Source organism: Notamacropus eugenii, chromosome 5 (genome assembly GCF_028372415.1).
Source record: "Notamacropus eugenii isolate mMacEug1 chromosome 5, mMacEug1.pri_v2, whole genome shotgun sequence".
Lineage (NCBI taxonomy): Eukaryota > Metazoa > Chordata > Mammalia > Diprotodontia > Macropodidae > Notamacropus > Notamacropus eugenii.
In genome coordinates, this window is record NC_092876.1 from 246,262,261 (window position 1) to 247,312,163 (window position 1,049,903).

General features: G+C 36.7%; 4 protein-coding genes, 1 long non-coding RNA gene and 4 pseudogenes across 16 annotated transcripts; 6 read left to right on the forward strand and 3 right to left on the reverse strand.

Annotated features, from left to right (window-relative positions):
• Positions 1-221: 221 nt before the first annotated feature.
• Positions 222-190,341, forward strand: PPP1R1C (protein phosphatase 1 regulatory inhibitor subunit 1C). Of its 3 annotated transcripts, XM_072612571.1 has the most exons (6): positions 264-551; positions 2,501-2,561; positions 99,115-99,152; positions 102,967-103,027; positions 119,366-119,422; positions 187,965-190,341. In XM_072612571.1, the coding sequence occupies exons 1-6, from the start codon at positions 471-473 to the stop codon at positions 188,051-188,053; spliced, it is 387 nt and encodes a 128-aa protein (XP_072468672.1). In that variant the 5' UTR covers positions 264-470; the 3' UTR covers positions 188,054-190,341. The 3 variants fall into 3 exon arrangements, with proteins under 3 accessions (XP_072468674.1, XP_072468672.1, XP_072468675.1); XM_072612573.1 differs by lacking the exon at positions 119,366-119,422 and having other exon boundaries at positions 222-551; positions 187,965-190,214; XM_072612574.1 differs by lacking the exon at positions 119,366-119,422 and having other exon boundaries at positions 102,967-103,038; positions 187,965-188,073.
• On the reverse strand, positions 56,089-57,251 carry LOC140505950 (replication factor C subunit 5 pseudogene; annotated as a pseudogene).
• A 22,009-nt stretch (positions 190,342-212,350) lies between the features above and the next one.
• Positions 212,351-702,234, reverse strand: PDE1A (phosphodiesterase 1A). 9 transcript variants are annotated; one of them, XM_072612561.1, is made up of 16 exons: positions 702,156-702,234; positions 689,326-689,436; positions 385,675-385,788; positions 327,220-327,402; positions 321,497-321,563; positions 319,628-319,744; positions 318,188-318,328; positions 304,117-304,217; positions 295,917-296,042; positions 290,593-290,694; positions 290,327-290,447; positions 275,640-275,721; positions 264,871-264,991; positions 261,656-261,843; positions 234,997-235,245; positions 227,444-229,793 (listed from the first exon to the last, which is right to left on the reverse strand). In XM_072612561.1, the coding sequence occupies exons 2-16, from the start codon at positions 689,424-689,426 to the stop codon at positions 229,414-229,416; spliced, it is 2,193 nt and encodes a 730-aa protein (XP_072468662.1). In that variant the 5' UTR covers positions 689,427-689,436; positions 702,156-702,234; the 3' UTR covers positions 227,444-229,413. The 9 variants fall into 9 exon arrangements, with proteins under 9 accessions (XP_072468668.1, XP_072468662.1, XP_072468663.1 ...); XM_072612567.1 differs by lacking the exons at positions 227,444-229,793; positions 234,997-235,245; positions 702,156-702,234 and adding exons at positions 212,351-215,361; positions 217,886-218,008; XM_072612562.1 differs by lacking the exons at positions 689,326-689,436; positions 702,156-702,234 and adding an exon at positions 579,826-580,403.
• LOC140505952 (solute carrier family 25 member 32 pseudogene) lies at positions 243,288-245,816 on the forward strand (annotated as a pseudogene).
• A 114,754-nt stretch (positions 702,235-816,988) lies between the features above and the next one.
• On the forward strand, positions 816,989-818,130 carry LOC140509118 (actin, cytoplasmic 2-like; annotated as a pseudogene).
• Positions 818,131-878,481: 60,351 nt separating this feature from the next.
• LOC140505957 (uncharacterized) lies at positions 878,482-963,771 on the reverse strand. Its single transcript, XR_011967717.1, has 4 exons — positions 963,683-963,771; positions 959,614-959,727; positions 902,899-902,961; positions 878,482-878,677 (listed from the first exon to the last, which is right to left on the reverse strand). It is a non-coding gene; the product is annotated as an uncharacterized lncRNA (long non-coding RNA).
• Positions 906,608-907,189, forward strand: LOC140505956 (ubiquitin-conjugating enzyme E2 variant 2 pseudogene; annotated as a pseudogene).
• Positions 963,186-967,009, forward strand: LOC140505955 (uncharacterized). Its single transcript, XM_072612577.1, has 3 exons — positions 963,186-964,330; positions 965,015-965,101; positions 966,928-967,009. The coding sequence occupies exons 1-3, from the start codon at positions 963,773-963,775 to the stop codon at positions 966,955-966,957; spliced, it is 675 nt and encodes a 224-aa protein (XP_072468678.1). The 5' UTR covers positions 963,186-963,772; the 3' UTR covers positions 966,958-967,009.
• Positions 966,942-1,001,907, forward strand: DNAJC10 (DnaJ heat shock protein family (Hsp40) member C10). 2 transcript variants are annotated; one of them, XM_072612575.1, is made up of 22 exons: positions 966,942-967,291; positions 969,695-969,860; positions 971,384-971,434; positions 974,762-974,844; positions 975,107-975,238; positions 975,911-976,004; positions 976,881-976,958; positions 978,428-978,471; positions 978,966-979,103; positions 981,395-981,484; positions 982,219-982,332; positions 982,994-983,108; positions 984,805-984,932; positions 985,570-985,686; positions 986,622-986,723; positions 987,472-987,627; positions 988,916-989,049; positions 990,664-990,717; positions 991,092-991,239; positions 992,042-992,161; positions 997,818-997,934; positions 999,090-1,001,907. In XM_072612575.1, exons 1-22 carry the CDS (start codon positions 967,085-967,087, stop codon positions 999,099-999,101), a joined length of 2,400 nt encoding a protein of 799 aa, XP_072468676.1. In that variant the 5' UTR covers positions 966,942-967,084; the 3' UTR covers positions 999,102-1,001,907. The 2 variants fall into 2 exon arrangements, with proteins under 2 accessions (XP_072468676.1, XP_072468677.1); XM_072612576.1 differs by lacking the exons at positions 997,818-997,934; positions 999,090-1,001,907 and adding an exon at positions 992,754-992,912.
• Positions 1,001,908-1,049,903: the final 47,996 nt, after the last annotated feature.

Consider the following 1,049,903-nt stretch of genomic DNA (forward strand, 5'->3'; position numbering starts at 1 on the left):
CAATAATGAATGGCCCATCACTGCAATACTCAGAGGGAGCTTGCACTGCACATCTGAGCAGCCGGTTAGTAATGTATACTGGATAGATCTTTTTCAAATCCCAGGGCAGCAGGCCATTCAGGGCTAGTATTGCATTTTCAATGAGCTGCTGAGTGAATGCTTGGCATGTGTATTAGTGAACAGGCACACAATTAGCTTATTGTTCCTTTTAGCATTGTGCTGAGAGGATCTAAGGGATTGGGAGAGTGGGGGTAAGGGGAGGCAGGCAAGGCATTGCTGTGGACATTGAAGAAAGGAGTTCCTCAGCCCAGAAGACTTCACTTGCTTACTCTGGAATCACAGCTGTTTATTAAGAAGCTGTCTGTGTGGTTTGGAGGGGGTGCTGTGCCCAAGGAAAGTCAGGATCCCAGATATCACTCTCTTTAAATCCTTCTGAATTCTTTGCACTTCTGATCACCCCCATCGTTATTATGGAGCCCAACAGTCCCAAAAAGATCCAGTTTGCTGTGCCCTTATTTCAGAGTCAGATAGCACCTGAGGCAGCTGAGCAGGTAAGGGAAGGGGGCCAATAACTGGGGATACAGGGATGGGGGTGCCTTCTCCTTAAAAATAACATGCACAGCTGCTTGTCGAGTGCCTTCATACTTTTGTGACTTTCAGGATCTGGGCACCAGAAACATACAGGTTTCTAAATCTTTTCAGATTTAGGTTGCCTAGGGGGAGGAGTAGGGGTTAAAATAGAATACTTCATTTGTTATAAAAATAGAATTGCACTTGAGAAAATAGACTTGTCACTTAATTGAAATCCAAATATTTATGTATGTGTGTGTGTGTGTGTGTGTATGTTTGTATATGTACTTACTAATGGAACAGGAGGAACACCTGAGACACAATTTTTGAAGAAATCTCTGAATTAGAGATTAGTAACAAATGATTTTTGGAACAGTGAAGATTTTTAATACAGAGCACATTGCTGGAAAAATGCAGTATTTGTTACTTACATGCTTGTATCACATTTTAATTTGTGTTTAACAGAGAAAAACATTAATCAAGTGTGTATATGAGTGATATAATAGTAAACTGAGTTAATGTAAATATAATTACTGATGTGCTCAAGTAATTTAAAGAAAATATTTTACATCTCACTATCTTTTCCTTTTTTCTTTTCAGTATCTGTGTATTTGAAGTATAGGTAAACATACCAATATAAAGAAAGCAAGTGAGTGTGTGTATAGAATTCACTGACATCTTCATCATTTGAAGTTTATCCCTCCTTTTTCATAGGCAGTGTTGTTTACTCTACTGATACAAACATCCCAGCTAAAGGATGATTTTAAAACTATAATTAGGTTTGAGGTAAAAGCAGAGAGCTAGTCAGGATCTCCTACTCAATCCATTTCCTTATAAAGGTTTAAAACTAAATTTTCTCTAAACTGCTTTCCCAGAGCTTAACAGCATTAACATATATTATAAGTGATTTAAACAAGCTCACTGAACTTGGAGTCCATAGTTTCCTCTTAGACTTGAAAAACCTTCAGTAGGTCACTCTGACTAGATAAATCACACCATGAATTGGCATCTATGTTGAATCCAACAGGAATCTTGCCCTGATCAGATATCATTTGTTAAGCCCTCCATCCATGTTCTTTTGACATGTCTACACAGAATTTGCCTGCATAAGCTAGAGATTTAATTGAAAGGGAAAATGCAATAAATAAAATAAAAATATAAAAAATTCTATGTTAAGTATCCCCAGAAACTCTTAATTTGCCAAATCAATGAAAAAGAATGATAGTTTTCACCATAGTCTATATTCACTGAAGGATTACCCTTTTAAAGTCATTTCTGGTAAGTATAATGTTAGGAAGGGGAAGCTTGAAGAAACCAATGAAGAGAATTACTCTTTCTAGTGATCTATAGAAATCTGATTTTTAACAAGCTCAGTCCTAACTCTTCTTAGAAGTAAGGATAGTAGATCTTTAGACTACCTCTCAGCATTAGGACGTACTGAAGATAGCTTTGTTATTACTAAGCTGTCACAACTTCCATATTTGAATTTTTTTCAGTTGCAGTTTTTGATGCTTTCACCATTTTTATTCTAGAGCAAGGATTCATATCCTTTTTTTGAGTGTGTCACAGACTCCTGTGGCTGGCTTGTGAAGCTTTGTGAAGACTTCTTTTCACGATGTTTTTTAATGCATAAAATAAGATACATAGGATTAGGGAAACTAATAATTATATTGAAATACAGCTATCAAAATGCTTTTTAAAAAGTCCACAGTCCTCAGGTTAAGGATCCATACCTTAGAGTGATATGATATACGACGGCATGTGATTTCTCAGGGAAGAAACTGCTGTTAGGAACTGATGATAGTACATCTTGAGCCAAACCTTCTTTGCCAAGAAGACTTGTGCATGAAATTATAACACATATGTGGATTACAGAAACAGGGGCAGAAGCCGCTTTTTATTGACCTTGGTTTGGTCTCTGTTTTCACAGATCAGGAAAAGAAGGCCCACACCAGCATCCCTTGTGATTCTCAATGAGCACAACTCACCAGGTAAAGATGTACAATGTCACTTAAATTCAAGAAAATGAGTAAAATTGTTTCTGAGAATCTAAAAGCATTCCCTTGTCTAAAGTTAGAGTTAGAAATGATATACTACTATCCATCAAATGGATGACAAAGGGAACTAAAGAGAAAAAAGACTCAATCAGATTGTCTCTGAAAGGATTCATTGGCAAATCTTGGCTGCGAATTATTGTGTCAATCAGCATTCATCCGGGTGTTTCTGTGGTATTTGGTTCAGTACTCGTTAACTAGATTGGTGGAAAATTGCTTAATTAGGTTTTAGAGCTCAGATTTCTGACTAGACATGGTCATATCTTTACAGAATAGGCTTTTTGCTTATATAAACCTTATTGGAAGGGTGGGCTGTGAGCCAAGGGTAGATGAAGCTAGCCTACTGCTGATGTCACATCTCCATAATGCAATTGACAAGTAACTAGATCAGTTTTTAGCCCTGCCCTTTTGAAAGCTATTTCCAAGAGCTGTTTCCATTTGGTGAGGTTTTATTTTCCATTTCCTGTACAAAAGTAAAGCATATTCTTTCTGATAAATTATTAGGCTCTGTAGGATGGTACAAAATTTTCTTTATTTATTGAAGGAGGGTGACTTGAATTGGGATGTAAAGGCCTGTTTTCTATACTCAAAACTCTAATTTAAAGAATCAAATTAGACTTTTTAGAGATCAGACTATGATGAAAAAGGTGTTCAAGTGCTGAGGTAGGACCAATGCTGAAAAAAAGCACAGCTGAAAAGAAAACATTAAAAAAAGTCAGAATTTAGGTCCCTCCAAATGATACGTCTAGAAGGAGTGATTGTCAAATGACATTTGTAGATGCAGCAGCTAGGGCTACAGAGGTAATAGCATCAATTAGGTTATTTGGCAAAGTTTGGTTGGTGGAGTTTTTCAATCTGAAACAGTGGCGAGCAGAGTCAGTGAAATGCTACTTCACTGAAATAGGAAAGAATGAGAGAAAGAAACAAAGAGAGAGAGAGAGAAAGAGAGAGAGAGAGAGAGAGAGAGAGGGGGGGGGGGAAGGAAGGAAGGAAGAAAGGAAATAAAAGAACAAAGAGAAAGAAAGGAAGAAAGAAGGAAAAATACTGTATTTCTATTGTGCTTGATTATAAAAAGTGGTTCAGATGATTGAAGAAAATAAAAGTTACTTATTTCTGCTGAAAGTAAATAATAAACGACTTTTTCTTACGAGGTTAGCTATTGCAACCAATATTTCCTGGGCTTGGTGATTGTTTTGCTTTTGCGTGGTGAGCATTGGGTCCCAGAGGAACAAATAACAAGATTCCAAGCTCTGATGACTGATGGGTTTCTAGAATCAAAGAATTATAGAGTTGAAAAAGATCTCAGAGAATTTTTAGTTCAACCTCCCATCTGAATAATGAATCTCTTCTCATTTCCAAAGAGTGACTGGATATTACTGGCTTCCATTTGAACATTTCCAACGCTTCCATTTTTGAATAGCTTTAATTGTTAAGAAGCTGCCTTAATAATGAGCCAAAATCTGCTTCTCTGTAATTTCTACTGATTTATTGTAGTTTTTTCCTAATGCTACCGGAGTATCTCTCTAAGGGCCTTTCCAGTTCTAAATCCTTTGCTTCCAATATTATTCATAGGAGTAATACTTCATCTCTCCTATTCCACAAATGTAATCATGCAAGCCAAGCCTCAGAAGTTACTCAACATCCCAAGTGAAGAAAGGCTATTTAAATGGGCCAGTTGGCTCAACAGATTAGAATTTATTACAAGAGAATCAGAGGATTTGGGCCTGAATTCCAACTCTGACACTTTCATACTTGAGTAGTCTTGGTCAAATCACTTAATCTCTGTAGAACTCAGTTTACTCATTTATAAAGCGAGGGGGTTAGACCTGTGCCTCTGAAGTCTTTTCAGGCTTAAAATCTAAAATCTCAGGTTATTGCTTTGCTTTTCATTTTTAAAAAATTTATGAAATTAATTATTAGTAAGCACGAAGCTTTTAATATACAAAAAGAGAATTGTATTTGAAATAATGAATTTATGTGCCTGGCACACAGGAAATGCTTAACAAATGATTGTTCATGACGATGATTTCTGGTACATATAGTTTATTGGAAAAAAAAATTGTATAGTAAATTTAACACACTATAAAAAAATTACTTTGTGTTCCTTTCTGAAGTTTTTGTTTTCTTCTGTGCTTTTAAAAATATTCTATTGATGTTATTTTCTTTCTTTTTTTAAAAAAAATCTCTATCACTACTTATTCATTCCCCTTTCCTGCCTTCCATAAAGTAGAAGTCTTCCTATATAACAAACAAATATTATCAACACAATGACTGTATCTGAAATTGTGTTTCATTCTTCATTCATTGTACTTCATTCTCAAGTGAGTGATTTACCTCTTTGACAGGAGACAAATGATGAGTTATATCACCCATATTCTAAGGATAAAACTGGTTGCTGCATTGCTCAAAGTTCTGCAGTCTTTCAGAGTTATTTTCTCTTGAACTATTGTGGTCATAGTGTAAGTTGTACTCCTACTCCACTTAATTTGACTCTTTATCAGTTTATGCAAATCATAATAAGCTTCTTTGAATTTTTTTGCATTAGTTATTCATATACCACAATTTGTCTAGTCATTCATTCCATACCCACTTTATTTCCATTTTTTTGCTACAATACAAAGCGTTGCTATAACTATTTTTGTATATATGAATCTTTGACCTCTTTGGAGTATATGCCTAATAGTACTATTACTGGATCAAAAGGTAGACAAGTTTATTGACTTTCAGGATTTAGTTCCAGTTTACTTTCCAGAATGATTGGTATCAGTATATCTGTCTCTCTGTAGCCCCGTCAACAACAATCGCCATTTTCATCTTTCATCATCAATCTGATGCATATGAGATAGAATTTCAGAATTGTTTTAATTTTCATTTCCCTTATTATTAATGATTTGGAGCCTTTCCCCATATTGTTGTTGATAGCTTACCTTTCTTCATTTGAAAACTGTCTTTTACTCATGTCCTTTGACTCCTTATCCACTGGGAGAATGGTTGCTTTTCTCACATATTTGCATCAGTTCCCTTTACATCTTGACTATTAGAATTTCATTAGAGAAATATGCTACAAAGATTTTTCTCCAATTAGCTTTCTCATCTAATTCTAACTATATTGATTATATTAGTCCTTTGCTTTCCCACTAGGACAATTATGTAATTAATTCCGATCTCTAGGTAGCATGGCGATGTTTCCCTAATCAGTTCTACTCTTTTTTTGCTATTTTTAAGAACCATTTAAAAATAACACTTCTAAGGAAAAATGCATTGTCTAAAGAGCTCTGTGATTTTCTGGCTTCCATTCCCTCCTTTGTGGGAAGAGAAAAGAAGAGAATGTAACAACTACTGACCAGAGCAATGCTAAATTTTTGGATTGCCATTAATTGGATGATGTCAGAATATCTTGCTGACACACTTAAATAAGCTCTTCTAAAAATAGTCCTCCCTTTATGGTCTCAAGGAACTATGTGTTCTATGGAAAATCTAACTGGGGTGTAGAATTAATTTCTGACAAATTTAATTGAGTTTTTGATTCACTAGTGAATGCATTGGGGGAGGAAATGGGCATTTTCAGAATCATCTGTCATACATGGTGTTTGAAACTCACCATAAATCTTTTTTTATTGTTAATGAATAAGCCAAAGAAAATTAAATTCTCTACTACAGAGAAATAATTATTGAGTCTTCTCAAGTTTGTGTTAGATATCATTGTCTAATGAATCAGACTTGCTCATTTTTTTCACTCGGCTATTTGAAGAACTAAATTCATTTTTTTTAAAAGGCCTATAAATGATTAATTTGAGTAGGTTAGATTTATAAATGTATAATTTTATATAGGTACTTAAACCAGTAGAAAATATTGGATAAAAGCATTTTAAATAGGAAGTAGCATGATATAAATATAGTGGAAACAGCAATAAATTTGGAGTCAGAAAGCCCAAGGTCAGATCCTGGTGCTGGCATATACTACTTTGTGAACATATGTAAGTATCTCTCTGGGTCTCATTTCATTTATCTCAGAGAAGAAAATAAGGGCATTAGATTAGGTCACTTCTAAGGTTTCTTCCAGCCCTAAATCTATGATCTGCCCAAGTTCAGATTCTACTCCTCACCATACAACCAGAGCTTACCAAGTTGAGCCCACACATGGCAGAATGGAGCCACATTTGAATATGATTCCACATGTGTCCTACAAGAATCATCCCAACCATTTTGCTGCAGGGCCTCAAATTCCCAAAATTAGGGTCACTACTTTGGGGACAGAGCAGGTAGGTGGCACAGTGGGTAGCACACCAGATCTGGAATCAGGAAGACCTGAGGTCAAATCCAGACTCACATGCTTATTAGCTGTGTGACCCTGGGCGAGTCACTTAACACTGTTTGCCTCAGTTTCCTCATCTGTTAAATGAGTCACTCCAGTGTCTTTGCCAAGAAAACCCCAAAGGGGGTCATGAAGAGTCAAACACTACTGAAAAACAACTGAATAACAACATATTGGTGATAAAGATAAAGGGTCTTATACAGTGAAAATGTTACCAGAAAGGATGATGTATTAGCACATTTACACTTGCTGCCACCCAAAAGAGATCAGGAGTCAGAGAATAAGAAAGACCTGCAATGTTTGATTGGAAGGGAAGATGGTTCAGGAAATTTTGGAATTTAAGGGGAGCAAATCAGCATAGGGTGAAATGTGCCACAGAATAATCTGACATAGCTAGGAGTTAGTGTGAAGATGCCAAGTATCTGGGAGGTAGGGAGTCAAAGATAAGCTTTGCCACCTTCACAAGTTCTTTAGAACTTGTCCAGAACTTGATTTAGTACAAACCATTTACCTTTCAGCACATCAAGGTTTTCTTCTAAAGAAACGAGGTCACCATGATAAGTATTTTGAAAATATTGTATGCTTTATATAGTAAAGAAAATAGGATACATTATAGTAAAGAAAGTATTCCATAGTCCTCATGGCTGGACATGATATTTTTGATCCACTGTTTTCTATGAAGTAAGTCTAGACTTGCATGTAGGAAAAAAAAATCACATTTCAGCTACGGTCACATACAGCTATAAAAAGTAAAATAATTGTCCCTCCTTACAATCTATTAAAATGAATTGAAGATTTAATAAAAAAGACATCTGGAACCACTGATAGAATCACAAGGCTGGAAAAGACATCGAGAAATTATCCAGCACATCCCTTTATCTTCGAAGCAGGACCACACCTAAACCAATCCACACAAGCTGAGGATTTATTCTGTTTTTAAAGACCTGCATAGCAGAAGATTCCTTAATTTTCACCAGGCTCCTAATTCAGCATTAAACGATCTTCATTGTTGAAAAATTCTTTTTCATGATGATTCCACATAAGACCTTTGTCCTCTTCCTTCCCTCAGCTACTAAGGAGTATCTTCCCCTTTAAGGTTACTTTGAACTTGCTTCTTATGTTCACCTGTATATAGGCTTGTCATTCCCCCATTAGAATATACACTTCTTGAGGACAGGAACAATTTTGCTTCTCTTTGTAACCCTGGCTCTGAGCATAGTGCCAGGCACATAAAAGCATCTTAATAAATTGATTAATTGATTATTTGTAACCCGTTCTGATGTTCAGAATTAGCTTTCTCTATTCTGTCCTCCATAGAAAAAAAAGATAAAATTATAGAATTATAAAATATTAGAGCTAAAAAACCTATAAAGTCACCTAGTCCAAGCCCTTCTTTTCATTGTAGAGACCCAGAGAAGTTTAGTGACTTGCCCAACATTCCACAGCAGTGGCCAAATAAGGCTGAATCCCAGTTCATCTGACTGCCAGACAGAGCCAGGACTGGAACATAGGTCTCTTGGCTCAGAGTTTAGTGATTTTTCCAGCACACCATATTGTCTATGTTTGCTAGTCTTAAATATTTAAAAACAGTAACAAATCATTCCTAAATCCTCTCCTTTCTGGGCTAAGTAACTCCAGCTTTCCTGCTAAGTAGAATTCTTCAACCTGCCAGATTACCATTAGGGGTCCTTGCTGAACATTCTCCAAATTCTGTGGCCTCTCTTTGTGAAGCTTGGAGCTGGCCATTATACTTTAGTAAGGAGTCAGCCTCCTCAATGCCTTCTGAATATTAAAGACTGTGGCATTCATTCTTTCTATTTACTACTGAGCAAAGACAGTCTGGTTACAATTAAATTTAATGGGGATGAGATCTATTAAAGATAAGTGAACTGCAAGAGGCCTGGAGCTAAGTGAAGACTGGAATAGGCATCCAGAAGACTGGGAGCCTTCTTAATTGTCCTTCACGTATCTAGGGGGAGGAGGAGGGAGGATGAGCCCTGACCATTAGTGTGCAAAGGTTTTCTCATGATCATTACTATATTCTGTTCCATGTGTGAATTTTCCGTGATGCTGACTTTCTCTTTGACCCTTTTTAGCACCAACCTAGAACTTAGGGACTATGTACACTGCATGCTTATCTCCTGGTCACTGTATATTTGGCAGGGACTGATCCTGAATCCTGTCAGAGCTTTTCAAGCATGAAGTTGCTATCGAAATCCTTGGTGATATTTTTACTGTCCTGGTACTCTACATTTTCCCTGAGGACCTGTGTAAGATATGTAAAACCAGACAACCCACTGCCATGATTAGTACCTTCAAATTCCTTACTGAATTTGGGGGAGGGAGGCTCCATTGAGATAATGATTATATTATCAAGAGGAAGCTACAAAGCAGGACAGCATGATTGGATTGGGATGGAATGGCATAGTGAACAGAGACAGCATGTATGGGGTGGGGGTAGGGGGTCATATTGTATTACATGGAAGATTTGTATAGTACTACTGTGGGGTGTCAAGGAGAGCGCTCTGGATAAGAGTTCAATTGTTCCTGCCATTAGAGATTCCTGATTTGGGACTCATGCCTTGGAGTAGAAGATACGCAGGACACTTTTCTCATGTTTAAGTTTGCTTATGGCTAAACCATTGTTCACAGTACAGGGATAGATTTTTTTTTTCTGGTTCATTTTAATCATTACAGATTACCCAGACTTCCTTTATTTCTAGGATTCTTAACCTGGAGTCTATAGCCACCCCTCCCCTCCCCCAAGGGTCTATGAACTTGGAAGGGAAAAATTATAACTTTATTTCAATATAATTGTTTTCTTTATAATATGTTTTCTTTCTTGTTTTTAAAAACATTATTCTGAGAAGAAATTCATAGGTTTTAGTAGGCTGACAAAGAGATGTAACACAAGCAGAGGATTCGTGTTGAAGGTATCACAGTTAACAAAGATACTGGCTTAACATTAGAAGACTTGAGTTCAAATTCTTCCTTTATTATTAAGCACCAGTGTAAACTGAGGCAAGTAACCACCAGTGTGAACTGCGGCAAGTTTACCTCTCTGGGACTCAATTTCCTCAACTGTAAAAAAAATTGGGGTTGGAGGTTGGACTAAATATCTTTTTAGCACCCTTTTAGATCTACAATTACGATTCCTTATTGACTTTACGTCATATTAAATCAATGAGATTTTCTGAAAAAATGTCTATCTGATTTCCTTAGTTTTCATTTCCAGTGAGACAATGAATGCCAAACCACAGTGACTGATTTAAAGACCAGACATGCTCATGCATTCCAGAGATGCTGCTACACTTTAGAATAGACTGGCTCATTTTTTCCACATAACTGTTTAGTTTATGTAGCCAATAGCCAAAATCAGTGTATATAAGTACCAGCCAAAGATGAACAGTCAGTTCTTATAACCTGCCCCAATTCCCCACCCCTAGTCTTACTATACCTTACACCCAAGCATGCACACTGAGACGTGACACTGGCCTCTTTGCTATTCCTAGAATAAGACACTCTATCTCCCTACTTTGGGCATTTTCACTGGCTATCCCCCATGTTTGGAATACTCTCACTCTTTATCTCCACCTCTTGGTTTCCCTGACTTCCTTGAAGTCTCAGCTGAAATTCTGTCTTCCATGGGATTTTACAGAATAAAAACAAAATAAACACAAAGTAGTGAGGGAAAGTGGGCATTAGTGCACGGAGGGGGTTTGTAGGAGGAGATGCAGAAAATAGTGCTTGAGCTTTATTTTTAAGGAAAAGAGGTTTCTATGACATGAAGGTATGGAAGAAGTATTTCAGGAATGGTGGATGATCAGTGGAAATGTATGGTAATGAGAGATGAAGTTCTGTGTTTGCAGAACAGAGAAAAGGCAAGTTTGGTTGGAGTGCACAGTACAGAAAATGGAGTAATATACAGTGAGGTTGAAAATTAAGCTTGGACCAGATTGTGAAGGTCTTTTAAAGTCAGACAAGGAAGTTTATATTTGATTCTAGAAGCAACTAGGAGCCATCAGAGTTTATTGAGGAGTGACTTAGTCATATTTCATATTTTCATGTGATGCATATGATTAAAATATGTAAAACAAACTCTTCAGGTGGCTAACATTGCCAGAATTTGCTCAATAGGCTTCTGTTCCCATGGTGCACAGTGGACAACCTCTATCTAAGATAAATTTTGAATCCTAAACTATTTATTTTCTGTGGTCCAGGACAATTCCAATCTTCCCACAAGGAAAATTACTGAGATAGTTGCACAGGGGATCAAATTGTGTGTGTGTGTGTGTGTGTGTGTGTGCGTGCGTGCGCGCGTGTGCATGTATGTGTTGGGGATGGGGAGGTTTGACTACCTAGATTAGGATTTAGGCTTTACCTTATAGATAGCAGAAAGCCACTGAAAATTTTTCATTAGGATACTGATAAGTATTATTTTAGGGAGAATTTCTGAATCACAAAGACTATCGGGTACTAGAATACAGTATGGAGAGAGGAAATAAATATTTGGGTACTTTATTTAAAAAAAAAAGACTAGCTAACTATTGTGGGAATCTTTCTTGTATTACACTGAAATAACTATTTTTTTAAATTAATACTTTTGTTGTATAGTGAGTAGAGGGGGCCAGCCTTGGAGCCAGCAAGACTGAGGTACAAATTCACCTGTTGATATATATTTGTAACAGGGTCAATTACCTCCTCAGTACCACAGACAGTTCCCTGAACTGATGAAATCACTGGTCCAGACTAAAAAAAAGGAAATATTACAAAATCTAAAATTATATTTTATTTCATTTTAGTGGATTTTAGACAATATTTTATTTTTTGATAATATCACATTTCTTCTGTCTCATATTATTTATTTGTTATGATTCTTCCCTCCCTTTCCATGGCATCTGATGGAATTCATAGGCATTCAAAAGAAAGAAAGAATATGTTTGAAGTCTCCATCCAATTTGACTGATATCATTTTCTGAAAATTGTCAGAAAGTTCTATTGGACTTTCTCATCTTTATTTCTAAGGGAATAGTGAAAGCTAAACAACATGGAGATTTAAAGATTATCAGTCACTAAACCAATTCCACTTTCCATGGTTCTGTTTCCACTAGTACATTAGAATTTTTTGCATATTTCTCTCAAATTGTTCTCCGAAGGTGCTTATACCTGCCAAAATAATTTCCCATCTTCATTCTATGTCCCCCAAAGAAACACATCCTAGCAGATTCAATAAGCATCTAGTATTCTGGACCTGTGATTTGATTAGATTGAGGAACTCCTTTTAGATTCTAAGAGATTAATTGATTTTACTGTGCTGGCCCAGATAGTTTGTATTGATAGTAGAATTTGTACACAAGTCTTCATGTCTCCAAAACTGACTCTCTATCTGCTATATAACATTGCCTCCTAATTATTTACTGAATCCAAAACAAAGTGCTGATACACCTTTAAAATATTTTAACAAAAAATTTAAGGTAACAAAATGGAGTCCCACACAATAGTTAGCTACTCTTTTTTATTAAACCTCTAAAGAAAGATAATTGTTGCTATAAGGTAGACAAAGCCAAAAACAAACTAGTTCCTTTTCTCAAAGAGCTTACATTTTTATGGGAGGAGAGAAGGGAAAGAAACAGTATGTGATTCATAGCTAAATTCTAGAGAATGTATTAGGCTTTGTTATCTTCCTTCCTTCCTTCCTTCCTTCCTTCCTTCCTTCCTTCCTTCCTTCCTTCCTTCCTTCCTTCCTTCTTTCTTTTCTCTTTCATAACCTCAAAACATTTGGCACCAAAACAAAATGTCTTTAATCTTTAAAGAAAAGTTAGTAAGTTCAAATCAAGGCATTGTTAATGACAGGAATGAGTTAAGTGATAGAGCCATGGGTTCAATCAATCAATCAACATTTATTAAGCATTTGTTCTGTACCATGCACTGTGCTATGCACTGGTTTTACATGACTTCATTAGGTCAATCAATAAACATATATTTGTTTATTAACTTCTTTGTGTATAGCTCTCTGTAGGGTGCTATATGAGATTTCAAGGTAAAAAATTGATAGTCCTAGTCCTCAAGATGCTTGCAATCATTTGCTTTTTGTCCAGACACTACAGACTCACGACTTGCTTCTAAAAATACAGACTTAGCTTTGAAATAAATATGCTACATCATTTTTTTTACTAGACATGGTTTCATTGGTCTGAAGAAATTTTCTCTTCTAATGCAGATTGGTACCTGCTCTTCAACTCTTGTCTTAGAGTGTCACTTGGAATAAGGAGAAGTTAAATGTGTTGCCTAGGACTATAAGCTAATATGGATCACTAGGACTTCAACTTAGATTTTCTTGAACCTGAACACATCTCTCTATTCACTATACCACCTTACCTTTTGCCCTTAATGCACCCAATAAGCAGATACACATTTTAATATATACTAGGAGACCCTCATAGTTGATAGTGTTATAGAATATAACCTGAGTTTAAATATTGGCAAATCACTTAATCCCTCTGAGCCTCAGTTTCCTCATCTGTAAAATGAGAGGGTTAGACTAAATGGCCTCTAAGGTCTTTTCCATTCCTAAGTCTATGACCTTTGATTTATGATCCAATGAAAGGTGTTAGGTATTTTGATTTAATATACACATTCAGTTTTAGGATATCACAGTGAGTAATTCAATGATAACTATTGCCAATGGTTTTTATTACCAATCATAGTTAAGAAAAGAGTAAATCAATAGTGCTCATCATAAGACTTCCAAGGAAAGAATCTAAGTAGGATAGGAGCTGGCAGTTGTACTTTTGTTTCTTTATTCTTGGATCTCTTTTAATTCCCAGTGCCTTGGACAATTTTATTACTTCTTTTCACTAAAAACAACAACAACAAACAAACAAACCCAACAAACAAAGCCCTACCAAAGTTTACACCAAACATTGGCATGAAGCTCAGCTCTTTATAGCTTCAGTATCCCCATGTCTCCAACAACCTCCCTCCCCATTTCAATATGTAGTGGTTCTATGAAGGTGACGGGTAATAAATACTAAGGGGATGATTTAGGAAGGTCAAACCATCTTATCCCATGTACCCTGCCTGTAGGTTTCTCTAAGGCTATTAATAGGAAGACTTCCCCAATCCTAAAGATTTCCCCTCTCCAGATACCAGTGCCTGAAATCTTTTGTTTACAAACCTAAGTTCTGTCTTTTTTATTCCATACTCTTTGCTTTCAAATTTTTTTAAGTTTTAATTTTTTTCTTCTTATCTTCTTCTTTAAACATTTTATTAAACTTCTAGCCCCCCTCAGAGCTTCTTGAAGCTGCCTCTATATTTTTCCTGAAGGCAGGAACATAGGTACCAAGTACCATTGCAAATTCCTACCCTACCTAGATTATTTTCTTGGAAGTCTTTTGATGAGCACTATTGATTTACTGTTTTCTTAACTACTATTGGTAATAAAAAAACATTGGCAAGAACTGTCATTGAATTTCTCACTTTGATATCCTAAAGTTGTTTTTGTTATTATTCCTTTTTTTTCCTGGAAATTGCTCCAAACTTTCTTTTAACCTAGAAGAGGGATTCTTTACCTTTTTGTGTACCATGGATTTCTCTGTCAGTCTGATGGCACCCTTTGAGGAAGTTTAGTGATGTAGTGAACAGAACCTGGACTTGGTGTTAGGAAGACCTGAGCTAAAATGCTGCTTCAAACGATAGCTGTGACACCCCTGGACAAGTCACCTTCCAGGATCAATTAATTTATTGGCAAAATGGGGATAATAAGAGTCCTTGACTTCCAGGGTTGTTATGAGGATCGAACAAGATGTCTATAAAGTGCTTTATTCATCTTAAAGTTATATATAAATGCTAGTTATGATTATTAGTCTGGTAAATTCTATGAATCTTTTCTTAGAATAATGTTTTTTAAAAATATAGAATACGTAAGATTACAAAAGAAGCCAATTAAATTGAAACACATCAATCAAAAATATATTAAAAAAATAAATTCACTGAATCAAAGATAACAGCTCTTGCCAAATGAACTTAGTCACAGTATTAGGGCCACTTTTTTTGTTTACTCATTTCTACAATTTGTCTTCTGGTCTTTCTTTTGAGGATTTCTTCCATTTCACCTTTTTATTGTGGTTCTTTTACTTTATTCCCCATTACTTTGTTTTTTTCTTAAGGTAATAATGGGTACCTGACTTATTAGCCATATTGCTAGAAAGCTCTTCAATCTTATAAAATGCAAATTATTTTTGTATAGTAACTAGCCCCTAATATAAATTATTGTATTGATTGATTTCCTTCCATATAGAATAGGTAGAACATGAACAGAGTGAGAGTGTCTCTTAATTAGCCTCCCTTGCCTCCAGGTCTGATCTTTCAATAACTTCTTTCCCTTTGGATCAGGAAAGAAATACAACTCTGAGTCTTTAGGGATTTAGGGGTCCTTGCAAGACTTAATCCAAGCCTTGACAGAAAGACTGTGATATTGACATTTTCAGGAATAGCATAAAAATGGCAAAGAATGAAAAATTGGGACTGTATAGAATCCATTTGGAGTCCAATTGCTCAGAAAATTTGCTTCAATGGAGTTGAAGTAATTTTGATTCTGACTTTCTTCCTGGTGGTGGCAAAGAGGTTATTATAAAGACTAAGAATAAGACAATACATGCACATATTTTTCAGCTGCTTGGCTATGTGAGAAACAATATATCAGATATTCATGTCTTCAGGGTAAGATTTACATACAGAAATGTCTATAAGATGACTATAAATATTAATTTTATCAAATTCAATAGCGGTGAATTAAGCACATTTTAAAAAAATACTGTAAGCTAAAAATGGCATTGTTGAAGGAAACATTCACTGAGCTCAAATAGTAAGATTTTTCTTAATTTTATTTTGAAACAGTATTTTTTTAAACTTCTTTTTAAAATACTTCTCATTTTCCTTAACTTCAGTAAAGGCTCTATCCAAATATTTTCACATATAGGTACTCACGTATACAAATACACATTATACATGTCATGAAGTTAGATAGGAAGTTATCATGCAGGACTTTTGCCAAGGGCAGAACAAGGGATTAATAGCATTTTTATGTGTTGTTAAACCCTGCCTAGCTGTGTGAGGGGCCACGGGTAACTCTTAATGACTATGCTCTATGCTGCTAGTGGAAGTGGATGTTTGCAAATTGTATTATGCTCCTGTCACTCTAATTGAGGTGGAAGCAGCTTGAAAAGTCTTGCCAGCACCTCAAGAGGCAGGCGAAATAACAGTGGCATCTGACTCATGATCAAAGGCTGGCATAGCAGGAAGGATGATTTCTGGTCTGGGACTGACCTCTGGTTTACTTCAGAGTTTCAAACAAAAAAGTGAATTCACTGCTCTCCATGAATAGATTTACTGCATGGTGCTGGATTATATTCTTTGTTATTTCTCTGAAATATTTGTTACTGGTGTTAGTACCAAATGGGTAATTTCAATGATCACATCTCTGTGGATGATTTCAAAACTTAAAGCTCTTAATATGACCTCTCTCCTTCATTCTAGTTCTATATTTACAACTGCCTGCTAGGAATTTCTACCTGGATGTTTGGCTAGCATCCCAAATTCAATATGGTAAAAAACCAAACATCATTTCCCACCAAAACATCTCCTCTCCCTGCCTTCTTGATTTCTGTAAATGCAACCATTTTTCCCCAGTGCAGTGGTTCAATTTTTACTTCTCTTTTTCCCTTGTCTGTTACCAAAGCCTTTTGATTCTTCCTTTGAAATTCCACATCCATTCCTTTCTTTCCATTCCTACAATTTGTTGTTAACTCATTTCAGTCATGTACAACTCTTCATGACCTCATTTGAGGGATTCTTTGCAAAGATACTGGAGTGATTTGCTATTTCTTTCTCCAACTTACTTTACAGATGAAGAAACTGAGGCAAATAGGTTTAAGTGACTTGCCAAGGGCTACACCGATAGTAAGTGTCTGAGGCTGGGTTTGAACTCAGGTCTTCCTGACTCCAGGCCCAGCACTATGTCCACTGCACCACCTACCTGCTCCATTCCATTGCTAAGGTCACTATTCTAATTCAAGCCCTTACAATCTTGTGTTGATTATTTTGGTAACCTTCTAAATGCTGCCCATCTCTTCCCTCTCATTGCACCACCATATGATTAATTTTTCTTACTACTAAGATCATATTATTCACCTGCCCCAAAGCTTCAATTAGTTCCACATTACCTACTGAATAGCTTTCAAACTATTCAGCTTGACATTTAAGATCCTCCATAATCTCGTCTCCACTTCCCTTTCTAGGTTTAGTTCTCCCTCCTCCCTCACACAAGCCTTTTGCTTTTGACTCTTTGCAAATGCTTTTCTTTGTCCTGTTCAATGTCCTTCCAACTTTCATTTCTCCCTCCGCCCCCATTCCACTTAGTTCCATTTATGAAATCCTGTTCATCCTTTAAAGCTCTTCCCAAGTGTCATTTACTCCATAAAGTCTTTCCTAATGGTCCCAAGAATAAAAGATCTCCCCTTTTACTGGGCTCTTTACTGCACTTATTGCCCATTTCACTGTCTTGATATTCATGATTTACTACTTTTTATTGTTATTTGTGGTCCTTTCTTATTCCCCTTTGGACTGTAGCTTTTACAGGGTAGGGCCCATGCCTCATGCGTATTTATGTAACCCATTATGTCCAGCACAATGCTGTACATATAGTAGTCATACAATAAATAGTCCTTGGATATATGAATTGGGGAATAAAAGGAGGAAGTGGGACCAAGGAATTGTACTGTCTTGGCAACTCTTGTGCTTTGCCTCTATCTTGTTTGACATGTTTTGCCAAATGGCAAAGATAAGTGAGTGATTGAATGTGACAGATATATTGCTCCTAATTGATTTATTTAGAGTCTAGATTTACTTCCTATAATTTGTTTGCCCTGTTCTTTAATAAATTAAGATAAAGCAATAGGAAGTCTCCTTCTAAAGATGTCATAAACTGGGTCATAAGCTAACATCCACAATATCCATCATTTCAGGGTTTATTAAAAAATAAGCCAGTAATTTCCGGGTAAACCTCTCTATAGTGACTCAGGATTATAATTGCACAAAAGTCAGAATGGGAGCAAAAGAAGCAAAAGAAAGAGAGAAAAAATTATGTATAATAGGGTAGTATCAAAATGTCCATTTCCCTTCTCCTTTAATATTAAGAGCCCATATGATTTGATAATGATGGTAGTAATAATAATAATAGCTATAATTTATATATCAGTTTAAATTTTGAAAGTGCTTTCTTTTTTAATATGTAATTTATTTATTTTTCATTTCTCAACATTCACTTCCACAAGAATTTGAATTCAACATTTTCTCCCCATTTCTCTCCACCTCCCACCTCAGGACAGTATGCACCCCATCTACCCCTTCCTCAAGTCTGTCTTCCCTTCTATTACTCATGCTTCTTTCATCCCTCTTCCCCTCTATTTTCCTGCAGTGTAAAATAGATTTCTATACTCCATTGCCTGTATAGCTTAATTTCCAGTTACATGCTAAAACAATTTTTAACATTCATTCTTAAAACTTTGAGTTCCATATTCTCTCCCTCCCTCCCTACCCATCCTCATTGAGAAAACAAGCAATTCAATATAGGTCATACACATGTAACAATGCAAAGCACTTCCATAATAGTTATATTGTAAAAGACTGATCACATTTCCCTCTGTCCTATCCTACCCTCAATTTATTCCATTCTCTCCCTTGACCTATTGTCCCCCAATAGTACTGGCTTCTGATTATCTCTTTCCCCAATTTGCTTTCTCTTCTATTATCTTCCCTCTCCTATCTCCTTCCCCCTTGCCTTCCTACAGGGTAAAATAGATTTCCATATCCAACTGAGTGTGTATTATTTCTCCTTAAGTCAAATCCTATGAAAGTAAGGCTAAATTATTTCCTTTCATCTCCCCCCTCTTCCCCTCCATTGTAAAAGCTCTTTCCTCCCTCTTTTATGTGATATGATTTGCTACATTGTACCTCTCCTTTTCTCTTACTCCCAGTACACTCCATTCAACAGAAAATTTTATTTTTTTAGGTATTCTCCCTTCATATTCAGCTCAGCCTGTGTCCTCTGTCTATGTATACACACACACAAATATACATATATATACATACATACACTCATGTACATATACATACCTACACACATATAATATACACATACATACGTACCCATACACACCTACATATATGCATACACACACATATGTATACACACACACATGCATGCACGCACGTGTATTCCCTCTAACTACCCTAATACTGAAAAAGATCTCATGAGTTACAAATAATGTAATATAGTAATGTAAACAGTCCAACTTTAATGAGTTCCTTAAGGCTTCTCTTTCCTGTTTACCTTCCCATGTTTCTTTTGATTCTTATATTTGAAAGTAAAATTTTCTGTTCAGCTCTGCTCTTTTCAACAAGAATGCTTGGAAGTGCTCTATTTCATTGAAATTCCTTTTTTCTCCTGAAGTATTATACTTAGTTTTGCTGGGTAGGTGATTCTTGGTTTTAATCCTACCTCCTTTGACCTCTGGAATATCATATCCTAAGCCCTTTGATCCCTTAGTGTAGAAGCTGCTAAATCCTGTGTTATCCTGATTGTATTACCACAATACTTGAATTTTTTCTTTCTGGCTGCTTGTAATATTTTCTCCTTGACTTGGGAACTCTGGAATTTGACTACAATATTCCTAGGAGTTTTCTTTTTTGGGGTGTCTTTCAGGAGATGATTGGCGAATTCTTTCCACTTCTATTTTGCCCTCTAGTTCTAGAATATTGGGTCAGTTTTCCTTGATAATTTTTTGGAAGATGATGTCTTGGCTCTTTTTTTGATCATGATTTTCAGGTAGACCAATAATTTTTAAATGATCTCTCCTGGATCTATTTTCCAGGTCAGTTGTTTTTCCAATGAGATATTTCACATTGTCTTCTATTTTTTCATTCTTTTGGTTTTGTTTTATAATTTCTTGGTTTCTCATAAAGTCATTATCTTCAATCTGCTCCATTCTAATTTTTAAAGAACTATTTTCTTCAGTGAGCTTTTGAACTTCCTTTTCCATTTGACCCATTCTGATTTTTAAAGCATTCTTCTCCTCATTGGCTTTTTGGACCTCTTTTGCCATTTGGCTTAGTCTATTTTTTAAGGTGTTATTTTCTTCAACGTTTCTTTAGGTCTCCTTTAGCAGGCTGTTGACTTGCTCTTCATGATTTTCTTGCATCGCTCTCATTTCTCTTCCCATTTTTTCTTCCATCTCTCTTACTTGATTTTCAAAATCCTTTTTCAGCTCTTCCATGGCCTGAAACCATTGCATATTTTTTGGAGATTTTGGACGTAGAAGCTTTGACTTTGGTGTCTTCCTCTGATGGTATGCTTTGTTCTTCATCATCCAAAAGGATGGAAGGAAATACCTTTTAACCAAGAAATTAACCTTCCCTAGTCTTATTTTTTCCCCTTTTTGGGCATTTTCTCAGCCAATTACTTGACTTTTGAGTCCTTTGTCAAATGAAGGGTATATTACCCTAGGCATCAGAGGTTTTACACAATTGTTCTCTGAGATGTCTCTATGGACCTATAAGTTTTCAGTTCCTCCAGGGTGGCACAATCAAGGGACAGCAGTTTACTCCTCTCCTGGCCTGCACTCTGGTCTGTGAGCAACTGCAAGCACTCTTTTATATCCTGGAACTGTGAGTATATCCTGGCTATCTCTACAGTCACCACCAGCTCCAAAACACCAGTGCTCCTCCTCATCCCAGGACCACCACTCAGGAGTGAGACCTAGATCAGCTGTTCGATTCCCCCAGGGTCTTTAGGCCAAGTGCTCCAAAAGTGGAAGCTGCTGTTGCAGAAGCTACGGCTGCCCTATGGCCAGACCATGCTCCCCTCTCACCCAGGTGAAAGAGCTAAACTGTTTTCGGCATTTGTGAGCTAAGAAATCTGGGAACCATAGCAGCTACCCATGATTCTGCCCCTGAAACCTGTTCCAGTCCTGTCCTTACCATATGGCCCAGGTTGGGTTGGGCTGCATTCAGCTCCAAACCCAGTGTGATAGACCTTTCCTGTCAGCCTTCCCAGATGTCTTGGTCTGGAAATCTGTTTTACTCTGTCATTTTGTGGCTTCTGATGCTCTAGAATTTGTTTAGAGTCATTTTTACAGGTATTTTATAGGTTATGGGGGAAGAGCTAGAGTAGGTCAGTCCTTCTACTCCACCATCTTGGTTCTGTCCCTCAAAGTACTTTCAATGTGTTATTTCATTTGATTCTCATAACAACCCTGTGGGGTAGGCACTATTATTATCTCCAATCCATAGATGAGACAACTGAGGCTGATAGAGTGATCTGCCCAGGATCAAAGAGCTAGTAAATATTGGAGTGGGATTCAAACTCAGGATTTCCTGACTCCAAACCTGGCCCAGTATCCACTGCTATGCTTTGATAGTTTAATGGATCCATGACCTCATTAATGTGGATTTTTGCTCCAATAATATATAGATTGGAGTCCATCAGGGGTATGCTTGTTAATATTAGCAATTGGCTCTTCAGAAAAAAAAATATGAAGAACATATTTTAAAGTTTAATCTACATTAGTTTTCTCCATTACTTTCTTGTTTAGCCAATTAGCAAAACTATAAACCAATCATGGATTTATATGGAATATTTGTAGATTTCTGAGGTGAAAATGCGCAAATTGAAAAATTTCACAATCAGCTCTCCAGAGCCTGTTCCAACTGGTTCCAATGCTCCCCTGAGTGTATCCATGCAGTTTTATCATATGGATATCTTAAAACATCCTCTTCTAAATCCTCCATGGGAGTTCCACTAATATGCAGGGGGCCTTCCTCTAGCACTTTTGCAATCATACCAATTAGACATGTGTGCTGTCCTTTGGCATAATAATACCCCAATTCACATATGTTTAATTCTAATAGTGTGATAGAATAAAATATGTGTTGATTTCACATTGGAATAGCTCTGACTTTGGAAAAATTTAAATTTGTTAGATTTCACTTCTCTGTAGATGTTCTACTCCAATGTGTCATTCTGCCATGGAAATGACTCTGGATTCCTAAAATGATAGATTTATAGCTGGAAGGATTCTTAGAGATTGTTGTCTGGTCCAACTCCCTCATTTTGTAGGTAAGAGAACAGTGCAGGTCATGGTCACCTAATCAATAAATCAATCAACAAACATTTATTAAGTACCTACTATGTGCCAGACATTGATAGGCACAAAGAATTCAATAGTCCCTACTTGCAAGTACCTTATATTCTAACGGGGAAGAGGGAACAAGTATACATAGAAATGTATACAGGATAACCTAAACGAGAATCAATATAAATAAATTCCAAGTAGATAAATATAAGATAGTTAGAAAAAGAAGGCAATAGCATTTGAAAGTATCAAGAAAGGCTTTATGGATAAAGTGCTCAAGCTTCATCTTGAAGGACAGAAAGGATGCCACTGAAAAAGCATGGAGATAAAACATGAAGCACCTTGCATGAGGAATAAAGAAAAGGCCAGTTTGGCTAGATCACAGGAGTAGAAATTATGTACAATGCATCTGGAGAAATAGTTGAAACCTGATTGTGAAAGGCTTCAAAAGTCAAACAGAATTTATATTTGATCCTAGAGTATTTACTGAGTAAGAGAAGGCTATGGTCAGAACCACTTCTAAGGAAAATTCCTTTGGCAGCCTTGTGGAAGACTGATTGAAATGGAGAGAGATTAAAGGGAGGAAGATTCATTACGAATACATTACAATAATGAAAAGGTCATGTAAATATGAACAAAGGTAGTGTTTGTAGGGAAAGAGCCATCCATTCCCCCTAGATAATAGAGGTCACAGAGGGACATACTGTAAAAGAAGACCAGATAGTTAGGGTGGCAGCAAATTGTGAAGTATCTTGAATGGCAAGACAATTATTTTTTTACCTGAATTTCACCTAGGAGACAATAAGTACTGAAGTTTCTTTACTTAACGTGATTAGGTCTATGCACAAGAAAGATTAGTCTGGTAGCAGTATTCAAGAGAGCAAAGTATGGAATGAGGCAGGATTATTAGGAAGCAAAAAACTTCTTAATAGACTTTCCAGTAGTTAGGAGTGTAAGTAGGAAAATAGTAATGAGAGCTTATTGTAAGTTAGTGGCCATGAAAATGTTACAGAAGAGAGAAATTCAAAAGATATTGCAAAGGTAGAATTGAAAAGACTTGGCAATTGATTTGATATGAGAATTGAGAGAGAGACAGAGAGAGAGAGAGAGAAAGAGAGAGAAAGAGAGAGAAGAGAGAGAGAGAGAGAGAGAGAGAGAGAGAGAGAGAGAGAGAGAGAGAGAGAGAGGAGATTCAGAGATACTTTAAGATTTAAGCACTGGAGACTGGCAGAAATAATAAACTCAAAAGAAGGACCAGATTTAGGCAAAATACAGAAAGATCCTTTTTAGACATGCTGATTTTGAAGTTCTGGTGAATTTGAAACAATGAAGTCATAAACTAAGGTGGTATCTGTGAAACAGTCTTCCACCTTGCCTGAACAGTAGAGGTGACAGAAGGATGTAATGTGAGACAAGGGGCAGATAGGGAGGCTGACAACATATTTCACTGCATCTTGAGCACCAAGCAAAAGATGTAGAATTTTACTTCTTAGGCAGTAGGGAACCACTGAGTCTTTTGGAATACATGACTAACATGATTAGATGTATGCATAAGAAAAATTAGTCTGTTCCCTAATTGATAAATGGTAAAAGAATATGAACAGGAAGTTTTCAGAGGAAGAAATTAAAGCTATCTATAGTCATATGAAAAAATGCTCTAAATTACTATTGATTAGAGAAATGCAAATTAAAACAACTCTGAGATACCATATCACAACTATCAGATTGGCTAACATGACAAAACAAGAAAATGATAAATGCTGAAGAGGATGTGGGAAAACTGGAACACTAATGCACTGTTGGTGGAGTGGTGAATTGATCCAATTGATTCTGGAGAACAATTTGGAACTATACCCAAAGGGCTATAAAATTTGCATACCCTTTGACCCAGCAGTACCACTTCTAGGTCTGGATCCCAAAGAGACCATAAAAATGGGAAAAGGACCCACGTATACAAAAATATCTATTGCAGCTCTTTCTGTGGTGGTCAAGAATTGGAAAATGAGGGGAATTTGGGGAATGGCTGAATAAGTTGTGGTATATAATGTAATGGAATATTATTGTTGCATAAGAAAAGATGAGCAGGTTTACTTCAGAAAAACCTGGAAAGATTTGCATGAACTGATGCTAAATGAAATGAGCAGAACTGGGAAAACATTGTACACAGTAATAGCCACATTATACAATGACCTATTTTGATAGACTTAGGTCTTCTCAGCAATGCAACAATATAAGACAATTCCAAAAGATTCATGATGGAAAATGCTATCCACATCCTGAAAAAGAACTATGGACACTGAATGCAGATAGAAGCATACTATTTTTCTTTTTTTTTGGAGGGGTTTTTTTCTTGTGATTTTTCCCTTTGGTTCGAATTCTTCTTTATAACTTGACTAATAGGAAATATGTTTAATATGATTGTACATCTATGACCTATATTGGGTTACACACCATCCTGGGGAGGGGGAAGGCAAAGAAAGAGGAGAAAATTTAAAACTCAAAATCTTATAAAAGTGAATGCTGAAAACTAAAAATAAATTTTTTTTTTTAAAAAAGGAAAGATTAGTTTGCACCAATATGTGAGTGTTAGTGGTATATCCATATGAATAGTGTATGTGTAATTGGAAATTTGGATCTGGAGCTGCAGATTTTGGGGTCATCTGCATTGAAGTGGCAGTTGACGGAATGGAAGTAAATGAGATGGCCAAGGGAGAGGGTAGAGAGAGAAATGAAAACAGGATGGAGAGAATTTGGGGGAACACTTTTCTTGTGAGTCCAGGAGAGGATGGGGACTTAGTAAATAAAGTAAATAAATAAATAAAATAAGGAATAATCAGAATTAGGAAGAAAACTAGGGGAGTTGAGTGTCTCTAAAGCCAAGGAAGAGGAATATAAAAAGAGGAGAGAGCTAGGAGGAGGACAAAAAAAACCCAAACTATTGGATTTGATGATTATATGATTTTTGATGACTATTGATAAAGTAGTTTTTTCTAAAGTGGGGAAGGGAATAGATAATAAATATCAAGCAATTGAAACTAGGTAATGAGTAATTGAAAGTCTATGTTGTAGAGGACTTTTTCAAGAAGTTTAGTGGGGAAATGGGATAGATGGGAAGGTAGTTTGACAAAATAAAAGTCAATGGAAAGTTGTTTTGTTTTTAATTTTTAGGGATTGGGAGAGTATATTTGTAGGTGGATAGGAAGGAGCCAGTGGAGGAAAGGTTGAAAATGCATGAGATGTGCTGATAAAGTGATATAGAGTGTCAGGATAACTCAGTTGGTAGAGTGTCAGACTATTAGGGGCTGCTAGGATTTCAGTGGAAAGAGTGACAGGTTTGGAGTCAAAAATACCTGAGTTCAAATCCTTATTCAGATTCAAATTCTTCCTTTCATCCTGAGCAAGTGACTTAACCTCTTTGCCTCAGTTTCCTCATTTGAAAATGAGAGGGTTGATCTTGATGGCCTCTAATGTCCCTTCCAACTCCAAATCTATATTTCTATGAATTCTTTCAGATTAACAAATTGGGAATGGTAGCAGTCATGTGGGTGAGGGATTTCACAATAGTGTTAGTATTCAAGTGGCTGCTAATAGGGCAGATAAGGAGGGAAGTGATGTGAGGAGTGGTCAATGTGTGTTGAAGAGCAAAAACTATTAGATTAGGATTTAGGGGAAACTGGATTTGGATTCTGCCTTTGCTATTTGTTGGCTATGAAATTCTAGACAAATCATTCCCCTTGAGCTCCATTTCCTTGTCTGTAAGATAATATCTGTAATATTTATGTCATAAGATCAAGTAAGATAACAGATAAAGTGCTTTACAAATTTTAAAAGTATTATGTAAATGTCAGCTCTTCTCCTTTTAGCCCTCCCAGTCAAGAGAAGGAAATAGCTTCCTCTCTTTCTCTAAGTAGGTGCCTTCTTAACTTTCTGCAAGCAAAGTCATTATTTTCATTGAAGGACAGGAATTTGCTTAGATATGGTCCCTGAACAGTTTCGACATTCAGAAATCTTTGGCTTATGAGGTATCCCAGGATGTACTTTCCTACCCCACCCTAACTGATCATTTTTTGCTCATTCCCTACTTTGCTCGGAAGGTGAATGGGATCATATTTGCTTTTTGCTGATATTAGGTTTTGTTGGGGGAGCGGGGTTGGTTGTTTGGGGTTTGTTTTTGTTTTGGAGCTGTGTTTGGTTTTGTTCTTCTTAGCACGTTATGTGCTGTTTTTGGTTTTTTCCTTTTGGAGCAAACAGGAACTAGAACTTTGCTTATCGTTGCATATATGGGGATGTCTCAATCTCTGCCTCTTGAAATCCTACCCATATTCCAAGCCCCAGATCAAATGATGCCCCCTCCTTTGTGAGATCTCCACTGATTTCCTAATTCCCCCTCTTCTGAATTCTTACATCACTTTGTTTGTAGCTCCCATAAGGCTTTTGCTCATACAATATTATTATTATTGTTATTAATACACAAGTCATCTCCTCCTCCACAGAACTATAAATCCAGACCTTGGATTTTTTTTTGGTTTAGGAGAATTCCAGGTGAGAAAATACCACTCTGCAACTACCATGCAGTTTAGTTTGGGGAGAACTGCCTGAGCATTGAGAAGTTAAAGGACTTCTCTAGAGTCACTTAACATTTATGTGTCAGAGACATGATCTGAATTCAAGTTTTTCCTGTTTGAGAGCTGAATCTCTCGATTTGCCTCTGTGTCTCTGTCTGTCTGTCTCTGCATCTGTCTCTTTCTGTCCATCTCTTTATCTCTCTCTGTCGCTTATGCCAGGTTGCTTCTCTGTAAGCTCTTTTGAGGATGAAGACAATATCTCATGCTATTTCCTGTAGCAGACCTAGAAACTGTGCAAAGTGCTATGCAAGTATTATTTCATTTGATCCTTACAATAATGCTGAGACATAGGTGCTGTTATTGTCCCCATTTGGCAGTTGAGAAAACTGAGGAAAACAGAAGATAAGTCACATGCCTGGGGTCACACAGTAAATAAGTATCGAGGCTGAATTTCAATTCTAGTCTTCCTGACTCCAGAACCTCTCAGCATTACAGTACTCAGCATATACTCAGCTTAACAAATGCGTGTTACTTTCTCTTCCTTAGTACCTTGACCATTACAGATGTATAATATATAATAAGTTTTGTGAAATAAATAAGTGGGGGCTATATTAAAGCTTTCTACAGGGATGATTATATATGAAGTGAACTCTTTTGGCATATGATTTAAAAGCTTCCTTCTATGAACAAAAATTAATACCTACCTCACATGGTAGCATCATCAGTTACTCCTTTTGGGTTAAAGGACTTTAAAAACAAGAGGCTTTTCAGATATAAACGTGCTGTCCTATAAAAAGCATTATGAAAAAATCCTGGATTTAAGTCAAGAGATCTGGGTTTGGATCTCTACTTTGATGATGATCTGTGTAACTGGGGGATAACTTGGCACTTTTCTGGACCTTAGCTCTTCATCTTTAAAATGGAGTTGATGATTTGCATTAGCTGCCTCATAGGGTTTTGTGGGAAAAGTGCTTTGTAAACCTCAGACCTCTTGCACCTGAAGTTCCTTCTGGCTTCGTTGTTTCTGTCTATGGCTCCAATGTTCTCATTGTCTCTCATGTTTGGAACCTTGGCATGACTTTTGATTCTTTCTTCTTCCTTAACCATTATATTTGGTCAGTTACCACACTCTGTGCACTAGTAGACCTTACCAGTAGCTAGGTGGCACAGTGGATAGAGATCTCAGCCTGGAGTCAGAAGACTTAGCTTTTTCAGTTCAAATCTGGCCCCAGACACTTAGTGGTTATGTGAACCTGGGCAAGTCACTTATCAACCTGTTTGCCTTGGTTTCCTCATCTGTACAATGAGATAGAGAAGGAAATGGCAAACTACTCCAATATCTTTGCAAGAAAACCCCAAATGGGGTCACCAGGAGTTGGAAATGACTGAAAAATGACCCAATAACAACAACTAGACCTTTGCATATCTCTCTTCCTTCCCCTGCCACTACCCAAGAATAAGTACTACACACCTGGACTATTACAACACCATGCTAATAGGTTTTCTTATTCCCACACTTTCCTCTCTCCATGTAATAGTGCCGTATTGATATCAGACCTTAAAGCCATCTAGTCCAACCATATAATTTTACAGAGAAGGAAACTGAAACAGACAGAGGCTGAATGATTTGTCCAAAGTCACTGAGGCAATAAATAGCAGGACCAAAATCTGAACCCATTTTCTCTCACTCCAAAACCAGCTGCCATTTGATTATACCACATACTACCACGTCATTCCTGTGCCCATAAATACATCTAAATATAGAACAAGGTCCTTTTGTCTATCATTCAAGGTCCTCAGCAATCTAGCACCTTATCTTCCTGGCCTTAGCTCAGCTTGTTTTCTTCCATGATCTCTCCTATCTAGCCAAAATGCAAATGGTACCACCAACTGGTCCAGCCTTACTCAATGGCAACATCTTCTCTTGTCCTTTTGCTCTTCCAAGTGGGCAGTTCTAGGTCCAGTGTCTTCTTTGTAATCCTCTGAGCATGCCCTGAACTCTCCTAATGCAGTGTTTGTTCACATCATTCCCTTTTGTACAGAATATCCTCTCTTCTTTACCTATTAAAATCCTATCCACTCTTTAAAGTCCAACTCAGATACTCTCCTCTCCATGAAGCCTGTCGTTATCTCTACTCTTACAAATAGTCTTCTCCCAGTCCTCCACAGAACTTTGTCCTGAAATTTGTTAGTGCATCTGCAGTATCACTTTCACTCAAATCACTGACAGTGCTGTATTGGTTTTATTTGTGTCTTATCATAGAGTAGTGGAAAGACCACTAAATTTGGAGTCAAGTGAATCCAAGGTTCAAATTCTCCTTCTGATATTTTCCAGCTATGTGACCATGGATAAGTCACAACTCATTGAAACTTCAGCTTCCTCATACATAAAATGGGTGCCTACTTCCAAAAGTTATTGAATCAAGTGGGATAATGTGGATCAAGTGCTAAATGAATATCAGCAATTATTATTGTCTATAAGCCCCACAATAGCTGGTTTCCACCTTTTAAGTAAATTTTATATTTCCTCATGTGTTTAAAAGTCTATGTAGATAGTAAAAATTATACGGTTCTTGAATTCATTAGTAAATATGTTAATCATTAAATAATTTATCCTGGTTTATTGAATTAACTTTTGGGATCTAGCAGGGTCTTAAGAGAGTTAGAAGAAAAGATAGGTAAGTTTCATTTTTTTTACTTTATTTCCAATAACAATAATTCATATTTCTAGGTACTTTATGGTTTATAAAACTGAGGTAGGTTAGTATTACCCCTCTTATTATCCCTTTTTTATAAATGTAGGAACTAAGGTGCAGGGAGGTAAATGATTGACCCAAGGTTACAAAGCTAGTCATGACATTCATCATAACTGACATTGACATAGCACCTCAAAAAAAACTGGCGTGAGATTTCACTGGTATAAATGAAGAATTTGCTTCTGATGCAGACTGGTACTTACTGTGCCATGAATAGTCTTTGAGAGTTGCCTGAGATTGGAGGGGGCAGAGCTTAAAGGGTCAGTGATTGGCCCAGCTAGTAGGAACCAGAGGGTGGCACTTGACCCTGAATCTTACTTCCATACCAGCTCTTTATCCAGCACCTCTGTAGCACGTTAATTAATGCAAAGTGATTACATATGTTATTTCATTTGAACTTCACTCAAACTCTATGAGGTAGGTACTGTAAGTATGTTCATTTTAGGTATGAGGAAACAGAGTCAGTGAGATGTATAACTTGCCTAGTCACAGAACTACTAAATGTGCCTGATGTGGGATATAAACCCATGTCTTCAGGACTCTGAGTCCAACATTCTTTCCATGTACCACTGATTACATCCATTTGGGGAATGGAGATAAGGGAGAATATAGCACATGAGGCCCTCAGGCCTAAACGGAGTGCTACCACAAAGAATTTCAGCTAGCTAGTGATCAGAATGAGGCCATTGTGAGATTTGAAAGGCTGGATGTCTCCCCTAAAAGGAGAGTATGGCTGCCTATAGGGTGCTAAAATTCACTTCATCATCAGAATAGGAACATAGATTCACCTATTTCATAATTTTATTGAGGACTGGCAGTTTACATGTGCATATTCTAATGCAAAATGCTTCATTATTCCCATGGCTCTCCAAAATCCCAGACCAGGCCTCCAAAGGAACTATTCTTGAACCTAATTAAAGGTGAAGGCTGCTGAGTGCTAGGGAGAAAAGAGAGAGGATGCTCAGTTTCCTCCTTGAATCCCTCAGCACCAGAAATTTTGAAACATTATTTTCATTATTTTAATATAGAAATATTATGATCTGAGTAGATCTCTAGACTGATTTTTTTTCCAATCGGAATTGTAATTTGGGACTCAAATCCCAAAGTTGGTTTTGCCTAACTTGATTAAACTTGAGTCTTTCCATATTCTAGAATAAAATCCAGGCGACATTACACAGCCTGGACTTTTTATGGTAGGTAATATTTTAGACCAATTTGATTTATTTGATTTATTCTCTTTTTAAATTACCCTAATCTGGTTGTAAAAGATCAGCAAACTGGATATGATGAGAAGGAGAACTGGGTGATGGGAAGCAGGATTGGTATAGTGGGGAAGGCAGCAACAACAATAGCACTTGATTTGGAATCACAGGACTTGGGCTTAAAGCCTGGGTGTGCTGTTCAACACCTGTGTGACCTTGGACCTCAGTTTCTCTATCCATAAAATGATGATGTTGCACAAGATGGCCTCTCTTTCAGTTTTTAATCTATGATCCTTTACATTTGGTTTCTTTTTTATTGCAAAATAAAGATTTAATAGTTCCTTTCAAGACTATAGAGCAATAACAGTATGTGAAATCTCATAATGGAAATGACAGTATACGAGAGTATGTGTGTGTGTGTGTGTGTGTGTGTGTGTGTCTGACTGTGAGAACAGGAGTACAGATGTTCAGGTATACATTTATGATAATGCTAATAATCAGCAAACAGGGGCCTAGATTTCTTTCATTTTCCTCACATTTCAAAAGAATGCTTTTCTGAATAGCTAATTCCCTTGAACTCATTTCTTTGTGTTAGCAAGAATGAGTTAACAGTAACAACCTCGTCATCCAAAACCCCAAATCAAGTACTTGGCCAGCTACCCCAAACATTTATCAATTCAGGATGCTTTCCTTCCCCTGAAAGCTCTGATTTAGATTGGTTTATGTGTATAAATTATCAGTGTCAACAGAACTAGATGAGTTCTGAGGAAAGTAATTTTCAGTGTAGACCTTGCACTTTTTACCCTATTAGCTTCACTCTTTACACAAGAACACCATAGAAACAACTGACTTTGACCCCAGAGGATTATTTGCAGGACCTTTAAAAAATACAGATCTGGCTTCACATTACAATACTCCAGCTGCTTTATTATTTTGGACAGAGTCAGATAAGGTCTTTATTCTGTTTATTTTTCATGTTTTATCATCTAGGTGATCATTAATACAAAGAATGATTATTTCATTGTGGGCAGTTAACAATATCCTGAATGACTACTGAAGTTGTATAACAATGCAATCTTGAACCTGGTATCAGGTCTCACTTGAATAACTGAGTTGCTCCCTTGGTTTCTACTTATAAATCTTTGTAGAATTGTTTTGGCCAACTGGTTTCATTGCTAGAACTCGTTTTACCTTATATTACACTAGGAAGAATCCAGAATTTAGAATTCATTTCATGGTCTTGATCCCTTGTTACATTCATATATTAATGTGCTTACATACATAGTGGGGGAATCACACTCTCAAAAAGCAGCCTATTCCATTGATGGACAGCTCTGAGAGTTGTCAAGTTCTTCCTTACACTGATTAAGACCTGCCTCCCTATAAGCTTCCAGGGATTGGCCCTATTTATACCCTCAAGTACAATGTAGAAGAAGTTGAATACATGGCTCAACATGTACTTTGCGGTTAATTTCCCTATTTCGCCTGAAAGTTATGTGGATGGAAGACATCCACAATTGAGGAAGGGGAATGGTAAATTTTATTTAAATTTTCACATTCATTTTTTCAAATTAACTGTACAAATATTTGAAAATAGTGATCATGTCACAATCCTGTCTCCCATAGCCCTTTTTTTTTCAGGATATACATCCCAAATTTCTTCACCCGATCCCTGTCTGGCATAGTTTTCAGATCATGTCAGTCAGTTTCCTCTATGGATATCCCAGTTTGCCAGTGTTGCCATTTTCAAAATGTAGCATTCAAAATTAATTGTCTAAAAGTGGCATGTCCAGTTCTGAGTACAATGGGACAGTTACTTCCTAGATTAGGACATTGTAGTTCTATTAATGTAGACAAAGAATGTAGACATGGAAATGTGGTGATAAAGTGTGGTCCAGGGTAAAGAGTATTGATTAGTGAGTCAGTTTCAAATTCTGTTTCCAAATTCTGCCCCAGAAGTTTACTACTTTTGTGATCCCGGATAAGTCACTTAATATCCCTGAGCCTCAGTTTCCTTAGCTGTAAAATGAGGAGGTTGAACTTGGTGGCATTTGAGATCCCTTTCAGCTCTGGATCTATGATCCTCTGAATTCACATGACCATATTCCTAACATTTCTGGAAGTAATTCTCCAGTCACAGATCCTCTGCCATTAAAATTAATTTGCCAGTGCTTATCTAAGGACAAACATAATTTGCTAATAGAAGATGAATTGTTTACCTGGTAATTATTACTTTAATTACATGCTGTTTGTTTCTACACACTTCGAGATAACCAAAAGAACATCCATTACTGCTGCTAATCCTTAAGAGAAACACTGCTACATGGTGCATCATTGCCCCAAAACCTGAGATTTTGATTCAGTCCAAGTCTAATATAGTCTGTGTCATGCTCCCAAAGCCAGTAAGTTGCCTCTGTTGCATGAGTTTGCTCTCTGAAGTAACTAAAGAATGGGTACAAAGCAGCATACATAAACAGACTTAAGGGGTGGCCATAATGAGTTCTCTTTTTCTGTCTGTCCCCACAAACCATAGCATACCAATACTTCTTTTATCATTTAGCTGTTGTTGCAAGTGCTCAGTCATTTCCAGTTGTGTTGACTGTCCGTGACCCCCATTTGGGGTTTTCTTGGCAAAGATGCTGGAGTCAGGAAGACTCACACTCCTGAGTTCAAAGCTGGCTGACCTCAGACACTTACTAACTGTGTGACCCTAGGCAAGCCCCTCAACCCTGTTTGACTCAATTTTCCCCTCTGTAAGGCGAGGTGGAGAAGGGAATGGAAAACCATGTCAGTTTCTTTGCCAAGAAAAATCCACCTATATCAGATTGCATGCTATCTTGGGGAGGAAGGAGGAAAAAGAGGGGGAGAAAATTTAAAACTCAAAATCTTATGGCAGTGAATGTTAAAAACTTAAAAATATATAAACTGATTATTAAAAAAAAAAAAGAAAAGAAAACCCCAAATGGGGTCATGAAGAGTCAGACACAACTGAAAATGACTGAATAATAACAAGAGTCTGTACATAAGGGCAAGAACATGTAGGGACTTATTTTTAAAATGTTCTGTTATCTATGTTTTATTGCATTTTTACTTATTTTGTTAAATATTTCCCAATTACATTTCTAATGCTGGGGGGCAGGAAGCCCACAGGCTGTGTATTTGACACCTGTGTTCAAGATAGTTTTATACCCCTTATTAAAGGAACTCATTGGTGTCAGATATTAACGTACATATTACAAGATTTTAAAATAATAAGTATAACTGGTCCTTGGCTTTTATCAAACTTCTAATGATGGAGGCAGATAGGATACAATGCTACTTTAATCTGTTATCTTTTCACTCTCTTAACAAAAAATAGTTACCACATGAAAAGATATTTGAGATGAAAATCATAGTGAGTGGGTGAAATTGGTGATTGGTAGAGATAAAATGGGATGAGAATTGATAGAAAAGATCATAGAAAAGAAAAGATCCCAGTTGCGCTTTCAGTCTGTTAAACTGGATGTACTGGTAACTTGGTTCCTGGTGCTGGGTAGAGGTGGTTGTATACATAAAATTTGGAAAACAGAAAGTCAATCACACAAACTATCTGTTTATTTACTAGGCGCATTTCACTGTACATTCTATGTTTGTTGTTGCTTAGTTGTTTCAATTGAGTCTGACTCTTTGTGACTCCATGAACTTTGAAACATGAAACAATCAAAATTATTTTGGGCCAAATAATACACAATAGTTGGAAAATGCTAACCTTATTAAGATATAGCGTTAGTGTCTGGAGGCCATTTTCATTTTCATTTTTGTAGCACTTTTTGTTTGGCTAGTAGCTATGACTTTGAAATATAATTTTCCTGTAATTTAAAGCCAAAATGAAAATTTTGTGTATATTTGGTTCAGGACTTTAAGAAAGAAAATTCCTACAGTATCTCCATCTTGTCACGTGCCAAATGCTGGTCTCTCTGAAAACAAGTGCCTCAAATGCACAAATTCTAGGCACAGGTTGTGCTTGGATCCCCAAAATGGGAAGAAAGTTTGTAGGACATCTGGGCATCATAAACTATTGGCACAAATGTGTATGGGCAAAATTTGCATGGACAAACAAAAAGACAGTGTTAAAAATTTGCCTCAAGGCTTAGAAATTCCATGGAAGACCTCCTATATATTTTTTTTCTTTTTCTTTGGTTAACAATGTCTTTAAACTAATAACTAGTATTAGCCAAATGTGTCGAAACATGCATGTGAGGCTGTGTGGCATGAAAAGTGAGACACAAGCTGGCAAAGAGCTTGAAGTCCCACCCTGCACGTGAGCTCTTCCTGAAATATCTGAGGTATTACGAAAAGGCAAGAAACTTAATGACTTGAGCAAAGAACAAAGCCCAAAATATGGGGCGAGGAAAAGTAGTAATGTCAGGATTGGGTTTACTTGCCTTCCTTTCCCTCAGGACTCCTTTGTTCCTTGTGCTATATCTATTCTGCAAATAGAAAAAGAATGAAGAGGCCAGGGAGTTGTGACAGCAAGGACCCCCCGCATACACTGGAGGACCTGTTGTACAGGTTCTTACATCTGCTTCTCTAAAAGGAAGCAACTTTTGAAGGGTCGGTAATCTACTTTAATCAAGCACACATATCATTCATTTAGTTCAGGGGAAAAAGTTAGCACCCTGAACTTCAGAGAAAATACTAATAAAAACCAACAGACAGGGCTTCCAACTGTCTGATGATAATCAATACATACAAAGTTACCAGAGAAAGAAGCACCAACGTCTAGGTTTTCAAAGCCAGGGGAGGGGAAGGCTACTTAGTGGCTGGCCAAACAAACCTCACCTCCCAGTATTTATACACTTTTCAGAGCCTGAGAGCAGGACCCTCCGACTCAATGCCTCAACAGATATTAACAAAAGGTATTGAGGGCTATTAATGGATGGGGAAGATCTTTAACATCTCGCCTCCCCCACAACCCCCACCACACTATTAACCTTAAATTATCATTACAGGGGTTGGGGAAGAATTGCTTGCTGTAATCTTGTGCGTGATTTTATGGTTTTTATCATAGGATCTATAATTTGTGCTTTGATAATTTTTGTTCTTTGTCAGCCTGAATTTGGACAGCTAGGTTGTGCAGTGGATAAAGTACTGGTCCTGGAGTCAAAAAGACCTAATTTCAAATTCAGTCTCAGACATTTACTCGTTATATGGTTGGGCAAGTCAGTTTCCTCATCTGTAAAATGGGGATAGTAACAGTATCTACTTTTCCAAGGTTGTTGTGAGTTTCAAATGAGATATTTATAAAGCATTTATAGCACCATACTTGGGACACAGTAAGTGCTTAATAAATGCTTATTCCTTCTCTGCCCCTCCTCTGAACTTGAGAAACACCAATAACCATGAATATTTCCATATAAAAATGGAAAAAGGGGACTGTTTGTGAAACTATGAATGTCTATTATGTAGAGCTTGGGTTAAACATATGTTGACTATGATGATGACAATGATGATAATAGCAGCCTTTCTATGCCAGGCACTAGGCTAAGTGCTTTACAAATACTGTTTTGTTTGGTCCTTACAACAGCCCTGGAAAACAGGTGCTATTATTAGTTTAAGTGACTTGCTCAGGGTCTCATGGTTAGTAAATCTCTGAGACCAAATTTGAACTCATCTTCTTGATTCTATCCACTGTGCCATCTAGCTGCCTCTGCCTGTGTGTGTGTGTGTGTGTATACACACCACATACTTAAAGTGTATATATGTATGCATATGCACATATACATATATTCAATACATTAGTTTCAAAAGTCTTGCTAATGTCCACCTCTGAATTTACTTCTGTTCCCTTCTAGACATTTAAAAACAAATGCTTAACAATCCTCTATGTTATTATCTGGATAACGTTAGTTTAACAAGTCAGGTCCTCTTCTGAGGCATCAGGAAAAAAAGAGTTTGGATTAGCTTATCCTGATGGTCTCATTTTGTTTTACTATTATTCTGTAACCTGGGTATATTTTCTAAGTAATTTTTCGTTTTATGGTTGAGGCTTTTCAGTGAGAAAGAGACATTGGATTTAGAAAATATGTTTGGTGTATTCCCTGAAATTTTTCTTCTATCACTGGATGAAATTTATTAACCGTCTAACAAATGTAGAATGTCATCTTCCAGCTGGGTGTAGCAAATCAGGCTCAAGACTGAAAAAGAAAATGACTCTTGGCTCATCCTCTAGCAGAAAATAAGATTCCTATTTTCTTAAACTTTGCAGGTAGTTTAAAAAATTAATACTAAATACCTCATTTTGTTTTCATAGTTCTTTCATTTTATTATGTTGTTTTTGACAATATGTGGGAGTATCTGTATCTTGAATCTGAGGACAAGCTTAGAGAAGTTTAGAGAGATTCATTACCGGAAGGTTAGTTACCAGATGACTATTTTATTTTGTTTGTTTTATTCATTTATCTATTTACTTATTTATTATTATTATTTATTTACTTACCTACCTATCTTGTGTATATGAATTTCTGTATTCATGTATGTATCTATCTACTGTACTTATCTATAGCTGTAGTAGTCTATCAAAACTTTTACTGTGCCATGCAGGAGTATCCCATGTATTTGGAAAGAGTATCTCCTATTCCATGCCCTCCATACCCTCAATCTTTGAAGCTGAAATTGAAAAAAGTTTAATGATTATATAATAGCCTTCTGTGCCAAAACAGGATGAATGCCAGACACTGGAGACAGAAGGCTTGAGTTCAGTATCCAACTATTATATTTATAAGCTTTCCCATCTTGGGCAACTCTCTGTTTTCTAGGTCTGTTTATTCCATTTGTAAAGTAGGAATAATAATACTTCTGCTAATCTATCTTGCTGTATTGTTGAGGTGAAGATGCTGTAATAAATGTGTTACTATTCTTGCCTTATTCGTCTGTTAAATTTTTTTCATCTCATTATTTTGGGTTAGGCCCTCATACATTAAAACTCTGTGATTCATAGCCAAGCTTCCCATTTCAGAACTACCATTCTAATCCGACTTTCATCCCTCCTACAAACAGAGTCATCCCTTTGCATCAAAGAAGTATCCAGGAAAATTGGAGGCTTAGCCATCTTTGAAATCTTTGCTAATGATTCTATAGGCCAACTGGTTTTTATAAGCTTCCATTGAAGTTAGCTATTCCCAGAGGATTAACTAAAGTCTTAAGAATTGTTTTCCTTTTTGTAATGAATGAATTTAGAAGTAATTCAAGGGAGAAAAACCTAAACAACACAGCATTTTGGAAAGAACTTAAATAGACCACATGAATAAGCAGATGAGAATTAAGTTTTGGATGAAAGTTTTTGTAAAGTTTGATAACAATAGGTTGAAGGGATGACTGTGCTTTAGGAGATAAAAAAATCTCCCATATTGCCTTCTGGTCTTTGTGTCATTATGCCTTGAATCTTCACTGCATTAAATTGTCTTGGGATATCATTTTGGGGCATTGGTAAGGTTTCTCTTAGATATTTTACTTGGGAGTAGTAATATATTGTGAAAAGTTGATACATGAGTATTGATATTATTAGCAGAAACCAGGGTTCTGCAGAGTATAGGTTTGATGGGAGAAGTCCCAAAAGGTCTGTCTCCAAAGGACAGCATTAAAAAGAAAAAATGACTTTTATATGATTCCTTAAAATTTGCAAAGTGCTTTATATTTCTTATCTTGTTTGAATCTCATAACGACCCTGTGAGATTGGCACTATACATATTATCGTCACTATATTATGGATGAGAAAACTGAGAATCACAGAGATTAAGTGCCTTGTCCACAATTATACCCCCCACAATACAACCCCTCCCAATCCCACTCCTCCTCTCACACCCCACACAGTGTTGGAGCCAGAAGGGAGGATCAGGCAACTGTATGACAAGATGTTAAAATGGAGAAGCCTCCCATATGATGGTCCCCTTGAAAAATAAGAAAGAGACATGGCTTCCTTGAGTTTCCTTTAAGCTACTCTAAGCTGTTACTCTACTTATCAATAGATCAAAATAGAGATGCTTCAGCACAATAATCCAACCAATTGTTTCTACATTGTATGAAACACAGTATTAGGCACAGAGGATTGAAATTTTGAAATAAAATAATCCACATATCCAAAGAACATGGAATATATTTGAATAAAAGCACAAAGTAAATGATATTATTCCTATAAACTTCCATTTACTGATTGGAGGCTCTTTGTTACTAGTGACTCTTTTGTTGTCTTTTGGCAATAAATGGTGATACTAGTGTGTTTTTTTGGTTTCATTTATTTGTTTTGAATTGCATACAAAACCTGAGGGCTACATAGGGAAAATTTTTAGGCAGGACCATGCAGGAAACCTGCAGATGTGACAGGTGTGGAATTTCCCTGCAATAAACCATAACTCACATGTCTTTAATTCCTTAAGGTTATGAAGTTCTTTCAACAATCTTCTCACAGAGGTAGCACAAGTATTATTATCCCCATTTTACAAATGGAGAAACTGAGGCTCAGAGTATTTATATAACTTACCCAGTGTTAGTAAGAGTAAATAGTATCAGAAAGAAGATACAAGCTCACGTGTTTAGATTATAAGTCCATTAGTCTTTTCAATACGACATGGTGTTCTCAAGCTAGATGTGAAAGGCATCAGGTTCAGGTTGTGTTTATCCTTCGTTGCCCAAAGAGGACCATGCCATCAGAGAAATGATGACATGACTTGCACTGGACTTTGTTTTGAGTGAGGAGGGCTGTGCAGGTCACCAGCCTCACTTCTCCTCCAGAGCCATGTGAATCCAATGAGAAGATATTCATCAGGATGACTGGAAATGACCCAGGATGCACTGGGAGGCCTTGGCCCCTTTAGGTGAAGGTCTTTGCAGGTACTCACTTAGGGTGAGGCAACACCCATTCAGTGAATAGGCCTGTTTAAGAAGTAGCCAGGGCATGGCCCCTTTTATGAGGCCAAGAAAAAGAAAGACATCAGGCTAGGAGGGAAACAGCAATAGTTAGTAATGATAATCACTGTAAACCTAGGAGGGTCCAGAGGAGCCCTTAGGCAGGGCCTCATTGGAGTCCTAGTTTTAAAGTACAGTAGGTTTAAGGGTTGAGGAGAGGAGAGGAGAGGAGAGAGGAGAGGAGAGTAGAGGAGAGGAGGGGAGGGGAGGGGAGGGGAGGGGAGGGGAGAGGAGGGGAGGGGAGGGGAGGGGAGGGGAGGGGAGGGGAGGGGAGGGGAGGGGAGGGGAGGGGAGGGGAGAGGAGAGGAGCCAGTAAAACCCAAGTCAATGCGCGTCTTTTGACCATCCAAATTTGCCTTCCTTTGGAAAGGAGAAGGAAGGGAAGGGGGAGGCAGACAGGAGAGGAGGAGTTGAGATTCAGGTTCGGGTAAGGATCAGCTGGATGTAGGCCCATAGGACAATCAGTCTAGAGCTGGAAGGCATCTCAAAAGTCATCTAGTTCAGCCTCCTCAGTCAGTCAACAAGCATTTATTAAGTCATGGTTTAATGAAAAGCAAGGTTCAGCTAAGTTCCGTGGATTTGTCCAAGGTCACACAGTAAACATGAGAGATGGAATTTGGATGCAAGTCTTAGGATCTTAAGATCACCAAACAGAGCCCTAGAGGGACCTCAGAAGTTATTTCATTTTATAAATGGAGAATCTAAAGCTTACCGAGGGACTTACCCAAGTTCATAAGGTAGGAACTATCAGGAGTGGGATTTGAACTCAGATACTCTCATATCAATGACAATGTTCTTTCTACTCTGACTTTGAATTCAGTGCTTTTTCTACTGTACCATACAGTCTTCCCCTTTTAGTAATGTTAAATAGTAACTTAGCTGGGGTGAATGGTCAAAGGAATATAGTACTTTCTTAAAAAGAAATTCTAATAGTGGCAGTCATTTAATTTGTGTCTGATTCATCACCATCTGAGACAACATTAGGACTTTGGATTCTAAGCAAACTATCGTCTTGAAAGTTTGAAGGTCATTGACTTAAAATCATACTTGAAGTAGGAAAAAATAGAGACTTTGATTCTTGGCACTTCTGAGCAGCAACACCACTCCTTAGCATTCCTCTTATCATTTCTTCCTTTGTTTCCTTTTCTTTCCTTTCTCATAACTACCTACTAGGGCCTTAACTGGTAAATTGGTTGTAGTTTGTGGACTGCCAATGTGTGTGTGTGTGTGTGTGTGTGTGTGTGTGTGTGTGTGTGTGTGTGTGTGTTAATGGGTAGTGAGATGTTAGCATAGGACAGAGGAGGTGGAGTACCAGTTCGGACTGTATCATAGTAAGCAACACAGCAAGAATTCCATTTTGATTTAATAGTTTTAAACTATTACAAACTATAATAAACCAAAGTTTTGTTATTTACCAGAGCCTTCTCTATACACATGTTATATGGTATTATTGGCTATAGATATAGATTAATGTGACCAGTTCCCTCAAATAAATAAGACATACATATCTCAACACAGAAATGAGTTCTAGAACCAAGCATAGTTCTCTACATACAGTAAGAGTCCAATAAACATTTATTGATTTAATATTATTAAAATCTTATTCAATTCCTCCATCAAACCAAGCAGAAAGAACTAGGTTCTGTGTAAAAGAGAGCAAACTTTATAATTAATGTCTTAAGAGGGATGTTAAACCTAGATCAGCCAGTTTGGCATGTCATCCATATTAAGAGGCGGTCTCATTTAGTAAAGAGAATACTGACCTGGAAGTCAGGAGATCATGTGGTCTGTTGGAATGAGGGCTGAATCTGGAGTCAAAGTGTCTGGGTGTGAAAGTCCACTCTATTACTTACTGCCTGTGTGATCTTAGGCAAGAAGAAGGTTCCTTCCACTTCTAAATCTACAACTTCAACCTCCAAGGTCCTTTCTTATTCGAAATCTTTGGCTTGTCTAGAGTCACAACTTCAACAGTATATTAGTGTGCCTGTTTTTTTCACATCATCTTCAGCATTTCTACAATTTCTTTTCCGCTATCTTAGCCAATCTGATAATGTTAGTTGGTACTTCATGGTTGTTTTAATGATCATTTCTCTAATTATTAGTGACACAGAGTATTTTTTTTTCACATGACTTTTGATAGCTTTGGTTTCTTCTTCTGAAAACTATGTGTTCGTTGGATTATGATGTTTCAATGTGACCTGGTTCAGGTACTACCATGTAACATATGACTGACATCCATATTCAGGTCAGCTGATTCAAATAAACTTTCTATCTGCTCTCCCTCCTTCCCTCTTTCTCTCCCTCACCCCCCACACAAGCATTTAGTACAACAACAAGATAATGCTTTTATTCTTTCCCATGGAGTTAATCAGAAATTGATATTTTAAAATGTTTCATAGCATTTATGGGTTTTAAAAAAAAGAATTTCCATTTTCTACTCAGAATGACTTCACATTATTCAGTGCTTACATAGTGCCTTCTCCAAAACAACTGAGAGAGGGGGAGATTGACAGACAAAGAGACAGAGTTCAAGCATTGTTTTCTCCATTTTCCAGTTGAGGAAATTGAGGCTCAGAGCGTGTCAGTAATTTGCCCCAAGGTTATACTTCTAATAAATATGCTGAGATTCAAACCCAGGTATGTCTAGTGTCCTTTCCATCAGACTAGGCAGTTTTTCAGAAAAGGACAAATAGCCATCCTTTTCCATAAACAACAGAGGAAATTGGTTAAAAATTTAGAAACTCTGGCTTTACTTGGCCAAAGACATTCTTCCATCTCCATGTATTATGTAGTATTTGGCTTTACTATAGAAGCTCTTTGTTGTTGTTGGTTTTTTTCCCATAAGAATCAATTTACTGTGAAAACAAAACAAAACAAAACACAACCCTTTCGTAGTTTCGAAATAGAGCTATGGGGGCGCTGTTATTCTAGATTTCTGGAAAAGGATAATCAACACTTTAAAATTGTTTCCTTACTTCACTCTACAAAATAGTATGCCCCTTGATGCTAAGGAAGATCCATTCATTACCTTCATTTAGTACCTGTAAAAAGAATAGTGGAGGTCAAAGTGTCATAGTATAAGTTATAGAACTTCATGTCTCCTATGCAGCCTGGGAAACAGGATATGAACTAATAAATGAGAGTAATTTCCTATAAGTTTCTTGATGACAAATTCTATTTGTAATTTGTTTTCAAAACTTTTCTTTTTAAAATTCAATTAAACAAACATTTATTGACCACCTCCAGTGCGTAGAATGATGTGCTAGCAGCTTAGGGATGTAGGAGGCCTTGGTACACAATGTTTAGCTGTGACTAGTCTTTGTCTTCATGGAGTTTATAGTCCAATAGGGAGATATGCCACAAAAATGATCACCATGCAAAACACTAGATAATTAATTACCTTATTAGAGAAATCAGAAACAAAGTACTACGTGAAATCTAAAGGGAATGACCTTGAAAATTTTAAATGAAATTAGTATTAATGTTTAAAAATCTTATTTTTGCATTGTTTTATTATCATTTATAAGGAAATGTCAAAAATAGTCAACAAATGTGTATTGACCATCTACTAAAACAATGCACTGTGAGAGGCAAAGGAAGTGAACATCTCTGTCCTAAAGTAGCTTGCAACCTGAGATGACAGGAAAAGTAGAAAAGCATTATTAAGTACTGTGTGCCAAGCACTGTGCTAAGTTCTGGGGATAAAAATAGACTAGTGAGAGTGTCCCTTCTCTCACTGAGGTCACATTCTAAGTAGGTAAGACAACATATGCTGGAGTATTCAGCTGTAAGGTAGATGGAAGGATCTGGTGTTCCTAAGGGTCTGCTGTAGGGTGGATGGAAAGTCTCAGTGATCTTTAGGGTACATTGGCAGATGATAATTTCTCCTGATTTGATACTAGCACCCTGCCCTTTACCTCCCTCCAAGATCTTATTCCTTGTGGGAGGAAAGACTCAGTTCTGAATTAGTAAGAAGGTTGATAGGAAGAGGGGTGAGCCGGATTACAGGACCAAGGGGGCAGCCCCACAGCCTGCTTCCCTCTGGACCTGGCAGGATAGAGATCTGGGCCTGTCACCTGGGCATATAATCTAGGAAAGGGGGAGGCTCATGGGACTTAATTCTCACTGGGCCCTTGAGATCTACCTTCTGGGAGGTCTGGGGCAGGGGAGTTGGAAGCTTAGGACATAATAGTAACAGATAAGAATCAGAGATAATAATAGAAGCTCATGTTCTTGTAGTTCTTTATAGTTTACAAAACCCTGTCCTCAAAATAACCTCTGTGAGGGTAGTTTATTTGCAATATCCATTTGACTAATGAGGAAGCCAGAGTAGAGAGAGGTCTAATTACTTGTCCAAGGTCAATACTGTTACTTAAACCATGCTGATCCAGCACTTGAGCCATGGCTAGCTGGTTCTTCAGCCAGGGCTGTTTCCACAAGACTGTGCTTCCTGACCCCATGAAGGATCCATGATTACATTAGCCTTTCACCACTAAAAAGACATCCTGTCTATGACTTAATAGGTAGCAAATAGATGCATTTGTAGAGGATTTAGGTTCTCTTGGATGAGGGTCTTTACCTCATTCTTAACCATGAAAACCAAGCCCAAACTTGAATTACCTCTCTTCTCACAGTCCATGAGATCAATCCTACTACCTCCTCCTTAACTCCAGAAGTTCTGAAGAAACAGCATCCTCTTCTCCTGGATAACCTCACCACATGGATCCCTGATCTTATCCCACCTCATTTTCTTGGAGCACACAATATCTTTCATTATGATTCCTTCTTTCTCTTTAGTTTTCAGTCTTTTCCTATCAACTAGTCTTTCCCTGCTGACTACATATAGAAAGGCAGCTTTATGGATTCAGTGAACAGAGTGCTGAGTTCAAATCCAGTCTCAGAGACTTAATAGCCATATGACTGTGGACATATGATTGCTGTTCAATCATTTCAGTTGTGTCTGATTCTCTGTGATTCCATTTGGGGTTTTCTTGGCAGGAGTGGTTTGTTATTTACTTCTCCAGCTCATTTTTACAGATGAAACTGAAGCAAACAAGGTTAAGTGACTTGCCCAGGGTCACATAGCTAGTGTCTGAGGAGGGATTTGAACTCATGTTTTCCTGACTCCAATTCCATCCCTCTATCCATTGCACCACCTACTGGCCATGTTGGGCATGTCACTTAACCTCTGATTGCCTCAATTTCCTCAATTGTAAAATGAGATCACACAGCTGTCACTAGTTCAGATCCTGATTACCTCTTGCCTGGATGATTGTAATAGTCTCTTAATTGGTCTTCCTGTCTCTCCTGTCTCTCATCCATCCTAAAGCCTAGATCTGACTGTATCACTCTCCTCACTCAATAAACTCCTATTACCTCCAAGAATAAATAGAAGGTCCTCTTTTGACTTTTAAAGCTCTTCACAACCTGGCCCTTTCTTGCTGTTTCAGCTTTATTACATTGTAATTTCCTCCACAAACTCTATGGTTTAGCCCAAATGACTTTCTTGCTTTTCTCCCTTGTTATACTCAGTTTCCTGTCTCCATGAATATGAGCACTGACTGTGCCCATGCCTGGAATGCACTCGTATAGGATCATGCATTTGAAGCTGGAAGAGATCAGAGGTCATTGGACCCAATCCTCTTATTTTATATATGAGGAAACTGAGGCTCAGAGAGGTTAAATAAATTTCCAGGTTACAGACTAGTTGATATTTGAGGTTTGAACTGAAGTTTGAACTGAGGTCTTCCTGACTCCAAATCTGCACTCCCTCTACAATTCTGCTTTTTAGAATCTAGCTTCTTTCAGGATTTTCAGGTCAAAGCCCACCTACTGAATAAGATCTTTTCTGTCCAGCCCCCCAACCATAACCCCCAGTTGCCAGGACCTTCTCACCCACGATACTCTCTTTATACATATCTATTCATGTTGTTGACTTCCTCAGAAATGTAAGCTCTTGAAGACAGGGACTGTTTTGCTTTTGTCTGTACCCCCAATATTAAGCAAAGTTCCTTGGGCCTGGAGGGTGCTTAATACATGGTTGTTGATTGGTGGATAGATAGATAAGTGTTAGGGAGTTGTCGGACTTGCCCCAAGGGCAAACAATTGGACAATTGGTCTGCTTCAGAGATGAAATTGGATCTCCTCCCTTAACACCGCCCCCCCCCCCCCATCTTCCTTACTCTAAGTCCACTACTCCAGATTGGCCTGACTCATTAAAGATATTGGATGTTTAATAACAATACAAGGTTTAAATAGCAATTCAAGACAACCACAGAAGGACCATCACAAAGGTGAGTCAATTGATCAAGGAATATTTCATAAACACCATTTACGGGTTTATGTGCCCTATGCCAAGCCCTGGTAATTTAAAGCCAAAGGCAAACACATTTCTGCTCGTAAGAAGAATAGGAGGAAGGCAGAGCTGCTTAACTATAGAATGAATGATCCAGCAGGGGTGGGGAACCTGGGGCCTCAAGGTCACATGTGGCCCTCTAGGTCCTTAAGTGCAGTCCTTTGACTGAATCCAAACTTCACAGAACAAATCCCCTTAATAAAAGGATTTGTTCTGTAAAACTTGGACTGGGTGGAAAGGCCACATCCAAGGACTTAAAGTCACAAGTTTCCCACCCCTGACAACCCACAGTAGCTATGGGAGTTTAATGAAGAGTGAGATAACCTTAAGGTTTGGTTGCCAGGGAAGGCCTTATGTTATAACTCTCAATCCTGCTGCTTCCAGAGAACACAGCATTAACCTGCTAAGGAAACAGTCAAGAGCTAATGGAAAGAATGAGCCAGCTACAAGGATTACATTCTAGGTGCAGAATCATGAATCTTAAGTGGGAGAAGCTTCAGAACTCATAAGCCCAACCTGTACTTGAATAAATTTGTCTTCTACAGTTTAGCAGACAAATGACCATCTAGCCTCTGTTGGAAAATCTCCTGTGAGGTGGAACCTAACACCGACAGAGGTAGCCCATTCTCCTTCTGCAAAGCTTTATGTAAGCAAGTTTCTTCTTTTCCCCTTGCATTCTGTCTGAATCCATCTGTATGCAACTCTCATCCCTTGATTCTAGTTTTGTATTCTGGGGCCAGGCAGGAAAAAAGTCAGATCGCTTCCTCTTCTATATGACAGTCCTTCCAATACTTCCTTCCAAGACACATACCATTTTCCAGTCTTAAGTTGCCTTTTGTTCCCAATAGACATTCTTAGTTCTCTAACCTGATTATTATGAATTATAGAATGAATGATCCAGCAGGGATGGGAATAAATTACCAGGGCTTCGCATAGGGCACATAAACCCATAAATGGTGTTTATGAAGTACTTCTAGTCCTCCTCCAGATCCCCACCTCAACATCCAGGTATTTCGATGACAATTTCCAATTTATGGTGCGGTGCAAGAATGTAATCTGATGGAATAAGGCAAGATCAGCAAACGTGAGGGTCTACTAGAAGGCAGCATAGGGGATTAAGGTGAATAAGGAAGGGGCTTGATAAGTCAGCCAGGGAACATTCATGAGAAACAGTCAGGAAGTTCATGTTTAATTCACGGACACCTTTCTAAGCAGTTGGAAGCCAGAGAAGGGAATGAATGCCAATTGCAAAAGTCAGATTAAATACTAGGCTCAGATTCCTGTTGCAGGGCAAAGCAATGAAAAGTTGATTTGACAAGATGTGCATACTGTTTAGCTTTTTGAAGTGGTTGTCCATGTGGTCATGGACAGCAACATTTAGACTGTCCTTCACAAAGGGAATAGCGCATGATCTCACAGGGTAAAATTTGTTATGGTTTGTAGGATAGATAGGACTTAGAAAGGTAGAGAAGGCAAGTATGTGGTATAGTGAATACAGTGGCAGACCTGAAGTTAGGAAGCCTCATCTTCCTGAGTTCAAATCTTACCTCAGATATGTAATAGCCTTGATGCTGGTAAGTCAGTTAACCCTTTAGCCTCAGTTTCCTCATGAGCTAGAGAAGGAAATGACAAACCACTCCAGCATCTGTGCCAAGAAAATCCTCATTGAGCTGAAACAAAAAGAAAATTGAAAAGGACAGGGAAAGGGATCTCCAGTGGGTATAGTAAAAACTAAATAATGGAGGTGAGAAAATGAATGGTACAGAGCAAAAGGATTTCCCAAAGTATAGAAGAGAGTCTTATTCAAGTAGAAGTTGGATTTGTAGGTTCAGTGATCCCTTTAGCTGTAGAGGATAAAGGTCAGGTTAACTGATGTGGATAGTTATATATCAGAGAGCCTTGAATGTCAAGCTAAAGAATTTGGACTTTGTCTTGTGAGATTTGTGAAGTCATTGGAAGTTTCTGACAGTTAACATAATGAAAACGGTTTTAGGAAAATAGATCTGGTAGTCAAGAGAAAGATGGACTGGAGGGGAGAAACACTTAGAGACAGGAAATTGTGTAGAGTTCATACAAAATGTGAGGTAATGAGGGCTCAGGGAGAGTTAGTGCTTATGAAAATTAATTGGAAGGGCTTTGCCAGTTAGAGAAAGAATATATAGGACTGAGGGGAAGAGGAAGAGGGAGGCATCAACAGTGCCTCTCAAGATTCAAGCTTGAATCTCTAAAAGAATGTTGGTATCATTTATATAAATAGGAAAATTAAAATGAAATTTTTATAATTGTGTTACATATTTCAATACTTCATTTATCTGTAGTTTTTTTTTTTGGTAGGGGCAATCCTTCCACCAACCCAGATCACAACTTCTTTGCAGTTTGGTAGAAGGTATCTGAGCAGCTAAGTGATACAGTGGATAGAGCTCCAGAGCTGGAGTATGGAAGACTTATCTTCCTGAATTCAAATCTGCCCTCAGACATTTACTAGCTGGATGATTCTGGGCAAGTCACTTAACCTTGTTTTCCTCAGTTTCCTCATCTGTCAAATGAGCTGGAGAAAGAAATGGTAAACCACTCCAGCACCTTTGCTAAAAAAAAAAACCCAAAATGGGATCACCAAGAGTCAGACATGACTGAAAAATGAATGAACAACAAAAAATACTGCCTTAAGATTTGCAAAATACTTAATAAATATTATCTCATTTTATTCTCCCAGCAATCCTAGAAGGCAGGGACTATTATTATCCCCAATCTAAAATGAGGAAACTGAGCCAGACAGAGGCTAATTGACTTGCCCATGGTCATACAGCTAGTAAGTAAATATAAGGCTGGATTTGAACTCAGTTCTGTCTTTACTATAGGTCCAGTGCTCCATTCACAGTTCTACCTAGCTGCCTTTGGGATTTTTTTTCTTTTTTGTTTTACTTGAAGGCATTTTCTTGAAGTATAATTATCCTATTATTGTTATATATTTTCATTGTAATTACACACATAATTAACTTTTCTCACATTATTCTTCTCTATGGATCCCTTTAGCCTCTTCTGTTCACCGAATACCTACTCTGCTCCTCTTCCTCTATGCCTTTACTAAGCACTAAGCCCTGTGCTGGATTGCCTCCCCCACCCCATCTTTGTCTGGATTCTATCTTTCAATAACATTTCAATGGATCTGTCATCTCACTGACATGGGCTTCCCATCAGTGTCACAACACATTTATGCCTGCTCAGACTTTGAGATTCATGGTTCAAATTCTCTCAAAATTTGTCACATGCGGTTCACCCAGTGTGCTGGGGAAGGTGATGCCTTCTGCCTTTAGATGTCCCAATGCTGATTGGCTATTCTTCTCTTAAAGCTCAACTCAAATGTCATTTTGACAGGATGCTTTTGCTGATCTCCTGGGAGATCGAACTCTAATAATACACACACCATGTCAGGAGGCAGCTAGGTGTCACGGTCTGCTTGGAGTCAGGAAGACCTGAATTCCAGTCCAGTCCCAGACACTTACTAGCTGTATGACTTTCTCAGTCTGCCTTAGTTTCCTCATCTGTAAAATGAGGATAAAAATAGCACCTACTTTTCAGGGTTATTGTGAGGATAAAGTGAGACCTTTGTAAACTGCTCTGCAAACTTTACAATGCTACATAATTAGTAGTTATTATTATTATCATGTTGATGTATTACAACTACTTTCTACATATCCCCCATTAGTCTACATTGGAATGAAGGTTCCAGAAGGGAGAGACTTTGTCCTACCTACAAGGTCTCCCTTAGCCCTTAACGTAGTTCTCTAAACACAGTGAATTTTAAATAATAATTAAAAATATTTTGTATGACTTCATCATGTCTATAATCAAAAGAAAAAATATGAGAGTAATGAATACAGCAAAGGCTGTGAAGAGTTATTATTTAGAGAGATAAGCTGGGTTTAAATCCTACTTCAGATGCTTACTGTGTGACCCTGGGTAAGTCACTTAACTTCTCCGTATCTCAGCATACTCACTTGTAAAATGGGGATAGTAGTAGCGTCAGAGAATTCTTTAATGAGATAATGTCCATAAAACATTTTTATAAAACTTAAAAAATGCTCTCTTGATGTGTTATTACTGCTGTTAGGATTCCACAAGCAAAGATTTAGGCTGTTGTTAGTGCTATAGCAACCATCATGTCCTGTTTCACAAGGCAGTTTTGCAATGATTTGGCTCAAGGGAATGCTTTGTCCTTTCCGATGAATCTATGCATTGACATCCCTGCAACTGAAGCCAGGGTTATTAGCTTATTTTGGGTGGTTTTCTTCATGGTAGGTAGCGGCATAAAAATCTCTCTCTGATGGCAAGGTGAGATCACCTGATATTAATGTCATTAATTAGAATGTTTAAGAAATCAGTTCCCTGAAAATCTGAACAAGCTGAAACTAGCTTAAATGAGTTAGATGCCTGTTTGACATTTCATGTTGAAACCTTATTAGAAGCCTGATGACTTGTCAAACTATAATATGCTTATGCAAAGAAACAGAGCAGATTTAAAAGCAATGAAAGAAAATGCCCAAGAATGATTTAAAGTAATAGCACATTGGTTTGAGGCTCAGTAATTATTTTATAGCACTTTGAAATACTCACAGGAAGTCTCTGAGGTAAGTAGATGAAAAGCTATAATTCTCATTTATGGCTAGATGAAGTTAGAAAAAAAGAGAAATGTTTGAGGTAATAAAAACTGCACTTAGACACTTAAATCCTGAATGCTGGAGATTTGGAAAAGAAACCTATACTGAGTTGTATGCTCCAGGAAGAGTGATCAGAACTTTGTTCCAGGGTGCTGAAATTTAAAAGTCATCAATACCAACCTGGAACAATTTCTTCTCCCCCACATTCCTTTCAGTAGCCAAACCTACCTGGCCTTAGCCCTCATCATGGCTACCTTGGCTTACATCTTCCCTTGGTCATACTCCAGTACCAAACTCATGTCTCCAGCAGTGGCCAGTCCTTCAGCAACCTAAAAACCTCAAAATATCGTGGATTTATCCCCTCTACTCCCTGAAATCCCAGGTGAGTCCTCCTTCCTTTCTCTTTTTCCTCCTGCCCCACAATACAAAAATTCCTAGCTATGACTATTCAAGGAAAACAATGTGGTGTGGCAAAAAAGTCATTGGCCTAAGAATTAGAAAACTGGTGTTCAGGTCCAAGTTCTGCCACTGATTAGCCGTGTGATACTGAATAAGTCCCTTCAGATTTCTAAGCTTCTATTTCCTCATCTGTAAAATTTGGATAATACTACTTGCATAAGCTATCTTAATGTGTTATTGTGACATGTGTGCTCTGTAAACTAATATAAAAATATTATTATTATATAACAAAGTCCTCACTTATTCTACTTCATTTCCCATTCAGAGGATTAATCCACTAGGTGGAAAGTTTTCTTAACTATAAGACCAGAATTAGTGGCTATGGCTCCAGTCAATATTTCAGCTTTGGGGAAAGAGCATGAGGTCATACTCTCTTTCTGTCTTCTTGCCTCTCAACTTGACTTGCAACCTCAGAGAAGAAAACAGTCTTAAATTCTCCTCCTAAAAGTTACCATTTCCACATCTGCTTAGACTCTATCCCCCTCCTAAAGGGCCTGATTTCCTGATTCTCTCTTTCTCTCTCTCTCTTTCTCCCCTTTTCTGCCTCCCTCCTCTTCTTTTTCAATGTTTGAAATGATTGGTTGATGCACTTAAAAACACTCATTCACATCACTTTTCAATGACTCCTCCCTCCCCTAATTAGTACTGTCCCTTCTAACAAGTGAATGCAGTTAGGTAAAATAAATCAAACCATTGTCTGTATCTGAAAATGCATGCCTCATTCCAGTCAATCAGTCAACAAGTGCCTAATATGTTGTAAGAATGTAGTGCTAGATTCTGGGGATATAAATCCAAAGAATAAAACAATCCCTATGCAGAATGAACTTGTATTCTAAGGGGGAGACAAGCAATACATAAAAAAAATTGAACAACAGACATAAAGTTTATAAATACAAATAAATACAAAATAATTAAATGCAAGGTAGTTTGAGAGAGAGGGAACTAGGAGTCAGGCAGATCAGCAAAGGTTTCATGCTGAAGTTGGTTCCTGAGCTGCATTTGAAAGGAAGAAAGGGACTCTTTGTGGTATAGGTAAGGAGGGAATGAATTATAGGCATGGAGGATAACCAGCATAAAGATGGGAGATGGAGTGTCATTAGTGAGGAAAAGAGATGTTTGTCCTTCGTTGCCAAAGAAGACCATGCTATCAGAGAAATAATGGCATGACTTGCACTTGACTTTTTTTGAATGAGGGAGGGCTGTGCAGGTCACCAGCCTCACTTCTCCTCCAGAGCCATCTGAATCCAGTGACCAGATATTCATCAGGATGACTGGAGATGACCCAGGATCAGGTAATTGGGTTTAAGTAACTTGCCCAAGGTCATGCAGCTAGTGAGTGTCAAGTATCTGAGGTGAGATTTGAACTCAGGTCCTCCTGACTCGTGCTCTATCCATTGCACCACCTAGCTACCCCAATGAGAAAAAGAGATAAGGCCAGATTGAATGCATCACAGAGTGTGGAAAGGGGAATATAATGTCCAAAGAGGCTAGAAAGGTAGGTTAGGGTCATGTTGTAGAGGACTTTAAAAGCTAAACCTAGGGGTTTATATTTGGTTCTAGAGTTAATAGTAAAGAATTGAAGTTGGTTGAGTAGGAAAGTGACATGGTTAGATGTTCATTTAAGGAAAAAAGACTTTGCTAGCAGTGTGCTGGATGGATGTAGTGCTGAGAGATTTGAGGCAGAAAAACCAATTAGGAAACTGTCACAATAATCTAGGTGAGAGGTGATGACTCTCTCTTAGGTTTCATACCTAGAGTCTGTCACCTCTCTCTCAAGAGGTGGGAAGCATCTTTTATCAGTCCTGTAAGGTCAAGAGTAGCCATTGTATTGATTTGTCTTCCCTAGCTTTCCTTGTCATTAGTGTCTACACCTGTAATTTCATTGATGTGGGGCATTCCCAGTGTGGAAACTCCCTCCATTGATGCAGATCAGCAACCTTTTTTCTTTATAATGAATTACCTTAAAATGTTCAGCATACTGAGAATCAAATGACATGTGAACAAAAGCAAAGCTTGAACCTAAATTTTCATGATCAGGGTAAGCCTTCTATGTAGTATACCATATTGCCTCTCCTTTCTCTTTTAAACACTCTTAATTCTCCTTTATGTTGAGAAGTTTATTCTTTGATCATGTACTCCTTCCATCTGTGGTACAAAGCCCTATGTGTATATATGTATATGTATACACATATATGCATATTTTTATAATTTAATAATAACATTTATATAGTACCAACTATGTACCAAATTACAAATACTATCTCATTTGATGCTCACAATAACCCCATAAGATAGGTGTTACACTTATCCCCATTTTAAAGTTGAGGAAACTGAAGCAAGCAGAGGTCAGGTGGCTTGCCCTGGGATACAAAGTTAGTGAACTCTGAGGCCAGACTTAGATTCATGTCTTTCTGATTCCAGCAATTTGGCTTTTTTGACTAGAAATACTCAAGATAGGATTATTCTTCCCCTTATCCTCTCACTCCCTTTACTTTGACTTCCCTCAAAAATAGTCATCAAGGGCACTGCTGATATTCTCTTAAAATAATACACCTCACCTCCTTTTAGTTCTTGCCTTTCTTGATCTTTCAGCCTCATGTGATACCTGGGAGATTTCCTTTGTCCTTGAAATATTTTTCCTGTCTTGGCAACAATGATTTTGCTGTCCTTTTCTCCTCATGCATTTGCGGGCTCCCTTGCTCTGCTTCATTAGACAGTTCTCCTTCATACTGCCCTTAAAATGTGGCTATCTTCCAAGGCTCATTTACAGAAGCTCAGCTCTTTTCCTCATTGACTAAAGTTACTATTGTCAAGAAACAGATCATAGGCCTCTAGATTTAGGCCAGAAGAGACCTCAATAGTTGTTGAGTCTAGGCCCCTCATTTCATAGGAGGGAACAGAAACCCAAGGAGGTTAAGTGACCCTCAGGTTCTCTAAGCTAACTCCATCAAAGTGCCTTGGTTCCTCAAACTATTTCTCTACCCTTGCCTATTTTTATTCTTTACCTCCAAAGAATTAAACCCATCCTATTCTAATTATATCCTACCCTGCACTATATCTTACTTTTTCATTTTTCTTTCTGTCTTCAATGCCTGACATAGTACCTCCTGACACATTTGTTAAGTGTTGGTTAAATGCTTGTTGATTAATTGATTACTTACAAACACTGAACATGGAAATACTGAAGGGACATAGGAATCAGCATGTCAGAATGGGAAGAGCCCTGCATCTGAAGGTAGAAGGCCTTGATTTAATTTGAATCCTGGCTTCACTATGTACTTACTATATGTATGCCCATAAGTTCCTTTAACTCTTGGGGCCTCATTTCCCCCATCTGTAAGATAAGGAAGTTAGACTTGATCATCTCAAAGAGTTTTTCCAGATCTAGTGTCTATGATACTAATATGATACTCATATTATTCCTTCTATGGACTGGAAAATCCAAGACAAAGTCTAAGTTTCTATCTGTTTACAGTGCTCAGTAAAGCTTATCAATTCATTTTTTGCTTTAAAAAAATTTAAGTTATTAGAAACCATTGAGAGATCTAAATTCTGCAAAAAAATTCAAAAATACTCTGGTAGATTTATGATTCAACAATCACTTAACTTGGATGACATAAAGGAACTTTGAACTGAGCTTTACCAATTAATAAGCCAACATGTCTATACTTCATTTTGGTGCTAAAATATAAAAAACAGATATTAACCAATACCAGAAAGTTGAAGTTATAGAGAGTTAGATTTTGACCCAAAATCAAAAAGAACTTCATAGCTACAGGTGTCCAATAATGAGAAACATTGACTGGTGAAGCAGTGAGCTCTTGGTCACTAAAAGTGCTTAAAATAGAAATTGGATGACCATCTGTCAAGGAAGCTAAGAGAGAATCTTCTTCATAATCGAGAAGCTTGTGTTAGATCATTGCTACTAAAGTAACTTTCGATTTTAAGAGTCTGTGGTTTTTATTCTAATCTACTGATTTGCAAAACAATTAAGTTTCTGACCTCTTCACAAGATTCTAAGATGACCACCATTCTTCACACCATCTCTTCTCAACTTATTCCTTAATGTTTATTTTAGACATGTTACCTGGCACACAGCAAACGACAGATAGTTTGAAAAAGAGGACAAATACTGACTGTGACCATAGACAAGTCTATAAATTTCGTATTTGGATTGGTAAAAGGAGTTTTATCACTGCTAGAATTATAAATTTGGACCAAAGGCAGAAAGGACTAATATTATTCAACATCTACTATTTGCTAGGTACTGTGTTAAATTCTTTAGAGGTATTATTCCATTTGATCATCATAACATTCTTGCAAGGGAGGTGCTATTATTTTCCCCATTTTACAGTTGAGGAGACTGAGGCAGATAGAGGTTAGGTGATTTGTCCTGGGTCACATAGCTAGCTAGTAAGCTTCTGAGGCTGGATTTGGACTCAGGTCTTTTTGACGCCAGGCTTAACACTCTATTTGCTGCACCACTTGATTGCCTCAAGCATTTATTATATGAAAGGTATGGGACTAGATGCTAAGGATAGAAAGATGAAAAACAATATATTCTGTGTCTTCAAGGAACTTACAGTCTATTGGTGAGGATAAGGCACATACAAAGACATGTATGACATAAGGTAGAATGTTAAAAGGGCAAAAGAAATATCCCAGTGCTATAAAAAACAGTAAGTGGAAAATTGCAATCACTTTTCTTTTTGGTGGGGTGGGGAGGCATAAATAATTGGGGTTAAATGACTTGCCCAGAATCACATAGCTAATAGGTGTCAAGTATCTGAGGCAGATTTGAACTCAGGTCCTCCTGATTCCAGGGTCAGGACTCTACCTACTGTGCCACCTAACTTCTCTCCTCCCCCAATCACTTTTTTTTTTTTTTAGAAAAGCACAAAATTTATTTTCAACCATAAACCCAATAATAATAAGTAAAGAGAATATCACAGATTACACATGAGATACAAATATTGTTCTCTGGGACAGTTCCAGATGGGGGCACACTTGGGAACTCTTCTTCCTTGATCAGAGCCCCAAGAGATCAAAGAGGCCTTCAGTAAGCTGGGCGCAGGAACATCCAAATGTCCTGTAAGTTCCTTATTGCCCACATGGGGAAAGTCAGCACTGCTAGGACTTCTTGTCCATTTCTAGCTCTCTGCTACAATTAAGTCTCTGGTGACTTGAAAGCTATGAGGGAACTTAACTGAATCTTCTCACTTGTGCCAGCAGCGAATCTGTGTTCAATGTCTGCCATTTTGATCAGCAAATGTATTGGAACTGGAGGTGGAAAGTCAACTCGATGTACAAATAAGTGTATCTCTGTCAGAATATCATGCAATGCCAAACACTTCAGGGTCTTCAGTCTCATGATATTCCTGTATGCAGTGGTAAAATCCTGGTTCAGCAACCAGTCAAGAATGTTGGAGATGTCAGACTTGAGTGGGTGTCCTGTGCAGGTGTACACTGTCTCCTTGGTCACCTTCCCAAAGGCCATATTGATGCTCTGCAAAATGTTCAGGGCCCTTCGCATATCACCACTGGAAAGGGTGACCAGCGCTTTCATTCCATCTTCACTTATGTCAACATTCTCTTCTTCTATGACGTGCTCCAGGTGGGAACCATCAGCTCAGGAGTCAAGGGGCCAAATCTGAATCTTGTATATCGAGACTGCAAAGCAGGGATGATCTTTGACAAATAATTACAGATGAGGCAAAACCTGGTGTTCTCTGTGAACTTCTTAATCACTCTTCTTAAGGCATTCTGAACATCCTGGGTCATGGCATCTGCCTTATCTAATATCACAAGTTTAAAACCTTTCTTAAATGTTGTCCTTGTGCTGGCAAAGCTCAGGATTGGTCCACGTATGATATCTATTCCTTGATCATCAGAAGCATTGAGGTCCAAGACCATAGAGTTGAACTCTTTGTCTTTGTAGAGTTGTTTGGCACAGGCCAAGATGGTGGATATCTTTCCTGTCCCAGGGGGGCCATAGAGAAGCAGATGTGGCAGTCGATCTTCACTGATAAATTTTCGGATGGTGCTTAGGATATCCTAATGAGAGATTAGGTCATTCAGTGTCTGTGGTCGATACTTTTCAACCCAGGGCGGGTTCCTGCTTTTGGTCGCAGGCTGCTGCTGTGGCTGCTGCCAGACAGCTGGGGCCTCCATGGCGGCACTGACCCTGAGCAGACCCACAGACCTAAGCACAGTGGGAAAGTGGCTAAAGCACGGCCTGCATCTCTGTTCCCCCCTCTCCCCCCAATCACTTTCAATTGATAAGACTTCATGGAGAAGTTGGCACCAGAGTAGAGTCTTAAAGGAAGGGAAGGATTTCAAGAGATGCAAATTAGAAGGGAATATGGCCCAGACAGAGGGAAAAGTTGGAGTGAGGTAATACAGGTATGAGAAGAAAGAAAGAAACTGAGGAGCAAATCTGCATGATGGGATTACAAAATGCATTAAAGGTGATAGAGTTCAAAGGTCCTGGAAATGGTAGATGGGAACTGGATTATGGAAGATTTTAAAATTGGCAGACTAAGGAGGTTGTATTTTTATCTTATACAGGGAGAGGAGGCACTGAAGATTTTTGAGCAAGGAATGGTGTGATCAGATGACTGCAATGGGAAGGATATTCTGGCTGAGGCAGAGGGGATGAATTGGAGACTATAGAGACTGGAGGCAAAGAGACAAGTGTGTAATGGGAAGACAAGTGTGCAAGGGAAAGATGACTTCAGTTTTAAACCTAGGTCACTAGGAAAATGGTGATCACCAAGATTAACCAAGATAGAATATGTGAAAGAGGATCAGGGTTTTTTGAGGGGTGGGTGGAAGGGGTTATATGATAAGCTTACTTTTAGAAATGTTGACTTTAAGGTAGCTGGCATGACATCTGGGTGAAAATGTCTGGCACAGCTGGATATAGAATACTGGAATTCAGAGAGAAGAGTGAGCCTGGGTGTAGATTTGGAAGTCATCTGAATACAGGACATGGGAGAGGATGAGGTCACCTAAGGAAAGATTTTAGAGAAGAAGGCTAAAGACAGATCTTGGGAAACACAAATACAAAGTATAGACTTGGAGAATGGAAAATGAACCAGCAATGGTTATACCAAGAGTTGTCAGACAAATAGGAGAACCAGGAGAAAACAGAATTATAGAAACTAAGATGTCCTGAAACATTGTTTAGCCTCCATATTTTCCATTCTCTTTTATTGCTCATCTATATTGACAATAGAAAGGGAAGGAGTATATGAAGTCAGAAAATATGATACATTTGGAAAAACAATTGGCAGGCATGGGCATAGTCATTGTTCTTTATAATTCTTATTTGTAAGCATAACTAAGTTTTCACAAATATTTTAATAACTCAGTGGATAAGCCAAACAGTGTATTTCTTTTTTTGTTGTTGTTTTTTATTTTTTATATTTTCATTTTTATTATTATTATTATTTTATTTGTTTTCAGTGTTCTACAATCACTTCCATATATCTTATCCATATATCTTCCATATCCCTCCCCTCTTTCCCCTCTACCCCCCCACTTCTTCCCCAATACGGCATATAGTTTTATATAGGTTCTACACATACATTCCTATTAAATACATTTTCACCTTAGTCATGTTGGATACTAGAATTAAAATGATTGGGAGAAATCATAAAACAAATCAAAACATAACAAAAGAAAATAATCTGCTTCATTCTGCAGTCAAATTCCATAGTTCTTTCCCTGGATATGGAAGGCATTTTGCCTTAAGAGACCATTGGGAATTATTTAAGTCTTTGCATCGCAATGAAGTACTAAGTCTACTAGAAAAATTCCTCACACACTGTGGTTGTTAGTATATACAAAGTTCTCCTGGTTCTGCTCTTTTCACTCAGCATCAGTTCATATAAGTCTTTCCATGAAGTCTTCCTGTTCATCATTTCTTAGCATTCCATGACAATCATATACCACAATTTATTCAGCCATTCCCCAATTGATGGGCATCCCTTTGATTTCCAGTTTTTGGCCACCATAAAGAGAGCTGCTGTAAATATTTCCCATTTTTTATGATCTCTTGGGGATCCAGTCCTAGAAGTGAAATTGCTGGATCAAAGGCTATGCACATTTTTGTAGCCCTTTGGGCATAGTTCCAAATTGCTCTCCAGAATGGTTGGATCAGCTCACAGCTCCACCAACAATGAATTAGTGTTCCAACTGTCCTACATCTTCTCCAGCATCTATCATCTTCCTGTTTTGTCATGTTAGCTAATCTGATAGGTATGGTTTAGTACCTCAGAGTTGTTTTGATTTGCATCTCTCTAATCGACAGTGATTTGGAACATTTTTTCATATGACTATAGATATCTTTAATTTCTTCCTCTGAAAATTACCTATTCATATCCTTTGACCATTTATCAATTAGAGAATGACTTGTATTCTTGTACATTTGACTCACATCTCTATATATTTTAGAAATAAGGCCTTTATCATAGACACTAATTGGAAAAATTCTTTCCCAGTTTTCTGCTTCCCTCCTAATCTTGGTTGCATTGGGTTTGGTTGTGCAAAACCTTTTTAGTTTAATGTAACCAAAATTATCCATTTTGCACTTCATAATGCTTTCTATTTCTTGTTTAGTCAAAAATTCTTCCCTTCTCCATAAATTTGATAAATACACTATTCCTTGCTCCACTAATTTGTTTATAGTATCAATCTTTATACCTAACTCATGTACCCATTTGGACTTTATTCTTGTGTATGGTGTCAGGCATTGGTCTATGCCTAGTTTCTGCCACACTGTTATCCAGTTTTCCCAGCAATTTTTGTCAAACAGTGAGTTCTTATCCCAGAAGCTGGGGTCCTTGGGTTTATCAAATAGTAGATTGCTATGTTCATTGACTACTGTGTTTTGAGTACCTAACCTATTCCACTGGTCTACCCATCTGTTTCTTAGCCAGTACCAAGTGGTTTTGATAACTGCTGCTTTATAATACAATTTGAGATCTGGTGGAGTTAGGTCATCTTCCCTAGTATTTCTTTTCATTTGAACTTATTTCTTCATTTGCATGCAACATTGCTGTTTTTCTTGGTTTCATAGCAAATGTACATGCTTTAGTGCCTGGTCACCACATAAACAGTGACAACTATCAGAACTAAGAATCTTTGGTTGCCCATTGTTTAAATTCTGTGAGACATTTGTAGCAGTAAATTCAAAGTTCATTCATTTCTATGAGTAGCTCTAATCTGCTGACCCACTGTCCCTAGGAGGTATTAAAAAACATTTGTGTGCTGTTGCAAAGCTTGTCTATTAAGAACATTAGGTCACTTAATTGTCCCAGAATTGTCATTGATAACTGCTCCTTTGGTCATGAATTATTGCCAATGAGTTAGAGATTCCAGTTAACACACCAGGGAGAAAGTGCTTTTTTTTTTTCGTTCCAGTAAAATACAAGCTGGACACATTTGCATAGTTACAACAGTAATAAGAGCTGAAAAGTTCTATTCAATAGCTCATGCTTATTTCATGGAAGATCGATCCAAATGTGAAAACTGATCCCCAGAAATAAACATATTTATAGGGAAAGCCAAAAGAAACAAAGATGGAAATATCTCCAAACTGAGAGAAACTCGTGCTTTAGAATTTATAGGTTATACATAGATATATTATTATCTAAATAGATGCAAGCCTATAGATAACTATATAGAGAGATCTCTACATAGATATAAAGATAGATGTGTCTTTGTCTTTGCATGTCTGTGTCTATGTCCCTCTGTCTCTCTCTCCCTCTCCCTCTCTCCCCTTATAGGTATGATGCCTTACAACTAAGTTCTAGGCTGAGACCATCTTTCACCACTATGTGTGTAACTCAAGCAAGTCACTTGAACTTGAGTCTCAGTTTCTTCATTTGTGTAATGAGTGGTTAGTGTCTAGTTTTAAAATTCCTCTTATATCTATAACAATAGATATAAAGATATGTGTATTTATATCGATATCAATATTTATATTGAGAGACAGAAGCAGATATCTCTATAAATAGATAGGTCTATATCTATCTTTGTTTTTTTTTTATTTTTTTTATTTTTTAATGTTTAACAATCACTGCCATACAATTGAGATTTTATCCCCCCACACCTATCCCCCACTACCCCCCTCCCTCCCCACGACTGCATACAATTCTGTATAGGTTCTACATATACTTTCCTATTGAGTATATTTTCACTATAGTCATGCTATGTAGTCAGACTAAAATAAATGAAAGAAAGCATATAACAAATCAAAACATGATACACAAACACATACACATACACAAACATGATCTGCTACATTTTGTGAATGGCTTCCATATTTCTTTCTCTGAGTGTGGAAGGCATTTTGCCTTGAGAACCACCATTGGGATTTTTTTTTTATAAGAAGTTCTTGCGTTCTTACGAAATTCCAAGTCTACCAGAAAAAACTCTCGCACACTGTGGTCGTTGCTGTGCACAAAGTTCTCCTGGTTCTGCCCCTTTCACTCAGCATCAGGTCATATAAGTCCTTCCAGGCCTCTCTGAAGTCCTCCTGTTCATCATTTCTTATGGCACAATAGTACTCCATTACATTCATATACATATATCCATCTTTGTATAGAGATATGTCAATAAACATTTTTTAAGCACTTACTACATGCCAGACACTGTGCTAAGTGAATAAGGATAAGATAATCGTATCTGTCAAGAAGCTTACACTTTATTGGTGGAGACATCATGAAGACAACTATGTTCCAATGCAATATATAAAAGATAAACTGGAGTTAGTTTCAAAGGGAAGGCACTACCATTAAGGAGGATTGAGTAAGGTTTCCTGTAGAAAGTAAGATTCTAGGTGAGACTTGAAGAAAGCCAGGGAAATTAGGGGACAGAGATGAGAAGGGACATAGTCCAAAGCACACAGGATGAATGAAAATGTCCAGAGTCAGGAGATGGAATGTCTAGAGTGAGTAACAGAGAAGAGGTCAACAGAGTATATGGAGTGAGGGGGTATAAAGAGCAAGAAGACTGGAAATGTAGGAAATGACTAAATTATGAAAGACTTTAAAAGCTAGAGGATTTTATATGTATTTGTTTTCTTCCATGCAGATATTTACATCTAAACTCTATCTTTCTTCCTTCCTTCCTTCCTTCCTTCCTTCCTTCCTTCCTTCCTTCCTTCCTTCCTTCCTTCCTTCCTTCCTTCTTTATTTCTTTCTATCATCTAAATATCCATTGATATAGATAAACCTATGGGTATATATAGAGGGATTTTTAGAGCTGGAAGGTACTTTAATGTTCAACCAGTCATTGAACAAATAGGTAACTGAAGCTCAGAGAAGTTCAAGTAATTATACTTGAATTACAAGACTCAAATAGTGGAAACCTGGATGAGATTTCAGGTATCCATTTACTCTTTTTTGCAACATTACATTGTCTTTGGGTTACAAAATCATGGGTGAATTTTCAATTTCATAATTTCTGATTCACTTTTTCACTGCTTTAGTTGACTTGGTTCTTAAGAAGCCCTTGTGAAAATGAGAAAACATATCAATTCCATAAAAATAAGACTTCGGTGGAGTGGAATGAACCCTCCATTAGGAATTGAGATAGTTGCTTTTTAGTGCTGGGACTTTGTTAACTTGTGTGTCATTAAGTCAGCTACTGTCATTTTTTCTGTGCTGCTCCATGGGCACTGCCAGATGGTGCTCTTGTTGACGTTGCCCTTTGTTACTTAGCTGTTTCTAGCTTCTGGCTTTGCTGAAATGCTCTACTTGGCTCTGTGCTCCAAAGAAGACATTGGACAGGAGCCATGTGGACTGCTGTTTTCCTTGTCCAAGGAGCAAGATGCTTTGGAAAATTAATCTCTCCTTAGAATATCCAGTGACTGAATTCTTTAACTGATCAACTCTTAAACTTGGAGTTACCCACCTAACAATTCTTATAATTGGGATTGCCCTAGAAATCTCTTTATTCTGTCAGAAGACCAGCAGCAGGATTGTGCTGTCTGAGGCATTCAGAATCTACTTTCCCATACCCTAAAAGTTGGGGTTCTGGAAGTAATGTCTTTGTATCACTCTTTCAGGCTTCATAGAAGTGTATGTCTCCTGGGCTTTGCGTTTTGGCCACAACTCATCATTAGTGATGGCAACATTTGCCCTTCCCCTTGCTGTGTACTCAAAGAGGTACAAGGGGAAAGGTGAAAAGTGAATCTGATAGTACCCTCAAAAGTTTAGTTCTTATTCCAGAAGTGATTACTTTACCTGAATCTGAGCAGGACCAGCTTACTTTTTAAAGGCCAATAAGTCTATGCCTGATCTTCATCTAGCTTCATCTAGCAAACTTCATCTCGCAAGAAGTAATAATTGCTTGCCATAGGGGGGACGGCAGAGAAACAAAAATTACTTGTTCTAAAGCTGGTTCACTAGGAAAAGGTGATCAACCAAAATAAGCTAAGATAGGGATGTTTGGAGGAGGAGCAGGGTTTGGTTTTATTTTGTTTGGAGGAATGGATGGAAGAAGGGATTATATGAAAAACTTCTTTTTAGATATGTTGAATTTGAGCTACTCATGGAATATCTAGGTGAAATGTCCAGCAGGTAGTTGGATATAGAGCACTTAAGAGCTTAGAGAGGATCCAAGAGACATGCCCTATTACATTACATTACAAGAGAGTTTCTTTATACTCTACTGTCAGGTTGGTTAAGAAAACTTCTCAATTTGATAAAAGTTTCCCCAATTTGCTTCCTTTACTGATTTGTAAAGCCAATAATTTATCAATGGATAATTATCTGCTATTGATACTAGGCAAGACATTCTGGAATGGAATGGCAGTTGTTACCATAAGACCTCTCATGGCCCCTTCTAATACTAAGGTTTCATGACTGGGTTTCCACAATATTAAAAATTTCACTTTTTGATCATGATGAATGATATTTATTTTATTCTTATTAATCAGAATGAACATGAAATTGAATTAAATTGAAGGTGATAGAAAATATTTATTAAGAACTTAATGTTCCCTAGGTGTGGGCTATATCACCTGAAAATGTTAAACTATTATAAGCTTATTAGGGACTTTGTTTCTTGCTTTGATACTGCTACTTTTTACATAACTTGGTAGTGATAGGGGCTGGAGGGAACTAAATAAAATTGCAAAGCAGACCCAACGTGGAGATGAGATGATAATAGCACTTTGCCATTACCACCTTTTGGTCAGAGAGTTCTCTTGAGGATCTGTAATTAATTCAAAATTTTCATAGCATGTATAGAACTTGTTACTTTTCGAATAATTAAATATAGGTTCATTGCAGAAATTTTGGCAGCCACTGTTTTTCTGAATGAAAGAAATAATGACAAGCTGATAGCTTAAAAAAAGAAAACAGCAGTGCATTTTTTTCCCCCTCAGCACAATATAATTACCAGCCTAATTCAGACAGCCTGAAAAACTGTCTCAGTGAACTTAAAAGTACAGGAATGGATGAATTTAATTCAGATGATCACTATGTATACCACTGTGAGCAATAATTCCTTAGAAGAAATGGAGTAGCCCTCATGGTCAAAAAAGGGTTGAGAAAAGCAGTACTGGGATATAATCCCCAAAATGACAGAATATCTGTGCAAATCAAAGGCAAACTGTTCCACATCACAGTAACAGAGGTCTATGCTCCAACCACTGCTGCTGAAGAGCCCAAAGTTGATCAGTTCTATGAAGACCTGCAACATCTTTTGGAAATAACACCAAAAAAAGATGTCACATTCATCATAGGAGACTGAGATGTCAAAGTAGGAAATCAAAAGGTAATTGGAATAACAGGCAAGTTTTACCTTGGAATACAAAATGAAACAGGACACAGATTAATAGAGTTCTGTTAAACTAACTCACTGGTCATAATAAACACTCTTTTTCAAAAACCCAAGAGGTGATTCTACACATGGACATCACCAGATTTCAATATAAAATTAGATTGATTATATACTTTGCAGCCAAAGCTGGAAATGTTCTACAGTCAGTTAAAACAAGACCTGGAATTGACTATGGCTCAGATCACGAGCTTCTTATTGCAAAATTCAGACTTAAATTGAAGAAAGTAGGGGAAGCTATCACATAGTTGTAATCTAAATAACATCCCTTATGAATATGAAATGGAGGTGATAAATAGGTTTAAGGGATTAGATTTAATAAGATGGCCTGAAGAGCTATGGACAGAGATTCACAATTATTGTACAGGGGGCAGCAACAAAAAGCATTCCAAAGAACAAGAAGAGTAAGAAAGCAAAATGGTAGTCTGATGAGGCTTTATGAATAACTGAGGAAAGAAGGAAAGGGAAAGCTAAAGGAGAAAGACAGATATACCTGATGAATGCAGAATTCCAGAGAAGAGCAAGAAGAGATAAGGTTTTCTTAAATGAACAATGCAAAGAAATAAAAGAAAACAATAGAATGAGAAAAACAAGAATTTTCTTAAAGATAATTAGAGATATCAAGAGAAAGTTTCATGCAAAAATAGGTGTGATGAAACAAAAAAGTGGTTTGCCCTTAATAGAAGCAGAAGAAATTAAGAAGAGGTGACAAGACAAGAATGTATAAAAAGATTGTTGTTTTTGTCCTTGGTTCTTGAGGAGGACACCAGGAAGGTAATGTCATCATTTGCAAGTGAGTTGGATTTCATTGAGAAAGGGCTGTGCAAGATCACCAGCCTCACTCTTTCCTCCAGAGGCCTCTGGGTGGCAAGATACAGATCAGAAGGACTGGAGATGGCCCTGGATATGGTGGGAGACCTTCGCCTTTTTAAGCTAAGGTTTTTCCCAGCTTGCAGTTTGGCTGAGGCAATACCCATGAAGTGATTAAGGGTAGGTAAGAAATGAGGGGGTGGTTCGGTGGGGGCATGGCCTCTTTTACCTAGTCCAAAAGGAGAAAAAACAATCTGGGAGGGGAAGACCTTCAGGGTTTCTGGTCAAAATAGGAAATAATTGCTGTTTATACTTATTCTGAGCTATCAAGTCCAGACAATGACCAAGTGAGACTTGGGCTGGGACTCATTACTGGTCAATCAGTGAGAGCCAGAGTGATATGAGATTAAGGCATGGTCCTTAAAAAAAGCTATCTGGTCCTCAAACTTCAAGGTATCTTCAGCAATCAAAATTTATATTCCTTTGGGCAGAGTGCCTACAGGTAAGGGCCTGATTCCCAAGGGAGACAGAGTTGGAGGCAAGAAAGAGTTTAATATCACTGATAACCAAGATGGTGTGGTTACCTATCTACAGCCAGACATGTTGGATAATAGTCATGTGGGCCTTAGGAAGCATCACTAATAATAAGGGGAGTGGAGGTCTCAGAATTCCAGCTCAGCTATTTAAAAATCTAAGATAATTCTGTTAAAGTGCTACATTCAAGATGCCCGCAAATTTTAAAAACAAAGTGGCCTCTGGATTAGAAAAGATCAGTTTACATCCCAATTCTAAAGAAGGGCAATGGCAAAGAATGTTCACATTACTGAATAACTGCACTCATTTCACATGCCAGCAAGGTTAAGCTTAAGATTCTGCAAAAGAGACTTTAGCGATCTGTAAACCAAGAATTTCCAGAAGAGAAGCCTGGTTTTTGAAGAGTCAGAGGAACTAGAGACCAAATTGCCAACATTTTCTGGATTATGAAGAAAGTAAGGTAGTTCCAGAAAAACATCTTCTTCTTTGATTACACTGAAGTTATTGACTGTGCGGATCACAACAAAATGTGGCAAGTCCTAGATCATCTTATTTGTCTCCTAAGGAAACTGCATGTGTGTCAAGGAGCAATAGTTAGACCCAAACATGGAACAACTAATTGCTTTAAGATAGAGAAAGGAGCACAAAAAGATTATATATGGTCACCTTACTTATTTAACCTGTACGCAGAGTGTATCATGTGAAATGCCATGCTCGATGGATCAAAAGCTGGAATTCAGGTTGCTGGCAGAAATATCAACAATCTCAGAGATACAGATGATATCACTCTGATGGCAGAAAGTGAAGAGGAATTGAAAAGTCTCCTGATGAGGGTCAAAAAGGAGAGCATAAAAGCTGGCTTGAAGCTTAACATTAAAAAAAAAATGAAGATTTTGGCAATTGGTCTCATCACTTCCTGGCAAATAGAAGGAGAAGAAATGTAAGCAGTGTCAGAGTTTATATTCTTGGGTTCAAAGATCACTGCAGATGGGAACTGCAGCCATGAAATTAAAAGAAGCTTGCTCTTTGGAAGGAAAGCTATGGCAAATCTGGACAGCATACTAAACAGCAGAGGTATAATCTTGTATGGTAGCAATGTATAATTCTGAGAGTTGGACTGTTGAAAAAGCTGCATGCTGTGGAGTCAATGCTTTCAAACTGTGGTGCTGGAGAAGACTTGAGAATCCTTTAGACAGCAAGGAGCTCAACTCAGTCAATACTTAAAGAAATTAATTCTGAAACTTAAATACTTTGATAGGAAAGGACTCATTGGAAAAGATCCTGATGTTGGAAAAGATTGAAATCAAAAGGTAAAGAGGATGGCAGAGGATGAGATGGAGAGATAGCGTCATGGAATGAAAATTAAACTGTGAACATGTATATGGCAAAATCACACATATAGATATACACATATGACTAAGTACTGGGTCACAGTAATTGGATTTACTAAACTGGGACACTTCTATATGTGTATATATGACTATTAATTAGAGATAATAGGTTACAGTTGCTGATCTGCATCAGCAAAGGGGATTTCCACACTGAGTTTCCCATATCAATAAAATCATGGCCCAAACCAGAAATGGAAATAACAACAAAGCATTTTGTGTGTATACATGTGTGTATGTATCTATGTATGTGTCCTCTCCTCCTCACCTTCTCTTTCAGTCCATGAATTTCACTTCCTTTAAAATCTAGTGGAAAATTAGTACCTCTAGGAAGCCCTCTAAGATTGTTTTAGCTGATTCTTTTCACCTTTTTATAACTCCTCAATCTTTGAAAATTTCAGCTATGCCATCACATTGAACTTGATAGATAAGCTTTGTTTAAAAAAGTGGTCTTCGATTCTTTCAAATGTGTTTGTGCTGTTTTCTCAATTATGCTATCTTGTCTTTGAAGGTAAGTCTTCTATTTTCCAACTCTTTCTCAGCTCAAGCATCTAAATGCACACAATAATGAGTACAGTACAGTAGACATATGAGAAGTTTTGCTTAATTAATGTTGTTACTGACCGAAAAGAGAGGATATCATTAGAATAAGAAATTGTGATCCCTTATTTCTATCATTTTTTTGAAAACAGTGCATAAATGGTGTTTTGGTTTTAATTCAATAAAGTTTAACCTATAACTAAACATCAATTGGCATGAAGTAGTTAAAATCATTGCAAATTCAAGAAATGCAAATGTCAGAACACATATAAAAACTAGCTACTATTTTCTCAGGTTAAAAAAAATCCAAAACAACCATCCATTAGAAAAATAGCATAAAAACTTGAGAATATTCAGGCATCATTCTTCTTTCTCTAGTAATCATCTCTGCTCAGTTCCAATCCACTCCAGGATAATATCCAACTAATAAAAAAGGAAAACAGTGTGTAAATCAGCAGTTCAAATCTATGGTACATTTCAAATCTGTTTTCAAAGGTTTGTCTTTTGCCAAATATAAAATGTGCTTGGTCAGTCACTCCATATTCAAAGCCAGTTTGTGAAGGGAACTGTCAATTTGTTTCTGAAATATTTACTGAAACCACCATGGATTTTTTTATAAGAATCATTTTCCAAGAAATATAATGATGTGTCCTCCCTATTCCTCCATCCTATTCCACCAAAAATGTCTCAGAAAAAAAGTCATCTTCAATAAATCCCAATATTATAATCTTATTTTAAATGAAAAAGATCTGTCTTAAAAGTTGAAATAAAACAGCACAATGGAAATTTTTAAAAAGTATATAGAAGCATAATACAAGCATCCACAAAGTGTTAATTAAATATTTCTCATGGAAATGTATCTTGACATACAACTTTTACAAATGTGAGTCATTAGCTGTTGGTGGAGATATTTTGGAAAACAATTTGGAATTATGTTAGAATTACCACTAAGTTATTAATGATGTTACCTATATCCAGGATATACCTTGAGAAAGTAAAAAAAATGAAAGATTCAATATGTACAAAAATATTCATATGGACATTTTTTTTGGCAGTAAAAAAGGAAAAAGAAAACAAAGCAGATATTCATTGATTGGGGAATGACTGAACAAATTGTGATATGTGACATAATGGAATATTATTAGATTATAACAGATGAAGATGAAGAATTCTGGGAAGCAAGAAAAGATATGCATTAATTGGTAGAGTGAAGTAAGCAGATCCAATTGACAAATATAAACAATTTTTCAATAGGCATTTATTAAGCATCTACAGTGTACCAAGCACTGCTACATGGCCCTGGGGAAACAAAACAAAAAAAAAATGAAACAACCCTTGGTCTCAGGGAGATTTGTTGCTATTGAGTCATTTTTCAGTTGTGTCTGATTCTTTGTGACCCCATCTGGGGTTTTCTTGGCAAAGATACTGGAATGTTCCACCATTTCCTTCTCTAGCTCATTTTATAGATGAGGAAACTGAGGCAACCAGGGTTAAGTGACTTGCCCAGGGACAAACAGCTACTAAGTATCTGAGGTTGGATTTGAATTCAGGAAGCTGAATCTTCCTGACTCTAGGCTCAGTGCTTTATCCATTGTGTCACCTAGCTGCCTATTCAGGGAGGCTTACACTCTATCAAAAAACTGATACCCTATGTGACAAAAATAAAATAAACGATGACTGCAATAATATAAGCAAAAAGAAACATTTACATGGAGCCAAACTCATATTAACTGCAATGATAAATCTTGGTTTGGATATAAAAAATAATCAATTAATAATTATTAATTAAGTGACTACTATGTGCCAAGCAGTATGCTAGTAAATGCAAAAGATGCAAAGATAATGAGTGAAATAATCCCTGCTCTCAAAGAATTTACATTCTAACAGGGGACATAAATACATTTTTGCAAGTATATACAGCACTAATGTAAAGACAATAAATAAGGTTAATTTAGAATTTAGGGAACTGGAAATTGAGGGGCTTCAGAAAAGACTTCATGTCAAAGTTGGTACAAGAGTTGGAACTTGAAAGGAGATAGGGATTCTGTGAGGCAGAAGGGAGGGTAGGAAGTATCTTTTGCTTAGTGGGAAGGCATGGAGATAGGAGAGGGAGTATCACTTGTAAGGAATAGAGAGAAGGTTAGTTTGGCTAGATCTCAGAGTATGAGAAGGGAGTAATGTTCAATGGGATTAGAGAGATAGGTTAGGACAAGGATGTTAGGGGATTTAAAACTGAGGAGGAGTTTGTATTTGATAGAGAGTTCCTGGGGTTATTCGAAGGGAGTTACATGATCAGATCCATGTTTAAGGAAAATCACTGTGGTATCAGTGTGGAGGATGGACCGAAGTGGGGAGAGAGGTCAGGTAGGAAAGCCATTTATGAGACCATTGAAATAATCCAGCCAAGAAGGGATGAGGGTCTGAACTAAGGCAGTAACTGTGAGTAGAGAGAGTGAGTTGCTTTTTCAACTGAAGTAGACACCAAATCTTAAGCTTGTTTCTAATAATAATGCTTGTCCTTAAATAGTGCTTTTATAAAGCTTTTATATAAACTTTTATGAAGTACTATAAATAGCAAGGACCTTTGAGAACACTCTGTGCCGTACCTAGATATTGACAGATTGCATTTGTAGACAGCACAATTCAGAAACTACATAAAGGTTAAGTAAGATATGAAGCTATCAAGAGCTTGGAAAAGAACCTAATTACTCTGATATTTAATGCTGGATTTATCTTTATCTTTTGCTATTCTTGTATAAGAACCATTGGTTAGACTGTCATGTATTTGTCTTAAAATTTTAGTCATAAAAACTATCTCTATGTCTATTTCAAGTTAGAGTAAGATGAGAAAAGAGTAAATAAAATTGAACAGGCTTCTGAGACCATGGTTCAGTTGACCTTTTCTTTCTGATAGCTATAGAAAATATATTTTGACTTTAGATGATAGAATGAAATGAGTTAGAAGCAGCTATAAAACAAAAACGCCTTTCCACAGTCATCAAGTGTATTTATTGTGGAGAGTGACACCTTGTGGATTTCATGTACACCCATCATCCCTTTTCCAACTAGAAGATGGAAGGACTAACACTGGGTCCAAGAGGAACTTAAAGGGAGATTTTTTTTTCTTAATTCATTGTTTCTGTTATCACAATGATTTACTCACAATGATGTAATTCAAATAATAAGACTATAAAATCCACAATAGCTGTATCTACAAGAATGGTGAAGAATCCATAATGATCCAATTAATTTATTCAATGCAGCTATCCAAAAAGGGTGAAGCAGAAGTGGAGCACAAACTATACATCATGCAATTTGGCAGATAGATCAAAGTACAGCAACCCGATATTTTGTCAAATGGTTACTGCACTTTGGGCTATAACCATAGGACTTATATTCTTGACTATGGTTCCTGGCCAGGAGTGTAGGAGGGGGAAAGCATCAGCTACTTTTACTTGAAATAACCCATTCCATTTTCTTGCACCACTTTTAAGAAATTTTTCCTTGTGTTGAGTCAAAATTTGTGTATCTGTAATTTATCAAAAATAATGATAGCGTTTTCTATTTATATAGTGCTTTTAGGCTCATAAAGTGTTTTATAAATATCTCATTTGAGCTTCAGAAAAACCTTATGGGGTAAGTACCTCTGGTATGATTATCCCCTTGTTACAGACAAGGAAATGGAGGCTCATTGAGGTTGATCAAGGTTTGACTTCTTGATCCTTTTTTTTTTTTTTAACAGCTACTGCTCTTTCTCTCATCCTGGATTTCTCACAGAGTTCCTGTGGAGAAGAATATGAGTTTCTATATTTTTCTTGCCCTACTGTTTCTGAAATAAATACTTTGTAGGTTTTTTCTTAAGAAGTAGTTTATATTGTTAATCACTACGGAGAAACCAAATTACAGAATCATGGGAGTAGACCATATAATTCACTTTAAGTAGAGCAAGCTTCTACTTAAAGACTTCCAGTGACAGGAAACACATTACTTCCTGAAATATCCTATATCATTTTTTCCATTACCCTAATAAGTACTTATATTGAATCAAAATACACACACCTGAATTTATGGATAATAACTTCTATTTATATAATGTTTTAAGTTTTGAAAATAATTTATAAACATTATCTTAATTGATTCTCAGAAAAAGTCATTGAAGTAGTTATTGTAAGATATTATCCTCACTTGACAGACAAAGAAACTCAGGCACGTTGAAGTGAAGTGAATTATCCATGATCACAGGCAAGTAAGTATGTGAGGTGGAGTTTGAACTGGAGTCACTCCTGAGTCAAAGTGCAGGATTCTTTCCATTATACTTCATTTTGCCTTTTAAAATTAATGATCTCAAGCCTAATCTTTCTACCACATGAAAACCCTTAAAAAATTTGAAAATTGCTATTATCTGGGAATAGTCAGTGTTGGAGGAATTGTGAACAGATAGGTATACTAATGCATTGTTAATGGAATTGTGAATTGGTCCAGATATTCTGGATAGCATTTGTAATTTTATGAAAAAAGTAACTGAAGTGACCATACCCTGGGACTCAGATAATCTACCTGACAAAAAAAAAAAAAAAAGGATCCAGACTTCCAGGAGCAGTGCCAAGATAACAGAGGAGAGAAATACTCAGCTGAGCTCTTCCATTACTCCATTACAAAAATCTTTTAAAAACACCTCAAATAGAATTCTGGAGTGGCAGAGCCAAAAAATCAGAGTGAGGTGTTGTTCTAGTACAAGCAAAAGAGGAGGTCAGAAAGAGTTATCTGTGACATGGTGGTGGAAGTTGGTCCAGAGCTCAGGTGGATGAAACACCAGTGGTAGGACTTAGTGATGGTAACAGAAGCAGCAGCTTTGGGAGCTCTCAAGCCAAAGATAGTAAAGGAATCTGAAAAATGGTCAGAAAGAGATAGCAGGGTATCCCTGTACAAATACTGGACATAGAACCAGATGCTGTTTGGCAACTCTGTTGCCTATACACACTCCTGGGTCATAATTCAAGGGTAGAGAGGAGCAATTTTGGTCCAGATGGAGTGGAAGCCCTGAGGGACAGTATCACTTCTAACCTCAAGGGATCAGAGGACCCTGAGGGGTGGGGGCCAATATCACTTCTGGTCCCAAGTGAGAAAGAACTCCAAGGAGCACTATTGATTGCAATCTTGTGGGGACCATAGTGCAGACCAGGAGAGGAGTGACCTTACCTCTCCCTAGATCACACCACCTAGGAAGCACTGAAAACTTTTACAACCCCAGAACCAGCTCTGAAAAGAGGAGTGCAAAAAAGCCTGAAGCTTGAAACAGTCTTTCCACTTCCCACACTGAGAACAAGGCCCAACATTAACATGAAAGTTACAAATCTAGAAACTGAGGGAAAATGAGTAAACAGCAACAACTACAAAAACCTGACCAAAATCTACTATGGTGACAGGAAAGATCAAGATACAGTCTCAGAAGACACAATAAAGTCATAATAATTACATATAAAACCTCAAAGGACAATATAAATTGGGTACAAGCCCAACAAGAATTCTTGGAAGAGATACAAAAAGATAGTTTCAAAGTCAAATAAAAGGAAAAATTAAGTAAAGAAATAAAAAACAAAGGAAAAAGTTATGAAAAGACAATTAACAGCTTGGTAAAGGAGGCACAAAAATACTCAAGAAAATAATACTTGAAAATACAAAATTGGCCAAGTGGAAAAAGAAGCATAAAAATTCACTGATGAAAATAACTTCTTAAAAAGGAGAATTGGCCAAATGGAAAAAGAAATATAGAAACTCATTATTTTGTTTCCAATTAGCTTTTAATCTGTGCTTCCATAGCTCTTTATTAAATTATTGCATTATGAAGGTGCCATGTAGGAAGAAATAGACAGATAAACTATACACATGGGGAACCTCAACTTTTCTCTCTCAGTGCTAAATAAATCTAAAGGTAAAATAAATAATAAAGAAGTCAAGGAGATGAATAGAATCTTAGAAAAATTATATGTGATAGAACTCTAAAGAAAACTGAATGGGAATAGAAAGAAATATCTTTTTCTCAGCTGTACATGGCCCTTCATAAAAATTTACGTTATAATAGGGCATAAAAACCTAACAACCAAGTGCAGAAGAACAAAAATATTAAATGCATCCTTTTCAGATTACAATACAATAAATATTACATTTAATAAAGAGTTACAGAAGCATAGATTAAAAGCTAATTGGAAACTTAAACAATGTAATCCTAAAGAATGAATGGGTCACAGAATAAATCATAGAAACAATTATTTCATTACAGAGAATGACAAAAATGAGACAACATTCCAAAATTTGTGGGATGCCGCCAAATCGGTACTTAGGGGAAAAATTATACCTGTAAATATTTACATGGGTAACGAAAAGAAAGAGAACCTCTCTCAAACTGTTGTGAATTGACTCCAGCACATCCCTAAGATCCTTTCAACTCCTAATTAGCACCAGATCCATGCAGATTACCATAGAGTTGCACTCAGTAATACTGTAGATGTATGCAGTGCAACTTTTGCTGTCTTCATATAGCTTTACCCAAATCACTTTTTCCCTTTCAGAAATTTAGAATCATAGAGTAGGGGGAAATTTTAGAGGTCCCCTGGGAAATGAATAGCCCCTGTTTACTTTCTTGAGAAGTAGTTTTGAATTCAGTAATGTGGACTGTTGGTTTTAGAAAACTTGAAAAATATAGTTGCTCTGTCAATTCTAGAGTAAATACAGGTCATTAAAGAAAGCAGCGTGAGCTCCTTGTGCTGGAATAATTATACTTATTTACAAATTAGATGTTACCTATAAGAGAAAACACATCCTTTAAAAGGAATTATTTATTCACCTGGAGAAAAAGTGACAAATTCAGACCAATATTCAACAGAAAAAGCATTGCAATAAAAATCAGATTTGATTACAAATGTATCAATTTTATTTATGCCCAAATAAACTAAAGTTGCTCATAAGATGGTAGAGAGGAAGATAACAAAGGAATAAAATAAATGATAGATAAAAAATTAAGAAAAATGAGGAATAACCAAAACAGCATTTCAAAACTTTTAAAATAAAGTAGTTAGCTTGATTTTCAAGCTCAGATGATGCTTTCCTTCTGCTTTTCTTTTGCAAACTTTGGAAGAAGAAGCAGAAATATTGTACCTGAGTCAGAAACAATTGCTGGTGGTGAATTTCTATTTAATGGCCAAAGATCATCTGTCTTGATAATCTAATGTCACTTCTTTAAATATTTCCATATAGGATGTTTCAAACCTGGCACTGGTCATCCTTAAAATGAATGATTTTGTAGTTAAGTAAGGAGAATAATATCGAAATTTGTTAATTGAAAATGGGAACCTGTAAAAATACATATGTTATATAAATATATAGTATACTTATACGTACATATATGCATACACATGCATATATAAATACACGCACATATTTGTTACTGTTGTTCATTCTTGTTTTCCAAGAGGACCAGTGACATTTTGGGTAATGTTCTGATTTGTGCATAATTTGGATTTAAGTGAAGCAGAGTTGCACAAAGTCATAAGCCTCACTCTTTCTTCCTGAGTCATCAAAGTCCAGTGACAGGTCAAAAGTCAAGATAACTGGCAATGACCTTGAATGCAACGGATGACCTTGGCATCTTCAATGTAATAAGTACTTAATAAATGTTTATTGATTGGCTGAATTATTCTACTAGGATTAAAGGAGATTATTCCTTTGTTCATTTGTATTTTTCAGGATTTTGTCTCTATGGTCAGTACCCGTATCTTCTGCTGTTGTTGTTCAGTAGTTTCAGTCATATCTTGCTCTTCATGACCCCATTTGGGGTTCTCTTGGCAAAGATACCAGCATTATTTGCCATTTCCTTCTCAAGCCCATTTTACAGATGAGGAAACTGAGGCAACCAGGGTTAAGTGACTTGCCCAGGGTCATGTAGCTAGTAAGTGTCTAAGGCTGAAGTTGAACTCATGAAGATGAATCTTCCTGACTCTAGACCTGGCACTACATCCACTGAGCCACCTAGTTGCCCTTATTGCATTAGAATTCTGCTATTGGTGGGCAGAGACATTGTTTTAAATAATCTTTGTACCTCCTTTAGTACTCTGCTAAAGGTAGATTAATAAATGTTTATTGTTATATATTCTCAGGCATTCATTTAGGAGATATGAGCTACCTTGTCACTATGTAAGCAATAATCGGGTACAAACTCTGAAGTAGGCACGTGCATTTTATGTATGTAGTATAAGAAAAGACAATAGAGTAGGTGAGTTCTACAGTCCTTTCTTTCGATTTGAGAAGTAAACCTTGTACAAATTAACAATGAAAATTTGTTATCTTTTCTTAGCTCCATTTTGTTCCATGTCCTTGTCAGACAGGTTCCTTCTCCTTAGACCTGAGAGGAGAAGAAGGTCTTCCCTGTTTGATTGATAACTGTAGCCCTAGAGTTTGAATTAAATCTTTCTATTATATTGTATTCTTTTATCAAAAGTCCTTTTAACAGTCTCTTTCTCCCTCTTGACCTATGTTAATTTTCATCATCTTCTTTCCTTTACCTCTCAGATGCCCACTGCTATCAAATGAATAGGTAGAGAACTGGATCTGGAAATAGGAAGACCAGAGTTGAAATATGACATCAGATATTTATTAGCTATGAAACCTTGGGCAAGTCCCTTATCTTCCATCTTCTTCAGTTTTCTCAACTGTGAAATGGGAATAATAAAACACCCTTTAGGATTGTTGTAAGAATCAGATGATTTATTTGTAAAATACCTAGCACAACAGTTGTAGAAGAAGTGCCACATTCAGGCACTTAATAAACGTTTGTTCCTTTTTCCTCCTCTAAAATCAGCCCAGGTTTGCTTTCTTGTATTCATCTTCCACTCTTATTTACGATTTTGTTCCCAAGCCCTCCTCTTTATGATTTCACATTTCCTTTGTATATAACATTTTCAAGCATCCACACTTACCTATAACATCCACAAAGTAACTATATTCTATAGCAAAAGAAGGTGTAGTTGCAAACCACCACATAACTGTACAGGATTTTCTCCCAACATTGTCTTTAATAGGAAAAAGATTTTCTTTGGCAATAGAGAACTGAAAAATGTCATCACATTCTACTGTTTGGGCAGCATGCTAGGATGATAGATGAGTAAACTGAAAATTGAATCAAATCCACTGTATCTTTTTCAATACTGGGTGACATGTTATGTCACCAGCAGAGTATCAAACTCTGAACCAAGCTAAAGACTAAAATTTTTGCTGGGCTGCTGATGGCTGCAAGCCATGCATGGCCTACTAGGGGGAAAAAATCACCTCCGGCTTCTTGAACAGTTTTAGCAGCAGCATCAACAATTCATTTTACATGACCTGAAAAGCAAACTTACTAACTATTGAGAGACTAGGATGCAGCCAATGCAGCAATGCAGAAAAATATGTTTATTGAAATGTATCCTTTCTGGCCTGGCATGTTCAAAGGGTGAATACAAGAAGAAAGAGAAGTCCTGGAAATAGAAACTTCAGGATCTGATAAATGAACACTTTAGGAACATTTTTTTTATACCAGGCGCTACTTGTTGCCTATCATTATATGAATCGCCTTCAAAAAATAGATTTTTCTTCTATAACTTCAGGAAAGGCCAAATAATAGACATATAGAGAGTAACTACACCTTTCTTTGTGTCTCCAGTGCTTATCACAGTGCCTGGCATATAATAGGTGCTTAATAAACTATAAAAATCAAACCATTAACCCAGATCTAGAATTTTCCCCATCAAACAAGTTCAGTTGATAAGGAAGAAGACCAGGCAGGGAGTCAAACAGACTAGTGTGGTCTCTGTATGCTGTTCAATTCCACAAGCATTTACATTTCTCTACATGTAAGACATTGTCACAGGTTCTGGGGATGTAAAAATAACAATGAAACAATACCTGCCTTCAAGGCGCTTATGTTTGTAACACATTAAAATTATGTATATATACATATATATGTATATATATATGCAGGTAAGTAAATATGAGATATATACAAAGTAAATAAAAATAATGTTTGGTTTTGGGGGATTTTTTTTGGAGGGAGAGTTGAAGGATCCCTAATAGCTTAGGGAAGGGTCTTATATAAGAGATAGGGCTTGAGCTGAACTTTGAATGGAGCTAGGGATTCAAGAAGCATAAGTAAGGAAAAAGCGCACTGCAGACATAGTGCCCCCAGACACGGAGGAAGAAAATCAAATGTCACAGATGGGAAGCAGCAAGTAGAGCAACTTGACTACACAGATCCTGATGGGGAGTAATGTGAAATATATCTGGAAGATAGGATGGAGCCATATTGTGGAGGTCTTTAAATGCTAGACAATAGTGTTTACATCTTACCTTAAATTCCATATGGAAACCTGAAATTTCTTGAGGAGTGCTATGGTTAGTCATCTAGCACTTTATTAAGTACTATGGGCTAAGCCCTGTGCTATATGCTAAGTATACAAATAAAGGAGAAAAAAACCGATTATTACTCTTAAGGACTTCACAGTCTAATGGCTGAGATAACGTAAACAAACTAGATATTTTCAGGATAAATTCTGCATAGTCTCAAAGAGAAGGCACTAAGATTAAGGAAGACTGGGAAAGGCTTATTATATATGGTAGACGTTTAGCTGAGGCTTGAAGGAAGTCAGAGAAATTAGAGGTGGAGATGAGGAGGGAAAGTGTTCCAAGCATGGGGAAGAGTGAGGGAAAAATCTCAGAACTGAGAAATAGAGGATCTAGTTCAAGGAACATAAAGAAAGTCAGTCTCACTGGATTACAAAGTGTGAAAAGGAGTTGTGACAGCAATTTGGCAGTTTTGTGGAGGATGGAGAGGGTGGGGATGGGAAGGCTTGTATTTCACTTAATGCATGACAAAAAGTGGAGTTCTTTGATGCAGTGGTGAGTCTGATTCCCAGGGAGAATACTAAGGAAAGTATTTTGGTATAGCAGGCAAGATACTCAAAAGTATATTGGATTTGGAATTATAAGGCCCAGTTTGAATTCCAGCTCTGCCACTTGCTGCCAATATAATCTTAAATGATCAATTCACTTAGCCTGTCTAGGCCTCAGTTTTCTGATCTGTAAAATGAGAGGGTTGGACTAGATGAACTCTAAAGTCCCTCAATCTATAAATTACTGCTCTTACACTTTCTGGGCCTGTTTTTATCATCTGTAAAATGAGTTTGAACTAGATGATTTGTGAGGTCCTTTCTAAGTCTTAATCCAGGAATGGGGAACCTACAGCCTAGACACCAAACTTCTGAAGTTTGGATTCAGTCAAAAGGTCACACTTGAGGATCTAGAGCGCAGCTTCCCCACCCCTATCTTAATCTGTTATCCTATCATCTTAAACTACTTACCCTTTCTGGACCTAGTTTTTGCTCATCTATAAAATGATAAGTTTAAACTAAATAACCTCTAAGTTCCCTTCCATAAATCTATGACTCTATGAAGATACACAGTCATGGTGATATCTGAAGAATTAAAGCAACAGTCTAAATCTGACTAATTCTTGGTTATAGTTCTATCAGGGTTTATATATGATTGAGTGTATGTTTTGATCAGAGGGGGAAAAAACACATTTAATCTGTTTCCATTAAGAGATTTGGATCAAACTGTGGTCAATTTTAATGAAAGTCACAGAGAAAGAATCTATTAACCCATTATCTTCTGAAGGAAAGTGTGTTGGACTCACTGCTATTGAAACCAGTCCTCTTAAGGAACAACTCATATCCCAGATTCCACTTTTTTCCTGTAGGAACAGAGCATAACTGTTGAACAAGTCTACATTTTAAGTAGCTATGGAAATAGTATAGCTAATTCACATTTTGTCAAGAACTATTTGCCTCCTATACTCTTCAAGCCTGGTAAAGTATACCAATATACCCCAAACTGTGGCTCAGGCCAAAGCATGTGCTAACTATAGCTCTTTCTGGCCTTCTGCAGGAAGCAGATCATAAATTCCTTCCTTCAGCCCAGAAACAAGGTCAGTCTTACTACTGGTTACCTCCTACCTATCACTCAGTCCCACAGAGCTAAGTTTTACACCCCTCATTCTTGAATCTCAGTGTCTGGTTCCTGACAGGCCACCCAATGTCTTTGTGTCTCAAGATCTTTGCCTCTTTCCTGATGTGCCTCATACCTGAATGCCAAATTCTGCTGATTAGACCTTGACCACCATGTCTGCCTATGTTGATTTTTAAAGTATTGCTTTCAGCCAAAGATGTAGAGCTAGAAGTTACCTCAGATGTTGTATGTCTGTTCAATAGCCCATTGAACCCCCTGATTGTAAAAACAAACAAACTCAGTCCCAGGAAAGTTAAAAAAAGCTTGTCCAATGTCCTACAGAAGAGAAAAATCAGCATTTGAAAATAGATAGTCTGAAATCAACTTTTCACTGTATTATGTTCCCCCTTTTTTAGGAGTTTATATTCCCTTCCTCCCCCTCTCTTTTTATAGCTGTCTTAAATGGGAACTCTAGTTACTGACTTTTGGCTCATACATTTTGACCATGCCTCTGTGTGTGTCCCTTTCCTAGATTATACTTGTGGTTCACATGCATCTAGCCCACTCAGGCTCCAAACCCCCATTTTCCCCTAAATCTATAGAATCTGGCCTTCATTTTACAAAATCATGTAATTTTAGACCAGGAAGACCTAACATTGAAGAAACTGAGGCCAGAAGTGTGTCTAGAATGACTCAGATAAATTGAACTCAGGTATTCTGAGTCTTTTAACTCTTCTCTGTCTCCTCTCAGTTGTGACAACATGCTTAGACTCTTTCTTAGCTCCTAGCTTAGTCTGTCAGTCCCCATTGACCTAGATTAATTTCCAACCTGAGTTTCTTCCTGCCTTCTGGTTCTTCTGCTACCAATGACAGAGCCCTGACAGATTTACTTGCTAAGATCAATGATCATTTTAATGTGGATATTCCCTCCAAGCCCAAGTTCCATGAGTTGCCATGGTCATCAGATGAATTTATCATGTGGTGGTCAAATCTGGTGACAAGCTTGTCATTTAGCAAGGCTGGTCCTTTGTTAAAAGAGATGTGCTGATTATCCAGCCTGCAGTTGAAGCCTTCTAAGATTGGTGGCATCTGTCAGAGCTTGTGTTCTGCTGACTAGCCAGGGTCACCTCAGTCCCATGATGAGATGCTGGAACCCATTCACAAAATGAAATGTGAAGGATCGATATGTACCTAACAGGAGCCTAGGAACATATTTTAATGGAAAAAAAATGTTTAAAGTGGGAGATGCTTTGCTTGAACTATTCACTAAAGTAGAGGAAATTTTTGTATTTTCATGGGTCTCAGATTCCCCAGTATGCATGAAGAACTACTAATTCAACTCAGACCAGGTAGTTTTGCAGCAGTGACATATTTTCTACTGTCTGGAGATCATAAGCAGTCACTTAGTATGTTATACAGAAGCTTTTTGGAGAGACAGGAGTACATTCTGCTCTCTCACAAAATGAATAAAACAACAGTGACTTAGCTATTCATGTGGTCTGGGTGTTGAAAGGATCTGTTCCATTCCTCACATTTATAACTTTCCTGGGGAAGTAGCTCATGAAGGCTTGGTCCCAGTGGTGCAGAAAGAAAGAAGAGAGTATTCAAATTAGGTCACTAAACCTCTTGTTAAAGGAAATATTCTCATATCAAGCCTACTGTTTAGGGATCCCTGTAGGATGGGGCAATAATTTAGGTGCTGATTAACACATGATGTTCTGTAGAACTGCAAAGCATTTACTTTCATTTCAGTGCTAAGACCATTGGAGGAGGAGGAAACAAGCCATCCTCAGCATGGCAGCTGGAAAAATAAAGTTTAATGAAGTACTTTTTCAGTGAAATTGTAAAAAGGGGACAGATGAAGAATGCCTAACAGGATTTGCCACAGTTTCTCTTGGCAATTAAACATAATTACATACATGTCAGCAGTAGGGTTTTCACTCTGGATGTAAAAAATAACAACCAGACAAGGACTTATTTTTGTCAGCATTTTGTGCACTTGCTTGGTTTCTGGCACCTTTACAATCATTGTCTCCAGGCCTGGAATACTGCTGCTCCTCATCTCAGTCTTCCAGTTCCCCTATTTTTAAACCTTAGCTTAAATCCCATCTTCTGCAGTAGCTTTACTCAGGTCCCCTCAACTGCCTTTCCTTTGAAATGACCTTCCATTTGTACTATATGGACAAACACACACATACATACATACATGCATACATACATGCATACACACACACATATATACCATATGAGGTGTAAAGCGGTTAAGAGAGGACTAGAACTTCTGGTGTGAGGGCTTGTGGCCCTCTTCAGGGTCACTCATCCTCCTTTGGTGTCCACCTGTCACCCAGCTCTCATCTGTGGCTCCCAGAAGCTGTAGCATGCCCAGCGGCCACACCACGCTCGGTGACCATACTGTGGTCAAGCTGTCTTGGCAGATAAACTAAACCAAGTTGAGAGTAACTGACAGGCCTCAAACTGGTTGGTGAGTTACAGGATGTCTACCCAAGCATGTGAAGAATCCCTCACCCCACTGTGGAACATGTGGATGAGAACAATTCGTTCCAATGCCATTGAAGGCAGCCGAAGCAGGTGCTGTGGAGCATTTAGAGCTTGGTCAAACATAAAAGATGTCAAGATCATCCACTGTGAGGTACAACTCCACCTAACTTAAATTCAGTTCATGCACAAGTCAAGACATCACCCTCAAAGGATGAGCAACAATAATTATACATATACATATATGTGTATGTGTGTGTGTGTATGTATACATATATATTTACAGAACTTTGCTCTGTAAAACTTGGACTCCGTCAAAAGGTTGCACCCAAGAAGCAACAAAGCCACATGTGGCCTTGAGGCCAAAGGTTCTCCACCCCTGCATGCTGTTCCATATCTTACTGACCTATAGCAAAACCCGTTAAGTAGGACAAAAAGATAGGTCTTTCCTTTCATGAGATATATTAGGTCAAGAAAAGAGCTCTGTAATTCCACGAAAGTAGTTCAGCTTTCTCTTCTCCTCCTGTTCCCATTCTGGGCCCATTTTATCATCTCTGTGTTGTCTGTCCAGCCTATGTTCTGCTGAATACTCTCTATAGGGTGTCAATTCAAATGCGAGGTAAAACCTAGGAAGTTCAGAGGAAGCTAATTCTGACACCAAAACAGCTTACCAATAGAGTCAAATCACCTCAATCAAGCAATCAATGGACATTTAAAAACCATCTATTATGTACAAGGTACCATGTTAGGTACTGGAGAGATAAAAATAAAAGTGAAACAGTCCTTGCCCTCAGGTAGCTTATATTCTAAGACAATATGTATACATATGTAAAAAATATGTGCAAAATACCTAAAGATAATCAGGGTTGACACACCAAACAGCTTGGGGGATCAGGAAAGGTATACACAGTTTACTGGTTTTTTAAAATATGTGTTTGTAAGTTGGAACCAAAAACCACTAGATTGGATATTGAATAGGCCTTTGGAGCTAGCGCCACCTCTGGCTTTCTCAGATTCCTCCTAGCCTGAGCTTAAGTCCCGCCTTCTGTAAGAAGTCTCTCATGGTCCTCTGAGACTAGCTCTGATTTATGTTGTATATATCTCATTTGTGTATAGTTGTTTGTACTTTGTCTCCCCTATTAGACTGTGAACTCCTTCTTTTTCATTTTTATTTTTGCCTTTCTTATACCCGCTACATCTAATACAGTGCCTGGTACATAGTAGGTGCTTAATAAATGCTGACTAGCACACATGGGTTATGGGACCCCAGATAAGTCACCTAATTTCTCAGTGTCCCAGGCAAAATTTGCCCATCATGAAAACACACACACACACACACACACACACACACACACACACAGAAACTCAAACACACAAAACCAAAGGAATACTCCTCTCTCTCCCTGTTTTTGTGTGTCTCTCAGCCCACATATTTCACTCAATATAAATTATTAAATACTGTTTCTTGCTTACTGAAGAGGCTTTAAAATGTGCTTGTCAGAGGGTGAGGCCAGTGGATGACAAGCTCATGGAATTTATTTGTAGAGAGTGGCTCTGTGAGAAGTCCCACCAGTGATGTCAGAGCTCAAGTTCTTTTGAAAGTCTCATTCCACTGCCAATTCATGAACTCCCACCCATGGGTGGTGATAATGTGGCTACACCACTCTTACATTTCCTGCTCCGACTATGCTCTGACAAAAACCACATGACAGTGAACAGAATGATATCATATTTCTTTATCATCCACCACAAGGAAGAAGTCCTGGGAAAACTGAAATCTTCTGGCTGTTATAGTCATTCTAGGAAAGGATAAGTCAATTCATGTGAATGCTTTGGATCAGGAAAGCAATAGAGAATGTTATTGGTGATAAAGACAACACATAAAGCACATATTCACATGAGTTGTAGTTTGTTGGTTTTTTTTTTTTTTAACATATCTTTGGGTGACTGGGACTCCAAAGCAAAGTGAACAGTTAAGGCAAAATCTCCATCTATCTTTCAGGCACAGACGTAATTTTAGGAAGAGGTAATTACCTTAATTCTTCCCACTACTTTGGTTATAGAGACCTGGCTGATGTATTAATCCAAATGTTAGCATTCTATTAATCATTAAAAACTGGCATGGACTTTAGGCTTTTTCCTATGCACTTTGGTCGTTCAAAATTGCTTATGGTTAAACACAAATGAGCATGAACATGTCATGTTCTAAATTTTTTTCCCCCAAGTTGTGAGGGTGCTAGGAAGACCAGGATTTAAGTCCTGCTTGTGACTGTGGTGATGAGACCATGGGCATGTCTCAACACCCGCACACCACTATCTAAGGCTCTGAATTACACACAAGTTGCTTATCTGTGTATAGGATAGAGTTTCCACATTAATGAAATCACAGGTTCTGATCAAAAAGAGGGAGAGAGGGAGGGTGGGGAGGAGGGAGAGAGAGAGAGAGAGAGACAGAGACAGAGAGGCAGAGAGACAGAGAGACAGAGAGGCAGAGAGACAGAGAGACAGAGAGGGAGGAAGGAAGGAAAGGAAGAAAGGAAGGAAGGAAGGAAGGAAGGAAGGAAGGAAGGAAGGAAGGAAGGAAGGAAGGAAGGAAGGAAGGAAGGAAGGAAGAAAGAAAGAAAGAAGGAAAAAAGGAAAGAAAGAAAGAAAGAAAAAGAAAAGGAAGGAAGGAAGAGAGAAAGAAAGAGAAAGAGTGAGTGAAGATTTTTGTTTGAAACTTGCCCTGGCTGCTAGATTAATGGGTACTCCCATAGAATGCTGAAGCAATTGACTGAAAAGTTAAATATTCAATGAAACTGAGTTCTTAATGTCATATGTCACAATTTTTAAAAAATCTGGAGTTATGGTTTCATTAAAATTCTTGCAAGGAAACTTTTTACCAATGCAGAGTAGCTTCTGCTATGCAATTTAAAATCTTAGAAAGTTTGCCTGGGGCTCTGAGAAATCAAGCAACTTTCCTAGGATTATGCAGCCAGTACCAGTTAGAGGCAGGACATTTTTTGACTTCATAACTACCTGTCTCTCCACTACTGCACACTGCCTCTTATAGACACTCATTTGTGCTTAGTCACCTCTAGTATCTACCCTGACAACCTTCTTCACTTAAATTTCACTTCCTCTTTGAAGGACTAAAATACAACTAATTCATAGAACAGAGATAGCACACTTTCTATTTGACATTTAGTCAGTAATGGGAAGAAAATCTGAGGGGGGTGATTTTTGGCAGGGGGGCATAGAGTGGGTAGTGGGCAAGCACTTTAAATCTGAGTTGTTTTTAGTACAGAATTATTTGGAAATGCCCTCTTTTCTCACTATGCGGCACATGTTTAATTGTTCAATGTCATTTTCAGTATATTAGAATAATCACAAATTCTTGACAGATTACCAAACTGATACTTAGACTCTGTAAGGGCGGGGATCAATTGAATTGTTCAGTCAATAAGTGACTGCATACTACACTTTGATACCTTAACCAGGTAGAAACATTTCTCTATTTACTCATAGACTTTAGACTAAGTATTAAAAAGTCATTGGTTAATCTAGATAACCTGTGAAAGCCATTGTATAAGCTAGAATGACATTGCACTGAAATTGTGTTCAGAATGGTAGAGAAAACTTGGTCATGACAATTTTGATCTATAAATTACCAAGCCAGTTTAGAACCAAGAAATTCATATTGGGAGCTTAGTGTTCATAGCCTTTAGTGAAACCGCTGGGAAGGAATTGTTTGGGGCATGTGGGAGAACATGTCAGCCTTCTTCCCCTTGACCATTGGAGGACCTGGTGAACTTTACAAGAGGAGAGGATTTGGACATTTCATTATCAATGCTAGCTGTGTCCCCAGAGCAGCACTGATTGGTAGGAATATCTGTATTAGGAGTCAAAGATAGATCCGAGTTGCTGAGAAAAGGAGCTCTTCAAAGAGCTCAACAGAAAAACCATACTATAACTAAGGAGACCAAAAAACAGGTTTTCACGACAAAGTAAATAAATTTAACCCTCTAAGTGACATAGGAAATCTAAGAACACATATACTCAAGTATAACAAAACACTTCCTCTTTCCCAAAGTAAGAGGAAAATAAGCAGAGTTTTATAGCAAATTATCTGAATGTTAACCTTAATACTTTTCTCTATTGTATTGTCTACAGAGCTTCTTATGTTAATCTATATACCGTAGTGAGTAGGGTACCATATTTAGTCAGGAAGACCCAAGTGCAAATCCCACTTCAGAAACTTATTAAACTATACGATCCTGGACAAATCACTTAACCTCTCTGCTTCAGTTTCATCATCCATAAAAGTAGAGAGTTAGACTTGATGGTTTTTATGATTTTTTCCAGTTCTAAATCTATAATCTGAAATATCTAAATATGTATATTCTAATCAAGTTCATAAATACTCTAAACAGTATAAAATCAAGTTAATTTTATGCATGAATAAAATTGTCTAACTATATTTCTAGGGAGCTAGGTGGCATAGTAGATATTGCACTGGGTCTAGAGTCAGGAAGACTGATCTTCCTGAGTTCAAATCTGGCCTCAGATACTTACTAGCTCTGGGCAAGTCACTTAACCCTGTTTGCCTCAGTTTCCTCATCTGTAAAATGAACTGGATAAAGAAATGGCAAGCCACTCCAGCTACTTTGCCAAGAAAAACCTAAATGGGGTGATGAAGCATCAGCTGTAACTGAAATGACTGAAAAACAATAACAAAAATATTTCTAGGTTTGGATTAGGAAAGGTAATGTTTAAAGTGTCTTCTTTAGGTATTCATCATGTAAATCTTAAAAATCCTCCAATCTATCTTCTACTTTCCCTACTTGTAATTTTTTTTCTAAAAACAATCTTATGCAGATGATTCCCAGTTCAATATAGCCAACTCCACCTCTCTCCTGAGCTTGTTTTACTTCACCAACTAGCTTTTGTATATCTTGAAGTAGATGTCTTATAGGCACCTCAAACTCAATGTGTCCAAAGCAGAACTCATTATCTCCCTCCACCCAACACCCACTTTTCTTTCTAATTTTCATATTTATTGTCAAGGGTACCACCATCCTCCCAGTTACCCAATATTACAACCTTGGTGTCATTCTCAACTCCTTTCTTATAGCTACTTCAGATATACAACCTATTTTCAAGTCTCATTGAAAGAGTTCTCATATAAACCCCCTTCTCTCCACACAAATAGCTGCCATGTTGGTACAAGTCCACATAACCTCAAATTTGCATGATTACCAGAGACTTCTGGTTGTTTTTCCTGCCTAAAGTCTCTTCCAATTCCAATTAGGCTGTCAAAATGATTTTCTTAAAGCACATATCTGACTACATCACTCCCTTCATATACTTCACTGGCTCCCTAGTACTACTGGGATCAAATATAAAATGGCTTATTAAATGTTTGTCATTTAGAGCCCTTTATGACCTGATTGCTTTCTACTCCTCTAGTCTTCCTACAGTCTACTCCCCTTCATGCATTCCATCATCCCAGCTCTCCTGACCTTCTTGCTGAGTTTCTTGCCTACTAGGAAAAAACGTGACTCTTTTCACTGGCTCTCTCCTATGCCTGAAGAGCTCTCTCCTCACTTCTGGTCCCTGTCTTCACTATCTTTCTTCAAGATTCAAATGTATCCTTTAGGAGACTTTCCCAGTCCTTACTACTGGTACATTCTCTCTGAAATTATCTTCTATTAACACTATATATATGGTCTCCACACTAGTACATTCTCTCTGAAATTATCTTCTATTAACACTATATATATATATATATGTATATATATATGATGTTTTAATTGCTAAATCTTATATATTTTTCTTTGTCCTCATCTTCTGTGATTTCTCTGAAGTGATTAACACCATTGACTATTTCCTTCTATATGTTGTTCACTCATTTTTCAATAGTGTCCAACTCTTCATGACCCTATTTGGGATTTTCTAGGCAAAGCTATTGGAGTGGATTACCATTTCCCCAGCACATAGCCTCTACCATAGGTGCCTCCAAAATTATTTCTGATCTGGACTACTGCAACTGCCTCCTAAGTGGCCTCCCTAGAGTCTCCTTCTGCAACCCATTCTTGACACAGCTACAAATTAACATCCCTAAAACACAAACCTGACCTTGTCACTGCTTTGTTCATGATATTCTGGGGCTCTCTTTTGCATCTGTGACAAAATACAGACTCCTCTGTTTGGCATTTAAAGTCCTTCACAGTCTGACTACAGTCTAACCTTCCTAAAAAGTTTTACATTACTTTGCATCATGTACTCTGGGCTTGTGTCAAACTGATCTACTCGTGGCTCTTTGTACCCCACATTGCATCTATTTCTCCATGCCTGTCCCTCAGCAGCAGAATAGTCTGTTTTTACTTTTGTCTTTTAGATGCCTCTTCAAATTTTAGTTTAATGTCTCTCCAATGAACCCTCTCAGAACTTTTAAAATAAAGGTAACGGGCAGGTAACACCGTGTGGTTAGTATTTTTCTTCCAAACTACATTGAATTTGTATTTTTACATACCTGTTTACATGGTGTTTCCTGCCAGGAGAATGTAAGCTCCTTGAGGACACGGACTATTTTTGTTTTGTGTTTGTATTAAAAATGCTTACCATGGGACCTGTTACGTTTTTGTCCCGGATCAGCGGTTCCCTCAGTACAAGGAATTGCTGGTGAACTTTTCCTTTATACAAGTACAAATCAGAACCTTCTCTTTAATTTATAGTCTTAGTGAGTTACCTGAGCATGGATGGAGAGGTTAAATGACTTTCCCCAGCTCACAAACCAATATACGTTAAAACTGGGCCTTCAGCTCAGGTCTTACTGACTCTGAAGCCAACTCTCTATTTATCATGCTATGCTGATCCTTTCTGGCATATGTTGTTGTTGTTCAGTCATTTCAGTCCTGCCAAATTCTTCAGGACTCCATTTGGATTTTCTTGGCAAAGATACTGGAATGGTTTACCATTGCCTTCTTCAGCTCATTTTACAGATCGGGAAACTGAGGCAACCAGGATTAAGTGACCTGTCCAGAGCCACATAATTAATAAATATCTGAGACCACATTTGAACTCAGGAAGATAAGTCTTCCTGATTCCAAACCCAGGGCTCTATCCATTGCACTACCAACTTGCCCTCCTGACACATAGTAAGCCCTTAAGAAAATCTTGCTTGAATTAAATTTGAACAATACCCCCATATTCCTCTGGATTCACTTTTGTCTTTAACTTTCTATGAAAACCAAGGTATCTAGCAGGGGTGTTCTGGTAAATGTTTAATAACTGGCTCTTCGTAAATATACAACACACTTTAAAATTTATTATTAAGTTTTAAGTTATTTCTCCATCACTTCTTAAAGACTTTACAATCAACAAAAGAATAAAGCGTTTCCTGATTGGTTGCATTTGCAGATTACTGATGTGCAAATGCTCAGACTATAAATTTAATCATTGGTTCTTGTGAGCCCATAGAAACTTATTTCCATGCACCACTGGCCTCCAGTGACCTTCCAGCAGGTTATTCAAAAGTTTTCCCTCCGTGTTGGCATATTTTTTATTTCACCATAGTATATAATCTTGGCAGTCTTTTCTCAAAGGCTTATCATCTTTCAGTTTTTACTGTGAAGCAACTAGATTGTGCCTTCTTATCAATTTGCCATTTCTGTTCCTCCAAGATAACTGCTTTTCTCCCACATTCACTCAATCAAACCCATCTTTCTCTCCCATGGTTTACCAATGACTGTCAGATCTATTTCTCTACCATTGGGGAATCAGCAAACTGATGAACTTTTATTCAGAGCCTGTCATGCACATATGTCTCCCTGTGTACAGAATTTATCCAATTGAATACCTCATCACCATCTAAAATTCAGTAAGACAAAGACATAAATCATTTTCCCTCCAAAATCCTTCATCTTATCCAAATTCTAGCACTGCAGTGATAACATTGAGAGCTGGAAGGGACTTTATATTACCACCTGAGACAACTGAAATTCTAGAAACTGAGGACCACAGAGATTAAATGATCTCACAGTGAGTAACAGAGATGAAGTGGTGCTTTTAAGTCCCTGCTAATCAAAAAGAATTTAATTCTACTGCCTATAGCCCTGAGGTAGGCTCAATAAAAAAAGTAAAAGACAGAGAGAGATATAAAATGAAAGTATCAGACTTAATTTCTAAAGTCCCTCCCAGCACTCTCTCTATGGTCCTAAGAGTTTTGGAAACATACTTTATACCTTTAAAGAGTTTGGTGGAAACAAAATATAAATACATATAACACTTTGAGAAAAACATTAAATATGAAATTATGTAGTATAAATTAGATATGTAAATACTGAAGCAACAAGAAGAAAGAAATGATCAAGTGTATTGAAATTAGACAAGAGAGTGAGGTGTGGGAGGTCAGCTTTGATTTGTACTTTGAGGAATGGTACAGAAAAATCCTGGAAAAAAGTAAAGAATGCCTAGGATTCTAGGAAAGAGGGAATAAAAATAATGTGTTTGCAGAAAAATTTACACGTAAGTACTTTAATATACATTGCTCATTAGATTCTCTGAGGCAAGTAGTATCAGTATTATTATTCCCATTTTACAATGAGGAAACTGGAAAGTTATTTGATTTGCCCATGGTCCTATAGATAGTAAATTATGGGTTGTTGTTGTTGGCTGTTAGTCATGTCTGATTCTTCGTGACCTCATAGATCATATAGCCTGTGAGGTTTTCTTTTTTCCTTTCTTTGTAAATTTTAAATTTATTTATTTTTGGTTTTTAACATTCATTTCTACAAGATTTTGAGTTCCAAATTTTCTCCCCATCTTTCCCCTCTCTCTACCCCAAGACAGCATACTTTCTGATTACCCCTTTCTCCCATCTGCCCCCCTTCTATTATATTCCTCCCTTTCCTTATCTGCATCCCTTCTATTTTCTTGGAGGGCAAGATAGATTTCTATACCCCATTACCTGTATATCTTATTTCCCAGCTGCATATAAAAACAATTTTTAACTTTTGTTTTTAAAACTTTGAATTCCAACTTCTCTCCCTTCCTCCTTCCCCACCCATCCCCACTGAGAATGCAAGCAATTCAATAAAGGTTATACAAGTCCCTCTCCAAAAGTGTTTACTTCTAATTGCTCCTTCCTCACATTTGCCCTCCCTTCTATCACCTCCCCCCACACCACTTATCACCTTCTCCCCTACTTTCCTGTAATGTAAGGTAGATTTTCATACCAAATTCAGTGTGCACGTTGTTCCCTCCTTATGCCAAATGTGATGACAGTAAGCTTCACTTTTTCCCTCTCACCTCCCCCATTTTCCCCTCCATTGAAAAAACTTTTTCTTGCCTCTTTTATGAGAGATAATTTGCCCCATTCCATTTCTTCCTTTCTCCTTCCAATGTATTCCTCTCTCACCCCTTAATTTTACTTTTTTAGATATTATTCCTTCATATTCAACCCACCCTGTGCCCCCTCTCTCTACAACTGCCTAAATACTGAGAAAAGTCTCAAGAGTTACAAATATTATCTTTCCATGTAAGAATGTAAACAGTTCAACTTTAGTAAGTCCCTTATGATCTCTTATGATTACTCTTTCCTGTTTACCTTTTCATGCTTCTCTTGATTCTTGTGATTGAAAGTTAAATTTTCTTTTCAGCTCTGGTCTTTTCATCAAGAATGCTTAAAAGTCCTCTATTTCATTAAATAACCATTTTTTTTTACCATGAAGTATTATACTCAGTTTTGCTGAGTAGGTGATTCTTGGTTTTAATCTTAGCTCTTTTGACTTCTGGAATATCATTCCAAGTCCTGCAATCCTTTAATGTAGAAGCTGCTAGATCTTGTGTTATCCTGATTGTATTTCCATAATACTCGAATTGTTTCTTTCTGGCTGCTTGCAATATTTTCTTCTTGACTTGGGAACTCTCTAGAATTTGGCTACAATATTGCTAAGAGTTTTTGTGTAGTCTCACTCTATACAGATCAAGCTTCTCTCCATGAGCTTCTCTTTCCATCAACTGGTCTTACACCTTATTTATAAAATAATTTTCTATACCTATAGCTTCAATGATATTATTCTGTAGGTCTCTCTGTAAACTTACTTGATGCTTAGTATTCCCCAGAAAAGACTATTTTCCTTCTTTGCACACAATAGGTTAGCTCCACTTCCAGTTGATAGAGAGAAGCTTGATTTGAGTGAGACTTGTGTAAATCTTGCATAAATGGGGCAGGGAGGGAGAGGAGGTGGTGGTGGTCAAGTGTACAAGATAGGGTAAAGGGAAGAAAATAGAAAAGATAAATTCCAAAGGTGAAGTCAAACATTGGCTGCTTTGCTTCCTGTTTGGGTTTGTTGGATAATTGAACACAAACATGTCCTAAGAAAACTGATTGGTCAACTCTGTTCTAGTATAAATTATTTCATCATATTTTGATTTTAAATCCTATTTGTGTTTGATGGAGAAACAACTGCTGATTCAAGATCAACTCATCTTTCCCAGAACACTGTGATGGCTAAACCCTTTAGGAATGACCAGCTTGGATCACCATCTGTGACTTTCTCTAGTTTTTACAGCAACTTTTGTATAGGACAGACGAAAGTCAGAAAAATCTGAAGAAGAATATATTCATTTTTTACAGAATTACCAAACCTCAGAATTGGAAGGGACTGTAGAGGCCATCCAATCAAAACAGTACCTGAACAAAAATCCTTTCTGTTGTTTGCCTGACAAGTGGTCATACATCCTTCACTTGAATAATTCTTATGCTGGGAGCCCACAGGCTTAGGAGGCAGCCCTTTCTCCTTTTGGTCAGCTTTTGATTAATCAGGATTTCCTTACATCAAGCCTAAATTTGTCCCTTTGCCATTTCCACCTAATATACCCAGGTTGGCTCTCCAGCAATATGTAGAACAGTTTAATTCTCTCTTCTATACAGTAAATCTTCAAATGCTTGAAGATGTGTATCATGTCCTCCCTAAACCTTCTCTCCTCCATGCTAGCATCTATAGTTCCTTCCACTGACAATAACGATAATAATATTAATAATAACTAACATTTATAGAGTGCTTACTCTGTGCCAGGCCATGCAATAAGTGCTTTAAAATTATTTTCTTGTCTGATCCTCATAACAACCCTGGGAGGTAGGTACTATTATTATCCCCATTTTGTAGATGAGGAAACTGAGGTAGAGGTTAAGTGACTTGCTCAGAGTCACGTAGCCAGCAAGTACATCTGAGGCCAGATTTGAACTCACATCATCTTGAGGACTCTATCCACTGGACCACCTAGCTGCCATGTTAGCTGACCTTCATATGGCATTTCAATATCTTTCTGGTTTCCCATCTCTTGATGATCTCCAGTTTATTAATATGCTTTTTACAATGTGGCACCCCAAAATGAAAATTATACTTCAGTTATTGTTAGAATAGGGCATAATACAAAGGGAATACCAGGACCCTTTTTCTAGACAGTAAGCCTTTTCTTAAAGAAACCTAATATTATGTTAATTTTGGGGGCTGTGATATTGCACTGTGAATTTACATTGACCTTGGAATTCACTGACACACAATGCCTTTTGCGGATGAACTTTGTTAAAAAGGCCTCACAGAACTTGCATTCCTAGTTTGTTTGGTTTTTTCTTTTCAAACACCTTAGACTTTCTATTTATTTTTTCTAAGAAAGAGATAGAGAGAGAGACAGAGAGAAATAGAGAGAGAGAGAGAGAGACAGACAGAGAAACAGAGAGATGGAGAGAGACAGAGACAGAGAGAAAGGGAGTGGAGTAGGAAGGAGTGGTGGGAGAGGAAGATGGGGAAAGGGTGAAAAAAGCCATCAGAATGTTAATATGTAGTAGTGTGATGGATGGGTGTTCTGAAGCAGTTTCTGCCCTTAGTTCACTTAATACTTTGCTCTGTTGCCTTAATTTTGGGATTTTTAGCTTCCCTGCCTCAAATTTAAAAGAAAAATCTGGAAAAACAGTCCTCAGCCTGTATCTACATGACACACAGCTTATTTAGCCAATTCAGTCATAGGACTATTCCTTGGGGAGAGGGGAGGGGAATCAGATAAATTAGTTTGATTGAGTGGAGCAAGTATTTGTATTATGATAGTTGATTCCCTCCTCCCCACAGTAGGTTGCCTAGGCCTCTCTTTTATATAAACTCAAACTCCCTTGTGTCATTACTACATGTTCTTTCTTGCCTCTCTCAGAACAGATCATAAGCTCCATTAGAACAAGGTCTGTGTCATTTTTATCTTTGTATTCATGAGCATGCTAGCATAGTACCAGCACATATAGGAGTCATTTAACAGATGTCTGTTAATTTTGCTGAAATTTTTTATATTGCAAAGCTGTAGCTGTGTATCGACACTGGATCCATGCGCACTGACTAATGCAGTAGAAAAATTACAACCCTGAATGATTAGATCCTATTTTATTCCTGTAACGATATGTTCTGACTTCTACATGGATTTTTGAAACTCCCTTGAACAAAAATAGGAAGCTTAAGACGACCCAATGACATTTAAGAATTCTACAGATCACAATGCTGCCATTGTTAAACACTGTTCCTCTTTGATAACTCAAAGGTAATGAGGAAAGGATTTGTACTGAAAGAGTGAAATATAATGTTATCTCTATCTTTCTGGTGTTCTACCAGATTTTTTACAGGAATTACATCAAGTTCAGGGTATTATTTTTTCTGAACTGACCATTCTACTCTTTCCCTTGAAAAATTAGGGAAGGTAGAATTTGCTAGAATTATCCAGAATTTTCCACCCAAGTATTAGATATTAGTCTTTTCTGGAAACTAAAACAGAGTGAACAACAGTTCTAAATACTATTCATTCCACTACCAAGTCAACCAGTACATTCCGTCTTAAACTAGTTTGAGTTGCTTAATTGGATGTTATTTTAACACATGCAGCACTAAGGCTTAGAACAAGTCATATAGTTATTTGATCATTAAAAGGTTTTTTAATACAATTATTAACTCTTATAAAATGGGTCTAATTATCTTAAGGATGGAGATTGACCCACAGGTCAACTTGCATCAGAATCATTATACCTGTATATTCTTTAAGCCATACAGCCTGTAGGATGCCCCAGAATCTTTTCATCTTGAAAGATTATTTTAATCTTGAAAATTCATGCCTCAAAAGGATTCTAAATCCCTAAAGATGATTGTATGATTCCTTTCAGAACCTCCATTTAAGGAGAACGCCAGGCCAGTCATCTTTATTTCTCATCAGTTTACACTCTGGACTTCTTCATCATTCTCCAACCTCAGTACCTTCCCCTACCCCTTTCACCTTCTCTTTAAATACTGTCTTGACCTTTTAGAAAGTAAACTCCTTGAGTGCGGATATTAACTTCCTTTTTGCTTATATTTGTAATGCAGTAGCTGGCACATAATAAGTACTTTATAAATGTTTGTTATTGAAAACCAGTCCATAGTAGAGAGTGAAAAGAGTCTACTGGGGTACAGTTCTAATATATTCTCCTATGCCGTGGTTATGCTTTGGGTCAATTTCAGGTCAAAATTGGCATAACTATTTCCTTTACAATACCAGTCTATGTTAAGAATATGCATTTATGCAGATAAACTGAGGGATCAGAGATGGGGAAGCAGAACAGAAAGCACTTGAGACAAGATCAACAAGAGAGAAACAGAAATGATTTTATTGCCAAAGTTTACTACAAGCCAGCTGAATAGAACAAGGAAACATGATAAGTTTGGAAAACAAATCCCAAGCTTCTTATGGAGAGGTGATGGAGTAGTCCTGGATAACATACAAATTATCCAGACATATGATGGAGCTTTCTCTTCCAAACAGAGAAGCTAATAATTTTAAACTTGGCTTTATGACAATTTCATCTGTCAAAGGATAGAAGAATCAATTGAGAGAACTTTCATTTCTGAAAAAAATAAAGAGAAAGTGATTTCCGGGGTGAAACCTTGTATAAAAATGAAAACTTCATCTTAAAATAGAGGAATGGAAAATCAGGCATAGGTTCATAAGTTCCCTGTATTTGGAGAACAGATTTTCATTGCATTCAGCAAGATCTCATGGTCTAAGATTTTACATAGGAAGTCAACCTAGGAAGGATGGAAAATTCTTAAGAATTAGATTTTAAAAGTATGAAGGTAAACCATGAAAGTAATTTGAAATATGAAGGTAAAAGGTCTGAAGAGAAAAACAGGGGATTTAATGAATAGAGTGAAATTTTAAAAAGTCATACAGTGAATCGGTCAGCAAGCATTTATTTTTTAAAATTATTTTTAGAGGCAAGTGACTTGCTTAGGGTCACACAGCTAGCAATTGTCTGAGGCCAGATTTGAACTCAGGTCCTCCTGATTCCAGGACCAGTATTCTATCCACCTACCTGCCCCTCAACAAGCATTTATTAAGTACTTAGTATGTGTTAAACACTGAACTAAGTTTTGCAGATACAAAGAAAGTTAAAACCTGATCCCTGATCTCATGGAGCTCATCTTCCAATGAGGGAGAAAAAAATGCAAATAACTATGTTTATGCAACTACAGTATGAATGGGAGTTAATCTCAGTGGAAGACACTAACCAATGAGGGCTGGAGAAAGAAGGGAGAGGGACCAGGAAAGTCATATATGAAAGACTCTACAATGGTAAAATCAACAGATTGAATGGGGAGAGAGAAGGGCTAAGAGAAAGTGAAGAGTTGGGTAAGACACGCAGCAAAGGCATGTCTAAGAATACTAATGCTCAGAATGAGCTTAGGTTCACAAGGAAGTCAAAGCAAAAGGGGTTTTCTAGCAATTTGGGGGAAAGGAGGTAAATCAAAGAAAAAATAGGATAATGGCTAATGGTGAATGATGGATAAGAGAGAGAAGTTTCACATCAAATACTTGGGCATATCCTCTTTCCCCTCCCTGAGGAATGACCTCATTTAACAATTAATAAAATATATATATATATATATATATATATGTATGTATGTATGTATATTTTTTTTAAATAAAAAGTGGAAGGAGAGAGAAAAATCAGAAAAAATGGATCAATACATTAAAAATGTTCAAAATACATGCAGTGTTTAATAACTGTAGACTTCTTACCTCTGCAAAGGAATGGGGTGGGTTGTCTTCTCATCCTGTTTATTTGGGATCTCACTTATTCTTTGTAATTTTGTAACATTCACTTTTGGTTGTTTTGTGTTCGTTATTCTAATTGACATTGCTGCGGCTCCTGTGTGTGGTTTTGACTCTGCTCACTTCACCCTATATCCATGCATGGAAGTCTTCTTATCTGCATTGATCTTATTCATCATTTATTACAACATAGTAATGTTCCATGACATTCATGTGCCACAGTTTATCCAGGGGTAAGGAACCACATTTAAGGACCTAGAAGGTCATATGTGGCCATGAGGCCACTGGTTCCCCACCCCTGGTTTAGCAACACCCCCTCCCAAACTCCACCCTCTCCACTAGTTCTTTGTTACTATAAGTGTTGGTATAACACTTTTTATTTATATTATTTATTTGTATTTATTTATAATATTTATAACATATTTATATTGTATTTGGAGGTATATGGGAGTTTTCTTCTTTTCAATCAATGACCTTCTTAGGTGTATATGCTTAGCAGTAGAATTTCTGGATTGAAGGGTATGAATTTTCAGTCACCTTATTTGCATAATTCAAAATACTTTCAGAATTAGTTGTCCTGATTCACAGCTTCACCAAGAATGCAATAGTGTGTCTATCTTTCTACACCCCTTCAATATTTACTATTATCATCTTTTATCATCATTAACAATTATCTGATGGTCAAGTGAAAGCTCAGGGATATTTTGATTTGCATTTCATTCATTATTAGTGATATGGAGCATTTTTCACATAGTTTTTAATAGTCAATAAAAAGTAGTCAGTAAGTTATTAAGCACCAACTGTGTGCCACACACTGTGCTTCCAGTTGGAGATATAAAGAAAGGTCCTTCTCTCAGGGAGCTCATGGTCCCTGACAAGTTAAAGCAACTCTTTAGACTTTATTTACTATATGTACTATTATATAATTTTTTTCCTCTGGATAAAGTCAAGCTGACTTTTATTATATCTTGAGTGAGTGTTTTCTGTAAAGGCATATACCATACCAAGAGAGAGGTGATCAGAAACCCTTGAACCAATTGCCCTAAACTCACAGCCAGCCGAAATTGAAGCTGTCTCCCTCCAGCTCTCTCTTTCTGTCTCTGTTTCTCTCTATTTCTATCTATCTCTGTTTTTCTCTGTCTCTCCCTCTCTTTCCCCTTCATGAAGGGACTTTACATTTGTGTCTTTGCAACATTCACTTTTGATTGTTTTGTGGTTGTTCCTTTAATTTACATTGTTGTATAAAATTCCCTAATATATTATGTCTTCTTTTTTATCCATAGAAATAGATGAGAAGAGGGTGACCAACTCACAAGGAGAAGTAAGTTAAATTATATGTTTCTATGTACATTTGAGTGCTTTAAAAATATATACACATAAATATGTATTTAAAATATCATTTAAAATTTAAAGCATTAAACTTTAATCAAAATTCCGTATGTTTTATGGTAAAATATCAAATAGGATCATGTGAGATTTCCCCCTAGGAATACTGTCAAAGAATCCAGCTTTGTTGAACCTGTGATTTAATTGGTCTAGAACAGAGCCTGCCATCTAACACACAGCCCACAAACACTCCTAAGTGCACCTGAGCCAAATTAAAATGGAACTGGGAAATATTGAACATATTTTAATAAATAAAAATATAATAACACATAGAAAATGTTCATATGTGGTTTTCTAAGTCAACAGGCATCTTTGCAGGAATCCTTGTGTATAGTTTGCCACCAGTCTGACAATATATCAGCACCTGCAGTGTAAGTTCTGGTCTCAGAGAGTTGTCTGGAGCATGGAATCATGTTTTTGGCCTAGGGTGGCACAGCCAGTATAGATCAGAAGTATGCCTTGACTCGCTAACTTTCGAGCTCAGGCCAACTCTGTTTATTTATCTCAGCCTGAGGGGGCCTCCTTCAAAATACTCATTGTGAAGTCCTTGTTTCTCATTTAAATCTGCTCAAGTCCTTTACTTTTGTAGTTCTTGTAAAGAGCTGCAGCAGTGACACTCACAACCACAAATACCTCTCTTTAAAAGAAAGTAGAAAACATCCTTACATGTCTATTGAGTCCCTACTCTAACTGAATGCCTCTTAAAGGCATCCAGGTGGTGCAGTGGATAGAGCTGTTTATCGCTTATTCTCCAAAAGGACCATGAATTCAGGAAGGTGATGCCATGAATTGCAAGTAAATTGGATTTAAGTGAGGAAGGGCTGTGCAGAGTCACCAACCTTACCTGCTCCTCTGAAGCCATCTGGGTCCAGTGGCAAGGGATGGATTAGGATGTCTGGAAATAACCCCACTCTCCCTCCCCCCCAGCAACATTTGGATAGGGTTATATCTGGAGTCAAGAATCTAACCTTAGATTCTTCCTAGCTTCAGGACCCTAGGCACTTAAACTTAGTTTTCTCAACTGTAAAATGAGAATGATAATACCACCTAAATGAGATAATATTTGTAAAGCACTTAGCACCGGGCCGATGCATAATGGGTGCTTGGTAAATGTTGGCTGGTTTCCCTTCCTTTCTTCTTGCAATATGAACTTAGAAAGGTAAGTTTAGGCCTTTTTCTCACTTTCAGACATGTCCCCTTTATCATAAATGAAAATCACTGTAGTAGTAGTAATTATAATAGTGATAGTAAATCACTGTCATAGTTACGCATGGCATTGGTTAGGCCAATATAGAACCAGGTACATTCCTGGGAATCTTGACAAGTATGTATCATTCTCAAGGAGAAATTTTCTAGAGAACCCAACTTTCACTTGAGTTTTTGGATATATTTATGGAGGAACTATGCAATTGCTATGACAAGCCAGGGGGAGTGGAGCAGTTGGCTTGTTGTGTTGGTCAGATATGATTGAAGCTTTAGAATCTCTGCCCAGTCAGATGGGTGAGCGGGCCAATGAGTATGCACCATGTTTTCCTATGCTTGACTGTGTCTTAGGTCTGATGCCAAAGCAAACATTAAAATCCATGGGGAAAATAAATGTGTCAGGCTACTTGCTGGTCTCAAATAGCTTAAATAACTTGTTGACTTAATGGCGATTTTCACTTTTCAATGGGTTGTTTTGCCATCATATAAATACAGCCATCCTGATGCTCTGTGTGATACTTTAAAGAAAGCATACAAGAAAGCCAAAGATCACATATTAAGGTTAAAGAAGGGGAAATGTGTGCAGCCTGAATTTTGTTTTGTTTTGTTTTGGTTTTGGCTCACCTAAATTTCTTCCAGATTAGATTTTGGGCTCTCTCCCCCGCAAAAAACATATGCAGACTTGGGATTTTTCAAACAACACAAACACCCAAACATTTTGGAAACCCAGCCTCATTAACATAGGTACCTACCTCCTGGACTTTGAAATGCAAATTGAGAAGTCATTATAGTACTCTTTGGCTCATCTGAAAGAGAAGGCTTAACTTTTTCTTCTTTTCTTATCTGAAAAAAATCACCAGAGAACCTTTTCTAGTTTCCAGGCTGAAGTGAGTTCCTGTTTTTGCCAAAGTCCTTCTTCTGTAACCTAAGCCTGACCCTGTATCCCATGAAAGGGGATTGTTAAATGCAAGTTTTGTCAGGAAAAGGAAAGTACACGTTGGGAGACCAGAACAAAGAATGGTCCCCTGACTGAGTTATTTCGGCTAAATGAGGAGATCGACTGCTCATGTAATTTCAGGCTAGTTATAGATAGGGATTACCTCATTGTTCCTGGGAAGCCCCATAAGGAGATGTCCTTTATTTTGTTACCTTTTTGTTTTTTCTCCCCAATTTTTTCTTTTTTTTAGGTTACAATTTTTTCTTCTGTTTTCTGTAAACATCAGAGCTAGAAGCAAAAGAAAGATGATTGTTTTTAGCTCTGATGTTTCCTAGGGGAACAAGTTTTCAAAACTGACCTCCCAGGCTGCCTTGCCATGAGAAAATATACCTTATCACTTCTGGATAATCTCTCTTAAGCTTTTAATGTCACTGACACACATTTAGGGTGATTATAAAGAACTGAGTGTTTGAGTGGCCTGTGAGCTCAGTATGAGTCAATAATGTGACTTCTGATTAGAAAGTTAATGTGGTCTTAGGTTGCAAAAAAAGCCAGGAATAAGGTATACACACAGGCCTCAGGGGGAGATTGTTCCAGTGGACTCTGCCCTCATCAAATCTAAGCCAAAATACAGTTTTCAGTTCTGTGCAACACGTTTTTGGAAGGAAAAACTAGAGCACATTAATAGAATGGTGCAGATCCTTCAGATCATACCAGGGGATGTAACTGGGACTGTATAGCCTAGAGACGAGAATACTTCATAGAGACACAATAGCTGCCTTTTCTTATTTGGAAAAATGTTACACAAAGGCAGGATTGGATTCATTCTGCTCATTTCAGAAGGCAGATCTGGGAGGTAGTTCTAGTGAGAAAGTCAGATTTTTGCTTCATGTAACTAGGTGGCACAGTGGATAGATCACTGAGACTGGAGTCAGAAAGAACTGAATTCACATCTGGCCTCAGGCACTTACTAGCTGTGTGATCCTGGGCAAGTCACTTAACCCTGGTTGCCTCAGTTTCCTCATCTGTAAAAAGAGCTGGAGAAGGAAATAGCAAATCACTACAATATCTTTGCCAAAGATATAGCAAATGGGGTCATGAAGAGTCCCATAAGACTGAAATAATTAAGCAACCAAAACAACCAACACTATTCAGAAAGTAGAATGAGCTGTACTGGTAGGTAATAATATTAGCTAGCATTTATATCACACTTTAAATTTTGCAAAGCACTTTGTAATTATCTTATTTGATGCATCAAAATAACTCTGGGAGATTGGTACTATTATTATCCCCTTTATACAGATGAGGAAACTAAAGCTAGGGGAGTTTGACTTGCCCAGGGTCACAGAGCCTAGTCTGTGTCAGAGGTTAGATTTGTACTCAGGTCCTTCTGACCCCAAGGCCAGTGCTAAATCCACTGTAACACCTACCTGCTTTTATGCCCTTGTTTCAGACTACTTTTGATAAAATCTCTATCAGGTTGCAAAGGGACATCAGAGACATGCTAAAAAACATGCCACTGATCCTTTCTACACAGATCTGCTGGGGTTTCAATCTATGTAGATTTGTTAAGCATTTCTCTCTCTCTCTCTCTCTCTTTTGTCCTCAGTCACAGAATGCATCTCCTAAGCAGAGGAAGCAGAGTGTGTATACGCCTCCTGCTATGAAAGGTACTGTGCAGGTACTGTTTCTTGTTGTGTTGACATGTGTAGCTTGGGATTCTGTAATATTGTGCCTGCTTTTAAGAACGGCATTAATGATAAAAGGAACCAGTGCAACAAATGTGAACAGGTATTCTATGCTCGGGTCCGCTGTTAGTCAATAAGCACTTGCTTCATCATTCAATCAGTAAACATTTAATAAGTGTCTGCTATGCGCTCAGCACCTTGCTAAGTACTAGGGATAATATTAAAAACAGGTAAAAGAGACTTCCTGAAGCAGCTTGGTGGCTCAGTAGATAGAGCACCTGGCCTGGAGTCAGGAAGATCAGTGTTGAAATGTGGCCTCAGGTACTTACTAAATGTGTGACCCTGGGCAAGTCACTTAGCCCTGTTTACTTCAGTTTCCTCATCTGTAAAATGAGCTGGACAAGGAAATGGCAAATCATTCCAGTATCTTTCCAAGAAAATCCCAAATGGGGTCCTGAAGAGTCAGACATGAATGAACAATATATCAAGCACTGTGCTAAGCCCTGGGAATACAAAAGGAAAGATAGTCCTTGCCCTGAAAGGGGCTTGAAATATAATGGGGGAGACAAAATGCAAACAACTGTGTACAGGTGCAGAGGAAACAAAGAATAGTCAACAGAAAGAAGGCAGTAGAATTAAGTAGGATTGAGAAAGACTTGATGTAGAAGGAGAGATTTCAGCATGGCAGGAGGCAAAGATAAGTGGGGAAAGTATCCCAGGCCCTCTGGGGGACAGCCAGTAAATGTGCCCAGAGCTGAGTGATTGTTTCTTGTGGGAGAACAAGGAAGTCAGTGTCTCTGGGTTGGGGAGTTAAGATGTAAGAAGACTGGAAAGGTAGGAGGAGTATAGTTTATGGAGAGCTTTGAATGCCAAACTGAGGTTTATATTTGTTCTGTAGTATGAGTTCAAATCTGGTCTCAGACTCTTACTAGCTGAGCAACTTTGGGTAAGACACTTAACCCTGGTTATGTGAGTTTTCCTCATCCACTGGAGAAGGAAATGGCAAACCACGTCAGTATCTTGCCAAGAAAACCTTAAATGGAATCATGAAGAGTCCCATAAGATTGAAACAGGTGAACAAGAAGTGTGATAGGGAACCACTGGAGTTTATTCAGCATATGTGGGGGGCAGAGGAGTGAGGTGGGAGAGGGAAATTGGGGGAAAGGGTTACATGGTTGGATGGTCACCTTAGGGAAAATGGCTGAATGGAGGATGGGCTGGAGTAGGAAGAGATTTGTGACAGGCAGACCAACCAACAGACTGCTGCAGTAGTCTTGACATAAGGAAATGTGGGCCACTGGGGTGGTGGCAATATCAGAGTATTATTATAAGCTATTAACTAGCTACTTGAGTTTGAGTAAGTAATTTAAATTCTCTGAGCCTCAGCTTTCTCATTCGTAAAATTATAGGAGAGAACCAAACAGTGTCCCTTCAGGTTTTCTGATTCTAATTCAGTTTGATGAGAGGATTACATTGAAAAGTAGCAGTAAAGAGAACAGATTTTTTTCAATTACATTTTTTGTTACACATTTTTCTTTTCTTTTAAAATCTTTGGGCAAAATTGATCAGAAGCCCTCATTGTTCTTCTCATTGCCCATGGCTTGTTGGTATTCCTTCCCAACTTTTGAGATACTCACAATACTAGAGACTGGGAGTTCTATGAAAACTATTATTTTGTGTCAGGAGCTGCTTGTCCAAGAAGTCCTGTCAAAGCTGCTGTTGAACATAAAAGTTAACAGCTGTTGAAATAATGAGTAAGTATCCTTATTCAGACCCTGGCAGAGCCACAAAACCTAAGTAAACTCTTAAATACGTCCTGTAAACAGAACCGTAAAATGCACTGATATTTGACCGACCACAGCTGGGGGCTGGGAAGTGTCCCACTTTTTGCACAAAATCATTCCATGGCATGAGGAGGAACATGTCAAGTCTAGCGCACAATTCTGTGACCTCCTTGGGAAAGAATATATGTACTGAGAGAGAAGGTCTTTAAGTGGCTGCCATTGTCTGCTCCAGCTGAGGAACTTCCTCAGAGAGTTTGGAGAGAAACCTGAAATTGGAAAGAAATATTTCACCCTATGTTCTCTCCAGGCACTGGATTTTTGAGTGAACCTGGGAAGGGTCCATGCACAAATAAAAAAATTAATTTCTGCATGTACTAGTAAACTTCCTTTCTCTAGAGCAATAAAACACCATGTTTATTCTTTCATGACACTGTAACAAATAATCCAAATCATCAGCATCACAGTCTATTCTGGTACCACCTGTGTGGATATAAAAATGCTGGTGGATGAAATTCATCTCTAGAAAGGTAGCTGCCTGAATGAGTGTGAAATAACATTTTAAAGACTTAATCCGCCTTAGCATGAATAGGCAGCAGGGAGATGCATGTAATTCTCCCCTCATTCTATTTTAGATTAGTCTGTCCAAACAAAGTAGGAGCGGTGCAGTGGACAGAGTACCAGTCCTGGACTCATCTTCCTGGGTTCAAATCTGACCTCAGACACTTATTAGCTGTGTGACCCAGGGAAAATCACTTTCTGTTTGCATTGATTTCCCCATCTGTCAAATGAGCAGAAGAAGGAAATGGCAAACCGTTCCAGCATCTCTGCCAAAAAAACCCCCAAATCCTAAATAGGATCACGAAGAGTCAGACACGAGTGAAACAGCTACACAACAATAAAGATGAAGTAGTAATGTATTCTCTTCTCTATAGCATAGCAACTTCATTTCTTAAGAAACACCTTAAAATAAATGTTATAAGGGCTAATAGTTGTCATATTATATCTGTCTCAAAAAGCATGACAATGTTATGAGTTAGAGCATTTAGAAAATATAATCTCTGATCCAGATGTGATTTCATGAATTTTCCTTAATTGACATGAAGAGATTTGGAAAACTAGAAGGAACATGTTTCCTTTATAATTGACGACTCTTGCAAAGACTCAGTCAGTTCCTAGTGAGAAGTCAAGGGATGGCTGAATGTTACGTCTTTCCCCAACCCTCAGCCTGCTCAGAATTAAGCACCTCTTACATAAACAGGGAATCCCTCAGTCACACAAAAGAACTGGGACCAGTTTACTGCTGCCACTAAGAGCAAAAACCCTCAGCATTCTTCCCCAAGCTATACAAGTCTCATCTTCCTCTCCATAACAGCTTGAAATTAATTTTTAAAGGCAAGAAATTAGTAACAGCCAAATGTGGCCCATTCTACATTAATTTGGATCTGAAGGGTGATTTCATTGGTGTAGGGAACCCTGAATGAGCTAACTCCTTCTATGAATGCAGATGACACTTCCTTTGCAGTTTATATTTTTAAAGAGTTGCTTGGGGGCATGGAACAATTAAATGACTTGGCTAGAGTGGCACAGTCATCATTTGGCAGCCGCCAAAGATTGGACCTAAATTAAGGCATATAAATTAAATTATGGAACGTACATTTAAAAATGAATGTAGGAGACAAGAAAGTAGAATTGCAATGCAGAAGGCACAGAGAACACTATTTCAGAAGTGGGCTAGATGCATTATTAACTGCACTGCTCTCCTAGCTATTTCTTTTCTTTATATTTTGTGATGTGTCTGCATTTCTGAGAAATAGTGAAAAATATGATGGGCAAGCCAGTGAGAAAGGAGAGCCAATGCTTAAAGCAACCTGCGTCCCATTCATCCTATCCCATCCCAGAACACCTCAGTGCATCCTGGGTTATGCACAAGGAAAATGGTCATGTGCTAAGCATAAAAGGCTAGAGATCACCAATCTATAAAGGTATCTATTGTTCAGCTACTATATGCGAGGCACTGGGAATATAGAGACAAACATGAGGCATTCCTGTGCAAATGAGCTTATATTTTATTAGAGGAGAGAGTATGTACATCAATGAGGACAGCTAGATGAGGTAGGAATAAAGTGCCAGACCTGTAATCAGGAAGCTCATCTTCCCGAGTTCAAATCTGGCCTCAGATATTTACTCGATGATGACCCTGGACAAATCACTTAACCTTGTTGGCCTCAATTTCCTCATCTTTAAAATAAACTAGAGAAGGAAATGGCAAACTACTCCAGTATCTTTGACAAGAAAACCCCAAATGGGGTCATGAAGACTTGGACACTCCTGAAAAACAACTAAACAACAGCAAAAAAATGCACATGAATGAGTATATGCAAAATGGATATAAGCTCATACTAAGATAAGGATTCATTAATTCCACTTTTCCCCTCTTTTACCACATATACCCAGACAGGAATTTACAGTAATTATTTTTTTAAAATTTCTTTATTTCCTACCCCTTACAGATGCCCTCCTTTTCCCTTTACTCTTCGGGTGGTATAATCATCCTTACCATGTATGAACACATTCCTTTTCAGATTTTCCATCAATACATGTGGCACAGTATGCGTGAAAGTGACAGAAGTAAATCACTACAAGGCAACAGGTTTACTTTTCTATAATCCTATATATGTTCAACTCATTCTATAAGCAGAGAGATCTGAAGTTTGTCAGAAAAGGACAGCTTCTTAACCAGTCACCCTTCACATTTCTTTGCAGAGTATATAGGGTTCAGCCCTCTAATTTGCCAAATGACCAACTAAATTCTTAATTCTTGTTGTATAACTTGTGCCATGTCTCAGAAGAGAAAAATTTGGGGGCAGGAAATTGACTGACTCATTTTCACTCTTATTTGTTGTTGTTGTTTTTTTTTTTTAAACTGGAATGTATTTGACTGAGGACATCAGAGTGAGTGTTATTGATTTAAAAGAGAGTCTAAATATTAACCATAGTAGCTGACCAAGTAACTTCTGTGAATGCATAGATCCCTTTTGGGTTCACATTACCATCTTTAATGCATGGCCAGTAAGTCAAGTGATCCATTTTGCTCCTGTAAAAATGTTTGTTATGTTTTTTTAATTCCCTTCATGCTTGTTGATTTACTGTAAAAGAGTATCACAGAAACCCTAGAGTTTAGTGATTATGGTTTTGATATGCCCAAGAACTTCACTTGGAATGCTCATAGAACTGTGTAGCTATTTTTTTCTCTAATGATAACATCAATTTTTATATTTCCCCTTCATCCCAAATCCTATCTTTGTAAAACATCCATGTGAATAAGGACTTGACCAGGAAAGAAACAAAAGAAAAAATGGGTTGAATAAGAATTGAACAAAAGGTTTAAAAGGAGCTAGTATTATCTTCCTTTTTCTTTTGATTTAATTTGCAATTTTTGTCTGTGCATTTAGAAAGTTTGCAAATCATTTTCTCAAAAAAGCTGAAGATGTTTTAATTTCAACATTTTTTTAGTTAGAAATTTAATGCTAACTTTCTTTTTTATTTCATTTCTGACAAAAGTGTTACCATTATTATAAAGCATTGTATGTAGTAGATTGGATAGACTGCTCACGGTCTTGTATTAAGGAAGACTTGGGTTTGAATCTTAACTTCTAACATTTGCTGTTATGTGATCTACAAAAGTCACTCAATATCTCTGTATGGTTATTCTCTTCTGCACAGTGAATACTAATACCTCTGTCATAGAGGTGTTATGAGGTCCAAATTGGATACTATTTGCAAAACTTTAAAGCACCCTCAAATGTGAACTGTTATCATTTCTGTGTTTCCCAAAGGAACAATTGCAGCCAATTTATTTATGCTTGTTTTCATGCAGATTACAGGTGAATGTTATTTATTCTTAGTTAATGAGCATGAGTTCTAGATTTCTTTGAGCTTTTTATAAGCTCCACCTATCACACATCCAAGGTCTTTTCTTTTAAGGAAATTAGCAATAGAATATTTAAAATTTTCTATCCTTCTTTGAGTTCATAATTTATCAGAATTCATGACTACCATAGTATATTGCCCTGATCCACAACTATAATCCCTTAAGCCAGTTTTTTTTTTAATTTAATGGCTAAAATAGTATTGATAATAATAATAGCTCACAAATGTATAATGTCTTTAGGTCTGCAAAAACTCTTTAGGGAAATTATCATATTTGATGAAATTCAGTGAACATGGTTCCATAAATCAAGTATAGTAGCTTTCTGTAAGCTAAATGACAAAGGATTGAAGGAGATGTTGAGTCAGGAAAATAGAAGATATTTGAGGGTTTGATAACGGCCTTCAAATATTTATTTGAAGGGCTATCAGTCAATAAAAATGTATTAAGTAAGCACCCACTATGTGCCAGGCACTGCTAAGCACTGAGAATACAAAGAAATGCAAAAGGCAGTCAGTCCCTGCCCTCAAAAAGCTTACAAATCTAATGGAGGAAAGACAGTAAACAAAAGAGAGCTGAAAATGAGTGGGGGAAGGAAAGGTAGGCAGTGTAGTAGCATGAGGAGGTCCAGAACAGTGCACAGAGGTGGGAAATGAGGACATAACCACCCTGGATCCCCCCATTAAATGGAGGTTTGAGAAGTTCTTTACTCTTCTTTCAAAAAAGCACAGAGTATTAGTAAGGTGTGAATACCAATGCTGATTTGATCTTACAGAATGATGAGTTCCTGTGAGTTACCCCTTGGAAGAGGGGATATGTTTTTTTTTTTCTTCTTAGACCCAGGAACAGAATTTGGAACAATGTATGAAAGCTACAAGAAGGAAATGTAGACTTAAGGCAAGCAAAATAATCCTGACTATTGGAGGCATCACAAACGAAATGGTGTAACCCAGAAGGGTTAGTTTTAAGCACAAGCTTGATAACCAGTTTGTTAGATTTGTGGTAGAGCAAATTCTAGTTTAGGGACTGGTCTCCTAACTAGAGATTCTGTGATTTTCTTCAGAAAGCTAAAAAACAAATGTATTCTTCTCTAGACTTCTCCAATTCCCCAATCCCATTATATGCTGATTTTAGTATGGGTTTTTCACAGTTGTGTATGTATCCAGGAGAGCCCCAGATTGTGAACCTATGATAATATAGACAAGGGTTATGTTTGAGATAGATCAGTGTTTCTCAAACTGTGCTTCAAGGAACTCCAAAATACCCCAAGTTTTTTCCTTTAATTTTAAAATTTATTTTTAACATTCATTTTCAAAAATTTTGAGTTCTAAGTTCTCTCCCTCCTTCGTACTCCTCCCCCATCCATTGAGAAAGCAAAAAGTATGATATCAATTATTTATGTGAAGTCATGCCAAACATATTTCTATGTTAGCCATGTTGCAAAAAAAAGAAGAAAAATGAAAATTTTAAAAGAATGTTTCAATCTGCACTCAGAGTTCATCAGTTCTCTGGAGGCATATGGCATTTTTCATCATGGGTTCTTTGAAATTGCCTCATATTGTTGTCTTGATCAGAGTAGCTAAGTCTTTCACAGGTGATCATCCTTACAATACTGCTCTTACTGTATACAATGTTCTCCTGGTTCTGCTTACTTCACTTTTCCTGAGTTCATATAAGTCTTTTTAGGTTTTTCTGAAACCATCCCACTGGTCCTTTCTTATAGCACAGTAGTATTCTATCACAATTATACACCACAACTTGTTCAGCCATTCCCAGTTGATGGGCACCCCCTCAATCTGTTTTTTTTTTTTTAATGAACCTTATGTTGTTCATTAGTAAGCATTAATAACAATAATAATTTTAGATGTTTTTACTACAAGAGTTCTGCCAAAATTTTTGTTAAACCAAAGGGTTCTCCAGCTGTGGAAAAGTTTGAGAAACACTGTTCTAGAAGAATAGATTGGAAGTCAAGATATCTGAGTTCTAGTCCTGATTCTGCTACTAAATAAATAGCCATGTAATCTGGGCAAGTCACGCCATCTCTCTTGGCCTGAGTTTCCTCCAGGAGCTGGGTAAGATTCTTTCTAACTTTTCTTCCAGCTATGACATTTTATGATTTTGATTATGATTCTAGTCTACATCACAGACTAACGAATGGGAATGAAAAGGGAGGAGGCAAACTGTCATGCCTAAGGAAATGTTTCTGACAATTTTCTCTTTGAATAATACATATGCTGCCATTCAACAGTAACTGTGCATATTAAGTCAGGGCAAATGAGTGGACTCAACCAAGAAAGTGGTCATTAACCTCAGAACCTACAGTTTTAAAGAAATTAGGGTCAATTTAGTAGAAATCAGAGAGGGGGTTTGCAATACTGTAATATCCTCAGAATCTCCTTCTTGTACCTATTTTATTTAGTTTTCCTGAGAACCCAAATCTGCAAAGCAATTCATATATTATAGACATTATTTGAAAAATTCCAAATACATAATCAAATCCATATGGTCATATGCCTGGTTGATCTTCGCGTGGAGGAGAAGGGAGTAAAAATACTAGGCATGTTGTGACCCAGCCCAAGAAATGTTTAATAGGATTACTCTCCCACCCTTTCCCACCCTGTCCCACCACCCCTTTGGCCCTGCCCCAACTCAAGAAATCCTTCATCTCTCTGATGCTGAAACTCTAGGCTCTGTAGAACTAAATAACCGTAATGGTTACAGCTGTGGGAGTTTGAGGGTGGGTAAGGAATGAGAAGGAACAAAGCACTTTGCAATACACCTATTGTTAATATGTCACTTAGCTTTCTGTCTTCTAATAGAAATGTGTGTTTGGAGAACATTCAATATTCATTCATTCAGTAAGCATTTTTAAGTTCCAGTTTTTTGCAAAGACCAAGAGATATGAAAATTCAAATACCTAAACAAATCAAAAACCTAAAATTCCCGTTCTCTTTCTGTTGCGTTGGGGGAATGCATATGATGTCCTACTTAATGAAGAGAGTTTGCAAGCTACTCCATTGGGAGATCATATGATATATGTTATTCTACTGGTTTGGGGAGCATTTATATTCTACTGGGTTAGGGGGCATATGACATAACACAGACAAGTAGGATGTGATCAAGGCAAAGAAAAGATGCAAAGTGCTTTAGGATAATTTTTCAATAAAGGTGATAAAGGTAGATTGGAAGTAGATTGCGAGAAACCTAAATGCTAGGACAAAGAATTTAATTTATATGGTAGTAGGAAGATGAATAACATATTCAGATTTTTGGTAGGTATGTAAAGGATGAGAAAGAAGAGAGAATATGAGGCATGAAAGGGTGTGAAAGAGAATAGAAGCAGAGTGACTAGTAAGGAAAATGTTAGGATACCCCTAACAAGAAGTGCCTGCAGTAAGGGGAGGGGAGGGGGTGGCATTGTAAGTAGAATAGTAGAAGTTAAGTAATAGGTAGGAATAGTTGTGTTTGTCCTTCGTTGCCAAAGAAGACCATGCCATCAGAGAAATGACGACATGACCTGCACTTGACTGTTTTGAGTGAGGGAGGGTTGTGCAGATCACCAGCCTCACTTCCCCTCCAGAGCCATCTGAATCCAGTGACTTGATAGTCCTCAGGATGACTGGAGATGACCCAGAATGAGGCAATTGGGGTTAAGTGACTTGCCCAAGGTCGCACAGCTAGTGAGTGTTAAGTGTCTGAGGTGAGATTTGAACTCAGGTCCTCCTGACTCCAGCACTGGTGCTCTATTCACTGCACCACCTAGCTGCCCCAACTAGGAATGGGTAGGTCTTAGTTAAATGAATGTGGGAAGGCTGAAACAAATGCTGTAAACTCAATATATCTTTAATGACTTGTTTTCTGAGGAATAGTGAGTTACATTGTTTTAAATACAAAGGACTTAGAAAATGATGATTATTTTACGAGTGACGAATATTCACTCCATATTTTCTGCCCCTAATGGAATCAAGCAGGCTAACTTGGTGAATTCTTTGACTGAATAAACCCTCATAGACACCAAGAAACAATATGTAAAGGGGAAACTACAAAATTGCCCAGGCTCTTCTGAGGTAGAGGAGCGACAATCAAAACTTTGTAATTTTGAAGAAAATAACAGCTTCTCTTATGGGATTTAGCAGCTTTAATTTAGTGCCTACCTATGATAGAGACAATTAAAAAAAACTATACTTGTTAACAAGAAAAATCAGTGAACCTATTTATTCAGTGTTTGCCACTGTACCTTCAAGTCCCTTACAATCTTGCTGGCAAGCTATTTAAGAAGGGAGGTGGATAATGAAAGCAATTTACAACAGTCACAAAACTAAGAAATGAAAAGAGGTTCTGAAATTGTTCATAGACTGAGAATCTCATAGTTCAGTTAGATCTCATCTCAGTGACCATCTATTCCAGTCAATAAGAATTTATATAGATGGCTAGCCAACCTTTGAAGACCAGTCAACCAGTTGAGAATTAGTCAACAAAGAGCATTTATTAAGCACTTACTGTATGTCAGGAATTGTGCTAAGCACTGGGGATATAAGGAAAAGCAAAAGAGAGTTCCCACAATAAAGAAGTTCACAGTCTAATAGAGTAGACCTTAGGCAAATAGTTATGTATGAACAAGTTGTAGTAATAGGTACTAACATTAAGGGGAATTAGGATAGGCTTTTTGTAGAAGGTGGCATTTTGATTGGGACTAGAAGGAAGCCAGGGAGGGCAGTAATGTGGAAGGAGAGTGTTTCACACATGGAAGACAGTCAATAAAAATGCCTGGAGTTGGAGTTTAGAGATGGAGTGTCTTCTGGGAGGAACAGGAAGGAGGCCAGTATCATTGGATAGAAAAGTATGAAGCTGGGGTAGAAGGAGGGAGAGGAGGGAGAGAGTAGAAAATCATTGAGTTAGAAGACTCAAAAGATAGAAGGATCCAGGTTGTGAATGTCTTTGAATGCACTCCCAAGGCATCCCATTCTGCTTTTTAATATTTATATTTATATATTTGTGTTTATTTATAACTAAATATTAAGAATTGTTCCCTTAATGAGTTGTGATCTAATTTTCTGTGGCTATCACCCATTGCTCTGCCCTCTGAGACCAAACAGAACAATTTTGATTTATCTTCTATGTGGCAACCACTTGTCTAATACTTCAGGACAGCTATTAAATTCCCCAGAAGTCTATTTTTCAGGCTTCTTCAGCTAGTCTTCTCATCATCTTGGTCATCTAGTTCTTGACATGCCCTAGGTTGTCAGTGTCTCTCTTTGGTGCTGAGATGTGGTGCCCAGAACAAAATATAATCCTCCAAATATGTCCTGACCAAGAATGGGTTCAGTGGGCCTGTCATTTCCCTAGTCTTGGACACTATCCCTTTCTTAATACAGCCTATGTTAGAATTAGTTTTTTGCCCTGACATATCATACTCAATTTGTATTAGAGTTGCAGTCCACTAAAATACTAGACCTTTTATAGTTGCTATCTGATTCTGATTCCCTCTTTTTGTACTTCAGATTTTTTTAACCCAAGTATAAGATATTTTAGTTCAATAGAATCTCTTGTCATCTAGCCCCACCTATATATGAATAGGAATATAGCACTGTATATGTGACAAGCAGAAAGACAATCAATTCCATGAGAATTCAAAGGGTGATCTTATCCTTGGTACAGTTGAATTGTCACAGAAAGTCTCCTCTGTAGGGAAGGTAAAACTGGAACTAGACTTTAAAAAGAAGAAAAAGGACATAAAGTCAATATAGCACCAGATTTAACTCCAATATTTATTAGCTATATGACCATGACAAGTCATTTGACTTCTCTGAACATCTTAAAAATAGCAAAGGTTGGGGGGTTGTTAGGGTAAAAAGTGAAGAAGGTGTATCTTGGACTAGATGAGCTCCAAGGTCCTTCTAATGCTAACTTTTCTGATTCTTCTATAATCTATATAATAGGGATAGTAATTATATATTCTATCTTTATCTGATTGTGAAATAGGGGGATATCTATATCTGTTTCTACCTGTCTATCATCTGTCTGTCTATCATCTATCTATCTATCTATCTATCTATCTATCTATCTATCTATCTATCAATTATGTATCTGTCATCTATCTGTCTATCTATCTATTGAGATAGAAATAGTATTGTTATGTGATAGTATGAACTAAATGAATGAAGAGGATGGGGAGGGAATTTCAAGAGGAGCAGAATAAACACTCATGGAGATAGAAAGGCACAAGGAATATTCATATTTGAGTAGCTGAAAAGTCTACCAGTCTTTAATGATGGGACAAATACAATACAATGAAATTCAGTGGGAATAAATGTCTCCAGCTCTTGAGTTTGGATTCAACGCATCAGCTTCATTAGTACAGGATGGGTAAAATAACATTATAAGATAACAGGTTATGTGGGGGGGGAAAAGAACACAAAAAACCTGAGGGCTTTTTTAATACAATAATCTTAATGTAAATGTCTGATTCAGTTGTATGTATGTGTTCATCCTTCATTGCCAAAGAAGACCATGCCATCAGAGAAATAATGATATGACTTAACACTTGACTTTGTTTTGAGTGAGGGAGGGCTGTGCAGGTCACCAGTCTCACTTCTCCTCCAGAGCCATCTGAATCCAGTGACCAGATATTCATCAGGATGACTAGAGATGACCCAGGATGAGGCAACTGGGGTTAAGTGACTTGCCCAAGGTCACACAGCTAGTGAGTGTCAAGTGTCTGAGGTGAGATTTGAACTCAGATCCTCCTGACTCATGCACTGATGCTCTATCCACTGCACCACCTAGCTGTCTGATTCAGTTATATGCTAACTGGTTCACCGATATAAAGTTGATAGGCTCTTTTGGTTGAAAGGTTTTGTCCCATTCAATTGTTAATAGCACCAATGGGCTATTTATTAGGCAAAGGTTACATAGAAGAACAATGAGCCATTTGTATGTGTGCAGTGGCTGGGAAGCCTAGACTACCTGATGTTGGAGATACACAGTGGAGCTCTCAGAACATTAACCAACCAGAAAAGTACAGGCACTATTCAGGACCAACTTTCTTGGCTGGGGACATGGTGGTGTGTGTGAAGGTGATTGTGGGTTGAGCTGGTGTCATATGCAATAGTCACAGGACCAAGGTTAGTCCATTAGTGATAAGGCAGTAAGGTTTTGTTAGAAATGCACCACTCATGAAAATAACTCAAAGACCCAGTGGGCAGAGGAAGGCAGTTTATTTACACCTCTGGGGACTTGGGTGCTGTTCACAGAGAACAGGCACAAAGAAAAGTAAAAACATGTTTAAGAACCCCCTTCAGAAGCAGGATTGGTCCAGTCTTCAGGATTGCAATTTTTCTGTCACTTCCATTACATAATTCTCCTTGGTGTGTTTCCTCCTCCCAAACATACTTCGACATAGAACCCATGATCAGAAAATGGAGGGATAATTTTATGCAGGGTATGTCAGTTAATATGCATGAAGCTTATTAAGCAAGCACAGTTGAAGGAATACCTTCACCTCACCTCCTCCTTTAGCTCGACATGTCTCCTGCTGAAGCAAGATCCTGAGATTTCTTTTTCTCAGTATTCCCTCCCTGTCACTCAGCTACCAGATACTTCTTTCAGTGGAGGACAAACTTTATCTCTTTCTCTCAATCTGACCAATTGCAACAAAGGATCACTTGTACAAGTAGCTGCCTAGGATCTCTTCTACAAAACGAAGCAAAGCGCACAATACATGAAAATTTCAAAACAGTGGCAGTAACATGGTTCCTGTAGACCTTCAGGGTTGTTGCTGAAAAAGGCTCCTGGACCAGTGCAAGGAGTCATTGATGTGATATATAGCCACAAAAGTTAATTTGATTAGTGTCATGAGATCCTGTGATTTGAGACTACAAGAAATCTTAGAAATCATTTAGTTTAACTTTCTTATTTTAAAGATGAGGAAACTGAAGCCAAGATAATGTAGGTGACACAGTGGATAGAGTGCTAGGCCAGGAGTAAGGAAGACTGGAGTTCAAATTCAGACTCATATTTATTCTCTGGGCAAGTCACTTAACCTTGGTTTGCTTCAGTTTTCTCAACTGTAAAATGGGGATAATAATAGCACCTGTCTCCCCCAGTTGTTATGAGTCTCAAATAAGACAATTGTAAAGTGCTTAGCCTAGTTTGTGGCACATAGTAAACACCATGTATATTTTTTGTTGTTCATTCAGTCATTTTAGTCGTACTCTTCATGACTTCTTAGCAAAGATACTGAAGTGGCTTGCTATTTTCTTCTCCAGCTAATTTTATAGATTTGAAAACTGAGGCAAACAGGGTTAAGTGACTTACCCAGGATCACAGAGCTAGTAAGTGTCTGAGGCTGGATTTGAATTCAGGTCTTCCTGACTCCTGGCTTAGCACTCTACCTACTGTACCACCTAGCTGCCCCAAGCTCTCTCTATAAATGTTAGCTATTATTATTATAAATAATGCATCACAAAGTAGACAGTAAGGGCAGAATCATCAGTCAAGCCCAGGTCTTCTTACTCCCACCCCAGGTGTATTTCTTTTCTTCCAACAGAAATATGGTGTCTAGAATCATGCAGGTTATAATTCCATTGAGTTTTGCCTTTGTCCAAACACTTTTGTAATATTATTTTCAGTCTTGGGCATCACATATAAGAAAGGACTTTAACAAAATGAAGCACATGCAGACAGTGTTTAAAATGGTAAAACTAGATGGGAAACCACACTATATAAAGATTGCTTGAAAGAATTGGCAATGTTTGGTCTGGAAAGAGGGGAATTAGTGATGACATGCTAATCATTTTCACAGATTTGAAGGACTGACATGAAAGAAGGATTAGAGCAGAGGTTCTTAACTTTTTTTTTTTGGTCAAGACCCTTTTCTCCATTTGGTGAAACCCACAGACCACTTCTCAGAATAATAATTTTTAATGCACAAAATAAAATACGTAGTATTCAAAAAAAGCCCACCAATTATGTTAAAATAGAGTTATGAAACTATTTTTTAAAAGTCCATCAATCCTAGTTTAAGAATTCCTGGATTAGAAGTAAGAAGGAATAGTCAAGATGAAGTGAATGTGGACTGCTTTCGGAGTCAAACGACCTGGGTTCTGCTTTTTAGCAATGCCACTTACTTACCTGTGAGATGGTCAAAGGGCAAATAATTTGACTTCTCTGAAGCTGCTTTTTTTTTTTGGCCTTTGATGAGAGTGTTGGATTAGTAACTCTATGATCCTGTGACTTAATGAACTTAGTTCCCAAAACTCAAATCAGGAAAAATCAACCAATGAATAAGCATTTACTAAGCACCTACTATGAAAAGTGGATGTTGAAGAGATGCCAATTTTTGATTCAACAACAGCAATAAATACTTACTAACACTTAGAGCATTCCCAAATTGTAATTGACTCGATTAAGAAACAGCAAGTTCTCAGCACAAGAGGTATTCTATATGAAATGTGATGACCACTTGTTATCTCATTTCTAGAGAGCATTCTTCTTCATATGCTGGTTGAAATAAGTAACCTCTCTGAGCAGGTTTGGGATTCTATTATATCCATTTATAAATCAAAATCTACCATTTTATGCATGTAACTATAGCCATTAAAATAATTTCTATTGAAATTGGATAAATCAAGTATTTCTCTCTAATTTTATTAAATTTATGATTTGAGATACTCAAAAAGAAAAATAAATCAAAAGTGCACCATCAGTACTCAATTAGTCTATCAAACTAGAATCTATCACCTAGCATTTTAAAAGTTCCTACTACATCCTGAGTACCATGCTAAGCCTGAGGACACAAAAAAAGAGTTTTATAAAAGCTCTTCAAGGAGCTTATATTTTAATGGGGGACATATGAAATGGTTAAAGTATTTTTTTCTCCTCACCATTAGCAAGCCTCCGAATTACAGAATTTAGATTTGGAATTTAGATTTGTATACTGTCCAACCCTTTCATTTCTCCTCTCTGGTGCATTCCTTTCTGTGTATTTCCCCTCCTCCAATGGGTATTTTGCAGGTTATTCATCATAGTTGCCTTTCATGAACAGGACTGTGTCCTGGCTCAATTATTTATCAACAGGGCTGGGCTTATTTTTTCAATTCAAGAAACACTTAACAGATTTCCAGATTAGCAACAGTCCAAATACAGACAAGTTCTTGCTTTTCTTTTCTATTTTTTTAGATGAAGAGACCAAGTACATTTGTATTTCCCTATTTTTTCCTCTCATTTACTTCCCCCCACCCCCTTCTCATCTTCCTCTTTCACTGTGTAACCAAGTTGGGGCAGTGTAGACAGATGATCTGTAACTTGTTCAATTCAGAAAGAATTTAGTCCTGAAGTCAGTACTTGGGAGATTAGAAGGAAGAAACATATATTTAGTAACAGACTTCTTTCCTATTTGGTAGCTTAGTCATTTCTTAATAGGTTAAAGGTTGTAAAGGACTTTTCTCTCCCAAATTCTTTTCATAGATTGATGAATGGCAAATTAAAAACAAACTAAGGGCAAATGACCCAATTTTGACCATGTAATAGCACTCAGAAATACTAAAATTAGATTACCATTTGGAAATCTCATTCAACTCATTTTGTTCTTGTTTTATTGTACCATAGCCAGTTACACTGACAAAGCAGAAGTAAACTTGCTGCTGGGTACAGAGCCTGAAAGAGGTAGGTTTAAATCTGGCTTCTGATTCTTACTACTAGCTTGGCCTCAGGGCAACTCACTTAATCTGTATGTACTTCAGACATCTTAATGGATATATCCAGTCACTGACATAGGAATCCTCCAGTAATTCACAGATTCTTCTTGTATTTCTTTTATTGGTTATCCGTGGAAAAATCAAAAGCTCTTTATGTACATATGTATGTGTGTAAAGAAAATAAAGGTACCCTTTCCCAAAATGCTTTAAGTCTTAGAAGAAAGACTTAGGAAAAGGAAAGGTTGGAGCTTTCTATTTTATTTGAACAGATGAATATCCTTAATGACTGCAGTTCTTTAGAAGATTTAAAAACATAATGAACTTGAGTATGCAGCCACAATAGAGAAACTGATCAGATCATTTTCCACTTTCCCCAAGGAATCAGCGTCATTCATATGTCATTAGCTAGCAAAAGAGATCCTGTTAGAAAAAAAAAAGATCCCTTTGATCAGTGACAGTTTATGTGATGGGTCTATATCATTCTGACTACTTTGGAAAAAAAACCATCTTTTTTCATTGTTATGAACATCAACAAAAAATTAATATTCCTCTGAACAAAATTGAACAAAATAAAGGTGATTATTGATGGTGTTAGAAAGAGAGTCTAAAAATAACAATAGAGAATAAGGAATACGCCAGGTTTTTTTCCTGTTGATCCTGCAAGCGGGTACCAAGCTATGTATTATCCTCAAAAAAAATCAGGATCTCAATAACCATAAGAAGATGGAAAGTGAAAGAAGAAAGCTGGAATAACAGGATCCAGAGATGGGGGTACCTTAAAGATCTAGTACAACCCTGTCACTTTACAGGAAATCATTGTCTACAGAGCTGAAGTGATTTGCTTGAGGTCGTACAGGTAGTAGATGGCCCAAGGAGGATTTGAACTCAGGTCTTCTCTCTAAATCCATTGTCTTTTTATATATTATAATAGAAGGTTTCAAAGGGAAATGGAAATAGAATGCAGGGTAGGATAAGGATTAGGATGGAAGGGCTAGGACTACTACGGGAAAGGGAAATATCAAGTAGGTCATGCTACCTTTGTGACTGATCTTCACCCCTGATCCTAAGTGTTCCAACTGGCACGGGTCAGATGCATTGGGAAAAGTCCACCCAATTGGAAAGGTAAACCATAGGAGAAAGGGATGTTGGCTACTGTCCTGCCAGAGAGAAGGGAGGAACTTCCTACATTCCCATGTCAGGTCCTGGGCTAAAGCCCCAACTTCTCCATGCTAGTCTTACCACTAATACTGGATTACAGATATACAGATTTAATTAGCTATCTTCCAAAGAGTTTATTGTTTACAAGGGTTTGCTTTCATTTTTAAATTAGTTCTGATTCAGGTATTTACCTCTTATTTTATTCCTATTGATCCCAAAGGCTGTGGTTAGTGTTAAAAACAGATTCAATTCTTTTCAAATTGCAGTTCATTCCTATTTGAGTCAATGTACTGTAAAGTATGTATGGCAGTCAGTATGAAGGTACTAAAAATAGAGTGATCTATGCCTTCCTTTCTCACTAGGCTGCAACTGATGCATATCATATCCATTAGCATTAATGAGGGTTAATGCCCTACTTTCAGTCAGCTAAGATTTACAAACAGCAGCTTTTGTTAATGATTACAGCAAGTTCCAGTAACACACTATAATATATAGCAAGTAGAGCAAGCAGATGTTTTCTTTCAATATTTTCCATCAGTCTCCCAAGATGTTTTCAGGAGGTACTGTAGGATAGGAATTTCTTCTTTTTAGGCGTGGGGACAACTCAGAAGATGCCACTGATTCTACCATTCTGAACAAAACTATGTCAAGTCTTTCATCATCCCTCACTTTCTCTTGCTATTAATGCTACCCTGTGATTCCTTTTTGTAAAGCTAATTGCTATGTGAGACTTTTGCATGGTATCTTGAAATGTCCTATTGTATCAGCAATAGTGAACATCTTTCCATTTTCATATCTGGTCAAGTCTAGTGATGAAGCAACAAGGTCCTGCCCCTTTTTAGGTTCCTTTGTTCATATATACATATATGAATATGTGTATATTATGTATATGTGTGTGTCCTTTTGCAAAAAAGTGCAAAATGATGTTGCTACTAGTTGTGATAGGCCATGGAAAAAACATGGGTGCAGCTGGCCAGATATTATAGGAAGCTGTACCCTCATGAACTATCTGGGATGCAGACCTAGCACCCTCCTGTAGAGGGCTACTAGAGAGGAGGCACCTCTCAGAGAGCATTTATGGACTGCCTCCCTGCCCCTCAGGGAGCTGGCTCCTCCTGTTAAATGGAAGGACAATGGACTGCTTTCATCCAGTTATTGTCCAGGTCTTGGAAGGCTTTAGGGAGCCATGTTCACCCGACATAAGTTTTGTTTTTGTTTTTGTTTTTTTGACCTAATGTGGTATTCCATTTTACCAGATTAGAAAGAATCCTAGAACCCTTCCCAGAATATTTGGTGTAGGAGTCAGGATAAGATGCCGTGACTTCCTGATTGGAAAAGATTGAGAGGCCAAGGGAGCCACACTTTACCCTCAGGCAGCAATGTAAATGACAACTATGGTTTCCAAGTATAAGGATATTAGGGCATCAGTAGCATGCATTTATTTGTCTGTGCAGGTATTTTGGGGGCACCCAGAACAGGTAGAAATGTGTTTACCAGAATGGACAATAATGCAGGCTAACAGTTCCCTCAGTGGAACTGGTAAACAAACGGTTGAGAATTGATACAACTGGATACACTGGACACCTTGATTATTGGGTGCCTGGCATCAGGGTCACTTGTGGTAGGCCATGGAGAAACATTACACAAATGACATAAGCCCAGTGGGGAAATGTCCCTAGATGGGCAATTCTAGGTGAAAACCAGATCCTGCATACCCTCATTGTGACTGGCTACACAGAGGGTAGGGACTTCTCCAACCACCATTTAGTAGCTGCCCCAAAAGAACTCCTCAGACCCAACAGAATGACTGTGTGACCTCTTTCACCTGGGGTTATTAAGTGGCCCTTGGAAGGCTGCATGGAACTACACTTAATAAAAAAGGAACTGCCTGATTTGAGTACTGAGGTTTCAGTTGTTCCATTTGCATCAAATCAAAAAGAACCTCAAAACCCTTTTCAACAAATTTCATATTTTTCACTTTCTAGATCTATTATTTACTTAGTCTCTTTGTAGTCACCCATGTTACTATTTCAACAGAAATGTGCTGAGTTTTATTCAGTGTGACTTTAACCATATTATTCTAAAGAAAGGCCACCAGTATATTTCTTTTTCAGATGCCCTAGCTTCCTGTAAATGCTTTGCATTTAATAAGCAGTTATTAAACTGATACTATGTGCCAGGTGTTAGGTGTTGGGGATACAGTGAAAAACATTCCTCAAGGAATTTATATTCTACTGGAGTGAGGCAATGTGTATAACAAGCAAATACATGAATGCATGAATGCATGCAAACATACATAAATATATACCTACTCACATATTTGTATATATAATACAAAGTAACTTGTGAGAGGCAAGCAGTAGCAATTGGAGATGTAGGAAAAATATTTGAAAGGCATGCTACTTGATCTGAGCATTAAAGTAGAGATTCTGAGAGACGGAGAAGTCAGGAAGAAGAGGATTCCATGAACAGGGAGATGACACTGTCCTGAATGGGGAAGACTAAGTAGGTCGATTTGGCTGGAACATAGAATGCATGAGAGGGAATATTGTGAAATCAGTCTAGAAAGATGGGTTGGAGCAAGAAGGGGAAGAATGAACAATGTCAGGGGAGAAGTTTTTATTTTGTCCTAGAGCAGGGGTGGGGAACCTGTGGTCTCCAGGCCACATGTGGTCCTCTAGATCCTCAAGTTCGGCCCTTTGATTAAATCAAATTTCACAGAACAAATCGCCTTAATAAAAGGATTTGTTCTATAAAACTTGGACTCAGTCCAAAGGCCGCACCCAAGGACCTAGAAGGCTACATGTGGCCTCAAGGCCGCAGGTTCCCTACCCCTGTTTTAGAGGCAAGGAAGGTGGAGGGGTAATCACTGAAGCTTCTTGAGTAGGTAAGCAAAATGGTCAGATTTATAGATTAGAATATAAGTATAAAATTCAGCAGGCATATGCAGTATGACTTAGAGAAAAGAGACACTGAAGGTAAGAAGACCAATTTTCTTTTCCCCTTGAAAGAGAGAGAAGAGAAAAATGTTAAATTTAAAGAATTGATGAAAATGAGGTTACATCACCACTTCTTTCCCTCAGTTCTTCTGCCAGACTCCACTGCCTTTATTTATTTCAAGTGGGCCAATTGCTGTAGCTTGTGTTTAATTCTGTTAGTTGGCAGCTGAGAACTAATTTAATTTAATGTCATTGGTAGCCTCTACTCAGAATGGTTCTGGCTAAGCAGAAGTTGAAATAAATGTCAAGTTACTTTCCAAAAAGGCTAGATTTCCAATGGGAATTAAATTTATAAGAAGAGCATAATGGGAAAATTGGCTCAGGGTGTGTCTGTCTGCTTATTTACACAGATTAAGTAGGACTCTTCTCTTTATAAACTTGAGTCAGTCTGAAGTTTTCTTAAGGCTTTTCCTCCTTAGCACTTATATTTTTGTCTCTAAGCATTTGTCAGTAGCTAATTTTTAACTATGACTTTGTTATTTTAAATCTTAAAGTGATACGAAGGGTTGGTGAGGAAATCCTGTTATCCCAGTTACACTATGCATACTATACCTTGCCCATTATTTTTTTCTTTAGATATATAGCCAAGGTATGCTTTACTTTTAACTAATCAAATAGCAAATATCATCAACCACTTGTGATGCATAGGCTGTGGCACTATATGGTATACCGAAGAATCAATGATTTTTCTCAGTATGGGGAGTTCATGGTGTGGGAATCTCCCTTCACCAATGCAGGCTGCTGTCTCCCTGAGGCATATTAGATAAATCCTAGGGTTTTATTTGAGGCATATAGAAGTTAAAAGATTTGCCCCAAACCACACACATGTCAGAGGTCGGATTTGATTCCTAAGCCCGACACTTTCTCTTCCATACTAATGGTTCTCCAAAGTGTGATCTAAAAACCCCTGAACTTCTTTCAAGAGGTCCTTGAGTTCAAAATTATATTCATAATAATGCCCAGATATTATTTGTATACTAAAATATTACTTCCTTTTTCAACTACCTATCTCTGTGAAGCCAGATTTTCTTCATATGTTTCAATCAAAACAAGATGTCAGAGCACATTGAATGCAGGAACAGCTATGAGAATCTAGCTGTCTTCTATTAAGTCAGAATTTAATGTGATTTGCCAACATATGTAAAACAATGCAACTCTTCTCACTACTTTTTATTTTGGAAAATATAATTATTTTTTCATAAAATAAATTATGTTAACAAGTAAGGCATTTATTGTTATTTAAAATGGATCACTAAATATATATTTTTAAATTTATCAGTTTTAATTTCTAAGACAATAAATATTGGGGTGTGTATATATATATATATATATATATATATATATATATATATATATAAAACCCACATTAATAATTTTTAAGAGTACTAGATACAAAATCTCTTCAGCCTAAATTCTATTTGATGAAGGCTGGCCCTGAGACCATGTGGATGAAATATCAGTGGTAGGACTAGGTGGTAGCAATAGAATCAGCAACAGATATGAAAACTGAGTCTTAGGGCAAAGAAGAGCACTTTTGATCAAGAGGGAACAGGGCCCCTAAAGAATAGTACCATTTCTGGTCACAAGGGCTCAGGGGCCTTCCTGGGTAAGGACTAGAATGCAGAGCAGGAGAGCCATTACCACAGCTCTCTCCAAATCACACCACCTTCCAAGCATCAAGAAATTCCCCAACCCCCAGAACTAGCTCTGAAAATAGCAGTGCAAAAAAGCCTGAAGCTTGTGACCCCTTCAACCCCACACTAAAAACAGAGCCCAACTTTAACATACAGGTCAAAATCAAGAAAATGTTTTGAAAAAAAAACCAAACAACAACAAAAAAGAAGCTGACCATGAAAGCTACCAAGATGACGGGGGAGATCCAGACACAAACTCAGAAGAAGAACATGAAGTCAAGATAGCTATAAACAAAACCTTGAAGGAAGAAAAAAAGTGAATTGGACACAAGCCCAATAAGAATTAATGGAAGACCTAAAAAAGATTTTTAAAATCAAATAATAGTGGTAGAGGAAAATTAGGTAAAGAAATGAGAGCAGAGCAAGAAAATTATGGAAAAAAAAACAATTGAAAGCTTGGTAAAAGAAGCACAAAAATACTGAAGAGAATAAAAAACTTAAAGAATAAAATTGACCAAATGGAAGGAGAGGCACAAAAATTCACTGATGAAAATAACTCCTAAAAAAGACAAATTTACCAAATGGAAAAAGAGGTACACTGAAGAAAATATTTCCTTAAAAATGAGAATTTTGCAAGCTAATGATTCCATGAGATAACAAGAAACAATAATAAAAAAGTCAAAAGAATGAAAAAATAGAAGGAAATGTTAAGTATCTCATTAGAAAATAACTAATCTGCAAAATACATTGAGGACAGATAATATAAGAATTATTGGACTATCTGAAAGCCATTATCAAAGGAAGAGCTTAGAAATCATCTTTCAAGAAATTATTAAAAAAACAACAACCCTATACTAAAAATCTTAGAATTGGGGAGAGAATAGAAATTGAAAGAATCCAGCAATCAACATTTGAAAGAGATCCCAAAATGAAAACTCCCAGGAATATTATAGCCAAATTACAGAGTTCCTGGGTCAAAGAAAAAACCAAAAACTACAAGCTGTCAGGAAAAAAATCATTTAAATATTGTGGAGCTAAAGTCAAAGTTGCTCAAGATTTAGCAACTCCCATGTTAAAGGAATAGATGGCTTGGAATATGATATTCTGGAAGACAGAAGAGCTAGGATTGCAATCAACAATGGCCCACTTAGCAAAACTAAATATAATCCTTCAAGGGGGAAAATGAGTAATGAGAGGACTTTTAAGAATTCTTGATGAAAAGACCAGAGCTGAATAGAAATTTTAAATTTCAAATACAAGACTCAGAAAAAGCATAAAATGGTAAAACATAAAAGAAAAAAAATGCATAAAAATGTAAACATTAAAAAAATAAGGTTGTCAGTAAGGTTAAGCTCTTTACATTCCTACATGATAAAATGATAGATATACCTTCCAGGAATTTTTATCATTATTAGGGCAGTTAGAAGGATTCTATATATAAAGAGAGTATATGTTGGGGCAATGTAAAAAAAAAAAATAAATGGACAGGTGAAGAAGAGAGATTTCCTAGAAGAAGGGGAAAGGGAGACAAAGAAAGGTAAAAATGATCTCACATAAAAGAAGCACTCAAAGAAGAGCTTTGCCTTTGGTGGTGGGAGGGAGGCTGGCAGGCAGCATTCAAATCTCATTCTCATCTACACTGACTCAAGGAAAAAAAATGTAAACAAACTCAGTAGGGCACAGAAATCTATCTTCCCCAATAGGGAAGTAGGAGAGGAAGGGGGTAAAGGAAAAAGAAGGTGATAAAAGGGAGAATGATGAATGGAAAGCAGTGGTCAGAAGCAAAACAAACTTTAGAGGAAATACAGGACAAAAAGAGAGAAGATAAATAGATTAACAGAAGAATATAAATAGACATAAATATTGGAAAGATATAAATATAAATAGATATAAATTTTGGATAAATAGAAGAAAACAGGATGGAGGGAAATGTACAGTAATCATTGCAGAGAATGTGAATGAGATGAACTTACCCATAAAAGAGAAGTGGACAGTAGAGTGGATTAAAAACCAGAATCCAACTATGTGTTGTTTACAAGAAACACACTTGAAACAGAAATATACAGAGAGTTAAGATAAGGGACTGTAAGTAGAATCTGTTATGCTTCAGCTGAAGTAAAAAAGACAGGGATAGCAATGAAGATCTCCTGCAAAGGAAAAGCAAAAATAGACCTAATTAAAAGAAATTTAGAAGTCTCTTATCAGTCTCTCTGCTACCACTCTTTTGTTGTCCTTAACTGCTGTATTCATTCTTTCAAACCTCCTGCATTTCTGCAGTTTGGGGTGTTTGAGAAAAAGTAATCTCCTCAGTTTGGTTTTCTTTTAAAGAATGCTTCAGATTCCTCTGCATTATTGAATTCATTTTATTTCATTTGTGGTTAAGTTCAGATTTGCAGAATAAGTCACCTTGGGTTGCATCTAGAGCTTCATTGCTCTTAGGAATGATCTCTTGTCAGGTTTGTGGGGGTGGGGGGGGCAGGGAGGGAGGGAGAGAGAGAGAATACAGAATAGTCTTGTTCCTTTCCTTTGTATTTGAGGCTATTTCTCCTGATCTCTAGCAGAATTTATTGTTTCTTCATGGAATTGTCCAATTTAACACTGTCTTGGAGGTTGCAGCCTTACTTTTTTCTTTTTTTCTGAAGGCACAAGCTGAAGAGATTTATGGTTTGATATGTAATCCTCTTTTTCGGCCCCACATAGTGTCTAGAAAAGCTCTTTTGTTGTTGAGGCTCAGAATTAGAAAACATCTTTTTTAAAAGAAATTAAAAGAATAAAGCAAGGTTATGACAATTGTCTATAAGAAAGATGATGAGGACCTAAAGTATGGCGGTGGCTATTAGGAAGGAAAGGGAATCATATACACATCTGGTAACAGAGAAGATATGTGGAGTAAATGAGTGAGGCCTACAGGAGGATTCTGAGATTCCTAACTTTAGTGACTCAGAAAATGACAGTATCTTGGACAGGAATAAAAATATTTGAAAAAAAGGGAAGAGTTTTGAGGGCAGAATAATAAGCAAGTTTTCTTATGAACATGCTAAATTTGAGGTGTTATGGGATATCCAGTCTGAGATGATCAACTGGCACCTCGAGTTAGATATGTAAATTTGGGGATCACCTTCAAAGAGTTAATAAGGTACTGAATTTAAATCAATTAAAAGCAAAAAGAGAAGATAACCCAGAATAGAGCTTTGAGGGATACCCACATTTAGTCAAATAGGTTGGAGTAGACTCAGGAGAGGACATTGGCATGAAAAATTGAGAAAGGAGCCAGTTTCTAGGAGGAAAGGGTAATCAGCAATGGCAGATATTACACATAAGACAAGGAAAATGAAGGTTGAGAAAGAATTATTAAATTTGGCAACTGAGAGATCATTGGTAACTTTGGAAGTTAATACTTTCTGTTGAATTGATGTGTTTGGAAGGCTGATTGCAGAGGATTTAGAAGTGAGATGAGAGGAAGTGTAGTCACCCACTGTAAATGGATTTCTCAAGCTTTTTTCTCAAGGGAAGGAGAGACATAGGATAATAACTTATGAGTATGGTAGGAATAATTTTTATTCTCAAGTTTTTGCTTTAGTCTGATAATATAGAATTATATGCCTGTTTTTTTTAGTCTACTCATTTGTTGATTGAGTGGTCATGTGAATTATATGCTATATTGGGGAATTCTACTGGATCACCTGTTTTAAAAGGCATCTATAACTTAGAATATGAGGCAAAATATTAGTGTAGTGTCAGGAGAATTAAAGTACAATAAGAATGCAATAAGACTGGTAGAATACTACATGGAGTAGATGGGATGATAATACATGACCCAGAGAACACAGGCTTCTCAATTCTTATTTGACATGTGTTTTCTCTGCAACAAGGAATGACCCTAATTGAAAAGGACAGAATAAAAATGGTTACAAAGGACTTGAAACTCAAGAAAAGTGAAGAGAAAATAAGAGCATCCATCTGTCATCATGAGTTTAAATCAGTAGGCCCAGTGAACTCCATCCTAGGCAACTGGAAGGACTAGCAGCTATTTGCTGCCATCGAGCCATTGTCAATGATCTTTGACAAACTTTAGAAAATAAAAAAAATATTACAGAACTGAGAAATGTCGCACTAATTTTAAAAAATGAGAAGAAAGTTTAATCCCAACACCACAGAGTCATAAACCTGGCTTAGATTATAGGCAAAAATTAGATAATGTATGATTTAAAGGCATAGATCAGAGGTTCCCAAACTTATTTTCTTTACCACCTCCTTTAAAAAAATTACTCCAAGACTCCTGGAACTCTATTTTCTTTAACCCTTTAATGGTTTTTATGAAATTTGGGTTGTTTCAATATATATATGTATATATATTTTAAATAACACATCTTAAATTTAATAATTTACTGTAAATTTGTGAGTTTTTTCTGCATTGAAATTTTGGTGACACAGTATCACATCATGTAATTGTATAGTATTGTAAACAATTCATTACACACATGTATTCCTGCCAATCCATACTGGACTTCCCTTCAATACCTGATACCCTCACCTGTCAATACTTGCTTGTTAAGACTTGTAGGCAGACTTAACCACTGATCAGTTATAACTTGCATTTGTGTGTTTATTTGGAAAATAACGTAATCACTATGACTTTAACTCTGTTGCATAATAGATGAGACATGTAAGAATGGTTTCTCAATATTCTCTTCTCTTCTTTATATTTCTGTCAATTTTATTCTTTCATTATTATTCAGCCCCCCTCAATTGCATCTGAGACTACTATTGTCCCCGTGCATCATTCCAGCACCCCCAAGGGGGTATCACACATTTTGGGAACCTATCCATAGACAGTGAATATTTAGAAAGAGAGGTAGCGATAACTAAAAGCCAGCATGGCTTCATCAAAAACAGCTTGAAATAAATGAAGATTCTTTTTTAATGGAGTTAATACAGGGAAAAGTATAGGCACAGAAAACCTCAGTTTTATCAAGGCATTCAAGCTCTCTTATTCTATCCTCATGGACAAGATGAAGAAACATAGACTTGATAATAAGATATTTGGAATTGGTTGAATCCCAGATCATTAGGTGGCCAATGTTAACTAAAATGGTATGATTTAGGGATTTGTCCTTTGCCCTATACTGTTCAATATTTTATGAATGACTTGGATGATGGCATATGGATGTGAATATCAAATCTGCAGATGATAAAATGCTATAAGAGATACTTAGTTCATAAAAGATAGTATCCAAGGAAATTTCAACAGACTAGAACATTGGGCCACATATAATAAGACAGAATTTAATGGAGATCAATGTACAATTCTAACTTTTGTTTAAAAAATATCAATTTCACAAATTGAGATTTCTGTGGCTGGACAGTAGTTCCTCTGAGGCATTGGAAGTTTTGTTGACTTTAAACTGAATCAATATGAAGTAACAGTATAACAAGACAGCCAGAAAAGAGTAACACAATGTGAGGTCACAGTTAACAAAAGGTACAAAGGAAGGATCTGTGATTTAGCTGGGGCTGAGGTGGGGTGGAGAAGGATGATTCTGCATAATTCCCATAAAACATGAAGTTGCTGAAATTATAATATTTCAGCAAAGAATAATTAAATGAATAATGTCAGCAAACAGAATAGACAGTGTGTAGCAAAAAAGAATATTTCTTTTGGAGTCAGAAGATCTGGTTTAAATTTCAGTTCTGTGGAGATTCTTACTGTGTGTCTTTGGAGAAGTCATTTCCTTTCTTGGGCCTCTTTTTGCTCATGTGTAAAATGGCAACATTGAAATAAGTGATCTTTGAAGTCCTTTCTAGCTAGAAGTTCAAGGATGCTTAGATCTACTACACTAAAAATATGCATGTCATGGATGATTGAAAGTCATGGGCTTCTCCTGGGGCTTCCATTTTGGAGAAGGGTGCAGGATGGCCTGTTTTCCTCCCTCTTCTAGCTATCCTCCTGATTTTGTGGACTTGAAAATCATTCCTCTTCCACTGCTTGCTCATCATGGGACTTCCTACGCAAGCTACCACCTCTGTGGCCTACTCACCTTGGAATATGTCTTTGCAAGGCCCATCCCTCTTCTCCCATTGGCAAATCCCACCCTTCTATGGAGGGGTCCAGAATGGCCTTCTTATATCCCTTCTGACTCTGTTCTAGACAGGAAGAATAGTAAATGCTTTAATCTGACCTTTTTACTTCAGGAAATGGAACTGTTGAACCTAACTGACACCTTATGCCATGCTACACTTTGGGAGGTATGGGCTAATATCTGGTCTCTGCCATGATGATGAAACTTGGACAGCTAATTTTCCTGTTCTTGGCCTCAGTTTTTCCTCCTTTAAAATGAAGCTGAACTAGATAATCTCTAAACCTAGTAGTACATAATTCAAAGCTAAAAATCTCCCTGACCTCAAGGAATATTCTTTGAGGACAAAAGATGAGAGAAGTAACGTGGTTTCCAGAATAGAGGGCTGTCTTCAGAATTAGAAAGACTTGTGTTCAAATCCTGTCTCTGATACCTATTGGCCGTATGATCCTGGACAAACCATTTCCCTCCTCAGCTTCCTAGGTCACTCTCTAAAAATATAACTGACAGAATAGTTACTAATCTTCATTAGACAGAAAGTTTCTTCTCTGGGAGCTACCTATCTTGACTAATTTATAGATTCAGAGCAAAAATGAATTACTGAGTTGGCCACATATTTAAAGATTAATACATTGAATAATTTATCAGCATCATAAAGTTTCTAGAAGATTTAAACTACTTTCTTCAATGAAGAAAATAGCTATGACAGCATATCAGAAAAATAAAACTTTTTTAAAAATGGGACAAATAGTAGTATGCAGAAAAAGTAAAAAAGCAAAAATTCTGATGCCTCAATAACAAATCCAAGGCCTTGCCAACATCTTGCTTAGATGCAGGAGCATGGGCTTTTATGATTTTATAATTCAGAACTAATCTTTTCATTTACCTTTTCCTAGTTTTCCAGTCCTTTCTGATCTCTAAGATAAATCTTTTCTCCATAATTATGTAATTATTCAATAGGCCAAAACAGAGCCCATCAGAGCCACTACAGTAAATACCATGTAAATAAAACTTCAATTCTCCTGGTAATTGGCCAACAGATACAACCTAAGAGTCATCTAGATCCATTGAACAAATACCTTGGGGGCTGATGGGTTAAGGTAGATGATTTCAGTATTTTTTCTCATTGTTTTATAAATACAATGAAGTGTTCAAAGTATTTTTTACTTTTTCCTTAACTTTTTTTTTTTAAATAGGCAATAGCTTTGTGGCAACAAAGCTCCCTCTACTGGCTCCTAGACTTCATTTTCATTCATAACAAACATAAAATTTAGAAACTGAGAGGAAAAATAAAACACATGAACTAGCACTATTAAAAGAGATGAGTAAATTGAATTGTAAATTAAAGAGAAGAACAATGAATAGATTTCAAATTTTAATCCTTCTAAAGTTTTTAGGTGAAGCTTCTAGGTGGTTCAGTGGATAGAACACCAACCAGGCCTGGAGTCAGGAAGTTGGTGTTCAGTCATTTCAGTCATGTCTCACTCTTCCTGACCCTAACTGGGGTTTTCTTTTTTTTTTTTTTTTTTTTTTATAATTTATTTTCAGTGTTCTACAATCACTACCATACAACTTAGATTTTTTTTCCCTCCCTTCCCCTCCTTCCCCCCTCCCTCCCCAAGATGGCGTAAAATTTTGTATAGGTTCTACACATACTTTCCTATAGTCATGTTATACAGAAGAATTAAAATGAATGGGAGAAACCATATAACAAACCCAAACGTAATACATAAGAAAATGATCTACTACATTCTGTGATTGAATTCCATAGTTCTTTCTCTGGATGTGGAAGGAATTTTGCCTTAAAAGACCATTGGGAATTTTTTGAGTCCTTGCATTGCTATGAAGTTCTGAGTCTACCTGAAAAAATCCTGTGGTTGATCCTGTGCACAAAGTTCTCCTGGTTCTGCTCCTTTCACTCATCATCAGTTCATATAAGTCTTTCCAGGCCTCTCTGAAGTCTTCCTGTTCATCATTTCTTATAGCGCAACAATATTCCATTACATTCATATACCATAATTTATTCAGCCATTCCCCAATTGATGGGCAACCCCTTGATTTCCAGTTTTTGGTCACCACAAAGAGAGCTGCTATAAATATTTTGTACATATTTATGATCTCTTTGGGATACAGTCCTAGAAGCTGTGTTGCTGGGTCAAAGGGTATGCACATTTTTGTAGCCCTTTGGGCATAGTTCCAAATTGCTCTCCAGAATGGTTGGATCAGTTCACAGCTCCATCAACAATTAATTTAACTGAGGTTTTTTTGACAAAGATATTGGAGGGGTTGGCCATTTCCTTCTCCAGCTTATTTTACAGATCAGGAACTGAGACAGAGTTAAGCAACCTACCCAGGGTTACATAGCTAGTAAGTGTGAAGCCAGCTTTGAACTCAGGAGGATGAACCTTCATGACTGAAAGATAAGGTTTTAAATCTAGCCTCAGGCACTTACTAGTTGTGTGACCCTAGGCAAGTCACTTAACCTCTGTTTGCCTTAATCTACTGGAAAAGGAAATGACAAAGCACTCCAGTATCTTTGTTAAGAAAACCTCATGGACGGCATTGGCATGCTGTGGTCCTAGGGACTGTGAAGTGGGTCGCAAAGAGTCGGACAGGACTAAACAACTGAACAATAACAAAGTTTTTAGGAATATGTTTCTTTTATAACTCTGAACATACGAATTGCCTAGAATGAGCTTCTTGTTAATTAGATGATGACTCTTTATAAGAAATGAATGATACAGGTACTAGAAACCTGAATATATATTTTCCTAGGTAACTGAGAGAAATGTGAACTGAGTGTATTTGAAAGCTATACCCTGGAAGCCTGTCTACAATGCTTAGATTCACTTGTATAAAAGGTCTTTAGGACATCATCATGATTGCGGGAGGTGGGGCAGAGAATGTGGATTGAGTGGAGGAGGTGCCACTTGCATTCTGATTGGATGAAAAATTCGGTATGAAATTCCAAGAGACTTCTTGCCTTAACCTCATACTTAGTTAACTCACTAGTCTCACAGAAATGCTTCTAGTACTTTAGCTAACTGAACTGAATTAATCTGGTTTCCCGAAGAAGAACGGAAGAAAAAGGAAGGAAGGAAGGAAGGAAGGAAGGAAGGAAGGAAGGAAGGAAGGAAGGAAGGAAGGAAGGAAGGAAGGAAGGAAAGAAGAAAGGAAGGGAAAGAGGGAGGGAAGAAGGAAGAAAAATTGTATGAATATTCCATTTCATAGTAAGAATCCTTCAGGAGTTTTAGAGCCTGGGGGTATATCATTCATATGATGCATCTTATTATCAAAATATTATCAGAGGAATTCAGGATAATGTCGCTTTAAAACAGTAACGTATTCTAGAACAGAATCCAGCTCATTTTTCCATCTGGAGACAACATAGAAAATTTTGCATGCACCAAAACAGTTGCTGCCAAAAGCCTTCCATTGAGTCTAGGAGAGATGCTGGGTAAATTCCTTATATTGATTAACAGAATTCAGAAGGAGAGAATGATATGATACATTAGTGATTGTAAATTAAAATGTTTATTATCATATTTAGCCACTTTCTCCCCACAAGTAAAAAACTGCCTTCAGTTTATTGACAAGAGTTCAAATACCAGATCTGTAGCAACTAGATAAAATAGAAAAAAATTCTGAATAAAACTTATAATTGAGAGACAGCTGTAGAAGAGAAGGCTGAATGCTGGATTTGAGCTAAGGAAGATCTGAATGAGACCTTAGATTCTTACTAGATGCGTGACCCTGGGCTAATTTGTCTTGTCTCTGTTTCTGTTTCCTTATCTTCACTTTAAAGTAGTGGCTCTGAAACCATAATCCTGACTATGGCTCCTTGGTACTTGAATTCTTTCTTACTAGCTTCTTGAAGCATTTCCCCTTCTGCTTTAACATGGAGGTCATGGATTTTGGCTATAATATTCCTAGGACTTTTCATTTTAGGGTTTAAGGAGGTGATCAGTGCATTCTGTATTTCTACATTGTCCTCTGGTTCTAAGAGATCTTGGCAGTAGTTGTTTTTTCTTAAGATTTCTTGAAATATGATGTCTAGGATATTTTTTATAGTAGTACAATGATTGCTAATTTTTTTCATCCTTGATTTGTTCTCCAGTTCAGTTGGTTTTTTGCTATGGGATGCTTTACTTTTCTTCTATTTTTTCAGGCTCTTTATTTTTGTTTTCAAATTCATTGTTGTTTCATGGAGTTACTGGCTTTAACTTGGTCCCTTTTCGTTACCAGGGAGTTTGTTACTTGGCCAAAGTTTTGTACCTCTTGTGCCAAGTTTTCAATTCCCTTTCCTATACTTTCTTCCATAGTTCTCATTTTTTTCCAATTTTTTTCTCTCCAGTGCACTCATTTCATTAAAAAAAAGCTAAGTTCTTTATTCTTGCTTCCTCTCCCTTAGATATTCTAGTTGATTTTGTGCCAGTTGTGTTTTACTTTTAGGCTTGACTTGTACATGTTTTGAAGTCATTATCTTTTCTGGGTTTTTATCTTGAGCATGCATCCCTGTCACCATAATATCTTGTTATAATAGTGCTTTCTTCCTTCCTTCCTTCCTCCCTCTCTCTCTTTATTTCTTTCTCTCTTTCTTTCTTTCTTTCTTCCTTCCTTCCTTCCTTCCTTCCTTCCTTCCTTCTTTCTTTCTTTCTTTCTTTCTTTCTTTTTCTTTCTTTCTTTCTTTCTTTCTTTCTTTCTTTCCTGCTTCCTTCCTTCCTTTCTCTTCATTCTTCCAGTCCACGTCCAGACTATAGACTTTATATTAGGATTAGACTTTGTGCATTTCTGGAGGGAAGTTCTGGGATGAGTTTATTGCTGCTTTCTCTGAATATTGAATATTGTGTTATTCCAGGTTCTCAGAGGTAGCTCCAGTTGAGAACCTGCAGCTTTAAGTGTCCTTATAGTGAAGGAACGTCCTGATTCAGGACAAAGTCTGGTGACTGCCCTCCTTTTTTGAGCTCTGCAATTTCCTGACCTGGTTTTGGGGGTCTGTAAGCAGTAGACTGCTGCTGGATCTGACCACTATCAGCTAGCTGGAGAGCTCTGCTAGTTCAGACAGATGGGATTGCAGGGTCCCCCTTGGTATGGGACTTCTGCTATGCTTATTTCTCTGCAGGTTTCACATAGGGCTGGAGACTAGAACTAAGACCATTACTTTGCTCCTGGGTTTGATACTGTTTATTTGCAACCTCCTGCTTTATCAATACACTTCCTAATGCCTGAAATGGCTCTTTATCCTGGAATAACACAACTAGGCACAGGTACCTCCTCATTTCACCCTGGATTTAACCCAGAACCGGATGGGGAGTGACAAACCTGCCTGTTTGCACCTGTACTTCTCACAGAGACTCATTTATGGATTTGGAACCTCCTCTTCCTCTGGCACACAGTTTCTCCCTGAGTGCTGGAATATTCCATGCTTCTTCTCCTGGCTAGACCCAGTTACCAACGTCTAAAGACCTTTCCATGTGTCTCTCTATGGTGACCTATGCTGGAAAAAATGACTCATTGTGACTTTTTTCTTGGATTTCGACATTAAGATTTGCTCTGGTGTGTTTTCTAGATGTCTGGACAAGTTTGGAGTGGGGGAATTGCTGAAATTCTTCCTGCTGCTCCATCATCACTCTATTTTCCTCAATGGTATTTTTCTGCTAGATCATATTGCTTTTCATTTAATTTCTTTGAGCCTCAGTTTCTGTATTTATAAAATGGAGATAATCATTCCTGTACTGCCTACTTTACAGAGTTATTGTAAAGACTAGATAGAGAATGCATATGAAATTGATTTATGAATTATAATGCTGTGTACATTATACGCTTCAGTGAATACATGTTCTATTAATGTAGGTAGTTCTAATGGCATACAGAAGAATTTGTCTGTACTTTCTTGTAATGTACTATTCTTGTCAATGCATTTCCATAAATATTATATTTGGGATCAATCCAGTCTATGTTGAGTGCCTTCCTTTTGGTCTCTTTATGATTTTGTGATGTACTTATGCCATCCATTCATCATCTCCCACTTTGGCTACATGGCTAGTCTCCTTTTCTGATCATACATTTACTAAATGATAGATTTATGCCACTTATCAATTATAAGCTATTGCTGATAATCTGCTATAGACTACTTGAATCCATCATAACTGCAATGCAAAGCACTTATGACTATCTTAGTGCTGTCCCCTGAAAAACTGCTGAGACAGCTGATACTCCCCATCATCCCTGGCCATGAGGGTATCAACAACAATTCTGAAATCAGTCTCAGAGAGTTGCCTGCTCTGAGATGGAGGACCTCAAGAAATACATAAAAATGCTCCTATTTAGTGATATTCCTCAGTTTTGATTCCTTATGTATCATGAGCATTACTGGTGCAAATATGGTTGCAAGAAACATTGTATATACTGTTATGTCGCTTTAATAGCAGAGAACCTAGAAGTTACATTTTTAATTGTCATTCCATGAGGCATTCGTTACTATGGGGTCAGGAAAAGTGTATGAGTTTAACACTGATCTATGAAGATTGATGAAATAAATTATGGAGAAGACAGAGAAAAAGAAGATGAAGGAAAACTTCTTTCAAGTTCCAACTGTTATAACTGCTATTTTATGAAGAAATATTATAACAAAAATTATAGTGAAGGATTCTAAGCAGAAACTGTCATGAGTGATACTGTATTCATGTCAAGGCTGTAGAGAAGCTAGAGAAAATAAAAAGATTTTCTTTCTCTGTGAACTCCATAACTTTTCTCTTGCAAAGAGGATGAAGAGGGTATGCTATCCTGAATGAACTTTGTTCCCAGAAGAGAAGTCATTTGTAATTATAATAAGAATACGAAGTAATATTAGCTATGATGTTTCTTATAGATCAAATGTAGTATTACCTATGACATTTTTTTATTATTAATTTTTTGTTAATTAATTGTATGCTATACAATTAATGTTTAATCCTAGGACATCATGAGATTTAGTTTATATATATGTATATATATATACATATTATAAATCTATATTTTTCTGTCTATATACATAGAAAAAGGGGAGTGGGGAAGAGAAACTATTATTGGAAAAGGAGATTTATCCAGCATATCAAATAAATAATATTTGATGACTTGGTTATGGGTTCCTAGCTTAGTTGATTAAATGAGAGATATATTTAAATTCTATAGTGAATTAGAAAATATACAAACATACTCTTAGATAAATATGGGAATGAATCATGCAGTATGTTGAAATGGTGACCAAAAAGTAATAGTGGGAAACCCATGTTCTATACAATTGTATTATATGTGGAGTTCACATTCCTCATTTTTACTATATTTGGTATAAAAAAATGACTGGGAAAATTACAATGAAAATGTACCCATGAACCTTCAATAAATAGTCTAAATTGCATCAATACATCCTGCCAATTCAGCAGACTCTGTTTTGCCAGATGAGCAGTTAGTCATTCTCAGTAATTGACCTTTATAGTAGGTCTCATATTTCCACGGTAGGAAAAGAAAAGCTTTTCTCTCCAATAAGGACAATATAGTAAGTGGCATTTTAGCAATTTGACCACATACTGCAAAAATTTCTTTGGTGCTGGCTTCTCTTCAGTAGCCCATGGCCAAAATGATGAATCACGATCTATCTGAAGTCTACTTTTATTACTTCACTGTGTTTGTAAAGGCATTAGTAAAGCAAAAGGAAAAGTGGTTGAAAGTGTTGACTAGGCTGGAGGCTGTGAGTAAAAATTATCAGACAAGTAAGCATCTCTTAAATATATGGGACGCACAGAATCTCAACAGGGAGTGAATATTACCCCTTAAAAGACAATAGCACTTTATCCTTGCTAAATGAGAGACTTTTGTGATCTGAAAATATTTCTAGGCTTTGGTGTTTATTATCAGAGATTCCACTTTGCCTCCAGGGCTGCTATTTGCAAAGCCCCTCAGTGATATCATCGTGAATAGTTTTGTTTTATTTTTTTTAGAAGGAATGACAGGTAGAAGGGTAGAAGGAAAGTTCAGATAGGGAAAGTTAAGTCAACAAGAATTCTGTATTTACAATGTGCTAACATGCCATCAGGGATCTCACACTCTTTTTAAAACAGTATATTTTTATCGATATCTTTTATTTTTATTTCATCTAAGTATCCCCATGAATTACCATCCTTCTGTCCCTGCCAGAGAGGTATTATAATAAAGATTTTTCTTTTTAGGAAAAAGAGGAAGAGAAAAAATTCAATAAAATTAGTCAATATATTAAAAACCCACATCATATGCAATGTTCTATGCCCACAGACTTCCCACGTCTGCAGACACAGGTCTTAAATCTTTTCATCTGGGCCAAGCTTATTCTGTTAATTTTGCAAAATTGTTTCAAAAAGCTTTCATTCTTTTTAAAATTATTTATTTTTAGCTTCAACATTCACTTCCAGAAGATTTTGAGTTCTAAATTTTCTCCCTCTCCCTCTCCTCCTCTTTCCCCAAAACTGTGCAATCTGATATAGGCTATACACACACACACACACACACACACACACACACATGTACATATATATATATATATATATATATATATATATACATTCATAGTAAACATATTGAGTCATATTGTAAGGAACAACTAGAACAAATGGGAGCAATCATGAAAAAGAAGAAACACAAAAAGAGGGAGAGAGAGAGCAAATAGTATGTTTCAATCTGCTCTCAGACTCCATGGTTCTTTTTCTGGATGTGGAGAGCATATTCCATTGTGAGTCTTGGAGCTGTCTTAGGTCCTTGCATTGCTGAGATGAGCCAAGTCTGTCAAAGCTAGTCAGTCATTTCACAATGTGATTACTACTGTGTACAATGTTCTCCTGGTTCTACAAGGAGCTATCATTCTAATGTATGAGTTATCATGCTAATAGAAGCACAAGATATAAACAATGTAAGTGGAAGTGGAGTATTAGAATTAAGGAGTACTGGGAAAGGCCTCCTATAGAAGATGAGATGAGCAGAGTCGTGAAGGAAGCTAGAGAAGCCAAGAGGCAGCAATGAAAAGGGGAGAATTCTAGGTATAGGGAACAGCCAGGGAAAGATCGCAGGTTTGAGAGATGATTGTTTTGCGTGAGGAACAACAGAGCCAATGAATTGTAAAATGGGGAGAAGGGAGTAAAGTATAAGAACACAGAAAGGATTTAGGCTGTGAAGAACTTTAAATTCCAAATGGCATTTTATATTTGATCCTGGAAGTAATAGGAAGGTACTACAATTTATTAAATGGGGGATGGCATTAGGATGGTCATGATACCATTTGGAGACCCTAGAATGAGAGAAGTAATCAGGTCTTCAAGGTCCTAATTAAATACCAAACACACACATACGCAAATGCATGTATGCACACACACACACAAACATAAGCCAGTATTAACTTTTGCACCTTCAGGTAAACTCTTTAGGGTATGCACAGACTTAGATAAGCTGAGAGTAATTTTAAAACAACAGCAAATAACTAATGTTTATAAAGTTCATTCAATTTTACAAAACATTTTGCTCACAAAACTTTATAGGATTGATACGTTTCAGGAAAGTAATGACGGCCAGAAATCTACTGCATTTGAGATGGGGATTCAAAGACAGTGACACCCATTATCCTGTTTACAAATTAGAATTTTTGACTCTAAATGGACTGCCACCCAAAACTGTGTTTGCTCATTGAGTATAATTCAGGCACTGTGTCTCACTTGACTGACCAATAGCCTAACAAATGGCAATGTTAATGCTAACAGTCAGATAGCTTCCTTGGAAAATTCTATGTTCAATGTTTAATATAAGCTAAGAAGCAAAAGCTTTGATAGAGATTGTCCCACAGGTCTCATGTGTCAATAAGAAGTATGATTTCTACAGACTGAATGAAGAGAAATTGTGACTCAAAGAAAAAATGGTATATGAAACAGACACAGAACAACATGGCAGAGACTTCCCCTGAGACTTCCCCTGAATGTAACAAAAAAATACATAGCTTTAATCTAACCCTCTATACTCAGGGTCAATGAGACTGACTGGCAAAAGGCAAAAGATAGAACGATGACCCATGAGGTGAAATACTGGCTAAAAGGAGAGGGCATATAATCAAAGGGTCATAGGATCAGGTATCTAGAGCTGAAAGACCTTCAGAGCCTACAGTTAAACCTCATTTTATGGGTGAGAAAATTGAGGCATGATTCATATAATACAATATAATAATAGAATAGCATAACACGATATATGATATGACATAATGACATGGCACAATATAATACAATCAGTTATAATGTAGTTGTATATAAAATTATTGAAAACACATCATAGCATTATATAACACATAGTGATTTACCGTGATTTACACAAGTAGTAAATATCTCTGGTCAGAGTTGAAAATTTCTACTCAACAGTGGACAAAGACTTATTGAAGGAATCTCCTTCACTGTATAGATTCCCTACTAGCTTCCATTCTGATTTGGGACAAGATTTTGAGAGGAAGTTGATCAGATAATTTCCTTTGGTGGTGGTGTTTGGTCATTTTCAGTTGGGTCTGATTTCCTGTGATCTTATTTTGGGTTTTCTTGATAGAGATATTGGAGTGATTTGCCATCTCCTTCTCCTGCTCACTTTACAGATGAGGAAACTGAGGCAACCAGGATTAAGTGAATTGCCCAAGGTCACACAGCTAGTAAGTGTCTAAGGCTAAATTTGAGCTCAGGTCTTCCTGACTCCAGGCCTGGTGCTTTAACCACTATACCACCTAGTTACCCCAGATAATTACCATCTTACAGCAATTAAATTGAGAGCAATGCCTTACCACACCCAAGGGAATCCATGGTCCAAACATTTTAATTTTATGCAATTTGATGAGTCAGGAACCTCCAGGACAGAGTAAAGGTTCAATGAACTAAACATTTTACATTTTTAGTATACATCTTACTGTGCTACTTGTAGGTGACTTGTATTTAATTTATAGGATTTATTCTATACTTGTCAATATTTGGATAAGAACCTCAGTTGCCCATTGACGTGCTCAGGATTGTAAAAAGATGGAAAAGACTGATAGACTCATAGCTGTTATTTCTGAAACATACTGCCTAGCTATGACTTCTGCAAGAGCAATGAAAGATGGAAACATATAGTGTTCTAATACTCATAGTGATGACTTTCAGCCTGGATACAGGGTCTTGTTATACAACTTTGGTGTTATTGGAAAACACAAGGCCAGTTAATAGAGAGCAGATCAGACTATAACAAGGAATAAAGAAATTAGCTGGTCCACTAGCATATAAAATACTTCAAGAAAGTGACTGGGGCTCTTTTAATACAATTTGGAAAAATCATCCATTGACCACTAGGGAAATGATGGGACTACTAAATGAGAATGGAAGGAACAAAGGAATTTGGCCCAATGAAGTCTTCATCTCTGGGTTACAGACAGACAACTGTCAAGCAGTTCTAATCTGAAGGTGATTCTGATAAGAAGAAATCATGTTTGGATGCATTTTTAGGCAATATGGAATTACACTAGTCACTTCAATTTTTAGCAAATCATTCCAACCTCAGAAAAGCTAAACCTAGAAATAGCCCCATTTATGCCTGTTGTACTCCCAGCAGAAATCTCAGTGACAGACCAGACAAAACCCATTCTCCCTTATAATAGAAGAATTAACTGACTTAAACACTTTGGGTTGAGGCAATGAATGTGATGGCTCCTGCACTGGAGAAACTGGAGAAACAATTGCTGCTGTTGCTGCTGCTGCTGCTACCACCACAACTACCATCACCACCACCACCACCACCACCACCACCACTACTACCACCGCTACTACTACTACTACTACTACTACTACTACTACTACTACTACTACTACTACTACTACTACTACTACTACTATTACTACTACTATACTACCACTATACCACTATTATCACCACTACTGCCACCATTGCCACTGCTACTACTTATAAGTACTAGCTAACATTTATATGGCATTTTAAAGTTTGGAAAACACTTTACAAATATTATCTGATTTGATCCTCACAATTCTGGGAGGTAGGTACCATAATTATCCCCATTTTACAGATGAAGAAACTGAGGCAAATAGAGGCTAAATGACTTGACCAGGGTCACAGAGCTAAGAGAGTCTGAGGCTGGATTTGAACTCTGATCTTCTTAATTTCAGATTCAGACCTTTGTCTAATGCTTCACCTGGCCACTATATCATTGTAAATTTGTGCTTAGCTTGAATTCCACAAAAGCCCCAGATATTTTCTAGATGAACTGCTATCTAACTATGTTCCTTCCATCTTATACTAGTGAAATTGATTCTTTGAAACTTAGTATAGGACAATACATATTCCTATTGAGTTTCATTTTTTTAAAAAAACAATTCTCTAACCTGTATAGATCTTAATGGATTTTCTTTAATGCAGTTTGTTAGCTTTGTGTCATCCTGCTATCTATATACATTAATCCAAGTCATTAATGAAAATGTTTATGAACAGCACAGGGCCAAGCATAGATACATGGAATACTCCATTGGAAAACTCAGTGAAGTTGTCATTGAACCATTAATGACTAGTCTTTAAGTTGCATCATTCACCCAATTTGGAATCTGTGAAATTTTACCTTATAGAATTATAGAGCACTTAGAAACAGTAGGAGGTCACTTCAGAGGCATACGGTTTCTCCAAATATTGACTAGGCTATGAAGTGATGCCCTTGGGGATGAAATGAGTAAGGATTTCATCCACAGAGCTTACAGGCTTCTGACGGTGCAGGACAGCTTAATGTACATAAGTGATTTAGTAGAGTGCCTATGGAAATTTCTGCATGCTTATTTACTGTCTATGAGAATCGAATACTGGATATTGTTTCTGAATGTAAAGGTGCTATGTATCAATGATGTATAAAGTATCTTACAATTTGCAGCAGCTGCACATTTTGACTTACTGGAAGAAAAGTAGTCATTGCTAAGACTTTCCTTTTTTTTCCCATTTCTCTAACTGAATTTGGAGAATAATAGTGACCCAAGGGAACCTGTACCTTATGAAAGGGGGAAATATAATGGAGCAAGGTGATAATTAGCAGAAATTGGAGAGAGAGGTGGAAAGAAAAAGGAGATACCCTAAGAGAGGGGGTTATCTGTAGAATGAGGGATGCACTCCCAAGATAGGAAGACTCCTCTAAGAGAAGATGAATTCCTGAGGATTTTCCTAGCATGCATAGCAGAGATAAAGAACTACATGGCTTTCCCCTCACCTTGCCTGAGAAGCTGAGTCAGCAGGTGTTGTTATGGCTAGTTAGCTCAGCCTGGGAAAGCAAGGCCAAGGAGGCATGAAAAGAGGCAAAGAAAAAGCGGGAAGTGGGAGAGAGTCAATCCTTTGTTCTTGAAATTACTGGCAGAGAACAGCAGACAAAGACCAGATTTGTGGAAGGTCTTCAGACTGAGCAATTCTCATGGTTCTGACTGTGACTCTGGGAAACTATACTGTGGAATGACTGGGAATAATGGGTGCTCATTCACCTATTATTTTTTTTTTCTTCTTGTTTTCAATGTTTTATTTTTTTAGGCAACTACACAGCTCAGTCTCTGGGCTTAGAGTTAGGAAGATGAGTTCCAATTTTCCTCAAACACTTACTAATTCTGTGACCCTAGGCAAGTCACTTAACCTTTGGTTTCCTCAGTTTCTTCATCTGTAAAATTCACATAATAATAGTACCTGCTGCCCAGGGTTGTTGTGAGGATCAAATAAGATGATAATTGTAAAGGGCTTAGCACAATGCTTGGCGCATAGGAAATGCTATGTAAATGTTAGCTGCTATTATGTTAACCTTTTTCATACTGTTTCCATGAAACTTCTATAATACTGTGAACTATGTGCTTGCAACTAGGGAGCTGATTTTAGTCTAGCAGGTGGTACCACTCAAAAAATTTTTGCATCCCTCGCAGGCCGTATAGCATAAGATGCTTGGGCCCTTAGTGTCCTGAAAGGCTCTGACATAAGGGCACCATGTATTTCAGACTGTGTCTGATTCAGGTTTAATTTAATTCTGTGGTAGTTTAATTCAGCATTAGAATAAAATGAGACACATAACTCATCCAACAGTTAACAAAAGGAGATTTATTTAGCTATAACAGGAGAATTTTAAAAGTATATTGAGGACACCCCCAACTGATTCAGCTGTTTGAGATCCCTTGCCTGAATCACCTATTGTGGTCTGCCAGTTAAACACTAAAGTATGCCTAGGAGAACCTTTTATACCAGCAACCAAGAAATGAGGTCACAATCTGAAACTTTAATCTCCTGAGTCAATCAGGTTTTCAGGATGATTTCAGTACCTCTTAAGATTTTCTTTAAATTTCTTACATTTCATGGGGGGAGGCGTTAGGATATTGTTTCTGTCACAACATATATAAGAAAAGAGAAAGCACACAAGAACAGAGTAGACTAAAAACAAAACCATGCTTCTATTTTATGAGGAGTAAGTAAATATAGGAGATCTGTACTGATTCTGAGTCACCTCAATTCTTTTGTTTATGTGTACATAAAATAGTGGGATGGGACTCTAAAAGTCTCCTTCTGGAGTACTGATTGGGAATGTGAAAGAAAGTATTTGAAAAATACTGCTAAACGTATCTGGAAAACTATGAAGCCCTATGTAACTGTCAGCTATTACTAATCAAGAAATCAAGGTTTATTAATAATAGAACTGTCAACTGGGAGAGTTCTCACTGCTGCTATACTGTGCATTGTCGATGTTAACCCAGATGTAATCACAGAATGATTTATAGTTCATAGGTTTTAGAGCTGAAAGGGACCTTAAAAATAATTTTATTCAGCTCTTTAATTTTACAGATGGGAAAAACTAATCAGAGAAAATCAAATAACTTGCCCAAGGTCATATCACAAAAGGCATGGACCTATGATTTTACTTATTTAAGGTACTTTCAGGTGAGGAAAACTCCCTTTCCGAATATAGTGAGGCACATTCTCTGCAATTTAGATATTTAGAGTTTCCTAGACCACTGACAGGTTAAATAACTTGCCCAAAGGCACACTGGTAGTACATGTTAGAGATAAGACTTGAAACCAATGTTCTGGGCTTCAAGGAAGGTTCTCTATCCATTTTGCCCATCTGCTTTTTTGAAGGGTAGAAAATAGGGACTATACATATATATGACCTGTACTCCCTTAATTAACAGAGATCTGAAGTAAGAGATCAACTATATTTTGTTTTTATATTTCATATTCATGATTGTTCCTTTCATGATCATTGAAAAAAATTTTTTAATGTTAAAGATGTATTTGTTTGCCTAAAAAGTAGGTAGAAGAGATATGCCCTACTATTTTGTCTTCCTAAAATTGTTTAGTAGAATTGGACTCTGCTCTACTTATTTTACTGCATAAAGTATAAACATAAAAATAAACACCAAAGATTATGCTTTCAGAAAGTTATATGATTCTTGGTGAATTTCAGGGCTACAGCTAAGATTCTTTTTACTGCCTTAGGCAAAGTGGGAAACTCCTGCCCTTTTCAGCCTCTAGCCACTAACGCTAGAAACAAAGTCTGGACAATCCTGAAACTGTTGCTTCTAATGTTTTGCTACCTTAGGTAGGTGCCTGCTCCAACCCTAGGACCAAGGAGTCCCTTAGTTTTACTTGCTGAGGATCAAGAATTTGGTATTTTCTTTTTTTTTTTCATACCAAAATGAGTGTGCATTTTATTCTTTCCTTTAGTGGAATGTGATGAGAGTAAACTTCATGTTTTTCTCTCACCTCCCCTCTTTATCCCTCCACTAATGAGTCTTTTGCTTGCCTCTTTTATGAGAGATAATTTGCCCCATTCCATTTCTCCCTTTCTCCTCCCAATATATTTCTCTCACTGCTTGATTTCATTTTTTTAAGATATGATCCCATCCTCTTCAATTCACTCTGTGCACTCTGTCTCTATGTGTGTGTGCGTGTGTGCGTGTGTGTGTGTGTACTCCCACCCAGTACCCAGATACTGAAAAGTTTCAAGAGTTACAAATATTGTCTTTCCATGTAGGAATGTAAACAGTTGAACTTTAGTAAGTCCCTTATGACTTCTCTTTGCTCTTCACCTTTTCATGCTTCTCTTCATTCTTGTGTTTGAAAGTCAAATTTTCTTTTTAGCTCTGGTCTTTTCATCAAGAATGCTTGAAAATCCTCTATTTCATTGAAAGACCAATTTTTCCCCTGAAGTATTATACTCAGTTTTGCTGGGTAGGTGATTCTTGGTTTTAGTCCTAGTTCCTTTGACTTCTGGAATATCCTATTCCATGCCCTTCGATCCCTTAATGTAGAAGCTGCTAGATCTTGTGTTATCCTGATTGTATTTCCACAATACTTGAATTGTTTCTTTCTAGCTGCTGCAATATTTTCTCCTTGACCTGGGAACTCTGGAATTTGGCCACAATGTTCCTAGGAGTTTCTCTTTTTGGATCTCTGTCAGGCAGTGTTCTGTGGATTCCTTGAATATTTATTTTGCCCTCTGGTTCTAGAATCTCAGGGCAGTTTTCCTTGATAATTTCATGAAAGATGATGTCTAGGCTCTTTTTTTGATCCTGGCTTTCAGGTAGTCCCATAATTTTTAAATTGTCTCTCCTGGATCTATTTTCCAGGTCAGTTGTTTTTCCAATGAGATATTTCATATTATCTTCCATTTTTTCATTCTTTTGGTTTTGTTTTGTGATTTCTTGGTTTCTCATAAAGTCATTAGCCTCCATCTATTCCATTCTAATTTTGAAAGAACTCTTTTCTTCAGTGAGCTTTTGAATCTCCTTTTCCATTTGGCTAATTCTGCTTTTGAAAGCATTCTTCTCCTCATTGGCTTTTTGAACCTCTTTTGCCAATTGAGTTAGCCTATTTTTCAAGGTGTTATTTTCTTCAGCATTTTTTTGGGTCTCCTTTAGCAGGGTGCTGACCTGCTGTTCATGCTTTGACTTCATGTCTCTCATTTCTCTTCCCGGCTTTTCCTCCACCTCTCTAACTTGATTTTCAAAATTCTTTTTGAGCTCTTCCATGGCCTGAGCCCATTGGGTGGGCTGGGACACAGAAACCTTGACTTCTGTGTCTTTGTCTGATGGTAAGCTTTGTTCTTCCTCATCAAAAAGGAAGGGAGGAAATGCCTGTTCACCAAGAAAGTAACCTTCTATAGTCTTATTTCTTTTCCCTTTTCTGGGCATTTTCCCAGCCAGTGACTTGACCTCTGAATATTCTCCTCACACCCACCTCACCTGCTGATCCTCCCAGCCAGCGCTTGGGGTCTGAGATTCAAATGCTGCTCCCCAGCCCCAGGGCTTCGGCAGGGGCAGGGCTGCTATTCAGTGTGAGATTAAGTTCAGGTGCTCAGGTCGGGGCAGGGCCGCCTCTCAGGCTCAGTTCCCTCAGGGGGTTTATGTACAGACCTTCAACAATGGATCCAGGCTCCTGGCTGCTTGGGGAGCCCTGGTCTGCCGCTGTCTCAGGTTCTGCCTCCCGAGGGGGCCTGAGTTATGGGGGCACCCCACTCCCCTCTCGACCGGCCAAAGAGACCCTCTCACCAACCCCTGTCACCTGTGGGTGGAGGGATCTGCGCAGCCGCTGGAGATCCCGTCCCTGAAGCCTGCTCAGATCTGTTCCTCTTGGTGCTGCGGCTGCGGCAGGGCTGGGCTGGGCTCCATATCCGCAGCGCGATGGACCTTTTGCGAGAGGTTTGCAGGTCCCTCTGGAACAGAAATCTCCTTCGCTCCACTGTTCTGTGGCCTCACTGCTCCAGAATTCGCTGTGAGTTACTTTATACAGATGTTCTATGGGTTGTGGGTTCGGAGCTATGTGTATGTGCATCTTTCTACTCTGCCATCTTGGCTCCACCACCAAATTTGGTATTTTCTCAGTGAATGAATTGCAAAGTCATTGACTGTGAGCAGGGCACTTTTTGATCTTTTAATTAAATGAAAACTGACAGATATTAAAACCTGAACCAATCTTTTAGTTCTGTGATATGTTCAAGTTTAATCCAAATAAAAATATATCAGCATGAACTTTTATAATTCTTCCATGTATATATGTGTATGTGTGTGTGTATACACATACATACATATACAAATAACCAAGTAAGCATAAGGTAGGTACCCCTCCCTTAAGCATGGCCCATTTGTAGTGTAGCACATAAGTGTAAAGACTAGGTAAGTGGTATAACCAGAAAGTATAACCAGGAATGATGAATAGAAGTTGTAAAGAGGACAATTTAAGCATTATGCCTGGAAGAATGTCTTAGCATCTAGAGCTGTCCAGAAGTGGAATGGGCTGTCTCATTGGGTGTTTTCCATCATCATAGATCTTTAAACAGAGACTGAAAGATTGTTTAATAAGTATTCTATAATAACAATTCCTTTTTAGTACATGTTGGATTAGATAATCACTAAGGTCCCTTTCAGCCCTAAAAATTCTATGATTCTGATTTTATTTCAACACTTAACCCCTCTCCATATTCCAAAGAACTCCCTCTACAATATGATCTTCTAGCCTCTGTTTTAAGATCTCCAGTGATGGAGAGTTCACTGTCTCCAGAGGCAGCCCTTTACACTTTGGGGCAGCTCTTGTTGCCTCAATTGTCTTTTTTACAGCTTCCTTGTAATGCTCCTAGTTATGCTATCTGGAGCCACAAAGAACCAAACAATCCCTCTGGTCAGATCTTTCAACTCATGGTGTTCCAGCTGAACACAGCAGACCTGGCTTCCAATCGTGGGGTCAAGAACCTCATCTGGATAGGTTCTGACCAGCTTCTCCATCAGCATTTTTGTTGTCTTCCAGTCATTAAAAAGAAAGCTGTCTTGGAACCTATTGGAGTTATTAATTATCAGAGCCAGACTTTCAGGAAGTTTAATGTGGCACAGACTGAGTATCAATCAGCCCTCAAACTGTCCACAGACCTTGGTGGGAACACATATACAGCCCCGGGCTTCTGATGGCAACTCTAACCTATGTCTGGATTCAGTCTCCTGAATGATAATATAGACACACACATACACACACACACACACACACACATATATACATACATACACACACATATGTATATGTGTAATTCCCAGCCAAGGCAGTTCCTACACGTGAACAAAGCTCTCACCTCCTAGCCACACTCCACTTCTCCAGTTACTTCCATAGATTCTTATATGACACAGACTCAAGACCTTCCGCCATCTTGCTTACCCTCATTTTCTTAACTCGTGGGAGACAGAACTGAACACACCAGCTCACATGCTGTCTGACCAGGACCAAAGGACTCTTGTCCCTTTATTCCCAGATGCTATGTGTTGCTTTAATATTAATTAGCTTATATTTATTAATTTTTTGGATGTCCCCAAGACAGTGCTAATTCATAATGAGCTTTTAGTCCATTAAAATCCTAAGGCCCTTTGCAGAAAGCTTTCCTAAATATTCTCCCCACATCCTGTACTAGTGAGGTTGATTATTTGACTCCATGCACAAAACTTTTTGGGCTAGCTAGGTGGCACAATGGATAGGGTGCCAGCTCTGGAGTCAAGAAGACTCATCTTCATGAATTCAAATCTGGCCTCAGTCATTATCAGTGTGACCCTGGGCAAGGCATTTAACCTATTTGCCTCAGTTTCCTCATCTGTAAAATGAACTGGAGAAGGAAATGGCAAACCATGCCAGCATCTTTGCCAAGAGAACTCTCAGTGGGGTCACAAAGAGCTGTACATGACTGAAATGACTCAACAACATAAGACTTTTCATTTAACCCAATGAATTTTATCTTATTAGATTCAGCTCTGACCTGACAAGATCTTTTTTATCTGCTTCCCACAGACTAGAAAAATAATTTCTTTCTTGCTCCTCTAATTTGTTTATGATGTAAATGTTACATCTTGGTCACATATCCATTTAGAGTTTTTCTTGGTATATGTTGTGAGGCATTGATCTAAATCCTATACAGCTTTCCCAACATTTTTTGTCAAATAGTTAGCTATTATACCAGTAACTGCATATTGTATCCTAGGCTGCTAGATTCATTTACTTCTTTATGCTGTGTACCTAACCATTGTCACTGATCAATCTCTCTAACTTTGAAATATAGTTTGGGACTTGGTAGACCCCTTTCTTTTCCACTTTGTTTTTTTCATTTTTTTCCCCTTAAGATTCTTGACCTTTTATTCCTCTAGATAAATTTTATCAATTTTTCGAGTTTTATGTCATTTTTGAGTAGTTTGGAATGGCACTGAATGAGTAAATTCATTTAGGAAGCATTGTTTTTTCATCATATTGTCTTGGTCTATACAAGTAACATTAATATTTTCCCAATTGTTTATGTCTGTCCTTATTTCTGTAAATGGTGTTTTGTAGTTGTATTCATATAACTGTTGTATGTGTCTAGGTAGCTAGACTCCCAAGTACTTTAAGTGGAATTTCTCTTTATCTCTTCCTGCTGGGTTATATTGATATTATACAGAAACTCTAATCGTTTGTGTGAGTTTAGTATACATCCCACAACCTTACTGAAATTGTTAACTGTTTCAGTTAATTTTAGTTGATTCTCTAGGCTTCTCTAAGTATACTATCGTGTCATTTGTAAAGAGTGATCATTTTGTTTCTTTTTCTATGATTATTTTCTCAATTTCTTTTTTCTTATTGCTATAGGTAACTTTCCTAGGGCTATGTCAAATAGAAGTGGTAACAGCTTACAAGGTACATCCTTTCTTCACAGCTGATCTTATTGGAAAGTATTCCAGTTTATTTCTGTTACATACAGTGATGATTGTAGATAGATTCTCTGTAAGGAAATGTCCACTTATTTCCGTGTTTTCTAATGTCATTTTTTTCTTAACATAAATGTGGTTATATTTTGTCAAAGCTTTTCTCTGTGTCTGCAATGTAATCATATCTTTGTGTTCTTTTTGTTAATAGGGACTATTGTGTTACGGTTTTTCTAATGTTAAACCAAACCTGTGCTCCTGGTAAAAAGCCAACCGGGTCATGGTGAATAACCTTTGTGATATGTTGCTATAGCCTCTTTGTTAATATTTTATTGGGTTTTTTGCATCAATGTTTAATAGAGACATTGATCCTTGTTTTGTTTCTCTGTTTTGAAGGGAGTTAAATGGCACAGTAGAGAGAGTGATAGATGTAGACCAATGCATCTACTAGGTGTATGACTCTAGCAACTTACTTGAGGTCTGTCTGCCCCAGTTTCTTCATCTGTAAAATGGGGTTAATAATAGTAACTACCACCCAAGATTTTTTAAGGATAAAATGAGATAATATTTATATAGCAGTTTGCAAATGTGAAAGAGCTAGTTTCATATTTTTATTCTCATTCCTATGTTTATTATCTTTCTTATCCCTTAAGTATTTATGATTTGGTATAACAATTCTGGAAAGCTGCTTGGAACTATGCCCCCAAAGTTACTACAGTAGGCATGCAGTACCTAATTTCATGCAGCAATACCATTCCTAGGCTGATATCCTAATGAGATCAAACAAACAAATAAGATCCCATGTGCACAAATACATTTATAGCAGCTCTCTTTTGGATGAGTAGTTTTTTTTGGAAACTAAAGGAGGGCACTATTATTTGGGGAATGGCTGAATAAATTATGGTAAGCCTGTGATGTAATACCATTGTGCTATTAGAAATAAAGAAATGGTTTCAAAGCAGCCTGTGAGGCCTCTTATGAATTAATGCCAAGCAAATGGAGCAGAACCAGCAAAATTCTTTATACTATAACATCAATAGGTTAAAAATGAACAATTCTGAAATACTTAAGAACTCTGATCATTGCAGTAGTCAAGCATGATTCCAAAGGATTTATAATAAAAAATTGTTGCCTACCTCAAACAGAGTGGTGACTAATATGCAGAATGAGAAACACATTTTTGGATGTGACCAATGTGGAAAATGGTTTTGCTTGACTTCTTATATTATGTCACAGGAGCTAGAGCACTGAACTTCAAGTCAGGAAGACATCAGTTCAAATCAGGCCTCAGACATCTGCCAACTGTGTTTCCTTGGGCAAGACAATCTAATTTCTGGTTGCCTCAGTTTTCTTATGTGTAAAATTGGGATGTGTAAAATTGGGACTTACCTACCAGGTTTGTTGTGAAGATAAATGAAGATAAAATGAGGCAATATTTTCAAATCTTAAGGTACTATATGAATACTAGCTATCATTATTACTACAAAGGTTTTGTATTTTTTTCCAAGGAGGAGGTGAGAGTGAGAAAAAATGTTTGATAACTAAAAACAATAAGGAATCCCATATGGGACTAATTAGCAGCTAAAAGGAAAGAGAAGTTACTGGGGTTGTCCAGTTAATTCTTTTGTCTCCGTAGCCATCACTCTGTGTTAATGGTAAGGTAAGCCTGGAGCATTGTGGCTCTCTCCTAGGGATTAGAATTCAAAGCTATACTTCCGATAGGATTGAGGCCCTCCATCCCTGTGAGTCCCTGGAGTATTCAGTGTGACTCATGGTGATTCTCACAGATGTTACTGTTTTCTCTGCCTTCTAAGTAATATGCTGACAGATTTTCTTACAGCTGCATGGGTACTTCAAAATAATCTAGAATGAGTCAAACAGAGTTCCTACAAGTTCAACATAAACATATTTAGAGTTGCTGTTGTTCAGTCTTGTACGACTCTCTGTGACCCCATTTGGGATTTTCTTGGCAAAGCTACTGAGTGGTTTGTCATTTCCTTCTCCAGCTCTTTTACAAATGAAGAAACTGAGGCAAACAGGTCTAAGTGACCTGTCCAGGGTTAAGTGACCAGTCACCCAACTAGTAAATGTTTGAGGCCAGATTTGAACTCAGGAAGATGAGTCTTCTTGACTCCAGGCTGGGCATTCTATCCACTGTACCACCTAGCTGCCCTTATTTCATTTGAATTGTGCTCCTATAGGGAGGGGACATTGAATGGCCAATAATAGGTGCAGCCCTAGCCTCTGTGGTTCATTGTTTAGATTTTGATGGCTTAGAATGAGTGTAAATGGCAATTCTGTTCTGGCCAGAAATTTTGAGTCTTCCTCTCCCAGACTGATATTTTTATGATGGTAAATTAGGTCATCTTTTGTCTCAGTTCTTACCTAGCTCTTAGTCCTTGAATGGGGCATTGTCTCAGACAAACTGAGACCTGGGAAAGACCTTAATTTAGAAAGGTCAAAGTTAGCTACTGCATACTGGGTAGTTGATGGTCATTTTGGCTTTTGTCTTGCCATTGGACTTCAATGTTTCTGGAAGAGAGAGCAAGATTGATGACTTTGTGGGGTTCTGCCTCACTTAAGTACAGTTCACTTGCAAGTCAATACATCATCCTTATGATATTATTGGTCCTCTTCGAGAATGAAGGATGAACAAAAACAAGAAGTCGGAGGCTGGGTTTGAACTCAGGACTTCCTGATTTCAGGCCCAGTGCTCTATCCACTGTGCCACCTACCTGCCATATTTAGCCTAGGAATACCTAACTGAATCCCTTGTGCAAAAAACATTTCTACTGTAACTCCCCTGAAACTAATCTCTATTATGGTCTTAATGATAACCTTATCTCTACACTTCCAGGGCTATGTGATTCAGAGGAAGCAGGCTGGTGCTCTGACAAAGACTAGCAGTTCCACAGTCAGAAGACTTAAGTTCAAATCCTGTCTCTGAAGTTTTCCACTTGTATGAGATTAGGCAAGTCATTTAAACTCCTTTGACCCTAGTTTCCTCATCTGAAAAATGAAAGAGTTGAGCCCTAAGATCTTCAGGGATAATTTAGCTCAACCCTCCTCAGAGGAGTTTAAGTGACTTGCTTCTAAGCTCACACAAGTGGGAAGCTTCTGAGGCAGCACTCGAATTCAAGTCTTCTGACTGTGGAACTGCTACTCTTTGTCAGAGCACCAGCCTGCTTCCTCTGAATCACATAGCCCCACAAGTGTGGATGTAAGTTATCATTAAGACCATAACAGGTTAGTTTCAGGGGAGTTATAGTAGAACTGTTTTGCTACTTTTTTACTTAACTCTTTAGCTCTGGCCATCTCATTGCCAGAGCTAAAGAGTTAAGTAACAGCTGGGTTTTGTACTTACTGAAGCAACCTGGTCAAGCTGCCATCTCAGTTTTATAAATGGAATGCTCTGGATAAAGTGAAAAACCAGCCCTGAAAGAACATATTTTTCAAACACTTGTCCAGCTGGAGCCAGATAATTCTAAAATGGATCCCAGCTGTTTAGATTAACTGAAACCAAGAACAACTAAACACAGCCACTGAAAGCATTACCCCTAATAAATTAGTCATTGGAATTACAGGTAGAAGGAAACTTTATTTTGGCTTCAACTAAATGAGGACCACCCACCCAGAAGTAGCTGCGGAGGCATTGTAGGAAGGCTAAATTGATTCCAGGGCATGGTTTAGACTGGCCCAACCACTACAATTTTGTTGATGCTCCAAGTTTTTCCAAGTATGAATTCAGATTGTGCTTTGTGAGAAGTACTCATTTACAATTCAGCAAAAACTAGACCTTTTCTAATAAGTGATCACTGTGTGCCTGTCACTGCATTGATACTAGGAGTACAAATTAAAAAGAACAGCAACAATAACAACAGACAACAGTGTTACATTGAAATTAAGAAACTGAGTATCATGCCAGGTTCAAGGCACTGGGAAACCAAGAATTCAGAATTTTGATCTTTACCCAGCTAAGATAGAGTGTGAAGGAAATGAAGAACAGGATGAAAGGGTTAAGACAATTATTTTCTCTTTGGAGGAGAGGATAAGGAGACAATGAGTGAGGGTAAGGGTTGAATGAAGGGGATTGGGAGACAATTCGGAGACACCGAAGAGAGAAGGGAAAAGGGGTTGTTTTGTGACATTCTTTAAGTTGGATGACTCTTGGGAGGGGGACTTCTTCAAACCCAGGTGACTTTGAGATATAACTTCACAAAATGGTGGATAAAGGAAAAATGATGTCACCAATGCTACTTCAATAGTATAAAAAAGTCGTTGCCTCAAGGGGATTCCATTCTGCCAGGGATTGTAATAGTGGGGGGAGGAGATGGAAGGTGAGGTCAACCAAGTAAATGAAATTATATACAATGTATATAAAAGGTAATTTTCGGGGGATAGAGGGCACTAGCAACTTGGGTGCATCAAGAAAGCCCCTCTGTAGAAGGTGCAACTAAGCTATAATCTAAGGAAACAATGGGTTTTATTAAGTGGTAGTGATGAGTGAGAAAATTCTAAGCATGATGGGAAAAATGTTTGCATAGGCTCAGAGATGAGAAATGGAATGCGATATATAAGAAATACCAACATGGGCTATTTGTCTAGAATAGAAAGTGTATGGGGGTGATAATGGAGCATAATTCTGAAATGTAGGTTGAAGCCAAATTGTGGAAGGTTTAAAGTGCAAAGGAGTTTGCATTTTATGCTAGAGACAATGGGGTTTGAAGTTTCTTGAATAGGACTTTGACGACTAATTTTTATTTATTTCTCAGTAACTGTAGTCAATCATGAGATATCTAGTATCTTTCACTTTTAGCTACTTCAGTTTCTTATAAACATAAAGTCACAGAATCTTAAAACCAGAAAGAATCGTAGAGATCATTCTATCCATTTTACCGATGATGAAACTTGGGTGCAAATAGGCATTAAATTATTTATATTTATTCAAATCAACATTCAACTCATGACACACCAGCATTCTTTCCACTGTGTAATGCCACTAAAGATTGCTGCTGATTTTTCCTTAGCAAATTTCTTTGAATTTCATTCAATACTTGTGAATTTGTGATTTCATCCATGTGTGTATAACCTCCAAAAATGATGAATGAAATCCATTTATGCCTTTGCATATTTTTGCTTATTTCATGAGTTTCTATACCCAAAAATCCATCACCAAATGGCCAGCTTACTGATGATAAACCTTTTTGAAGTTTGCTAGATTGGCCCTCAGAAAGTAGACACTGTTTGTTGCCTAAAGCATACTCAAAGACTTTCCTTCAGGGGAGAACCTGCCAGAGCTTAGGGTCCATTGACAAAGTCTTCAAGACTCCAGAGAGATCTGCACTCATTGGATGGTTGAAAAACAAAACAAAACACCAAAATGTCTAAAGTATGAAGTGGCGAACCAAATTACTTACCACATACTGCAATGTTTTGGAGACCATGCCTCTGAATAGCTTAGAAAGTCAATAACAAAGGGAAACCAAGTAATATGGGTCCAACTTTTTGAATAAAAAATAGCTGAAATTCATTTACGGATGACTAATCTATCACCACATGAAATAAATTATATCCCTTAATCAGTGTCAACTGATGATTTCCCTTATGCATACAATTGTCATTAAGAACCCTGTCTCTTGTTAATGCTCCTATCATGAATGAAAGTCTTCATAGTATGAATCCTCACCACTAGGGCATATAATAGAAAATAACAAGTGCTGTAGAATAGGTTTTGGTGTCATTCAGAGTGTAAATAATGGTCACTTTTCATTTATGAATGATATCCATCTATTGACTTTCTTTGGTTCAAAATCACTAAATGAAATATGTTCCTTCAAAGGAGGACTTTTCTTGTTTAGTTACACTTCTTGTCAACATTATTCTAATTTATTTCATCCTTTCTACTACCACCAGGATTCTAGTTTGGTTTCCTATTACCTCTTACCTGGACTTATCTGTAATAGGGAGATAGCGCAGTATCTTGAAAAGGGCAGTGGAGTTAAAGTCAGACCTAGGTTCTAATTTCTGGCTCCACTTGATCACTTTATACCTACGTGATGCTGGGCAAGTTACTCTCTGGACTCTAGTTACCTCAATTCTAAAGTGAAGGATCAGACTCCATGTGACCTTTCAGCACTAAATCTGATCTTAATAGCCTCTTTAATGGCCTTTCTGGCTCTAAGTTAACACTGGTCTAATCCATCCTTCTCAAGACTGATTAGGTAAAATTTCAGATGCACAATGCTAATCATATCAATCTTCTATCCAGTAATCTTCAGGTTCACTATTTCCTATTGATGTCAGGTATAGCTGGAAGGAGCACTGGATTCAAGGTCAGAAATCCTGAGCTTACTTAAATGAATCACTGCTGAGCCACTGCAAGTGATAATTGAATAATTGAGGAGATTGGTAAAGTACTGTGGAACTAGAATTGCCAAATGTCTCACTTTTCAAGGGAGGGAAGAGAATGGAGTTTGCAATCCATGGCATAGTTAGTTGGCTTTAATTAATGGCAAAATTCTAGAACTAAAGTCCTGGTTAGCGAATATCTAGAAAAGGAAGCGACGATTATAAAGTGATCATAGCTTCATCCAAAATAGAGAAAGTCTGTCCAACCTCATTTCCTCCCTTGACAGGATTATGAGAGTAGCAAATCAAGAGAATGCTAAAGGTGTAATGTACCTAGGTTTTATCTAAGCATTTGAGCAAGGTTTTCATGCTATCCTTGTGGGAAATAGGGATCGATGAGGACTGAGAAACAGCACATTTAAGGGATTCAAAACTGCTTGAATGTCAAGACTCAAAGAGTAGTCATTAATGTTTCAACATCAACTTGGCAAATGGTTTCTAGTCCTTGCCCATGGGTTGCTTGTCACTTTTTATCAACAACTTGGATAAAGTTACTGGTAAGATTGTTATAAAATTTGAAGATTATACAAAACTGCAAAATATAGCTAACAGTGGACAAGATAAGAATACAAAAATCTTAATGGGCTACATGGACAAAATCTAAGAAAATACATTTAATTGACATAAATTTAAAATTTTACAATTCAGTGAAAAAACCAACTAAACAGAGAGTTTTCAAAAATACCTAGACATCTGAAAGATAGCTCGAGATTGTTGTGGACCATGAAGTTAGTACAAATCAACAGACTGATATGGCAGCCTAGAAAGGAAGGAAAGAAGCATTTATTAATTACTAACTATGTGCTAGGCACTGGGCCAAGAGATTTAAAAACATTTCATTGGATCCTTAAAACAACCATGAGAAGTAGGTGCTATTATTATCTCAATTGTTCAGTTGAAGAAACTGAGGCAGGCAGATTAAGTGACTTGTTTTGGGTCACACAACTGGTAAATGTCTGAGGTTAGATGTGAATTCAGGTCTTCTTGGTACCAGGCTCAGCACTCTATCTCTGAAAACTAATAATGCCATAGGCTTCATAGGTGCAGTGTTCAGGATTATGGAGATAATACAATGCTAATGTCCTTATCAACCAATCAAAAAAATTCATTGTGAGTCTAATAACTTAAATTTATGCTAGGCATTGGTCTAGGAGCTGGAGATTCAAAGACAAAAATGAGGAAATGTCTATAAATAAGTTTATACAAATTGCATAAAAATAATTCCAAGGCAAAGATATCCACTAATGGCTACATATATCCCTATAAAAGGTATCATTTGAACAGAATTTGGAAGGGAATATGGTCTTGTAAAAGGTGGAAGTCAAATGCTAATGTATTCTAGACATAGAGGATAGACTATACAAAAACTAAGGGAGAAGAGATGAAGTATCTTTTGTGAGGAAGCACATTAATGACAGTTTGACTGTATTGTAGAATATGGAAAGGAGAGGAATGTATAATAAGGTTAGAAAAGTAGATTGGGGCAATGTTGCAAAGGGCATTAAAAACAGAACAGGGTCATTTTTATCTGATTCTATAGTCAACTGGTAGTCAGTGGAATTTGTTGCATAGGGAATGACATGGTTAGATCTATATTTCAGGAAAATGGGTTTAGCGGCTTTGGGTGTGGAGTGCAGAGTGAGGAGATGAGGTAAAAAGCCCAATGAGAAGGCTATTGCAGTTTTCTAGTTAGGAGATGAGGAAGGCTTAAATGGGAGTGGGGTGTGTGAGTGTGTGTGTGTGTGTGTGTGTGTGTGTGTGTGTGTGTGTGTGTGTGTGATTAATAAGCTGGAGAATGTTCAGGGGATGGAAAACAGGATAGTAAAGTGCCTTGAGGTAATGTCAAATGATTGGTATTCAGATATGGAAGAGAATAGGTGGCTTCTGATGTCTGCAGCAACCCTATAATTATGTGATGCTATGACCTGGATTTCACTCCTGATTCTGCCAGCTGTGTAACTTTTAATGTCTTTTCAATCCATCAATAAACATTTATTCAGTGCCTTTATGTTCCAGGTACTGTGCTAAGCCCTAGAGATACAAAGAAAGGGCAAAGAATAGTCCTTGAGGAGCTCACCCTCCTTTGGGCTCAGTATGCTCTGTTGTAAAATGATGAAATTGGTCCAGGTGAAAATTAAAATCCCTCTCAGTTCTAAAATCCTGTCAAAGTCTTAACATTGAGATACTTTACAAACAAGTTCCATCATATCTTCTGAAATTTATTTCAATTTACACAGTCTATATTCCAGGCAAAACGGACTGCTCCCCCTCTAACATTCTAGTTTTGCTGTTGGTCATCTCTATACATCATGTCTGGAATGCCCTCACTTCCCTCTTCTCATTCTCCATTGGTTCAAAATTTCTGCCTATGGAAATCATTCCCTTCCTTTAAGACCTACACCAGGTACAACCTTCTCTAATAAATATTTCCTGTTTCCTTCAGCTGGAAGCAACCTATCCATGCTTGAATTTTCTGTTATTTTTTGAATGGATCTGATCGATGCATTTATTGTTTACTGTGGTTCAGCACATAGAGCACTGGGCTTGAAGTCAAAAAGACCTGAGTTCATATCTAGCCTCAGCCTCTTAGTACGTGGCTGTAGGCAAGTCACTTTACCTCTTTTCCTCAGTTTCCTCAACTGTAAAATGGGGACAGTAGCAACTCTTACCTTGCAGAGTTTTGGTGAGGATTAAATAAAATGATGTTTGTAAAGTGGTTAACCCAGTGCCTGGCACATAATAAGGGCATGGTGGGAACACTAACTCCCCTCTTCTTCACCTAAGGAAAAATATAAGCAAAGACATGGAAATGGGGAAGTGCACAGCATATTGCCTAGCTGTTACATAGAACGCATGGTGTGAATATTAAGAGATAAGGCCTGAAAGATAGATGGATACGGAATTGTAAAAGACCTTGAATACCCTGTAAAATAGAAGGGCTATTGTTCAGAAGGCAATAAGGAGCCACTGAGAATTTTAGAGTAGATGAACGACAGGACCAGAAGACTGTTCTCAGATGAAGGACGACACCAAGTAGGAAGAGAGTGGAAAGAAAAAACAAAACCAACAACCATAAGCCAAGGATCAATGAGGGCCTCATTTCACTGATACTAGTGAGACAACATGAAACCATTCAATTCATTTAGACTGCATAAAACTTTTTAAAATAAGATTTTATTGGTATCTTCTGGATTTTTGTTGCTGTTATTTTTATTTTTTAATATTTTATTTTTTCTAATTGCCTGTAAAAACAAATTTTAATATTCATTTGTTAAAATGTTGAATTTCAAATTCTCTCTTGCTCCCTCCTTTCACCCCTCATTTAGAAGGCAAGCAATTTGATGTAGGTTATACATGTGCAAGCATGTAAAACTCATTTTCGTGTTGGTTATGTTATGAAAGAAAACACAGACCAAAAAAATGAAAGATAAAGAAAGTTGGGAAAAAATGTTTTAATTTGCATCCAAACTCCATCAGTTCTTTCTCTGGAGATGGATAGCATCTTTCATCATAAATCCTTCAGAATTGTCTTAGGTCACTGTATTGCTGAGAATAGCTAAGTCATTCACAGTTCTATGTATGTTGTTCTCTTGGTTCTGCCCTTTTCATTAAGCATTAGTTCATGTAAATTCAGATTTTTCTGAAATCATCCTGGCTGTCATTTCTTATAGCACAATAATATTCCATCACAATCATACACCACAACTTGTTCAGACATTCCCCACTGGATGGGCATTCCCTCAATTTCTAGTTCTTTGCTACCACAAAAAGAGCTGCTACCAACAGTGGTTTTCGTGTCCCAGTTTTTCTACCTCCCCTCGCCCCCAACATTTGTTATATTGGTCAATCTGATAGGTGTGAGGCAGTACCTCAGAGTTCTTTTAATTTGCATTTCTCTAATTAATAGTGATTTAGATCATTTTTTCATATGACTATAGATAGCTTTGATTTCTTCATCTGAAAACTACCTATTTATATCATTTGACTATTTATAAATTGGGGAATAACTTGTATTCTTATAAATGTGATTCAACTCTCTGCATATTTGAGAAATGAGGTCCTTATCAGAAATATTTGCTGTAATTTTTTTCCTCAGAATTATTCACTGTATTTTCTATTTCCCCCCATTTGTCTTTCTCTCTCCCCTTTCACCCTGTCCCTCCATAATAGTGCTTTGCTCTGACTACTACCTCCCCCAATCCACTCTCCCTTCTATCAGCCCCACCCCTTCTCTTATCCCTTTCCCTTTTACTTCTCTGTGGGGTAAGATAGATGTCTATACCCAAATGAGTGTGCATGTTATTCCCTCTTGGAGTCAATTCTAATGTGAGTAAGGTTCAAATGTTTTCCACTATCTTCCCAAGCTCCTTTGCATCTCTTGATGTGAGGTAATTTACCCTATTCTACCTCGCCCTCCCCCCTTCTCCCAGTGAATCCCTCTTTCCCACCCCTGAATTTTATTTTTTTAGATGTCATTCCATCGTAGTCAACTCATACCCATGACCTCTGTCTACGTATATTCTTTCGAACCTCCCTAATAATAATAAAGTTCTTAGGAGTTACTTACATCATTTTCCCATGTAAGAATGTAAATAGTTTAATCTTATTGGATCCCTTGTGAATTCTCTTTCCTGTTTACCTTTTTTTATGCTTTTCTTCAATCTTGTATTTGAAAGCCAAATTTTCTATTCAGCTGCAATCAGGAATGCTTGAAAACCCTCTATTTCATTAAATATTCATCTTCCCTTGAATAATTATACTGTTCTGCTGGGTGGGAGATTTTTCATTGTAATTCTAGCTCCTTTGCCCTCCAGAATATCATATTCTAAGCCCTCTGATCCTTTAATGTTGAAGTTGCTAAATCTTGTGATCCTCACTGTGGCTTCATGATACTTAAATTGCTTCTTTTTGGCTGCTTGTAGTATTTTGTTCTTGACTTGGGAACTCTGGAATTGGGCCATAATATTCCTGTGAGCTTTGGATATCTCTTTCAGGAGAAGATTGTAGATTGTTTAAATTTCTATTATACCCTCTATTTCTAGGGTAGCAGGGAAGTTTCTTTTATATTTTCTCTTTTTGATCATGGCTCCTTTTCTGATGAAGACTTTCATCTAGTTCAATAATTCTCCAATTATCTCTCCTTGATCTATTTTCTAGGTCAGTTGTTTTCCCAATAAGATATTTAACATTTTCTTCTTTTCATTCTTTTGATTTTGTTTCATTGTTGCTTGATGTCTCATGGAGTTATTAGCTTCTACTAGTCCAATTCTACTTTCCAAGGAATTATTTTCTTCAGTGAGTTTTTGTACCTCATTTTCCATTTGGGCAATTCTACTTTTTAAGGAGTTTTCTGTGAAGCTTTCATGATTTCTCAAGTCAAGCATAGCCTTTTCTGCCTTGGATCACACTTGAGTAATTTCTCTGATGTACGTATCATATGTTACTATAATTTTGCTATATTTATCTGTTTTTGTAATTTTCTCATTAAACCATAAGTGCCATGAATAGAGGAACATTTTCGTGTGTGTGTGTGTATGTGTGTGTGTGTGTGTGTGTGTGTGTGTGTGTGTGTGTGTGTGTGTGTGTGTGTGTGTGTGTTCCCCTTCACAGAGTGGTCACTTAATAAATTATTATTGAACTGTCAGCATTTGCCTTCACTATGACCTCCTTAGTCTGTATACTACTGATGCTCACACAAGTGTATGTTCACAAGAGCCCAGGGATATTTGAAGCTCCTTTTCATCTGGAAGCCTGACTAAAGCTAAATATCTTTTGATATAAATATTTAGTCTGACAAAAAGGAGTGGAATTTCTCTCCTTTTATTTATATTCTATACATTTTGTTTGAATAATGGTGTGTCTTTCATAAAAACAACTTAGTAGTAGATAGTAGTGATTATTTAGTTGTCTTGAAACAGCCAACCTTTATTTTTACCATGTTATTATAACAAACCCCACTTCATTTATTATTTTATTAGAATATAATTTTCTTTATAATGACACATCAGTGTTCCAGGATGAGGTTCCTTAAATTTAAGGTCATGATTAGCTATTCTACCTGGGCTTGTTTATATCCAGCCTTTGGCAAGTTTGGTGAAGTATATAAGAGGGAGAAGGAAGGGAGAACTGCTTGCTTTCTCTGGAAGATGTGCCCTAGGGAATAATTGCTTCCCTAGTCAGTGTCAGTGCAATCCCATTCAAAATAGAACCTCTGATAATTTGAACAGGGCAATTAGAGAGTCAAAAAATAAGAAAAGAAATTAGATTTTACTGGGGAAAAGGAGGAAGAGATGCAGAGCAATGTGTTTGTTTGTACATACACACATATATTTGTGTATAAAATTTACTGATTTCATTTGTAACTTTCAGGTAATATGAAATTAGACAAGCTTAAACTCCCTAAGAAAAGAGACAAGACAATTGGGCATGTTTTAGATGTTACAGGGATTTTCTGATCATAGTTAGTAATTTTCCCAATACATCTATAGTACCAAAGTAAATTCTGTATCTTAAATTATTCCTTTAAACATATGCTAAACTCTCACAATTTCATAGATAAATCTTGCCTTATGAAATTTGAAAATAAAGTAGATGGACTGTATCTCAGGAAAAAAATAACTGTCCAAAAGTTTTGTGATGCTAAATAGGATTTCTAAGGGCATCGGTAATGCATTATTACTCACTTCCATACCTACAACTTGAGTGGAAAGCAAGAAATAATGAAAGTAGTTTATCTTACCTAGTCACTTTGGTGTACATTATGTCACATTCTTTTTCAATTTTCTCATCCCATTTTCCATTTTTTTTTGGAGGTCAAACCACATTGGATGATTTAAAGACCAAAGACCACTAAACCAGTTCTGCTCTCCATGGTTCTGTAGTGCCGCAATATATACCTATAGTAATTCCTAGTTGTTTGCAAATTACCATCTCCAAAAAAGATTATCCTCCCAGAGCACTAGAAACTTATAAGCACACCACCCCCTTTTCCTTCCTTTTCCCACAGAAGAACATATCCCATTTATAAAGTTGGCCAGTTGATATTTCTAACCTATATGCCAGAGAAGGTAGAGTTGCTCAAACCTTAATTTGCTCTGTTTTCTTTGACAAGAAGAATGATCTTTGGACTGGAAAAGGTATATAAAAATGACTAACAGGGACTGTCAACAATCTAAGATAAGTAGGGAAACCATCTAGTTGCCCTGGATGAGTCCAAATAATTGGGTCTAGATGAATAACATTCAAGGGTACTGCAAGCACAAGTGGGTGTGACCACTGAGCCATTGTTATTGTTCTATGAGAAAGTTTGGAGAATATTTTACAGATGAAGAAAGTAGAGCTCAGAGAAGTTGGATGACTCACCCTGTTAATATCTTGGCTCTCAAAAATATACCCCTAGGGTAATGAGTTGGTTTTTCAGTGTGAACTCTGAATGAGAAATGCTGCCAAAGCTGTTGTTGAAAACCCTCTCATCATAGACTTAGCCCTTACTGGAACTCTGACCCTTTGCCACCAACATAATACTAAGTGCTTCCAGAGAAGGAACATGTAGATACAAAGTCTCTCCTAGCTGCTTTCCTACTAGTTTCCATATCAGGGAAGTGTCCTCTTGGGACACACTGACAATGCAGTGGTGTCCTTCCCATGCCCCAAGGGATCACCGCACTGTTGTTCTTGTTCTATGAGTTACCCAAACCAACCAACAACTCAAAAATTAGGCTAGTTAAACCCATTGGTGCCAAAAGTAACCTTTTACCTATCTTGAACATCACATTTACCTTCATGAACCCATAGCCATTTCAAGTGTTGCAAGATAACACAGCTATGGCCGTATCTCTTGCTATTTGCTGCCTCAGTGGTGATTCAGGCAATTAATATCCCCTTTCTCACAATTAATGACTATGAAAGGCAGCATGGTAGAGTAAATAGAGTGCTGGGCTTAGAGTCAGAAACATCTTGGTTTTTAATCTTGCTGAAGACACTTACTAGATAATTGTGTATCCCTAGACTTCAACTTCTTTATCTGTAAAATGAGGGGGCAGGACTTGATGACCTCTAAGGTCCCTTCCAGATATAAATTCATGATCATCTGTACCTCTCCAGTTCTTTGGTAGCAGTTCTAATCCACCCCAGGTCACTTCTTATTAGAAGTAATGACTGGCTTAAACGCAGGTCTGGGATCTCCTGAGCATTATTCTTTCTACTTACACAATGGCTCTCATTTTAATCAATAATATACAACTCTCTATTGTAAATATAGATTTAGAAAGTGTCAAGAATTGGAATCAAGTTATAATTATATTAGAACCTACACCAAAACTTGTTTCTTGAAGAATTCCATGACATAAAGGGACATTGCTTCATTTGTCTCTTTTCCTCTCAAATGAATTCTGACAGGGAAGTTGCATTGTATCTAGGGCATTATGGTACTGCTGCCTCGGTGCCAAAATCATCATTTACACATTCTTGGTCAGTGATCTGTAGCTTTAAAAGTATCCCCTTAAAGACATATGTGCCCTTTGATAAGTCACTTGACCCCTCTGAGCTTCAGTATTCCTTCTGGAAAACAAATGAGGTTGGACCTTTCCAAAAGAGAGAATAGAGGGGAGTTTGCAAACAATAGGCTAGAGAACTGGACTTTCAAAGAGCTGGACAAAATGCAAGAATATATTACTGAAGGAATGATTGGTGATCATGGAGAAAAAGAAACAAATATTGGAGTATGAAGTCTGGTATGATGATGATGATGCATTAATCATTTATAATATGCCATGTACTGTGATAAACAACTAGAGATACAATAAAAAAAAAACCAGTCCCTGTCCTCCAAGGGCTTATATTCTAATGGGAGATGATGACACATTAAGGGAAACTAGAACAGGGCTGAGTACACATTTGGTTCCTTTTCTGAGATCCCATGATTCCAGGTTGTCTTTACGGTCTCTTCCTTCTCTAGATTTCTAGGATTCTTTTAGCTGTGATTTTAACACCAGTAATAACTCAGTAGCTTATATTCACTTGATCACTATTTGTTGATTAAGTGTAAGAGAACATCATCATTTTCAGGTTTAGTACTAGTATATTTTTTTGCCCTCATAGGTTTTTAAAGATTATCTTAGTTTAATTCTTGTATCCCATAAATGTATGGCTCCATTTCTGTTCTCTCTTATCCTCTATTACCTTTCCTAATATTAAGTATGTTCTACTTTTTTAGATAACACCCTTCAATAATTTTTCTCTCATTTCTCTTTCCCTTTTCTTCTTTGCCTTCCATATTTCTATTCTCCTGAAATGTGAATATCTGTAGTATTTGATTTTTGGAGCCATTCCTGGTATATGGAAACATTTTTCTTCTGGACAGTATATCACCCAATCATCTTAACATCTTCATATGTTATGTCTTTGTCCCTTTAGGCTCCATTCAAGAAATTGCCATTGATTATCAATATTCAAGGATCCTGGATATTTGAGATTACCATTATTCTACTTGTTGGATAACTGATATTTTCCCCTACTATTTTCCTGACTCTTAATTAATTATTGTATTTCACGTTATAATTCTCTTCTTATTGGTAGGAAAATTATATTTTGTAAATGCAAATATATATGTATATATATTTTATATAAATATCGACACATCTACATATCTATTAAATTTCCTATTTCAATAGCACTATGACTGCCAAATACATTGATTAAAACTTTGGTGCCATCTTTGACTTCTTCCTTTCCTCATCTTCTATATGGACCAAATTCTGTTGATGCCATCTTTGCAAAATCAGGGTTAGAAGGCAGGGGCAGAGACAATTTCCAGGGTAGAAGTAGAAAGTTTCTCTTCATTAGATAACTTCAAAAAAATAACTATGACCAAGAGTCAAGTATTTGTAGAAAGGATTGTTTTTCAGGTTGGAGTTTGACTGGATGGACATTGAGATCTTTTCCAACTCTGAATTTCTGTGATTATATAATATTCTCTCTTAATACATTTCTATGCTGAGTCATAACTAGCAATTTTATTGCCTGGAATAAGCAGAAGGAAGTGCTTCTTCAAATGAAAATTGGTATGTGAGAATAATATAAGAAGAAAAGGGTCCCTAGAGCAGACAAATAGGTCACTATGATGAAGATGAAGACAAAGGTAAAGAGCCCATCAGATTTGGAAGGAAGAATGACATTTTTCTCCCATGTTCCTTTTTCTTCCCTTTCTGGTCACTACAGACCTCACCCGAGGAAAACATGAGGGGAGGGTGTGATACCAAGCAGTGACAACCAGAGGAAAGAGCTGCCAATGGGTAGCATTCATACAGCATTGTATCGTCTCCCAAGAACATGATGACATTGTTAGCACGGTTATTACTACCTCTATTTTGCAGTTAGAGGAAGAGGCACAGAGACAGTAAATGACTTGACTAAGATCTCACAGTTAGGAAGTGGGAAAGTCAGAATTTGAGCATGAGTTTTCTGTCTGCAGATGCTATGCTATTGTGGGTTTTTTTTTTAACTGCGCCACAGTAGCATCTCTAAGAAAGGAGAGACCCAGGGAGAGCCAGCTAAAGCACCTAGGTAACCAGAAGGTGGTATGAGATGGATAGCTAAGAAAACAAGATGATGGGGCCCTCAAGATGGGCACCAAAGGGGGCCAATGAAGGCAACATGTATTTGCTTGTCTCGTAACTTTTCATAGAACTGTCTCTCCTTTTCAGCTGAGAAGAATTGTTTGAAATAATAATAATCACAGCTAATATCTATGTAGTGATTTTAACCCTTTCAAAGTGCTTTACCTGTATTATCTCATTGGATCCTCACAAAGCCCCTAAAAGCCCCTATGAACTAGTCCCTGTTATCTCCATTTTACAGATATTATATATATATATATGTGTATATACACATATATATATACATATATACATATACATATATATACATACATATGGAGACAGAAAAACAGAGAGACAGAGAGAGGGGGGAGGGAGAGAGAGAGTGGGAGAAAGAGAGAAAGAGAGAGAGGCAGAGAGAGAGAGAGAGACAGCGAGAGCTTGCCAGGGTCAAACAGCTAGTAAGAATCTGAGATACCATCTGAACCTGTCTTCCTGACTGTCAATCCAGCATTCTATCCATTGTGTTACCTTCCTTCCCCAGAAAGCATTAAAAAATAAGAACAATTCTTGGAAACTTGAGTCATGTACATGAAATTTATAACATCCTGTAGTTTAAGGACACTTTTAGTCAATAAATTGAAAAAGGAGGAAGGGAAGAAAAATGTAGACATGATAATACACAATCCAATTTGTCTTTCTGGGGATTAGAAGTCATTTTTGTCTTTCTTTATACAGCTAGAGCCCACTAGAGACTGCTGTTTAATGTAGTATGATGTAATGATGTTTTTCTCTGATCCAAGATGGGTCTTTTGCTTAGTTTTACTAAGGTAATTACAGAAGGCACTGGCAAAGCCAACCCACAAGTTGCTCCTAGTTTTTAAGTGTCCTGAAGCTATTGCCTCAGGTATCCCATATGACACAAGTTTAGAGAAGGTACTATTGTTCTCACAGATAAAAACATCTGTGAGATCATTTATATATAAAATATACATATAATATATATAAAAATATATAATATATATTAAATATATATTTTATTTTATATATAAATATATCTTCTTAGAGTAGATAACGATATAATGTTTCTTTTACTTCTACACAAATTCTTTCCTTCCTATAATTATATTTCTCTTCTTTTATTTAAAATTCATTTGCTCCTTATTGGTACCCATTTTAGAATAGAGCTTGTCACTTAAATGGGGTATTATTTCTCTCCCTTTGATCTTAGTAACTTAGTGTTAGTCTCCTATGAGGTGAGATACAGAGAAAACTAAGAACCTATTCTCCTCTATTATCTCCTCTGTATCTCCTCTAAGAACCTAATTTCTCCCCTGTTTTTCAGGCCTTCCCTTTCTTTCAGACACAAAAGATTTCCTTTTGTCATCCCTTTATTTATACAAATCATTCCAAAATCAAGTTTCCCTCCAACGGGAATTAGCTATATGGTTTATGTATCTAACTAGAAAACTTATTTTCCCTGACTTTCAATACATGTGTATCCTGGTATAAGTGTGAGTGTGATATGGTACCCTTCTCCACTTCTTTCCCCTTGGGGTGAATAATTTACTATATCCTATACTCATGTTTGAGGAGTTTTCCCAGAGGAGAGACAGCAGAGATCACTGCAGTGTAGCAGCTCACCCTCAGGGTCTATATCTACATTTCTGATTATACCTCTGAGCTCCTATAAATGTGCTTCCCATTTATAGAAATTAGCCACAAAACTACCATTAACTCTTAATTATAAAACATTTGCCAACTGAGAAGTAAAATTCAAGAAGGAACATAACTTTTCTTTAATAGCAAGCCAAATCAGAAATAAAACTTAATCCTTGCACCCATAAACCTGGGTCACACTCTCGCCAATGTAAGCAATGTCTGTAGGAGAGTGAGCCCAAAATTATACAGGCACCTGAGCAGGGAAATGTGCCCTTGGCAACTTGTGACTCCAGACTTCAGGCCTGAAACTCTGCAATGTTTTTAGGGAAAGTCTTCTATTCCCCTTCTGAACATATCTGTTCTTCTGCAAGACAAAGCTGCTTCTCTGCTAGTATCAGGTTACTGAAGCAGGAAGCACTTCTAGCTAACATAGAATTATAGAGCTTCCCAGGTCTACTGCCTGGGCTAGTAGGGCTAGACACTGAGGCAGTGTTACACTTTCTAGTGAAAAACAATTCAATTTAATAAAGATTTATTAATCACCTACTATGCACCAGGCAGTGTGCTAAGCATTGTAAATAAAAAAGAGGCAAAAGACTGTCCCTTTCCTCAAGGAGCTTACAATCTAATGTGGGAGACAACATGAAAACAAATATGTACAAAGCAAGCTATATACAGTATAAAGAGGAAATAATTAAAAGAAGGAAAACACTAGAATTTAGAGGGGTTAGGGAGGGCTCCCTGTAGAAGATGGGATTTTAGTTTGTATTTAAAGGAAGCCAAGGAAGTTGATAGAGCAGAAGAGAAGGAGTGCTCCAGGCACTGAGGTTGAAATGCCCAGAGCCAAAAAAATGGAGCATCTTTTTGGAGGAATGGGCAGGAGACCAGTGTGAATACGTTGAAGAGTATGTGTTAAGGAGGAAGATGTTCAGGAGATTGGAAAGATAGGAAGGGGCTAGGGTATGAAGGGTTTTAAGGGCCAAATAGAGTGTTTTGTGTGTGCTGCTGGAGGCAATAGGAAGCCACTGAAGTTTATTGAGTAGGGATGTGTGACATGATCAGAACTTCAGTTTAGGAAAATCACTTTCGTGACTGAATGGAGACTGTATTGAAGTAGGGAAAGACTTGAGGCAGACTAATGCACCATCAGGCTAGTGCAATGATCCAGGTGCTGAGCATCTGCACTAGAGTGTTGGCAGCGTCAGAGGAGGAAAGGGGGTGGGGTGCTTTCAGAAATGTTGCAAGGATTAAATTGCCAGACTTTGGCAGCTTGGATGGGAGTAGGGGTGGGGTGAAATATAGTAAGGAATCAAGGATAACTCCTAAGCTGTTAGCCTGAAAGACTGAGGGGATGGTGTGCTCTTTACAGCAATAGGGAAGTGTTGGGATGGGGGAGAGTTTGGGAGGAGGATAATGAGTTCCATTTTAGACATATTGAGTTTGAGATGTCTACTGGAGATACAACTCAAGATGTCTGAAAGGCAGTTGGAGATTTGAGACTGGAGGTCAACAGAGAGTTTGCGGCAAAATAAGCACGTGAGAATCATCAGCATAGGCTGTCTATGACATCACTAAGTGAAATAATAGAGAAAAGAAGACCCAGGAAAGAACCTTGAGAGAAACTTAACACCTAGAGGATGTGATCTGGATGAGGATTCGGCAAAGGAGGCAGAGAATGAGAGATCAGATAGGTAAGAGAAGAACCATGAGAGAGTGTTGTCCTAAAAACTGAGAGAGAAAAGAATGTCAGGGAGGTGAGAGTGATCAGCAATGTCAAAGGCTTCAGAGAAGTCAAGGAGAGTCATGACTGAGAAAAGACTATTAGATTTGGCCACCAAGAAATCATTAGTCACTGGAGAGAGCAGTTTAGGTGCAATAAAATGGTCAAATGCCAGACTTTAAAGGTTTAATAAGAGAGTGAGAAAAGAAAGTGGAGGCACCTTTTCTAGATGGTCTCTTTGAGAAAGATATAGGACAATAGCCGGGATGGAAGGATTAACTAGAGGTATTTTCAGGAGTGCAGAAACATGGGCATGTTTATAAGCAGTTGGAAATGAGCCAGTATAAAGGGAGAGAGAAAAAAATAAATGAAAGAGTAGGGATGATAGAGGGAACAATCTGTCAAAGAGTTTGGGATGGAATGAGATTGCTTGAACAACAGTATCCAATTTGGTGTTCTGTCTTCTGCAAGTGGTTTTCCTAGTTGGCTGTCTTTGTCAGTTTCTCTCATGGATTCTTTTTTACTTTAACTTGTGAAATTATGAAAAACATATTTCCATATTTGTCATATCAAAAAGAAAAAAGCAAAAAAATAAAGCAAGAAAAGCATACTTCAATTTGCACTCAGAGTTCACCAGTTGTCTCTCTGGATGCTATTGGCATTTTTTTCATCATGAGTCCTTTAAAACTGTCTAAGATCATTCTATAAATTAGAGTATCCAAGCCTTTCACAGTTGATCATCATTACAGCACTGTTGTTATTGTGTCCATTGATCTCCTGGTTCTTCTCAACTTCACTTTTCATCAGTGTATATAGGTTTTGCCATGTTTTGCTGAAACTACCCCCTCATCATCACAGTAGTTCTCTGTCATAGTCATATGCCACAATTTGTTCAGCCATCCCCTAATTGATGGGCATCCCTTCAATTTCCAATTCCTTGCTACCACCAAAAGAAGGGCTGTAAATATTTTCATACATATAGGTGTTTTACTTTTATATGGGATGAAAACCTAATAATAGTATTGTTAGATCAAAAGGTATACACAGTTTTGTAGTTCTTTGTGTATAGTTCCAAATTGTTCTCCAGAGTGGCTGAACCAGTTCATTACTGTACCTATTTTTCTTCATCCCCTCAGCATTTTTCATTTCTGATAGCTGTGAGGTGGTACCTCAGAGCTGTTTTATTTTGCCTTTCTCTAATCAGTGGTGGTTTAGAGCATTTTTAACATGACTATAGATAGCTTGATTTCTTCTTCAAAACTGTGTGTTAATATCCTTTAAGTATTTATCAATTGGGGAATGGCTCTTATTTTTATAAATTTGACTCAGTTAACTATACATTTGAGAAACAAGGCCTTTATCAGAGAAACTTGCTATTAAAAGTTTTTTTTATATTACTTCACTATCTCCAGTATCTTTTAGCATAATGCATTTTCTCTCATTATCTCATTTAATCAGGTCTCTTTTAGCTTTTGTTTTGCCAAAGACCATGATTGCTCCCCCTGCCTTTTTTTTACTTCTGCTGAAGCCTATTAGATTCTGCTCTAGCTCTCTATTTTAATTCTATGTGTGTCTTTTGTGTTTCAAGTATGTCTCATATACAACATATTATTGGATTCTTGTTTCTGGTCTATTCTGCTATCTACTTCTGTTTTATGGACCAGTTCATCCCATTCACATTCACAGTTATGATTATTGTATATTTCTCTCCATCTTATTTTCTTCTGTTCATCCTTTTCTCTCACTTTTATCCTTTCTGGTCTTTTCATCAGGAATGCTTAGAAGTCCTATATTTCATTAAATATCCAGTTTTTCTCCTGAAGGATTATACTCAATTTTGCTGCCTGTAATCTTAGCTCCTTTGCCTTCCAGAATATCATATGGTAAGCTCATTTAACATTGAAGCTGCTAATAAATCTTCTCTGATCCTGACTATGGCTCTATGGTATCTGAATGGTTTCTTTCTGGCTGCTTGCAATCTCTCTCCTTGATCTGTTTTCTGGGTCAGTTGTTTTTCCAGTGAGATGCTTCACATTTTCTTCTATTTTTTTCATTCTTTTGCCTTAGCTTTATTTTTTTGAAGTTCCATGGAGTCATTAGCATCTGCTTGCCCAATTCTAATTTTTAAGAAGTTATTGCCTTCAGTGAGCTTATGTACCTCTTTTCCCATTTGGCCCATTCTGCTTTTAAAGGAGGTTTTCTTCCTTCAGTGTTTTTTGTGCGTCTTTTGACAAGTTGTTATTTTTTTAAAACAATTTTCTTGCATCACTCTTTCCTAATTTTTCCCTTTACCACTCTTTCTGTAACTCCTTTAGGAATTCTTTTCTGCCTTTTTCTGTATAGAAAGTGTTTTCATAAGAAAGGAACAATATCTTTCTTATTCTTGCCTTTTGTACCTATCTGCTCTTTGGCCTAGATCTGTAATATCATTAATAATAGGGAGCTCTCAGGAGGCATCATTGAAGCTGCTAGGCATCATCTAAAAGGCAGTTGATAGAACACTAGACCTAGAGTCAGGAACACCTAAGTTGAAATTCAGCCCTAGACACTAGCTAGAGTTGGGTGATCCTTAATCTCTATCTGCTTCAGTTTTCTCATCTATAAAATGCAGATAATTATAGCACATACTTGCAAGGGTTGTTGTGAATACAAAATGAGATAATATTTGTAAAGCATTATATAATTGCTGGAAGGAAACTGGAAATAGTGATTTTATGGGTAGGATAAGAATAAGCCAAAGATAGTTCATTCATCCAATAAACTCTTATTAAACACTTACTAGGCACTGTGCTAAGTGCTGGGAATACAAAAACAGACAAAAGACAGTCTCTGAAGCTTACAATTTAATGGAGGAGACGATATGCAAAAATATATACAAAGCAAGCCATATATAGGATAAACAGGAAATTATTAAAAAAGGAATGCACTAGAATTAAGAAGGAATAGAGAAGGCTTCCTGTAGAAGGTGGCATTTGTGTTGGGATTTAAAGGAAGCCAGGGAGACCACTAGTCAGAGTGGAGAAGGTTATTCCAGGTGAGAGAGACAACCTGAGAAAATGCCTGGAGCCAGGAGATGTGTCTTATTTGTGAAACACTCAGAAGGGCAAGGGAAATTATGATCTGAGCAAAAAAGTTTGAGCCTCAAGCATGAGACCTACAATGGTGCTTGAACTGAGTGACCATAGAGCTGAGTGAAGGTCACAGGAACCAAGCATTATCTGAGCTGAACAGCTTTAGGGCAGAATGCCAACAAAATAGAGATACATTGGAAAAGTTCCGTCAGAAATGCAACGCTCAGAGGAGGATGAGAAAGGAAATAGCCCCGGGACATGGTGTAGATCAAAGAGATTCTGAAATTGAATGTGATGGTAAAATCACAAGATAAGCTCATTTCTGATGAAAGACAATTTTAGGCAACAGAAAAATCATTGGCTCGAACACCAAGCTCACAGCTGCTTCTCCCCTGGGATTCATATCCCCATCAATGGGACTAGTTAACTACATTTGCTGAGCAGAGTTTCATCACATACTGGAGAAATACAGCTGAGAAAGACATCTTGTCTTGCTGGACAGAATTTAAACATCTAAATTGATGAGTCCTTCTTGACAAAATAAAATGCTGTATTAGCGCCAACAAAACATAGATGGCAAATGTCTTGTCTTTGCTGTTCATCATGTAGGGGGAGGAACATAGATTTAAAAACTAGAAAGGACATTGGAGGTCATAGTAACCAACCCTGTCATTTTACCAGTACAGGAATGAAGGCACAGAGAGGGTAACCGCCTTGCCTAAGAACATACATGTACTAAGTGTGAGTGCAGGGATTGAAACCCAAGTATTCTGACTACTAATATAGCTTTCCTTGGACATATGGGAGGAAATCAACTTCTTTTCCATTTTATTTACTTCTCTGCCTTCCATAACATTTCTGTCTTTGTATCTCTACCAAGTGCCTAGAATAAATTTGGAACTTAATAACAAATTGTTCTTGCTTTATTTATTTATTGGCTTCTCCCTTTTCTTAACTAAAATAAATAATGCCAGAAGTCTGTACTTTTGAAGTGGTAACAATAGTAGCTGATGTAACAGAGGCAGGGAATATGCTCAGATTTTCCCTTCCTGGGGGTTAATATTGAACATTGGCTAATATTCCCTGCCTGGTTCCACTGCATGTAACTTTCGGGGCTGCTGATATTCTTGTATGAGTAAAGGGCTTGTACTACGTGATGTAGAAGAGTTCTTTAAGTATCTACTGAGCTTGAAATGGGTGGCTGTACACAAGGGATGATGACCTGACCCTCTGTAGTTTTCTTGATGGCTAAGAGGGACACATTACTTTGCACTGCCCTCTAAAAAGCTGGGTGGAGGGGTCAGCATGCCTTTCCCGTCTCCAGCCAGGACATGTTCTCCTAGCCTGCTTCTGACCCAGCAGATACTGAATCATCAGTTCTCAAGAATTCATTAGAAAATTTTTTGTCATTGTTCCCAACAAGCTCTTGATTCCCACAAGACCTAAAATAGGCCATGAGATGGGATGGAACCAATCAAGGAATAAATACAAGTACTTTGTCTAATCCACCAGCAAGGGCAAATCTGAACCTCATATAATCCCATATAAATGGCATTTTAAATGGCACTTGAAACACCTTGCATATAGTGTCTCACAACAACTTTGTGTGATGGGTTCTATGTGTATCATTGTGATTTTATGGATGAAAAACCTGCATTTCATAGAGATTAAGTAACTTGCTTATTTATAGTCACACAGACAGTTACTGTCAGAGGCTGAATTTCACCCATATCTTCATGACCTTAAATCCAGTCTTGTAATCATGACACGAAGCTTCCACAAGTGAGCTGAATCACTGCTCGTACACAGTCTAATACCAGCCGGCTTATCTATGAGAATTATCCTCCCAAAGAGGATAATCCTCCCTCATGTACTTTGTAGCAGCAAAGGGAAGAAAGATAGTTGGTAGGCAGAGGAATGTCTCTCAAACGCCTAAACCCTTTCAAAATATCATTGATTTTGAAATGGGGCCTGAGAAGTTTGAACATAAGTTGCACTAACAGTGGCAGCTTAGGCAATAAAAATGAAATAGAGTTTAACGACTCTGATGAAAACCCTTCCAGTGGCCTATCAGGGATGTTTCACATGAGTTCTATTTAACTTTCAAAGTGCTTTTGACCCAATCACCCTTCTCAGAGAGGAAGTAACAGAAAAAGAATGTGTGAACAGAAGAACTATAAATAATCCCTCAAAAAGTAAACATGATAAAATGTAGAAAAATTCAAAACAAATTTGTGGTAAATTAGTAACTTTCAGGATGAAGTAAATAAATTAGGTGCTGTCATAATCCCTAACATGCCCAGAAAAGTATGACCATTGGGCTTAAGACTTAAAATAGAATAAAGACTATTTATGAGAGCTGAAAGGGGGCTCTAGCAATAATCAAGTCTTTCTCGCCCATTTTATAGATCAGTATATCATAGGATTATGCAATTCAAAGCTGGATAAAACCTCTGAGATCATCAAAATATCTATGCTAAATACAAAGCAAGAAAAATATGCATATGAGATCAAGACAGCTAAGGCCTGGGGTGAGCTTGAGACTCCTAAAATGGTAATAAAAAGGGAAAAAAGGTCTTTTAAAAGTTAGTTATCTTTACAAGAGAGCCCAGATTGAAAAGACCGAAGTACATTGAGCTTCTACTCCCTCCCATCGATACACACACACACACACACACACACACACACACACACACACACACACACACAGACACACACACCAGACAAAATCCCGTGTTGGGAAAGCCAAGAAAAAAATCGCAGTGAGTCATTTTTCCAGCTCAGGTTGCCATTGGGAGACAGAGTTCTGCAGTCACTGGGGATGGGATCAGGTGAGGAGTACACCTGTAGAGAATTCCAGGACAGTGAAATGTTGTGAACTGGACAAGAAGAGGTCCCTGATACGGAATAGAGAGTCTTAAACTGGCCAAGGGTATAGGAACTGGTGCTAATTGGCAGCTCTATTGCTCACCAGCATCTATGATTGACAGCTCAAAGTGATACCACCATGCACCACATCCTGTGTTCTAAGCAAGGAGCAAATTCAGAAGCAAGCAGTACCCATGCGACTCTGACCCCAGTATTCTCCAGCTGAGATCACAGGCTCTCAATTCTAGCTTCTAGTCCAGTCTGAAGATTACAGAGGCATGACCAGTTCAGGAATCTCAGACTAAAGGAAAGCCGCAGTGCTATTTTTCTGAACCAGAAGAGATTTCCAGGTGGCTGATAATGACTGAGTTCAGCAGTAGTCTACTAGAACTCTAAATGGAGCAAGTCCAAAAACCTGTTTGTTGGATCCAAACCCAGGGCAGAACTTGCAGAGCTTAATCAGGGACACAGAAATCAGACTTTACCCTTAATTAGGCTACTTTGGAAACGCCTGGTCTAAGCTATTCCTTAGAGCTTGAAACAATTTAATATTCAATACTTCAAGAAATTAATAGCAGGACCAGCCCAGGCATTCAATACAGAAGTGTTCAGAGTCCGACTATAACTAACACAAAGTCTGAAGTCAGGAAGTAGGCTGGAAAAATGAACAAATAAACAACCCCAAAAGAATTCCGTCATAAAAAGCTATTATGATGACACTGAAGACACAAATCCAGAAGAAGAAAATGAATCCAAAACATTGACAAAGCCTCAAAGAAAAATACAGCTTGAACACAAATCCAACTAGAATTCCTGGAAGAACTAAAATAAGAATTGAGAGTGAAAATGTTGGGATTGAGAACACTTAGCAGAAAGCATTAGGAAAGAAATGAATTATTTAAGAAATATTAGAAAGGGAATGAACAGCTTGGTACAAAATCTTGCATAAGCAACAATCTCCCTGAAAATTAGAATGACTCCATTAGACAATAAGGTATATTTTTAAAAAGTCAAAAGACTAAAAAAACAAAGAAAATGTAAATATTTCAGCAAAAATAACTGACCAGGGAAAAAATCATTGAACTATCTGAAACCTTGACCCTCCCTGGCCCCCCAAAAAGAAACCTAAATGTCATATTTCAAGAAATCATAAAAGAAAATTGCCCAGAGCTCTTCAAAACAGAGGGAAAAATATAAATAGAATATACTGGTTACCTCCTGAATAATAATAAAAAACAAACAAACCCCAAACTGAAAACTTCCTGGGATAGTATAGCCAAAATCTACAGTTTCCAGATCAAAGGAAAAAAATACTGCAAGCAGCCAGAAAGAAAATATCAAAAAAACAGTCAGAATCAAATATTTAGCAGCCACCACTATCAAGGAGCAGAGAGTCTGTAATACTTGATACAGACTTACAAACAAAGATAAATTATCTAGCGAAATTGAGTATAATCCTATAGTTGAAAAATGAACCTTTAATGAAATGCAGAATTTCCAAGAGTTATTGATGGAAAAATCAGAGGCATGTAGAAACTTTGAAGTACAAACATAGGAGTTAAGAGAAGTATATTAAAAAAACATGAATAAACAATCATGGAGGACAAGCAAAGATAAGAGGAAATTAGGTGGCACAATGGATAGAGTGCAGTGCCTGGAATCAGGAAGACTCATCTTCCTGAGTGCCAGTCTGGCTTCAGATACTAACCAGCTACGTGACCCTGGGCAAGTTACTTAACTCTGCTTGCTTGAGTTTTCTCTGTAAAATGAGCTGGAGAAGGAAATGACAAATCACTCCAGTATTTTTGCCAAGAAAACCCCAAATGGGGTCATGAAGTGTAGGACGCAACTGAAAAACAAGAGAAACGATTGAATGAGGATAAACAGTTTATATTCTAACTGTAAAATGGAGAGGTAATACATGTCTACCCTCTGAATCTTATCATTATCAGGGGTCCTAGAGGGAGCTTAATTAGATAGAAAGCCTGGGGGTGATTCTGTTATACCCTGATGATCTTGAAAGAAAAATGGAAAAGAAAAAGAAAAGGAATGAATACACAATACATAAACACACAATTATCTCACATAATTGAACCATGGAAATAGAAATCTATACAAATGAGGAGTGGGAAAAGTGATTGACTCTTAAACCTCACAATCACCTGTACTGGTCAAATGAGGAAAGAACACACACACACACACACACACACACACACACACAAACATATACACACAGAGTAGGATATAGAAAGAAGTAAAGGGAAGAAGGGTGAAGGTAAATAAATAATAACAATTATTATTATTATTTCTATCATAGCATTTATATAACACCTACTATGAGCCAGGTACTAGGCTACACTCCTTACAATTTTTCTCATTTAATCCTCACAACAAGCTTTTGAGGTAGTTGCTATTATTGTGTTGTTTTTACAGTTAAGGAAATTGAATCAGGTAGAAGTTAAATGACTTCCCAAAGGTCACATACCTAGTAAGAATCTGAGGTCCCATTTAAACTCAGGTCTTCCTGACTCCAGGTTCAATTTTCCATCCAATGCACCCCCTGGCTGTCTAAGAGGAAAGGTGGATGAAGGAAAAAACTAGTCCTAAGAAAAACAAATTCTTAGGATGTGCAAAAATATTTATGTCTTTTTTTTGTGATGGCAAAGAATGGAGATAGAAAGGGGTACGCATTAACTGGGAATGTGTGGACAAGTTATGTTATATTAAATGTGATAGACTATCATGGTGCTGTAAGAAATGATGAAAGGGATAGTTTCAGTGAAATATGGGACTTGTATGAACTGGTACAGAATGACGTTAGGAGAAGCAATTTATACACGGCAGCAATATGGTAAAGAGAAACAACTCTGAAAGACTTAGGAACCCTGATTAGCATAAGGACCAACCATGGTTCTGAAACATGCTACCACATCCTGACAGAGAGGTATGGGACTTGGAGTACAGAAGGACACTTGTTCATACGTACATACATAATACATATATATGTGTGTGTGTATGTATTACATACGTGTGTGTTTATTTTTCTCAATGGGGGAACCGCTGAGAAGGAGAGAAGGGAGATTTAGATTGATTGAAAAAAAGATACTCAATTTAATTTTTTTTTACCAAATTTTAAAAAATTTGTATTAATGTTTTATTTTTACATTACATATATGTATGTATATATATATATTTTTTCCATTCCCAAGAGGTATATTGTAACAAAGTAAAACTAATAATATAGTGATTTCATCTGAAAGTGCAAACATTTCACATCTGTAGCACCTCCTTCTCCATTTAAAAAAAATTAACAGAAATCTATTTTCTCTCCCTCCCATTCCCTCACCCCATTGTGATAAAAAAAGAAAAGAAAATTTCTTACAACATATGCATGGTCAACAAATGTGTCCTTCTATAGGTCCTCTAAAGGTTGTTCAACCTGAATGCTGGGGGCCTTTCTTCAAGTATCTTAATATATAGCACAGAAATCAGTACAGTGGGATCCAATGAATATTTCTTAAGCACTTACTATGTACTATGAACTAGCAAGGGCTGTCAATGATACTGTCACTACTTGACCAGCCCACCTTCTTGTCTGCTTTTATATCTTTCTGGTGCTGCCCTTGGTGCCACCATCTTCTAGGTATAGCCAAAGCTCTGGAGTTACTCCCCCAACTCCCATGCATTCTGGCCAGCTGGATACCCAGAAGATGACTGCTCCTTCCCCACTCAAGAATTTAGGGGAATCTGAAGAGATTGAGGATGTATTTATAACACTATAGTTCCTAAATCCTCACAAATGTATTCCTGATTGATTAGTAGTTGATGTCAATTAACCAGCAGTATTTAATTAGCCTTTAGAAAAAGTGGCATAATACTACCAGTTCTTGTACATATCCCACTCCCACCTTTCAACTAGGGTCTACTACCTCACAAGTTCATACTAAATCCAGAGGAAAGTGGGCCCAAGCTTAGAGCTAGAGGCCTCAAAATATTCTCCTTTAGGTATGCTATGACTTTTTGCTAGGCATCTATCTTACAGTCTCAAGAGTCCTGAAGCACCTTTCTTCAACGTCTTGTTTGTCTTTATCTCCGCAGAAGGCTTCAGAGGAGAAAGTGAGGCTGGTGACTTTGCACAGCCCTCCCTCACTCAAATCCAATTCACTTGCAAGTCACGGCATCACTTTCCTGATGTCATGGTCTTCTTCCAGAAAGGACAAATAATAAAAATACAGACACTCGCACCATTCATTGTCCTTCAATAGGTGCTGCTAGGATACTGCTGAGAAGTCTAAAGTTTTCCTCTAGTTGGGAAGAGGAAAGGGAGGGAGCAGAGATTCTTCTCCCAATGATTCCATTTACGGTGCTAGGCTGGAACTGTTCTCTCTCCAGTTCTGGTAAGTACTCAAATACTTGGGTGCCAAGATAGCTTGGTAGTTTTACAGAAAATCCACAGGGTAGATCTGAATTCCCACTGCTAACACCAATGCACATCTTGTGGAGTATCACTTTAAATTAACCAAGGCTTTCCCTCTTTCCAAATTGATTAGCCAGATTACTTACATCTAGTCTAATACTCTTGACTGAATGATTAATTTAGTAGAAGTGTTTTCACTTGTTCAAAGTAGTAGCTGTGTGACCCCAAGCAAGTCACTTAACCTCTGCCTTAGTTTCCTCCACCGCAAAATTGGGATAATAACAGCACCAATCTCCCAGGGATGTTGTGAGGATCAAATGAGATAATATTTGTAAAGCACTTTGTGAACCTTAAAATGCTATAGTGCTAGCTATTATCATTATTGTCATTAAATAGAATGAGGTAATTGATTGACTCAAGGGATCCCCACCCCTTTACATGTTAATTCTTCATATTAAATGTGACCCTCACATTTAATTCTTCAGAAACTGACATTCTATTATTTTCAGCTCTGTAGCATCATCATCAGAATGCTAAAATAAAAATGTGGGCCCTTATTTCAATGAAGAGCTTTGGATCATTAAAAACATTATAGAAGTTCTCAAAGGCAACCCAGCCTACTTTTCTCTTTCTGTTTATTTCTTTGTTTATTTATGGTAGACTCTCCTTTGAATTTTATTAATTTAGTCTTACTTTTCAACATTTACTTCCACAAGATTTTGGTTTCCAAATTTTCTAGCCATCTCTCGCCTCCCCCCACCTTAATATGATGTGCATTCTGATTACCCCTTCCCCCAATCTGCCCTCCCTTCTATCACCACCACCCCCATCTCTTATCCCCCTTCCCTGCTATTTTCCTGTAGGGCAAGATAGATCTCTATATCCCATTGCCTGTATATCTTACTTCCCAGGTGCATGTTTTAGAGTCATTTTTACAGGTATTTGAGGGAGTTTGGGGGAGAGTTCAAGCAAGTCCCTGTTTTTACTCTGCCATCTTGACTCCAGCCTCTCAATTTAATTTTTTTTTTAAGCTAGGAGATTATGGTGGGTGACACAATGTTAATAGTGAGAGAGAAAGCAGAAGTACTCAACTAATTTGTTTTGGTCTTCTGCAGCAAAGAGAATAGTTTTCAAGCTGAAAAGTAGAACAATTAGCAATCCATTCAACAATAGTTAAATCCTTTGCCAAGTGTGATTATTGAACCAGCTACAAAAACCTGCAACAATACTTTCAACTACTCTGTATGTCATCTACTAGGGTATCGTCTAAAGTACCTACCTCTTGTTCAATCTAACCCAGGCACAGGAATAAAAAGCAGTGATGAGGTGCTGCACCACCTGGGGAAAACTGATGCCAAAATTAACTTAATATATTCAACACAGTTCCTGATTCCGTCTCACCTGTTGGCAAAGTTACATGGTTTAGGAAAAGGAAATTTAAAAACTCATTTCTATTACTAGGGTTTTAGCCAAAATCCTAACTGATCAGCAAATTTAAATATATGAAATAAAATGACTGTAGTATAGAAACTGAAAGGATGCCAAGAATGGGCCCTGACCTGCTAAAATATAATGTGCATGTGTGACTAGCTAGCTTGCTGTTGGAGAAACCTCTGAACTTTGACCAAGTTAAAAACACTTGAATACAAAGGACCATAAGACTTAGATATGGAAGGGATCTTCAAAATCCTGGATTTCAAGCTCCCATTTTAACAGATAAGAAAATTGAAGCCTCTAGACGTGAGGTCATTGGTCCAAAGTAGTTAGTAGTAATCAGGAATTGAACTCAGGTCCTCTGACTCAATTGCTTTTCCCACTGTACCAGGCTGATTCATCTTCTGTTTCATGTGAAACAATTCATTTTAGTTTACTAGACCTTTCTACCCTACCTGGTAATTTTGTGCAGAAGATTTTCAGCTAAGTACAGATTAGACTAGATGACGTCTGAGGTCCCCTTTATCTCTGAGATTTTGTACTTCTCTTTGGTTTGGAGAAAAGAAGATTAAGGGGAGACATAATAGTTATCTTTAAATACCATATCACAACTCCTAGTATCTAGTGAAGGTTTACAAGCATTTCCCTCGAAGTCATTGTTGGTGAAAGGATTATCTGCCTTTAAAAGGTGAGGAATATGAAGAACAAAGAGATCAGGGCCACCAGGTCACAAAACTCAACATTTCTGGCCTGAGCTCTACTCTTCTGACTTCAAGACCAATGTTTCTGCCATTTTTCTCAGCTGCAGGAAGAATAGTAGATTTGTTACTCTGAATGGCATGACTAGCACCAAACAGTAGAAATTACAGACAGATTTTGATTCAGTAAAAGAAAGAATATTTTGAAGACTAGAATTGTCTAGTCATGGAGCAGTTATCCCCATGTCTAGATAGATTCCCTTTACTGGAGACACTTAGAGGTTGAGTGGTCACTTGCCAGGGATTCCAGAAAGAGGACTATTGTTTGGAGTTTGGATAAAATAATTTCCCCTTCTCAAATTTAACGACCTTTTGTGTACCCTGGGAAATTGGGTTCAAGTTTGGAAGATAGCTTTAAAGGCTAGGGTTTCTTACATTCCAGTGCTAATGAAGTAGGATGACTTGTTTCCTCCCTAGATTAAAGATAATGTAATGACCTATCAGCCACAGCAGTAAACTTGACCTTCAAAATCCCCTAATGGAAAGTCTCCTAAGAAGTCAATGCCTGCCAGCATTGTTGTTACTGTCACTATAATGGTGATGTTTTTAATGATAAAATTCACATTTTCTTTCCAGTATCCTAAGTATTATAATTTCCAATGTCATGAAGTCAGTTCTCTTCCTTAATAGCAAATATAGGTTTCAACCAATAAGGGTTCAAAGTCCTCTGCGTATAGCCCTAAAAGTGAGTATCCCCAGGGTTGATCTTGAATCCTCTTTCTCTCTCACCCATGTCCTCATTTATTCTGCTGCCAAGTCCTGTCTATTTTACCTTTGAAACCTCTCTTTTTAAAAATTTATTAATTTATTTATTTTCAGTTTTCAACATTCACTTCCATAAGCTTTAAATTTTCTCCCCTTCCCTTTCCCGACTCTTGCTAAGAAAGAATGCAATCTGATTCGACTCTACACATGCATTCCTATTAAACACCTTTGAAACCTCCCTTGCATGCTTCTTTTTATATCCTTTGATACTGTCATCATTCTGGTATAGGCCTTATCACCTCATGCCTCTATTATTGGAATGGTCTGCTGGTTGGTCTCCTTACCTCAAGTCTATCCCCACTCCAGTCCCTCTTCCACTTAGTTGTCAAATTAACCTTTCGAAAACATATATCTGACCATGTCACCTCCTCATTCGATTGACTTTCTGTCACTTTCAGGATCAAATATATAAAATCCTTTGTTTGCATACAAAGCCTTTCAAAACCTGGCTCCTTCTTACCTTTCCAGTTTTCTTATACTTTAATCCTCCCCCACATATCCAGCCACACTTACTTCCTTGGTGTTTCTTGGGGGTAATTGGACTTGTTGAACCCTTTTCAGGGCTGCTCATCTACCTTGGGTATCTACCTATCACCCATCTCTCACTCATGCTTCCAAGAAGTTGTAGCATGCATGGTGGCCCACCCCAGTAAAACTGTCTCAGCAAAAAGTCTAAACCAGGTTGAGGGTGGCCAACAGGTTTTAAATCCATCTGTGAGTTAGGGGGATGTCTACCTTAAATATGTGAAGCATGTGAAGACTTCCTCTGGTGGAATGGGTGAATGAGAACAATTTGTTCCAAGATCCATGAAGACGACTGAAGTAGGCGCTGTGGAGGTAGAGCTTGGTCAGACAGTGATGATGTCAAAGTCCTCCAGTATTTCCTGGGCCTTGGCCAGTCATCCTGACTTTTGTCCTGTCACTGAACTTCTATAACTCTGGAAGAGAGAGTGAGGCTGACAACTTTGTGCAACTCTGCCTCACTTAAATCCAATTCAGGTGCAAGTCAAGACATCACCTTGTGATGTCATTGGTCCACCGTGAAAACGAAGGATTAACATCAACAACTGTGCTACAGCCACATGTATTTATAGATCTTTTCTTGGGTTTCCTAATTACACAATGAACCTGGGCTCTAACATTTTTTTTTTATCTGCTGATTCCAACTGAGAAGCTATTCAGTAATTACTAAAAATCTAGCATCTCTGTTTTCTTAGATTTTTAGACTTATTTCATGCAACATTTTCATAGATTAAGTATTATGATCATTTACTTGGGGTTGAGGTTAGAAAATTTCCATCTCTATGGCCCAAGGGAATAGGTCAAAAAAATCGATCAACATGTATTTATTAAGTGTCTGCTATATATCAGGTACTATGTTGGGTACTAGGGATAATAGGACAAATAATGAAATGATCCTTCTTTGCAATGAGTTTACATTTTCATGAGGGAGACAAGTACATATAAAAATTAATATAGCATAAATAGAAAGTGACTAAATACAAGTGTATACAAAGTAGATAAATACAAGGCAGTTTGGAAGGGAGGGCACTAGCATTGGGAGGTCAGTACAGTCTTGATTCATTGTTTAAAGGTTCTACTTTAGATTACATGTCAAAAATATTTTAATAGAGCTATTTGTACAAAGCAGTTGTGGAGAAATACTCAATTCTTTGCAAAACTCAACAGCCCAGTCTATAAATTTAGATGCATAAAGAATGCCAACAGTTCGATACTTCTGTTGTTTGTGAGTTATAGGAATGGCACCCTTTCAAATATTCACGATGGTAATTTCCAGGAGTTTCAGATAATCTTGTTCCAGTAGAGTGCAGGAATGCCTGTAGAAATCCTGGATCTGAGGTGAATAACCTTTTGGTGTTACAATAGAAGTCTGTTAATTGGGGCTACAGGTAACAGATTTTTAATAGGCTGTGATGCAATTCTTAATGGAGAAGATTTAACTGTAAAAGATAGGCTGCTTCTAATGGAAACTTGGCCCTGTGCTATTCTGTTGCTGAGTGAATTAAAAGGTTTACATAAGACTGCATTGTTGAGGTTCTTGGGGAGAGGGAAGGGGAGGGAAACAAGTAAAACCCTACTCAGCACCTATAAAATATTCCGCTTATGTTTTGTTTTCCCTCCTTCCACAAAGCAGCACAACTCACTTATTCAATTCCTCTTTAAATGCACTGAAAATGAACATGTTCTTTCTGCTTTTCAGGGGTTAAACATCTGAAAAATCAGAATGACTCAGCATTCCAAGAGGAAGATGAAGGAGTAAATGAAAGAGAAGATCAGTGGGAACACTAGAGGCTGAAACGAGGCGAGAAAGGTTCTTGTGAATAACTGAACTTGCTAACCTTTCCAAATATCCCCTGAAACCCCACTGCTTGGCTTTTGGAAGTATTCTCCATCCTGGCTCTCCATAATCTCTCAGTCGTGGGCCTTCAGGGAAGCACTCCACTGGATTCTAGAACCACGTGCATCCTCTTCCATAGCACTTATCACCCAGGAATAAACGTTTATTTTATAGTAATCTTTCTTTGTAATGACTTAGAATTGCCATTTGCAAACATGTTAGCAACCTAACTTTAATATTGCCAGTGCTTAATTCCCAATGTCTTTTTGTTATGATTTGCATTAAAGGTCACCTGTAAATAGTACCCTTCTAAAGCTACAAAATAAATACTAAAATGCCTTTAGACATGGTCATATGTCTGAGTCAAACCTGGAGAAAAATGCTTAATGAAAAGTGAACATCTAAGTCAGTCACCACATTTATCACATTTAAGTATACAATGTAGGATTTAGCATGTGCCCTAAAATGATAATGTTGGCTCTGGTGAATCACAAGACCACACTATATTAAGCTCTTGGAGTTCTATATATACTACTCACTTCTTTCTCTATGATTGGACTTTAATGGTATTTAAAATGAACACTGGGTTCCTCATTTCTCAAACTCAGAAAAGTTCTTTTTCTCAGTCTCTCCCCTTCCTGATCAAAACAAAACACAATGATTAAAAAAAAAAGTCTCTGGGTCCTAAAAAGAAATTTTTCTTTATGTTTTTCTGGAAATATATCACGACTTTACTTGTTTATATTATTTCCATTTTCTCAGGATCAGCAATGTTTTGTATTTCCTTAACCTTAATATCTTAAAAATGTTATTTGCTCCAAGAATCTATGTATCCCTCAAACTCATTTTTTTCTTATTTAAAAGTGTCATCATCTGATAACTACTAACATGGTAAGTAGGCATTCTTCATCGAATTCTAAATGCAGTTTCTACATTATAAAACCTTGTGTGGGAACCAGCATAGGTGAATTATCTTGGTGGTCGTCTTAGTGCAATTTTCTTGGCAGATATATTGGAGTTGTCGTTTTCTTCTCCAGCTCATTTTACTGAAAAGGAAACTGAGGCAAACAGAGTTAAGTGAGTTGCTCAGAGTCACACAACTAGGGAATGTCTGAGGTCAGATTTGAACTCAGAAAGATACAAGCTGACTTCTATGAATTTCCCTTGTGTGAAGAGGACTATTTTGTATCAGCAGAACTATCATGTACTGATTCCTATAGTTACCATACATAATCCAGAGATCAAGCTATAGATGTCAACTCCTAAGGCTATCTTGTACAAATAAGATGACACAAATAAGATTCACAAAAAAAGTGAATGATGCTTGTGCCCAAGATATAGCAACTGTATGTTGATCATCTAATTAGAACACTTGGCACACAATTCAATGAACATTTTCTGTATCAGTTTTAGCATTACCCCTAGTAAGTTGCAAGTTCCCTAAGGAGCTCTGCCTGCTTACGTTAGCATTACAATAAATTTTTTGTCACTTAATTGGAAGACAGCTTGAGACCGTGAATTCTTTCCAGATGACTCTGCCCCATACCTCCATAGTTTTGGAGTCCCTGTACAGCTAAAACCACATCACTCTGCAACTGACAGTCTTAGATAGTTGTCTAGGTAGATGTGTCCAACCTTCAGTTTAAGCCTCTAAAGTGAAGCCGGAACCAGACTGAAAGGTAACTGGGAAACATTTAACAAAATAAACAAAAAAACTTAGAACACAGATAATGCTAACATGCAGTTTTCTAAGTCCATGTGCAGCCAGTAGGGATCTTTACTTTCCATTTAATGGCCCAGGTTCTTACTCTGGTTTGACACCACAGACCTAGAGCACTTAGAAGTTAAGGGACTTCCCCAAGGTCATACAACCAGGATTGTCAGAGAAAGAGTTGAACTCTGTTCTTAGCTCTGAGGTCAAGTCTGTACCGCAATGACTCTGGGGTTTTTAATGTGATTTAAAATTACTTTCCATTTGGTGAATTTCATGATGCCTTTTGACTTGGTCAGAATCACATCCAGGTTTGTAGAAAGCCCAGATTTAGAATCACTATGTTAAATGTTGTTCTTAATTACCCATCTAATTTTTTTAAATTAAAAAAAAAGAAGCAACCATATTAAAAATAGTGAAGATATTTAGTTATAGTAGTGCTTTTGTTTAGGAAGAGCATTTAGAATCTTCCCTAGTTTGTATTAACAGAACACAAAGAAATGTAAATTAAAAGCAAGCTTAAGATTTTTTTTGAGTTTATGAGTTTTGTTTTGTTTTTATTTCCTACAAATTTGAAGCAAACAATTTTCATTTAGTTGAAATAATGGCTTTCCCTTGCACCCTTTCATTCAGTTACTAGTAGTTTATAACAAAAAATTCTTAAAATCCAGCCTCCCTCCTGCAGTTGCTTAGCTCATAGGGTCTATATTTATGGGCAAGGAGTCTTCCTGACCAAGAAATGGATGATGACTCAGCAAAAGAGACAGAAAAGGAAGTGTGTAGTTCTCATATCCTGCTGACAGTCTCTTGAGACACACAGTAAGTTTTCGAGGTAGGAGGGTAGGATGGGTATACTCTACCCTCTACATTGTACTGTATGATGAAGGGAACAAAAGGGCTTGATTTAAAGTTAAAGGACCACTGTTCAAAGCCTAGCCCTGCTTTTTACTACCTGTATGACTCTGGACAAGTCACTTTACCTTTATGAGACTCAGTTTTCTTATTTGTTAGAAGAGAGTGTTCGGCTAGATGACATCTAAAATCCCTTGCAGATCTAAATCTTTGCCGTTGATGATGACATGTGTCCTTCATTCTTAAACAGCACCAATGATATCAAGGGGGTGATATCTTGACAATATGGGCAGCTAGGTGGTGCAGTGGATAGAGCACCAGTACAGGAGTCAGGAGGACCTGAGTTCAGATCTCACCTCAGATGCTTGACACTCACTAGCTGTGTGATCTTGGGCAAGTCACTTAACCCCAACTGCCTCATCCTGGGTCATCTCCAGTCATCCTGATGAATATCTGATCTCTGGATTCAGATGACTCTGGAGGAGAAGTGAGGCTGGTGACCTGCACAGCCTTCCCTCCCTCAAAACAAAGTCAAGTGCAAGTCATGTCACCATTTCTCTGATGGCATGGTCTTCTTGGGCAACAAAGGATGAACACACACATCTTGACAATATTGAATTAGATATGAGTGATCAGCCACACTCTGTCCTCCAGAGTCCTCAAAGTCCAGGGACAAGACAGAGATCAAACAACTGGAGATGGCCCAGGATTCAGTGGGTGACCTTGGCCTTCCTAAATTAAGGTCTTCTCTGGTCTCTGTCTGAGGCCATGCCCATTCAGTGACTCTGGGCTGGATAAGACTTGAGACAAAGCTCAATTTGCCATCACAAAAATATCAATTTGGGAGGGGAAAACCCTCTGAGTTTCTGTTCAGAACAGAAAACAATTGCTGTTTACACTTATTCTAAGCCATCAAAACCTTTAAAGAGCCCTGGAGGCTTGGGACAGGGCTATTATTGGTCCTTCAATGAAAGCCAGTGATTTGGATTTTAAGGTGGAGTCTAGTAGCTCCATTTAAAATACAATTGGCTTTTAAAAGCCTCTCTTTTCGGAGCTGTATTTCAAGAAATCAAACCAGAAAACCACGAAGGACCAAAAGTAAATTGTCACAGTTTTTGAAGAAAAAGAAGTAATTATAAAATGAAGGAGAAAGAGAAGGAGAAAGAGGAGGAGGAGGAAGAAAAAAAGGAGGAGGAGGAGGATGTGAAAACTGAGACCCACAGAAGTTGTGACTTGCTTAAGGTGTCCTGGGGTTCCTAACTGAAGGGTCCTTGCTTCCTGCTGTTTGCCCCAGAAAGTAGACAGCGCACCGAAGACTAGCCTTAGACCTGTTGATTACTAACCCAGGAAGTTTTCCACTGCAATGCCCATGGCATATTTCTCCCCAGATGTACTCTATGGTAATTGTTCCTGTCATTATTTTCATGGGTTATCAGAAACCATTTTTCTTTCCTGCAATATTTTCCCTTACTGCCTACTTTTAAATTAGTGTATGGTAATGCCAAAACAAACAGCCACAAGTTACAGTGGTTGAATCATCTTAATTGCAATGATTTTCATTGCATAATTTTGAAAAAAAAAAAAAGCCACTCATCTTTTCCTTGATCCACATGTACAAACAATTCAGGTTAATTGCATAGTGGGTAATAGAAAATCCTGCCTAATCACATCAAAGGTTTTTAAATCTTGATGCAATGTATTTTATTTTGTTTGTCTCAAGGAAGATCTTGGTGTGGGTATGAGTGGGGGTACAGGGAAGGGGAACAGAGAAGGAGAGGTTACCAGAAAATATCTTTTACTTGTTTTCTAAATCCTCGATTCTAGGTACCCAAATCTCAAAGCACAACATTCTTTTTTTTTTTTGTAGTAACTATCTTAGAGCAAAAAACCATCACCACAACAAAATTCTCTGGGGGCGCCCAGGTCCCCCAGGGTGGCAAAGGGATCAAGAGCAGGGTTTTGAGTTGTTATTTGTATACTCCGTGGCTACCATAGAACTTGGACTTAGTAATGCTAGTAAATATTGATTTATTATATATTTAGTAAATGTTTGACTGACTTGCTAACCTGTAATAAATGCTTGTTGACTGACAAAGTAACAAACTTGTTGACTGACAAAGTACCTATTGCTATCAGTTACATCCTGACTTTTGATTGTCTGAACCTATTAGAAATGGCCCCATAAAGTAATGGGGAAGCGGGGGAGGGAAAAGAGGGACAATGGGTAAAGAAAGAAGAAACCAGTGGGAATGGAAAGGGTGCCTCCAGTCTAGAAGTCTGTGGACTATGAGTGTGGGGGGAGGAGGGAATGACATTCCCAGAGGCCATCAATCGAAAAGATTAAAGTTCTTTATGCAAGGAAGGAACTTTCTTTAATTTATATAGTGGTTTTTTTCCCTTTATACTCCATGTTTGTTTTGTTTTGTTTTGTTTTGCTTTTGCTTTTGCGAATTTCTTTTAGAAAAATGCTTCAAGGAATTTTTTTTTTTTAATTTAAAAATCAATAGGTACTTCAACTTCCTATAAAAGTTTCATTTCACAACCTCCTAATAGGGTAATTTACTCTATTGTGACTTATGGGCTTTGTTGCTAATTTGCTCTACACGGCAGATATTTCTCTTTAGAGAGATTTACTGTGACATAATCAGAAATTCTTTGGAAGCTCTCCACTTTTTTCATTATCCAGGTACAAGAAAAAGTTAATAACGACTAGAGACTGTCTTGTCAGTAGATGTTTTCACTTCTTGGGGATGTTAAGGTTTGGGGTGCTGGGGACCCCAAAATACAGACATGTCATGTCCTGCTTGAATGAATTCGACACATGCCTTCTTAAAGCCAAAGAAAAACAAAGTTTATTCAAGACTCGCCATATTGGGTTGATTCTTAAGGAACCTAAGCATTTGTAATGCTTGTATTCACAAGCGGGCCGGACAGAGTCTCAGCTAGACAGAGTCTGAGCTGGATTGAATCTGAGCTCCTTCATAGAGGCGAGATGGAACTTAAATACAGAAAAAGACTGAGGGAAGAATCCAGGTGTCGCCAAGTAGCCTGGGATCCCAGGGATGGTCTTGATTGGGGAGGTCATCCTGGAAGGTAGATTAAACCCAGGGAGGATCCCGATGGGAGTGGCCCTTAGTCCTGACAATCCACAATCCTGGCTGAGGACTGGAACCTCAAGAGAAAGTTAAGAAGTAGCCGGTAATGGGATCAAAGGGAGGAATATCAAAAGAATGGTAAATAGTCTGTATCACAGGATTTTGATAAGATAGGGAGTATCTGGACTGGGAGAAATGGAAGGGGAATCCAAGGAACCCTCCCCCAGGCCAGACATTCCGTGGTCCTTCAGACAAACCGGACAAAAGCCCTCCCGATCCAAGGGAAAAAGCTCTTGTCTTGGGCGGGTACACCATCAGGGATATGTTGAGACCCAACTCCAAAAGAAAACACCTACCGCAATTCAAAAGATGCTCAGTTGACTTCCCGTGGCTATTTTGGTACATGTATATAAGCCTACTTTCCAACAATTTCAGCCCCGTCTTAAACCCGTGCTAAACATTTGAACCACATTATTGCAAAATTCTTTCCCTCAATTTTTCTTTATTTTACAATGGTTGGTTGGTTTGTGGTTGTCCTTCGCCCTCGAAAAGGACCAAAATGACATCACTTTGCTAGAGTCAAGATACAATGTGTCCTACTGTGGCAAATCAGACCAATACAAGCTCAGAATGTCCTGTCACTGATCAGGCACCAAAAGTCACAGTCCTTGTGAACATTTGGGGTGGATTCTCTAATTTGTGCATCTTACATTTCTTTTGAGCTATTTTTCAATAAGCCTCTGGGGAATCTATTGCCCAAAATGCTTCCCCTCCTCTCCTTGGTCTCCTGCCTTCCTTCAAGACAACTCAAAACCCACCTTCTGAAAACTTTTCCTAAACCCCTAATAGTGCCTTCCCCTTTGGATTGTTTGTTATTCAGTTGTGTCTGACTGTTTGTGACCCCATTTGGGGTTTTCTTGGCAAAGATGCTGGAGTGGTTTGCCATTTCCTTATCCAGCTCATTTTACAGACAAAGAAACTGAGGCAAACAGGGTTAAGTGACTTGCCCCGGGTCATTAAAGGCCAGTTCTGAGCTCAGAAAGATGTCAGGAAGACTCCAGGCCTGGTCCTCTATCCAGTTGTTGCTCCCCTTAAGACTACCTTCCCCCTACTCCATATGTGTCTTCTAGGTACATAGTTGTTTGCATGTTGTCTCTTCAATTAGAATGTGACATCACGGACCTGTTTTTGTTTTTGTTTTTTTTTCCTTTCTTTGTATCCCCAACACCTAGTAGAATGCCTGGCACATAATAAATGTTTAAGAAATGCATGTTGACTAGCTGTAGTTTTAAAAATATTGGTTAATCACTTCTTATCATTTCTGTGCCCTGAACATGCGGGTCCTTCTTGTACTAGGAAAGCAAAAGAGATACTCTTTCTTTTAGCTGTCTTAGGCTCATAGATTCAAAGCTAAGAACCTAGGGTGCCACACATTTCACCCCCTTACCTGAGGCAATGTGGGTTAGTAGAAAGAGTACTTACTTAGCTTTGGAGACAGATGACCTGGGTTCAAATCCACCTTGCCTATCTATTTGTGAAAATTTAGGCAAGTCCCTTTAACTTCTGAATTCCTTCGAGGCCTAGATAGATTAAATAATATGTTCCAAATCAACAGTTACTGACAGCCAATATTCAGAGGTCTTCTGACTCCAAAGCACTCTTTCCACTGTTGCCACGCTGCTCATTTCATCATTCTACTGAATATAGATTTTCTGAGCTTTGAAAGAATCTAAGAAAATAGGAGGGAATAGACAATGAATCTGGGTTTACTTTTTTTTTTTTTTTTTTTTAGCAGTCAGCAATGTGGTGGACAAACAGAAGACCTGAGTTCAAATTCTGACTCCAAAACTAGTTATATGATCATAGACAACTTCTGACCCTCAGTTTCCTCATTGTGAAAAAGGAATAGTAAAAAATGTATAACCCAATTCATATGTTGTTGTAATGAAAACTTCTTTTAAATTCAATCAATATGAATTATTGGTAGCATAGAAGAAAATAAAGGCGAGAAGAATGAGGTACCATTGGCTCTTCTTAGCCTCTGTAGCTCCACTTTCCCCACTCCCCTTCCCCACCAGCCAGCCTCAGTTTGGCCTTCTTCCTCCCAACTTGGGTTGGATTGGTTGTTTGTCTGTGAATGTGTTTTTGGATGTGTCCACTAATACTTACCCTGGGTTCTTTTCTTTCTTCCTCAGTTCAGATGAGGCAAGTGGGACAGATCTTCCCTTTACTGGAGAAATTTTCCTCTAAAGTATTCAATACAAACTTGTCCAGATATCATGTACAGAGGAGCTCTTCCTCTAACAACAAAAACAACAGCAAACCATAGTGTACCTGGCCAGGGGATCCTTGACTGCTCTTCTAGTTAGTCTTTCAATTCAAAGTTTCTTTTAGTTCTAAATCTATTCCCTCTCCTCCTTCCCCCTCGCTCCGTTCAAGCCTAGTGATTGTACTACTGCAGGAGCCCTCCAACACATGGGCTTTACTCTTAGCTATATTCCCCAATAAAAAGAATGTCTATCCCAAATAGATCTCCTAAAATAAATGGTAATCTTAGTGCCTTCCCTCTAAGGTCTTTCCTGTCCACCAATCAAGCAAGAAAAGACTATGGCCCCAATGAAAGGAATTTTTCTTTCTCCTTCTGTCTGTAGGACAAATGGCATTTTTGTTTCTAGGGCACCTTGCTGGACTATGATGGGATAATTTTTCTAGAGATACAAAGGGATATAAAGGAGATATAAATCTAGGATCATATGACTGTAAGTTTCTTGAATGCAGGAACTAGGCAGTTTTTCATCTTTTTATCTCCTGTGTCTGATGAATGTCTTGAATATAAGAGATTCTTAAAACCTCAGATATTCAATTCGTGCTTTAAAAATTTGACCTTTGATTTTGTACTAAATATTATATGGCAATCATAAGGGAAAAAAAAAACCTTTGGGATTATTCCAAAAAGCAGTTGGCCTTATCTTTAATTATATATGTGTGTGCACATACGTATAAATAAGTATACATATTTACACACATATGTATATACACATATATACATATATACATCTTTTAAATATGCAGCCTCTTCAAATAGTTTTACTTCTGCATCCTAGAAGCCTTGGGAAATTAGATAGGTTTGTGTGTGTGCACATGTGGAGGGGCAAAGTCTGGGGATGTGAAGGGAAGATGTTGATAACAATTTAGTAATGTCTTAAATGTGATATTTTCTTAAGGAAAAAAGGATTAAGAATCTGAATAGTGTTATTCCTTTGTCTTTCCAAGTTGGTAGTGAATGAATGACAACTATCCCACACTTTTCTGCTTCCTATTACTATCTTGCCATAGGAAAAGAGGAATGATAATTTTTACATCCCACTCCCAGAATGTAATAATAACACAAATAAACATAATTATCCCAGATTTCAAGTGTCTAATTTGAGAATACAGTATAAAAATTAAGATGACAAGAGGAGCAATATGTTACCAAATGAGAAGTAAAAGAGAACCTTGAATCTGGTACCAACCAACACCTCAATCAACACAAAGAAGGAGTTTTAACTGGACTTCCAAAATAGCACTTTGCCTCAAAAGCAGCAGAGGTCTAATATATCTCTTTATCAATCAAGTCAATGGCACAATATGAACTTAGGGGAAATTACATGACTTGCAGATGGCTGAACATCACTTTAATAATTAGAGAATCGCTTTCTTTTCTGTTTCTGCCCTCTCTGCCTCCCCTTTCATTTTTCTTTTAAATACTTGCTATTTTGGGGACCTTGCAGCAGATTGGTTGGTTTGCTATTATATTTCCCCTGCAGCATGAATCCTGTGGATATGCTTCCCTAATCATGCTAATTATATTGCCATATGTTGCTCCCATCTTTCCTTTTTTGCCCTAATGGGACATAGATTTCCTATTTGGAACATGTCATTTGTCTATTACATTTGTCAAGTTGTTTTTTTTCTTAATGTTCTATGTGTCTTTTAATTGCTTTTTAAAATACTCAGTAGACTGAATGTTAAAATTTGACACAAAGGTCAATTATGAATAACATTGAAATCAAAATATGAAACCCTAGATTTCTCTATAATGTCTGCTTCAAAATACATGTTCTGATTCACACCTCATGAAATTGGACAAAACTTTAGAGTATGGATAAGGAACTAGAAAAAATAAGAATATTTTCAAAGTAACATTGCTCAAATAGTGTTCCCTTTTTTGTTGAAACTTATAACAAAGTTGTGGATTAATATTTCGGAAGAAATGATAATTTTATGATAATTTACAATTGCCTATTTTACATTAACCTAATACTTTAAAATGTATGGAATACATATCTACAGTATCTCATCTGAGCCTCACAACAGTCTTGTGAGGTAAGTAATACAGTCATTATTAACTTTGTTTTAGAGATAAGGAAACCAAGTCTTGGAGAGGGTGACTTGACCATGGTCAAATGATTAACAAACATAAAAGGTAGAATTTGAACATGGGTCTCCCTGACTCTTCACTACGCTATGCCTCAATTTATGAAAGGTTTTTCCTGACAAAACTATGTAGAAGGTAGCTCAGATATTGCTATCCCTATTTTGAAAATGTGAAAATTGATAATCAGAGATGTATGATGACTTGTCCAGGGTCACTCAGCCAAGCCAATAAACTATTGAGAGTCAAACCTGAAACTCATGTCCTTAGGCGAGTGTTGCCTTCAAAAAACTAAAATCAAAATACTGGTTTGCTTTCATTGTCTATTGGGCTACATACAAGTTTCTCAAAAGTAACATTATAGTATCTAGCATTGGAAGGGTCCCTGAAAATCATCTGTTCTGGTCTCTTCATTTTAGAGGAGACCCAGAGAGGTAAACAATTTGCCCAAGGTAGTATATAGCAAAGTTAGCATTTAAACCCCATACTTCCACCTCCAAATACAGTGTAATGTTTTCATTATGCCATAAATTAGTTAACAGGTTGGTTGTGTCATAACTGTCTTTGTTTTACTAGCACCTTGCACAGTGCCTTTCATATAGGCCTTTAATAAATGCTTGCTGAATTAAATTAAATTGAAATTGAATAATGTGTCTTGGGAATGGAGAAATAACCTTTATTGGCTTAGCAAGTGAGATTTTTTTTGGAGAGGGAGAAAATTTTTAAAATTTTGTATCATGTATTGGGGATGTAAAACACAAAAGTGAGATAATTCCTCCTTTCAAGGAAGATACAACACGTATGGGAGGTGTATATGTATGGGGGCGGTTAGTGCTGATGGTTGTCAGAGCATGGAATTGTGGTCTGGGGAGTCACTGGGACTGTGAGTCTAACCGTAGAGTGATACTGGCAGAACTTTTCCAGAAGCAATGGTAGTATTGATTTTACTACAGTTCCTAGAACAAGAACTGAAAAATGGAAAATTGCATGGCTGGGCCAATGGCAAGACCTCTAAAGCAGGTGACTGTGGATTGGCTGTGAAGTATGATCTGGGGCTAGCTATATATAGTGGATTAGAGCATCCTTGGTCTTCTATGATTTAGTGGTCGTCTACCTCTTCCACATTATAATTCTTTCTATTACCTAATACTCTAGGATAATTCTCTGTCTTCTAGACATGTCCTGGACTCTCTGACTTTTGTACCTTTACTCATCTCTTTCCATTTGCTAGAATGCTCCATCTACTCCCATTTAGTCTAGTAAAATCCTTCAGAAACTACCTCAAATGCTACCTCCTCCATGATGGCTTCTTTGCTTTCTCTAAATAGGAATGATCCTTCTTTCCCTGGTCCTTGTACTTCTCATCTTGATCTTATACTTCTAGATGGTAAGCTCCAAAGATCATGTCTTTTTCATCTTTGAATCCCTTGGGACCTAACACAGTACTCTGTACTTTTTATTGGTATTGGTGGTGGGTGACCAGACCTGTGACTTTATTGATATGAGAAAACTCACTCATCTAATATTTTGCACATTTTAAATATTTAATGATTGTATTTAATTGAATTTCTTCTTTCAGGACTTCATCTATTCAGGCATTTCTATGACTCTTCTCCTTCCTTTCCAACTCATGTAGAAAGAACTATTAATCTTCTCTAAGTATTTCTGTTAGTGTAAGGAAGTCCTAGTGAAGACTCTTTTTTCTAATACTGACTAACAAGTCTTCAACATTGATAGTTTTAGAGAGTTGCCTGGGGTCGGTGAGGTTTTAAGCAGATCTGTCCAGGATGACTGAGCCAGTATATGTCAGAGGTGAGACTTGAACCCACACCTTCTTGTTTCAAGGACACCTATCTACTGTCCCACACTGTCTCACATTAATATATGGTATGTATTAATTATATACGATGATTCTATTACTGATCTACTCTTGTAGAACTTGTTTGTTTTCTTTTAAATAGAATAATGGTGATGAGCTGAAAATTTAATCTACATTATCTCACTTCATATGTTTTAGATATTTTGTGGCCAATAGATATTTAAAATTGCCTGGAGGAAAAATTGCTATCTATGGTTACAGAATGTGTGGTGGTTGTTCTTCCTGTACCACTATCTGACTGGTGACTAAATTTCCCTTAATCTCATTGACATTGTAAGAACTGTAAGGGTAGGCTTGAACGTATCTCATGCTATTTTAGCTTTGATACTTTTAACTAGATGGTTCAGTAGACTCCAAGCCTGGAGTCAGGAAGATTCATCTTTCTGAGTTTAAATCTAGCCTCAGATACTTACTAGTTGCATGACCCTGGGCAAGTCACTTAACCTTGTTTACCTCAGTTTCCTCATCTATAAAATGATCTGGAGAAGGAAATGGCAAAACACTGGCAAAAAAAATGCCAAATGGTGTTACAAAGAACCTGACGAAACTGAAAATGACTGAGCATCACTAACTACATGGAAACAAGTCTCAATCAATAGACCTTAGAGTAAGTGAGAAAAGTCTTTAAAAGTCACTGGATGAAATGAAATGAGGCTAAACTAGAAATTTATCCCAATAATCTTGGAAACATGGTCACACTTGTGTCTTTCCAAGACATACAATTCTGTGGGGAGAATAAGGAAGAAAAAAGAGAGAAAGAAAAGGTAGGAAAAAAGGAGGAGGAAGAGGAGGAGGAAAACAAAAAGAATCAGAGCAAGAAGAATAATAAATAGTAGCAGTTGCCTTGACCTGGTTTACTTTCCTCCTTTTGGGCCAAAGGTGGACTTTGAAAGCTCTGAAGGGTCCCAACGTTCCATTGGTGTACTATAAGGTGTCCCCAGATCAGTTGCCAGGAGTGTCTACATCAGTGAGAGCCAAGGACAGACTAGACTCATAGGTCACAGAAGGACCCTAACACACAAATTACATCATTTCTAAGGAAAATTTCTTGAGTACCCTACAAATGGAAGAAAAGGCCTTCCAGCAACTAGGAGCTGTGAGTCACCCCTTTGTAACATGTGTTCTCTAAGTTTGAGCCCACTTTCCCCTGGACTCAGTGAGTATTTCGCAAGAGTATGTCCAAGACTTTTTTTGGGGGAAGCTTTTTTACCAACTATTTTTATTTTGCCATTTTTGTAAATAACCCTTTCTAAAAGCTACTTAAGGTGGGCTAACTAAATTTATTCTCAGCTGACAATTTTGGAGGGAAGCACACTGATGGAAGCGCAATCCAATGATTTTAAAGAATCACCCTTGACCCCTTAGGGGGTACCCCTAGAACCACGAGGAAGAGATGTAGCTAGCCTGCCTCTGGAAATGTGACTGGTCAGTAAAAGAAATAACTAAGACTACATCAAAGTCTTTACTCATTACAATGCCATAGTATAATCTCTTGGGTTCAGACACAAATTCCAAACAGTTTGCACTAAATTTTCTTAGTTGCTGAGTATTAAATAAATGACCTTTATTACTATAGCCCATAGGTTTTATCTCTGAACCCACAAAGTACTGATAATGGTAGCTTTTGATCACCTAACTGGCTCATTTGCCTTCCATTAGGCCACTGGTGGGAAACCTGCACCCTCCAGGTGACATGTGGCCTTCTAGATCCTTGGGTGTGACTTTTTGACGGAGTCCAAGTTTTACAGAACAAATCCTTTAATTAAAGGGATTTGTTCTGTGAAGTTTGGATTCAATCAAAGGGTCAAAGTTGAGGACCTAGAGGTCCACATGTGGCCTTGAGGCTGCAGGTTCCCTACCCCTGCATTAGGTTAAACAATTTGAAATATCCCAAGTTAAACCAGGTTCAGATTATCAGTTGTTCAAGGATACATGCAATAGCGTTGAAAAAAATAGATACTTAATTAGGACAGAAATTAATAATGAAGCAAGAAAAAAATAATCTACATTCCGGAGTACACTTTAGTGAGTATACTCAAACATTTTCTTCCAGAGTCATTTGGGACTTCCTGTGTGTTAGGAAGACATGGGCCACATTTCTCTTTTAAGGCAGCCAGAGATAGAGCTAGGGCTGGGGAGAAGAGTATAGGATTTCCTGCTTCTCCATGTGCCTAGTCTACAGCCTCTCCATGACATCCTTAACTCAACTTAACTCAGGAACTACTCATTGAGTTTCTGACAGAACATCCTTTCTCTCTCTCTGTTCGTGTGCCTCCATGAAGCTTCTAGCTTGGCTTGCCACAGCACTGCTCATCACTTCTGCTCTTCATGCCTTTTCATGCACCATCATAACTGTGACAGTGACCTTCATTCCTCTTAAGCTGCTTGCTGGGGAAAACAAATACCACCTTTCTTCCTCTCAGAAAGTATAGCAAATCTCTCTGGGATAAGGTGGGGGAGGTTGGAGGAGAAAGGAAAAGGGAGGATGCTTCACACAAGTCTCTGTCCCCTCCCTCAGTAAGGCCAGTCAAATTACATTGCTAAACTCCAGTTCTCTGAAATATAGAACTCGAATACAGTTTAGCACCTATCAGAATGAACGTATGTGAGAATGAACAAACCTTAGGTTCTAGTTTGAAATAGTAATTTAGAAATAATAAACTGGCATGTCAAGTAAAGAAAAAAAGTAAAAGTCCTATCTTTCTCTTAGAAGTTAAGGAGTCTGAGAGGCAGGATTTACTTCTCCATGCCATATTCTACAAAATATGAGTTGTTTTCATAGGAAAAGAAAATAATTTGAGAAAATTAGATTCATCTTGTTTGCATAAAATCTCATTAACTGCAAATTTTCTCAATGCTAAAATCTCAGCCACAATTTCTATCCTTCTCCCTGGCTTACTGCCTTGTTATTTTTAAGCTGAGTTTGTGCCATCTAGTGGCTATAAGAATTTCTGTTCCTGAAGAGTTTTATAGGAATTGTTATCTGATTTTTCTTCCTCATTTTGGAAAAAACAAACCAGCTTACAATTACAAGACTTAAAAGTTTTCTATCCTGACTAGAGTTGGTTCCCTGAAGGAAATCAATTCCAAAAAAGATGGGGCCATCCATCTGGCCTGCAGAGTGGGAAGGGGAAGGGTTTGACCTAAGGGGAAAATCCTGAAGCTTAGCGTAATTCATTGTTCAGGAGAGGATTTTTGCATCTCTGCAGTGTTATAAAAAGTTTTTTGGGGGGAGGAGTGGTACTATACTCTATAAACATAAGGATTCTCTGATCAAAATATCCTATGCATATTCCATTTAGTCATCATGAGCATTATTTCAAGAATGCTTGTTTCAGTGATAGACTTTTTAATGAACTGATATTATTTTGATTATGGTATCAGTACAGCTTACTATACTTACTATGTTGGTCCAAATAGAGACTACCTTGTTCTAAGACTTGGTTATACAAAACAGGACTCTGAATGACTCGCTATCATGTTCTTTGTAGGATAATTACGAAAATGAAAAAGGCAAATCTGCTAATAATAACTAATGTCTTCATAGTTTTAAAGTTTGCAAAACACCTTACATACTAATTTCAGTTGATCATCACAACAAACTTGTGAATTAAGTGATATTATTCTTATTTCACATGTGAAGAAACTGAGCCTCAGAGTTTAGGTAACTTTCAGTCTGAATGAGAGCCTACTATGCTAGAAATTGAATTCCCAAAAGTCACATAGCTAGTAAGTATCTGGAGAAGAACTAAACAGAGATCTTCCTGACTCCAAGTCCAGCATTATAATGGTCCAAATTATCTTTCATAAAAGTAGCAGTGATTGGAGAAGAAAAAAAAAGAATTGAAAGAAATGTTTAAAAATCATTGTTTTTTTTAATAATATGATGATTTTGTGGGATTATTTTAAGTTAATGTATTCTTTTTAAAATCTTATTTTAAAACTATTTTATGGTTTATATATGGGGATATTTTGTAATCTAATCTTATCAGTCTCACCTTGAAAAAAAGCAGGAAGCACAGAGTTGTAGAAAAGCCCTGAATTCTAAACTAGGAAAACTAGGTGTTTTCATAATGGCAAGGAATTTAATTACGATTCTTTTATGATAGTATAAGTGACAGATAATAAGGGTATAAACTAAAGCAGAGTCTTCTAAACTGTGGAGTGTGCTTCCCTGCTTGAGTGCTGGACCCTTTGGGAGGTCTGAAGTAATGACCAAAATGATTCGATCTGGTCAAGTGTGTAAACTCAGAGTTAAACAGTCTCTGTGAAAATTGAAATCAACACAGTATCTGTAATATTTCTTAATGTCATTCATTTTTCTAAATACAGAATAGTTGTTTTCCCACAGTATTGCAATTTTAAAAATAGAAATAGCTCAAGAAGTCATAATCATTTCAAATTTACAATGATTAAATTTAGATTTTACTGTCTTAAATTTTTTGTCTTTAACATTAAAAAATTGAAATACTATCCCGTCATACTGAATAAAATCCTAATAAGTTTAAAATGAAAATCCATTGGTGCAGTAGAAATAATACAAGCAAAGACAACAGAAAGAGTTTAAGTAATGTACATACAGAAACAAAGTAAAAATCTACAATAGAAGACCTACTTCCCACACCTTGACTTATTTTCAATTTCCCTCAATCTACTGGTTCATTCCTTACTACCTACAAACATGGCCGTGTCTCCCCTACGCTGAAAAAATCTCTGACTTGATCCTTCCATGCTGCTAACTATTGTCTTATATCTCTTCTACCCTATGTAGCTAAATTCCTTGGAAGTCACTAAACAGGTGCCTCCACTTTCTCTCCTCTCTCTCTCTCTTATTAAGCTCTTACTGGTCTGCCTCCTGATCTTATCATTCCACCTAAACTACTCTCTCCAAAGTTACTAATGATCTTTTGTTTACTAAATCCAATGGCTACTTCTGTCGTAACTCTCCTTATATTCTCTGAAGCCTTTGACAGTGGTGATCACTCTTACCTCCTTGACATTCTCTTTTTTTCTAGTTTTTTTTGACTCTACTTTCTCCTGGTTCTCCTCCTACCTACCTGACTAGTTTTTCTCTGTGTCCTTTGCTGTATTCTTCTCCAGATCGCACCCTTTAACTTTAGGCGTCCCTCAGGGTTCTGTCCTGAGTCTTCTTTTCTTTTCTCTGTATGCTACTTCACTTGGTGATCTTCTTAACTCCTGTGAATTTAATTATCATCTCTATACTGGTGGTTCTCAAATCTCACTTATCCTGTACTAATCTCTTGGCTGATTTCCAATTTTACATCTCCAACTGCCTTTTAGGCATCTTGAACTGGATATCTTGTAGATATCTTGAACTCCATAGCTCCCAAATAGACTTCATTTATCTTTCCTCCTAAACTTTGCCTTCCCCATTAATAATTTAGAAGGCAATATCATCCTCTCAGTCCCTCAGGCTCTCAACCCAGGAGTCTTCTGGGATTCTAGAGGAAGCCTCTAACTCCTCTTAATTCCAATGCTTTTCCTCTTTTAATTAATTTCTATTTATCCAGATATCTATTTATCCTATCTATCTATTTATATACAGCTTGTTTTATATATATTTGTTTGCATGTTGTCTCTCCCTCATTACACTGTGAGCTTCTTTGGGGTAGCAACTGTCTTTTGCCTCTTTTTGTATCTCTAGCACTTAACATGGGGCCTGGCACATAGTAGGTACTTAATAAATGTTTATTGATCAAGCAATTAATTGATATGTATGAAAATGTTGGTTGTAGATAGCGTGAGACCGTGTAAATTGAAATATCTTGAAAATCTATGTATAGAATATATTGGCAAGATAAGAGATTTTTTTCTGGAGAGAAAAAAGCTTTTAATAAGTGGCTTTCCCCCCCAAAAAGAATATAACACCAAAGGAATAGCTATAAAGTTGCTTATAGAATTGCTAGGAGTAAAAATTATTATTCCATAGGAAAAACTTTGGGGATTGATACTTGAAAGTACTAATATCATTGAAATTACACTCATTAAATCATACAAAGTAGCATATGCTTAAGGACATTTTTAGTAAATTAAGATACTAAAATCTTGTTTTCCATACCAGGTAGATGAAACCACAAATGTAAAGAGACTCAATTGATTGCATTGTAACAATTTGCTCTCAATGACTTCTGGGTCATGTGAGCAATAAGACGGCAGGCTAGACATTTTCTCTGATCCCCAAGACTTTTCAAATTTCTCCACAATAGAAATGATGCAGCAAAGGTGATGCAACTTCAGCTGTTTCCATGGTCTAAGACACCAAAAATCCAAGAGAAGTTAAAAAAACAAACAAACCCCAAACCCAGGAACTGATCCTGAGTTCACTCAGTACCTGTCCCCCATGTTCCATACTACAGATAACAAGGACACACTAAAAGAACTAAGGACATGGCACAGGCTTATTCAACCTTCCCACCCCCTTCCCCATATAGCTCTGTTCCACCCCCTCTTTTCAAGGCTATAGAGACCCCAGCTCCAGGCTATGAGAAGTTTGCTTGAGCTTTGACAACCAGCTTGGTGACAGCCCTTCAGGAGCAAAAGCCTGCTAGGACATGCAACCTACAGGCACCAGTATCGCACAGCACTGAACTCCAAGTCTGAGGGAAGAGCATAGCACCTATCTGAGGCCAGCTCTGACTGTCTAAAAGTCAGTGGGGAAAGATACGTATGCCCCTGAACTGTGGCTTGACCAATGTGGGAGGAGAATGAGACACTTTGAGATCCATCACCTGGGAAAATCACAACCAGAGGAAAGAGACTCAGGAAGTGAGTGATAAGGAAAATAAGGCAGAGGGATGGAATGTGGGAAAAGATTGAAAGTACCAAAAATTTCAGAAAGAAGAAATTTCAACTACATTGAATATAAATAGACAAATCAATGGGAAAACAGTAACAACAAAATGAGCTCAGGTATTTTAGGATAAATACTGTAAAATGAAGGAAAATGATCCAACATTTGATGGGATAGAGGATCTTGTAAAATTTGGGATGACATCAAGAAGGAATAAAATAGAGTCACAAGACTAAAAAAATAGAAGAAAATGGGAAATACCTCATGAGAAAAACAATGGACCAGGAAAATGGACTGAAGAGAGATAATTTAAGACTTATTGAATTGCTAAAATTCTATAATTTTCAAAAAGAGTCTAGACATCATTTTTAAAGTGATTATAAAGGAAAACTGCCTAAATACCTTAGAACCAGAAGGCAAAGTAGAAATTTTAAAAATCTACCAATTACTTCCTGAAGAAAATCTCAAAACAAAACAAAAGAAAACCAGGAGTAGCTAGACATAAATACTTCAAATAACATGGAGTTGCAGCAAGGATCACATAAGATTTAGCAGCTGCCATTCTAAAGGAACAGAGGGTTTGGAATATGATTTTTCAGAAGGCAAAGGAAGTAGAGTTACCGCCAAGAATAATCTGCACAGCAAAACTAAATATAATCTTACAGGCATAAAAAATGGATATTAATGAAATAGAGGACTTTCAAAAATTCCCGGTGAAAAGGCCAGAGCAGAATTGAAACTCTGACATTCAAACACAGGATTCCAGAAAATCATAAAAAGGTAAATATGTATGAGAGATCATAAGTGATTTAACAAGGTTAAATAGTTTATATTTCCATATGGAAGGATGTTACATGTAACCCTTAAGAAACATTATCTTCATTAGGGCAGTTGGACGGAGTTTACTTAGAGAGACAGCATAGGCATGAATTTATAATGTTGGGAAGATCTCAAAAGAAGAATATAAGGGTGAGAAAAAGGAATGCAGTTAGAAAAGAGGAAAGGGAAGAGAGTAAATGGGGAAAATTATTTCACATTAGAGAAGTTTTTAAAATGGTGAGATTAATGGGCTGGGAGTAGTGGGCAATGCTAAAACCTTACTCTCATCCAAACTGGTTGAAGGAGAGAAGAGTACATAGATAAGTGTATGCACACATACACCCATTTCATTTTTCATACTGGTAATTTGATTTTCTTCTTTTAAATCAAATTAACCAGTGGTTTATCTTTTTATTGTTATTTTCATAAAAAAAAAACAGTTCCTAATTTTATTATTAATTCTTTTTTTTTTTTTGCTTTCAGTTTTATTGAAAATCTCTCCTGTGATTTTCAGGATTTCTATTTTGGTGTTTAATTGGGGAATTAAATGAGTTGTTTTTCTAGGTATTTTTTTTTCAGCTGCATGCCCAATTCACTGATCTGCTCTTTCTCTTTTTTATTGATGTAAACATTTAGAGATGCAAATTTTCTCCTAAGTACCGCTTTGGTTGCATCTCACAGATTTTGGAATGTTGTTTCATTGTTGTCATTATTTTTAATGAAAGGAAGGGTAGATACTTAGGTATATACATATTTCTTGAATGTGCATGAGACTTCACACAATTTAGCCTCCGACGTTGACCCTGGGCAAGTCACTTAACTCTGTTTACCTCAGTTTCCTCATCTGTGAAATGAGCTAGAGAATGAAATGGCAAAGTATTCCAGTATCTTTACCAAGAAAACCTCAAATGGGGTCGCAAGGAGTTGGACACAACTGAAAAATGACTGAAGAATGACAAGAAAAATTGTGCTATGATAAGACAGACATGGACAAAAATGAAACACTCCCTGTCTTAATGAAACTTACTCTTCTGTGAAGAAAACAAGTACGTATATAAATATATACAAAATATATAATAAATGAATGGAAATGTACTTTTAAGGGCCTTCTGTGTAGCAAGCACCAGGCATATGAACAGAAAAGCAAGACAGTCTCTGCTTTCAAGGAGTCCACATTCTAATCTAATCAGAGGAGACAAGATAGAAAATCGTGATAGTTGTTGGGGGTGCAGCAACAGGGCAAGTGGTAATGCTTAGAGTTCCTTAGGACACAGAGTTAGAGAACGCGGTGTTTCTCATTACTGGAAGAATGACGATGATGAGATCTATAATCTGTATAGCTCTTTAAGATTTGCAAAGTGCTTTATAAATATTATCTCATTTGATTGCATTTGATGACTCCCTGCTCAACAAACAAGTGGGTGGCTTTATCTGTCCCACCAAAAAGGGCCTACAGGGATTGTGGGGAAGGAAGTGAGGATGGATCCCAATTTTAAGGTGGATCTGGGGCTCCTTTCCTCCCAGAGGGGATGAAGATTAAGAGTCAGCATTTAGCTGAGGAGGGAAAAGGGGAAGAGAATGCTGACCGTAAACTAGGTGGAAAGAGTAGATTCCAGTGGGATCTGGGTTGGGTATACTGATCTTGGGGAGGGAGGAAAGTATCCCTGTAGCCTCTTCTCCTTCACCCTCTGGCATTCACTGGTATAAGCAAAATAGATGTCAGGTGATTTTGCAGGGAGTGTGGTGACAGTTAGGTGGGAGTCAGAAACAGAAGACAATATTTGAGCTGAGTTTTGGATTCTAAGTGACAAAGAGGAGGAAAAAGTACATTCTAGGTAGTGGGTATAGCCTGTGTAAAAATGGAGTATTGTGTGGGAGAAGCTGCAAGAAGCCTACATTATAGACTGCTAAAAGAAGAATAATGTATAACAAAGTTGGAAAGGCTTTAAAAACCAAAGAGAGAGTATTCATATTTGATCCTAAAGGCAATAGGGAGTCATTAGAGATAGCTGATTGACATAGACGAAAATTTTTGGAAAATTGCTTCAATAACTATGTAGAAGATGAATTGGAGTGAGAGGTTTTAACTATGAAAACTTTTAGGAGGCTATACCAAGAGTCCAGGCAAGATGAGGGCCTAAAACAGAATGGTGGCCATGGGAGTAGAGGGGACAAACGTGAAATAAATCACAGAGGTAGAAATGGCAAGATATGCTACCTGATTGGACACGTAGAGCGAGGTGACGATGACGAAGAGTGAGAGATTGAAGATAATACCAACTCTTGTGAACCTGGACAACTGGAAGGATGGTAAGTCCTTGACAGAAATAGGGAAGTTTAAAGAGATGTAAATGTAATGATTATGTAAGGAAAGAGCATAGGATCTGATAAATATGAATATAACATACATTGAATCCTTTATACCAAAGTACTTTAAAACAAGTTAGAAATAAAAGATGAAATTGACATTCTTAGTAATGATAATAAATGTGAAAGAAATTAATTGTATAATAAAAATCTGCTACCCAAACTCATGTATCTGTTAAATGTTTTGAAAAGCATATGAATAATTAATCAATGCAAAGTTTTCAAGCTCATAGAGAAAAGGATGATTGCATTTATGAAAAAGAAGCATAAATAATAAATTTATAAAACTATATTTTTATATATCTCCTAATTAAAAAATACCTTCTCTGAAAATGATATAAAGGAAAGAAAAGATGCTTATGAAGCAGTTCACTGATCTGTGGAAGCAGCTGCCATTTTACAGAACTAAGTATTTCTAGATATGCATCAATAAGGAACCCACTTGTCTCCAACAAATATAATGTTTGGTCTTGATTGACATAAACAAGAGTAGCTAAAATCAAATTTGTCTTGTGAAACTGAAATAAGCATTTGAACTTCAGAATTTTATTCTGTTTTGTAATTGATGCTTTTTGGTTCATCAAAAAAAGTGATATAAATTTTGTTACCATTCATAACAGATCCAAAGGTGATCCTCAAACTAGTTAATTGGTCAATATTTTGGTGGACTAGCATTTACTAAGCGCTTACTATATGTCAGACACTGTTCTAATCTCTTGTGGGGAGAAAAAGATATAAAACACATTTTCCTAAATTGGGACTTTGTCATAGACTGCTAGATATTTACTCTCCTTCCCTTCCTCCCTCCCTCCCTCTCTCTGTTTCTCTCTCTCTCTCTCTCTCTCTTTCTCTGTCTTCCATTCATTCATGTATTCATTCACTTTACTTTGTCTGTTTTGGTAGGCAAGTATCTGGGAAGGCCTTTTTTGGCCCTATATTACATCTAGAGCAAAGGGCCCCCTGATGACCTTGTTGCCACTGTACCTCTCTCGGGGCCACATTGTATCCTAGTCCTTGTCCTATGGGGTAATGGAGATGTCTCTTGCTTTTCCACATTGCCAAAGTCCCAGGCTACACTTCCTGGGGGAGAGGTGTAGAGGATTGTTGGTGCATGGACAGTTAGGTAGTGCAGTGGATAGAGCACCAGGCCTGAAACCAAGATGACCTGACTTCAAATCAAGCCTCAGATACTTACTAGCTGTGTGACCTTAGACAAGTCACTTAACCTCTGCCTACCACAGTTTCCTCATCTGTAAAACAGGGGTAATAATAACATCTACTTCCCATGGTTGTTGTGAAGATGAATTCAGATCCTGTTTGTAGGGTGATTATCACAGTGCTTGGAACATATTAGGTGCTATAAAAATGTTAGCCATTATTATTATCATGAGCTAGCATCTCTGGGGAATTTGAAACCTCGTCTCCTGAATGAATGTATTTTAGTGGAGAGGCCTGAATACTCTACCTTGATTGCAAAGAAGAAAAGTTCTGCCTCCTCCCAGCCCTACAGTTAAGGTCTTCCCTATCCAGACTCCCCCCTCCTCCCTCTCCGACCTGGCCTCCCCAGAAAGGGCATCAAGTCTTTGTCACCCACACCAGCCAGCTTTGAGGTGTCTTTCCACTACCCCCTGCCCCACATGTTTGGGGTCCAGAGGAAGTCTTTGAGTCATCTCCCCAGGGTTTTTCCCCCATTCTTTCTTGCTTGCCCCAAGTGCCAGAAATGCTAGCTAATGCTACAATTTGACCAATGTAGAGATCCCACCTGTGTGATTAAATACATATGTATTCTGCATGTATGTATATAAATATTTATGTATATTTATATTCACATACACATATACAGATGCAAAATATACAATCCATATTTTATATAACTGCTGGGTGTTGCTATAGAGGGTGGCTGACTGACAACCAAGATTCACACAGAGAATAAGTAGCAGAGGTTGAAACTTTAATTCATTGTTTAAAATTTTACTCCAGATAGAGCTACTTCCTGCTACCACTTCCACCCCCAACCCTGCACCCTCAATTATTTTGAATAACTATAAAATGAGGAGATTAGAATGGACGACTTCTAATAATTTTCACACATTCTAATACTTTTCTGAGTCTGTGGTTCTAAAACTTAACCAAAACCTAGGGGCATTTATCATTTTATATTCCTTACCTATGCTGATCATAATGCTTTAGAAAACATATATGTATGGACAGTTGGTTATTTCTTTCAGCCAGCTTCCCTTTCTAACTATGGTCCACAAAAAATTAAATTACATTGGACAACAAATGGTTCACAATGCTTCTCCTCAAATATGATTTATTTAGCAGTATTATAATAGGAAATATGGATAAGTACAGATAGTAAAAACACTATTGTAGTGGGTTACCATGATAAAATTTAAAATTATTAGCTAGATTGCAAAGCGCACTATTTTTACAGAAGAGCTCTATTAAACAGCAACTATTTGAGTCCAAGGTGCAACAGGATGGCACAGCCTGAATGATGTCTCCTCACAATAAGCTAAAGGGGCATGGGAATGGGGGCAGGTTTCTTTATGATCAGTAGGGAGAGGCACAGGGAATAGGTAGTTTTGCTCTTGGGGTAGACTTGGTTTTACTCCCATCCTTCACTGATGCATTCGTTCACTGTTCTGGGAGGATCCTAGATTGAATGGATCTCTTAAATTGTCTCAAGCAGCAATAGAAAAAAGATTTTTTTTTTAAATGTGCATCTAGTGGTCCAACAGAGATGACACAGGTGAGAAAAGTGGAATTACTCATCTATGGGACACTACCTCAGGACAGTCTCTCACAGAGAGACTCTACCTAGAAAGACAACATGGAAGCAGGGGCTGCTTATAATTTCATTCATATAGAGAACTCTTTGGAAAGGAAACTCCCTCTACTAATGAAGGTTGGCACTTTTTCTTCCACTAAAAGCTTTAGATAGTTGTCTAAAGAACTGAGAGGTTAAGTACCTAGGGTAACACACCAGAGATGGGACTTGAACCCAAATCTCCTTACCACAGAAGCCAGCTCTCTATCCATTAATGCCACACTGCTTTTCAGAAAGATAATATAAGTGGTCAGTTTTGGTTAAAGGCAAGACCAAGGAAATGATGAATTCTGTACTGATGTATTTGTTTGCTTTTTGGTAATAAAAGCCAGCAGTGCTTAAATTATTCATAAAGAAACAGAGTGGTCAAACACCCTATAATATTTCAGAATCAGTTTTTTCACTCTTCTTATTTTGACAGCATCTAAAGCTTTATTAAAAGGCCACTGAGAACAGCATTGCAAGTTAGGCTTTACAGACAGTTAAATTCTGTTTTAAATGAGTTTAGCGTGGACATAGTCTCTTTTTTACCTGATAAATAGTTAGCTTAAAACTAACACCAAGAATCAATCATAACATTTTTCTTCCTATACAGGAAAAATGACAGCAAGGAAAAGAAAAGGAAAAAAAAGAAAACTAGTACCAAAGGAAAGGCAATAAAGAAAAGAAAGACTTGGATTTTTTTTTTAATGATACAAAGTGGCCAGGATACACATAGAGAATTAATTTCTTCAATGCTATCAGTATAGATCAATCTTTACTCTTAAAATAAAAATATCAAGTGCATTTAGCATCTATGATACAATTTCCTTATACAGCTGTGCTGTGTCAAAGGCTGAGGCTACACAAAAACTAAAGGTTTCACTCACAAGACAAGGGAATGCACTTTGTATACTTCTTATGTAAATATATTTCATACATCAAAATTATGCATATGAGATATGCATATTGGATATGGCTTTACACATTAAAAGTGATCTAAGTTGTAGATGGCACAGTTCCTCAACCTTGATTTGCAAGCTTAGAGTTTTACTCATTTTTAAAAAAATATTGCTTAACATTGCACAAACCAGAAAGGAAGCAGGCCCAAAGACAGACAGAGCTCCTAAGTTTAATGTGACAATTGGCTCATTTCTTAATCTATGGTGATTCCGGTGATGTTTTCAACCAAACTTTGTGCTCTGCAAAACACATGGACCAGTCAAACCCATGGAATTCTTGTTCACCTCAAACTCTCAATGAATACTTCCAATGTGTGATCCATGCTAATCGTTCTATCACTTCTCAACAAAAACATTCTTCATCTTGGAGCAGCCTGGAAGGTCTTGTACATGCACACAGCATTACACCACTGAGAACAAACTGAGGGAGATGAATAAGAGACAACAAGACCGGAAGTTCTTCTCTTCTCTGATTAGTGCATTGGGGAAATATATATATGTATGTATGTGTATATACATGCATGTATATACATACATATCTGGGAGTCCACATGGGATATTTCAACCAGCATTTGTTGAATATACATTTTCTTTTTATATACATACATCTTTTATTTTTTGATTATCAATCATATTCAATATTTTTCTCTTCCCTGCTAGACCCAACACTCTAGCTGGTAAGTTCATGATTCAGTTCCAAAGTTTCCCGTTAGCAATGATTGTAAACTCCTCTTTGAGACTGTAAGTGTATGGAAGGTAGGGTCTGTGTTTGACTGATACTGACATCACCAAGCTCAATATCACATGCTCTTAAGATTTTGGTGATGATAACATAGACAATGATTATGCTGCGCTACAAGTTGACCAGTCAGTTTCAGAAAAAGGTTCCATTGACTTTATCAGAAGTTCTTAGTCATGATGAGGTCTCCACTACTTTGTAGACCCAATATAATTGTATATTCGTTGCCGACTTAAGTGTCTGATTTCAGTTTTAGAGTTTTCCAACTTTGTTCCCAAACAATGATAGAAATCTAATAAAGATGATCTAAGTGGTCTGCCATCCAAGACTGTAGAAATAATTTTTTTTCCCATGAGGTTTAAAAAAAGAAATTGCCAGCTGTAGCACTTTTCATAAAACAATACATCAGAGAATAGATGAATGAGTGAATGAATGAATGCATCTTATATTTATACACATTTCACAGTCAGCTAAGTTAGAATAGCTTTCAATAATGCAAATTTCAAAAGTAATCCAACTTTTGACTGAAAAGCTTTTTCTGGCTTGATTGAAGAAGGCCAAACAGTAGAGGAAACACAATGATGGTGATACGATGACCGTAACAATAATGAGAAAAAATTACTGAAACCTTGAGAATATTGAAATGGCCTGAGTTACCAGCTCAGGGTTCCATATTTTTAACATTATTTTCTTCCGTTATCATCCATTAAAAAGGGCAGGGTTGAAAAATATGCTTAGGGTAGTGCCTTCTGGCCATTTCAGGACTTAGGACATTAATGTGCTGTTCTGATTTTCCTGAAACAAAATTCAAATAAAAACCAGGGATCATAATTTCATCATTCCATAACTATCTCATTTCTAATTAAGCCAATATTCATTTTTCACAAACAGATTTAAATGTAAGACACCAGTAGCTTAGCCTTACAAATAGCCAAGTTCAAGAAAACTATGAGTAAAACTTCAACAATTTCTTTTAATAAGAGAGGACTGGATTTGCAGTGAAGATTTGATTTCCAGTTTTGGCTCTGTTGTTTGCTACTTTGGGAAGTTGTGAAAATTGGTTTGTTTTTTCTCAATCTATTTTTTCACTGGCAAAATTAGTGAGGTGAAGTATATAGGCTCTATGCTGCCTTCCACATCTGAATCCTGTGTCTTGTCAGAAGGAGAATAACAATAACATCTCCACTACTTCTTTCACAAAGTTGCTGTGGGACTCAAAGGAGAGAAAAACAAAAGTCGCAACCACAATGTAGCACACCACCACGATATGAGGCCATGGCCTGGGGTTGACACAGGGAGTAAGAATATCCCTATGACAGTTCTTTGACCTATTGTTGCCAGTTTTTCATGGGGGAGAGGGATAGCTTTTTAGAGATATACGGTTCTCAGGTGGATAGCTTGACAAGGACATTTCCATGTATACCTGAAACTATGGGTACAACTACTCATACCACAACCTTCTTTGAGAGAATTTTTCCGTGAACCTTGTGAACTGTTTACTTTAATTCAGTGCTTAGAATGGTGTCTATTATAAAGTAGGTGCTTAATAATGCAGGTGGCTAATCATATCATTCACCTATACCACAATTTACAGAACTTTGAGTACAGTGTGCCCCCAAAGTCTTAGTGCAGTTATAAGCTTTACTAACTTCAGAAGTATAAATGCTACAAAATTTTTAAAAGAAACATTTGAAAGGCTAATTATTTAAAAATGTAATTTAACTACCATTCTGTACTATACTTTGCTCTAGATTATTTTCAAACTTTGGAAATTAATATCAATGTTTCATCCACCTTTTGAGGGCACTCAAGCATGTATATACAACTGTTCCCTCTTCTTCCGTTTCTCATTAAAATCACAAGAGGATTTTATATATTTTTTGACACTAGCTTGCTTTTAGTGTCACTCAATGAAAAAAATATTCACACCTTTCCACTGAGCTAGAGAAAGAAGACAGGAGATAGAATTTCACATAGTTGAGGATTAATGCTTACATTTTAAAAGTTTTTTTAATTGACAAGGTAAGTCCATTTTGTGGAAGAAGGTAGATTTTTCTAAGTGTGTAATTTTATAGCAGTATGAAAAAGGATACTTTGTCTGATGGATGATAAAAAAAATGCTGGATTGAAAATCAGAAGACCTGGGGCCTAAATTTCCACTCAAACACTTCTGCCATGTGTGACCTTCAACAAGTCACTTCTGCTCTGGACCTATACTCAATTATCCATAAAATTAGGGACTCAGAATATATGAGTACTAACATCTTTTCCAGCTCTAAAATTCTATAATCCAGTAGTGAAAAATAGAAATACTTCTGAGCCAGAAGGTATAGAACCAAAACCAAGGATCTTTGGCCCCCATAGCATGTTTGAAGTTGGCTATTACTATTTTGAAGCACAGAAAATGGAAGACAACAATGTAACTGAATCAAAGGAACATGGAGATCGGAAGTATGAACTCAATGAGGGATTCCATTGAACACCTGGTCAGGTTGTGTAGCCTAAATATGTTCAAGGTGATCCTGAGGAATACAATAATTTGTCTACTCTACAAGCATTTTATGTGTACCTATTATCATGCTTCCTCCATTAGAATATATATATATATATATATATACATACATGTTTTTTCTTTCTTTGGATCTTTAGCATTTAGCACACGCATGGGCCTAGTGCGTAAGTAAGGGATTCATAACTGCTTTGATTGCTTGATCTGTGAAACTAGCTGCCTTTATCAGATTCAAGTCAAAAGACTTTACAGGACCCAGCTAAATTTCCTGATGAAAATTTTGCCAACCTAATACTACTTAAAGAAAGCCATGAAAGGAAGGATCCGTCCTGCCAAAACTTGATCATTTAGAAATGATCACTATATATGCAGGATGCCCCTATACATTAATTATAGTCTATGACATTGAGCTGGGGAGAAAAAGTCATAGCTCTTTATTTTAATTGGTAGTTATTGTTTCTATAGAGAGCATTTCCAAACTCTTGTTCCTCTGCTATTTTCTCATTCTGTCATTATGGTAACAACAGCAGTCCACAATATTTACTTTGATTTTCATTTAGATTCTAAAATTTTGACTATTGATGTCATGTATGAATAAAACTGCCAGTGACCCAGAAGAGTTATGCAGTTATGAATGTTCTTTCTTTCATAAGACTGTTAATAAAAGTTACATAAGAACCTTTAGGGGAAAGTATTCTAATAGAATATTCAAATAAAACAACTCATATAAATATCTTTATGATAAACTATATATATATATGTATATACTCTTTGGAAATTATGTTTCAAGACTATTAAAAATGGAATTACCTCTCATTTGTGATACATCAGAAGCCTTTAAGATGTCTCAAATCTACTGGTGGTGAATCACATCACATTTTCCTTCTGTGGTATTTATTACCTCTTCTGAGTTCTTACAAAGATCAGACTCACCTGAAGGAAAAAGAGACAAATTATTGGGAAGACTAAGTAAGTATGTTAGGAGGCAGCTATCAAATTTGGCAGACTGCATATTATGCTTACTGGACGTTGTAGTATATTTCTCCAAAATCATCAGACGTTTAATTTTCATTGACTAAACTAAAGCTTAAAAAGTTATAGCAATTTTATAATACTTCAAAAGCTACAAAAAAATGAACTATGACCACAAAGAGGAAAAAGACAAATTTAAGCACATATTGAATTTCACAGACAGATTCTGGTTTCAGTCCCTTTTCTGTAGGGAAAAAAATGTTAAATCTGAAGAGACATAGGCAAATCTCAGGATTACTTCTCCTTCCCCATATTCCATTGCAATTCCTGTGGACAAATGAATTTAAGAGATCAAATTATGTTTAAGGACTAGTATATCTGGCTATACAAAATTGAGTGGAATTTATAAGCATTAAACTCATGTAATTTTTCAAGGCCATAAAAATTTTTTAACAAATCTTAAAGAAGATCTGTGACCTAAAAAAGACGATACAGATCCACGACAAATGGGGACATCTAGATTTATGAATAAAGAAAAAGGAAGAGAAACAGAATAACAAAGAACAAATTGTGACAAAAAAAATCTCAGAACTATATTATTTATATCTCCCATACTCTGTTTTCTAATCCAGAGTTTTTGATTTGAAAAGAATTAGCCAATGAAAACCCACTGCCTGTGAAATAAGATGACTTAGGAATGGATGATGATTCTGCTATTTAATATCAGAATGACCTTGGGTCAGTTAACCTACATGGGCCTCGGTTTTCTCGGCTATAAAACAAGAAGTTTGAATGGGATGGCTTCTGAGTTGCCTTCTCGTCCCAAACCTAGGAATGATCTTATGTCAATGTGTATAATGAGGAAATCAGAGATGCCAAGAATTTTTTTCCATGGTAAGAGAAATTAAGACACAAATGATAGGAGATAAACGTCAGATAAAGTACCGTCAAGGAATAGTACATATTACTGGGCTTAGGAAAGACAGAAAGAAATCTATTATAAAGTTTGTGAAAACAAGACCAGCAAATTTCTGTTCTTTTCAAACAGACTTTCAGAGATGGGAGAGGGAATGTCAGTGGACTGTCTGTTGGCTCCCCTCACTATCCCTGTGACTTTCTAGACCAAAAATAATCCCCTGGCCATCATTCTCCTAAATGTGTTGTCTTCTCCTAGCAGAATGTAATCTTCAGGGCAAGGACTGTCTTCCTTTTTTCTATTTGTTTCTTTCAGCCTCAACATAGTACCTAGCACATAATAAGTGCTTATTAAATATTTTCATTCAAGAAAATTAGTTTTAAAAGCAAGAACTTGAGGAATAGTATTGTTGATGCTCTGTTCATCTTTATTTCTTTCTTCACAAATTCAGCTTGAGATTTGTGTGGCACCATAGGGTTAGGACGATGAAAAGTAAATAGACATTCATTTAAAAAAATTATTAAAGCCTTTTAGGACCAGAATTAAATAGAAGTCAATTTATATCTATTTCCCTATCTATTTTTATATTTCAATCTATGTATGAATATGTAAAACAAAAGAAATATGTAGATATACATACATGTCTGTGTCTAAATTAATAATATACCCTGCTTCTGGCTATATTACTGAAAGGTTTCAGGCTTATATTACACAACAGTAGTTTCAAACTACTGAAGTAGTTTATGAACCTCCATCATTCACATTCTTAAAGTAAAACAAAAATTGAAAATTAAATAAGGTTTATGATTGATCAAACAGAGGATCACTTACTGATAACTTGGATAACTGATAACTCTGTCTGGCCAAGAACAAGCAACTTTACTTGGTGCACACCGTCTGCAGCTGTGGATCAAGCATGTGAGCTGCTGGTCCCACCATTGAGGCATCACTGGATATTACCACTAAAAGGGGTAGATGTCTGTTTGTCCTAGGCCCTATACTATTACATGGCAGACTTGTATAAAAGGTAGGGAAGAGTGAAAACATATTCTTCTGCAGTTACAAAAGCTATTCTCCTCATGGTCCTACTCTCTGATCATTTCTATCCCTCTGGAAATTTGAAGTCTAATTCTGGCTCTAACCCCCTAAAGAATGGGCCCTTTCCCTTATATAGCCTGGAACCAGGCCGCTAAGCTACTTCCTACAGTCTCTTTGACATGCATCCTCAATTTCTTTCCTCCCTTTACAGCTCTTCTGTATACATTTTTTCCTATTTAAAAAAAAAACACTGTTTGGGAATAGAGACTATCTCGCTTGCTTGGATTTGTTTGCCCTATACTTTAACATAAACCTCTGTACATAGTCAGTGCTTAATAAATGCTTACTATCGATCTATCTATCTATCTGTCTGTCTGTCTGTCTGTGTCTGTCTATCATCATCATTATCTATCTGTCTATCTATCTATCTATCTATCATCTATCTATCTATCTATCTATCTATCTGTCTGTCTGTCTATCTGTCTACCTACCTATCATCATCTGTCATCTATTTCTTGGGGCATTTGTCTCCCAGCATGGGAGATTGAGAAGAATAATGAATTGGAGTCAGGGGACCTAGGTTAACATCTTGCCTATCCCACTTACTAGCTAGACGACACTGATAAAATTACTTCATCTCTACTATACAAAACTATTTTTCTCTATTTTTTTCTCTGAAGAATTTTGGAATTGACTGTGTGATATAGAAGACACTGGCACAGGATGGCCCATCCTGGCATGCCTGTGTCAAAGAAGGTGTTGTACTCTATGAGCAAAGCAGAACTGTAGTAGCTCCAAAGTTCACAAATATAGACTTACCTCCCTCCCAAATAGGTATATTTGTGCCTGAACTGTGGGAGAGCCTGTTTAACCGGAGTTGGACACATTGTACCTTGACCTCAACATAGTGATGTCATTTGAGTCCTGTATTAGAAGGAAGGACAACAACCAACCAACCAACAAAGCTATTAGGAGGACCAAATGAGATAATGGATGTAATGCCTCTTTGAAATTGCTATGTAAATATTAGCAATTAGTCTCTAATGGCATACAGATGGTCCAAAGCAGTGATAGCAGAAGGCACTCTGTCTAAAATATCATCAAATATTCATTAGGAAAAAAAGGATCATGATCCTTTAGGGATTGTTATTTTAATGATAATCACATGTATATACACATAAATACATACACATAGTTATGTATACATATGTCCTTATTTAGAAAAGTATATGAGTACTTTCCAATCTATACCTATGTGTATATAGAAGTGTATATATTCTCATTTGTGTATGATGACATATTGATGAGATTTTAATTCAATTTATACCACATAGTATAGGGTAGATTGTTTTGTTGGTACTATTGTTTTTCAGAAGGGCACTCTGTATTACTGCTTCAGATTCATTGATGGGCCACTTTAATTTACAGGTCTTTTTCTATAGATGGTGTATCTGACTAGACTTTTCCTATCAATTCCCTCATTTCTACTTTCAAACTTTTCTTTCTGGATTCACTCTTTCACAGAGTCCATCAAATTAGGCAATTTCCACTATTACTTCTGTACTGAAAATGTCCCAATCAGGAGCTCAAGTCTTGATAAAGCCCTATTTCTAACTCCTTGCTTAACATTTCTATCAGATGTACAACCGTAGACTAGAACTCAGCATATATAAAATCATAATTTCCCCTTGTAACAACAAGGACCCTGGCATGCATAGGAGGACCTGCTGTACAGGTTCTTAGATATGCTTTTCTAAAAGAAAGCAACTTTGGCCAGGTCAACAATCACTTTAATCAAATACATATAACATTCACTTATTTCAGGGGAAATGTCAGCTCCCTGAACTTCAGAAAAAATACAAACAGAAAAACAAAGACCAACAGACAGGGTTTCCAATTGTCTGACCAAAAGCAATACATACATAGTTACCAGAGAGAAAAGCATCAACATCTGGGTTTTCAAGGAGGGTAGAATGTGTGAGGGAGGGGTGTAGATGCTCTTTAGTGACTACCCAGAGTCTCCTCTGGCCAAATAAACATTTACAATGATTAAGCCCCAAAGTAAAACCTCACTTCAGAGTATTTATATGCTTTTCAGAGAAAGAGGGTATGGTCCTCTGACCCAGTGCCTCAAGAGAAATTAACAAAAGGTTTTGAAGCCTAGTAATGGGCAGGGAAGATCTTTAACTCTTCTCTCCCCCCCCCCATTAACCTTGCATTAACATTACACTCCCCCATTTCAAACTCCACTTTTTTCAATATGGCCTCAGACACTTGCTAGCCATGTGACTCTGGGCAAGTCACTTAACCCTGTTTGCCTCAGTTCCCTTATGTATAAAATGAGTTGGAGAAGGAGGTGGCAAACTATTCTAGTATCTCTTGTCAAGAAAACCCCAAATGGGATCATTAAGAGTTGGACGTGACAGAAATGACTGAACAACAAATGTACCAGGAACTATTAGGTGCAAGAGATACAAAGAAAGAATTGAAAAAGTCCTTGACCTCAATAGGCTTTCTTTGTAGCAGAAGAAATGACCTATACACATATAAGCAGACACGAAATATATACAAAGTAGGTACAAGATAATTTTACAGCAGAAGGGAGAGGGATTAGCTATTGGAAGAATCAGGGAAGGTTTTATATAGGAGGTGGCATCAGACCTGAGCTTTGAAGGAAGCTGGGAATTCTAAGAGGCACAGGTGAAGAGGAAATTCATTCCAGATATAAGTGACAGCTTATGAAGAGGCACAGAGAAGGAAAATTGAATACTATGCATAAGGAAGAACAAGGCTGGTTTGGCTGAAATGTAGACAGCAGTAAAGAAAATATGTACAGTAAACCTAAAAAGATAGTTTAGAGTCATGTTGCAAAGTACTTTTAATATCAAACTAGAGTTTGTGTTTGATCCTAGAGGAAACAGGGAGCTACTAGAATTTATTAAGTAGAAGAGTGATGGTCAAAGTCATATCTTCAGAACATCACTTTGGCAATTATATAGGAAATAAATTGTAGAGAGGAGAGATGAAACAAGGAGAAAAATTAGGAGACTCTTGCAGTAATTTGGGACAGCACCAGATCTGACGTCAGGAAGATCTAAGTTCAAAAATTTAGTTTTGAACACTGATTAGCTGTGTAACCCCAGGGAAGATGTTTAACTCTGTTTCCTTCAGTTTTTTCATCTCTAAAATGAGCTGGAGAAGGAAAAGGCAAACCATTTCAGCATCTTTGCCAAGAAAACCCCAAATGGAATCATGAAGAGTCAGACACAACTAAAAAAAATGACAGAATAATAAATTATAGTAATCTAGGCAAGAGGTGATGAGAACCTGAATTATGATAGAAGCCACAGGTCATGACCATGTGAGTAGAATGAAGGGGACAGATATGAGAGGTGTCAGGAAGATAGTTCCAATAAGAACTGGCAGCTCAATGGATATGTAGGGTGAAAGTGAATGAGGAGCTGAACATGACTCTAAGGTTATGAGGCTGGGTAAATGGAAGGGTGGTGGAAACTTTTATGCAGAACTAAGGGAACTCAGAAGAGAATGATAATGAGTTATGTTAACAGAATCAATTAAAGAAAATGGGGATGTTTAGCCTTAGGAAGAGAAGACTGAGGTCAATCATGAGGGCTGACTTCAAATATCTAAAGTCTGTCATGTGGAGGGACTAGCAGTCAAGAAGCATTTCTTAAGGTTTTAAGTTTCAGGCACTGTGCTAAGCTCTAAGGATACAAAGAAAGACAAAATCAGAGTTCCTGAGATTACATTCTAATGTGGGGGATTAGACATTTATTTTCACTCCAGAGGACAAAATCAGATACAAAGAGTGGAAGCTGTAAACTGGCAAATATAAATTTGATATCAGGAAAACAACAAAACCTCCCAACAATTAGACTTATCTATAAGAATGGGCTGCCTCAGAAAGTAGAGAGTCCCCTTTTTCAACTCTAAGATTAGAAGCCAAATATGACCTAACAGTTTGGTCATCTATTTCAACTTGTCCTTTACCAGTGTACTACATTATGACCCAGCTGACAAATCATTATCTGCCTTCTTCTTGAAAAACTCTTCTGAGGGGCAATCATGTGCCTCCCATAGCTGCCGTTTCCACTTATGGAGAGCTCTACTTTTTAGCAAGTATTTCCATAAAGCAAGTATAAAGTTGACTCTTTATAACAACCTCTCTTTGTTCCTAATACTGTGCTCTTTGGCCAAGAGGACTAACTGAATTGCACTTCTGAATGACAAGTCTGCAAATACCTGAACATAGTTATCATGTTCATCCAAGGCTTTAATTCTCAAGGCTAAACAACTCCAGTTCCTTTGACCAATTCCTTTATGGCATGATTCCAAGCCTTTCTCCATCCGGGTTGTCCTTCTCTGAATGTCTTCCAGTTTTTGTTTTTCCGTTCTAATATGGGATGCTCAGGACTGAACACATTTCAGATGTGGTCATCCCAGGGCAAAGTACAGTAAGATTGTGTCTTGTACACTATATATCACTTCAGATTCTTAAAGTCACATCTGCTTTCCTGGCTACATGTTTAATGAACATGGAACTTGAAGTCCACTAAAAAATCCAAGTGTTTTTCAGAATAGTTTTTAGCTAGACATCTCTACCCCATCTTATAATTATGGAGTTGATTTTTGGAAACTTACTGTAAGACATTATTACATCTATCTCTATTATAACGTATCTTGTTTTATTAAACCCAACAGAGTCTTATGAGATATTTTGTATCTTGACTCTGTAATCCAATGAATTTGCTACACCTTTCAGCTTTTTGTGTCATATGAAATTGATGAACATACCACCTATGCATTTATCTAAATTATTCGTAAAAAAGTACAGAAGCAGAAACCAAGCACAGATAGATACTTGGGGGTACTTTTCTGTAGCTTAGTTTCCTAAAATGACTTAAGTGAGTAAGGACTTTGGGCCTGATAATTGTATCAGTTCTTAATCTACCTATTATTTATTGTGTATCTTTTTATGTTGTCCACAAAATGATAAGAATGATGATGTTCAATATTTGCTAAGATCTAGATAAATAATGACCATTCCATTCCCCTGACTCACCAGAGTACCCTGACAAGTCAAAAAACAAAGTGAGTCTGATCTGCTCTTGGGAAATATATGCTGGCTCTCTGTGATCACTACACTTCCTATTTTAGATGACTATAATTGGTCATTCACCAATGTGTCTTGGAATTTTACCAAGAATCTAATTTAAACACCTTGCTCTATACTTTTCAGAATCCACTCTTCCCTCTTTTTTGCTTATTGACTAAGAACAAGGCCACAGGGCCTCCCACCCCATTCCAACTGAATTGCACAAAATATCCCTTGTTGTGAAATTGTGAAATTGCTAAGAGTTGACTGCCATGTGCCTTCAGTGAAGATACTGAAAAACTTACATACTATACTGCACAAAAACTGGTGTGTAGTTTAATTAGTCTTCTTGTTAACTAACTTTAAAAGCACCCTTCGGCACCATTAAGAGCTGAATTTTAGAAAGAAATATTGGCCCTTGCTCTGGGAACATTTTAACAAATGGCCCAAATACTGACTTAATTACTGTAATTGTCTTTTGGTACAGTATTTGCAAATCTGATTATGTTTGTGATCAAAATGAACAGAAAATAAGGAAAAGAAACAGAGTATGTGGTCCTTGAGAAATAATTTGGGTTTTTCATAGTTTAAATTCATGATCTCATGGTTTTGGGAGCTCCTAATGGAGAAACTCATTCCACTGATGCGAATGGGCACTGCAAAAAACAAAGACAAAGTTGAAACAGTCCCCACACCCTAAAGCAGCTGACTGACATTGTGCTGTTTGGAGTAGGAACTCTGCTGGCCTGCACTCATAATATACTCCTCTACTTTATGAATGAGAGAAGTCTCCAATCCTTTCTTTCATTGACAACATGGTTTAGCAGCATGATCAAATGGAAAGAGCTCTAGCTGGAGTCAGAGGAAATGAGTTCAAATCTCACCTCTACTGCTTGCTGCTTATGTGACCTTGTATAAATTATGAATTTCCATGAACTCCAGTTACCTTATCTATAAAATCTAGATGTTGGACTGGGTGGATTTCAAGGCTCCTTTTAGCTCTAGTTCTCACCTCTCTGGGCAGTCCAAACCACTTTGGGTTCATTCTAATTGTCAAGAAGTTCTTCTTCATAGAAAATTTCAATTTAGCTTTTTCCAACTTCTCATTGCTCCTAGTTACACCCTTTGGGCTGGGCAGAATCAATCTAAATCTTTTCCGGAACAACCATTCAAATACTTGAATAGAGCTATGATGACCTCCTCCAAGCATATTCCTCTCTGGACTAAACATTGTCAATTCCTTTAACTGATCTTGGACTTGTACTCCCTAACTTACCCTCCTCTAAACTCTGAAATATACCCTACTTTCCCCTAAGGCAGTCCAACTATGGTTAATGATCTCTTTGATCTTAAAACAGTTTGCATTTCTATTGTACTTTAAGGTTTATTAAAAAAAAAAAAACATTTTCCTCAAATTCCTCTTATGGAGGTACTACAAATATAATGCTCTCCATTTCATAGAGATACAGATGAAAATGTGACTCTGCATGGTATAGGAGATAGAGGCCTCTAAACCAGGAAGGCCTAGGGTCAAGTCCTGCTTCTGACACTGACCTGTTATATGACCCTGGGTGCTGTAGGCAAGTTTCTAAGATTTAAAGTTACAAAGAAGGTACTGATCTGCATTGGTAGACTATGATTTCCTCTTGTGGGCATTACCTTGAAAATATGGGCTCAATCTCTATCCCTGTCCCCTATATATGAGGAGACAGAAACATAGAGAGCATAAGAGTTCAGAAGCTTCAGAGAGGGTTGAGTGACTTGATAGTTACAAAGCTAGTAGGGGAAAGACAATTTGGACCCATGTCTTGTGACTTCAAGTTCAGTCCTTTCCCCTTAAGCCAGATATAGAGCCATGATTAACCAGAATGCTAAAGAATGAAATGCTTTTGTCAACTGAATTTTCTGATTCTTTCATGGTAAAACTGAACACTTGTTTCCACAGTTTAAAAAGTCTTTGTATTGATCTACTGACCCATGGAAATCATATTTAACATAGGGTTTTCATTACATATGTTTATCTTGCCTGGACTAGGGTTCATCATTATCATAGCAAAAGTCTTCCAGTCCTGTTTTGATAAATAATAAATGTATGAGAAACTGACCTTATAAGCTCATAGATTTATAACTGAAAGTTACCTTATAGATGACCCTAACTTTCTTATTTGGAAGATAAGGAACTGATGGCCAATGGAGTGAAATAACTACACATGGTCATACAGGAACGAAATGGTACAGCTGGGTTCTGAACTCAAGTCCTTTCCATACATACTCACCCCAGGGATTGTGCTTTAAAAATAATAATAAATCTCTGATATCAGCCAGCTTATGTTGTATCATTTATTTTTCTTTTCAAAGGCAAGACAAAAAAATAATACATTTAAGGTTTTTATTGTATAATGATTTAATTTAAAATTCTGTTGTTCAGTTGTGGCAGTTGGATCTTAACAATCCAATTTGGGGTTTTCTTGGCAAAGATAATGGAGGGGTTTGCCATTTCCTTCTCCATCTCATTTTACAGATGAGGAAACTGAGACAAACAGGGCTAAGTGACTTGTCCAAGGTCACACAGTTAATAAATGTCTGATTTGAACTCAGGTCTTCCTGACTCCAGGGACAGTGTTCTATCCATTGTGCCACCTAGCTTCCTGAATTTAAAATATCTCAAAATAAATAATGGATTTATATACAATATAAAGGGAATTATGGTAAATCTTGGATATAGTGATAATATTTTTCCTCTCTCATCCCTATTCAACTAAATGAGAATAGAGTAACTGTCAATTTCATTATAATTTGCTCAGTTTAAAAAATATACAAACCACTACAAGGTAGCGGACTTGCCACAGATCACTGAGTAAACTGCTTTTCCCCTCCAGATTAAAGTTAACATCTGCTTTCAGGCTTTGCCATTTTACTAATTCACTCACAATTTCTAAGCTTTGGCAACATTTACTAGAAAATCTTTCTAAGGGTGCTACCTTATCTAGTGCCATTTCTTCATGGATTTTAGGGCTTGGTCAGCTCGCTGCTTCTAGGTGGGGGTGGAATATTAAAAGTTTCAGTTGGTTTGTCTATCTAAAATAGCAGGGAAAAAGAAGATGGAAGAAAAATACTGAGGAAATGAGAAGGCAGGGGAATTCAGTAAGTCCAAGGCATCATCCTTCATTAGGAATCAATCCAAACAAGGGGGAAGGGAAGAACAGTTGTACAAAGTAATGAGAAAGGATCACATTAGGAATGCTGGCCTAGTATCCAAGCTAATCTAGGATCTGGGAAACATCAAAAATTCACAAAGGCTTTAATGGATAGTGTGAGATGGACAAGGAGCAGGATGGTACTCTGATTACTCAAGGACCATCTCTTACTCAAGTTTGTCTCACCAAAAAGAATTTATGAATATCAACATGTATCAGCACTGATATCTAACTAAAGGAATAGCAAGGAGCATTTTCAGGAAAACAAATCTTGTAATAAAATTCATGTAATGCAGAGTAAATAGTAAAAGGGAAAAAAAAGGCTGCAGAAGAAAAATAAAATAAAAAATACCAACATGGTTTCTCTTTGTTTCAGTCAGGACCTGTGATTTTTATCAAGGAAAAGAACCTCCCATGTGGAAATTCCCTCCATCAATGAAGATTGACAACTCGTTTGTGATTTGTAGTTTTTGACAGTTGATAAAGCACTGAACAGTTAAGGTACTTATCCACAGGCCATATTATTAGTGGGTGTCAGAATCATCAGTAGAACCTAGGTCTTCCTGGATGCCATACTGACCCTTTATCTACTAAATCACACCACCATTCTGCTAAGGTTATTATTTTCCAAGTTGAATTACTCTGGGAAAATCTGGCAGAAGTAGATAATAGATATGTATTATCTATACAGCCATTCTTTATTATCTGAGGAGTCACCTCTAATTTATTCACTTACTACATTTGATATTTATTTTTTGAGGGAGGAATTGTATATTTTCAACATAATTGCAAATCACACTCAATGAAATATACATAAATTAAGAGCTCCCTCTACTATTGGAGACAATTCCACTAACATCTTACTGTGGAAATATCTTCGGCTTCTGAAAATGATGTGCCAAAGGAATTCCAGTTTGTATCGGCTATTAATAGAGTAATACACCTCATAATGGAAGAAGAACTTATTTAACATTCTTGGTATCTCATATATTACTAATATCAAAAGAGAATTTTGTGTTGAATTATTTTTATTTGAAGAGATTTCCATTTTCTGAAGTTTCAGTGTTTCTTTTCTATTCGGCATCTTTCTACTTTCCTTCTAATTGGCTAGTTTGTATAAACCCATTCCCACAAGATATGAGACAGCCAAGAATATAGCTCCCCACTGAGCTAGTCCATTACTCAGAAAGAAGGATCCTGTTGAGCTATTAGAATTCAGTGGTTTCCTACGCTGCATTTTTTTCCTTGCCCGAATGACAATTTTTTTATCTGCATCAGACTTAGTGCTTGACTTCCAAGGAGACTCACTACCAGAAGGCCTATGACAAATTTGTCTGAGGGTAGATCTAGAACGTGATGTTCTTGAGAAATGTTGGTCATCAATTTCCTGAGAATTTTCACCAGCTGTTTCTGCCCTGCATGACAGGACCTTTACCTCTGGATGAACGAACATATGCCCTTGATGAATGTTCAAAATTTCTGTGGAGAGGGAACAAAATATGGAAATTAAATATATACTAGAAAATTAAGATTTATGTCATGTCTTTCTTGCTTTGATTTTTAATAAGGGTCCAAAGTCATGGAGTAATTTTTTTCCTCCTTCGTGACCAAGGCATGAAAGATAGACAACACATCCAGACAACCAAGCAGCTATACACAAATATACATGTATGTGACCCAAAACTTTTACTAAAATCCTACTTCAGTGTGTCATCATGGCATGGAGGTGGTCTTGGATGCTCGAAGATTATTCCAGAAGAGTGCAAGCCCTGTCAGGTTGTTCTTAAGTCAAAAAGGCTTTAAGTATGGGGGATGAATTGTGGTGTAAGTTGTAAAGTAAACAACTCCCTAGCAGAAGGTTGGTCAAGAGGTGATAAATGTCTATAGCCATAGCAACTCAGGAAGGGGCTATTATCTGTGCCATGGAGGGATTACCCACAAAGTATGGAACTTTTGAAGCATGGAGGTAATAAAAACTAAAGGTAAGCATGGTATTAAAAACGAAGGTCTTATATCCTCTACACTCGAATCCCTTGTCCTGGGCAAGGTGGTTATACCTTACCAAGCCCCAGTAAGACTTGACTTCCTCTCACCATTTGTTGTCTTCTCCCCCAACTCATGTGCTGCTGAGCAAAGCTAAAGAACATCACATAACCTTGATGACTAGGTCCACTAAATATTTATATTATATTAATAATAGTAATAATGGATAGCACTTATGTAATATTTTAAAGTTTGCAAAACACTTTACACATATCTCATTTGAGTCTCACAACAACTCTGTCAGGTAAATGCCAATATTGTCCCCATTTTACAGATGAGGAAACTGATGCAAATAGCAGTTAAGTGACTTGTTTAAGGTCACATGGCTAACAAATGTTTGAGACTGATTATGAACCTGGAATTCATGACTCCATGTCCTACATTCTGCCCACTTCACCATGTGGCTAACTGCTTTTCTATTGGGTCCTCTTTTCCATATTCAAATAACAAAGGAATCTTTTTGACCTCATTTCTTGCTTACCACTATGGTTATTCCCAACCTTGCCTAACGCTGACCCATCTTTCTTCGTACTTAACCAAGAAGATCGAGGTCATGTGTCAGAAACTTCCTTTTCTTCCTCTTCCTCATCTCATGCCTCTCAGATATCTTTCTTCATTATTTCTTCCTTAGTTCCTGGCCCATAAAGAGGCAAATCCTTCTAGCTTCACCCTGGACCCCACTATCTGTCAATCAATAAACACTTATTAAGAACTTGCTACATGTCAGGCACTGTGCTAAATTCTAGAGATACAAAGAACAAAAGACAATCTTTGCAGGATAAATTGGAAATAATCAACAGAAGGAAAGGACTAGATTTAAAGGAAGATCAGGGAAGGATTCCTATAGAAGGTGGGATGTTAGCTGGGACTTGAAGGAAGCTAAGGAAGCCAGGAAGCAGAGCTGAGGAGGGAGAGCCTTCAAGGAATGGAGGACAGCCAGCAAAATGCCAAGAATCCAGAGTTGAGAGTGTCTTGTTCCAGGGACAGGAAGGAGACCAGTACTGTGTGAGGAGTACATGGGTAGTATAATTGGTGAGGAGACAAGGGACAAAGGGGCCAAGAATTAAATAGATTTTACCTAGAGATAATAGGGAGCCACTGGAGTTTATTGAGTAGGGTGGGAGGACATGGTCATAGCTGCTTTATAGGAAGATCATTTGACAGTAGAATGGAGGATGGACTGGAATAGAGAGAAACTTGTGGTAGAGAGAGACCAACCAGGAGGCTAATTCAGTATTCTAAGCATGAGGTGATAAGGACCTGCATCAGGATGGTGGTACTGTCAGAGGAAAGAAGGAGCTTTATTTGAGAGATGTTTCAAAGGTTAAATCTATAGGCCTTCCTAACAGATTGGATATAGGTTGAGGGGTGAGAGAGTGAGAAGTTGAGGAAGATAATTTGGTTGCAAGAATGGGTTCCTGAAAGGATGGTGGTACCCTCAAAAGGAATAGGGAAGTTGGGAATATGAGAAATGATGAGAAAGAGTTCAGTTCTGGACATCATACACCATGTTTCCTATAACAGATTTTCCCTTCGGTCACCTTCATTCTCACTAATCTTGGGTCTCTCCCTATCTACTAGCTTCCTCCGTATTGTTTTATAAATATGGCAATTTCTCCTGTACTTTTAAAAAATGTACTTGATCCATCTATCATCAATAGCTTTCATCCTATATATCTCCTCCCTTGAGAAAGTAATCTACAATCAATGCCTCTACATTCTCTCCTCTTAACTCAGTTCTGGTTTCTATGCCTTACTATGTGCCAGGCACTGTTCTAAGTGCTGGGAATAAAAAGAAAGGCAAAAAATCATTGTCCTCTGCAGTCTGGTTTCTGACCTCATCATTCAACTGAAACTGCTCTCTCCAAAGGTTCCTAATTACCCTATCTAATAGTCTTTTCTTGATCCTCATATTTGTTGACCTTTCTGCAACTTCTGACATTATTAATTACCCCCTTCTGCTAGATCCTCTGTACTCCCCACATTTTCATGATACTGCTCTCTCCTGGTTCTCCTTTTACAATGTCCAACGATACTTTCTCAGTCTCCTTTGCTGGAGCTTCCTCCATACCATGCCCACTAACCTTCAATGTGCCCCAAGGCTCTGTCTTGGGCCCTCTTCTCTTCTCCCTCTATATACTATCTTGATTGATGTTCTTATCAGTTTTCGGGGATTCACTGACCATCTCTATGCAGATGTCTAGGCAGCTAGGTGGTACAGCAGAATAAATGCTGGGCCTGGAGTTAGGAATATGTGAGTTTAAGTCTACCCTCTAGACAGTGACCTGGACAAGTCACTTAATCTCTGGCCGCCTCAGTGTCTTCATTTGTAAAATGGAAATAATAACAGAGCTACCTCCCAGGGTTGTTTTTAAAATTAAAAGAAATAATATTTATAAAGCATTTTGCAAACTTTAAACAAACCAACCAAAGAAGTACTATTATTGGTATTATTACATTTACAGATAATTTCAGATCAGTCTATCCAGTTTTAATCTCTCTTTTGACATCTAATCTCACATCCTATTGTTCACCTCAAAATGGATGTCCTACAAAATCTCAACCTCCACAAGCCTAAAGCAGAATTCATTATCTTTTTCCTCAAACCAGTCCCTTTCCTGAACTTCCTTGTTACTGTCCAAGGCATCACACCGTCCCAATGGCTTTGGCACATAATCCCAAAGTCTTCCTTGACTCTTTACTCATCCTCAACTCACATATCTGATATGTTGCCAAATCCTATCTTCTCAACATCTCTTATGTATGCCCTCCTCTCTCTATTACTGCAGTAGCCTTATGGTTGGTCTTCCTGTCTCATCTCTCTGGACTTTAGTCCATCCTCCAGTCTGTTGCAAAAGCGATCTCCCTAAAACATAGGTCTGTCTATACCATCTCTGTACTCAATAAACTCTAGTAACTCCCCTTACCTCCAAGCAACTAAAATGAAAATCCCATTTGACTTGTAAAGTCCTTTGCAATTCATTCCCTTCCCACCTTTCCAGTATTGCTGTACTTTGTTCCCCTCCTTGTATTCTACAGTCCAGCACCACTGGCCTTCTTGCTGTACCTCAGATATGATATTACATCTTCTGACTCTGTACATTTTCACTGGCTGTTCTCCACCCCTGAAATTCTTTTCTTCCTCATCTCTGCCTCCTGGTTGCCTTGATGTCTTAGCTCAAATTCTACTTCCTGCTAGAGGTCTTTCCCTTTCTATCTTCTATCCTCCTTCCATTAGTTCCCACTATACTACATGTGTATGTGTGTATATATGGGCATATATACACAAATATATGTATATATCTTCATACAAATAGATGTATTTGTATGTACATAATTTGTGTATTGTCTTCTCCATTAGAATGTGAGTATGGACCATGTTTTTTTGCCTTTCTTTTTATTACCAGCACTTAAAACAGTGCCTAGCACATAGTAAGGCTCAGTAAATATTTTTTGGTTTTATTTTTTTTTTTTACTGAGAAAATGATTTATTTACAATAAAACCATCCTGTTGATTCACAATATTAAGGAATTTGCTATCTTACTGAATACATTCAGGACAAATACCTAATACAAAAAAGAGCCATTATAATCTACTTGAAATTGCACCTATAAAAATATGCTTCTTTCCTAGTTAGTATAGAAGGATAACTTTTTATATTCTTCCTTCTTAAAAAAGTTAACTTCAAAAATGAGTCATGTGTATAGAAGGAAATTGAATTCTATAGAAATCCCATGTTTTCTCTATATTCTCTAATTCTCTAAATTATATATGAATTGTTGGATCATACATATTCTACATAATAGATATTATTTTACATAGTATAATACATTTATATCTGTTATATATTCACATACATTCTGACCTGTATAGAGAGTTTCTGTACTGGAAAGACTGGAAGATAAAGGTCATAACATATGGCTCATGGTTGCCAGGAAAAACTCTGTTTATATTTTTTTAGAATAAGGATTCTAATCCTGGAATGTGTGAACATGTTTCAAAAAATATCTTGATAGCTGTATCTCAATATAATTGATTTCTTTTATAATCTTATATGTTTCATTTCATATATTAATTTTTTTTCTATGAAAGGGACCATAGAATCCACCAGACTGCCAAAGGGTTCTGTGACACAGGAAAAAAAAAGGTTAAGAATCCTTTTCCAGAATGTCCATTTTCTATCTTTTCTTTAATCTCCAGAAAAAAAAAATAATCCAAATTCCTCTACAATCTTTTCTAGTAATGCATTCTTCTATTTCATAGCTGTAACAGGATGAGAACCCTAACAACCCACCCCTACTTTCTAAAATGTAAAGCAGATTTACAATGAAATGTCTTCAATCTGCCAAGAGCTATTTGAATGTCATTTAAGTTTTACTGTAGTGCGGTGGGGACTGAATGATCTACATTCTTTCCAATAGCAGCTGGTGATCTGCTTAAATACAAAGTAATATCAGCTACACCAAAATGAAATCAAAAGACACAGGAAACTTACTTCACTCCTAAAGCTATAGAGAATCATTGATTTTTTTTTTAAATAGCTTTTTAGGGGAAGGAAAGTTTATTTCTAGATATGCAAAACTTATCTTTTCATGAGAAACTAGATTAATGGGATTAGTCTTAAAGTCTAAAAGTTACCCTCATACTGTGAAGTATCCATATTTTCAGGTTCTCCTGGTTGAGTAGAATCTAAGGAAGAACGCTTATAAGTAAAACATCTGATGTCACTCTCTCTAGGTACAAACAAAGTAGAAATAGATGTGTGTGATGGATCAGTGCCTCCTCTGCTAATCATGCAGATCAAATTGGTTTTCCCTCCTGCATCATATGCCTGTTTTTTAAAAAATGGTCTTCTTTCCTGAGGTTCCTTTTCATACTTTAATAAATCTGTTGAAAAGGAATGAAATGTATAAGTGTTATATATATAAAGCTGTATTTGTAGCTATTTGTTAAAATTGATATTGTAGAAGTTACTTCAGTCAAAAAAAAATTCATCTGTAGCAGGGGTCTTTAGTCATGGACCTCTTTGGCAGTCTGGGGACTGCCTGGACTCCTTCTCAGGAAAATGGCACTCAATACATAAGTAATATACAAAGGAATACAAAGGAAACCAATTACATTGAAACAAAGATGTAATTCTTTCCTCAGCCCAGTTCATTAACCCCCTGAAATCTACCCATAGACCTCAAGTTAATAACCCCATTCTACAGGTGATATTAACATTTTTACATAAAGTAATGAGTACACAAGGTTGGTTATGTCAAAATAATCAATTTTATGTATCTAGTTACCATATTACAATGAACTTCATATCAAGTCGACATAAAAAAAATGAAGATATTTTCCTCTTTAGCCTTTATTCCCACACCCTGGAAATCTCTCTTAAAGAGGGGGAAATCTCTGAAAGAAATCCTTTAAAAATCTTCAAGCAATGACAATCTATTTTAAAGTCTTTTCTTATGATATATACATATATGGATCAGGTATCATATACATCATAAAAAAAACTAAAAATAGTTGATCAATAAAAATTTTAATTTTATTCACAACGTAATTCTTTTAAACGTAAATTGAAATATGTTACTTTATGCATGTGGCCATTTCAAATTAATAACAATGAAACTAAAAAGTAAGAAAATCATGGATCTATGAGTGATATTCTTCCTACTGGATCTAAAACAAGGACAATTATTCAAAACCTAAGCAATTGAAAGCCAATTTACTAGAGAAATGAGGACAGTGTGTGTGTGTATATGTGTGTGTGTGTGTGTTTATACAAAAGGTCATCAAAATAACAATTAATAAACACATGGTCAGTCGTGTCTATATCAGTCTCCCCACTCTTTGTCCAATCTCTAGCCTTCTCATTCTAGTCTTTAGAATCTGCCTTATTGCTAGCCTATCTTCAAGGCTGAATTATCTTCCACAATCACCTTCCTAATTATGTTATTCCATCTAAAAATATTTTTATTGTTATTTATTCTTGTACACAGGGAACCATTCCTTGTAACAAAAGCTAGTGTTCTAGTTAGAGTTCTAGAGTTAGAGCAAATGGGTTCAAATACTGCCTCTGTCTCATTTCTAGGCCTTAAACCAATCAAACTTTCTGTGCTTCAGTTTCCTTAACTGGAAAGTAAGGGGGTTGGACATAGTAGTAAACACCTATAATCTCTACTTAGGGGGAGGCTGAGTTGGTGGACTGCTTGAACTTGGGAATTCTGAGCTGCAGTAGATCAAGACAACGGGTGTGTACCCAAAGCCTGGCAGCAATATGGTAATCTCCTAGGAGTAGGGTACCACCAGTTTCCCTAGAAAGGGGTGAACTGGCCCAGGTTAGAGGAGGAAGCCCAAGCTTCAGCGCTGACCAGTAGTAGTACTGGACTCATATGTTAAAATTGTTCTGGCCCCTTGAATATTCCCCTCCCTCGCCCTTCGCTCTTTCCCTGCTTCTAGTCAGTATGATAAATATATAAGTAGCCAAGATAAAGGGGCAACGGGGGAAATAAGATTGCAAAGTAGAACCTAGGAGTTATATACAAATTGTATCACATATTAATATCTGGTACTATGTGCTAAATCAGTGGAAGCCATCTAGGTGCTGCTGTCAGGGCTTTTTGGTCCTATGCTATGTAAATCCCAGACAAATTCCAGATCCCCCATAGTAAAGACCAGTAAATTTGAGATGACGTGGACATGTAAACTTTGAAGTTTTACTGACAACTCTGAAATGATCTGGATATGTTAATGAGTTAACCTCAGACTTCTAATGGCACAGTGGATAGAGTTCAGCCCAGGACTCAGAAAGTTGTTCTTGTTTCAGAATCCCACTCTTCATGACTGTGGACCATAGCACATGGAGTTTTCTTGGCAAAGACACTGTAGAGATTTGCCATTTCCTTCTCCAGTGGATTAAGACAAACAGAGGTTAAGTGACTTGTCTAGCTAGTAAGTATCAGGCTGCATTTGAACTGAAGCCTTTTTGATTCCAGGTCCACTGCTATATCCACTGAGCCATCTAGCCCCTTATGGAGTCTCTTTCACAGGTTTTCAAATCTAGCCTCAGACACTTACCAGCTGGGGAAGTCACTTAAATCTCTATCTGCCTCAGCTTCCACTGTAAAATGTTAATAATAAACACCTCTCTCCCAGGGTTGTGAGGATCAAATGAGGTTATAACTGTAAAGTGCTTAGCACAGAACTGGCACACACTAATTACTGTATAAATATTAGCTAAAAAAGATGTAGAGGTACAGGAGAATGACATGGGATTTATAGTTGTCAGGGGGGAGAGGAGGGGCCTCCTTCCCTCCCAATTAATTACTGAAGGTCCAAACAGGGGATTAAATCAATAAAGGGATTAAATCAATTCCTTAATTACTCTTCATGGATCTACTCCTTTGACCCTTAGATAAAGACCATGGACTGACTCCAATCAGAAAATGACTGGTGAAAAGAATAAGAGATACCTTTGGGACTATGTATAACAATTCAGTTTTGGAACAGGCCTTCCAGCAATAGTTCTAGTAGTGGTAGAGTGACTGAGAGGAGGTCGGGGAAAGGGAACTGTTTGTGGGAGGTGGGGGAGGGGATGAGGGGAGACAGAGACAGAGAGATGGAGAGAGAGAGAGAGAGAGAGAGAAAGAGAGAGAGAGAGATTTGACCCATAATTGCCCGCCCCTCACTTTAGCCTGAGCCAGGACATTTTGTCATTTTATAAAGACTTATCTAGCCATAGTGAGGTGCAAACATGTAGGTGGCAGAGACTGAGAAGTGCCATCAGAGGTTCTATGGTAGCCATGTCTGCAACCACAGTGCATGCTACCATAGTAGCACATGTATCTGGAATAAGAGACACAATAAGACACACTGCCTCCCCCTCTCTCTCAACCAAAAAAAAAAAAAAAAAAGGGTATGAAGGACTCAACAAGAGCACTGATCTTTGGAGCTCAGCAAAGAGCTATACCTATGGGGAACTTTATTCAGATTCCACAAAGAGTGAAAAGGCCTTCTAGTAACCAGGAGCTACAAGCTCATCCTTTGACCATATATCTTCTCTAAGTTTGAACCCACTCTCTGCATGAAACTTGTGTGCTCAAGGGAAGAGTTAACTCTTGGTTTGGAGGGAAGTTTCTACAACTATCCTTATTATGCCTACTTAATTAAAATATCTAAAGGCAGTGGATAAAGCACTGGGTTTGTAGTCAGGAAGACATGCGTTCAAATCTGAGCTTAGCACATTCATTAGATGTGTGACCTTGGGCAAGTTGCTTAACTTCTGTTTGCCTCAGTTTCTTCAACGATAAAAGGGGGATAATAATAGAACTCATCTTGCAGGGTTCTTGCAAGAATCAAATGAGATAAAATTTGTAAAAGTACTTAGGACAGCACGGGCACATAGTAGGAGCTATATAACTGCTTCTTTCCTTCCTCTTCCTCTTTCCAAAAACTACATCTGGCTGATAACAATGGGAAATACACAGGGGATAATGACTAAGAGTACTAGAAAATTCTACAACTTCTCAAGTTTCCAGAGAAACTCTAAGCTAGCAAGCATTTAAAATGCTTTCTATATATTAACTGATTGACTCCTCCCAACAACTTTTCAAGGCAGTGTAATTATTACCTTTGTGTGGCATATGAAGAAGTCAATGCACAAAGAGGGGAAGTGGCTTTTTCAGGAAGTATCTGCAGCACAATTTGAACTCATCTTCTGGACTCCCAGTCCGGTGCTCTATTCACTGAGATAGAATGAGCAGTAAGGAGCTACCCTCTGAGGATTCCAAGCTATGAGTATGAATTCCATTAGGGGGAGTGGTCTCATAGGGGGCACCACACAGGTATTGGGCAGCTAGGTGGCACAGTGAATACAATACCAGGCCTGCATTCCGGAAGACTCATCTTTCTGAGTTCAAATCTGGCCTCAGAAACTGAGGTGGGTGACCCTGAACAAATCACTTAATCCTGTTTGCCTCAGTTTCCTCATCTGTAAAATGAGCTGCAAAAGGAAACAGCAGACCATTCCAGTATCTTTTCCAAGAAAATCCCAAATGGAGTCATGAAGGGTTGGACATGACTGAAAAACAACTGAACAACAACACATAGAGATTGCTGGCCAATAAGAGAAAAAATAAGTGTGAAGATACAATAGATCTTCCTCCCAAAGATCTATGAGATGAGAGCATATAAAAGTAACACATCATCCAGATCTTAGTAATAATCCATTGTTGTTTGTGAAATGGTTTATAAGCATTTATAAATATTATAGCACAATTGTTCTTTTAAACAGGTATTGCAAATATTAATATCCTCATTTTACAGATGAGAAAAATAAGGACCAGAGTGGTTTAGTAACTTACTCAAGAGAAACTTAGAGGTCATTCAGTTGTTTCATTCTTTGTATTTGTGTCATCACCAGTACAACTCTTGGAATATTTTAGATGCTAATGTGAGCAAATCATGCAAGCAACAAGATACTGGACTAGGCATTTTTTTTCCCAATCCCCACGACTCTCAGATCTCTCTAAAACTGAAATTATGCATCAAAGATAAAGCAACTTCTACTGTTTTTGTGGCCAAAATTAGGTAAAACAAATCAACAACCCCAAAGCCTAGGAACTGATGCTCACTGACCCTGGATTCACTTGGCATCCTGCCCCCACATTCCAAGCTCCTGGCAGTGAGACTACACTAACAGACCCAAGATTTACATCAAATCCTACTTCTACAATCCAATCCACCCTCTCTCTTTCTAATGCTATAGAGACCCTGGCTCTGGGCTATGGAAGTTTCCTCTAGCCTCAACAGCCACCTTATCCAAGTCCTTCAGGAACAAAAGCTTGCTAGGTGCTAAAACCTGGAAGAAACAATACCTCAGGAAAGCAGCCTTTACTAGTGACAGGAAAAGTAGGCTCTGAAATGTTGGTGCCAGCAGGTTCTGAACTGCCTATGCTGGGTCAGAGAACTATGGGATAGAAAGAGTGGGTCAGGTCACCAGGACAGGTCAGTGCATGTGAGGAGCAGTGCAGCACTCTACCAAACTGGAGGGAAGAACACAGTATCTAGGTGGGACCAGTTTTGACCTCCCAAAAGTCAGTTGGGGCAGAGACCTAGACTGAAGAAATGTGAACTGCTCAATTGTGAACTGGGAAGAGGCTGGGATGCTTTGAGACCCAGTACCCAAGAAAACCACAATGAAGGGGGAGTCAGAAGTGAACAGTATGAAAAATGAGGGGGGTGGAAGAGAAGACTGAAAGTACCAAAGATTAAAAAAAGACGAAATTTTAGATACTATGAAAATAACCAGACAAACCAATAAGAAAACAGTAACAACAGAAGGAAATGCGGCCTTCAGATCTAATAAATGAGCTCAGGCATCTATGAATAAATATTGCCAAAAAACGGAAAATGATCCAACATTTGATGAGATTGAGGAACCCTTTGGAATTTGAGGAGAACAGAGAACTACAACATTCTATTCCTCAGCAGTTTAAAAGAGAAATCAGAATTAAGAGGAGAAATTTATGCCCTTCACAGGGAAAACAATGAACAGAGTAAAAAAAAGAACCTGTAATGGTCACCCCCACCAAAATTCATTCATGAGACATATATAGTCCTAATATCTAAACCAGGGAAGGATAAAATACAGACCAGTATCATTAACAAACACTGACTAAAATTTTAAACAAAATACTACCAAATAGATTACAATAATTTATCCAAGAAGACATTCATTAGGATCAAGTAGTATTTATACTAATTATGCAAAGATGGTTCAACATTAGAAAGACAATCAATAAAATAATATATTAAAAGCCATAATATCCAAAATCGCATGATCATCAACAGATGTAAAAAATAAAAAAGCCTTTGACAAAGTACCACATTTTTTTTAAATGCTAAAAACCCTACAAAGTATAGAGTATACAAGGATTTTTTTCCCCTAAAACCAAAAGCAAATTTCATATACAATGGGGATTCACTAGAACTTTTTCCAAAAATTTACAGGAGTGAAATAAGGATGTGCATTCCCTCACTGTTGATATAGCTCTGGAATTGCTAGCAGTAGCTAAAAGACAAGAGGAAGGAATTAAAATACTAAAGATAGGTATGGAGGAAATAAAATTATCCTTGTTTGTTGATGCTATGATGCTTTACTTGGAAAAATCCAGGGAACCACCAAGATTTTTAATTGTGAGACAAGTAATAGCTTCAACAACATAGCAGAAAATCCTCAAAAATCGACAACATAATAAAAATAAAACACAAGAAGTAATAATATAAAGGGAAATTCCATTGAAATAACTACAAAATGCATGACATACCTGGTGATTAATCTTCCAAAAGCACACAGAATACTTGTATAGATTAAGTTATAAAACTAAAGAATTAAAGGACAACTTAAATGGGTGGAAGATATTCAGTGCTCATGGCTAGGCTGTGCAAATATAATAAAAAATGACAATACTACTATGATTAATTTTTACTTTTGATGAAACACCAATCAAATTACTAAGCAGATACTATACAAACTTTGATAAAATAATAAAATTCATTTGGGAAAATGATATAGAATGTCAAGGGAAATGATTAAAAGAAGTAAGGACAAAGGGGGATGCCCCCAAACTATGTTATAAATCAGCAGTCATCAAAACCATCCAATATTGCTTAAAGAACATAGTCAGATCAATGGAACAGACTAGATAAAAAGGATTCAGAAACAATAAAATTCAATAACTCGGTGTTTGATAAAGAGGAAAACATAAGTTACTGAAAGAAAAAGTCCATATTTGATAAAAACTGCTGGGAAAACTGGGAAAAGAAATATGTCAGAAATTAGGCTTAGACCAACATCTCACACTCTATAATACATTCTAAATGGATACATTGCCTTAATGTAAAACCTCATACATACTATGAGAAAATCATACTGTTAAAAGAGAAATCATGTACTTCTCACAGCTTTGGTTAAGAGATGTATTCTTAACCAAGTCAGAGACAGAGGCAATTACAAAAGTTAACTGAAAACCTTCTGAAAAGACAACATTAATGCATCCAGGATAAGAAGGAAAGTGGTTAAGTTGGGGGAGGGGAGAATCTTTGCATCCAATTTCTCTGATAAAGTTTTGATATCCAAAATATAAAAATCATATATAAATAAACAACCAAATAAATAAATAAGGAAACACACATATACACAGTATGTATATGTATATATGTAAGCATATGTATACACATATGTATTCACATGCATACATACACATATAAACTAATAGCCATCTCCAATAGGTAAATGTTTAGAGGACATAAAACAGTCTTCAAAAGAAGGCCTGCAAAGTATTGACAAAAATGCTTCAAATCACTAATAATAAGAGAAATATGTCAAAGTCCTGAGATTTCACTTCACACTTTGCATGATACAAAATAACATCAGTGGTTGGAGGGGTGTAGCTAGATAATAACATTAATAGATTGTCAGTGGAACTGTGAAGTGGAAAGCGTTCTGGAATTAAGCAAATAAAAGTGACTTAAAGTGTCCATACCCTTTCAACCAGAGAATCTATTGCTGAGCTTATATCCCAAGGAAGCTACTGCATAAGGTAAAAAAGTCCCCACTAACTCCAAAATATTTTAGCACCACTTTTTGATAGTTATGAATTGAAAACAAAGTAGATGCCCATCAGCTGAGGAACAGCTAAGCAATTTATGGTATAAGAATGTAAAGAAATATATATTTGTAATATATATTATATAGATGTAAGAAAAAAGTTCCCCCAAACTTCCAAATATTTGTAATACCACCTTTTTGATAGCTGTGAATTGCAAACAGCAGATGCCCATCAGCTGAGGAATGGCTAAGCAGTTTGGGGTGGGTAAACGTAACGAATGTTACTGTGCTGTAAGAGGAGTTTGTGTAACGACAGAAGCGCGATTACACGAACTGACGCTAACAAGTAACCAGAGTCAAGCACAGTAACAATTTAGACGGTAACGACACGCCACAAAGTTAAAAGTCCATGGCAACATTGTAACGAAATGCCAGGCTCCAATGACCCAGGACCAAGTACGGCCAGGAAGCCCTCCGTGGACCGCGCGTTTCCACCCGTTTTCGGCAGCATCGGTTGTGCGGGCTCCTTCCGTGGTCGATCTACCCCGGCTCGTGACCCGCGCAGTTCCGTGATCCGATCCTGGCGACGACGACGGTCGCTACGATGCGGTGGCGGCGTCTCGTCTCGGTCCCGCGGCGCCCAGGCCGCGATGTCGGCGGCTCCCGACAAATTGGAGGCCCAGGGCCAGTCGAGGCCGGGCTCACCGCCCGAGAGCACCGTGTTCCGCCATGTGCGGTACGAGAACCTGGTGGCGGGCGTGAGTGGCGGCGTCCTCTCCAATCTGGTGCTGCATCCGCTGGACCTCGTGAAGATCCGCTTCGCCGTGAGTGACGGACTGGAGGTGAGACCCAAGTATAAAGGCATCGTGCACTGTTTGACCTCCATCTGGAAGATGGACGGCCTACGAGGCCTGTATCAAGGAGTGACCCCCAACGTGTGGGGCGCGGGTCTTTCTTGGGGACTCTACTTTTTCTTCTATAATGCCATTAAATCCTATAAGACGGAGGGGAGAAACGAACGGCTCCAGGCAACAGAATACCTGACTTCAGCCGCACAGGCTGGGGCCATGACGCTGTGTATAACAAACCCATTGTGGGTCACGAAGACGCGCCTGATGCTCCAGTATGACCACAGCCCCGCCGAGAGGCGCTACCATGGAACGGTAGACGCGGTGGTCAAGATCTACAAATCGGAAGGCGTGCGCGGACTGTACAAGGGCTTTGTGCCCGGGCTCTTGGGAACGTCCCACGGAGCCCTGCAGTTCATGGCGTACGAGATACTCAAAGTGAAATACAATAAATATATCAATCGATTGCCAGACGCACAGTTGAGCACGATGGAGTATGTATCGACTGCAGCGCTGTCGAAAATATTTGCTGTGTCCGCAACGTACCCCTATCAAGTAGTGAGAGCCCGGCTTCAGGATCAACACATTTATTATGACGGTGTGTTTCACGTAATCAAGAGGACGTGGAGCAAAGAAGGCATTCATGGATTTTACAAAGGAATCGTTCCTAATTTGATTACAGTGACTCCAGCCTGTTGTATTACTTTTGTAGTTTATGAAAATGTATCCCAATTTTTATTTGACCTTGGAGAAAGAAGGAGGAAAACTTAAAGAAGATGACGCAAAAATATCTCCTACCCCAAGCAGCCACATACACCTTAGTGCTCTAAGTACAAAACGTGGAAGAAACAGTAAACAGCGACCTTGCTCACGATTGAAATCCACCTCCGATGGTGGCAAGAAGTCAAAGAACTCATGAATTCTCTCACAAGTTTTTAGCTTTAGCTTTAGCTTTCTCATGTATCTATGTGACTTATCTGTCTGTGCCTAGAATAGCTGCCATCAAAACAATATTAAAATTGATATGAAGTCTATAGGTCAGTCAATTTGTCCATTTCATTATTCAAATAGAAACAGATTTTGCAATATTGGTGTAGCAGATTAGATGGATTTGCTTTTCTTGCTAAACTGAATTGTGTGGATTGGTTTTTAAAATCCACTTTTGTGCAATAGTAAGAAGTTGTCCTCCTTGTAAGAATATATGGTAGTATATATGTAATAGTTCACTTTATAGGAATGAGTTTAAATTTTAGAAAGTTTTCTGAAAAAAGTGCCCAGGTTCAAAGTACAGTATATGAGAATCAGTGGAGAGTGAAACAAGCATTCATTGGTGATATACTTTAGTCTTTTGGTGGAGAGATTTCGTATATTTCTCAAGATTGGGGAGTGGGTGGAATGGGTATCTATTGTAATAGAAATCTACCCTCCCCCCTTGAAAGTTTAATTTTGGATTCAAGTTTTCTGAATACTGGCATTGATTTTGAATGTTACCTTTGATTTTGCAAAATTCTTTATATTCCAAGATTAAGAGTGCCTCAATTTTTCATTTAACATGTACATATCATTTAGTAGAGGTGCTTAAAGAGTCCCTGTGCAGATTCAGAAGTGTTTGGGTTAAATGGCAGGTTGATCACATATAAATTGGAAACAATCCTCCCACTTAGGCTTGCAACTTTGGGATATCTGAATCTGAATCCTATTGGCTGGTCAAATTTGTATTTTAGATACAAGTTGCACCTATGCCCCCTATTACTGATATTATTTTTATGAGGCATTGCAGGAGCAGGTGAAATAAGAGGATCTTTCTTTTCCTTCTAAAAGTTGAAAAAGTATCATTTATCATAAATACCTATGATTTCTATTTCACTACCATCTGTCTGGTAAAGACATTACAATTTTCAAAGCCATATTTAGATGGTTCTTTGCAAATGGATCTATTTTTATATTTTGAGTGGTATTGTTTTCAAATAAAGATGAAATTATAAATAAAAATACTATTTATCATATGGGATGGTTTTCCCAGAATAATAGGGGAAGGGATATATGGGATACCATGGTGATGTAAGAAACAGAAAGCATCAAATGTCATTGGGAAATATTTTACGAAATAAAAAGAGAAAAAAAGTTAATTGCTTGATTGATCCAATACTATCCTCTTATTTTGCAAATGAGAAAAAACATTCCATTTAGTTATAGTATCCTCAAGTCAAGAAGCAAATGCTTTTCCAGGCACTGTGCTAAATGTTGGGGATACAAATAAGAGCAGAAAGACAGTTCGTAACTTCAAGGAGCTTATATTCTAATGAGGAAAAGATGACATGTAAAGGGAATTAGAAAAGTAAGGGGTTGGAGAAAGAAGACCTGAAAATCTTGGGCTCAGGGTCATAACAGAGAAAGGCTAGAGAGTCATGGGTACAGCCTGTAAATGAATGTAACTTGTTCCAAATCATGCTTAATGGAAGAATAAATGAGAGCCTAGCTTCATAAAATTGTAATGAGAAAATCAGGGAGACTCATCTTCCTGAACTCAAATCTGGCCTCAGACACTTAACTAGCTGTGTGACTGGACAAGTCACTTAATCCTGTTTACCTCAGTTCCTCATCCATAAAATGAGCTGGAGAAGGAAATGGCAAACCACTCCAGTATCTTTGCCAAGAAAACCTCAGTTAGCTTCATGAAGAGTCAGACACTAATAAAACAACTGAAAAACAAAAAACAAACAGGGAGATCATTTACTTCAACCCCTTGATTTTATAGATGGGGAGACAGGGGCCTTGAGAAAGGGGATTAATTACCCAAGGTCACAGCCATTACATGGCTGAACCAAGTTCTCTAATACTAAATCTATGGATCTTACCATGGCAATAAGATGTCTTACTTCATGTGACTTAAAACTGTAGAGACTATATTTAATCAATGATTTTAAAAAAATTGCTGTGCAATTGATTTCATTTTGGACATAGTTTAATAATAAATCCCATGCTTCCAGACAGTTTTCCACTTATGAATCAAAAGTACTTTCAAACTATTGAAAAAATAATAGGAATGGAGAGAGGACGGGAGAGGGAGGGTAATGGTGACCACTTTAAAGATTGTCTTGTTGAACATTTCCTTTGACTCCGCAATGTCACTACTAGACCTATATCCTATAAGATGAAAAAGGAAAATAACCCATATGTACAAGAATAATGATAGCAGCTCTTTGTAGTAGCAAAGGACTGAAATCTAAGGGGATACCTATATTGGGGAAAGGCTAGTAATGGACTACTATTGTGCCATAAGAAAAAATGAAAGGAATGCTTTCAGTGAAAACTGGGAAGACTTGTATGATGCAATTATGTGAGTGGAACAAGGAGATGATTTATCCAATAACAACAACACTGTTAAATGACTTTGAAAGACTTAGCAGTGGTGATCAATAACCAGCCATCACTCTAGAGAATTTCTAATTGAAGCATGCCATCCATCTCCTGATAGAAATGATATAGACTCAGGGTGTAAAATGAGACATTATTTTAGACATGACCAATGTGGGAATTTATTTTGCTTGGCTGTAACTATGTTACAAGGATTTTTATTTTCTTTCTCTTTTTTAATGGCAGGGTAGAGGGTAGGAGGTAAAGAAAATCAATTTTTATTCATTGAAAAAAATTGTTTTAAATACAGAATGGCTAGGCCAAAGCTCATTCATCTTTAATTCTCCTGTGAAGGAAGCAATTTTATTCATGACTTTTACACTAAGGGAAGACAGAAGACAGACAAGGGGTATAAACATAATTCAGATCAGTGGAGGGAGACTTCACTGGATGGAATCAAAATGAAATATTTGGGTTCACCTTGATGATGTGGTTTTCTAAAACTTTGAGGAGTTAGCAGTAGAACGTAAAACTGCAGTTTTTTTTTTTTAAATGACATTACTTTTATGTTCTCTAGGATTTGAGACCCAGAAGTAAAACAACTATTCCACATGATATATTGCATTGGCTATCATGATAAATAATTGATAAACTCAGTTATGATCACTATCTAGTGAACTGAGCCTCTTAAGAGCCCAAAGTAGGGTTTGCATTGATTTGTAAGCTCAGTAATTATACTTATTGATCAGATGAGAAAATATACCAGAAATCTTTCTACTGAAATATGCTTATAGATATAACCTGGGCATGATATGATAATAAGGTAAGTGCGGGAAAAAAAAACCAAGACGTGCACACACATACAGGCAAACACATATGCATACACACGACATTAGTGTTGTTCACTTTTTAACTAAATAGCTAGCTTGGGGAATACCTTATTGGAGGATGCTTTTGTTTTTCTTTTTCCAAAATTGCTTTAACCAAAGATATCTTCCAATTTTGACTTCAGAGTTGGAAAGCAACCTTTGATTTCACTTGGTTCAACTCCTCCATTTTACTTATGAAGAAACTAAGGCCAAGGAGTATAAAATAACCTACTTGCCCAATATTACACAGTGGTAGGATTAGGACTTAAATCCTGGGTTTTGGGTTTCCCATTGTATTATTATAGTATTTACTTTTTAAATTTTCCTGAGTTTTTAAATTATTAAAGCACATTTTCCCTCTAAATACAGATTACTATATAATTTTTATATAATAAAAATTCTGTCTTGGGATTTAGATTAAGTCTACTGTGTATAGTATAAATTTGTCCATTTTGCTCTGGGCTCACCCTGAATTAGCTGAACTCGATTGATTGGCCATATGTTACTCTTCAAATAATTATCTTTTGTTAAAACCATCTATTTCAAGCTTATGTTTCACAAAAGTTTAATTTTAGTGATATTCTTTTAAAATCTTTTTGTATAAAGCTCTCAGCCGCTTGGGAAACAGTTGACTTGTGTGGCTTGATAGGCTTTTGAAATGTAAAATCAGTAGACTCAAAGAAGTACAGAAATTCAGACCTAAAATAGACCTTGGCTTTCAACTAGTTCATCCCTTGTGTTTCACAAATGAGGAGACCATGTACTAGGGAGGGAGACTTCTTCATACAAAGTTAGTGGCAAAGTCTAGTCTCTTGTTATCATTCTAGTGCTGCTTTCTTTATAACTGTTTCAAGGTAGGAGTTAAAAAAATGAACTTTCCGGAAGAGTGCCAAAAAGATCAGTGCTTGGCCCAATACTATTTTATCAAAGACTAAGATAAAGGCATAAGCAGTTTACTTATTAAATTTTCAGATGGCACAGAGCTTGTTTAATGATGGGTTGGCCATGGATAATGATAGATAAAACAGAGGTATCAGACTTGAAAATGGAATGCAGCCTGAATCAGATTAAAATGTAATTTTGAGATGTTTAGCAAAATAAATAAAAATATAATGCAAGTATTAATTTGTGGTTTTCTAAATCAATTTGCTGAGGGTAGGATACTTTTCTATTTGAGTTTGACTTTACAGGGCTAGAAGACTGAACTAAAATGATTAAGATGAAATGTAATAAGGATAAATGTAAAGTCATAAAATTGGAATGAAAAAATCAACTTTACAAGTATATGAAGGAAAAATGTAGTAATTAGTTATCTTGAGAAGTTTTAGTTGCTATAAGGCTTTATATGAATTAATCATCAGTGTGGTAGCTGACCTTGATGCCCTGTTTTTTCTCATTGGAGGTGTTTGACAACATGGCTGAAATTGTCATGCTAAAAAGCATGGAAGCAAGTACATAACCTTGTTTCCCTCCAATGGTGACAGGGAAAGCTTGAGAGCAGGGTCTGTTATCCAGAACCTGAGCAAATATGCCATTTTGAAATTGACAACAATACTTGCCAGGCCTAGAGGCCTGTGGGCTACCCGAGTCTTCCCTTACCTCTATCGGAGGTCTTCGGTTGGCCAAACCGGATGCTCGTATGAGAGAAAGGACGTTCCAGAGTCGAACAAGGGTTGAGCTTTATTTTAGGGTCTAGTTACAAGTGCAGGGGAATTCTTCCTTAGGAGGGAGCGAAGAATCTCCCAAGGAGGCAAAGATCTTACAATAAGAGATTGGAAGTAGAAGTGTAAGTGGGGAGAGAGGGGGAGGGGAGAGAAGAAAGAGGGAAAGCGGAGCCTTGTCCTGTCCGCTCCGCTACCCTCCGCCCAAGAGGAGCTTTCAGGCTTTCCTGATCCTACTTAAGTTCTCCAGGCGTATAGTTTGCATCTGAATACCGTCCTGTTAGGTAACAATAGTGTGCCCAGATCCGGGACAATCTCGAGGGCGGGGAGAGCTCTCTCCCATCACGTCTCTCACAGGAAGAGGCGGAAATACACGAGATAGCTCGGTTCACCTCGATTCCCAGTCGTTTCCTGGGGGTCCTCGTGAGAACTCTAAGATTTAGAAGTTCCCACCTTTACCCACCCGAGACTGTCCACATGGAATTGAGCTTCCATCCCCAGCAAATACTGATGAACTTCTCCAGGCAACCACATTTTGACATAATTTTCCATAAGCCTTCATGACTGACAGATCAAAGAACTTTAGAAAAGACAATCTGTGTGCTCAGCAATCTCAAATAAAGTTCTATTTTCCAATCCTCCCCTCTCCCCAGTTAGGTTCTGCTGTTAAGATTATCCTTATGTCCAAGCACCAATTCTTCATTGATAGACAAAATACAAATGTATAGAAACAGGAGGTAAATCGCCTTACATGCAGTTTGCTTTTTTCCCATTAAGTAGTCCTTTCTTCCTTGCAACTGGCCTTTAGATTCTTAGCACTAACTAGGCAAATGAAGACTGAGATTATTTGGATGTTTACACAAACTTGCCAGCTAACATATTACTTTTTTCCCCTAATAAAATACTCTTCAGAAGTAATTCAAATGATAAAAAGAAAATTGCTTTATTTCTAAGTTTAAAAAAATCCTCAAAGCGGTCAGTCCTCTGGTACAGGTATAGAAAATCACCTAATTTTGCAGATGGCAAAGCTGGAAAGTGAAAGTAGAATTTTCCTGGGCCATGTATTGATTTAATTCATGATATTCTTGAACTGTTTTTCACATTTCTTTTCCTCTCAATATATTTTCATTCTCTGTTCCCAATCCTTCTGTATTAAAAAAAAAGCAGCTATCCAGTCTTATCATTATCCTCATTGATATCATCATTACATTATAAATCTTGCAAGACTAAGACTAGCTTTTTTTGATATTCCATATGTTATTTTTTAAACTTTAATATATTTGTTTTCAATTTTCAAGTCACTTCCATAAGTTTCAAATTTTCTCCCTCTCCCTCTCCCCTTTTTCCCAGAGATGGCATACAATTTTATATGACTTCTACACATGCATTCTTATTAAACACATTTTCACGTTAGTCATGTTGCATAGAAGAATTAAAATGAATAGGAGAAACCATGAGAAAAACCAAACCAAAACATAACACAAGAGAAAATAGTCTGCTTCATTCTGCATTCTGATTCCACACAGTTCTTTCTCTGGATATGGATGACATTTTGCCTCAAGAGTCCTTTGGGAATGTTTTGGGTCTTTGCAGTTGCTGTGAAGGGCTAAGTCTATCAGAGACAGTCCTCGCACCCTGTGGCTGTGTTTAATATTTTCCTGGTTCTGCTCATTTCACTCAGCATCAGTTCATATATACACCTTTCCAGGATTTTCTGAAGTCTGACTGTTCATCATTTCTTATAGCACAACAGTATTCCCTTACATTCATATACCACAACTTGTTCAGCCATTCCCCAATTGATGGACATTCCCTCTTTTTCCAGTTCTTGGCCACCACAAAAAGATCTGCAATAAATATTTTTGTACATGTGGGACCTTTTCCCATTTTTATGATCTCTTTGGGATATAGCCCTAGAAGTGATATTGCTGGGTCAAAGGGTAGACACATTTTTGTAGTTTTTTGAGCATAATGCCAAATTGCTCTCCAGAATGATTGGATCAGCTCACAGCTCCAACAACAATGAATTAGTGTTCCAACTCTCCCACATCTTCTCCAGCATTTATCATCTTCCTTTTTTGTCATGTTAGCCAATCTGATAGGTGTGATGTGAAACCTCAGAGTTATTTTGATTTGCATCTCTCTAATCAATAGTGATTTAGAGCATTTTTTCATATGACTATAGATAGCTTTAATTTCTTCCTCTGAAAACTGCCTGTTCATATCCTTTGACCATTTATCAATTGAGGTAAGACTAACTTTTAAGGATATTATATTTTCTCTGTAAAATCTGTATAAAAAACAGTATTTTAAATGATTGAAATCCCAATCTGAGTACGACCTTATATTCTGATACAATGGAGAGAAAGATGTCTGCAGTATTCCCTTCTATTCACATATAAAGTTAATTAAAAATTATTTTTTTAATTCTTAATTTTTACAAGCAAAGAGACAGTTGTTTTTGGTCAGTTTTTAAATCTTCCATAGAATCATTATTAAAATGTAATTTAAGCATTCTTATAGGAGTCTTATTTGTAATTTCTATGATATAGTTTCCAGATTGTTGTTTGTTTTGGTTTTCTTAGTTCACAGAAAGATGACCCTTCAATAACTTTTCTTTGTATTAATTTTCAAAACTACTCAGATGGTATTTTAAACAAGTACCATAGAATCAAGTATAGAATCAATTCATTGTCTTACATTTCTCATTCATTTACTGGAAAAAGGAAACAAAATATTTTTCCTTATTTCTCTTAATTTATTATCTACTTGATTAAATTATTCCAAATCCTCACTGTATAATATCTGCATTATATTTACTCCCCTCAAAAGTTTCTAAAACACATATGGAGAATTTTTTTCCCACAGTAAAACAACCAATAAAACATTCTACCATTTCAAGTGTCATCACTGTCATTCTCCATTGGTATCACTGTCACCTTTTGAAATATACTTAAGATAGAATAATCTTTATTAAAATTACACCAAGGTGAATGACAGAAGATTATCAGGACTTCAGGATATTAATTAAACATTAAGGCTCCAAATTAGAACCCCATATGTTTGATCATTATGGTAATAGCCTGTTAAGTGGATTCCTTAGAGGCCTTAAAAACATACCACTAATCCAAGAGTAGGGAAAGACTGAAGACCCTTAGGCTATGTAGTATTGAACTCCAGGGCCATCAATTATATAAGACTTGGCTTCTTAAGTGAAAGAGAATGATTCCATTCAATGAGCTTTATGTTAACGAACTCCTGGAACCACCCTCTAAGTATATTGTGTGTAAACACATTTCTTAGTAACGTGGGACCTTTTCAAGGAAAAAAATGCTGTTTTCTTAGTTATGCTATTTGCTGTAAATTGGGGTCAGGAATCTTCAAAACCTTGAGGCCACATGTGACCTTCTAGGTCCTTGGGTGCGGCCTTTTGACTGAGTTCAAGTTTTACAGAACAAATCCTTTTATTAAGGGAATTTGTTCTGTGAAGTTTGGATTTAAGTCAAAAGGCTGCACTTGAGGACTTAAAGAGCCACATGTGGCTTTGAGGCCACAGGTTCCCCATTCCTGCTCTAAATCAACGTTTTTACCTTAACCATTTGTTTGTGGTTCAAAATGTTCTACAATTCAAAAGGAAATGAATTGATGAAGCCCTTATATTATCTGCTCATGATGGGTTCATTCATTCAAAAATATTTATTGAATATTTACTATATATAACATGTTTCCTGCCTCTATGGAATTTACATTCTCATAGGGGATGTCATATGTACATGGGTAACTATGAGACAAGATAGAATGAAAAAAGACCCCCCCCAAAAACCCCACAATACCCTGTTATTGGAGACAGAGAAGCAGAGAGACAGAGACAGCATATCACCTTTTGCCTAGACTATCATTATAGCTTTCTAATTGGTTTTCCGCCTCATTTTTCAGTCTAATCTATTCTCAACCAAGTTGCCAAAGGGAGGGAGGGAGAGTAAGAGAAACAGAGAGAGAGAGAGAGAAAGAGAGAGAGAGAGAGAGAAAAAGAGAGAGAGAAAGAGAGAGAGAGAGAGAGAGATTGAGATTGAGATCACGTCTATCTTGGGGGAGTAACCCCTGAATTTCACTTCTACCAACATGGCAACACTTATAGTCAGTTGATTTCTCACTTTCACTAGGTCAATGTCATTGATTGGTCATTGAGATGATATGAAAAGTCCACCATCTCACTCTGGAAGACTTACTATTAACCTTAGGAGGGTCGGTTAAGTCTACACAGGAAAGCATTAGGATGGATAGTACACTTTTGGTACCACCCAGGGAAGCATAGTAGCCAAAACATTAGAGTGGGAGAGAGGATTTACCCAGGAAGTTCATCCAGCATTTTATATTAATGCTAAAAGCATGTTATATTGATGGTGCTTAATCCTTTTTGTTCTAAGAACCATCTAGTAATTTTACTGTTATTTCAAAGTGAACAGTTGTTATAGAGTAAGCTAAAGGCCTGGGGAGAGCTTGACACTACTCAAAGAGGATGCCTCTATGGCATGCCTAAATTGAGATTACAGGGATTTCAGTTAGAATCTGCCAAGAGACCCAAGTCTTAATCCTCAAGGCATGCTAATATGCCCACTAGCTCTCATCCTCTATATCTCCTCCCTTTCTCAGTGAAATATCTTTAACACTACTCTCTTTGGGTTCTCCACCTGCCTGTATGACTGTTTCTTCTCAGTCTTATTTGCTGAATTTTCATATCATGACACCTAACATAGGGGGTACGCAAGGCTCTATCCTACGCCCACTTTTATGTTGATGATTTAATTAATCCCCATGGGTTTAATTATCATCTCTATGAAGATGTCTTCTAAATCTGCATATCCAGCCTGATTTCTCTCCTAAGCTCCAGTTCTACAATATGAAGTACCCTGTTGGACATTTTGAACTGGATGGCTCATAGGCATCTCACACTCAACATGTTCAAAATAATAAAAAAACCCTCTTTTGAACTCTCTTATTTTTCTCAAAGGCACAACTGTCTTTCTAATTTACCCAGTTTTGCAACCTCATTATTATCCTCAGCTCCTTAAACTCACAGGACATATCTGAATGATTGCCAGGTTCCTACTCTCATCACATTTCTTGCACTAGCTCCTGTCTCTTTACTCATCCATTTACTATCCACATCACCTTTTACCTGGACTATCATTACAACTTCCTAATTGATTTCCATGCCTCATTTTTCACTCCAATCCATCCTCAACCAAGTTGCCAAAGTGATTTTTTCTCAACAACAGGTCTGACATATCATCTCTTTCCAATAAAGTATGGTAACTCTCCATTAAGTTTAAGATCAAAAATAAAACCTCTGATTAGCATCTAAAGCCTTGTGAAGTCTGCCCACAACCTAGCTTTTCAGCTCACACGATACTCCTTTTCATGTACTCAAAGGTCCAGGTCAAAAGCCTTCTTGCATTCTACCTTCTCATCTCCATGTCTTTGATATATCTATCCTGGATACCTAAAATGTGCTCCCTTCCTCACCTGTATCTTTAAGAATCCTTAGTTTCCTTTAAGACTTAGTTCAAGCATTACATGAAGCCTTTTCTACTCCCCCCAACTGTCAGTCAGTGCCCCCTCTAATTATACATGTATTTGGGATATACAAATATACATAACATATACATATGTATGTATGTATATGTGGTTGGGTTCTGTGTGGCAGAGGAAATCCCATACCTTTGAAGTAAGTCTATAAGTATTCTAATAAAGCTCTCTGTGAGATGGCATGACATTTACAGAGCAGGCATACCAGACCTATAAAGCTGTCTCAAACAAAGTAATTTTTCAGTCATAGTATTCTGTTATAAAACAAGAGAGTATTAACTGGGAATTCTGACCCTGTATGTGAGGGGGAACAGAGGCTCTCACATCCGAAGCCAAGATTCTTCACCAACAATCAACTACTATTGATTGCTCTGTCTGGCGTGGGTCCCCAAATAGGTGACATGTTTAGAGGTCACCATGGTTGCATGAGATAAAATTAGAGCAGTGATGGAGGAGACCTCTCTCCACAAGGGGTATGGGAAACTTGACTATGGGGTAGTGGTGGTAATCCAAGGCAAGAGGGGATGAACTTCTCCAGGATTCCAAGGATGATTAATATGTGATTTGTGGCCTTTTTCCAGCCCTAGGCAAAACCCAAATTATTGTAGGAAGGAAAACACACTTTATTCCACCCCCCACCCTCCCCATGTAGGTATCCTTTAGTTGGGCTCATTATGGCTCTGATAACTACACCCCATCACAACACTGTAAAACTCTGTTGTAATGTCTTTTGGCCAACTGCCCAGTTTTGGCTTGGTTCCTGTGGAAGTAATTGGCTCATATAAGACTCTTCCTTCTAAGAGTTTTCATGAAGCTAATTAATGATGTTCAATGGGGCATGTTTGTCAGTAGCCATTACAATGATTAGAAATGTTCAGCCTTTTTCAATGCATTAAGTTCCTGAGATTCCTTTACAAGATGGGTGCTATGGTGCTTCTTGGTAAAGAATTTTGGAACTTGAAAAATATTAAATTATTTTTATTATTATTTACATTTTTATTAATTAAAATATTAAAATTAAATTATTGAAAGGTTACCAGAAATTTTCTCCCTACCCTTAGAAAGTAGTTTAAGTCTTTTCCTATAGCTACCTCCAAAGAATGGACTGGCAAACAGGCCTCTCTATTGTTCACTCTTCACTCTGGTGATGTTCCACCTCCAAAGACCATGCCTTTGAGGTTCTAAGGCAGTCAATGAAGTACCACTTAATTGGTACTCTATTGAAGTCCCCACTCTGGAATCTTGATGTTGTGATGGATAGCACATTATATTTAGTCAAATCCAGACCCTTAGCCTCATGCTTCACTCTCTTGATCTTTTTGCCTGGCTTTCACAAATGTACATACATTCCTGATTGTCTCCTTTCCCCTTTTTCACTTCCTACTTTGAGAACTGTAATCAGATCAATAGTTATCATTGCTTCTGGACAAGAATTTGTCAGTTACCCTCTAGTTGTGTCTCTCTGACTTTTCGGACCAAAATGCTCTTTCCTAGCTACACCTTTCCTATCTGTATTGTCTGTTTTAGAATGTAAGTTCCTCAAGGCCAGGGACGACCTTTATTTCATATATATTCATCCTCAGTATCTTGCACATAGTAAGCACTTAATGTCTTTTTTATTCATTCATTTGTCTTCATGAGAATGATCAGAGGGTGCTATAAGAAGATACTATTTAACTTGTTTGCAAAAGTCTATTCTGAAATAAATAGATTCTCTGACTAGCCAACCAGAACCCATTTTGTTTTGACACTGAAAATATCTCTAAATTGTCTTTATTTACTTTCTTGACACATAAGTCATGTATATTTAAGAGGATTGAATCTTTGGTGACACAGATCTGGTAGTTGGTGAATCATTATCGAATATGGAAGTAGCTAGAGAGGGAAATGGTTATCTAATTAAACTATATAACAATATCTAGTTATACTTGTTTCTTTTGGCCTGGACTTTTTATTTCATTTGGTCTAAGGAGCTCCCTATATCAATGCAGATGGACACTTGCTCTGAAATTTGTCTTCTTAAAGGTTTTCTTGGAGCACAGAGAAGTTACGGGACTTGTCCAAGGTCACACAACCAGCATGCATCAGGTGTTTTACTATAGTTATATTACAGTACTTTTTAGCACTTTGTGTCCAAGGAAGAACAAAATTTAATTCAATTTAATTCCCTTCTACCAAACTTATTTATTAAGTTCCAATTGTGTGTAAAGAAAGTACTATTTTAGGCACTGGGGGCAATGAAAGAGTCTTTGTAGGCAAGAAGTTTGCAGTTCTCTGGGGGTGGGGAGGTAAGAATGAAGATATGAGATAAAAGTTGGAAACAGATAAATCCAAATTAATTAGGGAAAGAAAGAACACTAACAAGGAGGGGGGGACTGGAAAAAGGCTTTTCAAAGGAGATTGTTCTTGAGATGAGCACTAAAGGGAGCTGGGCATTCTAAGAGACAGAGGCAGAGAAGGGACATATTCTAGTCCTGGAGGACAGCTTCTGAGGAGCCATGGAGGCAAGGGATGGAATACTCAATTCATATAATAGCACGTATGTCAGTTTGGCTGGAATGTCAGGTATGTGAAAATATCACAATGTGAAATAGATCTGCTATGGTAGCCTCTAGCTCAAGGGTGTATGTTAATTGTTTAACAACTGGATATTTCACAAAACAATAAAAATCATATGATTAAATCAACAGATGCAGAAAAAGCTCTTGATAAAATACAATACCCATTCCTATTAAAAGCGCCAAAAAGAATTGGAATAAATTGGACCTTTCTTAAAATAATAAAAAACATTTATGTAAAACCATGAGCAAGCACTATCTATAATAGGGATAAACATGAAGCCTTCCCAGGGGTACCCCAGGTCAGGGGTAAAGCAAGGATATCCATCCATTACCACCATCATTATTCAATATTGTATTAGAAATGTTAGCTATAATAATAAGAAAAGAAAAACAAATATGAGAAATAAAAATAGGCAATGAGGAAACAAAACTATCACAGTTTTTAGATATGATGGTATACTTAGAGAACCCTAGAGAATCAATTGAAAAGCTAGTTGAAACAATTAACAACTTAATCAGGATACAAAATAAACTCACATAAATCATAAGCATTTCTATATATTATCAGTTAAGCCTTAATCACTGAATGGGTGCTGCCTCAATTAAACTTAGACCTGTTATGACCTTAGCTTGAAAAGTCCAAGGTCCCCCACTGCATCCTGGGCTCTCTCCAGTTGTCCTGACCCATATTTGACTACTGAACCCAGATGGCTCCAGAGAAGAAAGTGAGGTTGATGAGTTCAGACAGCTTTTCCTCACTTAAAGCCAATTCACCTAACATATCACGTCATCATCTCCATGATGTCATAGACCTCTTTGAAAAGGACAGAAAATAACCTCTATGAGTAGAGAAGGAGCTGTCCACTAAGGACCAAACTTTCAGTTGGACAACATGGCTAACATTACCAACAAAGCCCAGCAGAAAGAGATAAAAAGAGAAATCCCTTTTAAAATAACTGATAATAATATGAAATACATGGGAGTCTACCTGTCAAGACAAACCCAGGGACTATATGAACAAAATTGCAAAACACTTTTCACACAAATAAAGACAGATCTAAATAACTGGAGAAATATCACTCGTGTGTGGACCAAGCCAATATAATAAAAATGACCATTCTTCCTAAGTTAATTTACTTATTCAGTGCCATGCCATTAAGCTATGAAGGAATTATTTTATAGAGGTAGAAAATTCAATTGGAAAACAAAAGATCAAGAATATCATGGGAATCAATGAAAAAAAATGTGAAGGAAGGCAACCTAGCAGTACCAGACTTCAAACCATGTTACAATTAATCATTAAAAACAATCATCAAATCATCAAAACAACCTGGTATTGGTTAGCAAATAGGAGGATGGATCAGTGGAATCGACTGGCTACACAATACACAGTAATGAATGACCACAGTAATCAAGAGTTTGATAAACTCAAAGAGTCAAGCTTTTGGGGCAAGAACTCACCATTTGACAGAAATTGTTGGGAAGGCTGTAAAATAGTTTGGTAAAAACTAGACAAGACCAAGATCTCACAATGCATACCAAAATAAGATCAAAATAAGTAAATGAGTTAAATACAAAAGGTCATTTCACAAATAAATTAAGGGAGCATGGAAAAACATTGCCTATTAAATCTATGGAAAAGGGAAGATTTTATAATGAAACAAGAGGCAGAGAGGATCATAGGAAGTAAAATGGATAATTTTGATTATATAACAACAAAAAGTTTTTGCAGAAACAAAATCAGTACAGCCAAGATTAGAAAGAAAACAGGAAACTGGGGGAAATAAGTTTCTGTGACAAACTCCTGATTTCATCCATTTGGTAGCAGATAAAGGAGTTGGTGCAGCGCTAGTTCCTACATGTGAAAGTAAAAGTAGAATCAAACGAACATAAATTTACCATAAGAATGGTAAAGTGCACAGACACACACACACACATACATACATATGTATGTGTATACATGAGCCCTTGCTCATAGAAGAATCACAGAATTAATTTCATCAATAGGTCAGTTGATAAGTAAGAAGAAGAGGACTATTCAAAGATGATTTGTATTTGGTTTTTATATAAGAACTTGCTTCCTGCATATCACTGTATGTACCTTATAATGAGGTAGTTAGAACCCAAGGTGCCTTGGAGCCAGCTTATACCAGCTCATAGGCTCTGGTTGTTCAATTTTCAACTTTTACACCTCAGAAAAGGGCAAATACTACAAATCAGGGCTTGATTTATGGTCTTGTTCATTTTTGCAGGTTATCAAACATTTTCCAGTATACCACTGGTTGGAACTTAACCAGTTCCTGGGTATTGACTTTTGAGTTCTTTATTTTTTAAAATTTGTAATGCCTTCTGTTTTTACATACTTTTGTTCCCTTTGGAGAATAGTTAAAGCATCACAAAACTTTTTGATAATGTAAGCATTGTTATTGTCTAGAATCAACTAGAATAATAGCTAAAAATTGTTTTTATTAGAAATATTTCTATTAAAATTTGCTAGGAAAATGTTCTTCCTGAGAGAATACCATGACCTCTTGAAAGTTAAAATAGTATTGACCCAAAGAACAATGGAGAGTTACATAAATACTGTCATTAGACCATGGCACTTGTTAATGACTTGGATACAAGTCAAGTTTTCCATTAATTCTAGCAGTTTCTTGGCTTGTTCTTCATAATTTGTTTTTACTACTGTTACCATATTCATGCCAGTAGATATAAAGGGGCAAAATATAGCACCTAGGAAAAGTGTGATTGGAGAAGTAAATGAGCCATTCACATAATAAGAACATGAGCTAATAAATGGATAGCCTGAGTGAAGCATCTTTCTTAGTGTAAAATTCAGTGACACAGGGGAAAGGATTCATTCAATATGTTCAATATTAATAGATCATCTGTAGATCACTTGGGGAGGATATGAGCAAGAATCATGCAGGATGAGAAGAGGGTGAATAGATTGTGATCTCTACTGTTGGAGGAAAGAGCCATACCAGTGAGGTCACAGATCCATCGCAGACTGGATGTATAAACACATGAAAGTGATTTGAGAAAGATCTGTACAAGTATAAGATGCCATGACTTGATTAACTCCATCCCCTAGGTTTTTGGAATGGTGATGAATTGGATAATAATAAATATGTCAGACAATGCAGAAGCTAGGTTTTTTGCACTACAGTTTCCAGATATATTCCCAAAATCAGGAGATAAGTGGTCAGCCAAACAAGTGATTTGGGTAAAGCAATTAGAAACATGTCAGTCTCTTATGGTATGTGATACAAGAAATTCTTATTTCAAATGCAAAGAACAAGCCAGTCATGGAACAATAGAGCCTGGAAGGACCCCAGCCAAGTCTTGATCCAGTCCTCATTCTTCAAGTCTAGTGTTTTTTCTTCTTATTAAAAGACGCTTAGAAGTACCTTCAAAGCAACACAGGTATTATTGGTTCTGTTTCAAGTATGTTCTTTCCTGCACAGTCTGGATTTATACATGGCACCTAATAAACAGAACAATTTTTCACTCACAAAACAGCCAAACTATCCAAGGGAGAAAAAGGGGGGAGAGGGTAATAGTGTAGGAAGAGTGAGTGAGTGTGTGTGTATGTGTGTGTGTATGTGTGTGTGTGTGTGTGTGTGAGAGAGAGAGAGAGAGAGAGAGAGAGAGAGAGAGAGAGAGAGAGAGAGAGAGAGAGAGAGAGATAACTATTTAGTCCTAAAGAATATGAACATGTTATGACAGAGACAATAAAATGGGAAATAATCTAAAGTACTGAGGTGAGGCATCACTATGGAAAAATGGTAAATGTATTCATGAATACCTTGTGCTGCTAACTCTTTCCACCTCTCTTTGTTCTGTTGAATGATGTCCACCAAGTTGTTCTTAAAGCTCTTCAGGTCCACTGTTGCAAGAGAATAGTCTGAAGAATTAGATTTATCACATATGTTGCTTTTAACAGTTGGCCTTTTTAGAGCATCCCCAATACTTAAACATCCAGTGTTAGGTGAGCTACAAAAGAAAAGAAAATTTGTTCAAAAATTTATTTAAAATCTGACAAGATTTCTTTCACCTCTCTCCCTGCCCATTCTATGTGAAACAGACAGTAGGATATGTGAAGAAGAAACCAGGAGTCATTATTTACTGGCAACCAGGTGATGTATAGAATGCCTGATCTGGAGTCAGGAAGATTCATCTTCCTCAATTCAATTCTGGCCTAGTTGTATGACCCTGGGCAAGTCATTTAACCTTGTTTGCCTTGGTTTCCTCATCTATAAAATGAGCTGGAGAAGGAAATGGAAAACCACTCTAGTATCTTTACCAAGGCAACCCCAAATGGGATCATGAAGAGTTGGACAGGACCTAGACTCCTTAACAACAACTCTCTGTGTATATATTGTTCCTCTTCACAAGGTAGTTGGTACAGAAAACAGGGCCACTATTGTTAGATTCCCTTTCCTTCCTCAAAGGTTAGATTCCTTTTCCCTTCCTATACTCCAGCAGCTACATATTCCAGGGCCCTCAGGGGTAGTCTAAACCTAAGAAGGTGTTGACTTTACAGGTGAAACAATTTTAGAAACTCAATCATAATTGGCCCAGAGCTGAACTCAGTGATGAAGGCCACTAAGCACAGTAGCACTAATCATATTTGGAGAAAGGAGAGGTTCAAAGTGTCATGCTGATGGTGGCCTCATTCATGAACCATACAAGGTCCAAAACCTACAATTCATTTCAACAAGCATTTGCTAACTATGCGTCAGGCATTGTCTGAGATGCTAAGGGCTACAGAGACAATAGATAAATCTTTCCTTGCTCACAATGAGCTTACGTTGTAGTGTAGGGACTTATTATGATGGCAGATAATATCTCAGAGTTGAAACCTAGTATGGAAGCCAACTCCATACTTGGACTGGAAATTTCTTTATAGTATTTCTGATAAGCATTCCCTTTGAAAACTTTTAGTTGTAGGGATCTTGCAACTCCCAGAATCAATTGATTTCACTTTTGGATAGCTCTAAGTATTTTGAATTTTTTTCTGTATGTTAACTCTAGATGATTTTTACTTTCTTGGTGACAAGAAGAATAAGTCGATATCCTCTTCTACATGACAGTGTTTGAACAGTGATTCATGCTGAATCAAGCTCACCCCGATCTTCCCTTATCTCACCTAAATGTTCCTAATTTCCTTCCTTCCTCCTCTGGATGCATTTAATTTGTCATTGACCTTTCTAAAATATGTTCCCCCAAATTAAAGCAGGACACCAGATAGGATTTGATCAGGGCAGAGGACTGTAGGACTTGTTTGGATAAAGCATCAGTCCATCTGTATCATTAGGGGAATACTGAATGAGTCCGTGAGCTGTGAAGTGAATATTCAAACACTTCAGATTATGACAGTGTGCATAAATGATCATTTAAATGCTGTTTCATTAAAATGGGCAGCTAGACAGCACAGTAGATTAAGTGTTAGGTCTGGAGTCAGGAAGACTCATCTTCCTGAGTTCAAATTCAGCCGGAGACACTTATTAGCTGTGTGACCCTGGGTAGGTCACTTAACCCAGTTTGCTTCAGTTTCATCTTCTGTAAAATGAGCGGGAAAATAAAATGGCAAAACATTCCAATGTCTTTGCCAAGAAAATCCCAAAAGGGGTCACAAAATGTTGGACACAACTGAACAACATCACTAAAAATGAGTTTGCCAATGGAGCATCAGTTTGGAATTCTGGATGAGTTCCTAGATGAATATGCAGAAATATACAAAACTCACACACCATCTCCCTACTCCTTACCTATTAGATATATAATAATGGATAGGAGACATCATAAATTAAAATCCTGATGTTACCTTCAATTTGCTTATCGTTGCATATCTTACTTTCCCTCAGTAGAATCTGGGCTTCCGTAATCCATATGTTCCAAAAGTTATCTGGATTAGATATCCACCAAACTCCCTTGCAACTTTAAACTTTGAGGATTGTCTTTTCAAGAGAGGTAGAAGGAAAGGGGTGTGTGTGTGTGTGTGTGTGTGTGTGTGTGTGTGTGTGTGTAGCATATTTTTCAACAGACCAGAATCTTAAGGCAGGTAGATGGTGTAGTAGATAGAATGTTGTAGTCAGAAGACCTGAAATTGAATTTTGCCTCAGATACTAACAAAAAGTGTAATTCTGGTCTAGTACAAATCCTTCATTTTAGAGATGAGGAAATTAAGACTCACTCAGCCTCAGTTTCCTCATCTGTAAAATGGTAACAACAACAACAAACAATAATAATAATCACCTTCCTCAGTGGGTTATTGTGAGGCTCAAATAAGATGACCTGTGTAAAACACTTTGCAAGTCTTACAATACTTAGTATTAGCTTAAATGTCAGTCATTTTGTAGCATGGATTCCTTTGGAGATTCAGGAAAAATGTGTAGATCTCTGCTGCATCTATTGTCATTTTTGCTCATGGGAAGTTCCTTTAGAATAGGTACTTTACATAACAGATAGTATATAGAGATCCTAGAACACTGAAGATGGCGGATAGTTTTTATTTAGTATTGTATTACTGCTGTTGTATTACTATATTTCATGCTGCTTGGGAAAATGAACCATCTATTTTTGACATTTATGAATAACCATCAGATATACATATTACTAGTTTTCTGTACAAAATGCATAACTAATCTAAACTAAAAAATCACCAGAAATTAATCTTTTCTTTAACTCCTCATAGAAAAATATAGTATGTAGATGGTATCAGTTTTTGTTCATTATCGGTTGAAACTAAAGCAAATAACTTTTCCTCTACGTCTCAGTTTCCGCCTCTGTAAAATGAGGGGGTTGGATTAGATGTCCTCTAACGTGTTTTTTAAGTCTGTGACCTTGTGTGTGTTAAGTGCGTGTGGTTGCCATTGTAGCTCTACTATACTGCCACCAGGTGGCAATGTCATATAACAAGTTCCATAAGAGTTTCCCTTTTTTGTCTTTAGAAACTATGCTTATGGCAAGAAACATGCTATTAAAACTTACAACGAAAAGGCAGGAAAAATTTCAAACCTGTTTGATGCAAAGGGAGAATTTTCAGATTTTGTGGCTTCCTCTATAAGAGGAATAACAATTTTCTCTGTTGAATCAGTGAGAAGAGAAAAAGTTGGCTCTACGATGAAATCAATAAAACCTGAAAAGAAAGAAAAAAATGCTGCTGAGCTTTATGCTTTCCTGGATGTCAAAGCCAATTATCCCCAAGGTTATTCTCTGACTTCTATGGATAACAAATATCATTATAAGAATCAGGTCTACTGGTCGTTTATTGTACTCTCCTACAAAATAACTCTATGGCACAGTATAATGAGTCATTGGCCTAGGAATGAAAAGATCTGGCTTCATCTCCCAGCTGAGTTATTAACTTATTTTGTGAATTGGGTGTGCTATTCAATCTCTCTGGGCCTCAGTTTTCACATTTATAAGATGAAGAGCTTGTACTAAACTAGTGATATCAAACATATGGCCAGCATGTCGTGGGTGACCCTCAACACTCCTGAGGGCAGACAGAACCAAATTAAAATTCAACTGGGAAACATTTAAGAAAATAAATAAAAATACAATAAAAGATATATAACATTACATTTTGAAACTAAGTCAATATTCAGTCTGCAGGAATTCTTATGAAACAATCCATGGCCTCTGATTCTATTTGTTTGACCCCATTTTATTAGATGATTTCCAAGTTTCCTACCAACTCTACCAATAAAATCTAATTTCAGAAATTAGGGGCAATAATTGGTACAGTGAAAACCAAACTAGACCTAGAGTCGGAGGATCTAAGTTTAAATACAAACACTTTCACTTAATATTTAGGTGGCCACTGGAAGCCTTACTCTCTAAACCTTACTTTCCTCATCTGTAAAACGAGGGTGAAGGGCTAGGTGGAGGGCTGGGTCCCTTTCAGCTCAAAATCTATGATCCTAAGTTAGATTCAGTCTAAAACCAACAGTTTTCCTCTTTAATACCTACTAAGATTATTCTTTTTTAAAAAATAAAAAAAAATAAAAATTTTCTCAATTATATGTAGAAATAATTTTTAACATTCATTTTTTTTTTAAAAATTTGCATTCCAAACTCTTTCTTTCTCTGTCTTCCCTCCTTCATTGATAGGGCAAGGAATTTGATATAGGTTATACATCACGAAAAATATATTTCCATATTAGTCATGTTGTGAAAAAAAGACTAAAACAACCCACAGGAAAAATAAAATTAAAAGTTTGCTTTGATCTGCATTCAGCTCAGTTGTTTCTCTGAAAGTAGAGAGCATTTTTCATCACAAGTCCTTTGGAACTGTCTTGGATCATTGTGTTGCTGAGAATAGCCAAATGACTCACAGGTGTGCATTGTATAATATTGTTGTTACTCTGGATGAGGTTCTTCTCACTTCACTTTGCATCAGTCAGTTCACATACAGTTTTTTCTGAAAGCATCCCATGCATCTTTCTTATAGCACAATAGGATTCCATCACAATCATACAGTATAGATTATTCAGCCATTAATAATTGGTACAGTGAGAACCAATCAGACCTAGAGTGGCCATCTTCTCACATTTCAATTCTTTCTCATCACAAAAAAGGTGCTATAAATATTTTTGTATATGTAGATTCTTTTCCTTTAAAAAAAATCTCTTTGGGATACAGATGCAGTATTGGTATTGCGGGGTCAAAGGGCATGCACGATTTATAGCCCTTTGGGCAAAGTTCCAAACTGCTCTCCAAAAATGATTCAATCAGTTTACAACTCCATCAACAAACAGTGCTTTATGTTCTACTCTCCCCACCTCTTCTCCAACATTTGTCATTTTCCCTTTCTGCTATATTAGTTAATCTATAGGTTTAAGCTACCTAAGAGCTGTTCTACTTTGCATTTTTCTGATCAATAGTGATCTAGAGCATTTTTTTCATATGATTATGAATAGCTTTGATTCCTTAATCTGAAAACTGCCTGTTCATATCCTTTGACCATTTATCAATTGGGGAATGACTTTTATTCTTATAAATTTGGCTCAGTTCTCCATAGATCTGAGAAATAAGGCTTTTATCAGAGAACTTTGCTATAAATTTTTCCTACAATCATGATTATTAATTGTATTTCTCTCCATCTTATTTTTCCTATTTACCCTTTTCTCTTTCCTTTCACCCTGTCCCTCCTCAAAAGTGTTTTGCTCCTGAGTGCTTCTATCACTCCCACCTTCTCTGATCCCCTTCCCCTCCTCCTTCTCTGTAGTATAGGCTTCTATACCCGACTGTCTATATTATTTCTTCTTTGAGCCATATCTGATGAAACTAAAGTTTAAAGGTTGACTGCAACTCCCTCCCCCACTTTCCCCTTCAATGTAAAAACTCTTTAACTTTTCTTTTACGTGAAATAATTTACCCTATTCTACTGTTCCTTTCCCTCTTTTTCCAGTGCATCCATCTTTATTACTCATAATTTTATTTTTTTTTAGATATCATCCCATCTTGGTTTTCCCTCTTTCCCATTTCATTCTTCTTTCTCAATATCATCCCATCACATTCAACTCACACCTGAACCCTCTTTCTATGTATACTCCTTGTAACTGTCCTAATAATATTAAAATTCTTAAGAGTTACAAATACCTTCTTCCCATGTAGGAATGTAAACATTTAACCTTAGTGAATCCCTTAAGACTTATATTTCCTGTTTACCTTTTTAGGCTTCTCTTGAGTCTTCTATTTGAAAGTCAAATTTTGTATTCAGCTCTGGTTTTTTCATTAAGGATTCTAGGAAATCCTCTATTTCATGAAATATCCATTCTTCCCCCCCCCCCCAGTAGGATTATACTCAGTTTTGCCTGGTAGGTGACTCCTGGTTGCAATCCTAGCTCTTTTGCCCTTTAGAATATCATATTCCAAACTCTCTGCTCCTTTAATGTTGAAGGTGATAAATACTGTGTTATCCTTATTGGCTTCTTTGTGGATGCTTACAAATTTTTTCTCCTTGACTTGAGAGCTCTGGAATTTGGCTGTAACATTCCTGGGAGTTTTCATTTAGGAACTCTTTTAGGAGATGATTGGTGGATTCTTTCAATTTCTATTTTACCCTCTGGTTATAGGATACCAGGGCGGTTTTCCTCAATGTCTAAGGTCCTTTTTTGATCATGGTTTTCAGGTAGTACAATAATTTTTAAATGATCTCTCCTTGATCTACTTTCCAGCTCAGTTGTTTTTCCAATGAGCTATTTCACATTTTCTTCTATTTTTTCATTCTTTTGATTTTATTATTTCTTGATGTCTCATGGAGTCTTTAGGTTTTACTTGCCCAATTCTAATTTTTAAGGAATTATTTTCCTTAGTGAGTTTTGTTCTTCCTGTTCTACGTTGCCAATCCATTAACAACTTTTTCCTTAATTAAAAAAAATATTTATTTTTAGTTTTCAACATTCACTTTTATAAAACTTTGAGTTCTAAATTTTTCTCTCTATACCCCTCTCCTTTGTCTTCTCTTTTCCCCCCTCCAAGATGGCATACAATCTGATATAGGCTATACATATACAATCCTATTAAACATATTTCTACATTAGTCATACTGTGAAAGAAAAATTAGAACAAAAGGGAAAATTTATGAGAAAAAAAAAGAGAATAGTATGCTTCAATCTATGTTCAGACTCCATAGTTCTTTCTCTGGATGTGGAGAACATTTTCCATCATGAGTCTTTTGGAATTGTCTTAGATCATTGTATTGCTGATAAGAGCTAAATATATCAAAGTTGGTCATCACAAGTGTTACTGTGTACAATGTTCTCCTGGTTCTGCTCTCTTCACTCAGCCTCAGTTCATATTAAATCTTTCCAGGTTTTTCTGAAGTCTGCATACTCATCATTTCTCATGGAACAATAGTATTCCATTATATTCATATATTCCAACTTGTTCAACCATTCTCCAATTGATGGACATCCCCTCAGTTTATAATTCTTTGCCGCCACAAAAAGAGTTGCTATAAAATACTTTTGTACATGTGGATCCTTGTCCCTTTTTAATGATCTCTTTGGAATACAGATCCAGTATGTGACTTTGTTCTGAGGGAGGGAGGACTGTGCAAGGTCACCAGCCTCACTTCTCCTCCAGAGTCATCTGAATCCAGTGACTAGATATTCATCAGGATGACTGGAGATGGCCCAGGATGCACTGGGAGAACTTGGGTCCTTTAGGCTAAGGTCTTTGAAGGTACTCACTTAGGGTGAAGCACTGCCCATTCACTGAATAAGCCTGCTTAAGAAGTAGCCAGGGCATGGCCCCTTTAATGAGGCCAAGAAAAAGAAAGACATCAGACTGGAAGGGAAACAGCAACAGTTACTATTGATAATCACTCTAAAGTCAGGAGGATCCAGAAAAGCCCTTAGGCAGAGGCCCATTGGCATCCCAGCTTCAGAGTGCAGTAGGTTTAAGGTTTTGGGAAAGGAAAAGCCAGGACAAGACAGGGAAGGAAAGGAAAGGAAAGGAAAGGAATGGGAAGGGAAGGGAAGAAGGGAAGGGAAGGGAAGGGAAGGGAAGGGAAGGGAAGGGAAGGAAACTAGCTGGTAAAACCCAAGCCAACTATTGCTAGATCAAAGGGTATGAACAATTTTATAACCCTTTGGGTATAGTTCTAAATTGGTCTCCAGAATGGTTGGATTAGTTCACAGCTCCATCAACAATGCATTAATGTTTCACTTTTTCTATATCTCTCCATCATTTTCTCATTTTCCTGTTTTGTCATAGTAGCCAATATGTCGGTGTGATGTGGTACCTCAGAGTTGTTTTAATTTGTGTTTCTCTAATCAAAAACGTTTTATGGATAGCTTTAATTTCTTTATCTGAAAATTGCCTGTTCATATCTCTTGACTGCCTATCAAGCAGAGAAAGACTTATATTCTTATAAATTTGACTCAGTTCTCTACATATTTTAGAAATGAGACTTTCATCAGTGACACTGGCTGTGAAAATTGTTTCCCAGCTTTCTGCTTCCCTTATAATCTTGGTTGCATTGGCTTTGTTTGTGCAGGTATTCTTTTCTTTAGTGAATTTTTGTACCTTTTTCTCCATTTGTCCAACTTTATTTAAGGTCTACTCTTCAGGAGATCTTTTACCAGTTGATCTATTCTGTTTTTTAAGGTATTATTTTATTCAGTATATTTTTGTGCTTCCTTTACCAAACTGTTGACTTTTTTCATGATTTCCTTGTATTATTCTCATTTCTTTTCCCAGTTTTCCTCTACTTTTCTAATTTAATTTTTAAAATCCTTTTGAGCTCTTCTAATAATTCTTTTTGGATTTGGGAACAATTCACATTTTTCTTTGAGGCTTTGGATACAGGTGTTTTGATGCACTGTTTCTCCGAGTTTGTTTTGATCTTCCTTGTCACCATAGTAACTTTCTGAGGTCAGGTTCTTTCTTTCTTTCTTTTTCTTTTTTTGCTCATTTCTCCAGTCTTTTTCTTGACTTTTAACTTTATGTTAAAATTAGGATCTGCTTTCAGGGTGGAGGGGCACTCTCCCAAGCTTCAGGTTTATCATTCTGCTTTTTTTTTTAGAGCTAACCCTGGGGGTTTATAAGTTTTTTCACAGTGATAGAGGTGTGTTTACTCCTCTCCTAGCCTGTGCTCTGGTCTGTGAGTGAACACAGGAACTTTTTTCTGCTCTGGAACTGTGAGCAGGGTCCTTGTACCCCTGTGGTTACAGGCTTTAGTATGTTGGTGTTCATTCTCCTCATCCTTGTTTCGGGATGATGACCAGAATGGTTTATATACAAGGCAACAAAGTCCTACAACCAGTGTCAAAAAAGGGTCTCTTCTAATCTTCTTCTGACCAGTTGTCTGACCCCTTTACCAGATGTGACCTGAGAGGTCAGGAAACCACTGTTATATATTCAGTCACCCCTAAAGCCTGGGGCTGCCTTGCTAGAGTGGGGGACTATTTTGGGAGGGGGTAGGGTTGACTGTGCTGGCATGGCTTACGCTGGATTGTGTTTGACTGTACTCCACTCTCACCCCAATGCAATAGACATTTCTTTTCAAGATTCTAAGTTGTCTTGAGGTGGAAAATTTGTTTCACTTGTTCTTTTGTTGATTCTGCTACTCTAGAATTTGTTTTGAGGTGTTATTTTAGTTGTTTGGAGGGGAAATTGATAGAGCTCAGGCAAATCCCTGCCTTTACTCCACCATCTTCTGATATTATTCTTGAATGCTATTTAATCTTAACTGAGATTGAAACAATTTTTCCTCTCTTGTTCTGGGAGGGACCAACCTCTGTATAAATTTTTCTACTGTCTATTGAGTAGAGTAAGTAATTTAGCAAAGGGTGATGGTGAAGCACCAATTCAATGAAATAATTTAATGAGTGATGCTTTTTTCCTGTGAGACAGGAAGGCAACCATTCCTCCCACCCCCTAGCTCCAACAATAGCAGCTTGAGCCTTCTGTCAATGAGCTAATATTTCAAGTTGCTGTTTACTATTCAGCAGATGCCAAGTGTTATTTGTTAGTGTGTAGGAGGGAGAATGGTAACATCTCTAGGAAACAAACATTTATCATACAGCTGAGAAATGTCAGCATTGAACAATGTCTTCTACATGTTCAAGTGCTCATCAAAGGAAAAGCTAGGGGGCATTGGTCTTTACTGAGTACTTACCATCCAAATATAGGCAGAACATGAGACAGCAGCTCATTTCAATCTCTGCATAGATGCCAACTGATACATCAAAGGACAAAAGGGAATTATAGTACTTTAACCCAAAACTCCTACCTCCTTGAATGCATTTGAGAGCAAATAAACTAACTTTGGAGTGTCAAAGAAAATCTGGCTAGTGGTATTTTACAGAAGAGCAAATCAGAGAATATGCAGAACTTCCATGTAACTGCATCATTAGATAGATCATCTGTTCAAAATAATTCACATATCTAGAAACTGTTTCAAAAATTATATACATTATGTTTTTAAAATTAAAAATGCTAAACCTTTTCGTTATAATCAATGCCCCTATTTCAAAGCAAAGTTATTTGGTCATATTTAAGAACTGTTTCATTTATTTGTCTGGTAATGCCCAAAGCATAGCACAGTGTCTAGCACACAGTAGATGCATAATAAAAGATTGATGATTTATTGATTGATATGCAGTACTTTTTAGGTGTCTCTATGCATAAATTCCCAAAGTGGGTGCTGGATCAGTCCAGGGCAGCAGTGGTAGCCTCAGGTGCAATTGAGGGATATTGAATAAAAATATGGGGGCTGTGGAAGCATAAGGAAAGAAGACAAGAAAACATTGAAAAACTATTCATACATGTTTCATCTATTGTATAACAGAGTTAAAATCATAGTGATTACATTATTTTCCAAATAAAAACACAAAATACAAATTATAACCAACCAGTGGTCAAGTCTGCTGACAGGTCTTAACAAGCAAGTGTTGGCAGGCAAGTGTGTTGCTCATTGTCAGGAAATCAAGCATGGATTGGCAGGAATACATGTGTATAATGACTTGTGTTCATCCTTTGTTGCTGAAGAAGATCATGCCATCAGAGAAATGATGACATGACTTGCACTTGATTTTGTTTGGAGGGAGGGAGGGCTGTGCAGATCACCAGCCTCACTTCTCCTCCAGAGCCATCTGAATCCAGTGACCAGATATTCATCAGGATGACTGAAGATGACCCAGGCAGGATGCATTAGGAGACCTTGGGCCCTTTAAGCCAAGGTCTTTGCAGGTACTCACTTAGGGTGAGGCAATGCCCATTCATTGAATAGGCCTGTTTAAAAAATAGCTAGGGCAGGGCACCTTTAATGAGGCAAAGAAAAAGAAAGACACCAAGCTGGGAGGGAAACAGCAACAGTTACTATTGATAATCACTCTTAAGCCAGGAGGGTCCAGAAGAGCCCTTAGGCTGGGGCCCAGTGGTATCTGAGCTTCAAAGTGCAGTAGGTCTAAGATTTTGGGAGAGGAGAGGAGAGGACAGGCAAGGAGAGGTAAGGAGAAGAGAGGAGAGGTGAGGAGAGAAAAGGAGAGGAAAGAAGAGGAGAGGAGAGGAGAGGAGAGGAGAGGAGAGGAGGGGAGGGGAGGGGAGAGCAGAGGAGAGGAGAGGAAAGGAGAAGATATGGGAGGCACCTAGCCTGTAAAACCCAAGTCAACTGGGCATCTTTTGGCCATCCAAATTTACCTTCCTTTGGAGAGGAGAAGTAAAGGGAGGGGGAGGCAGACAGGAGAGGAGGAGCTGAGTTACCCAGCTAAGTGGGTCCCCATTCAGGTAGCTGCGTCTACTCACAGGGTTGTGTTCACCCTTGGTTGCTGAAGAAAACCATTCCATCAGAGAAATGACAATATAGGGAGTATGAAATAGAGAGCTGCTTAGAGATCAGATCACCCTCCTCTAATTTTGATAGCTTTTTCCAAAGTAGTTTTTTATTTATAATACAATAATATACATTTATGTGGCATGATATTGCATCATCAAAATTTCAATGCAAGAACAAACCCTCAAATTTATAATAAATTATTAAATTTAAGATGCATCATTTAAAAAATTATATTTTTTGAAATGACACAATTTTTTTAAAAATACCATTAATGGGTTAAAGAAAATAGATTTCCAGGGGGCTGCTGAGTAATTTTTTTTTTTTTTTTTTGAAAAGAAGGTGGTAGGCCAAATAAGTTTGGCAACCTCTAAAAGAGGCACTATAATGGTTAGAGTGTGGAGCTTTGAAGCAGTTTATTGCCTGTATGATCCTAAGCACCTCACTTAATCTCTTCATGGCTAAGGCAGCTCTCTAGGATTTATTTACTGAATCGTAGACTGATTGAATATTGGTAAGAATTTCAGTGCTTTTCAGAGTGAAAGGATCTGGATTTAAACCAAGGATCACCCTACACCTGTATGACTTTGGGGAAGTCACTTATCCTGTCTGGGCTTTAGTTCTTCTTCTGTAAAAGCAAGACATTGGACTTCATGGCTGCTAAGATCCTTTCCAAAACAAAATCTTTAATCCTCATTAAGGTTTTTGGTACATAAAACTAAGTACTACATTGTATCAACATGTATAGTGCAATGAAAAGAACACAGAACCTTGACCTTATAGACCTGGGTTAGGTCTGGTTTAACCATTTACTACCTGAGTAACCTTGGGAAATTCACTTAACCTTTCCAGGTATGCTGTGATGTTACTTAGCAAGATTTAAAGAAAGTTGATGAATTTAAGTAGGTCAAATATCCTCTTCCAAATTAGAATCTAAGGGAGAGGGATTGGTGTGGATCTTACCAAGATCATGGTTGGTTGGTGGAACTGTATCCCAACATAGAACCTTATTGCTTAGAGAGAACATAGCAAACATTTACTTTTTTAATGAAGAAGCTGTAGCCCAGAGAGGTGAAGGAACTTATCTAAAGTCATATGGTTAATTAATGATGCAACTTGGGACCATGATCTCCTAACTTCCAGAGTAGTGAACCTTGAGTAACTGTTCTCTCTTCTATTTCTTGCTTCTTTGTTTGTTTTTTGTGTGTGTATCTTTCTTTATTCTTCCATTTCCCCTTTTCTATGTCTCCTTTTCTCCCTCTTTCTTCCTGTTCCTTCCCTAGACTTTGGATTTGTCAACAGGATCAAGTAGCTCACACAGCCTGGCAACACAGCACACATAAAAAGGGAGCCAAACATAGAGGGAACACCCAAGTATCTGGCAATTTTCTTGTTCATCTCACTTTGCAGATGAAGAAATCCAGGAGATCAGTATACAACTAAAGGAGAAAGTGGAAGTCAGGGAAATATCTTTCCATCATTCATCTTTATGTACTACATGGTATGTAAAGGCTCAGCTACCTTTTGGAATAAACATACCTTGCAAAGAATTTTTTATGAGGAATTATTTTAGAGAAAATATGAAAAAAAATCTGATTCAGCTAATATAAATTAGAAAAATATTAGAAACATTTAATATAGCATAAACATATTACTAAATTACATGCTACAAATTTTACATAGGTTCCCGAAGTGGGCGATACCACTCCTGGGGGGTGCTGGAATGATCCAGGGGAGGTCATAGTAGCCTTAGGTGCAATTCAGGGACATTGAATAAAAACAAGGGGGCCTGGAAGCACAGGGTAAGAGGAGAAGATTTTAAAAAACTGTTCATACATGTTTCATCCATTGTGTGACAAAGTTAAAGTCATAGTGCTGACATTATTTTCCAAATAAATGCACAAAATGCATGTTATAACCAATCAGGGGTCAAGACCATTGACAGGTCTTAACAGGCAAGTGCTGGTAAGTGAGAGCGTTGCACATTGTTGGGAAGCCCAACATTGGCAGGCATATGAGTGTGTAATGGCTTGTTTATGATATGATATTATAATATTATACCTGCAATATCACATCATTAAAACTTCAATGAAGGAAAAACTCCACGAATTTACAATGAATTATTAAATTTAATATGTGTCATTTAAAAATATATATTTTTTGAAATGATGCAAATTTCAAAAAAAAAATTAAAGTTTTGAAGAAAGTAGATTTCCATGGAGGTGCTGAGTATTTTTTTTAAAGGGAGCAGTATAGCAACTAAGTTTGGGAACCTCTGCAGCATAGATAATAACTCACATTTATGTAGCATTTAAAAAATTTTTAGATTCCAAAACATATAAGATACGAATGTAGTAGAAATTTTTCATGAAATTTTATCTAGGGTCTTAAGATTTCTTTATGCAGATAATTACATTTTACAGAATTTATTTTAAAATGAAAGTACACATACACACATCCCCTGCCATTGTGAGCCACCACCATTTTTCAACATTACCTATTTGTGATTGGGCCACCAGGGTTGACTTGCGGTCACAAAGTGGGGAAAAGGGAAGGCCTAACTCAGCTTCCTTGTCTCCCTGTGGAAAAGAAATCTCATTAGCACAGAAATATTCAGGAGAAATACTGATATCAAGGATTAAAAGGAAAAAAAATAACCCAAAGTGCTTGGTTCTCGATAATGATTAGACTACATCTGAAATGATGTTTTAGATAATCAGAACCAGGTGCAGGTAAAGAGAGAAAGCTGGTGCTTTGTTTTCATGTTCCTTTTGGAGGAAAAGGAGAAGAAGGAAGAAGCATTTATCTTTAGAATATTGGCTAAGTAATGTTCCTTCCTGACTGTAATGAGACAGACCTTAAGGATCTGGGACTCTTTCAAATCACCACAAAATATTTCTCAGCATACTATTGAATTGAATGTCATTTAGTAGTACTGTTCATTAACACTGCACTGTGGTTTCTTTTTCCTGTCTACAGTAAATCAATATCTAAGCATCCACTGTGTGCCAGGAGATATAATTACAAATAATAGTTCCTCCTCTCAAGGTGCCTAAAGTATAAAGGAAGAAAAAGCAAGCATACACACATACATGCACACACATATACACATACATGTATATATATGTATATGCACACACACTAGCATACACATGTCTGTATATATATTCATGTGCATGCATAACTATACATGAATATATATAAAGAGAATACAATATCTGCAAGTCATAATAATGAAATGTAAAAATATTCCCTTATTCTTAGATCATTTAATGGGTTTCCAGATAGTATCGTCACTATGGGATATGATTCAGATGTGGACAGCAACAGGATAGAATGCATAGTCAGGAGAAGCTGAATTCAAGTCCTGTTTCCATGTTAGTTGTATGATCCTATGCAAATTAATTAACCTCTTAGTTTCTCAAATAACCCTCCAAAAAATATATAAATAACATGGTAGAGGGTTTTCTATACTGGGAGTTCCCTAGTGAAGAAATCATAGCTAGGGGGCCCCTTCCAAAAATTCAGAGCCTTGGCTTTACATAAAAATGTAGAATAGGCAGGCACCTATGTGATTTCATCAGTACTGAGAATGTCTCACTCTACCCTACATTCAACTAGATAAGTATGCCTTCATTCATATAGACATGCTTACAAACACTCTTCCTCACAAACTTTAAAACCTAAAGTTTCATTGGAAGATCTTTATTTACTTATTTTACTATTGTGATGACTTTTTTTAAAAATGGAAATAATCCTTGGAGGGGTAACATTTTTATCTACTTACTTTGTCCTGGGAGTGAATCATTGAAAGGGATCAGGGAAAATGAGAGTATTAGGACACTGGACAAGAGAGTGTGGGGAAAAGAACACATTTGGAAGAGAGCAGAAACTGCTATGGTCAAACTACCCTACTCATGGATGTTTTCCAAAAGGCTTAGCTTTGGGCTTCATTAATATGAAATGAGTTCAGAGTCACGGGTTGAATTTTTTCTTGTTGTCCATTAAACTATGTGCTGAAGGTGTATTTGATTAAGAATTAACTTGAGGTCAAAGTGACTTCTTAAAAATAAATTATATAGTGTCTCAGTGAAAAAGGCTAATTATAAGTATTCCCAGCTTTTCCTTCTTTAGTATAAATATGGCTCCATGCAGGAGATGTTGCTGAATTATTACCTATATTATTCATTCATTTTATTCATTACCATCTATTCTACTCTATTCATACTATTCAAGAGCATGCTAACCATAATACTACCTTGTCTCTATAAGAGCTGGAATTCTGTGAGAGCGGGTTGGAAGATCTTTTTAGAGACTATACTTTCTTTGTTTTTATGTCTTCAAAGAAGTATGCTGATAGCAATGGACAAAGTGTTAAACTCTTGTCTTAATAGAGTTTAATAGAATTTCATATGAGTATGTGTGTGTATTTTTAAAATCTGTTTTTTTAAAAATCTGAAACCTGAACAACAACACCAGCTTTGTATAAATAAAGAATGAATGAAATGTTGAAAGGAAAAATATTCCTTTAAAAAGTTACATCACTTAACCTCTCCAGGACTCAGTTTCCTCATCAGTAAAACGAGAGGGTATTAGATTTCTAAAGGTCCTCCCAAATCTACCTATCATTCCATTACAGCTAGCTTATTATCATTTAAAAAATGATAACAATGAAAGTTTATTTTTATGCTTTTTAGTGCATTAAGTTTGTATTGGCTTTTCTTTCCAGTTATACCCTTTCCCTGACCACTCTGTGTTGAAATTTCTCTTTTCTTTCATGCCTAAATTTAGGATTTACCTGTACCATGAATCCATCTCCAAATATCTACATACAAATATTCTCTCCCTCCTTAAAGCAATTTGTCCAAATTCATCCTTTAGCCTAATAACATTTTAACTTGTGCCATATTTATTTGTTTGCGTATTACATTTCCTATGAGTCTGTAAGCTTCCTGAGGGACTGTCATTTTCCTTTTGTATACTCAAGACATAATATGATGTCTTGTAGATAGTAAGCATGTAATAAACTTTTGCTGAGTTGACTTTTACTTAGAATTGTAAACTTCTTTGGTAAGTATTGGCATTATGTATTATTTGTATTATAAAAGACTGTGAGAATATATATGTATATATGTTTATGTGTATAAATACATACAGATACACACAGGATGTATGCATATATTTATATGTATGTGTGTGTATCTACAATTCAATAAACATAGTTACCTGGGAAAATAGAAATGAAAGACAATACAATACCTGTCCTCAAGAAATTTATGATAATAAAAACTTGCATTTATAAAGAACTTTTAGCTTTATGTTATTATCATAAGGCCCTTTGAATTAGATAATATAAGGATTATTCCTTTTATATTACAGATGAATAAAAGGTTCAAAGTGGTTTGCCCAGAATTACATGGCTAGTAAACACTGGAGCCAAGATTAAACTCCAGTCTCTTCTGATTCCATTCTGATTCTGATTCTGAAGAAGTTCCATATTACTATACTGTCTCTCCAACCTAATGAAAGGGACACAACTAGGAGGCAAATGATTATGGCACAAAGGAGAATGTGATGAAGGGGAAAAAAAGCCCAGATAAATCATTATAAGAAATTTGATCAATTTCAGCTGGTGGAATGCTGGAACACTTTCTGAAGAAGGTGATTGTGAAAGAAGAGGTTTTCTTAGTGGTAGAAATAAAATGAGAGTACGTTCTTGGCATGGAGGATTATTTGTATAAATGGATGTAGGGAAAAGTGTCCATTTTGAAAGACTTGGAACTTAATTACACTGTTAAAAATAATTATAAAGATTTAGGGAGTTAGATAGTATCTTCCTAGTTATACAGTCTAACTCTCTCAGTTAGCTTTGCATGAATTCCCTCTAAAACATGCCAACAAGCTGAAGACCAACCTCTGCTAGAAAGTTTCAGGGAATTCAGACAGGGAATTCAGAAAGTTACTACATTAACCCAAGCCAGGCCACCAACTCTCTTGTTTAGCAAAAGCACATAGCAATGACAAAAATATGGTTTGGAAATTTGTAGGACTTCTCCACCACTGGGCATGTCCCAGAACCATTTATTTGTCTTTTAAGGGCTACCTGATATTCTGCCTTGGATTAGCATCATTTTGGTAGGTTTATACTTATATGTTTTCTTTTATGACCTATTTTTGGTTATACTTATCATTTACTTGATACCAACACTTTGTCCTCCAATTATTCCATTGTTTCAATGGGAAAACAAAGAGCTATTTAGAACCACTCTGTGATGCAGGTTCTAACTATGCATTATAGTTAAAAGCAGGGCCTGTAGGTAGACACATTTAAGCAAAATAGTTTTTTTCTGCCTTGTTTTTCCAATTGATTAAACTTTCAATTGCTAATGTCAAGCTTGCTTCTAAACAAAGCTTTTTGAAGCTTTTCTCCACCTGTACACAGGACACAAAATAGCTGATTGGAAATTGCAAAGTACCCCTTCTCCATCTGGTGTAAATAGCACCAAAGAGAGCGATGTGATAGAAATTGTCAACAAATTGAAGTTTTTTCCCCACTGCATTAACTGAACTGCCTGGTTGTTTTAGAATCTTGTCAGCATAGTGGGCCCAATCAAGAAGATAAATAGAGACAAGTATCTCCAAGCTTTCTTTTCTAAATCATTCTTAGCTTTGCTAATATGTCTATTTTGTATTCTTTGAGCTCAATGAGGACACTGGGATGAATGACCAGGCCTTGAGTTTTCACTGAACCTTACCCTGGAAGGAACTTTTGACTTGGTGCTTTGTACCAAACATAGCTTATTTCTCAGTATAGCTAAATGGTGAAGTAGGCATGTCTACTTCTCCATCAGCTGTTTCCTCAAGTCAGATCCCCAAATGACTGACACTTTGAATTTTGGAAGAAATTTGGATTCAAATTGGGCAAGTATATCATCTACACCTACAAATCTCATGTTGACTTCAAAGGATGCCTATCAAATATTTGGAGTAAAGAAGGGGTAAAAACTGAAGCTGGTTTATTCAAATGATAGAAATTGAGTCAGCACTTGTTTCCTCTTTCAAGGGCCTTCTTTTATCAGGAATTGTAAAACAAAGCCCATCTGATATCTACAGACTATTCAACAGACTGGATATTGGTTAAAAAAAATAACACATTTGTGAGGACTGATCTTCTCCCTCTCCTTCTCCCCAACTCTTGCTGGAGGTTATTTTGCTGTGCTCCCCATGAAAGTAAATCCTACAAAAACGCAGGGTAGATTTATTGTTATTGGAACTTGCCACTAAGCTGAATGCTGTCTCTGCCTTGAGCTCAGATGCTACCTGCTATATAAGGTCCTTTTCGATTTCAACATACAATGTCCTTCACCTCTTCCTTTTGAAATTACTCCCTCTATATTTTGTCTTTTCTTATATGAGAACACGTTGTAGTTCCCAGGTAGCGCTTAAACACCTTGAGGGCAGAAAATATTTCTCTTTTGCCTTTTGTCTCTCTAGAAGCTAGCACAGTGCCTTTTGGTTCCTAGGCACTTATATGCTCATTGAATCAAATTACCTAAATCACCAGTCTTGGGTATCTCTAATTTAGACAAAAAGCACATTCACTATTAAATCTACCAATATTTTCAGTAGAACACCAAAAAAAAGGTGGTGCACAATGTTCTTTGAAAAGGATGTTGTGACCATGCTCTGACTGTAACACAACCACTCTTTCCCCAATACTCTTAAAGTTCACATTCTATGTTACCATTGGCCACCAAAAACATCAAACAGACATGACATTTTTCTTTCCAAGTATTGGCTTATGGTGCTTTTTCCATTAGCTCTTTGTGTCAGGTTTAAAATAGATCTGGAGAATGTAAAACATTTAGTCTTCCAAAATATGCCAAGATCTAGAAATTAGCCTTCTTTTACCAAGAAGTACACTTTGAAGGCTTGTTTTTGTTGCATTTTTATTTTTCAAGATTTGACAGCTGGATGATAAACACTCATAACATGGGAGCTGAGGGCAATGTCGACAGTTAGAACAGTCTTGTTCCAAGTTCTTTTTGTGAGCATAATTTGGGCATTATAACAGTGCATTAAGGTTCTACGTGAAACACCAAGAGAACGGTGGATCACAAAAATAACCGACCCTTGTAGGATGCTTTATATGCACAGAACACTTTGTATATTATCTCTCTTAATTTTCATAAGAAACTTGAGGCATACAGTCCAAGTATTAAGTATTGTTATACATATTTTTATAAATAAGGAAAATGAAGCTCATGAGGTGGAATGACTTGTCAATGTCACACAGCTTACAAATGTCAGATCAAAGGGTTGAAACCCTGTCTTCTGGCTCCAAGTCCAAAGAGTGCTCTTTCCCCCATCCCATCTGCCATCTTTAAATTGCTTTATAAAAGTATAATCTGAGCTTTCTTAGATCAATAAGTCAGCAACCTGTGATCAGATTATAATAACTACATTTTTTTTCCTGTGGTTATCGGCCTATAGATTTTTTTGAACTGACTGGAATAAAGCACAAAAAACTACTTATGGTGATGGAAGAAAAGTACTTCTAATATACTGTCTCCATGGAAACCTGACAAGCCAACCAAGCTACGAATAACAGCAACTTATGTTTGCATAGTGTATAATAATTTACAAAGAACTTTTATTACTAAATCCTATAAGTTGGATACTTCAGGCATTATTATTCCCATTTTATAGATGAAGAAATTGATACACAAGGGTTAAGAGACCTGTCTGAGTTTGTACATCTCAGTAAATGGTAGAAATAGATCTTTCACCCAGGTATTCTAACTCAAAGAACTGTCTACTGTATCATGCCATACTATGCTTCTAGAAATCGAGAGATAGGCATACTACCACTGAAACTATGATCTTTGATGATATACAAAGCACTTTTTGTATTTCCCAAAGAAACTAAATTGATTGACTTTTCTTTGGAAACTTTCTAGCCAAGGTGGCCCAGAATTACTTTGGGTTTCACATAATTCACCATGTTTCTTCAATCTCTGAATCTTTTTGAAACTGGAAGCTCTATCTTGGTAAAATTATTATAAGAAGAAATTTGTTTTTATACAACGAATATAGCAATTGAAAATAAATTCTTCATCATATACATTTATTTTCTCAAAGGTACTTCATAAATCTTTCACTTTTTAAAATTTACGTTGTTGCTGAACTGTATTGTGATATGTGGCTATTATTAAAAAAAACTTAGGTCCCAGAGTAGTTTGTTTATGACCTAATTAAGTTTCACAGATGAAACGATGAGGCAATCCCAACAAAGAATCCATTTCTAGTGTGTTTGTTAACGGTTTATTAGAGTAGATTGTGAGTGCTTCAGTACTTTTGCTGGGCTTTCCAGCACTTTGCTGTCATTTGGGTATTGAAGTTGTCCATTTCTGACCTTTCTTGGGCTATACAATTGCTTCCCTTTGTCCCTAGAGTTCTTTAAAATGATCATTTCTTTTTATACTAAGTGGAACCATCTTATTCATGTAGATGACCTGACCTTTCAAGGTTTCATGATGCCAAACCTTTTCAATCATATGACCTTGACTATTTTGGGTAAATGCATCTGTTTTACTATTGATCATTCTTTAAGGACACAAAAGGTTCTGAGTGCACAGCTGAATAGCTCTTCCTCTAACTTGTAATTCAAATTTCAGTCTCTATGTTATCTGGGAGTTGGATGATTACCTCTCTAGAAAACTGAGAACTCATGTGAAGAACCTCAGAAATATATGACTTCATTTGATTTAATTAATTATTTACCTAATTTCCTAATATTAAGTTTTCTCAAATGTCTTAAGTAGTAACTTTATTTTCAGTTTTAAGTAAATAAGTGTAAAGGATAGCCTAAGCCAGAATAACACAATGAATTATGTAGCCTCTTTCCTGATGACCTACTGGCATTTGTCAGGCAGTTAGGCAGGGCAGTGGTTAAAGCATTGGACTTAAAATCAGAAAGACTTGAATTCAAACCCTGCCTTAAATGCTTACTAACTGCGACTATGGGCAAGTCACTTACCTGCTGCTTGTCTCAGTTTTCCTAATTGCAAAACAAAGATTGTTGGGGGTGGAAGCTCAATTCCATGTGGACAGTCTCAGGCGGGTAAAGGTGGGAACTTCTAAATCTTAGAGTTCTCATGAGGCCCCCCAGAAAACAGCAGGGAATCGAGGAGTGAGACCGAGCAATCTCGTGTATTTCCGCCTCTTCCCGTGAGAAACGTGATGGGAGGAGCATCCCCCTCGAGACTGTCCCGGATCTGGGCACACCTATTGTTATCTAATAGGCACAGTATTCAGGTGCAAACTATGCGGCCGGAGAGCTTAATTAGGATCAGGAAAGCCTGAAGACGCTCTTAGCGCGGAGGGGCCCTGACAGGACAGAAGGCTCCGTTTTCCCTCTCTTCGCTCTCCCCTCCCCCTCTCTCCCCACTTACACTTCTACTTCCAATTTCTTATTATAAGATCTTTGCCTCCTTGGGAGATTTTCTCTCTCCCTCCTAAGGAAGAGCTTCCCCTGCACATGTAACCGAGACCCTGAATAAAGCCTAACCCTTGTTCGACTCCAGAAAGTCTCTTCTCTCATACGTTTATCTGGTTTGGCCAGCCGAAGACCTGGGACAAGTAAGGTAAGACTCGGGTAGCCTTCAGGCCTCTAGGCCTGGCAAAGGATCATAACTGCACCTACCTCCCAAGATCAAATGAAATACTATTTGTAAATTATTTAACTAATCCCTGGCACAAGGTAGGCACTTAATAAATACCTCCTTCCTTCCTTCCTTCCTTCCTTCCTTCCTTCCTTCCTTCCTTCCTTCCTTCCTTCCTTCTCTTCCACATTTACTCAGGCATCATGTGTAAAGTATTGAGGAAGATGAGTTCAAATCCAGTTTCAGACATTTACTAGCTGTATAACTCTGGGCAAGTCACATAACTAGCTTCCTGTTATGCAAAATGGGGATTATAATAGCACCTACTTCTCAGGGTTGTTTTTTTTTTTTTAAGATTAAATGCAATGATATTTGTAAAGCACTTAACACAATGACTGACACATAATAGGTGCTTAATAAATGATTGTTTCCTTCCTTATCTATATTTATTTTGTGTGTAATTTGTATATGCTTATATATTTCCCCACCATTCTGATGGAATAAAAGTTACTTGATGGCAAAGATTATTTCATATCTCTGTACTTACTCCAGTTATCTGGAACTTAGTCCACAATTTTCTCATATTTATTTTAATTAGATATATTTTAGTTTTAATCTAGTCTGAGACCATGATTGTTGCCCCTTATTACTTTTGCATCACTGAGGCATAGTAAATTCTACTCCAATCCTTTATTTTTATTCTATGTGTATCTCTCATTTTTAAATGTGCTTCTTATAAACAATATATTGTTATATTTTTGTTTTTAATCCATTCTGCTGTTTGTTTCCATTTTTGGGCAAGTTCATTTCATTCACATTCAAAGTTATAATTACTAGTTATGCAATTCCCTCCTCACTCTTTTTCCTCACTCTTTCTCCTTCTCTCCCTCTTTTTACCCTTTCTCTCCTCAAAAGTCTAATTTTTTTCTAGCCACTGCCTCCCTAATTCTCATCCATTCTAAGGATCCTTCCCTTAACCTCTCCCTTACCCCTCTATTTCTTGACCTGCACACTCTTCTAGTGCCCACTATGGCTAGTTTTATTCAATATTGTATTAGAAATGCTAGCAATAGGAATAAGAGAAGAAAAAGAAGTCCATTGAAGGAATCAGAATGGACAATGAGGTAATAAAACCATCTCTTCTTGTAGATGATAGATGATATACTTGGAAAATCCTAGAGAGTCAGCTAAAAAGTTAGTTGAAATAATGATTTTACAAAGTAGCAGGATGTACAATAAACCCACAAAAATTATCAGCATTTCTGTTCATCACCAACCAAACCCTGGAAGAAGAAATACTAAGAGATGCATCATTTAAAATAACTGTAGAAAGTATAAAATACTTGGAAGTATGCCTGTCAAGACAAATCCAAGAAGTAAATGAATACAAGTATAAAACATTTTTATACAAATGAAGTTAGATTTAAACAATTAGAGAAATATTACTTGTTCATGGGTAAGCAGAACCAACATATTAAAAATGGCAATTCTACCTATACTAATCTACTCATTCAATGCCATCCCAATTCAATTACCAAAAAAAACTTTTATTAAGTTAAAAAAATAATAACAGAATTCATTGGGAAGAACCAAAAGGTCAAGAATATAAAAGGAATTAATGAAAAAAAATGTAAAAAAGGAAATTTAGCAGTACCAGATCTTAAACTATATTATAAAGCAGTAATTACCAAAATTATCTTGGACTGGCTAAAAAATAGAAAAGTATATCAGTGGAACAGACATACAATACACAGTAGTGAATTATTATGGTAATACACTATTTTGTTAAAAAATTGCTGAGAAAACTGGAAAGCACTCTGGCATAGACCAATATCTTGCACCTTTTATCAAAATAAGGTCAGAATGGATACATGACCTAGACATAAAGAGAGACATCATAAGAAAACTAGAAGAACATGGAACACATTACCTATCAGACTTATGGATAGTTGGAAAATTTATGAAAAAGGAAGAGACAGAGAACATTGTGAGATGTAAATGCATACTTTTGATCACGTGAAATTAAAAAAAAGGTTTTATACAAACAAAATCAATGTAGCCAAGATCAGAAGGAAAGCAGAAAACTGAGGGAAAAAAATGTAGAGACAGATTCTCAGATAAAGGTCTCATTCATGTCTTAAATATATGAAGAACTTAGTCAAGTTTATAAGAATATGAGTCATTCCCTAATTGATAAATGATCAAAGGACATAAGTAGTTTTTAGATGAAGAAATCAAAACTATATATATAGTCATATCAAAAAATTCTCTAAATTACTATTGATTAGAGAACTGGAAATAAAAAAAAAACTTTGAGATACCATCTCATATCTAAAATGACAGAAGGGTAAGTGACAAATGTTGGAGGGTATGTATAAAAATTGGGACACCAATACACTGTTGGTGGAACTGTGAATTGATCCAACCATTTTGGAAAGCAATTGGGAATTATTCCCAAAGAGTTATAAAACTATGTATACCCTTTGATCCATCAATAGTACTATTAGTTCTGTTTTCCAAGGTGATCAGGGTAAAAAGAAAAAGAATCTATATGTTCTAAAATATTTGTAGCAGCTCTCTTTGTGGTGGCAAAGAACTGGAAACTGAGGGGATGCCCATCAATTGGGGAACGGCTAAACAAAGTTGTGGTATATGATTGTGATGAAATACTATTGTGCTGTAAGAAATGATGAGCTGGTTGATTTTAGAAAAACATGGAAAGACCTGCATGAAAATATGAAGAGTGAACAATGAGCAGAACCACAAGAACATTCCATACTGATGGCAATATTGTTTGAAGAACAACTATGAATGACCAAGTTATTCTGAGTATTGTAAATACTCAAGTCAGCTACAGAGTTCCTAGAAAGGAAGATGTTATCCAACTCCAGAGAATGAATTGATCAATAGAAATACACGTAGGATGGTTTTACAGATATTTATAGATCTGTGTCAACTGGTGGCCTTCTTTAGTCAGATGTGAGAAAGGAGTAGGAAGGAAGACAGTTCAGAACTCAGAATGCAAGAAAAAAATCTAATTAAAAAATTTCTCATATTAAAATGATGGGCTTCGACTGGCTTTTAAATTCAAAAATGCCATAAAACTGTTATTTTAGGTCCAGGACACTGAGAGGCAGTCTGGCTAGCAGATAAATAAACAGAAGCTGATCAGAGGATGTGTGATGTAATCCTGCTGTAATCCTAACTGACCATGGTAGGTAAGGTACCAAATGTATTTGAGCTTCATCTGTAAACTGCTGAAGTCCTTCCCAGCTCCATTATTGCTTGATTTTCAAAGTGTGGATTGAATATAACCTGGAAACTACCTTTTCCCTTGGATATAAGATGATTTTTCACATATGATCATTTTTAGTTTTTACTCACATATATTTGAAAGTTACTAAATGGAGCTTAAATGAATGGCTTGTAGGTAATAACAAATTCACTACAATAATAGAGAAATGCTGTCGTAAATCTTGGGAACAGATTGTCAAATTTCCAAGTGACTAGCAATCTACTGAAAGAGAAAACAAACATTCAGCTAACAATGAGAAACTGTCATAGTCTCCTAAATGCTCAGCAAGAGTGTAACTTCTTTAGAATTTTAGTTTCAGTGGTTATAGTCGCATTTAGGGTGTGTGGTGTGGTGTGGTGTTGGGGTGTGTGTGTGTGTGTGTGTGCGTCTGTGTGTGAGAGAGAGAGAAAGAGTCTTGCCTCTGATAAATACTAACTTTGTGACAATGAGCCAACTTGCTCAGTGCCTCCAGGCAATGTTCTAAGGCATGAGTTAGTTGCATTAAAAGTTGCCAATATGCATCGGTGAAGAGGATGTAGACCCTGGAATTCCCCGAATAGTTGAAATCACAAAGCTGAAATTGCTTTTCTCCCAAAAAATCAACAATATAGATATACTCATTGACTGACTGAAAATGAAGAGTGCTGTTAAGTATCAAATTTAACTGTAAATGATATAAAACCTCATGAAAACACATAGAAATGAAAGTTCTCCTTAAGAAATAGCCTAAAGAAAAGTGTGTGTCACAACATGCTTTGTATACAGGAAGCAGGCACTGCTCTTTATGGAGTTTCTAACTGTACTTCAGAAAAGAGGATGGAAAGTCCCATATTTATATAGCTTTTCTATTCATAGCAGCATTTCTTTTGTGGTAACCAAGTGGGGGCCCATACATTTAGGGAATGGTACATAAATGTTCTACAAACTGTGGTACATTAATGTAATGGAATATTGTTGTAAGAGAAGAAATGACAAATATGAGAAATTCAGAGAAATACAAGAAGGTTTTTATGAACTGATGCAAAGTGAAATAAGTCAATTAGGAAAACAATACACACAACATTTATGACAGTGAAAACAAAAGACATAGACATATGCCATATAATTATAATGGCTAAACTTAACCTCAGAAAAGAGTTGAAGAAGTAAATATCTTTCCTTCATATTTTTTTTTTTTTTGGAGAATTAGGGGACGTAGGGTGGACTGTTATACTTGTCAGATTGTGATGTAAAAATAAAAGTACCAAGGAAACTTCAAAGGAAAGGTTATCGATGGATTTATACTGATTCATTCACACTCCTCATGACAAAAGGTATGTATGTGTGAGATGTAGGCTGGTTAGGGACATAGCGTGGAAACAAGAAACATAGAAATACTAAAACCTTGAGATGGCAGCCTGATTGCCATCTTACTCTCAACTCTTATTAGCCTAATAATGAGAATGTTATCAAAACACAGGAAAACATGCTGGGCTCAGAAGCCCTGGATCCTAAAACCAGCTTTGCTGCTATTACTTACTGCCACTTATATATCCTTGGATACTTCCTTAGGCCTTGGTTTCCTTATCTGCAAAATGAGGCAGTTGAACTCGATTACCTCTAAAGTCTCTTCCAATTTCCAAATTTAGAAGAAACCTAAGGCTGAAAATGCAACCCTATAAGAGTTATCTTCAGACTTTAATGGGATAGGAATCTTCCCCTGAAAGGTCTGCATTGTTCTAGAATTCAAACTGACTAATACTATTACTAATCTTTGAGAGTGCTGGGGTACCATGATTTACACCACAAATAGTATGTGCAATACATACATATATGCATATGTGTATATGTGTGCACAGGCATGTACATGTACTATACATATATGCATTTGTATAAATAACACATATATATGTCTATGTATTGGTCTAGACCTATTATTGCATCCATGTGGAGAAATCCCTGTTCTTGAAACTTGTGCCACAGTGCAGATTAGCACATCTTCTGTAATTTATAATCCTAGAGAGCTTTGAGAAGTTATTGCTAAGTATGTCAGGAGCAGCTAGGTGGTACAGTAGATACTAGCTGTATGACCCTGAGCAAGTCACTTAACCCTTATTTGTCTCACTTCCTCATCTATAAAATGGACACAACAGAGAAGGAAATGGCAAACCACTCCAATATCTTTACCAAGAAAATGCCATGGACAAAGTCTATAAGGTCGTATAGAATCATCAACAACAACAAATATGTCAGAGTTCATACTTGAATGAAGTTTCTGCTAGCTCTAAGACAGATCCTCTGTTTGCTACCCTATGCTACCTTTCAGGTACCAGTATCTGCCTCTGTCTATCTTTCTTTCTTTCTTTCTTTCTTTCTTTCTTTCTTTCTTTCTTTCTTTCTTTCTTTCTTTCTTTCTTTCTTTCTTTCTTTCTTTTTTTCTATCTGTCTATCTATCTATCTATCTATCTATCTATCTATCTATCTATCTATCTATCTATCTATCTATCTATCATCTATCTATCTTTCTGCCTGTTTGTGTATTTATCTCTGACCTGTCAGCCTTTTGGACAATTCTAGTGCGTATTACCAAGGTTATTTGTTTGGGGATTTGTTTCTTTGGTAAAAAAAGAACTTCCTAAAATGTCAAATAGAATGATCATAAACTAGCTAAAACAGTCAAGACAAATTTGAGTATCCAGACTATATAGAAATTAACCAACTACCTCTTGAATTATATGCCCTGGATGTTTCATGACTATGCTCTATATAAATAGATAGTAAAACTTGCAGAAATATTTCATTTTCCACTTTATCATTATCTCCAGAAACTCATTTTCCTTCAAGATGACATCAAATCTGAAGCTCATACCTCCTCAGTACTCCCTAGCCCTGGGCCCTTTCTTCAGTCTAATTAAAGAAGGTGGAGGGTGGATAATGGAGTTCTTTCCAGATCCTCCATGTATGAAAGGCAGCCACCTTGTCATTCCCGACCTGGATGTAAACTTCATCATCCCTCCTCTCCAACCCCTTAACCCTGCCTAGTACCTTTCCTCCCTCTGCTCCCCCACTCACTCCCCTGCTTTTCAGTTTATTTTTATGTGCTGTCTCTCTCTTTAGACTGTGAACTCCTTGAGAACAAGGTCTGTCTTTGTATCCCCAATGCTTAGCACAGTGCCTAGCACATAGTAGGTGCTTAATAAATGTTTATTGACTGACAGATATTTTCACATAGTTTGAAATAGGCACCTGTCGAAAAAATTCTTCCATCAGGGCCATGGTCCACCGGTGATGTAGTTCCCAGGTTTTTGCTGGATGGCTTATGTCTGCGGCATGGAGAATCAGGGACATGGCTTTGGCTTTGTCTATCCTGTGAAATCAAGGACATGCTCTGATTATCAGAACAAAGGTACCTTTCAAAAGATGTCTATCATTCCCAGGGCCCCACTAAAATCTGCTTTTAAAAGATTAAACGTTTCAAGATGAAAAAGACAAGAAAGGAAAAAGAAACCTACCCCTCTGGCTGCTGCAAAGTGCTCCTAATAGTTTTAATTTGCTGGAAATGACCTGACATATCAGTGGATAAAACCATCTCAATAACCAGGCTCCGAAGATCCCTGTAAGACATTTAAAGGAGGTTGATTCATTTGGTATCTTATTCGCTTGTCATGGAACATTTGCTTCACTAACGTTAATCACATTTTTTCTTCTTTCTGAAGAGAGATAGGCACATTATTGCTATTAATTGTAATTAAAAGGAGCATCATTATTGTAATCTTTATAGTCTTGATGGACTTAGGCAGGCAATAAAACTGTTCCTTGGGAATGAGGTTATTTGAGATCAGTCCTAAGAGGAAGGAAACTCTTTACAAGTATTGCCTTATTTCAAATGAAAACATTTTAATTCATCCTCAAGAGGGGAAAAATTACTTTGGGTTCACAAAATCTTCCTAGCATGCAAAAAAAAAAAAAATAACAAACAACCTATTGGGTTTAATACTGCTTTCTAGGGTCCTAGAAAGTGTATGACCTAAGAGATGACATTGGGAGTATAGGGAAGGGTTTAGACAGGCAGAGTACTGAAATGGTGCCTTCTTGAAAGACAATACACACATTAGCAGAAGACCGTGAGTCGGGGAAGTGCTGGGGATGAGGTGAAAATCTTCAAAGGAATGGCAGGGAAATTGGAAATAGGTTCATAGAAGTGAGGCAAAACCATTTATAAGGGTATGTGATTTTTTCAGGGTGTGTATTCTTTTTCAACCAAAGAAGAAGATAATTTATCTATGACTATGAGATAAGTCCCAGGGAATTGCCTGAGGCAGATAAAGATTAAGTAAATTGCCCAGGATCTAACAACTAAACAAGAAAGGTATTATTTGAACCTGGAACTTCTTGACTGTAAGCCAAGCATTTTCTCTGCAATTCTATGCTGCCTCTATCCCTGAGGTCAAGTAACTAATTAGTGGTAACATTAAAACTTGGAATCCTGATTTTTAGCAAATATTTTACCAAATGTGAATCTTAATTTCCTTACTTCAATTTGCTTTCCTAAATTCCGTTTTATTTTCCCCTCTGTTTCTACACCCTCTTCCTGGGGCTGAGCCAAATTGCAAATTGAAGTGGAACTCTGAGCCTCTGGGAAACAATATTTTTTATGATCATCTAGAGTACCAAAACGATGCTTTCGGCAATGAATCTGTGAATAAGGCAAGAGTTACTGTCACATCCTAAAGAGTAGGACTGCTAATTCCTCAGACTAAACAAGTTTGCCAAGAAGGAGGCTGACTCTGCAAATATGTGTGTGCTCCAGGAAATCCAATGTTTACTTCTGTGAATGAGGTCACAGAATATTTTCCTAGAACCCAAACTTCAAAAATATGACATCATATTAATATGTCTAATAAAGTGAGAGTAACTGAGGTTAGAGGTTCAACTTGAATGATCTCCAAAGGGTATTGTTGAAATAGTTTAGATGACTTAATTAAACACTTTAAAAAAAGGGAATGTCCATTTGAATAGTGTCATGTCAGTAACTTCTTAGATATGCAAGATTATAAAAAATATATGCATGTGTATTTATAAATATTAATATATTAACATATATAAATAAATGTATATATGGAACATATGTACTATATATACATATATACAAATATATATGTATGTGTATATATATATATATATGTATCAGCTTATGTGATGCAATGGATAAGGTTCCAAGTCTGGAGTCAGGAAGACTCATATTCTTGATTTCCAGTCTGACCTCAGACACTTACTAATTGTATAATTGTAGGCAAGTCCTTTAACCCTATTTGCCTCAGTTTCTTTGCCAAGAAAACCCCAAATGGGGTCATGAAGGGTCAGACATAACTGAAATGGTTGAACAAATGCAAAAATATATATACACACATTTAAATCTTCTTTTATTGTTAAATTAGTGAGAGAAATGCTTGTTTCTCTTATATTAGTAACCAATTATTGAATTAGAACTAGGGTCTTTCCATTTTCTATTTCCTCATTCAGAAATCAGCCCCTGCAGGTTATTGAGAGAGCTTTTGAAGTATATGCAGGGTTAATAATGAAATGAAATCTTGGGAGAGACTTACCCTACTGAGAAAATTTAGATCTAATCCAAAGATAAAGAGAGTTTGGTTCAGATGAGTTCCAGCCTGTTGTGTTTTGTCCAGACTGATCTGAATGGAAGTGGGTACCCCCTTTTGTCTAGATTGCCCTAGATAGGGGTGGTCTAGACAGAGATAAATCTCTTTGTCCATGACTGAGTGATCAGAGTCACATCCTCCACCCCTCATTAGAAAAAACCCACTTCTCATTATAATATTCATTCTCTCATTAATTGTTAACCAGAGTTGATTGCCACCTGTCCAGACCACCCATTCTTCCAAGAGCATATAAGTATTGAGAGACATTTATGTTTTATCTTTGGTTTATGAGAGGCAGCCAAATGACTATCCTTTTATTAATTATTAATATCCATAATTAATAAAATGATTAATTACCCAGAAACTATCCCTCAAGTATTTCATACCTCATACTAGGAAGTTTACATTTTCCTTGTAATTTTAATAAAAGAGAAGTCATTAAAGAGTATTTAATGAAAGAATTATTATTTTCCAACTTTCACTAAAATAAGTACCAGGATTACAGGCTGTAGCAATTAACCAAAACATCTGTTAGACAAACAGAAGGGTATTATTAGAAATATGAACTACTTTATTAAGAAATGTATTTCCTGTGTGTGTGTGTGTGTGTGTGTGTGTGTGTGTGTGTGTGTCTGAGTGGAAGTTGCAAAGAGGCTGATGTGAAGAAAAACCATTAGAGCTACCCAAAAGCAGAATGGGCTTGGTCAGAAGGCAATAGTGATGATGGTTGATGATGGTGATGATAGTGAACATTTATACAGCATCTATTAAGTTCCAGGCATTACGCTTAGTACTTTACAAACATTTCCTCATTCGATCCTCACAATAATCCTGCAAGGATAATAACCTGCTGTTATTATCCCCATTTTACAGTTGAGGAAACCGAGGTAGACAGAGGTTAAATGACTTGCAGGTTAAGGTCACACAGCAAGTAAGTGTTGGAAGCCAGATTTCAACTCGGGTCTTCCTGCCCCCAAGTCCAATGCTCTTTCTACTTAGTCACCTTGCTGCCCTGTAGTATTTTCCCCTCTCAGCGGAAATCTTCAAGTAAAGGCTAGAGAGTCACTTCTCTGATGTATGTTGTAGAGAGAAATTCTTGTGAATTCTGTGAAACAAAATGATGGTCTGCAAATGGAGGGTGATTTGGATGCAATCTCTTAAAGGAGTCTTTAGAAACTCCAAAAAGCCATTATCTCATCCCTTTTACTCATAGCCTTTACTAGCTAAGACCCAGTACACATTAAGCCACTCTTTACAAATGAATAGTAAATTAGAGCTCTAAATGGTTGGGGGGTTTTTTGTGTTTGATCCTACAGCCTCAAAAGACTGCAGATTTAGAACTGGAAGGGAATTTAGAAGCCATATTTTCCAAACTCCTCATTTAATAAATGAAAAAATGGAGGTACATGATGATTAACTAACTTGTCAAAGGTCACATCCTGTAATGTTCATTATGTTAATGAGTTAAAAATAACATGCAATCTTTTATGGGTTCTACACATACATTCTTATTAAACACATTTTCACATTAGTCATGTTGCATAGAAGAATTGAAATGAATGGGAGAACCCATGAGAAAAAGACAAAACAAAACACAACAAAAGGGAAAATAGTCTGCTTTCCAATGCTATAGTTCTTTCTCTGGATGTGGATGACATTTTGCATCAAGAGTACTTTGGAAACGTTTTAGATCATGGGTGATATTTTTGAGTGAGACATAAATATAGAAACAAAGGACAGAAGTTTGGTGAAGCCTTGTGGGACCTAAAGCACAGACCTGGCAACATCATTCTCCTTCCCAAGAAATTCCAAAGTCTCTTTACTGCCTCAAGGAAAAAACAGAAATATGTTGTTCATTTCCAGCACTACTATTTTTCTTCGTGTACTCTCTGGTCAAATCAAACTGACTTTCTTACTGTTTTTTAATTTCATCTTTGCTCCTGTTCTTATAATTGAATATGTTCCCTTGTCTCATTTGCTTCTTGGAATCCCTTCTTTCATTCAAAACTCAGCTCAAGCCCTATCTCCTACATGAAGCATTGCCACAGTCTCTACTGCCTATCTCTAACCTCTCCCTCCATTATGTTATAGACATACACACACACACACACACATACACACACACACATACACACATTGTCTTACATAACTCCTTGATGGAAGAGACTGTTTTGCTTTTGTCTTTTCTCTCCCCCCAACCCAGAACTTAGCACAGTGCCTGTAACTTTTTATGTATTTAATATGTTATTATGGATTGATCTGTTGGGCTGAGTATAATGATACAGCAGCTTGATTTAAAGGAGTTAAAAAGATGGAACTTGGAATAGTAGAGAATGCTGTCTTCCAAGAATTTGTGATTAAGATTCTTCAGAAGATCCTTTGAAGGTCTATAATTCTCTGTAGACTAACCATGCCTATAGTTAGAATTCCTTTCCTAAACTATAGATTTTTAGTGAAAACCTCTCAATAAATTGGCAAATAGTACTATACTCATGTCTAAGACAGATATATTTTCTACTATTTTAGTTAATGCCTAAAGAATGTCAAAATTGCTAGCAAATCAGTGGGAAAATATCAATTAACACTTATTCTCTAGGTTACCAAGTAACTGATTTCTTCGTATTCTTTCCTTTCAGCTGACTAAAATGATCAGTTGTTCATTCAGGAATGGCCTCGGTGTAATGGATTTTCTTTAGGTCTTTGAATGTAGTATTGCATATGATATATAACTTATGAATAACCCTCAGAATATAGATAAATGATGGATAGATAAACTATTACATAATCATTACACATATAACCTGCTAATAAGTACTCCTTTCTAGAGACAGCCTACAATAGTTTAAACGTACTAAAGTTTAACAGAATTTCATTTTCAATATATTTCTAGTGATATTGATTGTATGACTATTTTTTAGGGCCAAATTCTCAAGAGAAATGTAAAAACTCAAAAGCTGTGAGTGAAGATGCTTTCTAGTAAGATTCTACAGTTTCAAAAATTTGTCAATTTCTTGAAGTTCTATAACTTTTAAGATGTGTGAATTCTCTTCACATTCAAAAATGTCTCCCCAAACTGGAAAATGTCTCTAAAGAATAAACTCTGCTTAGTCGAGCAAAGAGGAAAGATGAAGATTGCTTGACTGATTGAACTTCCCCGGGGGCCCTTTAGGACTTACCTCCAGTCATCTTTGGATAAATTTGCCAAAATGTTCATTTCTTCCTTTTGCATAAGCCTATACACTGCACTCACGTGATGATTTTCCAGGACAGAACGATCATTGTATAAAATTGCAACGTCTGACCTAGGTACAAAAATGAATATACATGGAGGTATTAGATGGAGTATTTTAAAAATTCAGCGTTACTGGTGTCTTCCCCTTCATGATGAACATATTTAACCCTTCAAATGTGACAGCATTTGATCTGATTTCACATATCCTAGCTAAATAAAGGATAAAATGTATTAGCACATCCTGCTTTTAACCTATAATCAATTTTTTTTTTTGCAAGACCTGTGATTTCATTGCAAAGTGCCTTTTGTAGATGAATTTGGAGTATGGAATTCCAAGTTAAATCCCACTTCTTATATATACTAGCTGTGTGAGAAGGTTGGAGAATTTATTTAACTTCTTCATGCCTCAGGTGACTCTATAAGAGTATGTGTACAGGGCAGTAGCTAATCTTCCTTGATAAAAGTTATTCACCAGTAGGTCCCTTTACCAAAGAAATCTGAGCAATACTAGTAGTAGAGAAATGTACTGAAGATACAAAGGTACTATAAAATTTCTTCATTGTCAATAAATACACTAGGTGTTTTGGCTTTCTTGGCACCTCTACCTAGGTTGGACAGATTAGTGTCTATATTTCCTCTCATGGAGTAAAGCTTTCCTATGTACTATATGTGTTATATAACATTTATGATCTTAATTTGACTATTTTTTCCTATGCATATGGACATATTCCAATGTATAACATATAAAACAAATGACAGCTGTAAAGCTGTTAAATAAAATGAAAAATATAACCTTAAAGTCAATATAAATCTCCAATATCAATTCATATCAAAGATCAAGAACTTAATACAATAAGGGGTTTGTTCCTCTTAGGTGTCTTCATGTAACTTGAGCATCAAATCAAATCGTAGAGTATTAGTCACAAAACCTTAGGATTGGAAGGTGTCTTCATGATCAGCCCATATAAACCCTTCATTTTACAACTGACAAAACTGAAGTCTGGAGATTTCAGATTTGCTTATGCCGCTCCTTTCCATCCATGGAAAGGTCATGGAAACCATTATCATGAGTTCCTAGTAAGGGGGTAGCTGAGCAGTGGAGCAAGAGAGTTGAGTCTTTAGAGTAGGTTATTGTAAGTTCTCAAAATGTTAGCTTCATTTTATATTTAAGCAAAAGTACAAAATCACATTCTCAAGTCAAATATAAATAATTGTTAGATAATCTGAACTATTATTTATCACTATCTGAACACATGATGGAGAAGTGACTGTAGTTCTGAATTCATTTTGAAGAAAAACTACTTGTCCAATTCTAGGCTATGACATGAATCTTACTTGCTATATGCTATGTGTAGTAGTATTGTTTCATGTGATATCATGGAAAGAAGACAGGATTTTGAGTCAGAGGGTTTAGGTTCAAATTCCAGTTCTTCACTGTGGGCAAGTCTCATCTTTAACATGACTGGGTTAGATTAGATGACCTCTAACTTACTTTCTGGTTCTAAAGATATGATGTTGGCTTCATTATTAAGTAGTCCAAATACGATATTGTGGACAAAAACAACGTGATATTTAACATTGGTCCTCCACTTGAGCTTCATGTTACTTCTGGAAGTAGCCCATTTGTGATTGTGAGGTTTTCCTGACCCCAAATCTAAACTTTCCTCTTTGCAACTTCTATTCATTGGCCCCTCTGGAGCAAAATAGAAGGGGTCCTATGTTTGGCATTTCAAGCTCTTTTAGACGCAACCTATCTTTCCAGGCTTATTGTAAATTTCTCTCTGTCATGTATTCTAAGGCCCAGTCAAAAGGGCTAACTGATGTTCCCTATAAATGAAACTCCATTTCTCCTAGTCTTGCAATGCCCTGAATTCTTACCAGTACCTCATGAATGAATGAAGTCTAATGTCCCCTTCACTTGACAACTCTATAACTACTACAAGGGCTAAGTTTTCTCTTCTGTAGGCCAAATATCTCCAGTTGTTTCAACAGTTGTGTATGTTGTATAATCTTTGGTCTCCTTGACATCCTGATTATATTGTCTGGAGGTACTTGTTGGTGTCCTTTCCAAAGTGTGGCACATAGAAATGAAAACAGTACTCCCCATGTGATCAGCGCAGGGTAGAAGACAGCAAGGTCACCACCTTCCTTGCTGTGAACAACATACTGTATATAGTTTGAATTCATTGCACTGAAAGTATATAAATTAGGAAAAGCAAAGTTTACTGTTTCTGAGGAAGAAATGTTGGCAGGCCAGGGGATTTCCTGGGGGGAAAGAAAGTACTAAAGGCTTGCCATGGCCTGGATTCTTCCTTTATCTTCAATCATTTCATCACAAATTTTGTCACTTATCAAAGAGTCCCTCTTGTCATGAATTACTAACCATAAACCATATTCCTCCCATATTGGACAACAGGTTTCAAATGAACCCTACTCATATGTTGTCTTCCTCCTGTTTGTAAGCTCCTTGAGGGCAGGGGTTATCTTTCTTTGTGCTTTTATTTATAAGCCCAGTGCTTAGCACAGTGCAGGGAACATAGTAAGCATTTAATGAACACTTGCTGACTTGAAAGAAAATACCCCAAATCATAAAACCCTTACTATTGAAACACACAGTATAGCCAAATATTTGTAGAGAGCAGATATTCTCTTTACAGAGGACTCTCCATGCAGAGGAACTCATAATCCCAGAATTTTTAGAGCTAAAAGGGACCTTGGTGAATATTTAGCCCAATTGACTCAGTTACCTCATTTTATGCATTAACAAATGGAGGTTCAGAGAAGCCAGATTAACTTGCCTAAGATCACACAAGCAATTTTTAGCAAAGCTGAGAAATGAACTTAGCTCCCATACTGACCCCTATGCCAGTACCTTTTCCACTACATATCACTAGCTCTTACCTAACAGGATCCATTGAGTCCCAATAACTCAATAGTTACCTCCAGGGAGAATTTCCAGTCCTCCCCTGTATGACCATGACAAATAAAGAACCATCCTTTTTTGTGCCTTATTAATGGATTTAAATTTCCAATAGACCATTATACTTTATTAGCTTATCAATGGAGCACTGCCTTCCCATTATTCCAGCTATTTTAACCTTACCAGTCATTTTATAAGGAAGCAGGGCATTGCAAGACTGGGAGAAATGGAATTTTGTTTATAGTTCACCATTTTGGCTGGTCCTTAGAATACATGACAAAGAGGAATTTACAACAAAGAAGGAGGCATCCATTATGATTTCGTAGCTAGACTAGTGTTGATCAAAATAAAAACCATGTAGGGGCACAGATTAGTGACAGTTGAGTCAAGTCATCAAGCACTTATTATGATGTGCTAAGAACTGTGCTAGGCACTATAAATACAAAGAAAGGCAAACAATAGCCACTATCCTCAAGGACCTAATGGGGAGAGACAACATGCAGACAACTACATACACCCAAGATATAAACAGATTAAACTGAAGAGAAACTCAGAGAGAAGACACTGACATTACTGGGGTTTGGGGAGGGGCTGGAAAAACTTTTTGCTGAAGATGGGATGGATTCTGTTTCTGCCACAGTATCATTTCATCAGACCCTGCTCCTCTCCCACACATTAGACACTTAGCTCAAAATCTCAACATTTTTTCTGCCTTCTCACCCCTCTCCTCCACATTTCCCAAGGTCTTGCATAATGGATAGGCAAGGCTAAGATCTATCCTCCATTAAAAAAAAGAGAGGGCCTTTAGCATAAATAGGATGCTCAGAGTCTTTCATCTAAACCACAGTTGGTTTCTCTAGACTTAGTTTCCTTAAGTCTAGAATGAACTAGTTAGATTAAAAAACTTTCTGGGGCCCTTTTTAGCTCTTTCATTTTAAGGCTATGTAACTATGATTGTCAAAAGGATGATTATATACATTCAATGCGTACCTCTAACAGGTATTTTCTTTTAATGTTTTGCTCCTGACTGTAAGTTAAAGAAACCCAACCACTTATTGAAAACTGAAAGATAATATCAAGAAAACTACAAAAAAGCCGATATACAGTATTTGTTTAAGGCAGAATGAAAAAGAGCTGGCCAAGTAATATATCCCTGTTTATTTCTAGTCTCTCACTGACATCATGGGAAAATCTAAGATTTCCCACACACAAACACACACACACATATACATGCATATAAAATTACTTTAAATGTAGACCCTGTTGACCCACATAATTAATCATATCAGTTTTTGTCAGTGTTATGATGTGATATGACTTCAAATGCCACCATATCTTGCTTTCAGCAATAAACAGAAATTATTTTGAAGGGCTAGATTTAGTTGTGGAGGACTGGGCCCTATTGCATCCATAAATCTAACAGGATCCTGAGAATAAAGAGCATTTGGTGGGGGGCAGGGCTGTACTTTGCAATATTCTTGACGTGCTAAGAAAAGAGCAGGACTCCAAACAAGACCGGTATCCATGGTAATATATGACTCTACAGTCTCATCCTGAAAAGAGGAAATTACTGCCCTTCCTTTTTTATTTTGCTGCAGTTTAAGGACTTCATGATTCATATCAACATTGACTCCAATTTTTCAGTTGGGTTCCCAAGCACTTGACCTCTCATTCATTCATTCTTAAGCATGATGGAACTGTGAAGCCCTGAATTGGTCTAACTGGAAATGGTCTAACTCCAAATATGGAGACTGAAAACAGAGTACAATTCACCAAACTTTGACTTATCAATGTCAAGAATGCTTTTTAGGTGGATAATGGATAGAAACAGAACTTAAAATTTCACCAATGTTGGGAACTCATGGATGGAAAGAAAACTCCTTCTACCAACACAGGTTGACACTTTTTCTGCAACTTTGAGTGTTAGAGGGTCACCTAGAAGACTGAGAGGTTAAGTGATCTGCCCATGGTCATAAATGGCACATGAACCCAGGTCATCCTAGCTCTGAGGTAGCTGCTTCATTCAATAATCTATGGTGCCTCTCATGAGTGTTACTGGTACATTCGTGTGTGTGTGTGTGTGTGTGTGTGTGTGTGTGTGTGTATGTGTGTATGTGTGTAGTGAGAGGGAAAACGAAAGGGAAAATAATGCTCTACCCTTGCACTAATGGCAGATGTGAAGTCAGTTATGACATGATCTTCAGTCTCATGTGTAGGAACTGAAATAATTATCCTTGTGAAGTATCTGATCTTTTCTTCTGGAAAACTAACAGATAAGCAGTTGACACAGACAAAAACAAACTAATATACTGCTTAATTTCTCTGTTAATACAGAGTATCTTACCAAGGTAATATTAGGGAATATAACTGCTTCATTTTCATTTAAATTGACCAGAATTCCCATCTCATTAAAAATCTTTATCTGATTGTACACTGACTATGCTTAATTGTTTCATCTCTTTTTTCTCTTTATTTTTTGTGCCTCTAGCTTAAATATAACATTCATTTGTCCATTGGATCAATCAACAAATATTTGCTGACTGTCTGCACTCTTCAAGTTATTATTATGCTGGCTGCTAAGGGGAAATGCAAAGAAGACATAGCCATTGTCTTGTATGAATTGAGAGCCCAGTAAAGAATTTTCCTGAATTCAAATCTGACCTCAGATACTTATTAGCTGTGTGACCCTGGGCAAGTCACTTAACCCTGTTTGCCATAGTTTTCTGTAAAATAAGCTGGAGAAGAAAACGGCAAATTAGTCCAGTATCTTTGCCAAGAAAACCCCAAATGAGGTCAGGAAGAGTTAGAAACACTGAAAAACAACAACAAAAAGGAAGATAATACATACACCTAAATACAACCCTACATAACATGTGACACCAGAGAGACCTGAAATGCTATCAGAGTTCAGAGGATAGATCATTCTCATCTTGGGAAGCCAGATAAGGCTTCACAGAGGGAAAGGCATTTGAGTTGACATAATAGATTTACAGCTAGAAGGAACCTTAGTGATCATCTAGCCCAATCCCCTCATTTTGGAGATGAGGAAACTGAGATGGAGAGAAATCCAAGCCCAGTAGGCTTTCCTCTACGTTGCATAGCAGGCTTTGAACAACAGGTAGGAATTCAACAGCTGAATGAGACAATATTGCAGGTAGAGACTCGATATTGTGGGCAAAAGTAGCTAGGTAAAGAGGTAGTTAGGTGGCTAATGGATTAAGCTCTTCCCCTGGCATCGGGAGGACCTCAGTTCAAATTTGACCTCATATACTTAGGAGCTGTGTGAACCTGGGCAAGTCACTCAACCCTTATTGTCTAAAACAAACAAACAGTTAATAAAAAGAAACTACCACCTCCATAAAAATAGCTAGGTAAGACAGCATGGAATGTACTTAGCAAATAGTCAAATATGATTGGAACATAGGATATGTAGGTGAGTAAGATTTGCTTAGAAATGCGAAGTGAGAAGTATTACAGATATCACATATCATTTCTTGCAAGGTAATTGTAACAACTAATTTTTGTTCAGCTTTAAGTCCCTGGATGAAGTGATATGAGGGTAAAGACAAGGGAACCTGGGGAAGGGACAAATGGTTTCTTTAACTCTTACATGCATGGGATGACATTTTAACCATAATAACAGGCAATTTAGTGCTTTAATTTTTGTTTTAATGCATTAATTCATATGAAGCTCAGAACAACATTGTGAGAATGATAATAAAAGATGAATTATTTTACTCACTTTACACTTTGGAAAATTGAGGCTCAGAGAAGCTTGCCCATGGTCACACAGCTAGCAAGTATCACAGATGAAATTTGAACCTAAGCTTATCTGATTCCGGTTTCAAAATTCTATGCATGATGCCATATTGCCTCAATAAGGAATTGATTCAATCAGTAACTAAGCATTTATTATTAATCTACCATGTGCCAAGCACTATGCTAGGAAAGGCAAAAAAAAAAAAAAAAAAGCCCCTTCTTTCATGGATCTCACTAAACCTAATATTAGCATTCAACGACCAGAAGAGATTAGAATCTATAATATAGGTATCCAAATGTTTCCAATTCACTTTTCTATGCCCTGGCCAGGCTTCACTTAGAGTACCATGTTCATTTTAAGGTGCCACATTTTAGGAAAGGAAGGTCATTGACAAAATGAAACATCTCTAGTCTCTAACCATGATGGTAAGGAGACTTGAATACTTCTCACATGACCATACATTAGAGAAACCATGGATCTCACAAGCTGAAAAAAGAAGACAAAATAGAAATGGTCCTTGTCTTAAATTGTCTAAATGGATTTGTATTTTGCTGTTTGATTCCAGAAAAGAGAGCATAAATGTGGAAAGTTAAATGGAGGTAGATGTCAGTTCAATAAAAGAAATAGCTTCCTAGTAAATAAAAGTGTCCAAAAATGCAACATTCATCCCTTGGAGATAGTATATTCCCTGACATTGGAGGTTTTCAAGTGGATACTTGGTGATTACTTGACAAGGATATGGAAAAGGAAAGGAGTTGGTAAGGAGAAAAGAAGTTATGAATAGATAACCTCTGAGATCTCTTCCTGTTATGTAATACCGTAATTTTTTGAAATATGAAATTAAGATAAGAAACATTTTTGTGGGTGGATTTAGAGTTGAGTTTCTTGAATTTCAGGTGATGGCAGAATAACCAAGTGGAATGTTTCAGTTTATGGACAGAAATGTGAAATTGGAGCTCGAGAGTAGATCAGGGATGAGGAGTCATTCCTATAGAGGTAGGTGACTTTCCCTGAGTCTCTATTTCACCCTTGTTTCAGTTCAGCCAATGGTTTATCGTGCACCCAAGCATAAACTTAGCTGGAGAAAGCAGAGCTAAAATTGGTCCATGTGCAGCTACCCAAAAGTTTAAGTAGAGAAAAATATAGGGCTGAGGACTAAACCTTAGAGAATGCCCACATTTAGGAGGCTAAGGGAAGAATAGGAATTAACAAAAGAGATCTAAACTAGATAATAAAAACTTCACTCAGCTTAGTTAAATATACATTTATTACCAGATAAGAGGTAGCGTGGCATGGCTGATAATAGATATGGTTTCCAGTTTCACGCTGGCTGCATGACCCAGTATCAGACACTATGCTCTTTTGGGTCTACAAAGATAAAATATGAAGAGTCTCTGCTCTTGAGCAGCTTCCATTTTGTGACTGTGGGTGGGTGGGGCACTATTATTACCATATTAGACTTACCTGGTCTGAATATGAAAGTTGTTGGTGGTTCCGGTATGTTCATAATCATGGATGGCAGCTGCAAAGACCATTGCTAAAATTTCCAGTTCATTGAGCCAGTGCTTGTAAATAAAAGTAACATTCAATTATCTTTTTGGTAATGAAATAGTCATCAATAAACAAATACAAGGACACATTTTATCGTGTTATAGAACATATAGTTATCTACTGAATTTTAATGAATTTTTCTCTCGTCCTATTCTGGGTCCATAAAAGAAGTATATCAGATTCTCCAAGGTATTAGATATTACTGAGAGAAATGAAAGATAGTTGTCTTGGAAGCCATTAATTCAGTCACAATAACTTCATAGCCTTTCTGAAGCAGACACTGTGCTGCAGCTAAAATATTAGATGCTCCTTGCTTTCTTAATTCAAGCATTAGGTACATTTTAATGTTTTTATATAAAATTCATTTCACTTCATTAGATTCCACACATAAAGGAAACCTTGGGATCATAACCATGTTTTACCGAAAAACTCTCTGAAGATTTCATAGCAAGATGACACAGTCTTTCTGTCCTTTATTTTTGAAAAATCTACTTGGCTCTATAATTAAAATACATTGGGGAGTTTCTCCAGCTTTCAGGCAATATGCTAAAATATTGGAAATATGTTTTGCTTATTTCTCCAATTAATAGAACAAACAGGAAGACAGTGTGATGTAAAAGCTTGACAGAGAAGCAATAGACTCAACCAGTCCATAATAAGGCAATCAGTAAACATTTATTAAATGCCTTCTATGTGGTGGGAGCTGTGTTAAATTCTAGGAATATAGAAAGAGGTGAAGACAGTTCCTGCCCTTAAGGAGTCTACAAACTAATGAGGAAAGCAACAACAAATATACATGTATAAACAAGCCATATACAGTATAAACATGGAATAATTAAAAGAGGGAAGGTACAAGAATGAAGAGAATTAATTAAGAATTAAAGGACTTCCTGTAGAAGATATGCAAAGGAAGATCTGTTTTCATAGATATTGCTAATGTAGAAATTTGTTTTGCTTGTCTATGCATATGTTTTTAGAGTTCAGTTTGCTTTTTTAAGTGGAAAAGGGAAGTGAGAGGAAGAGAAATAAATGCTAATGAATTGAAAAAATGTGTATTATTTATATATACATACATAAAAATATACATATATGCAAAGGAAAGAGTTCTGATCCATAGAGAAGAAGGATTTACCATTTAATAGATGTATTACATTGGAGAATTAATTTATTTTCTCTTGATTTCATTTTCTCATCTCCAAAAATGGAACTAGTAATACTTGCTCTCAGTACCTCATAGGGTTGTTGGGAACAGCAAATGAAATAATGTTTATGAAAGTTCCCTATAAATTATAATTATGCACATTAAGATTAATATCATTATACACATTAAGTTTCATATTCATATTCAAAGTTAAAAAAAATTCACATTGTTGAAGGACCACCAGTACTCCACCTATAAGACCAAGGTATACACACACACACACACACACACACACACACGCATACACACATGCATATAAACACACATACATACATATACATATTCATAAATATTGACATGTATGGTAATTTTGTATATTGATATGTATGGTAATACAAGATAGACTTACAAGAGAAGCTCCAAGATTGACTATAGAGCAAGAATATCTCAAAATATTTAAGCAAAGCAAGTCTTTTTATAATATTGGTGGAATAGGATCAAAGGATGGGTGGATAACATCATGTGATGGGAGGTACAGTAGACAGATTAACATAACTATAGAACTCTTCCTGAAATTGTCATATTGTGAAATTGAAAATTGAATTTTAATTCTATTTTGTTAAGACAAACTAGATTTGGGTCACAATTCTATTTTTGTGATTCAGGTAACCTCAGGTCAGGATTCCATTCTTGTGACTTGATTTCTGTCTTTGTCTTTTGACTTATACCTCCATCCTTGTAGCTTTGCCATTCACTCTCATTCAAGAGAACTTTGCTTAATCTAAAGGTCAAGATGATTTAATCTAAACTGCTGTGACAACTGCCATTTTCCCCAAATTCCATGTCTTGTTTGTGACTGAGGGAGTTTCAGAAGGGGAGGTCTAAATGTTTTAATATCAAGTGACGTGAGAAGTTACTTTCTAGTCAGTAAGAAGAAGACATACCGAAGCTGCTCAAGATTTTGCTCTGTCATTTTGTTAATCAGTATAAAAGATCCTGTCAGCCCTTACTCAGCGTCCAATGGTCACTGTGATAACAATGACTATGTTTATTGGCAATCACTAGCCTTGCTAATCAATTGACCATGTTTAAAACTTTGTCTCTCAGAATTTCTTTCATGACAATATTCAGAGGTGAACTAATGAGGCCTAGTAATATCTATGGGAACTTCCACACTATTCAGAGAAAGGTAAAATATTAATGGAAAAAGAATCGTCACAAGTTACACAAGAAAGTGATGCAAGACTTTCATTGTTCTTTATAGTGGGAAGGGCTTTCCCAAAGTCCTCCAGAACTACAGTGTTTAAGCTACCCAGAGTCCTTTGCACCAAGATTTCAGAAGAACCTAGAGTCTGGGGGACTTTGAGTCTTGATCTTATAATTTATCATTTTTGTGCTTCTAGAACACGAGCCATTAGGCAGGTTGCCAGGAATGTTCTCTTTGTCCAAGGACATAGATTCAGCTGTGGTTCCACTTGTCTGGCTATACAGTATTTTTACCATGATGTTCCACTTGATACTTTAAGCACAATGTATATAAAGTGGGATATCTTGCCCAGCCTAGCCATCCTTTTAACTTCCCTACTTATGACACCACTTTTTGTTTGAAATATCAGTCATGTTTGATTCCTCCCCCTTCTAGTGTGGTTAGTTTGTTATCTTTTAAATGAATATAGATTTCCTTAAGGATGTTTTATAGTCAACTGGGGACTGGGTACAATTAGTAAAATGTCATTTAAAAATAGGAACATTTGAGAAACTTTTCATTGAAAAAGAATTTTTTTATTTGAATGTAAGACTTCCTCAACGATATTGGCAAACACCCTCACACAAGCATGTTTCCGTGTGTTATGTCATGGTTGAAGTTGATACGAAGTAGATTACCGAACTGTAATTACACCTGTCATGGAATCAGATTGGAGTATTTGAAGATGATTTGTTTCTCTTTTGGAAAAAAACAAACAATAGCCACTGAGGGATTCCATATTTTCTACATCTCTCAATAAAAATCCAGCTTTGAAGTGACCTTAGGAAGTCACATAACATCTCTGAGGTTCAGTTTCCTCATCTATAAAATTAGGGTTGGATTAGATGTCCTATGAGGTCAGACATAAATATATGAATGAGTGATACAAATTACGTAATTTATATTTTCTTTGCTCCCCTAACACATACCATTGTGCCATACACCTTGTACACAATCATTGGGAAAACAAATTAAAACTGAATTCCAAGATATTTTACTTGCATCCATATTTGGCTTTGGTTGTCATATCTGTCCGCAAGACTAGGGAATTAAATACTTTCTGGATGAAGCAGTTTCTGGATTCTTGCTGTGGTTACTCTTTTGTATTGATTAAACCCTTCTGTGAAATAGTGATAGAGATCTTTATTTTTGTCCATTTCCTATTTTTCCAGAGTCAAAAGCTTGCTTCATCAGATTATGTTGGAATAATTATAATTGCATAAAATCTCTTTTCTTTCCTTTCTTCTAATTTGGTATTAATCTTTATTTTGTTCTAGCTTGGCAATGTCTGAAATGGAATTGATTCCGTTTCTTCCTCAGATATAATTAGCTTTCTGATGCAAAGCTAAATAAGCAGAACTTTAAAAAATATACAACTAATTCTATATAAAATAGGAAAAAATAACAACCACAAAAAGGTTGCAAAATTACAAAAAAATCGTGACCTGAAAGAAGAGTTGTAATGAATAAAGAAGAAATTAGAGGGAGGGAGATAATTCAGAACTGAAAATGTATATTTTAAACTAATTAAACAGTTAAATAAAACTGCAAAAAAGAGAGGAGCTATGAGAAGATACCTCCCTATCTATACTCCTTTGTAGGAGCAGGAGGGCTGCAGGTATAGAACACTGCATATATTATCAGGTTATTTTTTAATATTTATTAATTCATTATGCTGACTTTTTCTCTTTTTCATATTTTTCTTTACACAATTATATCTTACATGGGATGGTTCTCTGTGATGGGGAAATATTAAAAAAGAAATGCAAGTGAAATAAAAATAAAGTATATCAATAAAATGTATTTTAAAATATATAATCAGTTTCATTTTTCTGAAGTGCTTGCCACATTCAGTTGTTTCTGGCTCTCTTTTTGAGAAAAGTAATTATTCAGGATAATAAAGAATGAGGCTTCTAAGTTGTCTCCAGCTGCTTTCCTCTTTCATTTTTTCATCATAAACTTTTTTTCAATATAACCTTTGCTAAACTCTTTGGTACCCATATACTTACTGAAGTGTTCAAGCATAAAGGTAGATGTTGACTTAGTTTGACAAGGTTACTGTCAGGCTATTTAAAAGATTTTCTTATTTCTTTGTACTTGTGGGCAGATGTTCAACATAAACTACAATTACCCTCATGGTAGTCTTTCTTTCTCATGCTCGTCATGAGCACCACAGTCAAGACAACTCAAATGTCCCATGAAATAGTACTGCTCTTTGCCTTTGGGGCCACCATGAAACAAAATCTACCATTTCCTTTATTTGCTTACAAAAGGAAAAGAAGTTGTGATACTCCATTTCTTTGTAATTTACTTTTATATTCTGGTTTCATTTATTGTAAGAAATTCAATATTGATGTGGTTCAATTCCTTCAACTCATATGTCACTGGACAAAAATTCACAGTAAGAGTATAAACAGTTAAACTAATTATTTTGGATATTTAACATATTTAAGAACCCTGCAATTCTTTTGTCTCCTTTTATACCTCACTGCCAGCTTCGCTCCACAGGACTGACAGCCATTTTATACATTTATTAATTTCCTAGATTTAAAAAAAAGCACCAAGTGTCCAACTTAGGCTGGTCCTTGGATAGAAAGTCATAGTAAAGTCACTAAGAGTAGAACTCAAAACTGTTCTAGCTTTGTAGGACCTGCCAGAATTTATGTTTTACCAGCAAAACCATGGGTTCTCAAGGTACAAGGTAGTGTTTGTGCCACGATGAAGGACTGGAGTGGAAACTAGAATAGAAGTTATAGGAGAATCAATCTCCTTTAATTAGGTAGGAGAGCCAGAGTTAGAGTAGAAATTACTTTGGCTAAATTATTTTCTATAAAGGAAATTGAAACAAATCATTAAACATACAAAATAAATTTTAATAATGAATATTACTGAGTGTGTTATTAGGCTCAGGGCAAGCAACATGCCTCAGAATTCCTTAATGATTTTTATTCCGGTTTATCTGAGGTTCTTTATTAGGAAGCTAGATTTAGCCATAGAAGAGATCAATCTATGGTATAGGAGAAAATGCTGGCTTTGAAGTAAAACACTTGGGTTCAAATCCTGCCTCTAACCCTCACATTCAACTCACTACACCTCAGTCTTCTCACCAAAAATAATGGAGGTTGCATTAGATGACCTTTAAAGTCCTTTTCAGCTATAGATCTATGTTCCTACTCATCATTTTACAGTTGAGGGAACCAAGATCCAAAGAAGATAAGTACATTGCTTGGGGCACATAGCTAATAAGTTTCTAGAGTAGAACTTGAACCCAGAAGTAGAACTCCTGAATATGAGTCCAGTATTCTGCCTGCTCTACTATGCTGCTTTTCGTCAACAAGGTGGGATAAAGCATTGAAACAGTCTTTCCTAGAGGACAAAAAGTTGTTGATCTTTGGGACAATTTTTATTTATCTTCATAACATAATTGCATTTATAATTTATAATGTGCATAATTTGCATATTATAGTCATGTAATAACATGTTATATGATATATAACTTATAATATAATTGCACTTATTATTTGTATTTTTCTCCTGGTAATAGCCAAGGGAGGTAGGGATGACACTGATCTATTATACTTGGAAATTGCCTAGAGGGGAAATCAAATCCTGATGAGTCCGAATTACATCTTGGTTTCTAGATGGCTAATCATTACATTATATTTGGTAGCTTGCTGAGTTTGCTGCTCTAGATTACTTCATTTTATTTTATTTTTAATACTGTCTTTGATTGGGTCTGGATAAATACAATGCTATCACTGATGATAGGTATAGAATATGAGTGAGTTATGCCCATGAACGTTAGCACACCTGACCTATGCTCTTTCCGCACTTATGGTAATTCAGTAGGACAAAGAAGTAGTTCAGTGTGGAAAAGCAAAATAGTAAATCTGAAATCAGAGGACCCATCTACGCTCACATCCTGGCTATTCCATTCCCTAGCTGTGTGACCTTGGACAAGTTGTTTGTCCACTCTGGTCCTCAGTTCTTATCTGTAGAAGAAATGTACATGTACTAGATGATTTCTGAGGCTGCTTTCAGTTCTAAATGAGCCTATGAACCTCATAATTAAAAGAAATGGGAACAACCAATTTCTTTTTTTTTTTTACAACAGATATTTTCTAAGAAAGTATCCTAGGTCTGCTGCTCTGAAACCTTGGCCAACTCTCTTCACCTTCTTGGACCTCAGTTACCTCACCTGTAAAATGAAAGGATTTATGGTAGATGATCTCTAAGGTCCCTTTCCAGTTCTGAATCCTTTGATCCTATATGTGGTTTATAGACACTGAAATTTGAGCAAGTGAAGACGCTGAAAAGCATTTGCAGGAAACCAGTTAACAGACTGCTGTGTATAGCTAATCCTCATCATTATCTCTAAATCAACCTAATGAGAATAAAAGAGAATGTGGTACTCTGTGTTCCTGGAACTCACCCTGGAACTGGATTTCAAGTTTCAAAACCTTCCTTTTTCTCCCACTGATTTTCGTATTTGAGGTACAATGCCTGAAAACAATGTGGTACCAGCAATCCACCAGGGTGAGCTATGGTAAAGGTCCTTGCCTTATGTCAGTCATATTGAGACAATAGAGAACTGCACTGCCTAAAACAAGTCATTTCATGGGCCATTGGCCGTGAACATGATTAGCTAGGCATCTGAGTTGCACATCACTGTCACCTGTGCAGAGTCCACAAGTTGATAAAGTAGCAAAAGAAATGAATGTTGGTGAAGATCATCCATCTGACTGTATGTTGTGCTACCAACTCCTGGGTCTAAAGATGTTATTCATAACACTAACAAATGGAAGAACAATGGGTCCATTAAAGACTGTTTCAGTCAATGGGACTAGGAGTCTCTTTGACATGACAGATGGTATTAGTCATTGAAGAGATAAGTGAGATGCTCCATAAATGTCACACTGACAGTTACCTTGAAGCTGCAAGCCATTAATTCTGGCAGTCAGGCAAATGACCTAAATCTTTTCATTGTCAAAACCCAAAGAGTCTCTTCTGAATAGAAGAGTCTCTTCCAAACTAATAATATTTCTACAGCGTCTTCCCCATCTCAACCCAGTTCATCTTCAACAATTCTTTTTAAGATCACAGGTACTATGATATGCATTTAATAGAAAAGGAACTTGCACATGCAAAGCTAAAGTGGCTTGAGATTGTTAAACAAAACGTGATACAATAATGTAATAGAATATTATAATTTGATTAGAATAAATATAAGGATGAAAAGTAACTTGGAAAAAACTTTATGAAATAGTACAAAACAAAAAAAGCACAATAAGAAAAATGTAGTACACATTATGGTAAATCAATAAATTGGTTGACAAGCATTGATTTAGCACCTGGTGCTCTGGATACACTATACTAAGCACAAAAAGATGAAAATGAAATTGTCTCCTTACCTTAAGGAGTTCACATTCTGATGAGGAAGATTTTATAACTCTATGACATAGGAAGACTCTGGATTTTATCGAGCATGGCAAGTAATACAATCAGATGTGAATTTTAGGAAAATTATTTTGGCAATTGGATACAGGATAAATTGGAATAGAGAAGGAGTTGGATCAAAGTGGCCAATTGGGAGGTTATTGCAATAGTATAGATGAGTGGTAATGAAGGACTGAATTCAAGTGATGCCTATGTGAGAGAAGAGGAGGAATACTCATGATGTTTTGGAGAGAGAAATGACAAGATTTTGCAGCTGATTGGACATATAGGGTAAGGGGAATAGGAGTCAGGGGTAACATAAAGACTGAAAACTTGGGTGACTGGAAAGATCCTAGTGCTCTTGACAGAAAAGGGGAAGCTCAAAAGAAGGAGGGTGTTTTTTTAGGGGGAGTAAATTCTGCTCTTAATATTTTGAGTTTCAGATGATTACAGTATATTCAGTTCAAAATATGTAGTGTTAGTTCTGTTAGAGGCACTGTCATCCTTCCAGTCACCCAGGTTCACAACATCAACATCATCCTGGACTCTTCACTCTCAAGGGAGTGATACCCTTAATTAACTCTGACTGTGACATATCCTACCTAAACAGTATTGCCTCTCTTTCTTTCTCTCTTCTCAAAAAGCCAGCACCCTAATTCAGGTCCTTCCTCATAAACTTTGTGGTGGATAGAGTACCAGTGCAGGAGCCAGGAGGACCTGAGTTCAAATTTCACCTCAGACACTTGACACTCACTAGCTGTGTGACCTTGGGCAAGTCACTTAACTCCAGTTGCCTCATCCTGGGTCATCTCCAGTCATCCTGAGGACTATCAAGTCACTGGATTCAGATGGCTCTGGAGGGGAAGTGAGGCTGGTGACTGCACAGCTCTCCCTCACTCAAAACAAAGTCAAGTGCAAGTCATGTCATCATTTCTTTGATGGCATGGTCTTCTTTGGCAACAAAGGACAAACACAACACTTACAATATCATAATAGACTCTTAATTACATCTCTTCAACCAGTCTCTTCATACTTTAATCCATCCTCTATAAAGCTGCCAAAGTGATTTTCCTAAAGCACAGTTCTGACCATGTTACTCAATTGCTTAAATAAATTCAGTGGCTCCCTAATATTTCTAGGATAAAAGATGTTGTTGATCAATCATATCCAACTTTTTGTAAACCCTTTCAGGGTTTTCTTGGCAAAGATACTGGAATGGTTTGCCATTTCCTTCTCCAGCTAATTTTCCAGATGAGGAAGTTGAGGCAAAAAGGGCTAAGTTACTAGCCCAGGGTCACACAGTTGGTAAATATTTGGGGACAGATTTGAATTCAGGAAGATGAGTTTTCTTGACTGCAGACCCAACAATCTATCCACTGTGCCACCTAGTTGCCCAGGATAAAATGTAAATATTCCTAAGAATTCCATAACTTTTCCCTACCCAACCATTCCAGTCTTTTTATAAATTAACACAATATTACATAGCCACCATCCTATTTCAGGTCCTTATCACCTCTTATCTGTACTTCCTGAGGCTTCCTCCTGCCTTAAGTCTCTCTCTTCAATGTCTTTCACATAGTTGCCAAACAGATTTTACTAAAGTGCAAATCTTAACATGTCACTCCATTATTCAATAAATTCTAGTGGCTCGCTATTACCTCCTGTATCAAATATTGCTCTGTTTGGTGGCATGTCCAGGATACAGTGCTATCAAAGGGACTGAAGTACCTGTGAATCTATGAATAATCCACATGATCATATGAGGAAAAGTGAATGGGAATAAATGGACAAGTCTTTGACAGGGACAGGCATAACTAAAAAACTTGCTATATTTTAAAATTAAATATCAACAGTTGTTAAAGATACTTAGTCATTTTTACTGATGTTTAGGGTAAAGTTTCTAGTGAAATATTTAATGGAAAAGGACAAAGATTTAAAACTGGGGCTAGACCCTGGCTCCTGTGACACCCTATTTAACATAGCCAACATTTGTTCTTCCTTTCCTTTCTATTCCACTATAATTTTCATTTTGCTACTTTTTTCATTGCATACCATTCACCACCCTAACTCCCTTTCTGCAGAGGTTTCAAACTCTTCCCACAAAGCTGATTTCTAACAATTGTTAAGTGAATTGCCAAAGTTGCCACTGCAACTTTGGACTCAAATTCAGCAACAAATGTGCACTTTTGACTTACAAAGATTAAGGAGAGGGTGTATTTGGTGTGGTCACTCTTCAATAAGTCATGGTGGTCATTTCAAAAACTCAGTAACTGCTTCAATACTTAGCAAATCACCTTTGAGTTTGGGGATTGATCTCTTACACAAACATTGGATAATGGTAATTCCAGCAGTGTTGAAGATCCTTATTGCAACTTGGGATGTGTGTGTGTGTGTGTGTGTGTGTGTGTGTGTGTGTGTATGTGTACTTCATTATCATCACTCTTTCAGATTCAAGATCAATCTGTGATATGGTCCTGGGTTTCTGTATCACTGAAATTTCTTAATAATTCTCATTTCCCTCCCATACTGCCCTCAGGATATATATTTTTGTCATTTATCTAGAATGTTTTCTGGAAAAATTCAAGTTATATAGTTTTGTTCAGGGTTGAGACTTCTTTTCTTCTTTTAAATCATCTAAACATATCATGGGGGGAAGGGGAGAGCATGTTAGAGGCAGACCAGATTCTCTCCTGAAAAACTTTTTGTTTAAATAATTACAAGCATTTTTACCTTAATAACTGGCAAATCTTACAAATCAGGTCTTAATTTATTGTTTTTTAATGATTGTCTAGACTTAAGAAAGTGAGGGAGGAAATGTTAATAGTGTAGATTAAACTTTACAGTGTGTTATGAAACTGCTTCTTAAACCCTTTCCAGCATTCTTCTACAATGTGGAGATGGAAAGGAGGAAGAGAGAGAAACAGAGACAGAGAGATTGAGAGACAGAGACTGATAGACTCAAACACAAAGAGAGACAGAGACAGACAGAAAGAGACACCCACAGTGACAGACAGACACACATACACATAGACAGAACATATAGCATTTCCACAGAACTCTCTTCCCCATACTCCTGCAGCTGATTTCCAGACCTTGTTTGATTTTGAAGTCCATGGAATATAATGTCCTTTCTAATTTATTTCATATTGTGGAACAGATGAAAATATAAAAAGGAATTGAGAAAATGAGTTTTTAGAAGAAAAAAGGACAGCATCACTGTGAACAAAACTATATAGCTTGAATTTTCCCAACTGACAGGAAACATTTTAGATAAATGACAAAAATTGGTTTGGTTTTGTTGAAAAGTAAAAGTTATCAAAACAGGAAATGGTGAAATCTGGCCTGCCTCATGGCCTGAAATAACATCTTGTCAAATGTCTGCTTGTTATAATTAGAAAATTATAGAAGGATGTTTTATTTTTATTGATTTAAGTTCTAGCTCAGCATTACTCTTTTCAAGAAAACCTTTTTGATCCCTTTTGTTTTCATATCTCAGTCATTTCTGGGTACCTCAACCCACCCTCACATCCCTAGGGAGCCTTCCTTTATAAAATAATAAGAAAAACAGATTAGTCAGACCAAAGGACAAAATAACCCCATCTGGCGATACACCAGCATTATTTTTGCAATCATAAGACCCTAGAATTTAGGCCAGAAGAGTCCTTGAAAATCATCTAATCCAGTCCTCTCATTATACTGGTGAGGAAACTTGGCCTTGGGGAAATGTCCTAAGGTCACACAGTGAGCCTATAGCAGAGATGGGACTGAAATGAAGGTCTCTTAGATATCTTCACACCACATCACACAGTCTCTCTCACTTGCCCTTGATGCACTTCACAGTCTTTTTTCTTTAACTGCCACAATCAACTATTTTATTTTAGTCTTTTTTTTCAAAGCCATTGAAACTGGAAAGAAAATCAACACAGCTCTTTAAAGGAGTCTCTTAAAATGAAAATGATCAGAACTTTGATACTTATGATGGAGGCCTCTGGAAGAGGTAAACGTGGCATCTTTAGCCAGAATCCAAAGTAACTTTATCTAGTATAAATAATAGTATTTGTAGCTGTCAAGAAGCAATTTATTTTCTCACACTAATATGTCATGTATATCAAACCCAGGGAAAAAAAAATCACTAAACACATGGCTTTGACAATGAAGTCTTACTAAGCTTAAATGTATTTGATCACTTCTAAAGGATGTTCTGGCAAAGTACAGAAGAAAGGGTTTAGTGCACTGCATGAAAAAAATAGTCGTTTATCAAAACTGTTAACTTCTAAGGTTTTGAGCTAGTACTTCGACATGAGTCTGAGTAAGCTAGCTCTCTATTAGACACACATACACATACACACAGACAGAGAAATAAAGAGAGGAAGGAGGAGAAAGGCAGAGGGAGAGGGCTAGAGAGGGAAATGGAAGAGACAGAGAAAGAAGGGGAGAGGGAAAGAGAGAGAAGAATGAATTCAAGTTTCTTGATGGATATTTCAATGTAATATTGAGCTGATATTACTTACTGCAACCTCCTTTGGTCCATAGAATGACATTATGGTTGGACCAGGCCTCTTTTGTTTCTTTAGGGCTTGTTAATTTTCTTTTTCTTTGATAATCAACTTTAACTACAGGAGGACGCTAGCTCTTTACAGCCCAGTAGGGACAAGAAACATGACAATCCAGTCATCAGGGAAATGTGAAATAAGTGGGACAACCAAAAGACGCCATAAATGCCAAATCCAAAGGAATAAACAAGAGCAGAAAAAAAGACAAGTTAAACTGAATGAGAGGACAGAGAAACAGAATAAGGGAAGGAAAGCCAAAAATCAAGAACCATGAAGAAAAGAGAGCTAAATGAAGCTTGATCATGGTGGAGACAAGTCATCACATGACAGAGAAGGCTGCTATCCCTTTTAGAAAGCATCCTAGAGAACTGTGGGGATCACAACTAAGCTTCTATATAAAAAGAAATAGTTTATGGGAACCAGGAAATCTGTTGACAAGAATAAGACTGTAATAACAACTATGTCTTGTTTCATTTATCCCCTGAAAAGAAAACATCTTTTTGGTCAGGAAAGACCTTGGGTCCAAGGTGTCAAGGTTGGGCAATTCCAAAGGCTTCAGAAATTGACCTAGTGACTATCATATTATTAGGTGTCTCCCATGCACACATCAAAAAAATTTAAATCTCCCAATACTCCTTGAGAGATACAATGAGAATAAGTTAATTTGAAGACCCTTTGGTTATCAATATGAACTGAGGCATATAACAAGGAGATGTACAGTCACAAAAGGTGTTTTATCACTGTCAGGAAAGATGTTCAATGAAGATTTTAAATGGAAGGTGTTAGATGTTGAAGTTTGTTATGTCTTCTTGGTTGAGGATGACATTGTGCTCATTTCATTAAGGCTCAAAGCATTTCAGGTCCTCTTTAATGAGATCCATTATCACTCAAAGAAATTCAACCTAACTATTCAAATGGGAACAAGACCCACCGTAATGCAGGACCTCTTAAATGGAATCCATCAACACTACAAAGAGTTCATCCTAGCTTTTCAAATGAGGACAATTAAGCCCATCAAGAATGCCCATTGTACAGATTATGACCTGGTTATATAAGGCCACACCTAGAGTGTGTCCATCATTATGTTTTTTCTTGGATAAGAGAAATAGAGAGCTGGAGTCAGAATTGGACAGGAGGAGAGTGGGTTGGCCTGAGTTTGTAAATCATATGACTTTCTTAATGATCTCCAGCTTTTCCCTGAATCAAATACCTGTATTTTAAGCATTAATATTCTCCTGGAAAGCAGGTAATGATGTTTTGCTGTTCTGTTTTCACTGAATACCTCTGAAAGACATACTAGAAGATAAAACTTCTTCACCAGTCTTCATTTTTCAAAATACATAGGTAATGTACTCTAATTCTCCTTGGCTATTTTCCTTTGTAAAGTTAAAATACCTGCATGTTTTGCATATATTCCAAAATATAAATAAATAGCAAGACAAAATCGAAAATAATGGTTATGTCCTATTCATTATAAGATACTGGACTTCTATTACAATCATGTATTTTATTAAAGGAATGGGTGAGGGAAAGTTATTAGAAAAAAACGGATGATTGCACCCATATGTTTAACCTAGTTCTCTAAGATGCAAAGACAAGATTCCTTACCATGATACCTGTATGAAGCAATATGTAATGCACAGTTTGAGTGACATCTGCTGCATGAATCAAATTATGATATGGATTTTTGTGCTTGCTGTAACCAACTTCTAAGGCTTCCGCAAAGGAAGTTAGACAAGGAACAGGAATCTGTGGAAAGCAATGATTATTCATTATGTCTCTAACAAATTGCTGCACAAAATTAAAATGAGTGAAAGAGTGTTCAAATGAAATACACTAGTATATTTGGCTATGCGAAATTCGTGGTTAGTAACAAAGCTGCAACAGACTCCCAGGTCAAACTGCAATTCCCAAGTTATATGTTTTAGCATCATTAACAAGTATTATCTGACAGAAAACTATCAGCTCTAAAAGGCATGTCTCAGCTGAGGCATCTGTAAATTGAAAGGACTGAGTTAAACAATGTCTACGAGCAAGAGCTCGTAGGTTTAAAATTCTATAATTTTTTACATGTCAATAACTAAAGTTGTTGACTGTAGTCTGTTCAGTAATGTGAATTAAACCTAGAGTTGTAATGAGAGTCAGGGTGACTGGGGTTTTTCCTCAAGGCATCAAAATTCAGAAAGTACAAAAATTTTAACATGTCCTCCTTCAGCAGTTAATAAACCACTTTGTTAACTAATTTACTCTGCTGCTCAATTGTCCATCGTAATTATTTTGGGGGGTTATTGTCACACCATAAAACACTAAGGTGAGTTGAGGTTGCCCTTCATATTACTTGTTCTGTGCATATTTTGTGCTGATTTCCCTGGATGCCAAAATTGCTAGTTTTGAGGCACAAGTTGATTGTCAATCTCTCCAGTGTCATTTGAGACAAGATATTACAAAACAGTTATATCTGTCTCTAATATCCCCAATATTGTATCCTTAAGTAATGGTCTCAGATTTCTTTTAGAAGGACCTATAACTGGTCATTCAGGACCAATGGGTAGAGTAGCAGATAAGTAGTAGTCAAGATCTGTGTTCAAATATTGCCCCAGTCACTTACTAGATACATAATTCTGGTCAAATCAATTTACCTCAGATTCAGTTTCCTCATCTTTAAAATGGGGATAGTAATAGTACCTATATCACAGTTGTTGTGAGACTCAAATTACACACACAGACACACACATACATACATATATATGTATATAAGCATCTGTATATATCACTTTGGAAACTTTAAAGCATTATAGAAATGTGATTTGTCATCATAATTATTATAGAAAGTGAATAGATATATTGATAGGATGAATTCTAAGGAGCATGGAAGGCAATGACATCAGTGAGCTATGTAGCAACTCACAAATATCATGCATACATTTTTCTCACTCCTAATGAGTATTATGTTGATAAACCCTAAAATAGGCTGATACAATGACATATTTTTTTCATTTTTACTCATATCTATTTCCTTAATTTTCCTCATTATTTAATGTTTCTGACCTTGAAGCGGTTGATAAGGTCATATCTGGTGAACAGTTCATACATCATGAACTTCAGGCTGTGCTCTCCACTTGCATCATTTAGGGCGAATACATCAAATGACCATTTATCTACATCCTGTAGGGAAAAGAAAGAATATGTTTTAGTTTGTGATGTCATCTAATTCTCTTTCTGTCAGTGATTTTGGGTAAAAAATAGGCAACACATGAACTGCAGACAGGTCTCCATTAGGCAGCTAAGTGGCACAATGGATAGGATGCTGAATGTGGCAGCCAGAGGACTCAAGTTCAAATCCTGCGTTAGATATTGACTATCTGTGCGTTACTAGAGAAGTCAATTAGCCTCCATCTGCCTCAGAGTATTGTTCTGAGGATAAAATGAGATGATATTTTGAAAGCACTTTGCAAACTTCAAAGCACTGCATACGTGCCAGCCAGTTAATTTGCAAGGGGTCTGGCAAAGAAAAGCATTTAACATATGCTTCAGACAAATTTGGATGGAGCTGAGAACATCAGGGAAGAGGACAATGATAAACTTTTGGGAGTCTATATCTTCCCTTTACCTTGTCTCTAGCTTAATTGATTAACTTGAAGACCTCACCATCTAAATGGATTTGTTCTTCCATTTTGATTTTGTTCAGTATAGCCTCCATTCCTATGGAGGATATCTTTGGAGATCATACATCTCCCTATTTAATGCCTTACTTAATATCAATAAACAAAGAATCATCCCCCAGAAATTATCTTTTTGTTGGCAGCTCCCCCACCAACTTCTACTCTACAGTAAAATCTGCCCTTGAGGAAGGCTGTCATTCCATGAGATCACAGATGTAGAGATGGAAGGGACATTTCATGTCTTGTAGCCCAAGATACTCATTTCATATTTGAGTAAAATAAGGTCCAGACTAGTTAAATGGCTTGCCTGACATCAAACAGAAAGTAAGGTAATGGCAAAGACAGGATTTGGGTAAAATAGAGCACTCTATTGCTCTGTGCTATTTCCACTTTTAAATCCATGTGTTGCATCTCATGGGTGAATTTCAGTTTTAAGAAATCTCTTTACCTCTGAGATAAAAGCCTTTACATCCTGTTAAAAGAACATTGGGTTTCAAGGACCAACAGTGGAAGTGTTTTGGGTGGTATATTGCCTTCCAGTTATACCTGGGACTACAAATTCCCACAAAAAACTAATTCAGTTAGTTGGCTTATGTGAGAGAAAAAGTCTCACATTTTCCCCTAAAGTAGTAAATCTCCTAAAGAAATGACATTGGGAAGGAATGCCTAGCCAAAAAACAAGCTCTCCCGGTAAGAACCTTGGGGTACCATGGAAGATGAAGTTAATGAGAACAAATGAACCAGTGGGCCCTTTTACCAACCTTCATTCAGAAAATCTAGCTTTAGGGATTGAATCAACTTTATTTCATGATGAAGTCATAACAGAGATGATTTTCCTCTATAATCATTTTATTCTTACCTTCTACTCTATCTTATAGCTTTCATATCTAAAAAAACTAATCTCAAAGCAAAAGAAGTCCATTTATTCTTTTCATATATGTATGTATAGACACATACATATATCTTAATATTTACATCTATCTATCTATCTGTATATCTCAAAGTATACACTTGTTTGAATTTTACCACACATAAAGCTACTTTATGTAAATTCTTAAAAAAAAGAGAATATTATCATTTTGTAGGCTCTAATGATCAATTTTTCACTTAGTCTACTAGGGTAAATTTTGGTGCACTTTTAAAACTGACATGCCAGCATGTCCATATCACAGAAATTCTTGTTATTTTTGACAGTTAATTTAATTAAAAATTCAGAACTAGAATCTGAGAAAAATGGTATAACTTAAGTTCTCACCTTTAATGTTATGATGACAGCTGCTGGGTAAACCGGACCAGATATGCTGGAACTCTGTCTGTACATCCTAAAAAGACAAACAAATAATTATTGAGTGAAAGTCTTCATGTAGCTCCTTAAGTCTGGAGGAAAATTTCTTTTTGTTAAGTTTACCTTTTATCATTCATTATGTTCTCTCTTCTTCTACCAAAGTCCTACCTCAGTGTCTTATCATAGTTTGTTACTACTGGGTCCTTGAAAATTTTCCCAGCAGAGGGCAAGTTCTAAGCCATCCTACCATTTTCTATTTCAATTAATTAAAAAAAAATAGGTCAAGTTCAAATAGTCATAATTGCCCACTCTATCTTTTTTCCATCTGAACTTTTTCATTCAATTTAGTATTAATTTTTGGTCTTTACAGTAATAACCAAGGGGTCTGACCGTGTAAGTAGCCAATTTAGAAACCATTTCACATAATTAACCAGCATTCGGTGCTTGCCATGCCCCAAACCTTCTGACTCATGGCTTGAGTCACGGTATACAGGCTTGGTACATAGGCATGAGATTTCGAGATAGTCTACAAGACTTCACTTCTTAATTTTGAATTCTTTCTAACATGCTTTTTTTTTTTTTTTCAATTTTTCCTAGTGCCTATGTTGTCATTTTAAATCACTAACTATCAAGATCATGCTGAGATCTTAATAAATCTTCTCTGCTTCTTCATTCCTTCTCTGCTTCTTCATTCCCTGCAATGGATGTTGGTATAAACATTGAAACTGTCTTAAGTCTTTTTGAACATGTATAACATGAATCCTGAAAGTAGAGATGACTGAGTATAGCATATCATGATATTTCTTTATGCTATTGTATGCAATTTGTTCATTCTATATGATAGAAAACAATTCTGCCAGCTTCTTTATTTGCCTAGGGAAAACTTGTGAGCTGTCTCTTCATTGAACTGTAACATATGTGTCTTTTCAACTTATAGTGAGAATATTGGTACTGATGAGGTTCAGTTCTTCTAGGTGTTTATCAATGAACTGAAAATCAGACAAAAAATTCACACTTAGAATAGTAACAATTAAATTAAGAGTTATAGATGTCTATGTCAACATAGAGTACAAACTCTGATCATAATGAATTGTACAGCTATTCCTGAGATTTTTTTTTAAAGCCTGTAATGGAAGTTAAAAATCTTCCCAGGCCATTAATAGGCCTCAGGTGGGGCTATTAAGGGATGCTTGATCAGGGAAGGCTTGCTTTGTATGAAGGCCCACATCCTTTGCTGATTGCTAATGAGGCACTGGGTCACTAGGGGTTGTGCCCTCCAGCTCTGAAAAGAGTATATATACTCTGAGGTGAGGTTTTACTTTGGAGCTTAGTTTTTGGAAGAATATTTGTGTGTCAGATGAGACTCTGGGCAGCCATTTTAAGAAGTCCCTCAGCTTTGAAAATCCAGGTTGGTGCTTCTCTTTCTGGCAATGATGTATATATTGCCTTTGATCAGACAGCTGGAAGCCCCCTCTGTTGGTCCTGCTTGTATTTTCTCTTTTGGTATATGCATTTGATTAAAATGATTGTTGATCCCTCAAAAGTTGTTTTCTTTTTAGAAAAGCAGATCTAAGAACCTGGGCCATAGGCCCTCCTGATATATGCTGGGGTACTTACTGCTACAAAGCTAGAGGAAATCTTCTAGAGCATTGGATGGATCTTCTATGAAGGAAGTATAGAAAGGTATGGCTAAATTCTGCTACAAAGGTGAAAAGATGTGGTGGGCTCACAGCTTTCATTGGGAAAAGGAGTGCCAATTAACAAAACTTTAGATTCAGCAAAGTCTGGAGGTAAATTCTCTTTTGGTGTCTATAGATGTCACAGATTATTAATATGGTTTTGAAATAGACGAGTTGCTTGGAATCCTTGACATTCTGCAAGAACAAGTTGCTTGGAATTCATGACGTCTCCATCCTGACTTCACTGAATGATGGAAAGCTTTGTATATGATAGGCCATGCCTTCTGATACAAAGTTCTTTATGCCATTTGGGCTCAGCATTCAATGTTCTACTTGATGAATGTTTTTTTCTTATCTCTGATCAATAGATAATATTTACTATAGAACTTAAATATAATAGGAAAGAGCTTATTAACTGTCAAATGGAGATGTTGAACTAGAAAGGAGAAGTAAACATTTCTCTAGTTGGCATTATTTAATATTACTAGAAATTATTTCAGAAAACACAATTAAAGAGCTCAGAATTATACCTGTCTCTTTAGTAAACTAAATAAAAATAACACTGGCATCAAAATGAATAATGCTATGTATAAAAAACTGGCTTGCTACTTTAGTCCACAAATGGGAATTCCAGTAGCAAAAATTTGAAAGGAGAAACTATTCATTGAAGGGCAAAATTTGATTCTCTCAGTAGAAAGAAGTAGAAATTGGAGGATTTTTCTCCATTATTTATCTCAAAACAACATACTTTACTAAAGACCTAAAGTAGGTATGTGACTTGTTATTAATTATTTCCCTTAGTTTGTTGTCTTTCTGAGAGTTAGCAGAAAGACACAGAAAATATGTTTCCATCATACTTGTTTGTCAATTTGGAAAAATTATTTTGATTTGATTGAGCAAAACATCATCCTACAGGCTTTTTTCCAAAATAGTATCCCCCATCCATACATCAAAATCATTTGAGATTCCTTGAAAGATATTACAACAGAATAAAAAACCCTACCATCCTGTTCAATGACTCTTTGATCATGAATTTCAGATGAGGTTTACCTCAGGAAAATGTATATTTGTAAAAGGTGCTTGACACTGTGATGGATGATATAAACCATAAGCATTTCTATGAAGATTATGAGATTCTAATTTTGCTTCTGTTTGCATATGTCAGTGTGCTGTTGTGTCCAGAAAAAAAATAAACCCTTCCATCAACGCAAATCAACATCCGAATTGCAACTTTACTTCTTAGAGTTTCCTGGAGGTTAGGTGACTTCCCGGGGTCACACAACTACTAGTATATATCATAGGAGACACTTGAACTCAGATCTTCCTAACTCTGAGGCCAGCTCTCAATCTAATATAATGAGATTTCTCACTATGATTCTAAAAATGGGCAGATTAGGCTAAAATACAATGAAAAGAAATACATAGGGAATATGATTACCTTTGTAAATCTAACGAGAATGATATTGCAGCACTTTGAATGTACTAGTTAACGTACTAGGTTCCTCAACTAAAAAAGTATTTAACTTCCTTACTGTACTTGTCTATTCATTTCTTGTAGCCTTTTCCTTGATTATTTTTAGTAATTAGTTTGGCTACCAAAAATATCTGTAATTGGCAGCACAAAACAGTGAGCAGAAACACATGCATGCTAAACATATACAACATATTCTGCAAAAAACTTTTTAATCTCTTTCCTCATGATGGAAAATATGTTGGAGTGTTATCCTAACTTATATCTCTGTATATATTTCTAAATTTTGCAATGTTTTCTGAATACACAAAAGAGGATAATACGATAGTGTCCTTCAAGGAAAAAACAACATAGTATTAATATCCTCATGGCCTTTTCTCAGTGTTATTTAGGGCTCACATCAATTTCAAATTAAACAGATAAAGGTAGCTGGCCCAACTTTGGCTAGTTTTAGGAATATTTTTGAAAGAAAATTCTAATAGGAATAAGCTACTCTTTTATAATTGCAACCATCCTCCAACATTGTAACTATTTCCCCTTTCAAATTTTTACTAGTTTGGTCTAGAATCATTAAAGAAAATACCATTGGCATTCTAGCATCTACCTCCCAGAATCATTATGAGGTCAAAATGAGACAACATTTACAAAGTATTTTGCAAACCTTTAAGTGTTATATAAAAGCTATTTATCATTTTATTGCTATTTTTATTATTATTACTATTACTATTATTATTACTGTCAAAAGTCAGTCACAGAGCCAGGAAGATTTGGGTTCAAGTCCTTGCTCTGATAATTACAGGCTGTGTGATCTTGGGCAAGTTGCTTAACCTCTTAGTGTTTGTCTAGACAACTCTAAGACTATAAGTTGTACAGACTATGCCTAACTGCCTTGGTAAAGGCAATTTTCTTCCATTCTTTTGTCAATGAAGTCACAAGTCAAAGGCAGATGAAGGCTGGGGTTATATGATAGATAGGATGAGACTGGGGCTCACTACTAGTTCAGTCACTGTAATCAATTTTGAAAATCCCAAGTAAATAGGAAAACCATAAGTGGCTAATATGTTGGCTGGAGGTAAGTACAAATGAGACACCGAAAGAAGAAGGAGAAAACTAGGATTTTTAAAGCAAAATTAATGGCTCCTGAATATTAGAGAGAACAATTACAATTACAGAGTGTTTTTCTCATAACAACCTTGTGCTCTCATTCTCATTTTGAAAACTGAAATAGAAGTCAAGTAAACTTACCTGTATAAGGAAAATATTCAAAATTTAAGTTTTCAATACAAGTAAAAATAGACTATGCCAGAATCAGAAAATATTAATAAAACTCATCATTTAATGCTGAACTCCTCTTGGGAGAGAAAATCATCACCCTATGTCAGTTTGCCAATTTCATTTTCCTATCTAAATTTCATCAAGGAAGGGGAGTTGTATAAAAATAAGACATTATTGTTCTTTTTCAGAAAGGAAAATCTTCATTATTTTGTAATATTAACTTACTCTAGATCATGTTATCTATACTTAGTATTACCTCCAGGAGTCTTCATCCCAGATAACCTGATTCAGTTAGAAATTGTCTATGCTATTAAGCAGCAAAATGGCTGGCATTAAGAATGGGATCAGAAATGCTGTGTTTTTCACATCTCAGAATTAATTTAGTGCTTTGCCTTTGTGATTCCAGGAAGTTCTCAGATCTGACCTGCTTCACTGACATTGATAAAAGATCTTCAAAAACAGATTTCTCCTCCCCTTTCCCCACTCCCCCTCCCCCAAATGAGAGCAAAGAGCACTATGAGGTCAAAAGTGAGAGATTTTCTTTGGTGGCTGATAAACAACAGATCTTTAGGTCTTAAACAATCATGGTCATTTGTGGTATGGGAATCAAAAGCCATTCAGAGGAATCAGCTATTTCATCAAATGTTACATTCTCACCAAAGATGTGCTAACAAAAAAAAAAAAATTAAGTACCATTAAGTATTGTCGCCCAACTTATAATCAATGGAATTTTGCCCTTATTTGTTGAAAAGGTCCTTTAAACCTTTTCATAGCATAAAAAAGTCAAAATAAAAAACTAGCAAGATTCATTGTAATAACATATGTATACAGTATAAGACCATGAAGCCTAACGAAGCTGGATATCTGCTCACTAAGTCACAGAATCACAGAATGTTGGCGTTGGAAGGTACCTCAGAGATCATATTGCCAACCATGCTTAAAGAAAAATTCCCTATATTCTATGACAAACAACCATCTAGTTTTTTTTAAAGCCTTCTAGTGAGGACAATTCCCCTGCCTCTACACAGACAGTCCATTTATTACCACTTTTTAATTTATATTTTAAAATTATATATATATTTATAAATTATGACATGATGCATTTATATAATATGTTTATATTATATGCTATTATATAATATAAATATATTATAATATAACTATATTTATATTTATAATCCAGTTTAGGGTCTGCTGTTTTTACTTTCATCAATATTTCTTTGACATTTATTACTATTCACTTTTGGAATGATAGAGTTTACACTTACCTGTCCACAAAAATTCCAGCTTGGACAGCATGCACAATGCTACGAAACTTTGGCTTCTCTTCAGGTTTCCTCTTTGTCATCCCCATTTTCCGTGTGAAGGTAGAAGCCAACCAATCCCGGACTTCTGATGGAACTGAATCAATATGGATGTCAGAGAGCTCATCTTCGGTGTCCAACAGTTTCCTAGAAAAATTAAGACAGGTTAAATTGAGAAGATGTTCTAAGCATAGATTTTTTTCCCTTTACTTTTATTAAAATATGTGAGTCAAATATTCTTAAAGGTGGTGAGAGTACAAAAGAGGCTATTATGCATTTGACAGTCTTAGGTGTTGTAAAATTTAAGAAAACTAAAATCCATCCAAGATTTTAGAGAATTTAGGAACTTTAAGATATTTTAATAATAACTCACACTTCACTGCTTTAATCTTCAAACTTACCATGAATGTAAAAAAACCCATCTTGATTAACCATACCAATAGAGTAGGGCAATGAGGCATAAATAATTCTTTGGTAGTTAAAAAATAAAATAAATAGACAAACTAATTTATTTTATTTGAATTAGTGATGGATTTAGTTATTTCAATGTGAAATTTAGCAGACTGATTTTTCAAGATGTTATAATAATAAACACCAAAATAAAACCTTGCTATGAAAATATCATAGTTGGAGAAAACTGAGAAGCTGACAAATTTCTTCATTTTGGCAACTCTTACTTTGTCTCTTTCGCCCCTATGCAATACAAAAATACCCTCTCCCTTTCTAAACACATTCAGTAAATGGGTTCTTCATCTGGTATAATGAATCACTTGAAGTGTAATGATTCATTTAGATAATACTTTAATAAAAATTTACTCGATGATTTCTAGGTAAAATACATTCTACAAGAAGATAACAAGTCACAAAGAGGGGAAAACAGTCTATGGCTGAAGAAGGGGTGGAGAGTAAGGAATGCTATGAGGTTTTCGAAGGATGCTGATCAATCCATAGAGTAATCTTCATATACTCCTTGCCCAAACGGCTCACAGCTAGGCTTCAAGTCAATTGGCCTGGGGAACAAAGTTAATTTAAATTGACTTGACTCTATTTCACAGTATTCTGTCTCACAATAGCCTTGAAAGTTTGTGTGTATTGGTTGGGTTTAAACTGTATTATACTATGTCTAGATTGTGCAGTAGATAAGAGTGCCAGGTCTGAAGTTGGGAAGATTCATCTTCCTGAATTCAAATCTGTCCTCAGACACTTACTAGTTGTGTGACCCTGGGTAAGTCACTTAACCCTCTTTGCCTGTATTGATGATACATTTTTGCTTATTGTTAACGTAATTTTGCTTCTTAATGAGAAGATCTTTCCCATCCATTAAAAGGCCCATGTCACCTGCTTAAGTCACATGGAAGCCTGAATCACGAGTCAAGTCATATGAAACAGGAAGGGTGGAACAGGAAGAGGTGGGACTAGAATAGAACTGAGAGGAAGTTGGTCAGAGCTGGAAAGGACAGAGGAAGCAGGCAGCTGGCATTGTGAGTGTTTGTTTGTGGGAAAGCCTGATCATGTGTATAGACTTCTTGGTTACTATGATGGATTTCTTTGTTGCTATGATGGGTTTGGCTTTCTGGTGTTTGAAAAAATGTTTTGGTTCTGTCTTCCACACAGAGAGTCTGTTGTATTTCGTGATTCAGAATTGCACATGCATGTTAATGGCTGCTGTAGATGCTGTGAATATCATGTTGGCACCACATTGCCTCAGTTTCCTCATCTGTAAAATAAGCCTGAGAATGGAATGACAAACCACTCCAGTATCTTTGCCAAGAAAACCCCAAATGCGGTCATGAAGAGTCAGACGTGACTGGATTGACAGAATGACAACAACATCTATAATTTGGGGAGCTAGGGCTACAAATTTCTGGTTCAAATATCAAAATTCTTCTGGGACAACTGGCAAAGTAAGTAGGATCTTGTACAAATGGCCATGGTTTGGCAACATGGAGGTGTGAGAGGATTAAACTTCTGAGTCTATATCACAACAGCCTGGCCCATGGTCAGATAATAATAACAGTAACAACAATAACAAAATTTGTATAATGCTTAAATGTTTGCAAAAACCTCTACAAATATTAACTCATTTTATCCTCAAAGCAATTGTGGGAGGTAAATATCACTGTTATCTTCATTTTACAGTTGAAAAAAATGAGGCACCAAGAGAGTTTAAGTGATTTGCCTAAGGGTGACATAGCTATTAAGTGTCTCAGGCAACACTTGAACTCAAATCTTCCTCAATCTATAGAGCTCCAATGCTCTGGCCACTGTGCCATGCAGCTGCTTATGCATTCATATACATGGTCTGTAATTTCTCTAGAGAATATATTGATATTTATATAATCACAAAATCACAGGCTAAAACTAAAGACTTTCATCTACACTAATCTCTTCATTTTATAGCTAGGCAAAACCAAGGTCACTCTCATCTCAAAATCTGTGATCCAAATGTTCTGTGGTCTGAGATCCAGAAAGACAATGTAAAGTTTCTAAGGTTACACAGCTAGTAAGTGGTAGAGATAGTAGAAGAAACTAGACTATCTTTTTACTACACCTTCCCCTGCTCTCCCTCCCCCACATTCTTGTCATGTATGTATGTGTTTGTGTTATTGGCAAGGGATATGAAGTTATTGAATTGTTCTGCATCTGGAAGACTTTCTGAATGATTGGGTTCATTTCATGAGAAGAGAGATCATTAAAAACAGAAAATAAAAATGAACATCCTCTCTGCTAAACTTTGTTAATGATAATGGGTCCTGTGAAGGAAGGAAAGAAGAAGTGAAGCTGTTCCAGATCTATAAATAACCTACTCATGGATAATGTTGAGTTAATAGGATTAACTACTAACCATAGTGATGATTTCTGTATGTTTGTTTTTAAGTAACTAAGCAAAAGAGGCATGATGAAACTTTCAGAGTTCTAGTCTTAGTGTCAGAACAACCCGGGATCAGAATGTGACTTCTGTCACTGGGTAACAATGAACAAATCAATTAATATCTCTGAGCCTGAAGTTACTCTGAAACATCACATTATACATGAACGGCAGCCTTCAACAGTGGAAATAACTTCTGGAGCCAGGAAATGACAGGTCCTCAATGTATGAATATAAACAAAATAAAATAATAGCAAGGAAAATCATGGATTAGAAAATACAAATAGGCAAGCAATTTTTAGCACCCAAGTTTTCATGAACACTTCAGATGAACATGATTATATCTATATGATAACTTGTGACCACTATATAGATCATATATATTTATATATGTAGCATGTGAAAAGTGTTTTGCAAACCTTAAATCTCTATATAAATGCTGATTATTATTATTTTATATAGGATTTAACCATTTCATAGGTCAAATTGTAGATTCCTTCATTCAAAAACTAAGTGCCTATTTCCCTAGGTACAAAGGTTAGATAATGCACAGGACAGTACAGATAATTCTCCAAAATCCTGTGAACTATAAAAACTCAATATGGTATAACAAGTATAAGAGTTAAGAAGTAAAACTAAATAAAGACTAAATACTATAGTTTAGGATTTAAAGGGAAAGTAACTAGAAAAGGTCTTGGGCTTATAGATTCTTACCTTTGAGTGGGCAATTCTTTTGTTAATGCCCCAAGGTGGCAGCTACATTGCACCACAGTGCATAGAGTGCAAGGCCTGAAGTCAGGAAGACTCATCTTCCTGAGTTCAAATCTGGAGTCAGACACTTACTAGCTTTGTGCTTCTGGGAAAATCACTTAATTCTGTTTGCCTCAGTTTCTTCAATTGTAAAATGAGCTGGAGAAGGAAATGGCAAACCACTCCAGTATCTTTGCCAAGAAAACCCCAGACGATAACAAAGAATCAGACATGAATAAAACACCACCACAAAATGCCTCAGGTTAATCACACAACTATTTCAGACATAATGTAGCTTGTGACCTTTAGGTTCCATTCCTTTCTAGCACTTAACTTTACATTGTGAGACCTGAGGAAAAAGAGAGCAAATAGTATCCTTGAGAAAAAAAAGGAGGGCAGTGGACTGCATTACGATGTCCTGGACAGCTCACCAACCTACCTTTAGAACAGAGCCAGGGTACTCTCCATGGGGTAGATAACAAGGATCTGGTTCCAGGGGAAGGAATGTTGGTGGTTAATCAGATAATATGCAAATTAATAGATCTGTATAACTATTTTATATTTTACTGAGTTGCAATTTTTCCACCTAATGTATAGGGGGAACAAAAAAGGCCAATATGTATACCTTCCATTCTATTATATAAATGTGAATGCATTCATCAAGCCTTTTCTTTATTTTAAGGCATTTAAAATACCCTATTCAAATCACAATAATGCAATGGCAATGAACATTCATAACATATTACTAAAGGCACACTCACGGAGCTAAACTAGAATAAAGTGATATAATGGTACAGAAGTATTGACAAATGAGAAATGCTAATACTTACGCTAAAGCATCTCTTATTTCCTTTTGGTTCATACCCTTGAGTAATTGTGATTTTGGAATATCAAATGATATCTTAACCGTGCTTTTCTTTTTCTTTCTCTTAGCCATTTAGTATAGCACTTTGGTACATGACATTAAACTACTTAAGGGGAATAATTTCACTACTTTTAAGTATATCCTGTTTTTACTATCCCTTATGCAGATCTGAAAACAGAAAAAAAAATAACTCTATCAGAACACAGACAGTTCATTGTGGTGTAATGCTTGTGAGGTCATTGTGCTCTAAAGACTGTTATTCATACTTGTAGTCTGAGCTTCATCCAGGCAATTGTGGAAATGTAACTGATTTCCAAAGACTTACATGATTTTGGCACTTTTTAAAAAAATTTATTTATTTTTAGTTTTCAACATTCACTTCCATAAGCTTTTGAGTTTGAAATTTTCTCCACCGCCTACCTTTTGCCCCTCCTGAAGATGGCATGCAATCTGATACAGCCTCTACATATACATTCTTATGAAACATTTTCATATTAGTCATCTTTTACAGAAGAATTTGAACAAATGGGAGGAATTATGAGAAAGAAAAACAAAACTAAACAAAAAAAGAAAGCAAGTAGTTTGCTTCTGCCTGTGTTCAGACTTCATGGCTCATTCTTTGGAAATGGATGGCACTTTCTGTCATGAGTCTTTTGGAGTTGTTTTAGATCCTTGCATTGCTGTGATGGGCTAAGTCTATCAGAAACAGTCCTCACACACTGTGGCTGTTATTGTGTACAATGTTCTCCTATTTCTGCTCACTTCACTCAGCATCAGTTCATATAAGTCTTTCCATGTTTTTCTGAAGTCCACCTGCTCATCATTTCTTATAGCACAATGGTATTCGTTACTATTCATCATATTACATTCACATACCACAACTTGTTCAGGAATTCCTCAATTTATAGGCATCCCCTCAATTTTCAATTCTTGGCCACCACTAAAAGAGCTGCTATAAATATTTTTGGACATATGGGTCCTTTTCACACTTTTATGATCTCTTTGGGATACCTCGAGTGGTATTGCCAGATCAAAAGGTATGGAAATTTTTATAGCCCTTTGGATATAGTTCTAAATTGCTCCCCAGAATGGTTAGATCCATTCACAACTCCACCAACAATGCATTAGTGTTCCAATTTTCCCACATCTTCTCCAGCATTTATCATTTTTCTGTTTTGTCACTTTAGTCAATCTGAGAGGTATGACGTGGTTCCTCAGAGTTGTTTTGATTTGCATTTAATGAATCAATAGTGATTTAGAGCATTTTTATATGACTACAGATAGCTTTAATTTCTTTAACTGAAAATGGCCTATTCATATCCTTTGACCATTTATCAACTGGGGAATCGCTTATATTCTTTAGAATTTGACTCAGTTCTCTATATATTTTAGAAAAGAGGCCTTTATCAGCGATAGTGGTTGTAAACAGTCTTCCCCACTTTTCTGCTTCCTTCCTAATCTTTTTTGCCTTGGCTTTGTTCATACAAAAACTTTTCAACTTAATGTGATAAACTTATCCATTTTGTAGTTCATAATATTCTCTATCTCGTTTGATCATAAATTCTTTTGTTCTCCATAAATCTGACATGTAAACTATTTCTTGCTCTCTCAGTTTGCTCATAGCATAAACCTTTATATCTATATCATGTACCCATTTTGATTTTATTTTGGTATATGGTGTAAGATGTTGATCTATGTCCAGTTTCTGCCATAGTGTTTTCCAGTTTTCCCAACAGTTTGTGTCAAACAGTGAGCTATTATTACAGAAGCTGGAATCTTTGGGTTTATCAAACAGTAGTTTACTATAGTCATTGACTACTGTATATTGAGTCCCTAATGTATTCCACTGATCCCCTACTCTATTCTTTAGCCAGTAACAAGTAGTTTTGATGAGTGCTGCTTTATAATGCAGTTTAAGATCTGGTATGGCTAGCCCACCTTCCCTAGCATTTCTTTTCATTAATTCCCTTGATATTCTGGACCTTTTGTTCTTCCAGATGAATTGTTATTACTTTTTTCTATCTCTATAAAATAATTTTTTGGTAGTTTGATTGGTATGACACTGAATAGGTAAAATAACTTAGGTGGAATTGTTATTTTTATTATATTAGCTTAACTTACCCATGAACAATTGATGTTTTTCCAATTATTTAGATCTAACTTTATTGTGTGAATAGTATTTTGTAATTGTGCTCATATAGTTGCTGGTCTTGTTTTGGCAGATAGACTCCCAAATATTTTATAATGTCTACAGTAACTTTAGATGAAATTTCTCTTTCTATCTCTTACTGTTGGGCTTTGTTAATAATGCATGCACACACACACACACACACACACACACATAAATGCCTATGATTCTTGTGGGTTTATTTTATATCCTGCAAATTTGCTAAAGTTGTTTTATTATTTCAAGTAGTTTTTTACTTGATTCTCTAGGATTCTCTAAGTATATCATCACATCATCTGCAAAGAGTGATAGCTTAGTTTCATCTTTACCTATTCTAATTCCTTCAATTTCTTTTTCTTCTCTTATTGCTACAACTAACATTTCTAGTATCATATTGAATAATGGTAGTGATGATGGATATCCTTGTTTCACCCCTGATCTTATTGAAAATGTTTCTAGCTTATCCCCATTACATATAATGCTTTGTATGGTTTCAGGCAGATGCTACTACTTATCATTTTAAGGAAGACTCCATTTATTCCTATGCTCTCTAGTGTTTTTAATAGCAATGGGTGTTGCATTTTGTCAAAAGCTTTTTCATGGTATATAATGAGATATTCATATGGCTTCTGTTAGTTTTGTTGTTGATATGATCAATTATCAGTATCAATGATACTGATAGTTTTCCTAGTACTGAACCAGTCCTGCATTCCTGATATAAATCTTACCTGGTCATACTGTATTATTCTCATCATAAATAGTTGTAATCTTTTTGCTAATATTTTATTTAAAATTTTTGCATGTATATTCATTAGGGAAATTATTCTATAACTTTCTTTCTCTGATTAGACTATTTCCAGTTTAGGGATCAATACCACATTTGTATCATAAAAAGAATTTGGTAGGACTCCTTTTTTGCCTATTTTTTCTAATAGTCTATATAGTATTGGAATTAATTGTTCTTCAAATGTTTGATAGAATTCATCAGACCTTAGAGATTTTTTACTAGTGAGTTCATAGCTGTTCATTTTCTTCTTTCTTAGATGGGGTTATTTAAGCATTTTACTTTCTCTTCTGTTAATCTGGGCAATTTATATTTTTGTAAATATTCATCCATTTCACTAAGATTGTCAAATTTATTGGCATGCAGTTGTGCAAAATAATCCCTAATTATTGTTTTAATTTCATCTTTGCTGGTGGTGAATTCACCCTTTTAATTTTTGATACTAATTTGGTTTTTTGGTCTTCTTCTTTTTTAAAAATCAAATTAACCAAAAATTTATCTATTTTATTGGTTATTTCATGAAACCAGTTTTTATTTTATTAGTTCAATAGCTTCCTTAATTTCAATTTTATTTATCTCTCCTTTGGTTTTCAGTATTTCTAATTTTGTATTTAATTGGGGATTTTTAATTTGTTCTTTTCCTAGCATTTTTAGTTGTATGCCCAATTCATTGATCTTATTCTCTGTTTTATTCATGGAAGCACTGAGAAATATAAAGCTTCTCCTAAGAACCACTTTTGTTGCATTCCATAAGTTTTGGTATGTGGTCTCATTATTGTCATTCTCTTGGATGAAATTATTGATTATTTCTATGATTTGTTGTTTGACCCACTCATTCTTTAGGATTAGATTATTTAATTTCCAAGTAATTTTTAGTCTATCTTTCCATGGTTCTTTATTACCTATAATTTTTATTGCATCGTGGTCTGAAAAGGATGCATTTAATATTTCTACCTTTCTGCATTGGTTGTGAGGTTTTTATGCCCTAGTACGTGGTCTGTTTTTGTGTAGGTACCATTTATAGCTGAGAAAAAGGTATATTCCTTTCTATCCCCATTCAGTTATCTCCAGAAGTCTACTATATCTAATTTTTCTAAAATTCTATTCACCTCCTTAATTTCTTTCTTGTTTATTTGTGGTTAGATTTGTCTAGTCAGAGAGGGGGAGGTTGAGGTCCCCCACTAGTATAATTTTGCTATTTCTTCCTGTAACTCTCTTAACTTCTCCAAGAATCTGACTGCTATACCATTTGGTACATATATGTATGATATTACTTCATTGTCTATGGTGTCTTTTAACAGGATATACAGTTTTCTTCCTTATCTCTTTTAATTAGATCTATTTTTGCTTTGTCTGATATTAGGATTGCTACCTCTGCTTTTTTTACTTCAACTGAAGCATAATAATATATTCTACTCCAACCTTTCACCTTTACCCTATGTGTATCCCCCTGTTTTAAATGTGTTTCTTGAAAACAACATATTATAAGATTATGATTTTTAATCTGTTCTGTTATTCACTTGTTTTAGGAGTTCATCACGTTCACAGCTATGATTACTATCTGTGTCTTTCTATCCATCCTATTTCCCCCCTTGCTTTTTTATCTCCTTTCTCTCTTCCCTTCCTCAAGAGTTTTGCTTTTGACCACTGACTCCCTCAATCTTCCCTCCCTTCTATCAACCCTCTTCCTATTCTTTCCCTTTTCCCTTACTACTTCTTCCCTCCCTTCTAATCACCCCCTCCCTTTTCTCTCCCCTTTCCCCTCCCATTGCCTGTAGGACATGTTCAATTTCTATACATAACTATGTTAGTTCCTCCTTGAGTCAAATCCAATGAGAGTAAAGTTCAAATAATTCTCATCTCCCTCCCTTCTTTCCCTCTACTATAATATATTTTTGTGCTTCTTCATGTAATGTAATTTACTCTTTTCAGCCTCCTCCTTTCCTCTATCTCTCATTACAATCCCCTTTCGCAGTTGATTTACAACCACACCCTCTGTCTACATATAGCCTTTCTAAATGTCATAATAAAGATATAATTCTCAAGAGTTACAAGTATCATCTTCCCATACAGGGGTGTAAACAGTTTGCCCTTATTGAATAAACTTTTTTTTCTTTCCTGTTTACCTTTTTATGCCTCTCTTGAGTCTTATATTTGAAGATCAAATTTTCTGTTGAGCTCAAGTCTTTTCATCAGGAAGGTCTGCAAGTTCCCTATTTCACTTAATGTCCAACTCCTTGCCTGAAATATTATATCCAATTTAAGTAGATAATTGAACCTTAGTGTAATTCAAGCTCCTTTGCCTTATGGAACATCATATCCCAAGTCCTCCAATCTTTTAATGTAGAAGCTGCAAGGTCCTGCATAATCCTGACTGTGGTTCCATGATGTTTGAATTGTTTCTTTATGGCTGTTTGCAGTATATCTCCTTGACCTGATTATTTTGGAATTTGGCTATAATATTCCTTGCATTTTCAATTTGGGATCTCTTTCAGGAGGTGATTTTTTTTCAATGACTATTTTATCCTGTAGTTCAGGGCAGTTTTCCTTGATGATTTCTTGGAAGATGTTCTCCAGGATCTTTTATTTTATTATGGCTTTCAAGTAGATCACTCATTCTTAAATTATCTCTCCTGGATCTATTTTCTAGGTCAGTTATTTTTCCAGTGAGGTATTTTACATTTTCTTCTATTTTTTCATTCTTTTGATTTTGTTGGACTGATTCTTGTTGTCTCATAGAGTCGTTAGCTTCCACTTGCCCGGTTCTAAATTTTAATGAATTGTTTCCTTCAGTTAGCTTTTGTATCTCCTTTTCCATTTGGCCAATTCTACTTTTTAAGAAGTTGTTTTCTTCAGTGTACTTTTCCCCCTCATTTTGTCAATTGTTTTTTTTTAAAGAAATTGTTCAATTTCTCTTCTACCACTCTAGTTTGACTTTTAAAATCCTCCTTGAGTTCTTTTAAGGTTTTTTGGGATTGAAACCAGCTTGTACTCCCCTTTGAGGTTTCAGATGTGGGTACAGTGACAATGCTGTCCTCTCTGAATTTGTGTTTTGATCTTCCTTGTCCCCAGAGTAAAATCTATAGCCTTTATTTTTCCTGCGTTGCTTTTTGCTCATACTGTTTGCCTTTTTCCTGGCTTTTAAAGTTGATCTCTGCTTCTGGGGCACAAGGGACACTGTCCTACATGTTTATGCTTGGGGCTAGGGACCTGGTTACTGGTTTTGTGTTCTGGAGTCTCAGGTTCTGGCAGCTGGAGGCTGTAAAAGCTGTAATTTACCTGGTGCTGAGTTGGAGCTGGTGGTGGCGGCAGGTGGTAGCAATGCCAGGTGGGCTTTTACTGCATTTTCCTGGGGTTATACTGAAGCTCATGGGGTGAGTTGTGGGATGGGGGTGCTATGGCTACTGGAGGTCACCTCCTTACAGGGGAATACACTAGAGTATGGGTAGCTTCAGCCACTGGTAGATGCACATCTACCATGCAAGTGGCAGTTCTCCATGCTAGTATCTGCTGGTTCCCCTGGCTGTGCCAAGGCACACAGGGAGTTCTGGTGTTGGCACTTGTCTGTTCCACCACCTTGGGGCTCAGAATCTCCCATTATTTTCCTGAGGTGGGGCTTGCTGGTGGCTTGCTGGGACACCTCTTGTCCTGTACTGGTTCCCTTCAGCCACAGCAAGAGGGACCTTTTCCATTAATCCCCCTAGTCTCATGAGCTAAAAAACTGCTACACTCCCTCTTTCTGCTAGCTCCACTGGTTCAGGATTTTTTCTGGGGTGGTATTTACTGGGTTTTTCAAGGTCAGTAAAGGAGAGTAAGAGAGACTTATTGCTTACTCCATCATCTTGGCTATGGGAAGTGTCCAATTTTGGCAATTTTAAGAATGATACCATGCAAAGTTATCTAGAATCTAATCTAATCTAGAATCTAATCTAATTATCAAGAATCTAATTTACATGTAATTGGACAGATAAGAAAATGCACTGACATCACTAAGAAAAGGAACATTTAGGTGGTTCATTGGATGGGGTGCCAAGCCTGGAGTCAGGAATGCTGGAGTTCAAATCCAGACTCATATAATGGCTGTATGACCATTTAGCCCTGTTAGCCTATTTCTTCATCAGTAAAATGAACTGGAGAAGGAAATAGCAGACCACTCCAGTATCTTTGCCAAGAAGACTCCAAATGGGGTCATGAAGAATTGAATGTGAGTAGGCATCAATTGCAATAAGAAGTGATTTCCTTCAGATATCTCAAAATCCTGTGTTTGGGAGATAATTTTCAGGGATAAAGAAGGGAAAGTTAAGGAGGCAGTTGGCTGCAGAGGAAATAGAGGGCTGAACAGAGCTATGGGACCTGAAGTACTTGAATCCTGGATCTGATTCTAACAGCACAATCTTGGGCAAATCACTAAAGCTCCCTTTGTCTCCATTTTTTCCTACATAAAATGAAGGAGTTAGAATCTCCTAAGGTTCCTTCTAACTCAATCATATGGATGCAGGAATAGATGTACCTATAATAAAGAATATGACAAGATGTGTTTGTAATACAACTAAGAAAATGATGCCTAAGATAGAAAGAAACCAAAGAAAAAAGTGAAGAAGAAAAGTAGATGAGTCTGCTTTTTAAATTCATTATTAGTATTGATTGTCAAATAAGAGCTAATTATCTTCCTCTACTCTTAGGAAATTTAGAATCCAGTTCATCCACTGGGCTGATCCTTTTTTTCTTAGAGAGAAAGTTTTGATTAGTTGTTTTGCTATTTATTAAAATTCCTTTCCTTCTTGAGGTTAAACATTTTGGTGGGTAAGAGCAAGAGTAGATATGTAACTTCATCAGTGCAGCAGAAAACCCTTTAAGTTAACCTTAATTCCCAGATTCTCATGCCCATGGTGACAGACTTGGTTGTTGTTCTTCATCTTTGAAGAGGACTAAAATGACATCACCATGATAAAGTGAAATTTCAGTGTGTCCAACTGTGGCTGATTAGACCAATACGAGCTGAGAATGCTCTACCACAGGTTGGGCACAGATAGTCCGTTTGAATATTTGGGGTGGATATCCGAAATTTGCACATCCTATATGAACTTTGTGCTGTCTCAATTATGCTTTGCTTAAAGAGCACAGCACTATTTTTGATGTGAGCATGCTATATTGGGCAATCCTGTGCCAGTATCTCCCAGGCTGCATAGTCGAATCCAAAGTTCTTGAGAGATACCTTGAGAGTGTCCTTGTATCACTTCTGACCACCATGTAATCGCCTGCCCTATGCAAGTTCTCCATAAAATTGTCTTTTTGGCAAGCATACATTTTGCATTCAAACAACATGGCCAGCCCATCAGAGTTATACTCTCTGAAGCATAGTTTGAATACTTGGTAGTTCAGCTCGAGCAAAGACTTCAGGGTCTGGTACCTTATCCTTCCAAGTGATCATCAGAATCTTCCTAAGACAGTTCAAATGGAAGTGATTCAGTTTCCTGGCATTGCACTGGTAGACTGTCCATGTTTCATAAGCATACAACAATGAGGTCAGCACAATGGCTCTGTAGACCTTCAGTTTGGTAGTCAGTCAAATACCTCTTCTTTCCCAAACTTTTCTTTGGAGCCTCTCAAACACTGAGCTAACTCTAGCAATGTGTGTATTAACCTCATTGTCAATGTGTACATCCCTGGAAAGTACACTTACCAAGGTAAGTGAACTTATCCACAGCATTCAAAACTTCTCCATTTGTTGTAACTGATGGTTCCATGTATGGATGATGTGGTGGTGGCTGAGGGAGCACCTGTGTTTTCTTGGTGTTAATTATTAGGCCAAAATTAGCACAGGCAACAGAAGATTGATCCAGCTTCAGTGGCTGCATTGAGTACATACTCACCTGCAAACAGAAAATCATGCACCAACACTCCCTCCACTTTGATCTTGGCTTGTTACCTTTTCAAATTGAAGAACTTACCATCAGTACAGTAATTGACTTTGATGCCGTGTTCATCCTCATTGAAAGCATTTGTCAACATGGCTGAAAACATTTCATCTTCATTGAAAGCATTTGTCAACATGGCTGAAAACATTATGTTAAAAAGCATGGGAGCAAGCACACAGCCCTGTTTCACTCCACTGGTGACTGGGAACGCATGAAAGCATTGTCCACTATCCGCAACCCAGGTAAACTTGCCATCATGAAATTGACATACAATATTGATGAACTTCTCTGGGCAACCAAATTTTGACATAATTTTCCATAAGCCCTAACAACTAACAGGGTCTAAAGCCTTGGTCCGATCTACAAATGTTGTGTACAGACCACTGTTCTGCTCCTAGCATTTCTCCTGGAGTTGTCGGTCAGCAAACACCATATCATCTGTTCCTCGACCCTTTCTGAAGCCACACTGACTCTCAGGTATATGACCATCTTCCAGGTGAAGAATCAGCCTATTAAGGAGGACTCCAGCAAGAATTTTGCCAGCAATGACTAACTCACTGTGATTGTCACAGGACAATCTATTCCCTTTACCTTTATAGAGATGGACAATGGAGACATCCTTGAACTCCTGGGGGATAACCTCCTCTTGCCATGTAACCTGGAAAATTTCAGTCAGCTTTTTTATAAGCAATGGTCCCCCTATCTTGTAAATCTCAGCTGGAATAGAATCAGCACCAGGTGTTTTGCCACACAAAAGGAGCCTAATGGCCCTCAAAACCTCTTCTTCAGTTGGAAGTTGAATTAAAGAGGGACTGACTTCAGCCTGAGGTAAACAGTCAATGGCCTAAGCATTGATTGATGATGGTCTGCTGAGAACACAATGGAAGTGTTCAGCCCATCTCTCCAGGATCATGTCCTTATCACTAATCAACGTGGCTCCATTAGCACTGAGTAGTTGTGACACACCATATGTTTTTGGTCCATAAATATCTTTCAGGGAATCATAAAAGTGCTTTGGATTGTTACTATTGCCATAAAACTGAATTTCATCTGTCTTCTTACTGAGTCAGGAATCCAACATCTCTCTAAACTTTGCTTGTACTTTGCTTTTGATGGAATTAAATGCTGCCTTCTTAGAGGTGAATAAATTATCCTGCTGATAAATTCTGTGGAGTTCTTGCTTTTTCATTTAGTAGTTTCTGAATTTCCCCATCATTTTCATCAAACCAGTCTTGGTATTTGCTTCTGACTCAGATGAGCAAATGCAATGCTGTACACCAAATCTCTGAAAACTGCCCACTCCTTTTCTGCTCCACTGTTGCCAATTGCGTGTTGGCTCAGCTTTCCCTTCCAGTTAGCAACAAACTGTTCTCTCTCAGAGAAGAACTCTAATTTGTTGACATTAATTCTTCTGGTAGTCATTTTGCCTTGGGAGTAGCACTTTTGATGAATGTGAATATTTAGCTTGGAAAGGATAAGTCTACAATCACTCCAGCACTCTGTACCACACATTGCCTTTGTCACTCTCACATCTTATCTGTCTCTTCTCCTTATAGTCACATAGTCTTAGATGCCAATGTTTGCTGTGAGGGTGCATCCATGAAGTTTTATTGCATTTAGGTAAACAGAAAACAGTGTTGGTGATGAGAAGGTCATGTGATGCACAAGTCCTCAGCACCTGGGGTGTAGGGTGTGTTCAGGAGGACCAGTACCTTTGGTGTGATGGCTGCTGAGCCCTTTTCAGGGGTCTTTCCACCTTTGGTGTCCACCTGTTCCACCTAACTCTCACCTGTGGCTCCAAGAGAAGCTACAGCATGTGCAGCGGATACACCATGGTAAACTGTTTCAGCAGATGGGCCAAACCAGGTTGAGGGTAACCAAGGGGTCTCAAACTCATTGGTGAGTTAGGGGTGTGTCTACCTCAAGTATATGAAGACTTCCTCTGGTGAAATGGGAGAATTGGAACAGTTTGTTCCAATGGCCATGAAGGCTGATGAAGCAGGCTATGTTGAGTGCTTAGAGATTAGTTAGACAGTGAAGATGCCAAGGTCATCCTCTGCATCCTGAGCCATCGCCAGCCATCTTGACTCTGTCCTGCCACTGGACTATGATAACTCTGGAAGAGAGAGTGAGGCTGACAACTTGGTGCAACTCTGACTCACTTAAATCCAATTTACACACGAATCAAAAGACATCACATCACCCATACCATTTCACTATTATGCCTCAAAGTCCTGTGGTGACAGGTAAGTGATGAAGCAACAAGTGTAGATACACTGGGAGCTGTAGTCACAACTCTGAACACAGGCAGCCCAGGCCATAGGGTTGTTTCTTACTAGAAGCAGCAGTGGGACTCGGCAACTCCCTGGGTGTCTGAGCAGCCTTTTAAGGATCGCACTGCTCACCTCCTGGTGTGAGGAAGGGGGCTAGAAAAGGTGCCCTAAACATGATCTGCTTACCCAACCCTGGCCTGATTACTGTGGCAGGCAAGGAATCCCACTATGTGGTTGAAACACGCAAAAAAATGTACAAAATGTACAAAAATATCTGCAAAGATGATTCCACTTACCATCAGCACATGGAATGTGCACACACTAATAGACAACACAAAATCCAGTAGACCTGAAAGAAGAACTGCCCTTATGGCAAGAAAACTCAACAGATATCACTTCCAAATAGCAGCCTTGAGTGAAACAAGGATGCAAATGAAGGCCAGCTTACTGAAGGTGGAGCTGGATACACATTTTTCTGGAGTGTGTGCAGTGAAGGGGAGTGCCGTTAAGCTGGCATGGGTTTTGCAATCCAAACTAATCTAGTCAGCAAGCTGGTATGCCCCCCACAAAAAGGAGTGAATGATAGACTCATGACAATGCAATTGCCACTCCAGGAAAACACCATGCCACCATCATCAGTGCCTATGCTCCCACCGTGGTGAGCCCTGATGAGGTCAAAGAAAAATTTTATGAAGACCTGGAGACCCTTATCATCAATGTGCCTAAAGGGGACAAGTTTATAATTCTGGGTGACTTTGATGCTAGAGTAGGCTCAGACTACCAGACTTGGCAGAGAGTCCTAGGGAGGAATGGAGTTGCAAACAGCAACAGCAATGGTGACACACTTAGTACTATTGAGAAGCTTTGACTGAGTCCAGGTATTCTTGACCTCAAGGCCAACCCTCTACCCACTAAGCCATGCTACCATTCAAAACTGTTTAAAAATAGTGTTAGAATTTACTGATTTATAATACTGAATGATTTTGATTTTATAGGGCTATATGGTATCCTAATAACATTTTTCTTTTTCTTTATGTCATTTTTTCTTTTTCTTTCTCTGGCCAACTTATACAATTTATACAATGCAATCTATTTCTTTCTGAGATATTATATATTAAACCTCTTCTAGGCTTTTGTTTTCCCATCTGGTTTACCTTTATTTCCTTCTTCCTTCTGGCTTCTGTGGAATCCAGAGAACAAAATTATTTCCTTGGTTAAAAATAGCAAGGAAAAATGAATTCTAGGAAAAGAATCTTTTCTATACCAAAAAAAATTTAAAAAAAATTATTCAGTCATTTTGGTCATGTCCGATTCTTCATGACTCTATCTAGGCTTTCTTAGCAAAAATACTGTACTCGTTTGTCATTTCCTTCTTTAGTTTATTTTACAGATTAGGAAATGAGACTAACAAGATTAAGTACCATGTCCAGGATCACACAGCTAGTAAGTGGATCACACAGCTAGTAAGTGTCTGAAGCAAGATTTGAACTCAGGAAGATGAGTTTTCCTGATTCCAAAACTGGTGCTCTTTTCTTCTGTCTTCCATAGCAAATACTTGTCACAATTGTGACATCATAGACCTTTCAAGTTTGACTTTCCTGCATTGGTTCTAGGGCCTTTCCTTTTTTTTTCTTTTTTTTTTTAAATTTTTTTTAAATTTAACTTTTAATATTCATTTTCACAAAATTTTGGGTTCCAAATTTTCTCTCCTTTAGTCCCCTCCCCCCATCACAAAACACCGAGCATTCTAATTGCCCCTATCACCAATCTGCTCTCTCTTCTATTATCCCTCTCTGCCCTTGTCTCCATCTTCTCTTTTGTCCTGTAGGGCCAAATAACTTTGTATACCCCTTTACCTGTATTTCTTATTTCCTAGTAGCAAGAACAGTACTCAACAGTTGTTCCTAAAACTTTGAGTTCCAACTTCTTTTCCTCCCTCCCTCCCCACCCCTTCCCTTTGGAAGGCAAGCAATTCAATATAGGCCATATCTGTGCAGTTTTGCAAATGACTTCCACAATAGTCATGTTGTATAAGACTAACTATATTTCCCTCCATCCTATCCTGTCCCCCATTACTTCTATTCTCTCTTTTGATCCTGTCCCTCCCCATGAGTGTCGACCTCAAATTGCTCTCCTCCCCATGCCCTCCCTTCCATCATCCCCCCCACCCTGCATATCCCCTTGTCCCCCACTTTCCTGTATTGTAAGATAGGTTTTCATACCAAAATGAGTGTGCATTTTATTCCTTCCTTTAGTCAAATGTGATGAGAGTAAGCTTCATGTTTTTCTCTCACCTCCCCTCTTTTTCCCTCCACTAATAAGTCTTTTGCTTGCCTCTTTTATGAGAGATAATTTGCCCCATTCCATTCTCCCTTTCTCCTCCCAATATATTTCTCTCTCACTGCTTGATTTCATTTTTTTAAGATATGATCCCATCCTCTTCAATTCACTCTGTGCACTCTGTCTCTATGTGTGTGTGCGTGTGCGTGTGCATGTGTGTGTGTGTAATCCTACCCAGCACCCACATACTGAAAAGTTTCAAGAGTTACAAATATTGTCTTTCCATGTAGGAATGTAAACAGTTCAACTTTAGTAAGTCCCTTATGACTTCTCTTTGCTGTTTATCTTTTCCTGCTTCTCTTCATTCTTGTGTTTGAAAGTCAAATTTTCTTTTCAGCTCTGGTCTTTTCATCAAGAATGCTTGAAAGTCCTCTATTTCATTGAAAGACCAATTTTTCCCCTGAAGTATTATACTCAGTTTTGCTGGGTAGGTGATTCTTGGTTTTAGTCCTAGTTCCTTTGACTTCTGGAATATCCTATTCCATGCCCTTCGATCCCTTAATGTAGAGGCTGCTAGATCTTGTGTTATCCTGATTGTATTTCCACAATACTTGAATTGTTTCTTTCTAGCTGCTTGCAATATTTTCTCCTTGACCTGGGAACTCTGGAATTTGGCCACAATGTTCCTAGGAGTTTCTCATTTTGGATCTCTTTCAGGAGGTGATCTGTGGATTCCTTGAATACTTATTTTGCCCTCTGGTTCTGGAATCTCAGGGCAGTTTTCCTTGATAATTTCATGAAAGATGATGTCTAGGCTCTTTTTTTTGATCATGGGTTTCAGGTAGGCCCATAACTTTTAAATTGTCTCTCCTGGATCTATTTTCCAGGTCGGTTGTTTTTCCAATGAGATATTTCACATTATCTTCCATTTTTTCATTCTTTTGGTTTTGTTTTGTGATTTCTTGGTTTTTCATAAAGTCATTGGCCTCCATCTGTTCCATTCTAATTTTGAAAGAACTATTTTCTTCAGTGAGCTTTTGAATCTCCTTTTCCATTTGGCTAATTCTGCTTTTGAAAGCATTCTTCTCCTCATTGGCTTTTTGAACCTCTTTTGCCAATTGAGTTAGCCTATTTTTCAAGGTGCTATTTTCTTCAGCATTTTTTTGGGTCTCCTTTAGCAGGGTGTTTACCTGCTTTTACTTGTATGTCTCTCATTTCTCTTCCCAGTTTTTCCTCCACCTCTCTAACTTGATTTTCAAAATCCTTTTTGAGCTCTTCCATGGCCTAAGCCCATTGGGTGGGCTGGGATACAGAAGCCTTGACTTCTGTGTCTTTCCCTGATGGTAAGCATTGCTCTTCCTCATCAGAAAGGAAGGGAGGAAATGCCTGTTCACCAAGAAAGTAACCTTCTATAGTCTTATTTTTTTTTTCCCTTTTCTGGGCATTTTCCCAGCCAGTGACTTGACTTCTGAATATTCTCTTCACACCCACCTGGCCTCCAGATCTACCCAGCCAGCACTTGGGGTCTGAGATTCAAATGCTGCTTCCTGGCCTCAGGGCCTTTGGTGAGGGCAGGGCTGCTATTCAGTGTGAGATTAAGTTTTCAGGTGCTCAGGTGGAGGCAGGGCCACCTCATGGGGCTCAGTTCCCTCAGGGGGTTTATGCAGATACCTTCAACAATGGATCCAGACTCCTGCCTGCTCTGGGAGCCCTCATCTGCTCCCGCCTCTGCTGCTGCCTCCTGAGGGGGCCTGAGTTATGGGGGCACCCCACTCCCCTCTCAGCAAGCTGAGAAGACCCTCTCACCAACCTTTGGGGCCCGTGGGTGGAGGGACCTGTGCGGCTGCTGGAGATTCTGTCCCTGAAGCCTGCTTGGATCTGCTCCTCTCAGTGCCACGTGGCCAAGGCAGGGCTGGGCTCAGCTCTGGGTCCGCAGCGCAACGGACCTTTTGCGAGAGGTTTTCAGGTCTCTCTGGAACAGAAATCTCGTCTGCTCTGTTGTTCTGTGGCTTCTGCTGCTCCAGAATTTGTTGGGAGTTTTTTTTACAGATATTTTATGGGCTGTAGGTTCAGAGCTAGAGTATGTGTGTCTTTCTACTCCGCCATCTTGGCTCTGCCCTCTAGGGCCTTTTCTTGTAGATCATCTTCTGAGAGCAGATTAGATAAGACTATCCTCCTCACTTCCACATTTTCCCAGCTTTCTCAAGTGGTCAGGAACCAGATCAGGGCAATTGGCCTCTTTACTTCAGTCTTGATCTCAGGTAGAGATAGAGTAGCCATGGAGACCTGGCTCACTTGCTTCTTGGCTTCTATCCTCACCCCCAGGTACTTCTTTTGGTGGTCTTCCTTACACTGCCTCCCCTTATCCTTTTATTAGATTCCCTTGGACCAGAGCTCATCTTACTCCTGCTTGGTGTGAAGGTAAGCCTTCTAAGTCCTGACATCATTATCTGCCATGAGGCTGGATTTTAAAAGAGGACCTTGAACAATCTAAGTACCTGTATCTTCCATTTTGGACCTTCTTTAACCAATGATACTTTTCCTGGACTCCCTTCTCAAAAGTTAAGATACTCTACCCTTCCTTATACTCTCTAATTCCTATTAATTCTGAACCTCTGATATACAAACCATTCCCCATCCCCCAATTGTACTTTTCCTTTACTCCCATCCTCCTCAACTCTTATATGCCCCACCATGTCCCAGTTTAGATCTGCCCACTCTGCCCTTTAAAACCATTCCTTCATTAACAAACTTTCTTTCTTCTCCAACCTTTTTCTTTCTCATTCCTTCCATCTTCGAGTACTTATTGAAATCTGGCTCATTCCCAATGATATAACATCCTTGGCCATGCTTTCCAGCAATGGTTACACTTTGACTCACACTTCCAGAATCACTGGTCATAATGGGAAATGAGAATATTCCTTGCTCTCCCACTTCCACTTCCAGAATCTCCTGCTACCACTATCACTAAGCAATCTCTCTTCCTTTGAAGTTCATTCAAATCCATAATTATCACTCCATCAGGATTCTGGCAGCTATCATATATCAGCCTCAAGAACTCTTTCTTCCTGCCCTCAGTGAGTTCAGTGTCCGGCTTATGTTTCTCTTAACCCTAACTCCTCCTCTCATGCTTCAACACACATTTTTATGTTCCCTCAAACACTTTAACCCTCCAGTCTCTCAATCTACTCAGTTCCTATGACCTCCTCAATTAGTCAAATCCTTGACCTTGCCAGTGACCACAAGTATTCCATTTCTACATTCATGAACTCCAAAATACCTTTTGCTCATCATAATACTTTTTCATTCTATCTTTCCCTATGCCTTATAATCTTATTTACAGCCTTCTGGATTAACTGTAGTTCTTATAAGCAACACACAGCTTATTTGGTTCTTTAACCTATTAAATGGCTCTTCTTCATTTGATTGGAGCCTAGTCTATTTACATTTTAATGTCTAATTTTTAGGATTGTGTTTCCTTTAGTCAATCTATTGGAGATAAATATATATATATACATATATATATATATTCTTATCTCTATCATTTTGTCATTAATTTAAATTTAACAAAAGCACTTTAAATAAAATTCCTACCACAATAATGTAGTGCACATGCTGGGCCCACTCTCTCAACCCCTTGGACTGGCACGTTGGCTTCTCAGAGTAAGGCTGACCTCTACTATTCCCCTCAGAATGCTAGGCATAACCCTAAGGTATTGAGGGTATCTTTCTAAAGATATTTCTCATCAGTTCCAATTAATATGTTTCTCCTTTTGCTTACCAGCTGATATTAATTAACCCGATAATTAGAAAGGAGTATTTATGAAGGTAGCATAGTAAAAACCATTAGTACCGTAATGGAAATTTTTGATTTTTGATTTCCTTTTATTACTCAGGTTTAGGGATATCAATCCTGCAATTTTTGGTCAGTTTAAGGCCTGTCTTCTGTTAATAGTAATCTCATTAACATAAACCTGACTCATGGAATAATAGTGTTAAGGGAAGACTTTTGACATTCCTGAGATAAGAAACCAAAGGAGAGGAAGAAAAGAATATAGCATCCTTAAAACTTTCCAAAAGTATTTTATTGATGGAAAAAATTTTCCAATACCAAGTCTTTATGACATGTGAATCCCTTTGTCTTAATTAACCCCTTGTGACTTTTTAAAAATGTAGCCTTGCAGTTTTCTAAGTGTAGGATTTTACAAACTGTATCTGTAACTTGACTTTGTTTACCTGTAGGGTCTGTTTAAGTTTGTTTCCTTATGGAATATGTAAGAATATGACTCTGAATAACTATGGATGACAATGAAGGAAACATTGGATTATATGTCTTTTCTTTAGCTTTTAATCACTCAAGAGGAATGTGCAAGATTGTAAATTTCTTGTAAGATTTCTATGTAAAAGAATTATTTCACAGTCACTCTGATGTAATTAGATCTTGTTAGTCCTAATCTTAAATCAAGCTTTTTTTTTCCTTTTGTTATGTTTAAGCATAATATTTTGGCAGCAGTTACCTATCACATGAACTCAAAAAGGAGATATTCTCCCATATTAGGACAAAACAATCACCTTACTCCCACTTACTGGAGACACATTCTCCCACAAGTATATATGGAGTCAAGGGGAAGATGAGTTCAAGTTTAGAGAGTGAGGAAATTGAGGGGATTAGGACAGCAGGTGATTAGTTATGGGAATTAGGTGAACCACACTATCTCAATTCTGGAGCTAGCTCAGCTCCTTTTCTATTCATTTATGGGTTTAGTCCTACTTTGGTCTTGTGAGAAAACCTTATTAAATTGAAGGAACTGGGAGAAAACCTTATTGCATTACCTGAATTTAGCCTTGAAAGTCTGGGAAGCTGGATCCAAAAACTGATGCCATGAATGGTTTCACAAATGTACATCTGAAGCAACCCATATTTTTTATCTGAAAACTGGCCCCACACACTTATCAATCAGTTATTTTTTCCATGCTGCTTTGATAGTTCACAGATACTTGGGGGAATGGGATACCTCTTTTTCTGATTTCAGATAATTGCACCTGTTCATTCACCCCTTCCTCACCTGGAAAGCACCTAATTTTTCCGCCTATTACAAATCATATTATCTAATGTATCCTGGTTAATTGTTTTCTTTTAATTAATTGGTCTTACTTGATTAATTGTTTATAATATATAAAAGTCTATCTCCCCCTGTATTCAGGATCCCACCCTAAACTGAGGAAGGGGGCTGGTCCTGATTTGTTAAGTAATTGGCATGCACTGCTTAATAAATTGATATTCTTGGAAATTCAAACTTATGTTTCCTCAGTCATTTCATCCTACACTGTTACAAAAGCAAGTGTGACAAAAGGGTAATTGAGATTTCCTAGTTGCTTGAAGTAATTTTATCCCTTTAATGTATTTTTCATGAGGTCCTCCTTAGGTATAGTGTAATTTTCTGCTGACCTCCTTGTAGTCTTGAAGCTTCCTTCAAGTGGTTTAACCAAAACTCCCTATGTAAATGGGGTCATCAAACACTGCTATTTCAGGAACACCATTAGGGACTTACACAGGGAATCTCAAATCTTCTGAACTTTAAAAGTTCACAATATCATCCTCTAATTAAGTAGTTGGGTAAGGAGAGAGATGCTCTCTTCTCTCCATCTCCTCCTCCCCACAATTTATTCCTTGTCAAGGACTTGGATGAAATTTGTATGGAGTTACCAGATGCTACATTTCAAATTTCTTTGCTATTTTATCCAATCCCCGCAGGGTATGACTGATTCTCCTCAAGCAATTTTAATAGATTCATTGTGTAGAATCTTTAATTTCATAAAATAGCTTTTCTGAACTTAGTCTGTTGCCTGTGATTGACTTATGGGTCCAGTTGAGATATTGTCATATGATGAATGTATCAGGGTTAGAGTATCTTACACTTTATTTGGGGTGGGGTGATTGATTGCTTGGTTGATTCAGTATACCACTACTACAAAGTTAAGGACTACATAGATTTCCTTAACTTGGACCTTCCTTTCATCAAGAAACTTCATTGAGGAATTCCTCTGCCTATTAACTTTGTCCTTATTGAATTTCTCTCATTCTTTTTCACTTCTGTTTTTCTTTTTCTAAAACACCTTTTTGAAATAATGATTTAGTTAATGTGATAATCTAAGAATTATCACCTTATTAGCAGCTAATTTGTCTTAACTGGAAGAGTACAAATTACTTAAATACTTATGGAGGGGGATTGCTGTTAAAAGACTCCTTTGAAGTGCATATTCCTACTTTTTAAACCCAATGTTTATCAAATTTCTAACTTTTCTCTTAAAGGAACATATTCAAATTTGCTACTAGTTAATTCTGGGTTCATGATTCATGTTTCATAATTGTTTATTATATTCCATTTTCTTTACTCTTCCTTTTTCCTTTTAAAAAAGTCCCCTGTGATCCTGATCATTCTTCCTTAGCAAATGATTTCTCTTTTGACAGCTTGATTTTGCTTTACTTCTCTATTGTTATGTTGGAAATGAAGTAAAATGTATCTGGGAATATTGAAATGTGTTATTATTTTGGAGGATCCTATGGATTCTTTTTCTTTGAATTTTACTGCTAGTTTTCTTCAGTTGTCAGCTAGGTGGCAAAGTAGATAGTGCTCTGATCAGAAAGATTCATCTCAATGAGTTCAAATCCTGCCTCAGACACTTAGGGACAGCTAGGTGGTGCAGTGGATAGAGCACCAGGGCAGGAGTCAGGAGGACCTGAGTTCAAATCTCACCTCAGACACTTGACACTCACTAGCTGTGTGACCTTGGGCAAGTCACTTAACCCTAATAGCCTCATCATAGGTCATCTCCAGTCATCCTGATGAATAAATATCTGGTCACAGGATTCAGATGACTCTGGAGGAGAAGTGAAGCTGGTGACCTGCACAACCTCCCTCACTCAAAGCAAAGTCAAGTGCAAGTCATGTCATTATTTCTCTGATGGCATGGTCTTCTTTGGCAACGAAGGATGAACACACGCAATTTTCTTCAAATTGTTGGCATTTTTGAAGACAATTTTCCTGGAATGTTGTGTTTAGAATGTATTCTGTTTTTGTAAATTATCTGCTGTAACAATATCACTGGGATTTTTGTGTCATGAAGTTGTCTATTAAATCTGTGTTTTCTAGGTCTTTGGCTTATTCTGTAATTTGCCCCCAAGCCTCTATTTCCATTTGCTTTTTATTTTATAAAATTTTGTTCTCTGATATAGGAAATCTATTTATTGTTTGTGTTTATAGATTTTTTTTCTATCAGAGTGTCCCAAATGATAATTTTCTTCATGACTTCCTTCTGAATTTTTTTTAGAGCATCAACTAATTCTAACGAGTTTCTTCTCTGATTTAAAAAGAATTCTTCAAACTCTTCTTTTATTTGGTCTTTGTTTTTCTTACCACCAGTAATTGGTGCTTCATTTTCTTAAATATTTGATTCAATGATTTTAAGATGTTTCTTGGGAAGTTTCATTTGTGAGCACTGAATACGTTAAGTCTTTCAGTTGCTCTACCATATTTTTGAAAATTCTATTGTCACTTTTCTTAAATTCACTTGTTTTACATTTCAATTTATTTTGATTTTCTTTACTTGCAGTGAATCTACTGTAGTCCTTTGTGCCAGCCAACCATTGATTTTAGTGTCTTTTCAGAATCTACAAGGCACAGAATAGGTAAAGGAAGGGTCAATGCCTAGTAACTGAGTCCAGGAACATCAGAGTTTAAGGCCGGATCACTTCCTTCCCCTTCCTAGTACAAAACATAAGTATGTATGAGTAGCTAACTAAAAGACTCAAGATTTATATATTTTGATGATTGGTTGAAGCTGGAGATAGGACTTTTTGAAGCTTTTTCTCTCCTTCCCTTCTATTCTCCTCTCCTTTTCTGTCCTTTCCTCTCCTCTCTTCATCAGACTTGGCATTTCACTGGTAGAGGAACTCCTGTCGAGAGTGTTTTTCAATAATGCAGGTTAGTCAGTACCTGCCTTGACTTTGCATAGCCCTCTCTCACTTAAAACCAATTAATTTTCAAGTCATGGCATCTCCTTCCAGATGTTATGGTCCTCTTTGGAGAATGAAGGAGAGACAGCAACACTAACAACCTGAAACTAATCTTATTAGAGAGCACTGAGAGATTAAGCAAATTCCCTGCAGAGTTGGCCAGAAAATATCTGTTTGAGGTAGTTCTTTGAACCCAGTCTTCTTGCCTCTCAGGCAGTTCTCTCCACCATCTCCTGGCACCTCTGAAGATTAGATGCTAGTGGGAAAAATTTGACTCTTTTATCCCAAGAATCCAACATAGAATTAATCTGTACACAGAATGATAGTGTGAGAAGTACACTGAAATTGGAGTCATCTGACCAGGGTTCAAGTGATACATGCTAGTTCTGTGTGGGAAAGTCATTAAATTTCTCCTTAGGAGCAATTCTTCCATCCATAAAATAACTTTCCATTTCATAGGTTACTGACTTTGACCTGGAAAGGACTTCAGAACTTATAGCACAAACGTCTATTACTCATTTGGAGGAATGGGGCCTAGAAGGTAGGATTTTCTTCAGCAGCCTGATTTAAAAGCCACACAAAAGCTCCCAAGATATTAAGAGAAGACAAACTAATTTGTAACCTAACCATGATAAAAATGCTTCTTTTTCAACACTGATTATCTAATATTTATAAGCATTTCTGGACTGGATCCTGCTTCATCCTTCTTCCTGATGTTCTACTTAGTAACTCATTTTTGGCCATCAGTTTTTGAGCCTGCCTGCCACTTCTGGACACCACATATTCAAAGGACTTTGGGTCCCATCCCTTCAGTGATCCACTTGCATCCTTTCCATGATCCCTGGATTGAGAAGCCTTCCACTGAACCATGGGAGGCCCTCAGCTCCAGCTTGAAATATAGAAGCATCAATTCCAACCTTGCCAAACAATCTAGCTGGAAGGACTAGTTAAAGAATTGCTGGGAACAAAGTAAAGTAGCAGGATGTAATAAAAAAATTTTTTTTAGAAACCATCAGCATTTCTATATATAGCAACAAAATGAAAGACCAAAAAAGTGACAAAAAATAATTTTAAAATGCACAAAGTATCTGGGATTCAATCTACTAAGATATGCTAAAGATTTATATAGTTACAAAAAATTTTTAAAAATAAAGAAAGATGCAGGTTAGAGTGCTATCCCTTGTTTATGGTTGGGCTACACAAATAAAAGGCAAATGATGGTCCTGCCTAAATTAATTTTTAGATTGGTGTCATGTCCACCAAAGTATCAAAAGGTTACTTTATAGAGTTCAGCAAAATAATACAAAAATATATTTAAAGAAACAAAAGTTTTAAGAAAATATCAAAAGAAACAGTGGGAAAAATAGGAATGAAGAGGGCATGGGACTTCCAAACCTCAAAATATTGTGTAAAGCAATTATCATTAAACCTATTTGCTGATGGGGGTTAAAAATAGAAAAATAGATGAATGGAGCAAACTGGCTAAGCAAGAATCAGAAATAACTGATGTCAACAGACCAATGTTTGATGAACTCAAAATCATAAACTACCTGGGGAAGCATTCTCTAATTTAGAATCATAGGGAAAACTGGAAAGATGTTTGGCCAAAATAAATAAATAATAAAGGTTTATAGTGTTATAACAATAAATTCTACATGGGCTTGAGAATAAGTGAAAGAAAAAGCATTTATGCTTATTATGTGCCAGTCCGTGTACCTTAATAAACAAAAAGGGGGAAGAGGGAGGAAAATGGACAGAATCTAAGACCCATGGATAAGTGATTCAAAATGTGAACAAATAGTTCTTAAAAAGGGAATTATAGACTGTTATATGAATGCTAACTCCAAGTCATTATTAATAAGAGAAATTTAAATAAAATGTTGACTTTTTACCTCACACTCAGCATATTGGCAAAAATGACCAATGATGGAAGTAGTTAATGTTGGAAGAGCTGCAAAAGGACAGATGCTAGCGTCTTCTCCACGAAGTTATGAATAAAGCCAAATATTCTAGGGGGAACATTGGAATTATGCAAGAAAAGTGAATCAATCAATACCTTTTGATCTAGTACTCCATTGCTAGGCATATATTCACAGGAGTTCAAAGAGAAAATGTGTCCACTATCTGCCAAAATTGTCACATCAGCTCCCTCTATTTTGGAGGGTGGAGATAGCAAAGCAATAAAAACAGAGTGAGTTACTCTTAGTTGGGGAATGACTGAGTAAACTATACAACATGAACTTAATGGGATGTCATTGCATAATAAGAAATAACTAGTATTATTAATTCTGAAAAAAAGCATATGAGGATTTACATAAACCAATGATGAATGAAGTAGGCAGAACTAGGGAAATAATACAATGATTACAGCAATACAAGTGAAAAGCAAAATAAAATGAAGCTGAATGTTATATAATTTTAATGATCAATCTTGGCTCCAGAGAAGACTGGAAGGAATTCACCTTCTTTTGTTGGAGAGATGGGGAATTATGGGTGTGGAGTATTGTCTGTGCTCTCAGAAGGCGCAGATCAGTCAATCAGATTTGCTCAACTATTTTTTGTTTTTGTTGGCACATTGAGATTATTTAGAGAGATGACTGTTATCCAAAAAGTTTATCAATAAAACTTCACAGCAGGGGAGAGATGAGGGGAAACACTTTCTGGCGTGCTACATAATAAGCATATGGCCATCCCACGAAAGACTACATTTTCTCTGAGGCATCAGACCCCAAGAGTTGGACCTGATGGGGAGAGAGCTTTTGAATTTCAATAGGATGCTGTGCCATCAGTGAAGGGATGTCACTGTAATGAGGAGTTAATTAGAAGCTAAGAAAACACACTGGAAATAAAGAGGGAAGGAAAGGGAAAAGGGACAAACATTTATATATAGGCACATACTATGTGCCAAATGCTTTACAAATATGATCATATAATTTTCACAGCAACTTTGGGAGGTGGGTGCTATTATTATCACCATTTTACAGGAAATGGAGGCAGTCATAGGTTAACTGACTTGTCCTGGGTCACACAACTTATAAGTATGAGACCAGATTTGAATTCAGGCCAGCCTGACTCCAGGTGCAATATTTTATCCACTGTGCCACCTAGCTGCCTTGGAAGTAAGTTCCATGTTATAGATTTACCCAGTAACAGAGCTGTGAATGGATTGGAAGATGAGGCTGCCAGCTGAATTAAGTGAACCATCAGAGCCAAGGAAGTTGCCAAGGTTTGCCAGTGATAAGGAAAAGCTGTGAAAAGATGCAGCTGTTGGGGTGAAGCAAAGAGCCCCAAGAACTATGAATAGCAAGTGCCCTATTCTTCCAAGACTTTATTCGGTCTTCCCTACTTTGTAGGCAGGAACTTGGAGGGGAAGGGAATGAAAATTCATTGCTAGATTTTGGTAGGAAGGAGAATGGGAATCCACTCATTCAGGAAATCTTTTCTAAGAATATTTTTAATGATTTATTTCTTCAATTCAATTGAACAAAGGGAAAGGAAACATTTAGTAATCACCTCCTATGTGCCAAGTACTGTGCTAAGAGCTTTATAAACATTAGCTCATTTAAACCTCACAATAACCCTAGGAGGTGAGTGCCACTATGATCCCCATTTTATAATTGAGGAAACAGAGGGGGACAGTGGTTGTGATTTCTCAGGGTCACACAACTGGTCAGCGTCTGAGTGTGGATTTGAATTCAAGTCTTTCTAATTGCAGGCTCAGCTCTCCATCCACTGCACCATCAGCCTCTATTAAGCATCTATTACTACGTGTCAAGCACTTTCTTGGATGCTTTCAATAAGAAAACTAAAATGAAACAGTTGCTGATCTCAAGGGACTCACATTCCACTGAATACAAACTAAATGTTTTTGTTAATTCTAGATTTAGAATATGGGAGCTATGTTTGGCAGCTTGACCATTCCCTCTACTGCTGCGTAGGTGGCAGTCCATTAACTGTGAATGTCTATAGTGTTTTTTTTATGCATCAGTGATCAAGGAGGGGAGAAGAAGGAAGGTGTCTTGAAGTGGGGGTGGATTGACAAAGGCCTTTGAAAACAGCATCAGCCAAAGGCTTCATTCACAATTATGCCCATGCTCCCTTACTAGTTCTAGACTATTTTGATTACAGATAATTACTTTTAAGCTTTAAAAAATAACTAAAGGAAGCACATTAGGTTGAAAAAAGTTTTCAACCAATCTCATCTTCTGAAATCTTTGAGAAAATTGCTAAAGTAATTTAAAAGTTCAGCAGTGGAACTCAATGTTTTCTGACAAATAATGTATGCTAGGTTAAACTTCTAAACAGAAGTTGGCCCTTATTCCAACACAGATGTGTCTAATTTAAGAGGGAGCCAGATTCTGGCTCAACATAAGGAAAAAAAAACTCAACAATCAGAACTGTCTAAAAGGAACAAGTTGCCTTGGGTTCGGAGAGGATAGCAGTGAGTTTCCCTTTTAGAAGAGATTTTCAGGTGGTCTATCCGTGGACGTGATTTGGTCAGTGGAAGGACTATGTGACCTCTGATGTCCACGATGGTCTTAATAGTCTATGATTCCTTAGCTGACATTTAGGTGAGGGCAATGAACCAAAAAAGAAAATTACCTTTTTGGGGTGAGCCCCAAGAATCAAACCTATTCTAGTTCCGGTCCATGAGTTGCACACAACAGTTCTATGAAGGAGGGAGGGCAGGATTCCCATTTTACAGGTGGGGAAACTGAGGCTGAAAGGTTAAGTGATTTGTCCAAGGTCAGATAACTATAGAAATTTAAAAACCTTAGAATGAAATCCAGGTGCTGCCAAAAAATCCAGTACTCTTTTCTTATAAATTGAGATACTGATAAAATTGAAAAACTTTACAAATAACATTAAAAAACATGGCAGTACTATAGCATCTAAGGACATCTACTTCCTTCTCATCTTCTATCCCTTAACCCCCTTCTTTGATATATTCCCGCATTCTTCCTCTCCTCCCTTATTACTATTGTTAGTACAATCATTGCCTTTGTTCACTCAGGTAGTTAGTATCTGATTACAACCCAGGTATTCTAAAGATAATCATCACAGATATTCTGCTAAGAAGCAATAGGGCAGTAGGTGGAAGGTTAGTCTTGTAATCTGAAAGACCTGCCTCTTGACTGGTTACATGCTCATCATCATTATGGTGGTTCTACCTTTGGCAAATCACTTAATCTCCCATTGTTTCTGGCAATTCTGTAAGAAGAAGTAACTTATAAGATAGCAGTTTGCATTGGTGGAGAGATTTTCCATACTGGGAATTCCTCCCCCTCAACAATGCCCCGCCCCCAATGAAAGAATAAGTCTGGACCCTATTCTGTCTTTACCTCCCTCTAAAACAAACAAAACTAAAACTAAAACTAAAACAACATCTGTATACTTACATAATTCAATTCAATAAACATTTATTAAGTACCTACTATATGCCAGGCACCTTGCTAAAATTAATTTTATATGAAATCTATACATATATGTCAAAATGTTGTTAACAATACCTTTTGAGGTGACAAAGAAATGAATACAAATTAGATGGATCTAAGTTGGAGAACGGCTAAACAACTTGTGGTACATGAATGTCATAAAAGACTACTGAACTATGAGAGGCAAAGAATACAATGTATACTGAGATGCATGGAAAGACATGCCAAGTGATGCAAAGTGAAAGAAATGGAGCCAAGAAAGCATAAACAATGACTACCATAGTATAAATGGAAAACAGTAAAACATTATAAACTATATGATGTGAAATTTTAATTACCAAACTTGGCCCCAAAGAGATACAAGGAGACACCTTTACCAAGCTTCTTTGTCAAGTTGGAAAACTGCGGGTGTAAACCTGCATGTAACATCAGACAGTTTGGCTCTTTGACTAGTTTTGCTAAGCTTTTTTCCCCCTCTTTCTTATCAGCTCTCTGGAAGGGGAGGAGAAGGGAGGCAAATACTGGGAAATATAAGGGATGTGGAAAAAAAACCATCAAAATTATTTTTTAATTACATATATAGTTTGAAGCTACTTTTTGCCTTTCTACAAATAAGATTTCTTTGAACTTTATGTGCAAAAAACAACATAAAGATAAAATTAAATCTCAAATGCCCTAATTTTTTATTTTTGCATTTAAAATATCTAATACCTTAATAATCATGTCTCCCAGAACAGGTAGATAAACTGAAAGTAATTATTCAAATTTACATATATATATATATGTGTGTGTGTGTGTGTATATATATATATATATATATGTCATAGTACCTTATAACATTTATCTAAGAAACCAAGTTAAATCGAAAAAAAGTTTTGAAGGCATTTTTATGTATTAAAATATATAGATACCAGATATAAAAGTAAGTTGTAAAACAATAGAAAAAGCTGGTGGAGATGCATTCAGCTGCTTCTCATTTCCAATCCCTGGCAAAGCTGCTACTGCGATGAATTTAGTAAGGGATCCATGACATAGCAGTGGCTGAAGGGAATCTGTGAAAATTGGCCATAAATCAATCAGCTCATTCAGACAGCCAGCCATCAGCTGATCCCTGGAAACTATTTATATGCACAATATTTTTTTCTTGAAATAAAATGACTAAACTCTCAAAGGGATCATGTTGGAACTGAAAGGTTTATAGAGGCAGGGAAGTGGAGAAGGACAGGGGTCAAGGAAAAAGAGGTCATGGGATTTTGTCTTCAGCAAATATATGTCAGGGAAACCATTTCTGACTGTAATGGACATCAAATTATTCCCATGGAGCCCAAATCCACAACTTTATCTACTATCTTCTAAGTGGTCTCCTTACAAGATATTATGCATGGAGAAAGAAAGCTAGCTGTCCTCTATTCATGGCTTCCATCCAAGGCCTTGTGACTGAGCTAGATGGTGACTTAGTGGATAGATTACTGGGCCTGGAATAGGGGAATTCTGAGTTCAAATCTGATCTCAGAAACTTACTAGGCACGTGACCCAAGGCATGTTACTTGACTCCTTTTTGCCTGGGTTTCCTCAACTATAAAATGGGGATAATAGTAACACCTATATCTCAGAGTTGTCATGAGACAATAGACAATATTTAGTAGAAGTGCTTGGTATATAATAGTCACTATATAAATGCTTATTCCCCTATGCTACCCTTACCAAAAACACATTTCAACAATTATCAGGTAGAATTGGTCCACTGGATAAAGAAGTACCATCATAGATGACTGTTTCCCAACTGGGTTAGGGAAGGGAGAGTAGTTGGCCTTTCTGTGATTTGGCCGTTCTTTGTGTGGCCCTCAAGGTTTCTCTCTTCATACATGTATGTTTTAGGACTTACTTTCTTTGGCTAACATTCACCCCAACTCACTTGTTGTACAGTGTAGCTTTCTCAGTATCCCTGCCCTGAAGGTTTCTTTGGGTCCATATCCATTAAATCCACAGTTCACCATCACCATCCAATGTTTCTCTTTCACCAGGTCAAACCATATCTGCTATTTCATGATACATGTATTTCCCCAAAAGAACCAAGTTATACAAAAGCATGGGAGAAAATTTTGTGAGAAAAATTTTATGAGAAAAATGAGGGTAAGTGTTCAAAAACTTTGTCAGTGCCACATAAGTAAAAATATTGGAACTCACAGCCTTATATATGTTAAATGGTTAAAAAGTGTTTAATACTACAGTGGAGACTTACTAGCATGTTGGGAAGTCTGTAACTCTTGGCCATTACAGAAAGGGTGGGTCTGATGAAGGCTAACTCTTCTCCACTCTCAGCTCCTGTTGTATCAGAAGATATGTAATAAGGACAGCACTTTACCTTGGCAAAGTCCTTCCTTGTGGAACTGGGCAGAGGAACATTTGTAGCATATGAGTTATTGTGTAATGATGCAGTTTTCTGCATTCTCCCTGCTCTCAAGGAAGTTTTCTCACAGGAGTGAATTTAAAATCCATATTATGCTCAAAATATTCTTTAACACAATAATCTTATTGGAATAAATTCACATTTTTAAAGCATACGTTATATGAGAACTGATAACAATGCAATATTTAAAATTAATATCAAGGTGAATAATAGGAACACCTCCCCGCCCCCAAAATAAAACAAAACATAGAGATATATTCCCTCCTCAACCCCCATGCCACAAACAAGATATCTGGAACACTTCTCTCTCAACAACAGCTGTTCGTAGGTTGTATCCTAGCTAGATCTTCTCTCAGCTTCTGAAGCTGTATATTATTTTTTCCCCCAATTCCACTGACATCTATCTATTGCTGTTCTTTTTAAAATAATTCTTATTGACACCTTTTGTTGTTACATCACTTATATTTTCCATCCTTCTTCCTACACTGTCCTGGAGAACCATTTCTTGTCTTAAAGAATAAAAAAAAATGGAGAAAAAGCTCAGCAAAACTAAATAATATATCAAAGAATCTAATTTTATATTTTATGTAATTTTCCTCCTTTTTCAAGAATAAGAGACAACTATCTTCTCATATCTCTTCTTTCGGGAGCCAATTTGGTTATTACAATTTCGCATTCTCTTTGGCCTTTTTTTTTTTTAACATTTACATTGCTGTAGTTACTGTATATATTATTTTCCTGGTTCTGCTTATTTCATCTTACATCAGTTTATAGATCTTTCCATGCTTCTGTTTATTTTTCATATCGATCATCTCTCACATTCCATAATATTCCATTAAATTCTTGTCCCACTCCTTGTTTAACCATTCCTTAATCATTGGGCCTCTACTTTGTTTCCAATTCTTTGAAATCACAAAAAGTCTTTCTTTTTACCATTTACCTGCATGGAATATATACCTATTTATTAGTGACATCCGAGTAAAAAGGTGTGGGCATTTTAGTCATTTTATTTGTATAATTCCAAATTGTTTTCCAACAACAGGGCATTAGTTTGTCTATCTACAATCTGCCAACATTGACTACATCTTTGTTCTTTGCCATTTTGCTAGGTGTGGGGTGAAAACTCCAGGTTCTTTTGATTAACGTTTCTCTCATAATGAATGATTTAAAGTAATTTTTCATATGATTTTTAACAATGTACATCTCTTGAAAACTTTTTCCTCATATTCTTTAACTATTTTTCTTTCATGAAATACTTTTTATTATAGCTAGTTCTCCTTCTTCTTCTTCTTCTTCTTCTTCTTCTTCTTCTTCTTCTTCTTCTTCTTCTTCTTCTTCTCTCTCTCTCTCTCTCTCTCTCTCTCTCTCTCTCTCTCTCTCTCTCTCTCTCTCTCTCTCTCTCTCTCTCTCTCTCTCTCTCTCTCTCTTGTCTTTCTGGAATGAGATGTCCCTTTTGATTATTGCCTTATATGAGGCAGGCACTGTGTTAAACATTTCTCAAACTTTATATTATTTAAATGTCGCTATTTTACACTTGAAGAAACTAAGGTATACAGAATTTCAGTGACTTGCCCAGAGTCATACAGTTACCAGGCTTTTTGTGATTTTAAGTGTCTGAGGCCAAATTTGAATTCAAGTCTTCCTGACTCCAGGCCCAGTCCGCTGTGTATTATGACACCACCTAGCTGCATCTTTCTAAGGTGATTAATATTTCCTGGTTTGTCAAACACTGAACAGCGTTTGATTAGTTCTGATTCTTCCATGTCTAGCCTACTCCATTGATCTATTTTTCTGTGTTTTAACCAGTAACAAATGGGTCTAATGATTACTGCTTTATTATATATTATGAAGTCTGTAATTGGGATTCCCCCTCCCTTTTCTGTTGTTTCAATATTGATTTTATTTCCTAGATCTTTCATTTCTCTAAGTGAATTTTGGGATTATTTTCTCTAATTTTGGAAAGTCTCACTTTAGAAGTTTGTTGGAATGGCACTAAGTGCTTAAATTAGTTATGTTATTACTTTACTGGCAAGATATGTAGCCATGAAATTAAATATCCTTCCAGGGATTTGTAGTTTGTTATTTCTTTAATCGCTTTTAATATAGTTGTACAAACACCTAATGCGTTTTGGTAGATCACGTCCCATTTATGCCATGTATATTGTAGCTATTTTAAATGAGACTTCCCTCTCAATTATTTCCTTCTAGACTTTGTTTTTACTACATAGAAATGCTGCTGTAAGTTTATATTGTAGCCTGCAATTTTACAATTTTTTTCCAATTATATCACCATGACAATTACAAAGAAGGATGATTTTCCTCCTATTATTTGCCTTTAATTTCTATTACTAGAATTACTAGAACTATATCGGTTAACACTAGAGAAAAGAAGTTGTTCTGAGTTATTCCTACAATTATAGAGAAAACTTTTAATATTCCTCCATGGCATATACTCTATTTTAATCATTATTTTTAAAAAGGTCCCTGTACACCTATACCTTGCAGGCTTTTTAGCCTATACTCTATAACATAGTTTTGTATTTTATCAAAGACTTTTGCTACATTTTTCAACATTATCATGCATTCTGGATATTTTTGTTTTTAATATGACATTATTCATTGTTGTTTTAATGGTAAACCATCCTTACCTTCTCGGTATAAATTAAATGGAGTATAAACAAATATTATTTTAATAATTTGAGTTATAATATTTGTCTGATAAAAGGCATAGAATGCTTATTTTACACATTTTGAGATTTGAGCATAGATATTTATTGTTTTGCAAAAGTTTGACAGATAGTCTTAATACATCTGGACCACATGTATTTTTCTTTGATAGTGCCCTAAGGTGTAAGTTTAGCTCTTATTTCTAATTAGATTATAAATTTAAATTATTTAATATTATTTGTCATACTTGGTATTCTTATAATTGAATATATGTATGTATGTAATTCTTTTTCTTTTGAATTCTCAATCCTATTGTCATATAAGCACAGATACTTTGTTTTGAGGATTCTTTTAATTTCTTTGGGGGTTTTGTTCATTTTTTTATTTTGTGAATTTGATATTTCTTCTTATTTTTAATCATATTGCTAAATATTTATAATTTTTTTTAGTCTTTTTAAAGAATCAACTTCCAGTTTTATCAGTTCCATAATGTCATTGGTTTCTAATATGTCTACTTCTCACATAATTTTTAAGATTTCTTCTTTGGGGCTTATTTTACTTTTTGTTCTTCCAATTTTTAAAAATACTTATTCACTTCATTAATCTTTTTTTTCTATTTTTGTTAATTCTTTTAATGTTGTTGGCTTTTGTTTCTCTTCTAAAATTTTTTTTGGTCTACTTTAGCATTTTTGTATTACAAATCTATTATTCACTTTCATATGAACTGTCCACCGTGGATTGATTCCCTCCCTCCCTCCCTCATTTACCAAGTAAGTGGGTTTTTAAAAAACCAGCTTTGATAGCTATAAATTCTGACATATTCATTCGCAATTTTTCTCCTTTGGTTGATTTCATGTTTCCTTTGAACCATCTTGAAATTTCTTGTTGTTTCTCTGAGGAGTCAAAGTCAGTAATCATTTACTTAGCCCCTAACTTATATGAAAGGAAAGCATCAGGCAGTCATTGCACTCAAAGAGCTCACAGTCTGCTTGGGAAAGACAACATATCAAGAGAAGTTGAAAAGCAGGAGAAGCTGGGGGGGGTGGGGGGTGGGATGGGGCATTACCCTGTGAGGGGGCATGTTAAACCTTTGCAGGTGAGAAATGATCGAGGATATGTGTTACAGAGTTGAATTCATCTTGCAGAATGAGATCCGGAAATCCAGATCAGACAAGTGGAAAATGATGAGGTAAATTTCCCGGGAGCTCTCCTTAAACAGAGGGTCTGAGAGAAGTTCCCAGATGTCCACTTGTAACAGCAACCACACTGGCATACCCAGGATGGCCTGCTGGCGCAGGTTCTTAGATCTGCTTTTCTAAGTAAAGCAGCTTAAAAGGGGGTCAACAATCTACTTTAATTATTAATTAATAATTATTAATAATAAATTCAGAGTGCAGTAGGTTTAAGGTTTTGGGAGAGGATGGACAGGACAGGACAGAACAGGAGGAAGGAAGGGGAGGGGAGAGGAGATGGGAGGGGAGGGGAGAGAAGGGAAGGGGCCAGTAAAACCCAAGTCAACTGGGCATCTTTTGGCCAACCAAATTTACTGTCCTTTGGACAGGAGAAGGAAGGGGAGGGGGAGGCAGACAGGAGAGGAGGAGTTGAGTTACTCAGCTAGCTGGGTCCCCATTCAGCCAGTTGCATCTTCTCACAGGATTGTGTCCATTCTTCATTGCTGAAGAAGACCATGCCATCAGAGAAATAATGACATGACTTGCACTTGACTTTGTTTTGAGTGAGGGAGGGCTGTGCAGGTCACCAGCCTCACTTCTCCTCCAGGGCCATCTGAATCCAGTGACCAGATATTCATCAGGATGACTGGAGATGACCCAGGATGAGGCAGTTGGGGTTAAGTGACTTGCCCAAGGTCACACAGCTAGTGAGTGTCAAGTGTCTGAGGTGAGATTTGAACTCAGGTCCTCCTGACTCCTGCCCTGGTGCTCTATCCACTGCACCACCTAGCTGCCCCTATTCTTTGATGAATGTCTCTAAAGACCTCTATCAGGTCCTTCAAGTTACTATATGTCCTTAAGAGGAATAAAAATGTATTTCTTTAAGGGTATACACATAAAAAAGAAGCTATTTATGTAAAGAGGAGGGTAAGCAGGGCAGTTATAGCTGGTTTGTGGGTAGCAAGATCTGTTGAGTTTGACAACATTATGGCTGTTTCTACTTGTGTTTACTCGGAGAAGTCACACTAGACCATGAATTTTAAGGTATTTTTTTATTAGTTCAAGATCCTATGATTCTTAGTGGCCTTAACCTGGTCCTCCAACTTTCCATTATATAGGTTCTTCCACCCGTCACCCAAGTTTCATGTGTCCAGCAATGGACTCTGGTTTGTGCCATTCCTGGAGGCGGCCAACTCACTTACAGCCCCCATGATCCTCAGACATAGTTACCAGAGAGAGAAGCACCAGCATCTGGGTTTTCAAAGCCAGGGGCTCCTTAACAGGTAACAGAGTCTGATCCGGCACATGAACTTTCTTCCACTGAGTAAACCCCAAAGCAAAACCTCACCTCAGAGATTATACACACTTTTCAGAGCCAGAAGGCATCACAACCCTAGTGCTTCAGTGCCTAATTAATAAAAGGTATGAAAACCTTCAAGCAAGCAAACCTTTCCTTAAGCAAACTCTCCCTTTAAACAAGTTTCTTCCCCAATGGGCTCCACATGACCCCACTAATGGTAAGGGACAATCTTAACATAAATGCCATTAGGATTACACTACTCCTCCCTGCTCTCTCCAACCAAAGAGAGGGTAGGATGAACTCCAGAGGCAGGTGATTTATGTTTCTAGGCTCGTCTAAATATTTATAAATATTTAGTTTAATTATTTCTGATTCTTACATATCTAATCTGTTCCATTGCTTTACCTTTTTTTTTACATTTCAACTAGGAATAAATGAGTTGATGATTACTGCGTTAGTATATATTATGAAATCTAGAATTACTATTCTCCCTTCTTTCCTAGTTTATTTTACTATTTGATATTTATATGGGTGCTACATATCGTCAAAAGCTTTTTGTGCATTTGATGATGCAATCAAGTTATTTTGTTGTTCTTGTTATTAATAATCTGTCATGTTCATATTTTTCCTAATATAGAACCAGCTCTGCATTTCTCATATAAATCCAACATGGTCATAATGTAAAATCTTTCTTGTACTCTCCTACCTAATATTTTATTTATTAATTTATTTTCATCAATATTCATTATAGACATACAGACAATATTCATTATAGACATATAGACAAAACAGAGTCTTTCTCTGTTTTGACCCTCCCTAATTTAGGTATTAAAACCATATTTTTTATAATAGAAGGAATATAGTAAGATCTCTTTTTTCCTATTTTTAAGGAGCTTATATGATATTGGAATTGTTTTTTTCAAATGTGCAATAAAATTTCATTTGAAATTCATTTGATCCTGGATGCATTTGTGCCCCACCCTCTCTCTTTGGGAGTTTAATTACAGTTTGTTCAATTTCTCTTTGTGAGATTTAATTATTTAAGTCTTTTATTTCTTGTTATGTCAGGCATTTTATGTTTTTAGAAATATATGTCCATTTCATTTAGACTGTAGCTTTTACTGACATACAAAGTACAAAATTTCTAATCTTTAAAAGTTTCTAACAATTTTCTTTATTTCATTTTTATTTGTTGTTAATCCATTTTTTTCATTTTTGATATTGGAAATTTATTTTTACTCTTTAGAAAAATCAAATTAATTAATAGTTTACCTTTAAAATTAGAATTTAGTTTTTTATATTTAATTCAATGCTTGCATGTATTTGCTCTCAATTTTTAATAATCTCTTTTGATTTTGAGAATTTCTATTTTGGTGTTTAATTTTTAAAAAATAGTTAGTTTTCTTGATTTTTTAGTTGCTTGTCTAATTTGTTGATCTGTTTTTTCTCTCTTTTATTGATGAAAGAGTTTAGAGATTCAAAATTTACCCAAAGGACTGCTTTGTTTGCATCTCCAATTTTGGCATGCTGGCTCATTGACATCATTATATTTAATGAAATTATTTATTATTTCTATGATTTATTCCTTGACCCACCTGTTCTTTGGGATTAAGTTACTTAGTCTCCAATTAATTTTAATTTCCTCAGCAGTCCTTTATTGAACATACTCTTCTTTCATTTTGGTTTATAAAGGATGTTTAATATTTCTACTTTTCTGAATATGGCTATAAGGATATTATCTTCTAACAGATAGTTTTTTGTTAATGTTATGCACACCTGAGAACTTTATGTCCTGTTCTATATTTCCATTTGATACCTGGCAGAGGTATATAAATTCTCTTTAGTGCTTTAACTTCTTTCTTATTTATTTTTGGTTAGTTTTGTGTAGCTCTGAAAGGGATTCATTTGGTTTTTTTTTTTTTTTTTTGCTATTATAGTTTCATTATCTATTTCTTTCTATAATTAATTTAACTTTTCCTTTATCATTTAGATGTAATACCATTTGGTAAATCAGTATCTATACATATTTGGTATTGAAGTGAATTCATTTTCTATGGTACCTTTCAATAAAATATGGTTTCTGCCTTTATTCATTTCATCAAGTCTGTTTTTATGTTGCTTCATCTAGGATTATCATTGCTCCTTTATGATTTTTAAAATTCAGATGAAGTGTAATAGATTTTTCTCAAGTTCCTTACTTTAATTCTGCTTTAATCTTTAGGTTTCAAGTGTGTTTCTTTTAAACAACATATTTTTAGATTCCATTTTCTCACCCATTCTGCTATCTCTTCCATTGTATGGGTGAATATGTACCATTTGCATTCCTAGTTATGATCATTAATTATGTATTTCCTTCTACTCTGCTCTTTTATATTTATTTCCTTTTTTTTTGTTTTTCACTATCTAGTTACAAAAACAGAGTACTGAGCAAGGAGTGTACTCAGAACTACCTTTATAGGTTTAATACCATCAGCTTTTGCTCCTCTACTCTTCTCTTGCCCTTGCACAGAGCCCAACATATTCTTGCCATTTAAAAAAAATTCTTTAATTCTCTCTTTGAGATTCACCTTCCTTGCTTAGAATTTATTTTGCTTATGATTAATCCCTCTCTGAATCTATATTCCATTTTATTCCCATTTATTACTTTCCCTTTCTTTCCTGTCAGAGCCATACAACTATTTCTTGTTTATGTTCTTGTTCCTTGCTCAATAAAGCAGCCATGACAACTCTGTTCTGCTGCTCCACCACTTGTAGGTTTAGGACCCCTCATCAGTCTACACTAGATATACTATCCATCTCTGGAGGATGAGAAAAAAAAAGATGTTGGTTGGTGGTAGTTCTTGCACCTACAGAATATCAGGCCCTCCATGTTAGATTTAATACCATATTTTGCTCTCATGCATAGCCCCAGTTCAGTCTCCATGCTGGAACATTCTGGTTATCTGCCCTCCTGGCTTAGAGCCAGTACCCAATGTCAGAATACCTTCATCTGTCTCCCTTTTCCTATCTGGACTAGACAAGTTACTCACTTTGACTTTTCCTTGGATTCATTGCTCAGAACTCATTCTGCTGAGTTGTTATTGTTGGGATTTTTCCCCCATCTTTGTGGAGTGGTTCTAATGAGGAACTGGACTGGGCTACTTTCTCCTGCTGCATTGTCTTGGTTGGCCCTCTATCACCAGAGATTTTCCCAGATCTCCTATAACAAATGCTACTACACCAGTGACAGAATATCTTAGAAAAATTGTTATCCATCCAGTGAATTGAAGATTTGGTTAAAAGATTTTTAAAATGCACTTTTTTTTATTGGAGAAGCAGCATGACATAGTAGATAGACAGCTGGCATGGGAGTCAGCAACACCTGCATTCATGTGTTGTCTTTGACACTTGGCAGTGTGAATAAATGAGAGTCTCAACACCTCTGGGCCTTGGTTTCCTTATATTTAAAAAATGGAGATGTCTAAAGCATCGACCTCCTTGGGTTGTTGTATGGTTTAAATGAGAAAAGTTAAGCAAAGCAACTTGCAAAACTTAAAGGACTACAGAAATGTTCATTTTAATTATCTTACTATTCTTGTACTTAGGGTAAGGAGGGAAGTGTGCCATTAAGAATGCTCCACAGATGAACAGATTATGAAAACCCATAACATTCTACTGTGGCTTCAGCTAAGAGTGGTATTCACACCCTATCTTCAGGGTGAGACAAGTCTATAAAGAGGAACACTCAGCACAGCATTCCTTACTCTTCAAACCCAAAATAACAAAATTGGTGAAAATCATCATTTTCCCTTTCAGTGCCTGCTGAGTGCCAATACTAGGCTATCACACTGAACACAAATATCTCCATATTGGTGGTCCTTAAAAATATTTACTTAAAAAAAATGGAAAAGACCCTGTAAATATTACCCTAGCTGAGAATAGGATTGATAAATGGTTCTCATCTCAAATCATCATATCAGAGGTGAATCTGACTTTATACATTACCTAGTCTGAGTCTCATTTTAATCACGAAGAAACTAAGACTTATAAAGGAGTAAAATGACCTATCTAAGGTCACCTGGACAAGAAATGGGAGAGTTAGAATTCAGACTAGATCTTCTGGCTTCTGAGTTCTTCAAGTTCAGTGCTATTTTCCACTCTATCCAGGAATTCTTTCTCAGACAGCTGGTCTTACTCATATTCTTGCCTTTCAATCCAGGGCAGAGACAAACACCTTTGGCCAAAACTGAATCCAAATAGCTCTCCATTTATTTAATAAAATGAAAGGACATTGTCAAACTTTTCAGTTGCTTAAAGAATTTGCTACTCACTTTATTTCCATTCCTCAACTACAAAATGAAGTGGTCATAAGTTCTTAACCTAGAGTCCACAGATCTCCAAGGCATCTGTGGATTGATTTTGGGGGATCTGTGAACTTGGACAAGGAAAAATTGAATATTTTCAGTAACCTCTAACTGAAATTTAGCATTTCCTTTCATCATGATTTAAAAAAAATACACATTACTTTGAAAAGAAGTCAATAATCATCACCAGGTTGCTAAATGGGTACCAAGACTTTATTGGAATGCCAAAGGGATCCATAGCAGACAAGATTCAGAACCTCTAGAATACATGATTACAAAGTTCTTCAAGGTAGAACCATGTTTGCTCCTGTTTTAGGCAGTAAGGAGGTACAGCAGAGAGAGTGCCTGGGTTAAAGTGACAAAGACTCATCTTTGTAAGTTCAAACTGGGTCTCAGACACTTGGGGCAGCTAGGTGGTACAGTGGATAGAGCACCAGTGCAGGAGCCAGGAGGACCTGAATTCAAATTTCACCTCAGACATTTGACACTCACTAGCTGTGTGACCTTGGGCAAGTCACTTAACCCCAACTGCCTCATCCTGGGTCATCTCCAGTCATCCTGATGAATATCTGGTCACTGGATTCAGATGGCTCTGGAGGAGGAGTGAGGCTGGTGACCTGCACAGCCCTCCCTCACTCAAAACAAAGTCAAGTGCAACTCATGTCATTATTTCTCTGGTGGCATAGTCTTCTTTGGCAATGAAGGACGAACACACACACACAGACACACACAGACACTTAATAGCTGTGTGACCCTGGACAAGTCACTTAACCCTCTTCGACTCAGTTTCCTCATCTGCAAAATGAGCTAGAGAATGAAATGTTAAACCACTCCAGTATCTTTGCCAAGAAAACCCCAGTGAAGTCATAGTCATACATGAACCAGTCGATTGAAAAACAACCAAACCAGCACATTTGAAATGTTGAGGACTCAAATTCACCTCACTGCATCCAATTCTGTGCCAGACTGTCCCATGTGGATCAGGTATAGCCCTTGCAAAATTGCCAAATAGGCAAAGTATGTCTTCAGAGCATTTCTCCACTTTTCTGTGTCTTCAGATCTTTGCTATTACTTTCTCCTCTCAGTTACACTAGCCTGCATTCTCCTGGGGGTCAGTGCCTTTATTCCTGCTTTATATTTGCATCAATATTTGGGCTCAGTCGCAAATCTGTTAAACACACAGACCAATGCAATAATAAAGCTTGGAAGGTGTTTTAAAAAGGGGTAAATACTCTATTTGGCTTAAATCAAAGTATTGCAATTCCTTGGAATTTTATGAGTCATTGTGCAGAATAGCAGACAATGGGAAGAGTGGTAGTGAAAGGGAGAATTCCTTTTTTTCCTTACCTGTAAAATTATATTCCATAGACAGATGCTTACTGACTACTTCTAAAGACCGTGGATAATACATTATAAATATTCAAATTTTAATTTTAAAAATAAAGCAAGATTTTTTTCAGGTCATGTGGTATTGGAATACAACTATGCATCTTTGGGAATTGATCTCTGGAGAAGGATCCAACTGTTGGACACAGACACAACAACATTTGTATTTGAAAACAAAATAAATAGCTCTGTTCATTATGGAATCATGTCAATATCCTGCAGTGGAGGCTAAAACACAGTTTTCTATCAGAAATCTTACTTGTTACAACTTCACTGACTGAAAAAGATTCCTCCTTCAAACCCTTCTTATGAGAGATGAAGTTTTTTTTTCCTATTAAAATTCTTAGTCAGCATTGGCTTTTGGTTTATATTTTATCTGTTTTTCTATTGATTTGGAGTAACTGCTATTTCTTTCATTTAATATGTAAATTAACCCTTTCTAGTTTAAAAATAACAATGCTTCTTAAGAGTGCTTTCTGAAAAAAAAAGTAAGAATAAAATTTTCCATTTAAAACATTGAAAAAGTGAGCAATCTTTAAGTACAATTAAAATAAAAATAAACCCCATCTCTTTTTCCCTCTACGTATTCATTATCTTAGATATATTCATGAGGAAAATAATATAATTTCTATTTATAGCTCAGTTTTGATTTATGCAATGCTGAACACCCCTTATTAGAAATGTTTTCAGTTACTTCTTATGCTAATGGAATTATACTGCCTTTCTAACTTTATGTGGAATAGAACATTCAAATTCAGATTTGATATTGAACCCCTATGGCATGGTGGATAAGCGATGAGACTTGGAATCAGGAGAAGCTAGCTTCAAATGTCTTCTCAAAAACTTATTAATTGTGTGACCCTGGATAGGCTATTTAATCTCTTTATCTCAGTTTTCTAATCTGTAAAATTGTGTTGGATGTTGTGGGGGCAAGAGGAAGGTGTGCGGATGAACTCAATGATCTCCAAGTTCCCTCCTCACTCCAAATTTCTATGAATTCTAAGCAATAACATTTTGCCTTTTGTATTTATAGGGTCACAGGAAAAAGCAAGAATTTATCTATTCTATCCTCTTGGGTCTAATTATATAATCATAGGATCTTCTCCTGTAAAAAAAAAAATCTGTAAAAAAAGCTCTTGAAATCTTTTGTTACTTCAGAATTGTATAAGGTTAGTCCTAATACAAAGGAAGGAAGGAAGGAAAGGATTAAAGGAAGGCAGGAATGAAGGAAGGAAGCAATAAAGCAATCATTTTTAAGTGATTCAAATAAATGTTCCAGGTACTGTGCTTAGCACTGGGGACACAAATATAAACAAAAAGAAGAAAAAATAGATGGTCCTTGCACTAAAGAAGATTGTATATTAATGGGAGAAGACAACATACAACAGAGTTTTAAAGTAGTGAGGGGGGTTGAGAATAAAGTCCAGAAGTAAGAAACAGGGCCAGGAGGATAATGAAGGCTAGTGTGACTGGGCCTTTCCACAAAGTGGCAGCACCTGGAGGAACTCATCAATGGGAGAAGTAAATTCTGTACCTGCTGAAACATTCCTACTTACTTTGTCCATCCTTGGGGTCAGAGGTCAAAATATCTGGCACAGACATACCCTCATGGTAACAATAAAGGTGAAAGCCTCTGTCAGACAGGCAGTAGATGACTGAGTGTGGCATCAATATTGGTGTCTCCTTGCCCTAATCTCCATGTTGATTACATCAGTGATTCCTGATGCATAATACAAGGACACCTCTAGAGACAATTCTACTAAAGAAGATACAACCAATACTATACAATCCCCTCAGGACCCTCTTTCTAGGAGGGGAGTCTACAGAGAACCACAGGGGACTTAATACAAGAATAGGAATGAGGCATCCCACCCCCAAGATATATTCAGTTCCCTACGGCTTTCTGAAGGCTATACAGACTGGCATCATGCAGGGCCATCCTCATGCTTAGCTCTGAACCCTGCCATTGCCCAATGACTGGAGAAAAACAAGATTTAAGGGCTTACTGTTGGTAAAATGTGTTCTTAAACCGTCCTGGTTAAGGAATACAATTTATACAAATAAAATACGCAATAAAAGCAACATCACAAAGACAAACAATTTTGAAAGCTTTAAGGATTCTGAACAACACAGTTACCAATAAGGATCCTGGAGGACAGACAAGAAGCATGAGCTACCCGCCTCCAACAGCTGATGGATTCAGGGTACAGAATGAGGTATGTATCTTGGGGGCATGATCTCCTCAGGAATTTGTTTTTGTTTGACTGCATTTCATTTTGGGAGAAAATGGAGTTTTTGTTAGTTGAAAAACAATTAAAATAAAATAAATAAATAGATGATCCTAGCTAATTAGGACACCCACAGGAATGGAATCTAGGGTGAAACCCAGGGCTGTTATTTGACTCAGCTTTTTTCCCTACTGTTGCAGCTCGTTGTTGTTGTTCAGTTGTTTCAGGTGTATTCAATTATTTGTGACCCTATTTGGAGTGTTCTTGGAAAACATAATGGAGTGGCTTGCCATTTTTTATTCCAGCTCATTTTACAAATGAGAAAACAGAGGCAGAGTTAAGTAACGTGCTGGAGGTCACGCAGTTTGAACTCAAGAAGACATATCTCCAGTTCTGACTCTCTATCCACTGTGCCGTCTAGCTGCACATAAGTTGTCCATTCATCTAAGTGAAAGTCTTCCAAATACTTGAACATAGCCATCATGTCAGGGGAGGTGGTATGATACAGTAAGAAGTGATGATTTTGGAATACAAGGACCTGGATTCGAGACCCAGATGAAATACTTGCTCTGTGACTTTAGTTTAACTCATTTAATAACTCTAGGCCTCAGTTTTCTCATCTAAAAAATGAGGGGTTTGGGCTAGAGGGCCTCTAAAATCTCTTCTGGTTCTTTAATCCATAACTATAATCTATGTTCACATGATTCCTGAAAAAAGATGTAGGATAATCAATTATGCATACTTGCTGAATATCAGATTCTGAATTCATAGGTATAATAATTACTAAAATTCAAACTCTTGTCTGAAGATTCTCTTGCTGTCACTGAAATTTGTAAAAGAAGAGTTTAGGGTGACTGTGTGTGTGCTTGTGTGTGTGTGTGTTGCTGAGGAAGAAGGAGAAAGGAAAGGAGAGAAGTAGGCTGGAAGAGAAGGAATGGAAAATGAAGAAAGAAAAGGAGGAGAGTGGAAGAGAAAATCTGGAGTGGCTCAGGGGAAAAAGAATTACAATGTTTTGGTGTTACCATCACAGAATACTTTCAGCATGGTTACCATCACAGTGTATTTGAATACTCTATTTGAAATATTCTCCCTTGCTAAAAGAGTAATTTTGAAATGTATAAGAAAACTGTACTTAAAACTAATGTATTTGAGGAGGTGTTTAGCCTCTCATGTCTCTGGCTATTTGGACTGTTCAGAGATATAACATCTATAAATCAAGAAGAGAAAAAACACACAAAGTACTTATGAACACTGTGGACCATAACTTTTCAAATGAAAAGTGTGTGTGTGTGTGTGTGTGTGTGTGTGTGTGTGTGTGTGTGTGTATGTGTGTCAGGGAAAGAGGGTAGGGTTAGGTAAGTAAACCTATATTGATTAACATTTATGATGTTACATAGTACTAAGACAAATGACTTCATCTTCAAAATAATTTTCAATGGTCAAACATCGTTAAGCTTAATAAAGACCTGGCAACAGACTTCAATTGTTCATTCAAAGCAAACTAGGAAAGATTTGGCCATCATCCCAAGCAGCCAATTCAAGAACAAACTGGAAAAGGTCAGAGAGGACTACGGCTTTTCTTTTTTTTTAAGCTCACATCTCACTTTTGCTTTCTACATTTAAGGAATTATTTTAAGATGAGAGAGAAGGGGAAAGAACAAATTCTTAGGCCATTTTTATACAAGTTCAAGAAAGTATATTTAATAAAAATAAAATAATGCAGAATATAGTTCATTACCTACCAGCTCTGTTGTATTTTCACAAGTTGCCTCTCTAAACCAAATGGCCCATCAGACAAATGTCACGTGGATGACAAATTTTTAAAATGGGGATGATGAGCACCTTCCTCACAAGACTATTATGAGGATAAAATGAGGAAATATTTTTAAAGAGCTTTGCAAACCTTATTATTATTGTTGTTGTTTCAGATAAGGCAACAACAGTCAGCTTGAGGAACCAATAAATTCAAATTTTATGGTTTAACATACCTGCATTGTAAACGACTTTAGAATTGGAAATCTTGGAAATGAAAAGTCTATTAACAATGTAATGAAAAGTTCTCAAGAGACAAAATAAAGGTTTTTATGTATTTGCTAAAATAATTTGAATTGTTCAAAGATTTACAGTCTCATTGGTCATGTGACCAAACAAGATGGAGATCTGAACTTTTTATCTTATCCTTATGACCTTTCAGAACATTACAAAAAAAAAGTTATGAGTAGCAGGTAAAGTAATTGAAGCTATCTCCGTAGGCTAAGATACCAAGAATTCTAATTAAGTAAAAACTTCTTAAATAAGCAGAGAAAGTTATTACAATACCTCTAACTCACTCACTCAGTATCCCCTCTCCCACCAACACCCACACTCAGTCAGGGCTGCACTACAGAACCCACAAGTGCCCTGGGATCCATGCTGCAATTACCTTGTAGCTACTAAAGTCTCTTCTACCACCTCTATGGGCCACTTGTCTTCAGCCCACATCTTCTGATATTCTGTGATAATAAGTAACAGAATTCAAGATGGCTCCCCAATTCTGCAGAGAATGCAGAAGTAAAGTGAATATGCATTGTTCTGTATTAGTAGCTAAGTCAGAGAAGAGTGTGTGTGAGAGGTGGGGGGTGGGGGTGGGGAGGGGTTTAGGGTATTCCTGGGCGTCAGACCTCCACCAGAACTGAAAAAAAAAGAGACTAGCTAGCATTTAGCTTATTGTCCAGCCAGAAGTCACCTGGGCACAGAGACTGAAGCTGGTGAAAAATGAACCCCAAATGTGAAAAGGGGTTGAGATAGCTTTGAAGTCCAGCCCTTGTGGGATCTACCACATGAAAGAAAGAGTCAGAAAGGGAGTGATAGGGAAATATAAGGACAACAAGACTGAAATTACCAAAGATCACAGGAGGAAGAAAACTCAAAGGCCTTGAGCCCAAGCAAATAAATCAACAGAGAAGATATTAAAAAAGGGATATCTAAACATCTCTGAATAAATATTTCAAGAGAAAGGAAAATTAATCAACATCTGATGAGGGAAAGGACCCTGTGGATTCCCAAGAGAACACAGAGATACAGTAAGATATTCTAAATGGTTCAAGAAATAAGAATTGCGAAGGCAGAATATTTGGCCTGCACAGCAAAAAGAACTGGTCGAATTCTTCTTCTATACTGCTCTGTTGGAGATCTCATCAGCTCCCATGGATTTAATTACCATGTCTGTGGTGATTAGCATATCTACCTATCCCTCCCCAAATTCTCTGGTAACCTCCAATTTTGCATTTCCAACTGCCTCCTCATCCTACCTCCTACTCAGTAAACTGCAGTGACTCCCTACTGCCTCTAAGATCAAATACAAAAAGTTTTGTCAGACATTCAAAGTCCTTCATAACTTAGCCCCCTTATACCTTTCTGATCTTCTTATATATTACTCTCTACTCTACTCATATATTTTCATCCAGTTCTACTGATTTTCTTGGTGTTTTGAGAAAAAAGATACTCTGTTTCTTGGCCCTGGGCATCTGTTTTGGCTGTCCTGATACCTGGAATGTTCTCCCTTCTCCATTATACCTACTACTGACTTCCCTGGCTTCCTTTTAGTCCCAAATGAGATGTCATCTTCTACAGGAAGCCTTTCCCAATCCTTCTTAACTCTAGTGCCTTTCCTCTATTAATTATTTCCTATTTATTCTGTTATATAGCTTGCTTTGTACATGTTTGTTTGTATATTGTCTCCCCCACTAGATTGTGAGCTTCTTGAGGGTAGAGATTGTCTTTTGCCTTCTGTATACCCAGTACTTAGCAAATTGCCTGGAACATAGTAGGTGCTTAATAAATTTTGATTGAATGAATAAAAAACTAGAATGCATGATGGTCTCTCCAAAGAAACAAAAGAGAAATTAATTGGAAATGCAAATACACAAAAGTGCAGGACAACCTGGATGAAGAAAATCAAAATGCAGTCATGTTAAAAGACAATTTTCATAAAGCAGAACATAGTGATCTCAAAGATTTATAGTGTTCTTTTAAGAAAACAGCTTCATGAAGTTAGTGGTATTAGAACTGTTATTCTCATCTGACAGAAAAAGAAACTGAAACTCAGCTTAAGTAACTTATTCATGGTCACACAGATAGTAAAGTGGAGAGCCAGGACTCAAAGCATCATCTTCTGATCCCAAATCTAGAGCACTTTCTGCTGCAACATGCTGAATTTCTGATATATCTCCTATTTATTGAGTTCTTTTTTTTCCCAACTGAAGTTATGTAACATATATTGGTAATGGACCCAGTCAGCAAGGTTACATAACCTGAAATGGGCCCTTGCTGCTACAAGACAATCCTTTTATGCCTTCCTAATTAATTAATTCATTATGCCACTTACCATAAACCTTTTTATCCTTCTTCAAACTTCCCATGGTTCCCTCTTTCCCCACCTTTTCAGCTGAGAACCTTGCCTCATATTTTGCTGAAAAAAAATTGTAGCCATTCATTGAGAGCTCCTTTTTCTCCTCTCTTCCTCATCTCACATGACCCAGATACCTTCTACCACTATCTGCTCCTTCATCCCAGTCACATGGAATGTTTCATTTTAAAGGCAAACACTTGTACATACATAAGTGATCCCATCCACCCTATCTTTTCCAGCAGATTACTCCCTTTATTAACCCCACTCTCTCACTTATCTTTAATTTCTTCCTGTCTACTGGCTACTTCCCTACTGACTACAAACATGTCCATATTTCTCCCATCTTCAGAAAACCCTCACTTGATCCATGTAGCCTTGATAGCTATCCTATATCTCTCCTCCCCTTTGTGGCTAAATTTCTTAGAAAGGCCATCGAAAATAGGTGCCTCCACTGCCTTTCTTCTCCCTCTACTCAACTCACTACAGTACGGCATCTGACCAAATCATTCAACTGAAATTGCTCTCTCCAAAGTTCCTAATGATCTTTTAATGACCATACCTAATGTCCTTTTCTCTTTCTCCATACTTCTTGTGATCTCAGTGCAACATTTGACACTAATGATCAACTTCTCCTTGATTCTCTCTTGTCTTTAGGTTTTTAGGACACTACTCTCTCCTAGTTTTCCTGTCTATCTGACTACTCTTTCTCAACCTTCTTTACTGGATCTTCATCTAGGTCATACCTACTAATCATAGAGTTGGAGTGCCACAGAGTACCATTCTGTACTTGGCCCTTTTTCTCCTTTTATACTGTTTCACTTGCTGATCTTATCAGACCCCATGGATTCATATATCATTTCTATGTTAACAGTTCTCAAATCTGCTTATCCATCCTTACACTCTCTTTTGATGTGCAACCTCAAATTTTCAACTATTTATTAGAAATCTCAAACTATGCTTCTAGAGACATTTTAAACTCAAAATATTCAAATCTGAACTCATTATATTTTCCCTCCAAACTTCACTACCACCATCCTCCTAGTTATTCAAGGTCATAACTTAATTGCCATTCATGACTCCTTACTCTCACCCCCTATATACAATTTGTTGCCAAGGTCCATTGATTTCACTTTCATAACATTTCTTTCATAATCTTTTTTCTCTCCTCTGACACTCTCACCACCCTGATCCAAACTCTCATTACCTTATGTTGGATTTTTGTAATAACCTGACCGTGAGTCTGCCTGCCTCAAGTCTTTCCCCACTTCAGTTCAACCTCCACTCAGCTATCAAAGTGATCTTTCCATAGTCTAATTCGAATCATGTCACCACCACTTTCTACAAATTTCAGTGTCTCGTAATCACCTAACCCATTGCTTCCAACAATACTCTTAGTGGAGCCCAAACCAGATTAGAATGCAATTGGGAAATATTTAACAAAATAAAAAATACGATAAATAAACATAGATAATGTCAATACATGGTTTTCTGATTCAATATATCACAAGCAGGGATCATTACATAATAAAGTTTGCTGGTCCTTGTTTCTATTTGAGTTTAAGACCATTGACCTACAGGCACAGATATAAAATCCTTTCTTTGGAAAGCTCTTCATAACCTGTCCCCCTTCTACTTTTCCAGGCTTTTTTTTTTTGTATTGTACAATGTTTTTATTTTTTGTATTTTATTGTGGCTGTATTTTATTATTGTCTGCTAGAGAGAATATCAATCTTAATCAACTGATTTTCTTTTTTTTTTAAAATTTATTTGCTTTTCAGGCTTTTTACACCTAATAATATCCTGGGGACTTCATGATTCAGTTATATTTGCCTTCTTGCTGCTTGCCAGTTAAGACGTTCCATCTCCAGACTGGGCATTTTCACGGCTTTCCTCCATGCCTGGAATGCTCTCCTTCCTCCTCTCTTCCTCTTGGCTTCAAGTCCCAGCTAAAACTCCACCTTCAACAAGAGGTCTTTCTTCATCCCCATTAATGCTAGTTCCTTCTCTCAGTGATCTCCAGTTCATCCTACATTCTGCCTTTTTGTACATAGTTGTTTGCATGGTATCTCCACTTTCAGTTGTGAGCAAGGAATGACTTTCGTTGTATTCGCAATTCTTAGCAAAGTTACTGACACGTAGTAGGTACTTAATAAATGTTACTGACTGAGTCTTAGTTTCTTTAACTTAAAAATGAGGATGTTAGATTAAACAGTCTAAGATACTTTCTAGCACTAACATAGTATGATGATGAATTTCTCACACTGCCTGCCACCTTTCACTATCCCATCACCACCTCATTTCTGCACTGTCTGCCTCTGAATTCCTTCTTTTTGTGACTTGTCTGTATTTTCTGGGCTATTCACTCTCATACCCTTTGTGGTTATCTTTCAAAATGTTTATTTAAAATTTATTATTTATTTGCAACATGAGTTCTAAATCCTCTCCCTATTTCCAGTCCCTTCCCAACCCATGGAGAAAGCAACCAGTATGATATCAGTTATCCAGGTGAAATCATGCAAAACATACTTCCCTATTAACCATGTCACAAAAAAGCAAGAAAAATAAAGAAAGTGAGAAAATTAGACTCCAATTTGGACTCAAAGCTCATCAACTCTCTGTGGAGGTGAGTAGAATTTTTCATGATGAATCTTTCACAAATGTCTTGGATCACTGTATGGATCAGAGCAGTAAAGGCTTTCATTGCTATTCATCATTAAAATATTGCTATTGTTATGTACAGGAATCTCCTAGTTCTACCCACTTCACTTTGCATTAGCTCATATAGATCTTTCACCATTTTTTTTTTCTGAAAACATCACCTCATCATTTCTTATAGCATAATACTACACCATCACAATCATACACTACAGCTTATTTAACCATTCTCCATTTAATGGGCATCCCCTCAACTTCCAATTCTTTGCTACCATAAAAAATTGCTATAATATTTTTGTCATAAAGGTCCTTTTACATTTTCTTTAAGTCTTTAGTGGTTATTAAAGTGTGACTGTCACTTAATCTCACTGCCCAGTGTGGTCTTTCCCAGTGAGTACCTAAAGAGTGTGCCTGCTGTCACTTCCTAATTTCACAAATTATCAGTCTATACTTCCTGTCATGGGGGATATTCTTCTGCTTACCTTGCACCCCCTATGCTCTGGGACTCTTAGAAGCTACTATTACAGAATGGAGGAAATCAGAACTGATAGGAAGAACAAAAATTAGCAGGAGTTGAATAGCATTTTGGTGATTTTTTAACTGCCTGGCCTGGCTAAGCATGGCAGTTTTTTCTTGCCACCTACTGAGAGGGTTAGCTCCAAGCCCCTAAACTTGGGGGATGCTCACTTCCAGGCATTCTTTCCATTTTAAGGAAGAGGTTTAAGGAAGAAAAGACAGAAGAATACCCCAAAGTCTATCCCTTCTAGATGCTGACCCAAAGTGACCGGTGCTGTTACTTTTTTTTCTTCCTGACTATACCTCTCTGTACTTTTATGTATGTCTATATGTCTGATAAATGTAAAGACTGGTGACTGCTTACAGTTTTTTTATGTGATTAATTTCAGCTGGAATAGTAATTTGAGAAGAAGTTTTATTGCTTCAAAAAGTTGGGAAACATTGCCCTTTTTTGAACCTGAACAGAGGCTCTGTGGGGGTGGTTTGGGGTGGGACATGAATCCAGTGGGCTCTCCCCTGGACTAACCCAATATTTCAATAAATAGAATAGAGTCTAGACTTACAATTTCACTAGTTTCGGGCAGTGGTATCAAACTCAATTAGAAACAGATCCCTATAGATTCCATATTGACTTAAAAAACCAATTTTCTCTTTTACGGAGAACTTGCATGGGTCAGGAGATCACATGGTCGCCAGAAGAAATGATACAAGGACACTCTCAAGGTCTCTCTGAAGAACTTTGGATTTGACTGTGCAACATGGCAGACACTGGCACAGGACTGCTCAGCATGGTGTGCCCACATAAGAAAAGGTGCTGTGCTCTTTGAGCAAAGCAGAATTGAGACAGCACAAAATAAATGCAGGATGAGCAAATTTGGGATATCCACCCCAAATATTCATATGGACTATATGTGCCCAACCTGTGATAGAGCATTCTGAGCTCATATTGGTCTGATCAGCCACAGCTGGACACACTGAAATTTCACTTTATTGTGGTGATGTCATTTTGGTCCTCTTTGAAGATGAAGGACAACAACCAACCAACCAGAAAACCAAAAATTAGCATTATCCATGTTGTATTTTATTTATTTGCTAACATTTTCCACTTATATTTCAATCTTGTTCAGGTCATACTTGGAAGTTTTGGCCCCCTTGGACAGAGAGTTTGACATCTCTTTTCAGGAGTCTCCCCAGTTAAGAGATTCCTTCTGTCAAAGCAGGTTATAGAGCTAGTCTATCCAAGATTGAGTGTTGCCCAGGGTTACACAAACTATATGTGTCAGAAATGGGACTTGAACCTACATCTTCCAGAATTTGGGGTCAGCTCGGTACTCAGTATGCCCCAATGCAATGCTTTGGTCAAGGCTATGTAAGTAGCTTTGTTCCTCTACTGGAACAAAAGCCCAAGTTTTCTAAATAGGGAAGTGCATAAACTTAAGCCATAATTTATATGCTTAGAAGGGTCTAGGTCAGGCTTAGGTCTAACATAGATAACCTCTGGAGTCAAATAAAAGGCAAGCCTTACATAAGGTGGAGAATCTTGGAGGCACCTACTTATGTAGGAACTTGTGGTAATGCTACACTCTGAAGATCTCAACAAAACAAGCCCTACATAGATGTGGGGAACCCTTATCTATTAAAACTCCACTAAGTACTTAGGAAGAGGAGAAGGGGAAAGAATGGGACTATCCCATCACCAAGGGGCAAGCCTGAGTGAGGACTTTACCATCCACCTTAGCCCCTGCCTTAGCCCTGGAACAATCTTGGACTTCCCCACTATGATGGAAAGAAAGTTCAGAAGGGGTGGTAAGTATTGTCCAGGGTATGACTGGAGAACTAGTGGACACCCTGATGCCTAGACATTAGGGGCAAGATGGGAGAGAACAGCCAATGGACACAAGCACATGGCCATTAACTTCTGTCTCCTTTAGATACCATGTTGCCAGTTTCCTTGAACTGTAGGAAGAGGAGAAACCGGTCCCCTAAACCATAACATAGAGGAAGGAAGTGAGGACACATGCCTCTTCCTGTTTATTGTACATGTCTTGATGATGTATTCCCTTCTAAATTTGACTCCACACACACACACACACACACACACACACACACACACACACTCACACACATGCATGTACAGAGTGGGAGTAAGACCACACAGATACATATCTGCTTCAACTCTCACCACCTTTGAACACAAGCAGAGGGTAGTAGCCCTGTTATACCCTATGTCTAAGGCAGGGCCTCACCCACTAATAGCAAAATGTGAAAGAACAGTATAGAAGAAATTTGGTACTTAAATGCAGATGTGACTGGTGGTTATGGAGGAAAGATTGGTTGATAGAGAAGGGAGCCCAATCTTCCTCCCATTCCACCCACTATCCTAGAGTCTTTGAATTACCTACACATAACCTAACCAATACTGTGTATATAAAAAAAGCAGCAATTAATTAAAATATAAAGTTACCAGATAATCTGTAGGAGTGAGCTCCTCCTCTCACTCATTTGCCTCATGTCAAGATCCTTGGTTCTCTCCTTGTGCCCCCAATTGGAGACATTTTTATTTATTCTTCTTCCAGATGTAAAATAGAGCAAACACAACTCTTAGTCTAGCTGTCCTGCATTTTGATGTGAACTGAGGTATGTTTAAAGGTACATGACAGATGTATAAAATTATATAATCTATAAAATCACAGAATAAATGACAAAGTTAGAAGACCCTTCAGACATCTGTAATGTTAATGGAATATAAGATCTTCCCTGTCCATTAATAGGCCTATGTGACCACATGTGTTCAATCATGGATGTCTTGTTGCTTTAAACTTCAGCCCAGCTGTGATACATCCTGAGTCACATAGAGCCCATTGGGGAAGGAACTTGCCTAAGGAAGAGTTTGCTTAAGAGGAGACTTGCTTATAGGAAGGCTTTCACACCTTTGGGTACTAAGGTAATTAGGCAATGAGTGATGAGGGTTGTGATGCTTTCTGGCTCTGAAAGTGTATATATAGTTTGAGGTTAGTATTTTGCTTTGGGGGTTTGCTTATGAGAAGGATCTTTTGTTTCCCTTCACTGGAGTCTGAGTGCCTATTTGTTAAGAACCCCCTGCCTATTCAGAGGTTTGTGCTCTCCCAGTCAGGTGGTGTATGTAGGTAGTTATATTACTTTATTCAGTTAGTAGAAGCCCTGTCTGTTGGTCTTTGTTCTAATTTCTCTACTTGCATTTTCTCTGTTTGTATTTTCTTCATGCTCAGGGTGTTAAACTTTCCCTTGAACTAGTGAATGACTGTTATATGTTTAATTAAAGAAGGATTGTTAAGCCTTTTGAAGCTGTTTTTCCTTTATAAAGCACATCAAAGAACCTGTGCTAGCAGGCCCTCCTGGATGTGCTGGGGTGCTTGTTAATACAACATCTTTTAGCTCAATCTTCTCCTGAAAAGAAGTACCCTCTACATCAATCCCAACAAGGTGCCATGCAGGCTTAGGATAAAGGACTCTGGTAAAAGGAAACTCTGCTTCACAAGACAACCCAAATTGACTTTAAGACAACTATAGTTGCTAGAGTTACACTACATTAAAGAACAAATTCTTTAGCATTAGGCATAGATCCATTTGGACAATTTTTAAAAGTAAGAAATGGCTGACCTGAAAAAAATAATTTAAAATTTTAGAATTTGGAAAAAAATAAGTTTATGAGTTAGACCATTATATAACATTTTAAAACCTGAGAAGCACGTTAGATAAATTTTCTCATGTGAGCCTCTCCACAACCCTATGAGAGAGTTAATACAGATATCATTCTCGTTTTATAAATGATGAGACAGACTCAGCAAGATCAGTGATGGCTTGTCTATGGTCACATACATGAGTAGGAAAAATGTTCTTTGTCTCATTTATCAACTGCAGAAACTTTACATCTCTAAAAGATAGCAGTAGCCTGGCCAGGATGCACTCTGTCCAAGAGCTTTTTGTATGGGTAAACAGAGAAATGAAGACTTACCTCGTCTCATCAATGTAAACAGCTTCCAGCACAGATGCTGCATATTCAATATTCTTCTTTAAATCCACGACATTGATATCACCTTTTTCCAGCTGTTTTACTAAACATCTTAGTCTAAAAGACAGAAAGACAGAGGAAGATTCATTTCATAAATGCCTGAGAACAACTTCAAATGTTCATATATTCTCCTGTGTAAAGAATGCAAAGTAGCAGTTTCCTAATTGTTTCCAAGATTACAAAGGATACTAATAAACACTTACATACCTACAAAGTTACATTTATTGATTGATTCATATTTTATTATTGCTCTCATTATTGATGTTGCTGTTACAAGAATAGGATCTGAGCCTATGACTTCATTAATTTTAGAGAAATCCCAGATGAATTCCATCTACCAGTTCAGGTCGGCATCTTTTCTGCAACTTAATTTTGTAGAGTTGCCTATTACACATACTGAAACCAACCTCCGGGCAGAACTTAGGCATGTTTTGTGACACTCAAGTTGATGTGTGTATAAACACACACATATTTTTGTGAATATACACATATTTTTGATATATCAAAACATATTTTCCCATACATCTGTATTTGATATTATAACACTTTTTGAGATACATATATATATATATATATATATATATGAATATCTCAAAAACCATATTCTCTGTAATAGTTTTTCCAATGGATTTGTTGCTTTTGAGTAGTTTTGTTTTGGGAAAAATTCATTCTCTCCTCTGACCACTCCTCTTTCCATACCTCATTGGTAAAAACCAAAACCAAAACCAAAAAACAAAAAATTGGTATAAGGAAAGGGAAATGAGAAGCAAGGAGTGAAGCAGGAAGCAAAATGGCAAGAATTGAAATTTTTCCCTGGGTTAAAACTATAGGGATCTTCCCCAACTTTCCTCCATCCTTCTCCTCATACACATAAACAACTCTAACTCATTTTGTTTCCTCCCAGACTTTTCCTTCTTCCAAATTGCCCCTATTTCTGTCAAAACCACCACCATCCTCTCATTCCCTAGAGTTCCCAGCTTTGGCATTGTTCTCAAAAATGCTCATGTTTTCTCACCCAAGGGTGATTGATTGACAATCAGTTGTCAATTTTTATTCTTTCTTCTTTCATAACATCTCTCATATTTAACCTTTCTCTTGACTCACCCACCCACCACCCTAGCTCAAGCTCTTATCAGTTCTTGCCTAGATTATTGTAACTTCCCTTTAACCGACTTCCCTGCCTTAACTCTCTCACAATTCCAGACCATCCTATAAACTGCTACCAGTGATTTTCCTTAAACTCAGAACTGATTGTGTTATTCCTCCCCGCTCCCTACCAATTAATTCTAGTGATTCCCTATTGACTCTTGCATAAAATAAAAACTCCTTTGTGTAACTTGTGAAGTCCTTCACAACCTGCTGTCAACCCATCTTTCTACTTCCCTTTTGCAATTTATGATCTGGCAAAATTGGCCTTCTATCTGTTTCTCATTTGTGATACTACAACACTCCATATCTCATCTTGACATTGGCTGCCCCCTATGAGTGTGGTAATGTTGTTTGACTGGCAATAAGTTTTTCTGTGTCATAAAAATCTAAAATATTATTTATATTTTTGTCAGATTTCTAATTCTTCTTGTATTATGATTTTTGGGAAATCATTGCATAAGAAATAGTGTTAATTTGAGAAATGCTACCCATAGGGTGATGCAATCATATCGCTGGAAAACTAACTTTTCTTTTGATAGACTGTTGTCATTGTGGTTTGAACAACTTTCAAATATTCAGTTAGATTTATTTTGCTACAATAATAATTATCACTTATTGTTTGGGAAAATATTACAGATTTTGCATTATTTATAAAGTTCTTTGGGGACCTGCCAAATTTTCAGTCCCTTGGATCTTCAGTTTTAGCAAGGTCATAAAATCTTATCACCCTTGCTGAAAGAATATTTTGCTAAAATGGTGAAGTGGTTTAATGAGAAACTAAGATATCTCACATCTGAAGTGAAAAGGTTTTATAAGTTATCTTGTGGAGAGTGATTTTTAATCTGATAGATTGTTTGGCCACTACTTATGAAAATTATGGAAGCGTCCCTGGAATTGTATGTATTGAGGTTTTCACCATATGTGTGAAACTCCAGAATATGATTTTTTAAAAAATTTCTAATGATTTATTTTATTTTAGCTCCAGGATGGATTTAAGCTAGAAAGGATGAACAACATAAGCCCTGTATATGTTAATTGTTTAGTGTTACAGCAAAGACATCAGAAAAATAATAACAGTTATAACTAGCCTTGAGATGTGACTAATGAAAGGGAGGTAAAAATCCCTTAGGATTGCAATTTGATATTATTCTGAGTTTTTACTTCAGCTATACTTGTCTAAATTGTCATGAAACCAATAATCCACCATTAAAGGGAAATTCTACATGCTGTTCAAAGGGAGTGTGATCTGAGAACTGTTATAGGAGGCTCTCTGTGTGGAAGGTTGAGGATGACCCTGCAAATGGTATTGTAGAATCCTCTTGACCCACTTTCTCCATTGTGCTACTTCCTTTCTGAAAAGGAAAGTTCCCACCTAATAAGGTCTCAGCTAGACCCTGATACTTTGTGAATAATAAGAAACTTTGCTTCATAATTAATTGGCTGTTCCAAAATAAAGGTTAACTATGACTATTACCTGGAATGAAATAGAGTTAAGGGAACTTTTCCTGTTTCCTTTTCCTGATGTCAAGTCAGACTGTGCTCTTGAAGGGAAAGCCTTGATATTGTTGTAACCATATCCTTGCTTTCTTTCATTGCAAATTGTTACAACCAGGGCAGATGAATTTTAAACATTTTTTTGATAGATGATGAACCATTGTTTTTGCAATACTCAAACATCTCTGAGTTACTATAATTGGATGCAAGTATAAGAGATCTTATTGTTTTTAATTTTTCTAGTTTGAATTTGTATTCACTATGTAGTCAGTCATATATTCATGTATATGATTAGGTTCTTTTTAAAAATTACATGATTTTATTTGTTTTCAGTGTTCGACAATCACTTCCATATGTCTTAGATCTTTTCCCCCTCTCTCCCCAGTCCCTCCCTGAGATAGCATACAAACTTATATAGGTTCTACACATGCATTTCTATTAAATACATGTTGCATAGAATTAAAATGAATGGGAGAAACCATAAAACAAAACAAAATACAATACAAAAGAAAATGGTCTGTTTCTATCTGCAATCTAATTCCATAGTTCTTTCTCTGGATGTGGAAGGCATTTTGCCTCAAGAGTCCACTGGAAATTTTTATGATTAGGTTCTTAAAGTATCTCATTCTTTCTTCAATGGTATGTGAGGATAATATGTATTCTCAATAGGGAAGGTAGAATAAAGATGTGATAAAGATGTGAAATTTTTAAGTTTTAAATTTTATGTAAAATTTTATATTTTAATAGTGTAGAAATCTTTGCCTTGAGTAGGCAATAAAATTAGATTATTTTCTCTAAGAACTAGGATATAGATAGATGATAGATAGATGATAGATGATAGATAGATAGATAGATAGATAGATAGATAGATAGATAGATAGATGATGGATTGTTGTTGTTCAGTCATTTCAATCATATCCAAATCTTCGTAACCCCGTCTGGGTTTTCTTGGCAAAGATACTGGAGTGGTTTACCATTTCCTTCTCCAGCTCATTTTATAGATGAGGAAACTAAGGCAAACAGGGTGCCATGATTTGCCCAGGGTCATTCAGCTACTAAGTACCTGAGGCCAGATTTGAACTGGTGTTAAAACTGGTCTTAAAAATATTTCTATTAAGAACAATGACAAAAGGACAAGTATAGGATTACTTCCATAAGGTTTGAACTGGCTTTTACCACATAAACTAGCATCTAGAAAACCAAATTTAAGAGAAATATCCCTCCTGAACTGCTCTGGGAATGAGATCTATTCCAGAGTTTCCAACAGAAAATGTTTTCAAGGATCAGATGGTCACATGAGACAGCTAAGATCCAAGATGAAATAAGTAAATTAAATGTTGTTGAATCTATAACCTAACTCAGTTTATCTATAAAATCTGTTTAATTAGGTTTGTTTCCTTAGAGGATGTATGAGATTATGATTCTGCTTAACTAAGTTTGTTAAGCATGGGTTTGTGAATCTATCTTTTTAAACATTTTAATCATACTCGTGGTCATATGTTTCTTCAGTGACCAGGAAATTTCCCCATATTGTGTTTTTGGTGGTGTTTCCTGGTGCAAGTCTAACTTCCCTGACTTACAGCCCCTGATGCTTATTCAGTTTGAGCCCTCTGACTATGAGTTGTCACCAGCATGGTCCCTATCATTCCTTGAAGGAAGCCTCTCAAGTTCTTGATAAGATGGGCAGAGAAGGCAACATGTCACCTAATTTGGGTTGTTTTAATGAAATTCCTTTGAAGCCTTAGCCAAGCTCTCTGCTTCTGTTATCATATTTCCTCTAGTAATAGCAATGTTGGCCTTTAGAAAGCCCCAAAGGTAGGGAATTGTAGGAAAACTTTATTGCATTGTTTGAACTTAGTTCAGCTTGGCTGAGACACCAGATGTGTTGCTTAGAGAACTGATGCATTTAATGCTTAACTCAAGATGTCCAGGTTATGCTGACCCCGAAAACCTTCCTGGGAGGCCAAATATTGGTTAGAATGAGTTTTGGAACTGTTTCATTTGGCATTGTCAACCAGTTCAACACCAGAAACTGATATGATTTTAGCAGTGGAAATCATCACAAGAAATGTAAGGAGTTTCCTCTGGTTAGACATCTCAGGTAACCTAAGTGTCTTATCTGGAACAGATGACTATTTCCTCTCTTCTTTGTTTGAATCCTATCTAATATGCAATTCATAGAGGTTGGGTGGAATAGACCAGTTATTATGGCTCTTCCCCTCTACCAGACGACTTAATAATTTCTTTCTAACACTTTTTTTCAGTTCCAGGTTCTCAAGTGACACAACTTAGGAAGCATCTTCTACATAAAGCTTTTCCTGATTCCTCCAACTACTACTGCCTTCCCTCTCAACTACCCTATATTTAACTATGCTACATTTATCCTCTTTATGTTTGTTTTATATATTTATGTAGATACAGATTGTCTTTCTTGGCAGGAGGTAAGCTCCTTGAGGTTAGGAACTGCTTCATTTGTCAAATGGTTCAGCATCACAACCTGCTATGACTTCAGCAGTGGAAATGACATTTAAGAAGAGACATTATTGCTGCGGTACCGGGAGGACCATGGAAACTTTCCATCTGACTTGCCCCTGGAAACAAAAGGACCCAATACAAGGCTTTGGAGAAACTACGAAATACCTGATAGTTCATCATTTTTTTGTTCATCTGAATTTCCAAGGTTAGGATTTTGTAGGCTGAGAAGGGTGCTACATATCACAAAATAACTCAGTGAAAAAGATTTCTGAGCAGATGGCAGGGTGAGAGGGTTCCAAAGGGGCATTTCCCCTGACCTTTCCTCTAACCACACCAAGTAATATCAGAAGCCCCCAGATGCAGAAAATGCAGCAGTAGCAAAAGAAGAAAAATGAAATAATGGAGTAAGTGTCACTGGGAAAAAAATAATTGAGGACCAAGTCATCGGTTCATTGCTCAGGGCAACTACTTGCATCACTAGGAAACTAACTCATCACCTTGGGTGGAGACTGCATTAACTTTGGTTCTCATACTTCCTCAGTACTCTCAGTACCCTCTGCCTCTCTGATTGGGGACTGAAGTGTAGAAAAAAGAACGTCTCCCAAAGCCTCCATTTAAAAAGGGCTCAGAGATCTCAGACCCCAACCATTTCCTACTAGTTTTTCTCTTGTAATCTAATCCAGCTAGCCCAGTTGACTTGGGTTTTATTGGCTCCTCTCCTCCCCTCCTCTCTCCTGTCCCCTCTCCTGTTCTCTCCCCAAACCTTAAACCTATTGCACTCTGAAACGGGACCCCATTGGGCCCTTGCCTGAGGGCTCCTCTGGACCCTCCTAGCTTGAGAGTGATTATCAATTGTAATTGTTGCTGTTTCCCACCCAGCCTGATGTCTTTTCTTGATCTCATTAAAGGGGCCATGCCCTGGCTACTTCTTGAACAGGCGTATTCAGTGAATGGGCATTGCCTCACCCTAAGTGACTGCCTGCAAAGACCTTGGCCTAAAGGGCCCAAGGTCTCCCAGTGCATCCTAGGTCTTTTCCTGTCATCCTGATGAGTATCTGGTCACTGGATTCAGATGGCTCTGGAGGAGAAGTGAGGCTGATGACCTGCACAGCCCTCCCTCATTCAAAACAAAGTCAAGTACAAGTCATGTCATCATTTCTCTGATGGCATGGTCTTCTTTGACAACGAAGAATAAACACAGTCTACTCCAATATTATCATGCCTGGGACGAAGTACCTTCTTCCCCTTTCTTAGCTTTCTTTTGTGTATGTTGTGTGTGGTCTTTCCCCATTAAATTGTAAGGTCTGTGAGGGCAGAGTCTTACTTATTTGAATCTCTAGTGCTTAGCGTCATGCTTGGTGTATAGTAGGTGTTTAATAAATGTTTATTGAAGTGAACTGAATTGACTCCAAGTGCAGTCCTCTATCTATTTATTATGCTCTACTATACCCTTGTTGGGGAGGGGGGGGAACCTAATAGAGTTCTTTTCCCTTTTCTTCAGGAATTTCTTGCTCAATTTAGCAACATTTAAGAAAAAGAAACACAAGGGCATCTGTGGGAAAAGAAAACAATCACAGGATCAAAGGGTTAGAGCTGGAATGGATGGCAGATATCATGTAGTCGAACCCCTTAATTTTACAGATGAGGAAAATGAGAATCCATGAGTTTAAGGGAATGGCCTAAGGTCACCAAAGTTATCAGCATCAAAAGTAGGAACTAAATCCAGATCTTCCAACTCAAGAATTTGTTCACTTTCCACTATCCCACACTTATCTCTAATGCCCATATTATCCGAGGCATACCTGGAATAAAATACTGAGGGGAATATTGAGAATACATTAAGGCCTTTAGCTCTGTTTTCAGAAGAGAATAATTAATGCCTTCTACTTCAATTAGAATGAAACAGGTGGCTAGAAAAGAATGTGACCTATAGATACAACATGGTCTATTCATTCACCTTCTCTACAGGAGTAGAAACTTCACACAGGGTGGCCTTCAGGTACTGATTATTACCCACAGAGCCAGGTTGGCTCTTTTTCTATGAAAGAAAGTAAGCTTCTTGAAATTCAAGAATAATGGCCAGTGATTAAGGGTTCTAATACTATCAAAATAATATTCCTAGAAATTACGTACATATTTTATGAGTGTCTTTTAATAAACTATGAGCAAATGATTCTTCCTATAATGACCCACACATGTCAGAAACAAAGAATGTGTTTCCTCCTCCACCACTCTACAGAGATATAATATGCAGTAGGATTTGTTGCTTATCTATATTGTCTGTTAGGATTTAATCTCTTTCCTGAAAAATGTGCTTATAAAACAAATTGTGGTTTATAAAAGCACTGAGGTAGCATTCTAAAACACTTTAGCTGAATTTCTTAGAAATTACTTTGGATGATTTCCAGTACCAAGACGAAAGAATTTTAGGGCTTGGACATAGGTAGTAATTAAACATGGCTGTATGGCATAGCCACCGGAAAATATTTTATTCTAACTCCATTTCCATCCTTCACCTAGAAAAAAGAGATACTTCTAGATTAAAATCAATTAGTCAATAAGTTAACAAATAATTTTCCTGAAGTGCAGATCTGGCCACATCACTTCCCAATATGATAAACTTAAGTGGTTCCCTATTGCATCTAGAATAAAATATTCACTCTTCTCGTCTCTATGTAGAGTTTCTCACCTCCTGGTTCCCTTCAGACTTTTCACGTTTATACAGTTTATTTCCCTCTATCTTATAGTCCAACCAAACTAGCCTTTATGCTCACTGTTCCTCACACATAGCTCTCTGTCTTTCACTGGCTACACTCTATGCAATCCAACCTAACTTTCCTTCAAGATTCAACTTAAGCACCATTTGCTATATGAAGCGTTTCCTTATCCTCACAACCAATGATCCCTTTCTCCTCAAATGATTTTCATATCAACAGTGGGAAGGGGCAGAGGTTAAGAGAGCTTAAGAGGAGAAAAGCTATAGAGGCAGAGAGCAGCACAGTGAGGACCACAGAGGGAGAAGATAGACAAAGGATAGTTTATGAAGGAATAATGCAGCAGTGAGCCAAAATATCTAAGCTTAAAGAGAGGTAAATGCAGGGTGAACTGGCACAGAAATAAAGTTCTGGGACCCCTTCAAGCATCTTCAGGAAGCAAAAATGAGAAGCAGCAAGGCACCATCATCTTCTGGGAGATGAAGCAATAAGCACTCAGGCTTCTATGATGCAAGGTAGATTACCAAAGCTTAAACCTTTCCATAACTCACCATACAAATTCTCCACTTTGAAGTGAGTCTATGGGAGATTAGGGTGGGTGGGGCAGAGTGAGGATGATTCTGTTGCTAGAAATTTCCATCTTATTAACACCACTCTTCAGTTCCAATAAAATAATTTGCCATTTGATTTAAGGTTCCTGCCTATTAGAGACCAGTTTGAGCTTTAATCTATAGATTATTCTTACATTAAAACCAGTTAACTTCCTCCAAAATAGGAGGAATATGAGTATCATAGTATCCTACACATAGTAGCTATTTAATAAATTCATATTGATTAACTTTAAGTAAAAATGCCAATTGTTTTTTGAAAATTCTAAATCGAATATACTTAGGTGTATATTATGTTACTTTTAAAACACTAGTCTATACAAAAAGTCAGTAAATATTCAAAGCTATTCTCCAATTGATAAATGGTCAAAGGATATGAACAGACAGTGATTAGGAGAAGAAATCAAAGCTATCTATTGTCATATGAAAAAATGCTCTAAAACGCTATTGATTAGAGAAATGTCAATTAAAACATCTCTGAGTTACCACTTTACACCTATCAGAAATTACAAATGCTGGAGGAGATGAGGGAAAATAGGTACACTAATAAATTGTTGGTGGGAGTGGTGAACTGGTCCAGTTGTTCTGGAGAACAATTTGGAACTATGCCCAAAGGGTGCATACCCTTTGACTCAGCAATATAATTCTAGATCTGTACCCCAAAGAGACCAAAGAAAAAGGAAAAGGACTTATATGTCCAAAATATTTATAGTAGCTCTTTTTTTTGAGGTAGTAAAAAATTGGAAAATGACTGAACAAGCTGTCACTTATGATTATGATGAAATACTATACTGTGCCATAAGAAATAACAAGGGGGAAGGTTTCAGAGAAAACATGGCAAGACCTACAAGAATTGATGCAAAGTGAAATGAGAAGTACCAGGAGATCATTGCGCACAATAACAGCAAAGCTGTAATGATGATCAGCTGTGAAAGATTTGGCTCTTCTGAGTAATGCAGTGATACAAGACAATTCCAAAGCACTCAGGATTTTAAAAAAAATGTTATCTACCTCCAGAGAGAGAACTGATGAACTGAGTGAAAATTGAAGTATTTTTTTTTCCTTCCTTCCTTCCTTCCTTCCTTCCTTCCTTCCTTCCTTCCTTCCTTCCTTCCTTCCTTCCTTCCTTCCTTCTTTTCTTTTCTTTCTTTCTCTTTCCTTTTTGATATCTTGATATATAGAAATATGTTTTGCATGATTTCACATGTTTAATTGATATAATTTTGCTTGCCTTCTCAGTAAGGGGAAGGAAAGGAGAGATTATGGAACTCAAATTGAAAAACACAAGAATTTTTAAAATAAATAAAATAAATATATTTTATAGGAAAGAATAACAATGTTGATGGAGATTAAAATAGGTAAACTATTTTAATTGGAGAAATGCAAATATGAATAGTGATATTTTTATAGTCACCTTCATAATGTATAATTCATAGCCAGCCCCTCCCCATCCCCCCCAAAACACCAGCCTAGTGGTTTCTAAATGAATAAGATTTTAACAAATATTTATATGGTTAAATCTCCCTACTTGTCAAAGACTCATAAATACATAAATATGTTATAAATAAACCAAATCAAATGAAAAAATCAAGTGAAGACTATCCTAAATCATATTTTAGTTTCTGCTACTGTCAGATATTTGGTAAGCTGTACTTCACCCTCATGAATACCATAGAGTAAATGACAAACAACCATTTTATATAAGCATTAGAAAAGCTCTCCCTCCTCATACACTCACCCTTGCTCTATTAAACTAGGTTTGACCCAAGTAATAATAATACCCACATATCTTATCCTCTGGTTTATTGTGAATAAACTACTTTGTAAAGTGCCTTTAAATCCTGGACTAGTAATTGTCTGCCTAGTGATCATTCTGCTTACAAGATTAGTGAGACATCCTCCAAATTGAACTCTTGTGCCCTGCAGTCACATACAGAGAGAATTTCTAGCATTTCACAGTTTCTTGTCATCATGATCATGTCATCATTCCTTTTAAATGACTATTAGGGACTTAATACTAGCATTGTTTCACCTGCTTGTTGGAGAGGAGGAATGCTAGTTGAAAAAATGATGTAGCATAATGGGGGCAGGATGGGAATGGAGGGGGGCATTGACTGATCTTAAACTTGGGAAATCTGCCTTTTAATTTCATTCCTGCCACTTATGAGTATTAGTCATTTCCTATTTTTGAGCCTCAGTTTATCATCTGAACAATAAAAATACTATACCTTTTGGCTACCTCACTCAGCTATCATGAGGAAAGTGTTATGTAAACCTAAATTCATTATTATTATCTGCAGTTCAATAGCACAGTAATTCAAGGTAGTATTACATAGATAGAATGACTCAGATTTGAAAGGGGCCACAGATATCATTGAGTCCAAGCCTCTCATTTTGCAGATGAGAAAATTAAAGACCAGAAAAATAAAATCATACAGTGAATTGACAGCAGAGCTGAATGTATAAACTTGATTTCCTCCAGTTCAGATCTTTGTAGGTTTTTTCCATTTTACCATAGTTTTTGACACCCTTAAGTACATTAAAATTAATTCCCGAAAATTATCACAATAGGACAGCTGTGATTTCAGATATAGTGACGCTCAGCTGTACAACTGATAGCCTCTTTATTAAATAACCCAGTCCAGTTGCTTACAAGCACAACGAATTTCTTGTTCTCGAAGTATACTCTAATTACTCATCGCTGAATAAAGCCATAAAATTGGTGATGATGTCAGAGAGAATAAATGAATCCTTTATTCAAAAAAGTAACTTAAAAAGCTCTAAATGATATTCAATTCTTTTTAACAAGTATTTGTCGAATACCTGCTAAATGCCTACCAAGCTCAGTGAGAACTATAAGAAAGAAAAAAGACACTTTACACTATTAATGAGAAGGCATAGCTTCAGATATATAAAATCAAGCAGAATATAAGACATGAAATAGAAGTCAAAAACTACTATTAGAAGTCTGGAAGTGAAGCATTAATGTAGGTTGGAGTTAATGGATAAAAGCAAATGAAATATCAAACCAAAATTATATAAATTCATTTAGATTATACCAAGTAAATCTGTAAAATGCATCACCTACAACAGAAGCAAAGAGTTCCTTTCCATTTTGGAATCATTCATAAGAGAAACATTTGTTACCTGCTGAATTCCTGTTGGTCTCTGTATTGCTGGTAATAGTGCGTGTGATAGAATCAGATTTGTAAGAAACTATGAAATTATGAAAGTGCACTGGTCAGATGACAAGACTGAGCAATAACCAAAGTTTGATTTGTATTCATGCAATATCAAGGGAACTAGAAGAAGACCCCCAGCCCTTGGGCTGAGCACCTGCTGTGAAGGATTTGTAGGAAGACAGGGACATGAATTGAAGAGAATGAGGACATCACTGGAAGAAGTCCATTACTGAGATCAAAGATCCACCGAAACATCAAAGCATGAAATTATAAATGATTAGTATTAAAAAGTCTAGCATCAGTTAAGCTTTAAGTTTCTAAGCAATGTGATAGAAAAATACCTTTTAAAAAGTGACACATGGTATTGTTTTATATTATATAATCTAACTATATACATATTCTAATTAAAATATAAAGATTTCAAATTAGATCAGCAAAATATGAAAAAAGTTTAAAGCAATATTGAACCCCTAAAAGATACATTTAGCTTTCTCCAAAGAGAAAGAAACCTACCCCCCTACAGTGTTGTAAAACCTTAGAGTCAAAAGAGAATAATGCGAACTAAGCCAACTTTGATCTGTTTAGCTTTTTGAAGGAACTTCTATCAGTTCTAATGATCAGGGCACATATTCAAAGAGAAGAAAGATTTCAAAATAGCAACACTATCTTTAAACACAAATGCTTGGCTATCTCATTCATTGAAGCAAGTAGAGTAGAGAGAAGAAACGACTCATTCTTTTGAAGTAAAAGAATCGACCTGTTTACAAAAATGAGTGTTTTTCTTGTTCAGATATAGAATTACAATTTCCCAAAGAGAAAAATGTTCAATAACTTAGAATTTCCTAAAGGCTCAAGTACCAGAAAAATGTTCAATAAAATTTATATATATCCAAAGAGCTTCACATTTCCCTCCTAAAATAAGATTATATAACCAAATCTAGTAACATCATCACCAGTCAAGTCACAGAGTTCTACTATTAAAAAGTCTTGCTGCATGGGGATGGTAAAATTATGGGACTAAGTCATTTTGGAGACATTTGATGCTACAAACAGAAAATATTTAAATACAAAATAAAATATCAAATGAAATGGTAAATCACTGATTTAATGTGGTGATTCATGATCTACTATGTTAATAATTGAACAATAAAAACAGCAGCAGCTACAACAATAATAACAATCTTGTCAAAAAGGTGAAAGTTGATGGGAGCTTTCAGAGCACATGACAGCAGGTTAAAAACTTACAGAAATACTGCTAAGGACAAGTAGATATCACTTCCTGAATCTATAGAAGAAACCACATGGTGATTTCCTCTGGACATGGACTATGAAATCACTCAGATCCAAGAGCGGAACCAAAAATTCCCACAAAGATAACATTCATATGACTTAACTGGTAATGAAACATTAAACATATGGCTGATTCATATGGATTTGTTTCTAGAAACAGAGGGCTTTATGACACTGATTCAGGACTAGGACATCATCACCAGAAATTACAGATGGGTTACCCTTATTCTAGACTTATTGACCAAAGCCAATTATGCAGAAACTATGCAACACATTATTCTAGGCTGCCAATAAAAAAGTACCTAAATTTGAGGCAGCTAAATGATACAGTAGATAAAGTGGTAGGCCTGGAGTCAGAAAGTTGCTTGCTCATTCTTAAGTTGTATCTGATTTGGGGGTTTTTGTGATTTGCCATTTCCTTCTCCAGCTCATTTTACAGATGAGGAAACTGAGGCAAAGAGGGTTAAATGACTTGTTCAAGATCACATAGCTAGTAAGTAAGAATGGATTTGAACTCAGAAAGATGAGTCTTTCTGACTCCAGCACCAGAACTCCTTTCATGGCACCACCTAGCTACCCAGGGTCCCACTATAATTTGTATTTCTCATAGGTCAGGGACCAGTTTCTAAAGAATGCCAAAGCCAAATCCAGGGAATGAGACAGGAATGAGAAACCAAGAGTTGAGACTGAGGTTTCAATTTCTAGAGGACATTTTGATGGTCATAAGGCATGCAACAGAAGCATTAGAAGAATGACACTTTGGCTAAAGCAATCTGCCTCCTTGAAATCATTTTTATATGAGGAAGCTCATATGTGAGCCCTCTGCATACGCAGTGGCCATTCCTTGCCTGTCTGCAACAGGAAAACCATGAAAATGGACACCAATCATCTCATATGACACCTCCTTAGATCTCTTGGCTGTGATACCATAGGAGAGCATAGATAGAAGTCAATGATTACCAGCACTTGGGCATGCTTATTGTATACTGGCTTTCATGTCTACCCATGTCAACCCAGGCCTAGGATTCTGTAATTCCCTGGAGATTCGGTGAACTTGTCTTCTCCTAGGGCCTGAACTCCTCCCCAAATACTAATTAATGGAGGTGATCTGGCACCTCTGAGAATCAATTACTTCTTGAAAAAAAAAAAATCCTTCCCAATTTTCTACTTTCCTTCTGATCTTATCTACATTTGTTTTGTTTGTACAAACCCTTTTTAATTTAATGTAATTGAAATTATCCATCTTACACTTAACTTTGTTCTCTACCTCTTTTTTTCATAAATGATTCACTTTTCCATAAGTTTGATAGGTAATAGGTTACATGTTCTTCTAATTTTCTTATAATATCTCTCTTTATTACTAGGTCATGCATACATTTTGACCTTATCTTGGTAAATAGTATAAGATATTGGTCTATGTCCAGTTTCTGCCATGCTGTTTTCCTGTTTTACCCACAATTTTCACCAAATAATGATCTCAGAAAAACATGGAAAGACTTAGAATAATGAAGAGGAAAATGAGTAGAATCAAGAGAACACTGTATATAGTAATATTATTTTTAGAATGACTTTGAGTGAATGTCATTTAGACTATCATAGATACCGAAATTATCTACAAAGGATATATGAAAAAAGATGCTATCTGCATACAGAGAAAGAACTGATAAATAAAAGTATATGCAGAATAATTTTACATATACATATACATATATGTATATATACACATATGTGTGTATATACATATTTTGTCTAATGGTAGCCATGGAGGGAAGGATAAAAGAGAAAAAAAGAAAAAATGAATTTACATGATCATTTATTAGATATTTTAAAAAAGAATAGCAAGTTGTACATAATAGATTTGAAGTTTCACGTGCAATCATCTTTTTCATTATACTATGTTATGGAAATGCTTGTTTCATTCCATAAATTAAGAAGAAAATAAATTTTTAAAAAAGAAAAAAATATTCTTATCCTTCTCCCCATAGCAATGGTTGGAAAAACTTCAGAGAATACACACACACACACACATGCACACACACATACATATATGTATATATACACATACATATATACATATGTGTGTATATGCACACACACATCAGGTTTGAGGTAAGCTTATCATAGCAAGGACCACTGAAATACTGGATGGATCCAGAATAAAGAAGATAATCCTACCCATTAGACCATTTGGCTCCATATCCAAGTAATGGGGCAATTTTTCACCATGTAGATTTTGTGGGCTAATAGTGAAACCTAGTTTTCTGTGCCCATGGACTCTCTAGGTGTGTGATGGACACTAGCTTCCCATTTGAATGTCCCTTCAGGGGCTCATAGGGTACATAAAACAGTTTGGGTGACCAGTGATTCCCTGCAATAAATTACTGACTGTGGGGAGAGTAGTGCTCAAAGGAATAGAAAGGAAAATTTGAGGTTCAAAATGGTAAGCTCTCTAAAGAGCTAAATCCTAGATAGATGAGTGGACTGAATAAATCTAGGCCAGTGCATTGTCCATGCTTTCAGGTTCTTGGTTCAGAACTATATAACCAGTTTATGCTTCCTATCTAAAATATTTCATCATCTTTCAAAAAGGAGGCATTTGCATTTACTGAAATGTTTCACTTTTGCTTGATACACCCCCTCCCCTATTAAAAAAAATAACACCAGGAACGGACCATTGACCTCTAATCCACCTACGTCTGAAGAACTACTTGATTTCTCATGAGACAGACAGTGAAAGTACTAATTAGGAGGTTTCTGGTTTGTAATTTTATCCTGCCCACGGAGCTGTCTCCAAAAACTCTGTTCAGCATCAGAAAATCTCAGAGCCGGGAGGAGAAAGAAAAATTATCTAGCACAAATTGTACCTGAAAAAGAATCTTCTCTCCCATATATACAACAAGGGGTCATTCAACTTTTCCTTGACAACCCATCAGGGAGTGCGAACATACTGTTGTTTCCTGAGGTTGTCCACTCTACATTTAGAGGGCTCTCTTTATTTGGAAAATTACATTAGGACTCTGTTTGCTCCTCTGAAGTTTCCACCCCACGCTCCTAGTCCTGACCTCTAGGGCCAAGTTGAACAAATGCAATGCCTCTTTCACACAATAGGGGTTCAAATATTTGAAGACAGCAGTTATGACCCATATAAGTTCTCCCTTTCCAAGTTAATCATTCTCAGTTCCTTTGACTGATGCTCAAATGGAATGATCTCAAGACCTTTTACCACTATTATGGCCATCCTCTGAACGCTATTCATTCACCTTATTAATACTCATCCTAAAATGTGGCACCCAGAACTAAAATGAGAGTGTAATTGTGATCAGACTAGAGCAGAACAAAAAAGGCTATTGCCCTTCTGGCTCTGGATACTCTGTCTCCAATTACAGTCTAAAATCATATTAGTTTTATTTTGTTATTGTTGTTTCTATTATTTTTTTCCAGACTACTATTTTCCCCCACTGGCTTACTAAAGAACGTTGGTTGTAAGCCAGTTTTTTCAGGGGCATCTGGAATGTGAATTCTAACCAACAAAGTGATGATGAAATGATCCAAAATAAATCCTATTTTAAAAAGCTTCCTTAAGGGCAGATAGTGAATAAAGAAGGATATTTCTGCAGCTCAAGCCCAAAGTTCATTAATATGCGACTCTTTCCTCATGGGTGGAGATCAATGACTTCACCTGCATGGAGTTGGCAAGAGTTGGAGAGAAGGGATATTTGCAATTTAGTCTCTAAGGGTTGAAATTTTCAATCTCTTTGTGTTCATTTTCTAGCTTCTAGTATCAAGACAGAACACACAAAGGATTTCATCGTCTCTTCAAGTCCACAAAGGGAGAAAACAATGTCAAAACTAAGTTGATATGTAGAACTTCAGTCATGTCTTCATTCTCAATGTGCTAAAGACATTGAGGAATTTTTCTTTGAGTGAAAGCTAGTACTCTTTCTGCTGAGCTAAGCTATCCCACCCCCAGTGATAGCTCCTTCAATCTATTAAATTTCTCTAAGTTGTATTTTGTTATCAACTTAGATAAATAGACTTCTTTGCTATTTACTATGTGTCTTCATTGTAGAACTGGTATTTGGTGGGAAGGAATTCACGTCTTGGAGATAAGAACTGGGCACCTCCTTTCTCTGTTAAGAAATAGTAATCACTTTAACTTGAACCTTAAAATTATATCCTCTAGACTAATAATATCTGACGAAGTAGATATAATTCTAGGCTAGCACCCTCTCACTTTGAGAAGGGTGGTAGCCAGTCTTTGATCCCAACCTTTTACTTCGTCTCATCTGGAGAAAAAGAGTAGCAGGGAAGGGCTATAGATGTACGTATTTTAGCCTCCCTCTGAGCCTCACACATAATGCTTTCCATGCTACCTGTGGGAAAATAGCCTCACTACATCTCATTAAAACTAAGGTTACATGAACAAAGCTAAAATACTGAGGCAATTTCCCCTGAGTGTTATGGAAAAGGAGCCAATCAGTATTGGTGATGCAGTGGATAGAATGCCAGGCCTGAAGTCAAGAAGACTTCTCTTTGTGAGTTCAAATCTTACTAGCTATGTGATCCTGGGCAAGTCACTTAACGCTCTTTGCCTCACTTTCCTAATCTGTAAAATGAGTTGAACCACTAGGTGAACCATTCTAGTACGTTTGCCAAGAAAAAGCCAAATGGGGTCATGAAGAGTCAGACACAACTATAAAACAATTGAACAACATAATGTACAAAACAGGTACTAATACCTGCATAAAGTTCCTCAGCAGTGTGTGTGTGTGTGTGTGTGTGTGTGTGTGATCTTTACTTAACCCTCGTAGAATCTCTTCTCATAAACTTTTCAAAGCTCTTTGTCAGCCTCTGTTAATATTCTATTTCTAGGCAAAGATTCAGACTTACGGCAAATTTTTAATGTTGCTCACTTTATGTAAAACCTCCTTTAGGGCAGAGACAGTCTCATTTTGGTTATTGTATCCCCAAAGTCTTCCCTGGGCTCTGTACATGTTAGGGCAGAGGTGGGGAACCTGTGGCCTCAAGGCCACATGTGGACCTCTAGGTCCTCGAGTGAGAACACTGGACTCAATCCAAACATCACAAAACAAAACCTCTTAATCAAAGGATTTGTTCTGTAAAACTTGGACTCAGTCAAAAGGCAGTATCCAGGTACCTAGAGGGCCACATGTGGGCTTGAGACCACAGGTTCCCCTCCCTATACTAGGGACTTAAGTGTTACCTGAATCAAACAAAATTTTATTCTCTGTGTTCCAACACATGGTTCAGTTGTAACACTGAAGTACCTAAATTAAAAGTGGTAGCCTGAAACTGAGATGCTGACCTGGCCTTTGAGAGCTGTTAGATTTGGACAAGTATCATTAGGATAGAATTACATTAACATGGTTTCTGGTAAAGTTCAGCAGTTCATGAACATAACAATAATTCGGCTATTTCAATTATGCTCCCAGATTATCTGTGAAAGCCTAACTTTTTATGAGGATGAATTGATTATTGACATCCTACGATTTCTTATAGGTTCTTTTTCCTCATCACTGACTCTTTGTTCCTGATACCTAATAAATGAAAGATAAGAAAGAAAAAATGCTGGAAAGAATTGTAGAGCTGAGAAAGGAGGAAGGGCAGTAATTTATATATCTGTGGAAAGGGTAATAAGGACAAGTGGACTACTGTATGTCAGAAGTTGGTGAATATTGTTTAATTCAATTTGGCAAACATTTCTTAAATTCTTTCTTGATTCAAGGCACTGTGCTAACTAGGTGCTTGGGAAACAAGGATAAAAGCAAAATAGGCTTGTCCTAGAAGGGGCTTATACTACAGTTACAGTATTTATCTTATACAGGTAAGTAAAAACAAAGTAATATTGAATGAGAAAGAAAATTAACAACTAGGAGGGACAGGAAAAGCCTCCCATAGGAGGGACCTAGATATGACCTGAAGGAAATCAGGAATTCTTAGAGGTGAAAATGTGGACAGAATTAATTAATTTTGAGGTTCCATCAAAATCCTGATAAGGGAACTCCTTGAATCAATTTATCTAGCAACTTTCTACAATTTATAGACTTAAAAAGTTGCATGGGACCCTTAGAGGTCATTATTTTACCAGAGTTATGCATGCATACATACATACATACATATATAAATACAATTCACAACTCCAAGTTACTTCACACTGACAGTGGTTATATGACAAAAATTTTTCATGTACAAAATGGACATAGGAAGTAAGATCTTGAAGAGGAATATGTTTATTCCAATGACTATTAGTTATTAGAATTTATTCTTTTCAGTGAAAGAGTTTTTATATGTTTGTTATTTCAGACTAACTTAACTCACCTTTGCGTACTTATTTTCATTCAAGAAAATAAAGGGGACAGGGCAACTTTTGAATCACAGTTTAATCACCCCAAAATACTACTATTTTACTATTGACCATTAAGGTTTGTGACAAAACTAGAGAATCCTTCATAGCACCCATTCTATTTTACTAACATCAAAAATAAAAGAAAGTCATGAACACAATAGTGCAAAGTGATGCACAAGGAAACTGTCAGAATGAGAAGTGAGTTTTTCCATTATCAAGAATGTCTGCCTGCCACTGGGCTTAAAATTATAAAAATGGTAATAAGAATCCATTAAAAAGAGAAACTGTCTTGTCTGTTCTAAAATGCAGTATTTAGAATATTAAATACTAAGCTGGGTCTAAGAGACAAGGTTTTGGAGAAAAAACTATATTATGGGCTACAGGCATATCACTTATAATTGAGAACCCCTTAATATTCTTGTCTTTTGGGATAAAGGATGTTACTGTTATTGAAAAGATATTACACACACATATATAGGTAGACATACATATGCATGTATATATACACATGCACACACACATATACAATACTCTCTATACATATATATGTATGGGTACACACACATCTATCAATTAATACATAAAAATCTATAAATCTATGCAATGCTCCATACCCATGGATCTTCCACCTCTACAAAACAGTAGACTCAAGAGGGAATGTGCGCTTTCATACATCTTCTTTGGGACCATGTTTGTTCTTTGAAATTTTGCAGTGTTCACTTTTGATTTTTTTATGGTATTTCTTTCCATATACATTGTTGTAATCATTATGTATATTGTTTTCTTGACTCTGCTTACTTCAGTTTGTATCAGTTCATGTAAATCTTTCCATGATTCTCTTTATTCATCATATTGATTATTTCTTACTTATAGTAATGTTGCATTCTACACCACAATTTGTGTAGCCATTCCCCAAATGATGGGCATCATTATGCTTCTAGTTCTTTGATCCCACAAAAAGTGTCAGTATACGTTTTTAATGTACATGGAGACCTTCTTTCCAATGACCTCCTTGGGTATATGCCTAGTTATGAAATTTCTGGGGCAAAGAACCTGACTTTTTAATCACTTTGTTTGCATATTTCAAATTTGCTTTACAAAATGGTTGTACTAGTTCCTAGTTCCACCAATAACTCGCAAGTCTGCCTATCTTTCCACAACCTCTCTAGCACTGACCATTCCCATATTTTGTAATCTGAGCTAATTTGCTGGGTGTGAGGTGAAACCACAGAGTTGTTTAGATTTCTATTTCTCTTATGATTAGTGATTTGGAGTATTTCTTTCACAGTTTATTAATGGTTTGCAATTCTTTTGAGAATTGCTTGTTCCTATCCTTTGACCACTTAGTTTTTGGGAATGGTGTGTGTGTGTTTCTGTATACATAGACATGCACACACACACAAATGGCATGTATCTATTATTTGATCATTTATATATATAATATCTGTTAGTTTTCTATATAGCTCCAATATCAAATCCTTATCTGAGAAATTTGATATAAAATGTTTTTCCCTTTGAACATTTCCCTTATTCTAGATGCATTCATTTTGTTTGGGCGAAAGCTTTTCAGTGTCATATAATCAAAATTATCTATTTTATTATTTGTTATTGTTTCAAGTCCTTGTTTCATTAATAATAAATCTCCTGTCCATAATTGTGAAAAGTATATGATGAGCTTCAATTCTAATTTTAAAGGCATTATCTGCAATATTCAGGCAACATAACCATCTTTCATTCTTTGTGAAACATGGTATAAGCAGGCATTGGTCTAAACCTAATTTCAGCCAGACTGCTTTTTAACTTTGCCAGGAGTTTGTAACAAACATGGAGTTCTTTTCTAAGTAATTTATGTTTTTATATTTATCAAATACTTTATTATTGAATTCCATTATTTCTGCCTCTCCCTTATCTCATCTGACACAAGCACACAGAAATATATACACATGTGTGTGTATATATATACACGTGTGTATACATACATGTATGTATATATGTGTATATATAAATATACACACATATTAAACAAAACTGAATTGTTTTGATGACTACTGCTTTATAATGTAATTTTAGGTGTTAAATATTATTTCCAATTCATTTTATATTTTTAATTATTTCACTTAATGTCATAGATCTCTTGTTCTCCAAATAAAGTTTGTCATCATTTTATCAAGTTCTATAAAGTATGCCTTTGATAGCTTGATTGGTATAGTATTAAGTTTTTAATGAACTTTGGTAGTATTCATTTACTAGATTTTAGTGAAAATATAATCTCATGGTATTTTTGGTTGGAAAGATGGAATAATATGGGCTAGACTATAAAGTATGCTTAGATGTATTCAAAAATTGTTGAATTACCAGACTCAAAGAGAAATATTAGTGATTCCATGTTGAATCAAAAAGAGGTCTTTAGTTGGGTGCCCCAGGAATTTATGGTTGACTTTTCATGGTTTAACATTTGGATCAATGAATTGGATAAAGTTGCAGATGACATCCTTCTTGAATTTGCAGATGGCACAAAGATAGGAGAGGTTACTAATACACTCCAATATGTAAAACATGATCCAAAAATAACTTTACAAACTAGAAGACTGAGATGAATCTAATGATATAAAATTTGAAAGGGCAAATATAAAGTTGTGCAATTCTTTCAAAGAATCTTCTTTCTTAGCACTATAAGATGGGTCAAGGCTCTGTTAGAGAGTAATTTGCTCAGAACTTATCTGCAAAAGTACTGGAAAAAGATGGTACTAATTCAGGAATGACTAAACTAATTACAGTACATGAATTTAATAGAATAGATATTACTGGTCTAAGAAATTACAAAGATGACGACTACAGAAAAACATGGAAAAACTGAGTTGAACTGATGGAGGGTAAAGAAAGCACAACAAGAAAATAATATACATGACAATTATGACAGTGTAAATGGGGGGAGGCAATAACAAAACAAACCAAAGGAAATATTGCATAAGTATGAAGAACAAGCTTGGCATTCAAGAAAAGTATGAGAAAATAACTTACTCCTCTGTACTGAAGAGGTAGAAGTTCATAGCTTTGGAACATTGCATACATTTCAGTTTTTTCAATATATTGGTCAGTTTTGATGAATTTTTTCTCCTCTCTATTTTTATTTCTTTTCTTTTTTCCATTGATTCACTCAATTTCTGGACAGTGATACCTCTCCAGGACAGGGAGAGGGAAGGATTCAGGAGGAAATTTAGGCAATGGACAAACAAAAGATATTAATAAAAGTTTCAAAAGATCTAATATCTCCAGTGAACCAAAAACTCATTATTAGTTAACAGTATGACATGACAATAGAAAAATACTAATATGATCTTGGGTTACATTAGGAGAGGCATGGTTTCTAGAAATTAGGGAGCGATGGCTCCATGGTTCTCTTCTTTGAACAAATCACATATTGAGTATGGTGTTCAGTTCTCTGAATCATATTTTAGGAAGGACATTAATAAAGTAGCGAGTACCCAGAAGAGGGCCATCACAATGGTGAAGGCCCTCAAAACCATATCATGAGAAAATATGTGTCAAGAACAGAATGTTTATTCTGGAAAAGAGAAGATTTAGGGAGTACTTTATAATCATTTTCAAGTATTTGAAATGTTTTATAGAAAACTGAATAGCCTGGTTCTGTTTGGTTCTATAGGGTAGAACTAGGAGCAGTCAGTCAAAGTTGTATGGAGGCAAATTTAAGCTAGATGTAAGGAAACATTTCCTAAGTAAATGAGTTTCTCATAGTCCTAGATTTCAGTTGATTCTACCTCACTAGAGATCCCCAAGCAATGTCTGAATGTTCATGTATTAGCTGTGTTGTAAAGGGGATTCTTGGTCAGAGGAAAAGTTGAGTATGTGTCTTCCAAGGCCTCTTCCAACTTTAAGATCCTGTTATTCTGTGAATTCATTCTGCTATTGGCCAAGGTCCAAACAAAATTTTAGATCTGGAGTCTCTATCCAAATGAGTATTCAAAAGACAGAACCATGAGAAAATGAAACATATGACAGATGACAAGAAGTAGAAACATAATAAGAAGTCTTCACAATTCTTCTCAGGGTCACCCTGCCCACATATTATCTGTCTGATAAAAATCACAGAGAATTTCTGATCAGTTCAAAGTTAGTTTATCTTACATAAGTAAGAATAGACACATGGACAGAGTAAAGTTATTTAGGATCATGCTTATAAGTAAAGTTCAACCAAAGTTGAAGAGAGAGCTATGACATACTATACTGGTAGCTTGAGAATCAGTGACCATGGTACATTAAGAAGAAAGAAAAAATAGCAGCTTGTCAAAACTCATCAAGGATAGGACACAAAGATATTCTGAAAGGGAAAAGAATGGTCCAAGTTAAACCATTTCTCCATTTGTGCAGGCCTTTGTAAAAGAAGCCAAAGTGCAAATGGGGAGAAAGAAGTTGTTTAAATATACAGAGGTTACTTCTCACAGTATCTATAAATCAAAACTGTTGCATCACATCTGGTGACATGGCTTGCTTATGATGGGCTCAAAGTACATGCTAAGCTCCAAGAAAACAGCTATGGGGTGTTTAGAACAAAGTTAAATAAAATAAAGTTCATGATATAATAATTGAGAAACATTGGGGGAATTGTTAAGTCAAACAACCAATGAGCTATTTTATTAAATATCACTGTGCTAGACACAAAGGATATAAAACAGCCTCTTCTATGTCAGTAAGCAAGCATTTATTGAGCATCTACTCTGTGCCAAGCACTAACCTAAGCTTTTGGCATTTAGACAGGGCCCAAAAGATAGTCACTATCTTTAAGGAGGTTACAATCTAATGGGAAAGATAACAAACAGACAAATATATGCAAACAAGCTACATACAGGATAACTAGAAATAATTAAAAGAGGAAAGAAAGGCTTCCTGTAGAAGATGTGATTTTAATTGGGAACTAAAGGAAGTTATGAAAGCCAGCAAGCAGAGAGGAGGAAGGAGAGTGTTCCAGATGTTGGAGAAAGCCAGAAATAATACCTTGAGGCAATGTATTGTTCAAGTAACAGCAAGAAATTGTACAGTACATAGTAGGGGGTAAGATGAAAGAAGACTGGAAATGGGAGTAGAGGTCATTGAGTGGGATATGGGGTAATATGATCAGACATGAACTTTAGGAAAATCACTTTGGCAGCTGCATAGAAGATAGACTTCAATGAGGAAAGACCTGGGGCAAGCAGACCTATAAATGGGCTATTGTAATAGTACAATTATGAGGTGATGGGGGCCTGCCTCGGGAAGGTACAGATGAGAGAAGGGGGAATATGTGAGAGACATTGCAAAGGTAAAATCAAAAGTCCTTGGCCAGTGTTGGATATGATAGTAGTGGATGAGAGATAGTGAGGAATGGAGGATGACACCTACGTTGTATCCCTGAGGGACTGGGAGGAAAGTGTTGCCCTTTACAATAACAGGGAATGTAGGAGGAGGAAAGAATTTAAAGAGAAAAACAATGATTTCCATTTTGGGCATGTTTAGTTTAAGATGTCTACTGGACGTGTAGTTCAAGATGTCTGAAAGGCAGTTGGAGATGTGAGACAGAAGGTCAGCAGAGAAGTTAGGTCAGGAAAGGTAGATTTGAGAATTGTCAGCATAGAAATAACCACTAAATTCATGGGAATTGATGAGATGACCAAGTGAGGTAGTATAGAGGAAGAAGAAGTCCTAGAATTGAGCCCTGTGGGTAACCTAAAGTTAAGAAGGTGTGAACTGGATGAGGATCCAGCAAAGGAGAATGAAAAGGAGTGGTCTGATAGGTAGGAGGAAAACAAGGAGAGAGCAGTACCCCAAAGAGGTAGAGAGGGAAGAGTTGTTTTTTTTTTTTTTAAGGGTGATCAACAGTGACAAAGACTGCAAAAAGTTCAAGAAGAATGAGGATTGAGAAAATAATATTAGATTTAGTAATTAATAGAGCACTGGTAACTTTGGAGAGAGCAGCTTTGCTGCAACAAGGCTGGAAGCTGGATTATAAGCAGTTAAGAAGAGAATGAGAGGAGAGAATATGTAGGCACCAACTGTAAATGGCCTTTCCAAGGAGTTTAGCCACAAAGGGCAGAAGAGGTATAGGGATATAAGAGCCAACAGAGAGCAAGAAAGAGTAAAGATAAACGACCTACAAGTCATATAAATAAATGTAAAAATATACAAAATATATTTAAGATAGTGTACAAGGGGGAAGGTTGAGAGGTAGGAGATAGCTGCGGAGGTCAAGAAGAGGTTCATGTAGGAGGAGGCATTTAAAATGAAGGTAAGAATTCTAAGAGTCAGCAGAGAGTAGGCAGTTTCATTCCAATCCTGGAAAACAGCTTTGCAAAGGCACAGAGACAGGAGATGTGATGTCACGTGTGAAGAATAACAAATAGACCTGGCTAGAATGTAGAATGAATGAATGAGACTAAAATATAAAAAGCCTGGAGAGGTAGGTTGGAGTCAAATTATTGGAAGCTTTAAATGACAAAAAGGAAAATTTGTATTTTATCCTAGAGATAATAGGGAGTCATTGGAAGTCATAGTGAGACATATAAAGAATATGAAAGAATAAATCAATTACTAAGGAGACTGACTCCAGCTGATATGACAGGTTAGCAGGCAAACACAGAAAAATATCATGAGTGACTTCATCAAACAAATCTAGGGAATGATTATCAAAGAAGGAAAGTGTCTAAGCAACCAGTGAAGAGGACAAGAGAAACATGGAAGCATCCTGAAAGTGAAACATGGCTGGGCTATTTGCCTTGTTCTGTTGACCAAAGCAGAGTCTTTTCCACCAAAATACGTCATAGAGACTTGGACTGAGTCATTTTGAGTCATTCCATTGGCAGTAGGACTACTAACATTGGCTACTAGGCATCATAAGTATTTAAGAAGAAAATGAAAATCATATAAAATACTCTGAATAGTAAGCAATAGTAAAATACTTTCTCTCTCCAAAAAAAAGTGGGCAGAAAAGTCAACGTGGATAGTCCAAATATAGTAGATTGTGCAATACAAACAAACTTAATAAACAGAAATGTTTTTCGTGAGAGGCATCTTGGTGCAATTGAAAGAGCATTGACTCTAAGATCAGAAGACCTGGTTTCAAATTCCAATTCTGATAATAACTATGTGCGTGATCTTGAGCAAGTGACTTAGCTCTCATTGGGCCTTAATTGCCTTAACTGTGAAATTAGGATGTAGAAATAAATGGCTACTGAGGTCTGTTCCAGCTCTAGGTATATGATCCTTAGCCCCATGGCAGAGGTCACCCAAAATCTGTCAAAAAGCAGACATGGCATCCTGTTACTCTCATTATCTAGAGACAGAAAAAATGGAGATCATTAAAACAAAATATTACATTGAAAGGACAAACTTTCAACTGCAAGGGAATTTGTAGCATTTATCGTGATCAGAAAATGCAGTCAGTTTGGGCAACATAGAATGTGATGAAAAAGATGTTTGTTTTAATAATAATAAGAGAAATAATTTTAGTTTCCATTTAGGATATTTTGGTCTTTTTTTTCAACCCTTGATTTTGTGAACATAGTGGGGCTGTGTGTGTGTGTGTGTGTGTGTGTGTGTGTGAATATATCCTGAAAAAATGAGTACAAAGGGATGATATGTCATTTCATATGTTGCTTTCTCCTGCTTCAGCTTAGACTCAACGTTCAGATCTAAGCTACAGTAATTCTGTAGACACTCCCCATTCTCTTCCTTCTCTCTTTCCATGATCCTTGCCATTTTCAGTTTCAAATCATAACCTCAGGTCATATCTTTGACAGACTCCCTGTCCTCAGACTGGCTCCCTCCAGAGCCATCCATCATACTTAGTGCTAAAGTGTGATAAAATAAACAGCAAGGATCACAAAGTTATGTTCTGGCTGCTCATCTTGATCTACAAGAGGCCACAAAGAGTGTTCTCTCAGTTTCAAACTTGGAAGAGGGAAATACCCTGGAATTTTTCTTGGGCTTATTTTATTTCATCCAGATCTGAGAGTTCATCAGAATGAGGAACTTGAAAATTTGTAGCCACATAATTACATAGATTTAGGACTGGTGGGGGGAGGGGATCTTAGAGGCTAATGCCTAGTTCTCTCATTTTGCAGGGTAGGAAATTGAGAGACCCAGAAAAGTTAAGCCATTTGCCCAACGTCACCCAGCTGGGAAGTAAATATCTGAGGGAGTATCTGAACCCAAGGATTTATGGTTTCTAGCCAAGCCAGCACTCTTATCAATTATGCCATGCTGTGTCTCCAGTTCCTAATGTGGAAACTCTCTATTAATGTAGATCAGCATCAGCAAACTATTTTACAATCAATAATCTTAGAAAGGTGCCTTGAGAAAGAAAAGGTTAAGTGACTTGTCCAGGGTCACACAGCCAACATATGTCAGAAATAGGAGTTGAAATATCTTCCTGACTCCAAGGCTGGCCTTCTTCCTTCTGTGCCAAGTTGTCTTGGTCCTGGTGGCAGAGTAGATAAAAGGCCTCTTTTCTGACATTAGTAAAATTCTGGGTTAGTATTATCTGCTGCCCCCTACCTCCACACATATCAAACAATAATCTAGGTAAATTAGGACATTTCCCTTTCTCTATCTGTTTCCTCCCTCAGGGTTTCAAGGTACTAAATGATTCCTGTATTTTCAAGAAGTAATTCTTTGAGCACTAATGAACTCTAAAAGTAGAATGAAGTACACTTTTTTAAAAATTTCTTTATTTTTATTGGTTCATGTTTGTTTTCCTTTGGAATATGATAATATGGAAATGTGTTTTGTATGACTTCATGTGCATAATCAATATCAAATTGCTTTCTCAAGGAATGGGGAGGTGAGGGATGAGGAAGGAGAAAATTTGGAACTCAAAATTTTAAAAAGAGATTGTTGAAATTTTTTTTACATGTAATTGGTATATATTTAATTAAATACAAAGTTTTAAAAAAGAAATAACTTCATCACATTTTGCTTCTAAGGTTTGAGTAATATTTTTTTTCCTTAATGCCTTGATCAAATTACTGTACAGTAGGTTTTTTTTTTCCATTTAGTGAGATTCAATTTAATTCAGCAAGCATTTATTAGTTGACTTCAGCAGGCAGACACTGTGCTAGCTAGAAATATCAAACAAAGGCAACAGTTCCTTCCCTCAAAAGGACACACATAGAATGTGACTACTTTTCTGCAAAATTCTTGGATATCCCAGAAAAATAAATAAGGCTAGAGTTTGTCATTAAAAGAAAGGAATATTGGGTAGAGTCAGACCTCTAGTTAGATAACAAGAGAAAATATTACACTTCAGATGTTGTTCCATCTCTTCTGCCATGAAAAATGACTTTTAGACCACAAATAGAAGAACGGAGACATTCATTCATCCCAATTCAATTCAATTTGGTTTGAAAAACACTTGTTATGTGCTGACTCTGTAAGGCAGCTGTTGGAGATAAAGAGATGAAAAACCATACAATCTCTGCTTTCAAGGAGTTTGTAATGTAATAGAATCTAATAATTATGGCAGACTGTAATAAAAGCAAAGGAAAGCTCTAGACAAAGTGACTAAAACAATTTAGGGAGGAAGACACCTCATTCAGTCAGGGGAAGCAAAGAAGACTCCATGCTAGTGATGGCCCCTGAAATGGTGAACGAATTCTCAATGGGATGACTCAAGTGCTGTGTGTGTCCCACGTAAACCATCTACAGGAGGCTCTAGCCAGTTCCGATGCAAAGCTCTTGAGAAAATTGGTAGGGTCAAAGAGATAGTTATGAAAAAATTGACCATTTCTGGTCTATCCTAGACAACTTTCCAAACACTGGCAGTATTCCAGTAAACAGAAAATCATTCCATTTACTTTGGATCCCTAGTGCTTAGGGTAGTCCCTGGTACGTAGTAAGAACTTAATAAATATGTGGTGATTGACTGATTCTGCACATATTTATACATGCATATACAAGTTGTGCTCCACCTCCCTTCCCAAGAGAATGTAAGTGTATTAAGAGCAAGGGTTATTTCATTTGTAAATCTTTGTATCCCCAAAACTTAGAACAGTGCCTGGAATACAGTGAACTCTAACTAGTTATTGACTGATTGATTGAAAAAGATTAGAATAATATAAGAACATGATCAGCATCATAAATATGAATAAAAATGTTGAATGACTTCTGCATGTGGGCCATGGGTGTGTAAGTGTGTATATGTATGTTAAAGCTATTGAGCAAAGTTGTGGGGCAGTGAAAAGAATTTAGGATTAGAATCAGACCAGCATGATTCAATAGTGTGGTATGACAGTCATAAAGCTAATGTAGTCTTCTACTGTATTTAGAGAGGCCTGCTGTTCAATACTGGGGTGGTTACAATGACACTGGACTCTCTCCTGCTCAGACCACATCTGGAGAATTAAATTTAATCTGGGAACCAAATTTTAGAAAGGACATTAATAAGCTGGAGATAATTCAGTCTCAGGAAGCCAAGATAGTGAAGTGTTTTGAAATTCTAACCTTTATGATGACTTTTTTAAAGGATTTGAGAATGTTTAGCATGGGGAAGGGAGGTATCTTTATATACATGCATACAAAACCACAAATATCATATGTTTTTTTGTGTGTGTATATGTGTGTGCATGTGCTCATTACAATTGTTCGATGACAGTAACCAATGGATTTGGAGTTTTGGGTGGATGTAGGAAAAATACATACGTGTATATATGTATAAATGTGTGTATATATGTTATATACAGAGAGAAAGACAGAGAGAGAGAAAGAGAGAGAGAGAGAGAGAGAGAGAGAGAGAGAGAGAGAGAGAGAGAGAGAGAGAGAGAGAGAGAGGCAGTAGATAAAGTTCCTGACCTGGAGTCAGGAAGACTCATCTTTCTGAGTTCAGATGTGGCCTCAGACATTTACTAGCTGTGTGACCCTGAGAAAGTCACTTAACTCTATTTGCCTCAGTTTCCTCTCTGTAAAATGGGCTGGAGGAGGAAATAGATAACTGCTCCAATATCTTTGTAAAAAAAAAAACAAACCTAAATGGGATCATGAGTAGTCGATCATGACTGAAAATGACTCAACCAAAATTAAAAACAAACACACACACTGTATACATACATACACATACACACACGCACACATACACACACATACATAATATGGGAAGGTGATTATTTGAATTTATATATAGGAACCAAATGTAAATTTAAATTGGCTCCAACATCCCTGATAAGTGACATTCTAGTTTCTGCTTTGAGAACTTTCAATAGTCAAATCAAATCAGTTACCATTTATCATATATATTTCAAATCCATTAGTCACTGGTATCTACTAATTTTAGTTTTGACCTTTTTGTTGTTTTTTCTCCATTGCTTTCTTAAGGAGTTTGATGTGAGTTTGTGACAATTCCTCAAATTCTTATCCATAGACATCAGTATTTTTATCATGACTTTTAAAAAGTATTAGGCAAGGTGGAGTCAAGATGGTGGAATAGAAGGATGGACCTGTAAAAGCTCTGCCCCCACAGCCTATAAAATACCTGTAAAAAATGACTCTAAACAAATTCTAGAGCAGCAGAAGCCACAAAAAGACAAAGAGAAAGAAATTTCCAGTCCCAGACAACCTAGAAGACCAACAGGATTTCTATTGCACCAGGCTCAGAGTGGAGTGAAGCTCAGCCTTGACTGTGCAGCACACAGGGACTGGACTGGAGCAGGGTTCAGGGGGCAGAATACCAGGCAGCAGCTGTGGTTCCCAGATTTCTCACCCCACAAATGTCTAAGACAGCTTCAAAGGTCAGTGAGAAAGTTCTTTCATGTGGGTGAGAAGGGAATATGGTCTGGCTCCACTGGCAGCGGCAACTCCAGCAGCAGCATGCATTTTTGGAGCCTTTCGCCTAAAGACCCTGGGGGAATTGAGCAGCTGATATGAATCTCACCCCTGAGTGGCAGCCCTGGGGTGAGGAGAAGCATTGACTGGTGGAGTTTGTGGAGGCCCTGGAGAGGGAATCCTACTTGCAGATCCTGGGCAGAGCAGAATGCTTGTGGTTGCTCACAGACAAGAGCATAGGCCTTGATTGTGCCACCTTGGAGGAACTGAGAACTTACAGGACCCCAGAGTATACCCTCCTCTTGACAAAGGATTCAAAAGTCAAGTAACTGTTTGGGAAAATGCCCAAAAAAGGGAAAAAAATAAGACTATAGAAGGTTACTTTCTTAGTGAACAGGTATTTTCTTCTATCCTTTAGGATGAGCAAGAACAATGCATACCATCAGATGAAGATCTAAAAGTCAAGACTTTTGCATCCCAAACCTCCAAAATGAATACGCAATGGTCTTAGGCCATGGAAGAGCTCAAATAGAATTTTGAAATTCAAATAAGAGAGGTGGAGGAAAAATTGGGAAGAGAAATGAGAGCAATGCAAGAAAATCATGAAAAGTGAGTCCACAGCTTGCTAAAGGAGTCCCAAAAAATGCTGAAGAAAGTAACACCTTTAAAAATAGACTAACTCAAATGGCAAAAGAGGTCCAAAAAAAAAAGAGGAGGACTTACTAAAGTTGAACTGTTTACATTCCTACATGGAAAGATAATATCTATAACTCTTGAAACTTTTCTCAGTATTTGGGTAGTTGGAGGGATTACACACACACACACACACACACACACACACACACACACACAGACAGAGGTTACAGAGTGCGTTGAATAGGAAGGGATGAAATCTAAAAAAATAAAATTAAGGGGTGAGTGAGGAATATATTGGGAGGAGAAAGGGAGAAATAGAATGGGGCAAATTATCTCTCATAAAAGAGACAAGAAAAGCTTTTTCAATGGAGGGGAAAAGAGCGAAGGTGAGAGGGAAAAAGTGAAACTTACCTCATCACATTTGACTTAAGGGGGGGAATAACATGCACTCATAATTTGGTATGAAAATCTATCTCACACTAGAGGAAAGTAGGGGAGAAGGGGATAAGTGGAGTGGGAGGATAACAGAAAGGAGGACAAGTAGAAGGAGGGACCAATTAGAAGTAAACACTTTAGGGGAGGAACAAGGTCAAAAGAGAGAATAGAATAAATGGGGGACAGGATAGGATGGAGGGAAATATAGTTAGTCTTACACAGCATGACTACTATGAAAGTCTTTTGCAAAACTACACATATATAGCCTATATTGAATTGCCTGCCTGTTCAATGGGGATGGGTGGGGAGGGAGGAAGGGAGAGAAGTTTTAGGGACAAATGTTGAGAATTGTTTTTGCATGCAACTGGGTAATAAGAAATACAGGTAATGAGGTATAGAAATTTATCTTGCCCAGAAAACAAGAGAGAAGACGGGGATAAGAGAAGGGAGAGGTGTGATAAAACAGAGGGCAGATTGGAGGAAGGGGCAATCAGAATACATGGCATTTTGGGGTGGTGGGAGGGGAGAGGTGGGGAGAAAATTTGGAACTCAAAATTTTGTGGAAATGAATGCTGAAAACTAAAAATAAAGAAATAAACATTAAAAATAAATATTTTTAAAAACCATTAGGTAAGAATGATGCCAAAAACTTAAACATATTTTTTTTTGTCTCACTACCATCTAGGAGAATATTTCTTCAAATAAACATCTCTAATCAGGTACATCCAACAAATGGATGTAGGACTACATTAAAATTGCTAAGTACTTCCAAGTAACCTGATTGAATACTAACCACATGGCAAAGTAGGAACAACTGAAATGTTATTCATAAATGACTTTGCCAAAGAGCCAGATGTTGGGTAAATGCTTTTACTGCTAAGGAAGGAAAGATAACTATGTGCATATATCATGTTGCATCTAGTATGTACCATTTTAGCTGGAAAAAAATGATGAAATAAGTGGAATGGGAAAAATGGTGTCAAAGATGTCTCAATGACCAGCATAACCAGAGAGGCCAAGATCATTCTGGTTATTTTTCTTTTCTTAAAACAGCTAATTTTCCTTCCTGGTTCTGCTTCTACCTTTCCAGTTATTGCCACCTTACCTCAGCTGCTTCTCACAATGGAACTTCCTCAACACTGAGACTTCACCGTACAACATCCTTCCTTTGTGCTGGCTCCTTTCTCCCATTTGTAACTCCCAAAGCCTTTAGCTAAGGAAGGAGACCCAGGATGGTCAAATTTTGTACACTCCCACCTTCTTTTTTTACACTATAAGTCTGCCTCCTTTCCACTGGCATTTTTGTGTTGTCTCCTCTGGTTAGAATACAAGCTCCTTGCAGGTAGGAACTTGCTCTTTTCTTGTATTTATATCACCTGCACTTAGCACAATGCCTGTCACACAGTAAAGAATATATACTAAGCACAAAGAAGGGCTTAATAAATGCTTGTTGCCTTGCCTAATTCAATTGACCTAACTTGTTGGGTGGCAATTGATAGAAAGAGGAAAAAAAGACCCTCTGAAAAAAATTAACAACCAAATTGTGAAGTTAGTGATCACATACTCAATCAGATCAAAATATGGACATTTTAAACTGCTTTTAATCCTGTAAAAGTGAGCCTGAAACCCAAATTTAAAATAATGGGATGAAAAATTACTCATAGATTTGTAGTATTACCTTGTATATATATATATATATATATATATCAGTTTAAGATGTGTGTGTATATATACATACGTGTGTGTGTATTCATATGTATGTCCTGGAAGATTGCCTTTACTTTCTTAATTTTGTTAAAATTTCTTATTTTATATTTTTTATTTATATATGGTTCATAAAATAGGTAAGAGCTAACATGGTAAAATGTTGGGATCTGGAAGACCTGAGTTTAAATCCTGCCTCTGACATATACCATCTTTTAAAATGAACAAGTCTATTTTCAGCTCCCCAGGCAAATCTCAGTGAGAAGCAGATTTGTACCTATGGCTTATTGATCTGAGTACAGATCACACCACTAAAGTTAGCTTTTGTCAAAAGTAAAAATATATATACATTGAAAATGATATACATTTATCATATTTAAGTACCACTGAGTGATTTTTAACCACTTTTTTCATATCAAATAAGGATATTTGATTTGATCATAACTGCTCCTTTCACCACTGTTCCTTTGATGGGTTACCCTTTCCTTCCCAATATTCCTTGTACATCCAACTTTCAATTTCATCCCCTGTATTTAATTGAATGCGTGCTTCCTCATTTTTGTTTTTCAAAACTGTCATTCTCTTTTTACAAAGTTTTATTTTCAGCAAGATGTTTCTGTTTTTTATTTTATATTCCCCATTTTCTTGCTTATTTTTATTATGTTTTAAGTATTTCTTCTTTTGTACTTTCTTCTTAGTGTTCTTCCTTTCTTCTTTTTAAAATTCTTTTTTTCTTCTGAATAATTCTGGAGTTTTATTGTTATTACACTGTCATTTTCAGAAGTCCAGTTTTAGCAATTATAATCCTTTTTTTCTTTTTCCTAAGTGGTTTCTTTGCCCCAAAATACTTATTTATTGTGCTGGCTCCTTTTCTCTTGTTCCTTTTCCCTCTTTTCAGTCATTCTTGATTTTGGATTATCCGTAAAGTCCTTTTTATGACTTTTTTTTCTTTCTTCTCTTTGTTACTTGTGATAACAAGAACAACAAAACTAGAATTTGAGGGAAAAATATGCATCATAGTTCAGTCAGAGTTGAGGAGTCAGAAAGTCTTGGGGCAAAATCCCAGATCTGTTCCTTACAACCACTTTGAGACATTGAGCAGATGACTTAACACCACGTTTTGGACTCAGTTTCATTCTATGAAAAATGTGTAAATTCAGCTGGATACCTCTAAGATCCTTTCCAGCTCTAAATCTATAATCCTGATATCCTATATCTCACTTGATCTTCACAACAACCCAAGTTAGATGCTATTACTGTCCCCATTTTTCAGGTGAAGAAGCTGAGGTTCAGAGAATAATGCCGTACTTCCTGACTCCAAGTCAACTAACCCAGACACTATAGCATACTTCCTCATTTTTCATTGATATTAGTGATCACACTTCTGACTGTCTTTCAATGATGGATGGAGCTATAGCTTAACCATGACCCCTCACTCATCCATGTTCCTAAAAGTCCCCAGTCTTGGTCCTATTACAGTTTTTACATTTTTTCTGTAGTATATTTGGTGCCTACATTTCTACTCTATCATTCACTCATTCTCCCTTGTAAAAGCCCTGTATCTCATAATAATAATAATAATAAAAGCTAACATTATATAACACGTGCCAGGCACCATGCTAAGTGCTTTATAATTATTGTCTCACTTGATCCTTACAACAACCCTGCAAGGTAAGTGATGTGATTATTCAAACTTTTGACTTGAGGAAACTGAAGCAGATAAAATTAAATGACTTTCCCAGGGTCCCACAGCTCATGAGTATCTGATACTAGATTTGAATTCAGGTCTTCCTGACTCCAGGCCCTGCACTCTATTCACCTTGCTTCTGTTCTAAGTAGCAGTGTAAGCTCCCTTTTGCTGCAATGTACTACCCCTTTCTTAACTGGGGTTCTCTCTAGACCAATGGTGTTAAATTCCAATAGAAATGGAGGCCACTAATTCATACATAAGGCTCCCTGTGGACCACATAGTGACTTAATTTTAAAATGTAATGTTATCTGTGTTCTATTGTATTTTTATCTGTTTTATTAAATCTTTCCTCATTACATTTTGATCTAGTTCTGGCTCCACTCATATGTACTGCTGCTAATGTTTGACATCTCTGCCCCAAACCACTTGGAAAGCCTGAAGAGAGGAGGGACTGCTCTGATTGAATCATTGTTCATGAAAATCTGAGAAGCAATAGCAGACCTTTTTTCCCACCTTTCTCCTTTTCTCCTCCCCCAAGAAACATGGAGCTCAGTTCAGAACTAGAAGCATGGGCCCACACCCAGGTGATGAGTAGATAATGCCAGCTACAGAGAGGTGAGTCAGCACTGGGACTCTGTATTGTTTTGTTTTCTGTAGGGCTTACCTAGTCAAGATTTGCACTTTCCCCCTTCTTATTACTACTTTCATTACTTTATTCAGTATATTTCTTCTCTAGAGGCGGAAGTGGCTGGTGTTAGAGCTATGCACAACCTGGCATTCAACCATCTTGCCTCAAGTTCCTTACTCATTGCAGTTTTTGAAGACAGAGATGACAACGCAGGATAATTGAAGTTTATAATTCACTTCCTCAACAGATACAGAATCACTTTTTAGTTTCCCATCTGCAATGGGAAGCACATACATGTCATAATAAAACAAAGTCAAAGGACTGCCTTTGGAAGTGGTCCCTGAACAGCTTATTCATAATTAAATTGAGGCCTCATCTTGATTTAGCTTCTTAACTTCCCCGATGAGGAGCCCTTTAAACCCAAGTCCCAGTAGCCTAAGTCCTTTTGTTTCCAAATTTCTGTGTCTCTCATTCCACATGCCCAGAGCCAAAGTAGTCATTCATTAGTCACCCAGCCCTTTTCTTAAAAACAAAACAAAACCCTCATATCCTCTTGGGGTGCTTTCCTTTGAACCTTCTTTTCACTTCAATATGAGGTACAGTGTTAGCTTTTGACTCCCAAGCAGTTATCCCTTACATTTCCATTATTTCTTGCTTCCTGTAGTCTTCAGGAGGACAGATTAAGCCCCTATCTCTTCTATCATTGTGTTGTTCAGCCTATCCAAGAACACAGGATGGTAATTAGAATTTCCAGTTTGACTAAGATGATCCTTATGGGGTCTTTTTCAAAGGCTAAGAAAATGCTGTTGTTATTCTAACAATGTCTTGTTGAAATCAGGTGGTAACCCCTGAGCTAATGATGATGGCCTGTGTGGGGATGAGAAGTCACCTCTTCACATAAACTTCTGGTGCTATCTAAATAGTTGCTTGAAATGCTCTCTGAGGCACTCAACTTGGTTTGCAATTTTTAAGGCCTGACATTTAAAGGTTTTGTGGCTGCCTTGCATTCCATTGTGTTTTTGTCATTTTACAAAGGAAAGTACACACTTATCAAGCTTGTGATGTTGTGCATCGTTAGGTCCTTGAAATTCTTTCCTTTGTAAATAGAATTATGATTTTTTTCCTCTTATCTCCCATTTTTTAAAATCAACATTCTATTTCCCCTTTTTTTCTATCTTGTTTATAGTTTCAGGGAAGTTAATAACTACTGTTTTAAAATGTAAGTTTTAATTAATTCCCCAACTAATTTTTTAACTAATTCCCCAACTAATTAAAAACCGTCAACCATATTTTAAAATTGAAAAATAATACATGAAACCTCTTCAATCACTTCACACTAAAACTCATAGATAATCTCATGCCACTTAAGTATATAGAAATTCTACACTATTTTTGAAGTCTTATCTTAAAATTGTGTTTTCTCTATGTATAATACTGTGAATGCAAGCAGAGGTTTAGCTCAGATTTTGTATAATCCAGATTTGAGTAAAGAGTGTGGCTTATATTAATCACGTTACCTTGATGAAACTAGTGAGTTAAGGCTTTGGTTCTCAAAAGATGCTGTTATGTGTAAATGTTATCTGGGAAGGATATTCACAGAGTCCTATGTAGGAATTCTAGGAATTCAAGTGATTGGGGCTGTGGGGGTTCACAGAGAATATCCCACCTCAGTCAGATACAGTTACATCAGGGAAATCCCAAGGAGAGATAGCATGTGAGTGAAAGGTAAGACTGAGAGAAAGAAAAGACTTTCATGATACCACATGGAGGAGAGCCACAAAGGATCACAGGGGATAAGGAGAGTGGACTAAAGAACCAATACAGAGAGGAAGAGAGCACTTTCAACATGTTGGCCCTCTTAATAAAGCCCCTGAATTAATCAGTCAGATGACCTCTGGGGAAACGCTGATGAGCAGTGAGACAGAAAATGTTACTACATTAGCACTTGCCAATCATCTTAACCTGGATTGGCTAATCAGATTACCTCTGGAAAAACTTGATGAGTGGTGAGGTAGAAAATGTCAAAGGCAAGTGTCAAAAGGCATAAACTCTATAATGGATAAGAATGAAAGAGCAAGAAAGTACATTGAACTTGGGGTTGAGGATTCTGGGTTTGAACCCTGATTCCTAAATCATGTGACTTCCATGAGCCTCCACAGTTTCCTTATTTGTAAACTTTACATTGTAAACTTTGAATTACCTCATTGAGATGTTGTGAGAAGAGTATACAATGCTGTTACTGGGAGTTGTCAATTTTTCTTGGCTTTAAGAAAAGATCATTTAAAATATTTAAAATCAAGATCTTATTTCAAAGAAGCAGAAGGTGGTTTGGTGTAGTAGAAAGAACATAGGATAGGGACCTAAGTCCAAGCACTAGCTTAGCCAATATGATCACATTTGTTTTTTTCAGAGTCTTAATTTCTCAATTAGTCCAAAAAAGAAATGTAATATATATACCCAGAAGCTAGGTAGTGCATTGGATAGAGCACTGAGGTTGGAATTAGGAAGACTCATCACAGACACTGTGAGGTATATAACCCTGGGGAAGTCACTTAATCTTGTTTGCCTCGGTTTCCTCATGAGCTGAAGAAAGGCATGGTAAACCACCCCAGTATCTTTACCAAGAAAACTCCAAGTGGGGTAATGAAGAGTCAAATACAACTGAAATAAATGAATAACAACAATACAGATTATTTATCTCATAAGATTAATCTTAATTTGCACATACAGGTGAAACATAACAACATGAAAATTCTTTTTCAGTCTTCAATAGATCCATAAGTTCATCAAGATGCATTCTTTCTTATATAGATAAATAACCTGAAAACCACTACTTTCTCCAGCTTTTCTGTCTCTGTTTAGGCTGCCACCATCATTCCAATTACCTAGGTTCAGAAACTGGGAGTGATTCTCCACTTTTTCGCTGGTTCTGACACCTCTTATCCAAAGAGCTGCCAAATCCTGCCAATTTTTCCTCTAAAACATCTCTCAGATCTCGCCCTTTCTCTCCATTCATACAGCCACCACCAGAGATGGGACTTTAATCAGTTCTTCCAGGACTATTGCAATAATCTCTTAATTGGTAGTCTTCTCTTCCATCTCTCACCTCTCTGATCTATCCTCCACAAAGCTACCAAATTGATATTCCTTAAGCACAAATCTGACCATATAACCCATCTCTACTCCTCCCATCCACCCTCCCCTGACACTTCAGTGGTTTCCAGTTCATTCTAGAAAAAATAAAACTCCTCTACTTGATATTTAAAATTTGTCAGATCCAGGTTATTGTTCCAGACTGATTACTCATTACTCTTCATCAAGTACTCTAAGTTCTGGCCAAACTGGCCTCATATTTGACTTTCTATCTCCTGCTTCTCTCTCCACACACAGGTTATCTCCCACGCTTGAAATGTTTTGTTTTTCACTCTGTCATTTGGAGCCCTAAAATCTACAGCATTGACTTCTATACAGGAGGTCTTTCTTGATTCCCATAGGTGTTAGTACTTCCCTCTACCCCAAATTACTTTTTATTTGCTTTGTGTCTTTGATACAGTATTTACTTCTTTGAGTTTATGTTATTCTATCTTTTCCCAGTACAATGGCAATTCCTTGAGTGCTTTTGTCTTGTTTTCCCCAGTATCTAGAATAACACACATAGTAACTTAACAAATAAACATTTACTCAGTTGAATTGCTGAACCCATCCACTCCTCATCCTGTGCTACTATGGTTTACATACACATAAAGCATTCACCCAATGTTTTTAGGGCCTTCCTCTTGCTCTCAACATTTTATTGATACCAAAGAATTGGAAACCAAAGCTTTGTCCACCATTTGTGGAATAGATGAGTATATCTATGTGATGGAATGCTATTGTGCTATAAGAGTAGTGAAGGAGGCAGTTTCAGAAAAGGCATGAAAGAATTGCATAACCTGATCCAAAATGAAAGAAGAAGAACCCAGAGAATAACTTATGTCATAATAACAGTTCTAAAAAGACAAAACTTTGAAAAATTTAGGAATTCTGATCAACATAATAGAACCATGTGTGGATGAGAGGTGTGGATGAGAGAAGTGTGGATGAAGTTTGTTTTTGTGAAGCAACTTTTGCTTGACTATATATATCTGTTAAGGGTTTGGCTATTCTTATTTTCCTAATGGGTGGGGAAAAGGGAAGTGGGGGAGAGAGAATTCAGAGCAGAAAATTTATAAAATATTCTACGGATGCCAACAAAATCTATTGGTTGTACCACTGATTATCCCTTGCTTTCAACCCAAAACTATTTCACCTTCTTTTCTAGATGTAGATCTCCTGGTCATTTCTTCAGTTCTCATATGCTGGAGCTTATTTTATAATATTCATTATTGCACAGACTATTATGTGTTTCTCCATTTCCTGGACTCTGAACTTTGATTTTCAGACACTGTGATACTGCATGACTTGCAGACACACAGGCCCATGAAAACAACGCTGATTTTAAAGTTCAACCTTCATTTCAGGAGTAAGCTTAAAGTCATTTTTAGGATTATCCAAAGATAATCCATAACATTATCCTCCTCATATTCAATTCTGTAACCATTCTGTATCAGTTCACAATTATCTATCTACAACATGGGGCTGCTAGGTGATACGTGGTAAGAATGTTAAGTTTAAGACTCAGGAAGACTCATCTTCATGAGTTCAAATCTGGCCTCAGACATTTAATCACTGTGTGATCTTGGGTAAATCTTTTAATCCTGCTTAACTCAGTTTCCTCATCTGCAAAATGAACTGGAGAAGGAAACTGAAAATTATTCCAGTATCTTTGTCAAGAAAACTCCACATGGGGTCATGAAGAGTCAGACATTACTGAAAATGAAGGAATAACAAAAACCAAAATATATTTGTTGATTTACCAGACTATAGGTTGGTTGTACATGTGTAAATCATATTTTGAAGAGATACTTTTCATTCACTTTGATTTCCTTGTGTGGGTAGACTGAATTCGTCTGAGTGATTTTAGATCTTATAGAGGGGACCTTGTTATATTATAGGAGTTGAGGCAATGAGTATATTATCCTCCCCAAACAGAATCATCTGGAGTCTCCATCTTATGTAGGGGCTGTTTCTTCCATCTGGTGTCTGTATTGACACATTTCTATGACACTAGCAAAATCTTGGTCATATGTATATCTTCTGGCTTTGTGCCTCAGTTAATATTAATAATTATGGGATTTTCAAACAAAGGTTTCTCTCTTGTTACATCTTTGAAGCAATTTTATATGACTTTTACAAATGCATGGGGGGCACTCTTTAGAAAAAGGTGATATTTTGTTTTTACTAAGTCAATTTTTAAAAAAAAAAATTGTCAACCAACTTAGAGATGTTACATTGTTTATACCTTTCAATCAGCTAGATGACATAGTGGATAGAGTACTAGATCTTGAATTAGGAAGACCTGAGTTCAAATCCCATACCAGGGACTTACAAACTGTGTGATCTCTCTGCTTCATTTCCCTCACCTTTATAGTAGGGATAACAGTACCTACCTCAGAGGTGTGAGAATGAAATAATATATGTAAAGCATTTTACAAATTTTAAGAATTATATCAAATAATAATTCAGATGGCGATATAATGAGGTGATCTACTCTGGACCTTGAGAAAACCTTTCTGTTTCCTTTTCTCATCATCAAGGATGCTTTCTAGGTGTGAAAGTTACCATAAAGATTTTGTAGAGATGAAAATACCCTTTTGATTTTAGAAGGCACTTGGGAGTTCCATAGTCATAAATACAAAATATTCAATATGGATGCATTGTTCCATCATCAAAAATCAGTCATCATTAAAATCTATAATATAGGCATTTTCTTTACTTAGGAGAAAAGAGCACACTATAATAATCTTTCCAGGTTTAAACTTTTTATGGTTTTTATTAGCCAACACCTTATCTCAACTACGTAGACCACATTGGGAGCTACATACAAGATAACAAGATAAGAGAGTTCTTGACCTTCAAGTCTACCTGGGAGTAGATATTTGTAAGTAGCGAAAACAGAAAATTACGCATGATCAGAAAAAAAGTCATTTTTTTGTGATTGGGGTCTGGAACTCATGCTGTCAAAACATAGAGGGGAAAAGGGAACACTACTGTTAACTTGACAATTTTTTGAGCAAAAATATAAAGATTACATAATGAGAATGTTGAAGTAATTTAGATGAGGAAGATGGTTGTTGTTGACTAAATTAGCAGTTAGCCAGAACACCATGGCAACACACCTACTCTTGTGAAAAAATCACAGATTTTAAAGGACTGTAAATTATCAAACCTCAATTTAACATCTTTTTCAAATGACAAACAGAAGCTAACATTGGTACGCTGATAAATAACATCATTGCAATACTAATGGGCAGTAATGTCCCCAAAAGGGTTTGGAAATGTCCAAGAACAGCTGACCTAACTCTGAACTTTAAGAAGCTTATAATTTAATTCTGACCACATCACCACAACCATACGTACAGACAATAGAAGTTAATGGTTTTGCTTGGTTGGTTGGTTGGGGTCTAGACCTTTGATTTCATCACTTTAAGGAGTTATGGTGAGATTAACAATTAATTGCACTACAATCTAGGGTGTGTGTGTGTGTGTGTGTGTGTGTGTGTGTGTGTGTACACACACATATGTATATATATGCATATATATAGATATAAACATTATTAAGACAGATATATGTATATATATCTATCTTAATAATGTTGATGTATTACCAAGAGTTTAGTTAGATGAATATTAATCAACATATACCGACCAAATTAAAATAAAATCTGGTAAATTTACAAATTGGTAAGGTCATTAGATAATTCATTATTATTTAATATAAAAATGGTGATAATGCTTATGTCTGATATAAAATTATTTGTGATTGCTATAGTAATGATTCTTTAATCAGAATTTTCTCAGGAGAGTAAAAAAGAAGCAATCTCTTTGCTGTAACAACTTCTAAGGTTTAACCTTCCTTTAAAGCAATCATCAATGTTAATACATCTCTACCCTAAGGAGTAACTTAGGTATCTCAGCAAAGAATTTTTTCTCCAGTGCATGGGAATTATGAAGACACTGAAGATATATCAGTCCTTTGGTGGCCAAGGACATTGAATTTAGCATTTAGTTAGCCAGAATATTTAGTTAAAACAGGAAGCTACCATATAAGTACATTTATAGGTGGTAGGACTAGTACAGCCCTAGAACACTGGACCTGGATTCAGAAAGACCTGAATTCAAATCTGGCCTCCATCAGAAAATTAGCTGCATGACTCTCTAGGCAAGTCATTTAATCTCTATCTGTTTCAGTTTCCTGGTCTGCAAAATGGGGATAGAAATACAATCTGCCTTCCTGGGTGGATGTGAGGATCAAATGAGATATTTGGGATGTGTCTTATAAACTTTAAAGTGCCATATAAGTGTTGGATAATGGTATTGTTACTGAAGCTTCTATTGCCCCCCAACCACTGCTGTCTGTTCCCACCCCTTAGGGTCTCAGTATAGACTATATCTATCCAAAATGGAGGCGTGTACTCAAATTAAAAGGTGGATTTGTGGGAGCACTTATGCCATTTTCTCCAAGTACAAAAACTTCTAGTTCAAGCTCTATCTTTACCTCAAGGAACTGAAATCTATTGGAGAAGAAAAGCTATAAAGGATGTATTCTTGAATTTTCATTCCACTGAAACCATGACCCTATTTTATTTTTAATTGTATTTTTCCACTTTCTTGAGTCCTAATAATGTTTTAAGGACATATCCATCTAACCTTGTTTTTCCATCATCAAATGAAGATATTTTGAAGTCTGACCAAGTCTTTTTGTGAGTGTATTTATTCTTTCACAAATCCAAATAATGATTTTTAATCCAACTTTTGACAGTTCAGAGAATGTGATAAAATTATTTCATTGTACAACATGAAAAAAATATTTACCATCTTTTGAAAATTTTTGCCACTAAATGTCATCAGAACAACCTTCATTTTATATGTTAAAATGCCAAGAAAGTGAAAAAATTCAATTTATCAGTAGCAGTCCTTATACAGGAAATTTTCATTTCTGATAAAATAGTATGCAGAAAATTTTAATAAGAGCTGAGAGAATCTATTTTAAAAAGAAAATTAGTGAATAATATCTTTAAACTCAAAAAGTTTAGAATTTCAAGGGGAGACGCAAATCAACCTTAAACCACCAGATAAATGTCAGCCATAAACATAAATAAGAGAGATACACTAATACATATAATCAAGTTATCTCTAATGGTAGATGGACAGATCAGTAGATTTACATAATAAGAACTCTTCACAGAGAAGCTGAATTTTCAAGAAATGAAATTTTATCGAAAAAGAAAAAAATGACTAACATTCTCAGTTGTTATTCAAATACATTTCTCTATACAAAAGAGAATCATCCCATTAGATTAAATTAATCAAGCAAGTCTTCTGTCTTCATCCCAGTAATTCAGCAAAGCTGAAAATTGCAAACACAAGCATACTTCTCACACCACCATTAATAAAGGCTAATTGGTCCCTAGGCTTGAATGGCAAATTTGCACAGCAATAAAATGATAAAACTTACTAAGCTGTGTCTAATGTCAACCAATTTTATTTCTGCTCTTTCCTTCCACTGAGCCTAAAAATTTCAGTGGAACCTCTGGGATAGAGAAGTACACACTCATTTCTCTGCCCAGACAGGAAGAGATAATCTTGTTTTGTTTTTTTATAACTTCAAAGAAATGTGCTTTTTAATGCTGTGGAAATACTTAATATTCCAACTGGAACAAAATATTTTTACATGTCCTAATTAATCAAAACATTCAATCTCTTTGCACTGATGTTTCTCAATGCAAAGGCAGAACAAGCCCAGTATTGGTATTTACAAATGAGTGTTATTTCTTTCATTCAATTTGTTTTCTTTTTCCAATTTCCTGGAGTATAAAGTAATGTTTTTATGCTAAAAACTATAGGACAAAATTTCTTAAAATTCAAGGGGCCAATGCTTTGATGAGGATCACTGTACTATTAGAGTTTTGAACCTAAACTGACATAAAAATGATTTAGTGGTATTACTGATAGAAATGTCTCTGACCATAGACTGCATCTCTGTGATCAATGTGTGCAAACCACTGCAAACCATCTTCCATCCAGACCATAGCAAAATGGTAGCCTTCTCCAAGGAATTCCATGGTGACACCAAAACCATTGTAGCAGGCCAGGATAAGGTTCCAACTGGATTCTGTAATGGGACAATTATCTTGTCTTGTTGAAAGAGATAGATGCATGAGTGTGAAAAAAATCAACTGGTTCTATCTATTAAAGTAAATATGTCTTGTTTTGCTAAAAATAATAAGTAATTCTGAGTGGCAGTGTAGTCCATGATAAAATACTGAAAGAAAAGCTGTCAAGTTCTCTCTTCTCCAGCTTAAAATTAATGTAGCAAGACTGGAATAAAGGTAATGAAATATAATCCTGCCATAACAGCTATATATAAACCCCTATGTCTGTGATACTTTGAAGAAAGATAAACCAAGGCAGAAGTTCTGTGAGGCTGAAATGATATAAGGGATTTAAAGCACTTTGAAAACCTGAAAGGACTATATAGATATTATTTATTATTGCTATAATTATTATTATCATTAACATGGACACTATATGTATATAAGTATAGATCACACCCCTACTTCCTCTGAGATTTGTATTGCATTCCTGCTGAGCCTAAGCAATGTCTGTAGAGCAATATAGTGATGTGTTGGTAAATGTTTGACAAGCTCTCATTTAAAAATATAGTTTATTCATACACACTTCTAAATGTGATCATCATTGTTAACATTTTTTAAATTCTAGTTAGGGGTCAGCAATTATTTTTTCTATAAAGAGTCAGATAGTAAATATCTTGCCTTTCCAGGTCAGAGGCAAAATCAAGAATTTTATTCATTTATATAATAGAGAAAACAGATGTCCACAAAAATTTTACTGACAAAATTAAAATATAGTAATAATAAATAAGTACATTTTTTGTAATACAAATGAGATGAATGGAATTCTTTTCAGGGGGGTTAACATTTTTCTTAACTGGAGGTTCAAAGTTAATTTTTGCTACCATCAAATAGATTACAAATATTCACCTGTTAATCCTTATCTGTGATGAGATTTTCATCTTTGAAAAATGCAGATCGGTATTGCTAAATACTGATACCCATCTATAAGCAGACATTTTTAGTTAAATATATTCATCACTTGAGAGGCATTCAAAGAATTCTTTTCAAGTGTTCTCTAGATATTTGTCTTTTAGCATGTCATTACATTGCAGATTAATCACTTTCAACTGACTATTAGGTGAAAATTTCTCAAATGCAGTAAAATAGGTTCTGAAAAAGGGAAATTTCTTTTGCATTTGCATTGAGATCCAAAAAAATGCTGTGGGAACTGTAGTTTGAGGTCAGAAAAATTTATCTTCTGCAAATTTGTGTAGGAATAAAAATCTCACTTCTTGTTTTAACTTTTGATAGCACAGAAAGTATACATAGCAGTTTGACATTACTTGTGATCCAAATAATATTAATTGTCATGAAAGTGTCTTTATCACAGCATACATTCACATATAAGCATTATTTTTCTTTGTAAATCTAGGTTGATTTCATTAAGAAACACTATCAAGTCTGCAGCCAAAGATCATTTCCAAAGCCATTTGGTGTTTGAGAACAGTGGTTAAAAGTGATTCTTTTTATTCCAAAAATTTCAATCTCAACACGGGCTCAAAAAATCATAATACAACTTTTTTCCTCTTCTTTAATTTTTTTTCTGCATGATGAGTATGCCATGATCATAAGAAATAAGATAAAATGCAGTGCAATGATATGCATGTCACTCAAAACTCTGTCACATTAAAACTATGTTACTGAAATTTGTAGTGCATCAAATAACAATGCAAAGTGATAAGAGTGCCACATATGGTCTCTGTTCACAACTACTCAATTCTGCTGTTGTATCATGAGAACAGTCATAGATAATATGTAATTGAATTTTGAATTTCATATAATTTTATGTCATGATATATTATTCTTTGATTTTTTTCAGCCATGTATGAATGTAAAATGTAATGTAAAACCTTTTTTAGCTCATATGGGATACAAAAACAAGAAGTGGCTTTGATTTGCCCACATTTGGGCTAGAAAACAACAAAATAATAAATGAAGATCTCATGTATAGTAGTTGTTAATTTCTGGAATGTAAATGTTCACACACAAAATTTAACAATGATCTATCTTAAGCTAGTGGGAACTGGCTCCAGTACACCTCTTGCCCAAGGTCTCTGGGTGCTACAATGCTGAATCAGATTCAATGTAGAAATAAGATTTGAAGTCTTGTCCTCCTGACTTTAAGGTGAGAACTGTATCCACTGTACCACTTAGCTGCCGATCAGTGATCTCTTGAAACAATTAATTAACCCCAGTAGGGTGATGAAGCCAGTTCAAACTGGCTTACTGATCGGTAACTTTTCAATTTGAGCATTTATGCCTTAGAAAAGCTACATATCAGGGCTTGATTGACCTCTTTCTTGATTGTCTAGACTTAAGAAAGTGATGGAGAAAATGCTAATAATACATATTAAGCCTAAAAGTGTTTTATGCACACATTTGTGGGGGGTCATTAAGCATTTACCAGCACAAATGAAAATATTACATTGACAGAAAGTTCAAGAGTAGTAGGCCCATAGGGAAGATGTTTTCATTAAGTATGCCATGAAGGTATTTGGCAAAGTCTCTCATAGTCTTCATGTGGGAAATATGAAGAGACGTGTACAAAGATGGTAGAAATATGTGAATTCAAAACTGGTTCAATAGTTGTATCCAAAAAGAGGAGCTATTAACAACTTGATATTAACTTGGAAGGAAGCCTTCTATGGAGCAACAAGGCATCTCTGCTTTCCTCTTTGCTATTTAAACTTCTTATCAGTGACTTGTTCATGTTTATCAAAAGGGCAAATGACCCCAAACTTGGAGGAACAGATAACACATCAGATGACCAAGTCAGGTTTCAAAATGATCTTGATAGGCTAGAACTTCAGGTTAAAGCTAAAAAAAAAGAAACATGAGTAGGGGAAAATAAAGTCTCATACCTGTATTCAAGAAATCATCATCAAAGTAAAATGTGAGTCAGGTGACTAGACATTAGTTTGTCTGAGAAAGATCTGAGGGTTTTAAAGGATGTCAAACTCAAGATGAGTTAGCAGTGTGAATAGCCTTCCTCTTTTTATTGGACCCAAGAGACAACAGGTAGAAACTGAGAAAGTAATTAAGGATCAATCTAAGCAAAAGCTTCCTTAAAATCTGAGGTATTTAAAAGCCAAATGTTTCCAGAGGTTGTGGGTTACTCATCAGTGGAGGTCTTCAAGCAAAAGCTGGATGACTAGTTTTCAGGTACACAAATCACAGAGGGAATCCTTGTTCAGGCATGGTTTGGACTAGGTGGCATCTGAGCTCATTCCAACTTGGAAATGCTAGCAGGTACTTAATAAATACTTATTTAACGATTTAATTGGTACCATGAAATGGTATCAAGGGCATAAAGGCAGCCATACGTAGGACACAGAAAGATACAAGGGACAAGAGAACAGCAAGAGCCGGGACTAAACCTATTTTAAAATTTATGCTAGGAATAATAATTACTCCCTGTATTTTTATATGTATGCCTACTTGGTCATTATGAATTCTATTTGCTTGGTTTACTTTGCCCATTTCAAGAAAAGCATATTGTAAAAGAGCAAGGTTGTTTTTTTTTATTTTTCACCTTACAAAGTCAACTACTATATGAAATTTGCCAATTCTGTGGTACCTTAGAAGGAAGAATTAGTTTTTTTCTTTAAATTCAGCTTTTCATACTTTATTTTTCTTGCTAACTTAGTCTTTTTCAAACACTATTACCCATCTCCTCTTTTGCCTCTGTTGCCATTCTCTTTAACCTTCAAATGCTCTGACGCCTTAGAGCAATATAGATGAAATAAATATTATTTATAGTACTTATCCAAAGATTTTATCTTCTCACAAAATAGACACAGCAAGAAGCAGTCCAAACAGACCTCATATTTATATCCATTCACTATTATTTAGAACAGGGTGAGGTAATACGTACAGTGCTAATCTCAAAGTCAGGAATATCTGAATTTGAATCCTACCACTAAAACTTATTGGTTATATAACATCTGGGATCCAACAGAATATCCCTTCACACTATTAACTCATTTGGAGCTTGACATCCTTTGACACACCCAGATGTTTTTCAGACAAAATGATACAGTCAATTTCTTCATCTATAAAATGGAATAATGATACTCATAGATTCTATCTCACAGGATTGTTGCGGAGCCTTAATAAAGTAATCTGTGAAACACACTTTAAAAACTTTAAAATACGAAGTAAAGGTCTACTATGAAAAATTCCAAACAAATTAAAAACACCCACTCAGTCAGAGCAAAATGATCCTATGACAATTTTACTATTGCAAATCCAGTGTTTCTCAACACTAATTAGATATCACACATTCTTTCCATTAATCTAAAATATTATTTTCATAATTAAACCAAGAGAGTATTAAATCTCAGAACTGAAATAGAAAAATATTTTGCCATTCATCTTTTAATTTTATTCATGGAATGGACGCATCAATGTCAAAAGAAGAAAAATAATAGTAATAGCCATGATGACACTTACAATGATAGCTAACATATGCATGCATGTATGTGCTATATGTACACTGCAGTCATATAGATGATATAATATATATATATCTATATAATGTTTTTTTTAATTCACAAAATCTAGGAGGTGACAGAAGGCACAGCATGTGAGTTGGGTGCTTTAAATAGTGTTTAATAACAGATTAAGGACCATCAAATTTTAAATTTTGCTCAATCTGTAATCTCATTGACATAGGCACTCCCTCTACTACTTCTTACAGTTAGTAACAGACCCATGTCCTCATTTTTTGTGATTCTTTGCCATGTTCTCCCATTAATCCTCCTAAGCAGATGTACTCAGAATTATGTAGCTGTTTCAAATTTTCATGGATACCACATTCAGTTTTGCCACATTCAAGATACAACTCTCTTTTCAATTATACATTTCTTGGTTCACATCTTTTGCAACACTTCTTGTGAACAAATCATTACTGATATTATGCTACAGCTTACTTATTCCTGCTACTTATCTCTCCATGGTTCTTTAGGTCACTTACAATTTTAAATCTTTGAAGATTGTGGCATTCCATGATCATTTGACATAAAATACCAAAGGAAAATGTTAATGTTAAAAAGATGGATATTTTAACACAGGAAACATGTTTAAAGTTACAAAAAGCAACCCATCCCCACAACCAGCATTAGCTTTTCCTCATTCCCCCTCTCACTGAGGGAGGAACAGGAGAATATACTGAATTAATTGCTTTTGAAAAACTACAAAGATCTCTTGATGATTCACAGCTATTCCTGGCCACAAGGCAGGAGTGAGTATTATTACTGAAATATTTTCTTTGTGATACTACGCTGTTGTGAATCCAAGAATCCTACAATATCGAAAAATTAAACTTGCAAATGAATTAATGAGCAATGGAATATACAAGGAGAAAGTCTAAGAGAATGACAATGTATTACCAAGAATGCAACAGTATCGAAAAATTAAACTTGTAAGTCACCTAATGGGCAATGGAAATATACAAGAAGAAAGTCTAAGAGAATGACAATGTATTAGCAAGAGGTGGTATAAAACATATGATCAAGGAAATGTTGTGATTCTAAGAGGGGGTGGGTCTGTTTGGTAAGAACGAAGTATAACAAATGGACAGCCTCAGTGTTATGCTTATGCTCGTGAAATGTTAAAAAGACCCAGGGGAAGGCCTCAAGCATATGGAATAGACCACCGACGCAGCGATTTGTGAAATGATGTCACCAAGAATCACACAGGATGGGAAGTCAATGTGTGGCTGTGATCCTCACTTCTGCAATATTATTGGAGCTGTGATCAGACCACAATATATTACAGCAGGGAATATTGGGTGGACAGGGGTGATTTTAAGACAGGTTTTTTGCTTAGTCCTGGAGAGTGGTCATCATTAATCATATCCATGCTAAAGAAAGCACTAATAACATGAAAATATCAAAATAATACCAAATGGTATAATCACAAAATTTTAGCTGTATTCATACCTCAGAAAGGTATTTTCTCATTTCACTGACTCTTGAGGACATCAAAGGCTGACAAGGAAAGCCCATCTTCTTAAAATCACCCTCCTGTCCTGTAGTCCCATCTCATTCCATTCCACCTCTACTTCCTCAAAATATCTGGATGTTTTTTAAACATAGTATAATTTATCCTTTAATCTTATATTGCATTATTAAGTATTTCACAGGTCACCAACAAATAAATACTTACTAAAATGCATTATTCTACATAACAATAGTTTTTAGGACTATGCTGAAAGACTAAATATCAACTTTCCAGCTTTTATTTTTGCTTCCTAAATGGCAAATCCCTTTCAATAATAAAATATGCCCAATTGGATTGATTTGTATTGTGCTATTGAAAAGAATGTCAGCGTGGGATAGCACAGAAAATCTGGACTAGGAAAATGGAGTCCTGTGTTCTCTCCCTGGCTTTGTCATTCAATGGCTTTGTGATCTTATTTGAATCAGTTACCTGCCCAGAGTCTAGCCCTACGTTTGTCATTCACTAACTGTGTGACATCGGACAAGTCAATATTCTTCTTGGTGCCTCAGCTGCCTGGGGCTGAAATTCTCTTTCTGAGTTTTTCATTCACTAGATGCATATAGGGTGTCCTTGTGCCTTAGTTAACTTATTGGTAAAATGGGAAGGGGAAAGTTAAATTAAATGATTGCAAAGGTCTCTTTTAGAACCTACCATTCAATTATACTAAATATTAACTCGTTTTCTTGATTTTTCTAACTTTCTGTAGAATGTAATGCCAATGGCTTGTGATCAATAATGACTTGCCTGTGAGAGGTCATATAAAAGGCATAAAGAAAATTCTCTCTGGAAAAGAAAGTGGTCTGTAACTATCGATAATTTTGCCCATTTAGTACCTCTGAGATATTAAAACAGTCAAGGAAAGGACTTGTACATATTGAGTTAATGTTCCATAGATGAATTACAGTAGAGAAACCAAAACACAAATAATACAGCATGGGATAGCTAGATGATACAGTAGAGTACCAGCCCTGGAGACAGGAGGACTTGAGTTCAAATATGAACTCAGACACTTACTAGTTCTGTGTCCCTGGGAAAGTCACTTAACCCCAGTTGCCTCAAAAAAAATTAATGTAGCATGAAAAGATTTAGAAGGGATACAATCTATATCAATGGAGGAAATGACTTTAATTTGTGCAGGGCTCTGTGACTTTTTTTCTTACATAATTTTTTTTAAAAAAAGAAAGCTATTTGCCTATTCCTAGAACTTAATTCTTGACACTAAAAGAGGCTGTTTCTCAAAATGCTTTTTAAAAATCACACTTTAACAGTAGGTGAAGTTTGAGTACAATAAATGTTTTTCTGATATTCTTTGAGACACTGTTGGGAATGACAGATGCTTAGGAATTATGGCTGTGTTGCTAGGGTTTCCAGAATCACATAATTCTTGGCTATTTTAGGCAATACTGATGGTACACTGTGATCTATGTGAGTGATTCAATCATTAAGGAATAAGTATTGATGGCTGTGAATTTATGGGTTGCTCTGATATATCAAGATGTCCAGCTTTTGTACACATTTGAGATGTGTGGATAATTTCCACAAACACCAACTGTGTCCTCATTTTAATAAACAGAGGCCCTTATTAATGTGAAAAATGCTCTAAGGTGTGAGGAAGAAGTGATAAAAGTATCAAAGACATTGTGCCAACAACGCACTAGTGTTTCTCCAGACTGCTGGTCTTTTTCTCCACGGTATCTGTTCTCCAAGTTTTCTGAGTTTTCAAAGGAGCCATTTCTTGGATGGTTTTAGGAAGACTGACATCTTAGGGGAGCCAGAGTTGACAGGCTTGATCATTATAGTTATCCAGTATCTCTCCTTACATCTTCCTAATCACAACAAATCTAATTCAACAAATATTGATTAAGTGTCTTCTACAAACAAAGCATTATGTTAGATGCTGGGAGTAAATATGAAAAAACAAATTTTATCTGCTCTCAAAGAAGTGTATTTTGAAAAGGAGATACGAATATCAATAGATCGGTAAATGAAAAGCATAGACAAGATAATACAAAGCCATTTGAAGGAGACGAAGACACTAATAAGTATTATGAGTAAGATCATGAGTAAGTGATTGCCCCTGAGTTGTGCTTAAAGGGAGAGAAGGATATAACACTAATTCCTAGACAGAGCTGTCTTATCTTATTGAGATTTTCAGAGGGAGATGACTTTCCTGGGAATCCTGGAAGGTAGTGAAATTATCTGTTCACTTTGTCTACATTAATAAGCCAAACATTCATTACACTATATTTAGCTGGGCTAACTAGCCTCAGAGGTCAATTAAATTCAATTCAGGAAATGGTTATTAAATCAGTAAGTTAAATGCGTACAACATGCCAGTTAGGTGGCATGGTAGAAAGAGCACCAGGCTTAGAGTTAGGAAGACCTGAGTTCAAATCTAGCCTCAGACACTTACTAGCTGTGTGACTCCAGGCAAGCCACTTAACCTTCTTTGCTTCAGATTCCTCATTAGTAAAATGATCTGGAGAAGGAAGTGACAAACCACTCCAATATCTTTGCTAAGAAAACCCCAAATGGGAACACGAAGACTTAGATAGGACTGAAATGACTTGAACAACAATAACATGTACCAGGCATTGTGAATATTCAGGATAAAAAGAATGGCTAAAAGTACAATCCCTGCATTCAAGAAAACTCAGTTGAATGGGGAAGACAATATATAAATCATAGTGTGCAAATATAATGTATACGATGAACACTGGAGCTAAACTCACGGCAAAACAAATGTCTGTGCACGTGTGTACGTGTGTGTGTGTGTGTGTGTATGTGTGTCTGTCTATCTGTCTGTCTGTCTTTTGGGGAATGAGGGAAGGACACCAGGAAAGGCCTATTGAAGAAGGGGGGCTTTGAGATGAATCTTGAAGGATACCAAGGAAGCCAGGAGGTACTGGTGAGTAGAGAGAACATTCCAGGCATGAGGGAATGTGAAGTATTTCATGTAAGGAATAAGTAACAAGTAAGCCAATGTTTCTGGATCATAAACGCAAGGATACCAGTGAGGTAGGAAGGAGTCAGGTGGAAAAGGGATTTCAAAACTCAACAGTGGATTTTATATTTGATCCTAGAAGTAACAGGCAGCCAACAGAAAGTATCAAGTAGAGGGATGACATGGTCAGATCTGGGTTTTGGTAGACCATTTTGGCAGCTGAGTAGATGATGCAAGTCACTACAATAGATATAAGCATATTCTCTGCCCCTAAGAAACTTAGAGTTGGGTCAGCTATGTAGCACAGTGAGGAGAGCACCAACCCTGAAGTCAAGAGGATCACAGTTCAAATCAGTCCTCAGACACCTACTAGCCATGTGACCCTGGGTAAATCACTTAACCCCCATTGAAAGAAAGAAAAAGAGGGAAAGAAGGAAGGAACGAAGGAAGGAAGGAATGAAGGAAGGAAAAAACTTACAGTACATGGGGTGGGGAAAGGTGATAATAACATACAGAAATATGAGTGAGAAAAGATAGATTTGCTAAAGCCAAAAGAAGGGGTCTAGCAAAGTGCCCTAAGATACTTGAAGAGGAAGGAGTATTTCAGTAGGAGAACCAGGTTCGAAGGATAAGTGACACCTGAGGCAGGCTTTAAAGGATAAGAATTTCCACTGACACGGAGAGTATAGAATTCAGAATTGTGGGATGGTTTGGATGAATAAACAGTTAGGAAAGGGCAGAGTGAGATTAGGGTGCAGCTAATGATTCTGTTTGATTGTACTATAGAATGTAACAAGGAGAATAACATGCACTAAGGATCTTAAGGTAACTACAGTTAGAAATCTAGGTTGAAGTAAGATTATGGGAAAGGTTTAAATCAACAGGCTAAGAAGTATGTCATTAATGCTTAAATATTCATTCTTCATTTGGGTATACATACACAGGCTCACATAATTTGTACCAACCAACAATATTTTACACTAGTATCAGTAGTGTATCATATGACAAGTATTGTCAAATTTATAATATAGTTCCTATGTAAATTACCATTTCATTTAGTGCCAAATTTTTATGGAAGCAATTAATATTACATAGAGATTGTCTATGTCCACAAATCCACTAAAGAATCATGACTCTATTTTCCCTTTTTGAATTTGTCGCTCATAAAATGGGTAAGTGAAAGATTATCCACTAGAGAGTTGCTTATTTCTAATAAGCAGGGTTTTTAAATGAAAGACCAATATTTTTTGCCCATTGTCATATGCATGGCTGGAAAATGATACTTAATAAAGTGATATTCAATTTGTGAACCTAATCTTTGAGCTATTAAGATATGGTCTTCTTATCTCTACAAAGCAATGACAGAAGGAAGGACACTGATAAAAAATAATGAAAAGATCATTAAAGTGTGTAATGTAATATGGAATTGGAAATGAAAAACACAAAAAAGTACCACTCACTCATTTCCTAGATTTGCCCCCATAAAACATCAGCAATACACAGGCACCAGCATCGTTCTTCTTATTTGTTGTAAAGGTAATTTAAATGGGAAGATCTTTCCCATTCATTAATAGGCCCATGTGACCTGCTTGGATCACATGGAAGCCTGAATCACATGACTCTGAGTCACATGGAGCCTGTGATGGGAGGAGTTTGCTGAAGGAGTAGAACAGGAAGAGGCGGAGCTAAAGGAGAACTGAGAGGCAATTGGTCAGAGTCTAGTCAGATCTAGGAAGGATGCAGGCATGCAAGCAGCTGGCTAGCATGAGTGAAAGAGCTTGTTTGTGATTTTACTTAATTTAACCTACTTGTGCTTTGTTTAGTGGAGCTGGTTTGTGGGAAGCCTGGGAGGGGGAAAGTTTGGGGATGGTGTTGTCCTCTGCATTATTATTGTGTATAGATTTTTGTTACTATGATGGGTGTGGCTCTCTGGTGTCTGGATAAAGGTTTTGGTTTCGTCTTCCATGTGGAGAGTCTGTTGTATTTCATGATTCAGAATTGCTCCAGGATAATCACATTGGCATTGCATTTGTAAAATGGAAAGGTTAGGGTAGTAGTTTAAAACAACAACTCGGGGTCCAGCGTAGAAGGGGACTCTTTTTAGAGGGTTCAAATAGGGATTGTACGAGAACAAGAATGATTAGTCATATATTCTGTTACAGTGCAGAAAAGTCAGGGAAAAATGCTACAGTTGCCCATTTGCATAGAACTCTGGGTCCTGAGTCTTCTAATTAGATTTTTGGAACTTAAAATAGCTCACTTCTTGTTACATATCAAAAAACTGTAGAGATGGCCATTGGAAAAATGTTAAGTGGAAAACTCAGACAGCAAGGACAAAATATTTGTAAATGTAAAGATGTTATTTTTTTTCACTGCTGAATCCATCAATTAAAGTATAGTTTTAGGCACTTAGGAGCACAGAAGGATACACTAAAAACAGTTTAAAACCTTAAGAAACATAGTTTAGTTGGGAAGACTAGACACATGCAAATGAAAAATATTAAAAGTCAATATTTAATTAAAATTTAAAATAAATAATATGAATTCTAAGAGTAGCATAGGAATTCAGTGGCAGAAGATACTGGTGAGTACTGGAATGGTCAAAGAAGGTTTCAAAATGCAGATGAGATTTAATTTGCATTTAGAGAGATGGTCGGGATTTGAATAGGCTTGGGTTGGATTCGATGTCCTTTTGGGTCTCTTCCACCTCTGAGTTTCTATGTTGTGATAAGTCCACTTTTAGACATGTTAAGTTTGAAGTAATTGTGTGAGGAGAGAAGAAGGTTGAAGACTGATTCTTGAATTTCTCTGTAACTTGAGGGATGGATGGCAGGACAGATGCAGGACAGAGATTGCCTGGGATGAAGATAATTGTCCACTTCAATAAAAAGTCATAAGCATGACTTGAACATAGATGGAGACAAACACACTCAATTTTCCCATCCCCCCCCTTTTTGCCCTCAGAATACACCAGAAACAATTTATGGGAAAATTAACAAAATTTTTAAAGTGTTTAGAATTAGGGTTAACTTAATATTTAGCCAATAAACTTAACAAATAGTTATAAATGATCATAAGATTATTCTCCTTAGGCATTTAGCTTATGGGCATCAACACAACTACTATATCTAGTAAATAGAAAGAAGGTGGCCCTTGGTTTGGAGACTAAGTTCAAACGTGACCTCAGGCATTTACTAATTGTGTGATCCTGGGTAAGTCAGGCCTCTGTTTGTCACAATTTCCTCAACTGTTAAATGGGAATAATATCAACACCTACTATGTAGAGGTGTTGTGAGAATCAAATGACATACATCAACAAAACGAAACTCAACTCAACTCATTCAAAACTGGTCATTATCTTTCTCTCCAAATTGTCCCATTTCCCCAATTTCCCTGTTACTGTTCAGAATACCACCATCCTCCCAGATTTACAACCTAGGGCCTTCATATTCCACTCCTCAGTCTTTCATTTTGTCTTGTATATTCCCCCTTCTCTCCTTTTATATTGTCACTACCCTGGTGATAACCTTCTGTGGCTTCCTTTAAGTCCCAACTACAATTCCATGTTGTATAGGAAGCCTCTCCCACCCCTGTTAATTGTAGTGCCCTCCCTCTCTTTTTTTTTTTAATTTATCTTATACATAGCTTATTTATACATTTTTGTTTGTGTATTGTGTCCCCATTAGATTGTAAGTTCCTTAAGGGCATAGACTATCTTTTGCTTCTTCTTGTATTACCTAGCACATTGTAGGCACTTAATAAATTTTTTTTTGAACTGACTGATATAAATCAACTATTCTCTAACTTGTAATCTGAGAAAGACTCATGGGGGAATTGAGAGGCCAAGAGACCTGCCCTCTGTAACACAACTAGAATGTGGCAGATGGGCTGGAGCCTAGGTTTTCCTGAATTCAAGGCCAGGTCTCAATGTTATGCTGCCTCTCAATTCTGTGATTTGTTTATCCTTTGTGATATAAAATACTTCCATATAACAATTAATGAGAAAGCAATATTTTCATTTATATAGATACTTGTATCTTCAAAATACTTTATATATATACATGTGTACACAAATATATACATGTATATCTGTATATAGTTGTCTTTGATTCTCATCACCATTGAATGAAGGGTTTACATTGTCCATATTTTACATATCCATATTTTATAAATGAAAAAATGAAGCACAGAGAGGAGGCGGTTTATGCAAAATCACAGAGCTCAGTAATGGAAAATTAATACTAAAACCCAGATTTCTACTTTTAGTACAATGCTCTTTCCATACAAACCCCAATGTCTCTCATATATCAGCATTTTGCTCCTAGAAGGGATATATAGCAGGAATAAAAGTAGGTTGCTGAGAATCTTAGCAATGGTAATTAAGTATAACAAAGTACACCAAAAAACTGATAGCATTAGTTTGGGCTATTGACTGCTGAGCATAGGACAATAGACAATAGACTTGAATATAGAAGCAGGAATTGTAGTCCAGATGCTAAGAGTTCTCTTAACTATATAAGTTATGACCCACTGGAATTCACTGCTAGGGAAGTTTTATCAAGTCATTTTTCCCAGAAATGTTATAGAATAAAGCTTTACTTTCATTTAATTTGCATAGAGAATCATCACACTTGGGATAAAAATGAGAAGCTGTTTCTGTCCCATTGTATTGCTGTTTTAATTTTAATAAATCTATCGACTTGGGGAAGGATTTTAAAGTAAAAGAGAAAAAATGTTCATAAATAGATTTTTATAATAGTATCAATACCTAATGAATAACAACTCAGGAACAAGCAGTATTGTCCTTGAATCATAACTTCAACATGAATGACTTACAGATACTTTCTTTCCTTTGGTTACTGATAATAAATATAGTTGAAAAGTTTGAAAATCCAGAGGATAGCATTTTATAATAAGAATAACCCATCACCATCCCCCAGCTATAAGCTTCCAAGGATCAATCAAAAAGATCCCTAAAAGATGTCATTTGCTGTCATTATGAAGGCAGCTCATCAGAACACAGATTGCATCATAGAGGCTCTGGAAGCCCTCGAAGTTTTTTTTATCAAACACAAGCTGGCAAGGCAACACAGCTAAGAGAGAAGTAGATCCTAGTCCCGAGGACAGCCAGCAGCATCATGCAGCTTAGGTCAGAACAACCCCCAGGAGCCAAAGAGAAGTAACAAGGTGAATGGGTAATAAACCTACCTATTCCACCCCACCTCCATCTATGAAACTAAGCAGCTGAGGAAAACTCTAAGTAGCTTTTAGGAAGGTATATTTACCAAGTAGACCTAAATTTTGAATATAATTGTAACTGTGGGTGGAGCTCATTATGAAAAAAGCCCCATATGCTCCTAGATCTAACATAGGTTCCCAAATTTATTTGTCCTACCTGCCCCTTTTTGAAAAGAAAAATTCCTCAATGCCCCCCTGCCCTGGAAATTTACATTCTTTAACCCTTTAACTGTTTTTAAAAAATTTGTATCATTTAAAAAAATTGAAAACATGATATAATAATTATATTATATTATATAGAAATTATATATAATAATAATAATAATTTATTATGATTTTGTGAGATTTTTTTCCTGCATTGAAATTTTGATGACTCAGTATTGCCATGTAGCCATATAGCATGGTATTGTAAACAAGTCATTACATGCATGTATTCCTGCTGATGCATGCTGGACTTCCAAACAATGCACAACTCATCCACCTGCCAACACTTGTTTGTTAAGACCTGTCAGCAGACTTAACCGCTGATTGGTTATAACTTCCATTTTGTGTGTTCATTTGGAAAATAATGTAATCATTATCACTTTAACTCTGTTACACAACAAATCAAATAGGTAAGAACATTTTTTCAAAATTTTCATATCTGCTTTGCTTATGCTTCCATCTCTTCCTTATTTTTGTTCAATGCCACCCAACTGCCCCCAAGGCTACTACCACCCCTACCCTTGAATCATACCAGCACCCCCCAGGGGGCAGTATTTCTCACTTTGAGGACCAAAACATCTCCAGTGTCCCTGATGCTGAAGAACAGTAGAGTGATATAAAAGAGAAGTGGGTGGTGGCCTGGAGGGAAGGCTCTCCCCCAAAGAGTTGGAGAAAGTTAGGTTGAGTGCAGAAATAGCTAGTGAGAATAATGAATCCTATGAAGTAATCACATGTATTTGAATTTGTCCTAGGCAGAGTTGTAATTATGCAGAAGATTAAAATTGTTTTTATTGGAAATCCCAATAAAAATATACAGTGCAAATCTAATAATTTAACCACTTCACAGGATTCATTAAATGTACTAAATGAAAACTAGCTGCTTCAAAGCAATAATCTAATGATTACAATTTTCAAACACATTTTGTAAACTGATGGCAGTCATTCATGAAACAACATTAAAAAGTCCTTCTAAACTCTAAATCTATAGAATCTATAAGCTTGTGATGACAACAATTAGGAATGTAAAACGCATGGCCTTCAGGTCTCTTTTGTGGCTGACAACACTTCTTTGTAACACCAGAAACAGATTAAAATGTAACTGTGAAATATTTAACAAAAGAAATAAAAATGTAATAGAACATAAATAATTTATATTATATATATATATATATATATATATATACATATTTGTCAGTCAGTAAACATTTATAAAGCACTCACTATTTGCCAGAGACTATGACAAGTGCTGAGGATACAAAGAAAGGCATCAGACATTCCTTGCTCCTGAGAAGCTCAGAATCTAATGTAGCAGGCAGCACGCACACGCATGCACACGCACGCACACACACACACACGACGCAAAAGGATGGGGAGGTTACACCACTGGGCCATAATTAAATCCTGCAGCCAAAGTAGGAAATGACCTGAGGAAGTGAGAATTTCTGAATTTATTTCATCTTACAGAATGATAAATTTATGGAGATGATGAAATCCAGGAAGACATCTGGGTGGAAAACAAGGAGGAGAATTCTCTTGGGATTAGAGCCACACAGCTACCTCTTGCCTCCCAGTTCTGTTCTCAGTCACAGATAGTGCCAATATTCAGTTCATTTCCTCACTGTCCTGGAGATGTGCCCTAGCATTGAATGGTAGGCAACAGAGCTAACAGATGGAACTCATCCTTGTACCCAGAGCTTGGTAAGGGATCCCCTAGAATCTCTTTATAGTTCACTGTCTCAGCCCTCTCTCAGTCCCTAGGCACTGACTGATAAGATCCATTGTACTACACTGCAACCACATGCTCTTAGTCAGTCACCCTGCCCCAGAATCCACAGATCTGTCTCCCTGACTTCTTGGTGGCATTTCCAGTCTGAATTCGGTCTGGTGCATTTTCTTGATCTTTGCTGAGGATGTATAAGGAGAGAGCTAGACTCTAATACTTTACCTCACTGGACCATTTTTACTATACCTCAATTTTGAGTTAGATTTGTGTTTCCTTGTACTTTTTCGTGTTTTGTTTTGTCTTATACCTGTCATCTTTTAAGTCAGCATTTTGTATCTATAACAAAAATTTTGTTTAAATTATTTTAGTATACCTCTATTCCTAATTTTTTGTTTTATTTAAATTATGATTTATTTCTTCCTTTTTAGTTATCTTTTCTTCCCCTCTTCTGTCCCATCTCTTTCATCTCTCAATTAAATAGTTCAAAATTTCCCCTCTTTTCCTTTCTCCAATTTCTTAACATTGATTAGTTTTCTTTAAATGCCTTTTTATAAATTTTTTTATGTTATCTTCATTAGTTCTCCTCCCTTTGAGAGTAGTCTGAAATTTCAGTCCAAGATTTTTGGACTAGATGATTATGTACTTCCTATTTAATTTCCCTGTTATTCCCATGGGATTAAAACTTCTGAAAAACTGGCACTGAGCTCCTACTTCTAATCAAATTTTATGCCATCGTCCTTATAGATTTCACCCCATGAGTCTGTTTTTCTGATATGCCTTTCTTTCAGAAGTATTACTTTATGAAAGAAATAATGGTGGACAAAAGTAACACTACCTGGTAGAAATTGCCCTGTGCCTCGATTTATCCAGTGCTACCCCCTGTCCTCCCTTTGATGCCTTTTCTTCTGCAAAGCCTTGGCACTTGGTGAGGAAAGAATGCATTCCAAGCATAGGAAGCAGCTTATGAAAAGACAAAAAGATATGAATGGAATACCAAGTACAAGAAGAAGCAAATTGCCTGGAAAACAGTGTTTGGAAGGGAAATGTAATGTGAAATGCATATAGAAATAGAGGTTGTCGCCATGCTGGGAAGGGTTTTAATGGCTTATTGACAAAGGAGTTTGTCTTTAATTGTAGTAGCAGTGGGTAACCTCACAGCTATTCGAGTGCACTACCTCAGCATCAAATCATGTGATAAATGACAGGCAGTGTATTGTAAAATGCTAAATATTTGTTCGTGCAATAATAAAATATATTATTTAATAATCATTTATTTAATAATTGTTTAGTGAAAATAATTTTATTTAATAAATTTTTCAAAATAAATTTGAAAGAAAAAAGGAATAACAAAAAGACAATTTAATTCCTTTATTTTTATCTAGACTCCACTGACTTCCCAGATTTTCTCAGCCATGCTACAGAAACTTCCTTACCCTGGAAATTTGCTCCACCCCTGAATTTCTCATTTTCAAAGTACTTTCTGCCCCATTGGCCTCTTCCTCTGACTGGTTTTGGTGGAGTGATGGGACCTGAACCCCTAAAAAGAAAAGACCATGTTTTTGAAAGCAACCCAATCCCTGAGTTTTCCCGTACATTTCAGTAGCTCAGATCATTGGTGCATCTGGCCCAGCACAGTCCACTTAGATCAGTTAAATAGCTTACTTGACAGTCTTTTCACGGTTGTACCTGGCCTACCCTACGTTACTTAATACTTCTTTTTTACCCCACACTACTTACCACTCCTTCATCCCATCCATACCCTTTCATATATACAAACATCATATATAAGCATCAGTCTCACCCCCATTAGGTTGCAGGTTCACTGGGAACCCTGCCCACTCCTTATTGGGGTTACAATAAACTGCACCTTGACTGGAAGAAGGTTTGAGTATGAATTCATTCCAGGTGGAGGCTGCCTTGTACCCTGACATTTCAGGGTTCCCAGCAATCCCTAACAGCATCAGTTCCTCTTAGAACCTCCATTTTTAGGAAAATGACCAGTCCAGCCATTTCTCTCCAGGTTCTACTTATTCTTACTCCTTTCCAGGTTGTACTCTGGACTTCCTCCTGGAGCTCATTCCAGCCCTGGAATTTACATTTTGTGGAATTTACACAGGTCTTGTAGTCTTTCCCTCTGATTACATTGGTGGCACTTTCCAGAACTTGCATTTAAGGAGGGTTAGTCAAACTTCATTCCTACACTCCAGTCCACCTCTACCATGCCCAGGGGTGACTTTTGCATCCTTTTCCCCACCCCTTTCAGCTTCTGTGGCATGTTCTTTTCACCCGTTGGAATATGAATCCTTGAGGGAAAGGCCTTTCTTTCTGCTTATTTTCGTACTCCCTCTGCTTAGCACTGTGCTTGATACACAGTAAGTACCTAATAAATGTTGGTTGACTTAATAAGGTCAATTTATTTAGAAATTTCTACTCTTGGGCTCTGTGGGAGAAAATAGGAATGAAATATTTTTAAAAGTTTAATAAAACTGTAACAGGTTTTTTTTTCCCCCAGAGCTTCCAAAACATTGACCAGTCCACTAAAAAAAAAACAAACCTTTTTTTTTCTGCTACAATCACTTATATTCAAGTGACTCAAAAATACATTTTGTCCATTTTGTGGGGCAAAATAATTTTATATTGGTCATTAATAAAATTATGTTATATCTGATGGTCTATTCTGGTCTACATCTGATGGTCTATACTTTTTTCACAATGCTTTCACATACACCATCTCTCTTTTTCCTTTAAAAAAAAGGTTAGAAAAAATCATATTCAGAGAATTTGTTGCTTATTATTTACTATAACAGAAAATATCAATTAAAATAAATCTGTGGATCTCTGTGCTAGGACATTAGAGGGTACTTTTCCACATCACTGACAGGCTCTATTTGAATATACACAGTGACAGGGAATTCATTATCCCAGTAGGAAGCTTACATTTTTTAGAAGACCCAATTGTTAAAAACAAAAACAACTCTTTCATATCTATCACTTTACTTTTGGCTTGACACCTGCTTTCATGCAAATGTTGTACAGACAACACTTGACCCTATCACTTTATTTGTCTTCTGTAATTTTGTGGTGCCAGAAGTCAGACTACAGGTGAACACAACTCCAATACGATAATGCTATAACTCAGGATAATTAAAAGGCAGGCATACTGATTGCTCTTAAAATCACAGAAGGCTTTAAACATTTGCCTTTCCTAATAATGAAACACATGGAAACAACTATTTATGTAAATAGACAGGAGGGATTGGAATGAGTGGCAATTTAATCTTGTGGTTCCCAGACGGGGGGAAACTTTTTATCTTTTATTATTATTTAAGATTGAGTAAAATAGTTCAAACTAGACTTGCTACACACAGATATGCATGCATACATACATCTGTGCAAAACATAATTTAGTTTGATACCCAGAGATTATTAGGAACCTGTAGGCCTTTGCGTAGGCTCTCCTTACCCTCCTCATTCACACCTCAGAAAATCCTTACTTTCTTTCAAAGCTTAAATTAAAAGCTATCTTTTACATGATATCTTTCTTGTCTGCTATACCTGTTAGTATTTCTTACCCAAATTTCCTTGTTTTTATCATAAATATATCTTCCATCTACTTACAAGTGAACCAGTTGGGCTTCCCCAGTTTTGAGGGCAGGGACTCTTTAATATTTGTCTGTGTTTCATCACCAGCTAGCACAAGACCTGGTACGTAGGAGCTGCTTAATAAGTGCATATTGTTTGACTATATATATTCTTGAAGTAATGAAACATAAAGAATAACTGAACACGGTTTACTTGAATAAGGAGAAAAAGATGAGAAATGGCCTGTTTTCCAATAAAATTCAAAATTTGATTTAAAGACTTGAAAGGTAGGTACGCACTATCTCCAATCACAATGAATGACTAGATGGACGAATGAAAAAGCATTTATTAAACTCTTAAAAATTAAGGGATATTAGTGAAGGCAAAGAAACAAATTTTTCTACCATTTAGAACTAAGTAGTGGACAGAGAATTAATGGGTAGAAAATTGAGTTCTTCCAGGAATCAAGGCCAGAAATGACCTGAGTAGATGACTGAAGCAAACAGGAAATTTGAAGGCAAAATAAACAGAGCAGGGTTGAATTTTATTCTTCAATTACCTTCTCCACGCATTGCAAATTGTTACTATTTAGTGGTCCTAGTGATTGCTAAAAACATTGTCATCATCTTTATTAGCACAGATGGCTAGTATTAAACCTTTACTGCTGCTCAGCATGACAGCAGGGAAGAGCTGGATGATTCCATGAAACCCTGTGGCTTCCCTTTCTTTTGAGTTAATAAGTTATTAATATCATGAGCAGAGAGGGGAACTAGATAAGCAAAGGAAAGGATTTCTACTCTAAGGCTATGTGGAAAAAACTAGGAATGAAATATTGAACAAAACTGTGAAATAATCAGGTATTTTTTCCCCAGAGCTACCAAACGTTGACCAGTCCACTAAAAATAAATAAATAAAATTTCCTTCTGTTATGAACAATTATATTCAAATGGTTCAAAAATACTCTTTAATCATTTTGTTGGGGCAAAATAATAATTTTATATTTGTCATTAATAAGAGCATATAATATCTGATGGTCTTCAATCATTTCAGTGTTTTCAAAATAATTTCTCATATATCATCTCTGGAGCAGCTAGCTGATTCAATGCATAGAGTACCAGGCCATGAAGTCAGGAAGATTCATCTTCATGAGTTCAAATCTGGCCTCAGACACTTACTAGCTGTGTCCCCCTGGGCAAGTCACTTAACCCTGTTTGCCTCTATAAAATTTACTGGAGAAGGAAATGGCAAACTATCTCAGTGTCTATGCCAAGATGGGGTCACATAGGGTCCCACTGAACAACACAAAACAAAAACATAATTTCTCCTTATATACCCAGCTCACCTTTGTGAAGTGGGTAGGACAAATGCTAATCTCCCAACAATATTACAAGAGGAGTTGACTTTTGCTATTATATGAACATATACTTTCCACTGAAAAGTAAATATGTCCACACATGTATGGGTAAAAAATGTGTTGTGAAAAACATAAATTTAATATAAATGGTCACATACTATATATGTATATGGTTATACATGGGTATATGGTATATTTATGTTTTGCTATTTATGTTGCTTTTCCCCTCATGCCACTCTGCAAATTACATTTTCTTGTTGGCCCCCACTTTGCTTTCACTGGATTTCTTTCATGTGTGCTACTTCTTTCTCTGAACACATATGCCACATGTGCAGATAGACATTCAGGTGCCAAACTTCTCTAAACTTTCTAGTCGTCAAGTGATCTTAAGGTCACAAATATCAATTTGGAAAGAGCTATAGAAGATGAACTGCACCCAGTGTCTTCATTTGATAAATGAGTAAACTGAAGCATAAAGAGGTTAAATTACTTGCCCAGGTTCCCACAACTGTCTGAGATGGGAACTTAGTTTCAAACTTAGGTTTAACTTCAGTATGGGCATAGTAATGCATAGCATTGAAATTCTCATCATCAAAATCATTACACTAGACAAGGCTTTGTAGTTAAAATAATTTTAAATTAATTTAAATTAAATTAAATTTTAAGATAATGTTTTAGTGTTTAAACCAGGAAGGAACCTACAACATCACTGGGATGAGGCGTTCTTAACTTGTGTCATGGAACTCATTGGCAGTCTAGTGAAGCTTATGGACTCTTTTTTTTTTAAAAAATTCATAAAATAAAATGCAAAGAATTTCAAAAGAAACCAATATTTTTAAAATAAGTATAAATCTTTCCCCCCTAGCCAAGTTCACAGACCCTCTGAAATCTATCCTCAGACTCTAGGTTAAAAATTTACTCTGATTTGGACTAATCCCCTCAGGTTATGAATGAGAAAACTGAATTTTATGAAGAGTCTGACTTTGAATCTGTATTGTCTGACTTCCAGTCTAGTGCTCTTGTCATTATAACATAGCTGCCTCAACCAACCAAACAGTCAATTGACAATTTGAAATCCACATTCTGTAGAGGACTATGCCCCTCAGCTGGCTGAGTCTTCCATGTCATCTTTTCCTCTCCAGAAATCCACTTTTATCTGTGCCTTTCCAATGACTATGATTTGTATATTCCTTTCTCCAATTTCCCTCATCTCCTTTTTCATGCCCTATTTCAAGGTAGGCTTTATGCCTTCCCTTGTATGAATTAAAATGTATTGATGAAAGCCCTATTGCTTTTAGCATCATTATTTACTCAGCCTAATCCATGGAAACCTTTAAGTTCTAAAAAACAGCTCCAATCAAGTAGTAAAAAAGACATACCCATGTACATAGGTTTATCATCCAATCATAGAACAAAGTATTAAATAGATTAAGTTGACTGGTTTAAAAAAAAAAATTAAAGTGATCAGCTTGAATATTCTCTTCCTAATGTCTGTCAATGCTATTTAAAGAGAAAAAAAATGTCACATAGCAGCTGTGTTGTGGAACTCACATACAAAATGGAAAATGGTCTATATCATCTTCTAAAACATTAAGCATAGACAGGTTTTCATTTAACTTCCTCAAATCAGAAACTATTTATTTTTTCAAAAGTCTGTTTTAGTTTCACCTTGCTCCAAAATAAGAAACCTTTGGTTTGATTTTTTTGACACATTCATTTGTATAATACTGACACGTGAACCAGATGTTCATGCTAACCAAATGTTCACACTCATGCATTTTTCTTTATGACAGCTGTAATAATTTATATCTCTAAAGTTAAAATGTCAAATATTGAGAGACAAATTTTTTTGTAAAAAGGTAAGAGATCCTCCAAGAGAATTTTCCTACAACTTTTACAGATGTACAATTATTTAAAAATATATTACTACTTGATATGCTGATGAAAAGTCTTGTAGCCATCTCACCCCAGTTCTCCAGTTCTCCCTATTTCTATCCCTCCTCACAATTCAAACAATGTGCATCTATAGTCATGTTTACTATTACAGGGCAATCTATGAAGGCCTAGTAGCCCCCAAGTCCTCATTCACTGGTTCTCCTTACATGCTTTTTCCAGCCACCATCTCATCCCTTCATCAGGGCTCCATATTAACACTTGTAGTCAACATCTAGGAGAACAGCCTTGTTGAGAAAGAGTCCATCATCCTTTCCACCTGCTGACCAATGGCTGGTAAGCCTAAGACCACCAAGTACAATAATGTCTCCTGAAAAAGCCAGCCCTCCTTGCACTATACCTCCTACTCCGACCAAAGCCATCACCCAATAAAGCAGTTTTTACAAGGAATACAATCGAACAGCTTCCTGTGTAGTACTTCAGCCTCATCTTCTTCAACTGTCATAGGTACTGAAGACCCAGAAAAGAAATTTGCCAAAGTCCCTGATAATCATCAAGTGATTCAACATTAGAAATTGATATGATGTTATTAACAGAAATGACATTAAAGAAGATACCTTGCCAGAGCATCCCAAGGGCCCAAAGGTGTTTCCATCTGACATATCTGAAACATATATGTTCTGTCTCTACCTATTAGAATATGAGCTCTTTGAGAGCAGGACCATCTTTATTTTTCAATTTGAACCTTTCTCTACTTTAATCCATCTTCTACACTGCTACCAAAGTGATTTTCCTTAAGCATGGATCAGACCATGGCACTCCCCTACTCAATAAACTCCAGTGGTTTCCTACTGCTTTTAGAACCAAATATAAACTCTTCTGCTTAACTTTTAAAGCCCTTTAAAATCTTGCCCTAACCTACCTTTCCAACTTCATTGCAACTCTTTTGTCTCCCAAGCCCTATGATCTAGTCAAATCTAGTCTGCTCTCTGTTTCCCATGTGCAACCTGTGAACTGAAGTAGGGAGAGATCTGAGGCAGGGAGACCAGTTAATATGCTTGTTCCAATAATTTAGGTGAGAAGTGATGAAGATTTGAACTGAAGTGGCAAATGAGTAGAGAGAAAGGGTTAGATATGACACATTTTGCCAAGGCAGAAGCACCAAGTTTGGCCACTGATTGGATAAAGACAGAAACAGAGAGTAAGGGAGAGAGAAACAGGAGTGGTGACTATCAATCACTGTCTCTACTATCAATCCTGTTGGAGGAGCTTGCTGGAAGTCTAGGAGAATGCCAGGCTTACATTCCTTTGCAATCTGTTTATTGGATTATTATTCATTATGTGCAAATACTATACTATGGTTTTGTGTATTGTATGCAAACTATAAAAACACTGTATGCAAGTACAGTTCATGTTTTCAGGCTCATTAAACACTGAGTACCATTCTTTTTGATTCTCCCTTATCTAGTTTAATCTATTTCACTATCTAAATCTGTTTCACTAATTTTAATACCAAGTGGTTTATATAATTGATACTTCATAGTATATTTTGAGGTCTGGAAAAGCCATATGCTCATTTCTGTCTTTTTTCCCCATTATTTTCCTTGATATTGTACATATTTCATTCTCTCTGATGGGGAGGTGGGTCCTGGATCCCTAAAAGGAAAAGTCCATGTCTTTGAAAGCAACCCAGTGCCTGAATTTTCCCATATATATCAGCAGACATTCTTTTCACAGAAGTTCTTGGCCCATCTCAGACTACTTGGATATACAGACCACTCCTTAATCCCATCTAGATTACTTAATTAGCCTACTTGATAGTCCTTTCACTGTACCTGGGCCACCCCCAGACTATTTACCACTCCTTAATCCCATCCAGATCTTTTTACTGTCCGTTTTTTATATATAAGCATCAGTCTCACTCCCATTAAGCTGCAAGTTCACTAGGAACCCTGACCAGCTACTTTGGGCATTAAAATAAACCTTGTCATTTGACTGGAAGAAGGTTTGAGTGTGTGAATTCATTCCAAGTGGATGCCACCCTGGACCCTGACATTTCAGGGTTCCCAGAAACCCAAAACTGCATTAGTATGACATGGGCAACACTGGCACAGGATGGCTCAGCATGGTTGTACTCTCATCAGAAAAGGTGCTGTGCTCTATGAACAAGGAAGAATTGAAGGAGCTCAAAAGAAACTCAAGCTGTGCAAATTTAGAAAATCTACCCCAAATGTTCCCATGGTTCTTGGTCTGATCAGCCACAGTTGGACACACTGTAACTTGACTGTAGCATAGTGAGGTCATTTTGATCTTTTCTGAGAACAAAAGACAACAACCGACCAACTTATTAACAAGTCAAAAGTGTTAGGATGTTTGAACTGGGTTCCTCCAATTCTAGAACTATTTCTTTTTAAAAATTGATTCAACATATTAAATCTACTTCAATCTGGCTGCTTAGAATTCCCCATCTACCTGGAAGCCTCTTTGTTTGCCCCCTTATAATCCTTGAAAAGGGATGATTGCCTTTAATTCCACTGGAATATCACTAAAGGGTATCCAGATAGACCTGAGGCCCAATTTATATGACAATGTTCTGTTTGGAAACAAAATGACAGCCAGTATAAGTTTTCAAATCAGCAAATCTTCTCTAGTAGTTCAAAGAATGACCAAAAGTATAAGCTAGATCGTAGGAAACACTTGTTTTTTCCCCTTCTGCTATACCAATCTGAGTTCTATTTTCATTGCCAGAGAAATGAGATAAAGGAAAAGTATGTGTAGGTATGGGAAATAGCATGTATAAATGCAAAGAGGAGGAGTATTAATATTAATAATAATATCTAGCACTAACATGTTTTACCAATAGTATCTTACTTTATCCTTACAACAATTTTGGCAGTGATATATTAGTATCCCCCTCTTAACTGATAAGAAAAATGAGTCAGACAGACAATAAATGACTAACTTAGGGTCTCTGAGTCTGAATTTGAGTTCAGGTCTCAGAGTTCTACTTCAGCATGTTTTCTTTCCCTTAAGACTATCATATGAGGTCAAAGAACAGTACGTAACCAGTTTGGCTAGAGTGTATACAGGATGATACTATGAAATTCAGCTGAAGAGACTAATTAGAGCTAAATGATGGTGGACCTTGGATTCCAAAATATGCAGTTTATATTATATTTTATCCCATGGGCAAGAGAGAACCAATAAAGTTATTTTTTCCCCATAGAGAAGTAACATGATAAACCAGTGTATTTAGCAACAACAGTGGAAGCATGGTTTGAAGAGGGGAAAGAGTGGAAGCAGGGAAACCAGTTAAAAAGCTATAATAATAGTTTAGTGGAGAGATAACAGGTTCTCAAGTTAGGAAGGAGGCACTTAAGGGTCAAATGGTTGTGAGTATGAGATATTTGGGGGAGGTAGAAATACCAGAAATTGATAACTGATTGGATGTGGGGAGGAGGGAAAGGGAGAGGAATGAGGATTCTAAAATATTTAGCCTGGGTGACCAGGAGAATGATAATACCGTCAATAGTTGTGAGGAAGTTAGAAAGAGGTACAGGTTTTAAAGAGAAAATGATGAATGGTTTTTGAACATGTTGAATTTGAAATGTCAAGATGACATGCAAATGGAGGTGTCTAAGCATAGGAAGGAACTGGAGATTTTAGTTTGGGCGTGAGATGCATAGTTTCTGATGTACTAGGTTTTTTGACTGATTGCTGATCACAGATAAGAAACAAGGGGATTGGGCATATCTTGCAGATGAATTACTTGAAGAAATTATCCTATACCTCCAAACACATTCTTAGTCATCTAATATTTGGTACGCTCTATTATTATACATACAAATTCAAGCACTCATAAGACAAATTTTCATATAATGCATTTATAAAGGGAAATAAGTAGCTTTGGATAATAATTAAATAAATGCTACTGCAAGGCAAAACACTAATATAATGTACTCTGTGGAGTTCTTCATTCTCATAAAACTATCTGTCTGGATGAAAGAGAAGAATTTAATCCACAGGATGGAGGCAGCTGCCAAAGACTCCCTAGAATGTGAGAGACTCCAACGTGCATTTTCTCCACAGCATTGTGATATTTTTCCTTGGCTTCAAAACTTTTTACAAGTTGGAAATGATGGTGTTCATTTCATCTGGAGAGGTCCCCAATCCCATTCCATGTCAAAAGGGCTTTTCATTGTTCTGATTTGCATCAAGTTTCAGAAGACTTTTTATGTTCAGCCCACTGTCATTCTGATATATCTTAGTTAGCATTCTCAGCATGAATTACTCATTATGCTATTTTCTTAGTCATACTCCTCATGTTTATATAAAAGCCTTTTGAACTGCCTGTGAGAATAACTGTTTTCTTTCCACTTCATCGCCCCCTCTGTCAATTTTCTCCTCTAGGTTGACACCTCCTTTTTAATGGCTTGATCAGGCAAGGTTCTTTCTCATTGCTTATCAGTTTTTCTGGCTTAGCTATTTCTGATTATATGAAAAAAAGCTCACTTCATTTAACCATCTCTTTCTTCAGTCAGCAAATCTCTTTGTCAGGTTTCTATTACCTCAAACCCCCTAGAGAATTTTGGCTACTTTGATACAAGGGAATGCCTTCAAAATGCTAGATCATAGGAATGGGACCAACTTTATGCTATAAACAGGCTAAACATACTCTCTAGGGACTTTTCTTGAGTGTCATGGTTATGATTTGAGCTGTCCAATACCCATATCCTTGGACTGTCAAGCTACCATGATGTACAAAGACAGAAGATGACTCTGGAAGAATAGTTTCAGGAACACTAAAAGTCAGATTACGAGAAGCTAAGAACAACCAAAACGCTGTTTTTTTTTTCCTTATTGATGTATTGAGAAAAGAGAATGGTTAAGTAATAAAAAAAGTCCATTGCTCAAGGACTGGAACGATCATGACTGATAACAAAGAGAAGGCAGAACTGCTCAATTCTTAATTTGCTTTTATATTTCAGAAACAAATTTCTGTGTAACTTTCATTTTGTTTTACCCAAAAAGTGATCATTGGACTGAAATATACAAAAACAAAGTGACTAATAGGGAGTTGATATCCAAAATGAGTAAAGAAATGAGAGAGCTTGGCTATCCAGAACACCTATCTGATCTATATGAACTAAAGTTCATATATTTGAAAAATGGAGAGGTATTGCAGAACTAAAGGATAAATGACATCCTGGTTTTCAGAAAAGAGAAGAAAATTTAAAAATGGAATATGTGAACAATTGGCTACTGAGATTTACTTTGTTCCTAGAAAACAATTTAGAATGGATTATTGAAGGGATGGTGATTGAACATCTAGAAAAGGAGGCTGCAATCACAGGGACCCAGTAAAGCTTCATATTGTTTACTTGAATTTTCCCAATGTCTGATATACTGTTATCATAGAAATGCCAGAGCTCTGTGTGCTAGACAATGGTAAGTGAAATGAGTTCAAAACTGACTGGATGGTCCAAGTAAAAGAATAGTATTTAATGGAGTGTTCTGTGAAATGGAACTTAGTGCTATGTTGTTTTATATTGCTATTAGTTACTCAGATAAAGGCATTGATGGCAACTTTAGCAAATTTGCAAACGACATAAAACTAAGAGTGTTAGCTAACCCACTAGATGATGATAGCCTCAGACTCCAGAAAGGTCTTACCCAGGGTAGAATATTTTTATGATAGAATTTATTAGAGATATGGATAGATACTAAATTCTAATGTAAGAATAAAAAATTTCATTTGCATTAAGATTTTGCAATTATCCTTATTAAATTTTATCTATTTTATCAAAGAATTAAGAATAAGTCTCATTCAGAAGGTAATCAGTAGGTTCATGACTGGAATAAGCAGGAAACAGAACATTACAAAAAATAATGTATGAAAAATTAGAATAAAAGATTTCATTAGACATATATAACAGAGAAGGAAAATGGACTGGTCACACAGTGAGAGTGAGGATATCAAATGAACAGCCTATTTGCTTCATTTGGATACCCGGACATTAAGAAAATACAAGAAGGGGTCTCAATGTGTCAGATAGATTACTTCTGAAAAACTTTTGTAACAAGAGTAACACAGGATGGGCAGGCATGGACAAAGTGTGATCTTCATTATGGGAAGGAACATCTATGCTAATGAAACTACAGATGTTTTTAAGTATTTTAAGAGAATGGAAGGGACATATCTGTCAGAGAACAGAGTTGTTGTGTCAAAAAGGAATGCCGTATTGAAGGATGAGTCTTTTGATGGGATGATATCTCTTTTCCAGGGTGGACTAACAAGTCCATTTGCCTGCTCCATTATGGACTAACCAATTTCATAAGTAGTGAAAGTTCTAGCCAGTGACTTCACATCCAGGATTTATTTTTCAACATTTTTAATTTTAAAACAAATAGCTAGCCATGTCTTTTCAACTATTCTTATTAAGCCTTCAGAAAGTCCTCAACTTTTTATGACAAGCATCATAACCAATGAAGAGAGAAAATTGTCAAGAGGGGGGGAAATGTATCTCATATTCATATTGAAAACTGGCAGGGGAGAAAGGAGTACATATAGTAGATAATGGCATTCAATTAGCATTTACTGTGGTCATTGATCACTTCAATACCAGATCAGAATATTAATAAATAATAACATTTTTATCAATTAGTCTTCAATAGATGTTGGACATGTCATATCACAATGTAAGAGGTTTAATCCTTATTTTCAAATTGTTTTATTCTTAAAGGTTAGAAGAGAAAGCAATAGCCCTTTCTTAAAAGATGGAGGAAGGAGTGGCTGAGATCTTGCTTACTATGACTCACTGGTCACTTAGACCTACAATGATGGGCAGATACCTCAGATATGTATCACCAAAGGATGAGGCTGGAATCATATTACACCAAAAGATACATATATCTCACAAGGATATGTTAAATGCATTAAAACAAGCCAGTTTGCACACTGAGCAGAAGGATTCACAAATTCACAAACTGGCAGAAGGAAAACCAAGTGTAGATAAAAATGACATAAAGACTAAAAAGCAAGTTAACTTTTACTGCATGCTCATAAAGATGAATAAAACAAACTAAATTTAATCAATGATTTTAATACAGTTTCACTGTTTTTTAAGGTGTATTGTTAAAGAAAGCATTTAATATCATTGGTTTTGTTCACCCTGTTTTTCTAGTTCAATAAAAATAATTTTGATAGGTTCTGCAAAACCTCAGATCAGCTTTACAGAGATACTTGGGCAGGTCCTATCTGAAAGTTTGCAGATGGGCTAGTTTTTAGTTAAGGTTTATAACATTTTATATCTATACACATCATTTGAAAGTACATTCTGACTGACTCTAATTGCAGAGTATCTATTCTTTATTGACAAACTCCCCATTGCTCAGTAATTTCACTGCCTGTGGTGCCATTATTTCCCATAAGATATATTCTGCAAGGCACTACATATTTTATCTCTCTCATCCATTTAGATGAGATTCCACAAACACAAAATTTCCTTTTTGTAGATTGAAACACATCTGGGTATTATTTCCAGTGTTTCAATAACATTAAAACATTCATTTTCAAATTCAAATGATCTGTGAAAAATTCATCATGACATTTACACATTCATTTCTTTCCTCTATGTTCTAATAAAAGACTTTGAAAAAAATGAAATCTGGATTTAATAGCCAGCAAAAATCATCATTTAGGCAAACCATTGTTGATCATTTTTATGTTAATCATTAATCCAAGATAAATACATGTTTTGCTTCTTAAATGAGATATAAAACTGGGATGATCATCAAGAGCCAGTTTATAGCATTTTCTTCTAACACTCAAATGTTTCCTTAGATTAAAGATTATAAGGATGTAACACCACAGTCCAACTTTGCTCACTCCCCTAGAATTTCAATTAGTGTTCTTTTTCCTTTTTACCTCTAACCTCCAGGCAGGGACCTTATGTTCCATGCTTATTTGCTCATAAATTCTCCCCAAGTCAACACATTTTAATTACACATTTGTGTGTAGCATGTCTACAAATATTTGGTTTCAGAGATTGGCATAGAAAATATATTAAAGGAAGTCAGCCAGGAGGGCTACATTCGAATATTGCATATAGGAGGAAGGAAAAGCATATCTCTATTAGAAATAATTTAATTTCATAGTTAACAACGGTTGAAAATCACAAAAATGTACAATGAAGGAAGATCTCCAAGGCCATCTAGTCCAGACTCAATGTATCTGAAAAATAATCCTATCTTTACAATTTCCATGAAAAATGACCTTTTAGTTTTAGCTTGAAGAACTCCAGAAAGTGGAAATCTACTTCTTCCTGAGGCAAACAATTCCATTTTTGAATGATTTTAACTTTTAGGAAGTTTCCCCTTACCTCAAGTCTAAATTTGCCTCTGAAATTTTGAGCACTTGCACTTAGTTCCACGTTCTAGAACAAAGGAAACCTAGTTGAAGTAACTCTCTTGTTGGTCCTTTAAATATTTTGAATGCCACAACCACCTAGCTCCACTCCACCATGAGTCTTCAGGTTAAAGCATCCTAGTCTCCTCACTGAGTCTCATAGGACATGAATTCAAGGCCCCTCCCCATTCCAGTTGCCTTCTTCTGGATGCTCTCCATACTAAAGGACTTCACCCCAGACAACAATCTAGATGTGGTCTGAAATGGATAAAGGATAGCAGGACTACAGCCTTGATACTATGGCCCTTGAAACAAGATCACATTAGCTTTTTTGTCTGTGATAACACACTGTTGTCTCATGCTGAGCTTGCGTTCCACTGAAACTTCATGATCATTCTCCAGCTGTTTTCTAGTCATGATCTCTCATCTTATATTATGAAAATGATTTGGTTTTTTACTCAACCATAAGGCTTTTATAATTATTATTTACATTTATGCTCTTTATTGCCATTATTAAAATTATTAAATTTTACCTTATTTAATTGGACCTAATTCTGTCATTCAATTTACTAGTTAACCTTACTAGATCTGTGGCATCCAAAAATTGGATAAGTATGTCATCCATGCCTCTATTCAAAGAGCTGATAAAAATGTCTAAGAAGAAAACAATATATTATCAATCTCAGATCTCTAGAGAACTCCACCTCCTGTTCTTAGGATCTCTTTATTCAAAGAGTTGTAAATCCACCAAAGTATATCAGCATCTTTATCTTTTCCCACAAGAATTTCATGAGTAGCTTTTATTAGATATTTTGCTAAAATCTAGGTGAGTTACATCAACAACAATTTCCTGCTCTACTAGTTTAGAAATTCTTTCAAAAAAAGTAAGTAATATTATATTCATGGGGTATGATTTGTTCTTGCTCATGTCGTGTGGGGTCTTTGTGATTACTATTTCCTTTTTTAGATTTTTTAGTAATCATCCCTTTCACTTTATATTCTATGGTTTTGCAGGAAATGAAGCCAAGCTCACTGGTCTATACTTTGTGGTTTCCTTTTCTCATTTTAATTTTTTTTCTTTAATCAAGGCATGCTCTTTTCCAATCTTGAAATACCCCTCATGTGTTTCACAGTCTTTCACATATCCCTGACATTAGTTCAGCAATCATGTCCACCAGTTCTGGGGCACTTTCTCAAATGTGGTGTGGTTTAGTGGAGAAAGGTAAAGTTTCAACTTACCTGTTAAACAGTGGTTTTGCCTTGGTTTTATAGCTTCTTTGGAATTTGCTAATCAGAAAACCGTGAATTTGCTTTTTATCATAGATATTATCTATGCTATGTATCAACTGCACAAATCCTTTCCTATAGATCCTCTAGGAGGGTAGGGACTGGGTCTTCTACTCCCTGTACAACTTCAAAGTATGTAGTAAATAATTGGTTGGTGGCAATGATCAACTTTCATTTGAGATATTCAAACCCCTTCCAAATTTTTAGTATGTAAATGTTTAGAACATACTATTAAGTATATAGGTGACCAATACATTCAGTCCTTTTTTAGAGATGGAGAAATTAGACCAAGTAAATGGCTTCCCACAGTGCAATCAGAACCTCCGATACAGACCTATAATCTGAGCCTACAGTCCGTGGCCCCAAAGAGTAATGACTTACATTTTTCCATACTGGAAAATGGTTTCCATAGAAGTCACAGTGAATTACATATAGCATCTGTATACTGCAATGTGTAAGAAATCATGAAGCATATTTCTTTGCTCTGAATGTTCTGAATGAACATTTTAAAAATTATTTTTAAAAATGATGTCAGCTTAAACAAAATTAAAACAGTTATATTATAGAGTATTTTCACTTTCTTCTAAAAATATCAATCCCTTACATTTACCTAATGTTTCATATTTTTCAAAGCTTGTTCACTTACTTTTTTCCTCATTTCATCTTCTAAACAACTCTGTGAGAACAATTCTGCAGAATAAGTTTTATCTCATTTTAAAGGTGAAGAAACTGAGACAGAGGGGAAGCGAAGGGATCAGAATAAACATTTATCAGAGAGGGAAAGGTAGAAGAAGGGAGAGAGATGGAAAGAGATGATGGACTGGAGGGGGAAAAGAAGAGGGAGAAAAAGAAAGCAGGGGAAAAGGAGGGGAGAGGTAAAAGGAGAAGAGAGGGAAATGGGAGGAAGGAGAGGGAAAGGAAGAGAGAGGGCCAAGGAGGTAAGTGAGAAAGAAGAAAGGAGAAGGGAGAGAGAAAAACTTCTATAGATATTATTCCATAAATTCACTACTATGTATATGATAGAGATTTTGTTTAAAAAGAAAAAATAATCAGTCATCAGCCCAATGATTTCTATAATTGTGAATGGTGCTCATATAAAGGAGATGGGAGGATGATTCAAGTGGAGAAATATAGTGGGATGTCCCCAATGCTGGTACTGCTTAGTGAATCTATATTCCAGTGAACACAATACACACTTCATTTGACTACAGAATATACCTTTATGTATAGGAGACATGTTTTGTATTTTCAGTTCTTATAGTTGAACATAAGAAAATCAAAGTATTACTTACCAGCTGCCAAGCAATCTCTATTATCTGCTCTTTTCAGTCTTGTTTGCTGCCTCTTACCTCCCACCAACATACAGACTCTACTGTGGTGAGACGAGCTCTTCTGCTTCTTCTCTTGATCCCATCTCCTACTGTCTCCTCTAGTGCCTTGGCCCTTCCAACATCCCCTCTCTTCAATAACCTTGGCATCTTCCTATGTGCTGGCTCTTTCACTGTTACCTAAAAACATACATCCATCTCCCCATGCCTTCAACAACATTCACTTGGCTGTGCCATCTCCATAACGTATTTTTATCCCATATGTCTTTTCTCTTTCATATCCAAATTCCTGGGAAAAGCTGTCCACATTCATTGCCTCTATTTTCTTACTCTCACTGATTTTTCAATGTGCAGTAATCTAGTTTCTGCCACTGTCACTTAGCTGAAATTTCTCTTCAGCTCCTCCATATTACAACTAGGATGTAATATGAACTTCTTGGGAACTTAACAGTCTTTGCAGCCTGCTTCTGCCCTACCTTTCCAGGTGTCTAATATTTTAGTTCCACTAACACAGTGTTTGTTATAATGAAATAGTTCTTTTTATTATACCCAGAGCATGGTATTCCTTTACTATCTCCCAGCCAAAGCTGCTATCTCCCAGCTTTGGCTCACACTGTCCCTCATATCTAGCATGCACTATTTCCCCTCATTTACCTTTTGGTATCTCTAATCTACTTCAGATCTCTACTTATGTATCACTTGCTGTTACCACTTTCTCCCTTCTCATCAAATTATCATCTATGTACAACCAGTTATTTATATGTCATAGCTCCCCAGTAGGATGTAAGTTCCTTGAGGGCAGGGGCTAGGTTTTTTTTGTCTGTGTACCCCAGTGCCCGGCTTAAGATTTTCCATAGAGTAGGAGCTTAATAAATAATCATTAGATTAACTTTGGATTCCTTTCAGTTCTTTAGCATTTAGAGGATCAACCATTAACACCCACACCATGACTTTAGTCCCTGAACAAACTTTGTCTGTCACTTCTGGTCCCAGCACCTCTAAGTAATGTGTTTTCTTCTGCATGACTGATTAAATGGCCCTAGCTAATATTTTAGAAGTAACCAGACTGCATCTAATGAGCTGTTTAAATATCTTAACCTTGTTTTCCTTCTGTCATTCCTATAAAAGGCATTTCTAAGGATGATGAACTTCAATAAAAACAATGTCAGTGTGTTTGTTGGATAGTGTGCAATGGAGGTTTTTGTCTGTTTGATTTTAAAGAAGAGCTCAAGATGTGAAATTAATCTTGGCTAAGAGAGTAACATTTCTTTCTCTTCATCCTATAGCACCAAGAAACACTAAATACCATATCTGGGATTTAACAGAGTCAAGTAAGATAACATAGGTATGATACTTTGCAAATCTTAAAACATATGTAAAGGCTAGCTAATATTACTATTATTATTACTATTATTAACTTCATTAGTGTAATGAAAAGGTCACAATTAACAGACTCCAATAGCTTCAGAATCCTTCTTTAACTTTATATATGGAATTCATTCAATGTTATTTGTCTTTTATGAAGATAAACCTATTTTATCTTTGCTTCCTTTCATATCACTATGTTGTTCAAGTTTTACCATGAAATATTTAGCATGAACTCAGTGCTTTTATACATGAAGGGAAATTCTATTTTACAACTGAAAATAAGACAGTAGCACTAATCTAATCAGACTGACTATGTGAAGACTTAGAAATTATCTAGCAGTGAGGAGGTCATAAAATGTTCCGGGGCTTGAGGAGATGATAACAGTACCGTCCACAAAATAAAATCATCTGAAGGAGCCCATGATCAATTCAGATTCTCTCCTTCATTTGGAGCTAGTATAGGGTATCATTCATGACCTGAACAAACATGGCAAGTATGCCTCATGTTTTCATTATTTAAAGTCCTATTCAAGGTCACACAGTAAATAGAAGAATGATTAGAACTGAATTTCCCAACCATTTTAGTGATTTTTTTAACCTATGTATGCCACTTGGATAGTGTAAATGTCTATATTTGAAAGAGAAAATTAAAATGCTTCTAAGGAAAAACATTAGGAAGCAAACCTACTACAAGGTTTTATGTTTTGGCTTTTTCTTTAAATTTTCTAGACAAACAACAGAGATAATGTAAATCTTAGAAATCTACCAAAATTTCCCTGACTTGGTGAATTGCAGAACTAATCATTATCTTCAAAGTGACTGACATATGTAGCTTCTTAAAGGTAAATATTATTATTAGCCTTTTCTTGGTACCTCAAGGAACTGAACTATAAATACAAGTGAATGGAATATATAAACCACCACTGGTGTGGACCAAATTATTTCATGCTGTTCAAAATTTAAATTTATGACTCTTGGTGTGACTCTTATCTTGGAAATAATGGGATTCTAGTCCCATTCATTTCCTTTTCTCCTCCTCTACTGACCCCCCCAGGGCTCTACTATGATTGACATCCTCACCAAATAAAAACATCAATGCCACCATTATGTAGAATACATCATTAATATTATGTTTTAAGCATTGATCACAAAAAATGAGTTGTAGGAGACTTCTTCAGATGGAACTAAGATGGTGGAGAACAGAAAGTACTTAGTTGAGCTCTCTCAACATTCCTCAATAAATAACTTGTTAAAAAAAAACACATCTCAAATCAAATTTTGGAGTAGTTGAGCTAACAGAAGGTCAGAATGACACATTTTTTTCCAGCCCAACACAACTTAGGAGGTCTTAAAGACAGATCTGTGACACAAAGGAGGAAGCTGATGAAAAGCCATATGGATGAAATACTAGTGATGGGACCAGTGGTGAGAAAATAAGCAGCAACTTCAGGAGCTCTCAAACCAGAAATGATAAGGGAACCAGACAATTGGTCAGAAAGATATTACAGGAGATCCCTATGCTAACACTGAATGCAGGACCAGATGTTGTTTGTCAAATCTATTTGCTGATATCCTGTTCTGGGTCATACTTTAAGGGGAGAGAGAAATACTTTTGATCAAGAAACACTGGAAGCCTCAACAGACTTTATAAGGGATGAGGGGCCCTGGGGAACAGTACCATTTCCAGTCCCAAGTAATAAGAGACCCTGAGGAAAGGTATCAGTTGTAATCCCAAAGGATCAGGCACCCTTCCTGGATAAGGATCAGAGTGCAGACCAGAACAGTGACCACACCTCTCTCCAGATGACACAATCTTGGAAGCACCAAAAACTTCCAAACCTCAAGAACTAGTTCTAAAAACAGTAGCATGAAAAATCATGAAGCTTGAGACAATACCCTTAGCCTCTTTCATGCTGGAAACAGTCTAACATACATTTGAAATCAGAAAATAGGATGAAAAAATGAGAAAACAACCAAAATAGAAACTGAGCATGCAAAACTACTATGGTGACAGGGGAGATCAAGACACAGATCTGGAAGACAATGAAGTAAAAAAAAAAAAGTCATAAGCAAAGCCTCAAAGGAAAAAAGTGAATTGGACACAGCACAACAAGAATTACTGGAAGAACTAAAAAAAATTAATTTCAAAACCAAATAAAAGTATTACAAGAAAAATTTAGTAAAGAAATGAAAGCAAAGGAAGAAAAGTATGAAAAGACAAATTAACAGCTTATTAAAGAGGCACAAAAAATACTGAAGAAAGTAACATCTTAAAAAACAGAATTGGCCACATGTAAAAAGAGATATGAAAATAATCATTGATGAATGCAGCCCCTTAAAAGAAGAATTTGCCAAACAGAAAAAGAGGTACAAAAATATTAGAATTGGACAAGTGGAAGTTAAAGGCTCCATGAGAAGTCAAGAAACTGCTAAGTCGAAAGAATGAAAAAGAATTGGCAAAAGCATGAAATATATCATTAGAAAGCAATTAACCTAGAAAAGAGATTGAGGAAATAAAATTTAAGAATTATTAGATTAACTGAAAGTAATGACCAAAGAAAGAGTCTAGATGTTGTATTTCAAGAAATTATCCAGAAAAACTATCCTGATATCCTAGAACCAAAGGGTAATAGGAATCAAAAGGATCACCAATCAGCACCTGAAAGAGATCCCAAAATGAATATTACAATATTACAGTCAAATTTCAGAGATCCCAGGTCAAAGAGAAACTACTTCTAGCGGCCAGAAAGAAAACATTCAAATACAATAGAGCTACAGTCAGGAGGACACAAGGTTTAGTAGCTATCAGAAACTTGAAATATGGCATTCTGGAATGAAAAAGAGTTGGGATTACAACCCGAAATAACCTACTCAACAAAATTAAGTATAATCCTTCAAGGGAAAAAATGGATACATAATGAAATAGAAAATTTTCCAGAATTTCTTATTAAAAGATGAGTGGAATAGAAAATTTTGACTTTCAAACACAAGCTTCAAGAGAAGTAGAAAAAGGTAAACATGAAAGATAAATCAGAAGGAACTTAATAAGTTTAAACTATTTACCTTTATATATATATGGGGAAATGATGCATATAACTTCTAAAACCTTTAACATTATCAGGACAGTTAGAAGGATTCTACATTGAAAAAGGTCATGGGAATGATATGATTATATGGAGATGGGGTAACAGAACAAATAGGTGAAAAAGAGGAATGCCTTTGAAGAAGGGAGAAGGAAAAATAGAGAAAATTGTCTCACATAAAGGAGGAACACAAGGAAAAGTCTTTCAATTGAGAAAATGGGAGTGGACTGACAACACTTGAATTTCATATGTAAATTGGTTCAAAGAGGTTATATATATATATATATATATATATATATATATATATATATATATATATATATATATATATATATATATATATATATATATATATACATATATTTATATATGCATACATACACATATACTCAATTAGTAATCGAAATCTTACTCAATGTAGAACTGGAATGGGAAGGTAAGAAAGGGAAGTGAGGTGAAAAAAGTGAGGACAGATAAAAGAAGGTACTGGTTAGAACCAAAACCGACTTTAGAGGAGGGACAGAATAACAAAAAAAGAGAGAAGGGTAAACAGAAGAAAACAGGATGAAGGGAGATTCACAGTTAGTAATCATAACTGTGAATATGAATGGGATGAACTCACCCATAAAATGGAAATGGAGAACAGAATGAATTAAAAACAATCTGTTGTTTATAGGAAACACATTTGAAATAGAGAGAAGCACACAGAGTTAAAATAAGGGGCTAGAGCACAATCTGTTATTTTTCAGCTGAAGTAAAAAAGGCAGGGATAGCAGTCATGATCTCTGACAGAACAAAAGCAAAAAATAGAACTAATCAAAAGAGATAAGCAAATAAATTGTATCTTGCTAAGAAGAACCACAGACAAAGGAATATCAGTACTAAACATATGTGCACTAAATGGTGTAGCATCCAAATTCTTAGAGTAAAAGTTAAATGAAATACAGGAGAAAATATACAGTAAAACTATTCTAGTTGGAGACCTCAACTTTGCCCTCCCAGAGCTAGGTAAGGCTAATGGTAAAGTAAATAAGAAAGAAATTAAGGAGATGCATAGAATTCTAGAAATGATAGAATCTTAGATATGATAAATCTATGAAATTAATTGGGAGTAAAAAGAAGTGTATCTTTTTCTTGGCAGTATCTAGGAATAGAAAGGAATATACATTTTTTTCAGTTACTCCTAGAACCTTCACAAAAATTGACCATGTTTTAGGGCATAAAAAACTCAAAAAGAAATAAAGAAAAGCTGAAAGATTGAATGCACTATCTTCATACCAAGGTGAAATAAAAATGTATTTAATAAAGGGCTATGGTTGTATGACCCTGGGCAAGTCACTTAACCCTCACTTAATTGCCTCATCAAAAAAAGAAAGACAAAAGATAGTTACTGCCCCCAAGGAGTTTACAGGTTGTTTCCCTCCCAGACTGATTTAGTTATTTTTCTTCCTCATTAAAGGGGTCATCCCCTGACTGCTTCTTAAACAGACCTATTCAATAAATGGATGTTACCTCACCCTAACTGAATACCAAACAGGCCAACTTGGCCTAAAAGGGCCAAGATCTCCCATTGCATCCTGGGTCATCTCCAGTCATCTTGATGAATGTCTGGTCACTAGCTCCATATGGCCCTGGAGGAGAAATGAGGCTGGTGACCTTGTACAACCCTCACTCACTCAAAACAAAGTCAAGTGCAAGTCATGTAATCATTTCTCTGATGGCATGATCTTCTTCGGCAATGAACACAACAATTGAAGCAGAGATTAAAAGTTAATTGGAAACTAAATAATTTAATCCTAAAGAATGAGTGGGTCAAAGAACAAATTGTAGAAACAATAATTATTTCATTAGAGTGATAATAATGAGACAACATTTCAAAATTGTGGGATGCAGCCAAAGTAGTACTTAGGGGTAATGTTATGTATATAAATGTGTATATCAATAAAAGAGAGAAAGAGCAGATCAATGAAGTGGACATACAAATAAAAATAAACTAGAAAAAAGGACAAATTAAAAATCTCCAATGAAACACCAAAACAGAAATTCTGAAAATAAGAGAAGTTAATAAAATTGAAAGTTAAAAAAAGCCATTGAATTTATTAATATGCCAAGAAACTGATTTTATGAAAAAAACACAACAGAATAGGTAAATTACTGGCTAATTTTATTTTTAAAAAGAAAGAAGAAAATCCAATTGCTGAAGTCAAAAATGAAAAGGGTAAATGCACCAATGAAGATGAAATTTAAACAATTATTAGGAGTTGTTTTACTCAACCATGTGACAACAAAACTGGCAATCTTAGTATAGTAGATGAACATTTAAAAAAGTAAACTGCTTAGATTAATAAAAGAGGAAATAAAATATTTAATAACCCTATCTTAGAAAAAGAACTTGAAGAATCCATTAATAAGCTTCCTAAGAAAAATCCCCAGGACCAGATGAATTTACAAGTGAATTCTACCAAACACATATGGAAGAATTAATCACAATACTACTACTTAAACTATTTGGGGGGAAAAATGAGTGAAGATGGAGTTCTACCAAATTTCTTTAATGACACAAATATGATTTTTATACACAAAGTAGAGAGAGTAAAAAGAGATAAAGAACACCGCAGGCCAATTTCCTTAATGAATATCAATGCAAAAATTTTATATAGGTCAATATTAAGAAACCTATCAGTATAACTAATCACATCAATAACAAAAAAACCAACAGAAGTCATATGTGTATCTCAACAGATACAGGAAAAACCTTTGACAAAATATTCCTATTAGAAACACCAGAAAGCATAGGAACAAATGGAGCCTTTACCAATTTAAGAGAGGTTCCATTTATTCCTATGTTTTCTTTTGTTTTTAATAAGAGTATGTGTGTATGTGTGGAGTGTGTGGGTGTGGATGTGTATAAAATAGGGATAAACATAAAGCCTTTCCAATAAGATCAGTGGTGAAGCAAGGATGTCCATGATCACGACTATTATTCAATATTGTGATAGAAATGCTGGTCATGACAATAAGACAAGAAAAAGATATTGAAAGAATAAAAATAGGCAAAGAAGAAATAAAACTATCACTCTTTGCAGATGATATGATGGTATGCTTAGAGAATCCTATAGAATTAACTAAAACTACTTGAAATAACTAACTTCAACAAAGTTGCAGGATTTGAAATAAATCCACATAAATCATCATTATTTCTATATATTACCAGCAAAGCTCAGCAGGAAGAGAAAGTAATAGAAATTCCATTTAAAATAACTGCAAACAATATAAAATACTTGGGGGGGGGGGTCCTACCTGCCAAGACAAACCTAGCAATTACATGAAGACGGTTACAAAACTCTTTTCATACAAATAAAGACAGAACTAAACAATTATAGAAATATCAATTGTTCAAGGGTAGGCTGAGTCACAACAACAAAAATGACAATTCTTCCTAAGTTAATTTACTTACTCAATGTCTTATCAATGAAACTGTCAAAAATTATTTTATAGAGCTAGAAAAGATAATAACAAAATTTGTCTGGAAGAACGAAAGGTCAAGAATATCACGGGAATCAATGAAAAAGTATAAAGAAAGGCTACCCAGCAGTTCCACATATCAAACTGTGTAATCATCAAAACCGGTACCGTTTTGATCTGGTACTGACTAAGAAATAGACTGATGCATCAGTGGAATAGATTAGGTACATAAGATACAGCAGTAAATGACAATAGCAATTTAGTGTTGATAAACCTCAAAACCAAAGCTTTTGAAAAAATTGGAAAATTTGAAAACATTTGAAAAAAATGCTGGGGAAAACTGGAAAGCAGTTTTGAAGAAAATAGGCATAGATCAACATCTCACACTGAATACAAGATCAAAATGGATAAACTATTTCAACATAAAGAGTAATATCATAAGTAAATTAGAGGTACATGGAAAAATGTACCTATCAGATCTGTGAATAAGGGGAGAGTTTATGATCAAATAAAAGAAAAAGAGAATCAAGGAAAAAGAGAATCAATGATCATTTTCATTATATGAAATTAAAAGGTTTTTGTGGAAACAATTCCAATACAGCTAAATTTAGAAGCAAAACAGAAAAATGGAAAAAAAATTACACGCTTCTCTGATAAAGGCTTCATTTCTCAAATACATAGGGAACTGAGCCAAATTTATAAAAATAAAATCCATTCCCCAGTTGATAAATGGTCAAAGGAATGAACCTGCAGTTTTCAGAAGGCAAAATCAAAACTATCAATAATCACAGGAAATGCTGTAAGTCACTACTAATTAGAGAAATGCAAATTAAAACAATTGTGATATACTATCTCACACCTATCAGATTAGCTAACAGAACAGAACAAGAAAATGACAGATGCTGGAGGGGATGTAGAACAACTGGGATGCTAATGCACTGTTGGTAGAGTTACGAACTAGTCCAACCATTCTGGAGAACAATTTGGAAGGATGTCCAAAAGGCTATCAAACCATGTATACCTTTTGATGTAGCAATACCACTACTAGGTCTGTATCCCAAAGAGATCATTATAAAGGGAATAGGACTCACATGTAAAAGATATTTATAGTATCTCTTTTTGTAGTAGCAAAGAATTTGAAATCAAGAGAATGTCCATTAATTGAAGAAATAGCTGAAAAAGGTGTAGTATATGAGTATAAGAAACAATGAGCAGAAGGGGGTTTGAGAAAAACCTGGGAAGACATATGATTACCCTCCAACTCATGCAAAATGAAGGGAGCAGAACCAGGAGAACATTATACACAATAACAGTAATATTGTAAGGATGATCAGCTATGAAAAACTTAGCTAGTCTGGTCAAGAAAATGATTCAAAACAATTCCAAAGGACCCATGATGAAAAATGCTCTCTACCTCCAGAGGAAGAAGTGATGAACTCTGAATGCAGATTGAAGCATACTTTTTAAAAGCTTCATTTTTCTTGTTTTATTTTTTGTCTGTTTTCTTTTGCAACACAAAAAATATGGAAGTATATATTGTATGATTTGATATATATAATTGATATCAAAATGTTTGCTTTTTTCAAGGAGGGGAGAGAGGAAGGAGGGAGTAAAGGGGGGATGGAGGGAATTTGGAATTCAAATTTTTTTAAACTTATTAAAATTTTTTACATGTAGTTGGTAAACATTAAATTAAATAAATAAAAATATATTTAACAGTAAGTAAATACCAATTTCATTGTGATTTTTTGAGCCCAATGGCATAAATTTTTCTAATAGAAGTCAATCCAGGAAATATAAGAAGCTCTTAAGACTAAAATTCTACACACACATACACATACACACACACAATTCTATTGAGAAAAAGGATAGTTGTCTAAAGAGACAGATGTGGATATATAGGGAATTCATCAATGAATTTAGAATTTTTAAAAACAGAAGATGGAAGCCAAGCTAGGTAACAGGGGATAAATACAAATTCATAGAGGACACTATCTTATATGAATAATTTTCACAGAGTGCTGAGGTTCGTAAGCTCAGGCTCACAAGGAAAAAAAAGGATAACAAAGTTCTTTTTTTTATTTTTAATTTTTCTTTGGGGCAGAGCCAAGATTCTGGAGTAACAGCACAAACTTGCTAGAGCTCTCCCCTAAACTCAGTCAAATGCCTGTAAAAAATGACTCTAAACAAATTCTGGAGATGCAGAACCCACAGAATGATGACGTGAAAGATCTCCAGCCCAAAACAGCCTGGAAAGTCGAAGGGAAGCATCTATTGTACCACCCTAGGAGTACAGTGCAGTCCAGCATAGGCCACGTCAGCACAGACTGGACTTGAGCATGACAGGACTGAATTTCTCACGCCTGTGGCAATTTCCAGACCTCATGACCCCAAAACACCAAGGGCGAACTGGAAGGTAAGGGGAAAAAACCTGTGGGACCTATGTGAGAGAGTAGAGTGGTCTGGCCACAATTCCAGGATCATAGAGGGGGAGAAGGAGCCTGTGGCAGCAGTAGCAAAAACAGGGGCAGGGACAGTGACTGTTTCTGGAGCTCTCGGCTCACAGATTATGTGGAGATGGAGCAGCTGACAATATATACCCCACCCCCACTGGAAGCAGAGAACTACCTTGAAAAAAAGCTCAAAATTCAAGTAAATAGCTGGGGAAATGAGTAAAATCCAGAAAAAGAATCAGAATACAGAATTTTACTTTGGCAACAAGGAAGACCAATTAATACAAACAGAAGAAAGTAACCAAGTCAAAGCTTCCACATCCAAAGCCTCCAAGGTCATGGAGGAGCTCAAAAAGGACTTTGAAAATCAAGTAAGAAAAGTAGAGGGAAAATTAGGAAGAGAAATGAGAGTGATGGAAGAAAATCATGAAGACAGAGTCAACTGCTTGCTAAAGGAGACACACACAAAAAAAATGCTGAAGAAAATAACATTTTAAAAAATCAACTAACCCAAATGGCAAAAGAGATTCAGAAAGCCAGTGAGGAGAAGAATGCCCTAAAAATCAGATCTGGCCAGATGGAAAAGGAGATCCAAAAGCACTGAAGAAAACAATTGCTTAAAGATTAGAATGTAGTAGATGGAAACTAATGACTTCATGAAAAATAAGAAATTGTAAAACAAAAGCAAAGGAATGAAAGAGTAGCAGACAATGCGAAATATCTCATTGGAAAAAACAACTGCCTTGGAAAATAGATCCAGGAGAGACAATTTAAAAACTATTGTACTCCCTGAAAGCCATGATCAAACAAAGAGCCTAGACATCGTCCTTCAAAAATTTATCAAGGAAAACTGCCCCGATATTCTAGAACTGAGGGTAAAATAGATATTGAAAAAATTCCCCTGATCACCTCCTGAAAGAAATCCCAAAAGGAAAACTCCTAATGCCATTGTAACCAAATTTCAGAGCCCCCAGGTCAAGAAAAAAGTACTGCAAGCATCCAGAAAGAAACAATTTTGAGCATCGTGGAAATACAATCAGGATAACACAAGATCTAGCAGCTTTATACATTAAGAGATAGCAGGGTTTGGAATATGATATTCCAGAAGTCAAAGGAACTGGATTAAAAACAAGAATCACCTCCCCAGCAAAACTGAGTATAATATTTCAGGGGAAAAATAGTCATTCAGTGAAATAGAGGACTTACAAGCATTCTTGATGAAAAGACCAGAACTGAAAAGAAAATTTGACTTTCAAACACAAGAATCAAGAAAAGCATGAAAGGGTAAAAAGGAAAGAGAAATCAGAAGGGATTTAATAAAGTTGAACTGTTTACATTCCTACATGGAAAGATAACATTTGTAAGTCTTGAGACTTTTCTCAGTATTAGGGTAGTCGGATGGATTATATACATATAGACAGAGGGCACAGGGTAAGCTGAATAGGAAGGGAAGATATCTAAAAAAATAAAATTAAGGGGTGAGAAAGGAGTATATTGGGAGGAGAAAGGGAGAAATAAAATGGGACAAATTATCTCTAACATAAAAGAGTCAAGAAAAGGCTTTTTTCAATGGAGGGGAAGAAAGGGCAGGTGAGAGGGAAAGAGTGAACCTTACTCTCATCACATTTGGCTTAAGGAGGAAATAGTATGCATACTCAATTTGGTATGAAATTTTGTCTTACACTACAGGAAAGTATCGGGGAAGGGAGAAGTGGGAGGGGGTGGGGAGATGATAGAAGGGAAGGCAAATGGGAGCAGAGGGTAATTAGAAGTAAACACTTTTGAGGAGGGACAGGGTCAAAAGAGAGAATATAAAAATGGGGGGCAGAATAGGATGAAGGGAAATATAGTTAGTCTTTCACAATATTGTTTTTATGAAAGTGCTTTGCATAACTATACATGTATAGCCTGTATTGAATTGCTTGCCTTTTCAGTGGGGATGGGTGGGGAGGGAGGAACACAGAGAAGCTGAAACTCAAAGTTTTAAAAAGGAATGTTAAAAATTGTTTTTACATGCAGTTGGGAAATAAGATATACAGACAATGAGGTATAGAAATCTATCTTGCCCTACAAAGAAATAGAGGGGTTTGGGATAAGAGAAGGGAGGATTGTGATAGAAAGGAGGGCAGATTGGCGGAAGTGGTAATCAGAATGCATGCTGTTTTGGGGTGAAAACGGGAGAGATGGGGAGAAAATTTACATCTTGTGGAAGTGAATGTTGAAAACTAAAAATAAATAAATAATTTTTTAAAAAATTTAATTTTTTTCTTTGTTCTGGTCTGTTTTTAACTTTATTCCAAGAAAAGTGAATTAGAGAAAGAACAGGAACACTGTTACTCAGGGTATACGGGCAAATGAGAAATGATGACAGGGAGAAGGCAAAGTTGCTCAGTTCTAATTTGCTTCTATGCTATCCACCAGAGAGAATGATTCCATCAGGAGAGAGTGAACAAAATGGATGATGGGGATGGTGATAACCAAAACAGGATAATAGGATGATATCTTGAGACTGGAGATAAGACCTCTATGATGACAGCGGCATAAGATATATGGGGTAAGATCACTTAGCTGCCCTTAATGAATTCACACACCTCCTAGCCCAGGTAAATTATACCTCTGCGAACAGAAAGCACAACTTCAGTAATATTTGAAAGTCCTCAGACCATCCACACAATGCCTCTTGCCTGATCATGCCAATTGACAATGATCTGGGCCTAGAATTGAATATAAGAATATGAGAAAATCAAGTTAGAGCATATTTGGGAAATTTGGACTATTTTCAATGACCTTTAGCTGTTTTCTAACGTAAAATATCTATTCATGTTACAACAATATTTTATAGGTTGGTGGTACATGATTATGGATCATGAAACATGACCTATCATAGAAGAATCAAAACTACAATTAACCCAAAGACACTCAAAAGATTCTGGTGGGTGTTAAGAGGCTGTAGCATGTTACCAAGAAGATGCCAGGGATTATGGCATAATACCCATTTTCAAGGAAATAGATGAGAGTAATAGACAGTCCAAGTGCTACACCATTGTCCATAGAAAGAGAAAGGCTTCCAGCATATAGAATGAATACTGTATGGAGAATTTATTTAAAGATAATGGCCAAGAATCATACAGGGGATAAAAGCATGGGGAGGTAGTTCAAGAACTACCTATACCAATGAGATCTCAGATCTATCAAATAAGTATCTTTACTATCAGCTTGTGAAGCCCAAAGCATAAAATTTATAGAATTAATTGAGGATTTTGGAGAGTTTGGTTCCAATTTATCAAAGTTTTAATATGCGTTCAAACTTTTAATCATGTATGAAAGAAATGTTGTCAAGATTTATCAAAGAATCACTGTGCAATAGATCGTACCTATTAAAATACCTGATCCTCATTTGTAAAGCATATGAGATATGAAGCCCATGAGACCATTACCATTCAACATTGACATGGAAATTTAAGACTGTCAAATGAATGAAATTAATTCATGCACCAATGTTGAACCAGTAATTCCTGCCCTACCTACTTCAGAGTATTATAAAGATTAAATAAGATGAAAGATTCTTTGAATTCTTAAAAGCACTGAATAAACGTAAGTTATCATTAGTTTTGTGAGTGTCAGAATGGAGTAGTAGATAGAGAGATGGCTTCAGAATGAGGAAGACTTCATCTCAAATTCAATTTCTCACACTTTCTGGCTGTGTGTTCCTGGGCAAGTCACTCAGCATCTCAGTGTTCCAGGCAACTGTGTAAGATAATGGTTGCAGAAAAGTTACCAACTTGCATTAATAGAGAGGGCTTCCTCATCTGGAAATTTTCTATTCTAAAGAAATTGCAGGGCCCGTTCCTATATCTATAATTAATATTAGTGATTTTCTAAATAGCATGAGAAGCTACAAAAAGTTCAGTGTGTCTAGTAAAGTATTGTCTGTTAATCAATAATAATCAATCACTTTCTTAAGCTATTCCTGTATCTCCTTCCTATGCTAACCTCCCCAACATACACACACACACACACACACACACACACACACACACACACACATACACACACACACACACACACACATGCACACATTCCTGACCTTTCTTTTTCTGGGTTTCTAAAGATAGTGTGTGCAATTTCAGTAAATTTGTCAGCCATAGGTTTATGTAAGTGAGAACAGTCATATTTAATATTACCGTAAGCAAGGAAAAAACTCTATTAATCATTAATTCACTTTACCAATTTAATGATGATTTTATTTATCATTAAGATCCTAAGGCAAAGCAAAATGAAAAGTAACTTCTGAATTATCAAAGAACAGTTAAATTACATTCTGGCTAGTTAAATGTATTTTATAGTAATCTAATTCTTCAGAAATTGGTAGTCTGTGAATACTGTGTAGAACAATTGAGATAAGATCCATACCTGCTTTCACTGGCATAAAAAATGCTTTATGCCAGATATGGAAAACCTGTGTCTTAATGTAGATCACCACCTTCTCTGAAACATTAAGTAACTAACCAAGGGTCACAAGGCCAGTAGGTGTAAAAGAAAGGATTTAAACCTACATCTCTCTGGCTCCAAGTCTCTCTAGGTACCTCTCATGATGCAGATGATAATTCTAGTAAGTAGAATATTTCTCATTAAGCAGAGCATATTATCTATCAATTATATCCAATATTACAATATGTGACTTCTGATATTGTTTTCAAGATAAACTGCCTTGTACATAAATTATTCAAGTATGGCAGATAATTTGAAGTTCACTTTGGGGATATGACTCAGTTAAAGGACAACGACTACTACCCCCCAATTTGAAAGCCTTCTTGCAAGTTCTGAAACCCTCCTCAGTGAAATCTATATAATATCATGTAATATAATATGATATAATCATAATCAATAAAGAGGATAGTATAACCATCTATACTATAAAAACAAAGTGGAAAATGCATATTGCCAAGTTGATGATATAAATGATCTTTAATATTAATATATACTATTAATATATAATGATATATCATATTAGTATATAATGATCTTATGCTGGGTATGCAGATAGAGAAGTGAAATCATCTCTGCCTTCAAGGATACGGGGAAAACAGCACATATGGGGATTGGTGGTCAAGAAGGGGAGATTTGGTCTGGAGAATTATAGAGATGGTGAGTGGAGCAGTCAGTCATTATATCCTTTATAAAAGCAACAGTAATATTGCCCCAAGGATAGAGAAATAGTTTTTGGAGGTCTAGTCTTAAAGGTATTGGTCGAGGGAGGGAGAAGGTAAAAGCAGCAAGATGGCAAGAGGTCCAGGGTTTGCATCTGAAAACTAGTCAGAAGCCATAAAACTACCAAATCACTGAATGAGAAAAGTAGTATTGACGACTGTGGAGGCAATAGTAGCTTTGTTCTGCTAGATAAGGGAAAATCCCAGGAAGAAAAATGACAAATTTTCAGAAAGACCTTGCTTATGTAAATTGCCCATGCTCTGACTCTACACAATGACACAAAAACAGGCACAGACTTTTTGTTAATAGTCACTTGTTAATAACATCTTTTCTTCTCCTTTTACAAGCATCAAGAAATTCAAATAGCAAGGGTGGTGGATGAGAAAGCTCCTATACTCTAAGTAATTCTTTTTGCCACAGAATAAGAAAGGATTGTGACAGTAAACAAAATTAATATCAATATGAAGTATATTATTAAAAATGTTCACCAGGCTTCTCCCACTTACCTTCTCTCTCATCCTTTCCCCTCTTTTTGATATATTTATAAAAACTCTGAACCTATATACAGTAGATGAAAAACAAAGGTCTTCTTAAAAAGTACAACAGGATGTCTATTCCTCTTATTCTTATCGACTGTGAAGGAAGGCCAAACAACAGTTTTCATTTTCTCAATTCTTCTACCTAAAATACTCAAGGCAAAACACCCATATACCTAGTGATCAGTAATATTAATAATGAAATCAGCTTTATCAAATGACACAGATAGAGAAGACTCCTGTGCATATTCTGAGCCAAGATCATTTGGCTTTTGCCAAATAATATATAACATTTGCTGGAAGAAAAATTTAAAGGGATTGTTAAATTAGCATAAGGCCATGGTGAAACACAGATAGATCTGAAATAATTAAAGAACTGTCCAAAAAAACCTTCTCAGCCAAAATGACACTTTTTATGGGTGTTTGTAAAGGGGAAAACCTATGCTCAAAGGCAAAAAGTGGTATTTCAAATGCACCATATGACAGAAAAGTCTTACAAAGTTCACCAAGAAGACTACATAGATAATATCGGCTCTCAGCTTTGAGCAGAGTTCCAAAAAGCTTGAGAACTTCTCCAGCCATCTCTTGGAATAAATAATGGAACAAAAGACTTGCCAGTCCTTTTTTTGGATCCTCATTCCCCGTTCGTCTTTTGGCCATGGTCCTAATGCAAAAGTACCCTGTCTCATAAAACTCACTTCACAAAACAATGCTTTAAAGGAAAAATTTATAGACCTACATCAGTTAGTAAAAAATAGAAACTTTTTCCAGTTAGCAACAGAATACACAACCGTTAACTCTAAGATTCAGCCCAGCATTTTTAGAACTTCCAGGGGTCTTATATACGAAGATTAGAGATGAGAAGGAACGGAAACCTAGTCATGGCATTTGATTGAAGAAAGTTAGTATTTAAGGGATGATGACCAAATTTTCTGTTTTGCATACAGACCAAACAAGGAAATGAGCTGAAATTTAATCATTAGGATGGGTTTCTTGTCTTTGAGTGTATGATAAAATGTGCTAATAATGGGAGCAATAATAATGTGATTTCCTTACTCTAGAGGTCCTTTGGAATTGAATATTACATTTATCGGATCACTGAGGTTTGAGGTAAGGCATTTTCAAAGAAAATTTAGAATAAAGCCATAGCATGTAAGACTGAATACAACTCTCAAAGCTGATTATTCAATTCCCAGTAGTAAGATCAAACTCCTTTTAGAGTCTACTATATAAATTACCTAAAAACTTGTTAAAACCTGTTAAAACACATATTTCTTCTGATTAGAAAAATCACAACCAGACTATCTCTTATTCTAATGGTACATTCTCTGGATATCTTTTACCCTACTTTTCTTGTGCAAATTATTGCTAATAATTAATATGCTATAGATTACCTACAGCTACTCTTCATCTTTTCATTACCATTTGGATCATAAGCAGTTTGGATTCTTTGGAAACTCTGGTGGCTCAAGATTTGCTGGCATATAGCATCACCAGAAGAATGTTGGTGATAAAAGGATGTGATTTTTTTGTCAAGGAAAAATGTGGGATCATTAAGATCATTAACACAACAACCTCCCAAACAAAATCCAGGCCATTGACTTTCCTACCATTCAATTCTGGGACCAGATCATTGTCTATATTGTAGCATCTGTCTAAGATGCATGTTCTATTGGACCAATTCCATGGACTGCCTAACCATTTGTGTGCCATTCCATCCATTTGATATTTTTCCTGTATATCCCATGATAGAGCCAAGGATGGCAGATGGAGATTGCACTAGGATTCATAGAACATTAAATTGAAAGTCTCCAGCACATTACTGGAGCTTCTATAGGGAGTTAATAGGAGGACAAGAAAAAAGAATTGTGTAACATTCTAAAGCACAAGGTTGAGTTGTGAGTGATATTTAGAAGGGAGTACACCAGCAACAATGAGATTCAGATCTATCAAATACTGATGTTTATGAAATCATTTCCCAGAGTCTGAACCTATATAGAGACTCTGAAACAGAATGCTATATTTGTAAATACAGCCTCTCCTAATTTCTCCATTGATGTTAATGGCACTACTATCTTTCCAGTCATTCAATTTAAAAAGATATGTCTTCTTTGAGTCGTCCCTCTCCCTCACTACCTATGTCCAATCAGGTGCCAGAATTTGGTAGTTCTGTGAATGATAATGGTTCTACAGCTACTATTAATGATGGTGATGGTGATAATTTATATAGAATTTTAAAGTTTTCAAATTGCTTTAGAAATATTTTCTCATTTGATCCTCATACTGATCTTGGGAGGTGCTATTATCATCCTTATTTTACAGATGGGAAACTAAAGCAGACAGAAATTAAGTGACTTGTCAAGGGTCAAATAGCTAGGTTCTGAGGCTAAATTTGAACTCAGGTCTTCCTGGCTCCAAGCCCAGTGATCTATCTACTGTGCCACCTTGTTGTTTGTGCCTTTTCAATATTTCTTCAAATCATTTCCATTTTTCTTTTCATATAGTTATGCATCTAATTCAGGTCCCCATCATCTTTCTGCTAGATTATATTTCTATTTCCATAGATTCTTAATTTGTATCTCCAAATTCATTATCTCCCCCCTCCAATTCATCATTTACAAAAATGCCAAAATAATCCTTCTAATGGGCAATATGACCAGTCACTCCTTTGTGAAAAACTTCTCCTGACTTCTTATCAAATACCTTATAGAATCTTAAAAAAAAAATCTTTAGTCTGCCAGTGACACCTAAATTCACTCCCAACCCCCAAGTAATCTAACTCCAAATTATCTTCATCCTTATTTCTATAGTGTCAGTTATGGTGGTCCTGAGACAAGTCAAGAGCTATAGAAACACGAACCAGTCACAATGGAACCCCAGTGATAAATGCAAAGAAAAAGTAGAGGAGTAGGTTGTAATATTCAGTCTGAAATATTTGGTTACAAGCAAGGTTTTAAATGTCAATGGGGAGGAACTAGCTCCTGGGATACTATAATCTTCTGGACTGGCCCAGCCTGGACAAAGTCTTGATTGGGCTCTGCTTCCTAAATTCAACTTTAACATGAGCACAAGCACCAGTCCCCAGGACTCACTGCAAGTGGTGGAGTCTGAACAAAAGGATAGTTAGATTCCTCCTCCTTCTCAGCTCAGTTGATCCTTTCTAATCTCTGGTATTAAAAAATAGAGGAATTCCTGTACCAAGACCTCCTAGATTGAGAGAACTGGCTCTTCTAGGATAGTTTTGTTTTGTTTTTATGTTTTCAGTCTGACATATGAGAAAGAAGAATTGACTCACACTCTCAAGTGCTTTCTCCAGTGAGGTCTCCAATTCCAGGTGAGCACTATAAGTCTAGAAGAACATAAAGGTCCCTGAAGTAGATGGAGCCAATAAGACAGAGAATAAGAGCTATTTTGACTGTTTATAGGTTTAAGTACAAGTTTTTGTATTTATTGTTGTTGTTGTTGTTGGCTTAAACAAAGTCTCACAATTTTTTTAAGGTCTTTTTCTTTGTTTTGGTCTGAATGCTTATAAAAGAGAAGGATCTTTCTTCTTTCTGTGTACTCAGGCAAAAATCAAATTCAGATATTCCTGAGAGAAAAAGGGAGAAGGAGATAAGCCAAAAAGAATATGATTATTGAGAAGACCTCAATATTGAACCATATCAGCTTTGTTCTTTGGTTCTTGGCCAGTAGTTACACGCATTTTATGACCCAAAGTTAAGTTTTTTTGATTGAGATGAGATTGCTAATTTCTTCTCCCCTTCAAGGGCTTGATAGTTATCAATAATTAACTATATTAGGGGAGAATCTGAGAGGAGACTAGAAGTAATTTTGCTTTCTATGATGCTTAGAATCTTGCTGAAATCTTATGCCTAATCAGTCAATCAATCAATCATTCAACAATTTATGTAGTAGGTACGTTCTACTCCTTTTTTCTATTTATTTTATTTTTAATTTGTGGAATAAAATAAGCATTTTGATAACACAGCACAATAAAAAGATGATTGTATATATGAAACAGCAAATCAACTATGCACAACTTGATATTCCTTTAAAATATACAACAAAACTATCATGTTAATTTCTTTTTTTCATCCCTCCCATCTCACCCTAGAGATGGCTACCATCAGACACAAATAGGTATATGTGAGTGAATGTGTGTGTGTGTGTCTAAAAGTATTCCATACATATTTTTATTTATCAATTCTTTCTCTGGATGCAGATAGGATCTTTCTTCATATGTCCTTTATAGTTAATTTGGGTGTGTATAACAGACAAAATAACTTTTCACTCAAAGTTGTTCTTAAACCAGTATTGCTGTTATTGTATACAATATTCTCTTAGTTCTGCTCATTTCACTGTTCATTATTTCATGTGTCTTTCCATGTTTTTCTAAAATCAATTAGCTCATCATTTCTTATAGCACAGTAGTTTTCTATCATAATCATATAGCACAACTTGTTTGTCATTCACCAATTGATTCAGGTCATCCCTGCAATTTCCAGTTATTCCTACCACAAAGAGAGCTGCTATAAACACTTTAGAACATATAGGCTATTTTCCTTTTTCCTTAATTATCTTTGGAAACAGGCTAAATAGTGGTATTGCTGGGTCAAAGGGCAGTTTAATAACTCTTTGAGCATAATTCCAGATTGCTCTCCAAAATGGTTGGATCATTTCACAATTCCACCCATAACGAATTAGTATTCTAACTCTTCCACATCCTCTCCAATGTTTGTCACTTTCCCCTTCTATCATTTTAGCCAATCTGATTAGGTATAAAATATCTCAGGGTTGTTTTAATCTGCATTTCTCTAATCAATGATGATTAGAACATTATATATGACTGTAAATTGTTTTGTTTTCTTCATTGCAAAACTGCTTGGTCATATCCTTTGACCATTTATCAATTTGGAAATAACTCGTATTCTTACATTTTTAACATAGTTCTCTATGTAGTTTAAATGAGACCTTTATCTATCTGTAAAATTTTTTCCCCAGTTTTCTGCTTTCCTTCTGATCTTGGTTACATTTGTTTTACTTGTACGAAACCTTTTTAATTTAATGTAATCAAAATTATCCATTATATACCTAACTTTAATCTCTGTCTCTTGTTTATTCATAAGTTGTTCACCTACCCATGCATCTGATAAGTACTATGTTCCATGTTCTAATTTTCTTGTACAATCTCTCTTTAGAACTAGGTCACGCATCTATTTTTACTTTATCTTGATAAATGGTATGAGATTTTGGTCCATGCCCAGTTTCTTCCATACTGTTTTCTAGTTTTCCCAACAACTTTTTACCAAATAATGAATTCTTATCCCAAAATCTTGTCTTTACGGTCTTCGAATACAAGATTATTGTGCTTGTTTTGCTATAAATATGTCTAGTGTATTCCATTGATTTATCTTTCTATTTCTTGACCAGTACCATATAATTTTGATAATTACGGTCTTATAAATAGGTTAAGACCTGGATTGCTAAACTTCCTTCCTTTACATTATTTTACATTTTTCCTTTGATATTTTTGACCTTTGGGGGTTTTTTGGATATTGTCTTCTCCTAATAAAGACTCCTATTAGACAGTCCTTATGTATTCCAATTATAGTTCCTAACATCACACAGATATTTTCAATATTTAATTATTTAATCCTATATTTTTACACCCATCCATCTATCATTCTGCCTCAAAGAATCTATTTACTGTAGGTAATGATGCATGACTAAAATGCTTAGACACTTTGTGCAACTATATATGAATGTGCATTTCTTGACAAGTATAGTATATTAGCCAGTACTTGGCACATGGCAAGCATTTAATAAGGGTCTTATCTATCTATCCATTTATCTTAAAGATGAAGATAAAAGTAACAGCTGGGGGAATCAGGAAAGACTTCCAAGAGGTAATACTTGAATCAAACATATAAATTCTCTGTATAATTTATAAAGAAAAGATTGAAGAGGGTATGTCTCTAAGTCAGGAGAGGGTTTTTTAAAATACTAATAAGATGAAATAATTTTATTTAAATTAAATTATTCTTATTGATTTTTATTAAATATTTAATTTAATAAGAAACTTGTCACAGCAGACACAGCTGAAAATTATATTCGCTGGAATGTGCCCACAAGAGCTTCCAATAAGACCAGAAAGACAGACAATGCCGGGCAGTAAATAATGTACTAAGAATCAGAAAGATGAGAGTTCAAAACCCACAGGATACTTAGCAGCTGTATGACCATGAATCATTCAGACTTAAGCTATTTATGCTTTAATTTCCTTATCTGTAAAATGGAAACAATAATTCCTGAGGTAGCTAGGTAATAAAGTAGGTAGAGCACTGGACATAAAGCCAGAAAGCCCAAAGTTTAAATGTGGCTTCAGATGCTGAGCAAATAATTTAACCTATGTCTGCCTCAGTTTCCTCACCTGTAAAATGGGGAAAATAATATCAGTCACCTCCCAGAGTTGCAGAGCTTTTGAAACAATAAAGGATCAAATAAGAATATAGTTAAGGCATTTTGAGCTCTAGGGAAAAGACATATTATAATAGGATCAGATCAGAATATATATAAAGAATTTTGAAAAGATAAAAGCACTATATAAATGGAACTATTATTGTCTACCTCTCAAGGCTGTTATCCCAAAGAAGGTAAGCAAAGTGCTATCATAGTATTATCATATTTGGCAGTGCAGTGTTTTCAATCTTCACATGAGTTTATTCTGTGATAGTTTTCCTGTGAAACTGACTGGATAAGCTACACAAGAACAGCAAGTAGGAACTCAGGCACATGTAGGTGTAGAGCAGGTGTTCTTACATGGAATTCCAGGAGGTCTTAAACTTGGAGGGGAAAAATATATCACATCATTTCTCTCAACTCTAGCAGAAATTTAACATTTCCTTCAATTATGATTTTTAAAACAAAAATATTCTTGGAAGGGATCCATAATCTTCACCAAACTGAGAAAGAAGTCCATTGTGCTCACTCACACACACACACACACACACACACACACACACACACACACACACACACACACACACGGTTAGGAACAGGCTTAAGTGGTTCTAGAGTTTATACTAAAGTTTCAGTTAGTGTAAAGTATTCTAATATACTAACCACACTACAGTTAGGAATGTGACTTTGTGCTGCTATTACCAGACTGGGAGAAATAGTATGGTACAGACAGTTTCTCACCTTGAAGATAATCAAGTAGGAAAAGGTCCTCTCTGTAGTAAAACTCTTCAGGGACCTTCTCTGGTGTTTCTTTCATATTGTACCCCAATATGGGGTTGCTAAGTACCAGTAGGCTGTCAATAGCTCTTATCAATAGGGTACTTTGTTGGGGTTTAAATATCATACAACCAATATACTTTTTCTTTTAATTGGGAAGAACAATTAGTTTCAATTAGCAATTAGCTGTATTCTTATGATTTTTGTCCTGCAGTGCTGATACCTTACCACAATGATAGAATAAAGTTGGGTTTGGATTTAACAAATTTACCCATAAGCTCAATTATTTACTTGAGTTTTTGACATTCTACTAGTTCTCTGCAACTAAAAAACCTTAGTCACAGTCACCTTAAAGAGCAGGTAAAGGTCATTCGATTATAATTAACCTTGAGCCTCCATTTACCAGATGGTTATATACAAATGCAGCAACAAAACCAAATGCCAACCTCACCATGATATTAAGGCTGAGTGAGCCCAGACAAACCAGGGAAACGAATATTCTGAGTTCCCACAGAGTGGTAGGGTTGAATACTGTTTGAATCTTAGGGGAGGTAGATATTTTCCACCCATAGGGTCAGCATTAGAAAAGGCATTTGACTAGCATAGTAATATCATTTCCTCAATTTAGGTAGGCAAGAGGGTAATAAATGTAATTTTAAAGTTGTACTTTCTTTACCAGCACAGGACTTAAAGGACACAAATCTGGGTGGGGTTGGGGGAAGGGAGGTGATTCTAATGGCAGACTCACCCTCAAATCAAGGACAAAAAGAATTGCACATTAGAGGGGGAGAAGCCAAGATGGCAGAGTAGAAAGAAGCACATTTGCTTAGCTATTACCCCACAGCCCATAAAATACCTGTAAAGAACTCTCAACAAATTTTAGAGTAGCAGAAGCCATAGAACAACAGAGTAGAGGAGAGTTTTGTTCCAGAGAGACCTGAAAACCTGACAGGAAAGGTCTGGTGAACACCAGACCCAGAGCAGAGCCCAGCCCTACCTTGGTCAAGTGGCACCTAGAGGTGCAGATCTGAGAAGGCTTCAGGGACAGAATCTCCAGCAGCAGCACAAGTCCCTCAACCCACAGGCACTAAAGGTCAGTGAGAGGGTCATTTTGGCTGACCAAGAGGGGAGCAGGGTGTCCCCACAACTCAGCCCCCCTCAGGAGACAGCAGCAGAGGCAGCAGTGGACAAGGGCTCCCAAAGCAGGCAGTAGCCTGCATCCATTGTTGAAGGTCTCCTCATAAACCCCCTGAGGGAACTGAGCCCTGTGTGGCAGCCCTATCCCCACCTGAGCAGCTGAACTTAATCTCACACTGAATAGCAGCCCCACCCCTACCAAAAACCCCTGAGGCTTGGGAGCAGTTCATTTGAATCTCAGCCCCCAAGTGCTGGCTTGGCAGAACTGGAGGCAAGGTGGTTGTGGAGAAGAAACTCAGAAGTCAAGTAACTGGTTGGGAAAATGCCCAAAAAGGGGAAAAAAATAAGTCCATAGAAGGTTACTTTCTTGGGGAACAGGTGTCTCCCCTCATCCTTTCAGATGAGGAAGAACAAGGCATACTGTCAGAGTAAGTCAAGGCCTCTACCTCCAAAGGGAACTTAAACTGGGCTCAGACAATAGAAGACCTTAAAAAATAAGTTAGCAGCTTACTAAAGGAGAACCAAAAGAATGCTGAGGAAAATAACAGCTTTAAAAAGAGGCTAACTCAATTGGAAAAAGAGGCCTATAAAGTCAACGAGGAGAAGGAGGTTTTAAAAAGCAGAATTAGCCAAATGGAGGAGAAGGTTCAAAAGCTCACTGAACAGAATAATTCAATGAAAGAGAGAATTGAGTTCAGGGAAACAAATGACTATGAGTTAAACCAAGAAGTTAGTAAACAAAACCAAAAATTTGAAAAAATAGAAGATAATGTGAAACAACTCACTGGAAAAACAACTGACCTGGAAAATAGATCCAGGAGAAATAATTTAAAAATTATTGGACTACCTGAAAGCCATGATCAAAAAAAGAGCCTAGACATTATCTTCCATGAAATTATCAAGAAAAACTGCCCTGATGTTATAGAATCAGAGGGCAAAATGGATATTGAAAGAATTCATTGATCACCTCCTGAAAGAAACCTGAACAGAGAAACTCCTAGGAATATTGTGGCCAAATTTTAGAGTTCCCAGATCAAGGAGAAAATACTGCAAGCAGCTAGAAAGAAACAATTTGAGTACTGTGGAAATACAATCAGGATAACACAAGATCTGGAAGCTTCAACATTAAGGGATCGAAGGGCTTGGAGTGGGATATTTCAGAAGTCAAAGGAACTGGGATTGAAACCAAGAATCACCTACCCAGCAAATCTGAATATAACACTTTAAGGGAAAAAAATGGTCATTCAGTGATATAGATGACTTTCAAGATTTCATGTTGAGGAAAAGACCAGATCTGTATTTAAAAACGTGATTTCCCAAGACAAGAATCAAGAGAAGCATGGAAAGATAAACAGAAAAGAAAAATCATAAAAGACTCTCTAAAGCTGAATTGTTTACATTACTACATGGAAAGAAAATATTTTGAACTCTTGAATCTTTTTCTCAGTATTTGGGTAGTTGGAGAGATTGTACATACACACACATGCACACACACATACACATAGATAGATAGAGAGTACAGGGTGTGTTATGTCAGAAGAGATGATATCCACGCACAAAAAAATAAAATAAAAATTAAGGGGTGAAGGAGGAAAATCCTGGGAAGAGAAAGGGAGTAATGGAATGGGGCAGGCTATAACTCATAAAAGAGATAAGAAAAATCTTATTCAATGGAAGAGATAAGGGAGAAGGAGAGAGAGGAAAAAATAAAGCTACTCTCCTCACGTGTGGCTGAAGGAGGGAATAACATGCTCACTAATTTGATATGAAAATTTATATCACACCACAGGAAAGTAGGAGAGGAGGTGACAAGTGGAGCAAGGGTAATGTTACAAGGGAGGGCAAATGGAAGAAGGGAGTCACTAGAAATAAACACTTTCAGGAAGGGACAAGGTCAATTGTAGGAGGGAAAAATAAGAGGGGATAGGGTACGTCAGAGGGCAATATAATTAGTATTACACAACATGATCATTATGGAAGTCTTTTGCAAAACAACACGTATTTAGTCTGTATTGAATTGCTTGCCTTCTCAGTGGGGCTAGGGGGGGAGACGGGGAGGGAGAGAAGTTGGAATTCAAAGTATTAGAAACGAATGTTGAGAATTTTTATTGCATGTAATTGGGAAATAAGAACTACAGGGAATGGGGTATGGAAATTTTTCTTACCCTGAAAGAAAAGAGAGAAGATGGGGATAAGGGAAGCATGGGGTATGATAGAAGAGAGGGTACATTGAGGGAAGGAGTAATCAGAATGCAAGGTATTAGGAAGCAGGGGAGGGGAGTGATGGGGAGAAAAATTGGACATATTACAAAGTGAGGTAAAAGCAATTAGTATTAAAACAATAGACTGAATTAATTACTGAGAATAAATCAATGACATCTTTAGTTTGGAGAAAAGAATTTCCGTCTAAATTTCCTAGAGGAAGGTAACCTCGGGTAAAATTTGGCACTGATGGAAAAGTCAAGGTTTTAATGGTAAATTTGATTTTATGATTGCCATTTAAGCAGGAACTAGAACATGTATAGAAAGGCATGTAAGCCACTTAAGACTTGCCTCAAAAGATGTTCCTTAGCCAAAATGAAACTATAATCATATTTGAAACCTGGTTATTGGAACTTGCCATTTTTAGATGCTCTGGGAATATTAAGTGACGGTTCTTCTGAGTCTAACTCCAGGTATGGGTAGCAAGAAAGACAATCTGAGCCTCCAACCCATGATGTCAGTAAGCTGATGAGATGCTGGTATGAACTGTATAGGTGATCTCAAGGTAAGAGTGGGAGAGCGACTGTTCAGCATGGGCTGAGGTGGGATTCTCCTGACTCAGTGCCCCCACTGACACCTGGCAGACTTTAAGTCTGACTGAATGCAAGTGGAAAATCTAATCCTGCCTGGAATTGACATGAAGTTGGGGAGATATTGTATCCCTGCAATGTCCTTACTATTGGTGGCAATTTCCTATAGTCAAAAAGTTTGTAAGCTTATTACCGGATCTATTCAATTATAGATTATGGGTAAGGGAACATCCGAGGTTGTCTAAAATTAAGCTAGTAGGCTTAATAAAGTCCTATGACTTTAGACTTTAGACCAACAACAATAAGTTAGGGTCCTTTAATTCTTAATAATACTGTGGAGACAATTACGTCAAGAGCTTGTGAAGTTAGCAACATGAATATTATTTGTCTCAGTTGGTTAATGTTTAAAAAAAAAAAAAGAATTCTTTTGTGGTCCATATGGTAAATGCTTTAAAAAGAAGTATCACCTGACCAAAAGTTTGAATTGCTTTATCTGTCATAAACTGTGTTAAAAAAAAAATAATGTAAATAAATAAATAAAAGAATTAAACATTAATGAATCAGAATTTCTCATTTTTCTCCAGCCAAACTGTGAATGTCATCAAGATAGAGGAAACTCAATTTAAATCTTGATAAGGGAATTTTTAAAAATTTGGATTTTATACAAAGGCTTAAATATAACTTAATAAATTCCTTGTTTTCTCTAATACTGTTTAATACAGGAAAAACTACACTTGGGAATAAGTCACTTGATGATCAAAGAAAGGTAATAGTTCAGCTTTTATCTGAAATGAAAGTTCTAATCCCAGAACACTGTAGTAAAACCCCAGCTTCGGACTAACTGCTAAAAGTAACTCTGATTTTACCTTATTTTATTTTACTTTTGCCACTTAAGTGTTTAGTCTCAAAGTGAGAATTCTTGGACTTTCGTCTTTCAAGACTTTTTTTTCTCTTATATGTAATTTCTATTAATTAATCATAGGGATCTCAGAAACCATCTAGTTTCACCTCTCCTTCTCTGTTTTACATATTAAGAAAAGGGAGGTCAGAGAACGATTAAGTGACTTTCTGAAGGTAACACAATTAGCAAATAGCTGAGCTAGATTTGGAACCCAAAGAGTCTGACTTCCAATTTTATGCTTTTTACTGCCTGTCATGGTCTCTCTAATCATCTGATGTTTCGTTTCCTTTTGTTCTATTCAGGGATCATGACATGTTTTCAATTGTAACATGAAATACAACTCTTAAAAACTGCCCAAACCCTCTACAATGTTTGCTATACAAATAAGGATACATTCTCAGTTGTTTCTACAAAAATGAGATTTTTTAAAAAAATTATTATTATAATGGCAATATTTTGGTCTCAACCTGTCATTTTATTACTGTAAGGAATTCACAGCAGTGTGGAGTCTTCTTCCTCTGATGCAGGTCAGCAACTTGTCTTTATCTTAGAAATTAGTCTGTGGCATTGTCAGGTTAAGAGACTTGCCCAGATCTACCATGTATCATAAGCAAGATTTGACCCAGATCTCCTAAACACCAAGTCAAGTTCCCTATTCGCTCTATTGCCTCTTAAAAGATAGCCATAGAATAATGACACTACCCCAAGATCACAGGGTTATAGATTTAGGGCTAGAAAACCCTTTAGAGGTCATTAATTCCAAGCTTCTCATTTCATAGGTGAGGAATCTGGGCCCTAGAGAGTTTAAGTGACTGTCCAAGGTTAAATAGCTAGTGTCTCAGGAGGATTCAAATCCAAATCTTCCTGACTCTAAAATATGGGTACAGGAGACTGATATCTGCACTGCCAATGGCTTAAAAAGAAATAATTTGATGGAAATGTCATTTTTTTTCTATTCTGTATTCCAAAAGTATAACTTTCAAGGTCTCAGTTCACTCTCATGCTATGCTAAGGTTCTAGAGCAGGCTTTTGCGACTGGAGTATCCAATATGTAGTATGATCATTTTCTAAGCTATTTTTGCCATAGCAAGCCTACAAGGTAGGTAGTGGAAGCATTACCTCCTATAGATTAAGAAACGGGGCTTCAGAATGGTAAAGTGATTTGTCTGAGTCCAGTGGTCTTCTTTTACAGACTTGCTATATCTCTTGAATATTAAATTAAGCTTAATTGTTCCTTTCACCTCTAACACTCTCTGTTTCTCTGAGGTCACATTCCTTTCCTAGTCATAGATTCTGAAAAGAAATTCATTGAGTTCGACAGAGTCCTCTAATTGTAGTTCACCAACTTTATTCAGAGATTTCAAACACCTTTGGATATCATAAACACATCTTTAAAAATTCCACTCGCCCAGGGCTGACCAAAACCAACAAACAACCTGTCAGCAAATCCAAAAACAAATGCCTGTCACTGGAAGGCTTTTCCATCCCATTTATTATTGTAGTTTAGCAAGACGAGTACTCAATGCCTGTATTACCCAAATGTACTGGACTGGCTTAGTCTGAGGTCAGTAAGTTATTTTGGCCAAGAGAAATGGAAAGTGTGTCTTTTTTGGGAATATTCTATGTTTATCCCATTTATTTATGGTATTTTAAAAAATTTCGTTGTTCATGCACAGTGGCTTCTCTTTTTCTCCATGAGTCCCATCTTATAGGCTGCCATTCAAAAAACTTAAATACCAGGCATCCCCACAGAGGAGCCATCTAGCTAAATAAACTTAGCGGACCAACGGTCAAGTCTATCCACTGCTGCTCAGGTTATTTTCCATTCTCCTGAAAACCAAATCACCATAGCAATGACATTTTACTTTACCTTGCTCCTTATTGGAGACTCCTATTAGTGCAACATATATCAGAGCAAGCCAATTAAATTTGAAGCTACAATTTATAACACTTTTTATAAGAATTCAAAATAACTCATTGGTTTCAGTGCGTGTCTTTACTGAACACAATTTTTCACCACCCACATATTAGCTCATTTGATCCCTGATCTGTTATCATGGTGGCAAGTGGGTAAGTTAAAATATGTGAATACCAGGAATATAACTGTGCTTTAAGAAACTGTAAATGTGATGAATACAGAGATGTATAGAATTAACTACATGAACTGATGCAGAGTGAGGTGAACAGAGCCAAGAAAACAATGTACATAATGACTGCAATAACAAACAGAAAGAAAAATTACAGAAAATCAAAATCAAATGACACTAAATGACAAAGAACAAACATGGCTCATTCCTGATTACTTTTAGAATAAAATATAAATTCTCCTATTTGGCATTCAAAAGTTTTTATAACCAAGACCCATCCTACTTTTCACTTTGTTCCTCTCCACACACTCTGTGGTTCAACAAAACTGGGTGCCTTATTGTTCCTCCCCCAAGATACTCTCTCTATCGCCATATATTTGCACTGGTTGTCACCTGTGCTTTGTGTGCTTCCCCACCTCACCTCCACCTCTTGAAATATATACATATAGATAGACAGACGTATGGATAGATAGATATACATACATACATACATACATATGTGGAACCATCGGTTACAGCAAATGGAGAAGTTTTGAATGCTGTGGATAAGTTCACTTACCTTGGCAGTATACTTTCCAGGGATGTACACATTGACAATGAAGTTGATGCACACATTGCAAGAGCTACCCCAGTGTTAGGGAGGCTCCAAAGAAAAGTTTGGGAGAGAAGAGGTATTAGACTGACTACCAAACTGAAGATCTACAGAGCTGTTGTGCTGACCTCATTGTTACATGCTTGTGAAACATGGACAGTCTACCAGCGCAATTCCAGGAAACTGAATCACTTCCATTTGAACTGTCTTAGGAAGATTCTGAGGATCACTTGGCAGGATAAGGTACCAGACACTGAAGTCCTTGCTCAAGCTGAACTGCCAAGTATTCAAACTATGCTTCAGAGAGCGCAACTCCAATGGGTTGGCCACGTTGTTCAAATGCAAAATGTACACTTGCCAAAAAGACTATTTTATGGAGAACTTGCATGGGCAGGCAATCACATGATGGTCAGAAGAAGCAATGCAAGGACACTCTCAAGGTCTCTCTCAAGAACTTCGTGTTTGACAGTGTAACATGGGAGACACTGGCACAGGACCACTCAACATGACGTGCCCACATTAGAAAGGGTGCTGTGCTCTTTGAGCAAAGCAGAATTGAGATAGTACAAAGTACACATAGGATGCGCCAGTTTGGGATATCCACCCCAAATATTCACATGGACTATCTGTGCCCAACCTGTGGTGGAGCATTCCTAGCTCTTATTGGTCTGATCAGCCACAGTTGGACACACTGAAATTTCACTTTATCATGGTGATGTCATTTGGGTCCTCTTCGAAGATGGACAACAACCAACCAATATATATATATATATAAAAATGTGTGTCTGTATGTGTATATGTATATACATGTGTGTGTCTGTATGTATATATATGTATATATATTTGTGTGTGTGTATATATATATACATACATACATACATATTTTTTTTTCCTTCAAGATACAGTCCAAGTTGATCCTCTGCATGAGACCATTCCTCTAGCCTCCCTCCTCCTTCTACTTGCTTTCTTAGGTAAGTAGAGAGCAATTGCTTCAAGCTAAAAAAATATTGTTAAATATCTCTTTTCCCCTCACATTTTTTCCAGTGTTCTTGGACTGATTTTTTTTCTACTTGGTTAAGGTATAGAGAGTATGCATATTGCATAAATCTCTCTTTCAAAATGAACTTTCCAGTACCTTGTAAACCTGGTACCCCATGGAATTTATAGGAAACTAGGAAAGTCAGAAATCACAGAAATCTGAGCTCTAAGAACTGGATGTGATTCTTTTACTCCTTCCAAGATATCGTTCTTTATGGCTACTGTTTGAAATGAAGAAAAATGTAGTCATTTTTCTAGTAGATCAAGCACAACATCAGATGTGTTCAAATCACAATTCTTCTATGTAAGTTGTAAATTTTTTTCCTTCTTAAATATATATTTTTAGAATAAAAGAAGCATTTCTATAACAGTACAATAAAAAGATGATTGTATATAAAACTGCAAATCTACTATGTACAATTTGCTATTCTTTTCAATTATACAACAAAATTATCATGATAATTTTGGAGGGTAGCAAAAAAGACAGGAAAAGGAAAAAAAGGAAATTTACATGATATATTTGTTTAAATTTTTTAAAGTTCCTACAAATACCTTTTCATGAGGAATGAAAGAATCAATGCCAGAAGACCTGAGAGGTCACTATCAAAAATACTTAGAATACAATGTCATTGTTTTAAATCAAACCATTCCTGCAGCTCATTTATGAAACTTGAATCTAAATGGATAAGTTGAATATATCCCGGTGTTCCAACATGGCCATATTTCTCATCTTGCTAGATTTAATTCCCTCTCTCTTTTAGATTTTCCATAACTGCTACATACTATAAGATTGGAAATGAAATTTCACTTGACCTTCCACATAAGCACTGTTTTTTTTTTATTTTGCATGTTGTGTAAATTCATACCTTGCCTTATCTTAAGCATTTTCTCTAGATGATTATCAATGCACAATAGAGAAAAGAAGAATGAAAGCATGTATGCTCAAATCTTTGGGAATTCTTCCCTCTTATAGCTCCAGTCATGCCATCTGTATACTTTAAAAATGTATTCGCATCGGTGGATTTTATTGTATAGCAGTTGAAAAACTGGATTTAAGGAGACAATTTGTGTAGCAGCTTTAACTCTATCCAGCTTGGTAACAGTGAGTAAGTCACAGAATCAGAGAATCATAGTTGGAAGGTACCTCCACAGCCATCAAGTCAAATTTCCTCACATATAAAATGGGGATAACTACATATATAGATAGATAGATAGATAGATAGATAGATAGATAGATAGATAGATAGATAGATAGATAGATAGATATATTACCTACCCCACAGAAGATGGGATAATAGCCCCAAGATCTATTCACATATTCACCATGTCAAGAGCAATTCTTCAAAGAAGAATTCCAGTACAGGGACTGATAAACTCATGGGAGAAAAAGCAAAAGAATTACTTAAGATGAACAAACTAATCAGAGTTGTGATCTGAATGACTGTATATGGTAAGGGGAGGCAATACTCACACTGATGAGATCAAAAGTCTATTTGAGTATACCTACCTCATGGGAGTAGTTGTGAGATGAAAATTCACTAATGCTTGTAAAGTACCTTAGGAACTTTAAAGTATTACAAGTCTCTTGCTGGTACCATCTTGCAACCTAGACTACTCCTTTTAGTAGAAGTTGGACATTTAATCATGAGAAAGGCCATCTCTTAGTTTTCTCCAGAAACATCTTTCTGAGTAGCAGAAAACTCACTGAACAGTAACAAATTATTTTACTTGGATAATCTGCAGAAAGCATGAATTTGAAATTGACAAGTAATGTTTTCAGTGGTTCCAGAAATGTCCTATGGAGTCATTTTGTCCCTGTAGCCTTGGGATGGCCATGCAATACTACAGTCTATTTTTGTCCCTTTAGAGTTTACTGCCCAATGGCTTAACCTAATGTTTTCCAAAATAGTCAAGGGAAATCATGATGGTTTTCTCACCGTAACCATAGATGAGTCAATACATTTAAATATTCTTTTGTAAAATAAAAGGGTAGAGCATATTTAGGACTCATTCCTTTCCCAAAGCTAAACCTTGCTTATGTTGCTAGAATCTTTAAAGCTCTTTACTAAAGACAAAAATCAAAGTCCCCTTGAAAGTTATTAGGGAGCTATACATATTTAGAAGCTAGAAAGTTTTATTGTTGCTAGTTTTTGGAATAAGTTGTGGAAATTATGGGGGTGGGGTATTATCTGATGCTAAGAAAACAAAAAACAAGGCATTGTTACTAAAGAGAAAAGTGAGGAGACCAGTAACAGGAAGTAACAGCATCAAGTTCATAGACTCATAGGATGTAAAGGTGGAAAGTAATTTGGAGATCGTCTAGTCCAGGTCCCTTTTTTTATAGATGAGGGAACTGAGATCAAGAGACATAAAGAAGTATGGTAATTTGTCCAAGGACACAGTCAATCCCAGGTCCAGTGCTTTTGCCCATATGCCACTGAGCATGAGTATGAGTTTCCTGTCTCACTTCACCAAAATTTTAGAATTCATTTTAACACTGCATGTGTTAATCATTTCGCTTGAGGTATTTCAAATGTCAGCTCAGGCACCTCACATCTACAATTCACAATCAGTCACAGTATTTTGCTTTTAATTCTTGAATGTAAAAGCCTTCACAGACTCTAACTCAGGTAATTATTCTGTCAAGTAGAGATTTTACTGAGCCATATAAAGTTATTATTTAAATATGATCAATCTGAATCTCTTTGGTTTAATTTATGCTAATATTCTAGATGCAATTCTGTATTAGGAAATGATATCATATTTTGTTCAGTCGTTCCCCCCAAATTAAATACTATTGGTCATATGTCAATTCTTTGAAAAGCATTAAATGTGTAGACCTGCTTATGATATTCCAGTGTCCTCTTTCCTTCCTTAAATGTATATGTTTATTTGTTTAATGTGCTCATAGGACCATAGATGTAGAATTAGAAGGAACTTTAAAGGTCATTTAGACTGATCTCATTTTATACTTGGGGAAACGGGCTCATGGATATTTAGTCATTAATTCAACATTATACAGGTAGCAAGTGGCAAAGCTAGAATGAACCTAGGTCCTCCTACTGCAAATCCAACACTTTCTACCACACCACACTTCCCTCCCTCTCCAGTAAAACTCAAGCTTCTATAGGAAAGAGATTATTTCTCTTCTTTTCTTTTGTTTCTCTTTATTATTATTTTTGTTTTTGCTTTGTTTTTGCTTAGGTACTCTCTAAAGTTTATTTTGCTTTAATGTGTGGGTATTCTGCCCAATTGCCAGGAAACCAAAGGCAGTGCCTGCAGGCATTGACCTGATACATGACAAACAGCATTTATTTTAGGTAAGATTTTGTCAACACAACACAGCTGCTGCATTTCAGACAGAATTTAATAGACTAGTTTCTTTTTTTGTTTAAATATATATTTATTTTTCAGTTTTCAGCACTCACTTCCACAAGAATTTGAATTCAACAATTTCTCCCCATCTCTCCCCACTCCCAGCCCAGGACAACATGCATCCCCATCCACCCCTTTCTCCAGTCTGATAGACCATTTTCACTTAAAGTGGGGAAGCTTCTAAATTCCGACCTGAAAGTCTGATTCCACTGTACCTCAAATCACCTGAGGTACCAAAATATTTAAAAGAATAATTATGAGATTTGGATATCTCCCTGCCTTAGGCTTACCAGTACGTTATTTTATCTTGGTGAGAGAAGCAAAGAGAGTCTCATGAGAAAGTTGTAAAAGTACTACAATTAAGGTGATAAATTTTTGGTGAACAGAAACCCTGAGGACTCCAGTAAATAACAATTCTCTCAATAACTCATCAATTGTCAAAAGAAAAATAATTTGTTAAATGCATTAGGAACTAAAAAAACAAAATACTTATTAATATTCATAAATGCCAGGAATATTGTGTCCATTTTATAGTTACGTTTCTATTGTATTTCAAGACAGTATAATAGGGAAGACAGAGAGCTAAACTAGATACAAAGCTGCAGTTGTCTCTATTCTTAGTTAAAATAAGCATAGAAGGAAATAACATTCTTTTCTCCCACATTTAAAATGGGTAGAAAGCATAAAACTTCATACCTTCTTGAGAAGTATGTTTGAAATAAAATTTGATTTTGGAAAAATAAGGTGAATATTTTGGAAAATCTTAGAATGACTGGAAAGTATTCAAATAATTTATTCATTTAAAGAGTACAGCAGTAGAAATGTGATTCTCAAGTTGGCTCCCAGTTTTCTTCTTTGCAAAAACAAAACCAAAACCAAAACATGAATTCAAACTAGGCTAAATCAATATTTTCTTTCATAAAAAGTACAATTTCTATATTTTGAAAATAATTATGGGAAGCAGAGGATTTCAAAAATTTTTAGAACACTAAGAAAAGTATTAAATATAAACTCATACCGGAGGACCACAGGTAGCAACAATTTTTTGCCATTTGCCATATGCATCTTGTATTTGCCTTATGACCATACCTACTACAGTTCTCCAACCTTGGCGTTATGACCTTTGATAATTAAAATTAACTTAAAGTTTTCCCATATAACTTCTGAAATTGTTCTTTTGTCTAAAGCTATTTCTATCCGTCAAACTATGTTGTGCCTTCATCTTCCCTACTGTAGCCTATGTTTGTGGCAGGTTAGAAGACAGCACAAAGAATGTCAAAGTGACAGGTCTGACTTCCAGATGATTCATTGAACTTTCTCAGTACTATGACTATGGGATATTGAGTCCCATCAGACGACTCATGAATATGGTCCCAAGGGAAGCATTCCACGATGGTCAAAGCTACCATTACATCTGGAGCAATAACTTTTTTTCTTGTTTTTCTCCTTCCTGGTAGAGGCTGTCCCTGATTTCCAGTCATGATTTGTGAGTTCATCTAAGCACTTAAGTTCCATTTATATTTTAACAGACAGGAAACAACTAGTTACTAATACTGGAGTTATTCCTGAATCGGTAGTCTATACAGTCATCACTTTGCTATAGCAAAAATGAGTACAGACCCTGAAAAAGGAATAGAAATGATAAATGAGGTAGTTTAAACGTCAAGAACAGTAATAATAGCTAGCGCTAATATAGGACTTCCTAGGTATGCAAGGCACTTTACAAATATTATCTCATTTTGTCCTCATAGCATTAAGAAGTAGGTGCTATTATTATCCCTATTTTGTAAATGGGAAAACTGAGGCAGATAGAGGACAAGTGACCTGTCCAGAATCACACAGCCAGTAAATATATGAGGCTAGACTTGAACTCCTGTATACCATAACAAGTAGACTTTAGAAAGACTCTAAAAAGAATCTTGGTTAGCAAATCCTTGACATCTTCACTTAAGTGGAGAGATATGGCAGCCAAAGGCAACACTGATTTAAAATAAAAATTCATTTGTAAAATAATACAGAGAAGGATGGTGAAACAATATGAACATTATCCCTTTTAAAAATAAACAAGAAAAGCAGCAGGAGGAAAGGGTAATTTGAGTTTAAGGAAAGCACAGAGAGAGAGAGAGAGAGAGAGAGAGAGAGAGAGAGACTCAAATAAGCTAACTCATTCCAAAGGCATTTAGTGATGAATCTGGAAAGCGGGAAACAACAGGACAAAAGATGGAAAAGATATGCAAATATTTTTCCGAAAATATATTTTTGACCTCCAGATCAGTGGAATCACCACACTTGGCCTCTTCCCAAAATAGTTCTGGTAGAAGTGATACACATGGCACTAAAGTGAACAAAATGAGAAAGCAGCCAGGTTAGACAAAGGGGACATATAGGAGATTAGTGGTGGAGATGACAAAATTTTGAGTCCACTGGGAGACTGATTTACAAGTTATCTGAAGGAGGGGATGATACCAAAAGAATAGGGGAGAAACCTTCTGTTTTATTGATGCCCCCTCAAACCATCAACCTTTATGCTTATTTTCCAATCTATATAACATTTTTATTGGAATAATTTCTGAAAAAAAAGAATAATACTCTTAAACATTCAGGACATTTTTAATGAGGATATAAAGTAAAGAAAACTTACATAGCACTCAAATTAGATGCCATCTACTTTCCACTACTCCTTCCTATATACAATCATATAGGATCATAGTATTTAGAACTAGAAGGAACATAAGGGATCATCCAGTCAAATGAAATCAAACTCAAATAGAAACAGAGACCACTAAACCATTTATAAGGACTCCCTTCAGGCCACACATTGACTTAAGTTTTAAAATATGTTGTATTTTGTAATATTGTATTTTGTTTATTTTGTTAAATATTTCCCAATACATTTTAATCTGGTTTGGAGGCACTCCAGAAAGTTTTGGACTGTGTGTCTGACAACTCTGAAGTCCAGATAATATTTTTGTGCATCATGGATCCTTTTTGGAAGTGTAGTAAAGCCTATAGATCCCTTTTCAGACAATATTTTCAGTGCATAAAACAAAATACATAGAATTACAAAGGAAACAAATCTTACTGAATTCAATGATAATTGAAATATAGTCATCAAAATATGATTAATATTCTAGTCTCTTCCTTTTTACAGAGAAAGCAACAGTCTCAGATCACAGTCAGTCAATAAGCTAGCATTTATTAAACAGCTACAGCATAACGTGTCAAACACTATGCTGAGAGTTAGGGAAACAAAGGCAAAACAACAGTCCCTGCTGTCAAGGCAATCACAATCGAAAAGAAACAAGCTGGTTCTGCAGTCAGGAAGACTGAGCTTCATGAGTTTAAGTCCAGTGTGAGACAGTAGCTGGGTGACCCTGGGCAAATGACTTAACTCTTTTTGCCTTGGTTTCCTCATCTGTAAAATGGGTTGGAGAAGGAAATGACAAACCATTCCACTATCTTTGCCAAGAAAACTCCAGATGGGGTCATGGAGGGTTGGACAAGATGGTAAAATGACTGAATGACAACATAAGAAATAGACTTAAGATTTAGGCTAAGGTGTTTTGAGAAGAGTCTTCAGTCTTAGGACAGAAGCATTACCTTCATCTTACCTGGACTCTAGTCCTGCTCTCTTCTACCTCTATTTTTTATTCTCTTTAATCCTCTCACAGTTCCTAAGTTACACTTTTTTACACACATGTCCTCAATTAGTGACAGAAATACAATGGAGGCATGACAAATTTAATATGCACTCTACCTGCCAAACTAAAAAATAGTTAAGAATCACAATGAGGAACACAAATATTCATAGATGATAATAATGAGCTAGTTTCCAGAAGGGAGGTTTACTTTTCCTACAGTATTACATTAGCTCTGGACAATCAAATAGTAATTCTGGTGTCTTCCCTTTGTTGATTATTCCGTTTATCTTCTACATAGCTTGTTTGTATATAGTCATTTGCATGCTGTCTCTCCCATTAGATTATGAGCGCCTCAAGAGTAGGGTCTACCTATTTCCTTTCTTTGTATTTCCTGCACTTAGGGAGTGGTGAACTGGCTTACATAGGAAATGGACTTCCCCAAAGCTCCATGCTGATCAGCAGTGGATTTAGACAAAGGGTATGCTAGTTAGTGTTTAATAACTGTCTCTCCAAAAAAAAAAAAAAAAAAGTGTGTGCCTGGCACACAGTAGGCATTCAATAAATTTTAAACAAATGCATATTGACCAACTGACTGACTATTAATGGGTTATGAGAGAAGTTGACCAATATTAGAGACTGTTGTTGTTAAGTCTTTGTGTCTGATTTTTCATTAGCCCCTTTGGGGTTTTCTTCGCAAAGACATAGGAGTGGTTTGCCATTTCCTTCTCCTTCTTGTTCATTTTACAGATAAGGAGACTAAGGATAACAAGGTTAGGTGACTTGCCCAGGGTCACAAAGTTAGTTAGTGTCTGAGGTCAAATTTGAACTCAGGAAGATGAATCTTTTTGACTTCAGGAATGGTGCTCTGAACACTATACCCCCTAGCCAGACTTAGAGGACCCAGATTCAAATCCCCATTTACTTAGTACATGTGTGATCTTTGACAAGTCACAACCTCCCTGATCTTCAGCTTCCTCATTTGTAAAATGAGGGGATTGGACTAGATGATCTCAGAGCTCCAAATCTATAATATTGTCAACATAGCATGGTGCAGGAGAAAGAACACTGGGCTGTGAGTTGAGGTCTGAATTTTATCCCCATTCCTACCATTAGCTAGCTATATAAGTTTCCTTTTCTTTCTTCCTTTCCTTTTTCCTTTCTTTCTTTAAATTTTCAATATTAGATTTGGAAATTGGCAAATAACACAAATCAGGGCTTTATTGTTTTGTTAGTTGTCTAGAGTAGAAGGTGATGGAGAAAATGTTAATCATGCTTATTATACTTATTTAAACTTATGTGAAAGTATGTAGCATACACTTTTTTTGGGAAGAGACAGTTATTAAACATTAACTAGGACATCTTTTGTCTAAGCCCACTGCTGATCAGCACAGGAGCTTTGGGGAAGTCCATTTCCTATGCAGGCCAGTTCATCACTCCTTATGTAGCCTAGCAACTCCAAGCTCCTTGGGGCTCACTATATTGGTGCTAGACTTAGTATTGGCTTTAGCCAACTGTAGCACAGAACTCCTTAATCCAAGTGATGTACCAGTCTCAGACTCCCAGCAACAGGGATTACAAACATATGCCAACATGACCAGTCTTCGTCATTTGAGTTTAAACATGTCTCTTAACTCCATCATTCTCAGTTTCCTCTTTTGTAAAATAAACAGTTGGACTAGATCAGGGGACTAAATCAGAGCTTTCCAGCTCCTTTTGAGTGATTCCAAATTTACAGAACAAACCCTAAAAGGACACAAGTGCCCCACCCCTGGACTAGATGATCTTGAAGATTCCTTCAAGGTTTAAAAATTCCTGTATTTCAATAAAGGATGCACTGTGAATATGTATTTCTTATCCTTTTATTATTCTATAATAACAGAATTAAAAAAGGATATGAGGAGGTTTGGCAGATACATATAACCAGTATAGCATTTAACTAAATAAGGTGATTGCCTTTGCTTATCATTTGAGGAATGTTTTTTTTAAAAAAAAAAAAAGAGAGAAAAAAATGGTTCCCTTGTTTCTGCCTCCTTTCGTGTCATCATTTCACAGACACTTCCTGGTACTCTTTGTACTAGGCACAATGCCACACTGGTGCCTGCCTGCATAGATACCACTACTATGGGATCTATCCATTTAAAGCATTTAATGAGAACAAGGTCACCTCCCTGGCATGCAGTTTTGCCTTCCTTCAGGGTTCTAATAAACCTCACTTAGTCACTATGAAGCCACCTCTTTTCCCTCCTGAAAGGTCACACATTCCAAATCAGAAACCGGTTGCAGTCACATGGATAGTCCAAGCCATTCATTAAAATTGATAACAGTTATTCAGGTTATTCCAAAGAGACAACAAAACTAGTTGGCAGCTAACGCTACTCTCCATTTTCAGAGAAAATCCAGAGTGAAAAACAAGAGGAGTGGACACTTGAGAAAGGATTAGCAAAGCACTGGGCTCTAAATGTAATAGAGTAGGCAGAAAGGAGGGAGGCCATTATGGAAAATGACCCAAGAATGAAATTTTAAGCGAGTATGAATACAAGAATAGATACATATGTTACAGGTTTTGGTTAACTATGAATAGTAACTCCCACATTACCCTGAAAGCCTGTCTAATATTTGGGGTAAACCAAAACAGTAGGCAATATCTGCCAGAAATGGAAATGCACTCTCAACTTTATAACTTTACCTTTTACAATTAATTTTCTCCCTTCTCTCCAACTCTGATTCAAGGAAAAATATTAAGAATTCTAGCATCCTCAAACTGAACAGACAATCTCAGGGATCATCAAATCCAACCTCCATTTTAAAGGCTAGGAAACTAAGGCCCAGAGATTGCCATAACTGGTGATTAGTTAAGCCAAGACCAGAATCCTGGATTCTTGACTTCCATTCCAATGCCTGTTTAGGAATTACATATTGTCTCTTAAAACATATATGTAAATAAAAACACGTTAGGACAAATATGCCCGTGAGAACATCTTTTCCAATATTCATTGTCAATCACTGAATCCTAAAAAAGCGCAATGGATATTTCAAAAAAAATTATTTCCCTCTAGTGAATTGCATAGTTTAAATACATGCATGCACACGTACATACATATGTGTGTATGTATGTGTGCATGCATGTATACCATCACCCAATGGGAATCATTCTGGCAATTAGAGATTGTTTTCAATTCTTATGTAGAAATCATAGCCCATCACAAAACCTCTCTGAAGCATTTGCAGGTTAGTAGGCTCTGTTAGAACTTGTGTTCAGTTGTAATAGTTTTGGAAAACCCAAGGTCACTACCATGTCACTATGTGGCATTGGAATAGGACTGTTGAAGGAACCATGAATAATCATTGACAATGGAAGCATATTCACCAATGGAACAAAGAAATCAATTATGTAGAGCCAAGGATTTTTAATATGTTTTTGAATATAAAGGTACTGCTACTCTGAAATTGGAGACAGAAGAAAAAGGAGGTCCATAAGATTCCCTACAAATTACAAAAATTAATAAAACTATAGTAGAAAAAATGGTTCAACTTTTTTTGAAAAAAATATTTAGCCAAATGTTTCTTATTTTTGGCAAAATAACATTTAATTCTATTCACTTCCAAGATCAGAATGCAAGGCTAAAGACATCTTTCCAAATAGCTTGCATCGATGCAGTTCCAGCACCCTAGAGATTCAATTCAATTCACTGAGCATTTATTAGGTACACAATGAGTATGATACTAGGTGCTGGGCCTACAAAGATAATAACAACAATAAATGTTCCTACCTTAATGAAGTTTTTTATCATACTTAGTGATATAAAATGATGACAAATAATTAAATATAAGATATAATGAGAAGGAAGAGAATATTAATAATCAGAAGGAATAGGAAAGGCTTCCCATAAATGACAGTCGTTTATTGTGTTATTTTATATCATTACTATCAACAAAATGTAATTTATTTCATATTTAGTTTATGATGCATCAGAAACCTTCATAAATTAATAAATACTTGAATTACTTTTATATCAAAATTCAAATCCATATTCTTAAAATTCTATATCAATTTTTTCCCCTTACAAAACCATTTCATGGCAATACAGATTTCAAAATTGCTTTTAATTAAAACAGGGTTTTGGTAGCAATGCTGTTTCTATGACAACTTATAACTTTTGTGCTGTTCCTTTAAGGCAACATTCAAAGCTAATCATACTAATAGCTCCACTCAGGAACACACTGCATGAAATCTTCAGTTGCGAATTTCAAACATGTTTCCGCCAAAAACGTGCTTTGCTTGAAAAATGTTCTGATTGCAATGAGGAAGGTGGGATTTGGCGCATCTCAACCACAATTTTCTAACTGTTTTGTAACAGTTGTTTATACTCAGTGCTGAGAAAGTCCCAGTCGAGATGTTTATTCACATAATAACAATATCTAACATGGAACAGCTGCACCACTTGAAGATAAAGTCAAAGGTCATGGAGTGATTGTAAAAACAACTTCCAAACTACCCTGCTGAGTGTTGAGATACAGAAACAGTTTAGCTGTGGAAAGGGAGAAAAAGAAAAGGATTTGAAATATTTTTAAAACTCCATGGAGACTGTAAGGTCAAATAGTAATAAAAAACTGACATTTACAGAGTGCTTCAACATTTGCAAGGCAATGTACATTCATTATATAATTTGAGAATTGCACGATTCAGTAAGTAATACAGGGCTAATATCCCCATTTCATAAGTCAGGAAACAGATCCAGAGCTGATAAGTGATTTTCTCTTGGTCACAGAGCTAATAAGTATCAGAACCTAGCTCTGAGCTGAGGTATCCTTGACTATCCTCCCATTATTTGTCTAGATCCTAGACCAGATTATCTCTCCAACTGTCATCTTTGGATAGAATCTTTGGAAGCACATTGAAGGGCACACAGCTAAGTAAGAGTAAAGACCATCAAGGCAGAAGCTACACTGTCTTGCAGCATTGTTGTTTGTTCTTCAGGCTCCTATTTGACCACGATGACATCATCATGGCAGGGTCAACGTACAGTGAGTCCAACTGTAGCTGGTTATACCAATATAAGCTCAGACGGCTCTACCACAGGTCGAGCATGAATAGTCCACTTGGGAAGGAGATATTTCTAAATTTGCTTAAGATGTCATACATCTTTTTATCTAAGACTGGAGGTGAATTAATGTCTTCCAGGTTTTCTCCTTATTTATAGCCCAAAATAAGACTTGTGAACTTCATCTAACCTGGTAATTATCAGAGGAGATAAATCTTACAAATTGATGTTCTAGTGAGTTATACACTAATGATTCAGAGACATACAGATTACACTTGCCATAAATATACATATATCAAAAACTTAAGGGAAGAAGTAGAATTAAGGTGGTTTTGGTGAACTTAAAATGTTTTTAAAGCTTAGGTATTTATCTGAAATATATCTAACCAACTGAGTCATTCCTAAAAATAACTATTATAAAAATAATTTATCAAATCATAAATTCAAAACAAAAAGTAAAGACACAAATAAGTGAAACTCAACCTCAAAAAACAAGAGAACATTGCTCTCTAGAGGTCTAATTCATAGACCTCTTTTCTCCTGGATAGAAAATAACCCTTCATGTGGTTCTGTCTTTGGGGTCTAAGGGAAATTAATTTATTTCTCTAGCTGCAGGCATATTCATATATTAAAGGTAACATTACCTCCTCCCCTCTATCTAAACCATAATATTAAGAATAATTCTTGACCCAAAGCTTACGACATTGAATATGTCAGCAAAGTTGATTATGACAAATCATAATCAGATTCCAATAGAAAGAATGACAATTTCAGTGGAGGCAAACTGAGTTGAACTTACTTTTTTATTTCGCGAGTTTGTGTATATAGTGAACATTAATTGTTTAAACAGTACGTCAAAGGAAATGACTAAAACATGGAAGAGAATAACGTTTTCAAGCACTTTAGAAGCATCTATCAACATACAACGAAAATGCTTATCATTAATCATATGCTAATTAAGCATAATGAATCATTATTACTCATTAAAGGAAGTTCTTAAGGCTCTATGTTAGCTGACATCCTATCATCTGAGCTGGAATTATTCCATATATCTGGAAAGCAAGAAAACATTTTAGATCATAGCATTTAGAGTTTGAAGAGGTTTTAGAGTTCATCTAGTACAAACTTTTGCTTTTCCAGATGAGGAAAGTGAAATTCATACTGAACTTGCCCAAGGTTATAAATTAATATTATAAATATTATAAAGTTATCAAATCAGGTTCTGAACGCAGGTCTTCTGACTTCAAATTCAAAGTCTTTTCACTGCATCCTGATGTATTTGTTTGAAAATAGTTCATAATTCAGATAAGCCTTTCATGAATTTGTCTGAATTAATTTGGTTTTACTTTGCCATTCTGAGTTGTGCTTAAATTATTTGCTTAACTATTTTTTATTTCTTTTCTTAATGTGTGTATCTGCTAATGGTAAATCCAGAATATCCTTGTTTTTTACACGATTGGCTGCATTTTGTTATGAGCTCAGAATTTACTGAGCTTTTGTGAATTTCCTTTGATAAATATCCTTAAAAAACTGACATATACCACTTGACTAAATACATTAAAACCTCAGTTAAATGGAACTAGAGCTCAATGATAAAGAAAGAACAAATACCATAAAACAAACTGGTGTTTCCCAGCAGACCAACATTTGAGCATGCCAAGACTTATCTCTCAACTATATTCTCCAAAAGGCTTTGAAAGAAAGAGGGTATTAATTAGGAAGGGGTCCAGAAAGAGGCTTTACCAGGTAACTGAGTGTGTGGCACAATCCTACTTCCCTACATGTGAGTTTTGAAAAGTTATGAGATGGAAGGAAAGGGCCAGAAGATCTATAAGAAGAGCAAAAATGGCAGTGGTTACGGTCTCATAGGAGCCATATTTTGCCCCCTCCCATTCCAGGAAAAAGGCATTTAGAATTTCTCTTCCATTCCTGCAACAAAGCAAAAACATCTAAAGAAGGATTCTCAAACAGTCCAGTCAACAGCAGATTTAAGGATCCTTGCATGACTATGAAGTACCCATGACCTTGATTGTCTGATATAGAGAGGATAGCAGCTATGAAACTAACTAGAACTTCAGTCGAAAAGTAATGATTTGTTCAGGATTGTTTGTGTCCTTTCCTATTCACCTTCAATCTCCCTTCTCTGATTGTTCATCCCCCTCTACCTATAGGTGTATTCAAATCTTCCCTATCCTAAGAAAGTCTTCCTTCCACTCTTTTCTAATCTCAGTCTATTGTTCTGTCTCTCTCTTCCTCTCCACAAATGGACTTCCAGAAGGAATATTGCATTCTACTACTTCTTCTACTTCCCCACCATCCATTTCTTAACTCCCTGCAGTCTAGCTATCATTCCCTTCTTGTCCTGAGGGAAAGACAGTGCGTAGCTGCTGAGTCATACTACCCCTAGCATTCAAAGAACACTCTCCCCTCAGAACCAGGTGCAGATAGACCCAGATCCTGTACTTAAGAAATCTGGGAATGGCAACACTCTCTCAATCCTCAAATGGGTCATGATTTTATCCTAGTTCCCCTGAAGCCATTACTGAGGGAGTCTATTTCTTCTACCACCACTGTCACCAATGATTGACCAATTACCATTCAGTGATAAGCAGTCAGAACACTCAAGTTCCTCAAGCCTGTTGGAGATATGGATTTAGTGTGGTAGCAAATGTTAATGAAGAAAGGGGATTACAAGAATGAGAAATACAAAAACAAGTGTCAACAAAGCTCAACCATGTTGTAATGGATAGACTACTAGTTTTAGAATCAGAAGACCTAGACCTGAATCCTAGTTTGATGCATACTAGCTTTGTGATCCAAGATAATCAGAGAGTTTATCCTGTGCCTCAATTTCTTCATCTATAAATTGAGTATAGTAACTTTTGTGAATTCAAAATGCCTTATTCATGTGATTAAAGCAGAGATATAACCAGTTAAAAAGGTAAGAAATGGCCAATGGCAATATTTGTAGCCAGTTTTACCTTGGCCTTATCTGTTTTGCCTAGCCAGAGAGTTGTTCTGAGCTGGTGGCTCAATTGGGATACCCTAAATCCTAAGCTCCCTGGTCATTCAAGTCCAGGAATGAGGAAATGATCATAGGATGTGATGGTACCTGTTGTAATTTTAGACTGCTTTTGGCTGATGTCGTTTATTCTACCTGCTGTCATCTGACATTACCGTTAATCACTCTGAATCTAATTAAGCTGTTTTGCTTTTGATTGTGTCACATGGTTTAAAAATTTTTTAATAATCATATTTTAAGAGTAAAGTAGCCAACAGGTGAGGGAGAAATTAGTCAATGAAAGTATCTTGAAGCCAAACCTTAGTTAGGGTATTGAGTATAACATACCTTAGTAGGGTATGTGAGGGTATTAACAGAACTTCACCTGGCTAAGGTATGAAAAGTTCATGCATGGAAAGTATACTCACCAGAACCAAAAAAAGGACCTCATGCACTTTTTAATTATTACTCTTATTGATGATTTCTTTTAAAAACAAAGTTTTAATCCCCGATTCCCAAGGCCGTGACTTGTCCAGAAGGGAACCTGTCCTTAGTAACATTTATTTAAAATGAGATGATAGCATACCTTTTAACAATAACAAATTTACAGAGATTTTTTTTAGCCTTATATGTTGGCGTAGAGAGACTGTACTCCATATTTAAAAGGAAAAAATTTTTCAAGAGATAGAAGCATGGCAAAGAGATTTTTAAAAATTGACAACAATTCAAATGGCTACTTTCTGATACTTTTATAAATTGAAATACCTCCAAATTAAAAAGGAAAATGTACAAATCCCATGAAAAAGGGAACAGGGAAGTTAAATAAACAGTATTCCCCCAAGACAGTAATTTTTTTCTCTGAGGACCAATGTAGGGATTAGTATCAGGTGTGCACATGATGCTTGAGATAAATCTTGATATAGGTAATGTCAAAATAAATATCTAATAGAATTACTGAGAATAGAGTTAATTGTTTTTTCACCAGGGAGCAAAAATGGTTGAGTAGGGGGGGGAGAGAGGTAGATGACAATTTTACCCTAAGTTCAATTAAATTAGGAGAGGGAATAGTCTATTTGTTCTCCACCTTTCTCCAATTAATTTGGGAATGAGGGTGAGATGACCCCCTCTCCTGAAGTGATTACTTTAACAGTCAACCAGTAGGGAACAATCACATAAGATGCATGGAGATAAGGAGATCTCCCATGGACGAAGTTCTCCCTTCTCATGTCAGTAGCATGGGCAAAATTCTGTTCACTCCAAGCTAGCCATGATTCTGATTAAGAGCCTTATATGTCAGGGTCTCACTCTGATGCTATGCTCTGACCTCATACATACACAGCCTTATAACAAGTCTTTCTAAGTATTGTAGCAATCACATCATTTTTAGCTAGGTTTGGAGACAATTTTATATTTAATTCTGCTCCACATAGTAAATATGTTACAAAGTAGTTCCAGTAAATATGAAAAATATAGCTTTAACAGCTTCTGAATGCTAAACTGGGAATACCAGATTAGAAAATCCCAAGATGAGTCATTCCTAAGAGTTAAGGGAGGGGCCCCACAAGCTCGAGTTTGGGATCTACTGGAATCTTTCCAAATTGCTATGAAAACAACAATCCCCTTCTTGGCTTACTGGCATTCCCAGCTAGGAGGAAGAGCAGCCAGAGGAACTATCCTCCTCCTCCATGGATACAGGACTTTCCTTCTCCTTCAGATCATTTTCGACCACTCTTTGAAGCTCTCACTAACTGTAATACACTTCCCTGTCTACACACACACACACACACACACACACACACACACACACACACACACACACAGAGAGAGAGACAGAGAGACAGAGAGAGAGACAGAGAGAGAGAGAGAGAGAGAGAGAGAGAGTCAGTCAGCAAACATTTACTAGGTTTCCAGATCTGGGAAAACACAGAAAGGAATAGGAGGCATGTCTCTTGGGGACCAAACTCTTAATGGAAAAGAGTTTAATATATCTCACTTAATATTCTCATAACATGTTTAAGACTTGTTAGATGAAGATAATGATAAGCATAATTATGTTTTGACAAAACTCACTACTACTTAGGCAATATTCAGTTAATAAAATCATTAAAATATAGAGGAAAATGTCAATCCAAACCTTTAATTAGCAACAACAAAAGTAGCCCTATCTTTAAATTGCTTCAAAGGAGTCCTTTATAAGGTAAAAACCCATTTGAGAAGACAAAGTTACAAACTTTTATCTGACTCTTTAGTGAATTATATAAATGACCTGGAGTTAAAAGTCAGTTCCTGAGATCCAGGGATCTAATGCTGAAGGTCATTTATTCATATATCTTTCTAATTTTGAAATATCTTTTTTTTTTGGTGCATCGCAGAAGTGACTGATGTCATTTTAGTGAAGTATTTTTTTTTATTTGACTCACATGTCAAGATGGTAATTGCACAGCTAAAACCCACAGGGTATGTTATAGACATGCTTTTATGTAGCTGAGAATAAAGTTCTAAACTAGTCAAGAAAAGTAACAGAGAAAAGGTTACAAAAGGCATTTTCCCATGAGCTCCTTGTTCTCTGAATTTTATAAACCACCCCATCTGAGAAAGCTCAGATAGCCATGCCAAATCCAAAATTAACCAGTATGGTGGGGGTAGGGTTGTCAGTGGATTCCTTAGCTGAATAATATGTTTATATGGTCTTATTTCCTGAAGATGGCCCTCTCTTCTTACAGGACCTGAACATCAAACTTTCAAGGACTAAGGACTCCTAAAAAAAAACCCAAAAACTCTAAATGACTGAGTGAAAAAAAGACGAGGGAATATTAAATCTAGCTTTCCAATTTTTGATTGTCATAAAGATGAGCTGCAAAGTCTCAAGTAATGACACACTAAGAATATATGAATCCTAGTTCCTTTTCATTATCATTTCCTTTCCTGACTTCCCCAGCAATGTGATTCTTTCACAGTGTTTAGAAACACTCCAAACAGACACTGTTTCTGAGGCCAACATGATGGATTATTGGAGAAACATTTCCTAGCACATAACTTGTTTAGGGTTAATCATGGCTCACATTCATTTCAGGTAGAAGAGCAATTACATCTTTTCATTTAAAAATATCATAAACTTTTGAATCAGAAGTGCATTTGGACTTTTAAAGCGTTTTAACTTCACCCATATTTTCACAAAGAGCAAAGAAATCAAGTTTTGAGCTGGAGTCCCAGTTATATCTAACTTGGAATATTAGGCAACTAGAGAGTATTTTGGATGGAGTAGAGAGGGAGGAAACAAGATCTGGGCAACCAAATGGAAGCTCTCTTGAAATAATGAAGGCTGTCGTAGGAAAGAATATAACTGAATTTTTCTGTGAAATGTTAAAAGTCTCATGATCATATAGTCTTTTAACTAAGTTGAACTCCAGATGGATAGTAGCTTGACAATCCTTCTGAATAAGATATAATCAGTTCATTTCAGAGCAGCAATCAAACATTTACTAAGCACTATGTTTAAAGAGGTCTGCAAGGTACAAAGGATGTATAAAGATAAATGAGACAAGATCACTGTGAAGAATTTTGCAGTCTAGTAGTAAAGAGAAGAAGTGAACAGATAAGGAAAATAAAAATACATAAGAGGAACAAAGTCCTGTGAGGCTTCAGAGAATAAAACATCAAAACAGAAATCAAGGAAGTCTACATGGAGAAGATGATTGAATTGGGTCTTGAAGAATGTCCAGGAGGTCAGGGATGCAGGATGGGATGGAGAGAATAGGGTTGATTGAGAGAATGACACAGACAAAGGCAAGGAGTGGAGCAAATGTGTATTATATATTTTAAATTTTCTGAGTAGTCTAGTGTAACGATAGCATAGAATATATGAAAGAAAGTTTTATGAGGTCTTGCTGGAAAAACAGATTAGTGGTAGCTTATAAAGAACCCTGAAAGCTAACTCAAGAAGAACAGACTTAATTTAGTAGGCAATATTATTGTTGAGTTGTTTCAGTTATGTCCAACTCTCCATGACCCTATTTGGGGTTTTCTTGGCAAAGATACTGGAGTGGTTTGCCATTTCCTTCTCTAGTTCATTTTACAGATGAGGAAACTAAGGCAAACAGGGTTAAGTGACCCAAGGTCACACAGCTAGTAAGTGTTTGAGGGCAGATTTGAACTTAGGAAGATGAGTCTTCCTGACCCCAGGTCCTGTACTCTCTGCACTGTGGCACCTACCTGTCCTCAGTATGCAATAGGAAGTCATCAAAAAGGTTCTGAGCAGTAAAATGACAAGACAGTGGATATTGATATGGCTGCAGGTGTGCAGGATCCAGTTTTAATTCAACAAGCATTTAATGAGTGCTTATGATGTGCAAAGGTAGATCTGAGAGGTAAGATAGAGGGTAAGGAGACTGTTGAGAGGTAACAGTGCAGTTAGATAATAGTTTAGGTGGTAGCAGTAGGAATGAAAAGAACAAGGTGGATATAAGAGCTACTTTAGTGGAAGAGTCTTTAAAATTTGGCAATACATGTGGAGTGGGATAGGCACAAGAGTCAAATATGGTGGTAATAATAATAAAAATAGGAGCATTGAGAGAAGAAATATGTATTTAGGAGAGCACAAAAGACCTGAGGAAGAAGAGGAGGATCACAACAGGACAGCTGACAGTCAAGAAAAGTAACAGAAGAAAGGTAACAAAAGTAATAGTACAAAAGTGATAGAACACTAGTAATGTGTGGCACAGAAAAGACATAGCTGTTCAACTCTATTTTCCTTCTGTTCTGTCTGCTTAGGAGAATGATATTTGGGCCAGAAAAGTTAGAACTAAAATGGCTAATAGGAAGTCAAAATTCAAAATAAATAGGGAGATTGTAAGAGAGTACCTAGCTACCTTGAATGAGTTCAAGTCCCTGGGCCCAGAGGACGCACATTCCAGGGTTCTGAAAGAATGAGAAAGCAGAATAACTGAGCCAATGATGGGAGTTTGGGGAAGATCTTAGAGAATGTGGAAAGAGCCTCAGGGCTGAAGGACAGAATGTTTTAATGCTCAAAAAAGGGAAGAGAGAAATCTGACTAGAGTTCAGTGAGTTTGACTTTGATTCCTGGAAGAATTTTTTGAACATATGAATAAGATGCTTAGTAGACAATGAGAAAAAGGAAGTGACTACTCATAGCTAGAGTGATTTCATCAGGAAAACATCATGCCATCATGCCATTTCCTTTTTGGACAGGGTTACTAGACTGACAGGTCAGGGGAATGTGGCAAATAACAGCATGACTGGATTTTAGCAAAGCGTTCAATGAAGTTTCTCATGTTAATTTTATGGATAGGGTATAGAAGCTGCTGGCAAAGTTATAATAGATGGATTTGGAAGCAGCTGAATGGAAAGATCCAAAGAATGGTAGGAATAACAATAATTATTGTAAAGATTATTATGATATCTAGTGATATAAAGTTTACAAGGCACTTAACTTTCATTATCTTATTTCAATTGTCATTCATGGTTGGATTCCAATTTGGAAGGAGGACTTTAGTGCAATGTTCCAAGGATCTCTGTTCATACCTGAATTTTGCTTTGCTTTTTTAAATCAGTGAGTTGGATGTCAGTCCAAACATAATTGTGAGGGCATGGTGCTGTGCTTATCAAATTAACAGAAGACACCATCTTGAAAACTAGCTCTTTAATTCTCAAACTGCCTTCCTCTTTTTTAAGCCCTCTCATTTTCAAATAGCAGAAGTGATACAAATAGCACTTTGTCCCCATGGTCATTTTCGTGCCAGAAGGTCATAGTTCCTGGTAATGCTTTTCCATTCCTTTTGGCAGTATCTTTTGTCCCCACATGCATCATCAGGAGTAAGCTGAGACTGTCAGGTTAGACAGGTCTCCAGATGTTCTCTATTGTGTTCTAGATACATGACCTGGGATGGCAGAAGACCTCGCTGTTGTTTATCCCAAGTCAACAACCAACCAATCACCCTTTTACTACTTGGGAAGGAGTCACCAATCACCTTTACCTACCTCATCTTCCACTGACTATTACTAGATAACCTCTCTCTTTAGGGCGCCTCCACCATCATTCCTTAGAGCACAGGAAGTTAACTTCTGAGATGTCACAGCTCATTCTCTACAGGAAGATCCTTGTGCCTGTTACTTATCACCCCGTGGTCCAGGATATTTTCTCTTCTGTGTTGCATTATAATTCCTGAACAACCCAACACAGTTGACAATTTCCCATCACCTCTTCAGATCCCTTTTTCTTCTTTTGACCCATTTTCTCATTAAACAACTTCCTCTAACTTGACAAATCATATTCTGTTCTCCCATGTAATCTAAAGAAGATTTTTCCTTGGACTCTTTCACTTTTTCCTATATTTGGAACACCATACCTCCTAGAAGACTGAGCATAGGAATTGGCATTAGCAGCAGAGGCATCCTTTATTTGCTTCACATAAGGTGGTCTAAAGCAGAAATTCAATTACCATTAAAGCTTGATCTTAGTCAATCTAATTGATTTAAATATTATCTATGTGCTTCCCTAATTAGAGTGCCATTATCACTGCAGTTTTTCAAATTCACCTCTCAAGGAGTTTTTACGGAATGATATTTCTGAACCTGCAAGTAAGGTCCACTGCTTTCAGATAGTAAGTGTTTGATTCTATCAGCTTTACTTCTTCCATTATAGTTTTGCCTAAACCCACTAGATTTATAATCATGACTTTATTAACTAATTTACCAGAAAAGAAAACATCCTTTTTATCAAAATAGTCAAGCCCAAACATTAAATGGATAAAGAGAAGCTCTTAGAGAGGAAGCTTTTAAAGAAATAAACAGTTTAGAGTGGTGCATTCCTCACTTATCCTTAATTTTTAATTTAACCCTTTTCTTAACAACTTCCCTAGAATTCATCCTAATTTTTTATCTTGAAGGTTAACTTCTTCTGGGGCTGGTGATTGTTATACATAGGAAAGCTATGTTCACATTTTTCGATGATTTTGTTTTAAACATCAGAGTTTAATTAATCTTGTAAAGATATTTAATAACATTTAATTGCTATTAAAGCTTAAAATTGCACTATAATTTTTGGACAGCCTTTATTTTTACCTATAATAACTCTGAATTCCTAATTATACATTGGTGAAATTATTTTAATTAGAAAATTCATCAGTCAGAAGAACAGAAAGAACAGACTTCTACAAATTTAATGGCACAGAAATGAATAGTCAAATTCTAAGACATCCTATTGTTCAGGTTACATTAGTTACTTCTGTTCTCATGACAAGATAAATATAAATTTCTTGAGAAACCATATATAAACAACTTTTATATACTGATCAACCCAATGATCAACCATGGTCCCCATGGACTAATAAGGAAACAGGCTTCCCACTTCCTCACAGAAAACTCATGGACTCAGAGTACATAATAATACATATATTTTTTGGACATGACTAATACTGGAATTTGTTTTGCTTAACTGTGTATAAAACAAAGCTTTTTTGTTTTATTTCAAATTGAGAGAGGGGAAGCAGGAAAAAGAAAATAGATATTCATTGAAAAACTTAATTTAAAAAGATGACATGTTCAGTATGGTAGATGTGAAAGATAATTAAGTTATTTCTTTCTTTAGGAATGACTGCTGGACCATAGCAGAAGCTGAAGCTTAAGTTCTCAGGGAAGAGATGATAAAAGAACATTTCCCTGCTTTAAATAAGTCCCAGCCCTCAGGACCAGAAAAATTAAGTCCTGGGCACTCAAAGAACCTGTAGATACAGTCATTTAATTGTTCTCTGTGATGTTTGAGTAGTCAAGAAAATAAAAAAAAAGTCATGAAACTGAGAAAAAGCAAGTTTTCAAACCACGAAAGAGATTGATACTAGCAATTATAGACTGATGATTTTGATGATAATTCCTGGAAAAAATTCTACAATAGATTATGAAAGAAATGGAAGGAAGGGAATAAACATTTATATAGCACCTACTATGTGTCAGGCATTTGTAAAGCAAGTGCTTTACAAATATTATCTCATTTGATCTTCACTATAATCTTGTGAGGTAGGTGATGTTATTAAACCCATTTTAGATTGAGGAAACTGAAGCAGATACAAGTTAAATGACTAGGATCACATGGCTAGTATCTGAAGTGAGATTTGAGCTTGGGTCTTCATGACTTCAGATTCAGTGTTATATCCACTGTGCCACCTAGCTGTCTAGCTGAGATGATTCATGAGTTATTGTTTAGTTGTTTCAGTTGTGTCTGACTCTTCTTGACCCTGTTTGGAGTTTTCTCAACAAAGACGCTAGAATGGTTTGCCATTTATTTTCTTTAGCTAATTTTACAGGTGAGAAAATGGAGGCAAACAGGGTTAAGTCCAGGGTCATACACCTCGTGGGTGTGGGATCTCCAAGAATAAGTATGAGCTCACTAAAAAAAAGTTTTTATAGAATCACTAGACTAATACAAAGAGAGTAGGTAACACTGAAAACATCTATATCTCAATGAATAACTTGTCAAAGTCTCTACTGAAATTCTTGTAGACCAAAAAAAGAAATGTAGTCTAAATGACAGGAAAGTTAGGTGAATTAATTGATAGCTAGATGAAATAGCATACAAAAAAAAGTACTGGCTAAATGGATTGGAGTCAACCTGTGGGGAGAACTCCCTTGCTAAGTTCCAGCTATAGATCATCTTCAATGACTTAAATTCAGACAAGAATGTTTAGGAAATCTATGATAACACAAAGCTGATGAGTATGATATTAAGTAGCATTTAGAAAATGTACAAAATGGTGTAAGTCACAACTCTGACAAATTCTGCCAGATGTCAGATGTCACCTGGAGCATTATATTCAATTTTAGGTGCCACTTTTAGAAAGAATATTAACAAATGAATCCATTGTTGGCATGGTTGGCCAGGAAAAAGGCAGATTTAGGGGTGGGCTTGCTGGCTATGTTCATTTTTTGAATGAATGTCATCTGGAAGAAGTAAGGTTTATTCTTCTTTTTTCAGGGGATAAAATTAAGACTAATGGGTAGAAGTTAGGAGATATTTCAGTTTAATATAAGCCAGAACTTTATTCTTTTTTTTTTTTTTTAGTAGAGATGCCCAATAATAGAAATGGTTGCTCTGTGAAGTGGTTCTTTCTTTACCTCCTGTTTCTTCAACAAATGCATCATCAGTACTGAGTTACATGCCAGAAACTGGGAGAGATAAGAAAGTTTGGATAAGACAAGGTCCATCCATATACCTTCAAAGAGCTTAGGCTGGTGGGAGATATGAATTAAATATAGGCAACTATGATACAGTGTATCATATACATGTGTTATTGTTACTGTTCAGTCATGTCCAACTCTCCAAGACCCTATGGACCATAGCACACCAAGCTCCTCTATCTGTCTATCTATCTATCTATCTGTCTATCATTGTCTCCTTAAGTCTTTCCAAGCTCATGTTTGTTGCTTCCTTGACACTATATATCCATTTCATCCTCTATCCTCCCCTTCTCCTTTTGCCTTCAAACTTTCCCAACATCAGGGTCTTTTCTAATGAGTTCTTTCATCTCATTTTGTGGTCACATCCTTTAAGCTTCAGCTTCAGTATTATCCTTCCAATGAATAGTCTGAATTAATTTATTTAAGTATTGACTGATTTGATCTTGCTGTCCAAAGGACTCTCTAAAGTCTTCTCTAATACCACAATTCGAAATCGTCAATTCTGTGGTGCTCAGCTTTTCTTAAAAACAGTCTAACTCTCATAACCATGCTTCTACTATTGGAAAAACCATGGCTTTGACTATATGAACCTTTGTCAGCCAGGTGATGTTTCTGCTTTCTAGGATACTATACAGATTTGCCATAACTTTATTTCTAAGAAGCAAGCATCTTTTAATTTCCTGGCTGCAGTTACCATTGACAATGATCTCTGAACCCAAGAATATAGAATCTGAGAGTGCTTTCATTTCTTCTCACTCTATTTGCCAGGAAGTGATGGGACCAGTTGCCATGATCTTGGTTTTTTTTGGTTTTTTTTAAATGTTAAACTTCAAGTAATCTTTTACACTCTCCTCTTTCCCCTTAATGAAGAGACTTCATAATTCTTCATTTTCTGACATTTAAGTGATACTGTCTGTGTATCTGAGATTGCTAATATTTCCATAGCAACTTTAATTCTGGCCTTTGATTCAGTCAACCAGGCATTTTACATGTTATTCTCTGCATGTAAGTTAAATAAAGTGGCTATATATAGTCTTGTAATAAATAATACATGTGTTAAGAGAGTTGCAAAATGAATGTCTATTCCTGAATGGGGTATCAGAAAAGATTTAAGGAGATGGTGTCATTTGTGTTTAGTTTTAAAGGATGGGATTTAATTCAGCAAGAGATAAAGGAAATGAAGGGTTTCCTGGGAAGCCAGGAAAGCAAGAACAAAAGCACACACATATTGAAATAAAGTTTGGATGAGAATCTGTCAGGGAAGTTGTGAAGGTGATTTCATAACAGATAAAGAAGCTGGAGAAAGCTGAACTTCTTAAAACTTTAAGATCCTTGGATTCATTCAGGGATAATAAGAAACTTACATATATAGCATGGCAGAGTACTGGAGAGATAAGAATGACAGAGACCTAGCTGGCTTGATCTCAGTATCTTTAAGAATGAGACTTTCTTGAATTCCCAGCACTAAGCAAGTACTAATTAGTAGTAACTAGTTAGAATCATGGATAGAGCAGCCACAGAAGCAGCTTTTCTCAGAAAAAATGTTAATGTAGAATTTCAAATTAGCACGATATTCCCAGGCAGCAAAGATAAAATCCATTCCCTTCTAAAGTGCATATGTGTACAGTTGTGTATGATGTAAAATGCATCTGTCCAACTGCTAGGAAAATTGAGAAAGCAATCTGACAAAAATTAGGTTTGTGGTAGATCTTATAATATATGCCACAATAAATTTCAAATGAATATAACACCTCAATTTTTTAAAAATGCATTTAAAAATTAGAGAAGAAAGGAAGAAAAATATTTTCACAATTATGGCTATGGGATAATTCTTAACCAAAAAGAGAAAGAGGTTATAATAAAATATGAAGTACAGAATTTTTATTACACAAATTTTAAAAGTTCTTGAAAGAACAAAACCATTACATATAGGTTGAGGAGAAAATGGGGGGAAATCTTAGCATCAGATATCTTGACTAATAAATAACATATGCATATGTATGTATGTATGTGTATATGTATGCATATATATATACACACATATACTGGCATACAAAAAAGAGAGAGAATTTACATAGGTTATATTATAGGATCATAAGTTTAGAGCTAGAGGAGATCAGAGATATCAGATCCCAAATCTTTTTTAGAAAGTGGGGAACAGAAAAGCAAAGTATCTGGCCCAAGTTCACACAGAAAATAAATTGAAAAGCCAAGATTTAAACCCAGATCCTCTGATTCAAAATTTGAAACTATATTTAAGATCAAGAGTTCTTCCATAATAAGCAATCAAAAGACAGGAACATATAGCTTTCAAAATTCCACATTATCATTGATTATATGAAAACAAGTCTATAAAAAGAGAACTGCACATTCAAATTCTGATTTCACCTCATACTGGAAAAATTGGCAAATATGTCCCAGTGTGAAAACAATCAATGTTGGTGGAGACATGACAAAACTGGAACACTAATACGCTATTGGCAAAGGTGTGATTTGCTTCATCCATTGTGCATATCAATTTTGAATTACACAAGAAAATTGACTAGCTGTATATAATCTTTGACTCAATACGTTCAATTACATACAGTCATTCATTACCAAGAAAGTCAGAAACAGCACTTTTTGGGGTAGCAAGTGTGAGAACAAGATGGTCATCCATTAATTACAACTGAACAAACTTTCATATATGAATATCAGACTATTAATAAGAAAGAAATGATGAAAATGAATGATTCAGAGGAAAATGGAAACATCTGAATGAACCATTACAAAGTAAAATAAAGTAAACCAGAAGAACAATAATTAAAATACACCTATGTAAAGATCACTAAAAAAAGGGTCAAAATCTGAGAAAGGAGAAAAAAAATCAACAAGTAATGATCATAGAGAACTGATAATAAAATTTACCTGTGTTTTTCTGAGCAAAGAGGTATGGTACCAAGAGTGCAGAATTTGCATATGTTGTCAAATATGGCTAGTGTATCAATTGTCTTTGCTTTACCTACTTTTTAGTTTGTTATAAGGAAAGAAGTAATTTTAACATAAAAGGCATTATCATTCTCATCCCAGCTAGTATTTAGATAATGCTTTAAGGCATGCAAAGAGTTGTACAAACGTAGTCTTATTTTATACTCAGAACAACCTTGGCAGGAAGAGTCTATTATTATCCCTATTTTATTTTTATTTTATATATCCAGATTTTATTTATTTATCCCTATTAACATAAGGTTAAATGACTTGCCCAGGTACATATAGTTAGTAAATGTCAGAGGCAAGATTTGAGCTCTGGGCTTTCTGACTCCATGTCCATTACTCTGTCTAATGTACCACCTACATGGTACATTACATTACCTACAATAATAATAATACACCCATTATACTTTTGGCTTATCCCACATACTTACAACTGAGCCTATTAGTGTAAAACCTGATCCCATGGAGTCAGTGTTTCAGTTTAGAGAAAGCCTCTCAAATGGGATTCTGTCTAAAGAATAAAGGGAAGGAGGTTTCTGCAGGGTTAACTTTGACATTTAGGCTTGGTATAATCTCCAATAAACGGAAGAAATGATTGACAATATGAAAAAAACAACTGAATGAGATCTCAACTCATTGCCACTAGGATCCTACAACCATTCAGAGAAATGATTTTATACCATTAGTACTAAAAAGGGTCATAGAAAAAGTAGTTGTAAAGTATGTGTTAGAAATATTTTTCAAATATAGACTCTTCCATATTAAATTATTCTTTTTAATATTACAATCACCAATTCCCAGTTAGGATCAAGGTCCTGCCAAATTATGTTTTGTTAGGAGAAAAAAAAAGGAAATAACCTCTCCAAACAGTGTTTTTGGTCTGCTCCAACAAAGCCTCTGTTCTGGGTTTTTGAAAAGTTACTTTAAAAATAGAAGTCAATTCTCCTGGGATGAAAATGTATTCAAACAAGAGTTTAATGCTGTGGGGAATATTTGGGGCTGCCAAAAGCCAGAGAGGATCATACAAAGACAAAATGCCAAAAGTTGTTAATACAAGTGCTAATGATCTCTATCCACAGAGTCATGAGTACAGCTTTGTATTAACGGAAAGTGATGATGGCTATGGACCGTTAGTAAGATTCCTGTTAAGTGACCTGCATAGTCAAGAGCTGGGAGGTCCTTGAATCTCATTTAACTCTCATTTAAACTACCCCTGGATAAAGGATTCCTTTTATGCTGGGCTGATTTTTCCATTCCCTCTTTCTTTCTTAAAAGACATGCTGTAGCCAACCCTAGCAAGACTGATCTATTCATTGTTCCCTAAACCTGCCTGGTGCATTTTCACATTTATGTCTTTGCTTATGTCATTCCCTCTACTTAGAATTCCCTACCACTTCCCCTTCCTTCTCCCCATATTTATTATCTGCCTATAAAAAGGATATTCATTCTTTAAAGCCCAGCTCAAGCACCTCTTCCTCAAGGAAGTCTTCCCTGATCACTCCAACCCACAGTTGCTAGAACACAGTACTGTTTTCCACCATCTTCCCCACCCCTTTTAAGCTAAGTGTTTCCAGTTATTTCCTCCTGAAAACCCCAAGGCATCCAAGGTCAGGAATTGAGTCCTACTTCAGGGGAAATTTATAAGAATTGATTGAGCAACAAGCTTTTAAAAAAATATTGATAGTACTACATATTTGTTGGCTAAAATCTGTGCCTGGGTTCCTCATCTCCTGTTTATGTCTTGTCTTCCTGGTCCCTTACATTATTTCTTCCCCTATCTCTTCCTATAATACTCCATCCATACTTATGGACCTTCTGATTCCTGATTCTCAGTCTGGCTATGGAATTCTGACCTCTTGACACTGTTTACTGCTAGTAGATTGCCCTGGTTTTGTCCCATAAGTTGTTCATCATTTTCTACTTCCCTTGTTCTGGCTTTCCTGAGCCTGATCACATTCAAAACCGCGTGCTAAACAGTCTGTTGACAAGAGTAATTATAGTGGGATCTCTCCCCTATGAGCTGATTTCACTGGAATGAAAAGTCCTCCATTCTTTGGAATGGAGTCTGTCCTTCAGACAACACTAATCCCCATTCATGTAATACTTTAAAGTTAACATAGTACTTTCCTCATAACAACCCTGTAAGTAGTTATTGAAAATATCCCCACTTTACAGATGAGGAAACTGAGGCTTGGGAGATCAAGTAACTATCCCATGGCCATATGATCAATATATATCAGACCAAGGAGCCAAACCCAAGTCTCTCAATTCTAGGCCCTATGCTTACCTTGAATGATTCATAACTTCTGGGATTGAAAAAGTTTACAATTAATGGTCTACCTCCTAATAGCTCACATCCTGGTAGTGATTCTCCTTGAACTTAGCTAGGCTGGTTCTCAAATGACAAACACACAATCCATCCTGTAATGTGCTCAGTGCCTTTTATTTGGGTGATAACTGTTGGATTTTGCATTTTATTGCTATCTCTTTTAAGGCCATTCTTGTGTCAAGTCTCATAGAACTAAAGCATCATAGATATTAGAGCTGGAATGGACCACAGGGACAAGTGAATCCAATCTTCTTACTTTACAGGTGATGAAACTGAGGCACAGAGTGATTAAGTGACTTTCCTAGAAGTGTGGGTAATTTGTGCCTGAAGGGGATTTTAACCTAAGCTTTCCTAACTCCAATTTTGGCACTCCATCCACTGTGTAGCATTGCCACATCAAGTGAACCACTGGAGTTAGACTTTCATAAAGAATTGTTATTAATATCAACATTGAGCTTTGTAGGTTTTGTTTTGTCTTTCCAACAAGATTATCAGCTTGTCCTGAACCATGACTATTTATCATGTTCCTTGTATTCCCCATAGTGTTTAGCATTGTATTGCTATAAATATTTGCTTAATTAATAACACAATTCACTTCTTTTATTGTGGCTGGTGCTAGTTTTAAAATGGTTACCAGGAATGGATGTCACTAAGCATTTTTTAAAGACAGGAGGGAGGGAAGGGAAGTGGAAAAAGAGAAATTATAAATGAAGCCTTGTATATTAACTATAACCTGTATGCAAAACTATTTTTAAAATGGAATTAGTGGGTAAACATTGTGGATTTGATCTTTAAATAACTCAGTTAACTTTACTCTGTTACATGACCACAGACGATACTTCTAACATCAACCCTTCATTCATTCATTCATTCAATCATTCATTGACTCATTCATACAACAAATATTTATTGAGTGCTTGCTATGTATAAGAAATCATAGGAGATATTGTGGAGGATACCAAAAAGAAAAAAATCTGGCTTCCATCCTCAAGAAGTTTCCAATTTATTGAGTTTAGGAATGGCATAAATCACTCCAGTACATGGCAGAATGTTGATAGGTGTTGTAGGAATATTAAAAAGTGCCACAGGAATATAGAGGAAAGGAAAGTTCTATGGAGAAGATGACCTTTGAATCTTAAAGTTTGAATATGATTTTGACCAAGATAACACGAAAGAAGACACTCTGGATAGAAGGAATAGCACCAGAGATGGGGCACAGGCAGGGAAAAAGAGCACCGGAGAAAACAAGTTGCTCTGCTGCATAGAGAAAAGTTCCTTTGGAGGGGTGAAAGGAAGGTTAGAGTGATGATGTAGAGATAGCTTCCAGGAGCAGCTAATTTTATACAAGTACACTGAATAAGTCTGAAGGCAAAAGGAAGCAGCTGATATAGAAATGCCAAAGACAGAGAGATGACCATTGAGGTTAGGAGGCCTCTGAGAGGGTAGGAGACAAAATCAAGATTCCAGATGGGGAGATGCTATCCTTGGAAAGGATCTTTTTGTGTGATACTAAAGGGAAGGAAGAAAAGATGTGTGAAGATACCCAAAAAATTGGGATAAAGGAATCAGAAAATTGGGAGGTAGGATGAAGGCACATGGTAGTGACAGGGAGTGGGAAATGCTGAATAGACAGAATATCAAGGGAGTTGGAATGGTTAACCAGCTATAATTTTCCAGTTGGAATGTTGGCAAGCTAGGTTTACTAGGTATGAATGGGATCCTCAGAATTGCCGATGGGTAGGGCAGCAAAACCCAGGACAGGGTCTTGGTGAATTTACTCTCCCAGTTGCTCATCTTTGGTATTGACTGGCTGCTCACTTTTGTGCATAAGGGTAGGCAGGCCAGTAACATAGATGGGTCTCGCTGGTCATGAGGGAGAAACTAGGCATCAGTGTAGATAAATCAGCATATAAATTCATGTTGGAAAAAGAAACTTCTCAGACAAGATAGTCATCAGCAATATCCCATATAAAGAATGGCTAATCATTCACGTGGCACAGAAAAAAGAAGAAGAATTTTCTATTTAATTGATCTTTTCTTATTCACAGGAACTCAGTTTTCACCCTTAAAATTAGAGCAACAGGAGGAAAACAATTCTATAGAACTTTTAAAAACATGGCTATTCAAGATATGCAATTTTTTAAAATGTTGGCCATCTCCTTTGCTTTTCTTTATTAGCAAGAAAAGTAGGCAGTCAAAGAAGATGAGTTCATCTGTGAATATATGCTCATTGATAGTATGTACTTGTATTTATGCTCCTATTAAATAAAAATTGAAGTAATTTTGAGACATTCTTGTTATCTGCTTATGTGGCACTTTACTGTCAGGGATTTTTGAAGAATTTCCATTTTTAATGTAGAGTATGTGGCTCCTTTGAGTGCAGGGCAAAGACCTGGGCAAAGACCCATTCCCTTAAAGTTGGGAAGGAGAGAAGTACCCTGTCAATGAGAGAGGGGTAGAAATGGAAATTTTGTTAAAGGGATTGACTGCAAAAGCATGAAGGTGGCGAGGAGCCTCTCTCTTTCCCAGGCAAAAGGGAGGAAGATGATGAAAAGATCTAGGCACAAATTATTCCTCAATCAAAGAAGCTATTTACTAGATTACTATGTTATTTTCACAGGACTCAGATGACAGCATTTATTGGTCTGAAATCACTGCAAGATCCAAGTGTATTTTATAGTCAATTCTAAGGATTGAAGAAAATTGTAAAGACATTCAGTGGGAGAGAAGTAAAAAAAAGGATTTGTAATAAATCAAAAAATGTAAAGCCACAACAACATAAAAGCATCAACTCTCTTCTATTCATGGTCTCAATCATTCAACCAACAAATCAAACAATCATTTTTAAGAGCATACTATGTGTACAGCATCATGTTGAGAAGAGTAAATAAGTCAGTCTCTGTCCTTGAGGGGCTTAAAATATAATCGAGGAGACAAGACAAAAGTATATTTAATTTGCCAAACATTTTTCAAGCAAGCTAAGTATAAGGCTTGGAGCTAGTGGCTAGGGAGAGATAGCCTGAGGGTGGGGTGGGGCAGGGCAGGAGCCCAATAGAGTAAGTATAAATAAATATGGTGGTCTTTAAATAAGGAGAAAGGAATCAGAGGATTCTTGGAGAAAGTAGCATCTGAGCTGAGCCTTGAAATATAAAGATTCTGAGAGGTGGAGATGAGTAGAGAATGCCTTTCCAGTATGCGAGATGAACAGTAAGAAAACTCATAGGCATGAGATGGAATGTTGAATTCCGGAAACAGCCAGAAGTCCAGTTGGTCTAGGATGCAAAATGTATGAAGGGAAACAGTATAGAATCACATAACACCATACTGCTCAGTATACAAAAGGACAGCTAACCATGCAATAGAGATTATCAATGTCACCTTAAGCAAGTCATTTTTTCATTTTTGGATGTCATTTTCCTCATGTCTAAAGCAATTGTCGTTTTCAGTTGTTTCAATCTTCCTTGATTCTTGGTGACCCCATTTGGGATTTTCTCGGCAGAGGTACTGGAATGGCTTGCCATTTCCTTCTCCAGCTCATTTTACAGATGAGAAAACTGAGGCACACAGGGTTAAGTGACTTGCCCAGGGTCACACAGGTGGTAAGCATCAGAGGACAGATTTGAACTCACAAAGATGAGCCTTCCTGACTCCAAGCCAGGTACTCTGTGCCCCCTCTAAAATAATTAAAGCTGGGCTAAATGATCTCTAAAAATATTCCACAGATGCGGCATCATGATGTGGAAAAAGTGTTGGACTTGGATTCAAGAGGATGTGGATTCATATATCTTTTCTAATACCTCTTAGTTACCTTAGCATGAGCAGATCATCCTACCTCTCTAAACCTCATTTCTCCATCTATAAAATGAAGGCAAAAATAGCACCTACTTCATAAGACAGCCATATCAGTGGAAGACTACTACATAAATATCCATTGTTGTTAACAAAATAATAATGATACCAGCTGGACTCATGATTCACTGCTATAGGCAACTACCTTGACTGTTACAGGAAGGAACTATCTCAGCAACTTATAGTCTTTTTTTTCTGTCATTTTATTTTTTAATATTTTTTTCCAATTACATGTAAAAAACAATTTTTAACCTTCTTTTAAAAATTTTTTGAGTTTCAAATTCTCTTTTTCCTTCCCTCTCCCTGAGAAAGTAAGTAATTTTATATAGGTCATACATGTGCAATCATTCAAAACATTACCTCCATATCTTTAAGTTGTCAGCAACTTCAAGATTTTCCCAGAGCACTAAGAGACTAGCACAGGGTCGCACAGCCAGTGGTGGCAGAGATGAGTCTTAAACTAAAACTTTCCTCACTCCCAGGCTGCTTCTGCATCCACTATGCTAAAACAATGATTAAATCGTAAGACTAATAATGTAGTAATATGGTATAATAATAATGTAATTATAATAATGATGATATTTCAGTTCTAAATCCTATGACCTTGTGACTTTCAGTGCTAAGGCAGGTTGGAAGAGAGGGGCTGAAATCATCAAGGAAGCCTCCAATGAAGGGATGGAACCTGATGTGAGAGTTGGAAGAACAGAGATTTAGATGGATAGAGGGTAAAGGAGAAGAGTTGGGTGACTTTCAGAAAGGGACAATATGGGCAAAAATAAGAATGATACAGTAAGGAGACTGACTAGACGATGGATGACTAGATTCTGGGGAATAGTGGAAAATAAAGTTGCAAAGTTCTCAACTTGAGAAAGTCTCTGGACCCAACAGATAAGTTCAACAAAGCTGTCTGAAACTTCATTCAGTAGTAATGCAAGCCTCGTCTCGTCAGTTAATATCTCTGCACACCTGTGGTACTAGGACTGTGCTCAGAAGCTGTGGTTTTATTATTGGATCAATGATATAAAGTTCCCTAGATTTATTATTTCCAGATATGATATCTTAGATATGATATAACCCAAACCTCTCATTTTACAGTTGAGTAAAATGGAGCTCAGAGGAGAAGGGGAACAAGAAAATAAGTATGTACTAAGCACCTCTTATATGGCAGGTACCATGCTCTAGCCATTGACATCTTCTTAACTGGGACTTGCCCAAGGTCACACAGACCTTCTGATTCCAAATCCTGGGCTCTTGCCACTGTACCACATTGTCCATGAGTCTGATAATGGAGCAAACCATAGAAAAATCTAGAGCCATTTTTATCTTTCCATTTTAAAATCCTAACATAGAACATACAAAGTCACTGTAATAAATTTTGCAGCTGATCATTTCCTTGATTAAAATGGGTGTAAATAATTGGCTGAGTGTAATGTGTTATTCAAAATGCCTTCAGTCTGCCTCCCTCTTGTTCGGGCCCCCACCCTCCAAGGAGAATATTAATAAGAAAACTCTGTATATTCATTACAGTTTTCCAATATGAGATTCTATCAAGTTGCACAGTAGATTTTTCAGATAAAAAATGTGATTTCCTGTTTAGTTTGGCTTTATCTGCATTGAAACTGAGCAGTCTCTCTAATCTGAACAAGGCACAGCATTTGCTTAAGCTTTCAGCATATGCTAGAAGGGTAACACATTTTTTATAAAGGTTTTTCACAAAATTTCCTGCATTATTATCTCTTGAACAGCATCTGTGATAGGACCAGCCATTTCTTGGTCCACCTTCCCTGATCCTGATACAACTTCTTCTCATTCCCCCCGCCCAGATACAGCTTGACTAGTTGCAGCTTCCCTGATCCAAATTCCTGGTCTGTGGGCATGAAAGATTCCAGATGATATAATTCGGGGCCTTTCATACTTGGTGGGTGCCTGAATCCTTCCTTGACAGTCACTGGCATGTTTCCAGATGGAGGGAACAGGAGGATTGGGATGGGGTGGGGCTACATTAAGAGAAGTTAAGGAACACTATAACATTGTTACATATGCTTGCTGTATTGGGGTAAAATAAACCTCTTCCTTTGTCAAATGCTCACTGATTTATAAGTGCTTCATTTGTACCAACAATGAACCTAAATTAAGAGGTCACTAGCTTTAGTTTCAAACCACCAACATTCCAAGCAGCAGGACAGTTTGTGGGATAGGCAAAGACAATTCTCACTGATAATTTCTACTTCCAGAATTTTAAGCAATGAGACAAGTCCCCAAACTATGATTTTTATTCAGAATTCAAAAACCTGTTTGAAAATGCTAAAATGTATTTTGGCCATTAGATAAATCTTGGATGCCCCATCAATTTTGGCATCAACGTCTCAATAATCTTACACTTAGCTGGCTCTATCTGCCCTTATCTACCTCCCAAGAAGGAAATGTTGCATTTTAAGACTACTCAAATCAGAACCCATGCCAAATGTTTCTCCAAGCTGAAATAAAGACGGAAAAGGGATTTTCTTAAGTGCATTTCATAAAGCAGTCACTGTCTTGTCCTGAAATGTTAACAGCTAAATACATGCAATTTCTTCTGTCTCCTTCTCCCACCTTGGAACAAATTTCACATGTAGTGTTTCAAAGAATATCATCTCACAAATACTATCAAGCTTCTTTTACATTGTATATAGGGAACTAGTGAGAAAGACCATGAAAACTGTCATCCTTTCAGGCCATAAGAGGCCCAGATTCTTTGCCTCAAACCCAGAAACAGCAGCATCCTAGCAGACCAAATATCTGACAGAAAGATGGCCTTGGATGAGATCCATCTGGCTGAATTTCCATGACACAAATGAGACAAAAGTGCATTTATAAGCAAGGGTTTTGAAGTAATAAGAATACCCCAAATTGAGAAAAATAAAGATACATCATTCCAGTGGGTAACAGTGGGAGGAAAGAAATAACGACAGAAAAGTACATATGGGCACAAAATTAGAGTACTCATGCACACATTTTTATAAGAGAAAGATTGAAAAACATTTTATTTACAACAGTTTCTCATATCTTCATCTTTAAAAGGGGTTATTTATCAATATGTATCTTGCTTAGGTTAAAAGGCATGGACTCTGCCAGGAAAAAGATCTCTCAATTATAATTGATTCATTCATCACATGAAAATTAAATTTCAGCCATGTGATCTTTGAGGACTTCACGATGAATGAACAGATGACTGACTGAATGAAAGCATGCATGCATGCTCTTACTTGTGCAAAAATGAGACTATTGACATAGCATCAGTAGAACTCATTCTGTGAGTTCTTTTTCCAAAAAGAGTGATGGATTTCCACATTTCCATTCTCCTCTCTTGTTCCTCCTGACTAAGCATGAATCTCTAAGGCAACTGGTTAAGACTGTGATGCTAACTGACCCATACAGGAATCAAATCTGAATGGTAGAATAATGAGCACCATACAAAAACCGGATGGAAACAGCCCAGGACCTTGAATCTAAGAGCCCCAAGAACAGTAGGATCCTTAAAACAATCGACATGCTTTTAACCCATCCCCTGATGTCATAATTACAGAGAGAAAATCATTGTGGAGAAGGGGTCCACCATGTCCATCACCACTAACAACTGCTGATCAACTGTTACCAACAGACTTAGATAAGGATGAGCCCTGAAAGTATTAGCATCCCCTGACTCCAAACCACCGCTTCTGATTTCAGTCCAGTCCTCACAGTCATCATTAAGAGAAGCAATTTTTGTCGAGAAGGGGTCAATCATCAACACCAATTACCGATCAATTTCCAGTTTGTTATTTTTTCTCAATGACATGTAAAAACAATTTTTAACATTCATTTTTTAAAATTTGAGTTCCAAATTTTCTCCCTCCCTGTCTGGGTCCCCCCTCCCTGAGACCCTAAGAAATTTGGTATAGGTTATACATGTGTAATCATGCAAAACATATTTTCATGTTAGTTATCTTGTGAAAGATCAAAAGAAAAAAACACCATAAAAATACAGAAATTGAAAAGTGGTATACTCTGATCTGCATTTAGACTCTTTGGAATTGTCTTGGTTCATTCTGTTGCTGAGAATAACTAATTGTTCACAGCTGATCATCGTACATTATTGGTATTACTGTGTGCAGTGTTCTCCTACTTCTGCTCACTCCACTTTCCATCAATTCATGCAAGTCTTTCCAGGTGTTTCTGAAACCATCCTGCTTGTTATTTCTTGTAGCAAAATAGAATTCTATTACAATCATATACCATAACTTGTGCAGTTATTCCCCAATTGATGGACGTCCTCTTAATTTCCTAAATTGAATTTCAAAAAAAAAAAATGCTTCAAGCCTGCAGGTGCTACAGTCTATTGAAGTCTCTCAGAAAAGAAAATTTTTGTCCCCAGAGTCTTTGGAACCATGAAATTGTTCAATATCAGAAACTTATTTGATTTTTTCAATGAAAATAGTATTACAATGTATTTTGCCACTGCACCCAGAAGGATCATGGGACCTTTCTATCTGAGATGCAGATGAAACCTTCTATATATGTTGTTTCTTCCACTAGAATATCACCTCTTTAAGAGTAGAGACTATCTGTTTTTCTATTTGTATCCCTAGCACCCAGCACAATGATTTGTACATAGTAAACATGTAATAAATGCTTCATTCGTTCATTCCCATGGGTCTAACAGCCACAGGGAGTTTAGACAATGTCTTTTAATATGTTTTGGCTGCCAGTATGAAATAAGGGTCGGGAACCTGCCCTAGATCATAATTTTCTAGAATTATTTCCCTTCAAAAAGTGGACACATGAAAATATGTTTTTTAAGCCATGCAAATGGTTTAACACCTACATTAAGCTATAAATATATGTACATATATATATAAACACACATATGTGCACAATAGGTATATATGTGTATACATATATATGCATGTATATGCTAGACATATGTATGTGTTATGTATGTGTATATATATAATATATACATATACCTCTCTCTATATACACACATATATATATACACATATACTTATATAGGTATATGTTTCTAAATATTATCTATATATATAATTTACATGTTCTCAAAAGTGAAAGAAAATGGAAAACCACAAAACCTTCATCATAATAAGAAAAAAAGGAAAGAATCAGTAAGCTAGAAATAAAAAAGAACACTTTTAAAAATAAATATTTTTGTATCATATACATGCATAAGTATGTGTGTATATACAGATACCATATATAAGCACATGGCATTATTATTTTGCTTTTAAAATCTCCACAAATTACATTAAGGAAAATATATTTGTGAATTTATTTACATATATGTGAAAGGAAAAGTACACATGGTATAATATTGAACATTTTTATACAACATTTGAAATCTCTATACATGTGTACATCTGTGTCTATGTAATTTAATTATTTATCTGCTTTCCCATCTCTCAATTATATGGATGGACCAAATCCCTAGAAGTTAGCTCAATAGTTCTCTCCTCTAGGTCCTAGGTTGGGGATCTTCTAGTACTGTCAATGTTGTGTCTTTCCCCTCTCCCCAGTGAGCCCCCCATTATTATCAGTCAGAGTTATTACAATATTGTTCAATATCTTATTAGGGAACACAAAGTACTTTCATTTTTTTTACTTATGTGTTTTCTGGGTTTTGTTTTTTTTTTACTTTAGACATTGTGTTATGATGGACATAACCATTTCTTGGAAAAGAACCTATACAAAAATAGTCTTAAATTCTTGATTTATTAAAGGTTTATCTTCCAGAAAAGCAGACTAGTATTGTGGATAGATCTTGAGTCTTGGCTCTACAGCTTATTAGCTCCATGCCCTTGTCACTTAAACTTTCTGAGGCTTAGTTTCCTCATCTATAAAATGGTAATACTGGTGCTTCTTACTATGTACTTCTCAGAGTTTTCATGAGAAAACTTATTTCTAGACCTTAAAATGATACATAAATGTAAGCCATTATGGTCATCGTTAGAGGCCGTAATATGGTCCAAGTCTTGGAGTTAGGATCACCTGTGTCTAAGTTCTGTCGCTGAACCACATTAATTGTGTGATCATTGAAAAATCACTTAATCTTTCAGTCCCTTATTCAGTTCTTTAAGAGTATAATCTAAAGACAAGCTGTTAATTTTCATCAATGAAGTAAGTCTGTACACTGAAGAATTCTGGACACTGACAAAGTCACAAGTATAAATATCTCATAATTCAAAATAATGATCATCATGAGAGAAAGACAATTTATAGCATCAATGTGAGTGTTCTTTACCTACCTGTTCATGGAAGGATAATGATTTTCAATTAGTTTGTTCATGGATTGGAGGGAAAAAATCCAATAATTCAAATGGATTTATATTTGTAGTCAGCAGATAAAATCTGTGGTCTGAGTCTAAATCAGGTAGAGGAGCACCAGATTAAAATCAAAGAATCTCAGTTTCATCCTTCCTCTTCTATTTAATACTTCTGCTTAAGACAGGTTACCTTTGACACAGTCCCTTAATTTCTCTGTTAAATGTCCCAGTTTCCTCATCCAAAAAACAGGGGAATTATGCTGGATCTTCTTTCATAACCTATCTATAAATCCTACTACTCATGCTTGGAAATTGTGGCTTCAACAGTGTAGAGTGGGCAAACAGCACACAGACTGTCTTATCTGTTATCAGTCACTCTCACTTTGAGCACAATTGTGTTCAGTTATTTCTTACTTTTCATGACTCCATTTGGGATTTTCTTGGCAAAGTTACTAGAGTGGTTTGCCATATCTTTCTCCAGCTCATTTTATAGATGAAGAAACTGAGTCAAACAGGGTTAAGTGACTTGCTCAGTCACACAGCTATTAAATGTCACAGGCTAGATTTGAACTTCCTGATTCCAGGCCTGCCCCACCTAGTTGCTCTTTGGGCATAATAGTGATAATATTAATGACAATATCTAACATTTACATAGTTTCTTAAGGTTTAGAAAGCAGTTTGCAAATATTATCTCCTATCACGTTTACAACAATCCTGGGAGCTATTATTAGCCCAACTTTACAGATGAGGAAACAGGGATACTGAGAGGTTAAATGACTTACCCAGGGTCACACAACTAAGTGTCTTAGCCTGAGTTTGAACTCAGAGCTTTCTGATTTCAGGTCCAGTGTTCTATCTACTGTGCTACCAAGTAGTGGAAAATGTTATAGAAAACTATACATTTTCATAGCAGGTTAGAAAAAAAATATTACCTTTGAGTACAGGGTTGAAATCAAGCTTTAAAATGATGCTTTTAAATAGACTCTAAGCCAAAAAACATTTCTAAAATAACTACTCTTTTTCATTTCATCTACTTATCATTCATTCTCTACCCATCCTTTAGTTCTCATTGTGGTGAAGAATTTGTGCTCTGTACATTTTTCTTCCCTTTTTAGAGAAAATTGAGAGGGGGAATTTGTCTGCCTTTCCTATTCTGGGAAATAAAAAAAGCAATCTGTGGTCCACAATGAAACATAACTTCCAACTTAAGCAGGCACTATAGATAGAATATAGAGACTTGTGAGCATCTGTGAACAAGTCAGTATGGGAGCATGTGTAACTAAGAGAAGAGCTTACTTCTTCAAAGAGTTTCCCACTTGAACATTTCTGCTGCAGAGTTATTCTTGGGTTTTTCTCTTTGCAGAGAAACAATCGTGATTCTAGATCACTCTCTGTGTGCATACATGTGTGTGTATGTGTGTGTGAATTTTTTTTCCTACAAATTCTTTTCCATAACAGATACCATTTACATAATGCCTCCTAGGTCATAGCTCATCCTAAACTTGGCAACAATGAAATATACAACCAAAATCATGAGAAAATGTAGTCCTCATTTACAGTTTAAGAAAGAACAGTGGATGTTGTTTAGCACTTTCATAGCTTATGGATAGTATTTCTAAACATTAGCATTAATAATTCAAGAACTAATATTTTACCTTTGGTTCTACCATGCCAAAAATCCCGTCATATTAAAAAAATAATATGGGAATTATGATATAAAATATACCATTTCCATATATAAGGTCCAAAAAGAAAATATTTTTAAAGATTTATGTGGAGTTCTGTCACTTCCTTGGAGTGTGTATATGGTTAGTTATGACACTTAACCGCTCTGAGATCTCTATTTCTGCATCTATAAAATAAAAGAATTTAACTAGATGATCTCTGAGTTCACATACAACCTCAGATACCAGTTATATAACCTCTGTCTGCCTCAGTTTCTTCAACTATAAAAAGAATATCATAATAGCACCTAGCTTTCAGAGTTGTTATAAGGATTAAATGAGATAATATTTGTAAAGTGCTTAGCACAATGTTTGGCAGATCAGAAGTGTTTAATAAATGCTAACTCCTTTCCCCTCTAAGGACCATTGCAGGTCTAAATTCTATATTCTTACTATCTATAACAGAGATCTCCAAGGGGGTGCAGGGGAGTTAATGGTATTCCCCTAAGAGATGTACGATCAACACATTTAAAGCCTGGGAAGTGGCTGTAGCCCATCCTCCCTGCCATAGTCAAACCCACAACCTCATTCATTTTTTGGTGGAACAGAGTGAAGAGACATAGAATGAATAGACAGGATTAGGCTGTGAATTGATGTAAGATCTCCTTATAAGATCTTTCCCCAGAAAACAATGCCTCTATTAAAGGTCCATACTTCTCTCAAGACGATCACCATCCTTCCAGTAGCTTGCAAAGTTCACAGCCTTATTGTTATCCTCAACTCTTCACTCTTCTCAGGCAATTCTTGTCATTTCCTTCTCCAAGACATCAGTAAGATTCATTTTTTTACTCTCTACTCTCACATAGCCCCTGGACTCATTGTTTTCACACTGTGTTGCCCTATTTGCACACCTCTGTCCATTCTCCTGTTCTCTTTTATGTGTTGTCTTCCCCATTAGAATGAAGCTCCTTGAGCATCTAGGAGAGTGAATTAACCATACATAGTAAGTTCGTAATAAAGTTCTCTCACCCTCCCTCTTCCTTCGGCTCTCCTTCTCCCTTCTCCCCCTTTCTCTCCTCCCTTCTCACTCCATCTCTCTCCCTCTCCCTCTTCCTCTCTTTTACTTTCCCTCTTCCTCTCCTTTCCCCTTTCCCTCTTTTTCCCTCTCTCTCATTAACTCCTAACTGGTCATGCTATTCCAGGGGTCTCCCCTCTCCAGTCCAGCCTCAACAAAGCTAACAAACTGATATTGCTAAAGCATTGGTCTGATCAAGTTACTCCCTACTCAATTCCAGAGGTTCCCTTTTTACTCTAGCATCAAATATTACCTCATTTTTCTTTTATCCCATTTAATTTCTATTTTTGTCTAAGTAGTATAATGTAAATTATGTGTACAACATTACACTATGCAATTTATAAATACATAAATATACCTATGTTGGGGAAAAGTGCTACACATTCAAAGAAGTTTGGAGACCACTGATGGTATTTTAAATTCATTGTTAGAAAAATGAAAATAATTATTCATATACAATAACAAGTTGATCTCAATAATTTCTGAGTCCAACTCTGGGATGTTATTATTATAATGTTAACAGCAATTAAAGTTAGTTAAAAAATAATTGCGCAAATAAGCTTCAAATAATTCCTCATTTCCTAAAGAATCTAGTCCAACACTATTAGCCCAGCATGCCAGACCCTTTCATACTCTGGTCAAATCTAACTTTCTAGCTTTCTGAATTTCGACTTCTAGAAACTTCTCTAACCTGATCAGTTACTCTCTGTTCCATTCACATGTGTACATTTTCCTGTCTTCACACACTTGCTCATAGTACTCCACTGAACTAAAATACTCACATACTACACTCTACCTTTATACATTCTACAATTCCTTTGAGACCCAACTATGGACTCTTTTCAGACCAACCTGAAGAGATTGATCCTCCTCTAACCACATAGTACTTGCTGACTGTGCCATTCACTGTGAATTTAAATCACGCACAATTTGTGACTAATTTTTTTCCTGTGCTTTTGTCCTTTCTTTCCAACTTAGTATATTTTAGCTCACACTTTTTTTGGATCTCCCATTATTCCTAGTGCAGAATACTACTATAATAAAAAAAACAAATTGGCACCTACAGGAAGAAACATGAACTACCTTTGAAAAAAAAATATTCAAGTGAGTGCAATGGGAGTGAGGAAGCAAAAGCCCCTAAAATCTTTTTTGGGGAAGAGACTACGCAGGGTAGAGAACAGGGAAAGGCTGGAGAGGAAGAAATCTGATGTACTTCTGGTGATAGGCAGAAAACATGCCATCTGATAGATTTTCATTATTATTATTTCATTGTTCTTGTTAACTAGGTAGTAAACTGAGGCATTTCTAAGTCCCTGTGTTCAAGAGTTGCCAGCATTCTCTAAATTTGAACATCCTGGGGACAAAGCCACAGCACCCCAAATCTCCAGTTATAATAGTGGCATAAAGACTAGCACGTACAAATATGCTCAATAAACATTTGCTGATTTGCTTTGAAAAAAATGTAAGATTACTTGAGGGAAAAACAGGTAAAGCCACATTTTATCCCAGGAATGATATAAGGGAAAAATACGTTTCCTGATAGATCTCCCCAAAGATTTAGAAAAAAATGAAGAGTCAGTGTTTCTTTATAATATAAATTTAACACATCAGGGACTTTGCAATTAAATTATTTTCAATAGACCCTGTCAAATTTTCACCTTAAGCAATCTATCAAGTAAGAATGGCAATAGAAAATCTTAGGACTTATTAGAATGGAAGACAAAACACCCAAAGAATGTTCTGTGATGGGAAACTAGAGAAGAAGGATGTCTATTCAGTTGAGGAAAGAGACAAAGAGAAAAAGACAGGCAGGCAAACAACACTAAACCATGAAAGCACAGTACAGGGCTCTAGCTGAAAGACAAAATCATCACCTCTTCTAAAAAATAGTTCTTTGATCATCAGTAGCCAATTATCACTTGGTATTTTCTGTATTTCCTCCTTTTTGCTCCACTTCATATCTACACAGACCAGCTAGAAATTCAAGTTGGGAGAAGGACCTGGAGCGGTTAGAAGCTCTATAGAAATTGTTCAGAGACGAATAAAAGTAAGATATCTTTTTCATGTACACAAAAGATACTTGATTGATTCTTCTTATGCATGCTGAACAATAGTTTATCAGACCATTCACTTGACAATTTCAGTAGTCCTGGATGAAAGGTACACCTGGATTCCATGATATGTGTTTTTCTTCTTATAGCAAGTAGGAATATGAAATAGGAATAATAGAAACCTCTGAGTTTTCCTCTGGCATTTGTCTTATTTCAAATTAGTAGTATCTTAAATACTCTGTTTCCATTAAAATCCATGAAAACTTAGGTGTTCTAGATTTTTTTTTATATATACCTTGTTGATGTGTCAAAAATATAGTATAAATAGGGCTGAACTTGGGGTCACAATACCTGAGTTTGAATCCTGGCTCTGACACCTGTGATGAGTATGTTCTTGATTGAGCCTTTTAACTTTTGGAGCTACAATTGCCTCATCTATAAAATGAAGGGATTGAACTAGATGACCTCCCAAGTTCCCTTCAATCCTAGGTCTATGAACAGTTTTGTGTATATTGTCATGATTCCCTGAAATTAATATTGTAATTAACTAATTTCAGATTCCAGGTTCAGGATTGAATAAAATTGCTCCAAATTCCCTATTCTTTCATGATTTTAACCTATTGGAATACATTGGAAAGGATGCTATGAGCTCTGGCAGAGTAGTCCTATGCTAGCAAACTTCTGTGTGGGTGGTCACAAATGCTTAGGAGCTACAAATGTGTGAGTGAGTCTGTGGTGGAGTCAAGACTTCTAGACTCAGAAAAATAGTATAAGCATTTGAATACTATTCACTACATTTCAGTTTCTGCTGCATAGCAACAAGGATAAGTTCTTGCTGCTGTTTTATGATCTAAATCTAAACCACAATTGATGTTACTGATTGTCTTTAGAAGGTAATTTTAAAGAACTATGACATCAGATGAGAAAGAGAAAAAGAGAGGGAGGGAGAGAGAAAGAGAGAGAGAGAGTATAGGGGGGTGGGGGAGGAGAGGTAGGGGATGGGAGAGAGAAATGGAGGTAGGAGAGAAAGAAGGAAGAGAGAAAGAATGGGAGGGAGGAAGAAAGGAGGGGGAGACAAAGTAAGAGAGAGATAAGAAGAGAGAGAAATGAGAGGAGACACAAAGAGACAGAGAAAGAGAGAGAAAGAGACAGAGATTCAGAGACAGAGAGATAGAGAATATGAAAATAAAGATAGTAGTATGGTGGTAGTAGACGTTTTTGTAGCATCCTACAATTTGCAAAGTAGTTTACACAGATTTCTTCAAATGACACTCATTTGAGGTAAGTATTAATGATATTATTATACTTGTTTAAAGATGAGAAAACTGAAGCCTAGAGAGTCCCATGACCACATAGCTAGAAAGTTTGAAGGCAGTATTTGAACTCAAGTCTTACTGATTTCAAGTCCAGCATTCTTTCCACTACATCACACTGCCTCATTAACAATAACAATTTTTCCATAACATTTCCTCATTTTTCTTATGAAGAAATAAAATCAATTAATATTGTAGGGTGACTCCTATGTACTTAGTCTTTACAGTATGTGGCAGGTACTATTATTATCCTCATTTTAGAGGAGCAAACAAGGAGGTTAACTCTCCAGGATGACACTAGTTAGAGTCTGAGGCAAGATTCCAACTCAGGTCGTGTCAGCTCCAAGTCCAGCTTGCTGTCTAATGTGCCACTTAAGAAGAGGGTGGTAGAAGAGTGAAGGATGACTCCAAGGTTAGAACAGAGTTTGGAATTCAAAACCAAGATATATAAAGCAATGGAATATTGCAGCTAATTGCAAAATAACATAACATACTAAGTCAGAGAAGAAAGAGAATACTGGGCTTTGGAGTGGCCTGGAAGGCTTTATGGAAGAGGGAGAAACTGAGGTAGAAGCAATGCAATACTGGGGAGTGGGCTGGAGGAGGAGCACTGCAATGGGTAGGAACAGCATGAGCATGGTCACAAAGGTAGAGATAAAAATTTTGATGTAGAGGGGAAAGAGAAGGAAAGAAAGTGAAGAAATTAGAATTTTGTTCTTGTATAACAGTTCATATTAAAAGTTTGCCAGCACTTCTTGATCTGTAATCACAATAAAAGGCAACACTTTGAATATTTATTAATAACTGAAAAAAAGGTCATATAAATGATGAACAGCATCCTGCCTATGTGATTATAACAAAGATATGGAGGGAGACAGAGCCAAATGTATTATGATGTTTTTCAAACAAGCTAGTCTGTGTAAAATGATTTGTCATTGGCCTAATTGATGCCCTGTTGCATAGACATATCCTTGAACATGGTCTGGGGGCATTCTTTTGAAGGATTTTTTTCTAAGGATTTGTCAAACTGTTCTTTTTTTAAAAAAAAAAAGTTGTTTTGCAATGTTAACCTCTCTTTATTAGCATTTTCCATAGCTTATTGTCACTGTCTTCCTCTAACATGTTATCCTGATCGATGCTTCATTATATTGTGTAGATAATGCTGGACTTTTGAAAATTTTACTTACCAAGCAAACATTGTGAGCCTCAAATCCATGCCATCTGAGGGTCAACTGAAGGAAATGGGGATCTTTTGAACAGAAGAAGAAAAGACTAAGCAGGACAAAATGGATTTTTCACCCAGTAGAGGAATTATGTTAATTTTGCTTCGTCCCAGAGGGCAGAGCTAGGCGCAATATTCTAGAAATTGCAAAGGAGTAAATTTAGGTTTGACATAAGGAAAAACTTCAACATGATTAGATCCACTGAAAAATGGAATAGATTGCTTTGAAAGCTAGTGGTTTCCTCCTCTTCAGAAGAATCCAAGCAAAGGCTGGATGGCCCTTTGTCAGGTATATTCTACAGAGAATTCAGGTTCAGATTAGATTAGATGATCTCTGAAATCCCTTCCAACTCTAAGTCCCTGAGAATCTGTGAAACTAAACTTCACTAGAGATCATCTAGAGAATATGAAGTTTGCCAAAACATCCTAAGTGTCCCTGACCCACAAGCCCATTGTACCAGGCATCAAATCAGCAGCACACACTATGAGAGAGTTTTATTGATCTAGTGTTTCTCTCTTGACATGACACAAACTTACTCACAATCAAGTGATGGAATCAAAACATTCCTGGAAACTTAACAAGTCTCTGATACTACGGAGGGGAAATGAAAATGCATGTTATACTCTTTGACTATTAATTGTCACTAAGCACAAAACAGAAGAGGGGAAAAAATGTATTCCACAAGTTCAAAAAAAAAATGCTTGGAAATGTCCTGAGGGAATCCCGAAATGTCGGAGATTCCATGTTATAGATACACTAAAATGAATCCCTTGCTTCACTCTGAGAACTTCATTCCTGCTCTCCTCCCCGTCATTTGATTGATAATCATTGGCACAGAAAAGCAGGCATATGCAACCTAATGTGGATACACTTGTGACCATTGCACAGGTCAATTTCTGGGATACTGCTATCCCAAAAAGAAATAGGAAAACAGAACATCCATGTATCATGCCTCAAGATTGATTCCTAAGGCAGTTTTTCTTAACAGAAAAGAAAGTTTACATTTTTCTCTACTCAAAAACTAACTCCTTAATTTTAACTCTGGCAATTCACTTGGCAGACAAATTTTCAAGTTTCTCTCTTACAATGAGCTGATATATAAAGTAAAAAATCTCTATTTCTCCTTAGGCTTGACTTCATTGCATTTGTATTAACCATGTGGCACTCAGAGCTCCCTCCCATACTTGGCCTCCTCTGAACAGTAATCCTATTTCATAGTATGTTGGGAGTCTCCCTCATGAAGTTACCAAGGCCTTTCTAGAACCTAGAAGTAAAAAAAGAATAACAAATGGGTGATGATTTTATTTTCTCAACCATAAATCAGGATACATGACTTAACAAGGGTTGCTCATTTTGAAAAAGTTTACTTTTTTTTCTTGAATGGTAAACATTCTTATAGGAAAGACTTAAATTGATACCTAGTTAAAGAAAGCGAGGGCTTTGAGACTGGGGAGCTCTCATCTGCTAATTCCCCTCCACAAACCCTTTGCTCTAACTTAATTGGTCTAAGTATTATCCCTTAAATCAGTCAGTCAATTGTCATTGATTAGGATTTTCTGTGTACCAGGCACTGTGCTAAATTCTAGGAATACAAAGAAACATAAAAATAAAACAGAAATGAAAAAGCAAACCTAATCAATCTGTTAATAACACAGTCCTTGTTCTCAAGGATCTCTCAATATAATGGGGGAAAGAAAATTAAAGCAAATATGTATAAACAAGATATGTGTTATACATGTATATGTGTTTATATATGTGTATATATGTGCCAATATATATGTGTGTGTATTTGCGTGTGTGTATGTCTATATGATAAATTGGAGGTAATCAGCAATGAGAAGGCACTAGTACTGAGGAAAATTAGGAAAGACTTCTTATAGAAGATGGAATTTTAGATGAGAAGCCAGAGAAGCCAGGAGGTGGAGATGAGGAAGGAGAACATTCCAAGCACAGGTGATAGCCGGTGAATATGCCAGGAGTCCAGAGACAGAACATCTTGTTTGAGGAATTGCAAGGAGGCCTGTATCATGGGATCATGGAGTTCATATACCTTAAGTATATTATGCACATTCCTGCTTTGACAGGTTTGCTTCAATCTTACCCATCTTTCTCTTTGTGACCTATATCAATGCCACCCTCTTTAATGTAACCTCTTTTCATCACTTCATCCCAGTAATCTCTTGGTTGTTATTGAGTTGTTTTCAGTTGTGTTCAACTCTTCATGACCCCATTAGGGGTTTTCTTCACAAGGATAGTGAAATGTTTTGCTATTTCCTTCTTCAGCTCATTTTACGAAAGAAGAAACTGGGGCAGATAGAGTTAAGTGACTTGCCTAGGGTCACACAGCTAGCAAGTATCTGAGGCTAAATTTGAACTCAGCTCCTCCTGATCCCAGGGTCAGCACTCTCTCCACTGCCCCACCTAGCTGCCCTGATCTTTATCACAGCCTTTATTGTCTGAACCACTAATTTGGCTTTTAATTAAATACTTTCTTGATTTATTTATTGTATTTTTATCTTGTATTACAATTAGTTCAATTCCACAAACTTATATTAAGTACTTGTTATATGAAAGGGATTTTGCCAGGTGTGGATAAAGAAAGGGACAATAGTGCTGGTTCTCCATGTATATTCCACAGAAAATGGGATTAGTTTAGATGAGGTCATTTGATGTGGGAGAGAGCTTTAACAATTTGGGAGGATCAAAAAGGCTTCACTGAAAAGATGGCAGGCTGAGCTTTGAAAGGATACAAGGATTTTAGAAGGTAGAGATGAGAAGGGAATGAACGCATTCTGAGCCAGGGAGCTGGCCTGAGAGAAGGCACAGGAGCCAGATATGGAATGTTATAGCCAGAGAACCTCAAGTTCAATGTAATATGAATGTAGAACATGTGAAAGTTGGAAAGTTAGATTGGAATCAGGTTTTAGAGATTTTTAAATGATAGACTGGAGAAGCTAGGCGGTACAGTAAATAGAGTGCTAGGGTTGGAGTCAGGAAGATTCATCTGTTCCAATCTGGCCTCAGACAGTTCCCAGCTATGTGTTCCTGGGCAAGTCACTTAACTCTGCTTGTCTCCGCTTCCTCATCTATAAAATAAGCTAGAAAAGGAAATGGGGAACCACTTCAGTATCTTTGCCCAGGAAAACCAAAACAGAGTCACAGAGATTTGGACACAACAGAAACAAATGAACCACAATAAAAACAATAGATTGAAAATACCGCATTTTACCTTAAAGGCAATGGGGAGTCATTGAAGGTTTTTGTGCAAAGGAAAGATGTATTCCCACCTGTGCCTGGGGTGGATTATTTTGACATCTCTGTATTGGGTAGATTAGAAAACTGAAAAACTGAAAGTAGTAAGATCAATTGGGAGGCTATTTTTTTAAAAATCCAGGAAAGAGGTCACAAAGTCCTGAAAATGGGACAATAACCATGTGGGAAGAGAGGAGATGATGATGAAAAAGGCTGTAGAGAAGAGGGGAGTGACTCTGTACACTGTGCCACCTAGTTATCCTACAGCTGTACACAGTCCTACACATTCTTAAATCAGGCCCATTAACATATGAAAGGAGGACTCCCATCAGATGGCATTTGGATTATGAGGCTACATAATAAGATATGCTACCATTCTTTTCAATCCATTTTTAACATGTTTTGTTCTTCTAAGAAATAAACAAACCCATATGCATTCACCTAAAAGAACTATAATTAAGGGGCTAAGTACTAATGTTTGGACAGCTTTTTAAAATATTAAAAATGCTTTCTAAACATGAAAGATCTTTATCTGATTTTATAATATAATATTGAATAGCAATGAGTTACTTTACTGTTCATTCTTATTTTGAAACAGAGGAAATTAATATCATTCACATTTTCTCCTTATTGTGCATATATTTCAAAAATGCAATAATTTGGATACATATGTATATATGTATATGTATATATATGTATGTATACATTATATATGTATATAATATTCTCATCTTTTAACTCCTAATCTCCACCCCACCTCCAACACACACATGCATGCATGCACGCACACACATACGCACATCCCAAAATCTATGGCTCCCAGTTACCTTTAAAATAAAACATAAAATTCTTGGCATGAAATGTAAAATCCTTCACAATTTGATTCCCATTTACCACTTCAGTCTTATTTCATCTTACTCCCTTTTCAAATATTTTTCATTTTTGTAGTATTGGCCTCCTAGTTTTTCCCCATCCATGACATTCCATTCCCTCCTTTCATGTCTTTGTCTAGGTTGTCCTCCCCCATGTCTTGAATGTGCTCTTGGTCTCCACATAATAAAATCTCCAGTTTCCTTCAGAGTACATCTCAAGTGCTATCACCTGCATGAAGTCTTTCCTGATCCCCACAATTATTAGCACCTTCTGCTTCTTGAAATGACTTGGTGTTATGTTATATATAATTCATTTTTACTTATCCTCATACAAGGAATCAGAAAACCTTGGTTCAGATTCAAGCCTTGCCACTTGCTGCCTCTGACTTTAGGTAAGTCACTTGATCACTTGATCTCAGTTTCCCCATCTGTAAAATAAGGGAGTTGGACTACATGACCATGACTGAAGAGAATCTTAATACAATGGAATGGGATTTTATGAATTGAATATATATTGAAAGATGGCAAACAAATTAGGTCTTACAAAACATTTTCTTTAAAAGGACTTTAGGCATAGCTAAACAGAACCATCAAGGTGGGAAACCATTTGAGAGTAATAGAAGAAATTGTAGCCAACTGGGTAGCATACTGGGGAGGCCTTTCACAGCATCCCTTCTCCCCCAGCTGCTAGTGTCTTTTCCTCTCTGTTGGCAGTCCAAATGAGTAACCAACCGGCCTAATGGGGGTCTTCATAAAATGGGACCCAGTAGATGTTTTGAGAGGTAAATATAGGCCATTATGTTAGTCTACTAGCGGGCAATTAATTAACTAGAATTTCTGAAACACCTACTCCGTGCCACGTACTGTGGTAAATGCAAAGTACACAAAGAAAGGCACAAAAAAGCTCTGATCTTAAGGAGCTCATAATCTAATAGAGTCAAGATTTCCAATGGTTCAAGCAAATAGACTATCATTATCATGGAGAAAGCACACCAAGCCTTGGGAGGCCCACCAAAGAATCAAGGGTTAGTTAGGGCAGGACTCTATTCCCTGGGATGAGTGGTAAAGGGAAAACAGTAGTCCAGACCAAAAAGCTGCTAGCATTTTCTGGAAGGACTTATACAAAGGCTGAGTATAGGTGGCAAGAGAAAATTCTGCTTTTGGAACTAGACAATAAAATAGGATCTCATCTGTAAAGAAGTTATGGCAAAAGCCCATACTTTAGAGTCAAGATCTTGGGTAAAAGAGGTTAACTTGATGTTTAGACACAATCTACAGGATATAAATCAATCTGAGAACCTGGGGTTGAGTCTTGAGCTTGCAGTTTGGGATATAGTGGACTCAGTTATGGTGACTGGAAGGACATGAGGGCGAGAAGCCTGTATAGTCATTATGCCAATTACAATAGATAGTCTTTAATTGGCATTCCCTTCCTAGATGGTAAAATGTGTACCCATCACATCATTTATCATTTATTTTCCTTCATCTCTGTGATTGCTGTTATTTGGGACCTTTTCCCATGGAAATATTATTTGAACTAATTGTTTGAACTAACAAACTTGACTATCCTATTAGTTACTCCACTGTACCTTTTAGTTACTATTAGTTACTCGGCTGTACATTTTAGCAAATAAATTCTAGCCACATAGGAAAGGAAGTGTTTGCCTACCAACCTTTGTGCCTTCACCTAAGGATTTGTATTGGGGCACCAGTGGTTCCTTTCTTTATAGCAGGGAGTAGGGATTCAAATGGAGCTATCTGATCATGCATAAACCCAAATCATTTTGGCTCTCATTGATTGGCCAACAATAAGTGCCATCTCAAGTCCATGGGGGTCATTGTTTTGGTCCTGATTGCTCAGAGTGAGTGCAAATAGCAATTGTTTCTATTTTGGCCAGAGCCCTAAGTGTCTCTTCCTCTCCCAGACTGATTTTTTTTTGAGTAGGTAAAAGAGGTCATTCTTTGCTTCATTCCTTACCTAGTCCTAATCACTGAATGGGCATTGCCTCAGTCAAACTGAAACCTGGGAAAGACCTTAACTTAAAAAGGCCATGGTGTCCTACTGCATCAAGGGACATCTCCAGTCATCCTGATCTCTATGTTGCCTTGAACCCAGAGAGCTCTGAAGAAGGAAGTGAGGCTGGTAACTCTGCACAGCCCTCCTCACTTAAATCCAATTCACTTGCAAATCATGGCATCACCTTCCTGATGTCATGGTCCTCTTCAAGAATGAAGGACAAACAACACTAGCATGGAGTAGTAGGAAGAACAAGGAGTTTAGAATAAGAAGACTTTGTCACTAGTGTTGTCTCTAGCTTGTCCTAATTGTAGTCAGGCATTTATTAAGTTCCTACTATATTTCAGGAACTCAGCTCAACTCTGAAGATTGAAGGAAAGTAAAAACACACCCTGCCTTCAAGGAGCATACTTCTAAAGGAAGAAACAAAAAACATACCCAGGTACATACAGACTAAAAGGAAAGTAATCTCAAAAAGAAATGCACTAGCCCCTGGGGATAGCTGAAAAGATATCCTGCAGAGTAGGACATTTGTGCTAAGTCTTTAAGGAAGCTATGTTTTCTAAGAGGCCAAAGTGAGGAAGGAGAGAGAACATTCCAGGAATGATGTACAGCTGTGTGATAATTGAATAAGTCACTAAAATACTCCGAGTTTCACTTTCCTCATCTCTAAAATGGAGATGGATCTGCCCTGCCTTCATAATGGAGTTTTTGTGAAAATCAAATGCAATACAGCTCTCTAGAAATGGGAGGCACAGTGACTCTTTAAGTAGAAGCAATGGAAGGTGGCATGACCATAACTTAGCAAACATAATGTTCTGATATACTCGTTAGTACTGAAGACTGGGGTGATTAGAAGTCAAAAATTCCCAAATTGCCACAGACAGAATGGCAGAAAAACAGATGTTAGCAGTCAGGATGATCAGTGCCCATTAGCAGCTCCTCTACCCTAGGATATTGGCAAGCCCGGGAGATAAAGAAGACAAGGTTTCAGACATGATTCTGATCTATAATAAGTGACACTCTGTGACCCAGGCAAAGAAAGATGAAAAGAAACTAGTACCTTCCTTCTGTGCTCTCCAGTCTGATTTGTTATAAGGTAGAAAGGAGGACACAGTTGATATTAAGTGCCAAACACTGGAATAAATGACTCATCCTTCTGCAAATCATCTTAATTGTCACTAAGGTAACTGAACACTTGTGTTGTCATGTGACTAAGTTCTGGTCAAGTACAATAATGTCAAAGTGCCCTGATGTGATTAGTCACTGTCAACCCTCATATTAGATTCTGTCCCTTTCCTCTGCTCTCTCATCCCAAATGCCTTTCGCTAGGTGTTTTCTTTCCTTTTATAAGTTTGTAGCATCTCTAGCAAGGGCAGTTAAGTGGTACAGTGGATAGAGCACCCAGGGCCTGGAGTCAGGAAGACTCATCCTTGTGAATTCAAATCCAGTCTCAGACATTTAGTAGCTGTATGACTCTGGGCAAGTCTCTTAACTCTGTTTGCCTCAGTTTCCTCATCTGTAAAATAAATTGGAAAAGGAAATTGCAGAACACTCCAGTATCTTTGCCAAATAAATAAATAAATAAACTCAAATGGGGTCATGAAGAGTCAGACAAGACTGAACAACAACCAATGACAAATCTCTAGCAAGGAGGTTCACTTAGTAAGAAGGAGCAAAACTTTAAACTCCTCTCCAAATTAGAAAGCAAAGTCACATAGGCCAAATTTACATTTAAATCATTCAGCAATAGCAATAATGACAAAGCAGTTTTTCCCCCAATAGAGTACTTGACCCTAGACTTCCAAAGATACAGTCACCCAGATTTTATACTGGATTAGTCAGAATTTCTTGAGTTTATTGATTATATTTGAGAGTTTCTCTTTTTAGTGAATGGGACCATATTGTGATTTCCCTGGTATGCGGAATTTCCTCTATCAATGAAGGCTAGGATCTTCTTTCAAATCCATAGTCTGAGAAAGCTATCTGGTTAGATAGCTATCTATCTATCTACCTAGCTAGAAGCTAGGTGACTCACCCAAGGTCACACATCCAGTAAATGTCAGGAACAGACTTTGAAACTAGGTCTTCCTGACTCTGAAGCCAGTTCTTTATCTATTATGTCAAGCTACCGCTATTCCTCTTTAGTAGGAACTAAAAATCTAAGTCCTTTATTACTTATTACTTGGCAGAAATTATTTTGTTTTAAAGTTTTGCACATACAGTAAAATAAGCACAAATAACAGCACTAAATGGAGTATGTTTCAGGCATTTAATAAGCTAATGTTCATTTATTCAATAAGCAAATACTATAGAATTGAATGAAGGAGTTTGTGCTAATTCAGACAGCTGGGTGGCACAATAGTTATGGGTTCCAGACTTGGCGTTCAAATCCCACCTTAGACACATATTAGCTGTGTGACCCTAGGCATGTCACTTAACCTTTCTCTTCCTCAGTTTTCTCACCTGTAAAATGGGATAATATCTCACAGGCTTGTGAAAATCAAATGAAATAACATACATTCAGACACTACATAATGCTAGTTATTATTAATTATTATTATTGGAATCTGAAATAGTTTTAGATTTATTTAAAACATAACTGTTGGAAATTGATTACTACTGGGGGCTAGATGTCCCCCAAATGGGACAATAGCTACAAATTCCACAATATGCGTAAGGGTGCTAATGCTGGCTAGTATAACCACAACTAGTGGTATTGGTAAATGTTTAACAACTGGCTTTCTGAGAAAAATGTATGCAAGACACATTTTAGAACTTAATATACACTATTTCAGTTTCTCCATCACTTTCTTAGGTCTAGACAATGAACAGAACAATAAACCAAACCTTGATTTATAATTTGCCAATTCCTAAGCTATACATGCTCACACTGAAAATTTAATGATGAGCTCTCTTGCAAACTGGTTTGAGCTGGCTCAAGCACACTATTGCCCATAACCGTGCTAAGCACACTGGGGGTGAGGGTGTGAGGGAGGGATACAAAAGATAGACCCTGCTTCCAACAATCCTTCTCTCTCCCACAGCTGGATTTACAAAACCTAGCTCCAAACAACAGGGGTTGTAGTACATGTGCCCAAAGCATTTCGCTTAATTCAAATTAATGATACAACTTACTTTACTACTTGAAGCACTTCTGAATTTTTCTGGGTAAATAATTCCTCCCTCATACTCCCTCCCTATAAAGATAACAGCTCTTCTAATACCTAGGAGATGTTTCTCATGATTTGAGGGGAACCAAACACACAAATCTACATGGTTATATGAATGCATTCAGAAAAAAAGACTTTCACAAAGTATGACATTTATTTATGTCAAAAACTACTAAGTATAGGCATAAAGGTGTATTTTTAAAATATTTTATACATACATAAAATTATATTTATACATAAAATCAAAACTAGCATTATTTTAAATGGGAAAAAATATAGTTTATCCCAGTAAACATAGGAGCATTGCAGGGCTTGCCCCTTTCCCTAATGTTATTTGACGGGATTTTTAAAATGTTACTGATAGCAACAAGATATGAGGAAGAAGTTAAAGGTATTATTGCAGGCAAAGAGGAGACAAAATTATCCCTATTAGATGATAACATAATGGTTTGTCTAGAAATCCTTAGAGAGGCCAGTTTAAACTTTTTTTAGAGATATTCATTAGTGATGGTTGGGCTGTACCAATATATTCAAAATAAGAATGCCACCTAAATTAATCTGTAAGTTTAGTGCTGTTATTACCAAGGATATACTTTATGTATGTAGACAAAATAATAACTTCATTTGGAGGAATAAATGGTCTAGAACCTCAAGGGAAATAATAGGGAAAAAGTTAGAATGAAGAGTAAATAGTACTTCCAAATTTCAGATTTATATTATAAAGCAGTACTCATCAATGCTATGGTGCTGATTTTAAAAAAGGGGGGGGAAATATCTCAGTGGAACATTCTGTGTGAAGAAGAAGTGGAAACAACTTAATTCAATCTAGTGCTTAATAAACCTAAGAATATAAATAATTTGGGGATGTATCATTCTTTGACAAGACCTGCTGCCAAAAAACAGATAGCAAGCTGGGCATGGTGGCATATAACAATAGTCCTTGCTACCGGAGCTTCTAAAATTGGTGGATCACTTGAGTGTAGAAATTTTAAGATGCAATAGGCCTAAAGCCAATTTGATATCCACGCTGTCTGATAACAGTATGGTGAGACCTCAGCAGCAGAGAACTACCAGGCTGACTAAGGAAGAACAAACACTTCCCAGGTCAGAAAAACAGAGCAGGTTAAATCTTCAGTGACAATCTGTATTGGGATTGGGTCTTTGAGTGGGCACTGTACTTCCTGCCTAGGCAAGATAGGAGGACCTAATATCAAAACAATTGACTCCATAAAAAAAAAAAAAAAAGAAAAATAGAATGCAGATTGGTAGAATATAGGGTTAGATCAATATCTTGCCTCACATATAAAATCAGCTCAAAATGGACTTGAATATAAAAGATCATGCTATAAAAAATTCAGATGAGATGAAAGTCACATACTTTTCACGTTTTAAGAAAGGGAGAAAAAAGTAACCAATATAAGGGGCAAAGGTAATCACAAAAGATAAAATTTTAAAATGTTGATTGCATGAAGTCAAAAAGATTTTGCATAGATAAAATCAATGCAACTGGATAAAAAGGGAAGCCCTCAGTTGGGAAAATTCTTTGCACCAGATATCAGTAATGTTCTGATACCAGCAATACTGTACTCCATTCTCCATCTGTAGCTCTGTTTTGTTTCAACTCCATGGAACAAGATGCTCCTATAGCCACTGTGTGAGCTGCTGGGTAACCCCAGGTGTGTCACTCTCCTCCTCTCTCCCCACTACCCCCACCTTTCCAGCTTTCTCTGGGGGGTTGTCTTTCCCCATTAGATTGAGGGCAGGGACTTTCTTTTTCTTAGTTATGACCTCAGTACTAAGAATAGTTCCTGGCACATAGTAGTCACTTAATATATGTTTATTAAATTGAAGATATATAGGCAACTAACAAAAATATAACTAAGAATAGAAAAGTATTCAAACCATATTAGCAAATCATAAAATAATTGTAAAACATGAGCAACTATGCTGCTATCACTAATAAGGAAAAATGCAAATCAAAATAACTCTGAGATCTCACCTCAGACCCAGAAAATTTGTAAAAATGACAAAATATTGAAAATAGTTGATGATGGAGGGACTATTGAGAAAATGTACACTAATATACAGTTGGCATAATTAATTGCCCAACCATTCTGGAAAGCAATTTAGAGTTGTGATTTTTTTTCAATGACTAAAATTTTCATACTCTGACTCAGAGATCCAAATGCCTGGCTTATATCATGAGGAGACAAAACACAGAATGAAAGGTCCTACGAACACTGAAGTATTCATAGCAGCACTTTTTGTGGCACAAAAAATGAGAGCCAGGGTAAATGTCCCTCAATAGTGAATGGTTAAACATACTGTGGTATATGAATCTAAGAAAAAAAAGGAAACCACAATGAATAATTCAGAGAATTCATATGAAAAGGCATATGAATTGATACAAAGTGATTGGCATAAATGGAAAGAAAAAAATCAAGACTGAATTTTGTGCAATTATAATGACTAAATAGCCATGGAGAAGGGATAAGAAAATATACCTTCTTCATTTCCTTGCATAGTTGTGAGACTATAGATACTACATTGCATATACTATGAAATTTGGGTGAAGATTTCATTTGTTTTATTAAATGTTTCTTCCCCCACCCCACCCCTCTCTCTTTCCTCCCCACTTATAATGGTAATTAAAAGGGAAGATATTTCCCATTCATTAATAGGCCCATGTGGCCTGCCTGGGTCACATGAATCTGAGTCACATGGAGCCTGTGGTGGGAGGAGTTTTTGTTGAACTGGTAGAACAGGAAGAGGGGAGCTAGAGCAGAGCTGAGCGGAAATTGGTCAGAGTTGAGTCAGAGCTAGGAAGGATGCAGGCAAGCAGCCTGCTAGGCTTGGGAGTGTTTGTTCATGGGAAGGCAGAAGCAGGGGGTGGAGGCTTGGAGATGGCTTTGTCCCCTGGAGTGTTAATGTGTATTGACTTCTTGGCTACTATGATGGATTTGGCTTTATGGTTTGAGGATCTAGCTTTCTGGTGTCTGAATAAATGTTTTTCTTCTGCCCTCCCTATGGGGAGTCTGTTATACTTTGCAACTGAGAACTATGCAAGCATATTCATAGTCACACCAGTGCTGTGAATATTGCCTTGGCAATACACCACACTCCTTCTCTCTCTCCCTCTCCCTCTCCCTCTCTCTCTCTCTCTTCTTCTTCTCTCTCTCTCTCTTTCTCTCTCTCTCTCTCATTCTATGTCACAAAGAATGTTTTTTTCAGTAGTGTAGATGGGAGAGATATTTTTGGAAATGAAATGAAAGTGGCACTAAACCAAAATATATCAACAGTTTTTTAAAAGAAGAAAGTCAGGTGGTTCTTATATGCTGAACATCAAGCAATATCTAAAAAATAAAATGATGACTACATTTTAACAGACAAATTTGAAATCATTTCTGAATCTGCTATCTTGTGTACAGTTGGACTATCAACTCTTTTCAGTCAAGATAGAAAGCAATGTAAACTTGAAAGAACATGACTGAGAGTGTATGCTTCATTACGGAGGAAATTCCAACTTACCTGTTTAAACAAAGTTTTGATCCTGATAATAGATAAACATTGACATTGACAGACTCTTAGCACAGCCTATGAAAGTTAAACTGATATAAATCAATCATCAAAGTAAAAAGACTTAAAGAGCCTACAAGCTGCATCAGCAAACAAACACTTGATGCCTTTACAAAGTGGATAGATATGGTAGCCAAGGGCAACAACAACTTAGAATATAAGTTGGTTTGTAAATACTTACAAAGGAAGAGGACAAGTAAACATCACCTCATAAAACAGCAAGATGTGGTTGAGGAAAAAAAAGTTTACGGAAATTTTGGCAAACAATTCAGTTACACCAGATCATTCCAAGAATTTAAGTATAAAAATGAGAGAATTTTATTTAGACTTTTAAAAGTCTAATATCTTGCCTATTCATAATGAGCTTTTTGAGCTGCTAAGAAGTAAACACCATTTTAATCAAACACTAAGAGATGACACACTAAAGTCTAAATTCCAAATTGAATGCTCCATGAACAAGTCTTGACATTATCAGTGTTTTCCCACAAAGAGTATTCTTGCCTGTAATAAAGTCCTTTTGAATATTTTGATTCTCAAGAGAGAGAAAATCACCATGTAAGGGCATTAAATTGCTGGCTTAAGGGAGTGTTCTGGCTTTCCCAGAAAATAAATTCTGGTATAATGTTTCAGGAGAAAAAAATAGCAATAAAATATAATGTTTTGAAATAATAAAACGTGTGTTTTATAGTGTATGAATATGATCTGAAGTAAATTAAAACAACATCTCCTTGAAATTTTATGAATTATTTGCATTTTGCATATCAGGAGATTTGTGTAAACATGAAAGTACATTCTGCAAATGGGTGAATAGACTGACCACCCATCCAGATACAAGTTCTTTTTGTTCTACTGATAGAATCAACAAGTAGAGAATTCATTTTTGTTCTAGTAGAGGACAGCAGAGAGGCCTATTCCCTTAACATCCACGAGGGTTTTTTAGCTACCTAGGAAAATTTAGGCTCAGAAAAATGTTTACATTAACATCATAAGTCTTCTTTTGCTTAAAAATCCTCTAAAAAAACTAGTTAAGGAATCCATCTTTCTCTTTCTTTCCTTCTTTCTTTGATACAGAAGTTGATGAAATGGGATAAGCTTTGGAAATTCCATTCAGGAGTATTCTATTGGTCCACGTCAAATCTTTTCACTTGCATCACCGTGCCCTGAAGTAGGTTTTCCCTCAAGTCATCTTTCTCTGAAACTTTAGAAAAGAAAGTGAGCATCCAGGCAAACTGGGTATTGCAAGAAATTTCTGATTGCCTTAAGAAGAGAACATGATTGATCTAAAGGACTTTTTCCACTAGTGAAAAAAGGATTGAATTCTCAAGGAAATGTCTTTGGGTTAGCCTGACATCAGAGGTAATGTCACTTAAGGACTTCTTTTATGAAGAGCCAGTCTCTAGTGGCTTGACTCAATCATTTTCATTATCAGATAAGGTTGGTTTTTTTTTTATCTAAATTACCTTGAAAATTAAGATTGAGTTAATCATCTCTAAATGATATTCACTAGTAGTAGGGGGAGGACCAACAGCATAAGGCTAGAAATGAAGATTCTAGCATTATCTCTGCCACTAACTTGCTGTGTAACCACTGGAAAATAACAGCTTCAATTTTAACATCTCTGGAAAGATGGTTGTAAACACTTACATCTTAACAATGTAGTGAACTTAAAATAAAAAAGAGAAATTTGAAAGTATTTTGAAGAGTTTGGTAGTATTACAAAAATGTGAGATAGTATCGTTATAATGCTGAGTAAGTCTTCTGGTGGCAAATGTACATAGCTTCTGTGTGAGATATTGAAATTAATAAACAAAATGTAACCCCAGATACATACTGCCAGATTTTTGTGTGCACTGACACCTGGGTGGATTCAGGCATACACAAACCTATCTGCCATTTCCTTAAACATCCTAAGGAATTGTTTCAACAATATGATGTTGTTCCGGGGTATTTTTTTAAATTATCAAAATATTTCTCATTCAGTTTTCCAAACTCACAAAAATGTATTTATATAATATAATATTTACTACTCATTTAACTGGACAGTTTTCTAATTGTTAAAGACTAGGGTAAGGATGTAAAACTTCTTTGAATAAATGAGCAAGATTTGCTAGCCTAGTTATGTTCAGGAGTCTTTAGGGCAAAATAAATAACAGAAGGGCCAGGCAGACAAAGAAAAGAAGCCAGGCAGAGACAATCAAGGGGAACTTTAGAGGAACCAAGACTCAAAGGAAGTTATAAAGGAGGTTAAAGTTGGGTGAATTTCTCAATAAAGAAATAATACAAAAGGATAATGGAGTGTAGCAAGGAGAACACACTAGACCCTGTCCACCATTTTAGCAGAAGACCTTACTTTATACATTACTGAGAAAATAGAGGTCATTTGTTATTAGCTCCCTTTTCTTCCAGACTCTACATTTCAAAACCTGTTGTCATAGTCTCCCATTCTCTCCTCCTTTATAATCACTGAATGGGAGTTGCTTCAGTCAAATTGGGACCTGGGCAAGACCTTAGTTTAAAAAAGCCAGGGTCTCTCACGGCATCCAGGGCCATCTCCAGTCATCCTGATTTATATCTGGTCACCGGACCCAGATGGCTCCAGAGGAGAGAGTGAGGCTGGTGACTTTGCACTTCCCCGCCTCACTTACATCCAATTCACTTGCAAGTCATGGCATCACCTTCCTGATATCATGGTCCTCTTCTAGAATGAAGAACAGATGGCAACAATGACAACAACAGCAACTCTGGTCTGTGATGAAGAAATGGACCTTCTACCCAGCAAGGCCCTTCTCCATTTCCCTGTCATCTTCTTCTTCTACCATGGTCTGCAAACATGCCCAGATATTCCTTATCCTTAAAAACACTCATTTGACACTACCATCCCCTCAAACTAGCTTCTATCACTCCTCCCTTTCACAGACAAACTTCCTAACTGAACTCTAAGCTGTTCTGGATCCTCCTCCTCTCTCTTTACACTTTCTCCCTTAGTGACCTCGTCAGTTTTCACAAATCCAATTATTATCTCCGTGCAAATAACTCCCACATCTAGCCTTTGATTCCAGAGCTCTGGTCTTATATTCAACACTTCCAGAGTAGAACTCATTATCTTTACCCTCATACCTATCCCTCTTCCTGCCGAAGGGCACCACCATCCTCTCAGTCACCTAAGTTCCCTACATCATTATTATTCTCAACCCCTCACTCTCTTATGTCACATATCCAATCAATTGCCAAATCTTATCTACTTCCTCAACATCTTTCGCACCCCTCCTCTTTGCTCCACTCACATGGCCAGCACCCTAATTCAGATCCTCATCACCTCTTCCTTGGACTATTTAACAGCCTCCTAATAGGTCTTCCTGCCTCAAATCTCCCTCCTCTCCAAACCAACTTTCACAAAGCTACTGAAGAGATTTTCCTAAGGTTCATGTCTGACCATGTCATTCCTCTGCTTCATAAATTCTGGTGGCTTCCCCTCCCAAAATCAAATGAAAACTACTCTTTTGGCATTTAAAAACCTTCATATAAATCTGACTCCAATCTATCTTTCTAGTCTTATTGTATTCTGTTACAGGACAGAGCTGAGCAGGCCAGTTATCTGATCATTTGGATTTGTGACTAGTATGAAACAAAGTGCTCATGATACATTTAACAGTTAACAAAATGGGATCTACATAAATATAGCAGGGAAAGGATATTCAACAAATATATGAAGTGACAAAGAGGCTCACTGATTCAGCAGAGCAAAGCTTTTCTGCCTCTAAGTTTCCACTGTGGTCTCCTAGTTATGTCTCATGGGTTTTTGTATTCTGACTTCCAGGAGGCAGCATCGATGGTCTGCGCCTCTAGTCTCCTGAGCCAATTGAGTCTCAAAGAAGGTTTCAATATTGTTAAGAAAATGGACCAACACAGTCCACACCTCAGAGAATTCTGCTACTTCACCTACCATGGTTTCCATCATTCATTCTTTAGAAGGGTCCCATTGGCCTTATTAGTTTCTCACAGAAGACAATCCCTTTCTCATCTTAGTGCCTTTGCACAGACAATCCCTCATTCTTAAAACGTTTCTATCTTCTTCACCTCTTAGAATCCCTAGAGTCCTTTAAGATCAACTTAAAACATTATGTTTGAGATGATGCCTTTTCTTATCCCATCGGCTTCCCAATGCCCCCACTTCCCACAAATGACCTTGAATGTTTTGTGTACTTGTTGTCTACCCTTACAAAATGTAAGCTACTTCATGGCAGGAGTTGTCATTTTTGCCTTGATAATCCAGAGCTTAGCACAAAGTCTGGCAAATAGTAATTGCTTAACAAATGCTTGGTTGATTGATAGACTGCTTCAGAAGTCTGAGAGTAAAGTGGAGGAAGATGTATGCTGCTTTGATTTTGAAAAAAAATAGTTGTTAATGTTTAAGGATGCTAACAACCTGTGAACTATGTTCATGACAGAAGCAAGTCTGAACTGTGTTATAGATAAACCTATGCTATGATTTGTGATAAAATGCTTCATTAAATAGGCCCTGTCACCTGTTGGACATTAATGTTTGATGTTCAAGTAGCATGTCAATACTTAAGATCAACTTCCTCTTACTGGAGCTCTGTTGAAGTTAAGTTCTCGTTTTTCATTGTGATCATTGTTAATGTTGTTATTAATGATTTACGTAATAATAATTTATGTCATGTTTTTAGGTTGGCAAAACTCTTTATGTATGTTATGTTGTTTGTTCCTCTCAATAACCCTTAAGAGGTGGGTGCTATTATTATCTTTAATTTGCAGATGAGGAAACTGAGGCTGAGAAATTAAGTTATTTTCCCAAGGTCACATAGCTAGCACATGTCTGTAATGGTAAGGGAATTTGAAGATCTTCCCTGCCCCTTAATAGGCCCATGTGACCTACTTTGAGCTTTGGCCCAGCCCACAGCCTGAGTCACATGGAGCCAATGGTGAGAGGAGCTTCTCCCATAGGGAGGAGCAGGAAGAGAGAGTGAGGTGGAACTGAGAAAGAGAAGAGGCAGAGCAGAGCAGAGCAGGTAGCATGAGTGAAAGAGGGAGTAATTTTGCCTAAGGGAGCTTTTTGTGGAGAGGTCTGATGGAGGGAAGGCTTGGGGATGGCCATGCTCCCTGAATTGAAAATGTTAATAGATTTCTTTGTTACTCTGATAGATTTGGCATTCTGGTGTTTGACTAAATGTCTTGGTTTCATCTTTGAGGAAGAGAGTTTATATTTTGCGAATTTACCCTGGAAATATACATGCATATCCATAGAGGCTGCTGTGGGTATCATATTGGCATTACAATGCCTAAGACAGAATTCAATCTCAGGTCTTTCTGATTCCTAGTTTAGCACTCTATCTACTATTCTACCTCAATCACAAAGAAAACAAAACAAGAATATAATAAGAATTATATTTCCAATGGGAGGGATTTTATTTATGGTTATCAAAACTACCCTGAAATTGTATTCTCATTTGTAATGACCTCTTGATAATCTTCAAGCTCTCTGATGGCTTCATTTAAACCAAATCTTTATTGATTTTTTTATTTATTAATATATTTGTCAATAGCCTCATATGGTCCCTTACTATCTTATCAATGGGGAAGTGAACGTTCAACATATCTGTTCTTTCTTCAATTTGCATCCACCACACTAGTCCTTCTTTTGGCCCATTACTTCTGAAGTTAAATTCTATCACTGAGTCTCTGTTCAAGCACATGCATGAGTACCTTCCTGTTTCATGCAACCATAACCAATTTCTTTTATTTTTTGAAATCAGCTTACATTAATCCATTACATCCTATAAATAGGTCTGTCTGTATTTGTCCTTCATTTTCAAAGAAGACCATAACATCAGAGAAATGATGACATGACTTGCATTTGTCTTAGTTTTGAGTGAGGAAGGGCTGTGCAGGTCGCCAGCCTCACTTTCTCCTTCTGAGCCATCTGGATCCAGTGACCAGATATTCATCAGGATGACTGGAGATGGCCCAGGATGCAATGGGAGACCTTAGCTTATTCAAGTACTCACTTAGAGTGAGGTAAGGCCATTCAGTGAATAAGCCTCTCTAAGAAGTAATTAGGGAATGGCCCCTTTAATAAGCAAAAGAAAAAGTAAATCAATCTGGGAGGGAAGAGCAACAGCTAGTACTGGTAATCCAGAAAACAGCCATTAAATGGGGTTTAGGCAGGGACCTTTTGATGGACAATCTAGGGACTTCAGAGTGTACTAGGTTTAAGGTTTTGGGAAAGAACGAGAGAAAGAGACAAAAAGAGAAAAAGAGAAAGAAAGAAAGGAAGGAAGGAAGGAAGGAAGGAAGGAAGGAAGGAAGGAAGGAAGGAAGGAAGGAAGGAAGGAAGGAAGGAAGGAAGGAAGGAAGGAAGGAAGGAAGGAAGGAAGGAAGGAAGGAAGGAAGGAAGGAAGGAAGGAAGGAAGGAAGGAAGGAAGGAAGGAAGAAAGAAAGAAAGAAAGAAAGAAAGAAAGAAAGAAAGAAAGAAAGAAAGAAAGAAAGAAAGAAAGAAAGAAAGAAAGAAAGAAAGAAAGAAAGAAAGAAAGGAAGGAAGGAAGGAAGGAAGGAAGGAAGAAAGAAAGAAAATCTAGCCAACAAACCCCAAGCTAACTGACACATCTGACCTACCTCCCCCCTCAAGGTACATTGGTAGTTATATACTTCTGAGTATCATGTTTACTTATCTTGATTGCTCTTTTAGATGAGAAAGTTAATCAGACACAGGCACTAGGTCTGCTCTTTTAACTGGCATCCTAAGTTCATTGTCTATTCTTAAATTTCCTTACTGACCAACCTGTGAATGACCATTATTGAATCCAACATTCAAGCCTGAATATAGGCGTACGGTCCTCTATAAATGGGCTCCTTCCTAAATTGATTCTCTCCATCCAGGGGCCTCTCCCTGAAGGAAGCCTAGAACCACAAGTGTCCTCTCTTGAAGATGAGAACTAGAGAACCTCTCTTCCATAAAGATCTCGACAACTCTGCTACTCATGCTGGCACAGAATACTGAATAATATTTCTTGTCATCAGTGAGGAGTTTCTCATGCAAATGTCCAAGCTCGAACCTCAAGTTACAATACAATACAAGTATTGCCTAATATAGGCCTGAGCAGCGTAGGGATAGAGTGCCAGGCCTGGAGTCAGGAAGACTCATCTTCTTGAGTTCAAATTCAGCTTCAGACACTTACTAGCTGTGTGACCCTGGGCAAGTCACTTAACCCTGTTTGCTTCCATTTTCTCATCTGTAAAATGCAATCAGAAAATAGCAAACCACTCCAGTGTCTTAAACTAAAAAATCCTAAATGATGTCACGAAGAGTTGGACACAATGGAAAGAACTTAACAATAACAATATAGCCCTAACCAAGGCCTATGCATGCTCAATCAGATTTGGCCAGGAAATTATTCTTAAGAGTAGTGCACAGATTAGAAATTTCAGGCCTGGGATTTAAAAGCAATTTCATCCAACACTGGCAATATAAAACTGCTTTAGAACAAGCGGCTCATCACCATCCTGGGTATTTGACATCCCTAAGTTCATTACCTTCTTCCCTAAAATTTCTCTTCATCCTGACTTAATCATTTCTAGTGCTGTTACTGGTCTCCCAGTTTGAAACTAAAGGGATTATCTATGACTCCTTTCTCCTTCAACTCTCCTATTTAATTAGTTCTGAAATTGTGTTGATTCCACATCTAAAACATTCCCTGAATATATCTCATTCTCTCAATTCTAATTGCTGCCACCCTACATCTACATACACATTGCAAAGGCCTCCAAATCAAGAAATCCCTTCATGCTCAGCCAAGGTAGTCTTTCTGATGTATATAGCTTGTGAACCTGGAACTCCACCTCCTACAATTAAGATTTCTCTCAAATTACTCTTGTCTATAAATCCTATTCTCTATTCAAATTAGATTACGCTCTATTCTCCAATGTGATCTGTACTTTCACACCTCTGTGTCATTTCCCACATTATGCCCTACGTGAGGATATCCGTTCCTTCCTTCATCTGTAGAGCTCCTGTATATCCTCAGATCTCCTTGGTAAATACCAATGTTCCACTGTTGGGTCTTATATAGTGCTTGTGTGTGTGTGTGTGTGTGTGTGTGTGTGTGTGTGTGTGACTTATATAAGGTTGTATATTATCATAGTTGTTCTTGTGTCCTTTTCCAGTCATGTATGACTCCATTTGGGGTTCTCTTGGCAAAGAAACTGGAGCGGTTTGCCATTGCCTTCTCCAGCTCATTTTATAGATGAGGAAATAGAAGCAAACAGGATTAAGTGACTTGCCCAGGGTCACACATCCAGCAAGTGTCTGAGGCTGGATTTGAACTCACAAAGATGAATCTTCTTGACTCCAGGTCTGGCACTCTGTTGCACCACTTAGCTGCTATATGATAGTTACCTACATTCATTTTTTATTTGTTCCCTAACCCTCACTAGACTGCAAGCACTATAAAGAGATGAAGTATGTCTTACTTAAAACTTTAATCTACCTAGGTTTTAGCACAGTATGTGTTTAACAAACATTTGTTGAAATGAAATTAAAATCTTCATGTTCTCAGGCTCATAAATATGTGCTGCTGTTTCATTTTTCCATCTCCCTTCTTGCCCCTTCATAATATATAATTTAGTCACTTTGGTTCATGAAGGGTGATATTCTACTTAAAAAAAATACACATATATATATATATATATATATATATATACACACACATACATATATACATGCACATATACCCATGATATATAATTATATATACATATATTATGTGTATGCAGTTAGATATGTATATACAGTTCTGTATCATTATGCACATATATATATGTATGTCTCCATCTCTATCTCTATATCTGTATCTAAAACTACCATCCAGTTCCACTTCAAAAGGTAGATTAAGTTTGCTTCTGTAAGTGTGGTTGTACCAAGTGTGTCAGTCATACTCTCTTCATGGAAAGAGAATTATCATTTTCATGACAAATAATAGATTGCTATTCCTTGGACTCTGCTTTTCTTTTAAGCCACTTGCAAGAGAGGCAAAGGCTTGAGTTGTAGGTACTTTCTCTTCTTGCCTGAAATTTAAATTAGACCTTTTTTTTTTTTTTTTTTTTTTTTTTGGTTTTGGCTGCTAGGGGTAAGGGGGAGGAATGGATGGGGGAAGTACTTAAACTGATGAAGTAGAGAGTTGATCTACCTCTTCACTCTGTAATTTCCAATAACAGAAAGCCTGGGCCTAAGCCCAGACAGCTATGAAGGAAAGGAGAAGATAATGCAAGGAAATTTTTAAATGCAGTCAGGGCCAGCCTTATATGTCACCAGGATATGTAGAAGCCCACATGAAAACCCTGGGGAGATTTATTCTGCCTCAAAACAGCAACCCTTTGATCTAGAATTCCAGCATAAGAGATTTAAAAGATTCAGCACTCTGGGTCTTAGTGGTATTTTTATCATTAGGATTTCCATTTTCAATATTAATATCCTTAGTCTACAGAGTACTTTGGCAATGATTATTTCACATGGCTCTAGAATCAAGGAAAGGCAGCACGGAATAGTGGTTAGAAATCTGACCTACAAGCCAGGAAATCCTGGTTTCAAGTCCCGCCTTCTGACACATGGCTGTGTGACCTTGGGTAGTTACTTTATCTTTCAGTGCTTTAGGCAATTCTCTATTAAGTTTAAAAGAAGCTGAGGAACTGCATTTGTAAAGGAAATTTTCTCTTCTAGGAGTTCTTTACAATAATGAAATCACAGATCAGTCCATCAACAAGCATTTACTGAGCACCTACCGATGTGCCAGGCACCAAGTCTAGTGCTAGGGACACAAGGAAAGAAAAAAAACAAAACCAGTCCCTGCCCTCAAGGAGTTTACTGTCTAATGGGGAGACAACATGCAAACAACCATGTACAAACATACTATATACGGGATAAAGTGGAGATTATTGACAGATGGAAGGCAAATGTATTAAATTAGGTTAGGAAAAACTTCCTCTGTTAGATGGGATTTTAGGAGATCTAGTTGAAGTGCAGAGCCTTCCAGGCATGGGAATGGCCAATAAAAAGTTCACTGTCTAGAGACTGTCTTGTGCAAAAAAAAAAAAAAAATTAAGAAGGCCAGTGTCACTAAATGACAGATAATGTAAGGGGAAGGAAGGTATAAGAAGACTGAAAAGGAAGGAGAGGGATGAGTTTTGAAGGGCTTTGAATGCCAAACAGATGACTAATTTTGATCCTAGAGGTGATGAGAACATTGGAATTTGTTGAATTGAGGGGGTAACATGGTAACAGCTCAGTTTTAGGGAGGGCAATTTGAGAACTGAGTGAAGGCTGGACTACAGTGGGGAGATATTAATGACAAGGAGATTAATCAGAAGCTATTACAATAACCTAGGCATGAGGTGATGAAAGCCTATACAAAGATGCTGGTAGTGTCAGGAGAGAAAAGGGGTGTTAGATGAGAGATGTTATGAAAATAGTCAATAGACAGTATGGAAGTGGAGGAGGAAGGGAGGTAAGGAGCGGGAGAGAGAGAAGGGAGAGAGAGAGAGAGAGAAGACAGAGACAGAGAAGGAGAGAGACAGAGAGAGGATTTAGGGATGACATTTAAATTATGAACCTGGGTGACTGAGAGGATAGTATGCCCTCCACAGAAATAGGAAAATTAGGGAAAGGGAGGGTTGGGGAGAGGGAGAGATAAATGGGTTCTATTTTCAACATGTTGGTTTTAAGATGCCTGTGGGACATCAAATTCAAGATAACCAGTCGGCAGTTGGAAATGTAAGACCAGATGTCAAGAGAGAGGTTGGGGCTGAAGAAATACACCTGAGATTCATCTATACAGAGATGACAATTGAATTCATGATAGCTAATGAGATCATCAAGATAAATAGTATAGATGAAGAAGAGGACCTAGAATAAAGCATTTGGGGGACACCCATGGGTAACCCAAGGGCTGTGACCTGGATAAAGATCCAGCAAAGAGACTGAGAAGGAGTGATCATACAGGCAAGAAGAGAACTAGGACACAGTAAGATCACAAAAACCTAGAAAACAGAGTATCAAGGAGAAGAGGGTGACTGACAGTATAAAAGGCTGCGGAGAGAGGTCAAGAAGGATGAGGACTAAGAAACAGTCACTAGATTTGTCAGTTAGAGATCACTGATAATTTTGGAAAGAGTAATTTTTGTTGAGTGATGACTTCTAAAGCCAGACTGTAGAGAGTTAAGAAGAGGGTAAGACGAGAGGAAGTGGAGCCGTTAATCATAAATGACCTTCTTAAGGAGTCCAGCCACAAAAGGGAGGTGAGATATGAGATGACAGCTAGCTGAGATAGAGAGATGAAATAAGGATTGCATTTGCAGATGGGGAACATGTGAGTGTACTTTCAGGCAGTAGGGAGAGGTAACAGGATAGTGGCAAAAAACATTGAAAGGGGAGCTGGAGGGAAACTAAGACTGCTTCATAATCCATTCTAGGGAAGCCCTTGAAGATAATACCAGCTTCATGCAGCCAGAGCTTCAGCATCAAATGCCTACTAAATGGACATTGAGAATTCATAACTTTCATTATCATAACAGCCTATAAACAGAGAGTTCTGTACTTCATTTTCCATTTTCTTACATCCCAGTTTCTTCATCAGATAAACAATGATTATTATTTCTAGTAAATAAGTGGAACAAAATTATCATGGAAGGCAGACATTGCCATTACCTACTTCAAACTTTTATTCATTTACTATCAATTTAATTCTAATAAAAGTTCATCCAGATTAACAACCCAAGGATTTTTCTTTGACAAGCAAGGCCCAAATAAATAAAATCCAATAAGCCTCTTGAACAGAGCCTTAAAATTATACAGCAAACACTTCTTATACAAGCCAGAAGACTCCAAAATAATCTAACAACTTTATCCACCCAGAGCAAACTAGCTTTACAAAGGGGACAATCAAAAATTATCCATTGTTTAATTCTCTGTCACTTAATATAAGTCTCTAACAATGGACAGACCAAACATTTTTCTATTGCACTTATAGATATAACAGCAACTTTCTCAATAGAAAATGACTCTGAAGCAAATTTTCTGGCATTAATACTGATGAGTATCTCCTATATATACTTCAATACCTTCATTGCATCATCACAAACAGAATAAAAGCGGAGTCTCTGGCTCTTGAGTACCTACTTAAATAAAACCCCAGAGTCAAGATCCACCTCAGAGGTCATCTAACACAGTTCTTACCTAAGCACAAATTGTCTAAACAATATGCAAGTGGCTATTTCTTTGTATGCTTTGAGCAATAGGGAATTTAATACTTCCTAAGGAAGCCAAGAATTTTGGACGATTCCAGACATCACCTATGCTGACAAAGGCCACATAGGCCAAGCTGTGGTTTTTCCAGCAGCAATGTATGGCTGTAAGAATTGGCTATTAGGAAAGCTGAGCACCACAGAACTAACACTTTCAAATTGTGGTTCTGGAGAGGATGAGAGTCCCTTGAACAGCAAGGAAGTCCAATCAGTCAGTACTTAAAGAAATGAATTCAGGCTATTAACTGTAAGGTCAAACACTAATGCTGATGTTTAAATACTCTGGCCACATGATAACATGATGGGACTCATTGGAAAAGACCTTGATGCTGGGAAAATTTGAAGGTAAAATGAAAAGGAAAAGAGGATGAGATGGAGAGATAATGTCATGGAGACAATGAACATGAACTTGGACAGACTTCTTGAGATAATGCAGGATAGAAGGGTCCAGCCTGTGATGGTCCATGGGGTCACAAAGAGTCAGATATAACTGAACCACAGAACAATGATAAATAAAATCTTCCCTGTATCTGCCTGAAATCTACATCTGTTGCTAAATTTGCCACTTGCTGCTCTTCTTTCTTCCTTTTGGAACCAAACCAGACAAATCCAATCCCCTTTGCACATAAAAAGCCTCGAAATATTTGAAGATATCTATTGTCCCCCAGCCCCCTCCATTCTCTTCTCTAGGCCCATAGTATTGAAAATAATATTAAGACATCAATAGGCTAAAAATCAATTCTATTCAGTCCACAAAATGGCACTAATTCTTCTTAGGGACAGCTAGGTAGTGCAGTGGATAAAGCACCAGTGCAGGAGTCAGGAGGACCTGAGTTCAAATCTCACCTCAGACACTTGACACTCACTAGCTGTGTAACCTTGGGAAAGCCACTTAACCCCAATTGCCTCATCCTGGGTCATCTCCAGTCTTCCTGATGAATATCTGGTCACAGGATTCAGATGGCTCTGGAGGAGAAGTGAGGCTGGTGACCTGCACAGCCCTCTCTCACTCAAAACAAAGTCAAGTGCAAGTCATGTCATTATTTCTCTGATGACATGGTCTTCTTCGGCAACGAAGGACAAACACATAATTCTTCTTACTTCTCCCTTGATCAGTCTGAGAGTAAATCTCATTTTACATTTATTATTTTATGGAATCATAATCCCCATTTTACAGATAAAGAAGTTGCAGCTCAGTCAAGGTCACGTAGTTATCACACAACAAAGTACCAACCAGAGCCCAGGCCTTTCTGATTCTCACTTCAGTTACTACACTATACCATCTCTCAAATGACTGAGCCCCTGCTAATGGCAAACTCGGAGTTCCTTATCCTCCGAATACTCAGGAAAGTCAAACCACAGAGTGGGAGAAGCCAAAGATGGAGTGTTCTCAATGACTTCTAAGTGCACTGTCTGCTTTTCGTTAACTTGCTGTCTTGTTTGCATTTGATCCTTGTGCCTGGAATGTATTTTCCATCCTCACTTCTAGCTCTTGCAAATCTTAGTTTTTTTAAAGCTCAGCTCAAGAACCCTCTCCTCCTTCAAGCCTTTTTTACTCCAAAGCTGCTAGTGTCTTCTCTCACTTTCCAAAATTGTCATTTAGTTATTTTGTGGATATTTTTGAATCTATTTAGCACATGTTGCTCCCTTGATAGAAAGTAACATCTACGAAGGTCAGGCCTTTTTTATTTTATCTTTGAGTGTTAGAACCTAAAACAGTGTCTGATACATAGCAGGAGCTTAATAAATGCCTATTGATTAATTAATTGATGGACTTGCTCTTATTTCTTTTAGGTTCTGTGCCAAAGGACCAAAGATTCACATTCCTACTTGATTCAAATCACTTATTTCTTTTCAGTATAGGTTACCTGAATATTCCTGTCAATGGGAAGATATGCTCTCTCCACATCCCCAAAGTACCTGGAAGCAACTATCTATGATAATATCAAGGCCTGTAAACACTATGATTCGAGAATGTCAAGTAGGGCTTTGCCCAAGGATGCTAAAATGTGGGTGGGGATGTCTCACAGGGCCTATCTTCTCCACCCTCCTACTAACTCTATGGGGATAGGCTGCCTTTTTTCCTTCTGCAACTTCAGCTATACTTGGATTATTCTCTAATTTCTAATCTAATCATTGCTAGCTTCACCTGGTTCTGCTCAACTGAATCTTCCCCAGTCACAATATGTAGTAGTAGCCCTAAGAATCATGCCAACACTTGCTCCTTTTCTACAAACAATAGTTCATGTTAATATAACTCTTTATGCTTGGCAAAGCACCTTCTTCCCTATATCTCAGTTAAATTTATATGAGTTCAGATCTAAACTCGGACTCTTACTAGCTGTGTCTACCCTGGGTATTACCTAATAATAGTACTTCTCAGGGTTGTAAAGATTAAAAAATAATAACATTTGTAAAGTGTTTGGTACGGTGCCTAGCACATAATAGGTGCTTAATAAATGATTATTTCCTAAACTGATTTAAGAATTTAAGTATTGGATTCTTAAATGAAAAAAAACTGAAATTCAGAGAGGTAGGTGAAGTGATCTCCACATGGTCATACAACTAGCCCTGGAATTCAAATCCAGGTCTCCTGAGTCCAAATCAGATATGGCATACTGTCTCTCAAATATTAATAAAACCAAATCTGGAATTATTTCCCCTACATTTTATATATGTATGTATATATTTGCATATATGTACATGCATACATATACATATATGTACATATGTTTGTTTTATGTGTATGTGTGTCATATTCCTGGAAGACATACAGTTCAAGATTTCCAAGAGGCAGTTTGAGATGTATGGCTATAGCTCAGGAGAGAGTCAGGGGCTGGATATATTGATCTAGGAATAATCTGCATAGGTGATTGAACCCATGAAAACTAAGTTTGAATCCTAACACTATACTTTTGTAGCTGTATGCAGATCCTTTGCTTTGCAGATGAGTTTCATTTTCCTCATCTTTAAAATGAAGAAAATAATGTTGTACTTATTAAGTCTCAGGGTTGTTGTAAAGTATAGATAATGTACGTGAAAAGTGGCCTCCAAACTGTAAATTGTTGTAGTTGGGCAAGGCAGGATGCATGGTCCAGAAGCAAAGTCTGAACAACACCTTTAGCCACTTCATCTTTGGAAACTGTTGTTTGGTTGTATGCGACTCTTCATGACCCTGTGGATCACAGAATGCCAACACTGGCCATGAGATTTTCTTGGCAAAGATACTGGAGTGGTTTGTCATTTCCTTCTTCAGGAGACTGAGGCAAACAGAGGTTGTAACTTGTGACCAGTTAAGTGTCTGAAGCTGGATTCGAATCCAGTCTTCCTGATTCCAAGCCCAGTGCCTTATCCACTGAGCCACCTGGCTGCCTCCAGCTAGGTGGGAACTTGTATCCCTTATATATTTACTAACTGCCAGAGGTTTTAAGGCTTCACTATAATACATATGAATTGATATCACAAAATAAAAATCTATATGCCATGACATTAAAAATGTGTGTTTAAATAAGTGATATTAAAATGTATTCAGTGTTGACCTATTTTTTATGTCTCACCCCAGAAGATTGTCTACATTACCTTTAATTAGTCCAGTATTTTGTCAGGTTTTTCTTGGAGAGATACAGTTGTTCCTTGAGACAAAAACTAGATAATCAATGGTTTATTCTTGTGCCTTAAATTATGCTGAGTTAAATTCTCCTATGTGATTTGAGCCTGACAAGGAAATCAGGAAGTCCTGGATTCAAGACATACCTCTGACATATGCTAGTTATGTGACCCTGGGCAAGTCACTTAATAGCTGAGGGACCCAGGCAAGTCTCTAAGACTATACATCACAAAGAAAATATTGATCTACGTTGGTAAAGGCAGTTTCCCACTGGGAGCTTTCTACCTTGATGAAATCACAGGTTCAGTTAAAAAAAGAGAAACATCATTTACTAGATCCAAAACAGGCCCCATGCACAGGCAGATTGGTGGCACAGTGGATAGAGTGCCAGGCCTGGAGTCAGGGAGACTCATTTTCCTGAGTTCAAACCTGGCCTCAGACACTAACTAGCTGTGTGAGCCTGGGCAAGTCATTTAACTCTGTTTGCCTCAGTTTCCTCATCTCTAAAATAAGTTGCAAAAGGAAATGGCAATCCATTCCAGTATCTTGGCCAAGAAAACCCAAATGAGATCATGAAGAGTTGGACACAACAAAAATGACTAAACAACAACAACGAAATCTCTCTGGTTGCTTGACAGTTTCTAGAATTTAGGATAATAATCCAGTCCAATGCAACCCAACAAGTATTTACCAAATGCTTACTACATGCAACGTTCAGCACTAGGCATGGGGTATAGAAAGACAAAACAGAGACTAGCCATTGCCCTCAAGAAGCTTATGTTGTGGCAAAGGAATAAAACATGTAAAAAGATTTGAAAAGAAAGAAAGGATTTACAACCAGGAGGACAGGAAAGCCTTCCCATATAATTGGTGGCACATGTCCTCTTACAACCTGATATGTTCATAGAATATTCATAGGTGTTCATAGAATGTTCACAGAATGATAAATTGAGAGCTCAAAGGGATTTTAGAGATCATTCAATCTAACCCCACCCCCATTTTACTGGGGGAGGGAGGCTAATGAACCTAACCAAGATCTTTGTGATCTTGTTAGCTAGCTAGTAAAAGAGCTGAGATTTGAACTCAGGTCATCTAACTGCATATCCAGTGCTTTCTTTCTCCTTTCCCCCACTGAAACACACTTTAATCACTAAAATGAAAAATCAGATACTTTTTAAGTTTCCACAAATGTGCTTTGTATGACAGTGAGCTACTTTTTGGGATTTTTAACTGGGTTGTTCATGTTCATGTTCAACCAGAGGACCACATCTGTGAGAAAGTAACACCCAAAAGTATGTGATTTGAAGGTCATCAAAAGTCTTGGCTTCCTTACTAGATAGTCACTGGGTATTAAAAATTTCTTCTGTTGGAATCATTCCTTTGACTAAGTAAGAAGTTAAGCATAGACTATCAAGTACTTGTCCTGGAGAGAGAAAGACAAGAGTTCAGATCCCACTACTGATTTTAGCTGTGTGATCATGGACAAATTACTTAACTTCTCCGAACCACTGTTTCTTCATCTATAAAACAGAGATAGTGATTCCACCAGACCCATCTCAGAAGATTGTTGTTAGGCACAAGTGAATAAATGTGATTATCTGAACTTATTATTCTTGAAAAGCTCCTGCTAAAATAAAAATTGATTATATGACATGGATACCGCAACAGCCCATGCATAACTGTTGAAGACATTAGATGAAGATGAGATGATTTACTCAAACACAGAGCCCTGAGAATTAGGACTTGAGGTGGATTCAGGTCTTACAAAGATCTTCTCCCAAAGATCCTTTAGATTCCTGATGCCATCAGTAGCAGATTCTTGCCCCCTCCAAAAGAAGTGAATTCATTTCAGTTCCTTTTGAACCAATTTGACCCCACTGTGACCTGAATTTGGCATATCAGATATCCTAAACCTTTCCTGTCTTCTTAGGCCTTGTTTTTTCCTCATACTCTGATCCATTAACACTGGCATCCTTGCTGTTTATTCCTCACACAACATGCTCCATCTCCTAACTCTAGGAGCATTTCAGTTGCTATCCCAGCATACATGAAATGTTCTCCCTTCTTATCTCTGCTTCCTGGTTTCCCTGGTTTCCTTCCTAACCCAGGTAAAATCTCATCTTCCTCAGAAAGCCTTTTCCAGTCCCCCTGATTCCCAGTGCCTTCCTTCTATTCATTACCTCCCAATTTATCCTGCTTATATCTTGTTTATATATGGTTGTTTGCCTATGGTCTCCCCCATCAGACTATAAAGTCCTGGCAAGCAGGGGGTTTCTTTTGCTTTTCTCTCCATCACCAGTGATTAACACATTGCCTGGCACCTAGAAGGTACTGAATAAATGCTTTGACTTGATTTCATTAAGCCTGTCTTTAGGCACAGACCCTGGCTCACCTAGTCTCCAGATTTTAACTTCTATAGTATAATTATACTAATAGTAATTCACATCTTTGTTTGCGGCACTCTAATATTTACCAAGTGTTTTCCCACAACATCCCTGTGAGGTAGGTGAATCAAGTACTGATATTTCCCTTTTACAGATAAAGTAAGAGAAACTCAGAGGAGTTAAGAAACTCAATCAGGATCACAAAGTTGACAAATGTCAGAGCCAAGACTTGAATCTATCTTCTAAGTTCAGGACTAGAGCTGTTTCCATGACATAGTATCTAATCTGGGATTTGTCCACAGACTTCCAGAACCCATGACTCAATAGTTATGTCAGCACTGGTATCCTTCTAACAGTGATGCCTTGGCTTCTTCCTCGTGGATTAACTGCTTGTGTTGTCCCTTTGCTTCTTCCTTTAATTTTTCCTTTTCTGATCTCACCAGGGTTAAGAGTGCAGGGGCCCTTCCAAACCCAATCTCACTACCAATCAGCAGGGATACTTTGACCTGCTCCTTTCCTGAACAGTGCCAGCAGCCTGGTTCCCTCCCCACTATGGGGAGGCTCACTGTATTGGTGGCAGACTTAGTCCATACATCTGATCTGCTTTGGCCTCATTATAGCTCAGGACTCCCAGGTTTAAGTGATCCACCTGAGATTGCAGGTATGAAACACCATGGTTCTCAATATGACCTTTGACTTCTAAGAACTAGATTCTTACCCTTGCCCCACAAAGTGAGTCATCTTAGTTGACCTCCATCCTAAGAGATGGTTCTAGGGCTTGCCCTCAGTTTCCCCTCATATGTTCCAGGCTCTTGACTCCCCTCCAATGGTTCCTCCATTGTATGTCATGGTAGGGAAAGAGATGGGTTTTAAATTCAAATCGGGCACATTAGCCCTATGATCTTAGGCAAATAATTTAACCTATGTGATTCTCATTTTCTTCATCTGAAAAATGGCAAACAATCATTCAAATGCCTACTTTGTAGGCTTGTTGTGAGGAAAAGCCTTTCTAAAACAAAAAATTATACATATATAAGTATATACACAGAGTCAGCTAGGTAGAACAGTGTATACAGTGCCAATTCTGGAGTCAGGAGTTCAAATCTGACCTCAGACACTTATTAGCTGTATCACCCTGGGCAAGTCACTTAACCTTGTTTGCCTCAGTTTCCTCTTGGATAAAATGAGCTGAAGAATGAAATGGCAAATCACTCTACTACATTTGCCCAAAAAACCCCAAAAGAGCTCATAGTCAGACAAGACTGAAAAATAACCAAACAATAGCAAAGTATATACACAAATATACATAAACACATATGTATGTAACATATATGTGTGTGAGAGAGAAATCCCATGTAGATTTTAGATTGACCCATTATATGCTAGAAACAGTTCCAAATCTGATACTATGAGAACCTGGAAAAATGTGTTACAGCTCTGGTAAGTGAAGGTACCAAGAGGGCACAGGGAACCTGGGTCGGTTTGGTGCCAAAGCCAAAGAGAACTTTCCTCCCAGTTATGCCTAAGCTCTGAATAGCATGTCCCTAGGGCCTCTAGGGAACACACAGCAGCTATTTTAAGCCAGGGAGTATCTGATGGGCATGCAGTACACCCTTGAGGGAACAAACAGGAAGTGAAAGTTGCTCTATGACCAGAGACTAGCCTTAAACTTTCTCCAGGGAATCAGAGCTGGCTACTCTTATCTCACAAGCCACTTTCCTCTTTCTCCTCCTCTAACTCCTCCTATTCTTTCACCTCCTTCTTCTCTCACCTCCTTCTTCTCATGCTCCACTACCATGACCAACGACATATAGTTAACAGGTCATTTCTCCCATCTTTCCTTAGGCATCCATATCCATCCTAAGGTTATTTTTCAATCAAGAGTTTCTTTCCACAACAGGTTTAAATTATTCTCCTTTTGTCTGTATGACATTTTTGAAATTTAAAGTAATTTAAAAGCCACAAGAATGCTATTTAGGAAACAGAAACAATAACTTCAACCTAGTGAGTAGTATACTAACAGTATACCCATTTGTAATGGGTAAATTGTGGTACAGTAGAGGGAACACTGAACCAGGAATAAGGAAACATAGTCACAAATCTTACATTTTCTGTGCAACCATGGTTCAAATTGCTTCACCTTTCCTAGTCTCAGTTTTGTTATCTATAAAATGGAGATAACATATTAACTTCATTATAATGTTGGGGTGGGAGGGAGAATTGCTTTATAAGCCTTAAAATGGTTTATAAATTTTGGTTATTGTTATTATAAGTTTTGATTGGGGAGTGGGGCAGGTCAGAGATCCTCTGAGAATCAGACTCAACATTTTTAGGAAACCAAGGAATGAAAAAGGGCAGCCACATGTTGTGTTGGATAGAGTTATGGATATTTAGGAGTCAGGAAGTCTCATCTATCTGAGTTTAGATCTAGCCTCAGACACTTACTAGATCCTGGGTAAGTCCCTTAAACCTGTTTGCCTTGGTTCCCTCATCTGTAAAATGAGCTGGAGAAGGGAATGACAAACCATTCCATTACCTTTGCCAAGAAAACTCCAAATGGAGTCAGAAAGAGTCAGATATGACTGAAAATGACTGAATAACAAATGAGGAATGGATTAAGCAATGTCCATCCCAATGCCTCGGGCACCTAAATATTGAATAATGTTCAGTTGGGCACATAGATAATGAAAAGTAGATCAAGTGCTAAGAGTCACAACTGTGTGATTTTCCTGAGGGCAACTATGGATTTATGTAACCAAAAATCTAATTATAACAGACTTGGGTCTTTTGGTGGAAGGAATGATGTTAGGGGGACATGAGAAAGAATCAAGGGAGTCACCAGGCAAATTCTGCTAAGAATCATTCCAGCCTATTGTTCATACCTCCTTTAGAAAGAATGATATCTTCCTTACCCATTGTTTCTATACATGTGTATCCAAGAAGGAATAGATTAGCCAGGAGAAAGGCTTAGAACTCTCTTTTGACTTGGTGGCATGGCAGATGAATTAGTAAATTCCAAGTAATATAGATAAGAAGGAGAAGGCAACAAGCATTTATGAAGTACCTACTATGTGCTACACACCATACAAATTCCTCATTTTATTATCATAACAACCCTGTGGGGTAGGTGCTATTATCAGCCTCATTTTATTGATGAAGAAATTGAGGCAAGCAGAGTTTAAGTGACTTTCCCAGAATCACACAACTACTAAGTATCTAAGGCTAGGTTTGAACTGACATCTTCCTGACCCCAGGCAAGTGCTCCATCTTACTGCTCTAGCCTAGTGCTATCTAGCTGCCTTTCACGTGGATAGATGATTTTAGTCTGTTTCTATGGCTGTATGAGATTTGTGTTTATATGTGTGTGTATGCCTATATACACACATATCTATATTTACTTGTAGCATATTGATTATAATAAGTGGTATCTAGCTAAATACAATATGTTTGCAACATATTACCACTGAAAGAAGCACTTATTAAATGCCTACAATGTGCCACTCACTCTCATCTGTTGTACTATACATACACTGTTATCCAGGCATGGCTATTTGTGATACAGTACTAAGTTCCACATGGTCCAATCTAAAACTTTCCATTAAATTGAGCTCCTTGAAATTCCCTCTGGGAAAATTTATTATCCCATAATTAATTCCATATCAATCACCTGTAGGTGCAATTTGAATTTGATTATTTCTACTACATTCATAATCCTGTTTAGGATACTATTGCTTAAAAAGCAAAGTAGTAAAATAACCCAGGCTTATTCTAATTTTTATCTGTTTTTACTTGTATTCAAAAGGGTCAGAAACAACTCCTGTTAGAAATACAGGTCCAAGAGTATTCTGTGTCATTCAATACCCAGGTACTAAAGACCATGCAGGTCTGGCCTTTAAAATTTAAGCATAAGAAACCAAGACAAGACACACGTCAATGAAATTACTGTCATTACCTAAAACAGCCAAGAAAGTTTAGCCCCAACCAACTAACTGGCCACAACTTCACCCATGTCAGAAATCTATCACCCTGAAATCAGTGTTTTCCTAGGTGCTTGTCCCATCCACCAACACGAGTGAAATCTACTGTGAAATCTACACCACAGTTACGAGGGCTATGGATGTCAAGAATCTATCCCCACCCACAAAGTGAGAGCTTCAGAAAGGTACAGCATTCCAGACGCTGAAACACTGCCTCCTCAATAGAATCAATTCAATGAACCAGAAACAATGTTTTACATTTAGAGGACTGTGAAACCTTCGAAAATAGCAACAGATTGCATAACATTTCAAAAGTTTCTTAAGCACTTTGTCATTCCTGCGAACGCACAGCTAAGATTAAGGGGAGAAAAAATTTACTGGTAAAGGTGATAACAGAGAACATGTACACAATTCTGATGAATTAATCCAGTTATCAGTCTAAATTGCAAGCCCATCTAATGTGGGGCACTGTAACCGAATGTTAAACTTCCAACACATTCTGTTACTTTGCTTTGCTTTAGAATCCAAAAAGCACTGAATTAACACAGAGAAAGAAGCTATTGCATTTGGCAGCTCTAGCATCACTTACCGAAAGATCGGTCTTTGGAGATGTTTTTTCTTGATGGTAACATGGTCATCCATTTAAAGGGGGGAGAATTAACTTCTTCCTGGAAACCACTCCAAAAAATCCAAGGAGGAGATTATCCTTTGCTACTGTGCTGCTAAGAGCACAGGGAAAAGAAGGGATTTTTTTCCCCTTTTTTTGATAGTTGGGGAAAACTTCCTCTCTCCCTGGCAGCTGAGCAGTGTGGCCATAGAGGCCACATAAGACAGGCACGTTGCTGCACTCCCCCACGGAGTAGGGTGTGCAAAACAGTACTGGAGAGTCAAGTTGATCTGGGCCAGAGACGTACGCCTGACCCTCAGAAATGGAACAAGGAAAGTGGGAAGCTTTGCCAAGGGTTACCCAGGTAGAAACACCCTAGGTTATTCCAGCCATGAGCCCACTTCTTCCACACGCTGGTCAAGAGTTCTGAAACACTAAGTCCCTCCCAGTCTTTAAAACATGCTGCTCTGAGGCTCAACTTTTTTTTTTTCTTCAAAATAAAAGTTGTGCAGCTGGTTCAGCATTCCCATGTGAGTACCTTCCGAAAGTTTGTTCTGTGAAAATAAGAACTATATACAAATTAATTAAGATGGATGGATCAGGGTTGTGTTGTTGGCTCCGCTTCAAGAAATTGTAATTATTTTACAATCTGGCTTTTATTCACTCTGGAAGAAGTGTAGAGACGACTCATCATTTTTGGCACTCATAACCTAATAACCTACACTTGGCTGAGGTCGAAAATACCATTTTCAACTGGTAGAAGTCTATGTGAAATAGACCAGAGCTGGAAAAGTTTAAAAAATCAGATTGCTCAATACAATGGGTGACACTACCCCCAAATGTCTGTAATCAAATGTGGTTTCATATCAAGAGAAAAGAAAATGCAAAGAGAGAAAGAAAAACAAACACAGGCTGTGAACAAGTCTGGCAAAATTGACTTGGGGCTTAGGATTTTTTAGGTGGTGCAATGAAATTTTTCATAAAAACTTAAACAAAAGAGGAAAGCTGCTTATTTGTGTGTTTGTAGAAGAGGCTGTGCTCAGATCAAAAGAAATTATGCCAGGGGTTGCTTGAGTGAATTGTCTTTCATTTGAGGAATCTTTTTCTGTCTGTAGAATAATAAGAATGATCTTTGTCGGTTTCAATATAAATTATCAGCTATAGACGCCTTTAGGGTTGATACGTTCACTATATTTTTTACATCAGCATCACCATGAGATTCCAAGAGGATGTCTGATGCATTTCAAAGGAATCAATTTTAAGATGGGTTAGAGTTCACATATGGTGCCTTAAAGGATCTAAAGTTTATGAATTCAAAGAAGAAAATGTCCCCAAGTCTCATATATCAATACAGCCAGGTGATCCAGAAAAATAAGAAAAACAATATAAAGTTCATCCAGACTGATCCTCCTTTTACAGATGAGGGAAATGAGACCCATAGAAGTTAAGTGACTTAAGGTCATCCAAGTGATAAGAGGCAGAACTGGGACTGAAAACCCAGGTTTTCTGACTCCAAGTCCAGCAGTGTGCCAGCTGAAGCATGCTGGCACTCATCAAATCACTTGTGTTATTGTGGTTTCTGGGGCAGCAATCTGAGAGCTAAGTACTTTGGCAATTCCCAAGTATTTCCACACATAGCAGGTATTTTGGGCCCTTGTCAAGGGGAAAGAGTGACAATGGAGGAAAAAAAAGGATAGGATTTGAAATCAGAGGAAATAGGTTTGATTTCTATCTCCAGTTCTTCATTATCTCTCTCACTTGTCAAGTAATTTCACCTTTCTAGGTCTCTGTGTCTTCATCTGTAAAACTTGGGGGTTTTCAATACTTCTATAGCTTTTTCTAGCCCTAATTCTATATCCTTAATGGAATTAGCACTTAAAGTATCCTGTTATTTTCTGCTAGAGAAAGGAAGGAGTCTCTGTGTTATAATGGAAAAGGTATTAGATGGAGAAGAAAGAAACTGAAGCCCCAAATAAGTTAAGAGATGATAAGGGAAGTAGTTAACTGCCTCTCAAGTCCCTTGAGTCAGGCAAATTATGCCCAGTGGCAGCTACTCTTAGGGGCCAGGGCCTGCTAGGTGGCACAATAGATAGAACACACATCTTGGACTAAGGAAGATCCGAGTTCAAAGGCAACCTCAGAAAATTATTAGTTTTATGACCTGGTACAAGTTACTTCACCTCTGTCTACCTCAGTTTCCTCAACTGTAAAATAGATATGATAATAGTATCTATCTCAAAGGATTGTTGTATCAAATGAGACATTTGTGAAGCTCTAGAACAGTACCTGGCACATAGTAGACGCTATATAAATGCTTGTTCTCTTCCCTTTGAAGATTCTGGATGGACTTGTATATGGGATTGCAGAACCACTCATCTCCAGGAATTATGGAGAACTAAAGATGAGCAAAGATGAAAATTTTTGATATGGATAAAGAGCAAATTCTGGAAACTACATAGTTAAACTTGACATTAATCTCCTACATATAAAAGTAATATCCCCTCTTGACCACTTCCTCTAACTTTCACTTTCACTCACAGATTTGGGCTCCTAACAGGTGAGTCTGTATTGATAATGCATTTTTACTTATTGTAAATCTAATTTTGCTTCTTAAAGGGAAGATCTTTCCCATCCATTAATAGGCCCATATGACCTGCTTGAGTCACATGGAAGCCTGAGTGACATGAGTCAAGCCACATGAAGCAGGAAGGGTGGGACAGGAGCAAGCAAAACTAGAGCTGAGCTGAGAGGTTGTTAGAGAGCAATCAGAGCTGGGAAAGGCAGAAACTAGTGTGAGTGGGAGAGCTTGTTTGTGATTTTAGTGCCCTCTGTATTGTTATTGTGTAAAGATGCCTTTGTTGCTATGATGGATGTGGCTTTCTGGTGTCTGAATAAATGTTTTGGTTCTGTCTTCCATGTGGAGAGTCTGTTGTATTTCATGATTCAGGATTGTACCAGGATATTCATGGCTGCCGTAGGTATTGCGAATATCACATTGGTGCCACAAGCTCTCTGATTGTAAGTTCAAATCTAGCTTCAGATACTTACTAATTGCATGACCTCAGCCAAGTCACTTAACCTATGTTCCCCTCAGTTTCCTCATCTGTAAAATGAGGATAATAATAGCACCTATCTCCCAGGGTTGTTGCAAGGATCAAATGAGATAATAATTGTAACACACTTAGCACAATCCCAGGCACAAAGTAAGCACTACATAAGCGTTAGTTACCATCATCACCATCATGATCATCATAAAGATAGCACTGTAGGTGACTACTATGGTTGATCACAAACCCCCATTGCTTTGCTTCCAATGAATACTCAGTGAGTAGATTTAAATAGTGTTTAGCAAAGGTATTTACTAAGATAATATTATAAAAAGAGTTGATACAACACATTTTTCCCAAAGCCCAGAATATACTTTCCTGCAGTTATATACAGCATTCATCAGAGTAGTAGTACAAGGCAAATATGGCAAAACTCCTGGACCTTCACGTCCTGAAGAATCACTACTCTCTCAATTTTGATACCCTTGAGCAAAGTCTAGTCATTCCCAATGAAGTTCTGTTTCCTTCATGCTTTCATTGAAAGTCAGCATTCTCCACTCCTATAAATAAGGTATCTTATGATATTTCCTCCCTCCCTCCCCCCAATTTAAAACTCTGTGTTATTCTGTATTCTCTGGCAATAAAATTCTTTGAACAGACCTAAGGAAAAGTAAATGTGCTCATTTCAGAGGCAACAGGCAGAGAAGTTGGAAATTTGTACCACCTTCTGGACAGAGCTGAGGGAGAAGCCTATAAGTAAGCTTGGATTCATACTACCCAAGCTCAGCTTTGATTGTCTCTAGGGGTCTGATATTCAGCAGCATTGTTCATCCTTCATATCTAGGCACTGGGACATCTCTTCTCAAAAGTGGTACTTGGGCCAAGATGGCAGAGAAGAGGCAGCGACTCACCTGAGCTCTCCCTAAACCCCTCTGAACATCTTTAAATAATGCCATAAAATAATTCCTGAAGCAGCAAAACCCACAAAAGGATGGGGTGAAATAATTTTCCAGTCAAAGATAAATTAGAAATTTGCCAGGAAAGTTCTGTCATACCTGGAGGAGAGGGGAGTATAGTCCAGCACTGGCTACTCCAGCACAGTCCCAGCCCCAACAAAAGAGGAGCAGGCCTTGGGAGCCACTAAATCAGCAGCAACAGCTGCTGCTTCTGGAGCTCTCTGCCCATAGAACAACTGGGGAGAAGAAAATTACCAGGGTTTCTTTGCTAGCACTGAGGCAGGTCTCTATTGCTTTGCCCATACTTGGATCTGGGTCACAGTCCTGGGTGGTAGTCCCAGGATGAGGAGGAGCACTTAATATAGCAGAGCTTGAGGCCACAGTGGAGCAAAGACAATGGTCACAGTTCCAGGGCAGAAAAGAGTGCTTGTGGTCACTCACACAGCAGAGCACAGGCCAGAAGAGTAGTAAATACACATCTCCTTAGATCATACCACCTTGGTAGAATTTAAATCTTACAGGTCTCTAGAAGTATCTCTGAAAACAGCTGCACAAGACCCCTGAAGCTTGGGACTGTGCCCCCTCCACCCTGGAAGCAGAGCACTACCTTACAAAAAGTTAAAAGTCAAGTAATGGGTTGGGGAAATGAGCAAAAAATAGAAAAAAAAATTGACCCTAGAAAGTTACTATGGCGACAAGGAAGATCAAAACACATACTCAGAAGAAGATAATAACGTCAAAACTCCTACATCCAAAGCCTCCAAGAAAAATACGAATTGATCTCAGGTCATGAGACAGCTCAAAAAGGATTTTGAAAATCAACTAAGAGGTAGGGGAAAAATTGGGAAGAGAAATGAGAGTGATACAAGAAATTCATGAAAAAAGAGTCAACAGCTTGGTAAAGAAGACACACACCCACATCAGCTCATGTAAGTCTTTCCAGGTTTTTCTGAGAGCATCCTGCTCATCATTTTTTATAGAATAACAGTATTCCATCACAATCAGAAGATATAAAATTTTCAGGTGAAATAATCAAAGCTATCTATAGCCATATGAAAAAATTCTCTCACTGATTAGAAAAGTACAAATTAAAACAAGACTGGTTAATAGGACAGAAAAGGTAAATGACAAGTGTTGGAGGAATGTGAGGAAAATGAGACATTAATACAGTCTTGTGGAGTTATGAACTGATTCAAACATTCTGTAGAACAATTTGGAACTATTCCCAAAGGGCTATAAAGCCATGCATATCCTTTGACCTAACAATAGTACTATCCCAAGTATCCCAAAAGAGATTTTTTTTAAAAAAGGAGAAGGACCTATATGTACTAAAATATGTATAGCAGCTCTTTTCTGGTGGGAAAGAATTAGAAACTGAGGGGATGCCCATCAATTAGAGAATGGCTAAACACATTGTGCTATGTGATATGTGATTGTGATGGAATAGTTATACTATAAAAAATGATGAGCAGGATGCTCTCAGAAAAACTTGTAAAGACTTACATGAGCTGATGCAAAGTGTAATGTGTACAAAGTAACAGCAATATTGTGAGTGAGATGATCATCTGTGAATGACTTAGCTATTCTTGCAACACAATGATCCAAGGCAACTCTGAAGGACTTGAGATGAAAAATACTATCCAGCCCTAGAGAAAGAACTGATGGCATATTTTTTTACTTCATTTTTCTTTACTTCATTTTTCTTAAGGTTTATTTTTTTTGGTCTGTTTTCTTTCACAGCAATGACTAATATGGAAATGGTTTGCATGACTATACATGTATAACCTATATCGAATTGCTTGCCTTTCTCAATGCTGGAGGGGAGGGAGAAAGGAGGAAGGGAGAGAATTTGGTCAAAGTTTTAAAAACAGACATTAAAAATTGTTTTTACATGTGATTATGGAAAAGAAAAAGGCTAAATTAAACAACGTTGATTCTTGGTCACATAAGAACAACTTGGTTGTTAGACCATGAGCTTCCTTCAAATCACTATCAGATTTCAGATTTCAATTCAGATATACAATTCACATCTGAAGTACAGCAGTGGCATTTGGCAATTATACCTACCCAATCTGATGCGTACCTTCTTTAGACAAATATTATTAATTCTGTTATGAGCATTGGGTCTCTGTACATATCAATCAATGAGCATTTATTAAGCACCTACTATGTGTCAGGCAAATTGCCATGTGCTAGGTATATAAATACAAAGAAACAATCCATACCATCAAGAGCTTATATTCTAATGGAAATGATAATAATAATAAGCTAGCATTTTAAGGTTTACATGTTATCTCACAACTGTCTTAATATTATTATTATTTATTGTTCCCATTTTTAAAAGAGGAAATTTAGACTATGAGACATTAAATGACTTCCTCAGCATTACACAAAATAGTAAGTGTCTGAGCCTGGATTTAAACTCATAAAGAAGAGTCTTCCTGACTCCAGGCCTGGCACTCTATCTACCACATCATCTAGCTGCCCCGATAAGCTTTAAGCTACCTTCAAACCCTAAATATATTATCACTGAATAGAATTCACCGAAGTGGAATACAGGCAATTCCATAATCTAATGAAACTTTGTTTTCAGATTCCCTCCTAACTAGAAGTATCTCACTTCACTTCCTACTCTCTACCTGAGCTCACATAAAGGACCACACCCTGGATGTTAATTAATGTTAATGGTATTTAAAACTTCTGCCCTCGGATCCTACGGTCTTGATTGGTGACTGTCCCTCCTGGCCCAGTATTTCTGCCTCCCTTCCATATAATTCCTTATGGTTTTTAAAGTGCATATATCTCATGCAATATTTCATTTGGTCTTCATACTAACCCAGATGAATAAGGAGGGGAGATATTATTATACCCATTGTACAGATAAGGAAATGAAGCTGTAGAGAAATTAAATGACCTTCTGCAAGGTCAGATAACTTGACAAGTGGCAGGGTAAGGACGTTAAGTCTAAGTCTTCAAATTCCAAATCTAGCATTTTTTCTTCCATAACAGAGCTGCCTATTGTAGAGTGGAGAGAGTATAAAATGATCAAACTAAAAAACTCAGATCCATATTTGATTTTTAAAAAGATTGAACTTAAATATAATATTAAAATGTAAAGAACTCAAAGTTAAATTCTTTTATGTAATTAATTACCAGGGAAAATATTTGTTAAATATGCTCATGATTTTTTTTGCTACTTGGAATTCAAACAAAATGCCTTGGCAGCGTATACTAATATTTGTTTCAAGGATTCATGTAGAAATCCAGGTGAATGTTGCTTAAATTTATGAAAATATGTTTTTTTAGTTAATATACCTGAGAAAATTCAAATTCATATCATGGTGGACAAGAAGGATAATTTTTATACACTATAGAAAACAATCATTTGCCAGCTGCTTCCTTGGGGAAAAGTCAGGAGATGCTGAACATATCTCTCTTACTTTGAAGAGTAAATTCTTCTGTTCTCTTTGTTTATTCTCTTTCTCTACACTTCTGCACCTGCCAACATACCTAAAGTTAGCTTCTCTGAGTGACTAAAGCCATCTTAACACGGGAATTCTGGTTCCCTCAAGTATCTTTTTTTTAAACAGACCTATTGACCTGTACTCCATATGGAGCTGAAAGGAATATCAATAAAAGTCAATACCTTGTTACTCCCTGCTTCAAATTACCTCTCAGAAAGTTTCCTAGCGTTTATCTTGCATTTTGCCCAGGCACAGAGTCTCAGATAGGTCTTTTTTTCCTCTCAGAACCGTAAAATGTCCAAAGTAAAAGGGAAGTTACAGATAATTTGCTGTAACTGCCTCATTTGCTGGGTAAACACATCCATGCACACACATAGACAAACAAATGAAGGACCAGACAGACAAATGAATGAATGCATAAATGAATGAATGAATGAATGAATACATAACATATCAGAACCCTTTTGTATTTTTATGAATATCAGTTTTTTCACAGCCTCATAGCAGCCTATATAGTCATTATAAAAAAACTGAAGCACCTATATGTTCACAAGAGCCCTATTCTATGCTTGGTGTAAGAATGGTACGAGCTCTATCTTTAACAAAAGATAACAAAACAAAAGATAAACTATTTAAAGGAATGTTAACTTGATTCTTCTCAAGAAAGGAAACATGATCATGCTATAAGAGAAGAGAGCTCTGCACTATATAAGCAACAAACCATGAAGACTGAGAATAATCCATTATAATGAAGCAAATGTGGCAGGATAATCTGATTCATTCATTCTTTATTTATATAATATGTATTTAATGATATGCATAGACATTGAGGGACGGCTAGGTCACACAGTGGATAGAGTCCTGGGTCTGGAGTCAGGAAGACTCATCTTCCCGAATTCAAATCTGGCCTCAGACACTTAATAGCTATGTGACCCTATATAAAAGCAAGTGAAGACTCTGACATATAGAGGAGGGCCTGCTATCACAGGTTCTTTGATCTGATTTTCTAAAAGGAAAGGCAACTTTTGAGGGGTCAGCAATCACTTTAATTAAGCACATCTATCATTCACTTAGTTCAGGGGAAAATAGCACCTTGGACTTCAGAAAAAATACAAAGAAAGAAACAAAGATCAACCAACAGACAGGGCTTCCAGCTGCCTAACAGATCAACAGACAGATACAATTGTTTGATGATACATACATAGTTACCAGAGAGAGAAGCACCAGCATCTGGGTTTTCAAAGCCGGGGTGCTGCTTAGAGGCTTCCCAGAGTCTCATCTGGTGCACAAACCTTCTTCCAAAACCTAAACCCCAAAATAAAACCTCGCTTCAGAGTACTTATACATTTTTCAGAGTCAGAGGACATCACAACCCTTGAGAACCAGTGTCTCATTAGAAAATTAACAAAAGGTGAGGGCTTCCTCATCTCATTAGTATTACACTCAGGTCAAGTCACTCAACCCTGTTTGCCTCAGTTTCCTCAATTGTAAAGTGAATTGGAAAAGAAAATGACAAACCAGTCCAGTATCTTTGCCAAGAAAACCCCAAATGGGGTCATGAAGAGTCTGATGTGACTGAAACAGAACAACAGATATAGATGTATTAAGTCTCTATGTGATCATTAGTTTTAAAAGACGCTATCTATATCCTAAGAAAGAACTGATAAATAGATGTACAGAATGTTTTTACATACATACACACATACATACACACACACACATTTGTGCCTAATAGTAGTTATCTCTAGGACAAAGGGGGAGGTAGGGGTGGGAAGAGAGAAAAAAAAAAAGGAAAAAGGTTACATGATTACTGTATTAAATATGTAAAAGGAATAGCAAGTTGTACATAATAGATTTGTAGTTTCATATATAATCATCTTTTTTCTAGTCTATGTTATTAAAAATTGCTTGTTTTCTTAATTCAAAATAAAATAAAATTTTTAAAAATAAGTTAAATAACATATAAAATCTGATATGAACATTTTACACAGCCAAACAAATTTTGTAGTTTTGCTTTTCTTACCCTTTAATATCTATGATTTCAATCAATAAGGTTAGTTTTTTCCTATCCTTATCCCTAGCAACTCACATAGTGCCTTGCTCATAGTAAGCATATAATAAGTACTTGTTATATTTACTTGAATCAGTGTCAAAAATTTCCACTGATGCCATATACCAATAAATCAATATCACACATACATGTATTATGTGACACCTATGAACTGAGTGTCATGGCTGTTTATAGACTAGATGCAAGAGAAAAGTAGATAGTGAGTCTGTGCACTGAGGCTATATATTCCACTGCTGTGAAAGCCTCTGTGTGCGTGCGTGTGTGTGTGTGTGTGTGTGTGTGTGTGTGTGTGTGTGTGTGATATGGGGGGGTGGAGGGGGAAGGGAGGGAGTGGCAATCTGATTGCCATGTTACAGAAGAAGAGTGGAGACCTAGGTGAGACTCCCTCTGTCCTCCTTTTTGGTCAGTTTATATCTGGAGTATTGTGTTCAGTTCTGAGCAACACATTTTAGGAAAGACATTGATGGGCTAAAAACATCCTAAGAAGTCCTAGGAATAGAGGACTTTGAAACCATAGCATATGAGCATTGTTTGAAGGAAATAGGGATAATTAACTTAGAGGACAGAAGATGTAAAGAGGAAATGACATTTTGCTCAAGATTTCAACGGATGGTCATGTGGAAAAGGGATTAAATTCATTGTACTTGACTTTAGGGGTCAAAATTAGGAGCAATGATTTTGAAAAAAAAAAAAAAAAAAAAGAAATTTAGTCATTATGTAAGGACCAAATCCTACCAGTCAGAATTATCCAAAAGTGGAATGGGCAGTAATGTCTTCTCACTCACTGAAGGTCTTTATGTAGAATTGTATGTGTTGTAGAGAGAAGTCTTGTTCAAGTATGGGTTGAATTACATGGACTTTGAGGTCCCTTCCAATGCTGAGATTTCATGATTTACAATGCAAATCCTTAAAAAGTTAAAAATTAGTATACATTATTTTCTAAAAGAAAAATTTTTGTTGATAACATTTGTTTTTGTATAGCCTAAATTCATCCCCCCTGAAATTCCTTCATATAACATTTTTTTAAAGAAAAAGTATAGCCAATTAATAATAAAAAAAAAAATCTGACCAATATAAGCACAGTGCCAGACTGAGGACTTCATAGCTTTGCAAAGGAGTGGGGGAAATTTTTTGTATCTCTTCTTTGGGGCCAGGTTTGTCTTTGTGCTTTTGAAATATTCATTTTCAACTGATTTTTTTTATTGTGATTCTTTCCATTTACATTTTTGTACTCATTGTGTGCTGTTGTCATGGATCTGCTTACTTCAGTTTGCATCAGTATATGTAAGACTTTCCATACTTTTCCATATTTGTTATATTTGTCACATCAATCCTTGCCTCAGTTGATGGACACATTTTATTTCTAGTTCTTGGATATGACAAAAAGTGCTACTATAAATATTTTAGTGTATACGGAAATTTTCTTCTTATCAGTGACCTTGAAGTATATGTCCACTAATGTAATCTCTAGGCAAAAAGAATGTACATTTAAGCTACTTTATTAGCATGATTCTAAATCATTTTCCAAAAAAAACCATATCAATTGCCAACCACACCAACAATTCATTAATGTATCTATCTTTCCACAAATACTTCAGTATTGTCTATTCCTGTCTATTGTCATCTTTGTCAATTTGCTAATTTGAGTGTAAGGTGAAAAGGTAAAACTTGAAGGATGTTTTGATTTGCATTTCTCTTATTATTAGTGATACCAAGCATTTTTTCATATAATTCTTTATAGTTTGAAATTCTTCTTTGATAATTGTTTGTTCATATCTTTTAACCACTTTTCTCTCAGTGGATAGCTTTTAGTTTTATATATTTGCAGAAGTTGTCTATACAGCTCGGACACAAAACCCTTATCCAAGAAATTTTATACATTTTTTTTCCATCCAACTACTTCTTATTTTAACTGCATTAATTTTGTTCTTGCAGAAGTTTTTCAATTTTTATCTCTAAAATTTTACTATCTTATCATCTAAGTATAAATTACAAAGTATAAGTGATATCAGATCATTACTGTTTGATGGGAGAAAGGGACAAAAGAAAGCAAGAAGCCTTCTAACTTCATCAGAGTATTTGATAGTCTTATAGTTGGAAGGCTCTAGAGGTTATCTAATCTTACTAGTATCGGAACAGGAAACCATTGTGTAGTGTTTGTTATAATCAGTCATTCTACTGTTGGGAAACTCATTCTACCTTGAAGAAGCCCATGTCATTCAACTCTTTATCAGTTCTAATGGCCTGGATTTTTCCACCCTATATCAATCTAAAATCTACTTTTGAACAATTTCATTTCCATAATCCTTTATTAACTACATGCTATAAGGCAAGATCTGGGAATACAAAAAATAGTCCAAAGTCCTGCTTGTACCCTTTGGAGCCAAGAACAACAAGTCTAATGTCTCTTCCATGTGGCAACTCTTCAAATATTCCAAGAGAGTTCTCATGTCTTCTTTTCTCCTGGATAAACACCCCCAATTCCTTCAGTGTCTCTTGGTGCAGTGTGGTTGTCTGTGTTTCTTATCATCCTGATTGTACTCATCTGAAAATGCTCTAGCCTGTCAATGCCACCCCCTAAAATGTGGCATCCAAACTCAACATGATGCTGTACTTGAGGCTTATTGCAGATCATAATACAGTAGGACTGCCATTTCCTGTGTGTAGATACCATATTTCTATTAGCTAATGCAAAAATTAACTTTCCTTTTTAGTCAATCATGCCACACTATTGACTCATATTGTGCTTCGGCTTAATTAAGACTTCCAAGACTCTTTTATATGAGTTATTGTATAAACCAACTATATTTGCATAGTTGTTTTTTTAGCTCCAGTAAAGGATTTTTCCTACTGAATTCAACATTTTTAATTCAACCCAACAGTCTAGTCTGATCAGATGTTTTTAAAAGCCTCATTCTACCACCCACTGTGATAGCTATTGCTCACGATTTCAGATCATTCATAAATTTGATAAGAGATTACAGGATCACAGATATTGATCCAGAAAGGACCTTTGACGTCATCTATTCAGAAACATCTCATTTTATAGATTAGGAAATTGAGGCATTTAGGGATTAGGCAACTTTCCCAAGGTCCACAGATATACTAGAACTAATTCATATCAGTGCATAAGAGTTAATCATTAATTTTTCAGTGAGAGCATGTATTACTCAGAAATGAACAAGTGCTACAAATCAGAAATTTATTGTTTTTTTCATTACAATTTAGAAAATGATGGACAAAATGCTAATAGTACAGATTTAATTTGACAGTGTGGTGTACATTTCTTAAGAGCCAGCACACCCCTGCCAAGATCATATAGGTAGTGTCAGAGCTAGAATTTGAACTTGGGCCTTTAATTACAAATCCAGAACAATTTTAACTGGATTATCCTAGAGTTACTTGTAAGAGATAAAAGAGACAAGAAAGGACTTAGTACTTTGAAAAGAAATTTTATGAGCTTCCCAAATTGGAAGCTCTGTAGGATTTATAAAGCACAATGGTTGTACCATTGGACTTCAAAAGACCTGAGTTCAAATCCCACCTCAGACCTTTAATAGCTGTGTGATGTTCAGCATATCATTAAACCCCTCTGACCCTCAATTTCCTTATCTATAAAATGGGAATAATGTGACCTGTATCACCTATTTCAAAAGGTTATTGTGAGATTCAAATGAAATCAAGCGTGCAAAGTCCCATGCAAACTTTACAGCACAATGAAAATATCAATTTATGAGCATTAGTGTTACTAGCATCATCCACATGAATACCAATAAAAGCCCATGACTACTTTGTGTCCTATATACCTCCATACCCTTACCCCTAAGTGGGAGCTGTGCTACAGAAAACAGTAAGGTCTTTCAAAGACCCTTGAAGCATACTGTATATTTTGAAAAAGAGAAGGAAAATGATAATAACCGGCATTAGCATTTCTATAAGGTTTAAGGCTTCCATAGCACTTAATCCTCACAGTGGTACTACAAGGTAAGTGCTATTATCATACTCATTTTACAGATGAGGAAACTGAGAGTTCAAGATTAAATAATTTGCTCAGATTCACAGAGCTAATAAGTATGGGGCAGGATTTGAACTCATGTCTTTTTTACTCTAAATATAGCACTAGATTGACTAACCAATCTATCCACTTCCCTCCTTCCCCCCTGCCAAAAAGCAACTGGTTGATATTTCTGTCCAAGTTCTGTGCTAAATTTTCCCTGCTCCTTACCTTTTTAATAGTATTCTGCTCAATGGTCATCAGTCTTTTATGACATACCATAAGAAGCCCTCCCCAGCACTCTAAAACTTTGGGAATTGGATAGTCCTAATGGATAGATATAGTCTAAGCCATAGGCGCATAGTTCTTACACATGACAAAATGACTTAAAAATAGGGGCAGCTAGGTGGCACAGTGAATAAAACTGAGTTTAAATCCTCCCTCAGACATTTGACATTTTCTAGCTGTGTGACCTTGGGCAAGTCATTTAACCCCAATTGCCCTGCCTTCCCCCCTCCAAAAAGCAAACAAAAAAATGACTTAAATAAGGGAGATAAGAAGGCAGATGATTATCTTGCCCCAGCAAGATAGAAATACCTCCTCTTAATCATCTTCATATATTCTGAATGCCACTAAGGCAATGAAAGACCTGGTAGGCAGGGGAAACAAATTCTGGTCCTGATTCTGGCACCAACTAGTCATCTGACTTTGGAGGAGTCACTGTTTGACTCTGGGACTCAGTTCTCTTACCTATAAAATGGAGTTGATTACATAATATCTAACATCCCTTTCCTCTGTAATTTTCTGGGGTCACATAAACTTATAACATTGTGCATCCAAAAGAATTCTATTTCTTTTCCAGGCATATTATTGAATATCTCTTCACCTAGATGCAATAGCAAGGAAACAGTAAAAATGTTTTATTGTCTTTATTTGGAATAAAAATTTCTGGATCATCTTTTAAAAATAAGTTGCTATATCCTAAATATGTATTCTTTAGCTTTACAGTATGGATATAATTCCAGGTACCTCCAAAAAGCCTTTGCAACCTGTCAAAATATTTCATAATGCCTATCTGTAAGTCTTATTTTTAAATAGTTTTCATTACTCTCCCATAAAAACAATTAGATTTATATATTCAGGAGACCTTCTTCTGTACATATTTGTATATACCTCAATCAATCATCAAGAAGCATCTATTAAATATTTACTTTACATCAGACATTTGGCTAAGCTCTAGTGTTTTGGGGAAAACAGTGCCTGCCCTCAAGATGTTTACACTGAATTAGAGGTAGAGTGCAGGGAATATGTGTAAAAATAGGTGCAATCATGATAGAGAGAGAATAGACAGAAGGTAGCATTATAAAGGGAAAGCCATTAGCAGCTGAGAGTACTGGGAATGACCTCACTGAAGGTGATTCTTGAGTTAAGTGTTGAAGAAGAAAAAGATTCTAGGAGATGGAGGTAAAAAGGGGCAGCATTTTAGGCATGATGTACAGCCAGTGCAAAGCCATTGAGATGGGAGACAGAGCATCACTTGTGAAGAACAATGAGTAGACCAATATGGTTGGTCATAAAATCAAAACTCTAGAATAGGATTTGCCAACTGGCCATCTGAAGACCTGCTTGCATAGGTCTTTGGTAAAATTTTACTCAGTCACAAAATTTTTATTGCAAAGAACCTACAACTTGGAAACTAAGGGGATACCCATCTACTTGGGAACAGCCAAACAAATAACGGCATATGAATGAAATGGAATATTATAGCAACAAAAGAAATGACAAAATGGACAGTTCCAGAGTTAACTATGACCTGAAGCATAGTGAAGTAAACAGAACAAGAAGAGCAATCTATGCCTTGACAACTTTATAGAGAAAAATATCTTTGATAGACATTAGAACTGTGATCATTGAAATGATAAACCATGATACTAGAAGTCTGAAGATGAGAAGATGGACTTAAAAGGCAGAATGAGATACATTTTTGGGTGTGGCCAATGAGAGAATCCAGTTTTCTGGACTATGCCTATTTGTTAGGAGGATTTTCTCTTTTTTTATTGTTGGGAGGGTACTTTGCAGGAGAGATAATAAGTGCTTATATAAATAAATACAATAAACTTTATAAAAAAAAGAAAATAAGTGAATCTACAGCTTAATATTTGATCATGGTATCTAAAAAGAAGGAAAGAATAAGCTTGATTGGTTGGCACAGTGTGGATTCTTTTAAGATTGTCCTTAATCAGAAATAAGTTTGGCAGGAGCACAGTATGTCATTTGTAGAGATGATTTATTGAGTGAAAGCATAAAACCCTCAAAGCTTCTTCAACATTTGAAGACAAAATATTCAAAATGGGAAAATTTGTGGAAATAGGAATTGAAAAAAAAGTCTCTTAAGATGAAATGCTGAAGAGATCTTTCTAAAAAACCTGATCAATTAGAAACAAAGGTAGGCAGATGGCATGAAATGGTGGATTATGAAGTAATGGATAGTGTGGGCAGCCAGCTCTCTTAGCCTCTGTGTACCATAGGATTTCTCTACTGTCACAGATGGGTTTCCTTATCTGTGAAAGTTACATTCTTGTATTGGATTATTCATTTTGAAAATCACTTGTGAAGATTTCATATTTATAATCGTGTTTCAAATGACTGTCTGAAAGAAACCATCTGTATAGCAATAAAATCAGAGCAGAGAACTCAGACAGTCTCCCTGGTCCTGCTTTACATTTTCCAGCTTCATAGTTAAATTCAAAATTAGAAAAATTAATATTTGAGAGAGAATAACAACCACATAGATTACCTCTAAGTTCTAACGGTTTTAAGCATTACATATATCGTGCATCACATTTATATATCTATCTTTAAATGTGATTTCTTAATATGGGCTAGTGTGTGATTTCAGTGAAAAAAGAAAGAAGTTTTAAACAGTTAGATAAGAATGGAAGAATTGTTACATTCCATCTACTTTTCACTAACTTGAACCAATTACCATATTTTATATGATCATAACTTCAAATAGTGCTAGTTGAAATAAATGTGGCCACTTCAGGGATTAATTATTTCAGCTAATCAACACTTAGCTGTATTTTATGTACATGTGATCTCCCCCCACTAAAGTGTAAGATCCTTGAGGGCAGGGACAATTTCATTTTATTATTGTATACAGTGCCTGGCACAAAGTGAAATTTTGTAAATGATTATTTTAGTCGATTAGACAATGTATATTTCAGGAATCTCTATGATATTTGAAATTACTGATGAAGAATTTAGATACTTTGCTGATCCAAATTGTTATTTGTGTTGAGAAATGCTCCCCTAAAATCACTATATTTGAAAGATTCTATTACAATGGAACTAGTGGTAGGTCAAGGTTTGATCGGTTCCAATTAACACTCCTGAAAATTCTAACAGTCTTTTTCACTCTGTATCAAAAAAAAAAATCACTTTGAAAATATCAACAACAACAAATCAGATCAGTTTTGATGGGTACTCAGATCAAAATACCTATTGATTAGTGCGTAGCCAAGCAGCTTAGTTAATCATCACTAACAGGAATTGACTTTTGCATGGTGAGGTTAGTGAATGAAAAAGGGCCTCTGGGGAAAAAAATCAAATTCAGTTAGAATCAAAGATTCAAAAAATAGAAATTCCTCATTTAGTCAGGGCTCTTCGAATTCACAAATCAACACTTTCAGTTCTTGCATTTCTCCAGTTGCCTACAGGACATTATCTTTATGTACCACCAGACATCTCCAGATCAACGTGTCCAAAACTGAGCTACGACTTCTAAAAACAGACAAAAACCTGATTCTACTTCAGAGTTCACCAATAATGCAGGAATTCTTGGAATTTTTTGTTTTTTTGCTTTTGTTTTTATTTTGATAAGTATATTTCAATATAATTGGTTTCCTTTGCAATGCTATTTTATTTTATACACTTAAAAACATTATTCTGGGAAGGGAACTATAGGCTTTACCACACTGCCAAAAAGTGTCCGTGATATAAAAGAAGGTTAGGATTCTCTGTGCTAATGGTATCACCATTCATGTCTAGAATATTCTCTCTACTCACCTCATACTCTTAGAATCCCTGGCTTTCTTTAAGACTCACCTCAAGGGTTACTTCCTAAAGGAGGCCTTTTCTAGTTTACTCAGCTGCTATTTTCTTCCCATCCAATACTACCTTATGTCTGCTTTCTGTGTTTCTTATCTATATTTCATGTGTGGGCATATGTGTACATATGTGTACATTTGTACATATGCATACACATATATACATGTATATGTATGTGTCTATACATACATGAGTGAGTGAGTGTGTGTGTGTGTGTGTGTGTGTGTGTGTGTGTGTGTGTGTACCATAACAAATGCTTCCTGGCTTCTCAACTTTTCCTCCCCAAAAAGCTCCTTGAAGGGATAGCTAGGTTGCACAGTGGATAGAGCACTGGCCTTAGAATCAGGAAAACTCATCTTCATGAGTTCAAATCTAGCCTCAAACATTTACTAACTGTGTGACCCTGGGCAAATCACTTAGTGAGCTGGAGAAGGAAATGACTAACCATTCCAATATCTTTGGCAAGACAACCCCAAATGGAGTCATAAAGGGTCAGACACCACGGAAATGACTCAACAACAACAAATTCACTCTTTTGGATTAATCTTGATTCTCCTCTCTCCCTCATCTGAAATATTTTCAAGTTCTTAAGTCTTGTCTTTTCTACCTCAGAAGCATCTTTCATAGTCCTTCCCTACTCTCTCTTTCCACGACTGACAATCTGATATCCCTATGACAGACCCTGATGAGCACTTACACCTTCTGGCCTGCATTCTCCACCCTCTAAACCATCTTCTGAATCCTTGCTAGACTTACTTATCTTTCTTTTCCACGGATCTAGTCATGTCTCCACTCTGTTTAAATTCAAAGCCCTTTAGAATCTGTGGCCAGCCTCTCCTCTGTCTTTGTCTCCCATGGCATGGTAGAGTACAAAGATCATGGAGTCAAAAAACCCAGTTTCATATCTTGCTTCTTATGCTTACTGCCTGTTTCATCTGAGACAAGTTAATTAATTGCTCTGTGCCTCAGTTTCTTCATCTGTAAAATTATGAGATTATACTAGGTTGTCTTTGCAGTCTCCTCCAGCTCTTTATCTATAACCCATACTGAAACTGTCACCAAGCAAGTTCAACATTTCCTTGCTTCATGCTTACATTGTTTCCTAATCCTATGTCCATTCAATTCTGTCTATCCTTAATAATGTAGTATAAATGCAACACCAAATTGAAACTAGTTTAAACAGGGCTTTGTCTCAAGGAACCAAAATTTAAGGGTTTTTTGACAGTTGTTATCCTTTACCAACTTAGATGCAACTGAATTAGTACCTAGTTTTCATGAATAATTCTTTAAAACAGGAACCTATGAGATAGAGTAATTTATCCTAGCTAGTGTACCCCAAGTGAGCTCCTCTCTGGCCGAGCCACACTCTGCCCTGCCCTCATCTTCCCCAGGTAACAGCCTACACAAAACTTCTAAATTTTAATGTTTCACTGTGGGCCTTGCTCTCCTGCCTGGGTCTTGTATCTTGGGGTCTTTTCCACCTTCTCCTAAATTAATTATATCCTGAAATCTCTTCCACCTCCTCCTTTTAGAAAGTTAATCTGAGGGAATAATTCATGGTGCTTGCCCATGGCACAGTTTATGCTCCTTCTAGGGCCATAATAATATTACTCTAACCACAAGGTGTCACTGGAGAACAAGGTAGATTGAGTTGTCAATCATCTCTAAGCCTGGGGCCCTGACTGTGCCTGTGGAGGGTCCTTCCACCTCCCTGTCTTTTCCATCATGTAGGTAGGGTTTTCCTTTCTTGGGTGAGGCTTCCTCTTGAACTCCAATGTATACTGCTTTCCAAGGGAAAGAAAATAGCTACACTTTTGGTTCACACATCCTCTGGCTCATAGACATAAAGACAATAAATCTAAGGAGTTTATTTAGGCATAGATTTCATTGTGAGGCTTGTAAAAGTCTAATAAAGGATTTTCCCACTTTGTATTTTCTCTGTAATGACTCCAAATCCCCATGCTAGCTTAGTTAGGCAAAATGTCTCTCTGTAGAAATGGGATCCATGCTAGCTTCTCTATAGACAGGCATTAGGTAAAATGCAACATACAGCTTAGGATTTATGTTATCATATGTTAAAAGTTTAGGCCTAAAAGTAAATATGTGGGAAGAAGAATATTCCCAAACCTCTAGCTTCTCTTTTTAAAGAGCCTGGGGCTAAAGAGGAAAAAAAGGAAGTTAAAGAAACCCAGGAGGACATTTGACTCTCCCCTAATCAGGAGATTTCATCCCTTTCATAATTCTCTCTCAGGTCCCTCAATTACTCCTAGCTTAGGAATCATTCCTCCTGTAATTCTTGTATGACTTCCAAGTGCTCTTGAGGACTCTGTGCAGGCATCTCTCTCCTATTCACTGCCTTCCTGTTTCTTCTTTCCCACATGCTTCCTAAGGTCAGGTTCATGATACCTGGGGTTGGAGGAAACATCTACCCAGCCAGTGAGGTGGCTGAGAGAGAATCAAGTCACTGGAACCAAGGTTGGGCTGTGTTAGTAATGGTCCACTAATGCCACCTACGTAAGCAGTCTGCTTTGCTCCCCTAAACAATAAAAACTTCATGAATCCCCTTTCACCTCTCTAACATGCTTATCCCATATCATTAGGTATTATTTTCATTTTCTCCCAAGCTTTATTCCTCTGCTATTCTCCATCATGTCCTCCAGACTAGGTGCCTCCTCCTCCTCTCCCCTCCCCCCACCTTTTAAAGCTTCCTTTTATGTATTGTCTGCTACCTTGATGGCAGGGACTGTATTTTCTTCTGCTTGTATTTGCATTTGTATTTGCACTGTGTTTAGCACAGGGTCTGACACATAATGAGCACTTAATAAAAGCTTGTTGACTTTACTTATACTTCTCTGTGTATGCGCCATTTCTCCCTACTAGACTATAAGCTCCATAGAGGAAGGAATTGTGATGTAGGTAAACATTGTACCTCCGTCAGCCCCTTACACTCTGTATGTAATAAAGGCTTCATTAATATCTGTTGACTCCACTTGATTGAAACAGAAGACAATTAAGTTCTCAAGGGCAGCTAGGTGGCATAGTGAATATAGTGCTGGCCCTGGAATCAGGAATACTCATGAGTTTACATCTGGCCTCAGTCACTCACTAGCTGGGTGACCTCTGGCAAGTCATTTAACTCTATTTACCTCATCTGTAAAATGAGCTAGAGAAAGAAATGGCAAATCACCCCAGTATCTTTATCAAGAAAACCCCAAATGAGGTCATGAAAAGTTGGACACCACTGAAATAATTCAACAATACTAACAAAGTTATCAAAAGAATAATTCAAAGTGTGGACTTAGGTACAAAATAAAAGATATAAGATGTAGATCAGTAATCTATATTACACTGAACTACAAGGGTCACTTGGAAAGAGAAGCCACATGAGATGGTCTCAGAATTTCATTTCACATTTGAGTGTCAGTGGTATAAATGGTCAGAGTCAAGTAGCTCCACCATGGCATCCCTAAAAATCTCGTCTCTCTGAAACGCTTTTCTCACTGAACAATTTCACATGTTTACTTTCTAGCACACTTTGGGGCTTCAGAATGCTACCCTTTCCTTGAGGCTAGCCATTACCAATTGCTGCTCAAGCATCATAGTCAAGAGTCAAGGGAGACAAGGGAAGGCTGCCAAAGCAAGTTATGTAAGTGGCAGCTAAGAAATTGTGCGTCTCTAGGGTGAGATGGACGGGAGAGGAAAAAAAAAAGAAAAAAGAAATTTATATGATAATTTTGTTGCATATTTTAAAGGAAGAGCAAGATGTGCATAGAAGATTTGCAGTTTCATGAGCAATCATCTTTTTTATTGTACTATGTTATGAAAATGTTTGTTTTACTCCATAAATCAAAAATAAAATAAAATAGATCCTCTGAAATTTAAAAAAAAATCACAGAATTCCTCTAGGCCCTTCCCTTCACCCCCACCTCAACAGCTGTGTTGTGGAAGAAGTCAAATACTCAAATATGACTAACAAGTCATTGATCATACTAAGTTAACCAGGAAGGCCACAGGGGCCCTCCCAAGTACTCCAGGTTAAAGGCTGTAAACAATAGGGTAGAGAAAGGAAGCCAAAGTTGAGAAGCATGAATTCCAGAGGCCTTGACTTTCTTCCAAATAAATCAAAGGAGCTTCTGCTATAATCCTAGATTTTGGCAATCAGTGAAGAAATATTTTGGCATATAGTGGTATAGACAGAGTTATCTACCGTCTTCCAGAACAAATCTCTAGCTTTCAATTTCATCACTGAAAAACACCAACAGCATTAGAATCTAATTCCAGTTATCAATTTCCCTTTATCATTTCAGCTTTTGAATACAGAAGACTGAAATTTTACTACCAGTATTTCCGTAAGACAAGTATTCAACTTCTGGTAACTTCTATGAATAATTCTGCCAAATAATTACAATGAAATAGGTTGAAAATATGTCAGCAAATAAAAATTTTCTTTACCATAACCTATTGACCTTTTCAAGCTTTAAAAAAATTCATCAGAGATCATTGCGACTCCTTCTAGTTTTGCACAGAATTAGTAATAAAGATCGCCAAGATTTCTAGCAGTAGATTTAATATTGTATTGTCAGTGACTAAAAGGAATCAAAAGACCTCATTACTACTGTCATCTTTCTTAAACAAAAATAATTTTCAGCTGGAACAGTGATCACAAGTGTTTATTTCCCAAACACCATACATCATTTATTCCTGTTTGACTCCTGTGATTTTACTAGGACAATGACGATATCCAAAGAAAGAAATAAACACAAAACACTCTCAATCCATCTTCATTTCCTCTGCTTGCCTGTCATGACATCATCCCTGCTGTTATATACCTATTCTTCATATTACTATTTTCCTCCAGCCCACTGATCCCTGTCACTTATACCTTCCTTCTGTTCCTCCCTAGGAAGTACTTGTCCTCCTTTTCCTACTTTTCCCTTGACCTTTGGGAAAAAAGCCCAAGATCTCCCATTACATAAAGAGCCATCATCAGTCCTCCTGATTTATCTCTTGCCACTGGACCCAGACAGCTCCAGAGAAGAACGTGAGGCTGGTGACTTTGCACAGCCCTCCCTCACTTAAATCTAATTTACTTGCAAGTCATGGTAACACCTTCTTGACGTCATGTTTCTCTTTAAGAACAAGGGACAAATAACAACTACCTTGACCTTTGATTAGGAATAAATTGTTGCCTTTCAAATAGCTTCAATACCGCCTTTAAAGGAAATGGCCTTTTCTCTGGCCACTTCCTATAACCAGGCCTGCCAATGGAATCAAGTTTCTGCCTAAATGACAAAAGATAAAAGACAAGCAAAGCAATAAAGTATCGGTGAATTTTTCCAACCATTCTGGAAAGCAACTTGCATTTATCCTTTTAAAAATGACGAAGATGTCTATTCCCTTGGGTCCAGAGACCCCAGTGCTAGGCATACACCCAAAGAGATCAAAAACGGAAAGAAAAGCCCTTATGTTCACAGTCAAACTTTTTGCAATCACAAAGTATTTAAAACAAGGTTGCTACAAAAGAAACAAATCACAAGCTATTTTTTCAGTGAATTCTACCTATATATTGAAACTTGGCTTAAGTTTGATTCCCCAGTCAGAAATGATCTCTCCCTAATCTCACACATCTAATCAACTGCCCAATCCAATTAATTCTGGCTCTAAACTATTTCTTGAATTGTTTCCTCATTTCCATTTTCATTTTCCTTTCTCACCACATTGCAAGCCTTTGTAATTTCTTGTCTGAATTCTTGCAATGATGTGCTAACCATTATTTCAACCTCTACTCGTAGGGCATGTTTTCCAGACCCTTCTCCGTAGTGATCCTCATTCCTATTCTGAATACACTTACGTACTCAAGTTTGTCAGTTGCTTGGATTTTTTTTTTTCATTTTCATGAGTCACACCTTGAAGTATGGTATAATGGGAAGAAAATGTGGAGATAAGGGTCCTGAGTTTGAAATCTACTACTTCCATCCTACGTAATGTTGGACAAGTCATGTAATCTTTCTGCATTGGTTTCTTTCTGATCTCTGTTTCTTCATCTGTATAAGAAAGGATTTCCAGTTCTTCATCCTATGACTAGTAATTCAGGAATGAATCAATAAAGAGGGAAAGTGAACTCAGCATCACTTTGAGGATCCTAGAGAGGCTCTTTAATCCAACACAGAATTCTGTCATTTGCATCCACTTTCATAAATTTCTAACATAAAATATCACAGAAGAAGATAACAGGAGAGGAAGTTTAAAGTGGTTTAAAAAAACACATACCTTTCTGCTTTGATTCAACATCAAATATTATTTCAAATATATAAAGGATCATTCTAGTTTCCTTACTAAGAGCAGTAGACAAGATCTGACTAAAATGAAAAGATACTTTCCATTTTGCATTAAAAAGAAAGATACAGGTTATTAGCTTAAAGTAAACAATGTGCTTTTTTTTTACTTTGTGAAATTGTTACAGTAGGAAATGAATCTAGCATTCTTTGCTGTTAGCCTCAGAACTATGCATTTTTTGAGGTAACCTTCCAAATGGGTGGTACCGTCTTTTCTCCATCTCTACTAGTAAATGAGAAAACACATGTGCAGAACTTTGCCAGTCATAGAGTAGTTAAAGTACATAAATTTCAGCTACTATTATTTTTTACTATATACAATTTTGCTTACCACACAATTTTACAGGAACACATCTGGTGTATATACATATATATGTATATATGCATATTGTGTGTATGTGTATATATTTACACATATACATATATGTATGTTCATTTTTTCCCAATTTACCTGCTCTTTAAGTTAATCTTTAAGTATGTAGAGGTAGGTAAAATTAGTTAGAAATATGAAATTATTCTGGCATTAATACAAGCAAAATATGTAGTAATTTAAGAAAATGTGTGTTAAATGAAGTATACAACCTAGCCATCTACATAATATTAATAACTAACATTTATATAGAATTTTAAAATTTACAAAGTGTTTTAGCGATCTAACAACCTCCTTTCACCTCCTCTGTTTCTCTGTTACTACATGGTTGGGGTGGAGGAAGAGATGGTCAAGTTTAACAGCTGATGAGTGACCAGAGGTAGGGTGGAACGGGCTACTGAGTTCACTCACCTTGCTCTGTGAAGGGTGGTAAGAACAGGTCAGAGATTCTTTCTAGCAACAGAGCAGCTGGACTAAGAACAGCACTGACCCTGGGAGCCAGTGGAGAACCAATTCATACTCCCAGTCTCAAGGATGAGCCAGAAATGTCAGGCCCAAAATTCATGTGTCTTCATCTAAGTACTGACCTTGCTAGAAATATGAGTTTAATATTGAATGGGGAAATTTCTTCTAATTATTGTTTGCACTTCTTTATCCATTTCCAGGGGAGCCACTGTGAGGAACTAAGAAGACTCTAGTTATATATTTCCTAGAACTCCTGGATTGAGATCAAGCTTATTTACTGACTAACATATGACTATCTAGGCCCCGGAGATGTTGGGGGCGGGGGGAGGAAGGGATGGGGTAGACTCTTACAGCCCAGCTGTAAATGTTTGCCATGCATTATTTTATTGCCTTTTTTGATTCTATGTCAGGAATAAAGGCACTGTAAGTAGTTAATTATGTATGTTTATCGGAAATGTGAGAAGATCATATGATGAAAGTAGAGAAAACATAAGGCAGCATCCTGGTACAATAATAGGCATATTTTAAACCTACAGGGCAATATGATGACCCTTTAGATTTACTTGCTTCCCTCTTAAGCTTTAGGGAGTTTATTTTAGATAAAAAGTACTGAGTTTAGTCACAATTTCTCTAAGCCTCCAGTTAGGAAAATTCCTAATACCTTGGCTAGGGCATTAAGCTTTCTGCCCAACCTTTGATAATCATTTAATATCATTTTTGGACTTTATTAAGGGCCAAAGTTTGAACTAATCAATCAAACTGCTTTGCTTTGCTCTAAAAATGCCCTTTCCTGTGTCAACAACTTCAAAGACCTGTTTATGACAGGATGGATGCCTGCAACCAGAGTAGGGGGATTCTTCTTATCTTGATTTGCAGAGACCAAGAAAAACAGACATCCTAGGAACATAATTTCCAACTGAATCTACCTTGTCAATTGTCTTATCTCAGTGTGTTTTCAACTTATTCAGTTAAGAAAATTCCTTTCTCATGGTATAGTTAAACACATATAGAGACCATGAATCTGAAGGACACAGTCATCCTGGGGTTGTCCTAAAACAGGTTTAAACCTAGTCATTCTTGTATCAGCAAGTCCAAATTTAGGTTTTGGCTCCTTGTACAAGTTCACTAGCTTAGACTAGCTTAAAGGGAACAAACTATATAAATTAACATATCCCCTAGTCTGTTTACCTCCTTTAGCCAAATTTTTAAGATTTGTGTTACCCCTGGCTTCTCTGTAGTTGAGGGAAAATTTAGTTTATCAGCAATGTTTGGGTACAAATAAAAGAATATACTACAGTGCCTGTGAATAGACAAGCACCATGGATAGACAAGGAAAAAGCTCATCTTTTCTTGGGACTTCCCCCAGACTATGTACTCTCTGCTTTCCTGGATATCCCCCTTCATTGCCACAGTGAAATTCTTCTCTTTGTTCCTTACAGGTATGTTGGTGCAACAGAAATAAACACAACACACTTGAGGGCTGCTAGCACAGGTTCACTCTTGATCTGGTCAGACAGGAAAGACACTAAGAAGGAGTTAATAATCTTACTGTATTGTAGTGTAGTCTTGTCCCAAGGGTTGCTGATAATGGTGATGAGGTATAGATTCTGGGAACCCCCTTGAACTCTCCTTGAATCTTCCCACTTAATCTGGCTTTTCAAGCCCAGATCTGTCATCCTTAACCTAGCCTAGTAGCCCTCCATTATTGATTATCTACCCATTGCTTTGAGATGTTTTCCACCCTTGATCGCATCAAAATCCCACTCTCTTGGTTCTGACCTTTAGTCACCCCAGTCCCATCCTTAGATCCTCCTTAGATTCCTCTTCAAGACCCTCCCTAAACCCCTTCTCCCATCACCCCAGACTACTAGACTATCTCCCCAGATCCTTCCCACAGCTTTTCTATATATAAGTTCCATCTTGCCTCCATGAATGCACTTAGATTCAATCCAGCTCTGTCTGATTCTGTCTAGCTGAGATTCAATTTGGCCTGTTTGAAATGTCACAAATGGTGAGGCTTCTTAGGAGTCAACCCAATATGGCAAATCTTTAATAAACAAAGTTCTGGCTGAAAGTGTTTGAAAGTGTTTGGCTGAAAGAAGGCTTGAATCAAATTCATCCAAGCAGGATGTGGGGTGTTGGCATTTTGAGGTCCCAAGCACCCCAAATCTCAACCTTGTGGTTTTGTGACCTCAACAGTGGGAGAACCAATCCTACAGCACTCCCTAATCACCCTTCTCGAAGGGGTCTGTGAGAAGGGGCGCAATTATCCCTACATCTCCATGGGGGTCAATCAAGACAGGCACAGTTTGTGCACTCCTAAATCCCCTCAAGCCTCAATGGGGGCTGGTTGAGACAAATACAAACCCCCCCAAGCCTTGATGGGGACCAGTCAAAGCACACACTGCATTCCAGCTTGTGCATTCAGCCCGGAGGGTTCTCCCTCAAATTATTTAAAATGAGAATGTTCTGGCTATGGATCCTGGGAAACTGAACTCTAAGAAAGAATATTTGTTCTGCTTGTTACAGTTTCAGCTAGATAATTTCTTTGCATAATCTTTTCATTACTGATGAAGCTATTTAATACATAAAGCAGGGGATGAAAAATAATGTTAACTGAAGGTAAAAGAGTAAGGAAGAATTTGTCTTCGATCTTTTTTTATTTTCTTTCTGCATCCTCCTCCCAGGCTCCAGGGGCTTATACTGATGCTCAGGTTACCTTACTATGGTGCCCTCTCTGGAGATTCCCTAAAGAATTTGCCATGTTTCATGTCTCTCCTTCCTCCTTAATCCCATCAAAAGTTACCAGTACTGTGCTCATTTCCTTAAGAGCTTATTAATATGTTACTGAGTGTTAATGATTTATTCTTTCCTCTTAGGTAATATATTGGCATTTTAAAAGGAATCGCAGTGTCTTAACATAGTCAGGACTATAAATGAACTGCTAGGAGACATACTTTGGAGTAGACGATGTAATTTCATCAATTCCCTATTATGTGTAGAGACAATAGTGCAAGGAAAACCATGGTCCCCTGTGGTTGAGGTTAGCTTTGGAATGGAGAGGAGAGCTGTGAGTTGGCTAACACGAATGAAGGCAAATACTAATTAGTACATGGAATCACAGGCCAGATACATGTCAATGTCTAAGGACAAGAACACAAGGATTATTTATCAGAAATGACAGTTCCATTTTGAGTCAGCAGTATTCTAGAAGTACTGAGTCAAAAGGAACTCTTTTTGTAGCATAGAAAATAGTCAATAAATCATTCCAAAAACAACCATGTCTAAAAAGTCTTAACCTTAGAATAAATCAGGATGTATACAGAAAAAAGAAGTTGTCAGCAAAGATAAATGCAAAGTCAAAGATTACCAAGGGTCCAATGGCCAAGGAGCAATTTCTCCTATTCAGGTCACACAGATTTAGTTACTTTTTAAAACTGGAGACAATAGCATTGCTTATATCTTTCCTTTGTGGCCTATAATCTATAGATTTACTTCTGAAAATAATGATATTGTTTCCTTCAATCACATCATATGTTTAGCCCTCGTGTACTTTGGGCTGACCCAGTGAGTGTGTTTGTGTGTGTGAGTGTGTGTGTGTGTCCATGTACATACTTCTGACAATAATCAACACCATTCTCTTTAAAAATATGTAACAAAAATAACAAAAATGAGTGTATTTCCTATTTCTAAAATGTTATTTCCAAGAAAGGTAGATTCGTCATAGAAAATGAAGTCACTTTACCTGAAATTGAAGAATACACTAAACCCTTTTTAGTTATCGATATCACTTCTAAAAACCAGTAGTAGAATATTTGAACCAATGTTTTGAAATATTTTCACATAACCAATATTTTGATGCAGGGGTGGGGAATCTGGGGCCTCAAGGTCACATGTAATCTTTTAGGTCCTTGGGTGTGGCTGTTTGACTGAGTCCAAGTTTTACAGAACACAAAGTTTGGATCTAGTCAAAGGGCCGCACCTGAGGACTTAGAGGCTCATACGTGGCCTTGAGGTCACAGGTTCCCCTCTCCTGCAATGTATTTGAGTTTCAGCACACCACTAATCAGTTGCTACACAGAAGCCTTGGTATGCTGACTTCATTAATAAATGAATATCAAAGATAGCATAGAAGAAAGAGTGCTGGTTTTGGAGTAAAATGGTCTGGCTTTTGTGTCTCAGCAGTGCTTTTTACTATCTTTGTGATCCTGGCTAAGTCATTCACTCTACTTTGGCTTCATTCTTTTCATCTGTAAAATACAGGATTTGAACTAGGTGATCTTGAAGGTACGTCCCAGCTCTAAATCCTTGATTCTATGATAGGTCACCAGTCATTTCTTATAATCTATTGTTCATTCTCACAAAAAAGAAAAATTTAAATATTAACCAATTAGACTGAATATCTTTTTACTTAGATAACACCCAGTATATTGCTGTCTGGGTGTGTTGGTTTGGGTGGGGTGAGGAGAGGTCCAGGTCATGAAATACATTTTAAGTACGTTATTTTAAGTTACTTGTACTGACTGAAAGAAAGGCAAAAAAAGGAGAAAAGGCAGGCTCTATTTGGGGTTTAATATGCAAAACTGGTTCTGAGATACACAAGTTAAAAGCTGGTATGCCTTGGGTCTATGCCAGAATGTTGTTATGATTGGCTATGGAAAATGGAATTTCAGTCTATGTTGGAATATACTATAATAGCATTTAGGAATGCATGTGATGGTGCCGTTAAATAGGTCTGGGTCTCTTAGGAAGTGATTGATTGGAATTTCCTCCATAACAGTCTGCTAAAACTATAGGAAAACAGTGTTTGCATTTTTAAAATAGTTGTCTGAAGTAATGCAATTCTTACAAAATATGAACTGTAGAATTTTAGTATGCAGTGGATAGGATGGTTTAAAGGAAAATATTTTGTTGATACTAAAGTGTAGTAAAAGCAAATCACACAGAACAAATAGTTAATCTATTCAATAATACCTAAGGAAAACAATCCAGTTCATAGGTAACACTGAGTCAAACGGCATCACTTTTTCCTAAATACAATTTTTGCTAAAACCTATTTTCCTTGAATCTTGGTGATTTTTCTCATAAAAAGAGTTAAACTTCTGTGACTAATGTTGGTTTAGAGAGGTAAGTTGAAAGTTTAAAAAGAGATTTCACATAAAAATGAATTCTACTAGTTTCAGCAGGAATTTGATATAAACAGAGGAATATGGGAGCACAAGAATGTGATTCACTTAGCTATACAACTTGTCCATCTTTAAAGACCATTGGAGTCATTAGTTTTGGGGCAGTGTGTTGGCAATGGGTTGAGTAAGACATTTCCTGTATCAGTTCAGCCCAAGAATGTTGTTGTTTTTTTCCATTATTACAATTCAAAAATCCTCCAGCTGTTTTTCTAATAAAACTGTTGGCATAAGAATGCTTGTGCCCTGAAGGTGTATTTTTTTTAACTTTCAAAGTTATTCTAAATTTTAAAATTTGTACTCATGTCTTAATTAGGTCAAATGTATAAAATAAACTTCCCAGAATTTTTGGTAGGTCATGAATTATTATGAAAATCAGCTAACATTTCAGGCTTTCTAACATTTAATATTTTCCAGGCACTTTTTAGAGATCACATAACTGAGAGTCTAACAACTGAAAAGGACGTAGAAAGCATCTAGTACAACCTGTCATTTTATAGATAAAGAAACTGATATCCAAAGAAATTCAGTACATTCCCAAGGTCACATAGCTAGACAATGGTAGAGCCAGTATTAGAACTCAGACCCCTTGATTCTTACCTCAGTGCTCCTTCCATTACTCTTAATGCTACTATGTTAAAAGACAATAAAAAGGGTAGGTTCAAGAATAGATGCATTTAAAATTTTTTAAATGCAACTTGCATAATTTTTATCTGCTTCTATTTAAAAGATAACATCCATAATAAATTAATTAGAAAGAAAAAAGTGATAATTTCCCAGTGGTAGCCTATAAATGTTTATTAGCTGAAATGTTTGTTCCTTTGCCAATTTCCTGTCTTGAAGCATATTATAGAAAAGCAGAATACATTTAAGCTTGTTAAATCATTTCATTAGTTCACCGTGCTAATGAGACTGCTAGCCTAGGTCTGAGTCACACCAAGGTTAGCACATTCAAAGGAAAACTGTCTCAACTCAAGCTAGCTGTCTCACGAAGAAATGTGAGTAATTCCACAGAAAATAGGTGCAAATTTGGACAGTTCAAGGCAGCTCCATCACCATTAAAACTATATTAACTGAAATTAGATATTGTACCTCAGTGTTACCTTTTATCTTAACCAAGGTTAGCTGAACCTGGCTTGCTAATGCAAAATATAAGACTTACAGAAATATAAATATACATTTATTTTTGAAGGATCAAGCCTATCACAAAGTCCTACTCTGATGCCTTCTTGCGACATTAAAGTGAAGCTAGATTTTCATGGCTCTCTCAGAAGAGCAGGAGATATGCCAGGTTCTACAGGGAGGCTATAGAATGAACACTGACCTTTGGGTCAGAGAAACTGGGTTCAAATTCTACTGCTAATGATTGCTACTTATTTGATGGGCAAAACACTTAACCTCCCTAGACCTTAATTTCCTCAAAATGATAGGGTTCAACTAGATGACTTCTGAGGTCTCTTCCAGCTTTTTACTTATGATACCATGAACCTGTAATTATACTAATATTCAAGAAAGGTTTCAAACAACATCCTCTGTCTGCTTTCCACAGATGAGCATGGCTAACTTCACAGAGACTCATCACTGGTTGAATGGTTCCTTAGTAATGAATTCTGTCCTTTAGTCCTATATGGTCCCTTTCTGTATCTGCAGAGACAGTGACAGAGAGGCAGAAAAGAAGGCAGAAATTGCTAAGAATCATTTTTTTGACCATCCACCAACATTCATTTCATTGTTGACATTCTAAGTATGAGTTTTTGTCCTCTGACAAAACAAATAAATGTGAGCCCAAGGGAACTGAATTGCAACAATTTTTACAGTCTTACTACAAATGAAACCAGAAGATAAAAGGAAGTTGGAGAGAAATGGAAAGATGGCTCACAACTTCAGAAAAAAAAATACAAGAGATCATTTTATAAGACATTTGATTTTCTATCAGAGCTCATGATAATCATTTTAAAAGGAACCACCATGAACACGATGACAGCTTAATCACCAAAATCTACTGGATTTGATGAGGTAGAGAAGTTCTATGAAGTTCTTGATAAGACTCTTCACATTAAATCAAGAGTTTTTAATAGTCCGTGATTTCGGTGCAAAGGTAGATCTACAAAAGGATAGTGAAAAACATATTGGAAAAAAACTGGTTCAGGAGTAAAAAGAATGACTGAAGGTTTGTAGAGTACATAGAGATTCTGTCTCTATATATGACAAATATTTTCTTTAAAAAGAGAGATAGGGAGAATAGAAAGAGGGGAAAGGAAATAAACATTTATTAAGTGCCTCCTATGTTCTAGGCACTGCAATAAGCATTTTACAAACATTACCTGGTTTGATCCTCATGCCAGCCCTGGGAGGTAGATGTTATTATTTTTCCCAGTTTACAGTTGGAGAAACTGAGCAGATAGAAGTCAAATGACTAGCCAAGGGCTCCTTACTAATAAATGTCTAATATCAAATTTGAATTCAGCTCCTCCTGAATCCAACCAAGCCCAGTACTGTGTCCACTAAGCCACCTAGGAAGAGAATTTGGAACCAGAAGAAAAAAGAGAGAGAGAATAAAAAAGTGCCCATGCTTTTAATAAGTAAAATTAGTGAATACATAAATAAAAAGAGAGAACTGGGAGGTGCGAAATAGGATATGTACCAAAAAACATTTCAGAAAACGAAAGGAATTCTTGCTGTAACAGGTAGAAAATGACTGACTAGCAGTGGTGGGGGGGGGGGGTCTTTTCTAACTGTTTCTGTACCTTTAGAACTTAAACTTTCTAGAACAAAGATCAAAACTGATACAGCATTTGAAGAAAAAAGAAGAAAGAAGAGATATGGCATACAACAGAAACAATCACAACCTGATTTATTTAAGCTATTTGTGCTGAAAAATGGGAATGGAATTTTTTTAAAAAGATATAAAAAATACAATGATATTTCCTCTGGAAGTTTAACCAGTAAAAATCAGTCACAGTCAGGAAACCAAATAAATCTTAAAAAGCAGTTCCTTTACCCAGCAAACATTGGATATCTCCTTGACAAATAGATTAATTCCTGATTTACATGTTTCTATTTTCTATTTACTTATCTCTTTAGTCTAGTTTTTATGATCACATTTTATTAGAAGGTATTCTCACCCTTTCTCCTTATCATCCAGAATGAAACCTCCATGTCATTTCCTGACCATTTTCAATTCATTCCCATAAATGCTGTAACCCACCACCACCCTCATTCCTCCTATTTCCCTTCTCTGTGCAATCATCCCTCTCCCATTAGAATGTAAACACCTTGAGGACAGGGCAATCTTGTTTGTTTGCATTTGCATCTCCAGCACAATGACACAGTGCTTGGCACACATTAAGTATTTAATAAATACTTTGGGTGGCTAGATGACACAGTGGATAAAGTACCAGACCTGGAATCTGTCCTGAGACACTTAGCAGCTGTGTGACCCTGGACAAGTCACTTAACTCTGTTTGCCTATTTCCTCATATGTAAAATGAGCTGAAGAAGGAAATGGCAAGTCACTCCAGTATCTTTGCCAAGAAATCTACAAATGAGGTCCCAAAGAGTCAAACATGACAAAACAAGTATTTTATTATTCATTATTTTCTCAGAGATACTAAATGATTTACACATATTCAAAGAGGTAGTGAGTGGAAGAGCCAGAATTAAAATCCAGTTTCTCTAATTCCCAATAAAGTGCATGATTTAAAGTCAGGAAGACTGACTCCAGTCCTTTACTATGTCTCTAACTTGCTTTGTGAGACCAAGGTATTCAACCCCTCTGAATCCCAGTTTCCTCATATGAAAATTGGAGATAATGCAGTTTGGGTCACATTTATCAAAGGGTTATTTTAAGGGAAGCTCCTTGTTAAATAGTAAAGAAATAGAAAAATACAAGCTATCATGCTGCATTTTCTTTTGTATCATAACTCAGCTAATCCTAGGGCCTACTGCTTTTGAAAGTTCTGCTCTTTCATTTCAATTAAATTTGGGAAATACGAATTGAAATGTGTGATCACAAGGATTTAACTTACCTCTTTGAGTCTCAGATTCTCAGTCTGTAAAATGAGATTCATAATACTTGCCCTACTTCCTTAACAGAATCATTGCAAATGAAGTGGGTTTTTTTAAACTTTAAAGATGTCTACAAAAATAAGATTATTAATTTTCATGATTACCTACTATATGTTAGACACAGCAATACAACATGATACCGTAATGGCAAAAACCCACATGCCTTTCGGGCGGCTGTCCGACACATTGAAATTCTCTGTTCCTGTTGCCTCTCAGGCTTTACAGCAATGTGAAATTGTGCAAAATTTCATTTCAGCATGGTTTAGAGCTGAGTATGACACCCAGAAAATATTCTCTTGACTAGAATTTGCTAAAATTCTATTTTTTTGATGAATTATACTCCCTTGTTTTCACTTATTTGATTAAAAATATGCCCTTGCCTCTGAGGATTTTTGCACCGTGCTATAACATGTACAGACCATCCACAAAATCCATAAAGCTCACCATCTGAGTTGCCCCATTACATAAATACCATTTGCTTCTAAGGGTATCAGCAAGGCCTGTGAAAGACTCAAAGACAGACAATTTACGGCACAGCCCTAGAAGCCAACTGCCGAATTACAGTTTTCAATTCAGGGAAGTCATTATTGAAATCTCATTTTCTATATCCCTAAGACCTTTAATTTTGCAGTATCTGTGCATTTCTTAGGATGATGCAAAAAGTCCCTACTGATCTACGCTAAAATTATCCAAGGCCTCAATCACATTCTGAAGGAGCTCCTTCCATATCATAGCAATGTGATATCTCTACAAATATCCACATGGCATGGGATACTTTTGACTTCCAGCAAGAAAACTTGAATATAGTTACTATAACACCTAATTTATGGAGCTTTAATGTATTTTGGCTTTAAAGAAATCACTGTGTAAGATAATGAATTTTTTTTAACTTACATTAGTTATAAACAATATCACACGTAGGTCAAAACAAAAATACATTGGACCTGGAAAGATCTTTAAGGATCATTCAGTATAAACCTCTCATTTTACAGATGACGATACTGAGGTCCAGAGAAGGAAAGTCATTCTCACAGACAAGGTAGTGATGAGTCAGGATTCTTCCCAATAAACCATGTGACATCTCAACTAGTTTTTACTTAGAATTTTGAATGTGATTTTAAATTTTGAAATGAATTTAGGTAGAGGAGGCCAAAAGGAGTCTTATAAGCTGTTGTCTTTTTGGAATTTGTAAATGGAGGCAGTGATGTACTTTGCAAAGATGGGAAATGCAACATTCCAAGGAGGAGAAATTAAAAAACAGGTATGCATAAAAACACTTATATATCCATGTACAAACACAAACAAACACATAAACATATATACCAAGAAAACGTTCTAGTTTATTGGTCTTGTCAAGCTTGGTAATGAGCCTGTAAAATTTGGGCACCATGAAATGACAACATTCCCCAAAGATGGAAGTATTTCTGCCAAATATGTAGGCTGAGCCAGGAAAAATAAACCAAAAAAAAAAAAATTTAAGAAAATAAACTCCATTGAACAGAAAATCACAAACCTCAAGGAAGAAATCATCTGTGCCATTAGCAGTTTAAAGGAAAGAACAAAGGACATTTGTCCCATCCTTTCAGCTCTCCAACACACCTCCCCTCCATCTATCCTAGGATGTATTTCAAAGCTCAGAAATTTACCCATATTTGCGTATGCAATTATGATGAAAAAACACCTTCCTCCAGCATTATTTGGAGCACATTGGTAGAAAGGAAGTACCTGTCAGATTTTACATCTCATACATGTTTGTTTTTCTGCATTCATTTGGAACTACTTCACTCTAGCCATTGCCTTTCACCTTTATTTCCACTACCACCAACTGCCCACTCCCTGCCTCCTGTGTCGACAGAGGAAACGAAAACTTCACCACTTCGCTGAGCAAGGGGGAGAAAAGGTCGTTCATCTCCATCCAAAGGATACAGCACAGCCTTCACTGAAATGAACTGAAGGGAGAGTAGGAGAGGTTGTCAAAGGAAGAGAGAACAGAAGGAATTTGGGAGGTTTTAATGATGTAAAAGCTAGAAAACACCCATTAGGAAGAGTAAGAGGCAGAATGTTCCATAGGTGGAAGTGGGATGGATGAGTTTATTACTCCCATCACATCCAATTTCTGTTAATCAGGGAGGACCATGCGTAAGGATTTACCCATGAGTGTAAATTTCTTGGATCATGAAAGGGAACAATATGCCAGCGATATCAAGCTAGTTCTCAAAAATACTTTAAAATAAAATAAACAGTATTATTAAGGAAAATTAAAATCCCCTGTAGTTTAATGAAATCAAATCAGATTAATTACTTTTAATGCCCTCTGCCTTTTGAAAAAATTTCTATGGCACTGTTCTTCAGAAACTGTATTTGATTAATCAGTGAGACATTAGCTTAATATTACAGTGTGGGGACTGTGCTGATTTTCCCCAACCATATATGAAAGGGAGTTAATGCAGTATGAACTAAGAAAGTAGCACTGTTGCTGAAGGGAAGAAGGCTTGACTGCAAAACATACACATGGCTGACACCTGTTTGGTTTGGTCTGGTTGTTTTTTCTGCATCTTTCTAAAAATAGTGAAGAAGGTCAAGGTAATATGAATCACTATATCAAATATTCTGTCTCTTGACAGATTAAATTTTCATATGAATTCAGCCCATATTTCCATTGAACCTAATGGACTGTTAGTGGTAGATTTTATGTAAATTACTGGGGTTTTATAATATGTTCTTAGAAGCCTTCATCCAAAAGGAAATAATTCTAGTATAGTGCATAAGTCTGGGCATGCATGCACACATGTCCACACACATACACACACACACACACACACACACACACACACACACACACACACACACACACACACACTGGCTCTATCAAAATTTCTCAAAGAATCTGGCACCATGTAACTGAAGTCTAACTCTTTGAGTATTGCAGCTTTTAAAATCACTTTTCAATAGCATAATTTTTAAAGTCCGGAGAAAGAACTGATAAATAGAAGTATGTATAGAATGATTTTACATGCAAATAAAACATATGTATTTGGGTCAAATGACAGTCATCTCAGGGGAAGTGGGGGCAGGGGTAAAGAAAGAAAAAGTTGCATTTTAATTTAATATATATTGAAAAGGAATAGCATGTTGTGCATAATAGAGTTGAAGTTTATGCAATCATTTTTTGTATTTTAAGTATATTACAGAAATACTTAAAAATTTCTTAAGGTCAGAATAAAATAAATTAAAATAAAATAAAGTGCATTATATACTCCTCTGCCCAGAACCCAAGAGCCTGGCAAATAGCAATGCTTACAGCATAATGTGTAAAGCCCTCATCCTAAGAAACAAAGCTTCTGGACATACAGGCTTGCAACTGACTGCTCTCACAGGCACTATAGATACGACTTTTGAAAAGCAAAATAAGTTTGGTTCCTGTCACCAAGGTCATTGGCATTGTCAAATGGTACATCATCAGAAATTGATCGGGATTTTATCAATGTAAATGAAATTGAAGAAGTATTAAAATCTGCTTTGCTGTTGAACACAAAGGGCCATGGCACTTTTCTATTTTCCTTGCACCTGAAGCCTTCCCTATGTGTTGTTTCCACCCTTGGAATATTAGCTCTTTGAGCTAACATTTCTATTTGATATTTCTATTTAAATCTCCAGTGTTTTGCACATAGCAAGTGCTTTATAAATACTTAATAAATGCTCTTATTCATTCTCAACCATCTTAAACATTTGTAAAACAAAAGAGTTGGACTCAATGTCTCTAAGACTTCTAACTCTAGTTAGTCAATAGACATTTGTTATTAAGTGCCTAATACTATGATTCTAATTAGAATTCTGTGAATAAATTGCTCTGAACATAATTTAACCAGTCATAATTTAACCTCAGTCATCATTAGAAATGTCCATTTTTGTTTCCTGATTTCCTGGCCATTATACCTTTTACTCCACTATACTGCTTCTATGTTGCCAATAAATGAATGAATGAATAAAATATTCTGTGCTTCAGAACCAGTGAGGTGTGTAAAGCAGTGTGCTTTTATGCATAAGAGTTGTTTCATAGGTGATTTGTCTTTGTATTGTGACATTTTGAGGGATAGCTGAAACATGTCAAGCTATTGTCTTCTATGGCAGAGCATAGTCAGAGGCAACTGCTATCTGCTGTTTCCTTGCTATTTCTAATCTCCATCATCTTCTCAGACCTGCTATACTGTCTTCTGACTTCCTCCTTCCACTTTGGAGTTTCTACTGTCTTCTTTCCCTCCCATTTTCTCTGCACTTCTCAGTTGTCACAACAAGCAGCCTGGCTTCAATATCATCAATATTCAATGAGAAGGTATTATTTTTCTGACTGATGAACCAACTAAATATATTGCATTAGTTCAACTCTCCCCATTTCTGGTTCTCTACCAGTGCAGTTTAAAATCCCACTCAATAGAAAGTCTTTGAGAGTTTCTGCTGCCAAGGAATCTGACATCCTGTAGCCAACCTAGTGATCAGAATCTCTAACCTTATTTGGGTTGGTCCTTGGGCAACCATTTACTGGCTCAAGGCCCTTTTAGCTGCCAAAATTTACCTCCTGTTTTAAGAAACCAATGTAACTTCCACACCTGAAAAAGCATTTTAGAAGAAAATTATATGCCATTTTAGCTAAACAACCCAATGACATTTCAAACAAACAAAAAAAGTCACTGAAGGAATATTAAGAACTTCAACTTTTTTATCAATAAAATCAGATCGTAGTGTATTTTGGCATTTTTTAAATTCAAAGATATTACTGCTCACATTATATCTATGTGTGTGAGTATAGTTAAAAATATCAGTGCATAATAAGAAATATTTTTCATATTGCATAATCATTCTTGGCTTTAAAACTGAGACCACCCTTTAAAGGAACAGCACTATATTTTTATCACTCAAAATTTTAAAGGCTTTCTTACTGAAAATGTTATACAGTAGTTCTGGGTAGTAAAATAATTCCCTAGACACTGTACCTGTACTTTTGAAAGCTGTCACCAGGACAATGGTGACATCTATTTTGGATATCTCATTATGAACTTATTTTAACTTTCCCAAATATACCCAACTTTTGAAAATTCCTCCTAAAGAAAATTATTTTCCAATTAAATTAATCACCAAAAATATCACAGTGACATTTTTGATATATCTATTTTTTTAACTATACTTGTGTCTCTTCAAATTTTGTCTCACATCAAAGTAACCTTATGCAGCAAGTGCTCAGGGCCTTTACTCCATATGAGTCATCTAATTTCAGCAAAGAGACAGTGGTGATACTAGTAGCAAAAAGGGTAAACCATTTGGATCCGGAACCTCATTTTCAGAGGAAGTTTCAATGAGACCTGTAGCTGACATGCATAAGAATGCTTGGGTTAATAGATCAGTATCTTGCAGCTGTACAAATTGAACACAACCATTTTCATGGATATAATATATTATTAGAAGCCTAATATTATCCCATTCTATCTGCCAGTTTGCTAACAGACCTACCGGCATATGTAGCATCAACATGATATTCACAGCACCCATGGCAGCATGCAAGTTTGAATCACAAAATACAGACTGTCCACATGGAAGATAGAACCAAAACATTTATTCAGACACTAGAAAGCCAAATCCATCATAGTAACAAAAATCTATACACAATAACAATGCAGAGGACAACACTATCCCCAAGCCTTTCCCCTGCTAGGGCCTTCCCACAATAAAACAAACACTCATAAGTCTAGCTGTCTGCCTCCTCTTTCTACCTAAGTTCTGACTGTTCCTGATTAACTTCCTCTCAGCTCTGTTCTAACTCCACCTCTTCCTGTGTACCCTTCGTGCTCCATTCTTTCCTGTTTAATGTGACTTAGACTCATGTGACTGAGGCTACCATGTGACTTAAGCAGGTCACATAGGCCTGTTAATGAATGGGAAAGATCTCCCCATTTAAATTACCATTACAACATACTTGTTTCATTCTGAATGATTTTTTTTTTTACTTTATTCTAAATATCAAAGGGTAATGTATTGTTTCAACAACAGAATTTAGTGGCATTTGTTTCTGTAAAGATATATATTTACACAGAGGCAGTGTTATGTAACAGAGTATCAGCTTTGGAGTTGTGAAGACTTGGGTTCAATTTTTTCCTCTGACACACCTAATAGTGCCATGGTTTCCACCAAGCTATAAGATAAAGCTAAGACTTTAAGTTATAGACAAGCTGCTGCTCTGATTTAGCAGAAGAAATTTCCACACCAGGAGTTCCCTATACTTATAAAATAATCAATCTAGAAGGTGGTAAGATAACAGGAAGTACAGGTAAACACACACACACACACACACACACACACACACACACATTACTTGTCCACAAAAATCTAGAAAATGCATCAAAACAAATTTTGATTAGAAGAATCCAAGAAAAATATCAGTGAATCATTTTCTATCTCAGATTGGCAAAGGGAGACAGAGAGAAAAGTCTACCAGCATTAGTGACAGAGTTTAGGTAGGAATGACTGCAAGAATCAATCCATGGCAAGATAAGGCTATGTTTTAGGGCAAGGAGAGGTCTCAGGTCCAGCACAGAAGGGTCTGGTATATTGCAGGGTACAAAAGCAGTCACCAATTGGCAGTTCTATTACTCACTGTCTAGGTCAGAGTTTGAGGGTGGGCATTAGTGTACATACCGAACAAAGAGTAAGTTCAGAAGTAATAGCAGTTCTTTGCTGAACCCAGGAGGAGAACAGGATATCAGTTTTATCCCCATAACAGTCTAAAGCCTACATCAGAATAACCAGGGCAGAAATCACAGAAAAAACAGGGAACCTGAAGTTCTGTAAATCTGAAGTAACAGTTTTACAGCTGCCTCACAGTAGCTGAATCCAGCTTAAGTCTACCAGAACTCTAATCAAGGAAAGCCCACAGGTGTGTACCAAAACCAAGTTCAAGAATTTTCAGAGTTCAAACAAAGAGTACAGCAATCAGATTCTGCCCTGGATCAGATGGCTTTTTGGGAGCATTGAAATCTATCAGGTCACTGTCCTGTGTTGTCCCTGAAACCCTTAAATAAAATAAGGTATAATGTCTCCAGGAAAGCACCAGCATTACTCAAGAAGACACAAGTTCAGATGTTCCCTCCCAAAATACACAGTCTGGCCTTAGTGTAAAGTCCAAAGTCAGGAGGTAGACAGGAAGAATTAGAGGAAAAGTAAAAGAAATACACTATAATGAGCTATTATAATAACAAGAATGCTAAAGACACAAACCCAGAAGAAGGAAATAACTATAAAATTTCTACAAACAGACTTAAAGAAAAACACAGCTTAGGTACAAGTTCAACTAGAAATCCTGAATGCAATGGAGCAAGACATTTTTGAATTTAAAATAATTTAATAAATGAAATGAGAGCACTAGAGGGGAAAATTGGAAAAGGAATTATATGTATGTGTGTGTATACATGTATATGGGCATATACATGTATATACATATGTATGTATGTGTGTGTATATGTATGAAAGAATTGAAAAGGGAATTAACACTCTGGTACAAGATGTACAAAACCTTGCCAAAAGCAGCAAACATTAAATGGATTAAATAGAACCAATTGACTCCATGAGACAACAATAAGAAATACTAAAATAAAGTTTAAAAAATGAAAATAAAAATGGATGAAAATGGAAGGTATCTCATAGCAAAAACAGCTAATCAGAAAAATAGTTTAAGGGTGAAAAAGGAATCATTGAGTGGTAGCTAGGTGGTATAGTGAATAGAGCACTGGCCCTGGAGTCAGGAAGATCTGAGTTCAAATGTGGCCTCAAACTTGACACTTACTAACTGCATGACTTTGTGCAATTTACTTAACACCAAGTGCCTCATCTCTCACCTCCAAAAACCTCCAAAAAAAAAAAAATTGGACAGGAAAGCCATGACAAAAAAAAAAAAAAAGAAGATATTCCTATTTCGAGAAATATCCAAAGAAAACTAACCAGATCTTTTAGAACTAGAGGGCAAAGTAGAAATAGAAAGAAAATAATATATTGGTTGTCTTCTGAAAAAAAACTCAAAATGAAAACTGTCAGAAAACTAGGTCAAATGAAGAATTCTGTAATTTGCAAGGAATAAAGAATTTAAATACCAAGCAGCCACAGTCAGGATCACATATGATTTAGGAACCATGATTACAAAGGAACAGAAATCTTGAATATGATGATCCAGTAGGTAAGTTTTATAGCCAAGAATAACTTATCTAGGAAAACTTAGTATCATCTTACAAAGCAAAAAACAAAAATTAACTTGTAAAGAAATAAAGAACTTCTAAGCATTCCTGATAAAAAGCATCAGAGCTTTCTAGAAACTTTGAAGTGCAAATATAAGAATCAAGAGAAATTCAAAAAGATAAACATGAGTGAACAATCATAAAGGACTAAACAAGGATAAACTGTTTACATTTTAACATAGAAAGAAAATTATAAATATCATTATCAGAACCCCAGCAGCAGCAACATGTAATAAAGGCAGTCTAATTAGACAGAGGTCCTGGGAATGACTCTATTATGCTTTGGTTGTCTTTAAAAAAAGAGTGAAAGATGACAAAGAGAAAAATAGACTAATGGAGGGAAAAGGAGAAGGATATGGAAAATTAAATTATGTAAAAGGCGTTTGCAAGTAGGTGGCACAATGGATAAAGCACTGGGCTTGTAATCAGAAGACTCATCTTCATGAGTTCAAATCTGGCCTCAGATACCAGCTGTGTGATCCTAGGCAAGTCACTTAACCCTGTTTGCCTCAGTTCCTCAACCAGAAAAGAAGATGGCAAACCCCTTCAGTATCTTTGCCAAGAAAATCCTAAAAATGGGATCATGAAGAATCTGATATGACAAAATGACTCAACAACAAAAACAAAGCAGAAGTCTACATTAACCAGAAGAAAGAGGTGAGGAGAGAAAGTAATACTTAAATTTACTCTTGTTTGCAGTAGCCAAAGGAGGGAAGACTAAACATACAATTGGGTACAGAAGTAAATTTTATAAAACAGAGAAATGGCAGGGAAAGGAAAGAAGTATAGCTTAAGAAAGAAATTAGCTCCAAGCAAAACAAACTCTAACAAAAAATGTAAAACTATTCAGAGCAGCTTTTTTATGATGGTAACGAATTAGAAACTGAGAAAGTTCCCATCAATTTGAGAATGACTAAACAAGTTGTGATATGTAAATGACACAGAATGCAATTTTGCTGAAAAAATGCATTTGCTAAAGCTAATGGTTTCATAGACCTGCATGAACCAAAGTGAACAAAAACCAGGATAACAATTTGTACAACAATATAAGGAATAAAGCATTAAAAATAACATAGTAAAGACAAACAACTTTGAAAGAGTTAGGAACTGTGATCAATGCAATAGCCAATCACAATTCTAGAAGATTCATGATGAAACACAATACCCACTTACTAATAGAGAAGTGATAGACTCAAAATGCAGGTTGAAACATACTGGTTTTGGACCTGGTAGGGATGTGGATGTGGGCATTGGACACTGGACGATGGAAGACTGTTTCTTATTTAACTGTACATATTTATCATAGGGGTTTTGTTTTTCTTTCTTTCTTAAAGGGAATAGTGAGAGAGAGAATGAAGATTTTCAATTATTGAAAAAAAGTTAATTAAAAAATAACAGGTTCAAACCCTGCTCCCACAAAACAATATGCACATATACTCCCATTACACATGCATACACACATATGTGTACATACATACATAGTACATAGACACCATTATAATGTAAATGTTGAAGGACAATTATTTTGTTCCTTTCTCAAAGATATAACAATATTCTATCTAAATATTCTGAGATAATTCAGGTTCTATCCCAATACAACTAACACCTTTGCAATGAAAAGTCACTTCTGTAATATTTCCAAACATCAGCTGATGGCCCTAAAATAATAATAACTTTTAATTAGTACTTAATCATTCTCATTGCAGTGAACTTTGCTGGTAAGAATACAGGGAAAAAACTAAAATCCCATCTTTTGCAGAAAGTCTTTCCTCACTTCAAACACTTGACACTCACTAGCTGTATGACCTTGGGCAAGTCGCTTAACCCCAATTGTCTCATCCTGGGTTATCTCCAGTGATCCTGATGAATATCTGGTCATTGGATTCAGATGGTTCTGGAGGAGAAGTGAGGCTGGTGACCTGTACAGCCCTCCCTCACTCAAAACAATGTCAAGTGCAAGTCATGTCATTACTTCTCTGATGGCATGGTCTTCTTCAGCAACAAAAGATGAACAAACACTCCTAGTCCCCCTTTTCTAAAGCCTTCCCTCTGAAATTACCTCCAAATTGTACTGTATATTTTTCATTAGTACATAGTTGTTTGCAGGTTGCTTCCATCAGACTTGTGAGCTTCTTGAGAGCAGGGACTATTTGTTGTTTTTCTTTGCACCTCCAGTACTTAGCACAATGCCTGGCACATAGTAAACATGCTCAATAAATAAATAATTGTTGACTTGAAAAGGCACTATTGTAAGCATCAGGAATACAAAGAAAAAATATGAAACTCCCTCCCCGCAAAGAGCTTCCATTCCAAAGGGGCACATAGGAACTCTGAAGTAAGGAAAATTAGTTAACCTGGTTCTACCAATGAAACTTTAGCTCCAGCTGACCCTAACAATCTGGAAAACTTAATTTTAACCTGAGGAGGCATTATATGCCTATGAGGATCACTCCAGACTCCTCTGGAGAAGGTCATCACCAAGTTGGTTGTAGAGGTGATTCATTTTTTGCTTTTTAGCATACCCCCACTAAAATACAGACCATGTTATAAGACATTGTAGCATGGATTGGTGACTGAGGAAATCATAGGACTAAGATAAGAAGAGTGATGAGATGAGATGAGATGAGATGAGATGAGATGAGATGAGATGAGATGAGATGAGATGAGATGAGACACAATGTGTTGCTGAAGAAGACCATGCCATCAGAGAAGTAATGACATGACTTGCACTTGACATTGTTTTGAGTGAGGGAGGGCTGTACAGGTCACTAGCCTCACTTCTCCTCCAGAACCATCTGAATCCAATGACCAGATATTCATCAGGATCACTGGAGATAAACCAGGATGAGACAATTGGGGTTAAGCAACTTGCCCAAGGTCATACAGCTAGTGAGTGTCAAAATGGGAAGAAATTAAAATCACAGGTTCCCAAATTGGTAATACCACCCACTGGGGAGTGCTGGACTGATTCAAGGGGTGGTAGTAGCATAGGTGCAATTGGGGGGTGTTAAATAAAAGTAAGGGGGCGGTAGAAGCATAAGGAAAGAAGAGAAGAAAATTTAGAAAAACTGTACATTTTATCTGTTGTGCAACAGAGTTAAAGTTGTAGTGATTACATTATTTTCCAAATAAACACACAAAATGCAAACTATTACCAATCAGCAAGTGATGGTAGTTGAGCATGTTTCTCATTGTCAGGAAATCCAGCATGCATCAGGAGGAATATGTGTGTGTAATAACTTGCTTACAATATGGTTACATGATGTATTATATTGTCATAAAAATTTCAGAAAAGAAACCACAATTTTACAATAAATTATTCAATTTAAGATGTCATTTTGAATTTTATTTTATTTTTTAAATAATTATTTTATTTGTTTTCAGTGTTCTATAAACACTTCCATATATCTTAGATTTTTTGCACTCTCTCTCCAAGACAGCTTGAAATCTTATATTGGTTCTACATATACTTTCCTATTAAATACCATTTCACCATACTCATGTTGCATACAAGAATTAAAATGAATGGGAGCTATCATAAAACAAAACATAACATAACACAAAAGAAAGTGGTCTGCTTCATTCTGTGATTGAATTTCATAGTTGTTTCTTTGGATGTAGAAGGCATTTTGCCTTAAGAGTCCATTGGGAATTTTTTAAGTCCTTGCATTGCAATGAAGTACTAAGACTACCAGAAAAATTCTTTGCACACTACGGTTGTTGCTGCGTACAAAGTTCTCCTGGTTCTGCTCCTTTCACTCAGCATCAGTTCACTTAAGTCTTTCCAAGTCTCTCTAAAGTCTTCTTGTTCATCATTTCATATAGCACAACAGTATTCCATTACATTGTTATACCAGAATTTATGTGGTATTCCCCAATTGATGGGCATCCCCTTGATTTCCAGTTTTTGGCCACCACAAAGAGAGTTGCTATAATTATTTTTGTACATGTGGAACACTTTCTCATTTTTATGATCTCTTGGGGATACAGACCTAGAAGTGATATTACTGGGTCAAAGGGTATATACATTTTTGTAGCCCTTTGGGCATAGTTCCAAATTGCTCTCCAGAATGGTTGGATCAGCTCACAGCTCCACCAACAATGAATTAGTGTTTCAACTCTCCTACATCTTCTCCAACATTTATCATCATCCTGTTTTGTCATGTTAGCCAATCTGATAGGTGTGATGTGATACCTCAGACTTGTTTTGATTTGCATCTCTCTAATCAATAGTGATTTAGAGTATTTTTTCGTATGACTATAGATAGCCTTAATTTCTTCCTCTAAAAACTGCCCATTCATATCCTTTGACTCTTTATCAATTGGGGAATGACTTGCATTCTTATACATTTGACTCAGTTCTCTATATATTTTAGGAATGAGACCTTTATCATAGATACTAGTTGCAAAAATTCTTTTCCAGTTTTCTGCTTCCCTCATAATCTTGGTTGCATTGGATTCGTTAGTGCAAAAACTTTTCAATTTAATGTAATCAAAATTATCCATTTTGTACTTCATAATGTTTTCTATCTCTTGCTTAGTCAAAAATTTCTCCATTCTCCATAAATCTGACAAATATACCGTTCCTCACTACACTAATTTGTTTATAGTATCAGTCTTTAGATCATATACTCACTTGGACTTTATTCTTGTGTATGGTGTCAGGCATTGTTCTATGCCCAGTTTCCACCACACTATTACCCAGTTTTCCCAGCAAATTTTGTCAAACAGTGAGTTCTTATCTCAGAAGCTGGGATCCTTGGGTTTATCAAACTATAGATTACTATATTCATTGACTACTGTGTCTTGAGTACCTAACCTATTCCACTGGTCTACCCCTCAGTTTCTTACTCAGTACCAATTGGTTTTGGTAATTGGTGCTTTATAAAACAATTTGAGGTCTAGTAGGGCTAGGCTACCTTCCCTAGCATTTCTTCTCATTAGTTTCCTTGATATTCTGGATCTTTTGTTCTTCCAGATGAATTTTGATATTATTTTTTCTAGCTCTAGAAAATAATTTTCTGATAGTCTGACTGGTATGACACTGAATAAGTAAATTATATAGAACTGTCATTTTTATTATATTGGCTCAGCTTACCCACGAGCAACTGATGTTTTTCCACTTACTTAGATCTGACTTTATTTGTGCAAAAAGTGTTTTGCAATTGTGTTCATATAGTCCCTGGGTTTGTTTCGGCAGGCAGACTCCCTGATATTTTATAGTGTCTACCATAGCTTAATCCATAAATGGGATTTCTCTTTCTTTCTCTTGCTATTGGGCTTTGTTAGTAATATATAGAAGTGTAAATGATTTATGTGGTTTTATTTCATAACCTGCAACTTTGCCAAAGTTGTTTATTATTTCAAGTAGTTTTTTACTTCATTCTCTGGGATTCTCTAAGTATATCATCATATCATCTGCAAAGTGTGATATTTAGTTTCTTCTTTGCCTATTCTAATTCCTTCAATTTCTTTTTCTTCTCTTATGGCTACAGTTAACATTTCTAGTACCATACTGAATAATAGTGGTGACAATAGACATCCTTGTTTCACCCTTGATCTTATTGGAAATGCATCTAGCTTATCCCCATTGTATATAATGCTTGATGATAGTTTTAGGTAGATACTGCTTATTATTTTATGGAAAGTTCCATTTATTCCTATGTTCTCCAATGTTTTTGATAGGAATGGATGTTATATTTTGTCAAAAGCTTTTTCTGCATCTATTGAGATCATCATGTGGTTTCTGTTAGTTTTGTTGTTGATATGATCAATAATGCTAATAGTATTCCTAATATTGAACCAGTTCTGTTATACATCCTACCTGATCTTAATGTCTTATTCTCATGATAAGTTGCTCTATTCTTTTTCTAGTATTTTATTTAAAAATTTTACATCTATGTTCATTAGAGAAATTGGTCTATAATTTTCTTTCTCTGTTTTGGCTGTTCTTGGTTTAGGTATCAGAACCATATTTGTATCATAAAAAGAATTTGGTAGGACTCCTTGGTCTCCAGTTTTCTCAAATAGTCTACATAGTATTGGAATTAAAAGATGTCATTTTAAAAAAATTTATATTTGCTTGAAATGGCATAGATTTTTTAAAAACCAGTAAAGGGTTAAAGAAAATAGATTTTCAGAGAAGAGCTGTGTAATTTTTTTTAACATGTAGGGCAAGTAAGTTTGGGAACCTCTGAATTAGGTGGTTAATCCAAACTTCTCATTTTACTGATTAAAAAAACCAGAAAGATAAAACAACTAACCCATGTCTTGTCCATGAGCACTAAGCTAGTCTTGCGGGTTAAAGATTTACCTTTGACATGTACTGGCTACATGACTGACCAAATCAGATACCTTCTTAGTGTCCACACTCAATTCTCTGATTTACAGAAGAATTATCAGACCTGGGTTTGAAAAGGGAGTGTCCTAACTAGGAAAGTTATAGACTTATGAAATCACAAGTCTTAAAAAAAACCATAATTATACACATATTAGCAAGTATTTCATTATAGAAATTCCATAAACTGGGTCCATATGAAAGGTAGTAAAAGCTCAAGACCTTAGAAAGTATTTCCTGGATTGACATCCAGTCTAAGCTGTCTAAAGAAAGAACAATGTTTACTACTACTCTAACCCTAGAAGATACTCCGTGTGTTGCCTGAAATGAGGAAAATCTATTATGGTCACTTTCTTTTTTTTATGAGTAGCATGAATAAAGTAGTGTGTAAGTGTTCCAAGCAATTTTGCAAAAATAATAATTTTTATTAATAATCAGTAACTGAGAATAGCAATCTACTAGAATAATATTTCATTTTATGCTCATAACAAACCTACCTAGGAGGTAGGTTCTATTATAATCTCCATTTTGCAGTTGAGGAAACTGATGATGATTGCTAACATTTATAAAGCACTTACTATGTACTAAGTACTTTACAATTTTATTATCTCATTTTATCCTGACAACTCTGGGAGGTAGGCGCTATTATTTTCCCCATTTTACAGATGAGGAAACTGAGGCAGACAGCAGCTAAATGGCTTGCCCAGCATCATACAGCTAGTAAGGATCTGAGGCTAAATTTGAACTCAGGTCTTCCTCACTCCAGGTCCAGTGCTCTATCCACTGTGTCACTGAATGCCTTATAGCACAGCCTCTCCAAGACTTTAAGTTGCAAAGAAGATGCCAAACTACATTGGTTAAGGGGGGTCTTCCTCACCAGGGAGTACCTTATACTAAAAAAAAAATCATAAATCCAGACCCTATCCCTCTCCCTAGAATCCATTATGACCATTAAAAGAACAATAAGCAATAGTTTAGATAATTTATCCATTCTCATTCTATATTTGATGCCCATTTGCATGATTTCCACTAGTACTCAGACAATTACAAAGGAGAGGCTTCATTAAATGTTATTTTTAAAAATTCCTACATGGAATTGTGGATTTCAGGTTCATTCTAATTTCTCTATTTTATAGCCAGTTATCCAGCAGAAGTCCTCAAGGGCCTTATGACAGTGATAAAACTTGTTCTGCAGACGAAAGCATAATTCCCTCTTTCTTTTATTGCTACTTGACATGAAAAATTTCTGTAACAAAATGTATCATAAATGCCCTGGGCTTTCCCCCCTTGTTGCCACTATCTTTATTGAGCCATGATCTCTTTTATCTTACTTATTTTTCTTATAGTTCTGAAGCACAGCATTCTCACAATAATTAAGTTGGTTTTGTTGTTGGTTTTTGTTTTTATGACTTGAATTCTAACGTAAAGTATTTTGTTCCTTACTTTTCTTGTACATATAGTGGCCTATCAACCTGGCCATTTTCCAAGTGGATTCTTCAACAGAAACTGATTAGACAAAATAGCATGTTTTTTTGAAAACCGGTGTTTGAAATCAGGCTTAGAGAATCTTCCACTCATCATTAGTGGGAGTAGGAAAAAGCTTCTTCAGGAAGGAACTGAGTCACACCAGTGAATCAGCATCTCAAGTTTCATGACACCTTAACACCTCAACTCTAAGAAGATGGCTACAGATTCTTGAAGGTGCTCTCTGAGGAAACATTTTCTGTAGGAGGAAGAGTTTGATTCAGACAATTCACTTTAAAGTTATAAATATCTCTTGTACAATAAGGAAAATGTATTAATTTTATTTATTTTTATTAATAAATGTTACATGGCATGTAATATATTCATATTATATGTATTTATGTATTATGTACTATATGTATTAAGTAGTGTATATACAATATTTTTTTACTTATATCTCTGCAAAGACAAGTTTCATGAGAAAACAGGATTGTATCATTTTCATCTCTGTCATTCCACCTCCACTCTAGCATCTCCTATCATGTATTGTTTTACATATTTAACAAATGTTAAAACACCACCAAGTACCTGTGACTGAAAAAAATTCCCACCACAGTAATGATAGATCATATGTGAATCAGCTGTTTTCAGTTTCTCAACCATAAACAACATTTCCAAATGCAAAGTTTTATTTCAAAGGGTTAAGATAGTTTAAAAGCTTGAAATTCAGATTTAATTGGCAGGGAGAGAAAGAAAAAAAATAGGCATTTCCTGAATTCCACAGATGAAAGCACCTTATCCTTGCCATTGGCCATATTGCAAGTGGAAAATCAATGTGCATGCTTCCTTCAGAGAGAAAAAGATTTAACTTGCTTCTTTCGGAAGGTTAGAAAATCAGTTTGGTAGAGTATAGCTAGGAGGTGACAAACTTGTCTTGCACAACATCAGGAGAATACATAGAGTAAAGGAAGCCTGCAAATACGTCACACTCCAAAACCTCTTCTTGGTGAGAGGACCCTGGATTTTGAAGGCTAAGCTAATTAGGTCAAAATCAAAGAATCACAGGATCTGAAAGGCAGAAGAGATCTCTAAGGCCATCTCGTCCAACATATGCATGAAAGGAATTCCCACTTTAACATACCTGGCAAGCAACCATCCAACAACATCTGAATGCAAACCAAGAAAGAAGAGCCCATCACATCTTATGACAACCTGTTCCACTTGTAGGAATAGTTAGGAAGTTTTACTGATATCAAGTTTCCATTGGACTCTTTGGGGGTTCTACTTCGTGTTCTTGGCTCTATCCTCTGGGTCCAAATGAACAAATCAAATCCCTCCTCATCGTGACAGACCTTCAGACTAAATACGTCCAGTTCCTTCAAGAAATTTTTAGATGACACGGTTTCAAATCCCTTTACCAGCCCAGTTGCCTTCCTCTGAATACTCACTGGCTAATAATGACCTTCTTAAATTGCGTCGCCCAGAAATAGACACACCATAGTCCAGTGAAGGTCTGACAAGAGCAAAGTACAATAGGAATAGCCCTTCTCTGTTCCTGGAATCTATGCCTCTCTTTCTGTAGCCCATGATGGAATTAGCTTTTGAGGATGATATATACATTGCAGACTCACATTGAACTTATAACACACACATACACACACACAAAACAACAACAGCCCAGATAGTTTTCAAAATATCTAACATTGCTTATCTTCATTTTATATTTGTGGAATTGATTTTAAGGTAAACAAGTGCAGATTTTACATTTATCCTTATCAAATTTCATCTTATTAGATTCAACCTGATGTTGGGATTGTTTTATTCATTGTATTTATATCCTCATTGTCTATCATAGTGCTTGGCACATAGTAGGTGCTTAATAAGTTCTAGATTTCTTGATTTTGAATCCTAACCTATCATCACCTATGTGAACTCTCCCTCCCAGCTTTGTGTCTTCTTTAAATTTGATGAGATTACCATTTATGATTTTATCCAAGTCATTGACAAAAATATTAATAGGACCAAACACAGATCCCTGGGGTACTCTACTGGAGACCTCCTGCCAAGATGATACTAAATCATTAACAACTAACCTTTGAGTTTGGTCCTCCAAAATGTTCCGCATCCATCTGATTATATGATAATCCATACCTTCTCAATCACCTCCACAAGAATAAAATGAGATAGTTTATCAAAGGTTTTGCTAGTGATTAGGTAAATTATATATCTGCACATTTCCTTTATCAACTAGTTTTATAATTCTATCCAAAAAAAAAAGGAGAAAAGAAGGGATGGAGATGAGGGAAAAGGAGAGGAGAAAACTTCTTTATCTTACCTGTTAAGTAATAATGACACTGAAAATGAAAAGTCAACTCAAAACTTTTAAGATTTTTTGGTGAGAACAAATTGACCTTAGTATATGTATGGGCTCTGACTAACCCACAGAAGAGCCTCTCATGTTGGCAAAATTTTCAAGGAAAACTACATTTGAGCAAAGAAGAACAAGGATGTTATTTTTGATTCTGAGCAAGAAGGCAAGAAATGTTGCTTTCCCTTGCAAGCTGCAGCAAGGACAAATGTTTTGGCTCCATAAAAGTGATAAAATTATAAGCATGCTAATGTCTCCAATGTGCCTAACATTTCATTTGAATTCTAGATTAGGTCAATGTTGTTTTAAATCATGCTCTAAGGAATTGCCTCAGTAAGAGCTGTTTCAATTCATCTAGGAATTTAGTTGACAGTGAATTATTTAAGAAGTTTAAGTTAGTAAATATCTGAAATGGCCTCATTGGGGAGCTCATTACTGTCTAGAACTTTATGTTCTTGGGCCAAAATATACTTTGAGGTTATCCAAAGTCACAGATATTATTATTAATTGAAATATCAGAGATGCTGACCCACTCTGGGGCTAAGAATTTCCAACAAACGACAAAACAAAATAAAATAAAAAAACCACATTCTGGTTATCCCTGTGGTCTTCAAATAAACAGAGGCACACAAAATAAGAGATCCCATTGCATTCCTGATTGACAAGTTCAAAATACTAAAAAGGAATTTGTGTCTCCTGCCCCATTGAATAAACAATGCTAGGAGGATAGGGCAATTCTCCCTCTTAGGAGAAAGCTATATATGCACTTGCATGTATATATACTCCTACACTTGTATGTATGACATGATCTCCATCATGTGATTGGGATTCTATTTATTAATCCATAGAGTAACCTGGCAAGTTGGACTAGGTACTATTAGATATTTCAAAGAAAAGGAAATCACAGAAAAATAGGAAGAATCCAAGTGAAATCTGTGAAGCAGGGGAACTATGTTTTCCTGCAATTAGTTTCTAATGAATTGTATGTCATTGACTTTTTAACTAGAAGGGACCTCAGAGATGATCTGGTGTAACCCTTTTATTTAATAGAATGAAAAAACTGGATATCAGATCGATTAAATGACTTGCCTATAGTCACACAGACAGCTCATAACAGAGCACCGTAGAATATATCCCTCGTCTCCTGTTTCCCAATCCAATGCTGTTTCCATTATATGATTTCCAAGCATCTGATTTCTAGTCAGAGCTCTTGAGTCTGAATCCCAGATCTGCTCCTTAGTACCTGTGTGACCTTGAATATCTTCTTTGATCTCTTTGTGCCTCAGTTTCTACATCTGTCAAGTGAGAGGTTTGAACTAGATGATCAATAAGGTCCATTTCCATTCTAAGTTTAGAATGCTACCATTCTTCTGTCATCACCTTAAATTCTATAACACAAATGCAAAGAAAATGAGAAATATTTTTCGTCCTATGGCTTTTAACCTTTAAATACAGACAACAAATATACCCTTTTGGGTTTAGCGACATTATCTTCAGGGAAAATGCATATAGGGCCTAGCCTTCTGCTTAGAAAGCAACAATAACAAAGCCAACGCAAATCCTGCTGACATTTCGGCGGTCCCAAGGAGAACTGGTTACCAGAAGAAAAGGGATGTCAAGGACACGGTCTTGTTTTATTCTGGCACAAAGTGCACGAGGAACAATTCAAGAATCTTCCCACTCATATACTGAAGAACAAATGCATTTTCACAATGCTGTTTTCTTCTCTTTCACTTATTGTGATTACCAAACATATAAAAGCAAATTACTTCAAGTGCCTATAGAGTTAAAATAATATGTAAAATCTCTTTTGTCTCCTTTAAATATAATCAAAACATTTCAAATTCTGAGCAAATTTCAAAATCAGTCAGATAATAAATTATCCTCTGCGTATACTCAGAAGTGACACAGATAAAAAAAAAAAAATACAGACCTTAAAGATGTGAGGATTCTAATGCGCTGAGAGCTCATTGTGAGTTGACCCAGAATGTGTTTGAATAAGAATGTGTGTGTGTGTGTGTGCAAATACATTATGTTACTCTTAAGATTCATTAATGTAAAAGTATTGCACCCCTCTGGTCTGTGAAACCACACAGGGTATTGTGTTTTTTTCTGAGCCCTGTATTTTATGAATGATATTGTCCAGGTAAAAGGAGAAAGAATAAGATAATAAGAAGGCCTGAAACTATACTTGCAAGCCTTAGTTGACATAAATGAGAATATTTAGCATGAAGAAAAAACTAGGGCTATTGTGTAAAAGAAGAATTGAATTAGACTTGTTTTGCTGACCCCTAGGGAGCCAAGGGTCAGAAGTCAGGACATTTGGTTAAAGTTGCAAAGAAATTTTAGCTCCTTATGAAAAAAAATTCTTAGCAATTTGTGATGTCCAAAAGTCACATGTGTTACTTTAGAAGGTGACAGGCACTCAGTTACTAGCGGTTTCCTAGTAGGGGCTGGATGATTGGCAGCTTGTCAGAACTCTTGTAGGGGAAAGGCAGGTAGGGGTTGAACTGGGTGACCTCTCAGGGTCCTTTTAGCTCTGACACTCTAATACCCTCTTAACTCCCACATTCTAGGACTCTGCTTTAAGGAAGAGATCAAGCATCTGTGGCGCCTGGCCTTTCTGAGAGAGAAAGAAAACACAAAAAAGAGTCAGCAAAAGGTTGTAATCTGGCTGTAACAGAAGGAACTCCTAATCCCATCAACCTGGCAGGGAACAAAAACTGATGTCGAACACAAAATTGGTTTTGAGCATGAATAAGCAGAGAGGAATGTAACCTCTGCTCTTACTCCCCCGTCACCAGCACCACACATTCCACTATCCCTTCTCCTGCATTTCCAAGCGAAAATTCGAGTTTTTACATAGGCTAATACGAGAAATTGGGCATTTCTATAAGAATTAACAGAGACTCCCTGAAGCACCTTCTGAAGCATCATTCTAAAGAGGAAGTCTATGCATTATAAAATGGGTAGATAGAGATATCATTGTAGAATTTCCTTTTCAAAATATCTTTAATATAGAACAGCATCAATACTTTCATGTATGTTTTGGCCCCTCCCTAGAAACTGAAGATTTGACTCAGTAGGAAAATGAGAATGCTCTTTTCCAATTGTAATAGCATAAAGATGTGTATGAAGGTCCTAAGGAGCTAGTTTCTTTCAGGACACCTTTTATTGGGAGACATTAAAATGTCAATTAAATTCAACTTGATTCAATAAGTATTTGTTAAACATTTGCTATGTACAAGGCCCTAGGCTAGAGACTGGGAATACAGAGACAAAAAATTAAGAAGTCCTGTCCTCAAGAAGGTAAATTCTGTTGAGGGGCAGCTGTAGAGATGTAGAGAAAGTGCTAGATGGAATATGAGGACTTACGGTCTAATTTCTCATTCTACCACATACTAGCTATATGATCTTGATCTATAAACTCTCTAAATTTCAGATTCTACTTTGTAAAATTCAGAGATGGGATACAACAAAATGACTTCTGAGATCCCTTCCATCTTGTCTGGCCTACATTTTCAAGTAAGAAAATACAAAGTAAATGCAACGGAATTGCGGTTGATAACTGACAATTGAGGGGATCAGGAAAAGTCTCCTGTGAAATGTTGCATCTGGGTTGAGACTCAAAGAGTCAGGGATTCCAACAAGTAGAAGTAAGGAGGGCAAACATTTCTGGAATAAAAGATAGCTTGTGTGAAGATACAGAAATAAGAGAGGAAATGTTCCTGGACAGGGAACAAACTCCAGGAGATCACAGACACACATAGACGAATGGAATTAAGCAGAAAAAATGTAATCTTTTTTGCCTGTTTTTGCCTCCTATTATTTGGAAATCTCCTTTGGATTATAACTCACTATTTGGCTTAGACAGAAATTTTCTCAAGAAGAAAAATAGATGGTTGACTACATGAAGGTAGAGTACTTCAAGGTAATATGGTAAAAAGTAATGAAAATATTGAGGAGAGTTTTAAATTTTTGCAAGACCAAAATTTTAAGCCCTTTGTTTTGCCATTCAAACAGTTCTGTTGAATTAAGCCATCAATAGAGCAGGTATTTACACCCATTTGTAGAGTTGTCTAGTTTGCCCAGACCATAGAATGCAGGAGGGACAGTAATGGGAAATATCTAGAAAGGTAAACAAACCAGACTGCAAAACTTTTAAATGTCAAACAGATAATTTTATATTCTATCCTAGCAGCAGTAAGGGGCCAATGAAAATTTTTGAGCAAGAGAATGGCATGGTCGGACCTGATCTTCTAGTTTTGCTTGTTCAGTATATATTGCAGGATCACTTGAATGACACTTGTCAAATTTTCAAATTTTTAAAATCTGAAAGTACTTTAAGTGAGAAACATTTAAACAGACAAATTTAACCAAATGTATATCCATATATTCCACTTAAAACATTTCTAAATGTTCATGTTCATGATTGGAGAACCAAATACCCACTCAATTCAAAAGATATTCATTGCTCCCAAGAATTCAAGGCATGGAACAGGGAAAACAATTCTTTTTTATAGCTAGAAACCAAGAAAGGATTAGTGATACATAATCACTAATATTCAGAATCATTTCTCAAACATATGGTATATTGGACTGTCAGTTGAATAAAATAAAAAAACACTTACAGGGAAAAACAAAGAGCAAACTATATTTTCAGTTCCTTGATATAGCAATGCCTTTAAAGTCACAGGATAAGAAGGCATGGATGGATTGTCATCTGCATCACTGAAGGAAGTCATTGAAGGAAGTACCACATTGACAAGCTCACAGATCCACAGAAGCATTGATTTAAGTATGAAAGTGTAATATATCTCACCTCTTCTCCCTGCTTCACTTTCTTTGAGAATCTGGGATGGTAGCTCACCATTTGGCTAAGACATATGTTTTGCTAAGCAGAAGAAAGAAGTCAGAGGTGGCAGCATGAGGATGGGGTGCTTTCCGGTAAAATTGTCAGAATCAATGAAAATCTTGAGGAAAGTTTACAATTTTGACAAATCAAAGAATTTAAATTGTCTTCCAATCCATTCTGCTGTTCAAACAGCCAACAATAGAAGAGATGTTTACTCATACATGTTCACATACCTTTCATCTTCAGATCATATCTACAGTACTGGCCATAAAAAACAAGAATATATTTTAGTAAGTAATGAAATGGTTCATGTTTTCCAGCTTTAAAAGGCTTTTTTTAATGCTTAAGAAGCTACAAGGAGTCTTGTAATTCCTAATGAACCACAGGAATGACAAACACTTTATTTTTTTTCAAATAGGAAAAATAGATCCCCTTGTGTTTATAATGTAGCTCATTTAGTCTATCCTTTAGAGAGTATCATGTTTGGAATTATTTGACAGCTTGTAATGCAGAATAAAAACCTTAAAGTCTCAAAGACTCAGTTCTACTACACAAGAGTTTCTCACTGTCTCCTTGCTCAATTAGGTTAATATAGCATTATCTATGTGCACATCTTTGGGATGGGGTTTTCCACAGTCAGCCTTGGTAGTGGTGCTCCTAAATAATGCTATTAAATCAGGCTACTCAGTGGAAAGTCAAACACTGAAGCTGAAGCTTAAATATTTGGACTATGTAATGAGAAGACAGGACTCATTGGAAAAGCCCTTGATGTTGGACAAGATTGGAGGCAAAAGGAGAAGGATAGAGGATGAGATGGATAGGTAGTGTCGTGAAAGCAACGAACATGAGCTTGGATAGGTAGTGTCATGAAAGCAACGAACATGAGCTTGGACAGATTTCAGAAGATAGCAGAGGATAGCAGGGCCTAGAGTGCTAGGGTTCGTGGAGTCATGAAGAGTTAGACACTCTTCAATTCAACAACAATAACTCAAGTCTAGAGCAGCAATTGATTTTCTCTTTCCCAGAAAATACTCAAGACACAAGGGACTTGCAGTCACAAAGGAGAGAGAACATAAAACATCTCCAGTTGCCCATTATAGTCATTCTACATCCTGAGGAAGATGAAGATGAGTTTATACAAACTCAGAACAGATATTCGCTTTCATCTCAGATCTGCAAAGTCCCAGAGATTCACAATCTCTGAACATCCAAGGCAAGGTACTCTTTAGTCTAGGAGCCTTGTTGTAGCACAGTAGATAGAGGGCCAGGCTGGAAGTCAGGAAAACTCATCTTCCTGAATTCAAATATGGCCTCAGACCCTTACTAGCTATGTGACTGGGCAAATCGCCTAACCCTGTTTGCCTCAGCTTCCTCAACTGCAAAATGACCCAGAGAAGGAAATGACAAACCACTCCAATATCTTTGCCAAGAAAACCCCAAAATGGTGCCACAAAGAGACTGATATAGCTGAAATGACTGAGCAATAAAAAACAATGCTGTACATCAGTACTTCAATGAATATATGATCTCATTATAGCCAATACTCAACCAATGGAGATGTTTGCCCAACCATGCCTTCTAAACTTGCATTATTCTTGTCCCTGTTCTCTCATAAATCCTCCATAGCTGATCTATCCATTATACAAGAGGTACCTTTTTATCATTCTTTGAATACTTTGTGGACATAAATCCTTCGTTAAAATTATCAGTGTGCTATCCTGCTAACTACAGGATAAGGCTCCTTTCTTTTGCTGGTCATACATAATTTAAGTGTCTTTCATGTCAGTTCTTGTAAGTAATTCTAACTAATACTTATTACTTCATTAGTAATATGCTATAGTCTATTTACATCCACCATGTTTACTTATGTTGCTCCTTGGGTCAGCCATCATTCTGATTTCTCTGAGATGATGGTGTTCCATGATCTTGTAGTCACGTAAAATCACTGTGAAAATCTGGGTGTTAAATAGATGGATTCTTATAGCAGAAGTCACTTAGGATTTTGAGAACACAGCACAATTTCCTAAATATGATATAACACAATATTGTCCTCCTATTTCATTCTAGGGCCAACTCACTGAACATCTGCAGTATATTTTCCAAGATATGTATCCTGATAGACTAACTCACTGGATTATGGACCCATCTGCATGCCAAAGTTTGCATTCTTCAGTCTTAGGAAGTCTGGGCCAACCTCTTTTGAGTGAGCTTGGATGTCAAGGCCCTATAGTGTTCCAGTGCTCAATACCATATGAACTGCAAACAGAAGTATTTAGTGTACCTTACCAAGGAGATGACATCCCTATTGTTAGATCTAGAGAGAAATTCTGCTTATTTTTGTAGAGTTGTTAATTTGCTCATTTTTTTAGTTTGTGGGTCTCTCTTCTATTTTTTAATGCAAATAATACAAGTTTTTAAGAAACATGCTTTTTCATTAGAAGACTGAAGAAGCATCATATTTAAACTAATTATTCTTGCCAACTAACTGCTAAGCTCAGGGTCTGTTGCTGAAAAGTTTCAGTGTTGTCAAGACTATCTAAATGTGGCCACCCTAGGGATAAAGCACTGCTTGCCTTGCCCTAAATATTGCTCTGTATCAGAATAATCTTTGGATAATATTTTTTTATTTCAAGACTTGTTTATTCAAGAAATTACAAAGGCTTCCTACTGTGTACCACATCAAATAGCATTTTCTTCTTTGAGAGAAAACCAGAAGATGCATGGAAAGAGGGATATTTATGGCATATTGAGGTGAGACAAGAAGAAGGAGAATGAGAAAATGATTTTTGCTGGTGTGGAAGATTTCTGTAAAGAGCTGGTAAGAGAGAAGATTGGAGAAATATATAATAAATGTCTTGGTGTAAGAAGTCTGGGAGAACCTGAAGAAAGTAAGGTGAGCTCAGTCCCAGGAAATGCCTAACAGTGGTATGACTATTGAATATGGTACCACATAGCAACAAAGGAGTTTGCTGCAGATTGTGGCATACAAGGGAAGGGGAGCAGGAGAAAGGAAAGCATGGGACTAGAGGAGAACAATGAGGAGCCAACATCCCCTAGGGTGAAGAAGCCTTTCCTTTGCATATGTTAGTTACATACTAGACTTATTAGCCATTGCAATTCACTGTAACCCATCAAAGAGTATTTTATGTACCATATTATATACCAGAGCTGGGCTAGGCACAGTACAAATACAAAAGACAGTCCCTACTCTCAAGGAGTTTGTATTCTACTTGGGAAGGACAGAGAGTAAAAAATATTCACAGAAAAGCATGTGCATAGTAAATCCAAAATTATTTGGGAAACAGCCACTAATAATTGGGAGAGTTTGAAAAGCCTCTTGATAGAAGTATCTCTTTAGCTAAAGTCTATAAGAAGCTGGTGTTTCTAAGAGGTAGAGATGAGGATGGAAAGCATGCTAGGCATGGAATGCAGAAGAGGGAAATGGCATGGCATGTTTGTGAAAAGCAAGGTCAGTTTGATTGGGAAGTAGAGTGCATGAGAGAGAAGACTGGACTGAAATGTATTGTGAAAGGCTTTAACTGCCCAACTGGAGGTTCATTTGATCTTAGAGACCAAAGGGAGACACAGAAGTTTTGTGAGGCAGGGAATTATATGATCAGATGCTTTAGGAATATTAATTTACCAGTAGTGTAGATGATGGATTAGTGGAAGCTGTTTGATGAAGAAAAACAGTAGTTGAAAAAGTTAGGAGGAAGGATGGATTTTCAGGGAAAGATGGGTTCAGTTTTTGACATTATTGAGTTTGAAATGCTGGTTGGAGATGAAGGACTAGAAATCAGGGGAGAGAAGAAAGCTGGATATGTAGATTTGGCTATCATCTATACAGAAAGGTAGCTAGGTGGCACAGTGGACAGAGCACTGGGCCAGGAATCAGGAAGACCTGAGTTCAAACTCAGCCTCAGACACCTACTAGTTGTGTTATTCTGGACAAGTCACTTAACTTCTATCTGCTTCACCTTGTTCCTCCATCTTTCTTTCATTCTTCCCCTACTTTGCAAACCTTAAAGTGCTCTATTGATATTATCAGATATGATTGCTAAATCCATGAGAGCTAATGAAATTGCTGAGAGAATATCTACGGAAAGAGAAAAGGCCCTAGAAGACAGCTCTGGAGTATATTTGGGCATAGGGAATGAGACATGGATGATGATCCTACAATAGGTTATTGGGAAAGATAGTTCAGTTAGGAAGAAGGAGAACCATGACAGAACAAGTTCATGAGAACCCAGAGAGGAGAGAAAATCTCGGCAGAATGGAATAGTCCACAAATGCTACAGAAAGGTCAAGAAGAAAGAAAATTGAATGCTAGAATGAAGATTTAAATGCTATCAGAGCCCTTTAAATCTTGGCACCTTGATATAAAGTCTTAGTGACTGCTGTAGTTATGGCTCTATTTACTGGTACAAGTTAAGTCAACATTTTTTTATATAGCAAATTAGGTTAAATCCAAGCAGAATGGTAATTAAAGAATGAACTTCCCATCTTACAGAGATACTATAACTACATTTTGGTTTCCTGATTTATTTTTCACAAATTACCTGCTCTGAGTCTTGAATAATTCTTGCATTTGACTGCTGCTTGTGGGTGGAATTGCATTTATAACTGCAGAAATTATATATACTTATCTGTGGTACGCAGAAGAGGCAAATGACAATTTTAAAAACTTTGTGAGCTGAATTTTCCAAGTGGCTTCATGGGAATTAATGGATTTCACAGACTGAAGTTTCCTGCTTCCAACAAAAATATCCCCCTATCATCACCAGCAGCACTATATTCTATCAGAGCTTGAAAATATTTGTATAAAGGAATCAGAAAACTGCTATATTTAAAGTACTATTCATTTTATTGAAATAATAACACCGCATAGAAGTTAATAAAGGCATCATTTATAGCATATTTATGCTTAAATATAAGCTTAAATAAAACCTCTCTTTTTTCCTTCTAAAATTTCTACAATTAAAAAAAAGTGCATGCAGGATTATATGAAGATGATGCTAGCTCTAAACATTTATACAATTCAATTGACAACTTTATTTGGTCATTCTCTTGTTTTGGATTCCACACTAGTTGCTGTTGCATTGCCTTTTAGAACTTATAAGGTCAGACTTTTAAAGTCTAATGACTTAGTCTTGGATACTGCACTTATTAGCTGGGTAGCTGCCATTAGTAGGGTCTAGCTTACATTTACGCTGAACAACTGGATAAGCTTTTCTGGCGCATGGATGACCAAGAAAGAAGTATCAAACTGAGTTGGGATTTTGTTTCCTTAAAATTAAACTATTAAGATAGCAACATATTTTATCTAATCATGAATCTCTAGCCTTTGTTACAGCCAGTGAAAGGAATAAGTATTTATATAGCACTTCCTATGTGCCAGGCACTATGCTAAGCATTTTTTACCAATGTTATCACATTTGATCCTCACAACAGCCCTGTAAGTGCTATTATAATATTATGATCCCCCTTTTACAGTTGAGGAAACTGAGGCAAAGAGGTTAAGTCACTTAACTAGGGTCACACAGCTATTAAGTGTCTAAGACTGGATTTGAGTTCAGGTGTCCTCGACTCCAGCACTCTATCCACTATACCATCTTTAGTAGGAAAAAAAAAAGCTGTCACAATCATCAGAAAGCTGATGTCACTATTATAAAAAAAAAAAGAAACATGAAAAATTTAAAGAAATATAAACTTTCAGTTACAACCTGGTATCTATCTCATTAAACACCTATTTTCAACCACTACTATAGTATAGTTTTTTTATTTCTTTTTTAATTTTTATTTGTTTATTTATCTATTTCTGGGACAAAAATGGGGTAGAATAGAACTAATCAGAGAGACAGAGGATGCCTATAGGAAAAACCCAGTAACAAGATCCCTTTCTTGGAGATGAAACCTGACCTTCAAGGTCAAGTGTGACATAAACGGCTGGCATCTATAGAGAACCAGGAACAGGCCCATTTCTTATTGCTGAACCTTGGTGGTTCAAGGTCCACATGTCATATGATCATAAAAATGAGGAAGTTATCGATGAGGGTCAGGGAATTTATGATTTACCTGTGGTAGAAAAGAAATCAATCATCTGAGAAAGTCAGAAAGAAAAAGCTGGTTGCAGATCTCAAGGGTTGTAAGGGTCTGGGAACCAGGAATTCAGGTGGTCTGTCACACATTGAAAATAAATGTGAGCCTGATCTTAGGACCAGATATATTTACCCCAAATACTTTCATATTTCACTTGGGTTGAGTGTGGAGAGATAGGAATATATAAGATCTTAAACTTGTAGAAGTTAACGTAGCTGGTTGGAAAATAAGAACCTTCCAGCTCTCAGTTCTGACAAAGGGAAGATAATTTGGATAACAAGACACTTCTTCCATTTATTGATTAAAGATGATTTTTTTAAAATTTAATGAGCCATCCCTTGACTCACTTCTTAAAGAGGCCTATTCACTCAATGGGTGAATCACTCAAAATGAGAACCTGCAAAAATCTTAGCTTAAAAGGGCCAGGGTCTCCCATTGCATCCTGGCTCATCTCCAGAGTACTGATGAATATCTGGCCATTGGACCTGGATGACTCCAAAGGAGAAAGTGAGGCTGGTGACCTTGCACAGCCCTCTCTCATTTAAATCAAAGTCAATTGCATGTCATGTCATCTTCTTCCTGATATCAAGGTCCTTTTCAAGAACAAAGGACAAACCTGTGAAGATAAACCTTTAGTTTCCTTTTACTCATGCTCTGGATATCAAGCACATTCACATTTCTGTTATTGTCTCCCACCTCCTTCAGTTCACTCCAAGACTTTCCAAATCAGTTTTGCATTAAAAACATGCTGAGAGTTCTCCCTTGGCTTTATAAAACAGTTTAATTACCTACCTCCATTATGCTATCAGAGAGAACTGGAAGTACCTCCTTAGATTTCTCTTCTAAGTCTGAGGCTCCTTTTGTGCTGTGAAATGGATGTTTCCATTTTGTATGGCTTCAAGAAATATCATAGAGTCAATTACAGTGTCGATCCATAATCTATCACTACTCTAATAATTGTATTTTTTAAAAAATCAGAAGGTTTCCCTTTTGGTAGCCCAAGGCTCACACTGGAGCCACATGGGAAGCAGGGCCACTTAAAAACAGTGGCAGATTGAGAAGGGCCCCCATCCTCCACTTTCATAAAGGGGGCCTTTGTGGGAGAGATGGCACAAAATAGAAGAGAGGTAGCACTTTTAACATACAGACTTTGCCTCCCTGATGACATCTCAGCCTTTCCTGGCCTAGGAATCCTCTCCCAAGGAATTCTCTGTGTCTGGGGCAAAGGGAAGGAGCCAGTACTGAGGCTAACTTCTGTTAGAGGTTAATGTTCCTACTTCCACCATCTGCCACATATTTCCCTCCAAAATTTGCTCTCCTGAGTTACTGAAATATTCCTAAAGAATGGGTAAGAGGGTGAGTTTGGGAGCTAGAATGGGCCTGGAAGGACCAAATGGCCCCCTTCCTTTCTTAACTAATTGCCTTAAGTTGTGAGACCAAGGACTGCTGCTACATAGGAGGGACAGTGACCCCCATCTCCAAATTTTTACAAGCTCATGGAAAAGGCATTAGTCTGGGACTCCAAAGAACAGGATTACAGTTTTGGATTTTTTTTTCCTTCTGATAGTAAATGTGGATCTCTGTTTCCTTTATGGTAAAACTATGAAATTAGAGAAGGTAGCCTCTAAGGTCACTTCCAGTTCTAACACAGTATGAATATTTTGAATATTTGAATGAATATGAATTATGAATAGTCTGAATATTTGAATATGAGCTTAGTTTAGCTCTACCTCAGTTCTACCTCTTGCTCAGTAGGAGCTGAATGAGCTTTTGTTCTTACTATGAAACAATTCACTTCCCCCTTAGACTTGTTTCTTCCTTTGTAAAGTAGTGCTGTTGAACTATATGATCTCTAAGGTTCTTTCCAGCTGTACTATTACTTTGAGAGTGATTCTGGGGGTATAGGGGAAGTAGCATTAGCACCTCTTTCTACTCCATCTCCAAAAGTATCAGCCTATTTGATGTATAACTATAGCTCCAAAAGGCCAATCATATGAGGCTTTCTCATCATTGGTGGAGACTGATTATTCAATGTTTTGTGCCTAGGTGAGGGGTGGGCAGAATTGGTGAGAGAAGAAAGATCTTAGGTTCTTCTAGCTTTCAGCTGAGAGAGAGACACACACACAGACAGACAGACAGAGACACAGAGACACAGAGACAAAGAGAGAATACAGCATTCTAATCTCATTGCCAGTCTCTATGAAATCCCTATCCTCAGCTTGCTACACTAGAGACTTCAAGGATTTTTCTCTTGGGTAAGATCTGGGACACTCTTTTCATTGAGGTGAGTTATCTCCATCTCAAAGGAGTGAGATAAGTCATTCAATCTGTTTTGCCTGGTATATATTCTCCTAGGCATCTCTTGTCTGATTTCTGTTTTTCTACCAACTAGGGAAAATGGGTTTCTTTGTTATTTGCTATGTGTGCTCATTGTGGAACTGGAATTTGGTGGGGAAGGAGTAAAGCCTTGGAATATATAGTGTGGGACCCTCCTTCCCCTTAAGAAATAGTAATCAGGAGACATGGTTTGAACCTAAAAATTACATTTCCTAGATTAATGAAATTTAAGAGAAAAGACAGATATAATCTAGTCCTTTACCCCCTCTCTCTGGAGAGAAAACAGCATCCATCCTCTGACCCCCAAAACTCCCTGACATCCTTCTGGTGGGAATCAAAACGTTCCTTGGAGAAGCATACAGGGAAGAGACTCTACAGATGTTTATTCTTGACTCTCTTTGAGCTACTTCAGGCACATAGATGGTACATGAAGGATTAACACTTTAAACCCATTCCCAATAATCAAGCTTAATGGATGTTAAATGTAAAGAAATAACTGGCCTTTCTACCTACTTATTAACAATAATTAGTTTCAAATAGAAAGCTATAAAAATGACCCAAGAGGGGAGAGGGAATACAATTTATAGTATCTTGGGTTCTCTGTTTCTCCCTACATTGTGATGTCTGCCTCTAACCCCAAAAGTGGTGATCTTCCAAACTATTTTTGCTCTAGGTGCAAAAAAAGTCCTATTTAGAGTTCTGCTTTGGGGTACTAAGGCCAGGAGGCTGAGAGGGTTTTGTTTTCTCTTTTTCTTCTCTTAGAGTAAGACATATTTATCTTGGGCTTCAAGGTTCAGAAAGTACTTGACATGCATCACCTATTTTGATCCTCACAATTCCATAAAGTTGGTGCTATTAACTCCATATTACAGGTGAGAAAACTGAGCTTCAGGGAGATTAACTGATTTATTCAAGTTTACTTAGCTACTAAATGTCTAAGGCAGGACTGGAGTTTAGGGTTCCCTGGCTCTAAGTACAACACTCCAGCCATAACATCACACTGTTTCTCCAGTGGGAAGGAGTCAACGAAAAGGGAGAGATTGAAACTGCAAGAGAACAAAAAGGATTGAATCAAAGAGGAAAAGTCCTGGAGGAGAAAGGATAGAATGGAATAAGGGCATAAGGAAAGGGGCTATCTCTGGCTAAGATTCTTAAATGGATAAATACATTGGTAACCTTAGCTAAAAGCCCTTCAAAGACCTTTCTGTTCTTAAGAACAAAATAAACAATTGAACAAAATACAACAATTTTCACCTGGTAATGCCATGACTGCATTATAGACCATCAATTTCACACCCTTCAGGAAGACAATAGCTACAGCAAAGGGGATAGTCACACAACTTTAAAAACTGGCCTAATCCCTATCATTCAACCATTCTCTGAAGCTATAGGGGGTGAGGAAATAAAATTACTGTTTTGAACCCAACAATCTAATAAAAACACATTTCTTGGTTATGACCTAATTGTGTTCAAAGCAGCTTCTGTCCTAGACAATTTGTTTCTTTTTTCTTCGTATCAAGATCTGAGCACCTGAAAGATGCTACTTCTTTTTTAGTAATCTTTACTTCTCCCATTTGCTCCTTGTCCTCTAGTAGCACAACTATGTAGCAGAGATGAGAAGATATTCAATACATCTTCAAATCTAAAACTTGAAAACCAAAAGTGTCCTAATAGAGCCTTCTAATCCCTCCTGTGCCTCTCTTAAAGTGCTTTGGCCCAAGGAAGGCAAGGTGGAAGAAGTATGACTACGTTAACTATTCTGACCACATGAAGTGAATATCACATCTGCTTAGCCACATGAATTAATAGAAAAACTTTCTAGTTTATTAATCAATTTTATAAATGTAGTCAGCATCAATTTGTTTGTTCCCTTGAGTCTGAGAATCTCTAAATCTCTAATAGATGAAATATACTTCCTGGGGAGTTCTATGGAGTCAAGAACTAGAATGCAAAAAGTCTCAGTTAGGTACCATCAGCATGACGAGGCAAGTTGAGTTTACATCCTCCCTTCGACATTTACTAGCTGTGTGACCCTGGACCAGTCACTTAATCTCTGCCAGCCTTTAGCTCTATAATGGGACATTCATAGCATCTACCTCTCAGGGTTGTTGTGACAATCAAATGAGATAATGTTTGTAAAGTGTCCTGTAAACCTTAAAAATGCTACATAAATGCTAATGTTCTAGGCCCATCATTGTGTAAATTTTTGTCTAGGTGTTGCTGGTTTTGTAAGTGGACCAGTTAACTTCCTTAGTGGGGAGCCCTAGGTACTTACCTTTCCCAGTGTAGACTGACAAATGCTCTGCAACCTGTCATCCATGGTGGCTCTGAAGAGTAAAGTGCCTTGTCGAGGGTGCTACAGCTACTATATGTCAGAGCCAGGGAATTATGAACCCAGATCTGCTTGACTCTATGGCCAGTTCTCTGTCTACTTCTACATTCTGCCTCTCTCATATGTAGATTTAAAGCTGCCTAAAGCAATGAGTAAGTAAGCATATATATATATATATATATATATATGAAGCCATTAAAAAATGTTCAGTAGGTTTAATGAAGTGATTCCATCCCCTCATCCCTTCACATTAGTCAGAGAGTTTTGGACAGAACAACATTTGGCATCTGAATCCCCATAGAGGGGCCCATCTCAACCAAGAACAGTAGGTTGATAGGGAAGAATGAAATCTGCTTTTATTGTCAGATCAACAGCTCTTAGGCTGCTTCTGGAATACAGTCTCAACTTTGCTCAGCTCTCCCTTTTCCAGAGGAGACCTGTGTCTGGTCTCTGGAACAAGACATCTTCACACTAATGGACCACAGAGACAAGCCAAGAAGCACGCACACCATCAGGAAGCCTGCCCCCAGAGGCATGCCAGACCAGGCCCACACAGATATAGAGACAAAGGGTCAAAACACCCAAGAGACCAAGACCACCACCAGAACACTGTTTCCCTGATCCCAGAAGCCTTCTCCGACCTTTTCCTGTGCTCTCACTCTGGATAGCATCCCTTTGCAAGTCATCCAGCATCTGCCTATTTAAAGAGGACATCAGTACTCACTACCCCAGTGACTGCCCTGCTTACACACAACTACCAGCTAAAGCAGCCAGAGCTAGCTCCAGCATCTCCTACTCCATACCCTTTTCTTCCCCACTAACAGAATGAAATTTTGAAAGCTTTTTAAGAGATCAAAGCAAGGAAGTTTATCAAATTAGGAGGAACTATACCAGAAAGGCACCAATCAAATAAACAATGGCGTTCCACAGTAAATAATATGCCTTAGTAAAATAGAAGTTACCTAGAAAGTTACCTTCTTAATAATAACTCCAACAATGACACCGAGGATAGCTGAATTGTATGTAGGCCTTTAAACTTGAATGCTTTCCATACATTATTCCATTTGTTTCTCACAATCCGATGAGGTAAATACCACAAGTATTTTTATAAGCATTTTCAGATGCAGAAACTAGATTTAAATGGTTTGCCCATGGTCACAAAGAATCATAGAATCACAGAATTTGAGGTTGGAAGAGATCACACTGGCCTTCTAGTCCCATCAATACATGAAAGGAGTCCCCACTATAGCATGGCTGACAAGTAGTCATTCAATCTCTGTTAAAAGAGCGCCAAGCTAGTGTCAGAGTTAATATGAACCCAGGTCTTCCTGATTCCAAAGCTGCTCCACCAGGCAGTGATAGAATATACACCCCTTGAGCACAAAGACTTGTTCCACTTTCTCTTTCCACTTTCTCAATGTCTACATAGTAGGTTCTTAATAAATGCTTATTGACTAACAAGAAGAAAAAGAATTAAGTATATAAAAAGGCTTTTCACTCATTTATTCATTCATATGTACACAAGGAGAGATACATGAGGTATACTAAAAGTCAGTTCAGTTTGTAACTTTAATATCTCAAAACTTCATTAAGACTGTGGGGACAGTTTGTATTTAAAATGTAAGCTGCTGGATGGAGTAGGATCCAGGTTTAATTTAATCTTTTTTATCTTCCCAAGTGCCTAGCACAGGGCATTATGTATTCAGGCACTTAGATGTTTGCTGAATAAATGCTGGATAAAAATGCTTTATCCCTTAGGCATCAGCATGTACACCTCAGAACAAATCCCTGGAATTTTCCAAGTACCATTGCTACAGTCTTCTTTCCTTCCTTTTCTTCAGCTATCTAGCAAGTAAAAGAAAAAGAAAACCACCTCCATTTCATCTTAGCTGGTAACAGCATTTTGACTGTCTCGAGGCTATGTGATATGTGAAAAGTGAGTACTAAATGCAAATCATACAGCATTTTAATCTGAACATGCTGGGCTCCCAAATTCTGACGTGCAAAGAGTCCTATTTAAATCTACCTTGCCCTTAAGAAAATTTGCTAAAAACTTATGAAGGACTACTGATAAAGAATTTAATTCCTTTTAGGGCTGCTAGATGTGGGGAAAGTCATTTTCTATTACTTCTGCCAAGAGACCACAGTGAAAAAATAAATTCTACCTGGAAATTAAAAAATAAAACTTGATGAGTAACCCTTGAGTTGTGACTTTTGTATTTTACATAATGAAAATCAAATATGAAAAAAACAAATAATCCTGTCCTCCATCTACTCGGTTTTTTTTAGTATCAATAAATCTGAAATATCCAATCATATGAAATTTGTGTTCTCTACCAGGGTGTCCAGAGGTGCAAGGCTTGGGATAATGGTGCTCCCTATTGCTCTACACCTCAAGGCTGCCATTATCTTGTTCAGTCCTTTCTCCCAAAGGAAACACATGTTGAAACTCACAATGTAACAGTTCAGAGAAAAAAGAATAGCTTTGGAAATTTTGATTTACTATGTATATTTCTTATTTACTATTAGTAAGCACTTTAAGATAGATTTTTGTCATGAATCTGGTACCCAGTGTTAGATCTGTTTGTGCATCAGCAGCCCCTTGTAAACAGTAAGCACTAGAATTTTTTTTAATCTGATTAAACCCACAACACTTAGGCGCAATGTAAGGGAAAGACCATTTGACTTGAAATGAGAACACCTGAGTATGAGATGAGTACTGGCTCTAACACTTGTTAGCTGTGCACTTGAGCTCTTTGAGGTTCAGTTTCCTCATCTGAAAAATGGAAATTATTTCACTTATACTACCTATCACAGGGTTGTTGTGAGGAAAGTGCTTTTTCTATAACACTGAAAGTAAAATATAAATATGAATTAATATCATTATTCAAAACAATAAAAGAAAACAGAATTTTGTTACATAGAACATGGACTTCACCTATATTTTATCACTGCAACTTTCAGAAAGAGGAGGTGAAACCCCCAAACTGTTGTAATTTGCATTTCTCCTATTATTAGTCATTTGAAACAGCGTTTCATATGGTTAGTACTCATTTGTAATTTTGCTTTTGAAAACTATCGTATCATTTAATCACTTATCTATTGGAGAACAAATTTTAGTCATATGTTTGAATCAATTCCCTATATATCTTAGATAGCAAGATTTTGGAGCCAAAGATTTTTTTCCCTACTCTATTCCTTATCTTAATGTAAGTAATGTAAGTAGTTACAATGATTTCGTTCATGCAAAGGCTATTTTTTCTTATTGTATTGTATTGTTTATTTTACATTTTGTGATTGTTTTTATCTCCTGCTCAGTTAAGAAGTACCTCTCACAACCAGAACTGTTCATCAGTTCTCCTTTAGTTTTTAAAAATAATTTTATTTTTTCTATTTAGATTCAGTATTCATTTGGAGCTTGTTGTTATGTGCAGTGCAAAATTCTGATCTAAACCTAATTTCTGCCTAACTGCTTTCCAGTTTTCCCAGTTCTTGTCAGATACATCTTTCCCTAAGGAGTTTGTGTTCTTAGATTTTTAACAGTGGACTACAGCACCTGGATCTTCCCTTATTTTGTCTATTCTACTGGTCAACTTCTCTCTTTTCTAAGTAATATTAAACAGTTTTTATGATTTCTGCTTTTTTGCTTTGAAGAAGACCAGTGATTTCCCTGTGTAGGGAGCTCCTGGTCAATAACTTCCTCTATTTATGCAGCACTGCACATTCCTTGTGCAGTTTATAGTCTTAGAGAATTGCCTGGGGACACTGAGAGGACAAGTAACATGCCCAGAGTCACCCAGCCAGTAAGTGTCAGAGACAAGGTTTCCTGACTCTGAGACCTGTTCTCTCTTCACCACACCATGCTACTCAATACAGCTTAAGATCTAGAAATGTTATACACTTTGGGACTTTAAAAAAAAATAAAACTCATCATTTTCTACTCTGTAAATCTAGCCCATTGTCAGTTTCTCTCTGCCATGTGTGGACTCTTTAGAACCTCTTTATCTTTGTCATCATTCTTTTAGCTTAGACCGCAACCTAAGTTGATTTTATTTGTTCACAGTGGCACTCACTACCACATACACTCTTCCCACCACTGCAGTCAGCCCCTGGTGTCTACTCCCTTCTCTTAGAGACAATCAACCAGAGACAGACATGCCTTTTCCTCCTTGGAAGAACTGATAGCAAGCACATGATTTTATACCTACTTTAAGAGTTGGAGCCTGACATTGTACCACCATGGCAGAAGAAAAGGGATCAGGAACTTGGCCAAATACTTTTAAAAGGTTGTTGTAAACTATATAGACTTCAATTGTCTCTTCCTAGATCATTCCAGTGGTTTATTCTTTAGCCTAAAAGCATAGTGTATGACTAATGGTTGGTGTCTTCTTCTTTTGTGGTTACATAGAGATATAGATAGATGTGTGTATACGCATTTACACATACATATATAGATGCGCACACACATATAGTATATGCCTAGAGCAGAGAACTGAACTTAACATTCCTTCCTTTCAAAGTTATTATGACTACCTACATTACCTCTTACTGAGGTCACTTAATGGATTAGAAGAAAAGAAGATGAAAGTTTTAAATGTATAAAATTGCTACTGCTCCATCCCCAATAAAAATAAGTATTGGCACTAGCAAGGGCATAAATCTTTTAGCATTTTGGTGACATGATAAAACATGGGAAGTTTTAGAATGCTATTAGCCCCACTTCAAAACATTAAAGCAAGTAAATTGACATGTCAGTAAGGGTCAGCAACTAGGAATAACTCTAAAGATGCATGAAAACAGCAGGCTTATCATGACATTTACTCCTACTTGAATAATGCTTCTCTGGTACACAGTTCTGTGAATGACTTGCTACATGCAGTCATAGCAGCTCCCTGAGAACTTAAGACATAAAATGTTTTATTAAAATGTGAAAGCTCTAAGTGAAACCCCAAAGGGTCAGGAACAGTGAAGTCAAATGGAATCTTGGGTCTATTTTTACCAGTTCCCACCAAAGGAAAAGAAAAAAGAAAACTGAGCCATCTTCAGTCTTGTCTGAGTGATGAAACAGCACTAATGTGAAAGAGTGTAGAACTGGGGAGAGAAGGCTGAGAATGGGACTTAAGAAGGAAATTGTTGAGATGTATCTGACTCTTTGTGACCTCTTTTAGGGTTTTCTGGGCAAAGATACTGGAAGTGTTTGCCATTTCTTTCTCTAGCTCGTTTTACAGATGAGGAAGCTGAGGCAAACAGGGTTAAGTTATTTGCCCAGGGTCACACAGCTCGTAAATATCTGAAGCAGGATTTGAACTCATGAAGATGAGTCTTACTGACTCTAGGTCTAGTGCTCCACTGAACCACCTAATTGCCTTTAAGGGGGGATTAGTATAGATGGAAATAATGCTCCAATCTTTATGACCCAAATCGTAGCCTGTGACTATTATTTAATAAGGTGAATTTCATTAATCACTAATTTATCCCATATACTAGAATTTCTGATTTGAACATGTTTAAACATATACAAGTCCTATTATCAAGGGAGAAAAAGATTCTGGCATGACTAATAAGTGAGATAGAGGTCCTGCTTCCAGGACTGGAAGACCAAGGGTAAGTTCCATCTGATCAGCGGAATGGACAGACACAGTTGGGAAATTCTTTCCACCAGATTTGCCATACCTTATATATTTCTGTCTTACAATGCTATTTACACAACTGAGAGGCTTTGCATAACCATACAGTTAAGATGTGCAAAAAGAAAGATTTGAACTCAGGTCATCTTGGCTTCATAGCTAGACCTCTCTTATTAATAATGCCATATTGCCTCTCTTCTTGACAATTATTTGTTCTTCAATAAAAAGAAAAGGATAAGTTGGTATTTTGTAGAGCATCAAAGACCTTGAGTACTGAATGATGATTCCTGTTATCACCATTGAGGTAATTTTGTAATTTGAACTGTGAAATATTAATGTTTTCAGGTTTCTCTTCAAAATGCCACTTCCTACAAGACTGTAATAGTAAAATACTACCGAATTTATTTTCTGTATCTTATATTTTTTTACAAGACCTGTAATTTCAAGAATGGACATTGTACCAAATAAGAAATTTCCTATATCGTCAGTTATGAACCTGCTCTGCAAATTATAATATTAAAGAAGTGCTTGGGCCCTGACAGGGTGACTCACTCAGAGTGATGCAACCAGTTTGGGTCAGACACAGGACTTGAACTCAGATCATTTCGACTCCAAAGATGGTACTCTAACCGCTCTTATGCTACCTCTCACCTCTGATTTATAGGAGAATAAAAATAATATTCATAGATCACCTTTATCCTCAGTATTATTTATATCACCTTTATAGTAATATTCATATATCACTTTTTTTCTTACAGCATCCTGGCATGCTGCTTCTCACCTCCCATTTACAAAAGAAGAATACTCATCTATCTTTATTCTTAGTACCTCAAAAATATCTTTACAAGGTTGATTTTTTGTTTTTTAAATTATTTTCTAGATTAAAAAAAATAACAACTATATTACATAAGAAAAACTAAAGGATTTTGTGGCCAGGTCATTGTGTAGAAACACTAAGACATGGGGGCAGATAAGTGACACAGTGTATAGAGCACCAGCTCTGAGTTAGAAGGATCTGAATTCAAATGTGGCCTCAGACACTTGACACTTACTAGCTGTATGACCCTGGGTGAGTCACTTAACCCCAAATGCCTCACCAAAAAAAAAAAAGAAAGAAAGAAAAAAGAAATACTAACACATGAGAGGAAAATGGTCTACAAGAAGGTATACCCTAGCCTTCTGCCCTTCTTACCACAGATCTCTTCCTTTCCCCTTGTTCCTTCTCTCTTCATTGATCTCTACAATCCATTCAACCCAATATCTTTACTTGCCCTTGGTACCTACAAGATCGTTTATCTTCATTTCTCCATTTCCTATTTAACACATTCTCCAAGACTACATTCTGTTCTCATCGGAGTGCCTCATTTCCAGAAGACAGCTAAACCACTACTCTCCCCTGACCCATAGTTCTGTGGGAAATGCTCAGGGGCTAGAAGTTTCTAGAATTCTTATATATTAGGCCTGTCCAGCGTCCTTCCCATTGATTATCAGCCAGATGTAATTAGCTTTTAGAAACAAGTATTAGAAAAGCAATAATAATAACTAACATTCATATCGTACTTAAAACTTGCTAGGCATTATGCGAAGTGCTTAGCTACTATTATCTCATTTGATCTTCACAATAACCCTGTGACATATGTGCTATCATTATCCCTACTTTACAGATGAAGAAACTGAAGCAAATAGAGATAAGGTGATTTGCCCAGGGTCATATAGCTAGTAACTCACTTTGACTGGATTTGAACTCAGGTCCTCCTGATATCAGGCCCAGCACTCTATCCACCATGCCACCTACCTGTCCCAAGTTCAGTTTTATAAAAACTCCCCTCAAAACTGGGCTTAGAAGGCACTCTCCCCTTGCACAATACAAGATCCCAAGAAGAGTGGTCTCGAATTTAAAGCGGCTAGGTGATGAAGCACTCATATATAGAATATGTGGGAAAAAAGGTAATTCAGCTCCTGGTTGCAATAGTTCTTTTCTCCCTCATAGAGGCCTCACAAAATCTTCAGATATAGCTCTTTGCTGAGTTCCAAAGGTCAGTTCCAGTTAGGTGGCAGACCTAGAGTCAAGAAGACCTCAGTTCAAATTCAGCCTCTGACACTTGTTAGAAGTTTGACCCTGGGTAATTCACTTCACATCTGTCTGCTGGTAGCCTTCCAGGGTTGCTGTGAGAGTAAGATGAGATAGTATTTGTAAAGTATTTTTCAAACTTCAAAATGCTACATCAAGGCTAGCTATTAATTTAGAGTCCAGAATCTGCCTTTTCTCAATGTGTTCAGTTGGTTCTTCATGAGTTTTTCAGCTCTCAGTGCTGGCTTTGACATCCCCCAGCCCCCACTACTCTAGGACAATACTGCTGGCTTTGGTTGACCTTGCTATTGATATTGATGAGAATTCCAGAATTTCTACCTTTTGAAGGTCACAAGGTCATAACCTGGTCAGTTCTATCTCTGGATATTTACCTTGGCTTTTTCTCTGGAAATGTTTTCTTTACAGTCAGCATATCTCTCTCTAGCCCAAGTTGAATGGGTAATGTATACTAGTCCAATCTCTGAGGTAACATAGTGTAAGGTTAAGCAAAATAGGATCTTTTGCTATTTTTGGTTTAGTATAATCTATTTGAATGTGACTAAGGAGGATCTTTCCCAACCATTGTCAGGCCTGGGGAGATTTATAGGAAGGTCCACACCTTTTGTTTATGAGGCACTGGTTCTCAAGGAATTGAAGTCCTCTGGCTCTAAAAAGTCTGTAAAGACTCTGAGGTGTGGATTTTATTTTGGGGCTTACAGACTAGAAGTGTTTATTTGGTCAGACAGGGACTCTGGGAAACCTCTAAAGGAGCCCCCTGGCTTTGAAAACCCAGATGTCAGTGCTTCCCTCTCTGGTAACTATGGTCAGACATTTGGGGTCCAACTGAATGTTGAATTCAGGCTGAGGAAGTCATGTCTGTTGATCTTTTGATTTCTCTGTATTTTCTTGAAGTTCAGGGTGCTAACTCCCCTGAACTAGGTGAATGATATATGTGCTTGGTTAAAGGAATGATACGTGTGCTTGATTAAAGTGATTGTTAACCCCCCAAAAGTTGCCTTTCCTCTTATGAATGCAGATCTAAGAACCTGTGATAGCAGGCCCCCCTGTGTACATTGGGGTGCTTACTGATAGATGTAGTCATTTGGGAAGAAAGGAGGAAAGACAGGGAAGTATTATCTTCTCCCTTCAAACTCTCTTTCAAGCACCTAGAATCTTCGGCTTCTGAATTTGTTGCCCTCTCTCATTTGACTGATTGGTTCCAAATCAGGTGTTGCTTTCATATATATATAGCCCAAGATGCGTAACTTGGTCTCCAACCAGTCACAAGATAGTTCCTATCAGTCTTTATGACCTTGTAATGCCTTGGAATTGATTAATGATTTATTCACACCTAATTAACTTGATTGATTATTGATTTGATCTTTGTGTTGGACCTTTTGTGATTAATTGAGGTGAGAGTAGATCTTCCTAATACCTACACCTACATTTATTCTTTTCCCTGCCATAAATTCCCCCACCAAAAAAATTTCCTGACATGACAAATCTGTACTTATCACCACTTTTATCACATCTTCTACAACTTTGAATTAGTGACCCATTATTTCTTTTCATTAATTCAATTCTTAAAAATACAAAAAACAAGCATTCATTAAATGCCTGCTATATTCCAGGCACTGTGGATAAAAATACAAAATCAACACTCTGCCTTTCCTCAAGGAGCTTACAGATATCGATCCACACATAAAAGTGAGCTTTTAAAAAATGGTATTTGTGTAATAACACAATTCCTCTTCATGAAGAAAACAGCAAGAATGCCTACTTATAACAGAAGCCAAGACTTTATACAAATATATTTTCTACATAACACTATATCTGGTCTTTTGACACGAAGGAAATCTTGTAGTTTAAAAAATATCCTTTCAAACTGGGCAAGTTGACAAAACAAAGTTAGACTGCCAATATCTGCAGAGACAAAGTTATAGATTAAAAAAAAAAACACTTAGATGTTGTAAGACTTATGCAATTCTTTTGGATTGTTAAGTGCCTTTTAGTCTGCTTTGGGGTCAAGCATTACATTGGCATTCTGGGAAAACTTCTACATTCAAAAAGTTTAAATGGCATCTTCTCAACTTTTTTTTATAGCTTAAGCAAGATCTGAAAAGAGATTTATGTGGGTTGAAAACTAAAAGTTACCTTTTCCCCCATCTCACTTTAAGATAAAAACATATTTTTAACAAAAGTTAAATATTTTTAAATCATGAACTTTTACTTCTCAGTAATATTTTAAGCAGAAGCCCCAAGGTTCTCTCAAATGGAAAACTTTCTGTAATGGAAACATTAATTAACGAGACATACTGAAACCTTAATTTCATAAATTAAGTGAAAAGGCATGAATATGCTTCAATATATAATCACAGGGAAGGAGCATGTATACCGATAACATGATTTATCCATTGAAGAAAGAAGGTATTCAAATATCACATGTAAATAAGAGTTTAATAGATGGTCCAAAATCTCAGCATATAAGTAACTGTTATAGTTCATTCTATTTCTTCATTCTTTCTATTCATTCATTCCTTTGATGAATACTTCTTAAACTCTTGCTATGTGCTAGGAAGGTCCTGTGCTAATTGCTTTAGGGGATACACAGAAGAGTGAGTCATGAACCTTGTCTCCATGGAATTTATAGTCTAAAAATCTTGTCAGTCAGTCAGTTAGCATTGATTAAGTACCTACTACGTACCAAACCCTGGGATAAATGCTAGGGATACAGAGAAAGGCAAAAGAGAGTCCCTCTCCTTAAGGAACTTACAATCTGAAGGGAAAGGGGATTGATAACATGCAAACAACTGTGTAAAAATAGAATCTATAGAGGATAAATTAGGGATAATCTCAGAGGGAAAGCAATAAAATTAAGGACTGGGAAAGGCTTCTTATAGAACACAGGATTTGAGTCGTGCCTTGAAAGAAGCCAGGGAAACCAAGAGACAGAGAGGAGGAGGAAGGGAGACCATATCAGAAAGAAAATGCCTAGAGCTGGAGATGGAGGATCATGCTCAGTAGGCACTTAATATAGAATTGTTGATTCTTTGTTGTGATTCAGGAGGGTCAGGGGACTATCAACCAATCAATAAACATTTATTAAGTACCTGCTATGTACCAGGTATTGTGCTAACCTCTGGAGACACAAAAAGAAGCAAAAGATAGTTCCATACCCTCAAGGAGATCACAACCTAATAGGAAGAAAACATACATAGATAGACAGATAGACAGACAGACAGACATAGATAGACAGATAGATTAGATAGACAGACATTTATATATATTCATACATACATACATATAAACAAGTAATATGTAAAGGTAAACAGAAAATAATTAACAGATGGAAGACATCAGAATTGAGAGGGGTTGTGAAGGGTACCCTATTAGAAATTAACCACAAAGCAGTGAAAAAGACATGCTGAGAAACAGCAAGGAGACCAGTGTCACTAGCTAGCAAATTTGAGGGCTGGGAGGCTGGAGGAGAAGTAAGATAGAAAATGACTAGAAAGATAAGAGGAGGCCAGATCATGGAGAACTTGAAAACTAAACAGATGATTTTATATTTAAACCTGAAGGTGATGGGGAGTCACTGGAGTTGACTGAATACAAGTATAACATGGGCAGATTTGTGCTTTAGGAAAATCAATTTGACTACTGAGTGAAAAATGGCAGGGACTGAGGAGACAGTTCAGGCAAAGAAACTTAGCAGCCTTGTATGTCATAGGTGCTTAATAAATGCTTGTTGGCTAGCTGACCAATTAGCAGGCTTGCAGTTATTTAATTACATTAGCTTTACACTAATGGAAACAAAAACTATTATAAATGATATTATAAATGGTAGTTTTGGTTTCACAAACATTCTCATTTTTCTCCTCAACCACTTCACAGTAATCATCTACTTTCTTTTAACAAATCAGCAATTTGTACCCGGGATTACATTCACCATCTTTCAACCTGACAATAGTCATTTGAGTGAGCTTGGGCTTGCTCAGTCATTCGGCTTATAACACTCCTTCCATTTCACTGGTCATTTTTTTCCTAAACCAGAGCTTTTCTTACCCAAAACAATCCAGTAAAAAGCCACACAAATTTCAAAATAAAAGGGTCCTCAGTGGCCACATAGTCCACCCACTTCTTATTTGAGAACCCTCTCAATGACATATTTGACAAGTTGCCATTCAGTTTGGGTATTTTTCTTAAAGAACTTTAATGAGCTAGAAGTTGCTACCTCCTGAGACAGTCTACCTCAATTTTAAGTGTATACAATTAGAAAAAGAGTGACATGGTGGATAGTGAGCATGCCTCCAAGTCAGGGAGACCTGGGTTCAAACCTGCACCTCTAACTCATTCAGGTTAGGAGACCTCAGATTTAAGTCACCTAACTCCTCAGCATTTCAAACATCTCTTTAAGGCTACAAATTGCAGAGAAGTTTCTGAGTTGGATTGATAGACACCAAGGAAAATATTAGTCTCCTATCCTCCCTTCCCAAGTAGAAAAAAAATTACCAGGAAGTTATCCTTATCAGACTTAAATGTTCCTATTTGTAACTCCTGCTCTTTGCTCAGAGTTCTGCCCTCTGTGGTCAAGAATAAAAAATTTGATCCCTTTTTAGGTTAATTGTCTTTCAAATAGTAAAAGACTATTATATTCCTTCTAAGTCTCTCCAGCATAAACTCCCCTAATTCCTCTGACTGATTCTCACAAATCATTAACTCCAAGCTCTTTACTATACTGGTTGTCTTCTGGATAAACCTCTCACCAAGTTACCATTTCGTTTCCTAAAACTGAACTAGGGAGATTTGGTTTTTTGCATAGAAAAGAATCTTATCTTTAAGAAGGCAGACATTAAAATCAAGGAAACAATAAATAATCATTAAAATAAAGTTGCCATAAATATTCTCATTCATTAATTTATTTGTAAACCAAGCATATTTCATGGGGCTATTTCTATTACATATTTTTATTAATTGATATAAATTGCAGATTACTAATAGAATCTAAAATCCTTTAAAATTTTTCAGAACTGTAATATGAACCTAATCGTTGGCCCTGACGTCTTAGAATACACACAACAAATTTCCCACAAAGCATAGACTTTACACATATGAATCAATTGAGTTACCAGTATTTAACATTAATTACAACATAATGCCTAACAAGTTTGCCTACTGCTTTAGGATATATTACAATACTTGCATACAATATTTCCTATCGTTCCTGAAGACTGACTTCAACTTTCTATTTGCCTACACTTTAGTTAAAAATTACCCTTACCATCATTTGAATAAATTTCCTGTGGCTCCATTTCATATGGTAAATTATTTAGAGATTTTTTTTTTTTTTAACACTCAAAGTATGTACTGTGATGACCTGAGAAACTACAGAAATGTGTTCAGAACCTATTCTCTCTGACCATAGCTACATCTCCATTTCCGTTTGCAGAAAGATTCTCCAACTTTGTTTTTGGCAGAGGCTAAGGATGCCTAATTTTAAACTCTGAATTTTAAGTACTACAGATGTATTTGAATGCCTATTAGGACAAAAGCATTCACATATTTTTGTCCTCTGAATCTATTTGCTGATACTCTTTTGGGTGTTTCCCCAAGTGATAATTATTCTTTTTTTATCATGCAGATAAGTTGCGAGCAGAAATCCAACAAATTATGAAGGCAAAACCAAATTGGATCATTTCACAATGACTCCTGGAGATCAAAAACGCAAGAAGGGGACGATGTGAGTTCTTTCAAAAAATACATTTTCTCATTTAAATACTTGCCTGTGCCAAACCATTCCCTTCATTTGAAAATAAGCACCACTGACAAATGTAAAAAGGTTTACTGCTGATCTAAGTGTAAGAAGTTTAGAGGTGGAAAGAACCTCAGACATCACTAGTCCATCCTCTTCATTTAATAGATGAAAATGCTGTTTAATATATGTCAGATAAATTCTATCCATTTCTGGACATTATTCACAGTCAAGAAGGTGGGACATAAAATCTATACAGTACTGTCAAAATTGTCCTGTCTCTGCACTTCCAACTAAACTTTCTTCTATTCTCATCTGTGCATTTTAAAAATGTTTCAAAGACTTTTGGGGGAATAGGGGGTAAGGGGGAACATTATCATTGCTGACCTATGCTCCTTCTCCAACCTCCCTCTCCCAGTTAAAAAAATCAAGAGATTTCTGCCACTGACAGGTTAAAAATGATTTGGAAAGGAAGAAAGAGGGGAAATAAGCTTGGAACAGCTATCTGCATGAATGCATCAAGTCTATTTAAAATATACTTATCTTAACAAAATACATAAAATTACAAAGGAAACCAATTTTGTTCAAATATAGTTATCAAGATAATTTTTTTAAAAAACAGCAACAAACAAGTTCCCACACCTCAGGTTAAGAACACATACTTTAAAGAAATGGGTAGAAGAGAAGGATCAGGAAGATGTTTTGAGGTGTTTGAAGAACTACCACATCAGAGATTAGAATTGGGTTTGCTTGGCCCTAAAAGATAGTACCAATATGAATGAATAGAAGTTATAGATAGGCAAAAGAAGATTTAAGAGAAAACATCATAGCAATTAGAGCTATTCAAAAGTGAAATGGGATACTTTGTGTAATATTGGGATCTCTTTCATTGAAGGTCTTTAAAAATTTTATTCTTTTATACAGATCTTAAAAGGAAAATTTTCACAGGAGAACACAAAAAGTGAATTGCATACGAAAATGCCCATTTCTATTTCATATGTCTTGATTTTTTTAATTAAATAATACTTTTTACACGGTTTTTTCAAATTTGTCCTGCTTGAATTGGCCAGATGGAAAAGGAGGCCCAAAAACTCACTGAAGAAAATAATTCCTTAAAGATTATAATGGAGCAGATGGAAGTTAATGACTTTATGAAAAATCAAGTAATTATAAAACAAAACCAAAGGAATGAAAAAGTAGCAGACAATGTGAAATATCTCACTGGGAAAACAACTGACCTGGAAAATAGATCTAGGAGAGACAATTTAAAAATTTTGGAATTACCTGGAAGTCATGATCAAAGAAAGAGCCTAGACATCATCTTTCATGAAATTATCAAGGAAACCTGCCCTGATATTCTAGAATCAGAGGGTAAAATAAATATTGAAAGAATTCACCAATCACCTCCTGAAAGAGATGCCAAAAGGAAAACTCCTAGGAATATTGCAGTCAAATTCCAGAGCTCCCAGATCAAGGAGAAAATATTGCAAGCATCCAGAAAGAAACAATTTGAGTATTGTGGAAATAAAATCAGGCTAACATAAGATCTAGCAGCTTCTACATTAACGGATTACAGGGCTTGGAATATTACAGAGGTCAAAGGAGCTAGAATTAAAACCAAGAATCACCTACCCAGCAAAATTGAGTACAATACTTCAGGGGAAAAATAGTCATTCAATGAAATAGAGAACTTTCAAGCATTCTTGATGAAAATACCAGAGCTGAATAGAAAATTTGCTTTTCAAACACAAGAATCAAGAGAAGCATAAAAAGGTAAACAGGAAAGAGAAATCATAAGGGACTTACTAAAATTGAACTGTTTATATTCCTACGTGAAAAGATAATATTTATAACTCAAGACTTTTCTCAGTACTAGAATAGTTGGAGAGATTATACACATAGAGAGAGAGGGCACAGGGTGAGTTGAATAGGAAGGGATGATATCTAAAAAAATAAAATTAAGGGATGAGAGAGGAATATATTTGGAGGAGAAAGGGAAAAATAGAATGGGGCAAATTATCTCTCACATAAAAGAGGCAAGAAAAAGCTTTTTTCAATGGAAGGGAAAAGAGGGGAGGTGAGAGGGAAAAAGTGAACCTTGCTCTCATCACTTTTGGCTTAAGGAGAGAATAACACACATACTCAATTGGTATGAAACTCTGTCTTACACTACAGGAAAGTAGGGGATAAGTGGATAAGCGGGGTGGGGATGATAAAAGGGAGGGAAAATAGGAGGAGGGAGTAATTAGAATAAATATCTTTGAGGAGGTATAGGGTCAAAAGAGAGAACAGAATATATGTGGAGACAGGATAGGATGGAGGGAAATATAGTTAGTCTTCCACAACATGACTTTTATGGAAGTCTTTTGCATAACTACACATGTATAACACATTTAATAGCTTTGCCTTCTCAGTAGGGATGGGTGGGGAGGGAGGAAGGGAGAGAAGTTGGAACTCAAAGTTTTAAAAAACGAATGTTAAAAATTGTTTTTACATGCAACTGGGTAATGACATACGGGCAATGGGGTACAAAAATCTACCTTGTCCTCCAAGAAAACAGAGGGGATGGGAATAAGAGAAGGGAGGGGCATGTTAGATGGGAGGGCAATTTGGAGGAAGGGGTAATCAGAACACATGCTGTCTTGGGGTGGGCAGAGGGGAGAGAAGGGGAGAAAGTCTGGAACTCAAAATCTTGTGGAAATGAATGTTGAAAACCAAAAATAAATAAATAAATTAGAATTTTAAAAAAATTGTCCTATTCTCCCTATTGAACTTCCTGTCTTCTCAGTTGTGAATTTTAAAACTTTTAAATGACTTTTTTTGTGAGGAATGGAAAGGGAGTACCATTATTGCTAACTTTCCCTCCCTTCTTAACAGTGCTTCCCATTCAAAAATCAAGAGAAAGAAAAAAATCTCTTGTAACAAATGAGTATAGTTAAGCAAAAGAGATCCACCTAGTGGGCATATCAAAAAAATTGTCTTTATCCCCCTTGACTCCATCTCCTCTCTGTGACAGAGGTAATGATGCTCAGGAAACATCATTAGTCATGGCATTGATCAGAGATCTTTCAAAGACTTTTTTCTTTATGATGTGTTGTCCTTGTGTAAATTATTCTCCTGGTTCTGTTCACTTTATTCTGTGTCAGTTAATTTATCCTGCCAAGGATTCTCTGAAACTGTCCCTTTTGTCATCTCTTATGGCACAATGATATTCCATCATATTCATTTACCACAATTGGGTTGCTCATTCTTCAATTGATGATGACCTCCTAAGATCCTAGGATTTTTTTTATCTTCTCTCTAGAATCAGGAAGGTTGTTGTACTTGAAACTATTCCCTACTTGTCATTATCCTTAATACTCCCATCCCCACTTGTTTCTATATTGAATTTGATGTTTTTTACACCTACTCTATGTGTTTGTTCAGTCCTCCTTTGTCCATTTCAGAGAAAAGTGAGTTTCTTCTGATGTCTACTGTACCTATCCCTTTCTCTGCATGTTTGTAGACTCTGCTTCTCACATACCCTAAAAATGAAGAAAAGCTAATTCTACCCTCATCTTCCTCTTTTCTACACTATCATATTTCTTTTGCCTTCCCTTGTCTTTCATCTCTTAAAATATTCAGAACAGAACCAAATGACCACTAGGGATTTTTTTTCTTATTTAGTTCCCTCAGTGCCCCTTGAAAAAAATAAGATTGTGAAATGAAACTTGCTTTAATCCCTCTCCTTTCAGAACATTAGCACCATATCACCATACAACATCTTTCAATTGCTCAGATAAACCAAAGCTTTAGTTTCTGAATTAAGGTTTTACGCACAGGTTGTACTCTGTCCCCAGCACTGCTTTTGGATGGGGAAGTCAGACCTACTTGATCTCATTTTGCATTGCCTGAGTTCTTGCACTGACTTCTACCTTTCAGTGTTATGCCTCCTTGGATCTTTGAGGTTCAAAATGCTAGATCATCAAGACCTTCTATGATATCTCAGGTCAGAATGCTAAAGACCAGGGAGCCATTTAGGTGTGCCACTGGTCACTGCTGCTCCCTGGGACTTTCAAGGTTCCCACTCTAGTTTTCTAAAATCCCTGGGTCATTCTCAGGATATAACTTTACTTTTGCTGCCTTTGGACACAATCATACAGGCTAAGCTATATATTTCTCTGAGTCACAATGGATGACTACAACTTTCTATTCTTATACTGGAGCTGTCTTTGCTACCTGTCCTATATCCTACTGTCTGTGTGCTACTCTTTGTGTACACTTGGCATGGAAGTTATTGTACTTGTTCATTGGTTTTCCTGATATTTATTCAATCTTATGCAAATTGCTGAAGTAGATATTGGGAAATTGGTCAGTCTGCCTCCTTTCAGGCATCTATATTGGCCACTGAATATTTTCATGTAAAAGTTGAATGAGGACTTCTTGGGTTCCTTGTGGTAGAGATTCTTATTAAAATATAGTATGGATTCACTGACTTCTTGGGTCTTCCCTACTTTGATATTCACTGATTCTATGAAAAGGACATTATGAAATTTTGTACAAACTTGTAAAGTCATACTGTGTCTGTTTAATACACTTTATTGTTAACGTATGAAGAAGGAAATAAGTTGGAAGGACAAATATAACCATTCCTTTAGAAGTTACATGATACTTCTAAGTTTTAGTTAGCAGAGTGAGAGTTTGAAAATAAAAAAAGAAAATTATCTGTGAAGGCTTTTAATGTTATGAAGTAGTACACTTGTATATAAGTCCTAAGAGAATTTTGACTTTTAATAAAAGCTTCTATTGAGCTAAAGATTGTATTTTAATTAAAACTGGGAGATAAAACTTCTTTCAAGTCAACAACCATTTATTGAAGGGCTACACTGTGCAAGATACTTTGTTAAGCAATGGGGATACAAAAAAGGGGAAAAAATCTGGAAAGACAACATGCAAACAACTATGTAAAACAAACAAGGTAAATAAAGGATAAGTTGGTGATAATCTCAAAGTAAAGGAACATATATTAAAATGAACTGGGAAAGAATTATTGTGGAAAGTGGGCTTTTAGCTTTTAACCAGAGTTAAATTAAGTAGAGATCGCGTAAGATTTCTAGAAGGTTTCTAGGTGTTTATATTTCTTTAAATCTTGCTTTAAATTGTGTAAATTTAAATTATTAAATTTTAATAAAATTAATTTAATATATTACTATTTTTAGTGTGATTTTTATGGCAACCATATAGTTAACTGGAAAAACAGTTTTATTATCTTCCCCTGATGGAAAAATCTAGTTTTGGGCATATAGGGCATATAGTCAGAGCCAGGGCAGGTATTCCAGTGACAACTACCTGAAACATAGTTTTAGGCCCTAGAAGAAAAGAAAGGCTAACCTTCCTAGCCCAAACTTTACAAACTGAGGCAAAAGTCATATCCATCAAAGTCATGGAAAAAATTTATTAAATAAAGGAGCACTGAACACAGTATAGACAGGCTGTTTGAAGTCCCATTCCTCTAAGGGAAAGAAGCAAAGAGTGTCTCCTGTTAGCTAAGAAAGTAATTCAATTTATTGATCCATAAAACTTCTAGCATTTCCCAAGAGAATCTAAACCAAGGAACCAATTAATACTGATTGCAATGATTTTTTTTTTTTGCTGAAATCAGCTTTGGACTATACAATAAGAGGGAATTTGTAATGCCAAATATGAAACTAGGAAAAATACATAGCATGAATTCAAACTATTCACAAAGTTCTCAAAGAATTTTCACCAAACTAGTTTCAGGTGACAAAAAAGAAAGATTCAATTTTCTTGTAATATCAAGAAATATCAAGAAAAAAATTTTAATCTATTTACAAGAGAACTTCATATTGAAATATAAGAGTTCTTTAGTGGCAGGCATTGAATGATCATTAAACATATTAGTAATGATGATTATTTACATGACAAAAATCAAAAGAAATACAATGGCTTTGACTTTTTTTGTGTATATCTCAGCAATTCAATACTTAAGTTATTAAATGACACTAGTTTCACCAAACAGAAAAAGTTATATGATTTCTGTTTGAGTATCTCCTTATATGTTGTAGTCCCCTAAGCCTGCCTAGAAGCAGAGACTCTTTGTTTTGTCCTTGTATCCCTTCAGCTTAGAACAATGTCTTTCATGTAATGCTTAATAAAGACTTGTTGTCATTCCCCAATTGATAAATGGTCAAAGGATATGAACAAGTAGTTTTCAGAGGAAGAAATTAAAGCTATCTACAGTCACATGAAAAAATGCTCTAAATCACTATTGATTAGAGAGATGCAAATCAAAACAACTCTGAGATACCACATCATACCTATCAGATTGACTAACATGACAGAACAAGATGATGATAAATGTTGGAGAAGATATGGGAGAGCTGGAACACTAATTCATTGTTGGTGGAGCTGTGAGCTGATCCAACCATTCTGGAGAGCAATCTGGAACTATGCCCAAAGGGCTACAAAAATATATATACCCTTTGACCCAGTAATATCACTTCTAGGTCTGTATCCCCAAGAGATCATAAAAATGGTAAAGGGTCCCATATGTACAAAAATATTTATAGCAGCTCTCTTTGTGGTGGCCCAAAACTGGAAATCAAGGGCATGCCCATCAATCGAGGAATGACTGAATAAATTGTGGTATATGAATGTAATGGAATACTCTTGTGCTATAAGAAATGATGAACAGGAAGACTTCAGAGAGGCCTGGAAAGACTTATATGAACTGATGCTGAGTAAAAGGAACAGAACCAGGAGAACTTTGTACACAGCCACAACCACAGTGTGTGAGGATTTTTTCTGGTAGATTTAGTACTTCATTGAAATGCAAGGACTTAAAAAATTCCCAGTGGTCTCTTACAGCAAAATGCCTTCCACATCCAGAGAAAGAACTATGGAATTTGATGGCAGAATATAGCAGATCATTTTCTTTTGTTTTGGTTTGTTTTATGATTTCTCCCATTCATTTTAATTCTTCTACGCAACATAACTAAGGTGAATAGGAATGTATGTGTAGAATCTATATAAAATTGTATGCTGTCTCAGGGAGGGAGAGGGGAGGAAATGACTGAAAACAAATAAAATTTTAAAAAAAGACTTGTTGGCTGGATTGGCATAAACTATTTAGAAGCAACAAAGCTCTATCTGGGTAGCCAAATGAGCAGAGAAGAAGACCTATTACTTGTTTTATTCTCATAAGCACAGAGGTAACTTACTTCTTGTGGGGGAAAGGGACAATAATGAATCATTTGGGTTCTTTAAAACTTCATTGTCAAAAAGTGGATCAAGACTCTGTACAGCTATAGTTCATCAGAACCCAGAAGCTTGTGATTAAAGCAGACTCATGTAATAGAATTTATATGTAATGCTTGGTCATTTGCTATTGATCTAAAGCTGAAATAACAAGCTTCATCAATAATGTCACTATCAACAACCATAGACTGCAGTTGCCCAGTGGGGTGAAAGGAAAGCACTGCTAAGTATTCCAATGACTTCTGTGAAAAACCCAGTTGTTAAATTTGTGATACAGTTAAATAGAAAGGGATCTTTGGCAACAGAAGTAACATTGACATCAGGTTTTTATTTTTGTTGTTATCTATATCACCTTATTACCTCTACAATAAAATTCAGAGTCCTCAGTTTGGCATTTAAAGTGTTTCACAAGACTTTAACCTAATTTTCTGGGCTTGTTTCACATTATTCCCCTTCAAGTACTCTCCATTCCATTCCAGCCAAACTGACTTACTTGCTGTTCCCTGAACTCAACAGTGCACCTCCTGCCTACAGGCATTTGTAGAGACTGTCTGTTCCCATATGTCTGTACTCCAAGGAAGACACTCCTTATTCTCTGCCTCTTAGAATCCCTGGCTTCCTTCTCAGCTCATGTTCTGCCTCCTATAGCAAGTCTTTCATCATTCCCCAGTTGTTACATTTCCTTCCCATTTCAAATATGTATATAGGGGTTTTTTTGGGGGGGGAGGTTTGAGGCAATTAATGTTAAGTGACTTGCCCAAGGTCACACAGCTAGTAAATATCAAGTGTCCAAGGCCAAATTGGAAATAAGATCCTCCTGACTTCAGGGTCAGTGTTCTATTCCCCCTGCCACCTGTTACATACTTTTCTATTTACATGCTAAATCTATCATTTGAACGCAAGCTACTTGAAGACCATGCTTTCTTTTTTTTCCCATTTTCTTTTTGATCTCTCTAGTATTTAACATAAAACTTTGAGCCTAGTATGTTCTTAATTGGATTTAGGCAATACTTGCGACACTATTGTCAAGAATAAGGATCCTAATATGACTACCAGATATTTTGTTGTTTAGAGAGATAGTTGCATATGTTTTCTTTCTCCTTTTATAATAGATTCCAATATTTTGATGAGAAAGCATAATAACAAAATGTCAAGAAACTCATGATGATTTTCAGAAAAGAAAAGAGGAAAGCAAAATCATTCAGATGATTTAATTCTTTACTCTCTACAATTCCAAAAGTTTGGGGAGTTAAGGGAGGCCAAGTGTATAGAGCCCCAACATAAATCAGTTTCTTTAGTGGAAAATAGATTTATTATGTTACAATCCTATGGTAACATGAAACCCTTCTATTCACAAAAATAATTATTAGTTTCATGATATAAGTAACCTGTACCAAATTAACAACAAAGAGATGATTAAATGTGGTGTATCACCGGATAGATAATTTATGATCTGATGGAAAGGGGTAAGTATGTTAGCCATGAAATAAGTGAAGGGTAATTGATAGTCTACCTACTTCATTGTTATCTCATAAGGTATGTGTGTTCATCCTTCATTGCCGAAGAAGACCATGCCATCAGAGAAATAATGACATGACTTGCACTTGACTTTGTGTTGAGTGAGGGAGGGCTGTGCAGGTCACCAGCCTGACTTCTCCTCTAGAGTCATCTGAATCCAGTGACCAGATATTCATCAGGATGACTGGAGATGACCTAGGATGAGGCAATTGGGGTTGAATGACTTGCCCAAGGTCCCACAGCTAGTGAGTGTCAAGTGTCTGGGATGAGATTTGAACTCAGGTCCTCCTGACTCCTGCACTGGTTCTCTATCCACTACACCACCTAGCTGCCCCTGATCTCATAAGGTAATAAGAGTAACAACTACAACAATAAAAATATTTATATTGTTCCTACTATGTGCCCACATACAGTGCAAAAGTTTTACAAATATCTCGTAATCCTCCCAACAACTCCAAGAGGTAGTTACTATCATTATCCTCATTTTAGAGATAAGGAAACTGAGACAAACTGACATTAGGTGATTTAGTCAGGATCATAGCTAGTAAATGTCTGAGGCTGGATTTGAACTCAGATTGTCTTGACTCGACTCAGTATTTTATCTACTGTACCACCTAGCTTTCCTTATGTAAAGAGATGGATCCCACATAGAACATTGACATATAAATCATACATAGTCTACAACACTGACGCAGGTAATACTGTTAATGAGGTCCATTGAAGTGTTGGAGTTTTGGTATATTTATATTGCAAGTACCCCTTTCAACAATCCCTAACCTGGACAGTGATATAGCAGGTTACCTGAACCATAGCACGTTGGCTAGAAAATAGGATGACCATTTCCTAAAATTTCTAAGTATTCCTAAAAATGACCTCAAAATAGTGGTGATCGGTTCCATGCAATCTCTTCTTTTTTCCATTGAAGAACTTCCTGGAGACAGTTCTAATTAGTGATTAAACTTGCCACAATTTGACTCATACTGTGCAAATTAGTGTTTACTGATTATACTCAAAACATATGTACTTAGGTAAACAACAGAGGTTTTAGTGGGGGGATTGCCTTAAAAAAAAAACCTTTACTATCTTTAATACTCCTTTCATAGAAGAAATTAGAAGCAATATATATATATATATTATATATATATATGTATGTATATAAAATCCTTGAAGTGGCTTGCTCTAAAGTGAGCTTAATTTTTACTTTGTTTTCTCACTGCCAAAGCTATCTATCACAACAAACTATCTCTAAAGATTCTTAATCTAAAACAAGTAAAAATTATAATATTATTCAATAGAGATTTAGAAAACTAAAATTTCACACAAAAATCTTATAGGATCCAGGAAAATAAGGAATAATTATTGCTGTACTATTTGACCCATCTGTTTAGAAAGCTCTAATTATCAGAAGTAAAGAAACTAGAAAATGCTTATTAGCAGGACCAATGATAATAGGGGGAATGAATTAGAAATAGGATGCTTCCCTAGCCTATCCAACTTATATGTTATTTTTTAAAATCCCTTGAAATGGAAATTTATGTTTTGGTTTTGAGTTTCATTCATATATATTCTCAACTAATTTCTTGCATTCTGCTGTTGTAGAATATGTAATCTAGTCTCAAAGACCATTCGCATAAGATTTTCTTCACTGATGGAAATTGATTACTCAATGCTCAAGGGACTGAGTAAGGGGAAGAATCTGTGAGAGCTTAAGAGGAGAAGAGAGATCCTAATTTTCCAGCTTCTGACAAAATAATAATTATTTTAAAATATTATTATTAATAATGAATGATAATTAATATGTATTAATAACTTATTATAATTTATATTGTATTGAGGGTTGGAATGTTGTTGTTCAGTTGTGTTCAATTGACTCTTCATGACCCCATTTAAGGTTTTCTTGGCAAGATACTGGAGTGGTTTGCCATTTCCTTCTCCAATTCATTTTACAGGTGAGGAACTAAGGCAAATAGGGTTAAGTAATTGGCCCAGAGTCATAAAGCTGATAAGTGTCTGAGGCCAGATGAGTCTTCCTGATTCTAGATCCAGTGCTCTATCCACTATGCTGCCCCTAAGTTTTGGAAAGCACGTTACACATATCTTATTTTATCTTCACAGTGACCCTAAGTAGTAGATGCTAATATTGTTCCTCTTTTACAGAGAAGGAAACCGAGGGAAGACAGAGGTTAAGTGACTTCCTCAGGGTCACACAACTAGAGTTTGAAGACAAATTTGAAATCAGGTTTTTCTGACACCAATCTCTGTACTTTTTTCACTGCACTACCTCAAGACACAGAGCTCTAGATTTTCTTCAGAGAAAGGTTCCTGGAGAAGAGAAAGCTGCACCGTTATCCATAACCACCCAATGGCTGGGGAAAATTTTAGGAGACACTCAGTTCTTGATGTGGGCATTCACTATCCATTTGATTATGCGCCAAAAACCTAGAGCTGCAAAATTTCCCACTGATGGAATATGGAGTCTTATACTGTAGTAGTTGGTAACTAAATATGAAATCATGCCAACATGACTTGATTTCAGTCATTGCAATTAGAACTGCAGTGAAGATGACAAGGATGTGACTTTAACATTCTTTAGCACAGATAAATATATTATATATATATTATATATATATATATATATACATAGCTGTCTTAGACATGCCTCTTCTGAGCTTTGGTAAGGAAATCAGAACAAAGGAAATAGATGTCTGTAGGTTACAGAAAGTTATTTCCATGCTTCTCCTCAAGGTGGAATGAGTTAATGATTCATTATATAAGCCAGGGAAGATTATGGATTACCACAGCACATCCAGACTGAAGACTAAAAGTATGTTCTTTTATTTCCCTACTTCCCTTTCTCTCTCTCTATTCCATTGTGAGAGTAGTAGTTTCTGAGATGGTATGAACCTTGTGTCTTCCACCGAGGTCATGGGGACACTCATTTTGCTCCTCAGAGTCTGAGCTTTGACAGACTTCAAAAGTTTGTTTACCCTTTTGCCTCTTAAGCTGGTAAGTGTAATAACATTGCTAACTATCACAATGATCTTTTTGCACATATTGCACTGAAAACAGGTGATTGGGAGTGCCCTAGGTGAGATTAAGATTTATACCTGTCATATTTTGCCAGAAAACAATCTCTGGCTGAGGGTTTAGAGCTAAAAAAGAGACTTGTTGATCAAACTTCCAATTTCATGGAACAGAATACTTTAACTGGGATTTCTCTAGGCAATAAGTTGGCAGCCATCCAAGTTAACATTGAGGTGGGTATCCCATTCCCTTCTGGCACCATTTGAACAGAAAACCATTGCCTCTAAGGGGGAAGAGCCAGTTTTGCTAGGGAGAAAATCACATGAAAAGGGGAGGAGCAGCTCAGCCAAGAAAAGCTAAGGATGACCAAGAATGATTATTACCTGCCTTCCTGCTTACTAGGTCTGCATGCAAAGCACTGCTGTTACTTATATTTGCTCAATCTGGTTTTTAAAGGAGGTCAACTCTTGTGAGGCTGTTGACACAATGTCTCTCATCTGTCTTATTGTTAATAGGTAGTTAAATCATACATTTGTATTTAACTTACCGCCAGTTTTTTGCTTTCTTTTTCTCCAAGTAGATGGTAAAGGCCTTGAAAGGGCTCCTATATGGGCATTCAGAACAGTATCTAGAGTGCTGTGGGCACTCAATAAATATTTTTTTGGAAATGCAATGGGTCTCATGGAAATGGAAATAAACTTGTTCACTAGTATAACACGTGCAGCATTCATTTATTAAATATTCCGGATATATTCTAAAGCTCTTGCCCTACCTTTAGAAAGCCAGAGGAATTTTACATCTCATTAATTCAAATATAAATAATCCCTATAAACATTTCTAATTACTGTCCCAAGTTGCCAGTGGACAGACATTTGACATCAGCTACAAACTGTAAAGACCACACATACATAAATAGACTTTAAAATGGTGTAATCAAATACAACTTAAAACCAAATTAATCAGACACATATTGAAATGCTTTTATATTCTGTAGTGAGCATAAAAGGTAATCTATTCATAGAAATGAATGTAATTTAGTATTACTTTTACACAACCAAACAAATCAATTCTGAAGTCAATTAGTTGGAAGGAGAACTACAGGGGAGCAAAGGGAAAAGGAAGTCTCTTTCCTCTGCCAGATGGAGAATTCCTGAGGAAACAAATAATCCTTTGATTTTCCTTTTTGGATCAGTTTCCTGTCTAGATTTCAGGGGTGGGGAACTTGTGACCTCAAGGCCACACAGGGCTCTCTAGGCCACAATTTCCCCACTCCTCATCTAGAACCTGAATTAAGCATCCCTAAGATTTAATCTTAGAGAAGCAGGCCACCGTATTTCAGGTCAGGCTGGACCCAGGACTTCAAAAGGTGATCATATTCCAGTTGTGAGGACAAGTGAACAAAGACAACATAGGATGTATTATGGAACACATAATATGAGGCATACAGCTACGCAAGGCAATTCTTATTCCTTTTTAAATTAAGTACTAAAAAAAATAAAAACATGTAAAATGAAGATGTACAAAGCAAGAACACCCTTTATCTGGTCAGCAAGTGAAACTTAAACTATTCACAATCTTCAAAGTTGATTTAGCTTCAGGTTCCTTTACCTGAAGGCTCATCACTTTTAAATGAATTCAACACCCAAAGATTATGGGAAATTTATGACCTGTCCAGTTTGCTTTGTCCTGAGTACTTTAAGAGTGGAGAGATTTCTATTTATGTAGAATGGTTTATTCATTTAGCAAGTATTTATTGTCTACTGGATGCAGAGAATCCTTAGTTGCTTAGCTAAATACAAAGGTCCCTGTGCCCATACAGACTAAAACATTCACATAGTTCATAAAATGACATATTCTTTGGAAATCTTCCTTAGTATTCAAGAAGGGCAGCTAGGTGGTGCAGTGGATAGAGCACCAGTGCAGGAGTCAGGAGGACCTAAGTTCAAATCTCACCTCAGACACTTGACACTCACTAGCTGTGTGACCTTGGGCAAGTCATTCAACCCCAATTGCCTCATCCTAGGTCATCTCCAGTCATCATGATGAATACCTGGTCATTGGATTCAGATGGCTCTGGAGGAGAAGTCAGGCTGGTGACCTGCACAGCTCTCCCTCACTCAAAACAAAGTCAAGGGCAAGTCATGTCATTATTTCTCTGATGTCATGGTCTTCTTTGGCAACAAAGGACACACACACACACACACACATATGTTCCTTACATAGGAACATATAGGAATGAACTGAAGTTGTCTTCAAAATTAAATGACTGAAGATGTAGGGGTGTGTGTGTGTGTGTGTGTGTGTGTGTGTGTGTGTGTGTGTTGGAGTTAAGGGATAGAATATGAGAATGGAATTATCTTAACTAGGGGCAGTAGATAGAGTGTCAGGCCTGGAGTCAAGAAAACATGAGTTCAAGTCTGGCCTCAGATACTTATTAGCTATGTGACTCCAGGTAGGTCACTTAATGCTGTCTGCCTCAGTTTCCACAACTGTAAAATGAGCTGGAGAAGGAAATGACAAACCACCTCAGTATCCTTGCCAAGAAAACTCCAAGTAGGGTCACAAAGAGTCACAAAGACTGAAACAACTGAACAACAACACAATATCTTAACTAAAACTGGAAAGCGTTAGTATTACTGAAATACTCTGGTTACTAAATATGACATCTTGGGAAAGTCCCTTAACCTCTGTAAGCCTCAGTTTCTTCAACTGTAAAATGAGAATAACAATACCTCCTGCATCTATCACCCAGAGACGTGATATCAAGTGTGATAATGACATGAAATGCATTGTAAATTTAAAATTCTATATAAATATTATCATTACTATTAAAGATGCCTTTTCTGGTCTTCCTCAGTATTTAATGCCTTCTCTGTAAGAATTTATCCTGTATATATCTTATTTGTACATAGTTGCTTGCATGTTACATCTCCCTTAGACTGTGAGTTCCTTGAGAGAAGGGACTATTTTTACCTTTGAATCCATAAACACTTGTTAACTTGACTATTATTATAATTATCAGTTATACTGTGTTCCCAATGGACCTAGTAGGCATAAGTATCTTCAGATCCAAACTCAACTATCTGTATCTTCCATAAATCTCTCTCTATGTGGCTAAGTTACTTTATGAGAAATTTATCTATTCCCTGAGTTAATATTCTCAAGGTTCTTTAAGGCCCAGCTGCCCATCTATGAGTTACTTTTTCTTTCAAATGACTTAATCTCCAAATCCTTTTAGTATCTCTTCCCTCCTTCCTTGGTTATTCCCAAACCCTATAAACTTAATTTCCTTCTTGTTCTCCTCCTTCCTCTCTAGATAGCTCCCCCCAATATATTAACTGCCCTTTTCCCATTTATTGCCCTAACTCAAATATTAACACATAAAATCAATCAGTTGAACAATACTTATGGAGTCTCTATTCCTATATAACACTCAGTCTCTGACTTCAAAAATCTTATCTTCACCACCTCCCCTCAAACCATTCCTCCACATATTCCACCACAGTCAATGTCACAGCAATATGTTCTGGAGATGGATGTCCTCTATGACTCTCTTTCTTGGTGGACCTTGTATCCTAATATCCTAATCCTAAATGTGGCCCATTTTGACTTATGTGGCTCCAGTATGGGTGGCTAGTTATAGTCTCCTACTGACCAGAAGTGGAATAGGCAGTGACAAGTGGGAGACACTAGCCCATTGGAAAAGCCAGGGTTCCCCATACATCCTGTTGTCCTGGCAACAGGTCACACAAGGGCATGGGAAGCCCTTGCTCTCAGCCTTCTTGATCTCTTTGTTATCAGCACAAGAGAATGGTAATTCCTCCTTATTGCCAACAACCACAGAACCTTACACCTGAGCTACTGTGCTTTCAGATGGGCTCTGACTTTGTGGGAAAGGACAGGAAAGAGGAAAGATACAAGCAGTTGTGTGTCTTGGGGTTCATGTGGATGTCTGTATCAACGAAACTTCAAGAAGTTCTCCTAGGGAGACCATAGATGAAAGATCAATGGTTTTTAACATATGGCCTTACATTTTTAGCTCCAACTTGTAAACACTCAATTAAACATTATTTCTTTGTTCCCGTAATGAGCTTAGGTCCACATTATTTTCTACAACTCTGAAAAAAAATTTCCCATATTAACTTTGTCCTCAGATTAAATATTTTAATTCACTGATTATTTTCTTGAACCGCCAGATTCTTTCACCTTTTGGCATCCCACCCTCACCATGGTCTCTACTTGCCTCTTTCTGAGAAGTCTTCTCTTCATCATCTCCTTAAATTTAATTTTCCATAGCCTAAAACGGCTATTTGAAGTGAGTGGTGTCATTATGATGTCAATATCATTGAATGTATAATTAGATATGGATAACAAGGTAATTTTTCTTCTAGGACTACCTCAGCTCAGTAGGCCAGATAAATATCCAAGGGGACAGGTGATTAGAGTTAGTCTGTTGTGGATAAGAGGAAGATGTCCAGAAATTGCTAATGTATGTGTGGAGTCACAATAGACATGAGACACCGATGAAAGGGCAATCTTCCTCTGCTACAAAAGCTCATCCAAATGTCTTCTGAAGTGGTATGAGGAGATTGTTTTATGCAACTTTACTTAAAAATTACAGAAATCTGAGTGTTTAAATTATATTTTAAAAGTTTTAAGAGTCTAATCCCATTATAGTACTTTCAATCAAGAACGTTACTGGTGTGCTAATTAAACATTGTTAAGAAAGGAACCAGAAAAAAAAATCTCATACACTTGGATAAGCTGATTTTAGCTGATAATTATGGACCTTGGACTGGGGGAAGAAGACTATAATTTACTTGTTAAGTTACTCAGTGACATCACACCAAGTTTTGTTTCTCTTCCAGTTTGCAAACAGAAAGGAGAGCAAGCCCCAAAAGATTGCAGGAACAAAAAGATACTTTTATTACTCATAAAAATAATTCATATTGGTATAGTGATTTAAAGTTTGAGAAGGACTTTACGTATATTATCTATGTCAATCAAGGATCTACTATGCACCCAACTCTGTGCTAGATAGTAGAGATACAAAGAGCAAAAAAGAAAGAGATCCTTCCTTACAGGAGCTTATGTTCTATGTGAGAAAACAACATGGACATATATAAGTATGTGCAAAATATACACAGTGCAAAAGCTAGGTCATTTCAGAGAGTGACTGGGGAAGGATAAGGGATAACTTCATATAGGAGGTGGCACTGGAGCTGATCTTTGCAAGAAAGGATAGAGGATATTCCAGGTATGGGGACAATAGTAACAACAAGTGACATACTGAATCTGAGGAACAGTAAGAAATCCAGTCTGGAAGATTCAGAAAAGGAATCTAAGAAGGAGTAGTCAGATAGGAAGGAGAAGAATCAGGAGTGAGTAGTTTCACAGAAGCCTGGCAAGAAGAAGCTAAAAGAGTCATTGGCAGTGTCAAAGGTTGCTGGGAGACCAAGAAGGAAAAATATTGAGAAAAGCGCATTAAATTTGGTTATTAAGAGATCACTGATAACTTAAGAGAGATCAGTTTCAATGGGATGATGAGGTTGAAAGTTAAACTGAAGGGAATTAAGAAGAGGAAATGAGAGAGAACAAAGGACTTCGCTCATATCTCTTTTCATACTTAATTTTTGTAGAATAAAAATTCCTAATATTTTAGTCTATCTTCATGTGGCACTTACTCCAAGTACATTTTATTTTAGTTGCTTCTCCAGATTTTCTCCAGTTCTCATGCCCATTTTATGGCATGTCAATTAGAATTAAATAACATTCTGGGTGTACTAATTAAATTATTTTCTACAAAAGCAAGTTAATATTTTTCTTTTGTTTTCTAAATATTTCACTGTTGGAAGAATGTGAATGATTACATTTAATGAGTGAAATTAATGGTCAAAAGCTATTCTCATGAAAAAGTTTCATCAGCTTTCTAATTGTTGGCTTCATGTTTGAGAGATAATATCTTTAACCATTATGAATGAAGACTGAATCACAGAATCAGCTGTTCCTCTCCATAAGTAGCTTCATCTAATTGAAATGATCTCCAAATAGGTCACATGTTTGAGAGAGTAATTTTTCAAATGGACCTTCTTGATTTAATACTGTTTCTCAAATTCAGTATGGTATGGTAGGAAAAGCATTGGATTTGGAGGCAGAAGACTTGGTTCTTCTACTAATGACTTGGGGAAGCTAGGTGACACAATGAATACAGCACTGGAATTGAAATCAGGTAGACTCATCTTCCTGAGTTCAAATCCACCCTCAGACTCTTACTAGGTGTGTGACTCTAGGAAAGTCACTTCACCTCTGTTTGCCTCAATTTCTTCATCTATAAAATGAGTTGGAGAAGGAAACTGCAAACCACTCCAGTATCTTTGCCCAGAAAATCCCAAAATGGGGCCACAAAGAGTCAAAAATAACTGAAAAAATAACTGAATAGCAACAATCTTGCAGAAGTCACTTAATAAGTAAAATAAGATCTTTGGCTTAGATGACCTTCAAGACCTCAACCAACAGTAAAACTTATATTCCTAAAGAGTAATGTAGAACCCCTCAGATACATAAATGATTCAGTCCTGGCTGAGCTTCCAATATAAGGGCATGAACCTTTGGTCCTAAATTGATAAGCATGTAATCCAGTTTGATCAGAAGTGGTAGGCAGTTTTTAAAGACTGGATCTTGAACCTTTCTTTCTCTTTCTTCGTAGCAAGTAGTTATTTTTATCTTTTCCTTTCCCTCTCTGGTGACCTGAAAATGAAAGTCTTTTATTATTTTTGTCCCTGCCCTCCTATTTGGTTATGAGTAGGACCAGATGTGGCTATCTTGATCTTCTCTTCAAACTGAGTGAGTCAAGGAGCAAAGATCTGGCATTATTGGATTTTTCATTCTCTTCTCTATCTCTCTCACTAGTTGAAATTAGAAAGTCCATATGGTTTCATTTGGAGGCAGACAAGCTCTATTGGGCCAAAGAAATACACTGATCTCTAATAAATGTGCCTTCATACATATGTCTGTGTGTGTGTGTGTGTGTGTATATATATATATATATATATATATATATATCTGTGTGTATATAAAATCACTGAATTTTGATTTTATGAAACAGGTGTCATTTTTCATAGATTGACATCTTTAGTACTAATTTTTCCTCTAATCTATATATTGATTTTCTCCACTATTTCTCACAATATACAACATTGTGTACTTATGGTTTAGGTTCAGCTTTGAAGATGTGCTATGACCAAGGCTAAAAAGATCTCAGAAACACTGATCCCCAATAGATTTGGAGATATATCAGACTCAACAACTGATAGAAGTTGGGGGTATCTTCTGACAGGTTGTATAACCATACTCTACAATGGATTTTCCTTAAATATATTACCCTGTACTTGTCTATACTTAAACTTATATGCAATGTGGTACAACAGAGGTGTTACAAAATGAGGAGGAGCCCTTGGTTCAGGTCCCATCTCTGATACTCACTAGATGTGACCCTTTACCTCTCTGGGTCTCAGTTTCCTAATTTGTAAAATGTGGTTCTGTGGACCAGATAACCTCTGAATTCCCTTCCTTCTATGGTGGATGATGTTAAATGATCCCTAAAATACCCCTCTATGAAACTGCATACTTAGAAATCCCAACCATGGTAGAAATGTGGAAACTATAAGCTCAATTTTCTTACAAGTTAAACACTAGGACATTCAGTATAGAATCAGTAGCTATCAAATTTAGCAAATGGATTTAGATTGTAATCCATTCTCTTACCTATAAAATAACATTTCACAAAAAGTGAGACATTTAAACTGGTCATGCTCAATGTTTCTGAGCAAACCACCTGTTTGGTTTGGCTATTTCACCTATTATTTTTGACTGACCTTGTCTATCAAAGAGTCAAATCAGTGCTTCTCTATCAACAGACTAAAAACCCATGTAATACAATTCAAAGGGAAAAAATGGTATAAGCATTACTTCTTTGCCTTTGAAAGTAAATCACAGTTAATCCTTGTCTTTTCTACTCTCCAAGGGAATGGATGAGTTGAGTATGCAGTGGTTAATCTGTGAACGTGGTTCAGATAGAGTTGGCTACACCAAAAGCCCAAGTCCTAGAGGACCTCTCTGTTGGTCATGTGCTTTGCTCATCCTACCCTTGTAAGCCTGAAACCTAGTGTCTTGCTAAATCCTCCTTCCTTTGTCCCCTTCATTGCTTACTTTGCCTTGGCAATCAGATGCAGAACTTTCTTAATCCTAACCTTGAACAAGCAACTGAATTCCAGCCTTGGCTCTTGTATTTCATTCCAGATTCTGAACATTTATTTCTAACTGCAGTCTTGTAACTTTATCCCAGTTGCTTAATAGTTTGTTTTTTGTTATTTTTGACCCAAAGCTGAATACCAACCCCAATTAGCCCAATTAGAGTGACTTAGTAAAATGGATCTTAGCTTCTCTCCATTCTATACCCCACAACTTCTGTGATGCCTACAGGCACTGTTTCTCAGTAACTAAATGATTTCTAATTTCACACTGCTCTTTTCTGTAATGGGGCTAACTTCAATTATATCATGGATTATTACCCAGTTTCAGATTATTCATGCTTCCTTTTTTTCTCCCCCACCCTTCTTTGCTGTTTGAGTACTGACAAAGTTATCATCAAAAAGCAAAAAAAAAAAAAGAAAGAAAGAAAAGAAAAGAAAAAGAAACTGGATTCAAGAGCTTTAGAGCTAGAAGTGATCTCTGAAGTCATAGCCTAATTCCTTCATTTTACAGATGAGGAAAGTGAGGTTCAGAAAAGGTGAATAACTTGCTAACAGTCACAATGGCAATAAGTAGCAAATGTGAATCCATGTCTGACACCAAATCCATTACTCTTTCCACTGTACCCAATTTCCCTTGGAAGGTAACCCTCCCTTCCCCTTTTCAGCTTCCTTTTTATGATGTTTTCCACTATTAGAATGTAAGCTCCTTGAGGGAGCTCTTTACTCCCTTTTTTTTTATTATTGTCTTTCTTTATATTTGTATTTGTATTCCCAGTGTTTGGTACATAGTAAGTGCTTAATAAATTTGATTTGATTACACACTCACTCATTTTTCTCTTCCACACCTGACCATCTGGACAGAAGAAATGACAAAAAGAACCCTTCTGTCTCTCTACATGTAGAATAGTCTTCACGCTTTCTATTAGCTGTACTATTTGTGAAACAATTCTCACAAGTTCCATTTCTATATATGCAGAAAGTGTTAGAAAATTTAAAATCCTACGGACCAGTGGCTCTCCTGCATGTCCTGCCAATTATTTAAAATTTTGAATAGTCAAATTAGAAAATTTATCCTATTCTTGTGAGATCTGATGAGGTTATTTGGATTTTTCTGTTTTTCCTTTTTTATTTTCCAAATTACAATCCCATCATGTTTTCAATCGAATTCTTTTTGGATTATTGCTTGCTAGAAATTTTTTCATATTGTAAAATTAAGACCTAAAACAGTGACATTTTGAAAAAATATACCCAGGCTCCCCCAACCCCCAAAGGTGCTCCTTTATTTTTTTTTAAAGTACAAGGAATAGTTCCATAGCCACAAACTAAAGTTTAGATATTTTAATTTCTAAAAATTAAGACAAAAATCACTACTATAGAATAAACAAACTTTATAAACTATTGACTTAAATTTTAGTAAACTTTACTGGAATAGAGACTCTGAAGAAGAAACCATGGCAAAAGTTATCACTCTGTGTTAGATACCACCACAATCCAGTCCCTAAAGAAATTTCACAACCAGTTTTGGGTTTGTTTTTTTTTTAATTCTCAGTCACCTTGGCACAATAAACTAACCAGTACTTTTTTCTTTCAAAAATAATTTTTAGTTTGTCCTGGTATCTTCTGTTTTTATATCACCTTCATTTCTGAATATATCCCTTCTACTTCCCTTCTTCACAGTGACATCTCTTGTAACAAAAAATAAAGGAAGGATAAAAATGAAGCTCAGCAAAAGTGGTCAATAAATGTACCTATTCTGATGGTATATAAAAATTCTCCAAATCTATAGTTTCCCATCTCTGCAAAGTAGGGGTGGAAAGGGAGCTTAAGAAACATGTTCTACTCAGCATAAATGATTTCCAGTCTATAGCCAAAGACCACACACTATTTCTGTGGTGAAATTTACAAAGAAGATGAAGTCACAACCTTTACAATATTTCCACCCATCTGGATTTAAAAAAAAAAAAAAAGATGGTAAACATCTTTTTAAAAATGATCAGACAGCACAAATGAAGATAAAAGGACTTGAATGAGAACAAAAATACCCAAAATTGGGGAAATAGAGTGGATAAACTAAATAGAATCAAGAGTAGAAGCTTACATCTGAATGAAATGAGGATGTGAGTTAAAAGAGACCAAATTCATTCTCAAAAGGGTGTGCCAGTAGCTTCTTTATAAAACTATTATATCCATTTTTTTCCCATCAATCTACATGAGTTACTTTTAAACTCTTGAGCCTATAAGCATACATATATACTTTTTATTTTTTGTCCTTTTTTTTCTATTTTGACCTTTAGATTCATGAAATCCTGAAGTCACTGATTTTTATTTCAAGGGGTTTTCCACTTGCATACATTTTTAAAAGTCAGAGAAAATGTGCAGCCTCTCAGCAGGGAAAGGATACTGAGTGTGGTATCAGACCTGTTATTAAAAGTCCAGTTCTGTTATTTCTTAGCTATGTGATTTTGATTCTGGTTTTCTGATTTTGAATCTGATTCTCTGATTTTGAAAGTGGATTCTCAGTTTTCTTATCCACAAAATAGATATAATAATACTTCAAGATGTGATGTGAAGCTCAAATGCAGTAATGATGCAAAGTGTTCTAAAGAATCATAAACACCACAGAGTTTATCTAATCCAAACCCTACATTTTATTTATAAAAAATCTGATTGAAAAGAAAGATGATTTTATCCAAGGTAACACAGCTATTAAGTAGCAGAATCAGAATTCACAACCAGGTCTTGTAATTTCAGAGTCTCTCTACCCATGTTTGTTTAAGCCCTGCTTAAATATAAATTTATTTTCAACAAGGAAAACCATATATTGAGGATCATGGCTCCTCATATTTGCCAAAAGAAAAAATAATAATAGTTGATACTTGATTTTAGTTTTCATTTCTTTAAAAAAAATGTGCTCCAAAGGTAAAAAAAAAATTTTTTGTGCATATCACCCAAAGTCTTTAATAAGTTTCATTAAAAGATAATCCTATAGTTGAAATCCCTTCTAAAGGTGTGTTCATGATCCTTCAGTTCGTTTCTACTTGCCAAAAGAATGTAAAAACAGATATTTCACTTTCATATTGCAACCTCATTTTCTGTTTGGCTTGGGCCTTAAGAACAGAAATGAACTTCAAAGTCATGCTTGTAGATTGGATCAGGAATAAGGGAATACACCTTTATTAAGTACCTACTATGTGCCAGGTACTGTGCTAAGGCATTGCAAATGTTATTTCATTTGATCCTTATAACTCTGTCAGGTAGATGATATTACCCTCCCTGTTTTATAGATGAAGAAACTGAAGCAGACAGAAGTTAGGTGATTTGCACACGGTCACATATCAAGTAGGTGTCTCTGTTTGGATGTGAATTTAAGTGTTCCTGACTGTAAGCCCAGAACTCTATCCACTATCCCACCAAGCTGCCCCTAAGCAGGATCATTTAGGAAAAGTTTGCCAAAAATAGATCATTCTAATAATGTGGATAGCTCCAAGAAGTAGTTATTCCAAAATGTAATGGATTCCTTTAGAGGTGGTGGACTCTATTTCTGTTCCCCACCACCCCACCCTCAGCATTGAAGATTTTTCACATAAGACTAGAAAAACACTTGTTAATCTACATAGCAGCATAGAAGGAATTGTTTTACATTTGTGGTTTGAACTGGATTGCCAATTCTGAAATTCTGTGAATCTGGGATTTGCTGTTCAGTTGTTTTCAGTCGTGTCCCACTCTTCATGACTCCCTTTGGGGTTTTCTTGGCAAAAAAAACTAGAATGGTTTACTATTTTCTTCTCCAAGTCATCTTACAACTGAGGAAATTGAGGCCACCAGGATTAAGTGGCTTGCCCAGGGTCACACAGGTAGTAAGTATCTGAGACTGGATTAGGATTCAGGAAGAGAAGTCCAAGCCTTACACTACATGCCACTGTGCCACCTACCTGACCAATCTGGAATAGCCTTTACTGAGTAAACATGTTATTTGTGAAATGACATGAAAAGGGGAGAGAAAAGTATACTAGGAGCAGCTAGGGCATGCAGTGAATAGAGTTCCAGGCTTGGAGTCAGAAAGCCCTGAGAGTAAATCCAGCCTCCAACATACTAGCTTGTGTGATGCTGGGCAAATCATGTAGCTTTTATTTGCCTCAGTTTCCTCAGTTGTAAAGTGGAGATGATAATAGTACCTACCTACAAAGGCATTTGTGAAAATCAAATGAGAAAATAATTATAAAGTGTTTAGCACAGTGCCTAGCACATTGTAAGTGAAACATAAATGTTAGCTATTATTATTAACCATTATTTTGTCCAAGGAAATATTTAAAAGGTCACTATATTTTCCATGTTCTCTTTACATGTTTTATATAAACTAAGGCAGGTAGTATAAAACTCTTGGAAAGACTTCTCAGATATAAAATGCTAATTTCCAATGCTTATACCAGAAGTGGAAACAATAAGCACTGGCAATTTTGAGAAACTCAAATTCTGTTTCAGACAACATGACATTTTCAACAGGCAGGATGATTTTTTAATAGAGAAAGATTTCCTATTATATCATAACTTATTAATACCAACCGCACAAAGGACCATAATTAAACAATTTAGTTGTCATTAGCCAAGCAGGATTTTAGATTCATAGCCTTTGTTTTGACAGTTCCAAATAGTAATTGTTAAAAAGGCCTAAGCCAAAGTATAGGTTAAAATGAAAGTACACAAATTCAAAAGCTTTCTTAATATAATGTCAACACAAACGGTCAACTTGGTTAATTCAACCAAATATGTCAGTCCTTTGAGGACGGGGTGAAAAAAAGTCATAGTGGGTGCTTGATTGAATGGCCTCTGTAATTCATTGAAGTGACCAGTTGTGACTACATTGACCAAGATGACTGGTTGCTTTAGCATCATCTCAGGACATGAAAGAACATGAGCTAAGATACTGCAAAGTATCATTGGTGACCCCACTCTTCCAGTAACTTGATGTGCAACTTTGGGCAAATTGCTTCAGCTCTCTGGAGCTAAATTTTCTTATCTGAGAAATGAGGGAAATGGACTAGATGACCTCTAACGTTCATATCATCTCTAACACTCTGATTTCTTTGAAAAAAATGAATCTTTAGCCTATTTTCTTCCCTTCTAGTTTGGCTTGAGGCATTTTCAATAGCCAGTGCTTGTAACTCTCAAAATAATTCCTTAGCAATTTGGGCAAAATACTCAATTGCCTGTATAGATTAGCATTAATGGGTTCAAGATACAGGTGATTTAGGATATTATGAACACATTGTTTAACCATTTTCAAGATATAAATAAATATAGAGAACGAACAATAGCTATTGAATTTCCCCAACTCTTAAACCCTGGCATTAGTTCTATAATAAAATAAGTAATGAGAAAGGCATGGGCAAGTAACTTCATATCAAAGGTTTTTCAACAAGGAAATAAATCCATTTTAAAGCTATTAAACATCATAACTACCATGATTTTTATTTTTCATAATATAATTTTTCTCTTGGCTGTCCAATGATTAAGGAAGAGTAAGGATGAGCTAGATAATTGATGCAATGTTTTTTTAAGTAGAAAGAATATAAGCAAGGTAAAAAAAAAAACACATACTCAAGTTTCTTAGCTAAAGATGTCACCAGCCAATTAGGATGCTTCTGGAGTTTTGCTATGTGGTGGTCTTTGATCTGCAATAGTCTACTGTGTAAATTAATTCATTCTAACTATCATCTGCTCCTAAAATATCACTTTAAAAAAACTTTTCTTCACCCTAAACACCCAGATTTCCATTCCCTTCAGTTCCATTTTATAATGTTTTCTTGGTATCTTAGCAGCAGCTCCCCCTTCTCTAAATTCAGTCATCTGATAGAAACATGGCTACCTTTCCCTATTCTTCTTTTTTGAACAAATGTTTATACTATTGGAACATGTTCTTGCAATAGAGAGTTTCAGAGATGTTTGTAGAAAAAAAAAGCAACTAGCCTGACATCTATAATTTTCTTTCTTTTGGACCACACCTGTGATATCATTGGTTTACAGAGCTCCCAGAGGGGATTTGCTCTGCTAATTTAGATCAGCACCTTCTGTGCAAGAGCAAAATCTTATATTCACCTCAAAGTAATATATAAAGGGCTGATCAACATTTACTTTACCTATCTCCACATGATATGTCTAAAGAAGTCACGTGTAACAGGTATCATGCAATGTAGCAGTTAAGTGAATTTTCTGGGAATTACCTATTAGTAAATGAAAGTGAAAGCAGCAGGTACAATAAGACTTGCATCCTTCTAGCACATGGATTGCTAATATCTTTTAAATATTTCTTAAAATATTCTAAAGATAAAATGTATATTCTAAGTAATATGTAGAACTATCTAATAATTTCCAATTCAGTAGGGAAAGTGAGAGAGAAACTTGCTATCTTCTGAGAAACTTTGTCACTTTTTAAAAAATGTATAAAGTCAAAGATGGAGAAGCAACATGGTTTTGTTGAAAGAAAGAGCCAAAAGGCAGGAAGATCTGGCTTCAAGTTCCCTCCCTCCTCCTCAAACCCCTCCCCCAAAAGATACTGGCTCTCTGACCCCAGGCAAGTTATTTAACCTGTCAGTGCTCTAGGCAATTCTCTAAAATACTAGGTTGAAGAGAAGAGCTTGACCTGCAACAGTAGAGGGAATTTCCTTGCCCAGGTGTTCTCTATCCCAATGAAACCACAAATCCAATCCCCTTTCCAACTCACAGACATTGCTAAATAAGAGTCAGTTCACAAATTTTTCCTTTTCTTGGAAGAAAATATTTCTTTGAAAGCAAATAAACATAGTCTCTTGGATATGACTACTAAAAAATGTCTCAATTCTGAAAGATAATAGGATTTCCTAAGTATGAATTTATGAGAAAGCAAACATGTTCTCCTTTGTGTAGAGAGAAAATATGCAGATCTGTTACATGACCTTTAAATCCTGATATTTCAAATCGCTATCCAAATGCTAATCTCTAAATCTTAAATGGAGCAGCTAAAGAGATGCTTACAAACATGGTGTGCTAATCTGAGAAATAATAGCCAAAGACTCTGACAGGCAGGTAAAATGCGAAAATCTATGTGTGTTTTTAAAACCAAACCAGCTAATGAAGTTTGATTCAGGTTTTTAAATTATCTATTCTGGGAAAAGAGCTCCAAAGCCAGGCTGTAAGTGCTATTTGAATGGAGTTACACACTGAGAAGGATGCAGGCTCTCTCTAGGTGGAAATGGTACCCTGGCTAATTTAAAGCAGAAACTCTAGCAAGTCCGGCATGTTGCTGGAATACTTACCACTGAAACACCTGTTTCACAGGAATAATTTTAAGACTTAAAGGGTGATGAAAATGATGGTAAGGTCAGCAATCAATCAATCATTATTAATTCAACCCTGCATATAGGATCCACCAATTCACAAGGATTAGCAGAAGTCTTATTTCTCTCTGCCAGAGCAGAATCTTACATTCACCTCAAAGTAATATATAAAGAGCTGATCACCATTTACCTTACCTACCTCGACGTGCTATGTCTAAAGAAGGCACATGGGTAACAGGTTATCATGCAATGTAGCAGTTAACTGAATATTCTGAGTTACCTATAAGTAAATGAAAGTGAAAGCAGCAGGTGCAAAGAGATTTACATTTTTTCTAACAAGTTGTTTGCTAATACTGAAACAGTCATCTTTAAAAAAAAAATCTTTGGGACTGCTCTCCAATGAAAGCATTATCCCTGAAAGATAAATAACAATAATGGTTCTCAAGTAACTCTTTGATACTGATGTCATCTTAATATTCACTAGATCCCCCCCCAAAAAAAAAGAAAAAAAAAACAATTCAGAAGCAATCTACTCACATTCCTTTCAGCTGTTGCCACATTTTTTCAGTCTGTTCTCCTATCAGGTAGTTAAAAGAGGTGGTTTCCAGCTCCTCGATTTCCGTTGCAGTAGACCCCATGATAACTGTCCTATGGCAATACAGTTACAGTCAGGTTCAGCAGCAAGTAAAAGCATTCCTTAGTCCACTAGCAAACTCAAAAGATCCACACACGTTATATGCTAGCATTGTTCACAGATCAAAACCTATCAGATTTACAAAGCTCCTGCTAGAATTGCCAGTCACTTTAATGGACAGATCCACTGCTTTTGCACCCTCACAAGCAGACAGCAGTATAAACAACTCCTCTGACCTCACAAGTAAAATCCATACATGTGAGCCAGCTACTGTGCCATTGACTGCCTGGATGCCCAGGCTCTTCCCAAATGCAGTTCACTCGTTATTAGGACATGCATGAAAGCACAGAAGCATTCCTACAGTTTACTCAAATTTATGATCATGCAGGGAGAATGTGAATGGCTCAGTACTCTGAAAAGCTGGAGCTGTCTCTCTAAACTGAAGGAGCAGGATGCACAAAGAAAACAGATGGTAGGAACCAGTATCAGCAGCACCACCCTGAGAAAAAAAGTACCTACTTAAATGCCAAGGCTTTTGTATTTTAATTGATCTATAACTAACCCTTAAAAATATGCCATGCTTCCCCCAAACCGGCAAATAAGCATTTGTGTCAGCAGGTTGAAAGTAACGTATAAATCCCTGCAGAAAAGAAAGCATGGAACTCCACAGGTTGTTACAGAAAGAATATGTACATCAACTGATGCTGTAATTCTGACTATTCACCTTCTCCTAGCAACTCCACACAGTAGGTAACTGCCAATTGAACCAGTGGAAAACACAGCAGCTGTAGCACAGCCTGCTCTGTGAATCCTTTGGGATTAAAAAGAAGAAGAAAGGAGTATGTAATGTGTGTGTGTGTGTGTGTGTGTGTGTGTGTGTGTGACAGAAGGGGGATGAGGAAGAGAAAAAGGAGAAGAGAGAGGCAGAGAAAGAGAGATAGATACAGAGACAGAGAAAGAGGGAGAAAAAAGAGACAGAGAATTCAAGAAAGGAGAGACAGAGGAAAGAGAGAAGAGAGACACAGAGGACAGAGAGGAGAGAGAATAAATAAAGGAGAGAGAGAAAGGAGAGACAGAAGAGAGGAGAGAGAATAAACAAAGGAAAGAGAGGAGAGACACAGAGAAGACAGAAAGAAGAAAAGAGGAGAAAGAAAAAAGGAGGAAGAGAAAGGAGAGACACAGAGAGGACAGAGAATAAAGGAGAGTACAGGAGAAAAGAGAGAGGAGGAAAGAGAGAAACAGAAACAGAGAGAAAGATAAATACAAAGAAATAGAGAGAGAATGTAATGCTAAAGTGTGTTCATTTTAGAAGGAAAATGAAAGTAGACATAGAAAGGAAGCATATTCCAACTTCCAATAATATGGAAAGCTTTCTTCGAGAGACAGACCTAGATTACTACATGTAGAGCAGACCCTGCCATCTGCATACTACTAAGGACAAGCTTAGAAAATTATATCTGAGTTTGGTCAGATAACCAGGGCATTACTTTATTTCTACTTCCAAAGATCACATGCTCATCATTAAAATCTAAGTGCTAGTGGTAATCTGATGGTGTTTGCCTTAAAACAGAGATTTAGAACTCTCTCTGAAAATATATTTAGAAATGACTGGCAGGGGAAACGATCTAGTGAGGTGACTTTAAACTGATAGCTACAGAGGCAGCGAGGTGATATAATGAATGCATGGTCAACTGGGAATCAGGAAGACAAAAACTCAAATCCTGCCTCAGATACTTAATAGCTGTGTCACCCTGGGCAAGTCATACTCATCTTTGACTGGGTTAATTTATCTCTAAAATAGGGATAGTGACATCATTTGTTATAAAGATCAATTAAACATTATGTCAAGTGCTTTGCAAACCTTAAATATGTGTATATGTATGTATTTGTTATCTATTATTGTTATTGTAGATCAGAGGACTTAGAATCAAGTTGTAGGCTCAGAATATCACATTCAGAGAGAAGCATCTGTCAAACAGACTCTACTGTCTAGTTGGCAAACAACAAGGCACTGCCAGATCTTTGCTCAAAACTTGGATGAAGAAGCAGTAAGGGTGCCTTAAGAAACAGATGGCAGATGCTGTATCAGCAGCACCAACCTAAACCGCAAAAGCCTTTGCCAGAGTTACCAAACATGGCAGAATATTTTTTTGGTTAAAAAACTAGCCAGTGTGGCTACCTCATGCTTTGATCTAGACTTTCGGAAGGGGAAGAAGATTTAAAATTTATGGAAGTGATTGTTGAAAACTGAAAACAAATAAATTAATTTAAAAAAAAGAATCTAGACTTTGAGAACTCAAACCAACAAAGACAGCCTTAAGGACAAGATCTGGAGCTCCCCCCCTTCCCTTGCATCTGAGCTCTGCCTCCCAGGGGCTGGTCAAAGCTGATAACCTGAATAACCATTTTTGTTTTATGAGTCAAAAGATTAAAGTCTCTGCAGCTTCAGCCTCCCTCTTCTTTCTACCCATTTACAGACATGCATACCAGTGTTCCAATCATCCTGCAAAGGCAGCAGCTCCCTTGTTAGACTTTGTTATAGCTATCATAATTTTAACAAAGCAAGTCAGGGAATATGCACTGTTCACTAAGGCATCAGTTTAGTTCTGGGAAGTAAGTGTTCTAGCCTTATCTTGGCCATTTGGTGAGCTCTATCAAGTTACCTCTGTCATCAGCTATTCGAATCCTCAGAATGTATCATAATAGAGCAGGTGCTTATCTTTCTCCATGCAATAAGGATAATCATGGGGATCTATCTAAACTGCCTAAACTAAGTTAAACAATAAGATGGACAAATGGCACTATTTTAAAGTCTCTGGCATCCATAACTCTCTGCTCTAAGCAATTTCAAACTTTAATTCAAACTTCAAATTTCAAAAAAATTCAGTTAACTATATTCTTTCTGGGAAATCAAAGATTTTCTCCTTCCAACTGCAACAAGAGTCTGCCAAAAGTGATGCCTTTGTGATACAGGGCTATTGAAACTTAATGTGTTGTCTACCATTAAAATATTTCAGTGGATCTCCAATTTAATTAATGTGAACACTTCCTCCATCAGTACCAATTATAACCATCCATTCTCTCTAGTACATACCCATTCTCCATCTTTCACAGGGGAATCTATTCAAAGTGCTAGGAACCTTCCTCCAGGGTCTCTCAAATGAATCCATCCGAAATTTCTCACTATTGCTATATGACTGACTCATCATTCTTTCTGGTCATATATCACTCTTCAATACCTCTGCTACAATTCCTCACATAAAATTCTTTATTTGTAGCACACCATAGCACATTTCCACAAATCATATTTCTCTCCATTGCTCTTTGAGTAACCTGTAATTTTAATTCTTTGAAGATTGTGATAGTTGACGAGTAGACATAAAGCATGGAGTGAAAATTATTTCTTGTTCAAACTGGGATTTCATTGGTATAGGGAATTCTCAGTGAGAAAAATTCTTCCAGCAAATATTCAGCAATTTATACTCTTAGTGAGTTGCCTGAGCCATTGAGAAGGATGAAGTGACTTGATCAAGGTCATGCAAGTCATGTAAACACTGTGTAGTAGAAGCAAGAAAAACTGAGGTATTCCTGACTCTGAAGCCAATTTTCTCCCCATTATACTATGGATTCTTAATCATTTTTGCAGCATGAAGCCTTTTAGTAAACTGGTAAAGCTTATGAATGCCTCAGAATGATGTCTTTAAATGCATAAAATAAAATATATAAGATTATGAAGAAAAGCAATTATATTGAAATGTAGTCAGCTATATGTATATATAAAATATGCACATATACATACATACCTACACATCTATATCTATCTATACATATATGTGTGTATATATGTATGTATATATGAGTATGTATATGTGTACACACACACACACACACACACACAAGATCATGGACCCACAAGTTAAGAATCCTTGCACTACACTATGGGATCTCTCACAGGGAAAATAATTGTTAAAAGTATTTAAAAGATGCATATTTTGTTTATTTTAGGGAGAAGTTTGGGGTTGGTGAAGGCTAATGTCCAAATACTGTGCTGCCCACTCATCTCAGCCTATTTAGTTCTGGACCCAGCTCATTGTCATCTAAGATAAATTCACTCACAGACAAACTCAATGAACTATTCATCCAATTCATCATAATCTGGACAGTATTGTTGTTGTTGTTTGGTCATGTCCAACTCTTTATGACCCCATTTGGAGTTTTTTTGACAGAGATAATGGAGTGAATGAGTCTTCCTGACTTCAGGCCCAGCTCTCTATCCACTACACAACCTAGTTGCCCTGTTCTGGAAATTAAGCACCCTCCTTCATCAATTTAATCATTCTGCTTGGATTGTTAGACTCAACCCTTTTGAACAGCTGTGAATCTCTCGTTCAAGAGTCTCTGAAGTGTTACAGGTACTAAGGCAAATTCATGAGTATCTAATGGACCCATTATCCATAAGGAATTCCTTTCCTTTGTATTAGGGTATCCTCCTTGACCATAGTAGATACCTTTAGGGAACTTCTCTCTCATCACCTTTTCCCTGGATTCTTACAATACTCTCTAAATTAAACTCCTGGCTTCTAGTTCCTCTCCTATGCCATCTATCCTCCAGACCCATAAAGATTATCTACCTAAACCACACTGTGTCAACCCTTACTCAAAAGCCTCAATGGCTCCCTATTGCCTCTAGGATAAAACACAAACTTCTTGGCTTAGCATTTAAAGTCCTATTCAGTCTGGCTTTTCAGACAAAATAAACATTTTCTCTTCTAACCAACATCCTTTACTTGCTGTTCTCAGAGTCAGAACAACTTATCATTGACCTCTTTGACTTTTCACACAGACATTATATCCCTTAGGCTGGAAATGTACTCCCTATACACCTCTTCTTGTTAGAATCCTCAGTTTCCCTCTAGTCTCAGGTCATGTGTCCACTTTCTGTGGTAAGACTTTCTTTATTTTCCTCATTACTAGTAGTCTCTCCTTCCTCAAATTATATTGTATTTATTTATTGAAAATAACATTTCATAAGATCAACCAGATCCAGAAGGAATCTTTCAGGTCATTTAATTCATCTCTCTCATTTGACAAACCCAGAGCAGAGAGTAAGTGGCAGGATGGGGATTCTAACTCACATTCTGATTTCAAATTTAAGGGGTTTTTTTAATCCAACCACACTACACATTTCCTTGTTTTATACTGATATTAAGAGTCAAAGAATATCTAACAAAATTATCTATACTATAATCTTTATGAAGGAATCTTATTTGATCATAATGTGTACATTAGAGACATCTTGTTGAATTAAATGAATTAAATTAAATTCTACTCAATTAAATGTTTCTATGTTTTTGTACTGAACAAACACACAGTGGGATCTTGTATTCTCTGTACCTTTAAGTCAAGTGAATGCTGGGTCATCTCCGGTTGTCCTGATCTGTTTCTGGCCACTGGACCCACAGGGCTTTTGAGGAGAGAGTGGGTCTGGTGACTTTGCACAGCCCTCCCTCACTTAGGCACATTCATTTACAGGTCACAGCACCATCTTCCTGATATCATGGTCTTCTTTGACAACAAAGGACAAGCTACAACCTGTGAGTAGTCTGAGCTGCCCCCACAGGGAACTCAACTGGCCAGTTCCAGTCAGGCAACTCAGCACCTCCTGTTCTGTCCTGTCCTGTCCTCTCTTTTCCTCTCTTCACATGGGGTATCACACCCTTACCTGAGGTGCTCTGCCCAAAGGAAGATAAATTTTGGTGGCAGAAACATGCCTTGATATCTTGATGTTTACTGGCTAGATTTCTGTCTTAAAGACCATGCCTTAAACAAAATTCTCTCTGGCTCTCATTGATTGGCCAACAATAGGTCTTTGCCCAAGCACCACTCAATGGTTATTTTTAGACCCTGATGACTCTGAGTGAATGTAAATAGTAGTTTTCTTTTTTGGCCAGAAACCCTGAGGGTCTTCCCCTACTAGTTTGATTATTTTTTAATTAAAGGGACCATTCCTTGACTCCCTTCTTAAGCTACCTTAATCTCTGAGTGGGCATTACTTCAGTCAAAGTGGGAATTCAGAAAGACCTTGGTTTGGAAGGGTCAGGGTCTTCCACTGCATCCTGGGCCATCTCCAGTCATCCTAATCTATGTCTTGCCAGTGGAACCAGTTGGCTATGGGGGAGAGAATGAGGCTGGTGACTTTGCACAGCCCTCCCTCACTTAAATCCAATTCACTTGCACATTATGGCATCATCTTTCTGATGTCATGGTCCTCTTCAAGAACAAAGGACAAACCACACACACACACACACACACACCACTCACAAGTCAAGGGAATATAAATATGTTATCTGTAAAGCCTGCCAGGTTCTTCATCACATTTTCACCCCGATTAGCCTTGTAATTTTACAAATGTACTGTAAATGTGAGAAAGTAGACATATGAGTAAGTCATTGATATCAACCTGATTTTTAGTAGTGATATCTAAATTTTCACTTTCAATACCTACCTTTATAAACCATTATTTTATTATTAAAACCCATTTTTCAAATATTAATGTTATAAAAAGTAGTAGACTGTAGCACATAACTAATGAAGACTTATGCAATTCATAAAAAGATATCAATAGGTAATTCTCAAAGAAAAAACTATGCTATTTATAGCAATGTGAAAAATGCTACAAATCACAAATAATTAGAGAAATGAAAGTTAAAGCAATTCTGTGATGATGATGACGATGATTCTTTTAAAAAAATTGATCCATAAATACCCTCCAGTTTATGTTACCTCCAGCAGTCAGTTAACAAAGACTTACTATGTGCCATGCACCAAGCCCTGGGGATATACATATATATACATATATAGACACATATACAGACACACACACAGATACAGATATAGATACAGATAGGGATGTGACCTAAAGGACTCCACATTCTGTTGAATACAGACAACTCATAAAAAAGGAGCTAAAAAAGGAAAAGGTAGTGGTTAGACAAGGAAGTACCCATGCAAGGACATGGTGGCTAAGTCTGTAGAATCAGGAATATCTGATCTGGGTGCTTCCCCAAAATGGAGATTTGGGGGAGAATGTATGGGTTGGAAAAGGGTCCAGCATGGACCTCCTCTGTAGTCTAGTCTGCTTGTTTTTCCCATTGTCTTTTTCATTAGTGCCATTTATATAATTCCATGTCATACATCAAGGACTGAGATATTAGAGCCACATGTGGTGATTCCACTATCTCAAAGAAGAAAATAGCTTTTGACAGATATGTTGATTGGTCTTTTTTCCCCATTTTTCATCAATCTTCCTTGTATTCTCCTCCTTCTGGTTTAATCTTCAAATTAATTGGGGTTTAAATGGTTCTCGTGGTAATCATTTTGCAAGCTAGCTTTTGGCTATATAGTGTAAATTGGAAAGTACCAAATGAAATATTGAAAGACCAATTACAAAAGGAAATAGATTGTAAGAATCATCCTTTCTTATAAACAACTCAATATTTTATCCATCTTTCCCAATATATAATTGGACACCTGTTTTCTGGTAAATGTAGCATAATTAGATAATGATTTATACAGCTCCTGGTAACTAGTCAGTCCTTGATTAGGCTCTTGCTCCTTTCTACTTCCACCTCCTCCTTCAATTATCTCTTTTCTCCCTTTCTTCTTCAATCTCTCCCTTTCCTTTGATTCTTTTGTCTTTTGCCCACAAATATATTTGGGTCTCCTACATCCTAAAGGATAAAATGCTACTTCAAAGCCTGCTACCCCTTAAGCTACTATCCTTTCTCTTCCCCTTCACAGACAAAATTCTTGAAATTTAGTCATTATTGAATTCCTCTATTTCTTCACTTTCATCTTGTTCTTTTTGCAATCTGATTCATCACTCTGCTGAATGAAACTGCTCCCTGCATTGACCTTCATTCAAAGGTCAGTCATCACCTAATTGAAAAATCCAACGGCCCCTTCTTAGCCCTCACCTTCCTTGCCCTTTCTGTATCATTTAAAACTACTCACTTTCCTATTTTTGAAATTCTTTCTCCTCTTCTCTCACCTAATAGAGTATAGTTCTAATTCTCCTCCTACACATCTCTGAATTCTCCTTCCTCATCTCTTTTATTCTACTTTTTTCTCTCCACTTGCCCCCTAAATATGAACATCCACCAATACTTAATCCTTTTGGTCTTCCTGTGCTACATTTTTCCCCTTGGCAATCTCATATACTTCTAAAGTATCACCTCTGTTCAAATTACTCTAGATTTACATTTGTAGTCCCAATATCTCCTCAGCTTCCAAAACTGAATTTCTAACTGACTTTTAGACATCTTTCTCTGAATGTCCTGTTGACAACTTGTCCTAGGCTGGGCCTGATTCAGACCAGTCTTGGAACTAAGTTCAATCTTGGAACAAAATGAGACACCAGTAATTCATTCAACCATTAACAAAAGAAAATTTACTTAGCCATAGCAAAAGAGGGATATCCAACAAAGATAGACACTGAGAACAGCTTGAGTTGTTTCAGCTGTGTGAAACTCCCTTACTTGAATTGCCATTAGGGGTCAGAAAGAGTCACTGGAATCACTTCCTACATAGCCTTTAGTACTCAAGGGACCAGAAAGGATATCAAGAGGCTGAGACTTTAATCTTCTGAGTCAAACAAGTCTTTAGGTTGGTCACAAAACCTTTTAAAGAAAAACTAAACAATTATAGACATGAGAGAAGTTAGGATATTGTTCCTGCCACAAACCAAAATTCAACATTGTCCTAAATCAAGGTCATTATTTTTCTCATAAAACATGCTTCTTCCTTAACATCCCTTTTATTATTGTCACCATCATTCCATAATTCATCACACCTAGGAAATCTCTAAATCCTTTTTGATTCTTCCCTGTCCCCCATCCTTAGAGTTCACCAGAGAACAAATCCTATCAGTAATACCTCTCCATTGTATTTTGTTTTTATCACTTCCTTTATTTTTGCACCAGCACCTAATTCAAGTTTGTACTACCTCATCATCAGGACTACATAACTTTAAGAGTTTATGATCTGTTCTATTCCTACTTAGGTTTGTTTATGCTAATCTACTAGTCATACCAACAACAAATTAATCTTCCTAATTCATAATGCTGATCATGTAATAGCACTTCCTGCTCCAAATCCTTCAATGGCACCCTAGTGACCACTGAAGAGAGTGAATTACTTAACCTAGCTTGCAAGGCTCACCAGAGTTTTATCTACCTCCCCACAATTCAACAGCTTGTGAAAGCAAAAGCCACAAAGAGGTTTTTACAGGCAGGTACATGGCCAATCCAACAAGGCTAAATTTAATAAACAGATTGATAAAATTAATTTAATCGATTAAATGAATGTAAAGTTTTACACTTGTGTTTTTAAAAAAATCAAGATCACATGTGTAAGATGCATAAGGTATTCCTTAAACATCAATTTGTCGGTAGAAACTCATCAGTATTTTAATGCACTGCAGTGTGATATGGTAGCTAAAAATGTAAATGCAATCTGAGACTGAATTAAGAGGAACATTGTGTTGTTGCTCAAAACAAACCCCAAAATCTGAAATAGTTTTAGAAAGAAATTTATTAAGTCATTTGGTAGAGGGAAGTGAGCTGGAAAGGAGGTGTGAGTCTTTCCCATCCAGGTTCTGGAAGATTCACCTTACGTAGGATTTAGACAAAAGTACCAGTGTATGAACCACATGGACATAGTTAAGCAAAGCTGCTTAAAAGGCAACTTGAAAGCAAGGTAGATTGAGATAGATATTAGTAACTCTAAATATTCAATAAAATTTGGATAAAGCCAAAACACAAATTTGGGTGGACCCATTACAAGACCTGGGAGTGAGGCCCAAAAAAAGGAATGCTTTGAATGGGATCAGGACCTGGGGGAACCCCAAATACCATGAAGCCATCCAATAACTTAGGGTTGGATTTATATAGTATAATCATTTTCCCCAAACAACATAATAAATTATCATTTCCTACATTAGTCTTCAGGACTCAGCACGTGATTTTCTCACTGGAGACTTAGCCCTACTCAGACCACTTCTACAAAACTGTGGGTAGTCCTGGGTGCCACATTTTAGAAAGGATATTGATAATCTGGAGAACATCTGAGGAAGGGTGATCAGGTTTTGTAAAGACCTGAGATCATTTCTTTAGATGATTGGTTGAAAGAGCTAATGGTGTGTAGTGTAGAGAAGAGGATACCCAAGGAAAACGTTATCTGTCTTCAAGGGTTTCAAAGGCTGACACTTGAAATGGGGAACTAGACTTGTTCTACTCAGAGTTACAGGACAGAATGTGTATATATTTCAAAGGAGCAAAGGTAGGAATAATGGAAGAAAAAGCTTCCTAATAAATCAAGCTCCACAAAACCAAAAAGGGTTACCTTAATATGTAGTGGGACATCATAGATTTAGAATTGTAAAGGATTTCAGAAGCCATCTGGTTCAACTCCCTCATTTTACAAATAAGGAAACTGAGGACCAGGGTGGCCAAGTGACTTGAGCAATTAGAACAATATTAACTAGCATTTAGATAGCACTTTAAGAGTTACAAAAAGCTTTACAAATATTATCTCACTTTATTCCCCCAATCCTGGTGCTATTAAACTGAGGCAGACAGAGGTTAAGTGACTTGTCCATGGTTACACGTTTAGTTAGTGTCCAAGCTCAGGTTTGAACTCAGGTGTTCCTGACTCCAGGTCCAGAACTCTAACAAACATGCCACCTAGTTGTTTCAGTTAGAAGGTGAACTCTTTGCATGTAAGGATTTTTTCATTCTTTGTTTTTGTATCCCCAACATCTAGCATATTGTAGGCACTTAATAAATGATTGGTGATTGATCGACTACACAAGTACATACAGGTAGTAAGCATCAGAGGTAGGATTTTAACATATGTCTTCCTACTCTAGAATCAACATTCTTTCCTAGCAAAGGCTAGGCACAACTTTTCAAGCATGTTGTATGCAGGATTCCTATTCAGATATGGGTTTTCCTGAATAGCCCTTTCCAACTCAATTCCAATGACAAGAACCTGGCATTCTGGTGCCATGTTCAGCTCAAGACCCTTAGGCAGGGCAAGTTTGCTTATGACAACATAAGTGTAAGCTAATTCATAGGCAGGATGAGAAGTAGAAGACAGCGTGATAGAATGATAAGAGTACAGGATTTTGAGTCAGAGGACAGGTTGAAATGCTAGTTCTCATGTTTACTCTCCCTATTTACCCTTCCCAAGAATCAAGCAATTTCTCTAGCCCTACATTTCTTCATCTGTTAAATGTAACAAGATTATCTTTTTAATACCTCTACATAATTGACTAAAATGTACTTTTTCTGATTTTACTCCAGGTCATGTTTATTTCTGGTTTTCTGTCTTTAGGATTAAGACATAGATGGATATGTGATTAAAAATCTATTCTCAATCTGACGCACAAGTAAACTATTATTCAAAAAATACAAGGTGATTCTTGTGTGTCTTTAAATGCCTTCTCTTCCCCCATCTCCCACAAAGAAAATGTAACCAGACCCATTAAATTCCCACATGAGCTTGGTGCTGAGGCTGATATTGGGCAAAGTGAGTTTATAGACATAGATGAATTTATCTTCATAATTCAAAAGAAAAGGCAATTAATGTTTTTTTCTTCCATATACCACCATTTTTATGCTATATGACACAAGAGAAACTTTAAGTACATTGAAAATGTGAACACTGAAAAATATAGTCAGATATATTGTCTAAGGAATACAGATGCACATACACAATCTACTCTTCATTTTCTAGACTGATAAAATTTATGTTTTTAGGATCTATGTGTACAGTTATGGATGAAAAGATTAATGGGCAATGTACCTATCTTCATTGTGCACATGAGCTGAAAGTCCCTGGATATATAATCAAACAGACTATTAAATCTATGCCTACTTCATACTTTGTAACCATTCAATAAATGCATTGCTATCAAAATGAAAGTTTTTTCTAATTTAATAGTCATTTCTAGTTTTATAAAACCAATGTCAATTAAAGGCAGACTGACACAGAGAAAAGGATTTTAGATGTGGAGTCAGAAGGCTCTAGATTCCAATTTCAACTCTCCTATTTTGCTAGCTGAGTCATCTCAGATGAATCATCAAGCATCTCTGGCCTCAGTTTCCTTATCTATAAAATGGAGGTGCCAACACTGGCATTGCTTCTAGCTTCAGTTAATAAACTAAAATCTAAAACTTGATCATTTTATGTTAGCATTTTCTGGTTGTTGTTGTAGTTTGTTGTTTAGTTGTCTGACTCTTTAAGACCTCAATTGGCGTCTTCTTGGTGAAGATAGTAGAGTGATTTGCCATTTATTTCCTTCTCCAGCTCATTTTGCTGATGAGGAAACTGAGGCAAACAGTAAAGTGACTTGTTCAAGGTCACACAGCTAATAAGTATCTAAGGCCAGATTTAAACTCACAAAGATGATTGTTCCTGCCTCAGGGCCCAGTGTTCTATCCATTGTGCCACCTATCTGCCATACAGCTTTCTACCCAAGGATGATTGGAACTACCATATTTTTGACCCATCAATTTTATCACTTCTACTGTCATCCTAGGTTGATTTGATTCACATCTTGCCTATTCTTTTCATGTTTTCAAGAGTTTAACTTTTTATTTCTCATTTGATCAGATATTTCATTTACTCAAAGTAAATCTCCAAGACAAAGGAAGAACTTTGATAGTTGTACCTGTAGGCTTCAAAATATGAGAAATTCTTTCAAATCATTCTAAGCTGGTTCATTTCTTCTATAATCCTCAAGGTTTGATCACAATAACTCCAGCTGATCTGTATATGTAGTTAGAAAAACAAACACAAAATGCTTGGTTTTCAAATTAAGCAGTTAAAAAGTACACCTTCACTTAGTTCCAGTATAAATGGCACATATGATAAAAGATGCATTATTATTTTGCAAAGAGAAGAACAACATGGAGGAAGGAGGGAGGAAGCAGCATGAAGTAATGGAAATAACTGTAGTCAGAGAACCTGGGGTTCTAATCCCAGCTCTGATGTTAACTGGCTATGTGCCCTTTGTCAGAGTTTTAGCTTCTCAGAACTTCAGTTAACTCCTTTATTAAATGAAGGTAATAAGATTTTCACCATCTCCCTCACAAGGGTGTGGTAAGCAAAAGCACTCTGGGTAACAGAAAGTATTACATAAACACAAGCTTCTGTTATTACTATCAGGCATTTAAAGTAATATCCATTTTAACGAAGAGGAGTCAATGAAGGACACACAAAAAGGCTACTAGAAAAGCAAGAGGATAATAGAAGTTGGTAGTATCAAGTCAACAAAATAATTATTAACTTGATTTCTGCCAGGCTGCTTTCTGACTTTTCAAGCAATCATTTTGTTGAAGAGTGAGTCCTTATTCCAATAACTTTGGTTTTAGGAGTATTGAACCACAGGCTATTAGCTTCAATAGCTACCATATATGTTAAATATATCATCTCTTCTTATGATTGGCCTATTTCTTAGTTAGTACTAAAATTTGATGATTATGGCTTTGTAGAATAATTTGACATCTGACAGCCAGTCTTTTCTTTGTAACTTTTTTTCATTATTTTCCTCGAAGAACAGTTTCTCCAGGTAAATTTTATTATTATTTTTTAGATCTATAAAATAATCCTTTGTCAGTATGACTGGTATGGAATTGACTATGTATTAGGATTTGTATTATATTGGATCAGCTTAGTCTGTCTTTATTTCCCTAAAGAATATTTTAATTGTATTCACATAGTTCCGGTGTCAATCAATCAATCAATGAACATTTATTAAGTGCCTACTATGTGCCAAGCACTGTGTGTGTCTTGATATATAGACTCCTGAATATTTTATACATTTTACCTATTTTAAATGGAATTTCTCTTCATTTTGGGTTGTTGGTAATATAAAGAAATGATGATGATTTATGCGGATTTGTTTTATATCCTTCAACTCTGACAAATTTATTGTTTCAGTCAATTTTAGTAGCCTCTTTAGTAGCCTTTAGTAGCAGCTTTAGAAGCCCTCAGTCAATTTTAGTAGCTTCTCTAAGTAACCATCATATCTTCCACAAAAAAGAGATAGTTTGTTTCTACTTTACTTCTGTTAATTTTTTCAATTTCTTTTTCTCATATATTGCTATAGCAAACATTTCTAACACTGTGTCAAATAGTAACTAGGATAGTACATACCCTTACTTTATACCTGATCTTTTAATAAAGAGTTCTATGTGGGGCAAAGCCAAGATGGCAGAGTAGAAAGACACACATACTCTAGCTCTTTCCCCACAGCCCATAAAATCCCTGGAAAAAAAGATTCTCAACAAATTCTAGAGCAGCAGAAGCCACAGAACGATGGAGTGGAGGAGATTTCCAGCCTAGGGTGACCTGGAAGGCTGATGGGAAAGGTCTGTCACACTGGACACGGAGCAGAGCACAACCCTGGCCACACAGCACTGGGAGGAGCAAGAAGAGAGCAGGCCTCAGGGGCAGAATACCCAGCAGCAGTGGAAGTTTGCAGATCCCTCAACCCACAGGTATCAAAGGCAACTTCAAAGGTCAGTGAGAGAGCTTTACTACCTCTGTGACAAGGGAGCAGGGTCCTCCCCTAGCCCGAGCCCCAGACAGTGGTGGTGGCAGCAGCAGCAGTAGAGGTGGCTGTGGAAGGCAGCAACCAACTTCCATTGTTGAAGTCTTCAGCTTAAAGCCCCTGGGGGAATTGAGCAGCTGATCTGAACCTCAGGCACAAGCCAGGCCAGGGAGTAAACTCCACTCCTTCGGTTGTGCCACCTTGGAGGAACTGAGATTTTAAAGGTCCCCAGAGTACACCCTACTCTTGACAAGGGACCCAAAAGTCAAGTAACTGGTTGGGAAAATGCCCAAAAAAGGGGAAATAATAAAACTACAGAAGGTCACTTTCTTGGGGAACAGGTATTCTTTCCCATCCTTTTGGATGAGGAATAACAATGTTTACCATTAGGAAAAGACATAAAAGTCGAGGCTTCTGCACCCAAAACCTCCAAAATAAATATGCAATGGTCCCAGGCCATGGAAGAGCTCTAAAAGGATTTTGAAAATAAAGTAAGAGAGGTGGAGGAAAAATTGGGAAGACAAATGAGAGCTATGCAAGAAAATCAGGAAAAGTGAGTCAAGAGCTTGCTAAAGGAGACCCAAAAAAGTGCCGAAGAAAATAACACCTTTAAAAATAGGCTAACTCAATTGACAAAAGAGGTCAAAAAAAACCAATGAGGAAAAGAATGGTTTAAAAAGCAGAATTGGCCAAATGGAAAAGGAGGTTCAAAAGCTCACTGAAGAAAATAGTTCTTTAAAAGTTAGAATGGAACAGATGGAAGCTAATGATTTTATGAGAAACCAAGAAATTACAAAACAAAACCAAAAGAATGAAAAAAATGGAAGATAAGGTGAAATATCTCATTGGAAAAACAACTGACCTGGAAAATAGATACAGGAGAGACAATTTAAAAATTATGGGACTACCTGAAAGTCATGATCAAAGAAAGAGCCTAGATATCATCTTTCATGAAATTCTCAAGGAAAACTGCCCTGAGATTCTAGAACTAGAGGGCAAAATAAATATTTAAAGAATCCACTGATCACCTCCTGAAAGAGATCCAAAAAGAGAAACTCCTAGAAATATTGTAGCCAAATTCCAGAGTTCCCAGGTCAAGGAGAAAATATTGCAAGCAGCTAGAAAGAAACATTTCAAGTACTGTGGAAATACAATCAGCATAACACAAGATCTAGCAGCTTCTACATTAAGGGATCAAAGGGCTTGGAATATGATATTCCAGAAGTCAAAGGAACTAGGATTAAAACCAAGAATCACCTACCTAGCAAAACTGAGTATAATACTTCAGGGGAAAAAATGGTCATTCAATGAAATAGTGGACTTTCAAGCATTCTTGATGAAAAGACCAGAGCTGAAAAGAAAACTTGACTTTCAAACACAAGAATCAAGAGAAGTATGAAAAGGTAAACAGGAAAGAGAAATCACAAGGGACTTACTAAAGTTGAACAGTTTACATTCCTATATGGAAAGATAATATTTGTAAGTCTTGAAACTTTTCTCTTTATCTGGAAGTTGGAGGGATTACACATACACACACACACACACACACACGTAGAGAAAGAGAGTGAGAAAGACAGAGACAGAGAGCACAGGGTGAGTTGAATAAGAAGGGATGATATCTAAAAAGATAAAATTAAGGGTTGAGAGAGGAATATATTGGGAGGAGAAAGGGAGAAATGGAATGGGGCAAATTATCTCTCATAGAAGAGGCAAGAAAAAACTTTTCCAGTGGAAGGGAAAAGGGGGGATGTGAGAGGGAAGAAGTGAAGCTTACTCTCATCACATTTGGCTCAAGGAAGGAATAATATGCACACTCAATTTGGTATGAAACTCTATCTTACATTACAGGAAAGTAGGGGAGAAGGGGATAAGCGGAAGGGGGATGATGGAAGGGAGAGCAAATAGGAGGAAGGAGCAATTAGAAGTACACTCTTGGGAAGGGACAAGGTCAAAAGAGAGAATAGAAAAAATGGGAGGCAGGACAGGATGGAAGGAAATATAGTTAGTCTTACACAACTATTAAGGAAGTCATTTGCAAAACTACATATATATAGCCTATATTGAATTGCTTGCCTTCTCAGTGGGGATGGGTGGGGAAGGGAGGAAGAGAAGTTGGAAATTAAAGTTTTAGGAACAAATGTTGAGAACTGTTTTTGTGTACAACTGGAAAAGAAGAAATACAGGTAATGGGGTATAGAAATTGATCTTGCCCTACAGGACAAAAAGAGAAGATGGGGATAAGGGAAGGGAGGAGTGTTAGAAGAGAGGGCACATTGGTGGAAGGGGCAATCAGAATGCAAGGCATTTTGGAGTGGGGGAGGAAAGAGATGGGGAGAAAATTTGGAACTCAAAATTTTGTGGAAATGAATGTTGAAAACTTAAAATAAATAAATAGATAATTTTTTTAAAAAAATAAATAAAATGAGGGGATAGTTTTTTTTAAAAAAAGGAAGACTTCTATTTAATTCCCCACCTCCCATATGAATAGCCTTACACAAAATCTTAATCCCATGCTTCATCATTGGAAGGGGCAGACATGAAATGACTCTGTATTCTTGAAAGTTATTCTGGAATTAGCCAAACTCTGTCACTTTCTACTTTTCTAGGTTTTTTTTTTATCTTATATGATTTAACTTGAGTAACTTCTGTCAAACTCAGTTTTATATCTTCCATTTTTCTGACTTTACACAGATTATGTCACATGACTAGGTTGTAATCCTTCCATCAATTTCATCACGAATAATGTCAGGTGACACCTTACATATAATATATAAAAATGGCTTTCATAATCCTCTTGTTGTTAATATCCTCTCTCTCCAAAAATCAGCATATAAACATTTATCTTCTATTTAGGTTGTATCCTCACGGCAGAATCTAAGTTTCATAAGAGTATTTTTTTTTTCATTTTTCTCTAGTACCTAAGATTGTGCCTTGCTCATAATAGGTATTTAATAAATGTTTGTTGTTTTAAATTAGATTGAAACACCTGAAATATATTTGGTGAATTTCAAAATTTTGCTTACGAGCCAATTTGCTATTGTATGTCTCTAATACTGTATACATTAAACTCATATTTTTAAAAATAAATTTAGGAATAATTCATTTTGATATGTTTTGAGGGTTTGTCTGATTCAGAATTACAGAAATATTTTCTTCTCTAAAATAATTAAGCATGTTCAAACTTTATGTGCACACAGATAAGTGATAAGTGCTGATTATTACATTCATCTAAAATTATCCTCTAAAATTATCCTCTAAAATTATTCAAGATAGAAGTGCATTGATGTTATCCACTTCAGAACACACTGACATGCAACACACAGGACCATGGAATTATTACATTTGCCAAATATTTTCAATAGCCTATGTTTTTAGTTGTTTAAAATACATATATGTTCATTCTATACTTACTTCATCATACTCATTCCATATAAAGTCAACTCTAGTTTTAAACATTAACTGCAAAAAAACATTGAGTTAATATTGTCTTTACGTATTATTACCACAAACCTCAAAGGAAAACTAGGAACACATAGCTGACTGACTAGACTTTGAGAAGTTTCAAATAACTCAGAGTCATCCCTAACACTTTTGGCCTTTGGGGCAAGCAGCACAAAACATTCAAGGCAAATACTATTAGGTATTCCTCCAAATTGTGTTTTGAAAGTAAATTCAATTATGGAAAGACATCCCTCACTCCTTCTCCCTCCTCCCACCCAGATATCAAAGGCCATTGTCAGGGAAACAGCTGCCCAGGTTGGAACAGCAGGGCAGAGCTGATGAAATCTACCTAAGCTACAACAGTGGGGGATAAGGGAGTGGCATAGGGTAGACCACATGCCATCTGGTAACTTCTAATTTTAACTAATGAAGTGCTAAACTCAGTTGCAGAAGTTGATGTACAACCCCGTCAAACTTTAGTACCCTGGTAGAAACCTCTAATCAATATATCTTAATTATGCCTTGGAAGAGACCTATATAAAAAGATGAAATGGATCATGTAGCATCATGTGCCTCTAACATAAAGTCTCTCAAAGTCAGTTCAATCATTACCAAATTGGGTTTGACCTTTCAAATAAAGATGAGAAAACCACTTATACATAACCCTTTGGTTTGGATTTGGGTTTTGCTATGCCTTTTTTTGTTGCAGTTTTTTTTTAGTATAACCATTTGTAAAGTTTTTATTTCTGACTTTTTAATTTTAAAAGATCAAAGGAGAATTAATGACTATTAACAAAGGAAATATACTTTATTCTAGTCAAAGAATGTATAGTGTGGTGCCAATGAAATATATTTGGGAAAGATTAATAAATTACATTTTAAAGCCCCACAATTAACTATCATAAATGAAATATAATATTCCTCTCTTTGAAAAAATAGTAGAAATGATTGCTTAAGGATATACTGGCATATTAAAATCCCTCTTCCAAGTTACACAATGTATTAAGGCCATAGCCAAGGTATTACATTTCAAATCAATTTAGAAGATAAAAGTATTAGTCTTCCAATTATATGCCAAACATTTAAAAACACTTACTCAATACATTTCCTTAATGACTCTAGTCTAATGTTTCCTATGAAACTAAGAATTATAACAATTTTTTCATAACCTTGTAAGGGTTTTTTTTAAGTCAGATGGGGCTTTTAAAATTAACTCACTATCACCGAGTTGTTCGTTATGTTACCTCTCATTCTTTCAATGAAAATGAAAATATATCCTTAGAATTAAAGAATGAATTAATGCACACAGTGACCTCTTTAAAATTTAATATCTTAGACTAGTTGTTTTGACTATTCTAGATATCTGATATCTTTGTGGACATCAATGCAATGCCGCTGGATACATATCTGCTAGAACTTCAGGAAGAACTAAGACTCTGAACAACTGTAACATTTGAATAGAAATAGAGAGATGTATAAAACACTCTAAAGATGACACTCTCTATTAACTATTCTATTAATGTATAACTTAAAACATACCATAAATTCTTGGTTCTGTGCAGGGTTTAAATGAGCAAGAGATTCCGTATGGAGGGTGAGAACTTTCAAACTGATAGTGTCAAACTCGAATAGAAGTGGGGGCCATTAAGCCATATGCAAGGATCATTGTGGGCTACATAATGACTAAGAAAACCACATATTAATATGATCTGTGTTTTGTTACATTTTTATTTATGTTGCTAAATATTTCCCAATTATATTTTAATCTGGTCAGGGCCATACTCAGGAGTGTAATGGGCCACATGTGGCCCACTGATCATGTGTTTGATTTCCCTGCTCTAAATGCTCCTTTTCATTCTATCTTGGTGATTGGATCAAGCTCCAGACTACCATAAGATTTCCTCAAGGAGATCTATGATCACTCCAGGGAGACTGGTCTAATAATCCACTGGAAAAATCAAACAGATGAAGAATTTCTATTTTCCAGGGTATGATAATTGTTTGGACAAGAAGTTCATTGTCACAAAGCAAATATATTTTGGACAGACTCTGAAGATGGAGTATGAACTGAGAAGAATTTAATAGAAGGAAGAAAGAAGATTTGACTGCACTTGGGAAATTGTATAGTTCAATTTTTTTGAACTTTCAATGATTTTTAAACTGCTTCCTGAGACACAAAACTCCCCTTTTTAGCCCCAGTATTTTCCCTGTGATTCTATATGGCTGCAAATAATGGAACACCACAATCTCTGAGAGAAAAATATATGAGAAATCTAAATGATTGGGTGCTAGATGGTACAGTGGATAAAATGTCAGGCTTGACATATTCCTGAGCTATGTAACCCTGGGCAAGTCATTTAACCTTGTTTGCCTCGGTTCCTCATCTCTGAAATGGCAAATCACTCCAGGGTCTCTGCCAGAACAAACAAACAAATGGAGCCACAAAGACTCAGACACCGCTGAAATGATTGAACAGCAATCTGAGTGGCAATAGAAAGACATATTGGTGAGTATGAGTAAACTATCATACCTAACCAGTAATGACTCGTACACAACGAGGGGCACAAAAGATGATATACAGGAAATTTATGACCAGAAAAGGATAAAGGGATAACAGATGGACAGTTTGAGCTCTACACTGTTGCTCACAGTCACAAGCTATTCAATACAGTTTTAGTGTTATATGTATTTTATTGTATTCTAACACTTTAAAATCATAACTAGGTGGCTTTCAGAGTGTTGTTCTTATAGTGAGGTTATTGTAAATTGGGGTATAGAGTGGTATTCTAGTAATCGGGAAATGGGTTTGTCTAAAACATTCTATACCTCAACCTTGACAGTTAACTCAGTTACTTGATATTCTTGGCATAAGGTGAGTGTAAAAATATAATGATTTAAAATTGATCATTAGAATTTTCATTTGTTATTTATATGATGAAGTTATAGCTAATTCATTAGCCAAAAAGAGAGCACAATGTATTTGGGGATAGAAATCCCATGATTATATGACGTCTTTCTACATTCCAACTTATGAACTGATGTCAATGTGTGATAAATCCTCTGTTCTTGAAGAGGTCCAGTACTTGTATGTAAAGCCAAAATAATTTGGATGTTCCTTTCAACCTTCACATTTGTTTTAGCTTCTCTGCCAAAGCCATATATTTCTTTATGTTTCAAAAAAAATTTTAATATATTTAGGAAAATAAGTATATTTCCTTATGCCTACCAATCCAGAATATTAGTGAAGGGATTAAGGAAGAATGGATAATGGATTTATAAACAATGTAATAGTAAAATACACCTTGTGTCCATTTCCTTTGTTTCATTTTCATGTTTGTAGATGGGTTTTGTTGAGACCAGCTGCTCAGCTTTCCTAAGCCTGCTGATTCAGGTGAGGGTGGGAGGTGATGAGGATGGCCAGGGGGAAGAGGAAGTGATATTGCAAATAATCACAAGCATAAGTGATTTCTGTGGCCTTCTCCTAATCTTGGTAAACTGCATGATTTTTTAGACCTCCTTGTAAAGAAAGTTCTGACAGTTTGAAATATTTGGTAGTTCAATATAAGAGATCAATTCCTGTTCACTTTCCTCTCTATAGGAGAAAATATACATTTTTTCCCTAAAGCTAAAAACTAAGTGTGTTGAAACCTAGAGACAGTGGGAAAAAAAACCAAAAATCTGAAGATTAAACCTTAGTACAGATGGTCTTGTTTTATGGTTACTATTAAAAGCTTATTTAATTGAAGCCCCTAAAGCTTATGATTGTGTTTCATTTAAACAGAAATTTTTAAAGCAGGTACTGTGATATCTGTTGGTGATGTAAAGGTGAAAAAATAGTTTCAAGGACCTTAGAATCCAGTAGGAGGATGAGATATAGGCAAGTACTCAAATAACTTCTGGGTAATGGAGAAGTAGAAAGTCATTAGGTGCAGAGAAGTTTAAAAAAAAATCAGGGGAAGGAACATGAGGAGAAATCATTTTGACCTAAGTGGGTCAAGGGAAAAACTGAATAAAAATGCAAATGACCCAAAGTTCAATGTAAAGACCTACTATGGGCACAAGGGTCTGCAGCATATTGTCAATCACAACTTTCATGCAAAAAGTAGTATAAAAGACACCATTAATTATATATGTGACCAGAAAAGAAGATGAGGTCAGTCATGCATTAAGGACAAGGTTTAAGAGATGGACAGCCCTGTGATTGAACTGGTATCCATCAAATAGATATTTGTAAATCTATTTCATTAACGCTCTTTGTTTTTACATCAGTCATTTCCAGAGGTGCCTCATCACCTACCACACGTCATTCAGTGGAACTGGATTCTTCGTGACTCCTTGGACCCTACCATCCATGGAGTTTTCTTGGTGGAGATACTGGAGTGACTTACCGTTTCCTTCTCCAGCGAATTAGGCAAAAAGAGTTTAAGCGACTTTTCTAGGATCACATAGCTAGTAAGTGTCTGAGTGCAGATCTGAACTCAGGACTTCCTGACTCTAGGCCCACTGAGCCATCTAGCTCCCTCCACATTGTCCCCTCCCCCATCACAAAGGAAAAAACACTCAGCAAAAACAGCCAGTATTGTCACTGTATCTGTCAACAAGCATTTACTAAGTGCTTTCTATGTTGCAGGCACTGTGCTAAATGCTAAGGATTCAAAGAAAGGCAAAAATTGTTCCTCCTCTCAAGAAGTTTCCATTTAATGGGGAAGATAATTGTCATAGGGAGGATTTGAGGTGTCTTGGAGGGAGCGAGGGAAGCCCTTAGGTCTGGCTTCTGACAATATATGCAGCCACCAGCCTCTCTGCTGAGAGGAAAGAGTTGTGGAGGAATCTCTCTCTCTGTTCTCTGGAACCATTGGTAACTCAGAATTCAGCTTCCCTTCTTTGGTGATCTTTTCAATTTCTCCTTTCAGTGATTTAGGTTGTATTGTCATATTTCTTCTAGCTCCTTCTCAGCATTTCCATAAAAAATATCAAAATCTCCAAAAGAAGGTCCCTAGGCTGGAAATAAGCATTCTATTAAGTAGATATGTGCCAGGCACAGTGTTGAGCTCAAGGTATACAAATACAAGCAAAAAGAAGCATGATTCCCACCCCTAAGTAGCTTACATTATAGTGGAGGAAGAAATCAAAAAAAAAGGAAGCTGAATATTTGGGCATGGTGGCAAAATGGGGAGAATCAGAAGTACAGTCGGGGAGGAGGCAGTAAAGCATAGCCAATTTAATCCCAACACATACACACACACACACACACACACACACACACACACACACATCCTGAAGAAGCTTACCAGTAGAAGAGGGGACCAGCCTGGTGGAGGTATGTTCCACTACACTGAGTAGATCTTCAAAGTCAATTTAAAGACATAAGAACCTGAAGGATTCAATGGACAGTTATCTGTGCTGGTAGAAATCATTGGAGTTACAGATTGATTGAGGTATGAAGGAGATGTACTAATCTTTATGTTTACCAAAAAACCTGCTATGTATCAATTAATAAGGATTTATTCAGTTGAAGTTAACATTTTTGAAAGTGATGTTGGTCCTCTTGTTCTTTCATATTACCTATAAGAGCAAGTGATGCAGAAGATAGGAGTTCAAGTCCAAACCGACACTAGCTGTGTGTTCATGGAAGTTACCTGCCCCTCTGTTGCCCTGTTTCGTCATCAGTAAATGAGAGATGTTATTTCTGTTGGCCACCTCACAGGATTATAGTGGGGAATGTTCTTAAATCACTTCATAAATGGGAATTTAACATAGGTTTTCATTTAGACCAAAGGAAAGGTGGAGAATTTTCAAAGTGGTGACCTCAGCAGTACTTTTAAAATCTAATTCTTATCCAGAAGCTTAGCCCTAAGAATACCTCCACTGTTACTCCTTTTAACATAAATGTAGCATTTAAACTTTTTAATGAACTACATTTAGGCAAATGAACATATTTCATCTATGACCTCTTTAATAATGTTGGCAGTGGAAATATTTACTTCTTTCAGAAACAAGTTTATTCTTGAAGAAGTGAGTAGATGTTTCAATTTGTCTTTCAAGGTCAGTCTATATTAAACTCAGCACATCCCTCCTAGGCATATTCTCGTGAATTAGAATATGAAGTACGTAGTTTAACTTGATATATTCTACTTATTAGAGTTTATTTTTAATAGACTGTTGCCTAAAAGCTATATGGCAATGGAATGCAGTATTATGAAGGACCATCTGGGCTTTCTAAACTGAGAAGATGATACGCACTGATTCTGCCAAATACTCAGTTCTCGCTCTCTCTCCATCTCCACCTGCCAATCTCCCATTACACTCAGAATTATGTCACTGTTTGGGGGACTCCATTATAAGCCCTTAAACTGGGATCACTCTAAGTATCCATCATTGCCTCAATCCCCAAAACCAGAGTGGGGAAAGTACCTTTAACTTTACTAAAAATTAAAGGTGAAGTAACAAAACCTAAAGCATATGTCCTCTCCCATCAGGGGATGACAGAGATGACAGAGATGATGACAGAGATGAAACAATTACCTTAACACAAGTGGAGACCCAGGCAATCATGATGAAACTAGTACTAGTTAAACTTCAGGGCCATGACTCTTCCAGACCAGCAGCTAGACTAGTCCTGACAAGTTGGAGTAGATGAAAAGAAGAAAAGTTAGACCTAGCTATCTGATTTATTTTCCTCTTCCAATGTCAATTTTCATGCTTTAGCTCTTCAGTGGCTAGATAGATTTACCTATCTGCTCATGGTAACATCCTATATGTCGAGACATTTATTTAAGCCACAAGGGAAAATATTAGATAGATACAAATTGGCATATAAAAATAGTCACAAAAAGCATGGTTTGAGAAAATACATCTCAAATTATCTACAGAAAGACCCACAGATTTCAAAAAGTTAGGGATAACAAAATGGTAGATCAGGCAGAGTATGTCTTTGTTGTTTCTTCCTTTTCCTTACTTGGGGCAGCTAGGTGATCTAATCCAATGGATAAGACGATGGCCTTGAAGTCAGGAGGACCTAAATTCAAATCAGGTCTCAGACACTTACTGGGTGACCCTGGGCAGGACACTTAACTCTGCTTGCCTCACTTTCCTCATCTATACAATGAGCTAGAAAAGAAAATGGCAAGCTATTCCAGTATGTTGCAAGAGAACCCCAAATGTGGGTCATGAATAGTAAGGCACAACTGTAATGACTGAACAATATAAAATGCCTCCGCATTCATGGCAATATGTTACATGTGTACTATTTTCTGCATTTCTAAATGGGGGAGCATAGTACATTGCAGGGGTTTTTAACTTTTTTCTGTCAGGGACCCTTTTGTCAGTCTGATACAGCCTGCTGATCTGTTTGTAGAATAACGTTTATTACCTACATTCATCATTGAAGGAAATGCTAAATTTCAGCTAAAGTTTAGTGAAAATAAAAAAAAAAATTCCTCTTCAAGTCCACAGATTGCCTGAAATTTATTCACTATGGACTCCATGCTAAGAACTTCTCATATAGCAGATACAGTATGGGTTTTAGAATCAGGAAGACCTAAATTTAAATCCTGCCAGACACTTCCCATCAATAAGCAAGTCACTTAAATTTTCTCGGCCTCAGTTTCCTTATCTGAAAAGTGGAGATAACAATAGTACCTACTTCATAAGATTACTGTGAGGATCAAATGAGGTAGTATTTGAAAGCAAATTGTTAACTTTAAAGCACTGTATAAGTGTTAATAAACTATCTCTATTAGCGATTTGTCAAGAAGCTCTGAGTTCAAGTGCTATCCCTGACACACTCTACTGTGCGACCATGGACAAGTCACACAGCATTCCCAGGCAACTCTTTCAGATTATAAATTACAAAGAATTAGCAGATTTTCACCAAGTAGAGGTAAGAAGAGGAAAAGGATTTTCATAAAAGGAGTGACACACACAGATGAAATCACAGATACATCACAGTTAAATTGAATGTTGAAGTTGAACATACAGGTACCTTTTTTTTGGAGGCAGTTGGGGTTAAGTGACATGCCCAGGGTCACACAGCTATAGTAAGTGTTTGAGGTCAGATTTGAACTCAGGGAAATGAGTCTTCCTAACTCTAGGACTAGTACTCTATCCACAATGCCACTTAGCTACCTCAAGAAATGGAAGAAAGGCATAAGGAAACACTGAAACAAACTGAGGTTAATAATGACCTAGTGGGGTATTTGCCGATAGGAGATTTATATAAAGAGACCTAATATAGAGATATAGATGTATATACCTGTGTACATAATACAAGAGTGAGAGATCTATGACATAGTGAATAGAGAGATCCAACTTCAAAGCCCAGAAGACATGGGCTCAAGCCCTGCCTCTGACTCACACTGTGTTTGAGACCTTGGGCCACTTATTTAACCTTTCAGTTCAAAACAAATGTCTAGGAAATAAACTGTGGAACAGGAGCTAACCTGCCTTAGTGGAAAGAATTCCTTTACCTGGGAATTACCTATTTCACTGAAACCACAGGTTCAGTTTTATTTTACCCCTAATGCAAGAGCATATGTAGGATATCAACAGTGAAGAAATAAATGTCTGTCTACATTTTACACATGGACAAGGTAGGAAGCTTCTAGTATGATTTGTAGTAGTGAACCTGCATGTGGCCTTGGACCAACCTGTACCATTTCAATAATAATTTATATAAATGTGCCACACTTCTCCCATTCCCTAGCTTCTCCAAGGAATTTCTGTGAGGTTTTAGATAGGAGCAAAGGGCAGTTGATCCCTTTCACTTCTTCACATTTTGGCAATTTAGTCAACATGACGTTGGCTCTGAGTCTCCATGATCAACAATGGAGAAAATATTAGTCTGAAGTCAGTGTCCTGAAGGCTAACTCCAACCTCCTCCCTGCCTAAAAGCATACATAACTTTCTGGCTTTCTTTTCTTTCCTAAGACTTTCTGAATAATTCTGTGTTTTTTCCATTTTCTGCTTTGTTTAATTTTTAAGTACCTGAGCCAAGACAAAGGCAAGCTTGATTTTAAAACAGGAGAAGTGACAAATGAAATGCCACATCTGTACACAAGAGAAACAGAGTAAAATCTAAGAAGAAATTTTGAAAGCACATTAGAGAAATTTAGGCCTCAGATCCATGTTTGCCAACTGCTCTCAGCATAGGTCAAAGAAACAGGCAGTGGAGTTTATTCAAAAACGTACACATGCTGATGGATCCAGTCCTTCTCCAGTAAAGATTTTTCCAGAAAAATGTTCCTATGAGAAAACATGCCAGCTTAGTTATCCAAATTCTTCTCTGTGTCTAGCTTCTTTAGTGGATGATACTCTATATTAACCCAAAGCTGGGCCTAGGACAGGCTAGGTTCTTTCAGCACCATCACCAGAAATTTCTGTCAGTAGTAACTTAGACACTGGCATCTCTGTGTTTCCTCAGATGGTCATATTAAGGTCAAGCAGTCCTTCCACAATGGAAAAAATGACCAATAAATTTCTTTTCAATGTTTGTAGGCCACTCCTAAAAGTACCACATGGAGATAAGAATTTACTAAATGTATTTGGGGTGACTAACCCTGTAATTCCTTCTTTGCAGGCCACCAGAAAGTTTAAGGAAGAAAAACTCCTTAAGATCTTAAAATTAGTTGTTCTCTAGGGAAAGGTGGACACGAAAAGCACATACTTCAAGCATGGAATGAACATTTGCAAAGTGCTACGAGATCATTAAAGACAGGCTCTAACTGCAAGATTTCTATCATCTTAAATTATCTACGCTGCTTGAGACTCCAGTTAAAATAAAACAATGTTAAGGTAAATCTGAACAAAAAAGAATTCCCCCATGGTGAAATGTCATAGGATTTAGAGCTGAAAGGGAATGAACTTGTTTTTTAATATTTTGATAACTGTTATTTCAAGACAATTGTATGTATATATGTAATTCTATATATTTTATTTTATGCATTTAAAAACATTATGCTGAGAAGGGTTCACCAGACTACCAAAGGGAGTTATGCCACAAAAAAATGCAGAGAACTCCTGATCTAGTTTAGCCATTTAGCTTTCCAGTAAGTATGTATAGGGCCAGAAAGTAAAAGGGACTTGTCCAAGGCAACAATACAGGAAATAGATCTGATACTCAAATCCAGATATTCTGACTCCAAATAAAATACTCTTTTCCTTATGTGACACTCCAAAAGACATCTGAAGAATATTTGGATGTCATTTCAAGAGAAAGTATGACTTTCTAGCTAGGTAAAATTGCAAAGCCAAATATTAAATATGGAATATGCCAAACATGAAGAATTCATACTGAAAAGACTTTATCAAAAAATAACTTTCTGCCTGAGCCCAGAAGCCTATTCGTTATCTCTTCCAACTTATAGTTTCCTTATTTTTCTTTGCTCAGGAAAGGAGGAGGAAAAAGTCACAAGAAAAAGACATTCTGGGATAAAAATAGAACACAAAAAATATATAGGTTGCTCATCAATCAGGGATTAACTATAATGTCATCAACTTAATGGTATTGCATTATGAATGAAATGTATAGCATTCAGTCACAGGGGAAAGTGAATTAGGAAATCAAAATATAATTTCAAGAACTCTGGCTAGCGTCTCAAGGTTTGATCAAATTTTTGTATCTAAATAGGAATACAAATGCCATTTTCAGACTAAATTACATTATTGTTAAGACTGCTTACCAGTCGGGTTCCCACTGAGGAGTTTTTTTCTCTTAAAAACAGAGAAACCATACAAAAGAAGGAGAGGTCCCACAACATTTTTTCCTGGTAAAGATTATTTTCCTCCTTTCACTAAGCTATTATCTTTTTTTTATTGGGATATAATTCCTTAACTCATTTTATGTGTTTACATTGCTTATGATCAGGGTTATCAGTGAATTCATAACTGCCTATGTATTTAGTTCTAGCTTGCCTGTGTATATTTGATCAAAGGAAGCTGGTGGACTCATGAACTGCTAGTGCCCCTCTCCCCATACCTCAAATTGCACACTCGTATTTATTTTGTAGATGTTGTTCCCCTTCCTCCATCAAATATACATTCCTTATCAATTAGCATGGTGTCTAATACATAGTAGGTACTTAGTGACAAAATGAGTAAAAAGTCAAAAAATACAAGTTAATTTCATCTCTTATCTTGCTTCTACTCTTTTACTCTGGTTTGAGGCAGCACCAACACCATCCCAGAAAGACGCTGATCTAATAAGATGGAAATAGCCAAAGACAATCTTAATAAATTCAATCCAACAAGAATTTATTAAGCATATTCTTGTGAAAGGCCCTAAACTAGTTTCTAAGGGATAGAAATAAACTGAAAAATTATGGAGCTTACAATCTTCGGGGCCTTTTTTTTTTTTTTTTTTTTTTACACAATATATTCTAGTATCTCCTAACTCTTTCAGTAGGTAAGAAGTTCACTGGATATTTATATTGGATGATAGTAGAATGGTATCACACACTAACAACATGTAGTTGAAGTCTAAATACAATAGTTCACTAGGTTTCACTTGGTGGAATTTCTCCTTAACTGTAGTAGCTACTTAGAATCACAACATTATAGAATTTCAGAAATGGAAGTGGTAAATGAAATTGTAAGGACAGACAGCAACCAAATATCAGTTACAACCAACTCAATTTTGTTTTCCTCAAGTATTCATCACATATACGCACAAGACAACATGTTGTGTGCTTGGAATACAAAGATTAAAAAATAAATTAGTCCCTGCCTTCGAGGAGCTTACATTTTGTTGGGGAATGTATGTGCACAGACAAGTAATTACTCAATAAAGAGAATACCAACAGCTAAGAACAGGGGTAAGGAACTTGTGGTCTCAAGGCCACATGTAACCTTCTAGGTCCTTAAGTGCAGCCCTTTGACTGAATCCTAACTTCACAGAACAAATCCCCTTAATAAAAGGATTTGTTCAGTAAAACTTGGACTCAGTCTAAAGGCTGCACCCAAGGACCTGGAGAGCCACATGCAGCTCTCTACTCCTGTCTTAGAAAATCATTAAAGGCTTCTAAGAAGTGGTGGCACATGAGATATATTGGGTTAAGAATTCTAAGAGGTAGAGGGGAAGAGAGAGTGCTTGGTTAGTATTGTGGACAGCCTATATCATTGCATGGTTCTGACCATTAATACAGACAAACCAAGAGGGAATATGAAATGGACTATGTTATTGATTTTATTATGCATAATTTCTACACCATCACAAAATTGTAACAGATCTTAGAAGTTAGGGGCAATCGTCTCATACTGCTTTTTGTCACCAAGAGTAAGAAAGAGCTTCTTTCTAATACTAAGGTAAAAGGAAATAAGAGCAGAAAATTAGGAGTTACTTGGGCAGGGAAAAATTGATGAACTTAAAGTAATTTTAAAACTATATGTAATACTAACTTGGGAAGCGCTACCTACTAATGAAATATATGGCAAAAATAATGTCAGAGTGTCTGGAATGATTTCAAGAAAGAAACAGATATATTTAAACTGAAATTTAGAAAAGTATTTTTTAGTCGTGCTAATAAGTCATTCATACTAAAATGAAGTAATTTTTAAAAACTTGTATCTCTCATAAATATCATAAATGTGTGCATTCTCCCACAATATTCAAAATAGTATAAAAACATTTCTGGACCTGTACACATCTTGGGTTCATTAATCTTTACTCCAGGATAGCAGCTAGTCTCTTAACATGAACAAACTCAGCTTTTTCCTTGAAAACCTTATGCTTAATAGGTCTTGCCTGGATGGTACCAAGGTTTTTATAATATCGTCTTCATCCATTTGTTCAGTTTGAATTCCAGATTCAAACTAAACACCTTTGGCCTCTATTTTTCCCCGACATACATTAGGAGTTTTATAATTATCAAAATCAAATGATATTCTGATATCATGAGGGAAAGTTTCAATGAGGTAAAATAATTATGTTTTTTTTCCAGTGGAATCAGGTAAATTTTCATGTTGCACAAGCCATCCATGTATAACATATAATTTATGTTGTTTTGGTGTGGTTTTTTCACTTGAAAGTCATTCTCAATTCTACTCAGGAGCCATGATGATGGTTTTATAGCTAAGCAGAGCCAAAGTAGGCTTAAGCTGCCACTCAGTAAGATGTGACATTTCATTTCAATTGACCTTGACATTATTCTATTAGTATCCCCATTTTAGATAGAGAGCAATTTTCCAAATGTACAACAAATACTGTATCATTCTTATTATGCTTGGGTTTATTTTAAATATTTGTTGAACTTAAATAAACCATGAGTGCAGCAAAAGCACATTTAAAGCAATTAACACCAACACAATACCAATATTCCTTTGACGATAGTCTGGTTAACAACAGCCTAGAAAATGTGCAAACAAATAGCCATACAATGATAATGAAACATAGGGCTCATCACACCAGGTCAACATAGAGAGATTTAATGCTTCATTTTCAAAAAAAGATAAATACTCTCAGAGCACATAATAAACAGAATTATTTTGGAACAAACAGATCTCACACCATAAAACAATGGTAAAGGCTGACAACAGGAATGCAACTCTGGATTTGTCGAATGTAATCAAAATTGTTTTATCTCTACTCAGAGCCTGTGAAGTGACTTAGATGGAAGAGAGTCAACAAAAAATATTCAATGGGTAACAGCCACATGAACCATCATTACATCAATAAAGAAACAACAAATAAGTGAGTAATTTGGATTTTTAAGTGGAGATAGAGGGATATATAATAGTAATTCAGTCATCAGGACATTACCACTAAAAATTACAGAAAAGTTGTCCATTAAGAGACCGGACTTATTGATCAATGTATGTTAGTCACTGAAATGATGAATATCATGTAACATATTGTCCCCAACTGAAAAAAAAATGTTCCCTAGAAAGATAAGAACTGGTGATTAAAATTGTACATGAAAAGTTCACTCTCTTTCATCTGACAGATGAAAAAGCTCCATTCCTCTAATACAGAGCTAAAATAACATTGAGAACTTAATAAACTGTACTTAACCAGAATATTATCATAGATTTAATTGCTGCATATGCGCGTGTGTGTGTATGTGTGTACGAGTGTATACTATTTTTAAAAATCTAAAACAGGAAAACTAAATATTGGAAAATATTTTGAATAAATGCTAAAACCATGAATCTATTAACTTTTAAAGACACTGACATTCCCAACTGAGCTATAATAGGTTGTATTTATAATGTGTTTCTATTGCTGAACATTTCCCATCCCCTGGTTCAAAAAAATGTAAAAAAGGAGTAATGATAGACATGAGTTTTACAGTAGTTTCATTTGTTTGCTTGTTTGGTTTTTTAGAAGGAAAAAAATGATCTACATATTTTTACTATTTTAAGCAAAATCAAACCTTATATAGTCTAGAAAATAAAACCTAGAGTGGGTAGGGTCAAATCACAGATTCCATAAATTATTACAATTTAATGAAATAAATTTACTATTTTCTAGCAATAAGAAGCTTTCAGGTTGCAGCTAAATAATATATAAAAGAACAGAAATGGGAAGAGAGGTGTGTTGCATCTGGTTCAGTCTCATTATTATCTCTTCCCAGGGTTCTCAATCATGTCTTTTTATACTCAATTTTGCATTGTATTTACTTCTGTATATGTTTTATTTCACACACACACATACATACACATATCCTACTAATAATATCCCATGTAACAATAAGACCCCATGTAATAATCTCAAGGAAAGAGGTAGAAATGTTATTCTTCTTTGTATTCCACCCCTCCCATCCGTAACACCTAGAACTATTTCTTTTCCTTTACTTGATAACTATTTGTTTAGTTGAGCTATATAGAGGTGGTATTTTCTTCTCTACTTCTGCTTTCTTTTCCCCAAATCCGAAGTCAACTTAAAATTTTTACAATTACATAAGCTCGGTCTTTAACTGTAAAATGTTATACATTCAAGATCATTTATAAGCATGGACAAGTAACACCCTTTTCACCACAGTACTAAGAAGGACTTAAGTGAAAATTGTCCCCATGTACTCTGTTTCAGCCAAGATCACATTATACGTTCTTCCCATAGGCCTTTGCTCTCTCTCCTTCCTTATCTCTACCCCTCAAAATCCCTATCTTCCTTCAAGGTTTAGCTCAAATGCCATTGACTTAAAAGGGTTCTCCTCATTCCTCTGCCTATATTAGTGCCCCAACCCCAATTACTTGTATTTATTTTCTGTGCATATGTACCTAAATTCTATGTGCCTGTTGTTTTCCCCTAGTACAGTACAGGGGCCCGTTCTTTGAGGGGGAAAAATTGTCTTATTTTTCTTCTTCCTTCTATACCCAGTGCCTAGAACTGCCTGCTATATGGTGGTGGTGATGAGGGTGGAGGGAGGGGTGATGGTGGTGGGGGTGGTGGTGGTGGTAGTGAGTTATTTCAGTAGATTCTGACTCTTCATGTTCACATTTGGGTTTTCTTGGGAGAGATACTGGAGTGGTTTACTATGTCCTTATCCAGTTCATTTTACAGATGAAATTGAGACAGACATGGGTAAGTGACTTGCTTAGGGTCACATAGCTAATAAGTGTCTGAGGCCAAATTTGAATTCACAAAGATGAATCTTCCCATTTCCAAACCACAGGTACTCCATCCACTGAAACAGCTAGGTGCCATTATAGTACCACAAAATGCTTTGTTGAGTCAATCATTCACAGAGAAAGTCAAAATACACCCTAATCTACAGCTGCAGCTAGTCAGTCAGTTCCCTTGCCTACAGAACAAAGAATCCCCAGTCACTGCCCCAGGTTATCAAGTCCCACTAATGCTGGTCAAGACAGGACTGTTAGTTGGCATATTGTATGACTAGTTCTAAAAACACCAACTCATTTGGCATTAGTCATTGTCAGCATGTGAAATGAATTTAAAGAAAAAGAAAAGTACTTTTACCAATGCCAGGAAACATCTTCATGCTTCACACTTCAGTGAAATTCAGTAAATTTCAAGGAAATTCACTAAGTACAGTGAAATTATTTTTTTTTAATTTCTTAAGATTCTTGCTTCTCTTCTACTATATAATTTTCATTATCTAATAAGGCAGAAGGTTCAGGAGCCTGTAAGAAAAATTGATGGGGAAAATCCTGTTGGTTGTGATTATCAGCTTTTCAGGTTTTCTTTTTCTCTAAATACAATTCTGCTTCAGAACTTTTGTAGTTTTCCATTAATCTTCTCAAGTAACTTAAAGTGAGAAAAAGTCTCTTAGAAGGAACAGCATTTTTCAAGTAGCTTTCTGGGCTTGAACTATTTCTCCATAATAAACACACAAATTCAAAAGATTCTTGCCAAGATATAATTTCTGGACCACCTTTTCCCCAAAATTAGTTTGTATACATTTCGTATCTGCTCAGATCTGTATTGTTATATCCTGGGACATAATACAATGTCCTTGAAAGGAGAAACTTATTTTTGTCATTGTAGGGTGAGGATAAGGACTGGACTTATGATTTCATTAATATTAATAGTTCTGTGCAAATGATAACTGATAGAGGTGCCTAGAGCATAGGTGACAAACTTGACCCACAATGCTCCCAAGTGTGGCTTGACTCAGATTTAAATATAATTGGGAGATATTTAGCCAAATAAATAAAAATACAATAGAACACAGATAATATGAATACATGGTCTCCTAAGTGAATGTGCAGCACACTGTGATCCTCAGGTAAGGTTTAGTAGTCCCTGTTTTTGAGTTTGATACCTGGTGAGATCAGTGTTCTATTTTCTATTCCATGCTGCCTTTTACTTATTGTTGTAGGCTCTTAATAAATGTTTATTTGATTACTATTACTACTACTAATAATAACAATAGCTAACATTTATATAATACTTATAATGTTCCAGACACTGTACTAGGTACTTTACAATTATTATTTCATTTGATCCTTACAACAACTTTGGGAATAAGTGCAATTATTATCCCTATTTTACAAATGAGGAAACTGAGGCAAATGGTTACATGACTTGCCCAGGGTCACACAGCTAGGAAGTCTGAGGCAAGGCTGGACCCTAGGAGTTCCTGGCTTGGAATCCCAGTGCTCTGTATGTCATACCATATTGCCTCTCACTTATATTTGTACACTTTTAATAAATGTTTGCTTCTTTGATTCATAGTACACATGAGAAAAGTTCATCCCTGTGGGAATCAAACTATGCTGCATGCTATTGCTTATGACTTTGCAGGATTCTAACCTGTTGTTATTATTTCTCATTTTAAGTTCACTAATCATTTTGAAGGGGGTGGGGGAAGCCACCATTCCTTCATGAGACTTCACATTTCCAGGTGAAATGAGTCTCCCATATTATATAGAAAACTGGTTCCACAAAGTGACTTGGCAAAGTGATGGCCCTATTTGTTCAATTAATTATAGGTCACCAAGTATATGAAAACACAAACATCTTTCAAGAGAGGAAAATAAATTCTTTGGTACCAAACAAAGCCAAGAGAAAGAGCAAGACCTTGAGATGCACCCCCTGTAGCTGATTTATGGGAGGACCCAGATTAACTCACGTGGGGTAGGCAGACATGGATGAATCATGATATGAACCTGATTATCAAAGCAGGCAATGTCCATGAGGTTCACAGATCCAGTGGAGCAGGCTTATAAAACCATAAGAGGAGATTTTAAGGTATTCGTTCAAAGAGAAAAAAGCTTTAAATTAAATGTAGTATAAAACTATAAAGTCTGGGAATTGTTATCTAGACTATTTTAAACACACATTTAAACTGAAGAGACTTTAACAAATGTAATCTGTTATCTGACATCATTCCTGGGCATTGACTCAAACTCCAAATTTAATTTCAATAAAGCTCCAGTCAAAGTAATGACTTGCCCTGAGTTCAGAGCCATTCAACTGACATTAGCCACTATACTGAATAAAAAGGAATTTAACCAGAAAGTTTCTCTTAATATATATTGTAAATTAATTTTATGTTTAGTTTATTACATTATTCAAATCCATTATCTAGTTTTCATTTTTTCAAATATTTAGTACCCTCGACAAAGGAGATAAGTGGCTAATAACAATAATGATAAAAAAAAATATTTATACAGTACTTACTATGTGCCCAGCACTGTGCTAAATACTTTACAGGTATTATCTTATTTGATCCTCATAACAACTCTATCAGGTAGATTGTACCTGTTATTGTACCCATTTTCTAGAAGAAGAAACTGAGGCAAATAGAAGTTAAATGACTTGCCCAGAGTCACATATCTAGTGAGTGTCTGAAGTCAGATTTGAACTCAGACTTCCTGATTCCAGTCTCAGTACTCTATCCACTTCATCACCCCTAATCAACTCGGGGTTCCATAAGCAGCACTAAAATAAAAATTTGTGGAATTTGCTGATTCTACTCATAGCAACTAGTAAATGATTACTTATACAAATATAAAAAATTTAATATAATTCAATTTTTAAAATTTCCTCTTTTAGTGCTGAGTGTAGGGAATGAAAATATGGGAAATTTTAGAAATTCAAAACCCCTGTCTTCACTTTTGGGGAAAATATTTACTGAATTATCTTAGTAGAAAGTTTAAGGAACATCATTATTAGGAATCTCCTTTAAAATGACATTCTCTAATAATATATTTCAATAATGAACTCTTGGGTAGATAATTAGTAACAGAAAAAGAAGATGCAGAGAGCTTTGAGGTCAACACCTAAGAGAACAAGCATTCCTTGCTGCCTTCACAGCCTTCCAGAAAATGAAACCATTGTCAAAGACAGAGGACTTGCCTACATAAACTACAGATCTGATTCAAGCGGAAATTCTTTATGTCCTCATGCTCTCAGCCAAACACGATCAACTTCCTGCTTCTAGTTTAGACTAGAAGTAGGAGTAAAAGTTCAAAGGAAGTTCTCAGTTTGTTCAAGTTAGTTTGTACACGTTGAAACTAAAGTCTCGTGCCAATGTTTGACCATGGCTTAGAGATGACCCTTAATTCGTGAAGGATATACCAATAGAGTGCAAGTTGGGACCGATCTCTTAAACTAGAAAGCCTTCATACTTGGTCCTGAGAAAAGATTGCTCGTCACTCAGTATTCCTAAATTGAGAGAAGTCCATCAACTGAAGATTAACCATGAAGTTATGAATGTATTTTTTGTTGTCACAGAAACTTATGAAGTCCATCTATTAAAATGTGGAGAGATTGCCACTTGCTTTAATGGAAAAGTACATTCGCAATGATAAAATAGATTTCTAGAGATACTAAAAAGTATGAAATCCCAGATTTTGAGGGGATTTCAAAGGTCATCTACTTCAATTCCCACATGGTTCATGAATTCCTGTGTTTGATTCTTAAGTTAAACATACTAGCAACAAATTTGTCCCTGTTCTTTTGTTTCCTGTGTGCTCCGTATATGTCAAATTTATACAGGATCCTTTAAAAGGTATAACAACAGAGAAAACTTTGACTATCTGTGATAATGAATATCAAGCAAGTCATAAGATGGACTCACCAAAAGTGCTCACCATTGCCATGGAGGAGATTCAGAGGCCACATTGAAGAAGGAAGATACTCCACATGGTCAGGTTTGTAGATGATATAGTACTGATTGCATCAAGCCCCAGAATTTCATGCAGTATCCTAAATGAGCACCTTCACTTCTCAAAGGAGTTTGATCTAGCTGTTCACACATGGGAAACCAAGTGAATGAACAATACCTGTAGTCCAGATAATGACATACAATTGAACAGACAAAGTATAGAGCTCATTCATCAGAATGAATAGTATCATGGGTATATAATACTTTGGGCAGATACTACAAAGGGACAAAGAACTAGGCCCAGCATTGAATAGGAGCAAAAGATAAGCCTGGATTGCTATGAGAAAAATACAACGGTCTTTTAATGACACTAAGCTTCTCCTTGAAACGAAGGGTCATCTTTTTAATACCTATATTTTTCCCATGCTTTTGTATGGCTGCAAGTCACAAACACTTCAGTCTCCAAAGTAGTGAAGGTGAAAATAAACCAAAAGGGAAAGAAGAGGCACATTGTTGATATGAGTGGTTACAATATATTATAAATTAGAATTTTGCGGGAAAGGAGATAGAAAGGCTGCATCAATAAATAAATATGTGGCAAATTCAAATAATAACTGATAAACAACCTAGGTGCTCCACTGGTATTTGTCCAATATCAAGAGAACATGAAAAAAATCCCTGAGTTGTGGAGTGGGCTCCCAGTGGTAAGCTTGGGGGAGAACATGAACAAGAATCAGTACAGAATGGGCAGGAATAGATTGGTTGTGATCCACATTTCCCAGGAAATACCCACATCCATAGAATCAGACATCCATTATGGGAGAGTTCTGAAAATGATGACTTTGGAGCACTTGATCTTTCTATATATGCAAGATAGTTTACAATTCAGCTGTTCTGAAATTTTCCAACTTACATTAGAACAACTTTTTCCACAAAGCTATTTTTCTATGATTCCATATATATGGCAGTTTGCAACCATTTTAGAAATTCTGAAAGCATTCCTATTTGCATGTTATTTACCAGAATGTCCCCTCAGATGTTTCATAATAGCCCTGTTATCTAAATTCTCAGAAGTGGCTAAAAAGTACAAACATGCTTGTTACTGGAATCCTATGCATGAATCAAACTAATTAGGCAAAATATGATCACAGAAGGTCTATTTCTGCTATTGTGTTTTTCCAGAGAAAGACTATCTGAGGGAAGATATAATTGAAATGTCTGTTAAGAGTACCATTATATTGCTCTGCTTAATCCAGAACCTTCTGACTAGTCGCAAATTTGCACAAGTACTGTATTTTAGAGTTTGTGGCTAGTTAATTCAACTGGTTAGCATTGTGCTAAGGAAATAAGGTTAAGGTTTTGATCTCATCTGCTTTACTTCATTAACTGGCCATAAACTGTATCTCTAATCTTGGCCAAACAGTTCACAATAGAATGCCAACAATCAGAAGAAAGTTGAGCACTAGAGTGCATTTGGATGAGCACAATGTATTCTCACTTCTGAGAAGAAAAGATCTCATAGTCCACACTCTATATCATGGTGGCAGGTCTGCAGTATCACTTCATAAATCAAGAAAAACATATATGTATATAGGTATGTATATAGACTTCATTAAGACCATGGTTAAATATAAAATATTTCAATAACTTCACTTCTGGAATGATTCTAATTGTGTGTGTATATGTACATATACACACACATAGATATAGCCACACATATGTGTGTACATATACATACATACATAATAATAATGGGGACTATGATGAAATGAACCCTCAACATTGACAAATAAAAGGTTCCTTAAATAATTTTTCTATTCTGGTGAAGTCACAAAATCATTGTATTACAAAATTTCAGAGTCTAAAAGGATCTCAGTGACAACCAAATGCAAATCCTACCTGAAAGAACATCTTCAGCATAACACTACTTACAAGTGTTTCCTTTGCTTGAAGGTCTTGAGTGAGGGGAAATCAACTATAATCCCAGGTAACCAAGTCTATTTTTGAAAAGTTACAGTATTTGGAAATTTTTTCATTACGTTAACTATAAATTGCTTTTTTGTAGCTTCAACTTATCCCTCTCAATTCTACCCTCAGGACTCGAATGGATCAAGTCTAATTCTTCTACCAGGTGATAGATTTCCAGGTACTTGCAGACAGTTTCATATCTCCATGTCACACCTTCATGACTCAGAAGGGAGTCAGAGAAACTAGATTCAAATTCTGTCCCTGATGCTTACTACCTGTGTGAACTGGAGGAAGTCCCTTAGGCTCCCTGCACTTCAGCTATAAAATGGGGTAATCTGGCTATATGACCTCTGGACTTTCTTCTCACTCTAGATTTATGATCTTATCAATGGAAACCCTGTCCCCTACCATGAGCCTTCTCTTCAGAAGCCTAAATATCCTCAGCAACCTCAATTGACATTGACATGTATCACACTGATTGTCTACCTTGGAAAGCTCCTCAGTTTATCAATGTCCTTTTTTTTAGCTGATTTAAGTGATCTACCCAGGATTACAGTTAATTAGTATCTGATTTTGGATTTGAATCCAGATCTTTCTGAATACAGGGCCAGTGCTCTGTCTACTGCATCACCTAGCTGCCCCTTAATGTCCTTCTTAAAATGTGTTACCCACAACAGAATAATATTACATGTGATAGAGCAGAGAACAGTAATATAGTTATCTGATTATTCCTAAACTCTATACTTCCCTTAATATACCCCAATAGTGAATTTTTGGTGCCATTTTCACATGGCTGACTCATATTCAGTTTTCATTCCTTTAAGATTCCTACGTCTTTTCTTAACAAACCTCAGTATAAGCATGTCTCCTTGTCTTCTACTTGTGAAACTGATTTCTTAGTCTATGACGACATTTATCCCTATTAAATTTCATTTCATTGTATTCCATACCATATACTAGCCTGTCAAGATATTTTAACACTGTCATCAAGTATTAGCAATCCCCCCTTTCTAGATATTTGTCACATTTACATTTGAAAAGGATGCTAACTATTCCTTTATCTTAGTTAATAAAAGTACCAGATAGCATGTGGCCAACCTCAGATCCCTGGGGTGATAAATTACATATAGCCTTCCAAGTTGAGTTTGAATGATTAGTGAGACTTCAGTTTAATTAAAATCATTCAAACTATTCCAACTTCATTTACTTATGCTATCATCTAGCACAGTCATCTCTAAACTTTTTTGATCACATTCCTCTCAATAAAATATTTGAACATTCACCCTCAAAATATGTATATTTATCAATTATCTGCATGAACTACTATACTAATAATTACCTACATTACAAAAAAATTATACAAAATAGACATTTTTAAATGATGAGGAAAAAAGAAATGATATTTGATCCTCTGGTTAAGAGGAAACCGCTGAAGTTTAATGAGCAGGAAAAGGACAAGGTCAGAAGTTAACTCTAGGAAATTTACTTTGGCAACTGAAAAGTGAGAAAGGAAGAAAATTGAGAAGACCAATTAGAAAGCTATAGCAATAGTCCAGGAGAAATGAGACGAGAGCCCAAACTAGGGTGGTGGCCATGAGAGTTGAGAGAAGGAGACAAATGCAAAAGATATTGTGGAAAGAGAAATGAAAAGATGTAGCAAATACTTGGGTAGATAGGGTGAAAGAAAGTAAGAAGTTGAGAATTTACAGTGAACCTAGGTGAACACAAAAATGATCATGGTCTACAGAATAAAGAAAAGAAGGACTTGGGTAGGGGTGGAGGAAAAGGAGAGAGGTCTGAAAGACAAATCACTCCATCCAACCCAAAATTAAATGGATGGGTTTGAGCTCTTACCAACTGCTGCTACCATCATGCAGACCATCTTCCAAGGACCACAGGCGGCAACCACAAAGTGATCTGGTCAGTAAAGGAGGGTGTTGGAGGTTCAGGATTTTCCCACTGGCACCTGCTCATCTGCTATTGTAGATGCATGAGTAGTGGTTAGAGTATAACTATCCTGAGAGACTAATCCTCTGTCAGTACTGAAGGACAAAGACAGGTGGACATGTGGCAGAGACAGACCCCATGACTGGCTACCATAGAAAGGGTAGGATGTGCTCCATATTCCCATTCTTAGTGGTAGATCACATACACCTTCATATCATGGTCGCCTCTTGAGAGACCAATGGGTCTAGCCATTTCTCTCCATCCTTTACTTAAAAATAGCATGAGGTACTTTTTTAAACATCTTGCTAAAATCTATATCTATTGTATTCTCTTGATTTTTCAGTTAATAATTCTGCCCAAAAGGTAAATAAGGCATCATTTTGGCTCTTTGTGATCATCTCTTCCTTTTCTAGATGTCCACTTAATAAAATTGTAAAACATCATGAAAGAAATGCATCATCAAAGTCAAAGTCACTAAGCTATACAATTTTCAGATCCCTTTTCCATTTTTTGAAGCTTAGAACTACACTTATCATCCTCTAGTCCTGTCATGCCTCTCACTTTTCACACTCTTTCATGGATCACTGACAATGACTCAATTCTCATAACCTACAGCCTACATCCACAGGATAATGAGACCTGCTAACTACTTCTTGGCATCCTGCAGACCCTGCCTTCACAGGCAGTCAGAGCTACTGAATACTGGGGGAAAAAAAGTTCTTGACACCAAAATTTGTGACATCGAGTCACTGAACATCAGAAATAAACTTGGTTTTATCAGTGTAAATAACATTAAGGAAGATGCATTACAATCTGTATTGCCACTACCCCCTAAGGAACATATTACTTGCAGCTGATACCTTCCATATTCCTTGTTTCCGTCTATTAGAATGTGAGCTCTTCGAGAAAGAGAATGTCTTGCTTTTCTATTTGTAGTCCCAGAGCTTAGTACAAAGTTTTGGATGTAGCGATTGCTCAGTAAATATTTTTTATTCACTTGTTCCTTCATATTTACCAGTTCTTTCAGTAGCCAAGGACTTATATCTTCTGGGTTAAACCAGGAGTGTGCTAGAATCCTCTCTCACTGGCTTTAATGACAATTGTAAAATTTTCAGTGTAATCATTTATACCTCAGAAATTGAGATTCCTACAAATCAGGACACGATCTATTGTTTTTTCCTGATTGTCTGGTCATAAGAAATCATTATTAATACAATTTAAACTTAAAATTATCTCTCCATGTCATTGGGTTCTGTTTTGCCCAGAGAACTGGGTTGTTTAACTTTTAGCAACACCTCATATTGTTCTACAAACTTTGCTTGAGCTTCGCAGGAGTACAAAAACGGCTCAGGAAAGGAAGCCATCACCAGACTGGAAACCTGGAGGCTAACAACAACAAAATAACGACCATATAATCATAATAATTACCAATGACACTTCTAGAGCACTTTAAAGTTTGAAAAATGCTTACATCCATTATATCACTTAAGCTTCAATATATCCTTTTTGAGCTCATTGCTGTTGCAGTAGATCTCACTGCTTCATGCTTCACTGAATTCAAACCTGAGAAATCAGGCTTGGCTGTTCTTCACTTTATTCATCTGAGTCATATCACTTGACTTCATCCAGGAAAGTTAAATGCTCCCTTCCCTCGGCTTGGGTCACCTTACATATCTTGGCCATCCAGCTTCTCATTAGCCGTTTTTATTCTGTCCTTTCCAGGCAATCACCCAAAGGATCCTTTAGGACTTTAGTCTTTTCCTTTTCATTTTTTTTTTTAAAAAGAGATTATTTCCTTGGTTCTCTCTCTAGTTACAGACATTTTCCTCCAACAAATGTTTCTTGTGATTTAGAGTCTTTTTTAGTTGATTTGCCTCTGGTCACTTAATATACTACTTCCTGGCTGCCCTAGCAGTCTATAACGTGTTAAATCATTCCACAGGCTCCTCTCCAGATTTCTGATGCTTTCTGAACCCAGTTTTCTCTAAATGCTTCTATATTTCTTCATATTAGCACTATCTCCTGGGAACCATATGTCTACTTCTTATGCTAGCATTTAGGCCAGTAATCTCTCCTGGGTCACTATTAAATAAATAGATAGTATATAAAAACAAATGTTCTATATGGGAGCATCATAAATGTAGAAGCCAATCCAATTGGGCTCATTTTTCTTAAATTACTTATATTTATGCAGTAAGAAAAATTTGCATTAAAAAGAAAATGCAAGAATTACACAACATAACACTTCTCGGAAGACTAATATACCCCCCAAAAAAAGAAGGGATAAGATCCTGATCTTATGATCTTTGGCACAGGTATGCCATCAGAAGTAATAACAGACTCAAGGTTTTGTCAGAGACTAATTTTCACTGACACTGTAACACAGTCACCCTTTGGTCCCAGATGGGAAACTTCACCAGGGACCCAGAGGTAAAGATAAAGGCTCACAGGGAAAGCCGCTCAGGAAGACCTTACCTTTACAATATACTAGGAATAAGTCTCCCTTGAGTTAGGGTGGATCAAGGGAAATGCTTAATTGGGGAGATTACTGTGTCAGAGAAGCATGAAGGAGAGGGACAACAGCCCTCACTGAGGCCAAACCAAGAAAGGACCATACCATACATAACCCAAAACATCAAACCCACCCATTACCAGAATGACTTAAGGGCTGCCATATCTAAAAAAGTGAGAAAATATGGGTTATTAGGTTATTAGTCCAAGTTAGAAAAAAATGGGAATACCACAAATTAGGGACTTCAGAGGCAGATGAACCAAGATATATATTTTATCCAACTCAAACTGATTCTAGTAAATCTGGAAGCTTTATCTCTGTCCTCAAAGAGTTTATATTATACTAAAGGAAACATTTACATATGAGAAAATACAAAATATCAACAAGGGAAATGCAAAATATTTTAGGAAACACTAGCAACTAGGAGAAACAAAAGGAAGAAGTTCATGTAGAAAGTGTACTCGATCTGAGCTTTGAGCAAAGGCAGGGGCTCTGAGGAGAGGAAGTGAAGAAAGAGGGTAATTGAGGCATTCGAGGCATGAGTGACAGCCTCCCCAAAGGAGCTGGATTGACATGTACCAGGAATAGCCAATGGGCCCATTTGAGTAGAATGTTTAATAAAAGTGAAAAGGTAGTCAAGATCAAATTGAGAAGGGCTTCAAGTTACAGAAAAAGTTTGCATTTTATTCTAGAAACAATAGAGAACCTCTAGATATTTTTGAATTGGGAAGTAATACGGTCAGAGCCATGTTTTGGGAATATCATTTTGGCACCTATATGGAAGGATTGAAGAGGGGAGAGATTTGATATAGGAGACCAATGAAGAAGTTATTACAATAGCTGAAATAAGAGGTGATAAAGGCCCAAACTGATCTGTAGCCTGTGGCTTAGTCTGGTGATACAGATGGAAGTCTTTGGTCAATTTCAGGACATGAATATTATTATTTTCTGGTGCCCATGTGCATTCCTTTAACCAGTAGCCTTACTAGTCCATTGAGTACTAGAGAAAGTTTGGATGCTTTCAAAAATCAAGGATATTTTGTACAAAGCACACTTCCAAACCTTCCATCATCCATTGGTAATGGGCAGGAACAGAAAAGGTATAGTTTGTCATTGTGCCTGGTATAACAACACCCAGTGAGGAAGGTGGCCTCAGCTGGTAGACCTTTAAGTTACCTAATCACAGGACAACAGAACTTTAGTCAGAGTTGAAAAGGCCCTCAGAGAGATCTTCTAATCCAACCAATACTTGAACACGAGTCTCTTTTATGACATACCTGGCATGTGGTCATTTAGTCTAGGAAATGTTTCTCTTACATAAAGCCTAAATCTGCCTCACATAATTTATGCCCTCTGATTTTAGTTTTGAGGTATGGGGATAAATAGAACTAGTCAGAACCATCAAGGTAGCTGCACTTCAAATACCTAAACACAGGAATCAGTCCACCACCCACCTCCTCCTCAGTCTTTTTTTTCTACAATTTAAATATACCAATTTCTGTCAACCAATAACCATATGACATAATCCTGAGGCCCTTCATTATCCTGGTCATCATCCTCTGGATGTTTTAACCTCCCCCAGGCCTAGACATTGTGCCTCTCAATGAGTCTGATAGTATGAGTCTGTGACTGTCATGTAACAAACATTATTGATTCATAGTGAGCTTTTGATACACTGAAATGCTCCTTTATTTTTCAGAAAAACTCCTATCCAGGTATGCTTCTCCTATCATATATTTGTGAAATTAGTTGCTTAGATGCAAATGCAGGATTTTACATTGATTCCTCTTGAGTTTCACATTATTCAATTTTTGATCCAAAGTTCTAACTTGTCAAGACTTTATTGATTCCTGACAATCATCTAGTATATCAATTATGCTTCCTGATTACATGATATCTGCAAATTTGATGAGCATGTTAGGTAGGACTTTATCCAATATTTTTAAAAATATTAAATAGATCCTTGACCATTTCACTGGAGATGCCATTGCAAGTTAATATCAAACTATTTAGTGACAGCTCTTTATGTAGAACCATTCAATCAATTCTGAATCTACTTTCAGTCACCTAGCCCACAAATTTCCACAAGTGGCATCCATAATATCCAAGATCCTAGTAGCTCAATCTCAAGGTCAGAAAGAGATGGACTGCAGGTTGGCTTGTGAATTAATACATATCCAGAAATAGAAGCAGGGCAGGTAGCTTCTCTGATCCTTTATCCATGATGGGAAAAAGGCTGATCTGTTGTGATTCCTCACAACAAAGATGGAGCTCAGGATCAGTTAATGAAAGTGGTCTAGCTACAATCTTCCTTAAACAGCCTAACTCCTCCTTGACTTCTTTGTGCAACGTGCAACTAATTGGTGTAAGAGAGTATTTCACAAAGCCAGCCACGATTAAAGAAATTCAAAATGCACACAATGACAAGTTCAGGAAGATCCATGATAACCATTTTCACTTGGATTAATTTATCTCCAGAAGACAGAGCTAAACCATCTAGAAAGTGATCTCTATTCAAAGGGTGTTCCTGGTCAAGTGTTGACTCAGGATCCAGGTCATAGACTACCTTTGTTCCTGCCCCGTACTGGGCCTGGTAGTTGGCTAGCTCTGCTCTCATGAACATATCAACAATTCCCTGGACCTGCCTGGAAAATTCAATTGAATATTTATTAAGGACCTACTATATATGCTCATGGCACTGTATGTGGTTCTGGTGATAAAACTAAGATTAAATAAAATGGTACTGGACATCAGGGAGCATATCATATTCTATTGTAGTGATTATATACATATATATGTATGCATGCAAAGAACACATGCATACATATGTATACATATAGATATATATTGCATAAGTAAAATTGAGGAGGAAGGGGTTACTAACAACTGAGTATCAGGGAAGGCTTCAGAGAAGCAAAAGAATTAGAGTAAGAATTGAAGGAATTTAAGATTTCTGAAATGGAAAAGAGAAGAACACAAGTCCATTGCAGGTATAGATAATACTAAGTAACTCAAAACAAAGACATAATTTGCTGATATACTATGAATCCTAAAATTTTTTACATCTTTAAAAATAATGTTTAATGTGCACTGTGTTCCCCTTTAGCCACTATGCCTTATTTTATATGATGTGGCGTTGAATTCACAAGACTTTGACCCATATTCTTTAATTTTTTCATCATGAAACCACATACCACATTGGATATTAACTGTATTTTTGATGAACAGTATACTTTTCTGGGTTAATATTGTTTATAGATTATAGATCACAGATTTTTCAACAAGGCTTAAGTCAAGGGATGTCTGATCCCATTAAAGCATATTGACTTCCAATTGTTAGATAAATTTCTTAACCTTTCATGACATATACCATGGTAAAAGGGCTTATTACAATATTCCATCTTCATTCTGCTCTTCATTATATCAAAAAGTTTATTAGAGTTCATCATCTCCTCAATGGAGACATGATTGCCAAACCCACTGGAAGTAAAAAAAAAAAATCCCCAAAACATTTTTCAGAAGATTTTTCAGTCTGATGAAAATGCTCAGACTTTATTGGATTCCTGATAATGTTTTTGACATAACCACGAATGAAAATGTAAGTTTATTCATTAAAACTAACTGTTTGGCAAATGTGCCAGTCTTTGTACTGTCTTATCTATAAACAGCATTTTTTTTTTCAGTGCTAAGAGCTATTTTTCTGATCTTTCTGCTGCTCCTCCAACTTCATGAAGCTTCTGCCACATTTTACAGGAACTGGTAACAATCTCTCTCATTATTGGGTCTCTTTAAAGGTCTTTGCCTGTTTTCCTTTCCTTTCCTCTCCTTTTCTCTTTCCTTTCCTGTTCTGTCCTTTCCCAAAACCTTAAACCTACTGCACTCTGAAGCTGAGATGCCAGTGGGCCTCTGTCTAAGGACTCTTGAACCCTCCAGGCTTTAGAGTGATTATCAATAGTAACTGTTGCTGTTTCCCTCCCAGTCTGATATGTTTCTTTTTCTTATCCTCATTAAAGGGGCCATGCCCTGGCTACTTCTTAAACAGTCCTATTCAATGAATGGGCATTACCTCACCTTAAGTGAGTACCTGCAAAGACCTTCACCTAAAGGGGTCAAGGTCTCCCAGAGCATCCTGGGTCATCTCCAGTCATCCTGATGAATATCTGGTCACTGGATTCAGATGGCTCTGGAGGAGAAGTGAGGCTGGTGACCTTGCATAGCCCTCCCTTGCTCAAAACAAAGTGCAAGTCATCATCATTTCTCTGATGGCATGGTCTTCTTCAGCAATGAAGGATGAACACAACACAAAGATTAATGAGGCTATTCTGTAGCAATTGTTTGCCGATTCTTGCCAAAGAGATTTCCTTAAGCGCAAAGTTAATTCTGTCACTTGTCTACAAAACCATTTCAAGGACTCCCTTCAAGGGGTGTTCACGGAAGACTCGCACCTCTGGTGGGAGGGCTTGCCAAGCCCTGCTCAGGGTTGCTCATCCACGTCTGGTGTCTATTTGTCACACAACTCTCACCTGCAGCTCCAAGAAGATTCAGCATGCATAGTGGCTACGCCTGGTAAAACCATGTCAGCAGATGGGCTAAACCAGACTGAGGGTAACTGACAGGCCTCAAGCCAATTGGTGAGTTAGGGGGATGTCTACCCCAAGCATGGTAGATGAGAATCATATAAAGAAGCAGGTAAAGAGGAAAATGTTTACTTTATGAACATGAATTGGTATAATATGTAACTTGTTTTAAAGAAACGTTATGTACAAAGACTGAAATTATTGATGTCAACTTAAACTGTTGAATTTCTAATGCCTATTGCATCTGCTAATTCCAAGTTGTTAGACTGCATTTCAGAGTTTACTGAAGTCAAATGGAGAGCCTTATAAAATATAAGAAAAGCATCCAAAACGTTATAGCAAACATTAAAACAATTTAGTATGTTTCAGGGATTGATTTTTTAAGGAGCACTACTACATAACAAACAAAAAAAAAATAATAGGGATTGTCTTAACATTTCTATTTGTATCCCCTGCACTTAGCTCAGTGCTTTGAATATGGTGAACCCTTAATAAATGTTTTATTCACTCATTCATATTTAACCATGGACATAATTTAACTCATATTGTTAGCACAGCCATTGCTAAATGGTCAAATCTTTATGATTCATAGGGTATTAAATATTAAAAGAACAAGAAATGATAATGCCTTCAGGAGACCATTAGGACTAAGAACTTCCTTGCCTTTTTCCATCTTACTACATCAGAACTAAGACCAGCAGGTAGAACAAACAGCAATATTTTTAAAAAATTAAATAACTAATCATAAGATTTTAAAGGCAAAAGAATATTGCTACATGAGTTACAGATATGCTGTCAGTAAGATACTGTATATATCAGAGCTAAAGGCTGAATGCCAGGTAACATTGCCAGCAAGAAAGAACAATTAGCAAATTCATGGCTAGACTCCCAGATCAGATCATGAAAGTCTATTAAAAGCGAAATTCTTCTGAAATCTCTAGCCAGTATGTAGAGAAATGATTCTATAGGGAGATGGATTCAGAATTAAAACTTGAGATACTAAGCATGAACTCCCCCAATTGTAGCAGCTCCCTTCTATTTCCTGTCTTTTGGGCTAGGTTCTCCTGAAAGTTTGAAGCCAAAAGCCTACATCTGCATCTCATCCCAGCCCCCTTGTCACCTGCTTCTTTCCTTCTAAGAGCCCAAGGATCTGCCTATTACTTCCCTTTCCACATTCACCAGCAGTTACTTCTGACGAAGATTTCTCTGCTGTTGTGTCTCACTGTTGAACCTTCCCTACCTTCCTGTCCCTGCAGCGAGAGCACAACCTCAAAGGTTTTTGAGCTAGTAACAATGGACAAAAGGATACAGGAGATGAGAAGGATTCACAAACTAGGGGAATGTTAGAATTTCAATAATTCTCATAATAAAAGCTTCTCTGGCACTCCATTTTGAATCTGTAGCTCTACCTGGTCTCAAGACTCTTTCAAATAAAATGCTCTTCTGAGGATAAACTGAACACCAGAAATCTTATACTGTTTAACTCAACCTTAGATGTACTCAACACCTTCCCAGTTCCCTTGACTTCCTTTCCCCTCTAACTGGAGGATGGAGCACTAAACTCCATCCAAAACTTTCCTTTATTGAAGGCAGAACCTGGTCTTTGCAGCTCAGTCTTCACTTTCCATCTGCTTCATCTCAGATCCACAGAATGAGATGCCCCATCATGGAGGAAACCCTGGTGTAGCAGCCCCTACCTTTCCAACTTCCTCCATTAGACTGTAAGTTCCTTGAGGACTGACGTTGTCTTTCTTTTTTCTTATTTGTATCTCCAGAGCTTAGCATAGTGCTTGGTTCCCTTTTGTCATCATCATTATCATCACCATCATCATAATGCATTTTATGGTTTCCAAGACACTTTGTATGTGTTATCTAATTTATTATCTCATTACATGACACTGGTCAGACCAGATGGTAAATCAGCCTAGGAGATGACTAAGTGGGAAGGAATAAATCTTTATATAGTACCTACTATGTGCAAGGCACTGTGCTTAGCACTACACAAGCATTATCTTATTTGATCTTGCTTTTTTTTCTGCTTAGGTAACTGGAGGGCATTTTCTTAACCTCAGCAGCTTCAGTAGAGTGACTTTTCTCTACTCTCCTCTAAGACAAACTTTATAAGCACAAGCTTCTAGCTCAGCACATAAGCATTGAAGAGATATTAGTGTTGGAGAATGTTTGGCCAAATGGTAAAACACATGGCATTAACCTCTGTAATACCACAAAGAAAGGAGGCAGCTAGGTGGTGCAGTGAATAGAGCACTAGTGCGGGACTCAGGATGACCTGAGTTCAAATCTCACCTGAGACACTTGACACTCACTAGCTATGTGACCTTGGGCAAGTCACTTAACCCCAATTGCCTCATCCTGGGCCATTTCCAGTCATCCTGACGAATATCTGGTCACTGGATTCAGATGGCTCTGAAGGAGAAATAAGGCTGGTAACCTGCACAGCCCTCCCTCACTCAAAACAAAGTCAAGTGCAAGTCATGTCATTATTTCTCTGATGGTCTTCTTCAGCAACTAAAGAGAAACACATAAAAAAACATACACACACACACACACACACACACACACACACCATGAAAAAAGCATTGGTTCTTGTTATTCTGCCTCCTCTGCTCCCAAGCAGCATCAACAGAGGTTTGCAGAAGGTCTCACAAGAAGAATACCTAAGGAGATGCAGGCAGCAAACTCTTATGTAATAATGCATGTAAAGAAACCGAAAGACAGTCCTCTAAGGGACAGCTCCCAGATACTGAGAGATTCGTTTTCTATTCCTTTAAAAGTCATAGAGTTCAAAAATAAGTCTTGATTATATCCAAATCAGACAATTGTTCACAGTGAAAAATACCTTCTCCTTCCCCTTCTACCGTTTTTAAAATAATGAGTCCAATTCTCCTTCAGAAAGAAGTCCTTAACTAAATCTCCAAGATCATGTCTCCATCCCAAATCAATTCCCTTTTTATCTCCTTTCTTTATCTCAGGAGCCATCTACTTCTACCTGTATCTGAACAACCTGCATCTAAACTCCATTGGCCCTTAATCACCTCCAAAATACAAATAAATACAAAATCCTCTGTCATTCAAAAACCTTCATAATCTAGGTCCCACCTACCTTTCTAGTCTTATTACACCTTACTCCTTGCCACATATTCTCCAGTTCAGTGACACTGGCTTCCTTGCTATCCCACTAACAAGATACTCCATGTCTTGGCTAAGGGAATTTTATCTGATTGTCCCTTCTGCCTGGAATATTGTCCTCTTCATTTCTATCTACTGACTTCTCTGGCTTCCTTCGAGTTCCAACTAAAATCTTTTTTCTAATACTAGTTACCTCTATGGTAGAGAGGTGAGACTGAAGAAAAAAAGGAAAAAAGGAAATTTATATGATAACTTTATTATATATTTCAAAGAAATCACAAGTTATACATAATAGGTTTGAAGTTTCATGTACAATCAACTTTTTTATTATACTATGTTAGGGAAATGCTCGTTTTATTCTAAAAATTAAAAATAAAATAAATTTTAAAAAATAAAATTTTCCTCTACAATATGCTTTTTCCAACTCATCTATTCTAATTCTTTCCCAAATATTTCTTATTTATCTTACATATACCTGTATATACATACTTATATATGCAGGGTTGCATTTTACATACTTGTAAAATTAGATTGTGGGCGGGGACTGTCTTTTACCTCTTTTTGAGTCCTCGGAGTTTCACAAAATACCTGGCACACAGTAGGTGCTTAAAAAATATTTACTGACTAACCAATAATAAGGATTGTGGTTATCCAGCCTTTGCTTGAAAACTTCCAATGATTGATGTCCCACAGAAAGGGCTCAGTTGAGGTTAGCTACTTCAACAGTGCTTTACTACTTAGAATTAAGAATAGACAATTCAGGTGGTAGGTTTCTAGAGTTAGGACTAGCAGGGTGAGAACAAGAGAGTAAAGGATCTGAAGCTGGAAGAGATAGAACAATGTTGAGACCAATGACCACACAATCAAGACTGGGAAGACAGGAAAAGGAAAACAGAACCAAGACAAAGGTCTAGAAACAAAAGAAACCATCATGGGACTACATGTTATAATCATGCAGAGCTGATCTAGGAAGAATAGAGGTCAAAGGATATAAGTTGTAGTTAAAAGAGGAAATTTTAGTTTGGGATCATGTTGCAAGAGTAGGGTAGAATCTTGCCTTCTCCTTCACTCCAAGAAGTTTCTTTCTCTTCTTTACTGGGTTATATGCATCCCTGCTTCACAGATTAAAAAAAAGGCTTAATTAATATTAAGTTTATAAAAATAAAGTCATAAATGTCACATAAGAACAGTCTCCCTCTACTGAAGTCCTATTCTGATGGCTCAGCAGGGCATAAAGGTGACCCTGAACTCTTAAAGATTATATCAGTAAGCTCTGGTAGATCCTTCCAAAATGGAAAGACTTTAAGGTCAAACCTATTGGCACAGAATCATCTGAACACAAGCCTAGCTAGGTTTGACAAGGCTCACTAGTGATGAAAATTAACCACCAAGTAGTTAACTTTTACAGTCACACAAACTCATGAAGACCATTGATGAAGGTGTGAAAAGGGAGTGATCTATATCAGCAGGACAGGTACCTGAAGGGTGATGAGCATCTCTCCAAAACAATGCCCAGTTTCCAGACTGGAGTACTGGATCTCAAATGAGACAGTAGGACTCTTCCATTGACAAAAATCAACTGTCCTCTTTCTTCCTTTCTTTCCTTATACCTGCTTTAGTTCTCAGTCTTAGAGTGATGTCTATCTTCCTTCTTAGACAGATTCAGATATACCACCTAGAGAACTCTGACCACCCCCCCACCCCCATAAGTTTGACAAACATATACAGTAAAACTCTGATACAACCTAGTCCATTATCTCATCCCTGCATCCCTGGCATTTCTTTCGAGAAACAGAAAAGTCAAAAGAAATTTTTAATAAAGCTAGATCCTGATTCATGAGAGTAATGAATCCCTGGAAGGAATGTATTTGAATTCACACTCTTCAACTTTATGCTTATGTAAAATATGGTAATTATTTTCAGCCCAATGGAAACGTGCAATGCAATTTCAAATAATGTTAACACTTCAGGGAGATTCATTGTTTGAATTCATTCGGACCTGGCTCTATTCTTAAAAATTATCATTCTGCCAGCACCTTTCTTAGAAAGAATTGGTAACTAGAAATCACAGGACCACATCTGTGAAGGGTGGTTGCTCTTTGGGTATGTTACTGTTAGGTTTTATGCATAACTATTTCTGCAGTTACACAGTTTGGAGACAAGGGCATATTTTGTAATATTTACATGAAAGATCAATAACCACTCATCCCAAATTCTTTGTTTCTCTTTTTACTACTACATATATTTATTTTATTTTATTATGCTATATTTTGTATTAGAACATTTTAAATGTCTGGTTTATTTCATAATTAAAAATAATAGCAGAAAATTTTCCATTAAATGGTCACCATGAGTTTCTAGTTTCTAAATCTCAGAGAAAGATCTCCTTTAAGACTTAAAGGTGGATATGGTCAACCTCCTCTTTAAAAGCACATTGTGATTGGGAGCTTCTTACCACTGAACAATCATGACCAACTGCTGCAGTTTTCATTGCCAGCCTTTGACTTTCCATCATCTGTTCTGTCTGATTTAAAATATTATAACCTTATCCCATTTCAGCTTACTCTGTGTTTTTGTTTATGTCTCCATCTGATCCTTTGGCTTTGACTTCTCTTTGCTTATATATAGCCCAGATTGCATAGCTGCAGGAATGTTTGTTTCACATCTACCCTCCCAGTCCAGAGCTATTCGGATTAACCTCCATCTCCCACTCATGTCAGAAGTGTTTAAATGGGTACATTCAATTCTGCATATCTTACCACTTTCTCTTTGGAAATATATCTCCCAGAAGCCTGTGGGCATCAGCACCTTTGGTGTGTCAATTTTATAAACAGTATTAGAAAGGAATAGTCTCAGATCTGGGAGGTAGAGCCACAGAGGGTAATAGCCAAGAAATGGAGCCTGGGTCCTGGCCCTGATATGCTGTTCAACCAGATGCTATACAGAGAAACAACCATGGCTCTCTACTACACTCCCGATGCTAACCCCCTGCTATGAGCCCTCTTAACCTACAGCTCTTTGCCATAAAACTCAGTACTAGATACCTAATGATTCTGTCATGGACATCCTGCTGTGACTGGCTGCTCCTCCTGCTATGTGGTGGAAAAGTCCAAAGTGTCAAATCAGTAGCTGAGCCCAGTGCTCCCCCAGGAGATTGATCTGTGTGGGAAAAAGGTAGCTTTGGGAAATGGGAAGTCAGGAATCTTGCTATTCATTTATCTGCTTGTTATATCATTCATATTCTAATTAAGTATATTAAGTCCTTTCTTATGTGAGTTGATCTTTGTCCAACCCTCCTAGCCCCAAACACAATTACAAGGCATTCAACTCACAGTAAAAGTGCATTACAAATCCGTTTGGGATATGTATGCACCTTTCTCTGAGAGAATTAAAGGTAGCAACCTCATAGGGACCCCTCTGGGCTTTAAATAGCCAACCTGTAAGGAGTCTATCAAAACTTTTTAGTTAAAAAATACTCTAGTTCTATTTATGTAAAGTAAACCAAGTTCATTCTGCCTTATCTAGTGGAGATTCCCTGGAAACTGAGGCACATGAGCTTTGAAAGTGGTGCATCAAAATGGCAAGTAATCTGTAATTGTTAGAATTGTGTGTGTTGTATGTGAGTTTATATATAAATGTAATATATTTTATATATTATGTAATATATTGTACATAAATCTGTTTTATTTGTATACATGTGTATGTTGGATGTATATATGAAGCAAACATATAAAGTATTAAACAGGATAACAAGTAAAGTATTTTGCAAACCTCTAAAGTACTTCATAAAAGCTTGCTACTATAATTCTTATGCAGAATGACGCATGTATATGTATATATATATATATATATATATATATATGAATGTAAGGAGAAATTTCCAGCTATTTAGCATTTTTGTATATGTAGCAATATGGCTAAGTGGATAGAGAATCAGCCTCTGAAATTAGGAAGATTTTGGTTCACATTATGCCTGTGAAACATGGTGAATATGTCAACACGGACAAATCGCTAAACTACTCAATGTCTCCAGGCAACCCACCCTAAGACTATAAATTTTGGAACAACAGTATCTATGTTGGGAGAGGGTGTTCTTCCCATGGAATTCCCTCCACTAGTGAAATTATGTATACCTATACATGAAATAAATATATAAAGATTTATTGATTGAAATAAATATGTATATAATATATAATTGGTTTTTGAACTTATAATCAAATTTAATTTAAAATTATGCTCTGGAAATTCTGATATTGGACCTCAAGCAAAATATTAAAACTGCACATAAAAAGATTACTATCCTACTTCTCTATCTTCCCTCTGTGTTCTACTTTCCCTCTGCTTTTTCCTGTTTATGCTTTATGCTAAGACTGACGCTCAAGATTAATGTATAACAAAGCTGTGATTTCTTTTTCGACTTTCTGATTCACATCTTCCCTACAGCAAAGAAACTAAATTGTCTGGGCTTAAGAGTCCTTCTTTTTTTGGCCTTTTTTGAACTAGAATAAACAAAATAACTGTGTAGATGACAATGTCAATAAGAATCTGAAAACAAGATTTTCCATCCTGGGAGAATATACTATTCTTTCTTCCAAAGTTATGACCAAGTAAGCCAAAAGGTAGCAAGTAGAAAACATGGTCTTGTGGCAATCTCCTTCCTTTGCTTGACAGCAGTACATTTGAGGTTTGTTGTTTTTTGTTTTTTTTTTTTTCAGAAAACCTAACAATGAAAAGCAGACTACAGCTCTTAAGTGCTGCATGAAAAGATCCATATAAAAAAGAGTCTTGGCAAAATGATAGATTTGCGTTCCAATACTAGAAAAGGGATTTTTTAAAAACCTAAAAACAATTGTAGCCTCAGCTACATCAGTGAATTCTGTCCAAGAGCTAACTCATCTATATCTGCCTACTAAGATACTAACCCTTTCCTTTAATGGAAAACCTCCAGGTGTGACAGACAACCATGTGTCTTTTATTTTTCCCTATAAAATCCTGAACTGAAAATGTGCCTTTCAAAGGTGACTTCAGTATCTTAAACAAGTTCCCTGGGAAAATTCATAAATGCTAAGCTGAGTCAGCTATGTCCAAGCATATGAGCACAATTTCACTCTTTGTCACAGTTCAATTACATGAAGCACATGAGAAAAATTGCACAGGATGGGAACTTTCAACCTTATGAAGTAATCTGAATAACTGAGTGAAACTGTCAACTCTTAATTCAATGATGAGACCAGTACTGGAGTGCTCGGACTAAATGATTTCAAAACATCCTTCAGCTTCTAAAATCTATCTTCCTATAACCTAGGAGATAACACTGTTTGGGACACACCCTCCTTGAGGAAGCAGAGATCAATGGAAAGAGCATTGAATTTGAAGAGGACTCATTAAAATCCTGTTTCAGACACTTACTCAGACTTTCCTCTGTTGAATTTTCTGTAGCTCCTAGACCCTCGCCTGGTAAATTAGTTAATTCTCCTAATTTGATTCTCTCTCCAAGCCATACTTGTTTATTCCTTCCTTTCTTTGGGGAATAAATCCTGGCACAAAAACAAGGCAACACAAAAGGAAAGATAAGTAAAAAAATAAACTTTGGTGATGTTTCCTCTCCACTCCCTCAGTAGGACCTCTCAGTCATGTTCTCCAATCCATTGTACTTCCAAGCAACTTCCTGGCCAGACCAAAAGCAATAGGCAAGAAACTACCTGTCGCCCAGTCTGTAGCAAAAGCTGGAAGGAACATTGCTTCCATACTCCTCATTTCAAGCATGTATTAATCTTTTCTACTATGACCTTTTCAATCCTGAAACTATTTTTAATAAATTCCCCCTGCATCCTTTCTTTCTTATGTACTCCTTCATAAAAGATGCTTTGATTGCCCCTTCTATGTTTTCTCCCTTGGTAATCTCATCTACTCCATGGCTTTCAGCTCCTATTTCTACATGTAAGACTTTCAAATCTACATCTTGAGCTTCAGTCTCTTCCCTGAGCTCTAGTCATTTGTAATTTGGAACTATGCTAAGAAAGTCACTACCCTTTAACCCATATACCACATGGCTAAGCATGCACCCCAAGGAGATGAATAATAATAAAAAAATTCCCATATGCCACACATATATCTACATATACATATATCTATATATACATGTATAATATGTAAATATATACATTGTGTATATACATACATATACTTACACATATACATAGATTAGCACAGATGCCTGTTAGTTACCTTCACCTAGATGCCTCATTATTATATCAAATTTAATGCAACTAAATTCCTCACCTTTCCCTAAAAAAAAGATCACCTTCTTTCCCTCTTAGTTCTGATGGCACTACTATTCTCCAAGTCCTTCAAACTCAAAACCTCAGTCATCTTTGATTTTTATCTGTCTTACTCCTGGTGCCATATATAATTCCAAGTTTTGCCAGTTCTGTACTCACAATGCTCTTCCATCCATTGCCTTCTATTCACTTAGATTGCTACCATCCTTGGTCAGGGTCTCATTTCCTTTTGTCTGGATTACTGCAATAGTTCCTTAACTGTCCTGCCAGCCAGAAGTCTCTCTTCACTTTAATCTCTTATTACTCACACAGTCAGAGTGATCTTCCTAAAGCAAAGGAGTGATCACATCACTCTCCTACTCAAAACACTTTCAATGACTGCCCATTGCCAGACGCCCTCCCTCAACATCCCAGTTTCTCATACTCATCTTCCAAGTCCTCTATGATTTAGTTCCAACTTACCTTTCCAAAGTTATCTCACACTGCTTCTCAACACACATTTTACATTTCAGTCAGAAACAACCACTTTTTATTCCATGACCTTCTCCTGCTCTCTTACCTCTTGGATTGCGCTTACTTTGAACCCCATATATGGGGCAGATTTTCTACTCTCCATCTATGCTCATTGAGTTCTTTCCTTTCTCTCAAAATCCAACTAGGTTGTCACTTCTTGGTTTTTGAAGCATACTGTGATTTCCTCATTTGGGAATAATTAGTACTCTATTGAGCTGCCTCCAAACAAGTTCCTTGAAAGCAGGAGCCATGGCTTACTTAGCTTTGCTTGTCCTGGTATTTGGAGCAGGAAGGTGCATATGGTAGGTTTTTAATAAATGTATATTACATATATTAAAATGTATGATAAATGTATATTGAAGACATACACATAGGCAACTAATAAATAACGATGGAAGACAGCATATAGGTAGCTGTCAAGATAAGTGAGCCAGAGGGCAACTACTCTAGAAATTCAGAAAATGGGGACATCAGTGTGGAATTGAGTAGCTAAGAAAGATAAAATGAGAAGGTTATGATATATACAAAACTTATTGAAGCATGGTTCATGTTTTGAAACAATTTGAGTTCTCATCCATTTACTTTTCTAGGTCTCTTGACATAAAAAAAAAAAAATAGACATGCAGGGAGATAGGAGTGAATTGCCTGGATCCTCTATTACAAAGAGGGTCATTAATGCTGTGCATCTCTGGCAGTGCACTTAACATAAAGACAGTTGACTGTTCATCAAGGCCAATACAATAAAAATGACAATACTAAAAAAAGTTAATTTACATAGTTAGCACCATGCCAGTCAAGAGAACATTTTATAGAGCTAGATAAAACAAAAATATAATGTATTTGAAAGAAGAAAAAGAATAACAATGGAAATAAGGTGGGGGAAGTAGAAACAGTTAAGGAATAGCACTTCAGAATCGCAGACAATATTATAAAACAGTAAACACCAAATCTACTTGCTAAAAAGTAGACCAAAGAAACAAATTAGATGAAGAAGAATTCAAATGATCAAACTCAATAATCTAGCATTTGATAAACTTGGAAACTAAAATTACTTAGGAAAGAATTCCCTATTTGACAAGAGTTCTTAAGAAAATGGGAAAATAATATGATAGAAATTAAGTTTAGCTCAATAACTTATACTATATAATGCAATAAACTCAAAAAAGATATGTAACCTGAAAATGCCATTTTAAAAATTGGTATTTATGCATACCAGGCACTTTAGTAGTGAAGATTAGGAGGTTAATTCTTAACCAAGCAAGGGATGCAGACAGTTACAAAAGGCAATATACGTCATTTTCATTAATGAAATTTTAAAGCTTTATCATCAACAAAATCAGTGCAAGTAGAACAAGAAAGGAAGCAATAAACTGGAAAAATATCTGTATTAAATACTTGATAAAGATCTGAAACACAAACTCTCTCTCTCTCTCTCTCTCTCTCTCTCTCTCTCTCTCTATATATATATATATATATATATATATATATATATATAATGAACAGAAATGTATATGGAAAAATCCAGTTCCTAATACCAAAGTGGTCAAGTGATAAGAGCAAATTGTTCTCAAAAAAAAGTTGAAAAACAGTTAACAACTGTACATAAGAATGCTGCAAATCACTAATAAGAGAGATGTAAATCAAAACAACTGAAGTTTTATCTCATACTGGCAAAGATGACAAAACAGAGATAAACATTTGAATGTGTCCATGGAAAGATGGACACTCTAATACCCTGTTTGTAGAAATTGACTCATCCATTCTGGAAAGCAATTTGAAATTATGCTAACAAAGTCACTAAATTAGCCATACCCTTTGACCCACATACCACATAGCTAGGCATGCACCCCAAGGACATGAATAATTTAAAAAATTCCTATACACCACATATATATATGCATGTATAACATGTTTATAAATATATACATTGTGTATATGAATACATATACTTACACATATACATAGATTAGCACTTTTGTAGTAGTAAAGTCACAGAAGCAAAGTAAATGCTCATCATTTGGGGAACAGTCAAATAAATTGTACAAGAATGTTGTGGGATATTTGAATTAGATTCATTAGAAATAAAGAATATTATGAATAAAGAAAATATAAACATATATGAACTGATAAAAAGGACATGAGCAGAACCAGGAAAATTGTAGTCACAGCTGCAGAAAAAGCTCATGATGATGTAAGAGACAGCAAAAAAAGCATTTCCATTTCCCATCAAATTCCAGAGTTTGCCTGGAAATTGGCCAGGAAACAATTACTGCCCTTCAGTAGTTAATAGAGGAAATAATGGTCAATGGGAATTATCTTTGGTGACTCACTTATCACATCAATACTTTCTTATCATATCAATAACATATCATACCAATATTTTCTATTTGGTCTATTTCTATTTCCTTTCATGAAAGGAAAGATGAGAATTCAAATATAATTAGAGTAGCTGCTACTACTGGGAAGTTGGGGTTTCAGACATTTACAAGAATGACGGAGCACTGCTTGGTGTTTAAATAACCTAAGTTTCTTTTATTTTTATTCCACTCAGCAAATGTACTCTAATCTAAAATGTGAATGAGTTTAAAGTCCTCTATGCCACATAAAGTTGAAAGAATAAAAATCTTAATGAGAGATGGGTGGAGCCATTTTGATAAAATTATGAAATAAAGTTGTAATCATTACATTGTCAACACAAAATTAAAAGAGCAGAGATAGAATCTGGGCAGCCTAAAAAGGGGAAATCCCTGGCTGGTCTTTTTAAACCAATACAAAGAGACAAAAAGGGAACATAGACTAAAAGCTATGGATGTAAAGAAAGGAATGTGCCTGCACATGTGCGAGATTAAGTGAACAGAAAACTGAGTGTCCTTGAGCTTAACCTGACACCTAGAGGCTTATGTAAAAAATTATAGTTGGAGTAGCTTGCCCAGCCTCCTGCCCTGGAAGGCACATGGACGTTGTTGCTTACTAAACTTGACTTTCCCTTCTTTGTGCCTATATAAGGCAGGAGATTAAAAAAAAATGCATGCCTGCACCCTTTTGGAGGTAACAGTAGAAAAATTCACCTAGCATTTCTTTACCATAGTCCAATCACTACATTTCTAATAGAAAACATAAACTGGGTTTAAGAAGGTAAAATAATTGCTCCTTTGCACAATATGTTTAATATAACCATTTTTTTTTGCTTGTGTTTATAGTTATTTTGTTTTCTTGGTAATGTTTTGTGAGAGATTTATTTTGATTTGCTTTTATTGCTAGGATTCTTACTCATATTTTATAAAATATTTGAAGGTTACGTTTTTATTTCCTAACAGTTTCTAACTACTGTTGCCCTTCTTGTGCTATCACTCTATGATGGTGTATAAATGGACTAAGAGATAAAAGTATGTTTAAGTAGAGAGAGATTGAGTGCTGTAATAGAACCAACTTTTCCTCAAATCGCATAAAATCTCAATTTTTTATTTGGATAGCAGAAAGCAGAAAGGCAAACATATCTGACAAATGATCGATGGAGTGTCTTGCTGTTTATAAAAATCAATGAGGCACATACTGTGTTTAAAGACACATTTTAAGAAAAGAAAATGTTATGTGTTTCCTTTTCTATAGTTTTGCTTAGATGGGGTGGGAGTAATTTGGTGAAATGATGGGTTGGGAACTATACTCTGCGCAATATAGTGAAGGAATATCTTGGATTAAACATTGAGAAGTGTGTAGGAGTCATAGAATCTCACAGTTAAAAAAGATTTAGCTTTATCTCATCGAATCTCCTATGTAGCAATTTGGGAGTCCCGCCTATGACATTTCTGACAAATGGTCATCCAGTCTTTGCCCGAACATTTCTGGTGATAGGAAACACATTGTATTTTGAGGTAGATCATTACATTTTTGGAGATTTCTAATTGTTAGAAAATTAATTCCAAGGAAAGTTGCACTAAAACCATTCTCCTTGTAACTAAGAGCCAATGGTCCTAGTTATTGGCTTTGCTGCAATACAAAATAAGCCTACTTTCTCTCCTAGACAACAATTGTTAAAATATGTGAAGTCAAGCATGCTTAATCATTTTTTCCTCTGGGCTAAACATCTCTGTTCCCTCAAGGTGTCCTCATCTGACATGGTTTGAAGATTCTGGTTTCCTGTTGGCACATGAAACTTACAAGTTATAGAGAAGCAGAATCAGAGCACAGAAAATGGAATTTCCAAGTTTCGTCTGTGATGGTGCTCTGGTGCCAGGACAGTTTATTTGCTGAATTCTCAAGGATATTCTGAGGTCTGCAAACCCTCCATTGTATCCAGTACTCATAGTTTCTTCATACCAATCCAGTAAACCTTAGCAGAACACCTTCTGTTCAACTCTACCAAGCACAGTTCAATTGATTTTGATGAGTATTTTTAAATCTTCTTTGTGCCTTGTATAGTTTTGACTCTGTACCTTCTGACATGTGATTTCCTTCAGAAAAATAATAACAGTAATAATAACCACCCACTCTATGTACACCTAGAAAGTATTCTGGTCATCCATTGATCTCTGCAGTTAGAAATCAAGATGAAAAGAACAAGAGAAAAAAAATAGAAAATATTGCAGAAACAATTAGATGTCAGATCAGTCTCATGCTTCAACAGTAATTCATCCAATATTGAAAATCAATAGGATATGATAAGAATTTCATTCAAATTTTTTCCCCCAACTAAACAAGGCGTGATTACTTAAAACTTGGAAAAGGACAAGTTGTTGATGTTCCATGTTTACCTTTTGTATGTCTTGTTAAAGCATTGAAGTTTATATTTTTGTGAACTCCTATGTAAAGCCAGAAAAAGAATGGTCTTAATGATCCTACCTGCAGGTTTGCCAAGTCTTCTTCTCCTCTTCCTTCCTTAAAGATGCAAAACTTTCTTCTAGTCACTAAGTTTATTTTTTCATGCTCTTTAAATAGTAACACCATATGCAAATGTTTTATAAACTTGACCTTTTCAAAACAAGTCTAAAAATTCAAAATGGTTTCCAGAGATGTCACTCTTTTTCATATTTATTTTGTGCAAAGATCAAAACTTCGCTTAACCTTCGTTCATTCTTTGCTGCAGGGAAATAGTTCATTATCAACTTATAAAGCCATTCTTCATTTTGTTTGGAATCACAACGGTTAAGATTTCCTTTCTATTTTTTTCCTCAAACAATTTATTCTAAATGACTCCCATTAAAGTACTTTCATAAGAATTTGTTGTACATTTGCCATAAGACATTAGGATTTTAAAATTTTTAAGAAAATTATTTGATTAACACTCAAGTTTTGACTTCAGTTGAACTGTTTTGTTTTGTTTTGTTTTTTTTAATTATGGGCAGGAGTAGAACATTTCAGTCAACAGGCATGCTGGTTGATACTCCAAAACTGTTTGTCAGAGGGTGGTTTCCCTGGGGGTTGGAGCATTACTTTTTTTTTTTTTTTTGTCCCACAACAGAATTCTTCAAAGGAGACTCTAACTACAATGCCCTAGGACTGACGCTCCATTCCAGAAGTGAAGGTACATAAGAAACTATGAGCAACTGTAAATGAGGAAAGACAAACTTTCTTTTTTCAAAACTTGCTTCCTAATTCATCTACCTCCTCAAAATCCTACGACCTATATTATCATTTTGATTCAGCCATACACAGGTATAAATCATACCTTGGATCTCATTATTACCCACAAGTGTTCCACAATCCTGAACTTTGAAATTTCTGTCTTTGACCACAACTTCTAATCCTTCCACGTCTCCCCATATTTCATCTCTCCTAAATCTACTCTTAAGTGACCATCATAATGTCTGGCACGTAGTGGCATTTTAAAAATGCTTGTTGATTATTGATTCATTCTTAATACAAAATCCAAGCACTTCACTCCTTCCTGTTTTCCCTCTCTTTGACCTCACTTTCCTATCTACACAAGGTGACTATAGGATTAACCAGATCAACTCTATACTACCTTCCACCCTGGAATCCCTTCTATCCAATTCACTCCAAACCTGGATAACTACCATCATTGACATTATTCATTTCTTTCCCAATGTTGTTACCCATAGACAGACTTTCTTCTACGCCCTTTTCTTCTGCCTCTGACCCCTATCTAGTGATCTCATTAACTCCCAAGGATTTAATTATCATCTCAGTGGAGATAATTCCCAAATCTGTATGATCACCTTTCTCTCATTCATTAGTTCAACTCCAAAATCAGCAAATATCAGATAGACATTTCAACAGGAATGTCCCATGGGCATTTCAAATTCAGCATATCCAAAACAGAATGTTGTTCCCCAGAAATCCTCTTCTTTTCCTAACTTCCCTGTTTCTGTGGAAGGCAACATCATCCTTTTATTCTTTCAGGTTTGTGAACTTGAAGTTATTCTCAGATTTTCACTATCAGTTACTTCCCACATCCAATCAATTGCCATATCTTGTTTTATCCTACTGCCACAATTATCTTTCATATCCATCAATTTCTTTCTACTCACAGGTTCTGTTCAGGTCTTGGGATTTAGGCCCTCATCACTTCTCAGTAGATAATCCCAAAAGTTTCCTATTTGGTTTCCCAGCTTCCAATCTTCCCTCTCTCCAATTCATCCTACATGCAGAATTCAAATCAATATTCTTAAAACTCGTGTCTGAACATGTCATTCCACTACTTAAAAATCTTTGGTCATTCCCTACTGTCTCTAAAATCAAATAATAATTCCTCTTTTTGCCAGGTAAATTCTTCACAGTCTGACTCTGATCTTTTTTCCCCCGGATGTGTTTAACATTACTCTCCCCTTATGCATTCTACACTTGGGCCCAACTAGCTTATTTGTCATTGCCTATACAAGGTATCCTGATGAGGTACTTGGGTGCTTGTGCATGGACCCCAATTCCAAGATCGAGTTTTTCCCTAGACAACACTATCCGTGACAGTTTTCTCCCCAGCCCAAGGACACAACGCCCAGCAATTACTCATGAGTGGGTCCCAGTAAGACAACTATCTTTCCCCAACACAAGAACAAGTTGACCTGTGAAGGAATTCTCTTGTAAAAATAGGACTATCTTGTAACCACAGAATTATCATGTATTGATTCCCAAAGTTATCATATTCAATTCAAAGGTCAAACTATAGATGTCAACTCTCAAAGCTATCTTGCTATAGACATAACAGACCAAAAATACACCCCTGAGAAACCACTTCCCCTGGTTACCAGTAGTGAATGACGCCTGTGACCAACGTAGTAAATTATTACCTAATTAGCATATCTGCCAGATAATCTGGTACTTTTTCTATATAAGCTTTAGAATCATTCCTGTTAAGTGGCAAGTTCCCTAGAGAGCTCTGCCCACCTTTATCACTTGAGTTAAAGAATGCTTAAGTCCCTGAATTCATTCCAGAAAAGACCCTCTCCTATACATCAGTCCTTAAGGGGTCCCTGAGCCCTTAAACCACATGAATTCCATCTCCTGCCTCTAGATCTTTGTACAAGCTAGTACCCTAGACCTGGAATGCTTTCTACAATGCTTTTTTTCATTCCAAGTGAAGATGAAGTACTACCTTCTACATGGGGCCTTTTCTGAATTAAAATGTTACAAATTTCCCTTAGCCAAAGAGAGAGATAGAGAAAGAGAAAACTGAATCTGCATATGTTTTGCATGTTGTTTCCCATTCTATTTTCCAGGATAATATAAGATCTTTAAAAAAAGAGACAGTTTCTTTTCTGGCTTTTTATCCCCAATGCTTAGCATAGGCACTGGCTTATAACTTATGAGACACTCAATAAATGCACATTGAATTGAACAGAAAAGCTTAAATCCTACATGATCACAACAATAGCATCTCAAAAGACACTATGGTATCTTTATACCTCACTCAGTTTTGAGAACATAAAGCACTGGAAAAAAATATTTTTAAAGAGGTTATTGTAACAGCAAGCAAACTAGGATCTTTGTGTGGTTTTTCTGGATTGAGTTTTAATCAATCAGATATGTGCATGTGAGTTCTAGCCAATCAGATACTGAATAGGACTGTATGGAAAGAGACAGGAGATATGAAGAAAGCCAGTACTGAAGGGGCGAGTCATCTTTGAGAAGCAGAGAGCCAAGAGGAGACCTCTGATGGCAAACTTGCTGAAGGAGCCTCTGAACTAAAGTGAATAGAGCTGTAGGGCAGAAACGTGCCCATGAGACTCTGCCCTTTTAGAGAGCTGTTAAAGTGAACTGAGCTATTAGCACAGAGTCTCTGAACTTTGGAGGTGAATTGAAATGATGGTGGTGGTGGTGGTGGTGGTGGTGGTATGTACCAGTATTGTTGTTGGCCTGTTGAACTTTGTTTTCTCAGAGGCAGAAGCTGCCAAATGGAGCAGTCCCCCTGAGCTGAGAAGTGGAGCAAGAGCAGGCAGCTGCCTATGTGTGAATCCAGGGGAGAGTCAGGAGTGGTCAGCCCACTGAGGAAGAGCCATGGGACTTGGAAGTCAATCTAGAGTTAAGATGAAAGAGGACTTTATCTGGACATTTAATTTTCATTAAGGATGGTGCTACAAATGTTATCCTTTTACTTTATGAAACAATGTTTAATTTATTGCTGAATAAATACAGTTCATTATACTATGTGATTAGAACCTTGAAATTTATTCATAGCAGCAGTCCTCAGGTGTGCTGCAGTGATTGGGTGTTAAACTTGCCGATTTCAGCTAACAAACTTAGAAAGATAAAAGAACTGAGTCTTAAATGCGGCCCTCTGACCTTGGTGTCATTTATTTATTTTTCATTTTAGGTGAAGGAGATGAATCTGGAGGCTCTGACCTTGAGAGTTCTGAAAGGTCAGAAGAGCAATCATGTGGGGTTTTTCAGTCCACTCAATATTTGCTCCCCTTGGAGCCACCTTCAGGAGTGACATTCAGGACCTAGTCCTGTGGAACCAGAGACAGGGACTTAGGCTGCAGTAATACATCTGAATGTGAATTTGGTAGGACAGATGCTAAGTAGAAACAATGCTCATTCTGAGTCCTTTCAGGACTTTCTCTCAGGAGAAAGTGCTTCTACTTTTTCTCTTGCCTTAGGTTTAAAGTAAATATCCCTTTCTAAAAGTTAATTGATGTTAACCATCAACAAGAATTGGTTAAGTGTTTATTAAGTACCCAGCACTAGATAAGTGTTAGGAATCCAAATGCAAACTAAAAGAAAAACAATTCCTACCCTCAGAGTGCTTACCTTCTAATGGAAAAGAAAAAGCTGAAAAGTAGGAGGAAAGAGGAATGAGAGGAATAAGGTACTCAACCCAGAGTCATGATAGAGAAGTCCAAGAGGAATTTAAACCAGATGAGAAATGAAGAGATAGACTACCTGAGCACCCTCCTTAAATGGAGGTCATGGCAGGAGCCATCCAATCAGAGGGAGGAACCTCAAGGGCAGAGGGTACCTCCAAGTTGTTAGTTTCAAGACTGAGGTGATATTCCAGGATGCAAAGGTTTGTGTGGCATGTTAAGTGGCTAAATGGAAATAATGAACTCTGGTGACATACAGTGGGGGGAACAAAACCATTTGGAGCTTGAGCTGAGGGAAATAAAAGAGATAGCCCCAACCCATCATGGTACAACGAAGATAATGAAGAGACATGTAATCAAAAGTGATACGAGACACAGAGAATCCTCACTGAATGTGTGTTTATTCGGGATAAAAATGATCCTATTTACATTTATGGGAATTATGGAGAGATTTCCGCTCAAGACTTTTGTATCTGGGCCCTTTGGTTTGTGCATCCTAGAGAAACCAGCAATATTTTCTTCTCTCTGTTTTTGGACAAAAATGTATAGTTATTTTTCTGTGTGTGTTTTCCTTATAAGTCAGTTCCAGCTAATATGAGAATTATGGGGTTGAATCATCAAAATGCTAGGGCCTAATTGAGAAATATTCTGGGTTTTTCTTTTGTTTTTGTTTGTTTGTAAATAGACAGACTGCTTGTCTACAACAGGATCCTCATGATCTTCAAAGTACATAGGTTAAAGTTTATCTTCATTCTCATAAATCCCAAGTAGTCACCCCTTAGTGCTTAATTCATTTTCTTTGCAGTTTTACCTTCTTTTAGGTTTACTTTATCTCCTTATTTTCTATTATCTCTGAGCTGATTTGTCTTATTATTGGGTGAGTATAGAATTTCAGTAGTATTTCCCTAGGAGAAGAGATGTATTGACAGAAATTCCAGGTGCCTGTTAGAATAGGGATCCAGAGTAAAGTTGTCTGGACCCCTAAGTGAATTGCCTCAGGATAGTCAGCTTCTCACCTGAGGGAAAGGGGTGACTTCCACTTATCACCAGATCTCAGATCCTTTAGAGGAAAAGCTCTGTGTGATCTAGGAAGCTCTGTTGGAGCAAGGTTTCCTTTCCAAATCAGGAAGTCAATTTTCTTTTCCTTTTTCTATTCTTTATTGTCTTTGGGTTGGAGAAAGCCATTCTTAGCACCAAGACAGTTACTTATTAAGTACTAAGTAAGAATTAAAGTTTGGTTAATTTTATGAGATATTCTTTGCCCTGTTTGTTGAAAATGCATAACTTTCTATTTGAAGACACTAGTGATTATCACCTGTACATGTGGAACCATATAATACTGTTACACATTGACTGTTTTAAGACTCTTTCCTATATGACACTGGGCAATCAAGTGAAAAGACAATGTTTATGCTTCTCCAGGACACCAAAGAACTATTCTGAAATGGGAATATGAACTAGAAGTCCAAAACACCTTCTAGTTGACCAATGACAGTAATTTTTTCAAACACATAATAGAATGTAACGGGAACTGGTACATACTTAGAGGCTCCATGCAAGTGATCTCCCCATGCAAAGAGGCTGAGAAGACTGCTTTCAGGAAAGTCATTATGACAGTAATGAAAGTAACTTGGAGAAACCATGGAGTAACTGTAGACATCCTACAACTGATTCTGATTTGGTAAACCATGTGGTTAATGGCAGCCTTTGGTATAACCAGAACTAGGGGTGCCTTCTTTCAAAAGGTACTAGCTAAACAGCTGTTTAGCCATTCCCTTCAGTCATTTTCTTTCAGTTTGACTCCCTTGTTGACTGAACCTGGTGAGAGCTTAAATGAACTTCTGTCCTCTTGCCTCTCTGTTTACTCCTTTCCATTTTAGGAAGAGAGTAATCTTGATTCTCTGGTCTTGTGAACTTTGAAAGGTCAGGAGAATGAGCCTACGGGTACCTAGGAGTCCAAATCCATGCCATTTTCACAGCCATTCCAGCATCAATGCCCCAAATGAAAATGAATGACATCCCATGATGGCTATGAACTTGGTGGGACCAATGTTATGTAGAAAACCATGCTAAGTCTGAGCAATTCTCCCTAGAGAACAAGGTAGGTTAGGAGATAATGTGCCCCCAAGATGTTGGGGAGGGAAATTCATATTTTTGTTCTTCTTTTATCATTGAAGTAAATATTCCCTTCTAAGAACTACTCTCCTGTCACTAATTACAAGGGAAGGGATGGGAGGGAAGATGATCTTTTGTAATTAAAAACTAAAATAAAACCAGTGGGGGTCTGAGCCAATAACATTTAAAAAAGAGATACTCCCAACTCCTAAGTGCATCCATAGACCTGGAGGGGAAATGTAGCCATTCTGAATGTAAGATAGTGTTCCCAGAGCATGCTTACTAAGTTATTATTTAACTATTTGATTTATTATGAATCTAATTAAAATCTGAAATTTCTATTGCACAGTGAAGTTTGAAAACCACTTTACACATAGGTTATCATTTTAATTTCAAAACCCTATGAGATAGATACTGCAGGTATTACTATCACCATTTTACAGATGAGGAAACAGACTGAGAAAGGTTCAGAGACATACTTAAGGTCACACACTGAGAGATTGTCGGAGAAGGTCAGGTGAACCTGGGTCTTTCTGGTATGTCCATCATACCATTCCTTTTGCCATGTAACTTCCTTAATTTTTGAACAGGGTTTGCAGATTCTTTGCAAAACCTAGACATTTTTAAAATTTGTTTAGTAGTTTATACATGTGCACATATATACATAAGTATATATATATGTATATAAGCTTTTATGGCAGATTCTTCTATTGATTTATAATTGCATTACAATTGAACTAAAATAATAAACTTTTCAGATGCTTTCATCTAGCCACTCAATGGTGAAGATGAAGTGAAAAAACTTTTTTATTAAAGTTATATTCCTAATGATTTTTGCTAGAATTAAAACTAAAGTTATTTAAACAAAAGTAGTTATTTTCACTTCTCTCTACCCCTTTTTCTTGATAATTCATATATGTGTTTTGCGTGTAAGTCTAAATATAAATACACACACACAAGTATATTTACACATATACGACGTGTAAATTTATATATAGTATTTATATATATTCATATATAATTTATATATAGTATATATTTATATATAGTATAAATTTTATATATTTATATATAGTATAAAATTTATATATAGTGTAAAATACAGGGTATCCATTATATAGAGAAGGCTGTATGATATAATGGACAGGAAGCCACCCTTGGAGACAGAAATACCTGAGTTTAAGTTTTGGTTCTATTTCATACCCATTATGTGACTATGGACGAGACACTTAACCCCTCGATTCCTTCAAACAACTCTATAAGACCAGGTGTTTTAGGTAAGGCGCCAATTCACAACAGTAGAGAAATTTTCCATGTGAAAAATTCCAAAATTCAATAAAAGCATAAGCCCTGAACCTACCAACTCCCAAGAAACAATCAATTATATCTGCCTATGGGTTATCATATTGAATGCTTTACTCAAAAAAATAGTGCAGGTTTCTACTATTGAATATAAGCAAAAAAAATCAATTTGTGCTTTAAAAGCAATATTCAGTGAGATATATTTCTTACAGATCATTCAGGCATTCACTCTGTGCTAAGCTCTCGCTAGGTATTATTGAGGCTATAAATGTAACAGAGGACCGATCAGATGGGAACCTTGTCCTTGGAAACTTGCAGCATACTTTGGCTGCTGCCAAGAAACGTGAGGGCTGGGTGAACCTGTTTCTAGAAGTGTCTGATGACATGTAAAGGGCCCTGCCTGTTATTCAGAGCATTCACAGACATATTATAATTGTATCCTATGGGCTTACTACATGTTAAAGCCGAACATAGCTGCTGAATCAGAACCGAGTGCCTACGAACAGGTCTAGTAGAGGAATTTGACCTCTTTTTCCTTCCTTCTGGCTGAAAGGCAGAGGGACAATTCTCCGAGTTCTGGAGGGTGAGTGAAGGATGCCCTTCTCCCCACTATACTGGCTTATAATCTTCTAGACAAGCCTGTGTCTAGGTTGGAACCTATTCCAGTCTTCTTTCCTTTGGTGTAAGTCAGTGAGATCTCTAAAGGTTGGAAGAGCTATCAGAGGTCTAGCCTCCAAGTCTAAGTATGAACCAGCACTGAAAAGGGACTTACTTGACCCAGATTAGCAATGAATCTACCTAATAGCCAAGATACCATGCAAGGAAGAAAACAATTTGCCCATTAGCCCTGCCATACTCAGAAATGAACTGTGGAAATATTTTCTAACAACTGTTTTAAACGTGAACCCACTTTTCTCAGGGATCAAAGTGCCTCTGTGTATCACTCAGGACAAAGGACAAGAAGACAGATTAGAGAGATAAATAACGAGGATTTTTGACAGCTTGCTCTCATGCTCATGTGGGAAAAAAAAAATCCGGCTTCTTAAATGAGAAAAGTTCATACAAATTGAAACCATTGGAGGAAAAGATGGCAAACTCCCTATATAGTTCCAAAGCTGCATAGAGCTAAGTAAGAAAACAATTGCCTTCGTGAGAATGTGCAATGTTAAAATGTGATATCATCTAAAGAGTCTTAAATGTTAAAGACAAAATAAGCAAAAGAAGCACTGTGAACACAATGAGTAAGCATATTCACATAAATATTTATATCGTCCCCAAATTAAACAAGACTTGCCAAGAAGGAACTTGTTCAACCCTGAATGGACAATTTGAACCACCCTAAAAACAACAAGCTTTGTAAAATTGATCTTTTGGAGCAACCCCTTTTCCAATGAATGACAGATAACAAACAGCCAAACTATTCATTTGTCTTCTTTGACGTATGAAATTTTTAAGATCAGACCAAGATAAACAGTCACACAGGGCTCCTGGCAGACTTCCACCCCTTGGAGCCAGTTTCACAAGAGTTTAAGGGTCCAGATGTCACTGTAGGCAGGGACTTTTTTCTGAATGGTGGCAGCACCAGGTGTGTGGTGTTCTCTAATATTTTACAGAACAGAAAGATTAGATGAGACTCCATCAGAATCAATTCATAGTAACAGGTAAGAAAATAAGTGTTTAAAGAGATGAGAGAGAGATATGAGAGATCCACAGAAAAGAAAGCTTCCAAACTAAAGAGCATTCTTTACTTAGATTTCAGGATCATAAAACCATATATTTAGAGTTGCAAGATCATTAAGTCTAATGCTCTCATTTAACAGAGCAAGAAGCTGAGGCACAGAGAAGTCAAGTGAGTTGCCCAGGGTCACTCGCTATTTTCAAGGTGGGATTTGAACCCAGGTTTCCTTGACTCCAAAGCCAACACTCCAAACAGGTCAACCCTGAATCAATCTATCAACAAGTACTCATCACTATTGTTGCTGTTAAGTTGTTTCAGTTGTATCCAACTCTTCATAACCCCATTTGGGGATTTTCTGGCAAAGATACTGAAGTGGTTTACAATTTCCTTCTCCAGCTCATTTTACAGGTGAGGAAACTGAGGCAAACAGGGTAAAGGGACTTGCTTAGGGTCACACAGCTAGTAATTATCTGAAGTAGATTTGAACTCAGAAAGGTGAGTCTTTCTGACTTCAAACCCACTATTCTATTCATGGTGCCACCTAGCTGCATTAAGTATCTATTAAGTACTTCCCATGTGCCAGTTACTGCACTAGTAGCATGCAGACAAAAAAAAAAAATGAATGAATGAAATAATTCCCATGAATATGAAGTTTGCTGAACAAAGTCTGTGATCTCTCAAGAAGGAAATTTCATTTTCATCCATTTATCTTCATCAGTATATGTCACACAAGGAAATAAGCACATGGCCCCATCTTCTTGAGTCTCTAGAGGTCTATTTAAAATATAATCTGCAATTCCTACAAATTCCATCTCTTGCTAGTAGGTGTAATTGATATGCTACAGCCAAAATTTTAAAAATTTCTAAAGTAATTTTAAAATTCAAAATTGTAAACTAGATAAATTTGGATAGCTTTCAGGTGAAACTCCATACTTCCAGAATCATATTTTAACATTTTAGTTATTAAATTATATAATTATAATTTTTAAAAAAAATCCTTCATCTTTGCTCCTTATAAAGTACATACATATTTAACTTAGGGATAAATTGTACAATATTATGTGGAAATTGGCTGAAACATATTCTTTGAAGGAAGATGTACACAATTTTATCCTGTTTGAACATGAGAGAGCAATCACATCTTCTTCCATCAGATATGTGAAAATTATCGCAGTGAGCAAGGGGAAAGGCTTTCCCAGGAAACCTAAAAGCTATGGCCTATGGAGGAAAGGATGGTTGTATTTTACAAATCACCCTATACACCTAGGTAGTCACCTATCCTCCCCTTTATTGGAATAAATCTGCATAATAAGAAAAAGGTCATTCTCTCTTCCTTTATGTTCAGAAGCAAACTCCATGCTAGACCCAAAAGATAGGAATGAACTTAAGTACTGTTATTTTCACCTTATTTTTAAAAAATGCTTTGATATATAAGTAATTTCAACTAGACCAGAAAATATGCCTTAGCACATCTAATGGTGCCAACTTGAGTAAATGAAGTTACTGTTTAAAGAATGTATTGATTTCTCTGATGGTCCTACCACCAGTATGTATAAAGTACTTGTAAAGAACAAGAGAACATCTTATATCACCAGCGATATATATTTCACAAGATGGTCTTCTGTATGTAATATGATTACCTTATATCAGAAGAAAATCCAAATGTGAATTTTCATGTAAAACATGACTATTGCTACTTCTTTTCCCAGTGACTTCATTGGTGTAAAGAATTTTGCACAGACAGGCAACTCTCCACAACTTTAAATAATCAACAATAATTTATTAAATTGCCATCTTGTACTAAATGTCATGCCAGCAACTAGAGATCTAAGTACAAAAGCATAACAGTTATTTCACTCAATGAAGCTCACATTCTAATAGAGAGAAACAATATGTTCACAAATAAAATACAGGATATGCTTTTCCAAAACAGCAATGTGGAGTAATAGCAACTTGGGAGATCAAGAAACGTCTCTTGAATTGAGTCTTAAAGAGAGTTAGGTGTTCCATAAAGGCCAGATGAGGAGGAACACGAGCAAAAGGTTCAGAGGTGGGAAATGAAGACTAGAAACTAAACTAGTTTGATTGTGGCACAGAGTACCCGAGCATAGAGTAATGTGTAATCAGCCTGGAAATAGAGGCCAGATACAGATTAAGAGGAATTTTAAATGTCAGTGATAATAATTTAAAGAGTCACCTAAGAAACCGGTTAAGTGACTTGCCCAGGGTCACACAGTTAATATGTGTCAGAGACAAGACTTAAGCTCTGGTCTTCATTACTCCAAGGCTGGCCCTCTATTCATTAAACCATGTGTCTTCTATTAGAGTATTACTACTAATAAAAATAACAAATAAAAAAGAAAATTTTGTTTTGTCCTTCCCTTTTATTCCCATACAATATTATGAGAAATATTCTCTGCCATAGTAGATAGTCAATTGTTGAGCAGCCAAAATGTTTATGAGACTTTATCTTCTAGTTTTAACATAAAATCAATTTATCCATAACATAAAAAAGACTCAGACAAGCTGTCACCCATATACAGGCTGCGTTTTGCCCTGACTTCTACAAAACCTAGAATTCACAGCATACTAAGCTCAGGTCTGAAGTTTCTATAATTTTTTTGTTCTAATCCATATGAGTGCTCCCAAACCATATCAAAACACTTTGCCAACATAGCTACCATGCATGATATGTGGGGCAGTTATGAATAAAAGATACACATGAAAGGCATAGCAGACCTTCAGGACAGTGCATGTCTTTCTTTTAAGTAGCTTTTGTAAACTCTTTTCCTGGCACAAGCTCAACAAAAGCCTTCAGCTTATATAACTTTATGTTTATCTTCTCCTTTTTAGGTAATTAAATGTCCACAGTAATTTGTTACAGAACATTTAGACTTGTCTCTGACTTTGACTATAGCAGTAGAATGTGTGGCCATAGCAATTCCCCCTCTTCTAGAATATAAACATTAAGCTTAAAAAAAAAAATTTACGTTAACTTTGGGCTAATGACTTTACTTCCCTGGACCTCCACTGGTTTATGTGAACGATGAGGGGGTTGGATTCAATGATATTTAACAAGACAAGACAGAGGCCTCCCACTATTACCTGAGAATGGGAAGACACTCTTAAACTACAAAGTTTGGTATCCAAGGGAAGCAAGAGTTGAAATCTCTCCTAATACCTCCTGGAAAAGTCTCAGAGGTGTTGGAAACATGTAGTATAGACCTTGGAAGCCACTGGGAAGTAGCAGCCACCAGTTCAGGCATGGCAGTGTTCAGATTAAGTATCAGAGCCTCCAAGATTATGAGCATTCTGTCTTATGAGATCATAGAGAGCCTGAAAATAGAGCACTTGGAGCCTCAAATATTTGGGGGGGAGAGAGAAATGGGGGAGTGTCTAATTTGGGACATAGAAATCAGTGCAAGAATCCAGGTGAGACCAAGAAGAGTTGATCACTCTACCCAACGATGTAACAGAAAGTGGAACCTAGCCTTGCCACAAAGCCCCAATTCAGAGGCTACAGTTGATTAGATAGGTAAACACAAAAAGACACAAAACACTAAAGAATTAGAATAGATTCAGAGATGGCAAAAATCAAACCAAGAAGGAAAGAATAACTCAATAGTAATTGTGAGAAGGATCTTAAAGGAAAAAGTCAATTTTTCATGAAATTATATTAATATTTAGGTGAAATGAGGCAAAAAGTTTTTTTTTTAATGGAATAAAAGCTCTGGAGAAAAAAAAAATTGAAGGATAACTTAGAACAGAAAGTAGTTGACATTATCCAAGTAATGAATTTCCTGAAATTTGGAATAGGCTAAGCAGAGATCATTGAGAGTAAGACAGAAAGAAATATCAAAACAAAATTAAGAAATTTTAAAAGCTAGAAAAGATGAGATATCTAAAATAATGAATGACAAAGCTAGAAAATAGGAAAATGAGAGATAAATGAAGAATTTAATTTATTTTAATTTAATTAATTTAGGATAATTTAAGAATCATTAAACTCTCAGAAAACCAGTTTTTTAAATGTCTGGAACCCATATTTCAATAAATTATAAATACAAACAGCCCCAATTTAAAATCAGAGGGCCAAGTGAAGACAGACTTCATTGATTACTTCCTGGAAATAATCTCAAAATGAAAAGTCTCAAAAACAACATAACAGAAATCCAATGCTCCTCCATCAAAGAAAAATATTGCAAGAAATGAAAATGAAGCAATTCAGGTAACGAATGAACCAAAGTCAAGATCACACAAAACCTGGTAACTTCTATAATTATTAAGAGGAGATCTTAAAGTATTTAAATAAAAAATATATATATGGGCTGATAACCAGGAATAACTTAGCTTGCAAAGATGAGTATAATTCTTTGGAGGGACAGCAGATCAACTTTTAATAGAATAGGGGATTTTCAAGCATCACTAAATAGTAACTGAATAGTAACTCTGAAATGTAAACACAATTCAAGAGAAACCTAGTGAGGTAAATTTTGTCTGAGGAATTGGAAGAGGCTGTATGATGATATAGTGCTAACATTCTAATGAAAGAGAAGAAACAAAAGTCTTTAGAGGACATTATGTCCCCTTAATGCCTTCAAATAATATTGGGGGAGTTAAACAGAGGGCTCGGTTCTGTTCTGAGAGTTTTTTTTTTTTTTAAGGGAAAGAAGAGAGAACAAAACCAATACAGTTAATACACAAAAGATAAAGAAAGGAGTGGATCCTGTTTTTTCTCATAACTGAGGTTGCTGAGAAGAATATGCAAAAATGGTGAAATGAGTTAGAGAATCCAGCCATAGATGAATCTCACTTCTTTGAAATTAGTGATAGTTGAATAAACACATGCGCACGCACACACACACACACACACACACACACACACACACTAACACATAAGTTTTTGTTGTAGAAGTTTATCAGTCTCAAAAGGGAAACAGTCAACGATGAACAAGTGGGTTTAAAGAGCGAGAATAATTCTGGAGAGGCTACAGTCACAAGCAAAAAAAAAATTCCTGATCTTGAAGGAGGAACGGCAGCAGAATTGGGAAGAAACTAGAAATTAATTGAACATGGTTGAACAGTGGAATATTACTGCACTGTTAAAAAAAAAATGACAGAGGAGAGGATATCAAGCAAACTTGAGCAGTATTAACTGATAGAGTGAAGACTCAAAGAATATTTTATATATAAATAAGAGCTAGGTGGTGCAGTAGATAGAGTGCCAGGCAGCCTCATCTTCCTGAGTTCAAATCTAGCCTCAGACACTTGCTAGCTGTGTGATCCTGGGCATGTCACTTAACCCTGTTTGCCTCAGGTCCTCATATGTAAAGTGAGCTGGAAAAGAAAAAGGCAAACCACTCTAGTATCTTTGCCAAGAAAACCCCATCTGGGTTCTGTAACAGTAAGAATGCTGACATACACAGGGAGACCTGCTATCACAGGTTCTTAGATATGCATTTCTAAAAGGAAAGGCAACTTTTGAGGGATCAACAATCACTTTAATTAGTTCAACTAAATGCTTCCAGACATGCCTTTTTGTCTTCTACATTTCCCAAGATATTAAGCCTCCTATCTATTCAACAAACAGAGAAAATACGGAGAAATAAAAACCAACAGACAGAGCTCTCACTACCTGAATCAAAGCAATATTGCTAAATACTTTACATACATCCCTGGATCGGAAGAGCCTTTACATCTGAGCAGTCAGGAGGTCTGAACATTTGGCCACACAGAGTCTCAACCAGGAAATCACAAGATCCTTCTCATAAGTGAATCCTCAAAGTAAAATACCAACCTACCAGTATTATAATGAAGACTTGGCTCCTGATTGGCTCAGTCAGTAGCCATGAAACCTACATGACTCAGTACAGCTGTAAATTATCAGGGTTCAAAGAAGATTGAACCATCAGATGCTAACAATTTATCCTGAGCCTGGAAAACAACTCCAAACAAACAAATCTCACTTTGCTTACTGTTACAAGGTGATGAAGAATCAGAGATGAACAATGTTACTTTGGAAATCTTAAGAACTTTTATTAAAGCAATGATAAACCATATTTCCAGAGGACATGTGATGAAACATATTATCCATCTACTGATGGAGAGGTGATGGACTCAACATGCAGAAAGAAACATACAGTTTTGGACATGGCTGTTGTGTGGATGTGTTGGTTTGGCAGTGCTTATTTATTATAATTTTTTTCTTACCTCTTTTGGATTGTGTAATAGGATAGGGGGAGGCAGCAGCAGGTTAGCAATCACAATGCCAAAGAGGAGAGGCATTAAAATATCAGAGAAGATAACAGAAGAAAATCCAAGAGGAAGGACAGATAAATAGAACAATTTCCAAGTTTCCAATTCCAGCATGATGAATTTATTATGCATTTTTTAAAAAAAGGAGCAGTACAAAATGGAAATTTGTGGTTTCACACATTATTGTCTATTTGTGTTATACTTGTTTGAATTTTTTTATATTTAAGTTCAGAATTTTAAAATTAGACCTTTTTTTTAAAAAAAAAATCAGTTCAATTCAACAATATTTATGAGAAGCTAGTATGTTCTGGGCACTGTAATAGGTACCGGGCATAGAAACACAACAAGAAAGCAATTTCTGCCTTCAGGGAGCTTACATTCCTCTAAGAAATGCTATTGGATCTATGCTGGTTTTCAATGGCCTCTTCTACATCTGCCAATAATAGTCCTAGTTTTAGGAACCGTTACTTCTACGCTGCTTCAATATGACATGGCTAACATAGAATCTGTCAACGCATGGGTTAAAAATGCTCTTCACAAAAACAAATTCCTATGAAAACCAAACAATAGTTTGGCAGAAAGGCAGACTATAATATACCTTTAAAAATAATTTCATGGCCTAATTTTCATTAGGCATGTCTTACCAATTAGCAGTTCAATTCAGTACTTATTTTCATAGTTTTTGGCAGGCAAGAGAAGTCTTATGTTGAAATGGAAACACCTGGGAAAAGGAAAAGCCACATGTGTTAGATTTTAATAGATCTCATTCAATTTTAAAAACTTTTATTGGTGCCTTTTGGTTTTTCCAATAGAATCACTTCTGAATACAGACACACACACACACACACACACACACACACACACACACACTTTTCCCTTATTGCAAATAGTAACAATTAAGCAAAATCAATCTGCTCCTTAATAACTGTCTGACAATATTTTCAAGATTCCATACCTGTAGTCCCCCACCTCTCTACAGGGAAAAGGGAAATATGTTTTATTATCTGTTACAGGGGATATTCTTAAAGTCTGTGCTCCATTATAACAAAGCAGAATATACTAACTCACATGGCTTCCCCTGGACTCCCACTGTCCACAGAAAGTGATTGTAGGATATGGTTAGGGCACAGAAACAGTATGAAGGCTTGACAGAATGATGCCCCTTTAAATGTGTTCTACATAGCACCATTGTTAGCAAGGTTGTGTTTTTTTGTTGTTTTTGTGTGGGTTTTTTTTTTTCACTTAGAAGCTTTCTAGCAAAAACCATTAATTACTGAAAATCATACTGGATCTTACTGTGTCCTTTCTAGGAACCCACATAAATTGCCTCTAACCAATTTATAATACTCTGATTTTTCCTACAGTCAGCCCATAATCTTGTCAATCAGATGAAAATCAGGATGTGGCAGGCAAATAAGCTGAAACCAGATCTCCGGAGGGTTAGTGAGAAGGAAAAATCTGAAGTCAGAGAAATAAAAAGAGAAATCAGTTCCTAAAAGAACAAACAATCAAATCTCAGGAACCAAAGCAGATTGGATGACTGTAGAAATGTTCTTAAAAATTTACACAAAGTCCTCACTTTTTCTTTGAATTAAATAATGTTAGATACGGTCCTCAAATTCTTATACATTCATTTGTCTTGCCTATTTCTTCATATGCCATGAACAAAAGTCCCATGCATACTTTAGTGTTTATAGATTTGAGAGAAATAAGAACACCAGTGTATAAATATCCAAAATAAGTATCATTTATGAAATGTCAATTCTAGGCTTAGTTTTAGCCCTTCATATTAATCAGGCTAAAGAATAAATTGTATATCCTTTAGAACTCTCTTCCCAATTAGTCCAGGGCATTTGCCTTCACTATAAAAACATTTACCATGTACATGAAAAAATTGCTTCTCTCTTAACCAGAACTAAGGTAAGCCATGTTGTTCCCTTTCTCTTTATTTGCAAATGAGAAGAGCCAAAATTCCAATGGTTGACCTCTACCCAGATGACATAATGAGACTGCTATAGAATCAAATCTGAGACCCAAACTACAGCTATTATCACTTCAGGGAAACTGCAATAGTTGAGTTGTAGAGGAAGTAAGGCTGCAGTTGTTTCCAAGAACCGTAACAAGGTCACCAGCCTCCCTCCTATACTAAAGTTGCCTGCTAATAGGGAGATCTAGAGTTTGGGGAAGTTTATCACTAAACCAGCCTTTACACTCTTGTCTGTAAACCTGTTTCTATGGTTAAAACATATTTGTTATCCTCTTTGATAATTCATTTATTGGTAATATATGTGAACTTTATTGGAAAATGTGAAATGGTTTTAGGGGTATCCCAATAATATAGTAAACTAGATAGACCATACAGAGACAAATTCGACAAGGGTTAAGATTCCAGGGTATCCAGGAAACAGTACTAGAGAGAGCTAGAAGATGTAGATTTGAATTCTGACTCTGGCACTTATTTACCTATATGATTGATATTACATGTCATTTAACCTCTCAATCTCAGTTTCCTCATTTGTAAAAATGAAATGGTTGCACTAAATGAACACTGCAAACCTTTCCAAATCTCAATCTATTCCCTCTAAGTGAGAGAACTTTAGCTCTTTGAGCTCAGATGTCAAAGGTGGAACACATGGAGCTTTGTCCAAGAATGGCCACCATCTAGAACAAGAAAGTCCTCCCCAAAAGGACATGCTTCCTCAAAGGGATGATTGCCAAGCCTTCACCTTCACTTCCAGTCTTCTGGTATAGTCAATCAATCAACAAATATTTAATAATAATAGGTAGTATTTATGTGCAGCATTTACTATGTGCTGGGTACTGTGTGAAGTAAATGCATTTCATCTATACATACATATATATATATATATATATAAAATCTTACTTGCTCCTCATAATGATCCCGGGGGAAGGGGGAGGGAGGAAGTACTATTATTATCCCCATTTACAGCTTAGAAAACTAAGACCAAAGTCACACAGCTAGTAAGTATTTGAGGCTAGATTTGGACTCTTCTTCCTGACTCTGAGTTCAGCACTTTATCCACTGTGCCACCTAGCTTCCTGTGCCTACTCTGTGGCAAAAACAAAAAGTGAAACAGGCCCTACCCTGGACAGCATAAATGCCCCTGGCCATCACCCTCAGAGTCTAACTTCCCTTTCCCCATTCTCACAGGGCAAAGACCAAATATTGGGGGGTGAGGACGGAAGGAGGGAAGGTCAATATTTCCTATAGAATTTCATACATGGCTGTCCTCACCATGTTGAACACTGCCACTTCCACCCTGTCCCCCACAAAGACACATATAGGAAAACAACTGAATTTTCTCTGCATTGTAGATCTAGTCAAGGCTCTGTTGATTATTTCTGGTTGGCCCTCCCTGTGTATCTGTGTCTTATGTTGTGTGTGACCTGTAGAAATCTGTTTATTGGGTTTTACTGTAATCTGCCTAAAGATTAGACCCAGTGGACTTCTGGTGGCTATTCTGTGCTCCAAGTTCAATGGAAGCTTCCCCCAAGCCTTCCTCTGTTCTCTGCCATGTGCCTACAAAGGAACCCACCACAACTTGGCTCTGAATTAGTAATAAAAGATTGAGCATGTTAAGTCAAGTCAAAAAGCATTTATCAAGTGCCTACCCTGTGCCAGGCACTGAACTAAGCTCTGGGATACAAAGAAAGACAATGCAAAACCAAACACAAAGTAGAAACATGGCCCCTGCTCCTAAGACTCCCAGTCTGAGGGAAGAGACAACATGCCAACAACTATGCAAACAAGATATATACAGGATAAATGGGGGATAATCTCAGAGAGAAGGCACTGAGAAGTGGAAAACTGGGAAAGATTGCTTTCAAAAGGTAGGATTTTAGCTGAGATTTAAGGGAAGCCAGGACGCTGAGGTATTTGTTGTTTGAGCCTGGATCTGCATCAAATGACTTCATCTGTAGATAAATGTTTAAAAAGGAGCAGAGTACCCTACAGTATATTAGGTCTTGAAAGCTCTTTATTGTGCTACAGTGCCATATCTCACAATGTAAAATGAGGTTTTCTATTCCATACCACAATTAGATAGCTTTCTAAAGAGAATTTTTGTTTTGAGGTTTTTTGCTTGTTTGTTTGTTTTGTCAACTTCTCAACATTCCTATGGATATGAGGCCTTTTGCCAAGATGCTGAAACCTCACGTTTCAGCCTTACTCTCCAGAAGGTTTCCTGTCTTCAAATTATTGCCAGCTCATTAGCCTGGCTGCATGCACCAGGTAATTGGAAAATGGTAAGGGAGGTTCACCAGAGAGATACATTCTTAGAACCTTCCTCAAACAAGAAAAGGAAAAGCCAACCTTAAAAATAAAAAAACAAAAAGAATGGTTAGCATTCTGGAAATATGCAATCAATAGTAAAAAAAAAAAAAAAAAAAAAGATGATTTTTTTGAATGCACTTATCTTTTCTACCTTAGCAAAAACTACCTAAAGTAAATTGTGAAACTCATTTGAAAGGTCTATGGAGTTCTATGTTTTAGCTTTTGGATTTGGGAGTGGGGATTCTCTTTTATCCTTGACTTTCAATTCCCAAAGGGATCAAAGTATTTGAGGTATCGGCATTGTTCAATAAAACTTAAGTAGACTGTATGCTATGAAAAAAATAAGCTCACTTCTATTGACTTGACCCATAATACTTCTCCGACACTAAATGAAAAATGAAATGAAAGCTTAAAGTCAAAATAAAGACCAATGAGAACATACATTACCTCAAAGTCAATAAAAATGGCATATGTGTTTGTTTATGTTGCATTTATTTTTTTTCCTAGTGTGCTTGGTGGATTCTGTTCTATCTACTTTCTTAGTTTCTGCTTTCTTAGTTTTCCTGTCTGAAATTTTACAGATTTTTTTTTTAAATTAGCATAGGTAATTGCATAGAGAACTGTTGTTTTAATGAGAGATAAGTTACAGATTCATGACTTCAAGACCACCTGGGAATTGACTCTGTCTTCTCCAGTCACAAAGCAATGCGGAGGCCTTCCTTTTATTGCCAATGTCTGATTCTCTTTAAGACAGTTCCTTTTCTTAACTTTACCTTTTCTCTCCCGCCCACACTACTTTGCTTTCCTCCTGGTTAAAATAGATAATAACGCAAGGTTAGCAAGCAGGGCAACATCTGTGCTGATTATTCAGACAAGCAAAACAACTTTCATTTTTGTACATTTGTACGAGGCAGAACTGATTTTTTTCCTTCGTTTCCATAGACACAGTAAGTCTGATTATTAATCAGAATGATAGCCCATAAATTATAAAGCCAGATAAATATCATCTGTCCTCAGTTAATATTTCACCACTTCCTCGTTTGCCATTTTTGTTGTTCTGCATACCAAGTTGCTTGAAGGCCAGTTGGTTATTAGTTTAAATGAATTTCATTGTAATATACAAGATATGTTTTTTAGGTCTCATAGTAATATGGTAGATAATCTATAGACCATCTGCAAACAAAGCTGTATGTTCTACATATAGGATACGGTTGTATCCTCATGTTCAACTTTCAGTACTGAAGCTTTTGTCCTTCCTCTCCAAGTATTTTCTTCTCCGCTGCAACCTTCTTGTCCCAAGACCTCATGTAGAGACTGTGGGAGAGGAGGGGGTGAGAGGTTTCCGCTTCTGCTTTCTAATATTTAAGTTCACATCTATGCTAACTTCTAGCTCTAAATCGAGCTAGCAGGGAGGAAAGGGGTATAAAACAAATGTATGTGCCAAAAGTAACAGAAAATGATCCTTATACACAAAGAGAAGGATGCTAGGAACTAGTGATTTGAGGAAAAATAGAGGAAGCTTAAAGAGAAAAAGAAAATAACTTTGAATAATTGGAAATATTACTTCTTCAAGGAACTACTAATTATGGTCTATTAATTAAAAGAGTGTGAAGTTGCATGACCTGAAAAAGTCCTTTACTCACCTGGGTTTCCTAGGTGGCCCTCTTTTTCACTATGATTGAAGCCAATATGGCAGAAACAGTCCCTAAGGTTTCTGTACATAAGCTGTGAAACCCTTCAGAGCAGTAAGAGATAAGTATTTAATGACCCAACTTTTATAGTTGTCAATGACATGCCAAGAGTAAGTACAAACTGGATTCTGTTTGCCTCTAGTCTCACTTCTTGATAGGAAATAATCCTGCCCCTCTCTTAACTCTAACTCTGAATTTTAGGATTAGTTACTCAAATGAAAAGTAAAAGCTATAAAATAAAGTCCCCCAATAGATACATGTTCAAAAATATGGACAAAATTCTCAGAGAAAAAGAATTGCAAGTTATTTGCAAAATGTACTTATTAAAATTAGAAAAACACACGTCAAAACAACCCAGTTTTTACCTCATATGTGGCAAATTGGAAAAGATGAGAAAAAGATAGAGACAGTATAGAGAAGGAGCTGTAAAAAGATGGGCACATTAATTTATTATTGGTAGAGATATGAATTTGTCTACCCATGCTATAAAGCAATTTGTAACTATGCTTAAAAAAAAAGGATGGGGAACTTAAGTGTCCATACCCTTTGACTGAGATATTCCTCTGTGAGGAATGCCCCAACGAGATCAATGACAATAAGAAGGGCCCTGTATACACTAAAATATGTGTTGTAATGCTTTTTGTGAAAGCAGAAATAAAGCAGATGCCCATCAGATGGGAAATAGCTAAATAAAGTATGGTTCAAGAATGTTATGAGATATCACTATGCTGTAAGAAACAAATAAAAAGAAGCATGAAAAGACATATATAAACTGATACAAAATAAAGTAAGCAGAACCAAGAAAACAACACATGAGACTACAATAACATAAGTGGAAAGAATAAAATAATAAAACAATCAAAATTGAATCCTGAGAAATTATAATAATTAAGCTTATTCTCCAAAAAGAGATATTAGAAGATACCACCCCCTCCACTCTTTTGCAGAGGTGGGAAAATCATGGGTTTAAAACACTGCGTATAAGATCAGACTTTTCAAAATGTTAATTTAATTTTATTACTCTTTTTTCTTCCCCTTTTAAAATTCTTAAAAGCAGTGGTTCTCTGGAGGGGATAAGGGAAGAGATGCAGTGGAAAACATAGGCTAAGTATAGAGAAAAGATATCTAAAAGTATTAAAAATAAAAAAATAATAAAAGCTAAACCCTTTAGAAACTTTATGTGTCTATTCTCTGCAATCAGTGGATTTGGTTCAGCTGTGACTCAAAAGCATTGGACAGACTATGCAGGGTCATGCTCTATTTTTGCATTGTGTAAGATGAAGGGAGGCCATCATGGGGAAGAAAGGTAACTTGAAGTGACTTTGACTAACATCTGAGTCACAAAAAGAAAGCTTACCATATTGGGAGAAGGTTTTTATGGAGCAGTGAATGTGTTTTTAACAGAAGCTGTTTGGAATTTAGGAGATGGAATCCAGTGAAGCTGCTTCACTATTTCCTAACACATAGCCTGACTTTGCAGACTGTCTATATATTCTCTGTCAGTAATCAATCTGGAATCTACTTCCTCAGCATCGTCTATTCATTACAGGGTCAATTTGAAGGAAAGGATACAATTCAAAGTTGTCCTATTGTTTCTAGAATCCAAAGAGAAGCCCTGGACATTTCAAAATCATCCCTAATGTGCTGCTATATACTGATAATCTTACTTTTAAGTTCTTCATTTCATGATCAAATATTGTTCAGAAGCAGGTGTAGCTCTAGCTGCCCCAGTCCATTTACTCCATCCTAACAAATTTTTTAAGCACTCTAGTTTAAAGCTCTGCCTTTTCTTTTCTTTGCATTTTCAGGAACACCATCAGTCCCCAGAGAAGTTATAGGATCATAGATCAAGAGTTGGAAGAGACCTTAAAGACCAAGGAGTCCATCTTTCCTCCTCATTTTATAGGTTAGGAAACTGAGTCACAGAGAGGCTAAATGACTTGCTCAGAGTGCCACCACTAGTAAACATCTGACAAGTCTTCCTGACTCCAAGTTCAGGGCCCTCACAACACCATACTGTCTATACATCATGCGACACAGGGAATGCCTGTTCCTTCCTTCAATTCTTCTGTCCCAGAAAAAGTTCTCATTAATAATCAAGGATGCACAGTTATTACAACTTTAGGACCCTCCTACCACAGTGTCTTCTGTCAAGTCTATGAATGAAATTCTGATTTTTTATAAATATTAATCTCTGAAAGTCTAATTCATTTCATGAACCAAACATAAGAGGATTAGGGTCTATGTATAGCTAAAATGCACCTAAATTATCCTAGTGATTGCCATGCTCTGTCATCACAATTAAATTAAATATGCCACAGCTAATGAATTTAATGACAATTGAATGAGTGAAATAAAATTTCTAGAAAACTTAGCTAACACTATTCCTGTTTCTTAAGAATATTTGATGGTGAAATGAAGATCTTAAATAGTAATAGGAATTCTGAATTAAGGGTGCTATCTATTAAACAGTCAAAAATAACCAAATGTCTTTACTGGTGGCCTATCAACTTCATGAGGCAATTACTAACACTCATGAAAGAAGTCATTCTCAAAAGTTTAAGTGTTCCCCTTGGGCACTGTCAACTACAAACCACATGCCTATTAGAGGAATAACTGATAAAATCATAGAATCATAGACCTAAAGCTAGACAAGGCCTTTCAGGTTATCAAATTAAAACCCATATATTTTACAGTTGGGGAACTGAATCCCAGAGAATTAAAATGACTTGCCCAAGGTCATATGAGTAGTGACAGACAGAAGCTGGATTTAAACTAGATTCACTATCTATTATACCACGTTGCTTCCCCAAGGGAAAATGAATCTTCAAAAAAGTATTCAATTCATTAGTGAATCATGAAGTTCTTTACTTTATGCAACTCATCTAAAAGATCACATGAATTCAATTAAGAATTCAAAATGCATAGAGCATGACATGACACAGAATTGAATTGGTATATATTTGGTTTGCCATATGTTCTCATTTTTAAAAATTATCAGATTTCTGTTCATAATGAGTCATTCATATCCATGGTGAAAAAATATCCCTCATGAAGTTTCATGTGTATAAAATATATCCTGTGTCGCTTCATATGTATCCATATATGTGTCTATATCTCTCTATATGATATAGAACTATATAAATGTAGTTTTGTATTTTAACCAGTTATTTCGTTTTAGTAGGAAAGCAATGATGACTCACATTTAAAAGATCAGTATGGTATAATGAATAGACAGTTAAACTTAGAATCAGGAAGCCCTGAGTTCAAGTCCTGCCTCTGAAATGCCTTGGAAATTCACTTAACTTCTCCAATGTCCTAGCCAACTTAGCTATAAGTTACAGAGAAGTTGCTTATATTCATCAAGGTAAAGAAAGGAGTTCCACATTGGGGGAGGGGGGGTTGGGGAGGGAGGCCTCCTGCATTGATAAAGTCACAGAACCAGACCAACAAAAGTATAAATAGAACTAAAAATTTAATAAATTTTATTATTTTGCCTACGTAAAAAAAATTACACTGCAGCATTCAATTTTTCCTGTTATTTATCTTTTGAAAATATTTTGATATTTCAAAAGTACTCTCCCTTAAGAAACATACTAGATCAAGCATCAATCCTTGATAAACTGAGGCAAAATGCATTGTAATATATGTAGTGTCAAAGTTTGAAAAGCATTTATATATACCTTTTCATTTAATCATCACAACAAGGCTATGGAGTACATAACACAAATATCATCATTATTCTCCATTTAACAGAGGATATTATAAAAAAAAACTGAGGCTAAATGATTTTCCCAGAGCCACACAGCTAAACAATTCCTGAGTCAAATTTTGAACTTATATTTCCCTTGATTCTTAACACAACATCCATTCCCCTATGCCATGCTCCCTCCTTACATAGATCGTCACAATGGCTGAAAGGTAATTACTAGGACAGGAGGTAGAAAACCCAAATAAAAAGGAAAATAGCTAAGGATCAGAGACAAGCATGATGTGAGTCTTGCCTGTTAGAACAAATAAATAGCAACCGTCCATGAGGATGGCAGCCATGTCCTTGCTGCCACCTTGAAGAGAAATCTAGTTGACTCACAGGGACTCCACTATAGAACAACAGATGGTTTTATGTCCAGGAGACAGACTTGAGGTGCTCAACTAAATGAGAGCCTGTCTTGCCTCTGATAAGGTGATGAGTTTTGGTTTGAAGGCATAAGCAAGTTGTGATCACTTGTCCTTTGTCCTCAAAGAGCACCAATGACATTAGGAGGGTGATGGCTTTACTTGTGGGTGAATTGAAGTAAGGCAGAGCTATTCAAAGTCCTCCATCTCACTCTCTCCTCCTGAGTTATCACATAAGCAGATGGAGAAATATTAAGAACTTTTAAGTAACACTACCAGTAAGTGACTTGATCAAAGAGTTTGGGTCTCCAATAGTCTAGCATTCCCATAGGGCAAAAAAACCCACACTGTACAGCAGCTTGTAAAAATAGAGAGATAAAACAATAATATAAATGCTGTGTATTCCTGGTAATAGTATTATTTTAATTTATTTGGGGATACTGGACCTATGCTTGTATTGGTTGTATCAGTAAGCACCCCAACATACATGGGGGGCTTCTATCACAGGTTCATAGATCTGCATTCATAAAAGGAAAGCAACTTTCAAGGGGTTAACAATCACTTTAATCAAGCACATGTGATGAGGGCTGGAAGGGGGGTGTGAGACCCCCACAATGACCAGGGTACCAGGGGCAGGTCATCTGGAAAAGAATTCGAGGACATTGTTGAGGGCAAGGAAAAGATTTATTACACTTTTCAGCAAGCAAGAGTTCTTAGGGAACCTGCAACCTTAGAGGGGTACAAGGAAAGTTTATATAGGATATTCTACAGTATCACTTGTGTCAAATATGCTAGCTAGGTATTTTGGGGTGGGATTAGGAAGTGGTTAAGAAGTGGTCAGTTCTTAAAAGAATATGCACTTTTGGTATCTACTGTGCAGGTATTTTACCCAAAATTCATCGGGAAATAGCCCAAGGAGGGGTTACCTGGAGGTGTGGTTTTAGGCCTGAAATGTCACTAGGTCACTAAGTCAACTAGCGGTCTGGGTTGGCTCAGAAATAGCAGGTTGCTCTCATCAAAGTCTTGTTAGACAAGATAAATGTAAGGGAACATATGTATGTCTAAGTCTAGGATATGTATGATTGGTCAGTGAATAGTAAATGTCATTATGACCCAGAACAGAGCTGGTTCAAACTAATGAGTTCTATAGGTGCAACTGACTACTATAGCAGGAAGGGAAATAACAGTTGTTACTGGAGCAGGCTGTGCCCTTGGGCTGGGGAGAAACTGCCTGGGATAGTGTTTTGAGGCTAGGGAGAAAAGTGATTTTTAAAGAGAAATGTGATCTTTAGTCACATTAAAATAATTAACAATACAAATACATACACCATTTTTTAGTTAAAGAAACTTTTATTTCGGTACTTTACTCCTTGTAAAGACTCTTGATTGACAAAGGCAAGATTCAGTCAGAGGCACTTGATTATATTAAAACAAAAACAGCAAAAGATTCTATTTTGATTGCCATCACATTAGTCTAGAGGAAGAAATCCCCTCCAATAATATAGATCAAAAACTATTCTGAAATTTATAGTTGTTGAGAGTTGTCTAGGGCATTGAGAAGTTAACTGACATGCTTATAGTCACAAAGCCAGTATGTGTTAGGAGCAGGGATTTGAATCCTCATCTTTTTTTAACTCAGAAGCTAGCTTTCCATCAACTATACAATACTTCCTGGCTATTTAAATCTTTAAGGAATATTTTTCTCACAGTTCATATGTTTGTGTGCATGTTTGCATACATGTACTACGTAAACACATTCTATCCTATACATGGAAGACGTATGTGACCATATATTATTTTTATATCTAAAAGGGTTATATTTTGATCTTTCTGGAATTTGATTCACCAACCCCTCTGTGATTTCTACCTGGAGTAGAACAGAGGAAGTACTGTGACTGGGCTCTTTTTCCTTCCCCTGCCTATCCCTAAGAGTATTGAAATAGAATCTTATCTATTGTTGACCTGGAAGTTTGATTTAAAAAAACAAACAGGATAAATGCGTATTGTTTATTCCCTTAAAGCTAGCAGTTACATGATCATGGAGCCAGAAAACTTCTGACTGACTAATACAAGAATGACTAGGCTTAAATTTGTTTTAGGACAATCCAAGGTTGTCTGTGTCCTTCAGATTTATGGTCTCCACAAGTGATTAACTATACCATGAGAAAGGAATTTCTTAATTGGATAGATTCTAAATACAATAACATAAGAGAGTTGACAAAGTGTCAATTGAAATTACAACTCAGAACATCTGTATTTTCTCCTTTATTAACATGTCATAACATAGTACATGTTCACAAGATAATAAAAAAAAGGTCCCACTATTCAAATAGTGTCTCAGGTTGAGGGTCTCATAAGGAATGCTAAGTCAGACCCATCTGGCCTTGTTGACATAGGAAGAGGTATCCTCTGAGCTTACTTCAGAGAACAAAGAGACTGTTAGGTCCAGGTTCTTCTTAATTCAAGTTCTGGCTCTTATTAAAGTCCAAAAATGATATTAAATATTATCACTATCTACCCCCTTTTAAATATTAATGGTCAAGGGGGATACAAATCTGGGGTAGAATAAAAGCTGCTTCCCTGGTTGCTAGTCCTTAGCTAGCTTAATTTGATAGTTTAGCTCCTTGTAACTAAACATTGGTTATACAAAAAACCATTATAATTATTGAATAGTACATAAATCCATTTTTGTAAGAAAACAAAAATTAGAAAAGTTACATAATTTAAAATATCCCAGAAAATATATAATAATTAGATCTCCAGCTGGGAATGAGATATCTTAGCTCAAAGTAATATATATATATAGAACCTGAGTGGAATAGGTATATTTAATGAAGACCCCTCACGGGCCCCTTGAATCAGCCCTATTTGTCTCACCCAGCCCTGAGAGAATGATAAACCAAACAATAGAGATTCTGTTTTTCTTAAATTCTTTTTGTGTTATGAGATAGTCCTTGACAGAGACTGCTTTTGCTTACTCCTAAACTGCTTTCACTCACTCCCTTATCCCCTTTCCCAGACATTTCCCACAGAGAAGTTGCTACCCCCTTACACCGCCCCCCCACCCACCTTTGCCAAAAATAGCTCTTGTATACTTATTCCTTGTTACTGGGGTAGATTTTCCATGGATAGATTATACCCTCAAGGCTCAGCCAATGGACTAAAAGGAAGGGGGTTCAGGTGGGGGTATTGTGGTCAGGGTCTATAAAAACTACTATGCAGGGCATACCTTCGCCATCCTCAGTCATTGCCACCTTGAGTGCAGGCAGAAGTGCCCTTTCTCGAGAAAGCTGAATAAATATCTTTTTTTTTTTACTCCTTTGGTCAAGAGTCTAATTTTATTAAGAAGGATCATCCCACACAAACCTTATCTCTCTCAAAGGGAAAATCTCCATCTTCTCTTGAATTCAGGGTAATGTTGAGGAGTCTTGGTCCCCTTCATGTCTGCAGCTTCAAAGTCTTTCTCCCATAAAGAATATCTGGAACCACACATGTTTCTCTTCTAAAAAGCTCTAGCACCAACTTTGCTCTTCACATAGGTCCAAACACTCATGTCAGCATTCTCTTTATGATTCTAATTTGGATTCATATCTCCTTCTGAACATAGCATGCAACCTAAGGTTTTGCATCTCTCATCCAGCTTAGGTGGGGACCAGTTTTTCATTTCAAGTACATAAATGGATATATTATGGAAGAAAAATAAAAAAAAAATAGAATCAGAAGGGTTATTAGAAGTTATTTAGTCTACACCCTCCATTTTATAGGGAAGTAGATCTGGGGGGAAGGGGGGGGGAATGACATGCCAAGATCAAGTCCTAATTAGTAACAGATTAAGGATAAGAGCCCATGTTTTCTTCTTTCCAGTCCAATGGATATCAGGATGTGCATGTGCATGTATATATATATATATGTATGTATATATATATATATATATATATATATATATATATATATATATATATATATATCCTTCACAAAAGACCTATTTTCATGTCTCATCATGGTATTAAGCTAGGTGGCTCTGAGTTTTCAAAAATTATGCAAATGAAGTATTAGCTCTAGCAGGTTCTTACAAGTAGGAAATGCTTCAAGTATAGTCCTAATGACATAGGTATCTGCTGTCTAAAGACCAGCCCAGGTAAGTACAGAGATTCATCCTTTAAGTGATGAATTCTTTAAACTATGGCAGCATATGAAAGAAATAAAAACACAAAACTGTCCAGTCAATCTACAAGCATTTATTAAGTGTCCACTATGTTTCAGGCACATTACTAGATCTTAGGGATACAAAGACAAAATATGAAGCAATCCTTAGTATCAAGGAATTCACCATCCTTTGTAGCCCATTTCCACAGTGATCATAATAGAATAGTGGAAAGAGGGGCAGAGAATGCTTAAGAATCAAGCCACCTTCAAATATTAAACTTTTGGTTTAATATTTAATAGGACCTTTATGTAATAGCAAACAAACAGAAAAACTACTAAACTAACCATACTCATGATGATAATCTTGCTATACATAAAACCAGAAAAGGTAAAAAATTGTAACTAAATAAAAGATGGTCCTGGGAGAGGCAAATAAAGGAATGGAAAACATCGGTTTTGTCTCGAATCCAAAGACCAGGGGAAATAATAATGTCGCAGGACATTTGGTCATTCTGCCTTACAATGTTCATACTGAATGAAGGAAATAACAACAATAATGACTGTATGATTTATATAATGCCAATTTGTGCCAGGCACTATGCTAAGTGCTTTATATATATTATCTCATGAAATCCTCACAACAACCCTGATAGTAGGTGCTATTGTCATATATATATATATATATATATATATATATATATATATATGCCATTGAGGGAAAGGCAAACAGAGGTGAAGTGACTTCCCAGGTCACACAGTTAATGGGTGTCTGAAGCCACATTTGAACTCAGGTCTTCCTTACTTCAGGCCCAGTACTCTATCCACTGAAACACTTAGCTATTTCATAATGAATAGGAATACAAAAATCACCACAAATATAACTAAACCAAAATTAGTTGCAGACAATAAAGTAGAGAAATTCCATGAAAAACTTAACAAGATCCTACATATCAAGTCAGTCTATATCTTGACACTTGGTAACTTTAATGACGAGGTGGGCACAGGAGAGGATGACCAAATAGTAAACAAATGTTGGACAATATATTTGAAGATTAAGAATTGAAACAGATAAAAAGTTTGCAATTTATTTAGAAGGCTTATGGCTGTGCTTTCTGAAAATGTTCTTCCAGAAAAGCATAAGAAAGCATGGGAGTTCTACACAGTATCCAAAATATAAAATTGAATACATCTTAATAGTCAGAAAATCACTAGTTACTGACATGAGAGTAATTTCAGAAGCATCGGTTTGCCTGTGTGCAGTCAGACCACCGACTGGTTAGAGTAAAAGTAAAAACTGACACAAAATTAGAAGATGGAAGATTCTGTTCACAAGGACATATCAGCAACCTGTCATATTTAAACAAGATGCTGACTCTGGAAAACAATAAAAGAAATAAAAATAGATGGAAGGAAAAGCACTGACTGCTCATGACCAGTATTCATACGGTGATTACATTGATGATAATGAAAACACTACATTTGGACTTATGTCTCAGTACCCGATAGGCAACACAAAGAAATAGCAATGGTCCTCAAGAGGAAGATGGCTAAGTTGATCAGACATATCTGTAACTCACAATTTGTCGTACCCTTTGAAGAATTCCCACAGATATTTTGAGGGGAGAACACCTGCCTGCTGGTCAGGAAGACTACCCAGAATCCCCATATGTTCCTAAGGTCTTGAATTTGACAAACTTCCCAGTGTCCTTGTGACTCTGACATTGAAGGAAAGCACACCAGCCAGAGATGGAATGGCCATAAGCAATATTTCCTGGCCAGTACAGGGAGACAGATCTCCAGAGAGATATATGTGGAGAATGAGGAGTTCTGAAAGACTGTGGTGGACAGATGGCAGGTAAAATCTGAGCAGAGGGCAGGCAAAAGTTGTCAGTAATAGGGCCCAGTGAGATGACTGGAAAAAAGTAGGGCATTTGTGTAGTACTAGCAAAAGGTAAAATATGTCATAAAAGGATTATAAGATATTCGTTCAGCTAAGTTGTTACTCAGCAGCAGACGTTCATTGTTGACACCATATTTAAAGCCTTGCTACCATGGTAGTATCTACCAGAGCCTATTCTCCACCAAAATAGTCTTTAAAAACCCAGGGTCACCTCAGTTCCATAATTCAGTGCCATAGTAGGGTTTTGATGGATGTGTTATACACACATGTATATGTACATAGATAAGCAGTGTTTGCATCTTAAAGTTAAAAAAGGTAAAGTTAAAATGGATTATTTTTGTATTTTCAAGTAAAGTACACTCATAGAAAAAATCCAAATGTCAAGATCTACCTGTTTAAAGTGGAAAGAGTACTGCATAATGATGATGCGTCTGGATTGTTTCAAGAAGCTGTTAGACTAGTCATTCAAACTCTTGAAAAATATACCTGAGGAATTTAATTATATACAATGTAACAATTATCACAGTATATAAAATGTAAAGCAGTGATTTGTTTTTTAACTTAGCAATTATGATATGTCAGAATGTCAAATCATTCATTTCCTTGGTGGTGTTATCTTAGTCTTTTACTTAGACCTCACATAAAATGCCATACATTCCATATATGGGGTGGAACCAAATGTCCAGACTTTATAAACTTAGCATTTCACCTTTTAAATTGACTTTTCAAAACTATTTCCTCATCTATGATAATTAAATGGTAGCTCAAAAAAGTTTTCTCCTTTGAGCTCTCCTTTCTTCCTTGTATCTTCTTCTCCTTGTTGATCTCATTCATTCCCATAGCTTTAATTATCACCTCTGTGCAGATAAGTCCCAAATCTACATTTCTACCCCCAACTTCTTTGCAGAGATCCAGTCCCATATTTCCAATTGCCTGATAGTTATCTCCATCTGGATATCTTGCTGGTGCCCCAAACACTGTATGTTCAAAAGTAAACTCATCTTTCCCCAAAACATCTTTATTTCTGTCCCAATCATTTAGGCTCAGATCTGGAGAGTCATCATTGACTCTTCTACTTCTTCATCTCTCATCCAGTCAGTTGCCAAGTTCTGTTCCATTTCTACATTAAGCACCTCCCTTCCTTTACACTCCCACTGAAACCCATTTAATTTGGCCCCTCCTCTTTTCTCTACTAGACAATCTTATTAGCCTATCTAGTCTTTTCACTTCCAATCTATGTTATCCAACCTATCCTTCATATTGCTGCCAGAATCATCTTTCTTATTCTATTCTCTAATTCTCTAATTACAACACTCTAAAATTTTCAGTAGTTCCCCATTGCCCATGGAATATAATTCCCAATTATGACAATCAAGGTCTGTCATGATCTGGCTTCACCCTACCACTCCAGTATTATTCTATTCATTCTCAAAGGGCAGGTAGGTGGTGCAGTGGATAGAGCACCAGTGCAGGGGTCAAGAGGACCTGAGTTCAAATCTCACCTCAGACACTCCACACTCACTAGCTGTGTGACCTTGGGCAAGTCACTTAATCCCAATTGCCTCATCCTGGGTCATCTCCTGTCATCTTGAGGAATATCTGGTCACTGGATTCAGATGGCTCTGGAGGACAAGTGAGGCTGGTGACCTGCACAGCCCTCCCTCACTCAAAACAAAGTCAAGTGCAAGTCATGTCATCATTTCTCTGATGGAATGGTCTTCTTCAGCAATGAAGGACAAACACACATTCATTCTCAGGTATGCTACACTCCAGTCTATTCTGACAAGTGTTTCTCTATTATTCTTATCCTTCTGTCTTCGATTTCTCTACCCTTTTCAAGCTGTTTCACATGCTTGTGTCATAGGAGTTTCCTAGCCTGGGTTCCATGAGAGCCCAGGGAGAATCTCACCCATCATCAGGTCTGCAAGACTGGGGGACAAGAAGCAAGTAGCTAGACTAAAAGGAAAATAAATGTAGACTCCTTCTTATACAAAACTCTTCCTTAGTAAATCAAGGAAGACTGTTTTGGCAGGCATAATGGAAATGGAAGCATGCAAGCCTTGGGGTATAGAAGCTGCGAACAGTGAGGTTTCTCTAAGGTTTGTCTTATCAGAATCCCCTGTAGTAGGAAATCTCTAAAATGGAAGACTCTCTTTTAAAATAGAAACATTGTTGTTCATTCTGCTGTTGCCAATAGGGAGAAATTTTCCACTTTGAACTTGATAATGCAAATACCATAGTTATGTTTCCTTGGTCTAGGATGTTACTTTATCTGGGGAACAGATATTTCCCTAAAATTCAGGACTCAAGTTTATCTGCTTTCTCCACATCTGGAATGGACTCCTTACTATATGCTACCCCACCTCCATTTGTTGAAGACTTGCCCTTCCTTCAAGATCCAGCCCAGGACTCACCTATTACATGAAATTCTCTCTGCCCTCCTTTCCCCCATCCCCAACTGCAAGTGACGTTTCCCTCCCTTAGATTTCTCATGTCATTTTGTCTAGACTTTTGTACTACACTTACCAAACTCTCCTTGTATCATGTTATTTATGAACATGCATTTACTTTCCTATCAAATTATAAGCTCTTTGAGAATAAGGTCTATATTGGAAGGAAAGTAAGTGCCCATCAATTAAGGAGTAGTTGAACAAATTGTGCTAAAAGGGCATAATGGAATATTATTTTGCTATAAAACAGACCACGAGAAACTTGGGCATATATGTGTGTGTGTATGTATGCATGCATGAGAAACTTGGGGATATATATATGTGTGTGTGTGTGTGTGTGTGTGTGTGTGTGTGTGTGTGTGTGTGTATGAACTGATGCAGAGTTCAGAACAAGGGAGCAGAACCAAGAAAACAATTTACACAATGACCACAATAATATAAAGGAAAACAATATTATAAGATTTCAGATCTCTGACTAAAGCAATGATTAATCCTGATTTCACAGGACTCATGGCAAAGCATACCTCCTGCCTCTTTTGGCAGAGAGGCAATGGTGTAAAATAAGCCATATATTGTTCGGCATGGCCAATTAGTTGATTAATTTTGCTTTACTTTGCCACTATGGAAAGTGAGAGTCATTAAAAGGGGATGTCAGTTTTTTCCACAAATACTCTATTTTTTCCAATTACATGTAAAAAGTTTTAACATTTAAAAAAAATTGAATTCCAAATTCCCATCATCGAGAAGGCAAGCAATTTAACATAGGTTATAACTGTGCCTAGTAGATAGAAGGCCAGACTTGAAGTCAGGAATACAGGTCTTCCTGAGTTCAAATCTAGTCTCAGACATTTACTAGCTATGTGACTTGAGCAAGTCACTTAACCCTGTTTGTTTCAGTTTCCTCATCTGTAAAATGAGCTGGAGAAGGACATAAAAAATCCCATCAGTATCTTTGCCAAGAAAACCCTAAATAAGGTTACGAGGTGCCAGATATAACTGAAAAAATAATTGAACAACAACAATAAAAACTGTGTAGTCATGAAAAACCTATTTTTATCTTAGTCATGTTGTGAAAGAAAACACAGACCAAAGGAAAAAAAACCTAAGAAAAATAAAGTAAGAAAAAGTATGCTTTGATCTGCATTCAGACTCCATCAATTCTTTCTCTGGAGGTGAATAGCATTTTTCATCGTAAGTCCTTCACAACTGGATGACAATATTTTTAAAGAATCAATAAAATATTTTACCTGTCTTAACACATTATCTTCTACATAATGGGTGCTTAATGATGTCTGTTGAATTGAGTTGTTGAAATAAAAAGCTGCACGTTAGATAGTGTAATAACATTCCTGTTTGCATTGCCACTGGACTAAAGAGCACATTGATTTAATTTGGAGAAATGTCCAAGTGTTGCAAAAGAGGACACAAGGATTAGAGCTTCAAGGCATATTAAAAATATCAATTCTAAACCCCTAATAATCCAGCAGAAGAAACAAAAGCCTAAAGAAGTGATGAGATGTTACAAGAGAAACAGGCTGACCTAAGAAAGGAGGGCATGAATTATCCCAGAAAGCTTTTTAGAAAACCAAGAAGATGTTTTTAAAAGAAAAGTCCTTGTGAACAAAATTTAAATTCCTGTGGGAAGAATTATTGAGACTATTTTGTGCAGGCAAGCCAAAAATCAATTTAGCAAAACTTACCAACTGTGTGGAAATGCAAGTAAGAGGTTTGGGTTTGCTGGTCTGTGAACAATTACCCATCACCTCCTTTAATGCCAACCATTGTACATGCTGGGACTTGTATGGCTTTATATAAAAGGGGTGGACATGGGTAAGGGACACTGTAGGTGATCAGATTTCTTTCCTGATGCTCTGAAAATTTCCCTGATTACAGATGTGTACAACTGTATATTTTCTGGAGAACCACAGAGCAGAAAGATGTATCAGTGCATATGCTATTTGGTCCACTTTGGGAATAAGACATGAAATTAATTCCCAGAATCAGTACCATGTGTGATATTGACAATTTCCCGTATGGTTTACTGAAAAAAAGGTTATGATGCAGATGAAGAAAATTGCTGATGCAAGTTCTCTTTTCTTTTATGCACATAAAATCTTAAAATGTTTGCAATGGCATAAAATGTAGAGTGAGAATACTGAGACTTCAGTAAAACTTTATATTATTATGAGTCTTCTTTACAGTTGAATTAAATTTGAAAGATGTTCATAATATTAAGATTCTCCCCAGAGAGCAGGGCAATTGACGTTTTGTCCATCAACATCTGTATAAACTGATGGAGATGAGTGAAGAAAAAAAGAGAACATATACCATATCAACAAGGTTGTAAATATGAACAACTTTGAATGACTTAAGAAATCTGGTTAAAGTAACAATGAGCCATAATTCCGAAAGACCTATGATAAAGAATGCTCCCTATCTTTTGACAGAGAAATAATGGCCTCACTATGCAGAATGAGACATAAACTTTTGAATGAGGCCAAAATACAAACATGTTTTGCTTGACTCTCCATATTGTTGCAAGTGCTAAATTTTTTTCTTTTTTCCCCAGTGGACCCAGAGAGGTGTGTTCTCAAAGAAAGGAAATATAAATACTTCAAAATTTTAAAAATAAAATTTAGTTTAAAAAATTAGATATTGTCAGTATTTATAATCTAACAACACAGGAAGAATTGATATTAGTACCTAGTTACCAAGAAAAATAAGAGGCTTCCTCACCTCTTAACCGAAACCCTACATGAGCTTTTAGCCAACCTGGGCTTGTCCTCCTCCCTGCTTTCTCTTTTTGTGGCCTTTCCAGTATCAGCCTCAGAGTGTTTTGTGTTGTCTCCCCACAAATCTCAAGAATCTTAGAGTCTAAATCACGTCCCAAGTGAATTTGTCTTTAAATGCTGATTTAATGATCACTCATCGTTCTAAGTTTGCTCTGTGAAAGCTTACCCCGGGCCAGAGTCAGAACTAACAGGAGCTTACTGAGGTTGTTCTCACATGCCAACATCTCAGGCAAATTATTCTCACTCCTAGAAGAGATGCCTCCTTCCCCAACCCCAAGAGCCAATGTTTTATCCAGCCAATTCCCTTATTGATCCCTCTCAGGCTACCATTCCCTAAGGTCTAGTGGTCATCATCAATCTCCCTTTCCAGGGTGCTTTCCCAAGGGTGCCCTCCCATTGGAGTTGTGTAGACTACTCCAATCTTTCACAAAAAGCTTAGTCTAAAGACTGAGGTAGCTCTTGGGGTCCATGGGTGATCAGCAAAGGGTACAGTGGCAAAGGAAGTTAACTGATGGCAACACCATTGGCTGCTCTAATTACCTCTGCTGGCCTTCCCTCACTGAAAGTAAATTCAGCTTTAGAAATTCCCTAGTGTAATAAGGGTGTGATGTATATGCCAAATGCATAAGCATGCTTGGTTGATGGAGGAGGTGAGGAAATGCCTTGAGGGAGAATCATGATATGTAAGGGAAATGCCTTGGAGAGACTGGAGCACACACATATGTTCTATAACCGGTTCTGGCTGACTATCTACATGTTTGGAAGGAGTTTTGTTTTATTTTTTAATCACTACATAGACAGAACTATCATCTTTAAAAAAGCCTGAGTCAGGACCAGCCACTTCCTTGCTCTATTTATATCTTGAGGAACTCAATAACTCTCTCCTGGCATCCAGTGAAAGACCATATGGTGAAGGGGAAGAGCTTGAGGGCCTTCAGCTCTCTGAAGTCATATAGCCTCCAGTTAATTGGCCTCCTTAGCCTTTTCATTCACTCTTTTCTATTTTAGGTGCAAGAAGCAGATTCTCCCATCCAAGGCTGAGAAAGGAAGCCACAGAAATGTCGGAGTCAAAATTCAGGCTAGCACAAAATCAATAGGTTAAAGAGCAAAGTATAATCTCCAAAGGTGACCCTGGAACCCCAGCTCAGTAGAAAGATTCATTCGGCAGTCATGCAGAATCTGGATAGGAACTTGGTAGAATCACCACCATGCAGGAACTGAATCCAAGTTGGAGCCAATTCCTCCCACCTCAACCTCCCAAAGCAAGTTGGTATAAGAATATGCCCATGGAGGTCTTGGAGAAAATGTTTGTTCCTGATCTATCTTTGAAGTAAATACAATTTTTAAAAAATTTAATATGTTAAGTAGTTAAATGGAACTGCACCTTTAGGCAGTGGATCCCTAATAATGGGGGAGGAGAGGAACAGAATTGGTGGAAGCTCAAGTCAACGGTAGCAGAGGAACAGCTGTTGCACTCCCTGATGGTTACCCCCTAGAATGCTGAAAGGAGGATATGGCCTGCCTGCCTCTGGGACCGAAGGTCATGTCATACATGTTACATATGCTATTTCCTCCCTTGCCTCCCTTTCCACAGTTCATTCTGGAACCTTCTATCATGATACAGTGGGAATGACTAGATCTTGCGTGACAGGACCTATGTCCAAACTCTGGCTCTGTCACTTATACCAGTATGACCTTGGGAAAAATCACTTCATCTCCATGGATCTCATTTCTTCATCTGCAAAATGGGGGAGATGATCTAAGCTCAGGGGTGTTAAACATACAGCCCAATGGCCATATGCAGCACTCTCCAATTTACCAGATTAAAATGTAAGTGGAAAGTATTTTTTAAACAAATGAAAGTGTAATAAAAGATAGAAAATGTCAGTTTGAGGTTTTTATGTCGAAACATGTGGCCCATGGTTAAATATGGATTATATGTACGTATGGATTGTAAATATGTATCGATATATGGATTAGTGGCTTCCATTTCTATTTGATTTTGTCAGCACTAGCCTAAATTACATGATAAAAAGGAACTAACTATGGATTTAAACCAGAAGACCTGCACTGATTCTCAGTTATACAACTTACTACCTCTGTGACCTTCAGCAAGTCATTTAACATTTCTGAGTTTCAGCTTCCTAAAGAGTAAAAATGGAAGGTTGGATTAAATGTCGTCTCATATCCCTTCCAATTCTAAATCTATGATCCTGTGAGGGATCTTAGATCACTTCAGGAGTAGAAACTGGAATATGCCTGCCTCCCCATTGCACTTTTACACCCTCTCTATGCCACCATCACTCATATGTATAGGATTGAAGGTGTCAGAGAAAAACAATATAGAATGCCATCTCTACTCCTTTTTAAAAAAATAACAATAAAGGACATAGGAAAGGAGACACGAACTGTCTTCTTGATAGCCCCTGCTCCTTTCCATCCAATCCCTGATTTCCTTAGCCCCATCCTGACTCCTGTGACCTCTTTCTCCATTATACCATAATGCCATAGAGAACCTTAGCTTCCCCTTCTCTTCTCTCTATAGCTTCAGTAAACAAGCATTTCTTAAGTGCTTACTAATACAATACCCTGTATTGATTTGTCCCAGATGTCAGAATATCTAAAATGGCATTCTGGTAAATTTTAACAACTGGATCACCAGGGGAGAAAAAATGTGAACACAAGACACTTCTAATTTTAATTGGCATTATTAGCATTTTCTCTATCACTTTGTTCTCTAAACAATAGCAAAACAAATAAATCAAGCCATGATTTGTAGCATTTGCTGAATTTCAAGGTGCAAATGCTTGCACCAAAAATTTAACAAAAGACTCTCACAAGCCAGTAGAAGCAGGCTCCAGAACTCCTAAGCTGGTTATGTCTTGGCACCCAGCATCAAAGTTGCTATTTATGGTTCTTATAAACATCCAACTGATGTAGATAGACATCAGATTTACTCCAATCAAAAGTTATTTCTACACTCATACAGCCCTACTTATAGCTGTTGCTCAAGAAATCCTCTCGGGAATTCAAAGGCTCATAAGGAAAAACCTTTTCAGGGGCAAAGAAGGAAATTAGTTCTGTTTTCAGTGAGCTGAAACAGCACCCATTGCAAAGTTTAGCATAGCTGGTTTGAAGCCTTAAATTTTAGCTTATCCCGCTGTTCTTGCTTGGATATATTTTAAGAATCATGATTATAATTTGTAATCAGGTGGCATTCTATATTGTTTTTCTCTGACACCTTCAATCCTATACATATTCAACATGATGAATGAGGATTCCAGTGAGTCACACTAATCAATGTGAAGGAGGGAGAGAGGGTTGAGGGAGGTAAGTTCCAGCAGTGTGTTTTTCTAAGCACCTGAATGTAGGATATCTCCAAAGCTTAAATTTATTTCACTGTTTTAAAAAAAAATCAAATCATGGAGTGAGATTGTCCTTCCAAAATATGTAAATCATGTAAGTCTTTGCAGCATAAAATACCTAAAGGTGTTGTTGAAGGAATCTAGGTCATGAGGCTATTGTCTTTGCCTACACTTGGGCTAGAGGGTACCAAGATGAAAATGAGTTAAAAACCAACGTGACAACAGAACTCACTGACTTTTGAGGTGTTGTAGCTGTAAGAGAAAACAGGCAGGTAAGTGGATAATCCAAAATGTAAAGGGAAATTGGACTCTATCCCAGCTTCCCACAGAGTCAATTTGTGGCTTTGGCCAAAGCATTCCAATTGCAAAATACTGGATTGAAGTAAAGCGTTTTCCTTCCTCTCAGAGAGTATGTGAGAGATACTAAAACACTGTCTATGGAGCGCTGAAGATCTTGGAATGGACAATAATAGAAACAAAGACAAGAAGAACGAAGCGAATCAGCAATGGAACATGAGGCTTCTGAAGTCTATACACAAAGGTGTCAGGATTGGTAATAAACATGGAGAATTAGGAATTAATGTTAGAAGGCAAATCCTACCTCACGAGGGGTGTTTGGAAGGTTCAGGAGAATTAGCACTTCTGATGTGAAAGCTGCTGAGCCCTTTCCAGGGCTGCTCATCTACCTTTACTGTCCACCTTTCACCCAACTCTCATCTGTGGCTCCAAGAAGCTGTAGCATGAGGAGCAGCCCTACCCCAGTAGAACCATCTTGGCAGATGAGCTAAACCAGCTTGAGAGTAACTAAAAGGCCTCCAACCCAGCACTGAGTTAGGGGATGTCTACCCCAATCATGTGAAGACTTCCCTTGGTGGAATGTATGGATAAGAATAATTTGTTCCAAAGGTCATGAAGGCAGCTGAAGCAGATGCTGTGGAGCATGTAGAGCCTGGTCAGACATTTAAGACACCAAGGTCATGCACTGCATCCCAGCCCATCACCAATCATCTTAACTTTTGTCTTGTCACTGGACTCTGATGACTCTGGGAGAGAGAGCGAGGCTGGTGACTTTGCACAGCTCTGCCTCACTTAAATCCAACTCATGCAAAAGTCAAGATATCACCCTCCTGATGTCATTTGTCCTCTTTGGAAATTAAGAATGAACAAGAACTTAACAAGAGCCATGAGTGAAATATGACTATAGAAAGTTTAGGGTGCTGTGTTTTGTTCTGGTCTATACCTGTAATTTCATCTACATAGAGAACTTTTCACTTGGAAACTCCTTTCATGGATGCAGATTATCAAGTTATAACTTAGTCTTATAAAATTGTCAGGGAGACTGAAAGGTTAGGACATGGCCAAGGCAGCATGGCAAATAAATGTCAGAGGCAGGATTGAAGCCAGGTCATTCTAATGACAAGAGCAAACAACAACTGGTCAGCTGGTCATTGTCTTTTGTTTTCAAAGAGGATCAAAATGACATCTCTATGTTGGGATCAAGGTACTGTGTGTCCAGCTGTGACTGATCAGACCAAGGTAAGTTTAGAAGACTCTAGAAGAGTCCATGTGTCCATATGAATATTTGGAATGGAGATGTCTCTAAATTTGTGTATCTTGTGGTTTGTTGTTTTAGCTACTGCAATTCTGCTTTGCTCATACAGCCTTCTTTGATGCAGGCACATTATGTTGGGTGATTCTGTGCCAGTGACTTCTTTGGGGCATGAAAGATACTCATGCTATCTGGGGAAAAAAATATGATGAAGTATTGAGATGTTGCCATATTATGGAGTGGCAGAATGCTGTAAAACACACGATTATATACTTAGAAATGGAAGGGACCTTAGAGGTCATACAGTCCAACTCCTTTATTTTAAAGTTGAGGAAACTGAAATCCCAAGAAGTAGAAAGGCTTGGTCACATCCACCCAGGAAGTAAATGGCAGAACTTGAATTTGAATTCAAGGTTATTGACTACAGATCTAGAACTCCTTCCACTGACGATAAGCATTTAACTCAACACATCTTTATTAAGTGCCTACTATGTGTCAGACACTGTTCTAGGTGCTAGAGCTACAAAAACAAAACCCAAATAGTCCTTAACTTAAAGGAGTCTATATACTACCTGGAGGGAAGGGTTGGGGATGGAAGAAAGAAAGCAAACTAATAATAAAGGCTTAATAAGTGAGCATTTATTAATCACTTACTGTATAACATGAACAGTGTTAAACCCTGTTGGTACATTTATAACCAAAAAGGAAAGACAGTCCATGCTCTCAAGGAGCTTATATTCTGATGGGGGAGGATACAATTTCATTGGTTTTAAGCATCCCATTCACTAATTCAAGAAACAATTACTCTATAGGTGGTAGATGAGTTGCTGAAGCCAAAAAACATATTATTAGCTGTTGTCCACTCTTCCTTAACCCTTGCTTCCTTGTGTAAATAGTTCAGAAGACATATTTTGATATAACTACTTCTATCAGTTATTAATATTTACCTATTAAAAACTGGTCTCCACATATGAAGTTAGAGAAAGAGACTCTTTCCTATTATAGCTTTAAGTCTAGTTTGTCTGAGGTTTTAGCAACTTCTCCTCTACTACAAGATATAACCTTTGCCTAAACCTCTCTTCCAGTCATCCCTGCACCTTCATGCTTTTGCCTAGTGTACTGTTTTAGCCTTTATCCTCCACTTATTTATGTAAAAATGCACTGTAGTGTAAGACCTACCACTTTATGCATTATTGGTCTGATTTTTTGTGTGTATGAAATTCCATCTAAGGACTCTTCCACACGACAACCTTTCAAATACTTGAACTCTACTGTTACAGATTCCGTGAGTATTCTTGTCTCCAGATTAACATCTTCAGTTGCTTCACCTGTTCCTTACTCCCATATTCTCTGCTCTTTTCACTATTCTGCTATCTCTCCTTTGGATGTCCTTCAACTCCTCTCTGGCTTATTTTTGACACATTAAATTTGAGATGTTTCCAGGACATCTAGTTTAAAATGTCCCAAAGTCATTCATCTTTGTGAGTATATAACATAGGGCAATATGAAGTTCTGTTTCCTCAGGTGCATTTCCCACCAGAAAATTCAGTGCTAAAGTCTGAAATAGATACACAGACCAAGAGATGTTTTGCTTCTACCATTAGCATATCTCACAGTTCACACTTGGTTTTCCTTATCAATAATTATTCTAAGACACAAGCCCTCTGCTGACAATTTATTAGTTTGACATAGGTTTTATTTCCCAAATTCCAGGCAAATAGGTAGATACACATCTTGACCGATATTGTTGAGTATCTAGAAGAACCATTAAGCCTTTCATTGAGATTTCTCTTGTAGCTCTGCATATTAAAATAAAAAACATTCTTAGGTTAGCACTAAAGACCAAAGTAGAAGAGGTAATAAACTATGATTTTTAAGGCAGCACAGACAACCAGTGCAGACAATTAAATACAAAGAATAGGTGCTGATCAGAATGGTTAATTTAATTGAACCCATTCAGGACTTAATTATCTGAATCTGTGGTCTACTCAGAACTATTAGCTAGATCCAGCAGGTACTGATGAGCTTCTCTACTCTCAAACCTAACTCAGAATATTAGCCCCCTAAATCCTTTAAAGATAACAAAGAACCCAAGTAGTCCATCATTAGGATGCTTCTTGCTTCATACCTAGTGTTCCCATAGGGGGACATTGAAACAAACATCTAAACTGACAAAAGAGGGACAATTAAGAGTAAGAGTGCAACCATACACCAACTCCTCACTGCAGGATTTGTTAGGACATTCTCTCAAATTACTTGGGTACAATTGCAGAAGGGAAATTTAAATATTTCAGAAAATTTCTTATTTTTTTTCCAAGTTTGAAAGTCAATTATCACATCAAACTTAAGTGTTTGAGTACTAAATAATTCAGTACTCCAATTTGTAAGATAATGTGCTATACTATAAGACCCATCTTACTCTAGGATATAAGATCTGGGTAGACCATATCAAGACTAGCAAAAGAGACATAGTAGTTTTCTCTGTGTTATGTTATAGTGTATTAGAAACCACACTAGCACACAAAGTGGGCTTCTAGAACAGGTTCTTTGATCTGCTTTTCTAATGGAAAGACAGCTTTAAAAGGATCAACAATCTTACTTTAATTACAGATAAATAGAAAGAAATTAGCACAGAGATTCAACAGAGATGGCTCCAACTATCTGAACAAAGTAATACAACCATCTACACACATAACCAGGAGAGCACTAACATGTAAGTAGTTGGGGGGCTCTTAACAAATGGCTCCTCAGAGTCCCGTCCAAGGAATCAAAATGTCCTACTCATAAGCAAGCCCCCAAAGCAAAACGACAGCCTCCCAGAATATATAACAAAGACTTGACCCCTGATTGTCTCAAAACCTATGTGACTCAGCACAGCTGTGAATATCAGGGCTCAAAGGAGATCAATCCTTCAGAAGTTCACAATTTAGCCTGAGCCTGGGAAACTACAAAAGGAAAACAAAAATCCCACTTTGCTTACACTTACATATACCAGAAACATAACCACTACTATTATCAAAATCATTATCATCATACCACAGAATCTCAGAGTTGGAGAGACCTCAGAGGCTATCCAGTGCAACTTGTATCTGATTCAGAATCCTGTCTCTACAACACAAGCAAGTGCTCGTCCAGTCTTTGCTCAAAGATAATAATAGGTAGTAGATGTGATGTGATCAAAGCATAGCATACTGGCAATATTATTTCTTTTCTTGGCATAGTCGGAGAGAGAGAGAGAGAGAGAGAGAGAGAGAGAGAGAGAGAGAGAGAGAGAGAGAGAGAGAGAGAGGGAGGGAGGGAGGGAGGGAAGGAGGGAAGGATAGAGAGAGAGAAAGAGAGAGAGATAATAATCTGGGAGAAGGAAGGCATAGTAGATACAGTTCCAAATTCAGGAAGGCTTGGGATCTACTCCTGCCTCTGGAAAATACTGATTATGTGACCCTGTACAAGGTATTTTTATCTCTCAGTGCACCAAAGTACTCAAAGACTATAAATTTCCAAACAAATATTGATCTGAATTGGTATCTGAATAGCAATGAAATCATAGGTCTTGTGAAAAATACACATACGCACACGCACACGCACACACACACACACACAGCATGTGTGTATATAAACATATGCATTAAGTATATATTGGGGATCACCACTTATCAATGTAATGAGTCCCCTAACTTGATACAGGGCATGGACTTTTGTCTGAAGGGCACCTCCAATGGAGGTAGACAGATATCCCTGTCCTTTGCTGTGCTGACATAGGGAAATTCTCTTATAGGTCCCCAGTGAGTAAGGGTGCCTCCAAAATGTCTGATTACTGAGTGATGGGGCAGAGGGCAGTTGAGGGAAGGGGAATGGATTCCTGTCAGAGTCCATTTTTCTGTCATCTACAAAAGTGAGCTGAGATATGGTTTTCCCCCTTTCACTTTTTCTTTTCCAAAGCTTTTTCTTCTTCAACTTTCAGATGTCATTAAAAGAGGGAAAGAGCACTTCTACCTTTCTTTTTCTGATCCCAGAAGTAGAAAATGGGGACTGGAAAGAAAAGAACATAGTCAAGCATTCAATGGACAATTTAAGTATTTTATGTTTTTATATTTGTCCATGATATCTCATGAGTCCTTTGCATCATATGCTATCACTTTCTTAGCACATATATTGTACACTGAATGCTTGTCTATTTGGGCAATCTATTAACTACTTTGGAGAAACCCTAGAGAGGAGCTATGTCTACACTACATTCAGATTACTCTGGGATTGGGGGAATTGAACCAGAGAGAAAGAAACTGATCTTTTGGAGATTTTTAGGAGATCAAGCCTAGTCCATGGGAACTAGAATTTTTGCTTTGTTTTATTGGGGCAAGAGGGCATGGGTGCCATGGGTAATGCATACACACAGATGTATAAAATACCAGCATGGAATACAGCATAAAGAACCAGCCTTGCAATTAGGAAGACCCCAGTTTACTTCTGGTCTGTGACAACATATAGGCTGTGTGACCCTAAGCAAGTCACTTAATGTGTCAGTGCCCCAGGAAACACTTTAAGACTGTTAGTTGCAAAGCAACAAAATCATATGTGTGGGCATATATGCTTACATGTGTATATGTCTGTATATAGATTCTGGCCCTACTGGTTCTGCTTATGAGATCTGGAGAAAGATAAGAAACAAAGAACGTGAGTTTCAGGCTAATCCCTAATCCCAGTCCAAATATAGCCTAGGGAAATAGAAACTCCTTCATACCTTAAAACTATTAAAACGTCTGGGATATCCTGTATTGACAGATGATATAGATATAGATAGATATACAAATAGACATATACATATAAACTCAAAAACTTCAAAACTTATTAACAGTATATGCCATTTGACTATTTAAATTTATATGACCTGTGATTTCATTGGTCTAAGGAATTCCCTGTCTATGCAGATCATCAACCAGTGTGAAATTCACAGTCTCAGAGAAATACTCAGGACACCAAGAAGTTAAGTGACTTGCCCAGGATCATACAGCCAGGAGGCAACAGAGGCAGGACTTGAACCCTGGTCTTCTTGACTCTCAGGGTAGCCCTGTATCCACTCTGCCCTTGCTATCTCTCATTATAAATATTGTAAAAATTCAATACTTTCCAAATCTGCATAGTACTGAATAAATACTGTACAAATCCAAATGTGTAAGTGATTCAGAGTTGTAGTCATTTAATGTAGCTCCATTTAAAGCAATCTAACATGCTGCACCTTAATACAGGAAGACAGACAGCTTCAGTGTCCATGTCCTGGAGAGATTTAAGAAATCTCTCTAAATACCCTTGTCCAATGCTTTCCACTGCTAGGATTTAAAGGTCTTCTAGCGAGAAGCTGCTTATTAAAGTTGACGGACTGGAAGTGTTTTCTTTTGGTTTGATTTATTTTTTTGCAGAGTTCTAATACGCCAGAGCAGCATATCTAAAAACCAATGACAAAAATAAAGTTGGGTTTTTTCCCCTCATTCTTTTTTCTAATTCCAAGGAATGGTTCTCTCAACAGGAGAATAGAGAAGAATATATTCAGCAGTTAGGGGGGTGGAAAAACAAAATAAAGTAATAAAAAAATGAAAGGAAGAAAATAAAGCAGGTACCCAAGACAGAGGGAGATTCTTGGGAAAACAACGGTGATGTAAACCAGGGAGCCTACGTGGATAAAATGAAAAATGTATGTACAAATAAGAGCTGTAAAACTATTCATGAGCTTTGTCCCAGTTATCCCATAGAGATATGTCCCTAGAATACTATTGACAAGAAAAAGTCACAAAAACTCTCACAGCAATTACTCATAATAGAAAAAAACCTAGAAATTACCTGTGTGCCCAATGTTTGGGAAATGTCTGCCTTGTCTCTCTATATAAATGAGTGTAATAGAAATTACTTAGCCATAATAAGTAACATATACACACACAATAGGATCAGTAATATAAAGTAATGCAGAGTGAAGAAAACAGAATCAGAACAATGTGAACTCATATTACAGAGACATAATAAATAAGCAGCAACGATGTGATACATAGTAAGATGGACAATCTATACAGCTCGTCCATTTTTATCTTGGACAGGGATTACAAAAGGCCAACAAATTGGGCCTAAAACTAACAGGAAGATAGAGGATTGAATTGTCTTTGGGAATTTGCAAATTTCTCAAATGTTTATGATTCCAAGCTGCTCCCTGAAAGAAAGGTTCATATTTTTTATACCAACATTTATAAAATTGGAGTCTCTGAAGACAGTAAAATGGGTGTTACCTAGAGGTAACTGGTGAGAAGGCAGGTGGTTGTGAATAAGCTCTACCACATGATACATAAGAAATTGCAGTAGAGAAGTGTAGTAAAAGGTATGATCAAAGAAATGTCTGATGAAAGAAAAAAGAAAATGGGCTGGTCAAGGAGTGAGAGGAAGAAATGCCAAAGGATAATCCATATGTCCATTGGTATTCTGAGACGTCATGAAAAAGCTAGGAAACCCCCAGCATGTCACACAGGACCCACCTTTTGGGAGGATACAGTCAACAGTCAGGCTGAATTATGGATGGGAATCTGAATCACTGAAGAGGATGCCCACATCAAAGAGATTACAGACCCATTAGAATTTTGAGAATAGAAACAAAATGTGAGAACATTCACAGAAAAACAAATTACAAAGGGGATATGGGAGTAAACAAGAGTTTTTAGTTACTATCTAGTTCATATACTTTGAAAAAACAATGTCATGTATAACATTGTTCTTCAATCAGTAAACATTTAGGTACCTCAATGGATAGAGCACTGGGCTTGGAGTCAGGAAGACTAAGTTCAAATCAGATATTTACTAACTGTGTGACTGAGCAAATCACTTTACCCCTGTTTGCCTTAATCCACTGGAGAAGGAAATGACAAACCATGAAAACCCCACAGACACAGAATCACCAAGAATCAGACACAACTCAATGACTGAACAACAATTAGGTGCAAAATACCGTCTCTGCCCTCAAGGAGATAACCTATAGAGGGACATAACCTAGAGATGAAATGAGCTATATATGATAAGAAATAATTAACAGAGCTACAGTAGTAGTGGGGCAGTTAGGTAGCGTAGTAGATAGAGCACCAGGCCCACAGTCAGAGAGATTCATCGTTTTGAGTTCAAATCTGACCTCAGATACTCACTAGCTATGTGACCCTCAACAAGTCACTTAACCCTGTCTGCCTCAGTTTCTCATCTGTAATATGAACTAAAAAAGGAAATGGCAAAGTGCTGCAGTATCTTTGCCAAGAAAATCCCAAACAGGGTCACGAGGAGTCAGGCATGACTAAAGATGACTGAAAAATAAAGACACCAGAATTTTAAAACAGTTGTCTTTGGACCATATGCATATTCAAGGGAGCCTCTAAAGAAAATAGCCTCTAGACAACCATCCTTGAGCCTCTGTTTCTAAGCAGGAAAACAGAAGTTTAAATAACCACGGTCAAAATTCTGTCTTAGAAAAAGATAATTTTAAGTAATTTGCCTTATTGCACTCATGTCATAGAAAGGTATCAGGATTCAGATCTTGTCTATTTCATGCATTCTCCTTGGACAGGAACCAGAAGTCTGGTCCACATTCCAATATTCTTGATTTATTATGCCACAGAGAATCCAAGGTGAAATTTTGTGAATAAAAGCTGTTTGGCATGTGCTAATATCTTACTTAATTTGGCTCAATAATATCTAGACTTTCCTTGTTCATTGTCAGAAGGAAACTGTTAAATATTTGGGAATAAAAATGGACTCTCTAGTTTAAAATATCAGCACACTTAATTTATGAATCAAACTGGACTACAGATGATTTATCCACCTCTCTTTTAAACAAAAGGAAGTTATTTCCACAAATGGAATTTAAATTATCTAACCATTTTTTAGGAAGTAATCTAATTTCCAGGAAGAGCTAAGCAACATTTATTTTTAACGTCATGATCTTTAATAATTTCAGAGCAATGACTCTTCAAAAGAAACCTTTAGAACATAAAGTTCTATCTCTAGTCTGATGTAATTTGTCATTTATAGTTATAAAAATATTACATGGCATTGAATTTCTTTTAAAGATCCTATTAACAACACCATTGTCAACACCTTCAACTTGTTAAATAATGAGTAAGCACAGAGATCACCTGAAGCTCATCACTAACCTAAAAACAAATTAACACTATCTTAGCAGACTTTGGGGTGACAAATTGCCTTACTTCAGTCTATACTCAGCAATAATGCTGAAACAACCCTAAATCACAGAATCCCATAGCTGAAAGAACCTTAGAAGGAAGGGTTATGCTGAATCCAGATCAAATGAGTCCCAGAGTCAACTGTTAAATTTTGAATGTGAGCATTTACAAGTCAGAAATCAGCAAATGTTTCAAATCAGAGACTGATTTGTTTTGTTGATTGTTTAGAATTAGGAAAGTTTTGGAGAAAATGTTAATGGTGCAGATTAAACTTTTAAAAATGTAGCCTGTATACATTTTTTTTTTTGGAGAGTCAGTTGTTAAACATTAACCAACACACTGCTTCTCAGAGATCATCTAATACAACCTCCCATATATAAATTTCACTTTAAACACTCCTGACTAATATTTCTCCAGTTATTACTAGAACACCATCCTAGGCGAGGAACATTCCCTGTCCTCCAAAGGCAACCTATTTTATTATTGAACCCCTCTAATTATTAGTAAGGTTGTCCTTTAGCTGGACCACAATCTGCTTTCCTGTAACTTTTACTCCCATAAAACCAATTTTAAAGAAAAAGCAAAAACCTTTGATACAATGATCTAAAAGTAAAAAGGAACACATTAAATGCATAAACTAGTAGCTGGATAAAAGACACAACCTTTTACACTAGGTCCTTTCATTATCAGTAAAGTCTCCTTGATTTTTAGTTCAGGGTCTCTACAGATGTTATGACCTTTGACAAAAGTGTATGACAAAGGGCTGGCTTGGGTCACTGATCTCAGGATCTGTCCATACCATGTATGCATCCAGCTGTCCTCCCCCATTCAATTGGTTGCCAAACTGATCCTTGCTCAGTGCAGGTCAAGCAAAATTATACCTAGTTCCTCCCTTTCTGGAATACCATTCTCTTTTTTCTCCTCTAACTTAGTCATCTTCTTACCCACTATGGTTCCTGGATTTCCTCACTTGAGTATGCTCTTTAAATATGCTGTTTTCCTTTTCACTTGAATAAAGTGAAATCATGAAGAGCCATAGTCTAGTCATGAGTTTTATCCCACCAAATCTCAATGACTCCTAAAAAAATGAATTTTTTCCCTTTATATTAGGACTTCTAAATCTTGTTTGTTATCAAAACTTTAGGCATTTGTACATAGAAATTTAAGAGTAAAAGTTTTTTCTGCTAGCTTGATCCTTGGATTTTGTTTTCTGTGAATTTGTGGGTGTCCTGTTTGCTATAGGGATACTCTTTATGATGGCAAACAGAAAACAAACATCTATGATGTACTTACTACATGCCAGACAGTGTGCTAAATTGGTATGTAACTTGAAGGCTATACATGTCTTCTTCCTCCATTGTCCATTTTAGTTTTAAACTAAAACTTTAAGGTTTTTTTTTTTATTAGACTTGCAATGCATCTTTACCAGCCCTTGTTAAGTGTACTCCATCTCTGACCAGGAATCTGTTATCCTTAAATTTCAAGATTATTATTATCATTAAGCTTACTATTTATCCTTAAATTTTCAAAGGAAGTTACTTGTTCATCCAAATTTCTAAGATTTTATCATCTAGATAACTGTTTACCATCTAAAACTATGCTGTAGACTTCAAGAAAATTCAAAAGAATGAACAATTATCTGAATTCTCTACTATAGACTACTCCTTTCTGCTACAGCCTTAGTAAGGAAGATCTCTATGGTTTATATGGCCAAGTCCAAAAGTGATAAAGAAATATAAAGCCAAGAGTAGGAGGAGCTGGATGGAAGAAAAGAGATAATTTAGTGCTTTGAAAGTTTATGTAAGTTAAATTTCAAATAGTAAAAAAAAAAAGTTTGCAAAATAATGAAAATTCACCTTTGACTAGTGCCAGCTCATAGATCAGCCATTGGAAAATTATGATTGATCTTGATCATGATACTGTTGAATCTACAAAGTTTCTCTACTCCAGAATTTTATTGTGTTATGGAGATGGCCTTGGAATCTCAAAAGTTCTACCAGTAGAATACAAGTACTGAAATATTCTATCTATTGAAAAGTACCAAGTGTGATACCAGCGAGAGATTTAGAACACTTTCAGAGGACTAGCCTACCTGAAGGTGGACAATCCTGTCACAAGTAGACTGGCCACTTAGTAACAAATTCTTTGGCCATTGCTACTCATTATGCAAAAACAAATGGCTTTCACTTTTATGATATCATGTTTGACAAGGCAGAGGATGTCTTGTTAAAAATCAGTTTTAGACTCTATATAATCTTAAATAAGATTTTCTTGAAAAAAAGATTGTCTAATGGCCATAAAGAAGAGTAAAATTACAGTAGTCAACATTTTCCCTATAAATGGAATACAGATAGAAGCAAGTTACAGATAAATGAAAGTATGTATTAATTTTGGAATTCCTAAAGTATATATACTTTATGTACCATATTAAATGAGATGCCAGCAGGTCAGGTTGGCAGGAGCTCCAAAATAGGTCATAATCAATCAGCTGAGGGTTGAAATGAGTTATAACACAGACAGGATATAGAGAAGCATGGTCAGGCAGGTATTGGTCTGGACAGGGCAAGATTGCTGGCAATCCCAAGAGGAAAGAAAGGCTTTATCATCCTTAAGTTATGAGAGGATCAGATGACAAAGCTACAATGTGCACAGATGATAGATTCAGACACAAGCTGAGAGAAACCTTAGAATCTATCTACAAACCTCATTTTTACATGTGAAGAAGTTATTTCCTAGAAGTCCTACAAGTCTAAGTGTTATCACTATAAATAGAACCTGAACTTTCCTGATTCCCAATTCTGTATTTCTTTCACTATATCACATGCCCTTCTACAAACTCAGGATTATTATGCCATGCTGTCTACCTACAGCCATACATAAAGAATCAAACACTTAAAGCAGGTTTTGAGGATCAATACCTGATGCAGGAACCATGGATAGCTCCCTGTGAGTTTCCCTGTGGCTCTCTGGGGAGATTGCAGCAACTCTGGCTTATTTATTTATTTATGATTACTATCGGAAATCTCAAGTCTAACCCCATCCAGGAGGTGAAGTGGGTACCTCAGTCCTTTTGCTTACATAGCCATTACCTGAAGGCTTCTTGCAGGTAGAGTTTTGCTTACATAGCCATTACCTGAAGGCTTCTTGCAGGTAGAGTTTAGATGAAAAATTAAAAAAAATAAAGGAAATAAAGGGAGGGTACCAAGTCTCATAAAAGCTACTACTCCTGAGGAGCATGTTTTATAAGTAGGAATGTAGTTTTTACACCTCAACTTTGATTTCTGCATATTTTTGTCTGTGTTTTGTCTTTGTCTTTAGGATATGGTCTGCATTTGCCAGGTGGCAGAGTGCTATAAGGCTTAAGAAAGGGTAGTATTAATTTTAGAGTTATCTTTCTGTCTTTCAGATTGTTAGCCCAACCTTGAATTTTTATTAAGGGTAAATTAAATAGCCACTCAAAGTCACTTGACAAAAGGGGTGTAGGGGTGTGTGTGTGTGTGTGTGTGTGTGTGTGTGTGTGTGTGTGTGTGTGTGTGTGTGTAGAGATGGGACCTTGGTTATTTTAGTTACATGCTCACTTTAAACTTGATTTGTAAGTCTAAAGCCTGTACTAGTGAGAGGGCTTTCAAAATCATACTACCCTCATTGTTTAGGGAGAAAGATCCTTCCTTTTCTTTCATAGCCCTGAACTGTGGTCAGGTTGGGGGGTTGCATTAACATTCTCTAGAATTTGTTTTAAGGAAGATTTAGAAAAAAAAAAACCCTACTGTTCCAGACAAGAAGAGACTGTACTGCACTCCAAACATGGCCAAAACCCAGACTGGTTGTAGATAATGGGGATAGCTATTCACAATGAGGGGGGAGGGAAGATGACTGGGAACTTTGGAAATCCTGAAGTAGAACTTACAAGGCTTCTAAAAATTAAAAAAAAAAAAGAGAATCTCTCTCTTCTTCCTTTCTGACTGTGGTCAAAGTTGGAGAGGCAGATGAGAGAAAGACAGATAAGTGGAATATTAGGAACCCGTGGAAAAAGGTGCAGGATGCCATTGGTAAGGGAAGTATAACAATTGGGGTAGATTAAAATCTAATGTCAGACCACCACTTTTGAACTCTGTTACAGTGGATTAGTTGGAAATAGTAACTCCATAATATGAAATGCCTGTAATAAATAGCCCTTGTGTAACATGTAATATTAATTGAAATTAGAAATTGAGGTTCTATATGATGCCAAGTAGAAAACAGATCCAAGAGTAATTGAATTTATTCTGATCTTGTTTTAATGGAAATTTATTATTATCTATTATTATTATACTATATGGGTCAGAAAGCTTGTTAGCTGTGTAATTTTAAACCAAGTTACCTCTATTATGAGATTTGTAATATGTTAAAGAAAGGTACCTGAAATTAGCTTGATAATTTATTATATTAGAAATATTGTTAGAAATGTGGACTCTAATTCTTTTGGATTATGGACTTAATTGTTAAAAAACTGGAGAAAATATTTTATTAAAAATCAAAAATCAGTAGCTAGAAATTACCAAGGAAAATATTTTTTTTTAGAAACCAGTCTTAATTATTAAAAAAATCAAAAATTAGTAACTAGAAATTGCCAAGGAAAAGATTTTTTTTAGAAATTAGTCTTCATTCAGATTTAGTCTAAGAATAAAGTCAGATTATCATCTGCTTAATTGTGTTCTCCCATCTTTCAGGATAAATCTGTAGGAAGCCCATATTAAAGCTAACGCTACACAAATAGTGGTTATCATTTTTTTAAAAGTGTTGTTTATTGTGATCTGTTAATATTATATAAGAGCTTAAATATTTCCTCATACTCTTCAAATTGAGTATTATTTAATTAGCTCCTTTTGTGAAAACTCAGTAATCTCTGTCTGGGAAAAGAAATCAGTCATCTAGAAACTCAGTGCAAGAAATTCTAAAAGCAATAACTTATAACAATTAGCCCAGCACACTTTAAATCAACCTAAAGATAACAGATGTGAATTCAAACTATATATCTTTTCAAGTATATGTCTATATTGGCTGTACTTAGGCCAGTTCTTTATCTGAAAAGTCTTAAAGATAAATAAAGGGGGCACAGGATTAAGAACTGGTCCAGCTCTTTGAGGAAGTACAGGAAAAGACTATATGGAGCTGAGAATTATCACCACATGTATTTTTTTTAATTAAAATATATGAATTTATGAATAACAATCTTTTTTCTTTTGAAGTGCTAACAATATTTACTGTGGAAATTAAAATGTTCCCATTAGTGATTATCAATTTGATTGGATTGGATTTGAAATTTATTAGCTGTATGACCCCAAGCAAGTTCCCTTATGTCTCTTTACCTCAGTTTGCTGTTCTGTAAGGGGATAATAATAGTACTCAGCTCCTAAAGTCATTGTGGGAATCACATAATTGTAAAGTGCTTAACACAGTGCCTGGTATTGAGCAAGTGTTATACTAATGTTAACTGTTTTTATTATTTTTTTAATTAGATGTGCTTGCTTCATACTTGATATCTTTATGTGGGATTTTGGTTGTGATCAGTATACAATGTAAATTGTGTTCATCTTTTGTTTTCCAAAAGGACCATGACATCAGAGAAATGATGACATGGCTTGCACTTGACTTAGTTTTGAGTGAGGGAGGGCTATACAAGGTCACTAGTCTCACTTTCTCCTCCTGAACCATCTGGATCCAGTGACCAAATATTCATCAGGATGACTGGATACAATGCCCAGGATACAATGGGAGACCTTGGTCTTTTAGGCTAAGGCCTTTTGAGGTATTCACTTAATGTGAGGTAAGGCTCATTCAGCGAATAGGCCTCTTTAAAAAGTAGTCAGGGGGAAGGCCCTTCTAATAGAATAGAACAAATAAATAAACAGAATGAAATGAATGATTTTCTGTGTAACGTAATTTGGAAACATTCAACTGCATTTAGGTCACTTGATTGGTAATGGCTTTGTTTCAAGTTTCAAATACATGACACTGTTTATGATAATGTTATGTTTCTAAATTTTCTTACATTGTGAAATCTGGTGAACTATTGTATCAGGTATGTTGTTAGGAAATCAACTTCTCTTATATCTGGATGTTGTTATGTTAAGAACTGTATCATCTAAAAAAAGTTAAAAATGAGTTAGAAAGTTGTTAGGTTATTTAATGAGTCCTGCTGACCACATGCGGTAATATTATGAAGTAATGTAATTAAGAACTTATAAACTTCCAAGCTTTGCCTATATTTAAGAGGAAGTTTCACCTAAAATTACTTTGCTCTCACTTATGAAAAATTATGAGCATGTTAAGTAAGTTATTTGAAGTTATTGTCACAATGTTAAAAGCTATCAAGTATTTACATGGATATTTTTAAAAGGAAAAGTGAAAATTCAGTAGTCTGTGGGAAAATGTACAAAGAAAAGGCCCTATTAAATCTTTTTTGTAAATTTACAAGGATTCTTGAAACCATTAAGCTGTAAACTCTTATGAACTACTGAATAAATGGGATACAAATATTCCTTGACAAAAATGGGAGAGGGCATTTTCAAACCTGCTTATGGCATAGATTGAGTTTCATCTGTGTGTGTGTATGTGTGTGTGTGTGTGTGTGCGTGTGTGCGTATTAATTTGGAGGTTCAAAGCAATTGACCACCATTGTTTTTCTGGGAATTTAATACTTACTATCTATGTGGGATTCCAGAATATAATTATTTTAATTTCCAGTGACATACTTTATGCCAGGATGAGTTTACACTGCAGGAGAAGACAAAGGAAGAGAAAAATATTGAATAAATTTTTAAAGGCCTGGTAAATTTACATTTAGAAAAATTGAATCTATCCACTGCAAACACTTTTGACTAGAGGGGAATGTCAATTAAGAATTTTATGGCAATTATGAATTTATTTTGTTATAGTATGTTGGGATTTATGATACTTAAAAACATTTTACACCAACTTAGTTTTGATAAATTCCAATTTCAAAGTTTTGGTTGTTTTGGGGTTTTTTTGCTTTAAAGTTGAATAAAGGAGAGAAATGTCTGTCAGTTTAGAGGTTTCCACTCAGTTTACTTTGTGAAAGTTTAGCGATTATCTTCTTAACATCAGGATAAATTTTAAGCTATTTTTAAGGAAGAGAAAAAATCTTAGGAGGAATATTTAAGTTAAAAATTCTTTTGTGTACATATTTAAGTAAAGATCTTTTGTGTGATTTTTAGAAGGCCTGATAAATTTTATTTGTCAGCTAATTTATTGCCACAGCCTAAGTAAGAGTTAAATTAGTGCTTGAACTAGTCATATGTATAAGATTCAGTTCTTTCAGAATGATATGAGTAAAATTAGGGTAGAAAAGCTTATGAAACAAAGATATAAATCTATTAAATTACAAAGTTAGAGTCAGGAACCTCTTTTATTTATGTTTCAGGGAATGAAATTTCATGACAATCCATTATATAAGTGGAGAATAGTAATTTAGGAGCTATCTTGCATTACCGTAACAGGAAATCTGATTTTGCTTATGTTTTTATTGTGTGTGGAGTATGTCCTGAAATACATGTAAACTAGTTAAAAGTCACCTTAAAGATGTTCTCATTGTTTAAAGGGATTCTGACAGCAGTAATCTGTTTGTGTCCATTTGAACATGGTTAATAACTGATTATGTTTTACTATAGACAATGTTTCATATCAACTGCTCTCTGAATGCATTTTGAGATTATCATATGGACACATCCCCTCTCAAGTCTTTTGTTGTTTGTTACTAAGTACTTAAAGCAAAATCATTTGTGTAATGTTTACTTGCAGATAAAAAAGCATCTACTTACCATGAATACTAGTTATATCAAGATAAGTTGTAATATTTCATGATGAATTTGTTATCAATGTGAGATTATAGTCAATACTTGTTATCTAGGATATATAATCCTTGACAGCTAAATCCACCTGAAGCTCTGATTATTCGAACTTGCTATTTAAGACCTTATGGGACTGTAACTGATATTATTCAGAATCGGACTCCAGGTATGATTATCAAGAAATGCTGTTGAGACAATGATTCATGATGCCAGCAACCCTCTGGGGTTAAGAAAGGCTGGAAGAATGACTTTTGGCAGGTGCTGAGGCAAGATTCTCCTCACCCCCGTTTTCTTGAATGGAAAATATTCTACCTGGCTAACTTCAAGCCTGGCTCAATACAGTTGGCTATTTATATAAATTTTGCCTGGAATGGACATGAGGTTGGGGAAGGATTATTCCCCTACTGTGTAGCTATGTCCTTAATTTTCCTTTCATGGTAAATTTCTATAATCATGTTAGGTGATCAGTAAAAATACAATATTAGATCTTTGCCTTTTAGGTTAATGCTGGAGTACATCTGAGTTACTATAATAAGATGCAGATATAAGATTTAAACTATTTGGTGTAGAATTTTAGTACTTTTTGTATTCTGAACAACTAAGTGAATAAGTATTTAATCTTGTCATCTGCTATTACAAGTAATATATTCTTGGGTAAGATAAAGTTCTTTAATTTCTCATAATGGTATGGGAGTAATTAGATGAATGATGCAAAGACTTGTGAAACTAGGATATAATTCAATAATTTAGTGAGGTTAATGTCATAACTGTGAGTTCTGTATTAATGAAAAGGAAATCAACAGAATTAGTTATCTTAAAAGAAGAATGACTTATGGTCTATCTTGTAATTGACTTAAAGAGACATCCACTTGGAAAAATCCATTCTTATTAGGGGTTATTCATTTGAACATGGCTAGAAATTGATTTTTTTTATTATTTAATAATGATATACATTATTTTGAAATTGATTATTCAATATATTGATGTATCCTATCCTGGAAGCTTTTGTTACAATTATAATTAATCTGGCAAGTTTTGAATGAATTCATTTTTGTATTTAAATTTGTCTTCTTGTACAAAGGTTTATGTTATTAATTTCTTAGCAGAATCTCATCCTCTTATTGGGGGGGAGGGATGAGTAATGCCAAGTATAAAAATTGAATTCTAATTTTCATTAAGAATATGAGTTTCTTAGATGTACCAATATGACAATTGGCTAACCTAAAATTGTAAATTCCCTGGTCTAAAAATTTCCCAATTTGGTTTTCTTACAGTAGAGACATAAAATTTGAGCTAACTTTCACTAATTGACCTGGTTATTGGCAAAGTAAATTTAAATTTGTGTTAAGACCAATTTTGGAGGATATTTTCAGCAGAAAAGAGGATCTGTACAAATGACCTGAACCTAAGAAGTCAGTCAGCTGGAAACTACTCTGAGATTACACTCAAACCAGATGGCCACATCAGATGTGTCCGGAGAATCATGACTGTATGATATGAGACTTCTATGGAATGGACAATTTTATTATTTGCTTTTTCTCTATGCACCTGTTATTTGTAAGGTCTACTTAACAGAAGAGATTGCCCCCTTTGACTTTGTCAATGCAATAGATCTCTTTCCCTTTTTTCCCTTCACACTGTTTTCCCTCATAAACCCTACAGTTAATAACCCTTGATGAATTGTTTGCAAAATCAGTTAGTGATTCATTGAGGAGACTTCATCTCTCAATAAAATCAAATGGGAGAATGAGAGAAATGACTATTTCTCTCTTGTATTGACAACTTATTATTGAATCAGGACCAAAGTTTTTCCACTATTGTACTTTCTCATCCAGAAATCAACCAGTGTAGGAAATCTTTCTCAAAGACAGTATAAAAAATTCCAAATTTAGGCTAATGGGTAGATTCCTTCTCATTTCATTTACATACGGGTCTGGAAAAATATCAGTTCTCCCTTTTGTCATGTAGGTAATATGGAAATTGATAAGTTCCTCTGTCCAGGACTTGGGTTACTCAAGGTCATGTACCTCAAGAACTTCATTGGAATATAGTCCAACCCTTCATTGTAATATTAATTTTCTCATGAATTGTTAACCAAACAGAGTTAATTGCCACACTTGGAAACACCCACTCTTCTAAGGGCATATAAAATGTAAGCCCACCACCATGAGGAGTTTTTGGCATTTGAGAGTGCTACTGGCCATCTTTTATTAATAAACATGCTAACCTTATTAATAAAATTATTAAATTACCTAGAAACTACGTCTCTTGAACTTTTTACACATCACAATGTATGTGTGTACATATGTACATATATTAGTTAAATACAAGGAAGTTTGGAGGGAAAGATTTAAAAGTTGCAGTGTATCAGAAAATGCTTCATGAATAAAATGGTGCCTGAACTGAATCTTAAAGGAAGAGAGAGACTCTATGAAGTAGAGATGAGATAAGGAGGGTATGCATTCCAGGAAGGAGAGCTCAGTACAAAAATATGGAGATTGGAAAAACATGGAATGCTGTGTATTAGGAATAGAGAGGGAAGACCAATTTGTCTAGATTCATTCTGGACCAAGTGGGGAGAAAGTCCATGTCAGAGGGAGCACAAATCTGAGGGCATTTAGGAACCTGAAGGAAGGGAAGATACCAAAGTTATCCCCAAAAATTACAGCATACATGTTGACTACAACTTAATAATACCCCCCCCGAAGTGATTTAGAATAATTACTACAACTGAGCATGCCCACTCTCACATCTACATAAAGTAGAGAGATAGAGAGATAGATGGAGACAGATGGAGAGAGACAGAGAGACAGAGAGAGACAGAGAGAGAGATGCTAGATAAGGCTATCCACAGATGATAAAGAGACTTTGGCAAGTAATATCCTATAACAGATCATTTTTTTTTACTGCCACAAAAATAACGAAAAGAAATGCAACATCTCACTGTGTCTATTGTCTTATATAAAATTTTGATTCACTAAACAAAACATCACCTTAATGCACCTGTCAAGATTTCTTGAAACAATTAGCAGAGACAATCTTGTTAAATGACTCTCTAATTGATAATATCAGAAAAGGTATAAAACAGAAGATGTATACTCATGATATGTGTTTGGCACTGTCATGAATTCAATTTGTGTCTTTCCTCAGTTACTAATGCCCCCCAACATTAAATTATCTTATATTTACTTTACTTTCTAGGAATGAATTAATGAATATGAAAAAATGCACATTTATCAAGTGCTTATTATTTGCCAAAGATTGGTGAAGTGATAGAGATATAAATAGAAAAATAAGGTAATCTCTGCTCTCAAGGAGCTCACATTCTAATGGGGGATGCAATACATATGGAAGGTTTCAGCTGCAAATCAGATGGAAAAATCCTATGGTTCTTAGGATATAGCAATAAAGCAGATGGTAATGCCTATTCTTTAATGTCATTTATGTTCATATATATACATTGTCTTTCCTGGTAGAATGTACATATAACCCAAAGGGCAGGGACACTCATTTTTGTCTTTATTTTCCCAGTACCACCACAGTTCTTGGTACATAGCTGGCTCCAAACTAAGTATTTATTGATATTAATTGGAATATCTATATCTCCATATTCATTCTCATATCTAAACAAGTCTAGATTTTCCTCTTGCCTTTGAGATGCCTTAAAGTAGCATTATATCATGTTAAAAATAAAAATGCATTTTAGCTAGTATTAGTAAGCACAGAATGCATGATCAAAAAAGTTAAAGAAAGTATTCTCTATGTTGCTATCAAATTCAGAGTGGGAAGAGGCAGCAATAAACCACAAAAATGTAAATAGAAAAAAGTCAAATTTTGGAATATTACTGAAGTTTTGTAAAGTAAAATGGCATTCAACATTTTATTTTGTATCCTTTTATTGAATTCATGACATCTGCTCATTGAAATAGGTTTATAATATCTTAAATATTACTTTAACTCCATTCTAACTCTTTTAAGGTCATCATTAGATTCTAAAAGTTTTATTGAAGTGTTGTTCAGCAACATGGCATATAGGCAGATAGAGAGCTGGACCTGGATTCAAGAAGACTAGGGTTTAAACCTACCTCTGATACTTATTTCCTGTATGATCATGAGCAAGTTACTAACTCCCTCTAAATCTCAAGTAACTCTCTACCACTCTAAGTTACAGATAAATTCCATCCCAAGGGTGGAAGGAGATCTTCATCGATGAAATCACATCCCTTTGATGCATTGACTGCATTTGCAATAAAACAAAACAGTAATATAAAACAATAAAGGACAGCTAGGTGGAACAATGTGCCAGGCCTGGAATCAGGAAGACCTGAGTTCAAATACAGCTGCAGACACTTACTGAATATGTGACCCTGGGCAAGTCAATTAACCACTCCTTGCCTGAGTTTCTTCATTTATACAAAGGGAATAATAATAGGACCTACCTCCCAGCATTGTTGGGAAGATTGAATGAAATAATATTTATAAAGTGCTTAGCACAGTGCCTGGCACATGGTAAGTACTATAGAAATCTTAGTTATTACTATTTATTATTATGTTTTTCAGTGGAAGCTCACTGTTTCTTAAAACATGCCTTGATCTTTTCATTTTAAACACCCTGCCAATAAAATGGTACAGTGAAAGAAATACAAGATCCATCAACATCAGATTCTCTGACAACCTAGTCATCTAGACAAAAAGAAAAAGCATTCTCCTTCAATGAGACAGTGAAGCTGACAAAAGTATCTATTTTTCAATCTAAGCATTTGGAGACTATGATAGATTCATGGAGGGGGCAGAGAAAGAAAAATATAATTCACTGAGAAAACTTTAAGAATTTTCTCTTTGCATATATTCTTAATATTAAGGGTTTAAATCAAAAAGTGAAAAATAGACCATTTTTTCCAATTATCCCATAGTCACTTGTCACAGTTTTCTTAAGCTTATAATTTGGGAGAAATTCTAGATCTGTATGATTATTTGGGGGGAGTTATCAAAATGACACACTGTAGGTCTAAGTGTCATTCCTATAACAAAATCTCCCCAGTTCTTGACATTTTACTTAATTTTTCCCTTAAGAGTAAAAAAATAGGGCACTTAATTTCTATTCTACAACAACGACAAAAAACCCTCTTTGGTATGATTAGTATAAGGATAATATGAATGCTGGCCACCATTTCACCACTACTACCATCAATCAAAGGATCCTTCTGATTCACAGTTGCTGCCTGTTATGTTAAGGATTCATGTGATCATTTGGGAAAATCACAAAAGAGAATCATATTTTTGTACAATGCACATCTCTAAACATCAGAATCAAAAATGTCATTGCATGATCATGATTGGTACAGTGTTTGAGGGAAGCCTACTAAAATATTAGAAAAACTGGATGTTGAATCATTCATCTATCATCAGTAAATATTTATTAGTTTTCTTCCATTTACAAGCACTGTATTAAAAGTCACAATTAGGATTTTATCCTTGAGTGAGTGCCACAAACCACACAAAGATAAACAATATGTAGCATGCATACCCTTAATTAAGGGAAGGGTAATAACTGACCCCAGCCTTCCAGCTAATATTTTTCTCTTTTAATTATTCCACCTATTTAGGAGCTTAGCTCTATTGTTTCTGTTGTGCTAAAGGAATCTAAGTACAATCAGCACCCTCTAAATTGGATATCCCAGACAAAAGCTCAGTTTCCCCACCCCTCAAAATGTCTCTGACTGTTATAGTTGATGCAGAGATATAAAGAAGCATAAAACAAAAACGTCTGATCCTACCACCTTAAACCTTATAATCTTGGGGGAATAAGACAAATACACAAAGAACTGTAATGCAAGGCAGTATACATTACATTTCATATGACTGGTTCAGACATATAAGAACGAAGCCATTATTAAAGCATTTAAATTCTACTTCTATATCCAGAATGCTATTAATGAATACTAGGCATGACTTACATTTCTAAAATTACGTCCCTTAAGAAGAATATGAAACAGGTCTCCCTCAGTGGTAGCCAGCAGCACTTGTAGGCTACTTTGGACATATCCCCTATCTTTGCCCCTTCCTTTCCCCCAACTCTAAATTCTCAGACTAGGATGGTGCACAGCCTCAGATTAAGCAAAAATGGAAGAAGAAATTGCTGCTCTTGTCATTCACAATGGCTCTGGCATGTGCAAAGCTGGCTTTGCTGGGAATGATGCTACTTGGGCTGTGTTCCCTTCCATTGTTGGATGCCCAAGACACCAGGTTGTCATGGTGGGAATGGGGCAGAAGGACAGTTATGTTGGTGATGAGGGCCAGAGCAAGAGAGGTATCTTGACTCTGAAATACCCCACTGAAAATGGCATTGTTACCACCTGGGATGACATGGAGAAAATCTGGTATCATACCTTCTACAACGAGTTTCATGTAGCTCCTAATGAACACCCTGTTCTGTTTACAGAAGCTCCTTGAAGCCCTAAGGCCCAGATATGATGCTACAGATCACGTGTGAGACCTTCAACACCATGTAGGTTGCTATTCAGGCTATGTTGTCTCTGTGTGCCTCTGGTCTTCCCACTGGTATTATTATGGACTCTGGTGATGGTGTCACCCACACTGTGACCATCTACGAGGGTTATGCCCTTCCCCATGCCATCCTTTATCTAGATTTGACTGGCCATGACCTGACAGACTACCTCATGAAGATATTGACAGAAAGAGGATACAACTTCACTACCACAGCTGAAAGGGAAATTGTTCATGGCATCAAGGAGAACCTGTGCTATGTTGCCCTGGACTTCAAGCAGGAGATGGCTAGTGCTGCTTCCTCCTCTTCCCCGGAGAAGAGCGATGAGCTTCCGGATGGCCAGGTGATCACCATTGGCAGTGAGAAGTTCCGCTGTCCAGAGGCCCTCTTCCAGCCATCCTTCCTGGGTGTGAAATCCTGTGGTATTCTTGAGATCACTTTCAATTCTATCATGAAGTGGGATGTTATTTTCTGAAAGGATCTATATGCCAGCACAGTATTGTCTGGCAGTACTACCATGTACCTTGGTAGCGCTGACAGAATGCAGAAAGAAATCACACCCAGCACCTAGTACAATGCAAATTAAGATCATTCCTCCCCCAGAACCTAAGTATTCCATCTGTATTGGTGACTCTATTTTGGCTTCTCTCTCCACTTTCCAGCAGATATGGATCAGCAAAGAGGAATGTGATGACTCTAACTCATCCATTGTCCATCGCAAATGCTTCTAAATGGATTGCTAGCAGATGTGCAACATTTGCTGTATGAGTATTCACAAAGTAAAAATTTGTCCTGGCGAATATACATCTCATGTTAGCCTCATGAAACTGGAATTATTTAAAAAGAAACTTGTCCTTGGGGAAGTTTGTATCTGATATTAGACAAATATCAGCACTTTTTAGACTATTGAACCATTGTTGATTTGACTCCATATTCGAGCTGACAGGTCTTCCCTTGGTGTACATTTTAGCATACCTTGTACATATCTTTGATCTAAACCCTAATAGAGGTCACTTCCTTTTGACAGGTAAGGCTAAGAGTTAACTTCAATAGAGAATCAATCTGATAATATGGCAATATTATCTGGTTGGTTGACACTCAACAGCTATACAGTTGTAGTTCTATTCAGCATCAGATCTGTACAAGGTATCTAAAGATCAGATTTCCAGCATCTAAAGAAGCTGACTTATAGAATTTCTTTCCTAAGACTGGCAAAAGTTTATTAAATGTGGGTTGCATCTTGCCACCATCCTAGCAGGAATACATATTGAATCCAAGTCTTAGGAGTCAGGTTTTTTTTTTCTTAATCCACTGTTTTCCCCCAATGTCATTGGGCTAAGTTATTCGATCTTGAGTTGCCAAAAAGTTTGCATTTACAACCTGTAAATTTGTGTATCTTTTTATGTAAGATTTTTGTATGTTGCCTTAATGTTCTCACATAACAGTAGAATATCAAAATTTGTAAGTCATCCTAAGAGTTGAGAACTGTAATGCCCAACACATCATAGTGTAAGAAAAAATAAAAGTGCTGCAAGTAAACTGAAAAAAAAAAAGAATATGGAACAACTATAACTCTAATTATGGCACATTCTCAAGTTTCATTTCTTCCGGTTTTCATCATCTTCCCTACATATATACCTTTGATATTACTTCCTTTCTGCACTCTTAGAACCTAATTGATGTGATTTGAATTAGATTCAGAAAATATTAGAGATAAAAGAAAATTTAGAGAGCATCTAGTCAACCTCTTATTTTACAGATAAGGAAGTTTTCCAGCTCAGCAAGTTTAAGAAACTTGTCTAAAGCACCCAGCTAGTAAGTGCTAATGTTTCAGCTCTACAGCCCAAGCCTAAGACCAGTAATTTTTTGCATTACATCATATTACTTCCAGAATGAGCTAAATATTACACATAAATCCTCCTGTAGGCCTTGGCCAAAGAAAATTCCTGACAAGTTGCCCTCTCCAAGCTACATCAAAACAAAAATCAAATACAGCCCTATCAAGTTATTTGTTTAGCAGTCTGTGTGTGTGTATACAGAGAGAGAAATTTATACATATATAGTAATATATATAATATTTAATAGCATATATATAAAATATCTGGAAAGACTTATATGAACTGATGCTGAGTGAAATGAGCAGACCAGGAGAACGTTGTGCACAGTAACAACCACACTGTGTGATAACTGACTTTAATACAAACTTAACTCTTCTCAGTTATGCAAGGATCTAAGATAACTCTCCCATTAGTTCTAATTCTTCTTTACATCATGATTAACATGAAAATATGTTTAATATGAATGTAAAAACAGAACCAATATCAGATTGCACACACTATCTTAGGGAGGGAGAGAAAATTTAAAACTTAAAATCTTATGGAAGTAAATGTTGAAAACTAAAAATAAATAAATTATATATTTTTTAAAAAGAAAAAAAGAGGAAGTACCAATGGAGAGAAAAAGAGTATATATGGATATGTGTATACGTATATATATATGCGTATATATATACGTATACACATACACATACATATATAAATTAAAGAACTTCTCTCTCTGTCACTATCTCTGTCTGTCTGTCTGTCTGTGTGTGTGTGTGTGTGTGTGTGTGTGTGTGTGTGTGTGTGTATTAATTAAAGAATTACTCCACATGTGGGGAACAGGTAAAATACTTTGCAAGCAGCCATGCTGCTTTCCTTTTGACTACAAGGGTTGAGGTTAGGAGTTGAGAAAGAGGCTAGTTAGGTATAAAGGAGCAGGAGGAATAAGTGTACAGTTTACTGGTAAATTTAATTACACTGGCTGATTAGCAGGGGGTGGGAAAGAAGTTGTATGTAAATGGTAAAGGTTGTATCAGGGGACTCCAATCACTGTTTCCAGCAGATTCTACTAGACCATAAAATATTCAGAAATTAAAAACAATTACAAAGAAAAAAACGTAAAAGTGAGATGTGTTTCTCAATCACTTAAGTTAATTTCTGATGTCATATTACCTGCAAATTTGCCTTTGAATTACTATATATTCTCTTTTGCATATTTTTTCTTGCCTTAGGGGCACAGAAGTAAGGTTGTCTTAAGCAATTCAGTTAACAACTGGCCTAACGGTACAATTCATATTTAGCCAGAATCAATGCGTGCTTCTCTAATGCTTTCTCTATGAAATTAATCCATATTTTTATTTATTTATTTATTTATTTATTTAACTTTTAACATTCATTTTCACAAAATTTTGGGTTACACATTTTCTCCCCTTTTATCCCCTCCCCCCCCAAACCCAAGCATTCTAATTGCCCCTGTGACCAATCTGCTCTCTCTTCTATCATCCCTCTCTGCCCTTGTCTACGTCTTCTCTTTTGTCCTGTAGGGCCAGATAGCTTTCTTTACCCCTTTACCTGTATTTCTTATTTCCTAGTGGTAAGAACATTACAGTTGATCCTAACACTTTGAGTTCCAACTTCTTTACCTCCCTCCCTCTCCACCCCTTCCCTTTGGAAGGCAAGCAATTCAATATAGGCCAAATCTGTGTAGTTTTGCAAATGACTTCCATAATAGTTGTGTTGTATAGGACTAACTATATTTCCCTCCATCCTATCCTGTCCCCCATTACTTCTATTCTCTTTTGATCCTATCCCTCCCCATGAGTGTCGACCTCGAATTGCATTCTCCTCCCCATGCCCTCCCTTCTATCATCCCCCCCACCCTGCTTGTCCCCTTGTCCCCCACTTTCCTGTATTGTGAGATAGGTTTTCCTACCAAAATAAGTGTGCATTTTATTCTTTCCTTTAGTGGAATGTGATGAGAGTAGACTTCATGTTTTTCTCTCACCTCCTCTCTTTATCCCTCCACTAATGAATCTTTTGCTTGCCTCTTTTATGAGAGATAATTTGCCCCATTCAATTTCTCCCTTTCTCCTCCCAATATATTTCTCTCTCACTGCTTGATTTCATTTTTTTTTAAGATATGATCCCATCCTCTTCAATTCACTCTGTGCACTCTGTTTCTATGTATGTGTGCGTGTGTACATGTGTGTGTGTACTCTCACCCAGTACCCAGATACTGAAATGTTTCAAGAGTTACAAATATTGTCTTTCCATGTAGGAATGTAAACAGTTCAACTTTAGTAAGTCCCTTATGACTTCTCTTTGCTGTTCACCTTTTCATGGTTCTCTTCATTCTTGTGTTTGAAAGTAAAATTTTCTTTTCAGCTCTGGTCTTTTCATCAAGAAAATTTGAAAATCCTCTATTTCATTGAAAGACCATTTTTTCCCCTGAAATATTATACTTAGTTTTGCTGGGTAGGTGATTCTTGGTTTTAGTCCTAGTTCCTTTGACTTCTGGAATATCCTATTCCATGCCCTTCGATCCCTTAATGTAGAGGCTGCTAGATCTTGTGTTATCCTGATTGTATTTCCACAATACTTGAATTGTTTCTTTCTAGCTGTTTGCAATATTTTCTCCTTGACCTGGGAACTCTGGAATTTGGCCACAATGTTCCTAGGAGTTTCTCTTTTTGGATCTCTTTCAGGTGGTGTTCTGTGGATTCCTTGAATATTTATTTTGCCCTCTGGTTCTAGAATCTCAGGGCAGTTTTCCTTGATAATTTCATGAAAGATGATGTCTAGGCTCTTCTTTTGATCATGGCTTTCAGGTAGTCCCAAAATTTTTAAATTGTCTCTCCTGAATCTATTTTCCAGGTCAGTTGTTTTTCCAATGAGATATTTCACATTATCTTCCATTTTTCCATTCTTCTCTCTTTGTTCTGTGATATCATGCTTTCTCACAAAGTCCTTAGCCTCCATCTGTACCATTCCAGTTCTGAAAGATCTATTTTCTTCAGTGAGCTTTTGAATCTCCTTTTCCATTTGGCTAATTCTGCTTTTGAAAGCATTCTTCTCCTCATTGGCTTTTTGAACCTCTTTTGCCAATTGAGTTAGGCTAGTTTTCAAGGTGTTAATTTCTTCAACATTTTTTTGGTTCTCCTTTAGCAGGGAGCTGATCTGCTTTTCATGCTTTTCTTTCATCTCTCTCATTTCTCTTCCCAGTTTTTCCTCCACCTCTCTAACTTGATTTTCAAAATTCTTTTTGAGCTCTTCCATGGCCTGAGCCCATTGGGTGGGCTGGGACACAGAAGCCTTGATTTCTGTGTCTTTGCCTGATGGTAAGCATTGTTCTTCCTCATCAGAAAGGAAGGGAGGAAATGTCTGTTCTCCAAGAAAGTAGCCTTCAATAGTCTTATTTCTTTTCCCTTTTCTGGGCATTTTCCCAGCCAGTGACTTGACCTCTGAATATTCTCCTCACACCCACCTCACCTCCTGATCCTCCCAGCCAGTGTTTGGGGACTGAGATTCAAATGCTGCTTCCAGCCTTAGGGCTTTTGGCGGGGGCAGGGCTGCTATTCAGTGTGAGAATTAAGTTCAGGTGGTCAGGTCGGGGCAGGGCGGCCTCTCAGGCTCAGTTCCCTCAGGGGGTTTATGCACAGACCTTCCACAATGGATCCAGGCTCCCGCCCGCTTGGGGATCCCCGGTCTGCAGCCGTCTCTCAGCTTCTACCTCCCAGGGGGGCCCGAATCATGGGGGCACCCCACTCCCCTCTCGACCCACCAAAGAGACTCTCTCACCGACCCCCATCACCTGTGGGTGGAGGGACTTGTGCGGCCGCTGGAGATCCCATCCCTGAAGCCTGCTCGGGTCTGTTTCTCTTGGTGCCGTGGCCGCAGCAGGTCTGGGCTGGGCTGGGCTCCGCGTCTGCAGAGCAACGGACCTTTTGCGAGAGGTTTGCAGGTCCCTCTGTGGGTGGAGGGACCCGCGTGGCTGCTGGAGATCCTGTCCCCGAAGCCCGAAGCCCGCTCAGATCTTTTCCTCTCGGTGCTGCAGCTGCCCTCAGCTCCCAGTCCCGGCGCCCAGTCCACAGCGCGAAGGATCCCCCGCAAGAGGTTTGCAGGTCCCTCCAGAACAGAAATCTCCCTCACTCCAATATTCCATGGCCTCTGGGTGCAGAATTCGCCATGAGTTACTCCCCTGTAGCCGTTCTGTGGGTTGTGGGTTTGGAGCTATGTGTATGTGCGTCTTTCTACTCTGCCATCTTGGCTCCGCCCCCAATTAATCCATATTTACCCAGATTTCAAAATGTATTCTTCTAAATTTCAGAAATTTCCCCAATTCTGAAGATCTTAATCTTCCCCTTCAAAGTCAAAAGACAGGTCATTTGGTTTCTACATGATGGATTTTTCTTACTTAATTTTGAATATTACAATGACTTACACATATGTTTTTATTCAGGTTTTGGGTGAGTGCAACATTAAAATATGCTAAAGTGAACCCTTAGACTTTTTTTTACGTTGCTGATATATTTTGGAGTTCAGCATGGTAGTTGAAATCTTGCCATTCTACCTCAGAAGACATCTAAGTAAGCAGATCAATTGTTTTATGGGGATATTATATTGCATAAAGGGGTTATGTAGCCATCCTTCTGTTCATTAGCTCATATTCAATTCTCATTTATTTGAAGCTGAATATCTGTTTTATGAATTATAATTTTATTTGTCCAGATTTATATATGGTGTTAGCATTGACCTTTACTTTCTCATCCTTCATCTTGTACTTTATTCATTATGGTATTGGTAATAAGAAGAACCACCTAATGATGAGATTTAATTAACATTAGAATAGATTCCTGAAGAAGATATTCTTTCTTCTTTAGAAAACTTTAATGATAGGGTAGATTTGCCTGGAGTGGTTTGGGGTATGAACTTAATGACCCCCTAAGGGCTCATCCTAGGTTTCTGTGATTTCCTTTTCACCAGCATCTTTAACAGTTGGAAAGGACACTAAATGAGGCTAATATTTGCTCTTTGCTAGGAGCTGGTGTAAAGGTTATGTATGGGAAGTATCATTCTTCCGTATGGCTGCTCATTTTACTTATGCTATATGCAACTTTTTCAATTCATCCTGATAGGGGGTTTGGTATATGCTATGATACATTTGATTTTTTAAAAAATTATTATGAATTATTAACCATCAATGAATATAAATTACCAAGTAAACATACAAAATAATGCATTGATTTTTACATAAATAACTATAATTTAGTTCCTCATGTATAAAATGAGACATTTATGTTAGATATCTCCTAAAGTTCCTTCCAGCTCAAAATATATATGATCCTTTGGTCATATGAACATGTGAACATAGAGCCAACCAAACTGAAAAGCAAATGAGAAATACATTTTCTCTAGAACCTTTCCAAGTCTGCCTGTTGTATTTAGCTTTGAATTTCTTATAAATAGTTGAAGTCAAAGTGCATACAGTTGCAGTTGTGCTAATGTTGGTTTGTAGCACTGTATATTTAGAGTTAGAAAATGTGGAATTAAATCCTACTTCTTCCATTTCCTGTCTTTGAGATCTTGGACAAGCCATTTGAGTTCTTTGGGTCTTAGCTCCTTCTTTTGTAAAATGAGAGGATTTGACTGGGATAACTTCTGAGGTTCCTTCCAACTCTAAATCAATGATTCCAATATGTAACAATGCCATCTGATGAAGATATCAAGAGCTCCTGTATCCAAGGGCACTTAGTCTTCTTGATTGATACCTGCTGTAACATGCCTAGACCCTAACTGGCCCCACCTTAGGGGGAAGATTAGACTTGAGATTTCCAGTATTTTTTTTTTTAAAAAGGTTGCTGCAGTCTCCCAAGGAAGCAAGAGTGTGGCTCACAAGGGAGCTATCCTTGGTACTAGCCTCAGACCCTGATCTCCAAAGACTTTATTCTTTGACCATGACTGTGGGGAAAGAGAATAGTATATTCAGTCTGATTTAATTGGAAGGCATGCAATATAGTGAAAAGAACACTGGAGTGCGGATCAGGAAAAACCAGAGTTCTATTTCTTGGCCTGACACAAGCTATGAGATTTCTAAGTAATTTTCTTCATACATAAAATGAAATATTTAGACTATAAGTTTTCTCTCAGTTTAGGACTCTCTAATTCTATCATTCTGCCAGTTAACTATGCATCAGATAGTCTTGTCAACTGATCCTTCCTTAACTCATGGAGACAAAACCTTTAGCCTTTGAACTGCCAACAATTATGTCATCTAAACCAATACCTGTTTGACTATGCTTTTTTTCTCTATCCTAACTGCATCATACCTCATTTCAACCCCAGGTTGTTTGATCATGCCCTCCTCTGGGCTCCTGATCAACCTGACCCACCAATGTCTCATTAAAAACAGGGCACAAGTACACATGCTATAGAACATCCAAAATTAAGTGATTTAATATGTCTAAAAAATAATTAAGCATGTGCTAAATTCATTCTCCAGACTGTTATATAGTCCAAAATACAAATATTTGAGAACTTAACCTGGGACCAAAGCTGGAAATTCACATATGAAAGAGGATCTTTTTAATTCACTTGATTTTTAAGCACCATGGTAAAAGAAAGGTTGCCATGTCTCTTTGTTACAGGTTGGTTCAAGCTATCATTGATTAACTCACTTCAATGCTTCAGACACAGAGGGTTTTTTAAAGCTTTAAAATAGCTCATTTAAAACTTTTACTTTATTGAATAAAAAAATTGTTCATGCACAATATTGTAATTATATCTATTTACTGCACTTAGCTAAATTTTTCCAGAGACCTGTAGCTTAAAGAAAAAGAATTTGATTTTGTTTTAATATTTCTCTCTAACTACTGTATTTTATTTTAGAAGCAAAAGGTACATGGCTGAATTTATGCCATTTAGTGCTGTGGGGAGGAAACTTTGATACTGGGGTGGGGTAGGGGCAAGAATTTCTCAGAGGATCTGTCTTTTAGAGGAAATCATACTTACCACTGGGGAACCATCTCCAGTTGTCTTGATCTATATCTTACCACTGTACCCAGATAACCCCAGAGGAGAGAATGAGACTGGTGACTTTGCAAAGCCCTCCCTCACTTAAATCCAATTTACTTGCAAGTCATGGTATCACCCTCCTGAAATCATAGTCCTCTTCAAGGATGCAGGACAAACAACTTGTGAGGAGAAGTAACTGACCCACTGGGGACCCAACTAGCCATTTCCAGTTGGGCAGTGCAGCTCCATCCTTCTTTCCATCCTTCATTTCTTCTTTCTTCTTTCCTTCCCTCCTTCTCTCACTCCCTCCTTCCCTCTGTCCACATAGAGAATCACACCCTAACCTGTGGATGCTCTGCTTAAAGGAATATAAATTTTGATCACTGAAACTTTGAAAGACAACTTGGTGTTTATGGGCTAGATTTCTTTCATAAGGAGTATGCTTTAAGTCCAATTCACTTTGGCTCTCATTGATTGGTCAACAATAGATCCTAGCCCCAGACTCACTTGATCTGTTTGGACTCTGAGTGGCTCAGAGTGAATGTAAATAACAGTTGTTTCTGTTTTGGCCAGAAACCCTGAGGGGCTTCCCCTCTCAGATTGATTATTTTTTTTTGATTAGGTAAAAGGGTTCATTCCTTGGCTCATTTTTTAATGAGCCTTAATCACCGAATGGGTGTTACCTCAGTCAAACTGAGACCTGAGAAAGACCTTAACTTAAAAAGGCCGTGGTCTCCCACTGCATCCAGGGCCATCTCCAGTCATTCTGATCTGTATCTTGCCATAGGACCCAGATGGCTCCAGAGGAGACAATGAGGCTGGTGACTTTGCACAGCCCTCCCTCACTCAAATACAATTCACTTGCAAGTCAAGATGCCTCCTTCATGATGTCATGGTCCTCTTCAAGAATGAAGGACAAACAACAAGCACAAGAGTTTACTGCAGGATCATAGATCTAAAGCTAGAATGAAACTTTGAGACAACATTGTCCAACTCCTTTTTACAGATGAAGAAACTGAAACCCAGAGAGTTTGAATGACTTGTCCAAGTTCACACAGGTCACCAGGAACAGCTAGGATTTAAAACAAAGGTCTCTGACTCTAATCTCAGGGCTCTTTTTGCTACACCACACTGCCTGACTCAGTATAAATTCCCAATTTCTAACTGAGGACAGCAAGATAAAAGTTGTTCTTCATTCAAAATTGCTGAATGCTACTATGGCACCTCCATATCTTTCAGTAGTTACATCATGAGTGTAAAACTTTCTAGTTTTTTTTACACTTTCCTACTCTTTTACTGCCCCTGACAAGTAAATGGACCAGTGAATATGGCAGCATAGGTAAAGTAATTCTATAGTTCAGAAGCTAAGTTACTGAATTGGTCATGCAGCAAAGATGACACTTCATGGTGGGGATGAGGTATAACTTATCTGCTGCCACACAAAAAACAAAGCAAACCATTGTCTCACCAGTGCTTGTTGTCTCCTATCCAAACATGTTCGCCCTTACTAACTCCACACTTTGGAACCATTGCTATAAACTACATTTGGTTTTGGCCCTGTACTATTTAACATTTTTATCAGTGACTTGGATAAAGGCATAAACAGAAGACTCATCAATTTTATAAATGACACAAAACTTACATACTGGATCCAAAAAAATCACAGAAGGCTAGAATGTTGGGGTTGAATTGTTGGGTGAAGTTTAATAAACATAAATGCATAATCTTAACCTGGGGTTCAAAAATATCAACTATGTAGGTGCTAGAAAGGGACATGGCTATACAGCAGTTGTTTTTTTTCTGGAAAAAATCTGGAGTTTTTACTTGATTATAAGTTAAATGTGAGTCAACTTTGATCAGGAAATCTCTAAGAAAGTCAATATTTAAGTTTCAGTGAGGGGCATAGTGAGCAGGACTCTGGCAAATATGGTCCCATTCTATTTTGCCCCAATCAGACTATAGTTGGAGTAGTACATACAGTCCATATTTTAAGAAGGATATTGATAAACTGGACAGTATCCAGAAGAGGTTGACAGGAATGGTGGAAAACATCAAGATCTTGCCATAAAAGGATGGTTGAAAGAAATGAAGATGTTTGGTCTGGGCTAAAGAAGATTTAGAAGAGACATCATAGGTATCTTTAAGTACTCAAAAATGCTTTCAAACGAAAGCCTTGTTCTACTTAGACTCAGAGGGGGGAAAAGCTAATAAAATTAGTGGAAATTATGGAGAGGTAGATTTAGGCTTGACAAAAGGAAAACTTCCCCCAAATTAAACTGTACAAAAGTGGGATGGGTTGCATTGGTAAGCAATGGGTCATTCTCACTGGCAGTCTGACTAAAACCTGGATGATTACTTGTTAGCTATGTTAAGGAATGAGTACTTTTTTCAAGTAGAGTTTGTGATAGAAAGACCCTGAGACTCTTTCCTATTCTAAGATATTGTAATTCTGTGATTTCTACCTGGCAGTTTGATGTCATTAAAAAAACCCAAATCTAATTATGTAGAAGTTTGATTTTGAGAATCAGGAAGAGATGGGACAGGCTTTGATGACTAAGTAGACTGGAAATTGGGAGTGATAATCATTTAATATAAATTTTGGACTTTAATAAGAGCCAGATCTTAAATTAATCAATCACAAGAAGAGCCTGGACCTAAGTCTCTTTGTTCTCTGAAGTAAACTCAAAGAATACCTCTTCCTATGTCAACAGAGTCAGATGGGGCTGACTTACCATATTTTATGAGACCCTTAACCCAAGACACTCTCTGGTCAAATGGGATTTTTTTCCATATCCTAATAGTTTGTGGACATATACTATGTTATGGCATGTTAATGGTAAAGAAAACACAGATATACTGGGTTGTAATTTCAATTGAACCTTTGTCAACTCTGTTATCTTACAGTATTTACAACCTATGCGATTAAGAAATTCCTTTCTCATGGTCTAATTAATCATTCATGGATAGCATAAATCTGAAGAACATAGACCTCCTTGAATTGTCCTAAACAGATTTAAGCCTGGTCATTTCTATAACAGTCAGTCAGGAGTTTTTCTGGCTCCATGATCATGTAAGCGCTAGCTTTAAGGGAATAAACAATATGTATTTAGCCTGTTTGCCTTTTTTAACCAAACTTTCAGGTCAACAGTAGATATGAAGTATAGTCACAGTTCCCTCCACACAATGATAGGCAGGCTTGATTGTAGATAGTCTTATATCTGAGTGATGCTTAGGATCTAGTTGGTAGGAATGAGCATAGACTGGCATATTCTCTAAACTGCCCAGATCCTCCTTCCCCCACAGTACACTGAGCCACTGATGGGTAGGCCAGGATTATTCTGGAGGCCCTGTCAGAGCTTTGGCAGTGACTCACTGAAGCCAGGACCAAAATGGGAACGTTGTTAAATCAGTTCCAGCAGATAGGTCTGAGGCTATACCATCCAAAAATTGATCAACCAGGGCAAGAGTATTCCACACCATCTTCTGACTCATGGAACAGAAGTCTATAATGGCAATTGATGGTCCTGCCCATTGTGGGAAGCTAGATTAGGGGAGTTGCTTTCTAGGAGGGTCCCAAGTACCTTTTGTTTTTCCTATTGAGGCACTGGGTCAGAGGGTCATGCCCTCTGTCTCTAAAAAATGTATAAATACTCTGAGGGTGAGGTTTTATTTTGGGACTTATTGACTGGAAATATTTCCTTGGCCAGAGAGACTCTGGGAAACTGCTAAGGAGACCTCCCCCACCTCCCCACCCCACCCCCACTCCCCACCCCTGCTTTGAGAACCCAGATGTTGTGCTTCCCTCTCTGATAACTGGTCAGACAGCTGTACCTGCCTGTTGAATTATGATCAGACAGAGGAAGCCATGTCTGTTGATTATTTTGGGGTTCAGGGTGTTGACTCCCCTGAACTATGTGAAGGATATTTGTGCTTGACTAAAGGATTGATTCATGTGCTTGATTAAAGTGATTGTTAACCCCTCAAAAGTTGCCTTTCCTTTTACGAATGCAGATCTAAGAACTTGTGATAGCAGGTCCCCCTGCGTATGTTGGGATGCTTATTATTACAAAGTAACAGTTTATAAGTCAGAACTATAGGATTTAGAGGTAGAAAGGATCATCCCCAGTAATCTAGTCTCATTTCCTGATTTTACAAATAAGGATTGAGGTTCATAGAAATTAAGCGATTTGTTCAAAGTCATTCCCAAGAGAAGTGGCACTTAAGATCAAGTTATTAGACATCAAATCTTATGTTCTTGCCGCTATCTCATAGCTGCCTCTCTGGTATATTTTAGGAGACTTTTTCTCCTTTCTGAATTCAGAGATTTGAAATTTCATGATGAAGGACAAAGGACAAAAATTCATTAGAGCATATTCTCTGCATTGCCTTTTATTCCTAACCATCCCCTGCATAGGATGCTCCAGTCACCCCTGATTATCTCTGTGATAAAGTGCAAACTCTTCTATTTGTCATTTAGAACTCTTCTTACACTGATTCATCTACATTTCCAGGCTTATTATATGCTACTGCCTTTCACTCTATGTTCCCGTCAAACTGTAAGAATAAACTTACTATTCCTTGCACATGGTACCCCATCTCATATCCCATACCTAGAATAGACTTCTTCCACTCCTCTGTCTCTTGGCATCCCTAGAGCCATTCAAAACAGTTCAAATGCCACCACCTGTATGCAGTCTCTTATGGTGCCTCTAATGACTAGTGCCTCCCCCGGCATTATTTACTTCATAAATATTTTGTACTCACATATATGTGAACATGTTGTTTCCCCTAATAAAATATAAACTCCTTGAAGACAGTTTTGTTTTATCTTTCTCTCCTCAGTAACTAATACAATCCCTGGCATATATTAGATGCTTAATAAATGTTTGTTGATTGGTTATCCAAAACGGGTCCTGTTTTTATCCAATTTTAGAATAATACAAAGATCATCTTTGCTCAAGCACTGGGGAATCCATGAACAGATTAAACTGGGCCAAGAACCCTGAGAGGTGTTCTGTTCTCCCAGTGAAAGAATCTGGAGAACTCATTGTGCTGCCAGTATGCAGAACTGACTACATTCACTTCTGGAATTGTTTATTCCTCTCCTTCAAGTCAGCAAATGCTTCTTGGGGGCACAACCAATTCCACAATTCTACTGCTGGTACAGGACCTGCAGGGTAACGTAGATGGTGAAAATTTTATTTGAGTTGCCTTTGAGCTCAATCCTGCTTCCTGAATGAAGTCAGACTGATATTCCAGTGAACCCAAAGCATAAATGATCACTTGAATTGCTTGGGTAAGCATGAAGTCACCAATAATTCTTCCAATAAGATAGGGATACCATCTGCTCTGCCACTGAATTCTTAAGGTAATATGGGTCTTACCATATGCCCTTACTGCTGTACCCTCAAGATGTCTAGACACTGACATCTGACCTAGTAAAACATCCTAAGGACCTCTAAGTCTTGATATCTGACCATTGTGGCACCATTAGGACTTCCAGATCTTATCATCTACACTGCAACCAAACACTCTTAGATGTGTTGTCTCCCCCAATTAGGGGGTGAGATGCATGCAAGCAGAGGTTTTTGTAATTTTCTCTTTGTATTTCTAACACTTGCCATAGGACTTGACACATAGTGCTAAATAATTTTTTTTAATTCATTAAGGACAATCAATAGGAAGAATCATATAAGGGAAAAAAAGGTTAATTCTACAGAGTAGTCTAATTCTACAGAGTAAAGCAAAGGTTCTGGTCAATCAAGTCAGAGTTCATGAGAACAGCAAACTCAAATGCCAAGGAAAAGAAACCTCAAGGTTATCAGTTATCAAGGAGCTTAGAGATCATTTAGCTTAATTTTTTTCAATAAGTGGCACAAATGAGGCAGATCAGGGGATGAAGTAACTTCCCCAATGTTGCACTGCCCTAAGTGGTAAATCAATGCCTATGAGACCTGAGTTTTTCCTATGGCATCATGCTATCAGGTGGAGATACTATTGGATTCAGAGAATTTCAGAGGCTAAGCTCTTACTTAGCAAGAGTGAATGCCCCAGTAACTTCAAGTTTCCTTGGCGGTAGTTTAAAAAACTGAGTATAGCACCTACTACAGACCAAGAACTGTGCTAAGTGTTTTATAATTGCCTCATTTGATCCCTACAACAGCTCTGGAAGGTAAGTGCTATTATATCCCCATCTTGCAGATGATTAAACTGAGGCAAACAGAAATTAAATGCCTTGCCTATTGTTACACAGCTAGCAAGTGTCTGAGGTCACATTTGAACTCAAGTCATCCTGACTCCAAGCCCAGCTCTCTATCCATTGTACCACCTACTACCTCTAGTATCTATTCTTTTTTTGGATTTTAACCCAAGAAACAAGAAACAAAGTACCACCTACTACCTCTAGTATCTATTCTTTTTTTGGATTTTAACCCAAGAACTTCTGGGTTCAAGTCAAGGAGCATTGTGAAGTATTCAGGCTGAATATGAACTTTTCTTCCCAACCATGCAGGAGCTCTTTTGTCTCATGTCTAATAAAAAGGAACAATCAGATAGGTAGACAGTGGTGCCCTGAAAACCTAGAAAGAGGAGAGTATCAAGAAGAAGAGAGTGGTCAATAGTGTCAAAGGCTGCAGAGAGGTCAAGAAGAAAGAGGATTGAGACAAAGCCGTTGAATTTTGCAACTAAGAGATCATTGGTAACTAAAGACAGCAGTTTCATTGGCATGATAAGGTTATAAACCAGATTGTAAAGGCTCAAGAAGAGAAAGAGAGGAAAGAAGAGGCATGTTTTGTAGACAGCCCTTTCCAAGGAGTTTAGTTACAAAGGACAGAAAAGGTATAGCAATAAGAACTGCCAAGATGAAAGGATCAAGTAAGGGGTTTTTTGAGAAAGGAGGACATTGGCATGTTTATAGATAGTAGAGAATGAGCCAATAAAGAGGGAAAGATGGAAAATAATAGAACAGAATAGAACTGAGGGGAGAAAATCTCTTGGAGAAGACAAAACAGAATAAAATTGCTTGAACAAGTAGAGGGATTAGCTGTGGTAAGCAGTAAGACTACTTCATCAAGTGAGACAGGAATGAAAGAGGAGAAAGAGGCAGGTGGCATCTGAGTGATAGGCAATATGGAAGAGAGAAGATAGAGCTCATGGTGAATGGCTTAACTTTTTTGGTAACATACTAAACAAGGATCCCAGCATAGAAGGCAGGAGGAGGAGAAGGCATGGGAAGTTTGAGAAGGGATGAAAAGATAGAATCACAGTCCGTTAAGAGGTAGTGCGGGAAGGTAGGGAAGGGACAAGAGAAAGAAATAAGAATTTATACAGTACCTACTGTGTGCCAGCACAGTGCTGAACACTTTTTAAACATGATATTACAAATTTTTCATTTGATCTTCAGAACAACAGCCTTGCATGGTAGGTGCCATTATTATTTTTATTTTACAGATGAAGAAATTGAGACAAACAGAAGTTAATTGACTTGCCCAAGGTCACACTGCTAATAATTGTCTGAGGCACAATTTAAATCCAGCTGTCATGAACTCCAAGTTCAGCGTTACACCACACTATACCACATGCCTTTCCAACCCTTAATCTTATCCACCTTTGTTAGCTATCATCCATCACTGACAAGGAGCCTGTCGTTCCTATATTTTAAGGCATGATCCAAAAATCCAAATACCATTTTCAGACACTATCTTCTTAACCAACTGTTCATTTTCCAAATCTGTTTCTTCTTCTACATCCCTTGCTTTCAATGGGCAACGGTGAAGAAAACACCACCTGTGTCTCTACGGCCTTCAATTTCTTGCCCAAGACTTCAGAATCTTTGGCAATGCTTTGTGGATTCCTTCTGGCAGCATCATATGGGCTCATGTGAATCACCAGAAGTGGGCAGTAGTAATTTGTTTTGACAAGTTCTTCAGAGGTTCTCTACCATATCTTGGACACATGCCCTACGAAGACATTAGCCTCTCTATAGTTATCAGGTGAGGGAATAAGCTGCTTTTGTAGTGCTAGGCAAAGAGTTTCCACCCAGCAACATCTCTAATATTTTTTTATCTCACTTGACATCTCACCTGGCACTAGTGGGAAGCCATGTTATCCTGGAAGGATGAACAGCTTCCTCCTCTGCAAAGCATTCTGCTTTCTTATCTTCAGGTAGAGCCTTAAATGTCTTTCTTAGCTCCAAATGTTCAATGACCCTTTTTCTTCTCTTCTTCTGTGACATTTCCCCCCTTTTAATTTCTTAAAATAGAGATTGTCTTTTCAGATTCTTCCCCCGCACTTTTTCTCCCACATCGAAATCCAGAAGAATGACTGTCTTATAAAAATTAACTCTTCCAGATGGAGAATTCCCACCCTATTGCCCCTGAAGTTCTGATACATGAGGTTCTGATAGATGCCTCTTGTGTGACCGCTATATCAGTTCACTATTTCAGCCTTGCTGCACTGCTTTATCACTGACATAATCTCATCTGCAGTTTTGCCCCCATACATGCCTCTCTTTCTCCTCCCCTACACATTCCCATACTTTCCTCTTCTGCTTACTCTGCCATCTTGGCTCCTGAGAAGTTAAATAGGTAACTTTCAAACATTCCATCTGTGGGATGATGGCCCCAGGAGCAGTATTGTGCTGCTCCTGCAGGAACTACACAGAATCACCACTGCTCTCAGTGATTTAGTCCCCTGAGGTCTGCTCCAGCTTTGCTATGGTCTGGTCTACACTGCTGCATCCTGCACACTGGACTGTGATATTATCTCAGCCTGGAGCAACAGACCCTTTCAGTCAACCTTCCATGTTGTCTTGGCCTGGAAATCTTCCACACTGTCTCTTTGTGAATTCTGCTGCTCTAGAATTTGTTCAGATTCACTTTTTAAAGCTATTTGAAGGGTTTTGGGGGAGAACTCAGGTGAGTCCCTGTTTTCACCCTGAAATCCTAATTAAATCAATATTGCTATAACTACTGCTGCTGGAAAGAGTGTGTTGATCTATGCCCCTTTGGTGCCAGTACAGTAGCTTTTCAAACCAAAGGGTCCTCCCTGGAAACCACTCTCCTTTGTGTATTGTCTCCCTATTAAAAAATGCAAGTTCCACAGGACGATCTTCTTTACTTTTGCTTTTTGTCATCTCCAATGCTTAAAGCATGTACAAACCATGTGGTAAGTACCCAATAAATGATTTTTTTTATTTATGCATGTTTCTTTTTGTTGTTTAATTAGGTTTTTAAGGAACTTTTTATTGTCCCTTAAAATAAGGAGTACGAAAAGTCATTTTTCAAATGCTTTCACCTACTCTTCTATGAGGGAGACTAGCCTAGACTTTGAACATAGGCATGGCAGTAATACAGCTGGCATTCAATCCTCTTAATTATAATTGTATAGGGACTGCTTATGTATACCTCTCTCCAATAGTAATGATCCAAATATTTCTGTAACTGAATTGTTTCAAAAGATATAGCAGTTCACAGTTATATGCTTCCACTCATGAATAAATGAATGAGTGAAGTCTTTATTAAGCACTTACTATGTGGAAAGTACTGTGCTGAGCTCTGGAAACACAAAGAAAAAAGTAGGACAGTCCCTGCCCTCAGGAAACCCACATTCAAACAGAGGAGAGAACACCTATGGAAGGTCTTAGCTGCAAAATCAAATGAAAAGGTCCCAACAGCAAAGCAGGTGGGTATGCCTCTTCGTATCATTTCCACTTAGAAAATCATATCAATTTCTGAAGGTCAACTATCTGACACTGTCAAGGATTTTAGTGTTTAGAGCATTCTTTTATGGGTCCTCAGTCGTTATAGCTATAGCACCTGCAGTAACAAATACTCATACACTAAAAGAAAAAGTTTAAATAATATATTCTTAAAGGTTATAGGTATTTATTGCAAATCACTACAGAATTTTTCTTTACTGGAGATGAGATACTCTGTCATTGAATTTTAAACTGTTTCTGTGTGATGCTGGCATCTCCTTAACACCATGACAGCTTTTAAAATATCTCTTAACAATTTAACAGCCACACCAAGTGCCCGTTTTCTTCTATCACTTACTGTGATTAATATTATTATCTTCTTATATTCATTAGTTTTAACTACCTTTTCCTATTGACTTTTGCCTTGCCATCTACTTTCTCCTAAAGTTCTTGTCCTCTTTATTTTCCTTCTTCTCTGCCTCCATCTACCACAAAACTTTTTCCCTTTGGAAACCAAAAATCCTTTTTACTTCACTGGAACATTCTCCATTTGTGTCTTCAGAATTTCTTTCTTAGAAGTTTTCTTTCTTTTTTTATATTTAGTTTATGATAATTTAATTTAGGAGAATTTTTTTAAAAAATGATTGCACATGAAACTACAATTCGTATTATATACAACTTGCCTTTCCCTTTAAATATATAACAATAAAAAGGTACTAAAGCTATCATGTAAATTTCACTTTTCCCTTTTTTTCTTCCCTCCTGCCTTGAGATGACTACCATTAGACAAAAATGTGTCTGTGTCTGTGTCTGTGTGTAAAATCATTCTACACATACTTCTATTTACCAGTTCTTTCTCTGGATGCAGATAGCATCATCCTTCATAGGTTCTTAATAGTTAGTTTGATTTACAATCAAACAATAGTCATTTTGTTTACAATATTACAATATTGTAATTACAATATTGTATCACAATAGTCAAAATGACTTAGTCACTCCAACTTGTTTTTAGAACAATCTTCCTGTTCTATATATAACATTCTCTCGGTTCTGCTCATTTCATTCTTCATTATTTCATGCGAATCTTTCCCCATTTTTCTAAAGTCAATGAGCTCATCATTTCTGATAGCATGACAGTATTCCATCCCAATGATATACTATAACTTGTTCAGACATTCCCCAATTGATGGGGATCCCCACAATTTTTAATTCTTTGCCACCACAAAGAGAGTTGCTATAAATATTTCAGAACATGTAGGTTCTTTTCCTTTTTCCCTAATCATCTTTGGAAATCGGTCTAGTAGTGGTATTGTATCAAAAGATATAGGCAGTTCAGCAATGCTTTAGGCATAATTTCAGTCAACTTTCCCTGTAAAATCTGAAACCATGGGATTCTACCTAGTCTTTGTGTGAACCCCTTGAAATCCTTTCTCCTTCAATCTGAGGTACATGTGAAAATATGCTTGACTCTCTTGCTCTTCTCTATTACACATTCCAAGGTGAAATCTTCCTTCAGGGTTTTTTCATATTTTCCACTTTCCCCTCTGATGTTTGCCCAAGTGTTCCACATCATATTTCCCCATTCTGTTCCTGGATTTCATAATAGGATAATATCTTCTTAATTTATATTGCTACCTACCATCTCTTTTATCTATTCTGCTCCTTTTGAATAAGTTATAGCATTCTATAACCACATTCAACTTGGAAGTTCCATCTCACAAAGTTTAATTGGTACCCATGAGGCAAAATTTACCATACTGTCACAAAAATCAGAATTTAGACATTCAGTGGATTAGTCACTCCAATATCCATAAACTTTATCATTTAGACTAGACCTATTAAATATGATCTGAGAGCAGCAGGCATGGTATTCATATCCTGGGTATTTGTCTGCCCTCCAAGTCAGCACCATATCTGCTCCTAAAGGAGAAGAAGTCTTCAAAAGACTCTTACACCTTGGCTCACATGTATAAATTACTCTCAATGATGCTTCATGAGCAGTGTTATGTCTCTTTTATGACAGGCTGGAAATAAATTTTTAAAAAATATATATTTTAAAAAAAAACCCAACACCTCTGGTAACTACCAATCCTGTTGGAATTTCTAGTCTTGAGAGGATGTACTGGATCATAGAGAAGCCATTTTTTATAATCCCAAATGACTCTCTTTCATCTTCAGGTACCCATTAGTCAGACTTCATTGTAGATCTGCCCTCATTTATAAGACTAATATATTGTGCTGTAGTAGCAAATACCTTGATCAAGATGATTCATTTTTCCACTTTACTGAATTTTCCATGACTACTGAGGCTGTACATCTTCCCCTAAGAAATTTTCCTTGTCTATGGTCTCTCCTCCTCCATCACCTCTAATTAAGGTCTCCAGTTTATCTCTCATTTGAGGATTATAGTATTAATGACCTTCTAACATACTATCCCCATTTTTTTGGGCAGATAAAACCTATGAACTGGATCCTTGAACATATCTTGGGTGCTATACTTCCTAACATTAAGATGACATCACATTCCTGAACATGAAAGATTTCTCTCATAATTGCAGTTCACTTGACTATGCAAAACATATATCCTTTTGCACAAGTCACAACTTTTAACTCTTTGTTTCTTGCACTCACTCACCTTGTGCACCACAATTCCAGTGGTCAATAATGACCTACTCAAATAATCCTCAGACTGACTTATCCTCACAACCCCAAGGAGTCCTTAGACATGAGTGATCAGATCTGGCTATACAACTGTAACCTCAAGTCTGATAGACTTTCCTAGAAAGTGGCAGACATCTCTTTACCCATCTCTGATAATTAGTCCCCATGGCCTACCTAGTAAGACTATCCTATGCATTATTCAACCCCCATTTCACAGGATCTCCTTAGAACAGGCCTACTCCAGCCCCAAACTAAAGCCATGGAATCCTTATCCATTCCCACCCAATACAGAAGGATCAAAAAGAAATTATAATCTTGGTGTAGCATAATGGAAGAACATTGACTCTGAAATCAGAAGACCTGTTTTCAAATACTACCAGTATACTTACTACCTGTGAAACCTTGAGAAAACTCCTCAATTTCTTCCATTCATTTCCAGTAAAATGAAGGGGATACACTAGATGATCTCTGAGGTTCTTTTCATCCCTGAATCTAGGATCCTATATGTAGAATCCTATATCTTAAATCTTTGGAGGCAAAAAGACTAATCTCAAAACACTGAATTTTTAGGGTTTTTTTTTGCCTAATGAGTGAAATTAAAAACCCACAAATAACATGTTAGCCCTGAAATTGGAAGAGGCCTCTTACCAATGATATTCCATCAAGCTGCACCCTTAAAGACAATAAAGAGATCGCAGGGAGTGGAATAGCATTCGGTCATGGCAATACAAATACAGAAAAGGAAAATGGGTTTGTAGCTAGCATACTACTATCAGAAAAACAAAGGCATTCTGGAAAAGGGAATTTATAAGAGATGTATCAACAGCTCACCATTCACATAGTCCCACTTGTAGTCAGACTTTGTCCTACATTCTGACTCCCTGACTTTGGAATCATTACTACAAATTCTATTCCCACCTCCTGCCTTGTTCTTGTCTTGGTATGCCACTAAGTGCTGGTCTAATCTACTCTCCAAATTCTTCTATCCCAGGAGATTCTTTTCCATGGGTCCAAGTTATCACTTTTAATCAATGAGACTTATAATTCTCTGTCTTCCCCTACTGTAATAGCAAGGACCCCAACATACACAGAAGGGCTTGCTGTACAGGTTCTGAGATCTGCATTTCTCAAAGGAAAGCAACTTTTGAGGGGTCAACAATCTACTTTAACCAAGAACATATATCAATTACTTAGAACAGGGGAAAAAGTCAGCATCCTTCAGAGAAAATACAGAGAAATAAAGATCAACAGACAGGGCTTCCAACTGTCTGACCATAAGCAATACATACTTCACAGATCAACACACAGATCCAATTGTCTAACCATTACATACATACATAGTTACCAGAAAGAGAAGCACCAACATTTGAGCTTTCAAAGCTGGGGGCTCCTTAGCAGCTACCCAGAGCCTTATCTGGTCAAAAAACACTTCCAATAAGTAAGCCCCAAGTAAAGCCTCACCTCAGAGTACTGATATGCTTTTCAGAGCCAGAGGGCATCACAACCCTTGAGAACCAGTGCCCCATTAGAAATTAACAGAGGATGTGGGTCTTCCTACAAAACAAATCTCCCTTAGTCAAATTTCCCTTAATATGCAGGCCCATTAATGGATGGGGAAGATCTTTAACTCTCATAATTACCATCATACCTATATCCGTTTAGGAACCAAGATGTTCATGTTTTAGCATGTCTTAAACATAGATTCCTATTGCATACCAAGGTATTGCCTCCTCCTTCCAGGTTCAAGTTGGAAGAAAAATGAGGAACAGAGCTATATCATACTTAGGGACACTTGGAGTTCCTTCTTCTGGGGCCAAGGATAGAGTAGAATTCAAGTCATAGAGATCTAGTTCCTTTCCTATTATTCCAAATCATGACACTTTCTATTTAGTTACTTTTTCAATTCTAAAATAATTTATCTGAGTATGTGTAACAACAAGCACCCTAGCACACCCAGGATGGCCTGCTAGCACAGGTTCTTTGATCAGCTTTATAAAGGAAAGACAGCTTCAAAGGGGTTAACAATTCTGCTTTAATTAAACATATATAAGTCATTCACTAGTTCAGGAGAAAGGTTAACACTCTGAATGTGGAGAATATACAAACAGAGAAAATACAAGCAGAGAAATTAGCACAAAGATTCAACAGACAGGGCTCTTACTGTTTAAACAAAGTAATACAACCATCTACATACACCACTGGATGGGAGAGCACAAACCTCTGAGTAGTCAGGGATCTCTTAACAAAGAGCTATTCAGAGGCACATTCTGAGAATCAAAAGATCCTTCTTATAAGTGAACCATCAAAGCAAAATAATTACCTCCCAGATTATATAAGAAAGACTCAACCTTTCAAAGTTCCATGCAGCTTTCTATAAATTACAGAAAAGTTGGCAATCTGCACTATTCAAGAAGTATCCTCCTCAGGGGTTCCGTACATCAATCATAGTCCTAGAAAAGCCAAACTTCCCTTGGAAGCAAATCCATTTCCCATCCTACCCCTTCTTGTAATTACAAGAATATGTCCCAGTCTCTCTCATATAATAAATCAGACTTCAACAGTTATAGGATCTGAGAGGTCTTCAGTGTAATATAATAATATACACGTCTCCATGCTACTAAAGCTAGTAGAAATCTTTCTCTAAAGCTAGTCCCTTTTGCCCTCCCCTCCTCCTATCCTGATATACCTATACCCTAAACTTTATCTTAGATTCAGATATGTTTTATATGAAAGCATATACTCATGACTACTATGGGAATGATCACTATTATAGATATGTGCCCAAAAGTATAATTCCTGTATCACTATATTTGGGGGACAAGTTACATACTCCTGGTATTTACATTTCTACCATAAATGTTACAGGGAAAATAATGGTAGCTAACACTTACATAGTGCTTCCTACATGCCAGGCACTGTGCTAAGTGTTTTACAATTATTATTTCATTTGATCCTCACAACAACTCTAGGAAATAGGTTATTATTATCTCTATTTGGTAGCTGAGGGAAGCAGAGATTCATTGACTTGCCCTGAGTTATACAGCTAGTTAAGTATCTGAGGCCAAATTTGAATTCATATCTTCTGACTTCAGGCTCAGCACTATCATTACTGGGCCACCTGAAATCTAGTTAATTGTTTTCCACATATACTTACCTTTTAAGCTTTTAGCTATTCTTATCTAAAGCTCATTATTTGTTGAAATCACACACACACACACACACACACACACACACACACACACACACACACACACACACACACACCCTTAAATAAAGGGTGTTCCATGACTTCAAAATAAACTAAAACCACCTAACTCTGTTGAACTTTGCTGACTCCGGTAAACATCCAGTTTGAAGACCTCATTTAAATGTCCCATTACAAATAAAAATAAATTCCATTTTGCTCCACTGAATCAAAGAAATTAAGTAATACAAGCCCTCCAATAGCGTCAAAACTGCAATGTCAGTTTGCCAGCAGATCTTGAAATGGATAGTCGGGCTATGAAATAAGCTTTCTTTTTTACATACTTTTTTAATTTAGGATTTTATTTTCCCAGTTACATATAAAATAAATTTAACATTTGTTTTTAAAGCTTTGAGTTACAAATTCTCTCCCTTCCTCCCTCTCCATTTCCCAAATGCCATTGAGAAGACAAGCATTTCAATATAGGTTACACGTGTGTAGTCATGCAAAACATAGCCATATCATGTTGTGAAAAAAATTCAAGAAAAATAAAGTTTAAAAAAGCATGCTTCAATCTGTATTCAGGCACCATTAGTTCTTTCTCTGGGGATGGATAGCATTTTTTCATCATAAATCCTTCAGAGTTGTCTCTGATCTTTGTATTGTTGAGAACAACTAAGCCGTTCACAACTAATCAACTTACAATATTGCTGTCACTTTGTACACAGTACATTTCACTTTGCATCAGCCCATGCAAGTCTTTCCAGTTTTATGAGAGCATCCTGCTCATAGTAGTACAATAGTATTCCATCATAACCACATACCACAACCTGTTCAGTCATTCCTTAACTGATGGACATCCCCTCAATTTCTAATTCTTTGCCCCCAGAAAAGAATTGCTATAAATATTTTCATTCATAAAGGTCCTTTTCCTTTTTGTTTTTTATCTTTTTTGGGATACAAACTTAGTAGTGGTACTGCTAGGTGAGAGGGTATACATGGTTTTATAGCCCTTTGGGCATAGTTCCAAATTGCTCTACAGAAGGGATGTATCAGTTCACAACTGATGGTTGTGAGTATGTAATTAACGCACATAACAGTGCATTAATGCTTCATTTTTCCCATATCCTTTCCAACATTTGTCATCCTGTTAGCCAATCTAATATGTATGAGGAAATACCTCAGAATTGTTTTAATTTGCATTTCATTTATCAATTGGGCAATGGCTTTTACTTTTATAAATTTGACTCTATACATTTGCAAAATGATGCCTTAATCAGAGAAACCTGATTGAAAATTTTTTCACAGTTACTATTGCTAACTATATTTCCATCCACCCTATTTCCCCCTTTTATTCTAATTCTCTCTCCTTTCACCTTGTCCCTCCTCAAAAGTGTTTTGCTTCTGACTACCCCTTCCCAATCTGCCCTACCTTCTATCACTACCCCACCCCTTCTTTTATCCACTTTCCCCCTATTTTCCTGTAGGATGATAGATTTCCATATCCAATTGAATGTGCATGTTATTCCCTCACTGAGTCAATTCCTTTTCTCTTTCACTAGAAAAGCTTTTTCTTACCTCTTTTGTGTGAGATAATTTACCCCATTCTACTTCTTCCTTTCTCTCTTAGTACATTCCCCTCACACACTTAATTTAATTTTCTGAGATACCATCCCTTCCTATTCAGCTTACACCTGTGCCCTTTGTGTATATATACTCCTTCTAACCACCCTAATAATGAAAAAGTTCTTATGAGCTATAAATACCATCTTCCCATGTAGGAATGTAAACAGTTTAACTTTACTAAGTCATTTATGATTTCCCTTTTCTGTTTAACTTTTTATGTTTCTCTTGAGTCTTGTATTTGAAAGTCAAATTTTCTAATCAGCTCTGATTTTTACTTCAAGAATGTTTAAAAGTTCTGTAAGTCATCAACTGTCCATTTTTCTCCCTGAAGGATTATGTTCAGTTTTGCTGGGTAGGTAATTTTTGGTTGTAATCCTAGTTCCTTTGCTCTCCAGGATATCATATTCCAAACCCTCTGATCCTTTAATGCAGAAGCTGCTAAATCTTGTGTTATCCTGACTGTGGTTCCATATTTGAATTGTTTCTTTCTGATTGTTTGCAATATTTTCTCTCTGACCTGGGAACTCTGGAATTTGGCTATAATATTCCTGACAATTTTCATTTTGGGATCGCTTTCAAGAGATGACCAATGGATTCTTTCAATTCTCTATTTTACCCTCTGGTTCTAGAATATTAGGACAGTTTTCCTTGAAAATTTCTTACTGTGACCAGCCCTATAGTGGGATGACCTGAACTGAACTACACTGCACTCTCACCCATGTGAGACAAACCTTTCCTCCTGACCTTCCAAGTTGTCTTTGGTGTCTGTGGGCTGAAGGTGAGGAAACCACCACTCCTGCTAGTGATTCAGTCACCAGTGGCCTGTTCTGGGTTTGCCAGGTGTGCTGGTGCAACCTGCACTGGACTGCACTCCTCTCTAACTCTTGTGCGACAGACTTTTCCTGCTGACCTTCTAAGTTGTCTTGGGCTGAGAACTTATTTCACTCTTATCTTTCACTCTATCTTTCATTGATTCTGCTGCTATAGAATTTGTTGAGAGTCATTTTTAAAAAGTATTTGGAGGGTTTGGGGGGAGAGCTCAGGCGAGTCCCTGACTTTACTCCACCACCTTGGCTCTGCTTCTAAAATAAGCTTTCAATGGCTAATTTTCAATAGTATCACCATAGCCTTTACTTTCTGTTTGTATTCATTATAATGGAAATATTTTTTATAAACCAAAAAAGATGTTACTATTGTAGCAAAATAATGTTATTTCAGTCTACACTCAGATTTTCTAGGCCATCAAATCAGAAATCTTCCTCAAATACTTAAAAATGTCACTCTATATTTGATCTAGGCACCATAACTATTTGAAAGCTGAAAGTATCAAACATTTCTGAGATGAATCCATAGAAACTTCAAAGTATTTGGAAATTCCCAGTGGCTTATAACTAATATTTGACTTATTGCAGGAAGAAAGAGGTCTATCAAGTGAAGGGGGGAAGAAGGAAAAGTAAAGAGAATGTGAAACTAGAACAATGGCCCACATGTGTCGGGATGTTTCTGAGTTTCCCTCCCTTTGGATTCTTCACCTTATCAGCAGCAGCACCCAACCTGCAATTTCCCAAAATTCAGGTACTTTGAATGTTCCTGAGATCCTTCCTTGACTGGTCTCAGGTCCTTAGAGTCTCTTTTCATTCATGATTTTAAAAACTGATATTGGGATGAGGAGGAGAAAAAGTACACTTAAATAGCTATCCATCATTAACACGTTATGGGGCAGGTAGGTGACACCATAGCACATAGAATGCAGAACCTGAAGTAAAAAAACCCTCATCTTTCTAAGTTCAAAGCCTCAGACACTTACTAGCTGTGTGATCCTGGGCAAGTCACTTGACCCTATTTGCTTCAGTTCTTCATCTGGAAAATGATCTGGAGAAGGAAATGTCAAACCACTCCAGTATCTTTGCCAAGAAAAACCCAAATGTGGTCACAACACAACTGAACAACAACAAAATTGACAAATTAATCAGCTGAGAGCTAGTGAAAATATAACAAATCATGTGTAACTTTTTTAGAAATCAAACTTCTTATTAATTTATTTTATGAACTTTCACAGCCACTAACAAATATCATTTCTATATACAGAGAAGAGAAAAGAGATCTTCATTAACAGTGAATCTTAATCACATAGAGATTAGGTTTTTAAGTTAATAATAAATTTGACACTACAATTCTAATACTGTCCTGCTTGTCTGGGTCTCTGAACATCTATCTGCTCTCTTCTGTGTATTTTATTAATGTTTCAGTAATATTTTTCTGGGGTTTTTTTGGTATAAATATTACTTCTCTGCCTTCCCACACACACACACAAAAAATTCCCTCCCCACGACAAAACTAATCTAAATTAAATCCCTCCCTTCTTATAAATATGCATAGTCAAGCAAAACAGATCCACAGGTTGCCCATATCAGAAAATGTGTTTCATTCTGTTTGCTTCTCTGTGAAGAGGTAAGAAGTATGATTCACAATTGTTCTAGAGATGTGAATATTTGTTGTTTTGTACATGTGGGACCACTGGCTCTTTTTTTGATATGTTTGGGGTACAAGCCTAGTTACATTATTATATGTTAAAAAATATGAACAATTTGATCCCCCTTTAGGTATAGTTCTAAATTGCTTTCCAGAATAGTTGTGCCAGTTCACACCTCCACTAGAATGAACAATGTACTTGTGCATCTTTCCTTCTGTAGACACTCTAAAAATTGCCATTTTTTGCCAATCTGATATGTATAAGGTAGAATTTCAAAGTTGTTTTAATTTGCATTTCTCTGATTATTATTCATTTAGAGCCTTTTCCATTTGATTGTTTCCTTTTTACTTACTTCTTTTGAGAAATCCATATTCAAATCCTTTGTTCATTTATCTATTATGGAATGGTTCTTATTCTTATATATTTGAATCAATTCCTTGTGCATCTTGAATATCAAAGGAGTTTGCTATAATGGTTTTTCTCTAGGTAACTCTTTTATATCAATTAATTGCAATGATTTTTTTTTTACAACTGTAATTTCATGCAATCAAAGCTATTATTTCTTCTAAAATATTTTCTTTCTCACTTGTTTGGTAAATAACTCTTCCCCTATTTGTATTTATGAAAAGTATCTCCTTTGCTCACTTAATTCTAGATCCAATAACTAGTTGTGATACATTCACCTACAATTTTAAAGAAGACAAGCAAGGAGGGGGAATCACATTAGAAAATGCTAAACATACAGTTATTAGTACTAAATGGGAGGTCAAAGAAAGAACAAGTAGGAACCAGAAAATCACTTAATAATTTTTTAGGCTCTGATTAGATCTTACTATATGAATAAATAGTGATGCTGCCTGAACAATAAATTATGAAAACTGGACACAATGCTAATGTTGTAATAAAATAAAATTTACAACAAATACAATCTGATACTCATTTTCAATCAGATGCTTAATCATTGTTGTTGCTTAATGCTAGTTAGGCATAAATGATAAGCAAATCACAAATTACTGTAATATTGCTTTTATGCAACTAAATGCTTATAATTTTCTCTTCTTTTTTTTAGTTTTTTGTTTGTCACTCATAAATGTGAAGACTGATAAAAAGTTATTGATATGATGTATAGTTTAATGTTCTTCACACACACATATCACACATATAGGCACATATGCTGAAAGGCAAATTCACTTCAGTTAAGCACTGTTCCATGAAAGATGATCTAATATTCCAATTACATCTTCCCCTGCTCCCACTCCCCCCATATTCCAGAACATCCATGTCCTCTTACAATGTGAGGAGTCTTCAAGCAGCATATTCTTCATTCAAATTCTGCTCCTCTACACAAGGCAAGAGCCTTGTATCACCAGGAGGCAATAACACAGTTTACCATATAAGGAGAATTGGGTAGAGACAACCTAGGCTTGAGATAATGGCAGGAGAGGAGGGAGGGACAAGTCACTATGGAAATGAGTTCTAAATTTCTAACATCTTGGGACTGAGGCAGGAAAAGAGCAAAGACCTAAAGAAGAACCAAGCTAAGGAGGTTTCCCCAAGGTGAGAGGTTGGACTAGGTGGCCAAGGTGACCCTGATGTATATTACCTCTTTACTCAACTTCTTCCTCCAAAAGAATTTTCTTTCAAATAAAACTTAAAATATAAATATCTTTAAATTTGCTTTAAAGATGCACAATTGTTCCCTTCGAGTAAACTGAGGTGAGCATTCCTTCTTTAGCTCTGACATAAACGTGAATCAGGTCAGCGATATTTTCAGTGTACATATTAGTGATCTCGAGGATTTGTGTGACAAGCATATTTATATTCTCTGCCTGCCCACCCCACCAACTCCCATAATGTTTGTTTAATTTTTTACTAAAGTAATTTTGAAATTTAGGAGAAACAAGGTCCAAGAATTGCAAAAACTTTTACGCTACTGCACCAGCATCCTATCTAGTTAATACAAATTAACATTTTTATAAGAAAAAAAGGGTCAAATGCAAGGAGACAGCTATCTTATTTTTTTTTTAGAAGTTCTTTCTGACATGCACACATAACTCCAAAGTGATATACTCTCTACTTTGTTTAAATAAGTGAAAAGGATCCCAGAAGCTACACTGTGAGGCTAAACAGTTTAGGAAAGAAAGAGAAATGAATTCTGCTTCATTTTAGTTTGCTCACTGCAAAGGGGTCTTACAACATTGCTTTTCTTTGTTGCCTTCCAAGATCTTTACTTATAGGGGAAAAAACTATTAGAACAGAGTGAATAAATGCTCATCAGTGAACTCCAAGCTCTTGAAATTAAAAAAAAAAAAAGCCACTCCTTATACAGACAGCATTTGGGTTGGCTTTCTTTTCTGAAGAGAAAAAAGAAAGAAAAAACTCTGTATGAATAGTAGATCCAGGGAGCTTGAATTTCTGTACCTGCAGTGGCAAAAGATTAATGTGATCAAAATCCATGCAGCAAACTGTGTGATGATTCATTTTCAGTACAGCCTTAATTACTGTATTCATACTGATGATTGGAAGCTGTTCTGAAGCCTATTGAATCAGAGCAAAATAAAAGGTAGTGAGAAATTTAGTTTCATATTGAAATAAATGACAGCATGCAATTATTATGGAGAATACAGTGCAATTGTCAAAAGCTTTTTGGCAAGATTTGGATCAGTACATTGTAATCCATAAATCAATATAATGCCCTTCAGTGCAATGTCCAACTCTCTTTCATAGTAAGTTCACATTTCTATAGCCCTTTGAGCATTTTAAATACACTATCTCATTTGCTTCTTCACTGAGTACTCAAGAGCAAGAAGCAATTTCAATAAGCATAAAGCTTGATGCCCTAAATCTTAGATTTCCAGTCCATACTCTACTTGTTTTTGTTTCCTTGAATGATTTTCACAGTTGGAATGCCTTATTACATCCAGCTTCATTTTTCCTTCAAAGAAATTCAAAATGGCTTTGGAGTCAGTAAGTATATTCCTCTTTTCTCCCCTACGACTTCATGTGGTCACCCCATTCAGGGCTTTCCTTCATTTTCATTTCAACAAGCTATAGTCTTCTCTGAGAATCACCACTCCATTCATGATTGCCAAGGCCTGACTTTGATTGCCAAGGCACCTAAGCATTTTCCATCACAAAATACATATGCTTCATTTGTGAGAAGGCTGATGGAGTTCATAATTTCAGACAGAGATTAAGAACCAATTACAGGAAATAAAAGCCACTTAGCAGTAGCTAAACTATATGCTAGATTTCTAGAGGCAGACTTTTGTCCTTAGTCCTATCCAACTCAACCTTTTAAAAAAACTGATGATGAATTTTTCTGTATAGACCCAGTGGGAAGAAAAAAAAACAATAAAGGAAAGTAACAGGGAGGCAAAGTTTGATTCATATATCAGGGAGATATTTCTAAAAATTACAGTTGACCCAAAATGCAATGTGTTGGCTTCAGGGGTGTGTTAGTAAATGTTTATCAATGGGCTGTGGGGTAGGGGATAGAGATTAGGAATGACACATTTTTTTCAATTTAATCTGCAGTACGAACATATTCTCCATCACTTTCTTAAGTCCAGACAATCAACAAAATAATAAATCAAGCCCTAATTTGTAATGGTCACTGATTTTTAAGATGTAAATACTTACTTTTAACTTTTAACATTGGGTTCTTATGAGGTTGACTGGGAAGACAGTGAGTTCTCTGTTACTCAAGGTGTTCAGGTAGAAGCTAGATAGTCACACATATAAGTTCCTTCCTAGGAGGAACTTATGAATCAAATAGGGAGTTGGACTAGAGGACTTGTGTTCTGCTCTGTTGATGGAAGTTAAAGAGAGATTCACAGAACAATTAGACCTGCCATCAATAATGGTCCTTAGTTACAGGTGCTTTTTAATTCAGAAGGTAAGACTTATTGGGGCTTAAAATGAGATATCCCAAGGTATGAAGAGTAGGAGTAAGGGAAGGATGGAAAAGACATATGCAGAGCATAGTCACAGAAGAAACAAATACAGTCAGAAGCCAAACAGAAGTGTATATACATGTTTTGGCACTTGGGTGAGCAGAAAAATGAGAGAGGTTTGATAGTCAACCAAGACATACCATCTAGACTTATGCCCAGATGTGTGCCAGGGTCTCATCATTCTTCCTCAATTCAAACAGTCATTCTGATGTACCAAGGCCACTCCCATCCAATGCAGAAAAGGTCCAGGTACTTTATAGGGAAACACAGTCTCACTTAAATTCATCTGATGTGTTCCAAATCTCTGATTTCACAAGCAGGGAGGAATCATTTAGTAAGGCTACATTAGAGATGGAAGTTTCTAGCATGGAAAATTCTAAGCATAGAAGACTCTAGGAAAGGGAGGGGAATCCAGGTAAAGGAAAGAAATATGGCTAAAACAGAAAAATGCTTCTGATAAAAAAAACTAGGACCAAAAAGACAGAGGTTTTTTTAGATAACTCTGACCTGACTCCTATTCAGTTCTATAATACTTTGATTTTATTGTTTTGATATCAAGGTGATTCCATTTATAAAATTTCATATTTATTCCATCAGCTTCTTGTTTCTTGTTGTCGTTCGATCAACAAGTATGTCACTTCTACCTCTAAAAGTGAATTTTGCCTCATAATATTCATTACAAATGAAACTTGCTCAAATTATTTGAGTTTCAAATTCATGTTCTCCCTGATATTACTTGTACTCAATTATTTTGTTACTCGCCAAGAATCAATAAATTATTCTTCTATAGCTTACATCTCTAAAGCAATGCTTAGAAGTGTCAAGTAAATTGCTCATTATTTTAAATAGTTTAATGCCTGTTTCTCAATCCATTTTTTAAAAACTATACTATGTGCTACATGAAGTTAAAATGGAAATGTAGAGTTTTCTCATAATGTAAAAGAATTAACATTCCTTTTCCAACTAAAGTAAACTTTTGTAATCAGTGCCACAAAATATGAAAAATATGAACTTTACAGAAGAGTGTTGGTAGAGACAATCAAAGGGGATCAGCAAAGAATTCCAGAAAAGAAACTGATTAACTAGAGGGAGTCCAGCAGATGGCATCTAGCATGGTGAAGGATCTCAAGTTAATGTCATATGTGGATCTATTCAAGGAACTGAGAATACTTAGCTTAGAGAACATAAGACTTTGGTGCAGGCAGTATTTGAAGGTGATCACAGGGAAAGTTAGACTTGTTCTGGTTGACTTCAAGGGACAGAACTAAGGGCAATAGGGGAAAGTTGCAAAGAGTCAAATTTACGCTTAATGTGAAGGAAAATGTCATATTAGACCTACCCAAAAATGAACTGCCTAACAAGGTAGATTGTTTATTGGGTATGTTTTAAACCAAATTCTCTTTTTCTCCAAAAGAGAAAAAGTTTGGGCTACTGGCCTCTGAATTCCCTTCCAAAACCGAAATTCTTTAATTCTATGAATCTGAAATGAAAGTCATTTAAAATTTCCCCACCTCGTGTAAAGTGCAAAGTTTTTATTATATTGTTGATTAAATTGCCTTTTGGCAATAGATTTGTCATTTGAGTTGTTCTTTGGTCAAATCCTGTTGCTGACTTTTACAGGAGGGAAGTTTTCTGTTTTGGAAGATCTGTTTGAATTATTTTCAAAAATTCTTATGGTAATACTCAAATTTGGCCTAGGTCCTCTCTTGTTAGTTTCAAAATTTATTTAATATTTATAAATAACTATAATGGGAAGTAGTGGAAAGATCCACATGCCTGGAAGTAGGGTTATAAAATTTTGGAATTTGAAGCAACCAAAAAATCAGGTGCTAGTCCTAGCTCTGCCACAAAGTGACTTTGTCATCATAACTAAGTCACTTAAACTCAATGAATCTTAATTTCTTTATATGTAAAATAAGATGATAAAACTAGATGTTTAACTTCCCAACTTTAACATTCTAGGGTTCTAGAATTCTGCCATATGTGAGTCACTGTGAAGGTTACACAGATAAATGAGGCACAATCCTTGACCTCCATGAGCTTAGGATGTACTTTTCACTTATTTCCATTATATACCTCATATACTGATCAAATTCTAATAGTGACTCCCTAGATGAAATTAAATTAACTTTGAAAATTATATTAAATGTACTGATAATGAATGGCAGAGTTCTTAGCTGACCTAATACCTACCTCTGTTCCCACTTCCAGAGTATATCAAGAATAACTGTTCCCTTCTCCCTATTCTAGTTATATTAACTGTAATCACTTAATTGTAATGGAAAAAAACTACAAGAAGAAAAAACTCTTACTAGCTATCCAAGAAAGTTTTAATAAAATATCATCCTCATCATCAATTAATATGAAGTAAATCTATGGGTTAAAAAACTCTTAATGTGACACATTTAGCTTCCATCAAAATGAATAAACATTGATTTAGTCTTTGATAATAAGAAAGTAACATCATAAAATGAGTATAATAATTCTGAAATTATATACTGGATATTGAAGTAAGTCTCCAGAGTAAATTCATAAAGATTTAATTAAATTTCATAGTTACCTGCTCAGATCATTCATGTCTATAATTTTAAATATTTTAATCAACTTTGATTCCAAATGTCAGTTTTTAATATATTTATATGAGATTATGTTTTACTGAAAACCTGAAGCTGAGTTAATAGTATTTCATTTATCACTACATACAGTTAAAAAAGAAAATTCCATGTTACAACCACATGATGTTCAACTGTGAAGATCAGTTAGTGATAAAGTATGGGATTTGGTAAAGAGAGAATTAAATGAAGTGTCAGAAGACTTGGATTTTAATACCTTGAAATTCTCTGTGGGTCAATTGATTAATATATAAAAAAGAGGATTTCACATTATTTACTGTCTTAAATACAATTAAGGTTAATAACTTGGGATTTTACTAGCAAAATAAATTAGAACTAAAATAAACCCAGCAATTCCAAAACATTTCCCCAATCAAAACAAAAATATTTTTGTCTCAATGACCTGGATATTTGAAGAAAAAGCATGTTTAGGGCCATGAATTATCTGGATAACTATTTCACAATCCCTTACTTTGATTACAGAAACTGGACATTATTTTAAATGCAAAGTATTCTGAGATCTTAGGAGGAAAAGCCATTTTAATGTTTATACTGTGAATATAAATATATTGAACTTTATACTCTATATAAATAAAGATGAATGTCCAAACTTTGAACCTGGCAATAGCCTTCTTGCCTATAAATCACCACTACAGTGGATATAACACAGAGTCCTTGTGCTGACAGATATTTAAAGAGTGTACACAGAAATGGGTCATAAATTAGGCCCAAATTTCAGGATTTAAATTGAACTGGACTAGACAGGACTATATCTATGAGGGGAGAAATGGACATGGCTGTGAAATTTGGAAAGAGAATGAAGCAGGACTATCTTTGGTACTAAAAGTCCTGTCTAACTTCATATTGATCCAATGGATTTGAAGTTGATTAAACTTTCAGATGTACACAAAGGCTTATTTCTTTCCTTGGATAAATTAGTGAAAGGGGGAGTATACAGAGATCAAAGAAATAAGTCACTTTTGTGTTGTATTCAGTTTTGTGGGTTGAATTTAATAAAATATCCAAAGTAGCCTGAGACAGACAAGGAGACAAGTGTAATAGTATCATAAGATTTATAGCTAGAATAGGAATCTCATCTTTCAGGAAATTAATTTCCTCCAGTTCCAAGCCAGTGACTTACATATAGTAGGGCTTAATAAATATTTATTGAATTGAATTTGAAGTTTTGAAGATTTAAATGTCAAAAATTTCATGGCCATAGATGGTCAGGATTGGACTGCCCCAATAAGTAACAAGGAATTTTTTTGTGTGGCCTGTGAAGGAACTTGATCCTCCCCTCGCCTCCCCACCACCCCTGTTTTTACTCTCCCCCCACCCCAGCTCATTTTCTAAAGGAAATGAATGGAAGAAAAAGGTATAAAGGTAGGGGGTGGAGGTCACAGGAATAGTCACAGTCTATTGTACTTAGATATACTCCATAGACTATTAATAAGGGAATTTGTCCAACTTTATATCTAGAGGTAACCCAACATTCCTGATGCTAGAAGTGACCAAAAAGATTGCATTAATATAGTTAAGCATAAGAACTGAGGTCATTCTGTTACCTATTTGCATAACTAAATCATCCACCATTGCTTAGATGTTTAATTAGTTTTGTGATTTTATTAATGTGGGTAGTAGAGTATAGTGGAACAGGTTTTTGTTGTTATTCAATCATGTCCAACTCTCCATGACACCATCTGGAGTTTTCTTGACAAAGATATTGAGATAGTTTGCCATTTCCTTCTCCAGCTCATTTTATAGATTAGGAAACCGGGGCAAACAATATTAAGCAACTTATCCAGGATCACATAGCTAATAAGGGTCTAAGGCTGGATTTGAATTCAGGAAGATGAGTCCTCCTATTTTAGACACAGTGCTTTATCCACTGCAATTGCTACCCATTAGAAAGGGTTCTATATGTGAAATCTGAGAAATTGTTTGTAAATCCAAGCTCTGATACTAAATACCTAAGTGACACTGAGCAAGTCACTTAACTTGAATAGTTTCTTCATGGTAAAATAAAGGGTATAGAGTAGATGATAATTAATAGTCCTTTTAGCTGTAAATCTATGATCCCATGATCCTTCCTCAAATGATACAGGACAAAAGCTTTCCATGTTTTCCCACCTGGTGTCAATCTTATCATGTTCCTCTATAAATTCTATATCAAAGATGCCCCAAGTTATGGGAGGAGTTTCTCTTGTTTTCTTAACACTTCAGAAGTGATTATGTATCGGTCAAGTTATCTACTTTGTCTCTGGTTCTTGTCAGTTGATAAACTAAATACTTTTTCTATTCATACGTGCTAAGGATTCCAAAGTTTACAACACTCATGGGCATAATTTTTTAGCAATAACTGCTTACACTCAGAATGCTCATTTCCATTGTTTTTTCTGACAGTCATCTGCAATTGTTATTCTTTTGAGATTATAGTATACCATGGTTCAGAAGCAAATCAAAAATGAGGTTTCACTGCTTTATATCATGGAAAGAAGTGGGCCAGCTATGAAATTAAGTATTTCTGCTATTCTAGAACTAATGTGACTGTAAACAAAGGGACTCATTACCAAAAGATTGTTCATCAAATAATGAGTTGCTTTAATTATGGTAACAGTAAAACAAAAAACCTGTAATAGGCATGCCACTACATATATCAAGAGGAATAGAGCCTTCTCCCCTCTACAATGTGGGCAGCTAGGTGGCACAGTGGATAGAGCACTTGGCCTACAGTCAAGAAGATCAGAATTCAAACCTGGTCTCAGACACTTACTAGCTATGTGACTCTGGGCAAGTCACTTAAGTCTGTTGCCTCAGTTTCCTCATCTGTAAAAATAAAAATGAACAGTAGAAGAAAATGGCAAGTCATTCTAGTATCTTTGTCAAGAAAATGTCAAATGGAGATCACAAAGAGTTGGACAAAACTAAGACAACTAAACAACAACAATTGTACAATGTCCTGGACAAAGTAAGAATTCTATTTATCCTGAATCTTCATTGTAACACTGATGACCACCCCAAGTTCCTAACTTTTTTATTGTATCAGCAGATAGGTGATTCCCTAAAAATGACAGAATCAATACAACTGACCTCAGGAAGGAATTTCAATCAGGTTGGTAGTTTGCTCTCAAGCTCCCCTCAACTTCATCATTTCTAAATGACCGGAAATATTTCCAATAAATCAAAAAGACAATTAAAGCTAAAAGAAGGAAAGGAGGCAAACTCATGTGAGAAAATCCCCATGGAGAATAAAAACAGCCTAGAGAATGGGAAAATGAGCAAGAAAGAAAATCTCCTAATAATATCAAGTATCAGGCGTAAATTACAAAAGAGAGTAATTCTGTTAAAACCCCAAGAATAGTTAGAAGGCCTAATAAGAGAACTAGAGGAAGAAATCAGAAGTGATTTTAATAGATGTTAATGAAAATCTCAAAAGGAAAGTTTGGAAAACCTTAGTAAAACAATGAAAAAAGAACAGAGAAGACAAAATTTTAAAATACAGTGTAATGATAATTGTTAGTCAAAAATGAAAGGACAATAAAACTTAAAGAATAATAAAGTTGCAGGATATAAAATAAATTCAAATAAATCAACAGTATTTCTTTGCAGTGCTAACAAAAACCCAGGAGGAAACAATAGTAAGATAAATCCAACTCAAAATAACTGAAAATGCATAAATATCTGAAAGTTTACTCACCAAAACATTAGGAAGATTCACTTAAATACTTAAATACATTAGGAAGATTCACTTAAATACTCTTTACAGAAATGAATCCCTATATAGTTGGAAAGATATTTAATGCGCATGAAATAATAATAATATTTTAAAATAATAATAAGAAATTTAATCATCATATAATAGAAATTATAATAATGCATAATTTACACATTTAGTGCTATACCAACCAGACTACTAACAGGATAATAACAAAACTATTTAGCAGAACAAAAGGTCTAGAATGTCAAGAAAAATAATGGAAGGAAAGGCAGCGTAGAGTAGTGAACAGAGTACCAGACTTGGAGTTGGGAAAATCTGGGTTTATAGTCTGCCACAGACACAATAGCTGTGGGATGCTGGGCAAATCATTTAATCTCTATCTGTCTCAGCTTCCTCATCTCTAAAATGAGAGAATTAGACTCTGGGCTTTAAGTCTCCAATCCTATGGAAAAATTGGGAATGAAAAGACATAGCATTACTATGCATCAGTTAAGATTATGAAGTAATAATCAATAAAGCTACTGGCCATATCACAAGCACTATGCTACATGCTAGAAACACAAAAACAAAAAAGTAGTCCCTATTTTTAAGAAGCTTATACTCTATCAAGGAAAATAAAATGTACACATTAAGCAAATATAGAATACAGACAAAGTAAATGCAAGCCAATTCTAGGGAAAAAAACCTCATTTATGAGATAGTACTTTCAGCTGATCTTTGGAGGAAGTTGGAAATTCTACAAGGCTGAGGTGAAGAGTGAGTAGGTCCAGGAATGGGGGATAACATGGAAAATGGAAGATGAAATGTCATGTATGAGTAAGTAGGATAGTTTGGCTGAAGTGTTGAATTCATGAAGGGGAGTAATGTGTATAAAAGCTGAAAAGGTAAGCTAGAGTTAGATTAAGAAAAGCTTTAAATGCCAAACATTGTATTTGAGTCTAGAGGTAATAAGAAGCCAATAGAGTTTTTCAAGCATGAAGTGGCATGGTCAGACCAGTGCTTTACAAAAATCATTTTGGTAGTTTGTACAGGATATATTGGAGAAGAAAGATTGGAGGCAATGTAATGGTAATAGAATTTGAAGATCTTCCCTACCCATTAATGGGTACATAGAGTCCTAAGGTAAGCAGGCTCTGGGCTCTGGGCGGTTTCCAATTAAGTGCTGGGACACAAGGATTTTCAAGCTCCTTGGCACTCAGCCAATCAGATGCCAAGTCTTTGTTATATATTCTGGGAGGTTAGTATTTTGTTTTGTGGGTTCGCTCACGACAAGGATCTTTTGATTTCCTGGTTGAGACTATGAGTAGCCATATGTTCAGAGCCTCTGCCTACTCAGGTGTCTGTGCTCCCTCGGTCCAATGATATATGTAAAGTACATAACAATATTGCTTTACTCAGACAGTAGGAGCCCTATCTGTGGATCTTTGTGCTATTTTCTCTGCTTGTATTTTCTCCACATTCAGGGTGCTGACCTTTCTCCTGAACCAGTGAATGTAATCAAAGTAAGATTGTAGACTCGTTTAAAAGCTGTCTTACCTTTAGCAAAGCAGATGAGTGTGCTAGTGTGTTTGCTGTTACAGGCAAGGAGGCCAGTTAGGAGGGATTGCAATAGTCTAAGTGAGAGGTGGTGAAGACCTGAACTAGGGTGGTCGCTGTGTGAAGAGAGGGAAGAGAATAGATGTAAGAGATGTTGTGGAATCAACAAGATTAAGCAACTGATTAGACATGAAAAGGGGAGAGGATAGATTAGAGAGGCAGAAAGAGGAGTCAAGGATGGATCAAAGTTGAGAACCTAGGTGACTAGAAAGATGGTGATGCCCTCAACAGAAATAGGGAAATAAGGAATACATTTGGGGTAAAAATTCTGGATTTTGTTAAGAATGCTCTAAAGCCATCAAACATCAAAATATATGTTCACTTAGAATATTATCAAGCTCTTCATTTATAGCATTTCCCATCATCCTATAACATATAATCAGGAATTATTTTCATGCCAGTCTTTCTTGCTTGTTCATGCTCTTCTTGACTCCTAAAGGTCTTGACTCCTTTATGGGGGGAATAACATATAGAAGACTTCAGCTACAAGTCATAGTTGAAAGGTCTCATGGTCATTAGGGAATAAAAGCAAAGCAAATGGTAATGTATCTTCTTTAATGTTATTTGCATTGATCAAAATATGTCAATTTCTGATACTGAACCATCTGACAGTGTCCTTTCTTCTAAACAAATCACTATATCCAAGTTCTCACATTTTTTCATACAAATTGTTAATAAATAAAAAAATGTATATTTCAATTTGAGAGCAAGCTAGTAACCTAAATAGCGAACTAATTCATAATCACAGTAACAATAATAATAGCTAGCATTTATATAGCTCTAGCTATGTTTCAAGCACCAGGCTAAGCACTTTAAAAATATTGTCCCATTTGATTCTTACAACAGCCCTAGAAGGCGGATGTTATAATTATCCCCATTTTACAGGCTAAGAAACTGAGGCAGACAGAGGGTAAGTGATTTTCCTAAGGTCACACAGCTAGTAAATGCCTGAGGACAAACTTGAACTCAGGTTTTCCTGACCCCAGTTCAGTATTCTGTCCACTTTTAGCCACCAAATGAAGAGGCTGAAAAGATTTATTACAGTAGAGGGAAAGATGTGAGAGTGGGCATCATTTGAAACTTACTCTCATTAGAATTGACTCAAAGAGGAAACAAAATACATTCTCAGTTGTATATAGAAATCATCTTACCCTATAGGGAAGCAGAAGAATATAGGAATAAAAGAAGGTGGGGCCTTATGAAATGGAGGGTGGATTGGGGGAGACAGTGGTCGGAAGCAAAAAAAATTAAAAGAGATAGGGTGAAAGGGGGGAGGGAGAGACAGTGACAGACAGAGAGGGACAGAGAGAAAGGGGGGAAAGAGAGAGGGAGGGGGGGAAGAGAGAGAGAGAGAAAGAGAGAGAGAGAGAGAGAGAGACTGAGAGAGAGAGAGAGAAGGATAAACAAGGAAAAATAAGATAGAGGGAAATACACAGTTAGTACCCAAAACTGTGACTATAAATGGGAAGAACTCACCCACAAAATGGGAGCAGATAGCATAGTGGACTGAAAAACAGGATCCTACAATATGTTCTTTACAAGAAACACATTTGAAATATAGAAATAAGGGTAAATGGTTGAATCATACATTAGGCTTCAAATGAAGTAAAAAAGAAAAAAAGGAGAGGTAGCAATCATAATCTCAGACAAAACCAAAGTAAAAATAGATCTAATTTAAAGAGATAAGGAAGGAAATTACATCTAGGTAAAAGGTACCATAGACAATAAAGTAAAATTGATACTAAGCATATATACACCAAATGGTATATCAACCAATTTTTTTTAAGAAATTAAGTGAGTTATAGGAGGAAATAGTAAAACCATACTAATGGGGGACCCAAACTTTCCCCTCTCAGAACTAGATAAATCTAACCAGAAAAATAAACAAGAAAGAAGCTAAGGAGGTGAATAAAGTTTTAGAAAACTTAGATATAGTAGACCTTGGAGCAATGGGGATGGAAAGGAATATATATATTTTTCTCAGTAGTACATGGCACTTACACAAAAATTAACCATATTTTAGGGCATAAAAACCTCACAATCAAATGCAAAAGGGCAGAAATATTAAAGATAATTTAAATTTTAATTGGAAACAAAATAATCTACTCCTAAAGAGTGGGTCAAAGAATAAATTGTAGAAATAATAAATAATTTCATTAAAAAGAATAACAGTGAGATAATATGTCAAAATTTATAGGACGCAGCCAAAGTGGTACTAAGTGGAAAATTTATATCTCTGAGCACTTACATCAATTAAATAGAGAAAGAGTAGATTAATGAATTGGGCATGCAACTAAAAAAAACTAGAAAAAGAATAAATTAAAAATCTCTAATTAAACACCAAATTGGAACTCCTGAAAATCAAAGGAGATATTAAAAAATTGAAAGTAAGATTTAATTGATAAAATTAAAAGAAAACCATTGAACTAATAAAACTGGGAGCTGATTTTATGGGAAAAAAAACAGTGGAACAGGTAAACCATTGGTCAATTTTATTTTAAAAATGAAAGAAAGAAGAAAACCAAATTTCTGGTATCAAAAACGAAAAGGGTGAGTTCACCACTAATGAAATTAAAGCAAGTATTAAGAGCTATTTTGGCCAATTGTATGCCAATAAATCTGACAATCTAAGCAACATGAATTAATATTTACAAGAAATATAACAGATTAACAGAAGAGGAAGCAGAGCACTTAAATAACCCCATCTTAGAAAAAGAAACTGAAAAACCTAAAAACTCTAAGAAAATTCCCTGGTCCAGATGGATTCACAAGTGAATTCTACCAAACACTTAAAGAAAAATAAATTCCAATACTGTATAAATTATTTGGTAAAATGAGCAAAGAAGGAGCCTTACCACATTCCTTTAATGACTCAAATGTGGTATTGATACCTAAACCAGGAAGAGCAAAAGCAAAGAAAGAAAACTATCAACTAATTTCCCTAATGAATATTGATGCAAAATTGTAAAATAAAATATTAGCAAGAAGATTACAGCAACATATCAAAAGGATCATACATTATGACCAGATGGAATTTATACCAGGAATACAGGACTGGTTCAATATTTGGTAAACTATCAAACACATTGACCATATCAATAAAAAAATAAAGTGATCATATGACCATCTCAATAAATGCAAAAAAAGTTTTTGACAAAATATAAGACGCATTCCTATTAAAAAGCACACACTAGAGAACATAAGAATAAATGAAGCTTTCTTTAAAACAAGGAGTAATAATTATTTAAGACTATCAGTAAGCATTATCTGTAATGGGAATAAGATAGAAGCCTTCCTAGTAAGATCAGGGTGAAGCAGACCACTATTATTCAATATTGCGCTAGAAATAATAGTTATAGCAAAAAGACAGGAAAAAGAAATTAAAGGAATTATAACAGGCAACAAGGAAATCACTCCTGCATATGTGATGCTATATTTAGAGAATTCAATAGAAATAACTAAAAAACTAGTTGAAATAATTAACAATTTTAGCAAGGCTGCAGGATATTAAAAAAGCCCACATAAATCATCAGCATTTTTATAATATTACTGACAAAACCCCACAGCAAGAGATAGAAAGAGAAATCTCATTTAAAAAACTATAGATGATATGAAATACTTGAGAGTCTGCCAGCCAAGACAAACCCAGGAACATGAATACAATTACAGAATGTTTTCTCACACAAATAAACTCTCATCTAAACAATCAGGAAAGTATTAATTGCTCATGAGTTGGCTCGGCCAATATAACAAAAATGATAATTCTACCTAAATTATTATACTTATCCAACATCATATGAATCAAACTACCTAAAATTATTTTATAGCACCAGAAAAATTAGTAACAAAATTCTCCTGGAAGAACAAAAGGTCAAGAAAATCAAGGGAATGAGTGGGGGGAAAAATGTGAAGGAAGATGGCCTAGTCATCCCAAATTTCAAACTATATTATGAAGTGGTCATCATTAAAAACGATCTGGTACTGGCTAAGAAATAGAGTGGTAGATCAATAGAACAGAGGTATACCATACATAATAATATAATGTTTGATAAACCTAAAGACCCAAGATTTTAGGAAAATAAAGCACTATTTGACAAATACTGCTGGGAAAGCTGGAAAAAAACATAGCAGAAACTGGATATAGATCAACATTTCATACCAAACATCTACCAAGTTAAGATTAAAATTACACATAAAGGATGATAGCATAACCAAATTGGGAAAGCAAGGAATAGTTTACCTATCACATCTAAGGAGAAACCAAACAAGAGAGGGGGATTGTTACAAGATATAAAATAGATAATTTTGATTATATTAAGCTAAAAGGTTTTACAGAAACAAAACTAATACAAACAGGATTAGAAGGAAAGCGGAAAAACCAGGGGGAAATTTTTACAGCAAGTGTATCTGATAAAGGCTTTATATTTCAAAAAAGGAAAACAAAGGGAACTGAATCTATAAGAATATTAGTCATTCTCCAATTGATAAATGGCCAAAGGATATGAACAGGCAATTTTCAGAAGAAGAAATCAAAGCTATCATATGAAAAAAAGAAAAGCTGTCATATGAGAAAATGCTCTCAATCACTATTGATTAAAGAAATGCAAATTAAAACAACTCTGAGGTACCATCTTACACCCCTCAGGTTGGCTAATATGACAGAAAAGGGAAATGATACATGTTGGACGGAATATGAGAAAATTATGATACCAATGCACTGTTGGTGGTGTTGCAAACAAATACAACCATTCTGGAGAACAGTTTGGAACTATGGCCAAAGAGCTATAAAACTCTGCATTCCCTTTGATCCAACAATATTACTACTAGGTCTGTATCACAAAGAGATCAAAAAAAGGGGAAAGCACCTATTTTCACAAAAAATATTTCTAGCAGCTTTTTTTTAGCGGCAAATAATTAGAAACTGAGGGGATATCCATCAATTGAGGAATGGCTGAATAAGTATATGATTGTAATTAAGCACAGACTAAAGCATACCATTTTCTACTTTTTTTTTTAGTGTTTTTTAATGTGTCCTCTTACACAGCATGACTAATATGGAAATGTGTTTTGCATGATTGCACATGTATAACCTATATAAATGATTACCCTCTCAGGAGGGAAAAGAGAGGGAGGGTGAAAATTTGGAACTGTAAATTTTAAAATGTGTTTCAAATTGTTTTTACATGTAATTGGGGAAAATAGTATATTATTCAAGAAAAAAGTTATTTTGAATCCAAGTGTAACATTTTACATTTATCTCAATTAAATTTCATTTAATTAGATTAGCCTCACGTCCTAGCCTATTGAAATCTTTTTGGATCTTGCCTCTTTCCTCCAATATGTCAGCTATCCCTCCTAGTTCGGCGCCATCTGCAAATTTGATAAATATACCATCTGTGCCTTTACCCAAGTCATTGATTTCTTGTTGTTATTAGGACTGTTGGTGTTATTATTACATAATGAAGCATAAAACCCTGGGATGCTCTACCAGAGAAATAAATTAATCTCAACCTTTATCAAATTCCATAATATGTTTTGGGGCTGGTGTATTGAACCCAGCCCTGATGAATAAGAGACTGTGAGGGAGAGAGAAAACCCTCAAAATTTTCTATTAATACTCAAGAATAAAGGCAGTACTATATTTCACACATGTCATCAAGAAGTTTCATAATATAACAATAATAATAACTAGCATTTATATAACACTTTAAGGTTCTCAAAGTGCTTTACAATATTATCCCCAACTTTATGACAACCCCGGAAGGTAGAGGTGGCATTATTATCTCCATTTTACAAATGAGGAAACTGAGGTACAGAGCAGTTAAGTAACTTATCCCAGATCACATAGCTAGTATATGAGACTGGATTTGAATTCAGGTCTTCCTGACTCCAAATCCAGCATTCTATCCACATAATTACATCAGTTTTTACATTATGGACATAAGTCCCATTAGTTTCAACCACCTTACAAATCAAGTAACCTTATTTAATGAAAATAACCATGGAACACTTCATAATCTGTTATACTAACTAAAAACATATACAAGAAAAACCCAAATGTGCTAGCACATGCCAAGGATAAAAATTAAAAGCTTGTGCCCTAGTTAGTTTGGATTCTAAATCTCCTCATCATATCTAGTTATGTACCAGTATATGATAAATTTGACATCTTTGGCCTAGATATTATGGGACAGATAAATTGATGACATTATTGAAATGATGCTGTCCAACCTGGTTAAACCTTTGGGACCACACCCACCCTAGCTATCCAAAATCAGTGTGGATAGATTTCTGCTTTCTTTGATCAGGGATAGCTGGGCTGGGTGTGGTTCCAAAAGCTCAATCAGGCTGGACAGCACAATTTTGACAATGTCAGCATTTAAAATGTGAATGACAGATTTAACTCCTTGGGTTATTTGAATCTTTCATAGCATTTGGTACTTCTTCTTTGCATTTGTCAGTTAATTAAACAATAAACATTTAATAAATCACAATTATGTGTTAGCCATTGGGATTAGATAATGACAACAATGAAGCACTCCTTGTTTTCAAGGAGCTCATGTTGAATGCAGGAGGAAATATGTACATACGTAAATGTAAATATATATATATACACATATATATAGGTTTATACACACATAAGTGTGTGTAACTGTACAAAGCAAATTCAAAATAATTTCATAACTAAGGGGATATGGAAAGGCTTCATGTAAAAAGTGGCGCTTAAAGATTATCCCTTCCAACTTTGTGAAATAAGCAAATTTTAATAAGCCTGACTTCAAGATCTTCATCCAAGCTATTATTTAAAAAAAAATGGAAAAGGACAAATACAAGGACAGAATACTACAGGACACCACTAGATTGGCAACGATTTTATAATGAATATCTTTTATTACAATTCATTGATCATCCAAACATGAATTCACCTAACCATTCTAAAAATCTATATTTTTCCATCTTGTTCATAAGGACAATATATGAAACTTGGTCAGGTGCCTCACTGAAATAAAAATATACTGTGTCTATGGCATTCTTCTAATCTCCCAGTCTAGAATTCTATCAAGAAAGGAAATTATGCTTATTTGGCATGACTTCTTAGTGAGACTACACAGCTTCTTCAATCAAGCCCTCACAAATCATCTGTTTACTAACCCATTATATATTTTGCTGGAGATGTTATACAGTTATCCCTTCCACATTATGACTTTCCCTATCACAGTTTTGATATGTCGTGGAATGGCATAAGAAAGTAAATGGAAAATTTGTGTGGAGTTTTGTAGAAGCCACAAATGACATGTTAAGTCCAGCAGACAGCATAGAAAAAAGTTTAGAAACTCAGAAATGCATTACATATACATATAAAATATCAACATATTTTATCTTTTAGTGTCATAAATATAACACAACTTCTTTTCTCTGGCATGAAGAGAGGACCAAAAAATTGTATGCAAATTTTCCAGATTGCGGGGTCACCACACCCCTAAGCCTGGTGATGTTGAGGGGAAAACTGTATTTAAAATTATCGTTTTATAATTTCTGACATATACTTTTCCTCTTTTTTTTGGAAAATTGGAGCATTAGTCCATTCTTTATCTTTTGGAACTTCTCCCATTCTCCACGATTCCTTAAAAAAATATGCCCAGAAACTCTTAGATCACATATGCAAGTTCTTTTAGCACTCTGAATGTAAGTTTTCTGGTACTGGATATCTGAAAAAAAAGTTTAAGCAGGAATTACTGGTTAAGTCAAGTTGCTGCTCAAGAGACAATTTCAGGAACCTGGCCCCACAGAAACAAGGATACTCTTTCAAAGCAGAAACTAGAGAGTTAAGAGGCTAAGAAAACAAAATATTTTTGCAATGTCTACCAAGACCCCATTCTGAATGACCATCACAAGCCCCTTGGTTTCTTAGTCCCCATGATTACCTGGTAAATGATGCTAAGGCAACATTCCTAGCAGTCTTGTTCCTTGACTAACCTCTGGCCCTTCTGACAAAAGGCTTTAGTTTTGCACCACACTGTGTCCCCAGTAGTATTGCCTACTGTGTGAGATCATTCCAGAGTCTCACAAAGTCCATTACATTTGTTCTCTTACTATCCCCTCACCGATTTTGGCCTTCATTGCCTTCTTTTTAGTGTTTGTTCTCTTTCCAAACTGAAGATGATTTCACTTGCTAGGAAAAAGAGAAGCAAAATAGGAAACTTGTCCTGCCATCTGTTAACATTATACTACCTTCTCTAAGCAGTGAGGCTTCTTTATTCTTCTGCATAAAACATCTTTTAAAAAAAAACCCTAAGATTTAAAAAATATCTTTTTGTTGGCTTTAACAATTTTCACAAGTGTTCAGTTCATTCTGGGTTTTAGCCAGCCTGTCACTATTCTGAATTTTTTTAAACTATGTTCCTCCCCTTCCAGCATCATGTCCTTTTAAGCTGTAAGTTAGGTAAACAGAGCATCTCTCCCCTTTATCATTGAAGTTACTTATGATTATATGGTCAGAATTTTTTTTAATTTCCTGATTGGACTGGACAAAGTTCAGGTGGGATTTGTCAGGATAAGTCCTGGAAACTTTCTGGAATGGAAGGAAGGGAAGATCAGAATGCCAGGCAGTAGTAACAGATAAGAAGGAATACGTTGGGTTGGCTTACAAGGCAGGTATTAAAGTCAGTTCCTTCAAGTAAAGCTATAATAAATACTTGTTCAAGTGAGCCAATGGGAGATATCAAGAAATCTGACTGAAGGGGTAAGTAGTCAGATTTTGAGACAGGTACAGAGAGTGGCCTCAACTCCTCTCTAGGACAGACAAATATGACAAAGCAAAGGGAAGGCAGCAGGTAGGGTGCTGCATAGTAGTGGGAATTAGCAGATATATGGTCAACAGGGGCAGCCAGGATGTCATAGAGAAGGGCAAGTGGCTCTATTCAGTGCTGTCTTTTATGGTCAGAACTTTGCAGAGAGTTCATACCTTGAGTGATGAGTTGGGTTCTGAGCTGGGCTGGACTTGGGCTATTCCATTGGTAGTTTAGGTTCAGAGTTGGAACAAAATGTGACCCTTGTACATCACTTGACAATTAACAAAAGAAGATTTATTTTGACATAGCACAAGAAAGATTTTCAAAGGGGAGAGATATATACCCCAAGTTAATTCAGCTGAGTATTGTTTTCTATCAGTTCTTCATCAGTACCTTGTGTTCAGACAAACAGAAAATGATGTTAGTAGCCTGAGCCTTTATCCTCAGAACCAACAAGGAGGATGGTTTCACTAAATGTTAAGGAAACCCTAGGCTAAACTGCAAAGGAATGGGAACCACGATATTGCTTCCAACAGGAGAAGCTTTGTCTATCTAGGTCTTAATGGGGCCTGCACAGCCAAAACAGTCTGGATCCTTTAGGCTCTAGGCCTATCCTCATCTTAGTAATACTGTGAGTCAGACATGGGAAGCAGTGTTAAATTCTCAGGACATGGTTGACATCCCCCATCACTTCTACTGCATCTTGCTTTTTCTTGGTTTTATAATCTTTGCTTTGACTGTTAGCCTCTATCTGGCCTGTTAGTTGTATGCTAATTTCCCACAGAGAAAGCACTTAATTTTCTCTTCCATAAAGATGCTATTCAGAAAAACATGTTTTCATATATCTAATCCCATTTTCTCCAGCTCCATCACATTAACCTCTTTAAAACAAACTACTTACCAAGGCTCAATTATTCTTTCCTCCTGATCTTAGGTCAGCCACACCCAGGGAATCTAGTTCTAGCAGGAAACAAATGTCCTGCCTGAGGAAGGGATTGCCTCAGTTTCAATGTTGACTTGTCATCATTTCTCGGTACTCACCTGCTTTTTACCCTGGTCTTGCCTTGAATTCCAATAGTTTATGTTTTCCATGATTCTCAACTTCATGACCCACCTGGCATCTGTCTTGCATTCCCAGCCTTGCCTTGGCTCTCCATTCCGTTGCTTCATGACTTCTACCCAGTAACACTTCCTTTCCTGCTTTTACTATTGACTAAAATATTGAGAAAATACAATCTTTAATTTGTTGGTGAAATCACTTATAAGTCTAATATACTCTGTATAGTTCAGTAAAAATATTTAGGACAGATTTTTAGAGCCCTAAGAACTTCTCTTCTCAGATGATAGGAAATGACAAAGTCTTTACCTAAAACTTCCCAGTATGTTACTACCCCAGAAGCAGATGAGGGGGAGAGGAGGAGTGGATCTAAAACGTGAGAGCACTAGCAAAAGGACCAAAGGGAGAGGGAATCCCCACTACTACACTGGTCCAACAGAAGAAAGATAAGTAACATGATAAAATACACCTCATAGGAAATATATTAAGGGAGCATTTGACAAATTCTTAGAATATCCCAAATAAAAATGGTTGGGGTGTTCTAGTCAATCTAATATAAGTTCTTGATTCATTAACAATTCATTGTTCTGCATATAGCGGCTGCTCAATAATGGTTGATGATTGAATTCATTCAAGTAGGCATTTATTCAACAAATATTTCCATTCATTAAACACCTACCAGGTGCAAAGGACTGGTAAAGATCCAAAGATAAATAAGATAGACTCCCCTCCCTGTTGGAAGGAGCTTATAACCTAATAGGGGTGGTAAGCCAAGTGCACAGAAATACAAGAAAAGCTTCAGTGCAATGGAGAGAATGCTTGACCTGGGTTCAAATTCTATCTCTGATATTGGTTGTATGACCCTGAGAAATGCACCTACACTCTCTGAATTTCAATTTCCTCATATTTAAATATGGGAATTTAATATGAGAATATCTTTAGGGACTAACACTGTCTGACACACAGGAGGTTCTTAATAAAAGCTTATTGACTGACTGACTTACTACATTAAATAAGATAATGCAAAAAATGCTACACAGGTATGAGATATTATTGTTATATATGAATAAGAGAAATTTTAATTGTGAATGAAGGAGATATGGTTTTCCAGAATCTGTTTCCATTTAGTTTAAATTCTTAATTACCTAAAGTCTTCCTTGACGGGGGTCGGTCCTAGGTGCCTGGGCGGATAGGGGCCTCCCCGGGAGTGGCAGCCCACCAATCCGAGGGGGACACGGCTCCCATAGAGGAGTTGTGAGCCCACGGGATTGGTCGGGTGGGCTGGATCCAATCGGGTGGTAGGCCTCGCCCTCGGGGCGGGTTAGGATGGCAGCCCGGAAGAACCTCCCTATATAAGACAACGCCCTGAACTGCTCGGGGGACTCCTCCATGCAATAAAGCTATGAACCTCCTGCGCATTGCCTGATTATTGCCTGCCGCCGTGTCCCCCGGGGTAGGTCCGGAGACGTCCGAAGCGGTGCCCACCGAAGGGAGATTCTCACTCGAAGGTCCCGGGGACAGACCCGGGACAGCTGGAGCCCGAACAGGGACTGCAGCCCCCGCCGAGTGAGGTGAGTATAACCCTACCCAGTTAAGGGTAGAAGAGTCAGGCAACCTAGATAGTCGGGGCTATCTAGAGGAAACATGGGCTCTCAGATTTCCAAGGGAATGGAACCGGAGGATGCAGGAGTTCTCGCCTGCCAAGTGTACAAGATATGTAAGCAGGTGGGAATAAAAATACACATAAAGGATTGTAGACAGTGGGTGCAGAAAATTCTAACAGTCTCCCCGTGGTTGGCTCACACAGGCTTGGATCATGACTGGAACAGACAAGCGAAGATTTATGCAGAAGCCAATCACCCCAATGATGTAGAGAACACCATTAATCAGCTCACAGGGTTTGGAGACTATGCCGAGTTCCAACAGCAGTTAGCCCTCCCTGAACCTATAATTCGAGCTGTCCAGGAAGTAGCCATGAAGGCTCTAGATGCCCTTGCAGCGCTCACTCAAACCCTTATAAGTCACCTAAGGCAGAGACAGAGTGAATCAGCATTAGAATTTATGACTAGGGTGCAGGAAGCGGTATGGAAAAGGTTTGGGAAGGGAGGTCCCTCATCGCAACTCATAGTTCAGCTGTTCAAGGAGGGACTCACTAAGTCGAGGGGAATACTCTCCACCCTGCCCACAGACCCCTCTGTAGATGAAATAGTTGATAAGTGTCTGGATGAGGGCGGTGGAGCAGACCCAAAACTGGTGGCAACACTAACTTCCGCCTTCCAAGCCTTCCAATTGTCCACAAGCTCCAAAAAGGGACATTATAAAGAAAAAATCTGGAAAAGTCAGGTTCCTTACAGATGTTAATGAAGCATTTGTAAGCACCTGGCAGCAGCTATACCTAAGTAAAGAGCCAGTATGCATTCTTATCAATCTTACCTTGAAGGCGATCCTCGCTAAACAAAGAAGGGGAAAAGGTCGCCTAATACAATCAGAGCTAAGATCAAGAGGCCTAATACAATCAGAGCTAAGATCAAGAGGCCTAATACAATCAGAGCTAAGATCAAGAGGCCTAATACAATCAGAGCTAAGATCAAGAGGCCTAATACAATCAGAGCTAAGATCAAGAGGCCTAATACAATCAGAGCTAAGATCAAGAGGCCTAATACAATCAGAGCTTGATACAGCTGTCTCAAAAAGCGCACATACTACTCCAGCTATGAGACATTTTGTGACTTTTCCAAGACAACCCCGCAAGGAAAGTAATACCCAGGCTGGATATAAAGACACATGGGCCATGGTAAAGGATATGGCCTCAGGGAAATGGAAAGGTCCGTATAAGATACTAATATGGGGTCCAGGGTATGTTTGTGTCTCCATAGGAAAAGGTCATGCGTGGATTCCCATTGGAAGGATCCGTAGGTGGGAACCGATGTCGGAGAGCCCGGAGACCCCAGAGAGGGATCATACACCACCTGAGCCTGCTGCTGACAGCTTTAACCTTGCTGCCCAGAGAGGAAGCAGCCCTCATCACAACCGCAGACACTGCTGCTGACAGCTTCAATCTAGCTTTCTACCCAGTGGAAAGATCCCCTACTCCCCTCTACCCCCCTGCGTGCCTACACCCAATATGTTCATTGGTACGCAAGTTTGTTCCACAGGGCATGCAGTAATGGGACAGCAGTGGAACGACACCCAGCAGATCTACTTCATGGATGGAGCGCCAGGACCGTATTATGCAGCTCCAGTGCCCCACGTCCTGGCGAGAAATGGGAGCGTAGTCATCCAAAGCCATCTCTGGAAAATGGCAGCGGCCTTTGGAAACATCACCCACATGACAGACAATAGTGGGCCGCTGACGGACAATGACACCATCCGCTCCCAATGGTGGGACCTCATCATGAAGAAAGGATTTACCTGCCACGAGGGTCAGGTCTCTGGACACTGCAATCGTTTCTCCCTTGCAGTCCAGACCCTGAAAAGGACTGATATGTTTCTAATCTGTAGGGAAGGGAACATTACTCAGACAGGGGGCAAATACAATGTATCCTGCTCCAATGGGACCCTCTCTAACACCTTGACGCCCAATGATGTACATTCCAATACGACCTTTGTCATACTTCTATCCATTCCCCCAGTTACCTTTCTCCCTGTTGGGTCCGATGAGGCATTTGCCGACTCTGATTTCCTTAGGGCTGTGATGGTCAGGGAGAAGTGGGGCTTGGAAATATCCGCCATAGATATGGTAGGGTTAGTGACTAGCCTTTTAGAGCAGGTGGAAATCTCTGCCATGCAGCGGCAGGTCCACATGATGGCTGCCGACCTGTCAGATTTCATGGCAACGTCCGCTCGGGCCTGGGCACTGCAACAGCAAATTAACAGGCGGGTAGCCCTAGAGCTCAGTGCGCTGACTGATGCTGTACAGGCGATCTCGACACTCCTCCGAGTAAACGCCATATTGGAGGGACTCCCATGTCACGTCGGGCTGGCACGGCCCCTGTGCATGACGGCGCTCAGACTGAACGCCAGCCAGGAGCTGGACGATGCGATCCGGCGATTGCAGGACCTCAGAAATCTAGAGGTCTATATAGAGCACCTAGATGACATTGTAAGACAGATTAGGAATGTAACTGAGATATATAAGAGGGACTTGGAGAAACAACATGGGACATTTCCTGACTGGATTTCCAGATTAGATTTTACCACATTTCTGCATACCATTGGGGTTGCTGCTGGAATGGTTGTAATAGTAATACTCTTGTGTGTGCTGCTTCCCTGCCTTATTTCTTGCACAATAAAACTTTGGAAGAGGGTCCTAGAGCAGGTAAAGGCGGATGTCCTTATAATAAAACAAAAAGGGGGAGTTGACGGGGGTCGGTCCTAGGCGCCTGGGCGGATAGGGGCCTCCCCGGGAGTGGCAGCCCACCAATCCGAGGGGGACACGGCTCCCATAGAGGAGTTGTGAGCCCACGGGATTGGTCGGGTGGGCTGGATCCAATCGGGTGGTAGGCCTCGCCCTCGGGGCGGGTTAGGATGGCAGCCCGGAAGAACCTCCCTATATAAGACAACGCCCTGAACTGCTCGGGGGACTCCTCCATGCAATAAAGCTATGAACCTCCTGCGCATTGCCTGATTATTGCCTGCCGCCGTGTCCCCCGGGGTAGGTCCGGAGACGTCCGAAGCGGTGCCCACCGAAGGGAGATTCTCACTCGAAGGTCCCGGGGACAGACCCGGGACAGCTGGAGCCCGAACAGGGACTGCAGCCCCCGCCGAGTGAGGTGAGTATAACCCTACCCAGTTAAGGGTAGAAGAGTCAGGCAACCTAGATAGTCGGGGCTATCTAGAGGAAACATGGGCTCTCAGATTTCCAAGGGAATGGAACCGGAGGATGCAGGAGTTCTCGCCTGCCAAGTGTACAAGATATGTAAGCAGGTGGGAATAAAAATACACATAAAGGATTGTAGACAGTGGGTGCAGAAAATTCTAACAGTCTCCCCGTGGTTGGCTCACACAGGCTTGGATCATGACTGGAACAGACAAGCGAAGATTTATGCAGAAGCCAATCACCCCAATGATGTAGAGAACACCATTAATCAGCTCACAGGGTTTGGAGACTATGCCGAGTTCCAACAGCAGTTAGCCCTCCCTGAACCTATAATTCGAGCTGTCCAGGAAGTAGCCATGAAGGCTCTAGATGCCCTTGCAGCGCTCACTCAAACCCTTATAAGTCACCTAAGGCAGAGACAGAGTGAATCAGCATTAGAATTTATGACTAGGGTGCAGGAAGCGGTATGGAAAAGGTTTGGGAAGGGAGGTCCCTCATCGCAACTCATAGTTCAGCTGTTCAAGGAGGGACTCACTAAGTCGAGGGGAATACTCTCCACCCTGCCCACAGACCCCTCTGTAGATGAAATAGTTGATAAGTGTCTGGATGAGGGCGGTGGAGCAGACCCAAAACTGGTGGCAACACTAACTTCCGCCTTCCAAGCCTTCCAATTGTCCACAAGCTCCAAAAAGGGACATTATAAAGAAAAAATCTGGAAAAGTCAGGTTCCTTACAGATGTTAATGAAGCATTTGTAAGCACCTGGCAGCAGCTATACCTAAGTAAAGAGCCAGTATGCATTCTTATCAATCTTACCTTGAAGGCGATCCTCGCTAAACAAAGAAGGGGAAAAGGTCGCCTAATACAATCAGAGCTAAGATCAAGAGGCCTAATACAATCAGAGCTAAGATCAAGAGGCCTAATACAATCAGAGCTAAGATCAAGAGGCCTAATACAATCAGAGCTAAGATCAAGAGGCCTAATACAATCAGAGCTAAGATCAAGAGGCCTAATACAATCAGAGCTAAGATCAAGAGGCCTAATACAATCAGAGCTTGATACAGCTGTCTCAAAAAGCGCACATACTACTCCAGCTATGAGACATTTTGTGACTTTTCCAAGACAACCCCGCAAGGAAAGTAATACCCAGGCTGGATATAAAGACACATGGGCCATGGTAAAGGATATGGCCTCAGGGAAATGGAAAGGTCCGTATAAGATACTAATATGGGGTCCAGGGTATGTTTGTGTCTCCATAGGAAAAGGTCATGCGTGGATTCCCATTGGAAGGATCCGTAGGTGGGAACCGATGTCGGAGAGCCCGGAGACCCCAGAGAGGGATCATACACCACCTGAGCCTGCTGCTGACAGCTTTAACCTTGCTGCCCAGAGAGGAAGCAGCCCTCATCACAACCGCAGACACTGCTGCTGACAGCTTCAATCTAGCTTTCTACCCAGTGGAAAGATCCCCTACTCCCCTCTACCCCCCTGCGTGCCTACACCCAATATGTTCATTGGTACGCAAGTTTGTTCCACAGGGCATGCAGTAATGGGACAGCAGTGGAACGACACCCAGCAGATCTACTTCATGGATGGAGCGCCAGGACCGTATTATGCAGCTCCAGTGCCCCACGTCCTGGCGAGAAATGGGAGCGTAGTCATCCAAAGCCATCTCTGGAAAATGGCAGCGGCCTTTGGAAACATCACCCACATGACAGACAATAGTGGGCCGCTGACGGACAATGACACCATCCGCTCCCAATGGTGGGACCTCATCATGAAGAAAGGATTTACCTGCCACGAGGGTCAGGTCTCTGGACACTGCAATCGTTTCTCCCTTGCAGTCCAGACCCTGAAAAGGACTGATATGTTTCTAATCTGTAGGGAAGGGAACATTACTCAGACAGGGGGCAAATACAATGTATCCTGCTCCAATGGGACCCTCTCTAACACCTTGACGCCCAATGATGTACATTCCAATACGACCTTTGTCATACTTCTATCCATTCCCCCAGTTACCTTTCTCCCTGTTGGGTCCGATGAGGCATTTGCCGACTCTGATTTCCTTAGGGCTGTGATGGTCAGGGAGAAGTGGGGCTTGGAAATATCCGCCATAGATATGGTAGGGTTAGTGACTAGCCTTTTAGAGCAGGTGGAAATCTCTGCCATGCAGCGGCAGGTCCACATGATGGCTGCCGACCTGTCAGATTTCATGGCAACGTCCGCTCGGGCCTGGGCACTGCAACAGCAAATTAACAGGCGGGTAGCCCTAGAGCTCAGTGCGCTGACTGATGCTGTACAGGCGATCTCGACACTCCTCCGAGTAAACGCCATATTGGAGGGACTCCCATGTCACGTCGGGCTGGCACGGCCCCTGTGCATGACGGCGCTCAGACTGAACGCCAGCCAGGAGCTGGACGATGCGATCCGGCGATTGCAGGACCTCAGAAATCTAGAGGTCTATATAGAGCACCTAGATGACATTGTAAGACAGATTAGGAATGTAACTGAGATATATAAGAGGGACTTGGAGAAACAACATGGGACATTTCCTGACTGGATTTCCAGATTAGATTTTACCACATTTCTGCATACCATTGGGGTTGCTGCTGGAATGGTTGTAATAGTAATACTCTTGTGTGTGCTGCTTCCCTGCCTTATTTCTTGCACAATAAAACTTTGGAAGAGGGTCCTAGAGCAGGTAAAGGCGGATGTCCTTATAATAAAACAAAAAGGGGGAGTTGACGGGGGTCGGTCCTAGGCGCCTGGGCGGATAGGGGCCTCCCCGGGAGTGGCAGCCCACCAATCCGAGGGGGACACGGCTCCCATAGAGGAGTTGTGAGCCCACGGGATTGGTCGGGTGGGCTGGATCCAATCGGGTGGTAGGCCTCGCCCTCGGGGCGGGTTAGGATGGCAGCCCGGAAGAACCTCCCTATATAAGACAACGCCCTGAACTGCTCGGGGGACTCCTCCATGCAATAAAGCTATGAACCTCCTGCGCATTGCCTGATTATTGCCTGCCGCCGTGTCCCCCGGGGTAGGTCCGGAGACGTCCGAAGCGGTGCCCACCGAAGGGAGATTCTCACTCGAAGGTCCCGGGGACAGACCCGGGACACTTCCTAAGATGGATCATGTTATTCCCCAATTGATAAATGGTCAAAGGATATGAACAGGCAATTTTCGGAAGAAGAAATTAAAGATATCTACAATCATATAAAAAATGCTCTAAATCACTATTGATTAGAGAGATGCAAATCAAAACAACTCTGAGGTACCACATCACACCTATAAGATTGGCAAACATGACAGAACAAGAAAATGATAAATGCTGGAGAGGATGTGGGAGAGTTGGAACACTAATTCATTGTTAGTGGAGCTGCTAGCGCATCCAACCATTCTGGAGAGCAATTTGGAACTATGCCCAAAGGGCTACAAAAATGTGCATACCCTTTGACCCAGCAATAGCGCTACTAGGACTGTATCCCCAAGAGATCATAAAAATGGGAAAGGGTCTCACATGTACAAAAATATTTATAGCAGCACTCTTTGTAGTTGCCAAAAACTGGAAGTCAAGGGGATGTCCATCAATTGGGGAATGGCTGAATAAATTATGGTATATGAATGTAATGGAGTACTATTGTGCCATAAGAAATGATGAAAAAGAAGACTTCAGAGAGGCCTGGAAGGACTTATATGACCTGATGCTGAGTGAAAGGAGCAGAACCAGGAGAACTTTGTGCACAGCAACGACCACAGTGTGCAAGAGTTTTTTCTGGTAGACTTGGAATTTCATAATAACGCAAGAACTTCTTAAAAAAAAAAATCCCAATGGTGGTTTTCTAAGGCAAAATGCCTTCCACACTCAGAGAAAGAAATATGGAAGTCATTCGCAGAATGTAGCAGATCATGTTTGTGTGTGTGTGTGTGTGTGTGTTTTTGTGTATCATGTTTTGATTTGTTATATGATTTCTTCCATTTATTTTAGTCTTGACTACATAGCATGACTATAGTGAAAATGTACTCAATAGGAAAGTATATGTAGAACCTACACAGAATTGTATGCAGTCGTGGGGAGGGAGGGGGGTAGGTGTGGGGGGGATAAAATCTCAATTGTATGGCAGTGATTGTTAAACATTAAAAAATAATAATAATAAAATTATAAAAAAAAAGATGGATCATGTTAGTACTTTTTGAGAAATTAACGTATTTGAAATGACCCAGATCAGATTTTCCTTCCCATTACTGGTTACTACACAAAAAGTTCCCTAAAGCCTGACCTTGAGAATATAAGGATTCTCCTTACCTCAAATTAATTTTCCTTAAATACTGACTTGTGACTAGTTTTCTCATCTATAAAATAAAGGGGTTGGACTAAATGATCTTTAAGGTCCCTTATAGCTCTAACATTCTGTGAGTCTAAATATCAAGGAGTTAAGTGAGGTGAGATTTAGAGAATGAGTACATAAAATATAAGCATTAGGAAAAAAGCCATGCTAACTTGAGGAGATGCAAATTTAGGAAATTTTGCAGTAATCTCTATCACTGTTGGCTCACCCTTATGTTCAAATGCATATAAACTAAGAATGCTATTCCAATGTTCAATCTTATATGTTAAACAAATTCCAGCAAGATAGTTCTCTTTAATGTCTTATGGTAACATGAATTGGGTCCATAAAATCCAGAATGAAAATCAAGTTTGGCACAAAATAGAAAATTTAAGATTTGATATGTTATATAAGTACACATTCATAAAAAGTATTTATACTTAACCCTTAAGATAACATACCATTTTAATAATTCTTAGAAGATCTAATTATTACCCTTTTTCAAATATTCTACTGATTTTCAGGGGGAGGGGATGTTTGTTTTCACCACTGCATCTTTGAAATGTTCTTGTTTGTCCTTCATTTTTCAAGAGGACAGATGATATTACAGGATTGGATATCTTGAATTTAAGTGAGGCAAAATTGCAGAAAGTCATCAGCCTCACTCTCTCTTTCTGAGTCATCAAAATCCAGTGGCAGGAAAAAAGACAAGATGATGGGTGATAGCCCAGGATGAAGCAGATGGCCATGGTATCTTCTATGTCTGACCAGGCTCTAAAAGCTTCACGGCACCTACTTCAGCCATCTTAATGACCATGGAAACAGATTCTTCTGGTCCATCTATTCTGCCAGGGAAAGTCTTCACATGCATGGGGTAGACCTATGGTTCCAAGAAGCTGTAGCATGTGCAGAAGCCACATCCTGGTAAACAGTTTCAGCACACAGGCTAAACCAGGTTGGGAGTAACCAACATGCCTCAAATCTGTCCATGAGTTAGGGGTATATCTACCACAAATCTCTTTCAAATAATCTCCTGTAGACCCCTCCCTTGTACATAAATAAATAACAGTTAACCCAAACAAACCATTACAAAGGGCATTGTGACATATTGTTTTATTATATCCACTAAAGTACATCTGTGGTCTACCACTTCACCTGGGGTATGGAAATGTATACTACTACCAACAATATTCTCAAGTCCAGATTGCCCTTTATATCTAACCTGAATTACAATGGCTTTTAGTATTGTTTTCAATTACATTAATATAGTCATTGTGTATATTACTTTCTTTATTCAGCTTTCTTTGTTATTCATCAATTCATGTAAGTCCTTTCATATTTCTTTGACATATATATCCATCATTGCTAATGGCATGATAATATCCCATTACATTCACAAACAACAATTTGTTTAGCCATTCCCAATCAATGGGCACTCCTTTGATTCCAATATTTTGTTCTCATAAAAAATTCTGCTAAGTATTTCTCTGATTCCTTCATCTTTTTTTTACAGTTTCTTTAACGTTTAAAATTGTCACATGAAGTGAAATCTTGATTTTATTCTCCTGAATATTATTCATTTTAGATGGTCTTTTAAATAAACCTTTCAGTTATCATCCACCCACCCCTAATAATTTTCAATTCAATTCTCTTAGTATTTATTGAGAGCCTACGATGTGCACAGTACTGTTATGTATATACACACACACTCACAAACATGCATACACACTCATATATTTCATTTCTTTTCACATTTTATTCATCTATAAAAACAAGCAAAGATGATTGGCATTACTTTTTCAAAACACATCAGTAATGTCCAAAGCCAGGATATACTTGTCTGGTCCCTCAGAATGAAGTCAACTGCTGCCTATGCAGAATGGTAATGATGAATTTGCCAGCTCTTCAAATAATAGTAGGAATAATGTTGATCTAATATGTTAAAAAAAGACCACATTAAGAACAGCTTCGCATCTGTATATAAAGCAAATAATAAAATAAATCTTTTCTTTCATTAAAGCATATTTAGACATTCAGCTCTCAAGAAAATGTAAGGTGGTTAATGTGTGACGAATACTAAAGCACTGATTCCAGTTCTATGTGGACAACTAGTAACTAGGGAGAATTGTAGCCACCTTTTTTGCCTCTAATAATTATGAAAAGAGTTTTGCAAATAGTCATTCATTCCCTTTAAGGGTACATGATGAGTCATGCTGGAAAATTGGTAAATAATGTTGGTTTATCTTCATGGTTCATCTGGGAAACTTGAGGATAATGGTGGTTAGAAATTTTGTCAACCTGGTAAAGTTATATGTCTTGGTAAGACTGATTTGTGGATTTCTTGGAAGGTCTTAGGGAAGAGGATACAACAGCCTCACAACAAATGACTAAGTCCTTTGGGTGGAATCCCTCTCATGGAAGATTTGTTCTTAGACTGAGAGGACAGGAACAGAAAGAGTGGGTAGAAGCTGAAGAGAGGTATATTAGATTTGATGTAAGTAATTGTTCTTCTGTTACCTAACATAATATAGACCTGGCTTTATGAGACACTAATCTCTCAAATACACTAGTTCTATTTCTGGGTTTTCTATTCTATTCCATTGATCTATTTTTTTCTACTTTATGTAGTACAAGACAATTTTTGTAATTACTGTTCTGTAATATATTTTGAAATCTCAAATAGTAAGTCCTTGTTATACCTCTTCTCTTTTTCAGAGTTCCTCTTGGCATTCTATGTGTCTGTTTTCCCAAAGGAATTTGGTTAAGGTTTTATATAATATTATGAAGCACTTAGTTGATATTTTGATTAATCTGAGACTAAATAGTTAGTTATTTTGTAAAGTATTGACATACTTGTATTATATTTGCTTGATCTAATCACATGCATTTTTTCATTCTTCTCTAATTTCCAGAAAAATTATGTTGCAGTTGTGTTTATGTAAATCACCCATATATCTTGGTAGATGAAGTAGGTGATTTTGGAGGAGGAGCAGTTATCTTATACATCATTGCTTTGCTAAAGTAACTCAGTAATTTGTATTTGACTGTCCTGGAGTTTTCTAGATATGCTATCTTGTCAGATATAAATGGAAATATTTAGACTTCTTCGTTGTCAATGTTTTCATTTCTTTTTCACATCTTATCTTTATTATTTACATTTGTAAGACTTTATATACTTGGGGTAGATATCCCACTAACTCACTGAAGGATTTGAGGCCTGTTAAGTTACCCTCAGCCTGGTTTAGCCCATCTGCCGAGATGGTTTTACCAGGGTGTGACTACTGCACGTGCTACAGCTTCTTGGAACCACAGGTGAGAGTTGGGTGACAGGTGACACCAACAGTGAGTAAGCACCCCTGAAAGAGGTTCAACAAGCCCTCACACCAGAGGGGCTAGTCTTCCCTGAACACTCCAGAAATTGTGAGACTGGACAGTGTGAATATATACCTGCTTTTACTGAAAATGTTTCAATTATTTATTCATTATATGTAATGTTAGCTCAGGTTTTTAAAGAAATTAACATTTATCCTATTAAGAAAAGGTCTTCCTATTTCTATATATTTTAATGTTTTTAAGATAAATGAACAGTATATTTAATCTGAGACTTTCTCTGCATTTCATAATATGATCAAATAGTTTTATAATTTTTCTTTTTAACATAAAAAATTGAATATTTTCCTGAAATTAAACTATCCTTACATTCTGATTAAGAACTCTGTTTGGTCATAATGAATTCAATTCAGTTCAACAAATATCTATTAAAACTCTGATCAATGCAATGTCCAACTATAATTCCAAAGGATTAGTGTTGAAACTCTCCATCAACCTCCCGAAAGGTGATAAACTCAATGGATTAGACATATATATTAGATATAACTAATTTAGTTGTTTATTTTATTTCATTTGGCATATTTGATACAAGGGTTTTGTTTTTCTTTCTTTCAATTTAGGAGAGGAAATTTGAAGTGAATGAGGACCTAATAAAGGTATTGCCAAAATGAAAGAAAAGGAAAAGTAAGAAGTGTCACTAAAGCATTTTTTATGCATAGAAGAAAACAGAAAGAACATCAGTAGTAAATACAGACAAGACAGCTTCGCAAATAATGCTGAATTTATTATATACTTTAAGAGAAAACCAAGCTATTCCTAATGCAGATTTGCTTCTTCGTGGAAAAAAAAAATCTCTTCAGCATTTGCTAGGGTAAGAACATTGCCAACAGTGTAAAAAGCTACTTGAGAAGTCAGGAAGTATGAGGACCAAGAAAAGACCATCAGGTTTAGCAATGAAAAGATCATTGCTAGCCATTTTTGTAGAACAAATAACTGTGGAGGAAAGCAAATGGCCACCAACTGGGAAGTTGCTAACAAATTGTGGTATGTGAATTAATGGAATATTGCTGTGCTATAAGATATTATGAATTTATATAGAGAAACATGGAAAGATTTTATGAACAGTTGTGAAGTGAAGTAAGCAGAATCATGCACGATGACCACAATACTCAATGAAAAGAACAGCAAAACAATTACTACTGAATACTGTGAAATTATAATGATCACCCTTAACCCCAAAAGAGAGATATGAGAAGGTACCTCTCCCTGATTCTTTGCAGAGGTAGGGGCCCCTGCACATGGAATATGGAATATAATGCCAGACTCTTTCAACATACTTGTTTTGCTCAACTATTTTATTTCATCTTTTTTAATTCTCTGTGATGAGATGGCTCTCTGGGAGGTGAAGGAAGAAGGTCACACTGGGTAATGTATTAATATGTAGGTGTACTATGTAATATAGAAATATAATGATATAAAAGCAAAAATATATCAATAAAAATTTTAGAAGATACTTGCTAATCTTGGAAAAAGTCATTTCAGCAGAGTGATGAGATTGAGAATGATTGCAAGCAGTAGAAAAGAGGATCAGTGGTAGGAAAATAGAGGCAGTGTGGGAAAACAGCAAAACAAAGAGTACTGTTTGAGAGCCAAAAGGCTTCAATCAAATGCTGGTCACCCCCTAGAGTCACTTAACTTCCATGAGCCCCAGATTCTTCATCTGTGAAAAAAAAAGAGGCTGGACTATAAGCTGCCTGAGATCCCTTCCAACATTAAATCCCAAGTACTTTCATTTTTTTTTAACACTTTTGTTGTTTTAACAAGCTGCTTAGAAGCATATATATATTTGTACCTACATTCTTTCAAGTCATTTTGAATCTTAAACATTCATCCTTTGCCTTTAAGCATCATTCTTAGTTTATTCTGGAAAGTTGATTCTGGGTTCATGACCTACTTTTGAATGTATGTGTATATACACGACTTACATACATACTCACATATATATGTATACATACAAAGTACATATTCTTATTTCTTTATTGTTCCTTGTCTTCCTAGAAATTTTTTCTGTAATCCTGATTGATGTCCTTTGGCATGTTATATCTATCTTTCTTACTGCTGTTTTGAGGATAGGTTTTTTTTCTCTTTGTCATTGTGTGCTGAGATTCTGTAGTAATATATCTGGGAGAGTTGAATTTTAAGCTTCTCTTTGTTGGGGTCCCATGAATTCTTTTCATTTGAAACTTGAAAATATTTTAAACAATTTCCTAAAAGAGAATAATCTGATTTTCTAAATTTTCCAAAACATTAGGGAGTCTGACTGCTTTATCTTGACCTGTTCCTCCATATCTATCATTTTATCTACATAATTTCTAAATCTCTTTCTAAATGAATTGTTTTTTATCTTGTTTTATAATTCTCATGCATTGTCTAGAATTTTCATCTCTTAAATCTATTGATATTTCATATTTTCTTTCTTTTTGTCTAGATCTGTAATTTTAGATATATAGGAAATTCTCTCTACCAATACAGTGACCAACTCTTGTGGAACTACAGACTAAAACTTGCCTGAGCTTAGTCTCTTACCCAGGATCACATAGCCACTAGGAATGAATGAGTATTTAGTAAGTGTATTTATTAAGCACTTACTACATGCCAAGAACTGTGTTAAGCACTGGAGATAGAAATAGATATGTCCTTGTCTCAAGAAATATATTTTAATAGAGGGAAGCAACACACAGACAATTGGCAAGGAAGGATGTTTTGATCTGGGAAGTCAGAGAGTCAGTATATGGAACAGTAAGGCAATCCACTGACACTCTCTCCCCAAAACAATGGTAGTGTCTGCTTACAGTCCTCAAAGCAAAAGATGAGAGGAAGGGAGAAAGGAGGGGGAAGTACCATGTGGCAACAAGGCAAAAAATGAGTAGGGCAAAAATGAGTGAAATGAAAATGAGTCTGGGGGTTGAGAATTGATTGTTGTCCCTCCACCTGGCCATGGACTCTAGAGGGTTGGTTTGGAAAGTAGAGAGGAGCAGATGTTTCAGACCAGGGTGTGTCAAAAGAAGGACTTGAACCCATTTTTTCTGTACTCTAAGGCAGGCTCATTATTTACTACTCTATGCTCCATCCAGATATTCTATTCTAGTCTTCCTATTCCTAATTCTTTTTCCTCATGTTCTGTCACTCCGTGTGTGTGTGTGTGTGTGTGTGTGTGTGTGTGTGTGTGTGTGTGTTGGTTTGCTAACTACAAGAGTTCTGAAGAGGACATTCTTTTGTTGACTTAGGAGGCTTACAAAAAAGTCTGTAACTAACTGCTCCTTCTTTTGCCTCATTTGCTCTTCAAGGATCTCTGTGACACTTTTGTACTTCTCTTGCACTTCACCATCATTCTCCCAGAAGAAAACTTTCTAGCCTCTCCCTGTAGAGAGATACCATCCTCGGCCCTCTGCACTTTTGCCAGATCCCTATTACATTTATGCTATTCAGTCACTTCAGTTGTGTTTGACTCTATGTGGCCCTATTTGGAGTTTCCTTGGCAAAGATACTGGAGTGGTTTGCCATTTCCTTCTCCAGCTCATTTTACAAATGAGAAAACTGAGACAAACAGGGTTAAGTGACTTCCCCAGGATCATACAGCTAGTAAGTATGGATCTGAACTCAAGTCTTCCTGTCTAAAGGCTCAACACTATCTACTGCACCTCCTAGCTCCTTATTACATCAGTATTTTTCAAATTTAGCTTCAGTTGTTTTGAGTATATTTTAATAGCTATAGTTTATTTTGTTTTCTTGACAAGTTATTTTATCTCTTAGATTCTTTAAAAGTGTTATTTATCCATTTGAAAATGTCTTGAGGTACCTCACATCATTTCTTTTTCCATTTACATTGAGCTTTAGTTTTTGTTTTAACTGTTCTGTATCTTCTTGTGATTTCAAAGTTCTTCTAGACTTTTTTCATTTTCTTTTAGAGGAAGTTTTAATTTTCTGGTGTGGACTTTGCTAGTTTTGATTTCCTTGGGAGTTTCTTTGTTATTTTTGACAGTAATGTTAGCTGGCTCTCTTGTATCAGCTTCCCAAAGTATCCTGCTTTGGGTAATACCTGGTCACAGGAAGCCTCATGTTTTCTTCTTCACTTTTGTTAAGGCACAAAAACTACAGAAGTGGTGGAAGAAATGACTTGAATAAATTGGACCATCTGTAATGGTAATTTAAATGGGAAGATCTTTCCCATTCATTAATAGGCCTATGTGACCTGCAGGTCACATGGAAGTCTGAATCAAAAAGAACCTGTGGTGAGAGGAGTTTGGGTGGAAGAGGAAGGGTGGAACAGGATGTTAGTCATGAGAGCAATTAGAGTTAGGAAGGATGCAAGCAAACAGGCAACTGGCCTGTGTGAGTGAAAGAGTTTGTTTGTGATTTTGTTTAAGGGAGTCAGTTTGTGATTTGTTTAAGGGAACTGGTTTGTGGGAAGCCTAACATGAGAAAGGCTTTGGGAAGTTGTTGTCCTCTGCATTGTAATTGTGTATAGATTTTTGTTACGATGATGGATTTGGTTTTCTGGTGTCTCAACAAACGTTTTAATTCTTTCTTCCACGTGGAGAGTCTGCTGTACTTCATGATTCAGAATTGCACTAGGATATTCATAGTTGCTGTAGGCGCTGTGAATATCGCATTGACGCTATACCATCCCAACAATTTGTGATTTTTTTAAGGTTTAGGAGTCTAAATTTTTTTTAAGATTAGACATCTTTCTGTGTGTCTATCTCTCTGTCTCATTTCTGTCTCTCAGTTCCTATCTCTGTCTCTCTGTGTCTGTCTGTCTCTGTCTCTCTGCCTCTGTCTCTGTCTGTCTCTGTCTATCTCTCTCTTTCTCTCTCTCTTTTTTTCTTTTCCCCCTTCTCTTGCACCTCTGTGAGTTGAAGCTGGCAACTCTAGTGAGATCCTAAACAAAAACCACATTATCAGAGACCCAGAAGAAAACATGATGCACACAGCTGAGATGGAGCTTGGACAATGAGTTTTTAGCCAGAGTAGATGGGGCCCAAGGATCTAAAGAGACTTTAAGATTATGTCAGAGATACCAGTAAGAACCTCTAGGGATTTCAGCCAATTTCAGCTGATTTCTTGGCAATCAGCTAAGAAGAGGCTACTGTCTCCATAGGAATCAGGAAGGGGATTACCCTTTGACAAAGAGACATATCTAAACAAATGGAGAAGCATTAATTGCTTATAGGTAGACCAAGCCAATATATTAAAAATGACAGTTTTACCTAAATTAACTCATTTATTCAATGTCATTCCAATCAAACTACCAAAGAATTATTTTATACCACTAGGAAAAAAATAACAACAAAATTCATGTGGCAGAACAAAAGATCAAGAATGTCAAGGGAATCATTTTTAAAATGTGAAGGAAGTTGCCTAGTAGTACCCAATTTCAAAGTATATTACAAAGTAGTAATCAAGAAAGCAATCTAGTATTGGCTAAAAAATTGAGTGGTGGATTAATGGAATAGATTGGTCTGCAATACACAGTAGTAAACGATTGTAATAATCTAGTGTTTGACAAGCCTAAAGATCCAAGCTTTAGGGTCAAGAATTCAATACCTGACAAAAATTGCTGGGAAAACTGGAAAGTAGTCTGACAGAAACTAGGTATCAGCCAACATCTCGTATCATATACCAAGATAAAGGATGATATCATAAGCAAATCAGAGGAGCATGGAAAATTTACTTATTAGTTCTATAGATAAGAGAAGAGTTTATGACCAAACTAGAGATAGAGAGGATCAGAGTAGATAACTTTGATTACATGAAGTTAAAAAGCTTATACACAAACAAAACAAATGCAGTCAAAATTAGAAGACTAGCAAGAAACTGGAGAGGGAGAATTTTTTACAAATTTCTGTGATTAAGGCCTCATTTCTCAAAAATAGGTAACAGCCAAATTTATATAAAATAAGTCATTCCCAATTGATAAACAATCAAAGGATATGAATAGGCAGTTTTAAGAAGAAGAAAGAAGAACTATCTATAGTTATGTGAAAAAAATGCTTTAAATCACTAAATAATTAGAGAAATGCACATTAAAACAACTCTGAGGTACCACCTCATACTTATCAGATTGACTAATATGACTGAAAAGGGAAATGACAAATGTTGGAGAGGATGTAGGAAAATTGGGATACTAATGCACTGTTGGTACAGTTGTGAACTGGTCCAACCATTCTGAAAAGCAATTTGGCACTTTCACCAGAGGACTATGACACGATGTATACCCTTCAACCCAGCAATGCTACTATTAGGTCTACATCCCAAAGAGATCAAAGGAAAAGGAAAAGGGCATATTTGGACAAAAATATTTCTCAACCTCTTATTGTGGTTGGAAAGAATTGGAAATTGAGGGGATGCCTGTGTGTATGTGTGTATAATTGTGATGAAATGCTATTATGTTTTCAGTAATGACTAGGGGTATGGTTTCAGGAAAACATGGGAAGAAAATATAAAGAATGAAGACTCTGCCATTTAAAAAGAAAACCTATATCCTTTGACCCCAGAGTCAGCATTATTCCCATTGCATTATTCCCTAATTCAAACCAAACTTTTTATCAAGAAGAGTTTTCCCTTTTGTCCCATCCAAATGGCTGCCTAATTACTGAGAGATATATGTGATGATTCACCAAGGAGGTGCATAAGGTTCTGGAGAACCTTGACATAAATTGAGAATCCCTCCTCTATTTGGGCTTTGTACAGGATATTCTTCCTTATAGGAATAAACACTTGAGGTGAGCTTACATCTCTTTGTTTTATGTCTTGCTTGATGTTAATAATCACCATATCATCTGACAAAGTTGTCATGAGGGTCTTTTACAGAATAATGTATGATTTTAACGTGCTTGGAAGACATCTTGTTTAAGGAGAGTCTTTAAGGCTGCCTTTTGTTCCACTGAGACAGATGTACAAATGGCATACCTGCCATTTATTTCTGGGACCCTTAAGATGTGGTCAATAATAAGGAAAGGATTGCCAAAAACCTACCTATTCTCTTATTAGGCCTAGACTATTATCATAAAGATGCTCTAGAGACTACAAAAAGTTATGTTGATGGTTGCCAATGCCTTCCCTGTCACCTTTTAGTTTTTTGTGAAACTACTATCCATTAAATTTTTTCATTTCTTTCTAATCTCTCCCTTTTTTAGGTATTTAGGAAATAAACACCCAAATGACTTTAAAGTTGAGCTACCTCTAGCTTGAATTTCTTATGTATTTGGTCAGGCCCAGTCACTTATCCTGACTTTATTCTCTTAAGTTCAATTGCTGCTTTCTTACAAAAGCACATTTGTATAGCATTTTATTTTACATACATATACATTATACACTGTTTTAATTATAAAATCTGATGGTCTTTCCACAGTCTTCATCCTTCTTGAATTCTCTGCAATATATGACATTTGAATACCTTTTCCTCCCACACAGTCTATCTTCTCTGGGTTTCATTACAGTTTTTGCCTGATTCTCCCCCCACCTGTATGACCACTCTTTCTCGGTCTCCTTTACTGTTTGATCTTCTCTATCATTGAGACTGAAGCAGAGATCATGCCCTGGAGGTTTCAAACCCTTTCATCTCTGGAACTTCTACTCTAGGACCCTGCTATCCTTATTAATGAATACCTCACCTTGCCCGCTCTACAGTTCCAAAACCATAATCAAATCAGCTCTTCCATTGTTTCTGAAGTTATATGTCAACTCCTCTTAAACCCATTCATTATCCCTATTTCATTAATGTCCAAGGTGGTTCTTGCTGGTCACCAATGGCTACCATTGACCTGTGCGTGCTCTTCTAATTAAAATGTAAATGCTTGGAGGGCAAAGACTGTTTTTGACTTTGTACTTGTATTGGTAGAACTTGGTACATAATAAGCACTTAAGTGAATCTTAATTCATTTTCATTCATTTATTCATGCCCTCTAATTAAACTGTATGGATGAGTCTTTCCTAGTCTTTTTTTCTATTCTCTCTCTACATTCTCTCTACATTGGTGACCTCATCAACTCCCAGGGATTAATTGATATCTCCATACAGATGATTTCAAAATCTATGTATCAATTAATAAATATTTATTAAGTAGCTAGTATGTGCTAGGCACTGTGCTAAGCACTGGATATACAAAAAAAAGCAAAGAACTTACAATCTAATGAGGGAGAAAACAAGCAGGCAAATATATACACAGCAAACTATATACAGGATAAATAGAAAATAATTACAAGAAGGAGTCACTGGGCTTAAGAAGGGTTAGGGAAAGCTTCCTGTAGAAGGTGGGATTTCAATTGGGACTTAAAGGAAGCCAGAGAAGTCAGTAGGCAGAACAGAGGAGAGATGACATTCCAAGCATGGGGGAAGCCAGAGAAAATGTTGGGACCTGAGAGACAGAATGTCTTGTTCATGGAACAGCCAAAAGGCCAGTATCACTGGATCCAAAAGTAGATCTTGGGAGTAAGATGGAAAGGTAGGAGGGGGCATAGTTGAAGGGCTTTGAATCCTTGTCTTTTTCATGAGCACCAGTAATCCTTCTCTGATACCTCTCGGATATTTCAAACTGAATGTCCTCTCAGAAATCTCAAACTCATCTAAAACTGAAGTAATCATCTTTTCCTTAAAATCCAACTCCATTCTGAATTTCTCTTCTCTGCTTCTGTCTAGGATCTCCTGGACCAGCATGAGCAGCTATCAGGAACTTTCCCTTACCCAACCCTAATCACCTCTACGTGAAGAAATCCAAAGACCCATTCCACTCTAACCCTCACTCCCACTATCCCTCTTCCATCAATCACTGATCAGGGGCCAAATAATTTTCCATTGTTCCCTAAGGTCTAAGGAGCTTTTGTATCCATCCTGACCCCTTGCCTGCCAGATCCTTAGTACCATTTGGTTTGTCCACCTGTTATGAAGTTCAACCCTCCCATACTAGAAAGTGAACTCCTTGAAAGCAGAGACTGGATCATTTTTCTATTTGTATCCCTGGCACTTAGTAAGCATTTAATAAATAATTTACCAAGGTGTCATATCTTCAAAAATATTTATAGCAGTTCCCTTTATAGTGGCAAACAACTGGAAACTAAGAGGTTACTACTTGATTGAGGAATGACCGAACAAAATACGGCATAAACATACTGAAGCCATAAGAAATGGTTTCAGACAAACCTGGGAAGTCTTGTATGAACTGATGCAGAATCAAGTGAGCAGAACCAGAACAATTTATGTAATAATAACATCATAAAGACAAACAACTTTGAAAGTCTTAACTGCCCAAAGCAGAATTCCAGAAGACTGATGAAGCATGCTACCCACTTCCTGACAGAGAAGTAGTGGACTCATCATGGTTAATGAGACATATATTTTGGACATGGCAAAGCTGAGAATTCATTTTGTATGACTATGCATATTTGTTATAAGGATTTTCCTTCTCTTTTTTCCTCAGTAGGGTGATGGAAGTGGAAGAAAAAGAAAACAGATTTTTATTCATTTAAAAAAGTAAAATTTAATTTAAAAAATTAAAAATAAGGAATTTTCCGATCTATACTATGGAGCACCACCATTTGTCCTGTCATCCAACTTCGTAACTTTGGCATTATTCTGAGCTGCTTGTCCTCTCTCACTCCACATAGCCAATCACGTGTCCACTCATTATTTCTACTGCCCAAATTCCTCACATTGATCCCATTCTTTCTACTCATGTGGTTACACCGCTCTAGTTCAAGCTAATTACTTAGATTACTGTAATAAACCTCTAATTGGTCTCCCTGACTAGTCTTTTCACTCTACAATTCATCCTCAACCTAGCTGCCAAAATGATTTTCATAAAGAATAGGCCTGAATTTACCAATCGTCTATTCAATAAAATCAAATGGCTCCTTGTTTACTCTAGGATCAAATATAATTCTGTCCTATTTTAAAGTCCCTCAAAACCTGACCCCAATACATCTCCAGTCTTCTTATACATGACTCCCTTTCTCTACTCTACAATCCAGTCAAACTGGCCTTCTTGCCATTCCTCACATATGACACTCCAGTCCACCTTTGTGTACCTTTCTACTAGCTGTACTCCATGCCTGGATTACACCCACACCTCATCTCTACCTCTCAGAACCCCTTTTTCCTCTTCAAGACTCTGTGCAAGAGACACCTTCTACATGAAGCCTCCCAGGTGCTAGGGCCTGTCCTCCCACCAAAAAAAAAAAAAAATTTACCTAGTACTTACTTTGTGTATATTTTCATACGTTTATGTAAGTACATGTTATCTGTCTTCTCCGCACACTATCCAAAAAATAGTTTGTAAACTCTGAGAGCAGGATATATTGCATTTTTGTTTTTATATATGCAATACCTAGCACAGTGCCTGGCACATAGTAGGTTCCTAATATATGCTTGTTAACTGATTGATTGTCTCATAACCACCCTCTTATGTAGGTAATATGAGTATTATTCTCTCCATTTTATACATAAGAATAATGAGTCTAAGAGAAGTTAACTAACTGGCTCAAGGTTACTACACACAAAATAAGTGACAAGGTCTGGTATTAAAATCCCAGAACCTTTTGATTTCAAGACTAGAGTATTGTCTATTCCTCTATAATCTTCCAAAATGGTTATCTTGCAAAACCACCATAAAAAGTTTTCATGGAAGCAATCAATTTTAAAAACATATATACATACATGCATATGTATACATATGAAATATAAAATAATGATGAAAACAACATATTGACAGCTCTATTTCGTTTTGTTTTGTTTTTTTATGTGGGAAACTAAGAGAGAAATGTTCACACCATTTTGACCCATTGATAGAGATCACTAGGATGAGAAACTGTCTAATGTAGGAAATAGAAATAAACCAGAGACACATATGTTTCAAGACCAGTGTCTGCTAGACATTGGCTGTGTGACAGTGCATTTAACCTCTCAGGGCTCTAGGCAGCACTCAGGCATAGACTGCTGGGAAAGTGGCAATCTTCATTAAGAGAGGAGGCTTCTCACTGTGAGCTCCCTATGCCAAGGAAATCACAGGTTGGTTCTCTCCTTTCCCAGATATATGGAGACAGATTAGTACTCCCTCCTACCAATAAATATCCTACCAACAAACATGAGCTTTTAAGTTATAAATATTTAAGACCAATGGAAAATAACCACAATATTCAGTATTTATACAGCACTTTGAGGTTTCAAAGCACTGCTCCTCAAAACAACCCTGTGAAACAGGAGCGGTTATTACCCTTATTTTATGGATGAAGAAACTGAGGCTGGAAATGGTTAAGTGACTTGCCCAGGATTATATTGGTAAGTGACTGAGGCAGGATTTAAACTTGGATCTTTCTGACACCAACTACAGACTTCTATCAACTATACCACTTAGCTGCCAAAATCCGATTAAAATTTCAGATCTCAATCATTTATTCCTGGCATTGTCAAATTATTTCCTAATTATCTATACTGGAAATACTTTATAAATTATAAATAAACATGCAAATTTGCTGTTTTGTTATCATCATCATCATCATTATTATAGGAGACATAATGCAAAATTGATAATAATTTCTGTCATTTCTTTGGCTTTAAAGTATAGGTTTCCCCCATTCAAATTTAATTAAACTGTCCGCTGCACTCAGGAAGTTCTCTAAGATAAATATTGAAGAACAGTTGTGGATCAGAATTGGTACAGGAAATTCCCTCACTGGGAGCTATTTACTCTGGTAAAATCACGAGTAGTCCCACATCCCTAAAAAGTTTTGTGTTTCAGAGGATTAAAAAATGTTGAAATAATGAATAAAGAACCAGCTTAAGACTTGGAAAGTTGGAAAGTTACTTAACTTCAATATCCTGTTCCCCATTTTCCTCTACTCAAGGCACTTAGGGGGCTTTACAAAAGGCATTAGCATAGGATAACATTAAATAGTAAGCCCCCTGGGTTTATTTATTTTCACATAAATTCTTTAGGAATACATTGAATATTTAAAACTAACTACTTACTTCAAGACTTCAAGGATCTATAATTTCTGGAGCAGATTCCCCTTCCATTGACTCTCTTTAACCTAGTAGATGGTATCATACCCAAAATTTGCTGCGATCCCTGCACTTGTAACCCTGTAATCCACCTAACAATGAACCTCTCTGAATTTACTTAGACTGGTTTTCAGACAGCAACACACAGCCCGTTATTGGGTCTAAAAACTAGAACATTTTCCAACTTGGCAGAGGACCTGACAGAATTTGTGCTCCCTTAAAACCCTCAAACCCCAGGGTGCCCTCCAGGCCATGATAACAGCAGTTCTGTACTAAAAGAGCAACAAATACACCTGTATTCTGAAGGTGAGATAACATGTTATACCAAATAATATACAAGCATTCTATTCTTTCACACGATTTAAACATCTGTATTTGCTCCTGCCAGGTCATATTTTCTTTTGCCGTCTCTTCTTCTGAAAATAATGTGATAAGGGCTCCCTCTAGAGGCTTACTTATAGGCTATGGGTTTTTGTTTTGGGGGTTTGTTTGGTTGGGGTTTAGGGGGGTTTTGTTTTTGTTTTAGCATCAATTGTAAATCGAGTGCTCTCATAGTAGGTAGACTTACTTTTGTCTCTGTGTTCCCCAATTCCCACGAAAAGATCAAAGGTAATTTAGTGCTACAAATAAATGTGTATCTCTATAAATGTTTGGCATAGTTTATAACATAAACCTGTAATTCAACGTCTTTAAGTCTAGTAAATAACAGAAATTATTTTCCAATGAATCTTTGAGATTTTATCAACCATTTCCCTAGGTAGACTTTAAATACTAAAGGATTTAGTATTATTATATGTATAAATACTTCGTGCTATCATCGATATATTTTTCAAAAAGGGAAACCTACATGCTACCAGGAGGACTGCTGATTGATAGATACGCACACACATGTGTGTGCATGTTTGTGTATATATGTGTTTGTAAATATATACATATGTATATACATATGTGTCTGAAGGGTAAGGTGGTATAGTGGAAAGACAACTAGTTTTGGACTCCTAAAGACCTGATTTAGAATCATGGGTCCAAGTCTAGCAAATTCTATTTACCAGTTAGGACTATGGGCAAGTCATTTTAATTTTCTAGGTCTGTTTCCTCACTTGGAAAATGAACACGATAGTATTTGCACTAGCCACTTCAGTTAGTTGCTATGAAGATGGTGCTTTGTAAACTTTTAAATCTCATATAAAAGTGAATTATAATTATATAGTTTTATAAGACATTTATAAAGTCCAATTCAGACTGTAAATTTCCAAAGAGCAGAATCTGTTATACTTCCAAAATAGAGTAAGTCTGCTATATTTTTTTAATATTCTGCATAGCACCTAAACTATGCTTATTGGATCCCTAAAAAAACTTGGATTAAAGAACAATAAATTAAAATGAAAGGCTTTAAAAGAGTGGGTGCTTAGTTAGGCATTCTTTTTGTGTTATTTAAGATTGGATGACATAGGCTGACATGATATTGCTATCAAGGTAGTAGTAGGAAGAGGATTATTTGAAATTTTATGCTTCCTAGAGATGAGAAGGAAGAATCAAAATTGTGGATTTCTGGTCTAAAGACCAATAAATCAATCTACACGCCTTTGTTCACCATCCCTGGTCCCCATTTCTAATAGTATGACTAGTTATTAAAATCAAATAACATTATATAAGCAAGAGTTATTTACCCTTCCAGCTTCTGGATAAAATTACAATAGATAATATGTTTTAAAAATAGAATGTTATCCTTTCCTGAACAACCAAATTAAGCATTCCTTTACTGATCAATTATATATGTAAATGTGTGTTGTGTATGTGTATGAATAAATGCTCTAGTCTTCTGTGATGACATAAATAAGGGTTTTCCTTCCATTCATGCCCATAGCAAGTTATCTAAGCTTTCTTATCTCTTGTACGCCATGACACTAGTGAAACTAGGAAGGTTTGAGTTAATCCCCCACTTCTATACCAACTGGGGCGATTGTGAATCCGGAAGCAATAGAGCAGACCTGGGCCAGTTTGAGTTAACTTCACTCCTAGATGGAATGATCTGGGAACCTTAGAACAAGAAACACAGAAAAAATAGCTTTAAGATTTTGATGGGAGATTTCTTGAGACCTCAGGGAACATCCTTGACAGCTGCTTTTAATATCCTTGCTTGCAGTTTTTACCTGCATTTACCTTCTTCACCTTGAGAAATGATTTTTTTCTGGAGATTGTTGAATATATTTTATAAAATGCATTGTTTATCTGAATCCTCATCTTTGAGTGATCCATGGCACCAAATGTGGAACCACAAACAGAACACAATCCTGAGCAATTCTTGCCCTTGCCTTCCCTAGATTCTCCAATAAAGATCCACTCAACTTGCCAGAAGCTTTCCTCTAAGTCTTTCAACATTCTATACATCTCAACTCAAGCTGATCATTTGTTACCCAAAACCATAAAATCATCCCACTTCTTTTTCCAATCAGACATCTTTTATCTCATTTCTTAAGAATGTAATCATTAGTAACGTATGCTATCATGAACATAGCCATTGCCCCAGGATCACCCACAATTTTCATTCCTTCCAGACTGGTGTTCAAATATCATAAACCACCACTGATGCCTCAGAAAAGGGATGGAGGGGAAGCATTGTTTTCAAAGATTATCTCCCGAAAAGCACAAGTTTCTGCATGTTCTATCATGTTGGAAAGGCTTTGATTACAATTCTGGCTGTAGTATGAGTCATTTTTCTGAAGGTCAACCTAAGAGAGTCTTATCACCAACAGGTTGATCACTAGAAAATGAATTCTTTAGCCAAAGCAGACCAAAACAATCAAAGGAAAAAAAATACACACATGCAAACACACATACACAAATATATGCATATATGTATATATACATATGTGTGTATATGTATGTGTGTATATACATATATGAAATCTCTGGCATATATGTGATGGTCTCAAATTCTCAAGAACCAATCAATAAAAAGAACGGAAATTTCAGATATTAAAAAAACAACCTAGTAGGATTGGAAAGTAAGTATAAACAGACATTAATACAACTTTAACCATTATCTCTGGTTCTCCCAAGGTGCTCTGGAAGAAAGTAGGCAATAAAGCAAAAAGCGCCAATCAATAGAAGAAATCATGCACAGTATTTTAAGGGGCTGTAACAGATTTCACCTTCAAAAAATCAGTTTTGACTTCTAGGATAGGACAAGTAGTTTGAAAAAAGAGGAAGGACTTTGTCTCTTTAGTTAAACTTCATTCACATTTCTTTAAGGATTTCTTGGAACTTCAAATTTTCCCCAAAAATTTCCCTTTAATTAACATAAGCTACCCAGAAACCCTTAGGCTTCCTACAATTTTACAATTCCCACAAAAATTATAGACATTCTAGCAGTGATTTCCCAAAAACATAATCTCTACTAATAATACTGAGTTACAACCACAACATCTTTAAATATATCTCTTCTCTTTAACCAAGCCTCCAGGTGCACACAAAGCACAGACCCTCCTTAATATCGAATTAAATTGTCTTTTCTCATTTTTCATCCTCCTTCATCTCTCTATATCATTTTCCATTGGTGGGCATCCCTTTGTCCCTTGGTTCTACATTAATGCACTTTCCTTGTTTTCTTCTTACCTCTCAGACCTTTCCTTCTTTGTCTCTTTCACTGGCTTCTCTTCCACCTCTGATCCCTTAAGTTTTGTGTTCCCCAAGGTTTTATCCTTAAGTCTCTAATCTTTTATCTCCATACTTTCTCCCCTGGAAGAGGTATCAGCTCTTATGCCTTCATCTATTACATCTATACGGACAATTCCCAAATTTATGTCTCTAGTCCTAACATTTCTCCCAAAATTTACTTTCAATTACCTGAATATCCCACTAGGATCTCAAACCCAGGATGTCCAAATTAAAATTCTTATCTTTAAAAAAAAAATCTATTCTTCCTAAATTCACTATCTCTGTCAATGGTATTCACCCAGTCATTCATATTCAAAGTCTGCATTGTCTTTGACCTAAATAAAGTAGGAACTCAATAGTTTTAGCAGTTGAGATCTTCTAAAATCTCATTTTGAGTCTCTTATCATGCTACTCCCTAATGTACAATATTTCAGCCACATTTTACTCCTCCCTCATGCAAGTCCTTTGCTTTCTACAACTATTTTTGCTCATTCTATTCTGTGCCAAAAATGTTCTTCCTTTTCTGTATCTCTGCCTTTTGAAATATACCCACTCCTCAAGGCCCAGATCATATATAATTTATTCCACAAAGCCTACACAGATCCCACCCTCCAAACCTCAGTCATAAATTATCTTTCCTTCGTTAGATTTTCTATATATTTTTCCTTTTCCTTTCCTGTAACTTCCTTTTGTCCTCTAGCTTTGATTCATATCAAGAATGTTAAGACTGATATGATTCCTTTACTTCAGTAAATATGACGACTTGTTGGTCATTGCATAAGTAGGTCACATTTAAAGTACCATCAGATAAATTAAAGTTAACATATATAGATAATCTAAAAACTATAATTTTTGCTACCTTTTTCCCTCTGGCCAACCACTCTTCACAGTGGAAGCCAAAGGGACTGAGGGAATTGGGATTTTTTTTTTTTCTCAAACCACCCTGCCCAATAAATTCATTACCAAGCAGCCATCTACTGGCAATGACTCTTGCTATACATAACTAAAATGATCCTAAGAAAGCAGCCATAATCTATTGCTGAAACCATATATGACAATCTGGAAAATGTGTTTTCTTCTACTTGGTTTTTCTTCGTAGACAGAATGGCAGTGTATTTCATTGCAGATCATCTCTGTCCTATGATATTCTGAAAATTAAGGCAATCAGCATAATGTCATTCAAAAACAGGACCATACAGAGGATTTCATTGGTAGGAAATCTCTCTCAAAAACTATGCAAAGCACTTCCTGCATGACAGTAGTAAACAAGTTTAGCAGGTATGTCCCTGTTTTATTCCTTGCTTATTAATCTGAACAAAGTGACTTCAGTACTTACATCTGTCAAAGAAATCTCATATGATCTTAACATGTCCATGGAGCCACTCTGCTAAAGGAAGAAGGCCCTGTGTTACTTTGACTAGTCAAACACTTTTGCAAAACCAGCAATCAAAATAGTAGGAAATTATGTTCTTTACATTGTATGATCAACTTTGTGACTATGAAGACTTCAAAAATATAGAAATGAAAATAAACTTTGAAAAATTCCCCTTTCTTCAGTCCCCTAAGAGCAAATTAATATGATACATACAAAAAATTTTTAGCTAGAAATTCAAATGCCTTTATTGTTAGTCAGCATATAGATTATTTCATGCTCCTTCTCCCTTCAAAGTTAAATGATTTTTCTTTCCTCTATAATTTTTGAACCAGATTTAGAACACCTAACAGTTGCTTGAGCCAGGCAATGTGTCAGACATGCATTCTGCTGCCCTACACCAATCGTCTATTTCAACCTAGTCCTCATATGTAACACTTGCTATTCCAGATATAAGTTGCTAATGCAGAAAATGTCAGTCAAGAAATCGAGCATAAAATATAAAAGAAACATTTGAAAAAAATCATCCCTAGACAAAATTGTGAAATCAAAGTTTGTCTTCAAAGTGCATAAACTCCACTCTGCCCAGTTTTAACTTATCATCCTTTTTTTTTCCCATCCCACCTTATGCCACCCACTTAACCCAGGAAATGCAAAGCTCAGATGCTACTAGGTTTCCCCTGGCACTAAAAGAAAAGATATTACAAGCTCAGTTATGTTAAGATATAAGTCATTTACCATATTTTCCTATTACCAGCATTTATATTTTAGAAGAGAATATCTGGAGAAGGCAATATAAATAAATGACCTGCTCATAGCTTAGGACAATGGAAAGAATGCTGAAATAGAATCAGGGAACTGAATTTAACTTCCAACTGTGCTATTTGTTTTGTGTGACCTTAAGTAAGTCACTTAACATCTTGTGGTCTTGGGTTTTTTATCTATAAAATAAGAAAATTAGACTAGATTATCTCTAAGGTACTTCCAGCTCTAAGTCCTATGAGCATATGAATTTCAGGCATGAGTAGAGAGAATGTTTGGAGATAGGAACTTTTTGCCACAAATCACATGGTAGAGACAGTGACCTAGTCTACCTATCTACAAGACTAACTATAATCTGAATGTTGTTCTCTTGATAGGTTTGCAGGCATTGGCAATAGTCCTCATTACAAAAGAAAGGAAAGCTTTCCATCTGCCTTTCCATTGTGATTTTCTGGCAAAACAAAGTTTTACCATACCTTATTGTGCAATATAGCTTCTAGAACAGTTCAAAGCACCAAGCTTATAAAAGGATGGAAGCCTTTAAAAGTAGTTAACAAGGAGATGAAGGTTCCTGCAAATACATTCCATGAATTGCTCAACCATAGCCCTTTCTAGCAGGACACGTACAATGTTATTCTGGGACACTCAGAGGTATAATGCCAGGCCTAGAGGCCTGAGGGTTACCCGAGTCTTCTTACCTTACCTCTCGCAGGTCTTCGGCTGGCCAAACCGGATAGTCATATGAGAGAAGAGACCTCCCAGAGTCGAACAAGGGTTAAGCTTTTATTCAGGGTTCTGGTTACAAGTGCAGGGGAATTCTTCCTTAGGAGGGAGCGAGGAATCTCCCAAGGAGGCAAAGATCTTATAATAAGAGATTGGAAGCAGAAGTGTAAGTGGGGAGAGAGGGGGAGGGAAGAGCGAAGAGAGGGAAAGGGAGGAGAGGCCTTCTGTTGGTCAGGGCCCCTCCCGAGCTAAGAGCGCTTTCAGGCTTTCCTGATCCCAATTAAGCTCTCCAGCCGCATAGTTTGCACCTGAATACAGTGCCTGTTAGATAACAATAGGTGTGCCCAGATCCGGGACAGTCTCGAGGGCGGGGAGAGCTCTCTCCCATCACGTTCTCATGGGAAGAGGCGGAAATACACGAGATCTCACTCCTCAATTCCCTGCTGTTTCCTGGGGGGCCTCATGAGAACTCTAAGGTTTAGAAGCTCTCACCTTTACCCACCCGAAACTGTCCACATGGAACTGAGCTTACACCCCCAACAGTATAATACTTGAGCCCTGAGCCTGAGCTCAAGCCAAGAAGGAAAATAATCATCCTCTAATCCCATGAGAGGACAATTTTGCACCCAACATCATAGAATATTATTATATGTAATACCTCCCATTGACATGTGGAAGTCAAAATGTTTTCCAACTTTTTTCCATAGTGAATAATTGACCCATTTTAAAGATAGGAAAACACACACACACATTAAGAGAGCTAAGATTGTACCCCAATAGAATATAGAGAAAGATACGAAGATTTTTTTGAAATGATTCAGAGTGAAATAAGCAGAATCAGAAAAACACAACATACTAGGATTTCAGCAACATAGATTGGGATGTTAGGGGAAGATCATGTAAGAAAGCTGAACGCTAAGTCATTTTTAAAAGTTTCAGTCTAAGAAACATGATGAAACAGTAGAGAACAAAGAATTATCAGCACAAATATGGTCACTATGTTTCTTGATTCTATTTTCAATTCAAGAAACATTTGCTAAGTACCTACTATGTGCCAGACACTGTGCAAATTGGTAGGTATACAAATAAGAAAAAAAAAAGACAGTCTCTGCCATCAGGGAGCTTCCAATCCAGGCCGGTACAACCTGTGACCCACCAAAGGACTTCCTCTACATTTTCACAGGCCACTCAAAATCCTTTGGCAGGCTGCAGGTTGTGCAGGCCTGTTCCAGTCTAATGGGGGAAGATAATAAATAAAAGGAAGCTGGAAAGGGTGGAGAGACACTGGTTTTCCCAGTCTGAGCACCTTGTTCCATGTAGTTCAAACCAATCAGAGCTGCAGATGGAAAGTGGAAAGTGAGCTGGGATATCCAGGTCCTGCCCTCCATAAAGGAAAGCTTTAGGAGTTTAGAGAGCTACTCTCCAATCAGAGAAGAGAAGCAGCTGAGAGAGTTGGAAAGGTATTGAGTATCCAAGGCTGAGGGAAACTGCATGATGAGACCTTTTCAAGTGATCAGCTGGTTCTAGCAAAGATATATTATCTATTTTAATTGTATTTCTTTATTATAAGCAAGATTCTAATACCAGTGTGGAGGTGGGAGCAAGGTTAATTATATCCAGCAATGATCAGAGTATAAAAATAAAAGGTATCAATAGGACTTTTAAAAAGAATTATATTCAAAATCATTAGCAGACCAAAACAAAACATTAAAGTTCATCAGCTCATCACTGTCTGTTAGAGGCAGCTAGGTGGTGCAGTGGATGGAGCACCAGTGCAGGAGTCAGGAGGACCTGAGTTCAAATCTCACTTCAGACACTTGACACTCACTAGCTGTGTGACCTTGGGAACACTCACTAGCTGTGTGACCTTGGGAACATCGCTTAACCCCAACTGCTTCATCCTGGGTCATCTCCAGTCATCCTGATGAATATCTGGTCACTGGATTCAGGTGTCTCTGGAAGAGAAGTGAGGCTGGTGACCTGCACAGCCCTCCCTCACTCAAAACAAAGTCATGTGCAAGTCACGTCATTATTTCTCTGATCGCGTAGTCTTCTTCGACAACGAAGGATGAACACACTGCCTCTTATCAAGTTACTACCATCTACTTAGCAAATAGCAATGTAAGCCATGGGATCCTGATAAAACCAGAAAGGATTCATGAATACATCAATTTGGAATGTGATTTTTTAGTCTTGATCTTCACGAACATTTTCACATTGTTGTTGTTGTTGCTGTTAGCTGGGTGGCACAGTGGACAGAGCACTGGGCCTAAAGTCAGGAAGACCTGAGTTCAAGCCTGACCATAGATACTTACTACCTATATGACCCTGGGCAAGTCACTTAACCCTGTTAACCTCAATTTCCTCATTGGTAAAATGAGCTGGAAATGAAAATGGCAAATCACTCCAGTATCTTTGCAAGGAAACCCCAACTGGGGGTCACAAAGGATTGGATGTGACTAAAATGGCTGAATAACAATGACAATAAGCAAATGATAAGAAAGTAACGATGTCAGAAGACATGAGAAAGTATTGAAAAAACTTGTTTGAGAGGAAACTTTTCTGCTTCTATCTTTCTTTAAATAGAAAGGTATATTACCTTGTGAGCATAAGAATAAGTAAAATAAACTGGAAACATATATAAAATTAGATATCAGATGAGTTGTATTCAAACTTCATAGAAAAAAACAAGTAGGAGTTGAAGCCCAGACACTGCCTTCCCCCTGGCCATGGTCCTGCCAGATTAAAAAAGCTGGGTGGTGTAGTGAAAAGTCTGTGTTTGTCCTTTGTTTTCAAAGAAGACCATGACATCAGAGAAACGATGACTTGCACTTGACTTTGTTTTGAGTGAGGGAGGGCTGTGCAAGGTCACCAACCCCACTTTCTCCTCCTGAGTCATCTAGGTCCAGTGACCAGATATTTGTCAGGATGACTGGAGATGGCCTAGGATGCAATAGGAGACCTTGAAAGCCTCAGTCACTCACTTAGAGGGAGGTAACGCCCACTGAGTGAATAGGCCTCTTTAAAGTATCTAGAGACCGAAGGCCTAATTTAATCTGAATGTGACATATTTTCTACATACCACCACCTGAGAGTAAGACACAGTATGCTTAATCTCTTTGAGCCTCTGTTTACTCCTTTAAAAGAGAGTTAGACTAGGTGGTCTAAATCATGTGGCCCTAAATCAAGAATTCTTTACCCTTTTTCCCCTGGACCAAGTACCCCTTTGGTGGTCAGGTGAGGCCTATGGATCCCTCATCTAAATAATATTTTTAAATAACTGAAGGAAATGCTCAATTTTATTTAGAGGTGACAACAAGGACAATATCAATGTGGGATGTAAAAAATGTGGCTATCCTGGTCATCCGAGTAGACCCCAAAAGAACATAGTTTTAGATATCAGCAGCACAAGTAATGAAGACAGTGAGGAAGAAGCTAAAGAACTCAATAAATTGCAGACACTACCTAAGAAAAATACAAATGAGTGTAATAGTAATTTAAATGGGAAGATCTTTACCATTCATTACTAGGCCCATGTGACCTGCCTGGATCACATGGAAGCCTGAGTCACATGAATCAAGTCACATGGAGCAGAAAGGGGTGGAACAGGAAGGGTGAAACAGGAAGAGGTGGAGCTAGAGAAGATCTAAAAGGAAACTGGTCAGAGCAGTCAGAACTGAGAGAGAGAAAAGCCGACAGATAGGCTCCTGAGTGTTTGTTTGTCTGTGGGAAGGCCTAAAAATGTGGACAGACTTCTTGGTTACTATGATGGATTTCTTTGTTACTATGATGGATTTGGCTTTATGGTGTTTTTATAAATGTTTTGGTTCTGTCTTCCATGTAGAAAGTCTGGTGTATTTTGCGATTCAGAACTGTGCTGGCATATTCATGACTGCCATAAGCACTGTGGATATCATGTTGGTACTACAAAGAGGAAGAAGAAAAGAAAAAAGAAAGAGAAATTTAAATTGGAAAAGAAAATTAAAAAGGTCTTACTCACCTAGTTCTGCTTAAGAAGACACTTCAAAACAAAAGAAGTAGAAATCCCAGAAGAAGGAAAAGAAAAGGGAGGAAAAAAAGCAAAACCAAAAAAGAAAAAAGGAAAGCATCACGAAAAGGAGAAAAAGAAGCAAAAAAAGGAAAAACATTCTTCATCTTCTAATAGTTCAGACACTTACCTATTCTGCTGACATTTTATGTTGAAGAGATTTGAACTTGCTTCAGTAATTATGCTCTGTACTCAACTCACCTTCAAGGCAAGCATTCCTCCATGTATAAGACCAACATGATTCTCCATCTGTCCAGGTTGTGACTATGAAGCAATAAGGATTATCACAAGGTTTAGGAGTCAGTCCATTAGAGACATATTTTATTCATTCGCCTTAATATGTTTTTCTTTGCTATTAGCATTGTTTTAGAAATTTTTTATAAAGTGTCATCACAACTGAGAACTCTCTGTACAAGTAGTCCACCTGACTGTTGATGCTGTTACCAAATGTCTGCCCATCTCCCCAGAGAGCAAATCTAGGAAGTAAAATGTTTCCTTGGAAGCAGATCCCTCCGGACATTCAATATCTTCCCACAAACATTGCAAAATCAAGTAACCTTATATTCTATTATGTAAGTAGCAGCATATTGTTTTTATATGACCAGGCTTTTTGAATGTTAGACAAGAATAACATTGTCTTATGGGTCTTTTTTTCTTTAAATAAATGGAATGTACAGAAAAGTGTTTTTTAAAAAAAAAAAAAAAAGCAAGATTGGTTTCCGTAAGCCTGTTATAAACTACCTACCTCATCTAACATGTCCATGTGTGATGGACACCAGTCTAGGTGGGGTACAACAAGAGTTTATGTCACTGTCATTGTTATTGTTCAGTTGTTTCAGTCTTTTTCACTTCAACTCTTTGTGACTCCATTTGGAGTTTTTTTTGGCAAAGATACTACAGTGCTTTGCCATTTCCTTCCCTAGTTCATTTTACAGATAAGGAAGTTGAGGCAAGTGTTGAGTCATTTGCCCAGAGTCACACAACTAGTAAGTGTGAAGCCAGATTTGAACTCAAAGAGATGAGTCTTCCTGATTCCAGGCCCAGCACTGAGCCACCTAGCTGCCCTATGTCCCTGTGCCAAAGCCATAACCAGGAAAAGATGGTTGAGACTTTGCAAGGAGAGCTCACTTTAGAAGGAAATGAGAGTACTTGTAATCCTTTGGCATACTAGGATAAACTGTTCCCAAAACTCTTCCAAACTACCCATTCCCCACCATCCCAGTATTTGCCTCTGTTTCTATCTGTCTCTGTTTTGCTTTGTCTTTTTCTGTCTTATTTCTCTGCATCTGTTTCTCTCTCCCTATGTATATATGTATGTGTACATATGTACATATGTGTGTATATGTGTTTGATATATACATATATGTATACGTGTGTATATATGAAATAAAGTATTAATTTGAAGCAGGACTTGAATGAAAGTCTTCTTGACTCAAAGCTCATCCTCCAGACAACCAGTACACCATGATATAATGTCTACTATTACTAGTGAAGTCAGTGACAGTTATGGCCTTAACACTATCTCCTACAACTTTCTCTGGTCTCTTTGGTTTGGTTGGTAGTGGTTGTCCTTCATTTTCAAAGAGGACCAAAATGACATCACTATGGTAGAGTCAAGTTTCAGTGTGTCCAAATGTGGCTGATCAGACCAATATGAGCTCAGAATGTTCTACCACCAGTTGGGCACAAATAGTCTTTGTGAATATTTGGGGCCAATGCTCCAAATTTGCGCATCCTATGTTTACTTTGTGCTATCTCAATTCTGCTTGGTTCATAGAGCACAGCACCCTTTCTGAAGTGGGCACACCATGCAGAGCAGTCCTGTCCAGTGTCTCCCACGTTGCACAGCCAAATACAAAGTTCTTGAGAGAGACCTTGAGAGTGTCCTTGTATCACTTCTTCTGAACACCATATGATCGCCTGCCCCATGTGAGTTCTCCATAAGATAGTTTTTTTGTCAAGCGTACATTTTGCATTCGAACAATGTGGCCAGTCCATGCTCTGAAGCATAGTTTGAATTCTTGGCAGTTCAGCTTGAGGAAGGAATTCAGTGTCTAGTACCTTATCCTGCCAGTTGATCCTCAGAATCTTCCTAAGACAGTTCAAAAGGAAGTGATTCAGTTTCCTGGCATGGTTTTGGTAGACTGTCCATGTTTCACAAGCATATAACAATGAGGTCAGGACAACAGCTCTATAGACATTCAGTTTGGTAGTCAGTCTAACATCTCTTCTCTCCCAAACTTTTCTTAGGAGCCTCCCAAACACTGAGCTAGCTCTGGCAATGCATGTGTCAATCTCATTGTCAGTGTGTACAACCCAGAAAGTACACTATCAAGGTAAATGAACTTATCCACAGCATTTACTACTTCTCCATTTGTTGTAACCAATGGTTCCATGTATGGATGGTGTGGTGGTGGCTAATGGAGCACCTGTGTTTTCTTGGTGTTAATTATTAGGCCAAAATTAGCACAGACAGCAGAGAATTGATTCAGACTTTGTTGCATCTCAGCTTCAGAGGCTGCATTGAGTGCACAATCATTTGCAAACAGAAAATCATGCACCAACACTCCCTCCACTTTGGTCTTGGCTTATAGCCTTTTCAAATTGAAGAACTTACCATCAGTATGATAGTTGACCATAATGCCTTTTTCATCCTCATTGAAAGTATTTGACAACATGGCTGAAAACATCATGCTAAAAAATATGGGAGCAAGCACACAGCCCTGTTTCACTCCACTGGTGACTGGGAAGGCACAAGACACATTATCCAGAACTTGAGCAAACATGCCATCCTGAAATTGACATACAGTGCAGATGAACTTCTCTGGGCAACCAAACTTTGACATAATTTTCCATAAGCCCTCATGACTAACAGTGTCAAAGGCCTTGATCAGATCTACAAACGTTGTGTACTGCTCCTGGCATTTCTCCTGGAGCTGTCAAGCAGCAAACACCATATCAACTGTTCCTCGACCCTTTCTGAAGCCACACTGGCTCTCAGGTATATGATCATCTTCCAGGTGAAGGGTCAGCTTATTAAGGAGGACTCTAAAAAGAATTTTACCAGCAATGACTAAGAGAGGCCCACCTGTAATTGTCGCAGGACAATCTATTCCCTTCACCTTTATAGAGATGGACAATGGTCTCTTTAGAGCACCTGTGTCAGAGGTCATGGATCACTGTCACTTCGTACCATTCTCAAGAGATTCTAGAACCATCCTTATAGCTTCCAAGAGGTTATCTAGTGCTCAAAGAATTTGGGGGAAAAAACTTTTCCACATTCCTAGCTTTATAGAATCATATAATTTAGAACTAGGAAGGACCTTAGAGATCCTCTCATTTTATAGATAAGGAAGAAGTGACTTACCCAAAGTCACACACATACTAAGCAGCAAGCTTCATTTCAAACCATGTCCTCTAACTTCATAGTCAAAAGATTTTGCAATACATAATATAACCTCTAATATGTAAGGTAACAATGACTCTGTGTATTTCACAAGGCCACTCAGATCATAACCCCCTTGGTGTGATTAGAGAGAAAATTTCATTGAATTTTGCAAAAGATATATTAAAAAAGTAACACTATTAAAACTTACCATCATTGAAATGAGTTTTATCATTCCCCATCAAAGTTAGGTGGCACAGTCGATAGAATGCTAGGCCTGTCATCAGCCACACCTAAGTTCAAATCTAGTTTCAGATATTAGCTGTGTGACCCTGAGCAAGTCACTTAACCCTTTTTTGTCTTGGTTTCCTCACCTGTAAAATGAGCTGGAGAAAGAAATGGCAAACAGCTCTAGCATCTTTGCCAAGAAAATCCCAAAAGGGGTCATGAATAGTTGAACATGACTGAAAAACAACAAAACAAAAAAATTTAAATATATGGGAGCAACATCATTAAGAACTGTATCTCCAGATGACGTGGTGCAGCAGAAGTCCCAGGTTGCAGCAGAAGATGACGGTCTCCACAGGAGTTAAAGTTCCACATAATTTTCACTTGTTAGAAGAACTTAAAGAAGGCCAAAAAGGAGTAGGCGATGGTACAGTTAACTGTGGACCTGAAGATGATGAAGATATGACACTTACAAGGTGGACAGGTATGATTATTGGGCCACCAAGGACAAACTATGACAACAGAATATACAGTCTGAAAGTAGAGTGTGGATCTAAATACCCAGAAAGACTTCCAACAATTAGATTTATAACAAAAATTAATATGAATGGAATTAACAATTCCAATGGAATGGTGGATGCATGGTGCATACCAGCGTTAGCAAAATGGCAAAACTGTTATAACATTAAAGTTGTACTTCAAGAGCTAAGGCGTCTAATGATGTCTAAAGAAAACATGAAGCTTCCACAACCTCCAGAAGGACAAACATACAGCAATTAATTTTAACAAATCTCAAACTTATCTAAACCAAAAACCTTCTACTCACGTTAATGTCTTGATTAAATCTCACAATGCAAAACTCACACATTAAAAGAATTCCAGCTGGTATACATGACCTGGACATTTGTAAGAATATATTTAATATATGTACATCTATTGTGTTTTCAGGCACAGTAGGAAGAAAAATGCAGCACAATTTTCTTTTTCCTCTTATCAACGCACTATTATTTAAGCATAAACCTGAAGTACTCCAAATGCAATTCAGGTTTTACAAGATGAAAGCATGACAAGAAGTGTCAGATTGATGTGGAGTAATGTATGTTTCAGAAATCTAATTTCTCGAGAAGGAAAATTATAAATGGCATGCTTGATCTATCTTGCTTAGTGAAAGATCTGCAATTTAAATTGTTTAAAGTAGCAGGTACAATAAATATTGTTGCTAATTTTGTTTAATTTTTGAAGAGGTGTGGGTACCGACGACTAGTAGTAACAAAGAGTATGTTTAGGATTGTTTTGATACCTGTATTTATAAAAAGGGGGGAGGGACTGAGAGAGGCAGATGGATTTCTGTTTAAAGCAGCTCCTGTGTATTACATGTAACAGACATGGTAAATACTTACAGTCTTTGTTCTGATAAACCATGAATTTAAGTTTTAAGTGAAAAAAAACCGAAGGAAATAGGTGTATGGATATGTGATTCTGAGATTAAAGTTAGCCTTAAAATGTAAATAAAATGCGGAAAGTATACTAAAAAAAAAAAAAAAAAAAAAAAGAACTGTATCTCCAAATTAAAATAAGCCTCTCTATAAAGCAACAATTATCAAAACTACTTGATACTGGCTACGAAATAGAGAGGTGGATCAGTGGAATAGGTTAGGTACACAAGACATAGTAGTCAATGACTATAATAATCTACTGTTTGATAAACCCGGATAAGAACTCACTATTTGACAAAAACTGCTGGGAAAACAGTATGGCAGAAACTAGGCATAGACCACATACCAAGATAAGATAATGGGTATACAATTTAGACAAAAATGGTGTTACTATAAGCAAATTAGGAGAGCAAAGAATATTTTACCTGTCAGATCTATAAAGAATGGAAGAAAGCATGACTAAACAAGAACTAGAGAACATTATGAAATGCAAAATGGATATTGATTACATTAAATCAAAAAGGTTTTGCACAAACAAAGTCAACGCAACTAAGATTAAAAGGGAGGCAGAAAGTTGGAAAACAATTTTTACAGGCAATGTCTCTGATAAAGGCCTCATTTCTAAAATGTAGAGAGAACAGAATCAAACCTATAGAAATAAAAGTCATTTTCTAATTGATAAATGGTCAAAGAATATTAATAGGAAGTTTTTAGAGGAAGAAATTAAAACTATCTATAGTCATATGAAAAAATGCTCTAAATCACTATTGGTTAGAGAAATGCAAATTAAAACAATCCTGAGGTACCACATCACTCTTATCTGATTGCCTAATATGACAAAACAGGAAAATAATAAATGTTCGAGAAGATGTGGGAAAATTGGAATGCTAATGCATTGTTGGTGGAGTTGTGAACTAATCCAACCATTCTGGAAAACAATTTGAAACTATGCCCAAAGGGCTAAAGAATTATGTATACCCTTTGATCCAGCAATACCTCTACTAGGTCTGTATCCCAAAGAGATTATAGAAAGGGAAAAGGACCCATATATACAAAAATATTTATAGCAGCTCTTTTGTGGTGGCAAAGAATTAGAAATTGAAGGGATGTCAATCAATTGGGGAATGGCTGAATAAGTTGTGGCATATGAACATAATGGAAAACTATTGTTCCTTAAGCAATAATGAGCAAGGAGTTTTCAGAAAAACCTGGAAAGAACTGGAAAATACATGAACTGATGCTAAGTGAAGTGAGCAGAACCATGAGAAGACTGTACACAGCCACAGACTTAACACTTCTCACCAATGCGATGATCTAAGACAATTCCAAAAGACTGAGGATAGAAAATGCTATCCACATCCAGAGACTGAATGCCAATTGAAGCATACTATTTTCTTTCCTTTTTTTGTTTTTTCTTTCTCATGGTTTTTCTTTTGTTCTGATTCTTCTTTCACAACATAACTAATATGGACATATGTTTAATATGATTATACATGTATAGTCTATATCAGATTGCATGCTGGCTTGGGGTGGGTGGGAAAGGAGGGAGAAAATTAGAACTCAAAAACCTTATAAAAGTGAATGTTGAAAACCAAAAATAAATAAATAAATTTAGAAAAAGAAAATTGAAGTAAACCTCTACTACCAATGCTGCAGTTCTCTAGAAAACTCCACATCCCCAGAAAAGAGGGCATGACCCTCCTGAGATTCTCTCCTTCTTGACTCTCTATGCCTTGACTATGTACCAGATGAACAGGCTCCACAGACCAAGGCCACTTTCACCACACTTGGTTTCGAAATTTTTATGTCAGACCAAGTGATTTTCAGTGACCTGAAACTCAGCACCTGCTCATTGCTTTCATGAGGACATCTGTGCAGAGGTAAGTTGATGAGCCAGATGAAATGACTGAAGGAAACAGCCTCAACAGATTATATTATAGCAGTGCCATAACCTGAGAACCTGGGTACTTGGCTGGCTCTCCAAGTAACTGTACAAATTGCACACTTACCCCTGTGCTGGCTTTGAGACCGAAACACCTGCAAGAAAGATTAGTACAGAGACAGCTAAGCAAACTGAAAGGAAATCCTTGGAAGCAACCAGGGACTTCTCATTACTACCTTCCTAAACCCTTTCCTTCCTTCCTTCTTTCCTTCATTCCTTCCTTCTTTCTTTCTTTTGTTCCTTCCTTTTTATTTTAATTTGATGCCTATGGCTATTGTCATTTATTGCTGTCATTGCAGACTTTTTTACGTACTTTAAACTTGATTGTGGACAAAGAATGTTTGGTAACCTTAATGATATGAGGTTAAATAGTGTCAGTAGTGACCCAGGGTGATCTCTAAGAACTCTGGGTTCACATGAACCTAGTTTGATACCAGATGCCTGGCCCCAAAAGGTCAATTTCTCTCTTTAGTTCTTTGCCTCTGCCCCAAAATTTTATTCTGGGAGAATATCCCAGCTTATATCCTGGAATTCCAGCTTAAGTATGGCTTATGGATTTCCCAAACATGGATAATGGCAAATCTAATTCCCAATTTGTCACTCTATGTACAATGAGGCTTCAGGTATGAAACAGCCTTTATTTCATTAATCACTGAAAAAAACGTACAATGTAAACAAATACAGAAACATAAGGCATTCAAATAACCCATTGGACTCATTTGATCTCCTCTAAGACATAAAGGGGTTATTGAATGATTCTGGGGAAAATGCAGCCCATCTAAAGAGAGGCTATTTATCAAAGTCTCAGTAGGCAAACCTCTTAGAGATAGTCTTATTCACCCGAAACCAATCAGGAATTCCCTATGTCCTCTCAGCAAGTGTGAGAGTATATTTTACCTCCATAGCAGGTTCCCTTCCAACAAAGTTCCATATGTTCTAATTTCATCAACATAATTGGAAAATTCATTAAGTCGATCAGGGACTCCCCTGGTCATCCCTGAAACTCTTACAAGAAGATAGTACAAATAATATGAGCTTGAAAAACAACTCAGACTTCCACCTAGTCATAAAATAATTTACAAAGAGATGCCTTTTTGTGTAACTGATTTTTTCAGACATTTGTTCTAAAAGTAGTTCTTAAAATTATTTCCTGGTTTCAGGCTACTAAGTGTATCAATGAACATATCTTCCTTGTAGTCATATTAAATGAACTTTTAAAATAAAAAACAAAAATAATATATAGGGTCTTTAGGCTTTAAATAATAAATTTTATTGATGTCTTTTTTTTTACATCACAGTCATTTCTAGGTATACACTGTCCATAACAATACCTATCTGAAGAACCCTCCTTCTTAACAAGGAAAAATACTGAAGCAAAACCAACCAACAGAGTGAACAGGATTCTCAGCATCTACAATACTTTACACTTATAATGTAATCTTTGTCTCTTGAAAGAGTTGTCATTCTTTATATATAAAAATAAGAGATGTTAACAGTGCCATAACTAGAAATATTTTTACCTAGGGCTTTAAAACAGTTACAGGGAGAATAACAGATGATAGAGGCAGATGATGGAGCAGTGGATAAACCACTGGACCAGTAGTCAGGAAGACATGAGTTCACAACTAGTCACAAATACTTTTTAGATGTGTGACCTTAGGACTTAATCCTTGTCTGCCTCACTTTCCTCTTATATCAAATGGGGATAATAATAGCACCTACCTCTCAGAGTTGTGAGGACAAAATGAAATAATAGCATTTATTATTATTATTCACCCTAAAACTAAAATTCCCCCAACATGACCAAAACATATATAAAATACATATAAGAGGGGTGCTCAGGAGAATCTCTGATCAATCTATCAAGTCTTCTAATCAGCCTGTTTACAGGGCATTGATATTTGTCTAGAGGCATCTAAAAGGTGCCTCCCATGGCTCTGGACATGTGTCAGTTCACAGTTACTGAGACCCAAAAAAGAAAAACTTAGGGGACACCCCCACACTGTGGCCTATAAAAAAATGATACGAAGACAGAAGGACAGAATTGTGAAGAATTTAGCTTTCTCTCTCCTTTTTCCCTTTTGTCTTCCTCTGCAATGCAGTAAAAGTTTTCTTTTTCTACCACCTCTTTTCCCCTAGCTTAACTCCCACAGTTGTTGTTCAATCATGTCTGACTCTCCACGACCCCATTTGGGGTTTTTTTGACAAAGATACTGGATCGTTTGCCATTTCCTTCTCCAGTTCATTTTACAGATAAGAAAACTGAGGCAAAAAAGTTAAGTGATTTGCCCAGGGTCATGTAGCTAGTAGATGTCTGAGGCCAGATTTGAACTTAGAAAGATGAGTCTTCCTGACTCCAGTCTATCCCACTGCATTACCTAGCTATGCTTCTGCTAGATTATTCCTTTCTTAAACTTCTTTTCTATTCATATTATCCCTCTGCTCAAAGATTACCAATAGTTCCCCATTAGCTACAGAATAAAGTCCAAATTCTTTAATATAGTGCGCAAAACCTTCATATTCTGATGCCAGATTACCTGTCTAGTCTTATCTATCCCTCCCTTTGACTTGTCCCATACTTCTGCAGTTCCCAAAACATATTCAATGAATTACTACTTCTCAAACAATTCACTCATACCTTAGCCTTGGACTACATTTTAGTTTTTACAAGTCCCAACACCAGAAATAACTCCCTCCTTCCTACCTACCCCACCTCTAGGCCTGCACTATTCTTGATCATTTTGATTTCTACACATTTATCAAGGCCCCTCTTTCCACAGATTTTTCATCATTGCTTCCAATTGTTTTCTTCTTGACGAATTGGTTGGATTTGAAGTAAAATCTCCGAGGGGATTTAATTTTAATTTCCTTTTTTTGGTGATTCGAAGCATTTTTTAATGTGTTCATAATGATTTGAAATTATTTTGCATATCCTTTGATCAATTATTTATTACGGAATCTTCTTTTTCTTATATATTATTGTAATTTCCCTTCATATCATCGACGGCAGACCTTTATCTTATCCATTTGGTGCAAAGGTTTTTGTTTTTTTTTCCAACTCAGCAATTTCTCTCTTATCTTACCTGCACTGATTTTTATTAATGCAGCAGATTCTAATTTGGTGTAACGGAAATGATTTGTTTTGGAGTTTTAAATTTTGGTAGAAAAACAAGGTAGCTGAGGTTTAAGATTCTAATAAAATTTTGCTTTTTTGTGTGATACAAACAAGTCTCAAACAATTTGTTTTTCATTTCAGAGCAAACCACTACTCTATCCCTAGGTTTCATTTTCCTCAAGTATCATATTGACGAGATTAGACTGACTTTAACATTCTGTGCGTCTCAGTATATAACCTCAGTAAACAAGGCTGCTAAGGAGATGTCTCAGGAGGTTTCCATGGATTAGAAATTATTTCAAAGCTTTTTGCTTAATGGTTTATGTTTATGTTTAGCTCACTCAAATCTCCAATTATTTGTTGACTGTCTACTAGATGCAAAGTACCATGTAGGAAAGAAAGGACAATATATGGACTCTGTACTCCTGGAATACAAAAAACTTGTTCACTGATAATTTGCTTTCTGCTTTAAGCAATACTTTAGTTGTTCCCAGTGCATCCAAAGTAAGCTTAGGAATTAAGATAATATTACAGAAAATTCAGGTTAAGAACCAGTTTTGCAGAGAAAACGTGAGCTTCAGAGATGTATCCTAAAATTAATTTTCTGCTCCACTGACAGAGAGGGTAGGCTGTAACAAACCTACAGAGAAGGAATAACATCCTGTCAGTTTAACTTAGTGTTTCTTTAATAAATTTCAAAAAACAGTTCTTGTTGTTGGCACTTCTGTATTAAAATTTGTCAGTGTAGATGCTTGATTTAAAAAAATTCCAGTTTGTACAATTTTTTAAAAATAAGGACAGCATTGTAAAGTAGGGCTGGCTCCAGGAAAAATTATGATGTAAGAGTTTGTCGTGGGTATCCTCCCTGAGCTTCTTTCCTAATCTGTAAAATGGAAACATTAATCCTTGTAAGATCTACTTTATGGCATTATAGTAAGGTTCATATGAGATAGTAAAGTGCTTTACAAAATCCAAAGCACTATATTAATATTAATTATTTTCTAATTACTAAGTACCAGTTAAAATCACAACTTCTACAAGAAGCCCTTCCCAATCCCCTTTAATACTAATCTCTTTCCTAAATTGATTTTATCTAATTTATCCTGAATGAAACTTGTTGGTGCAAACTTGTTTCCCTGTCATCTCTTCATTGGACTGTGAGTTCCTTGAGAGTAAAGACTATCTTTTGCCTTTCTTGTATCCCCAGCACTTAGCACTGTGCCTGGCACATAGTAGGTGCTTAATAAATGCTTGTTGAAAACAGAGCCAATGCAACCAAGATAAGAAGGAAAGCAGAAAGCTGGGAAACCATTTTTATAGCCAGTGTCTCAGATAAAGCCTCATTTCTAAAATATGTAGAGAACTGAGTCAAATCTATAGGAACATAAGCCATTCCCCAATTGACCTTTCTAAGACTAAATTAATTCCATAAATCACATAAATTTTGTCTTAAGACTTTTGCACAAACCTGTTGGTATTACAATACTTCAGTGGATCCAAAATTTCATCACTGTAGGTTATTTCCTGCCATAGTGCAGACCATAAACCATTCATTCCTTTACATCTTGTGTAATTCTTATCTGTGTCCTTTCATAAGTCCCTTATAGAAGACATAACTTTGTGTCATCTGCAAATTTGATGAGCATGTCACCTATAATTTTATTCAAGGTATTGATAGAAGTGTTTAATAGCACAGGGCCAGCAACAGACCACTGAACCACTCCATTGGAGACCTCCTGTTAAAGTCACATTCAACCATTAATAACTATTCTTTGAATCTAGTCGTTAAACAAGTTCTGAATTCAACTAATTATATAGAGTCTAATCTATATTTTTCATTTTTCCATAAATAATATGAGATAACTTATCAAATGCTCTCCCAAAGTAACTATATATAAATATAACTATGTATAACTATAGCTATAGCATTCCCTGATGTTCACCTTAATAACTTTAAAGTTTTGGAAAAAAGGAAATAAGGAAGGAAATACATAATTAATAATTATAATTGTGAATGTGAATGTAATGAACTCATTCATAAAATGGAAGAGGATAGCATAATGGATTAGAAAGTAAAATCCATCAATATTTTGTTTATAAGAAAAATATTTGGAATATAAAGATACATTTGTAATTAAAATAAGGTTCTGGAACAAATTATATTATGCTTTAGCTGAAGTAAAAACTTAACAATTCTAATCAAATCAATGACCAACCAGGATTCCATGGGTGCAATTATGAAGCATAGTACTCATCTCTTGACAAAGAGAGGATGAACTCAAGTATAGAATAATTCTGAAATATATGTTTCTGGACATGCCCAATGTGAGAATTTGTTTTGCCTAACAATACATGTGTGTGGCAAGAAGTTTTCTTTAATATTAAGGGGAGATGGAATGAAGAGAAAATTAATGCTTGTTAATTGACAGAAATTAAAATAAAAGTTAGATTTTCAGAAAGGAAATGGCTAATCTGGTATGACCAATTTTTGATGAAGCTATCACAGCTCTTGGTAATCACCATTTCCTTTTCTAGATATTCACTTACTATCTCTATAATAATGTTGTGTAGTATTTTCCCAGGAATTGCAATCAAACTCACTGCCTTTCAGTTGGAAGACTCTGTTTTTTTTTTTTAAATCAAAAGAACTTTTTGTTGTCCTTCTATAGTCCTGTACCAACTGTCCCATTTTCCACCATCTTTCAAACAGTATTAAGAATGCCTCAGAAATCTCATTTGTCATTTCTTTCAGTGCCCATTGTAATGGTAATTGAAGGTTAATGGTAGGTGAGGGGAAGAGTTAATGATCTTTCTTGCCCGTTAATAAGTCTCAATACCTTTTATTAATTTCTATTGAGATACTGGGTCAGAGGGTCCTATCCTCTGGCTCTGAAAAGTGTATAAATATTCTGAGGTGAGGTTTTACTTTGGGGCTTACTCATTGGAAGTGTTTGTTTGGGCAGTTGCTAAGAAGGCCCCTGACTTTAAAAACCCAGACATTGGTGCTTCTCTCTCTGGTAACTATGTATGTACTCCTTATGGTCAGACAGTTGGAAGCCCTGTCTGTTGGTCTTTATTTCTCTGTTTGTATTTTCTCTGAAGTTCAGGGTGCTGGATTTTTCCCCTGAACTAAGTGAATGAAATATGTGCTTGATAAAAGTGATTGCTGACGCCTCAAAAGTGACTTTCCTTTTAAAAATCCAGATCTAAGAACCTGTACAGCAGGTCCTCCTGTAAATGTCGGGGTCCTTGCTGTTACACCCATGAATGTCATTCATTAGAGCCATGTGACTTCAATTCATCAAGTGAAACAAAGTGTTTTCTTACCATCTTCTTATTTACCATGAGTATCAACTCCTTGTAAGTCATTTTTGTTCTGTCATTTTAAATGCAAAGGTTACGTACTTAATTAGTGTAGTAAATAGAGCACTGGACCTGAAGTCAGGGAAAATGGAATTGAATCCTGACTCAGACATTTAATAATTGTGACCCTGGAAAAGTTAGTCAGTCAATAAACATTTATTAAGCACCTAGGGTGTATGGGATATTCAAGGAGGTATTCACACTTCTGGTGCGAAGGCTTGCCAATCCCTTTTTTGGGGATGCTCATTCATTCTTGGTGTCTACCTGGCACTCAGCTCTCACCTGTGGCTCCAAGAAGCTGTGGCAGGCACAGTGACCACATCCCAGGAAGCCATTTCAGTCGATGGGCTAAATCAGGTTGAGGGTAACCAATATGCCTCAAAACTTTTAGTGAGCTAGGGAAATGTTTCCTCAAGCATGTGAAGAGACTCCTCCCCACCCAGCCCAAACCCCAGAAGAATGGACAAATGAGAACAATTTCTTCCAATGGCCATGAAAGTTGTTGAAGTAGGTCATGTGGAAAGCTTAGAGCTTGGTCAGACAGCAAAAATGTCAAAGTCATTGACTGCATCCTGGGCCATTGCCAGTTGTCTTGACTTATATCTTGCCACTGGACTTCAATGAGTTTAAAAGAATGAGTCTGACAACTTTGTGCAACTCTGTCTCACTTAAATCCAATTCACCAGTCAAGACTTCATTTCATAATGTCCTTGGTCCTCTTTTAAAATGAAAGACAAACAACAATTAAGCACCTATTATGTGTCAAGCACTGTTTAGTGCAAGTTACTTAACCTCTTTACCTACCAGCTTAACTATCTGTAATATGGGAATAACAATAGCACTTATTCTGTAGGATTGTTATGGGGATCAGATGAGGTAATATGTAAAATGCTTTACAAATCTCATAGCTATTATCATTATTATTAACTAAAAAGAAATATGCAAAATTAAAACTGAGCAGCATTCTCTGGTATCAACTGCCACCATTTCATCCACCTCAGGCAGGTCTTCCACAAAACAAAACATTTCATTGTTTTCTTTGATTTTCTTTGACCAAGGAAACTCATTGTGACCTTTAGCATGCCTAACACTTCCTTTACAGGACCATGCCACACACCATGCTCCATTTCCCAGGAACTGATGTCAAGTCAAGTTTACTTCTCAATGCTTTGAAATACATTCTTTCAAAAACTAAAGTGCACATTATACTATTCCTGGTTTTCCTCTCCTCTCTCACAAAGGGAGTGGTCAGTATACTAGGTTACCTAGGTTACTATTATTTCCACCCCAGAACCAATTCTTCTCCACTAGTGAGACTCAGATTCAGTATAGATTTCCCCCTTGTTAATTCCTCCAACCTTCTGAAGAATAAAATTATCATTAAGTCAAAAAGTTATTGACTTGTTCTAGTTTTAGCAGAGAGAAAGCTCCATCAGATGTCTGGTTAGTTTAAGTCTCCCATCATTACTATCCTCCCCACAAATCCTCATCTATTTCCTCTTTCATTCAAAGTGCTTTTATCTCTCCCTCCATTGATAACAACCCAAATGGCTCTCCACTATGTTTACCCCTCACCCCATCTTCTAGATTTCTTCACAAAAGTTTAAATTTTAATAAACAATGCTATTTCAGTTTCCTCTTTTGCTTCTTTTAAAATATTTTCAATATATTTCAACCAACCTTCATATGGCATCTCAAGGATCTTCACCATCCTTATTTACTTTGCTTTACATGCACTCCAGCTTATCAACATCCTTCCTAGAATGTAGTGGCCCAAACTAATTATGAGAATTGATAATGTTTAATATAAAATTTTGGAATAATCTCTTTGTTCTCTCTGAAGCAAACTCAGAGAGTGCCTCTTCCTATGTCAGCAAAAGCCAGCCAGGGTTGACTCTGCATTCCTTGGAGACCTTTAACCTATGACATATCTTGAATAATGGGTCTTTCCTTTGTAGCTTATTATCTATAGACACATACTATGTTGTGGCATGTTAGTGGTAAAGAGAATATAGACATCTTGGGTCATAATTTCTATTGAACGTTGTTTGCCCCTTCCTGTGTCAGTTATCTGTTTAGGGCAGGAAGACTGCCACTCACTAGTGGTGGGATTTCCTTCCTTCCTTGTCACCGAGACATATGCTTTACCCAGCTTGGAATCCCAACATTTGATTGACATTGCTTTGTTAATTGTCTTGTCTTACTGAATTTATGATTTGCTTAGTTAAGAGAGTTTCCTCCTCATGGCAAAATGTATATAAGCCAGAAGATTTCTGCACTGGGTAGCCAGAACATTTCTGGCTCCATAATGCATTATGTAACTGTTTTCTTTATGGGGAATTGATCAATTAATTAATTAAATCATAAAATGTATGCATTTAGCCATGTTGCCTTTTCTTCAACAAGTTTTCAGGTCAACAGAATCTAGGTATGTTTTCATAAAGGCAAAGTACAACAATGAAAGAATCATCTCCTGCATCTCTATCTTTGGGACAATACACCTCTCTTAGAGAAATATAAGATTACATGGTAGATTAGAAGCTTTCCATAGATGAGTTAATTACATTTCAGCAGTTTCTCATATATTGTGGACAAAATGGAAAGTTGTAGGCTAGATGATAGCACATTTGAATGAATTTAGAACTGAGTGGGAGAACCTGTTCTTACACTGGCTAATGGGGAATTAAGGAGGAAACAAAATGGCTTAAACAATTGAAATTAAGGGGAGAAAGGGAATGTAGATGTATTCTCAATAATATCAAGTTGTTACTCTGGTACACTTTCTTACTCACATGTTAGTTCTGTATTATAGTTATTAATAGTACTAAAACCAGAAGAAGGTTCTCATTTTCAGGCATCATTTTAATTAAAGCCTTCCCTTTTGGGGTGGTGGAAGGGGTGGAAAATGTTTGGTGTGGAGGTATATATATTGGTTCATCAGATTTCCTTACTACTATCATTGCCTATTGTTTCCTACCATGATTTTGAACTTTTCTAAAAGTATTTTTATTATTATTGGTAATAAAGGGGAAATGAGGCAGCATGTCACAGAGGTAACAGAGCTGGCTTCAGAGTCATGAAGACACATACTGACTAAGGAATTCCCTTAACCTCTCAATGTCCCAGGCAACTCTCCAACATTGGAAATTGCAGATAGTATAGCTATCTGCACTGGGAGAGGAAGTTGCTCCCCCAAGAGTTCCCTAAATCTGATGAAATTTCAGTTCTGGTCAAAAACATAATTTTTTAAAAAAAGGAAAAACCAACAGGAAGGGTAGAGTCAAGATGGTAGAATGAAGCCAGTATTTTACCAATATGACGCCCTCTAAAACAAACTAAAAAAAGATGCCAAACCAAATTTGGGGCAGGAAAGCCCAAAAAGCCCAAAAAGTCACAGTGAGTCATTTGTCCAACTTAGGGAAGCTTTGGAAGATAGAAAGAAAGGTCTGTGGGGGCTGACTAGGCACCAATTGTGGGGGCAGCACCAGGCTATGGCAGCAACAGTAGCAGGGAACAGCCCAATGGCCAGATATGGTAAGGGGGACTAAGCACTCAGTCAGAAATAGATCTGCCAGCACTAGAAACAGGAACTAGTGCCATCTGGCAGTTCTATCACCCCTTACCCAGTTCTAGATCACAGCTTCAGGGCACGGAGAGGCCAGTTGTGTTCACATAGGAGCAGGGGCAATATGTGGGTAATAAACAGAGCACAGATCATGAGCTCTGTGACCAGACTTTTCCCCATATCTCACCATTATTATTCAGTATTGTACTAAAAATTGCAATAAGACAAGAAAAATTGGAGGAATAAGGATAGCCAATGAAAAAACAAAATTACCACATTTTGCAGATGATACAATGCTATACTTAGAAAACCCTAGAGAGTCAACTAAAAAAATTAATCAAAACAACAACTTTACGAAAGTTGCTAGACATAAAGCAAACCCACACAAATCATCAGCACTTTTGCATATTACCAACAAACACAGCAGGAAGAGATAGAAAGAGAAATTTCACTTAAAACAATTGCAGACAATACAGAATGGTTGGGAATCTACCTTCCAAAGTGCACATAGGAACAATATGAACACAATTGGAAAACACTCTTCACACAAATATAGACAGACCTATACAATAAGAGAAATATTAACTGCTCATGGATAGCCTGAACCAATATAATAAAAATGATCATACTACCTAATTAATTTATGTATTCAGTGCCATACCAATCAAACTACCAAAGAATTACTTTATAGATTCTCAAACTATATTATGAAATGTAATCATAAAACTGATTGGTACTGGTTAAGAAATAGAGAGATTGATCCATGATAGATTAGGTGCACAGTACATAGAAGCAAAAAAGCACCTAGTTTGGTAAACCCAAAGATCCCAAATATTGTGGCAAGAACTCACTATTTGACAAAAACTACTTAGAAAACTGGAACATAGTCTGGCCGAAATTAGGCATAGACTAGCATCTCATACTCATAACAAGGTAAGCTCAGAATGAGTACATTACTTAGATATAAAAGCATATGATAAGGAAATTAGGGAAGTATAGAACAACCTGCCTGCCAGATCTGTGGGCAAAGTTAAGTGTTCATGACCAAATGAGAAACAGAAAGGTTTATGGAAGAGAAAATGGATGATTTTGACTACATGAAATTTAAAAGGTTTTTTACAAATAAACCAATGCAGCCAAAATTAGAAGAAAACTAGGAAACTAAGGTTGAGGGGTAATTGCAGCATAAAGGTATCATTTCTCAAATATACAGAGAACTTAACCAAATTTATAAAAATAAGAGCTCCTCAATTGATAAATGGTCAAAGGATGTGAACAGGCAGTTTTCAGAAGAAATCAAAACTCTCAATTATCATATGAAAATGCTTTAAATCAATAATAATCAGAGAAATGAAAATGAAAAGAACTCTGAGGTACCATCTCATCCTCATCAAATTACCTAAAATGAAAAAAAATTTTAAATTCTGGAGGGGATATAGGAAAATAAGTACTGCAAAATGACTAAAATTAGTCCAGCCATTCTGGAAAACAATTTGGAACTACACATAAATATATATAAATAGAATATATAAATACATATAAAACGGTGCATCCCCTTTGATCCAGCAAGGTTACTACTAGCTTTGTGCCCCAAGGAGATCAAAGGAAAAGGGAAAGAACTCATATGTGCAAAAATAGTTATAGCATCTCTTTTTGTGGTGGCAAAGAACTAGAAACTGAGATGCCCATCAAATGAAGAGATGCTAAACAAGTTACAATAAATAAAATGTGATTGTGTTGTAACAATTAATGAAGGAGATAGGTTTCAGAAAAACCTGGGAAGATTTATATAAACTGATGCAAAATGAAGTGAGCAGAACCAGAAGAACAATGTACACAATTAATAGCAATATTGTAAAGATAACCAAGTATGAAGGATTTGGCAATTCTGATCAATACAATGATCCACCAAAATTCCAAAGGACTCATGATGAAAAGTGTTATCCATCTCCAGATACAGAACTGAAGTCTCAGAGTGCAGATTGAAGCATATTTTTCCTTTATTTTTCTTGCTTTTAAAAAACAGAATATGGTTAATGCAGAAATGCATTTTGCATGACTTCAAACATATAATGGCTATCATTTCTTGACTTCTTAATGGCAAAGTTAAGTGTTCATGACCAAATGAGAAACAGAGAGATTCATGGAAGAGAAAATGGATGATTTTGATTACCCTTCTTAATGGGTGGGAAGGAGTGGAAGAAGAGAGAAAAAGTGGAGTGAAAATAAAATTTAAAAAAGAAAAGACAAAACTGATGAAGTTTAAGAAAAAAGTTTTCCTTTTCTATCAATCTCTTTCTCCTCCCTAACTTGTATTTTTATAAACTATTCAACTTGTCTAAAATTACAAAACAATAGTTCATGAATGCCAATCATCCTTCAGAAGTCAGGGAAAAGAGTGCAGCACGCACTCAATCCAATCCATGAAGCTTTGCTACTGACTCAGAAAGAAAAAAGACTTTATAATGGAGATGACTAAAATTTATAATGGAGATGATTAAAATTAAGAACTACAAAACCCAATATCAGAAAGAATTAAGACTTCTTTACATAGACATGATTTTAAAGTGTTTTCAAGTGAGACCATTTTCTATCCTTGATTTTTTGCCAGATGTTCTAGGGAGATTTTATTTCATATATATAGAAAATATATTGGTTTGTATGAGTCATCGGAAACTGATGTAATGGAAAGATCACATGTAAATTAACATCTATAACAAATTCAAGAAAAGAAGATTTCACTTTCAACTTTTTGGCATTTTAATGAGTGGTATGAAAGACTGATTTGATCTGATAGCCCCCATCTTTATAAATCTCCAGTTTCACTGCTAGAATTAAATAAAACAAGTAGACATAACATTAATTCCCTCAGAATTCATTTGTCAGAACCTAATATTATAGAACAAACTTGAAAATATCTTTAAAAAGGGGATTAAGCCTGAAAAAGTTTAAGTTGAGACACAAATACATCATTATTTCCCTTATACTTATCATTGTGATCATTTTCTTTCCAAGGCGTACTGCACCTGAATTTATGCTCTGTAAATCATTATTTTGCGTGATTTTAAAAAAAGACCCTAAAAATATCTGTTTCCAGGAAAAACAGAAGATTATTATCCATGTCCCATATCCTATCCATGGCAATACCCCAGGGCTTTCTCTCATGCCTTCTTTTTCTCTTTCCCTACATCCTAATTCTTGTTCTTCACTTCAGTTCCCACGGATTTAATTATCATCCTTATGTAGATATGTCTCAGATCTACATATCCAAACTTCATCTCTCTCCTGAATTCCAGTCCCACATCACCAGCTGCCTCCCGGATGTCTCTATCTAGATGTCATATAAGCATTTCAAAATAGTGTTCCAACCAGAACACAGTAACTTCTCCCCAAAGCCAAGTCTATGCCTAACTTCCCTATTTCTGTTGAGGGCACCACCATCCTTCCAGTTACCTAGGTTTCAGACCCCAACCCTCCCCAACATCCAATCAGTTGCAAAATGTTGGCAATTCTACTTCCCCATTATTCCTTATAGTCCCCACTCTAGTTCAGGCCCTCATTGCTTCTTACCTAGACTATTGAAAAAGCCTCCTGGTGGGTCCTCCTATATTCAGTCTCTTCTTTCTTCAAGTCATCCTTCACATAATTGGCAAGTCAATATTCCTAAAGAGCAGGTCAGATAATTTGACTCCCCTTCTCAAGAAGCTTTAGTATTTCCCTGTTGCCTTTGGGAACAAAATACATGCTCCTTTTATTTTGCATTTAGACCTCTCCATATCCAATCCATCTTTCTACTTTCACTTCACACTACTACCCTGCAATCATCCTACTCTCCAGACAAACTGGCCTATTTGCTGTTTCCTATACATGACATTCCATCTCCCATTTCTACACTTTGCATCCTTTCTCCCTCATGTCAGCAATGCTCTTAATTCTCATGTTGGCCTCATAAACTTCCTAACTTCTTTTAAAGAAGGACTCTTTCTATGAGGGATTTCTTGATATGTCCCTCTTTTGAACGTTAGTGCACTCACCCTTCTAAAATTACATTGTATGTATTTTGTATTCATTTATCAGTGTACATATTGTGTCTCTCTTTACAAACATTATGCCTGACACATAGTAGGTACTTAGTAGATGCTTGTTTAATTGAAATAAACTAGGGTAGCTTCTCCCCCAGAATGCCAAAATTTAGAAGGTGCTGACAGTACTTGTATTCCTAGTTAGCAAGAAAAATTTCTAAAAATAGGAAGCTAACAGATGGTAGGCTTCCACCCCAACTTAAGCTGCTCCCCAAGTGTGAATTCTTCTATGGTCTTCCTTACTTCACCTCATTTACCCAGAGCAGCTTCCTCAGCAGTGGTTCATAGTATGCCTAGGCCAAGATATGGGCAGGAAAATTTGACATATTTTCATCGACCTAAGCTTGAGATAAGAATGGGAAAACACTTTCCATTTTCTGCTTACTCTGCATTTAAAATACACAAACCCACAAATCAGGGCCTTGTAATTCAACTCAATTCCACATACATCTAACCTACTGTGTGCTGATCACTACATCATGTGATGCCAGAGGTGCAAAGTTGAAATAACACACAGTCCTAGCAGGATAATCTATTTAGAAATAAAACATATAGGAATAACTCTAAAACAAATAAGATGATAAACCCAAAGAAGAAGCACAAATTGATCTGAGAATGAAGAGCTATCACTCATAAGGGACAGTGTGAAGATCAGGAATTTTTTGTGCAGAAGAACTGGCCTTTGAAGAAAGAAAGAAAAATATTTCAATAAACAGTAATGGGGCAGTCCATTGAGACACTGGGAATGATGTATGAATAAAGACACAGGGATTGAGAGAGTAAAATGAATACAGAGAATAATCAGAGTTTTAGAGGAGACATAGAATGCATCGAGTGTAGTATAGGATAAGACTAGAAAGGTAAGAAGAAGCCAGTTTGTAGAGGGCTTTAAAGGCCTGGCTAACAAGTTTTGACTTGATTCAACAGATCATAAAAAGTCATTGGACAGCTACCCTCCAGCTCAAGTAATGCATCATATGGCTGCAGGGATGAGCATCAACCAGAAGACAGAGACCAAGTCTACTGATTCATTTTTTTCTGTGGTGCTTTGTATTGGATTATGTCCAAATAGGCACTTAATAAATATTTCTTGATGACACTGAAGGTAACAGTGATGACTATGAGGATGTGAGAAGGGGAAACCTATGCTTTAAACGCAAATTCAAAATCAGAAAAAGAATACATTTATTTAAAGCTCCATAGAACTTCCTATTTGCCAGTAATCTATAGTTAATAAGAATCAGCCTGAAACTATGTTGAAGAGGAAAAAACCTCCTCCATCACAGAATCCCAGAATTTGAGAAGGGACTCCAGCAGCCAATGAATCCAACTCACACATATAACAATCCCCATTATAACATATCTGGCAAATGATCATCTAGCCACTGTTTGAAGACCTCCACACAAGGAGAACCTATCACCTCACAAATCAGATCATTCCACTTTCAGATAGCTCTAATTGTAAGGAAATTTTTTCTGATATCAAGCCTAAAGTTCCCTCATTTCAACATCAGTCCATTGCTCCTAGATCTGTTCTCTGTGGCCAAAAAGAACACATCTAGTCCTCTTCCATGAAAGACCTTCAAATACTTGAAGACAGTGATCAAGTCCCTCAAGTCTTATTTTTTCTAGATTAAATATTTTTAAATGGTTAGGAATCTCATTTAGGAAGCTTAGCTATGTTCCAGGCGTGGATGCAATTAGTATAATATCATCTACAACCCATAGCATTATTGTGAGAACTAAAATCAAAGAGCTACGCAAACCTTAAGACACTATACAAATGTCTTATTCATTTGTTTACCAAATGAGACAAAATGAAAGGGACTTAAAAAAAAAAAGGAAGCCCGTAGTTTTGATATGACGATGCCAGGATCTTAGACTCATGTTAGTCAGACAAGACATATTCTTTCTCTGCTAGATGAAATTCTGTACCTGGTATTAGACTGATATGTTCTCAGAATATGCTAGTTCTATATATATTAGAAATGCTCAAGACTTGGAAATGAGAATGGAAAGAATCAGCATAACAACCAGAGCGTGGCAGAAACGGTTTGTGTTTAAACTTAATATAACATGTATCAGAATCTATAAGAGTAACTGAATACTGGGTCTTTCTTTTCAGTACCTCGACTGCATTTCAATTACTTTTTTTGCAAAGCAAAATGAACATTGTATCAGAGATACGATAAGAAATGGAGACCATGACTGAGTAAAGTCAATATTTTTGAGGAAGTAGAATTTATGCTAATTTTCCAAGTCGGGTTATTTCAACATTTTTCAGAGGCTAAATGGAAATCAACTGATTGAACTGAAGGTCCTTGATTTTGACATGGAATGATTCTATAGCGTTCTTTGCTTGGTATTGAATACATTGACCTTCACCCTCTGGCTCCAGCCTGCCTTTCTGGGTTTGTGTACCCCGTGTTCCAACCAAACTTGTTGTTTCCTTTACAGAACATTCCACTTCCTGTCTCTGTTCCTTTGCATAGGCTATCCCCAGGGATAGCTATGTGGGGAAATGTTTAAATCAGTTCTTGGGGGGGAGGGGGCACATGTGTGCACAACACACTTTTGAGTTTAACCTTGACTAACATTTTTTCTATCATCTTTAATTCTAGTGCCTTCCCTCTGCTGATTATTTCCAATTTATCCTGTATATAGCTTGTTTATAGTTGTTTTCATATTGTTTCCCACATTAGGCAGTGAGCTCCTTGAACAGCTGAGGCTATCTTTCACCTTTCTCTGTATGCTCAGCACTTAGCATGGTATCTGGCACAGAGCAGGCACTTAACTGTTTATTGACTGACTGATTTGTATGGAATATTCAGGGAAGACTAGTACCTCTGGTGTGAGAGCTGCTGAACCTTTTTCAGGAATGCTCATCCACCTTGGATGTCCATCTGCCACCCAGTTCTCAGCTGGGGCTCCAAGAAACTTAGCACACACAGAGGCCATACAGATGGCCTAAGACAGGTTGAGGACAATTAGTGGCCCTCAGTCCTTTCAGTGAATTAGGAGGGATGTCTACCCCAAGCATGTGAAGATTTCTCCAGAGGCATAGGTAGATGTAAACACTTTACTTACCATGGAAAGTATGGATCCCATCCCACAGTCAAAACACAAAAACATGTACAAAACTTTTGCAAAGATGATTCTACTATTAGTACATGGAATGTATGCACACTTATGAAAAATAAGAAATCCAGTATACCTGAAAGACAAACATCTCTCAACAGGTACTGCATACAAATAGCAGCCCTGAGGGAAACAAGGTTGGGCAATGAAGGCCAGCTTACCAAAACTAGATCTCGATACATGGTTTTCTGGAGTGGCTTCAGTGATGAGGATTACCATGAAGTTGGCATAGGTTTTACAGTCAAATCTAGAATAGTCAACAAGCTTGTATGCCTCCCAAAAGGAGTGAGTGACAGACTCATAACAATGCAATTGCCACCTGTAGGAAAGTGCCACACCACCATCACCAGTGTATATGCCTCCACCATGATGAATCCTGATGAAGTAAAAAAAAAAAAAAGAGTCCATGGGGGGAAGGGAGTCAAAAACAGCAACAGTCAGTTACTATTGAAGGCTTGTGTGTTGCATGACCTCATCACCAACACTGCCTTCTCTTTACCTAAAAGCAACAAAACTTCATGGATTCACCCTCACAGCAAATAATGGCACTTAATAAACTATGTCATTGTAAGGAGAAGAGAGAGACAGAATGTAGGAATGACAAAGGTGAAATGTGGCACAGAGAACTAGACCAATCAGAGACTTATCCTCTCTAAGCTAAACATTTGCATTTCACAAAAGCAGTGTCCCCAAAGGAAGACACTATCAGAAGACTCAATGTCCACAGATTAGAGTACTTTTCTATGTGTAAAAACTTTGTTACTGACTTGGAGGGAAAACTGAGACAACACAGTGTTGGTAACAGTAGTTCACAAAAGTAATGGGCAGTTTTCAGAGATTTGGTGTACAGCACTGCATTTATTTATCTGTGCCACAATACTTGTGAACATCAGGATAGGTTTGGCGAAAATAATGAGGAAATTCAGCAGCTATTAAATGAAAAATGAGATCTCTACAAAGTCTACAAGCAGGATAGTTCATCCATCTCTTAGAGGCAGCATTTAACCATCAAAAGTAAAGTAGAAGCAAAGTAGAGAGGATTCTTGGCTCAGTAAGAAGGCAGATAAAATTCAGCTTTACACTGATAACAATCCAAAGCATTTTTACCATGTACTGAAGGTTATCTATGGGCCAAAAACTTTTGGTGTATGTCAGCTACTCAGTGCTGATGGAATCACACTGATTAGTGATAAGGACATGATACTGAAGAGATGGACTGAACACTTCTGTGGTGTTCTCCACAGACTGTCATCAACCAATGCTGAACTCACTGACCATTTACCTCAGGCTGAAGTTTATACCTCTCTAACTGAACTTACTACTAAAGAAGAGGTTTGGAATGCCATTAGATTCATCTCATGTGGCAAAGCACTTAGTGCTGGATCTATTCCAGCAGACATCTATAAGGAAGGAGGTCCACTGCTCATACGAAGCTAATGAAATTTTCTAAGTTATATGGCAAAAGGAGGTTATACCCCAGGAGTTCAAGGATGCCTCCATTGTCCATCTCTATAAAGGTAAAGGAAATAGGCTGTCCTGTGACTACCATGGGGGGAGAGGGGGAAGAGGGATGTTTCCTTCTTAGTCACTGAGGGCAAAGTTCTTGCCAGAGTCCTCCTTAATCCATTTATCCTTTGCCAAGAAGATGGTTATCTGCCTAAAAACCAGTGTGACTTCAAAGGAATGGTTGACATGGTGTTTGCTGCCCAACAACTCCAGGAGAAATTCCAGGAGCAGAATAGAGGTCTGTACACAATGTTCATTGTATTTGATATTGTCATTCACAAAGGCCTGTGAAAAGATCATGGAAAAATTTGATTGCCCAGATAAGTTTATCAGTGTTGTACACCAGTTTTACCATGGCGTGCCTGCATAGGTTCTAGATAATAGACAATACTCTTATGGTTTCCCAGTTACCAATGAAGTAAAGGAGGGCTGTGTACTTGCTCCCATTTTTAGCATGATATTTTCAGTGATGTCAGATGCCTCAACTAAGGACAAAAAAAAAAATGACATCAAGGTCAACTACCAAAATTAGATGGCCTACCAAAAACAGAGCCATTGTGCTGACCTCATTACTGTATGACTTTGAAACCTGAACAGTCTACCAGCGCCATGCCAGGAAACTGAATTGCTTCCATTTGAATTGTCTTAGGAAGATTCTGAAAACTACCTGGCAAGACAAGGTACTGGACATTGAGGTCCTTTCTTGACCTGTACTGCTCAACATGCAAACTCTACTGAAGAGTGCACTACTCCAATGGGCAGGTCACATTGTTCAAATACCAAATGTATGTTTGTCTGAAAGACTATTCTCCAGAGGCTCATACAAGGTAGGCAGTCACCTGATGGCCAGAAGAAGCAAAAATAGGACACTCTAAAGGGCTCTATGAAGAATTTTGGCTTCAATTATGAGATATGGGAGACACTGGCACAGAATCACCCAGCATGACATGCCCACATCAAAGAAGGTTCTATGCTCTATGAGCAAAGCAGAATGACAGTAGCTCAAAAAAAAAACATGAGATCCACAGATTTAGTCATCTCCCTCCCAAATGGTCAAGTGGACTATTTGTACCTAACCTGTGATAGAGCCTTCTGAGTTCATATTAGTAAGATCCACCACAGCAGAACACACTGTACAATGATCCCAAAATCATGATGTCATTTTGGTCCTCTTCAAGCACAAAGGACAAACAATAAAATTTACTAATTAACTTTCTTCATTGTTTTGTCAACAATCAAGAAAACAATAAGTTGAGCCCTGATTTGTGGTACTTTTATGATTTCTGAAATACAAATGCTCACCCTGAAAATGAGCTGGCTCTGGCATTCTTCCTGCTGTCTCATGCCTAAAATTGACTTCTTCCTCACCTCTCCCTCTTTAAATCTATGGTTTCTTTCAAAAATTCAATTCAACAGGAAGCTGATCCTGATGTCCCCAATTATTAGCATCCACTTCCTGGAAGTTATGTGAAATATTATTTTGGATTTAATTTTCTGTTTTCCAGTATCCCACATCCATTAAATCCCAAATTCCATTTTGAGTGCTTCATTTTTGTCTTTTTATCCTCAGTAGAGCACTGTATTAGACATAAGTGGAGACTAGAGATTTGCTTATTGAATGAATTTAAATTTCCAGTACCATTCTCTACAAGTGATATGGACAAGTAGAAATAGCTCTGGTGTTAGAATGACAGGATCTAGTTTCAAGTTCAGTTTTCAACACTACTGTGTGACCTAGGGCAAGTCACTTTCATCTCTCAAACTGTTTCTTTATCTAGAAAATGTGGAGGGTTAATATTAACACCATCTACCTCTCAAGATTTTTGTGAAGGGAATGCTTTATAAAAATGTTGTATGCAGGAGGGAGGAGCCAAGATGGCGGAGTAGAAAGACACAAATATGCTAGCTCTGAACCCATAGCCCATAAAATATCTGTAAAGAAGAACTCCCAACAAATTCTGGAGCAGCAGAAGCCACAGAACAACGGAGCAGACAAGATTTCTGTTCCAGAGAGCCCTGAAAACCTGACGTGAAAGGTTCGTCGTGCACTGGACCCGGAGCAGAGCCCAGCCCTGCCTTGGCCATGCGGCACTGAAAGCAGCAGATCCGAGCAGGCTTCAGGGACAGAATCTCCAGCGGCCACGCAGGTCACTCCACCCACAGGTGACAAGGGTCACTGAGAGAGTCTTTCTGGGTGGCCAACAGGGCAGTGGGGTGTCCCAGTGGCTCGGGCCCCCTTGGGAGGCAGCAGACAGGGGCTCCCCAAGCAGGCAGGACCTCAGATCCATTGTTGAAGGTCTCCACATAAACCCCCTGAGGGAACTATGTCCCTTGTGGCGGCCCTGCCCCAACCTGAGCACCTGAACTTAATCTCACACTGAATAGCAGCCCTACCCCCGCCCAAAGCCCTGAGGTTGGGAAGCAGCATTTGAATCTCAGACCCCAAGCTCTGGCTGGGTAGATCTGGAGGTGAGGTGGGGGTGGAAAGAAAACTCAGAAGTCAAGTCACTGGCTGGGAAAATGCCCAGAAAAGGGAAAAAAAATAAGACCATAGAAGGTTACTTTCTTGGTGAACAGATAATTCCTCCCTTCCTTTCTGATGAGGAAGAACAATGCTTACCATCAGGGAAAGACACAGAAGTCAAGGCTTCTGTACCCCACACATCCAAAATAAATATACCATGGGCTCAGGCCATGGAAAAGCTCAAAAAGGATTTTGAAAATCAAGTAAGAGAGGTGGAGGAAAAACTGGGAAGAGAAATGAGAAAGATGAAAGAAAAATATGAGAAGCAGGTCAACACCTTGCTAAAGGAGACCCAAAAAAATGCTGAAGAAAGTAACACCTTGAAAAATAGGCTAACTCAATTGGCAAAAGAGGTTCAAAAAGCCAATGAGGAGAAGAATACTTTCAAAAGCAGAATTAGCCAAATGGAAAAGGAGGTTCAAAAGCTCACTGAAGAAAACAGTTCTTTCAAAATTCGAATGGAACAGATGGAGGCTAATGACTTTATGAGAAACCAAGAAATCACAAAACAAAACCAAAAGAATGAAAAAATGGAAGATAATGTGAAATATCTCATTGGAAAAACAACTGACCTGGGAAAATAGATCCAGGAGAGACAATTTAAAAATTATGGGACTACCTGAAAGCCATGATCAAAAAAAGAGCCTAGACATCATCTTGCATGAAATTATCAAGGAAAACTGCCCTGAGATTCTAGAACCAGAGGGCAAAATAAGTATTCAAGGAATCCACAGATCACTGCCTGACAGAGATCCAAAAAGAGAAACTCCTAGGAACATTGTGGCCAAATTCCAGAGTTCCCTGGTCAAGGAGAAAATATTGCAAGCAGCTAGAAAGAAAAAATTCAAGTATTGTGGAAATACAATCAGGATAACACAAGATCTAGCAGCTTCTACATTAAGGGATCGAAGGGTGTGGAAGATGATATTCCAGCAGTCAAAGGAACTAGGTCTAAAACCAAGAATCACCTACCCAGCAAAACTAAGTATAATACTTCAGGGGAAAAAATGGTCTTTCAACGAAATTGGGGACTTTCAAGCATTCTTAATGAAAAGACCAGAGCTGAAAAAAAAATTTAACTTTCAAACACAAGAATGAAGAGAAGTATGAAAAGATAAACAGCAAAGAGAAGTCACAAGGGACTTACTAAAGTTGAACTGTTTACATTCCTACATGGAAAGAAAATATTTGTAACTCTTAAAACTTTTTAGTATCTGGGTAGTTGGTGGGATTACATACACACACATGCACACACACACGTGCACTCACAGAGACAGAGAAGACAGAGTGAATTGAATAGGATGGGATCATATCTTAAAAAAATGAAATTTAGGGGTGAGAGAGAAATATATCAGGAGGAGAAAGGGAGAAATGGAATGGGGCAAATTATCTCTCATAAAAGAGGCAAGCAAAAGACTTTTTAGTGGAGGGAAAAAGAAGGGAGGTGAGAGAAAAACATGAAGTTTACTCTCATCACATTCCACTAAAGGAAGGAATAAAATGCACACTCATTTTGTTATGAAAACCTATCTTACAATACAGGAAAGCGGGGGAGAAGGGGATAAGCAGGGGGGCAGGGATGATGGAAGGGAGGGCAATGGGAGGAGGGAACAATTAGAAGTCAACACTCTTGGGGAGGGACAGGATCAAAAGAGAGAATAGAAGCAATGGGGGGCAGGATAGGATGGAGGGCAATATAGTTAGTCTTACACAACACGACTATTATGAAAGTCATTTGCAAAACTACACAGATATGGACTATATCGAATTGCTTGCCTTCCAAAAGGAATGGGTGGGGAGGGAGGGATGAAGAGAAGTTGGAACTCAAAGTTTTAGGATCAACTGTGAAGTACTGTTCTCGCTACTAGGAAATAAGAAATACAGGTAAAGGGGTATAGAAAGTTATCTGGCCCTACAGGACAAAAGAGAAGATGGGGACAAGGGAAGGGAGGTATGATAGAAGAGAGGGTAGATTGGTGATAGGGGCAATTAGAATGCTCAGTGTTTTGGGGTGGGGGGAGGGGACAAATGGGGAGAAAATTTGGAACCCAAAATTTTCTGGAAATTAATGTTAAAAGTTAAATAAATTAATGAAAAAAAAATGTTGTATGCATCTTATTATTATACCAAGGTTACTTATTGTAAGCAACCACTAAATTGAAAACTACATATATTTTCCATGACTATCTCTCACATCTTTGCTGGAGATATACATTTATAATAATGTTTTAACTAAAAATGTAAATTTTTACCATACTATAGAACTTCTAATGTTTTTTGCTTCCTTTTCATGTGTCTTATACTATTATATATAATATATTATAATCTAATAATGTGTATCTTATACTATTAATAAGTGTTTCTAATTAAGCAATGAATGATGGATTTTCATTCTTCTCCTCAGTTCTCTTATAATTTGCTAAATAGAAAATAACATACTTCAACTATCATAACATCATCTGCCTAGATTTGAAATTTATCCTCCCTTTGGAAAGGGGGTTTAATGACAAGTATAATTAAATGGCAGGTTGTTGGGCATAAGATGTCAGGAAGAAATATCAATTATGTAATAGCTCTGTTTTCCTCTTCATGCCAAAATGATATTGCTAAGTACCCTCCTAGGAAATGAAAGGATCAATAGAACTCCACAGGATATCCACCTGACACCTGTTAACATAACCAGGAAGTTTTACACAGAGGGAATCAGTATGATCACCTCCTCCCACCCTTCCCCTGCCCAAGAGTTGCTGCCACAGGAGGAAAGCTGTTAGTGGATAGAATGCCTGACCTGGATTTAGGAAGACTCATCTTCCTGAGTTTAAATCCATTCCCAGACACTCACGAGCTGTGTGACCCTGAACTAGTCACTTACTTCTACTTGCTTCAGTTTCCTCAACTGTAAAATGAGCTGAAGAAGGAAATGGCAAACCACTCCAGTATCTTTACCATGAAAATCCCAAATGGCATCATGAAGAGTTGGACATGACTGAACAACAAGATTTCCCTGGTTCTGCCCTCACTATGCCTTGGACTATAGGCTTTGTCAAATTGTTTAAAAGGGGAGTATCATTTCCCCATATGCTCTTTCTGCCAAGGGGAAAGAAAGTCTCCTTCCTTTCCCCTTCATCAGAGGACTCTCTACCTATGCAAATGGAGGGATGACCCTGAACATTTCATCATTTCTTTATAGACTTTCAGGCACATGTGCCCTCAGTACTACTCTCCTTCATACTTCTAGTTGTGCTGCTCCTATCAGAAATGCCTAACTCCCATGGCCTTCTTCCTAACAACATGACATTCTACTCATCCTTCAAGCTCAATTCAACTGCCATTTATCAAGCAAAGACAACCCTAATGACTTTAATCCTACTAGTCTAAATTCTTTTTCAGTTATAATCCTTATTGCACAATTAGGACTTTATAATAATTAATGTTCCCTCTCACAACCAAACTCCAATAAAAAGTTGACCTAATTGCCTCACTTCCCACTCATTTCATAATACCTTAGAACTTGGGCTTCCTAACCTACCACTTAACTAAATCTCTTCTCTCCAAGCTGTCAGTGATCTCTTAATTGAACTCATTATCTTTCACCCTGAACCTTCCCCTATTTCTGTCAAAGGTATCTCCATCCTTCCAGTCTCCCAGGTTTGTAACCTTGGTGTTAGCCTCTACTCCTCACTCTCCCTCACCTCTTTTATTGAATTAGTTGCCAAATCTAATCATTTTTTACCTACACAACATTGCTTGAATCAAACCTCTTCTCTTCATTCATAAAGATAACACCATACTCAGATCCCTCTCACCTAGATGATTGCAATAGCCCTGGTCTCTCTGCCTCAAGTTTCTCACCACTCCAATCCTTCATACACTTTGCTGCCAAAGTAATTTTCCTTAAATACAGATCTGACTTTGTCATTCCCCTTCTCCCTAAACTCCACTGGTTTCCTATTTTTCTAAGATAAAATATGTTTCTTTGTTTAACTTTTAAATACCTAACAGTTTGGTTCCACTTTGTCTTTCCAGTCTCATTGGGCACTACTCTCCCATCACTCTGTGATGCAGTCAAGCCTTCTCTTTATTCCATATAGAAAATACTGCATCTCCCATCTCTTTGTTTTTGCACTGGCCATCCTCCATGCTTGGAATGAGTTCCTTTCTTACCTATGCCTCCTAGAGTCCCTCTTTTAAGATTACCTCAAGCACTTTTGTCTGCATGAAGCATTTATTGATATATCCAAATACTAATACCCTCCCTCTCAGACCACCTAGACTTTAACTATTTTATATTTGCTAACTTGATGCTGGAACTGTATATATTTTTATATTCACATGTCATGTCCCCGATTAGAATCTAATTCTCTTGAAAATAAGGATTATTTAGTTTATACTTGTGTATAAATATACTTGTGTATAGATATGAATTATCTGATGTTTTTGACATTGCTGACCACACCTTGGGCACTGTCCCTTTTTTGACTACTATAACCCTACATTCTCTTGGTTCTCCTTCTGACCATTCCTTCTCAGTCTGCTTTGCCAGGTCATTATCTTCTTACATACTAAATGTGGAAGACCCCCAAGAATATGTACCAAAACCTCCTTTCTACATTCTCTCTCTCTCTCTCTCTTAATGATTTCATCAAGCTCTGTGGGTTTAACTATCATCTCTATGAAGATGATATATATATATATATATATATATACATATATATATGTATATATATATATGTATACACATATATACATATATATCCCAGGCATGTATGTGTATGTGTCTAGAGTCCTAATTTCTCTTGAATTCCAATACTACATTATAAACTTTCTTATAGATATATCAGTGTCTCAGTTATAGATATATATCAGTTATAGATATGTGTCTCAAATTTAATATATCCTAAAGAGAACTCATTTAATTTCTTCTCCAAACTTCCCTAATTCTATTGAGGATACCCTCAATCCTTCCAGTCATTCAGGATCACAACCCTGAAGTCATCCTTGACTCTTTCCTCTCCCTCTACCTTCATATACAATTAATAACCAAGTTCTGACAGCCCTACCTCCATAAAAATTCTCATAGCCATCCCTTTCTCTCCACTCACACAGCCTTTGCCTTAAATTAAGTCCTCATCATTACTCATTTATTGCATTATCCTCAGAATGTGTCTCTGCCTCCAGTCACTTTCTTCTCCAATCCATCCTCTATATTTCTGCCAAATTTAAATTCATCTGATCATGTCATGTCCCTATTAAAAAATCTTCAGTAACTACATACTGCCTATGGAATAAAATACAAAATATTTCACCTGGCATTTAGAGTCTTCAACAGTATGATTCCCATCTACTATTCCAATTCCAATTTTAATTTGTATGACTCCCATCATTCAGTCAGACTCACCTGTTAACTATTCCTTAACATGATACTCCAACTTCCATCTCCATACCTTTGAACAAGTGAACTCTTTGTCCCTCTGTAAAGTTAATTAGAGTTAAAGATCTTCCCCACCCATTAACAGGCCTCAGGTACCTTTTATTAATTTCTAATGAGGCACTGGGTCACAAGGGTCATGCCCTCCCACTGACTCTGAAAAGTGTATATGTACTCTGAGCTGACTTTTGCTTTGTGGTTCATTCTTTGGAAGAAGGTTCATGTGCCAGATGAGATTTTGGGCAGCTGCTAAGGAGCCCCCTTGACTATGAAAACTCAGGTGTTGGTGCTTCTCTCTCTGGTAACTATGTATATATGTAATGTTCAGACAGTTGGATCTGTCTGTTGATCTGTGATGTATATATTGCTTACGGTCAGACAGTTAGAAGCCCTGTCTGTTGGTCTTTACTTCTCTGCTTAAATTTTCTCTGTTGGCATGTAATTAAAAATGACTCTCTATCCCTCAAAAGTTGCTTTCCTTTTAGAAAAGCAGATCTAAGAACCTATGCAGCAGGCTCTCCTGTATATGCCTGGGTGCTTGCTGCTACACCCTCCCCCACTTCTCCATCATATAATCTCTAGACAATCTCAGGTACTACTTCCTACTTGAAGTCTACCTCTGCCCTGAAATTATCAGTAGTCTCTCCTTCTTGAAATAACCTTGTATCTTTTTATCCATATACATAGGATCATAGATTTAGTCCTAAAAGACTGTAGACAACATCAAATCTAATCCCCTCATTTTACAGATAAGGAAACTGAGGCACAAGGAAGTTAAATGTGAAGTCACACAGCTAGTAAGTGTGTGAGATAGGATTCCAAATCCAGTGCTTTATACACTAGTAGTGTCAAATTCAAATAGAAACAGAGCCACTAAGCTGTCCATAAGGAGACAAGTGGGCACATATTAACATAGAAAATTATTAACATAATCTATGTTTTATTATATTTTTATTTATTTTACTAAATATTTCATTATTATATTTTAATCTGGTTCTAACAGCACTTAGGAGTGTTGTAGATCACATTCAACTCAAGGTTACATGGTTGACACCTCCACTCTGTACACTATAGAATCAAATGAGAGAACATATCATTTTGAAAACCTTAAGTTACAATATAAATGTTATTATTGTGATCATTAGTATTACCCTATGCTGTCTCAACATATTGTTTCTCCCCAAGAGAATATTAGCTTCATGAGGACAGGAGCTATTTTTGTCTTTGTATCCTCACCCCTTCAAGTGATTCCTTATATATAACAGATATTTTTGTTATTGTTGAGTCATTTTTCAATTGAGTCTGACTTTTTGTCACCCCATTTGGGGTTTTCTTGGGAAAGATACTGCAGTGGTTTGCCATTTCCTTCTCCAGCTCATTTTACAGATGAGGAACTAAGGCAAATATGGTTAAGTAACTTGCCCAGCATCATACAGCTAGTTCTTGAGTCTGAGGCCAGATTTGAACTCAGGAAGATGAGTCTTTCTGACTCTAGGTCCATGCTCTCTCCACTGCACCACCTAATTCAGTTTAATAAATATTTATTGAACTGAATTAGATTTCTTTCTTCACAACTAGACTATGAGGTAGCTAGTACATGCATTACTGACTTTTTCTCCCACCCTAACCCATTCGCAGAAGAGGTAAGTGTGGATCAGAGAAGTTGAATGACTTGCCCAGGGTAATATAGCAAATGTGTAAAATAGAATTTGAATTTAAATCTTATAAATTCAAGTTCAGTGGACTTTCTACTATAGCAAATGCTTCTGTGCTCATCATGTTTTTCTATAATTGCTTGAATTAATCCCTTCTTCTCTCTAATTCAATCATGGTAAATGTGGTAATCTACATTAGTGAGAAGATAGAGGTTATTTGGACTTCCTCATTTCCCCACTCTCTACCTCAATGTGCCATTCTCTCCAGACTCATCTCATCATCTCTCTCTCGTCATGTTCTCTGAGGCTCACCTTTGAACTTGTATTCTCAATCCCAACTCTTCAGACCTCCTCCAGAAAAATACAAGAAAATGTCACATTCATTTCCACTGCTGCACTCATACTCATACAATTACTCACATCTAAAATGTTAATTCACACTCCTCCCCACTAACTAAATTATACTCATCCTTTGGGACACATTTACTTGGCAACCTTCTGGAACCACTGTTGTTCACATTCATCTGTGATCTTTTATATATCACATTGTCTTTATAATGTTTTTGGTACTAAATCATGGATTATTTGGTTATTCAACCTTCCCATGTATTGTCTCTTCCAACTAGTTAATAAGCTTCTTGTTTTTAGCCCTTCTGGGCTAAACCAGGTTGAGAGTAACAAAGAGACCTGAAATCCATTGGTGAGGTAGGGGGACTTCTACCCCAAACATGTAAAGACTTTCCCCAAAAGAATAGGTAGATGAGAGAAATTTGTTCCACGAAGAAAGCTGAAGCAGGTGCTATGGAGCACATGGAGCTTGGTCAGGCATTGAAGACAGGAAGGTCACCCATTGCATCCTGGGCCACTGCCCATCATCTTGACTTTTGTCCTGCCACAGGACACTTAAATCCAATTCATGCACAAGTCAAAACATTATCCATCATGTTGTGATGTCATTGGTCTTTCTCAAGAAGAAGGATGAATATTGAACAACAAGTTTCTTGGAGTCAGAGACAATGAAAAATACATAGTAAATATTCAGTAAACATTTGTTTTTCTATTGATTCTTTCTCTAAAGTGTCAAGCTTCTTCAGCTGTCCATTTTAAACAAGGATTGACTTAAAGTTGCTAAAGATAATAATAATAGTTTATGCTTACATAGACCTTTAAGATATGCAGAGCACTTTCTTTACAATAACCCTGGAAAGCAATTAAGTGCTATTTCCCCTCTCCCCATTTTTCTAGATTGGGGCTTCTTAACCTGCACTTGTTTACTCTTTAATATTTGAATAATTTACTTCAATGTAATTGGTTTCCTTTATAATCCTGTACATTTTATTTTATGCATTTAAAAACATTCTGAGAATGGGTCCATAGGTTTCACCAGAATGCCAAAGGGGTCCATGACACAAAAAGGGTTAAGATGCTCTCTTCTAGAAGAAACCAAGAAGACCATAAGGAACAAATCCTTTGCTCTAGCACAATGACCATTCTATTGTTACCTCTATGCCAGGGTCAACTCTAGCAAATCAGCAGCAGAAAGATTCACCCAGAGTGTCAGTAAGGCAAACATGAAACAAATCACAGGAGTTTTCATAGTCAAGGGGGCTCCTTAGCAGCTGCCCAAAATCTCATCTGGCACATGAACCTTCTTCCAAAGAATGAACCACAAAGCAAAAGTCAGCTCAGAGTACATGTACACTTTTCAGAGTCAGTGGGAGGGCATGACCCTTGTGACCCAGTGCCTCATTAGAAATTAATAAAAGGTACCTGAGGCCTGTTAATGGGTGGGGAAGATCTTTAACTCTAATTAACATTACAGAGGGACAAAGAGTTCACTTGTTCAAAGGTATGGAGATGGAAGTTGGAGTATCATGTTAAGGAACAGTTAACAGGTGAGTCTGACTGAATGATGGGAGTCATACGAATTAAAATTGGAATAGTAGATGGGAATCATACTGTTGTATACATCTGTGCAGAGGTGTATGTCATGTATGTATGTGTGTGTATATATGCATGTATCATCAACGATGATAAATGAAGAGAGGTACTCTGTCATAAGGTTGTCCACCACATAACTGGGGCCCTGGCAACTCATCAAATATAGAAGGGCTACAATCTGCATCAACTGAGGTAGTGTCCATAATCAACCTTCTTTCACACATCAAAGTTGTATGAATTTGCTTTCTGGGGAACAAAAACATTTTAATTTCCTTCTGTATCACCATAGAGACTTTCAGAGACCATCTAGTCCAAAGGTAGGGGACCTGAAACCTCAAGGCCACATGTGGCCCCCTACGTCTTCAAGTGTGGTCCTTTGATTGAATCCAGTTTGGAATATAGAAAGCAAATTGGGGCAGCTAGGTGGTGCAGTGGATACAGCACCAGTGCAGCAGTCAGGAGGACTTGAGTTCAAATCTCACCTCAGACACTTGATACTCACTAGCTGTGTAACCTTGGGAAAGTCACTTAACCCCAATTGCCTCATCCTGGGTCATCTCCAGTCATCCTGATGAATATCTGGTCACTGGATTCAGATGGCTCTGGAGGAGAAGTGAGGCTGGTGACCTGCACAACCCTTCCTCACTCAAAACAAAGTCAAGTGCAAGTCATGTCATCATTTCTCTAATGGCATGGTCTTCTTCAGCAACTAAGGACGAACACAAAGTCACTGCTAGATTGCTCTCTTCCCCTTCATCTCACCCTTTACAATTCAGTATATTCCAGTATGGAATAAGTCTAGGCAACACCTCTGCCCAGGGCAGAGGAAATTACAGAGAACTTAGTCAAGGAGACAATGCATAGGAGGGCAGAGACTCATTTCCCAGAATAGAAGTGCAGTCTCTTTTCATGAGTAATGATTTAAAAAAAAAAAAAAGCTGCAAGATCATACTCTGTCCAGTACAGCGTATCTGAAATCTGAGCAACTGAGTTCCTTCCTGGTTCATGTTTCATAAAAAAGAATACTGTAAGATTATATAGCTGACCTCTAAACTTTTCTAAGATTCACACCAATCAGTGTCAAATTTTCATGAAAGCCTACCAGCACTTTTAAAAAGAAAAATGTAAGGACTTTATCTTTTTAAATTAAATCAATAGATATTTATACCAAAGGCATTGTTAAGTATATAACAAGCTAGGTGGTAGAGGGGATGTACTGGAGTGATAAACTTGGAGAAAGAAAGACCTGAATTCAAATCCAGTCTCAGACACTTACTAGCCTTATTTTTCTTAATCTGTAAAATGAGAATAATAATAGCACTTACTCTGCAGAATTGTGAGGATCAAAGGAGTAAACATTATGTAAAGCACTTGGGCAAGTCTTAAAGTGCTATATAAATGCTAGCTATTATTTTATTATCATTATTATTAAAAACTTTGCAATTGTAGACATTCAAAATTACCAAAAGTAACTTTGAAAGATGTTGATGTTCAAGACAGATAGCAGTACTAACTAGCTTTATGCTTTAAATATATTCTGTATCTCCAAAATAATATCTGCATGTGATTTATCTTCTTATTGAAAAATACTGTCCTGCAAAGTTCTTTGCTTGTAGACCTCTTAAATCTTTCCAAAAATGAAACAGAGAAGTTTTGGTGCCCTATATAAACTGCATCTATTTGATTCAGTGTATATAAGTTAAATTCTTTCAAATTATTGAAAAACTAGAATATATGTGTCCATATTTTATATGTTAATGTAAAAAGTAATTTGGATTCTATAATTTTTTTAAAATTCTAATTGAAGCATTTAAAAAAAGAAAAAAATAATTCAGAAGGGTGTTTGTTATGGTGAACAACTGCAGGTAAAATTCTGGAGTAAGTGAAATATATCTTTTGTCATCCTCAAGTTTCTTTTTCAGGTCACTTGACCCTGAGGAATTGACTCTTTCCCATTTTGGCAATTAGCTTCACGGCTTCATGCTCCCTTCTTCTCTCCTTCCCCAAATTAATGTGTTCTCCGGAATGAATTTGAATCTGAGTAGGTAATGCACAGGAAGGCATAAATGACTAAGAGGTTAAATATGTTATTATGCCTCAGAATATTTGCATTTTAATAGAGGACAAAGCATACAGTCTCTCCTCATCAGACTGTAATTGCTGGCTACAAAAACAGAAGCTGAGTTGTTCACTATTTACCCATAATTATCATATATCTACCAAAAGCGGGGAGGCGCTTTGATTTGGTTCTAGGGGGATTCAAGTAACATGTCTAATGGGACAGAAGTAGCTACTGTCTGTAGCAGCAAGCACCCCGGGCATACCTAGGAGGGCCTGCTGCATAGGTTCTAAGATCTGCTTTTCTAAAAGGAAAGCAACTTTTGAGGGGTCAACAATCACTTTAATCAAACATATAAACCAATAGAGAAAATACAAGCAGAGAAATAAACAGACAGGGCTTCCAAATGTCTGACCAGATCAACAGACAGAACTGTCTGACTATTACATACATACATACATAGTTACCAGACAGAGAAGCACCAACACCTGAGTTTTAAAAGTCCAGGGGCTTCTGAACAGCTACCCAGCATCTCATCTGGCACATGAACCTTCTTCCAAAGAGTAAACTCCCAAAACAAAACCTCACCTCAGATTATATATACACTTTTCAGAGACGCATCAAGTCCCTTGTGACCCAGTGCCTCATTAGAGATTAACAAAAGATGGGGGCCTTCCGGCAAACAAGTGCCCCCTAATGGGAGACCCATTAATTGGATGGGTTAAATCTCATTAACATTACAGTGGCACAGTAGATAAAGAGCTCATCCTGGAGTCTGGAAAGCCTAAATTCAAATCTAGCCTTGTATACATACTTACTAGCTTTGTGACCTTGGTCAAGTCACTTAACTTCCTCAATTATAAAATAGGAATAGCACCTTCTTCCCAGGGTTGGTATGAGAAAATATTTATAAAAAAAAACTCAGCACAATGTTTGGCATATAGTAGGTGCTTAATAAATTCACATCTTCTTCCCTCCAGCACAGCCAGCATACCATAATAGATTAAGAATTTGAAGAGTTGGGTTTGAATAATGGTTCCATCACTTATTACCTATGAGACTTTGACCAGATCACAACTTCTCTGGACCTCAATTTCCTTACCTAGCTCTAAATTTTATTTTCCTAAGAAGAATCTTTCTTCTCAAATTCTCTAGTCCACTCAAATTTATGATGATCTGGCCATTACCAGCAGCCATCTTTACAAACAAGAAAGGAAAGGTATGTAAATGTCTGAGACCATGAAATCACAAATGATACATACATCATAAATACATACATTAAAAACATTTTTTTGGATTAACAAAATGTTTATCTTCTCACCTTCCCTCCTCCTTTTTCCCCAATTGGAACAAAAAAAAAGAAAACCTTTGTAACAAGTACGCATAGTCAATTGAAGCAAATTCCCACATGAGTCAAAATATGGACATTTTAAATATATGGAGCTTTCAAAAGGTTGACTCATGAGTTCCTAGATTTTGTACCATCCCTCCCTCACTAGATTTTGTACCATCCCTCCCTCATGAAACTCCAATCTATATTCCCTTCTACTGCCAATATACCATGAGATACATAAGAACGAGAGGCATTGCCTAATGGCACAGCAGCAACTATTTATGGAGAGTGATGGTTCTCCCATTTTGTATGGCAGGCATATCAGTCAGTCAATAAGGATTGGTTAAGTGCCTACTATGTGCTATGTATACTGGGGATAAAAAGAAAGACAAAAGATGTAAAGCTCATAATCTAATTAGGAGAAAACATGGCACTGATACAATACTTTCTGGACAGTTAAGCACTGTATTATATTCTAAAACATTTTTTAAATTAATTCAATTTGGTAGGGGAGGTACAGACTCTATGAGAAGAGAGGAAAGTCCAGACCTGTGTAGAACTTCATCCACTAATGCAAATCAGAAACTTCTCTGTAAAGCTTTAAAGGGTTTTCTGTGATATTAAGAGGTAAAATGACTTGTCCACGATCAATAGCTACTACATATCAGAGGCAGAATTGAACCCAGTTCTTCCTGAATTCAAGGAAGATCATAGATCCATTGTACCATGGGATCTCAGCTTACTTCAATAATAATGCCAAGTAAATTTTCCTATCTTAAGCTATTGAGTTCAGCTAATGCCATGGATCTGAAATTAGTAGAAGGGAATATTGGTCACAAATGATCATAGTATTGAGAGCCCAGTAATCATAACAGAACCTGACTTCCTGCTTTTATTTGTTTAAATAAATATCAGTAAGGTAGAGTGTTGAATAAATCTCTTTCTTCTTTAAACCACAGTAGTTGCTGTTTCAGAGAACATACCTGGCTAGCAGGAGTGGGACTTTTTGTAACCAAGTTAATGGCAGTTATGAGTTTCACATTAGAATGTTCATCTTCATAGTGATAAAAATTGTTGGTACTAGAATAATAAGTCCCCTGTAGACCATGGTGTGAGGGCAGAAACTGGTAGCAACCTGTTGTCAGTACCCAGAAATTCTGGCTGTGCAGAGTGGAATACATCCTGTTTCCTATGGCCCTATCCCCCATACCTTGACATCCAAGCCATGTCAGGATTATGGCAAACTAATTGATTAATCCCTAAAACAATCACAGTGACACTAAATTATGTAAAAGGCAAGAAGTTCATAGTATTTCCCTACCAAGAACTGTAGAGATTGGATCTCACGGATCCCAAGACAAGGGGCCTTCTATTGATGGTTGCCATACTAGTATGATGGTATCTAATGTTGCAATTCCAGAAGCAAACTAAATCAAAGAATCATAGAATCATTAATTAGAGTTGGAAAAGATCTTCAAAGCCATCTAGTCTAACACCCTCATTTTGCAGATGAGAGAATTAAGGGCCAAAGAGGTGAAGGGATTTGTCCAAGACCACAAAGGCACTAAGTTGTAGAGACAGAATCCAAACCCAGGTCTTCTAGCTCTTTCCACTGTAAGTCAGGTGAAGTTTAAATTCAGTAAATGAGTCACAGTTGAGGACCTCGAAGGCCACATGGCCTTGGGGCCACAAGTTCCCCACCCCTGGCTTATGCACTGAATTTCTCTAGACTGCTAAATCCTAACAGATGAAGTAACTGTTCACAGCTGCTTCCCCACCAGTCATTTCCCTCCTACAAGGGACATTTAAAGACAAATTTTCCACTAAGGTTTGACTCAGGTCATTTTGACTCTGGTTTGATTAAATCACTTACACACCCTTGCCATGCCTTACTCAAACATAAAAAGGGAAAAATAACAGCACCTAGATCACTGGGTCCTTATAAGGATCTAATGAGACAACATTTGTAAAAAGTACTTAGCAAAATCTGGCACATAGTAGGTGCTATACAAATATTCATTGTCTTCTCCTCTCCCCTTTGAGGTCTTGTAACCTGGATTTCTGGCCTTGGATTTCGATATCTGTTGATGTAAAATAACTATTGATTTCTCTATTGTCTGAGGGCTTGAAGCAATGAAGAATGAAACATTAGTATTTTGCTTCTTTGCCTTGCCAGATGAGGAAGATGACTGCCTTCCATGCCAAACTGTAATATGGAATGAGTGAGAAGAGGGTCAGAGCCATGGGTCAAAATAGCCAGATATCAACAAATGTCTTGTGGAGTGAGATAGAATTTTCCACTGGCATAACAGAGTGTCTTATAATGATGCAGCAAATGACATCAGAGAAGAGGTTAGGCTAAATTAGAGTCCAGAGATGAAATGCTAGCTCAACAAGAAGGAGATCTAAAGACAGAAGGACCAAAGGGCATGAATTATTTGGTTCAGCAGCCTTAAGGCACTATGCTTTACTCATTTCATCTGAACTTCTATATGCTTCTTTTAAAGAGAAGAACATGGCATTAGCTATGTGCCCTGATGTAGCTAGGTCAGGGAATTCCAACTTGGGGGATGCATGCCACCAACGGGTTGCAAGAAACATGTCAAGGGAATATAGGGAGCATTTAGTTAATAACTATATATTCCTATTGAAATATTACCAAAATATTAGTACTAGCAAAAAAACTGCTGAATGGAAAAGAGACTGATGGTGGTAGAGGAGGGATATGAAAGCAAGGACATGTTATAGTACACCTGAAAACTGTGAAAGAGATAATTGAAGAAATAATTCCTTCTCAATTTCAATTAGTAAAGTTTAGATGTAAAACCTTATTTTCACCTTTAGCTAAAGAAAATCATTCACAGTGATCCAGTGAACAATGAGCTAATTGATTGGTTTTATAACTAGAAACTCTAAATTAATTTCCAGTCAATTAAGTTACAAAATTATTGGAGGCATTATTACTAAATATGCTTATAAGACTTCAATTTTTCACAACAATTATCTCTGTGAATTAGAATTATCTATCTTTTCCTCAATCATATCCAAAAGCAAGAAACAAATAGAAAGCTAAACAGAGTATGAGGGAATCTCCTTCAAAGACTATACTGAGGATAAAGCTGTTGGTGGACAAGAAAATGAATCAAGGATCTCATTAATTTATTTGCTTGCATTTTGATAAACATTTAATAACTTTAAGCTATTGTAATGTTAATGAGAGTTGCTTGATTAGGGGAGGCTTGTTTTGTCGAAGGCAAAGATCTTCCCCTGCCCATTAATAGGCCTCAGGTGGAGCCCATTAATGGAAACTTGATTAGGGGAGGTTTGTTTTGTTGGAAGGCCCACATCTTTTGTTAATTTCTAATGAGGCACTAGGTCATGAGGGTCATGGTGCCCTCTGGCTCTGATGACGTTTTGCTTTGGGGGCTTACTCTTTGGAAGAAGGTTGATGTACCAGATGAGACTCTATGTAACTGTTAAGGACTCCCCACCTCTCCCCAGTCACCCCTTCCCCACCCTGCTTTGAAAACCCATGTGTTGGTGCTTTTCTCTCTGGTAACTATGTATGTATGTATGTATGTTAACGGTCAGACAGTTGGATCTGTCTGTTGATCTGTGATGTATCTATTGGTTATGGTCAGACAGTTAGAAGCCCTGTCTGTTGGTCTTTACTTCTCTGTTTGTATTTTCTCTATTGGTGAATGTAATTCAAGAAGATTGTTGACCCCTCAAAAGTTGCTTTCCTTTTAGAAAAGCAGATCAAAGAACCTGTGCTAACAGGCCATCCTGGATGTGTTAGGGTGATTGCTGCTACAGCCATGTGTACAAAATGAAGTTTTCTTTATAAAAAGTAATCTTATTTCCTATGTACATATTCATGTTAAGCTCTAGAATGTATATCCTTTAATACTGAATGGTATGCAGGAAGATTTATAGAAAGTGAAGGAATTAAGGGAACCAAAAAAAGTTAGGAACCCCTAAACTAGGTAAAATGGCAGCTGGTATTTATCTAGGCATTAAGTGCTTTATCCATAAAGCAATCATGCTATCTTACCTTACATTTCCTCCCTTTTCCTGCAAACAGAGACATGTAAAGAAAGCGTATGGGAGGGCATAAAAGTCATATCCCTAAAGTAGGACAGAACTGTTCAATTCCACAAATATTTATTAAGCACCAACTAGGTGCTATGTGCTGGATATACAGACAAAATTAAGAGTTCTTATCTTCAAGGAGCTCAGAAAGCAGTACAGAAGTAAGAAGTGAGGGATTACATTTTTTATTACATCCTGGACTTCAAACAGGTTCAACTGAATTTCACAACTTAGCCTCCCTGAGACTGTGCTTTGGGGAGAATGATCATATCATGAAGTACAGGCACTAATTGGTACACTTGGATTTCTGGGAAGATGGAAACATAAAAGAGATCTTTTCTGCTGGAGTTCCAGGAAGAAGGAGATACATGGGACATCTAACATTGTGGTGGTGGTGTCCAAGAAAGCAAAAAATTCTAGCATGATATAAAGAACCCCTCTGATACGGAAAAAAAAGTGTCTAATTACAGAAGAATTGAGGCAGCCGGCTGGAAGTATCTTTAAGAAATAACTTTAAAGACTTCAGTAGATCTTCATTTGAGCTGATTATACTGAAGCCTAAAACATTAGTTTTGAAAACAATTATTTCCCAAATGTTCTAGGGAAAGAGGAAAAATAAGTAACTAAAATACCACCACACCAAACCCCCAACCTTGAGTGGCACACAGAATAAATACACTAATGATGTAAAGACTCCATTTAATCCTTGCAATAATTCTGTCAGGTTCTAGAGATATCATACAGTAGAGCTAGGACTAGACAAAAAGGAACAAGCATTTATTAAGCACCTACAATGTGTCAAACACTGGGACAACCCTAGGAGGTAGGTGCTATTATTCCCATTTTACAGTTAAAGAAACTGAGCCAGAGGCTAAGTGCCCAGAGTCACACAACTAGTGAATGCCTAAGGCCACATTCAAACTCAGGTCTTCCTGACCCCAGGACCTGAACTCTAACCACTCTACAACCTTGTATTTGTTAATTTTCCTGACTCTCTCTCTATATATATATGGTCTATAAGACCATGCCATCAGAGAAATAATGACATGACTTGCACTTGACTTTGTTTTGAGTGAGGGAGGGCTGTGCAGGTCACCAGCCTCACTTCTCCTCCAGAACCATCTGAATCCAGTGACCAGATATTCATCAGGATGACTGGAGATGACCCAGGATGAGGCAATTGGGGTTAAGTGACTTCCTAAGGTCACACAGCTAGTGAGTGTCAAGTGTCTGAGGTGAGATTTGAACTCAGTGAGCTATTCACACTGATGTATCCAGGCTCAGCTTAAAAACAAAAAACACTTCTGAAAATATTATATTTTGTAGCTGATTGTTGATCTGGAGAACAATGCATTTAAAAGTCATTTTCTGAATGATTTGTATTTCTATTGACTCATCAACTAAGTCCCTCAAAACTTTCTTTTCATATTTTTCCTTATGAGTCAATACAAATTAAATATTAGCATAGGTACATTGGCAAGCCTACATTCCATTGATGTCACTAAGTTAAATTATAATCTTTTCCTGTTAACAAGGATACAAATAAATGGTTGGAATATATTAATTTAGATTGATGTGCAGTGGTCGTTCTGTCTTCTTTATCAAAGCTGAATATTCTGACTTGATCTTTCAGGTAGAAAAATCATATATACTAAGTATCATCTAAAAGGCAGACAGAAATGAGGATAACTTTTTTCACTAGACATAGAATCAGTTTTCAAGACTTTAAGATATAATAATGAATCTCTTAGAGAATAAAATCACTAAGGTAAAATCATTCTTCTTTTAAGTTTCTGTAGAATGGTAACTAATCTAAGGAAGTTGATCTAGAGAAACTTATGAAAATCGTGTGGTTATTTCTTTCTTTAAAAAAAGAAGTAGGGTCTAAAAATAATTTTGTACAGGTGTATTTTATTTATCTCAGTGAAAGCATAAACCAAATCTATGCAAATAAGATTTAATAAATTGAATCATACTTTCCCATTTGTTTCCATTATATTTTCAGATATATTTTGTTTATTTTTACACTGCTATTTATCCCTGTCTCACATGATAAACTTTCCTTCTCCTTACCAAGACCTATACTTGTTCAAGCAATCCCATTTCATCCTGTCTTCTCCAACAGATTGAGCCTTCTGTCATTCTCACTGTTTTGAATCTCTCCCCTTCCACTGGCTCACTACCTATATGCCTCCAAACATGCCCATGTTTTCCCCATCCTAAAAAAATCTTCACTTGATCTTTTCATCCCTGCTATCAGCAGTCCCGTTTATCTTCTGCCCTTTGTAAGTAAATGACTCTAAAAATCTATCCCCAATAGGCGCCTCCATTTTCTTTCCTCTCACTCTCTTCTTAACCCTTTTCAATCAAGCTCCTGACCTCATTGAGCCACCAAAACTGCTCTCTCCAAAGTTACCAATAATATGTTGGTTGTTAATCCAATGGCCTTTTCTCAATCTCTATTATCTTTGACCTCTTTGCAGCCTTTGACATTGTTGATCACTCTGTCTTCCTTAATATTCTCTTCTTTCTAGGTTTCTGGGACACCATTCTTTCCTAGTTCTCCCCCTACCTATCCAACAATGCCTTCTCTGTCTCCTTTGCTGACTCTTCTTCCAGATAATGTCCTCTAGTTGTCCCTTAGGGTTCTGTCTTGGACCAACTTCTTTTCTCCTTCCAATATTGCTTTACTTGGTGTCTCATTAGCTCCCACTGATTTAATTACTGTCTTTGTGTTGATGATTTTCAAATCTACCTACCTTCCCATCTCACATCTCCAATCACCTTTCAGACATCTCAAACTGAATGTCCAATAGACATCTTAAACTCAATACTTGCAAAATAGAACTCATTATCTTTCTCCCTTAAATCTGCTCTCTTCTGCCTTCTCTAATACTATAGAGAGCAACCATCCTGCCAGTTACTCTGGCTTGAAACCTAGGAGTCATCCTGGATTCCTCACCTCTGATATCCAATCTGTTGCCATGGCACATCCTCCCCTCCCCTCCTCTGACACTGCCACTATCTAGTGCCAGTCCTTATTAACTCATGCCTTGATTACTACAACAGCCTTCCTCTCCCCACTTCAATCCATCCTCCATTCAGTCACTAGAGTGATTTTCTTAAAGCACAAGTGCAGTCATTTTCACCCCCTTACTCCAGAGGCTTTCCATTACCTCCAGGATCAAAGCCAAAATGCTGTTTGGCATTCAAAGTCATTCACAACCTAGCTCCCTCCTTTCTTTCAATCCTTTTACATCTTACTCCCCAATACGTACTCTTCAATAGCATGTGTTCATCCTTCATTGCTGAAGAAGACCATGCCATCAGAGAAATAATGACATGACTTGCACTTGACTTTGTTTTGAGTGAGGGAGGGCTGTGCAGGTCACCAGCCTCACTCCTCCAGAGCCATCTGAATCCAGTGACCAGATATTCATCAGGATGACTGGAGATGACCTAGGATGAGGCAATTGGGGTTAAGTAACTTTCCCAAGGTCACACAGCTAGTGAGTATCAAGTGTCTGAGGTGAGATTTGAACTCAAGTCCTCCTGACTCTTGCACTGGTGCTCTATCCATGGCACCACCTAGCTGCCCTTACTCTTCAATAGTGCTTCCATGAATAAGGCACTGCATCTCTCAACTTCCAGTATTTTCTCTGGCTGTCGCCCACACCTTGCAGGCTTTTCCTCCTCCCTTCACTACTGACCTCCCTGGCCTCCATTAGGTCCCACCTAAAATCCCATATTCTACATGAAGCCTTTCTCAGCACCTCTTAATTCCAGAGCCTTACCTCTGTGTATTATCTCCTATATATAGTTTGCTTTGTATATATTTGTTTGTGTATATTTGTCTCTCCCCTTACATTGTAGGCTCCTTGACAGCAGGGACTGTCTTTTGCGTCTTTTTGTATCCCCAGAACTTAATAAAGTCCTGATACATGGGAAGTGTTTAATAAATGTTTATTTATTGAAAAGGCAGTGACTCCTAAAACTTTTGCATTTACATTTCTTTAACTTACACTAACTTCTAACTGACATTCTGAAAGTAAATTTGTGAATCAAATTTCTGCTCTTTGTGGGGCAGAGGGATGTAATTTTGGAAAATATTAAGAAATATCTGAGTGCCAATAATTCGACTGCTACTGTCTTCTCATTATACTATCCATAACTTTTTGACCTTTTTAATATTGGAAGATGTAGCAGCTAATTTTTTATTAAAATTATTGATAGTGTTTTTGTATCAAGTTCCTTCACTGACATATCAAAAAAAATGAGTTAATGTCCATAAAACTAAGAACTCTGCCTCTTTTCTCAACATAGAAAAAAAACTAGAAAAAAATCTTAGCAAAACATTAAATGTAAATAAAATCAAACTTTTACCTCCTTCCACACTTTCCTTTATGTGTGGGTTTGCACCTGTATGTATACATGCACACTCAGATGAAATCTTGTTAAAGGACAGCCTTCAAAGGGAAAAGACATTAAAAAAGAAACCTTAGGAAGACTTATGTGAACTGATACAAAGTGAAGTAAGCAAAACCAGGAGAACAATTAAACAGTAACACCAATATTGTAAATATAATCAACTGTGAAACTTAGTAACTCTGATCAACACAATGACCTACCACAATTCCAAAGGACTCATGAGGAAAAAACGCTATCTATCTCCAGATAAAGAACATATGGACATTCAGAGTTCACACTGAACAATATTTTTCTTTTTTTTTTCAGACCGTGATTAATGTGGAAATCTGTTTTGCATGACTTCATATTTATAATGGCTTTAGTATTTCTTACCTTCTCAATGGATAGGGGAAGGAGAGAATTTGGAATTAAAAATTAAATTTATTTAGTAAAAAAAAAATTAAAAATAAAAGGAAAAGACATAACTAAAAAAAGACAGAAACTGAGGAATGCGTGGCAGAGGAGTTGGCTTCATCAGTACTAGGAAGATACTAGTACTAGGCAGACAGCCCTAATTGCCTTGGTGATCCTCAGAGTCATGACATGGAACTATGTAAGTCAGTCATATCATTTTTAACTAGGGACCATCACCTTTTTTGTTGCCATTCTGAATCATTATGCAACTCCAATTCCCTTCCTCATATTAGTGTTGTTTCACAGACACCCCAAAATGTTGGGGTACACAAAATGATGAGGACGAGATGTGTAGATTGCAGAGTCTGTTTTGAAAAGAATTCACTCAGACTGACTCCAAGACAAAGGCATTTTGGGGGTGATGCACCCAGTGGGCTCTGCTTCACGTGGGAGACAGAGCATCAGTGGACCCTGCTGCTGGTGGGAGACAGAGCCATTAGAGGGTTAGGTGTCTGGTCTATATACAGTTTGATGGAAGGAGGGTGGGGGAGCAGGAGAATGGAAGGAGGGGCAAGCATGGCTCTAGAATGGCTGGAATATCAGGTAGTTCAGAGATGTTTTATCATAAGATAAGCAAGAGGAATAGGAAAGAGGGAAAGGGAACACTGTTCTGGAATGTCAGGTAGTTGGGGGAGTACTTTGTGAAAGCAAACAGATAAGTCCACGTTAGGGGCATCAACGTATAGTCTATGACTGGTCATAACCTGCATTTTATCTCCTATATCACATCTTGCATCCTGCCTGCCCCGTGTGCCTCTAACATTCTGTCCACCTCATCAGTAGCAACACAAGATGCCTTTAAAAATGCAGACGAAAGCAGACCTAGAGATACAACTCGGCTGTGTATGAAGAAAATAGATATGAGATAGCCTTTATGAAGTGAAAATGGTTTATTGAGGTCATAAATGAGATTAAAAAGAAACAGCAGGTTGCCCATTCATAGTTGGAATAAGATACAGAAATTATTAAAGTATCTCTGTATAGTTCAGTTAGAAATAGAAAGTGCCTAGCTCAACCCTGTGCGTGTTTCTAAGAATATGTGAAGGCTACATTGTGGAAAATATATATTTGTACATTGTTATCCTTCACTTTCTCTTGAATTTATCAAAAGATGTGTAAAGGTGCCTCTTGGTGCTATTGATTTTCTTCCTTTTGAGACTGGAAACCGACAATTAAAATCTTTTGGTAGTTTAGTTCTCAGAATATATACTGAACTTGAAAGTCTGCCCTTAAAATCCCTGAAAGAAAAAGCAAAACAAGTAAAAGCTGTGAAGTTCTTTTGACAGCAGTGATACATTACAAGTGTTTGTCCAGGTACCTAACATGCATGAAACTCAATGTTATCTTTTGTCAGGTCAGATTAGGAAATAATAAAAGGGGAATGGTAGGGATGGGACAGTGCTGGTAGCCTTCATTACTTTTGGTTCTTTAAATCTGCTGGCATTCTTTGTCCTTTAGCTGTGTAACAGAACAACTTATTCAACCATTTTTATAATGTTGATGAATAAAACAAAAAGCAATGAGAAACATACTACGGGGAACAATTGTTCTTTTTCAAAAAATAGTTCAGATGACCTTTTAAATGTAAAATCACTTTTATTTAATAAGTTCTCAGGTATTGACTTCAAAGGAAAAGTAAATGAGAGTAGAAATACCTGCAATATATGGCTCCAGAAAGTTGTATCATTTTATTGGAAGACAATAAAATCCAAGCTTTACTAGTTTTAGTTAGGACTTCAAGAAGATCTAACAAAAAGTAATAATTTGTAGTGCCTTTACTGAGAGTTTAAGGGATTTTTGAAACCATCCAGTGACTTGCAAAGTTAAACCTATTTGGAAGTTTGCATTTGAAAGTCTGTTGATACTAGGAAGCTTGCCAGGATATTTGACTACTTGGCAGTGTAATCAGTTGTTCCAGCAAAATTGCTGGAAGCTATACGTGGCCTTGTTGGCAAATTTCTCTGGATGATATGGAAGGTGTCCCATTTATGATGAAAACAGAGAAAAAGGCCTAGTAGCAGACCATTGAGGCTGGCTATATGAGATAACAAGCACAAAAGTAATGTTTAGTTGATTATAAGGATTTTAAGCAATGTATTAGCTTTGTAGCACCTCACACTGAAAGGGTCGTCTTCTGCTTATTGTTAATACCTTGCTGTTAAAATAGCAACTCTTTAATTAGGGACCAAAAGCATGTCTTCTCTTTCTTTTAAATCTATTCAGTGTCTAGTACAATGCACTAAACAGGAAATTAAAAGTTTTCTTTTAATAGCTATAGTGATCACAGATTTACTGTGTCAAGATATTAGGAGACATCACTGAAACCTCACAAAATATCTTGGGATTTGGGGGCTAGATATTTTTCCTCTCCCCCATTCATTTATTCTATGTATTTTTTTTTTTTATAACTGGGACAGTTAGCTCTTTTGTCCCATGCAGTTTCATTTATGATTTATTGAAATGGAGCTCTGGAAAAACAGGCTTTGATAAAGACCACTGGGATTCAAATGCTGCTACCTCACCATGCCTTACGGCTTAAATCCAGACCACTCTGGCTGTCATTGATTGGCCTAATGGTCCCAGCCTAAGACTCACTTGCTTGATTACTCAGAGTATGTGTAAATAGCAATTGTTTCTGTTCCGGTTAGATACTCTGAGGATTTTCCCCTCCAGGTTTGATTTTTTTTTTTTTTGAGTAGGCAAATTAGGCCATCTTTTGCCTCATTTCTTGCCTATCCTTAGATCACTGAATGGGTGTTGTCTCAGACAAACTGAGACCTGGGAAAGCCCTTAGCTTAAAAAGGCCAAGATCTCCCACTGAAGTCATCTCCAGTCATCTGACCTATGTCTTGCCACTGGACTCAGATGACCCTAGAGGAGAGAATGAGGCTAATGACCTTGCACAGCCCTGCCTCACTTAAATCCAATTCAATTGCAAGTCAAGACATCACTCTCCTTTTATCTTTGATCCTCTTTGAGAAGAACAAACAACAACAACATGTTCCAAGGAGGGGTAGCTAGGTGGCACAGTGGATGGAGCACTAGCCCTGGAGTTGAGAGGACCTGAGTTCAAGTCTAACCTCAGACAACTACTAGCTATACAATCCTAGGCAATTCACTTAGCCCTGACTGCCTGAAAGAAAAAAAAACAAATTATATAAATTAAATGTTTCAAGGAAAAGATGTGGACCTTGAAAAGAGTACTAAAGATTGTTGTGAGGTTTAATAAGTCTTTTCAGTAAAATACAGGCATTCACAAGATCAAGATATGTTGGAATACTAGGGTCACCTTATCCTGAATAGAAAAAGTCATTCATTGAGATTTGAGACATGCAAACACACCTCTGGTTTTTCTCTGCTCTTGTGTACTGGCCATATACAGCACAGTTTGCTGTAGCCTAATGTATATGACAGATAGTACTTCTTTTTCATTCAGTCACTAGTTAAATGGGTAGTACTAAATAGTGGCTACCATGGTATGAGAAAAGACTATGAAAAGATTCCATATTTATACTAGTAATAGTAGAAAAGGGTAATACAATATGCAGTTGTAGCAATAATAAATGAAAGTGATCTCTAAACAAATTCTAAGGCTCTAAGGTACCACATGTCATTGATTTTCCTTAAAACATAATAAGAACCATGAGAAATAAAATACACAGTATTAGGTAATTAGTGATAGGGGGAGGTACCCAGGATTTGTACTTATTCAAATTCTGCTCTAAAGTCTATCTCCTCATATTTGTTTTGCAAATATTGGTAAAAGGTATTAAACGTGTGTATTGACACTTAATAAAAAAATTTTTTAGCATAATTGACTTGTGTGATAAATATCTTAAGCCTTAAAGTTGTTGAAAAATGCTTGTATTTGTAGATATTTAAATTTGTAAAGTATTTTTGGAACTACCCCTTTGACTGGAAGCTCTAAAACTCTGTTAGGGCAAAAAGCTACTCCCATCTAGGCTGATATTCAGCCAAAGCCAACATAGTACCTATAAGCTAAGATTCTTCATTCTTTTGATTTTTTTTGTTTGCTGGTATTGTAGTCCTTCAATACAGCAACTATCTGACCTAATGTTAGAAAATTCTTTTAATTTCTATTAAATTCCTTATTTCTAGGCTGCTTTCTCCAATCTCCTTCTTGCTTAATTCTCTCTTCCATCCCCACTTATTTCCCTGTTAAGTTTGATGTATTTCTACACCAAAATCTTTCGAAGTGTCCAATACTCCTTTGTCAGTTTCAGATGAGTGAGATTCATCTAAAGTCCCCACTCCCATGTCCTTTCTTATTTATTTACTCTTCTTCTCACATATCCCAATAATGAAAAATGGGAAATTCTACCCTGTCTTCCTCCCTATACTAATGAATTCCTTTTACCCTCCAATTCCTCTCTTAAAATCCTCAGAACACTCACTCCATTCTCAGATCTTCTGTGTTTCTTTTTTAATTGCCTCATTACTTTTTTTTAAGACATTAATTAAGGCTCTGAAAAGATACTTTTCTCCCAGTCCCCTTACAATGTTAGCATTGCATTATCATATAGTCTTTCAAATTGCTCAAATAAATTTAATTTTCTATGCTTCTCTTGACTCATGTTGAACTTGAATTTCAAAGTTTCTACTCTTGAAAGTCTTTGATTCCATTAAAGGTCTCCCTGTAGAATTATACTTAGCTTTGAAGAATACTATTTGCTTATTGTAAGCCCATATCTTTTGCCTTTTGGAATATTATATTACAAGATCCCTTTTCATTTACAGTAAAAGTTGAAAGGTATTGTGTGATCCTGACTGTAGTTCCTTGTGATTAGAACCCTGTTTTTCTGTTTCAGTATTTTTTCCTTATTGTGGAAACTCTAGATTTTAGTTATACTATTCCTAGTACTTTTCCTTTTGGGAGTTGTTTTAGGAGTCTGTGGATTCTCGTAATCTTCACTTTGTCCTTTGATTCTGATAGATCTAAGCAGTTGTTGTTTACAGTTTCTTGAAAGATTTTGTCTATGCTTTTTTTTAAATCGTGGTCAGAAGTCTGTGATTCTTAAATGATCTCTCCTTGACCTTTTTTATGTGAGTTCTTTTCAAAAGGAGTTACTTTACATTTTCCATTTTTTCAATCTTCTGATTTTATCCTTTCTCTTATTGTTCCTAGGAGTCATTGATTTGCTTGTACTATTCTAAGTTTCAGGAAGTCCATTCTTTGAGTAAAGATTAATTACCACTTTCTGTGATAGCCTTTCTATTCTCCTTCCATTTTTTTCCTCCAGAACTAATACTTCATTGTTTATTTTTTGCTTCATTTCTTCAGGAAATTCATGTAGTCCCTGAAGGAGATTAGTGTTTTTTCTTTAGGTTTCTGCTTACAGTTGTCATGGAATACTCTCAGCATCTACACTAGATTTGAGGGACATAACTAGGTCTATAATAATTCTTATCATGATTGATGTCTTCTTCAATTTACTTAGTTCTCCAGCCTTAGTTCCTAGATAGAGATCTTGTGCCTGGATCAGGATTCACCTCTTTTGCTTTTGGGTGGGATGGTTGGCCTTCCTTGATCTTAGTAATAATATATGATGATTAACTGTAAATGACTTAACTCATCTCAGAAACACAATGATCTAAAACAATTCCAAAAGATTCATGACAGCAAATGCTATCCAAATCTAGAGAAAGAACTGATGGAGTCTGACTGAAGATTGAAGTATATGCCATTTTTACTTTTTTATTTTTGTGGGGTTTTTTCCTTTTAGTCTGTTTCTTCTTTTCCAACATGACTAATATAGAAATGTTTTACATGACTGTACATATATAATCTATATCAAATTGTTCACCATTTTAAGGAGGAGGAGGGAGGAGAAGGAGGAAGAAAATTTAGAACTCAAAATTCTATAAAATTAATGTTAAAAATTGTCTTTACGTGTAATTGGAGAAAAATAAAAAACTATTTTTCTTAAGTCAGACTGCAAGAGGTTGAATGAATAAAGGGTAAAAAAGTATATGTATCAACTTGTTCCAGGATTTCAGCTGTTGTTAAGGAAGAGATATGACAGCTTGAGGGGATGAGATGATTGTAAGAATGGGGGAAATTTTAAAAATTTAAGAATGGGTGAGGTCTAGGCATGTTTACAGGCTTTGGGAAGAAGTCAGTAGATAAGGAGTGAGTGTAGATAAGCACAAGATGATTCTGGTGGGCACAATGGGATAAAGGACACCAAGAAAGTTGTCTTGGGCAAGGAGGCCATCTTGCCAGATATGGGAGCAAAGGAAGAATGCATGGAAGGTAAAAATCAGGGTATTTGAGGGGCACAACTGAGGGGGAAAGGGAACTCATGATAGATTACCTCTATTTTGTGAGTAAAGTATGAGGCAAAGTCCTGCTAAGGTGAAGGAGTATAAGTGGATTGAAGAATAAATATGGAGAACATGATAATAATTAAGGGATAACAGAATTATAATGTAGCAGTGAAAGTCAAGTTGACATAGATACAATCAATCTTCAGCATTAATAGCAATTTTTCATTTTCACCTTCCCATTGGCAATCACACATTCCAAGCTAGGAACAATAGAAAAGAAAAAAAATCAAGAGGCACTGATGGGGTGCTTGGGTACATGTGCTTGGGCCCCAATTCTAAAATCACATTTCTCTTTAAAAATCATATTTCTTTCTAGCCTCAAAATACTATCCCAGGAAGCTTCTCCCCAGCCCAAGGACACAGCCTGCCCCAGCAATAACCATTATCTCCTTTCCTACTGTAGCCAGTTGTACCTATAGAACTTATTAGTCTGATCCAGTTGTGTACTGGCTGAATAGGCTGTGCACTGGATCACAACGACATTTACTACTCACTGACCAATCATATGTATCCTAGACTTAGACATACATATACTCCCTTACATTTATCTTGTCTAACAAGACATTGATGAGAGCAACCTGGTATTTCTGAGCCAGTCCTGACTGTTAGTGATGTTTCAGGCCTAAAACCACACCTCCATGTAGCTCCCCTTGGGCTATTTTCCAATGAACTCTGGGCAGTAGATATCAAACTCTGTAAAGTAGATACCAAAAGTACATGTTCCTTTAAGAACTGACCACTCATTAACCATTCCCTAATCCCACCCCAAAAACCTAGTTAGTATATTTGGTACATGTTTCCTATATAATATCCTATATAAACTTTACCTATACCTTTCTAAGGTTACATGTTCCCTAAGAACTCTTGCCCACTGACAAGCGTAATAAATCTTTACCTTGACCTCAATGATGCTTGAGTCCATGAATTCCTTCCAGGCAACCTGCCCTGGTGCCCCAATCTTTGTGAGGGTCTCAATCCCCCTTCATCAGCACCATGTGCAAGTTTATATCTGCAAAAAGGAGGAAATTATTCACAAAAGTGTTCACGAATCCCTTCCAGCAAGTGTTAAAGTAACTTTTTAAGTGATAAGGGAATTGAAAAAAAATAAATGGAAAAATGACTGTCTGTAAATGAGATGGTAGTCATCCTAACCCTTTTATTGATGCTTGCATAGCCAAACTAGCATTCCATCTCTGCTGCTGCCCTTGACACTAAGGTCTTGAGCATCCCGGAGAAAGAACAGCATGCAGCAATGTTACCAGCTACACTGGCCAGACTGAACTGCCCCAATCCAGAGTCTGACTTCTCAGACCCGTCAAGACTCATCCCAGACATCTGCTTTTCATGAGGGAACAGTTCACCTACTATCCAGAAAGGAAGATTAGTGATGGCAGGTGTTGCCCCTTTCACTTTTTTTGCCTTGGCCCTTACCCATCCCAGTACCTCCTTGTTTTCCCTCTCTCCTGTATTTTATAGATTATTTCATGGTTACTGTGTTAGGAAACATACATATTATCAGATTTAATATTTTATTAAAAAGAATTGTATGCAGAAAACTGTATTTTCAACAATCTCTAAAGAAAGACTAGTTTTTAATAGTTAATGTTATTCTAACCCCCTATTTCTCTTAGATTCAATATATCAACATTTGTGTTTTTTACTTTTACTCAAGTTTTCTAGGAACATTATCCCACAAAAGTTGAGGACTGACGATAGCATAAATTCCTGTTGAATCTAGTCAGCATAATTATGCAATATCTAGTGGCACTCAGCCACTTGATAGTCCAAGGTAAATAGAAAGGTAAATCAGTGCTGATATTTTCAAAGAGATGCTGGGGATTGGACAAGAGGGCAGGGGATTTAAGGAGTAGAGGGGGTCTATAAAAATGAATAGATCAAGATTTGAAGAGGGAAAAGTGAGGCTAGCACTGTTGATGAACTGGGAACACAGGAAGTGAAGTTACAGTCAGGACAAAGAATAGATGTAATAGGCAGAGGTAGAATTAGGAAGATTTATGATCTGAAAAAGAATTCGATCATGAAGATCAAACAAGTATGACGATGAAATACAAGGTGTAATAATAGTACTAGTCAATAATAATAGCTGGCATTTATGTAGCACTCTAAGATATTCAAAGTCCTTCACATATCATTTGATCTTCAATCCTAAGGTGGATGTAATTGTTATTCCTATTTTAGAGTTGAGCAAACTAAGGCAAGGTTTAAGTGACTTGCCCAAAGTCACATAGTCATTAGGTGTCTGAGGCAGAATCCAAATTCAGGTTTTCTTTACTGCAAGCACTTTATCCACAAGATCACTTACATGGTATGAACATCTTTGTAAGTGGTTAAAATACAGTGAAGGTATAAATCATGGGTGACAATATTGATGATTTGGCTATTGGGGAAGTTTAGGGAGTCAGCAACATCTATAAAGAAGTCATCAGGGATTGGAATGGATAGGAAGACTAAGCTGATGCTGAACTCCTTGAGAAAAGAATAAAACAAGAGCACCAATAAATAACAGCCACTTTGCCACTAGGAACTACATAGGGATACCTGGAGTGAACCCCAAATGAGATGAAGAATAAGAACAATAGAGAGTGAAGAGCAAAAAATATGTTTGTTACTCCTTCTGACCCAGTAGTATACCACAGGACAAGAAGGAAGGTCCATGTCGTCCTGGAGAGAAGAGCCAGGAATATACTATCTTTTTAAAATCATTGTTTTTCAATTTACAAGCATTTATTTTTTTCCCTTCTACCTCCTCATGGTGGGGAGGAAAGGGAACTTGTAATAACTTTTAGTCAAGCGAAAAAAATTCCCTTATTGCCCACATGCAAAAATGTGTCTCATTCTGCACTGAATCTACTACTTCACTCAGGAAACGGTAGCAATCTTCATCAATGATTATACAAAATTGTGGTTGATCAAAATTCTTAAATCAAAATTGTTTATTTTTACAACGTTGTTACAGTGAAAATTGTCCTCCTGGATCTACTTACTTTCTTTACCAAGTCAATCAAGGGAATGACAATGTATAATCAAGCCACACAAGAAATTATAAAACTTTCAGAGCTCTAAACAAGTGTAAAGGCATTCATGACAGTATTCTAGAGTAACGTGCAAATTGACATTACAAGGGTATTTAACGATGCTCTTCAGCAAACAGAACATTTAGACAGTGGGTGAGAGCCAGCCTTTGCAAGCCTCTACACAAATTGGTTAAGCTCTTAAACCTAGTGTTTGTATATAATAACATTCCCTTCCATGTTGAAGAAAACAAAGACGGATCATCTATAAATGTTGCACTGAAGTTGAAACCTCTTTTACAAATGTATATCTTAATAAGTTTTGAATTACTGCTTTGATTTTTCTCTTTCCATAATGATCATGTGATTCTCTAGTTATTTGGAGACCTTGCTGAGATAAGTCAACAATGGTCATATAGCTTCCCCCCCACCATGTTATTTTTGTAGCTTTAATTCTTTAGGTTTCATTATAGAAAATCAATATAAAACTGGAGTAATTTTCTTTTAAGTAAAATCTTGGCTTTGTAGATTACCTCTGTCCTTTGTGGTTCACCTTTGGATGTTTTTTTAAAAATAAGTCCTTTCTCTGATCTGTACATTTATGACTTCCTTTTTCATGTGATGGTTGGGGTATTCAGGTGTTTACTTTTAAAATAATTTGGTTCAACTGTCAAGTGAATGAATTTACTTACTTTTCTTTCTTAGATATGAGGTCAATATCAGAATTGCTAGGTCCACATGGTATGAAGTTCCTTAGTGAAAGCCTCTAATCACAAGTTGAGGAACTTAAGGTAATCATTTTTACCATTTTATCCATATTTTAATTCTTTTGAATGTTTTGAAATATCATCGTGGATGTGATTAAATAAAACAAGTTGTCTAAAATTTTAGTTATTTCATCATTTTTAACAACAGTCACAGAATTTTAGAATGGGAAGGGACTTTTTCCAAACCATACAAGAATCAATTCTAGAACATTTCCAACAAGTAGTGGTCTGGAGATAACATGTGTAAAGTCATTTGCAAACTTTAAAGCTTTTAAAATGTTAACTTTTATGATGATGATTAATTAGCAAACAGTTAGTTACTCAGCACTAACTTTGTGCTAAGGCACTAGACAACAGGCTCTAGTCATCATGATCTATATCTAGTCACTGGACCCAGACGGCTCTGGAGAAAGTGAAGCTGGTGATTTTGCACAGCCTTCCCTCACTTAAAAACCAATTCCTTTGCAAGTCATGGCTTCACTTTCCAGCTGTCATAGTCCTCAGTGCGAAGGAAGGGCAGACAACAAGAACAAGCTCTTTGCTACCACAAAGAGCCGCCATGAATAGATGTCTATCTTTGGGAAGGAGCCAGCTTTACCAGATTGCAATAAGGAAGTGAGAGATAAGAGGCTAAACACAAAGGGTGGGGCTTTGTTTGTCTTAAACGCTAGGTAGGGCAGGAATTCCCTGGAGCACAAAGGAAAAGGAGTGTAGGTAGGATGGGTACTGGTTTGAGGAAAGATGGTAGTTTGGAAAAGGAGCCAACATCAGCAAAAGCTTTATAAACCACAAATGCTATGACTCTGAGTGATGCATCAGTCCAATTTCTCCCTTTTACTGAAGACAAAATTAGAGTCCAGAGAAGCTGCGACTTTACCAAAATCATAGGGCCAGTTAGTGAGCAGAGATGAGGCATTGAATATAATGGACTATTGAATATATATATTCAATATAATTAAAAGAATAAGAAATGACTGTCAGAGGGCAACGTGAATATGTAAGAAAGAAATACGAAGTAATTTGGAGACTAGAGAAGTTCAAGACTCTCGTAGGTGGAGAGTGGAGGGGTGGCCAAGAAAGCCAGGGTTAAGCAGGATTGGGAAGAACGGGGATGTGAAAGGGGGGAATTCCAGGAAAAGGAGGGCAGTCTGGGCAGAGGCAGCACCGGGCACTTCCCGGGGATCCCCGCGGAGCAGCGTCCAAAGCGTCAGTAGGGTTCCTTCGGGCAGCAGGTCCTCCTTCCTGGTCCCGTTCTATGGTTTCTCGTGAACGTCACACCAAGACAGCGCCCGGGACAGAGGCGGCCAAAGCTGCCCGGCCTTTTCCCTCCTCGTCCCCTTCTCGAGCTTCAGGGTCACCATGGAGACGGGGGGCGGCAGCAGCCAGGCTCCGCCTTCCCCCTGGCCGAGCGGCGCAGGCGGGCATGTGCTTCACCACGGCACGGGCCCTGCGGACGCGGACCTCGCCCTGCTTTCTGATATCTGGGCTGGGTTGGAGCTGGAGCCGGAACCGGAGCCGGAACCGGCCACGTCAGCCTGAGCGAGCCAGCAGCGTCTCCCCGACTACCGGCGCGGCCCCGCACCCCCACCCCCGCTCTCCTCCGCCCCAGCGCCTCTCCCACAATGCTCCGCTCCGTGCCTGCCCAGGCCACGCCCCCCTGCTCCCCTCGCCCCGCCCCAGCCCGCCGGCCGCTCGCCCGGAGGAGCGGACTAGGCTGCTTGCCTGGGCATCGGGCTCCTCTTCCTCCTCCTCCGGCTTCCTCGAGCGGCCCCCTCGGCTCCTCTCCCGACGCCGGCCGGTGGCTGTCGGACTAGTACGTACTCCACCCTCTCCCGCCCCGCTGCGGACTCCCTTCCCCACCCGCTCCCTCCTTCTCCTGGCCCCCGGGCGGATGAGCGGGAGGTCGGGGCCGCTCCGGGAGGGGGATATCGGGGGCGGGGATGAAGGCCTGAGGCTCCCGGCCCCCTGGAGGGAAGCCTGGGCCTGCGAGAAACTGTGCCGGGGAGGAACGGCCCGAGGAGGCCCCGGACCCCTGGGAACGCGATGCGAAAGTTGTAGCCTCCTCACCTCCCACGGCTGCCGGCCTTATCTTCTCGGCCTTCTCCCTTCAAGTACCGTGCCCTCGCCGCTGGCCTCCCCTAGTCCTCCCCCTTCTCCGGGGTCTCCTCCCCCTCCTCTCCCTTCTTGCGGGCTTCCCACGCCTCCGGACCCGCCGCCGGGGCCCCACGCGGCCCACTCCCGCGCTGTCGCCCGGCATCTCCAGGTCTCCATCCCACAGCCCTCCCAGCCTGACTTCCCTGCCCTTGGCGGAGAGAGAGGGGGCTCCCCACCCAGGCCGTGGGCAGAGGCTGGCTCCATCCTTCCTGGTGTATGATAGACCCGCCACCTGCTGCGGTCTGAGATTTGGACCAGAATGCTAGTAGAGGTCACGGTGTGCCCGAGTCCAGCTTCTGTCCCTTTCAGTAATTCTTTGTTTTTCTCCTTGGTGTATTTCCAGCCTTCGTATTTATTCCTGGATTGTGTGGCTGTGCAGAGGGGGAAGAAGGGAGGAAATGGATTAGAGCTGAGGTCCAGTAACAAACAGGTAAGGAACATAACACAAACATACTTCTTTAAAAACATGTATTTAAATGAGCTAATACTAATAACTAGCACTTACATTGCGCTTTCAAGTTTGTACAGACCTTGTAGACTTTAATCTCACCTTTTCCTTACAATCCTGGGAGGTATCACTAAGAAGAAACTGAGACAGACAGGTTAAGTGGCGTGTCCAAGGCCACACAGCTTTTAAGTGAATCAGGTTCACTTGACTCCATGTTTGCGCCGTCTACTCTGCAGTCCAAGTGATGGAAGAGACCAGAAGAGGGACTGAAATTGATAAGGCTCTGTTTGGTTTTTATGGTGATGATAATAGCCAGCATTTAGATAGCACTTTACGTTTTCTCGATTGATCTTCACAACCTGGTGAGGTAAATGGCATTATTATGCCCATTGAAACTGAAGCTGAAGATGGCAAAAGGCTTTATCCCTTGCCACACAGCTAATAAGTATCTGAAGCACGTGTACTGTAACAGCACAGTGTTTGCACGTTGTAGGCACTTAATAAATGTTTCTCAGTTGACTCATTGGTAACTTATTTTCCTATTGTCAATTAACAAGAATTTACATATTTTTATTTTCCACTTTTGTCTAATTAAGAAAGCAAAGCAAACCCGTTACAACAAATAGGCATCATCAAGAAGTTTTTCAAAGACTGCGACTAAAGTATGTTACTCTGAATATACCGTTATCAAAATGAAGTTCTTTTTGCTACATTAGATTGTAAATGCCTTCAGTTTCGATGTGAATTACATTTTATAAGCAAGAAGTTTGAATGTAATACAGTACAACCACTAAACTTGTAGTGACTAATTGAGTTTCCTTGAGAAGTCAGGAGAAAGTCATCTAGCATGTAAATTACTATTGAAAATCAATTGAGAAATTTAAAAAAAATTAATACATTCAAACCTGTTTCTTGGGTGGGGCACCGAGATGGCAGTCGATAGAGCACTGGATTTGGAATCAGACTCATCTTCATGAGTTCAAATCAGTCTTCAGACATTTAATTAGCTGTATGACCCTGGGCATGGTCACCTAACCCTGTTTGCCTCAGTTTCCTCTTCTGTAAAATGAACTGAAGAAAATGGTAAATCACTCAAGCATCTTTGTCAAGAAAACCCCCAGTGGTAGCACCAAAGTCAGACTGAGTTGAAATAATTAAACAACAAAATTTTAGGGGCAGCTGAGGGGACAAACTACCCTATTGAGTTTTTTTTCCCAGTTTCCTAAGAAATCACTTGATAAAAGTGAAGCTTAGTTAAAATGATAATCAATTGAAGAGGAAAAGAAATTGGAGAACTTTGGGACATTCAGGTCTTAAATTCTTGTGTAGGATTTGTTATGCTCATTCATGGTATTTGATGGCAGCACCAGCTGTCCTTCACCTTTTAAATCCCTGAATTACTTCACAAAACTCCATCTGATTTCTGAAGCAGAGCTTTTCCCCTCTGTGAGCCTAGAGCATGAGTGGGGAACCTGTGGCCTCAAGGCCGTATGTGGCTCTCTAGGTCCTCAAGTACAGACCTTTTATTGAATCCAAACTTCATGGAACAAATTCCTTTAAAAAGATTTATTCTGTAAAACTTGGACTCAGTCAGAAGGCCACACTCAAGTCTCTAAAATGCCACATATGACCTCAAGGCTGCAGATTCCCCACACCTGGCTTAGGGGATTGACTTTATTTGCCATACAGATAGATTATAGCCATAAAGTACATTTAAAAGGTATAATGTCATCATTTGATAAACAAGTTCTGTCATTTACTATTTTGTGGTTGAAATAGATTTTAAACTCCTGATTTCCTCTCTTCAGGTTACAGTTTTTACAGAAGACCATTTTTAAAAACTTCATCCATGGACTTAGTATGGACTACATCTCTCAAAGTTCAGTACTAGAATTAAAAGTTCAACCTGAATTGGCTATATACCCTAATATTTTTTTGAATTAGAACTTATGTAAGAAAAAAAGGATGGAAGACTGGTTAAAGAAAGGAGATTATGTTAGAGACAAGAAAAGGACTTTTCTCTGTTTCTTAATTTTAGTATATCTGACTGCTTTAGTCTACACTGATAAGGATTTTTACAGTTTACTTGGAGTATCTAAAGAAGCAAACAGTAGAGAAATAAGACAAGCTTTCAAGAAGTTAGCTTTGAAGTTACATCCTGATAAAAACCCGGTAGGTGCAAATTATTTTTATACATCTTTGATTAAGTTGCTGAAATGATATCATGTTTAATAAAAACTGTTTTAGCTCATTTTGAATGTTTTCTTATGCTATAATAAATATAGAGTTTTAAGTAATGCATATTGAGACATTAACACCACAATATACACTTTTCATTAGTTATATTAGAAAAGAGATGCTGTATTTAATCATTGTAATAGCTTAAGGACTGTTAATAAGTACATTCAGTGGTTTATGCCAAAATGTCCTCCTTATATTATTTTTGTTGGTATCTAGAAGTTTTGTTCAGTTATTAATATAAAAGCAGCAGAAGTGCATCAGTTGAAGGGGGAAGCTGGTTATTTTAAGGATTTTAGAAAATAAATTTATATCTCCTCCATGTTGGAAAAGTGTGTGTGTGTGTGTGTGTGTGTGTGTGTGTGTAAGAGAGAAAGAGAATATAATATTATTACTTAGAAAAAGTTCTTTTTTAAAAATTATTATTTTATTTGTTTTCAGTGTTCTATAATCACTTCCATATAACTTAGAATTTTTTTCCTCTCCCTCCCCCTCCTTCCTACCTCCCTCCCTGAGACAACATATAATTTTTATAGGTTCTACACACACATTCCTATTAAATGTATTTCACCTTAGTCATGTTGCATTGAAGAATTAAAATGAATGGGAGAAATCATAAAATAATCAAAATGTAATACAAAAGAAAATGATCTGCTGCATTCAGCAATCGAATTCCATAGTTCTTTCTCTGGATGTGGAAGGCATTTTGCCTTAAGAGATAATTGGGAATTTTTTAAGTCCTTGCATTGCCATCAAGTTCTAAGTGTACTCGAACTCTGTGGTTGTTACTGTGTATAAAGTTCTCCTGGTTCTGCTCCTTTCACTCAACATCAGTTCATATAAGTCTTTCCAGGCCTCTCTAAAGTCTTCCTGTTCATCATTTCTTATAGCGCAACAGTATTCCATTGCATTCATATACCACAATTTATTCAGCCAGTTCCCAATTGATGGACATCCCCTTGATTTCCAGTTTTTGACCACCACAAAGAGAGCTGCTATAAATATTTTGTACATGTGGGACCCTTTCCTATTTTTATAGAAAAAGTTCTGAACAGTGATAGATAAACGATATTTGCTCTTTTTTTCCCAGCACAATTTGGAGAAAACAACTTGAAAGAGTTTATCTACAACTTATAAACTAAATATCAATCAAGTATTTTAAGGGTACTGTATGCCCAAAACAGTAGCTTCAAATATTTTTAAGGAATAAATAACAATTTAAAGTGGATTTATAATTTATCTACTACCCACTAGATGAGTTTTTAAATCTTTTATTAGTGTAAAGGAGGAAGAAATCATGGGTAGGTATACTTTAAGTTGTATATTTTTATGCAACTTTGTAATTGAGAACATTTTAAAAGGTGGCCATTTTAATTATAGAGTGAAACAGTTCAAGGCACTTTGAATTATATGTATTTACAAGTGCTACATTCTACTTTATTTGATGTTTTTGTTATCATTTCTAATTGAATTTATTTTTACTTTAAGTTCTCAAATGAAAGGTTTCTCTCCTTTTGTATACCATTAATGTAGGCCTGCCATGTGAAAAGTGTCATTAAAATGACAGACTTGTACCCAGAAAGTTGTATAATTCATAACTAATGAATAGTATTTCAAAAACTTATATTGAATTATTTTTAATTCTCAGGTGCATTGGTTTATATCTTTTGACAGATATAGCATAGTTGTTTGTCAGATGGAAAAAATGAACTATATGTAATTGATTGTTGCTACCACAATTTGTGTTTTTGGTTAGGTTTTCGGTAAGGTGACTACATTATGTTTTTTACAGGATTTTTTTTTTTTCTTAAGCACATTCCATAAATCTATTTATACTATCTGGCCACATTTGGGGCAGAGGTGGAAGTGAAATAGAGGCAGGGATATGCTGGTAAATATTTAACATTTGACTTTCCAGAAAGAAAAAAAATGGACACAGAATGTAGTTTTAAACAATCTGCATTATTAACTTTTTCTCATCACTTTCTCAAGCCTAGACAATCATTAAAAAACAATAAATTAAGCTGTGATTTGTAGTTTGTTAGCTGATTTCCACGGTGTAGGTGCTCACACTGAAAGTTAACAAACCAGTTTGAACTAGTTCCAGCACACCATTAAATACAGTAGACATTTCTCATTTTTCTGTGTCCTTCTCATACTTAATGATAATTGTAAGAACATGAAAGTAGGTTTCAACCTTTAGCATCTTCATGTCATTTACTCTTCCCATCTTTGTCTGTAACACTTGGACTTTTTCAGAACTTCTTGAATAAAATCTCTAGTAGGGTTGTGAAGTTCGTGGCTTTGTAATCACTCTCTGTCATTTTTGTTTACTAGAATAAGCCAAATGCTCATGAGGAGTTTTTGAAAATAAACAGAGCATATGAAGTATTGAAAGATGAAGATCTTAGGAAAAAATATGATAAATATGGAGAAAAAGGACTTGAGGATAATCAAGAAAGGGGCCAGTATGAAAGCTGGAACTATTATCGATATGATTTTGGTAAGATACTTTATAACTTCACAAAATGATGGTTCTTATTTAAGATTATATTGAAGGGCTTTAGTTTTTATTTTGTAAACTTTAAAGCACCATATAAAAACTCTTTCTACCATTGTTACTGTATTATCTTAATCCAATAAAATGAAAATACCTCATTACGGAGACATTATTGACATAATTTTGAGGTACTTCATCTTCTAGTTATTGTTTTAATTAAAATTGGAGGGGTTAATACACTGTAAGTTGATCTTATAATATCTTAAGAATATATTGGTTGAAGCATTTTCTTGAATATTTTCAAGAAGCAACTCTTACCTCTATGTCAAACACTCCATCCTTTGTATCTGCCCTAATAAAAGCCTGTGGTTTGAAAAAGTGGCAAAAATACAAAGATTGAAGTTAGGATGAACAGACATAAATGGAAATGAAATCCAAAAGATGAAACAAAAGGGGGGCAGGGAGGGAAGTGGAAGAAAATGGGTAAATACAGATCCCAGCTCTATTCCCCAGTACTTAGTAGTTCTCATGTACAGTCTCACTGTGTTTTTGGCGTCAAACTAAATATAATTTGGCAGTTTTAGAATATAAACTATTTCAAGAGGAATTATGTCTAGATACTTGTTCTTCAAATAAGTCCTCAGCAGCAGCTCAGTGTTCAGTATCATGAATGTTTACAATTCATCTGACTTCATAATTAACTTTGGCCCTTTTGCAGAGTGTGAACATGGCTTAGCATGGAACTGACCTTGAAATTCACGTCCTACCTCTTAACACACACTGGCTGTATAACCCTTGTTAAGTAATTTTGCCTCTTTGTGCCCCACAGATCTGTAAATGGCATCTAGACAGTTCAGGGGATTCAGGACCTGGAGTCTGAACTGAGTTCACATAGAGCCTTAAATACTTACTAGCTGGGTAACCTTGAGCAGTTCACCCATATTTGCCACATTTTCCTTATCTTTAAAATAAGGATAATAATAGCACCCACTGGCTAGGGTTGATAGACAGATAGATATCTTTATTTATCTACATACTAATAAATCATAAGTCCAGTAAAAAAAAATTTTTGTTTTGTTATTGTGGACACTCCTAACATGGTATTTAATTTTTGTGATATAAATAAGTTATTCATTTATTATATTAAGTGACTATAATGCTGTATATGTGGTTAGCACTAGAAAAATTACTAAAATACTTAAAAAATTTCTTCTTGGATTGAATAAATGTTAAACATGTTTAAGGGAAAGTTCTTCTATGATTAATTTATACAAAAGTTAATGTGTTAAACAGTCAGTTTCATGAAATCCTTGTATTCAAGCTTTATTTTTCACTCATTAAATGTGTTACTGATAGTATTCATTTTTGGACTTTTCCTTTAGCATTTCTGTGCATGTTTTCTTCAAGTGTAAGTAAGATTTAGGATATTCTGATTTTGTAGTAATCAGTACTCAAACTTCACTTTAAATGCAATTTATATTTTGTTTTCTAATTTTGTACGTGTATGTATGTCCTTTTACAATTAGGTATTTATGATGATGATCCTGAAATTATAACCTTGGACAGAAGAGAATTTGGTAAGACTCTAGGAACGTATGATTTTATCATAACACTGTGATGATAATGATGATACTGTCATTAAGCAAAAATGATGTCCACATCATAGACAGTTTTTTTATCAGTTTTTATTTTTATACTACTAAAGTGGCAAACAATTTGACCTATGGTCTATTTGAATTGGTAAAAGAATGAGGCTGACAAAATGTCCATTTTAAAAAAAATACATATTTTGGAACATACCTTCATCTTTTTAATTATTATAAACAACTTATGTTTTATTATTTGCATTATCTCTATTCCAGTGACATCACGGGTTCAGCCCCTGTCCCATTTTAATTGAACACTGAAAGTTAAATCTTTTCCTACTCATTTTGTTCCACTGAACTATATTCAAGTCAGATTTACAATTCTACCATAACTGAGTAGCAGTGTGACTTTGGACATGCCACCTAATATCTCTGAGTCTCAGTTTTTTCATTTCTAAAATGAATGATGTTAGAACCTTCCAGTTATTTGATTCTGTAAGTATCTGGATAGCAACTTATCTTTAGGAGAAATGTAATTCATCATGATATTTATTTTTAATAGCTCTATAAAGCCTCATGTATTAGAACCCTCAAAGTATTTTTTGGTAGTGTTAAGTTTTATTTAGTATTCTAACGTAGCAGTTCTCAAACATTTGGTCTCCCCTTTATACTCTTAAAAACTATTGAAGACTCGAAAGAGGTTTTGTTTTTGTGGGTTACATCTATCAATATTTACTGTATTAGAAATTAAAGTTGATAAAATTTTTAAATATTTTGTAAATTATTTAAAAATAACAATAATAAACCTGGTTAGTACTTGTTAACATAAATTACATTTATGGGGAAAAAAAACTTTTCCAAAACAAAAAAAGTATTAAAAAGTGTGATTATTTTTGCTGATCTCTTTATATTTGACTCAGTAAAAAATATAGTTGGATTCTAAAACCTGCTTCTGCATTGATTCTATTGTGATATATTGCTTTAGTTTGAAGTATTAAAAGAAAATTCAGCCTCACAGAGATACAGTTGAAAAAGGGAAGAGTATTTTAGTAGGAAAATAATAAGTTAGTATTATTATAAAAATAGTTTTGACCTCATGTACTCCCTGAAAGGGTCTCAGGGATCTCTGGACCATACTTTTGAGAGCTGCTGATCTAAGTTTAATAGGATAGATGTGAATATGTTTTATGTGTTTATTTTATTAGGCAATACTGCAATAATAATGTGGTGTTGAATATACGTCCTGTCATATAGTAGACCCATAATAAGTTGAAATCATTTCAATGGCAAGAATCCTCTATAAAAAGGTATTTAGAGGTAAACTGAGTGACCAATCAATAAGATGAACATTTTTAAACTCCCTGTTGTGTTCCAGGCACTATGGTAGGTCTGTGGACTAAATTCAAACTACTAATTGCTTCTTGCATTTTCTGAATTAAAATTCTTCCTATAGAAAATACAGGATGTCCTATAGTCTCTTAGTGCAAATTTGTTATTAAAGCTTATTAACCTTTTAAAAGGTATTAATGCTTTACTCAGACTTTTGGGATATCATGTATGTTCACAATCCACATATAAAACTAAAAATCAAAAGTCTAGAGTTTAGGATTTGTTTGGTTTGTTTTTTGGGGGGTCATGGTGAGTAATTTTATGTATGCTATATTTGCCACCATACATAGTTTTGTGGATGAAGTGACCAAAAGAATAGTGGGCAAAACCTGAGCATTGAAAATTGGCATAGTATATATAATGTAAACACTAAATTGGGTGTCATAAGCCAAGAGCTCAAATACTAGCTCTGTCTTAACTAGCTGCATAACCACGAGCAAGTTATTTAAGCAGCCTCGGATTGCTCATCTGTAACATAAGACAGGTTAGACTAAATCTTTAGATAATGCAAGAAGATACCAAAAGATATCTTCCTTTTTATTGTTGATTATTCTATATTAATGACAGTAAACAGTAAAAAAAAAAAAAAAATTAAGTACTTAAGTGCTTCTAATAGCACCATTTGACTGACACTTTTCAAAATGGAACCCATATTTTCTCCAAAACTTTCTTCCATATTCTCCCGTTTCTGTTGGTGACACCATGATCCTTTCATTCATTCAGGTTTGAAATTTTAAAGTCATCCTTAACCCTTTTCGCCCCCTCATCCTTTATTCCTAATCATTTGCCAAGTCTTGGCAGTCCTACCTCCACAGCACCTATTTATCTTTCACCTTTTCACTGAAAGCTTCTACTCTGGTTCAAGCCTTTATCATCTATCACCTGGATTACTGCAGTAGACTCCTAATAGATTTACCAACTTCTAGTCTCTCTCTTTTCTAATCAGTCCTTCATACAACTGACAAATCAGTATTCTGAAACAATCTGACTACATCACTTCTGTTAAAAAAAAATCTTCAATGATTCCTTACTGTCTTCAGGATAAAACATAAAATTCTCAACCTAGAAATTGGAGCACTACACAATCTGGATTTCACCTATCTTTCCAGGTTTATTTAATAATATTCCCCTTCACAAACTCCCCATTCCAATAAAAATTACCTTAGCTGTCGCTCATCATGACACTTATCTCCCACCTCTACCTTTGCTCAGTGGTCCCCCTGGGTATGTGTGGAATGCACCCCCCTTCCACCTGCTTCATGGAATCCATAAATTGCTCCTATGTGAGATTCTTACCAATTCCCTCTCAGTTATTAGATCTCTCTTGAAATTAATTTGCATTGTTCACCAGAGGGTTCATTGTATCCCAACAGCAGCATGTTATTATTAGCTCCTTGATGGCAAAAACTTGTTAGTTTTTGCCTCTGTATCTTCATCACCTAGCACAGGGCTTGGCACATATAGTAGGTATTCAGTAAATGCTTACTGATTGAAAAAGAGACCAGAAGAATATTTTGTGAGAAGACCTAGTTTATTTCCCTTGTTCTAATTTTTATAGTTCTACACCAGGAATTACCTTGGGGTTTAAAGCTACTGCTCACCTCACTATATACTAAAATGAGTCAACTGGGACAAAACAGTTTGGTTAGTGTAGAAAAGGGTAAGGTAAGAAAGAGAAGATATCGTCTCATTTTCTCAGAAGTCAAGACAATCTGATCTATGCGTTACGCTAAGAAAATCAAGGAGGAAGTGTGTCATATTAACTGGTTTTTCAAAAATAAATGAATAAAATGAATTTTTGAAATTAATTTATATTTCCTGGATTTTCTCTTTGTGTGAGCAAGACAAACATGTAACTAAACCAAAACATTCAGAAGTCTTTTTTTTTTTTTTAATATAAATCATCTTGATTTTTCATGTGCTTTTTAGATGCTGCTGTTAATTCTGGAGAGCTATGGTTCATAAATTTCTACTCCCCAGGATGTTCACACTGCCATGATTTAGCTCCCACAGTATGTATTCATCTTGCACCTTAATATTAGGTTTTTTGGTTTTTCATTTGCAGCAAATTTATTGATTTAATCATCTATAAATTTTATTTTGTTGTCAGAAATAATTATAATTCTTAGAATATGATTTTGCTTCCATAAATGCAATCTTTTATTTCCTTTTTCATTTTTTCGCCTGCAATCCTTTTGAAAAAGGTAATGATTTAAGCATTCTGAGAAGGAAGAAAACTTGTTTTCTTTTTTCTTCCCTTTTCTTTTGCCTTAGTGGAGGGAATTTGCTAAAGAAATGGATGGTTTATTTCGCATTGGAGCTGTAAATTGTGGAGATGATAGAATGCTTTGCCGAATGAAAGGAATCCAGAGTTATCCAAGCCTCTACATTTTCAAATCGGAAGCGGTAAGGGACAGAAATTAGCCTTTCCTGAAAATGTTGAATGCATAGTAAAGAATGAAATAAAAAATGCAGAGAAAACCCATGAACTTAGAGAGAATTTCAGTTATAATAATCTTGTTTTAAGCACCATATCTAACTGTAGCCATGATTGCTTTTAGCATTATTCTATTAGACATTTTTTAGAAATTCGATTCTTTCATATATTATCATGATTGATTTCTAGTTTGGGTTCGTTTGTCATAGTATTAAGGGTATTGTCTTCAACTTTTGACTATTTTACTTTAAATTAAAATAGATCCTACTGCCTATTTTTCTCCAACTTTAAATGATGGTCTTAAATGGCAGTTCTTAAAAACTATTTCATTCCTTGAAAATTAGTGTATGAAAATTTGCCAGACTCTTAAATTTTCTTGCAGTGGCAAATTTGTTTTTGAAATAGATCCACAGTCCTTGGAATTAAGCAAAAAAGAGATTGAAAGTTTTACCTCTTCTAGAAATACATGGAACAGCTTGTGATTTCATCTTTTAGATTAAAATCTTAAAAGTTATCAGTTATTACACTTATTAGTTAAACATATGATAGAAACTGCAACATTTGTTATTAATTGTAATATAGGCTCATGAAATAATATATTTTAAATATAAAAAATTATTTTTTAACATTTTCAAAAATAGAATCCAGTAAAGTATTTTGGAGAGAGATCAAAGGACCACTTAGTGAATTTTGCTATGCGGTATGTCACAAGCACAGTGACAGAATTATGGGCAGGTAATTTACTTCTTCAGTTTAATCCTAATACCTGTTTATTCTTAAATTAATAATAAGTATAATTTGATAATGATAATATTAATGGACTAAAAAAAACACATTAGATTGTTTTTAAAGCTCCTTTGTCAAAATTCTTACAGGGGCCCCATCTTGGGGGGCTGGGTCTTTTCCCAAGAAATCATACAGCTAGTTAATTCCTCACCTAAATTATAGGTTTTGTGACAAATTACAGTTCTTTTTGCAAAATTTTCTATGAACATGAATAGAAATGTAAGTAGGGTTGGAGGTTAGGGAAGGAGGTAGTTAGAGCTAGGCTGTACAAAGAGAAAATCTCTTTTTTCAAAATATAGTTGGGAGGGGGATTAAATTTATTTTAAGTATATTACATCATATCATATTTGTTACTTTTGAATATGATTTTACTACTTAAAGAAAATTGGCTGTTATTCTTGTTCTTGTCATTGACTCTCTGTGGACAGGTCATTTAATCACATTAAATGCATTCTTAATCTTCCATGAAGTAAGAACCTAGTGGCAAAAGATTTTATCATATTTAGCATATGTCCGTGAAACATTTTAAGATCTTTAGATGAAAGAATTTTATGAAGTGTAACTGTTCCTAAACTAACTTAATATTTTAATAAGCAACAGTCTAAAGTTAAGTGAGTAATTTCACATTTTAACTGAGAGATTCTATTCTTAATAGTTAACTGAATGAGTTCAGGGAAGTATAGCTACATTTGACTATATTAAGTAAAACTTCTTTTCAAAGTTTTTCATGATATTTTGAATAATTATGATAGTTATGAAAGAAAATATTGAAATTTAGTTCTAATTGTTTTTTATGTGTATATGTGTGTGTGGTTTTTTTTTAAGGAAATTTTGTTAATGCCATCGAAACTGCCTTTGCCTCTGGTGTTGGCTGGCTCATCACTTTTTGTTCTAAGACAGGAGGTAAAAGTATTATTTTTATTATGGTGAAGAGACAGTAACATTTTAGTTCAAATGATATTTTTAGTTTGTAGTCTCATGTTCATTCAGGAAAAAAAATTCTAAACTTAAAGTTCCTCTTTCTTTTCATTGTCTCATACGTAATTTGAATAACTTCCTTTTTTTTTTTTTTTACATCATTGAACACAGTTGATTATTAAGTAATCGACAGTTTAAATGTGTAATTTGTGTGTTAAGGCTTCATATTCATTCCCATAGTTGTGCATACAGCCAGTTAACACATAGGTTGTTTTATGTTTTTAAAGGTTTTGCCAATGGATCTTAACCTCTGGCAGGTTTTTCTATGCTGGTAAAGCTTAGAAGATGGTCTCTTAGAACATGGTTTGAGTGACAGATTGAGACAGAAGATTGGGGCCAACCTCACTAAGAATGGAGAGGCTCATCACCAGTAGATTGCTCTCAGTGCTCAATTATTTGGCCATGGCAGTCTATGAAGCAAAGAAAAATTTAAAATAAACATTCCACAGTGGTGATGACACTCCACAGGAGTGTCAGAAAAGTATGTCAAGCAAAGAATCACACCATTTTTAGACCTTCTATAAATATGAAACATATATACTCTTAAATGTGAGATCTTTGTCCAATGATCAAACAAATTGACATATTGTGGAAGAACTAACATACCCCAATATTAATCTTTTCATGATAAACAAAAGCAGAAAATAGAAAGAGAAATGGCTCAGATTCTTCTTGGAGAGGTTCATAAAGATGCTGAACAGGTTGTTGTTTGTTTTACCACATACCTAAAGATAGTAAGAAACATCATTTCATGGGACACTTGGTCATTCCACATTTCAGTGCTCATGATGAGCATAAGCAAAGAGAATACCATAAAGATAATTTCAGTCTATGTAGTATCACCATTTGTAGAGAAGAAGGAGTAAAGAATTTCTTGGAAGAATGTGGCAAGATTCTCCAAACCATTTAATTTTGACTGATATTGATACTGATATGGAGTGACTTTAAATGAGAAAGTGGGCACAGAGCAGAAAGTACATTAGAAAATATGTCTCAAGTTTGAGAAACAAAAGAGATCAACAGTTTATAGACTACTCAGAAACCTGGTGTCTGTGTATCATAAATTCTTTCTTATGGAAGAAAGCAAAATGTTGGACATGACATACACTGAACAACATCATAGAAAATTAAATTGATTGTATCTTTACTTTGACAGCCCTTTGTGTGGAAATCATATCAGATTCTCCTGACTATGCTGTTATATCTAGTTAGAACAAAAGTTATAATCAACATTGAATAAGTGAAGAAATGGTTAAAGATTAGAAGGCATGACAAATGATTACAGCACCTTCAAACCTGATGTATTCAAACAAGTCACTGATGCCAAAAATTGAGAAATGGAGATAAGATGATGACATTATAAAACTAGGATAATTTCTTTACCTCTGTTTCAGATTGCTTAACTTCACAGACACGTCTTAAATTGGCTGGCATGTTGGTAAGCAGCAATGAACTTTGTAAAGAGTACACTATTAATTTATGTAATATACTTGAACTTTATCTTTACCCAGCAACTACACTTCTAAAAATATCTATGAAAATCAGTATCAGGTTGGCCATCCGTATCAAGTAAAAACTAGAAAGGTAGTTAATTTACACATGGTATTTGCTTCATGGGTTTTGTGGTTAATTTTCTCCAACATTAAAGATAGAATAACATCAAGAAAATGGTGAGTATATTTTGATTCATTTGGAAATGTACCAAATTGACTCAAGTGAAAAATGATAAATAGTATGAAAATTGATTATTTCAAGGTGTCTATGAACAGTGTTTTTAAAAGGAGAGCTTTAGTTTCAAGTAGTCTGATTTTGCTTCTTAAATAATTACTTTTAAATTTTTTCCCTACATAGTATAGCTTTCAGAAGTTTTCAGCTTACATATTTTCATTTAGTAAATTATGTCCCTCTTTTTTTTTTTTTTAAACCCTCTAGGATGGCCTTGTTAATGTAGGCTGGATGGATTGTGGCACCCAGGGTGAGCTATGTAAAAGTCTAGACATCACATCAAGTACTACAGCATATTTTCCTCCTGGAGCCACCTTAATCAACAAAGAAAAAGGAGGTGTTTTGGTATGAGTCACTTTTAAGTAATTGCTATGCATGTTTGCCATTTTTTCAGGTAGTCAGGTTGTGAGATCAATTTTCACTTATCTATGTGTAGAGAATATTTAAGAAGAGTAACCACCTTCTGAAAATGAAGTCCAGAAAAGGCAAAGTACAGAATGGCTCTCATTTATTAATTCTGGGAACCTGTCCTTCTCTTAATACTGCAGTACCAGATGCATCAATGGATGTAAAAAAGATCATAATTTTACTTCAAAATAAAAATTTTCATCTTATCTCTATTTTCTTTGCCTTAACATTGTGTCACCATGCTGCTTTCCATTTGAAGCTCTTCTGAAATTCTGGTGCTTCTAGAATGCAGCTTCAAATCACCTTTTTTTTTTGACTTTCATGTCACACTGCTGATTCCCATTGACCTTCTAAGGTCAATCTGTTGTCTAACTTTGCTTCCTACGTCCTTTATTTGTGAAATTGATTTTTTGAACCTAAGTGTAAGACTTTGTACTTAAGTTTATTTGACTTAATCCTATTAGATTAATCTCACTGCTTTAACCTATCAAGTTGTTTTCAGATCCTGACTCTGTTACAGAGAGTATTAGCTGTACTTCCCAAATCAATTTAAATCAAATTGATTGGCCTTTGTCCAAGTGATTGATAAAAATATTAATTAGCACAGGGCAAGCCAGATCCCTGGGGCTCTCACTGGTGAACTCTTGCCAAATTGATTTTGAACTACTAACAACTATTCTGTTTTTTCACCAGTTGCAGATTCTCCCTTTTTTTGAAATTGTAGACAATATTTACCCTTCTCTAGTCTTGAGTTCTTTGATCTCTTAGATATTCCTGATGCGAGTCAGCATTGACACCTTCCAGATTTTTTAGTGCCTGAGGAAGTAGATCATGTTGTTTTTTAATTCATCAAGGGTAACTTGGTCCTCTGTTAGAAGTTTTCTTCTTACTTAGAGATTAACTCCTTGCTCGCCCTCCTTGTACTGTCATTTCCATTGCAAAACTCATTCTTTTTGACAGAAAACAGAATCAAAATGACAGTGGAACCGTTCTGTCGTCTCTCTGTTGTCATTTATTGTTCCATTTGCACCTTGTTACATTCCTTTCTCTACTAATCTAGCTTTTTTTAAAAAAAAACTTGCTTGTCATTAAAAACTTGTCATGAGTGTCTTTTGTTAGATTCTACTCATTCAGAGATTTAGCATATCCACAATTTTTACTGAACAATACCATGTTCTATTTCCTGCCTATACCTTTTTCTTAATACTTTCAAAGTTTCCATTATTACTCCTCAACCAAAATTGTTTTTCCTTTATGTCTTCAGAATTTCATTCATGAATTTCTCCTGTCCTTCTGTGCTGACTTCCTCAACCTGTGAGATATCCTGCTTCCCCTTATTCTGAACCCTTTGAAATTTTCTTTCCTAAAATCTATGGTACATTTCAGACCATGACTGGATTTCTTCTTCTTTGTTGGAAACTCAGAGTGAGTGGTCACTTCCTCCAAGGGTTCTCATCATTTCCAATTAGATCATCAGTTCTAACCTGGGTTAGGAGTCAGATCCAGTATGTAATTTCTTTTTCTTATTCCCTTCACCTTTTGAAGGATGAAATTGTGATTAAGGAAAATAAAGAAGTTATCATGCTTTGCTTTTTACAGTGTTTTCAAACAGATGCCTGGATAACTGAGATCCCCACTCACCACTATATTGTAGTATATATTTCAGTGAAAAAAATCACTCATCTTTTCCCTTCTTTAGTCTTCAAACCAGATGCTTTCTTGTTCTCTGGTTTCTGGATATCCTTTTAGTAGTAGGAGTCAGAAATATCTACGTTCAAATTCTGTCTCAGATACTTAGTAGCTGAACAAGTTATTTAAACTTAGTTTCCTCATGTGTAAAATGGAGACAGTAGCACCAACTTGACAAGTTGTTGTATTTCAAATGAGATTACAATTAGTGTTGTGCAAACCTTTAAAGTGCTATAGAAAGTGCCATCTGTTGTCATCATCATTAGATAGAGTACTGCACACCCTCTCTCTGCTTGTTACTTAATTCTTCTGAATAAGACACACCCATCCAGAACCACATTCCAGTTAAGAGTTTCATCCTCCCAGGTCTTAGTGATACCCGAGATGTTGTATGTGCCTCCATTTGTTAGGATCTCTTGTTCTTCTTTTTGCCTAAACTTCAGATGTTGGAAACTAAGAGGTTTTACTGTTGACTCTTTTCTTGAATTTGTCTTTTGTGAACCAAATGGATGTCTCACCTGCTTTTCACTTGATTCTAGTTTCTCAACTCCTTGGATGCCAAAGAGATATATTTTGAAATAATGCACCATCTTCCAGATTTTGAAATACTTACTGCAGATTCACTAAAGGTAATATGTAATAGTTAATTACCATAACAGCTGATGACATTTCAAAATAAACTGTTTCAAAATCACCAATTTGTGTATTCTGCCACTTTGGTGCACGTAAAGGTTTAGAAGTAGCCCAAACTAAAGAAGAACCTAAAAAAAATTGTTCATCAGATTATACTGGGAGTGTTCGTGATTACCATAGTTGTCAGTACCAAAGATTTCTACACATTTATTTCCATCTCCACCCCACCCCCCACATCCTTCCTGTGAAAACTGAACAAATTTATCTTCATTCCAGTTCCTTAACCATGTATAGTTAAACAATATTTGTCACCTGGTGAAGTCTTCACTAGTAAGAGTTTCTTTATATTTTCATTACTTACTGACATTTAGGCTAATGTTCCCTTAATATATAATATTATATATTATAATTATTAATATGTATTATATGTAATTATATGTATATTTTATATTTTTATTTTATAATTATATATTGTATATGATATTAATATGTAGTAAAAATAAATATAATATGAAATAATATATAAACATAATATATATAATATGTAATTAATATTATGCAGATTGTCTATTGTATTATAGCAGAGAGAATAAAGTTATAACATGAACATCTGAACGGATCTGCTGTTTAGGAAACATATTTGAAGTTAAAAAAGATAGATAATGTGAATCATTGAAGAGACAGTAATGAAGAACTGATACCATTTCGCATGTTCTTTCTCATTTATAAGGATCGATTGGCTCATCATAGGTGGCTGCTATTCTTTCAGTTTGAAAAAAATGAAAATTCAAATACTCATGACTTTAAAAAGTTAAAATTTCTTCTTAAAAAGGAACATATTCAGGTGAGAAATCATTTTTCTGTGTTATGTAAGTATATACTTTATAAGTGATGTCAAGAATCAGAAATGTCAGATTTACTTGAAATTCTTTTTGTTTTTCCATTCCAAATTTTAGGAGACCTAACTATTAATGATTAAAATGCATTTCCTTCAGAAGCTTCCCTTGTGTGGCTTTATACTAGTTTCTCTTAAATGTATGCATACTATGGAGGTGCAGATTTCTTAAATAGTTTCATAGAACTTACTCTGAAGCATCCTCACAAATTGTTTGAACATTTTAAATGAGATTTTTTTTTTCTGTTTTGAAATAAAATTAACTTTCAGTATAAGAGGTGAAATAAATATTTCTAGAATAGCCAGTGAAAATTTCTGATTTCAAAAAGTTTTTCATTTTATGCAGCTTCTATTTCATTTGGCATCAGTAGAAAGTACATTAGGAAAGGAAAGGAATATATTGGGAAATGAAGATTATATAAAAATAAATAAGAATTTTTATTAAAAGCTATCAAATGAGAATAATGGGAAACAGTTAATTTTTTTTAAAAGAAGACAATTATGTATTAATAGTACAATGTCATTTTAGAACATCGTGATTTAAAAATTTTTCCTAGATCCTTATTAAGGTTTTTCCTTATTGAACTCAAATGAATTTTCTCTGTTTTAGGTTGGCAGATTTGACTGTCTTTCTGAACCAGACACCTGCCGTAAGTTTTATGTTCATCAGCCATCTGTGGCAGTCTTTAAAGGTAAAGGAACTGAAGATTATGAAATTCATCATGGTAAGAACATGACAAAATATAAAACTTCACTTACCTTTACTTTAAATAGTACTATTACCTTTACTTCAAATAGTACTATATAATCTTCACACTACCCTGTTTCAAAGCATTATAAAATTTTTTATTTATACAAGTATACAATTCTTGCTTTTAGGTTGCTTTATAATTTCATATTCTCACTGCTATCTTCCTCATAAACTTCATCACTTAAGAATTCCTTGTAGCTATTTAGTAATCTTTCAAAAATTTTTCTCTTCAACTGCTTCCTAAAATTTTACAACAGTTAGAAGTATGTAAAAGTTGATTCGGTTGCCTCTAGAGATAATGAGTTCCTTCTCACTAGAGGTGAAAATAGAGATAATACATTCCTGTAGAAGTAATGAATTTCCTCTCATTAGAGGTAAAACTTAGATAACCACTTTTTAGGGTTATTGTAGAAACTTTTTTCCTGAACCAATGTGAATTAGATTTGATGGCTTCTGAGATACATTTCAGCTTAAGATTCCATGATTTTTATGGGGAAAATCTCTTGAACTCTCTAAATTATTTCTACTTTCCCTCTTTTAAAAAACTGTTTTCCTTATATTTAATAGTTTTTATAGTTCAGCAAAAACTGGGGCAACATTTTAGTCTATGAGGTGTTGGGGAAGCTATTTTGTTAGCCAAAGTATCCAGGACTCCTTGTTTCAGTTCTAATATGATCAGTGTAGGTTCTCGGCTACTGTTGACCATTGTTTTCCATTTTTCTTCTATATGTGACCAAAGTTTATGTTTGCATATGTCATCTTTTCCTGCATTCTCTGTGTTTTCTTTTGCATTTCAGCAATCCTAGTTTTTAGATGGGCAGCTAAGTGGCATAGTGGATAAAGCACTGAGCCTGGAGTCAGGAAGAAGACTTTTGTTCAATCTGACTTCAGATACTTACTAACTGTGTGACCCGAGGCTAAGCACTCCCTCTGCCTCAGTTTCTTCAATTATAAAATGTAGATAATAACACCACCTGCCTCCTAGGGTTGAGGGGAGGATCAAATGAGATAATAAATGTAAAGTGCTTTGCATAATGCTACCTGGCACATAATAACCCATATAAGTGCTTATTCTATTGCCCCTTTCCTTTGGGCATATAAAACAACATCATGAAAAAGAGTGTTGGACTGGAAGACAGAAGATTTATGTTGTAGCCCTGGTTCTGCCACTAATTTTATTTTTGTAGTTGAGGGGATAGAACATATACATGCCAAAGCAGCTAAAATGACTGATTTATTTTTCGGTCTCAATAAATAATTAACAGTGGGAAAAGCATTGGCTCTGGTAGTCAGATGACCTTGATTCAAATCCTTCCTCTGATACTTAAACACCTACATGACCTAAGTCAGCCTATTTAATGTTACTAGACCTTAGTTTTTTCATCTGTAAAATGAGAGGATTGGACTATTTTCAGTCCCTTCCAGCTCTGCATCTATGATACTACAATCTCATGTCATTCTTTAACTAGAATTCAAGTTATCAAGAATTCCATACAGAGACATGAGACAGTAGAGTTGGGAAGAAAATTGCATGAAAGTAGAATAAAGAGCTAAAATCAGTTCTTGATTAGGTTGTCATTCAGTATTTAATTTTTGGATATAGAAAACCTGAATATTTTCTATATATGGGAAAGGTTATTATAGCTGTTTCTTTTCATTGCTTTTCAAAGGAAAGAAGGTCCTGTACCATATACTTGCATTTGCTAAAGAAAGTGTTAACTCTCATGTTGTCACACTTGGACCTCAGAATTTTCCTGACAAAGAAAAAGAACCATGGCTTGTTGATTTCTTTACACCTGTAAGTAAGTTATGTTTCTTACTCTTTTCAAGTTAAAAAAATGTCATATTTAATACTTTTGTTGGAATTATTTTCTTTGTGACAAAAGCATCTTTGTTTCTTTATTTGAATCCTCAGTATCTAGGGGATGCTTAATAAATGGTTGATTGATTTCAGTGTGGAGTTCCATGATGACTACTCCAAGTATTGTACCTTTTTATGTAGTTAAATATTACCCTTTTATTAACAAATGAATATTGATGAAAATAAAATGCCATTTTGAGGAGTAATTTGCTTGCATGATGTACAGTGGAGAAAGCAGCATGTCATAATGGAAAGGGCACTAGATTTGGAATTAGGAAGGCCTAATTCCTCTAACTCTTTGTGACTGTGGCCAATTCATTTAACTCTGATGAACTTCAAATAGTTGTCATATACTATAAAATTACAAATAGGTTATCCTTTATCTACGAAGATATACCAGTGAAATAACAAGTCTTTGATTTATTGATTTGCAGAGTTCTCTGCTTAGTACATTATACAGAATAGGTATTTAAATGTGCATCAAAGAAATAACTACTTAACTAATTTATTACAAAAATTGTAGAGGAGTTCTGTTTTTTCTTCCTAGTAGTTACTAATTTCTTTTTCTCTAAAGTGGTGTCCACCTTGTCGAGCCTTGTTGCCAGAATTACGAAAAGCATCAAAGCATCTGAATGGGCAGCTTAAATTTGGCACCCTTGATTGTACAATCCATGAGGGCCTCTGCAACATGGTATGGTGTAAATGGAAAAAGTTGTTTTTTCCTAATCATTCTTTTCTAAGCAGAAAATGTTACAGCAAAGGAGCTTCTTTAAAAGTTTGGTTAGTAAGAAAATTTTTTCATGTTAACAAAAATTTGTGTTCCACAGAGAACAGTTTGAGAAATATTAAAATTAAAGATTTATAATTTAGTAAATGAATAATAAGTATATGATTTCTAAAATACAGTAAGACCTCATTATTCATCATTTTATGAATTCAGATGCTCTGTAGGCCAAAAACATAACTACTTTTAGAATAATAAATACAAGATATGATATGGTGTGCCTATTAGGTATGTTTTAGCCCTACAAAGGACTTTTCAAATGCTCCTGGAATTTTGTGAATGATAAGATGTGGTTTTATGTAAAAGGTTTCCCAAAATACAACTACTAGATCTTCTTTTGAACTCCGGTGATACTTTAAGCCAAGGTTGGGGAACCTTTGGCCTCAAGGCCACATGTGGCTCTCTAGGTCCTCAAGTGTGGCCCTTTTACTGAAACCAAACTTCACAGAAGAAATCCCTACCCCTGCTTTAAGAATTGGGTACCAACAACTACTTTTCTCATTGTTTGACTCAGTGTTAGAAAGCCTTAAAGATATGGCAATATTCTACCCTTCATAGTCTCTGACAACCTTTCCTTTAGAAAAATGAAATCATATATCCCTTAGTGAAAGCATTTCAGTAATATCATTGGGATATACCATGGGTATAGAAAGAGCCATATGTTCATGAAAGCTCACAGCAGCATTCTCAACCTTCTTACTCTTTGTCTAGTGACCAATAGCAAGTAGAGAAATATATATGTATTTCAGACTCCTAATGAAATCAGGAAGGTTCAAACTTATAACAGATTGCATTAAAATTGCTGACTCTGTTATGTTTATTTGTCCTTTCTTTTCTAATAGTATAACATTCAGGCTTATCCAACAACAGTGGTATTCAACCAGTCCAGTATCCATGAATATGAGGGACATCACTCAGCTGAAGAGATTTTAGAATTTATAGAGGTATGTTAAGCAACAGTTTATTAGTGCTTTTCTCCTATTTCTGTGTGTGTGTGTGCACGTGCCTGTGTGTGTACTTGTTTTATAAATTCTATATTAATGTTAACAGTTTTAAGTTCTCAAAAGCATGGTAACTGAAAGTTAACTTTAAACTTTAGAGCCATGCAAAGGTTCATTTTACATATTCCTATAGAAGTTTTAAAGGCAGCCACTAAAGGCATAATAAAAATGGTAAACCTGAAAATGCTAAACTTAACACAACAAGGAGGGCCCTAGGAAAAGTAATATCAGCACTGATTATATTCAGTTCATCTCTGACTAATAAACTAATCTGCAATGGGTTAATTCGATCAGGTGTCCACACTAAATCCAATACCAGTGTGGCAAACCTTGGCAGTAGAGAGACCACTAGGTTGTTGCCTAAGGAGGGGCAAATCAGCCAAGGTCAAAAATGGAGCAGGTCAAAATTCCTGAGTTGACCAAGAAGGGAATTAGGTCCATGAATGGACACTGCATTTCCAGCCTAAGTGAGCTGGAGAACCCTGTCTTCCTCATGTCTACCCTAAGCCTCCAGAAAGCTTTGGGCAGCTGTGGGAGGGGAGAGAAATTAGTTCATTTTTGTCTTTCCATCCCCACCCCCCCACAGTGTTTGGCATACATATGCTTTATAAATGTTGGTTGATTGATTGAATTGACTATATATGTATATATAATAATTAAAGCTATATTCTCTTATTTCTGGTATATTTAGGATCTGAGGAACCCTTCTGTAATTTCTCTAACACCAGAGACATTCAATGAACTAGTTAAAAAAAGAAAGCGTGATGAAATCTGGATGGTTGATTTTTATTCTCCTTGGTGCAGACCATGCCAGATGTTAATGCCAGAGTGGAAAAGGATGGCACGGGTAAAAGAGAATTTTTTTCCTAAATCTTAATGTTTTTCTTATTTATAACTAAAGTTGATATGTCAGACATAAAATTTACATGAAAAGCTGAAGATGAAATGAGACAGTTGTTTTCCTGACATTTTTGACCATAACACTTGAGCGTCTACCACATTTCAAACGTCTTGACCTATTAACATATATATTAAGAGTGTCTAACCTTTTGGTGTATCATGTATGACCCATTTGGCAATCTGGTGAAGCTTATGGACCCCTCAGAAAATGTTTTCAAATTCATAAAATACATAGGATTATGAAGAAAACCAATCAGATTGAAATAAAGATAATTTTTTTCCCATCCAAGTTCACAGGCCCCCCTGAAATCTATACACAGACCTCTTGGGGATTCATGGACCCCAACTCAAGAAATAGAGTGATCTGCATATTTATATTTCATTGCTGTTTGAATCTGGGTGTTGTCAGTCTCTTGTGATGTCAAAGGCTGCTACCTAAAAGTACATAGCTAATAGATCACGGCTTTGCAATTTCTTTCCAAACTGTTTTGGGAATTTAAAATGAGAACAGATGCAACATTCATCATGAAAGTTTTTAGATTTGAAAATTTCATATTTATCAGGTGAACACAATAATAATCAACTGAAATGTCTTGGGAAATGGGAAGAAGAAAAGGTGGGCTTTATTTTCATTAACTGAAAAAAATAAACATTTTAATCTTGAAAAGAAATAAGATTTGAAGTTAATTATTTGATCACAGAACCTGAGAATACAGCTGCTATTTCAAGGTTTTTTAAACTTTTTTTTTAATACTTCTTCAAAATTTTGACATTACTAACTTTGCCTTTTCAATACATTTTTTTACATTTTAAGTTTTTGAGTCAAATTTTAAATTTATGACTATTTGGGTCCACATTGAAAAAGCTTTCATTATATTAGGTTCTCTTATTTGAATCTTGTAAAAGATAAATTAAAATGAAACTGTTAATCAGAAATAATTCTGAGAGATGAGCCCTATCAAAATTCAGGTAACATAATTTCAGAGATCTTTTATTTTGACTATCTTTTGACATTTTAGTTTGGCTTTTATGGTGTAAGGTCTTTGTGAGAGCACAATTTTTTATTTCTTTGTAGTATTGCTTAAGTTTGTTTTAAATTTGAGTTGTTTTCTAAATATTTGAATCATAGGTTAATTTCTCTAGTTTAAAAATATTTGGAAGAAAATTTATAGTAGCTTTTTCCTTCTAATCACTTTTCTGTATTTTGTTTATGATCTCTTATTTTTCCCTTGTAGTTGTTAAATGGTCTGATCAGCGCTGGCAGTGTAGACTGCCAAAAGTATTATTCCTTTTGTAGTGAAGAACAAGTCAAGAAATATCCTGATATAAGACTTTACCCTCCAAAATCAAACACAGCTTATCAATATTAGTAAGTTTTTTTTTCAAACTTGAAGACTTATTTATATAACAGATCTTTATAGTTAGCATATAAAGCATTAGATCTTATTATTTAGTACATTAGGTCAGTGATGATATGCAGCAATGTTGTGGTTACTATAAAGGTTTTCATCATAGTATAAGATCTGTTTTACCTTTCTTCTGCCCCCTGAAAGCTCTAGAAACCATCAATTTCACTGTAGTAATCAATACTGCAGTTTTCACCCTGTTCTTCTTTCTATACAGCAACAGGATTAGCCCTTCTGAATTCAGAATAAATATCTCACAAAATTTCGTGTGTATGAAAATGCTACCTTTTTATCGTAGCTTATCAAGTCTTCTGCTTCCAGGACTAGTATAGGAGACAGTTAATTAACAGAAAATCATAGGATAGTAGCTTTTAGCCATCTAGTCCAATTATCATTTTATAGATAAATAACCAACAGTATGCTTAGAACACGCAAGTAACAAAAAATGTAGAGGCCCTCATAAACTATTCTGTTCACCATCCCTGTAGAGCTACTATGAAGGATAAGTGAAGTAACCAGAAGTAATACATAATGTCAGAACATTTTAAGCTTTCAGATCACCACTCTATTGAATTATTAAAGGGCTTTCAAGACTTATTATGGTTAAAAAATTTATTGCCTTTAAGCTCATCTGGAGCCTCTCTGAATACATAAAAGATATACATCAATTTGAGCCTTTCCAGTTTGATCTGTGTATGACTTGTGGAAGCTTACATGCTTCTACTGTAGTCCTGAAGAAAGCAGGGTCACTACACAACAACATTAATAATATCTAACATTCATATAATACCTTAAGGTTCATAAGTAGGGTTATAAGAGTAAAAAATAATACCCTAGAGCCTAAAACTACTCTTAAGAAATACAATATTTGAAAGTTTTAAATACATCTAGTCTTCAGGTAATTAAAGACATCCAATATTGTTTATCCAGAACTAAGTGGCTGAAAAGAGTCTTGTAGACAATGGGTTCTACTTTGTGATGTAGTTTAATTTACAAAGTTATTTAGAGAAACAATTCTCAAAGTGTGGGTTCAGGACTTCTGGAAGTCCCTGACACTCTTCCATGTGGTCTGCAACATCAAAAACTTTCTTTAAATACCGAAATATTTTTATTTCTTATATGATAAATATGGATAATTACAACCCTCGTAAACAAAAACTCAGGGTGGGAGGAAGGCAGTAATTCTCATTAATTTTTAAGAATGTGAAAAAGACTTCTGAGACCAAACATTTTGAGATCTGATTTAGAGTGATATAGAATCCTTTGCTGTAGGACCATTGGTCCACTGATATGTGACTGTCTAAAACAAAACAACTTTGAGTAGAAATGCTGGGCATTCTAAGACTGAAAAAAAGCAAATATGTAAATACAGATGGCAGTGTAAAGCAAAGACTATTTACCAAGGCTGGTAAAGTAAAGTAAAAGGTGAAGGTAACTGACAGTTATTTTTTGAAACAAATTATTTCCTAAAATAATAGCTTATGCTCCTTAACAATGAACTTTGACAATGCTTTTGTGTAACTTTTAAATGTATACAGGACACTAGTAAACATGACATGGTTTTTCATCTCTTACAGTACTTATAATGGATGGGATAGAGATGCATATTCTCTAAGAACCTGGGCTCTAGAGTGAGTAAAATCAGATGTTTAAGAACTGCATGCCTTCTTTTATAGTTTATAATTCTTTTATAGTCTGTTGGTATTGCTTAGTGTGTATTGTCACTACGATATGCTATCTTAGGTTTATTAAAAGCATCTAGTAAAAAGTTGATAGCATTTTTAACTTACGAAAATAAGGGAATGTTTAAATAGAGATGATAGTTTCTTCTCTCTCTGTCATAGGATTATTGTTAGATTCAAATTATAAAATATTTTATGAGCAATACAACAGAAGATAATGTTATTACCGTATTTTGAAGATTATAGGTTGACTTACATTACTACATTTTAAATGTTTTCCTTATTTTTATATGGTGGCAAATGCTTTTGATGGCTTGCCACAGATATTTGCCTCAGGTGTCCATAGAGCTTACACCGCAGACTTTCAATGACAAAGTACTAGAAGGGAAAGATCATTGGGTAGTTGATTTCTATGCTCCTTGGTGTGGACCTTGCAGAAATTTTGCCCCAGAATTTGAGCTTTTGGCTAAGGTAAGTGTTATTCAATTTCTTCACTAATTTGTAATATTTGTTTTAGCCATTAAATAAATAATCATGAATCTCTTCCTCTTTAGTTTATTTTCTTAATGTTAAATGCTAAAAGAAAAAAATTATTTGAAGTGACTTTTCTGAAATCTTTCTTTGAATTCAGAGAAGCTGTGTTTCTTCCCTTACAAGAGAAGTGTATTCATCTTTCAAATAAATATAGTCGGTGTAGTTTCTTTATTATTTATGTCTATCTAAGGTTAATAGAACTCTGTACTATTTATATTGCTATTTTTAAATCACTGAATATGTAACCAGACTTTTAAAATTTAGTAGCTATTTTTTCTCATGGGTGAAAGGGGCCATCTCCTGACTTTCGCTGTTGATTGTTCTTTTTTCTTAGTGCACCTTTTCCTCCCATAGTGTTAATCTTTCTCCACTTCTTCACTAGCATTCTTAAATTATTCCCCCCTTCTTCATTCCCCAGAAGGTATCCAGTGATTAAATATATATAGTAGTATAATTTCTTCTTTTTATAATATAATTGTGTTATGAAAATTCCAGGAAAAGGATATAAAACATAATGCAGGCCTTTTAGAATTTTTCTTGTAAGATCTCTTATTTAAATGGCCCCAGGGAATGGGGGGGTTCTAGAAGAAAGCAAGTAAAATTGTTTTTTTCTGACCCTTGATATAAAAAACTAAAATTTTGATTCTTGATGCTATAATGGTAGGTACCCAAGTGAAACATATGTAAATAGATACTGCCAGTATAAAAGCATAGTAAATTTTTTTTCTCCCCTGTTTAGACTATTAAAGGAAAAGTGAAAGCTGGAAAAGTAGACTGTCAGGCTCATGCTTATACTTGCCAGACTGCTGGCATCAGAGCTTATCCTACTGTTAAATTTTATCCCTACCAAGGAAATAAGGTAAGTATAATATCTCAACCTATTCTTTTTGAACTATTTAGACTCAAAACATTATTTGAGTCTTTAAAAAGCATGAAGTACTTCTATTCTCTATATTTTTGTGTCTGTAATCTTTTGGAGCATTTCAGTAGGGTAGTAAACACTTATTAAGTTCCTCCTATATACCTGTACTCAGCACTAGGGATACAAAAAGAGACAAAAGACAGTCCCTGCCCTCAAACAACTCACAGTCTAATGGGAGAGACAACAAGCAAACAAATATGTATAACTAAGCCACAGACAAGATGAGTAGGAATAATTTAAAGAGAGGAGACACTAGAATTAAGAGAGGTTGGAAGAGTTTTCCAGTAAAAGATGGGATTTTATTTAGGATTTGAAGGAAGCTGGGTGGGGGGAAGCAAATGAGCAGAAATGAGAAGGAGAGAACATTCCAGGCATTGGGGATAGCCAGATAAAATGCCCAGAATAACCAGAAGGCCAGGGTCACTGTATCAAAGAGTGCATGGTGGGGAATAAAAAAGAATACTGGAAAAGAAAAAATACGATGGGTTAAGGACTCTGAATGCCAAAGGATTTTGTATTTGTTTCCTAGAGGTGATAAGAGCCACTGGAGTCTATTGTGTATGGGAGGTGACATGATTGGACACATGCACTTTAAGAAAATCACTTTAGTGGATAAATGGAGAATGGATTGGAATGGGGAGAGACGTAAGGCAAACAGACTCACCAGCAGGTTACTGCAATAATCTAGGTATGAGTCAATGAGGGCCTGTACCAGCATGATGATGGTATAAGAGGAAAGAAGGGGGCACATAGAAGAGATGTTCCAGAGGTGAAATTGACAGGCTTTACCAGATAGGAATTAAGGGTGACTCCAAGGTTGTAAGCCTGAATAACTGGAAAGAAGTTAGGGGTGAAAGAGTTTAGGGGGAAATTTAATAATAATAGTTTCCATTTTGGATATAGTTTAAGATGTCTACTGGACATCCATTTTGAGATGTCTGAAAGGGAGTTGGAGATGTAAGATTAGAGGTCAGCAGAGACACTGGCGCAGGATAGGCAGATTTAAAAAACATCAGCATTGAGACAGTAATTAAATGCATGGGAGCTGATGAGATCACCAAGTGAAGTATTATAGAGAAAGAAGAGAAGACAGAACCTTGAGAAACACCTGTTATTATAAACAGTATGATCTGGAAGAAGGTCAAGCAAAGGAGACAGAGGAGGGGTGAAAGAGGTATGAGCAGAACAAGGAGAGAGAGTGATGTCCTGAAAGTCATCTAGGAAAGGGTGATCAACTGTGTCAGAGGCTACAGGGAGGTCAAGAAGAATGAGTATTGAGAAAAGACATAGAATTAAGAGACTTTGTAACTTTGAAGGGCAGCTGTGTGACATAGTGAATAGATCACTGGGCTTGGAATCAAGAAGATTCTTCTTCATGAGTTCAAGTGAGGCCTCAAACGCTGACTGACTGTGTGACCCTGGCCAAGTCACTTAACCCTATTTGCCTCAGTTTCCTCATCTCTAAAATGATCTGGAGAAGGAAATGACAAACCACCTTAGTATCTTTGCCAAGAAAACCCCAAATGGGGTCACAAAGAGTTGGACTGAAATACCTGGACAACAACAAATTTTGATGGAATAATGAAGTCAGAAGCCAGATTATAAGGGGTTGAGAAGTGAATGAAAGGAGAGAAAATGCACAGCTGTTTCAAGGAATTTTCAAGCACTCCATCTTTCACTTCTCTCCCTTCCACTAATTAAGAGCATTGACTCTGAATTCAGGTTTCTATGTGTCTCGTGTGCACTCTTTCTTACCTCAAATGTTCTCATCTTTTGTCAGTGCTTTATCCAGATATTTAGTATTTAAAACAATCTAAAATAAACTTCTCCATTTTAAAAATTGAAAGGTAAACATTTGTTTTTCTAGTTCAGTTTCCTCTCCTTAGAATGTTGACTCATTGAAGAAGATAGGAACCCTATCTTATGGGCCTTATTTATGATATCTGTCATACATTTTACATAATTATTATAATTAAAATCTTCAAGGTTTAGTCTTGGGTCCTGAGGAAAGTATACTATGGTGAAAAACTAGGAATCCAGTACCCACAGTCTAATTCCAGCTGCAGTCACCAATTAGCTATGTGATTTTGGATTTAACTTCTCTGAATTAATTTCTAGGATCCCTTCTATAATATTTTATAAAGAAGGTGTTATGTGACATTTATAAAAAACAACTAGTTTTGTTTAATGATTTTATGATATCAGAAAATAGGAGGAAGGAATAAATTATTTCCTTTTTATTAATGCTTGAGAAGTGCCTAATTCCATACCTTTCCTTGGTGATACTTTCCTAAAGGGCCTAGGAATAACAAGTCACCCTCTTTAGAGCTTGTTCAAAACCCTAGATGTATTAGATGATAAGTATTATCCAAGATATAAAGAGCAGTAATCATGACAGTGTTATTTGTGTTGACTTAGAGTCTCAATGTGAGTATTAATCTTATATATTTTTATTACAGCTTAATGATAATGAATTTACTAGTTTAAAAAAGAGGATGAAAATATTGATTCTTTGATTGCATTTTATCTTCACCATTTCATCATAATATCTGTCTTTTAACGTCTTTATGGATCAGTTTCCACCAAACTTCCATTTGGCATATTAAGCTAGGAATAATTGTTTTCCTTTGATTTAGACATTATTGTTACATGAATGTGTAACAGACCATAGTGTCATATATAAAAGTTAGTCATGGTTCCATGTCAACCCAGGGAGAAAAAGCAAATATTGTCCCTTGGAGAAATATTTTTTTAAATATTTCATTAGGAGATTCAACAAAGAAATTGATAAAAGTCCTATATTAAAAGCAATGTTAGCTTGCTTATTTGGAGATCTTAAAATTTATAGAAATGGGGATACCATAGTTTGTAAGACTTAAGTTCAAAATTAGAAGGTCCACATCATTTTTGACACTAAAAAGCATGATGCTGTTCTGTATAGCATGTTTACATACTGACTACTGTTTTTTCTCTCATCTTCCAATGTGGAAAATCAAGGGGTTTTAAACAAATTACCTCAGATAAACTAAGTCCTGAAATTTAGCTAAAATAGGTGCTCCTTAAGAATTCCTTCTGACAAAAGGACAGTATAATCATCATCAACTATTTTACTATTTGGAATGTATAATTCTTAAAGAGAGAAGTAGGCTGAAGTTGTACTTTTCTCAGTAACACTTTTCTAAGCAGAACATGAATCTTAACATTAGAATCATGTAAGTTATGTATTCCAATTAATAAATTTAAATTGTATCTAGTCTTATTCATCTAAAATATTTTTATATTGTAGAAATTGTTTTCTAAGCTCTCAGTTTTTAAAAAGTTTAAATAAAATATACAAAACTCGTCTTATTTTAATCTAGATTTGACAAATATCTAGGTTTTTTCCAATCAGATAGAACTCTCTGATATATACCTAATTTATAAATACCTTTTACATCCAACTCCCCACCTTCCCCAACCCCAGCAAAACACACACACACACACACACACACACACACACACACACACACACACACACACACACACACACCAGGCCCCCCCAAAAAAATTTCCTTCTGAACTCCATTGCCTCTAATTAACTCTGAGGGGTATGAGAATAAGTCTGGAGGTTCCACTACACTTCATTGACCTACATCAATTCCATTTGTTAGCCTAGCCCAGTTGCCAGCTCTAACCTTGTTTGGCCTTTCTTCTTCTGTAGCTGCTGATGACCTCAAATTGACATCTTCCTCTTCTGCACCAAGTCAGTACTAACAGTTGACTCATCCAGTGTTTGAATAATATATGTTTTTCTTTTGAAGTATTGCATGAAGCTGTTCTGTTAAGTTGAAGGCTAATTTATATTGCCCATCAGTTATAGTTCTCCTTGACAGAGGCATTTGTTGGTACTTTGAAACGTTATTGGGGTCTGAGCATCCCACAGGTTGGACATTGTTTCATATTCTTTCATAATTTCTGCATCACTGAATGGCTGCTCTTTTTTCCCGAGTATATTTTTTATACTTTATAAATTGCTTCAGTGATATTATTTCCAGGTCTTATTGGTGCTTGAAAGAACTGCCTTTGCTTTTGCTTTTCATCTTTTAATTTCTGCAGTACAACCTTTTGCACCTCTCCCTGTAATTTAAAATATTTGTGGTTATAGTGTATTATAACATTGATGATCACTGAATTTCTTTAATGCTGATGTTACAGTAGCACAAAGCAAGCAAATCATCTTATCTTTAGCAGAAACGAGGTAATATTGCAATTCCCAATCCTCATTAAAAAATCTGTTTTCTATAGCATTCTCTTGGTCCTCTTTCACATGATGAGCTGTTAAGCTGTGCAACTGTTCACAAGTTCCACTTCAAACAAAACACAGCGCACCGTAGTTAAAAGCTGATAACAGAGTGGTGTACTCAGCCCCCCCATAAACTCTTGGCAACCCGTCTTCTGCAGTAATGGTGCCAGTCAGGTGGGGGAAGTTAGAATTATGAGCGTAGCAACCATCAATTTAGTTAGCCCTTTTGGCTTACTAATGTTCTGATTCTGCTGGTCAGTCTGGGAAGATTATTTTGTTGAAACTCTTATTCTTTAGTATGTTAAATACATTGTTAATGTTAATACAATGTTCAGTACATTCATTTTAAAAATAAAAAAATGTAAAAGATGAGCAAAAACGTATTAATAAAAATCAAAGGATTTTTTCTGTAAAATTTGGATTCAGTCAAAAGGCTGTATTTAAGAACCTAGAAGGCTCCATGTATCTTTAAGGCAGCAAGTTTCCCTACACTCCTGCTGTAGTAGCTTCCTATTACCTCCAGGAGCAAATAGAGAATGCTTTGTTTGCAATTCAAAGTCCCTCAAAACCTAGCCCCTCCTTTCAGTCTTACTCCCCAACATGTATTCTTCTATTCAACAACACTGGCTCTCTGGCTATCTCCCATGCCTGGAATGCTCTCCTTCCTCCACTCCAACTACTGCCCTCCCTCACTTCCTTTAAGTCACAACTAAAATCTCACCTCCTATGGGAAGCCTTCCCCAATCCCTCTTAATTCCAGTGTGTTCCCTTTTAATGATTTATTTTCCTGTATATAGCTTGCTTTGTATTTACAGTATGTGTTTATATATTATCTCTCCCATTAGATGGTAAGCTCCATGAGAACTGGTTTTTTGCCTCTTTTTGTATTTTCAAGGCTTAGCACAGTGCATGGCACATAGCAGACACTTAATAAATGTTTATTGAATTGAGGGAAGAAATAATTTACTCTAGTTTCTTTTTGGATTTCTAATCATTATTTGGTCTAATACGAACTTCAGACCAAATAATTTTGCTAGAGTAAGATATATGTGATCTGGACAGTCACCTTTTTAGGAAACTATCTTGATGGGAAGTCTAAAGATAGGCCTTTTGTGGGCTTTCCTGAGAACCTTGCTACCATTTATAGTATATTTTTATGGGTTAATGTTTTCTTTTTTCCAAAAAACTAAGAAGCAAACTTTTAAAATACAACCCATTCATATTTTGGTAGCTATACTACCTTTTGACCCTAAATGTCGCATTCATTGAATAGTTAAAAAAAGATCATAATTAATTTTCTTTGAATTTTAGAAAAATATTCTTGGCAAACAGATAGATATCAGAGATGCAAAAAGTATTGCTGACCTATTAGATGAAAAACTGAAAGCTCTACAGAGTAAAACACAGAGGGGGAAATCTAGAAACAAGGTAAGAAATAAATATAATTACCTAAAAGTTATCATCTGTGAGAAATTGTGCTAAATATTACACAAGACCCATAGTAAAATAAGCAAAACTATCTGAAATACCAAAATACTGGAGCATTTCCATTTGAGAAGGATACCATAATCAAACTGTTTTGTATTCTAAAATACTGAAAAAGCTGTATCTTAAACCATCACAAAAAAAACCCCAAAACGATTATAGCTCTCAACCATTAAACATTCATTCTTTGTTCACATATGTAAAACGAGTTTAACTCTAGCACATTTATCTTCCACTCTGCAATATTCTAATTACAAAACTTTATCATTTGTGTTGTACATCATACTGTCCCTATCTGTTTGTCATTTCATCAAGCAATGTAATTTCTACTTTCTTTCCTTCATGGAGCAGTTTGTTTTGGGGTTTTTTTTCTGTTTTGAGTATAGGCTTTGAAATAGATTTTATGACCAAGTACCAGTGTTATATAATGTTCTAAATCTGAAAGATGGGATGGTGGTTATAATTTAAATCTCCATGGTTTCAGTGGTCAAGAAAGTAGTTTCCTTTCATCTTGATGTTACTTGAGTGTTACTTGAGCATTTTATTAGGGATTGTGATTTCATCATTGTGGGTATCTTAACTTTTTTGACAAATCCCTTTATAATTAATTTAGTACATAGTTTTTTAGAGTTACTGTGGCCAAAAAAGTCATCATCCTGGGGCCCACCTGGTTATGTGCTTCTTAAAATTTAGCTGTGTTCTTCTGTGAACAATGGAAAAGTGCGCTACCCATACCTTCTGCCTTTCCAGTTCCATCAGACCTGTTTCAGTGTGTTTTCTGGTCATCTTCATGCCATAGGTACAAGAATAGGATTTCAGTGGAAGTTTCATTGCAGTTGTCTCAAAATGTATTATTTGTAAGACCATACATGTACCATATTAAACACATTTTAAATGAACTCTGTCAAGTATAAAGCAGTACAGGGATTTGAATTAAGTTAACAATTTGAAATTCTGTAATTTCCCAACTGATGATGTATTTCTATTTATCATTGGGGAAGAATTTTGAAGGTTTAAATGTTGAATTGTTTATACTAGCTCAATTGCTTTTTACATTATAAATTTTCCTTTCTGCTTATCTGTCCTTTGTTCTAATAGGATGAACTTTAAGTGAACTTGAAGATGGAGTAATTATAAAGAAAACAGAATGTGTCATCAGAAGGCTTTAATACAGAGAATGTTATTACATTCATAGTAGGAATAAATTAATATTATTTTGGACTCATGATTGTGCTGCCTGAATTCTGTACATATTTGGTGCAGAAGGCTTCAGTTTTTGTGATGGGGAACTCCAGACATGAGATTGGACTCTGCTCCACCTGCGTTATTCCAGGAATTCACAAACGGGTTCCCTTTAATCTTATTATCAAAAGTTTAGAACTGGAATCAGATGGAGTTTTGTGATTTTCTAAGCACGCTTGATTCTTCAGAACTCTATCCCTAATCATAAACTCCATATGAAAACTATTCAGCATGACTTTAAATGTGCAGAAATGCCATTTTCATGAGATCATGATATGTAACAACCAGGCTCATTAAAGTGAAGAAATCTTGAATTATTTCATCTCCATCCTTCTGAAGGATAAGGAATTTTTTTTCTCATTTGGGAAAAATAGTTTGCATGAAAGATTTACTCATTTCCCAACAGCAAAATGATTTCATGGGTTGTGTTATGATCCAGAACATCCAAGAAAAGTTCTGTTACTAGTTTGGCTATAGAACTGTTGCTAAACTGTTTACTTAATCAGGTGTTCAAAATATACACACATTTTTAAGTATATTTTATGACATCTTAAAACAGACTTTAATTGTGATACATGCATTGGAATGTGAAGCATTGCCCTGGATTTGTGCATTTATCCATTGAATACTTTATGCTATTATTTTGTACCATAGAGTATTTTCAATATTCCATTGTCCAATTTTGTCAGACATTTCATTGTTTGGATTGCAAAAATCACTTTCCAGGTTTGTTTTCCTCCTACTTACAGTGGTATTAAAACTAATTTTACATTGGCTATTAATTTTCTACCAGAAAATAGTGTTTTTTCAGATTAGTTTTACTGATAACAATAATTGAGATTATTTTTATAAGAAAATTAAATGTATAAACAAGAAGAAGAAAGGGTATAATAACCACTGAACTATCTGAAATCTGAAGCACTTTTTTAAAAACAGTTAACGCCAAATACAGTGTGAGTAGGATCTATGTCTCCAATATAAGATTATATGGAATAATAAAACTCTGGTTTTATCAAAGGAAACTTTCTCTCAGCTCTTCTGACACTATCAGGAGACATTTCAAGATCAGTATAATGGAAAGTGTTGGAGTCAGAAAGACTTGGATTCAAATCTTGCCTCCGTGACACTCCTTATCTACATGACCACCAGCAAGTCTTAACCTCTATGAGGTTATTCCTACCTTCCTCATCTGTAAAGTGCTTTACTACCTATAATACAAAGTTGTGATGCTCAAATGAGGTCACATATATAAAAACATTTTCAAATTCCAAAGTACTATATATATATGTCAGTTATTTTTGTTATTAATCTTTGCTTTACTATGTTAGCCCTATCCTACTTTCACCCCCTAATTCAAAAGGTATTTTCCTCAGTAACAATAATATTTGTGCTTAACAGTTGACAAAGTGTTTGACATTCTCATTTGATCATTGAAAAAACCCTATGAAGCAGTTTTACAGACATGTAAAACTTCCTGAAACAGGAAGTTAACTTGTTCATAATGACATTGGTAGTAAGTGGAAAGGAGATGATTCAAGGAAATTCTCTTGCAACTGTAATGTACCCAAAGAATCACAATGGTTTCATTTTTTCTGATTGTTTATTAAAATTTTTTCTCATAATTTTGCCTTCCAGGCATGATTTCTAAATTACATTCTCTGGAAATCAATCATACATGTGTACATATAGCGGTTCAATAGCTTGAAGATAGTCATCACTATTAATATTCATTTAATAGATGATCAGTGACAATTTGAATAGATAATCAGTCCTGTAGTGGGTGGCTTTCATTTATGGTAAATCAGTTTTTCATTTCTAAGGTAGAAATTTGTACAGCTGACTCATTATTAGCAGCACTTCTGACTCTGGAATATCTAAAGAATTAATTGATTCATTTAGTATTTATTCAATCTATCAAAATGTTTAGCACTGATGGGGCTACAGAAGAATTTTAATAATTGGACGTATTATTCATTCTTGGAATCTTAAAAGGGCTATACACTTATGAAATCTGTAACTCACAGTTATGGTAATAAATTTTTTTACTCAGATTGGTTGCTGCTCTAATAATTTATGGGGAAGCAAAAAGAAAAGAAAGAGCATCATTGATTGGCCTTTTAGCATGCCAGTAAAACTATTCCTAAAACTCTATAGGCTAAGCTACAGATTTTTAAAAGCTACTACATTTGTATTTCAAGACTGCTTACTGCCAATTCAAAAAACAGTGATCACCAATGTTATAATAGACTTTCCAAGAACTGATAGAGCTAAAGATTTTCATTTCCAGAAATATATACTTATGTATTCTCTACTGGTAGCAGCACCAGTCATTAATGGGAAATGCTGTTTCTGTGGTCCACCTCTTAAGTTAGTATTTAGGATACCTGAAATTACACCTATTCCTGTGAATGGGACTTCATTCTGTTACAGTGGCTGTGGGAACTGAGTGATTGTTAACAAATCATACAGCTCAGGTTGTTTTCCTCAGTTATTAATTATCCCCCACAGGCTGAATTTGAAACAATGCATCAAGGTAAAATTAAATAATTGACTTTTTTGTTGGAGTTAATATTAACCCATTTCCAGGTTCTCAGTTTTTTTGGTCTTTTTATATGTTTTTGTTTTAAAAATGTGTGATTATGATAAAAATAAAATAATGTTTTCGTGTAAATAACTTTTTGTATTATGTTTTTGCTGCATTTTATTTTGTTAAACTTTTTCCAATTACATCTTTTATTCATTTTTATTTTCAGTTCCAAATTCTCTCCATCCTACCTCCTCTCCCCTACCCATTGTAAAGGCCAGAAATGCAAAACCCATTACAAATATGAAGTTATAAAAAACAAAATTTCTTCATTAACCATATTTGGGGGGAAGTCAAGAAAAAGGGGGGATAATGCTTTTGCATTTTAAGTCTATCAGTTCTCTATGTGGAGGTGAATAGTATTTTTCATTATGAGTCTCTGAAACTATGGTAGGGCATTGTGTTGACCAGTTATTAGTCTTTCAATTGATTATCATATTGCTATTACTTTATAAGTTGTTTTTCTGGTTCTGCTCACTTCGCTGTATCAGTTCATATAAGTCTTTTCAGGTTTTTCTATCCCCTTTATCATTTTTTACAACACAATAGCATTCCTGTTCCACAATCATAGACCATAACTTACTCAACCATTCCCCATATGATGGGGGTCACCTCAGTTTCTAATTCTTTGCCACCACAAAAAGCTGCCAAAAATAATTTTGAATACATGATTCCTTTTAATCTCTTTGGGGTACAAATGTAGTAGAGTATTGCTGAGGCTAAGGCTGTGCACAGTTTCATATCTTTTGAGACATTCCAAATTGGTTTTCAAAATGGTTGGAATAGTTCACAGCTCCACCAACAGTACATTAGTGTGCTTATTTCCCCACATTTCCAGCACCTGTCATTTTTCTATCATCATTGCCAATATGATGGGTGTGAAGTGGTTGGTTTTTTTGGAGAGGGGGGCATTGCATTTTGGAAGATTTTTTTTAAAAGTAAGATGTATAAAGTTGATATCTATTCCCTGGAAGTGATTAGAAAATGAGACAAATTCTCCTAAGTATAGTTATTATCAGAAAAAGATATTATATTATTTCCCATGGGAATCAAGTTCAAAGAATTCTTTATATACATACATACATATGTATATGTATATACATATACACACATATATAATTATTTTAGTTTTTAACATTCATTTCCATGAGATTTTGTGTTTATATTTTCTCCCGCTCTTCTCTCCCCTCCTCAAGATGGCATGCAATCTGATATAGCATCTACTTAAATATGCATATTAAACATTTGCACATTAATCATGATGTAAAGAAGAATTAGAACTAATGGGAGGAAGAAAACTTGAGAAAGAAGAAACAAAAACGAAAGAAGAGCAAATAGTATTCTTCCATCTGTATTCACACTCCAAAGTTCTCTCTCTAGATGTGGATAGCATTTTCCATCGTGAGTCTTTTGGAGCTGTTTCAGGTCCTTGCATGGCTAAGAAGAGCTAAGTCTATCAAAGTCAGTCATCTCACAATGTGGCTGCTTTTGTGTACAATGTCCTAGTTCTGCTCATTTCACTCAGTATCAGTGTACATAAGTCCAGATTTTTCTGAAGTCTGCCTGCTTGTCATTTCTTACAATACAATAATATTCCATTATATTCATTTACCACAACTTGTTCAACCATTCCAAATGATGGACATTCCCTCAATTTCCAATTGTTTACCACTACAGAAAGAGCTGCTATAAATATTTTTGTACATGTGGATCCTTTTACCATTTTTATGATCTCTTTGGGATACAGTGCTACAAGTGGCATTGCTTGGGTCAAAGGGTATGCACAAATTGGGCATAGTTCCAAATTGCTCTCCAGAATGGTTGAATCAGTTCACAACTCCACCAACAATGCATTAGTGTTCCAATTTTCCCACATATTCTCTAACCTTTATCATTTTCCTGTTTTGTCATGTTAACCAATCTGATAGGTGTGATATGGTACCTGAGAGTTATTTAGATTTGTATTTGTCTATTCAGTAATGATTTAGAGCATTTTTATATGATTACAGATAGCTTTAATTTCTTCCTCTGAAAACTGACTGTTCATATCCTTTGACAATTTATCAATTGGGGAATAAATTGTATCCTTATAAATTTGAATCAGTTCTCTATATATTCTAGAAATGAGGTCTTTATCAGAGACACTGGCTATAAAAGTTGTTTCCCAGCTTTCTGCTTCCCTTCTAATCTTGGTTGCATTGGCTTTGTGCAAAAACTTTTTAATTTAATGTAATCAAAATCATCCATTTTGCATTTCATAATGTTTTCTCTCTCTAGTCATAAATTCTTCCCTTCTCCATAGTTGCCATCCTCATTTGCTTACAGTATCATCAGTTTTTATGTCTAAATCATGTACCCATTTTGACTTTATGTTTATATAGGGTGTAAGATGTATGGTTTCTGCCAAAGTATTTTCCAGTTTTTCTGGCAGTTTTTGTTAAATAGTAAGTTCTTATCCCAGAAGCTGAAGTCTTTGGATTTATCAAATAGCAGATTAGTATAGTCATTGACTGTTGTGTTTTGCATACCTAACCTATTCCACTGATCCACCACTCTGTTTCTTAGGTAGTATCAAGTAGTTTTGATGATTGCTGCTTTATAATACAATTTAAGATCTGGTACAGCTAGGCAATCTTCTCTTGCATTTCTTTTCATTGATTTCCTTGATATTCTGGATCTTTTGTTATCCCAGCTGAATTTTGTTGTTGTTTTTTCCAGATCCATAAAATAATTTTTGGTAGTTTGATTGGTATGGCACTAAACAAGTAATTTAATTTAATTTAGGTAGAATTGTCATTTTTATTACATTGGCTTGGCCTACCTATGAGCAACAGACATTTTTCCAATTATTTAGATCTGGTTTTATTTGTGTGAAAAGTATTTTGTAATTGTTCATATAGTTCTTAAGTTTGTTTTGGCAGGTAGACTCCTAAATATTTTATAATGTCTACAGTAACTTTAAATAGAATTTCTCCTCTTATCTCTTGCTCTTGGGCTTTGTTAGTAATCTGTAGAAATGCCAATGATTTATGTGGGTTTATTTTATATCCTGCAACTTTGCTAAATTTTGTTATTATTTCAAGTTATTTTTTACTTGCTTCTCTAGGATTCTCCAAGTATACCATCATATCATCTGCAAAAAATGACAGCTTTGCTTCCTCTTTGCCTATCCTAATTCCTTCAATTTCTTTTTCTTCTCTTATTCCTAAAGCTAACGTTTCAAGTTCAAAGAATTCTGAAAAATCTTTTGACATTATTCTTCAAAGTATCTGCCCTTTCTTGTGTAAAGGGTTGATCAGAGGATACTGATTAATTTGATGAAAGCCTTTGGGATTTTCACCATCTTCTACTAGGACTTCCATATTTTCCTCTGGGTGATATGGACATGCCATTTTTGGGAGGACTTAAGATCCTTTCAGGGCCTTGTCTTTATTGACCCATTCACATCTGTCTGAAAATAAGTGTGCATTGGGGTAGATGATTTGGTAGACTGAGTCTACGGTGGGTCAGAGAACAGAGTAAGGAAAACCAAGCACAGAGTAGGGAAAGAACCACAGCAAAGCTAAGAGTTGACCTAAGTCCTTTAAGTGGAAATAAGTTAACTTAGTATGAGCAACTCCATTTTGTGACTGATCCATCAAATAGTAAATGTCTGCTATATTCCAGGCACTGTGCTGAATTTTGGGGCACACAAAGGTAAAGTCCCTTTGCTCAAGAAGCTCATAGTCTAACGGGGAGACAACTATGTACAAAAAAGCTGGGTACAATTGATACATATATATTTAACTGGGACTTGAAGCCAGAGGTGAAGTGGGAAAGAATTCTAACCAAGGACAGCCAGAGAAAATGGCCAAGCTCAGGAGATGAACTGAGAACTGAATTACTCGATCAAATAACTGATCTAGGCAGAGAATGAGGTGATGGGAAGTTAAAGTATAAGAAGACAGGGAAGGTAGGAAGGGATCAGGTTATAAAGAACTTTGAATATCAGATAAAAAAAATTTATATTTGACCCTCAAAGTGATAAGAGAACACTGATTTTTTTTTTTTAAAGTAAAGGTGGATAACATAGAGCTGTGTTTTAGGAAGATCATTTTGGCTGTCAAAAGGACGATAGACTGGAGTGAGGAAAGAAGAGTCAGGAGACCAGCAAGCTATTGGAGTAATCCAGGTGTGAAGTGATAAAACCCTGTATCAGAGTAGTGGTGAAGAGAAGAGATCATGTGCAAGAAACGTTATGAAGATAAAATCCAGAGGCCTTGGCAACAAATCAGATATAGGGATGGGAGCAGGTGAGAGAATAAGGAGTCAATGCTGATACCTAGGTTGAGAGTCTGGTGTCTGGGAGAATGGTGGTACTCTTGACAATAATGGTGAAGCTAGAGAGCAGAACCAAGATGATGGAATACAGGCAGGGACTTGCCTGAGCTCTCCCCCTAACTGCTCCAAAAACTGTTTAAAATGGCTATAACCAAATTCTAGAACAACAGAACCCACAAAAGGAGTGAAACAAATTTCTAGCCCAAGACACCTTGAAAGGTCAGCAGGAAAGGTCTGTTGCACCAGGGTGAGATAGGAGTGCAGTCCAGCACAGGTCACACCAGCACAGACTGGGTCCCGCAAACTCAGAACAGGACTATGAGAATGCATGGAATCACTGGTAATAGCAGCAGTTTCCTGACCTCTCAGTCCACCAATGCCAAAGATAACTTAGAAGGTCAGCAGGAAAGGTCTGTTGCACATGAGTGAGAGTGGAGTACAGTCCATCACAGGCCATGCCAGCACAGTGCTGACCACAGCAAACCTGGAGCAGGCCTTGGGAGTCAATGAATCAGAAGTGGCAGTGGCACATTTCTGGAGCTCTCAGCACAGAGATAGGGAGTCAAACAAATGGTCAGAAGATTATGGGGGTCTTTCTGCTAACACTGAGATAGGACTCTATTGTTTTGCCCATACTTGGATCTGAGTTGCAGTCCTGGGTGGCAATCCTAGGGCAAGGAGAAGTACTAGCATAGCAGAGTTTGCGGCAGAAGTGGTGGAGATAGCCCTCACAGGAACAGAGCAGAAAAGAGTACTTGTGGTCACTCACAGACCAGGGCACAGATGAGGAGAGTAGAAACACCTCTCCTTAGATCATCTACCTTGGAAGAACTGAAAACTTACAGGTCCCTAGAAGTATTTCTGGAAACAGCTGAACAAAATCTCTGAAACTAGGGACAGAATGCCCTCCACCCCGGAAACAGAGCCCAAATTTAACAATGATTTAAAAGTCAAATAATACACTGGGGAAATAAGTAAACAATGGGGAAAAAACTCTGACTATAGAAAGTTGGTATGGTAACAAGAAAGATCAAAACACACAATCAGGTGGCAGAATACAAGAGGAGACAAGAGTGTGGCATATTTCCAACCCAGGACAGACTGGAAAGTAGACGAGAAGGATCTCTTGCACAGGGCTGGAGGAGTACACAGTGCACAGGCTATACCAGTGCAAGACCCTGCCATAGCTAAGTCAAGCAGGAAGCTCTGGGAGGTTGCAAGCAGCAGCACTGCAGATTCTCAAACATATCAGCCCTGGATAGGAGTCTAGTGGAACTGAGTAAGAGAGAACCACAGAACCCCAAGTAACAGCAGCAGCCACTCCTGAGACTATTAGCCTGCAGAGCAAATGTCTGTAAGTCACCTACTTGAACTTCTGGGAGCCAAGATGGTAGTGATCAGTAAATGCTGTCCCCCCCCCCCCCCCCCCCCCGTTGTTGACCTTGAAAAACCCAGAAAATATTTCCCCAGGAAAAAATCCTGGAACAGTGGGATCAGCTTGAAGGGGTAAGCAGTTTCTTAGCCCAAGAGGCTAGGAAAATCACAAAGGGAAATCCCTCTTGCTGTGACTGAAGGGGACCAGTGCAGGACCAGAGCTGTCCCAGACAGCCCCACTTCAGTAAACTGGGAGGAGATCCTGAGCCCCAGAGGGGTGGAGCCCATGATCACCAACAACAGGACCCCAGGTATGCCTCAGCACAGCCAAGGAAATAGGGAAGACACTAGCACAGACAGGGTTCACCAATCACTAAAATTGCCTATGCTCTGGCTCAGGAGAGGAGACTTCCTGTGACCAGACCACCCTTTCCCCACATCTAATGCAACAAGCCCCAGGGTAACTCTGGAGAAACTCAGAAGGACTTCACCTGGCCTCTGCTTTGGCAAACCAGCCAGCTCAGCACCAGATAAACTGCAGCATTTTGGCTTCTAGCTGAAAAAACCAGAGGCCACAATACACAAAACCTCAAGTTCTAAACGCAAGAACCATAGGAAAGCGCCCCCTGTGCCCCAAAAGCAGAGATCCACTTTAAAAGCCAGGAAAAGGGTGATCATCATGAGCAAGAAGCAAGCCAGAAAAGAAAAGACCATAGAATTTTTCTATGGCGACAAGGACCAAAACACAAATACCAAAGAGGTCAGCATTGAGACCATACTCCCACCTGAAACTTCAGAAGGGAATATAAACTGGTCTCAAACCCAAAGAGCATTCTTGGAAGAGCTCAAGAAGGGTTTTAAAAGCCAAATTAGAGAAGCAGAAGAAAAACTGGCCAATGATTTTAAAAATATGAAAAAAGAAATCATGGAAAAATTTAAAAGGAAAATTGAACAAATGGAAAAAGAAGTACAAAAACTAACTGGAGGAAATAACTCCTTGAAAGGAAAAATTGGACAAATGGAAAAGGAGATGCAAAAGTTAACTGAAGAAAACAGTCTATTAAAAATAAGAATAGGGTCAAGTAGAGGCTAATGACTCTAGGAGACATCAAGAATCAGTCAAACAGAATCTAAAGAATGAAAAAACAGAAGAAAATGTAAATATCTCATTGGAAAAAACAACTGACCTGGAAAATAGATCCAGGAGAAAAAATTGAAGAATTATTGGTCTACAGAAAGCCATGATGAAAGAAAGAACCTGGACAATATCTTCCAAGAAATCATCAAGGAAAACTGCCCAGAAGTCCTAGATCCAGAGGACAAAATAATCAAAGTCATCAAAAGAATCCACCAGGGGGCGAAGCCAAGATGGCAGAGTAGTAAGACAGACTTGCTCTAGCTCTACCCCCATAGCACATTAAAGACCTGTAAAAAATGACTCTAAACAAATCTAGAAGCAACAAAATGACAGAGTGAGGGAGATTTCCAGCCCAACACAGGCTGGGAAGAAACGTCTATCACACCAGGCTTGGAGAGGAACACAGCCCAGCCTTAACTGCACAGCAGGGCACAGACAGGACTGGAGCAGGTTTCAGGGCACAGAAACATGAGTAGCAGCTGTGGTTTCCAGATTTCTCAACCCACAAACACCAAAGACAGCTTCAAAGTTCAGTATGAAAGCTCTTTCACCTGGGTGAGAAGGGAGCAGGTCAGCCCCAGCAGTGGCTCCAGGGCAGCAGCAGCCACTGTGGCAGCAGTATGCAATTTTGGAGCCCTTGGCCTAAAGATCCTGGGGGAATTGAGCAGCTGATCTGAGTCTCACTCCTGAGTGGCAGTCCTGGGGTGAGGAGGAGCACAGGCATGGTGCAGCTGGTGTAGGCTCTGGAGAGGGAATCCTACTCACAGATCCTGGGCAGAAAACACCAGACCAGAGCACAGGCCAGGAGAGGAGGAAACTCCTCCCCCTTGATTGTGCCACCTTAGAGGAACTGAGAACTTACAGGTCCCTAGAGTATACTCTATACTTGACAAAGGACTCAAAAATCAAGTAACTGGTTGGGAAGATACCCAGAAAAGGGGAAAAAATAAGACTATAGAAGGTTACTTTCTTGGTGAAAAGGTACTTTCTTCCACCCTCTTGGATGAGGAAAAACAAAGCATACCTCAGAGGAAGACATCAAAGAAAAGGCTTCTACATTCAAAACCTTCAAAAAAATATGCAGTAATCTCAGACCATGGAAGAGCTCAACAAGGATTTTGAAAATCAAGTAAGAGAAGTGGAAGAAAAATTGGGAAGACAAATGAGAGTGATGCAAGAAAATCATGAAAAGCGAATCAACAGTTTGCTAAAGGAGACCCCAAAAAATGCTACAGAAAAAAACACCTTTAAAAATAGACTAACCCAAATGGCAAAAGAGGTCCAAAAAGGCAATGAGGATAAAACTGCTTTAAAAAGCAGAATGGGCCAAATGGAAAAGAGGTTCAAAGGCTCACTGAAGAAAATAGTTCTTTAAAAATTAGAATGGAGCAGATGGAAGCTAATGACTTTATGAGAAACCAAGAAATTACAAAACCAAACCAAAAGAATGAAGAAATAGAAGACAATGTGAAACATCTCAATGGAAAAACAACTGACCTGGAAAATAGATCTAGGAGAGACAATTTAAAAATTATGGGACTACCTGAAAGCAATCCCAAAAGGAAAACTCCTAGGAATACTGTAGCTAAACTCTATAGAGTTCCCATGAAAATATTACAAGCAACCAGAAAGAAACAATTCAAGGACTGTGGAAATTCTACTCACTTTATAGAGTAAAAAAATCCTCTAATTGAATTAGAAGAGGATCAATATTAGGAGCAATCTGTAGAAATAATAGCACAACAAAGTTTTGTTCAAGAAAGAACTTTCTCATAATTAGAATTTTCTAAAATTGAAACTGGTCACAATGGAAAGTAGTGAGTTTTCAATTACCAGATATTTTTAAACTAAGGCTACTGACCACTCATCAGGGATATTGTAGATGAGACTCATGCATGGAGTGAGAAGTTGATCTAAATGACTTCTGATGATCCTTCCAATTCTGAGATTCTCTAATTCTAAAACTCATTTGTAATACAATCCTCTTCTTCATCTACCATATTTACTCACTACATCCTAATTAATTTTCTGTCAAATAACTTCGAATATGTTCTTTTCTGTCCATTTCTTTGGCCAATCCCCCAATTCAAGCCCTCATAACCTCACACATAGATTATAACAAAAAACTTTTTACCCAGTTTCCATTCTACTTACTTCAACTATATTGAATGTTCTTAAATATAATTTTTCTCATATATAATATTAATGAGAGTTAAAGATCTTCTCCGCCCATGAATGGGCCTGCCCATGGAAGTTTGATTAGGGGAGATTTGTTTTGTACGAAGGTCCATACTTTTTGTTAATTTCTATTGAGGCACTGGTTCTCAAGAGTCATGATGCCCTCTGACTCTGAAAACTACATATATATACACACACACACACACACACACACACACACACACACACACACATTCTGAGGTGAGATTTTGTTTTGGGGCTTACTCATTGGAAGTGTTTGGCCAGATGAGACTTTGGATAACCTCTAAGGAGTCCCCTGGCTTTAAAAATCCAGATGCTGGTGTTTCTCTCTGTGGTAACTACGTATGTGTGGTCAGACAGTTGTATCTGTCTATTGATCTGTGATATATGTATTGGTTATGGTCAGACAGTTGGAAGCCCTGTCTGTTGGCCTTTATTTCTCTGTTTGTATTTTCTCTGAAGTTCAGGGTGCTAACTTTTTCCCCTGAACTAAGTGAATGATATATGTGCTTGATTAAAGTAGATTATTGACCCCCTCAAAGTTGCTTTCCTTTTAGAAAAGCAGATCTAAGAACCTATACAGCAGGCCTTCCTGTGTATGTTGGGGTCCTTGCTGTTACATCATGTTACCCCAGCTTCAACTCAGAAGTAATCTAGTGACTCCCTTTTTCTATCCTGATTCAGTAAGTCATAGTACCATAGAATGTTAAAGTTTAAAAGTTCTCAAGAGATGATCCATTCTAACTTCCCCATTTTACAGATGAGGAAATAAAGATCCAAAAAGAGCTAAATGATTTGCCCAAGGTCACACAGCTAATTAACAGCAATCCAGTACCTGGGCAACTTTCAAATCATACCTCCTCCATGAAGTCTTCCCTGACTTCCCCATCCTTCATCTATTTCCATCTTTTTTCAATTACTATTACACTTGTAGTAATTAATTATATACTTCCTTCTTTGTTTTAATAACTGCATGGTGCTACTTAATATTATTTCATATCTTAGCTTCCCAACTAAATTGTAAACTCTTTGAGGGAAGGAACCATGCCATTTTTCTCCGCTATTCTCTACAGTGTCTTATACTACAATAGGCATATAGTAGGTCTTTATTTAAATGCATTTTGATGAATTAGAGAAGATTTGAATTACAGCTGAATAACATTCAGTTTTTTTAGTATATGATAAGATAATCCCCAAAATTACATGTGACCAATCAATTTTGGCAAGGAGATCAGTTAACAGCTTGGTCAACGATAGGAAAATTTTGCCAATAGTTAAAATGGGAATCCCATTATTTATTATTCTTAGATTAATAAATTATATCCATACATCTAATCAGCACTCATGTAGCACAGATTCATCTTTAAAATTAAGATTGAAATTTTTCATCATATAACTTTCCAGACTACGCCACAGAGCAAAATAGTTACATATTTCAGAAAAGGATCAAAACCAGACAGACTCCTTTAAGTTATCTTCGTCATGCCTTTTTCCTGTAATCAAACTCGTTTTAAGCAATGTCAGACAGACACAGTAAACTGCCAGTAGATGGCAGGAAAGTTCAAGGTTTTCTTTTGTTGGCTTTTCAACCCTTCAAGTGGGCTGCTGAGGATATGAAAACATTTAAGAAGTAAAAGTTACCAGAGCTGGTATTTCATGATGTTTTGAAAATAATAGAATTCATTTATGATCTCAGTCAACTCCATTTCCTGAATCAGAGAACTGATCACAACCTAAAAGAACACTTGTTTTTCTTTATTCAAGAATTTGGTCAAGCATCAATATTAGAGTCACCACCAGTGAAGTGAGAGATGGAAATTACCTTCAAAAATCAGAGACTGTCACCTAATTATAGAAATAAGACAAAAGAAATAAGTATGCATACACACAAGTGACTCACATACACACACACACACACACACACACAAATAAAGACAAAGGTTTCTTTGACCCAACAACACCACTTCTAGGGCTATATCCCAAAGAGATCATACAAATGAGAAAAAGACTCACACGTACAAAAATATTTATAGCAGCTCTTTTTGTGGTGGCAAAGAACTGGAAATTCAGGAGATTCCCATCAATTGGGAAATGGCTGAACAAGTATGGTATATGAATGTAATGGAATACTATTGTGCTATAAGAAATGATGAGCAGGCAGATTTCAGAACAACCTGGAAAAGTCTTATATGAACTGATACTGAATGAGGGGAGCAGAACCAGGAAGACATTGTACACAGTAACAGCCACATTGTGCAATGACTTGACTCTTCTCAGCAATGCAAGGTTCTAAGATAACTCTAAAAGGCTCATGATGGAAAATGCTATCCATATCCAGTAAAAGAATTACCGAGTCTGAATGCAGATCGAAGCATATTACGTGGTCTCTCTTTCTCTCTCTTTTTTTGTTTTATTTCTTCTTTCTCATGGTTCATTCCATTCGTTAGAATTCTTCTTTACAACTAACGTGAAAATATGTTTAATGTGAATGTATGTGGAGCCTATATCAGATGCACACAGTCTTGGGGAGGGCAGAAAAGGAGGAGGAGGAAAATTTGGAACTCAAAAGCCTGTGGAGCTAAATGTTGCAAACTAAAAATAAATGAATATATTTTTTTAAAAGACAAAGTTTCTTCTTTCATCTATGGAAAAATAAGCATAATTACAGATATGTATATATTTCAGTGTTTATTAAATGCCTGCAATGTTCTCTAGAAACCTTAGATGCCCTTAAAGAGTATGCAATTTAGTGATGTATGACACAAATAAAGATAATATTAAAAAAATTAAGTGCATAGAAGTGATACAAATAAAGTGCTATAAAAGATCTGACGAGAGATTACAGCTGGAGACCAAAACAAAAAATCATAGAAGGTTTAATCCTCCTTAAAGAGGAGGCACCTGAGTTGGGCTTTGAAAAATGGTTTGGATTTCATCTGTGTAAGGAATGCAGGATTAGAAAGAGGGAGAAAAATATGAGCAAATATGTAGTTTTTCTTGTTCAGTTGTTTTCTGTCCTGACCCTTCATGACTTAATTTGGTATTTGCTTGGCAGAGATATTAGAGCGGTTTGTCATTTCCTTCTCCAGCCCATTTTACAGATGAGAAACTAAGGCAAACAGGGTTAAGTGACTTACCCAGGGTCACACAGCTAGTAAGTGTCTGAGGATAAATTTGAACTCAGGAAGATGACTTGAAACCTGGAGATCTATCCACTGTAACACCTAGCTGTCTATATAAACAAATACACAGAGGCAGGAAAGAAAATAATGAGACTGGAAAATATACAATATGACAAGAGCAGAGAGCATCTAAAGGGGTTAGATTGTAAACGGAATAGGGAGTATATTTTGAAAAGTTTTGAATGCCAGGATAAGGAGTTTGAACTTTATTTGGTAGAAAATGGGGGTGGGGTGATTTTTGGAAAGGATGTCTTGATAAAAACTATGCTTTAGAAAGATTTTTGAAGCAGCGATATATAGAATGAGAAAGGGATATGTTCTAAGTGCCATAAACTCCTATTTATAGAGAATGAATTGGTAGTTTTCTAAGTAACTGGATATTTTAGCAGATAAATATATAGATAGATGACAGACGGATTATAGATAATAATAGATATGGATAGAAGTAAGTTTGGGCACTCACAGATAAGTTCCTTAAGGACCAAAATTATATGGTACTAAGTAAACATTTGCTCAACTGACCACAAACTAGATTATTTTCTAGTCCATAGAATGAGGATCACAATACCTGCTTTTTGAGCCTGATGTAACAATCAACTGAGAAAATGTATTTAGTGTTTTGAAAAGTTAAAATCTCTTATGCAAATGTAAAACATTATTTTTGTGTACTATATGTGAAGGAGGAAGCTTTTTTGTGACTTAGGAATCAAGGTCAAGAGGAATTTAACTAGAGACAGGAAAGACAATCATTGCATTTACATTATGCTTTCCTTGTGACCACCTTTATGAGGTAATTTGTACAACTATAACTGTCTCGCTTTTATAAGTGAGAAAATATCTACCTTTACAGCATCTGTCTTGTAAAGTCTTCTCTCCTTTGACTCTGCTACATCCCATGGATACAGGTTCCTATCACATCTTACCTAGATTACTGCAATAGCTTTCAGACTGAAAAACTTTCAGACTGTGCCTCAAGTCTCTCCTCACTCCAATCCATCCTCCATTTGGACATCAAATTAGTCTCCTTTGTACCCCTCATTCTCACAAAAAGCTACAGAAAAATTGTGACTGATCATAATAAGATGAAACTGTGCTAAACACTGCCAAAGCACAGAACTGAATGTTCATATAGTCAGAAGTAGAAAGAAATAGTTCACAATACAAATTCAGAAGATATTCACTGAACATGAACTATGCATTTATAGTTAAAATTACATTAAAATAATAATATATTCTGTTCTTTATATGTGATTAGTAAATCTTTTGTTAATTAGGGTATATATTGAGTATATATGCCAGAAAGTGAAGAAGAATTATATAAAATGTTACTTTCTATATCCTGTGGAGTGAAATAGTCTGTCCTGTCCCTGATCTGCATTATTATCTTAAGGGCTTGTTAAGAAGTGAGATACCTTCTACTTCTGTTAGCAGAGGCCTAGAAAAGCAATTTCTAAGACTACCAGAGAAAATTCTGAGTGGAAGCAGAAAAAGCCAAATAGGTACAATTTGGGAGGAAAACTCCCAGGACTGAATGTAGCATTCTTAGAGAGTTGCCCAAGACTTGGGGAGGTTAAATAATTTGCCCATAGTTAAACAACCAATAAGTGTCAGAAGCTGGATCTAACAGATCTTATTCATTACAAATCCAGCACTGTACGTAAATAGAAATATACACACATGCATCAGTGCATATTCGTACATGCATATATGTATGTCACATACTTGTATATATGTAGGAAGTCCCTTTATCTCTACTTATTGCATATTGATATGCTGTAAAAATATGTTTTATATATAGCATATGTAACCCTTGGCTCAAAGGCCATTTGCACAAGATTCTTTTCATTAGGGGCTACCAGTCAACACTCGATGACTGTGTGAGGAATGAAATTGTTGAGAGCTGAAGAGGAGAGATTCTAGTCATCTGGCTTCCAGCTTCAAGAGAAAAGTCAAACCTTTAAGCACCAGAAGGGAGAAAGACTAGGAAGAAGCAAACATACCGAGAAAGCAGCACTTTACCTGTATCAACATTCTCAGAGACTTAGGAGGAATTTTCCCTTGGGTGAGAGCTAAGACTTTCTCTTGGGGTTGAGCTGAGTTATCTCACTTCCAAAGAGTGAGATCATTCACTCTACATATTGTCTGGTATATATTATCCTGTGTCTCTTTTCTCAGACTTCTCTTTGCTATTTGTGCGGACAAATGGACTTATTTGTTATTTGTTATGTGGGGTTAGTGTGGAAATGGCATCTGGTGGGAACGGAATTAAACCTTGGATATATAGCTTGGGACCCTCCTTCCCCGATAAGGAAGCCATCAGGAGCACAGCACAGACCTTAGAATTGTTCCCCCAGACTAACAACATTTAAAGAAACAGATAGAAATAGTTCTAGTTCAGTACACACTCTCTCTCTGAGGACAGCAGAGTGACCATCCTCTGCTCTCAACTCTTAATTCCCCTCCTGGCATATCCCTTGGTATCAGTCTCCCTTAAACCAGGGTTTGAGGAGGAGACTCTAGATATCTATTCTTGCCTCCCTGAAAGACACACATAACCTACATGGGAAAAATATAACCCTGCTCCATACACACCTTACATATAGAGTTAAATAGATTTTAAAAAATGTTAACAGCTTTAAAATATATTTAAAAAGAAGATATGTCTCAAGACCTTAACAGCACTAACATTCCTTTATTACATGAATGTATTTCCTAACTTAGCAGCCATTTTTCAGCCATACTAACTTATTAAGGAGAAGGTGACTAAAGTTTTGTCATTTTAATTAGTTATTAAGCATTCATTCTCCTGCAAAAAATCTTCATTATTATTCTACCAAATGACTAAACCTGAATTGGGGTTAGCAAAAGACCATCACAATGTCTAATCAATCAGAATCAACAATTGCTGCTTTCAAAATTCCTAGCATAAAAGCCAAGAGGTTTCTTTCTATAGATCTTCATTTTGAAATTGTTTCATAGATCAGAAGGAAAGAAAATGGAGGGGAGATTATAAGCAATGATTCTATTGCTGTAGAAGAACAATAGTTGGGAAGCTTTCTAATCTTTTATCTGTTGATAAGGCTCAGTAAATCAGAAAGTGAAGCATCCCTTTACTTCACGTAAATGTTTTTATTTTGTTTTTTTAAATGACAGGGGAATAGTACATTTCTCTGTGTTATATTCTTTGGGCCAGAGTCTGATTTCAGATAGGAAGCATGCACTGGCAAGTCCCCCAAAAGACCACCACTGGGTATATGTCTGCAGATGTGTAACACACATCTGGGGATCCCATCCATATGGCCAGATTAGACATACTGATTACACAACTGGTGAACTTTCCTCCTTTTCCTTTATCATCCATTTCCCTTCTCAGAAACTCCCTTCTGAATGAATTCCCTTTGCAGGGGAACCAACATGGCTGAAGTGAAGTCAGCTCCGAAGAGCCCAAGCATAAATACTCATCCCTTTACACTGAGAAGAGTAATGGGCCACATTAAAAAAAAAATTTATTTTTTTCTCATTTGTGAAACTATGATTTGGAATTATACCTCTCAGAAGACCAAAGAAAAACCAAAAAGAACAGATCAGCATCCCAAGATGTGGCTCTCCGATCACTCCTCACAGACCCAAAGTAAAATTTCCACAACTTTAACTGCTGGGTGACTTGGCTTATATTATCTAATGACATATTCCAAAGTTGAACATTGCTTATTCTGTCCTGGGCATCCACTTCTTTTGGTAGATATTGTTTAATTCAAATTTTGTCTACTTACACAATCATTCTTTCCATTAAAGAACACTGGAATTTTCTTGCCCAAAGTAATGATTGAATACTATTCTAGTTTCCAAATGTTATAGATGTCCTCATTTGTACTTTATTTTTCTTTCCAATCTCTTGTTCCCTCTCTCCATCTCTTTCTGTTTGCATATATTTTATATGTATGTGTGTATATGTGTGCGTGTGTGTGCTCACATACACATCTGCTAGAAAGGTAACATGTCTTATTCATCTTTGTATGTCCCACCACCACCACCACCACTCAGGCCCAACACAGTGCTAAGCATTTAGTAGGTTCTTAACAGAACCACGTAACCAGCATGGGACAGCACAAGGTCTTGCCTCAGATCACTAACATCTGGGCATACCCTTCCAACTCCCTTTGTAGTAACCGCCATTTCATCTCTTGGTACTACAGCTACCATACAGTACAAGCACTGTGTGGATCATTGATGTGGTGCCTCTTTTACAGAGCTCATAGGAGACAGTATTGGACCTCCTCTAAGCATCATGGTATCGACAGTCAGACTGTATTTTGCATGAGTCCAGTGCCTGCTACATCTTCATCCCCCTGCCCCTCAACTGTTGCTGTTCCTGTTTAACAACAGGTAAAAATAATTCCTAGTTATAGCTCTGATGCCTAATAAATGTTTGCTGGATTAATAAATAATAAAAATGTTTGCTAAGTGAAAGAAAAATCTTTTATTAACTGCTTACTATGTTCCAGGCACAAAAACATGGAAGTCCCTGACCTCCAAGGACTTCCATTCTAATAGGGATAGTCAACAAATAGGTAACAATGGTCAGGGAAAGATGTTTAGTCACATAGATTGTGAGTGGAATAACAGGATAATGGATTTATATATCATAAAATGGCAGTATTGATCTGATTATTTTCTCCACATCAAGAGGTGGAAAGAAAGGGACTGAAGAGTGAGGAGAAGTCTGGGGCCTATCTGATTTGGAGGGTGTAGTAATAGGGTAGAATGTGTATGAATGTTCTAAATGATTTTTAGAACCTATAATAATCTCTCTTTTTTTCAAAATCAGAGAGACAGAGTTGCCAATAAGTCCTACTCCACAGAAGATCTCCAAAGAATGAAAGGATTAAATATCAGAGCAAATGCAACTGAAGTGCCAACAGATACTAAAATAATCACAGAACAAGTCACAATGTTAGTAAGAAAGTGGTTTAATGCAACAAGCATTTATTAAATGCCTACTATGTTCTAGACACTACGTTAGATGCTGAGAATAAAAAGCCAAAAATGTGAATAGTTCCTCCTTCAAGAAGTTCTTATTCTACTGGAAAGAAACAAGATGTATACAGATAAGGAAATAGAAATTTAAAGTGAAAGGATTGGGACAGCATGGCAACTCCTAGAGGCTCAGAAAAACATTCTAGGAGAAAAAAGATTGGGACTCAGTCAGAGATCCAGCCTTTCTAAGGAGTCCTCTGGGACCTGGCCAAGCATCGATCCCCTCCCTGTGTCAGTCCTAAAGCACAAAGTAATGATATGATCTCTAGATCCACTGGCTTTGACTCAATTCAAAAGAAGCCACCTCACTTATAATCGTCATCTAATGCAGGGTTCTTGACCTTTCATGTGTGTGCGTTTGTGTGTGTGTGTGGTGGACCCCTTTGGCAGTATGATGAATCCTACAGACCTCTTCTCAGAACAAAGATTTAAATCATAAAGTATGTAGGGTTACAAAGGAAACCAATTATATTGAAATATATTTATTGAATTTTTTTTAAGTTCACAGACCCCCAAGTTAAAACCCCTGATCTAATGACACTTTTGCCAAAATTTTACCCTAAGTTTAACACTATAAATCCTAATGACACACACCTAACAGTCACCCCCATTTTAATATTTTTCACTTTAATTTCAAGCTCACTTTGTTATAACCTGATACAGAAGTTGGATTAACAGTCTGAATTTGAATCAAATCCTAGCTCAACTATTTATTGCCTGTATAATTTGAGACGTCACAATTTCTCTGGGACTCAGTTTCCTCATCTATAAATAAGGAGGCTGAACAAGACAATGTCTGAGGTCCTTCCTAGTTCTACACCTATAGCTATGACTTCCTGGTTAATAGCATAGAAGGGCCTACATCAAACCAGCAGAAGGCATTACCACAACTATCCAACACTACCCCTGGAATCACAAAATTTTGAAGTTGAAAGTGACTTCAGAAACCAAGTCCAAATGTTACCTAAAAAAAGAAGGCACCGTAACATACCCAACAAGAAATTAGGCCATAGCTTGAAGACCTCCACTGAGGCTAAAACCTCATGCCTCCCAAGACAGCCCATTCCATTTTTTGGTTCTAATGGTTAAGAAATTTTATCCTTACATTAGGCCATAGTAACTTTGTATAAGTTAGCAGGTGATGGTTTAAATATCTTTTCATACTTCCTTCTGGGTCTAAGATTCTTTGATTATTAATAATCAGGGATCTAGATTATGTAGTGCATAGTGTCAGACTTGGAATCAAGAAGGAGTGAGTTTAAATCCCACCTCATACTTTTATTAGTCATGTAACCCTGAACAAGTCACAACCTTCCCTCAGCATCAGGCTCATCTGCAAAATAATGAGGATAATACCTGTCTCTACTTTACAGGATTGTTTTGAAGATCAAATGAAATTATATATACATATATATCTTTGTGTTATTCCAGTTCCAGTTATTATTATTATTTTCCTTGTAGAATATCACCCCCTTCTAAAACTCATGACTCTATGGGTATGTATGTGGGTAGGGATGGGTAGGGATGAGTAGGGATATGGGTAGAGAAAATAACAGAAATGTCCAATTCATTTTCTGATTGCTTTTAATATCCATTCTCGTAGTTCTTTATTCCTTAAAGAATTATTTACCGCTCATTTTATTAATTACCGCCCACATAAGCTGTTTGAGGTAAGTTACTCATTCCACCTCCGTGCTTTTGCTGGTACTATGTTCACCACCTTAGCATGTTCTCCCAGCCTCCAGCCACACACATTCTATTCATCATTTGGACTTTCCAGAGCTGAAAAGTGAACTTAGATATTACCTAGTCCAACTCTTCTCCTTTATAGATGAGGATACTAAGGCCCAAATGGGCAATGTGGCTTGCCCTTTAGAATACAGCCAATTGTAATGGCAGAGCCAGGGAAAAAACCCAGGTTTCCTAAATCTTATCCTGTGGTTGTTCAGTTGATTTAGTCACATCCAATTCTTTGTGACTCCATTTGGGATTATCTTGGCCAAGATACTGAAGTGGTTTTCCATTTCTTCAGCTCATTTTTACAGATGAGGAACTACAGTCAACGAGGTTAAATGACTTGCCCAGGGTCACAGCCAGTATGTGTCTCAAGCCAGATTTGAACTCAGATTTTCCTGACTCCAGGCCCAGCACTCTATCCAATGAGCCACTTATGATTATTATATACCATATAGTGCATCCCTTACTTGTGTTTATGTCCCATTTCTTTCATGAAGCCTTCTCTCACTATCCTAGTCCACATCAAGCTCCCCTTTCCCTCAGTTCTTTTAGTCTTAAAAGTATCTGTCTCATATTTTGGTCCTCAAATATAACATGATCTCCTACTTTCTTGCAATTGCTCTATGTATGGCAATCAGTCCCCAGACTAGAACATAAGCTCACCTAGAAGCATGACTTTGACTTCTTTATATCTGCCCCATAGTGCCTACTCCCAAGGTGGGAATACTAGCCTTGTAATAAGCACTCATTGACTTAACTTGTTGATTTTATAGATTAGAAATGCAGAGCTGCATCATTTAACAGTAAATAATTTTGTCCTCTCCAACCAACATAGTACTAAACTTAGATATGTCCAAGTCAACAAACCACTCAAAACACCTTAGATAAAGTCAAGAAAATCAGTTTGGAGAAAGGGACAGTTAGAGGAAGGAATGTCTAACAAAGTGGTACCCCTCTCCATTCTTAAAGATAATAACTTACATCATTCATCCACCCACTCACCCACCCAGGTACCACAAACAACCCATATCTTTCTACATCATATTTTTAGTCTGATTTTTTTAATCATCATCACACTTTTCTCCTACAGATGATCAGATATTTTTCTTTCTTCTCAGCTTCTTTTCAGTTACCTCTGTGTTTGCTTTATTATCTAACATTTAAATCTTACAACTAACTCTCAAGTGAGTATTTTCATAAGTTCTTGGGACAGAACCTCGAGGCCTGAAGGAACAGACACTATATAAACCCAGAGGATAAACACCCATGCTATGGATAAACATCTTTTCTACTATGGACTAAGTGTCAAGGGAATAAAATTCCTGGCAGATGTGGACCAATTCATCCAATATGGGCTCAAGGCATGAAGTCTGAATCCAAGCAATAATTCTTAGGTTGACAAAACTTGAGTGGATGCTTTGCAATAATCCCAAATGGTAATTGGCAGGCAACAAAGCTGCCATGCCTCAGAGTGAATGAGCCTTAACATCAGTGCCCATTACCCAACCTCAAAAATTGCAAAGTGAGGAGAAAGTGCACCTAGACAACCATTGACATGTGTGGCATTTGTGGAGATTGCTTAGGCCAACTGAATTAGTGTCAAGCAAAATGAAAAGTTGGATGGACATCCTGAACTTTTGAGTTCAGTCCAGCCAGAACTCAAGAAGCATTCTTGAACTGAGGAAAGAGGAAGATTTTTTTCCCCAGGGTGGTCTTTGGGAGATCTGGCTTTGGAAGAGATGTAGACAAATTTTAGCAAAACCTTCCCTTGAATAATTGTCAATGTTCTTCTCTTTAACTTCTCTCTAAATCGTACCTAGTTTCAATGGTATAATACCATGTCACTTTATCTATCTCTATGGGCAAGCTAACATCATATCCACAGACTGAGTAACACTGATGATAATTCCAAATTAAAAATGATGATTGAGCTGACAATAGAGAAATTATTGTCTGACTCAATAAAATTCTACTTAGCAAACATTTCAAAGCTAATAATGATAATAAATATTTTACTTTCACATAATACTTTAAAGGTGTTCCAAGCATTTAACAAAATTAACCTGTTTGAACCTCACAATAACCCTTGAATGCAGCTGCTCTTATTATCCTCATTTTACAGATGATAAAATTGAGTTTTGAAAAGGTTGGTCACCAGACATAGGTCATACAACTAGTAATATCTGAAGGATGATTCAGACCCTAGTCATATCTTAGGCACCTTTTTCAAACCATTTCCCCACACTCCAAGAGTCACCTTCATCCCCTTGCCACCAGATCCGGGGGCTTTGTTTGTCCTTGGATAAGTGAGTTTTCAGCTTCTCTCTCCTGAAATCATGCCTCTGTAGGGCACTTCCCCACAACCTTTTACAATCCATGCTACAATTCCCATCCCCTCCCATCTTTCTAGCTCTGATTTATGTGCTATTTCTCCCATTAGAACATGAGCCCCTTGGTGGCACGTAGTAAAAGCACTTGATATATGCTCTATCTATCTATCCATTCGTCCAATTGCAGAATGATAGGAAGTCTATTTGGCATTAGTACTATATCATATGATTGCCCTAAGTGCAGTATGGATGAAAAGTAGAAATTCAGGTTAGCAGCAATAATTCTGAATTCCTTGAGTTATGGACAGTAATATTCTAAAAATTATTGGCAAGGAAAATGATGATACTCATAACAAGTATTAATGTCCGAAACATTCACCTGCTCCTTGGACTTTTGAAAATGAAACACTACAACCTGACAGATACATAAATATGTTTCTTTAACTTCTCTACATCCTACCTATTTTCCAGGCAAGTGAGCATTTTGACAACCTCTGACTCACTTTGTTCCTATAACCATGAAATAGTAGTGCTATAGTCATAAAATCATAGATTTAAATCTAGAAGAGACCTTAGAGGTGATCGAGTCAAGTCTCTCATTTTATAGATAAGGAAATAAAGACCCATAGAGGTTAAATGACTTTGTCTGCAGTCAGGCAGGCAGCAAGTGGTAGTCAGGATTTGAACTCTGGTCCTTTGAAAACCTAAAGCATACTTTCCATTACACATGCTGCTCTGTGGAATTTTAGAACTGGTAATAATGGAATTTTTTTTAAAAAATTTAAAAATATCTTCTATTATTTTCATAGCCAGAACTTCTCCCAGTATCCCTCCCCTTTTCAGAAAACCAACCTACACACCCCTGCTTCTTAAAATCTCTAGTTCCCTACAATAATCAGCTCAATTTCCACCTCCTACATAAAGTATTTCCTTAATCTCCCAGCTGCCAGCTGCCTCTCCCAAATCACCTTATATCTATTTTATATATGCATATATAAACACACATACATACATATGGTAAGCTTTTGGGGTTCTGGGATGCCAAGAATGTCATGGCAGAGTTGCCTGGAATGAATTCTCACACTCAAGCCTTCTCTTAATTAAGTGGCAAAGAGTTTATTGTAAAGCTTCAGCAAAAGCAGGAAAGGGTTCTTATGGGAATCTTCAAGAGACTGAGGATGGCACTGGGGTCTATATGGAAAAGGGGTATGGGAAAGGAATGCCAGGAATACTAAATTAGATCATCTAAGAGTCCAGGTGTTTTGGGGAGCTATAGATGGGAAAGTGTAGGGAGTATATCAAGGGATGTCAGAGGCATGTACCTTGGGGATCTGGCAGGAGTAAGAATCCTAGGGCCAGCCCAGGGACAAACATTCTTGCACCAGGCACCCCTGTGTCTGTTCTGATAAGAGAATGTATTCTGCAACAAGAGAAATCTTTCTCACAGGGCAGGGGCCTAGTGAGAAATCAGGAGGTTTCCAGAGACCTGATCTTACGGCTGGGGCCCGAGCACCCCACCACATAGGTGCTTAGAGCTATTAGAGATAGAGATTCTCTCCCCTGAGACATTGTAAGTTCCTTGCAAGGAAGGACTATTTCAATTTTATCTTTGTATTCTTAAAGAAAGCAACATGGCCTAGTGACATGTTCTCAAGACAAGGAGACCTAACTTCCAGGCTTGCCTTTCTATAAGCCTAGGAAAGTCACTTAGCCTCTAAGACTTTAAGTCTTAGAACCTAGAAGGCACTGATTTTCAAAGATAAAATTTCTCTCATCTGAGTTTTCCCTATACTAATGCAATCACAAGAGTAGTCCCTATCTCCAGTGCCCAACACATAATAGGGGCTTAATAAATCCTTTTGATTGATTAATTAAACCCAGGTCTCCTGACTTGACTGTTTAGCATGCGTTCATTGTACTGAAACATCCTGCATATAAGCACATATACGGTTACATATGCAATACTGTTTGAGGGGAAGAGGAGGAAGGCTATGTAAGGAATTTCAATAATGACCTAAAAGACGTGTTCTGATCTTTTATCTCCTTCTCAAAAGGTTTTTTATCAGAGCTGATATAAATGCGATAGAGTGCACTGTCTCAGTTTATTTTCCTGTTCTGTTCTGGCAACTGATAATCAGAACGTGAACAGTAATGGAAAGGAAGAGGGGGAGAGATGCAGACTTTCATTCTTGGATAGTTGAGGATATATTTTTTGTAAAAAAAAAATTGGCATAATAATAACCACATTTCAGGGAGAATAAGAAAAAGAGTAATTAAGAAAACTTTATATATTGTAATCACATATATGTGACTATGTGGTGTGTGTATATATGCATATACATACACACACACATATATAATGTGTATATGTACATACACATATACATATACACACACATACATAATGTGTATATGTATATATATATATTAAAGCTAATCTGACTATAGTATCTTCCAAAAGCTGCTAGCAGTCTGATTATATGCCCTCAGGCCCTGATCACCCAATTACAGAGTCCTGATGAGGTCATGTCTCTGTTGGAGCCTGTTCACCCTTAACACCATATCTGTTCAAAGATTGCTCCTGGGAGCCTGGTTGAAACATTTAATAAATGCTCAAGGTAAGCCTTAGTTACAGCAGTTCTTTGGCTTGTCTTCGAATTAGACAAGGGTCTAGGACTATAAACAAACACACCTCTGTTTACCCAGCTAAGAAGGACAAACATCTCTCCCGTGGGTGTACAGAGCACTTATTCAGGCTATTTCGAAGCCAGACATCCAGTAGAAGAAAATTTAAAAAACAGAAAAGAGTATTGCTTTTAAAAATGGTGGAAAAAAATGTTGCTTATAAGCCTGAATACATAGATTTTGTTCAAAATGGGACATCAGTACAGATGTGTTTTGAAAAACTCAGAGATTCAACTAGCATTGAGCAGCCAGGGATTTCTTTATCTCTGGCATTCGTATCAGGGCTGGGATGGGGGCATGCTTCCACACACCATCACATCTGACTGCCTAACCTGCCCAGCCCACTTTTGAGCCCCTAAGATTTTAAATTCTTGTGTCTATGTCATAGACATAGTCCAAGTTTTACAGAACAAATCCTTTTATTAAGGGGATTTGTTCTATGAAGTTTGAATTCAGTCACAGGGCTACACTTGGTGACCTAGAGGGCCACATGGGGCCCTGAGGCCACAGGTTCCCCACCCCTGCTATGATTTTCCCACTTATGTGAATTGTCTTCAATGTTTTGCCTAGTCTGGTGTCTCATACTACATGGAACACCCAAGATCAGTGCAAGATCAATATGAGGTTCCTAAAGTAGAAAAGGCATCGACCTTTCCCTCCCATAGTATAAACTCAGCCCTGTCTTTCAGAGAGCTGCAAACTGATATTTTCAAAGTGATTGATCACAGCCTATCTTTCCATTCCATATTGTCTCCAGAATAAACGTTCATTGATCTGCCCTTTAAAGATGTTTATAATTTAACTCCAGCCTATCTTTCCAAGATGATGTCACATTACTCACCATCACACCCTATGTTTCAATCAAAGTAGTCTACTTCTTGCTACTAGTACTTGACATAATATCTCTGGGCTTTTGCCCAGGTTGTCCTCCATTCCTGGAATGTGCTCTCTCTCTCTCTCTCTCTCTCTCTCTCTCTCTCTCTCTCTCTCTCCCTCTTTCTCTCTCTCTCTCTCTCTCTCTCTCTCTCTCTCTCTCTCTCTCTCTCTCTCTCTCTCTCCCTCTTTCTCTCTCTCTCTCTCTCTCTCTCTCTCTCTCTCTCTCTCTCTCTCTCTCTCTCTCTCTCTCTCTTCCACCTCTGCCTCTTGGAATCCCTAGCTTTCTTTTCAAGATGAACTTCAAGTATTAACTCCTACAAAATGACTTTTCTGACTCCTTGCCCCAGTTGTTAGTTCTTCCTTCCCAATATCTGCTCCCCAATTCCTTTGTATATATATCTTATGTTTACTTATTTAAATATGTCATTTCCCTCCCCAGTAGCAAAATGTATGCGAATCCATGCCAGATGGCACCTAGGATAGTGTCTCACATACATTATGGTTCGGTTGTTTCAGTCACGTCTGACTGTAACATCATTTGAGGTGTTCTTGGCAAAGATAATGTAGTGGTTTGCCACTTCCTTCTCTAGTTCATTTTTACAGATGAAGAAACTGAGGCAAATAGGGTTAAGTAACTTGCCCAGGGCCACATAGCTAATAAGTTTTTGAGGTGAGATTTGAACTCAGGAAGCTGTTTTTCTGACCCCAGATCTATTCACTGTGCTATCTAGCTGCTTTATACGTACATTATACGTACATAATAAATGTTTGTGGAATAAATGAACTAACAATACCCAACAATTCACAACTACGGCTTTATTCCTTCGGCTTAAACCGGAGGCTATATGTTGTTTGGGCCAGGGGGCATTGTATGTTCTTACTTGCTGTTGTTTCGTTTTTGAAGATGGGGGGTATTAAAATCTTACTACTACTACCTCTGTTCAGGACCCTTTCCTAAGATTAGGTTGTGATAAGAAGAGTACGAGAGCACTGAATTTTAGACCTAAAGGGGAAAAATATCCCCAAAAGGGCAAAGGGTTCAGACAAGGAAGACTGGGGGTGACAAAAATAAACTTTGCCTTTTTATTGACTTCCTTGGGTTGACCCCAGAATGTGCTGAATAGGAGCCAAAGATGCAAAACTTTGGCTCTGTTCACTGTTAGTTAAGAAAGGACACATAACCTCACCTCTCAGTGGAAAGCAACAATGTTTTCCCTGTGCCTTCCTCTGAGAGGCTGAAAAGATTGAGAAATATATAAAGTACAGCTATGTTGTTTTCCTTGTACTTTCCCTCTAGTCTTGTCCCAGTGGATACTTTTACAAAAAGAAAAACAAAAAGAAAAAGCCCTCACCTGACTGGCTAGTCAAGCCAACTGATTAGAGTCAAACAAGCATTCTCTCTCCAAGGCAGCTCTAGGATCCTTTTCCATTCAGTAATGCTAAGCTGGAAATGGATGAAAAGATACTTGACAAATTTAAGTTAAACTTATCCGTCCAGCACTTAGTATGGTGCCTGAAACATAGAAGGCACATAAACAATGTTGACTGACTAACTGATCCCAACATCACATTATCCCAAGATCACATTTATCCCAGGGTCTTTACCTTTTTTTGTCTCATGGATCCCTTTGGAAGTCTGGTTGAACCTATGGACCTTTCTCAGAATAAATGCATAAAATACAATAAGTAGGACCATAAAGAAAGTCAATTACATTGAAATACATTTTATCAAAGTATTAAAAAAAAACATACACCAAGTTCATGGACCCCAGGTTAACCCTTTACCTAACCTTTTCCTTATAATGCTAACATTTTGAATGACATTTGCAATATATAAGGTGTACAAAGTATACACTAAGTTCTTCAGGAAGGAAAAAAACTGAGTAAATAAAATAGTCTGGCAGTTTCCAACTTACTTAATCAGGTGACCCAGCTGAAGGAAAGAGAGGGGTGGTGTTCACCAAGAAACAATTCATTTTGTTTCTATGGTTATGAAACTCAGTTAAGCTCTTTTAGAAGTCCCTGTTTTATTCTAACCACCTTGAAACTTTTACAGTTTCTTAGACAAATGATCCACTTTTTTGAGAGGAGGAAGAAGGTGGAAGAAAAAGGATAAGGTCAAAGAAAAAAAGAAAATTTTGATCCAAGAAACAAAAAGGATTGGAAACCACAAAAATACATTAGATATGCCTGTTAATGGACACAATACTATTGTTGAAACTGTGAATTTGGTTCAAGTATTCTGAAAAGCAATTTAGAATTATAATAAGAAAGTAATTTAAATTTCCATATGTGTACATATCTCCAAAACAGAATTCATTGTCTTACCCTCTCAAACCATAACCTCTTCCTAACTTCCTGGTTACCATCCAGAGCAGCACCATCCTTCCAGTTATCCAGGCTTCCAATCTACGTGTCATTTTCAGCTTCTTACTCTCTCACCCCCCATCTGCAGTCAGTTGTCAAGTCCGATCATTTCAACCTTCATAATCTCTCTCAAATGTACCCCCCTCTCTCCTTTAAGACTACAGCCACCCTGGTACAAACCCTTATTACCTCACATCGAGACCATTGCTCTCCCTGCCTCAAACCTCTCTTCACTCTAACCTATCCTCCACTCAGCTGTCAAACTGGTATTCCTAAAATGCAGGTCTGATCATATTACACACCCCCACCCCATTCAATAAATTCCAGTGACTCCCTCTTACCTCGAGGATCAAACAGAAAACCCTCTTAATACATTAGATATGCCTGGCTTTTAAAGTCCTTGTAGAGAGTATCAGATTTGGTTGACGTGTTGGTTACTTTTGTTCAACTTCTCTTTTTCTCTTTCTTTTTTATTCTTCACAGAAGGGATGACTCTATAGATAGGGGAATCTACTGGAAATGAAGATGATAGGAAAATAGCAATAACAAATTCTTAAATTTTAGACTTTTCATTTTCCAAATACAATTTCTAAAATAATTTTTAATTCATCCATTTAACAAATATTTATTAAGCCTATGTTGCATGTATAACACTCCTTCTAAGGGATGTAGGTATGCCTAAACAAGGAGAGTAATGATAATAGTAGGGTTCCCAGAATTAAATATTTAACAATAAAAGTAGCTGATTATCATGTCCTCATGTAGATATGGGCTGACATTTTTTTTTGGTGGGGCATGAAATCATGGGCATCTTGAAGTTTCAATCAATGTTTTGGGGTAGAAATATGCAGTGATAAGTTTAAGGCGCTATCATTTTTATGTGGTTATTTGGTTGCTGATAGGGCCAGTGATATATGAAAAATGACAAAAATCAACTTGGAAAGAAACAGCTTCTCTGACTAGACACAAATTATTCTGAGGACCTTAGAGAAAACCATCTCTCAAGTAAATATACTGACAGGATGTACTGCCTGTATGGAGGCAGGGCATTAACTAAATTAAAAACGTAGCAAGACATTTTTGCCCCTCAGGTCATTTACATATACTGTAGATGTTTTCAAAGTTTTAAAGAACATAGATGACAAACTGTTAGTTAAGTAACTGTCTGGGGACTTGGGGAAGATTATCTAAGTACTTCTGCAATCATGCCTGACAAAAAAAGTGGAGTCCCTAATCCTAGACACATTCAGGAACTATAGGAACACTCTTATAAAGCACTCTTAACAAATAAAGTTAGATCTAAATAACCTTAGAAGTATCAATTGCTCATGCACAGGCCAAACCAATATGATAACAATTACAATATTACTTAAATAAATTTACTTATTGCATACCATACCAATCAAACTACCAGAGGACTACTTTATAAAGCTAGAAAAAATGATAAAATTCATCTGGAGGAACAAAAAGGTCAAGAATACCAAGGAATCAATGAAAAACATGGGAAGGAAGAGAGACTAGCAGTTTCTGATCTCAAACTATTTTGCAAAACCATAAGTGTAAAAACAGCTTGGTAGAGGGTAAGAAATAGAGTAAATGATCGATGGAATAGATTAGACACACAACATCCAGAAGCAAATGAGCAAAGTAGCCTAGTTTGTGATAAAACCCAAAATCCTAAAAGTGTAGAAAAACTGGAAAACAGCCTGGCAGAAACTTAGTGTAGACCAGCATCTCATACCACATACCAAGCTAAGCACCAAATGGACAAATGTTATAGACACCTATATAAGCAAATTAGAGGAACAGAGGAGATAGATCATGGCAACCCCTGTTCATTCTACTGCCTTCCCTCTGTTAATTATTTTCAATTTATCCTATATATAGATTGTTTGTATCTTGTCTCCCTCATTAGACTGTAATCTCCTTGAGGGCAGGGGTTGTCTTTTGTCTCTTTTTATATCCCTAGCACCTAGCATTGTGTCTGCTAGCTAGTAGGTGTGGTTAACAAATGTTTATTGATTACTTATGAGAAGGCCTTAATTTGAAGCATCAGAAGATATCATTAAAAAAAAAAAGGAGCGAAGGAGTAGGAGATGACCAGATGAAGACAGCACGGGGGAAAAACCGAGCATAAGAGTCAAAAACAGGAGGCAAAGAAAAGTGCTGCTTACGAAAGATGGAATGAGAAGCTGATAAAGCTAACAAGAGTCTGCTGTCCTTTTGCTGGGAACCATGCTGACTGGAAAGGAAGCATTGCTTTGCTGAAAGCTGATTGACCCAGAGAAAGGCAAAATTGTTCTCTGGCACCACCTACAGCCTAGGAGAGAAAAATCTTTGAGAGATTGGCTTGTGAGTTGCCCTTTATTGCCCTTTTGGACTTGCAAGAGAAAAATAGAGGAAGAAAGACATGATTTGCATGTGCTTTGCTGTAAGAGGAAGCATGTCTTTTTTGAGAGATGACTGGATAAAAATTAATCTCCTGTTATCTGAAAAGCTGCATGGCCCTGTTTCTACTGCTTGAGAGGGAGAAACTCTATAGAGCCCCAGAGCATATTCGAGGTGCTTGACAGTTCTCTTTCTTAAAGGTACTGTTTATGACTGAAAGAACATGACACTTTCTCAACACCTTGCCAAAGGGTAGATATGGATACTAAAAGAGATTGTCACTATTTCAACAATCCAAGGGTAGCAGAGAATCAGTCTCTGCACAGCAGGAAAACTATGAGGAAAGGAGGAACAGATAGTAGAAAAGCAGTTTTGCCCAGCAGGTGATACTTGGCATAGACTTTTGTAAAGAGGTCAGTGACTTCAAAACATGCAGTCCAGGGTTGTAACAGTCAAGTCATGGATTTCCCTATTTTTGTACCTCTCTGCTAGGTTTCTATAATTGTGCTCACTCTCTCTCACAGACACTATGCACTGGTGGGAGAGTGTGACTTAGATTTATGAATGGATTCATATTTTGTTATTGCTATGCTTGCTTTCTATTGGGTAAATTCTTGGATTATTCCTGTTCTGATTTCCCATTAAGTAATTTTTTTACTTATATTTATATTTACAAATATAAAAGATGATTATGTTGTTTTTGCCGTATTGTTTAGGAAATGTTTCATGCTTATAAGTCAATCCAACACCATAAGGTGTTATGGTGATGGATTTGTGTAAATGGGAAACACAAAAGTGGGGGTTCAGCCGAAGTGACTAGAAGAATACATCTCCCCTATCCCTCATCTCCCCATACCACACCAATCAGGTTTACCCCGAGGACCTTAAGAGTTTGAATAGTAGCCACACAGCTAGCCCTCTGCATACACCATCTTCAACGGGTTGAAGTAGGTGCAGGTGGGTGGAACAGGCCAGCCTGAGCCCAAAGAAAGAACCTGGGGAATATTGGGGGTCAGTGCCATTCCTGTGCTATATAAATAAATGTTTGACTACCTATTTTTTGTTGTTGTTCAGTCATTTTAGTTATGTCTGACTCTTCATTTGGATTTCTTGGCAAAGATACTGGAGCAGTTTGTCATTTCCTTCTCTAGCTCATTTTACAAATGAGGAAACTGAGGCAAACAGGTTAAATAACTTGCCCAGGATCACACAGTTAGTAAGTATCTGAGACCAGATTTGAATTTTGGTCTTCCTAAGTCCAAGCCCAGCTCTCTATCCACTGTGCCACCTAGCTGCCCTTAATTACCTACTAGCCACTTATTACCTATCATATAAAACTAATTCCCTTAAAACTAATTAGCCATATATTACTAATTCCAAAATCATTTTATAAGAAATAATCATTATGCTCTTAAATGTATAAAGCTGTAATAAGAGGCATGGAGCTATAATGGAGATGGAAAATGGAAGCCATAGATTTCAGTCACAGCTGCCTAAAATCAGTTACATAAACTAGGTCAAATCATATCACCCTTCTAGGCCTCAGATTCCTCATCTGCAAATGAAAGATTTGGACTAGATAAATCTTTAACGTAGCTGCCAGCTCTGACATTCAATGATTTTATGAATTCTATGAATCATTGTGAAAACATACTTAGTGGAATTTGTAAGGAGCTTAACGTCTGCTTAGCAGATGTCCATCCTTAGTACACTTCTTAAACTAATTTGTAGTATGACATATCCTTGTTTTCCATAGCTTGAGAAAGGCAAGAGTCCCAACAACCGATAAGCAAAAGAGAACCCTTTAAAGGTACAATTCTTATTCTCTCTGAATCCTAAGGGCATTTATTTCCCCAGTACCTTGACTCAAACTCCATAATATTGGTACATATTATTATGGTATCAATACATAAATAGATCATGTATAGAAAAGGGGAATCAAGTTAAATACAAAGAAAAAGTCAATTTCATCCCAGGACACGCGCACAGCTGCAGACCCCTGTCCCTTACAAAAAGGGCAAAACTAGAAGCAGCCCACAAAATTCAAAGTTTTCAGTGTTCACCTGGCAATTAATGCTGTTGAACTGATCCTTCTCAGTCACAATAACATTGTTTCTATCCACTTTGGTCTCACCTTTCTCCCATCCTGGCCCCCTGACCAGGATAACTCCCAGATAATTCAATCAAGGTTATTGATATCATTAGCCAAAACTCTGGAACCCTCTGAATCAGAATACATGAACTTGCAAATGACTTTCTCAAACAGTTTGCAGGCAATTAAAATGAAATTCTCTCAATCTACATTCCCCGAACAACTGGTGAAATCTCCCAGGTACATTCTACCATTTCCTGCTTCTGTTCCTTTACAGAAAATGCTCTATCCCTACCACATGTTGAATGCCTAGCCAAATTTTATTTGTATTTTCACTGATGTATTTTGATTTTATATCACTCTTTCTGAAGCTAGTTCTTCCTCACTCCAAATACAATGCTCTATCTACTATATGCTATGCCATGTAAAGGAATTAATAACTGATGCCCTTAAGACCTATGTGAAAAAAAATGAAAAAGGTTTCAGTTTGAAGTCTCCAACAAGCTAATTTGGAAGGAGGGAAACTGTCAACTTTGTTAAACCCTGTGTATTTAGAAAGGACCATCCCCTTTATTTTATGGTTTTTATTTAATAATCTGGACCTATTTTAAGGAGAAGACAATCTATCAGATTTTATCTATCAGCACAGGGCCTTAAACATAGCAGGCACTCAATAAATAGCTTATGAGTAGAGTAGTTTTATCAAATGCTACACTTGGAGTCAAAACGACCTGGGTTTGAATCATATGCTCACTTACTTGCTGTGTAACTTCAGTTAAGTCAGAACCTCTATGAGTCTATTTGCTCATCCAAAGGCTTGTTGGGAGATCAAATATGATAAAGTATTTAAAGCACTTTTCAAAGCTTAAAGTGTTACATAAATAAGAATTTTTCTCATTATTATTATTACCACAAATTATCATACAAATTATTGCCACAAATTATTATCTTCCTCATTCTCCTGTTCGAGGCTGCCCTAACTACCTTTTATTTAACTGCCTTATATTTATTTTGCATTTATTCTGCATATACATATATATTTATACCTTCTCTCCCTCAGTAAGATATATGCTTTTTTGGAGTAGGAATTATTTTACCTTTTGATATTTGAATCCCCAGCACCTAAAACTGCATCTGCCAAATAGCAGTTGCATCATAAATGCTTACTGATTGAATATTATAGTCCATAGAGAGAACTCACTGTATCTCTAAACTGTTCTTTGTTTCCATATTCACCAAGCAAATCTTCTGAATTTATGCAAATTTGAGGGGGCTCGACTAGGTGCTCTCTGAGTTTCCTTCTGGTTCTCTATCCCTGGAGGCAGAATGGTGTACTAGAATGAGCACTTGATTTAGATTTTGAGGTCATGGTTTCAAAACCCAGTTCTGCCACTGTACTTACTATGTGGGTGATTTGGGGCAAGTTTCTTCTCTCTGGGTTTTAGTCTTGTAATCTGTAAAATGGGGGGAGTTGAAATAAATAAATTACTTCTAAGATGCTTAATACTTCTAAATCTATGATCCAATTTTGTGAATCTAAACAGTATTCCTCCAAACTATTTTATATTTCCTGGCTACAGTGCTGTTTTTCTCCCTACTCTAGCTTGAGAATAGTCATAGACCCACCTATAAATGCAGAGTCAGAACATAAAACATTTGCTAAATGATAAAATATAAGAAAGACTCCATTTTCCACCAGTAACTCTGCTTAGTTTTAACTCCACAAACATCATGCCTTCCCTAGGATAATCTCAAGACCTGAAATCTCATCATCACGCAGACTGACTCAGTTTGGGTACTCACCACCTTCTCATCACCCTCAGTTGCCATCTCTTCTGATCCAAGGGCTAGAGGCTAGAACAATAAATTCCTCCCATGTACTCCCTCACAGAATACTCAGAACTTTGCTGGTAGAGCTTCCCCTACACTGTACATCTCCATTTTTCATCTTCCTTTTTTTGCACTGTATTCCCCCATTATATTGGAAGCTCCCTGAAGGTAGGTACTATCTTTCTTTATCTTATTTGTGTTCACAGTACGTAGCAGAGTGCCATATCACATAATAAATGTTTATTGACTACTGATTGACTTGACTAATCTTAACATTTATTCAGTATTTATAAGCAAACATCACATTTATTCAATATAAGAGGGGCGAAAGCAAAAATAATTATGAGATTTACTCAATGGAAGGCCAGAGCAGGAATAATCTGATTATAACTTCACTCTCCCACTAATGCTCATAGTATCCATAGGAGAGAGTGGACAGACATAGAAACCAATCAGGGACCTACATAGATGGGAAAAATACATGGCCCCGAGGGAACTCATAACACTGAACCAAAGGCATTGATGGCCTTAGTCTCTTCAGGAACGAAGTCCACCACCCAAATACTGTCTCTTCTATCTGTTCCTTTCGACTCTAAAGCTATCTCCATTCTTGAGATGATGAAGGAATGACAAGTTCTTTTTGTTCATAGCTGCCCTTAACAGGGTGCTAAGAAAAAATATTCACTCTTTCAGTGCCAAGCAGTTACCTTAAGATTCTACTTCTCCAAGCCCCCTATCATAGTGAAGCACAGCTCACATTGTTCCCTCGTCTCTTTTCTCCCTCTCAAACTGTTTGTTTTTGTTTTGTTTTGTGTCTGTCCTATGTTCTCGAAGAGGACCATGACATCAAGATGATAACATGACTTGCAGTTGACTTTGATTTCAGTGAGGGAGGGCTGTGTAAGGTCACCAACCTCACTTTCTCCTCCTGAGCCATCTGGGTCCAGTGGCCTGATAGTCATCAAGATGACTGGAGATAGCCCAAGATACAATGGAGATCCTGACCCTTTCAGACTAAAGTCTTATTACATTCTCACTTTGAGTGAGATATGCCCATTCAATGAATAGGTTTCTTTAAGTAGTTACTCAAGTTAATAAAAAAAATCAAACTGGGAGGCGAAGACCCTCCTGATGAATGTAGCCTACTATAGAGTGAGGACAAGCCAGGTGTGAGTTCCAGCTCAGGATGCATTGCTTATGTATAGTCCTTAGCATATATAATATCATCATACAGCAGGCAGGGTAATAGATACGAGGTGTTTCAAAAATCTTAGTGCAATATTGAGCTATAAAGTTTAATTTAGGCTAATAAAGCTTAAAACTGCACTAAGATTTTTGGGACAACCTGAATTTCCCAAAATATTTCATTTTAAGTTCTCAGCGATGAAAAGAAAGGAGTTAGAATTATACAAAAAATCTTATCCAGGTGATCTTAATGTGAACTAATATTAATCAGTAACCCCTCAATATATGTTGCAGTAGCAAGACATAGCTCGTACAGGGAACCATAGAGACAGGAAGGGGACAAGCTTTTATTAAGAACCCTACTATATGACAGGCACTGTGCTAAGTTTTTTACAAGTATTATCTCATTTGATCTTCATACCACCTTAGAGGTGGGTGCCATCATCATTCCCATTCTACAGGTGAGGAAACTGAGACAGACCTGCCCAGGGATACACAGTAGAAAGTGTCTGAGGTAATATTTGAACTCTATCTCTCAAACTGTAGATGGCAGTAGAAGACAACTTGGCATCCCAGAGAAGTTTACCATATTTTAGGCTATAGATGGCACTAGAGAGCAATAAACGGAATAGGTCTAGGCACAGCAGGAGGATTCAGATCTTCATTCAGCAAATTGCCCAAGAGCTCTCAGCCAATAAACGATGTAATGTCTCTTCCAAATAGTGAGCTTCCAGCAAACCAGCTGAAAATTCAGATGTTTCAGCAGCTCCACTCCTAGCTCTCTATGTCTTCTGTCTCAAGCTTCTTATGATTCCTTCTGAGCTCATCTTACTCTCTTGTTTCTTCTGTCTTTTCCTACAGTTTCTTCAGGTGACTTCTTCATAACTTGTAATTCCTCAAATCAGAACTTCCTGGTAGTCAGTGATAAAGCTATATCTTATAAGGCAAAACTCAAGAAGTATATTCTGAAATATGAATTCAACAATCTTGATATAATCTCATTTTTCTCTAACAGTTATTTTTGGGGGAGGAGTAGGCAGCAATGAATGCTTTTTAGTTTGGTCCATGTAGTTTATGTGTGTCCACATAGGTCTGTTTAAATGTGGTTCAAAGGTAAGTAAGAGCAGATATCCTGTATCTCTTCTCTAGGTGGGCACAGTGGAGTAAGAAAGAACTAAATTCAAATCTGGCCACAGACACTTACCAGTTACGTGACCCTGGGCAAGTCACTTAGCCCTGTTTGCCTCTGTTTCCTCATCTCTGAAATGAGCTGGAGAAGGAAATAGCAAACTACCAAGGAAACCCTAAATGGGGTCACAAAGAGCTGGACACAACTAAAAATGACTGAACAACAAAAATCCCTTCTCTGTACTTTTCTCCAAGGGAGACTTTGACTCCTTCCAGGAGAAGTCAGAGATTGGATGGAACCAGAGGCTGCCTACTCAACTCATCTCAAAGAGAGAGAGCGTACCATGCTAAAATTCTATCTGTCTGCTCCCTTAAAAATTGATAGTCTAGGGGGAGTAGTTTTAGATTTGAGCTAAGCTAGTGATCACTATTCCTTTATGAGAAGAGTTCCAAGCTATCTACCTGGGCTTCACTCCTTTCCCCTCCTATGCCAGTTCTACAATGAACACATATAGCAAATAGCAAACAAACCCATTTATACAAGTTAAAGCAAAACAGAAATCAGAGAAAGTATACCTATGGGAATATATACCAAACAATACAGATTGAAGGAGTTTTCTCATTGAGAACTAGATAATTCAGCTCAACTATGAGAAGGAATTTCAGATCTTATCCAAGGGGAAATTCCTTGAAATTTCTAGGGTAGCAAGCTGAGAACAGGGACACAATAAAGACTGTCAGCTTTTCTGTGGTGATTTCATCCCAGAGTCTTTCTCTCTTGATTTATCTAAAGAAAAGGTAGAATCATGCATCTTTCTCAGTGCTGCAACCTAGAACTCAGAACCTCTCCACTACTGCTCTCACCAACTCCACCCTGGACCCTCTTGTTAGTTAGGACATGGAATAATCAGTCTCCTCCAAGAAGGAGAGGGTCTCATCCAATTTGCCCTTTGAGCCAAGAATTACATTAGATTTATAATTTTGTCAGTTATGACCTTTAAAACTCTAAGGATGGTCACATGTAAATGTAACAAACATGGACCACAATGTCCTGTAGCTATCCTTGCCTCAATCTTGTTCTACCTTCACACAGATACATTAGTACATTCAACTTCTGAAGAAGCCCACTCTTTTTAAGGACCAGCTAGAGTACATTCTCTGAGGAGCAATTTTCTAGCTGGTCCTTAGAAAGAGTGGGCTTCTTCAGAAGTTGATTTTTAACAATTTTCCGTTCACAAATATTCTTTTTTGCTGACCCTTTCAGCAATCAAACTAACCACGTATGAAATGAGAAGAAGGAAGCATCTACTATGTGCCAGATACTGTGCTAAGCACTTTACAAATATTCTCATTTGTTCTTCACAACTCTGTAAGGTTAGTGCGATTATTATCCCCATTTTACAACTGAGGAAACTGAGACAGAGGCTTTTTGCTTGTTTGTTTTTTAAGTGGTCACAACAGTCTAAGGCCAGCTTTGAATTCCAATCCTCCTGATTCTAAGTCCAGTACTCTATGCACTTTGCCACCTAGCTAGCTTTGCAAACTGAACAAAGTTTATTGTGGGGAGATGTCAGATGGTTTTGAAATTTAAAAATAATTTATGTTAAATTATTTTATGAGTCAAGGATACTATTAAAATGGGTTCTTTTACAGCTCTGTATAGTACAGAGTAAACAAACTTCAGACTTTGAAACTCATATTTAAATAATATGAGTACTTCATTGGTTTATAGAGGGTATTCCTCACCACAGAATTTTGAGGATAGAGCAAGTATTATGACACCTCTTTTACAGATGAAGAACCTAAACCTCAGAGAGGTAAAGAGATCTTCTTTTGGTCATACAGTCTGTAAACATTAGAATTAGGACTCAAACCTGGGTCTTTTAAGACTGCTTTTCTGCTTTGTACTCATATCACTGATCTTAAACTGACTTTTCACTGATGACAGAAATTGACAGGAAAGTGGGGACCCAAAAGAGACATTTTGTAACAAAGTCAGGGAAAGAACAATGCATGTCTAAATTTATTGAGATATACATTCCTCCTCAATATGTAAGTACAGATTTAGCTTCAAAGTTGAAGCATATAATATACTACTAAATGTGTAATTTGTAACAAGTTTGTTGATATAAATCAATGATTTGCCACTGTGTATTAGTAACTACCGTCTAAAAACAACACTGTCTAGTTTTCTATATCACATTATATACAGATGAAAGATGTTTACTAAATTGTTGTTATCTGTCCTTCATTCTTTTTTTTTTTTTTTTGGTTTTGGTTTGTTTGTTTTTTTCTGTCCTTCATTCTTGAAGAGGACCATGACAACAGCAAGATTATGTCATGACTTGCAAGTGAATTGGATTTAAGTAAGGCAGGGCTCTCTCCTCTGGAGCCATCTGGGTACAGTGGCAAAATATAGACCAGGATAACTGGAGATGGCCCCAGATGCTGTGAGAGACGATGGACTTTTTAAGCTAAGGTCTTTCCCAGGTCTCAGTTTGTCTGAGGCAAGTCCCATACTTATAGAATGAATGCAATGAATGGGAAAAAGTACAAAGCCTAAGGAAAAATCCAGTGGGGAGACCTTTCCATCAAATCAATACTTTATAATATAGTTCTTATACTCAAAAAGTCAGAAACCAGTGAGTAGCACTGGGGAAAATGCATCTCATTCTGGTTTTTAAAATTAATTTTCATTAATTGTTTTCATAGTCCTAAATTTCCTCATCTATCTCTTCACTCTCCTTTCCAAGAGCTAGCTCATACAACAAATAATTTTTTTAAATTAAAAGGAAGTAGGGAATAAAATAGGCAAATCACTGAAAAAATTTAAATATATATGCAATGTTCCACCTCCATGTCAATCTGCTTTTAATTGGGCCCATGTGAATTCTTTGCCACTTTAAATTTTATACTAAGATTTGACCCAGATCAGAAAAAGTAAAATAGGGGAAATTGGCCATGTTTTGCCAATTTTCTCCTCATTGGAGTAGGAAACTAGGAAAAAGGATAGAATGTCATATGGTTTCCTATTAAACCTGTAACATGGCCAAATTCAGGCAGGCTGAGCTTTTTTTTAAGTATATTACTTAAGTCAAAACATCTTGCAGTTCATCAAAATCTAGCGTTTTCTGGAAATGAAATTTATCTCAAATCCAGAGGCATATTGTTCAAAATTAGAATTCTTTCAATGAGCTCTTAGAAAAGTTATGTTTAGTACATGCTTCTGGGCACAGTTGTCATGCACCCAATTTCTCAAGTTGTAAACGCAACCAATATTTTTTTAATATGAAAATTCTTAGTAGACAGAATACTGAACTTGGAGTCAACAACAACTGAATTCAAATTCTGCCTCAGACATGACTAGCCAAGTAGCTTTGGCCAAGGTTTTGATCCCTCTTCACCTCAGTTTCTTCATCATTATAATGAGGGTAATAATATTTTAAGCACTTATATTTAGCAACGTTATTTGTGAGAATCAAGTATGTAAAGGATTTTACAAATACTAAATTGTCACATATATCAGTATTATTAGAGAGAATATGTGCTACTGTTTATGTAAAAATAATTTTTTAATTGCTCAACCACCAGAATATGCACAATTAGATGTAATAGAAAGGAAACAGGGTCTAGCATCACCAATAAAGATTAAGATTTCTCAGTCAAAGGGCAATCAGTTCCCCAAATAATAAATGGTCAAAGAATATGAATAGGCAATTTTCAGAAGAAATCAAAGCTAACTGGAAACATATTAAAAAGTGCTCTAAATCACTTTTGATTAAAGAACTGCTAATGAAAACAGCACTGAGGTATCACCTCACACCTATCAGATTGTCTAATATGACAAAAAATGAAAATGATAAATGTGGAAAAGATGTAGGAGGATTGGGACAGTGATGCACTGTTGATAGAGTTATGAACTGATCCAACCATTCTGGAGAATGCCCATTGATTGACATTCTATCCTTTTTCCTGACTTCCTACTCAAATGAGGAGAAAATTGGCAAAACATGGGCAATGTCCCCTATCTGATCTGGGTCAAATCTTAGTGTAAAATTCAAGGTGATAAAGCATTCACAGTGGAACTATGCTCAAAGGACAACCAAACTGTGAATATCCAAGGACAACCAAAGTGTGCATATCCTTTGATTCAGCAATATCATTACGAGGTCTGTATCCCAAAGAGATTATTAAAAAGGGAAAAGGACCCACATGTGCAAAAGTATTTATAACAGCCCTCTTCATGGTGGCAAAATATTGGAAATCAAGGGTATGCCCATCAATTGGGGAATGACTGAATAAATTATGGCATATGTATGTAATGGAATACTATTGCACTATAAGAAATGATGAACAGGAAGACTTCAGAAAATCCTGGAAAAATTTACATGAACTGATGCTGAGTGAAATGAGCAGATCCAGGAGAATATTGTACACAGTAACAGCAACATTGTGTGATGGCCAACTTTGATAGTTAGCTCTGCTCAGCAATGAAATGATCCAAGAGAAGTACAAAGGACTCAGGAAGGAAAATGCTATCCACATCCAGAGAGAGGGAACTGATGGACTCTGAATGCAGATCAAAGCATATTTTTCTCACTTTATTCTTTCTCATGTTTTTTTTTTCTTTTGATCTATGTCTTTCACAATTGTGACTAATATGGAAATATTTTTTACATGATAACTCATGTATAAACTATATCAAACTGCCTACCATTTTCAAAAGAGTAAAAAGGAGAGAGGAAGGGAGAAAAATCTGGAACTCAAAATTTTGTAAAAGTGAAACTAAAAATTTTCTTGACATGTATCTAGGGAAAAAAATAAAATACTCAAAAATGTAATCAGTGAATTTGGGAAGTTAAGGGGCATTTATCCTGTGATTTTTGAAAGGTTAATTTAATGCATTCCTTTCAAAATCTCATGTTTTACATCACACATGGAAATGAATGCATATCCTTAGGTAATGAAATGAAAAGGAGTATTATTTTTATTTATGTTACAATGGGTAATTTCATAGTGATTTGAATTCAGGTTTTGGTCTGCATCTGTGACTGAATTCCCAGTGTGAAAAGTCTCTTCTCTAATGTAAATTAGTAACTCACCTGTAATTTGTAGTCCTAGAGAGTTACTTGGAGCTCTGAGAGATTAAGCACCTTACCCATACTCATACTGTTGGTAGGCATAACAGGCAGGGTCTGAACTCAGTTCTTCCAAACTTCAAAGTTGGCCCTGTATCTACTAAGCCAGCTTATTTCTTTAAAATCTGGCAAAATATCACTGAAGAGAAATAAATTGTATTTGAAGGAGGGTGTTAGTATCATAAGGTCATCTACTTGAAGCTGAACATGACTTTAAGGCCATCAACTTCATCGCCTAATTTTAAAGATAAGGAAACTGACACCCAGAAAAGTCTTGCTCATGGTTATAAATATAATGTTTTAATATTGTGACGGAGGAAATATTTTGATGTTTTTGTTCATCAATGTCCAACACTTCATGACACTCCTTTATGGAGTTTTCTTGGCAAAGATATTGGAGTTGTATGCCATTTCCTTCTCCAGTTTATTTTACAGATGAGAAAATTGAGGCAGATAGGGTTAAGTGACTTGCCCACCATCACATAGCTAGTAAGTGTCAGAGATCAGATTTCATGGTGAATGTAGATTTTTTTTCTATTTCTATTTTACCTTCTTGTTCTAGAACTTCAGGACAGTTTTCCTTAACAATTTCTTTTTTTATATATTAATTTTATTTATTTTTAGTGTTCTACAATCACTACCATAAAACTTAGATTTCCCCGAGACAGCATACAATTCTATATAGGATCTACACTTACATTCCTATTGAATATATTTTCACTATAGTCATGCTGTGAAGAACTAAAATAAATGGGAGATATCATATGACAAACCAAAATATTAAACACACACAAAAAAATGATCTGCTACATTCTGCGATTGAATTCCATAGTTCTTTCTCTGGACATGGAAGGTATTTTGCCTTAGAAGACCACTGGGAATTTTTTTTAAGTCCTTGTATTGCTATGAAGATCCAAGTCTACCAGAAAAAACTCTCACACACTGTGGTCATTGCAGTGCACAAAGTTCTCCTGCTTCTGCTCCTTTCTCAGCATCAGATCATGTAAGTCTTTCCAGGTCTCTTTGAAGTCTTCTTTTTCATCATTTCTTATAGAACAATAGTATTCCATTACATTCATATACCATAATTTATTCAGCCATGCTCCAATTGATGGGCATCCCCTTGATTTCCAGTTCTTGGCCACTATAAAGAGTGCTGCTATAAATATTTTTGTACATGTGGGACCCTTTTCCATTTTTATAATCTCTTGGGAATACAGTCCTAGAAGCAATGTTGCTGGGTCAAAGGGTATGCACACTTTTGTAGCCCTTTGGGCATGGTTTCAAATTGCTCTCCAGAATGGTTGGATCAGCTCACAGCTCCACCAACAATGAATTAGTGTTCCAACTCTCCCACATCTTCTCCAACATTTATCATTTTCCTGTTCTGTCATGTTTGCCAATCTGATAGGTGTGGTGATACCTCAGAGTTGTTTTGATTGTCATCTCTCTAATCAAAAGTGATTTAGAGCATTTTTTCTTATGATTATAAATATCTTTCATTTCTTTCTCTGACAATTGCCTGTTCATATCCTTTGACCATTTATCAATTGGGGAATGACTTGTATTGTTGTATATTTGACTCAGTTCTCTATATATTCTAGAAATGAGGCCTTTATCCCCAAGATTAGCTGTAAAAATTCTTTTCCAGTATACTACATCCCTCCGAATTTTGGTTGCACTGGGATTGGTTGTGCAAAAACTTTTCAATTTCATGTAATCAAAATCTTGCACTTCAAAATCCTTTCTATCTCTTCTTTAGTAAAAAATTCTTCCCTTCTCCATAAATCTGATAAATACACTATTCCTTGCTCCTCCAGTTTGTCCATGGTATCAATCTTTATACCTAGATTGTATCCCCATTTTCTTGTATATGGTATCAAGCATGGTCTATGCCTAGTTTCTGCCACATTCTTATCCAGTTTTCCCAGCAATTTTTGTCAAACAGTGAGTTCTTATCCCAGAAGCTGGGGTCCTTGGGTTTATCGAACAGGAGATTTCTACATTCATTGCCTACTGTGTCTTGAATACCTAGCCTATTCGACTGCCTACCCTTCTGTTTCTTAGCCAGTACCAAGTGGTTTTGATAAGTGCTGCTTTATAATACAATTTGAGATCTGGTAGAGCTAGGTCACCTTCCCTAGCATTTCTTTTCATTAATCCCTTTGATATTCTGGACATTTTGTTCTTCTAGACGAATTTTAATATTATTTTATCCAGCTCTAGAAAATAATTATCTGATAGTTTAATTGGTATGGCACTAAATAAGTAAATTAATTTAGGTAGAATTGTCATTTTTATTATATTGGCTTGGCCTACCCATGAGCAACTGATGTTTATCCACTTACTTAAATCTGACTTTGTGCAAAAAATGTCTTGTAATTGTGTTCATATAGGCCCTGGGTTTGTTTTGGCAGGTAAACTCCCAAATATTTTATAATATCTACCCCAGCTTTAAATGGGATTTCTCTTTCTATCTCTTGCTGTTGGACTTTGTTACTAACACATAGGAATGCAGAAGATTTGTGCGGGTTTATTTTGTAACCGGCAACTTTGCCAAAGTTGTTAATTATTTCAAGTAGTTTTTTACTTGAATCTCTGGGATTCTCTAAGTATATCATCATATCATCTGCAAAGAGTGATAACTTAGTTTCTTCTTTGCCCATTCTTATTCCTTCAATTTCTTTATCTTGTCTAATTGCTACAGATAACATTTCTAGTACCATATTGAATAGTAGTGGTGATAATGGACATCCTTGTTTCACTCCTGATCTTATTGGAAATGTATCTAGCTTATCTCCATTGCATATAATGCTTGCTGAAGGTTTTAGGTAGATACTGTTTATTATTTGATGGAAAGTTCCCTTTATTCCTATATTCTCCAGCGTTTTTAATAGGAATGGGTGTTGCATTTTGTCAAAAGATTTTTCTGCATCTATTGAGATAATCATGTGGTTTTTGTTAGTTTTTTTGTTATGATTGATAATGCTAATAGTTGTCCTAATATTGAACCAGCCCTGCATTCCTGGTATGAATCCTACCTGATCATATGTATTATTCTCATGATAAGATTGTGTCCCTTAACAATCTCTTGTAATATTGTATACAGATTCTTTTTTGATCATAACTTTCATGTAGTTTGACAACTCTTATACTGTCTCTCCTCAATCTGTTCTCCAGATCAGTTGTTTTTCTAATGAGATACTTCAGATTCGTTTCTATTTTTTCTAGTTTTGTTATTTCTTTGTATCTTATAACACCATTTGATTCCTCTTGCCCAGTTCTAGTTTTCAAAGAGTTATTTTCTTCCTTAAGGTTTTTGGAAATCCTTTTTCCAATTAGTTGACTTTCTTTTCATAATTTTCTTAGATTGCTTTTATTTTTTTCCTAATTTTTCCTCAATCTCTCTTATTTAATTTTTAAATTTCTTTTTAAGTTCTTTCAAGAACTCTTTTTTGGGCTTGTGACCATTTGATGTTACACTCTGGGGTAGGAGTGTTTTTTTAACCTCATCATCTTCCTCTGAATATGAACCCAGATCATCTTTTACACCAAAGTAGCTATCAATGGTTGGGTTTTCTTTTCCTTTGCTTACTCATTACTATTTTTATTTTGTTTTATTTTTTAAACAGCTCATTATTACACTCAGGTTTTAATCTACTGCACCACCTAGCTGCCCTAAATAAATAATAGAATATGACTACAGGTATGGACTATCCTTGTGATTTCACTAGTATGAGGAACTCCAAATATGTTTGTGCTTTATATGCTCAGATTGCTACCTGGCACTCTGAAAAGTTAAGTGATTTATCCATAGTCACAAAGCTAGTATATAACTGGAGTTAGGACTTAACTCCAAAACTTGCTTTCTAGCCACAATGCCAAAGTAACTTTTAGAATACAATTATGTTCTCCTAAATTACTTAGTATAGGAATTTTATTCTTTTTATTCCTCATAATTGATTCCCTGTCTCACTTCCACAGAAGTTATTCCAAACCTTGTCTTCCTTCAAGACCTCCACAACTTTTCTTCAATTCCTTACCCAAATGCCTTGCTTCTTAATTAAAAATAGTTTTAATTGAAGCTTTTTGCTGTGAGCTCTCTTTCCTCCCATTCATTTCATCTTGAAACCCCTTCACATCTTCTTCCACCCTATTCCTTTCTTCCAGTCTCTGAGAAAGAGATGACTCCTCCATTTTAAGTCAAATTCCTTAAAAAAATCTAGCTTTCTGTGCTCACTGTCCCCACTCCTCTCATTTGATCCTTGACCTTTGCAATCTGAGTTGTGACCTCATCATTCAACTGAAACTGCTCTCGTAAAAGGTACCAATGATCTAATAGTCTTTTCTCAGTCCTAGTCCTTCTTGAACTCTCTGCTGCATTTGACATCATGGACCACCATCTCATCCTCCAAAATCCCTCCTTTAGTAATTTTCATGACACTAATTTTGACATGACACAGTTTTCATGATGCTGGTTCCTCTCCTACATGTATGGCTTCTCTGCCTCCTTTGCTGGCTTATCATGCCTCATAACTGTGAATGTTCTTTCAGGGTCTACCCTAGACCTTCTCTTCTTCACCTCACACCCAACCTTTTCAGCTCACATAGGTTTAACTATTATCTCTATGAATACAACTCCCAAATCTAGGCTTTTTCTTGAGCTTTAGTCTTACCTTGTCTACTGACATTTCAGACTAAATGTCATGGAGAAATCTAACTAAACTAAATACCTCTAAAACCAAACTAATTATCTTTTCACCTTTTATACATCTCTTTTTGCGTCTAAAGCATCACCATCCTTCCAGATTCACAGATTCCTAACCTCAGTATTATTACTGAACTCACTCCCTTCCAGTCAACACGTACAATTAACTGACAAATCCTGCCATTTCTACCCTCAAAACATCTTCTGCATCTGATCTCTCCTCTCCATTCACACAGCTACCACCTTAGTTTAGTGTCTCATCACTTCTCACCTAGATTATTACAGTATCCTCTCCTCTCTCAGTATTCCAGTTGATGCTACACTGAATTTTCCTTAAAAAGGATATCTTACCATGTGACTATCCTGGTCAGCCAACTCCAAGCGTTTCCTATTGTGTAAATTATTACATAAGTTCTACTGTGTAATAATTTCCTATTATCCTAAAATAAATATAAATTCTTTTTTCTCCTTCCTGTTCTCAGAGCTCTGACCTATCTCCCCAGCCTCAGGTAACTGAACATTACTTACCTTTCCATATTCTTTGATCCATTGGTACCAACTTTCTGCTCCTCATAAACACCATTCAACATTCTATCTTCCATCTCCATGCCTTTGCACTTGGCTGTAACACATGCCTAGAAGGTACTCTCCCCTTATTTCTACTCCACAGAGTCCCTTTCTTCCTTTAAGATGGAGTTTCAGCACAAACTTAAGATCCCCCAACTGCTAGTGCTCCCCTAATCAAACTACCTTGTATTTAGCCACTTTGTATATATTTGCATTTACTAACTTTATATCTATGTTATATATTTTATGCGTACTAGTTATTTTTCCCATTAGAATATAAAGACCTTACCAGTAAAGATTTCAATTTTTGTACTTGTATTCCCAAAATCTGGCATATAGTAGATTCCTAATAAACACATTTTGATTAGTTAATGTGAAATATCAAGAATTCTACATCTAATTTTGGGTACCTACAACTATTCAGGAAGATATTTAGAGAATGTCACAATAGTTACTCAGTCATTAGATAAATTTGAGATAGATTCTGTCTTGTATCATTAATCATGCTGAAAAATAGGGAAACTATGCAAATGATCACAGCTTAGTGAAGAAGAAACTTCAAGTCCATAACTATTAGAAATTTTCTTTTTCTAATGCAATTTAAAATCCCAAACAACCTATGTAGAATTTGATTCCCCTCATTAGAATTCTCTTATTTTGAAAAATATTTGTTTTATCTATCTTATATATTCTTCCCTTCCAAGAGTAAAGCAGAAATAGACACTGAAACACAAGGGTCAAGTATGCTAAAGTTTTCATTTCCTTCAAAATAAATGATTAAATTCCTGATTTTAAAACAAATATTTTGGTTTATAAGTCTTAAGGCCAAGTGAGGGAGACAGACAAGACAGAGAGACGAGTGTTTGTTGGTTGTTATAAAAAAAGACTCCATGGTAAATCTCATCTATTTTAAATTATGTCCTTTGAGGAATGCAAAAGGTTCCAAAACCTGAACACTTATTAAACTCAGTTTCAGTGCAATGTGAGTAGAGCCAAGTTTCATATTTACTAAAATGGAACTGTCATAACATTTGTCCTGCATGTTCCTACCTTGAGGACAGAGCTTCATTGGTTATTTAAAAAGAAAATAAAAACAAACAAAAAGGCTTCCAGGTTGTCCTGTCCCCATGCCTAGACAAAAATGTTACAGATGTGAGATACTACCAAAATCGAATTCTACTGTCAGAAATAAATAAAAATTTTAGGCAGTCTTCAAATAAAAAATACAAGCTATCAACAACCATATGAAAAACTGCTCCAAATCACTAATAAGTGGTAAAATGCAAATTAAAGCAATTCTGAGACTGGACACACATATTAAATTGGCAGAAATGAAAATAGCAATCATTGGAGGGAACCTGAAGGGTAGACACACTGATGTACTATTGGTAGAGTATTAATTGGTCCTCCTTCAAAAGTAGGAACTATTGGTCCTAATTGAAAATCAATTTAGAATATACCCTCAGAAAATCACTATTCACATCCTTCGACCCTGCAATACTATTTCCAAAGATATGCTGAAAAGAGGTCAAGGAAAGAAGGAAGTAGCTCATATATACAAAGATATTCATTGTAGCTTCCTCCCACCCCTTTTTTTTTAGCAAAAAACTGGAAAAATTAGGGATTTCCTGAACAAATTATGGTGTATGAATGTAATGGAACATTATTACTCTCTAAAAAAATGATGAACATGATGGAATCAGAGACATCTGGAAGAACTTATATGAACTGATGAAGAGTGAAGTGAATAGAATTAGAACAGTTTATACAATGATTACAATAATATAAAGGAAAACAATGTTGAA

Bases quoted from the DNA above. Each gene is read 5' to 3' on its own strand.
- LOC140505955 (XM_072612577.1), top strand. From the start codon at position 963,773: ATGGTTTCTCGTGAACGTCACACCAAGACAGCGCCCGGGACAGAGGCG. The intron at 964,331-965,014 runs GTACGTACTCCA...GTGTATTTCCAG, and splicing joins GGCCGGTGGCTGTCGGACTA to CCTTCGTATTTATTCCTGGA. The intron at 965,102-966,927 runs GTAAGGAACATA...TCCTCTCTTCAG, and splicing joins TGAGGTCCAGTAACAAACAG to GTTACAGTTTTTACAGAAGA.
- DNAJC10 (XM_072612575.1), top strand. From the start codon at position 967,085: ATGGAAGACTGGTTAAAGAAAGGAGATTATGTTAGAGACAAGAAAAGG. The intron at 971,435-974,761 runs GTAAGACTCTAG...TGTGCTTTTTAG, and splicing joins CTTGGACAGAAGAGAATTTG to ATGCTGCTGTTAATTCTGGA. The intron at 976,959-978,427 runs GTAAAAGTATTA...CCTCTGTTTCAG, and splicing joins TTTTTGTTCTAAGACAGGAG to ATTGCTTAACTTCACAGACA.
- PPP1R1C (XM_072612571.1), top strand. From the start codon at position 471: ATGGAGCCCAACAGTCCCAAAAAGATCCAGTTTGCTGTGCCCTTATTT. The intron at 103,028-119,365 runs GTACTGTGCAGG...ATTGTACCATAG, and splicing joins TACGCCTCCTGCTATGAAAG to CCAGTTACACTGACAAAGCA. The intron at 119,423-187,964 runs GTAGGTTTAAAT...TCTGCTTTTCAG, and splicing joins GGGTACAGAGCCTGAAAGAG to GGGTTAAACATCTGAAAAAT.
- PDE1A (XM_072612561.1), bottom strand. From the start codon at position 689,426: ATGGGGTCTACTGCAACGGAAATCGAGGAGCTGGAAACCACCTCTTTT. The intron at 319,745-321,496 runs GTGAGAACTTAA...TTTTCCCTACAG, and splicing joins CTGTCATCATAACATTAAAG to GATGTAGATAAATGGTCATT. The intron at 264,992-275,639 runs GTAATGTTGAAA...CTTTCTTTTCAG, and splicing joins GGTGGCCCAATCACAAATAG to GTTTTATTGATTTCATCGTA.